The 1,153,433-nt window shown below is 44.2% G+C and overlaps 1 protein-coding gene across 3 annotated transcripts; it reads right to left on the bottom strand.

Moving 5' to 3' along the window:
- Nucleotides 1-242,641: 242,641 nt before the first annotated feature.
- LRRTM4 (leucine rich repeat transmembrane neuronal 4) lies at nucleotides 242,642-1,085,505 on the bottom strand. Of its 3 annotated transcripts, XM_073653662.1 has the most exons (5): nucleotides 1,084,717-1,085,505; nucleotides 1,081,360-1,082,906; nucleotides 784,865-785,017; nucleotides 331,164-331,247; nucleotides 243,491-243,627 (listed from the first exon to the last, which is right to left on the bottom strand). In XM_073653662.1, the coding sequence occupies exons 1-4, from the start codon at nucleotides 1,084,718-1,084,720 to the stop codon at nucleotides 331,203-331,205; spliced, it is 1,749 nt and encodes a 582-aa protein (XP_073509763.1). In that variant the 5' UTR covers nucleotides 1,084,721-1,085,505; the 3' UTR covers nucleotides 243,491-243,627; nucleotides 331,164-331,202. The 3 variants fall into 3 exon arrangements, with proteins under 3 accessions (XP_073509762.1, XP_073509763.1, XP_073509764.1); XM_073653663.1 differs by lacking the exon at nucleotides 784,865-785,017 and having other exon boundaries at nucleotides 1,084,717-1,085,498; XM_073653661.1 differs by lacking the exons at nucleotides 331,164-331,247; nucleotides 784,865-785,017 and having other exon boundaries at nucleotides 242,642-243,627; nucleotides 1,084,717-1,085,494.
- Between the last annotated feature and the right edge of the window lie 67,928 nt (nucleotides 1,085,506-1,153,433).

Raw genomic sequence — 1,153,433 nt, 5'->3', positions numbered from 1 at the left:
TGGTGGAGGTCACAGTAGCTTAACTTGATGGTTTTAATGCCCCTTGGAAAAGTGGTGGAGGTCACAGTAGCTTAACAAGACGGTTTTAATGCCCCTCGGAAGAGACGTGGAGGTCGCAGTAGCTTAACAAGACGGTTTTAATGCCCCTTGGAAAAGTGGTGGAGGTTCCAGAAGCTTAACAAGACGTTTTAATGCCCCTCGGAAGAGACGTGGAGGTCGCAGAAGTTTAACAAGATGGTTTTAATGCCCCTCGGAAGAGACGTGGAGGTCGCAGTAGCTTAACAAGACGGTTTTAATGCCCCTTGGAAGAGACGTGGAGGTCACAGTAGCTTAACAAGACAGTTTTATTGCCCCTCGGAAGAGACGTGGAGGTCGCAGTAGCTTAACAAGACGGTTTTAATGCCCCTTGGAAAAGTGGTGGAGGTTCCAGTAGCTTAACAAGACGGTTTTAATGCCCCTTGGAAAAGAGGTGGAGGTCTAAGTAGCTTAACAAGATGGTTTTAATGCCCCTCGGAAGAGACGTGGAGGTCACAGCAGCTTAACAAGACAGTTTTAATGCCCCTCAGAAGAGACGTGGGGGTCCCAGTAGCTTAACAAGACGTTTTTAATACCCCTTGGAAGAGACATGGAGGTCCTAGTAGCTTAACAAGATGGTTTTAATGCCCCTTGGAAGAGACGTGGAGGTCGCAGTAGCTTAACAAGATGGTTTTAATGCCCCTCGGAAGAGACGTGGAGGTCGCAGTAGCTTAACAAGACGGTTTTAATGCCCCTTGGAAAAGTGGTGGAGGTCAGAGTAGCTTAACAAGATGGTTTTAATGCCCCTTGGAAGAGACGTGGAGGTCCCAGTAGCTTAACAAGATGGTTTTAATGCCCCTTTCAAAAGCCATACAGTACAGCATATTACAAATATTATTCCCATTATTGGGGAGTGGGTCTCCCATAGTCTTCGCCTATGCCTTCCAAGCAAAAGCTGACAAAAATTAGGAGGAAATGCAATGCCCGTTCGAAGAGTAGTGGAGGTTAGAGTTAATTAAAAACAACATTTCAATGCCCCTTGGAAGAGCTGTGGAGTTCACAGTGGTTTAACAAGATGCTTTTAATGCCCCTCGGAAGAGACGTGGAGGTCGCAGTAGCTTAACAAGACGGTTTTAATGCCCCTTGGAAAAGTGGTGGAGGTCAGAGTAGCTTAACAAGATGGTTTTAATGCCCCTTGGAAGAGACGTGGAGGTCCCAGTAGCTTAACAAGATAGTTTTAATGCCCCTTTCAAGAGCCATACAGTACAGCATATTACAAACATTATTCCCATTATTGGGGAGTGGGTCTCACATAGTCTTTGCCTATGCCTTCCAAGCAAAAGCTGACAAAAATTAGGAGGAAATACAATGCCCGTTCGAAGAGTCGTGGAGGTTAGAGTTAATTAAAAACAACATTTCAATGCCCCTTGGAAGAGCTGTGGAGTTCACAGTGGTATAACAAGATGCTTTTAATGCCCCTCGGAAGAGACGTGGAGGTCGCAGTAGCTTAACAAGACGGTTTTAATGCCCCTTGGAAAAGTGGTGGAGGTCAGAGTAGCTTAACAAGATGGTTTTAATGCCCCTTAGAAGAGACGTGGAGGTCCCAGTAGCTTAAAAAGATAGTTTTAATGCCCCTTTCAAGAGCCATACAGTACAGCATATTACAAACATTATTCCCATTATTGGGGAGTGGGTCTCCCATAGTCTATGCCTATGCCTTCCAAGCAAAAGCTGACAAAAATTAGGAGGAAATGCAATGCCCGTTCGAAGAATCGTGGAGGTTAGAGTTAATTAAAAACAACATTTCAATGCCCCTTGGAAGAGCTGTGGAGTTCACAGTGGTTTAACAAGATGCTTTTAATGCCCCTCGGAAGAGACGTGGAGGTCGCAGTACCTTAACAAGAATGTTTTAATGCCCCTTGGAAAAGTGGTGGAGGTCAGAGTAGCTTAACAAGATGGTTTTAATGCCCATTGGAAGAGACTTGGAGGTCCCAGTAGCTTAACAAGATGGTTTTAATGCCCCTTTCAAGAGCCATACAGTACAGCATATTACAAACATTATTCCCATTATTGAGGAGTGGGTCTCCCATAGTCTTTGCCTATGCCTTCCAAGCAAAAGCTGACAAAAATTAGGAGGAAATGCAATGCCCGTTCGAAGAGTCGTGGAGGTTAGAGTTAATTAAAAACAACATTTCAATGCCCCTTGGAAGAGCTGTGGAGTTCACAGTGGTTTAACAAGATGCTTTTAATGCCCCTCGGAAGAGACGTGGAGGTCGCAGTAGCTTAACAAGATGGTTTTAATGCCCCTCGGAAGAGACGTGGAGGTCGCAGTAGCTTAACAAGACGGTTTAATGCCCCTTGGAAAAGTGGTGGAGGTCAGAGTAGCTTAACAAGATGGTTTTAATGCCCCTTGGAAGAGACGTGGAGGTCCCAGTAGCTTAACAAGATGGTTTTAATGCCCCTTTCAAAAGCCATACAGTACAGCATATTACAAATATTATTCCCATTATTGGGGAGTGGGTCTCCCATAGTCTTCGCCTATGCCTTCCAAGCAAAAGCTCACAAAAATTAGGAGGAAATGCAATGCCCGTTCGAAGAGTCGTGGAGGTTAGAGTTAATTAAAAACAACATTTCAATGCCCCTTGGAAGAGCTGTGGAGTTCACAGTGGTTTAACAAGATGCTTTTAATGCCCCTCGGAAGAGACGTGGAGGTCGCAGTAGCTTAACAAGACGGTTTTAATGCCCCTTGGAAAAGTGGTGGAGGTCAGAGTAGCTTAACAAGATGGTTTTAATGCCCCTTGGAAGAGACGTGGAGGTCCCAGTAGCTTAACAAGATAGTTTTAATGCCCCTTTCAAGAGCCATACAGTACAGCATATTACAAACATTATTCCCATTATTGGGGAGTGGGTCTCCCATAGTCTTTGCCTATGCCTTCCAAGCAAAAGCTGACAAAAATTAGGAGGAAATGCAATGCCCGTTTGAAGAGTCGTGGAGGTTAGAGTTAATTAAAAACAACATTTCAATGCCCCTTGGAAGAGCTGTGGAGTTCACAGTGGTTTAACAAGATGCTTTTAATGCCCCTCGGAAGAGACGTAGAGGTCGCAGTAGCTAAACAAGAATGTTTTAATGCCCCTTGGAAAAGTGGTGGAGGTCAGAGTAGCTTAACAAGATGGTTTTAATGCCCCTTGGAAGAGACGTGGAGGTCCCAGTAGCTTAACAAGATGGTTTTAATGCCCCTTTCAAGAGCCATACAGTACAGCATATTACAAACATTATTACCATTATTGGGGAGTGGGTCTCACATAGTCTTTGCCTATGCCTTCCAAGCAAAAGCTGATAAAAATTAGGAGGAAATGCAATGCCCGTTCGAAGAGTCGTGGAGGTTAGAGTTAATTAAAAACAACATTTCAATGCCCCTTGGAAGAGCTGTGGAGTTCACAGTGGTTTAACAAGATGCTTTTAATGCCCCTCGGAAGAGACGTGGAGGTCGCAGTAGCTTAACAAGACGGTTTTAATGCCCCTTGGAAAAGTGGTGGAGGTCAGAGTAGCTTAACAAGATGGTTTTAATGCCCCTTAGAAGAGACGTGGAGGTCCCAGTAGCTTAAAAAGATAGTTTTAATGCCCCTTTCAAGAGCCATACAGTACAGCATATTACAAACATTATTCCCATTATTGGGAAGTGGGTCTCCCATAGTCTATGCCTATGCCTTCCAAGCAAAAGCTGACAAAAATTAGGAGGAAATGCAATGCCCGTTCGAAGAATCGTGGAGGTTAGAGTTAATTAAAAACAACATTTATGCCGGGGCATTTATGCATATAGCATTTATGCATACTTTATCGAAGTGCCATAATTTAGCAAAGTGCCCTGGCAGTTAGAAAATGGCATTGCTAATATTCATCTTTCTTCTCTTCTTACAGGTATATATTTTTCACTGCTTGTGTGATCTGTCCTGAAAACTGCATTATATCTCCATGCAATGCTCTGCAGCCTATCAATTTCTGGTATATATTTTTCACTGCTTGTGTGATCTGTCCTGAAAACTGCATTATATCTCCATGCAATGCTCTGCAGCCTATCAATTTCTGGTATATATTTTTCACTGCTTGTGTGATCTGTCCTGAAAACTGCATTATATCTCCATGCAATGCTCTGCAGCCTATCAATTTCTGGTATATATTTTTCACTGCTTGTGTGATCTGTCCTGAAAACTGCATTATATCTCCATGCAATGCTCTGCAGCCTATCAATTTCTGGTATATATTTTTCACTGCTTGTGTGATCTGTCCTGAAAACTGCATTATATCTCCATGCAATGCTCTGCAGCCTATCAATTTCTGGTATATATTTTTCACTGCTTGTGTGATCTGTCCTGAAAACTGCATTATATCTCCATGCAATGCTCTGCAGCCTATCAATTTCTGGTATATATTTTTCACTCCTCTAGCGTTTTTATTCCATGATACTTAAAGGTCATCACACTTACTTTAAGAGTTTATGATCCATGCCGAGTTTACTAGTCTGTTTTTTTTTGTTTTTTTTTCCCTACACTTTATGGTCTCCTGTTGTCTTTTAAGCTAGTGATTGATTGTTAATGAGTTAAATCTGTGCAGATCTAAGCAGATACGTCCCTATATATTGAGACTTAGTTAAGGGGCAGCATTTATGCGGGGGCATTTATGCATATAGCATTTATGCATACTTTATTGAAGTGCCATAATTTAGCAAAGTGCCCTGGCAGTTAGAAAATGGCAGTTGGACAGGGCAGGAGACAGGTAAGACATGCAAGACAAACCAACAAACTTGCTTACAGGTCATCTTTTTGGCAAACAGTATTCACCATTTGTATCTGTGCCATTTATTTTCTGGTTGCTACAATCATCCACATTCACCGTTCTCCCACAAATGCGGCACACTTCATCCATATTAATCCCTCACTCCTCTCTTCTCCTATGTACAGTTGTCATGCTCTCTTCACAATGTTATACCACGCAGATCCATTCATTCCCACCATACAACGCAGGAAACGCTCTCACAAATAACTCAATCATCTGCTCACTCTCTGTATCTTCCTTCTATTAGTCGCAGGTGATATTTCTCCCAACCCAGGACCCTCCAGTAATAATAACACTAACTCTTCCCCTGTTTCATTCAGAAACCCTGCTAATCTCATTAATATTCCCTGCATATCGTCTGTCTCATTCAACTGTGCCCTTTGGAATGCACGCTCAGCTTGTAATAAACTCTCTTACATCCATGACTTTTTCCTCTCTAATTCCCTCAACCTTCTGGCTCTCACTGAAACCTGGATCCAGCAGTCGGACACCACCGCCGCTGCAGCTCTCTCCTATGGTGGCCTACATTTCTCTCATACCCCGCGACCTGACAACAGATCAGGTGGAGGTGTTGGTCTGCTTCTTTCAACAAAATGTACTTTTCAGGTTATCCCCCCTGTACCCTCCCTTATCTTCCCGTCCTTTGAGGCCCACACAGTCAGACTCTACCGGCCCTTCTCCCTGCGAGTGGCGGTTGTCTATCGCCCCCCAGGTCCCCCCGTCAATTCCTGGATCACTTTGCTGCCTGGCTTACAAATTTTCTATCCTGCGACATCCCCACGATAATCATGGGAGACTTTAACATCCCAATTGGCGATCCTCTTTCCCCATCTGCCACGCATCTTTTATCATTAACCTCCTCCTTCGGCCTTTCACAGCTTGCTAATTCTCCTACACATGAGGACGGGAACACATTGGACCTGATCTTCTCCCGGCTTTGCTCAGTACATGACTTTACTAACTCTCCCCTTCCACTCTCTGACCATAATCTTCTTTCATTCTCTGTCAAGAACTGTGACTCTACTCAAGACACTCCCACCGTCCACACTTATAGAAATTTACGCGCCATTAACACCCAGAAATTTATAAAAAGGTTGCAATCATCATTGGCCCCAATCTCCTCCCTCTCATGTCCCGACTCTGCATTGAAGCATTATAACAAAATAATGCTATGCGCCCTGGATGAAGCCGCACCTCCTACACAAAGAACAATTCGGCATAGACGGCGACAACCCTGGCACACGCCTCAAACACGTCTTCTCCAGAGGTACTCCAGGTGCGCTGAACGGCTGTGGAGAAAATCAAATCTGCCCGAAGATTTCCTCCACTATAAATTTATGCTGAAAACATATAACTCTGCCCTTCACCTCTCCAAACAAACCTACTTTAACAACCTCATCATCTCACTTTCCAATAATCCTAAACGACTCTTTGACACGTTTCATTCTCTCCTCAATCAAACAGCACAGGCCCCGACCACCGACCTCAGCGCTGACGATCTGGCTAACTATTTCAAAGAAAAAATTGACCATATCCGACAGGAAATTTTCTCCCAATCCCCAAATGTTATGCATGCTCCCCCCCGCCACATTGTATCTTGCTCATTTTCTGACTTCGAACCAGTCACGGAAGATGAAGTGATCAGGCTCCTTGCATCTTCTCGCCCTACCACCTGCACCAGCGACCCTATTCCCTCACATCTCCTTCAGTCCCTTGCTCCAGCTGTCACCTCTCACCTAACTAAAATTTTCAACCTTTCCCTCTCATCTGGTATCTTTCCCTCTTCTTTTAAACACGCCAGCATACAACCATTACTTAAAAAACCATCCCTCGACCAGAACTGCACGGCCAACTACAGACCTGTTTCCAATCTTCCCTTTATCTCTAAACTCCTGGAACGCCTGGTCCACTCCCGTCTAATCCGCTATCTCTCAGACAACTCTCTTCTTGACCCTTTACAATCTGGTTTCCGCTCTTTACATTCTACTGAAACTGCCCTCACTAAAGTCTCTAATGATCTACTAACAGCTAAATCTAATGGTCACTACTCCCTGCTGATTCTCCTGGATCTCTCTGCAGCATTCGACACTGTGGATCATCAGCTCCTCCTCACTATGCTCCGCACTATTGGCCTCAAGGACACGGTTCTCTCCTGGTTCTCCTCTTATCTCTCTGACCGCTCCTTCTCTGTGTCTTTTGCCGGCTCCTCCTCCTCCCTACTTCCTCTTACTATCGGGGTTCCTCAAGGATCAGTCCTAGGCCCCCTTCTTTTCTCCTTATACACCGCTCCTATTGGACAAACAATCATTAGATTCGGTTTTCAGTACCATCTCTATGCTGATGACACCCAATTATACACCTCTGCTCCGGACATCACCCCTGCATTACTACAAAAGACCAGTGATTGTCTTTCTGCTGTGTCTAACATTATGTCCTCCCTCTACCTAAAACTGAATCTGTCAAAAACTGAACTACTCGTCTTTCCTCCCTCCATTAATCTACCTGTGCCCGATATTGCCATCTCCGTCTGTGGCTCAACCATTACTCCCCAGCTACAAGCCCGCTGTCTTGGGGTCATTTTTGATTCAGATCTTTCTTTCACTCCTCACATCAAATCACTCGCTCGTTCATGTCATCTACACCTCAAAAACATCTCAAGAATCAGGACTTTTCTCACCTTTGACTCGGCAAAAACTCTTACTGTCGCTCTTATTCATTCTCGTCTTGACTATTGCAACGCTCTACTAATCGGTCTCCCTCTTACTAAACTCTCCCCTCTCCAATCCGTCCTGAACGCAGCAGCCAGGATCATATTCCTCGCCAACCGCTACTCAGATGCCTCTTCCCTGTGCCAGTCATTGCATTGGTTGCCCATCCAATATAGAGTTTGTTTTAAACTTATCACGCTTACCCACAAAGCGCTCCATGCTTCAGTACCCCCCTACATCTCCTCCCTTGTCTCAGTCTACCACCCTACACGTGCCCTCCGTTCTGCAAATGACTTGAAACTAAAATCCTCCATAATCCGAACTTCCCACTCCCGTCTCCAAGATTTCTCGCGTGCTGCGCCAATTCTCTGGAATGCACTACCCAGGACAGTTCGATTAATTCCCAATACCCACAGTTTCAAGCGAACCCTAAAAACACATTTTTTTAGACTGGCGTATCACCTAAACACACTCTGTCCATCCCAGCTTTCCCCCATATTAAAATCTTCTTCAACTTCGGGTTCAAACCAACCATGCACATAAAAGCCTATGTCAGGACTGCACACATACTGGCTGGCGACCAGTCCATGTATTATTATATATCCTATTCAGTATATCAAGGCTGCATTATATAATATATGTACTTTTTACCTTTTGTGTCTCCCCCACTTCCTCATAGACTGTAAGCTCGCGAGCAGGGCCCTCACTCCGTTCGATATGAGATATGCTTATTCTGTATTGTCTGTATAAGTCCCCCCTAAAATTTGTAAAGTGCTGCGGAATATGTTGGCGCTATAAAAATAAACTATTATTATTATTATTATTATTATAACATTTCAATGCCCCTTGGAAGAGCTGTGGAGTTCACAGTGGTTTAACAAGATGCTTTTACTTGCCCCTCGGAAGAGACGTGGAGGTCGCAGTAGCTTAACAAGAATGTTTTAATGCCCCTTGGAAAAGTGGTGGAGGTCAGAGTAGCTTAACAAGATGGTTTTAATGCCCCTTGGAAGAGACTTGGAGGTCCCAGTAGCTTAACAAGATGGTTTTAATGCCCCTTTCAAGAGCCATACAGTACAGCATATTACAAACATTATTCCCATTATTGAGGAGTGGGTCTCCCATAGTCTTTGCCTATGCCTTCCAAGCAAAAGCTGACAAAAATTAGGAGGAAATGCAATGCCCGTTCGAAGAGTCGTGGAGGTTAGAGTTAATTAAAAACAACATTTCAATGCCCCTTGGAAGAGCTGTGGAGTTCACAGTGGTTTAACAAGATGCTTTTAATGCCCCTCGGAAGAGACGTGGAGGTCGCAGTAGCTTAACAAGACGGTTTTAATGCCCCTTGGAAAAGTGGTGGAGGTCACAGTAGCTTAACAAGACAATTTTAATGCCCCTCGGAAGATACGTGGAGGTCGCAGTAGCTTAACAAGATGATTTTATTGCCCCTTGGAAAAGTGGTGGAGATCACAGTAGCTTAACAAGACGGTTTTAATGCCCCTTGGAAGTGACGTGGAGGTCCCAGTATCTTAACAAGATGGTTTTAATGCCCCTTACAAGAGCCATACAGTACAGCATATTACAAACATTATTCCCATTATTGGGGAGTGGGTCTCCCATAGTCTTTGCCTATTCCTTCCAAGCAAAAGCTGCCAAAAATTAGGACGGAGGAACTTGCAATGCCCCTTCCAAGAGCCATGCAGTACAGCATATTACAAACATTATTCCCATTATTGGGGAGTGGGTCTCCCATAGTCTTTGCCTATGCCTTCCAAGCAAAAGCTGCCAAAAATTAGGACGGAGGAACTTGCAATGCCCCTTACAAGAGCCATGCAGTACAGCATATTACAAACATTATTCCCATTATTGGGGAGTGGGTCTCCCATAGTCTTTGCCTATGCCTTCCAAGCAAAAGCTGCCAAAAATTAGGATGGAGGAACTTGCAATTAGAGATGAGCGTTGTTCTACTCGAACTGTTCGCCAATCTCAAATTCGAGCTGTTTTGGGCGGTGTTCGAGCCGTTCGGCGAACACGAACAATTTGAGAAAAATTCGGCTGTTCGAGGTTATGTTCGATAACTGTTTGTGCACCAAAATCATAACTGGATTTTTTCTCAGTAATGATGAAAATTAATGTTAATACGCAGTTTGAGTGTACAGCGGGGTGGGGGGAGGGGCAGGGGATGGATCTCTGCAGGAACAATGAAAATCTCCATTTTTTTTTCTCTTTCCCGCATTTACAGTGGGGAGGTGCAATCTGTCAGCCTATCAGCAGCGCACACACGGAGCGAAGTGCTTTTTTTCACACAAGCAAGGGCATGTGTCATTGGCAGTGTATATCACATGTCCTTGCCCTATAAGACCAAGCCATTTTCCCCGTCGCCACCATTTTCTCACTGCTGCAGCTGCGTGTTAGACGGCACCGCTGTTGCTGTGTGCGCTATACCTTGTTAATTTCAAGCCAATTTTCGCACAAATATACAGATAGCTTGGGAGTAGGGAATAGTTGTGATTGCAGTCCTTTTAAGGACTAGGTTACAGCATTTCCTACGACTTTTATCAGGCAGGTCTGTGCTCTTAAATAGATAGGTTGTGGGAGTAAAGACTAATTGTAATTGGAGTCCTTTTCAGGACTAGGTTACATCAGTTCCTATCAGTTTTTGCCAGGCAGGTCTGTGCCAGTGCTGTGCAAGTTTTTTTCACAGCATTTGGCTGAATCTAGCAAAGCTAATCCTTTTTGGCCTATTGCAGAGTGTGTTAGTCATTGGAGTAGCCTATCTGTGTTGCAAGATATACCACCTGTGTATAGAATACCAATTTTTTTACTGCACCTAGTGAAGTAAAATCTTTTGGGCATAGCATCATTCTATTAGTCCATCTATACTGACCTCCATCAGGTTGCAAACTGAATCTAATTTTTTTCTGCATCTAGCTCTGAAAAAATATTTGGCCTTCTAGCAGTGTGTCGGACTTTCTCTATTAGTCCATCTATACTGACCTCCATCAGGTTGCAAATTCAAAATAATTTTTATCTGCATCTACAGTACCTCTGAAAAAATATTTGGGCTTCTAGCTGTGTGTGGGACTTGTTGTATTAGTCCATCTATACTGACCTCCATCAGGTTGCAAACTGAATATATTTTTTTCTGCATCTACCTCTGAAAAAATATTGGGCTTCTAGCTGTGTGTGGGACTTGTTGTATTAGTCCATCTATACTGACCTCCATCAGGTTGCAAACTGAATATATTTTTTTCTGCATCTACCTCTGAAAAAATATTTGGCCTTCTAGCAGTGTGTCGGACTTTCTCTATTAGTCCATCTATACTGACCTCCATCAAGTTGCAAATTCAAAATAATTTTTATCTGCATCTACAGTACCTCTGAAAAAATATTTGGGCTTCTAGCTGTGTGTGGGACTTGTTGTATTAGTCCATCTATACTGACCTCCATCAGGTTGCAAACTGAATATATTTTTTTCTGCATCTACCTCTGAAAAAATATTGGGCTTCTAGCTGTGTGTGGGACTTGTTGTATTAGTCCATCTATACTGACCTCCATCAGGTTGCAAACTGAATATATTTTTTTCTGCATCTACCTCTGAAAAAATATTGGGCTTCTAGCTGTGTGTGGGACTTGTTGTATTAGTCCATCTATACTGACCTCCATCAGGTTGCAAACTGAATATATTTTTTTCTGCATCTACCTCTGAAAAAATATTGGGCTTCTAGCTGTGTGTGGGACTTGTTGTATTAGTCCATCTATACTGACCTCCATCAGGTTGCAAATTGAATATAATTTTTTTCTGCATCTAACCCAGCCAATAGTTTTGGCCTAATACCACAGTTTGGCCACTCAGCTCTGCTCGGTTACCATCCATTGTTTTTTTGTGCAAACAACTCCAGAGTTGTGAATTAGTTAACCACCAAAATGAGTGGAAAAAGGCCTGCTGCTGGTGGAAAGGGGAATAGGCGTGTTGGGAAGGGGAAAAAAGGTTGTGTCCGTGGGGTAGGTGTTAAAGCAACAGTAACATCTGCAGAAGAAAGACCATCTTCCAGCCAAACTAAAATGTCTACTTCTTTTAGCGGACAATGTGATAAGATCCCTTTCTTACGGCCACGCCAATCGCTACAAATTCCAGATGAGGCACAAAAACAGCAGGTGCTTCAACGGATATCAAGTGCTCCTTTAAGTGGGCTCTCCTCCACATCAACTTCAACATCACAAATACTCCAGTCCTCAAAGGTGTCACCCAAATCGCACTTGCTTCCTCACAGCTCCCAAATCTCCAGCTGCCCGTCTGAGTATGAGGTAGAACAGATGGTTGAGTCTGCAGAGCTGTTTACTCATACTATAGCCTGGGAATCAGAGGTCGACTCCAGCGCTTCTGTGAATCCAGACGAGGAAATGATCTGCACTGATGCCCAGAATCTTTATGAGTCGGATCCAGGACCAGACGCAGAAGGTTCTGACCATAATGTAGACCCTCATTCCCAAACTGTAACTCCTGTTGGTGGAGACAATGAGGAAGACGATGATAAGACTCAAATACCTGATTGGAGAGACAACTTTAGTTTTTTGTCAGGGCAGGAACAGGTTGGCTCTGAGGACGACGGGTGTGATAACACACAGGGTGATGATGATGAGGTTGGAGATCCCACTTACTGTCAACCCACAGTCAGCCAAGAGATGAGGTCAGCAGAGGAGGTGGAGGAAGATGCTAGTGACGACGAGGTCAGGTTGCGCCTTCCTGGACAGAGACGTAGTACTGGAAGCACGTCAACAACTGTATCCTCAAACACAACTCTGCCTCTCACCACAAGTCGTGGTGGCTCTTCAGGTCGCATGGGTGCTAAGCCTTGCATAGCCTGGGCATTTTTTCAGATCGATAAAGATGACCCAACTCGTGTTATCTGTAACATTTGTCAGCAAAAGCTAAGTAGAGGCCAAAAAATACATAGTTTGAGTACTTCATGCATGAACCGGCACATGGACATGAAGCATAAGTTGCAGTGGGAAGCTCAGTGTGCTACAATGCGGCCTAGCCGGCCGGGCCAACCACCGTCTGCCATATCTTGTGCATCCGCGGCCTCTTCATCCTCTGTGACTGGGGGGACAGCAGTCACACCTGTTTTGGGGCGCAGACCTGCCACCTCTTTACCCGCAACAGCCAGCGTGATTGGCAGGTCATCATTTTCTTTGGAGGTGTTAACACCAGCTGGTGTTGAGCGCTGTCCGACATCGATAGCACCACCTTTGGATCAAGGCAACCTAACATGTCCGCCTGCATCTTCCTCACAGACCGGCAGTTTGCCGGGGACACCCTTATCAACCCCGTCTAAGCACAATAGCCAGCCCTCGGTCCCTCAGATGTGGACAAGTAAAAGACCATTTCCTCCTAGCCATGAGAAAGCTAAGAGGTTGAATTTCACCATCTGCAAGCTCTTGGCTACAGAAATGCTGCTTTTCCGCCTGGTGGACACAGAGGATTTTCGAGACCTTATGTCCGTCGCAGTGCCCCAGTACCAGATGCCCAGTCGGCACTACTTCTCAAAGAAAGGTGTGCCTTCGCTCCACCAGCATGTCGCACACAACATCACCGCTTCTTTGAGAAACTCTGTGTGTGACAGGGTGGATTTCACCACAGACACTTGGACGAGTAGGCATGGATAAGGGCGTTACATGTCGCTGACTGGGCACTGGGTAACTATGGTGACAGCAGGACAAGGGGCTGCTGTCCAAGTCTTGCCGTCCCCACGAGTTGTGCGTCAATCCTCTTTATGTCAAAGTTCCTCCACTGCTTCTGCCTCCTCAACCTCCTCTCGGTCTTCCACCTGCACCCAAAGCCTGTCTGGTCATGCCACAAGCTTTCTAACTGCGCAGAAGGGATCCTGCACACCTCCTTACTATGCTGGCAGTAGGGCTCAACGTCATCAGGCGCTTTTTACTTTGAAATGTCTGGGAAATGTGAGTCACACAGCTGAGGAGTTGTGGTCAGCTCTGGAGAACCAATTTCATGAATGGTTGTCTCCACTGGACCTGAAACCAGGGAAGGTCGTGTGCGACAATGCTGCAAACCTGGGTGCGGCCCTTCGCCGGGGCAATGTCACACACGTGCCTTGTATGGCTCACGTGTTGAACCTGGTTGTCCAGCAATTTTTAGCCCACTATCCCAGACTAGATGGCCTTCTGCAGAGGGCACGGTCGCTGTGTGCTCACTTCCGCCGTTCGCATCCCGCAGCTCAGCGACTTACATCTCTACAGAAGTCGTTGGGCCTGCCACTTCACCGGCTAGAATGCGATGTGCCTACCCGGTGGAATTCAACTCTGCACATGTTGCAGCGACTGTGGCAGCACCGACAAGCCCTGGTGCAATACGTTCTGACGTATAGCCTGGGCCAACGAGATTCAGAGGTGGGGCAAATCACGCTGGAGGAGTGGTCTCAGATCAGGGACCTATGCACCCTTCTGCACAGTTATGAAATGGCGACGAAGATGTTTAGTGCTGACGATGCCATTATCAGCATGACTATTCCGGTGATTTACATGCTGGAGCACATGTTAAACAGAATTCGGAGTCAGGTGGTGGCACAAGAGGAGGTGGAGGAAGTAGAGGAGGAGGAGTTGTATGCGGAAGGGCTAACATCTGCAAGGTCCAGACGGTCGGCAGCACCAAGGCGGCAGGCATGTGAGGGTGGGGGAGATGGTTTTACCAGGGCGCATGGTAGCAGCCAAACTAGTGAGGAAGGTGCAGGAGCCCAGGAAGAAGTGGAGGACGAACTGATGGAAGACTCATCAGATGAGGGAGACCTTGATCACATTTCTGTTGTGCGAGGTTGGGGGGAGAGGACAGAGGAAGGAAGCATGATTGTTACCTCGCCACCAACACAACAGGGACTTGGTGCTCCTGGATGCGCAACACACATGAGTGCCTTCTTGCTGCACTACCTGCAACATGACCCTCGAATTGTGAGAATTAGAAATAATCCTGACTACTGGGTTGCCACACTGTTAGATCCCCGGTACAAAAGTAAATTTGCAGAAATTATTCCTGCCATAGAAAGGGATGCACGCATGCAGGAGTATCAGCAGAGACTGTTGCAGAATCTTACATGTGCTTTTCCACAAAATACCAGTGGTGCACGTAGTGAATCTCACAGTTCCAACTTGCCAACCGTGGGACCGTCAAGTGTTCAGCACTCAAACCGTAACAGAACCACAGTATCTGCTGGTAACATCAATTTTGCGGAATCATTTCACCACTTTTTTAGCCCATCCTTTGCAAGGCCACAGGAGACAAGAAGTCTGACACATAGTCAACGTCTAGAGACGATGGTACAGGAGTATCTCCATGTAAACATTGAAGCCACGACTGTGTCACTGGACCCTTGCTCTTTTTGGGCTTCCAATCTGGATAAATGGCCGGAGCTAGCCACTTACGCCTTGGAGATCTTGTCATGCCCCGCAGCCAGCGTTCTGTCTGAACGTGTGTTCAGCTCTGCTGGTGGTGTGCTGACAGATAAGCGCACGCGGCTCTCCACTGATAATGTAGACAGACTCACGTTCATAAAGATGAACAAATCATGGATCCGAAACGACTTTTCTACCCCTGTGTCATCCTGGGGAGAGTAAAAGCTTGATGACTGGTTAAAATCACCCTACCAACCGTTTTAAGCTTTCAAATTACTAATCATGTTTATCTGTATCTTGACTGGAAAATAATTTGGGCTTTGTAGCAGTGTGCAGCACTGATCCTATTAGGCCATCTATAATAAGCTCCACCAGATTTAAAATTAAAAATAATTTTTAGCTGCATCTAGCCCGGAAAATAATTTTGGGGCTCCGAGATGCGCAAGACACATAAGTGCCTTCTTGCTGCACTACCTGCAGCATGACCCTCATATTGTCAGAATTCGAAGTAATCATGACTACTGGGTTGCCACACTCTTAGATCCCCCAAACTTTTCGATCAACCTTTTCATTTTAATAAAGACCAAAAAAATGGTCATTTTTGAAATTATAAGCATTAGCAGGTTGTTAGAAACTGAAATCAAACAGTTTTCAACTCAAAACTTTATTCTAGGTGATGTTACATTTTCACATAGGACTCCTTGTTCGAAAGGAGCTTCTGAACTCTCTCGTCCATTGAATTTGTCAGGTTTTGGATGGTTTCTGCTTCAATTGTTTTGCATGAGGACAGAATACCCTCCCAGAGCTGTTGCTTAGATGTGAACTGCCTCCCGCCATCATAGACACTCCTTTTAATGATGCTCCAAAGGTTCTGAATGGGGTAGAGGTCAGGGGAGCATGGGGGTCACACCATAAGTTTGTCCCCTTTTATGCCCATATCAGCCAGAGATGCAGATGTTTTATGTGCAGCATGAGATGGTGCATTATCATGCAGAAAAATGATCTTGCTGTGAAATACACGGTTCTTCTTCTTGAACCATGGCAGGAAGTGCTGTTTGAGAAAATCCACATACATTATGGAGTTCATCTTTAGCGCCTTCAGGGATCCTAAAGGGGCCGACAATCTCTCTCCCCATGATTCCAGCCCAAAACATTACTCCACCTCCTCCTTGTTGGCGCTGTAGCCGTGTTTGCGTGGGGTGTCCATCAACCAGCCATCCTACACTCCATCCATCTGGACCATCGAGCGCTGCACGGCACTCATCCGTGAACAAAACAGTTTTGAAATCAGTCTTCATGTAATGTTTGGCCCACTGGAGCTGTTTCTGCTTGTGTGAAGTGGATAGAGGAGGTCGAAAGGATGGCGTATGCACAGCTGCAAACCTCTGAAGGACCCTGCATCTTGTTGTTCGGGGGACGTTGGAGGCACCAGCAGCTTCAAAAACTTGTCTGCTGCTATGACAAGGCTTTCTTGCCGCTGCTCTTTTAACCTGACGTAATTGCCTGTAGGAAAGAGTCCTCAATTTGCCCTTATCAGCACGCACACGTGTGTACTGTGAATCAGCTACATACTTCTTGATTGCCAAGACACTTCATCCTGATCATCGCACAATGTTGATTGTAGTCATGCCTTGACCTAAACACTCCACAATTTGTTGCTTCTCAGCAGCCGACACATCCTTTTTCTTTCCCATTTTGGCAGAAAATGTAGGCTGCTTAATAATGTGAGAGAGCCTTCTTAAGTAGTCTTGCCTTTCATTGGACACACCTGCCAAACTAATTAGCACAGGTGTCTGCAATTGCTTACAGTGATATAAAGAGCCCTGACACACATCACCATCAATGAGTTTAACTGACAAACAAACAAATTCTTCCCTTATCACTCCTAAACACTTTTTGCATAATAATTTGGAACGCAGTGTACATGTGCTTTTCCACAAAACACCAGTGGTTCATGTAGTGAATCTTACAGTTCTAACTTGCCAACCGTGGTCTGTATGGAATTGTTCAATAAAGGGCCCAAAATTAAGATAACATAGATGGGAGAGGTCTCTATGAATAGGAATTCCTAAGTATTTGATACCCTGTGAGGGCCAGGCAAAGGGAAAGTTGGACTGGATGGAACCCTATATGGATTTGGGGAGGGAGACATCGAGGGCCTCAGACTTCGCTGCATTGATTTTAAAATTTTACCATGTAACAAAGTGATCTATTTCAGCCATAACAGCAGGGATGGATATATGTGATTGAGTGATATATACTAGGACATCATCAGCAAATAGAGAGCACTTGTACTCGGTGCCTCCCACCTCAATCCACCTAATATTGGGGTTATGGCGAATTGATGAGAGCAGGTGCTCCGTCACTAGGATGTATAAGAGAGGGGACAGAGGACATCCCTGCCTTGTCCCATTGGTGATTGTGAAAGGTGATGAAAATGTTCTGACGCACCCCCTGGGCCTTGGGACACCCGGAGCCGGACCCTTTTTGGTGGATGCTGGTGGTTGTAGTCTTCGTGGCGGCGACCCGGTTCCGTGGCTCAGGGCGGTCAAACCAGTGGCGGAACTATTTATGTGGTTTTGATGTTTAAATGTCCGACTACGCCACCCGTGGATTGCGGTCAGAGTGAACCGTCGCTACAGGGCAGACCGCTGAGGCTGGTGTTGTGGGTGCAGCAGAGCGTAGCATAACTCCCCATGGGAGGAGTATAGCCTCAGGGCAGTGTATGCGGAGGATGGGGGTGATGGTGCAGGGCAGCAGCAGTAAGGACACGGAGTCAGTGATGCAGTCCAGGGCCTTTACTCACAGTTCTTATTATCCAGACCACGTCTGCAGGTAACGGCTGCCCACGTCGTACTGTGCTCACCAGGTGAGGGGCTCAGACAACTCCCAGATAACTTTGGAGCACTTCACAGGACCCCCTTTGTGTGTCCTTTGTCTGGCCTTTCTTACCAACACTTCTGTCCGGCTGCCTCGGGCCTCCTCTTGGTAAACTTGGCGCCAGTTTCCCTGACTCTATGTGGTGCCTTCCTAGCGGGTGTAGCGAGGGGCTGCGCCACATAAAATGTCAGAGCCTCCGGTTTCTAGCTGAGGGTCGTTTCCTGCCTCCACTAGTTCGGGGACCGGTCTCCCCCTTTGGCCTGACCCCTCCACGCAGGTGGATTCGGGCGTGCGGTGGCGACTCGCCCGTCCGCACCCCTGGGATCCCTTCATTCCTCGTTCCTGGAGCCTTCTCCGCTCCTCTTCCTTCCTTCTCCCTCTTCCAGGCCTGGGCCTCTGTTACTAGGCCCGCCTCCGGAGCAGAGCTCATGCAGAGCCCCTGCTCCCTGCCACTTCTGCTCAGACTTCTCTGCACTGAACTAAGATGGTGCCCACCTTTTATACTCCCTTCTCAATGCACCCAGGAACTGCTTCCTACCTGCTCCTGCACTACAGGGTTCCCCTTCCTCAGTGTTCCCTCCCCCCACTCCAGCCAGGGACAGGGACTGTCGTGCCCATCTCAGGGGCATATTGGTCGCCCTGCCCCACGGCAATGTGGTGTAATGCATGCAGGTGTCGGGTCCTGATCCACACTCCATCCTTACCTGAGAGTGAGATATCACACCTCTGGGTGAGGTGCAATACGTCTGTAGCAACCGAGCCCTCAGGGTGCTACAGTTCCATTTATCTTCAGCCTAGGTGACGTATTGCGATACAGGGCCGTGATTTTGGCTATAAAAGGGTCCCCTAGACCCCTACCCCAAGCTTTTTAAGAGAATCATATATGGCGTGCCAGGAGACTCTATGGAATGCTTTCTCAGCATCCAACGAGAGTATCTAATTACAAATTTTTAACTGCATCTAGCCCAGGAAATACTTTGTGCCTAGTAGCAGTGTCTGCTAGTCAGCGGATTATCCCGGCTGTTAAGCAAGCTACACCATCTGTAGTTTAGACACTTAATTTTTTCAAAGGAAATGCTTCGGGACCATGGGATACTTAGTGAAGAGCATCAGGAGGCACCCCAAGGCATAGGGGCTGGGACTGGCAGTAGGATGCCTTGCGGTGGACAGCCGAGCTCGATCCTTATAAAAGCTTTTTAACTGCAGCAGCTTTAGTGGACGCTACTGGAGCTGGAATTACCGCGGCTGCTGGCATGAGACTTGCCCTCCAATAGATCCTTGTAAATGGATTTAAAGTGTATTCATTCAAATTAGAGAGACAATTTAAATTAAAAAGCTTAGAGCTGCCTCCACCACAGGGGGGCTCGCTCGACCCACCAGCGGACAGGCACCAGTATTGGGAGAGGGGGGCTGGCCGTCAGGGTTCACCGCGGCTCTGGCACAAACCCGGCGACACGGAGGTGGCACGGGCAGGAGCGGACTGGCCGTGTCGGCTTCTCACTTTTTGGATTTTAGAAGGGCATGACATGCCTATATCTGTGTCTCCCCCTCCTTTTACTCCTCCACCTCTTTTATTTTCGCATGACTATATGTACTTGTCACTTTTCCATGTGTTAGTTATGTCTTCTGAGCAGTTTGTCAGCTTTTGGACACCTTTGAAGGTGTTTTCTATGTGTTTCTATGTGTTTTTGTTTGCCTGCCATTGGTTTTAACGGTGTTCGAAGGTGTTCGACGAACAGTTCGACGAACAGTTCGGCGAACACACGGGTGTTCGACGAACCGAACCGAACTCGAACACTACGGGGGTGGCTCAACACTACTTGCAATGCCCCTTACAAGAGCCATGCAGTACAGCATATTACAAACATTATTCCCATTATTGGGGAGTGGGTCTCCCTGAGTCTTTGCCTATGCCTTCCAAGCAAAAGATGCCAAAAATAAGGACGGAGGAACTTTCTATAATGGCAACACGGACCACGGTCACCCTGGTGGTATAGTGGTGGTGGAGGCTGAGGATAAGGAGAAAAACATAAAACAGCCGAAATGAGGAAGCGTATACCCATGTGTTGGTGTGAAGCTGTGCATGGGAATACACCTCTCGAAATAACGCAGTGGATTTGACTTTATGTTACTCTGCTGTCATTTGGTGGTGATGAGAAGTCTGGCCCAATCAAGCCCTCGTTCATTTTGATAAGGGTCAGCTTGTCAGCATTGTCAGTTGACAGGCGAGTGCGCTTATCAGTTATAATTCCCCCAGCGGCACTAAAAACACGCTCCGATAACACGCTAGTCGCAGGGCAGGCCAGGACCTCCAAGGCGTACAGAGCGAGTTCATTCCAAGTGTCCAGCTTGGATACCCAATAATTAAAAGGCACAGAGGAATCACGGAGGATGCAGGTACGGTTGGCAAGGTACTCCCTCATCATCTTTTGAAACTTTCCACTCCTTGTGAGAGTACCCCACGCCTCAGGGTCTGTCCGAAGGGAGGGTCTGAGAAAACTGTCCCAGAACGTTGACAGCGTTCCCCTGCCTCTGCTGGATTGGAGTTGCGTTTCTCTCGCATGTACTCCTTGGTTGGGCAGCGAACTGTGACCTCTGCCGCTAGCGTGTTCAGATGGGAATTTTTTTAACAGTTCTGCAGCAAGGGCTTTCTGGTACTGCCCCATATTTGTAGACCTCTCCACCTCAGGAATAAGAGAGTGAAAGTTGTCCTTGTAGCGGGGGTCTAAAAGTGTCACCAACCAGTAATGACTGTCACCCAACATTTTGACAACGCGAGGGTCACGGTTAAGGCAGCGTAACATAAAATCAGCCATGCGTGCCAGACTGGTAACGGGCAAAACTTCCGTGTCCTCACCAAGATGACGACTGACCATGTTCTCCTCCTCCTCCCCCCTGTCCTCAGGCCACCCACGCTGAACCGATGGTATGACAGTTGTACAGGTACTACATTCTACAGCGCATGATACAAGCTCCTGTTCTTCCTCCTCCTCCTCCTCCTCCTCTCCCTCATTGTCCCCCAATGCATGTTGGGATGAGATGAGGCTGGGCTGTGTGTAATCGACCGCTACAGCTTCTTGATCCATCTCATCATACTCTGGCTGCAATGCCTCCTCTGTAATTTTCTGCAGAGAGCGTTGCAAAAGACAGACAATTGGAATGCTGACGTTAATGATGGCGTCATCGCCACTCACCATCTTGGTGGACTCCTCAAAGTTTGTCAAGATGGTACATATGTCAGACATCCAGGTCTACTCCTGAGGTGGAGTGATTTGTGGAGTCTGACCTGAATATCGACGGCCTTGTTGCAGCTGGTAGTCCACAACTGCTCTCTTCTGCTCATAAATCCTTTGCAACATGTGGAGGGTAGAGTTACAACGTGTGGGGACATGACACACCAGTCAGTGTGACGGAAGCTGCAAACGCTGCTGCCACACAGCAAGGGCGGCGGAAGCTGTAGCCGACTTGTGAAAATGAGCTGACAGGCGGCGTACTTTCACGAGCAGATCTGGCAGCTCGGGGTACGATTTAAGAAACCGCTGAACCACGAGGTTAAGCACATGAGCCAGGCATGGTACGTGTGTGATCTCGCCTCGCCTCAGAGCTGCCACCAGGTTACGGCCATTGTCACACACGACCATGCCTGGATGTAGGTTCAGCGGTGTCAGCCACAGATCTGCCAGCTCTTTCACAGCTGTCCACAACTCACAAGCAGTGTGAGGTTTCTCACCTAAGCTTATGAGTTTCAGCACAGCCTGTTGCCACTTGGCGGAGGCAGTACTGCAGGGCTTCCAGCTTGTAACTGATGTGGTAATATCTGAGATGGAGGCTGAACATGAGGAGGAGGAGGAGGATGATGCGCAGGAGCTATACACTGTGGGGGCAAATCTGACTGACATAGGGCCCGCAATCCTCGGTGTGGGGAGGATGTGTTCCGTTGTCAGGTGGACTCTCCCAGTAACTGCGTTGTTGAGGGCACGGCAGATGTTTTGGGACACGTGCTTGTGTAGTGCGGAGATAGCACACGGGGCAAAATAGTGTCGGCTGGGGACCGAGTACCGAGGGACGGCCACCGCCATAAGGTTGCGGAAGGATTCCGTCTCCACCAGCCTAAAAGTCAGCATTTCCAACGCAAGCAGTCGTGAAATGTGCGAATTTAGGACTGTGGCCTGTGGGGCGTTAGCTGCGAATTTCCGCTTTCGTTCAAAGGTCTGGGATATGGACAATTGAACGCAGCGGTGGGACGTGGACGTGGACGTTGATGCTGTTTCTTGAGAAACTGCCATAACAAGTGAAGACTGAGAGGAGGGGGCATCTTTGCATGCAGTATGGACAGGGGATTGCCTTGCACACACAACAGGGAACTCTACTGCACGCACAACAGCGGAAGAAGCAGTGGTGATACCTGCTGACACTGGTCGTGGACCCTGGGGTTTGCCCCACAAAGTCGGATGCTTTGCTGCCATATGCCTGATCATGCTTGTGGTGGTCAGGCTGGTAGTTTTGTCACCCCTGCTGATGCTGGCATGGCAGGTGGTATAAATGACCTTTTTGGGGTTATCAGCAGAGTCTTTAAAAAAATTCCAGACTCTGGAAGACCTACAGGTTGTACTGGCAACGTCCCTCGTGTTGGTGTTACGGGGAACTGTTGCCTGCCTTTTGTGTGCGGCCACCACACTGCTTCTTCCTGCCTGTTGGGGTACTCTGCCTCCCTCACCCTGTGTGCTGCTGGCCTCGCTCTGCATGTCCTCCTGCCACGTTGGGTCAGTTACTAGATCATCCACCACCTCCTCCTCTTCCACTTGCACACCACGATCCTCCTCCTCACTTCCTGGCAATTGTGTCTCGTCATCGTCCACGTCTTGTGACAAATTGCCAGCGTCGACTTCATGTGGCTGTGGCTGTTCAAATATTTGGGCATCGCTACATGGGATCTCCTCTTCCACCACTTCAAGCGGAGCAGGCGAGGGGCACAAATCTGGAAATGGACCAGTGAACAGCTCTTCAGAGTGTCCAAGTGTGGGATCAGTTGCTCTCTGATGACACTCGGTATGGTGGTAGGAAGGAGCATCAGGGTGAGGAGGAGTATGCGGTCGAGACTCACGGCTACTAAGATTTGACCGTGTGCAAGACAGACCGGAGGTGGTGGTGCCCAGGTAACTGGAAGTATTATCTGGTATCCAATTAATAACCTGTTCACACTGATCTGTTCTCAATACTGGTGTTGTTCTGTGCTTCCCTAGTAATTCGGTCAAGAAGTGGGAGCGAGAAGATGTGGCTGTTGGTTGTGGCACATTTTCACCTTGGCCACGGCCCCATCCTCTGCACGCACCATCACCAGAACGTCCAGTTCCACGTCCCTTGCCACGCGCCTTGCCTATTGTAAAGGAAGTAAAATAGCTTTCAATCGCACTATCAATTTCAAAAAGGTTAATAAAAAGTAGATTAGAACCGTGGAAGAGGAAAACCACAGTTCTATTTCTCTGGCCTACACCCGACTCTTTTAAACAATCTGAACAATCAGGGAGAAACTATTACTGTTTTTCTTTACGGAAAAAATACCAAAAGCTGGATAATAGAGATTTTTTACTGTGGGACGGCAAAACCACAGTTATAATTTGCTGGTGTATACCAGACTCTTTTAAACAGATATATTGGTGTCTGAACAATCAGGAGACACTATTACTGTTTTTCTTTACGGCAAAAAATGCCAAAAGCAGGATAATACAGAGATTTGACCCGTGGAACTGCAAAACCACAGTTCCATTTCTCGGTCCTACACCAGACTATTTTCAACAGATATATTTGAACAATCAGGAGACACTATTACAGTTTTTCTTTATGGCAAAAAATGCCAAAAGCAGGATAATACAGATATTTGACCCGTGGAACTGCAAAACCACAGTTCTATTTCTCGGGCCTACACCAGACTATTTTAAACAGATATATTTGTGTCTAAACTGACCAGACTTTTTTAAATATATATATTTGCGGCTGAACAGAGAGCGACACACTCAAACTGGTGTTTTTTAGATACAAATGGCCCAAAAGTGGATAATACAGAGGTTTGAACCGTGGAACTGCAAAACAACACTTCTGTTTCTCTGGCCTACACCAGACTATTTTCAACAGATATATTTGTGTCTGAACAATCAGGGAGACGCTATTACAGTTTTTTTTTTACGGCAAAAAATGCCAAAAGCAGGATATTAGAGATTTTTTACCGTGGAACAGCAAAACCACAGTTATAATTTACTGGTGTATACCAGACTTTTTTAAATATATACATTTGCGGCTGAACAGTGAGCGACACCCTCAAACTGTTTTTTTTTAGGTACAAATGGCCCAAAAGTGGATAATACAGAGGTGTGAACCGTGGAACTGCAAAACCACACTTCTGTTTCTCTGGCCTACACCAGACTATTTTAAAAAGATATATTTGTATCTAAACTGTCACAGACACACTTTTTTTTTTAAGGGGGGGGACACCAAAAGGTTAATAAGACGGGTATTTGTACAGTGTGAAGGAGGAAAAAAAAAGAGGATTTTGATGAAAAAAAAAAGGATTTTTCCTGGCCCCCGAGCCCTGGAGCTAAGTCCAGCAATTTCAGCAACAGGAGCACACAGGACTGTACTGCAGCGTTTGCTGGTATAACCACTGCATCTCCTATACAACCTGCCTGTCTGCCTGCATGCCTGATATCTGGGATGGATATTAGTCCTGAGAAGGACTGTTTGTTTGATCTGGCAGCCTTTACAGACCCTACACTAACTATTTCGCAGTATATATCTCTCCCTAAATCAGCAGCGCTGTCCCTACACTGTCTGATCCCAGCCGTCTGTGTCCAAGATGGTGGCGCCCGGTTTTAAATACTCGAGGTGACGCTGTGCCGACAGCCAATCAATGTAATGCCCACAACCAAGATGGCTGCGGCATTACAGTGACTGGCTGGCAATCCCTGCATGTTCATTGGCTCTGTAAAGAGCACCAAACATGCAGGGCGGAGACCCGAGCTCCCGCCCGAGTAACCCGGAAATGCTCGGTGCTCGCCGAACATCCCGAGTAGCGTGATGCTCGGGCGAGTACCGAGCAGTGTCGAGCATGTTCGCTCAACACTAGTGGCATGCCATAGCGGGCACATGTGTGCTACTATGTGAATATTGTAAGCTAATCCTTTAAGTAAACAGTTCTACAGTTACACAAGACTTTATAAGGGATGTCCTTCAATGTCATATTGGTAAAATCCTAACACAAGGCACCTCACCACTCAGCTAATAAATGGAACTACAGTACCGGAGAAGAACAGCCACTGCACAGTGTTTGGTGCTATGATCTATTGGCTCCATACACTGTGTATTTCCAGCACCCACGAATCAGGTATCAGTTGAGTTTTGGGGAAGCTGGGCATTGGACCCATACCAGTCTATTATTGATTACCTATCTTATGGATAGGTTGTCAAAGTCAAAGTGGCAAACAACATCTTCAAGTTCTAGTCCTTGATGATTTGGCGACTTGTGTTGTTCATCATGTGCAGCATTGTTGGCATGTCACTGGCTGGCACAAATTCTACAATGTGAATATTGTAAATTAATCCTTTAAGGAAATACTTCTACAGATACACAAGACTTTATAAGGGATTTCTTTAAGTTAGGTCTCCAACATCAGATTGGTAAGGAGATGATCCTCGGCTTTGCCATCACTTAGCTAATAACTAGAAATAAAGCCACATCAGCCAGAAGTTCACAATGTGCCAAGCCAGAACTCTACACTGTATAGTGGCCATTCTTGGGTACCGCAGCTCAGCTCCCATTTGAACTGAATGTAAGCTAAGCTGCCATATCTGAAAAGGGCCACTATATAGTGCTTGGTGCCATAGACTAGTAGCTCCATACATTATGTACTTCTGGCACCCACAAATTAGGTATCGGCTGAGTATCAGGACCACTGGGCATTGGACTTTCACTGGTCTAATATTGATGACCTATCCAAGTGATAGGTCATCGAAAAAAAAGACAACCCCTTTAATTCTCAGTCCTACTTTATAACAAGACTTGTGTTACACGCACGTCGCTAGGTTCAGATAGGGGCGAGACAGGTTACATGAATTCTTTGGAATCCTGGGGGAAACGTTACTCAGGGCAACCATGTGCTGCAGCTCTCTCAGTCATACAGGGAGTATTGATCCTCAGGCACAGACAGGTGGGTTGATTCACTTGCTGACCAGACGCATTTGACAAGAGTCCTCATAAACGGTAGAACAGTAGCATTTTATATGAAGCCGCACAGCTAGTGCAATTTAAGTATCTTGCGCAAAAGGCTTAAGTAACAAACAGTAGTTTCTTTTTGAAGCACAAGAATAAACAGTTTTTCCAGTAGCACAGTACAGCACAGATCAAGTCTCTTTAGCAGCACACTTCTATGCACCCACAACCACAGGCTTTTCCTTCACAAAGGCACTGTAGTACACAGCATTCTTTATCCTGCACTTCCCGGGCGCTTCTGTGAGATACAGATCACGCACATACCACCTTTCCCTTCGGCTCCAGCTAGATTAATAAACAAGTTCCCCACAATCCCCCTAGGGCTCTGCTAACCACTTTCTGTCTCCTGTGACTATGTTAACCCCTCTAGTTGCTGGATGCTTCTGAAGCACGACACTTCCTGTCTCCTGTGATTGTGTTAACTCTAATAGTTGCTGGATGCTTTTGAAGCAACAGCACTACTTATGCATGTCACACTTGTCTTGTGCATCATTTGTAACATGTCAGACATATAGTGGGAATATGCAATTGGGGTAAAATGCATCCGGAAGATGTAGAGAACTTTGCAGCAGTCATCATGGGGCACAACTAATATGTCAGCTGTTTCGACATGGAAATGCATTTGGACAGTCATGTGTCAACCTAAAGTCAGTGATGTAGTTGGTGATACATAGACAAGAATATAGATATATGGGAAGATAGAAAGAAAGGGCTTAATTTACTTGGGACAAAAGGTTCAATGTCTCGTCCTTCCCTTGTATCTAAATGTCTCAGCTAATCAAATTGGCTTGTTGGTGCTACACTATGAGACACAGCAAAGGCCCTTTTTTCACCCCCTAGCTATGCCCCTGGATAAATAGAAGATGGATAGATGTTGGCTGAATTTTTCATTTGACACCCCTCACAGTATAATATTTGTGGTCAATTACCAAGGCTAGAATTGAGAAGGGTGAGATCTTTCCTTCCATCCGCTCTACAGATAAGACTACAATGTGGTACTCCAAAGTTTTTCCCATACTTCACTTTATTTGCTCTTTACAATTATTATACGGCTTTAAGTGGACAAGTTAAAAGTGTGTTAGCAGTAAAAATATCTGTGTTTTCCATGTAACGGGTCTGAAATATATATGGTGCATTAAACCCTTTGAAGTGGCGCTGAAGTACAATGTTCCAGAGTTAAATGGCATCTACTTTATCCATCTAGTGAAGGAGGCTTTTAGGATAAGTCACACAACGGGCTAGTGCGGAGGACTACGTGAGAAGCTTTTAATTCTCATTCCGAGCTCCAACAGAAAGCCTGGGTCCTTTTCACTTACTGGTATTCAATTAAAAGCACATTCCAGTGAATCTCTATTACTTAATGCTTCAGGCTTTAATGAAAGCAGAGACAGGCAAGAGAATCGCTACATGTATAAAGCACGACTACTCTCTATTTTCTTGCCCTCACTACATATTGATATTTTCTTATATGGAGCATTATTAATTTTCTGAAATAATGAATTTTACACATTTAGGATAAAAAAACAATGCATTAACCTTTTCCCTTTTTACTTGTCGCTGTCCAAGTGTTTCCATTAATAAGAATATGTGAGAGTACTGAATAATCAGTTTCTGAACATTTTTTTTTTGCCTAATTTGTATATTCCTTTTGAATTCAATGCAGCAAACAAGCTTTTGGGATAAGAAGTGCAGGCATATAGCTAAAGGGAGTGGGGCTGGTGGCTGATGTTCCCCTGATGTTGGTTGCACAGGCCAACAAACCACTTTCAAACCACCTTTCTATTTCAGACAGGGCATTTAAATATCCTGGGCACCATGGTGGCTTTGCAATACTGGGGTCCTGGGTTCTAATCCCAGCAAGAACAACATCTGCAAGAAGTTTGCGTGTTCTCCCCGTGTTTGCGTGGGTTTCCTCCCAAAGACATACTGATACGGAATTTAGATTGGGAACCCCGATAGGGACAGTGATGATGATGTCTGTAAAGTACTGTGGAAATAATGGCATTACATAAGTGAATAAAATAAATATAGAGCTATGGCTGCAAGCTGTATCGTTTCCTCATATGAAGGAAAACTTAATTTTGAGTTTGTGTTGTGAAAAGATATAAAAATAAACTAGTCCCGTTTACAAATGAGTTCATTTGTTTCCATTTAGCATAGAGAGTCTGCAGACTTGCCATTTTAGACCAGACAACACTTTTAATTCTCATGTTAAATAGGTACTAAATTGTAAAGTTGCTTGTTTTTACAATGACTTTGTAATGTTCGCCATTTGCAAACATGAGAAATCCCTTTAAGATGTGTAAATCTAGAAGTGGGAAACAAAGCGCACAATAGGGTGATACCCTATGAAGGGAGAGTAGGAGAGTGCTCACCTGGTAGGCATTAAGAAAAACAACTGCTGCTGCCCCATTGCTGGTGGATAAATCCTACTGAAGATAGTGGTTCCAGTTGGATGAACACGTAGGTGGGCTGCACAGCTGGAGTAAATCAATTCTTCAGAAATGGTGATGAGAAAAAGGTTTTTTATTCACAACGATTTTCAAAGCCGTATCGGCGTCTTTATCAAGTGAAAAAGCAAATGTGAACACTTGGTTCTTCACTTAATAAAGACGCCATCACGGTTTGGAAGCATAGAAAAAGCATGCAAGCATGAAAAAGTGACACTAAGGCATTGAAGCATAGAGAAAAACTTTTGTCATACCCATGGAATGTCAGGAATTCTGTTGCCTTCTACATTTTGACCACTAGTGACCGCTATTGCTCAGTTTAATAATTGTGCTGTGCTGTTTCACTCCTTATCATTTGAGGCTACTGTTGTGTTCTACAATTGCCCTTTTCCAAGATGGTGGATTCTCTTGTTTCCTGTTTGGGCCTACTTCAAGCCGCCTGAATCTCTCACTCATTACTTGAGTATTGTGTCTAGCTGTTAGCTTAACTTCAGTCTCCAGCTCCTCAACATTCTTACCCAGCCTATTGTAATTTATCTACGGATTGTTTCCTACAACTCCTTGCTATCTCCAAGAACTTCTACTACCACTTGCTGTTCCTGCTTGTGCTCCTTCATCCACTGGTTTCCAGCAGTACTACGCCAGTATCGTAATATGGAGGTGCGCTGAGTGAAGCCTGCTAGGAAGGAGGGGAGGTCTTGAAAAAGATGCATACTTTAATACGCGAAGCACGCATCAGGGTCTCTCTGAGATCTCTTTCTTCCTGGCAGTCTTCACTCAGAGAACCTCCATGGATATGACGAAAGGTATTCTCTATCCTTCAATATCTTAGTGTCACTCTTTTATGCTTGCATTCTTAGTTTGTGACCACTGTATCTATTATGTTAGTATTCACCTTATATAAAGCAGGCATCCTTTTAATACCCTACACACTTTGTGTGTGTGCTGTTTTGTTTGGATGTCTGCATACTATTTTATTTGGCTTATAGTATAATCCATGTAAATTCTTTTAAATATTTGTACTAATAAATTCATAATTATTCAGCATTATACTCCAATTCTTTCTCCGGTTTTTCAATATTTTTCTTCTAAGCGCAGAAAACCCCTTTAACTTCAGAAATTAGTGAAATAAGAATTTATTACAGGAGATATTTGTGAAATAAAAAACAGAATTATATGATATCAGGTTCTTCTTTTCTAAGACTTCTTTATATGGAGCATCTAATTATCAAAAATTATTTAAAACAGATTTGTGTTTTCTGTACATATTGAGCTGTTACATGAGCGGCAATTAGAGGTACCAGCTCCAAATTAAACATAATAAGAGGCAATTTCTTCCTGAGGCACACAAACACAGTTCTAGGTGTCATAGCTATTGCCTAGATATCATTAGATGTTGGATAGACCCCAGGCACTACCAGTGCTGCTTTGACACCAGGTTTTGCCCACTTAAAAAAATGTTCTGTTGCATTATTACACAGGCATAACTATTCAAGTAGCAGCCATAGCAGATTCTAGGGTCTAGTCACTGAGGGGAGTCTTCTGGTAGAAACAGGCAAGAACTGGAGTTATAGGGTAAAGTCATTACTTACCCTTTTCGGGGAGATTTGCTCATGCCTTAATGGTGCCTTCCTTGAAATCAGTAGAGGAAAAGATACATTCTAAAGCAAGAAGGTTGATAGCCCAAACGATTGTTTGAACAAATATTTGTTCCTAGTTATTCTCCAGTGTAATAATACCCAGACATCACATTACAAATGAGAGGGCGCTTGCTGATTGTATTTTCATGTTTACATAATTACCTAAAAATTACTGTTTGTCGGCAGCATATTCTCTCTTGTATTCAAAAGATGAGCACCGATCGACTTGCTATATTATTGATCGTATGGAGGCAGCAGTCACACCAGGATATGGGTCTAAAATGCTGTTCTGCCACAGAAGAAAAAAACTGTATTAAAACCAGCACAATGTACAGATGCAGTAAATATTAACGATACTGCTGTGGTGCATTATGGCAAAATTATCACGCTATTGTAGTACAGCAACTCATTTAATACTCTCTACTAATCAGTCTCTCCAAACTCTCCCCTCTCCAGTTTGTCCCGAATACTGTAGCCAGGATCATATTCCTTTCCAACCGTTACCCCAATGCCTCTACCCTGTGGCAGCAGTTGCACTGGTTGCCAATCCCCAACAGAGTCCGATATAAATATATCACTCTAACCCACAAAATGCTCCAAGGTTCAGCATCACCTCACCATCTCCTTCCTCATCTCTGTCCATTACCCTACCAGTCCATGCCCTCAGTTCTGCTAATGACCTAAGGATAATATCCTCAATAATCCGAACCTCCCATTCCCGAGTCCAAGACTTCTCACAAACTGTGCCAATTCTCTGGACAATTCTACTAATTCCCATTACCAATAGTTTTAAGCGTGGCCTGAAAAGGCATTTCTTTAGATTGGCTTTTCTCCTTGCCTTACTTATCTAACTATTCCCGTTTTGCCATTACAAAATTTTCTCCAAATCTAGTCCCTCATAGCATCTGTTTACACACCCTCCATGCACTTAATCGCGCTCTGTATCTGTACTATACAGATACAGGCTGGTGACCGGTTCATGCAGCTTAATGTGAATATCCTATTTATTGTATTGATGGCTGGACCATACAATGTAATCACTTTTTATCATTTACCTTTTGTGTCTCCCCTATTTCCTCATAGATTGTAATCTTGTGAGCAGCGCCCTCACTCCTCTTGGTATCTGTTGAATTATGTGTTACTCTGTAATGTTTTTATTGTTTGTACAAGTCCTCTCTGTAATGTAAGGTGATGCGGAATATGTTGGCGCCATACAAATAAAAATGATTATTTATTTTGTGTTAGAGCGGTGACGTTATGCAATTAGCACATAAATGCTAAAAGGGGCCTTGTTTTATATCTGCTGCATCTGTGGTTGAGGGCCTTTTTACAGATTTTGTACTGGGGCCGAGGATTTTAATGTTGAAAGGCAAAAACTATGCTTCAGGGAACACAGAAGCTTGAAGCCGCCTGGGTGCAACATAGAGTTTCAGATCACAGGTTATTTTGGTAGCATGATTACACTGCCATAATTTGTCGACTTGTCTTAGAAAAGCTTAAAGGGGTTGTCTCATTAGATAAAATCATTTTGGAGCCACATTATGCTGTGGATCCAGATCTTAGCTTCTGTGACAAAAAAAAGGTCTGCTGCAGAGGAAAGTGGAAATTAATGGCTGTCTATGTAAAACATTCAGCAGCTTTCCGTTCTGGTCATGGAGTGCAGTCCAGAACAAGAAATTATTCAAGAGAGTCTATAGGCAAGGACTGTCTTCTTTAGATTGAATACCATTTCATAACTAATGTGTTGGTTCATGATATACTTGTGGCTTGATGGATGTTGTAGAGGACTTCATAGTCCAGGTTCAGAAAAGTGGAGGTTCTTTCATTGTTTTATCATTTCTATGTCACGTCATCCAGGTGGCCAAATCCTTTTCCACTATTTTATATATTTTGTTCCGTTCTGTCCACATCCTGGCAATGAAGATGTGACCTCATGTTCTAACATAACGCTTATTTCACGTCAAGGCAACTTTTCATAAAAGGTTCCTCATCTGAAAGTGAAGGTGGTTATGATTACCTTAGATTTACCTAAAGAAAAAGAAAACCCTTCTGTTTTCTGAAGGCATTACTGTTTGAGCACAGGAATCACCAAAGCTTATTCAAGTGAAAAGTAGAATAAGTGGAGCCAGGCATTTTATTTATGTTGCTTATGCGAATTCAAACAAGTGTCTTTACGTCCACGAGCCAAGCTCCAGATACGAACAGACAGCTCTGTCACCCTTAATCCCCTTTCATTCTTATCGAAGGAAAGTACAGCGTGTTTGTTTTCTTTCTGGTGTCTGGAGCTGCCAGACTTCTGAGTTTCCTAAAGTTCTCTACTGTAGCCACATAAACAAAATAAAGTCTAGCGACAGTGTGACAATTGTCAACAGGAAAACTATTTTTGGGAAGAGACTATGGCAGGATCACATCCTCCAGTATCTCAACGTAACAATTCTGAAAGCCAAATTTCTTCTAAATCCATCGTCATTTAAAGACGCAAAAAATATTTATAATTAACACAACTGTTGTTATCTCTAGCACAGTTGTACAGTGGATCTCTTGGATCCCAAAAATTATTATATACTGTGGGTCAACATTATATGTGACATCTACTACTGATATCCTTGTATGTTGGCAGAATAGCCCTTAGGACTTCACAAGCCAGAGTGCAAATGTGATGCTCACCTTTGCAACCGTTCTAGTTATAGGATTTGTAAGGTGCCCCAGTGAGGTAGTCGTGGGCGAGCTGTAGCCCCTGCTCGCTTTGACACCCTACAGACAATTTGTGTCCTCCCTCTGATGTGTGGCTGTGTATGTGACATTCTTCATTTACTTCAATCCATCCAATCAAGGCTGTATCCAGGCATTTCTCTTCTGGGACCAGGGCAGCAATAAATTCAGAGGACACGAAGTTCTTAACCATATCTGGGATTTTACTTGGGGGAGAGGAGTATATACAGTATTTACAGTCAGATACAGTGGCATGTAAAAGTTTGTGCACCCCTGGGTAAAATTACTGTTATTGTGAACAGTAAAGCAAGTTGAAGATGGATTGATCTCTAAAAGGCCTAAAGTTAAAGATGACACCTTTCCTTTGTATTTTAGGCAAAAATGTATATATATTTTAATATTTTACATTTTAAAAAATACAAAAAGGAAGATGAGCTGATGCAATAGTTTGGGCACCCTGCGTGGTTAGTACCTAGTAGCACCCCCTTTTGAAAGTCTCACAGGTTATAAACGCTTTTTGTAGCCAGACAAGAGTCTTTCAATGCTTGTTTGAGAGATTTTCATCCATTCTTCCTTGGAAAATTCTTCCAGTTCTGTGAGATTTCTGGGTTGTCTTGCACGCACTGCTATTTTGAGGTCAATGATGTTCAGATCATGGGACTGTGAGGTCCATTGTAAAACCTTCAGCTTGCACCTTTTGAGGTTGTGTATTGTGGATTTTGACGTGTTTAGGATCATTATCCATTTGTAGAAGCCTTTCCGCTTTTCAACTTCAGCTTTTTTACAGATGGTGTTATGTTTGCATCAAGAATTTGTTGAAATTTAATTGAATCCATTCTTCCCTCTACCAATGAAATGTTCCCCATGTCATTAGCTGCAACACAACCCCAAAGCATGATTGATCCACCCCCATGCTTAATGGTTGGTGAGATGTTCTTTTGTGTGCCCTTTGTTCTCCACACATACCTTTGATCATTGTGACCAAAGAGTTCTATTTTAACCTCACCGGTCTACAGGACTTGTTTAAAAAATGCATCAGGCTTGTTTAGATGTTCTTTTTCATAGTTCTGATGCTGAATATTATAGTGAGGATGCAGGAGAGGTTTTCTTCTTATGACTCTTCCATGAAGGCCATATTTAAGCAGGTGTCTCTGAGCAGTAGAACAATGTACTGCAACTCCAGAGTCAGCTAAATCTTTCTGAAGGTCTTTTGCAGTCAAGCAGGGGTTCTGATTTGCCTCTCTAGCAATCCTACAAGCAGCTCTCACTGAAATTTTGCTTGGTCTTCCAGACCATATCTTGACCTCCACTCTTCTTGTTAACTGCAATTTCTTAATTACGTTTCAAACTGAGGAAAGGGCAACTTGAAAACACTTTGCTATCTTCTTATAGCCTTCTCCTGCTTTTTGGGCCTCCACTATTTTCATTTTCAGAGTGCCAGGCAGCTGCTTAGAAGAAACCATGGCTGCTGTTTTTCGCACAAGGTTAGAGGACGCTGGGTTTTTATAAAGCTGGGAAATTTGTATCTTCGGGCCTTTCCTAACGATGATAGTGAACAAGCCATAATTCTAACAGGATAATTAAGGTCTGAAACCTTGCTCATAGTTATCTGAGTACACAAATCTCCAAGGGTGCTCAAACTTTTGCATCGGCCCATTTCCCTTTTTGGAATCTTTAAAAAGTAAAAAATTATAATATATTTTTTTTTCTTGCCTAAAAGACAAAGTAAATGTGTCATCTTTAACTTTAGGCCTTTTAGAAATCATTTAATCTTCAACTTGCTTAACTGTTCACAATAACAGAAATTTTGACCAGGGGTGCCCAAACTTTTACATGCCACTGTACATTGGATAAGGCCCAACAGGTTTTCATCTCCCATACAGGTGCTAGAAACATCTTCAGCCCTGGTGCCCTCTTTAGGTGAAGCATCTCTCTAACTCTTTTCTCTAGTTGAAGAGAAGTTCCCTCACCAGCGACAGTGTGTCCGGATCCTATATCTCCCTCACGGCTTAACCTGGAGTCCTATCTTCCTCTGCTACCTGCAGACTAGAAGTGCCTCGGGATCCTCAATACCTCTGTTGAGTTTCTCTGGCTGGCTAATGGGACTCCTGCATGAGGAGATATTTACACTGCTTATCCACTGTCTGAGGGTAGGGAGACTCTGTCTACCCTAGCAGCCAATTTCCCTGGCTGCATGTTCTAAGGCTTCCTGTCACAACTCTGACAGGACTCCAACAGACACTTTCTGGAAAATTCTCCAGCTGTTACCTAGGATGCCCTGCCCCCTGCAGCAGTTAATTCCTCACTGTCATTCTGGTAGCAGGCTCTCACTAACAGCTGCGCCCGACAGTGGCATCTTGTGGGTGATTAAAAGTACTACAGCCCCACAAGGAAATATATCAGGGACAAGCTTTATACACACTTTATGTTTGATCATGGAACTAAGTTCCCCCTCTACTCTACTGGCTGGATCATCACAGCTAATCCCTTAACTGGACCTAACGGCAGCTCAGAGAGATCTAGCTATGGGAACATTCTCTTTTAACTCTTTCAGTGTCAAAGGAAGGCTACGTCCTTCCCCACTACTACAGATTGGCAGTATTCTGATTACAGTCTTTGTTTAGGCAATGAATGAGAAGATTCAAGTTAGAAAAAAATAACAGTATTGCCACTGTGGGTAAAGGTGAAACAAGCAAATCATTAATCATTAGTGTTGAGCGAGCACTAAAATGCTCGGGTGCTCGAAGCTCGGGCCGAGCTCGCCGTGATACCCAATGTTGGTCTATGGGAGACTCGAGCATTTTTGCGGTGGCACCCCCGGCAGTCTTTTAAAAGCCTAACAAGTGCCCAAAATGATAGTGACAGTGCTCAAATGACATGGGGACAGCATGGGGATCGCCCCGGGAAGCATTTCTGACCCCCAGGTCACTGCTGTCAACAACGTGGTCAGAGGTATTAAGCCACTTTTACAGGCTCACAATAAAACGTTCAAAAACGAAAGTGAAACTTTTTTCCTGTGAAATATGTTAAGGAACATCCTTTCCAGGGAAAAGACTTGTGTATAAGTTAAAATAAATGACCAAAAACAAAAATACTCCTCCACACTTTCGGCTATGTTCACAAGTAGCATTTTTTATGCGTTTTTGCACTTTTGTATTGCTTTCAACTATGACAAATGCATTGACCGGGAAATGTCATTATAACATTTTACAACCTTATCTTGGCATGTGCTGTGTGACACATGCATAAAGTGCTGAAAAGACATGGGAACAGCATGGGGAAGACCCCTGGAAGCATCTCTGACTCCCAGGTCACTGTCTAAAAGTGTGCCCATCATAAGTGATCCTTGCCGCATCAGAAGATGCAGACTTGCAACTATCCCCATGCAAGTCCTTGTCCCAGGGCAGTGTTCAATTGTACCTCCCCCATTCCTTGCAATACAAGCGCAAGTATGCAGCCTGCCACCCACTCACCCCCAGGCTGCAATACCATACTGCTTGCTTGCTTGAACTTGAAATTGGGCCTTTTAGGCATGTGGAGGCGGAATCTGGCTACCACGTCATGGCTGTGTTGGCGGCCTGGAATCCATACTCAGTCCCCAGCCGTCCAGCGGCCGGGTGTCCATACTCGGTCCCCAGCCACCCCGCGGCCGGGTGTCCACACACGGTCACCAGCCGCCTGGGGGCAGCCGGGTGTCCATAAACGGTCCCCAGCAGCCCCTATTTCTCCTTGGAACATCCCCCCACACACTTTTCTTAGCCTGGCCTGCTTTAGGCAGCATTGGACGAGCCCACCAGAGAACCAGACTCCTCCGGTGGGCCCTGACTTCTTCATCGGTGGAGTTGAGAGTGCCAAGGTGAGGAGCATTATAATGATGACAGAAGTTAGCATCTGCTATGTTTTCTTTTAATGCAAGTGTAAGTGTGCTGCCTGCCACCCACCCACCCCCAGACTGCAATTCCATACTGCTAGCTTGCATTTGAAATGGGGCCTTTTAGTTTGGAGGAGGCCGAAGCTGGCCACTACCTCATGGCTGCTTCGGCAGAGAGGTATCCATACTCAGTCCCCAGCCGCCCCTATTTGTCCTGGTGTGCCTTATACATAAGATTAAGCGCGTATACCAAAACATTACCTGTGCCCTCCCCAGTGCATTTAGTGGAAAGGAGAGCCTATTCCGCTGTAGTGTGTGCATGCCAAACCCCTGTTCATGGTACATGCGAAGATGCCTCCCACCTTGCACCTGTCGTTGCAGACTTGCAACTATCCCCATTCAAGTCCTTGTCCCAGGGCAGTGTTCAATTGTACCTCTCGCATTCCTTGCAATGCAAGCGCAAGTATGCAGCCTGCCACCCACCCACCCCCAGGCTGCAATACCATACTGCTTGCTTGCTTGCACTTTAAATTGGGCCTTTTAGGCATGTGGAGGCGGAATCTGGCCACCACGCCATGGCTGTGTCGGCGGCCTGGTATCCATACTCAGTCCCCAGCCGCCTGGTGGCCGGGTGTCCCCGCTTGCTCCCCAGCCTCCAGGGGGTGGCCGGGTGTCCATACTCGGTCCCCAGCCACCCCTATTTGTCCCGGTAACCTTTCCCACACTTTTCTTAGCCTGGCCTTCTTTAGGGCAGCATTGGCCGAGCCCACCGGACTATCAGACTCCTCCGGTGGGCCCTGGCTTCTCCATCAGGGGAGTTGAGAGTGCCAAGGTGAGGAGCATGATGAGGATGATAGAAGTTAGCATCTGCTTTGTTTTGTTGTAATGCAAGTGCATGTATGTAGTAGCTGCTAGGCCTGAGGTGGTCAGCGTTTTGGCGCATATCCTACCTCCTCCGAGGATTGCTGGATGTTTTCCTGCTACTATCCAAGTTCTATGACTCCCGTTAAAGCAAAGATTCAGGTGATAAATGATGGATGAGGTAGTGGCAAAGGAGAAAGAGCAGGAGGAACAGGGACCATTCACATCAATATCAGGCCAGTCAACCAGATATGTCTTGTAGGATATGTTTCTGTAACAAAAGGAGCGGTTCGGCTACACAGTTATAGGGCATACAGTGAGTGCAATGCCTACCAAAAATTTCGAGGCACTCCAATGCCCCTTGGAAATGACATGGAGGTCAGAGGGCGTTAGCTAAACCTTTTTTTCCATTTATAGCAACTGGGTCTCCTGTGCACTGTTGGCCTAAGCAGTGAATGGAAGGCTTTCCAAAAATTATGAGGAACTGCAATGCCCCTTACAAGAGCCATGTGTGGCACCCCAGGGGTCTGGTCACCAGAGATATTACGTCGGAGAGCAAGTGGGAGGTTTCCTGGTCAGGATCCCTTAAACATGCAACATCCTCCTGCCCCAGTCCTGGGAGGGGAGAATTCTGCCCTTATAAACTGGATATGGAGCGGGGTTGAGTGAGTCAGAGAACAGAGAACAGTCAGAGTCAGAGTGAGAGCAAGGGAAAGTAACAGCAAGGAGCTCTGTAGGAGCTAGGAGCTAAAGACCAGGGGCTGGAAGCTGAGCAGAGCTCGCCCTGGCAGAAGACAATAGGAACCGGACACAGGAGTCCGAAGCTGTGAGGACTTATATATCCAGCAGCAGAAACCAGCCGGCAGGGGATTTCAGGTCCTCTGGCCATAGAAGCCCGGAGGCTCAGTCACAAGCAAGGGACCAGCACCGCCGTCGTGGAGCGGAGGCTAACAGAAGGCCCCAAGTCACCAGCCATACGGGTGAGCACTACACGGTACACTCAGGGACGTGGGCTACTTCTACCCGCTTACAGCAATGTAGCCAGGAAGAGTGCAGACAGACGGGGAGGCCTACAACTCCACCTGGCCAGGGGAACTCCTGCTTGCTCACAGACTGACCAGGCCTCTTATGCTAGCCAGTACTCCCGGGAGGGTCTACCTTATAATCATCAGTAAAGACCCTGAACTGCACTGCAAAGACTCTGAATCATTCCTGCTGCGCTCGTGCACCATCACCCCCATCATCCACACTCACTGCCCTGAGGCTATACTTCTCCCGTGGGGAGTTATCCCATTCTCTGCTGCGCACACAACACCAGACTCAGCGGTCTGCCTCGCAGCGGTGGTACTCCCTGACCGCAATCCACGGGTGGCGCAGTCGGACAATTAACCTCAAAACCTAAGAAAGACTGCCACTGGTTTGACCAGCCTGAGCCACGGGACCGGGTCACCACCACGGAGACTACAGACCCCAGAGACCCGGCACCGGGTATCCCACACACATGTACACACGGCCCAGGGGGCGCGTCACATGCAGTACAGCATATTACAAACATAAGTCCCATTATTGGGGAGTGGGTCTCCCATAGTATTTGCTTATGCCTTGCAAGCAAAAGCTGCCAAAAATTAGGATGGAGCAACTTGCAATGCCCCTTACAAGAGCCATGCAGTACAGCATATTACAAACATAAGTCCCATTATTGGGGAGTGGGTCTCCCATAGTATTTGCTTATGCCTTGCAAGCCAAAGCTGCCAAAAATTAGGATGGAGCAACTTGCAATGCCCCTTACAAGAGCCATGCAGTACAGCATATTACAAACATAAGTCCCATTATTGGGGAGTGGGTCTCCCATAGTATTTGCTTATGCCTTGCAAGCAAAAGCTGCCAAAAATTAGGACGGAGCAACTTGCAATGCCCCTTACAAGAGCCATGCAGTACAGTATATTACAAACATAAGTCCCATTATTGGGGAATGGGTCTCCCATAGTATTTGCTTATGCCTTTCAAGCAAAAGCTGCCAAAAATTAGGATGGAGCAACTTGCAATGCCCCTTACAAGAGCCATGCAGTACAGCATATTACAAACATAAGTCCCATTATTGGGGAGTGGGTCTCCCATAGTATTTGCTTATGCTTTCCAAGCAAAAGCTGCCAAAAATTAGGACGGAGCAACTTGCAATGCCCCTTACAAGAGCCATGTAGTACAGCATATTACAAACTTAAGTCCCATTATTGGGGAGTGGGTGTCCCATAGTAGTTGCTTATGCCTTGCAAGCAAAAGCTGCCAAAAATAAGGACGGAGGAACTTGCAATGCTGGCACCCTGGTGGTATAGTGGTGGTGGAGGCTGAGGATAAGGATAAGATAAAACAGCCGAAATGAGGAAGGGTATAACCATGTGTGGGTGTGAAGCGGTGCATGTGAACACACCTCCCAAAATAACACAGTGGATTTGACTTTATGTTACTCTGCTGTCATTTGGTCGTGATGAGAAGTCTGGCCCAATCCCGCCCTTGTTCATTTTGATAAGGGTCAGCTTGTCAGCATTGTCAGTTGACAAGCGAGTGCGCATATCAGTTATAATTCCCCCAGCGGCACTAAAAACACGCTCCGATAACACGCTAGCGGCAGGGCAGGCCAGGACCTCCAAGGCATACAGAGCGAGTTCATTCCAAGTGTCCAGCTTGGATACCCAATAATTAAAAGGCACAGAGGAATCACGGAGGACGCTGGTACGGTCGGCAAGGTACTCCCTCACCATCTTTTGAAACTTTCCACTCCTTGAGAGAGTACCCCGCGCCTCAGGGCCTGTAAGCTGGGCGGGTGTCAGAAAACTGTCCCAGAACGTTGACAGTGTTCCCCTGCCTCTGCTGGATTGGAGTTGCATCTCTCTCGCCTGTACGCCTTGGTTGGGCAACGAACTGTGACCTCTGCCGCTAGTGTGTTCAGATGGGAATTTTTTTAACAGTTCTGCAGCAAGGGCCTTCTGGTACTGCCCCATTTTTGTAGACCTCTCCACCTCAGGAATAAGAGAGTGAAAGTTCTCCTTGTAGCGGGGGTCTACAATTGTCACCAACCAGTAATGACTGTCACCCAACATTTTGACAACGCGAGGGTCACGGTTAAGGCAGCGTAACATAAAGTCAGCCATGCGTGCCAGACTGGTAACGGGCAAGATTTCCGTGTCCTCACCAAGATGACGACTGACCATGCTCTCCTCCTCCTCTTCCTCCTCCCCCCTGTCCTCAGGCCACCCACGCTGAACCGACGGTATGACACTTGTACAGGTACTACCGTCTACAACGCATGATAGCAGCTCCTGTTCTTCCTCCTCCTCCTCCTCCTCCTCCTCTCCCTCATTGTCCCCCAATGCACGTTGGGATGAGATGAGGCTGGGCTGTGTGTAATCGCCCGCTACGGCTTCTTGATCCATCTCATCATACTCTGGCTGCAATGCCTCCTCTTTAATTCTCTGCAGAGAGCGTTGCAAAAGACAGACAAGTGGGATGCTGACACTAATGATGGCGTCATCGCCACTCACCATCTTGGTGGCCTCCTCAAAGTTTGCCAGGATGGTACATATGTCAGACATCCAGGTCCACTCCTGAGGTCTTATGTGTGGAGTCTGACCTGAATATCGACGGCCTTGTTGCAGCTGGTACTCCACAACTGCTCTCTTCTGCTCACAAATCCTTTGCAACATGTGGAGGGTAGAGTTCCAACGTGTGGGGACATCACACACCAGTCGGTGTGCCGGAAGCTGCAAACGCTGCTGCAACACAGCAAGGGCGGCGGAACTGTAGCCGACTTGAGAAAATGAGCTGACAGGCGGCTTACTTTCACGAGCAGATCTGGCAACTCGGGGTACGATTGAAGAAACCGCTGAACCACGAGGTTAAGCACATGAGCCAGGCATGGTACGTGTGTGATCTCACCTCGCCTCAGAGCCGCCACCAGGTTACGGCCATTGTCACACACGACCATGCCGGGATGTAGGTTCAGCGGTCTCAGCCACAGATCTGCCTGCTCTTTCACAGCTGTCCACAACTCACAAGCAGTGTGAGGTTTATCACCTAAGCTTATGAGTTTCAGCACAGCCTGTTGCCGCTTGGTGGAGGCAGTACTGCAATGCTTCCAGCTTGTAACTGATGTGGTGATATCTGAGATGGAGGCTGACCATGAGAAGAAGGAGGAAGAGGAGGATACGCAGGAGATGTACACTGTGGGGGCAACTCTGAGTGATATAGGGCCCGCAATCCTCGGTGTGGGGAGGATGTGTTCCGTCCCAAGGTCCGACTTGGTCCTGGCTTCCACTATGTTTACCCATTGTGCCGTCAGAGAGATGTACCGTCCCTGGCCACAAGCACTTGTCCACGTGTCCGTTGTCAGGTGGACTCTCCCAGCAACTGCGTTGTTGAAGGCATGGCAGATGCTTTGGGACACGTGCTTGTGTAGTGCGGGGATGGCACACCAGGCAAAATAGTGTCGGCTGGGGACCGAGTACCGAGGGACGGCCACCGCCATAAGATTGCGGAAGGATTCCGTCTCCACCAGCCTAAAAGTCAGCATTTCCAACGCAAGCAGTCATGAAATGTGCGAATTTAGGACCGTGGCCTGTGGGGCGTTAGCTGCGAATTTCCGCTTTCGTTCAAAGGTCTGGGATATGGACAATTGAACGCTGCGGTGGGACGTGGACGTTGATGCTGTTTCTTGAGAAACTGCCATAACAAGTGAAGACTGAGAGGAGGGGGCATCTTTACATGCAGTATGGACAGGGGATTGCCTTGCACACACAACAGGGGGTTCTATTGCACGCACAACAGTGGAAGAAGCAGTGGTGACACCCGCTGACACTGGTCGTGGACCCTGGGTTTCGCCCCACAAAGTCGCGTGCTTTGCTGCCATGTGACTGATCATGCTGGTGGTGGTCAGGCTGGTAGTTTTGTCACCCCTGCTGATGCTGGCATGGCAGGTGGAACATATGGCCTTTTTGGGGTTATCAGCAGAGTCTTTAAAAAAATTCCAGACTCTGGAAGACCTACAGGTTGTACTGGCAACGTCCCTCGTGTTGGTGTTACGGGGAACGGTTGCCTGCCTTCTGTCTGCGGCCACCACACTGCTTCTTCCTGCCTGTTGGGGTACTCTGCCTCCCTCACCCTGTGTGCTGCTGGCCTCACTCTTCATGTCCTCCTTCCACGTTGGGTCAGTTACTAGATCATCCCCCACCTCCTCCTCTTCCACTTGCACACCACGATCCTCCTCCTCACTTCCTGGCAATTGTGTCTCGTCATCGTCCACCTCTTGTGACAGATTGCCAACGTCGACTTCCTGTGGCCATGGCTGTTCAAATATTTGGGCATCACAACATGGGATCTCCTCTTCCACCACTTCAAGCGTATCAGGCGAGGGGCCCAAATATGGAAATGGACCAGTAAACAGCTCTTCAGAGTGTCCAAGTGTGGGATCACTTGCTGTCTGACGACACTCGGCATGGTGGGAGGAAGGAGCATCAGGGTGAGGAGGAGTATGCGGTCGAGACTCACGGCTACTAAGAGTTGACCGTGTGGAAGACAGACCGGAGGTGGTGGTGCCCAGGTAACTGGAAGTATTATCTGCTATCCAATTAATAACCTGTTCACACTGATCTGTTCTCAATACTGGTGTTGTTCTGTGCTTCCCTAGTAATTCGGTCAAGAAGTGGGAGCGAGAAGATGTGGCTGTTGGTTGTGGCACATTTTCACCTTGGCCACGGCCCCGTCCTCTGCACGAACCATCACCAGAACGTCCACTTCCACGTCCCTTGCCACGCGCCTTGTCCATTGTAAATGAAGTAAAATAGCTTACACTTTCACTATCAATGGAAAAAGGGTAATAAAGAGTAGATTAGAACCGTGGAAGAGGAAAACCACAGTTATTGTTTACTGGGGTATACCACACTTTTTTAAATAGAGATATTTGCGGCTGAACAGTGAGCGACACACTCAAACTGCTTTTTTTTTTAGATACTAAAGGCCCAAAACTGGATAGTACAGCGATTTGACCCGTGGAACTGCGAAACCACACTGGGATGTCGGGCCTACACAAGACTATTTTCAACAGATATATTTTTGTGTCACAACAGTCAGGAGACACTACTGTTTTTCTTTACGGAAAATATACCAAAACCTGAATAATAGAGATTTTTTACCGTGGGATGGCAAAACCACAGTTATTGTTTACTGGGGTATACCACACTTTTTTAAATAGAGATATTTGCGGCTGAACAGTGAGCGACACACTCAAACTGCTTTTTTTTTAGATACCAAAGGCCCAAAACTGGATAGTACAGCGATTTGACCCGTGGAACTGCCAAACCACACTGGGATGTCGGGCCTACACAAGACTATTTTCAACAGATATATTTTTGTGTCACAACAGTCAGGAGACACTACTGTTTTTCTTTACGGAAAAAAATACCAAAAGCTGAATAATAGAGATTTTTTACCGTTGGATGGCAAAACCACAGTTATTGTTTACTGGGGTATACCAGACTTTTTTAAATATATAGATTTGCGGCTGAACAGTGAGCGACACACTCAAACTGTTTTTTTTTTAGATGCAAATGGCCCAAAATGGATAATACAGAGGTTTGAACCGTGGAAGTGCAAAACAACACTTCTGTTTCTCTAGCCTACACCAGACTATTTTCAACAGTTATATTTGTGTCTGAAAAATCAGAGACATGCTTTTTTTTTGGGGGGGGGGGGGGGGCACCAAAAGGTTAATAAGACGGGTATTTGTACAGTGTGAAGGAGGAAAAAAAAAGGAGGCTTTAGATGAAAAAAAAGGTGCTAAGTCCAGCAATTTCAGCAACAGGAGCACACAGGACTGTAATGCAGCGTTTGCTAGTATAACCACTGTGTCTCCTATACAGCCTGCCTGCCTGGTATCTGGGATGGATATTAGTCCTGAAAAGGACTGTTTGTTTGTTCTGGCAGCCTTTACAGACCCTACACTAACTATTTCGCAGTTTATATCTCTCCCTAAATCAGCAGCGCTGTCCCTACACTGTCTAATCCAGAGCGACTGTGTCCAAGATGGCGGCGCCCGGTTTTAAATACTCGAGGTGACGCTGTGAGGCCAGCCAATCACTGTAATGCCCACAACCAACATGGCTGCAGCATTACAGTGACTGGCTGGCAATCCCTGCATGTTCATTGGCTCTGTAAAGAGCGCCAAACATGCAGGGCGGAGACCCGAGCTCCCGCCCGAGTAACCTGGAAATGCTCGGTGCTCGCCGAACATCCCGAGTAGCGTGATGCTCGGGCGAGTACCGAGTAGTGTCGAGCATGTTCGCTCAACACTATTAATCATCCATTCCTCGCTGACTATAAAAACTGATTTTGTAACAATGAGAAAAACACTTGTAGAGTATTCATTGGTCTATACCAGGGGTTTTCAACCTGCGGTCTCAGGGTGGCTGCTAACTTCTTCACAACCTTGGAATTTTCCACTTTTGCGTTTTATTTTTTTCTCCCTTCTTCTTCCCAGAGCCATATGTTTTTTATTTTTCTGTCAATAGCCATATGAGGGCTTGTTTTTGTGGGACAAGCTGCTTTTGAATTTTACCATTGATTTTACCATATAGTGTACTGGAAAATAGGAATAAATTCCAAGTGCGACAAAATTGAAAAAAAAGTGCAATTCCACAATTGTTTTTTTTTGTTTTTTGCCATGTTCACTATATGCTAAAACTGAACTGGCAATATGATTCCCCAGGTCAGTACGAGTACACAGATACCAAACATGTATCGGTTCTTTTTTATTTAAGAAGTGAAAAAAAAAAATTGCGCCATTTTCAGATACTCATAGCATCTCCATTTTTCAGGATCTGAGGCTTGGTGAGGGCTTATTTTTTGCGTGCCTAACTGACATGACACTTTTATTGAACATTCTGGGGTAGATACGATGTTTTGATCACCTGTTATTGCATTTTATTGCAATGTTGTGGAGACCAAAAAAACGTAATTCTGCCATTTTGTTTTTTTATCGTTATGCTGTTTACCAATTGGATTAATTGTTTTTATATTTTGATAGATCGGGCGAATCTGAATGCATCGATACAAAATCTGTGTATTGTTGAATTTTTTTTATTGTTTTATTTTGAATGGGGCAAAAGGGGGATGATTTAAACTTTTCTATATTTTTTTTTTTTTTTTATATTTTTAAAAACATTATTTTTCTACTTTTTATTTGCTTCAGTAGTCCCCTTAGTTGACTTGAAGCTGCTATCTTCAGCCCTGCTATGTGTAGCAAAAATCATCATCTCCTATGAACGCTGGCCCATTCATAGGAGATGGTTGTCATTGAGATCTACAACGACAAAGAGGGGATCTGCAATGACTAGCATGGAGGTCTTCTGCAGACTTAAAAAGCAATCCAGAGTACACAATTTTTCTGCTCCATTTACTTGTTCCATATTTCAGCGATAAAAATCCAAAAATTTGAACTGAATGTGGAAAATATTGGTCTCCTTTTCCATTCTGTTGCAGTGTGTCGGTCAAGCTATTCACACTAGATGTCTGTGAAGAATAGCATTAGTAAATTACAGGACTGCTATTTAAAACCGTGGTTCTTTGTCAAACAAATCACCTATAAGAGTGTTCCAAAATCAGGCATTTCTTCCATTTTCATTTCGTTGCAGTGTGTTGGTCAAGCTATTCACACTAGGTCTCTGTGCAGAATAATATTAGTAAATTACAGGCCTGCTATTTAAAATCGTGGTTCTCTGTCAGATGTATCACATATAACTGCATTCCAAAATCAGCCATTTCTCGTGAATGTGGAAAATATTGTCCTCCTTTTAAAATGGGCAAGGTGCGTGGCAAGGGACTGGGAAGTGGACGTGATGGTGCATGCAGAGTCTAAGGCCGAGGACGTGTCCGTCGGCAAGCTGAAATTGTGCCACAGCAAACACCGACATCTTGTCGCTCGACCTTCCTGTCCCAATTACTAGGGGACCACAGTACACCACTATTGAATCCAGAGTAGTGTCAAAAGGTTGTTGGTTGGAGAGCAGATAATGCTTCCAGTCACTTTGCCACCACCACTACCACCCTGTCTTACACATGGTCAAGTCTCAGTAGCTGTGAGTCTGGATCGCATATTCCTCACCCTGATCCTCCTTCCTCCCACCAGGTGCTCGGAGACAACTAATCCCACACTTGAACACTCCGAAGAGCTCTTCACTTTTCCATTTGTAGATTTGGGCCTCTCGCCCGGCCAGCGAGTGAGGAGGAGAACGCATGGAGCGATGTCCAAATATTGGAGCAGCAACGGTCACACAAAGACAATGGTGGTAAAGTACAATTACTGTCGCAAGAGGTGGATGATGATGATGATGACACACAATTGCCATAGGAGGAGGACTAGGTTGCGGAAGTGGAAGACGGGGTGGTGGATGATATAGTAACTGACCCAACCTGGCAGGGGGACATACAGAGCAAGGACAGCAGCACACAGTGGCAGGGAGGCGTAGCACCACAACAGGCAGGAAGAAACAGTGTTGTGACTGCAGAAATAAGGCGGGAAAGCGTTCCTCGTAACGCCAACACGACGGAAGTTGGCAGTAAAACTGTTTGGTCTTCCCGAGTCTGGTTGTTTTTTAACCCTAGAACGCATACCTGGGGCCTCGCAGGCCCGCCCTGTTAATTGTTTTCTATTTTCTGCAAGATTACTTTAGTTAGAATTTTGAAACTCTAGGTATTCCTCAGGTATATAGTTGTTTGTCATTTTTGTTTGAGTTATTCCATGTTATTTGCACACGGGCCTAAAAGGCCCCAGGTATGTGAAAAAGTAGATTTTTATGGTCATGCGTTCTAGGGTTAAAGACTCTGCAGAATACCCCAAAAAGACCATTTGCACCAGCTGCCAGGCCAGCATCAGCGGGGGTAGCAAAATTAGCAGCCTGACCACCAGCTGCATGATCAGGCACATGGCTGCAAAGCACCCGGCTAAGTGGGCCGAACCCCAGGGTCAGGAAACAGTGTCTGCGGGTGACACCACTGCTTCTTCTGCATGCCAATCCCCTGTCCATGGCGCATGCCAACATACCTCCCGCCCTGCACGTGTCATTGCACACTCTCAACTAGCACCATCAGCAAGTACGTCCACGTCCTTGCCCCAACGCAGTGTTCAGTTGTCCCTAACCCAGTCCTTGGAACGCAAGCGCAAATACGCCCCACAGGCCACACTACTAAATTCACACATTTCATGAGTGCTTGCGCTCGGTACTCGGTCCCCAGCCTGACATTATTTCTCCCGGTGTGCCATCCCCACATTATACGAGCACGTGTTCCACAACATTAGCCATGCCCTCAACAACGCAGTTACTGGGAAAGTCCACCTAACCATGGACACATGGACAAGTGCTAGTGGGCAGGGACGGTACATCTCGCTGACGGCACACTGGGTTAATTTAGTGAAAGAGGGACCCAGTCAGACCTTGGGATGGAATACATCCTCCCGACGCCGAGGATTGTGGGCCCTGAATCAATCAGGGTTGCCCCCACATTCTACAGCTCCTGCACCTTCTTCTCCTCTTCAGCCTCCATCTCCGAAATGACCACATGAGTTGAAAGCTGGAAGCACTGCAGCACTGTCTCGGCCAAGCGACAACAGGCTGTGGTGAAGCTAATATGCTTAGGTGAAAAACCGCACAACGCTGAAGAGTTGTGAACAGCTCTGAAAGAGCAGGCAGATCTGTGGCTGACACCGCTGACACTTCAGCCAGGCATGGTCGTGTGTGACAATGGCTGGAACCTGGTTGTAGCTCTGAGGTGAGGTTTTTTCTCAAAAACTACCCGGATCTGCCAGATCTGCTTGTCAAAGTACGCCGCCTATGTGCCCATTTTAGAAAGTCAGCTACAGCTTCTGCCGCCCTTGCCATGCTTTAACAGCATTTTCAGCTTCCAGCTCACCGACTGATCTGCGATGTCCCCACGCATTGGAACTCTTGCAGATGTTGGAAAGGATTTGTGAGCAGAAGAGGGAAGTTGTTGACTACTTCAGTTTAGACTCCACACATAAGACCTCAGGAGTGGACATGGATGTCAGACATATGTACCATCCTCCAAAACTTTGAGGACTCCACCAAGATGGTGAGCGGTGATGACGCCATATTTAGTGTCACCATCCTGCTTCTCTGTCTTCTGAAATGCTCTCTGCTCACAATTAAAGAGGATGCATTGCAGGCGGAGCATGATGACATGGAGCAAGGAACCATACAGGGTGATTCCACACAGCCCAGCCTCCTCTCATCCCAACATGGATTGGGTGACAATGAGGAAGAGGAGGAGGAGGAGGAAGAAGAACAGGAGCTAGTTTCCTGTGCTATAGATGGTACTAACTGCACAACTGTCATACCGTCTGTTCACCGTGGATGGCATAAGGACAGGGAGGAGGCGGAAGAGGAGGAGGATGAGTAGGAGAGCATGGTCAGTTGTCCTCTTGGTGAGAACACGGAAGTCTTGCCTCTTTGCAGTCTGGCACACATGGCTGAGTTTATGTTACGCTGCCTTTCCCGTTGTCCAAATTTTGGGTGACAGTCATTATTGGTTGGTGACACTTCTACACCCACGCTACAAGTGGAACTTTCTGTCTCTTATTCCCATGCAGGATAGGCCTAATAAAATGGGGCAGTACGAGAAGGCCCTTGTTGTGGAATTATTGAAAAAATTTGCATCTGAAAACGCTGGCGGCAGAGGTCACAGTTCGTTGGACAACCAAGGAGTACAGGCAAGAGAGACACAAATGCAATCCAGCAGAGGCAGGGGAACACTATCAAAGTTCTGGGACAGTTTCTCAGACCCTCCCATCGCACAGGCCCTGAGACGCGGGGTACTCTCACAAGGAGAGAAAAGTTTTGGAAGATGGTTAGGGAGTACCTTGCCAACCGTACCAACGTCCTCCGTGATTCCTCTGTGCCTTATAATTATTGGGTATCCAAGCTGGGCACGTGGCATGAACTGGCTCTCTACGCCTTGGAGGTCCTGGCCTGCCCTGCCGCTAGCGTTTTGTCAGAGCGGGTTTTTAGGGCCGCTGGTTGGATTATAACCGATAGGCGCATCCGCCTGTCAACTGATAATGCTGACAGGCTGACTCTTATAAATATGAACAAGGGCTGGATTGGGTCAGACTTCTCAACACCACCGAATGATAGCAGCGTAACATAAACTCAAATACAGTGTTTTTTTGGGGGGAGGTCTAACTCTATTCCCATTCACCTGTCTTCACACCCAGACATGGGTATATGCTTCCTGATTTTGTCTATTTGCTCTTGTCCTCCTCCTTTTCCTCATTCTCATCCTCCACATCCTCCTCCATATCATCACCATATCTATCATATCACCATATCTACATCTCTTGCAAGGGGCATTGGAGTTCCTCCAAATTGTTAGCAGCCGCTGCATTCACTGCATAGGCTAACAGTATGGGAGACCCACTTCCTAATAATGGGAACATTGTTTTTAGTAGGTCCTCCGACCTCTACGTCTCTTGCAAGCCCTTGGACTGCCTCCAAATTTTTGGCAGCCGTTGCATTTGCTGCATAGGCTAACAGTATGGGAGACCCACTTCCTAATAATGGGAACATTGTTTTTATGAGGCCCTTCGACCTCTACGTCTCTTGCAAGGGGCATTGGAGTGCCTCAAAATTTTTGGCAGCCGTTGCATTCACTACCTAGGCAAACAGTATGGGAGACCCACTTCCTAATAATGGGAACATTATTTTCAGGAGGCCCTCCGACCTCTACGTCTCTTGCAAGGGGCATTGGAGTTCCTCCAAATTTTTGGAACCGGGTGCATTCACTCCATAGGCAAACAGTATGGGAGACCCACTCCTTTCTAATGGGAACATGTCTTACTCATAGCTGTAGCCCAGCTCCATGTGTCTTTAAATTGTTGGTGGGGTTTTTCCTACATTTTGGCAGCCGTTGGACTCACTGCATACCATATAACTGTATAGCAGACCTTCTCCTTTCTAATGGGAACATGTCATTTCTGTGACCCAGCTCTATGTGTCTTTAAATTGTTAGTGGGGTTTTTCCTAAATTTTGGCAGCTGTTGGACTCCCTGCATACCCTATAACTGTATAGCAGACCCGCTCCTTTCTAATGGGAACATGTCGTTACTGTGGCCCAGCTCTATCTATCTTTACTGTGGCCCAGCTCTATCTATCTTTAAATTGTTAGTGGGGCTTTTCCTAAATTTTGGCAGCCATTGGACTCACTGCATACCCTATAACTGGATAGCAGACCCACTCCTTTCTAATGGTAACATGTCGTTACTGTAGCCCAACTCTATTTGTCTTTAAATTGTTAGTGGGGGTTTTCCTATATTTTGGCAGCCGTTGGACTCACTGCATACCCTATAACTGTATAGCAGACCCTCTCCTTTCTAATGGGAACATGTCGTTACTGTGGCCCAGCTCTATGTGTCTTTAAATTGTTAGTGGGTTTTTTCCCAAATTTTGGCAGCCCTTGCAGTCACAGCATGGGCATTACCACTATAGGAGACCCAGTCCTTTATAATGGGAATTTTTTTTTTACTGAGACCCTCCTCTATGTCTCTTCAAAGGGGTATTGGGTTGCGTCCAAATTTTTGGCAGCCCTTGTAGTCACTGCATCTGCAATAACAGTATAGGAGACCCACTCTTTAATAATGGGTACAACAAAGCATAGCCGACTGCTGGCCCTTTAAGAATAGTAAGGCTGTAAAAATAGTGTTTGTGACTTTTACAATCCCTCCTTCATACCTGAAACTGAATGCATTTGTCTTGGTTGAAAGCAATGCAAAAGTGCAAAAACGCATCAAAAATGCGGAACATAGCCCAAGGTGTGGAGGAGCATTTTTGTTTTTGGTTATTTATTTTGCCTTATATACAAGTCATTATCCTGGAAAGGATGTTCCTTAACATATTTACCAGGAAAATCCATTTTGGCTTTGTTTTTGTATGTTTTATTTTGAGTCCATAAAAGTGGCGTAATACCTCTGACAACGTTGTTGACAGCAGTGACCTGGGAGTCAGAAATGCTTCCAGGGGTCTTCCCCATGCTGTTCCCATGTTATTTGAGCACTGTTCCCATCGATTTTGGCAATGTTTAGGCCCTCTGCAGACCGCCGGGGGAGCCTCCGGAAAAATGCACGAGTTTCCCATAGACTTACATTGGGCTCGTTACTTGGACCGAGCACTCGAGCATTCTAATTTGCTCGACCCGAGTAACGAGTACCCGAGCATTTTAGTGCTCGCTCATCACTACTTGTCACTCATAGGCTCCACGTGTATGTGCAGTGAATGAATACTGTAGTTCGTTTTTCTTAACAGTAGGACTTTGTCTAGTATTTAATATATTTGAATAACACTTTTAGCCTCTTTAAGATTGGATAGTCTTACCTTGTATGTATATGTATTAAGCTTTTTATCTTTTGTGTGATTCTTGGACACATTCAATTCTGAGTTTAACAACAAATGTATAATATCATCAATCTTGCATACTTTGGTATATATCATCACTTTATGAGTCTCACGGTATCTACTGATTTTTTTTTTTTATAGTGACTCAATAGCTGTGATCATTCACACACCTTTATATATCGCCTATGAGATATATTTTTTTTATTTTGTACAATCAATTTGTGACAATTATGTCCTCTGTATCTTGGCACCCTTGGTAAAGCCTACTTCTGTTTTAACATCTCCTTTTAATCAAGTCTGATAAATTTTGTTCTATATGTACCTAATAAAGATTATTGAATTTTTATATATGGCTGCTTTTCTCCTAGCTTTTTCTGTAGGTTATATAGAAGTTTTGTTAGGAGGGCCTATTATTTTTTTGGTCTACTTATAGGTTATGTCATAGGAGAAAAGAGCATGGCCTGACACTGGAACCAAGACAGGAGAGTAAAAATTTTCTTGACGAACGATATATATGCTGCACATGGTTATCTGCATTAATGTAGAATATTGATCTACTTATCTATCCAGTTATCAGCAGGTATCATGAGGAAATTTCTCCCTGTCATGGTAAATTGGTCAGTTCCCGATGGTTTTTGCCTTTCTCTTAATCATCTTGGGTTTGCAATTATGAAAGGTTGAACTGAAAAGGGTTCTTCAGGAATAGAAAAAATAATTGAACAAAAATGTCATTATAAATAAATTTCAAAATATCTTTAATGAGTGAATCAAGCTTGCTTTGTCTATCGAGGTAATCACCATAGTACAGTAAAACGGATGTTGTCTTGTTCCACTGACAGAAACCTGTCTTAAATACTAACAGGCATGTACTGGTGGGCAAGTTCAGTAGAAGCTCTGCCCCCTCCCTCCATAAATCAGAAGATGTGTCACCTGTGGAAATTCTGATATAATACTGGAGAGACTTGGGGTGCTGAAGTAAGAAGAGGCTGCTCACACTGCTGTCCACTCTGTCATTCTGATCTGATCCTGGACATACCAAGGGCTGCTCAGGTAAGAATAGTACGCTCACACTGCTCTGCACCCTGTCTTTCTGATTTAACACTGGAGATCCCTGGATTGCTAATGTAAGATTAGGCTGCTCACATTGCTATAAACCCTGTCTATCTTATCTACTACAGGAGATATTAGGATTGCTGAAGTAAGAATAGGCCGCTCACACTGCTGTCCACCCTGTCTATCTGATCTAATACTGGAGATGCCAGGAGTTCTGAAGTAAAAATAAGCTGCTCACACTGCTGTCCACTCTGTCTTTCTGATCTAATAATTGACATACCAGTAGTGCTGAGGTAAGAAGAGGTTGCTTACACTTTTGTCCACCATGACTTTGTGAGCTAATACTGGAGATTCCTTGGATTTTGAGGTAAGAAGAGGCCACTGACACTGCTGTTAACCCTGTCGTTCTGATCTAATACCGGAGATATCAGCTGTGCTGAGCTAAGGTGATGCTGCTCACACTGCAGTCCACCCTATCTATTTTATCTTATATTGGAGATATCAAGGGTGTAGAGGTAAAAAGCACAATACAGTTCACACTGTCTCTCTGAATGCTGAGTGGCTACTATGACCTGGAGAAAACTTAACAGTATCTGGTACAAGTTGAAGAAGAAAAATCCCTTTCCATTGCAAACATAAAAAAAGCTCTCTCTTTTGGTTCTAGTTTTTGTCACCTACAACAGTGAGGCATTATGTTTGATCACACTTTACCCACTTTCCATAATCCATGAACTAGGTCTCAGTGGGTAGTCCTACAAAATCACTAAAATGCAAAGAGTATTGGGATCATCCAAGGATAGGCTTCTTCGTCTCTCTAGGGATACTGCATGGTCTTGTATATGTACACCCTCAAATTGAATCGTAAAAAACTGAAATCTACATAGTTATTTTATATGAGAAGAGCAGGTGATTTATCCTCCGATAGGGGGAGGTTAAAGTTGCGATGCAGTGGGTTATATTTCAATCGCTACAAAGACAAATCTTCACTGTAAAGTTTTATTACATGCAAACGAAGAGCAACATGGGACGTTCTTGTTACCTAATGACAGGTTCAGTCTCACCGCTGAAAAGAAATATAGATTTAATAAGTGGAGACATTCGTAATGTAAAGAAAGCATGTGTTCTTTGAAGGCTTTGAACCTGATATGGCGTGTGAGGCATTTAAACCTCTGGCCATTAATAAGTAATCCCTCTCACTAGTTGTGAATGTGTATTATTTTCAACAAGATTAAAACAAGTGTACATTACCATTCCCTAGAAAATTCTCCTTGATTATTAATGCGCTCCTATTGTTCCTCATTGTTTGCGTTCAAAGTGAGATGTAACCCGTATGAAATATTCATGGTCATTGGTTAAAGAGATTATTAAGAATATTAATACATTTATACGTGAGCTTAGCTGCTCTGCTGGCCTTTGCAGGGCAGGAAAGAGCTGGCTGTCAAACGCAGAAAGGAAAATAGCACTATTAAAGCAAAGGCTTATCTGGAGTCAACTTTTAATTGTGGATTAGGGAATTGCATTATGGACACTTCCTTAAAGGGGTTGTCTGACCCTTGGCAAGCAAATGAATTGTATTCAGATGATAGTCCTCCATGTAACTCAGTCTAGACAATACATGGATGACATGCAACTTTTGTGGGTCACCAAGTAATAAAGGAATTCTTACATTTCATTGGTTTCTAAAGCAATAGGAGACATGATAAATAAGAGGGTTATCTAGCGTAGAAAATCCCTTTCAATTTGTTCCTCTATGGAATAATAATTTAAAAGAGGTGGGACATCTATTAAGGATCCTCACCTACTGGACAGAGTGGAGAACATGTCTTCCACTTTGGATGACCAGTCTTGTCTGTACACAGGTAACCCATTAGATTCAACAGATAAGGAAAGAAGAAAGGCAGCACTCACCAAATCCAGAAGATAAGATAGTCCTTTATTGATGCATATAAGACATATGAGTGGCATGTAGGATCAGGGAATGGCAGTGCGGGGAAGGGAGGTGTTGGACAACGGCCATTTCACGCTCATGGCGATTCCACCAGTCCAAACCCATTGGTTTTATTGGACACTGTATAATCACTCATCTGGTGTCGCTGCAGGAAACTGAACGAAACATTTACCACCAGGTTTACCCACATATTCCAGATGATCATTGACCGTTCACCCCTTTAATGAATCCCTAAATTAATACCAAGGCCTTCATTTACCATGTGCCATGGTGACATATGAGTCCCCTACAGGGTTGAAACATTGGAAAACCATAATAAAAACATTAAGATTTTAATTGATGTATGGCTGCAACCCACAATTCTGTTATGAAGACATCAGCTGCACAGGCTGTGAACCATAAAATGATGATAATTACAATCAGAATAATCTGTATGAGTTTCATCACCTTCAAAAAAAATAATGGACACCTCCATATTTTTTTTTACAGACAGACTATTTTTAGGAATTTCTAGACTGTTCGCCACAGAGATACAGCAATATTTAAGCAATATTTACTTCATGTAATAGTACTATTAATTGAAGTTACATCTTGTTAATATTTTTTAGCTTTGCATGGTCTGTAATGTACTGTGTTGTATTAAGAAATAGACAAAGATTAGAGTGATTTACTTATATATTAGTTGTTTTTTTAATATTTTGCACAAAATATTTAACATTCTTTTCATCTAAGACTTTCCCTATATATAGTTAAAGCAAAATTATTAAGCCCCATTGCAAGCATAGTTTATTAGCAAAAGTTACACATTTTCTACTTTTTGCATTAAATTAATCAAATGAGAACAAATTACATGGTTCCACACAACTAATATAAAAGTGCCTTATTCAAATTCAACACAAAATGCCACATTTAATGACTTCTACAGTCTCAGAATTATCCAACCTCTTTATGACAAGCATCTTTAGCGGCTAGTAGAGCACTTCTGGCTGTTTATAACCTGTTGAAAACTTGATGAGTAGACAGACACCAGCTTTTGCCAGCTTTTCTGAGACATTTTACCTCATTCCTCATGAACATTGGCCTCCAATTCTCTAATGTTCTTAGATCTGTGTGCTGTAACCACCTTTAAATAGCATCAACATTTTTCTATGGGGTTCAAGTCAAGCAACCAGGATGGCCACTCCAATATCTTCCAGAAATTTTTCTGTAGCTATGGTGGTGGTCTTTGGGGTGTGCTTGAAATCATTGTACTGTTAGAAGCTAAAATAGCAGCCAAGTTGCCACTTCCTAACTGAAGGCATGACATTTTCTCCTAGGATTTCTTAATGCTTGATTAAATCCATCTTGCTCTTCAAATGCTGCAGACTTGAAGTCTAGAAGAAGCAGAGCAGACCCAGAGCATCACAGAGCCACCACCAAGCTTCATTGTAGTCATCATGAAACCACCACCATGCTTCACTAGGCAGGGTGGTCTTTTCAAAGTAATCTTCTTTTTTCCAGATATACCACTGATCCATGAAAGTTTCTGTTCAGGTTCTACTTCAGTCCTGAAACGGTCCAGTTTTGTTTTATTGCTCCATGGAACAGAATCCAAAAACTTCTATGGCTTATCTATATGGTTTGTAGTACATTGGAATCAACTATAATGTGCTTTTGAGTAAGCAGAGGTCTATGTCTAGGAGTTCAGGCATGGACAACTTCATTGCGTAGTATGGGCCTTATTGTGCATTGTACTGAAACCTCAGCAGCTGCTGCCACTAAAGCTTGCTGTAGGTCTTTTGCAGTCACCCAAGGGTTTTTGAACACCCATTTCCTCATGAATCTGGCGGCTGCTGATGACAGCTAACTTTGTCTGCCACAAGATAGTGTAGACAGTTTTCCTTAATTTTGAACTAGAGAGCTCTGCTTTCAACTGCATCTCTAGGAACATCCAATGCCTTTATAACTTTTTCTATCCTTTTACTTGTTTGTACATTTTGTACCACTATATTGATGACCAAAAAAGGTTAGTGAACTGGAGGCCATTGCTCATGAGAAATGATGTAAAATTCTTTAGGAACGCTGCCAGAAGCTGGTGTCTGCCTATGTATGTTTTAGCAGCAGGTCATAACAGCCAATGGGCCCAACTAGTTACTAGAGACATTTATTATGAAAGTGTGAAGATGATTAAGATGGCGTTCCACTCCTCTGACAGCTCCCTGATAGCTACTGTATATGTGTGAAAGTGTATTTTACAGGTATTTTACTATATTGCATAGTAATTGTTCTGCAATGTAGTTAATAGTAATGTTTCAGTGGGCTGCAGTACTAAGCAATGGTCACAAGATGTCCCTGTCTTCCTCTTTCCTCTTAGACAGAACTGTGTGAAAGGTTACGTCTGCCCAGTGACAGACAGCAGGGACAGTGTCAGGGTTAACTGTAAGGCTGTCCCATAGTTGGGAGGAGGGTTGTGAATCTCTAGGTAGTTAGAGATTTTGTAGGACGTTCAGTTAGTAAGTGAGTTCAGACATGGACAGAAGTAAGGACACCCCTCTGTTAAAGGTGATCTTCACCGGAGTATGCGTGTGTGTGTGGAAGAGAACAGAGAAGCAGACAGAGAAGGAAAACAACTAAGAAGAAGACCTTGAGTTGTGGCAGAAGAGTTCTCCTGGGAGGCGAGTTGGGAAAGGGAACGTTTGATCATCAAATATGTGAGAGTCCCTAAGAGCCTCCGGGAACGGTGAGTGTCAGACAAGTCTTCAGAACTGTGAGCCTGAGAAGAAACAAGTAAGTATGGCTGGGGGCACATGCAGTAAACGAGTTACCACAGGCGCTTCATTTATGTGGTTCCTGAAAAGTGGGCTGAAGAAAGAGAAAACAGGAAGGAGCAGCTAAAGTGTCATAGCTGGCAAGGAAGCTTGGACGTCCCTAACTCTGCTAGTGAAACGTTTCACCAACTGTGCCTCTGAAAATGTTTGTTGAAGACATGCCACTGAACTGTAACCCAAAGGAAGACGTCTGCATCTCCTGCTGTGCTTTGATGACAAATGAAACTAACAGTAAAGTTGAACTTGTTTTTATGGACTGTTGTGGTTTCCTTTCGTGGGGTTGTGGGAAATCACAGCCACACTAAGCATGGCGGGCCAAAGTAGTCAGGAAGTGTCTGCAGTAACAACAGCAACACACACACACTGGAAACAGATCCCGTTTCTCTGTAATGTGCCGGGGCGTCGGATACATGACATTCGCATACGGCTACCGACCTGGGCACGTTTACAAAAGGGTTGAGTAAATTTGAGACTGCTGTAGTCAGTAAAAATAGCATTGTGTGATGAATTTGGAGAAACCATGTTATATTAGTTATGTTGAGCTGTTTAAATTGTTCTCTTCTCATTGGGTTTTTTTTTGCAAACAGCAGAAAGTTTATACATTTTTGTTTGCATTGTAGAATTTTTAATCCTCAGCGTGTCAATTCTTTCTGCTGATCTTCAATGTTTATTCTCCCTTTGCAATGCATAGGATTAGATGCACAGCAAAATTTGTGACAAAATCCACACATAGCCAATGAGAATTTTTATGCAATAATACAGAAGATAAGCAGTAAATTCACTACGAAAATGGCACCAAATCTGTACTGTCTGAATTTACGCTCAAAGTGTGCAAGCCTCTTAATAAATTTGGTGCATTTTTAATTTCTAATTTCTAATGACAAGGAAATTAAATTTACTGCTGTTATGAACTGGTATAGATTTGCATCAACATTTGCACCAATTCCAGCCGTTTTAATCAGTAAACCTATCCAACACTATGGAGGAATTTTTCAAGAATTGTCTACCAGAATTATTGAGAAAAAGAAAGCTAATTTTGAACCATATACAACAGCCCAGCGGGCTTACTGCAATTTATGTCAGGAATTTGACTCAATTCTAGTTGAAATCTATGTCAGCTTATAACTGGATACCATTTTAGGTTGTGGTGCATGTATCAACATTTTCAAGAGGCATGCGTCTTACTTCTTAAGGCCCCCGTACACAAGTGGCAGGAAAAAAGCATCTCAGACTACATTGGCATCATTAGGTTTCTTTGGACAGCTATTGCTTATGACTGGTTGAAAATATCCAACATGCTTAATCAATACTTTGCATCATGTTAGTTCATCAGTTGGCAATAGGCCAAAAGGAATAATAGTTTTGCCGAAGCAGTTGACGATCATTTATTATGGTCAAAATCTGCATTTTTGGCTATTTTTTACTCTGATGTATATAGGGGCCTTTACTCAAGTGAGTTTTTGTTTATATTTGATGCATAGAAAATTCTTAAAGGAGAATTCTCATGTTATTAAATTTCTTTAGTTAATTAGACTACATGAAAAAAAGTAAGTTTGCAATTGACATACTTTTTTAATCTTCTTTAATTCTTTTGATATGAGAGCTTTTATCTTACATAATGTACAATTTGTTGCCAAGAAGATTGACTACAAGAGCCTCGCAGAATACATGCAGTAGTTACATTCCAAGCTGGGGAGTTAACTCTTGAGATACCAACCACCTCACTCCAGGCATTTGATTTGTATATACAGTAGTAGTTAGCTGCTCACTTCTCTCTCAGCACCTGACCTGTTATCAGTCCTGCAAAATCACCATCCCCCCTCCCCCTACTATTGGTCTTTTCTAGAGCAGGGCACCTAATCACTGCTCTCACTTTCTCCAGCTGTGTGAATTTTCAAAGTTTATGTATATGCAAATATATTGATAACAGAAAGAACTTCAAAACAAGCACTTACAGACTAGAGTGTGCTACAGTAGCAGTGCAAATCTACTGAACCAGAAATGTCACTCAAGGAGGAGAGCAAGTCCTCCCAGGAATAAGGTAGTGAAATACTGAGCAACAATGTGCTGATGAACATACAAGTCGAGAATAACACTTTAATAAATACCCCACTATGTCCACTTTGTTATCGAGTTTATCTTGTGATAATTCAAGACTTGGTGAAAACTGCCTAATAAATAATTCCCATGGGGTCATATTTAAAGGGGTGGTCTGAAGGAAAAGCATTTTTCTCCTAATTTCCTATCTATTTAGACCCATAATTCTAAGTTATTTTCTAATATACTTGCTTAAAAAATTCCCTACTGTTCCTGTTATGATCTGCAACAAGTACTAAGGAAAGATAGGGGAAAGCTGTCCCTACAGTAAGACTAAGCTGAATCCCTACGATGTAGTGTGCTGCCTGTTCCTAGCGAGCAGACCTGCCTTACTCCTCGGCTAGTCTGAATGAAGACCTATAGCATAAGGGGAGGGGTCCCTAAAAGAACTAAGGACTGGGACAAAAATGGGACACCTCCTAAACAGAGAAGTTGTTGCAGAACATAAAGTGACAAAAAGGTACTAGTGGTCCCAGAAGGACCAAGTGAACCGACAGAGAAAGGCATCGAAGCTCCTGGATAGAGAAACAGTCAAACACTGAAGTCCAGCACAGCCAAAAGGGCGGAGCTGGAATATAAAGGCAGATGGTCATGTGACCGCAAAACACAAGATGGAAAAAACAAACAGGAGGGTTCTAACAGTTCCCTAACTACTCAATCTAGCTGCTTTATTTTTTTTCCTATTTCCTGTCTGATGACGATTCATTTGCGTGTCCCAGTGCATGCTGGGATACTTAAATGGAGCATCATTGGGGAGAGAGGCTCCACTAAGGAGACACTCGGGTACAGAGCAGGGACAGTACCGCCCCTGAATTGAGCGTCACTGATGACGCTACTGACGTGCCCCCTGGGCCAGTGCTATAGTGCGGCGCGCGTGCGCGCGAGGCAAAACCCGGAGCCGGATCCGATGGGGGTAGTAGTCTTCGTGTGGCGGTGACCCGGTCCGTGCCCAGGGTGGTCAAACTAAGTGGCAGTTATTGGTATGATGGTATTAGTGTCCGACTACGCCACCCGTTGAATGCGGCTATGAAGCCGCCGCTGCAGGGCAGTCCGCTGAGGCCGGTGGTACGGATGTGCAGCGTGGATGGTATAACCCCCAACGGGAGAGGTATGGCCTCAGGGCAGCGGATGTGGATGATGTTGGGAGTGATGGTGTGGATGTCCCAGCACTAACAGTGCGACAAGGAAGCACGGAAATGCGAGGGTACAGTTCAGGGTCTTTACTGATGGTACAAGGCAAATTCCCCCGGGAGTACTGGCTAGTAGTTGGGGCCTGGTTAGTCTGCGAGTAAGCCGGAGTTCCCCTGGCCAGGTGGAGTTGTAGGCCTTCCCGTTAGTCTGTACCCTTCCTGGCTACCCTGCTTTCGGCGGTTACAAGTAGCCCACGTCCCTGGGTATACCGTGTGGTGCTCACCCGTATGGCTGGTGACCTGGGGCCTCCTGTTAGCCTCCGCTCCGGGATGGCGGTGCTGGTCCCTTCGTTGTGACTGAGCCTCCGGGCTTTTATGGCCAGAGGACCTGGAATCCCCTGCCGGATGGATTCTGCTGCTGGGTATATCTTAGTCCCCACAGCCTCGGACTCCTGTGCCCGGTTTTAGTACTTTCTCCCAGGGCGAGCTCTGCACAGCTCCAGCCCCTGGCGCTTCTCCTTGGCTCCTACAGAGCTCCTGATGTCTATCTGTCCCTGTTTCTGCGTGTCCAGACCAGACTCCGTCTCTGTCTGGAACTCCTCTCTCCTAACCCTGCCTCAGCCCCAGTTTTTGTAGGGGAAGTTCTTCCCCTCCCAGGACTGGGCAGGAGGTGTGGCATGCTTAGGATTCCTGCACAGGAGACCTCCCACCTGCTCACAGACGTAATATTGCTATTACTGTGGAAACCAGACCCCTGGGGTGCCACACTACAATTCAGGAAGGGGGCAGAGGCTGTGACAGTTACTGCAGCCTCTCTCCCTGATGATGCTTAGTTTAAATATCCCAGCATGCACTGGTGATACTCAAATAGATTGTCATCAGACAGAAAATAGGAAAAAAATACAAAAGCAGTTAGTGTAGTTAAGAAACGGTAGGGAATTGTTAAAGCAAGTATATTAGAAAATAGCTTAGAATTTTGCGATAAAATAGATAGGGAGTTAGGAGAAAAATGCTTTGCCTTTGGTCCACCCCTTTAATTTTTATAGTTTATTTTTTACTTTCTCTGTCAGAAGTTTCTTTACCCTGCCAAGTGAGCTTTATATAATTTCCTGTGAAAGTCCAAAAATATATGCGATAAGCTAGCATCTTTAAAGTCCCTCGATATAAAAAAGTAAGCTTATAATATTTTTGACGGACCAATGACTTTTACTTTTAGTCACCTTTGAAAATTATTTTTAATTAAATCCTATTATTATACAATAAAAAAATGGACATTTTCAATTTCATTAGCAATTTTTTTTAAAATATGAAATATGTTAGAATGACGCTGTACTGCATGAAGACCTGTCATCTTTGTATCAATCTCTCTATATGCATTTCAGGAAAACAGAGAATCCAAATACCCATACACTTGTCCCACAGTACATTACTTTAAATTGAATAGAAACTGCTGCAAAGCATCACTTTCCCTCTCCATTTAACCGATACTCTGTTTTCTGTGATGTATTCTGTTTCTCCTCAGCATCAATCTCTTTGATCATATCTATGTCTCTGATATGAATGCTGCTGTGTGTTCTTAAGAATATTGAAGAGGATGCTACGTCTTTGGCTTTGAACTCCCACCTATAGACTGGAGTTAAAAATGATATTACTGGGGAAGTACCTTGCCAATCTATGGTGTGAAGGAAACAGCAATGCTTTTATGTCATCTACTGGCTGGAAGTTGGAAAATTGGAACCTGACTTACCTTTAGGGGTTTTTTTTATTTTTATTTTTTTCTAGGATTTTTTTTTTTACTTTTGCATCTCTTTCTCTTTCAAGTGTTTATTTGGCTTCAGTATTAAAAGCTGTGAAGTCTTCACGTGTACTGCTTCCCCTTTTCTCAGCCCCATTTCTTTTATTATTCCTGGATTTGAATTGAAAGAACAAACTTCTTGACATCATCTCAGCAGAAGAATGTGTTGATCTGTTAGAAGGCAGTGGCCATCCCATGCTGCGTTCTTGAAGAAAGGGATACATAAGTTACAAATAAGTGTAAGGCTGAAAAATGATATCATAGAATAAGCAGCATGTGTAAGTACAGTGACTATAGAGGTTGAGGTCACACCTAAACCCTGGGGGTCAAGTAGGCTCAAAAGATTCCTCTGCCCACTCATTGGAGACTGAGACCAATGCTATAACTAATGTCTGCATGATAGGTGCAGGTCTTTTCATTTCATCTTGCATATTTTGCATCAGGTCCTGTTAAGAGTAGAGTTGAAGCCGGGAGCACTTGGCCTCCATGCAAAATCTTTAGTCACCTCTCAGGCACCCCCTCTTCTCACTGTCAACTGGTCCAGCCCTTCCATAATTATCATATCACCACCGCCAAGCTCTGAATCCTTGGGTCTCTTTACGCTAGGCTGGTACTTCCATATGGGCCTTTTTATTTAGAGCACCCAAGGTAGCATTGCTTACAGGCTAATAATGCAGAGTAGCCTAAAGACACCATGTCATTGAATCATGTCTGCAAAGATCAGAACATTTTGGACTAAATAAAAAGACCCATAGCTATTGAACCATTGGACAAATTTAAAGAAACAAACAAAAAACAAGTAGCAAGCAGGAGTTTGCTAACGAGATGATTAGAAAGCTGAGTGAAGTGCATGATGAGGCAAACTCCTGTAATACACATGGTAGCTGAAATCTATTTTTAATAATTTCTGTGTTATTTTACTTATTTTGTGACTTTATACATTTTATAATTATTTTTACATTATTTATTAGTCTAACATGGCGACTTGAACACGCAATTTTTTGGATCATTTATGTAATACACTGCACTTCTGATGTAGCGCAGTGTATTTATACCTGCCTGGCAGCATTCTACTGATAAACAATGAGTGTAGAAAAAAAGGAAAAAATCAGCTTACACTGTCAGCACTATCACCATGCCATCAGTGCACAAAATCATACAGGTCGGCACTCCTGGATGTACAATGCAAGCAAGGTGTGGAATGGGGAGGAGGGATTGTGGAATCCAGCACCAAGAAAAATTTTCATGTAAATGTAAAAGTTAAATTTATTGAAGTAACTCCATTAAAAACATATAAAAAAAATCAAGATACCTTTGAACCTTGCGCATTTTGGACCAGCACTAGTCCTTATTAGTGTTGAGTGAGCACTAAAATGCTCGGGTGCTCGAAGCTCGGGCCGAGCTCACTGTGATACTCGGGTGCTCGACCCGAGCAACGAGCCCAATGTTAGTCTATGGGAGACCCGAACATTTTTGCGGCGGCTCCCCCGGCAGTCTGTAGAAAGCCTAAAAAGTGCCCAAAACGATAGTGACAGTGCTCAAATGACATGGGGACTGCATGGGGATCGCCCCAGGAAGCATTTCTGACCCCCAGGTCACTGCTGTCAACAACGTGGTCAGAGGTATTAAGCCACTTTTACAGGCTCACAATAAAACGTTCAAAAACGAAAGTGAAAGTGCTTTCCTGTGAAATATGTTAACCCCTTAACGACCATGGGTCTTTCTGTTTTTGTGTTTTCCTTTTTTGCTCCCCTTCTTCCCAGAGCCAGAACTTTTTTAATTTTCATTCAATATGGCCATGTGAGGGCTTATTTTTTGTGGGACGAGTTGTACTTTTAAAGACCATCACTGGTTTTACCATATCGTGTGCTGGAAAATGGGAAAAAAATTCCAAGTGCAGTGAAACTGCAAAAAAAATGCAATTCCACAGTTGTTTTTTGGGTCCTTTTTTTACCACGTTCACAGATTGCTAAAACTGACCTGCCATCATTATTTTCCAGGTCGTTACGAGTTCATAGACACCAAACATGTATAGGTTCTTTTTTATTTAAGTGGTGAAAAAAAAATCCAAAGCTTGCTAAAAAAAACAAAAAAAATGACACCATTTTCCGAGACCCTTAGCTTCTCCATTTTTCGGGATCTGGGGCCAGGTGAGGGCTTATTTTTTGCGTGCCGGGCTGACGTTTTTATTAATACCATTTTGGGGTAGATCCGAAGTTTTGATCGCCCGTTATTGCATTTTATTGCAAAGTTGTAGCGACCAAAAAAACTTAATTCTGGCGTTTAAAATTTTTTTCTCCTTACGCCGTTTACTCATTGTATTAATTCTTCTTTTATATTGATAGATCGGGCGATTCTGAACACGGCGATACCAAATATGTGTATGTGTTTTTTTTTTTATATATATATATTTTATTTTGAATGGGGCGAAAGGGGGGAGACTTAAACTTTTATATATTTTTTATTTTTTTGAAAACTTTTTTTTACACTTTCTGCTTGCTTCTATAGTCTCCAGAGGAGACTAGAAGCAGCAGTTGTCTGATTGCTTCTACTGCATACAAGCGATGAGCAGATCGCTTGTATGCAGGAGAAATGCTCACTTGCTATGAGCGCTGACCACTAGGTGGCACTCATAGCAATTGAGACATGACAACCACAGGCGTCTGCTGCAGACCCTGAGTTGTCATGCCCACCCATTGGTGACCCGCGATCATGTGACGGGGTCACTGATGGGCGGGGCTTAGGACTCCCGGAAGCGCGAGTTAAATGCCACTGTCAGATATTTAACATGTTAACAGCCGCGGGTGGATTGCGTTTCCAATAATCAGCTGACATGTGCTCGCTTCAGTGCGGGCTCACCGCCGGAGCCCCCGCTGAACCGGCCTTCCCGACCTGGTGCGTACTATTACTGACCAGGTCGGAAAGGGTTAAGGAACATCCTTTCCAGGGTAAAGACTTGTGTATAAGGTAAAATAAATAACCAAAAACAAAAATACTCCTCCACACCTTGGGCTATGTTCACAAGTAGCATTTTTTATGCGTTTTTGCACGTTTGTATTGCTTTCAACCGTGACAAATGCATTCACCGGGAAATGTCATTTTAACATTTTACAACCTTATCTGGCCATGTGCTGTGTGACACATGCATACAGTGCTAAAAAGACATGGGAACAGCATGGGGAAGACCCCTGGAAGCATCTCTGACACCCAGGTCACTGCCTAAAAGTGTGCCCATCAGAAGGGATCCTTGCCGCATCAGAAGATGCAGACTTGCAACTATCCCCGTGCAAGTCCTTGTCCCAGGGCAGTGTTCAATTGTACCTCCCCCATAACCTGCAATACAAGCGCAAGTATGCAGCCTGCCACCCACCCACCCCCAGGCTGCAATACCATACTGCTAGCTTGCTTGCACTTGAAATTGGGCCTTTTAGGCATGTGGAGGTGGAATCTGGCCACCACGTCATGGCTGCGTCGGTAGCCTGGTATTCATACTCAGTCCCCAGCCGCCCGGCGGCCGGGTGTCCACGCTTGGTCCCCAGCCGCCAGGTGGCGGCCGGATGTCCATACTCAGTCCCCAGCCCCGTGGGGGTGGCCGGGTGTCCATAAACGGTCCCCAGCCGCCCCTATTTGTCCCAGTGCGCCTTATACACAAGCGCGCATACCAAAACATTACCTGTGCCCTCCCCAGTGCATTTAGTGGGAAGGACAGCCTAACCACAAACACGTGGACAAGTGAATGTGGCCAGGAATGGTCCATCTCACTGACGCCTTCACACTGGGTTAATATTGTGGAAGCCGGGACACAGTTGGACACTGGGATGCAACACGTCCTCCAGACATAGAGGATTGCGGGTCCTGGGTCAATCAAGCTTCAACACAAAGTTCAGAAGGTAGACAGCAGCAGTGGTCGGCCTCCTACACAACGAGTAAATTATTCATGATCATGAGGCCATCCACCTCCTTAGCTTTCTGTTCCTTGGAATGCAAGTGCATGTATGTAGTAGCAGCTAGGCCTGAGGTGGTCAGCGTTTTGGCGCATATTCTACCTCCTTCGAGGATTGCTGGATGTTTTCCTGCTACTATCCCAGTTCTATGACTCCCGTTAAAACAAAGCTTCAGGTGATGAATGATGGATGAGGTGGTGGCAAAGGAGAAAGAGCAGGAGGAACAGGGACCATTCACATCAATATCAGGCCAGCCAACCACACATGTCTTGTAGGATATGTTTCTGTACCAAAAGGAGCGGTTCAGCTACACAGTTATAAGGCATACAGTGAATGCAATGCCTACCAAAAATTTCGAGGCACTCCAATGCCCCTTGGAAGTGACATGGAGGTCAGAGGGCCTTAACTAAACTGTTTTTTCCATTTATAGCAACTGGGTCTCCTGTACACTGTTGGCCTAAGCAGGGAATGGAAGGCTTTCCAAAAATTATTAGGCACTGCAATGCCCCTTGAAACAGACGTGGAATACAGCGTATTAAAAACCTTCTATCCATTATTGGGGAGTGGGTCTCCCTTAGTGTTCACCTATGCATTGAAAAGCAAAAGCTGACAAAAATTAGGAGGAAATGCAATGCCCGTTGCAAGAGTCGTGGAGGTTAGAGGTAATTAAAAACAACATGTCAATGCCCCTTGGAAGAGCTGTGGAGTTCAGAGTGGTTTAACAAGACGGTTTTAATGCCCCTTAGAAGAGACGTGGAGTTCAGAGTGGTTTAACAAGACAGGTTTAATGCCCCTTGGAAGAGATGTGGAGGTCACAGTAGCTTAACAAGACAGATTTAATGCCCCTTGGAAGAGTGGTGGAGGTTACAGTGGAATAAAAAGACAATATCAATGCCCCGTGGAAGAGACGTGGAGGTCACAGTAGCTTAACAAGACGGTTTTAATGCCCCTTGGAAGAGTGGTGGAGGTCGCAGTGGAATAAAAAGACAATATCAATGCCCCTTGGAAGAGTGGTGGAGGTTACAGTGGAATAAAAAGACAATATCAACGCCCTGTGGAAGAGACGTGGAGGTCACAGTAGCTTAACAAGACGCTTTTAATGCCCCTTGGAAGAGTGGTGGAGGTCGCAGTGGAATAAAAAGACAATATTAACGACCCTTGGAAGAGACGTGGAGGTCACAGTAGCTTAACAAGACGATTTTAATGCCCCTTATAAGAGCCATGCAGTACAGCATATTAAAAACATTATTCCCATTATTGGGGAGTGGGTCTCCCATAGTCTTTGCCTATGCCTTCCAAGCAAAAGCTGCCAAAAATTAGGAAGGGGGAACTTGCAATGTCCCTTACAAGAGCCATGCAGTACAGCATATTAAAAACATTATTCCCATTATTGGGGAGTGGGTCTCCCATAGTCTTTGCCTATGCCTTCCAAGCAAAAGCTGCCAAAAATTAGGACAGAGGAACTTGCAATGCTGGCAACATGGACCACGGTCACCCTGGTGGTATAGTGATCGTGGAGGCTGAGGATAAGGAGAAGAGCAAAAAACAGCCGAAATGAGGAAACGTATACCCATGTGTGGGTATGAAGCGATGCATGGGAATACACCTCCTGAAATAACACAGTGGATTTGACTTTATGTTACTCTGCTGTCATTTGGTGGTGATGAGAAGTCTGGCCCAATCCAGCCCTTGTTCATTTTGATAAGGGTCAGCTTGTTAGCATTGTCAGTTGACAGGCGAGTGAGCTTATCAGTTATAATTCCCCCAGCGGCACTAAAAACACGCTCCGATAACACGCTAGCGGCAGGGCAGGCCAGGACCTCCAAGGCATACAGAGTGAGTTCATTCCAAGTGTCCAGCTTGGATACCCAATAATTAAAAGGCACAGAGGAATCACGGAGGACGCTGGTACTCCCTCAACATCTTTTGAAACTTTCCACTCCTTGTGAGAGTACCCTGCGCCTCAGGGCCTGTAAGCTGGGCAGGTCTCAGAAAACTGTCCTAGAACATTGACAGTGTTCCCCTGCCTCTGCTGGATTGGAGTTGCGTCTCTCTCGCCTGTATGCCTTAGTTGGGCAGCGAACTGTGACCTCTGCCGCTACCGTGTTCAGATGGGAATTTTTTTAATAGTTCTGCAGCAAGGGCCTTCTGGTACTGCCCCATTTTTGTAGACCTCTCCAACTCAGGAATAAGAGAGTGAAAGTTCTCCTTGTAGAGGGGGTCTAAAAGTGTCATCAACCAGTAATGACTGTCACCCAACATTTTGACAATGCGAGGGTCACGGTTAAGGCAGCGTAACATAAAGTCAGCCATGGGTGCCAGACTGGTAACGGGCAAGACTTCCGTGTCCTCATCAAGATGACGACTGATAGTGTTGAGCGATCACTAAAATGCTCGGGTGCTCGAAGCTCGGGCCGAGCTTACCGTGATACTCGGGTGCTCGACCCGAGCAATGAGCCCAATGTTAGTCTATGAGAGACCCAAGCATTTTTGCGGCAGCACCCCCAGCAGTCTGTAGAAAGCCTAAAAAGTGCCCAAAACGATAGTGACAGTGCTCAAAAGACATGGGGGCAGCATGGGGATCGCCCCTGGAAGCATTTCTGACCCCCAGGTCACTGCTGTCAACAACGTGGTCAGAGGTATTAAGCCACTTTTGCAGGCTCACAATAAAACGTTCAAAAACGAAACTGAAACGGTTTTCCTGTGAAATATGTTAAGGAATTTCCTTTCCAGGGTAAAAACTTTTGTATAAGGTAAAATAAATAACCAAAATCAAAAATACTCCTCCACACCTTGGGCTATGTTCACAAGTAGCATTTTTCATGCGTTTTTGCACTTTTACATTGCTTTCAACCGTGACAAATGCGTTCACCGGGAAATGTCATTTTAACATTTTACAACCTTATCTGGCCATGTGCTGTGTGACACATGCATACAGTGCTGAAAAGACAAGGGATCAGCATGGGGAAGACCCCTGGAAGCATCTCTGACCCCCAGGTCACTGTCTAAAAGTGTGCCCATCAGAAGTGATCCTTGCCGCATCAGAAGATGCAGACTTGCAACTATCCCCGTGCAAGTCCTTGTCCCAGGGCAGTGTTCAATTGTACCTCCCCCATTCCTTGCAATGCAAGCGAAAATATGCAGCCAACCACCCACCCACCCGCAGGCTGCAATACCATACTGCTAGCTTTCACTTGAAATGGGGCCTTTTAGTTTGGAGGAGGCCGAAGCTGGCCACTACCTCATGGCAGCTTCGGCAGCGAGGTATCCATACTCTGTCCCCAGCCGCCCGGCGGCCGGGTGTCCACACTCGGTCCCCAGCCGCCAGGTGGCGGCCAGGTGTCCATACTCGGTCCCCAGCCGCCCTGATTTCTCCTGTCACCTTCCCCCACACTTTTCTTAGCCTGGCCTGCTTTAGGGCAGCATTGGACGAGCCCACCAAAGAACAAGACTCCTCTGGTGGGCCCTGGCTTCTCCATCAGGGGAGTTGAGAGTGCCTAGGTGAGGAGCATGATGATGATGATAGAAATTAGCATCTGCTTTGTTTTTTTGGAATGCAAGCGCATGTATGTAGTAGCGGCTAGGCCTGAGGTGGTCCGTGTTTTGGCGAATATCCTACCTCCTCCGAGGATTGCTGGATGTTTTCCTGCTACTATCCCAGTTCTATGACTCCCGTTAAAACAAAGCTTCAGGTGATAAATGATGGATGAGGTGGTGGCAAAGGAGAAAGAGCAGGAGGAACAGGGACCATTCACATCAATATCAGGCCAGTCAACCAGATATGTCTTGTAGGATATGTTTCTGTAACAAAAGGAGCGGTTCGGCTACACAGTTATAGGGCATACAGTGAGTGCAATGCCTACCAAAAATTTGTAGCCACTCCAATGCCCCTTGGAAATGACATGGAGGTCAGAGGGCGTTAACTAAATCTTTTTTTCGATTTATAGCAACTGGGTCTCCCGTGCACTGTTGGCCTAAGCAGTGAATGGAAGGCTTTCCAAAAATTATGAGGAACTGCAATGCCCCTTACAAGAGCTATGTGTGGCACTCCAGGGGTCTGGTCACCACAGTAATAGAGATATTACGTCGGAGAGCAAGTGGGAGGTTTCCTGATCAGGATCCCTTAAACATGCAACATCCTCCTGCCCCAGTCCTGGAAGGGGAGAATTCTGCCCTTATAAACTGGATCTGGGGCGGGGTTGAGTGAGTAAGAGAACAGTCAGAGTCAGAGTGAGAGCAAGGGAAAGTAACAGCAAGGAGCTCTGTAGGAGCTAGGAGCTAAAGACCAGGGGCTGGAAGCTGAGCAGAGCTCGCCCTGGCAGAAGACAATAGGAACCGGACACAGGAGTCCGAAGCTGTGAGGACTTATATATCCAGCAGCAGAAACCAGCCGGCAGGGGATTTCAGGTCCTCTGGCCATATAAGCCTGGAGGCTCATTCACAAGCAAGGGACCAGCACCGCCGTCATGGAGCGGAGTCTAACAGAAGGTCCCAAGTCATCAGCCATACGGGTGAGCACTACACGGTACACTCAGGGACGTGGGCTACTTCTACCCGCTTACAGCAAGGTAGCCAGGAAGAGTGCAGACAGACGGGGAGGCCTACAACTCCACCTGGCCAGGGGAACTCCTGCTTGCTCACAGACTGACCAGGCCTCTTATGCCAGCCAGTATTCCCGGGAGGGTCTACCTTATAATCATCAGTAAACACCCTGAACTGCACTGCAAAGACTCTGAGTCGTTCCTGCTGCGCTCGTGCACCATCACCCCTATCATCCACACTCACTGCCCTGAGGCTATACTCCTCCCGAGGGGAGTTATCCCATTCTATGCTGCGCACACAGCACCAGCCTCAGCGGTCTGCCTCGCAGCGGTGGTACTCCCTGACCGCAATCCACGGGTGGCGCAGTCGGACAATTAACCTCAAAACCTAAGAAAAACTGCCACTGGTTTGACCAGCCTGAGCCACGGGACCGGGTCACCGCCACGGAGACTACAGACCCCAGAGATCCGGCACCGGGTATCCCACACACGTGTACACACGGCCCAGGGGGCGCGTCACATGCAGTACAGCATATTACCAACATAAGTCCCATTATTGGGGAGTGGGTGTCCCATAGTATTTGCTTATGCCTTGCAAGCAAAAGCTGCCAAAAATTAGGACGGAGCAACTTGCAATGCCCCTTACAAGAGCCATGCAGTACAGCATATTACAAACATAAGTCCCATTATTGGGGAGTGGGTCTCCCATAGTATTTGCTTATGCTTTCCCAGCAAAAGCTGCCAAAAATTAGGACGGAGCAACTTGCAATGCCCCTTACAAGAGCCATGCAGTACAGCATATTACAAACATAAGTCCCATTATTGGGGAGTGGGTCTCCCATAGTATTTGCTTATGCTTTCCCAGCAAAAGCTGTAAAAACTTAGGACGGAGCAACTTGCAATGCCCCTTACAAGAGCCATGCAGTACAGCATATTACAAACAAAAGTCCCATTATTGGGGAGTGGGTGTCCCATGGTATTTGCTTGTGCTTTCCCAGCAAAAGCTGCCAAAAATTAGGACGGAGGAACTTGCAATGCTGGCGCCCTGGTGGTATAGTGGTGGTGGAGGCTGAGGATAAGGAGAAGAAGATTAAACAGCCGAAACGAGGAAGCGTATACCCATGTGTGGGTGTGAAGCGGTGCATGGGAATACACCTCCCGAAATAACACAGTGGATTTGACTTTATGTTACTCTGCTGTAATTTGGTGGTGATGAGAAGTCTGGCCCAATCCAGCCCTTGTTCATTTTGATAAGGGTCAGCTTGTCAGCATTGTCAGTTAACAGGCGAGTGCGCTTATCAGTTATAATTCCGCCAGCAGGCACTAAAAACACGCTCCGATAACACGCTAGCGGCAGGGCAGGCCAGGACCTCCAAGGCGTACAGAGCGAGTTCATTCCAAGTGTCCAGCTTGGATACCCAATAATTAAAAGGCACAGAGGAATCACGGAGGACGCTGGTACGATCGGCAAGGTACTCCCTCACCATCTTTTGAAACTTTCCACTCCTTGTGAGAGTACCCCGCGCCTCAGGGCCTGTAAGCTGGGCGGGTGTCAGAAAACTGTCCCAGAACATTGACAGTGTTCCCCTGCCTCTGCTGGATTGGAGTTGCATCTCTCTCGCCTGTCTGTACGCCTTGGTTGGGCAACGAACTGTGACCTCTGCCGCTAGCGTGTTCAGATGGGAATTTTTTTAAGAGTTCTGCAGCAAGGGCCTTCTGGTATTGCCCCATTTTTGTAGACCTCTCCACCTCAGGAATAAGAGAGTGAAAGTTCTCCTTGTAGCGGGGGTCTACAAGTGTCACCAACCAGTAATGACTGTCACCCAACATTTTGACAACGCGAGGGTCACGGTTAAGGCAGCGTAAAATAAAGTCAGCCATGCGTGCCAGACTGGTAACGGGCAAGATTTCCGTGTCCTCACCAAGATGACGACTGACCATGCTCTCCTCCTCCTCCTCCTCCTCTTCCTCCTCCCCATTGTCCTCAGGCCACCCACGCTGAACCGACGGTATGACACTTGTACAGGTACTACCGTCTACAACGCATGATAGCAGCTCCTGTTCTTCCTCCTCCTCCTCCTCCTCCTCTCCCTCATTGTCCCCCAATGCACGTTGGGATGAGATGAGGCTGGGCTGTGTGTAATCGCCCGCTACGGCTTCTTGATCCATTTCATCATACTCTGGCTGCAATGCCTCCTCTTTAATTCTCTGCAGAGAGCATTGCAAAAGACAGACAAGTGGGATACTGACAATAATGATGGCGTCATCGCCACTCACCATCTTGGTGGCCTCCTCAAAGTTTGTCAGGATGGTACATATGTCAGACATCCAGGTCCACTCCTGAGGTCTTATGTGTGGAGTCTGAACTGAATATCGACGGCCTTGTTGCAGCTGGTACTCCACAACTGCTCTCTTCTGCTCACAAATCCTTTGCAACATGTGGAGGGTAGAGTTCCAACGTGTGGGGCCATCACACACCAGTCGGTGTGCCGGAAGCTGCAAACGCTGCTGCAACACAGCAAGGGCGGCGGAAGCTGTAGCCGACTTGCGAAAATGAGCTGACAGACGGCGTACTTTCACGAGCAGATGTGGCAACTCGGGGTACGATTTAAGAAACCGCTGAACCACGAGGTTAAGCACATGAGCCAGGCATGGTACGTGTGTGATCTCACCTCGCCTCAGAGCCGCCACCAGGTTACGGCCATTGTCACACACGACCATGCCGGGATGTAGGTTCAGCAGTCTCAGCCACAGATCTGCCTGCTCTTTCACAGCTGTCCACAACTCACAAGCAGTGTGAGGTTTATCACCTAAGCTTATGAGTTTCAGCACAGCCTGTTGCCGCTTGGCGGAGGCAGTACTGCAATGCTTCCAGCTGAACATGAGGAGGGGGAGGAGGAGGATGCGCAGGAGCTGTACACTGTGGGGGCAACTCTGACTGACATAGGGCCCGCAATCCTCGGTGTGGGGAGGATGTGTTCCGTCCCAAGGTCCGACTGGGTCCCGGCTTCCACTATGTTTACCCAGTGTGCCGTCAGAGAGATGTACCGTCCCTGGCCACAAGCACTTGTCCACGTGTCCGTTGTCAGGTGGACTCTCCCAGTAACTGCGTTGTTGAGGGCACGGCAGATGCTTTGGGACACGTGCTTGTGTAGTGCAGGGATGGCACACCGGGCAAAATAGTGTCGGCTGGGGACCGAGTACCGAGGGACGGCCACCGCCATAAGATTGCGGAAGGATTCCGTCTCCACCAACCTAAAAGGCAGCATTTCCAATGCAAGCAGTCGTGAAATGTGCGAATTTAGGACTGTGGCCTGTGGGGCGTTAGCTGCGAATTTCCGCTTTCGTTCAAAGGTCTGGGATATGGACAATTGAACGCTGCGGTGGGACGTGGACGTGGACGTTGATGCTGTTTCTTGAGAAGCTGCCATAACAAGTGAAGACTGAGAGGAGGGGGCATCTATACATGCAGTATGGACAGGGGATTGCCTTGCACACACAACAGGGTGTTCTATTGCATGCACAACAGTGGAAGAAGCAGTGGTGACACCCGCTGACACTGGTCGTGGACCCTGGGTTTCGCCCCACAAAGTCGGGTGCTTTGCTGTCATGTGCCTGATCATGCTGGTGGTGGTCAGGCTGGTAGTTTTGTCACCCCTGCTGATGCTGGCATGGCAGGTTGAACATATGGCCTTTTTGGGGTTATCAGCAGAGTCTTTAAAAAAATTCCAGACTCTGGAAGACCTACCGCTTGTACTGGCAACGTCCCTCGTGTTGGTGTTACGGGGAACGGTTGCCTGCCTTCTGTCTGCGGCCACCACACTGCTTCTTCCTGCCTGTTGGGGTACTCTGCCTCCCTCCCCCTGTGTGCTGCTGGCCTCACTCTGCATGTCCTCCTTCCACGTTGGGTCAGTTACTAGATCATCCACCACCTCCTCCTCTTCCACTTGCGCACCACGATCCTCCTCACTTCCTGGCAATTGTGTCTCGTCATCGTCCACCTCTTGTGACAGATTGCCAACGTCGACTTCCTGTGGCCGTGGCTGTTCAAATATTTGGGCATCGCAACATGGGATCTCCTCTTCCACCACTTCAAGCGTATCAGGCGAGGGGCCCAAATATTGAAATGTACCAGTGAACAGCTCTTCAGAGTGTCCAAGTGTGGGATCACTTGCTGTCTGACGACACTCGGCATGGTGGGAGGAAGGAGCATCAGGGTGAGGAGGAGTATGCGATCGAGACTCATGGCTACTAAGAGTTGACCGTGTGGAAGACAGACCGGAGGTGGTGGTGCCCAGGTAACTGGAAGTATTGTCTGCTATCCAATTAATAACCTGTTCACACTGATCAGTTCTCAATACTGGTGTTGTTCTGTGCTTCCCTAGTAATTCGGTCAAGAAGTGGGAGCGAGAAGATGTGGCTGTTGGTTGTGGCACATTTTCACCTTGGCCACAGCCCCATCCTCTGCACGAACCATCACCAGAACGTCCACTTCCACGTCCCTTGCCACGCGCCTTGCCCATTGTAAATGAAGTAAAATAGCTTACACTTGCACTATCAATGGAAAAAGGGTAATAAAGAGTAGATTAGAACCGTGGAAGAGGAAAACCACAGTTATTGTTTACTGGGGTATACCACACTTTTTTAAATAGAGATATTTGTGGCTGAACAGTGAGCGACACACTCAAACTGCTTTTTTTTTAGATACCAAAGGCCCAAAACTGGATAGTACAGCGATTTGACCCGTGGAACTGCGAAACCACACTGGGATGTCGGGCCTACATAAGACTATTTTCATCAGATATATTTTTGTGTCACAACAGTCAGGAGACACTACTGTTTTTCTTTACGGAAATAACTACCAAAACCTGAATAATAGAGATTTTTTACCGTGGGATGGCAAAACCACAGTTATTGTTTACTGGGGTATACCACACTTTTTTAAATAGAGATATTTGCGGCTGAACAGTGAGCGACACACTCAAACTGCTTTTTTTTTAGATACCAAAGGCCCAAAACTAGATAGTACAGCGATTTGACCCGTGGAACTGCGAAACCACACTGGGATGTCGGGCCTACACAAAACTATTTTCAACAGATTTATTTTTGTGTCTCAACAGTCAGGAGACACTACTGTTTTTCTTTACGGAAAAAACTACCAAAACCTGAATAATAGAGATTTTTTACCATGGGATGGCAAAACCACAGTTATTGTTTACTGGGGTATACCACACTTTTTTAAATAGAGATATTTGCGGCTGAACAGTGAGCGACACACTCAAACTGTTTTTTTTAGATACAAATGGCCCAAAAGTGGATAAAACAGAGGTTTGAACCGTGAAACTGAAAAGCCACACTTGTATTTCTCGGGCCTACACAAGACTATTTTCAACAGATATATTTGTGTCTGAACAATCAGGAGACACTATTTATTTTTTTACGGCAAAAAATGCCAAAAGCAGGATAATAGAGATGTGGAACCGTGGAACAGCAAAACCACAGTTATAATTTACTGGTGTATACCAGACTTTTTTGAATATATATATATTTGCGGCTGAACAGTGAGCAACACACTCAAACTATTTTTTTTAGATACAAATGGCCCATAGAACTGCAAAACCACACTTCTATTTCTCTGGCCTACACCAGACTATTTTCAACAGATATATTTGTGTCTGAAAAATCAGAGGCACACTTTTTTTTTTGGGGGGGGGGGGGGCACCAAAAGGTTAATAAGATGGGTATTTGTACATTGTGAAGGAGGAAAAAAAAAAGAGGATTTAGATTAAAAAAAAAAGGATTTTTCCTGGCCCCCGGGACCTGGAGCTCAGTCCAGCAATTTCAGCAACAGGAGCAGCACACAGGACTGTAATGCAGCGTTTGCTGGTATAACCACTGCATCTCCTATACAGCCTGCCTGCCTGCCTGATATACCTGGGATGGATATTAGTCCTGAGAAGGACTGTTTGTTTGATCTGCCAGCCTTTACAGACCCTACACTAACTATTTTGCAGGATATATCTCTCCCTAAATCAGCAGCGCTGTCCCTACACTGTCTGATCCGGAGCGACTGTGTCCAAGATGGCGGCGCCCGGTTTTAAATACTCGAGGTGACGCTGTGCGGCCAGCCAATCACTGTAATGCCCACAAACAACATGGCTGCGGCATTACAGTGACTGGCTGGCAATCCCTGCATGTTCATTGGCTCTGTAAAGAGCGCCAAACATGCAGGGCGGAGACCCGAGCTCCCGCCCGAGTAACCCGGAAATGCTCGGTGCTCGCCGAACATCCCGAGTAGCGTGATGCTCGGGCGAGTGCCGAGCAGTGTCGAGCATGTTCGCTCAACACTAGTCCTTATTCATAGATGAGCCATATGATTCAAACTGGCATATAAATAGGAGCCCATGTCCTAGTGCTGGTCCAAAATGCATAAGATTCATATGTATCTTGATTTTGCATGGCCTTTTTTCTTTCTTTTTAATGGAGTTACTTCAATAAATTTCCCTTTTATATTTATATGAAATATTTTTCTCGGTGCTGGATTCCATAATCCCTCTTCTCCATTCCTCACCTTGCTTGTCTTCTATTGATAATCAGCTAATTAGACTCTACCTCTTGCAGAGCCTAATAGGTTCCCGTAGTTATCAGTCACAGAGGCCATTTTTATACCTTGGGTTGCCATGCTGTGGCACCCTGCTGTTCACAGGTACCACAGGACCCAAAAGGGTGCATGGACGGACTTCTCCACAAGAGGCCCTCATTACAAACAAACACCTCCACCCTTCCACCTCATACCACCAGAGGGAGCCCGTTAGGGATATATATATATATATATATATGGAGGGTGGAGCCAGGCAGTTCAGACAGAGTTGTTTAGTCAGAGAGTGTGCTGCCACTGTGAGCAGTGAAGACGCAGCACATCTGCTGCTGAATTGAGGGCCCCGAGTGTGGCCGGAGGCAGTAAGGAGAGGAGAGAGGAGTTGATGGGGCAGAGGAGCATCATAGGCTCACCCCAAGACACAAACCGGACACCGGGTCTGTGCCTACAGGGTCCTTTATACCCAGTAGGGATCACCGGCATACCAGGAGGACTACAAGTCCCTGGTAGACCTGAAGCTAAACCCTTGACAGGACTAGGAACCACGAAGGCCCCAGCGTACAGGGATAGTGGTTGCCAGAAAAAGGTCCTACTACCAAGCGACAGGTGAAGGAACAGCACGACACAGAAGCTAGGCCCAGTTGCAGGCTGACCAGGAGCTTAGAGAGAGGGAGACATGGACCAGGAGACCTTATACCCGCTAACTGGGGAGAAGTCCTGAAGTGCACCCTTCCTACCGAGTACCCTGGACCGTACCTGACATCCGTACCAGTAAAGGTACTGAAGTGAATCCCCTGTCTCTGTCATTTACTCCTGCTGTGCCATCTCGCCTGCACTGCAAGCCCCAGCATCACCACCATTTGCATCTACACTGCCCCGGGAGCCCGCTCCGCCTGTGGGGAGCAGAAACATCCCAGCTGCCATCCCATCACCCCCCAGAGGTCTGCAGCAGCGCCGGTAACCATTACCGGAAACCACAGGTGGTGTCACGAGACAAACTGTACACTAAAACCCGTTTTTAAAGAGAGACCCAGAGTACGGGCCCGGGAGCCGACTGCCGTGACCTCCTAAACAAGGTAAAAGGCCCGGGTACCGAGTCCCCTATATTCCCCCTGGGTGACACAATGCCATGTTGTAATCGTATTTCAGAAAAATGATGGAGGGAAAGAGGGAGCTCCCACTCTGCACAACTTCTTAGATGCCGCAGTCATTATTTGCCATCTCATCGATGGGATTAACTAAACCACTGCTGCTGTGTCTTTGCTTGACTTGTAGAGTAAGCTTGGAAAGAGAGGGATCATGGTTCCTGGGTAAAACTACAAGTATCTTTTCACTACTTAATGGAACGTGACACTTTCCACTATGTCTTGAATAGTTATTGCAGTGATGGGAAGCAGTTAAGCTTTAAACGTGTCTGGAGAGCTCATATTTGAAGAGCAAGGTACATCAATTATATTTAGGCCAGAGAAGCCAGATCCATTTTACAGGATCAGTGGAGATAACAGGTTTCTCAAATATGAGGGCTCTACAGTAGAGCTTCCGAATCTTGGTTTCCTACTTTCCTGTGTGATTATCGTTAAATGAAAACAATTTAGCCTGACACACTCTTTGTATGTTGAAGTTATAAATGTATTTTGCTCAGTCATGTGGTGCTCTCTATATTGCAAAAAGTGTCGATAGAGCAATTGTGAAAATCAATATGCAAGTATTCATGCAATGATGCTCTCAATAAACTCGCACACTTGAAGATTCCTTAAAATGAAGATCTATACAACATTTACATTTTCTAGATAAGTTTTTATTTGTTTGTGTCATCTAATGACATATTAAAAATAAGATCAAGTGTGTAGGAGTGTAATTGCTCATTGTATTGGTAATGGATGCCTCTGGAGATTTCAAGGGGGTGACAGGTTTGTCTTGTGAGCTTTTATGGTGATTATTTTGTCATAATTGTGCTGTTTCTAATGGAGTGTCAGGCATTCTGAGAAGATTTTTTTTAGATGTTTTGCTTTAGCTTTGTTTCTGTTAGGTATAAAAATAATGAATTTTCAGGCAGAGATATTACGCCATTCATTTTGTTCAGACTATTGAACCTGGAAGTGAAGCATTGGTCGCATCTAGTAGGATACTATCTACTAACAATATCAGTTTTCAGCATCAACCTGCATGGACTATAAGGTCACTGACATTTTCTATACCAGGAACTAAATTAGGGATCATTCCATAAAGGCCCTTTCACACTGCATTTTCTCCTACGTTCAGTGGCCCCATTAGGGCTTATGTCCGCACCCCGAGACAAGATTCGGCCGTAAGCACCAACGGGGCAATTGACTATAATGATGTAGACAGAGTCACCGTCCTCTCTTACTGAACATATACTTAGTGTGTGTTGAACCAGTTGCCCTGCAGACTACTGTGTGTGCTTTTATCTCCATCTGCAGCCTTTGTCATCTGCCCTTCTTGAAGTCTTAGATGCTTTTCCCCCTTCCTGAACCCTCTACTACCCTGTAGAACTTTCTACCCCTCTCTACTGCTACCGATTACACTGAAAAAGGGAACAAATAAAACAAAGAAAGACAGTAAAGGCAGAAGCACTAGGACAATTCTTTGTATGGAAGAGTTACAAAAATTCTACGATAAAATAATAGGACATTTTTAATGATGACTATTAAGAAAGTAACAGTAGTTAATTTTTGTCATGGAAAATTCTTGTGTAAACTTCTCTATAGTATTCAAGCTATATCAGAGGTTTACATTGAAAGCAATTCTGTAATATTGATATTACTGATAACTAGAGATGAGCAACCTTCTGGATGTTCGGGTTCGGCGACTTTTGCCCTATAGCTATAAAAAGTTCATGTTCGGGTATCCGATCCCGAACCCAAATGGGGTCCCGAACATCTGTCATTTCCCTTGCTGTCATCTGCGTGACAGCGCAGGAAAACAGGGCCTATGATCAGTGGTAACATCGTTACCGCTGGTCAAAACGTTGCGGGATCACAATGTCAGATGTCAGCCTACCGCAGGTCACAGGCGTCAGTTAATGAGACTACTACTCCCATAAGCAGACACCTGCTTTCACTGTAAACAGCGAGCACAGGCGCCGCTGATGGGAATATTCATTAGCCAACACCTGTGCTCCAAGTTAACAAAAAAAAGTTACAATTAGAAAATAAATATTCAAATAAAAATAAAAAAACACAGTTATAATGACCTACATATAATGCCTGAAGCCCTTGCCCCCTGTAAAAACTAAAAAATTTAAAAAAACACCATGATACTCACCTTAATGTCTAACCCATGCCCATGTCACCTGTAAAAAATAAAAATTAATAAACCACCATAACACTCACCTATGAGCCGTAATCCAGGTAATCCAGACTGTCCCATGGGGATCTTACTTGTAGAACAGTCACATCGGCAGATGTGAATGTTCTACCCGGCCGCCGGCTATAAATTGACAGGAGCGTAATCGCTCCCGCAGTGTAAACTGCTGAGCTGCCGTGAGAGAGGTCCTGTGACCATTCTCACAGTAGCTCAGCGCTACACACTGCCTGTGTCAGTGTGTAGCTGGCTGTCCTGTAGAGCAGTCACATCTGCTCATGGAACTGTTCTTCAAGTGAGATCTGTGTGGCGCAGTATGGATTATTTCATCATGTCAAACAGGTGAGGCATATTGTTGTTTTTTATTTTTGTTTTTTTACAAGTGACAATCGCTTCAAATGGATTGGGTGTTGGGTGAGTATAAGGTTACTTTTTTATTTTCTGTTTTTAACATGACACAATGGCTTCAGGAATTAGGTGTTAGGTGAGTATAACTGTGTTATTTTTAAATAAATATGTTTAAAATTTGTGGACTTTTATTCAAAATAAAGGATTTTATTCTTGCTGTGTTTTTATTGAAAAAATGATACTATGGGGTTAGTAATGGGGGTGTCTTATAGACTTCTCTCCATTACTAACCTGTGCTTCATGTCAGCTGCCAATACAAGGCTGACATGAACCCCAACCCTATCACACCACATCATAGCAAGTGGGAAGAGCGAGGCTAAGTGCTTTAATTGGCCCATATTCGTGATGCACCATTTCTGGGGTGGCTGAGGGCTGATGTTATTAGCCTCGGAGGGGTCAAGTATCCATGACCCCTTCCCTGGCTATTAATATCAGCCCACAGCTGTCTGTTAAGCCTTTGCTGGTTATAATTTATAGTGGAACCCTATGTCATTTTTTTTCTGGGTCCCACTGTAATATAGCTAGTTAACACTAATCAAACAGCTGTGGACTGTTATTAATAGCCAGGGAACATTTGGACCTAATAGTCCCTTCCTAGGCTATTAATATCAGCCTGCAGCTGTCTGTTTAGCCTTTGTTGGTTTGTGAATAAAGCGGGGACCCCACATCAATTTTTTTTGGGGGGTCTCCCCTGAAATAACCTGTAAAGGCTAAGCAAACAGCTGTCAGATGATATTAATAGCCTAGGAAGCTCCATGGGTATTACCCTCTTCCCAGGCTGTAAACATCAGCTCCAGCTGCCTGCTTTCCCTCTGCTGGTTAATAAAATTTAGGAGAATCCCATGCTATTTTTTTCTAAAATTTAATCATTTATTAATAAATTACATGTACAGTAAGCTACAAACACAAAGCACTGATTATATATCTTACTCACATATTTCTATCTATCTATCTAATAATAAAAAAGGCAGGCATCAAGTTACATAATACTGCAACAACATTAGTGCACAGTAATATCAGCAGGTGTTAACTACTGAGGTGTCAGTTGTGGCATTATGGGGCTCCCAAGCCACTCTTAGGGGAACACTGGTCTACAATAATTTATTCATCTCGGACTTATTTCCTCAATCATTATCTGACAAGCAGGAATAACAGTGTAAATATTCAAGAGGTAATCACGTTTTAAAACATCTTTGGGAACTACAGGCGATGTCTAGTTTGGAAAATCAATGTTAACATACTGTATCAAACAATTCACCCACAGGAGTGGAGAGCAGTTAAAAACAGCATGTCTCTCTCTCTTGAGGACCTGTCCTGTCCCACAGTACACAAGCTCCACCATTTATATAAGAATTGTACAATGCTAATTTCTCCTGTTTTGGCCCTGCAGGAAAAGTTAACACTTACTTCCAAGGTTTTCCACAAATTGCAATTTATCCTTGACTATCATCGTAGATGGATCATGGTATTGATAAGAGACTATTCTGACAAGCAGGTGTTGTCCAACTTTACAATATTGGGAAAGTTGACCAAAACAAAAATATTGCAGATAACACCAGTACTTGTTGCAAATAATGTATATGCATTTCATGGAAACCCAATAAAGTTTTTGTGATTTTTTTCCTACTCTACAGTAGCATATCTTTAACCTGGGGCATTCAGTGTGTTGCACATCTCAAACTCTCAAAATGATCTAACAGCCATGTTGCAAATTTCTGAAATACAGAATAATTATTTCAAATAAATCGTTAGAGGTCAGACAAATTTATGCCCATTTCGGTCTCACGATGTCATGCATCTAATGAAGAAACAAAATGAACTGAAATTTCGGGAATACGTGTTTGCATTCTTCGGCATTTAACAGATATTAAACTGGTCTACTAACAAATGTGTTTTCTCATCAGTATCTCTAGAAATCCGATCAATACTTTCAGAAAGGTGTAACAAGATGTCTGATCCTGTTTAAACCATGTATCCCTTCACAGTATCTTTGTGTGTGTGTCAGACGTCTAGTCAGCTTCTCGCAGAAATACATCTAGTGAACAATTCACCTCTAATCCCAAAGTGCCAATATGTTCTTCACTTGGTAACAGCCAAGTCTTCCTATGAGACAGCTGTGAAATGCATTTCAGGCACTGGTTAGAGTCCAAATTGTTTGAATGTATGCAGCATAGTCTTGAACCTTTGCGTCCACCAATAATGAATCTCTTGTATTTGTTTTTAGTTCTAATCCAACCTGGAGACCACTATGGATGAGGTTGGAGGGCCATATTCTTATACGCCATAGCTGTGACATAGGTGTTGGCATATCCTGCCAAGATTTGTGAAACCTGTCATCAGATGTCTGATCCTGGTGAAATGAGGGGACATGTGTCATTGTGAACACTAAACCTATCTACATGTTTCTGAGAAATTTTATTCTGTTTAATCCAATATTTGCAAGTCTAATCAAAACTTTTTAAAAGACTTCTCTTTATGATAGTGTAGTCACAACGCGTTTTGGAACAATTCCTTTCCTACAGGCAATTCTCCCAGCACAGACGTGCTTTTTCTCCAGCGCCTTTCTGCCACTATATGTTTCCTTACGGTACTTATGCCTCCTACAAGAAACATATAACCTACTAAACAGTATACTGTTCTGGGGAAGGCCATAAATGTCTGAAACGTTAATTTTTAAGTGGATATTTTGTACAATAAATATATTATTTTTTACATGAATCTTTGGAGTGCCAAATCTATTTTTTACTGATACTGGAGTGGATTCCTATTTGAGTACCCATATACTGAGTGCCGCACAGCCTTTTTTTTACACTATAATAAAACAATTCTTTCAGCAAGAATTCCTTCTGTGGAATCCTCTTGTTTTAGAGAGCTGCATCGGGTTAACAAATCGCTTTTCCCCATGTATTTTCCATATGGCTACTTTTGGCACATTTACTGATGTGTCCTTCTTAAAGAATAACCGTCATGATAGTTTTCATTTTATGAATTAACCGCTCCCCTCATCAGCCAATTTCCAAGTGTGGCGAAATAGAGAAGAAAATGCACTTCTGCAATTGCTTTTTTGGGTTTTTTATTTACCATGTTCACTATACTGTAAAACTGACCTGGCACTATGATTCTGCAGGTCAGTATGATAACAAACAAGCATAGTTTTGTGTTTTTTTAAGTGGGGAAAAAAAATTCGGAGCCCCTATGCTCGACACAGTCTAACCCGGAAACAGGCAGAGTAGGGAGAGCTGCTGCTGAGTGAGGGAGAGATTTGCTTGTTTGCAGTTAGTATAGGTATTCCACAACATATATACATATCCATCTGAACTAATGTGCAAGCTGAAATTGTGCCACAACAAACACCCACATCCGGTTGCTCAACCTTCCTGTCCCAATTGCTAGGGAACTGCAGCACACCACTATGGAACCCAGAGCAGTGTCAAAAGGTTGTTGGTTGAATAGCAGATAATGCTTCCAGTCACTTTGCCACCACCACCACCACCATCATGGAAATGGAAGCTTTCCACAACCTGATGGCAGCGGCCATCCCTGGGTACTCGGTCCCCAGTCACCACTGTTTATCCCAGTGTCCCATCCCCGCATTACACAAGCACGTGTTCCAGAACATTAGCCTCGCCCTCAACAACGCAGTTACTGGGAAGGTCCACGTAACCATGGACACGTGGACAAGTGCTTGTGCGCAGAGAAGGTACATCTTGCTGACGGCACACTGGGTTAATATAGTGGAAGCCGGGACCCAGTCGGACCTTGGGACGGAACATGTCTTCCCGACGCCGAGGATTGCGGGCCCTGGGTCAATCAGGGTTTCCCCCACATTCTACAGCTCCTGCACCTTCTCCTCTTCAGCCTCCGAAATGACCACATCAGTCACAAGCCAGAAGTACTGCAAAAGTGCCTTGGCCAAGCGGCAACAGGCTGTGCTGAAGCTAATATGCTTAGGTGACAAACCACACACCACTGAAGAGTTGTGGACAGCTCTGAAAGAGCAGGCAGATCTGTGGCTGATACCGCTGAATCTACAGTCAGGCATGGTCGTGTGTGACAATGGCCAGAACCTAAAGGCGGCTCTGAAGCGAAGCAAGCTCCCACATGTACCATGCCTGGTCCATGTGCTTAACCTCGTGGTTCAGCGATTTCTAAAAACCTGCCTGGACGGATCTGCTTGTCAAAGTACACCATGTGTGTGCCCATTTTAGAAAGTTAGCTCCAGATTCCACCGCCCTTGCCATGATTAAGCAGCATTTGCAGCTTCCAGCTCACCGACTGGTGTGCGATGTCCCCACACGTTGGAACTCAATGTTTCAGATGTTGGGAAGGATTTGTGAGCAGCAGATGACAGTTATTGACTACCAGCATCAACACGGCCATCGGTATACAGGTCAGCCTCCACACATAAGACCTCAGGAGTGGAAATTGATGTCAGACATCTATGCCATCCTACAAAACTTTGAGAACTCCACCAAGATGGTGAGCGGCGGTGACACCATAATTAGCATCCCACTTTTCTGTCTTCTGAAACGCTCGCTGCTCAAAATTAAAGAGGATGCATTGCAGGCGGAGCACGATGAGATGGAGCAAGGAACCATACAGGGTGATTGCATACAGCCCAGCCTCATCTCATCCCAACGTGAATTGGGTGACAATGAGGAAGAACAGCAGCTAGTTTTCTGCGCTATAGATGGTACTACCCGCACAACTGTCATGCCGTCAGTTCAGCGTGGATGGCCTGAGGACAGGGAGGAAGAGGAGGAGGAGGAGGAGGAGAGCATGATCAGTCATTCTCTTGATGAGGACACAGAAGTCTTCCTGTTAGCAGTCTGGCACACGGCTGGGCTTATGTTACACTGCCTTTCCCGTGACCCTCGCATTCTCCAAATTTTGGGTGACAGTCATTACTGGTTGGTGACACTTCTAGACCCATGCTACAAGGAGAACTCTTTATCTCTTATTTCCGTGGTGGACAGGCTTGCTAAAATGAGGCAGTACCAGAAGGCCCTTGTTGCGGAATTATTAAAAAAATTCCCATCTAAAAACGCTGGTGGCAGAAGTCACAGTTCGTTGGACAACTAAGGAGTACAGGCGAGAGAGACATAAATCCAATCCAGCAGAGGCAGGGGAACACTGGCAAAGTTCTGGGACAGTTTTCTCAGACCCTCCCATCGCACAAGCTCTGATGGGCAGGGTAATCTCACAAGGAGGGAAAAGTTTGAGAAGATGCTGAAGGAGTACCGTGCCGACCGTAACAACGTCCTCCGTGATTCCTCTATGCCTTATAATTATTGGGTATCCAAGCTGGACACATGGCATGAACTGTCTCTGTCTGCCTTGGAGGTCCTGGCCTGCCCTGCCGCTAGCGTTTTGTCAGAGCAGGTTTTTAGTGCCGCCGGGAGAATTATAACTGATAGGTGCATCCACCTGTCAAATGAAAATGCTGACAGGCTGACTCTTATAAAAATGAAAAAGGGCTGAATTGGGCCAGACTTCTCAACACCACCAAGTGATAGCAGTATAACATAAACTCAAATCCAGTGTCTTTTTTTTGGGAGGTCTATTCGCATGCATCTCTTCACACCTAGACATGGGTATAAGCTTCCTGATTTTGTCTATTTGCTCTTGTCCTCCTCCGTCCTCTCATCCACATCCTCCACTACCATATCACCATATCTATGTCTCTTGCAAGGGGCATTGGAGTGCCTCCAAATTTTTGGCAGCCCTTGCATTCACTGCATAGGCAAGCAGTATGGGAGACCCACTTCCTAATAATGGGAATATTTTTTTCATGAGGCCCTCCTCTACATCTCTCTTCCAAAGGGCATTGGAGTGTGTCCAAATTTTTGGCAGCCCTTGCATTCACTGCATAGGCAATATCAGTATGGGAGACCCACTTCCTAATAATGGGAACATTTTTTTCATGAGGCCCTCCTCTACGTCTCTCTTCCAAAGGGCATTGGAGTGTGTCCAAATTTTTGGCAGCCCTTGCATTCACTGCATAGGCAATAACAGTATGGGAGACCCACTTCCTAATAATGGGAACATTTTTTTCATGAGGCCCTCCTCTACGTCTCTTGCAAGGCTCATTGGAGTGTGTCTAAATTTTTGGCAGCCCTTGCATTCACTGCATAGGCAATAACAGTATGGGAGACCCACTTCCTAATAATGAGAACATTTTTTTTTAATGAAGCCCTCCTCTACGTCTCTTCCCAGGGACATTGGAGTGCTTTCAAATTTTTTCAGCCGTTGCAGTCACTGCATACGCAAGAACAGTATGGGAGACCCGCTCCTTTCTAATGGGAACATGTCGTTACTAAGGCCCACCTTTATGTGTCTTTAAATTGGTATTGGGGTTTTTCTCAAATTTAGGCAGCCGTTGTACTCACTGCATACACAATAACTGTATAGTAGAACCGCTCCTTTCTAATGGAAACATGTCGTTACTGAGGCCCACCTCTATGTGTCTTTAAATTGGTATTGGGGTTTTTCCCAAATTTAGGCAGCCATTGTACTCACTGCATACACAATAACTGTATAGAAGAACCACTCCTTTCTAATGGGAACATGTCGTTACTGAGGCCCACCTGTATGTGTCTTCAAATTGGTATTGGGTTTTTTCCCAAATTTAGGCAGCCATTGTACTCACTGCATATGCAATAACTGTATAGAAGAACCGCTCCTTTCTAATGGGAACATGTTGTTACTGAGGCCCAGCTATATGTGTCTATAATTTGGTATTGAGGTTTTTCACAAATTTAGGAAGCCCTTGAAGTCACTGCATGGGCATTACCACTATAAGAGACCCACTCCTTTATAATGTTAACATTTTTTTTACTGAGGCCCTCCTCTATGTCTTTCCAAAGGGGTATTGGAGTGCATCCAAATTTTTGACAGTCCTTGCAGTCACTGCATGCGCAATAACAGTATAGGAGACCCATTTTTTAATAATGGGAACAACAAAGTATAGCCGGCTGATGTCTCGCTAACATTAGTGAGGGACGACTGCTGGCCCTTTAAGAATAGTAAGGTCCGCCTGATGGACCTATAAAAATAGGCTTTGTGACTTTCAGAGTCCCTCCTTCATAAATGAAACAGGATGTGTCTGATCATGTCTCACACACAACATGGCCAGATAAGGTAGTAAAATGTTAAAATTACATTTACTGGTGAATGCATTTTTCACCGTTGAAAGCAATGCAAAAGTGCAAAAATGCAGCAAAAATGCTACGTGTGAACATAGCCCAATGTGTGGAGGAGCATTTTTGCTTTTGGTTATTTATTTTACCTTATATACAAGTCATTACCCTGGAAAGAATGTTCCTTAACATTTTTCCCAGGAAAATCCATTTTGATTTAGTTTTTGTATGTTTTACTGTGAGTCTGTAAAAGTGGCGTAATACTATGACAACATGGTTCACAGCAGTGACCTGGGAGTCAGAGATGTTTTCAGGGGTCTTCCCCATGCTGTTCCCATGTTATTTGAGCACTGTTCCCATCTATTTCTGCAATCATTTTTTAGGCCCTTTGCAGACCTCTGGGGGGGGGGGGGGACACAGAATCTAAAAATGAAAAAACACAAAATCACATTGTATGATTTTTAAATAATTAAATAGGATTTTATTAGATGAAATAAGTATTTGATCACCTACCAACCAGCAAGAATTCTGGCTCTCACAGACCAGTTAGTTTTTCTTTTAGAAGCCCTCCTACTCTGCACTCATTACCAGTGTTGAGCCACCCCCGTAGTGTTCGAGTTCGGTTCGGTTCGTCGAACACCCTTGTGTTCGCCGAACTGTTCGTCGAACTGTTCGTCGAACACCTTCAAACACCGTTAAAACCAATGGCAGGCAAACAAAAACAAATAGAAACACATAGAAAACACCTTCAAAGGTGTCCAAAAGCTGACAAACTGCTCAGAAGACATAACTAACACATGGAAAAGTGACAAGTACATATAGTCATGCGAAAAGAAAAGAGGTGGAGGAGTAAAAGGAGGGGGAGACACAGATATAGGCATGTCATGCCCTTCTAAAATCCAAAAAGTGAGAAGCCGACACGGCCAGTCCGTTCCTGCCCGTGCCACCTCCGTTTGTGCCAGAGCCGCGGTGGACCCTGACGGCCAGCCCCCCTCTCCCAATACTGGTGCCTGTCCGCTGGTGGGTCGAGCGAGCCCCCCTGTGGTGGAGGCAGCTCTAAGCTTTTTAATTTAAATTGTCTCTCTAATTTGAATGAATACACTTTAAATCCTTTTACAAGGATCTATTGAAGGGCAAGTCTCATGCCAGCAGCCGCATAATTCCAGCTCCAGTAGCGTCCACTAAAGCTGCTGCAGTTAAAAAGCTTTTATAAGGATCGAGCTCGGCTGTCCACCGCAAGGCGTCCTACCGCCAGTCCCAGCCCCTATGCCTTGGGGTGCCTCCTGATGCTCTTCACTGAGTATCCCGTGGTCCCGAAGCATTACCTTTGAAAAAATTAAGTGTCCAAACTACAGCTGGTGTAGCTTGCTTAACAGTTGGGATAATCCGCTGACTAGCAGACACTGCTACTAGGCACAAAGTATTTCCTGGGCTAGATGCAGTTAAAAATTTGTAATTAGATACTCTCGTTGGATGCTGAGAAAGCATTCCATAGAGTCTCCTGGCATGCCATATATTATTCTCTTAAAAAGCTTGGGGTAGGGGTCTAGGGGACCCTTTTATAGCCAAAATCACGGCCCTGTATCGCAATGCGTCACCTAGGCTGAAGATAAATGGAACTGTAGCACCCCGAGGGCTCGGTTGCTGCAGAGGTATTGCACCTCACCCAGAGGTGTGATAACTCACTCTCAGGTATGGATGGAGTGTGGATCAGGACCCCGACACCTGCATGCATTACAACACATTGCCGTGGGGCAGGGCGACCAATATGCCCCTGAGATGGGCATGACAGTCCCTGTCCCTGGCTGGAGTGGGGGGAGGGAACACTGAGGAAGGGGAACCCTGTAGTGCAGGAGCAGGGAGGAAGCAGTTCCTGGGAGCATTGAGAAGGGAGTATAAAAGGTGGGCACCATCTTAGTCCAGTGCAGAGAAGTCTGAGCAGAAATGACAGGGAGCAGGGGCTCTGCATGAGCTCTGCTCCAGAGGCGGGCCTAGTAACCGAGGCCCAGGCCTGGAAGAGGGAGAAGGAAGGAAGAGGAGCGGAGAAGGCTCCAGGAACGAGGAATGAAGGGATCCCAGGGGTGTGGACGGGCGAGTCGCCACCGCACGCCCGATTCCACCTGCGTGGAGGGGTCAGGCCAAAGGGGGAGACCGGTCCCCGAAACTAGTGGAGGCGGGAAATGACCCTCAGCTAGAAACCGGAGGCTGTGACATTTTATGTGGCGCAGCCCCTCGCTACACCCGCTAGGAGGGCAGCACATAGGGTCAGGGAAACTGGCACTAAGTTTACCAAGAGGAGGCACGAGGCAGCTGGACAGAAGGGTTTGTAAGAAAGGCCAGACAAAGGACACACAAAGGTGGTCCTGTGAAGCGCTCCAAAGTTATCTGGGAGTTGTCTGAGCCCCTCACCTGGTGAGCACAGTACGACGTGGGCAGCCGTTACCTGCAGAAGTGGTCTGGATAATAAGAACTGTGAGTAAAGGCCCTGGACTGCATCACTGACTCTGTGTCGTTACTGCTGCTGCCCTGCACCATCACCCCCATCCTCCGCATACACTGCCCTGAGGCTATACTCCTCCCGTGGGGAGTTATGCTACGCTCTGCTGCACCCACAACACCAGCCTCAGCGGTCTGCCCTGCAGCGGCGGTTCACTCTGACCGCAATCCACGGGTGGCGTATTCGGACATTTAAACATCAAAACCACATAAATAGTTCTGCCACTGGTTTGACCAACCTGAGCCACGGAACCGGGTCGCCGCCACGGAGACTACAGCCACCAGCATCCACCAAAAAGGGTCCGGCTCCGGATGTCCCAAGGCCCAGGGGGCGCGTCAGAACATTTTCATCACCTTTCATAATCAGCAATGGGACAAGGCAGGTATGTCCTCTGTCCCCTCTCTTATACATCCTAGTGACGGAGCACCTGCTCTCATCAATTCGCCATAACCCCAATATTAGGTGGATTGAGGTGGGAGGCACCGAGTACAAGTGCTCTGCATTTGCTGATGATGTCAATTACATATATCCATCAGCAGGCTGTAATGGCTGAAATAGATCACTTTGTTACATGGTCAAATTTTAAAATCAATACAGCGAAGTCTGAGGCCCTCGATGTCTCCCTCCCCAAATCCATACAGGATTCCATCCAGTCCAACTTTCCCTTTGCCTGGCCCTCACAGGGTATCAAATTCTTAGGAATTCCTATTCATAGAGACCTCTCCCATCTATGTTATCTTAATTTTGGGCCCTTTATTGAACAACTCCATACAGACCACGGTTGGCAAGTTAGAACTGTAAGATTCACTACGTGAACCACTGGTGTTTTTTGGAAAAGCACATGTACACTGTGTTCCAAATTATTATGCAAAAAGTGTTTAGGAGTGATAAGGGAAGAATTTGTTTGTTTGTCAGTTAAACTCATTGATGGTGATGTGTGTCAGGGCTCTTTATATCACTGTAAGCAATTGCAGACACCTGTGCTAATTAGTTTGTCAGGTGTGTCCAATGAACGGCAAGACTACTTAAGAAGGCTGTCCCACATTATTAAGCAGCCTACATTTTCTGCCAAAATGGGAAAGAAAAAGGATGTGTCGGCTGCTGAGAAGCAACAAATTGTGGAGTGTTTAGGTCAAGGCATGACTACAATCAACATTGTGCGATGATCAGGATGAAGTGTCTTGGCAATCAAGAAGTATGTAGCTGATTCACAGTACACACGTGTGCGTGCTGATAAGGGCAAATTGAGGACTCTTTCCTACAGGCAATTATGTCAGGTTAAAAGAGCAGCGGCAAAAAAGCCTTGTCATAGCAGCAGACAAGTTTTTGAAGCTGCTGGTGCCTCCAACGTCCCCCGAACAACAAGATGCAGGGTCCTTCAGAGGTTTGCAGCTGTGCGTACGCCATCCTGTCGACCTCCTCTATCCACTGCACACAAGCAGAAACGGCTCCAGTGGGCCAAACATTACATGAAGACTGATTTCAAAACAGTTTTGTTCACGGATGATTGCCGTGCAACGCTCGATGGTCCAGATGGATGGAGTGGAGGATGGCTGGTTGATGGACACCCACGCAAACACGGCTACAGCGCCAACAAGGAGGAGGTGGAGTAATGTTTTGGGCTGGAATCATGGGGAGAGAGATTGTCAGCCCCTTTAGGATCCCTGAAGGGGTAAAGATGAACTCCATAATTTATGTGGAGTTTCTCAAACAGCACTTCCTGCCATGGTTCAAGAAGAAGAACCGTGTATTCCACAGCAAGATCATTTTCATGCATGATAATGCACCATCTCATGCTGCACATAACACATCTGCATCTCTGGCTGATATGGGCATAAAAGGGTACAAACTTATGGTGTGACCCCCATGCTCCCCTGACCTCTACCCCATTCAGAACCTCTGGAGCATCATCAAAAGGAGTGTCTATGATGGCGGGAGGCAGTTCACATCTAAGCAACAGCTCTGGGAGGGTATTCTGTCCTCATGCAAAACAATTGAAGCAGAAACCATCCAAAACCTGACAAATTCAATGGACGAGAGAGTTCAGAAGCTCCTTTCGAACAAGGGGTCCTATGTGAAAATGTAACATCACCTAGAATAAAGTTTTGAGTTGAAAACTGTTTGATTTCAGTTTCTAATAACCTGCTAATGCTTATAATTTCAAAAATGACCATTTTTTTGGTCTTTATTAAAATGAAAAGGTTGATCGAAGAGTGTGGGGGATCTAAGAGTGTGGCAACCCAGTAGTCAGGATTACTTCGAATTCTGACAATCTGAGGGTCATGTTGCAGGTAGTGCAGCAAGAACGCACTTATGTGTCTTGCGCATCTCGGAGCCCCAAAATTATTTTTCGGGCTAGATGCAGCTAAAAATTATTATTCATTTTAAATCTGGTGGAGCTTAGTATAGATGGCCTAATAGAATCAGTACTGCACACTGCTACAAAGTCCAAATAATTTTCCAGCCAAGATACAGATAAACATGATTAGTAATTTGAAAGCTTAAAATGGTTGGTGAGGTGATTTTAACCAATCATCAAGCTTTTACTCTCCCCAGGATGACACAGGGGTAGAAAAGTCATTTCGGATCCATGATTTGTTCATCTTTATGAACGTGAGTCTGTCTACGTTATCAGTGGAGAGCCGCGTGCGCTTATCTGTCAGCACACCACCAGCAGCGCTGAACACACGTTCAGACAGAACGCTGGCTGCGGGGCATGACAAGATCTCCAAGGCGTAAGTGGCAAGCTCCGGCCATTTATCCAGATTAGAAGCCCAAAAAGAGCAAGGGTCCAGTGACACAGTCATGGCTTCAATGTTTACTTGGAGATACTCCTGTACCATCGTCTCTAGGCGTTGACTATGTGTCAGACTTCTTGTCTCCTGTGGCCTTGCAAAGGATGAGCTAAAAAAGTGGTGAAATGATTCCGCAAAATTGATGTTACCAGCAGATACTGTGTTTCTGTTACGGTTTGAGTGCTAAACACTCGACGGTCCCACGGTTGGCAAGTTGGAACTGTGAGATTCACTACGTGCACCACTGGTGTTTTGTGGAAAAGCACATGTAAGATTCTGCAACAGTCTCTGCTGATACTCCGGCAGGGGTGCATCCCTTTCTATGGCAGGAATTATTTCTGCAAATTTACTTTTGTACCGGGGATCTAACAGTGTGGCAACCCAGTAGTCAGGATTATTTCTAATTCTCCCAATTCGAGGGTCATGTTGCAGGTAGTGCAGCAAGAAGGCACTCATGTGTCTTGCGCATTAAGGAGCACTAAGTCCCTGTTGTGTTGGTGGCGAGGTAACAATCATGCTTCCTTCCTCTGTCCTCTCCCCCCAACCTCGCACAACAGAAATGTGATCAAGGTCTCCCTCATCTGATGAGTCTTCCATCAGTTCGTCCTCCACTTCTTACTGGGCTCCTGCACCTTCCTCACTAGTTTGGCTGCTACCATGCGCCCTGGTAAAACCATCTCCCCCACCCTCACATGCCTGCCGCCTTGGTGCTGCCGACCGTCTGGACCTTGCAGATGTTAGCCCTTCTGCATACAACTCCTCCTCCTCTACTTCCTCCACCTCCTCTTGTGCCACCACCTGACTCCGAATTCTGTTTAACATGTGTCCCAGCATGTAAATCACCGGAATAGTCATGCTGATAATGGCATCGTCAGCACTAAACATCTTCGTCGCCATTTCAAAACTGTGCAGAAGAGTGCATAGGTCCCTGATCTGAGACCACTCCTCCAGCATGATTTGCCCCACCTCTGGATCCCGTTGGCCCAGGCTATACGTCAGAACGTATTGCACCAGGGCTTGTCGGTGCTGCCACAGATGCTGCAACATATGCAGAGTTGAATTCCACCGGGTAGGCACATCGCATTTTAGCAGGTGAAGTGGCAGGCCCAACGACTTTTGTAGAGATGTAAGTCGCTGAGCTGCGGGATGCAAACGGCGGAAGTGAGCACACAGCGACCGTGCCCTCTGCAGAAGGCCATCTAGTCCGGGATAGTGGGCTAAAAATTGCTGGACAACCAGGTTCAACACGTGAGCCATACAAGGCACGTGTGTGACATTGCCCCGGCGAAGGGCCGCACCCAGGTTTGCAGCATTGTCGCACACGGCCTTCCCTGGTTTCAGGTCCAGTGGAGACAACCATTCATGAAATTGGTTCTCCAGAGCTGACCACAACTCCTCAGCTGTGTGACTCACATTTCCCAGACATTTCAAAGTAAAAAGCGCCTGATGACGTTGAGCCCTACTGCCAGCATAGTAAGGAGGTGTGCAGGATCCCTTCTGCGCAGTTAGAAAGCTTGTGGCATGACCAGACAGGCTTTGGGTGCAGGTGGAGGACCGAGAGGAGGTTGAGGAGGCAGAAGCAGTGGAGGAACTTTGACATAAAGAGGATTGACGCACAACTCGTGGGGACGGCAAGACTTGGACAGCAGCCCCTTGTCCTGCTGTCACCATAGTTACCCAGTGCCCAGTCAGCGACATGTAACGCCCCTGTCCATGCCTACTCGTCCAAGTGTCTGTGGTGAAATGCACCCTGTCACACACAGAGTTTCTCAAAGAAGCGGTGATGTTGTGTGCGACATGCTGGTGGAGCGCAGGCACACCTTTCTTTGAGAAGTAGTGCCGACTGGGCATCTGGTACTGGGGCACTGCGATGGACATAAAGTCTCGAAAATCCTCTGTGTCCACCAGGCGGAAAGGCAGCATTTCTGTAGCCAAGAGCTTGCAGATGGTGAAATTCAACCTCTTAGCTTTCTCATTGCTAGGAGGAAATGGTCTTTTACTTGTCCACATCTGAGGGACTGAGGGCTGGCTGTTGTGCTTAGACGGGGTTGATAAGGGTGTCCCCGGCAAACTGCCGGTCTGTGAGGAAGATGCAGGCGGACATGTTAGGTTGCCTTGATCCAAAGGTGGTGCTATCGATGTCGGACAGCGCTCAACACCAGCTGGTGTTACAACCTCCAAAGAAAATGATGACCTGCCAATCACGCTGGCAGTTGCAGGGAAAAGAGGTGGCAGGTCTGCGTCCCAAAACAGGTGTGACTGCTGTCCCCCCAGTCACAGAGGATGAAGAGGCCGCAGATGCACAAGATGTGGCAGACGGTGGTTGGCCCGGCCGGCTAGGCCGCATTGTAGCACATTGAGCTTCCCACTGCAACTTATGCTTCATGTCCATGTGCCGGTTCATGCATGAAGTACTCAAACTATGTATTTTTTGGCCTCTACTTAGCTTTTGTTGACAAATGTTACAGATAACACGAGTTGGGTCATCTTTATCGATCTGAAAAAATGCCCAGGCTATGCAAGGCTTAGCACCCATGCGACCTGAAGAGCCACCACGACTTGTGGTCAGAGGCAGAGTTGTGTTTGAGGATGCAGTTGTTGACGTGCTTCCAGTACTACGTCTCTGTCCAGGAAGGCGCAACCTGACCTCATCGTCACTAGCATCCTCCTCCACCTCCTCTGCTGACCTCATCTCTTGGCTGACTGTGGGTTGACAGTAAGTGGGATCTCCAACCTCATCATCATCACCCTGTGTGTTATCACACCCGTCGTCCTCAGAGCCAACTTGTTCCTGCCCTGACAAAAAACTAAAGTTGTCGCTCCAATCAGGTATTTGAGTTTCATCATCGTCTTCCTCATTGTCTCCACCAACAGGAGTTACAGTTTGGGAATGAGGGTCTACATTATGGTCAGAACCTTCTGCGTCTGGTCCTGGATCCGACTCATAAAGATTCTGGGCATCAGTGCAGATCATTTCCTCGTCTGGATTCACAGAAGCGCTGGAGCCGACCTCTGATTCCCAGGCTATAGTATGAGTAAACAGCTCTGCAGACTCAACCATCTGTTCTACCTCATACTCAGACGGGCAGCTGGAGATTTGGGAGCTGTGAGGAAGCAAGTGCGATTGGGGTGACACCTCTGAGGACTGGAGTATTTGTGATGTTGAAGTTGATGTGGAGGAGAGCCCACTTAAAGGAGCACTTGATATCCATTGAAGGACCTGCTGTTTTTGTGCCTCATCTGGAATTTGTAGCGATTGGCGTCCCCGTAATAAAGGGATCTTATCACATTGTCCGCTAAAAGAAGTAGACATTTTAGTTTTGCTGGAAGATGGTCTTTCTTCTGCAGATGTTACTGTTGCTTTAACACCTACTCCACGGACACAACCTTTTTTCCCCTTCCCAACACGCCTATTCCCCTTTCCACCAGCAGCAGGCCTTTTTCCACTCATTTTGGTGGTTAACAAATTCACAACTCTGGAGTTGTTTGCACAAAAAAACAATGGATGGGAACCGAGCAGAGCTGAGTGGCCAAACTGTGGTATTAGGCCAAAACTATTGTCAGGGTTAGATGCAGAAAAATTCAGTTTGCAACCTGATGGAGGTCAGTATAGATGGACTAATAGAACAAGTCCCACACACTGCTAGAAGGCCAAATATTTTTTCAGAGCTAGATGCAGAAAAAAATTATATTCAATTTGCAACCTGATGGAGGTCAGTATAGATGGACTAATAGAACAAGTCCCACACACTGCTAGAAGGCCAAATATTTTTTCAGAGCTAGATGCAGAAAAAAATTATATTCAATTTGCAACCTGATGGAGGTCAGTATAGATGGACTAATAGAACAAGTCCCACACACTGCTAGAAGGCCAAATATTTTTTCAGAAGTAGATGCAGAAAAAAATTATATTCAGTTTGCAACCTGATGGAGGTCAGTATAGATGGACTAATAGAACAAGTCCCACACACTGCTAGAAGGCCAAATATTTTTTCAGAGCTAGATGCAGAAAAAAATTATATTCAATTTGCAACCTGATGGAGGTGTATAGATGGACTAATAGAACAAGTCCCACACACTGCTAGAAGCCCAAATATATTTTCAGAGCTAGATGCAGAAAAAAATTATATTCAATTTGCAACCTGATGGAGGTCAGTATAGATGGACTAATAGAACAAGTCCCACACACTGCTAGAAGGCCAAATATTTTTTCAGAGGTAGATGCAGAAAAAAATTATATTCAGTTTGCAACCTGATGGAGGTCAGTATAGATGGACTAATAGAACAAGTCCCACACACTGCTAGAAGGCCAAATATTTTTTCAGAACTAGATGCAGAAAAAAATTATATTCAATTTGCAACCTGATGGAGGTCAGTATAGATGGACTAATAGAACAAGTCCCACACACTGCTAGAAGGCCAAATATTTTTTCAGAGCTAGATGCAGAAAAAAATTATATTCAGTTTGCAACCTGATGGAGGTCAGTATAGATGGACTAATAGAACAAGTCCCACACACTGCTAGAAGGCCAAATATTTTTTCAGAGCTAGATGCATAGATGCAGAAAAAAATTATATTCAATTTGCAACCTGATGGAGGTCAGTATAGATGGACTAATAGAACAAGTCCCACAGACTGCTAGAAGGCCAAATATTTTTTCATAGCTAGATGCAGAAAAAAATTATATTCAGTTTGCAACCTGATGGAGGTCAGTATAGATGGACTAATAGAACAAGTCCCACACACTGCTAGAAGGCCAAATATTTTTTCAGAGGTAGATGCAGAAAAAAATTATATTCAGTTTGCAACCTGATGGAGGTCAGTATAGATGGACTAATAGAACAAGTCCCACACACTGCTAGAAGGCCAAATATTTTTTCAGAGGTAGATGCAGAAAAAAATTATATTCAATTTACAACCTTATGGAGGTCAATATAGATGGACTAATAGAACAAGTCCAACACACTGCTAGAAGGCCAAATATTTTTTCAGAGGTAGATGCAGAAAAAATTATATTCAGTTTGCAACCTGATGGAGGTCAGTATAGATGGACTAATAGAACAAGTCCCACACACTGCTATAAGCCCAAATATTTTTTCAGAGGTAGATGCAGAAAAAAATTATATTCAGTTTGCAACCTGATGGAGGTCAGTATAGATGGACTAATAGAACAAGTCCCACACACTGCTAGAAGCCCAAATATTTTTTCAGAGGTAGATGCAGAAAAAAATTCTATTCAATTTGCAACCTGATGGAGGTCAGTATAGATGGACTAATAGAACAAGTCCCACACACTGCTAGAAGGCCAAATATTTTTTCAGAGCTAGATGCAGAAAAATATTATATTCAATTTGCAACCTGATGGAGGTCAGTATAGATGGACTAATAGATCAAGTCCCACACACAGCTAGAAGCCCAAATATTTTTTCAGATGTAGCTGCAGAAAAAAATTATATTCAGTTTGCAACCTGATGGAGGTCAGTATAGATGGACTAATAGAACAAGTCCCACACACTGCTAGAAGCCCAAATATTTTTTCAGAGGTAGATGCAGAAAAAAATTATATTCAGTTTGCAACCTGATGGAGGTCAGTATAGATGGACTAATAGAACAAGTCCCACACACTGCTAGAAAGTCAAATATTTTTTCAGAGCTAGATGCAGAAAAAAATTATATTCAATTTGCAACCTGATGGAGGTCAGTATAGATGGACTAATAGAACAAGTCCCACACACTGCTAGAAGGCCAAATATTTTTTCAGAGCTAGATGCAGATAAAAATTATTTTGAATTTGCAACCTGATGGAGGTCAGTATAGATGGACTAATAGAACAAGTCCCACACACTGCTAGAAGGCCAAATATTTTTTCAGAGCTAGATGTAGAAAAAAATTATATTCAATTTGCAACATGATGGAGGTCAGTATAGATGAACTAATAGAACAAGTCCCACACACAGCTAGAAGCCCAAATATTTTTTCAGAGGTAGATGCAGAAAAAAATTATATTCAGTTTGCAACCTGATGGAGGTCAGTATAGATGGACTAATAGAACAAGTCCCACACACAGCTAGAAGCCCAAATATTTTTTCAGATGTAGCTGCAGAAAAAAATTATATTCAGTTTGCAACCTGATGGAGGTCAGTATAGATGGACTAATAGAACAAGTCCCACACACTGCTAGAAGGCCAAATATTTTTTCAGAGCTAGATGCAGAAAAAAATTATATTCAATTTGCAACGTGATGGAGGTCAGTATAGATGGACTAATAAAACAAGTCCCACACACAGCTAGAAGCCCAAATATTTTTTCAGAGGTAGATGCAGAAAAAAATTATATTCAGTTTGCAACCTGATGGAGGTCAGTATAGATGGACTAATAGAACAAGTCCCACACACTGCTAGAAGGCCAAATATTTTTTCAGAGCTAGATGCAGAAAAATATTATATTCAATTTGCAACCTGATGGAGGTCAGTATAGATGGACTAATAGATCAAGTCCCACACACAGCTAGAAGCCCAAATATTTTTTCAGATGTAGCTGCAGAAAAAAATTATATTCAGTTTGCAACCTGATGGAGGTCAGTATAGATGGACTAATAGAACAAGTCCCACACACTGCTAGAAGCCCAAATATTTTTTCAGAGGTAGATGCAGAAAAAAATTATATTCAGTTTGCAACCTGATGGAGGTCAGTATAGATGGACTAATAGAACAAGTCCCACACACTGCTAGAAAGTCAAATATTTTTTCAGAGCTAGATGCAGAAAAAAATTATATTCAATTTGCAACCTGATGGAGGTCAGTATAGATGGACTAATAGAACAAGTCCCACACACTGCTAGAAGGCCAAATATTTTTTCAGAGCTAGATGCAGATAAAAATTATTTTGAATTTGCAACCTGATGGAGGTCAGTATAGATGGACTAATAGAACAAGTCCCACACACTGCTAGAAGGCCAAATATTTTTTCAGAGCTAGATGCAGAAAAAAATTATATTCAATTTGCAACATGATGGAGGTCAGTATAGATGAACTAATAGAACAAGTCCCACACACAGCTAGAAGCCCAAATATTTTTTCAGAGGTAGATGCAGAAAAAAATTATATTCAGTTTGCAACCTGATGGAGGTCAGTATAGATGGACTAATAGAACAAGTCCCACACACAGCTAGAAGCCCAAATATTTTTTCAGATGTAGCTGCAGAAAAAAATTATATTCAGTTTGCAACCTGATGGAGGTCAGTATAGATGGACTAATAGAACAAGTCCCACACACTGCTAGAAGCCCAAATATTTTTTCAGAGGTAGATGCAGAAAAAAATTATATTCAGTTTGCAACCTGATGGAGGTCAATATAGATGGACTAATAGAACAAGTCCCACACACTGCTAGAAAGCCAAATATTTTTTCAGAGCTAGATGCAGAAAAAAATTATATTCAATTTGCAACCTGGTGGAGGTCAGTATAGATGGACTAATAGAACAAGTCCCACACACTGCTAGAAGGCCAAATATTTTTTCAGAGCTAGATGCAGATAAAAATTATTTTGAATTTGCAACCTGATGGAGGTCAGTATAGATGGACTAATAGAACAAGTCCCACACACTGCTAGAAGGCCAAATATTTTTTCAGAGCTAGATGCAGAAAAAAATTATATTCAATTTGCAACGTGATGGAGGTCAGTATAGATGGACTAATAGAACAAGTCCCACACACAGCTAGAAGCCCAAATATTTTTTCAGAGGTAGATGCAGAAAAAAATTATATTCAGTTTGCAACCTGATGGAGGTCAGTATAGATGGACTAATAGAACAAGTCCCACACACAGTTAGAAGGCCAAATATTTTTTCAGAGCTAGATGCAGATAAAAATTATTTTGAATTTGCAACCTGATGGAGGTCAGTATAGATGGACTAATAGAACAAGTCCCACACACTGCTAGAAGGCCAAATATTTTTTCAGAGCTAGATGCAGATAAAAATTATTTTGAATTTGCAACCTGATGGAGGTCAGTATAGATGGACTAATAGAACAAGTCCCACACACTGCTAGAAGGCCAAATATTTTTTCAGAGCTAGATGCAGAAAAAAATTATATTCAATTTGCAACGTGATGGAGGTCAGTATAGATGGACTAATAGAACAAGTCCCACACACAGCTAGAAGCCCAAATATTTTTTCAGAGGTAGATGCAGAAAAAAATTATATTCAGTTTGCAAAATGATGGAGGTCAGTATAGATGGACTAATAGAACAAGTCCCACACACAGTTAGAAGGCCAAATATTTTTTCAGAGCTAGATGCAGAAAAAAATTATATTCAATTTGCATCCTTATGGAGGTCAGTATAGATGGACTAATAGAATGATGCTATGCCCAAAAGGTTTTACTTCACTAGGTGCAGTAAAAAAATTGGTATTCTATACACAGGTGGTGTAGCTTGCAACACAGATAGGCTACTCTACTGACTAACACACTCTGCAATAGGCCAAAAAGGATTAGCTTTGCTAGATTTAGCCAAATGCTGTGAAAAAAAACTTGCACAGCACTGGCACAGACCTGCTTGGCAAAAACTGATAGGAACTGATGTAACCTAGTCCTGAAAAGGACTGCAATTACAATTAGTCTTTACTCCCACAACCTATCTATTTAAGAGCACAGACCTGCCTGATAAAAGTCGTAGGAAATGCTGTAACCTAGTCCTTAAAAGGACTGCAATCACAACTATTCCCTACTCCCAAGCTATCTGTAGATTTGTGCGAAAATTGGCTTGAAATTAACAAGGTATAGCGCACACAGCAACAGCGGTGCCGTCTAACACGCAGCTGCAGCAGTGAGAAAATGGTGGCGACGGGGAAAATGGCTGGGTCTTATAGGGCAAGGACATGTGACATACACTGCCAATGACACATGCCCTTGCTTGTGTGAAAAAAAGCACTTCGCTCCGTGTGTGCACTGCTGATAGGCTGACAGATTGCACCTCCCCACTGTAAATGCGGGAAAGAGAAAAAAAAAATGGAGATCTTCATTATTCCTGCAGAGATCCATCCCCTGCCCCTCCCCCCGCCCCGCTGTACACTCAAACTGCGTATTAACATTAATTTTCATCATTACTGAGAAAAAATCCTGTTATGATTTTGGTGCACGAACAGTTATCGAACATAACCTCGAGCAGCCGAATTTTTTTCAAATCGTTTTTTTTTAACTTTGACTATGGGGTTAGTAATGGGGGTGTCTTATAGACGCCTCTCCATTACTAACCTGGGCTTGATGTCAGCTGGCATTATAAGCTGACATCAACCCCCGCCCTATTACCCCACTGCCACCGTTACAGGGCAGTGGAAAGAGCGAGGCTAAGTGTCTGAATTGGCGCATCCTATGGATGCGCAATTTCTGGGGCGGCTGACGGCTGGTGATTCTAGCCTGGGAGGGGGCCAATATTCATGGTACCCTTCCTGGGCTATTAATATCAGCCTCCAGCTGTCTGCCTAGCCTTTGCTAGCTATTAAAATAGGGGGGACCCCACGTAATTTTTTTGGGGGGTCCCCCATTTTAATAGCTAGTAAAGGCTAGGTATTCAGCTGGGGGCTGATATTAGTAGCCTGGGAAGCTCCGTGGGTATTACCGCCTTCCCAGGCTTCAAACATCTGCCCCAGCCATCTGCTTAACCTCCGCTAGAGACCAAAATTATGGGAAACCCCACGCCAATTTTTTTTTTAATAAATCCTTTATTTTAACACTAAATGACAAGTACAGTAATCAACACTATCACTGTACTTATTATATATGTGACTGACATGTTTCTGACGCGCCCCCTGGGCCAGTGTTGTTTGGGGGATACCCGGAGCCGGATCAGATGGGGGTTGTAGTCTCCGAGTGGCGGTGACCCGGTCCGTGCCCAGGGTGTCAAGCTCAGTGTGTGGCAGTCCTTATAGATGTTACTAGATGTTCTTTTATGTCGACTACGCCACCCGTTGAATTGCGGTCAATACGGCCGCCGCTGCAGCAGGGTCCGCTGAGGCTGGTGATGTGTGTGCAGCTCAGGTAGTATAACCCCCAACGGGAGGGGTATAGCCTCAGGGGGTCAGGTGTAGAGGATGGTGGTTGTGGAGGTGCAGTGAGGATGGTAATGAGTCTCAGAGTCGGGCTGTGCAGTTCAGGGTTTTTACTTACTGCTGTTGTTCTGGTCACTCCGGCCTTGAGTGACCGCCCGAGCCGTGCTGCGTCCACCAGGTCCTGGACTCGGCCAACCCCCAGGTGATTCTGGAGCGTGGTCCTGAGCTCCCTTTCTGACTTGTCCTTCTCTCTGGCCTTCCCCACCAGGGATCCACCTAAGTCCGGCTCCCTCGGGCCTCTTGTTGGTAAACCCTTGTCTCTGGGTTCCCTGACCCTATTCTTGGTTTGCCTTCCGGGTGGATTTAGTGGGTGGTCGTGGCAGATCCTGCCCACGACCTCCGGTCTCTGGCTAAGGATTAGGGCCCTCCACCAGCTTGGGATCCGGTACCCTTGTGCCAACTCTTCACCCTCTGATCTAATCTTGGGTTCTTGGAGTTCTCTCTTCTCCCCCTCTGGGTCCTTCTTTCTCCTCTCTCTCTCTGGGCCTTGGAGCTGCTCTCCTCCTCTGCTCTCTTCCTCTGACTCACTCTACCAAAGACTGACAGACTGACTGACCCTGATCTAAGATGGTTCCCACCTTATATACTCCCTCTATGTGTGAGCTCAGGTGACCAGCACCCAATGAGCTCCTAGCACTACCCAGACTGCTCCCCCTATCTGCCCCTACACTACTGGGATGTTCCACCCCCCTCCCACTCCAGCCAGGGACAGACACTGTCGTACCTGCACATTTCTCTAGTGGGAGTACCATTGATCTGTCCCCCGGAAATGGGATGTATGTAGTGCATGCAGCCTACTGAGCTCAGTTCCACACTCCATCCTTACCCGGGAGTGGAATACCACACCTCTGGGTTGAGGTGTAATACCCCTGTAGCAGCCGAATCCTCAGGGTGCTACATTTCTATCTATCTAATCTATGTGTGATGCTCTATTCTTTCTGCTCTAAATTGTCGGGTACCGATGCTGAATTGCCGGCCAGCTTTTTTAAAGAGACGGTGCATGAAAACACTATTATTTATTTTAATAAATCCTTTAACACTAAATGACAAGTACAGTAACCAACACTGTCACTGTACTTCTTAGATAGAAACATGTCAGTCACATATATATCTAATCTATGTGTGATGCTCTATTCTTTCTGTTCTAAATTGTCGGGTACCAGTGTATGCCGCTGCTGAATTGCCGGCTTTACATGTTTCACTGTGAGCACTGTTCCCTTCGATTTGGGCAACCACTGTAATGCCACAACGACCATGGCTGTGACATTACAGTGAGTGGCAGACAATCCCTGCATGATGTGAAAAAATCCAGTTACGCTTTTGGTGCTCGAACAGTTATCGAACATAACCTCGAACAGCCGAATTTTTTGCAAATCGTTCGCGTTCGTCGAACGACTCTAACACTGCCCAAAACAGCTGGAATTTGAGATTGGCGAACAGTTCTAGTCGAACACCGTTCATCTCTAGTGGTTATACAAACAAACACTGCATTACAGTCCTGTGTGCTGCTTCTCAAATTGCTAGACTTAGCCCCAGGTCTCAGGGTCCAGGAAAAATCCTTTTTTTTTCATCTAAATCCTCATTTTTTTTTTCCTCAGTCAGACTGTACAAATACCCGTCTTATTAACCTTTTGGTATTTTTCCACCCCAAAAAAAAAATTTAGTGTGTTTGTGAGTGTTCGGACAAAAATATATCTGTTTAAAAGAGTCTGGTTTCGGCCAGATAACTAGAACTGTGGTTTTGCAGTTCCACAGTTCAAATCTCTGTATTATCCACTTTTTTGCCTTTTTTCCATAAAAAAAAAACAGTTTGAGTGTCTCGCTGACTGTTCAAACACAAATATATCTGTTTAAAAGTTTCTGGTGTAGGCCAGAGAAATAGAACTGTGGTTTTCCTCTTCCACGGTTCAAATCTGGGTGTAATCCACCTTTTTGCCTTTTTTACATAAAAAAAAAACAGTTTGAGTGTCTCGCTGACTGTTCAGACACAAATATATCTGTTTAAAAGATTCTGGTGTAGGCCAGAGAAATATAACTGTGGTTTTCCTCTTCCACGGTTCAAATCTAGGTGTAATCAACCTTTTTGCATAAAAAAAACAGTTTGAGTGTCTCGCTGACTGTTCAGACACAAATATATCTGTTTAAAAGATTATGGTGTAGGCGAGAGAAATAGAACTGTGGTTTTCCTCTTCCACAGTTCAAATCTGGGTGTAATCAACCTTTTTGCATAAAAAAAACAGTTTGAGTGTCTCGCTGACTGTTCAGACACAAATATATCTGTTTAAAAGATTCTGGTGTAGGCCAGAGAACTAGAACTGTGGTTTTCCTCTTCCACAGTTCAAATCTGGGTGTAATCCACCTTTTTGCCTTTTTTACATAAAAAAAACAGTTTGAGTGTCTCGCTGACTGTTCAGACACAAATATATCTGTTTAAAAGATTCTGGTGTAGGCCAGAGAAATAGAACTGTGGTTTTCCTCTTCCACGGTTCAAATCTGGGTGTAATCCACCTTTTTACATAAAAAAAAAACAGTTTCAGTGTCTCGCTCACTGTTCAGACACAAATATATCTGTTTAAAAGATTCTGGTGTAGGCCAGAGAAATAGAACTGTGGTTTTCCTCTTCCACGGTTCAAATCTAGGTGTAATCCACCTTTTTGCATAAAAAAATCAGTTTGAATGTCTCGCTGACTGTTCAGACACAAATATATCTGTTTAAAAGATTCTGGTGTAGGCCAGAGAACTAGAACTGTGGTTTTCCTCTTCCACAGTTCAAATCTGGGTGTAATCCACCTTTTTGACTTTTTTACATAAAAAAAACAGTTTGAGTGTCTCGCTGACTGCTCAGACACAAATATATCTGTTTCAAAGATTCTGGTGTAGGCCAGAGAAATAGAATTGTGGTTTTCCTCTTCCACGGTTCAAATCTGGGTGTAATCCACCTTTTTGCCTTTTTTACATAAAAAAAAAACAGATTGAGTGTCTCGCTGACTGTTCAGACACCAATATATATGTTTAAAAGATTCTGGTGTAGGCCAGAGAAATATAACTGTGGTTTTCCTCTTCCACGGTTCAAATCTGGGTGTAATCCACCTTTTTGCCTCTTTTACATAAAAAAAAACAGTTTGAGTGTCTCGCTGACTGTTCAGACACAAATATATCTGTTTAAAAGATTCTGGTGTAGGCCAGAGAAATAGAACTGTGGTTTTCCTCTTCCACGGTTCTAATCTCCATTTTATTACCCTTTTGCCATTGATAGTGCGAGTGTAAGCTATTTTACTTGATTTACAATGGGCAAGGCGCGTGGCAAGGGACGTGGAACTGGACGTTCTCGTGATGGTGCGTGCAGAAGATGGGGCCGTGACCAAGGTGAAAATGTGCCACAACCAACAGCCACATCTTCTCGCTCCCACTTCTTGACTGAATTACTAAGGATGCACACAACAACACCACTATTGCGAACTGATCAGTGTGAACAGATTATTAATTGAATAGCAGATGATACTTCCAGTCACCTGGGCACCACCACCTCCGGTCTGTCTTCCACACGCTCAAGTGTTAGTAGCCATGAGTCTCGACTGCATACTCCTCCTCACCCTGGTGCTCCTTCCTCCCACCATGCCGAGTGTCGTCAGACAGCAATTGATACCACAGTTGGACACTCTGAAGAGCTGTTCACTGGTCCATTTCCATATTTGTGCCCCTCGCCTGCTCCGCTTGAAGTGGTGGAAGAGGAGATCCCATGTAGCGATGGCCAAATATTTGAACAGCCACGGCCACAGTTAGGTGACGCTGGCAATTTGTCACAAGAGGTGGACGATGACGAGACACAATTGCCACGAAGTGAGGAGGAGGACCGTGGTGCGGAAGTGGAAGAGGAGGAGGTGGTGGATTATCTAGTAACTGACCCAACAAGGCAGGAGAACACGCAGAGCGAGGTCAGCAGCACACAGGGGGAGGGAGGCAGAGTACCCCAACAGGCAGGAAGAAGCAGTGTGGTGGTCGCAGACAGAAGGCGGGCAACCGTTCCCAGTAACACCAACACGAGGGACGTTGCCAGTACAACCGGTAGGTCTTCCAGAGTCTGGAATTTTTTTAAAGACACTGCTGATAACCCCAAAAAGGCCATTTGTACCACCTGCCAGGCCTGCATCAGCAGGGGTGACAAAACTACCAGCCTGACCACCGCCAGCATGATCAGGCACATGTCAGCAAAGCACACGACTTTGTGGGGCGAAACCCAGGGTCCACGACCAGTATCAGCGGGTGTCACCACTGCTTCTTCCGCTGTTGTGTATGTAAGAGAACCCCCTGTTGTGCATGCAAGGCAATCCCCTGTCCATACTGCATGCAAAGATGCCCCCTCCTCTCAGTCTTCACTTGTTATGGCAGTTTCTCAAGAAATAGCATCAACGTCCTCGTCTATGTCCCACCGCAGCGTTCAATTGTCCATATCCCAGACCTTTGAACGAAAGCGCAAATTCACAGCCAACGACCCACAGGCCACATTCCTAAATTCGCACATTTCACGACTGCTTGCGTTGGAAATGCTGCCTTTTAGGCTGGTGGAGACGGAATCCTTCCGCAACCTTATGGTGGTGGCCGTCCCTTGGTACTCGGTCCCCAGTCGACAGTGTCCCAAAACATCTGCCGTGCCCTCAACAACGCAGTTACTAGGAGAGTCCACCTGACAACGGACATTTGGACAAGTGCTTGTGGCCAGGGATGGTACATCTCCCTGACGGCACACTGGGTAAACATAGTGGAAGAAGGGACCCAGTCGGACCTTGGGACAGAACACATCCTCCCCACACCGAGGATTGCGGGCCCTATGTCTGTCAGAGTTGCCCCCACAGTGTACAGCTCCTGCGCATCATCCTCCTCCTCATGTTCAGCCTCCATCTCAGATATCACCACATCAGTTACAAGCTGGAAGCATTGCAGTACTGCCTCAGCCAAGCAGCAACAGGCTGTGCTGAAACTCATAAGCTTAGGTGATAAACCTCACACTGCTTGTGAGTTGTGGACAGCTGTGAAAGAGCAGGCAGATCTGTGGCTGAGACCGCTGAACCTACATCGAGGCATTGTCGTGTGTGACAATTGCCGTAAAATAGTGGCGGCTCTGAGGCGAGGCAAGATCACACACGTACCATGCCTGGCTCATGTGCTTAACCTCGTGGTTCAGCGGTTTCTTAAATCGTACTCAGAGTTGCCAGAGCTGCTCGTCAAAGTACGCCGCCTGTTAGCTCATTTTCGGAAGTCGGCTACAGCTTCCACCGCCCTTGCTGTGTTGCAGCAGTGTTTGCAGCTTCCGGCACACCGACTGGTGTGTGATGACCCCACACGTTAGAACTCTACCCTCCACATGTTGCAAAGGATTTGTGAGCAGAAGAGAGCAGTTGTGGAGTACCAGCTGCAACAAGGCCGTCGATATTCAGGTCAGACTCCACACATAAGACCTCAGGAGTGGACCTGGATGTCTGACATATGTACCATCCTGACAGACTTTGAGGACTCCACCAAGATGGTGAGTGGCGATGACGCCATCATTAACGTCAGCATCCCACTTGTCTGTCTTTTGCAATGCTTTCTGCAAAGAATTAAAGAGGAGGCAATGCAGCCAGAGTATGATGAGATGGATCAAGAAGCCGTAGCGGGCGATTACACACAGCCCAGCCTCATCTCATCCCAACATGCATTGGGGGACAATGAGGGAGAGGAGGAGGAAGAACAGGAGCTGGTATCATGCGCTTTAGACGGTAATACCTGTACAACTGTCATACCGTCGGTTCAGTGTGGGTGGCCTGGGGGGAGGAGGAGGAGGAGGAGAGCATGGTCAGTCGTCATCTTGGTGAGGACATTGAAGTCTTGCCCGTTACCAGTCTGGCACGCATGGCTGACTTTATATTACGCTGCCTTAACCGTGACCCTCGCGTTGTCAAAATGTTGGGTGACAGTCATTACTGGTTGGTGACACTTTTAGACCCCCGCTACAAGGAGAACTTTCACTCTCTTATTCCTGAGGTGGAGAGGTCTACAAAAATGGGGCAGTACCAGTCACAGTTTGTTGCCCAACCAAGGCTACAGGCGAGAGAGACGCAACTCCAATCCAGCAGAGGCAGGGGAACACTGTCAACATTCTGAGACAGTTTTCTGAGACCCGCCCAGCTTACAGGCCCTGAGGCGCGGGGTACTCTCACAAGGAGTGGAAAGTTTCAAAAGATGGTGAGGGAGTACCTTGCTGACCGTATCAGCATCCTCAGTGATTCCTCTGTGCCTTTTAATTATTGGGTATCCAAGCTGGACACTTGGAATGAACTCGCTCTGTACGCCTTGGAGGTCCTGGCCTGCCCTGCCACTAGCAATGCTGACAAGCTGACCCTTATCAAAATGAACAAGGGCTTGATTGGGCCAAACTTCTCATCACCACAAAATGACAGCAGAGTAACATAAAGTCAAATCCACTGTGTTATTTTGGGAGGTGTATTCCCATGCACCGCTTCACACCCACACATGGGTAAACGCTGTTTGGCTGTTTTTTGCTCTTCTCCTTATCCTCAGCCTCCACCACCACTTTACCACCAGGGTGACCGTGGTCCGTGTTGCCAGCATTGCAAGTTCCTCCGTCCTAATTTTTGGCAGCTTTTGCTTAGAAGGCATAGGCAAAGTCTATGGGAGACCCACTCCCCAATAATGGGAATAATGTTTTTAATATGCTGTACTGCATAGCTCTTGTAAGGGGCATTGCAAGTTCCTCCATCCTAATTTTTGGCAGCTTTTGCTTGGAAGGCATAGGCAAAGACTATGGGAGACCCAATCCCCAATAATGGGAATAATGTTTGTAATATGCTGTACTGCATGGCTCTTGTAAGGGGCAATGCAAGTTCCTCCGTCCTAATTTTTGGCAGCTTTTGCTTGGAAGGCATAGGCAAAGACTATGGGAGACCTACTCCCAAATAATGGGAATAATGTTTTTAATATGCTGTACTGCATGGCTCTTGTAAGGGGCATTAAAATCGTCTTGTTAAGCTACTGTGACCTCCACATGTCTTCCAAGGGTCATTGATATTGTCTTTTTATTCCACTGGGACCTCCACGTCTCTTCCAAGGGGCATTGATATTGTCTTTTTATTCCACTGGGACCTCCACGTCTCTTCAAAGGGGCATTAAAACCGTCTTGTTAAACCACTCTGAACTCCACGTCTCTTCCAAGGGGCATTAAAACCGTCTTGTAAAGCTACTGTGACCTCCACATCTCTACCAAGGGGCATTAAAACCGTCTTGTTAAACCTCTCTGAACTCCACGTCTCTTCCAAGGGGCATTAAAATCGTCTTGTTAAGCTACTGTGACCTCCACGTCTTTTCCAAGGGTCATTGATATTGTCTTTTTATTCCACTGCGACCTCCACCACTCTTCTAAGGGGCATTGATATTGTCTTTTTATTCCACTCCGACCTCCACCACTCTTCCAAGGGGCATTGATATTGTCTTTTTATTCCACTGGGACCTCCACGTCTCTTCCAAGGGGCATTGATATTGTCTTTTTATTCCACTGGGACCTCCACGACTCTTCCAAGGGGCATTGATATTGTCTTTTTATTCCACAGCGACCTCCACCACTCTTCCAAGGGTCATTGATATTGTCTTTTTATTCCACTGGGACCTCCACGTCTCTTCCAAGGGGCATTGATATTGTCTTTTTATTCCACTGGGACCTCCACGTCTCTTCAAAGGGGCATTAAAACCGTCTTGTTAAACCACTCTGAACTCCACGTCTCTTCCAAGGGGCATTAAAACCGTCTTGTAAAGCTACTGTGACCTCCACGTCTCTACCAAGGGGCATTAAAACCGTCTTGTTAAACCACTCTGAACTCCACGTCTCTTCCAAGGGGCATTAAAATCGTCTTGTTAAGCTACTGTGACCTCCACGTCTTTTCCAAGGGTCATTGATATTGTCTTTTTATTCCACTGCGACCTCCACGACTCTTCCAAGGGGCATTGATATTGTCTTTTTATTCCACTGCGACCTCCACCACTCTTCCAAGGGGCATTGATATTGTCTTTCTATTCCACTGCGACCTCCACCACTCTTCCAAGGGGCATTGATATTGTCTTTTTATTCCACTGGGACCTCCAGGTCACTTCCAAGGGGCATTAAAACCGTCTTGTTAAGCTACTGTGACTTCCACATCTCTTCCAAGGGGCATTAAAACCGCCTTGTTAAACCACTCTGAACTCCACGTCTCTTTCAAGGGGCATTAAAATCGTCTTGTTAAGCTACTGTGATCTCCACGTCTCTTCCAAGGGGCATTGATATTGCATTTTTATTCCACTGGGACCTCCACCACTCTTCCAAGGGGCATTGATATTGTCTTTTTATTCCACTGGGACCTCCACGTCTCTTCCAAGGGGCATTAAAACCGTCTTGTTAAACCACTCTGAACTCCACGTCTCTTCGAAAGGAGCATTAAAACCATCTTGTTAAGCTACTGTGACCTCCACGTCTCTTCCAAGGGGCATTAAAACCGTCTTGTTAAACCCCTCTGAACTCCACGTCTCTTCCAAGGGGCATTAAAATCGTCTTGTTAAGCTACTGTGACCTCCACGTCTCTTCCAAGGGTCATTGATATTGTCTTTTTATTCCACTGTAACCTCCACCACTCTTCCAAGGGGCATTGATATTGTCTTTTTATTCCACTGGGACCTCCACCACTCTTCCAAGGGGCATTGATTTTGTCTTTTTATTCCACTGGGACCTCCACGTCTCTTCCAAGGGGCATTAAAACCGTCTTGTTAAACCACTCTCAACTCCACGTCTCTTTCAAGGGGCATTAAAAGCGTCTTGTTAAGCTACTGTGACCTCCACGTCTCTTCCAAGGGGCATTAAAACCATCTTGTTAAACCACTCTGAACTCCACAGCTCTTCCAAGGGGCATTGAAATGTTGTTTTTAATTACCTCTAACCTCCACAACTCTTCCAATAGGCATTGCATTTCCTCCTAATTTTAGTCAGCTTTTGCTTTTCAATGCATAGGCGAACACTAAGGGAGACCCACTCCCCAATAATGGGTAGAAGGTTTTTAGTACGCTGTAATCCACGTCTGTTTCAAGGGGCATTGCTGTTCCTCATAATTTTTGGAAAGTCTTCCATTCACTGCTAAGGCCAACAGTGTACAGGAGACCCAGTTGCTATAAATGGAAAAAATGGTTTAGTTAAGGCCCTCTGACCTCCATGTCACTTCCAAGGGGCATTGGAGTGCCTCGAAATTTTTGGTAGGCATTGCACTCCCTGTATGCCCTATAACTGTGTAGCCGAACCGCTCCTTTTGGTACAGAAACATATCCTACAAGACATGTGTGGTTGACTGGCCTGATATTGATGTGAATGGTCCCTGTTCCTCCTGCTCTTTCTCCTTTGCCACCACCTCATCCATCATTCATCACCTGAAGCTTTGTTTTAACAGGAGTCATAGAACTGGGATAGTAGCAGGAAAACATCCAGCAATCCTCGGAGGAGGCAGGATATGCGCCAAAACGCTGACCACCTCAGGCCTAGCCGCTACTACATACATGCGCTTGCATTCCAAGGAACAGAAAGCTAAGGAGATGGATGGCCTCATGATCATGAATAATTTACTCATTGTGTAGGAGGCCGACCACTGCTGCTGTCTACCTTCTGAACTTTGTGTTGAAGCCTGATTGACCCAGGACCCGCAATCCTCTATGTCTGGAGGACATGTTGCATCCCAGTGTCCAACTGTGTCCCGGCTTCCACAATATTAACCCAGTGTGAAGGCGTCAGTGAGATGGACCATCCCTGGCCACATTCACATGTCCATGTGTTTGTGGTTAGGCTGTCCTTCCCACTAAATGCACTGGGGCGGGCACAGGCAATGTTTTGGTATGCGCGCTTGTGTATAAGGCGCACCGGGACAAATAGGGGCGGCTGGGGACCGTTTATGGCCACCCGGCCGCCCCCAGGCTGCTGGGGACCGTGTGTGGGCACCCGGCCGCGGGGCAGCTGGGGACCGAGTATGGACACCTGGCCACCCCCTGGCGGCTGGGGACCAAGCGTGGACATCCGGCCGCCGGGCGGCTGGGAACTGAGTATGGATACCAGGCCGCCGATGCAGCCATGACGTGGTGGCCAGATTCCACCTCCACATGCCTAAAAGGCCTAATTTCAAGTGCAAGCAAGCAAGCAGTATGGTATTGCAGCCTGGGGGTGGGTGGGTGGCAGGCTGCATACTTGCGCTTGCATTGCAAGGAATGGGGGAGGTACAATTGAACACTGCCCTGGGACAAGGACTTGCATGGGGTTAGTTGCAAGTCTGCATCTTCTGATGCGGCAAGGATCACTTCTGATGGGCACACTTTTAGGCAGTGACCTGGGTGTCAGAGATGCTTCCAGGGGTCTTCCCCATGCTGTTCCCATGTCTTTTCAGCACTGTATGCATGTGTCACACAGCACATGGCCAGATAAGGTTGTAGATTGTTAAAATGACATTTCCCGGTGAATGCATTTGTCACGGTTGAAAGCAATACAAAAGTGCAAAAACGCATAAAAAATGCTACTTGTGAACATAGCCCAAGGTGTGGAGGAGTATTTTTGTTTTTGGTTATTTATTTTACCTTATACACAAGTCTTTACCCTGGAAAGGATGTTCCTTAACATATTTCACAGGAAAACAGTTTCAGTTTCGTTTTTGAACGTTTTATTGTGAGCTCGTAAAAGTGGCTTAATACCTCTGACCACGTTGTTGACAGCAGTGACCTGGGGGTCAGAAATGCTTCCTGGGGCGATCCCCATGCTGTCCCCATGTCATTTGAGCACTGTCACAATCGTTTTGGGCACTTTTTAGGCTTTCTACAGACTGCCGAGGGTGCCGCCGCAAAAATGGTCGGGTCTCCCATAGACTAACATTGGGCTCGTTGCTCGGGTCGAGCACCCAAGTATCACAGTGAGCTCGGCCCGAGCTTCGAGCACCCGAGCATTTTAGTGCTCGATCAACACTAGTAAGGATGATTCTTAGAAAGGTGAAGAATCAGCCCAGAACTGGGAGGACCTTGTCAATGACCTGAAGAGAACTATCACTATAGTCTCAAACATTACTGTTAGTAACACACTATACGATCATGGATTAAAATCCTGCAGGGCACGCAAGGTCCCCCTGCTCATGCCAGCACATGTTCAGGCCCTTTTGAAGCTCGCCAATGATCATCTGAATGATCCAGAGGAGACATGGGAGAAGGTCATGTGTTCAGATGAGAGCAAAATAGAACGCTTTGGTATCAACTTTCCTTGCTGTGAGGACGAAGAAGGATGAGTACAACCCCAAGAACACTGTCCCAACCATGAAGCATGGTGGGGGAAACATCATACTTTGGGGGTGCTTTTCTGCAAAAGGGACAGGACGACTGCACTGTATTGAAGGGCGGATGAATAGGGTCATGTATAGAGAGATTTTGGCCATCAACCTGCTTCCCTCAGTAAGAGCATTAAAAATGAGTTGTAGCTGGGTCTTCCAGCATGACATTGACCCCAAACACACAGCGAGGGTTACTAAGAAGTGGTTTCAAGGTCCTGGAGTGGCCTAGGCAGTCTTCTGACCTGAACCCAATAAAAAATCTTTAGAGGGAGCTGAAACTCAATGTTGCCCATTGACATTGTTGCATTTCATTGTATTCATTAGTCTCCTTAGAGGACTTGGACAAGGGATCTTTTTTAATTTAAAGGGGTCCATAGCTAGAAAATAAGTGACTCCTTTTAGTCCAAAAAGCAGCACCATTATTGTATATACTGTATGGCATTGCAAGAGGGGATGATCTACAATATTAGACTTTCCACGGTGTTATATTTAGGCCAAAAGGAATTACTTTTTATCTCTTTTAAAACTATGGAGACAAAAATAAGGATTCATGTTTTAGCCTCAGTTGACTAATGGTGCACAGTGAGAACACCTTAGAAAATTAGTACATGTGATTAATTGTACTACACATAGCAATACTACAGTACTGTTGTGTATAGCAAAAATTATAAGGTGGCGTTCACAGTAGAACCATCATGACCTACACGGAGATCTTCAGTGTCTTCAGATCTTCCCTTGCCAGTGTGCTGTTAGTGCCACTTTCAGAGATTGACAATATCATTTAACAGATTAATTTGCCACATAAGGCTGTTAGGGACAGATGATGGGTGAATATCTCAGCCATCATCTGCCAGGAAAGATGGCTCAACTTGTGAATTTGCTTTATAATCAGGGAGCTGCCGTAGAACAAAACTGTATGTCCTATTGGGGGAAAGGATTAAACGTACACATGAAAAAAAGAAACCATGTAATATATCTTATCAGAGAATTCATCTGCTTCTTTTTCCACCCGGACTCATCATTAGTTTTCAAAATTCTATGCGTCCATTCTATGTTTGTGGATTTTATGGCCATGCTATTTTTGTGGACCATATGGCCATGCTATGTTTGTGGATTGTTTGGCCATGCTATATTTGTGGACTATATGGCCATGCAATGTTTGTGGACTATATGGCCATGCTATGGTTGTAGACTTTATGGCCATGCTATGTTTGTAGACTTTATGGCCATGCTATGTTTGTAGGCTATATGGCTGCTCTATGTTGGCTCCATATGGTTATTTGAAAACTACATGACCACATAATTTTGGCACTATATTGTGTCGTTTTTTCTTGTATTGTAATGCAGTGGCTGGCTGCATTGCCAAAATGTCAGAGGGGGTGTGGTCTGGCTGACCACGTACCTCCCCTTCAGGTGACTGATTACATGACTATGACATCATCACAGGTCCTGTGTGCACAGAAGGATATATAAATCCTGGTGGTTTTGAAACAGTGTGAAAGGCATTAGGCCTGGTCCCTGTGTCTGGGACACCATTAGCCTTGGAAAGGCATGAGGCCTGATCCCTGTGTCTGGGACACCGTTAGCCTGGAGAGGTGAGAGGCCTGGTCCCTGTGTCTGGGACACCATTAGCCTTGGAAACGCATGAGGCCTGGTCCCTGTGTCTGGGACACCATTAGCCTTGGAGAGGCGAGAGACCTGGTCCCTGTGTCTGGGACACCATTAGCCTTGGAGAGGCGAGAGACCTGGTCCCTGTGTCTGGGACACCATTAGCCCTGGAAGGCACGTGGCCTGGAGACCACGTCTGGGGAGCCTTAAACCACAGCTGTGGCAGAACAAAGCTGAAAGAAGCAGCTAAGACCCGGCAAAGGTAAAAACGGTTCTTTATATGGACATTGATGTTGTTTACTTGCTTAAGTCTGTATCCAAAGCCAAGCGGGCTTAGCTGCCACTGAAAAGGCTCTAGGATATTACGTGTGTAACATTCCTTCTAGCCACTGAGATGGACTATGTTATAAGCAGTTTATGATGTGTAATAAACTGCTGGACTTCATATTACCAGAGAACGTTGCATGTGTGCTCTAATTGACCCGGTGAAGTGATTGCCCCCCAACATGATGAATAGCGCTACCTTACAGTATGTATATATGACCGCATTTTTTGAGTAGTTGTTTGCAGGTTTAGGAACCTTTGTTGCACAGTTATTGAGAGGGAGATACTGTATGTGACTGCTTGCCACAAGGAAAGTAATACCTACAGATTCTGATGTGTAGTGCTTCCATGTTGTGGAAGCTAAAGCATTAGTTCTATTATATCTAACATGACTGATAAGTAGTGTGGTCAATATTGGAGCAATATTAAATTCATGGCACACACATCTACTGCTTAAGAGGATTTAGAAACAGGGACAACAAGTTTTAGATTTTAATATTTTTGGCCTTAAAGGGATGGTCTCATCAAAAGAACCAGTTTTCAAATTGACGCCGGCCTGGTGATCAGATGATTGCCGCAGGCCCAACTTCAGAACGCCCATTGACGATCATCTGTTATTCCAAATGAATTGAAAAGAACATTTTGGAAATATAGCAGAGAAACAAAACTACAATCCTGTCTGAGATCACTTAGAGAAGAGCAGCTCCACTAGAAGACCGGGAGGATTTGTTAGCTTCTTCTTCTAGATGACTTCTATCATGTTAAACTTTCTATTAGGAATCTTTTATTTTAGTTGATTGTGTCCTGCAAAGAAAAGAAGATGGAGGCTGAACAAGATTCCCCGGGCTGGAGGTAGCGCAGTTGGTGATGAAGCGTGTCTTGTCAAGACATTTTTATAGCTTTTCTGCTAAAGAATTTTCTTTTTCAAGACGTTAGGGAATTGTGTATGAAACAGAATGGAATCAATACAAAATGTGAAACTCGGCAGGGTTATGTGTAGAGATGAGCGAAAAGGGGAAAATTCTGTGGCTTTCAGATTTTTTTTTACCTATATTGAGGGATTTTTTTTTAATTTAAAGGGGCAGCAGCATTTTTTTATATACTGTAAGGTATTGCAAGTGGGGATGATCTACAATACTAGACTTTCCACGGTGTTATATTAAGGCTGTGTGCCCACGTAGCGTTTACAAGCATATATGCTGCGGAATTTCCGCAGCATAAATGCTTGGGAAACGCTTGGTAATCCGCCCCCCATGGTCCCCAATGACAAGCCGCACTTTCAATGCCCATGTTGCGGATTTTTCTGCAGCGTTTATGCTGCGCTCAAAAATCCACAGCATGTCCATTAATTTTGCGGACACGCAGCGTAATCGCCGCCATTGACTTGCATTGAGACGCATATAATCCGTGTCAGTACATTTGTACTCACGGATTATATGCGTTTCAATGAGCGGATGGTACCCAAGTCTGGAGGAGAGGAGACTCTCATCCAGACCTAGGTACCATAGAAAACTGTAAAAAAAGAATTTAAAATAAAAGAAAAAAGTTTATACTCACCTACCGATGTCTTCCCGGTGTTTTGTCTGCTCCGGGACGGTGTCTTGCAATGTTCGCGTTGATGTGAAGGACCTACCATGACGTCACTGAGTCATGTGACCCATCACATGGCTCAATGACGTCACCGCAGGTCCTTCACACTACCGCAAGCAGTGCAAGACACCGGACGGAGCAGACAAAACACCGGGAAGACATCGGTAGGTGAGTATAAACTTTTTTTTTATTATTTTTCACCATTCTTCTCCTTTTTTTTAACTAACTTGGTCACACTATATAAATCCATGCCAGTTGCATGGATTTATATAGTGTGAACAAGTTGTCAAGCACTTTTCCAAGTGATGCTAAAATCGCTTGGAAAAGCGCTTGATAACCCGCATGCGGAAATGCATGCAAAGATGCTTCACAAACGCTTCTACCTGGCGGGAAAAACGCATGTAAAATCCGCATGCGTTTTTCCTGCCAGGGAGAAGCGTAAAAAATATGCTTCATTTCCGCAACGTGGGCACATAGCCTTAGACCAAAAGTAGTTACTTTTTATCTCTTTTAAAACTATGGAGACAAAAATAAGGATTCATGTCTTACCCTCAGTTGACTACTGGTGCACAGTGAGAACACCTTAACAAATTGCATGAAAAATTGTTTCATCTCGCAAGCTTAGGCCAAATTCATAGATCCATGTTTTGTGTCTGAATATGGACTTAACAACCTGATAGGTGTGTATGAGACTGTTGAATTAGGGTCAGGAGAGCAGCTGCTGGTTCAAGCAGTGTGATCGTACTCAGATCGCTCAACAAGGATGTGTGAATCTGGCCTAGGAGAGCTGATAACTGCTAGAAATAGAGACTATTGTAATAAAGGACCCTGTAAATCTGTACATTATAATAGTTCACTCATTTCAATTGCCGCTGATCTCCTTAGATAAAGAGGTATTCTCAAGCTGTCTCTTGAGCAGCACACAACTCTGCATTCCCCTTAGCTTCCTTACTTCCTGGTGTCTGGCAGGGCATGCTCTCCTCTTTGAGTGACAGCTCTGGTGATTAGTAGAACTGCAGTATTAGAACTATATTGGTCCGTACAGGTTCTGCTATAACACATTCAGTTCTCAGTTGTTTTTTCTGTAGTCTCCACTGCTATCCCTGTATTTACACATAGACATAACAAGGCATTTTAAAGGGAATCTGTCACCCCCTGGCAGTTATCAGACCTCTAATATGGGCATACAGGTTATAGAAATGTAAATCTATACATACCTGTATGTCCCATATTAGCGGTCTGATTGCAGAGAAATATCTTTTATAAAATCCGTTTTCATATGCTTGGCGCCCGGGGGACGCCAATAAATCCCCGCCTATCTGCTTAATTTCCATATTCCTCCCCTCCCCGCACGTCACAGGGCCCTGTGACGTGCACTCTTCTCCTTCACATCCCGCGCATGCGCAAAGCGCCTCTAACATCAGGCGCCATTTTTTTTTGCTCCCGTCTAGTGTTGAGCGAGTATGTTCTGTTTCGAGTATGCTCGGGCGAGCTCCGAATATTTACAGCGTGCTCGGTGATATGTTTGAATCGCTCCTGTGTGCATGATTTACAACTGTTTGACAGCTTTATTACATGTGAGGAATGTGTAAGAAATAGACATTCCTCACATGTATTAAAACTGTCAAACAGTTGCAAATCATGCACACGGGAGCGATTCAAACATATCACCGAGCAGCTGTAAATACTCGGAGCTCGGCCCGAGCATACTCGGCGAAAGGGTTAACAGAACATACTCGCTCAACACTACTCTCGTCCCATTTTTCCCTGGAGGAGACTTGCTGTGAAAGCTGCAGGGCTGGGGATTATAACTGCATCTATTCAGAAGATGAAAGGTAGGAGGAGGGAGAGGAGGGAGGTGAGCAGCTAACTGCTGTATAGAAATTAGTGACTTAGGGAGAGAGCTAATTAGAATATTAAGAGTTAACCCCTCTCCTGAAATGTTGTTATTGCCCACATTTTGCCAGGGACTGGAGGCCAACCTCCATGGAAAAGAGCAGTAAAAAAAAAGCATAAAAAAATATGCAGTCTAAATGTCCAAGCAAAGTGGATATGATTTCATGAAAACTCCATCCTTGGTGCGTCTAAAGACGCTGCTGAACTGTGCAGTTTTGGTGCTTTTTTTCTCTATAGGCTTCTACTGTATGTGGAGTCTGAAAAATGCAAGGAAATAAAAAAAAACTCATTTGTATTTTTAAGCGCAGAATCAAAGCTTTTCTGTAGTATTAAAAAAGCGTTAAAAATGTGGATTCACATCTGTGCCAAAAAGTATCAAATATGGATATGGGGAAAATACATAAAATAATAATCAGAGAAGACTGTTATTGTGTTGTGTATTACGGACAGCTGCAGAAAATGTGCAGAAAAAACACAGTAGTAAAAATACAGCATTTATGCTGCGCGTGAAAACTGCCTCAGCGTTACATGTTTATTATTTTTTGGGGATTTAATAGAGAAAAAATATCAATGATGCCATTTTCCTATGCCATTTACCGATCCTCATCAAAAATTTGATTGCTGTGTTGCGCGAGTTGTTATGATTATAGGGATACAAATATATCTGTGTTTTTTACTGATTTGTGATGTTTATTATTTTTTTAAAAAAAAAGCACATTAAAAATGAAATTATTGTGCTTTTCATTATTTTTTAGTAATTTAATGGGGAAAAAAAATCTTTTATTCTCCCTCTAGATTATGGGGACATAGAAATACACATTTATATACACTGTATCTTTATATATATATGAGTATAATCAACCTATAGGGATAGTGGGTGCAAAATTCTCCCATTGAAATCACTGGGGAAACAAAGTAAAAAAATCTGACTTTTCTTTTGAGTCGGTAGACAGGGGAAGGGGTACTCGGATACCGGGATGGACGGGTTACTTCTGTGGGGATCACGGTTGGTCGGTTCCCGGTTCCGTGCCCTGGACCGGCAGTAAAGGGATGGGGGTGAAGATGATGGGAGTATTGTGTCCTGACGCCTCCTGAGGTAACTGGTGAAATCGGTTACCAGCGCTGTGTATGGTTGCTGAGGTGATCAGCATATGGCTTGTACGAACGCTATAGGCAGTAATGTCAAAGTAGGCACACACACACATTAAGACTTTGTTTCAGTACCTTTCTTTTACTGATGTCCGGTAACAGGTACAGTTCAGGAGGGTAACCAGGTTTTCGGTGCAGGTAGAGATATTCACTCTGGAGATTTGTGAGGCCTCCTCTAACAATGTGTGCGTTGTTTGGGATCAGTCCTGCCTTAAGCTGAATGTGCCACCTTCACTTTTTTTGGGGTCCTTCTCCACAACTGACAATGAGGACCTTTCCTTGGGGCTGCCAATTCTCTTTCTGGGCCCCTGATCCTATATTTGGTCAAGTTTGGCAACTGTCTCCCCTTCTTCTTCTGGGGGAGTAGATCCTCCTGATCTGTCCGGGTTTTCTATGCTATTTCTGAATTAATAGCAATCTCGGACTCCGGTGTCCGAGTGAGCTAAAGGGATAATAGTTTTATCTCTTTCTCTCTCCTTTTAGCCTCCGTCCCTCTCTCTAGGGCGCTTCACAACACAGACCTGTTTCCTAGTTCAGGGCTTAACTGGTCCTCAGCCAACAGCTCTCTCTGTCTCTCCTCCTTCACCCTTCTCTAGACTAACTGCCGCTTTTTCTGTCTCCCTGGAAACTGACTCCTCCCCTCAGACCTGGGGTGGAAGGTGTTGTGTGTGCCCAAGTGTACATCTCTCCCTGCACCTATGGATCCTGTGGTAATCCCCCGCAGGGGTGCCACATTCCCCCCTAGTTAACTTCAGTCCTCCGGGACTGAAACATTTTTTTTTTTTTACAAAGATAACATAACATTGACATTTACATTTGTAATTTGAACAGAGTCTCAAAAATAAAATTTACAAAAACCATGGATAATGGGAAAGATGGATAACCAGTCCATACAACGCTAGTCAATCTGCTGCAGGCTGTTAAAGGGAAATTCTTTTTGCTACCACCAGTCCTGTGGCTTCGGTCCACTTTTAAAAATTTGCAAAAAGTTTCAGATGTCCAAACAGGTAAAGTCTCTGTAGGCTTAAAGATTCAAATAGACTTAATAATTCACAATACACAACAAAACATTTACTAAGTTATCCTTATTGAAAAAATGACCAAGTATGCAATGGACCAGGCAACTGTTAGGTGGATTCATAACTGGCTTAGTGATCGGACTCAAAGGGTGATTGTAAATGGCTTCACATCCAGCTGGATGAATGTCTCAAGTGGGGTACCACAGGGCTCCGTCCTGGGACCTGTATTGTTCAACATCTTTATCAATGATTTAGATGAAGGAATTGAGGGTAAACTGATTAAATTTGCTGATGACACAAAGCTAGGAGGGATAGCTAATACTAGAGAAGAGAGAGAGAGGATTCAAAAAGACCTAAATAAACTGGAGCAGTGGGCAGCAACCAACAGAATGGTTTTTAACAGGGAAAAATGCAAAGTACTACATCTGGGCAATAAAAATGAAAAAAGCATATACAGAATGGGAGGAATAGAGCTAAGCAACAGTACATGTGAAAAAGACTTAGGTATACTAATAGATCATAGACTGAACATGAGTCAACAGTGTGATGCAGCAGCAAAAAGGGCAAATACAATTCTGGGATGTATTAACAGAAGCATACAGTCTAGATCACGTGAAGTCATTATCGGTCTTTACTCCTCTTTGGTCAGACCTCATCTGGAATACTGTGTACAGTTTTGGGCACCACATTTTAAAAAAGACATCGACAAACTGGAGCAAGTTCAGAGAAGAGCGACCAGAATGGTGACTGGTCTGCAAACCATGTCCTATGAGGAACGGTTGCAGGATTTGGGAATGTTTAGCTTGCAAAAAAGAAGACTGAGAGGAGACTTAATAGCTGTCTACAAATATGTCAAGGGCTGTCACATTGTAGAAGGATCATCTTTATTCTCATTTGCACAAGGAAAGACTAGAAGCAATGGGATGAAACTAAATGGGAGGAGACACAGATTAGATATTAGAAAAAACTTTTTGACAGTTAGGGTGATTAATGAGTGGAACAGGCTGCCACGAGAGGTGGTGAGTTCCCCTTCAATGGACGTCTTCAAACAGAGGCTGGACAGACATCTGTCTGAGATGATCTAGTGAATCCTGCTTTGAGCAGGGGGTTGGACCAGATGACCCAGGAGGTCCCTTCCAACTCTACCATTCTATGATTCTATGATTCTATGATTCTAAGTGTGCCTCGGCGCAAGAGTCCTAGGTACTGCAGGGGCCTCTCCCGGTCATAAGCACTGTAGGCCCTTTGGCCCTGGGGTCACCTATTGGCCAAGATTTTGCTCTCCCTAGACAGCTTCTTATGCCAACTCTACTCACCCCTTTCCCCTTTTTTTTTATATTGTGTACCTGGTGTAACCTGTTTTGGTCTACTCGTCACCCTTCTATATACTGACTTTAACTACATATTTACATTTTTGAACCTATTTACATTTCCCTTTTGTTATGGTTTACTCCCTGTATCTGAGTGGTGGGTGTCCAAAATTAATACGTGATGACCTCCGTAAAACTGGTATCCCACTGGTGCGTAAGCCTGGTGTGGAGCGAACACTACTTACTGACTCATGTGTTGGTCTACGTAGCACAGGTATGCCGGAGTGTCTTCCCACTCCCCTAGTGGGAATGGCAGGTACACCGATTGCAGGATTCCCTAGCTCGGCTGCAGCAGGTGGTTCTTCTGCTCTTAATCCTTCTACTGGTTGTGGGAATGTCAACATGGGAATTAAATATGCTCCTTCTATTTGGGGCCAATCTGCGGGTAACTCTCCTAAGATTGACTTAATTGTCCTTGGCGTCTCTTCTTCTGGTATGGGACAAGGGATATATTCTTTTTGTTGTAAGGGTTGATGACACTTCTTTAAGTGGTCTCGGGACACTGTTGCTGTTGTTTTTCCGTCATCCTTGCTGATTAGACAAGTTTTCTGGTTGTCAAAATTGAATGGTAATACAGTGTATGGTTCTTCTTCCCATTGATTATCTAGCTTATGAAGTCTCTTTTTCCTTTTCAAAACCAATTCTCCGGGGGTTAACGGGATTCCTTGTGCATTTTTATTGAAATTGGTTTCTTGTCTTTCTCTGGATTTTGCTAGACTTTTCTCCACACACTCTTGTATTTTCTTGTATTGTTCTGTTCTTCTAGTATCCCAATCTGCACTTGAGGCGTCTTCCTCAGGAACTACAATGCCCATTTCAAAGTCCACTGGCAATTTTCCTGGTCTCGCTCTCATCAAGTATGCCGGGGTACAATTAGTTGAGCTTACTGGGATGTTGTTATAGATGTCAATAAGATCTGGTAATTTCTCTGGCCATCTGTTTCTGTCTTCCAAGGGTAGAGTCTTCAGCAATTCTATTACCACGCGATTCATTTTTTCGCACATTCCGTTAGTTTGGGGATGGTAAGGCGTGGTACGAATTTTCTTGCATCCATACAAGCTACAGAACTCTTGAAATATTTCCGCTTCAAAGGCAGGACCCTGATCTGTCAATACCTGTTCTGGATATCCATGTGGCCTGCAGAAATAAGCTTGAAAGGTTCTTGCTGCTGTCTGAGCTGTCAAGTCCTTCACAGGAGCTACCACTAGGAATCTGGAATAGTGGTCCACCGTGGTAAGAGCATAAGTATAGCCTGATCTACTGGGTGTGAGTTTGACATGATCCAAGGCTACTAGTTCCAAGGGCTGTTTGGTTATGATAGGCTGGAGTGGTGCTTTCTGGTTTTACGATCTCCTCTTTTTAATGAGCATGGGCCACAATTTTTACACCATTTTTCTATGGAAGACCTCATGCCAATCCAATAAAACCTCTCACGTAACAGTATTTCCAGTTTTCTCCATCCAAAGTGTCCTGCTCCATTATGGTACGCTTCCAATACCATTTGGACGTCTCTCTTTGGAACCACAACTTGCCATACCATTTCATGTGTCCTTGGATTGATATACCGTCTGCACAATTGGTTTTTATAGATAAATAACCTGCTTCTTTCTTTCCACAGGTATTGGGCCTCTGGGGGAGCATTCTTCTCAATTTTGGAATCTGGTTGGGTTACCAGCCTCTTCACTAGGCTCACTGCCGGATCGCTGTCTTGGGTTTCTTTCCATCCATAATGAGGCAGTGGGTTTAGTGCAACATCCTGATGGTTCTGGTAGATATGGGTTTCTGTCATTTTCCATTTTCTACTTTTATGGAAAGCTGGAAGTTCTATTTCCTCCAAGTCATCTGTTTCTTCTTCAAGCCCTTGCAAATGTACTTGAGGGTTTCTGGAGAGGGCATCAGCATTTGCATTTCCACGGCCTGTTCGGTACTTGATGGTAAAGTTATAGTTCGATAGCCGGGCCATCCAGCGCTGCTCCAATGCACCAAACTTTGCAGTATCCAAGTGTGTTAGCGGATTATTGTCCGTAAAGATGGTAAATTTTGAAGCTGCTAAGTAATGCTTGAACCTCTCCGTGACTGCCCAGACCAAGGCCAGGAACTCCAACTTAAAGGAACTGTAATTTTTCGGGTTCCTCTCGGTAGGTCGAAGTCTTCTACTGGCATAGGCAATTACTCTTTCCTTGCCTTCTTGTATTTGGGACAGTACTGCTCCCAGGCCTACATTACTTGCATCCGTGTAGAGGACAAATGGTAGGTTATAATCTGGGTACGCCAAGATTTCCTCACCGGTCAGGGCCTGTTTCATTTGTTGGATGGAGTCTTCTTGTTTCTTTCCCCATTCCAACGGCGGCTCTGAAGTCCGTCTCTTCTTAGCTTGGTCTACCAGAAGATCTTGTAGGGGCGCTGCCATCTTCGTGTAGCCCTTAATAAATCTTCTGTAATACCCAACCAAACCTAAGAACTGACTTACCTCTCTGATGGTGGTCGGCCTCTGCCAGTCCAGGATAGCTGTCACTTTTTCCGGATCTGGTGCTACGCCATTCGCGCTGACCACATGCCCTAGGTAATGGACTTTTGGCTTCAGCAGGTAACATTTAGATGGCTTGAGCTTCATTCCATACTTTGTTAGAGCTGTAAATACCTCCACCAGGTGTTCCAGATGTTCTTCATAGGTTTTGGAATACACTATGACGTCATCCAGGTATAAAAGTACCGTCTCAAAATTCCGGTGTCCCAGGCAGCACTCCATGAGTCTCTGAAACGTCCCCGGTGCATTGCATAACCAAAATGGCATGCTATTGAATTCGCATAGGCCCATTGGTGTTGTGAATGCTGTTTTCTCCCTGTCTTCTTCTGCAACGGAGACCTGCCAATACCCACTAGTGAGATCTAATGTGGAGAAATACTTAGCAGTCTTTAATGCAGCAAGAGACTCCTCTAACGGGTAAGCATCTTTGTGAGTGATCTTATTGACCTCCCTGTAATCCACACACATCCTCATAGTGCCATCCTTCTTTCTGACTAAGACTAAGGGGGCCGCCCAGGGACTACAGCTATCTCTTATAACCCCGGCCTCCTTCATGTCCTGCAGCATCTCTTTAGCACACTGGTAGAGGTTTGGTGGGATGGGTCTGTGTCTCACTTTAATCGGGGGATGATCTCCTGTGGGTATGTGATGGCGTACCCCTTTTATCCTCCCAAAATCTAATGGATGCTTACTGAATACTTGGCTAAACTCTTGTACTACCCTGTAAACTCCTTGCTTCTGGTGGTCGGGAGTGGCATCAGTCCCTATGTGCAACTGCTGACACCACTCCTCTAGCTGTCCCTTGGGATTGTTATCCTCCGCCTGACTTGATGGGGGCAAGGGCTCTAGTGTCTGCATGTTGTTATTACTGACAGTGTACAGCTTTGCTACAGTAGCATACCGGGGTAGTTTCACTTCTTCCTCACCACAATTCAACACACGGATTGGTACTCTTCCCCTGCGTACATCCACAACCCCTCTAGCTGTCAGGAGTGTAGGTCTTTGCTCTGAATATACCGGTTCTACAATTGCCTGGTATTCCTTTCTTCTGATACCCATAGCTGCTTGACACCATATCATCATTTCACTGTTTGGTGTTAATACAATGGGAAATGGGTCTGTTACCCGCGCACTGCCAGTCTCCCCCCAGACATATTTACCTGTTGCTTGTGAATTAAGGCACGGATTTCTCTTTGAAGGACTCTCCTCTGCCCAATGCCAGCAGTCTCTGTAATCTGTTGGAGTAAAAACATCACTTCTTCAAGGCAGTTTTCAATCACATTACTACCAAGCACCATGTAAGGACATTTGTTATTGGGGTCATCTTCTACCACACATAACCCTTGGCCTCTCAACTCCACCCTCCCCAGCTTTATTGTCACTTCTCTAAACCCCACCTGATTCAGTGGTTGACCATTAGCTGCTAAAATGACAAGACTAGAGTCTGGGGGGCTAAGATCAGCATCAGACCAAAATTGCTTGTAAAGGATATGTGGGATGGTGGTGACTTGCGACCCAGTGTCCAATAGGGCCGATGTGGGGATTCCTTCTAGCGTAATGTTGAGGTACGGATGGCCTCCCACATACCGACTATGCCAGTCATATGGGCCCTGCCATTTTATTCCTGGGGGTTGGCCCTGGGACCCAGGAATCTCGGGTTTAAACGACATCTTCTTGCAAAGTGGCCCGGTTCGTTGCAATGAAGGCAAGCGGGTTGTCCTGAAGAATCCGTTTGGACGGTGGCTCTGCGTTGGAATGGTGCATTGGTCCCCTGAACGGGCGATTTGTTGATCTCCTCCACGGGCGACATGGCTCTGCGTCGAAATGGTGCGTTGGTCCCCTGCACGGGCGACATGAGCTTTCTTCTCATCCACAGAACATCCTCAGGGGATTCAGCTAACTGGATTTTGCTTGGTGGTTGTGCCTCCGGTCTGGCTTGCAAGAGTTTTACCACGTAGTCCATGTTTTTGGTTAGTTGTAACACCTGATTACATAGGTCATCAGCAGATTCTGGTGGGACATCTTGTCCTACTGCTTCTACAGAGTTTTTATGGGTAGGCTCTAAGTTCATGTGAGAGGTATTAACCTGCCAGGATGGGATTGCTGGTTTTGCAGGTAATGGGTCTCGTAGTACAGTTATAGCACGGTCCTTTAAGGTATTAAAATCCACATCTGGATGATCTAGGACCCACATGTGCACCTGCTGACGGTGAAAGTCTGATCTCAACCCAGTCATAAACTGTTCTGCAAGCAATTTATCTTCATCTTGCATATTTGCTGGATCTACCTGTTTTATGGACCGGAGTGCCGCTTGTAAACGTAGGGCAAAGTCTCTGATGGTATCTTGCGGTCTCTGCTTGCATTGGTAGAATAGCATCCTTAGTTCAGATTGTGTGCATTTTTCAAAAGCAGCTTTGAGCTTATCAAACACATTTTCTATAGAGTCTCCATCAGCATCGCTCCAAGTCTCAGCTTCTAGCTCCGCTGCACCTATTAATTGTCCCTGCACAACGGAGGCTCGCTGCTTTCCTGTCATCGCATACATGTTAGAACTCTACTGTTAGGTTTTTTCTATTTTGCTGGTCACATGACCTTTTTTGCCTATTTAATCCTGCTCCACCCTTCTGGCCTTGCTGGACTTCATTGTAATTTCTACTCTTAAGCTAGCCAGATGCTTTGTTACCTTTCTCAGTCAGTTTAGCTAGGTCTTTTGACCTCTATGTTCTATGTTGTTTGTTTGTCTTTTTACTGCTACAATTTCTGCTAGGAGGTTTCCATCTTTCTCCCAGTCCCCAGTTCTTGTAGGGATCCCTCCCTCACATCTATAGGTCTTCGTTCAGACTAGCTGAGGACTTTAGCGGGTCAGATCGTAGGATCAGGTTCCCCGTTACATCGTAGGGATCTAGCTTAGTTCTATTGTAGGGACAGATCTCCTGTCTTTCCTTAGTGCTTGTAGCCTATCATAACAGTAAGTGCAGCCCAAAAATATCTCTAAGGAAAGACCTCCAGTTTCCATCATGGTGTCGGTTCAAGATTTGGCTCAACGCCTGCAGGGACTCTCTCTGGAGGTGGCCGAGCTCCAACAACACGTGAGTAGCTGTTCTGGAGCACATTTTGTGGAGCTAAAGGTACGATTGCCTGATTTATTTTTTGGTGAACAACAAGATTTTTTTTCCTTTAAAAATGCTTGTTTATTGTATTTTCGTTTGAGACCCAGATCCTCTGGTGATGAATCACAGCGCATAGGGTTCATAATGTCACTTTTGCGCAAAGAATCTCAGGGATGGGCCTTTTCTCTCCAACCTAGTGATCCGTGCTTTAGATCAGTGGATATTTTTTTTTCTGCTTTGGGGTTGTTGTATGATGATCCTGATCGTGTCTCATCAGCTGAGACGGAATTGAGACTTTTGAGGCAGGGATCAGGTAATGTGGAAAATTTTTGTACTCACTTCCGTCGGTGGTCTGCTCAGGTGGGGTGGAACGATTCAGCTCTGAAAAGTTTGTTTCTTGCTGGGCTAGGTGAAAGGGTTAAGGATCTGCTTATTGCTTATCCTACACCTGGAAACTTGCAGGAGGCAATGCAATTAGCTATACGGGTGGACAGGAGACTGCGTGCAAGGGTAAATGAGAGTAAATCCTTTGCCATGTCAGCTCCTAGTCTTGAGAGGGTCTGTACTGACATTGGAGAGCCGATGGAGATTGGGGCTATGTCACCCCGCTCTCAGGAAAAAGACCGCAGGTTTTCTGAAGGTTTGTGCTTTTATTGCGGAAAAGCTGACCATTTCATTAAGAACTGTGTGCTTCGTATGAACAAAGAAGAAAAAAAAAAGGTCAGTTACGCCCGTATAGCCTGTTTAAACACTAAGGGGGTATTTCTTTCTGCTACTACTGCAGCTCAGGAAGAATTAATTGAATTTTGGGTATTTGTGGATTGTAGTTCTACTCTGAATGTGATTGATGGGGGATTCTTGGAAAAACTTAAATTAAAACCCAAACCTTTGTCATCCGCTATTGCTGTGGTTTCAGTCGATGGCTCTCCCTTGAAATGTGTTACTCACAAGATTTATGAATTTCCCCTCACTATTAATGGTATTCACCAAGAAAATTTGGATTTGGTAGTATTAAATAATTTGCCTTCTCCAGTAGTTTTGGGGTTACCCTGGTTAAAATTGCACAATCCTGTACTGGATTGGTCTACTAATGAAATTAAGTCCTGGAGCCCTAAGTGTTATGACAAGTGTTGTAACGGGCGCATTGCTGCTGTGGATAAAGGGGAATTACCTGTACCTATTCAGGATTTTTGGAAAGTTTTTTTCTGAGGAGGAGTCGCAAATTTTGCCTACCCATAGAGACTATGATTGTACCATTGAATTTGTCCCTGGAGCGACTCTTCCTAAAAGTCATTTATTTAATCTTGCTATTCCTGAGAGAAAGGCTTTGGAGGAATACATACAGACAAGCTTGGCCACCGGTCATATCAGACCCTCTAAGTCACCTGTGGCTGTTGGATTTTTTTTTGTTAAAAAAAAGGACGGCGGTTTACGTCCTTGTCTGGACTTTCGCGAGATTAATAAAATTACTGTACGCAATCCCTACCCACTGCCATTGATTCCTGATTTGTTTAACCAGTTACTGGTTAAAAATTGATCTCCAGGGGGCATACAATTTGTTGCGCATGAAGGAGGGTGATGAATAGAAGACTGCTTTTAACACTCCTGTGGGTCATTTTGAGAATCTGGTTATGTCTTTTGGTCTTACCAATGCACCAGTATTTTTTCAGAATCTTATTAATGACATCCTTAGACCTTTGATCGACAAAAATGTGGTTGTGTATTTGGATGACATTTTGATTTATTCGCCTGATCTGGAGTCTCATTGGCGGAGCGTACGTGAGGTATTACAGTTATTAATTGACAATTCGCTTTTTGCTAAGCTAGAGAAATGTGAGTTCGCTGTACAGAGAATTCGTTTTTTGGGCTACATTATCTCCAGCGAGGGCTTTGAGATGGACCCGGTGAAAGTTCAAGCTGTGCAGGAATGGCCTAGGCCCATTGGTTTGAAATCGATACAGAGGTTTTTGGGTTTTGCCAATTATTACAGAAAATTAATTAAAAATTTTTCTATTATTGTTAAACCACTGACCGAGCTCACCAGGAAAGGTGCTAATACGGTTCAGTGGACTATTGAGGCCATTGAAGCGTTTGTGTTTCTAAGGGAGAGGTTCAGCTCTGCCCCCATCCTTATGCAGCCTGATGTGACTAAGCCGTTTTTGGTTGAGGTTGACGCTTCTTCTGTGGAGGTCGGTGCGGTGTTTCAGGAAAACAAGGATGGAGTACATCCCTGTGCCTTTTTTTCAAAAAAAATTTCTGACACTGAACTTAATTACGATATTGGTAATCGGGAATTGCTGGCTATTAAACTCGCATTTGAACACTGGCGTCATCTCTTGGAAGGTGCTGATTTTCCCATTCAGGTTTTCACTGATCATAAAAATCTGATCTATCTTGATGCTGCCAAGCGCTTGAATGCCCGTCAGGCTAGGTGGGCACTTTTTTTTTCGCGGTTTAATTTTTCCTTTACTTACATCCCGGGTACCAAGAATGTTAAAGCTGATGCGTTGTCTCGCAGCTTTTCTCCCATGGTCAGTGTTGAGGAGGAAGAGGAGAGCATTTTACAAGAATGTGTTGTGATTGCTGCATTGGACTCCGTGTTGGAAGATGAGATTCTTAAAGCACAGGAGAATGCCCCATCTAACACTCCCCATGGGAGGTTGTTTGTGCCTAGGACCTTTAGGAGAGATTTGTTTGTTGAGTGTCATGAGTCTCGGTTGGCCGGTCATCCAGGAATTTCTGAGATCAAGAGACTTGTGGGTCGCAGTTTTTGGTGGCCTGGATGGCAGAAGGAAGTCATTAAGTGGGTGCGTCAATGTACTGTGTGTGCTAGATCTAAGTCTTCTCATACTCCTGCTGCGGGGTTGCTTTGCCCTCTGGAGGTTCCTAGTGCACCTTGGACACATCTGGCTATGGACTTTATTACTGACCTTCCCTCCTCTGAGGGTTTCACGGTCATCTGGGTGGTCGTGGACCGTTTTAGCAAGATGTGTCACTTGGTTCCCTTCTTCAAACTGCCCTGCGCTAAGACACTCGCTAAGGCCTTTGTCAAGGAAATTGTCAGACTCCATGGTGTTCCTACTGACATTGTTTCTGATAGGGGACCTCAGTTTGTGGCTCTTTTTTGGCATGCCTTTTGTGACAGGTTGGGAGTTCATTTGTCGTTTTCATCTGGATATCATCCTGAGTCTAATGGCCAGACAGAAAGGAAGAATCAGGATGTTGAGCAGTTCTTGCGTTGTTTTGTGGCAGACAATCAAGAGGGGTGGTCTGAGTTTCTGCCGCTTGCTGAATTTGCTCTTAACAACCATACATCCTCTTCTGCTGGGTGTTCGCCTTTTTTTTGTTGTTCTGGGAGACATCCGTCTTTTGGGTCATTCTCCAAATTGGTATCGGCTGTGCCTGAGGAGGAGAGTTTTTCCGGTGATTTGGAGAGAGTTTGGATGGATGTGCATGGTAATCTTCAGGAGGCTAACAAAAAATCTAAGAGGTACTTTGACAGGAAACGTCAAGAGGTTTTGTTTACGGTTGGTGACATGGTTTGGTTGTCCTCTAAGAATCTGCGGTTGAGGATTCCTTCTAAAAAATTGGGTCCCAAGTTTGTAGGGCCCTTTAAGGTGCTTCAGGTAGTTAACCAATCTGCTGTTAGGTTGGAGGTTCCTACCTTCTGGAAGATTAATCCGTTGTTTCATGTTTCTCTATTGAAAAAAGATAGAGACGCCACTGCCACTGTTCCTCCGGTGGTGGAGGACGGGGAATATTAAATTTCCCGCATCCTTAATTCTAGACGGTATAGGGGGAGTTTGCAGTATCTCGTCGCTTGGAAGGGTTTCGGTCCCGAGGATAACTCATGGGTGAGGGCGGATGATGTTTCTGCTTCCAGACTTGTCAGAGCGTTTCACATGAGGTTTCCTGATAAGCCTGGGCCTAGGGGATCCGGAGGATCCTCATAGAAGTGGGGGTACTGTTAGAACTCTCCTGTTAGGTTTTTTCTATTTTGCTGGTCACATGACCTTTTTTGCCTATTTAATCCTGCTCCGCCCTTCTGGCCTTGCTGGACTTCATTGTAATTTCTACTCTTAAGCTAGCCAGGTGCTTTGTTACCTTTCTCAGTCAGTTTAGCTAGGTCTTTTGACCTCTATGTTCTATGTTGTTTGTTTGTCTTTTTACTGCTACAATTTCTGCTAGGAGGTTTCCATCTTTCTCCCAGTCCCTAGTTCTTGTAGGGATCCCTCCCTCACATCTATAGGTCTTCGTTCAGACTAGCTGAGGACTTTAGCGGGTCTGATCGCAGGATCAGGTTCCCCTTTACATCGTAGGGATCTAGCTTAGTTCTATTGTAGGGACAGATCTCCTGTCTTTCCTTAGTGCTTGTAGCCTATCATAACAATACATGTCCAGCACCACACACATTTTACGTTTGAAAGCTGCTAAGGTACCGGGTTTACCTTCATACGTCGGTAACCATTTGGCCCCCGGTACATACGGCAAGGCAATTGGCATTATCGGGGCCATCGCTCCAGATGCTCTGGCTCCCTCACCAGCTGAGGAACTGGCGGCTGCTGCGTCTTGGTCATCCCCTCCCTCAAGGTCTCGGACATCATCTGTTTTATTCATGACGGTGCCCCCCTAGTTAACCGTTGCCAGCCGCTACGATCAACTCCTTCAGTAACCGGTGACTCTAAAAAAAAAACGGCTGGGCTATCCTCGCGCTCCTTTAGCCGTGCCTCCGCGACTCTCTCCGCTCTGTGACGCAGTTTAATTTCTCTATGACGCAGTAATGACGGCCAGTTTTACAGTACACAAACTTTCAATAAAGTCCAATTTAAGCACACAGTACCCGGTTCTATCGGGCCCGGTATCCTGTTCGTGACGCCAAACTGAGTCGGTCGACAGGGGAAGGGGTACTCGGATACCGGGATGGATGGGTTACTTCTGTGGGGATCACGGTTGGTCGGTTCCCGGTTCCGTGCCCTGGACCATCAGTAAAGGGATGGGGGTGAGGATGATGGTAGTATTGTGTCCTGACGCCTCCTGTGGTAACTGGTAAAATCGGTTACCAGCGCTGTGTATGGTTGCTGAGGTGATCAGCATATGGCTTGTATGAACGCTATAGGCAGTAATGTCAAAGTAGGCACACACACACATTAAGTCTTTGTTTCAGTACCTTTCTTTTACTGATGTCCGGTAACAGGTACAGTTCAGGAGGGTAACCAGGTTTTCAGTGCAGGTAGAGATATTCACCCTGAAGATTTGTGAAGCCTCCTCTTACAATGTGTGCGTTGTTTGGGATCAGTCCTGCCTTAAGCTGAATGTGCCACCTTCACTTTCTTTGGGGTCCTTCTCCACAACTGACAATGAGGACATTTCCTTGGGGCTACCAATTCTCTTTCTGGGCCCCTGGTCCTATATTTGGTCAAGTTTGGCAACTGTCTCCCCTTCTTCTTCAGGGGGGTAGATCCTCCTGATCTGTCCGGCTTTTCTATGCTATTCCTGAATTAATAGCAATCTCGGACTCCGGTGTCCGGGTGAGCTAAAGGGATAATAGTTTTATCTCTTTCTCTCTCCTTTTAGCCTCCGTCCCTCTCTCTAGGGCGCTTCACAACACAGACCTGTTTCCTAGTTCAGGGCTTAACTGGTCCTCAGCCAACAGCTCTCTCTGTCTCTCCTCCTTCACCCGTCTCTAGACTAACTGCCTCTTTGCTGTCTCCCTGGAAACTGACTCCTCCCCTCAGACCTGGGGTGGAAGGTGTTGTGTGTGCCCAAGTGTACATCTCTCCCTGCACCTATGGATCCTGTGGTAATCCCCCGCAGGGGTGCCACACTTTACTTCTAGAATACAGGTACATGTAAATACACTCCTACATACAATGTATCTCTATGTACCTATATAATCTGCTTCTGAGTTCACTGCCTGCAATACATCTCAACTTTACCAAATCCTCCTATGTGTATCATTGTGGGCTGTGGCTGTGGCTTATGTGAACATAATATTGTGAGTATAAGTCTCAGGGAGACCAGAGAAGAAAATAGTTTACTTAATTTATGTCAGATCACAGAGATGATCCACCCTCCCCTAACCCCCGAGGAGGAGGAGATGCCACGGAGAGATGACGACATCGGAGAGAGGTGAGTATTAGGAGTCTGGGACAAAGCCTTGACATGTTGGGATGGCGGGACAGTCCCTCTGATTCTGGGATGGTTGGTAGCCATGGTACAACCTGTACTGCTTATGTTTACTTTTTAATACTATATTAATTACTTTTTAATACTCAAAAGCTCAATTTTGAAAACAAATTCTTTACATTTTAAAAATTTTAAGCCATTTTGGCAGTTTTTACTCCATTTTTGGGCTCTGTGCCCTTTATAAAGGTAAATCTTTAGCTTAGTGAAAACCTGTTCCCTCTCCTGAAATGCCAGTTTTAGTAGTTTTGTATTCTTTATGAGATTTCAATGATGAATTATCTTTTATTTCTCTGCATTGCTCCACAGTAAAGAAAAATATATACTCAACTAGCTGCCACCAGTGACTAGAAGAAAAAGTTCTGATTTGTGTTTTTTGCATTAAAAAGTTGCCTGTTACATATGTAATCTTGTTTTTCTGACCCAAGGCATGCTGTATCATGTTCAATTGCATTTTCAATAAAAGTATAATATTAAAGAAAATAACTCTAAATTGTTCCATTCATCTGCTATTCCTACTAGAAATGTATGAATAAATTCACAACTGGGTGTTACCATTCAACTTATCAAATGTTGTGACCTTATACACTCACACATTGCCATCACTGATTGGACAGTTTCCAAAGCTGTGTAGGTACACACTCTCAATTTATAACACATAGTGGTCTTTTTAATCATTTATTTCTAGGAGTAATAACAGAAGAACAGCATAACACACAACGTTCTAAAAAAGATGCTCCAGAACCAGTATCTCATGAAGAATACAAGTTGTGGAGACACGAGGGTCAGTGGGTGCTCTCGTCGGCTGGCCTTGTTGTCTTTAGAAAGACCGAATGGGCCATGGCTCATCCCACTGAATGCCTGCACTCCTTCCCCATGGGCAGAATACTACTCCGACAACACAGGGTGAGAGTAACACAATGTGGAAATAATTTATTGAACCACCAACAGACAATAACATATAGTACAGTCCCAGCAAGTACACAAGATGGTGCAAATTACAAAGTCTCACCCTTCTGCTGGCTCGCTGGGAAATAGAACATCTGCAACTTCAGGGCTTCCAGGGCAAACTACCCCAACCAGTGGCACCCCGCTTTTGAGGGCACCCAAAGAGGGGAGGTAGTGGCAAGATTAGGAAGCTGACAGAGTCCATTGAGGAATGTGGCCTGGTGACCTGATTGTCCCAACCTGGGTTCTCTAAATGTTTCAATGGCTTCAGTGATGAGCAGTGGATCACATCAATATTTCTCTGGTTGGAGACATGGTGCCTTGTCTGCTGTCCTCTAGATTCTCTCTGTAGGAGGAGAGAGGTCCCTTTTTATACCCACAACTGTCCTTCAGGCCATTATCCACAGGTTTGGGGGGAGGTGGGAGATGGTCATATTTTGTCCTTTAATGTTTGCAGAACAACAAGCTGCATGGACTGATGCAATAGGTAGTCAGTAGGCATTCACCAAATTAACAAACATTGATTGTTCAATTAACCTGCACCTTTGTCCCTCAAGGATAGCAGAAAAATAAGTTGCAGGAACTGATACAAAAGGTAATCAGCGGCCATTCAACAAATTAACAAACATCAATTCAGCCTACAATAAGAGACAATGTTCAGGCTCATATGAAAAATAGTTCAAGTGCCTGTGCCTGTTGAAAAATACATCTGGCATAATTAAGAATAAACGCTGTGTCGTCACACAAATGTTTACCAAAACAGAGGTATCAGAAGATCTGACAGGTTGACTTTAAGGGGCCAATCCCATAAAGAAGATTTAGATGGCAAATGTATGATTAGTGGGAGACCAACCATTAGGAAACCCAAAATGGCACAGATGAAGACTACAGCTTGTCACATAAAAAATAAGCCCTGACAGAAAACTTTGAAACTTGTGAAATTTCAGAATATGGTAGCCCAAAAAACAAAGTGTATTTATTGTAATAAAACCTTAAAAATTTGGCATTGCCATATTCTTACTGACCCACAGAATAAAGTTAACACTTTGTTTGTGCAAAACGTCACATAACGTAAAATTTTAAACACAAAAAAGGGGAGAATTGCGGTTTTGTTTATTTGTTTACATTTCTTTCTCACAAAAAGTTAATAAAAGTTTATTAATAAGTTATATGTACCCTAAAATGAAGACACTGACAAACAAAACTCATTCTGAAAAACAACAAGTCCTCATATGACTTTGTTGCCAAAAATAATGATAAAGTTTTAGCTCCTGGCACTCCCCAATAAAAAAGTGGAAAAGATTAAAAAAAATGGTATGTTATAATGGCCAAGATTGACTGTGACACTAAGGGGTTAATGTGATTGAAGCAGAAATATTTTTTAATGTCAAGTCAAGTGCAAAATAAGTTTTCTTTTGTAGGTGCAAATTGTAAAATGCTGCAAAAATGTTCAGAAGTGGAGATTTTATTTGGCTTTGAAGACCCATTAAGCGCAGCCAATATTTCACAGAAAGTAAGTAAATAAATAACTGTACGGCTACAGCTATTGTTATCTGTTATCATCACAATGTTCTTTTGAAGGTCTAGCTTGTAAAGAGCGTCCTGTGACATACAATTCTTTCCACCTGTAATGGGATTTGCAGTCTGCAGACTCCCGACTCTGATTATTCTGTGCCTTGCTGACTCTGCGCTACATTCCCTAACATTATGCTCACGCAGTTAGCAGCGGGTCATCAACTTCCATTTTAAATGCTATCTAAACTGCATTTTAGCGAGGTTAATAGATTCATTTCTGGAATTGCCTTCCTCCATAGTGAAGGTGGCTGCAGGTCAGCACTTCTAGTTTTACTGTTTCATCAGTAGAATCTGGCAATAAGTGATCATGTTTTTGTTCCCAAAAGACTAATATCGTCTAAGGATCATAATGACAATAATGAAGTTATACCAGCCAAGGCATCCATTGAATTTTATATCATTGAATTGTCTTTCATTGAAAAGCGAGGACCTCACCCTAGGGCTAAGTGCAGGTGAGCAATTTTTTTAGTCATCTGAGAAAATCTGATCAATTATGCTAACCGCACTCTGATCAGAGTTTAATCAGAGTGTCATCATAGTGTGATACGATTCTCTCGGATGAGAAGATGAAGAGATTTTTTTCTCTGTCTCCATCTTCTTCATTCTGTCAGTCCGTGGAAATCCGACTGTGCTCAGATGTCCTCCTAGTGCAGTCCGATGGTTTCCTCTGACTCATTGACTTGCATGGCCGAGTGCGATCTAAATATCGGATCAAACTAGGGCATCCAGCAATTTCTTCCTCGGATAAACTCTATGTGTGTCGCCCCTGCGGGTTCAGTCCCCACAAATGTACTGCATCTCACCCAGTGGTGTGGTACCCCACTCTCAGGTAAGGAGGGAGTACTACCCGGGACCCACACACCCACATCCAATACACTCCACTTCAGTAGGGAAGGGCGAGATTGCTCCTAAGGGAAAGCACAGTCCCTGCTTCCTAGCTGGAGGGTGGAACTAGGTAGAGGAGGTGGGTGGAGGAAGAAGTTCAGTGGAGCACAGAGAGTAGGAGTATAAAAGCAAGGGTGGAAGGTTCTAGAGAGGTCTGTTCTGCTCAGGGGAGCAAGGGGAGCAGTTCAGTGAGTCTCCTGTTCCAGAGCTTGGAGCAGGAGGGGAGTTCAGTCAGGGCCCAGTCAGAGAGGCCCAGGAGGAGAGAGAGAGAGAGGAAAGAAGAGAAGAGCAGTGAGGAGGGCTCCAGAAACACAGAAGGGATCCCAGGGGCACGGTGAGTGCAGATGTGGCGCCCCTGAGGGTTCGGTCGCCACAGGGGTATTGCATCTCAACCAGAGGTGTGGTACCTCACTCTCAGGTAAGGAAGGAGTATGGCTCAGGACCCTAACACCAGCATGCCCTACACCACATTTCCGGGGGACAGGGTGAGATTGGTCCTACGGGAGAGCACAGTCCCTGGTCCCTGGCTGGAGTGGGGGGAACCACCTAGAGAGGGGGAACCATGTAGTGGATGGTGTGGAGGAAGTAGAAAAGGGAAGCACTTGCCAGGAGCAGCATAAAAGGGGATGGAACCATCTAGAAGCAGACAGTCAGAGGAGGAGAAGTGACAGAGCAGGGGCTCTGCAGGAGCTCTTCTCCAGAGGCAGGCCTAGCCTGTGAGGCCCAGGACTAAAGGAGAAGGAGAGAGGAGAGAAGAGCAAGGAAGGCTCCAGAAGGATAGAGGGTATCCTAGGGGTGCTGGAGGCCACCCGTACGCCCGAATCTGCAGGAACGTGGAAGGATCAAGCCGCAGAGGGGACCAGCCCCTTAACTAGTCAAGATACTGCAAATCTAACTAGCAACCGGAGGTGGCTGTACTTTCAGGGTGCAGTTGCCCACCACCACAGAAAAGGCGGCCACAGAGGGTCCAGGGGACTGCAGGTCGCCCGCCAAGACCCGAGGCCATCGGATTGGGACACTGACTGTGAGGCGCAGGGAAGGAGGGAGAGAGCCAGCGCAGGAAGACGACTGAGGAAGGCACACAGAACGGGGTCTTGATGAATACTCTGGAAGTACCTGAGGCTGGACTGAACCCCTCCCTGAGTAAGCACGGAATGACGAGGGCCATTACACGGGTCCCTGTAACTGCAACAACTGTGAGTAAAGACCCTGGGACTGCACTGCACTGACTCTGTGGTTATTACTGACACCCTACACAACCACCATCATCCACACTCTGCCCTGAAGCTAACTCTTCCTGTGGGGAGTTATACCACCCTTGCTGCAAAACCATCAGCTTCAGAGGACTGTTCCGCAGCGGCGGCCCTTATTAGCCGCATTCCACAGGTGGCGTAGTGAGACATTATAAAACCTATACATATAAATTCCCCTTGGATTGACCGTCCTGGGTCATGGACCGGGTCACCGCCACAGTGACTACAACCCCTAGCATCTACCGGCCCGGCACCAGGTACCCCACGGCCCAGGGGGCGCATCACAGAGGCCACCCATGCACACGCATTCACGCAGAAGAGGACCGGCCCCTAACTAGTGGCGAACAACCAGGCTCAGCTAACCGGAGGCTGCTGCATTTTCAAGGTGCTGCAGCCAACATCCACAATTACATCGCCAAAAAGGTGGCCGCATAAGGTCCAGGGGACTGCACGTCGCCCGACAAGGCCTGAGGCCACTGGCTTGGGACACTGATTGTGAGGCGCAGGACAGGAGGGCGAGAGTCAGTGCAGTGAGACAAACGGGAAAGGTACATAGAACGGGGTCCCGTTTAAGTACTCCTGAGATTCTTGAGAGATTGCTGAACCCCTACCCGGGAGGACACAGGACGACGTGGGAGGTTACACACTGGCCATTGTAACCTGGAAAATTGAACAACTGTGAGTAAAACCTGAAGACTGCACCCCACTGTGTCCTTGATTAATTGCTGCGCCAGCACCAGCCCTGCACTAGACAGCACTACACAGCACCAGCAACATCTACCTCAGGCAATTTATTATTTCCTGCCCTGGAGCTAAGCTCTACCTGTGGAGAGCTGAACCAACTCTGCTGCGTCAGCATCAGCTCCAGTGGATCTGCACCACAACAGCGGCCCCATATAGCCGCACACCACAGCTGGCGTCACAAACATTATCTCTAAAAACTTTATTCCCTTTTTACTTTCCCTTTAATTGACCCCCCTGGGTCACGGACCAGGTCACTGCCACCGTGACATCCCCAGCACCGACCGGCCCGGCTACTGAGTACCCCACGGCCCAGGAGGCGCGTTATATCTATCCGAGAAAAAAGGGATAACATTGGTCCAAGAGTTTTGCAGGATCACACTTTTATAATTCGGTCGTCTGCACAAGCCCTAATCCTGAAAATTATACCAATCTCCCAACCATTTTGACCAGCAAAATGTTGACTTGGGGTTAAGAATATAAAAAAATATTTTTTAAGTTAGAGGAGCCATTGTGTGATAATCAAGGAAAGAAATTCTCTGCTGAAAACGTCTTTCATGCATGGATGCAGAACAGATAAAACTAAATTCAGAATGATTGCAAGATGCAGAAAACTAGTTCTTAACTCCTTGTGTGGCGCCCTGCTGCGCATTAGTGCCACAGATCCTAGAGGAGTGCATGGACGGATTCCTCCACAAGAGGCCCTCACAGCAAACCCACACCTCCACCTTCCACCTCAGACCACCAGAGGGAGCCCGTTAGGGATATAAAAAGGGAAGGTGGAGTTAGGCAGTCAGTTCCTCTGGAGAGTTCAGCGAGTCTGGTCTGGAGTCTGGAGTAAGTCTGAAGTCCGGTTTCCTCAGGGGACAGACCTAGTTCCAGTCTGTGAGAATCCAGTCTGTAGAAGGAAGCCTGTTGAGAGGAGCTCCAGCAGAAGCCATCCTGCAGTGGAGCACAGTCCAGACTCAAAGAGCTCAGGTTAGTGAGCCCAAGGTGTGCCGACGCCATAAGAGCGTTGAAGAGTAGCGAGGCCTACTGCCAGTGTGTAGCCTAGTGAGGGCCCGAGTGGACGAAGGCAAGTGGAGTAAGCAAGCTACATAGGGGGCAGAGGAGCTTAACCAGCTCACCCCATAACCATATACCGGACACCGGGTCCGTGTCTGCAAGGATCTCTAGGACCAGCAGAAACCACCGGAACCCTTGGCGAACTATATGTCCCAGGTTAACCCAAACGCTGACAGCGTACCAGGGTCAGGAGTTACCAAAACCCCAGAAACCAGGGAGTATGAACTTCAACAGAAGGCCCTATCACCGGGATCAGCAGATGCAAGAAAGAGACAAAATTAGGCCTAGCTCCAGGCAGGTCCAAAACTTATTAAGGAAAAGGCAAGAAACAGGAGGCCCCACACCTGCTCACTGGGGAGAGTCCTGAAATGCACCCTTCACCCTACAGTGACCTGGATCGTGCCTGAAACACCACCAGTAAAGGTACTGAAGTGAACTATCGTGTGTGTGCCTATTCTTCCTCCGACCCGGCTGGGTCCCCTCGGTCCTGCATACCCCCTATTACGCTGCCCTGAGGCCCTGCACCACCTGTGAGGAGCCGCACCATCTAGCTGCCTGATCACCGGCGTCAGAGGACTGCAGCAGCGCTGGGGGTCTTCACCAGACACCACGGGTGGCGTCACGAACTTTCACATAATTATCCACCCTTTTAAAAGAGAGGCCCAGGGTACGGGCCCAGGAGCCGACCACCGCGACATCCCCAAGACCAGGCAACAAGGCCCAGGCGCCGAGTCATCCCCGTCTCCTGGGCGCGTCACTTGTACCACTATAAGGCTAAATTCACACGATTGTATAAAATATATAATCCAGGTTTTAACCAGAAAACGCTGACAATTTTTTCTCATTTGCCATCTGTGTGCAAACTGTTTTCATACATCAGTAGTTATTAAACATTCACAAGACTAAATGGAACTTCCTATGTTAAAGAATTGGAATATAGCCGTATTATTGGATTCTATAAAGTGGCTCAGTAGGGATTTCATTTTCGAGCACCCATAGACATGAATGGGCGAGTCCCATCTGACACATGGAAGAAATTTGCAGATTCGGTCTGTGAAAAAAATAAACATTCACCTGCACTGCCCCATTCAATAAATTTGGTATGTGTGTGGTCATTGTTTCACAGGAAGCAGATGAATGTATAAATCAGACTTGTGCTCTTCGATCACTTTATATCACCAGGGTTAGACTCTATTAAAATCAGTCCTTGGTCCTTTAGTTCCACTCTTCCCACCCTCACTGTCACGTCCTTAACCCCGACTAGGTTAAGAGGAAGGCCATTGGAGGCATACACAGAGAGGTTTGGGTCTGGCGGGTGGAGTTCATCAATGGACCAGTACCTTTTGTAGAGGACATCAGGTATGATGGTTACCTGTGACCCGGTGTCCAGTAGTGCAGGTGTTGCTATGCCATCCAGCACGAGGGACAGGAAAGGTCTTCCTCCTACAAATCGGTCATACCAGCTCGATGGGCCTGGTTGATCTACTCCTGGGTGTTCGCCTTCGGCCCCAGGGTTTGCCCATTTAAAGGACAGGTCCGTGTGATGTGGCCTGCCTTGTGGCAACGGTAGCAGATGGGTTGTCCTGGAGGGCGACGTCGGTCATTGGTCCTCCCACGGGGTGGCGTTGTCCTCCTTCTCCTCATCCAGGGGACATCCTCAGGACTGTCGGCGAGTAGGATCCTTCCATCCGGCTCGAGCTCTACCTGTAGCTGCAGGGTGCTCAGGACGGTGGTCAGGGCTTTACTTAGCTGATGCACTTCAAAGCGCAGGCTGTCCAGCTCCCTAGGGGACGCTGTTGGCACTTTTGCCTCAGCCGCTAATGAAGGGGCAGTGAGTGCTGTGGGCACTGGGGTGGCCCCACCCTGGTAACACTGGATAGCAGTATCTGATGTTTCCAGGGGCTGGAGGCCCTTAATAGCTATGTCCTTCAGTGTGTCAAAGGTGGCATTTGGATGATCTAAGGCCCACCACCGTACAGTTCTGCTCTCCTCCTGGGACCTTAACCTCCGGATGTATTGTTCTGTCAGCATTTTGTCCTCATCTTGTATGCTGGCTGGACTAACCTGTTTCAGGGCCCGCAGGGCCTCTTGTAAATGCCAGGCATAGTCCCGGATACTGTCCTCAGGTTTCTGGGTACAGTGGTAGAACCTCATCTGAAGATCTGTCTCAGTGCGGTTTTCAAAGACAGTTTGCAGTCTCTTAAATATAATAGATATTGATTCCTGGTCTGCGGCTGGCCAGGTTTCAACTTCCCGCTCTGCGGCACCAGCCAATTGTCCCAGCACAACAGCGGCTCTCTGTTTACCAGTCATTAAGTACATGTCCAATACACCGCATATTTTTCTTTTGAACCCACACAGGGAGTCTGGTTTGCCGTCATACTGGGGAAGCCATTTCACTCCGGGGATGTACGGCAGGGCCATGGGTATCACTGGAGTCACGACCCCTGTTGGTGGGGCGGCCGCTCCGGCCTGAGCAGCGTCGGGCAGGAGTTGAGCATCAGGAGCGTTAACCGGTGCTCCGGCGTTTTGCTGGTCATCGGCCATGGTTGCGCCCCCCAGTAAACCGTAGCCTACCTTCTTTGCTTTTATCGGGTAGGCCGCAGCTCCGCAGATCGCGGTCTCCTTCCAGGACCTGACGCTTCCTGGTGCAGCGTCAGAGCGTGAGGCGGGGCTTGGGCATCACGCACTACCAACGGTCACGCCTCTCTGGTTCCCACGGTTACGCCCCTCTTCTTCCCGCGCGGTAATGGCGGCGATGTTCACCACAGTTCAGACACAGTTCAATACGGCACACAGTACCCGGTGGCAACGGGCACGAAATCCTGTTCGTGACGCCAGGAAGAGATGACCCGCCCAGGGTGACATGGGGGACTCGATACCCAGGCCTTTACCTTCTGGGGATGTCACGGCGGTCGGCTCCCGGGCCTGTACCCTGGGGTCAATCTTAAAAGGGGGTTGTTGCTTGAAGGGATGATAAACAGTTTTGTCTCGTGACGCCACCTGTGGTTCCTGGTAATGGGTACCAACGCTGGTGCAGACCTCCGGGGGTGATGGGATGGCAGCTGAGATGTTTCAGCTCCCCACAGGCAGAGTGGGCCCCGGGGCAGAGTTGATGGAAGGGATGCAGGTGAGAGGTGGCCAGGCCAGGTCAGGGGAGAATAACAGGCCCGCACACTGGGGATTCACTTCAGTACCTTTACTGGTGTAAACAGCAGGTATGGTCCAGGGTACTTGATAGGAAGGGTGCACTTCTGGACTCTCCCCAGTGAGCGGGTAGTAGGCCTCCTGATCCGTTTCTTCCTCTCTCTCTCTGAAGCTCCTGACCAGCCTGGAACTAGGCCTAGCTTCTGTACTGTTTCACTCTCTCACCTGTCTGCTTGGTAGTAAGAACTTTTCTCTGGCTAGCACTATCCCTTGATGTTGGGGCCTTCGTGGTTCCTAGTTCTGTAGATGATTGTAGCTTCAGGTTGATCAGGGGTCTGGAATCCTCCTGGTATACCGGTTATTCCTACTGGGCGTAGAGGACCCTGTAGGCGCGGACCCGGTGTCCGGCTTGTGTTCTGGGGTGAGCTTAAGATGCTCCTCTGCCCCCTTAACTCCTCTCTCCTCTCCTTGCCTCCGGCCACGCTCTAGGCCCTAAGGCTTCAGCACGTGCTTTAGACCTTGGCTTGCCCTCTGCACAGCATCTCAACAGGTGCTGCCTCTTCACTGATCTCCAGTGCCAGCACACTCTGTCTCCCTAACTCCACCCTCCAATATATAAATCCCTAACAGGGCTCCCTCTGGTGGTATGAGGTGGAAGGGTGGAGGTGTGTGTGTGTAGTAAAGGCCTCTTGTGGAGAAGTCCGTCCATGCACCCTTTTGGGTCCTGTGGTACCTGTGTGTAGCAGGGTGCCACACAGTCATCAAAGCAAAAGGTGGCTACTTTGAAGAACCTAGAATATAAGACATATTTTCAGTTGTTTCACACTTTTTTGTTAAGTATATAATTCCACATGTGTTAATTGATAGTTTTGATGCCTTCAGTGTGAATGTACAATTCTCATAGTCATGAAAATACAGAAAAATCTTTAAATGAGAAGGTGTGTCCAAACTTTTGGTCTGTACTGTATGAGGATGCAGTCTGTTTATTGGTGGTGCAGGTTGTATATGAGGGGTGATGCAGGCTCTATATGGGGGTACATGATGCAGGCTGTACGTCGGGGTGCAGGTTGTATATAGGAATGTATGCTGTATATGGGGGGTACATGAGGGACATTATGTAGGCACAATATGGAGGCAGTATAGTATAAAGAGGGTGACGCGCCCCCGGGGCAATGGGGTACGCGGCAGCCGGGGCTATGGATGCTGGTGGGGGATATGTCACAGTGGCTGGCCCGGCCCGTGGCCCAGGGCGGTCAGCCAAAAAGGGGATAGTAACTTGGATAGGAAAAATAAAAATAAAGTAAATAGTTCAGGACGCCACCTGTGGTACCTGGTAAGGTTTACCAGTGCTACCGCAGACCTCCGGGGGAGTGATAGGATGGCAGCTGAGGTGTTTCTGCTCCCAACAGTTTGATGGTGGTGATGCTGGGCCTTGTAGTGCAGACGGATGGCGCAGCAGGAGTAACTGACAGAGACACGGGATTCGCTTCAATACCTTTACTGGTGCGGATGTCAGGTACGGTCCGGGTTACTCAGTAGGATGGGTGCACTTCAGGACTTCTCCCCAGTGAGCGGGTATAAGGCCTCCTTGTCTGTGTCTGCCTCTCTGTAGGCTCCTGGCCAGCCTGCAACTGGGCCTAGCTTATGTGTCGTGCTGTTCCTTCACCTGTCGCTCGGTAGTAGGAACTTCTGCTGGAAACCACTATCCCTGGTAATGCTGGGGCCATCGTGGTTCCTGGTCCAGTGATGGGTCTAGCTTCAGGTCTGCCAGGGACTTGTAGTCCTCCTGGAATGCCGGTGATCCCTACTGGATATAAAGGGACCCTGTAGGCGCGGACCCGGTGTCCGGTTTGTATACTGGGGTGAGCCTATGATGCTCCTCTGCCCCCTCAACTCCTCTCCTCCTTGCCTTCGGTCCCACTCAGAGCCCTCAGAACTGAGCAGCAGACGCGCTGCGCCTTCGCTGCTTTCAGCGTCAGCACGCTCTCCAGCAACTAACTAACTGAACTGCCTGGCTCCACCCTTCATATATATCCCTAACAGGCTCCCTCTGGTGGTGTGAGGTGGAAGGGTGGAGGTGTTTGTATGTAATGAGGGCCTCTTGTGGAGAAGTCCGTCCATGCACCCTGGATCCTGTGGTACCTGTGCGCAGCAGGGTGCCACATTCCCCCCTAGTACAATTCAGTACTCCTAGACTGAAGCATTTTTGTAACAGGTTACAACAATAATAATAATAACAGCAAGTATAATAACATTAATAAAGTTACAGCAAGTCCCGTAACCAGGTGTCCATTTCACCAAAGAAAGAACATGAGGGACCCGCCTGAAAACCCTCAATGTAGGCCCTGGGCGTGGCTACAGGGCATAAGTGATCCAGGTGCTGGACCACGTCTTCGGCCACGCCAAACGGGTTTTTGTTCTGTGGTCACTTAAGGGGCACTTTGATAAGTGCAACTATTTACAAGTAAAGTTTTTGGCTGCTCACAGTCCTCAGCCTACAAGTCTCTATACCCTGAGGGGTAACTAAATGCACATATATTTTCAGTTTACATAACAAACAATATGCAATACCCAACTGGGTAACTATTTACAATGGTAGGCACTTCTTGCTTATTCCCTAAACCTGGCAGAGATTTGTCCTTGGGTGCTGCGTGTGGACCTTCGTAGCACTGGGGTGTCACTAGTGTCTGTGCGTACCCTTTCTGTTAATCTAGCTGGTGTACATGCTGGTAGATTATAGAACTGCCTTAATCTCTCTATGGGACTGGCAAGTGCACTGTCCACTGGGCCTGCAGGCTCTGCTTCAACGGGTGATTCTCCTCTTACTGGGGACTCTTCCTGTTCCTGAGCAGGCTCTTCCGGGGCGCTTACAGGTTCTTCTGGTTGTTGATAGAAGTGTATCACGGGTATAATCACTGCTCCATCAAGTTGAGGCCAGTCCACAGGGAAATCTCCTAGAACTGTGTGAAGCACTTCTTCCTTGGGTTCTTCTGGTGCTATAGGAGGCACTTCTTCCGTTGTCTTCAGTAGACTTGGGCACACTTTCAGATGGTCTCTTGAGACTGTTGCAGTTGTTTTACCTCCATCTTTGCTAATCAGGCAAGTTTTATTGTTGTCAAATCTGGAGTTCAGCACTGTGTAGGGCTCTCTTTCCCACTGGTCATCGAGCTTGTGACTTCATCTCTTCCGCTTTAGCACTATCTCTCCAGGTGCCAAGGGTTCTGCTGGTGCATGTTTATTGTACTGTTCTTCTTGTTTTTCCCTTACTCTGTTCAGACTGTCTTCGACACAGGCCTGTACTCTCCTGTACTGCTCTTGCCGATTTGTATCTCAGTCTTCAGTGGACATATCTGCTTCCAGTTCTACCACTCCGAGTTCCAGGTCCATGGGCAATTTTCCGGATCTTGCTCTCATGAGGTACGCTGGAGTACAATTTGTAGAACTCACAGGTATGTGATTGTACAGATCGACCAGGTCAGGTAGTTTGTATGGCCACTGGTTTCTTTCTTCCAAGGGTAAGGTTTTCAGCAGGTCTATGACGATGTTGTTCATTTTCTCACACAAACCATTAGTCTGAGGGTGATACGGCATAGTCTGGATCTTTTTGCATCCGTACAGGTGGCAGAATTCTTTAAACAGCTCGGCTTCAAAGGCAGGGCCTTGATCCGTCAGCACGTTGTCCGGGTATCCATGTGGCCTGCAGAAGTATGCTTGGAACGTTCTTGCTGCTGTTTCTGCTGTTAGATCCTTGACAGGGGCTACCACCAGGAACCGGGAATAATGATCCACCATGGTCAGTGCATAGGAATAGCCTGACCTGCTTCGTGACAACTTGACGTAATCCAGAGCGATGATCTCCAGGGGCTGGGTTGTTTTGATGGACTGCAAGGGTGCTTTCTGGCTGCCGTAGTCTTTTCTTCTGAGGCAACAGGGCCCACAATTCCGGCACCACCTCTCTATGGAGCTCCGCATTCCAACCCAATAGAACCTGTCCTTCAGCAGGGTTTCCAGCTTCTTCCAGCCAAAGTGACCTGCTTGATCATGGTAGGCCTCCAACACCATCTGGATATCCGTTCTGGGTACAACAATCTGCCACACCATTTCATGGGTCTTGGGGTTGACATATCTTCTGCACAGCTTCTCTCTATAGATGAACAGCCAGCTTCTCTCATTCCACCGTTGCTTGGCTTGTGGAGGAGCATCCTTCTCCAGGTGGGAACCTTCCCGGGTGATCAGTCTTTTGATAAGGCTGACAACCGGGTCACTGTCCTGGGTCTCCTTCCAACTGTGGTAGGGTAGAGGATTCAGCGTCCTTCCCTGACGTCTTCTGGTGACGTGTTGCTCATGGACCACTCCGCTTCGGTGGAAAGCAGGTAATTCAACTTCCTCTAAATCATCCACTTCATCCTCGGTGTCTGACTGGTGAGGCATCCTTGACAGAGGATCAGCATTGGTGTTCTTGTGACCTGCCCGGTACTTGATGGTGAACTGATAATTTGACAGTCTGGCCACCCAACGCTGTTCCATGGCTCCCAACCTGGCTGTCTCCAGGTGTGTCAAGGGATTGTTGTCAGTAAAAGCTGTAAACTTAGTTGAGGCTAGGTAATGCTTGAACCTTTCAGTGATAGCCCAGACCAAGGCCCGGAACTCCAGCTTGAAGGAACTGTAGTTCTCTGGGTTCCTCTCGGTAGGGCGTAGCTTCCTGCTGGCATAAGTAATTACCTTCTCTCTTCCATTTTGTTTCTGGGACAACACAGCTCCCAGTCCCTCGTTGCTGACGTCGGTGTACAGCAGGAAAGGCTGGCTGTAGTCAGGGTAAGCCAGGATTTCTTCACCAGTCAGGATTTCCTTCATTACTGCAAAGGATTCGGCCTGTTCTTTGCACCACTGGAATGGGGGACTCTTTCCTCTTTTGGACTTTCCTACCAGGAGGTCTTGTAGAGGTGCTACCTTTTTAGATTAGTCCTTTATGAACCTCCTGTAGTACCCGACCAGTCCCAGGAATTGCCGTACTTCTTTGATGCTTCTCGGTTCAGGCCACTTCTGGATGGCAGTGACCTTCTCCGGGTCTGGTGCTACTCCCTCCGAGCTGATTACGTGCCCCAGGTACTGAACCTTCTGCTTGAGCAAGTGGCATTTAGAAGGCTTTAGTTTCATCCCATACCGGGACAATGCTTCAAATACCTCTGCCAGGTGCTTCAGATGGTCCTCATATGTCCTCGAGTACACGATAACGTCATCCAGGTACAGCAGCACTGTCCATCAGCCTCTGGAACGTTCCGGGTGCATTGCAGAGTCCAAACGGCATACTATTGAACTCGCACAGTCCCATCGGGGTGGTGAAGGCCGTCTTCTCCCGGTCTTCCTCAGCAACAGAGACTTGCCAGTACCCGCTAGTGAGATCCAGTGTAGAGAAGTAATTGGCAGATTTTAGTGCAGCCAGGGATTCCTCTATACGGGGCAGAGGGTATACATCTTTATGTGTTATGCGATTAATCTGTCTATAATCTACACACATCCTCATGCTACCGTCCTTTTTCCTGACCAGGACCAGGGGAGCTGCCCAAGGGCTACAGCTATCCCTTACTACCCCTGCCTTTTTCATGTCATGTAACATTTCCTTGGCTTTCTGATAATGTGCTGGTGGTATGGGCCGGTAACGCTCCTTAATGGGTGTATGGTTACCAGTGGGTATGTGGTGTTGTACCCCTTTAACCCTTCCAAAGTCAAGTGAGTGTTTACTAAACACTTGTTCATATTCCTGAACCACTCTGTAAACACCGTGTTTCTGATGGACAGGAGTGGCGTCAGTCTCAACATGGAGCTGTTGACACCAATCCTCCAGCTGAGCTTCGGAGTCATTGTCCTCCACTGTATCTGGTGGGGTCAAGGATTCCACTGTGTGTTTGGCATCATTATTCACAGTATACAATCTGGCAACAGTGGCATACCTTGGCAATTTGACTTTCTCCTCCCCACAATTTAGGAGTCGTACGGGCACCCTCCCAATGCGTACGTCAACTACCCCTCTAGCAGTTAAGAGTGTAGGTCTGTGCTCTGAGCTAATGGGCTCCACTACCGCCTGGTAGTTCTGTCCCTTGAGACCTATTGCTGCCCTACACCAAATCAGCATCTCACTCATTGGGGGAATCACAATGGGTATCGGGTCTGTCACCCGTACATTACCAATCTCACCACCTGTTAGCTTTAACTGTTGCTGGTACAGGAGGGCTCGAATCTCTCTCTGGAGCACCTTCCTCTGCCCTGGTTTGGCAGTGTCAGCAATCTGTTGGAGCAAAAACAACACTTCTCCCAAACAGTTACCAACAATATTTGTACCAAGTATCATATACAAGTCTGTATCACCAGGGTTAGATTCTATGACAATTAGTTCTTGGTCCTTCAGTTCCACTCTCCCCACCTTCACTGTCACATCCTTAACCCCTACTAGGTTAAGAGGAAGGCCATTAGAGGCAAACACAGAGAGGTTGGGGGCTGGCGGGTGGAGTTCATCTATGGACCAGTACCTTTTGTAGAGGACATCAAGTATGATGGTTACCTGTGAGCCGATGTCCAGTAACGCAGGTGTTGCTATGCCATCCAGCACGATGGACAGGAAAGGCCTTCCTCCTACGAACCGGTGGTACCAGCTTGATGGGCCTGGTTGATTTACTCCTGGGTGTCGGCCCTCGGCCCCAGGGTTTGCCCATTTAAAGGACAGTTCCGTGCGGTGTGGCCTGCCTTGTGGCAGTGGTAGCAGATGAAGTCTCCTGGAGGGTGACGTTGGTCGTTGGTCCTCCCACGGAGTGGTGTTGTCCTCCTACAGGGTGGTGTCATCCTCCAACAGGGTGGTGTCGTCCTCCTTCTTCTCCTCATCCAGGAGACATCCTCAGGACTGTCGGTGAGTAGGATCCTTCCTTCCGACTCGGGCTCCGCCTGTAGCTGCAGGGTGCTCAGGACAGTGGCCAGGGTTTTACTCAGCTGACGCACTTCAGAGCGCAAGCAGTCCAGCTCGCTAGGGGGCACTGTTTGCATCTTTATTTCAGCCGTTAATGAAGGAGCAGTGGGTGGTGCAGGCACTGGGGTGGCCCCATCCTGGTAACACTGGATAGCAGTCCCTGATATTTCCAGGGGCTGTAGACCCTTAATAGCCATCTCCTTCAGGGTGTCAAAGGTGGCATTTAGATGATCCAAGGCCCACCACCATACAGTTCTGCTCTCCTCCTGAGACCTCAACCCCCGGATGAATTGTTCCGTCAGCATTTTATTCTCATCTAGTATGCTGGCTGGACTAACCAGTTTCAGGGCCCGCAGGGCTTCCTGTAAGCGCCTGGCGTAGTCCCGGATACTGTCCTCAGGTTTCTGGACACAGTGGTAGAACCTCATCCGGAGATCTGTCTCAGAACGGTTTTCAAACACAGTTTGCAGTCTCTTAAAGATAATGGATACCGATTCCTGGTCTGCGGCTGGCCAGGTTTCAACTTCCCGCTCTGCGGTACCAGTCAATTGTCCCAGCACAACAGCGGCTCTCTGCTTACCAGTCATAGAATACATGTCCAGTACACCACACATTTTTCTCTTGAACCCAGACAGGGTGTCTGGTTTGCCATCATACTGGGGAAGCCATTTTGCTCCAGCGATATACGGCAGGGCCATGGGTATCAATGGAGTCATGACCCCTGCTGGTGGGGCTGCCGTTCCGGCCTGTGCAGCGCCGGGCGCAAGTTGGGCATCAGGAGCATTAACCGGTGCTCCGGCGGCTTGCTGGTCGTCAGCCATGGTTGCGCCCCCCTAGTAAACCATAGCCTACCTTCTTTACTTGGATCGGGTAGGCCGCAGCTGCGCAGGCGACGTTCTCCTTCAAGGACCTTGCGTCTCCCTCGCGGCTGACGTCAGAACGTGCGCTTGACAACGGTGTCCTTCTAGGAACTGACGCTTCCTGGTTCGGCGTCAAGGCGCGTGGCGGGGCCTGGGCTTCGCACGCTTCCAGCGGTTACGCCTCTCCGATTCCCGCGGTTACGCCCCTCTTCTTCCCGCGCGGCGACAGGAAAATGGCGGATAATGGCGGGAAACCTCGGGAATGGCGGGAAATCTTCACCACAGTAAGTGTTACAGTCTTTGAAGGTGCACAGTACCCGGTGGCAACGGGCATGGAATCCTGTTCGTTGCAACAGGCACTAAATCCTGTTCGTGACGCCAGAAGTTGACGCGCCCCCGGGCAATGGGGTATTCGGCAGCCGGGGCTATGGATGCTGGTGGGGGATATGTCACAGTGGCTGGCCCGGCCTGTGGCCCAGGGCGGTCAACCAAAAAGGGGATAGTAACTTGGATAGGAAAAATAAAAATAAAGTAAATAGTTCGTGATGCCACCTGTGGTACCTGGTAAGGTTTACCAGCGCTGCTGCAGACCTCCGGGGGGGTGATGGGATGGCAGCTGAGGTGTTTCTGCTCCCCACAGGTGGAGCCGGCCCCCGGGGCAGTGTGGAGTTTGATGGTGGTGATGCTGGGACTTGTAGTGTCAGGGTCAGAAAGAATATATTTTTTTCTTTCCACTTTTATACTTTTATACTTTTATACGCTTTACTTATGTACTAACCACCATTTTGTGTCTTATAACAATAAGCTTTCCTTGCTACGTGTTACTTACATCGAAACTTATGCTAAGATGGCGCCGGTATCGGCCAGCACCTGTTTCAGAGAAATGAAACCGGATCATCAACTGACGGTTGCAATATCTGCCCAGAGACTGAGTTAAGGAGACATGGACCAATCAGGAGTGGCCGGATACTAGACATTTATGGCTTACCCCGCCCCGAACAATCCCTTTCCCCTCCCCATTATGTAGTGTATTTAGGTTTGTGCATGCGGAAATAAAGGCAGAACATTGCTGAGTTCGTGGCTTGCCAGTAGCCTTCTGAGCGTGCTCTGAGTTTGAACCAGCTCGTTGTCTGACTCATTCTTTGAATAATTGACCCATGCTCATAGCCTTAATTTGGAGTGACTAGAGGACGAGTGGATTGTCGTTACGACCCCGACAGTAGTGCAGGCGGATGGCGCAGCAGGAGTAACTGACAGAGACAGGGGATTCGCTTCAATACCTTTACTGGTGCGGATGTCAGGTACGGTCCAGGGTGCTCAGTAGGATGGGTGCACTTCAGGACTTCTCCCCAATGAGCGGGTATAAGGCCTCCTGGTCTGTGTCTGCCTCTCTGTATGCTCCTGGCCAGCCTGCAACTGGACCTAGCTTATGTATCGTGCTGTTCCTTCACCTGTCGCTCGGTAGTAGGACCTTCTGCAGGAAACCACTATCTCTGGTAATGCTGGGGCCTTCGTGGTTCCTGGTCCTGTGATGGGTCTAGCTTCAGGTCTGCCAGGGGCTTGTAGTCCTCCTGGAATGCCGGTGATCCCTACTGGGTATAAAGGTACGCTGTAGGCGCGGACCCGGTGTCTGGTTTGTATACTGGGGTGAGCCTATGATGCTCCTCTGCCCCCTCAACTCCTCTCTCCTCTCCTCCTTGCCTTCGGCCCCACTCAGGGCCCTCAGAGCTCAGCAGCAGACGCGCTGCGTCTTAGCTGCTCTCAGCGTCAGCACGCTCTCCAACAACTAACTAACTGAACTGCCTGGCTCCACCCTTCATATATATCCCTAACGGGCTCCCTCTGGTGGTGTGAGGTGGAAGGGTGGAGGTGTTTGTATGTAATGAGGGCCTCTTGTGGAGAAGTCCGTCCATGCACCCTGGGTCCTGTGGTACCTGTGCACAGCAGGGTGCCACAAGGGGACACAGTGTAAAGAGAGGCAGTGAAGATGGGGACAGTGTTGAGGCTAAAGTTCATAATGTAGGTACAGTATGTATGGCGGACTGTGTATAGGCCATGGTTGTTAAGGGAGGATGTTTTGACAGTTATTGTTCATAAGAAAAGACAGTGTGGCAGTCATGGTTTATGGGGGAGGGATGGTGGATATAGTATATAAGGGGTGATGGTGTAGAGGCAACCTTTTATAGGAGAGGAGGTCATTTACCATGAGAGGGACAGTGAGGGGCAATTATTTATTCAGGGGCACAGCATAGGGATTATATAGGACACGGTAGAGGCAGCTATTTTTATTCAGGCAGCATTATAATGACACTTTTAATTTTAACTATTGGCATGTGTGGCGCCCCTGGGGTTTCAGTCGCCACAGAGGTACTGCACCTCACCCAGAGATGTGGTGCCTCCTTCTCTCAGGTAAGGAGGGAGTGCAGCCCGGGACCCCAACACCCACATCCAACACTACACTACTCCAGGCCGGCTGGAAGGGCAAGATGCATTATGTTCCTGCTGAGCCCTGTCCCTGGATGGAGTGGGGGGAACCAAAGAGAGGGGGAACCAGTAGTGGGTGTGGGTGGAGGATGTAGAGTAGGGTAGCACCATTGTAGGAGGTATATAAAGGGAAGCCATCTTAGGGTGGCAGGTGAGTCAGTCAGTCAGTCAGTGAGTAGTAAGGAGAGGAGGGGAGCAGAGTCTCTTCAGGAGCTCTGCTCCATAAGTGAGGCCTAGTAATAGAGGCAGAGGAGAAAGGCTCCGGTAACAGAAGGGATGCCAGGGGGTACGGTGAGTGCAGGATGGCACCCGTACACCCCGAATCTGCCAGGTGTCAGAGGGATCAGGCCGCAGGAAGGGAACCGGACCCTGGACCAGCCGTGTTACTTCAGGTCTCGGCTGGAAAAACCGGAGGCTTCTGCACTTCCATGGCTTCAATGGTGCAGTTGCCACAACCTCACCCTAGTCGCCGTGAAGGGCATCAAGTAGGTACGGGAACTCCATGTTGCCCAGAAGGGACTTCAGAGCACCCGATCGGGACTGTGTGTGGGGGAGAGCAGGGCAGGAGGGAGAAGACCCAGCGTGTGAAGTCGGTCAAGGAAAGGAACATAAGAAAGGGGGTCCCGTTAAGTGCTTCTAATCTACCTGAATGAGTGCAGAGCCCCTGCCTGGCAGACGCAGAGGCTGACACCCGTACAGTGTACCTGAGAAACTTGATCAAGAACTGTGAGTAAAACTAGGATGACTGCACTGCACTGCCTCCGTCAGTTATTTCTGCTGCGCCATCTCTCCTGCACTGCAAGCCCCAGCATCACCACCATTTGCACCAATACTGCCCCAGGGGCCCGCTCCGCCTGTGGGGAGCAGAAACATCCCAGCTGCCATCCCATCTCCCCCCGGAGGTCTGCAGCAGCGCCGGTAACCATTACCGGAAACCACAGGTGGCGTCACGAGACAAACTATACACTAAAACCCCTTTTTAAAGAGAGACCCAGAGTACGGGCCCGGGAGCCGACTGCCGTGACCCCCTAAGCAAGGTAAAAGGCTCGGGTACCGAGTCCCCTATATTCCCCCTGGGTGACACACATGGGCTGCAGAAGACCGGAGAAAAGGGACGTCTGTGGATATGACATCATGAGCAGATGAAGAAGAAAAGGATGTGAGCAAGTACAATTGGAGAAGATGCCACCAATAAGGTACCTGGATCGAAGGGTGCATTTACCTGGTAAAGCGAGGCACTTATCGTTTTTTTCGGACTATAAGACGCACAGGACCATAAGACACACCTAAAATTTTGGGGTGGAAAATAGGAAAAAAATATTTTTTATAAGATGGGGGTCAGTCCGAATAGGTATCTTATCTGGGGAGCGGTGGCAGTGGAGCGGGGGGGTCACAGGAGTAATGTGCCCCAAGGAAGCTGACGGTGGCAGAAGTGGAGCAATGATGAGAGCCATGTGTGAGAGAGGGGGTGCCCTAACAGCGGGGGATTGCAGCCGTGGGGGAGCAGGATTGCAGGAAGCAGGGTCCCTTCTTCAGGAAACTGGCGGCGGCAGAAGCGGTGCAATGCTGTGGGGCCAGGGTCGGCGTGAGGCAGAGTAGAGTGCATTGCTGTTCCAACGGCCATCTTCCTGAAGCCGTGATCTACAGAGAAATGGCCGCCCTAGCCATTGCATGCGCAGACTGGGATCTCAGCAGCCATTTCCCTGAGGCCTATGGCTTCAGGAAACTGTCCGCTGGGAAAGCTCTGCCTGTCTGCCGATACCGGGCCCACAGCATCACACCTCTTCTGCTGTCGCAGGGTTCCTGAGGGAGGGACCCTGCTTCCTGCTATCCCGCACCACCACCACAACTCCCCGGTAAGCTACATTCGGACCATAACACGCACTCCCCATTTTCCTCCGAAATTTGGGGGGAAAAAGTGCATCTTATGGTCTGAAAAAAACGGGAAATGACTGGTTAAGTGAAGAAATTCAGCAGTTGTTTAATAGCCTGCTTAGGCCGACCACACATTCATGTGCACAAAGTGATGCAATGCAATGACAATCCTGAAGTGCTGTGTACATGATCAGGAATTTTCCTGTCAGGATTGTGATTGAGGTTAAATCTGCAGCATGTCAACTCTTTGTGCGTTGTTGTAGCATTTTTCACCCATTGACTTCAATTAAGTCAATCAAATCTTCAGCAAAAACGCAAGTATAAAACAATTTTCGGATTTGCGGTGGATTCTTGCTGCGTATTTGACTGACTCAATTCAAGCCAATGAATCAAAAACGCGGCAAAACAGCACAAAGAATTGCCCATGGAAGACTACTCCTCCCATCATCCTATGCCCGTTCCCGCTGATAACAGCGGGACCAGGCGTGGCTGAGGGGAGAAGTAGTCTCTTCAGCCGGCGCCTTTGCTCTGTGTAAAAAAAAACAACAAACAGTTAAAATAAATTGCTATTAAAATAAAAAAACACTTCATACTCACCTACTGCCGTCATCACGAATGTCCCACGGCGATCGGCTCACCTGGCAGCACACTATGATACACTGACGGGAGCGCAAGCCCTGAGCTGTCGGGATGGAGGTAACTGGAATTCAATCAGCTGATGATCAGCAGACGAGCTCCGGTGACCTCACTTACAGCACCGATGCTGCATGAGAATTTTCTCACACAATGCTGGTGCAGTAAGTGAGGTCACTGGAGCTTATCATCTGACCTAATGGGTGTCAGGTGAGTATACGATGTTTTTTTATTATTAAATTAATGATTGAAACAATGTGGAATTTTATTTAAAATAAAAGATTATATTCTGCATTCTGGCCTTGTCTTTATTTAAGGCTGACATGAACTCCAACCCTATTACCCCACTTGCCACAGCACCAAGGAAAGTATGAAAAGTGGAGGATAAGTGCCATATTTGGTGCATTTTTTGGATGCACCATTTCTGGGGTGGCTGAGAGCTGATATTATAAGCCTCGGATGGGGCCAGGATCCATCGCCCCTTCCCTGGCTATTAATATCAGCCTGCAGCTGTATACCTAGCCTTTGCTGGTTAGATTTAACAGGAGGACCCTACTTCAATTTTTTCTGGGGTCCCCCTGTGATCTAGCCAGTAAAGGCTAAGCAAACAGCTGTGGAGTGTTCTTAATAGCCAGGGAACATTTTTGACTAATGGCCTCTTCCCCGGCTAGTAATATCAGCCGACAGGGGTTGGCTTTCCTTATGCTTGTTATGAAAATAACACGGGAACACACACCATTTTTTTAATTTAAGGGTATCTGCCCACGATCTGGATGTAGCAGCGCTTTGGACGCAGCATATTTTTTCTGCGTCCAAAATGCAGCGTTCTATTGAACGCAGGTAAATCCGCATGTGTTCACACTGAACCCGCAGCATTTCCTTATCATGGGCACGTACCCAAACTCACCTACAGCATATCAATTTCTGTAGCAGAGATGCAGATTTTGACTGATTGAAATGTCATTACATCTGGTGGATTCGCATGTACTGACAAAATAAGTGCAGCATTAGGATTAATGGGATTAGGCTTAATGGGATTAGGTGTCGCTGAAAGCTAACTCTAGCTTTAGTAATGAAGAGGTGTCAGCCAGGCACCCTATATACTCACTCCAGGTCCTACAGTAATCAAAAGGTTAAAGAAATGTCCCACGTTTCTTTTTTCAAATATATTTATTTAGTTCCGAAAAGCATTCCTATCCTTCCCTCAGTACATTATCTAACTGCTTTATTTATTTTTTTGCTACTTTCTTTTTGATTACGCTTTGTTTGAGAATGATATTCAAATGAAGTGTCATCAGGGGTCAGAGGCTGCGCAAACTGCTGCACGTCCTGCCCTCTCCCTGAAACGAAGCATCATCAGTGATGTCCCTTTCAGCGACTGGGCTAGTCCCTGCTCTACTGAGCATGTGTCGGCTGTCAATTCCGATGTATGCTCATTAGATTCCTGTCACTGTGCATTGTTCTTCTCAGTGCACAGTTACAGTATGCTCTCTCATCGGCGATAAGAAAGTGATGAGCCGGCAACAAAATGCACAAAGTAAGTAAGGAATGAGCGAGCAGAGACCAGCCCTGCCCATTGCAAGTGGCATCAATTCTGATCAGAGCCAGCGAGAGAGCACACTGCCACTATGCATGTTGCACAGTGAGAGAAATCTACTGAGTGTCCATCAGAATTGACAACCGACACATGTGTGGCACCCCAGGGGTCTGGTTGCCACAGTAATAGAAATATTACGTCTGAGAGCAAGTGGGAGGTTTATCTGGGCAGGAGCCCTTAAGCTTGCAACACTTCCTTTCCCAGACCTGGGAGGGGAGGAATCTGCCCTTATAAACTGGGTCTGGGGCGGGATTAGGGAGTCAGAGTCTGGGAGTCAGAGCCTGGAGACAGTTCAAGACACAGGGAAAGAAACAGCAGGAGCTCTGTAGGAGCTAGGAGCAGAAGACCAGGGGCTGGAAGCTAAGCAGAGATATAGCTCGCCCTGGCAGAAGAATCTAGGAACCGGACACAGGAGTCCGAGGCTGTGGGGACTGATATTCACCCAGCAGCAGAAACCAGCCGGCAGGGAATTCCAAGTCCTCTGGCCATAGAAGCCCGGAGGCTCAGTCACAAGGAAGGGACCAGCACCGCCATCCAGGAGCGGAGGCTAACAGAAGGCCCCAATTCACCAGCCATACGCGTGAGCACCACACGGTATACTCAGGGACTTGGGCTACTTCTACCTGCTTACAGTAAGGTAGCCAGAAAGAGTGCAGATAGACGGGGAGGCCTACAACTCCACCTGGCCAGGGGAACTCCTGTTTGCTCACAAACTGACCAGGCCCCTTATATTAGCCAGTACTCCCGCGAGGGTCTGCCTTAATACCACCAGTAAAGATCCTGAACTGCACTGCAAAGACTCTGAGTCGTTCCTGCTTCATCGTCGCACCAGCACTACTAGTGCTGGGACTCCCGTGCACTATCACCCTCACCATCAACTACACTGCCCTGGGGCTCCACTCTTCCCGTGGGGAGTCACACTACCTCAGCTGCACACACCATCAGCCCCAGAGTTCTGCCTTGCAGCGGCGGTCCGCGCTGACCGCAATCCACAGGTGGCGTAGTCGGACAATTAACCTAAAACCCCCACAAAACACCGCCATCGGCCTGACCACCCTGAGCCATGGGACCGGGTCACCGCCACAGATTCTACAACCCCCAGATACCCGGCTCCGGGTATCCCACACACGTCCACACTAGGCCCAGGGGGGCGCGTCAGCTTTGGCATAGTCGGCAGGATTTCGTGCCCACAACCACCGGGTACTGCGCGCCTTCAAAAGACTGTCAAACCTGCCGTGGTGAAGGTCCCCTCCATCCGGAGCCGTTTCCCGGCATCTTCAAAAGTTTCCCGCCATCTTCAAAAGTTTCCCGCCATCCGCAGTCATTTTCCCGCCATCGGACGCCATCTTTGGGACGCCGCGCGGGAAGAAGAGGGGCGTGGATGCCGAAAGCGCGCGAGACCCGAAGCTCCGCCCCACGCATCGACGCTGCGCATGGTCCTGGAAGGGAGAGAGAGAAACGCTGACGTCACCAGAGCTCGACGCAAGGTCCTCCACCCTGACGATCGTCTGCGGAGCCGCGGCCTACGGAGAAAAAGCAACAGAAGGTAGGCCACACTTAACTAGGGGTGAGGAAGATGACGGATATGGAGGGACCCTCTACCACCAGCGCGGCCACTGCCGCAGTAATGCCATTTACAATGCCCTATATCCCCGGAGCGGCCTGGCTACCCCAGTACTCAGGGGAGTCGCATACCCTAAGCGACTTTAAAGAAAGACTGTACAGCCTGTTTAAGGTATACCCCCTGACAGAAGGACAAAAAGTGAGCATTCTGGTAGGCCAGCTAACCGGGGCAGCCCAACGTGAAGTAAAGTCCTGGTCAGTCCGGGACAAGGAGACTGTAAAAAGAAATCTTAACCCGTCTGAGGGACACTTTTGATACCCGTACCTCAGCAGAGATCAAAATGAAATTCTATGGGTGCAAGCAGCGGGCCCAAGACAGTATAAGAAACTATGCTTTGAATTTGCAAGAGGCCCTGGGAGCCATTAAACAGGCAGACCCTGACAGTGTGCGGAATGCAGATGAACTGCTAACTGAGCAATTCATTGAGGGTCTGCTGTCCTACGCCCACCGAACCCAGTTACGTGCAATGGCCTTGCAGAACCCTGGTTTAGACTTTGCAAAGTTCAAAGACAGGGCCATCCGGGTGCTCCGAGAACCGGCACCGGGTAGCGCTGTAACCCACCGGCGTCCTGCTATTACCTATCACCAGGAGGCGGCGCCCTTGTCTACAGAGTTTGTAGGAGCTGGTGCGCAGGCTTTGGATGACAACCCGGCTACAGACCTGCACCATCAGGTCCAAGAGTTAACCAAAAGCATAGCCGCGCTAACCAGAACTGTGCAGTCTTTACAGGTTTCCCCTCCAGGGAAGATCCAGCTGGCATCCGGACCGGAGGACGTCCCGTGGCGCCGACAGAGGAGGATCCCAACATCCAGAGGAAGACCCAGCGACAGATACAACGAGGACGGTCAACCCATCTGCCGCCGCTGCAATCAACCCGGACACATGGCAAGGTACTGTCATTTAAACTGGCTCGACCTGAGGGAGAGGGCCAACCCCCAGGCATAAGATCATCAGGCCCATCGAACTGGCGTGATAAATACGTAGGGGGACGTCCGGTCCTGCCTGTGGTACTGGATGGCATTCCTATGAGTGCCCTACTGGACACTGGGTCACAAGTGACTACCATCCCGTACGTGCTCTTTAAGCGGTACTGGGATGACTCGGACATAACCCGCTACCCAGATGACGACCTGAGTATCATCGCCAGCAATGGTCAGCCCATGCCGCAGGTGGGATTCAAGTAGGTGACCATTAAGGTCGGTAAAGTCGAACTGGCGGCACAAGGACTGATTATTGTGGACATTGACCGTCATGAAAGTCACCCTAGAATAACCTTGGGAACTAACGTGATTGAAAATTGTCTTGCAGAGGTGATTCTCATTTTACAGCAGGTTGCCAAGAACGCCAGTTCCAGCCAGCAGCGTGTGCTCCAAAAAGAGATCCGGGCGCTGATGAAGCGGCAACAAGTGGAACTATCTGGTAGTGAGATAGGTAGCGTGAGAATGTGTGACCCGTTCCCTATTGCCATGCCCCCGAAAAGTGAGATGATGATCTGGTGCCGGGCAGCTATTGGTCTAAGAGGTAGAGACTACTAAGCAATGGTAGAACCCGTCTACTCAGACAGTAGGCCCACCATTTTGACAGCACAGGGGGTGGTCGATGTACGCCATGGGAGGGTGCCCGTCCGCATCATAAATATCGGGGAGAGAGAAGTATACCTGCCCCGGTATGCCACGCTAGCCAAATTGTTCACCATAAACCAAAATTATGTAAGGGCTGTGGAACCCTTGCCTCCATCTCAACCAGAGGAAGGTAACGGCTCTAAGAAACAAATGGAGGACTGGTGTCAGCAACTGCATTTGGGTACTGACTCCACTCCCTCATACCAAAAACAGGGAGCCTACCGGATGGTTCAGGAGTACGAAAGAGTCTTTAGTAAACACCCGCTAGACTTCGGGCGAGTAAAAGGGGTAGAACATCACATCCCCACAGGAGACCATCCACCCATAAAGGAAAGATACCGACCTGTACCCCCTGCACACTATCAGCATGCAAAGGGGATGTTGCGGGACATGAAGGAGGCTGGGGTAATCAGGGACAGCTGTAGCCCCTGGGGAGCTCCAATAGTTCTGGTAAAAAAGAAGGACAACACCATGAGAATGTGTGTAGACTACAGAAAGGTCAACCGTATCACACACAAAGATGCGTACCCGTTACCTAGAATAGAAGAATCTTTAGCTGCATTAAAATCTTCTAACTTCTTCTCCACTTTGGATCTTACTAGCGGGTACTGGCAGGTTCCTGTAGCAGAGGCGGACAAGGAGAAGACTGCGTTCACCACCCCGATGGGTCTCAGCGAATTCAATTGTATGCCGTTCGGGCTCTGCAATGCACCAGGAACCTTCCAGCGGTTGATGGAATGCTGTCTGGGACACCGGAACTTCGAGACGGTCCTGTTATACCTGGACGATGTCATCGTTTATTCCAAAACCTACGAGGACCATCTGAAACACCTGGCAGAAGTGTTTGAGGCCCTGGCAAGCTACGGCCTAAAGGTGAAACCCTCCAAGTGTCACCTCCTGAAACCAAAGGTGCAGTACCTGGGACAAGTGGTGAGTGCTGACGGAGTGGCTCCCGACCCCGATAAGATCACCGTGATTAAGGACTGGCCAAGACCCTCCAGCATAAAGGAAGTGCGGCAGTTCCTCGGGTTGGTAGGCTACTACCGAAGATTCATTCACGGTTTCACCAAAATGGCAGCCCCTATGCAGGACCTCCTGATAGGCCAATCCAGGAAGGCCAAAAACCAGAATCCACCCTTCAGATGGGAAAAGCTGGAAGAGGAGTCCTTCTGCGAGCTGAAGATGGCCCTCACGGGGGATGAAATCCTGGCGTACCCTGACTACAGCCAGCCCTTTATCCTCCACACGGACGCGAGCAACATCGGGCTAGGAGCCGTACTGTCCCAGATCCAGCAGGGGAAAGAACGGGTAATCGCTTACGCCAGCCGAAAACTACGGCCCACAGAGAGAAACCCTGAGAATTAAAGCTCATTCAAGCTAGAGTTCCTGGCAGTGGTGTGGGCAGTGACCGAACGTTTCAAGCATTACCTTGCATCTTCCAAGTTCACCGTGTACACGGATAACAACCCGTTGACACACCTGGACACTGCAAGACTTGGTGCCCTGGAGCACAGATGGATGGCCCGCCTGTCCAACTACGAATTCACCATCAAATACCGGGCGGGACGCTCAAATGCCAACGCGGATGCCCTGTCCAGAATGCCAAACTTACCGGACGTAGGGGAAGATCCAGAAGAAGTCGAACTCCCTGCGTTCCACCGTCATGGGATTACTCTGTATTCCCACCGTGTAAGGGACAGGCGCTCTGCCACGTTCAATCCCTTACCCCACTACAGCTGGGTGGAGACTCAAGACAGTGATCCCGCAGTCCATCTGGTGAAGGAAATGCTGACACAGGCTGATGCCCGTCTTGACCCAGACGCTCCGGAGGAGACCAAGCAACTGTGGAAGGAGAAAAGCAGGCTGTTTCTTTACAAGGAGAAGCTGTGCCGGAGAATGGTTAACTCTAGAACACATGAGCTGACCTGGCAGGTAGTGGTCCCAAGACGAGACGCGGCTATGGTTCTGGAGGCGTACCACGACGGAGCAGGACACTTCGGATGGAAAAAGCTGGAGTTCTTGTTGCGTGAACGGTTCTACTGGATAGGCATGAAAGGAGCCATTGAGAGGTGGTGCAGAGACTGTGGCCCGTGCAACCTAAGAAGAAATGACCGTGCCAGCCAGAAGAGTCCCCTGCAGCCCATCATCACCAGGCAGCCACTGGAACTGGTAGCCCTGGACCATGTGAAACTGGCTCCAAGCAAATCTGGGTACGTCTACGCCCTCACCATCGTAGATCACTACTCCCGGTTCCTAGTGGTGGTCCCTGTCAAGGACTTAATGGCCCAAACAGCAGCTAGGGCCTTCCAGCTGCACTTCTGCCGTCCACACGGGTATCCGGAGCAAGTGCTGATGGACCAAGGACCAGCCTTCGAAGCGGAGGTCTTCCAGGAGTTCTGCAATCTATATGGCTGTAGGAAGATAAGAACAACGCCCTATGACCCTCAGACCAACGGACTATGTGAGAAAATGAACCAGGTGGTGATGGACTTGCTGAAAACGTTGCCCCTGGAGGAACGCAGTCTGTGGCCTGAAAAACTGCCTGATTTGGTGGACTTGTACAATCACATCCCCGTAGGCTCCACCAACTGTACCCCGGGTTACCTAATGAGAGCAAGACCTGGTAAGCTGCCTATTGACCTGGATATGGGAGTCCTGACACCCGAGGACACCTCGCCAGAGGCAGACTGGGATACAGAACGGCAGCAGCAGTATCGGAAAGTACAGGAGAGCGTCGAGCGAAGTCTGTCTCAAGCAAGAGAAAGGCAAGAGAAGGCTTATAACCAGTATGCTCCCGCTGTTCCCCTGGTACCTGGAGAGCAGGTCTTGAAGAGAAAGAGACGGCTCCACAAGTTGGATGACCAGTGGGAGAAGGACCCGTACACCGTACTGCCCTCAAGTCATGAGAACCCAAAAGTATGTGTCATCAGTAAGGATGGAGGAGAGACCACGGCCATTGTCTCCAGAGACCACATGAAGAAGTGTCCCGAGCAGCTGCAAAGCCCTGAAGAAGATCAAGGAAACCCCCAACACGCAGAGGAAAGGGAAGAAATGATCAGTACCGTACTCGGAGACTTTCCCCGGTTCTGGACTCAAATCAACAACGCAGTCGTGGTACCCGTCCTCACCTTTCTCCAGCCAGCCCCTCAAGGACCTACAGAAGAACAGGGAGTGTCAGAAGAGCAGCCGGCCCAGGAGGCAGAAGAATCCATACCAGCAGCCCAGGAGAATCAACCCTCTGCTAGTAGTGAGTCTGCCGTGCCCCTAGTAAGCCAAAGAGTACGCAGAAAGCTGCCAGGCCTACCCACAACACCTTCTACACCCTGTAGTGCAGAACCAGATAGTGGGTTACGTATGTCCACCAGGAGTACTAGAGGACAGATGCCCGCTCGCTGGAGAATCTAAACTGTGATACCTGTAAACTGTAAATGTTGAAAATGGTTTATGTTTGTTGCCTGGTTACTAATTATGTTTCTCTAGTTACCCTGCAGGTTTATTTGGACTGACAGGTTATGGACGCTGAATAACCGGAACTACATGTAGATAGTTGCACCTTGGTGCCTCTTGCGAAGATGGCCGCGGAAGAGAAAACCTGTCTGCCGTGGCCTCCTTGTGGTCCAAAGTAGCTAGCCTCAGCCTTGCAGCCACGCCCAGGGCCAACGCTTGGGGTGTGCTTTGGACAGGTCCCCTACTCTGCGCCAAAACTTCACCTTGTTGGGTGACATGGACACCCGGTCACGGACACACCGTGACCTCTAAAGACTAAAGCTTCTTGTATATATGTTGTTGTATTATTGTTTATACCTTGTATTTGTGTTTTCTTAAAAATGTGTTTAGTCCCGGAGTACTAAAATTCACTAGGGGGGAATGTGGCACCCCAGGGGTCTGGTTGCCACAGTAATAGAAATATTACATCTGAGAGCAAGTGGGAGGTTTCTCTGGTCAGGAGCCCTTAAGCATGCAACACTTCCTGCCCAGACCTGGGAGGGGAGGAATCTGCCCTTATAAACTGGGTCTGGGGCAGGATTAGGGAGTCAGAGTCTGGGAGTCAGAGCCTGGAGACAGTTCCAGACACAGGGAAAGAAACAGCAGGAGCTCTGTAGGAGCTAGGAGCAGAAGACCAGGGGCTGGAAGCTAAGCAGAGATATAGCTCGCCCTGGCAGAAGAATCTAGGAACCAGTACCGCCATCCAGGAGCGGAGGCTAACAGAAGGCCCCAAGTCACCAGCCATACGGGTGAGCACCACATGGTATACTCAGGGACGTGGGCTACTTCTACCCGCTTACAGCAAGGTAGCCAGAAAGAGTGCAGATAGACGGGGAGGCCTACAACTCCACCTGGCCAGGGGAACTCCTGTTTGCTCACAGACTGACCAGGCCCCTTATGTTAGCCAGTACTCCCGGGAGGGTCTGCCTTAATACCACCAGTAAAGACCCTGAACTGCACTGCAAAGACTCTGAGTCGTTCCTGCTTCATCGCCGCACCAGCACTACTAGTGCTGGGACTCCTGTGCACTATCACCCTCACCATCAACTACACTGCCCTGGGGCTCCACTCTTCCCGTGGGAAGTCACACTACCTCAGCTGCACACACCATCAGCCCCAGCGGTCTGCCTTGCCGCGGCAGTCCGCACTGACCGCAATCCACGGGTGGCGTAGTCGGACAATTAACCTAAAACCCCCACAAAATACCGCCATCGGCCACCACCACGGATTCTACAACCCCCAGAGACCCGGCTCCTAGTATCCCACACACGTTCACACTAGGCCCAGGGGGGCGCGTCACATGCTCAATACAGCAGGGACTAGCCCCACCACTGTGCACCTCCCGCATCTTCAATTCATTATATTTACATGCCCCACTCCACCAATTCATTGTCATGTTCTCTCACACCCCACACCCTGAATTCATTATAATATAATGTTCTCTCTCCTACCTCCCGCCCTCAATTCATTATAAAATAATGTCTTCTCTCCTACCGGCCACTTTCTATTCATTATAATTTCTTCTCTCCCACCCCTACTCTCCTTTCATTATATTTTACTAATACAATAATGAAAACCCGAATTGTAAAGTCACAGATGATACAAAAATTACTAATATAAAAAACCTTTATTTAATACATGGTTTGGAAATTGGTGGCACTTGTATGGAGTGAGGCCGCACCCTCTAGCCCACAATACCCACTAGACAGCCACATCATTAGTCTGGGCACGGCCTCGCTCCATAGAAGTGTATGGAGCGAGGCTGCACCAAATGGACGGGCTTTGGCAGAGAGTATGCATAACTCATACATACCCTCCAATCCCGGGTCAGAAACCGGCGAATCCTCGAAGGGCACAACGCGTGTGCTAGGGGGATTCATAAGTCTGCAGTCACTCAGAGTGACTGTAGACTTATCGATTTGGACCAGACAACCCCTTTTAGTTCCATTCCACGTTAGCCATTGGGTTGTATGGGATTTATAAAAATCTCAGCTTTTTTTTCGCTGTGTATACTGACCTGCGGTGCAGTTTTGAAATCTGCAACAAGTCAATTTCTTTTACGGCAAATATTTTATTTTGCGGCTTTTACCATGGACTTGAATTTGATAAGGAAAATCCACAAATAAAAAAAGTGTTTATGTTTTTAGTGCTTTTCCGCAGAGGAAGCGCAATAAACGCACATGTAGCCTGCACATGACTTTATCAGTGAAGTTTTATCAATGCTAAGTAACAGGAAGCTTCAAAAACAAAACAGTTTCATTGAAAGCATGATATATAAAAAAGAGAGAAAAACCGCAGGTGAAAAAACGCAATAAAGCACATGTAAAAAACGCACTCAAAAGCACAAGTCACCTAATTTGGCTAATTGGTGCAGAAAATCCGCAGCTTTAAAAACTCACCAAATACTCATTGTGGGAACTTTCACATCCGTGTGACACGTCCGAATAGAATACTGTCTAATTTTTTTTCCTCGGACAGCACTTTATCCCATAGAGTAGAATGGATATTTTCACACATCCGTTAAAACCATGGATTTGATAATGAGATCCACGTGACTCCGAGCAGGTCTCATTCTGATCTCATTTGTGGATCAGTCTCGGCCATTCTAGTCTATGGGGATCCGTGAGATGCAGATGCAGATCAGAAGATTCACATTTGCTTCCATTTTGTATCACAGATTTGTTGCTTAGTGATAACCTTGCATGAAAACCTGTGATATCCCAAAGGATTGGGATGAACTAGATGGACTTAGTCTTCCTTCAACCTTAAAAACTATGTTACTATGATTTATTATTGGCTTGGAAGCAAGGACACCTCTACACAAGCAGAAGCAACTAGGATTCAACTAGGATGACACCTGAGAAAATTGGTCCATTTCTTTCAAATTGTAACACTCACACAGATGTTTAACGTAGCCTTAGACTGTGAACTGAACCCTTTCAAATCAGCGAGTGCGGCCTATGTTAGTCTAATGAATATAGGGGCCCTTAAATGAGTTATCATGGACTATATCATTTTTTTTACTATGGGCCTAGGAACTAACAGGCAGGTAATTGCTAACCTGCTTGTTCTACCCTGCACCGATCTGTGCTGGAGATTCTTTGGCTTCTGCTGACATTACATTGCCAGAGCAGCAGCTTCACTTCCGCTCTGCTCTGTTGATGGGACGTGACTGCCAATGTTATGGTGATTGACAGCCAGCTCTTCTCTGCCTGAGGGAATCTGCCAATCAGCATGTCGTCGGCAGTCACGCCCCATCGACAGAGCAGGCTGGAAGAGGAAGCGATGCTCTTTTGATGTGAAGCAACTGAATTAGCTGCAGAGGCAGTCAATGACTGCTCTGAGCCAGGGTCGGATAGAACAGGGAGGTAGTTAGCAGATAGCTGCCTTTTAGTTTTTTGACTCATAGTAAAAAAAATAAATATAGTCCTGGACACCCCCTCTACTACTATTTAAAGGGTATGTACACTCCTAGGCTACATTCACATGTTCAGTATTTGATCAGTATTTTACACCAGTATTTGTAAGCCAAAACCAGGAGTGGAACATTCAGAAGAAAACTATAATAGAAACAAGTCACCACTTCTGTATTTCTCACCCACTACTGGTTTTGGCTCCCACTCCTGAGAAAAAATACTGACCAAATACTGAACGTGTGAAGGTGGCCTTAGTCTGACTTGCCAGTTGCCAGTAGGGGGCATGACCATGCAAAGTGCCTAGGGCGGCAAGAACGCAAAATACAGTCCTGGGTGGCTGAGTTTGGTGTGGAAGAAAACGACTGACTGCACAGAACCGTGACTTCAACCACACTGAACATATATGGGATGAACTAAACAAATATTGTGAACCATGCCCCCTCGTCCAACTTCAGGCACCCCAAAATCCTTCCTAGAAGAGTGGAAGCTGTTATAGCTGCAAAGAGGGGACCAACTCCTTATTAATGCCTATTAGTGATGAGCGAATGTGCTCGCCACTGCTCGGTACTCGCCCGAGCATCTCACTGCTCGAGTTGCTCGGTGCTCTGCGAGTATTTCCGTGTTACTCGGGCGGGAGCTCAGGTCTCCTCCCTGCATGTTTGGCGCTCTATAGAGAGCCAATGAACATGCAGGGATTGCCTGCCACGCACTGTAATGTCGAAGCCATTTCCGGTGACTACCTCTTGAAGCTCATCAAGAGAACGCCAAGAGTGTGCAAAGCAGTCATCAAAGCAAAAGGTGGCTACTTTGAAGAACCTAGAATATAAGACATATTTTCAGTTGTTTCACACTTTTTTTGTTAAGTATATAATTCCACATGTGTTAATTCATAGTTTTGATGCCTTCAGTGTGAATGTACAATTTTCATAGTCATGAAAATACAGTGAAATCTTTAAATGAGAAGGTCTGTCCAAACTTTTGATCTGTACTGTATATATATATATATATATATATATATATATATATATATACTGCTCAAAAAAATAAAGGGAACACTTAAACAACAGAATATAACTCCAAGTATATCAAACTTCTGTGAAATAAAACTGTCCACTTAGGAAACCACACTGATTGACAATCAATTTCACATGCTGTTGTGCAAATGAAATAGACAATAGATGGAAATTATTGCCAATTATCAAGATACTCTCAATAAAGGAGTGGTTCTGCAGGTGGGGGACCACAGACCACATCTCAGTACCAATGCTTTCTGGCTGGTGTTTTGGTCACTTTTGAATGTTGGTTGTGCTTTCACACTCATGGTAGCATGAGACGATCTCTACAACCCACAGAAGTTGCTCGGGTAGTGCAGCTCATCCAGGATGGCACATCAATGCGAGCTGTGGCAAGGTTTGCTTTGTCTGTCAGCGTAGTGTCCAGAGGCTGGAGGCATTACCAGGAGACAGGACAGTACACCAGGAGACGTGGAGGGGGCCGTAGGAGGGCAACAATCCAGCAGCAGGACCGCTACCTCCGCCTTTGTGCAAGGAGGAAGAGGAGGAGCACTGCCAGAGCCTTGCAAAATGACCTCCAGCAGGCCACAAATGTGCGTGTGTCTGCACAAATGGTTAGAAACCGACTCCAAGAGGGTGGTATGAGGGCCCGATGTCCACAGATGGGGGTTGTGCTCACAGCCCATCACCGTGCAGGACGCTTGGCATTTGCCACAGAACATCAGGATTGGCAAAGTCACCACTGGCACCCTGTGCTCTTCACAGATGAAAGCAGGTTCACACTGAGCACATGTGACAGACGTGACAGAGTCTGGAGACGCCATGGAGAGCGATCTGCTGCCTGCCACATCCTTCAGCATGACCGGTTTGGCAGTGGGTCAGTAATGGTGTGGGGTGGCATTTCTTTGGAGGGCCGCACAGCCCTCCATGTGCTCGCCAGAGATAGCCTGACTGCCATTAGGTACCGAGATGAGATCCTCAGACCCCTTGTGAGACCATATGCTGGTGCGATTGGCCCTGGGTTCCTCCTAATGCAAGACAATGCCAGATCTCATGTGGCTGGAGTGTGTCTTTCCATATTACAGCAATGAACGTGGAAAATATTGGCCTCCATTTAAATTTTGTTGCAGCGTGTCAGTGAAGTTATTGACCCGAGGTCGTTGTGAAAAATAGTAACCTACAGGTCAGCTATTTATAACTGTGGTTTTCCATCACACGTATCACATATAAGTATGCTCCAAATTCTGGCATTTCAGGCCTCCATTTAAATTTTGTTGCAGCGTGTCAGTGAAGTTATTGACACCAGGTCACTGTGAAAAACAGTAAACTACAGGCCAGTTATTTAAAACTGTGGTTTTCCATCACACATATTATATATCACTGCGGTTCAAATCCAGCCATTTGTAGTGAACGTGGAAAATATTGTCCTCCATTTAAAATGGGCAAGGCACGTGGCAAGGGACAGGGAAGTGGACATGATGGTGATGATGGTGCATGCAGAGGATGAGGCCGAGGACGTGAGCAAGCTGAAATTGTGCCACAACAAACACCCACATCTTGTTGCTCGACCTTCCTGTCCCAATTAATAGGGGACTGCAGAACACCACTATTGAACACAGAGCAGTGTGAAAAGGTTATTGGTTGGATAGCAGATAATGCTTTCAGTCACTTAGCCACCACCATCACCACCCTGTCTTCCACACGGTCAAGTCTCAGTAGCCATGAGTCTACTGCATATTCCTCACCCTGATCCTCCTTCCTCCCACCATGCCGAGTGCCCAGAGACAACTGGTCCTACACTTGGACACTCCGAAGACAAGTTCACTTTTCCATTTATAGATTGGGGCCTCTTGCCCGTTCCACTTGAAGCGGGGCAAATATTTGAGCAGCCAGGGTCACACGAAGGCGAAGGTGGGTAACTGTCACAAGTGGTGGATGATGATGAGACACAATTGCCAGAAAGTCAGGAGGAGGACCAGGGTGCGGAAGTGGAAGATGAGGTGGTGGACGATGAAGTCATTAACTCAACCTGGCAAGGTGACATGCAAAGCGAGTACAGCAGCACACAGGGGGAAGGAGGTGTAGCACCACAACAGGCAAGAAAAAGCAGTGTGGTTGCCGCAGACACAAGGCAGGCAACCATTCCCCATAACATCAACACGATGGAAGTTGCCAGTGCAACTGTTAGGTCTTCCCGAGTCTGGTTGTTTTTTAAAGACTCTGCTGATAACACCTAAAAGGACATTTGCACCACCTGCCAGGCCAGCATCCGCAGGGGTAGCAAAACTAGCAGCCTGACCACCACCAGCATGATCAGGCACATGGCAGCAAAGCACCTGAGTGGGCTGAACCCCAGGGTCCAGCAACAGTGTCTGTGGGTAACAGCACTGCTTGTTCCGCTGTTGTGCGTGCATGCCAATCCCCTGTCCATGGCGCATGCCAAGATGCCTCCCGCCCTGCACCTGTCGTTGAACACTCTCAACAAGCACCATCAGCAAGAACGTCCACATCCTTGTCCCAGCCCAGCGTTGAGTTATCCCTACCCCAGTCCTTGGAACCCAAACGCAAATATGCAGCTAACGCGCCACAGGCCACACTACTAAATTCACACATTTTGCAAATGCTTGCACTCGAAATGTTGCCTTTTAGGCTCATGGAGACCGAAGCTTTCCACAACCTCATGGCGGCGCCGTCCCTCGGTACTTGGTCCCCAGCCGCCACTATTTCTCCCGGTGTGCCGTCCCCGCATTACACAAGCATGTGTCCCACAGCATTAGCTGTGCCCTCAACAACGCAGTTACTGGGAAAGTCCACCTAACCACGGACACGTGGACAACTGCTTGTAGGCAGGGACGGTACATCTCGCTGACGGCACACTGGATTAACATAGTGGAAGCCGGGACCTAGTCGGACCCTGGGACAGAACACGTCCTCCCGACGCCAAGGATTGCGGGCCCTGGGTTAATCTCGGTTGTCCTCACATTCTGCAGCACCTGCACCTCCTCCTCCTCTTCAGCATCCATCTCCGAAATGACCACATCAGTCGTAAGCTGGAAGCACTGCAGCACTGCCTCGGCCAAGCGGTAACAGGCTGTGCTGAAGCTAATATGCTTAGGTGACAAACCACAATACGCTGAAAAGTTGTTGACAGCTCTGAAAGAGCAGGCAGATCTGTGGCTCACACCACTGAACCTACAGCCAGGCATAGTTGTGGGTGACAATGGCCGGAACCTGCTGGCTGTTCTGAGGCGAGGCAAGCTCACACATGTACCATGCCTGGCCCATGTGCTTAACCTCGTGGTTCAGCGGTTTCTCAAAACCTACCCGGATCTTTCGGATCTGCTTGTTAAAGTACGCCGCCTGTGTGCGCATTTTAGAAAGTGAACTACTGCTTCCGCCGCTCTTGCCATGCTTCAGCAGCGTTTGCAGCTTCTGGATCACCGACTGATCTGCGATGTCCCCATGAATTGGAACTCTACATTGCAGTTGTTGGGAAGGATCTGTGAGCAGAAGAGGGCAGTTGTTGATTACCTGCATCAACAAGGCTGTCCGTATTCAGGTCAGACTCCACACATTAAACCTCAGGAGTGGACATAGATGTCAGACATATGTACCATCCTCCAAAACTTTGAGGACTCCACCAAGATGGTGAGCGGCGATGACGCCATAATTAGCGTCACCATCCCGCTTCTCTGTTTCTGAAACGCTCTCCGCTCTCAATTAAAGAGGATGCATTACAGGCAGAACACGATGAGATGGAGCAAGGAACCATACAGGGTGATTACACACAGCCCAGACTCATCTCATCCCAATGTGGATTGGGTGACAGTGAGGAAGAGGAGAAGGAGGAGGAAGTACAGGAGCTAGTTTCCTGAGCTATAGACAGTATTACCTGAACAACTGCCATACCGTCTGTTTAGCGTAAATGGTCTGAGGACAGGGAGGAGGAGGAGGATGTGTAGGAGAGCATGGTCAGTCGTCCTCTTGGTGAGGAAAGTCTTGCCTCTTTGTAGTCTGGCACACACGGCTGAGTTTATGTTGCGCTGCCTTTCCCTTGACCCTCGCGTTGTCCAAATTTTGGGTGACAGTCATTACTGGTTGGTGATGCTTCTAGACCCACGCTACAGGGAGAATTTTATGTCTCTTATTTCTTTGCAAGACAAGCCTAACAAAATGGGGTAGTACGAGAAGGCTCTTGTTGCGGAATTATTGAAAAAATTCCCATCTTAAAACGCTGGCGGCAGAGGTCACAGTTCGTTGGACAAACAAGGAGTACAGGCAAGACAGCCACAAATGCAATTCAACAGAGGCAGGGGAACACTGTCAAAGTTCTGGGACAGTTTTCCCAGACCTTCCCATCGCACAGGCCCTGAGGCGGGGGGTACTCTCACAAGGAGTGCAAATTTTCAGAAGATGGTGAAGGAGTACTTTGCCGACCATACCAACGTCCTCCGTGATTCCTCTGTGCCTTATAATTATTGAGTATCCAAGCTGGACACGTGGCATGAACTAGCTCTCTATGCCTTGGAGGTCCTGGCCTGCCCTGCCGCTAGCGTTTTGTCAGAGCGGGTTTTTAGTGCCGCCGGTAGAATTCTAACCGATAGGCACATTCGCCTGTCAACTGAAAATGCTGACAGGCTGACTCATAAAAATGAACAAACCCGGGATTGGGCCAGACTTCTCAACACCACCAAATGATAGCAGCATAACATAAACTCAAATACAGTGTCTTTGGGCAGGTCTAACTCTATTCCCATGCACCTCTGTCTTCACACCCAGACATGGGTATACGCTTCCTGATTTTGTCTATTTACTCTTGTCCTCCTCCTTCTCCACATCCTCATCCTCCACCACTATATCACCACCATATGTACCATATCAACATATCTACGTATCTTGCAAGGAGCATTGGAGTTCCTCCAAATTTTTGGCAGCCATTGCTTCGGTGCGTAGGCAAACACTATGGGAGACCCACTTCTTAATAATGGGAAGATTGTTTTTAGGATGCTCTCTGACCTCTACGTCTTTTGCAAGGGGCATTGGAGTTCCTCCAAATTTTTGGCAGCCATTGCTACACTGCATAGGCAAACACTATGGGAGACCCACTTCCTAATAATGGAAGCATTGTTTTTAGGAGGCTCTCTGACCTCTACGTCTGTTGCAAGGGGCATTGGAGTGCCTCCAAATTTTTGGCAGCCGTTGCTTCACTGCATAGGCAAACACTATGGAAGACGCACTTCCTAATAATGGAAACATTGTTTTTAGGAGGCTCTCTGACCCCTACATCTCTTGCAAGGGGCATTGGAGTGCCTCCAAATTTTTGGCAGCCCTTGCAGTCACTATATACACCGACTCATTAATAATAGGAACAACAAAGCATAGCCAGCTGATGGCTCTCTAACAATAGCGAGGGCCAACTGCTGGCCCTTTAAGAATAGTAAGGGCCGCCTGATGGCCCTATAAAAAATAGGCTTTGTGACTTTCAGAGTCCCTCCATCATAAATGAAACAGGATGTGTCTGATGATGTGTCATAAACCACATGGCCAGAATAGGTTGTAAAATGTTAAAATTACATTTCCTGGTGAATGCATTTGTCTTAAAAAATAATGTAAAAAAACAACAACACAGTAGTATAAAAACCAGAGTCGCCAATGTAACCTCGATGTAATCACATTGTTCAACTCCTGCACGTCCTCCTCCAGTTCGGCCTCCATCTCCAAAAGACCACATCAGTCACAAGCTGAAAGAACTGCAGCACTGCCTTGGCCAAGCGGCAGCAGGCTGTGCTGAAGATAACATGCTTAATGCTTAGGTGACAAACCGCCCACTGCTGCAGAGTTGTTGAAAGCTGTAACACAGCAGCCTGATCTGTGGCTGTCACCACTAAACATACAGCCAGGCATGATCGTGTGTGACAATGGGCGGAACCTGGTGATGGAGAAATGACAGCCAGAGTAGATACGATTTCCCAAAAGTCAGTCCTTTCACCGAGCTAAAAAATATGGTTGTGGTGAAATACAACTCACTGACAAGCTGTGGACTGGCTCCGTACCGTCCCTGGCCACATTCACTTGACCACGTGTTTGTGGTTAGGCGGTCCTTCCCAGTAAGTGCACTGGGGAGGGTACGGGTAATGTTGTAGGACCCGTGCTTGTGGAAGGCAGAGAATACACTGGGACAAATAGTAGCGACTAGGGACCGAGTATGGACACTCGACCGCCGCCGCCATAAGGTTCTGGACAGCTTCCGCCTCCATGAGTCTAAAAGGCCACATTCAAGTGCAAGCAGCTGTCAAAAATTTGGCAGTATAGTATTGCAGCCTGTGGGTGGGTGGCTGGCTGAATAATTGAGCTTACATTCCAAGTAACAGAAAACTAAGCAAATGGTGGCCTCTATCATCATCATGGCCTCACCGCAGCACTATGAACTCTCCTGAAAGAGAAGCCAGGGCCCACCAGAGGAGTCTCCGGTTCTCTGGTGGGCCCGTCCAACTCTGCCAAGAAGCAGCCCTCGCTAAGAAAAGTGTGTGGGAAGGTTCCCGGACACTCTATGGCTGCATTTTTATTGTGGACTGGCTCCGTACCATCCCTGGCCACATTCACCTGTCAATGTGTTTGTGGTTAGGCGGTCCTTCCGAGTAAGTGCACTGGGGAGGGCATGGGTAATGTTGTGGGACTCGTGCTTGTGGAAGGTGGAGACGACACCGGGAGAAATAGTGGCGGCTGGGGACCTAGTATGGACACCCGGCCGCTGCCATGAGGTTGTGGACAGCTTCCACCTCCACAAGCCTAAAAGGCCACATTTCAAGTGCCAGCAGCTGTAAAAAATTTGGCAGTATAGTATTGCAGCCTGTGGGTGGGTGTCTAGCTGCATACTTGTGCTTGCATTCCAAGGAATGGGGTAGGGACAACAGAACACTGCGCTGGGACAAGGACGTGGACGTTTATTGTTGCAAGTCTGCAACAACAGGTGCATGGCGGGAGGCATCTTCGCATGCGCCAAGGATCACTTATGATGGGCACACTTTTAGGCAGTGACCTGGGAATCAGAGATGCTTCCAGGGGTCTTCCCCATGCTGTTTCCATGTCTTTTCAGCACTGTATGCATGTGTCTGATGATGTGTCACATATCACATGGCCAGATAAGGTTGTAAAATGTTAAAATGACATTTCCCGATGAATGCATTTGTCTTGGCTGAAAGCAATGCAAAAGTGCAAAAAAAGCAACAAAAACGCTACGTGTGAATATAGCCCAAGGTGTGGAGGAGTATTTTTGTTTTTGGTTATTTATTTTGCCTTATATACAAGTCATTACCCTGGAAAGGTTGTTCTTTAACATATTTCCCAGGAAAATCCATTTTGGTTTCGTTTTTTGCATGTCTTATTGTGAGTTCGTAAAAGTGGCGTAATACTCTGACAACGTTGTTGACTGCAGTGACCTGGGACTCAGAAATGCTTCCAGGGGTCTTCCCGTGCTGTTCCCATGTCATTTGAGCACTGTTCCCATCGACTTGTGCAATTTTTAGGCACTCTGCAGACCGCCGGGGGGAGCCGCCTGAAAAATGTTCGAGTTTCCCATAGACTTACATTGGGCTCGTTACTCAGTCTGAGCACTCGAGCATTCCAATGTGCGCGACCCGAGCATCGAGCACCCGAGCATTTTAGTGCTCGCCCATCACTAATGCCTATACACTGTGTTCCAAATTATTATGCAAATAATATTTTCTCAGATTTTCCCAAATTACCTATATGAATTGCAGTCATTGTAATTTTCCAGTCAAATAACTATTAGAGTACAATTGAAAGGTTTTTGTACAAACTGCCTATGATAACAGTATATTTTTAAAAAAATAAAAAACTCAAACTGCACACAAAATGCATTTTCCAAATTATTATGCACAGCAGAGTTTTCAACCTTTTCATTTTAATAAAGAACAAAAAAATGGTCATTTTTGAAATTATAAGCATTAGCAGGTTATTACAAACTTAAATCAAACAGTTTTCAACTCAAAACTTTATTCTAGGTGATGTTACATTTGCACATAGGACCGCTTGTTCGAAAGGAGCTTCTGAACTCTCTCATCCATTGAATTTGTCAGGTTTTGGATGGTTTCTGCTTCAATTGCTTTGCATGAGGACAGAATACCCTCCCAGAGCTGTTGCTTAGATGTGAACTGCCTCCCGCCATCATAGACACTCCTTTTGATGATGCTCCAGAGGTTCTCAATGGGGTTGAGGTCAGGGGAGCATGGGTGCCACACCATAAGTTTGTCCCCTTTTATGCCCATAGCAGCCAGAGATGCAGATGTGTTATGTGCAGCATGAGACGGGGCATTATCATGCATGAAATGATATCGATGGTCCAGATGGATGGAGTGGAGGATGGCTGGTTGATGGACACCCCATGCAAACACGGCTACGGCGCTAACAAGGAGGAGGTGGAGTAATGTTTTGGGCTGGAATCATGGGGAGAGAGATTGTCGGCCCTTTTAGGATCCCTGAAGGGGTAAAGATGAACTCCATAATGCATGTTGAGTTTCTCAAACAGCACTTCCTTCCATGGTTCAAGAAGAAGAACCGTGCATTCCGCAGCAAGATCATTTCATGCATGATAATGCCCCGTCTCATGCTGCACATAACACATCTGCATCTCTGGCTGCTATGGGCATAAAAGGGGACAAACTTATGGTGTGGCACCCATGCCCCCTGACCTCAACCCCATTGAGAACCTCTGGAGCATCATCAAAAGGAGTGTCTATGATGGCGGAAGGCAGTTCACATCTAAGCAACAGCTCTGGGAGGGTATTCTGTCCTCATGCAAAACAATTGAAGCAGAAACCATCCAAAACCTGACAAATTCAATGGACGAGAGAGTTCAGAAGCTCCTTTCGAACAAGGGGTCCTATGTGAAAATGTAACATCACCTAGAATAAAGTTTTGAGTTGAAAACTGTTTGATTTCAGTTTGTAATAACCTGCTAATGCTTATAATTTCAAAAATGACCATTTTTTGTTCTTTATTAAAATGAAAAGGTTGAAAACTCTGCTGTGCATAATAATTTGGAACATGCATTTTGAGTGCAGTTTGAGTGTTTTATTTTTTTTAAAATATACTGTTATCATAGGCAGTTTGTACAAAAACCTTTCAATTGTACTCTAATAGTTATTTGACAGGAAAATTACAATGACTGCAATTCATATAGGTAATTTGGGAAAATCTGAGAAAATATTATTTGCATAATAATTTGGAACACAGTGTAGATTTAGAATGTGATGTCATAAAATCTCCAGTAGGTGCAATGTGTAGACGACCTGATATGTTTGGCCTTATAGTTTATATATTTATTTTTCTGTTTGTTGCTTAATTATATTTTTATTATCTCAGTCAGTTCGAATACTAATTACACTAATGATGCAGAAATTTGTCACAATAGATAAAAGCTCACACTTCAGAGTAAAAGGTATAAAATGTTACATGCTTGTCCAACTTTTATGTAGGTGTATATATATCACATTTATTAATGAATTACTTATTCTACATATTCTGCACTGTTGATATCATGCGTATGCTCTCCATTATGTATTTTTTTAGGAGCATAACATGATTTTTCCCTTTTTTCTTTAATATAAATAGGAATGTAACATTGGCTGACTGCAGATTTCTTCAAAACTAACTTTGTTAGAAACAAAACACAAATGGGCACAAAGGCAAAATGGTTATATCTCATTAGAGATATAATTTGCAACTAACCACGCCAAATTGCCAAATTTGGTGCAACAAAGTACTAAACACCCACCACCTCATGTTAGTCTCCGGTCACACACGTTAGACAATTTTATTCCTCTTTTTCATTCTACGAACAGAGAATCAGTATTCACGCAAAGGACGAATCCGCGATAAAGATCTTTCATTGACTATAATGGAGTCCGTCTGATTTCCATTATGTTATTTGTTATTTTATCAAAATATACCATAGCAAGCAAAGTGTTCTGTTCAGCCAGCAAAGATATTGAACTCAGATATAGAAATTATGATAGAAAATGTTGTAGCTTTTCATAATGCATGAAAACGGAAACCAAAACCAGCGTCCAAAAATTGATAAAGTCTTGAATTTATTTCTTCAGTTTAAAAACATATATCTAGAGACGAGCTGAACGATCTGCGGAAGATCAAAATTGAGTTGAATTTCCAGAAATTCACGGTTTCATGCAAACTCAAACATTTTACGATTTGATTCACTCACCATATCCCACACTGATGAAACATAAGAGAGCGGGCTAATGTTTTGCATTTCCGCATGGGCCTCCCCATAATTCCCTGCAGCTATGAGGACCCCATTGATCATGGTGGCCAATATCCAAGCCATCACAGATCAGCGGTTCCTAGTTGAGAATAGTTTTTACGGCAGTCATTTTTCATCGCCAGAGCTATTGGGTAAGTTTTTCTCTCCAGTAGAGTGTAAGCTCTTATGGTCAGTGAGGTCCTCTCTCTCAACTGTAAGTGTAAGCTCATGGTCAGCAGGATCCTTTTTCTCTCCCTCTCTCCTAGAGTGTAAGATCTTATAGTCAGTGAGGTCCTCTCTCTCAACTGTAAGTGTAAGCTCATGGTCAGCAGGATCCTTTTTCTCTCCCTCTCTCATATAGAGTGTAAGATATTATGGTCAGTAGGGTCCTCTCTTTCTTCCTCCCTCCTACAGAGTGTAAGGTTTTTTGGTCAGCGGGGTCCTCTCTCTATCTTACCTGTAAAGTGTAAGTTCATGGTCAGAGGGATCCTTTCTCTCTCCCTCTCTACTGTAGAGTGTAAGGTCTTAAGGTCAGTGGGGTCCTCTCTCTCCCTCCCTGCAGAGTGTAAGGTGTTATGGTCAGTGAGGTCCTCTCTCTCTTTCTCTCTCCTGCAGAGTGTAACGTCTTATCGTCAGTGGGGTTCTCTCTCTCCCGCTCTCCTGCAGAGTGTAAGGTCTTATGGCCAGTGGGGTCCTCTCTCTTCTTCTCTTCTCTCCCCCTAAGTGTATTTTCTGAACAATTTCTAGTATTAAGACTTACGTTAAATTATTCCTGCAAATTACATTTTGGAGGAGGGTAAAATTTATTGAATTTTAAATTCAAAAGATTTGCTCATCTATACATATATCCAGCTAGCTATTGAAACCGTTCTACGCCCGGGTGGCGAGCATTTTTATTGGCATATGGTCTCCAATGCTGGTATGTGCTGCCCCCCTCCTGGTATTTGTGCTGCCGCCATCCTGGTATTTGTGCTGCCCCCATCCTGTCCCCACCATCCTATCCTGGTATGCATGGCACCCCGTATCTCTATATTGGTATGCATGGCATCCCTCATCCCTATCTTGGTATGTATGGCAGCCCTCATCCCTATCCTGGTATGCATGCCACCCCTCATCCCTATCCTGGAATGCATGGTAACCCTCATCCCCATCCTGGCATGCATGGCACCCCTCATCCCCAATCCTAGTATGCATGGCAACCCTTACTCCCAATCCTGGTATGCATGGCACCCCTCATCCCCATCCTGGTATGCATGGAACCCCATCCCTCATCCCTATCCGGGTATGTATAGTACCCCTCATCCTGGTACGGATGGTAGCCCTCATCCCTATCCTGGTATGCATGACACCCCATCCCTCATCCTGGTATACATGGTACATCTCATACCTATCCTGGTATGCATGGCCCCTCATTCGAATCCTGGTATGCATGGCCCCCTCATCCCCAATCCTGGTACGCATGGTATCCCTCATCCCCAATCCTGGTATGCATGGCACCCCTCATACCCAATCCTTGCATGCATGGCACCCCTCATCCCCAATCCTCGTCCCCAATCCTGGTATGTATGGCACCCCTCATCCCCAATTCTGGTATGCATGGCACCCCTCATCCACAATCCTGGTATGCATGGCACCCCTCATCCACAATCCTGGTATGCATGGCACCCCTCATACCCAATCCTTGCATGCATGGCACCCCTCATCCCCAATCCTCATCCCCAATCCTGGTATGTATGGCACCCCTCATCCCCAATCCTAGTATGCATAGCACCCCTCACCCCCAATCCTGGTATGCATGGCACCCCTCATCCCCAATCCTTGCATGCATGGCACCCCTCATCCCCAATCCTCGTACCCAATCCTGGTATGCAAGGCACCCCTCTTCCCCAATCCTGGTATGCATGGCACCCATCATTCCCAATCCTAGTATGCATGGCACCCCTCATCCCCAATCCTGGTATGCATTGCACCCCTCATCCCCGATCCTAGTATGCATGGCACCCCTCATCCCCAATACTGATATGCATTGCATCCCTCATCCCCAATCCTAGTATGCATGGCACCCCTCAGCCCCATCCTGGTATGCTTGGTACCCCATACCTCATCCCCAATCCTGGTATGTATGACACCCCTCATCCCCAATCCTGGTATGCATGGCACCCCATCTCTCATCCTGGTATGCATGGCACCCCTCATTCCAAATCTGGTATACATGGCTCCCCTCATTCCCAATCCTGGCAGGTATGGCACCCCTCATCCTCCAATCCTGGTATGTATGGTACCCAACCCCTTATCCTGGTATGCATGGCACCACTCATGCCCCAATCCCGGTATGCATGGCACCCCATCCCTCATCCTGGTATGCATGGTGCCCCTCATCCCTATTCTGGTATTTATGGTACCCCTCATCCTGGTATACATGGCACCCCTCATCCCAATTCTGTTATGCATGGCATCCTCATCCCAGAAACATGGTATGCATGGCACCCAATCCCTCATCCTGATATGCATGGCACCCAATCCCTCATCCCCAATCCTGGTATGTATGGTTCCCTCATCCCTATCCTGGTATGCATGGCACCCCATCCCTTATCCTGGTATGCATGGTACCCCTCATTGTGGTATGCATGGCACCCCATCCCTCATCCTGGTATGCATGGCACCCCGCATTCCTATACTGGTATGTATGGTACCCCTCATCCCTATTCTGGTATGCATGGAACCCCTCACCCCCCAATCCTGGTATGCATGGTCCCCTCACCCCCCAATCCTGGTATGCATGGTCCCCTCACCCCCTAATCCTGGTATGCATGATCCCCTCACCTCCCAATTCTGGTATGCATGGCCCCCCTCATCCCCAATCCTAGTATGCATGGCACCCCTCATCCCCAATCCTGGTATGCATTGCACCCCTCATCCCCAATCCTAGTATGTATGGCACCCCTCATCCCCAATACTGATATGCATTGCATCCCTCATCCCCAATCCTAGTATGCATGGCACCCCTCAGCCCCATCCTGGTATGCTTGGTACCCCATCCCTCATCCCCAATCCTGGTATGCATGACACCCCTCATCCCCAATCCTGGTATGCATGGCACCCCTTATTCAAAATCTGGTATACATTGCACCCCTCATCCCAATCCTGGTATGCATGGCACCCCATCTCTCATCCTGGTATGCATGGCACCCCTCATTCCAAATCTGGTATACATGTCTCGCGTCATTCCCAATCCAGGTATGTATGGCACCCCTCATCCTCCAATCCTGGTATGTATGGTACCCAACCCCTTATCCTGGTATGCATGGCACCACTCATGCCCCAATCCCGGTATGCATGGCACCCCATCCCTCATCCTGGTATGCATGGTGCCCCTCATCCCTATTCTGGTATTTATGGTACCCCTCATCCTGGTATACATGGCACCCCTCATCCCAATTCTGTTATGTATGGCATCCTCATCCCAGAAACATGGCACCCAATCTCTCATCCTGATATGCATGGCATCCAATCCCTCATCCCCAATCCTGGTATGTATGGCTCCCTCATCCCTATCCTGGTATGCATGGCACCCCATCCCTTATCCTGGTATGCATGGTACCCCTCATCCTGGTATGCATGGCACCCAATCCCTCATCCTGGTATGCATGGCACCCAATCCCTCATCCTGGTATGCATGGTACCCCTCATCCTGGTATGCATGGCACCCAATCCCTCATCCTGGTATGCATGGCACCCCGCATTCCTACACTGGTATGTATGGTACCCCTCATCCCTATTCTGGTATGCATGGAACCCCTCACCCCCCAATCCTGGTATGCATGGTCCCCTCACCCCCCAATCCTGGCATGCATGGTCCCCTCACCCCCTAATCCTGGTATGCATGATCCCCTCACCTCCCAATTCTGGTATGCATGGCCCCTCATCCGAATCCTGGTATGCATGGTCCCCTCATCCCCAATCCTGGTATGTATGGCACACCTCATCCCCAATCCTGGTATGCATGGTACCCCTTATCCACAATCCTGGTATGCATGACACCTCGCATCCCAATTCTCGTATGTATGGCCTCCTCATCCCAGAAACCTGGTATGCCTGGCACCCAATCCCTCATCCTGGTATGCATGGCACCCTTAATCCCCAATCCTGGTATGTATGGCTCCCTCATCCCTATCCTGGTATGCATGGCACCCCATCCCTTATCCTGGTATGCATGGTACCCTCATCCTGGTATGCATGGCCCCGCGCATTCCTATCCTGGTATGTATGGTATCCCTCATCCCTATTCTGGTATGCATGGTCCCCTCACCCATTAATCCTGATATGCATGGTACCCTCAACCCCTAATCCTGGTATGCATGATCCCCTCACCTCCCAATTCTGGTATGCATGGCCCCTCATCTGAATCCTGGTATGCATGGTCCCCTCATCCCCAATCCTGGTATGCATTGCACCCCTCATCCCCAATCCTGGTATGCATGGCACCCCTCATCCCCAATCCTGGTATGCATGGCACCCCTCATCCTCAACCCAGGTATGCATGGCACCCCTCATCCCCAATCCTGGTATGCATGGCACCCCTCAGCTCCATCCTGGTATGCTTGGTACCCCATCCCTCATCCCCAATCCTGGTATGCATGGCACCCCTCATCCCCAATATTGGTATGCATGGCACCCCTCATTTAAAATCTAGTATACATTGCACCCCTCATCCCAATCCTGGTATGTATGGCACCGCTCATTCCCCAATCCTGTACCCCATCCCTCATCCGCAATCCTGGTATGCATGGCACCCCTCATCCCCAATATTGGTATGCATGGCACCCCTCATTCAAAATCTAGTATACATTGTACCCCTCATCCCAATCCTGGTATGTATGGCACCGCTCATCCCCTAATCTTGGTATGTATGGTACCCAATCCCTCATCATGGTATGCATGGCACCACTCATCCCCAAATCCTGCTATGCATGGCACCCCATCCCTCATTCTGGTATGCATGGTATCTCGCATTCCTATTCTGGTATGCATGGTACCACTCATCCCTATTCTGGTATGTATGGTACCCCTCATCCGGGTATACATGGCACACCTCATCCCAATTCTGGTATGTATGGCCTCCTTATCCCAGAAACCTGGTATGCATGGCACCCAATCCCTCATCCTGGTATGCATGGCACCCTTAATCCCCAATCCTGGTATGTATGGCTCCCTCATCCCTATCCTGGTATGCATGGCACCCCATTCCTCATCCTGGCATGCATGGCAAACCGCATTCCTATCCTGGTATGTATGGTACCCCTCATCCCTATTCTAGTATGCATGGCACCCCTCACCTCCCAATCCTGGTATGCATGGTCCACTCTTCCCCAAACCTGGCATGCATGGTCCCCTCATCCCCCAATCCTGGTTTGCATGATCCCCTCACCTCCCAATCCTAGTATGCATGGTCCCCTCACCCCCCAATCCTGGTATGTGTGGCACCCCTCACGTCCAATCCTGGTATGCATGGTCCCCTCACCCTCCAATCCTGGTATGCATGGTCCCTTCACACCCCATCCTGGTATGTATGTTCCCCTCAATCCCCAATCCTGGTATGTGTGGCACCCTTCACCCCCCAATCCTGTTATGCATGGTCCCCTCACCCCCCAATTCTGATATACATGGTCCCCTCACCCCCTAATCCTGGTATGCATGATCGCATGATCCCCTCACCTCCCAATCCTGGTATGCAAGGGCCCTCATCTGTATCCTGGTATGCATGGTCCCCTCATTCCCAATCTTGGTATGCATGGCACACCTCAGCCCCATCCTGGAATGCATGGCACCCCACATCCCCAATCGTGGTATGCATGGCACCCCTCAACCCCAATCCTGGTATGCATGGCACCCCTCATCCCCCAATCCTGGTATGTATGGTACCCAATCCCTCATCCTGGTATGCATGGCCCCACTCATCCCCTCATCCTGGTATGCATGGCACCCCATCCCTTATCCTGGTATGCATGGTACCCTGCATTCCTATCCTGGTATGCATGGTACCCCTCATCCCTATTCTGGTATGTATGGTACACCTCATCCTGGTATACATGGCACCCCTCATCCCAATTCTGGTATGTATGGCCTCCTTATCCCAGAAACCTGGTATGAATGGCACCCAATCCCTCATCCTGGTATGCATGGCACCCCTCATCCCCAATCCTGGTATGTATGGCTCCCTCATCCCTATACTGGTAAGCATGTCACCGCATCCCTTATCCTTGTATGCATGGTACCACTCCTCCCCCAGTCCTGCTATGCATGGCACCCCATCCCGCATCCTGGTATGCATGGTATCCCGCATTCCTATTCTGGTATGCATGGTACCACTCATCCCTACTCTGGTATGTATGGTACCCCTCATCCTGGTATACATGGCACACCTCACCCCAATTCTGGTATGTATGGCCTCCTTATCCCAGAAACCTGGTATGCATGGCACCCAATCCCTCATCCTGGTATGCATGGCACCCTTAATCCCCAATCCTGGTATGTATCGCTCCCTCATCCCTATCCTGGTATGCATGGCACCCCATTCCTCATCCTGGCATGCATGGCAAACCGCATTCCTATCCTGGTATGTATGGTACCCTTCATCCCTATTCTAGTATGCATGGCACGCCTCACCTCCCAATGCTGGTATGCATGGTCCCCTCGCCCCCCAAACCTGGTATGCATGGTCATCTCATCCCCCAATCCTGGTTTGCATGATCCCCTCACCTCCCAATCCTAGTATGCATGGTCCCCTCACCCCCCAATCCTGGTATGTGTGGCACCCCTCACCATCCAATCCTGGTATGCATGGTCCCCTCACCCTCCAATCCTGGTATGCATGGTCCCTTCACACCCCATCCTGGTATGTATGTTCCCCTCAACCCCCAATCCAGGTATGCATGGTCCCCTCACCCCCCAATTCTGGTATGCATGGTCCCCTCACCCCATAATCCTGGTATGCATGATCCCCTCACCTCCCAATCCTGGTATGCATGGGCCCTCATCCGTATCCTGGTATGCATGGTCCCCTCATCCCCAATCCTTGTATGCTTGGCACCCCTCATCCCCAATCCTGGTATGCATGACATCCCTCATCCCCAATCCTGGTATGCAAGGCATCCCTCATCCCCAATCCTGGTATGCAAGGCACTCTTCATCCCCAAACCTGGTATTCATGGCACCCCTCATCCCCAATCCTGGTATGCATGGCACCCCTCAGCCCCATCCTGGTATGCTTGGTACCCCATCCCCCATCCCCAATCCTGATATGCATGGCATCCCTCATCCCCAATCCTGGTATGAAAGGCATCCCTCATCCCCAATCCTGGTATGCATGGCACCCCACATCCCCAATCCTGGTATGCATGGCACCCCTCATCCCCAATCCTGGTATGCATGGCACACCTCAGCCCCATCCTGGAATGCATGGCACCCCACATCCCCAATCGTGGTATGCACGGCACCCCTCAACCCCAATCCTAGCATGCATGGCACCCCTCATCCCCCAATCCTGGTATGTATGGTACCCAATCCCTCATCCTGGTATGCATGCCCCCACTCATCCCCTCACCCTGGTATGCATGGCACCCCATCCCTTATCCTGGTATGCATGGTACCCTGCATTCCTATCCTGGTATGCATTGTACCCCTCATCCCTATTCTGGTATGTATGGTACACCTCATCCTGGTATACATGGCACCCCTCATCCCAATTCTGGTATGTATGGCCCCATTATCCCAGAAACCTGGTATGAATGGCACCCAATCCCTCATTCTGGTATGCATGGCACCCCTCATCCCCAATCCTGGTATGTATGGCTCCCTCATCCCTATACTGGTATGCATGACACTGCATCGCTTATCCTTGTATGCATGGTACCACTCATCCTGATATGCATGGCACCCTATCCCTCAACCTAGTATGTATGGCACCCCGCATTCCTATACTGGTATGTATGGTACCCCTCATCCCTATTCTGGTATGCATGGAACCCCTCACCCCCCAATGCTGGTATGCATGGTCCCTTCACCCCCCAATCCTGGTATGCATGGTCCCCTCACCCACCAATACTGGTATGCATGATCTCCTCATCTCCCAATCCTGGTATGCATGGTCCCCTCACCCCCAATCCTGGTATGTGTGGCACCCCTCACCCTCCAATCCTGGTATGCATGGTCCCTTCACCCCCCATCCTGGGACGTATGATCCCCTCAACCCCCAATCCTGGTATGTGTGGCACCCCTCACCCCCCAATCCTGGTATGCATGGTCCCCTCACCCACCAATCCTGGTATGCATGGTCCCCTCACCCTCCAATCCTGGTATGTGTGGTACCACTCATCCTGGTATGCATGACACCCCATGACTCATCCTGGTATGCATGGTCCCCTCACCCCCAATCCTGGTATGCTTGGCACCCCTCATCCCCCAAACCCGGTATGTATGGTACCCCTCATCCCCCCAATCCTGGTATGCATGGCACCCCTCATCCCCAATCCTGGTATGCATAGCATCCCTCATCCCCAATCCTGGTATGCATGGCACCCCTCACCCCCAATCCTGGTATGTATGACACCCCTCATCCCAATCCTGGTATGCATGGCACCCCTCATCCCCAATCCTGGTATGCATGGCACCCCTCATCCCCAATCCTGGCATGCATGGCACCCCTCATCCCCAATCCTGGTATGCATGGCACCCCTCATCCCCAATCCTGGTATGCATGGCACCCCATCTCTCATCCTGGTATGCATGGCACCACTCATTCCAAATCTGGTATACATTGCATCCCTCATCCCAATCCTGGTATGCATGTCACCCCATCTCTCATTCTAGTATGCATGGCACCCCTCATTCCAAATCTGGTATGCATGGCAGCCCTGATCCCAATCCTGGTATGTATGGCACCCCTCATCCCCAAATCCTGGTATGTATGGTACCCAATCCCTCATCCTGGTATGTATGGCACCACTCATCCCTATTATGGTATGTATGGCACCCCTCATCCTCCAATCCTGGTATCCATGGCACCCCATCCTTCATCCTGGTATGCATGGTACCCCGTATTCCTATCCTGGTGTGCATGGTACCCCTCATCCCTATTCTGGTATGTATGGTTCTCCTCATCCTGGTATACATGGTACCCCTCATCCCAATTCTGGTATGTATTGCCTCCCCATGCATGGCTCCCAATCCCTCATCCTTGTATGCATGGCACTCTTCATCCCCAATCCTGGTATGTATGGCTCACTCATCCCTATCCTGGTATGCATGGCACCCCATCCCTTATCCTGGTATGCATGGTACCCCACATCCTGGAATGCATGGCACCCCATCCCTCATCCTGGTATGCATGGCACCCCCATTCCTATCCTGGTATGTATGGTACCCCTCATCCCTATTCTGGTATGCATGACACTCCTCACCCCCCAATCCTGGTATGCATGGTCCCCTAACCCCCCAATCCTGGTATGCATGGTCCCCTCTCCCCCAAGTCCTGGTATGCATGGTCCCCTCTCCCACCAATCCTGGTATGCATGGTCCCCTCACCCTCCAATCCTTTTATGTGTGGCATCACTCAACCTGGTATGCATGGCACCCCATTCCTCATCCTGGTATGCATGGTCCCCTCACCTCCAAATCCTGGTATGCTTGGTACCCATCATCCCCCAATACAGGTATGCATGGCACCCCTCATCACCCAATCCTAGTATGTATGGTACCCCTCATCAACCAATCCTGGTATGCATGGTCCCCTTACCCTCCAACCCTGGTATGCATGGACCCCTCACCCTCCAATCCTGGTATGTGTGGTACCCCTCATCCTGGTATGCATGACACCCCATTCCTCATAGAATCATAGAATCATAGAATCATAGAATGGTAGAGTTGGAAGGGACCTCCTGGGTCATCTGGTCCAACCCCCTGCTCAAAGCAGGATTCACTAAATCATCTCAGACAGATGTCTGTCCAGCCTCTGTTTGAAGACGTCCATTGAAGGGGAACTCACCACCTCTCGTGGCAGCCTGTTCCACTCATTAATCACCCTAACTGTCAAAAAGTTTTTTCTAATATCTAATCTGTGTCTCCTCCCATTTAGTTTCATCCCATTGCTTCTAGTCTTTCCTTGTGAAAATGAGAATAAAGATGATCCTTCTACAATGTGACAGCCCTTGACATATTTGTAGACAGCTATTAAGTCTCCTCTCAGTCTTCTTTTTTGCAAGCTAAACATTCCCAAATCCTGCAACCGTTCCTCATAGGACATGGCTTGCAGACCAGTCACCATTCTGGTCGCTCTTCTCTGAACTTGCTCCAGTTTGTCGATGTCTTTTTTAAAATGTGGTGCCCAAAACTGTACACAGTATTCCAGATGAGGTCTGACCAAAGAGGAGTAAAGACCGATAATGACTTCACGTGATCTAGACTGTATGCTTCTGTTAATACATCCCAGAATTGTATTTGCCTTTTTTGCTGCTGCATCACACTGTTGACTCATGTTCAGTCTATGATCTATTAGTATACCTAAGTCTTTTTCACATGTACTGTTGCTTAGCTCTATTCCTCCCATTCTGTATATGCTTTTTTCATTTTTATTGCCCAGATGTAGTACTTTGCATTTTTCCCTGTTAAAAACCATTCTGTTGGTTGCTGCCCACTGCTCCAGTTTATTTAGGTCTTTTTGAATCCTCTCTCTCTCTTCTCTAGTATTAGCTATCCCTCCTAGCTTTGTGTCATCAGCAAATTTAATCAGTTTACCCTCAATTCCTTCATCTAAATCATTGATGAAGATGTTGAACAATACAGGTCCCAGGACAGAGCCCTGTGGTACCCCACTTGAGACATTCATCCAGCTGGATGTGAAGCCATTTACAACCACCCTTTGAGTCCGATCACTAAGCCAGTTATGAATCCACCTAACAGTTGCCTGGTCCATTGCATACTTGGTCATTTTTTCAATAAGGATGGTGTGAGATACTTTGTCAAATGCTTTGCTGAAGTCAAGATATACTATATCTACAGCATTTCCCTGATCCACCCAGTCAGTGATTCTGTCATAGAAGGAAATTAAGTTAGTCTGACATGACTTGTTAGTTACAAACCCATGCTGACTCTGGTTAATCACTTCCTTCTTATCCATGTACTTACATACATGTTGTTTAATAATTTGTTCAAAGATCTTTCCTGGTATAGAAGTCAGACTCACCGGCCTATAGTTCCCTGGGTCCACCTTCTTCCCCTTTTTGAAGATAGGAACAACATTTGCTCTTCTCCAGTCTTCTGGGACTTCTCCTGTTCTCCAAGAATTTTCAAAGATTATGGAGAGTGGTTCTAAAATTTCTTCTACGATCTCCTTCAGTACTCTGGGGTGTAATTCATCTGGACCTGGAGACTTGAACTCATTTATGTTAGCTAAATATTCCCTCACAATCTTTCTGTTTACAGATAACTTGGATTCTTCTATTCCTTTAAAAGGACAGTGAAGATCAGTTGATGTTACATTTTCTTTCTGAGAGAAAACAGATGCAAAATAGGAATTAAAAAGTTTGGCCTTCTCAACATCCTCTCTTACCATTTCTCCATTTTCATCCTGTAAAAATCCTATAGCATCTTTGACTTTTCTTTTACTTTTGACATACCCCCAAAATCCTTTTTTATTGCTTTTGACATCTCTTGCAAGCCTTAATTCATTGTCAGCTTTAGCTAACCTGATACGTGCCCTACAGGATCTGCAGACTGCATTATAATCTTTTCTAGATATGCCTCCCTCTTTCCATTTAATAAACATTTCTTTCTTTTTTTTAGCATGTGTTTAAGTTCTGTGTTCATCCATCCTGGTTTCCTTAAATGCTTTTCCTTAAATGCTTCCCATTCTTCCTACTTTTCGGGATTGTTAACGATTGTGCTTTGAGAATCTCATTTTTAAAAATTTCCCATCCTTCCTGGACATTTTTGTCCTTAAGGACATCCAGCCATTCGATCCCTCCTATTCTCTTTCTGAGTCTCTTAAAATCTGCCTTTCTAAAATCTAACCTTGAAGTTTGAGTCTTCACATGTCTTCCTCCTCTAGTTATCCAAAATTCTATAATAGCATGATCGCTGCCTCCTAGGGTCCCAGCCACCTTTACCTCCTCAACCATTTCCTCCCTGTTTATAAGGATTAGATCCAAAGTAGCAGATCCCCTTGTTTTCTCCCCTACCTTTTGGAAGATAAAGTTGTCAGCAAGAGAGGATAAGAATTTGCTTGACCTGTTAGTTTTACTTGAGAGAGATTCCCAACAAATGTCTGGATAGTTGAAATCTCCCATGACCACTACGTCATATTTTTTGGAGAACTTGGTAATTTGATACATAAAGAGTTCATCCATATCTTCAGCTTGCCCAGGTGGCCTGTAGTAAATGCCTACAATGGTGTCCTTTCCGTTGTTCTCTCCTTGTATTCTTACCCAAACAGTTTCCACAGAACTCCCAGTCTCTGAAGCTTCAATCTCTGTGCAGATATACGCTTTTCTAACATACAATGCGACACCTCCTCCTCGTTTATCAAGTCTGTTTCTTGCAAATAAGTTGTATCCTTTTAGCCTTTTATTCCAATCATGTGTATCGTCCCACCAAGTTTCAGTGATTCCAATGACATCATATTTCTTTTCCTGCATTAGTAGTTCCAATTCTCCTTGTTTGTTGCCCATGCTTTGTGCATTTGTATAAAAACATTTTAGTTTGTGATTGGTTTCTCTTCCTCCCATATTTTTATTATTTAAATTGTTTTGTCTTTGTTCTTCCTTTCCACTTCCAGTAGCAGAGATCTCAATAGTATTTGTCAGCTGTATGGCTTTTTCTGGCCTTTTGCTTCCCTTCCCACATTGTTCTAGTTTAAAGCTCTCCTGATGAGTGTAGCAAGGCGACTTCCAAATACATGTTTTCCAGTCTTCGTAAGGTGCACCCCATCTCTAGCAAGTAGTCCATCGTATAGGTAATTCATTCCGTGATCCAGAAATCCAAATCCTTGTTGACGGCACCATCGACGTAGCCAGTTGTTCACCTGTAGAATCTTATTCCACCTCATTGTTCCATGGCCATCCACTGGGAGGATGGATGAGAAGACCACCTGCGCTCCCAATTCTTTCACTTTCTTGCCTAAGTCTTCAAAGTCACTGCAGATGGTTTCCAGGTCCTTTCTTGCGGTGTCATTTGTCCCCACATGTATTAGGAATGGGTAGTGATCTGTAGGTCTGAAGAGTCTTGATATCCTGTCAGACACATCTTTAATTTTTGCTCCAGGAAGACAGCACATTTCTCTTGAGGTTATGTCTGGTCTGCAGATAGCGGCCTCTGTTCCTCTTAACAGGGAATCCCCCATGACCACCACTCTCCGTTTTTTCTTCACAACATTCTTCTTTCTCCATCCAGGAGGATTCTGAGGGCTTACAAGGTTATTCATTGCTGGCAAAGTGTTATCTTGCTGTATTTCTTCATGGTTCTCCTGCGAGAGAGCCTGGTACTGGTTCCTGAGCAGTATAGGTGCTGACTGCCTCTCGATCCTCCTGCTTCTGTGGGTCCCATGCTTCCATTCCTCTGTTTCGTCAGGTGCAGTTCGAATTTCTTCTCTTTCTGAATCATGAAGAGATAATTCTGCTCTGTCTAAGAACTCTTCACCTTCCTTAATGATTTTCAAGGTAGTTAACCTCTCTTCTAGATTTCGCAACTTTTCCTCCAACAGGGACACAAGCTTGCATTTCTGGCATGTGAAGTTTGGCTTTTCCACTGGCAAGTCTGTGAACATGTAGCAGGATATGCAGCTCACCAAATGGCTGCTGGACTCTTCCATGTTCTTACTGTTAATGTTCTGAAAACTGAAAAAGCTTCAATGGCGCGCGGTTATGGTCCCCTTACCCCCCAATCCTGGTATGTTTGGTACCCCTCATCCCCCAAACCTGGTATGTATGGTGCCCCTCATCCCCCCAATCCTGGTATGCATGGCATCCTTCATCCCCGATCCTGGTATGCATAGCATCCCTCATCCCCAATCCTGGTATGCATGGCACCCCTCACCCCCAATCCTGATATGCATGGCACCCATCACCCCCATCCTGGTATACATAGTACCCCATCCCTCATCCCTCTCCTGGTTTGTATGGTACCCCTCATCCTCGTATGGATGGTACCCCTCATCCCTATTCTGGTATGCATGGCACCCCATCCCTCATCCTGGTATACATGGTACCCCTCATCCCTATCCTGGTATACATGGTACCCATAATCCCTATCTTGGCATGCATGGCCCCTCATCCGAATCCTGGTATGCATGGCCCCCTCTTCCCCAAGCCTGGTATGCATGGCACCCCTCATCCCCAATCCTGGTATGCATGGCACCCCTCATCCCCAATCCTCGTCCCTAATTCTGGTATGCATGCACCCCTCATCCCCAATCCTGGTATGCATAGCACACCTCATCCCCAATCCTGGTATGCATGGCACCCCTCATTTCCAATCCTGGTATGCATAGCATCCCTCATCCCCAATCCTGGTATGCATGGCACCCCTCATCCCCAATCCTGGTATGCATGGTACCCCTCATTCAAAATCTGGTATGCATGGCACCCCTCATCCCAATCCTGGTATGCATGGCACCCCATCTCTCATCCTGGTATGCATGGCACCCCTCATTCCAAATCTGGTATACATGGCTCCCCTCATCCCCTAATCCTGGTATGTATGATATCAAATACCTCATCCTGGTATGCATGGCACCACTCATCCCCCAATCCTGGTATGCATAGCACCCCATCTCTCATCCTGGTATGGTGCCCCGCATTCCTATTCTGGTATGTATGGTACCCGTCATCCTAGTATACATGGCACGCCTCATCCCAATTCTGGTATGTATGGCACCCCTCATCCTCCAAATCTGGTATGTATGGCCTCCTCATCCCAGAAACCTGGTATGCATGGCACCCAATCCCTCATCCTGGTATGCATGGCAACCCTCATCCCCAATCCTGGTATGTATGGCTCCCTCATCCCTATTCTGGTATGCATGGCACCCCATCCCTTATCCTGGTATGCATGGTACGCCTCATTCTGGCATGCATAGCACCCCATCCCTCATCCTGGTATGCATGACACCCCGCATTCCTATCCTGGTATGTATGGTACTCCTCATCTCTATTCTGGTATGCATGGCACCCCTCACCCCCCAATCCTGGTATGCATGGTCCCCTCAACCCCCAATCCTGGTTTGCATGGTCACCTCACCCCCCAATCCTGGTATGCATGATCCTCTCACCCCCCAATCCTGGTATGTGTGGCATCCCTCACCACCCAATCTTGGTATGCATGGTCCCCTCACCCTCCAATCCTGGTATGCATGGTCCCATCCCCCCCCCATCCTGGTATGTATGGTCCCCTCACCTCCCAATCCTGGTGTGTATGGTACCCCTCATCCCCCCAATCCTGGTATGCATGGTACCCATCATCCCCCAAATCTGGTGTTTGTGACCCCCTCAACCCCTAATCCCTTTCACGCTGCACACATACAAAAAATAAACACTTATACTCACCTTTCTTCCCTGTGCTCCAGTGCTGCTGTTTCCTGTTCTGCGGGAGGCCGGGGAAGGAATGTGGTGCCAGAGTATGCACGTGTCCATACCGCGCTGTCCGGTGCCATTTTGCTGAAGACATACTGCAAATGTGTCTTCAGTAAAATAGCGCCGAAGAGCGCTATGCGCATGTGCCGACTCCGACGTCTTCACTCCTGCCCCGCCTCCGGGTGAGAAGAGAGGCGCCACAGCAGCACTACTAACGGTCAGGTAAGTATGTAAGTATGGGGCCGGAGATCGCGGTATGCGTGGCATCCCTCATCCCTAATCCTGGTATGTATGGCTCCCTCATCCCTATCCTGGTATGCATGTCACCCCATCCCTCATCCTAGTATGCACCCTGAATTCCTATCCTGGTATGTATGGTACCCCTCATTCCTATTCTGGTATGTATGGCACCCCTCACCCCCCAATCCTGGTGTGCATGGTCCCCTCACCCCCCAATCCTGGTATGCATGGTCCCCTCACCCCCCAATCCTGGTATGCATGGTCCCCTCACCCTCCAATCCTGGTATGCATGGTCCCTTCAACCCCCAATCCTGGTATGTATGGTCCCCTCACCCCACAATCCTGGTTGCTATGGTACCCCTCACCCCCCAATCCTGGTATACATGGTCCCCTCACCCCCCAATCCTGGTATGCTTCGTACCCCTCATCCCCTAATCCTGGTATGTATGGCTCCCCTCATATCCCAATCCTGGTATGTATGGTACCCCTCATCCCACCAATCTTGGTATGCATAGCATCCCTCATCCCCAATCCTGGTATGCATGGCACCCCTCATCCTCAATCCTGGTATGCATGGCACCCCTCACCCCCATCCTGGTATGCATGGTACCCCATCCCTCATCCCTATCCTGGTATGCATGGTACCCCTCATCCTGGTATGGATGGTACCCCTCATCCCAATCCTGATATGCATGGCACCCCTCATTCCCAATCCTGGTATGCATGGCACCCCTCATCCACAATTCTGGAATGCATGGCACCCCTCATCCCAATCCTGATATGCATGGCACCCCTCATTCCCAATCCTGGTATGCATGGCACCCCTCATCCCCAATTCTGATATGCATGGCACCCCTCATCCCCAATCCTGGTATGCATGGCACCCCTCATCCCAATCCTGGTATGCATGGCACCCCTCATCCCCAATCCTGGTATACATGGGACCCCTCATCCCCAATCCTGGTATGAATGGCACCCCTTATCCCCAATCCTGGTATGCATGGCACCCCTCATCCCCAATCTTGTTATGCATAGCACCCCTCATCCCCAATGCTGGTATGCATGGCACCCCTCATCCCCAATCCGGGTATGCATGGCACCCCTCATCCCCAATCCTGGTATGCATGGCACCCCTTATCCCCAATCCTGGTATGCATGGCACCCCTCATCCCCAATCCTGGTATGAATGGCTCCCCATCTCGCATCCTGGTATGCATGGCACCCCTTATTCCAAATCTTTTATACATGGCAGACCTGATCCAAATCCTGGTATGTATGGTACCCAATCCCTCATCCTGGTATGCATAGTACCACTTTTTCCCCAATCCTGGTATGCATGGCACCCCATCCCTCATCCTGGTATGTATGGTACCCCTCATCCCTATTATGGTATGTATGGCAACCCTCATCCTCCAATCCTGGTATCCATGGCACCCCATCCTTCATCCTGGTATGCATGGTACCCCACATTCCAATCCTGGTATGCATGGTACCCCTCATCCCTAATCTGGTATGTATGGTACCCCTCATCCTGGTATACATGGCACCCCTCATCTGAATTCTGGTTGGTATGGCCTCCCCATCCCAGAAACCTGTTATGCATCGCACCCAGTCCCTCATCCTGGTATGCATGGCACCCCTCATCCCCAATCCTGGTATGTATGGCTCCCTCATCCCTATCCTGGTATGCATGGCACCCCATCCCTTATCCTAGTATGCATGGTACCCCTCATCCTGGAATGCATGGCACCCCATTTCTCATCCTGGTATGCATGGCACCCCATTCCTATCCTGGTATGTATGGTACCCCTCATCTCTATTCTGGTATGCATGGCACCCCTCACCCCCCAATCCTGGTATGCATGGTCCCATCACCCCCCAATCCTGGTATGCATGATCCCCTCACCCCCCAATCCTGGTATGCATGGTCCCCTCATCCCCCAATCCTGGTATGTGTGGCACCCCTCACTACTCAATCCTGGTATGCATGGTCCCCTCACCCTCCAATCCTGGTATGCATGGTCCCTTCACCACCCAATCCTGGTATGTATGGTCCCCTCACCCCCCAATCCTGGTATGTGTGGCACCCCTCACCCCCAATCCTGGTATGCTTGGTACCCCTCACCCCACAATCCTGGTATGTATGGTACTCCTCATCCCCCCAACCCTGGTATGTATGGTACCCCCCATCCCCCAATCCTGGTGTGTGTGGCCCCCTCAACCCCCAATCCTGGTATGCATGGCCCCCCCTCATCCCTTTCACGCTGCACACATACAAAAAAATAAACACTTATACTCACCTTTCTTCCCTGTGCTCCAGCGCTGCTGTTTCCTGTTCTGCGGGAGGCTGGGAAAGGAATGTGGTGCCAGGGTACGCACGTGTCCATACCGCGCTGTCCGGCGCCATTTTGCTGAAGACATACGGCAAATGTGTCTTCAGTAAAATGGCGCCGGATATCGCTATGTGCATGTGCCGACTCCAACGCCCTCACTCCGGCCCCAGGCGAGAAGAGAGGTGCCGCAGCAACACTCCTCCCGGTCAGGTAAGTATGTAAGTATGGCGCCGGAGATCGCGGTATGCGTTTAGTGTCTGCGCATACCGTGATCTCCGGCCCCATACACTCCTCTTACCTGTAGCGGCTCCATGCCTGCTTCTGTCTGGAGCCAGACTGCGCAGGCGTGTAGCGCTTGGGCAGTCTATAAAGGCTTCAGACAGAGACACGCATCTCCCATTATATTATAGATCAGGGTTCCCCAACTCCAGTCCTCAAGGCCCACCAACAGGTCATGTTTTCAGGATTTCCTTACTATTGCTCAGGTGATAACTGCATCACCTGCACAGGTAATAATTACACCACCTGTACAATACTAAGGAAATCCTGAAAACATGACCTGTTGGTGGGCCTTGAGGACCGGAGTTGGGGAACCCTGTTATAGATGACAATCCACAAACAGAAGGCATAGACATCTCATATGTGTTTTAGTCTCCCTTATTAATGGACCTTTTTATGATGCAAACTATAACACTTATTTGTTGAAACTTAAAAGACCTTTTTAATTGTTGTATTTCTAATTATACAATTCTTAAACATTTTACATTAATTTCCATAATAAAAGCTGTAGCCAACATAACCCACCTCCATTTCCTTGCTTTATAAAAGTACCTTTCGAAACCCATTTAAAATTTAACTTTTGGGCCCTGCAATTAAGCCTTTGGCTTTACCACCATCTTTTTTTCCATTATGTATATTTGGAATCATTTTTAGAAATATTCTAAATGTTTGTTGCTGAAAAAGCCTAAAACTATTTATCTGGAACAATAAAAAGCAGTTTATCTCAGGAATTCTGCCCTTTCTGGAGGTTCAGAGCCTCCTAATGAATCGGTTGTCGCAGGAATCATTCCCTTTGGATCTGCGGCTTTTCATTAGGCAACATAAAGCTGGAAAGGATTTACAAATAACTCTCTCTATATATGTGACACGTCTGAGGAACAAATGTTTTTTTGCAGATTTGCAGACACCCATAATAATGACTATGCCCCATTTTTTGCATTTACGTTTCCCCAGGAGCTTCTGCTCTATCTACATTGACAATTCTTACCCCCAAGTGGTGTCAGCACTTCTACTTGTGAAGTATTGCCGCTGAAGGTCTAAAGGAATTGAGAAAGCTATGCAGATACCAGGGGTAATAATATTCTCAGACCGCTCGCTGAGCAGGGGACAGACAGAATTATTGCAGCTCGCTCCACATTGCTCTTCTGGGTCCTGTGCTCTGAAGGTCAGATTCATAATACTGTCGTAACTTCTTTAGACTGGAGGATCTGAAAGGATGATGTTTCTGACGAAACGGCACATACATCATTGTTTATTCAAGCCGGAGTGCTTAAGCCCTTAAAAAGGCTTAAAGTAATGTCACTTCTGGGTATAAATATACTTCACAGGCTGAGCGCTGCTGATCTACATAATACAACACAAAAATGGATTTTGTTTATATGGAGCTAAATTCATGCAAGACATCGCTCTATAATACATCTACATTTACTATGAAAATCAGATTCCCCAGTTTTACTTCGTACGGTTTTTGTAGGTTAATGCTCATCGGGCCTCGTTCATCAAAAACTGCCTCACTGTGAAGCTCTCATTTCACCAGAGCAGTGTAAGCAATGTATGAGACCCATTGAGTCCTTTGTGTCGGTAGAGTGGTACTCATTGTGGAGGGTAATAGTGGTGTATGGCCAATATGCCGTTTTATGATAGTGGAGGCCTCTGTACACACAGGACAAAAAAATAATGACCACATGTTTGGACACCCATCGTTGTTGCAGACATCCAGGAGAGGTATGTGAAAAGCCAGAGGAAATCAATGCCAAAATGATCCTAGCAGAGCATCATGTCATCATAAACTCAAATCATTTCACCTGTGTCACTTACGCAAGAATTAAAGGGTGGTTATCATCATAAATGGGTAAAACTGAAAAGTGCTTGTAAAAACAATGCACCTTTTATTAAAAATCTTCTCCACGGCTCCCTACACACTGTATGATGTCCCCAAACTCCCCACCACACAAAGTATGATGCTCTCACAGTCCCACAAACAGTATTGTGCTACCACAGTCCCCTACACACAGTATGATGCCCCCACACTCCCCGCCACACACAGTATGATGCTCCCACAGTCCCACACACAGTATGATGCTACCACAGTCCCCTACATACAGTATGATGCTACCAAAGTCCCCTACATACAGTATGATGCTACCACACTCCCCGCCACACACAGTATGATGCCCCCACACTCCCCGCCACACACAGTATGATGCTCCCACAGTCCCACACACAGCATGATGCTACCACAGTCCCCTACATACAGTATGATGCTACCAAAGTCCCCTACATACAGTATGATGCTACCACACTCCCCGCCACACACAGTATGATGCTCCCACAGTCCCATACACAGTATGATGCTACCACAGTCCACACCGCACACAGTATGATGCTCCATCAGTCTCACATACAGTATGATGCTACCACAGTCACCCCACATAGTATGAAGCCCCTCATAGTCCCCACTTCACACAGTATGATGCCTAAATGTATATTCCTCCATACAATATGATTCTCCCACAGTCCCCCAACACAGTTTGATGCCCCCCACAGTCCCCACCCCACAAAATATGATGCCCCCAAAATAAATTCCTCCATACAATATTATACTCCCCACAGCCCCCAGCTTACACAGTACGATGTCCTCAATGTACATTCCTCCATACTATCTGATGCATCGCACTGTCGCTCACACACAGTATGATGACCCTACAGCACCCCCACATTATGATGTCCCCATACTCAGTATATTGGCACCAAAGTTTGAATTTCCCACACAAAAACATCCCACTTACCTCTATATTCGGCTTCCTACTGAGTTGCTCTATAGTTCAGTCACATAACCATAAGGACCTTCAGTCCCTCCTGAGTAGAAGGGGTGAAGCAGGGATCTAACAGCTCCCAACTGCACCATCATAGTCAGCTGTATCTCTGTGCTGTAGATACAGATACAGTTGAAGTCGGAGCATAGCCTGAACCTCCTGGGGCAGTGAAGTAGGTTCCCAAATTCTGGATCTGTGATGGTTGGGAGGTATGGCTTTACTATGTGATGTGATAAATGCAAGGCATTATCGGAAGCCTCACAGCTGTGGCCAGGGTCATGAGAGCATTTTCTAGGAGATGCAATCTTTATGTGAAATCTGGGCTATTTATTTTTGCAAGTTGTCCAAATTAGATTGCAAAATGTTTTGATTTGCCAGGTACACCAAATTTCCCAATATGCTTCACCAATTCGATTTTCATTGAATCGATATGCTCATCTCTAACGTGCAGCAAGGGGTCTGTAGTTTGTGAGTCCAATATTCTTTGATGAAAATGTGGACATTAAATAGCAATTTTATGCACAGGGTAATGATTTTTTTCCTTTCAGGAAGAATAAGGTTTCTGATATTCATTCCCACCATGTTAAAAAGGTGATTGAAAGTGATATAAAGCTTTAATTTGCCACCCAATATTGGACTTTGGAGAAGACAACAGTGGCAATTGCTCAGGGGTCTCTGCACTTCTCAAACACTTTCAATTGCAGGACAAAAAAGTTTAGTAGGTGGCATAATTAATAATTATGTGGTTTTACTAATATTTATGGCCTCTACTATGCTTGATCAGGCCATGAAAACAGTCATAAAGTTTTATGGGAGCTATAAATCTGTCAGAAAGTAATTGTTGCATGCTTCATAAATTGACTTAGTAGGAAGCCATTCTTTACTAGAAGCATTGCTACATTTATAACAGTGCTACATGGAAGCATCATACAGTGGCACATGAAGAGCCTACAGGTCTGTAGTATGGTGCGACATGGACTCTGTACAGGGTCGGTGCACTTTGATCTGTTGTGTACTTCTTGATGATTTAGGGCTCTGTTCACATAACATGGAGCCCTATGTTTGGAAGAGGTTGACCTTAAGAACCTCACTCGCATTTACATAGTTCAAATTCATATAATCAAATATCCAAAGAATCTTTTAAATGCATAAAAACATTTACCATAAATAACATTTCAGAAAATTAAGCCATTATCCTAATATCATAACACAAAAGTTGGTAAAGGATCCTATCAGTGCTGTGGATTCTGAGTCGTGGAGTGGGAGTTGGTGTCCATTTTGGTGGAGTTGGTATGCTCAAAACAATAAAGGGAACACTGAAATAACACATCCTAGATCTGAATGAATGAAATATTCTCATTGAATACTTTGTTCTGTACAAAGTTGAATGTGCTGACAACAAAATCACACAAAAATCATCAATGGAAATAAAATTTATTAACCAATGGAGGCCTGGATTTGGAGACACCCCCAAAATTAAAGTGGAAAAACACACTACAGGCTGATCCAACTTTGGTGTAATGTCCTTAAAACAAGTTAAAATGAGGCTCAGTATTGTGTGCGGCCTCCACGTGCCTGTATGACCTCCCTACACCGCCTGGGCATGCTCCTGATGTGGTTGCAGATGGTCTCCTGTGGGATCTCCTCCCAGACCTGGACTAAAGCATCCGCCAACTCCAGGACAGTCTGTGGTGCAACGTGACGTTGGTGGATGGAGCGAGACATGATGTCCCAGATGTGCTCAATCGGATTCAGGTCTGGGGAATGGGCGGGCCAGTCCATAGCTTCAATGCCTTCATCTTGCAGGAACTGTTGACACACTCCAGCCACATGAGGTCTGGCATTGTCCTGCATTAGGAGGAACCCAGGGCCAACCACACCAGCATATGGTCTCACAGGGGGTCTGAGGATCTCATCTCGGTACCTAATAGTAGTCAGTCTACCTCTGACGAGCACATGGAGGGCTGTGTGGCCCTCCAAAGAAATGCCACCCCACACCATTACTGACCCACTGCCAAAAAGGTCATGCTGAAGGATGTTGCAGGCAGCAGATCGCTCTCCATGGCGTCTCCAGACTCTGTCACGTCTGTCACATGTGCTCAGTGTGAATCTGCTTTCATATGTGAAGAGCACAGGGCGCCAGTGGCTACTTTGCCAATCCTGGTGTTCTGTGGAAAATGCCAAGCATCCTGCACAGTGTTGGGCTGTGAGCACAACCCCCATCTGTGGACGTCGGGCCCTCATACCACCCTCATGGAGTCAGTTTCTAACCTTTTGTGCAGACACATGCACATTTGTGCCTTGCTGGAGGTCATTTTGCTGGGCTCTGGCAGTGCTGCTCCTGTTCCTCCTTGCACAAAGGCGGAGGTAGCAATCCTGCTGCTGGGTTGCTGCCATCCTACGGCCCCCTCCACATCTCCTGGTGTACTGGCCTGTCTCCTGGTAGCACCTCCAGCCTCTGGACACTACGCTGACAGACACAGCAAACCTTCTTGCCACAACTCGCATTGATGTGCCATCCTGGATGAGCTGCACTACCTGAGCAACTTCTGTGGGTTGTAGAGTCCGTCTCATGCTGCCACGAGTGTGAAAGCACAACCAACATTTAAAAGTGACCAAAACATCAGCCAGAAAGCATTGGTACTGAGATGTGGTCTGTGGTCCCCACCTGCAGAACCACTCCTTTATTGATGGTGTCTTGATAATTGCCAATAATTTCCAAGTATTGTCTATTCCATTTGCACAACAGCATGTGAAATTGATTGTCAATCATTGTTGCTTCCTAAGTGGACAGTTTGATTTCACAGAAGTTTGATGTACTTGGAGTTATATTCTGTTGCTTAAGTGTTCCCTTAATTTTTTTGAGCAATGTATAATAAATTGGGTACAGTAGTTCAATGCAGTATGCGCTGAATATTTTTTCGTAAGGATTAGGGAAAGTTATGAAATGTCATATAAATGTCTGTTCTGTTCCTGATCTAAGGATTACTGCTTTTAGTTGAGATGAATCTGTGCTGCACTTTATGTACATGCTCATTAGTGAAGCTCCTCCTCTACGGAGGCCGCCATGACACCATGCCTCAGCGGACTGCAGCGGCGCTGGTGGCTTTCACCAGGTGCCACAGGTGGCGCAGTCGTAAATCAGCCACTCAACCCGGATAAGCCCACACCATCCTTTTTAAATTGTGACGGCCCTGAGCACGGGTCGGGTCCGGGCCACGGCTGCACCCCATCTCTTCATCATAGGACCCGACTCCGAGTCCCCCATCTCCCAGGGTAAAGAAAAGGGCTTTCGAGTAGAGGCCTCACACATACACGTATCCATTGAATTTTATAGGCCCATACACATACAGTACAGACCAAAAGTTTGGACACACCATCTCATTTAAAGATTTTTCTGTATTTTCATGACTATGAAAATTGTACATTCACACTGGAGGCATCAAAACTATGAATTAACACATGTGGAATTATATACTTAACAAAAAAGTGTGAAACAACTGAAAATATGTCTTACATTCTAGGTTCTTCAAAGTAGCCACATTTTGCTTTGATGACTGCTTTGCACACTTTTGGCATTCTCTTGATGAGCTTCAAGAGGTAGTCACCGGAAATGGTTTTCACTTCACAGGTGTGCCCTGTCAGGTTTATTAAGTGGGATTTCTTGCCTTATAAATGGGGTTGGGACCATCAGTTGTGTTGTGCAGAAGTCAGGTGGAAACACAGCTGATAGTCCTACTGAATAGACAGTTAGAATTTGTATTATGGCAAGAAAAAAGCAGCTAAGTAAAGAAAAACAAGTGGCCATCATTACTTTAAGAAATGAAGGTCAGTCAGTCTGAAAAATTGGGAAAACTTTGAAAGTCTCCCCAAAAACCATCAAGCGCTACAAAGAAACTGGCTCACATGAGTACCGCCCCAGGAAAGGAAGACCAAGAGTCACCTCTGCTTCTGAGGATAAGTTTATCCGAGTCACCAGCCTCAGAAATCGCAGGTTAACAGCAGCTCAGATTAGAGACCAGGTCAATGCCACACAGAGTTCTAGCAGCAGACACATCTCTTCAACAACTGTTAAGAGGAGACTTTGTGCAGCAGGCCTTCATGGTAAAATAGCTGCTAGGAAACCACTGCTAAGGACAGGCAACAAGCAGAAGAGACTTGTTTGGGCTAAAGAACACAAGTAAAGGACATTAGACCAGTGGAAATCTGTGCTTTGGTCTGATGAGTCCAAATTTGAGATCTTTGGTTCCAACCACCGTGTCTTTGTGCGACGCAGAAAAGGTGATCGGATGGACTCTACATGTCTGGTTCCCACCGTGAAGCATGGAGGAGGAGGTGTGATGGTGTGGGGGTGCTTTGCTGGTGACACTGTTGGGGATTTATTCAAAATTGAAGGCATTCTGAACCAGCATGGCTACCACAGCATCTTGCAGCGGCATGCTATTCCATCCGGTTTGCGTTTAGTTGGACCATCATTTATTTTTCAACAGGACAATGACCTCAAACACATCTCCAGGCTGTGTAAGGGCTATTTGACCAAGAAGGAGAGTGATGGGGTGCTACGCCAGATGACCTGGCCTCCACAGTCACCAGACCTGAACCCAATCGAGATGGTTTGGGGTGAGCAGAACCGCAGAGTGAAGGCAAAAGGGCCAACAAGTGCTAAGCATCTCTGGGAACTCCTTCAAGATTGTTGGAAGACCATTTCCGGTGACTACCTCTTGAAGCTCATCAAGAGAATGCCAAGAGTGTGCAAAGCAGTCATCAAAGCAAAAGGTGGCTACTTTGAAGAACCTAGAATATAAGACATATTTTCAGTTCTTTCACACTTTTTTGTTAAGTATATAATTCCACATGTGTTAATACATAGTTTTGATGCCTTCAGTGTGAATGTACAATTTTCAAAGTCATTAAAATACAGAAAAATCTTTAAATGAGAAGGTGTGTCCAAACTTTTGGTCTGTACTGTACCTCCCAACTGTTTCAGATTTGGGGAGCTGTACTGGTGTCCTGGGTGGTCGGTGGCATGTACCAATTTAAACTGTGTCTATATTTTTAGGATGCAGATAAAAATAATAATAGAGCACGTTTCCTACTCCGCCACTCACCTGTGCCACCTGAGGCTCTGCTCAGTATACGCAATAATGACACTATATCATGCCTGCAGTGAGGTCCTCGCAGAGCAGTAAGGTGAGTAACTTTTTAATTTGTTGCGGAGAAGCACCATGCTGGTGGAAAGAAGGAACTGTAGGGACATCATACTGTGTGTCTCGGGGCACTGTGGGGGCTTCATACTATATGGTAGGCACTGAAGATATACAGTGTTTGGGGGCAATATGAGGTGTTCATAAAGTGTAGAGGAGGCGTTCTGATGACATCATATGTGGGGGCACTGTGGGAACATCATGTAGTGTTAGAGGGGCACTGTCTAAGCATGATTATGTGTACGTGGAGCCATCACATTGTGTGTGTTTCGCGGAACTGTGGCTGCATCATTATTACTTGTGGGGGCATCATGCTGTGTGGGAGGGACACTGTCCAGGTATTATAATTTGTGTGGGGGCCATAATACTGTGTGTTTAAGGCAGCACTGTGGCCACATCAGTGTTTGTTTGTGAGCATGTTTGCTGCACCATTCTGTGTGGAGGGGCATTACAGGGGCTTTATACTGTGCGAGTGCAAAAAAGAGGGTCATCAAACTGTTTGGGAACAGTAATGATCTTCACTATGGAAACCATTTCTTTGTGGGTGCACGAAAAGGACTTTGTAATGTTAGGGGTGTGGTATAAGTATGAAATAGACCAGCTATAAACCGCTTATCTGTTCCTTTTTACTGTCCTGCAGAGTTGGGACATTCAAATCCATACATCGTTTCATTATATCATCCTCACATATTTCCATCTTGTCCTGCCTTCATTGAAGTCAGGTTATTTTGCACTTTTTGCTATATGTGTGCACATATATTTTTATCAGTAACGTGTTGCCCTTGTGATGGAGTGGATAAGCTGTCCACACCTCCTTGAAGACCTTATGGTTATTGGTTATATAATGCATTTCCATGGTTTAAATGTTTTATCTGGTTTGTGTGCTGCAACAGTGTGTTTGCTGCAGACAGGGTTAACTATTGGGACTAGCCCAGAAAGTGAGGAGTTACATGGGCACAAGAGAAGACAATTTCCTGTTGTTAGGCAGATAGGGAAAAGTATTGAGAAGTGAACGGACCTATGGTGGTGTTGCTCTCAGACCTGGATTGAAATGTTTGTGTGTCAAGAAAGATAAACCATATCAGATAGCATGTTATGAAGGAAATGAGGACTGAGTGGCAGATGGGTTTCTAAATTCAGGCAAGGAGGCTAAATCAAGGACTAAGTGAAAGGAAGGAATCCTATATCTCAGGCAAGGTGGCCTAAAGCGAGGACTAACGTGGAGGAAGGATTCCTCATTTGTCAGGCAAGCAAGTCTTAATCAAACAATCTATACTAGATAGGAAGCTAGAGTATAGTCAGACCTAAGGATCATAGAGGAGAAGATGGAAAGACTGGGGCACGGGTTCCCCTACAGGGAGCTGAAGAAGCAGTGGCACACCAAGAAGTGTGTGGCCCTCATCCAATGGACTCTGAGAGTAGTGGTGAGGAGTCGTACCAATGTACCTCAGCCAATGAGATCCTCACTAGTGATGAGCGAAGGTGCTTGGTGATACTCGGATATCACTCGAGTATCTGAATGCTCGGATGTGCTCCGCACTTGCCGAGCATTGGCTGGTCCTCTGATTTAATGCTCCATTTCCTGCCCCACATGTTTGGTGCCTGTTACACAGCCAATAAACATGCAGGGATTGCCTGCCAGTCACTGTAATGCCATAGCCATCTTGGTAGTGTCATTACTGTTATTGGCTGGCCGCATTACCTCATCAGAGGTTATAAAAGGACCTGTGCCACTACGCTCAGCACACTGACTGCACTACACAGATCAGGGACAGTTCTGATTGGAGAGAGAGAGTAGTTGTCCAGCCTGTGTGCACAGTTTCAGGAATTAGAGTCCTCTAGTGGTGATACTGTTGCTGAACTACCATCCAAAACAACCTTTTAAGGGCTAATCTTGTGCTTTGCTGTTTCTATGCAATATATTTTGCATTTAGCCTAGGAACAGCTGCTGGAGCAGGGAGAGTGACTGAATACAGTCTCTAGGCAGTGCTTAGGGCTTTGCAGTCCATTGCTAAATATATAGCTTTGCAGGTGGCCACAATTTTTTTTGGGTGAAAAATTAACTATATTGTCATTCATACAGTTTTACCTGCTTTGTGTGAAATTACGATGGTATAAATCTAAAAATTTCCTTCAAAATAATTTACTGTATTGTTATCCACACAGTTTAACCTGCTTTGTGTAAAATTACGGTGGTTTTAAGCTAAAGAAAAACTCTTTGGCTGCTGCAGGTGGCCACGTTTTTTTTTTCTTAAATATATATATATTTTCAGTTAATCAAGGAAACTTGGTTCCCAAAAACCTAGCAATCTGAAAATCCATAAGGCGTGCGGTAAGGGACGGGGAAGTGGAAATGCTGATTATAGTGCACGGAGACACTGAAGAGCGAAGACATGGGGCAGGTGCGACTGCACCTGTTGCTGGTGCACAAGAAACACGCCCAGCCACAACACATAGCTTCCTGTCCCACTTTGCAGAGAGGCGCGGGACACCACTTCTTAAGCCACACCAGTGCGAACAGATGGTCAGTTGGATAGCAAATAATGCTTCCAACATGCTTGCCAGCACCATCCAGTCTTCCATATTGTCCAGTATTACCAGCCAAGAGTTTGTACACTTAATCCTCACCCTGATCCTTCTTCCTCCCACCATGTCAAGTCCCAGGAGACCAGTGATCTCACACTAGGACACTCCAAGGAGCTCTTTACATCATAATTTTTTGATTGTGGCCTCTCACACTGCATGTTCCAAGAGGGACAGGAGAACAAGCTGTTTAGTGATGTACAAAACTTTGAGTAGCCACAGTCACAAGAAGATGACAGTGGGTAACAACAAATTTTGTCTAAGGAGATGATGAGACACAGTTGCCGATAAGTTAGGTTGTTGTTAAGTCATCAAGTCAGGAGAACCAGGGTACGGCGGTGGAAGTCACTGACCCAACCTGGAAAGCTGTCATGCAGAGTGAGGCCAGCAGCTCTGAGAGGGAGAGGTCGACAGCACTTAAACAGGCAGGAAGAGGCAGAGGGGTGACCAGCGGGAGAAGGTGGGCAGCTGTTCCTCAGAGAACTGACACTCTTGAATTTCTCCATCAAAAAGTTAGGTGTTCTCTAGTATGGAACTTTTTAAAGCGAGTTGTGAGACAATAAATTGTCATTTGCAACCTGTGATATGCCAAGATCAGCAGGGTCCTGACCAGGGGTGGATTAAGAGTAGCAAGGGCCCCGGGCAGTTTAGAAGGCGCGGCCCCCCCCCCACCTGATTTATCACGTGACATGTCACATGATCCCCTGTGATAGATCATGTGATAGTTCATGGGAAATTAATTTGGCACAATATTAATTGTGCTGCCCCATCTGAGAGCAGCACAATATAGGGGCAGATACCCTGATTCCAGCGATGTGTCACTTTTTCAGCTGCTTGTTGTTATTTTGAGAAAATCACCGTTTTATCTGCTGCAGATCTAGCAGCTCTCTGAATGCTGCGCTCTGTATAGCCCCGCCCACACCACTGATTGGCAGCTTTCTGCCCATGCTCAGTGTACACAGAAATCTACTGATCAGTGATGGGGGTGGGGTCCTACAGAACTTACTAGTCATCTAGTGATAATTACCTTCTGACAAATCAATGATTTTATCAAAACAACACTAAGCAGCCCAGTAAGTGACACATTACTGGAATCAGTGCCTCTAACCCTACATTATGCTGCTCTCCGATTAGGTGGCAAAAACCTGATGACAGATTCCCTTTAAAGGAGCTGTAAACACAAAAAGGTTTGTATTAAAAAAAATACAAGCCATTTGTGAAATTAACTTTTTTTCATTGTTAATTCACATTAGACTGTATCTTCAACACTTTTGTCAGCAGGTCTTATTACAGACTCTGAATAGGGCAGCTCTCTCCCTCTCCCTCAGCAGAAAGTCACAGCATGGTTAAAAAACGGGATCTTTTATGATTTTCTCATAATAAATAAAAAAGGACATACAAGTCCTCAAAACTATTTTCCGTTTCTCTATAGGGGAGGTCCTAAATCTTTCTTGTTCTTTAGTTGATCACATGTCAAAAAGGCAAAGCATTTACTATGAACTCGCCTAAAAAAATATACACTTGGAGAGTAATATCATCATCTGCATGTAAATATTCCTTGACTCTAAGGGCTCGCTCACGCTGTCGTATAACACGGCCGAATGCTATGTGATGTTTTATCGGATAGGACTCGGCCCTATGTTATACTATGGGACAGTGCGATTATTGGCATGAGAAAATAATCTCATTCGATATTCGGACCATGTGCATCCATACAAGTCTATGGGTGCACGTAAAACATTAGACTGCACTCGGATGTCATCCAAGTGCAGTCCGATGAACACTCACAGAGACTATGGAGAAGATGGAGAAAGTAAGTTCTCCATCTTCTCCATATCTGTGCTGCGAGAGAATCGGATCACACTCAGTTGAAGCTCTGAGTTTGAGCCGAGTGTCATTAGCATAATTGGCCCTATTCTCTTGCATGAGAGAATATATGGCTTAGTGAGTGGACCCTAAAACTGAATAGTAGTGATGGACAGGCACCTCACAAGCGGGATCCATGTAGCTCTCAGATGTCATGTAGGTAGGGCTTCATTCCATGGGGTAGGGCTTAATTTCAAGGTATATAAAAAAATGGACTTCAAATAAAAATTAAATGAACACAAAAAGCACTAATTGAATTATTTTTTTTCGTATTTGTTTGCAGCCCCTTTAAAAACCCTTTGAGGACCAAGGCACATATATGTCCCATAGTTTTAAACTGGAAAAAAATTTGATTGAATAAAATTTAAGGTCCTCGAAGGTTTAAGTAGGTCATAAATTCATATGAATACTTGCTCATACAATTGCACATGCCAAAAGATGAAGAACAGAATCAAAAATATGACATTAAGTGGAGCACTTACAGGTATTCAAGGTGAAAGAGACCAGCAAAGGCATCGTCTCGAATGACAGTAAATGAGTTAGAATTCAGCAAGCTGAAAATGAAGACAGCAGGTTAGAAGCGGACCAGACTTTATGGTGCTCAGAATTAGTCAAGCAGAATTTATTGACTGCTCTTGCAAAGCACTGAGACTCCTGCTGTGTATAGATGGCGCAGTGCGGCCTCCCGCTGTGTATAGATGGCGCCGTGCGGCCTCCCGCTGTGTATAGATGGCGCCGTGCGGCCTCCCGCTGTGTATAGATGGCGCCATGCGGCCTCCCGCTGTGTATAGATGGCGCCGTATAGATGGTTACGTGCGGCCTCCTGCTGAGTATACATGTATAGATGGCTACGTGCGGCCTCCTGCTGAGTATAGATGCCGCACGGCGCTCCCCTCAGAGACAGCAGGAGGCCGCACAGCGCCATCTATACTCAGCGGGAGACCGCACGTAGCCATCTATACACAGCAGGAGGCCGCACGGCACCCCCCCCAGAGACAGCAGGAGGCCGCACAGCGCCATCTATACTCAGCGGTAGGCCGCACGTAGCCATCTATATACAGCGGGAGGCCGCACGGCGCCCCCCCCAGAGACAGCAGGAGGCCGCACAGCGCCATCTATACTCAGTGGGAGGCCGCACATAGCCATCTATACACAGCGGAAGGCCGCACGGCGCCCCCCCCAGAGACAGCAGGAGGCCGCACAGCGCCATCTATACTCAGTGGGAGGCCGCACGTAGCCATCTATACACAGCGGGAGGCCGCACGGCTCCCCCCCCAGAGACAGCAGGAGGCCGCACAGCGCCATCTATACTCAGTGGGAGGCCGCACATAGCCATCTATACACAGCGGAAGGCCGCACGGCGCCCCCCCCAGAGACAGCAGGAGGCCGCACAGCGCCATCTATACTCAGCGGGAGGCCGCACGTAGCCATCTATACACAGCGGGGAGCCGCACGGCACCATCTCTACACAGCAGGGGGCCGCACGGCGCCATCTCTACACAGCAGGGGGCCGCACGGCGCCATCAATACACGGCGGGGGGCCGCACGGCGCCATCTATACATAGCGGGGGGCCGCACGTAGCCATCTATACACAGCGGGGGGCCACACGTAGCCATCTATACACAGCGGGGGGCCGCACGTAGCCATCTGTACACAGCGGGGGGCCGCACGACGCCCCCCCCCAGATACAGCAGGAGGCCGCACGGCGCCAACTATACTCAGCAGGAGGCCGCACGCAGTCACGCACACACACAAACATATACAGACATATACATACACACATAAACACATTTGAAACACAAAAATACATATAAACAGACATGACACAATGATATCTGCCCACACACACACACACATACAAACAGACATCACACAATGACATCTGCCCACACACACACAAACAGACATCACACAATGACATCTGCCTACACACACACACACACACACATATACACACACATACACACACAAACAGACATCACACAATGACATCTGCCTACACACACACACACAAACAGACATCACACAATGACATCTGCCCACACACACACACACACAGACATCACACAAACAGACATCACACAATGACATCTGCCCACACACACACACACAGACATCACACAAACAGACATCACACAATGACATGTGCCCCCCCCACACACACACATACAAACAGACATCACACAATGACATCTGCCTACACACACACACACATACACATCACACAATGACATCTGCCCACACACATACACATCACACAATGACATCTGCCCACACACACACATACACACACACATACACACACACACACATACATACACACACACACATCACACAATGACATCTGCCCACACACACACATACACACACACACATACACATACACACACACACTCACTCACTCACCATCCCCCGGCTCGGCTCCAGTCCTCCTGGCTCCTGCTCCTCTCCCGCGGTAAGTAGCAGTGCAGGCCGGACACGCACTGCGTGACGTCACAGCTAGGAGACACGGCCGCGCACAGGGCCGTGTCTCCTAGCAGTGACGCGGCCGGGCCAGCACAGGGAAGTTAACTGCTGCAGTGCTGGCCCGGCCGATGAAGAAGTAGCGGCGGCTGCTGCTGGGGGAGCGGTATGGGGCCCCCCCTCCCGGTATGTGCCGCGGCGGCCCGCACATATAATGAGGGCAATCCGGCATTAGACACCCCGCCCGGAGCCACGGGCCCTCTGCAGGCTCGGGGCCCCGGGCGGTCGCCCGGATTGCCCTCATTATAATCCGCCTATGGTCCTGACTACTAATAGCCTATTCACCATCAGCATTATCAGGCACATGTCACCTAAGCAACTCAACTGTCCTTTCACATTCTGAGGCACCATCATTAGGCACTTCCAAATCCTTGTCCCAGCACATAGTTCAGCAGTCCCTACCCCAGGCCTTGGAACGAAAAAGAAAGTTCATAGCCACCCACCCACAGGCCATAATGTTAAACAGGTACATTTCCAAGCTTCTTGCGGGGGAAATGTTGCCATTTATGCTTGTGGACACAGGATTATTTTGCTAACTCATGGCGGCAGCCATCCCTCAGTACTTTGTCCCCAGCTGCAACAGTTTCTCCCAGTGTGATGTCCCCGCCTTGTACCAGCGTATGTCCAGGAACATCACCCATGCCCTTGACAAAGCAGTTACTGTGATTGTCTGCTTAACGACAGACACGTGGACAAGCACTTGTAGCCAGGGACGATGCATTTCCCTGATGGCACACTGGGTGAACCTTGTGGAGGCCGGGGCCGAGTCTGACCCTGGCATGGCACATGTGGTACCGATGCCGAGGATTGCTGGCCCTACTTCGATCAGGGTTTCCTCCATCTCAGTATCCAAAGGAGGAGAAAAGGTTGCAATCACTGTCCTTTAAAAAATCCTTTATTGCATTGTAGCTAAAATATGCAGGCAGGAGAAGATGTGTGAACAGTAGCTGGACTCCACCTCATACATCAGTTTTTTGCACCACTTTCTGCTCTTCATGATCCTCCATTTGCAATTTGTTATCTCAGAGCACGTTGTCCACATCAGCTGGAAGCTGGAAGCTCTGCAGCACTGCCTCAGCGAAGTGGCACCAGGCTTTGCTGAAGCTAATTTGTCAAGGAGACAAACTGCTCACTGTCACAGAGTTGTTGAAAGGAATAACAGACCAGACAGATCTGTGGTTCTTGCCATTGAACATCCAACCAGGCATGGTAGTGTGTGATAATCGCCGTAATCTGGTGGTGGATTGGGAAGCTCACACACGTACCATTGCACAAATGTCCTGTGCTGCAAAACCTTTGATACTGTTTGTAGAAACCGCCAATTTAAAATTCAACAATGGATTTTGTGTGTCAGCACAAATGTTATTTATTACGTTATGTGTAGCTGCCCACTGATTTATGTGGGACTCACCTCTAGGGAGATGTTCGGGTTCAGGGTTCGTGAGCATTTAAGGGACATTGATGCAGCCAGGACATTGGTCGATACCTTCGAACTCAAAAACAATTCCCTGCCATTTTAGGAATTATCATAATTGTGACTCTAGGTCACTCATGATTAGGGGGATTGATATTGTGCACTTGGGAGCAACGGGTGACAATATCAAGAAACTCCTTGCACAATGTGAGGCTAAGTGGATTGTGATGTTGGACACAATGGCCCCTAAGGGCCTCAATGAGTCACTCAGTTTCTCCTCCTTCCTGTAACTATACAGTTGACGTAAACGATTTGCGCATGATACACAATTGTCATTCTACTATTCCCCCATTGGTGCTATTTCTAATTTTTCTTTTATTTCATTCTATGTTTGTTTGTTGTGTCCTGTTATTTATATTTCCCATTTGTCCTTTTTTACTCTAGTTCATTGCCCAATATTTATTCTACGAATTCGTCTTAAGGATGGTGACGGTGAATCAATATACTTCCCCTTTGGCCAAGAAGGCTATTCTATGCACCAATGTTCTGTTGATTTAATGTTCTGGGGATTTTGTCCTTTAGCTTGTCATTACCTGTTTTCTTTTGTTTTGACTTGTACTCAGTATTTGGACTGGTTTAGGACCTTGTACCCCTGACTTATACTTTTTTACCTGACCATCTGACTGCAATTCACCTTTCTTCCACCTGTGGTGCTGTGATGTGCATGTGCGCCCCAAGATTTTGTCATGCCCGGCGCGGCCTGGCGTATACATATCCGCTGTGGGTCTTGGGACTCCCGGTCTCCTGGTTGTCCCAGTGCATGTGTGACACCCCAGGGGTCTGGTTGCCACAGTGATAGAGATATTACGTCTGAGAGCAGGTGGGAGGTCCTTTGGTCAGGGATCCTGTGCATGCCACACCTCCTGCCCAGTCTTGGGAGGGGAAGAACTTCCCCTATATAAACCCGGGGCTGAAGCAGGGTGAGCAGTCAAGGAGAGTAGAGACAAGAAACAGTCACAGGAAGAAACAGCAGAAGCTCAGTGGGAGCAATACTACTACAAGTCAGGGGCTGGCAGCTGCAGAGCTCACCCTGACTGAGAAGATTTCTTACCGGACCCGGAGTCCGAGGCTGTGGGGACTAACTCCTACCCAGCAGCAGAATCCGTCAGGCAGGGGATTTCAGGTCCTCTGGCCAAGAAGCCCGAAGGCACGGTCACACGCGTGGGACCAGCACCGCCATCGTGGAGCGGAAGCCATTAGAAGGCCCCGAGTCACCGGCCATACGGGTGAGCACCACACGGTACACTCAGGGACGTGGGCTACTTATACCCGCTTCTAGCAAGGTAGCCAGAAGAGTACAGTCAGTTTGGGAGGCCTACAACTCCACCTGGCCAGGGGAGATCCCATCTGCTCAAGGACTGACCAGGCCCCAATCGCTAGCCAGTACTCCGGGAGGGTCTATCATTGTCACCAGTAAAGACCCTGAACTACACAGTACCGTCTCCGAGTGGTTCCTGCTACCCCCATCATCCACATCTGCTGCCCTGAGGCCATACCCCTCCCGTTGGGGGGTATACCATCTACGCTGCACCATCCATCCACCGGCCTCAGCGGACTGTTCTGCAGCGGCAGCTCCATAGCTGCATTCAACGGGTGGCGTAGTCGTACAACATCTACCGCCGATACATCGCCGCTCAGTTTGACTCCCTGGGCACGGACCGGGTCGCCGCCACGAGACTACAACCCTCAAGAGATCCGGCTCCAGGTAAGCTCCCGCGTGCGCAACGCAGCGCGACACAGGCCCAGGGGCGCGTCAACTTTGGCGTAGTCGGCAGGATTTCGTGCCCGCAACCACCGGGTACTGCGTGCCTGAAAAAGAGACTTTTCAAACTTACCTGTGGTGAAGATTCCCGCCATCCGGCGCCATCTTCAGCCTTCTTCCCGCCATCGGTGAAGTTTCCCGCCATCCGGCGCCATCTTCTGCCTTCTTCCCGCCATCCGTGGAGTTTTCCCGCCATTGGACGCCATCTTGAGGACGCCGCGCGGGAAGAAGAGGGGCGTGGACTCCGAATGCGCGCGAGAACTGAAGCCCCGCCTCACGTCCGGACGTTGCGTAAGGTCCTGGAAGGAGCCCAGCAGACGCCGACGTCACAGGAGCGCGACGGAAGGTCCTCAACCCTGACGATCCACTGCGGAGCCGCGGCCTACGGAAGAGGATCATCGCAAGGTAGGCCACGGTCCACTAGGGGGGAGGAAGATGTCGGATACGGAGGAGAGCTTCACTGCCTCAACCCCCGCCGGCGCTACCGCTGCTGCAGTTATGCCCTTCACCATGCCCTATATCCCGGGAGCAGCTTGGCTACCCCAGTACTCAGGGGAGTCACATACCCTGCATGACTTTAGAGAAAAGCTGGATAGCCTCTTCCAGGTGTACCCCCTCACAGAAGAGCAAAAAGTGAGCATCCTGGTGGCCCAACTAACCGGGGCAGCCAAAAGGGAAGTAAAATCCTGGCCACCTGGGAGGAAGACTGTCGCAGGGATACTAACCCGGCTGAAGGACACCTTTGATACCCGCACCTCAGCCGAGATTAAGCTTAGATTCTACGGGTGCAAGCAGCGAGCGCATGAGAGTATAAGGGACTATGCACTAAACCTACAAGAGGCCCTGAGGGCCATTAAGCAGACCGACCCTGATGGAGTGGGAAACGAGGACAGGCTGTTGACCGAACAGTTTATAGAGGGACTATATTGTAATACCCACCGAACCCAGTTGCGGGCAATGGCCTTGCAGGATCCCCATCTGGGATTTGCACAGTTCAAGGACAGAGCCATCCGGGTGCTCCGAGAACCGGCACCAGGTGGCGTTGTGACCCACAGGCGCCCCACTACCACTTACCACCAGGAGGCGGCGCCCTTGTCGGCAGGGCCTGTGGGAGCTGATGCGCAGGCTTTGGACAATGACCCGGCTCCAGACCTACACCATCAGGTCCAAGAGCTAGCTAAGAGCGTTGCTGCGCTAACCCGAACTGTGCAGTCTTTACAGGTTTCCACTCCAGGGAAGATCCAGCTGGCATCCGGACCGGAGGACATCCCATGGCGTCGACCAAGGAGGACCCCACCGGCCAGAGGAAGACCCAGTGACCGATACAGCGAGGACGGACGACCCATCTGCCGCCGCTGCAATCAACCCGGACATATGGCAAGGTACTGTTCTTTAAACGGGCACAACCTGGGGTAGAGGGCCAACCCCCAGGAAAAAGATCACCAGGCCCATCGAACTGGCGCGACAGATATGTGGGAGGACGTCCAGTCTTGCCTGTGGTACTGGATGGCATTCCCATGAGTGCCCTACTGGACACCGGGTCACAGGTCACCACCATCCCGTACGTGCTCTTTAAGCAATACTGGAATGACTCGGATATTACCCGCTACCCTGACGACGACTTGAGTATCATCGCCAGCAATGGCCAGCCCGTGCCACAGATCGGATTTAAAGAAGTGACCATCAAAATCGGTAGAGTCGAACTGGCAGCACAGGGACTGATCATTGTAGATATTGACAAACATGAGAGTCACCCAAAAATAACTCTAGGAACTAATGTAATTGAAAATTGTCTTGCAGAGGTGATTTTCCTTCTACAGCAGGTTGCCAAGAACGCCAGTTCCGGCGAGCAGCGGGTGCTCCAGAAAGAGATCCGGGCACTGATGCGACGGCAACAGGTGGAACTCTCCGGCGGTGAGATTGGTAGTGTAAGAATGTGTGACCCTTTTCCTATTGCCATGCCCCCAAAAAGTGAAATGATGATTTGGTGCCGGGCAGCTATTGGTCTGAGAGGTAGAGATTACCAGGCAATGGTAGAACCAGTTTACTCAGACAGTAGGCCCACCATCTTGACAGCACGGGGGGTGGTTAATGTACGCCATGGGAGGGTGCCCGTTCGCATAATCAATATCGGGAAGAGGGAAGTGTACCTGCCCCGGTATGCCACGCTAGCCAAATTATATACCATTAACCAAAATGCTATACAATCTGTGGAACCCTTGCCTCCATCTCACCCGGAGGAAGGTAACGGCTCTAAGAAAACAAAGGAGGACTGGTGTCAGCAACTACATTTGGGTACTGACTCCACTCCCTCACATCAGAAACAGGGAGTCTATCGGGTGGTTCAAGAGTACGAGAGAGTGTTTAGTAAACACCCGTTAGACTTCGGGCGAGTCAAGGGGGTAGAACACCACATCCCCACGGGAGACCATCCTCCCATAAAAGAGAGGTATCGACCCGTACCCCCTGCACACTACCAACACGCCAAGGGGATGCTTAGAGACATGAAGGAGGCTGGGGTGATCAGGGATAGCTGTAGCCCCTGGGCAGCTCCACTAGTTTTAGTCAGAAAAAAAGACAACACCATGAGGATGTGTGTAGATTACCGGAAAATCAACCGTATCACACACAAGGATGCGTACCCCTTACCAAGGATAGAGGAGTCATTGGCTGCTTTAAGATCTGCTAACTTCTTCTCTACCTTGGATCTCACTAGCGGGTACTGGCAGGTTCCTGTAGCAGAGGCGGACCGGGAGAAGACCGCATTCACCACCCCGATGGGACTTAGCGAGTTCACCTGCATGCCGTTCGGACTCTGCAACGCACCAGGAACCTTCCAACGACTAATGGAGTGTTGTCTGGGCCACAGAAACTTCGAGACGGTCCTGTTGTACCTGGACGATGTCATCGTATATTCCAAGACGTATGAGGACCACCTGAAACACCTGGCGGAAGTGTTCGAAGCTCTGGCAAGTTACGGCCTAAAGGTGAAACCCTCCAAGTGTCACCTCCTGAAACCAAAGGTGCAGTACCTGGGACACGTGGTGAGCGCTGACGGAGTGGCTCCCGACCCTGATAAGATCACCGCAATTAAGGAATGGCCAAGCCCCTCCAGCGTAAAAGAAGTGCGGCAGTTCCTCGGGTTGGTAGGCTACTACCGAAGGTTTATTCCCGGTTTCACCAAAAAGGCAGCACCTATGCAGGACCTCCTGATAGGCCAGTCCCGGAAGGCCAAGAACCAGAAGCCGCCCTTCAAATGGGAGGAGCTGGAAGAAGAGTCCTTCCGCCAGCTGAAGATGGCCCTCACGGGGGACGAAATCCTGGCGTACCCGGATTATAGCCAGCCCTTTATCCTCTACACCGACGCCAGTAACATCGGGCTAGGAGCCGTACTGTCCCAGATCCAGCAGGGGAAGGAACGAGTAATCGCCTACGCCAGCCGAAAACTGCGACCCACCGAAAGGAACCCCGAGAATTACAGCTCATTTAAGTTAGAGTTCCTGGCCGTAGTATGGGCAGTCACCGAGCGCTTTAAGCATTACCTCGCTTCTTCCCGGTTCACCATGTACACGGATAACAACCCGTTGACACACCTGGACACGGCAAGACTCGGTGCCCTGGAGCAGAGGTGGATGGCCCGTCTGTCCAACTACGAGTTCACAATCAAATACCGGGCAGGACGCTCCAATACCAACGCGGACGCCCTGTCCAGGATGCCCAACCTGCCGGACGGAGGAGAAGATCCGGAGGGACTGGAAGAAGTTGAACTCCCTGCGTTCCACCGTCATGGGACTATCCAGTATTCCCACCGGGTAAGGAGTAAGCAGGCTGCTACGTTGAACCCCTTACCCCACTACAACTGGGCGGAAACGCAAGACAGCGACCCTGCCGTCCGACTGGTGAAGGAGATGCTGACTCGGCCGGAGGCTCGCCTTGAACCAGACGCTCCGGAGGAAGCCAAACAACTATGGGCAGAGAAGAGTCGACTGTTCCTTTACAAAGGGAAGTTGTGCCGCAGAATGGTTAACTCCCGGACGCATGAATTACTCTGGCAAGTAGTGGTGCCACGAAGAGACGCAGCCATGGTGATGGAGGCATACCACGACGGAGCTGGACACTTCGGGTGGAAGAAGCTGGAGTTCCTGCTGCGCGAGCGGTTCCACTGGGTAGGCATGAGGGGAACCATCGAGAAGTGGTGCAGAGACTGTGGCCCGTGCAACCTGAGAAGGAAGGACCGTGCCAGCCAGAAGACTCCCCTGCAGTCCATCGTCACCCGGCAACCGTTGGAACTGGTAGCCTTGGATCATGTAAAACTGACCCCAAGCAGAAGTGGCTACGTCTACGCGTTAACCATCGTGGATCATTACTCCCGGTTTCTGGTTGTCGTCCCCGTCAAGGACTTAACGGCTCAAACAGCAGCTAGAGCCTTCCAGCAGCACTTTTGCCGTCCACACGGGTACCCGGACCAAGTGCTGACGGACCAGGGACCTGCCTTTGAAGCGGAGGTCTTCCAGGAATTCTGCAATCTGTATGGCTGCCGGAAGATAAGGACGACACCCTACCATCCGCAAACTAATGGACTTTGTGAGAAAATGAACCAGGTGGTAATGGATCTTCTAAAAACGTTGCCCCTGGAAGAACGCAGTCTGTGGCCTGAGAAGTTGCCCGATCTGGTGGACCTATACAACCACATCCCGGTAGGTTCCACCAACTGTACCCCGGCTTACCTAATGAGGGCAAGACCTGGTAAGTTACCTGTTGACCTGGAAATGGGAGTCCTGACACCCGAGGACACTTCACCAGAAGCAGACTGGGACACAGAGAGGCAGCAGCAGTACCGGAGAGTACAGGAGAGCGTGGAGCGAAGTCTCTGTCAGGCTAGGGAAAGACAAGAGAAAACTTACAACCAGTATGCTCCCGCTGCTCCCCTGGTACCCGGAGAGCAGGTCTTGAAGAGGAAGAGACGGCTCCACAAGTTGGACGACCAGTGGGAAAAGGACCCGTACACCGTACTGCCCTCAAGCCACGAGAACCCGAAGGTTTGTACCATCAGTAAAGACGGAGGGGAAACCACAGCTATTGTATCCCGGGACCACCTGAAGAAGTGTCCCGAACAACTGAGGAACCCTGAAGAGGAACAAGAAGACCATCGACCCGTAGAGGAAAGGGAAGATATGGTTAGTACTGTGCTCGGGGACTTCCCTCGGTCTTGGACTCAAGTCAATGGTGCAGTTGTGGTACCCGTACTCACCTTCCTCCAACCAGCATCCCAAGCACCTACGGAGCAACAGGTAGAGCTGGAAGAACAGCCGGTCCAGGAGGCAGAAGACTCCACACAAGCAGAACAGGAGGATCAACCCTCTGCTTATAGTGAGCCTGCCGTACCCCTAGTGAGACAAAGAGCCGGTAGACAGCTGCCCAGTTTACCCTTGACAGCTCCTACACCCTGTAGTTCAGGGCCAGACAGTCAGCTCCGTAGGTCCACTAGGGCCACTAGAGGCCAGTTACCCGCACGCTGGAGGATTTGAAGTGTATAAATTGTTTTATTTATGTTTATCTGTGTATTGTTGCTTGTGTATAATTTTGTGTTTCCAGTTATTTTTAGGAGTCCTTGGTGGATTTACCAGGAATCCTTGTACATAGTTGGAGCGTAACCCAGGATGGACTAGAGACTGTTAAGGACTCGGGGTAGGACAGACCCCTACCTGGTTACGTCTCCCTGTTTTGGTGAAATGGACACCTTGCTTTCTTCAAAGACTGCACCCGGTTGCGGACACGCCGCAACCATCTTATGTGTTTTTCTTATTGTATTGTTATTGTTATACCTTGTTATGTTTTTCTAAAAAATATGTTTAGTCCCGGAGTACTAAATTTCACTAGGGGGGAATGTGACACCCCAGGGGTCTGGTTGCCACAGTGATAGAGATATTACATCTGAGAGCAGGTGGGAGGTCCTTTGGTCAGGGATCCTGTGCATGCCACACCTCCTGCCCAGTCTTGGGAGGGGAAGAACTTCCCCTATATAAACCCGGGGCTGAAGCAGGGTGAGCAGTCAAGGAGAGTAGAGACAAGAAACAGTCACAGGAAGAAACAGCAGAAGCTCAGTGGGAGCAATACTACTACAAGTCAGGGGCTGGCAGCTGCAGAGCTCGCCCTGACTGAGAAGATTTCTTACCGGACCCGGAGTCCGAGGCTGTGGGGACTAACTCCTACCCAGCAGCAGAATCCGTCAGGCAGGGGATTTCAGGTCCTCTGGCCAAGAAGCCCGAAGGCACGGTCACACGCGTGGGACCAGCACCGCCATCGTGGAGCGGAAGCCATTAGAAGGCCCCGAGTCACCGGCCATACGGGTGAGCACCACACAGTACACTCAGGGACGTGGTCTACTTATACCCGCTTCTAGCAAGGTAGCCAGAAGAGTACAGTCAGTTTGGGAGGCCTACAACTCCACCTGGCCAGGGGAGATCCCATCTGCTCAAGGACTGACCAGGCCCCAATCGCTAGCCAGTACTCCGGGAGGGTCTATCATTGTCACCAGTAAAGACCCTGAACTACACAGTACCGTCTCCGAGTGGTTCCTGCTACCCCCATCATCCACATCTGCTGCCCTGAGGCCATACCCCTCCCGTTGGGGGGTATACCATCTACGCTGCACCATCCATCCACCGGCCCCAGCGGACTGTTCTGCAGCGGCAGCTCCATAGCTGCATTCAACGGGTGGCGTAGTCGTACAACATCTACCGCCGATACATCGCCGCTCAGTTTGACTCCCTGGGCACGGACCGGGTCGCCGCCACGAGACTACAACCCTCAAGAGATCCGGCTCCGGGTAAGCTCCCGCGTGCGCAACGCAGCGCGACACAGGCCCAGGGGCGCGTCACATGAGCCCCTCGGACTTTACTGCCGTGCTTGCGCCGGGGGGGGGGCTAAGGCCATCGCTGAACTCAGCGGCGCCATTGGCTGAACTCCGATCACATGGTCTACCTATGTGACCAGTTGTCAGGGATACATAAAGGTCCTTTCGACGCAATACCAGACCTTCCCTTGAAAAAGGCAAGAACACTCCACGCGAAACGCGGGTCGGGAAACGGGAAGCATCCATCCTCTCTCTGATTTATGGGCCTCCATACACTGGGGTAAGCGGTGCATATTTAACTATTGTTTGACACGTTTCATCCATGTCTTATACTCAGCGAACCTAACAGATGACTTTCTCTGACAGCAGCATTATCTGCATATTTTGTAAGATCACTTGATCTGTAATATATGTCATCTTTATTATTCCTTAGGCTTGGCCGTGTTTGACACCGTCTTCCCCTTAGGCATTACCACCACATTGTGATTTACCGAGATACATTTTTGGAGGTCTTGTCAGTGTACTGGTTGTCTTTTCCACACACATCTTTTAATCTTTGCGCGTACTGTTTGTATATGTGTTCATTATTATATTTAATAAAGATTTGTCATATTTTTATACCTTTAAAGCTCCTTTGTTCTCTCATGTTGTTCAGCATTTTTGGAGTGGTATTCATAGCGGTGGAAAACTCTCACTCGTGCTTGTTGATGTACCTACCACTACTATGTTTTTAGGACTTCGGCTAGTAACGTACCATGCTTGGCCCACATGCTCAACTTGGTAGTTCAGCAGTTTCTGAAAACCTACTCATATTTGCCACAGCTACTTGTCAAGGTACGCTGCGTGAGCACCCATTTCCACAAGTCAGCTACAGCTGCCTCCACTCTGGCAGTGCTGCAGTAGTGCATGCAAGTGCCAGCTCACCGACCAGTGTGCGGCATACCCATGTGCTGTAACTCCACACTGCACATGCTGGCAAGGCTTTGTAAGCAGCAGAGGTCAGTTGTTGAATACCAGCTCCAACATGCTCGTCGGTATGCTGGTCAGCCTAGGCACATAACAACTAAAAAGTGAGCATAGATGTCTGACCTTTGTGCGGTTCTCTAAGACTTTAAGAACTCCAGAAAGATGGTGAGCGGCAATACAGCCATAATCAGTGCAACGATCCCGCTTAAACAGTCAATGCTCACAATTAACGATGAAGCTTTGCATGCGGACCAGGTGGCGATGGAGGAAGACATGAGACAGGGAGATACTACCCAGACCAGCCTCATCTCATCTGCTCAATGCACATTGAGAAATGAGGAGGAGGAACAGGAGCAGGTTGCTAGCACAACAAAGGCTAGTAACCATACAAGCTTTGTCCCGTCTCTCCTACGTGGATGGGCTGAGGAGGGGAATGAGGAGGAAGAGAGGGAGGAGGAGATGGAGAGTCGTCATCATGGTGAAGTCAGGGAAGTGTTGGCTGTAGGGAGCTTGGCACAAATGGCCGACTTTATGTACCACTGCTTTTCCCATTACCCTCATGTTATATTCATCTTGGTCAAAAAAGAGCACTAGTTCTTCACCCTGCTAGACCCACACTACAAGGAGAAACTTGCAAATCTCCTTCCTGAGGTGGAGAGGTCTACTAAAATGGTGCTATATCAGAAGGCCATTGTGGAAAATATGTTGAAAAAATTCCCATCAGACAATGCTAGAAAGCAGTGGGCAAGCTTTCTTGCCCTGTTAAGAGAGCATGAAATGAAGATATCCAAAACGGCGCTGACATCCTGAAAGCTGCAACTTAATTTTTTATACTTCCTTACATTTTTTGATGACCCAACATATATCTTGAAATAAGCACAACCACAACCATAACCTTATATGTGCATGCACCCTTGAGTGAGATGTATCCAAGAGAACATTATAAAAGGCTTTGCTTGCTACGCAATAAACAAGTTCTGCTTTGATCCTGTCTGGTTTCAGTGTGGTTCTTTCATGCATGAATTCATATGATCAAATTTGGCAGCAGACAATTAAGACGGATATACCAATTGAGTGTGCATCCAAAACAGCCCAACCAAGGAGGAGAGGCGAAGGAGACACACACCAGGTAGAGCTGAGGTAGGGGTACACTGTTAAAAGCCTGGGCCAATTTCATGACACCCTACGAATGTCCCGGCCCTGATGACCGGGTATTTTTGACAAGGAGGGAAACGTCTTTAAAGATGGTCAAGCAATATTTGGCCAACGAAACCAGCATGCTCCCTAATTCCTCTGCGACCTTCAACTACTGGGTCTCAATGCTGCACACCTGGCATCAGCTGTCCTTCTATGCCTTGGAGGTGTTGTGCTGTTCTGCCGCTAGCGTCTCGTCTTGTGTTTAATTTTCTATTTGAATGAAGCCTTCCAGTTGTTGCCTTCAAGGGTAGTTTTTGTCTGGCTTTGCACCATGTGCAGAGCCTTTATGAGTGTAGGAGTACCACAACCACACTTTCTTAATATTTGAAAGAGACCCTTGATGTCTTCAAGGCTCTATGGATGATAATGCTTATAATTTTTTTCTGGCTTTGCACTGTGTGCAGAGTCTTTATGAGTGTAGAAGTACCACAACTACACTTTCTTAATATTTGAGGTACTACAGTTGCTGCCTTCAAAGGTTTATAGATGACCCTGTTTGTAATTTTGGCAGGTTTTGCACTTAGCGCATAGCCTTTATAAGTCTAGGAGTACCACTAGATGACAATTTGAACAGAATGTATATGAGGCCCTCCTTTTTGTCTAATACAGGGTGTATCTGAGTCCCTCTTCTATCTAATTTTTGGCAGTTCTTGATTCCTTCATAAATTACACTGAAATTTCCAATTTTTTAATACAAATTTCAATTTTGGTTTACTTAAATGATTTTTTTTAAATTCTTTTTAAATTTTGCCGTATATGCAAGTCATTTATACAGGACAGAATGTTTCTTAACATTTTTGTTTCAAGTAAACTCCAATTTGTCTTCAATTTTGAAGGCTTTATTTTCAGTCCTTAAAGTGGAGTAAAAGTGTGACACCATTGTTCTCAGCAGTGATCTGGGAGTCAGATATGCTTCTAGGGGTCTTCCCCGTGTTGTTCTCCTTCTACTCAGCACTTTTTCCATCTATTTCAACATTTTCACTGTCCCCCAAGACCCCCTAGTTTAGACTGTTGGAAAAATGCTCGGATTTCCCATTGACTCCCATTATACTTGTTACTTGAAACGAGCATCCCAGCATTTTAGTGCTCACTCATGACTAGTCCTCACAAATCAACTGGGTGTTGAGGCTAGCTGTGAGGGGCCACAGCGACACACTTCGACCCATGTAGTCCTCACAGAGGAAGGTAGAGCTTCCCATAATGGTTTGCTGGACTTATGTAATATGTAATGGCAGTAATGTACCGCCATGTGTAACTGTAAAGTTTCAGCCTATAGATTGTGGAGAAGAAGTATTCTTTAAGTGTTGAACTTACTATCTGATGTATATACTTCTCACCAAATTGTTTAGTAAAGGAAAGTTTATTTTAGGACTCTGGTCTCACTTTTTCATCTCTACCACATCTGGTCCTGGCCTGCCTCGTCTGCAGAGGAGTATCACCGAGTAACAGCACACACCCAGCCAGGATCCTCACTTTTCTATAGCACAGCGGAGTGCGGAGGATGCGCACCTTGGTCCTGACTGCAGCCCTGCCCTCTCCACACTCTGGGCAAGGTTTCTCATTACATGGGCATTATGTAGCTGTCTATAGTATATGCAAAGCATTATACAGTGTGATCTTTCACTATAAATGTGCACAGATTAGCATGATAATGGCACAATGTGATTTTATAAGGCAAATATGGTACTTTGCTTATGTTTAGCTCTATTTGAGCAAAGTATATCATTGTCTTCAATATAGTATGCACTATGTCTACACGCAAATAACTAATCTAATGGGGAATATTAGGTCTCCCTGCGGAGTTCCAGCAACTGCACACTGACTTACAGGGTAGCTGCTGAACCTATAGGTGGCACTAGAGATGCAATTTTCTTTCTTGTGGAGTAGATCTGCCACCACATGGAACTAACTGGCCACGGTATTTACGGTCTATGCACTGTATGCAGTAAATGGTGCTATCTGGGTAACTATGTAGCTCGTTCATGGCATATCCAAAACATAATAATACCGTGGCAGTATATTTTTTATCTACAGTACATGCATGAATTAATATGGCCATTATTAGGGTGGTGCCAATGCTGAACATGCTGCTGTAAATTTGTACATCCTTCGCGTCTTAAGAAAATTGGGAATCAATTTCAACTTAGAAAGAAATGTGTCTGGTGTTATTATGAATTATTACAGCTGTTACCTTTATGAAGGCCTTATTATAAGAACATTGATTGTTAGTGTTTGTTCTGTATATCTGTCTACAGGCACAAATGCACATCATTTGCAGCTAATATACAATTGAAACCAGAAGTTTACGTATACTATATAAAAAGACGCATATGCAGGTTTTTCTCAATATCTGACATGAAATCAGAATAAACCTTTCCCGTTTTAGGACAATGAGCATTACCATAATATTTAATATTTGCCAAATGTCAGAATGAGAGAGAGAGAATGTTTTAAGGCATTTTTATTACTTACTGCAAAGTCAAAACTTAACATGCATTTCATTAGTATTTGGTACCATTGCCCTTAAACTGAATGACTTGGGTCAAACGTTTGGGATATCCTTCCACAAGCTTCTCACAATAGTTGGTCGGAATTTGGGCCCATTCCTCCTGACAAAACTGGTGTAACTGATCCAGGTATGTAGGTCATCTTGCTCGCAGCCTTTTCAGCTTTGCCCAAAAATTTTCAATAGGATTGAGATCGGGGCTTTGTGATGGCCACAAACATTGACTTTGTTATCTTTGTTATCTTTAAGTCACTTTGTTACCATTTTGGCAGTATGCTTCGGGTCATTGTCCATTTGGAAGACCCATTTCCGTCCAAGCTTTAACTTCCTGGCTGATGTCTTGAGATGTTGCTTCAGTATTGTCACATAATCTTCTTTTCTCATGATGCCATCTATTTTGTGAAGTGCACCAGTCCCTCCTGCAGCAAAACAACCCCACAACATGATGCTGCCACCCCTGTGTTTCACAGTTGGGATGGTGTTCTTAGGCTTCCAAGCTTCTCCCTTTTTCCTCCAAACGTAACGATGGTCATTATGCCCAAAAACTTTAATTTTAGCTTCATCAGACCACAGGACATGTCTCCAAAAATTAAGGTCTTTGTTCCTGTGTGCATTTGCAAACATTAATCTGGCTTTTTTGTGTTTCTTTTGGAGTAATGGCTTCTTCCTGGCAGAGGACCTTTCAGCCCATGTTGATACAGTACTCGTTTCACTGTGGATTTTGACACAATCTTACCAGCTTCCGTCATCATCTTCACAAAGTCTTTTGCCATTGGGTTTATATGCACATGTCGGACCAAAGCATGTTCATCTCTGGGACACAGAACCTGTCTCCTTCCTAAGTGGTTTGATGGCTGGACATTCCCATCTTGTTTGTACTTGCGTATAATTGTTTGTACAGATGAATGAGGCTCCTTCAGGTATCTTGAAATTGTACCCAAGGATGAGCCAAACTTGTGCAAGTCCACAATTCTCTTCCTGATATCTTGGCTGATTTCTTGAGACTTTCCCATGATGCTACACAAAGAAGCAGTGTGTTTCAGGTGTGCATTAAAATACATCCACAAGTGTGTCTCTAATTAACTCAGGCGTTGCCAAAAAATCAGAAGCTTCCAAACACATAACATCATCATATGGGCAGTCCAGAATTGTTTAAAGGCATAGTAATCTTAGTGTATGTAAACTTTTGACTTTGCAGTAAGTAATAAAAATGCCTTAAAACATTCTCTCTCTCTCATTATTCTGGCATTTGGCAAAATATTAAAAATTATGGTAATCCTAATTAACCTAAAACGGGAAAGGTTTATTCGGATTTCATGTCGGATATTGAGAAAAACATGCATATGTGTCTTTTTATATAGTGTATGTAAACCTCTGGTTTCAACTGTATATAAGTGATTGATTGCAGTTATTTATTCCAAAAAGTGTGCATCCAAATATTGAGGGTATCAACAGTATTGGCCAGCTCATTTTTGGGGCTTTGTGTGAATTATGTCCAATTTGCTTTTTTTTCTCAGTTTTTTTTTGTGTTAATCCAATACACACAAAGAAAATAAACATGTGTAACAAAGCATGTGTAATTGCAATAATTTTCTGGACGAAATACTTCCTTTTCTGGAACAATTTCAAGGGTGCCAACACTTTCGGCCATGCGTGTATATACTGTATATATATATATATATATATATATATGCAGCGGGAGAAATAAGTATTGAACACATCACCAATTTTCGAAGTACAGTAAATATATTTCTAAAGGTGCTATTGACATGAAATTCTCATCAGATGTTGGCAACTCATCCAATCCACACAGGCAAAGAAATCAAACCATAGATGTCCATACATTAAGTTGTGTAGTAATGAGAAATGACACAGGGAAAAAGTATTGAACATGCTTAGCGAAATGTATTTAATACTTCGTATAAAAGCCTTTGTTGGTGATGACAGCTTCAAGATGCCTCTTAAATGGAGAAACTATCTGCATGCATTGCTTAGGTGTAGTGATGTGCGAGCATGCTCGAGTGTTTTCTGAGTATCTTCAGCGTGTTTGACAGCTTTAATGCATGTGAGGAATGCCTGTTTCTTAGGCATTCCTCACATGTATTAAAGCTGTCAAACAGTCGCAAATCATGCGCACGAAGTGACTAAAACATAACGGCTGAGCACGCTGAAGATACTCAGCGATCACCCGAGCATGCTCGCCGAAAGGGTTAACAGAACAAACTCGCTCATCACTATTCAGGTGTGATTTGGCCATTCTTCCACACAAACACTCTTCAAATCCTAACGGTTCCATGGGCTCCTTCTATGAACTCTGAGCTTTAGTTCCTTACATAAATTTTCTATTGGATTCAGGTCAGGTGATTGGGTGGGCCATTCTAGCAGCTTTATATTCTTTGTCTGAAACCAATTGATAGTTTCCTTGGCTGTGTGATTGGGACCATTGTCTTGCTGAAATGTCCACCCTTGTTTCATCTTCATTATCCTGGTAGGTGGCAGCAGATTTTTAGCAAGCATGCCTTTGTACATTTGTCCATTCATCCTTCCTTTAAGTATATGAAGTTTGCCAGTACCATATGCTAAAACACAGTGTTCCCACCTCCAAACTTCACTGTTAGGCTGTGTGCCCACGATGCGTTTTTTTAACCGTTTCTGCAGCGGCAAAAACGCTTCAGAAACGCTTAAAAAAACGCATGGTAGAAGGCCTGCCATGTTCCCCAATGATAATCCGCATGTGCTGTGCAGATGCTGCGGAAATTTCCGCTGCGGATTATCATTGCGGAAAAAAACGCAGCACTACCAATTATTTTGCGGAAGTGCTGCGTTTTCGCCGCCATTGACTTGCATTAGATCGCATGGATTACGCATCACTGTATAAGTAGATGCGCATTCCATGCGTTCTAATGTGCGGGATGGTACCCAGGTCTAGATGAGAGGAGACTCTCCTCCGGACCCGGGTACCATAGAAAACTTTAAAAAAAAGAATAAAATAAAAAATAAATATATACTTACCTTCTGGAGGCCCGCGGTGCGCTCCTCCTTGCTCGGCAGCAGTTCGCGATGGAATGAAGGACCTACGCTGACGTCAGAGTCATGTGACGGGTCACGCGACGCTGACGTCGGAAGGTCCTTCACTCTACCGCTGTCGGCAGCCGGGACGGAGGGAATCAAGACAGCGCGGGCCATCGGAGGGTAGTATAGATTTATTTTTTTATTTTTTGACATTCTCTCGGGTCACACTATATAAATCCATGCCGGTTGCATGGATTTATATAGTGTGACCAAGTTGACAAGCACTTTCCAAGTGATGCTAAAATTGCTTGGAAGCGCTTGACAACCCGCATGCGGAAATGCATGTGAAGAACGCTTCACTTCCGCAGGTCCCTGGCAGGAAAACGCATGTACAATCCGCATGTACAATCCGCATGTACAATCCGCATGTACAATCCGCATGTACAATCCGCATGCGTTTTTTTCTGCCAGAGAGATGCAGAAACGCTCAGGAAAAAATCCTGAGCATTTCTGCATCGTGGGCACATAGCCTTATGGTGTTTTTAGGGGTGATATGCAGTGCCTTTTGGCCTCCTGGCATAATGTGTATTATAACATCCAAAGAGTTACATTTTGGCCTCATCTAACCAGACTATATTCTCCCAGTATTTCACAGGCTTGTCTAAATATTGTTGAGCAAACTTTTAAGCGTGCTTGAACATGCTTTTTGTTCAGCAATGGAGTCTTGATGGCGAGCGTGCATACAGGCCATGGAGCTGGAGTGCATTACTTATTATTTTCTTTGAAACAATTATATCTGCTGATTCAAGGTCTTTCTGTTGCTCTCCACAGGTGGTCCATGGCCCCAACAGCGCTCACTGGAGCCTTTAGTAGCTTGGAAATTCTTTTGTAACCAAAACTATCAGTATGTTTTGCAACAATACGGTTGCAAAGGTCCTGAGACATCTCACTGGTTTTGCCATCATGAGATGTTTCTTGTGTGGGACCTTGATAATGAGATTTTTTCACTAAGTGGCAGGATTGCTGTCTAATTACTGATATATTTCAGCTGGTGTCGTGGCTTTCTATAGCTTTTTGCACCTCTCTTTCTTCATGTGTTCAATACTTTTTCCCTGTGTCATTTTTCATTGTTACACATAACTTAATTTATAGACATGATTTTTTTTTGTCTGTGTGAATTATGTTATTACTAGTGTTGAGCGATACCTTCCGATATCAGGAAATATCGTATCGGATTGGATCGGGCCGATACCCAAAAATTATCGGATATCGCCGATTCCGATACCGGAAACCAATGCAAGTCAATGGGACACAAATATCGGAATGAAAATAAACCCTTTCTTTCCTTGTAGGTTAATTCTACATGAAGTAAAACAACTAAGAATAATGTAGAATGACATGAAAAGCCGGCAATTCATCAGCGGCATACACCAGTACCCGACAATTTACAACAGAAAGAATAGAGCTTCACACATAGATTAGATAGATAGAAACATGTCAGTCACATATATATGAAGTACTGTGACCGTGTTGCTTACTGTACTTGTCATTTAGTGTAAAGGATTTATTAAAAAAAATATTAGTGTTTTCGTGCACCGTCTCTTTAAAAAAGCCGGCCGGCAATTCAGCAGCGGTACCCGACAATTTATAACAGACAGAATAGAGCTTCACACATAGATTAGATAGATAGAAACATGTCAGCCACATATATAAGAAGTACAGTGACAGTGTTGCTTACTGTACTTGTCATTTAGTGTAAAGGATTTATTTAAAAAAATAATAGTGTTTTCATGCACCGTCTCTTTAAGAAAGCCGGCCGGCAATTCAGCATCTGTACCCGACAATTTAGAATAGAAAGAATAGAGAATCACACATAGATTAGATAGATAGAAACATGTCAGTCACATATATATGAAGTACAGTGACAGTGTTGCTTACTGTACTTGTCATTTAGTGTTAAAATAAAGGATTTATTTAAAAAAAAATTGGCGTGGGGTTCCCCTTAATTTTAGGCTCTAGCGGAGGTTAAGCAGACAGCTGGGGCAAATGTTTGAAGCCTGGGAAGGGGGTAATACCCACGGAGCTTCCCAGGCTACTAATATCAGCCCCCAGCTGAATACCTAGCCTTTACTAGCTATTAAAATGGGGGAACCCCCCCAAAAAAATGACGTGGGGTCCCCCCTAATTTAATAGCTAGCAAAGGTTAGGCAGACAGCTGGGGACTGATATTAATAGCCCAGAAAGGGAGCCATGAATATTGGCCCCCTCCCAGGCTAGAAACACCAGCCGTCAGCCGCCCCAGAAATGGCGCATCCATAGGATGCGCCAATTCTGGCACTTAGCCTCGCTCTTCCACGCTGCCCTGGTGCGGTGGCAGGGGGTAATAGGGTTGGGGTTGATGTCAGCTTATAATGCCAGCTGACATCAAGCCCAGGTTAGTAATGGAGAGGCGTCTATAAGACACCCCCATTACTAACCCCATAGTCAAAGTTAAAAGAAAACACAAACACCCAGAATAAAGTCCTTTAATTGAAATAAAGACACAATTCTTTATTGTTCTAAATTAAACCATACTTACCATCACGCCCATTCCAGCTGAAGCCAACGATCTCCTGCAATAAAAGTAAAATAATAAAGCAACCTCATCCTTACCTTTCCATGGTTCCCACGACAGCTTCAGCTCTGCTACATCGAGATGACAGGCTGGACCGCAGCAGAACGCTGCCATCCAGCCTGTCATCCCGCAGACACTGAGAAGCGCAGGCATGCTTGCGCTCCTCAGTGTCTCTCTGTGACGTCATCCAGATGAGAGGAGTTCATGTCCAATGAACTCAGCTCACCTCATGCACGTCACTGACAGCGTGGGAAAATTCTCCTGCACTCAGCGCTTCAGCGTGAGAATTCTCCCACGCTGTCAGTGACATACATGAGGTGAGGTCATGTCCAATGAACTCAGCTCACCTCATGCACGTCACTGACAGCGTGGGAAAATTCTCACGCTGAAGTGCTGAGTGCAGGAGAATTTTCCCACGCTGTCAGTGACGTACATGAGGTGAGCTGAGTTCATTGGACATGACCTCGGCTCATCTGGATGCCGTCACAGCCAGACACTGAGGAGTGGAAGTATGCCTGCGCTTCTCAGTGTCTGCGGGATGACAGGATGGATGGCAGCGTTCTGCTGCGGTCCAGCCTGTCATCTCGATGTAGCAGAGCTGAAGCTGTCGTGGGAGCCATGGAAAGGTAAGGATGATGTTGCTTTATTATTTTACTTTTATTGCAGGAGATCGTTGGCTTCAGCTGGAATGGGCGTGATGGTAAGTATGGTTTAATTTAGAACAATAAAGAATTGTGTGTTTGCTTCAATTAAAGGACTTTTTTCTGGGTGTTGTGTTTTTTTAAATACTTTACTAGAAATTCATGGTGGTCATGTCTAATATTGGCGTGACCCCATGAATTTTGGGCTTAGGGCCAGCTGATAATGCCAAGCTGGCCTTAACCCCTTTATTACCCAGTGAGCCACCGCACCAGGGCCCTGGATGAGTTGGGTACAGCGCCAGAAGATGGCGCTTCTATGAACGCGCCATTTTCTGGGGCGGCTGCGGACTGCAATTTGCAGCGGGGGTGGCCCAGAAAGCTTGGGTCTCCCTGCGCTGCGGATTCCAGCCCCCAGTTGCCTAGTTGTATCTGGCTGGGCACAAAAATAGGGCGAAGCCCCACGCATTTTTTTTTTAAATTATTTCATGAAATTCATGGAATAATTAAGAAAAAAAGGGCTTCCCTATATTGTTGTGTCCAACCAGGTACAAATAGGCAGCTGGTGGTTGGGGGCAGTCCATTCCTGCCTGCTGTACCTGGCTGGACACAAATATAGTGCGAAGCCCCACGTCAATTTTTTTTTTAATTATTTCATGAAATAATTTTTTTAAAAAAGGGCTTCCCTATATTGTTGTGTCCGGCCAGGTACAAATAGGCAGCTGGTGGTTGGGGGCAGCCTGTTCCTGCCTGCTGTACCTGGCTGGACACAAATATAGGGCGAAGCCCCACGTCAATTTTTTTTAAAATAAATCCTTTATTTTAACACTAAATGACATTTGAGGAGTTAATAAAGATGCAGTCCCTAAATTATTATTTATTTTTTAATTAATTTTTCCCAAAACTTTTGACGTGGGCTCCGCCATATTTTTGTATGCCAGCCAGGTACAGCATCCAGCTTCTATGAACGCGCCATTTTCCGGGGTGGCTGAGGACTGCAATTTTCAGCGGGGGGGGGGCAGAAAGCTTGGGCCTCCCTGCGCTGCAGATTCCATCCCCCAGCTGCCTAGTTGTACCTGGCTGGACACAAAAATAGGGAGAAGCTTCACGTATTTTTTTTTTAAAATTATTTCATGAAATTCATGAAATAATTAAGAAAAAAAGGGCTTCCCTATATTGTTGTGTCCAACCAGGTACAAATAGGCAGCTGGTGGTTGGGGGCAGCCCGTTCCTGCCTGCTGTACCTGGCTGGACACAAATATAGTGCGAAGCCCCACGTCAATTTTTTTTTAAATCATTTCAGGAAATTCATGAAATAATTAAAAAAAATTGATGTGGGGCTTCGCCCTATATTTGTGTCCAGTCAGGTACAGCAGGCAGGAACGGGCTGCCCCCAACCACCAGCTGCCTATTTGTACCTAGCCGGACACAACAATATAGGGAAGCCCTTTTTTTCTTAATTATTCCATGAATTTCATGAATTTAAAAAAAAAAAACGTGGAGCTTCGCCCTATTTTTGTGTCCAGCCAGGTACAACTAGGCAGCTGGAGGCTGGAATCTGCAGCGCAGGGAGGCCCAAGCTTTCTGGGCCCCACCCGCTGCAAATTGCAGTCCGCAGCCGCCCCGGAAAATGGCGCGTTCATAGAAGCGCCATCTTCTGGCGCTGTACCCAACTCATCCAGGGCCCTGGTGCGGTGGCTCACTGGGTAATAAAGGGGTTAAGGCCAGCTTGGCATTATCAGCTGGCCCTAAGCCCGAAATTCATGGGGTCACGCCAATATTAGACATGACCACCATGAATTTCTAGTAAAGTATTTAAAAAAAACACAAACACCCAGAAAAAAGTCCTTTAATTGAAATAAACACACAATTCTTTATTGTTCTAAATTAAACCATACTTACCATCACGCCCATTCCAGCTGAAGCCAACGATCTCCTGAAATAAAAGAAAAATAATAAAGCAACCTCATCCTTACCTTTCCATGGCTCCCACGACGGCTCCAGCTCTGCTACATCGAGATGACAGGCTGGACCGCAGCAGAACGCTGCCATCCAGCCTGTCATCCCGCAGACACTGAGAAGCGCAGGCATACTTCCACTCCTCAGTGTCTGGCTGTGACGGCATCCAGATGAGCCGACAATGAACTCGGCTCACCTCATGTACGTCACTGACAGCGTGGGAGAATTCTCCTGCACTCAGCGCTTCAGCGTGAGAATTTTCCCACGCTGTCAGTGACGTGCATGAGGTGAGGTCATGTCCAATGAACTTGGCGCACCTCATGCACGTCACTGACAGCGTGGGAAAATTCTCACGCTGAAGCGCTGAGTGCAGGAGAATTTTCCCACGCTGTCAGTGACGTGCATGAGGTGAGCTGAGTTCATTGGACATGACCTCGGCTCATCTGGATGCCGTCACAGCGAGACACTGAGGAGCGCAAGCATGCCTGCGCTTCTCAGTGTCTGCGGGATGACAGGCTGGATGGCAGCGTTCTGCTGCGGTCCAGCCTGTCATCTCGATGTAGCAGAGCTGAAGCTGTCCTGGGAACCATGGAAAGGTAAGGATGAGGTTGCTTTATTATTTTACTTTTATTGCAGGAGATCGTTGGCTTCAGCTGGAATCGGCGTGACTGTAAGTATGGTTTAATTTAGAACAATGAAGAACTGTGTCTTTATTTCAATTAAAGGACTTTTTTCTGGGTGTTTGTGTTTTTTTTAAATACTTTACTAGAAATTCATGGTGGTCATGTCTAATATTGGCGTGACCCCATGAATTTCGGGCTTAGGGCCAGCTGATAATGCCAAGCTGGCCTTAACCCCTTTATTACCCAGTGAGCCACCGCACCAGGGCCCTGGATGAGTTGGGTACAGCGCCAGAAGATGGCGCTTCTATGAACGCGCCATTTTCCGGGGCGGCTGCGGACTGCAATTTGCAGCGGGTGGGGCCCAGAAAGCTTGGGCCTCCCTGCGCTGCGGATTCCAGCCCCCAGCTGCCTTGTTGTACCTGGCTGGACACAAAAATAGGGCGAAGCCCCACGTATTTTTTTTTTAAATTATTTCATGAAATTCATGGAATAATTAAGAAAAAAAGGGCTTCCCTATATTGTTGTGTCCGGCTAGGTACAAATAGGCAGCTGGTGGTTGGGGGCAGCCCGTTCCTGCCTGCTGTACCTGACTGGACACAAATATAGGGCGAAGCCCCACATAATTTTTTTTTAATTATTTCATGAATTTACTGAAATAATTAAAAAAAAATTGACGTGGGGCTTTGCACTATATTTGGGTCCAGCCAGGTACAGCAGGCAGGAACGGGCTGCCCCCAACCACCAGCTGCCTATTTGTACCTGGCCGGACACAACAATATAGGGAATCCCTTTTTTTCTTAATTATTCCATGAATTTCATGAAATAATTAAAAAAAAAAAAAACGTGGAGCTTCTCCCTATTTTTGTGTCCAGCCAGGTACAACTAGGCAGCTGGGGGATGGAATCTGCAGCGCAGGGAGGCCCAAGCTTTCTGCCCCCCGCTGAAAATTGCAGTCCGCAGCCGCCCCGGAAAATGGCGCGTTCATAGAAGCTGGATGCTGTACCTGGCTGGCATACAAAAATATGGCGAAGCCCACGTCAAAAGTTTTGGGAAAAATTAATTAAAAAATAAATAATAATTTAGGGACTGCATCTTTATTAACTCCTCAAATGTCATTTAGTGTTAAAATAATGGATTTATTTTAAAAAAAAATAGCGTTGGATCCCCCATAATTTTAGTCTCTAGCGGAGGTTAAGCAGACGGCTGGGGCAGATGTTTGAAGCCTGGGAAGGGGGTAAAACCCACGGAGCTTCCCAGGCTACTAATATCAGCCCCCAGCTGAATACCTAGCCTTTACTAGCTATTAAAATGGGGGACCCCCCCCCAAAAAAATGACGTGGGGTCCCCCCTATTTTAATAGCTAGCAAAGGCTAGGCAGACAGCTGGGGGCTGATATTAATAGCCCAGGAAGGGTGCCATGAATATTGGCCCCCTCCCAGGCTAGAAACACCAGTCGTCAGCCGCCCCAGAAATGGCGCATCCATAGGATGCGCCAACTCTGGCACTTAGCCTCGCTCTTCCACGCTGCCCTGGTGCGGTGGCAGGGGGTAATAGTGGTGGGGTTCATGTCAGCGCCAGCTGCCATGAAGCCCAGGTTAGTAATGATGGGCGTCTATAAGACACCCCCATTCCTAACCTACAAAGTGTTAAAAAGAAAAAACACACTACACCCAGAAAAAAATTATTTATTTGAAATAAAACACACAATTTTATTTAATTCTTAGTTTACTAAAAATAATAGTTACCTGTCCACGTTCCTGCGCTGATCTCCCATGCACAGCTGTCACATCTGGAGATGGTGACATCTGTGCATGGCTGCTGTAAGCTCACGCTGCCGGGAACACGTCCGCTCCCGGCAGCGGGAGCCACTGACTGAGGTCACCGGAGTGCATTCAGTCAGCGCAGCTCCGGAGACCTCGTTTACGGCAGTGCTGTACCGTGGGAATTTCTCACGATACAGCAGGGCCGTAAAGCAGCTAACCGGAGCAGCGCTGCCTGAACTCCGGTGAACCCTTACGGCCCCGTCATTCTAGCGGCGGCGGTTCAGAGCGGTCACATTCTATGTGGCTGCTCTGAACTGGAGATCTTCGTGGGACACTCGTGGACTGCTACGGAGGGGTAAGGATAAGGTTGTGGTTTATTATTTTATATTTTATTACAGGAGATCGATGGCTTCGGGGAATTAGGTGTCTAGGTGAGTATAGGTGTAGTTTTTTATTTTTTACTTTATTTTAGGTGGCGATCGGCGGGGACAGGTAATGTATGAACTAATTTCTTTTAGGTAACCACTGGCCACCAATGACATGTATTTAACATTTATTGGGGACACAGTAGGGCAATTTAAATAGCAGGATCAGTCTGATGGGAACTACTGCTCCCATCGAGCTGATCCTGCTGGCAGGAGTGGACGGGGGACAGACATAGGCCGATGGGAGTAGTAGTGTCACATCGGCCTATGTCTGCCTGCACGCACACACCCGCACACACACCGCACACATCGCACAGACACCGCGCACACCCGCACACACACCCCGCACACACACTAATCATGACCGGTCTGGGAGGTGAGGCTGACCTGTGCGGCCGTGGGAAAGTTCATGTGAGTTCATGCAGTCAAGCATGAACTCACATGAACCCTCTGAGGGCACCGCGGCTAATTCAAATGAACAGCTGATCGGCATCACCTGATACCTCAGCTGTTCATTTGAAATAACCGGCGGGAAAGCGCAGCACAGAACGGGAAAGCCGGCGGTGAAGTCTTTTCATTGCCGGCTTCCCCGCCCGGGTCCTTCGCTCCCCGCTCCTTGGAGCTGCGCTCCCCGCCCGGTCCTAACTTACTATTGGGATGGGAGGTGGCGAGGGGAGCGGAGGATCGGGGTGGGAGGCTGCGGGGAAGCAGTATGGGGCTGTGTGATTGTTTAAAAGCCGGCGGCTTTATACCGCCCGCCGGCTTTTAAACAATCAGGAGAATTCTCCCCCGCTGGGATGGCATTCTGATGACAGGCTGGATCGCGCTGCCATCCAACTTGTCATCCTTCACAGACACTGCAGAGCGCAGGCATTATGGGAACTTCCGATTCCGGTATCCGATATTGTAAAAGTTTCGGAATTAAGTATCGGAATTCCGATACCGCGAATATCGGCCGATACCCGATATTACAGTATCGGAATGCTCAACACTAGTTATTACTAACATCTGGTTGATTATTCAATTCCTTTTCTTCCACAAAATCTACATGTACATCAGCAGCAATACACTAACTTAGATCCATTTTGTTAAAGCACAGTATAATCAATGGATCTTGGAATAAAAATAAGTTTCACAATTGGATGTATTTAAATAAAATGTTCCTGTGCTGAGATAATCTTATAAATGTGCCCCTGCTGTGTACTGTGTAATGGCTGTGTCTGACCGTACAGGAACATGGTCTGATCATACCACATCTCCTGGGCAGGGGAGGAAGCAAAAGAGTATACAGACAGGACAGCACAGGATCACATCTACTGGTTTCTATAAAGAAGAACATTTCCCTGCCTGTTTAAAAAACTTCTTTTACCTCACAATTTTTTCAATGTCATATACCATATACTCCATTGGAACAAGAGCAACATATTACCGTACTTTATGCATAACGTTTTTCAGATTTTTTTATTGATAAAAACTACACAAAAGCTATAACTGATCATAATAGTATTTAAAAAAAAATTATACTCTTGTGATTTAACCTTGTCAATAAAATCCAAATAAACCAATATGGGAATGATAATCCTTATATGTATGACGGGGCCAGGCTTCCCACAGCCTGTTCTGCTCATTTTATTTTATTTTTCATGATTCTAACCCTCCAATAGAGTGACTCTATTCAAGGCTGGTTTCTCCCCAATGCCGTGCCCTGTGGTTGGCAGTCTGATAAAAAGTAAAACTTTCTAACTGGAAAACAGGAAATAAACACAGTTCAAAGAGATCCACTGGGTTATTCGACATGAAACAAGAAGCATTCCCTACCCCAAAATCCCCAAAGTCTCCCCATTTTGGTTCATCTGTATTGGAACCATGCAACGTGTAGAAAAAAGGAAACCAAATGTACAAGCAGATATTACTCCCGCATTCAACGGAAGTGGATCCAAAATTGGTTAAGGAATCCTTTGTGTGGATCCAGTGTTATGTTTTTATCTTATTATTTTATTAACTTTTTTACACCATTGGGGCTTAGGATAATACTTTAAAGCCAAAATAAACCCCATGCTGTTCCTAATTCATCCATTAATGGTCCATGGCTCTTCAGCCAGAAGTTTGTTTCGTGCTCAATGTTTTTAGTTTTGCGTTATTTATTGATTATAAGAGCACGTAATTTCTCCAAGGAACTCCAGACAACCGTCATCTGTTACTGTGAGTTTGTCCACTTTTTCTTCTCCCAAGATGCACAATCCAGGAACAAGACTCCAGACGTTATTGGTTTGGTATCCTCTCAATGTATATGGCAGGTGCTGCTGAGCGAGCTATGGTGGAGATGTAGCTCTGGTCCCTACTAAGCTCTAGGTTGGTGGTCTCTCTTTGCTCTCGAGATGTTCCATCATAGCCCTTATTTACAAGGAGTGTCTTGTGTGTCTGGCAATATCCGACCATTTGCTGGTCATAGCTGTAGTATGGTAGAGTCTTGATGTGCCGCGGAATCTGTTCATAGACAAACAAGAAAAAATAATGAGATTACACGATGATCTTAGGGAATATTTTAGTTATTCTACTATTGTTTGATAAATCGTGTAAGAAAGAATCTAAGAACCGTAAGGATTTCACTCTTTGCATTGCAAAGGCAAAATACTACAACAAATCCATTAAAAGTGGGATTTTCATTCCCCAAAAATTCACACTGATTTTGGCATGACTTATAAATAGCAGCATGTAAGACCCCATTTTCTAGCATTGTAATATACAGGGACATACAATCTATGGGGACAGACACAAAGCCTCTATGAGATGAGTATTCCGCCCTGGTTGGTCCCATCACCCATTAGGTGATGGAAACTTGAACAGTTCTCCCCACTACATAGAAAGAGGGGATGGGGAAATGGCCCAATGCTTAAATAGGTTATCTGATTTTAAAAAGTATGGTCCAAGTCAGGAAATGTTATAAAATAGCCAACAAAAAACTAAATTCAATGATTTAATCTCCAATCTCTCAAGCGTTATCACTCCTACTCCTGATGTATTGTTCTTCACTTACCTAAGCTATGAGGCCAGTGATTGGCTGCAGCGGTCAGATAACTGATGTACAGTACTTAATCCTAAAGGAAGTGATGACATCCTGTTCCAGTCACCTGACTCCTGCAACTAATCATTGGTCAAGTGAATGAAGAACGGGATGCCATCATTGCCTGTCCTGGCAAATGCCACCGAAACAGCAGCACTAGATCCACTGGTGTAACTTGGACCCCATTACAAAAGCGCCAATGGAGCCACCCAATTTTTGCAAGTATTTAATAGTAATGGCCTTTTCATATGAGTCAAAGAGGCCTTTAGGGCCCCCTAGGCTCCAGGACCCGGGGGCGATTGCAACCAATGCACCGATTATAGTTTATGCCCATGACTAGATCAATGCGAGAGTTAGACAATCCTTGTAAGTGAAAGGTTGCAATGGGGAAAGAAACAGTAGGCCCTTCGTAAACCAGCATCATATTGTGGGCCCAGTTTGATCTTTGCTATGGGGTCTCTTTTCTTCTATGCGCACCTCTGGTATTGTACTACTTGTAATCTGCCACTTCCGAACGTAGACTTTTTTTTTTCTTAAAATGTTGTACAATCCCAATTCTGTATTATTGCTCTACGCAATTCATCTAATTGGAACGACAGTACTTAACTAAATATAGATCTAGATTTCTTTAGGAAATAGTAATAAATTAAAATTACTATATACTAAAAAAATGACCATTGAGCCTTTATGCCATGATATCCAATCCTAAAGATGTATCAGCAGACACGAATCTAAGTGGCAAGTAACATTGAGTGACACAGATTGAAAGGAGATGGAAAATAAAATCACTGATTATTAGCTGCACTTAAAAATATGAGAACCAAGGTGGAAAGTGCAACTAATTATCCAGTAATTTCTCCTTTTCTGTGTATAATATATATTAGCTTACTGCATCATCCAATTATATCTGCTAGGCAACTGCTCTCTGCAAATTAGTTACTAATAGATCAACTTAAAGAAGAGCTAATAACAAAGTAGAAGTATACCATAAGATGTTGTCACCACACTGCTCCCTGGGGGTGAGCGTCCAGATTTAAGAAAGGCTTCATGCCGTATGCTTGGTGATATTAATTTTCTTGAAAAAAGTTGATAAGAAGAATTTAATTAAAGGAAACTTGTCAGCTTGGAAATGTTGTGCAAACTGTGATCAGGATTTTATAGAGCAAAAAAAATGATTTATAGTTTTGGAGGAAAAGTTTTATTCTTGGGTTAGTAGACAAATGGATGGTCCTAATCAGTGTGAGAACGTGTACAGAGATATCGGTCAGTCACTGATTAAGACCACCTACTGGACTCCTAAGACTAAAATCAGCGGAGATTTCAATGACTAAAGGGCAAATTCTACTGGATCTTTTCCCATACATTTATATGACAACCTGCTCAGTTTATCCCGCTCTGTGATATACTACACAAAAAGTTGCAGAGCTGTCAGGATCCCTTTAAAACTGACAAATATGCATTGATACATACATCGCATGCCATACGGACCATCAGTATAACATTCGATTATTACAGGTACATTACAATTCTGTAGCACAGGAAACAGTGAATGGTCCTGTAAATGATTAATAGCTGCTGAGTAAAAAACAGATTGTATACGGATGACAAGTGAGGAAAAATCGTCCCACTTTTCTGGATGAGAATATCACCGAATTTTTAGATGCAAGTGTGAGCGAACCCTAATGTAAAGACCATAAAAATTAGCATTAAGTAAAAAAAAAACTCATATCTCTTGAACCTTATGGCAGATTTAAAAAAACAGAAAACAAAAAAAAAAAAACCTAAGGGGAGCAACAAAAATAAAATAACAGCAAAAAGTTGTCACTTGTCACCTGCTGACAGGTCCTCTCTAAGAAAATTTGGTGGATGCTCCTTGCCACTGACATCCTTTACTGTTATTAACAAAGTGGTAATTTATAGTTTACTGCCAAGGTGCATCTGACAGAGGCATGAAAGCCCCACACAACCTCCCTGAGTCCATAGCCTTCCCATAGGTAGCATGAGACCCCACAACCTCCCCATGTCTAGCATGAGACCCCCATAGCCTTCCCATGTCCAGGGTGAGACACCCATAGCCTCCCCATGTCCAGCATGAGACCCCCATAGCCTCCCCATGTCCAGCATCAGACCCCCATAGACTCCCAATATCCAGTATGAGACCCCCATAGCCTCCTCATGTCCAGCATGAGACCCCCATAGCCTCCTCATGTCCAGCATAAGATCCCCATAGCTTCCCTATGACCAGAAGGAGACCCCCATAACCTCTCCATGTCCAACAGGCGACCCCCATAATCTTCCCATGTCCAGCATGAGACCCACATAGCCTCCCCATGTCCAGCCAAACATCCCATACACATGAAAAAAAAAACACCCCCATGTCCAACACCAGCTGACACCATACCTCCAAAAATGCTCAAATAATTGTTCTGCACAGTATGCAAATCGGTGGCAAATGGTCCGATGGGCGTCTCCAGACCGTGCTCAACACTTTTTCTGGGCCCACACCCACAGCCTCTCCTGCCTTGATTGGCATGGCTGACTTCTCTGACGTCATCCATACAAGCTTTGCATCTGCACAGTAGACCTGCAGAGGCACAACATGCCGTATGGATAATGTCATCCACATAAGTCAGGGCAGATCATAGTGGCCACACGGGAGGTACTCAGGATGGTCCAGGGTGCCCATCAGACCGCTCGCTGCCAGCTAGCATATAGTGAGGGACAATTAGGGGCTCACACAAGCTTATATATCGGAAGAGTACTATTTGATGTTTTATCGGATTGAACTCAGACCAATGTATTTCGATGGGGCAGTGCTGACAAGCGTTTTTTTTTCTCATTCTGATTTGGCAAATAGAATCCTACTCACCCATTCAAGTCTATGGGTACATGTGAAAGATCAGTTTGCACTCGAATGACATCTGAGTGCAGTCTGCTTTCCATGGACTCACAGAAAGGAGAAGATGGAGAAATGTTGTTCTCTTTCCTCTCCTCACCTCCTCCCAGAGTTGAGAGCAGCGGATCACACTATGCCGATACTGTGATCAAACTCGGATCAGAGTTTGCTCCGAGTGTCATTTACATAATCAATCCGATTCCCTCGGAGGAGAGAATCATCGCTCGTGTGATCCCAGCCTTATAGAAAGCATTTTCAGAGGTAGGTGGGGCTTCTATCAAGAGGTTACAGGAAGGAGATCAAAGAGGACAAAAAGGTTGTGGATGTGGTGTATATAGGGAAAACCGGGTGATTGGTTCCTTTTAATCCCAGAAGATGAACTGTCTGTTTTCATTGTATTCAGATATTTCGAGGAGGAATAATAGAAGAGTCCAAAAAAAAGGAGTAAATATGTTCCAGAATTCTCATTTTATGGGAAATGCGAGTCTTTGCTAAAACAGACATGTCAGATGTCCGATCCTCTCTAAATACACATATTAATAATAATAATAATAATAATAATAATAATAATATTATTATTATAAATAAGGTAATAAAATTTGATTATGAAAACATTCATGAGGAAGAGTTAAAATTTAGGGAAAACTGATGGGGGTGCTAGTATAAGCTTAATCCAAAGCATAGTGGTTTCAGCAGTCTTGAGCACAGGACCCCCACTGTGCTGCTTTCTTTGACTAAGAAAATCAGTCACCTGAGAATGGGATGTCGGTTTGGTTTATAGTCTGACAATCAATGTTTGTCTTCTATGCAGAGTCCTGCACTCATGTAGGGTCACATAAGGTAAAGTACATTGTAAATTCTACAAATACTCGCAAGAGCTCAAATGTGGCAATAAGAGATTGATACAATGTAAGAAATGTAGTTACATAGACTGAAAATAAGAAGTGCATCTGGTTTATCAGCTCGCAATGGTGATCTGGAGGAAAGCGAAATAAATGATAATAAACCTCTTCCCGCTGCACCCCATTTTAGTTTTTTGTTTCTTTTCATCCTCTCCTTCTTCCAAAAGTCATACTTTTTTATCTTTCCTTCTACATGACCATAGGAGGGCTTATTTATTTTTAATTTTTTTTGCAGAATAGTAGTTTTGAATGACACCATTCATTTTACAATGCAAATAAAATGAAGGTAAAAAAATGATTTCAAGTGCAGTGAAATGGTTAAAAAAAACCACCATCTGTTTTTTGGGGGTTTTGTTTTTACAGCATTCATTGTGCAGTAAAAGTGACATTGCAACATGATTCCCCAGATTAGAAGGATACGACGATATCAAACATGTCGTCTTTTTTCATTTATTTAAATGGTGAATAAAAATGTAAAAAAAAATTGATTTGTGTCGCCAGTTTTTTTTAATTTTTCCATCAATGGAGCTATGGCTTTATGCTTGCCTCCTAGAGTACATATGTATTGATCACTTCTTGTTACATTTTTTTGTGACCAAAAAATGCCAATTCTGGCTTTACGATTCAACTTTATGATGTGTAACACATGGGTTAATTCAGTTTATATTTTGATAGATGGATTAGACTTTTGTGGACATGGCAATGCAAAATATTTCTATTTATTAATTTTTTTTTATTGTGTTATTTTCAACTGTGGAAAAGGAAGCTGAAGTATGCGCTGGCGTAGGCGGGCATGAGCCCAGTTGCGTTCGTTACGTCTCTTTTTCACACTGTCTCCTCAGTTCTCGTTTCTGCTCCAAGTGTTCTCCTCAGTATTTCTCTCTGCCCTCAGGCTGTCTCCTCAGTGTTTCTCTGCCCTCAGGCTGTCTCCTCAGTGTTTCTCTCTGCCCTCAGGCTGTCTCCTTAGCGTTCCTCTCTGCCCTCAGGCTGTCTCCTCAGCTTTGCTCTCTGCCCTTAGACTGTCTCCTCAGTATTCCTCTCTGCCCTCAGGCTGTCTCCTCAACGTTTCTCTCTGCCCTCGGGCTGTCTCCTCAGTATTCCTCTCTGCCCTCAGGCTGTCTCCTCAGTGTTTCTCTCTGCCCTCAGGCTGTCTCCTCAGCTTGCTCTCTGCCCTTAGACTGTCTCCTCAGTATTCCTCTCTGCCCTCAGGCTGTCTCCTCAACGTTTCTCTCTGCAATCGGGCTGTCTCCTCAGTATTCCTCTCTGCCCTCAGGCTGTCTCCTCAGTGTTTCTCTCTGCCCTCAGGCTGTCTCCTCAGCATTGCTCTCTGCCCTCAGGCTGTCTCCTCAGCGTTTCTCTCTGCCCTCAGGCTGTCTCCTCAGCGTTTCTCTCTGCCCTCAGGCTGTCTCCTCAGTATTCCTCTCTGCCCTCAGGCTGTCTCCTCAGTGTTTCTCTCTGCCCTCAGGCTGTCTCCTCAGTATTCCTCTCTGCCCTCAGGCTGTCTCCTCAGTGTTTCTCTCTGCTCTCAGGCTGTCTCCTCAGCGTTTCTCTCTGCCCTCACGCCGTCTTCTCAGCGTTTCTCTCTGCCCTCATGCTGTCTCCTCAGCATTTCTCTCTGCTCTCAGGCTGTCTCCTCAGCGTTCCTCTCTGCCCTCAGGCTGTCTCCTCAGCGTTGCTCTCTGCCCTTAGACTGTCTCCTCAGTATTCCTCTCTGCCCTCAGGCTGTCTCCTCAACGTTTCTCTCTGCCCTCGGGCTGTCTCCTCAGTATTCCTCTCTGCCCTCAGGCTGTCTCCTCAGTGTTTCTCTCTGCCCTCAGGCTGTCTCCTCAGCATTGCTCTCTGCCCTCAGGCTGTCTCCTCAGCGTTTCTCTCTGCCCTCAGGCTGTCTCCTCAGCGTTTCTCTCTGCCCTCAGGCTGTCTCCTCAGTATTCCTCTCTGCCCTCAGGCTGTCTCCTCAGTGTTTCTCTCTGCCCTCAGGCTGTCTCCTCAGTATTCCTCTCTGCCCTCAGGCTGTCTCCTCAGTGTTTCTCTCTGCCCTCAGGCTGTCTCCTCAGCTTGCTCTCTGCCCTTAGACTGTCTCCTCAGTATTCCTCTCTGCCCTCAGGCTGTCTCCTCAACGTTTCTCTCTGCCCTCGGGCTGTCTCCTCAGTATTCCTCTCTGCCCTCAGGCTGTCTCCTCAGTGTTTCTCTCTGCCCTCAGGCTGTCTCCTCAGCATTGCTCTCTGCCCTCAGGCTGTCTCCTCAGCGTTTCTCTCTGCCCTCAGGCTGTCTCCTCAGCGTTTCTCTCTGCCCTCAGGCTGTCTCCTCAGTATTCCTCTCTGCCCTCAGGCTGTCTCCTCAGTGTTTCTCTCTGCCCTCAGGCTGTCTCCTCAGTATTCCTCTCTGCCCTCAGGCTGTCTCCTCAGTGTTTCTCTCTGCTCTCAGGCTGTCTCCTCAGCGTTTCTCTCTGCCCTCACGCCGTCTTCTCAGCGTTTCTCTCTGCCCTCATGCTGTCTCCTCAGCATTTCTCTCTGCTCTCAGGCTGTCTCCTCAGCGTTCCTCTCTGCCCTCAGGCTGTCTCCTCAGCGTTGCTCTCTGCCCTTAGACTGTCTCCTCAGTATTCCTCTCTGCCCTCGGGCTGTCTCCTCAGTATTCCTCTCTGCCCTCAGGCTGTCTCCTCAGTGTTTCTCTCTGCCCTCAGGCTGTCTCCTCAGCATTGCTCTCTGCCCTCAGACTGTCTCCTCAGTATTCCTCTCTGCCCTCAGGCTGTCTCCTCAACGTTTCTCTCTGCCCTCGGGCTGTCTCCTCAGTATTCCTCTCTGCCCTCAGGCTGTCTCCTCAGTGTTTCTCTCTGCCCTCAGGCTGTCTCCTCAGCATTGCTCTCTGCCCTCAGGCTGTCTCCTCAGCGTTTCTCTCTGCCCTCAGGCTGTCTCCTCAGCGTTTCTCTCTGCCCTCAGGCTGTCTCCTCAGTATTCCTCTCTGCCCTCAGGCTGTCTCCTCAGTGTTTCTCTCTGCCCTCAGGCTGTCTCCTCAGTATTCCTCTCTGCCCTCAGGCTGTCTCCTCAGTGTTTCTCTCTGCTCTCAGGCTGTCTCCTCAGCGTTTCTCTCTGCCCTCACGCCGTCTTCTCAGCGTTTCTCTCTGCCCTCATGCTGTCTCCTCAGCATTTCTCTCTGCTCTCAGGCTGTCTCCTCAGCGTTCCTCTCTGCCCTCAGGCTGTCTCCTCAGCGTTGCTCTCTGCCCTTAGACTGTCTCCTCAGTATTCCTCTCTGCCCTCAGGCTGTCTCCTCAACGTTTCTCTCTGCCCTCGGGCTGTCTCCTCAGTATTCCTCTCTGCCCTCAGGCTGTCTCCTCAGTGTTTCTCTCTGCCCTCAGGCTGTCTCCTCAGCATTGCTCTCTGCCCTCAGGCTGTCTCCTCAGCGTTTCTCTCTGCCCTCAGGCTGTCTCCTCAGCGTTTCTCTCTGCCCTCAGGCTGTCTCCTCAGTATTCCTCTCTGCCCTCAGGCTGTCTCCTCAGTGTTTCTCTCTGCCCTCAGGCTGTCTCCTCAGTATTCCTCTCTGCCCTCAGGCTGTCTCCTCAGCGTTTCTCTCTGCTCTCAGGCTGTCTCCTCAGCGTTTCTCTCTGCCCTCACGCCGTCTTCTCAGCGTTTCTCTCTGCCCTCATGCTGTCTCCTCAGCATTTCTCTCTGCTCTCAGGCTGTCTCCTCAGCGTTCCTCTCTACCCTCAGACTGTCTCCTCAGTGTTCCTCTCTGCCCTGAGGCTGTCTCCTCAGTGTTTCTCTCTGCCCTCAAGCTGTCTCCTCAGTGTTTCTCTCTGCCCTCAGGCTGTCTCCTCAGTATTTCTCTCTGCCATCAGGCTGTCTCCTTAGCATTTCTCTCTGCCCTCAGGCTGTCTCCTCAGCGTTCCTCTCTGCCCTCAGGCTGTCTCCTCAGCGTTCCTCTCTACCCTCAGGCTGTCTCCTCAGTGTTCCTCTCTGCCCTGAGGCTGTCTCCTCAGTGTTTCTATCTGCCCTCAGGCTGTCTCCTCAGTATTTCTCTCTGCCATCAGGCTGTCTCCTTAGCATTTCTCTCTGCCCTCAGGCTGTCTCCTCAGCGTTCCTCTCTGCCCTCAGGCTGTCTCCTCAGCGTTCCTCTCTGCCCTCAGGCTGTCTCCTCAGTGTTCCTCTCTGCCCTCAGGCTGTCTCCTCAGTGTTTCTCTCTGCCCTCAAGCTGTCTCCTCAGTGTTTCTCTCTGCCCTCAAGCTGTCTCCTCAGTGTTTCTATCTGCCCTCAGGCTGTCTCCTCAGTATTTCTCTCTGCCATCAGGCTGTCTCCTTAGCATTTCTCTCTGCCCTCAGGCTGTCTCCTCAGCGTTCCTCTCTGCCCTCAGGCTGTCTCCTCAGCGTTCCTCTCTACCCTCAGGCTGTCTCCTCAGTGTTCCTCTCTGCCCTGAGGCTGTCTCCTCAGTGTTTCTATCTGCCCTCAGGCTGTCTCCTCAGTATTTCTCTCTGCCATCAGGCTGTCTCCTTAGCATTTCTCTCTGCCCTCAGGCTGTCTCCTCAGCGTTCCTCTCTGCCCTCAGGCTGTCTCCTCAGCGTTCCTCTCTACCCTCAGGCTGTCTCCTCAGCGTTCCTTCCTGCCCTCATGCTGTCTCCTCAGTGTTTCTCTCTGCCCTCAAGCTGTCTCCTCAGTGTTTCTCTCTGCCCTCAAGCTGTCTCCTCAGTGTTTCTATCTGCCCTCAGGCTGTCTCCTCAGTATTTCTTTCTGCCATCAGGCTGTCTCCTTAGCATTTCTCTCTGCCCTCAGGCTGTCTCCTCAGCGTTCCTCTCTGCCCTCAGGCTGTCTCCTCAGCGTTCCTCTCTGCCCTCAGGCTGTCTCCTCAGCGTTTCTCTCTGCCCTAAGGCTGTCTCCTCAGAGTTTCTCTCTTCCCTCAGACTGTCTCCTCAGCGTTCCTCTCTGCCCTCAGGCTGTCTCCTCAGTGTTTCTCTCTCCTCTCAGGCTGTCTCCTCAGCGTTTCTCTCTGCCCTCAGGCTGTCTCCTCAGTGTTTCTCTCTGCCCTCAGGCTGTCTCCTCAGCATTCCTCTCTGCCCTCAAGCTGTCTCCTCAGTGTTCCTCTCTGCCCTCAGGCCGTCTCCTCAGTGTTACTCTCTACTCTCAGGACATCTCCTCAGCACTCCTATCTACTCTAAGGCTGTCACACTGTCAGCATAATAAAATGTCCCTTGCATAAATAAGGCTTATGCAATCATGACAGTGAAAAAATAAAAATATGTCAATCATCAATGCTTGCCAAACACTAGGTTAAACAGTGATGCCATGTACAAAGCCTGATTCGCTAATCCCAGTGATTGGCTGCAGTGGTTACCTACTCTGTAGATGTAACTACTGCAGCTTTTAAAAAATTACCCTGGGAATTTATTTTTTTTGCTACTTAAATGCATATAATTGGAGTTAAAAATAATTCTTGTAATTCGACTTCATTAAAAAAATTTGCACCATTTGCCTTATAGCACAGTCTATTGCTGGCTGCAGAATGAGCTAACTGAGAATTTGTCAGTCAGTGCAGTATGATGGTCTGACGATGAGTTTGCAACTTTTTTATATGTTTCTTAGCTGATTTATGACTACAGACCACATCAATGTTGAATGTGCAGAGATGCAAAGAGCCTGTAAAAGTAAAACACTGCAACAATTTTATTATTAACCCAATTACAGAAATTATTTTTATCTCCAAAACCATGCATTTTAAGAGAATCGGTTACAGAGTTTTCGCCATTGGAACTGAGAGCAGCAAAATGTAGAGACAGAGACTCTCATTCCAGCAATATGTCGCTTACTGGTTGTTGTAGTTTTGAAAAAAAAAATCACTTTTATCAGCCGAAGATTATCATTAGATATCGAGTAAATCTCCTGCCAAGTATTTCTCCATATTCAGAGAACTGGTAGATCTGCAGCAGATAAAACGGTGATCAGCCCAGTAAGTTATACATTTGCTGAAATAAGAGTCTCTGACCCTACATCATGCTGCTTTCAGATAACGTAGCAAAAACTTAGTGAAGATTCCGTTTAAATAAAAAAAAGAAAAAGAAATTGTTCCCAAAAGTGGACAACCCATTTCAATATGCAAGTAGCCTCCTCCTGACCTCTTCCTTTCTAAAGAGGATATATGTATATTTCAATTCTCAGAGGAGCATAACATCGCCTATACATCTTTCTTGACCAGTCTTGTACTCTCCACAGGAAGAAAATTTACCCCTTAAACCCCTTTCAGAGGCCTCACACCCAGCCAAATCAGATATCATGCTTTACACTGATAAGGGGCACAGACCTCGCAACTTATATCTGAAAATTGAGTTTCTAGGTTGGTTTTTTATCTTAAGTCATGTGGTAAGACGCATTGAAGGGTCAATATTAACTTTTATAGGGAATATTTCAGCAGGTTTTTGCTATGTAATCTGAGGACAGCTTAATGTAGGGGCGGAGAAACAGATTTCAGCGATGTGATACCTATTAGGCTGTGTGCTGTTGTTTACTTACAATGAATGTTTTATCACTTCCTTGACTGATGAGCCCTGGTCCGACCACACCCCCTCAGTATTTTTCCCCTGTGCTGCATCCGCCTGGTATTGTAACATTGTGCATATGTGACAGTGAGTAGTGCATGAACGGATCGAGGAAGCTTCTGCAGAAAGCTTTAGAGAAAGATTTTGCTTAGTACCAGAGATAAAGACTGATTCAAGTCCTATTCAGAATAAAATAACATTTCAGGGATACATTTTCAAAAAGATTATTCATGATGTATCTATAGGTTCTGGACAACCCCTTTAACTTTTTAAGTAACTATATGAACTTTTCCAAATCCTGCAATACTTTTTTGTTAATTTTATGTTGGAACAATCCAATGCAAATGTTCTTCCAAATGGGACCTTATTGTCCATGTGAAGCTTCCCAGCTGACATGGTTCATTGTAGTAGATTTCTCTACAGATACAGAGGCAAAAATTTAAATGGTGCATACAAAAGCTGAAATTAATAAAATATAGATTATGTTATTGGCAGAATGACATACAAAAAAAGATAATAGCAATTAATTCTGCAACACTGCATGTTACGACACTACCGTAGCACTGCTGGAATCCAGTGACCGAAAGAGCACAAGCAGGAACAGCAGGTGGTGGTATAAGTTCTTGGAGTTAGCAAAGGAGTTGTAGGAAACAATCTGTAGATAGGGGAGAACCGTCGGGGTAAGACAGTCCAGGAGCTGGAGAGTGGAACTAGACTAAACAGCTAGACACAATACTCAAGCAATGAGTGAAGATCCATGTGGCTTTAAATAAGCCCAAACAGGAAACAAGATGGATTCCACAGGTTCAGAATCTGCCATCTTAGTAAAGGGCAATTGCAAAACATAGCAGCTGCCTCCAGTGGTAAGGAGTGGAATTGCAGCACAATTATTAAGGTGAACAATAGCAGCCACTAGTGGTCAAACTGTAGAAGGACAAGAGGAATTCTGACACTGCATGAATTTCAACTTGGATCCACAGTTTGTTTTTTTTGCCTTGGTACATTATATCATGCATACGGTTGGATCTTTATTGTTGTCAGTTTAGGGGTCACTGGTTTTGTCATAGATTTCTCCATAGAGATACAGTGTATGCAGTTTTTATACCACACTACGTAGATAATATACAAGTTTTCTGTTTTATCCATGTTCTTCACTGAACATGAAACCCTCAGCCCTATCACAATCCTGCCTTTCGCTAAATACATAGAAAACGTCCTTATCTGTTCTCTGCAGATATGGCTAAATTAGCAGTTCCTTATATGCTGGAAGTTGGAAATAGTCGCTTAATAAGAATTGACAACATATTAGAAAGATTTGTGCAAATATGACCAGAAATTTGTCGTTTAGGACTTGAAAATTGTGGAATTAAAAATCACATTTAAATTATGTAAATATGTGACAATTCAGTGCAGATTCATGTCTTCAAATGCCTTTATAGGGCCAAGGATATTTTCTGATTAAGAGGTCAAGATCCTTTGCTTAGAAATTGGTTTGTTATGTTAAAAGTGATTACCAGATTGAAAGTGGCCAACTTTTGCTTCCTCCTCCCCTGAGTATGACATTTTCCCTTTAAATCCGCCATACAATTCCAGAGTTCTGAGCCTTTTTATTTAGTGCTAATTTTTATGGTTTGTACCAATTGGGTGTGGTTCATGGCATTCTCTGTGGTCGTGGCTTTATGCTGCTCTGCTGTCCTGCAAGCCACACCAACTTGGTAGAGACTATACAAATTATCATTAAATAAAAAGACCCTTATCTCTGGAACAATATGGTGAGTTACAAAAAAAAATATTACTGAGGGTAGCAGCAGGAATAAAATTGGAGAAGAATTTGGGCACTTTTGACACGTCCTTTTTAACATATGGCCTACCTGTAGCCACCATTTTTGGGAGCTTAGGTGGTACAAAATAAGGACAGGTTGGTTAACAATAGCTTTATAGGGAAGCGGTTACCTGATTCATGCTCCACAAACCACGGACAGCATGAATCAGAGCTTGGCTGTGTGATTGCAGCCAAGTACACTTTTCTCTGAAATGCTCCGGGGTTTTAGAAAAAATAAACCTTGAAGATCCAGTCAGGAACCATAGTCGGAGAGGAGCCTAGAACAGATTACTTTTCCAAGCGCCGCTCCAGGTGATCGACAGGATCATTAAAATATATGTACTCTGATACACTCTGGCAGAAAATATATCTGGCTGAAATGGTGGAGTCAGGCTCTGATTCATGCTGCCTGTAATTTGACAGGTTCCCTTTAATGTGGCCATGTTGGAGCAAGGTGTCTCAGCTTTTGTGGATGGGGGAATGTTTGGGTAATGCTACACAATAAATTGGATTATTTGTAATATTACTAATATTACTGCTAATAATATCAGAAACGACCTCCAACTAATTCACCTCTCTCCTCACTACTTCTCCATTTCTTCTCTCTGCAAATCTCTTCATTGGTTCCCAATTCCCCAACATGTCCAAGTCAAACTAGTAACACTGACCTACAAAGCCATCCATAATCTATCTCCTTCGTACATCTCCGAATGAATCTCCCCATATCTTCCCAACTGTAATCTCCGGTCTTCCCAAGATCTCCTTGTCTCTTCCACACTCGAACGTTCCTCACCCCATCGCCTCCAAGACTTCTCCCAAGTATCCCTCATCCTCAAGTTTCTGTGGCCCAACGCGTCCGATTATCCACCACATTTGGAACCTTCAAATGGAACTTGAAAACCTATCCCTTCAAGAAACCTTGCAACCTGCAACGACACCGGTACCTCCTCACCACTACCGGAACTGCCACCTCACCACCACCACCGGAGCTGCCACCTCCCCACCACCGGAACTGCTGCAACCCTCGAACCTACTGTCTCCTTCCCCATTATCCTGCAGACTGTAAGCCCACAAGGGCAGGGTCCTCTCCTTTCTGTACCAGTTCAGCATTGTTAGTTCGTTCATTGTAATCTAGATTTGTATTTTGTATGTAACCCCTTCTCATGGAAGCAATGGTACTCTAAAAATAAATAATAATAATAATAAAATGTTATAAAGCAGAACATAGACAATAAAAAGATCATAGTGTGCATCAGTATTACAGCACGTCTACCACACGGCAGGTACGCAGATCTCGGAGGATGCTGAGGTATCACTAACACTCCATATCTTCACGGCAGTGAATAAATCATTTTCTATTGTACAGTCCAGAATAGCAGCATGAGCGCCGAGTTCAGTTCATGCAATCAGAGGCAGAGTTAATGGGGTGAGTGTTTAATTTGAGACATAGACGGTGTCTCATTCATTAATGTAATCAAGCGTGTCTTACGGGCATACTCTGATCCCGCAGTGCCTCATCCGTACAGCAGCGATGGCATCGGGAAGAAGATCAGTCTCTATAGTGACTGAGGTTATGATTGTAAAAACGCAAAAGGTATGAATGTGCAAAGGTGTGTCAGCGACAGCAAGATGAAGAAGTAAAAGATTGTTATTAAATGAGATAGTAGGAAGTTATTACTCTACTAATTAGTGTCATTGTCAGGTCTCCATTTCTCTGTGTTCTTTTTGGAAAAGCATTAAAAAAATGCTATTCACACTGTGATGATGTCATCAAGACTCATATTGCTGATTTACCACTAGTGACAAGACTATACTTGTGCAAAGAATTCCCATAATCTTTTTTGTTGGCCCCATTGAACAATCTAGTGAATCTAAAATGTTTTTTCTAAATTTATTTTTTTTATCATTATTGCTTCCATGTGTCCCTCTTGGTCCTACTGTTAATCAATGAGGCTGGTGATGGACTTTAATAGGTTAAGTCTACTTCCCCCTCTGGCAGTCTCTTCTACTTCTCTTGCAGAAAAAGTCTTCCTAGCTAAATTGGCAAGCTAATACAGAAGCTCTGCCTATGTCTGCTCATCAAATTCAGAGTTACTTTTATGCAAGAAATGTTTCTCCAGTCCCTGACTGGAGTAGAATTTCTGTTGAGTCGCACATTGGCACATTCAAATAAGACGATGTGAAAAATTCATTAAGTGGAGTGTGCATCTTAAGCACCAAACCAGCATTTTTTTATTGCTGAGCTGCAGTGGAGCTTCTAATCTAAGGTCCTTGCCCCTTGTCTCATACTTACTCGCCGCTGTCTTCACCTTCTATCACCACCACTCCCTTCAGTCTCCAGTAGTTTGCAACCCGCTCCACTGTTTGCTGGGTGAGCCGGAGGTCACTTTATAAATGTAATTCTATGAGATCCTCATTCTGGCCCTCATAGACTTACATTGTGAGTTTATGACTATTACTTCTGACTTCCGGCCAGTCACAAGATGGCGGAGCAGGACCGGAGCGGCACCATAGATTAGAAACACCACACAAACGCTTTCATTTAAGTGGTGCTCTAATGAATTTGTTGCATTGTACTCGAGCGAGTACTTCAATAAGACTGCAGAGTTAATGAATCAGCTGCATAGTTGATTCTCTATACTTTTGTACATTCATTTCTATGGGAAGAACCTGCACATTGGTTATCCACTCCACATATATGCTTAAAGGAGGACTTATAGGTAATGAAAAAAATCTAAAAAGTGATAGCAGATAAAATTCTAAGACTTTTCTTAAATATAAGCCATTAGCAAATGAGATTATTTGCCATAGCAATAGAGGGACACATGTCTTACTCTCACTTTTTCATATGCAAATTGTCTCTTCAGAGAGGAAGAGGACTTGAACTCTACTGCCACCTATTGAGATTCTGCTTTGGCTTTTATTTCAAGTCATATCACAAGGGTCGATATTGACTTGTAGGATTGCTACTTCCAATAGTGGGCACTAAAGTTCAAGTCCTCTTCCTCTCCGAAGAGACAATTTGCATATTTAATTTCCCAGAGGAGCAAGCAAGGCATTTAAGTCTCCTCATAATGGCATGCCAGACCTGGCATGTCACTCTCCATAAGGAGAAAACTTACCCCATAAATCTCACTTTCTCTCCATGTTATTATTTGTTGGTCTCTGTTGACTTCTTGAAGCTTTCAGGAGATCCTCTTTAAAGGGGACCTGTCATCTTGAAAATGGAATTTGATTGTCAGGCAGGATGTTATAGAGCAGGAAGAGCTGATCAGATTGATGTACATTTTTGTGGGAAAAGTTTCAACAAAACTTGCTTTTTAGCCGAGTGGGCGGTCCTATACAATGATTGATGGTCTTCTCTGTATGACTCTGCATGCAGAGATAGCTGTCAATCACTAGTACGACCGCCCACTGGACTCATGAATACAACATCAGAGATTTCAACGAATAAAATATAAGTTATCCTGAATCTTTTCCAACAAATCTATGTATAATTCTGCTCAACTTCTCATAAGTACCATTATGTCTTCAGATCGGACTGCGTGCACCATGTGACAGCTTCCCTTTAAGCTCTTTCATTTAACTACTTAAGCAGTCAAGGAGCCTTTAATGATTTAGAAACAAATTGGTTCATAAGGATATGACTAGGATCCAGAATTGCCGGGCAATGTCAGTGGGGAGCTAAGAGAAGCGACAGCCATAATTCATTATTAATATTCAATTTGAAAAACACTTTGCAACAGACATAAAGCCTTAGTTAAGATGGAGCAAGGACAAGAGTGTAATAAGTGCGCACCTAGGATGAAGAAGATTATCAGGTGTGATGGTCTGTCGCTTCTCCTTCATATTCTACACTGTTATCTCTCACCTCATTGACCAAGAAGGAGTGATATTACTGACTAACACCCTGGCTAAGCGGCTCGTACTGGACCTATTCTTCAAAAGTGCTGAATCCATCAGGAAACAACTTCAAGAAATAGCAGTAGAAAAATTAGAAATGGCTCATTCAAGTATTTACTAGGTTAAGATTGGCTTCTATTGCAAAGGACACTGGCATCCACACATAGAAAACACAACTCTTCAGCTATATACGTCTCCAGTGTTACATGGCCAGATCCAGCGACTGAACACCCCTCCTCAAAATGCTCACTATGTGCCACCAAATCTTTACATTTGTACAGATGTGACAGAGCTACATCTGGCACTGAAGAAGGGCTCAATTCACGTAATTCTCTTTGTCGAGTGCTCCTGTGGGAGATCCAACCTGAAGATTCCTCCATTGTATCCATTCATTTGAAGAAGTCAAACTTTTAATATGGGAAACTTTGAATTCTGACCTATGTAGGTGTTTACCATGGAACAGAAGGAAAGATCCAGCTTCCGATCCAGGTATATGTAAAACAAATGATTTTATTGGCAAAAAGTTAAAAATATTTGACAAAAAGATGAACAAATGCACATTAACAATCTAAGGTGTTAGGAGGGTACTTGGGGGTCTCATGACCACACGCGTTTCGAGAGCTACCAGCACTCTGAAACCAGGTAGCGCTTGAAACGCGTCTGGTGATGTCAAGTTTTCCTCTCACACCTTAGATTGTTAGTGTGCATTTGTTCCTCTTTTTTTTTCAAAAATATTTAACTTTTCGCCAATAAAGGAATTTGTTTTACATATACCTGGATCGGAAGCTGGATCTTTCCTTCTTCTGCATTTACTGGGAGCTGAGCAGTGGCATCGATCAATTCTGTGCCTATTGTTCCTCAAAAAGGTGAGCTGGATTTTTTTCCTTCTACGTCTACCATGGAACAACTTCACGGAATGTCCAACAGAGAGCATAATGTGATGTAAACTCTCTCAAAAGTGAAGGTCTATTCCCAAGATAGTAAGTTATCCTCTTACCATTGGACTGATTGCTGTGGATCCGACAGGTGAAATCACCAGAGATCCAGAAAACCGGGATCTAGAACTGTCCCCATCTTGAATGGAACGGAGTTGCTCAAGGTTGACCTCCACTTCATTCATTGTTTATGGGACTGCCGGAAATGGTTGAGCGCTGCGCTCACCTTTCTCAAGATAGATGATAGAGATTGAGCATGCGCATCTCCACTCCTTTCAACATGGGGATGCAGAGCTCAGTTCCCAGGTTGCAGAACCCAATTCTCAGGATTGCAGGGATTCCCAGTTCTCAGAACCTGAGCAATCACCAAGTTATCCCCTATGCTTTAGGTCTACCTAATAAGCATGCCACCCTTTTTGAGCTAGGCTTTTCATCTATATAGCTTCCCATGGACAGGTGTCTGAGGAGTCGGGCCTGTATCCTGCTCTTCCCTTGTCTATACTGAAGTCAGTTGTGACATTTTAATAATAGAGATAGGACAGAACCATTCCGATTGGGTACACCTTGTCGCGGTGGGATGGCTTTTACACTTTTTTGATCAAAATAGTGTTACCTAAGTACCCAATGTTATGTACATGTACTATTACTATTTAAACACCACAGGGTATATGCTAATTTTGTTTTCTTGGGTTTCCTAGTAAGAAAATATAAAGTCCTACAGAGCTAGGTACAATATGATAAGACTTATGTTTGGCCTTACACCAGCACAGTATGGTGGTCATCTAGACCAGACATAGACTCAATGTTAATAATCTGCATGTGACTTAAAGGGCTAAATAATGAATATACAATGTACTATCTTACGAACATAGGAATTCTGGACACATACTGTGTCATGGAAACATCATGGTACATTCAGTTCCTAGTAAAGGAATATAATTTATTAAGGTTTGACCGGATCAATGGCCGCCTTGACTGTGTGGGCACAAAGGGTGTATGAGCCATAAAGGAGAACAAGGCAGTCACTCTTCACAGGTGTCAGCAGCAAGTAGGTTAATACTGGGCATGGTTGACAGAATGGATGTGACAGCACAGCATGAGAGGTAGCGCATATCTTATCTTGTGCGCTGGATGACACAGACCCCTGACTGTCATGTAGCTAAAGTGTCTCCTCAATTGAATCTGACAGCAAGAAAATGAAGAGTCCGCCATCTTTTTTTTTCTTTTATATCATCTACCTAGCCGTCTGGTGCAAGACGATGCTCATCTTAGGTGGAAAATCCCAATATAAGCCATTTATGGAACAAGGGTTATGTGGTGTATTTTCATGAGCCGCCATGGAAAGGGACTAATTAGTGTAAAAGCTATTGATGCCTTGTACGCAACAGTGAGGAGAAGAATGATCATTATAAGACGTTGTGGTTGCAGATAACATCCCATGCTGTCAGACACACATCTCACACTGAGTGACTGCGGGCTGGCTGCGGTTGCGGCTGCTTTTGTACAAACACTAGAGGAAAGCTGTCATAAAAGATCAAACAATCATCAATTCTACATATGGGAAAACCAACCAACACAGATCATCATTATAGAACGACGGCCTCCGGCAAGTCGTTATCAGGTCAACGGATTTCTCAGTGACACCTAAAAGGAATAATCCATATCAGGTTGGACTATTGCACTTGCCCTGCCGAAGATGTATCTTCATTGGAACATCAATTAACACCGGGGGCTTCCACCCAAATAATACACGACGTCTTTTCACTAGGGCATTGATTGCACTAATGCAATGTCTAAGGGATAATTCCAGATACAATTTCCTAGCCCAGTGTAATCTATCTTAAACTTGGGCCCCTCTCTCCAAGGGCCCCATAGCTGCCTTCCTACGTGATGTGTCCTCTATGATATTGTGCTTTTCACTGCAGTACTAATACTATTATTCTGGCTGCCAGTCCTGTTTATGTTTAGTCTTAAAGGGACACCCTGAGCAAAATGATACTTTATCTTATAGGATGGGTAGTATAGGGCCTAGAACTGTCTATACCCAATGACAGCGGATCGTAGAGCTTTCATTCGGCCGTCAGCTATATCACTTGACTCCCCCAGATACATGAACATTTGGCTCGGCTGAGCGTTCATGAGCTTTCAAAGGGAAGAGTGGAAAAAGCTGCTGCCAGATAACTGTGGCAGAGGCTTCTCTCCTGAAAAGAAAAGGGTTATGACATTAAAGGGAATCTGTCAGGAGGTTTTTGTTATGTAATCCGAGGACAGAACGAGGTAGGGGTTAAAACACGGATTTCAATGATGTGTCACATGTCAGGCTGAGCACTGTTGTTTACTTACAATGAAGGTTTTATCACTTGGTGAATATTATCATTGTCCGGGCTACAGCATTGCATGCATGCTAGTCCAACTCCGCCCCTTCCTGTGATAAGCATCTCACATCCAATAGACAATGTACACAGAAGGTTGTGGTCACCAAGAACTCTGTGTCACAACGGCTGCACCCAGTAAACTAAGTGATACATCATTGGACTCAGGATCTCTTTGCAAACATTATGCTGCTCTCAGATGAGGTAGCAAAAACCTACTGACAAATTTCTTTTAAATTCATATTGCTCGATCCTTATCTCCCCCTACATCGTCTGTCAGGGGAGAGTTCAGAGGCCACCATACACATAACACTGACACAATTCTGCCAATATTGGCGCCTTTGGACAACTTTGGTCTAGTGGGAACTGGGATATTGAGTGGATGGCAGGTGACACGATGATTACCACAGGTATTATTTCAGTCCCTGTGTCTTGTATGAACCATAACACACTGAGACCCAAATTCATCAGGACCGGCCTTTTTCACACCAGTCTTGATGAGGGGGCGGGTGGAGCGTGAGACATCAGATTAATAAAAACGAAGACACTCAAGCTTCTTAATGATTTAGACAAGGCATGAAGTTACGTGTGTCTCACCACAAATCTTACTCCACACAAGGACTGGAGTACGATTTGTGGAGAAAAGGAATACCACCATTCATCATAAATCTGACGAGTTGTGGTCAACATCTCCCATCCCATCCAAGGTTTGCCTACTGTGTAAGACCTGGTCAAAGGTGGTGTAAAACCACCAAAAGTTGCAAGATCTTTGCGCAGCCTCGCATTGCGTAAAGATTGTGACTTTTATAAAGCTTTTAACATTAGTCTTCTGACATAACAACTTTGATGAATCGGGGTCTATATGTGTTGACTAGAGTGGTTTCTCAATGTGTTTCCACTAGGGGTTTCTATACACCCTGCAGGATGGATGCAGTTATGTTTTATCAAGACTTGCTGCAAATTCCAAGATACAGTATCTTAATTGATGGCATTGGTGGAAGTTCTTGCTCCAAAGCACTAACTGATATCAAAAAATTCAAATCAACTTCTTGTTCTTTTTTTTTTTTTCCCAAATGAGCAATGTAAGCGTACCTCTTCTTTCACACAAAATCTGTAGAAAAATAAGGTGTTGCGGTTGTCCTCCACAACAGGTTCAAACTATGTTTGGTTCACATATCAGTCTAATATGCCCAGGAACTTAGCTGATCTGATTGTCATTCTTTGCAACTTGTCCTTTCTGAGTGGGCGGTTCTTCCTCAGAATTCTTCCAGCACTATAGGAGCTGGAACCTCCTGCACTACACTTCTCAGATTTTGTTCCATCTGCCACTGCTCAATTGTTTACCTGTCCCAAACAGAAAGCTTGCTCATCTATCATTATGCCTGTATGTAGTTCAACATACAGGAGAGAATGATCCTCCCTCACGTCCTGTAATTGGTCTCAGCATATCTGCTGCTACAGACTGATTACAACTGACAACAGGCAGTAGCCAAAAAATTATACAGAAGAGGGACACCTAGTGGCCGGCAATTTGAAATGATTTTTTTTTTCATTGGCTAAGACATCATTAATTCTAAAGAGATTTGCATATTGTCTATTTATCACCTTATCTGTCAATTAGGTCATTTTTTCTGCAACTACGGTGACCATGTAAGCTCATTTCTACAATGAATAGTGATAATAAGCCATGTTTCTACTTTTCTACGATACCGCTTGTAACGCACTATGTTCATGTCTATTTGATAAATGAGCATCTATGCGCAGCTAAAGATCACAAGCCCATCCCTTCCCTAAAACTACCTACACCAGCGAATGCTGGAAAACTTTCCAACCCCGTTTATTATTCTCAATGCACAAAAGTTATTCTATCTGCTGTTCTCATTGTATTTGGAAGAAAAAGGCTTCTATGTGAGCACAGCTTGGATAATAGGCGCAAGGCAGAAGGCTGACACGTAAATAGAAGGCGGCCGAGCGGGCATTAAATAAGATCTGAGGCTGTACAGTGGGTAGGAATAAGACTCAATGGGTGGGACAAGCCTTTCTTATCTACGGGCAAGATTCTGTATAATGTGATAGCCGTTATCACCTTATATCACCTGTTAATGGAATTCTTGTAGAACGGAAATCCTATTACCGGATGATAATATCAGGCAATAACCAGCACCACAGTATGCATTAAATTACTCCATGTTTCTGTTTACATGGACTGAAATTTCCCGCATCTTAAAAAAAAAGCCACACAATGGAGAAAGTGTGAAAGATACATTTCTTTCTTCTTTTTTTTCCCCCTTGCTCCTCCATTTACTTTTAAACATCTTTCTGGAGAGCAGGGGTTAATTAATTCAATCAATAATCCTGCAGAGTCCATGTGAAATTGAGTAAGTGACACAGAGCACACCAATAAATGAGCAATGGGATTAAGAAAAACCTTTAATGGTGCATTAGCCCGCTAATTAACCATGCAAAATCTCCTCTGCAGCTCGCCATGAGCTTGTGAAGACAAATAGTTTGCATACACAGGGTAACCCATTGTACGTTATATCCAATTCATGTGGAGTGGATTAGCTATTTCAAGGCCATCATGAGCGCAGACATTTTAGCTGGTATTTTGAAAAAAGTATTTCAAGGCTATGGACTCCTTTGAGTTGGAAAAATTACAAAATAAAATGGCTTTTAGTTAATAAAATTGTAATAAGTTTCAGTCTGCAATATTCATTCCTCAATCCATTTTCAGATATTTCAGCTATTAAATTAATTTGCGACCTTGTCTAAGTGTCAGATTTTTCTCTTGATGGAGTGTCTCTCCCAGTAATATAGGCTGGATGGGAGGTCTCCATGTGTTCAGGGAGCTGCTGTTATCAGTAGCTTATATTTCATCATATTTCAGAACAGCTACCTATAGCCTGTTACTCCCTGACACTGTACATATTTTCCCCTTTTTTTTTTCATTTTTTCATGGTGTAGATCTGTGTGCAATTCTTCCTACTCCCTGCTGCTATCTCTAACACAAAGAGGTAGATGAAGGAACAGAAATTGCTGTCAGAACCAGAATCAGGAGCTCTGAAGGATTCGTAACATTTTTGTACATCATTCAGCTAGATAAAGTATTCACAGCCACTCCCAAGCTGTAAAATGGTAGAACTCTTAAATGGATTATCTGGGACTTTTTTTAAAAAATTTACAGGCAGGCAGTTCCTAACTACCTGCCTGTTGTTCCCAGCGCTGACCTCTGCGGGCTCAGGGTGATCACAGACAACTCCTATCGGAAGTTTTGCGGCTTCCTCTGACATATCGCCAACAGAGCAGCATCTTCTCTTCCGCTATGCTCTGACGGGGCATCTCTGCGATGTCTTGATAATTACAGCTGGCTCCCTGTAGTCTTTGTGTCTAGAATGACTAGTCCACTGCACATCCCTGATGGCTTCTATCTGCCCCGATCCCTTTGACTGACTGGTCTCTCATATTCACACTTAGAGAAGAGGCAGACAGCCGTATAACTTGGACGAGGATCTCAACGCAATGCTTGGACTGGCCGCCAGCTCTCCCAACCCGAGCGTAACAGCTGCATAAAAAACATTGAGAGAGCCGATGGCCTGTCCGACTGTCCGAGCATTGCATTGTGTTCCTCGTCCAAGTTATACAGTCGTCTGACTCTTGTCTTAGAGAGAGATATGTCAGTCAACTTCAGCAGAACAGCAGAGAGAAGCTGCTGAGGACAGCATCAGACTATTCAGCCAAGACCTGTAGTTCAAAGTATGTTCACTTGGACATACTCTAGTGTTTGAGAGAAAACCATACCTGACTGCAATTGGCTGAACCACAGGCTCCCTTTTTTGCAAAGTCAATATTAGCTTAACATCATGCAGTGGATCTCGGTCTGATCACGGACTGCAATGCACGGACTGGCGCCGGGTCTCCCGATCTGAGTGTGACAGCTTCATAGAAATTTGTGAAGTTGTCATGCTCCGGTTGGGAGACCTGCGGCCAGTCCGTGAATTGCAGGCCATGATCAAACCAAGATCCCTGGACGTCTAAACGAGCCCTTAGGCTGCGTTCACACTAGAATATGACGCGCCCCCTGGGCCGTGTGTGTAAAGGGGAATACCCGGAGCCGGGTCTCTGTGTAATGCTGGGGGTTGTAGTCTCCGTGGCGGCGACCCGGTCCCGTGGCTCAGGGTGGCCAAACCAGTGGCAGTCTATTTATGTGGTTTTTATGATTAAATGTCCGACTACGCCACCCGTGGATTGCGGTCACTGAGAACCGCCGCTGCGGGCAGACCGCTGAGGCTGATGTTGTGTGCGCTGCGGGGGGTAGTATAACTCCCCACGGGAGGAGTATAGCCTCAGGGCAGTGAGTGCAGATGATGAGGGTGATGGTGCGTGGGAGCAACAGTAATGACTCAGAGTCCAGTGATGCAGTTCAGGGTCTTTACTCACAGCTTTACACTCCAAGGCACTTCTGCGGGTAATGGCTGCCCACGTCGTGCTGTGCTCACCAGGTGAGGGGCTCGGCAAACTCCCAGGCACCTTTGGAATGCTTTTCAGGACCCCCTTCGCGTGTCCTTTCTCTGGCCTGTCGTACCCCACAATTGACCACGTTTCTGTCCAGCTGCCTCGGGCCTTGGCGGGCAAACGTATGTTCCGTTTCCCTGGGTCCTATGTGGTGCTTCCTAACGGGTGTAGTGAGGGGCGTGCACGTACAATGCCACGGCCTCCGGTTACTAGCTGAGGGTAGTTGCTCTTCTCCACTAGATGAGGGATCCGGTTCCCTTTTCTTGGCCTGACCCCCCTACTCTGGTAGCGGCGGGCGTGCGGTGGCGGCTGGCCGGTCCGCACCCCTGGGGTCCCTTCGGTCTTCTCCTAGAGCTTCCTCCATTCCTCTCCTCTCCGTTCCTCTCCTCCAGGACCAGGCCTTGAGACTTGGCCTGCCTGCGGAGCAGAGCCCATGCAGAGCCTCTGCTCCCAGCCTCCTGCTCTCTCCACTCTTCTCTTCTCCACTTTTTCTGCTCTACTCTAAGATGGTGCCCACCATATATACTCCTCTATACAGTGCACCCGGGATCTACTCTCCCCACCCACACACTACTGGGTTCCTCCCTTTCTAGGTGTTCCCTCCCCCCACTCCAGCCAGGGACAGGGACTGTTGTGCTCACTCTTGGGAGAATTGTCGCGCTGTCCCCCGGAAATGTGGTGTAGTGCATGTGGGTGTTAGGGTCCTGAGCCACACTCCGTCCTTACCTGGAAGTGAGATATCACACCTCTGGGTGAGATGCAATACCTCTGTAGCGATCGAACCCTCGGGGCGCTACATATACACAAGGTCTCAGGGAGTATTGTCCCTCCATGCAGAGTTTGCTGAGGAGGGAGAGTCTTGCAAATTAACTCCCCTCCAGCATACCGCTCAACTGTTACAGAAGAGAAAGAGGGACAAACCTGTGTGGCACACAAATGTAAAATTCTCCCATTTATACTGGTGCAGTATGTGGCCCATAGCTTTAGTTACTGCCTGCTAAAGATACACATTGTGGGTTTGATTAACAAGAAGACCAGATCTCAAGAAATGAAGAGAATTGTTTATTTAATTAATGTAAGAGTGAGAGAGATGTCGTCCTGCCCCCGAGGAGCTACAGAGTGATGATGATGATGATGGGAGAGAAGAGCGTGAGTGGAAGTCGAGACAAAGCCCTGACCTTCCAGGACAACAGGACTGTCCTCTCAAATCGGGACAGTCCCACACAATCCGGGACGGTTAAGAGCTATGCTACAGAAACATTTTGTTTCCTGCTAGAAAAGAGCTAATTTGCATATACAAAGAGAATGCTTGCATATGTTTCCATTCTTACATCTATTAAAATCTGCTCTCATTTTCCATAGAAATAAAAGGACAAGAGTAGATTTCTTATTATGATCATATTGGGAAACCAAACTATGCATCAAGTTTTTCCTGATTTCACACAGGAACTGGCACTGGCATAGGTGCCTTAGGGCTTGTCAGTAAACTATTTCATGTATGCTTTGGCACATTTCATAGAGGCTACTCACTGATACAACTAGGGGGAGTTCACTGCATACAGATTTATATAGACCCCACTGAATTGTATACGAACTGTACAAATCCACATGCAGTTAGCTCCCCCTAGTGGTGACTGCATGCAAGCATTATATGATTTGCTTTTGAAAAACAGGTAACCATGACATTTTGAATATTGAAATTTTAACATATCTTTGATTAAAAATTAGTTCCCCAATAAATGAGGCAGTTGCAGAATTTTCTGCAACTAAATCTGCATTGAATCCACTATAATGCTGAAGCAGCACAGAATCTGAGTGTCTGCCCCAGCTGTACTGAACTGCGTCACCGTTAGATCTTTTATTATTGATGTTTCTCTTTCATTTCATTTTCTACTTATTTTTCTTTTTAGATTTTTTTTTTTTTAGCATTTTAAGGTTTAGTTTCTGATTAAATGACTACAAAAAGATACTCATGTAAGTATATATCTATAAACCGTGGGGGGAAGCCAACATATTATTTTCATCTTATCCATTCCATTTCTATAAACATTTGAAATTCTCAGTGAATATTTCTGTGTTTCCTCCAGAGAACGGGCGAGAGGAATGAAGGACTGAACGTTTTTGTCTTCTCTTTTCTTTTTTTCCTTGGCGAAGTAATGCAGGTTCGTCAGCTCACTCATTAGTCATTATAAATATGTATTGTCCCACTTCTTAATGACCCTGCCACAGTGACAGATCGAGGAGGACACATGCAGCAAACTTCTTATATCTTCAGGAATATTAACACTTTAGCTGCCTTTTTTTTATACAGACGATCTCTATTCTAATCCATCAAATTGCACTGCTTACGATACACAATCATAATCATTTCTAATGAATCATTAATTCAGGCCATTGCTTAGGAACAGATGCTGTAGAAACTTTGCCGAGATCCAGCTGTGTTCCTTACACTACTAGCAACAATCGGAGGTCTAGTGGACGCCATCAGATTATTTTTATTGAGGAAATTTTACAATAATAGGGGAAGGGAGAAAAAAAAAAAAGACAAAAACAAAAAATAAAACACAATATATCAAGCAAACAATATATATAGAAAGTTAGCTAAGTGGGGAAGAAGGGGGAAGCGGTGAAGGCCATCAGTATTTCCAACCGCTATTGCTTTAGAGAGGAACCTCATTAATTCCAGTGGTTGAAAAGTGATAAAAAGGATCGGAGGACCTGTTAGAGTGTTTTTTAAAGGATATGGAGACCTTCTTAAATGCATGTATTTTGAGTTAAAAATAATTTTTACAACTGAGTTTCATTTAAAGGGAATCTATCAGTAGAATAACCCCCCCCCCCTACGCCATCTAAATGGGCATGTAGGACATAGGAAGCTGAATAAAATGATACTCTGATATCTGTGATTTGATGTCTTATTCTAGAAAAATCCATGTTTTTCTTAACATGTAAATAAGCTGTTAAGATCTATGGGCTGCATGTAGATCTCCCTGAGAATCTGCCTCCAGAGCTTATTTTAAATGAAAAGGGGGTGTTACCAGTGTGAGGCATGTAGATCAGGAGAGCAGACTGTCAGTCTTTACATGTCTCACACTGGTAACGTCTCTTTTCATTTAACATAAGCTCTGGAAGAAAAATTACAAAAAAAAAATATTTTTAGCCTAAAATGCATAAATTTAAAGGGAATCTATCACATGTTTTTGCCACATATTCTGAGAGCAGCATAATGTATGGACATAGATCCTGATTCCAGTGATGTGTCACTTACTAGGCTGCTTGCTGAAGTTTTTCCAAAATTACTTTATCAGCAGTAGATTATGACTAAAGGACTAGAAATCCTGCTGCCAGGTAGTCAAGCATATTAATGAGCTTTGTATAACCCTGTCCCCAGACAGAAAGCTGCCACTCAGTGGTGGGGTTGGGGATATACAGAACTCAGTATTCAGAGAACTGGTAGATCTGTAGCAGATAAAACAGTGATTTTATCAAAACTGCATGTTGTCCTGTAAGTGACAATGCCTCTACATTATGCTGATCTCAGATTATATAGCAAAAACCTGGTGACAGATTCTCTCTAACCCGAAATAAAATAAATATTTACACTATTTAACCATCGCTATTGTATGGACTAGTTGCTTTGTGTTTTATGTTATGCCAGACTAGGGCTGTATTTTTGTTTCCTATGATATGGTTTATGAGGACTGAAATAAACCAGCCGAAATGTTTCCTGTAATATCTCAGATCGCTCTCAAGAGAGTAGCATTGCTACATTTGGTGTTAGAAGTGCGGGCTGTAACAGCAGCTCCTGGCACAAGAAGAGACAAATCAACTGTTTATGCAACAGCTCCAGCAACAGAACCGACAATAGAAGCAGCAGATTGAATTACTCACAGAGGTGGTTCACGGCACAGCGGCAACTGACTCCAAAGTAAGCTGATGATTTTTCTATCCGGAAGGCGATCAGAAGAGCCGTGCAGAAAATGATCCTGAGTGAGGATATAGAAGCCTTTTTAACCGTTTTTGAAAAGGGTCGCCAAAAGGGAAAAACTCCCACCAGAGCAGTGGGTGAGAGTCCTAGCACCATACTTAATGAGGGAGCCATAAAATGCCTACTATGAATTAGCCTTACAGGATGCCAAAGAATATGCAAAATTGAAAAATAAAATTTTGGCGCGCTTGGGGGTGACAATGTCTATCAGGGCACAAGGGGTCCACCACTGCCCATATCACCATGACAAACTCCCTCGCTCCCAAATGTTTCATCCACTGCACCTCATCCAAAAGTGGTTGCAGCTGGCGTCTCTGGCACAGATGGTAGATTGAGTTGTAATGGACCAGTTTGTGAACTCCCTTCCGAGCCCGATACAGACTTGGGTTGTCCAGAGTGATCCTCGGAACACCAATGACTTGGTTGGACTGGTTAAAAGGTATCAGGGATCGACGGTTTCTTGGGGAGGCAACCCACTCCATACTGAGGGTCCTATCAGGACTAAAAATGGGGTGGAGCGTCCAAAGTCCAAAAGGGTGGTGGCAGTCATGCCGAGGGTTTCATCAAGGGATGTAGTTTGCTAGAGATGTCATGGCCCAAGTCATATAGCTGCCCATTGTCCCCTGACCACTGAGAAAATGCACAGTAGCATGGGACACCGGTGTTCATTCTCTGCATATCCGGCCTGCAGTGTGGACTGTCCACCCAGCGAGAGGCCCCAAGTTTGTCCTATAAAAGATAATGGTCTGCAAATGACTGGATTATTAGACTCAGAGAGTTTGGTTACCCTCGTGAGGGCCACACTCCCTCTCTAATTAATCCCTGGGAAGAAGGTGGGCATCCGCTGCATTCACGGGGATGCTAAATACTTTACGGTGGCCAGATTGGTGATTGAGACGGTCCAAGGTACTGAGTCCCATGAGGTCGGTGTGGTCCAGGACTTACTGCACCCAAATATCATAGGCCATTACTTTGTGTTGTTTTGGGACTTTTGGGGAAGGGGCGGAGACCTTGATTGTACAGGTAAGAGATGGGTTGGCCCTAAAAAAGTCTCACCACCCCAGTGTCTGATGGGTTCCATTCTGTATGGTGACAGGAGATGAGGAGGGAGTATTCCCTGAGGCTGACATTCCTGAGATAGGAGTGACCGTTTGATGATCTCAGGAACGCGGGGCAATCTATAAATCCCCATGGGGAAAGAGGAGGCCAAATACCTTGGATATGTAGTAGGTAGAAGCAAAATCAAACCGCAGATAAATAAAATGGACACAATCCAGAACTGGCCAAAACCACTCTCAAAAAAGCAAGTTAGTGCATTTCTGGGAATCGTAGGGTACTACAGAAGGTTCATTCCAAACTCTGCCATTATGGCCGCTCCCCTGACTGACCTCCTTAAATCAGCCATGACCAATGGATGTCAGAGGCGGAGACGGCCTTTCAAGAACTGAAAGTAGCTCTGTGTAATCAGCCTGTCCTGTTTGCCCCCGACTTTAAGAAGTAATTTGTACTCCAAACTGACGCTTCCGAAGTCGGATTAGGAGCGGTCCTTTCTCAGGAGATACATGGAGAGGAGCATCCTGTTCTCTACCTGAGTAGGAAACTGTCGGCATGTGAGAAAAAGTATTCCACTGTAGAAAAGGAATGTTTGGCCATAAAGTGGGCGGTGGACACACTGCGATACTATCCCTTAGGGTGGAAATTTAAATTAGTGTCAGACCATGCCCTACTCAAGAGGATGAGGGAGGAAAAGGGATAAAATGCCCGTGTTACCCTCTGGTTGCTAGGCCTGCAGGATTCCTGCTTCCATGTGAAACATAGAGAACCATATGTTTAGTGGAAGAAGGTGCCGCACAGCCCTCCATGTGCTCGCCAGAGGTAGCCTGACTGCCATTAGGTACCGGGATGAGATCCTCAGACCCCTTGTGAGACCATATGCTGGTGCGGTTGGCCCTGGGTTCCTCCTAATGCAGGACAATGCCAGACCTCATGTGGCTGGAATGTGTCAGCAGTTCCTGGAAGATGAAGGCATGGAAGCTATGGACTGGCCCGCCCGTTCCCCAGACCTGAACCCGATTGAGCACATCTGGGACATCATGTCTCGCTCCATCCACCAACGTCACGTTGCACCACAGACAGTCCAGGAGTTGGCGGATGCTTTAGTCCAAGTCTGGGAGGAGATCCCACAGGAGACCATCCACAACCTCATCAGGAGCATGCCCAGGCGTTGTAGGGAGGTCATACAGGCACGTGGAGGCCACACACAATACTGAGCCTCATTTTGACTTGTTTTAAGGACATTACATCAAAGTTGGATCAGCCTGTAGTGTGTTTTTCCACTTTAATTTTGGGGGTGACTCCAAATCCCGGCCTCCATTGCTTAATAAATTTGATTTCCATTGATGATTTTTGTGTGATTTTGTTGTCAGCACATTCAGCTTTGTACAGAACATAGTATTCAATGAGAATATTTCATTCATTCAGATCTAGGATGGGTTATTTGAGTGTTCCCTTTATTTTTTTGAGCAGTGTATATTGCTATGAGTACATTTGCAGCCATCAGAGGATGAGACCACAAAGAAGCATTCTAATTTCTAAACTAAAAAAAACACACCTGAAAAACTATGAGAAGTCAAGTGAAAAAGTAATATGAAGTATGAAAATGTCATAGCATTGCGTGTATATAGTGACGTCCTCTATGGGGTTAAGGAACCTTCCTCTGATGTTGAAGCAGGAAAAAAATAAACCTTCCTAGCATGAGATTTTAAAGTAGCTTTTCATGTACTCCCACCTGCTTGCCCCATGGCTATGTAATCTCACCATCAAGGCACTCAGTCCAGACCCTGAAGGGACAACCTAACCCCAGAAGTGATCCCGGCTGCTATTAGACCTTGTACAATATAGTACCAAACGTCAACAAGTTGTCTCCAGCTTAATAGCCGCGGCTCAGTACATGGAGAAATTAAGGACAGTCAAGTCTCAGTACATAAAGAAATTAAGGACAGTGGTACGTGTTCAGCCCCGGGGCTCAAAGCTGTTATAAAGTAGCCGTGTATAGAGCGGGGAGTTATGATGTTATTTGGGCTTATGTGATCATACAATTGGATCATATTGTGGCCACTGGCCAGACGGTCATTAATGAAATAAGTCTGACAGTTTGAAGAAAGAGATGATTTTTTCCCATTTTATACAGAATACTGGAGATGTAAGAGACTTTTCATTTTAGAAGGTGCAACTAGAATATCGATAAATTGTGGAGCTAATGAAAATAAGCGTAGATGTTCTAATCTAGTAAAGACACAAGTTCGGCAGTTGTGATTACTACACTCCAAAAGTGGATTGAGGGGCTGGAGATGACCCAACTCCAGGTATCCACATGCACTTTGTACAATATTAGAGAAATAAATCTATTGAGTATTGTAGGTTATTGGAAGACAAGGCTCGGTCACCAAATATTCAGATAAATGGAGAACCAAGTGTAACGTAAAAAAATAATAACATCAAAAGGTCAAAGGATCATGGCATGTCCTATGTTTCAATTCAATCCTACTGAAACAAATGGTCATCAGGTAGCGGTGATAGAAGCAGGGTGAGTGATACTATCCTCGTCCCCTGATGATGATTTAGGTGAGGGCGATGATAGAAGATATGGGGCAGTGCTGGGTGACTCACCTTGCTTCTATCACTGCTTCCGATTAATTTCTGTGAAAGAGACTGCAGTATTAGAAGCAGTGACTATAACAGCGGCAGTGGCAGGGTTGCCAACCATCAAGAAATTCCTGGACAGTCCGTAAAAATATGCCACTTTTTTTCCCCCATTCATAAAAAGAAATTAATGCATCCGTGATTTTTTTGAAGATGGAAAGGCTTGTTCAGATTTTTATTACTGTATTTTGTGACATGCAGAAGTAATGTTGTGCTTCAGAAGCATCCATCAACTAGAGGGATTAACACAGTCACAGGAGACAGGGAGTGGTTAGCAGAGCCCCAGGGGGACTGTGGGGGAGTTGTTTACTGTTCTGGCTAGAGCCATAGAGAAAGGTGATGTGTGATCTGTATCTCACAGAAGACAAGGGAACAGAACTCAGGTCAGGAGGGAAGCTAAACACAGGTCAGATAGAATCTCTGAGCTAACAGTGTGGAGTATTATAGGGCAGGAAGATAAGGACTGGAAGGAATAATGTCATAGGGATCTTCTCCCTCATCAAACCCTCCCCACCTCCATCTCCATGCAGGATAAAGAATGATGTGTACTAGTGAGTTTTTGTGAAGGAAAAGCCTGCTGTTTATGCATAGAAGTGTGCTGCCAAGTGATCTAATCTGTGCTGAATAATGCTACTGAAGAGACTGACATTACTTTGCCTGCTTTATGAGACTGTACTGTAACGAAGATTGTTGCTGTAATATCCCTGAATTGCACTGGCCGTGCTTCAGATTAAATTCCACTGTTAAACTGTTGAAAAAGACTCTTGTCAGATGTGTCTGGTCAGCAACTGAATCTATTGTGTGCTTGAAAGAAGCTGCAGCCTATGGTCGCCCTGAGTAATGGTTCCCCCAGGATTCCAATGAAATCGAGAAACCAGTCTCACCCTATCTGAACCTAGCGGCGTGCATGTACCAATTTATCACCCAATTATAGTTCACAGTGAATGCAGCTGATGTCTTCATATAGGACTTATGGTCAATAGGCATGTATCACTTATAATCTCAATGACTTATTATGGTTTTCTAATGTGTCCATAAAAAATTGTTGGCAGTCTGTGATTTTTTGAGAAGATGTCCAGAAAAAAAAATTAAAGTTGGCAACTCTTGGTGGCGGCAACTAAAGATGTGGTCACTTCTCAATCACCTTTACTGAATCATGATGTCATCAAGGGACGACGGTCATAGAAACTGTGGCAAGTGACCGCAGTGCCGCTCCCTGACTGATGATATCCTGTTTCATGAGGGGTAATAGAACCTGCAGAGAAGTGAGTGCAGCCGAAGTCTCCTCTGACATCCCATTTAAGACTCCGCTCAAACGAAACGTCACAGGAAGTAAAAATACACACATAGGAAATAGCAGGATAGGGAGAAGTGTATGGAATTTGATAAAAAAGCAAATTACAAAAGTGATTAGGGCTTAAAGATAGTCATTTATAAATGTCTTTGTAAGTATTGGACCACCCCTTTTGGGCTATTAGGATATATTGTTAACATTTTTTCTTTTTCAATTTCTCTATTTTGTTTTTAAGGCTGCATGCCCATGATCAGTAATACTGGTGTTCTGGACGAAGCGTATTTTTGCTGTGTTGAAAACGCTCTGTTGTTCAGTGCAAGCACAGTCGATGGCATTAACAGACATCTCATGCCCAATATGCTTCATTTTTATGCTGTGTAAAATCACTTGTGGTATGGGTTTCCGAGCCACAGCTTGTCAATTTCTCTTGCAGGAGCGCTCAGTCTTCTGTGCAGAATTTCCCCATAGATTTGCAAAAGATGCGGTAAATCCATAGGTTACAAAAAAGCTCATGTGCTGTAAGTGCGTTTACACAGATGTTTTTAGCCTGGTTTAATCTAATAAATAAATAATTTTAAAAAATTATGTGGGGTCACCTCTATTTTTATTAACCAGCCAAGGTAAAGCAGACAGCTGCTGGTTTATATTATCAGGTTGGGAAGGTCCATGGTTATTGGGCCCTTCCCAGCCTAAAAATACAATCCTGCAGCCACCCCAGCATTGGCGCGTCACATGAGATGCGCCAATTTGGGCACTTTGCCCAGCTCTTCCTGATTGCCCTAGTGCAGTGGCAATCTGGGTAATGGTAGTTGGGGTTGATTACAGCTGTGATTTATCAAAAAAAACATATTTTTGATTCCTGGGTTGACACCCCCATTACTAACCCAGGAATCAAAACTAAAAACACACACAAAAAAAACACTTTATTTGAATAAAGACACCCCCACACGATGGCTAATTGAATCAGCCATAAAGTACGTGGAATGATGCAGGCTCAGCTTGTTCTGGGACAAGGCTGCTGACAGAAATATACGTCATTGGTTGTGAAATATATTTCTTGCAGAAAAAATCCATCCTAAAGTATATCAAAGCAATTTTTTTAGAGAATATAGGGTTTAAAGTAATGGTTCCAGTGCATTAAATTGCTTTCCTATCTTATGACCTTCCTAAATGTGAAATACCGGGAACTACAGCTCTTGTAGGTTGTTGTTTCCCATGTTCATCTAAGCGTACTAATTTCTAGGGTGGAACTATCAACCATCACCATACGCACGGCCAAACAAGATATGAGCTCCTCCGAGCTCGACTAAGACCCTAGAGTTTCATGGAAAGTAAAATGATGATGGGTTAAAAGGAAACCATATAGAATAAGTATAAACAGTTTAACGCTAAGGGAAAATGGAGCTTAAAAATGGAAGCTATCATCCATCCACTGAGCGCACGCTCGGCTGCACCCCGAGGCAGCCAGGCATGGAATAAGCTCTCTCCAGAATCTGCTGTGTTCTCTAAACTTTCTCTGTCTGGAAAATGTAATCTTGTAATGCAAAAGAAATTATTGGGCAGGAAAAAAGAGCGGGTTACCAGGAGATTGAGACAAAATGCATGAACTACACAATAAGATATGCATGCGCGGCTCGGAGATTCAATTTGTCCAGATACTACAGATAAAGTTACTACAGGCGGTAAAAATATTACAAAAACCTCCCATCACTGATGGCTCTTGTTTTCTTTTACCTGTTCCGTCATTTTTTCCATAAAATATTAGTTCTTGTAAATAATTCTATTCCCTATGAAATAATATTGGCGTGTTATTCTTTTATTTCTCGGTTTTTCCTCCAGGAAATATACGAATACATTGGCTGACAATTTTCAAGCTTGAAAAAGGTATCCACTGTTGGACCGAAACGTTGCCCTGACATGATGGGTCAATAAATCATCACAAATTGGACTATGAAGTGCTGCCTTTGTCTTCTATGGATATACTGAGGTTTGGTTTTGCCTGGAAGGCGTTTTTTTGCACCCAACTACTCTTAATATATTACTGGTGCGGCACCTATATTTTTTCTATAGATAGGTAGATCTTTGAGATATATAATTAGTGCTTTGTGTGTGTAGTTTACTGTACATGGATTAAACTAATAAATAAATAATTGAAAAAAAAACTTTGTGGGGTCCCCCCTATTTTTGATAACCAGCCATGGTAAAGAAGACAGCTGTGGGCTTATATTATCAGGTTGGGAAGGTCCATGGCTATTGGGCCCTTCCCAGCCTAAAAATACAAGCTTGCAGCCTCCCCAGACTTGGCGGATCACATTAGATGCTCCAATCCTGTCACTTTTCCTGGCTCTTCCCACCTGACTTGGTGCAGTGGCAATCAAGGTAATAGTATTGGGGTTGATGTCAGCTGTGATTTGTCAAAAATGCCTGTCACGATCCTCCTCACAGCTTCAAGTCTCCTAAGGGGACTATTAAATACAGTAAAAAGTAAAAAAAAAAAAAGTTTTAAAAAATATTACAAAAGTAAAAAAACTATAAAAGTTCATATCATCCCCCTTTTGCCCCATTAAAAATAAAACACTTAAAAAAATACACATATTTGGTATCGCCACGTTCAGAAATGTCCAATCTATCAAAATATGAAATAAAGTAAGCAGTGTTGTGTAAGTTGGTTGCCGCAACACTGTAAAATGCAATAAAAGATCAAAATATCATATCTACCCCAAAATGGTATCAGTAAAAACATCAGCTCAGGGCACATAAAATAGGCTTTCACACAACCCCAGAACCTGAAAAATGGGAACATTACAGGGCTTGGAAAATAGCGACAAAAGTGAAATTGTTTTTTTATGAATTTATGAATTTTTTTTCACCACTTAAATAAAAAAATAAACTATACATGTTTGGTATCTTTATACTCATACTGACCTATGGAATCATATTGTCAGGTCAGTTTTACCATATATTGAACATGGTAAATAACCCCCCCCACCCTAAAAATAGCCCCCAGCCACCCCAGAACTGTCACAGGTCCTCCCGATTGCCCTGATGACACTGACACCAAGCCTTGGGGTTAGTAATGTAATGTAAGTATCAGTCAGACATCCCCATTACTAAACCTGTAAGTAAAAATCAATAAACACACACACAGAAAAGTCCTTATTTTAACAAAAAAAAAAACAGACACCCTCTTTCACCAATTTATGTCCCTATATAAATCCCACGCTGGTCTGCCATAGTCCAGTGGATCCGCCGTAATCCACAACGAGTCCTGTCCTAAATGCCAGCATATGCAGCCCCCTCGGCACCGAGAGATGGGCGGGGGAAGCAGTGAATATTCATTTTATCCTCCGATTTCAGAGATCAGTGGGGCAAGCATTGGGTTCCCGAGTCTTAGATAGACCTGATGACGCGATGTGGCCGGCCAATCACAGTAATGCCAGTAGCCAACATGGCTACTGCATTAGTGTGTATGGCAGGTAATCCCTTCATCTTGATTGGCTGTCTAACTGCCGCGAAACATGGGGGACAGGGACTCGAGCATTGCGCTTGAGCATCCCCGATACTCAGCTGAGTAACGAGTAGACCAGGGCACTGTAATGCTCGATCGAGTAATGAGCAGTGCCGAGCACGCTCGCTCATCACTAGTTCTTCTGACTTCATCATGACCCTGTACGTTTTTATGTGGGAACACCTTTGCCCTAACAATGAGGCAATTAACATTTTTTATACCTTCCTTTTGATCAATATTGTGCGGGAATTTTTTTAATTTTTGGGACTACGTGTTTTTTACTCTTATTAACTGATATATGCACAGTATGTGTGTATGGTAAAAGTCTTTTGGGCTAGTCTGTCACAGATAAGGTCTGAATAGCTACCGTAGCTTGAAGAAAAAATCTAGAAAATAGCAGTAACAATCAGATCCACCTTCAAACAAACCAAGAATTCACATTGAATAAAAGAAATGTGCATGCGGCGTTCCATTGCCTTTTAGGTAGAGAAGGTAAAACTAAAAATAGCCCCTATTGTTAGGGAAGAGACAGGCCACTGGAGACCGCCATAAAACCACAGCTTGCGAAGAACATTCAGAGAGGAGCTCCGGAGTCAGGAGGCACAGGTGCGGATCTGCTTGTGGGCTGAACACTTCAATGGTCTTCGGCAGAAGTTACTGTGCCGTACGCTGGAAGAGGACTCACGATGACGGATAAAATGCTTGTGTCAGAAAGAAAAGTCTGAGCAAGGATGAGAATTTTACAGCAAGGATAAATATCAGAAGGTTTCTAGAAGTTAATGTACTGTGCTGGGTTATAGTGTGGCGCCCCTGAGGGTTCAGTCGCCACAGGGGTACTGCACCTCAGATAGAGGTGTGGTATCTCCTCTTCCAGGTAAGGATGGAGCATCACCAAGGACCCCACTTCACACTCAACACTACACCACTCCTGTCCTGCAGGGGGCCTAACTGCACCAGGGTGCTGCCCCGTTCCGGGATAGAGGAGATGGGGGGGAACCAAAGATAGGGGGAACCAAGTAGTGGGTGAGGGTGGAGGAAACACTTACAGGAAGCACTTCTAGAATCATTTATAACCAATGGCCATCTTAAGTTCAAGGTCCTTTGATTGTGGTCTTCTATCAGGGTCCAGCAAGAGTCTGTAGCTGGCTGAAGATTCATGGTCCTCGTTCTCAGGCCTCAAGACGAGGAGCGGGTCGGAGTTAACCAGTGTCTCTGCCCGGTCAGGGTCCCGTTCTAAGAAGGCCTTGGAGGGGAGCAGAGGAGATAGGCTCCACAGGCAAAAGGATCCCAGGGGGATACGGCCGGAGCGGAGTCGCCACCTGTATTCTTCACTCTGGCCTAGCCAGAGGGATTCCTGCTGCAAGAGGAATTGGCCCCCGATATCTGACTGTGTACTTCACGTCACTGTTGGAAAAGCTCGGCGGCTTAGTGGATCCCAAGGGGGGACACAAGCGGGAAGAGAAGGAGAAGGAGAGGAATACACCAACGGGGTCTTGACAGATGCTCCTGATCTACCTGGGAAGTGCTGAACCCCCTTCCTGGTGGCCGCAGCACGCCGTGTGTAGCAGAGAGAAACTTTGCGGCTAAAGTTCATCTAAAGTGAGTAAAAACCTGGATGACTTCATTTATCGCCTCCGCTTGGTTATTCCCGCGCGGCACTGCACCCACCATCCCTCCAAACAGATCAGCTAACACTGCTCTGAGGCCTAGTCCGCCTGTGGGGAGTAGTACCAACCGAGCTGCCAGAACATCAGCCTCAGAGGACTGTGGCAGCGCTGGTGGTCTTCACCAGAAACCACAGGTGGCGTAGTCAAACAACCACTCATCCAAAAGCCCATCTTTTTTTATGTGACAGCCCTGGGCACGGACCGGGTCAAGGCCGCGACTGCATCCCCCCCCCAACATCTGCAAGGCCCGGCTCCGAGTATCCCCCATCTGCTCAGGGAGGGCGTCACAACTGCAGTATTGGAAATTAGCACAAAATAATGTGCTTTCTTCGTTATGAAGAAATGAAAGTCACCAGCAATTAATATGCTGTGACCTCATAAAATGGCCTGTGCTTGAAAGTTTAGGTAAGACTTTATATAGGGAGGGCACGCGGCACCATGCCTTGGGGCCCCCTCTACCATGGAGATGTATGGGTCTCAATCATCTACTGCCATTATATGATCCTATCCAGCCAAAAAAGTCTTAGGAAAATAAAGACTTGGCTGTCTCCACAAAACCCATACATTTTAGCTTGAAGGGTCATCAATGACAACCTCTCCTAAATGTGGCTTCAGGAGAGGGTCAAGTAGGGTTCAGGTCCTAGAGGTGAGATGATTAATCCTACCAGCTTTAAAGGGAATTTATTAGCAGTTTTTTGCTATGTAACCTGACAGTAGCATAATGAGGGCTGAGACCCTGATTCCAGGCATGTATCACTTGCAGGGCTGATTTCTCTCACTTTGATACAATCACTGTTTTCTCTGCTGTAAATCTAGCAGTGCTCAGAATGCTCAGCTCTGTATAACCCCGCCCACATTACAGAGCAGGAGACATCCAGGCCTGTAGTGATAATCTCCTGCTGATAAAACACTGATTGTATTCAAACAGCAACACCCAGTCTAGTAAGTGACACATTGGTGGAATCAGGGTCTCAGCCCTCATCTCATGCTATTCTCAGATTACATAGCAAAAAAATGCTGACAGATTCCCTTTAATCTGGTTTTTACTCCAAGAATTAGGAGCATCATCATAAGTCTAGACCTAGAATAGTCAACCTACAGCATAGGAAACCACAACGCTCAAGCTGTGAGTGCCAGGAGTGCAGTGTCCCAGAGGTTTCAGATGACTGATCCAGAGGTGATGGCACTATTAACTACATACAAAAGTCTGAAAACCCACAAAAATGCCTTAGTTACACCTATGCCACAGGAATCCCTTTCTTACTACCAATACTCTGAACTAGGGATGAGCGAGCTCGGATATGGAGTTATCCGAGTGAACTCAGGTTCAGATAGAGGAGCCGGCGTGCTCGAGCCAAATGGTCAGGTACCTGCGATACATGCAGCAGCAGGTATCCGAGCATTTTTCTCCAGCACGCCGGCTCCTCTATCTGAACCCGAGCACGCTGGGATAACTCCATATCCGAGCTCGCTCATCACTACTCTGGCCTGTTCTGCCCCTGAATGACTTTGAAGTAGTTGACCACTTGACTATTAGTTTAAAAAAGGAAATCTCCTTTAAGGAACTAGTGCACCTATCAAGTATTGTCTAGTATCATACTATATTGGTCTCCCCTTCCAGGTAATGGTTAACATCACCATGTCTCCTTAATAGCAGGGATGTCCAGTGCCACTTGATATTCCAAAAAATCTTTTGTCAAACAGAAGAAACCTGTCACCTTTGGACGCTTTCTTCTTACTTTACTTGATAATGTAGATAAAACTGGAAAGAACAAAACCCTAACTTGGTGCACACGGCCAATTAGGAGGACAATCTGACTTGAGTCCCCTTGTTGATGTGTCCCAGGGTATCCTCCTTGTCTGCATTTATGGTTTGTATGCCCTTAAATCTTAAAATTAACACTTTTCCAACGTTTGAATGGAAAATATTAGCTTCTTGACTGCATGTTACACACTGTTCACATTGTCTATTGAATGTAAGAAGGAAAAGCATAAAACTGCACAAGAATTTCAAATCCAGCTCAGAACTGGAATGTAAATAGTAAATCAGGATAAGTATGGTTAATCTAAGGTATTTGGCTACTTAAAGGGGTTGTCTGCTATTGGACATCACCTGCTTAAGAAATTCAGGGCCATATAGAAACTAAAAACAAAGGCTACCCACCTACTACAGCAATGTCAGAGCTGCTGATCCTGGCTGATGTGGTGACATTGTTGTTATAAGACCACTGCAGATGCAGCCCACTGATATCCCATCAGAGCGGACAAAATAGTGACACAACAATGCCATTTCACATGCGCAAAAGTGTTGACATCACTGGAACAGCGCCTCTGTGGAAGGTAATTAATGAGCATGAACTAATTTTAATTTCTATAGGACCCTGAACTAATTAAGGAGGGGCTATCCAGTATTTGACAATGCTTTTAACTCTTAAAGAGCCAGCGGTACAACTGGCATACTATGTGTTTGTGCCTTTAGTTTAGCACCTTGCCAATGTCATGCAAAGTAAAAAAGCGGTGCAATATTCCAGTGGTATAGGCACATTATTATACAACCTATTGACCCCTAGAAGAAGCATTTCTTTGCAAAATTAATTTATTCCTGCCTCATTAATTATGAGTGTTTAATGCCACTCGTATATGTTTTTTTTTTTTACACTGGATGGTTTTGAAACGGCTGCATTATCCCTTGATTCCACAAGGAATTTGGTAAGTAGTCCTCCCCTGACTATTGACAGGTTTATTTACTATATTGCTTTTTGTTATTCTAGCCATCTAGTTCTTTGTAGACTACTGTCAGGTATGTTTAGTGCCTGATATATAAACTACAGGATATACAGGGGCATCTCACAAAATTAGAATATCATCAACAAGTTAATTTATTTCAGTTCTTCAGTACAAAAAGTGAAACTCCTATATTATATAGAGTCATTACACACAGAGTGATCTATTTCAAGTGTTCATTTCTGTTAATGTTGATGATTATGGCTTACAGCCAATGAAAACGCAAAAGTCATTATCTCAGTAAATTAGAATACTTTACAACAACAGCTTGAAAAACGTTTTTAAAATCCAAAATGTTGTCCTACTGAAATGTATGTTCAGTAAATGCACTCAGCACTTGGTCGGGGCTCCTTTTGCATCAATTACTGCATCAATGCGGTGTGATAATACACATAATTCATGGAAAAGGGTAGTGTGTACACCAAGAATCGGGTGTGTATTCTAAATTAACATTCCATTTATTACCATATTAGACACTACCATTAATGGACTAAATAAACCCCATCGTCAAATAAACATGAAGAACACATAAGAAACAAAGACGATAAAGGGGCCACTGGATTTGAAAAAATTGTAACAAAGTTTATTAACAATAATTAGGCACACAGCAGGGGTAAGTGCGAGTACAATAGGAAAAGCTAAAAAAGCTTAAAAACAACCCACTCCACATGGCAGTCACCATAATAAGCCCTACATTATATATAATTAAGTCATTAATTTATTAATTTGAGACATACAAAAACAAAGAGGATGTCACCATGGGGAACAACAACAAGTGACAACTCTATAAAAAGTTCACAAAGTAATCTATCATAATGCCCTAATAGCATATAAAGAGTGAAAAATCACTCACTAGCTCTTACACATATATTTTCCCCAGAGCGTTCACCATATACATACCAGGGAAATCAAACCCAGGTCACGAAGCAGTCAAAGGGCAACCAGGAACTAGGGGACCTAATAGGAGAGCGCACATGTGGAGCGGGATGCCCCGACGCGCGTTTCGAACTCCCTTTGTCAGGGGGCAATGCGGCGTGGCACGGAGGCGATCAGCCTGTGGCACTGCTGAGGTGTTATGGAAGCCCAGCTTGCTTTGATAGCAGCCTTCAGCTCGTCTGCATTGTTGGGTCTGGTGTCTCTCATCTTCATCTTGACAAAACCCCATAGATTCTGTATGGGGTTAAGGTCAGGCGAGTTTGCTGGCCAATCAAGCACAGTGATACTGTTGTGTGTAAACCAGGTATTGGTACTTTTGGCAGTGTGGACAGGTGCCAAGTCCTGCTGGAGAAGAAAATTTCCATCTCCAAAAAGTTTGTCGGCAGAGGGAAGCATGAAGTGCTCTAAAATTTCCTGGTAGATGGCTGCTCTGAGTTTGGTCTTGATAAAACACAGTGGACCTACACCAGCAGATGACATGGCTCCCCAAACCATGACTGATTGTGGAAACTTCACACTAGACCTCAAGCAGCTTGGATTGCGGCCTCTCCATTCTTCCTCCAGACTCTGGGACCTTGATTTCCAAATGAAAATTGGAACTCTGGGACCTTGTGGAGAGTGTCAATGACTGCCTTCTGCCAAGTCAGAAGCTTCCCGATTATTGTGGAGCCTACTGAAACAGACTAAGGGACCTTTTTAAATGCTTAGGAAGCCTTTGCAGGTGTTTTTTGTCAACTATTCTAATTTACTGAGATAATGACTTGTGTGTTTTCATTGGCTGTAAGCCATAATCATCAACATTAACAGAAATAAACACTTGAAATAGATCACTCTGTTTGTAATGACTCTATATAATATATGAGTTTCACTTTTTGTATTGAAGAACTGAAATAAATTAACTTTTTGATGATATTCTAATTTAGTGAGATGCCCCTGTATTATACCCACTGTGACTTTCAAGGATATATACGGTACATTTTTTGCCCAGGCATCCCCACTGTTAGTCTCACTTATGTTGTCTCATTATTTATAAGTTTTGCATGAATAAAGATATATATATACAGTACAGACCAAAAGTTTGGACACACCTTCTCATTTAAAGATTTTTCTGTATTTTCATGACTATGAAAATTGTACATTCACACGGAAGGCATCAAAACTATGAATTAACACATGTGGAATTATATACTTAACAAAAAAGTGTGAAACAACTGAAAATATGTCTTATATTCTAGGTTCTTCAAAGTAGCCACCTTTTGCTTTGATGACTGCTTTGCACACTCTTGCCATTCTCTTGATGAGCTTCAAGAGGTAGTCACCGGAAAAGGTTTTCACTTCACAGGTGTGCCCTGTCAGGTTTAATAAGTGGGATTTCTTGCCTTATAAATGGGGTTGGGACCATCAGTTGAGTTGTGCAGAAGTCTGGTGGATACACAGCTGATAGTCCTACTGAATAGACTGTTAGAATTTGTATTATGGCAAGAAAAAAGCAGCTAAGTGTAGAAAAACGAGTGGCCATCATTACTTTAAGAAATGAAGATCAGTCAGTGCAAAAAATTGGGCAAACTTTGAAAGTGTCCCCAAGTGCAGTTGCAAAAACCATCAAGCGCTACAAAGAAACTGGCTCACATGAGGACCGCCCCAGAAAAGGAAGACTAAGAGTCACCTCTGCTTCTGAGGATAAGTTTATCCGAGTCACCAGCCTCAGAAATCGCAGGTTAACAGCAGCTCAGATTAGAGACCAGGTCAATGCCACACTGAGTTCTAGCAGCAGACACATCTCTACACCAACTGTTAAGAGGAGACTTTGTGCAGCAGGCCTTCATGGTAATATAGCTGCTAGGAAACCACTGCTAAGGACAGGCAACAAGCAGAAGAGACTTGTTTGGGCTAAAGAACACAAGGAATGGACAGTAGACCAGTGGAAATCTGTGCTTTGGTCCAAATTTGAGATCTTTGATTCCAACCACCATGTCTTTGTGCGACGCAGAAAATGTGAACGGATGGACTCTACATGCCTGGTTCCCACCGTGAAGCATGGAGGAGGAGGTGTGATGGTGTGGGGGTGCTTTGCTGGTGACACTGTTGGGGATTTATTCAAAATTGAAGGCATACTGAACCAGCATGGCTACCACAGCATCTTGCAGCGGCATGCTATTCCATCCGGTTTGCGTTTAGTTGGACCATCATTTATTTTTCAACAGGACAATGACCCCAAACACACCTCCAGGCTGTGTAAGGGCTATTTGACCAATAAGGAGAGTGATGGGGTGCTACGCCAGATGACCTGGCCTCCACAGTCACCAGACCTGAACCCAATCGAGAATGGTTTGGGGTGAGCAGAACCGCAGAGTGAAGGCAAAAGGGCCAACAAGTGCTAAGCATCTCTGGGAACTCCTTCAAGATTGTTGGAAGACCATTTCTGGAGACTACCTCTTGAAGCTCATCAAGAGAATGCCAAGAGTGTGCAAAGCAGTCATCAAAGCAAAAGGTGGCTACTTTGAAGAACCTAGAATATAAGACTTATTTTCAGTTGTTTCACACTTTTTTGTTAATAATATGATTCCATATGTGTTAATTCATAGTTTTGATGCCTTCAGTGTGAATGTACAATTTTCATTGTCATGAAAATACAGAAAAATCTTTAAATGAGAAGGTGTGTCCAAACTTTTGGTCTGTACTGTATATATATATATATATATATATATATATATATATATATATATATATATACAGTGCCTACAAGTAGTATTCAACCCCCTGCAGATTTAGCTGGTTTGATAAGATGCAAATAAGTTAGAGCCTTCAAACTGCAAACGAGAGTAGGTTTTATGAACAGAAGCATAAATCTTACAAACCAAAAAGTTATGTTGCTCAGTTGAATTTTATTAAATTTTAAACATAAAAGTGTGGGTCAATTATTATACAACCCCTATGTTTAATATTTTGTGGAATAACCCTTGTTTGCAATTACAGCTAATAATCGTCATTTTATAAGACCTGATCAGGCCGGCACAGGTCTGTGGAGTTATCTTGGCCCACTCCTCCATGCAGATCTTCTCCAAGTTATCTAGGTTCTTTGGGTGTCTCATGTGGACTTTATTCTTGAGCTCCTTCCACAAGTTTTCAATTGGGTTAAGGTCAGGAGACTGACTAGGCCACTCCAACACCTTGACTTTTTCCCTCTTGAACCAGATCTTGGTTTTCTTGGCTGTGTGCTTTGGGTCGTTGTCTTGTTGGAAGATGAAATTATGACCCATCTTAAGATTCTGATGGAGGAGCGGAGGTTCTTGGCCAAAATCTCCAGGTAGACCGTGCTATCCATCTTCCCATGGATGCGGACCAGATGGCCAGGCCCCTTGGCAGAGAAACAGCCACAGAGCATGATGCTGCCACCACCATGCTTGACTGTAGGGATGGTAATCTTGGGGTCGTATGCAGTGCCATCCAGTCTCCAAACGTCACGTGTGTGGTTGGCACCAAAGATCTCGATCTTGGTCTCATCAGACCATAGAACCGTGAACCAGTCTGTCTCAGAGTCCTCCAAGTGATCATGAGCAAACTGTAGACGAGCCTTGACATGACGCTTTGAAAGTAAAGGTACCTTACGGGCTCGTCTGGAACGGAGACCATTGCGGTGGAGTACGTTACTTATGGTATTGACTGAAACCAATGTCCCCACTGCAATGAGATCTTCCCGGAGCTCCTTCCTTGTTGTCCTTGGGTTAGCCTTGACTCTTCGGACAAGCCTGGCCTCGGCACGGGAGGACACTTTCAAAGGCTGTCCTGGCCGTGGAAGGCTAACAGTAGTTCCATAAGCCTTCCACTTACGGAAGATGCTCCCAACAGTGGAGACAGGTAGGCCCAACTCCTTGGAAAGGGTTTTGTACCCCTTGCCAGCCTTGTGACCCTCCACGATCTTGTCTCTGATGGCCTTGGAATGCTCCTTTGTCTTTCCCATGTTGACCATGTCTGAGTGCTGTTCACAAGTTTGGGGAGGGTCTTAAATAGTCAGAAAAGGCTGGCAAAAGAGATCTTTAATCCACACATGTGAAGCTCATTATTCTTGGTGCCTGAACTACTTCTTAATACTTTTGGGGGACTAAACAGAATTCTTGTGGTTTGAGGGGTTGAATAATAAATGACACTCTGAATTAACTTTTAACGTTTTAAAAAAAAAAAAAAAAAAAATTTGCTGCAGTGCATTTCCCACTTCCAGGCTGATCTACCGTACAAATGTCACAATGCCAAGTTAATTCCGCATGTGTCAACCAGCTAAATCTGCAGGGGGTTGAATACTACTTGTAGGCACTGTATATATATATATATATATATTCCACTTGACCTGCACATGTACATGTTTTGATTATTGCTACATTTGCGTATCCAGTGTCGGGTTGGGGTGCCAAGGGCCCACCAGTAACCAACTCCAGGGCCTCACTTTTCAGTTACATACAAATGTGACATTATCCTCAATCACAAATTTATAGAACAATGAACTGGGTAGATTGTTAGATGAATAAGATGCTGCCTCTGTCTGTACATAGTGATTCATGTATATAGTGCCAAGTACTGCTCATATAAGAGGGTGGTGGCCCACCAGAGGATTCTCCTGTTCTCCACTGGGCCAGTCCAAGCACGTGTGTATCTAAATGGCATTTGTGCTGCACAAAAAAGCAAAGAGTGGCATATCACACAATGAAGTATATATATTTTTTATTTTAATTCATCCTTACAGTACTAATTTTCATCCCCTTGTCATTTCCTTGTATGCTGGAATATATGTAACTCACAAATAAAAGCCATATTACTATTCGTATGTGACAGATTTGTTGTTTTTCTTTTTTTCTTCTTCACGTCTGTCTTTCATGAATACCGACTATCATTTTTGAAAAGTTTCAATAAAAACACAACGTGGAAAAGAAATTGTAAAAAATCCTGAGCTTTTTATTACATTTCACATTACATCGGGGAACAAATGGCTTTTTGCAGATTTCATCAGAATGCAATAATAAAAAAAAAAAATCAAATAAACAGCTACCGTATATTCCGGCGTATAAGACGACTTTTGAAGACTGAAAAATCTTCTGTCTAGTCTGGGGTCGTCTTATACGCCGGTAATGCTTTTGAGCTTTCAGAAATTGACATGCGGGGATACTCTGGGGGTGTTAATAAGCTGCCGTGGCCGTATCCCTGCCATGTCGGAGTTAATATAAGGTGGAGGGAGTTAAAATACGGTGGCGGTAGGTCCAGACGGTCAGCGCTTCTGTGCTGAAACGGACACATCGCTGCGTATTCCCAGCTCCGGACACAGCGCAGGGCTTCTGTGCCGACAGCTTTCACTTGTCACAGAAGCGCTGCGCTGTGTCCGGAGCTGGGAAGTTCGCATCGCTTCTGTGACAATATATGAAAAGCCGGCAATTCAGCAGCGGCATAAGCCGGCACCCGACAATTTAGAATAGAAAGAATAGAGCTTCACACATAGATTAGATAGATAGAAACATGTCAGTCACATATATATGAAGTACAGTGACAGTGTTGCTTACTGTACTTGTCATTTAGTGTAAAGGATTTATTAAAACAAATAATAGTGTTTTCATGCACCGTCTCTTTAAGAAAGCCGGCCGGCAATTCAGCATCTGTACCCGACAATTTATAACAGACAGAATAGAGCTTCACACATAGATTAGATAGATAGAAACATGTCAGTCACATATATATGAAGTACAGTGATAGTGTTGGTTACTGTACTTGTCATCTAGTGTTAAAATAACGGATTTATTAAAAAAAAAATTGGCGTGGGGTTCCCCTTAATTTTAGTCTCTAGCGGAGGTTAAGCAGACAGCTGGGGCAGATGTTTGACGCCTGGGAAGGGTGTAATACCCACGGAGCTTCCCAGGCTACTAATATCAGCCCCCAGCTGAATACCTAGCCTTTACTAGCTATTAAAATGGGGGATCCCAAAAAAATGACGTGGGGTCCCCCCTATTTTAATAGCTAGCAAAGGCTAGGCAGACAGCTGGGGGCTGATATTAATAGCCCAGGAAGGGAGCCATGAATATTGGCCCCCTCCCAGGCTAGAAACACCAGCCGTCAGCCGCCCCAGGAATGGCGCATCCATAGGATGCGCCAATTCTGGCACTTAGCCTCGCTCTTCCCACTGCCCTGTAGCGGTGGCAGTGGGGTAATAGGGCTGGGGTTGATGTCAGCTTATAATGCCAGCTGACATCAAGCCCAGGTTAGTAATGGAGAGGCGTCTATAAGACACCCCCGTTACTAACCCCATAGTCAAAGTTAAAAAAAACACAAACACCCAGAATAAAGTCCTTTAATTGAAATAAAGACACATTCCTTTATTGTTCTAAATTAAACCATACTTACCATCACGCCCATTCCAGCTGAAGCCAACGATCTCCTGCAATAAAAGAAAAATAATAAAGCAACCTCATCCTTACCTTTCCATGGTTCCCACGATGGCTCCAGCTCTGCTACATCGAGATGACAGGCTGGACCGCAGCAGAACGCTGCCATCCAGCCTGTCATCCCGCAGACACTGAGAAGCGCAGGCATGCTTGCGCTCTGCAGTGTCTGGCTGTGACGGCATCCAGATGAACCGACAATGAACTCAGCTCACCTCCTGGACGTCCGTCACTGACAGCGTGGGAAACTTCTACTGCGCATGTGGGGAGCAGGAGAATTTTCCCACGCTGTCAGTGACGTGCATGAGGTGAGCCGAGTTCATTGGACATGATCTCGGCTCATCTGGATGCCGTCACAGTCAGACACTGAGGAGCACAAGCATGCCTGCGCTTCTCAGTGTCTGCCGCATGGCAAGCTGAACGGCAGCGTTCTGCTGCGGTGAAGCCTGTCATGTGAATGTAGCAGAGCTGAACCGGTCCTGGGAACCATGGAGAGGTAAGGATGAGGTTGCTTTATTATTTTACTTTTATTGCAGGAGATCGTTGGCTTCAGCTGGAATGGGCGTGATGGTAAGTATGGTTTAATTTAGAACATTAAAAAATTGTGTCTTTATTTCAATTAAAGGACTTTATTCTGGGTGTTGTGTTTTTTTTAAATACTTTACTAGAAATTCATGGTGGTCATGTCTAATATTGGCGTGACCCCATGAATTTTGGGCTTAGGGCCAGCTGATAATGCCAAGCTGGCCTTAACCCCTTTATTACCCAGTGAGCCACCGCACCAGGGCCCTGGATGAGTTGGGTACAGCGCCAGAAGATGGCGCTTCTATGAACGCGCCATTTTCCGGGGTGGCTGCGGACTGCAATTTGCAGCGTGTGGGGCCCAGAAAGCTTGGGCCTCCCTGCGCTGCAGATTCCAGTCCCCAGCTGCCTAGTTGTACCTGGCTGGACACAAAAATAGGGCGAAGCCCCACGTATTTTTTTTTTTAATTATTTCATGAAATAATTAAAAAAAAAAGGGCTTCCCTATATTGTTGTGTCCGGCCAGGTACAAATAGTCAGCTGGTGGTTGGGGGCAGCCCGTTCCTGCCTGCTGTACCTGGCTGGACACAAAAATATGGCGAAGCCCCACGTCAACATTTTTGGGAAAAATTAATTACAAAATTAATAATTTAGGGACTGCATCTTTATTAACCCCTCAATTGTCATTTAGTGTTAAAATAAAGGATTTTTTAAAAAGAAAATTGGCGTGGGATCCACCATCATTATAGTCTCTAGCGGAGGTTAAGCAGACGGCTGGGGCAGATGTTTGAAGTCTGGGAAGGGGGTAATACCCACGTTGCTTCCCAGGCTACTAATATCAGCCCCCAGCTGAATACCTAGCCTTTACTAGCTATTAGAATGGGGGACCCCCCCAAAAAATGACGTGGGGTCCCCCCTATTTTAATATGTTTATGAGTGACAGTTTTCCTGCTATATACCTGCATGTCATAAGAATTTAAATTAAAAAAGGACCATGTTAAATTCAAATCTGTTTTTTTTTAATTTTTACCGGTGTTTGGTATGCGTTGGAAAAGGGGTAGTCTTATACGGTGAATATATCCTAAACTCTACATTTTAACAGGAAAGTAGGGGGGTCGTCTTATACACCAGGTCGTCTTATACGCCGGAATATACGGTAATTGTTTGCTCCGTATATGACAACAGAAAACCTGTCATCTCTTCTGCCTTTTAAAAGCCACTAAATAGACTGATGGGCGTGAGCGCTGCAGTCTCATTGGCAGCCATTGTGTGAGGATAATACACGTGTCCCTGCTGCTCGCAGGTCTTATTCTGCAGAAGAAAGACACAGAAACAAAACTGTGCTAAATCCTACAGCTGGGGAAAAGAAATTGTCCTCCATAATTTCACACTGACATATTCTCTATTTCAATGGGGACCTCTTTGCAAATCTCTTTCATTTATTCCTTCTAAATATGAATTTAAGGCTAATTTTCTCTGAAAACTTTTAAATGGATGGGAGGCAGAGAAGTGTTTTCTATCTTCTTCTACTAACATAAATTTCCTTTCCGAATGCCGTAACTATTTTTTGAAAACAGCAGCTGTCGGCTCGTAGAATATTGGGATATTTTTTTTTTTTCGTTTTCTAGCAGATGAGGAAACGTGGGCTGATAAATATCGATTTTATTTTTAATTAAAAAGATAAAGTCATTTATAAATTGTGATTATGGACTTCAGCCGTTATTCTCACTATTGTATGACAAATGGCTTCCTTCTCATGGATAGTGGCAACATTCGTACTGTACAAGAGTCTGTAATATGTTGGAATCAGCAAGAGAACTGGGCAACAAGTGTCCATCTGCACCGGAGTGGAGCCCCAGGTAAAATAAAGCATTTCCCAATTTCTATAGAGATAACTGGGATGTTTTCATAATGTATGGAGTATTCCAAAGAGATGGAGACATTGAGGAAGATTTACTTTTCCAGTGGTATTTCTAGGGTGTATTTATATTGGAGCATTATCAAGAGCGATTGTTCCTGAGAATGTCCCTTTTACAGGCTGCTAATTGCCCAACAAACAAGCAAAACACTCAACCATCGGGTGAAATGATTTAAATCTGCTTAAAATCTACCTACAAGGCCGTCCATAATATGTCTCCTCTGTATACCTCCCGATATCTTCCCACACAAAATCTCTGTTCTTCCCAAGAACTGGGTTGTCTCCTGCCTATTCGTTCATTTCTCACCCAATCTCCTCCAACACTTCTCTCGAGTGTCCTCCATCCCTTGGAATTCCATGCCCCAACATGTCCTACTCCATCGCATTCAACTCTTTCAGATGGAACTTGAAAACCCATCTCTTCAAGAAATCTTACAGCCTGCACTGACCCCGCTGCCACCTCATCACCACCGGAGCTACTGCCTTACCAACACCGGACCTGTGCCTCACCAACACCGGAGCTGCTGCCTTACCAACACTGGACCTGTGCCTCATCAACACCGGAGCTGCTGCCTTACCAACACCGGAGCTGCTGCCTTACCAACACCGGACCTGTGGCTCACCAACACCGCAGCTCCTGCCTCACCAACACCGGACCTGTGACTCACCAACACTGGAGCTGCTGCCTTACCAACACCGGACTTGTGCCTCACCAACACCAGAGCTGCTGCCTCACCAACACCGGAGCTGCTGCCTTACCAACACCGGACCTGTGCCTCACCAACACCGGAGCTGCTGCCTTACCAACACCGGACCTGTACCTCACCAACACCGGAGCTGCTGCCTCACCAACACCGGAGCTGCTGCCTTACCAACACCGGACCTGTGCCTCACCAACACCGGAGCTGCTGCAATCCCCCCAACCTACTGTCTCCTTCCCCATTATCCTGTAGATAGTACTTCCGCAAAGGCAGGTTCCTCTCCTTTATGTATCAATCTGTCACTGTTAGCTTGTTCATTGTAATATGTATTTTGTATGTAAACCCTTCTCATGTACTGCACCACGGAATCAAAGGTGCTGGATGATCCAAGTTGATCACAGTGGCTAAAGCAGGATGATATATGTGACATCATTAGAAACTGTTGTCCGACATTATACCATCTCATAATTAGCTTTCTTCAAAACAGTTTTTTTGCACCAAAATTCTGGTGCCTCATCTTCAGCCTTGGATATTTATTCACTCAGTTACGCTCTATTTTATTTTTTTTCTAACTTAAAAAATGTAGTATACGGCACATGCTCCCCAATTCTGGCCCAGTTTGAGAAGTCAATTTATCTTTAAATGAACCTTTAGGTAGATTATCATCTAGACAGTCACCTCTTACTTTATTGTGAAATACCCATTTAGGTACACATTTCTATCTCCACTGTTGAGCAGCCTATTAAATGTTCCAATATAACAGACTGGGTGAGACAAGTATCAAGTATGATGATAACTTCCATCAAAACCCAATAGTTTGTACTATTACGATAGTTTAGGTGACCCCCCTGTTGTTATCATCTTGCTCTGGTGTTCCGGCTTCATTGGCAGTTCAGACCCGCGGTATTGAATTGTCCACTCTCAGATTTGCCTCCGCAACACTGTAAGTGCAGGGGCACTGAAAATGACTGGGATTGTAAGCTACCAGTGCGCTTCACGGCCAGCCTAAGTGCAGAGCTTACAAGCTTGATAGAAAAGAGCTTGTAACCACCATTGCTAGACCACATCAGCGGCTGGTATCTAGGCAATGAGCGTAAAGGATATCTTAGCAACGATCTAAAATTTTAATAAGATGTAACTTGAAAAGTTGGTGGTTTTTACCAGCACTTTTCAATTATACCCATGTTGGAAGATGGGAATAACCCTTTAACTATAGGCACGGTAAATGTTGCTAGTGATATTGGGGCTTCAATTGTAGAATCAAAATGTATAAATTAATTATTTCATGTTGTTAAATCACAAAATGGCTTTAGATATAATGTATCCAACCATGATTAAACCTTAGCTGGAAAATATCAATACATTATTTATGACAACATAGCAAAGTCTTCATCAGGCAGCAATTCACAACACAACTACTGATTGGCCACATCTAGAAATATCTGGCATACACATTTCCTGACAGAGTGTCACAAAATCTTGCTTTTTTTAAGACACTACTCCATTGCTTTTGCCAGTAAACACATAATCTTTCCTGCTTATAGAAGGAGTGATACAGATTATAACCATGTGTAAGGAAATAAGTGCTATTTCCTAATATATTATATTATTGTTTGTATATTGTATATAAGCTTCGCATCACATGGCAAACCACAGTAGCTACTTAGAAACATCAAAAATTAGATGGAAACGGAATGCACAGAGGACAACAGCAGTTTCACGCCAAACAACACTTCAGCAGGTCCTTGTTGGACCTGATGAAGCATTGTTTGGCGTGAAACGGCTGTTGTCCTTCATTCATTCCGTTTACTCCTGCGACCCAATGTTTTAACTTTTCAATTAAACTGTTGAAGTTTGAAAGAGACAGTCAGTGCAATTTTTCCTTCTATTTTTTGATTTTATGCCACTGGTTTTCTCTAAATGCACTCAAAGTATTTTGAAGGTCTGGTTCGTCTTGGTTTATGCTATAGAATAGTGAATAACAGTTGGTGCCGGCACACACCTTCCCCGCAAGCTACTTAGAAATGCTGTTCTTGTTGTCATGAAGATCATTTACTTTTTCTTTCTATTTTGTTGTGTTATCAATGAATTTAGTTGAGGACTCCTAATTTTTAATGATGCAAATTGAATAGATTTTTTTGACATGCAACAAATCTTATGGCATGCTGCAATTCACATATGTATAGGATAAACATCTCATGACACAGTATCACTGTCACGGGTGTGTCAGATGTAGCAGACAGTCGTTCTGCAGCTGGTTTGGCATTACAGACGCCTTCTTAAATCTGGCTTACTTTGGACCCAGCGGCTACCTTTCCTTCTCTGATTGACACCCTGGCCTGAGTGTTTAAAGACTTTTAGTTTGCTGCAGGGAGGGGCCGGTGATATTCACATGTTCCTTTGTGAAGGCTTGGAGCTATTGCAGTCTGCTTACTTCCTCTCTGGTGCTTGGAGGACGCTTGGTGTAATCTCTGAAGTCGGCTCAAGCTAAGTTTCTTCCCCCTGTGTTTGCCTCCCTTGTTGTCTTTAGTTTATAGTGGGGACTGACCAGTGCTCATCCCACCTTCCCTATCCAGGGCATAGCTCTAGGGATTTACAAGGCTTAGGTTTCCTGTTTGTCAATTAGTGGGGAACCAATATGGGGACGGTAGGGGAGACAGAGTGTTATTAGATCAACCTAGGAGGTCTCCACTCCCACTTTCCCTAGTGTCTGGGCTCCCTTCCCCTCATCCCTTTGTGTTGCACTTTGTCTTTCCTACACTGTGCGTGACAATCACAAGATGTTGGTCATTTTGCGTTGTTCATCTCGGGATGCTGTATGTAAAGACAGGAAGCAAAATAAAAAAAGTCACAAGTGTAAATCTGGACTTTATACACACTTTTTGATGTAGATACTGGAGATATGATCCATTTTTGCACTTTTAAGGGCAACAATCATTATTCTTTTCAGTGTCTAACCTCACAGTATGTTCTCACAAAAGTTATACTGAATTTCTACTCTTTGGAAGCCATCTGTGACCCTGACTATGGGGTAACTGCAAACAATGTGGTGCAGGAACACAAGTCTACAGCAGCTAGATTTCAATCTGGTTTTCTTCTTTAGTGTAAGTTAGATAATAACAGTTATTTCAGACAATAAAATCTTTTGATGTGGTCAAGTATTCCTACCTCTCCACCTAGTGCATTACAATGGGAAAAGCTACTTCAAGTTTCTTGGAACTACTTTGTAAATCACATTATAGCTGTTGTATCTTTTCAGGTATGCAATTTAGTTAGTAAGAAAGCCATGTTCCGACAAAGCAAGAAGAATGCCCATAATTATTGACTGTCTACTTTATCTTCTCTTGTTAATACCCTTACTCTAGAAAGAAGGTACACTTATGTATTAATGTGCACACTGTAAGAAAAGCCTTCATCTTTTTGAAGTAAAGCATTTTGCTCCCTGGTGAACCAATATCGGTAGAGTTGATGTTCCTATATACCCATACCTATAGTACATTTACTTAGGTTATTATGATATACATTTGTTCTGAGAAAGTCATTATAACTAGAGATGAGTAGATCTTTTGAACTTCAAATTTGCTGTGATGCCATATTTTCCCCAAAAATTTGATTTGCGGCGAATTAATTCGATGTTAATTGCAATAATAAAAATTGACTAATTATCTGTAAAAAGGAGAAAGACCGAGAGAACTTATGGGTTTAATAATGCCATCCTTGTTTGCAGTGTGTGAAGAATAAATAAAAGGCTGTCATAAAGGTGCTGTTACTGCAGTATAGCTCAGATCAATACATTCACAGTTACACTGACTGCACAGGTCCAGCACTTCCCTATCTATCATTTGAATATTTTGATTATTATTCACATACTAAGACTATCACTCCTGTTTGCAACCTGCTTGAGCACTGAAACTAATACACCACAATCAGATTAGGGCTTTTTTATTCCTAGGTGGAATGAGCTGTGCGCTCTGAGCGCCTATTCCTACACTGTACAAGCATAAAATGGCGCTGCTTGGCTGGCCCCCTTCTTTTATGCTGACTGATGCCATTAACTTATTCTCTGAGTCTTCAGCAAATCATAAAATGGGACCTGCAAATTTCTGGAAATTTGACTTGATCTCATCTCTAATTTAAGGTTTATGGAAAAGTTTTAATTGGTTCCAAAGCCACAAAAATATCAATCTAAATAAAAAATAGATGTAATACAGATTATGCAAGATATCTAATATAGATAAAACAAGTTCTTACATATATACATGTAAATCAGAAAAGCTAGTAAAAGCTGAAAATTATTTTTGAGGTTGAAGGTATGAGATTTTAGATGGGTGGTTCCAGTACATAGTGTATAGTAAAATATTTCATGTAGCACAGGTAGAAGCTTAGCACAACCGGCACGGAGAGATAACAGTATGATACGTGCAGTGCAGTTTGATGGTATAGCAGTAAAGTACATGCAAAACAGGTAGAGAGCAGTACATATAATACAGGTATATAGCATTTCAATGCATTCACTACAGGTAAAGACCAGTGCAGTACGTATAGTACAGGTAGAGAGCAGTACATATAGTACAAGTGGAAAGCAGTACAATGCATTCACTACAGGTAAAGAGTAGTGCAGTACATGTAGTACAGGTAGATAGCAGTACAATGCATTCACTACAGGTAAAGAAAAGTGCAGTACATATAGTACAGGTAGATAGCAGTACAATGCATTCCCTACAAGTAAAGAGCAGTGCAGTACATATAGTACAGGTAGCTAGCAGTACAATGCATGCATTATAGGTAAAGAGCAGTGCAGTACATGTAGTACAGGTAGAGAGCAGTGCAATGCATGCATTACAGGTAAAGAGCAGTGCAGTAAATGTAGTACAGGTAGAGAGCAGTACAATGCATGCATTACAGATAGAGAGCAGTGCAGTACATGTAGTACAGGTAGAGAGCAGTACAATGCATGCATTACAGGTAAAGAGCAGTGCAGTACATGTAGTACAGGTAGAGAGCCGTGCAATGCATGCATTATAGGTAAAGAGCAGTGCAGTACATGTAGTACAGGTAGAGAGCAGTGCAATGCATGCATTACAGGTAAAGAGCAGTGCAGTACATGTAGTACAGGTAGAGAGCAGTACAATGCATGCATTATAGGTAAAGAGCAGTGCAGTACATGTAGTACAGGTAGAGAGCAGTACAATGCATGCATTACAGGTAAAGAGCAGTGCAGTACATGTAGTACAGGTAGAGAGCAGTACAATGCATGCATTACAGGTAAAGAGCAGTGCAGTACATGTAGTACAGGTAGAGAGCAGTGCAATGCATGCATTATAGGTAAAGAGCAGTGCAGTACATATAGTACAGGTAGAGAGCAGTACAATGCATGCATTACAGATAGAGAGCAGTGCAGTACATGTAGTACAAGTAGAGAGCAGTACAATGCATGCATTACAGGTAAAGAGCAGTGCAGTACATGTAGTACAGGTAGAGAGCAGTGCAATGCATGCATTATAGGTAAAGAGCAGTGCAGTACATGTAGTACAGGTATAGAGCAGTGCAATGCATGCATTACAGGTAAAGAGCAGTGCAGTACATGTAGTACAGGTAGAGAGCAGTACAATGCATGCATTACAGGTAAAGAGCAGTGCAGTACATGTAGTACAGGTAGAGAGCAGTGCAATGCATGCATTATAGATAAAGAGCAGTGCAGTACATATAGTACAGGTAGAGAGCAGTACAATGCATGCATTACAGATAGAGAGCAGTGCAGTACATGTAGTACAGGTAGAGAGCAGTACAATGCATGCATTACAGATAAAGAGCAGTGCAGTACATATAGTACAGGTAGAGAGCAGTATAATGCATGCATTACAGGTAAAGAGCAATGCAGTACATGTAGTACAGGTAGAGAGCAGTGCAGTACATATATTACAGGTAGAAAGCAGTGCAGTACATGTAGTACAGGTAGAGAGCAGTACAATGCATGCATTACAGGTAAAGAGCAGTGCAGTACATATAGTACAGGTAGAGAGCAGTACAATGCATGCATTACAGGTGAAGAGCACTGCAGTACATGTAGTACAGGTAGAGAGCAGTGCAGTACATATAGTACAGGTAGAGATCAGTGCAGTACATGTAGTACAGGTAGAGAGCAGTGCAGTACATGTAGTACAGGTAGAGAGCAGTACAATGAATGCATTATAGGTAAAGAGCAGTGCAGTACATGTAGTACAGGTAGAGAGCAGTGCAGTGCATGCATTACAGATAAAGAGCAGTGCAGTACATATAGTACAGGTAGAGAGCAGTACAATGCATGCATTACAGATAAAGAGCAGTGCAGTACATGTAGTACAGGTAGAGAGCAGTGCAGTACATGTAGTACAGGTAGAGAGCAGCACAATGCGTGCATTATAGGTAAAGAGCAGTGCAGTACATGTAGTACAGGTATAGAGCAGTGCAGTATATGTAGTACAGGTAGAGAGCAGTACAATGCATGCATTACAGGTAAAGAGCAGTGCAGTATATATAGTACAGGTAGAGAGCAGTACTATGCATGCATTACAGGTAAAGAGCAGTGCAGTACATGTAGTACAGGTAGAGAGCAGTGCATGTAGTACAGGTAGAGAGCAGTGCAGTACATGTAGTACAGGTAGAGAGCAGTGCAGTACATGTAGTACAGGTAGAGAGCAGTACAATGCATGCATTACAGGTAAAGAGCAGTGCAGTACATATAGTATAGGTAGAGAGCAGTACAATGCATGCATTACAGGTGAAGAGCAGTGCAGTACATGTAGTACAGGTAGAGAGCAGTGCAGTACATATAGTACAGGTAGAGAGCAGAGCAGTAAATGTAGTACAGGTAGAGAGCAGTACAATGCATGCATTACAGGTAAAGAGCAGTGCAGTACATATAGTACAGGTAGAGAGCAGTACAATGCATGCATTACAGGTGAAGAGCAGTGCAGTACATGTAGTACAGATAGAGAGCAGTGCAGTACATATATTACAGGTAGAGAGCAGTGCAGTACATGTAGTACAGGTAGAGAGCAGTACAATGCATGCATTACAAGTAAAGAGCAGTGCAGTACATATAGTACAGGTAGAGAGCAGTACAATGCATGCATTACAGGTGAAGAGCACTGCAGTACATGTAGTACAGGTAGAGAGCAGTGCAGTACATATAGTACAGGTAGAGATCAGTGCAGTACATGTAGTACAGGTAGAGAGCAGTGCAGTACATGTAGTACAGGTAGAGAGCAGTACAATGCATGCATTATAGGTAAAGAGCAGTGCAGTACATGTAGTACAGGTAGAGAGCAGTGCAGTGCATGCATTACAGATAAAGAGCAGTGCAGTACATATAGTACAGGTAGAGAGCAGTACAATGCATGCATTACAGATAAAGAGCAGTGCAGTACATATAGTACAGGTAGAGAGCAGTACATTGCATGCATTACAGGTAAAGAGCAGTGCAGTACATGTAGTACAGGTAGAGAGCAGTGCAGTACATGTAGTACAGGTAGAGAGCAGTACAATGCATGCATTACAGGTAAAGAGCAGTGCAGTATATATAGTACAGGTAGAGAGCAGTACAATGCATGCATTATAGGTAAAGAGCAGTGCAGTACATGTAGTACAGGTAGAGAGCAGTGCATGTAGTACAGGTAGAGAGCAGTGCAGTACATGTAGTACAGGTAGAGAGCAGTGCAGTACATGTAGTACAGGTAGAGAGCAGTACAATGCATGCATTACAGGTAAAGAGCAGTGCAGTACATATAGTACAGGTAGAGAGCAGTACAATGCATGCATTACAGGTGAAGAGCAGTGCAGTACATGTAGTACAGGTAGAGAGCAGTGCAGTACATATAGTACAGGTAGAGAGCAGTGCAGTAAATGTAGTACAGGTAGAGAGCAGTACATTGCATGCATTACAGGTAAAGAGCAGTGCAGTACATATAGTACAGGTAGAGAGCAGTACAATGCATGCATTACAGGTGAAGAGCACTGCAGTTCATGTAGTACAGGTAGAGAGCAGTGCAGTACATATAGTACAGGTAGAGAGCAGTGCAGTACATGTAGTACAGGTAGAGAGCAGTGCAGTACATGTAGTACAGTTAGAGAGCAGTGCAGTGCAGTGCAGAGGTGCTGGACACAGTATATCTGCAAGAAATGGTATACAAGTTTGATACATGCCGGTCCCACATGCCGGGCCTTGCACCTCTCTCTAGATCAGAGGTAGTCATATATAGAAAAGAATAGCATAAACCTCTCCTGACAGAGTAACACTACATCATGTTTCTTCTTCAAAGCTGGTCAGCTCTTGTCACTAATCTCAGGATATGTTGAACCAAGAGAAAAGGTAAAGAGCGACACGTTTGTACTGTATGGTGGGTGGATGTGTAGAATAAATTGTCTGTGATGGACCCAATAAACCCCAATTTTGACAAGTCCTACCACGACCCCTGACAATAACCTCATGTATTTCTACCTTAGTGCTAATGCTTTGTTGGTGGAAAGCCCTGTTAGCCTCTTTCACTGTCATGGTTATCAGACCCCATTGGCATAACACCGGTTAACCGGCAGCAAATTTTCTTGGCAGATGAAAGAAGATATAAGAGAAGTTGACATTTTTGGTACATTCCACAGTAATTCACAATCTATTCTTTTATTTCAGCTGAGCTTTTTCAATCTCCTATATAAATCCTTCCATTGGAAATGACAAGATGAAAGGTGCGCAAGGATTTCATCAGAAAACTTGGTTCTGTCCATAGCGAAGAGTGAATGCTGTTTTAATAGCATGAGAGTCCTGCCAGAGGGAAGAAATATATATATTTCTCCATGGACGAAGCACTTGGAATCTGTCTCTTGCTGTTATTCAATACTTCCAATAATATTTTCGCTCCTTGTCAGAAGTGAAGTTGTGATTAATAATTTAAGCTCTCAATCTCTAAAAACCTTTACGGAAATGAACGTCAAAGACATTTCTTTCTTTTTTCTTTTTTTCTTTTTTTTTTTTTTGCATAATGTTATTTGCATTTACCAAAATGAAATGGTCGTGTTTCTCAAAGCTTTATTTTTGCCATTTATTTTGTTTTCCTCGCCTTTCGAAATAATAGATAATAGCTACATTTGGCAGCTCTAATTCTGTAGACCAATCAGAACTCATCAGAGCACATAATAACAGATCAATGGATCGCTGAGACCTAAGCGAAATAACGGATGAATGGAATATTGTTATTTATTCTAAAGGTAAATGAAAAATAAGTAAAATGTATTATTTGCTGCAGAACAATGAATCTGTCTTATTTTGGAAGCAATCTTTAGAAGAAAACTGCAGGTAAGATGCGGGTTATTTCTGTACAATTGAAGGTTTTGTAATATTTACTGTACATGAGAGAATTTTGATTCACTAACTGCAGCTTAGGATTTTCAGATTTTTTTATTTTTTTGCTTTTATTTGTTGCGGTTTCTTGATGAAAAAAAAAACAAGTAAAAGCAGAGAAAATATTAAAGAGGTTGTCCACTACTATTTCATAGGATAGGTCATCAATGTCTGATTGGTTGAGGTCCAACACCCGGCACCCCCGCCAATCCGCTGTTACAGGTGCTGGCGGCGGCCACCGGCCGGAAGTACTTACTTTACTTGCTGAGCTTGCCGTCTACTTGTATTGGCCGCCACGGGGTACTACACATCCGCCTCTTATTGATTTGAATAGGAGGCGAATGTGTAGTACCCTGCGGCGGTCACTACAAGTAGATGGCAAACTCAGCAAGTAAGTACTTCTGGCCGGTGGCCACCGCCAGCACTGACAGCAGCTGATCGGCGGCGATGCCGGGTGTCGGACCCAAGCTAATCAGACATTGATGACCTATCCAAAGGATAGGTCATCAATGTTAAAGTGGTGGACAATCTCTTTAATGGTTTCCATAAATATTTGGCAGCCAACAGTCTAATTTGTATGGGGGCTTCCCGACAATCCCCCCAGAGACGATGTTGGGGGAAGAAGGATGCAACCTGTTTCATTTCAATGGCCCATACTTTTGTTCTCCCATAAAACAACCCACTGGTAGAAGTGTCTGGCAGTAGCTCTCTCATACAGAACAAAGGAAAGCTTAACCAAGCTGAGCGTTCCTGGGTATGGGTGGGTCAGGAGAAATAGCTGTTGGCCGACAGCTACCTGATATGTATTGGAGCCTCAAAGGGTTATTAAAAAAATAAGGTATACCCTATCCATAGGGATCTTTGAGAATGGAGCTCTCCATCTTGAAAAGAGGGAAGGTGCGCATGCTCAACTGCCCCTCTAGCATTGTGTATGGAACTGGTGGAGAAAGTCTAATGCTGAGCTTGGAGTGGAGTTCAAGCATGCACACCTCCACTCCATTCAAGACAGGGCTTCAGATGCCCATTCTTTGGGCTCCAAAACTCCATTCTCAGGATTTCTGGGGGTCTCATCGATCTGCAAGTTAGTCTCTATCTAATAGATAGGGTATAATTTGTTTCTTCGGGAAAAGCCCTTTAAAGCTGCCAAAATAGATAAAAATCAAACTGCCTGATCCTTATTTCCCTGAAATAATCTGTCCATGGAGAGTAGAGAAGCCGCCTTCTCTTGGTATCAACAGGCTCAGAAAACTTTTAACCAACACATTTAGGTGCCTTTAGTCGACCAGGCAGGGGCAAACAGAGGATACAGACTTAATAGCAGTCTCTTGACACCATGTACCATCCATCATCCATCAGTATCTAAAAAAAAAATTAGATGCTGATGATTGGGTTCTTTGAGAGAGAACACTCCACTCATAACTAATTAAGTATAAGGTATACATTTTTATATATGTCACTATTTCTTTTACACCTGATGAAGACTCATAGAAGTTGAAACGCATTGTGTTTTTAAATTTTTTTTTATGGTAAATGTGGTTTGACAGTAAAATCTGTTTTTAAAACCAATAAATTCAATATGGATATATGGACTATGTGATCTCCACATTCAAACAGAAGCGCCATCCCAAGTTATCCTTTTCTTCCTTGTGCTCTGTTATTTTTAGAAAGAGAGCTACAGGTACACGACATGCTGGCCATTCAAATAAATGGGCTACTATGCAGTACATGGTTATGGGAGGCTGTTCTGTGCACACAATCTCTGCACTTGAGATGAAGAAACCCTTCTTTGATGGTTATATAATTTAACAGGATTATGGTAACTACCAGAAAAGAAGATTTATTTCTTCTCTTGACAGCCCTTTTCCTCAGCTCATGGAGGCATAAGTGTTTACTATAGAGCTCCCCTGTCATTGAGACACAGGTCTCGGGATCTGTGTTTCCTCAGACTGCAGCCCATCCTGTCACGTGACCAGGACAGACTGCCATTTTAATTATGTGATGGGGGGCCATTTTATTACATTACCTTTAATAACTTTGGCGTTAATTACTTGGCTTTCCCAAATCCCATCCCACTACAGCTCTGCCAACAGTCATAACATTTTTGGGCAACTTTGAGCTCTGTAAAATGTTGTGACATTATAACAAGTTTTATGCCAGAATTTTGGAGAAGCCTCCCTTACGAATCAGGGACTTAAAGTATAAACATCTCCGAACAGAGTAATATGAAATCATGCTTTTTTTTTTTTTAATCCAAATCTGATCATATTAGCTAAAAAGTCAGCTTAATTTTTCTATACGAAGTGCCTGGTTATAAATAGACACCTGACACCAATGTTTGAAATATAAAATTCTTTTTTTTTCAGCTCTTTATCGAGGTCTTCTAATTCGACCACCAAGTAATATTTTTAAAACCAAAGAGAAACTTTGGCCTGTTCATCAGTTCTTCTTTGGCAGTATACACAATGAAATAATAAGGGGATTTAGCAGCTTTATGTTGGAACTGGCTAAACATCCCAAGCTGAAGCTTCCTGACATGTTTGCGCTGGGATTTGCACATGATCTGTGATTACACAGAGGGATTCTGTCAGCATTTTCCAAGAGTCACCTTGTGAGGTGGAGCCACTGCAAACAGGGCAATGGATTCCAGTAGCGGTGCGGGGCCAGGGCTGCCATTCATTAAATAGATGGAAGAGGAAGGGGCAAGGACAAATGTCATTCATAGTGAGTATTAAATCCTGAAGCACATTATTTGGCATATTCACAGATGCATACTCTCCGTTAACTTCCACTTGTTCTGGGCATATTAAAGATATAGGGGAAATACATCATGTGAAGAATTTTTGAAGCCCGTTGTGCTTATAAATGCATCGCTGTTATTTGTGCCAAATTTATGAAATGTTGCACCATGTTTGAAAAAATTGGCACATCTTTAGATATAACACTTTTGTCAAAAGCTGTTTTTACATTTTTGCTCCAACACCCCACTGATTTTTTGTGCAACTTTTTAAAAGCTTGCAATTCATAAATCTTATTTACTCTGATTTTCATCCAAGATCCATTCAGGGTCAGATTAGACACTCTTTTAAAATTGTCGAGAATGGAGTACAAGAGCAAAAATGTAGCCTATTTTTGCACTAAACATGGATTTTAACGAGTTCTCACATACCTCTGATTTCACTCTGAGGATTCAACACCTGTCCGAGTTTCACACCAGGTGTGGGAAAGACTTAGTGCAACACAGAGGGAAGAGAGAAAGGGAGCCGAGACACTAGGGAAAGGGGGAAGTGGAGACCTCCTAGTCTAGTCTAGTGTCACCCTGTCTCAACTACCAACCCTATATTGCCTCTCCAGCAATCGCTGCATGCGTGCATCACCCTGTCTTTCCCTGGCGTATGGCTAAGGCTAGGGATGGGAGGAGATGAGCACTACTCGATCTCCACTAAAGTCTATAGACAGGGGGAGAATGCTTAGCTTTAGACGACTCCAGACAAATGCAAACTCTGCCTCAAGCTCCAGAGAGGACGAACTACTGCTCTTGCTAAGCCTTCACAAGTAGAAATGAATATAGCCGGCACCTCCCTCTCAGACACAACAGGTATATATACACCCAGGCCAGGGAACTAATTACCAGAGGGAGGTAGCCGTTCGGTCCTAGAGACAGCCTCTCATCTAAGAAGATGTCTGTAATGCCAAATGTAGAGATCTCATGCAACCAACTGCAGGGTGACTGTCTGTCACCTCTGATACACCCGTGACACCGAGTTTCTCAATCAAGCCTTTCTTGCACTTGTTAGCCATTGAAAGGCCTCCATTTTCAGGTACCTGTTCTATCTACACCGCTCAAAACAATAAAGGGAACACTCAAATAACACATCCTAGATCTGAATGAATGAAATATTCTCATTGAATACTTTGTTCTGTACAAAGTTGAATGTGCTGACAACAAAATCACACAAAAATCATCAATGGAAATTTATTAACCAATGGAGGCCTGGATTTGGAGTCACCCACAAAATTAAAGTGGAAAAACACACTACAAGCTGATCCAACTTTGATGTAATGTCCTTAAAACAAGTCAGAATGAGGCTCAGTATTGTGTGTGGCCTCCACATGCCTGTATGACCTCCCTACAACGCCTGGGCATGCTCCTGATGAGGTTGCGGATGGTCTCCTGTGGGATCTCCTCCCAGACCTGGACTAAAGCATCCGCCAGCTCCTGGACAGTCTGTGGTGCAACGTGACGTTGGTGGATGGAGCGAGACATGATGTCCCAGATGTGCTCAATCGGATTCAGGTCTGGGGAACGGGCGGGCCAGTCCATAGCTTCAATGCCTTCATCTTGCAGGAACTGCTGACACACTCCAGCCACATGAGATCTGGCATTGTCCTACATTAGGAGGAACCCAGGGCCAACCGCATATGGTCTCACAAGGGGTCTGAGGATCTCATCTCGGTACCTAATGGCAGTCAGGCTACCTTTGGCGAGCACATGGAGGGCTGTGCGGCCCTCCAAAGAAATGCCAAACCACACCATTACTGACCCACTGCCAAACCGGTCATGCTGAAGGATGTTGCAGGCAGCAGATCGCTCTCCACGGTGTCTTCAGACTCTGTCACGTCTGTCACATGTGCTCAGTGTGAACCTGCTTTCATCTGTGAAGAGCACAGGGCGCCAGTGGCGACTTTGCCAATCCTGGTGTTCTGTGGCAAATGCCAAGCGTCCTGCATGGTGTTGGGCTGTGAGTACAACCCCCATCTGTGGACGTCGGGCCCTCATACCACCCTCATGGAGTCGGTTTCTAATCGTTTGTGCAGACACATGCACATTTGTGGCCTGCTGGAGGTCATTTTTGCAGGGCTCTGGCAGTGCTCCTCCTGATTCTCCTTGCACAAACGCGGAGGTAGAGGTCCTGCTGCTGGGTTGTTGCCCTCCTACGGCCCCCTCCACGTCTCCTGGTGTACTAGCCTGTCTCCTGGTAGCGCCTCCAGCCTCTGGACACTACGCTGACAGACACAGCAAACCTACTTGCCACAGCTCGCAATGATGTGCCATCCTGGATGAGCTGCACTACCTGAGCAACTTCTATGGGTTGTAGAGTCCGTCTCATGCTACCACGAGTGTGAAAGCACAACCAACATTCAAAAGTGACCAAAACATCAGCCAGAAAGCATTGGTACTGAGATGTGGTCTGTGGTCCCCACCTGCAGAACCACTCCTTTATTGAGTGTGTCTTGTTAATTGCCAATAATTTCCATCTATTGTCTATTCCATTTGCACAACAGCATGTGAAATTGATTGTCAATCAGTGTTGCTTCCTAAGTGGACAGTTTGATTTCACAGAAGTTCGATTTACTTGGAGTTATATTCTGTTGTTGAAGTGTTCCCTTTATTTTTTTGAGCAGTGTATATTCTTAAGGGTAGGTTCACATGACTTCTTTTTCCATATCCGAAAAAAACTGTTCTACTGATCATAGTAGAATCAGTTTTTCTCAGACATAAAAAAGTTCCTCCAGCTCCTTCTATCTACCAGTCCATCAAAATTGGACCAAATTCGGAAGTCATCCAAGTATGGACCAATTTTTCTCAGGGACCCAAAGACTTGCATTGCTGATTTTGAGCCGACACTCTCCCAAAAAAAATTGCACATGTACACATCTCCATAGAATATTATAGGCGCTATCTGTGAAAACCATGGATAGCACTCGTCCAAGAACATCAGTTTTGTGCATGAGCCCTTACAGAGAGAACACATACCTACCAAAGTCTATGGCGTCCTTGTTTCATCCGCATGCTGACTCTGTTTTACTGTTTCAATGGGTGAGAGAAACTTGGACATTTTAACTTTTTTTTGCATAAGATAAAAATTGATGAATCACTGATGGTAAAAATGGACGCACGGATCAAACATATAGGTTCCAAACACTGACGGAAATTGTTCTGCTTTTTTCATATATGAGAAAAAAATTTGAGAATTCTGAATATGGTCTTAGAGATAAACTGTTTCCAGTGATTTGTGCACAAAGAATTAAAACAAAATTAGATGATGATGTCGTGGGGTCGGTTTAGACGCCCATCATTCCTACTCCAAAGTCAATGATTCTGCAAGGATGGCGGAATTTGTCCATTCTAATAAGAGTAAAGTTAGCAGGGGTGTAGAGCTCTGTGGCCCCACCAATCATTAGAAACAAGTGGCAGCTGCAGTAGGTTTGCGCCATCCTACTTTGTCTCCTGCTTAGCTTTCTATAGAGGCTACAGATGTAGCAAGCTCCGAGCTCTGTGTGCAATCCATAGGCCTATGGGAATAATTAACTCTAGTGTTAGAATGAAATCTTAAAAGCAAATACTGCATCCTGTGCATGAATCACTGAGAGCGGTGCATCTCCATCATAGAGCCCAAATAATACCCTATTATGTAGGCTATTAGCAGTATTGACAGTGCATTGATGTACATTAATGAGTAGATAGTCTACAGAGGTTGTAGTGAGAAGGTCGGACTTCTTCCATCACTTTTACTTTCTGTAGTTCTAGCTATAATCTGCCACTGGAGATATTTATGAGAGCTGGGCTTTATTTTATTGAAAAAAATATATATATCACAACATGGTGCTCATATTTCAGGCAAACTTTAATTCCTTAAATTCGCAGAAGATCCTGATGTCTGCCACCCTCTCACATCTCTGAGCCCCAGATGGGCCATTATTTCTTTTTACTGGTCTTGTTATAACTAGTGTTTTTTAATGCCGGCTTGAGATAGGTTATTAAAGAGATAGGAGAGTCATTTATAGCTGCTATGTTTAACCCAAGAAAAAGTTTTGTTTGTTTTATATATGTGTATGTTTTATACTTAGTAAAATATATACATAAAATATTATGTTGTTAGATTTTTGTGCAATGGTAATGGTAAAAGGTAACATATATATAAACACCTTTAGGGCTATGTTTGCAATAGAGTTTGATTAAAGTATTTGTCTCATGCTGTATCTTCAAGTGAGCATGTCCCCTGCCTGTCGGCTCATGATTGACAGTTCGATCAGAGGCATAGCTGATCCACTGGGTCAAACTGCGCGTTCGCAAGAAGAGGCAGCTTTGCCTGTGCAGCATTGGAGGAGCACAAGGACTCGGAAGTTGGCCAGATCCATTGATCTAACCAGCTACATAGGCCTGCTTATAAGCTGTAGAGCAAGAGCTTGCAAGCGCTCTGCTCCTTACCTAGAAGACTGGCCATTTTTGCAGCCCATCAGTTTATAAGCAAGGCAAAGAGCCGTAAAATACACAGGGTGGGCCATTTATATGGATACACCTAAATTAAATGGGAATGATTAGTGATATCAACTTCCTGTTTGTGGCACATTAGTATATGTAAGGCAGCAAGGGTAATTTAAAACGTAACCTTTAATTAGTTTAGTTTAAGAATATACAACACTTATTAAAACCATAATGGGACCAATCAAGGTCAGTGTAAAAGTGTGACAGTGTCCAAGACAGGAGTATATGATAATACTCAAAAATATACAGTAACATTGTTGTACCAAATATAACTGAGAGTAGAGCTCCAAAGGAGGGCGATGAGTCCTGTGGAGCTTACCCCCCGTCCCAAGAATGAATACTGATATGAACCAATCTCAAGCCAACAGGCAATGAGATTGGCTTGAGATTGGTTCATATCAGTATTCATTCTTGGGACGGGAGGTTAGCTCCACAGGACTCATCGCCCTCCTTCTTTGATGGTATGGTGTGGTATATGGGATACAAAGATAGTGGGGCCATTCTTCATCAATGGAAACCTCAATGCCACTCTATTTCTGAAATTGCTACATGATGATGTGTTGCCCTCTTTATGCATTGAAGATGGCACGTTCCCTGAGTTTTTCCAACAAGATGGTTCACCACCACATTATGGGTGTCAGGTCCGAGCATTCCTACATGAACAGTTTCCTGGAAAGTGGATTGGTTGTCATGGGCCAATTGAATGGCCACCAAGGTCTCCTGATCTGACCCCCTTAGACTTTTATTTTTGGGGTCATCTCAAACAGGAAGTTGATATCACCAAACATTACCATTTAATTTAGGTGTATCCATATAAATGGCCCACCCTGTAGAATGGAGAGAATTTTTAATAAAAGGTAAATTGCAAAGTTGCTTGTCTTTACAAACAGATTGTAATTTAACAAATTTAAGAAGATGAGAAAACCCTTTAGAGAATTTTGCTCCTAGAAGTTGACTTCTCTAGCCTCTATGTGTCACAATGCATAGCATACTGCCGCATTTTATAGTGAACTTGTTCGGATGTTCAGGTTTATCTCCATTATGTCTCTGAATTATGTTCTAAATTGATTTATGATCAAAGCAAAGTTCAACTTCCATTTGGTCATAAATCAGACTTATAGATCATTCAAGAGAAGAGAGATATGCAAGCCATACAGTTGCTGAAAGACAAGGCGTGCAAAGCCTTCTATGCCATCAGAAGGCGTCTGTACCATCTCAAGGCACCTGTAACAGTCTGGCTAAAAATCTTTGATACCATCATTACCCCAATCCTTCTGTATGGCAACAAAGTCTGGGGTCCAGTCTCATACGAAAACGTTTCAAAGTGGGACGCTGGACCAACAGAAATATTCCACCTAGAGTTCTGCTGAGCAGAGCTGGGCAGATTCCCTCTACACCTTGCAATCCAGAAGAAGGCGCTATCATTCAAGGCTCATCTACAAAGTAGTAGTCCCAGCTCCTACCATCACAAAGCCTTGCTACACCAGGAAGCCCTAGGAGAACGAAGCCCCCCAACACAAATCACCCCAAACCATCCTGACCAAGCCACCAACCTACATGGCCTGACAAAAGGTGAAATCCGGAAGATGGTACACAAAGGCAAAGAGGAATATCTCAGCGTCTGGAGGAACGACATTAACAAATCACAGAAACTGATGATATACCAGAACCTACAGAGGGAATACAAACTGGCCCCATATCTAGAGAAACTCGCAAACCCCAAAGAACGACAGATCCTGAGCCGGTACAGACTGAGCGCCCACAGCCTACTCATCGAATCCGGGTGGCACCGACAGAAGTACATGCCCCAAGAGCGCAGACTCAGCTAGCAGTGTCCCCAGAAGGCCGTGGAGGATGAGGCCCACTGCTTGCAGAGGTGCTCCAAATACTCCGAATTGAGGGACACTCACTTCATGAGACTGTCCGATCTCCTCCCAGACTTCACCTCCATGGAGGAGGAAGACAAACTGCCTATACTACTGGGGGAAGAGGAAAGTGCAGCGGCCATATCAGCACAATGTCAGTGCATGCCACAGACTAAGAGGAGCCTGATATGTCATGGACCCAGATACCCCACCGTGGATGTGGATCCTCCGATTATTTTACTACTTGCTTTGACAATGCTAACATGTACTTAGTCCTGCCAATAAAGCCCATTTGCTTTGATTGGATTTGATAAAAGTTATAGCTCCTGCTGTCAGAGCAATCTGACAAGCTCACTACTTCGTTCAGTAGCTGGCTATGTACGGTTATACATAGAAGCTGTAAGCTGTAGAAGCCCAAATCCTTTAAAGGGAGTTTGTCAGCATTTAACGACCAAGCCAAGCACAGTCACTCGTTGCCCTCTTGGCGTGGCCGAGCAGTTCACTGCTCCTTCCCACCTGGTTGATTTGTATCTATCTCTGCCCCCCTATTCCTTGATTGACAGGTCTGGCTTTACTGGAGCCAGAAAAAAGCAGGGATAAATGGAAAACAACTAGAAGGGAATCTGCACTGAACTGTTTGGCCTCGACAAGGAGCATGTGCTTGGTGAGTACCGTCATTTTGTGCTGACGCACTTCCTTTAGGCTGTGTGCCCACTATGCGTTTTTCAAGCGTTTTTGCTGTGGAATTTCCGCAGCGAAAACTCTTAAAAAATGCTTGGTAATACGTGCCCCATGGTCCCCAATGATAATCTGCATGTGCTGTGCAAATTTCAGCTGCGGATTATCATTGCAGAAAAAGCCGCAGCATATCCATTATTTTTGCGGATACACAGCGTAATTGCTGCCATTGACTTGCTTATTATCCTCATGACTACACATATATTAGGTGCTGGGCATTTGCTGGATTCTAAATGGGTCCAGAACCTTCTGTGCTCTCCCATTCCAGTCCAGCCAGGGCTGATGCTGCTCAGCATCATCATCAGTCCCAACGCCTAGCTGGTCCACGAGAAGTACAGGCTGTCTCTCAGGTCTTTGTGCCTAGCAACATGAAGCATAGGTTGCGAAGGGAGACAGGGCTATTAAAGTCTAAGTCCAGGTTTCTCTGTACTGAGCATGCCCGTGACATGGCGGACTGTGATTGGTGGTTTGGGATTCAGCTGATCGGGTGACCTGGCACCGCCTTATTGGTCGCGGGTGACGTCACCAAATGTGTGACGGTGGGCAGGGCTTAATCTTTAAAAGGCCCGCCCACAAACATGGCGGCGCGCTCTGATCATTGAGCAGTATGCTGTTGTGTGGATGCTTGGCCTATAGAGCTTCATGTGTGCTTTAGTTGAAATAGGCAGGTGTAGTGGAAATAGGGAGGCTAGTGGAAATAGGCAGGTAGCTTGGCCGTACAGACTGGCTCCGACTAGGGGGTCGCCATACACCCCGAGCAGTCTACAAACGCCGTATTCCCGGTGCCGCCTGTGAGCCACGTGGAGCGATTCTCCTCAGTCCGGTAGCAAGCCGGCTGAGAGCACTTACACGCCGGCGTGAGTCAAACACGCATCCTAACACCCACTGCTTAGTTCCTGTGTAGTTAACAGGACTACATCTACTTCCCCGGTCGCACATCTCCCGTGCTGTTAACGGAGATTGAGCGAACCGCTATACCCGTTCCTGTGTGCAGTAACACGGAAGGGTTTACCATTTAAGTTGGTTGCTTTCCTTCTCACCCGGAAAGTGTTCGGCAGCAGTCCTCCAGGCTGCATTGCGGACCCCGGGGTCGGTTGTGTTCCATTATAATAAAGTTGTTTGCAACCGTCCCCTTAACAGTATCATAGCGCCAGGGTCTTGCCGAACATGGCCGACAACCAGCAACTGCTGCACTATATACAGCGAATTGAGGCCAGACTTAAGTCTCTGGAACCAGCTGTCCCGGTCGCTGATATCACTGCAGTAGCTACCCAGGCGGCTTCTCTAGCAGCCAATATGATTAACTCGGCTGCTGTGAATGCTGCGACCACTGCAAGTGCCCCTTTACCCCGTTTTGCTCTCCCGGAAAAATTTTCTGGGGACAGTAAATCCTCCAGGGGTTTTATTAATTTATGCTCCATTCACTTGGAGATGTTGGAGGCACGGTTTCCCTCCGAAAGAGCCAAAGTGGGTTATGTCATCTTGTTACCCTCCCACAGGGCTCTGGAATGGGCTATTCCTCTGTGGGAGCGCAATGACCCGGTAGTGGGTAATGCGGGTCTCTTTTTTAAAGCCATAAAGAGTGTATTCCTTGGGCCTCAGGTCACGCATGATACGGCTCTTAAGCTTCTTGCGTTGGTCCAGGGTTCGGTCACCGCCAGCTACTATGCCATCCAATTCAGAACCTTAGCGGCTGAATTGGATTGGTCTGAGCGGTCTTTAATCCTGGTGTTCTGGAGGGGTCTGGCTGGGCATATTAAAAATGCTTTATCTACCAGAGAGATTCCAACCTCCCTGGAGAAGTTAATATCTCTCGCTAACTGAATAGATTTGCGTCATGCAGAACACAAATTAGAGCTGGAGGTTGCCAAACCTCAGTATGGGTCGGCACCATCTTTCTCTAGACCCATTTCCAAACCTGTGACTCTGGACCCGGAGCCCGAGGCTATGGATATTTCCCGAACTGAGTCTAGCTCTTCTCGTTCCCAACCTGCACATCTCTTGGAGTCCCCCATTAATAAGGGTTCCAAACAGTCGGGTAAATGAGTGTGTCTAACCACCGTTGGAGGAGGTGTGTTAGATTCTGGGGCTTCTTCCTCCAAATTATTGCATAAGGTGTCCTTGTCCTTCGGAGCAACCGCGGTTACTGCCAAGGCACGGGTGGATTCTGGCGCCGATGGCAATTTTTTGTCATCTACGTTTGCCCAGAGGCATGCCATCCCTATAGAGTTACTGCCAAGACCAATGAACATTAGGGTAGTCAACGGTTCACTCCTGGACACGCAAATCACCCACCAGTCGATTCCCCTCACCATGTCATTTCCTCAGGGTCACCGGGAGGTTATCTCCTTTCTTATTATTCCCGGTGGATTAGATGAGGTGTTATTGGGTCTTCCATGGTTACTTTGTCACACTCCACACATTGACTGGAATACGGGAAGAATTTCTTCCTGGAGTGAGAATTGTGTGTCTCAGTGTATGGTTACAGTCACCCGGAGGGTAGTCTCTGACCCTTCTACCAATGTGCCCCCAGCACAGATCCTCTGTCTGTCCCCGAGACCAAGGTCTTGTCAGATTATGTCAAAAAGAACCAGGTTCCTTCAGGGAGGAAGTTTGTTCCCCCTAATATACAAAATGAGGAGCTCTCCTGGGCTCATGCCCCTAAGATCGGAGCCCATCTTGGGGTCAAATGTACCACAAAGTCCCTTCAACGGTCCTATTGGTGGCCCCGGTGGCGCCAGGACATTAAGGAATATGTTCTTGCGTGTGCTTTCTGTGCGAGAGATAAATCTTCCCGTCAAAGTCCGGCTGGCCTTCTCCACCCGTTACCCGTGACGGACTCCACAGATAGAGAGTTGGCTGACACTCTTCGTCGTCCTGCTCCCGCATTCTACCCGGGCGACAGAGTGTGACTCACGGCTCGCAATACTAAAATATGCGGGGAATCTGCTAAGTTTTTCCCCCGCTTTATTGGTTCTTTCAAAATTTTGGCCCAAGTAAACTCTGTAATGTACCAGTTACAGTTACCACGACACCTGAGGAGTCACGACACTTTCCATGTGTCGCTCCTTAGACCAGTTCACCTGTCAAAACTCGCTGAACCCCAACCTGCTACAGACACCTGGGGTGATAATCTTGAGGTGCAGGCTATTAAGGGGTCTAAAATTGTTTGTGGGAAAAAAGGTTACCCAGTACACTGGAGGGGCCATGGACCTGAGGACCATCCCTGTGAACCGGTGGACCACTTTCATGCTCCCCTGCTCGTTGAGGAAAATGAGCGTCAAGTGGAGAGGGATGTTAGAAGGGAGGATAATGTTAGGTGCCGGGCGTTTGCTGGATTTGAAATGGGTCCAGAACCTTCTGTGGTCTCCCATTCTGGTCCAGCCAGGGCTGATGTTGCTCAGCATCATCAGCAGTCCCAACGCCTAGCTGGTCCACGAGAAGTACAAGTTGTCTCTTGGGCTTTTGTGCCTAGCAACATGAAGCATAGGTTGTGGAGGGAGACAGGGCTGTTAAAGTCTAAGTCCAGGTTTCTCTGTGCTGAGCATGCCCGTGACATGCCGGACCATGATTGGTGGTTTGGGAGTCAGCTGATCCGGTGACCTGGCACCGCCTGATTGGTCGCGGGTGACGTCACCAATGGTGCGACGGTGGGCAGGGCTTAATCTTTAAAAGGCCCGCCCACAAACATGGCGGCGCGCTCTGATCATTGAGCAGTATGCTGTTGTGTGGATGCTTGGCCTATAGAGCTCCACGTGTGCTTTAGTTGAAATAGGCAGGTGTAGTGGAAATAGGCAGGCTGGTGGAAATAGGCAGTTAGCTTGGCAATACAGACTGGCTCCGACTAGGGGGTCGCCATACACCCCGAGCAGTCTGCAAACGCCGTATTCCTGGTGCCGCCTGTGAGCCACGTGGAGCGATTCTCCTCAGTCCGGTAGCACGCCGGTTGAGAGCACTTACACGCCGGCGTGAGTCACACATGCATCCTAGCGCCCATGCATCCATGCCGGTTGCATGGATTTATATAGTGTGACCAAGTTGTCAAGCACTTTTCCAAGTGATGCTAAAATCGCTTGGAAAGTGCTTGATAACCCGCATGCAGAAATGCTTGACAAACACTTCTATCTGGCAGGAAAAACGCATGTTTTTCCTGCCAGAGAGGAAATGCCCGCATGCCTTTTTCCTGCCAGGGAGCTGCAGAAAAAATCTGGGGCATTTCTGCTTCATGGGCACTAGGCCTAAAGCTTGACTGAAATCCTAAGGAAAGTTACAAATAAAATCAAATAAGTAAATTGTAATATATATGTATCCAAAATGGGCAGAAAGCGTCTAGCATCTGTTTTCTCCTTCATGCATTTTTCCTGACCCGTGGGCCAATTCCCCATCTCCTTGTTTGCTTACAACGCAGTTTTTCTGTAAAGAATGTTGTGTTCTTTGTTCATTTTTCCATCTCGACATTTGCAACATTATGTCTCATTCCAACTGTATAAGTTCTTCTTTTTTTCTTGAGTTGCACTTTTTTTAACATCCTATAGTGCAACTCAAGAAAAAAAGTTACTAGTTTGTTTTGTTTTTTTTCAGAAAAACTTGAAAAACAAAAAACTTCAATTTTTTTTTTTTAAAACTGAGTCTTGGCGCCAAGATGTAGAAATATGGAGTGTATAAACTATCTGGGCATTGGAACAAATATTCAAGACCTTAAGGGCTCGTGCACACGGCCGTATTCTCGGTCCGAGTGCGATCCGGCAAAACATCGAATCGTACTCGGGCCTATGTTAGTCTAAGGGGCCGCGCACATGTCAGATCTTTTCCTTGGACTGCATCAGTCTGAGAAAAAAATCGCAGCCTGACCGATTTGGATCCAATATTCAGATCGCACTTGGCCATGCAAGTCAATGAGTTTGTGGAAACCATTGGACTGCACTGAGATGACGAACACCTACAAAGAAACAAAGGTCCTCCAGAAAGTTTCTGGAGGACCTTTGTTTCTTTGTAGGTTTAAATATTGCTCATGGACCTTCGTGTTATTGTCTAGGACTTTTTTTAGACTTAATTGCACTCGGATGACATCGGATGCACCGATTTCCATGGACTGACAGAATGGAGAAGAAGGAGACATTTTTTTCTTCATCTTCTTCTCATCCGAGAGAATCGTATTACACTATGGTCACACTCTTATCAGATCAGACTGTGACTTGTATAATTGCTAAGATTTTCTCGGATGACACTCGTCTGAACCTAGCCTTAAAATGAGAAAAAAAAATGGCCACTCATCTAACTTGGCAGTCCTTATATAAATGACTGGCCCACCAGGGTCGTAGATGATCCCTCAGTCCTCTCAAGCTCTGATAATAATGGAATCCAAAGCTTTAATAGAAGACAGCTCTATTTGGAGAAGACTTTATAAAAAATATTTCAATGAAATAAAAATTAGATTCCTTCTTATTCTGTAGAGATCAGAATCATTTCTTGTGGTGAGCCTAAGGACCTGCACTGGGCGCCTCTGTGTTCGTCCAGACGCAAAGTAAATATCACGTTGGTTCACATTCACACATTCCTGATTTATATAGAGGTGACACAAGCCAAGAAACTATTTTCTTAACTCGTAGCAGCGCTACTGTTATACCTATAGGCACTCCAAACATAATCTGCCAGGTGTAAACAGCGTGTTTCCAAGCAGAGTGTTTCTGCTCAGCTGTCAGATAAGACCTGAAACCATTTCACAAAACTTCTATTTTATTTAAGTTGGAAATTCGGAATACTACTTAGATTTACAGATGTGTCCTTCCTTATCTTTGCTCTTGGCTCAAAATATCTGAAGATGAGCGGTGTGAGATTACCATTTTTTTTTTGAAGAAAAAAAAAAACCTAAAACATTTGTTTATTCCCTTGGGAGATGTTTGTGCTATATGTGTCTGTGATCATCAAGCAGTTGTCATACACGACTTGCAGCTTGTCAAGGGTTTTACATGGCACAAATTTACATTAAATTTGTTTTGTGAGAAAGTAGAGTACAAATTCAACAAAAAGGTAAATAGGTAAAAGCTTGTATGAACTCAATATTCTATAGAGAAAGGCCAATAATGTTACCTATTTCTGAGAACTCATCCTCTGGTCCTCTATTCAGGATCTTCATCTTCTGATCAAAACACAGAGTAGATACTAAGAGCATCTCTTGCTCAGAAGGATCTGTCCTTTCTGGCATTACACAGACAAATATTCATCTGAATGGATGCTGTGTAATACTTAAAGGTGTTGTCCACTACTTTTACATTGATGTATGATGACGCGGCACCCCCGCCGATCAGCTGTTATCAGTGCCGGCAGCCGCCGGCCGGAAGTGCTCACCTGCGGGGCTCCACCGTCAAGTGATAGTGGCCGCCGCAGTGTACTGCAGATCTGCCTCCCATTCAATTGAATAGAAGGCAGATGTGCAGTACATCCCGGCGGCCGCGGCCGATCATACATTGATGCCCTATCCTACAGTCACACGCCCTGAAATGGGTCGCTACAACCCCTCACGACTATTCTCAATTTCCATTTGATGTGGACCACATACCCCTTGGTGTGCTACTGCATCTTCATTTTCCCTTAGGAGAACACATGACCCAGCCTGGCCATCTTCTCTATGACCGTCAGTTCTAGCTACACTTTCAATTCTTATCTAGTACGCTTGCTGTAGGCCCCATTTGCTTGGAATAAGGAATCCCTCAGCTCTTTGATATTTGTTCACTCTAGAACTTGCTGCCCGAGTATGGTTTCCCTTCTTCAGGCACAACACCCTTTACCATGCAAGAATTTTGGACCATAGATACTTCCTTTTTCATCAGTTTTCATTAACTGCCTCACAAACAGGATTGGTCTGGCTCCAGTATTTAACCCTGTCCCAGTATATGTCCAAGACTTCATCTATATTCAATCCAAGGGCTGGAAAGGGACTATCAGTATATACATATCTCAAATGCAAAATGATATAATTGTGACCTGGAAATAAATAGATGTATTGAGATAATATCTATACCAAGTGTGAGGATTAGCGTAAGATGATAGAAGGTTGATAGAAGGTTAAAGGAGTTGTCCGATCCAAATCGATAAGTCTGCCGTCACTCTATGTGACTGCAGACTTATGAATCCCCCAAACGCATGCACTATGCACTGTGAGGAGTCACCGATTTCTGAGCCGGGATCGGAGGGTATGTATGTGTGGCACCCCAGGGGTCTGGTTGCCACAGTAATAGGAATATTACGTCTGAGAGCAAGTGGGAGGTTTCTCTTGTCAGGAGCCCTTAAGCATACAACACTTCCTGCCCAGACCTGGGAGAGGAGGAATCTGCCCTTATAAACTGGGTCTGGGGCGGGATTAGTCAGTTGAGTCAGAGCCTGGAGACAGTTCCAGACACAGGGAGAGTTACAGCAGGAGCTCTGTAGGAGCAGTAGCTGAAGACCAGGGGCCGGAAGCTAAGCAGAGATATAGCTCGCCCTGGCAGAAGAAACCAAATACCGGACACCGGAGTCCGAGGCTGTGGGGACTGATATCCACCCAGCAGCAGAAACCAGCCGGCAGGGGATTCCAGGTCCTCTTGCCATAGAAGCCTGGAGGCTCAGTCACAAGGAAGGGACCAGCACCGCCATCCAGGAGCGGAGGCTAACAGAAGGCCCCAAGTCACCAGCCATACGGGTGAGCACCACACGGTATACTCAGGGACGTGGGCTACTTCTACCCGCTTACAGCAAGGTAGCCAGAAAGAGTGCAGATAGACGGGGAGGCCTACAACTCCACCTGGCCAGGGGAACTCCTGTTTGCTCACAGACTGACCAGGCCCCTTATGTTAGCCAGTACTCCCGGGAGGGTCTGCCTTAATATCTCCAGTAAAGACCCTGAACTGCACTGCAAAGACTCTGAGTCGTTCCTGCTTCATCGCCGCACCAGCACTACTAGTGCTGGGACTCCCGTGCACTATCACCCTCACCATCAACTACACTGCCCTGGGGCTCCACTCTTCCCGTGGGGAGTCACACTACCTCAGCTGCATACACCACCAGCCCCAGCGGTCTGCCTTGCAGCGGCGGTCCGCACTGACTGCAATCCACGGGTGCGTAGTCGGACAATTAACGTAAAACCCCCACAAAATACCGCCATTGGCCTGACCACCCTGAGCCACGGGACCGGGTCACTGCCACGGATTCTACAACCCCCAGAGACCCGGCTCCGGGTATCCCACACACGTCCACACCAGGCCCAGGGGGCGAGTCATATGCGTTATACATACTCCCGGCCAGAGCTCATCCAGTGAGCACGGGTTCACTCCATGCACTTGTATGGAGCGAGGCAGTACCCGGCTAGTGACACAGTGGTCCAGTGGGTGTGGCCGACTTGAGGGCGCTGCCTTGCTCAATACAAGTGTGTGGAGAGAGGCCACGCCCACTGGACAAGCTCATGCCGGAAGTATGTATAACTCATACATACACTCCGGTCGCGGCTCAGAAACCTGCGAATCCTTGCAATTCACTGTGCGTGCACTGGGGTTATTTATAAGTCTGCAGTCACACAGATTGACTGCAGACTTATCGATTTAGATAGGAAAACCCTGGTAGTATACGAAATTGATATTACAGATGAGACCTATAATAAAGAGATCCCCTAATCAGGATAGCACACATGGAGTTCCCCAGTATTTACTTTTCCCAGTCCAAATAATAATCGAGGGGAGGTAACAAAAGTAGTTTCTATAGAAAGCATGAATAGGACAACTGTTCATTAAAGAAGTTGTACACTACTTTATATTACCCCCCCCCCCAATGTATCCCCTTGGGGCCCCTAAGACCTTTAGACTTAAATACCTTATGTTGCTGATAATGCCTCTGAGAGGCGATATCGGTGGCCGCTCACAGGTATCCCGTGACCCCGCGCTGATGTCACGACAAGTGAGGCGTGACTCAGCGCTGGGGTCCCCGCAGTGGCTGTGGGGTTGTGGGCGGGGTTACCCCCCGCGTCACACCCAGCATCCACCGCGCATTTTCCCAATGCACGGGGAGAGGCAGAGCGCACGGTGGATGCCGGGTGTGACGCGGAGGGAGTGCAGTGGTAAATCCAAACCACATCTCCCCTGCCTTTTCTGGACCAGAGATGTAGAAGCATGGTTCAGACTTACCACTGGGCACTATGCCACTGCAGTAGCCATCTTGGATCAAAGAGGTAATCTCATCAGGAAAGGCAAAGTAAGGCAAACATAAGACACCAGGTGGCGACCCTATACTGTAAATGACAACAGCATAGTCAATATTCAGTACTAGGGTGAAGGGTCAAACTAACCCATTAGATCAGGGATGTAAAAACTTAAACACACAGAGGGCCAAAATGAAAAACTTGGACAATGTCACAGGCCAACCAGTATACAGTATAATGGGCCCCACATAGTCCTCCATACAGAATAATGGGCCTCACAAAGTCCTCCATACAGAATAATGGGCCGCACATGGTCCTCTATACAGAATAATGGGTCCCACATAGTCCTCCATACAGAATAATGGGCCCCACATAGTCCTCTATACAGAATAATGGGCCCCACATAGTCCTCTATACAGAATAATGGGCCCCCCTAGTCCTCTAAACAGAATAATGGGCCCCACATAGTCCTCCATACAGAATAATGGGCCCCACATAGTTCTCCTTACAGTATAATGGGCCCTACATAGTCCTCCATACAGTATAATGGGACCCACATAGTCCTCCATATGGAATAATGGGCCCCATATAGTCCTCCTTACAGAATAATGGGACCCATATCGTCCTCCATACAGAATAATGGACCCCCTAGTACTCCATACAGAATAATGGGCCCCACATAGTCCTCCTTACAGTATAATGGGCCCTACATAGTCCTCCATACCGAATAATGGGCCTCACATAGTCCTCCATACAGAATAATGGGCCCCACATAGTCCTCTATACAGAATAATGGGCCCCACATAGTCCTCTATACAGAATAATGGGCCACACATAGTCCTCCATACAGAATAATGGGCCCCACATAGTGCTCCATACAGAATAATGGGCCCCACATAGTCCTCTATACAGAATAATAGTCCACACATAGTCCTCCATACAGAGTAATAGGCCCCACAAAGTCCTCCATACAGAATAATAGGCCCCACCTAGTCCTCCATATAGAATAATGGGCCTCACATAGTCCTCCATATGGAATTATGGGCCCCATTTAATGCTCCATACAGAATAATGCGCCTCACATAGTCCTCCATATAGAATAATGGGCCCCACATAGTCCTCCATACAGAATAATAGCCCCCACATATTCCTCCATACAGTATAATGGGCCTCACATAGTTCTCCAGAGAGAATAATGGGCCTTACATAGTCCTCCATACAGATTAATAGACCCCACATAGTCCGCCATACAGAATAATTGGCCCCCATAGTCCTCTTTACAGAATAATGGCCCCACATAGTCCTCCATACAGTATAATGGGCACCACATGGGGGTGGCTGTTCTGGTGTCGGGGGCCAAATATAACCACCCTACGGGCCAGATTTGGCCCACGGGCAGGAGTTTTACATGTGTGCATTAGATTGTCCACTAGGTCCACTGAGTGGAGCTAAACAAGGAAGGTTGATAAAAATATTACTATGATCATGTTTTCTCTGAGAGATCACAGTAAAAAATTATAAATAATTTAAACCCTGCAAATACTATGGAACCTGACAGTTTAGAGTGCCCTGGTGCCTTTACATTTTCATAGAAAATATAATGCAACGATAGCAGATGTGCCCCCATGCTGGGCGCATCTACCTAAGACATGCCTCTGCAGCTCATATCTCGTTTCTTGCTGGAGAGCAGCTTGTGGACTGGAAATTGGACCGGCTTGTGGACCGGCAGTAAACTGTTTGGCCAAAGTCTGCTGCTGTGCCCTGCTAAATGCTCTACCACACATCACCATTGGACCCTTCTGTAGTATGACCGTTGTGTGTACCAAGTTGCTGTCAGAGCAGGTAGCAGGACGTGATGGCCCTGCAATCATGAAGGGGGAATATAGGAGACAGGGAGCAAGGGTAGGTGGCAGAGTAGGAGGGCCTGGATGCGATGAGTGGGAAATAAGGGATGAAAGAAGCTCATTCAGAAGTTTGCTTGGGGTCTTGGCTTTTCTAATTATGACCTGATTGTTGCCACCCTTGGAGAATATACCTATCCACGCCCTCCAATACCCATTTTGTTTAGTAAATCTAACCCGATTCTTCTTTTCAGTTGATGCCTGCCATAAATAATAGGAGACATATAACAAAAGATAAGCTAAAAAAATGTAAAAAAAAAAAGGAAGCAGAAGCAATTACCCATCCACTACAAACAGTACAGCAGACAACAAAGGCTGGCGAGAAGTAACAAGTTGGCTTTCTTGGCATCTGATCCTTGCTTCTCAGCTTTATTTCATTGCCCCTAAGAGATTTTTATCCTTGGTCATTTCATTTTTAGTAGCACAAAAGTTAATGTACGTTCAATGCAATTGCTATTCATCTAAATGAATCTTATCTATATTTATGTACTATTTCCATTCTGTTTGCTGGCTCAGTATTGTGCTAGCAGAAGCCCTCGCTATAAAGAAAACAGAGCGCAGCCTATTAACATCTAATGAGAGAAGCGGGAGTTTGCTGTACACAGTCTAAAGAACAAGATGAAAAATCATGTTTTGTTAAGAAATCTGTGCTCCTGTTCATTTCGCTTCCCCACATCTAATCTGAAACTTAAGCTGGCCGCATCCTCCGGCACAAACAAAATGATTCTTTAATGATTTGGGTGGATTTAATAGGCGAACTGCTAAGCGGACTGGATAAGATCGTCTGCATTGGGATAATTTGGAAGAATTTACATTACAAGAAATCAAAGACAGTAAAAGTAATAGGACGGGGGGTCATGTATGACATAGACAGTTACTTTTTAATGTCTTGCCATAAAGTTTCCTCTGTATCTGACTTTGATTATTGATACAGGACAGATATTATAATGGTTTATGTGTTTATGTAGTTAGTTGCTGATGTATTAGAACTTCTAGAGTGCACCGCACCTCTGTCTCCTGGCTTATTGCCTGCCGGGGGCGGTGCGCTCCTAATGATCGGTAGTATGAACCATCGGCGTGATTGAGCTGCTGGTCCAGGCTGTGTGCTCCCCATGCTGCAAGCAGCTGTGCCTCTGCAACACTGGAGGAGCGCAAGGCACTGAAACTGGCTGGATTTGGCCAGATTCAGAGCAGCACCTGCAAAGAGCTGTCAAGCACCACTCCAGTGGTTTTTTTTATTGCAGCGCTCGAGTGGTGCTTCTAATTTAAGGTCCCTGCCCCTAGTCTTATACTTACCTGCCTTACCGTCTTCACCTTCTATCACCGCCGCTCTGGTCCGTCTTCAGCAGGTTGTGACCTGCTGGATCGCACCAGTGTTTGCTGAAGTGAATTGGAGGTCACTCTTCAATGTAAGTCTATGAGACCATTGTTCTGGCCCTCATAGACTTATACTGAGTGCTTGTGATCGTTAACTCTAACTTTCGGCCTGTCAGAAATTGAGGTCACAAGATGGCGCCGCGGGTCCGAGAGGCGCTGATAAAAGGTGAAGACGACAGCTAGTAAGTATAGCACCGAGGGCAGGGACATTTGATTAGTAGCAAATAAAAAAATTGCTGCAATAAAAAAAATTGCTGGAGTGGTGTTTTCAAGTGATTGACTGCAGAGGAGGCCGGTGACCTAGGCAATGAACAGTAAACAATAAAATATAAACCTTTATTATTGGGAATGAAGAGAATTTTTAATAAGAAGTAAATTCCAAAGTTGCTTGCTTTCATAAGCATGTTGCAATTTTAACCATTTATTAAGATGAGACAACCCCTTAAAACTTTCTTGAGTGGAGTTATCATTTTTTACAGTAAAATAAAAAGCCTACAGGAGACAAGTGGGCAACAATTAGTAACTGAGAACTTTTCAATAAAAATGTTTTTTTTTTTTAAACATGTGAGTCTATAAATGATGAACATCCCACAGTTGGCATCCATCTAGGCATTCGTCAAAGGCAAACTTTTTTTAAGTTTGTTTAAGATCTTGTGCCCTACATCTTAAGCTTTAAAGGTTTAGAGACAAGTTAAATGGAATCTAACAGTAGGATCAATGTCTTATTCCAGAGAAATCCACATTTTTCTTATATGTAAATGAGCTGTTAAGATCTATGGGCTGGACATAGATCTCCCTGAGAATCTGCCTCCAGAGATTATTTTAAATGAAAGGAGGCGTTACCAGTGTGAGACATGTAGATCAGGAGAGCAGACTGTCAGTTATTACATGCCTCACACTGGTAACTCCCCCTTTTTATTCACAATAATCTCTGGAGGCCCATAAATCTTAACAGGCCATTTACACATAAGAAAAACATGGATTTCTCTGGAATAAGACATCAGATAACAGATATTCAGGTATAATTTTATTCAGCTTCCTATGACATATATGCCCATATAGACGGCTTAGAAGGGTTGATCCTACTGACAGATTCCCGTTAAGGTACAATATTTCTGTAGTTAATATGATTTGAAAAATAGAGGTTCAAGAAGTCTAACCTATCATCCAAAACCCACACTAGGTGGATGCCAATTTTTCCATATAAAGGGGAAAAATTTCCTTTTGACTCTGATTAAATCCCTGGATGTTCTTTTTCTCTGTAGAGTCTTCCTAGTTTGAGTGTATTCAAAATAGTGACCACTAATATATCAAAGAAATTGTGGTGGATATTACTGAAAGAAAATATGTTCTGGGCTACATTATGAAAATTAGACCGATCTTAAAGGGTTTGAAAGAAAAAAATGAAAAGTGACAAACTCAAAAATATTCTCTTTAATTTTCTTTAATTAAGAAAGTGCAGGTCACTTGTTTTTCTGCAAATGTTAAAATATATTGGTCCCGAGTCATCGAAACCGGCGTTTTTCTTGCCAGTCTTTACGTGGAAGCATAATGTAGTCTGATGCTCCTGATTCATAAAGAGTTGCATGCCTCTTAATGAATGAGGAGCGCCTGAAAAGTAGTGTGCGCTTCCATGCTTTCTTGTGTGCCTCGCCACAGGTCTTACTGCAGGTGTGGACTGGAGTAAGATTTGTCGGGGAATAGACTGGAGTAAGATTTATGGTGTAAGAAACACCACCACTCAACATGAGTTTGACTAACCGGGTTGACACATCCCCGTCCTGCGCAAAGCTCTACCCACTTTGGCAGAGCTGGGCAAAAATGTCTTAAGAACTCCAAATGTCGCAAACTTTTAGCTCAGCCTTGAGTTGAGCCAAATTTAAGCAACTATTTGCATACTTCTGGCCACATTCCGACTAGACTTACCCGGCCACGCCTATCTAGTTGACATGTATGCAAATGGCACACTTGCAGTCTCCCAGCACTGAAACCGAAGAATCCTGATAGCGCATAGTGCACAGGCTGTGAGGAATACGGTTCATTGTCCTGTTCATTGTCATGTTGAGGGAGAGGAGTGAATACATCGGGAGAGATTCGAAAGCAAACATATCAACAGCTTGCTCAGCGGTCCTTGGAAAACTCCAAACAAGAGCATTTACAGGATGACCCTGTCTAGAGGACCTCTCTATGGAACTGCTAGATGAGGAATTGGTCCAATGACCACTGGGCATAAAGGGTTAAACATACACCAAGCCCTGAGCGGCAAATTCTACTGTCAATTTATAATAGTCCTAAAGAAAATGAATTGACTTACAACCAGTCCTCATTTTTAGGGTTGATCTTTTCTCTGAGACGGCATTCGTTTTTCTGAATGTCCCACACATAAGCAATCACTCTCACTGTTTTATCCCCCTGCCTTCCCCCACACACCTTCAGGTCATGAACCATCGCAGGGATCCCACACTGTCGTTTCTCAAATGCTAAATGGTTGCTATTTATACTGCCTGATCTCTTCCATTTATATAATGGTATAGATTCTGCACTTACTACAGGGAATGCAAAGCACAAGGCAATATTTTTAATGCCAACTCGAAGGTCACACAGCACCACTAAGTCTATCGCAGTGCAGTGTGTACATATCATGGCATGGCATAAATAAATCAATACACGTGCGCTTTATTCCCAGTAAATGTAGCACTTTGTCTTGTTGTCTACTTAAAGTGTCCATAAACCTGAAATAGCTGTCGGCCCACATTTATTTTACCTGTCCCTCCAAACACTCGTATGGTTTGTTCAGCTGATTAAAGATTTACGGCTCCGATCTCTGCCGATACAAAGAGGTCAACGATTGCCTTTGCCGGTGATTCAATAGCTTCCGATGAGGTCACATCGACAGAGCAGCGGCTTCTCTTCCGCTAGGCTTGGTTGACGGGGTGTGACTACCCACGTCATGCTTATTGATAGTCGGCTACCCAAAGCCTAACTGAAGGAAGCCGGTTGTCAATCGGCATGATGCCACCAGTCAAGCCTCATCGACAAAGCAGCCTGGAAGAGGAAGAGCTGCTCTGTTGACGGGAAGCAGTTGGATCGCCAGCAGTAGCGGTCAGTAACCACTCTGAGTTGGTGTCGGGTACAGCAGGCAGGTTATTTAAACTCTTATCCAACTATCTGCCTATTAGTTTTTAGGCCCATAGTAAAAACAAAATTCCTAGATAACCTCGTTAATGGCTACGTACACAGTGTAAAGCATTTTTTTTATATATTGCTTTAAAAAAGTTATGCAATGTTCTAAATAGTCTTCTTTCATTATTTTCTACCGTTTTGCTACTGCAGAGTATCTGGAAGTTGAGTTCTCCTCAAAAATGTCACAAATCCATCAGAACTCCTGTTCTTGATTCTGACATCTATCTCTTCTCTCCATCCCTTCTCTCAGTGTTAGAGATAGCTGCTGGGAGGGGGATGAGGTTGTAAAAAGATCTCTCCATATAAATAGAGACAAAAGCATGTACAGTCTTAGGAAGGGCAGAGACAACAGGCTACAGTTTAGGAGGAAAGCACATGAAGCTGAAATAGTTGCAGGATAGAAGCTGAGCCTAAAAATAGCCTACCACAATAAGGCACATATCAATTCATTCAAAGTCTTATAGGTTCTAAGATTAAAAAGAATAGAAGGCATCCCAGATTGCCCCACTCAACGGTCCACAGTTCTTTCCATTCGGAACTGGTTCTGAAAAGATTGCCTTCTATTCAATTAGGGTTCATCAGTAAAGTATTGAACAATGGGATGGGATTTATATGTTACCCAGAAGATAAGTAGTGTTAATAATAATTATAATTTCTGGATTATTATACAAGAATCTACTAATAATGGAGGCTTCAGAAGATACAAATGGTTGACAAGAATGGCGACTATCATGCATGCTCGGCTGCGACAATCCGGTGCTAACTGATGCAAATACTGAAATATGTCTCACCTCCTAGGCATGTGGTCTCAGCTCAGCTCAAGGTTTGGGTCAGCAAAGGGAGGCTTGCACTGTGGAGACCTGACTGTACCTGGCCTGTGGACAGAAAACAGGGGCTTCAGAATATCATTGTGATGTTACCTTTACACAAAATTATTTTCGTTGATCAGTTAGCAGAAGATTGGAAGAGAATGACGGCATGCAATCAAATACTTTGCTCAAGTGTGATAGTAATAATTATGTCCAGCCAGAAGAGCATGAATATGACGGAGAAGGAAGGGATAAATGGAAGAAATTGTGAAATGAAATTCCCTTTGAGAACATACAATGTCCTTGGTAACAAGGAATAGCATAATGAATAGAGGCAGCTGAATGTATATGCTCTTCTCTCCCACTTCTGAGAAAGTCATGAATGGAGGCGAGGTGTGCCAGCTAAGTAATGGTCTTGTTTTCTTATTTGCTTGAATAAAATAGGAATGTCCTACGCACTTGTATAAATGCAGGTTGGTCATCGGGGAGAAAGATGTGCGTGTGAATGAATGAGCCAAGAAAATGTACTACGTCTTGAAGCATGAAATACATACACAGGGCTGCATTACATTTAACTCATGTGGTATGCCAAACATCTAAGTTTACACAGAATATCTAAAACTTACACCAATTACTCGAAGAAAGAACTTAAAGAGTAACCATTGTTTTAATTTTTATTTTATAAATTAATTGTACACATGAAAATAAGAAAGTTTGCAATATATCTTATCATAGAAATTTGCTTCTTACTCTTCCTAAACTGATCACTCACTCTCAAAATTCTCAATTCTGGGTGAAATATGTATTCAGTGAAGACAGAATGTTACATTACTGAGATAGGAGATGGCAGTTGGTACTGATAAGATTCTATGTAGATGGGAGGAGTTGAGGGCGAAGGTAGAGCTAGAGGCAGAGCTCCTCCCCCATCCGGTCTTTATAGAATCTAATCAGTACCAGCTGCCATCTCTTATCTCAGTAATGGGAAAGCCTGTCTTCAGTGAATACAGATTTTAATCGAGAATAGAGAATTTTGAGAATGATTAGTCCAGGAGGAGAAAGAAGCAGATTTCTCTGAAAAGATATATTACAAAGTTTCTTATTTTCACGTGTACTATGATTTATGAAATAAACATGAAAATGATGGTTACTCTAAACATTAGTTGTAATACAGGAAGAGTAGCGATGGTGGAGTTAATCACTAAAAGGCAGCTCCCCATACACATTGGATAAAGCTTGTCTGAACCCAACAATTTCCACAGGATTGACCAGCCTTCTAATCTGCACAGGGGTGTCCAACTGTCCTCTGACAGATTATGTGGGGGGATGTCAGGATATAAGGATCTGGCAGCTCCTCTCTCATGGACCATGCTAGAATGCTTGGTAGAGCATTACTGTATATGGGAGAGCCTGTAGAGATCGCTGTCAAACAAAATTACGTCCAACAACTAATCTAATGTGTATGGCCAACTTTTGGCTGGAAATCCACATTTTTCAAAACTCAATGGAGAAGAATAAATTAAAAGTCAGGGATATGTCCTCTCGTCATGGGGCGTAGGTTAAGATATGCAATAGCGTGTAATGAGTCATCTAATACTGTTGGTAAAGGTAGGGATGAAGTCTGTCCATCTAATATCATTTATGGACTAAATGGCATTTGTCAAATTCAACATGCAATCTGATCTGTGAGCAGGAGGAGTTTGGCAGATTGATGTAGGTTTGTGGGAAAAGATTTGGTAAAATTACTTCTTATTTGAGATTTAGGAGTCCCGTGGCTGGTCCTAAGCAGTGATCGACTGATTATCATGTTTTAGTGTGCATAAAGAGATAGATGTCAATCTGAGTAGAACCTAATCCCCAGGTTAAGCAAGAATTGCCAACAAGAAAATACACATTGTACTGAATATTTCCCCACAAAATTATATATCAGTATAATACTATATAATACTATATGAATATTTATGTTTTTTTGGGGTTTTTTTAAGGAATCATTTTGTGTATACAGTCATGGCTGAAAGTGTTGGTACCCTTGAAATTATTCCGGAAAATTAAGTATTTCTGCCAGAAAATGATTGCAATTTCACCTGTCTTGTTATACACATGTTTATTTCCTTTGTGTGTATTGGAACAACACAAAAAAAAAACTGAGAAAAAAAGGAAAATTGGACATAATTTCACACAAAACCCCTAAAATGGGCAGGCAAAATTGTTAGCACCCTCTACTTAATATTTGGTTGCACAGTGCACACCCTTTGGAATAAATAACTACAATCAATCACTCTCAACGAGCTTCTCACATCTCTCAACTGGAATTTTGGATCACTCTTCTTTTGCAAACAGCTCAAGGTCTCTCAACAGCAATTTTAAGATCTCTCCACAGGTGTTCAATGGAATTAAAATCCAGACTCAATGCTGGCCACTTCAGAACTTTCCAGCGCTTTGTTTCCATCCATTTATCCATTTATTGGTGCTTCTTGAAGCATGTTTGGGGTCATTGTCCTGCTGGAGGACCCATAACCTAGGACGCAAACCCAGCTTTCTGACACTAGGCACTACATTGTGACCCAAAATCTTTTGGTAATCTTCAGATTTCATAATGCCTTGCACACAGTCAAGGCATCCAGAGCCAGGAAAAACAAAACAAAACATCTTTGTACCTCCACAATATTTGACTATAAGTACTGTGTTCTTTTCTTTGTAGGCCTCATTCCATTTTCAGTAAACAGTAGAATGATGTGCTTTACCAAAAAGCTTTATCTTTGTCTCATCTGTCCACAAGACTCTTTCTCAGAGGAATTTTGGCTTAGTCATGTACATTTTGGCAAACTGCAGTTTAGCTTTTTTATGTCTTTGTGTCAGCAGTGGGGTCCTCCTTGGTCTCCAGCCACAGTGTTTCATTTCATTCAAATGTTGACAAACGGTTTGCACTTACACTGATGCACCCTGAGCCTGCAGGACAGCTTGAATTTCTTTGGAACTTGATTGAGGCTGCTTATCCACCGTCCAGACTATCCTGTGTTGCAACCTTTTATCAATTTTTTTCTGCTGTCCATGTCCAGGGAAATTAGCTACAGTGTCATGGGTTGTAAACTTCTTGATTATGTTGCACACCATGGACAAAGGAACATCAAGATCTCTGAAGATGGACTTGTAACCTTGAGTCATATATATATATATATATATATATATATATATATATATATATATATATAGCTGTGCTCAAAAGTTTACATACCCCGGCAGAATTTTTCCTTTCTTGGCCTTGTTTCAGAGAATATGAATGATAACAAAAAAAACTTTTTCTCCACTCATGGTTATTAGTTGGCTGAAGCCATTTATTGTCAAACTACTGTGTTTTCTCTTTTTAAATTTTAATGACAACCAAAACATCCAAATGACCATGATCAAAAGTTCAAATACCCTGGTGATTTTGGCATGATAACATGCACAGAATTTGACACGAATGGGTATGAATGGCTACTAAAGGTAACATCCTCATCTGTGACCTGTTTGCTTGTAATCAGTGTGTGTGCATAAAAACTGAGTGAGTTTCTGGGATCCAGACAGACTCTTGTATCTTTCATCCAGCCACTGACGTTTCTGGATTGTAAGTCATGGGGAAAGCAAAAGAATTGTCAATGGATCTACGGGAAAAGGTAGTTGAACTGTATAACACAGGAAAGGGATACAAAAAAATATCCAAGGAATTGATAATGCCAGTCAGCAGCGTTCAAACTGTGATTAACAAATGGAAAATCAGGGGCTCTGTAAAAAACAAACCACGGTCAGGTAGACCAACAAACGTTTCAACCACAACTGCCAGGATGCAAAGAAAAACCCACAAATAACATCAGCTGAAATTCAGGACTCTCTGAAAACTAGCGGTGTGGCTGTTTCAAGATGCACAATAAGGAGGCACTTGAAGAAAAAAGGGGCTGCATGGTCGAGTCGCAAAAAGAAAGCCATTACTGCGCATATGCCACAAAGTATCTTGCCTTCAATACGCCAAACAGCACAGAGACAAGCCTCAAAACTTCTGGAGCAAGGTAATTTGGAGTGATGAGACCAAAATTGAACTTTTTGGCCACAACAATAAATGTTACATTTGGAGAGGCGTCAGCAAGGCCTATGATGAAAGGAACACCATTCCTACAGTAAAGCACGGAAGTGGATCGCTGATGTTTTGGGGATGTGTGAGATACAAAGGCACAGGAAACTTGATAAAATTTGAAGGAAAAATTAATGCAGCACGTTATCAGCAAATACTGGAGGCAAATTTGCACTCATCAGCCCGGAAGCTGCACATGGGACGTACTTGGACAACATGACAACGATCCAAAACACAAGGCCAAGTCGACCTGTTATTGGCTGCAGCAGAACAAAGTGAAGGTTCTGGAGTGGCCATCTCAGCCTCCTGACCTCAATATCATTGAGCCACTCTGGGGAGATCTCAAGCGTGCTGTTCATGCTAGACTGCCCAGGAATTTACAGGAACTGGAGGCTTTTTGCCAAGAAGAATGGGCAGCTTTACCATCTGAGAAAATAAAGAACCTCATCCACAACTACCACAAAAGACTTCAAGCTGTCATTGATGTTAGAGAGTGCAATACACGGTATTAAGAACTGGGGTTTCTGAAATTTTGATCAGGGTCATTTTGATGTTTTTGGTTGTCATTAAGATTTAAAAAGAGAAAACACAGTGGTTTGACAATAAATGGCTTCACCCAACCAATAACCATGAGTGGAGAAAAAGTTTTTTTGTTATCATTCATATTCTCTGAAACAAGGCCATGAAAGGAAAAATTCTGCAGGGGTATGTAAACTTTTGAGCACAACTGTATATATATATATCATTAATAAACATGTTTTTACCATGTATTACAGCCTGCAATCTAGTCCTCAGATTGTCATGAAGCTAACCTATAGGAGAAAGGTTCAGTTTGACACCCTAATTGTACTGTATATCTACGAAACCCTGGTCAAGTGGCTTGTTGGTTTTCCCATGGCACCCAACAATCTCGACATATGTCTCGCCAACACTCTTCCCTCCACTATGCCAATGCATTCTTGCAGCTAAACTTCTATAATGAAGTGCTATAAAAAGTTTTTCAGATACCACGAGTACTGTATAGCATCTGGTATAAAGATAAAACGTAATGCAGACATGGAAATGCTAGAAGATTTAAGCTCTGAAGGCTGCAGAATTGTGAATTAAGCTAACCATAATTCAAGCTGTACCTCAGGACCATTATAATATTAGGCAATTTATTGACCATATTAGTCTTTTATGTAGAATAATTCTATACGTAAATCAGGTGGACATGATATACTGTATGTCCTAGGTCTACATTTTGTATCAGTAAACTTTTTATTCTCTTTTTTTTCTTCAAAATGTTGAACTTTGTCTAGTAGCTGGGCCAACTTTTTTTTTTTCCTAAAACATTGTAAATAGGTCTCACAATTTTGGTAAATCCCCCATTTTTCTGCAATTTGGATGCAACAAAAAACCTTGCACTTTATGTAATGAAATCAAACTATTAAAATATACACATCCCTCCCAGCAGACCCCAACCCTCACCCCCTAGTAAAAAAAAAAGACCAAATCAGTCAGTTATTCAAATAAAGGATAGGTAAAGGAATTATATTCCTCTTCCTTGAGTTTTATATGTTTTAAACTATTATCCTAAAAAGTTCAATAATTCTATTTTAATTTCTAGATATTTTCCTGGAGACATCTATTTTTTTCCATTTTCTTTTTTGTGAAACATAAGCTTGATAAAAAGGGGACAAAATGAGGATGCCCTGTCTCCGACTGGAGGTCAGAGCCAAACTAACTAGTCAGCCTGCAATGCTGACTAACCAATAGTTAAAGAAGCCGTCGACCCCTATCTATAACAGCTTGACATATTGAGTCTGGCTTTAGGCTGAGTGCCCACGTAGCGTTTTTCAAGCGTTTACGCTGCGGAATTTCCGCAGCGTAAACGCTTGTTAAACGCTAAGTAATCCGCTCCCCATGGTCCCCAAGGGGATTCCGCAAGTTCGATGCCCACGCTGCGGATTTTTCCGTAGCGTTTATGATGCGTTCAAAAATCTGCAGCGTGTTCGTTAATTTTGCGTTTCCGCAAGCGGAATTGCCTTCTGCAATGCATTAAAAACGTAAGGCAATTCCGCATGTGGTAAACGCGCGATAAGCGCGCGATAAACGCGCAATAAACGCGTGCGGAATTCCGCATGCGTTTTTCTGGGAGAGGACATGCGGAAACGAAGCAGAAATTTTCTGCTTCATTTCCGCAACGTGGGCACATAGCCTTATAAACCCTCACAATCAGTGCTAGTTTCCATTTGACTTTATAGACACAATTAATGAAATATGTATTCTTTTAAATTTTAAATAATAAGTTAACATTTCCTGCTTTGCTGTGTAGACTGGGACATGATCAGAAGAGTCATCTCACTATTAGAGGGCAGGATATGTAATGATATATTGAAGCTCAACTGTACTGCTATAGGCCTAATAAAATATATACAGAGATATAACTGTGTTTGTGGCTTCCCTGCTGTTCGCCAGGGGAGGAATAATATTCCATCTCTGCCTTGAGTGTCTATAGACATTTTCTGGCTTGTAACTTTCATTCCTGTTCATAAAGCAACCATACCCTTTTGTACTTTCTATACAGTTAATGCTGGAGTGTAATGTGATCCTCCAACATGGCAATCACAGAAAATAGTTTAAAAAAAAAAAAAAAAAAAATCCTACATTAAAAATCATAGTAAAAATAATACAAATGTTATTTCTTTTTTTTTTTTTACATAAAGAAATCTAATGAATGAAAATGAAATAACTCATCCCTTTCAACATTTTTTTTGAAATAACTAGAAGTAAATTTTCTCCACCTATTCTAAGACATAAGATATTATTTCTTTCTGTATCTATCATGTCAGAACATCATGGCCTCTCTCGTACACCAGAATCTACCTATGCAGCCACCCATAGTGGATGCAATTACCCCGGTAGTCCGTCCGAAAGCTGTTCAATTACAAGAGGACAGTCAGCTTCTGGAGCTGACCAGCGGTTAACCACAGAGTGCGGCAGAGATCATTAATAAGGGAAAATGAATTCTCTGGTCTGGGCTCAGGTTGGATAACAATCTACATCCTCGAGTTTCCCATAATTCAGCATAATTGTCAGTTTGGTATTCCGGACAGGCTCCAGGCCAAGCCTGCATGAAGCATGAATTACTTGCCTTTATCTCTACAGAATGGAGTTTGAAAATGTAATTATGGCCATTGCTTTTTGTATAAAAAAAAAAACTGCTCTCTGTATCACCTTGGAGATGGCCGGCAGAGAGGACAGCGAGGGGCACCCCCACTGCCACCCTCTAACCCTCCATCTCATAAATATTCAGCTCTGATCTGCTGATCCTGCATAATTGGACACTCATTTATACCCAAGAGGAATTCTGTTTATAATTAATCTATGCTTGTGTATAATTATCCAAACTGGAGATCTGCGCTAATGTACTTTTCCAACAGCTCCGATGTCACTCAAGAAGAAGGTCTTACATTACGCACCCAACAAATTGACCGCTTACTTCAGTTGTCCTTTGTAGTCGTTCTTCGAACATAGCATATTGTATATTATAGTGTTGCTGCAGCCTTCATATACACAAACCAGGGTCATGATCAGTTCCACCCTCGGTTAATACATTCCTCCTTCTAATAGATTGTGTAATATCTAGTGATGGGTACTCGATGCTCGGGTCGAGCACATTGGAATACTCGGGTGCTCGACCCGAGCAACGAGCCCAATGTAAGTCTATGGGAAACTCGAGCATTTTTCAGGTGGCTCCCCCTGGCGGTCTGCAGAGGACCTAAAAATTGTCCAAATCGATGGGAACAGTGCTCAAATGACATGGGGACAGCATGGGGAAGACCCCTGGAAGCATTTCTGACTCCCAGGTCACTTCTGTCAACAAGATTGTCAGAGATATTACGCCACTTTTACGGATTCACAATAAAACATAACAAAACAAAACCAAAATGGATTTTCTAGGGAAATATGTTAAGGAACATCCTTTCCAGGGTAATGAATTGTATATAAAGCAAAATAAATAACCAAAAACAAAAATGCTCCTCCACACCTTGGGCTATGTTCACACATGGCGTTTTTAATGCGTTTTTTCACTTTTGCATTGCTTTCAACCGTGACAAATGCATTCACCAGGAAATGTCATTTTAACATTTTACAACCTTATCTGGCCATGTGGTGTGTGAGATATCATCAGACACATCGTGTTTCATTTATGAAGGAGCGACTCTGAAATTCACAAAGCCTATTTTTATAGGGCCATCAGGCGGCCTTTACTATTTTTAAATGGCCAGCAGGCGGCCCTCACTATTCTTAGATAGTCATCAGCCGACTATGTTTTATTGTTCCCTTTACTAAAGAGTGGGTCTCCTATACTGTTATTGCATATGCAGTGAGTGGCAGGGCTGCCCAAAATTTGGACGCACCCCAATACCACTTTGAAATTTTGGATGTACCCCAATACCCCTTTGAAGAGTCTTAGAGGAGGGTCTCCTGAAAACAATGTTCCCATTATTAGGAAATGAGTCTCCCATTGTGTTTGCCTATGCAGTGAATGCAAGGGCTGCCAAAAATTGGGAGGCACTCCAATGCCCCTTGAAAGAGACGTGGAGGTCAGAGGGCCTCCTGAAAACAATGTTCCCATTATTAGAAAGTGGGTCTCCCATTGTGTTTGCCTATGCAGTGAATGCAAGGGTTGCCAAAAATTTGGAGGCACTCCAATGCCCCTTGGAAGAGACGTGGAGGTCAGAGGGCCTCCTGAAAACAATGTTCCCAGTATTAGGAAGTGGGTCTCCCATTGTTTTTGCCTATGTAGTGAATGCAAGGGCTGCCAAAAATTGGGAGGCACTCCAATGCCCCTTGGAAGAGACGTGGAGGAGGGCCTCATAAAAAAATGTTCCCATTATTAGGAAGTGGGTCTCCCATTGTGTTTGCCTATGCAGTAAATGCAAGGGCTGACAAAAATTGGGAGGCACTCCAATGCCCCTTGGAAGAGACGTGGAGGAGGGCCTCTTAAAAAAATGTTCCCATTAGAAAGGAGCGGGCCTCCTACACTTGTAATGCCCATGCACTAAGTGTATGGGCTGACAAACATTTACCCCTGCGGAGTATACATGAACATACTGAATAAAAAATTTTTTTTACAGGCATCAAAAACACCCTTTAAAAGAATTATGTGGGTGTTGCATCACGGACCACGGTCACCCTGGTGACATGGTGGTGGAGGACAAGAGCAAATAGCCAAAATCAGGAAGCGTATACCCATGTGTGGGTGTGAAGAGGTGCATGGGAATACACCTTTCAAAAATAGACACTGGATTTGAGTTTATGTTACACTGCTATCATTCGGTGGTGTTGAGAAGTCTGGCCCAATCCAGCCCTTGTTTATTTTTATAAGAGTCAGCCTGTCAGTATTTTCAGTTCACAGGCGGATGCGCTGATCAGTTATAATTCCACCAGCGGCACTAAAAACCTTCTCTGATAAAACGCTGGCGGCAGGGCAGGCCAGGACCTCAAAGGCATAGAGAGCCAGTTCATTCCACGTATCCAGCTTGGATACCCAATAATTATAAGGCACAGAGGAATCACGGAGGACATTGGTACAGTCGGCAAGGTACTCCCTCAGCACCTTCCCAAACTTTGCACTCCTTGTGAGAGTACCCCACGCCTCAGGACTTGTGCGATGGGAGGGGCTGAGAAAATTCTCCCAGAACTTTGACAGTGTTCCCCTGCCTCTGCTGGATTGAAGTTGTGCCTCTCTCGCCTGTACTCCTTGGTTGTCCAACGAAGTGTGCCCTCTGCTGCCAGCATCTTCAGATGGGAATTTTTTTAATAGTTTTGCAACAAGGGCCTTCTAGTACAGCCCCATTTTTGTAGACCTGTCCGCCTAAGGAATAAGAGATATAAAGTTCTCCATGTAGCGTGGGTCTAGAAGTGTCACCAACCAGTAATGACAATCACCCAAAGTTTTGAGAACGCGAGGGTCATGGGAAAGGCAGCGTAACATAAACTCAGCCATGCATGCCAGACTGCTAACAGGCAAGACTTCCGTGTTCTCACCAAGAGGAAGACTGACCATGCTCTCCTCCTCCTCCTCTCTGTCCTCTGGCCATCCACGCTGAATAGACGGTATGACAGCTGTGCAGGTAGTACTGTCCATAGCGCATGAAACTAGCTCCTGTTCTTCCTCCTCCTCCTCCTCTTCCTCATTGTCACCCAATCCACGTTGGGATAAGATGAGACTGGGCTGTGTGTAATCACCCTGTATGGTTCCTTGCTCCATCTCATTGTGCTCCGCCTGCAATGCATCCTCTTTGATTGTGAGCAGAGAGCATTTCAGAAGACAGAGAAGCGGGATGGTGACGCTAATTATGGCGTCATCGCCGCTCACCATCTTGGTGGAGTCCTCAAAGTTTTGAAGGATGGTACATATGTCTGACATCCATGTCCACTCCTGAGGTCTTATGTGTGGAGTCTGAACTGAATATCGACGGCCTTGTTGATGCTGGTACTCAACAACTGCCCTCTTCTGCTCACAAATCCTTCCCAACATCTGCAGTATAGCGTTCCAACGCGTGGGGACATCACACACCAGTCTGTGAGCCGGAATCTGCAAACGCTGCTTGAACACGGCAAGGGCGGCGGAAGCTGTAGGTGACTTTCTAAAATGGGCACACAGGTGGCATACTTTAACAAGCAGATCCGGCAGCTCCGTGTAGGATTTGAGAAACCGCTGAACCACGAGGTTAAGTACATGGGCCAGGCATGGTACGTGTGTGAGCTCGCCTCGCCTCAGAGCCGCCACCAGGTTCCGGCTATTGTCACACACGACCATGCCTGGCTGTAGGTTCAGCGGTGTGAGCCACAGATCCACCTGCTCTTTCAAAGCTGTCCACAACTCTTCAGCATTGTGTGGTTTGTCACCTAAGCATATTAGCTTCAGCACAGCCTATTACCGCTTGGCCGAGGCAGTGCTGCAGTGCTTCCAGCTTGTGACTGATGTGGTCATTTCGGAGATGGAGGCTGAAGAGGAGGAGGAGGCTGAGGTGCAGGAGCTGTAGACCGTGGGGGCAATCCTGATTGACCTAGAGCCCACAATTCTTGGCGTCGGGAGGACGTGTTCCGTCCCAAGGTCCGACTGGGTCCCGGCTTCCACTATGTTAACCCAGTATGCTGTCAGCGAGATGTACCGTCCCTGCCCACAAGCACTTGTCCACGTGTCCGTGGTTAGGTGGACTTTCCCAGTAACTGCGTTGTTGAGGGCATGGCTAATGTTTTGGGACACGTGCTTGTGTAATGCGGGGACGGCAAACCAGTAGAAATAGTGGCGGCTGGGGACCGAGTACCGAGGGACGGCCGCCGCCATTAGGTTGCGGAATGCTTCCATCTCCACGAGCCTAAAAGGCAACATTTCGAGCGCAAGCAGTCGTGAAATGTGAGAATTTAGTACTGTGGCCTGTGAGGCGTTGGCTGCATATTTGCGCTTGCGTTCCAAGGACTGGGGTATGGACAACTGAACGCTGCGCTGGGACAAGAACGTGGACGTGCTTCCTGATGCTGCTACTTGAGAGTGTGCAACAACAGGTGCATGGCAGGAGGCATCTTCGCATGCACCATGGACAGGGGATTGGCTTGCATGCACAACAGCGGAAGAAGCAATCGTGCCACCCGCAGACACTGTTCCTGGACCCTGGGGTTTGGCCCACAAAGTCGGGTGCTTTGCTGCCATGTGCATGATCATGCTGGTGGTGGTCAGGCTGGTTGTTTTGCCACCCCTGCTGATGCTGGCTTGGCACGTGGTGCAAATGGCCTTTTTGGGGTTATCGGCAGAGTCTTTAAAAAACAACCAGACTCAGGAAGACCTAACAGTTGTACTGGTAACTTCCTTCGTGTTGGTGTTACGGGGAACAGTTGCCTGCCTTCTGTCTGCGGCCACCACACTGCTTCTTCCTGCCTGTTGAGGTGCTCTGTCTCCCTCCCCCTGTATGCTGCTGTCATCACTCTGCATGTCCTCCTGCCAGGTTGGGTTGGTTACAATATCATCCACCACCTCGTCTTCCACTTCCACACCCTGGTCCTCCTCCTGACTTTCTGGCAATTGTGTCTCATCATCGTCCACCTCTTGTGACACTTTCCCACCGTCACCTTCATGTGACAGTGGCTGCTCAAATATTTGGGCATCGCTACATGCAATCTCCTCTCGCCCCGCTTCAAGTGGACCGGGCGAGAGGCCCGAATCTATAAATGGAAAAGTGAACAGCTCTTCAGAGTGTCCAAGTGTGGGATCAGTTGTCTCCGGGCACTCTGCATGGTGGGAGGAAGGAGGATCAGGGTGAGGAATATGCGGTCCAGACTCACGGCTACTGAGACTTGACCGTGTGGAAGACAGGGTGGTGGCGGTCGTGGTGGCTGGAAGCATTGTCCACTATCCAACCAACAACCTTTTGACACTGCTCTGGGTTCAATAGTGGCATGCTGCGGTCCCTTAGGATTTGGGACAGGAAGGTCGGGCGAGAAGATGTGGGTGTTTGTTGTGGCATAATTTCAGCTTGCCCACAGCCTTGTCCTCGGCCTCTACATGCACCATCACCATCACGTCCAGTTTCCCGTCCCTTGCCACATGCCTTGCCCATTTTAAATGGAGGACAATATCTTCCACGCTCACTACAAATAGCTGAATTTGAGTGAACTTATATGTGATCCGTGTGATGGAGAAAACACAGTTTTAAATACCTGGCCTGTAGGTAACTATTTGGAACAGCAAACTGGTGTCAATTGCTTCACTGACGCACTGAAACTGATTTTTAATGGAGGCCAGAAATAGCAGTATTTTCTGAAAACGTATATGTGATTCGTGTGACGGAGAAAACAGAGTTTTAAATACCTGGCCTGTAGGTATCTATTTGAGACAGCAAACTGGTGTCAATTGCTTCACTGACACACTGAAACAAATTTTTAATGGAGGCCAGAAATGGCAGTATTTTCTGAAAATGTATATATGATCCGTGTGACGGAGAAAACACAGTTTAAAATACCTGGCATGTAGGTAAATATTTTGAACAGCAAACTGGTGTCAATTGCTTCACTGACACACTGAAAACAAAATTTTAATGGAGGCCAAAATTGGCAGTATTTTCTGAAAACGTGTTCGTGATCCGTGTGACGGAGAAAACAGTTTTAAATAGCTGGATTTTTAGTGCTGTAATAAGGAAAGGATTCTGCAGTGCCAACAAGCAAATGGGGCAGAAAAATGGTGTTCTCTGGATTGCTTTTTAAGCTAATAATGAGGATTAAGATCCCCAAAAAATTATTCCTGGCCCCTGAGACCTGGGCCAGGAAATATCTGGGTCTAGAAATATCTAACAGCAGCAGAAGGCAGAATTGGAATGGAGCCTCTTGTGCTATATGGACTGCAGTCTGCTATATACCCTGCCTGCCTATATACACTGCCTGATATCTCTGCAGATGGATTAGTCCTCAGAAGGACTGTTTGTTAAGATGGATATGTGTAATGTACGGGTTTTCTCCCTACACTACCTAATACACAAGCAAATCTCTCCCTAGCTCATCAGCACCTCTCCCTACTCTGCCTGATTCCGGAGTGACTGTGACGAGCATGGCGGCGCCAGGTCTGATATAGAACTGATGACGCTGTGCGGCCAGCCAATCACTGTAATGCCACAACCACCATGGTTGCGGCATTACAATGAGTGGCAGGCAATCCCGGCATGTTGATTGGCTCTCTAAAGAGCGCCAAACATGCAGGGAGGGGACCCGAGCATCCGCCCGAGCATCTTGCAAGTACTCGGCGAGCTCCGAGCATCTCGAGTACTTCTATGCTCGAGCAAGTACTGAGTACTTGCGAGTATGCTTGCTCATCATTAGTAATATCCATTATTGAGGTTTATATTCATGCATAATATTGGGGGCATGTAAGGAGCTAACTCAGCCATGCTCCAGTGATGTCTGTAGCTCCTGACTACATAGTCGATCAACCAGAAAAAAGTGCCATATTTATTTCTTCTTACATCTCTACCTGGTGCCAGTCACAGTTATTAACCCTCTATTTATTTATTAACTGCCTTTGGCTTGGTCCCAAGCCATGGCGACCTCCTGGATGAATGATCTGTAGGAAGATTGAACTTGTGAAAACCTAGATAGATCCACTATGGTCTTCCCTGCAGTTATCTTGATTGTATCAAGCCATCGGGTTTCTGGTCTTCCTCTTCGCCTTGTTTTTTCTATTCTTCCGACAATGATGTCCTTCTCCAGTGATTGCTGTCTTTGTGTGATGTGTCCAAAGTAGGCAAGTCGTAGTTTGGTAATCCTTACTGCGAGTGACATGTCTGGCTTGATTTGTTCCAAAAATTGATTTGTTTGTTCTTCTTGCCATCCATGGCATTGATCACATTCTTCTCCAGCACCACATTTCGAAGGCGTCACTTCTTCTTCTGCCTTTTTTCTTTATCGCCCAGCTTTCACATCCGTATGTTACCATAGAAAAGACCGAACTATATATAAGCTGTTATCTTCGTGTCTACAACCATCTACCTATCCTGATATTATCTGCTCATCACCTGCTTTTGTTACAAAATCTAGAAGAATTAATATGCTCTTTACTGATTTCATTTAAAAAATTCTCACTGGTCTCTACTTGCTACTGTGTCCAGATAGAAAGCACAGCCAATCACTGACTGTATGGTGACACATTGTCAATGTTGTGACCAGTGATTGACTAATGCAGCAGTCACGAGTCTATCCAGCACAGAGACCGGCAGAACAGAATGGGCCAGGTATCGTAAGGGATTATTATTTTAATATTTTACACCATTTAGATGTTGTTATTTTTTTAATAAAAGTAAGTGACCAGGCCTATCAGAATATGCAATAATTTATATAATTGTTCCCTGTTACACCTATTCCCACCAATTCAATGTGTTTGTATTTATGCTGGGAAGCAGATTAGTTTTTAAAATTTCTTTTAATCCCAATAGATGACCTTGATGGTGTGGTCTGAAGTGACCTATTTATCCTAGCTTAACCACATTGCTGCCCTTTTTACAATATTTGAATTATCCACTTCTCCATTTTGACTGAGGCTAATTCTTATTTTGTTTTCTCCTTATCTTTTGGCGCAACTTTTGACGGAGATGTACAAAGCTATTACTCTCAGCAATAAGTTTCTTCTACATTAAATTTTCTTGGCTCCAGCCACTTTGCTCAGATAATAAATAACTGGAAGCCTCCTTACACTTGAATTTTGGGACCATCAATGTGAATAAAAAAAATGTCGTAAACGGCTCCTTCAATTTCAGGAGTAAATGTTTATATATGTGTCTGTGTGTAAATGTGTAGGTGTATACTGCATTTTTGTGAGCACCTATATAACTGTGCATATGAATATTTATATGTATCTTTGTAAAGGTCTATCTTTATAGGTTTGTGTTATATCTGTGGACATACAACATGGTTTCATGGTTTTCTATGTGTTTGGGTTTTTATGCACTGTCTATATGATCCACTTGAATATTACAATAAAGCAATATGATTACATATTACCTACAGATGAGAAAATCTTTTGAAATTCAAATTCATAAGGTTCCTCATTTGATCTTTGGCGAATTACAAGTATTCCAATCAGCCTGAAAAGACGTGTGTAACACTCTGAGATCTTCTATGATTGTATCTATCTCATTCAAAGCTCTTTAATTCAAACAGAGACTTAGCAATGGCAAAGTGACCAAAACACACACGTCCAAAGGTGGATACACGTGTTAATGCAACGGATTTCCTTGTTATTACTAGAATGTGTGCATTGTAGATTCAGACTGAAGACAGCAAAGCCATGAAGAAACCCATATGGAAACAAGTAAAGCAAAAATTGTAAAACAAACCAGAATATGTGTTGAATCTTAGATTCCTCAAAGTAGCTCCCTTTTTATCAGGCCCTTATTACACTAAAACATGAAGGTCAGTCAATCAGGTAAATTGCTAGAACCTTGAAGGAATCCTCAAGTCCAGTCATGAAAACCTTCAATCTCTATAATGAAACTACTTTCATGAGGACTCCCCTAGGATAGTAATACCAAGAATTACCTCTGCTGCAGAGGATAAGTTTATCTGAGTTTTCAGCATCAGGAACTGCAAATTAACATAACATCAGATAAAACAATCCTCATAAATGATACACAGACATCAAGCAACAGACACATCCCAACATCTTCTGTCCAGAGGAGAATGAGAGAATCTGGCCTGAATTGTTGCAAAGGAGACACTACTGAGAAACACAAACAAGAAGAAAATACTTTCTTAGGCAAATAAGTACAAGGACTGAATATTAGATCAGTGGAAACCTTTTCTGTGGTCTAAAAATGAGTCGAAATTTAAGAATTTTGCTACTAATTGCCAAGGTGAGCCAATGGTTTTTACAAATGTGATGCCCACCGAGAAGAATAGAGGAGGAGGTGTGATGGTGTATGGGTGCTTTTCTGATGACACTGTTGATGTTTTATTTAAAATTTAGTGGACACTTAGCCAACATAGTCACCATAGCATTCTCCAACAACACGCCATGCCATCCGATTTGCACCACCATTTGAGTTGCAACACGACAATGATCCCAAACATAACTTTAAGCTACGTATATGTGACACCCCAGGGGTCTGATTGCCACAGTAATAGAGATATTATGTCTGAGAGCAAGTGGGAGGTTTCTCTGGTCAGGAAGCCCTAGGCATGCAACACTGCCCACCCAGACCTGGGAGGGGAGGAATCTGCCCTTATAAACTGGGTCTGGGGCGGGATTAGTGAGTGAAGCTGGAGACAGAGCCTGCAGAACAAGCAGAGCAGTCAGACCCTGGAGAGGGAAAGTGAGAACAGGAGCTCTGTAGGAGCAGCAGCTGAAGGCCAGGGGCTGTGAGCTGAGATATAGCTCGCCCTGGCTGAAGTTACTAAAACCGGACACAGGAGTCCGAGGCTGTGGGGACTGATATATACCCAGCAGCAGAAACCAACCGGCAGGGGATTCCAGGTCCTCTGGCCATAGAAGCCCGGAGGCTCAGTCACAAAGAAGGGACCAGCGCCGCCATCCAGGAGCGGAGGCTAACAGAAGGCCCCAAGTCACCAGCCATACGGGTGAGCACCACACGGTATACTCAGGGACGTGGGCTACTTGTAACCGCTGACAGCAAGGTAGCCAGGAAGAGTGCAGATAAACGGGGAGGCCTACAACTCCACCTGGCCAGGGGAACTCCTGCTTGCTCGCAGACTGACCAGGCCCCTTATACTAGCCAGTACTCCCGGGAGGGTCTGCCTTGTACCATCAGTAAAGACCCTGAACTGCACCTCACGTCTCTGTGATTCCTTGCCGCACCAGCACCATTAGCACTGGGACCCTCACACCATCACTCCCATCATCTCTCACATTAGCTGCCCTGAGGCAATACTTCTCCCGTGGGGAGTTATCCCATACTCGGCTGCGCAAACAACATCAGCCTCAGCGGTCGGCAGCGCAGCGGCGGTCCCCACTGACCGCAATCCACGGGTGGCGTAGTCGGACATTTGCTATACATTAAGACTGCCACTGGTTTGACCACCCTGGGCACGGACCGGGTCACCGCCACACGGAGACTACAACCCCCAGCATTCTACAACAGACCCTGTTCCGGGTTCCCCTGCACAACACAGGCCCAGGGGGCGCGTCAACTTTGGCGTAGTCGGCAGGATTTCGTGCCCGCAACCACCGGGTACTGCGTGCCTGAAAAAGAGACTTTTATACTTACCTGTGGTGAAGTTTTCCGCCGTCCGGAGTCGTTTCCCGCCATCAGACGCCATCTTGGACCATTTCCCGCCGTCTTCTGCCTTCTTCCCGCCATCCGCAGCTGCTTCCCGCCTTCGGACGCCATCTTCGGGACGCCGCACGGGAAGAAGAGGGGCGTGGACACCGAAAGCGCGCGAGATCCGAAGCTCCGCCCCACGCTCTGATGCTGCGCAAGGTGCTGGAAGGGAGGAAGAGCGACGCTGACGTCATCGGAGCGCGACGCCAGGTCCTCAACCCCGACGATCGACTGCGGAGCCGCGGCCTATGGAAGAAGAGCATCGCAAGGTAGGCCACGGTCCACTAGGGGGGAGGAGGATGCCGGATACCGAGGGGAGCTCCACTGCCACAGCCACCGCCAGCGCAACCGCTGCAGCAGTCATGCCATTCACCATGCCCTATATCCCGGGGGCAACCTGGCTACCCCAGTACTCAGGGGAGTCACATACTCTAAATGACTTTAGAGAGAGACTGGATAGCCTCTTCCAGGTGTACCCCCTCACAGAAGAGCAAAAAGTGAGCATCCTGGTGGCCCAGTTAATCGAGGCAGCCCAATTGGAGGTAAAGTCCTGGCCACCTGGGAGGAAGAGGACTGTCAGAGAAATACTAGCCCGGCTGAAAGACACATTTGATACCCGCACCTCAGCCGAAATAAAGCTCAGATTTTACGGGTGTAAACAGCGGGCACATGAGAGTATAAGAGACTATGCTCTAAACCTACAAGACGCCCTGAGAGCCATTAAGCAGGCAGACCCTGACAGCGTGGGAAATGAAGATAAGCTGTTGACTGAACAATTTATTGAGGGTCTACTGTGCAATGCCCACCGAACCCAGTTGCGGGCAATGGCCTTACAGGACCCTGACCTGGACTTTGCACAGTTCAAGGACAGAGCCATCCGGGTGCTCCGAGAACCGGCACCAGGTGGCGCTGTGACCCACAGGCGCCCTGCTATCACTTACCACCAGGAGACGGCGCCCTTGTCTGCAGGGCCTGTGGGAGCTGATGCGCAGGCTTTAAGCAGTGACCTGGCTACAGACCTGCACCATCAGGTCCAAGAGCTGACTAAGAGCGTTGCCGCGCTAACCAGAACTGTGCAGTCTTTACAGGTCTCTTCTCCAGGAAAGATCCAGCTGGCATCCGGACCGGAGGACGTCCCGTGGCGCCGACTGAGGAGGACCCCACCGGCCAGAGGAAGACCCAGCGACAGATACGAGGACGGACGACCCATCTGCCGCCGCTGCAATCAACCCGGACATGTGGCAAGGTACTGTCATTTAAACGGGCACAACCTGGGGTAGAGGGCCAACCCCCAGGCATAAGACCATCAGGCCCATCAAACTGGCGTGATAAATACGTAGGGGGACGTCCAATCTTGCCTGTGGTACTGGATGGCATTCCTATGAGTGCCCTACTAGACACTGGGTCACAGGTGACCACCATCCCGTACGTGCTCTTTAAACAGTACTGGAATGACTCGGACATAACCCGCTACCCAGATGATGACCTGAGTATCATCGCCAGCAATGGTCAGCCCGTGCCGCAGGTGGGATTCAAAGAGGTGACCATTAAGATCGGTAAAGTCGAACTGGCGGCACAAGGACTGATTATAGTGGACATAGACCGTCATGAGAGTCACCCTAGAATAACCTTGGGAACTAATGTGATTGAAAATTGTCTTGCAGAGGTGATTCTCATTTTACAGCAGGTTGCCAAGAACGCCAGTTCCGGCCAGCAGCGTGTGCTCCAAAAAGAGATCCGGGCACTGATGAAGCGGCAACAGGTGGAACTATCTGGTGGTGAGATAGGTAGCGTGAGAATGTGTGACCCGTTCCCTATTGCCATGCCCCCAAAAAGTGAGATGATGATTTGGTGCCGGGCAGCTATTGGTCTAAGAGGTAGAGACTACCAAGCAATGGTAGAACCCGTCTACTCAGACAGTAGGCCCACCATTTTGACAGCACGGGGGGTGGTCGATGTACGCTATGGGAGGGTGCCCGTTCGCATCATAAATATCGGGGAGAGAGAAATACACCTGCCCCGGTATGCCACGCTAGCCAAATTGTTCACCATCAACCAGAACTCTGTACAGGCCGTGGAACCCTTGCCTCCATCTCAACCAGAGGAAGGTAACGGCTCTAAGAAACCAATGGAGGACTGGTGTCAGCAACTGCATTTGGGTACTGACTCCACTCCCTCACACCAGAAACAGGGAGTCTATCGGGTGGTTCGAGAGTACGAGAGAGTGTTTAGTAAACACTCGCTAGACTTCGGGCGAGTAAAGGGGGTAGAACACCACATCCCCACGGGAGACCATCCTCCCATAAAGGAGAGATACCGACCCGTACCCCCGGCACACTACCAACACGCCAAGGGGATGCTTAGAGACATGAAGGAGGCTGGGGTAATCAGGGACAGCTGTAGCCCCTGGGCAGCTCCACTAGTCTTAGTGAAAAAGAAAGACAACACCATGAGAATGTGTGTAGACTACAGGAAGGTCAACCGTATCACACACAAAGATGCGTACCCGTTACCAAGGATAGAAGAGTCCTTAGCTGCATTAAAATCTGCTAACTTCTTCTCTACTTTGGATCTCACTAGCGGGTACTGGCAGGTTCCTGTAGCAGAGGCGGACCGGGAGAAGATCGCATTCACCACCCCGATGGGTCTCAGCGAATTTAACTGTATGCCGTTCGGGCTCTGCAACGCACCAGGAACCTTCCAACGGTTGATGGAATGCTGTCTGGGACACCGGAACTTCGAGACGGTCCTGTTATACCTGGACGATGTCATCGTCTATTCCAAGACCTATGAGGACCACCTGAAACACCTGGCAGAAGTGTTCGAAGCTCTGGCAAACTACGGCCTAAAGGTGAAACCATCCAAGTGTCACCTCCTGAAACCAAAGGTGAAATACCTGGGACACGTGGTGAGTGCTGACGGAGTGGCTCCTGACCCTGATAAGATCACCGTGATTAAGGACTGGCCAAGACCCTCCAGCATAAAGGAAGTGCGCCAGTTCCTCGGGTTGGTAGGCTACTACCGAAGATTCATTCCCGGTTTCACCAAAATGGCAACCCCTATGCAGGACCTCCTGATAGGTCAATCTCGGAAAGCCAAAAACCAGAAGCCGCCCTTTAGGTGGGAAAAGCTGGAAGAGGAGTCCTTCTGCCAGCTGAAGATGGCCCTCACGGGGGATGAAATCCTGGCATATCCAGACTACAGCCAGCCCTTTATCCTCCACACGGACGCAAGCAACATCGGGCTAGGAGCCGTACTGTCCCAGATCCAGCAAGGGAAAGAACGGGTAATCGCTTACGCCAGCCGAAAGCTACGGCCCACGGAGAGGAACCCTGAGAATTATAGTTCATTCAAGCTGGAGTTCCTGGCAGTAGTGTGGGCAGTGACCGAACGTTTCAAGCATTACCTTGCCTCCTCCAAATTCACCGTGTACACGGATAACAACCCGTTGACACACCTGGACTGCAAGGCTCAGTGCCCTGGAACAGAGATGGATGGCCCGCCTGTCCAACTTTGAATTCACCATCAAATACCGGGCAGGACGCTCAAATGCCAACGCGGATGCCCTGTCTAGAATGCCGAACTTACCGGACATAGGGGAAGATCCAGAAGATCTGGAAGAAGTTGAGCTCCCTGCGTTCCACCGTCATGGGATTACCCTGTATTCCCACCGTGTGAAGGACAGGCGCTCCATGACGTTCAATCCCTTGCCCCACTACAACTGGGCGGAGACGCAAGACAGTGATCCCGCAGTCCATTTGGTGAAGGAAATGCTGACCCAGGCCATGCCCATCTTGACCCAGATGCTCCGGAGGAGACCAAGCAACTGTGGAAGGAGAAAAGTAAGCTGTTCCTCTACAGGGAGAAGCTGTGCCGGAGAATGGTTAACTCTCGAACACATGAGTTGACCTGGCAGGTAGTTGTCCCAAGACGAGACGCGGCTATGGTTCTGGAGGCATACCACAACGGAGCAGGGCATTTCGGATGGAAGAAGCTGGAGTTCTTGTTGCGTGAACGGTTCTACTGGGTAGGCATGAGAGGAGCCATCGAGAGGTGGTGCAGAGACTGTGGCCCGTGCCACCTGAGAAGAAAAGACCGAGCCAGCCAGAAGACTCCCCTGCAGCCCATCATCACCAGACAGCCACTGGAACTGGTAGCCCTGGACCATGTGAAACTGGCTCCAAGCAGATCTGGGTATGTCTACGGCCTCACAATCGTAGATCATTACTCCCAGTTCCTGGTGGTGGTCCCGGTCAAGGACTTAACGGCTCAAACAGCAGCTAGAGCCTTCCAGCAGCACTTCTGCCGTCCACACGGGTACCCGGACCAAGTGTTGACAGACCAAGGACCAGCCTTCGAAGCGGAGGTCTTCCAGGAGTTCTGCAACCTGTATGGCTGCAAGAAGATAAGAACAATGCCCTATCTCCCTCAAACCAATGAACTCTGCGAGAAGATGAACCAGGTGGTGATAGATCTGCTAAAAACGTTGCCCCTGGAAGAACGCAGTCTGTGGCCTGAGAAACTGCCCGATCTGGTGGACCTGTATAACCACATCCCTGTAGGTTCCACCAACTGTACCCCGGCTTACCTAATGAGAGCAAGACCTGGTAAGCTGCCTATTGACCTGGATATGGGAGTCCTGACGCCTGAGGACACCCTGCCAGAGGCAGACTGGGATACAGAACGGCAGCAGCAGTATCGGAAAGTACAGGAGAGCGTCGAGCGAAGTCTGTCTCAAGCTAGAGAAAGGCAAGAGAAGGCTTATAACCAGTATTCTCCCGCTGTTCCCCTGGTACCTGGAGAGCAGGTCTTGAAGAGGAAGAGGCGGCTCCACAAGTTGGACGACCAGTGGGAGAAGGACCCGTACACCGTACTGCCATCAAGCCATGAGAACCCAAAAATCTGCGTAATCAGTAAGGATGGAGGAGAAACCACAGCCATTGTCTCCAGAGACCACCTGAAGAAGTGTCCCGAACAGCTGCAAAGCCCTGAAGAAGATCAAGGAAACCCTCAACCCGCAGAGGAAAGGGAAGAAATGATCAGTACCGTACTCGGAGACTTCCCCCGGTCTTGGACACAAGTAAACGGCGCTGTCGTGGTTCCCGTCCTCACCTTTCTTCAGCCAGCCCCGCAAGTGCCTACAGAGGAACCGGTAGAGCTGGAAGAGCAGCCGGCCCAAGAGGCAGAAGAGTCCACACCAGCAGTACAGGAGGATCAACCCTCTGCTAGTAGTGAGCCTGCCGTGCCCCTAGTGAGCCAAAGAGTGCGCAGACAGCTGCCCAGCTTACCCATAACACCTCCTACACCCTGTAGGGCAGAACCAGTTAGTGAGCTCCGTAGGTCCACTAGAGTCACTAGAGGTCAGATGCCCGCTCGCTGGAGAATCTAAACTAATGCACTGTGAATTTATCTGTTAACTGTTTATGGTTTATGTTTGTTGCCTGTTATTAATTATGTTTCTCAGTTACCCTGCAGATTTTTATGGACTAACAGGTTATGGACGCTGGATAACCGGAACAGTTTTGTAGATAGTTGCACCTTGGTGCCTCTTGCGAAGACGGCCGCGGAAGAGAAAACCTATCTGGCGTGGCCTCCTTGTGGCCCAAAGTAGTTAGTCTACCCTTGCAGCCACGCCCAAGGCCAACGCAAGGGGTTTGCTTTGGACAGGTCCCCTACTTCGCTTAAAGTTTCACCTTGGGTGACATGGACACCCTCTTGTTTCAAAAACTTCACCTTGGGTGATATGGACACCCGGTTGCGGACACGCCGTGACCTTTAAAGAACTAAAGCTTCTTGTAAATATGTTATTGTGTTATTGTTATACCCTGTTATTATGTTTTAAAAATGTGTTTAGTCCCGGAGTACTAAAATTTACTAGGGGGGAATGTGACACCCAAGGGGTCTGGTTGCCACAGTAATAGAGATATTATGTCTGAGAGCAAGTGGGAGGTTTCTCTGGTCAGGAAGCCCTAAGCATGCAACACTGCCCACCCAGACCTGGGAGGGGAGGAATCTGCCCTTATAAACTGGGTCTGGGGCGGGATTAGTGAGTGAAGCTGGAGACAGAGCCTGCAGAACAAGCAGAGCAGTCAGAGCCTGGAGAGGGAAAGTGAGAACAGGAGCTCTGTAGGAGAAGCAGCTGAAGGCCAGGGGCTGTGAGCAGAGATATAGCTCGCCCTGGCTGAAGTTACTAAAACCGGACACAGGAGTCCGAGGCTGTGGGGACTGATATATACCCAGCAGCAGAAACCAACCGGCAGGGGATTCCAGGTCCTCTGGCCATAGAAGCCCGGAGGCTCAGTCACAAAATAGGGACCAGCGCCGCCATCCAGGAGCAGAGGCTAACAGAAGGCCCCAAGTCACCAGCCATACGGGTGAGCACCACACGGTATACTCAGGGACGTGGGCTACTTGTAACCGCTGACAGCAAGGTAGCCAGGAAGAGTGCAGATAAACGGGGAGGCCTACAACTCCACCTGGCCAGGGGAACTCCTGCTTGCTCGCAGACTGACCAGGCCCCTTATACTAGCCAGTACTCCCGGGAGGGTCTGCCTTGTACCATCAGTAAAGACCCTGAACTGCACCTCACGTCTCTGTGATTCCTTGCCGCACCAGCACCATTAGCACTGGGACCCTCACACCATCACTGCCATCATCTCTCACATTAGCTGCCCTGAGGCAATACTTCTCCCGTGGGGAGTTATCCCATACTCGGCTGCGCAAACAACATCAGCCTCAGCGGCCGGCAGCGCAGCGGCGGTCCCCACTGACCTCAATCCACGGGTGGCGTAGTCGGACATTTGCTATACATTAAGACTGCCACTGGTTTGACCACCCTGGGCACGGACCGGGTCACCGCCACACGGAGACTACAACCCCCAGCATTCTACAACAGACCCTGTTCCGGGTTCCCCTGCACAACACAGGCCCAGGGGGCACGTCATATAAGCTATGTGACCAAGGAGAGGAATGGAGTGCTGCTTCAGATGACATGGCCTCCACAATCATCCGACCGCAACCCAATTGAGATGGTCTGGGATGAGATGAATTACAGAATGAAGGCAAAACAGCCAACAAGTACTCAGCATTTCTAGGAGCTCCTATAAGACTGTTGGAAGCCATTCAAGGTGACAAACTGATGAAGCTGCCAGTAAGAATGCAATTTGTGTGTAAAAGAGGATTTAAGGTTTACACATATATTGATTTGTTTCACAAGTATTTTTTTACTCCATGTTTCCATATGTGTTTCTTCATGTACATTCCAATAAGAACAAGGAAAACCATAGTATGAGCATGAGTGTCCAAACTTTTCACCAGTACTTTATATTGCTATAGGTAAATGGATAGCAACTAGTGATCAACCAACGTGCTCGGTTAAAGGGTTATCTGAGCAAGATAGGGTGCGTAACGAGTATCTTCGACATGCTGGAAAACTATGTTCGAGTCACTGAGGGTGCATGTCTTGTGGCTGTTAGACACATGCAGGCATTGCCTGTTTGTTAAACAATCCTTGCATGTGTCGCGGCTGTCTAATAACCACAAGACATGAAGCCGCGGCGACTCGAACATAGTTTTTGAGCACGCCGAAGAAACTTGGTAAGCACCCCAACGTGATCGGTTAACCCCTTAATCGAGCACATTCACTCATCACTAATAGTAACTCTCCTTCACAACTGTACTGTCATACTCTTTCTGTAATGTTTATTCAGTATTTTATAACTTTCTGTCCTTATCTCGACTGCTAAGCTGTGAGCTATGACATCCTCCAGAGTTAGCCTTAAATGAGTGCTGCATTCCCTTCTTCTGCTTTTATACGGCTATGATAGTCCCTCCTGATTGGATGTACTCTACCATGTGATGTGATGTAATAGCTGCAAGGTATTATGGGGAAGCCCGGCCTACTGCGTCCAATGTTATGTGAGCCTTCATTGGATGATGCATTCTTCTGGAATAAGTAAAATGGGATTATTTGTGCAAATCATCCAAATCAAATTGCAAATTGTTTAAACTCAACAAATTTCCTAAAATTTGACATTAGTTTGAATCACACTGAATAGATTTGCTCATCCTTAATATTTTCCCATTGGTAAGATATAAAAAAAACAAAAAAAACTTGAAAAGCATACTGTTAAAACTCACAAGAATTATATAAATATATATATACACTGCTCAAAAAAATAAAGGGAACACTGAAATAACCCATCCTAGATCTGAATGAATGAAATATTTACATTGAATACTTTGTTCTGTACAAAGTTGAATGTGCTGACAATTTTGGGGGTGACTCCAAATCCAGGCCTCCATTGGTTAATAAATTTGATTTCCATTGATGATTTTTGTGTGATTTTGTTGTCAGCACATTCAACTTTGTACAGAACAAAGTATTCAATGAGAATATTTCATTCATTCAGATCTAGGATGGGTTATTTCAGTGTTCCCTTTATTTTTTTGAGCAGTGTATATATATATATATATATATACATATATATATATATATATATATGTGATCATTCTACAACCTACTGTTCATGCTGCTGCTTTCCTCTTTTGTATAGCCAGACCTGGTCTTAACTCTTTCATTTTCTCATTTCTTGCACAACGTGGCAAAAAATGCTGACATTTCCAGATATGTGCTGACATTTCTGTTTATTTTTATTTTCCCTCTCCCTAGGTTTCCAGCTACAATATATTATTGTTATGGATTATTTGGCCAATAATTACAGATAGCTCAATATATCAGTACAGCAAAATTATACTGAGGGTAATTACCTCCCTCTTAACAATGGAAATGCTGCAGCCGTAACATTTCAGTTCATATATTATTAACATATTGTCAAACATAATGTGCATCTTTCTACACCTTAATTTAATGCTGTATATTTCATTATTATTTAATATTTGGTTATTGCTGTGTTAAAACAGGTAGTAAATGAATATTTTAGAATTCCATCTCAGCGGACTGGCTGCACAAGGCCATGTAGTTGCATTCACAACATTTTACTTAACGTGCATGAAGATATTTTTTATTAAATCGCTAAAAGGGTCTGGCATGTATGTTCACTACTGACAACAACAACCTACAATGCAACACTACAGGAGTCACTCATAACCATAAACTTCATATAGAAAATTGATTTTAATGAGATATAATTGAATGGACTGTTCACCTTTCGGGACAATTTTTTTCCATTAGGTCTATGACATCACTTGATTGAGAGTCTCTTTTCCCTGCAGCCTCTCTTCCAGAGAGCAAGTGGTGTCCTTCCACCTTTTGAAAAGGACAGATCTGGTCCTACTGGGTTAGGATCCCGGAAACAAGAGTTCAACTTCTTTAAGACAACTTCAACATGGCCGGAACATCGGATCATCCATTCCCACTTTAGTCCATATGGTAAGGACACAGTCCATGAGAGACAAAGTCCAATGTCTCCCATCAGTCCATAGGGCTGGGACACAATCATTAAAACAGCATCCATCAAATGGAGGCATGATCCTTTTATTACAATCCTGTCTACGTGACAGGCACATAGTCCCTTAAAGATATCTCCCTTACCGGACAAGATTCAGTCCTTGGCTGAGGGTGTAGGACCCTCCAGCAGCTGCAGTGTCTCTCTGATCAAGCATGGGAATGTGCAACGGACGCAACAAAACTGAAAGGGGAAAACATGCACTTCAGCCATCCATGGCCATCATCATGGGGGAGTCCCGGATTTGTGAGTCCTAGACCCATCGGAGCTTTGGGCCCTTAGAACACAGATGCAACTAAAACAACATAGACCGCTCAACTTCCTACTCCTTTATTTGCTTGGCATGGTTTCACAGCTGGTGGTGCTCAGATCCAGGTCTCTTTGGCCTACATTCTCCTCACATAGTCTGCAGAGTGAGCTCCCTGGGCTACATATACCAAAACCGGATTGGCTGCTACCTCTTGCAGATACCCAACCCCAAAGAGACTTGGTGCAGACTCCCTGCTGTGGTTCCTCATTCTAGCCCCCAGGGGTGTGGTGGCCTGAGGCGCGACTGCCTGTGGATGATGCTGTATGGCGGGGAAAATAGTTCTGCTGCTCCCGACCGGATCCTGGAAACCATGATCGCGAACCAGCCCCATGGCCATCTTCGTTCAAGAATTGGACACGTTCGCCTTCCTTCAGACCGGGTCCTCGTTGGAGGGAGCCAGCATTGACACAGACCCTGTGTCTGGTCCCTTCCTCCATTATGAAACCAAAGCCTCGTCCCTGATCGTAGTACATTACGGTACCCTGAGTCATCTGCTGCATACCTTTCTCCCCATTAGGCAGGTCTAGCTGAGCCAGTACCATGCTTCAGTGTCCTTTTTGCCTCTGATGAAACCTGTCATCTAGTTCGTCTCTGTGGCAAGAGGCTTCCCTTCGGGTACAGCAGCGGTCTCAGGACAAAGACCTCAGAGAGATGCGGGGTCGGAGATAATTCTTTCTGTGACGTTGGTGGGGAATTCACCGGGCACTGAACCAACATGGCTCTCAGTTGTTCTGCCCGTCTGTGAGCTGAAGGCTGAACTGGGATGTAGGACTCAGCTTCCGACTCAGAGACGAAGGATTGGGCAACTTTCTCCACCAAGCTCCCCGGCCTCGTCTCTTGTCCCATAAGGGCCATAAGCCTCCGCCACTCACTGCGTCCCAGTCCTCCCCAGTTGCACATGCCATACCAGAGCCCGGTATGCTCCATCCAGGATCTTTGGTCAATCATGCTCTCTTGTTCCTTCCTTAATGGCGTTCTCCAACAGAACGAATCTTGCACTCCTCCAGGTGCAAGACTCGATCATGCCAACTACCCCAAGTGTAACATGGCTGTTCTGCAAGGATATGGACATGCTGCCCACGTTTTCCCCTTGAAGAATCAAGTTTCAATATTGTGTAATGTGATATGATATGTAATGTGAATTATGATGCGCAATATCTATGTTAGTAATGTTGGTAATATCTGCAGGCTGACTGTAGGAACAGTTAGAGTTTAATGTTTGGGACTAGCCCAGAGTGGAAAGGCATAAGCTGCAGGGAACCCGACAAGTTCCTGTCAGAGATTCAGATAGGACCTGGAGTGCGTAGTGACTTGACCACAAGGTCCAAGGTGATCAGTGCCGCATTCTGGGGTGACCCTAAGTGAGAGGAGATTGAAGAAAAGGGATAGCGAGGTCCAGACTACAAGTGACTAAGAGACAGAGTGGCCTTCCAGAGATGGATTCAAGGAGAGGATGCCTAGCCACGAGACCCCGAGCTTATGACGCTGAAAGGTAATGAGCTTAAACAGCATTGTGTATGTGGGACTAGTAAAGTGTCCCGAGTGGGAGTTCCAGGGTGGCAGCATTGGAAAGAGGATGAGGAACTGCAGAACAAGTAAAGGACACTTGTTAATCAGGACAGTAGTGTTAAAGCTGGGTTGTGGTGAAGTAAGGAGAAACAGTGGACATAGAGAGCTCGGGAATAAACTACTGAGGAAGGAGACTGTGTGAGAAAGATGCTCCAAGTTGTAAAGGAAATGTTCATGAGTAGGGGTGAGCGAGTATACTCATTACTTTTTGGTACTCGCCGAATAGTACGGTACTCGGGCTACTCGTTACTCCCCGAGTTTCCTTGTGATTACTCGCTAGGAGTAACGAGTACAATGTACAGTAAGTCAATGGGAAATGCGAGTAAGCCGAGTAAGTGTCTGCTGGAGCCTATAAAGCGGTCTGGGGGCTGAGGAAAAGGCTGAAATGGGTGCATGATTGTTTAAAAGCTGGCGGTAAAAAGCCGCCGGCTTTTAAACAATCACTCAGCCCCATACTCGCTTCCCTGCAGCCTCCCATCCCGATCCTCCACTCCCCCCGCCGCCTCCCATCCCGATCCTAAGTTAGGACCGGGGGGGAGCGAAGCACCAGGGAGCGGGGAGCGCAGCACGACTGAGCGGGGTGCGAAGGACCCAGGCGAGGAAACGGCAATGAAAAGACTGGGAACAGTGCTCAATTAAACATCAGGCAGGCAGAATATATAGGCAGACAGGCAGGCAGAGTATATAGGAGGGTGCATGAAAAACATAGCAGGGCACATGGAACACACTAGTGCCCTCCGATTTTCATTCACCTGTCTCTTTAAAAAAGCCGGCCGGCAATTCATCAGCGGCATACACCGGTACCCGACAATTTAGAACAGAAAGAATAGAGCATCACACATAGATTAGATAGATAGAAACATGTCAGTTACATATATAATAAGTATAGTGATAGTGTTGGTTACTAGTGTTGAGCCACCCCTGTAGTGTTCAAGTCCGGTTCGGTTCGTCGAACACCCGTATGTTCGTCGAACTGTTCGTCGAACACCTTCGAACATCGTTAAAACCAATGGCAGGCAAACAAAAACACATAGAAACACATAGAAAACACATAGAAAACACTTCAAAGGTGTCCAAAAGCTGACAAACTGCTCAGAAGACACAACTAACACATGGAAAAGTGACAAGTACATATAGTCATGCGAAAAGAAAAGAGGTGGAGGAGTAAAAGGAGGGGGAGACACAGATATAGGCATGTCATGCCCTTCTAAAACCAAAAAAGTGCGAAGCCGACACGGCCAGTCCGTTCCTGCCCGTGCGACCTCCGTGTCGCCGGGTTTGTGCCAAGCCCCCCTCTCCCAGTACTGGTGCCTGTCCGCTGGTGGATCGAGCGAGCCCCCCTGCGGTGGAGGCAGGTCTAATCTTTTTAATTTAAATTGTCTCTCTAATTTGAATGAGTACACTTTAAATCCTTTTACAAGGATCTATTGAAGGGCAAGTCTCATGCCAGCAGCCGCGGTAATTCCAGCTCCAGTAGCGTCCACTAAAGCTGCTGCAGTTAAAAAGCTTTTATAAGGATCGAGCTTGGCGGTCCACCGCAAGGCGTCCTACAGCCAGTCCCAGCCCCTGTGCCTTGGGGTGCCTCCCCGATGCACTTCACTGAGTGTCCCGGGGGCCCAAACCATTTCCTTTGAAAAAATTAAGTGTCCAAACTACAGGTGGTGTAGCTTGCTTAACAGCTGGGATAATCCGCTGACTAGCAGACACTGCTACTAGGCACAAAGTATTTCCTGGGCTAGATGCAGTTAAAAATTTGTAATTAGATACTCTCGTTGGATGCTGAGAAAGCATTCCATAGAGTCTCCTGGCACACCATATATTATTCTCTTAAAAAGCTTGGGGTAGGGGTCTAGGGGACCCTTTTATAGGCAAAATCACGGCCCTGTATCGCAATACGTCACCTAGGCTGAAGATAAATGGAACATTTTCATCACCTTTCATAATCACCAATGGGACAAGGCAGGGATGTCCTCTGTCCCCTCTCTTATACATCCTAGTGACGGAGCACCTGCTCTCATCAATTCGCCATAACCCTAATATTAGGTGGATTGAGGTGTGAGGCACCGAGTACAAGTGCTCTGCATTTGCTGATGATGTCCTAGTATATATCACTCAATCACATATATCCATCCCTGCTGTTATGGCTGCAATAGATCACTATGTTACATGGTCAAATTTTAAAATCAATGCAGTGAAGTCTAAGGCCCTCGATGTCTCCCTCCCCAAATCCATACAGGATTCCTTCCAGTCCAACTTTCCCTTTGCCTGGCCCTCACAGGGTATCAAATACTTAGGAATTCGTATTCATAGAGACCTCTCCCGTCTATGTTATCTTAATTTTGGGCCCTTTATTGAACAACTCCATACAGACCACGGTTGGCAAGTTAGAACTGTAAGATTCACTACGTGAACCACTGGTGTTTTGTGGAAAAGCACATGTACACTGTGTTCCAAATTATTATGCAAAAAGTGTTTAGGAGTGATAAGGTAAGAATTTTTTTGTTTGTCAGTTAAACTCATTGATGGTGATGTGTGTCAGGGCTCTTTATATCACTGTAAGCAATTGCAGACACCTGTGCTAATTAGTTTGGCAGGTGTGACCAATGAAAGGCAAGACTACTTAAGAAGGCTGTCCCACATTATTAAGCAGCCTACATTTTCTGCCAAAATGGGAAAGAAAAAGGATGTGTCGGCTGCTGAGAAGCAACAAATTGTGGAGTGTTTAGGTCAAGGCATGACTACAATCAACATTGCCAAGACACTTCATCCTGATCATCGCACAATCAAGAAGTATGTAGCTGATTCACAGTACACACGTGTGCGTGCTGATAAGGGAAAATTGAGGACTCTTTCCTACAGGCAATTACGTCAGGTTAAAAGAGCAGCGGCAAAAAAGCCTTGTCATAGCAGCAGACAAGTTTTTGAAGCTGCTGGTGCCTCCAACGTCCCCCAAACAGCAAGATGCAGGGTCCTTCAGAGGTCTGCAGCTGTGCGTAAGCCATCCTGTCGACCTCCTCTATCCACTGTACACAAGCAGAAACGGCTCCAGTGGGCCAAACAATACATGAAGACTGACTTCAAAACTGTTCTGTTCACCGATGAGTGCCGTGCAACGCTCGATGGTCCAGATGGATGGAGTGGAGGATGGCTGGTTGATGGACACCCCATGCAAACACGGCTACGGTGCCAACAAGGAGGAGGTGGAGTAATGTTTTGGGCTGGAATCATGGGGAGAGAGATTGTCGGCCCCTTTAGGATCCCTGAAGGGGTAAAGATGAACTCCATAATGTATGTGGAGTTTCTCAAACAGCACTTCCTGCCATGGTTCAAGAAGAACCGTGTATTCCGCAGCAAGATCATTTTCATGCATGATAATGCACCGTCTCATGCTGCACATAACACATCTGCATCTCTGGCTGATATGGGCATAAAAGGGGACAAACTTATGGTGTGACACCCATGCTCCCCTGACCTCAACCCCATTGAGAACCTCTGGAGCATCATCAAAAGGAGTGTCTATGATGGCGGGAGGCAGTTCACATCTAAGCAACAGCTCTGGGAGGGTATTCTGTCCTCATGCAAAACAATTGAAACAGAAACCATCCAAAATCTGACAAATTCAATGGACAAGAGAGTTCAGAAGCTCCTTTCGAACAAGGGGTCCTATGTGCAAATGTTACATCACCTAGAATAAAGTTTTGAGTTGAAAACTGTTTGATTTCAGTTTCTAATAACCTGCTAATGCTTATAATTTCAAAAATGACCATTTTTTTGTTCTTTATTAAAATGAAAAGGTTGATCGAAGAGTGTGGGGGATCTAAGAGTGTGGCAACCCAGTAGTCAGGATTATTTCGAATTCTGACAATCTGAGGGTCATGTTGCAGGTAGAGCAGCAAGAAGGCACTCATGTGTCTTGCGCATCTAGGAGCCCCAAAATTATTTTCCGGGCTAGATGCAGCTAAAAATTATTATTAATTTGAAAGCTGGTGGAGCTTAGTATAGATGGCCTAATAGAATCAGTACTGCAAACTGCTACAAGGCCCAAATTATTTTCCAGCCAAGATACAGATAAACATGATTAGTAATTTTAAATCTGGTGGAGTTTAGTATAGATGGCCTAATAGAATCAGTACTGCACACTGCTACAAGGCCCAAATTATTTTCCAGCCAAGATACAGATAAACATGATTAGTAATTTTAAATCTGGTGGAGTTTAGTATAGATTGCCTAATAGAATCAGTACTGACTGCAAACTGCTACAAGGCCCAAATTATTTTCCAGCCAAGATACAGATAAACATGATTAGTCATTTTAAATCTGGTGGAGTTTAGTATAGATGGCCTAATAGAATCAGTACTGCACACTGCTACAAGGCCCAAATTATTTTCTAGCCAAGATACAGATAAACATGATTAGTAATTTGAAAGCTTAAAATGGTTGGTGAGGTGATTTTAACAAATCATCAAGCTTTTACTCTCCCCAGGATGACACAGGGGTAGAAAAGTCGTTTCGGATCCATGATTTGTACATCTTTATGAACGTGAGTCTGTCTACATTATCAGTGGAAAGCCGCGTGCGCTTGTCTGTCAGCACACCACCAGCAGCACTGAACACACGTTCAGACAGAACGCTGGCTGCGGGGCATGACAAGATCTCCAAGGCGTAAGTGGCGAGCTACGGCCATTTATCCAGATTGGAAGCCCAAAAAGAGCAAGGGTCCAGTGACACAGTCATGGCTTCAATGTTTACTTGGAGATACTCCTGTACCATCGTCTCTAGGCGTTGACTATGTGTCAGACTTCTTGTTTCCTGTGGCCTTGCAAAGGATGGGATAAAAAAGTGGTGAAATGATTCTGCAAAATTGATGTTACCAGCAGATACTGTGTTTCTGTTGCGTTTTGAGTGCTGAACACTCGACGGTCCCACGGTTGGTAAGTTGGAACTGAGAGATTCACTACGTGCACCACTAGTGTTTTGGGGAAAAGCACATGTAAGTTTCTGCAACAGTCTCTGCTGATACTCCTGCATGCGTGCATCTCTTTCTATGGCAGGAATAATTTCTGCAAATTTACTTTTGTACCGGGGATCTAACAGTGTGACAACCCAGTAGTCAAGATTATTTCTAATTCTCCCAATTCGAGGGTCATGTTGCAGGTAGTGCGGCAAGAAGGCACTCATGTGTCTTGCGCATCCAGGAGCACCAAGTCCCTGTTGTGTTGGTGGCGAGGTAACAATCATGCTTCCTTCCTCTGCCCTCTCCCCCCAACCTCGCACAACAGAAATGTGATCAAGGTCTCCCTCATCTGATGAGTCTTCCATCAATTCGTCCTCCACTTCTTCCTGGGCTCCTGCACCTTCCTCACTAGTTTGGCTGCTACCATGCGCCGTGGTAAATCCATCTCCCCCACCCTCACATGCCTGCCGCCTTGGTGCTGCCGACCGTCTGGACCTTGCAGATGTTAGCCCTTCCACATACAACTCCTCCTCCTCTACTTCCTCCACCTCCTCTTGTGCCACCACCTGACTCCGAATTCTGTTTAACATGTGCTCCAGCATGTAAATCACCGGAATAGTCATGCTGATAATGGCATCGTCAGCACTAAACATCTTCGTCGCCACTTCAAAACTGTGCAGAAGGGTGCATAGGTCCCTGATCTGAGACCACTCCTCCAGCGTGATTTGCCTCACCTCTGGATCTCGTTGGCCCAGGCTATACATCAGAATGTATTGCACCAGGGCTTGTCGGTGCTGCCACAGTCGCTGCAACATGTGCAGAGTTGAATTCCACCGGGTAGGCACATCGCATTTTAGCCGGTGAAGTGGCAGGCCCAACGACTTCTGTAGAAATGTAAGTCGCTGAGCTGCGAGATTCGAACGGCGGAAGTGAGCACACAGCGAACGTGCCCTCTGCAGAAGGCCATCTAGTCCGGGATAGTGGGCTAAAAATTGCTGGACAACCAGGTTCAACACGTGAGCCATACAAGGCACGTGTGTGACATTGCCCCGGCGAAGGGCCGCACCCAGGTTTGCAGCATTGTCGCACACGGCCTTCCCTGGTTTCAGGTCCAGTGGAGACAACCATTCATGAAACTGGGTCTCCAGAGCTGACCACAACTCCTCAGCTGTGTGACTCACATTTCCCAGACATTTCAAAGTAAAAACCCCCTGATGACGTTGAGCCCTGCTGCCAGCATAGTAAGGAGGTGTGCAGGATCCCTTCTGCGCAGTTAGAAAGCTTGTGGCATGACCAGACAGGCTTTGGGTGCAGGTGGAGGACCGAGTGGAGGTTGAGGAGGCAGAAGCAGTGGAGGAACTTCGAGATAAAGAGGATTGACGCACAACTCGTGGGGACGGCAAGACTTGGACAGCAGCCCCTTGTCCTTCTGTCACCATAGTTACCCAGTGCCCAGTCAGCGACATGTAATGCCCCTGTCCATGCCTACTCGTCCAAGTGTCTGTGGTGAAATGCACCCTGTCACACACAGAGTTTCTCAAAGAAGCGATGATGTTGTGTGCGACATGCTGGTGGAGCGCAGGCGCACCTTTCTTTGAGAAGTAGTGCCGACTGGGCATCTGGTACTGGGGCACTGCGACGGACATAAGGTCTCGAAAATCCTCTGTGTCCACCAGGCGGAAAGGCAGCATTTCTGTAGCCAAGAGCTTGCAGATGGTGAAATTCAACCTCTTAGCTTTCTCATGGCTAGGAGGAAATGGTGTTTTACTTGTCCACGTCTGAGGGACTGAGGGCTGGCTGTTGTGCTTAGACGGGGTTGAGAAGGGTGTCCCCGGCAAATTGCCGGTCAGTGACGAAGATGCAGGCGGACATGTTAGGTTGCCTTGATCCAAAGGTGGTGCTATCGATGTCGGACAGCACTGAACACCAGCTGGTGTTTCCACCTCCAAAGAAAATAATGACCTGCCAATGACGCTGGCTGTTGCGGGTAAAGAGGTGGCAGGTCTGCGTCCCAAAACAGGTGTGACTGCTGTCCCCCCAGTCACAGAGGATGAAGAGGCCGCGGATGCACAAGATGTGACAGACGGCGGTTGGCCCGGCATGCTAGGCCGCATTGTAGCACAGTGAGCTTCCCACTGCAACTTATGCTTCATATCCATGTGCCGGTTCATGCATGAAGTACTCAAACTATGTATTTTTTGGCCTCTACTTAGCTTTTGCTGACAAATGTTACAGATAACACGAGTTGGGCCATCCTTATCGATCTGAAAAAATGCCCAGGCTATGCAAGGATTAGCACCCATGCGACCTGAAGAGCCACTACGACTTGTGGTCAGAGGCAGAGTTGTGTTTGAGGATGCAGTTGTTGACGTGCTTCCAGTACTACGTCTCTGTCCAAAAAGGCGCAACCTGACCTCGTCGTCACTAGCATCCTCCTCCACCTCCTCTGCTGACCTCATCGACTGGCTGACTGTGGGTTGACAGTAAGTGGGGTCTCCAACCTCGTCATCATCACCCTGTGTGTTATCACACCCATCGTCCTCAGAGCCAACCTCTTCCTGCCCTGACAAAAAACTCAAGTTGTTGCTCCAATCAGGTATTTGAGTCTCATCATCGTCTTCCTCATTGTCTCCACCAACAGGAGTTACAGTTTGGGAACGAGGGTCTACATTATGGTCAGAACCTTCTGCATCTGGTCCTGGATCTGACTCATAAAGATTCTGGGCATCAGTGCAGATCATTTCCTCGTCTGGATTCACAGAAGCTCTGGAGCCGACCTCTGATTCCCAGGCTATAGTTGAGTAAACAGCTCTGCAGACTCAACCATCTGTTCTACCCCATACTCAGACGGGCAGCTGGAGACTTGGGAGCTGTGAGGAAGCAAGTGCGATTAGGGAGACACCTCTGAGGACTGGTGTATTTGTGATGTTGAAGTTGAGGTGGAGGAGAGCCCACTTAAAGGAGCACTTGATATCCGTTGAAGCACTTGCTGTTTTTGTGCCTCATCTGGAATTTGTAGCGATTGGCGTGGCCGTAAGAAAGGGATCTTATCACATTGTCCGCTAAAAGAAGTAGACATCTTAGTTTGGCTGGAAGATGGTCTTTCTTCTGCAGATGTTACTGTTGCTTTAACACCTACCCCACGGACACAACCTTTTTTTCCCTTCCCAACACGCCTATTCCCCTTTCCACCAGCAGCAGGTCTTTTCCACTCATTTTGGTGGTTAACTAATTGACAACTCTGGAGTTGTTTGCACAAAAAACAATGGATGGGAACCGAGCAGAGCTGAGTGGTCAAACTGTGGTATTAGCCCAAAGTATTGGCTGGGTTAGATGCAGATAAAAATTATTTTGAATTTGCAACCTGGTGGAGGTTAGTATAGATGGACTAATAGAACAAGTCTCACACACTGCTACAGGCCAAAATATTTTTTCAGAGCTAGATGCAGATAAAAATTATATTGAATTTGCAACCTGGTGGAGGTTAGTATAGATGGACTAATAGAACAAGTCCCACACACTGCTACAAGCCAAAATATTTTTTCAGAGCTAGATGCAGATAAAAATTATATTGAATTTGCAACCTGGTGGAGGTTAGTATAGATGGACTAATAGAACAAGTCCCACATACTGCTACAAGCTGAAATATTTTTTCAGAGCTAGATGCAGATAAAAATTATATTGAATTTGCAACCTGGTGGAGGTTAGTATAGATGGACTAATAGAACAAGTCCCACACACTGCTACAAGCCGAAATATTTTTTCTGAGCTAGATGCAGATAAAAATTATATTGAATTTGCAACCTAGTGGAGGTTAGTATAGATGGACTAATACAGTGTGTACAGAAAGTTTTCAGACCCCTTTAAATATTTCACTCTTTGTTTCATTGCAGCCATTTGGTAAATTCTAAAAAGTTCATTTTTTTCTCATTAAAGTACACTCTGCACCCCATCCTGACTGACAGAAAAACAGAAATGTAGAAATTTTTGCAAATTTATTAAAAAAGAAAAACTGAAATATCACATGGTCATAAGTATTCAGACCCTTTGCTCAGTATTGAGTAGAAGCCCCCTTTTGAGCTAGTACAGCCATGAGTCTTCTTGGGGATGATGCAACAAGTTTTTCACACCTGGATTTGGGGATCCTCTGCCATTCTTCCTTGCAGATCCTCTCCAGTTCCGTCAGGTTGGATGGTGAACGTTGGTGGACAGCCATTTTCAGGTCTCTCCAGAGATGCTCAATTGGGTGTAGATCAGGGCTCTGGCTGGGCCAGTCAAGAATGGTCACACAGTTGTTCTGAAGCCACTCCTTTGTTATTTTAGCTGTGTGCTTAGGGTCATTGTATTGTTGGAAGGTGAACCTTCGGCCAAGTCTGAGGTCCAGAGTACTCTGGAAGAGGTTTTCATCCAGGATATCTCTGTACTTGGCCGCATTCATGTTTCCTTCAATTGCAACCAGTCGTCCTGTCCCTGCAGCTGAAAAACACCCCCATAGCATGATGCTGCCACCACCATGTTTCACTGTCCGGATTGTATTGGGCAGGTGATGAGCAGTGTCTGGTTTTCTCCACACATACCGCTTATAATTCTCACTAAAAAGTTCTGTCTTCGTCTCATCAGACCAGAAAATCTTATTTTCTCATAGTCTGGGAGTCCTTCATGTGTTTTTGAGCAAACTCTATGCAGGCTTTCATATGTCTTGCACTGAGGAGAGGCTCCCGTCAGGCCACTCTGACATAATGGCCCGACTGGTGGAGGTCTGCAATGATAGTTAACTTTGTGGAACTTTCTCCCATCTCCCAACTGCATCTCTGGAGCTCAGGCACAGTGATCTTGGGGTTCTTCTTTACCTCTCTCACCAAGCCTCTTCTCCCATGATTGCTCAGTTTGGCTGGATGGCCAGGTCTAGTAAGAATTCTAGTGGTCCCAAACTTCTTCCATTTAAGGATTATGGTGGCCACTGTGCTCTTAGGAACCTTGAGTAATGCAGAAATTCTTTTGTAACCTTGGCCAGATCTGTGCCTTGTCGCAATTCTGTCTCTGAGCTCCTTGGGCAGTTCCTTTGAGCTCAAGATTCTCATTTGGTCTGACATGCACTGTGAGCTGTGAGGTCTTATATAGAGAGGTGTGTGCCTTTCCAAGTCAAGTCCTATCAGTTTAATTAAACACAGCTGGACTCCAGTGAAGGAGTAGAACCATCTCAAGGAGGATCACTAGGAAATGGACAGCATGTGACTTAAATATGAGTGTCTGAGCAAAGGGTCTGAATACTTATGACCATGTGATATTTCAGATTTTCTTTTTTAATAAATTTGCAAAAATTTCTACATTTCTGTTTTTTTTTCAGTCAAGATGGGGTGCAGAGTGTACTTTAATGAGAAAAAAAATGAACTTTTTAGAATTTACCAAATGGCTGCAATGAAACAAAGAGTGAAAAATTTAAAGGGGTCTTAATACTTTCCGTACCCACTGTAGAACAAGTCCCACACACTGCTACAAGCCGAAATATTTTTTCAGAGCTAGATGCAGATAAAAATTATTTTGAATTTGCAACCTGGTGGAGGTTAGTATAGATGGACTAATAGAATGATGCTATGCCCAAAAGGTTTTACTTAACTAGGTGCAGTAAAAAAAATTGTATTCTATACACAGGTGGTGTAGCTTGCAACACAGATAGGCTACTCCACTGACTAACACACACTGCAAGAGGCCAAAAAGGATTTGCTTTGCTAGATTTAGCCAAATGTTGTGAAAAAAACTTGCACAGCACTGGCACAGACCTGCCTGGCAAAAAGTGATAGGAACTGATGTAACCTAGCCCTCTAAAGGACTGCAATTACAATTAGTCTTTACTCCCAACCTATCTATTTAAGAGCACAGACCTGCCTGATAAAAGTCGTAGGAAATGATGTAACCTAGTCCTCAAAAGGACTGCAATCACGACTATTCCCTACTCCCAAGCTATCTTTAGATTTGTGCGAAAATTGGCTTGAAATTAACACTGAAAGTATAGCGCACACAGCAACAGCGGTGCCGTCTAACATGCAGCTGCAGCAGTGAGAAAATGGTGGCGACGGGGAAAATGGCGGGGTTTTATAGGGCAAGGACATGTGACATACACTGCCAATGACACATGCCCTTGCTTGTGTGAGAAAAAGCAGTTCGCTCCGTGTTTGCGCTGCTGATAGGCTAACAGATTGCACCTCCCCACTGTAAATGCGGGAAAGAGAAAAAAAAATGGAGATCTTCATTATTTCTGCAGAGATCCATCCCCTGCCCCTCCCCCCACCCCGCTGTACACTCAAACTGCGTATTAACATTAATTTTCATCATTACTGAGAAAAAATCCAGTTATGATTTTGGTGCACGAACAGTTATCGAACATAACCTCGAACAGCCGAATTTTTTTCAAATTGTTCGTGTTCGCCGAACGGCTCGAACACCGCCCAAAACTGCTTGAATTTGAGATTGGCGAACAGTTCGAGTCGAACACCGCTCATCTCTATTGGTTACTGTACTTGTCATTTAGTGTTAAAATAAAGGATTTATTAAAAAAAAAAATGGCGTGGGATCCCCTGTAATTTTAGTCTTTAGCCTTTACTAGCTATTAAAATGGGGGACTCAAAAAAAATGACGTGGGTCCCCCTATTTTAATAGCTAGCAAAGGCTAGGCAGACATCTGGGGGCTGATATTAATAGCCCAGGAAGGATGCCAGGAAGGATGCCTCCCAGGCTAGAAACAGTGAAAATCCAGAACTTGTCTTCCAGTGTGACTAAAAACAAAAACTTTTATTGAAACATCCAAATTAAAATAGTAGAATTCTTAAAATCCTATTCATCAATGAATAAGAACCGCATACAAATGCCGATTCAAAACGCGTAGGTTTTTGCTACTATCTCCAGGATGCCCTATTTTTTAATGGATCTTTTTATTGGGATGTTTTAGTAAAAGGTTTTGTTTTTATTCACACTGGAAAATAAGTTCTGGATTTTCACTAACTTTCCAAGTCCCATCCAATCCTTCCCAACTGAGATTTTTCATCCGAGAACGTCCCATAGATCTATATAAGCATTTGAGAGGTGAGCTAAAAATACCCATTGTGAAAAAATAATGCAACCATTTTTTAATACCCAAATAAAACATCCCTGTATTGTTCAAATAATTGAATTATATAATACTCAAATAATACTGCCACGGTAAAGTGAATGTACCAAGCCTGTCCTGTCCCACGTAGGAGGACACATTGGGTTAGAAACCACACTGTGTGATGCTGGGTGAGTTAAACAATGGAATTAACAAAGGCTACCAAAGTTCAACTTTTGGCAAAAAAAATAAATGCAACACCTGCACATGGAACTGTCAGAGCAGCTACTGGTATACTGGGACTTACAAACACTAAGAAGAGCTTTGCAGCTGCTGTTAAACAGGGACCTACAGACATTAATCGTTCTTTCCCTGAGCTGCAGTGGACTACAATTCCCATGGACCCTTGTTTCTGTCAGATGACACAGCATGGAAGGATAGGAGGGAGGAGGGACTTGGGGGAGGGAGCTGGAGAGAAAGTGAAAGTAAAACTAGAGAGGAAAGGAAGTGTGGCGGCTTGTTGTTGTGAAAGACGGAGCGCTGTGGACTTGTATCCCGCTACGCTGCGGAGCGTTGCCGTCCCCTCTGATATACCAACGCATCTGGAGAGAGCGCGGCCCTGTCACCCGGTGAAGCAAGTGACATCAAGGATTCGGAGAGTTCTGCCGGCACTCCCACCGTATAAAGGCCTGAATCCTGCCGCCCCCAGCTGGTGTCCAGGGAAACCTACAACCGGTTGAGATGCACCGTGAGTGCCCTTTTGAGACTTGTGGTTCTACCAGCGCCAGTTACAGTGAGTACACTACGCCCCAGACTTTTTACGTTAATGTTCATCTAAGTACACCAACGGTTATAAATTTGCGCGCCAACATCCGCGGCAACTGGGCCCCAACGTTTGGACTGAGTTAATACAAGAAAAGGGGAACCCTGCTACGTTATATTTGCAGGGGCGGGGAAGAATTAGGATGTGATGTGTATATGATTTTTATAGAGCACCGTTACCTGTATTGTATGTTGTTTCTTTAAATCCACCTCATTTCTGCTGCATAGCAATAAACCTGTTAACTGTTTTACTCCTGTTCCGGGTGAGTGTGTACTGAGCTAAAGGCAGGGGCTTCCCGAATCAGTCCCTGGCAGAAGATAACAGTCCTTCTGCAGTCCTAGAGAGAGCTCCAATGAAGATTCGGGTGGAGGCACTGCGCCCTAGAGAGGTGAGACCCCCCATAACACCCAGCGTACCGTGGTAGCCCTGAAGGGGTGTTACAGTGGAGGCACTGCTGAGATCCAGAACTAAAACAGGAGTATTTACTATGGAGACTTTAACAGAGCAAGAAGTGTATTTGTGGTGAGAAGAGATGGATGTTACAGCAAAACAAAGCTTTGCAGTGAGTGGTGAGCTCTGTGATGCGTCTGATGAAGAGATGCTGAAAATAGTTAACCGACTCACTGAACTTGCCCACCCTAAAGTGGTCGACCGCAGGAAGGAAAAGGGGGGACAGTTACCCACAGCCCTGATCTCAACCGGGCAGACATTGAGGAAAGAATACTTCCCATCCATGATAGCTGTGTCCCCAGAGTATGGTCGACAATGGAAGATCACTTGGCCTACTGAGTCCGAAGTTGAGACCCGGCAACAGGAATCAACCACTCAACCTAGAAAGACTAGTATATGTCCGCCCTCTACTCCACTTAGAGCCAGTCCTGAAGAGACAGCGGCCCCTACTGATGCGCTTATGACAGCTATGGAAAAGTTAGTCAGTCAGTTTGCAAAGATGTAGCCAGAAGGGAACTACTGTCGTCTAAGAACTTTCTCGGGTGGGCTCCCCACCCCTGCTGGAGAAGAAGGATATGATACTTGGAGGGATGTCACTTTACTGTGCTTAGAAGAGTGGCAGTGCATTGATGCCGTAAAGAAGCAGAGAATAGTAGAAAGTTTGAAGGGTACTGCTATGGAAGTGGTGCAGGCGGCTTGGCGGAGCAAGCCACTAGCAACTTATCAAGATTATATGAGTGCTTTAGAAGATGCTTTCGGGTCCCCTGAAGATGCTACTGATCTACTCTATAAACTCCGTACCACCTACCAACTGCCAGATGAGAAGATGTCCGACTATCTATACCGACTAGATAAGCTGGTTCATAGAATAGTATCTAAAGGTGGAGTCAGCCCTAAAGAAGTTGATCAGTGTCGTCTGGAACAAGTGCTCAGAGGAGCTCTCACGCATGATCCAATTGCCCAGCGGATGAGGTCTTGTGATAAAGAGAAGATTCCCAGTTCTTTTCATGAGTTGCTTAAGGAAGTTCGCAAGGAGGAGGTTATTTTGGCCGCAAGAGAGAAGACATCCCCTCGGGTGACTACTGTTGCCCTGAAGCCAGCAGCCGACTGCCGAGAGATGGAACTGTTGAAAGTCATTGAGAAACAGGGGGAGCAGATTACACAATTGTTAAGTGCTCAGGCCAAGACAATACAGCGGCTACAAAGTGCTGCAGAGGTAGCCGAGAAGCAAACCCTGGTTTCAGGAAGAGAGAATGATGACCTGTGTAGAGTGGAGAGTAGGAAACCAGAAGGGTGCTTTGTCTGTGGGAGTCCAGGCCATATAGCTCGTCAGTGTCCAAAGAGATGGAGCTCACAGAACTCTTCACATTTTCCCCATCACTCTCAGAGGCAGTCGGGAAACGGGAAAGGGGGCCAGTAGAACCCCATACTGAGCCCCCATCAGCAACTAAGACCTACTCTACCTCCCCCTCCAACAGTGCCTCATCGAAAACACTGCCTGAAGGGTTAGTGGGACCAGCCCCACATGTCCCCGCTTATATCAATGGTCAACCTTGTACAGTATTGCTGGATAGCGGATCTCAAGTGTCCATCATCTTCGAAGAATGGTATAAGAGATATTTATCCAATGTGCCTCTGAAACCGCTGTCTGGACTCGTGGTGTGGGGACTGAGTGAGCACAGCTATCCCTACCGAGGATACATATCCGTGACACTACGATTCCCAGAGACTGTTGTTGGAGTGGATAAAGAGATACCCATCATAGCGCTAATCTGCCCGGAGGCAGAGGCAGATGAGAGACCAACACCTGTCATAGTGGGAACAAATGCCAACATCTTCCGTACGTTAGCTCAGTGGTGTCGTGAAGTTGGGGGAGAAAATTACTCGCAGATCCTATCCATCCACCCAGTCTGTCTGGAAGCCTATGTGAGGACGGAGGAGGAGAAGAGGGAACAGCAGCCTGAAAGCTTTGACCCTTGTTTTGAAGAAAGTGAGCTGAAAGGAGAAGAGAGGAGGCTAGTCATCGACGGCATGATGATGCGGGGGGTGGCTTTCTCTTTAGGCGAATGGGACATGGGCCTTGCCCAAGGAGTAGAGCATCGCATTCGGTTGAAAGATCAAAAGCCTTTCCGAGAGAGATCCCGAAGATTGGCCCCGGCGGATATCGAAGATGTTAGGCAGCATCTACACGGTATGTTAGACTCAGGAGTCATCATAGAGTCTAGTAGCCCCTATGCTTCCCCCATCGTGATAGCTCGGAGGAAAAATGGAGCTATTCGGATGTGTGTGGATTATCGTACCTTGAACAAACGTACGGTTCCTGACCAGTACACTGTGCCCCGAATCGATGAAGCTCTAGATTGCCTGCAAGGGAGCCAATGGTTTTCTGTGTTAGATCTCCGAAGTGGCTATTATCAGATACCCATGTCAAAGGAAGATCAAGAGAAGACCGCTTTTATCTGCCCCATTGGGTTCTTCGAGTTTCAGAGACTGCCTCAAGGACTGACAGGTGCTCCGGCCACTTTTCAGAGATGTATGGACAAAGTAGTGGGGGACATGCATTTACGTGAGGTCTTGGTTTATCTAGACGATCTTATTGTTTTTGGGAAGACTCTGGAAGAACACAACCAGCGGTTGTTCAAGGTGCTGGATCGGTTGAAGGAGGCTGGGTTTAAGTTGTCCCTTGATAAGTGCCGGATTTGCCAGACGACTGTGAAATATGTGGGGCACATAGTCAGCAGAGAAGGAATTTCCACCGACCCCGCCAAAGTGGAGGCTGTGGTAAACTGGCCTAAGCCCACCAAGCTGAGGGAGCTTAGGTCCTTTTTAGGATTTTGTGGATACTATCGAAGATTTGTACCCCAGTACTCTCGGATTGCGAAGCTGTTAACTGCCCTTACCCAGGGGTATCCCCCTTCCGGCGGGACAGCCCACCCCTCAAGGTCAGGAAAGAGAGACTACTTCCGGGTTAATGAACTTTTTGGGAAAAGATGGACACCCTTATGCGACGAGGCATTCGAGAAACTGAAGTCATGTTTGACCCAAACTCCAGTGTTGGCCTATGCAGACCCCAGTAAACCATATGTGTTACATATAGATGCTTCTCTTGACGGACTAGGAGGGATTCTCTATCAGGACCATGATGGCTGTCTACGTCCCGTTTACTACTTTAGTCAAGGATTGACTCCCAGTGAACGCAACTACCCAGCTCACAAACTGGAGTTTCTGGCTCTGAAATGGGCTGTAGTGGACACGCTGCATGACTACCTCTATGGGGTACACTTCATGGTTCATACCGACAACAATCCATTAACCTACGTGAGAACCACAGCAAAACTGGATGCCACGGGGTACCGGTGGCTTGCCGCACTCTCTCTGTATGATTTCAGCTTAAAATATCGACCAGGGATCAGTAACATTGATGCAGATACACTCTCTCGCCTGCCTAGTGAACCCTTAAATGAGGAAGAAGAAGGAGGATGGATAGAGGTCCCTGCCCCTGAGGTGAAGACTCTGTGCCATAGACATCAAACTGATGCCCTCCCTATGCAGTGCTGTGCTAAATTCTTAGGAGCATCTAGTGAAGCGCTCCCGTTGTCGTACTGCCGAGTGACAAATGTAACCCCAGACTCTCTCCCTCAACTGACTCGTAATCAAGTCAGAACGGCGCAGCAGGAGGATCAGTCAGTGGGGGTAGTTCGATGGTGGGTGAAGAGGGGCTGGAGGCCCGAAAAGAATGCATTAAGAACAGAGGAGTCTGTCCTGCTGACTCGGCAGCTAGAGTCGCTAGTAGTAAGAAATGGAATACTATACCGGGAGGCAAAGGGCCAGAAGGGAGGAGTCCGCAGACAGCTGGTGTTACCCACCCGATTTCGGAAGATGGTCATGAAGTCCCTGCATGATGACCATGGACATCTTGGCATCGAAAAGACCACGAGTCTTGTGGCCGACCGATTTTACTGGCCTCGCATGGAAGCGGATATTGAAGAATACTGCAAATCATGCTCCCGGTGTGTGTTGAGAAAAACCTTGCCTTTGAGAACAGCCCCCCTTGTGAACATTACCAGTGATGGCCCACTTGAACTAGTGTGCATTGATTTCCTCTCCATCGAGCCTGATGGAAGCAATGTCAGTAATGTGTTAGTGGTCACTGACCATTTCACCCGATATGCCCAGGCCTACCCCACTAAAGATCAAAGGGCAATTACTGTGGCAAAAACATTATGGGAGAAGTTCTTCGTACATTACGGGCTGCCTGCCCGCATCCATACCGATCAAGGAAGAGATTTCGAAAGTAGACTAATCCAGGAGCTATGCGCTCTCTGTGGGATCAAGAAATCCAGAACCACACCATATCACCCCCAAGGGGATCCTCAACCTGAGAGATTCAATCGTACCCTTCTGAACATGTTAGGCACTTTGGATCCCAGGAAGAAGGGACAATGGAGCAGGCATGTGAGCCAGTTGGTTCATGCCTACAATTGCACCACAAATGAGTCAACTGGATACTCTCCTTATTTCCTCATGTTTGGAAGAAAAGCCCGACTACCAGTGGATATTAGTTTTGGGACATCCATTGACCGTTCTAATGGGAAGACCTACTTAAAATATGTGTCCCAGTTGAAAGAAGATTTGACAAAAGCTTACAGATTGGCAGAGCAGGCCTCTGGTCGGTCAGGGAAGCGTAATAAGACTCGCTACGACTGTAGGGTTCGAGAACAAGTTTTACTGCCTGGAGATAGAGTCCTTATCCAACTTCTGGGCCTTCCTGGGTAGCACAAGCTTGCTGATCGGTGGTGTCCCGACCCTTACGTGGTGATGGAGACGTTGCCCAGTGTCCCGGCCTACAGAGTGAAGCCTGAGAAAGGGGGCGGAGCTGTTAAAACCTATCATCGACACCATCTGTTGCCTGTGGGAAAAAACATCCCTTTACCCCCATTGCCAACTCAAGGAGGTCATACAACTCTTCCGTGCAATAGCAGAAGTCGGAGGTGTAAAAAACCACCCCAGACTGGAGTTGCCTCAGGAGGAAGTGACAGCGAGTCTGGGGATGAATGGGGACCTGACGGTCAATGGAGCTACAGGTGGACCGAGGACCCATGCCCCATGGGCGTAGACCCTGAAAACCAGACTCCTGAAGTAGAAACAAAGAAAAGGGACATTTGTCAGGAGGCGATTGCACCCTGCCCACAATTGGGGGAAAGTTCAGAAGAGGGACATTTATTGAATGAAGAGATCCACCTGGAGGAGCCCGTTCTTGAGAGACAAGAGTCGGGGGCTGAGGAGGGGGGCCCCTCAGTACACACTCGTCCCAAGCGGGACACTAGGCCACCCATGATGTTGACCTATGATAGAATGGGACATACCACTGAGGTCCCCAGGTTGATACACCCTAATTCAAATTCTGTTTGGCCTTATTTCCCGGTATCTTCCATGTGTCCAGGAGGTGGTTTGTATGCATGTAAATTTGGTGTTAGTCAGGATGTCTTAACCCCCATTCATGTTTCAGGTGGTGAGTCCTCATGTCGTGATGGGACACTATCAATGACCCACCAGGGGGAGAATGTAACACCTGCACATGGAACTGTCAGAGCAGCTACTGGTATACTGGGACTTACAGACACTAAGAAGAGCTTTGCAGCTGCTGTTAAACAGGGACCTACAGACATTAATCATTCTTTCCCTGAGCTGCAGTGGACTACAATTCCCATGGACCCTTGTTTCTGTCAGATGACACAGCCTGGAAAGATAGGAGGGAGGAGGGACTTGGGGGAGGGAGCTGGAGAGAAAGTGAAAGTAAAACTAGAGAGGAAAGGAAGTGTGGCAGCTTGTTGTTGTGAAAGACGGAGCGCTGTGGACTTGTATCCCGCTACGCTGCGGAGCGTTGCCGTCCCCTCTGATATACCCGCGCATCTGGAGAGAGCGCGGCCCTGTCACCCGGTGAAGCAAGTGACATCAAGGACTCGGAGAGTTCTGCCGGCACTACCACCGTATAAAGGCCTGAATCCTGCCGCCCCCAGCTGGTGTCCAGGGAAACCTACAACCGGTTGAGACGCACCGTGAGTGCCCTTTTGAGACTTGTGGTTCTACCAGCGCCAGTTACAGTGAGTACACTACGCCCCAGACTTTTTACGTTAATGTTCATCTAAGTGCACCAACGGTTAAAAATTTGCGCGCCAACATCCGCGGCAACTGGGCCCCAACGTTTGGACTGAGTTAATACAAGAAAAGGGGAACCCTGCTACGTTATATTTGCAGGGGCGGGGAAGAATTAGGTTGTGATGTGTATATGATTTTTATAGAGCACCATTACCTGTATTGTATGTTGTTTCTTTAAATCCACCTCATTTCTGCTGCTGTTAACTGTTTTACTCCTGTTCCGGGTGAGTGTGTACTGAGCTAAAGGCAGGGGCTTCCCGAATCAGTCCCTGGCAGAAGATAACAGTCCTTCTGCAGTCCTAGAGAGAGCTCCAATGAAGATTCGGGTGGAGGCACTGCGCCCTAGAGAGGTGAGACCCCCCATAACACCCAGCGTACCGTGGTAGCCCTGAAGGGGTGTTACATAAATAAACAAGTAAAGGTGGAAATCTCCTTTAATTTAAGCTATTGCTCATCAGAAATCCTACCTGAGATATCGACAAAGAGCGTTAACTAATATATAGACATGCGGCTGTCTTAACACACTTTGAAGAAGATCACACAAAATAAACCTATTCTGTCTCATGCAGAGAAACAGACAATTTCAGCTATCTACAACGACTTCCAAAACCAGGCAAAAATACCGAGATAATAAAAATAGAAAAATGAAAAAAAAAAATAAAAAAAAAAACCTACAGAGAAGTGAGAAGCAAAATCCAAAACCTCAATTCACCGGGGAGAAGAAGTCTACACTTGTCATAAATCAACCTGGCTTATTCAGGAAAAATCCCATTAACGGGGAGTTCATTTATTCATAAAATATTTTATCAATAACATAAAAGGCAGAACATTGACAGTTTATTGGACCGCTTGTCTCCCGCCATCAACCCACAGCTCTATTAATAATACCCGATATCTCGCCACCATTAATCCCTATCGTTATCGCATTTTTTTGTTCATTTACAACATGTAACTTTCACAAAAAGGAGGAAGTAGAAAGATAAATGTTTATTTTAGGGAAGATTCTGTATGTAATATATATGGAGGAATGTGACAAGGAATTGGCAAATGTCACGTTTTCACATAAATGAATCAAACGTTTTGCAAAAATGCAGAGAAAATTGTTCCACTCCTCTCTGTAAGCCCCTAAATACCTACAGTTAATTATACTAGTAAAAGCAAAGGAGGCCAAAAAACAGCAAAAATATGGTCTCCACCCTGTTTATTAATACTATAGTGATGCAAACCACAACATACTGTAACTACGTCTACAACAAACGATTGGATCATGTTGTCATTTATCAGATGTTCTGTATAAAGCAGTGCACACCCCATGCTGAAAACCATCACAGCATTTTTTTCTCTGCAAAAAAAGCCTAAACATGGCAGGCCATTTGTATCACTGGACCTTTGCTGCTACGAGTGCAAAGTAAATTATATTTGACTACTGCACATGCAAATTAAAAATATAAAACAATGAAATTTCATAGGATAACCAGAAATGATTTTCAAACATCAGTGATAGGTATAAACTGTGCCCATGACTGTGCCTATTAATTAATTAATTTCATATAGCTTATCAAGTTCCAACATATTCCAGAGTGCTGTACATCCCTACCACAGGGAGAGCAACATATAACTTGGTCATATTGATCGACTTTATGTATATATGGCTTATGTGCTTAACTTTTCTTTAAGGAATTGTCGAGTCCAAATCAATAAGTCTGCAGTCACTCTGTGTGACTGTAGACTTGTGAACTCCCTGGGAACACGCACTGTGCACTGTGGGGATTCACCATTTTCTGAGCCGTGACTGGAGGGTACGTATGAGTTATACATACTCCCAGGAAGTGGGCGCAGGTTGCTCTCCAAACACTTGTATTGACCGAAGCCGGGTCCTGACTAGTGACATGGCCAGACAGTGGGCATGGCTGACTGGAGAGGCTCTGGCCAGGAGTATGTATAACTCATACATACCCTCCAGTCCCTACCCAGAAACTGGTGAATCCATACAGCGCACAGTGGTAGAGATCGTGCCACATACATTTTTCCATTGCCTAATGTCTCTTTTTGTAACATTTACTATCACAATTGTTGATATTTTCTATGGTATTTAATAAACTTTATTGATACATTTTCATATTTTGTTTAAGCTCCTTCTGTGGCTGCTGTAGGGTTTATTTAACAAGTGATGGGTTGCTTTAAATTTTTGAGGAAAATTGATTTCATCATCAAAGCAATTACGGCCGAATTTTGGTGTAAATTGCTTTGAAAAGTTGCAAAATTCTTGCACAACACTGAGTTGCCCAAAAGTCTTGCGACTTTTTGTGTCTTCATACAAGTTTCTCCCAGCTGCGCCAAAATGGGCAAAGCTGGAGCGTGATGGGGTCATGACGCCACATCTTTTTCAAATTTACAATGAGCTTAGGTGTTCCTTATACCAGAAATCTTAGTCCAATTCATGGTCCATGGAGGCGCACGCCACTCATCAGATGCATGAGCTTCTTAAAGAATCAGGAGCATTTGACTTCATCCTGCCCCATTATCAAGACCGACCAAAAAATTGCCAGTCTTGATGATTTGGGGTCTTAGTTCTCAGTCTTGCCGCAGTGTTCCTGTGAGCCCACAGTGGTTCCAGGACTTCACTTCTTCCACCACTCTTTCACTGTCTCTCATTTCTGGGGAATAACAGGGGTCTCTCCCTCCTGAACTTCCAGTCTCTTCTCAATAGATTTTGCCACTAATTCTCCTGTTTCTTCCTTCTTGCTATATCCATTGTTATCTCTGACACGATGGCCTATTTACATCAGTTACGTTCCCCAATCGGGCCCATAGCCTAGCTTCCCTATCACCAGAACTATTTTTTTAGGAATCCAATTGACCTACAGTATTATTGTATCTCCAGAGCATGGCATCATATTAATGCTAAGCAATTCTACGTGTTGCTAGGTCTACAGACAATAAATGGAGCCTTGTTTATTCTGAAATATGTGAACAATTTTCCAGGCATTTTTCGGAAGACTTTGTCACAATGAGCATATCCAGTTCACAGGAAGCAGTAAATAGGAGATATGTTACAGTATGATGATCAGACACAGATTTACCAGTCAGAGAATAGGCTTATGATGTACTGTAGTCAATCCCTGATATAATAAAACAGATTAATTCTACTAATCTAAATGAAATTACTGTGCCAGAATATGTGTGTGGAAAGAGGCTGCAGCTCAGAATGGGATTTACCAATGTGGAGCAATTATCACTATTTGGTTGGAATAGCTGATGTCTGTATTCAGATTCTGTTTATTATTATTATTATTATTATTATTATTATCTCCTTTAAACCACAAATCCAAGCCCTTTCCATTTCCTGTCGACTCCACCTCAAAAATATCTCCCCTCCAATCTATCCTAAACTCTGCTGCCCGACTAATCCACCTATCCCCCCGCTATTCCCTGGCCTCTCCCCTCTGTCAATCCCTTCACTGGCTCCCCATTGCCCAAAGGCTCCAGTTCAAAACCCTAACCATGGCATACAAAGCAATCCACAACCTGTCTCCTCCATACATCTGTGATCTAGTCTCTCGGTACATACCTGCACGCAACCTCCGATCCTCACAAGATCTCCTTCTCTGCTCCCCTCTTATCTCCTCTTCCCACAATTGTATACAAGATTTCTCCCGTGTATCCCCCCTACTCTGGAACTCTCTACCCCAACATATCAGACTCTCGCCTACCGTGGAAACCTTCAAAAGGAACCTGAAGACCTACCTCTTCCGACAAGCCTACAACCTGCAGTAACCCTCCCTCCACCATACCGCGCCACGACCAGCTCTACCTCCACCTACTGTATCCTACCCCATCCCCTGTAGATTGTGAGCCCTCGCGGGCAGGGTCCTCGCTCCTCCTGTACCAGTTGCCGACTTGTATTGTTCAAATTTATTGTAATTGTTTGTGCTATGTATATCCCTTTAACATGTAAAGCGCCATGGAATGAATGGCGCTATAATAATAAATAATAATAATATTAAATGAAGAGAATACACATTGCGCCATTCATGACTAGTGGCTATTGTAAGTCAGTTTAGTTAACCTGAACGTGGCTATGTTTCAATACCAGATGCAGTCAATGACAAAGAGAGGCGCTATTTCAGGAAAACAAAATGCAGACCCTCAGAAAATCTCTTTAAGTAGCTGAGAGATTTTACAAAAAAGTCCAGGATTTGAAAGAGTTTCTATATTACCACTTCTGTTTCCAATGAAGCAGAACACGGCTTCAATTTTATTTTGTAACCGTTGTAAAATTCTGAATCTTTCATTCCATTTTCCATATATTGGATTACCTGTATAAATTCTATCAGAGTGACATTTTACAGAACGTAGATGAAAAACTTCCGGGGACATTTTATTGCTCTTAACCATATTCATATGTTACAAGTGTGACTCCAAAGGGACTTAAAGGGAACTTGTCACCTTGGAAAATCCTATTTATCTGCAGATGTAGGGTTAATCTGCAGGTAAGCTCACAAAAGTGGATAACAGGAAGAGGATCAATCATATATCCAGCTAACAAAAAAACCCTAAAAACATATATTTTTTCCTTTGTATTAAAAAGACCCGAAACAAACAACACATAAGTTTACCCATTGGTACAAAACTGCACTGCAAATAGCAGAATTAAACCATTAATTATATAGTTCTGGACAATCCATGTAAAGCACAATTGTGGTTGTCCCTTATCTGTGACACTACCTGACCATGGAGGTTGGCATCCTAAAAATAAGCGCAAATGGTGCCCTCGCTCTACGTCGTCTGACCCTATGATGTCCTAAAATGCCCTATCATAATTTATACCTATAATAAAGGATAAATAGTATCAATAGTGATAGGAGTCAGACACATATATGCAAATCAATATATCGTATATATTCAGGAGGTATAGTATCAATATTCAAAACTGGACTCATTTATATGTACTATTGAAGGAGTTAATGTGATATATTGTGGTTTATAACCTGTTGATGCACAAAGAAGGCAAAGATATTAACTATGGCCAGGTAAGACCAGGAGACATTTGAGATGGACGGCGACGAACAGGAAGTTGTAAAGGACTTCAACCTACTGGAATCGATGATCGTTCAAGATGCAGCGACAACACGAAAGTCAATAGTAGAATAACTATGGGCAAATAAACAATGAAGTCACTGCACAAGGTCTTCAAATTGAGGAACATTTGACTGACATGGATTGTATATAGTTTGGTCTTTTCTGTGGTTACATAGGGGTGCAAAACCTGGACGATAAAATCAAGACAGAAGAAGAATCGATGCCTTTGAAATGTGGTGCTGGAGAAGGATGTTATCAACACCATGGATGGCAAGAAGAACAAACAAATCAATTTTGGAACAATCAAGGCAGACATGTCACTTGAAGCAAAGATCACCAAGCTATGACTTGCCTACTTTGGACACATCTTACAAGGAAAGCAATCACTGAGGAAGAATAGAAGGAACAATGGAAAGAGGAAGACCAGCAACCTGATGGCTTAATACTATCAAAATAATAGAGGAGAAGACCGTGGTGGACCTATCTAGGCTTGCATAAGACCGATCTGCCTATAAATTGTTCTTCCATCAAGTTGCCATGACTCAAGATCGAGCTGAAGGCTGCTTTAAGTAAATAAATAAAAGCCTGTTGATGTGTTCATATATGCACCGGAATAGTGTTAAATTATGTCTTTGGGATTTTTGAATATTGGTAATATATCCCTTGAATGTGTATATTGTCTTGCATTTATGTTTCTGACTCCTATCACTATAGATTTGGGTGTTAGGGTGCCATTTGTGCTCATTTTTAGGGTGCCAACCTCCGCGGTCAGGTAGTGCCACAGTCTAGGGATAACTAGAGTATGCCATTTAAATCTACAATCGTGTTTTACCTAGATTGCCCAGAACTACAGGGTTTAATCCCGCTATTTGCAGTGCAATTTTGTTCTAATGGATAAATGTAAGTGTTGTTTTTTAGGGGTCTTCTTTAATACAAACTAATAAATATATATTTTTAAGGGATTTTTTGTTAGCTGGATAATCTGAATTACAAAGCTGCCAGGCCGCCTTACTGAAAATGAACTTTTCTCCTTCCAGGAACTGCCGGCTTTTAGTCATAGGGTTGTGCAAGGAGTAGCTTCAGTTAACACTCACAGCACTATGATCATCAGCTGTACGCAAGTGACGCGCCCCCTGGGCCATGGGGATACCCGGAGCCGGGCCTTGTAGATGCTGGGGGTTGTAGTCACCGTGGCGGCGACCAGGTCCGTGACTCAGGGCGGTCAAACCAGGGTAGTCTATGTGCACTAATGTCAATGTCCGACTACTCCACCTGTGGATTGCGGTTATTGGTAACCGCCGCTGCGGGGCTGTCCGCTGAAGCTGGTGGTATGTGCAGCTAGGTGATGTAACTCCCCACAGGTGGAGTGTAGCTTCAGGGCAGCGGGAGTGGATGATGGTGGTGATAGTGCAGGGAATCAGTAATGACACGCGGAGTCTTTGCAATGCAGTCTCAGGGTCTTTACTCACAGTTCTTTCACTCCAATTTATTACTGCAGGTTTATAACTTCCCGCGTCGTCCTGTGTTTACTGAGTGAGGGGCTCAGTCGACTCCCAGGTAGCTCTGGAGCACTTACCAGGGCCCCCTTCTGTGCGTCCTCTCTGGCCTCTCTCCTTGTTCCTCACACCTAGCGGCACCTCTGTCCAGTGTCCTCGGGCCTTGGCGGGCGACGTGTGTTCCTTCCCCTGGCCCTATGTGGCTACTTTCCTAGTGGCTGGTGAGGCCGGCCTGCTGTACTTGAAGTGCTGCAGCCTCCGGTTCCCAGTTGAGTCCTGTAGTCTCTGCTGGCTGGGGGACCCGGTTCCCCTTCTTGGCCTGACCCCCCTACCTCCTGGCAGCGGCGGGCGTACGGGTGGCTTGCTGCACAGCCCGTACCCCTAGGGTCCCTTCAGTTCCTGTCCTGAAGCCGTTCTGCTCCCTCTCCTCTCTCAGGCTCAGGCCTACTGGCTGGGCCTGCCTGTGGAGCAGAGCTCATACAGAGCCTCTGCCCCCTGTCTGCACCTCAGTCTGACTGACTGGAACTCCCCCACTGACTGACTGAAACAAGATGGTTCCTTCCTATTATACCTCTTACCACAGTGCTCCCAGGATCTACGTCCTCCACCCATCCACTACATAGTTCCCCATCTCTAAGTGGTCCCTCCCCACTCCAGACAGGGATCAGGGACACTTGTGCTCTCCCGTAGGAGCAATCTTGCCCTGTCCCCCGGAAATGTGGTGTAGTGGATGTAGTGTTAGGGTCCTGAGCCATACTCCTTCCTTACCTGAGAGTGAGATACCACACCTCTGGATGAGGTGCAATACCTCTGTGGCGACCGAACCCTCAGGGGCGCCACACAAGCCCCGGCACATTGATTGCCTGCCGGCTCTGCAATGTGTATGTGCAGAGAAAGCTGTCAGTCAACATGCCGAGGTGTGCTTATAGCACTAAAGTATCTTCATGCACACCTCTAAGACTGAAAGCCGGCTGATCCCAGGAGGAAATAAGTTAATTTTCTCCTTGTAGCCGCACTTTCTGTAATGTGGTCCAGCTGCATTGTAATCTATAAGGTTCAGATCCATCTCAACTGCCTGAACAGGATTTGTGTAAAGGCCCTCATATACAGATTAAAGAAAAGTTGGCTGATTTGCAATTGTTTTGTAATGTGGAGAGAAGAACAATATGGAGAAAGCACTGGTTCTTAGTAATGAGACCAGCTGAGTATGGAGTCTTAAAGGCAATACTCCATGGGAAAAAAGTATGCAAATTATCTCTCTGGCAGAATGAAAGAAACTATCTTTCAAGTACCACAGAGGAAAGGTAGCTACTCTTAAAGTCAAAGTCCGTCCCTTTAACACTCGTTGAGATATGACCAAGGATAAATTCCATAAACTCATCTTCAGACAGTAGTTTAAAAGCTCCGTACATACAGAATGTTTCACTTGGTCAGTTTCAATCTTTGGACCCCAGTGCTACAAGGCTGCATTAATACTAACCACTGATCCACCATACGGCCCTTGTCACAGTTCTTTAGCCTTGAGAACTGTCTGTTTTGCCTCACTACATTCTGAGAGACACATCATATTTTTTCCATACACTCTGCAGTGTGTGACTTTGATATTTCAGCTTCAGGGTGTATTTTGATTTTTTGTTATGAATATTCTGTTTTTTCTTACCTAATTATTTTTAAATGATACATTTTTTAACGAGTTTTGAAAGAATAACAAAGCAGGCGCACACATCGCGGGTCAACCTCAAAAGCCGAAAACAAGCATATTGCAAAACATTCTTAGTATAAAGGAATGAGAAAAAGCACAACTGGGCTTATGGAGGGAGTTTGTCGTCTCCAACCATACTCTTTCATATGAACCTTAAAAACTATTGGATTTGTTCTGGGGAAAAGCCGACCCCTCTTCTATAATTTCCTTTACAACCTCTCACCACTCATTTAATCTGTTATCCGAAGGGTTTCTACTCAGTAAGGAAGTTGTCCATTGGATATGGAATAACTCACTGATGGCTAGGGGTCTGACCACTAGGACCCTCACCAATTCCAAGAACCGGGCTTCCTAGAGTGGAGGTTGAGCATGTTCAATTCTGCTCCATTTATTAACTTTGAGACTGTAGTACATCACCTGGTTAATTCCGGCAGTCCCATAGAGAGTAAATGGAGCAGAGGTGTGAATACTCAAGCTCTGCTCCATTTAGATGGGGTCATTTATTTGAGAACTTTGGGGGCCCCAGTGGTCAGACTCCCAGCAATCAGGCCTCCTTTCTTACAGAAGATGCCACAGGCACCACCCTTGTGTCCTGCAATCTCAGCACTCTAAGAGTGCAATATCTCTGAGCACTAGGTACTGACTATCTCTACTGTACTTCAGATCGTACCAGGAGGTTAATAAAAAAAATTTTTGAAAATTGGCGATATGTCAATTAGCATCCACTCAGATTGTGATCAGATCACTTTATAGAACAGTTTATACATTCTATATTATCATCTTTGCACCAGCTTTCATAAGGGTCCCCTTCGAAGTTCATGGCATTTACTATGCAGAAATGGTATGGGATAACTTGCTGCATGTTCCAGCTTGTCCTTAAATCCCATGTTTGCTGAAGAGTCTTGTTAAATCAAAACCCTTGTCGGCAGACAGTTAAAGATGAATCTCAACTCATTGAGAAAGACAAGGGATGACAAACGGCTTGTGCTTTACCATTTTCATAATAGTCATAAATTTCCCTTAGAACTTCCACCGTATTCTTCTTAATAAGGAAATATTGCTGTTCTTTAGTGTTGGAGAATTAGGATGATCTGATCTATGTAGATGAGAATGAACCCAATCTTCTAGACATGTGATGGTCCAATATTTGCCAATATACTACTGGTACTTAGTATTTTTTTTAATATTATGCAGTAAAAATCCTAATTTCATATAGAAAAAAATCACAAATTTAGCAAAGAGGGTTATTTAAGACATTTATCATTTAACATGAAGCACTGGCAGAACCAGACATTTATTTGGATAAATCACAAGAAAGAATTTTAGACTTTTTTGCTAATTTCTTCGCCAATCATATGTCATCTGACACGTCTGAAGGTCACTTTAAGAAATGCATACAATTTATTGTAAATGTGAAGACAGTTTAGTCAAACATCTAGGGGCTGATCTGCCTCCAGAGCTTATTTTAAATGAAAGGCTTATGAGACATGTACATCAGGAAAGCAGACTGTCAGTCATTACATGTCTCACACTGATAACTCCTACTTTCATTTAAAATAAACTCTGGAGGCAGATTCTCAGGGAGATCTATGTCCGGCCCATAGATCTTAACAGCTCATTTACATATTAAGAAAAACATAGATTTCTCTGGAATAAGACATCGTATCACAGAGATCAAGGTATCACTTTATTCAGCTTCCTACGACCTACATGCCCATATAGACAACTTAAGAGGGTTAATCCTACCGACAGATTCTCTTTAAGTTTACTCGTGTTAACATCCAGCATGAATGACTGTGATAAATGAAAGCATCTTCAGACTGTCCAGGCTAAGTTTCCGCTGTCTAAGAATTAGTCAGTCCTAGTGTTAAAGAAATAAGCAATATCCTAAACAATAGAAAACTTCTCCTGGAGGTCCACATTTACTGGGGTCATATCTTATAGACTGCACTGACGCATGATGCAGTTTTTGGCTTCTGGCCATGCGGTGCAGTAGGTGATCTCCTGGTTCTTTCACTGTTTGCAGTCACACATGAGAGGCCATTACTTAGTTGTGTATTCCTGAACGCATGCACGTTTCGTGGTGCCTAAAGAAGTCTAATGTTAGTAATTTGTAGTCTGCGCTTTTCTCCTTCACCTTGTAAGTCACAAGGAATCAACACTTGCCACGTGCATATTGAGAATGGCAGCTGGCCTTGCCACTGGATTATTCTCTCCGTGTTTACAACACATAAAATAGCACCTCTCCAGGCATGATTAAGTAAGCAATTATATTTCCTGATCTATTAAGTCTTGATTGCTTATCAAAGCATTCAGCCAGATCATTTTCTTCCTGTCACTTCCAATTAATTGAGCACTTTCTTTAGTAAGGAGCTTTTTTTCCCCAACATGTTTCCAGGATAGCACTGAGCTTCTCGGCCTGGTAAATTGACAGACTATCATAGTCATTCATTTGTCTTGTTAAGGGACCGTCGTGCATATATCTACACTGATAACATCATCGTCAGTCCCTGTGGGTGAACAAAGGATTCTGCTGGATGTGTGTTGAGTAAATATCTCTACTATGCTCTGGACTTCTGTATGTTTTTGTATCTTATTAGAATATTTTCTTGTTAGGCTATTAGGAGACCTCGGCCTTTGCTGGAGAGCCGCAAACCCTTAAATCAGTTATTTGTTGGGGTGTTGGAAGTAAGGACCCCATCAATGTTCTAGAAAAAATTCTTTAAAGGATAGTGGAAATAGGGTTTCATTAAGAATTTTGCATCATTTACCTTCCATAGCCCCTATGTTGTACTGTCTATTGCTGGCTGCAGAATGAGTTAAAGTTGTTGAGTAGTCTTCTATATTCAGGAGCACACTGCTCCTCTTCCTCCTGGCTTCCTGTTTGCTAGGGGGCAGTGTACTCCTGAAGATTGACAGTTCATATCGGTGGCATGGTCATTCTGCTGCCTCCGATAGCCTGTGTGTTTTACTGACTATTGCTGGCTGCAGAATGAGTTAAAGTTGTTGAGTAGTCTTCTATATTCAGGAGCACGCTGCTCCTCTTCCTCCTGGCTTCCTGCTTGCCTGGGGGCAGTGCACTCCTGAAGATTGACAGTTCATATCGGTGGCATGGTCATTCTGCTGCCTCCGATAGCCTGTGTGTTTTACTGACTATTGATGGCTGCAGAATGAGTTAGAAAGGTTTACGAATCTTCTATCTTCAGGAGCGCGCCGCTCCTCTTCTTTATAGCTTCCTGCTTGCTGGAGCCAGTGCACTCCTGAAGATTGACAGTTCATATCGGTGGCATGGTCATTCTGCTGCCTCCGATAGCCTGTGTGTTTTACTGACTTTTGATGGCTGCAGAATGAGTTAAAAAGGTTAACAAATCTTCTATCTTCAGGAGGGCGCCACTCCTCTTCCTCCTGGCTTCCTTTTTGCCAGGGGCAGTGGACTCCTGAAGATCAACAGTTAAGATTAGTGGCATGGACATGCTGTGAATCTGGACTGTGTACTCTCTGAAACTAATAGCAATGGCAGCTTTGCCTCTCTATCATCAGAGGAGCACAGGGGCATTGAAACTGGCTATATCCAGCAATCCAGCCTGATTCAGATGAGCACTTGCAAGCTCTATAGCAAATAGCTTGTAAGCACTGCGCTCCTTGCCTAGGAAACCAGTCACTGTTGACAGATTGCAGAAGTGGCCAGTAAACTAAGCAAATAGCAGTAAACTCTAAATTAACTCACTCTTTTCATTCGCTCGAGAAAAGACAGGATTTTTTTTTTTAAAAAAAGGAAGTTGCAAAGTTGTTTATTTTTACGGGCACTTTGGTAATTTAACCATTTAAGACGTTGAGACAACCCCTTTCACTGAGAGTCTGTCAGTGAACTCTTTCCGATCCGAAGTCCATGGCTTTTACTGAGCTCCTCTGAGCTGATTTATGAACAAAGATGAACCAAACTTTATGGTGATAAATCACCAAAGAAGAGCTTAAATCCCTTCGCAACCCTGGGATTTTCCGTTTTTGCATTTTCATTTTTTGCTCCCCTTGTTCCCAGAGCCATAGCATTTTTATTTTTTGGTCAATATGGCCGTGTGAGGGCTTATTTTTGTGGGACGAGATGTACTTTTCAATGCCATTACTAGTTTTACCATATCGTGTACGGGAAAACGGGAAAAAAAATCCAAGTGCGGTGAAATTGCAAAAAAAGTGCAATACCACAGATGTTTTTTTTATTTTTTTTTTTACCACGTTCACTGAATGCTAAAACTGACCTGCCATTATTATTCTCCAGGTTATTACGAGTTCGTAGACACATGTATAGGTTCTTTTTTATTTAAGTGGTGAAAAAAAATTCCAAAGTTTGCTACAAAAAAATGACGCCATTTTCCAAGACCCGTAGTGTCTCCATTTTTCGGGATCTGGGGCTGGTTGAGGGCTTATTTTTTGCACGCCGAGCTGAAGTTTTTATTGATACCATTTTTGGGGTAGATCAGATGTTTTGATCGCCCGTTATTGCATTTTATTGCAATGTTGCGGTGACCAAAAAACGTAATTCTAGCGTTTAGAATTCTTTTCTCGTTATGCCGTTTACCGATCGGATTAATTCTTTTTTTATATTGGTAGATTGGGCGATTCTGAACGCGCCGATACCAAATATGTGTATGTGGGGATTTTTCTTAATTATTTTATTTTGAATGGGGCAAAAGGGGGGTGATTTAAACTTTTAGATTTTTTTTATTTTTTTTATATTTTTAAAAACATTTTTTTTACACTTTTTGCATGCTTCTATAGTCTCCATAGGAGACTAGAAGCAGCACTTGTCTGATCGCCTCTGCTACATACAGATGATCAGCAGATCACCTCTATGTAGCAGAAATGGTCCTGTGCTATGAGCGCCGACCACTAGGTGGCGCTCATAGCGATCAGCTCATGACAACCACTGGCGTCTGCTGCAGACCCAGGTTGTCATGCCCATGCATCGGTGACCTGCGATCACGTGACGGTGTCACTGATGGGGGCGTAAGTGACGCGCGCGCGGCGCGGTTAAATGCCAGTGTCAGAGATTGGAGATTGACAGCGGCATTTAACATGTTAACAGCCGCGGGTGGATCGCGATTCCACCCGCAGCTGTTGCGGGCACATGTCAGCTGTAATAATCAGCTGACATGTGCCCGGTTCAGTGAGGGCTCACCGCCAGAGCCCTCACTGAACCAGGGGTTGCAGCCTTGTGCGTACAAATACGGCACATGCTGTAAATTAAAGCCAAAAATTTAAATTTTTTTAACAATTTTCAAAGAAACCCAATTGCAAAAATAATTTTTGCCAGAAAATACATGCATTTAAGTAAAAAAAATAATGTCCAAAAGTGTTCATAACCATTATTTACTGCTATAGTGGCTATTTACAAGTACATTTACGGTGGTGGCCAAAAGTATTGGCACCCCTGCAATTCTGTCAGATAATACTCAGTTTCTTCCTGAAAATGATTACAATCACAAATTCTTTGATCTTATTCTCTTCATTTAATTTGCTTGCAAGGAAAAAACACAAAAGAGAATGAAGCAAAAATCAAATCATTGATCATTTCACACAAAACTCCAAAAATGGGCCAGACAAAAGTATTGGCACCCTCAGCCTAATTCTTGGTTGCACAACCTTTAGCCAAAATAACTGCGAACAACCGCTGCCGGTAACGATCAATGAGTTTATTACAATGCTCTGCTGGAATTGTAGACCATTCTTCTTTGGCAAACTGCTCCAGGTCCCTGATATTTGAAAGGTGCCTTCTCCAAACTGCCATTTTGAGATCTCTCCACAGGTGTTCTATGGGATTCAGGTCTGGACTCATTGCTGGCCACTTTAGAAGTCTCCAGTGCTTTCTCTCTAACCATTTTATAGTGCTTTTGGAAGTGTGTTTTGGGTCATTGTCCTGCTGGAAGACCCATGACCTCTGAGGGAGACCCAGCTTTCTCACACTGGGCCCTACATTATGCTGCAAAATTTGTTGGTAGTCTTCAGACTTCATAATGCCAAGCACACGGTCAAGCAGTCCAGTGCCAGAGGCAGCAAAGCAACCCCAAAACATCAGGGAACCTCTGCCATGTTTGACTGTAGGGACCGTGTTCTTTTCTTTGAATGCCTCTTTTTTTTTCCTGTACACTCTATGTTGATGCTTTTTGCCAAAAAGCTCTACTTTTGTCTCATCTGACCAGAGAACATTCTTCCAAAACGTTTTAGGCTTTCTCAGGTAAGTTTTGGCAAACTCCAGCCTGGCTTTTTTATGTCTCGGGGTAAGAAGTGGGGTCTTCCTGGGTATCCTACCATACAGTCCCTTTTCATTCAGACGCCGATGGATAGTACGGGTTGACACTGTTGTACCCTTGGACTGCAGGGCAGCTTGAACTTGTTTGGATGTTAGTCGAGGTTCTTTATCCACCATCCGCACAATCTTGCGTTGAAATCTCTCGTCAATTTTTCTTTTCCGTCCACATCTAGGGAGGTTAGCCACAGTGCCATGGGCTTTAAACTTCTTGATGACACTGCGCACGGAAGACACAGGAACATTCAGGTCTTTGGAGATGGACTTGTAGCCTTGAGATTGCTCATACTTCCTCACAATTTGGTTTCTCAAGTCCTCAGACAGTTCTTTGGTCTTCTTTCTTTTCTCCATGCTCAATGTGGTACACACAAGGACACAGGACAGAGGTTGAGTCAACTTTAATCCATGTTAACTGGCTGCAAGTGTGATTTAGTTATTGCCAACACCTGTTAGGTGCCACAGGTAAGTTACAGGTGCTGTTAATTACACAAATTAGAGAAGCATCACATGATTTTTCAAACAGTGCCAATACTTTTGTCCACCCCCTTTTTTAGGTTTGGTGTGGAATTATTTCCAATTTGGCCTTAGGGCAATTCTTTTTGTGTTTTTTCATTGAAGACAAATTAAATGAAGATAATAAGACCAAAGAATTTGTGATTGCAATCATTTTCAGGAAGAAACTGAGTATTATGTGACAGAATTGCAGGGGTGCCAATACTTTTGGCCACCACTGTACGTACATAACATACTATACTGAAACGAAGATAGATGTATTTTTTATGTAGTTCTTGAGCCAAAGTCAAGTTTTTATTCAAAGCGAATAGGACATATTAAGAAAGTACTTCTCCTTATTGCTTGGTCCACCTCTGACCATGGGTCCAAAAACTCCATGAAAAGCACAATGAAATTTTTCAAAAAAATAGTGTACAGCATAAAAACCACCCTAAATCTGACATCCAATTACAGCTGATTATATAACATATTTTGGATAGGTATTTGGGAGTCTTACAGCCCATAAAAGTCTTAATTTAACACAACCTACTCCTATGGACCTTCTGCATCACACCAGAAAACAATTCCTCATTAATCTGATTATTTGTGCTCTTCTTTGCTGTACCCATGGCATTTACACATTTAATTAATTGTAGCTTCCATTATACAAATTTTGTAGTGAAAATGTGTTTGCCTGGCGGCTGAAAGCTACGAACCAATCGCAGATCAGTTTTTCTGCATTATGTTCAAGTTTTTCCTCCTGCCTGTCATTAAAAGTAGACATTCAAAACTACTTTATATTCCATATAATAGTTCTTATTCCAAAAACTTAAAGGGCAACTCCTGTAAAACTTTTTCAGCCAGAGCTGAGTGCATTTGGGCCATTTCTTAGGAGCAGAAGATGCTGACCTCAAGCGACAACCATGAATCTCTATTCCTTTGTGTAAATCAAATGCAGCAGGCGTTGGTAAATGACTTCTTGTCTTAGTTGGAATGGAAGACAAGATGTCAACTGTGACACAGAACTGGTTGCTAGGTTTTAATGGATGGAGGCTGGTAAAGGTCCAGCAGGACCTGCTATATTCCCCAGCCGGACTTTTTCTTTAAGTGACTTGGAGCAAGAACGACAGCATGACTACTACTTATGATGTTCTTCGTCTTACCTACTAGTTCTTGTCTCCGAATAAAAAAGACTATAACTATAAAATCACAGCTTGGAAACATTTATAGCTTAGAAATGCCATATATTTTTTTAACATAGAAAAAAAACTGTCGCATTCAAAGGGAAATGGACGTAAAATGATAACTTAATGTCATATAGACAAAATGAAAGGATGACATTAGTGAGAGTCCAATGTCCCCTCACCATCTGACGTTTCTTGTATGGTTGAAGTGTCATCCTCCGATTTGTCTGTTTGACATGCTATAAATATTATATAAATATGTATTGAAGGTTAATATTCCCATTAAAGAACATTTCCAAGCAAATAATCGGTAATAGAAGTATATCTCATAGTCCTGAATTGGGTATGAACCAAAAAATGTCACATAGAAGAAGCTCCTGGTTCTGCTGTAAGGCCGGCTGAGGAAAGAGAAAGGTGAGGTCCAGCTCAGGTTGGCTACCGAAATGAGTGGCATTGGGCACCACAATATTAGGAAAAGACAGTAGAGACATCCTTCTTTATAATAATAGATAGATGGGTGGTGACAATAGGTACACTGCCCTCACAAGTCAACATGAACCATTATATGTGAAGATCACATTTGTCAATTCTTCGAAAACATTAGTAAAAGGCTTAGAAAGAGTTGGCCAGTCTTCTGGGCACTGCACAGATCTCCTGCATGGCATCATCTGCTAATTTATCCTCTGTCATCACACATGGATGGCCATTAGATTCACATTCATGGTGCGCGAACATGTTGTGGATGAGTGTAGATGGAACATGGCACCAAATGGGTCATGTTTATGAAATCCGTAACCTCCTGGAAAAGTTGTGAAGTAGTGTAAAGTCTCTGATACACCAGAATCAGACTTTTGACCAGGAGGAAATTATTCTTTTGGCACCAATGCACAGGAGATATGATCAATAAGGTTCAATTTATTTATTTGTAAATCAATCTGCACAATATAGACCTTAGTGGCAAGTGAATGGCTCCAAAGAGAGTACCAAATCAGAGTGTCTTCAGCTGGACCTATGGTGTCCAGAACATCACCATATATCCCTTCCGTAGGGCGGGGACCTCGGACTCATGACTATTGATATTTTCATATTTTCCTATTGAGATATCTTTTATTCTATTAATTAAAGAGGACTCCCTATTTTCAAGCTAAGTACTCCATAGTACTTTTTACCTATCTGCTTTTACCCTACTTAAGGTTAAGCATAGGGCGAGTGGGGGAGCCATATAGAAAAATAGGGTGCCAACCCCAGCAATCAGAAAGGTGACAGTTGTCTGCTTAAGGGCCTCATTTGACTATTATACTGTCTTACCTCCCTAATGATATTTCTTTCCCTTTTTTTATTGTTGTTCTTCTAACTTTTTTACTCGTAATTTTTCTTGTAATTTTTGTAGACCAATTTTTCTTTATTGATTCTTTTTTATATCTATGGTGTTGTTCATTTTTAAAAATAATTATGAATAAAGTATGAGTATTTTTAATATATGGGTTTTCTCTAAAAACACTTAGATGATATATACCCTATTATTCAATTGTCTGTAAGCTACAGTCCCTGATACCCCAGAGTCAGACTTTTGATGAGGAAGAAATTATTCTTTTGGCACCATTGCACAGAAAATATTATCAATAAGGTCCAATAGGTTATTTAAAAATCAATCTGCACAATTTAGACCCTAGCGGCAAGTGAATGGCTCCAAAGACAGTACCAAATCAGAGTGTCTTCAGCTGGACCTTTGGTGTCCAGATCAGGGCATCACCATATATCCCTTCCATAGAGACTGGGACCTTGGACTCTTGACTGAGATTTTCCTATTGAGATATTTTTTATTCCATTATTAAAGAGGACCCCTTATCTTCACGCTAAGTGAATGGCTCCAAAGACAGTACCAAATCAAGCTGTCTTCAGCTGGACCTGTGGTGTCTTGTTGTATTAAGGCCCCTTATTCTGTTATGGTGGTCCATTCCTTCTATAGAAATATGGTAGTAAATGAAATATTTTATTCTGATATCTTAATTGCTTTAACGATAAGGCAGATACATCCGTACTAGGGTCCCATAATTATGTTTGGATATTGGCACTGCTATAATGAGGGTATATAAATACTATTACATGCCGTTTGATTTGTATTTTAACCTCTTTGTATTGTTACTTAAGCCTCGCCGTGAACGTAATTGCCTTCTTGATGAGTACGGCACTACTTAGCGGACAATTCCTTCCTTTTCCACCACCGTGCTCGATTAGAAATGCCTGATTTAACCCCTTTTTCCCCCAAGCCTGTTAGTTAATTGCCTTCAGAAGCTGGGAATCTCGGCGAGCGTCGAAGTCATTTTCTTGCAGACGCAGTCTCTATTTGCATAGCAATGAAGGCCCCTCCGGTGATGCAGCTACAGTATCCTTTCAAGAACGCTCTAATCTCTCCTGTTTTAGCGGCTCACACTGCGAGGGGACTGGGGGCAACTTCTTTGAAAACTTGTTTGTAACATCTGCAAACAAATTGACCCCAGAGACATCAAAAGCTGTTGAACATTTCAGAAAGAGTTCACAGCGTGTTCGAAGACGACAAAACGATTGGAGTGACGGAGCGACGGTGCTTCTGCTTCCACGTTGGATCCATACCACCTCGAGCCATGCAGTAGACAAGTGGATAAAGATGACCATGAAACGCGCCAGCTTTACGTATATCAGTGTCGCTGTTTGCATCCCATCGCCCTCACGTGATTTACGATGCGAGGCACGTACGCTACACGCGGGCGCACGCACATTTAAGCATCTATTTGTTCTGCCTTTGCAGAAAGTCAAAACTAATGTTCATTGCAGCTAATAAAAAACGCGTTGTCATGTTAGAGAATCAGACTAGCGTCCCACACTCTTTGTTTTCACTTCTTTTAATGCGCTCAGACTCTGACAACGGCCAAGATCAGAGCTATTGACAGAGGGAATAACGCTATCTACATTACATATCTATTCCAGGACTGAGTGGAATACACACTAGGATACTTGGGAGGCAAATTTTTATCTTTTCTTTGCCAATAGTTGTTGACATGTCTGCAAAAAAGGTCTATCAAATCAAGTCATAGACATTACATTGCTTAGTACAGAACCTACAGGAAACCGGTCACATTGACCACGGTGTCTGACCTTAGGTCAGCGGCTTATAGACCATGAGGAGCGGAGCAGATTGATCAATAGGTTTGTGGGAAAAGCTTCAGCAGATCTTGTAATTGACTAATTTAAAGGTAATCTCATGCTATCACATCTATGAGCAGCATGATACAGGGGAGAGACACTGATTCCAGCGATGTATCACTTACTGGGCTGCTTGTTGCAGTTTTTGTATAATTACTATTTTATCTGCTGCAGGTCTTGCAGTTCTCTGAATGCTGATCTCTGTATAACCCCGCCCACACCACTGATTGGCAGTTTTCTGTGTACACTGCATAGGCAAAAAGCTGTCAACAAGTGGCAGGGGCAAGGTTATATAGCCTATGCGTAACAGATACAGGTGCATCTCACTAAATTAGAATATCATCAAAAAGTTAATTTATTTCAGTTCTTCAGTACAAAAAGTGAAACTCCTATATTATATAGAGTCATTACACACAGAGTGATCTATTTTAAGTGTTTATTTCTGTTACTGTTGATGATTATGGCTTACAGCCAATGAAAACACAAAAGTCATTATCTCAGTAAATTAGAATACTTTATAACAACAGCTTGAAAGATGTTTATAAAATCCGAAATGTTGTCCTACTGAAATGTATGTTCAGTAAATGCCCTCAATACTTGGTCGGGCTCCTTTTGCATCAATTACTGCATCAATGCGGCATGGCATGGAGGCGATCAGAGTGTGGCACTGCTGAGGAGTTATGGAAGCCCAGGTTGATTTGATAGCAGCCTTCAGCTCGTCTGCATTGTTGGGTCTGGTGTCTCTCATCTTCCTCTTGACAATACCCCATAGATTCTCTATAATAGATTCTCTATGGGGTTAAGGTCAGGCGAGTTTGCTGCCAATCAAGCACAGTGATACTGCTGTTTGTAAACCAGGTATTGGTACTTTTGGCAGTGTGGACAGGGGCCAAGTCCTGCTGGAGAAAGAAATTTACATCTCCAAAAAGCTTGTCGGCAGAGGGAAGCATGAAGTGCTCTAAAATTTCCTGGTAGACAGTGACTTTGGTCTTGATAAAACACAGTGGACCTACACCAGCAGATGACATGGCTCCCCAAACCATCCCTGATTGTGGAAACTTCACACTAGACCTCAAGCAGCTTGGATTGTGGCCTCTCCACTCTTCCTCCAGACCCTGGGACCTTGATTTCCAAATGAAAATTGGAACTCTGGGACCTTGTACAGTGTGTCAATGACTGCCTTCTGGACATCTGTCAAGTCAGCAGTCTTCCCCATGATTGTGGAGCCTATTCAAACAGACTAAGGGACCTTTTTAAATGCTTTGGAAGCCTTTCCAGGTGTTTTTTTGTAAATTATTCTAATGTGCTAAGATAATGACTTTTGTGTTTTCATTGGCTGTAAGCCATAATCATCAACATTAACAGAAATAAACACTTGAAATAGATCACTCCGTTCGTAATGACTCTATATATTATAGGAGTTTCACTTTTTGTATTGAAGAACTGAAATAAATCAACTTTTTGATTATATTCTAACTAGATGGTGGCCCGATTCAAACACATCGGGTATTCTAGAATATGTATGCGGCAGACCGGGTGCAATCAGCAGAGCGGTGTTTAAATTTGGTGCCAAAATCGCTGATTGGTCGCGGCCGACAACCGCGACCAATCAGCAAAGCGGTCTTGAAATTTGGCGACTATATCGTTGATTGGTCCCGGCCGGCGGTCGCGACTAATCAGCAGAGCGGGGTTTAAATTTTACGCCAATAATGCTGATTGGTCGCGGCCAGCGAACGTGACCAATCAGCAGAGCGGGGTTTAAATTTTGCGGCAATAATGCTGATTGGTTGCGGCCGGCGGTCGCAACCAATCAGCAAAGCGGTGTTTAAATTTGGCGCCAATAATGGTGCTTGGTCACGGCCGCGACCATTCAGTAGAGCGGTGTTTAAATTTGGCGGCAATAATGCTGATTAGTCGCGGCCGGCAATTTGGCGCCAACAATGCTGATTAGTCGCGGCCGGCAACCGCGACCAATCAGCAGAGCGGGGTTTAAATTTGGCGCCAAAATCGCTGATTGGTGGCGGCCGGCGGTCGCGACCAATCAGCAGAGCAGGGTTTAAATTTGGCGTCAATAATGCTGACTGGTCGCAATCGCCGGTCGCGACCAATCAGCAGAGCGGTGTTTAAATTTGGCGCCAAAATCGCTGATTGGTCGCGGCTGGCCACCGCGACCAATCAGCAGAGTGGTGTTTAAATTTGGCGCCAATACTGCTGATTGGTCACGGCCGGCAACCGAGACCAATCAGCAGAGCGGGGTTTAAATTTGGCGCCAATACTGCTGATTGGTCACGGGCGGCGACTTCGACCAATCAGCAGAGCGGTGGTTAAATTTTACGCCAATATTGCTGATTGATCTCGGCCAACGACCGCGATCAATCAGCAGAGCGGTGTTTAAATTTGGCGCCAATAATGCTGATTTGTCGCGGCCGGCATCCGCGACCAATTAGCAGAGCGGGGTTTAAATTTGGCGCCAAAATCGCTGATTGGTCGCGGCCGGCGGCCTCGACCAATCAGCAGAGCGTTGTTTAAATTTGGCGCCAATCTCGCTGATTGGTCGCGGCTGGAGTCCGCGACCAATCAGCACAGCGTTGTTTAAATTTGGCGCCAAGCTCGCTGATTGGTCGCGTCTGGCGTCCGTGACCAATCAGCACAGCAGTGTTTAAATGTGGCGGCAAGATCGGTGATTGGTCGCGGGCACCCGCCGCGACCAATCAGCAGAGCGGTCTTTAACTTTAGCGCCATGATCACTGATTGGTCGCGTGCGGAGAGCACGACCAATCAGCGAATCGTATTGGTGAGGACCGGGGAGCGGAATCGTATTAGTGAGGACCGGGGAGAGCCGCTGCCTGTGCGGCTCATGTCACCCTAGCCGCTGATGTCCCCACAGTAGCCGCATGGTGTTACAAAGGTCCGGACATTTGTGTTCAAAATCGCTGATTGGTCGCTGGCGCTGCCCGCGACCAATCACCGATTTGGGCGCCAAATTTAAATATCGGCCGCGACCAATCACCGATTTTGGCGCCACATTTAAATAGCGTCCGCGACCAATCAGTACAGTGGTGTTTAAATGTGGAGCCAAGATCGGTGATTGGTCGCGGCCGATATTTAAATTTGGCGCCCAAATCGGTGATTGGTCGCGGGCAGCGTCCGCAACCAATCAGCACAGTAGTGTTTAACTTTTGCGGCAAGATCAGTGATTGGTCGCGGGCCAAGACCGCGACCAATCACCGATTTGTGCGGCACATTTAAATATAGGCCGCGACCAATCACCGATCTTGGCTCCACTTTTAAACACCACTGTGCTGATTGGTCGCCGACGCTGGGTGCGACCAATCACCGATTTTGGTGCCACATTTAAATAGCGTCCGCGACCAATCAGCACAGCGGTGTTTAAATGTGGAGCCAAGATCGGTGATTGGTCGCGGCCGATATTTAAATTTGGCGCCCAAATCGGTGATTGGTCGCGGGCAGCGTCCGCGACCAATCAGCACAGTAGTATTTAACTTTTGCGGTAAGATCAGTGATTGGTCGGGTCCGAAGACCGCGACCAATCATCGAATCGTGTTGGTGAGGACCGGGGAGAGGCGCTGCCTGTGCGGGTACTTCCGCAGCGAGAACTTCCGCTGACGGACCAATGAGCGACGTGGGATTTCCAGGACAGACAGACAGATAGACAGACAGACGGGATAAGACAATTATATAGTAGATTTTGTGAGATGCACCTGTACAACTATTAGAGCTCTTGCAGACATCTGTTAAAATTAACGAGTGCTCAGTCGTAGCACTCATCCCCATGTTATTCTATGAGTTTATGCACTTGTCTGATTTCTTCCTTGGACCGAGTGGTCGCAGAATACACGAGTTGCAAACGATTATCGGATCGCACTCGGCCATTCATGTCTAGACCGCACTTGGATAACATTCGCGTATGTTCCGAATGGAGAATTTTTTTTCTATTCTCCACATCCGAGAAAATTGGATCACACTAAGATCAAACTCTGATCAGAGTGCGATTTGGATTACCAGCCCAAATTTCTCGGATTAGAGAAAAACGCTTGTGTGACCCTAACCATAGTCTATGTTTGGTCATAGTCAAACCCTGGAGAACATGTAAAACAGAGACAAGGGACGCCATGTAATACAGTATACAGGGCATAAGATGATGGGTGTTATAAAATCCAAGTTCCGACCACTATGAAGATGAATTGATAAATAATTCAAGCAAACGTGTCGACCAATGTAAATGAGAATAAAAAGACCTCCAGTTTTGGCATTCACTGTAATTGCTGTAATGCCAGCAATGTAATGATTGTTGATGAGTATGCGGTAAATATTAATACACCCATGCGCCAATTCCGAAAGCAGGTTATAGTATAAACCCTGATATTACGGAGTCAGGAGGATGCATATTCCTGGACTTAAGTTTAGCCTATAAAATTGCTGTTTATACAGTGGGAAAACATCTGCAATATCAATTGAAAGGTCACAATCTCATAAATGTTATTAGATAAATGTGAAATGCAATAGCTAGGAAGCCCTTGAACGTTTGCTAGGTTGTCTTATGACATATTTAAGAGAGGAAGGCTAGGTTCACATTTGTACAGCATGCCGACAGACATAGGGCATAGGCATTTGACCTATTAGTGAAAACCGTATGCGAACAGGTCCCATGCATCAACTACGTCTGCTTAAATTTCGAAGTACATATGTAACCTATGTATTATTTCCATGTGTGCGGTTTTTTTAGGTAAGTATCCTTGTCTACAACTCCGTGGAGCGGGACAAAGGATATCGAGCCTAACCTCATGTTTCTCCTTGTGGACCCCACCAGCTAATATGCAAGGCAATGCTCTCTGGGAGAAAAGGTATGCTAACTAGCTCTTCTCCAGAGGAAGGAGAACAGTCTTTTTAGTGTCAACTTTTGGAGGTACAGTTACCTTACGAGTCAATGTCCAGCCTTTTAACAGGTCGTAGAACAATTCTATTCGTATGGATGACTATTTTTTTGAAGGAAACTGGTGTGGTTTATATCTTTAGTCATATTTATAAGTGGGTCCACGGGTTGCAGTTTCATCCTAGCCTCAAAGTCTAGGAAAGCCCAAAAGTCCCTCAGGCCAATCCCAAGTGAGAAGACCAATACTATTAAAGGCCTGTGATAGTTGGTGGCCCTGCTAGAAACTTTAGATTGGGGCACGTAAACTTCAAGTTAAGGCCCTCATATAAATGACTTGTCAACCAAACAATCACTCGGCTGATGACTATCTCTCCTGACTTCCAATACATGTGAGTCTTCAGCATGGCCAAATGTTCATGTGCTTTTAAAGAGTAGAATAGAGAAAGCTGCGACAAACCTCTCCGGCAGCAGCTTATCTCCTGAATAGAAATAGGGTCGGGCATTAAAATTCGAACTGCCTGTATACTGCCATATCTCCCCAGACATCAGGGAAGACTCGGGAAGCCGAACCTTATATATCCATGGTTACATCCAACAACAAGCAACTAACTGTCACTGCATGAGTGGACACAGCCATGGATACCTAAGCTACTGCAATGCACTGCACATGGGGTAAGCGATATAGCGAATCAGAAGAACTATACTACATTTCTAATTGGAGTTATTTGCTAATATTATTATTACTTTGAAAAACAATATCTTCAAAACAGAAAGCATTTTCAAAAGTGTAGAAATGTTAAGGACCCTATGCCTTAATTAAAGGTGCCACATAAATATATGTACATGGACACTCATAACCTGGAATAAATACTGAAAACTTAGAGTCAATAGTGCAAAAATAAAATTTCAAACATTTTATTGAATTATACAAGAAGACATACATGTACAGTACAGACCAAAAGTTTGGACACACCTTCTCATTTAAAGATTTTTCTGTATTTTCATGACTATGAAAATTGTACATTCACACTGAAGGCATCAAAACTATGAATTAACACATGTGGAATTATATACTTAGCAAAAAAGTGTGAAACAACTGAAAATATGTCTTATATTCTAGGTTCTTCAAAGTTGCCACCTTTTGCTTTGATGACTGCTTTGCACACTCTTGGCATTCTCTTGATGAGCTTCAAGAGGTAGTCACCGGAAATGGTTTTCACTTCACAGGTGTGCCCTGTCAGGTTTAATAAGTGGGATTTCTTACCTTATAATTGGGGTTGGGAACATCAGTTGTGTTGTGCAGAAGTCAGGTGGATACACAGCTGATAGTCCTACTGAATAGACTGTTAGAATTTGTATTATGGCAAGAAAAAAGCAGCTAAGTAAAGAAAAACGAGTGGCCATCATTACTTTAAGAAATTAAGGTCAGTCAGTCCGAAAAATTGGGAAAACTTTGAAAGTGTCCTCAAGTGCAGTTGCAAAAGCCATCAAGCGCTACAAAGAAACTGGCTCACATGAGGACCGCCCCAGGAAAGGAAGACCAAGAGTCACCTCTGCTTCTGAGGATAAGTTTATCCGAGTCGCCAGCCTCAGAAATCGCAGGTTACCAGCAGCTCAGATTAGAGACCAGATCAATGCCACACAGAGTTCTAGCAGCAGACACATCTCTGCAACAACTGTTGAGAGGAGACTTTGTGCAGCAGGCCTTCATGGTAAAATAGCTGCTAGGAAACCACTGCTAAGGACAGGCAACAAGCAGAAGAGACTTGTTTTGGCTAAAGAACACAAGGAATGGACATTAGACCAGTGGAAATCTGTGCTTTGGTCTGATGAGTCCAAATTTGAGATCTTTGGTTCCAACCACCGTGTCTTTGTGCGACGCAGAAGAGGTGAACGGATGGACCCTACATGCCTGGTTCCCACCGTGAAGCATGGAGGAGGAGGTGTGATGGTGTGGAGGTGCTTTGCTGGTGACACTGTTGGGGATTTATTCAAAATTGAAGGCATACTGAACCAGCATGGCTACCACAGCATCTTGCAGCGGCATGCTATTCCATCCGGTTTGCATTTAGTTGGACCATCATTTATTTTTCAACAGGACAATGACCCCAAACACACCTTCAGGCTGTGTAAGGGCTATTTGCTCATGAAGGAGAGTGATGGGGTGCTACGCCAGATGACCTGGCCTCCACAGTCACCAGACCTGAACCCAATCGAGATGGTTTGGGGTAAGCTGGACCGCAGAGTGAAGGCAAAAGGGCCAACAAGTGCTAAGCATCTCTGGAAACTCCTTCAAGATTGTTGGAAGACCATTTCCGGTGACTACCTCTTGAAGCTCATCAAGAGAATGCCAAGAGTGTGCAAAGCAGTCATCAAAGCAAAAGGTGGCTACTTTGAAGAACCTAGAATATAAGACATATTTTCAGTTGTTTCACACTTTTTTGTTAAGTATATAATTCCACATGTGTTAATTCATAGTTTTGATGCCTTCAGTGTGAATGTACAATGTTCATAGTCATGAAAATACAGAAAAATCTTTAAATGAGAATGTGTGTCCAAACTTTTGGTCTGTACTGTATATGTATATAAATGAACATGTATCAATGCAAAGCCAAATAAATCAGGGACTCTGGTGAAAAAATAGCGTATGTATCACATACAGTACTAGGACAGGAAAAGTATACAATTCTATAAAAAAATATATAAAGTTTAAGTGCTTAGATGATCCTCATCAAATGGAGCATGATAATGCAGAAAAGATTTTGTAACACTACAAAATGTATAAGTAGTTAGTCTGTACGCCACCTGACTTCAATATATAATGATAGCCTAAGGCTATGTGCACACGATGCAGAAATGCTCCGGATTTTTCTTGAGCGTTTCTGCATCTCTCTGGCAGAAAAAACGTATGCAGATTTTTACATGTGTTTTTCTTGCCAGGGACAAGCGTAAGTGAAGTGTTCTTCACTTGCATTTCCACATGCGGGTTGACAAGCGCTTTCCAAGCGATTTTAGCATCACTTGGAAAGTGCTTGACAACTTGGTCACACTATATAAATCCATGCAACCAGTATGGATTTATATAGTATGACCCAGTTATAGTAAAAGAATGGTAAAAAATAAACATTATACTCACCTTCCGATGGCCCCTGGTCTCCTTGTCCAGTGCGTCCGGTGTGTTGGGCGGCTCGCGGTGGTCTAAAAGGACCTTCCATGACGTCATTTAGTCATGTGACAGGTCACGCGACCGCTGACGTCAGCAGTCGCGTGACCTGTCACATGACTAAATGACGTCATGGAAGGTCCTTTTAGACCATCGCGAGCCACCGGGAAGCCAGGATGCATCACTATGCAGACCGGGGGCCATCAGAAGGTAAGTATAATGTATTTTTTTATTTTAAATTCTTCTTTTTACAGTTACCATAGTACCCGGGTCTGGATGAGAGTCTCTTCTTCTCCAGACCCGGGTACCATCCGCACATTGAATTTCTTAATATGCGCATGTGCACATGTAGTCATGCGCATATTAAGCGATTCAATGCAAGTTAATGGCGGCGAAAACGCCGCAATTATGCAAAATAATTGGTAGTGCTGCGGATTTTTCCGCAATGATAATCTGCAGCAGAAATTTACGCGGCATGTGCACGGCACATGCGGATTATCATTGGGGAACATAGCAGACCTTCTACCAAGCGTTTTTTAAGCGTTTCTGCAGCGCAATTGCCGCTGCTGAAACGCTTAAAAAATTCATAGTGGGCACACAGCCTAAATGTAACACTGCATCCATATAAACACCAACAACAATTTCTTACCCATTGTTACCCCATGTGAGATACCAAGCTGGCAGCCCCAACGCGCGTTTCGCATTGGCTTCCTCATTCATTGCGAATTATAAAACTTTGAAATAATAACATTCCCCAATCAGGTCTATATACTCATGGAATGAAAATTGTTTCACCAGGACGCCATGTTTTCTGCTTTCATAATCTGAGATTTCATTATGGGAATATCTGCCGTCCCTCAGTAAAAGTAACATCATGTTGGATGCTGCACTACATGGTAAACTGGAAGAGTCTGACACATATATCAACTCCAGGGTTGTATTATTCACACCAGTCCTATGTACTTATTTGTGAATGACGATTATTCTACCTAGTAGAGCTAGAAAAGGGCAGACAAGGTGGGCCAGGCAGATCTCATCTCTTGTCACATCCTATAAGTCTTCCTACAAGCCCCGCTTTTCCAATTACCTTTCATTGTACAAAGAGAAGCTAATTAGTGTCTTGTTCACATCAGTTTCCCATCAATATTTCTCCAAATTATTAAACTCAGAGTCAGATTTCTCCATCTACCGGGTGAGAAGAGACAGAAGTATCTAATAAACAAATAAATATGCCTTTGTCAGTGACTAATGGGGAACAAGCAGACATTTCTTATTTAACCTGCGCACCTTCCTCGGAAATCGAACTGTTATTTTGCTGTTTTACAGCCATATTAACAAACAAACAGCAAAATAATTAGGGGGTTTGGCAGATATTTTACTGAAATAATGTCTTTTGAAATTTCCTATGAATACATTTTGGAAGAAAATACTTTTTTTTCAATTATTTGCCTTCCACTGGTTTAATATGTGCCTGTGATTTCTGTGATTCATTCCGTGTGCACAATATATTAACTCTGGAGAGAACTGCATTCCTCTGGGAGTCACTGCTTTACAGCAAAATGTTTTTGTTATGTTATTTTTTTTTATTTTCTAGAGTTTTTCATGTCGGGAACTTTGAACATGATCATTATTATTATTATGAGTAATATGATTTACGTTTAGATCATTGACATATAATTCTGGGGTGTACAGGCAATGCAATCATTCCTACAGTAAAGCAATGTTCTCATCACAGGACACACACAAATATACACCAATGGTTATGGTAGAAAACCTATTAAACCCGTCATCCATATTGGATTGCAATCTGAAAATCTGTTGCTAAGCCTATGGTGCTGCCCAACTACAGAAGTAAACTTCTTAAATTTCCCATTGGCTCAATATAGTGTATCGTGACGTGTGGCATGAAATGACCAGTCTGTAAAAGAACACGATTTCATGGTACTCTGTCAAGAGTTGTGTGATGACACAGCATTTATTCTTAATTAGGCCAGAAGTATTTTTCAGTAGGTCAGGAGACAGACCATTGTTCATATGAGCCTGAACTTTAACTTTTGAATTGATGTTTTCTACAACTTATTGTGCTGCTAGCCTTGGGAGACAGGGACACAGCGTAATTGAACAATCAATGTTTGCTAATATGTTGATTACCCATTGCATATGTACATGTAGCTTGTTGACCTGAAACAGTGATGGACAAACTATGCAGATTGATTGAATACTCGAACAATGACAGTTGATCTCATCCGACCTTCCCTCTGACTTGTAGATGATGTCATGAAGGACAGATGTGGGTATAAAAAGGGAACTCTATCCTTCTACAGTGTAATGCTACAGGACGCAAGCTTGGAGGGATACAGATCTGCTCCATTGACCATCATTGAACCCATGGAGACATTTGGAGAATCCAGGTTGGGACAATCAGGTCACCTACTGCACTGTTTTATCCTCAACCTGTGTTGTCAGAGTAGTATTATGCCCATGAGGAAGGAGTGCGGATGTTCAGTGGGATTATCCCTGGTCCATGCGGTCTTTCTAAAGACAGCTGGGCCAGCAGACAAGAACACCCACTAACTCTCATGTCTCTACAAGTTGTTTATGCTATATGTGACAAAGGGCGCAGTCAGATGGCCATATACGAGGGGCGTTCATTAAAGATTTCCCTTGACCCACTTTTATTTATCACAGGACTCTGAAACTTCACATGTATAATGATATAAGTCTCTATAGGTTACGTGCCAATTTGCAACTCAGAACTGATAACGGTCTTGATTTTACAAGTGCTGAAGTGGTGTGAGGTTTTATAATGGTCCCAGTGGAATACAGAGCAGTGATTAAGTTCCTTTACTTGAAAGGCCGCACACCAAAGTAGACGATCGATGAGATGAAAGAGGTTTATGGTGATGATTCCCCGTCATATGATGTAGTCAAAAACTGGCATCGTCAATTGAAATTTGGTCGGATTTCGGTGCAAAAAGCTCCAATTCAAGAACCACCCCACTCTGCTATTGATGAACACACCATCTAACAAGTGGAGGTTGCCATTTTGGAAAATCGCCGCGTAACCATTCACCACCTAGCCCAAAATGTCAAGATTAGTGTTGGGTCCGTGGAAAAAATCATCCAAGACCATCTTCATATGCATAAGGTATCCGCTCGCTGGGTTCTCCGGCTACTCACACCTTTCCAGAAGCAGGAACGAGTCGAGTGCTCTTAGGCTCTATTGACGATGTGCCATAGAAACCAGGAGGACTTTTTCAACAGACTGATCACACAGGATGAAAGCTGGATCCATCACTATGATCCTGAGACTAAAGTCCAATCGATGCAATGGAAGCATCATGACTCACCGCCTCCAAAGAAGGCACGTGCCCAACCCTCGGCAGGCAAGGTCATGCTCACAGTAATTTGGGCCTAGCACTGAGTAGTATTGATGGATTTCCTAGCAAAGGGTACCAAGATCACTGAGGAATACTATGCTTCACTGCTGCGGAAATTGCGGAAGGTCATCAAAACCAAGAGACGTGACATACTCACCAAAGGTGTCTGCCTTCTGCAAGACAATGCACTAGTTCACAACTCATATGTTGCCCAAATGGAAGCATGCTCCTGTGGCTTTGAAATTGTACCGCATCCCCCTTATTCACCCGACCTCGCACCATCGGACTTCCACCTCTTTCCAAAAATGAAGTCACTTTTGAAGGGCAAGCATTTTCCAGATAATGAGACTCTGATTTCCGAAGTCACAACATGGCTTTTGGAGCAATTTGTCTACTTCTACAAGCAAGGTGTTTACAGTTGCTTAAAGAGATGGGAGAAGTGTGTGTCCCTAGGTAGAGAAGGACTAATAACTGTGCCAAGTTTCATTGCTCTCAGTCCACAGGAAGTAGGTCAGGGGAAATCTTTAATGAATGCCCCTCACAACACAGACGATGATTGCATCGCAGTGCATGGACTGGCCGGCAGCTCTCCTGACCTGAACGTGACAGCCGCATAGAAATACTTGTTGTCAAGCTCGGATCAGGAGAGCTGCCGGCCAGCACAAGCATTTTGATGCAATCGTCGTCCATGTTATACAACCATCTGACTGCACGCTATGTGTGAGAACCCATTAGTTGTGATGTGAGAAACAGCACACACTGATTGTAGCAATACGTATGGTCCTTTGTAGAAAAACCCAATATTCAAAGCAACCATGTAGAAAAATTGTGTTTTCTATGTGGACTAGAAATGGCAGACCATTCGAATGAGCATAGAACCACCAAAGAGAAACACCAAACAAACAGTCCCACAAACATGAAGAAGATAATAATGGAGAATAAAAAATCTTTATTGAAAAAAGTGGTACAGTGGCACTATACACACAAGAGACCCCACACTGTAGAAGGATATATGGGTTTGGAAACAAACAATCTGACATATAGATTGGAGGACCACACAGTGCGGTGCAACCCCAACGCGCGTTTCGGACCGAGGTTCTTCGTCAGGTCAACATAGAGTGTACAGGAAAAAAAAAGAGGCATTCAAAGAAAAGAACACGGTCCCTACAGTCAAACATGGCGGAGGTTCCCTGATGTTTTGGGGTTGCTTTGCTGCCTCTGGCACTGCACTGCTTGACCGTGTGCATGGCATTATGAAGTCTGAAGACTACCAACAAATTTTGCAGCATAATTGTGGGCCCAGTGTGAGAAAGCTGGGTCTCCCTCAGAGGTCATGGGTCTTCCAGCAGGACAATGACCCAAAACACACTTCCAAAAGCACTATAAAATGGTTTGCGAGAAAGCACTGGAGACTTCTAAGGTGGCCAGCAATGAGTCCAGACCTGAATCCCATAGAACACCTGTGGAGAGATCTCAAAATGGCAGTTTGGAGAAGGCACCCTTCAAATATCAGGGACCTGGAGCAGTTTGCCAAAGAAGAATGGTCTACAATTCCAGCAGAGCATTGTAAGAAACTTATTGATGGATACCGGAAGCGGTTGTTCGCAGTTATTTTGGCTAAAGGTTGTGCAACCAAGTATTAGGCTGAGGGTGCCAATACTTTTGTCCGGCCCATTTTTGGAGTTTTGTGTGAAATGATCAATGATTTGATTTTTGCTTCATTCTCTTTTGTGTTTTTTCCTTGAAAGCAAATTAAATGAAGATAATAATACCAAAGAATTTGTGATTGCAATCATTTTTAGGAAGAAACTGAGTATTATCTGACAGAATTGCAGGGGTACCAATACTTTTGGCCACCACTGTATATAGTGACACCTGTGGTGACCACGTACTTGTGCAGATTTTGACCAACCTTGTTGACCACATACAGAGTAAAATGTTAAAATGGAATGAGTCTCATATCTCTATGGACCCAATATGGCTTAGGCTGCCCAAATGGTACATGCACCCTTGGTACTTATTTTTCTACCTCCATAGAAAATAATATATCATATAGTTACCAGAAAAGTTTGTAGTTATCTAGAAATTTGGCTAATTGGAAGTGATATTGGATGGATTAAGTCCAAATTTTAATGCCTCTACATAGATAAAAATTGTGCAAATTCGCTAATTTTGGCAGGAATAGGCAGATCATCAAATCTGTATGGGATTGGGGACCTCCCGAATATCCCCAGACAGATTATTTTGGAGCACATAGAGATCAGCCAAGGCGAGCGTTATTATGTATGGGTAGTTGGAATGATCGTTTGATTGACAGCTATCTAACGTGTATGGGGGTTTTAAAAGTTGCCCTTAGTACTTTCTGACATGTGTTTTGCAAAATATGGCAGTAGAAAGTAAGGATAGGGTTTGAGGCAGAAACTTAAAGAAGCCTACCATGAGGTGTTTTTTTTTCACTAAATCTGTGTATATGTGCATGTAATATAGTGTGTAAAAGTTAATATATTCACCTAGTGCCGTCTTCTCCGGTGACGTCACTCAGAAGAGGAGTGAAACGGTGCTGAATTCTGGAGAAGGCAGTGAGTATATTAATACACTGACATTACACTGCATACATACTGTATATACACAGATTTAGTGAAAAAAAAACTTCATAGGAGGCTTCTTTAATTGTCTGAATCAGTAAGTCCCCTATTTAATTCCATTGTATAATGTACTCCAGAGATTCTAGCCTAATTATAGAGGTGTCCACTTTTACGTTCCAATAAACCTAATTAAAGACTACAATTTCTCACAATCCAACTTCAATACATTATTAATGGGAATCTGTCAGCAGGATCAACCCTCCTAAACCGTCTATATGAACATGTAGGTCATAGGAAGCTGAATAAAATGATACCTTGATATCTGCGATCCGATGTCTTATAATAAAGAAATCCACGTTTTTCTTATATGTAAATGAGCTGTTAAGATCTAAGGGCCGGACACAGATTTGTATGAGACTCCGCCTCAAGAGCTTATTTAAAAAAAAGGGGTGTTACCAGTGTGAAACATGTAATGACCGACAGTCTGCTCTCCTGATCTACATGTCTCACACTGGTAACTTTCCATTCCTTTAAAATAAGCTCTGGAGGCAGATTCTTAGGGAGATTTATATCCGGCCCGTAGATCTTAAAAAACAATTTACATATTAAGAAAAAAATCTAGATCTTTATGGAATAAGACACCGGATCACAGGAGGTTTGATTCTACTGACAGATTCTCTTTAGATATGCAAGCGAAACTGATCTCAGGGTGCAGTTAACATTACAACCACTGGGTGGCGACATAATGGCACCAATAGCATAAACATCTCCCAACAGAATCATGATCTTTTTTTCGAATGTCACCTTGCGACTCATCTAAGGTAAGGATAGGACACAACTGTATATATTGCATTTTCTTACATATTGGCACAGCACATTTGTGTTGCTGTCACAGCAGCCGCAGAGCCGATTTTTTTTTTTTTTCTTCTGCTCTGTTAACATAAAATAGTTGAGTTAATTTCCACAACATCTCGGTTGAGTTTGGACGCACGCACATTATAGCGATGATGTACTGACATTACCTGTGAGTGCTCTGACAGAGAAGGACAAACAAATGAAATGGGAACATACTGTTGCTGTAACGATAATTAAATCACTCGTTGCTGAGGATCCCTATGGTGACTCATTGCATACAATATCTGTCCAGCTGATACAAAATGTAAGATTACATTTTTAAGCTTAAGCTTAGATTATCATCCAGCGATAATAATAAATCATCAGAGTCACTCAAACAAGGGGAATGAATATCTAACACAATTTAATTATTTCTTGCATACATACATAGCTATAGGATTATACTGGAAGCAGAGGAGGAGATTTACTAAGGGTAGGACAAATATGGCAGAGTAACTTTTCCCTACAAATGTCTATGTCATTTATTGCCACAACCAAGGGGTCCATTATATGCTCTTCATCATATATTTTTACATAGTATGTGTTAGGGGGTAATTAATAGTATTTTTGAGAACATGAATATTCCTGGTGGTTTAGGATAATTTAATTATTAGTTGTACTATCCTCAGTGGTTTAGGCAGTAAAGGTACTGTATATGTCATTACATTTGCTTCATCAATGGACGTGTCCATCCTTCTTTACCCTACATATCCCAAAAAGAGTAACTTGAGATAAACGGCTTTGACAAAAAAAAAAGATATATATAATTTTGTGATACTCTGTTGGGAGATGTCTATGCTATATGTGTCTTTATGTGGCCACCCAGTGGTTGTGATGCATAACGTAGTCCAAATACAGTAGTAAAAGGTTTTTCTTTGCAGAGGTTGCAAGTAGGATCTGATGTCCATATCAGTATTATAAAGAGATGTTGTGAGATTTTAAGCTATATCAACAATATGTGCAAGGTTTTAATAGCCTTGAAGAGATTACACAGTACCTCGGACTTACATATCAGGAGCGGGACACTGCTGATTTTGTGTTTGCTGGCTGCTTGTCAAATATCAGTAAGTCTTATACTTCTTGCATTAATAATGAGACTAGGATGTAAGCACGATACCTATGGGGCATGCATAAGAATTGCTGATACCCGAAAGTGGCTGATGGGCACCACATCAGCAGAACCTCTCATGATTTTGATATGAGTGGAGCAGGATTTTCCCTTCCAGCTTTGTGATTTACACAGTAAACTGACTTCATATTCATGTAATCATCATTAATCACCATAACAGATAGCGATTCTTTACTGTAAGAGCAGTGAGATTATGGTTTTCTCTGCCATATGATGTTGTAACGGTTAATTCACCACAAAAGTACAAGAATGACCTCGATGCCTTTGTTGAAAAATGTAATATTACAGACAATGGGTACTAGATTCTGTGATGGGATGTTGTGTTACACACCTTTCCTAGGTCTGGACTGTGTTCCTTACACCCCGGTCCGCTAAACTTTCCTGTTCTTGTCATCAGGGTTTGCAAGTAGCCCTGCGTGCTCCTATGTGTTGAATGTTCTAGGCCTATAGAATACCTCCCAAGACACACATCTGTGTCTTGGTATTAATATTTTCTTGTAAGACATTTAGTTTGCCTGTGCCCAGTTCCTATTCAATGTCTCCAAGATATCTCCTGGATGCCTGTGGTTTCAAATCCCTGTATTTCCTGTCTGTGGGTTTCAGTAACTGTCTCCAGGACATCTCCAGTTTGCCTACAGCTTCCATAATCACAGTTCCCTGTCTGCCGCTTTCAGTACCACTGCTATCTATCTGCAATCTCCAGGACGTCTCCTGCCTGTGACATCCATGGTATTCAGACATTCTAGTTACTCCACAGTTCTATCCACAGTTCTTTTTTGCCTATTATGGGACAATTAACGTCTGCCTTATAAGTTACTCCACAGTTCTATCTGCTACCTGTTCACAGTCTTCTGGACCTATGCTGAGTGATTTCCAGGACATCTCCTAGCCACATGCAGCTACCTTGGTATTTAGACTTTTTTGTTACTCTGTAATTTTGCCTGCTACCTGTCTACGGTCTGCATGATGCGTCCTGTTTACCTATGACTTCCAGACTTCAATCTCCTGTCTGCCTGTGGACTTCAGTAACTCTGCAACTTGACTGTAGTCTCCAAGACATCTCTTGGCTGCCTGAGGCTTCCAGTCCCCCAGTTAGCTGTCTGTGTCCTGAGTGCCTCATCCGTGGGCTGCCCCGACGCCCATAGGCCCACCCAAACCTTGTCCACCTCACCTAGCTAGCCCATTTTTGTGACATGTTGTTCCAGGGAACTAGTCTGATTGCCATACGTGAAGTTGGGAAGAAATGTTTCGCCTATTATGGGACAACTAACATCTGCCTCGTGAGATTTTTGCCTTCCTCTGGCTCACTACACTGTGTTCCAAATTATTATGCAAATAATATTTTCTCAGATTTTCCCAAATTACCTATATGAATTGCAGTCATTGTAATTTTCCAGTCAAATAACTATTAGAGTACAATTGAAAGGTTTTTGTACAAACTGCCTATGATAACAGTATATTTAAAAAAAAATAAAACACTCAAACTGCACTCAAAATGCATGTTCCAAATTATTATGCACAGCAGAGTTTTCAACCTTTTCATTTTAATAAAGAACAAAAAAATGGTCATTTTTGAAATTATAAGCATTAGCAGGTTATTACAAACTGAAATCAAACAGTTTTCAACTCAAAACTTTATTCTAGGTGATGTTACATTTGCACATAGGACCCCTTGTCCGAAAGGAGCTTCTGAACTCTCTCGTCCATTGAATTTGTCAGGTTTTGGATGGTTTCTGCTACAATTGTTTTGCATGAGGACAGAATACCCTCCCAGAGCTGTTGCTTAGATGTGAACTGCCTCCCGCCATCATAGACACTCCTTTTGATGATGCTCCAGAGGTTCTCAATGGGGTTGAGGTCAGGGGAGCATGGGGGCCACACCATAAGTTTGTCCCCATTTATGCCCATAGCAGCCAGAGATGCAGATGTGTTATGTGCAGCATGAGACGGTGCATTATCATGCATGAAAATGATCTTGCTGTGGAATGCACGGTTCTTCTTCTTGAACCATGGCAGGAAGTGCTGCTTGAGAAACTCAACATACATTATGGAGTTCATCTTTACCCCTTCAGGGATCCTAAAGGGGCCGACAATCTCTCTCCCCATGATTCCAGCCCAAAACATTACTCCACCTCTTCCTTGTTGGCGCCGTAGCCGTGTTTGCATGGGGTGTCCATCAACCAGCCACCCTCCACTCCATCCATCTGGACCATCGAGCGTTGCACGGCACTCATCGTTGAACAAAACAGTTCGATGGTCCAGATGATGGAGTGTGCATAAAATGGGACAAACTTATGGTGTGGCCCCCATGCTCCCCTGACCTCAACCCCATTGAGAACCTCTGGAGCATCATCAAAAGGAGTGTCTATGATGGCGGGAGGCAGTTCACATCTAAGCAACAGCTCTGGGAGGGTATTCTGTCCTCATGCAAAACAGTTGAAGCAGAAACCATCCAAAACCTGACAAATTCAATGGACGAGAGAGTTCAGAAGCTCCTTTCGAACAAGGGGTCCTATGTGCAAATGTAACATCACCTAGAATAAAGTTTTGAGTTGAAAACTGTTTGATTTCAGTGTGTAATAACCTGCTAATGCTTATAATAGCAAAAATGACCATTTTTTTGTTCTTTATTAAAATGAAAAGGTAGAAAACTCTGCTGTGCATAATAATTTGGAACATGCATTTTGAGTGCAGTTTGAGTGTTTTATTTTTTTTTAAATATACTGTTATCATAGGCAGTTTGTACAAAGACCTTTCAATTGTACTCTAATAGTTATTTGACTGGAAAATTACAATGACTGCAATTCATAAAGGTAATTTGGGAAAATCTGAGAAAATATTATTTGCATAATAATTTGGAACACAGTGTAGGTTGGGGTATAGGTTGAACTCGATAGACTTAGGTCTACTTTAAACCATAAAACTATGCAACTACAGTATATTAAAAGTCATTCAGTCACCCAAAGGATCAATTTTGGGTAATTGGATGGCTATTTAATATGTATTTATTGGTACCTCATGACTCATGACTATTTCCTGACAGATGATGCTGAATTTTAACATGTCAAATTCTTTATTCACAGAGGAGATAAGTATGACAGTGACTTACTACTACCTCTTTATAAAGGAAATATGTATGCTCAGCTAATATGAGTGTGCATGCGTATGATGGCAGGGAAAAATAGCTGTCAGCTGAATGAATGTTTGTCCGACAGCTAATAAAAGATATATGGGGATCTTAAGACTACCTTTAGCATGGATAATTATTATGATGATGAAAAGCAATCTGTGTGTATACCATTTAATAAATTGTCTCATAATGAACAAATAGTTAATCGAGGTTGGCACACAAGAAGTGTGCATTGAGCCATAGGTATTTAGAAACTTCTGTATTTGCCTTTAGGGAATGCGCATAATCTCAGAGAAACCCATTGTTCCTTGGAACACTTCTTGGACTCCAAGCTGAATGAGATAACTTTTAAAGGTCACAGTTAAGTCTGCGGAGGACCGATCAAAAGTTCAAGTGCTGAGTGGAATCTCCTCCTGACGGCCTTGTCACTCCTTCTATTTCCCTTGATGCCGGGGTTATCTGCTGGAGATATGGCCAGCGAGCTGCTTGAATACAAATTCTTGCGAAACGGGAGCAGCAAGTGGAGAAGGGAGGGGAACTGGATATACAACACTTGTCCCTTGAGCACGTTTATTGTCACCTCTGGCAGGTGCGGAGAATACTGATTGATCTCTAGATTTCATAGCGAAAATCCAATTGTTGGCTTTTAAGAAATAACCGCCTTCACTGTAGTTGTATAAATGACACCCCCAGAACTTCAACAATGTATGTATCATAATAGCTTCCATTAAAATTCTTACAAATATTTTTCTAAATGTTGATCCAGCCAATTATGAGAGGAAATTTGCCCTTTTAGGGCAGACTGGTTAGTGCATATGGTTGTACCTATACCCCTTCAATTTTCTCTCTCTCTCACATCCATTGCGTGAAATTGATGGATGTGTGAGTACACGAGAGCCATGCTATTACATGTATGACTATGGGCTGTACATTATACTGTATGGAGGACTATGGGCTGTGCATTATACTGTATGGAGGACTATGGGCTGTGCATTATATTATGTGAAGGATATGGGCTGTGCATTATATTATATGGAGGACTATGGGCTGTGCATTATATTATGTGAAGGATATGGGCTGTGTACTATACTGTATGGAGGACTACAACCCACAGGATGGGACCCCTAATCTAAACCAATGCCTCCATCACTATATAAAAGCCTTTAGGATGGATTTCTTTTGTAAATAGGTATTTCAGTTAGAAGCATGTATCACCAATCCACTGGATAGGTGTTAAATGCTAAAATGATGGAGTCTTGGCTGTTTTCTTGGTACCAAAGGTTCTGCATGGGGCGGCAAGGTCCAAGCTTGATTGCCACTTGAACTAAATTGTCCTAGCTGCGGTCGAGCAGCTGGAAAGGAAGGAAGCAGGACAGAGTTCTCCTCATTCTTTAGATTGGTTTTGGAGAAAGTGGAATTGTCTTTCCTTTCTACCTATGTGTCACTCACATTCCTTGATAGAGTAACACAAAAGTCTTTTTCAAAGTAAAGGTCTATTTAAATTGACCGATGGCTCTAAATGACCTCTGATCAGTTACTTTTTTGCTGATTGGTGGTCGTTTAATAGCCTGTTTACACTGGTAGACCTCTCTTCAGATATGCACTGGATGATCTGTTGTAGATCGTTCAGTGTGCATAGGCTGCCATTGTTTTCCGCAGCGCATGTCCTGTTTACACAGATTCTCTGGCTTCTAGCATGTCCACGTCCTTGCTTTTTGCCCTCTAGCCTGCTGTGTCACCGCCATGGGTCCGTGTGTCCACCCTGACCTGCGACTTTGCGAATCCACCCTCACCAGCTAACCCGAACACATCCGTGTTTCATGCTTGGACTGTGATTCATGAACCGGCCACTGGTCTCTAGGTTCGAACTCACCAGTCACATATATACAGTGCTGGCCAAAAGTATTGGCACCCCTGCAATTCTGTCAGATAATACTCAGTTTCTTCCTGAAAATGATTGCAATCACAAATTCTTTGGTATTATTATCTTCATTTAATTTGCTTGCAAGGAAAAAACACAAAAGAGAATGAAGCAAAAATCAAATCATTGATCATTTCACACAAAACTCCAAAAAAGGGCTGGACAAAAGTATTGGCACCCTCAGCCTAATACTTGGTTGCACAACCTTTAGCCAAAATAACTGCGAACAACCGCTTCCGGTAACCATCAATGAGTTTCTTACAATGCTCTGCTGGAATTGTAGACCATTCTTCTTTGGCAAACTGCTCCAGGTCCCTGATATTTGAAGGGTGCCTTCTCCAAACTGCCATTTTGAGATCTCTCCACAGGTGTTCTATGGGATTCAGGTCTGGACTCATTGCTGGCCACCTTAGAAGTCTCCAGTGCTTTCTCTAAAACCATTTTATAGTGCTTTTGGAAGTGTGTTTTGGGACATTGTCCTGCTGGAAGACCCATGACCTCTGAGGGAGACCCAGCTTTCTCCCACTGGGCCCTACATTATGCTGCAAAATTTGTTGGTAGTCTTCAGACTTCATAATGCCATGCACACGGTCAAGCAGTCCAGTGCCAGAGGCAGCAAAGCAACCTCAAAACATCAGGGAACCTCCATGTTTGACTGTAGGGACCGTGTTCTTTTCTTTGAATGCCTCTTTTTTTTTCCTGTACACTCTATGTTGATGCTTTTTCCCAAAAAGCTCTACTTTTGTCTCATCTGACCAGAGAACATTCTTCCAAAACATTTTAGGCTTTCTCAGGTAAGTTTTGGCAAACTCCAGCCTGGCTTTTTTATGTCTCGGGGTAAGAAGTGGGGTCTTCCTGGGTATCCTACCATACAGTCCCTTTTCATTCAGACGCCGACGGATAGTACGGGTTGACACTGTTGTACCCTCGGACTGCAGGGCAGCTTGAACTTGTTTGGATGTTAGTCGAGGTTCTTTATCCACCATCCGCACAATCTTGCATTGAAATCTCTCGTCAATTTTTCTTTTCCGTCCACATCTAGGGAGGTTAGCCACAGTGCCATGGGCTTTAAACTTCTTGATGACACTGCGCACGGAAGACACAGGAACATTCAGGTCTTTGGAGATGGACTTGTAGCCTTGAGATTGCTCATACTTCCTCACAATTTGGTTTCTCAAGTCCTCAGACAGTTCTTTGGTCTTCTTTCTTTTCTCCATGCTCAATGTGGTACACACAAGGACACAGGACAGAGGTTGAGTCAACTTTAATCCATGTTAACTGGCTGCAAGTGTGATTTAGTTATTGCCAACACCTGTTAGATGCCACAGGTAAGTTACAGGTGCTGTTAATTACACAAATTAGAGAAGCATCACATGATTTTTCAAACAGTGCCAATACTTTTGTCCACCCCCTTTTTTAGGTTTGGTGTGGAATTATATCCAATTTGGCTTTAGGACAATTCTTTTTGTGTTTTTTTTCATTGAAGACAAATTAAATGAAGAGAATAATACCAAAGACTTTGTGGTTGCAATCATTTTCAGGAAGAAACTGAGTATTATCTGACAGAATTGCAGGGGTGCCAATACTTTTGGCCAGCACTGTACAGATATATAAAGATTAGACATTAGAAAAAAACTTTTTGACAGTGAGGGTGATTAATGAGTGGAACAGGCGGCCACGAGAGGTGGTGAGTTCTCCTTCACTGGAAGTCTTCAAACAGAGGCTGGACTGACATCTGTCTGAGATGGTTTAGTGAATCCTGCATTGAGCAGGGGGTGGACACGATGACCCTGGAGGTCCCCTCCAACTCTAACATTCTATGATTCTATGGTATATGCTTATGAGGTCGTCGAGTTTAGGGTCAGGAGACCTGCAGTTGGTCCGTGTTTGGGCTGTGAAACATGGACATGTGAATCTGGCTTAAACCTCACAGACACTATTTAAAACATGTGAGTCCTAATGTAACGTCTGTAGCCCACCTGCCATGTCTTCAGACACCGGGTGCATCTGTTACCTCTGCACCACCTTATACATCTGTTGAAAAGCCTTTAGTTTCATCGCTTTTATCATATTATGTTAACGCAACATCATTTTATTTGGTCGATTCATGAAAAATCCATTATTTCACAAATGAGATTTCTTCTAAAATATTTCAGCGTCTGACTCCGCACAGCCTTCTGGTGTATTGCAAGACCAAGTCACCTTACAATATGGCAAGTTCCCTCCAAGCAGCCAGGAGCTTCTTGAAAGCCAAGTTAATATTACTGCTGCAGGAGAGGAATATGGTGGTGAAAGGGTTTACAGATGACGAATCTTCCGCCTCCATAACATTCTAGCTGGTGTTTTTCGGCTGAATCCCCGTTCTGTGGCCTCAGGTTTAGCATTTTTGAGAGCCTTGGCAGATGAACACAGAGTTGCAGCACTTCTAAGACTTAGTAATTCTGCTAATTGGCAGAGAGATTCTGCTGTCAGACTGCAGGATCCACAGACTGGCACCAGCAGGCACATTTATTTTTATTATTTATTTTTTCCCCTTCCTCTTCTTTTCACATCAACCACACACTTTGTTTCATCCAAAACACTTATCCTTTTTGAGGCAGCTACAGGAAGATCAGCGGCATAAAGTATGTTCTGACAAATTGTTTAGTACTCCATACACACACAGCAAGAGGCACAAACAGGAGCTTCACTTTGATGGAGCTAAGTCTCTAAGCCATCCACTCGGAGGATGAAATACCTAAATATGGCATAGCGAAGTCAGCTAGTGCTTAGATGCAAGACGGGACGGCTTGGCGCACAATTAATATGGGTTCCAACATTTTTACTTTACGTTGCGGTTCACTCAAAGACTCCAGAATGAGTCATTGAACTCTATGCTGGAGATAAGGACCATCTGTGAGACACAAGGGGGTCTACCTTGATGCGGTAGGTGACTAAATGCCATTAGTCACTTATCATGAAACGCTGTAAATCCCAGTTCAGTTCTGTCTGTTCCATCATTTTCGTAGAAAAAAAATCTTATTTTGCAGAAAACCATGATGGAAACTCTCCATTTGTGAACTGCAAATGCTAGAAAAAGCTTGACCTTATTTCACGAGTGGTCCTTAAAAGGTTATTTACATCTTCATAAATGGATATGGTTATGTAAAAACAAGCACTTTTGCAATTTACTGCTTATTAATATTTACAGACGTTCTTGAGATATTAAAGGGGTTGGCGGGGACTTTAACAACGATGGCTTATCCTTAGGATGTTTGATCGGTGGGGTTGTGACACCTGGTACACCCATTCCCCTCAACTGCTCCTGGTGTTGGCGTTGGCCTGAGCTGCTCTGTTGCGGAATAGGGAATAGTGGCCACAGCTGGGTACTGCACATTCACCCCCTATTTATTTGAATAGGTGGCAGATGTCTAGTACCCGGCCACGGCCACTATACAGTCAATAAAGCTGTGCAGCTCCACAACAGAGCAGTTCCGGCTGCTGTCGACACCTGGAACAGCTGAACTGCGGAGGAGCCTAGTGGCGCACCCCCACTGATCAGACATTAATGACATAACTTAAGGATAGGCTATCAATGTTAAAGTCCTGGGCAACCCCTTTAACCCTTTTCTTTTGATTACAGTTCATTGCCTAGGAGACCGACCACCGCTGCTGTAAGCACTGTGCTGAAGCTGGCCGGGATTAGGAGGTAACAGCGCGCTCCAGCTACACTGACCTGCATCAAAACGATGCTGACAAGTTCAATAGAAAGGAAGTTGTAAGCACTGCCCATGTTCTGCTGTCTACCAGAGTTGGTCAGTCTCCAAGGCAATGAGCTATAGACAAAAAAAAGTCTTAAGTCAAGAGCAGCGGAAAATTTTATTAAGCGGTAAATTGCGAAATTGCCTGTATTTACAAGCACTATCTGATAATACCCATTTATGAAAGTGGAAATAACCCTTTTAAGTGATATTCCCAGAAAAATCTCACTAAGGCCACAGCCCCACTATCAGTATTCGGTCAGTATTTTTTCTCAGGAGTGGGAGCCAAAGCCAGGTGAGGAACAATCAGAGAAAAGGTATAATAGAAACAAGTCACCAATTCTGCATTTATCACCCACTCCTGAGAAAAAATACTGACATGGCCTTAAGCTAACCTTCCATGAAATTGGTGGAGGACTCCAATTTCCCACAACACAAATTCAATCCAATATCATGAGATACTAGAAAACCCCGTAGCAAGCTGCCATCCACCTCACCAGCACTGGGAGGTCCCAAATTGTGGAACATCACAAAATAATATTATTTTCAAAGCTGATCATCTGATGCCAATTATCTAAGGAGATGTGGAGCAACGGGGAAAAGTAAGGAAAAGCACATCTGTATTTTTGAGGCTACTGAGTGCAATGAGATGTCCCAGAACAGAAACTAAATCCCAGACAATCCCAATTAAGATTTCTTTGACATTGTTTCCTACATTTTTTTTCTTAGAGGGAATCTGTTATCAGGTTTTTGCCACTTAATCTAAGAGCAGCAAGTGTTGAGATAGGGACCCTGGTTCCAGCAATGTGTCATTTACTGGGCTGCTTACTGTAGTTTTTAAAATATCACTAGAGGACTAGTAATCCTACTGCCAGGTAGTCCTCCATATTCATGAGCTCTGTATAACTCCCGCCCCCACCACTGATTGGCAGCTTTCTGCCTATGCATAGTGTACATAGAAAGCTGCCAATCAGTGGTGTTGGTGGGGCTATACAGAGCTCAGCATTCAGAGAACTGCTAGATCTGCAGCAGATAAAATTGGGGTTTTTATCAAAACTGCAGCAAGCAGCCCAGTATGTGATACATCACTGAAATCAGGATCTCAGACCCTACATCATATTGCTCTCAGATGGAGTAGAAAAAAAATGGTTGTCGATTAAAGATTTAAAGACATTTAGCATCCTTACACTGGTGCTAACAGAGAAGCAGCTTTACTGCGACATTGCAGCTCATTAGAAATAGGAGTATTACTACACATCTGCAATTTAAATACCCATCCAGAAAAGCAGCTTGACTTTCTATCTACAGTCTGCACATTCCTTGTGAAAACTATATTCTTTTATTACAGAAATCAGAACATAACAGAAGACTGAAACCTAATAAAACTCCCTGGATGTGTCTGGTGAGCGAGATATCTGGAGAAACACAGTCAGGTCACAATATCTTAAAGCCAAAGCGCTTGTTTTATGGTTTTATTTGCTGTTCATATTACTCGTCGGTTTTATTTGTGTTAGTGTTTATCCATTCTGCAATTATGTTAATTATTGCAAATATCAACTTTCTATTTTAGTTTTTAAATGTAGGTAAAAATTAGAGAGAGACTGTGGGATTGAAGATTTTTTTTTGATAAAGAGCTCAATATCATTTACAGTGCCACAAATATAAAAAATAACATTAATGGCCTATCCTTAGGATATGTCAGCAATGTCTTTTTGGTGGGGATGTGACACCGGGCATCCCCGCCAATCAACTTTTCCCCGTGTCGGCCGTAACTGGTCAGTTACGGAGCTCCACAGCTCAGTCAATGGGATAGCAGCCACGCTCGGGTACTGCACGTCCACCCTCTATTGATTTGAATAGTTGGCAGATGTCCAGTACCCGGTCGTGGCTACAATCCATCGACGGACCTGTGCAACTGAGCAGTTCAAAGAGGGAACGCTGATCAGCAGGGGGGCCTCCACCAATTAGACATTGATGACCTATCCTGAGGATAGACCCTCAATATGAAAGTCCCAAACAACCCCTTTAACATATTGAACTCAGTTATAAAACACTATGCAATTGGCTCCTAAGCTCCCTCTAGTGGTGACTACAGACAGACAGAATATTATAAAGTAATATAGACGATCTGTCACCAAATTTCAGAATACAAACTGCACACATTAATACTCAGATCTCTTTGACCTGATGAAGCTGGTCTACTTACACAATTACTTTGAAAATCTATGGAAATATGGCTGTATAATCCTGGTATTAAAATGAGCATTTTAATCATTTCAGATTGGTGGGGGGGGGGCAGTGAAATAAGGTTAAGGCTTATTAAACTGCATTTCATTAATACAAAGCATTTTTTGTAGTTCTCAATGTATTATTTATGTTATTTCTTATTTATAAAAAAATAAAAATAAGTAAAGCATCGTGTATACTCTATGTAGTCTGATCACTGTCCGCCAGAATAGCTAAAATTTTGCCAAATAATTAGTTTGATTGGGGTCAAACTGAATAAAGCCTTTATATGGTTTCCAAAATCTTAGGTTAGTCAACAATTGGTGAAGGTTTAGAGGTCAAATGAAGCTTTCCCACCATGATCCTTGTTTATTGCTAAAGTTTAGGAAGGGCTGTACCCCCTTTTAGTCCACCAAGAATTGGCTGTCCACTAAAACGGCCAGTTAGAGTCCTTGATGATATTTACGCACAGTTGATTGGATAGATAGAAAAGTCAATGTCTGGAGGTATTATGTTGCTCACCTAAGGGATCCACTATGTTGTGTTTGGAAGAAAGTAAAAAAACACCATAGTTATTAAAGGGGTTAGTTGGGACTTTTTTTGGCTACTGGGATAAGAACTTACCAGCAAGTAGTTGCTAACTACCTGCCAGTCCTGCCCTTTGCTGATCTTTTCCAGCTCAGAGCGGTCACAGAACGCTGTCGGTGATTTTCCTTCTTCCAGTGCTGTCATGTCGACAGAGCAGCATCTTCTCTTCCGTTCTGCTGTATTAACAGGGTGTCAATGCTGATGTCAAGCAGATTGACAGCTGGCTCAATGTTGCCTAACTGTGTGCAGTGATGCCCCGTCGACAGACCCGACTGGTAGTGAAATAGCTACTCTTTTGACATAAGGTCAAAAGAAACCAAAGAAATTCCACCTGAGCCGGAACATATTGTCGCAGGTCAAAACAGGTAGATATTTCATAATAAATAAGAAAAGAAGCTTGGCACTGTCAAAAAAAATTAAAGGACTGTGAAATACATTGACTCACTCTCTGGCTGAAGAGCATAACAGGTAGGTAGTTAGCAACTATTTGCCGGTAAGTTCTTAGCCCCATAGCCAACAAAAATCCAAAGTCCTGGATAGCCCCTTTAATTTCCACACATGTTCAGCGTACATTACTTAGAATACCAAAAAAAGGGAATCACCGGCACCATTCTAGCCTTCGTACCTTAATGCAGCCTCATGGAATTGATAGTAGCTTGCTGGCTTCAAGAACAAGTGCTCCACCCAAGATGAACAACGTCTTTTGGAATCAAGAAAAATAGATGAATGGGTGGCACTGAGTATCCGGTAAAACTCTTCTTTATTGAAAAAGGTTAAAACATGTGTGGCGCCCCTGAGGGTTCAGTCGCCACAGGGGTACTGCGCCTCAGTAGAGGTGTGGTATCTCCTCTTCCAGGTAAGGATGGAGCACTTCTCAGGACCCTACTTCAACACTCAACACTACCCCACTCCTGTCCTGAGGGGGGCTTTAAGGCACTAGGGTACTGCCCCAGCCGGGATAGAGGAGATGGGGGGAACCAAAGATAGGGGGAACCATGTAGTGGGTGAGGGTGGAGGACACACTTTTAGGATGCACTAATAGCATCATATTTAACCAACGGCCATCTTAGGTTCAAGGTCTTTTGATTGTGATCTTCATCACTGAACGTGGCTTTCTGTTAGAACCTGCAGCTGATTGGAGATACACGGTCCTCGTACTCTGGCCTTGAGACGAGGAGCGGGTCTGAGTTAACCGCTGTCTCTGCCCGGTCAAGGTCCCTACCTAAGAAGGCCTGGAGGGGAGTAGAGGAGACAAGCTCCACAGGCAAAAGGATCCCTGGGGGACACGGACGGAGCGGCATACGCCACCTGTATTTCTTCACTCTTGCCAGGCCAGAGGGACTCCTGCTGCAAGAGGGGTGACCGGCCCCCGATATCTGACTGTGTAATTCACGTCACTGTTGGAAAAGCCCGGCGGCTTAGTGAATCCCAGAGGGGGACACAAGCGGGAGGAGAAGGAGAAAGTGAGGGAGAAGGAGAGGAACACACCAACGGGGTCTTGACAGGTGCTCCTGATCTATCTGGAAAGTGCTGGACCCCCCCTTCCTGGTGGCCGCAGCACGCCGCGAGGAGCAGAGGGAAGCTTTGTGGCTAAAGTTCATCTTAATGTGAGTAAAAACCCTGGATGACTTCACACCCTGCTTCAGCCTGTTATTTACTGCACGGCACTGCACCCACCATTCCTTCCTCACACTGCCCTGAGGCCCGCTCCGCCTGTGGGGAGCCGTCCCATCATAGCTGTCAGCAAGAACGGCCTCAGTGGACTGAGACAGCACTGGTGTCCATCACCGGAAACCGTAGGTGGCGTAGTCGAAATACCACTCAACCCTGAAAGCCCATTACATCTTTTATGTGACCGCCCTGGGCACGGAACGGGTCTAGGCCACGACTGCATCCCCCCCAACATCTTAGCTGGCTCCGAGTAACCCCACTTCCCAGGGTGAGGGCTGTGAGCGTCACACATGGATGCAGGGGAGCGAGTCACCTGTAGGACGAGTCCAGCTGACGCTTCAACAGGTCCAGTGGGGGATCATTGCAAAAATCAGAGTGGGCCTTATTGGTTTTTGCCAACCAAGACAAAGAGGCTTTGTGCAGATTTTCTACTCTGTACACTTTCCATGACCCTTTGGACAGATCCCATCCTTCCATGTTTTCTACTCAGCTCCTCGTGGGTGGGGAGTTTCATCATTTTAACAAGACACAAGTCCATCAAGTTTAACCTAAAACCTAATGTCTTGCTCTGAGCAGGTTTTGACAAAAAGTTCAGCAAAGGAGTTCTTTTTGTTTAGAGCGCAAAAGTAGCTCCATCGTATGAACGTCCTTGTATATATCCCAACAATGGCACATTAAAAGAAAACCCTGCGTCTGTCCATCATGAAAAAGAATTTATTAAAAAAAAAAGTATGAAATAATTTGCTTTAATTAGGGTTTAAATACAAGCATTATGAAGACATTGGATGCATGGGTTGGTGTGGGTGTCTTAAAACACCTAAAAGCATTATTTTTAATATTGTATAATCCTTTTTTGAACTTTTTTTCTTTTTTTCTTTTCAAAAGAAAATTAATTAGTGTTTTTTTTATTTCCCGTAATAACCCCAGTGTATAAATAAATATAAACATCAATACAATCTTTTAATCTTGATTTCTTCAGACGGTGTTTAGGGCTGTTAAGAACATCAAATGAGTACAGCCGTGTATAAATCAGAAAATTACTTAAGAATATGAGTAGTTCGGGGGGGTAGGAGGAGGAGGAGGAGCGGTCCGATTCTTAGCGTACAAATATCTTTTCTTCCATATAAATTTGGTTGAATGGCACAGATGGTTGACTTACCTCCTAGATGGCGTTCTATTGAGCCTGCCATAAAGGAAACAGAATCCAGCATTCTTGTTAGACGGCAGGATTTATGGGCTTTTCTAATTATTTACGACTTTATAAAGTGCAAGCCGCAAATAATTCCCAGGCTAATGTAATTGAGGGTTGGAACCTGGCGTGTGGAAACCGTTCTCCTTGGAATAATAAAAAGAAACGAAAGGGAGATTTCATCTCGGTGTGTAACTTAATAAAGAAGCTCTTTGAATCTGATCAAAGCTCTAACAAAGTCTCCACTTCGGGCCATGTGGAAGGGTTAATAAGGAGATACACCGAGCTTGTATGGCTTGGGGAGACATGGCATATTTTAGACACTTCACGATCTCATTTGCCAATGCTAAAGTAGAACTAAGAGATCAAGGAAGACCAACGCCAGGTATTAATAATACAAGTTGCATTACATACAGGATTATGTATATACTACAGCTGTGGACAGTTATGGCTCCTTCTTTATCAAACCGAGCTGACTGTGTGAAAGATAATTGGGTAGAAAATGTTTGGCACATGCACCACAGACAAACCTAGGGCACAGATGTCTACGCAATACAGCTACTTAAATGGTAAGCGTCTGTCAAAAAGCATTCAGTCTGCTTCAACAGAGATAGAAACTTCACAATACGATGTACCAAAAGAGAAGCAGGACTTTTCACAATTTTTCTGTACGTTCGTGGTTGAATTACGACTTAGCAACCCACGGTGTCGTATTGAACCTGTAGATATGTATGGTAGATATGTGATCTTGGGTGCCATGGACTTCACCACTTAAAGAAACACTAAACTTAGAAATAAGTGCTTAAACTGAGAAAGAAAAATGGCTGTCCTCACGGTTTCTAAGGGCTCATTCACATGTCCACTTTTTTCACGTACGAGATTATTATTCTGATCCGACTTTGTTCAGAGTGTGGTCCAAGTGTCATCTATTTTTCTCGTAGGTGCAGAAATTAAAAAAAAAATGTTTCTCCACCTTCTCCATTTCGACCATCTGTGAAAAAATCAGACCCATTAACGATTCCGATCCAATCATCAGATCAGATTCAGACATGTCTCTGATATTTTCCACTGACCAAGGAATTCTTTCCAAGGAAAAAATTGGACATGTGCTCAGCCCCACAGACTGTCACAGGTACGAGTGCTATCTGTGAAAACCATTGATAGCACTCGTACGAGAGAATCAGATGTGTAAATGAGCCCTTAGTCTGCAGCATTTTCTGCATAATCCTGAAACACACAGGCCGATTGATTGTGAGTGTGAGTGTGGCGTTAAGTGCGAGGCACTTGATTCATCAAGAGGCGAGGTGGTGTGTGCCTCCGGGTGCGTCTTGCCACAAATTTTACTCAAGTCGGGAACTGGATAAGATTTGTGGCGTAAGATACACCACGGTTCATCATGAATTAGATGACCCATGGCTTCCTACCTCACGTGCCTCTGTCCCACCCCTGCTCTGCCCACTGTGTCGGATGCAAAAAGTTGCACAATTTTTGGAAAACCTCGTGTTGCACCAAAATTTTGCGTCTTTTCAAAGCTTTTTACACCAGAATAGGATAAAAGGATATAAAAGGAGATTAAGGGAGGAAGTGCTGATTGGATTATTTTTTTGTTAATTTTATATGTTTGGAGTTAATTAAAGTTTAGCAAGGACTAAGGTCAAAACTGGTGCAAAATATGTAATATCTTCACTTTTGACACTACACCTGTTAAATGGATCAAATTGCTACAAACTATGTCAGGGTATAGTCTAAAAAGGGCTTCCAAAAAGAAAAAAAATATGGGAAAAAGTCATTTAAAGTTGGATTAGATGCAAAAAAAGAAGGGTGAATGGGAAACACTCTAGTAGAATTAGGGTTAGTGCCCACGATGCAGATTTGATGCAGAGCATTTTTGCCTCTCTCTGGCATAAAAAAACGCATGCAGATACATGTGTTTTTTCTGCCCGGGAGAAGCACTTTTACATGCATTTTCGCATGCGTTTTTTCAAGCACTTTTCCAAGTGATTTTGAGCATCACTTGGAAAAGTGCTTGACAAGTTGGTCACACAATATAAATCCATGCAATCGGCATGGATTTATATTGGGTGACCAATTTAGATGCAGCATCTATAGCAAACAAAAAGAATTAAAAAGTTAAAAATTAAAAAAACCTGTATACTCACATCTCCGGTCTCCTCCTGGCCGCGTCCTCTCTCCTCGGTGTCCCGCGGTGTACTGGCAGGACCTGCGGTGACGTCATTTAGTCAGCTGATGGTCACGCGACTATCACTTGACCGCTGACGTCAGCAGTCGCGTGACCATCAGCTGATCAAATGACGTCACCGCAGGTCCTGCCAGTACACCGCGGGACGCCGAAGAGAGAGGACGCAGCCAGGAGGAGACTGGAGAGGGGAGTATACAGGTTTTTTTTATTTTTAATTTTTTTATTTCTTTTTTTCACCGCGTGGTAGCCGGATGAAGAGGAGTTGTAGTCTCCTCTTCATCCTGGGTACCTCACGCATCGCGATTACGCTGCAAATTCGCAGCCATTGAATTTAATTGAAACGCAGCAAATCCACATATACCTGTGGGTTTGCTGCGTTTCAATGTTCCTCAATGGCTGCGAATTTGCGGCGAAATCGCGGTAGAAATGGTCATGCTAATTAGCGCATCATGTGCACAGCACATCCGAATTCACATTGCTTTGCATGGCAGACGGTTTTACAAGCGTAAAAACGCCACAAAAACGCTACAAGAACGCTATGTGGGCACATAGCCCTATATGTAAACATTTCCATAGGTCAGGGATAAGCATTATATTTCTTGGTTTGACTTAATTCAAGCTTTCAACATGGTCCAATTTCATGTAAAATGAATACTTTTGTCTGGCAGGGTCTCATCACCTTGCCAATAGAATAACAATTCATTATCACAAATTGAAAGGTGGTGCCAAACTGGAATTTGGCGTTTCAATCCTTGCCAAGTATCATCAAGTGGTTTAGTGGTTTAGTGGCCACGTTGGTAGTCTGTGGCTGCCGGACCAAAGACCTGAGAACTTACTCCTATCTGCCGGTATCTCCAGCTCCTCTTTTGGTTAGTAGACTTGGCACAACGTCAGGCATGCATCACTCCGCAATGAAGACGTCATGCTAGACCAGCATACAAGAAGAGGTTGGCAGTGAAGTAGGCAGGAAGGAAGACCTTTATAAGCATTTGGTCTGGCAGCCATGGGCTACCAAAGTGGCCAACTGGACCAGAGTCCTGCCTCAACTCTAATAGAGGAGTAAATAGATGTCAGATTCTCATTAGAATATCTACAAAGTGTTTACTATCATAGACTGTATTCTGCCATTTTTTTGTCCAGCTTTGCAAACAGTTCACCACCCATGGCTCCAATGAAATCAATGTGTCTTCAGTTCTGGGCATTACATGGAAATTATACAATATGATAAATAGAATGATTAGAGTTGAAGGAATCTAAGCGATTTGTTAAAGAAAATGTTAATAGAAAATCCCCGTAAGAAATATTTAAAAAGAAAGATTATTTCAGTAAAGGACGTTTCCTCCGTCTACAATGTATTTTGTGTCACCCAACGATGGATTCAGATATTCTGACAAGTGGTTCTCATTTGCAAATAAAAAAGCTTCTTTCTGTAGACATTAATCCCGCCACAAACATGCAGAAACAGATAAATAAAAAGTGCACCGTGCTCAGTTTTGTACCTGAAAAGGTCTATAAATAAGGATTCAGAGAAAAGCTCAGCTGATTGATGATGATACAAACAACTGCAGTTGGAAGGTGCTCGGCTCTCCCGAGGCTCTGTTTGAAGTATTGAGATTCACACAAAATCCATCACTTTTCTGGGACTGCAGCTCTAATTCACATAAAATGAAAGCACTGGACAAAGACTGAGATGGAAACTGGAGATAACTAAAAATGGGAAACAGAACGAGGCATAGATTTTTAAGTTCTCAGTCCAGGACTAGATGAAATGATAGAGATGCCAAACTCTGAAGGTCAGGCAGATTCTGTCTGACACTGGTAATTCCTACATCGAAAAAAAAACAACATCCGCCCTTACCAATGTGGATCTACTCAGTCTGATCTCAAGACACACAGCTACAATTCACCTATCGTGATGCTCAATCAAAAAACCTCCTTTCTATTAACAGAACACATTCTACAAATTTACTGGATGGAAAATGGATACTCTATGAAACCTTTAGCCGGAACATTGAGTCCACATGCCTACTATAAGATTCTCAACATGCCACCAAAACAGCCTTGACCATTGACGAATTAAACTGGCTCCACAAGATCTCTGAAGGTGTCCTTTGCTATCTGGCCACAAGACATTAGCAGCACATACTGTAAGCTCTGTAAGTTGTGCAGTGGGGTCTTCATGGATTAAACTTGTTTTTTTCAGGACATCCCAAAGATGCTTAATTAGATTAAGATCTGGAGAATTTGGGCAACAAGTAATCACCTCGTTGTCAAGTCATGAACTCATTGTCATGATGCTCAATCCAATACTATACAATGTTTGCAATGTGGGCAATATTCTGCTGAAAGAGGGCAAAATCATTAGGAAATATGGCTGTCATGAAGCAATGTTCTTGGTCTGTAGCAATGTTTGGGTAGGTAGTAGATATGAAGGCAACACAAATATGAACGTCAGGATCTAAGATTTCCCAGGAGAACATTTCCCAAACTACCTCATTACTCCACCGGCTTGTTTCCTTACAAGCATCTTTGAGACTTGGGCACTGATGTGGTTGCCAATTGACCGGTTGTCCTTTCCATGACCATGGTTTTTAATTAACTCCTGCATATTAGGAGCACCCCACAAAACTTGTCATTTTGGAGATATTTTGACACAGTTGTCTATCAAAATATGTCCTTATGGTCAAAGACACTCAGATCCTTATGATTGTCCATATTATATTTCTTGCTCCTAACACATCAAGTTTAAGAATTGCCTGTTCACTAGCCCAATAATTCCCAACCCTTTGAAATCACCATTGTCATTAAAGAATCAGTCATTTTCAGCTGTTTTTAGTGTTATGGCTGATTCATGTCCATCATCCATCATGCAGTGCTATTTTTACCATAAAAGGTATACCTTTGTGGCACCCGGTGGACCCCACTGTAAATCATAGAGGTCTGTTGGGCACCGGTGGTGTTGTTCATGTGATAAATCTAGCCAGAGCCCTTAACGTATCATTCCCTTTAACACCTCAACTAATTCTCCTCAATCTCCATTCCCAACGTCAGCATCTCAACATTTATACTATAACATCTCATCTTCTCAATGCAGCCAAAGGTCTTATTGCAAGACATTGGAAAGACACTGATCCTCCCTCCCTTTCAGAATGGGTCAATGAGACCAATAGTATATATCTATTCGAAAAGAATAGATTGACCCACCCCAAACAGAACAAACTCCTCGAAAATTGGCGCGAATGGCATGAATATCAAAATGGAACTATATTATAACCCATGGAATTAAGCAATTAAACATGTTTTTGCTATATTTACCTATACTTGTCTTTAATTTTCCACCATAAATGTAAAGTTTCGCCTACTCTCAACAGGACTTCTCCCTTACCTTCCCCTTCTACCTCTCCCTCCCAGTTTAATATTCCCTCCCCCTTCCTATCTCCTCTAGTTCTTCCCCATTGTTTCCCTAATATAAAATGAATGTTGTTTCTCTCAGTTGTTATGCCCATATGTATACATTGGTTAATTTTCATGTGTGCGTATGTTTATTACCTGCCACAACATTCTAAAATAAAGAATTTACAAAAAAAAATCTGGCACCACATTGTGGTGTCCATTTCTCATTGGAGATTTCTCATTGTATTTACAGGGGGCAAAGTGATGTTATCTACTCCTGCCTAATATTTCTCCAGGAATGTCATGATTTTAATTGACAGCCTCTTCGTGGACCCATTGCACACAGCTTAATGCAGATTAGTGTAATTTCAGTGTTGTGACTTGTATCTTGCTGTCTGGACAATCCTGTGAGTCTCCTAGCATAGTCCTAACATGGAAAGTACAAGAGAACACAAGAGTAATGCAAAAGATAAATGCCCAGCGAATGCTTCAAAACCAGAATATTTATCGATAAACCCCACTGTGAAGGTTTGATCTGTGCCGGGCGCTGGCTGGGAGCTGTCAATAACCATAGTGATTATTGAAAAACACAGTTTGACCGATGAGGACTCATTTGTATTCTCTTAAGGTTTTGCCTGTTCTGTGTTCTGTCTGCACAGAGGCCTCTCGCTGCGATGTCCTCTAGGACCGTGCTCCATCAGCCGCTCATAATGTCTGATTCTTGCATTTTTGCTTGAATAAAACTGATTATAGAAATAACTAAGTGTTCTACATGAGACTGTAAAATGTGACGACCTATCTACGGAAAAAGCCTACAAAACTTGATCCTTAATATTTCTATTAGATTTACATACAGTAGGTAAATTAGTACGTGGGGGGCGCATGCGATTTGCAAATGTGTCCATCTTTAACTTTTTCAAGACTTTCTTAAAGGCTCCAAATTCTCACAACATACAGTACAGACCAAAAGTTTGGACACCGTCTCATTTAAAGATTTTTCTGTACATTCACACTGAAGACATCAAAACTATGAATTAACACATGTGGAATTATATACTTAACAAAAAAGTGTGAAACAACTGAAAATATGTCTTATATTCTAGGTTCTTCAAAGTAGCCACCTTTTGCTTTGATGACTGCTTTGCACATTCTTGGCATTCTCTTGATGAGCTTCAAGAGGTAGTCACCGGAAATGGTTTTCACTTCACAGGTGTGCCCTGTCAGGTTTAATAAGTGGGATTTCTTGCCTTATAAATGGGGTAGGGACCATCAGTTGTGTTGTGCCGAAGTCTGGTGGATACACAGCTGATAGTCCTACTGAATAGACTGTTAGCTGCTTTTTTCTTGCCATAATACAAATTCTAAGTAAAGAAAAACGAGTGGCCATCATTACTTTAAGAAATGAAGGTCAGTCAGTCTGAAAAATTGGGAAAACTTTGAAAGTGTCCCCAAGAGTAGTTGCAAAAACCATCAAGCGCTACAAAGAAACTGTCTCACATGAGGACCGCCCCAGGAAAGGAACACCAAGAGTCACCTCTGCTTCTGAGGACAAGTTTATCCGAGTCACCAGCCTCAGAAATCACAGGTTAACAGCAGCTCAGATTAGAGACCAGGTCAATGTCACACAGAGTTCTAGCAGCAGACACATCTCTACAACAACTGTTAAGAGGAGACTTTGTGCAGCAGGCCTTCATGGTAAAATAGCTGCTAGGAAACCACTGCTAAGGACAGGCAACAAGCAGAAGAGACTTGTTTGGGCTAAAGAACACAAGGAATGGACATTAGACCAGTGGAAATCTGTGCTTTGGTCTGATGAGTCTAAATTTGAGATCTTTGGTTCCAACCACCGTGTCTTTGTGCGACGTAGAAAAGGTGAACGGATGGACTCTACATGCCTGGTTCCCACCGTGAAGCATGGAGGAGGAGGTGTGATGGTGTGGGGGTGCTTTGCTGGTGACACTGTTGGGGATTTATTCAAAATTGAAGGCATACTGAACCAGCATGGCTACCACAGCATCTTGCAGCGGCATACTATTCCATCCGGTTTGCGTTTAGTTGGACCATCATTTATTTTTCAACAGGACAATGACTCGAAACACACCTCCAGGCTGTGTAAGGGCTATTTGACCAAGAAGGAGAGTGATGGGGTGCTACGCCAGATGACCTGGCCTCCACAGTCACCAGACCTGAACCCAATCGAGATGGTTTGGGGTGAGCTGGACCGCAGAGTGAAGGCAAAAGGGCCAACAAGAGCTAAGCATCTCTGGGAACTCCTTCAAGATTGTTGGAAGACCATTTCCGGTGACTACCTCTTGAAGCTCATCAAGAGAATGCCAAGTGTGTGCAAAGCAGTCATCAAAGCAAAAGGTGGCTACTTTGAAGAACCTAGAATATAAGACATATTTTCAGTTGTTTCACACTTTTTTGTTAAGTATATAATTCCACATGTGTTAATTCATAGTTTTGATGCCTTCAGTGTGAATGTACAATTTTCATAGTCATGAAAATACAGCAAAATCTTTAAATGAGAAGGTGAGTCCAAACTTTTGGTCTGTACTGTATCTTAGAGGGGATTTTCAGGTCTTATTTATTGGTAGAAAAGAGAAAAGGATCCAGCTCGACGGACGAGCATCATGATTAAGGGTGCTATGAGCACCTGAAACGCGTAGATGTTCTGTACATGAGGTTTTTAACCATGTCATCCACTTCATATTTAGAAGATTGCTCATCCGTGGAGCTGGATCCTTTTTTTATTTCCAACTACATAGGCAAATCCTGGAAGAGACAATGACCCGTACTCCAGATCGGAAAGGAATGTGACAGCGGTGAGCTGGATTTCCTTTTACCTTGTTTATTGATGACCTATACTCATCAAATAGGATCGGTGGTCTCCAACTCTTGGTACTCCCACTGATCAACTGTTTGCAGCTACAGTGGCTTGATGTGAACAGTGTACGGCACAGCTCCATACACTGTTTAGTGGCCATTTGCAGATGAAAATATCTGATTGGTTGACATGCTGTGTTTCAAACTCCCACCATTCTGATATTGATGTCCTAAGAAGAAGTCATCAACATCCTGGACAATCCCTTGAAATACAATACTGTGACACACTAACAAACCCTTAAGGCACCTCAATGCATACCACGACTACTGGGTAGGGTAGCACGGTGGCTCATATATGTGGCTGGGGGTCTTGGATTCAAATCCCACCAAGGACAAAATCTGCAGGGAGTTTGTATGTTCTCCCTGTGTTTGTGTGGGTTTCATCCGCGTTCTCCGGTTTCCTTCCACACTCCAACGACATACTGATAGGGAATCTAGATTGTGAGCCCCAATGGGGACAGTGCCGATAATGTCTGTAAAGCGCTGTGGAAATAATGGCGCTATGTAAGTTAGTAAAATAAATAAATAAAAAATATACAATAAACAACTCTTGACAGAGTATCATAAAATCATCAATTTTTTTTTAATGCTGGTCATCTTGCATCAATCATCACGAGATATGTCAAGCGAAGTGTAAAGGTAAGGAAAGACAAGTGTATATAATATTTTTAGATTTGGTCCATATTTCGGCTCCATTCAAATCTAACTAATGACTTCTACATCAATTCCCAGGATAAAAAAGACTAAACACTAAGTTGTCACTTATGGCTCTTATACAGTATATACCCATAACCATCAACCTCTCACTAAATGAAGGAATGTCCTCGTTGGTGTGTCCCGAGAGACCACCCCTTGTACTTTGCAGGTCTTAGTGGCCATGTCTCCTACTCACACCTTCTGCTGTTGTTTTGCGGAACGTGATCTCATTAGGTTTCATTGCGTTGAATAAACTTGCATTTCTCCGGAACGTGTCGAGATGCTGTCAGCTTAAAGCGTTGGCAGCTCACTTAAATAAATAATATTGATCATAGCTGGGGGCAGTGTCAGTATAGTAGCACATCACTTCTTTCTAGAAGACAATTTTTTTTCCTTTACCCATGCAGTTTGCAAAATTTGAAAAGCGAAAGATCGATTTGCGTTTTAATTTACTAAATGAGGAGGTTATCATTGTTGAAAAACCTCTGATCTCATGAATTCGGAACCCCAAAAGGGACAAAAACTTTAGCTTAATAGGTGGTGAAGTGAAAATCTTTAACAGGGTCTATAAATGTTTTATTGCCCACTCTAGGTGGGTTTTTCATGGTTTGCCATAAAATACAACATTGATTGACAAGTGCGTAAACCAAGTTTCCAGCCTTAGAACCTTAAAGTGCTTGGTAACTCAACGGCTATCCTTCTTGGGGGAGGTGGGGTTCCAATAATCCACATTCATTGACTATATTTATTTCGTTACAAATTGTGGAGAACTGAAGTAGAAGATTGCAATCAGTCCCCCTTCCATCATCAGAAAGCAAAATCCAAAAAACAAAGGAATCAGACTTGGCAAAACTATACAAAGGAAAACAAGTAGAAGGCGTAAAAAAAATGGTAAGATAGAAAAAAATAGAAAAAAATATTTATTCTGCCTCATATACAACAAAAAAAGTTTCAACCTAGTATACGTCTTTACCATAATTGATAAAGACCTATACAAGGTCGATACATGGCTATCCTGTATTAGGGTATGTTCACACGTGGCATTCCTATACAAGGTCAATACATAGCTATCCTGTATTAGGGTATGTTCACACGTGGCATTTTTGCAGCACTTTTTTCTACAACCAAAACCTTTTAAGTTATGTTCACACATTGCGTTTTTGCTGCAGCAAAACCTGATCTCTTGGCAGGAAGTTTGTTCGGGATTTTTCTTTGCTTTTTTTGCTTTGTTTTTGCTGCTTTTTTCACTGTCCTTTTGTCTCTTTATGCATGTACATAAAGTTCAGTGAAAAAAAAAAATCTCTTTCTGGTTATGGCACAAAAAAACACTGAAAAACCTGCATTTTTTTTCACCACCCATTACTTTCAATGGGTGAAAAAATGCTGAAAGAAGTGACATGCTCTAGTTTGCAAAAAAAACATGCAAAGCACAAAATTCTGATAAAAAACGCAGCTGAAAATTTGCATAAAAAAACGCATAAAAAAAACACAGCAAAAACGCAATGTGTGAACATAGCCTAACTCTTTGCAGTAGAAACGCTGTACATAAAACGCAGCAATAAGTGATATTTTTACTGCATTTTTTAGGCAGATTACATGAGTTATCTACGGAACATGTTAATAAAGTTAGTTATATTCAATTTTACCAAAAAAGCTGAAAAAACGCAGAAAAAAACGCTAAAAGAATTGACATGCTGCAGGTTTTCAAAAACGCTGCGTCTTTTCTGAAAGAGCTGCAGTGATGTCACGTGTGATCATACCCTTAGGGAGATCAAACTTCTTTTCTATTATTTTCACCTTTTTACCAATTTGGATACTTTCTACATCTTTGCACTTTGTGAGTTTGTAGCACCCTGAGGATTCGGCTGCTACAGGGGTATTGCACCTCAAGCCAGAGGTGTGGTATTCCACTCCCGGGTAAGGATGGAGTGTGGAACTGGGCTCAGTAGGCTGCATACACTACACACATCCCATTTCCGGGGGACAGATCGACGGTACTCCCACCAGTTTATGTGCAGGTACGATAGTGTCTGTCCCTGGCTGGAGTGGGAGGGGGGTGGAACATCCCAGTAGTGTAGGGGCAGATAGGGGGAGCAGTCTGGGTAAAGCTAGGAGCTCATTGGGTGCTGGTCACCTGAGCTCACACATAGAGGGAGTATATAAGGTGGGAACCATCTTAGATCAGGGTCAGACAGGCAGACAGCTACTAGTCAGTCTGTTGTAGAGGGTCAAGCAGTCCTGGAAGAAGAGAGAGAGAGAGGAGTCAGAAGGACCCAGAGGGGAAGAAGAGGGAACCCCAAGAGCCCAAATACAAGCAACAGGGTGAAGGGTTGGCACAAGGGTACCGGATCCCAAGCTGGTGGAGGGCACTAATCCTCAGCCAGAGACCGGAGGTTGTGGGCAGGATCTGCCACGACCCCCCCACTAAATCCACCAGGAAGGCAGACCAAGTATAGGGTCAGGGAACCCAGAAGAGGTGTACCCACCAAGAGACCCGAGGGAGCCGGACATAGGTGGATCCCTGGTGGGGAAGGCCAGAGAAAAGGAACGTCAGAGAGGGAGCTCAGGATCACGCTCCAGAATTACCTGGGGGTTGGCCGAGTCCAGGACCTGGTGGACGCAGCACGGCTCGGGCGGTCACTCAAGGCCGGAGTGACCAGAACAACAGCAGTAAGTAAACACCTTGAACTGCACAGCCCGACTCTGAGTCTTAATACCACCCTCACTGCACCACCACAACCACCACCCTCTACAACTGACCCCCTGAGGCTATACCCTTCCCGTTGGGGGTTATACTATCAGAAGCTGCACACACACCATCAGCCTCAGCGGACCCTGCTGCAGCGGCGGCCGTATTGACCGCAAATCAACGGGTGGCGTAGTCGACACTAAAGAACATCCAGCAACATCTGTAGGACTGCCACACACTGAGCTTGACACCCTGGGCACGGACCGGGTCACCGCCACTCGGAGACTGCAACCCCCATCTGATCCGGCTCCGGGTATCCCCCAAACGACACTGGCCCAGGGGGCGCGTCAACTTTGGCGTAGTCGGCAGGATCTCGTGCCCGCAACAACCGGGTACTGCGTGCCTGAAGAAAAGTTCACCGTTACCTCAAAAAGAAGTCTCCCGCCGGTTCCGGAGGGTCCCCGCCAACGGACCCCATCACAGGTCGTTTCCCGCCGGTTGTCCGCCATTTGCAGCTTTTTCCCGCCATCCATGGAGTTTCCCGCCACTGGGAGACGATTCCCGCCATTTCCAAAGATTTCCCGCCTTGGAAGAGCGGACGCCATTATGGGCGTGCCAGAGGGTGGCAAGAGGCCACCTCCCATCGTGGGCCAGGTCGAAGAATGGCGCCAAAAGCGGAAACCGTGCCCACCAACAGAGACTGTGATGCTGGAAGTGTCCATCAGCGTGAGAGAACTGCCCCTGGAACTGACAATCACAAAGTTGCCCCGGGACCACCCTCAATGTGGGCGGAGACTGAACAAAAGAGAGAAGATGGGTGCAGCCTGGAGGAGTCTGGAGAGAGCGCACCCGGAGACAAGAAGTCTGGAGAGGACTCCGGAGAAGTCGTACCTGGAGATGGAGGGAGAGACAGGCAGCACCGACCCAGTGGTCAGGAGCCTGCTGCAAGCAACAACCCCACTAGGCTTAGTGGAGATCCTAGCACAGCTCCCCCGAGACCGGGAGTGTGCACAGACCGCGCTGGAGGGCCTCGCACGGAGGATGGCCCAGGTGCAGCAAGACACGCTGACGGAGTGGAGCCGTGAGATGGCCCAGCAGACCGGAACCCATCAGCGGAGCACGCCACCCGAGACGAGGAGACAGACCGCCTCTGAGGATGGTGCAGGAGGAGTGAAGGCCGGAGACGGCGCCGAGAAGGTAGCTGGACAACTGGAGGCAGGTAAAGGGGACGTCACTACCCCGAGCCGAGAAACCGTGAGCCTGCCCCAGCTCCCCGTCGCAGAGCCCGAAATTCCCCCTGTCGTGCCTGTCGCTGCATCGTCACCGTGCCAGACTAGGCCTCAAGTAGAAGCCGCGGCCGCGACCCCTGTGACGTCACACGCCTCGACCCTGAGCGCGACGAAACAGGAAATACCATCGGCCTGGTCGCAAGGTCTAGTACCTCCGGGCGCCGCAATTCCAACAGCGCCCCCTACCTCCGCGGAGCCACCGGCCTGGTCGCAGGGCCGAGTACCCCCGGGCGCCGCCGTCCTTACGGTGCCCTTTACCTTTAGGGTGCCCCAAGCCTGGTCGCAAGGCCTGGTCAACCCGGGCGCCGCTACCATCAACGCGCCCTCAACATCTCGAGTGCCGCACCTGGGCGAAGATCTATTTGACCAGCACACGTGCCCGGATGGGCAGCCCTTTGTATGGCCCCAGGAGTACTACCAACTGGAACTCCAAAGAGCAAGGCCCCTGTGCGAGCCCCTGATTCCGGTTCCGAAGCCCGTCAGGAGAACCCCGCTCCCGCTAGAAGAAGCACAATTCGAGTGGGACCCCACCGGAGGAGACCTCATGGGGTTCACTCAAGAAACGCGGGCAGCCGCAGCAGAGCGAGTGGAGTGCTGCCGCCAGCAGTTGGCAGACTTCGAGCGAGAACGGAGAGAGAGGCGGGTCCGAGAGCAGCGGCTGCAGGAACAGAGCGCAGGGCAGAAGAGCCGGACCAGGAGGAACCCCCGTGCAGCTCATGGTCCCCGTACCACCGGGACTGTGATTAAATTCAACCTGCAGCATGGGTGGGGCTTCATAAGAGACCATCATACCCCCGGTGACGTCTTTGTAACCCGCAGAGACGTAGAGAGCCATCTGCCGGAGGGACACAGAGGTCGTGACCTGTACGTAGGGGACGAGGTCACGTTCACCCGGCACAAATGTGCCAAAGGACCCTACGCCCTCCATGTGCATCGCCTGACGGAGGAGGAGCTGCGGTGTGAGGAGGAGCAAGAGGACCCGGACGGGTCTGAAGATAAAGAAGGAGCAGGAGGACGCCGTCGTTAAAGTACGGTAAAGAGACTGTAAATAGTTACCTGTCGGGGTACAGTGAACTGTTGCTGCTTTAAATATGTCCCCGTTGGGACAAGTGTAAACTGTTAACCTGTGTGTCCCTTAATAGAGCGGTCATTCCTTCCTTATACCTGGCCGAGGACTGAGAGCGGCCATATCCCCTTGTATATAGTTGCGCTTCCTAAGGCGCCCCCTACCGGTTTTATAGGAAACTGTTGTTTCTCTTGAAGAGACTGTCGCACTTTACCCGGTCACAAGTTGCACCGTGGCCGGAGAAACAAGAATGTTATTTATGAAAAGTTTATGCTGATATATATATTGTTTTATATGTTTATGTTTTATGAAAAAAAATTTGTATGTTTTGGATGTTTATTCTCTTACAGCCCGAGGACGTGCTGTGATTTACCAGGGGGGAATGTAGCACCCTGAGGATTCGGCTGCTACAGGGGTATTGCACCTCAAGCCAGAGGTGTGATATTCCACTCCCGGGTAAGGATGGAGTGTGGAACTGGGCTCAGTAGGCTGCATACACTACACACATCCCATTTCCGGGGGACAGATCGACGGTACTCCCACCAGTTTATGTGCAAGTACGATAGTGTCTGTCCCTGGCTGGAGTGGGAGGGGGGTGGAACACCAGTAGTGTAGGGGCAGATAGGGGGAGCAGTCTGGGTAAAGCTAGGAGCTCATTGGGTGCTGGTCACCTGAGCTCACACATAGAGGGAGTATATAAGGTGGGAACCATCTTAGATCAGGGTCAGACAGGCAGACAGCTACTAGTCAGTCTGTTGTAGAGGGTCAAGCAGTCCTGGAAGAAGAGAGAGAGAGAGGAGTCAGAAGGATCCAGAGGGGAAGAAGAGGGAACCCCAAGAGCCCAAATACAAGCAACAGGGTGAAGGGTTGGCACAAGGGTACCGGATCCCAAGCTGGTGGAGGGCACTAATCCTCAGCCAGAGACCGGAGGTTGTGGGCAGGATCTGCCACGACCCCCCCACTAAATCCACCAGGAAGGCAGACCAAGTATAGGGTCAGGGAACCCAGAAGAGGTGTACCCACCAAGAGACCCGAGGGAGCCGGACATAGGTGGATCCCTGGTGGGGAAGGCCAGAGAAAAGGAACGTCAGAGAGGGAGCTCAGGATCACACTCCAGAATTACCTGGGGGTTGGCCGAGTCCAGGACCTGGTGGACGCAGCACGGCTCGGGCGGTCACTCAAGGCCGGAGTGACCAGAACAACAGCAGTAAGTAAACACCTTGAACTGCACAGCCCGACTCTGAGTCTTAATACCACCCTCACTGCACCACCACAACCACCACCCTCTACAACTGACCCCCTGAGGCTATACCCCTCCCATTGGGGGTTATACTATCAGAAGCTGCACACACACCATCAGCCTCAGCGGACCCTGCTGCAGCGGCGGCCGTATTGACCGCAAATCAACGGGTGGCGTAGTCGACACTAAAGAACATCCAGCAACATCTGTAGGACTGCCACACACTGAGCTTGACACCCTGGGCACGGACCGGGTCACCGCCACTCGGAGACTGCAACCCCCATCTGATCCGGCTCCGGGTATCCCCCAAACGACACTGGCCCAGGGGGCGCGTCAAGTTTTCTTGCCATTTTCTTGATAAAGGTGTAAAATACGTAGTAGCAAATATGGAAGAAAGGGTTTTATTTTTTTATTGGAATACACTTTTATGATCTGCCCTTACTATAGATGAGAAATATGTGATTAGAATCTGAATATTAGGACCCACGCTCATCCGCAGAGTAGAAGGACCCCTTTTTAACTTCAATTTGGATGAAGCTGTTCAATCCATAGATGTGGCCACCATTACCCTTCTGCAAAATTCATTAAGGACTCTAATTTCTCATTATGTCAATACCTTATTGTGACATGTCATCAAAATACTCAACAGGCTGCAATTCACGTCACAACCAATGGGCGGCCACACACAGGCACAGATATCGTAGACATCTCCTTACAGAGTATCACAAAATCATGTTTTTTTTTTCTGAAGCTGGTAAATTTGATCAAGACATTTCATGATATGTTGAGACAATGGAAAATGTAATGAAGAACACAACTGTGCTCCACTTCTATCCATAGTGAATACCAATACATTGAGCAACACAGCGGATATTGAAGCTTAGTCTATGCCTAGCCCCCGCCAGCTACATATTTCATTATCACACATTACTTTTAGATTGTGGTTAAGTACATAGATGTCAAATAAATTGTTTATCTTCCATTTTTGGGATTACATGCCTCATGCCTCACTGCCTCCTCTTTCTCATCAGCCCTTCCCCCATCCACCGTCCATTAATTTAATCAGATTGTAATGAGAATCATATTGGTGTTTGACTTGCCGACCTGGACAGACATCTGATTAATTGGAATCTCTGCAAAGCATGACTAATCTGTGCAGGATGACCCCGCGCCGCACAACAATACATTACCTCTCCCAACCAGTAAATATTTTGTTACAGGGAAAACCGCCGGCTCTTGTGTCAGCTTTCGATAAATCTTTTTCTGAATGACCTATAGATACTCTGCGGCTCTCATGGAGCAATTTTTCACAAATGGTCAGTGATGTTCCCAACGTATGTAGCATATCTTACAAGGGACATTGCTTATTACCGCCATACGGTACCAGAGAAGAGATCGGATTGCCTATACAGTGAGATTTATTATGCTGATCGTTAAATACAATTTACTTCATAGAAGCCATCATGATTGTCCTTGGACAATGTCATGAGAAGACAATAATTGCTGAAGCTCATTAGTTATACATCCATAGCCACCCAAGCCAATGGACCGTGAAACGTTTTTTTTCTTCTGACCAGAGATGGCTTGATCTATTGGGGTTCTTGTAGCCTCCAGTCAATTTGGAGCATTTCTTATAGTGATTTTACGGTTTATAAGAAGTGATGAAGGCTTCTGATAGCGTTCCTGTGGGTTCAGACATTTTTGATTGGTGAAGGACGGTCTACCTGCTGAGACCCTGACCTGACCGGCTGCTAAACCAAGGGTTGAGTGATGTGCTCCTTGGGCTGTGGCCAACTTTGATCCAACCTTGCCCTTCTCCTTAGAGATGCGACCAGAACTTTGTACTGATGAATCTGCAGAATTCTCTACTGGAATCTCTTAGGAGAACCGAGCTGATCACTTCAGTGATTGGTGGGGATCTCCGCCGCTTCACTAAGACATGCCAGAAGTTTTCAGAAACTATAGATACACCTTAAATGTCTGATCCCAAGTTTGACCATGGCTGTTGATAAGAGGATCATGTCCTTCAATGCCTAGTGACACGATCACTGATAGAGTCTTGACTCTTAACCCCTTCTGGCCGTGGCCAATTTATGTTTTTTTCATTTTTGTTTTTTCCTCCCCTTATTCCAAGAGTCATAACTTTTCTTTATCTTTCCATCCACATAGATATATGAGGGTTTTGTTTTCTGTGGGACAAATCGCACTTTTGAATGACACCATTCATTTTATCATGTGATCCACTAGAAAGCGGGAAAAAAATCCAAGTGTGTTGAAATTGCATAAAAAAAGAGCAATTCCACAATTGTTTTTTTTTTTATTATTTACTGTGTTGATTAAGCAATAAAACTATCCTGGTGAAATGATTACGCAGATACCAAGCATGAATAGTTTTATCTTTATTTGACTGGTGAAATAAAACTTGGAAATGTGTAAAAAAAAAAAAAAAAATGCTTGTGTCGCCATTTTCTGAGACCCGTATTGCTTTCAATTTTCAGGACATTGGGCTGAGTTTGGGCTGTACTCCAATGCAATGCTGCGGCAGCCAAAAGACCTGCAATTCTGGAGTTTTCATTTTTTTTACCAATCGGATTAATTTATTTTATATTTTGATAGATCGGACTTGTACGAACGCAGCGACACTAAATATATATATATTTTTTACACTGCTTAAATTGCCCCAAAAGGAGGGTGATTTAAGCGTTTGTATATTTTTTTTTTTTTTCACATTTTTAATAAAACATTTTTTTGCTTTCTACTGTATATGTTTGTCCCATTAGTCCCATTAGGGGACTGATAGCTCGTAATATACAGTGCTGATGCACAGCAAAAATCACGGTCTCCTATGAAGGCCAGCGAAAAGCGATAACGTCACGGGAACGCTAATGGGTGCTTAGAATAACGCACCCCCCTGCCGACGTGCAATACATGCCGCTGTCAGAGATTGACAGCAACGTTTAATAGGTTAACAGCTGTGAGCTCCGCTCCACCCGCGACTGTTAGAGGCAGATGATGGCTGATTAACTCTGTCATCATCCACTGGGAAAGATGCAGGCTCAACTTGCGAGCCCGCATCAAAATCAGGGACCCAATACATGACGTAAATGTAGGGGTTAAAGGTACTGTCCATTACTGGCCAAACCCAGATTAAAAAGATAAAATACGATGTATATTCAACTCCCGTACTGGTGCCGTCCCAGACATATTCCTGGTGGATAGAAATGATATTGTTGTGTGACCCGTCCGCTCATCAATAACCAATACATTTATTTTATCAGTGTATTTGTGAAGGTGAAGTGCCATCGGAAATGATGAAACAATAATTCTTCCTAAATTCACCTTTTTTTTGTAGTCAAATTGCACCATTGCTAAAGTTTATGTGTTAGTATTAAAGTGCAGAAAACTATTGACCTCATAATCATTACTTTATCGAACAAATCTGCAGTTTTGAAAACCTCTAGAGGCATGTGTGTGAATGATATTCGCAATTTCTAAATGACCTCTTAATATGAACATGTAGAAAATGAATCCACTAGAAAGAATATACGCTGCTGTTCTCAATGTGGCCACTAGGTGGAGAGCAGATTATAAATCCTCTCTATTGCAATGCATTCTGAATTCTGCTTTTCATGTTTCATGTTCTCCATCTTCCCTTCTACGTGCACACTGTATGTACATAGATAATCTATGCTCACATAAAGTATTCATTATATATACACAACCTCGAAGTTACAACATGCTAGAATTTCTGATTGAAATGATTAGCTCTGAAATGGCCCGTAGAATTGGAGTGGTTGCCATGTATATGAGTCCCAACTCCATTCATTCTCCATGGGACTGCTGGATATAGCAGAGTGATGTACTTCATTATCTCCAGCAGTCCCATAGAGAATAAATGGGCAGTAGCTTGCATATGTCACCACTGATTTATTCAGATGGGGTAGTTCAAAGCTTACAAATGTAATTTCTGGAGTAGATGTGAACTACAATACTGGTTTACTGCCACTAGGGGGAGTTTGCTGCTTCTGTATATTGCTCCATGTGACTATATATGTAGTGATCTCCACCTAGTGGTGACTACGAGCAGCTAGGATTTTATCAGTAGATTTTAAGGCTAAGTGAATGAGACACTAAATAAGGATTATATTGAGGGGGTGTTCTTCACGGAATGTGTATCGGGGGCATTATTTATGAAGTATATGCTGCCTACAGTATTGTCTACTAGGGGCACTATGTTGGCATGTACATATATATATAGTAATATTAATGGAGGTGTACTCTACTTAATCTTTTACTGGGGTCACTTTAATCGCATTGGTAATGGAGGCACTACCATTATATGGGCATAGACTCTACACATAGGAGAGATTTTGGGCCAAAATTTTTACAACCCTCTGAAATTTAAATGGTCACTACCTTTTTTTTTTTTATCAAACTATACATCAATCAATAGTACAGGTGAATACAAGAGACTTTGTAATATAGTTTATCAGAGAAATCTGCTTCTTTCTCCACCTATGAGCCACTTCCCCAACCTTCTTCCTGTCTCCTAAATTCATCACCACTTTGAAAAAAAACAGCTGAAATCCATCTTTGTCAGAGGGAGAAGTATAGTGACGAGTCAGATTACAGCTCCTATTAAACTCTATGGAGATGGGATGAGGAGAAGTGAGGAGCACTTCAAGCAACTGTTATACATCAGTACGGTGCTGGATTCACAGCCACACAGTAAAGTACTGCTGCGTAATATCCTCCATGCTGTTATGTATTGTCCTCAATACTGTTGCTGCTTCTGAACATGCGCTACACAAAAAGAAAAGAGCAGAATTCCCTAATATATGTGTGCTTGCTGTATGGGAGACATTATAGCAGTTAGTCTCCAACCACTAGCTCAGAGAAAAGTGCAAATTAGAAATAGAGCCTGTAGGGTAGAAAACTGCAGGATGCAATCAGATAATGACCAGACATATTGTTATTCCTCATGTACAGCTACTTTTTAAAACCATTTGTTCTTGATCTTAACTAGGAAGCCATAAGGAAGAAACATTGCGATGAATTTCTACAACACTAAGGTCTACACCGTTTCTTATTTTTTTCGTTGCTCCTTGTCTGGCCATAAGCAAGAAAGTCATAAAGTTCCTTTCCACTAATTACCTTTTCAAGGGTATCTGTCACCAGGTTTTTGCCACTTAATAATAGAACAGGATGATGTAGGGGTAGAGACCCTGGTTCCAGTGGTCTGTCACTTATCGTGCTGCTTACTGTAGTTTAATAAAATCATCGCTTTACTTGCAGGAGATAATCATATGACTAGTAAACAGGCTGCCAGTTAGTCCAATCACTTCCACATCACTGATTGGCAGTTTTCTGCCTATGCACAGTGTACGCAGAAAGCTGTCAATCAATGGTGTGGGCGGGATTATACAGAGCTCAAAATTCAAAGGACTGGCAGAGAAAACAGGAATTTTATCAAAAACATAGCAGATAGTAAAGTACAAGACACATCACTGGAATCAGGGTCTCTGCCCCTACATCATTCTCCTCTCAGATGGGGTAGCAAAAACTTGGTGACAGATTCCATTTAAAGGATACAACAGCCATTTTCATTCATCTTAAAAAAAAAATAAGATATCAGTGATCCGCACCATAAATCCGTAGGCTGAGCGCCTTCTTGAACATTATCCCATATTTTCTTATGTTTTTCCTACAGAAAACTCTTTTTCTGCCTCTCCCATTCCTTTCACAAGATCACGAAATCCCCAGTCACAGCTTGACTTGTTAAAAAGACAGATGAAGTGGCTTTCTTGAATGGGGCTGTCTGTAGCATACATAATTCATTCGGAATAATTGAATTTAGTGACAACCTGCTGGCATGTGGAGGTTTACCAAACAAGCTGCTCACAAATGACTGTAATGGTGATGCATATTCCGGCAAATAATAATAACAGGCAAACAGTGAGGAGTGTGGGGGGATCGGTATCCTCCGAGATATATCAATATACTGTATGACACTCCAGTACTCCCCCCCGCTGTCAAAGCATAATTCACCGAGCGCGCTCCTTCATTGGCCATGCGCTCTGCATGCATGGAGGTCCCGTGATTCATCATGGACTAATTCCCAATACCGCACACTGTATATCTCCTGCTTACAGGAAGAAAAATGTAGAATGTCAACATCAGCCTAAATAAAAAGGGATGAATAATCTGGAGGCACGGAGTAGATTTACGTGATTCAATGGCCACCAAACAGGGGGCAATGCAATGACTCAGCCCATGAAAGGAAAGGTACCGGGCTGGGGATGAGCAGTGCTGGATGTCACGTAGATGTATATTCCAAAATATTTCCAGTTATTTGATCTTTATCTCTGGGTAGCATCAGAGCTTCAGTGACTTCTCCGGTATAACAGGAGGTGTAAGAAAAGAGGAGTCTCCAAAAAGAAAACGTGTCACCAGAAACTGATCTATTGGGTAAATCTGATTATTTTTTTATGTTAAAAGTATTTAGAATTTTTTTCAAAATGTTTTTTTTTTTTTCTAGTTTAAAAAGCTTTTAGTTCCGGTTCTGTACAGGAGACTTTTCAGTTGTCTCATTATTATCACAGCCAGGATTGCAATGACAGATTTGCCTTCATAAACAGCTGATGACACAATATAAAACACTATACTGTGTGTGGAAAGACATGGAGAGACATTAGGGTCATTACACTGTCTGTAGGCATCATCCTGTGTATGGGGGGCTGTGGAGCATCATTCTGTGTGTAAACGGGTTGGGAATCTGCATCTGACAATCTCAGCTCTGTTGCATTTGACATTTGACAATCTAAAAATCTAAACTCTGCTGCGTCTGACCAGCTGAGCTCTGCTGCGTCTGACAATCTCAGCTCTGCTACATCTGACAAGCTCGGCTCTGCTGCATCTGACACTCAGCTCTGCTACATCTGACAATTTCAGCTCTGCTACATCTGACAATCTCAGCTCTGCTACATCTGACAATCTCAGCTGTGCTGCATCTGACAATCTCAGCTCTGCAGCATCTGACAATCTCAGCTCTGCAGCATCTGACAATTTCAGCTCTGCTACATCTGACAATCTCAGCTCTGCTACATCTGACAATCTCAGCTGTGCTGCATCTGACAATCTCAGCTCTGCAGCATCTGACAATCTCAGCTCTCCTGCGTCTGACAATCTCAGCTCCGCTGCATCTGACAGTCTCAGCTCTGCTGCATCTGACAATCTCAGCTCTGCTACATCTGACCCTCAGCTCTGCTGCGCCTGACAATCTCAGCTCTACTGGATCTGACAATCTCAGCTCTGCTACATCTGACAATCTCAGCTCTGCTGCGTCTGACAATCTCAGCTCTGCTGGGTCTGACAATCTCAACTCTGCTGCATCTGACAATCTCAGCTCTGCTGCGTCTGACAATCTCAGCTCTGCTGCGTCTGACAATCTCAGCTCTGCTGCGTCTGACAATCTCAGCTCTGCTGCATCTGACAACCTCAGCTCTGCTGCGTCTGACAATCTCAGCTCTGCTGCATCTGACAACCTCAGCTCTGCTGCATCTGACAATCTCAGCTCTGCTGCGTCTGACAATCTCAGCTCTGCTGCGTCTGACAATCTCAGCTCTGCTGCGTCTGACAATCTCAGCTCTGCTGCATCTGACAATCTCAGCTCTGCTGTGTCTGGAAATCACAGCTCTGCTGCATCTGACAATCTCAGCTCTGCTGCATCTGACAATCTCAGCCCTGCTACATCTGACAATCTCAGCTCTGCTGCGTCTGACAATCTCAGCTCTGCTGCGTCTGACAATCTCAGCTCTGCTGCGTCTGACAATATCAGCTCTGCTCCGTCTGACAACCTCAGCTCTGCTGCGTCCGACAATCTCAGCTCTGCTGCGTCCGACAATCTCAGCTCTGCTGCGTCCGACAATCTCAGCTCTGCTGCGTCCGACAACCTCAGCTCTGCTGCGTCTGACAATCTCAGCTCTGCTGCGTCTGACAATATCAGCTCTGCTCCGTCTGACAACCTCAGCTCTGCTGCGTCTGACAATCTCAGCTCTGCTGCGTCCGACAATCTCAGCTCTGCTGCGTCCGACAATCTCAGCTCTGCTGCGTCCGACAATCTCAGCTCTGCTGCGTCCGACAACCTCAGCTCTGCTGCGTCCGACAATCTCAGCTCTGCTGCGTCTGACAATCTCAGCTCTGCTACGTCTGACAATCTCAGCTCTGCTGCGTCTGACAATCTCAGCTCTGCTGGGTCTGACAATCTCAACTCTGCTGCATCTGACAATCTCAGCTCTGCTGCGTCTGACAATCTCAGCTCTGCTGCGTCTGACAATCTCAGCTCTGCTGTGTCTGACAATCTCAGCTCTGCTGCATCTGACAATCTCAGCTCTGCTGCGTCTGACAATCTCAGCTGTGCTGCATCTGACAACCTCAGCTCTGCTGCATCTGACAATCTCAGCTCTGCTGCGTCTGACAATCTCAGCTCTGCTGCGTCTGACAATCTCAGCTCTGCTGCGTCTGACAATCTCAGCTCTGCTGTGTCTGGAAATCACAGCTCTGCTGCATCTGACAATCTCAGCTCTGCTGCATCTGACAATCTCAGCCCTGCTACATCTGACAATCTCAGCTCTGCTGCGTCTGACAATCTCAGCTCTGCTGCGTCTGACAATCTCAGCTCTGCTGCGTCTGACAATATCAGCTCTGCTCCGTCTGACAACCTCAGCTCTGCTGCGTCCGACAATCTCAGCTCTGCTGCGTCCAACAATCTCAGCTCTGCTGCGTCCGACAACCTCAGCTCTGCTGCGTCTGACAATCTCAGCTCTGCTGCGTCTGACAATATCAGCTCTGCTCCGTCTGACAACCTCAGCTCTGCTGCGTCCGACAATCTCAGCTCTGCTGCGTCCGACAATCTCAGCTCTGCTGCGTCCGACAATCTCAGCTCTGCTGCGTCCGACAATCTCAGCTCTGCTGCGTCTGACAATCTCAGCTCTGCTGCGTCTGACAATCTCAGCTCTGCTGCGTCTGACAATCTCAGCTCTGCTGGGTCTGACAATCTCAGCTCTGCTGCATCTGACAATTTCAGCTCTGCTGCATCTGACAATCTCAGCTCTGCTGCATCTAACAATCTCAGCTCTGCTGGGTCTGACAATCTCAGCTCTGCTGCATCTGACAATCTCAGCTTTGCTGCATCTGGAAATCACAGCTCTGCTGCATCTGATAATCTCAGCTCTGCTGCATCTGACAATCTCAGCCCTGCTACATCTGACAATCTCAGCTCTGCTGCGTCTGACAATCTCAGCTCTGCTGCGTCTGACAATCTCAGCTCTGCTGCGTCTGACAACCTCAGCTCTGCTGCGTCTAACAATCTCAGCTCTGCTGCGTCTGACAATCTCAGCTCTGCTGCGTCTGACAATCTCAGCTCTGCTGCGTCTGACAATCTCAGCTCTGCTGCGTCTGACAATCTCAGCTCTGCTGCCTCTGACAATCTCAGCTCTGCTGCCTCTGACAATCTCAGCTCTGCTGCGTCTGACAATCTCAGCTCTGCTGCGTCTGACAATCTCAGCTCTGCTGGGTCTGACAATCTCAACTCTGCTGCATTTGACAATCTCAGCTCTGCTGCGTCTGACAATCTCAGCTCTGCTGCGTCTGACAATCTCAGCTCTGCTGCGTCTGACAATCTCAGCTCTGCTGCCTCTGACAATCTCAGCTCTGCTGCCTCTGACAATCTCAGCTCTGCTGCCTCTGACAATCTCAGCTCTGCTGCCTCTGACAATCTCAGCTCTGCTGCCTCTGACAATCTCAGCTCTGCTGCCTCTGACAATCTCAGCTCTGCTACATCTGACAACCTCAGCTCTGCTGCGTCTGATCAGCTCAGCTGTACGGAGCTGGAGAGAAGCAGATATGGAGAGTGGAGCAGATACGCACTGGACATGTGTGGTATGTGCTCAGTGACCGTGTTCACACTGTGCAGAGACCTCCTCACACACAGCCAGGCACTGTATATGGCAGCGGAGCCACCCAGAGTGTATATCACACTGGTCAACAGCTGAACCATTTCTCTGACCATTACATTCGCACAGTCCGTTTGGTCGCAGTGTGCCTTCTGTCCCCGCAGGCAGTGGAGGTGTTAAATACGATCCAATGATGAATGCTCCGGTGTTCCGGACGTTCTGATGGACTGGCGGAGGCTCTTCTGAGCCGCCCGGGGGGCAAAGGTGTTTTATTTCCAGCTTTACCTAAGCAGACGGCTCTGCTAATGACAGCCACAAAGCTAACAAAGGGAAATCCTTTATTTCAAGTGTTTGATTTTAGACCTTTCATCGGAAGGTTGTGAAAAATGAGAAGAATCCAGAGAGGACGGCGAGCAGCCGACACCTAATCCTGGATATTCCCCTTTTATTAAAAGCGGGTTACACGGTGGTGCGGCGGCAGCGTACGTGAGTCTGCCGGCTGTGACTGACAGCCCAATAACAGAACATCTAAGGCTCATACATTTCCCTGTAGTTATTACCATCAATCTAATTGACTGAGGGATGGAAGCAAAGTGTGCCGAGATTGCATGTCAAGTGTGTGTTCAGTGGGTAAGAACGATGCACGCTTTTACCGCGCAGGTGACAAACATGGAGGCTTCTTATTTTTTTTTTTCTCTCTTACTTAACAGCTTTGCATATTCCTTTGAACATATTCCAGCACGACAAAAATACAAGTAATTGTCAGCACTAAAAGAATGAAACAGGTCCATCCAGGCTGCGCTTTGTTCTCGGGAAATACTTAGGGGAAAACTTTCCAAACAAAAGTTCACTATATGAATTAGTGATAGGGCAGCTTGAAAGGCATCAAGACGGGTAACAACTTCCTACTACAGATCGAGCAGACTCTTAGAGCCAAAACTAGGACCAGGCACCTATGATTACTGACGTTCAGTTATATTTGTTCTACGCCCTTAACTGAAATTTTTGTGCTGCCCTTCGCAGCTGCCTACTCTGCCTTCTCCTTGTCCTCAGCCATGAGTGCACATGGCAGTCAGCTTTAATAGCCTACTAGTGTTGAGCGAGTATGTTCTGTCCGAGTATGCTCGGGCCGAGCTCCGAGTATTTACAGCTGCTCGGTGATATGGTTGAATCGCTCCCTTGTGCATGATTTGCAACTGTTTGACAGCTTTATTACATGTGAGGAATGTGTAAGAAATAGACATTCCTCACATGTAATAAAGCTGTCAAACAGTTGCAAATCATACACACGGAGCGATTTAACCTTATCACCGAGCAGCTGTAAATACTCGGAGCTCGGCTCGAGCATACTTGGCGAAAGGGTTAATAGAACATACTCGCTCAACACTATAGCCTACCAATCAAGAATCAATTATTCATTACAGTCTAGAAATAATGTTTCAGCACCAAAGTCACAGGTCATAATCACATCTATATTTACTCTTACCTTTCCCTGTATACTGTATAAGCACAAGAGTTGTGCAGCCAGGCTCATCCGATGCCTAAAACAAAAGCCAACTGTTCCAGTCATTGCACTGGTTGTCCATCTACTAAAATAACATTTCAAGAGTTATTCCCAAATAATCAAGTGGGTAGGGAATATCCTGCTAATCGCTGGGGGTCTGATCACTGGGACCGCAGTGATCTTGAGATCGGAGCCCTGGTATCATGAGAATGGGGCCCAACTACCCTGTTGTGAGAGGACTGGAGGTGCACATGAGATGGTTTTCTGTTTGATTTTTTTTATTAAATGCATGTAAGAAATATATTTTATTTTATATGAAAAATGTATTGTTTTGCAGTGGGAACTTCTTATAAACATTTGTAATTGATTATATATGACGTCATGCCGTGCCTACTAATCAGAAGAGGTTGCGGGGATGCCGGCAGGCAGGAGGCGGTTTGAATTGTACCCAGTCAGCATCCAAGGAATGCCATGGAACCAAGGTCCTGTGAATTGATTCGCTCATCTCTATTTCTGATACAGTACAGACCAAAAGTTTGGACACACCTTCTCATTTAAAGATTTTTCTGTATTTTCATGACTTTGAAAATTGTACATTCACACTGAAGGCATCAAAACTATGAATTAACACATGTGGAATTATATACTTAACAAAAAAGTGTGAAACAACAGAAAATATGTCTTATATTCTAGGCTCTTCAAAGTAGCCACCTTTTGCTTTGATGACTGCTTTGCACACTCTTGGCATTCTCTTGATGAGCTTCAAGAGGTAGTCACCGGAAATGGTTTTCACTTCACAGGTGTGCCCTGTCAGGTTTAATAAGTGGGATTTCTTGCCTTATAAATGGGGTTGGGACCATCAGTTGTGTTGTGCAGAAGTCTGGTGGTTTCACAGCTGATAGTCCTACTGAATAGACTGTTAGAATTTGTATTATGGCAAGAAAAAAGCAGCTAAGTAAAGAAAAACGAGTGGCCATCATTACTTTAAGAAATTAAGGTCAGTCAGTCCGAAAAATTGGGAAAACTTTGAAAGTGTCCTCAAGTGCAGTTGCAAAAACCATCAAGCACTACAAAGAAACTGCCTCACATGAGGACCGCCCCAGGAAAGGAAGACCAAGAGTCACCTCTGCTTCTGAGGATAAGTTTATCCGAGTCATCAGCCTCAGAAATCACAGGTTAACAGCAGCTCAGATTAGAGACCAGGTCAATGCCACACAGAGTTCTAGCAGCAGACACATCTCTTCAACAACTGTTAAGAGGAGACTTTGTGCAGCAGGCCTTCATGGTAAAATAGCTGCTAGGAAACCACTGCTAAGGACAGGCAACAAGCAGAAGAGACTTGTTTGGGCTAAAGAACACAAGGAACAGACATTAGACCAGTGGAAATCTGTGCTTTGGTCTGATGAGTCCAAATTTGAGATCTTTGGTTCCAACCACCGTGTCTTGGTGCGATGCAGAAAAGGTGAACGGATGGACTCTACATGCCTGGTTCCCACCGTGAAGCATGGAGGAGGAGGTGTGATGGTGTGGGGGTGCTTTGCTGGTGACACTGTTGGGGATTTATTCAAAATTTAAGGCATACTGAACCAGCATGGCTACCACAGCATCTTGCAGCGGCATGCTATTCCATCCGGTTTGCTTTTAGTTGGACCATAATTTATTTTTCAACAGGACAATGACCCCAAACACACCTCCAGGCTGTGTAAGGGCTATTTGACCAAGCAGGAGAGTGATGGGGTGCTACGCCAGATGACCTGGCCTCCACAGTCACCACACTTGAACCCAATCGAGATGGTTTGGGGTGAGCTGGACCGCAGAGTGAAGGCAAAAGGGCCAACAAGTGCTAAGCATCTCTGGGAACTCCTTCAAGACTGTTGGAAGACCATTTCTGGTGACTACCTCTTGAAGCTCATCAAGAGAATGCCAAGAGTGTGCAAAGCAGTCATCAAAGCAAAAGGTGGCTACTTTGAAGAGCCTAGAATATAAGACATATTTTCAGTTGTTTCACACTTTTTTGTTAAGTATATAATTCCACATGTGTTAATTCATAGTTTTGATGCCTTCAGTGTGAATGTACAATTTTCATAGTCATGAAAATACAGAAAAATCTTTAAATGAGAAGGTGTGTCCAAACTTTTGGTCTGTACTGTATATATATATATATATATATATATATATATATATATATACATATACACACGCATATATACACATATATATATATATATATATATATATATACACATATATATAGACATATACATATATCTATATATACAGTGGGTACGGAAAGTATTCAGACCCCTTTAAATTTTTCACTCTTTGTTTCATTGCAGCCATTTGGTAAATTTTTCTAAAAAGTTCATTTTTTTCTCATTAAAGTACACTCTGCACCCCATCTTGACTGAAAAAAAACAGAAATGTAGACATTTTTCCAAATGTATTAAAAAAAAAAACTGAAATATCACATGATCATAATTATTCAGACCCTTTGCTCAGACACTCATATTTAAGTCACATGCTGTCCATTTCCTTGTGATCCTCCTTGAGATGGTTCTACTATTTCATTGTAGTCCAGCTGTGTTTAATTAAACTGATAGGACTTGATGTGGAAAGACACACACCTGTCTATATAAGACCTCACAGCTCACAGTGCATGTCAGACCAAATGAGAATCAAGAGCTCAAAGGAACTGCCCTAGGAGCTCAGAGACAGAATTGTGGCAAGGCACAGATCTGGCCAAAGTTACAAAAGAATTTCTGCAGTACTCAAGGTTCCTAAGAGCACAGTGGCCTCCATAATCCTTAAATGGAAGAAGTTTGGAACCACCAGAAGTCTTCCTAGACCTGGCCGTCCAGCCAAACTGAGCAATCGTGGGAGAAGAGTCTTGGTGAGAGAGGTAAAGAAGAACCCGAAGATCACTGTGGCTGAGCTCCAGAGATGCAGTAGGGAGATGGGAGAAAGTTCCACAAAGTCAACTATCACTGCAGCCCTCCACCAGTCGGGCTTTTATGGCAGAGTGGCCCGACGGAAGCCTCTTCTCAGTGCAAGACATATGAAAGCCCGCATAGAGTTTGCTCAAAAACACATGAAGGACTCCCAGACTATGAGAAATAAGATTCTCTGGTCTGATGAGACGAAGATAGAACTTTTTGGTGATAATTCTAAGCGGTATGTGTGGGGAAAACCAGGAGCTGCTCATCACCTGCCCAATACAATCCCAACAGTGAAACATGGTGGTGGCAGCATCATGCTATGGGGGCGTTTTTCAGCTGCAGGGACAGGACGACTGGTTGCAATTGAAGGAAACATGAATGCGGCCAAGTACAGAGATATCTTGGATGAAAGCCTCCTCCAGAGTGCTCTGAACCTCAGACTTGGCCAAAGGTTCACCTTCCAACAAGACAACGACCCTAAGCACACAGCTAAAATAACAAAGGAGAGGCTTCTGAACAACTCTGACTATTCTTGACTGGCCCAGCAAGAGCACTGACCTAAACCCAATTGAGCATCTCTGGAGAGACCTGAAAATGGCTGTCCACCAACGTTCACCATCAAACCTGACGGAGCTGGGGATGATCTGCAAGAAAGGATGGCAGAGGATCCCCAAATCAAGGTGTGAAAAACTTGTTGCATCATTCCCAAGAAGACTCATGGCTGTACTAGCTCAAAAGGGTGCTTCTACTCAATACTGAGCGAAAGGTCTGAATTACATATGACCATGTGATATTTAAGTTTTTCTTTTTTAATAAATTTGCAAAAATTTCTACATTTCTGTTTTTTAACAGTCAAGATGAGGTGCAGAGTGTACGTTAATGAGAAAAAAATGAACTTTTTAGACTTTACCAAATGGCTGCAATGAAACAAAGAGTGAAAAATTTAAAGGGGTCTGAATACTTTCCGTACCCACTGTATATATATATATATATATATATGTCAAAAAAACTGACCAGCACATCCCAAATGTGAACAGATGCAAGCTGCAGAAACTGCATAAGTTATATAAAAAGAAAGCGCAGCAGCACTCCATTATGGCAAAGATACATAAAGACAATACAACCATTTAATTTAAACTGTGTTATTACTCATTAAGCTTTACTTACAAAAAATGGAGGTTCTTAGCGCATAAATTGGCCAATTCATGTGTGCCCATCAACCGCTGCAAGGTGACCTCAGATCTGATGGGTACTACTCTGCCTACATGCCTCTCTTGGGCTACAAGCCTATAACTCTGGACAGAACATGTCACTTCTGGGCTAAAACACCTACAATTTAAATGGGCTGGTAGAATAGAATATACATCACCTGCTGGTTAAATGGGGGGAGTGCAAGGTCAAACAGGAGGCAGTTCCCACCTCCTATAGTATGTTTTTTTTTTACATATTGGACAGAAGTGACATGTTCTGTCCAGAGTTATAGGCTTGTAGCCCAAGAGAGGCATGTATGCAGAGTAGTACCCATCAGATGGGAGGTCACCTTGCTGCGGTTGATGGGCACACATGAATTGGCCAATTTATGCGCTAAGAACCTCCATTTTTTGTAAGTAAAGCTTATTGAGTTAACACAGTTTAAATTAAATGGTTTTATTGTCTCTATGTATCTTGGCCATAATGGAGTGCTGCTGCGCTTTCTTATATACACACTGCTCAAAAAAATAAAGGGAACACTCAAATAACACATCCTAGATCTGAATGAATGAAATATTCTCATTGAATACTTTGTTCTGTACAAAATTGAATGTGCTGATAACAAAATCACACAAAAATCATCAATGGAAATCAAATTTATTAACCAATGGAGGCCTGGATTTGGAGTCACCCCCAAAATTAAAGTGGAAAAACACACTACAGGCTGATCCAACTTTGATGTAATGTCCTTAAAACAAGTCAAAATAAGGCTCAGTATTGTGTGTGGCCTCCACGTGCCTGTATGTCCTCCCTACAACGCCTGGGCATGCTCCTGATGAGGTTGCGGATGGTCCCCTGTGGGATCTCCTCCCAGACCTGGACTAAAGCATCCGCCAACTCCTGGACAGTCTGTGGTGCAACGTGACATTGGTGGATGGAGCGAGACATGATGTCCCAGATGTGCTCAATCGGATTCAGGTCTGGGGAACGGGCGAGTCAGTCCATAGCTTCAATGCCTTCATCTTGCAGGAACTGCTGACACACTCCAGCCACATGAGGTCTGGCATTGTCCTGCATTATGAGGAACCCAGGGCCAACCGTATCAGCATATGGTCTCACAAGGGGTCTGAGGATCTCATCTCGGTACCTAATGGCACTCAAGCTACCTCTGGCGAACACATGGAGGGCTGTGCGGCCCTCCAAAGAAATGCCACCCCACACCATTATTGACCCACTGCCAAACCGGTCATGCTGAAGGATGTTGCAGGCAGCAGATCACTCTCCACGGCGTCTCTAGACTCTGTCACGTCAGTCACATGTGCTCAGTGTGAACCTGCTTTCATCTGTGAAGAGCACAGGGCGCCAGTGGCGACTTTGCCAATCCTGGTGTTCTGTGGCAAATGCCAAGTGTCCTGCACGGTGTTGGGCTGTGAGCACAACCCCCATCTGTGGACGTCGGGCCCTTATACCACCCTCATGGAGTCGGTTCCTGTTTGTGCAGACACATGCACATTTGTGGCCTGCTGAAGGTCATTTTGCAGGGCTCTGGCAGTGCTCCTCCTGTTCCTCCTTGTGCAAGGGCGGAGGTAGCAGTCCTGCTGCTGGGTTGTTGCCCTCCTACGCCTCCTCCATGTCTCCTGGTGTACTGGCTTGTCTCCTGGTGGAGCCTCCAGCCTCTGGACACAACACTGACAGACACAGCAAACCTTCTTGCCACAGCTCGCATTGATGTGCCATCCTGGATGAGCTGCACTACCTGAGCAACTTCTGTGGGTTGTAGAGTCCGTCTCATGCTACCACGAGTGTGAAAGCACAACCAACATTCAAAAGTGACCAAGGCATCAGCCAGAAAGCATTGGTACTGAGATGTGGTCTGTGGTCCCCACCTGCAGAACCACTCCTTTATTGAGTGTGTCTTGATAATTGCCAATAATTTCCATATATTGTCTATTCCATTTGCACAACAGCAGGTGAAATTGATTGTCAATCAGTGTCGCTTCCTAAGTGGACAGTTTGATTTCACAGAAGTTTGATTTACTTGGAGTTATATTCTGTTGTTTAAGTGTTCCCTTTATTTTTTTGAGCAGTGTATATATATACAGTACAGACCAAAAGTTTGGACACACTTTCTCATTTAAAGATTTTTCTGTATTTTCATAACTATGAAAATTGTACATTCACACTGAAGGCATCAAAACTATGAATTAACACATGTGGAATTATATACTTAACAAAAAAGTGTGAAACAACTGAAAATATGTCTTATATTCTAGGTTCTTCAAAGTAGCCACCTTTTGCTTTGATGACTGCTTTGCACACTCTTGGCATTCTCTTGATGAGCTTCAACAGGTAGTCACCGGAAATGGTCTTCCAACAATCTTGAAGGAGTTCCCAGAGATGCTTAGCACTTGTTGGCCCTTTTGCCTTCACTCTGCGGTACAGCTCACCCAAAACCATCTCGATTGGGTTCAGGTCTGGTGACTGTGGAGGCCAGGTCATCTGGCGTAGCACCCCATCACTCTCCTTCTTGGTCAAATAGCCCTTACACAGCCTGGAGGTGTGTTTGGGGTCATTGTCCTGTTGAAAAATAAATGATGGTCCAACTAAACACAAACCGGATGGAATAGCATGCTGCTGCAAGATGCTGTGGTAGCCATGCTGGTTCAGTATGCCTTCAATTTTGAATAAATCCCCAACAGTATCACCAGCAAAGCACCCCCACACCATCACACCTCCTCCTCAATGCTTCACGGTGGGAACCAGGCATGTAGAGTCCATCCGTTCACCTTTTCTGCGTCGCACAAAGACACGGTGGTTGGAACCAAAGATCTCAAATTTGGACTCATCAGACCAAAGCACATATTTCCACTGGTCTAATGTCCATTCCTTGTGTTCTTTAGCCCAAAACAAGTCTCTTCTGCTTGCTGCCTGTCCTTAGCAGTGGTTTCCTAGCAGCTATTTTACCATGAAGGCCTGCTGCACAAAGTCTCCTCTTAGCAGTTGTTGTAGAGATGTGTCTGCTGCTAGAACTCTGTGTGGCATTGACCTGATCTCTAATCTGAGCTGCTGTTAACCTGCGATTTCTGAGGCTGGTGACTCGGATAAACTTATCCTCAGAAGCAGAGGTGACTCTTGGTCTTCCTTTCCTGGGGCGTTCCTCATGTGAGCCAGTTTCTTTGTAGTGCTTGATGGTTTTTGCAACTGCACTTGGGGACACTTTCAAAGCTTTCCCAATTTTTCAGACTGACTGACCTTCATTTCTTAAAGTAATGATGGCCACTCGTTTTTCTTTATTTAGCTGCTTTTTTCTTGCCATAATACAAATTCTAACAGTCTATTCAGTAGGACTATCAGCTGTGTATCCACCAGACTTCTGCACAACACAACTGATGGTCCCAACCCCATTTATAAGGCAAGAAATCCCTCTTATTAAACCTGACAGGACACACCTGTGAAGTGAAAACCATTACCGGTGACTACCTGTTGAAGCTCATCAAGAGAATGCCAAGAGTGTGCAAAGTAGTCATCAAAGCAAAAGGTGGCTACTTTGAAGAACCTAGAATATAAGACATATTTTCAGTTGTTTCACACTTTTTTGTTAAGTATATAATTCCACATGTGTTAATTCATAGTTTTGATGCCTTCAGTGTGAATGTACAATTTTCATAGTCATGAAAATACAGAAAAATCTTTAAATGGGAGGGTGTGTCCAAACTTTTGGTCTGTACTGTATATATATATATATATATATATACATACATATATACACACACCCAAGATCTCCCAAGAGATCCTGAAAGCTCTTTAGGGAACATATTTGTTTTCCTTTGTTGAATTTCCTTCACTGTAACTGGGTAATTCACGAGCGAGAGCCCCAGTTACAAGAGAAATCAGTCCCTTGCTGTGAAACACATCACTGACAGAGTTATTCTGGGGTTTTTAGGACTCAGCAGCTTTGCCGGTCAAGCACCAAGTGATTATGGTCCTACAGTAGTTAAGTAGTGGTGTAAAAGACAGAAGTGACAATAAACCATTTCTGTCTTCTTCCTAGGGTACATGGCTAGATCTGATCAGGGGAGACTGAACGTCCTCCTGCTAAATTACATGAGCTTTAATCGCATGTTATAAATTTACACTAACGCCAGAAACAAGCACCATAAATTTGCGACACTTGCTTGTTAATAAGTTAAGATACTTTAAAACCCTTTTTTTTTTGCAGGCCTGTCATATTCACTAGTCCAACAATTTTACAGGTAACTCTCTCACCTCTACATTATTATTTCTCCGAACCTTATTCTCCTATACATCAGTACACCCAACACTACTTCTACCATACAGCAGCATTAGGTGCACTGCCCTGTTTTCATAAATATGACCCCCAAAATACTATTTTTTACCTTTTGTATCACCCCTTATTTCCTCATAGAGTGTAATAGAGTGTGAGCAGGACACCCTCCCATTTTGCTTGAGTTGTAGTTTGTTACTATGTAATCTTTTTTCTCTGCACATGTACCAGACATTATTAATGCTCCAAACCATTCAGCTACATGTTTGAAAACTAAATTAAATGCTTTATAAAAACAAAGAAAACAAAATATAAAAAATAAATACTGCATATTACATGTGCCAGGATCTGAGTCACTCTTATTCCTGTGCCAGCTGCTGTCCATATAAAGTTTATCTACGGGCAATAGGGCATTATAGCCTGGCACCTTTAGCATGCTGCTGGAACTGTGCCACCACATAGCACAGCGTTGTATTACCCCATTGCCCTTTCACTGCTACATGACTTTCTTGACAAGTTCACATTGAGGACAGCTGACAGGTTGGCTCCAGTGTACAGTGACATAACTTGAAGCTTGTGGACCCCATTGCAAAGTCTCCAATCAGGACCAACATGTGCCAGGGCTTCATCCTTGTGTCTCCAGTTCAGAATTATTACCTGGTTATTTAGTCAGCTCTCTGCCTTTGATTGCTGACAATTGTAGCCTTGCTCAGGAGGTGTGTGCGCTGTCCTCCTAGTCTTGTATTTTGTTCTTTGTTGCTTGACATCGGATTTGCCTTTGATCATCCATTTGCCTAGCCCTTATTTCGCTCTGTATTGCATCAGATTTGTTTCTAACACCCTTCGACAAGAAATACCGAGTCTCATCCAATTTATAGAAGAAACTAGTGCACGTTGCGATTTTTTTCACACACATTCGTTCAGTGAAAAAAAATCACTTATCTGCCCCATTGAATAACATTGGTCCAAGTGCTGTCTGTTTTTTTCACAAATAACACTCAGGCCAAAAATATGGTTGTGTGCACAAGTCCTCACAGTATTTGGTGAGTTTTTGATGTTGAATTTCTGCACTAAGTAGCTAAATTAGCTTACACGTGTTTTTATTGTGTTTTTGATGCTGCATTTTTTGTCTCTATTTGGAATGTCATATTTTAAATAAAGCTTGTTACTATTCCTCCTATCAATGTGTCTGGATGCAGTGAATGACAGTTCTGCCATCCAATCTAGGACAGGGGTGTGCTGAGCTGTCAGGGTCTGGAGTGACAGTTTATGCGTCCAATCAGGACCAGCGTGTGTCGGGGCTTCATCCTTGTGTCTCTTAGCCAGAGTAATTACCTGGATACTTAGCCAGCTCTCTGCCTTTGATTGCTAAGAATTGTAGCCTTGCTCAGCAGGTATGTGCTCTTTGCTCCTAGTCTTGTATTTTGATCTTTGTTGCTTGACCTCGGATTTGCTTTTGACCATCCATTTGCCTAGCCCTTTTGTTGTTATCTGCTACCTTCTTGGCATTTTGACCCTGGACTATGCCTGACTATGCCTTTGTCTCACCCCTCTGTCTATGATGTAGCCTCTTACCTTTTGATCTCGAACCATTTGACTACCTATCCTTGTGAATTGTCCCTGAGTAGTGACTAGCGTCACAGTGGGTTTTTTTCATACTTCCTGGTATTTGCATTTGACAAAACCAAATTGATACAGTCATGTGCAGATTACATGCATTTTGATTAGTGTTGAGAGAACGTGCTCAGTTAAAATGATATCTCAGCATGCTCAGTCTTATCCGAGTATCTTCGGCGTGCTCGGCTAATATATTTGCCTCCCTGCGGCTGCATGTTTTCCAGTGGTAGACAGATGCAACACATGCGGGGATTGACTTTTTGTTAGGCAATCCCTACATGTGTTGCGTCTGTCTACTGCCAGAAAACATGCAGCTGCAGGGAGGCAAACATATTATCCGAGCACGCCAAAAATATTCGGATAAGACCGAGCATGCTCAGAAAAGACATTATCCGAGCACGTTCGCTCAACACTAGTTTTGATGCATTTCCACTGCGGAAAAACACTAAAAACAGTTTTTCATTTGTGGATTTTCCGCATCTAATGCAAGTCTAGGGGGAAAATCTACACGTAAAAGTCAGCATACTTGTATGAGAAAGTGAAGTTGTAGATTTGAAACACGCACCGACCGCAGGTCAGTCTACGCAGCGTAGAAATAAAAAACAGTGAGCATGAGATTTCTATAAATCCCATCCACTTTGCTAGAACTGTAAAATGCTGCACCATCAAAAACTCATCGTGGGAACTTAACCTTAATATTAGATTAGCAGATTACACATGAAATAAAAGAAAAAGCAGAAATTATTTTATTGAAAGAGTGCAAATAAAAAAAGAGGTATTTTAGGTATTTATTTTTTCCTATTTAGCTCTATCTCTCTGCTGGGCATTTGGAGCTGTTTATGAAGACAAAGTGATCTTCAAATACTATGAACATTTTAAGACATTTATCTACATTAAATTTTGGTTGTGTGACATGCAGAAGTAGTGATGTTGCTTCAAAAGCATCCAGCAACTGTTACAAATAACACAAGCACAGGAGACAGGAAGTATTGTGCTTCAGAAGTATCCAGCAACTAAAGAGGTTAACACAGTCACAGGAGACAGGGAGTGTTCTAGCAGAGCCCCAGGGGGATTGTGGGGAACTTGACATTGTAGCCTGGCTGAAGCCAAAGAGAAAGGTGGTATGTGATCTGGATCTGACAGAAGGCAACTGAACAGGATTCAGATCAGGAGAGAAACTAAAAACACAGGTCAGATAAACTCCCTGAACTAACAGTGCAGAGTATTATCGGGCAGGTGTTAGAACTTTGCTCTTAGGTTTTTTTTCCTTTGCTGGTCACATGACCTTGTTGGCCTATTTAATCCTGCTCCGCCCTTCTGGCTTTGCTGGACTTCATTGTATATCTACTTTCTAGCTAGCCTGTGCTCTGTGTCTTGCTCTGTTAGTTTGCTTGGTCTACTGACCTCTATGTTCTATATATTTTGTTTGTTCGTCTGTCTGCTACTATTTCTGTTAGGAGGTGTCCCATATTCCTCCCAGTCCTTAGTACTTGTAGGGATTCCTTCCCCACATCTATAGGTCGCCGTACAGACTAGCTTAAGACTTTAGCAGGTCTGATCGCAGGATCAGGTTCCCTGTTACATCGTAGGGATTAAGCTGAGTTCTATCGTAGGGACAGATCTCCTCTCTTTCCTTAGCTCTGGTAGCAGAACATAACAGTAAGTCCAGCCAGCAAATTCTCTAAGGAAAGATTTTTCTGTTCCATCATGGTGTCGGTTCAGGATTTGGTTCATTGCCTGCAGGGACTCTCTCTGGAGGTGGCCGAGCTCCGTCAGCACGTGAGTAACTGTCCTGGAGCACATTTCTTGGAGCCTAAGGTATGTTTGCCGGATTTATTTTTTGGTGAACACCGAGAATTTTTTTCATTCAAAAATGCTTGCTTATTGTATTTTCGTTTGAGACCTAAGTCCTCTGGGGATGAATCCCAGCGCGTAGGGTTCATAATGTCACTTTTGCGCAAAGAGCCTCAGGAGTGGGCCTTTTCTTTGCAACCTAGTGATACATGCTTCAGATCAGTGGATAGTTTTTTTTCTGCTTTGGGACTATTATATGATGATCCTGACCGTGTCGCATCAGCTGAGACTGAGTTGAGACGTTTAAAACAAGGATCAGGTAATGTGGAAAAATATTGTACTCATTTCCGTCGTTGGTCTACTCAAACAGGGTGGAACGATTCTGCTCTGAAAAGTCTATTTCTTGCTGGGCTCAGTGAAAGGGTTAAAGACCTGCTAATTGCTTATCCTACACCTGAAGATTTGCAACAGGCTATGCAATTAGCTATACGGGTGGATAGAAGACTGCGTGCAAGGGTTAATGAGAGCAAATCCTCTGCTATGTCAGTTTCTGGTTATGAGAATGTGTGTACTAACAGTGGTGAACCGATGGAGATTGGATTGGTGGCACCTCGCTCTCAAGAAAAAGACCGTCGATTTTTTGAAGGCTTGTGTTTCTATTGCGGAAAATCTGGTCATTTGATTAAAGGCTGTGAGCTTCGTATGAAGAAAGAAAAAAAAATGGTCAGTCATGCCCGTATTGCCTGTTTAAATTCCAAGGGTGTATTTTTAGCTGCTTCCACGATTGCTCAGGAAAAATTAATGGAATTTCGGGTGTTTGTCGATTGTGGGTCTACTCTGAATGTTATTGATGGGGGATTCGTGGAAAGACTCAATTTAAAACCTGAACCTTTATCATCCCCCATTGCTGTGGTTTCTGTGGATGGTTCCCCTTTGAAGAATATTACTCTCAAGGTCTGTGAATTTCCTCTCACTATTAATGGTGTTCACCATGAGAAATTGGATTTGGTAGTGTTGAATAACTTGCCTTCTCCAGTAATATTGGGATTGCCCTGGTTAAAATTTCACAATCCTGTACTGGATTGGTCTACCAGTGAAATTAAATCCTGGAGCCATAAATGTTATGACAAGTGTTGTAATGGGCGTATTGCAGCTTTGGATAGGGGAGAATTGCCTGTTCCTATTCAGGATTTTTGGAGAGTTTTTTCTGAGAAGGAATCGCAGGTTTTGCCTCCCCATAGAGACTATGATTGTTCTATTGAATTTGTCCCTGGAGCGACTCTTCCTAAAAGTCGTTTATTTAACCTTACTATTCCTGAGAGGAAGGCTTTGGAGGAATACATACAGACAAGTTTGGCCGCCGGTCACATTAGACCCTCTTAGTCTCCTGTGGCGGTTGGATTTTTTTTTGTAAAAAAAAAGGACGGCGGTTTACGCCCTTGTCTGGATTTTCGTGAGATTAACAAAATTACTGTACGCAATCCTTACCCACTGCCATTGATTCCTGATCTGTTTAACCAGTTAATGGGGGCCAAGTGGTTCTCTAAAATTGACCTTAAGGGGGCATACAATCTGTTGCGCATGAAGGAGGGTGACGAATGGAAGACTGCTTTTAACACTCCTGTGGGTCATTCTGAGAATCTGGTTATGCCTTTTGGTCTTACTAATGCTCCTGCATTTTTTCAGAATCTGATTAATGACATCCTTAGACCTTTGATCGGTAAAAATGTGGTTGTGTATTTGGATGACATTTTGATTTATTCGCCGGATCTGGAGTCTCATTGGCGGAGCGTGCGTGAGGTATTACAGTTATTAATGGACAATTCGCTTTTTGCTAAGCTGGAGAAATGTGAGTTCGCTGTACAGAGAATTAGTTTTTTGGGCTACATTATCTCCAGCAAAGGTTTTGAGATGGATCCGGTTAAGGTTCAGGCTGTGCAGGAATGGCCTAGGCCTATTGGTTTGAAATCGATACAGAGGTTTTTGGGTTTCGCCAATTACTATAGAAAATTCATAAAAAATTTTTCTAGTATTGTCAAACCTCTGACTGATCTCACCAGGAAAGGTGCTGATGCGGTTCAGTGGTCTTCTGAGGCCATTGAAGCTTTTGTGTATCTCAAGGAGAGGTTCACCTCTGCTCCCATCCTTATGCAGCCTGATGTTACTAGGCCGTTTTTGGTTGAGGTTGATGCTTCCTCTGTGGGGGTTGGCGCAGTATTGTCTCAGGATAACGGGGATGGATTACATCCCTGTGCCTTTTTTTCAAAAAAAATTTCGGAGACTGAACTGAATTACGATATTGGTAATCGGGAATTATTGGCTATTAAACTCGCATTTGAACACTGGCGCCACTTCTTGGAAGGTGCGGAATTTCCCGTTCAGGTTCTTACGGATCATAAAAATCTGATATATCTTGATGCTGCCAAGCGCCTGAATGCCCGTCAGGCTAGGTGGGCACTGTTTTTCTCGCGGTTTAATTTCTCCGTTACTTACATCCCTGGTACTAAGAATGTTAAGGCGGATGCCTTGTCTCGCAGTTTTTCTCCCATAGTCGGTGCTGAGAAAGAGGAGAACATTTTACAAGAAGGTGTTGTGATAGCTGCTTTGGACTCCGTTTTGGAAAATGAGATTCTTAAAGCACAGGAGAATGCCCCTTCTAACACTCCTCATGGGAGGTTGTTTGTGCCTGGGACCTTTAGGAGAGATTTGTTTGTTGAGTGTCACGAATCTCGGTTGGCAGGTCATCCCGGAATCTCTGAGACCAAGAGACTGGTGGGTCGCAGTTTTTGGTGGCCTGGATGGCAGAAGGAAGTCATTAAGTGGGTGCGTCAATGTACTATATGTGCTAGATCTAAGTCCTCACATACTCCTGCTGCGGGGTTGCTTTGTCCTTTGGAGGTTCCCAGTGCTCCTTGGACACATTTGGCTATGGACTTTATAACTGACCTTCCCCCCTCTGAGGGTTTTACTGTCATCTGGGTGGTCGTGGACCGTTTTAGCAAGATGTGTCACTTGGTTCCTTTCGTCAAACTGCCCTGCGCTAAAACTCTCGCTAAGGCCTTTGTCAAGGAAATTGTCAGACTTCATGGCATTCCTACTGACATTGTTTCTGATAGGGGTCCTCAGTTCGTGGCTCGTTTTTGGCGTGCCTTTTGTGATAGGTTGGGAGTTCATTTGTCGTTCTCGTCCGGATATCATCCTGAATCTAATGGCCAGACAGAAAGGAAAAACCAGGATGTTGAGCAGTTCTTGCGTTGTTTTGTGGCAGACAATCAAGAGGGGTGGTCTGAGTTTCTGCCACTTGCTGAATTTTCTCTGAACAATCATACATCTTCTTCTGCTGGTTGTTCGCCTTTTTTTTGTTGTTCTGGGAGACATCCGTCGTTTGGGTCGTTCTCCAAGTTGGGATCTGCCGTGCCTGAGGAGGAGAATTTTTCCGGTGATTTGGAGAGAGTTTGGACGGATGTGCGTGGTAATCTTCAGGAGGCCAACAGAAAATCTAAAGACTACTTTGATAGGAAACGACAGGAGGTTTTGTTCGCTGTTGGTGACATGGTTTGGTTGTCCTCTAGGAATCTGCGGTTGAGGATTCCTTCAAAGAAATTGGGTCCCAAGTTTGTAGGGCCCTTTAAGGTGCTTCAGGTTGTCAACCAATCTGCTGTTAGGTTGGAGGTTCCTACCTCCTGGAGAATTAATCCGGTATTTCATGTCTCTCTGTTGAAAAAAGCTGTTGTATCGGATTGTGACGCCTCTGCCTCTGTTCCTCCGGTGGTGGAGGACGGGGAATATGAAATTTCTCGCATCCTTAACTCTAGACTGTATAGAGGTAGTTTGCAGTATCTTGTGGCCTGGAAAGGTTTCGGTCCCGAGGATAACTCTTGGGTGAGGTCGGATGATGTTTCCGCGTCCAGACTTATCAGAGCGTTTCACAGGAGATTTCCTGATAAGCCTGGTCCTAGGGGATCCGGAGGATCCTCTTAGAAGGGGGGGTACTGTTAGAACTTTGCTCTTAGGTTTTTTTTTCCTTTGCTGGTCACATGACCTTGTTGGCCTATTTAATCCTGCTCCGCCCTTCTGGCTTTGCTGGACTTCATTGTATATCTACTTTCTAGCTAGCCTGTGCTCTGTGTCTTGCTCTGTTAGTTTGCTTGGTCTACTGACCTCTATGTTCTATATATTTTGTTTGTTCGTCTGTCTGCTACTATTTCTGTTAGGAGGTGTCCCATATTCCTCCCAGTCCTTAGTACTTGTAGGGATTCCTTCCCCACATCTATAGGTCGCCGTACAGACTAGCTTAGGACTTTAGCAGGTCTGATCGCAGGATCAGGTTCCCTGTTACATCGTAGGGATTAAGCTGAGTTCTATCGTAGGGACAGATCTCCTCTCTTTCCTTAGCTCTGGTAGCAGAACATAACAGCAGGAAGATAAGGACTGGAAGGAATTGTGTCACAGGGATCATCTCCCTCATCAAACCCTCCCCCTCCATCTCCATGCAGGATAAAGAATTCTGTGTACTAATGTGTCCTTGTGAAGGAAAAGCTTGTGGTTGTGTATGCATAGAAGTGTGCTGCTAAGAGATCTACTCTGTGCTGAATTATACTACTGAAGAGACTGTAATACTGTGCCTTGTGAAGAAACTACTGTATTGTTACTGGAGCCGGTTGCTCAAGAAACTCAGACTGTACTATAATGAAGATTGTTGCTGTAATATCCCTGAATTGCACTGACCGTGCTTCAGATTAAATTCCACTTTTAAACTGTTGAAATAGACTCTTGTCAGATGTGTCTGGTCAGCAATTGAATCTATTGTGTGCCTGAGAGAAGCTGCAGCCTATGGTCGCCCTGAGTAACGGTTCCCCCCCCGGATTCCAAACAATTCATGAAACCTGTCTCGCCCTATCTGAACCTAGTGACGTGCGTATAACAGTCGTATTTAGGAAACAAAATAAAAAGCAATACAATGGTGTAATTAATTAAATCTCCACCTACTGTATTTTACAGTAAGTGCAGCTTAAAGAACGCCCTAATAATGACTCCATGGGCCGGATTTTTGTGAAACTCTTTGTGTGCTATTTGCAATGGCTAGCTCCACATAACAGAATATCATGGCTGAACCTGCTGCTGACAAGTGAATAATTTCTCCAAATTGAGGACTTGCAGCTATGCCTGAGTTGCACAGTTTGAGATCCTGGTATTAAACGCACAAAGGAGACTTAATTTCTATTTTTTGTAATGTGAAAAGTCATGCAGCGGTGTAAAAAAAATCCCCCCGAAACTGTGCATTAGAGCGCGTATAACAATGCACGCTGCGTCGTTTTTTTGGTAATTGATTGCAGTATAAATACTACTCTTAGGCTCGGAGAATATATATAATATTTTAGTTGAAGAATTTGACAGCAACCGGCTTGTGTTTTGTCGCTGAGCTGGTACGTGCAGTCGGGGAATGATCATTGCTTTATTTACATGGGACTGCAGCAGAAAGCTTCCCAATTTACCCCAATTTAGATGACCCCCCTGTTCTTTTCCCCCAGCCAGGCTCCTCTCTAAATAACAATACGGCTTTAAAGTATCAGGCGGAAAAAAGAAAAAAGTCCCATCAAACAGGCGGCCAATTATCAGCGTGCCAAGAGATTTTGAAGTGTCCGAGCAAATAATTAGCCAAGGCCGGCTCTTTGCTTTGCAGAACGAGATGGGTGTTAATTAGCGTATTCTGTGGAAGCTGCAGCCAGCAACGCTCTGCGGAGAATCAAACGCAGGGAGCGCCGTCTGCGCTGGCGGGAACATCACAAGCGCCTATGTTCAGAGACTTTCATCTTTAAGATATTATTAAGGCTTCTAATGATAACCTTTCATGCTTTTTGCAAAGGGAGCAAGTCTCAGGAATGTTATTTTGGGGGACAAAGACATCTCGCCTTGGCTCCAGCTCATTTCAGACCAGGAGTAATTAGGCGTAATAATTCAAATCCGCTTTATTTTTACCAGAAACTCGGGGAATAAGGCAACTTTGAAAGGCTGGAGAATTGAGGCTCATATGAGAAAAAAATACAAAAAAAATCCTATTACCCAAAATAAGACCAAATGTTTCAGACAAACGTTATGGATTAATTGATCTTCATTGCCAAAACTTAATTGCTGCAATTTCAATTAATAGGAGCATGTAAAGTGTAGCCGTAATGAAGCCTCACATGACGCAATGTTATTCTATGTATATCATTAAAAACACGGCTCTAAAATTGCGCCACCCCTATCAACACAGGCTGCGTGCAGCATTGCAGCTTAACCCTGTTCACTTCCATGGAGCTGAGCGACATTGCCAAATCCAACCCACAGGCAGGTGCCACACTGATTCTGAAAGAAAGCCATCTTTTAAAAGGGATCTGTACCAGATTTCACAACACAAACGGCATACATTATTAAATAGACCTGATGGGGCTGGTATACTTACTCTGGAAATCCATGATCTAGTGGCTATATAAGAATTTCTGTTCAATTGAGTTCAGGTAAAGAGGGAAAACTCCTTAATCCAAGTCACATGATTCAACAGCCTGATTGACAGCTCCTCAGTGTCCCACTTCCCTGCTGAGATCTCACACAGCTCAGTAAAAGCTGCAGCCTGTCAGTCAGGCGGGGTTGAAGGAGATCCATTTTCTAATGGCTATATAATCATTTCTATTAAATTGAGCCTAGGTAAAGAGGGAGAATTCATGAATTCAAATCACATGATTCAACATCCTGATTGACAGCTCCTCAGTGTCCCTCCTCCCTGCTGAGATCTCACATGGCTCAGTAAAAGCTGCAGCCTGTAAGTCAGGCGGGTAGACGGAGATCGAATACATTCAGACTCATAAGACCTCTATAGCTTGACTCATAAAATGCTCATCTTTATATCAGGATTACACAGCCAGTATGACACGGCTTTTCAAAGTAAATACACCAGTCTCATTAAGTATAAAAGATATATTTAATAATGTAGTCTGGATTGTGAGTTCTGGGGACAAATCCATTCTAAGAAGACAGGGCTTATCTTGACTCTGAAGTGCGTTAAGGCCGGATTCACATCATGTACTAGCCGGCCGCGGACTCCTGGCCTGAACTCAACATTGAGGTCAATGCTCGGACCACTAAACACGGATGTGGATACCTAGCCTTAGTCTTGCTCATTTTTCCCACTTTATGTTTCAGATTCACAAGCATCGAAAGGTAAAATGAGAAATTGCTGCTTCCATGGACAAATACAGTCTTTTTTTATTACCGCCATGTTTTTTTTTTTAGTTTTGATTTTTTTTACTCTTTGTATCATAATAGAGGGCAGATTACGGTTAAAAATCAGGATTTTGATGGCTATATAGCGCTATACATTTTTTTGTCCTTCCAAGGAACAAGAGCAGAAAATGAATGGCCGATTTAATTTTGGTCATATTCAGTTTAACAGAGCTTAGCTGCAATACCAGATGCAACCCATAGACAGGTGGGGCGCTGTTTTTCTTATCTTGGAAACACATTGATCAGAGATGTATTTAGAAAAGAGTTTGTCTCAAAGAAACCGCTTCTTCAAACTTAGAAGCAGCTGATGTTCTCAAGACCAACGAAGAATCGCTCTGCAGGGTCCTGGCATTTTTGTGTGGGCGTTAGATATCCTGCATTAATTTTCGGCAATGCCATTTACATTTGATGTACACAGTAGGTTTCTGCAATATTTAACATTTCCTTCTGAAAAGATCCTTTTGGAAAATGTCAGTGTGATGTTTTCAGAAAATATGTGCAGAACCTCGCCAGCTTTAATGATGTACAGAACTTTTTAGTCAGCGCAGATCCTGAGCCACGTGATGGCCCTTGTGATGTGGAAAGAGACTGCCGGAAGACTGCTCACAGCAAATGTCTGATTACTAAAGTCAAAGGAAATGTACATAGGACTGCTTTAGATTTGTTCTCTCATGGGAGCAGCATGCCATGGGGAACGTAGATGAAAATGGGATGGCGGTATTATTAAGCAGCCTTGTGGTTACTGTATGGTGATATTACTGAGTCACTATGTGGTGGTAATATGTGGTTAGTGTATGGTGATATTACTGAGTCACTATGTGGTGGTAATATGTGCTTACTATATGGTGATGTTACTGAGTCACTATGTGGTGGTAATATGTGGTTACTATATGGTGATGTTACTGAGTCACTATGTGGTGGTAATATGTGGTTAGTGTATGGTGATATTACTGAGTCACTATGTGGTGGTAATATGTGGTTACTATATGGTGATGTTACTGAGTCACTATGTGGTGGTAATATGTGGTTACTATATGGTGATATTACTGAGTCACTATGTGGTGGTAATATGTGGTTACTATATGGTGATGTTACTGAGTCACTATGTGGTGGTAATATGTGGTTACTATATGGTGATGTTACTGAGTCACTATGTGGTGGTAATATGTGGTTACTATATGGTGATATTACTGAGTCACTATGTGGTGGTAATATGTGGTTACTATATGGTGATGTTACTGAGTCACTATGTGGTGGTAATATGTGGTTAGTGTATGGTGCTATTATTAGTCACTATATGGTGGTAATATGTGGTTATTGTATGGTGATATTACTGAGTCACTATGTGGTGGTAATATGTGGTTACTGTATGGTGATGTTACTGAGTCACTATGTGGTGGTAATAATATGTGATTATTGTATGGTGGTATTATTAGTCACTATATAGTGGTAATATGAGGTTCCTGTATGGTGGTATTATTAGTCACTATGTGGTTGTAATATGTGGTTACTGTATGGTGGTATTATTAGTCACTATGTGGTGGTAATGTGTGGTTACTGTATGGTGGTATTAGACACTACATGGTGGTAATATGTGGTTGCTGTATGACTGTATTATCATATGGTGGTATTGTGTAGTTATTGTGTGGATGTACAGTATTATTAGTTACTATGTGGGGGTAATATGTTGTTACTGTATGGTGGTATTATTAGTCACTATGTGATGACAATATGTGTTTACTGCATGGCTGTATTATTTAATCACTATATGGTGCTATTATGTGGTTAGTGCATGGTTGCATTAAGTAGTCGCTATGTAGTGGTAATGTGTGGTTACAATATGATGCTATTCACTATGAGATGATAATGTATGGTTTCTGTATGCTGTTAGCATTTAGTCACTATATGGTAGTATTATGTGGTTACTGTATGGTGGTATGAAGCTATTATTCAGTTCCAGTATGGTGGTAAAACTGGTAATATTTCTCTTTCATGTGGAGGTATTCAATCACCATGTAGTAGTGACAATATGTGGTCATGGTGTATTGATACTATTACATTGTATGGCAGTATAATTTATCTCTATGCAGTAGTATATCATAGTATAGATAAATTAATTATTCGATCTTCATACAGGGGTATTTTGTGCTTGTTGCATCACTACATTATTTTAATGGGGATCACTCTGGGAGGATGGCCGATGTGGGACAAAGCATTGATTTATGCATTCAGATATCTGGGCACAATGTGGTGCTATGCAGGTAAATCCAAGTCTATCAAAGTCCTTAATGTACTATGAGGAAGAGGAGGATGCCCATGATTAGCCTACACCTGTCCACGCTGATGTAAATGGATTGACAAAGGTGAGGATAAACATAGAAAACCTTTGGTGCCACGTTTCCCCATTTGCCCTGCACCTGCTCCAGTTCTCATTTCTGTTATCAGTACTGTACTGCGACTAGAATTATATTCCAGGATTTAGAGATGAGCAAATCCATGTGAAAACTTATCAAATTTGTTACCAATATTCACAAGGTTTGGGATTTAGGCGATTCCAACATTTTGGGATTCAATTCACATTAATCCAGCTGCCATTTTGCTGAATTCTTTTAGGCTCAGAAAGGGGTTAAAAAACAAAAAAATCACATTAAACTCTCCTGGGTTTCCATAACCTCCACATCTCCCCGGTCAATGAGGTCAATAACTTGTGACGCCCCCACCTGAGACTGAGTGACGCCACTCACTAGCCGCAGTACCACAATAACCAGAAACTCACAGGATCGGGCAGGGGCAGCAATGGAAGAGGCGGTCTTAGGACAGGTGAGAGCCTACTATAATGTATTTTATTATTTTTAACTTCTTCCCTCCATCTATTATGCTTTGGTGTCGTGAAAATTTTCACAGCATAATAAACATCTTTTTGGGAAATTTTTGATTTGGACCAAATTTATTTGGATCCTACAAAGGGTGTCGAATGTACGATCGATTCACTTGGATAGTATAACATAGCAGTGCCTCATATATTAAAAGAGTATTCTCAAGTTTGGAAGTTATCTCCTACCCATGGGATTGGGGATATCTTCTCGATTGTTTGAGGTCCAACTGCTGGGATCCCAAGCAATCCTGAGAACCGGGGCTCTAAAGCCCTGTGTGAATAGGGTGATGGTCAATCATGTGTACTGCTGCTTCAGTCATTCTTAGTGGGAGTGCTGAAGATCAGCTAAGGGCAGCGCTTGGACAGCTCCGGTGGCCAAGCAAAAGTGAACCGAGCAGCAGTGCACATGGTCGACCACCGCTGCATTCACACAGGACTTTTCAGAGCCCTGATTTTTGGGATCGGTGGGAATCTCGGCAAGTGGATCTGTAGCACCCTGAGGGCTCGGCTGCTACAGGGGTATTGCACCTCAGTCCAGAGGTGTGGTATTCCACTCCCGGGTAAGGATGGAGTGTGGACCAGGACTCGGTAGGCTGCATGCACCACACACACCCCATTTCCGAGGGACAGCTCAACGGTGCTCCCACGAGACAAGAGTGCAGGCACAACAGCATCTGTTCCTGGCTGGAGTGGGGAGGGGGGTGGAATACCCAGTGGTGTAGGAGCAGATAGGGGTGTGTCTCTGGGCATAGGCAGGAGCCCATTGGTTGCAAGTCACCTGGGCTCGGGTGTCAGAAGGAGGTATAAAAGGTGGGCACCATCTTAGATCAGGGTTCAGTTCAGTGGAGACAGTCTGAGGAGAAGACAGGAAGCAGAGCCCCTGCATGGGCTCTGCTCTGCAGGCAGGCCTTGTCAGGAGGCTGGAGCCTGAGAGAGAGAGAGAGAAGAAGGAACAGAAAGGAAAGTAGGAAAGGAACTGGAACAGAGGAGAAAGGAAGCAAGGAACACAGAGAAAGGCCCAGAGACACGAAGGCAGAAGGAACCCCATATGCCCAGAGGAGATACAGGGTGAAGGGTTGGCAGAACAGGGTACCGGAACCCAAATTGGTGGAGGCAACAGATTCCTCAGCCAAAGACCGGAGGTTGTTACCACATCTTGGTGCGACCCCTCACTACATCCACCAGAAAGGCATACCGTATAGGGTCAGGGAAACCGGAGAGAGGTTTCGCCAACAGAAGGCCCGAGGAAGCTGGACAAAGGTGGGTCACTGATGGGGACGGCCAGAGAAAGGAAAGAGAAGGGAGCTCTGAACCACACTCCGGAATTGCCTGGGAGTTGACCGAGTCCCTCACCTGGTGGACGCAGCATGACTCGGGCGGTCCTAACTGCGCACAAGTGACCTGATAAAGAACTGTGAGTAAAGCATTGAAAACTGCAACTGCACGTCTCTGTGGTTCCTCGCCGCACCAGCACCATCAGTACTGGGACACTCACACCATCACCACCATCATCCACATTAGCTGTCCTGAGGCAATACTTCTCCCGTGGGGAGTCATCCCATACTCAGCTGCGCAAACAACATCAGCCTCAGCGGTCGGCAGCGCAGCGGCGGTCCCCACTGACCGCAATCCACGGGTGGCGTAGTCGGACATTGTTAGTACTTAAGACTGCCACTGGTTTGACCACCCTGGGCACGGACCGGGTCACCGCCACACGGAGACTACAACCCACAGCATCCTACAACAGGCCCGGTTCCGGGTTCCCCTGCACAGCACAGGCCCAGGGGGCGCGTCAACTTTGGCGTAGTCGGCAGGATCTTTACCAACCCGCCACAAGCGGGTATTGCGTGCCTGAAGAAAACTGCACATGTACCTTAAAAAGAAGTCTCTCGCCATTTCCAGAAGTTTCCCGCTGTCCGGAGTCGTTTCCCGCCATCCGGAGCCGATTCCCGCCATCAGACGCCACTTTGGACCGTTTCCCGCCATCTTCATCCGTTTTTCCCGCCCTGGCAGAGCGGACGCCATTATGTGCGCACCAAAGGACAGCAGGAAGCCACCTCCCATCGTGGGCCAGGTCCCAGAGTGGCGCCAAAGAAGGAGCCCGCCCCCACCAGCCATGAATGCAGCAATGGAGATGTCCATCAACGTGGGGGGGCTGCCCCTGAATGTGATTGTCAGCAGATGCCCCCAAGACCAACCCCCATGGGGGCGGATAGGAAAGAAAACTGAGGGGCTGGGTGCGGCCTGGATCAGTCTGGACCTGCTGCACCCGGAGATGGAGGGAGCAGAAAAATCCACCAGCACCCTGGCCCGCAGCCTGCTGCAAGTGGAGCCACCCTGCAGCCTGACAGAACTGCTGGCCCAACTGCCTAGAGACCCGGACCGTGCGCGTGCAGCGCTGGAAGATCTGAATAAAAGAATGGTCCGGGCGCAGCGGGATGTGTTTGCCGGGTGGAGAGAGGAGATGGCCCGGCAGCACGGAGGTGACCAGCAGAGGACTCCGCCGGAACCGGGCAGCGCGCTTACCACTGGGCGCGGAGAAGAGAGACCGGCAGCTGCAGATGACGCCGCGGAGGAGGCCACGGAGACCGAGGCAGGTAATGGGGACGCCACCACCCCAAGCCCGGGGAACACCAGCCTGCCCTCACCCTCCGTTGCGGGACCCGAAGCCCCGCCAGCTAGGCCTCAGGCAGCAAGCACCGTCGTAACGCCCCGCCCCGCGCTGTGCCCTCTGAACCCTGGCGCCGTACAGCGTGAGACGTCACAGGCCAGGACGCAAGGCCCAGCACACCCGGGCGCCGCTGCCTCACCAGCGCCCCCTACCTTGGCGGTGCCACCCCCGGGCGCGACCAACAAGCGACCACCGGCCTGGTCGCAAGGCCGAGTGCCCCCGGGCGCTGCCACCCGTCCGAAGCCCACAGTGCCACCCTTGGGCGCGGACCTGTATGCCCAATATACCAGCCCGGACGGGCTACCCTTTGAATGGCCGCCGGAGTTCGCCAACCCCTGTCTCCGGAAAGAGCGAACCCTGAGTGAGCCTTTGATCCCGGCCCCGGAGACCGCCAACATCGCTCCACCCCTGCCGGAGGATGCCCAGTTTGCATGGGACCCCACTGGCGAGAACCTCATGGGCTTCACCCAGGAGACCCGGGCGGAAGAAGCCCAGCGCCTGGAGTGCTGCTGTCAGCAGCTAGCCACCTATGAAAGAGAGCGGCTGCAGAGGCGCATCAGGGAGCAGCGACTCCAGGCCAGGAGCGCGGAGCAAAAGAGGAGGGCCCGACAAGACACCCACGCCATCCGCGGACCCAGAGCCACCGGGACCGTAGTCAAGTTCCAGCTGGAGCATGGCTGGGGCTTCGTCAGAGACCCGGAGGCTGACACCGACGTCTTCGTCACTAGAAGGGACGTTGAAAGCCACCTGCCAGAGGGACATCACGGACGTGACCTGTACCCCGGCGACGTGGTCACCTACACCCGGCACAAGGGCGCAAAGGGACTGTACGCCCTCCACGTTCACCGGCTCACAGAGGAGGAACTGCAGTACCGCCCAGACACGGAATACACTGAGGATCCGGACGGATCAGAGGATTACCCGGAAGAGCGAGAAGGACACCGTTACCAGTAAACGGTAAAGTGGAACTGTATATAGTTACCCGTCAGGGTACAAGAACTGTTACTTGTGTGCCCCTTCCTAAATTACCAGGCTGAGGACTGTGAACAGCCATTCCCCTATCCCCACTGGCCGAGGACTGAGAGCGGCCAATCCCTTGTAAATAGTTGCGCTTCTTAAAGCGCCCCCTACTGGTTTTATACAAAAACCGCAACGTCTACCTCAGGATTAAATGGACTGTTGCACCTTTACCTGGTCGCAAGTTGCACAGCGGCCAGAACTCAAGAATCTGTCTTGAAAATGTTTTATATTGAAAAGTTTTATATGCTGCTAGAATAATAATGCAAATGTTTAATGTGATGTTTTATATGCTAAAAGAGTTCCAGTGGCATTAGCAAGATGTTTTATGAAAAGGAGTACCAGTAACGTTAAAAAGAGAAGAGTACCTCCCATAAAGGGATGAGTGAAAAGTTAATGTCTTATATACGAATGCATTCTAAAATTTTGTATGTTTTAAATTGTCTTTGCTCTTTTCCAGCCCGAGGACGTGCTGTGATTTACCAGGGGGGAATGTAGCACCCCGAGGGCTCGGCTGCTACAGGGGTATTGCACCTCAGTCCAGAGGTGTGGTATTCCACTCCCGGGTAAGGATGGAGTGTGGACCAGGACTCGGTAGGCTGCATGCACCACACACACCCCATTTCCGAGGGACAGCTCAACGGTGCTCCCACGAGACAAGAGTGCAGGCACGACAGCATCTGTTCCTGGCTGGAGTGGGGAGGGGGGTGGAATACCCAGTGGTGTAGGAGCAGATAGGGGTGGGTCTCTGGGCATAGGCAGGAGCCCATTGGTTGCAAGTCACCTGGGCTCGGGTGTCAGAAGGAGGTATAAAAGGTGGGCACCATCTTAGATCAGGGTTCAGTTCAGTGGAGACAGTCTGAGGAGAAGACAGGAAGCAGAGCCCCTGCATGGGCTCTGCTCTGCAGGCAGGCCTTGTCAGGAGGCTGGAGCCTGAGAGAGAGAGAGAGAAGAAGGAACAGAAAGGAAAGTAGGAAAGGAACTGGAACAGAGGAGAAAGGAAGCAAGGAACACAGAGAAAGGCCCAGAGACACGAAGACAGAAGGAACCCCATATGCCCAGAGGAGATACAGGGTGAAGGGTTGGCAGAACAGGGTACCGGAACCCAAATTGGTGGAGGCAACAGATTCCTCAGCCAAAGACCGGAGGTTGTTACCACATCTTGGTGCGACCCCTCACTACATCCACCAGAAAGGCATACCGTATAGGGTCAGGGAAACCGGAGAGAGGTTTCGCCAACAGAAGGCCCGAGGAAGCTGGACAAAGGTGGGTCACTGGTGGGGACGGCCAGAGAAAGGAAAGAGAAGGGAGCTCTGAACCACACTCCGGAATTGCCTGGGAGTTGACCGAGTCCCTCACCTGGTGGACGCAGCATGACTCGGGCGGTCCTAACTGCGCACAAGTGACCTGATAAAGAACTGTGAGTAAAGCATTGAAAACTGCAACTGCACGTCTCTGTGGTTCCTCGCCGCACCAGCACCATCAGTACTGGGACACTCACACCATCACCACCATCATCCACATTAGCTGCCCTGAGGCAATACTTCTCCCACGGGGAGTCATCCCATACTCAGCTGCGCAAACAACATCAGCCTCAGCGGTCGGCAGCGCAGCGGCGGTCCCCACTGACCGCAATCCACGGGTGGCGTAGTCGGACATTGTTAGTACTTAAGACTGCCACTAGTTTGACCACCCTGGGCACGGACCGGGTCACCGCCACACGGAGACTAGAACCCACAGCATCCTACAACAGGCCCGGTTCCGGGTTCCCCTGCACAGCACAGGCCCAGGGGGCGCGTCAGATCTCCAATGATCAGGAAATTATCCCAGATTCCATGGTTAGGAGATAACTTCCAAATTTAAGATTATCCCTTAAATATTACCAATTGGTAAAATGAGATATTTAACTAAATGGGTGAAATTATAGTTGGTGCATGGGTCTTGAGTGATGGGGAATTTCTTTATTCCATATGAAAGACCCCTTAACCCCTTAATAACATCTGACGTACTAATACGCGTCTGTGCCCTGGGACTTAAGAGCCAGACCCGTATTAGTACGTCATGGCGATCGCGCGCGCACACAGGCTGTGCGGGCGCGATCGCCGCCGGGTGTCAGCTGATTGTCACAGCTGACACCCGGTACTATGTGCAGGGAGCGGTCCTGCACCGCTCCCAGCACATTAACCCCCGCGATGCTGTGATCGAAGTCGATCGCGGCATTGCGGGGGCAAGGGGAGGTGATCGGCGATACTCACCTCCTCTTCCGGCTTCCAGCACAGTCTGCAAAGGCTTCCCGGGTGTTGCCATGACGACCCGATGTCGTCATGACAACATCCGGGTCACCAGAGAGCAGGAAGATTGCTTGGGCATGCGCAGTGCAGCTCCAAGCAATCTTCACACTGTGCACTTCTGACAGCCTTCATGGCATAGGGATGGTGCTTCATTCCTGTGCCATGCAGGCGATCAGAAAAAAAAAAGTGAAAGTCCCAGAGTGGGACAAAGTAATAAAGTGTATAAACTGTGTGAAAGTGGAAAAAAAAATAATAAAATGTGCAAAAATATTATAAAAAAATAAAAAAAATAATACACCAAAAATAAAAATATAATGTACCCATCAATAAATATTATTATAACAAAAAAAAAAAAAACAATAAAAGTACACATATTTGGTATCGCCGCCTCCGGAACAACCTGACCTATAAAAATGTCCCACTAGTTAACCCCTTCAGTGAACACGGTAAAAAAAAAAAAAAAAAAAAGAAGCAAAAAACAATGCTTTATCACCATACCGCCAAACAAAAAGTGGAATAACACGCGATCAAAAAGACGCATATAAATAAAAATGATACCGCTGAAAATGTCATCTCGTACCGCAAAAAACAAGCTGCCATACAGCTCCATCAGCCGAAAAATAAAAAAGTTATAGCTCTCAGAATAAAGCGATGCTAAAAAATATTTTTTTCTATAAAATAGCTTTTATTGTGTATAAGCGCCAAAACATAGAAAAATGATACAAATGTGGTACCGCTGTAAACGTACTGACCCGAAGAATAAAGCTACCTCATCAATTTTACCACACGCGGAACAGAATAAAAAAAAAAAAAAAAAACAATTCCTGAATTGTTGGTTTTTGTTTATTCTGCCTCCCAAAAATCGGAATAGAAAGCGATCAAAAAATGTCACGTGCCTGAAAATGGCACCAATAACAACGTCAAGTCATCCCGCAAAAAACGAGCCGTCACATGACTGTCTGCCAAAATCTGGAAAAATTATAGCTCTCAAAATATGGCGATGCAAAAACTAGATTTTACAAAAAATGCGTCTTTTAGTGTGTGACAGCTGTCAGTCATAAAAACCCCATATGATTCTGGCATTGCTGTAATCACACTGACCCGAAGAATAAAGTCGTCTAATCACTTATACCGCACAAGGAACAGCGTCAAAAATAAACTCTTGGGTTAAGATTGGGCTAGGGCTAGGGTTGTGCTGGGGCTAGGGTTGTGCTGGGGCTAGGGTTGTGCTGGGGCTAGTGTTGTGCTGGGGCTAGGGTTGTGCTGGGGCTAGGGTTGTGCTGGGGCTAGGGTTGTGCTAGGGCTAGGGTTGTGCTAGGGCTAGGGTTGTGCTAGGGTTAGGGCTGGGGTTGGGATTTTTTTCAAAAGTAAGAAAAAAAGATGACGATATGGCGACTAGTGTTGAGAGCAAGTGCTCGCTACTTGAGTTTGCATCGGGTGCTCTGGTATGCATTGAGTATCGTGGGTATTTGAGTGACATGCTCGAGTCTCTGCCCCATATGCTTCGCGGCCAAAAAACTTTACGGGGATTGCCTGCCATGCACAAGCGATCCCCGCATGTTTTTTTTTGGGTGTCTAATAACCGTGAAACATGCGGAGCAGGGACTCGAGCATGTCACTCGAGCACACGCTGTACATGGTGCATACCTGAGTACCCGATGCAAACTCAAGTAGCGAGCACTTGCGCTCAAGAATAATGACAACTTATTCAATATGATGACCTAATGTAAACAAATTCTGTGCCGTACCTCTGGGTTCAAAATGTTCACTATACACCTTAATAAAATCCTTGAGGGGTATAGTTTCCAAAATGGGGACACTTGTGGGGGAGCTCCACTGTTTAGGCACATCACGGGCTCTCCAAACGCGACATGGTGTCCGCTAACAAATTGAATGGAAAATCGGCTCAAATTGTTAGCGGACGCCATGTTGCGTTTGGAGAGCCCCTGTGTGCCAAAACATTGGAGCTCCCCCACAAGTGACCCCATTTTGGAAACTAGACCCCCCAAGGCACCTATCTAGATGCATAGTGAGCACTTGGAACCCCCAGGTGCTTCACAAATTGATTCGTAAAAATGAAAAAGTGAAAAAAAAAACACTTTTTCATTTTTATGAATCAATTTGTGAAGCACCTGGGGTTCCAAGTGCTCACTATGAATCTAGATAGGTGCCTTGGGGGGTCTAGTTTCCAAAATGGGGTCACTTGTGGGGGAGCTCCAATGTTTGGGCACACAGGAACTCTCCAAATGCAACATGATATCCGCTAACAAATTGTCGGCTCAATTTGTTAGCGGATATCATGTTGCATTTGGAGAGTCCCTGTGTGCCCAAACATTGGAGCTCCCCCACAAGTGACCCCATTTTGGAAACTAGACCCCCCAAGGCACCTATCTAGATGCATAGTGAGCACTTGGAACCCCCAGGTGCTTCACAAATTGATTCGTAAAAATGAAAAAGTGAAAAAAAAAACACTTTTTCATTTTTATGAATCAATTTGTGAAGCACCTGGGGGTTCCAAGTGCTCACTATGCATCTAGAAAGGTGCCTTGGGGGGTCTAGTTTCCAAAATGGGGTCACTTGTGGGGGAGCTCCAAAGTTTGGGCACAGAGGGGCTCTCCAAACGCAATGTGGTGTCCGCTAACAATTTGAGCCGATTTTCCATTCAATTTGTTAGCGGATACCATGTTGCATTTAGAGAGTCCCTGTGTGCCCAAACATTGGAGCTCCCCCACAAGTGACCCCATTTTAGAAACTAGACCCCCCAAGGCACCTATCTAGATGCATAGTGAGCACTCTGAACCCCTAGGTGCTTCACAATTGATTCGTAAAAATGAAAGTGTTTTTTTTTTCACTTTTTCATTTTTACGAATCAATTTGTGAAGCACCTGGGGGTTCCAAGTGCTCACTATGCATCTAGAAAGGTGCCTTGGGGGGTCTAGTTTCCAAAATGGGGTCACTTGTGGGGTAGCTCCAAAGTTTGGGCACAGAGGGGCTCTCCAAACGCAATGTGGTGTCCGCTAACAATTTGAGCCGATTTTCCATTCAATTTGTTAGCGGATACCATGTTGTATTTAGAGAGTCCCTGTGTGTCCAAACATTGGAGCTCCCCCACAAGTGACCCTATTTTGGAAACTAGACCCCCCAAGGCACCAATCTAGATGCATAGTGAGCACTTGGAACCCCTAGGTGCTTCACAAATTGATTCGTAAAAATGAAAAAGTGTTTTTTTTTTCACTTTTTCATTTTTACGAATCAATTTGTGAAGCACCTGGGGGTTCCAAGTGCTCACTATGCATCTATAAAGGTGCCTTGGGGGGTCTAGTTTCCAAAATGGGGTCACTTTTGGGGAGCTCCAAAGTTTGGGCACACAGGTGCTCTCCAAACACAACATGGCGTCCGCTAATTATTCAAGCAAATTTTACAATCAAAAAGTCAAATGGCGCTCCTTCCTTTCCGAGCCCTGCCGTGCGCCCAAACAGTGTTTTTTCCCCAAATATTGGGTATCTGCGTGCCCAGGGGAAATTGCACAACAAATTTTGGGGTCCATTTTTTCTTGTTACCCCTGTGAAAATAAAAAAAATTGGGTCTAAAGTAACATTTTTGTGAAAAAAGTTAAATGTTCATTTTTTTCTTCCACATTCAAAAAATTCCTGTGAAGCACCTGAAGGGTTAATAAAGTTCTTGAATGTGGTTTTGAGCACCTTGAGGGGTGCAGTTTTTATAATGGTGTCACTTTTGGGTATTTTCTGTCAAAAAGACCTCTGCAAGTGACTTCAAATGTGATGTGGTCCCTAAAAAAATGGTTTTGTAAATTTTGTTGGAAAAATGAGAAATCGCTGGTCAACTTTTAACCCTGATAGCTCCCTAACAAAAAAAAATTTTGGTTCCAAAATTGTGCTGATGTAAAGTAGACATGTGGGAAATGTTATTTATTAACTCTTTTGTGTGACATATCGCTCTAATTTCAGGGCTTAAAAATTAAAATTTTGAAAATTGCAAAATTTTCAAAATTTTCACCAAATTTCCGTTTTTTTCACAAATAAACGCAAGTGATATCGAAGAAATTTTTCCACAATCATGAAGTACAATATGTCACGAAAAAACAATCTCAGAATCAGGGGGATCCGTTGAAGCGTTCTAGAGTAATTACCTCATAAAGTGACAGTGGTCAGAATTGTAAAAATTGGCCCGGTCATTAACGTGCAAACCACCCGCGGGGCTTAAGGGGTTAAAGACCAATTATAGTTGGGTCCCCATTAGAGATCTTCCATGGTGGCGCACGCGCTTTAGGCTACGCAATTGACTAACCTTCATGTGTTATTGTCCGCTGAGAGCTCTTATAAACCCGTGCCCATGGGGTGATTGTATCCAATGTTTATCTGTTCCTGTTCATTTTACTTTATATGTTCCCCATAAAACCTGACAGAACACAAATCGTCTATAAGCTGATTCCGGGGGCTTGTTTTGTGATGTGTATCACCCCCCTGCAGAGTGCAGTGAAACCTTCAACCATCCTTCTTGCTCATCCCCCAGGTGCTTGCCATTTTGTCTTTGGTTCTCGTGGCGGCTCCTTCTTGATCAGTGTCATTATTTAGCCATCTTTCTATATGTCTTCTTGTCATAAACAATCCAAGTCTTTTTCTCTGCATCCTAAATCTTTTGCCAATGTGATCGCTCGGTGTCTCAGATTACAATGACTATTAATTCATCACATCAGTTTCCCATATCTCTGTCTCTTGCTATCTGTCTAATGTATTTCTCCCTCCGTCAGTGCTAAATCCTGCATAAGAACGTGGAGGAAAGAACGTGTGAATCATCTGCTGCTTCCTGCAGATACCCGAGAGACCCCCAACTTCATCTGTACTGAAGCCCCCATAGCCAAAATGCTGAGTCTGAGGTCACATGGAAGGCCCACGTCTCCCCAACTGATGTAATTCTCAGATCTCAGACCATTAATCACCTGCAGTACAAACACTGCTTCCCTGTGTATGTCACCGACTGCCGAAATGACTCCCATAGCTTTCAGAGAATTTATAGGAAACCCATAGAAATAACTCATCTCACTGTTAAGAAGTTCTCACATTTGTAATCTATCTATCTATCTATCTACCTATCTATCCCTTATCTATCTATCTATCTATCTATCTATCTACCTATCTATCCCATATCTATCTATCTATCTATCTATCTATCTATCTACCTATCTATCCCATATCTATCTATCTATCTACCTATCTATCCCATATCTATCTATCTATCTATCTATCTATCTATCTATCCCATATCTATCTATCTATCTATCTATCTATCTATCTATCTATCCCATATCTATCTGTCTATCTTTCTATCTATCCCTTATCTATCCCATATCTATCTATCTATCCCACATTTATTTATCTATCTATCTATCATCTATCTCTCTACCTATCTATATACAGTACGTACGGAAAGTATTCAGACCTCTTTAAATTTTTCACTCTTTGTTTCATTGCAGCCATTTGGTAAATTCTAAAAAGTTCATTTTTTTCTCATTAAAGTACACTCTGCACCCCATCTTGACTGAAAAAAAACAGAAATGTAGAAATTGTTGCAAACTTATTAGAAAAGAAAAACTGAAATATCACATGATCATAAGTATTCGGACCCTTTGCTCAGACACTCATATTTAAGTCACATGCTGTCCATTTCCTTGTGATCCTCGTTGAGATGGTTCTACTCCTTCATTGGAGTCCAACTGTGATTAATTAAACTGATAGGACTTGATTTGGAAAGGCACACACCTGTCTATATAAGACCTCACAGCTCACAGTGCATGTCAGACCAAATGAGAATCATGAACTCCAAGGAACTGCCCAAGGAGCTCAGAGACAGAATTGTGGCAAGGCACAGATCTGGCCAAGGTTACAAAAGAATTTCTGCATTACTCAAGGCTCCTGAGAGCACAGCGGCCTCCATAATCCTTAAATGGATGAAGTTTGGGACCACCAGAAGTCTTCCTAGACCTGGCCGTCCAACCAAACTGAGCAATCGTGGGAGAAGAGCCTTGGTGAGAGAGGTAAAGAAGAACCCCAAGATCACTGTGGCTGAGCTCCAGAGATGCAGTAGGGAGATGGGAGAAAGTTCCACAAAGTCAACTATCACTGCAGCCCTCCACCAGTCGAGCCTTTATGGCAGAGTGGCCCGATGGAAGCCTCTCCTCAGTGCAAGACATATGAAAGCCTGCATAGAGTTTGCTCAAAAACACATGAAGGACTCCCAGACTTTGAGAAATAAGATTCTCTGGTCTGATGAGACGAAGATAGAACTTTTTGGTGATAATTCTATGCGGTATGTGTGGAGAAAACCAGGCACTGCTTATCACCTGCTCAATACAATCCCAACAGTAAAACATGGTGATGGCACCATCATGCTATGGGGGTGTTTTTCAGCTGCAGGGACAGGACAACTGGTTGCAATTGAAGTAAACATGAATGCGGCCAAGTACAGAGATATCCTGGATGAAAACCTTTTCCAGAGTGCTCTGGACCTCAAACTTGGCCGAAGGTTCACCTTTCAACAAGACAATGACCCTAAGCACACAGCTAAAATAACAAAGGAGTGGCTTCAGAACAACTCTGTGACCATTCTTGACTGGCCCAGCCAGAGCCCTGACCTAAACCCAGTTGAGCATCTCTGGAGAGACCTGAAAATTGCTGTCCACCAACATTCACCATCAAACCTGACGGAACTGGAGAGGATCTGTAAGGAAGAATAGCAGAGGATCCCCAGGTGTGAAAAACTTGTTGCATCATTCCCAAGAAGACTCATGGCTGTACTAGCTCAAAAGGGTGCGTCTACTCAATACTGAGCAAAAGGTCTGTATACTTATGACCATGTGATATTTCAGTTTTTCTTTTTTAGTAAATTTGCAAAAATTTCTACATTTCAGTTTTTTTTTCAGTCAAGATGGGGTGCAGAGTGTACATTAATGAGAAAAAAATGAACTTTTTAGAATTTACCAAATGGCTGCAATGAAACAAACAGTGAACAATTTAAAGGGGTGTGAATACTTTCCGTACCCACTGTATCTATCTATCTATCTATCTATCTATCTAGCTCATATCTATCTATCCTTCTATCTCTTTATATCTATCTCTATACATGCCTCAACATTGAAATTGCAACACCAAGAAGAAAAAAATCATATCATAGAATTATAGAAATCACAGGATGGATAAACATGTTAATGATATGCAAATGAAGAAAAAATGAATAAAAGATTCAAAACGTCTTGATTTATTTAATATGAACATCACATACAGAAATCGCCACACTTACATTTTCACTTGGACAGTAAATCATCAAGATCCGCTTCTGGCAGCTCCCTTTGCAATTGCTGGCCAATAATGTCTTACATGTGCTCGATAGGAGAAATGTCTGGAGACGTTGCAGTCCTTTGTAGCAAGTTTGAGCCATGCAATTTGCTCACAGTAACATTGGCAACATGCAGCCTTATGACGTCATTTTAAAAAATGGCTCCTGGGATGCTTTGGAGAAATGGCAGATCGACCACCAAATCAATGCTTTTATTGTACCTGAAATCAAAACTAGATTGGCCTGGAGTCTGTATATTATGCCACCCCAAGCCATAATCCTGTGAGTAGGACCGGTGAGACGTTCCCTCATGAAGGCCATTTCCTTAACCTCACGCCATCATTCTTTTGGATGAAAATTGCGAGAAATTGGTCTTGACTCCACATAGGCAACGCCATGAAGAGGCCTTCACAACGGAACGTCACACCAGTCCTACTCCCAGGATTATGGTGTGGGGTAGCATAATGTACGGCAGCCGGACCCCTCTAGTATTCATTTCAGGTACACTAACAGCTCAGCCATACATTGATTTGGTCATGTAACCAGTGGCATGACCATTTGCCCAAAGTGTTCCAGTAGTCGTTTTTCAACATGACAACACCAGGCCGCATACTGCTCATGCAACTGTGAGTAGCCTGCTTGGCCTAAACATGCTACCACGACCAGCACCATCTCCGGACTTGTCTCCTATTGAGCACATCTGGGACTTCATTGGTCGGCAATTGCAAAGGGAGCAGCCAGCAGTGGATCTTGATGATTTGCTGTCTAAGAACCTTCCTCAGACAACCATTAATAACATTATTGATAGCAGCCGAGACGTGTAAGTGGGGAGATTTCTGAGCTTAGTACTGAAACTCTATACTGAATAAATCGAGATATTACCAAACCAGTATCTAGTACAGAAAAATGGTAAAATAAAAACTTTCCTCAACAGAAATGATTTCTTTCCATTGAGCCTCTGTCCCGCTCTGCTTGCTCTCAGTATCAGCGACTGTGTGCATGGAGAACGTGTGCCCATCACATCGCGGTGCTTCATGGTGCCACTTCCTGTTTCCAGGCCGTGAGCCAAGATGGAAGATCCAGATAGCTGGAAGAATGTAGCCCTAGGATTCCGATTGCTGTTTCAACTGTTATTAATTAACAATTTGCTAATTAGTTTCACTATGATGAGCATCAAACCGCTGACTAATTAAAGTGCATTTGACTAAAAGCAGATGGTTCTCGCTGCTCCTGCGCGCTGTGTAAAAGGGACTAAACATTAGAAATCTTTAGGAAGAGCGTTATCAGTACAACATACCATACAATCCATTCCTCTTATCGGGGTCTTGCTGCTTAAACGCTCAGATATTTGGAAGTCCCTGCTGATGGGATTCAGAAATGAATCCATATTTTGTATCCAAAGATGAAGAAATTTGTAGGACATCGGCGCCATGTACAAAATAAGTAAGGGCAAAGCGGATTTTAGATGTAGAACATTAAGTGTCAATACTGGAGAATTTTTATGTCGTTTTCTGTAGAATTTTTACATTTTTACTCTAAATGTATTTTTATAAAACAATTAGCATTTTTTGTATTCTTCTTCCTACCGCAATCCGTATTAAAAATAAAATAAAGTAAAAAATATATATCTATATATTGCAATTGTCATACTGTCCATTGGGACTATTTTATTCATACTTCTTGTTCTTTACGGATCACTTTTCAGAAATCTCATTATCATCACAGGCAGGATTACAATGGCTGATAACATCTCTGCACACAGCTGATAACATAGGACCAACCAATCACAATACATGATGTCACAGCTGACCCTACTCCTTCTCTGTTCACAATGATCTTTGCACACACTCATTAGATGCTTGAAAACAAGATATATATATATATATATATATATATATATATATATATATATGCAAGGATGGGGTGTTTATATACCAGGATCGGGCCCAGCAGATCAGGCCCAGCATAAGGGACTTATGCCAGGATGGGTGATATATATATATATATATATATATATATATCAGGATGGGGAACATACATACCAGGATGGGGCCCAGGATAAGGGACATATATACCAGGGTGGGGAACATATATGCCAGGATGGGGCCCAGGATAAGGGACATATACCAGGATGAAGAACATATATACTAGGATGGGGCCAGAAAGGGGAACATACATACCAGGATGGAGGACATATATATATATCAGGATGGGGAACATGTATACCAGGATGGGGCCCAGGATAAGGGACATATATACCAGGGTGGGGAACATATATGCCAGGATGGGGCCCAGGATAAGGGACATATACCAGGATGAAGAACATATATACTAGGATGGGGCCAGAAAGGGGAACATACATACCAGGATGGAGGACATATATATATATCGGGATGGGGAACATGCATACCAGGATGGGGCCCAGGATAAGGGACATATATACCAGAGTGGGGAACATATATGCCAGGATGGGGCCCAGGATAAGGGACATATATACCAGGGTGGGGAAAATATATGCCAGGATGGGGCCCAGGATAAGTGACATATACCAGGATGAAGAACATATATACTAGGATGGGGCCAGAGAGGGGAACATACATACCAGGATGGAAGACATATATATATATCAGGATGAGAGACATATATATCAGGATAGAGGGCATATATACATACCAGGATGGGGCCAAGATGAGGCACATACTGTATATACCAGGATGTAGGACATATATAGGTATCAGGATAGGGGGGAACCCAGTCCAAATCTTGCACCAGGACCCATCAGACTCTAGTTACACCACTGGATATGCTGTTGGAAAACAATATCCCATATGTTGTCTATGTCTGTTGTCTGTTCCTGGCCCTACTAACAATATGTCCTTCTTTATCTTTCTTCTTTGCTCGAGATATATCAATAGGCACCAGATGACAAGGAATGAAAAAGAAAATGTTGTGTTACTCTATCGAGAGTTGTTTCTGCAGAAGAAAGCATTGCATTGCATTTTTATCATAACAAAATCAGCATAAAATGTATTGGGCATATATCTGTATGTAAATTTACTATATCTCAGTACCCCAAATTTCCTACCTTTTTCCCATCACGGGAGGAGATTAGTTATCATATGACAGTGTGATTCTTTCTGATAAGTCATGTCTCTATATATATAATGAAATAACATAATTTGAGTCGTCAGAATGATAGGTCAACTACTAAATGTTAGGGTCAACTACTAAAGTGCAAAATTTATACAGATGTGTCTACCCTTATCTTTTCGGTGGGGGGCCGACACCCAGAATCCCTACTGATCAACTGTTCTGAAATACAGCTCCGTATACTGTGTAGTGGCCACTCTCAGGTACTGTAGCTAGACTCCTACTAAAATCTCACATTGTTTGGCGCTTTGGTGTATTGGCTATGTGTGCTGAGTATTTCTGGCAACTGTGCACCTGCTAACAAGCAATCAGTGGGGTGTCTAGTGTTAGACTCCTAATAATCTGATATAGTTGGGTCTAAGGGTAAGGCTAGGGCAACACGACTGATTTTATCGCATTGGAGAAGATCGGTTCGATCAGAGGTTGATCAGAGTGTGGAGAGAAAAAAAAAGTTTCTCCATCATCTACATGCAGCGTGTGTATTAAAATTGGACTGCACTCGGATGTCATCCAAGTGCGGTCCGATGTTTTCCACTGACCCCTAGACATGAATGGCCGAGTGCGATCCAATTATTGGAGGCAACTTTTGTGTGCTGCATTTTTTTTCCTCTGTCCGGATCGGTCCTAGGAAAAAGTCGGACATGTGCACTGCCTCATTAAATAACATGGGGATGAGTGCTACCCGTCAAAACAAAAATTATTACAGTCGTGTGCACAAGCCCTAAGTCATAGTATTGGACAATACCTTTAAAACCAGGAGTGGGCGATAAATACAGAAGTGCTGACGTGTTTTTATTATACTTTTCCTCTGATTGTTCCACTCCTGGTTTTGGCTTACAGATACTGATGTAAAATACTGACCAAATACTGATAGTGTGAACGTGGCCTAAATCTGGTTACATAATATCAGGACATACTAGCAATCCACATCACACCCACTGGGTGGGCAGGTTGCAATCCACATCACACCCACTGGGTGGGCAGGCTGCAATCCACATCAAACCCACTGGGTGGGCAGGCTGCAATCCACATCACACCTACTGGGTGGGCAGGCTGTAATCAACACTACACCCATATAGATGTAGCCACATATAGACACATATAGTATAAACCTCTCCCAACAGAGTATCACAGAAAGTTATGTTGGGATATGTAGGACCAGGAGGAAAGGAAAGGAAGGACAAATCTATACCGTTACCTAACACAAAACCACAATTGTGCATGGTAAACACACACTTTAAAGGGAATATAGCATCAGAAAATGACCTATTGCGGTTTTTGTGTTGCCAAAAAGAAACAAAAAATCATTTTTAGCACAAAGCCCTGATTTAAACAATAGGTCATTGTCTGATCACATCCCTGTAAGTGATAATGTCAGCACTTTGCTGGCTTACGCTCGTGTCCGTAGCTCCAGGTGGAGTCGCTATTTGGAATAACAATGTGACAAAGCGTAGCGGAGTGCGAGGGAGGCTGCAGGACGTCAGACTGCAGTATATTCACAATGCAATGAAGCTTGCAGAGCTGAGGAAATCACATCTCGCTGATTGTAAATGGGAAAGCACATTATGCAGATCACATTGACAACCGCAGGAGAAATTGAGAACTTTTTTTTTTTTTTGTTTGTTTCCAGTAACAGAACAAATCTGCTATCCACAGTTATGCAGCAGCTCCGGTGTAAATACATTACTTGTGTCTTATCCTGATCTTTGTGAATATGTAACCAACAAACGTAGCGGCAGCAGACAACGCTTGCATTTTAGAGCAGCATGAGGGACGGCTACAGCCTCGTACACAAGTATATCCATTCATCATGAAAATGCAGCTTTATTGCTGAGAAATGGAGAGTGAATATTGCAATCCCCGGAAACAGCTCATCCACCCATTTACAGACAGTTCTAGGTGCTTTTCTCCCACAGTATTTCATTTACTATTTAAGAAACAGTCAACATTCCTGCTGTTTTCATTCTGACAATTATTGTTCTCAAGTATCGACTTTAAAGCTCACCTGTAATTAAAAAATAAAAAACCCACAATCATTCCCCTGTTATTTAGATGTGTATTAAATGGTTACTTTCATCATCTTAAATGGGTAAAATTGCAAAAAGCTTGTAATATTTTTATTATTATTATTTTGTTTACTCCTCATTGCAGAGTTTCCCAGCACATGCACATCACTAACAAGCTTGTAAGCGCTGCTCCGAAGGAGAATTACTGGAGACCACTGTCATCTCCTGCTCCGGCCAGGATCTCAAACCAAAGTGCCCTGACCTTCAGTAAGTAGGAAGTCAGGAGGATGGGCAGCAGTGCGCTCCTGAAAAAAAAATGAGACAATCTCTTTAAAGGGAATCTGTCAGCAGGGTTTTGCTATGTAATCTGAGAGCAGGGGCTGAGACACTGATTTCAGCAATGTGTCACTTATTAGGCTGTGTGCTGTTGTTTACTTACAGTGAAGGTTTTCTCACTAGGACATTATCACTGCCTGGACTAGCTGCTTCTTGCCAAGTGGTCTGACCATGCCCCCTCCTGTGATAAGCAGCTCACTGTCAATAGACAATGTACACAGGAAGCTGTGGTGTGGGCAGGGTTAGCATTCTGAGCTCTGCTACATTCTACATCTAAAATCTCTGATTGTGTCACAATTACTGCTCCCAGTAAACTAAGTGATACATCGCTGGAATCAGGGTCTCTTTCCCTATATTATTCTGTTCTCAGATGAGGTTTCAAAAATCTGGTGTCAGACTCCCTTTAAGTACTGTATATCAAAATGTCAGCAAATTGCAACGCCCAATTCATATGGTATCAACAAACAAACCAGCTTAGAGGGCTCATGTAGCTCGGGTTTGTTTGTTGATCCCTTTAAGTACTGCCAGAAATGAGTGTAGTCTTTACAGACTGGGCAGGCCGCATCTGTCCTTTGCTCTCACCTCAAATCTTCATGGCACAAGTCTCATACAGGCTGAGGCAGAGAGGCTGTAACATCAGCACAAGTTTCATACAGGCAGAGGCAGAGAGGCCATAACATCAGCACAAGTCTCATATAGGCTGAGGCAGAGAGGCCATAACATCAGCACAAGTCTCATATATACTGAGGCAGAGAGGCTGTAACATTAGCACAAGTCTCATATAGGCTGAGGCAGAGAGGCCGTAACATCACACCCCTTCTCCTCCCGCTTCTCCTTCTCTATGATCAGCCTCATGTACATTTTAATTGCCACTGGGGACTGAGCTGCACTGTGCATTAGTCATACAGGCGGGTCCCCGGCAGCTTCTTTCTGACCACTGACAGTGATTGCCTATATGCGCATATAGGCAGACACTTGTCAGTCAATATCAGTGAAAGTAGAGAAGCCACCAGGGAACCGCCTATACAACTATTGCACAGTGCAGCTCGGTCCCTGGCAGCAATTAAAATTACGTGTGTCTCTGAAACTCCACAGCGTTTCAGAGACTAACATAGATGGCTGTGATCGAAAAGTCGGTGACTAATACATGCTGCCCACAGTTTCGGCAGCATGTATCAGCTGACAGGTTGCTGGAAAGGCAAAAAAATGCAAGGAAGGCCCCTGGATGGATTTTGGTGAGCTTTAAGAGTGTTTCCGCCTAAAAAATGTTATATATATATTTTTTTTACTCTTTTTTTTACTGCTTAAATGTCGGCAAGTCACCCCAAAAGACACTATAAAAGTGCTTAAAGAACAACACTCTCCCTCCGCACTACACCAAAAAAAGCTTAAGATAACGCCAACAAAAAATGCTTAGAAATCGCTTCAGACAATGCCTAAAAAACGCGTAAAAAGACACATAAAAAAAGAAAAAGCATAGTGAAAACACTTTTGCTGCCTTAATTTTGTGTGAACATATTCTAAGACTCATCATCCAGACATAGGGGCGGGTTATGGAAGCAGCATGGCCTGTGAAAGGGTGCGATTATGGAAACGAATGTTCAGATCCTCAAAAATAAGCAAAAAAAAAAAATGTATTTCTCTACATTTTACTGATCTTGAGGAGAAAGAAAAAAACCTCTCAGCGTTCATGGAAGGACAGAGACTCCAGGGTTATCCATTCAGTGCAGCATGGAGAAGACATGGAGAAGACTCTTGTGAGCGCCATGACGGACCTGACATGCTCCATCCTCAGAAGGAAAGTACAGAAGAGCTGTCTGTGCACTTGGCAAGGTTTGGAGATGGGGGAGGACATATATTTTCGCGTTCCGCATTATGTTTATGTTGCATCCAAGTTTGAATTACAGAGAAAAAAAAGCTTTCCTTTGAAATATTGAGAGGCTAATTGACAGTGAGAGCACTAATGAGGAAAAAAAATAAATGAATCTGCAAATGTTTCTGGGAAGGAAATAATTAGGACAGATGATGGTGTAAATCACTGGAGATAGGAACTATCCATTACCATTTTGTGAAACTGTGACTGGGGGCTGTTTAGAACGTAACGCAGGAGGCTGTGCATAGGGTTAACCCTTTCTTGGGGTGCGATGTAAACAACACCTTCACCTGCTCCTGTTATACCTGCTTACCACTTTTTAATTACATGTGTTAAATATTTCTTAATTGCAATTATCCTAACTCCACCACAGAAGCATTGGGAATTCATACAACTATACCATTAAAGAGCAAGTTCCCGTTTCCAACACTCTGCACATGCTCAGTTCTTGCCCTCTTGAATGTGCATCTGGACACCAGGGTTGAGGTTGATGACACCACAACCCAGGACTATGGCGAATGAAGCACTGGAGTCCCTTTTCTTCTGGTAGACTCCCACATCTCCTTGGTTCTGGTCACATCGGACTATATGTAATTAACATAATGTGTAATATGTACTGGACTTCTCATAAGAATCAATCCAATTCTTAAATCTTCTTTTGAAGATTTCCAGAGCACCGCCCTCCAAAAAAAAATAAAGTTGGGATATGGTTTTAATCCATGTGGCTGTGATTGGACAACTAAAGAGAGTTTGTTTCATCAAAGATGGTCTCGTTCACAAGCTTTGAGGGTTGTAGAGATAGCAGTCCTATGTCTTAGTGCTTAAAGGAGTTGTGAAGGCTTGGGGATCAAGTCTGCAGTTACTCCACATGGCTGTAGACTTGTGAATCCTCACAGCGTGCACAATGAACGCTGTCAGGATTCTTCGGTGCCAGAAGTGGCGAGAGCATGACTGCAAATATTCGATTTGCATAAATGCGGTCACATACTGACTAGACATGCCCGGCCTTGCTCAATACAAGTGAATGGAGCGAGGCCCAACATGTCTAGTTAGAATGTGACCGGTAGGTTACTTCTTAGATACTACATCTGAAACATCCTTGTGAGGCTTCAAGCTGAGAGTTGTGCAGGTAATGGTGGTGGAAAACCACTTTAAAGCTTCAACAATCTGAAATCAGTGGGAATTCTATGAAAAACAAAATCCGTAGTAAAAAGCAGAAACTGAGGATGTGGAGGCAGAGTGACCTAAAGGCTTAGACACACTGCCACATTATGGCTTTGTCCAAGCTCTGAGTTGTCCAGAGCTGTAATACAACACCGATAGAAATGTTACAGGACATACAGTAGTGTCCTCCCTTATTGTACCTTTCTGAAATGTTGCACAAAGCTCCAGTACATTATTACAATAGGTTAGCAAAACCCCTAACAAATAGCAACTTGCATCCCAACAGCCGGGTGGTCACATATGGACACTTGTAGTATAAACATCTCCTGACAGAGTATAGCAAAATCATGATATTTTTTGAAAGCTGGTAATGTCACGCCGCTTGACTCGTGCCAAGAGGAAAGGTAAGAAAGGACATTTCTGTACTATGCCTCTATATTCCTAAATAATAATCTAGAAAAGTCTTATATAATAATAAGACAACACATAAGGAACGAAATCAGAGACTTTCCATTGATACAATGTCATTAACGTATGCATTCTCCACATTCTCCAGTATTTGTAGCAACCTAAGCTTTTCCTTCTCTCACATGTTAAATATTGTAGCAATCTACGACAAGCCGCCATGAAATTGTCAATTTATCCTTTGATCGTGATTTTTATTAAAAGTATCTTATGGTAAAAGTAATAATAACCTTTTCTACATTCTTTTTGCCTTCCTTAAATTCGGCTGCTCTATAATTTCACAGTGGGTTCTTCACAAAGAAGGAATTGATTAGGAAGGATTAAAGTGTAGCAAAAAAAAATGTTAGATCCTATACCCTTGTTGTACTTGAAGACATTGTGTCCACATGTATTGTAGTTAAGGAAAAAATAATCTATTGAACAAAGTCAACAGTATGTTTATCACGAAGCTTCAGGTCAGGTATTATATGCTCGTTGGCTAATTTCTTCTGAATAAGATCATGTGAAAGGGGTTGTCAGAAATTGCAGAATTCCAATCAAACATGGAAAATAAAGATGTTCTAATCATAAATCATGTTGGTTTAATTGTTTTCCACCCATGTTCTTGGAGCAGACAACTTGCTTTCTTCGAGCTCATCTGGTTGTGGGCATGTCTAGATTACAGCAGTCAGCCCTAAACTATTAAATTCTTGGACCTACATGCAAACGAAACCATAGCGGCATGTTCATATGACCAGAACAGGTGTCTGTAGATCATGTTCTGGTTGTATCGCATGAGACCACAGCAGTCAAGCGTTGGCCGCAATGGTTCTACTGATTACCGCTGCAGTCAGTGATTGGCTGCAGCGGTCACATACTCGTCCCGGACGGAAGAGGAAATTTAGTGACTGGTGGGGTGCCCAATCAGCAGTATGAGAAGAGCAGTCAAGGATCAATAGGTGAGTATACATTATTTTTAGATTAAGCTGGTCCTTTTCTAAGTGGCACACAATGGTTACTGTCATTTCAAAAACTTTGCACAAATTAATAGTCAAGTCAAATCTAAGAAACTTTGTAATATATAGAAATATGCTTCTGTTTCAACTAATCAGGGAATTCTTCTCTTCTCTTGGCAATGAGAATTAAGTGTAACTGGACCACCAGATCACTGATGGATCAGGTTACAGCTACCTGTTGAAGTCTATGGAAATGGAAGGAGGAAGGAAGAGCGAAGAGAGGCAGAAGACATACACAAATATGTGCTGATGCTCACTCTGCTGTATTCAGAGCTACAGTGCTCAGTACTGATGAATAATGTCTTCATTGCTGCTGCTGCTTCTGGACATGTGCCACATAAGGTCAGGAAATCAAGAATCCCTCATGTCTGTGCTGGTCATGTATGGAAAATATCATAGCAGCTAGTCTTCACCCACTAGGTCAGAAACAACAAAAAAGGGCGTGCACTAGGGTTTTTGCAGATTCATGGTTGAGGAATGTGCAGATCCGGGAAATATTTTTGAGTTGGAGTTGGCAGGAAGTGGAAAGGGCTTGGATATGAGGTTTGAAGGAGAGATCAGAGTCAAGGGTTACCCCAAGGCAGCGAGCTTGCGGGACTGGGGAGAGTGGACAGCCATTGACTTTGATAGATAGGTCAGATGGGGGGGGGGTTGAGCGAGATGGTGGAAAGATGACGAATTCAGTTTTATCCATATTACGTTTTAGGAATCTAGCAGAAAAGAAAGATGAAATAGTGGACAGACATTATGGGATTCTGGTTAGTAAGGAGGTGATATCAGGTCCAGAGAGGTAGATCTGAGTGTCATCAGCATAGAGATGTGTCTGTGTGTCATCATTATAGAGGTGATGCTGAAAGCCATCAGACTCTATGAGCTGTCCCAGGCCAAAGGTGTAGATGGAGAAGAGCAGGGGTCCTAGCACTGAGCCTTGGGGGACACCGACAGATAGGAGGCGAGATGAGGAGGTGGTGTGTGAGTGGGAGACACTGAATGTCCTGTCTGTTAGGTATGAGGAGATCCAACATAGGGCCAAGTCTGTGATGCCAAGAGATGAGAGGGTCTGTAGTAAGAGGGAATGGTCTACTGTGTCAAATGCAGATAACAGGTCGAGAAGGAGAAGGACAGAGTAATGTTGCTTGGATTTGGCGGTTAGTAAGTCGTTGGTGACTTTAGTCAGGGCAGTTTCAGTGGAGTGGTGCGGTCGGAAGCCAAATTGGAGGCGGTCAAAGAGGGAGCAGGAGAGGTGGGAGGACAGCTCGAGATGGACGTTTTGTTCTAGTAGTTTTGAGGCATAGGGGAGAAATGCTATGGGGTGATAGCTAGACAGAGAGGATGGGTCAAAGGATGGCTTTTTGAGACACCAGTTGTTAGTGACAGGTTGAAGAGGTGGGTTAGGGTTGGGATGAAGACTGTGGTAAGGTTTGGGTTGAGGTGGGACGGGATTGGGTCAAACTCACAGGTGGTGAGATATGACTTGGACAGTAAAGAGGAAAGTTGATCTTCCATGATGGCGGAGAAGCTGGTTTTGGAGGAGGAGTGTTGAGTAGTTGTGAGGAGGGACTATGGGGACTTATGGCAAAAGCTTTGTCTCATGGTGTCAATCTTCTGCTTGAAGAATGAGGCAAAGTCTTCAGCTGAGATGAGTGGAGAGGGAGGGGGAGCTGGGGGACGGAGGAGAGAATTGAAAGTACTGAATAGCTGTTTAGGGTTGTGAGACAGGGAGGATATGAGAGATGAGAAGTATGTTTGTTTTGCTGCAGTGAGTCTGGACCTGAAAGCAGTGAGGGCTTGTTTGAATGCGATGTGCTCATTGGAGTGGGACCTTTTCCATCTCCGTTCAGCAACCATGGAAACCCGTCTCAGTTATTTAGTCAGGCTGGTATGCCAGGGTTGCCTGTTGATTGTGCGAGCTTTGGTATGTATGAGGGGGGCGACCAGTTCAAGAGCTGCAGCTGTTGTGGTGTTATATAAGGCTGCAGCTGTTGTGGTGTTATATAAGGTGGCAGCAGCATCTGCATTGTGTAGGGAATTTATGTCTGTAAGACGGAGAAGTGATTCAGAGAGTAAGTGTAGGTTGAGGTGTTTGAGATTTTTGCGAGGGTGTGCAAGTTTCTGGGTGGGGGATTGTGGACCTGGAGAGGGGAGAGAATGTGAGTAAGTTGTGGTCAGAAAGAGAGAGAGGAGAATTAGAGAGGTTGGATAGGGAACAGAGGCGGGTGAAGATGAGGTCCAGTGTGTGGTCATCTTTATGAGTGGGAGTGGAAGACCATTGAGCAAGGCCAAAGGAGGAAGTGAGGGATAAAAGCTTAGAGACAGATGAGTGGGAAGTGTCAATGGAGATGTTGAAATTGCCTATGATTATAGTGGGGAAGTCGGTGGAAAGGAAGTGAAGTAGCCAGGTGGTGAAGTGGTTGTTTCTCACAACACAGTGTTGTTTCTCACAACACAGAACACAGCTTATTCTGGAAAGTCATCAAAAACAACAGATATGTTCTAGGCCTTTTTGTATTAGGTTCTATAATGCATTATGGAGGTTTCCAACCTTAGGCTACAAATCTGCAGTCACTCTATGCGAATCCACACTAATTGTGCACTGTTAGGATTCTCTGGGGGCCGGCACCTAGAGTGGGCAGTCATGTAACCACAAGTATGTGATTTGCATACTTCTGGCCACATTCCAACTAGACTTGTCCGGCCTCGCTCAATACACCTGCATTGAGCGAGGTCGCGCATGTCTAGTTGGCATGTGACCGCATATACTATATGCAAATAGCAGTGCGTGAGGATTCATATACGTAGAGTGACTGTAGACTTGTAGCCTAAGGCTGGACAACCCCTTTAACTGTCGGGTTAACATTTTGTACATCTGTATCGGAGAGGGACTGAATGTGTTTTTTCACTATTACATTTAAAACTTAGCATAACATGACAAACTCAACTCTGCTGTACTGAAAAGTTGACCACTTTACGTCTACAGTATCTATCTACAGACACAATGTCTACGAGTAGAAAGTGCATTAATCCATGTTTCTTCCGCTTCTCCCGCTATCTTACAGCTGACCTCGCTTTTCTTCTAGCAGAACACAGAGATTTTCTCCCGGCGCTTCTTCAGCGATGCACAAAAATATAATCTTGTGATATGAAAACTTCTGTCTGGGTTCCAGAGCAGAACAAAATGTTTGATGAGTTATCGGAGATGATGTTTTATATATCCCGGGTTACTTGCTGCTTTGCCACATTTCAGATATACTATTGGAGGGCAAATCTTAGCTATTTTGGTGGCTCAGACTGCCTGCTTAGCGCCCCAGCAACTCTGTAGGCAGAAATCCTGTTTGGCTTTGTGCGTTTCTTGTAGATTGTACCTCATTAAGTAGCTAAGTCTTAATTTGTAGATGCAAGGGCTATATTCATGATTGAATAATGTAAAGAAATACACTGGATTGTATGTAGTCTTGAGGTCTGCAACTGTCACTCAATTGTTAAAATCAGTCGTTGTACAGAAAGTCTCAGGCTATGTGCCCACGTTGCATTTATGAAGCAGAAAATTTCTGCTGCATAAATGCAAGTCCTCTCCCGGAAAAACGCATGCGGAATTCCGCACGCGTTTATCGCGCATTTTTCGCGCGTTTATCACGCGTTTTCCACATGCGGAATTGCCTTGCGTTTTTTATGCATTGGACAAAGGCAATTCCGCTTGCGGAAACGCAAAATTAAATGACATGCTGCTTATTTTTGAACGCGGCATAAACGCTGCGGAAAAATCCGCAGCATGTGCATAGAACTTGCGGAATCCCATTGGGGACCATGGGGTGCGGATATACATGCGTTTTTCAAGCGTTTACGCTGCGGAAATTCCGCAGCATATACGCTTGAAAAATGCTACGTGGGCACACAGCCTCAGTGTGTCCCAAGCCTAAGAACTTAGTAAACCAGCCATCAGGTGGGCCATGGCGTCTGAAGAAGAGGTAAGCCAAAATATTATGTGCACCACATTCACCAGCCTCGGGTTCTCTAATAATTTACAGTCTGCAAAAAAAAGCGATCCATTACAAAAAAATATAAACACAGGATCCTGTCTGGAGATCTCAGCTAGAAGCAAAGCTTTGTATTAAGTCAGAGGAGCATGGAGTTAGAGTAGTTTTCCCATGTCAGGCACCTCTATGGGAGTCCTATTACATTGCAATGGCACCGATGTGCTCGCGCCCATACTGTGTCATGGACAATCCTTTAATGGGAAATAAACCTATAAATTTTAGGTCATTATCCAAAACCAGTTTGACGTGTAACTGTAAATTTCCAAAAAGTTTTACCAGGTCATGGAGACATGTCACAAGTTTTCATCTATGGAGTCCAGGTGCTCCCTCCGATTGTTAAACAAAGGAGCAGATGCTCTCAGTCGAGCGTTGGAATCCACTGAGACAAAAGACGGGCTCAACATTATATCTATAAAATCCGGTCTTTCAGTGCTTCTGCTGATCACTTCTGTTCCTTTGTTTTAATAATCTGTGGGAGTCCTATCATCTTTTGTGCCACTGGTTGGAGATGAGTGGATTGCTTAGCACAGTCGCAGTCCACGGTCAGTGCTCTCTGGCCTTGGATAGGAGCTACATAAATTGAGCTTCCGGGTTACCTGATGCAGTGTTTAATCTGGCTAACGAGCCATGGTCTGGGGATGGCAAAGCAATCGGTTAATCTGTACAAGTACTGATCAAAGCTTTTGACATGTTAAATATTTTTTGTAATGACGGCTTCTCAGTGATCTCTGTAAGTTTGGCTTTGTGCGTTTCTTGTAGATTGTACCCTCTTCAAGTAGCTAAGTCTTAATTCATAGATGCAAGGGCTATATTAATAAGTGAATATTGTAAAGAAATACACTGGGTTGTATGTTTGGACCATGGACTGGGGATGGCAAAGCAATCTAGCAATCTGTTAATCTGTACCAGTACTGATCAAAGCTTTTGACATTTTAAACTTTTTTTGTAATGACGGCTTCACTGTGATCTCTGTAAGTTAGCCATCTCCATACAAATCAGTGTTTTATGTCTTATTGACATGTCACGACTGATTTGGCAAAGCCCCTTTAAGAATATTGTTTCTAGTTATTATAACATTTTCCATTCGCTTCCTCGGTATCATGTTTATCATGCAGATGGGGTTTATAAACTTTTTTTGATAACTTATGAAAAGATCTATTGTTTTCCTTTCCACCTGATAAATCTAGGCCATTATGTTCTTGTAATTTTCCTGCGGTTAGAAGAAGAATGATGAACAGGAATGATCATATAATTATCCCGGAGCCGTAAACATTTTAAAGGTAATTTTTAAAACCTTTATTTCTCCCAAGTTATGTAGGCATGAATAATTTTATAGACCCTTGACAATATTATGGCGCAGAAAAGGCTCTTCAGCTACAGAGAATGGGCATTAAACTGGAGATTAAGCCAACGTAAATAGGAAAGCGATGCAGGGGCATTATTGTATGGAAAGGTCAAGGCTGAGCGGCGTAACATGACCGCATTTTACCGTCTGTATTAAGGTGTAAGTCCCTGACCCTAAGCATTAGTGATATGTGCACAGTTTACAAGAACGCAGCTATTACATGGTTGTCAGAAATCATCCCAAAACTGTATTTGTCGTAGATGGAGGAGATCTGAGCTTGCCATTTGCACAACACATTATAATATAGCAATATTTTATCTGTATGTTCGGCATATAGAAAAATATAATTAAATTCACTTCCTCCAATAAATCCGGTCCTGTAAAACACTAGGGTACATTATTCACTCCGGTGCCGTGACAAGGTCATGTGACCTCTGCAAGAAACGCTCTCCACAGAGAGAGATCAATACAGGGCATTCTGCACAATGTATAAACTGCACGTCTCCGCCGACCCTCACAGACGGGAATGGAGGGGAGCACGGTGGGAAAATGGACCAGAATTTTTAATGCATAATTGCACAATCATTTGCTATAAAGAACATATTTAGGATACAAATTATTATGGTCAGGAGGATAGTCACTGGAGGTCATCAGATTCACCATCTTATAAGGGACGCAAGAGTAGATTCTGGGGTCACCAATCACTCCCCGTATACAGATGTGGCCACCCTTCCATTTTAGTACAATTTTTCACACATTTAATGTAAAAATAAATAGAAGAAAAATGATTCTCTCACTTCCTAGATGTTGTATTCCGAGAATAACTTGATTTCCAACGCTTTTCGAAAGCAACAATGTACGTTCTTAGTCCTGGTGTCAAGGTGTGACACCAGGACTAAGAACGTACATTGTGTTCGAAAACTCGTTGGTTTTCTATCTTCTTTGTACCAAATGACTATGTATTTTGACTAAGATACAATAAATATATTTTTATCTTAGATGAAGCTGGACAATTTTCTTTTTTATACTGCAATAATATATTTAATAAATTATGAGGTGCCAACAAAACCCTTGGCATGATACAATTCCTACAACCACCACTGGGTGGCCACATATAACTACAGCAAAAACACCTCCCAACAGAGTATTGTAAAATCGTGTTTTTTAAAAAGCTGGTCATCTCATGTCACCCTACTCAGGATATGTTGAGCCACCAGAAAAGGAAAGGTAGGTTGCATATTTATATATTTTTTTAAGTTTTCCTGTATCCATCTTCCATTTATATATACATTGATAAAAGTTATGTTATATGCTATTATTCCTATGATTTTATATTACAATATCCATAGACAGGGCATCTCTATGCACTAATTTCACTTGCCTTCTTCAATATAATTGATTTCTGATTGATTGATATTTGGAATCCTAGATCAATCTGTAATGTCTTAGTGATATCTACATGTGAGCGCTGTGCTGGCGGTAAGAGCCGTGTACGAGACTCTATTCCCTAAGGGATGGTTTACAATATTAATTGTGTAAATGCTGTAAACACCAGCTGCACGTTATGGCTGCTCGTCTATCACCACTTGATGCTATACTTAATAACCCTGCAGATAAATTCCGGGATTCCATAGAAACAATCCTTATTGGGCAAGAAAGAATTGGCGGTGATCGTTCATACGTCAGGGATTCTCCTCCTATACAAACTGTCATAACATTGGACTCCAACTTCTCACCACATGCTAGCAAAACTGGCTGCAATCTACATAATAACCACTAGGTGGCCACACAAAGACACACATAGCATAAACATTTCCTGGCAGAGTATCACAAAATCTTGTTTTTTTTTTCAAAGCTGGTCATCTTCTGGCAAGCATATTAGGATATGTTGAGCCAAGTGGAAAGGTAATTACTGCCTGAAGGTAATAACTCACCTGAACAACAACTGCCGACTGCCAGCATTGGCGTCCTATTCTTAGACCAGGAAGATAAGTAAAATAATGGTTCAACCACTTAAGGACCATGTCTAATTTATAGCTGTCACTGGTGTTCATATAACAATAGTTATTACTTTTTATTAAGTCTTTACGGTGAGAAATTGAAAAAGGACAAACCAAAAAAACAGCAATTCTGCCATTCTTTTTTTTGCTGTTTTAAATTCTGCACAAATACAGTGTGAACTATATTCTTTGGGTCAGAATTGGTTATGACAATATCAAATTAATATAGTTTTATTTATGCCTTATTGCATTCTGGGACTCCTGTTGCACTTGTATTCCCATTACAATGGAGCTGTGCGCCTATTTGTCCTCCACTTCATTCATTCCGCTCAGTTCTGGTGGAGATAAAAGTACCCCTTTCTCACTATCAGTGGTGGTCCCAGCAGTGGAACGCCCTTTTAAGTTATTGCCTATTAGGACATTGTGCATGTCATTTTGTCTTAAAGTATTAAAAGAAGATTCCCATTCCATTGAGGAATATCGATAGGATAATCTGTCAATTAATGCTCAATGCGCATCAGACTTCAGCAACCTGTGCAATCGTGAGAATCGAGGGGCTATAGTTCAGCTTCATAGTTTTTCACCTGGAGCAAGTAAATGGGCTTGATGCAGTTTTTTGCATAGGTGGGTGGCCTGAAGAGCTGCTTTGCAGGACAAAAAGCCTTTCTGATCTTGGTGAGGATCTCAGAGGTTAGATCCTAGCGATCAATAAAGGGGTATTCTCAAGTTTGGAGGTTGGATGGGGGATAAATTCCTAATCTCTGAGTGTCCGACAGCTGGGACCCCAATTGAACCCAAGACCTCTGTCTCTGAAGAGCCTCATGTGAATGGACCGGTGGTCGATCAAGCGCACTGCTGATCCATTCATTCTTATGGGAGTGCTGAAGACGAACAGAGGTATATCCAGTTGTCCATTTAAGAATTCACTCCACCCCATTCACACTGGGCTCTCCAGAACCCTAGTTCTCAGGGTTGGTAGACGTCCCAGTGGTCAGATATTGGATACCTTCCAAACTTGGGAATAGTGGTGTACGATAGTGATGGTATAGCCAAGCAATATGCCATGACTTACCAAGGTGAGAATACCCTTCTGGGTCAACCATACCTATAATCACATGATGTTTCTTCTCTTCTCACATCCAAAAGATAATTCGGAATTCTAGGACAATATTCGAACCAAGTTGACGAAACACATGATATCTTGGACCATCAGACTCCATATATTACCTTCTCGAAATTCTATTCCTTTGGATGTGATAGGAGACAAAGCCATGGAGAATAATAAGCAGAAAAGTTATGAATCCACTGTGCGGAGATTTTTTTTTTTTTGATTTCTGCTTCTGTTGGGGTATAATTTATTATTTATTGTAACATTTAAGATTAGGACAAAAGTTTCTCTCTATTAAAATGTAGGAATCAGTGTGCAGTTATTGTGGATGCTGTGTAATAGGCTTAAGGCTCCGTCTAAGATCCCTGAGCATCCAAAAACGTTGAACTCAGCAAGGAACTAAGAACAAAATGCGCTACTTGCTTCAAATCTTTTTAATGGCCAAATAAGTATAGATAGATCTTTACCGCCATACATGGGGTTTTATTTCAGTAAAGCTGTAAGGTAAAATCAACCAAGCCTTAAATTGTAGTGTCTAGATAAGACAGCGCCGGCACAGTCCCGGTGCTCCCTCCTCCGTGCCTCGCAGATGCTCCTTCTTTCTCTCGTACACATGACATGCAGGTTATTTCCATGGGAAGGAACGGTTCCATCTCTGCCAATCAGCGCCTCACATCTATGTAGTTAGAATGTTAATTATTAGCGGGATATTGACTGTTTTCTATTACTGCCCATTTAACAGGGAAGATCTCGTTTGTTCAATCCCAATTAAATTCTTGTTTTTAGACATCGCAATAAGAAAGCTTTCATGTTCTCTCCATGACAGGAGCTGTTCCTGCCGTATTAATTCCCTGACAATTGCATCATTATGATCTAGGACTAGGGATGAGAGAATCTATTCTCCGAAACCTGATCCAATGGCCACATCGGTATTCTGTGGCTGCGTGGATGGGAACCCTGTGAACTGTTTCTTGCGAGCTGGCATCCCAAGCGTCTCTTTTGATTCGTTGATCCATCGTTGTGGCATGACGACGTCATGCCGTGCCTACTAATCAGAAGAGGTTGCGGGGATGCCGGCAGGCAGGAGGCGGTTTGAATTGCACCCAGTCAGCATCCAAGGAATGCCATGGAACCAAGGTCCTGTGAATTGATTCGCTCATCTCTATTTCTGATACAGTACAGACCAAAAGTTTGGACACACCTTCTCATTTAAAGATTTTTCTGTATTTTCATGACTTTGAAAATTGTACATTCACACTGAAGGCATCAAAACTATGAATTAACACATGTGGAATTATATACTTAACAAAAAAGTGTGAAACAACTGAAAATATGTCTTATATTCTAGGTTCTTCAAAGTAGCCACCTTTTGCTTTGATGACTGCTTTGCACACTCTTGGCATTCTCTTGATGAGCTTCAAGAGGTAGCCACTGGAAATGGTTTTCACTTCACAGGTGTGCCCTGTCAGGTTTAATAAGCGGGCTTTCTTGCCTTATAAATGGGGCTGGGACCATCAGTTGTGTTGTGCAGAAGTCTGGTGGATACACAGCTGACAGTCCTACTGAATAGACTGTTAGAATTTGTATTATGGCAAGAAAAAAACAGCTAAGTAAAGAAAAACGAGTGGCCATCGTTACTTTTAAGAAATGAAGGTCAGTCAGTCCAAAAAATTGGGAAAACTTTGAAAGTGTCCCCAAGTGCAGTTGCAAAAAACATCAAGCACTACAAAGAAACTGGCTCACATGAGGACCGCCCCAGGAAAGGAAGACCAAGAGTCACCTCTGCTTCTGAGGATAAGTTTATCCGAGTCACCAGCCTCAGAAATCGCAGGTTAACAGCAGCTCAGATTAGAGACCAGGTCAATGCCACACGGAGTTCTAGCAGCAGACACATCTCTACAACAACTGTTAAGAGGAGACTTTGTGCAGCAGGCCTTCATGGTAAAATAGCTTCTAGGAAACCACTGCTAAGGACAGGCATCAAGCAGAAGAGACTTGTTTGGGCTAAAGAACACAAGGAGTGGACATTAGACCAATGGAAATCTGTGCTTTGGTCTGATGAGTCCAAATTTGAGATCTTTGGTTCCAACCACCGTGTCTTTGTGCGACGCAGAAAAGGTGAACGGATGGACTCTACATGCCTGGTTCCCACCGTGAAGCATGGAGGAGGAGGTGTGATGGTGTGGGGGGTGCTTTGCTGTTGACACTGTTGGGGATTTATTCAAAATTGAAGGCATACTGAAACAGCATGGCTACCACAGCATCTTGCAGCGGCATGCTATTCCATCCGGTTTGCGTTTAGTTGGACCATCATTTATTTTTCAACAGGACAATGACCCCAAACACACCTCCAGGCTGTGTAAGGGCTATTTGACCAAAAAGGTGAGTGATGGGGTGCTACGCCAGATGACCTGGCCTCCACAGTCACCAGACCTGAACCCAATCGAGATGGTTTGGGGTGAGCTGGACCGCAGAGTGAAGGCAAAAGGGCCAACAAGTGCTAAGCATCTCTGGGAACTCCTTCAAGATTGTTGGAAGACCATTTCCGGTGACTACCTCTTGAAGCTCATCAAGAGAATGCCAAGAGTGTGCAAAGCAGTCATCAAAGCAAAAGGTGGCTACTTTGAAGAACCTAGAATATAAGACATATTTTCAGTTGTTTCACACTTTTTTGTTAAGTATATAATGTGTTAATTCATAGTTTAGATGTCTTCAGTGTGAATGTACAATTTTCATAGTCATGAAAATACAGAAAAATCTTTAAATGAGAAGGTGTGTCCAAACTTTTGGTCTGTACTGTATATTAGCCCTCATGCACATTGCAGAACCAAATGTATGGAGTTTGTATGGAGGCACGTGGAAATTCTGCGATCTACGGATGAATAAGTAAGTCCGACAATCTAGTGCCTATGCTAGAAGAATATATCAGAAATACAGCACCTGAAGGAGTATGCTAAGATATATTTCTAGGGAATTTAGTTAAGAGAAGACAAGCTTATCTGAATTTAGAGATATACAGAGGTGCAGGAAGACCCCATAGACTTCTATAGGAAATAGAGCACAATGTTGCGGGAGCTGCGTGGTGGATCACAGGACTAGGCAGCAATGGTGTCTGTACTACAAATGATTTTTTTAATGTACTGGAAGTACAAGTATCTTCACAGCCAGGACTTGTCCACTACATCCCATGTAGGCTTTGAGTCACTTCATTTCATACATACGACTCAATATAGTCCTATAAACTATAGCCCCCATTCATGGTGTAAAAAGCTCTGAAAATTTGCAAAATGTTTGTGCACATTTCCATTTGCGTTACATGGCACATTACATTTTCCCTTTGTCTGAGCTGGGGCAGGACGAAGGCGTGAATGGGGCTCATCAAATTCATAACGAGCGGCAGTATTCATTACACCACAAATCTTACTCCAGTCGCCTCTTTGCATGCATGCGCCTTTTTAATGAATCAAGCACCTTGCCCTACACCCCGTTACCCTCATCAAGTCCGGCATGAAAAATACTGATCTTAAAGGGGTTGTCCGGTCCAAAGCGATCAATCTGCAGTCACTCTGTGTGACTTCAGACTTATAAATCCCCCCAGCGCATGCACTGTGCACTTTGAGGATTCGCCGCACGGCCTCGCTCTATACAAGTGTATAACGCATACATACCCTCCGGTGTCGGGTCAGAAACCAGCGAATGCCCGTAATGCACAGTGCATGCGCCGGGGGGATTCATAAGTCTGCAGTCACACAGAGTGACTGCAGACTTATCGCTTTGGACCGGACAACCCCTTAAATGAATTTTGGGCCTATGAGCTTTAGGCTAAGTCCATATGACCGTATTTTCGTTCCGACATGGTCAGCACCTAAACCAATGTTATTCAATAGGACTGTTCAGATTTTTTTCAAATAGACAATGTCCAAGTGAAAAAATTGCATCATGCACCAGTCGCATGAGTTTCGTCTATTCAAGTCTATAGGTGCGCAAAAAAAAAATCGGATCCCATATGGACCATCCATTTTTGTTGGCTACATTGCCATTCTTGACATTTAACTGTATTTAGTTCTAACAAACTTTTTTTCTACACTGGTGTCTAAAAACGGATCCCATAGGAATGTCAATACAAATGAAAAATATTTATTATATTTTTTTGTCTAGATGAAAATCAGACATCTTTTTGTACGCTCATGTGACCGTAGCCTTACTCAACGGTTAAAATTGGACCTAAAGAGTAGCAAAAATTCTGAGTTCAGTCCAAGCAGTGATTAATACTGACTTACATCTGCAGCGGAGTAATACTTCCAAACACTCAAACACAGCTAAAGTCATAATGACTGGGAGCCCTGATCTCAGCATCATGCTGGTTGTCTGGGAATATCTATAAGCAGCAAAAAAGTGAAAGAAGTGTAGTAAAATCTCCAAGATGCCTGAAGCAACCTCCGCACCATTGTGTTTCCTATACCACTGTCTGGCAGAATCCATAAGAGGAGAGCTGCCATGTTTACTAATGGTAGTAATCTACTTAATAAAACGGTTTACTGCCCTTTATAGTAATGAATAACGTATTGAAAAACATCCCATAATGTCTTTTTTCACAAACGGTACTTTGTGTCTTTGAAGAGCCTTTGAAGCAACAGGCAATTTCTCGTCTGTTAAGCAGCCAAGGTCAAAATGAAGAATAAGACCAATTGTTACGTACACATTGTAATATCCGATCCCATGTTTATTCATCCTATGACAATACAGAAGATAACTGGTATATACACCACACTGTCATATCAAGTTCCAGAACTCCCCCGTGTAATATAACAATATTATAAGGGTCTTTATGGCAAACTGTACGAAATCCTGTGTCACTTGGATTAATCCATGTGTGCCATGTCTATGTTATAATTATTTTCTATTTGTTCCAATGTATGGAAAATAAAAAAACATGGCAATTTTGCAAATGGTCTTAAAGAGGTTGTCTGCTACTCTGACAATCCCTTCTCAATCCCTATGTTTTCTTCCAGTAAAATAATAACACCTATGCTCACTTCCGGTGCTGGTGCTGTTCCAGCGGTGTTGGCACTGGCTCCCCTGGGGCTATCGTAACATAACAAGCAGCGCTGGCTTCCCTTTCCTACAGACATAATTGACATTCGCAGAAAGTGAGAGTGCAGACACAGCTCTCACTTCTTTTGTCTGATTTGTCCAAAGGAGGGGAGTGTGAAGCCAGTGCTGATTGGCCACAAGGATCGTGTAATATAACAATGTCACACGATCCCCAGGAGAGACACTGCCAACACTGCTGGAACAGCGCCGACACCGGAGGGGAGTATAAGAGTTATTATTTTACTGGGGGGTAAACATAGTAATTGAGAAGGGGTTGTCCTAGTAGTAGACAACCCCTTTGGTAAAAAAAAAAAAATCTATTTTTTTTCTCACGTATACTATCCCTACCGCAATCCGTGTCCCTATGGTAACAGATTATAAAGAAACTTTGAGATGTCCAATGTTATGGTAGTACTAAATACATTTCTCCTCTACCTCTTAAACTGGCCATATACATTGATGTCAGTCAAATCCTCAGATTTTGGTGGGAAAGGACAACCATCTAATGCGAATGGGGTCCACCTGACTCTCCCCAATAATATCAAGGGGAATAAGGATGGAGCAAGTTGAATTTCAATGCCTGATCCTCTCCTTTTCACAGGTGATAAGTTGCCCAAGATGCTTAACAGTGGATTACTTACCAATAAAAACACATACATGCTCAGCCAAGCCAAAATCGCATGTGTAGGGGGGTGGAATGGCAATAGCAGAATCATATGTCTAATAGCTGTTCAAGGTGTATGAACACATTTTGCCCCAGTCATTTCTCCTGGCCATTAGAAAGAAGTATGGGACATATTCAAGAAAGTATGACTACAGGTTCTGACTACACAGTGTTTGTAGTCTGTTACCATGGCGAAATATAGACCTGAATAGAAGCTGTAGGGAGGAGAATTTAAATTAACTCACCACAATGAATCATCTTTTCCCATTCATCAGACTGTCAAATTAAAGTTATACTTGTACAACAATGATTAACGATCAATCAAAATGGACTTTATTTTTGGTTGAATAGATTAAAATGTATAAATCCGATGAAACTGGCACCACTGATTAAATTAGCTATCTCTTAAGCTGGGAACTTTTGGGGAAAGACGGGTGGCAATAAATATGGCTGCCATTACAGCTCCTCGCCAGGTTTTCCCATACAGCTGCATATTTAGTCTGAAACTCGATTAGAGTCTTGAGAAAAGCTGCTTGACAACACATTAGGAAACTGTAGTAATGGCCCTTTTGGTAGGAACCATTGGCATGGCTATATTTGTAGGAACTGTAGTAATGGCCATATTGGATTAAAAGCTGATGAGAGAACTGTAGTAATGGCCATAATGACCGCATTGGTGGAAACTGCTGTAATGACCATATTGGAGTGATAGCTAATAAGGTAATTGTAGTAATGGCCATATTGGTGGGAACTATAGTAATGGCCATATCGTTGTGAACCATAGTAATGGCCATATTGGTGGGAACCATAGTAATGGCATATCGGTATGAACCATAGTAATGGCCATATCGGTGTGAACCATAGTAATGGCCATACCGGTGTGAACCATAGTAATGGCCATATCAGTATGAACCATAGTAATGGCCATATCAGTGTGAACCATAGTAATGGCCATATCAGTATGAACCATAGTAATGGCCATATCAGTGTGAACCATAGTAATGGCCATATCGGTGTGAACCATAGTAATGGCCATATCAGTATGAACCATAGTAATGGCCATATCAGTGTGAACCATAGTAATGGCCATATCAGTATGAACCATAGTAATGGCCATATCAGTGTGAACCATAGTAATGGCCATATCAGTATGAACCATAGTAATGGCCATACCGGTGTGAACCATAGTAATGGCCATATCAGTATGAACCATAGTAATGGCCATATCAGTGTGAACCATAGTAATGGCCATATCAGTATGAACCATAGTAATGGCCATATCAGTGTGAACCATAGTAATGGCCATATCGGTGTGAACCATAGTAATGGCATATCGGTGTGAACCATAGTAATGGCATATCGGTGTGAACCATAGTAATGGCCATATCGGTGTGAACCATAGTAATGGCCATATCGGTATGAACCATAGTAATGGCCATATCAGTGTGAACCATAGTAATGGCCATATCGGTGTGAACCATAGTAATGGCATATCGGTGTGAACCATAGTAATAGCCATATCGGTGTGAACCATAGTAATGGCCATATCGGTGTGAACCATAGTAATGGCATATCGGTGTGAACCATAGTAATGGCCATATCGGTGTGAACCATAGTAATGGCCATATCGGTGTGAACCATAGTAATGGCCATATTGGTGGGAACCATAGTAATAGCCATATTCGTGGGACCTGTAGTAATGGCCATATTGGAGTGATAATCAATGAGGGAAATATGGTAATAGCCATTTTGGAGAGAACCGTAGTAATGGCCTCATTGGTTTCCATATTAGAGTGACAATCCACGAGGAAACTATGATAATTGCCATTTTGGAGGGAACAATAATGGTCATATTGGATTGAAGCTCATAAGGAAACGTGTAAAGGCCATGTGGGTGAGAACTATAATAATGAATACATTGGTGAGAACTATAGTAATGACAATATTGGATTGAGGGCCCATGAGGGAACTGTGGTAATGATAATTTTGGAAAGAACCATAACAATGGCCATATTGATGTGGAAACCCATGTGGGGAATGTAGAAATGGCCATATTGCTTGGAACTATAGTAATGACAATTTTGGATTGAAGGCCCATGAGGAAACTATGGTAATGGCCATATTGGCGGGAGCCATAGTAATGACCAAATTTGTGGAAACTGTAGTAATGGCCATACTGGAGTGATAACACATGAGGGAACTGTGGTAATGATCATTTTGGAGAGAATTGTAGTAATGGCCATATTGATATGGAAACCCTTAGGAGAAATGTAGAAATGGCCACATTGCTTGGAACTATAGTAATGGTCATATTGGTGATGTCTTCCTAGAAAGAATGCAACTAAGAAATTAGAAGAGTAATAATTTGAGGATAACCCTAAGGATTTTAATTTTTGTGATTCCAATTTTGATCATGTAAAATATCTTACTATAGTATCACTCTGGAATCTCCAACAGATAGTTTTCCATCTGTGACATGCAGAGCGTGATAAAGTTGTAGATTTGTAACCAGAGGGAAAGGCACAGGTCGGAGAGCAGTGAACTAGTGTAGAAGGTTGTTTCCATGGTCTGCGAATGGTAATATTCCTAAAACGAGCAAGAGAACAGCAAGCCATGTAAGCACACAATATGTCCACTTCCGCTCTTTTGGTAGTTCCAGCATGTGCACTTCGCATTCTTATTTATTTCTAACAGTTCCTGGGTGACCTCTGCTAGCTCGCAATCTGTGCAATCAAAGATTTGCTGCCCCTGAAGCAAGGAACTGATTTATAGGTTTTAAGAAGTGGGCTGCAAGAAAGCTGCTATTTATAAATATCCTTTTAATCCAGTTTTACAATAATTGCTGCAGGCTGAAAGCTCACAAGCACCCTGGTGATTTGCATAATCATTTCTGTTATGTGATTGTATTGATCTTGTGCTGAGAAGTAATCTTTTAATTTGGCTGAATATAGTGCCTCTGGCAAATTTCACCTGTTTACCTGGAACTGACAAGTAAAGAGGCATGTCAGTGTGTCCTGGTGGGGGCAGCAGTGAGCCCGCAGGCATGTGTGGGAATAGGGAAACATGTGTATAACACATAATTGCTTTTCTAACAACAGGTAGAAGTTGTTTCTTGTCTGGGATACAATATTCAATCTAATCTATCTGTCTGTCTGCCTGCTGATCTATCTGCTGGCCTGTCTGTCTGTCTCTCTATCTAATATCTACTGTATCTATCCATCCATCTATCCATCCATCCATCCATCTATCCATCCATCTATCTTAAAGGGGAAAACTGATCCAGGTCACAACTAAAATGTTTCTTTCCATGGGCAAATTAAAACCTGTTATTTTTTTTCCAAAACTAAACTAGATCACTATCTAGAATTACTTACCTAGTCCATTAAAGGGGTGGTTCGAAACAAAGTAATTTTCATTCTAAATCTCTATTCAATTCCATAATCTAATCTATTAATATATAGTTTATTAAAAAGTCCCTATCCTTCTGTAACTGCATTATCTAACTGGGATACTCAAACAAAGTGTCATCGGGAGGGGGGAGGGGCAGGGCTGCGGTCACTGCAGCAGCCTGTGCCACCACCCTGAAACTAAGCCTCATCAGTGACCTCCATTTCAGGGGTTGCACTAGTCCCTGCACTACTCAGTGTGTACCGGTTGTTAATTCCGAAGAATGCTCAGTAGATTCTTGTCACTGTGTGATGTGCACAATGACAGTGCACTCTCTTGCTGGCTCTGATCAGAAGTAACAAGAAAGCAGCAGAGCTCACTGTCAGTGTGCGCTGTAAGATGAATACCCAGCTTGCAGAGACCTGTGACTCTGGAATCTTCTAAGCATCCGTCAGAACTGAAAACCGACGCAAGCTCAGAAATGCAGGGATTAGCTCAGCGCCTGAAACGAAGGTCACTAATGACACTTCTTTCGGGGAGGTGGCAGAGTCTGCGGTGGTGACCATGCACTGGGATTCAAAAAGAAGTAGTAAAAAAATAAATTAAATAAAACACTTAGGGAATGGTAGGGACTTTTTAGATAGAGATTTAGGATAAAAATTAACTTGTGTTTCGGACCACCCCTTTATTGAGTCCAATTTCTTCCTATTTCTCATGATGCTAATTTAATTGATTCTTTCAACATGTTAGCAAAGCCCACAACAGATTGTAGTTCACATCACAACCAGTGGGAGGCAACATATAGACACATATAGCATAAACATCTCTTGACAAAGTAACGCAAAACCCTGTTTCTTTTCATGTTGTTAAAAAATGCTTCATCTTAGGATATGTAGAGACAAAAGGAAAGTTAAAGAATAACGTACCTCTATCTATCTTTTATCCTCTATCTATCTATCTATCTTTTATCTTATATCTACCTGAAAAATCTCAGCACCCAGCGCCAAAACACAGGTTATAAAGCACCTCTTAGACTAAAGAAATGCTGGGATACGGTATGTGATTAGTCTTAAAGGATGATGGGAGTGATTATAGTAGTCATTCCTATCATCCTTCAAAACTGACCACATATTCCAGCATCTCTTTAATTTGGGAGGTGCTAATATCCATTTTCTCCAAAATTGTTGTAACATCTTCCACCCACTTTTCTCTTAATACGCATTTACATAATGAACCAAAATGTGGATATTAAAGATACTTGTCCCTTATAAGCAGCTTTTATAGGTGTCTAATTTTAGTGATGCTGCACGTAAGTACAAAAGATTCCCACTAAGCAGATTCAATTGATGGCAGTCATATACATTTTATAGGTCATTAAGCTTATCTTGTCCGTGGACATAGTACTCCTTTAAGTTAGATTGCAGCAAAAATCCGCATTTCTGTAGCTCGTCAGCTAAACGAGTACAGCAGGAGGGCAACCATGAAAGAGTTCACAAAGTTAAAGTTTCAGAAACTTTCTGCCAGCTTCCAGCAAACGTGGCAATTTCACCAAGAACCTCTGATGCCCAGAAAACAATGAGCTTTTCTTTGTAGTAATTGTCTGCAGAATTGAATTGGCAGCCTTAATTGGAGCAGTTTATGAATATTATAGAGAAAACAGTCTTGTTACTCGGGCTATTAAATGACATTCATGCATTAGATGAATTACTTATAACCCGTTAATTGATTACACGATAAGAATATGCCTATAAAGCAATGGCGCGCTCTTGGTAATAAACCGATCTGAATATACAAATATATATTTATGACTGGTAAGTCTGGGGCCACATGTCAACTTTGGTTATGATGATACAGGTCGCACAGCCAAATATTTCTGTATTCTGCTGCTATATTGCTGCCTAATATAGGTTAATGGGGTCGTATTGTGACCCGTAAGGTACCGTGACAAGCAAATTGCAAAGAATCCAACTGGTTCCAACTTTTTAGGACTTGCTTGTCTTGTTGCAGTAAATAGCAATGCGTTCCTATTCACCTGTATTACATTGCAATGTAGCAGCAGCAGCATGCAGCAATATTTGGCCGTGCGACCAATGATCTAGTTGAAGCCATCAAGGGATGATTTGCTCATTGTTACTATTGCAGTACATGATGATTTAGCAGAGCTGACTTACTCATCAGTCAAATATAGCAGAGCTGACTTTTTCAATGGGCTTAAATGTACATAACCATGTGTGCACAGAATGCATTACAGTTCTGCAGGACACAATGACAGTGGAGTCTATGCACCTGAGTGGAACAGTATTCTGCCCTAGAATCATTGCTTCATGGTACAATGGAGCCCATGAAATATTATGAGCACCACATATGGGATATTTGCAGTATGAATTTTGTTTACATTGATATTACAAGAGTCTTTTTTTCATACAAAATTGCATAAATTGACTGGGCTGCAGTGGGGTTAGGTTGGTCCCCATTATGGTGCCATGATTTGCCAGAACCGAAGGACATGGTTTTTCTACCTAATCACCTTTCCTATGAAACTTTGGGAACAATACACACCATTTATTTGTTAATGTACCATCTCCTCTCTAGAGGGAATGTGGTAAAACTCAGTAAAAAGCCTGAGATGCTATCACAACCCTTTATAGACTGCAATACACATCACAACCATTGATTGTACACATATAGACACGTAAGCCCTGAATCATGAAGTGGTGGGTCACACGTGCAGCATATGATCACAGCTCCGTACACTACAGTATCTGATTCTGTACTGTACTATATAATGCTCCGTATATAGGATTACTTGATATTCTACTCACTTTTATATCAGAAAAACATTCATAGTTATTTCACTATCCCGCTGAATATTCTGTTGCTCTCTGCTTCCCCCACCAGGAAACAATACAAAATTAATTTCATTGTTTTTAAGGTTGAAGGTGAGTTTTCCCACAATCAAAGTTAATTTGAATCAACACTTTAATCAATAGTTCTTGGAATAATAATAATTTCAGTTTGTCAGGGAAGAAGAGCTGAATTTGTCACTTTACATAATGTATTATAGTATCACCATGAATTTTTTTGTGATTTTTACAAAGGACTGCCATTGAGGTAGGGGCTGAGATACAGATTTATTGATGTGTCATGTATTAGGCTGTGTGCTGTTGAATGATTTTAGCAGAAGATTATCACTGCCTGGACTGGGTCTCCTATACCTTCTGGTCCAACCACATCCTTAGCACTGATTAGCAGCTCACAGTCTATAGACAATGTACATAGAGAGCCTGGTGTGGGCGGGGTTAGCTTTCTCAGCTCTGCTTCATGCTAAATCTAAAAACTCTAATTGTGTCACAACAGCTGCACCCAGTAATCTAAGTGATACCTCGTTGGATTCAGCTTCTCCTTGCCTACAAGGCTGCTCTCAGATGAGGTAGCCAAACCCTGTTGACAGATTTCCTTTAATGCCCCTTGGAGTTCTGTGAAGGTAGTTAGAGCTTCTTTCTATTCAGACGTAGCAGAGCTCTGTTTGCCATTGAGTTCTATTCAGACATAGCAGAGCTCTGTTTGCCATTGAGTTCTTCATTATCATTTCATAATTTTAAGGTTATAAAAAGACATAAGTACACTAAGCTCAACCTATAACCTAACATGTTGTAAAACGCAGTCATTTTCTGTAGAATTACAGGTAAATCTGCTTCATTATCTTAACTCAAGAGATACAAGTCAGTGAGCAATTCAGCTTTGCTGTATAGGAAATGCTGAGAAGTAACAACCCCCCCCCCATCGAGCCCTCCGTACGGTATCTATATATTGCTTATGGCATAAGAAGACATCACTATGGTGTTTTGCTATATTAAATGGCTGCCTCATGATATTCGTGATATGGCCAGGCTGCAGGCATAAAGTTAATATCAGTAATGGATTTCCGAGCGGGGAGCTGGTATTCTAGATGTGCCTTTTTCTCGGTATGTGTTTATGTTCCTTTCTCATAAAGCTATAAATACAGGTTTCCATAGTGAGCAGATTTTTTTTGCCGCCCTTATAATTGGCGCATATTTTTATAGCAGTTACAGACTGCTCAAGGAGTGGGATGGAAATGACTTGGAGGAAGCTGGTGAGAACACAGGCCAGACAATGAGCGTATGTCATCAGCAAAGTCCTTAAGCCCAACAAGTGTGATGTTTGGCCGCAAAAAAGATTTCCAGATTGATTGAGAAGACAAATACGCAGCGACTCCGTGAGGTGAACGCCGCACTTGACAGCGGGTAACCTTATTTACACATGAAACCTACTTCAATGTAACAAGCCTTTAGCTTTCATTCTTGCTGCTTCTTTCTTGTGACTGCTGCGCTTATTGATGATCATTGTAAGCAGCTATCATGGAGAGATTAGAGACAGAAGCAATGAAAGACGCACTTATGGGAACGCTATGGCTGGCAAATATGGGGGCACGGTATTTGTCATACTTGACAGTGCTGTGGCTGAAACTGTGGGAATTTCTGACACAGCCGTGATGCACATACAGATGGGTCCTTCATTACCTTTATATTTTGTTCAAAATATCTCCAGATTTAATAGCACAATAAAAGAAAAAAACACGGTTTTGTGATACTCTGTCAGGAGACATCAATGCCTGTACATGCACCCACTCAGTGGTTGTGATCAGGACGATTGAGTCCTAGTGGGCCCAACTTCACTTTTAATTTCTCCTTCTCTCCTTCAAAGAGCTCTAGCTTTTTAATTTTTCATTTGATATTAAGGCTTGTTTTTTTGCGATACGAGCTGTAGTTTTTATCATTATCATTTTGGGGTCCATATGACTTTCTAATCTTTTTTATTCCATTTTTTGGGAGACGACAAGACCAAATTACACTGATTCTACCATTCCAATTTTTTTTTTTAATTCACTGTATGGGATAAATAGATAAATAATATAATATTTTATTCATTTGGACAGTTACACACGATGCAATTGCAAATATTGTTATTTATTTTATCTTTTACATTTTTTCTTATTACTTGTTTTTTGGATTATCTAAGGGACTCGAACTTGCGATCCCTTGATAATATTGCAGTGTATTGTAAATTTACCAATCCCCCATGGAGCCAAGCCAGGGGGGCTTCATAGCTGTATTGACATGGTAGGTACAGGGGCACTCAGTAGTCCGTCCCACTCCAACTGCTATGACAATGCCATTGGCACCCTGAAATTATGAGGTGGGGGGGTGGGTTGGGGAAATGGGCATGTAATGACAACTTTCCCATTTACCACCTGTTAAATGCTGTCACGATTGACAGTGTCATGTAACAGGTTAAAATGCCAAGATCTGAGCTAGCTCTGATCTCTGTAGCTGGATTTGGGTGCTGGCTATATAACACAGCTGGTAGCTGTGATGTATGGTGCAGGCTCAACTCCTGAGGCCGCACAACCATTGTGGTGTAAGGCAGATGTTTGCAATTCTACCCTGGGCAGAGTGGTCCCTAAGGCTCCGAGGGTCACGCCACTTGCTATGAGTGATGGTGCTGACCTTAATTGTAATGTGAATTGCAGCCTATGGAGGGTTGAAATGATATCTATTCCACCCACACAATAAGCTATTCAGCTTTCTTTGAAAATTGACGCTAATATGTGCGAGAAAGTGAAAATAGGTTGTGAGCCCAATGGGGCGTGAACCGATGGCAGTGGTGACAATCTCGATACTGTGCTGTTGCCGCTATATAATCACTGGACATAAACAGTACCACTGGATTATAGGGAGGACATACATAAGCCATAAAGGGTTATTATCATACCCATGGTAAAAATAGATTTACTCAGCAGTGCTAATCACTTGGCTTTCATACCACCCATGGGCCAGATCAGTGACAGAGAGAAGGTTCTGCAGTGCTTATCTCTGGAGTATTCAACCCTTCTTTATTTCCCTGTCATCTCTATCATCATATAATAAAACTTCTGCATTATCAGAAATAAACTTTAAATACAACAAGCCTCAATTTTTTGTCTGGAAGTAAGTGGAAGGAAGAAGGCCAGGATGGTGCAATCTCCAGGGAACTTTCCCTTAAAATGGTCAGACCAGAGACTTGCTTCTAAAATGAGTTCAGAACCCAAACTCAACCCTTAAAATAGTAAGACCACAGACAGCAAGTGGGGCAAAGCAGGAATCAAAGTGTCCAAAAGGGAAACTTTTAAGAGTTTTCCACTTCCAGGATGTTGATGACATATCCTTGGTTCGACACCCAGCACCCCCATCATTTCCAGCAGCGGACAGATGTAAACGGTGCACAGATCGGAACACCATAACTCCTTCCCACTGTACAGTGGCAACTCCCAGGTATTGCGGATCAGCTCCTTTTCATACGATATGACATAAGGTAGGATGTGGAAGAAGTGGCAACTATCTCATATTGAACGGATCACAGGGAACCAACAATAATGGGCAGCCCTGCACTGATCGTCAGCACTAAGCCGCACAACCCACACCATACACTAAGTATGGAGGCACTGAACACAATCTCCTCAGACTCAGAAAACATGTCAGCTCTTTCTGGTCACTTACTGGCACACATACAGTACAGACCAAAAGTTTGGACACACCTTCTCATTTAAAGATTTTTCTGTATTTTCATGACTATGAAAATTGTACATTCACACTGAAGGCATCAAAACTATGAATTAACACATGTGGAATTATATAGTTAACAAAAAAGTGTGAAACAACTGAAAATATGTCTTATATTCTAGGTTCTTCAAAGTAGCCACCTTTTGCTTTGATGACTGCTTTGCACACTCTTGGCATTCTCTTGATGAGCTTCAAGAGGTAGTCACCGGAAATGGTCTTCCAGCAATCTTGAAGGAGTTCCCAGAGATGCTTAGCACTTGTTGGCCCTTTTGCCTTCACTCTGCGGTCCAGCTCGCCCCAAACCATCTCGATTGGGTTCAGGTCTGGTGACTGTGGAGGCCAGGTCATCTGGCGTAGCACCCCATCACTCTCTTTCTTGGTCAAATAGCCCTTACACAGCCTGGAGGTGTGTTTGGGGTCATTGTCCTGTTGAAAAATAAATGATGGTCCAACTAAACGCAAACCGGATGGAATAGCATGCCGCTGCAAGATGCTGTGGTAGCCATGCTGGTTCAGTATGCCTTCAATTTTGAATAAATCCCCAACAGTGTCACCAGCAAAGCACCCCCACACCATCACACCTCCTCCTCCATGCTTCACGGTGGGAACCAGGCATGTAGAGTCCATCCGTTCACCTTTTCTGCGTCGCACAAAGACACGGTGGTTGGAACCAAAGATCTCAAATTTGGACTCATCAGACCAAAGCACAGATTTCCACTGGTCTAATGTCCATTCGTTGTGTTCTTTAGCCCAAACAAGTCTCTTCTGCTTGTTGCCTGTCCTTAGCAGTGGTTTCCTAGCAGCTATTTTACCATGAAGACCTGCTGCACAAAGTCTCCTCTTAACAGTTGTTGAAGAGATGTGTCTGCTGCTAGAACTCTGTGTGGCATTGACCTGGTCTCTAATCTGAGCTGCTGTTAACCTGCGATTTCTGAGGCTGGTGACTCGGATAAACTTATCCTCAGAAGCAGAGGTGACTCTTGGTCTTCCTTTTCTGGGGCGGTCCTCATGTGAGCCAGTTTCTTTGTAGCGCTTGATGGTTTTTGCAACTGCACTTGGGGACGCTTTCAAAGTTTGCCCAATTTTTCGGACTGGCTGACCTTCATTTCTTAAAGTAATGATGGCCACTCGTTTTTCTTTACTTAGAATTTGTATTATGGCAAGAAAAAAGCAGCTAACAGTCTATTCAGTAGGACTATCAGCTGTGTATCCACCTGACTTCTGCACAACACAACTGATGGTCCCAACCCCATTTATAAGGCAAGAAATCCCACTTATTAAACCTGACAGGGCACACCTGTGAAGTGAAAACCATTTCTGGTGACTACCTCTTGAAGCTCATCAAGAGAATGCCAAGAGTGTGCAAAGCAGTCATCAAAGCAAAAGGTGGCTAATTTGAAGAACCTAGAATATAAGACATATTTTCAGTTGTTTCACACTTTTTTGTTAACTATATAATTCCACGTGTTAATTCACAGTTTTGATGCCTTCAGTGTGAATCTACAATTTTCATAGTCATGAAAATACAAAAAAATCTTTAAATGAGAAGGTGTGTCCAAACTTTTGGTCTGTACTGTATGTTGCAAAGAAACAGCCAGGAACAGAAGAGTTAGTGACGAATGGTTCCACTCCTGACTGCAGATCTGCCGCCATAGATGCATCGGAAGAGACATAGGCAGGTGTCTCCCAGGTAAGCTAGTATTCTTGTTTGAGATTCTAACCGATTCTGACCAAGGTTAACTACTTACATGTCACAGCTGTAGGGTATAAAGAGAGCTTCTTTAGTTTAATATACTGAATGTTTATCCATTCAACAACTATCCTTAATTTCAAATGGGAAGCAGATATTGACTACTGCCTTTGTACCAAGAGCATTCTCCTTGCCCCTGATTTAGGCATAAAGTTGTTTCTCTAAGGTAGACCTAGGCAAACTGTGACCCAAGTGCCACTTCTGGCCATCTGACTGTTCCATTCTGGCCTGTGGACCAGGACAGCCAAAGGGTTACAAACAGTGGCGTACCGCTCGTGAGTTGGGAAAGCACTACGATATCTTAGCCCAACATCTTAATTTGGACAGACTTTTCATCCTCAGGATGTGGCGTACATCATACAATGTGTGGGGGTGCTATGGAGGATCATACTATATGCGAGAGCTGTAACATCCACCATACTGTGTATGGTGTAATGTGTGTGTCATCAAACTGTGTATAGTGGAGCTGTGAGGCTATCATACTGTGTGGGGAGCTGTGGGGCATTATACTGTGTGGGGGGACTGTGGGGCATAATACTGTGTGGGGAGCTGTGGGGACATTATACTGTGTGGGAAGCTGTGGGGCATTATAATGTGCGGGGAGCTGTGGGGACATTATACTGTGCGGGGAGCTGTGGGGACATTATACTGTGGGGGGAGCTGTGAGGCTATCATACTGTGTGGGGAGCTGTGAGGCTATCATACTGTGTGGGGAATCATACTGTGTGGGGGTCTGTGGAAGATCCTAATGTATGCGGGAGCTGTGGTATTCCTCATACTGTGTAAGGGGCTGTGGAGGCATCATATTGTATGGGGGCATCATATTAGGTGGGGGAATCATACATGTGTGGGTGGGATCATACTGTGTGTGGGTGCATCATGGAAGCATTACCATAGCATGTTTTTGCAGTAGCAGGGAGTCAACAGACTTCATTCTGCTCAGTATTAAGCAATAAAATTGATTGAACCCCAGCTGCTCCCAATGAATCTCTGAAATGCCTGGTCAGAATGTAGTGGTGACGTGCATGTGCGGCCAACTCTCCATTCTGACATTTCCGAGCCCCATTCTCGACACGGATGGGGGTTCCAGTGCTCGGACCGTCGCCGATCCTCAAGTTTTCACCTGTTCTATGGATAAGTAATAACTTTAAATGACTGAAATCACTCTTTAAGGTTTTGAAAACTTTTATCTATCACTTTATCTCTTCTGGCAGCAGTTACATATGCCATGTCTTTCTGATGGCATAACTCCCAATGGTGGAAGTATTATAATTTCTCCTATCAATGGAAGATTTACGGTTGAGGTCGTTCACAGTAAATGTCATTTCCGTTTTAATATATGTGAGTTCTCCATATGAAGACTCCTCATCATTATCCGCTGGTTTCTATTAATCACACAACATCTGTTCCCATGTGCAGAAGACATTAACAAGTGTCGCCCTATTGTTTTATTGCTGGGGAAAGGTTGAAACAACATTATTCGTGAACTCGGTGCCATGCTGGAAACGATTTCTCTGTCCTCATGTAATAAAACTAACACCAAATCTTTTATTTTCATCTTGAAATCTCCTTTTGTCCATACAGGGGAGAAAACTGAGTTATGGCGGAAAAACTGAACATGAGAGGAGATGTTATTACATTGCATTGTCGCCCAGTGAAAAGTCGCAGCCTGTCAGATTTCTTCTTGGCGGAAGACAAAGGAGTCTAGATTTTGCAAATGACATTGAGGAAGCCCAGAAGAGGAAAATGAGTGGCTCTATGGAAGCTTCTGTGGCCGGGGAGAAAATGCTGAGGCAAGACCCCATAAAACATTCACATAATTAGTACTCAGAAGTCCACTAGCTTTATATTCAGAATGATTATATACTAGGGATGAGCGGACCTGTGGATGTTCGGGTTCGTCGGTTTTGAACGAACTTTAGTCCAAAGTTCGGTTCGGATACTTAAACTCTATCCGAACAAACCCCATAGAAGTCAATGGGGACTCAAACTTTGGTGCTGTAAAATGCGTCATAGTAAGGGCTAGGGGGCTACCAAAAGAAGCAGAGTACCCCCACAGAATCTCTCTCTCCATCCGAACTCCGGACACTAAAACAGACTTCCAAGAGAAGTCCGTGCTCGGAATTCAGCACCGGACACTAGGTATCTGGTACGAACCCCAAACTTTACAGTTTGGGTTTTCTCATCTCTATTATATACAAGCCACTAAATAATATACTATCTATATATCTGTTTATCTATCTACCCATCTTTCTAAATTCCACCCCGTAAAAGGGGGATAAACAGCACCAATCAAAAAGTGTGGTTGAAAATCTCCTTTTGCCCCCATGTGTTGTCTGTTCTAACAATGGTATGGTAGAAGTTTTCTAGTATTTTTTTTTTTTTTTAACATACCAGAAAATCACTAATAAAACACTGATGCCAAAACAGTGACAAATCGGTCCCCGTTTTTTACGTACAAGAAAAATCATAGACTTTTAGGATTACTACATCCAATGGGTAGCTCTTGAGATCAAGTCCTCTCTCTCTCTGAAGAGGCAATTTGCAAGATATACGCAAACAATGAATATGTGAATTTGAAATGGCATTGTGGCTATATAGACTATACTTATAAAGTAAAGGTACTTAGCACACAAATTGGCCAATTTGGCCAATTTGAAGAGGCTATTTGCATATTTATATTCCAAGCGGATTATTGCATTGCTTATAAGCATCCTCACACCAGATTGGCACTTTCCATAAGGAGAGACATTCCTCCTTAGATTTCCTGTCAGAGGCCTATCACCTACCCAAATCAGACCCTTTGCTTTGCACTGAGGAGGGTCAAATGCAACAAAATAAGTGTCTGCATTTGGAGTTTCAGTTTTGGTTTGTGATCCTATAGTCCTTTAAAGGATTGATATTCACAAGAGTTCCTGTTCTATTCCTCTTTGAAGGTGCTATTTGCATATTTAAATTCCCAGAGAAGCGTTGCATGGCCTATAAGTCTCCTTACACTAGCTTGTCACACTCTACACAGAAAAATGTTCCCATAGAGACTGCATATATTTTGGCACAAACAGTGGCTGCTGTATTTTTTTGGTATGTAGATAAATAGTAGATAGATATCCACAGAATAAGCTATAGATGTGTCACTTGGACCCACAACTTTTTCGAACAGACCCCATCGCGCAGAGTACGATAGGTGGTTGCGGATGCGCAGTTCTCTCCAGTCATACATATAGGAAATTTAGGAGTTAACCATTACCCTTAGTATAGAAATCTTTCTTGTGATGTGAACTTCCTCTGACTTTATGACAGAAGAAGTAGTGTTTTCTCCATTTTTATGATCGCGCTGCAGACTGAGGCTGAGCAGGGAGCTCCTCTCGGCCTCCTCTTCTATACCCTGCAGGATCTTCCTTCGCCTCTGATTTTGCCCTGTGCTGCTCTCTCTGTCTTCGTCTTTACATCTCCACTTATTTATTGGCAGTAAACTGATTCGGGAAACGGCCCAGCTAAACAATGCTCGAAAGAAGAAATGGTTTTGAACAGAGCTAAATGTTTTATTTTTGTGTGCAGTGAGTTTTACAATGAAAAGAAAGAGATTACTATTATTAGTATTATTTATTTTCTATATTTTCAGCTAATCTTGAAAGTGTCAAACGCCGGCCTTTTTCTGTTACCCCCCCCCCCACCACCCCTCCAATGTCTCTGATAGAGTTTAATGGCTTTCTGGAAAACCTGCTGTGTTTCATAATTACATATTTTGGCTTTCTTAGCATTGCTGTGCGCACATCATAATAAAAATCATTAAAACATTTCCAAGGAACACAGCTATTGTACAAAAGGTTTTCCTCCAGAATGGAAATGGCTCCGACGCTTTAAACCTTGCATAAGGTGAAGTTGTACATAAGAGCAGACTGAGCGGCAGATTACTATACATGACCCTGTGAGCGGTCAGGGCACATTACGCTATTACACATCACAGTATGCATTTACTAAATGATCGGAGACTTTTCTCCTGCACATCGGAGGCTGATTTCTCATGTTTTAAGAACTGAATACTTCGACCTGCATCTATGCCAAGACTTCATTTACACGTCAGTGAATTTTCTGGTATGCAAAAAACGGTCCAAGTTTCATCAGTTTCTTTGATCAGTTTTATCAGAGTTTGGTCATTGTCCATTTTTAACATCAGAGTTTGGTCATTGTTAACTATTACCATCAGAGTTTGGTCATTATCCATTTTTACCATCAGAGTTTGGTCATTGTCCATTTTTACCATCAGAGTTTGGTCATTGTCCATTTTTAACATCAGAGTTTGGTCAGTGTCCATTTTAGCCATCAGAGTTTGGTCATTGTTAACTTTTACCATCAGAGTTTGGTCAATGTCCATTTTTACCATCAGAGTTTGGTCATTGTTAACTATTACCATCAGAGTTTGGTCATTATCCATTTTTACCATCAGAGTTTGGTCATTGTTAACTATTACCATCAGAGTTTGGTCATTATCCATTTTTACCATCAGAGTTTGGTCATTGTCCATTTTTACCATCAGAGTTTGGTCATTGTCCATTTTTAACATCAGAGTTTGGTCAGTATCCATTTTAGCCATCAGAGTTTGGTCATTGTTAACTTTTACCATCAGAGTTTGGTCATTGTCCATTTTTACCATCAGAGTTTGGTCAGTGTTCATTTTTTTACCATCAGAGTTTGGTCATTGTCCATTTTTAACCATCAGAGTTTGGTCATTGTCCATTTTTAACATCAGAGTTTGGTCAGTGTTCATTTTTACCATCAGAGTTTGGTCATTGTCCATTTTTACCATCAGAGTTTGGTTATTGTCCATTTTTACCATCAGAGTTTGGTCAGTGTTAACTTTTACCATCAGAGTTTGGTCATTATCCATTTTTACCATCAGAGTTTGGTCATTGTCCATTTTTACCATCAGAGTTTGGTCATTGTTAACTATTACCATCAGAGTTTGGTCATTATCCATTTTTACCATCAGAGTTTGGTCATTGTCCATTTTTACCATCAGAGTTTGGTCATTGTCCATTTTTAACATCAGAGTTTGGTCAGTGTCCATTTTAGCCATCAGAGTTTGGTCATTGTTAACTTTTACCATCAGAGTTTGGTCAATGTCCATTTTTACCATCAGAGTTTGGTCATTGTTAACTATTACCATCAGAGTTTGGTCATTATCCATTTTTACCATCAGAGTTTGGTCATTGTCCATTTTTACCATCAGAGTTTGGTCATTGTCCATTTTTAACATCAGAGTTTGGTCAGTATCCATTTTAGCCATCAGAGTTTGGTCATTGTTAACTTTTACCATCAGAGTTTGGTCATTGTCCATTTTTACCATCAGAGTTTGGTCAGTGTTCATTTTTTTACCATCAGAGTTTGGTCATTGTCCATTTTTAACCATCAGAGTTTGGTCATTGTCCATTTTTAACATCAGAGTTTGGTCAGTGTTCATTTTTACCATCAGAGTTTGGTCATTGTCCATTTTTACCATCAGAGTTTGGTTATTGTCCATTTTTACCATCAGAGTTTGGTCAGTGTTAACTTTTACCATCAAATTTTGGTCATTGTCCATTTTTACCATCAGAGTTTGGTCATTGTCCACTTTTATCATCAGAGTTTGGTCAGTGTCAATTTTTAACATCAGAGTTTGGTCAGTGTTCATTTTTTTACCATCAGAGTTTGGTCAGTGTCCATTTTAGCCATCAGAGTTTGGTCATTGTTAACTTTTACCATCAGAGTTTCGTCATTGTCCATTTTTACCATCAGAGTTTGGTCATTGTCCATTTTTACCATCAGAGTTTGGTCAGTGTCCATTTTTAACATCAGAGTTTGGTCATTGTCCATTTTTAACAGAGTTTGGTCAGTGTTCATTTTTTTACCATCAGAGTTTGGTCATTGTCCATTTTTAACATCAGAGTTTGGTCATTGTCCATTTTTAACATCAGAGTTTGGTCATTGTCCATTTTTAACCATCAGAGTTTGGTCATTGTCCATTTTTAACATTAGAGTTTGGTCAGTGTTCATTTTTACCATCAGAGTTTGGTCATTGTCCATTTTTAACATCAGAGTTTGGTCATTGTCCATTTTTAACATCAGAGTTTGGTCAGTGTTCATTTTTACCATCAGAGTTTGGTCATTGTCCATTTTTACCATCAGAGTTGGGTCATTGCTAAGTTTTACCATCAGAGTTTGGTCATTGTTAACTTTTACCATCAGAGTTTGGTAATTGTCCATTTTTACCATCAGAGTTTGGTTATTGTCCATTTTTACCATCAGAGTTTGGTCATTGTTAACTTTTACCATCAGAGTTTGGTAATTGTCCATTTTTACCATCAGAGTTTGGTTATTGTCCATTTTTACCATCAGAGTTTGGTCAGTGTTAATTTTTACCATCAGAGTTTGGTCATTTTTAACTTTTACCATCAAAGTTTGGTCATTGTCCATTTTTACCATCAGAGTTTGGTCATTGTCCACTTTTATCATCAGAGTTTGGTCAGTGTCAATTTTTAACATCAGAGTTTGGTCAGTGTTCATTTTTTTACCATCAGAGTTTGGTCAATGTCCATTTTTACCATCAGAGTTTGGTCATTGTCCATTTTTACCATCAGAGTTTGGTCAGTGTCCATTTTTAACATCAGAGCTTGGTCATTGTCCATTTTTAACAGAGTTTGGTCAGTGTTCATTTTTTTACCATCAGAGTTTGGTCATTGTCCATTTTTACCATCAGAGTTTGGTCATTGTCCATTTTTACCATCAGAGTTTGGTCAGTGTCCATTTTTAACATCAGAGTTTGGTCATTGTCCATTTTTAACAGAGTTTGGTCAGTGTTCATTTTTTTACCATCAGAGTTTGGTCATTGTCCATTTTTAACATCAGAGTTTGGTCATTGTCCATTTTTAACATCAGAGTTTGGTCAGTGTTCAATTTTTTACCATCAGAGTTTGGTCAGTGTCAATTTTTAACATCAGAGTTGTTTTCAGTGTTCATTTTTTTACCATCATACTTTGGTCAGTGTTATTTTTTACCATCAGGGTTTGGTCGAAGTTTTATCACTTTTCTTGGATGAAAAGAAAATGATAGAGTTTTTTTTATCTTTTGCGATGAAACAGTCCGTGAAAAATGGGCAGCACATGGATTGCATTTGAGTTCTGTCTGATTTTTTCACGGACCCTAACACTTGCATCCAGGACTCAGATCAAAATCGGACATGTATCGATTATTTTGTGTGGACCACTCGGTTCACAGAAATACACGGGCATGTGAGCAGCCACCCCATAAACTATAACAGGTAAAAGTGCTATCAGCGAAAACCACAAGCAGAACTTGTAGAAGAAAAATTGACGACTGAATGGGCTCTAAGGCGTCTTGCATTCTGTTTTTATCTAGAGCTTTTTTTTTCTCTTATTTGAAAAAACATGATTTTCATGCTACTGTTTTGTTGTATTTTTTGCATACATGGGTTTTTTTCACACATTTTTTCCTAGAGAAAAAACATCATATAGAGCATGCAGAATTTGGAAAGCCAAAAAGACACCAAAATGTTAAAAAATACAACATGAAAGCCCACACTGAGGCATGATGAATATTTGACAACCGACTACACAAAGTCAATTTCTGACATGTAGTGCTTTTTTTTCGAAGTCTATAACCTGCTCTACTCTATCCACAGGGCTAACACTATAGGGGGGCAAAGAGGTAAAAGTCACACTAGTGTTAGAAATGATACATCCTAGTTGTGGGCTCTATTCTAGATTTTGCATGAGGGTCCATGAGCCTGTCAAGTGAAAAAAACACTATTAATCTGCAGATGTGGTGTTAATCTGCAGGTTAGTAGCATTCTGAACCTGCCCGGCACCCGCACTTACAGCTGCCCTGCCGGGTGGAAATGAACATTATTCCTCCCGGTAGCAATCCGGTTTCAGTCACGGGGGGCAGCGCCAGAGTGGGTTCAGTCACCGCTTTGTGTACAAAGGACAGCTGCTGTAACCGCGACCCAAGCACCGACTGACAACAGCTCTGCATTGTGGCCGGCTGTCAGTCAGGGCAGGTGGCGCGGTTACAGCTGCTGCTCTCTATACACAGAGCAGTGACTGAACCCGCGCCAGTGCCGTCCCCGTGACTGAACCCCAAATGCTGCCAGGAGGAATGAAGTTAATTTTCTCCCACCAGCGGGGCTCTATGTGCGGGGGCCGAGCAGGTTCAGAGCGCTATTAACCTGCAGATTTACCACATATCTGCAGGTTAATAATTTCTCACATGACCGGTTCCCTTTAAGCTAATTGAAAAAAAGAGGGATCGCTTCACTGTATAAAACTTATAGGGTGCTCTGAAGAAATAAGTAATACAAATATCCAAAAGAACTTTGGCACTCCAATATAGATGCAAAAATTAGTTTTTATTCCCCGTAAGTGAGAAGCAGGCCAACGTTTCGACCTAACATGGTCTTTCTCAGGGCCTTTACTAAGCATAAACAAGAATATATCCATTATTAATCGTATATGCAAACAACAAAGAAAAAAGGGAAAGAAAAAGAAAAAGGGGGAAGGGGGAAGTGGAGAAAAAAAGACAAAGTATACACATACATATACATATGATTGCAAGCTTCTAATGGAGATATCAAAAGTAAATTCATGGAGTCACTAATCCCATATAATCTGGAAGTCAATCATGGCATTAGTTAGAGGAGGAGTAGCAAAGAGACTTAGTAACAGGTGAGTAAGGACACTTAGGCACATAGCAAATAGTTCAGATGGTAAAAAAGGCGTAGGGCATATTCAAAAATAACATACCTGGCGTGAAGGGGCTAGTGCATGGACTAGAGACCGCGGAGAATTGCCATGTGATGGGGGGAGACGAGAAGGAGCCGTACTTATAAAGGTCTGGTACGTTGGTGGAAGCGGTGGGATAACGCCGGTGCATATCCGGTCATGCGCAGTGTGACCATAGTGACTTCCGGTGCGCGTGCTGGAACGCAAAGGGAGATGGTGGAACGCAGGTCACATCCAGACATGCGCAATGTGTGCGCTACGTTGTAAGTATGTAGAGGAACTATACGTAAAATGTAAATGAACAGAAAGAGGTTATGCTCAATAGAGTAAGGAATACTACTAGAGAGGCCAACCATAAAGAAAGTGATAGGAATTAGATACATGGGGAACAATTCTCTCTCATTACAATATAATGTAAAGTAAGGGGAATCAAGTGAAAATTGCATGAGATCCATTACAGAGGTAACAGGGAACAGGTTCCCTTTAAGCTACTATAGAGTGCATCCCAGATTAGTGTTGGATTTTTGCTCTGCAAAGCCTCATATCAGGGTAACCTTCTGCATCAGATTACAGGCGATCTGTATGTGAACATGGCCTTAGAGCCCAGTAAAAAGCCATGTAAATGGCAAAATTTCAGCACAGGTTTACAACCTTTGGATGTAAGAAAGTAAATGTTTATTGTTTAACAGTAAGCAGAGATTTCAAGTCAATAAGAATATTAGAAAGTTGTATCTTTGTATCGCTATTCAACAATTATAGGGTTGTTCCCATCTGGGACATTAATGACTTATTGATAGGATATGTGCAATAAATGAGCTCCCCACCACTGCAATAAACTTGAGAATGGAAAGACAGATGAATGCAATTATGCAGCTCACTCCATTTATTTCAATGGGAGCTCTGAAAATTGTAGAGTAAGACTAAATGAAAAACTTCTAAAATTGATTTTTAATGAAAATTATTTTAAAAAAGGACGTATGTCCAGAGACTAAATTTGTAATACACAAGAGAATGATTTAGAAACAGACACGTTTCGGAAAACCTTCCTTAATCATTGGATCTCTCTGGATCTTTTTGTTCTTTGGATTTTTTTGCTGGTGCGCACTGAATCTGGGCGTTTTTGACTTCCTATGGTGAGTGAAGCTGACTTTTCTTGTCTTTTTTTAATACTAAATGAGTTTCTTTTTGGATAACTCATGATATATTAAAAAATATATATATATAACATTTTATAGAGACAGAGACACAAATTCCAGTGATGTGTGACTTATTATGACTTTATATAACTTACTGTGACTTTATATAACACCACAACAGCTGCAGCTCACAATTCGGTCGCCCCCCTCACACATACCAAAGCTCGCACACTCAACAGGGCGGAGATGGAAAAGGTCCTACTCCAACGAGCATTTCATCGCATTCAAACAGTCCCTCACTATTTTCAAGTCCACATTCACTGCAGCAAAACAAACATACTTCTCATCTCTCATATCCTCCCTGTCTCACAACCCTAAACAGCTATTCAACACTTTCAATTCTCTCCTCCGCCCTCTAACGCCTCCTCCCTCGCCTCTCATCTCAGCAGAAGACTTTGCCTCATTCTTCAAGCAGAAGATTGACACCATCAGACAAAGCTTTTGCATAAAGTCCCCACACCCCCTTCTCATATCTACTCAATCCTCCTCCTCCAAAACCAGCTTCTCTACCATTACGGAATATCAAGTTTCCGCTTTACTCTCCAATCACACCTCATCACCTGCGAACTTGACCCAATCCCGTCCCACCTCATCCTTAACCTAACCTCACCACAGTCTTCATCCCAACACTAACCCGCCTTTTCAACCTGTCACTAACAATTAGTGTCTTCTTTTCCTGTTTCAAACATGCCTCAATCACACCCATCCTCAAAAAGCCCTCCCTTGACCCATCCTGTCTGACTAGCTATCACCCCATATCACTTCTTCCTTATGCCTCAAAACTACTGGAACAACAAAGCCACCTTGAACTGTCCTCCCACCTCTTCTCATGCTCCCTTTTTGACCGCTTACAATCTGGCTTCCGACCGCATCACTCCACTGAAACTGCCCTGACTAAAGTCATCAACGACCTACTAACCGCAAAATCCAAGCGACACTACTCTGTCCTCCTCTTCCTGGACCTATCATCTGCCTTTGACACAGTGGACCATTCCCGCTTACTACAGACTCTTTCATTTCTCAGCATCATAGACTTGGCCCTATCTTGGATCTCCTCAAACCTAACAGACCGGACTTTTAGTGTCTCCCACTCACGCACCACCTCCTCATCTCGCCCCCTATCTGTCGGTGTCCCCTAAGGTTCAGTCTTAGGACCCCTGCTCTTCTCAATATACACTTTTGGCCTCGTACAGCTCATAGAGTCCCATGGCTTTCAGTATCACCTCTATGCTGATGACACACAGATCTACCTCTCTGGACCCGATATCTCCTCCATACTAACCAGAATCCCACAATGTCTGTCCGCTATTTCATCCTTCTTCTCTGACAGATTACTAAAGCTTAACATGGATAAAACAGAATTCATCATCTTTCCACCGTCTCACTCAACGCTCCCCCATCTTCACCTATCCATCATAGTCAATGGCTGCTCAATCTTCCCAGTCCCTCAAGCTCGCTGCCTCAGGGTAACCCTGGACTCTAATCTCTCCTTCAAACCACATATCCAAGCCCTTTCCACTTCCTGCTGATTCCAACTCAAAAATATCTCCCGGATCCGCACATTCCTCAACCACGAATCTGCAAAAACACTAGTGCATGCCCTCATCATCTCCTGCCTTGACTACTGTAACCCCTTCAATCTATCATAAACTCTGCTGCCCGACTAATCCACCTGTCCCCCCGCTATTCCCCAGCCTCTCCTCTCTGTCAATCCCTTCACTTGCTCCCCATTGCCCAGAGGCTCCAGTTCAAAACCCTATCCATGGCATACAAAGCCATCCACAACCAGTCTCCTCCATATATCTGTGACCTAGTCTCCCGGTACTTACCAGCACGCAGCCTCCGATCCTCACAAGATCTCCTTCTCTACTCCCCTCTTATCTCCTCTTCCCACAATCGCATACAAGATTTCTCCCGCGCACCCCCCTACTCTGGAACTCTCTACCCCAACACATCAGACTCTCGCCTACCCTGGATATCTTCAAAAGGAACCTAAAGTTCCAACTCTTGCGACAAGCCTACAGCCTGCAGTAACCACTGCTACATCATACCGCTGCACGACCAGCTCTACACTCACCTACTGTATCCTCACCCATCCCTTGTAGATTGGGAGCCCTCGCGGGCAGGGTCCTCTCTTCTCCTGTACCAGTCGCTGACTTGTATTGTTCAAAACTATTGTAATTGTTTGTGCTATGTATACACCTTTCACATGTAAAGTGCCATGGAATAAATGGCGCTATAATAATAAATGATAATAATAATAATAATTATGCTGCTCACAGCTGTTTTGACAACTGTGCTGATCTATCAGTTCTCTGAATGCTGAGCTCTGTATAACCCCGCCTATACCCCTGATTGGCAGATTTCTGTGTACACTGTGCATAGGCAGAAAACTGCCAATCAGTAGTGGTGGCGGGGTTATACAGAGCTCATGAATGTGAAGGACTATGTGGCAGCAGGTTTACTTTTCTCCCCTAGTGATAATCTAATAAATGGTTATGTTATAAATACTACAGCAAACAGCCCGGTAAGTAGCACATCGCTAGATCAGGGTCTCTGCCTCTACATTATGCTGCTTTCAGATAAGCTGGCAAAAAAACTAGTGACAGATTCCTTTTAAAAAATGCTTTGAGCAGAGCCTTGTATATCTGAATCTCTGATTTTATAGCATAAATATCCAGTTCTCTTGGTTGTGTTATCACAGTCTATTGGGTATAGCAGTATTGACTGTAGTTTAATCAAACAGACAGGGAAGACGGAAAGGTGGAATACTCAGATGCCGCTAACATTACAAGTCGTAGTCATGTTCCATTTACACTCTCTCCTTCACTCATTTTGCATTTGCAAAACTCACGTCTGAAGACGTGTTAAGATATTAAATGTTAAAAAAGACATTAATGAATTATTAATTGGATGAATCAATTACAAAAAAATGTGTGGACATACACAAAGAAACCTGTGAAGAACACCATCGACATTTCCGGAGCTGTCGTGTGGAGGACATTGTTGGAGATCCACAGTGCAAGCAATGCTGGTGTATAAAGATGAATCCATGAAGTTTACATCTCTTTTAAATGAATTAAAGAAGCAGATCTAAAACTTTACAATTGACGTTAACTGAGGTCCTGGGATTAAAACGACCAAGGACAATATCTAAATGTATATTACCCATATCTTTGTGTGGGCTTCCTCCCATCATGGGAGTAATGATCGTGGTCACATAGGGTGCGACTACGACCTTGCCCGTGAGGGAGGAGAGCCTATTAACACCTATTTCAGCTGGATGTTCATCCGAGGACAGACAATCAGCTGAAATGCATTGCTGCTCAGAGACCCGCTGGGTTCCTATACTCTAATTCAAGCAGAGGTTGGCAGCTGACGTCAGGGTGGAAGTCAATGGTGGCGCACGACTGCCCGTCGCTTGCACGCTGAAGGCAGCTGCCAGTCTCTGCACCAGCAATGGAAGAAGATGCCACGCATTGTGGGAGCAGAGGAAGGCAAGTAGAATTGTTTATTTTTGTATTGCTATTAAAGAATAGCAGCAGAATGGGAAACATATATACCAGGATGGGGGTAATATATGCCAGGATGAGCCCAGGATGGGGAGCATATATACCAGAAATGGGAAAAAAACAGCTCACCTCTGTTATATCCTTGTTATGGGGGGAAGTCACTCCTGCTAGACTCCGTGCCATACAGATCCAATAGAAAAAAATACTCCAGACAAAAAAATCCAGTTAAAAATATAAATTTATTTCAGAGCGATTAAAAAATGAATAACATCTTCAATTTCATCCAGCAATATGGTATAAATTTTAAGGACGGGGCCCAGGATGGAGGACTTAGATACCTGGTAGGGGCCCAGAATGGGAGCCATAGATACTTGGAAGGAACCCAGGATGGGGGACATAGATACCGGGAAGGGGCCCAGGATGAAGGACATATATTCCCAGAAGGGGCCCAGGATGGGGGACATAGATACCTGGAAGGGGCCCAGGATGGGGGACATAGATACCTGGAAGGGGCCCAGGATGGGGGACATAGATACCTGGAAGGGGACCAGGATGGAAGACATAGATGCCTGGAAGGGGCCCAGGATGGAGGACATAGATGTCTGGAAGGGGCCCAGGATGGGGGACATAGATACCTGGAAGGGGCCCAGGATGGAGTACATAGATTCCTGGAAGGGCCCAGGATGGGGGACATAGATATCTGGAAGGGGCCCAGGATGGGGGACATAGATATCTGGAAGGGGCCCAGGATGGAAGACATAGATATCTGGAAGGTGCCCAGGATGAAGGACATAGATACCTGGAAGGGACCCAGGATGGGGGACATAGATATCAGGAAGGGGCCCAGGATGGAGGACATAGATACCTGAAAGGGACACAGGATGGAGGACATAGATGCCTGGAAGGGGCCCAGTATGGAGGACATAGATGCCTGGAAGGGGCCCAGGATGGGGAACATAGATACCAGGAAGGGGCCCAGGATGGAGGACATAGATGCCTGGAAGGGGCCCAGGATGGAGGACATAGATGCCTGGAAGGGGCTCAGGATGGGGGACATAGATTTCTGGAAAGGGCCCAGGATGGAGGACATAGATACCTGGAAGGCGCAAAGGATGGGGGACATAGATACCTGAAAGGGACACAGGATGGAGAACATAGATGCCTGGAAGGGGCCCAGTATGGAGGACATAGATGCCTGGAAGGGGCCCAGGATGGGGAACATAGATACCTGGAAGGGGCCCAGGATGGAGGACATAGATGCCTGGAAGGGGCCCAGGATGGAGGACATAGATATCTGGAAGGGGCCCAGGATGGGGGACATAGATACCAGGAAGGGGCCCAGGATGGGGGACATAGATACCTGGAAGGGCCCAGGATGGGGGACATAGATATCTGGAAGGGGCCCAGGATGGGGGACATAGATAACTGGAAGGGGCCCAGGATGGAGGACATAGATATCTGGAAGGGGCCCAGGATGGAGGACATAGATACCTGAAAGGGACACAGGATGTAGGACATAGATGCCTGGAAGGGGCCCAGTATGGAGGACATAGATGCCTGGAAGGGGCCCAGGATGGGGGACATAGATACCTGGAAGGGGCCCAGGATGGAGGACATAGATGCCTGGAAGGGGCCGAGGATGGAGGACATAGATGCCTGGAAGGGGCTCAAGATGGGGGACATAGATATCTGGAAAGGGCCCAGGATGGAGGACATAGATATCTGGAAGGGGCAAAGGATGGAGGACATAGATATCTGGAAGGGGCAAAGGATGGGGGACATAGATGCCTGGAAGGGACCCAGGATGGAGGACATAGATATCTGGAAGGGGCCCAGGATGGGGGACATAGATACCTGGAAGGGGCCCAGGATGGGGGACATAGATACCTGGAAGGGCTCAGGATGGGGGACATAGATATCTGGAAGGTGCCCAGGATGGGGGACATAGATAACTGGAAGGGGCCCAGGATGGAGGACATAGATACATGGAAGGGGCCCAGGATGGAGGACATAGATACCTGGAAGGGGCCCAGGATGGGGGACATAGATACCTGGAAGGGGCCCAGGATGAAGGACATAGATGCCTGGAAGGGGCCCAGGATGGAGGACATAGATGCCTAGAAGGGGCCCAGGATGGGGGACATAGATATCTGGAAGGGGCCCAGGATGGGGGACATAGATACCTGAAGGGGCCCAGGATGGGGGACATAAATGCCTGGAAGGGGCCCAGGATGGGGGACATAGATACCTGGAAGAGGACCAGGATGGAGGACATAGATATCTGGAAGGGGACCAGGATGGGGGACATAGATACCTGGAAGGGGCCCATGATGGGGGACATAGATACCTGGAAGGGGCAAAGGATGGGGGACATAGATGCCTGGAAGGGGCCCAGGATGGAGGACATAGATATCTGGAAGGGGCCCAGGATGGGGGACATAGATACCTGGAAGGGGCCCAGGATGGGGGACATAGATACCTGGAAGGGCCCAGGATGGGGGACATAGAAATCTGGAAAGGGCCCAGGATGGGGGACATAGATAACTGGAAGGGGCCCAGGATGGGGGACATAGATAGCTGGAAGGGGCCCAGGATGGAGGACATAGATACATGGAAGGGGCCCAGGATGGGGGACATAGATACCTGGAAGGGGCCTAGGATGGGGGACATAGATACCTGGAAGGGGCCCAGGATGGAGGACATAGATATCTGGAAGGGGCCCAGGATGGGGGACATAGATACCTGGAAGGGGCCCAGGATGGGGGACATAGATACCTGAAAGGGCCCAGGATGGGGGACATAGATATCTGGAAGGGGCCCAGGATGGGGGACATAGATAACTGGAAGGGGCCCAGGATGGAGGACATAGATACATGGAAGGGGCCCAGGATGGAGGACATAGATACCTGGAAGGGGCCCAGGATGGGAGACATAGATATCTGGAAGTGGCCCAGGATGTAGGACATAGATGCCTGGAAGGGGCCCAGGATGGAGGACATAGATGCCTCGAAGGGGCCCAGGACTTGAGACATAGATATCTGGAAGGGGCCCAGGATGGGGGACATAGATACCTGAAGGGGCACAGGATGGGGGACATAAATGCCTGGAAGGGGCCCAGGATGGGGGACATAGATACCTGGAAGGGGCCCAGGATGGAGGACATAGATACCTGGAAGGGGCCCAGGATGGAGGACATAGATACCTGGAAGGGGCCCAGGATGGAGGACATAGATAACTGGAAGGGGCCCAGGATGGAGGACATAGATAACTGGAAGGGGCCCAGGATGGAGGACATAGATACCTGGAAGGGGCCCAGGATGAAGGACATAGATGCCTGGAAGGGGCCCAGGATGGAGGACACAGATATCTGGAAGGGGCCCAGGATGGTGGCCATAGATACCTGGAAGGGGCCCAGGATGGGGGACATAGATACCTGGAAGGGCTCAGGATGGGGGACATAGATATCTGGAAGGGGCCCAGGATGGAGGAAATAGATAACTGGAAGGGGCCCAGGATGGAGGACATAGATACATGGAAGGGGCCCAGGATGGAGGACATAGATACCTGGAAGGGGCCCAGGATGGGGGACATAGATACCTGGAAGGGGCCCAGGATGAAGGACATAGATGCCTGGAAGGGGCCCAGGATGGAGGACATAGATGCCTAGAAGGGGCCCAGGATGGGGGACATAGAAATCTGGAAAGGGCCCAGGATGGAGGACACATATCTGGAAGGGGCCCAGGATGGTGGCCATAGATACCTGGAAGGGGCCCAGGATGGGGGACATAGATACCTGGAAGGGCTCAGGATGGGGGACATAGATATCTGGAAGGGGCCCAGGATGGAGGAAATAGATAACTGGAAGGGGCCCAGGATGGAGGACATAGATACATGGAAGGGGCCCAGGATGGAGGACAGAGATACCTGGAAGGGGCCCAGGATGGGGGACATAGATACCTGGAAGGGGCCCAGGATGAAGGACATAGATGCCTGGAAGGGGCCCAGGATGGAGGACATAGATGCCTAGAAGGGGCCCAGGATGGGGGACATAGATATCTGGAAGGGGCCCAGGATAGGGGACATAGATACCTGAAGGGGCCCAGGATGGGGGGCATAAATGCCTGGAAAGGGCCCAGGATGGGGGACATAGATACCTGGAAGGGGACCAGGATGGAGGACTTATATATCTGGAAGGGGACCAGGATGGGGGACATAGATTCCTGGAAGGGGCCCATGATGGGGGACATAGATACCTGGAAGGGGCAAAGGATTGGGGACATAGATGCCTGGAAGGGGCCCAGGATGGAGGACATAGATATCTGGAAGGGGCCCAGGATGGGGGACATAGATACCTGGAAGGGGCCCAGGATCGGGGACATAGATACCTGGAAGGGCCCAGGATGGGGGACATAGATATCTGGAAGGGGCCCAGGATGGGGGACATAGATACCTGGAAGGGGCAAAGGATTGGGGACATAGATGCCTGGAAGGGGCCCAGGATGGAGGACATAGATATCTGGAAGGGGCCCAGGATGGAGGACTTATATATCTGGAAGGGGCCCAGGATGGGGGACATAGATACCTGGAAGGGGCCCAGGATCGGGGACATAGATATCTGGAAGGGGCCCAGGATGGGGGACATAGATAACTGTAAGGGCCCAGGATGGGGGACATAGATATCTGGAAGGGGCCCAGGATGGGGGACATAGATACCTGGAAGGGGCCCAGGATGGGGGACATAGATACCTGGAAGGGCCCAGGATGGGGGACATAGATATCTGGAAGGGGCCCAGGATGGGGGACATAGATAACTGTAAGGGGCCCAGGATGGGGGACATAGATACCTGGAAGGGCCCAGAATGGGGTACATAGATATCTGAAAGGGGCCCAGGATGGGGGACATAGATAACTGGAAGGGGCCCAGGATGGATGACATAGATTCCTGGAAGGGCCCAGTTTGGGGGACAAAGATACCTGGAAGGGACCCAGGATGGGGGACATATATATCTGGAAGGGGCCCAGGATGGGGGACATAGATATCTGGAAGGGGCCCAGGATGGAGGATATAGATACCTGGAAGGGGCCCAGGATGGAGGACATAGATACCTGGAAGGGACCCAGGATGGGGGACATAGATACCTCAAGGGGCCCAGGATGGGGGATATAGATACCTGGAAGGGGCCCAGGATGGAGGACATAGATACCTGGAAGGGGCCCAGGATGGAGGACATAGATACCTGGAAAGGACCCAGGATGGGGGATATTTCTACATAATGGAGAAGTGGGGGGAACATCTATGTCCTTATAGAATTAGAGCACCACAAGGGCCCATACATCTGGACAACATGCAGGAGGGGGGGGCCCATGTCCATATTTTGCACTGGGACCCATCAAACTCTGTTTACGCCACTGTCTCCCACACTCTAAAATCACACTGATATGTCTATGTTACCTACTGGACTATATGTTTGCGATAAGGAGATTAGATACTGAACCCCATTGGGGTCTAGGAATGATAAATATGGTGACGGCCTCTATGCTATAAATCAAGCTGGCGATACATTACAGATTTCAGACAACGCTTTTCATAATAAATTTGTTAATTGTCATTTATGATTGGTTTGTGAAGGTTGCTTTGGATATCCGTGCCTTAAGCAAAATTGACAGATCGCATCAATGACTTTTCAACTACTGTATTATGTCACGCAAAATTCAAAAACAGCAGATCAACCATGCGACTGATATCTGCCAGAATCTGTAACACTTTATGTCAAAAAAGGTGTTAGTGGATTGCCATGAATGGTCTATTTCAGCTTTATTGGTTGCATGAAGTCTTGACTTGAAGACCACCCATTCAGTGTGCCTAAATGCCCCCTATACACATTATTGTGCCTTGTACAGATGGAGCCTAAATTGTCAAAACTTGGTTTGAGCATGGGGTGGTTTTTATGGATCAAGGATGAAACTTTTCAGTTTCATGAATGAGATTATTTAATATAATAAATTACAATATTGTAATATTATTGGGCTTATCTTGTATATGAAAACCAGTGCCATGTAGTATTACCAAGTACACATGGTAACTAACAGGAGTTGAGTTGGTGGAAGTTTTCACAGCCGGTAGGGTCTGTTGGTAGTAAAAAAAAAAAAAAAAAGGATACGTATATTAAAAAATAGATTATTTTAGGCATTAGTATTATTTTGTATTTTTGGCATTATCTGTCAAAAAACAGAATTTTTCTCAGTTGAATTAATAGAAAGATGACTTGTCCAAGGTGGACTTCTAAGGTCTCACACACAGAAAATGGACGACAAAAAGTGTTCCGCCATATGGCACCATATAACATCGGTAATCACCACGTAAAGCAAAGTTTCTAGGAGGAAGTTATTCTATAAAATGGCATCTGATGGAGCCTGGCAGAGATTTGTTCTGTCTGATTGGTATCAGAAAAAATTCTTTATGGCATTGTGCAAAAACATTGGTTCAGTAAAGCCCTATAGAAATCATTGGGTATCATTTTATGGTGGCGTCTTCTTTGTAAGTTTCTGTTACATGACTATAAATAAAAATATATCAGAAATGGCATCTGTTAAAATATAAAAGTAAACTGAGGACTAGAAGCAAAACTAGTGTGTTATTATATTGTTCTATTGAGAAAATAAGAGCGCAATCCCACATCTTACTAAATACACCATAATATTGTGTTACTGTGAATAGAGTGGAAAATGGCCAACGCCAATCATTTCCTATTAATAGACGTCTTAGTGGTTTTCAGCAACCGAAGTATTTTCTCTGTAATGTCCTCATATAACTTTTTGGCGCTCAGTACGGGTATGATAATTTGTGTGGCATATGGTTGAATCAGTTTGGCAATATCCCTCTTACATATAGTTAAAGGGATTGTCCATTACTCAGACAACCCCTTCTCAATCCCTATGTTTCCCCCCAGTAAAATAATAACACTTATCCTCACCTCCAGGACCTGCGGTGGCTGCACTGGCTCTTCCAGGGCTTGTATGACATTATGTCAAGAAATCCCTGTGGCCATTCAGCGCTGGCTTTACTGTCCCCCCCTTTGGACAAATGAAGACATCTGGAGGAAGTGAGAGAGCAGCAGCCGCAGCTCTCATTTCCCCTGGATGTCAATTACATCCGCAGAAGGGACGCGATCACGCAATACCCTGGAGAGCCAGTGCCGACACCGCTGCAACAGCACTGGCGCCGAAGGTGAGTACAAGTGTTATTTTTGATTAAAAAAAATGATTTCCTATTAAAAGGAGAAAAATATCATTGTGCTTAAAAGAGATATCTAACTTCTGTTCAGAAAGTTCTAATTTCTTATTTGGGATGGGAACAATCAAGGTTAAGAACCAGTAGACCCCTTTGACTGAGGGAGAAGACCAACTTTGATTCTTGCTTTGGGACTTCTGCCCTCCATGTATGCTCCATAATGCAACAACCAGAGCTCCAGGGTATTAAAAGGTTTTTCCCAACATTACAAGATTGAGAAAGACCAAATGCTGGAACTTCCCATCAATCCTGAGAAAGAGGTTTTGTAGAGCCTTGTCTTGAATGGAAGTGCGCTATTCCATGGGACTGCAGAAGAATGCAGAGCTCTACTATTCCCAGCAGTTATATAGACAATGAATGGAGTGGAGGCCATGCATTGGCAACGCCACTTCATTCAAGATGGAGCTTTGCAGTGCCTCGTTCTTAGAATTGGCAAGTTTTCCAGCAGTCAGATCCCTAGTAATCAGAAAGTTACCCCCCTATCGTATGGATAGGGATCAACTTGCGATTTTGGGAAAACTCGTTAACAACAGACACAAAGACACTGTCAGAGTCAGATTTACCAATAGGGAGAGTAAATGTGTACCTACAGGCGGCACTGGTGGAGGAGCACACGTTGAAGTGAAAATTAAAAGAATATATTATTAATGTAAATTATGTGTATGCATACATTAAAAAGGTAGTACCAAAGCTGTGGAAGAAAGGAGGACATCCAAAGATATGCAAAGAGAAAAGATTTTATATTCTGCTTCATTTTTGGAAGAGTGGAAAAACATTTTATGGGTATGCATGAGTTATAGGGGGTATCCCATAATTGATATATATATTGCCTATCCACAAGATAAGTGAGAAATGTTTGATTGAGGGTAGACTTCCACCGATAAGTAGAACAGGGTTCCTAAAGTCAGTAGTAAGTACATAGGGCCACTGATTCACTGTTCTCAGACTCTCTGTTTGGGGGTCACTATACTTGTTTGTTGCACAGGGGGTGTCCTTTCATATTTTCCGATAATATATAAGTACTAACTTCTCACTTTTTTTAGTAAAATTTCGCTACGTCTTTATCTTTTATTCTCGTCTCCCCTCCAATCTGTCTAGAATAACGTGTTTTCGTTTTTTCTTGATACATTTCATAGAGAACTTGTTTATGGTGTCTATTCATTACAGGGGATGAATACATGTCTAGCAACTGAAATTGGGTTGCTTAGAAACATGTTGAATATTAATTAAACAGTTCTCGCATACCAAGCCAGGGGAAAAATGAATTTGTAGGTAGCAATTTGGTTCCAGCTGTGGGTTGATAATAAAATGGGACTTTTTGGATTAATAAAAAGGTTGTGTTAAAAAAGGAATGCCAAACACATCCTGTAAGTACTCGTGGTCTAGAAGGGGTTGAAGCACAGCCTAGACAATGTAGGGTGGATTCAAAGAAAAATATACAAGGACGTAAAATCATTGGCAATGTTATGTGCCCATTATTTCAGAAAGCAACTGGAAATTCTTCTTCCAAACTGAATGGATATTGATTGAAATAATCCATTTTCATTGTATTCTATTTGTATGGGGACCACTTTAAGATCGTTTTAAAGATATTGTGCTAGAGTAGAAACTCCCTCGGGAAAAAAGTTAACAAGCTAAAAACTGCAACTGACCCTGCCAGTCCCTGTACAGACTAGAGATCCTGACCCACAGTCCATAAAGGTTTCTGTGTGAGCAGAGATAGCCCTAACTACAGACTAGACAATGGCAGCTTGGACCTAAACTACCTGAAAGGCCATCGGACGTTTCACGTTATTCCTAAAGAACCGGACGTCAGAGTAGAGTGCAAATTACCTACAAAAAGGGAAAGTGTGCTGAAAAAAGGAAAGATCCCAGAGTGAGTAAAGTAAATGACAAAATACAAAACAAAGTATAAAGTACTTACTGTTAGATTATATGCTGCCTACTTCCAAAAACGAAACAGAAGGTAGGTGCAGAATAAAGAAAAGAAATGACAAAGAGATACACCATAGTGAGATTTCACTGACTGGCTTTAAAGTACATCAGAATGGCTGAACATCCAGAAGAAACTATCACCGGCAGGAAAGGCAAGCAGAGGGACAGAATATCAAGCCGCACCCAAAAGGTGATAGGGTAGACAAATGAAAACACCTGTGTTATGCTAAACAGACTGCACCACAATAACAGAACTTAAACACCTGGAGAAAAGGTGGCTCTGAGGACAAACCAAACAGATCACAGACTCAAGGGTTCAAACCCAGGAGCATTACAAAAGAACATATTTGAGTTTGTCTCATGTTTTAAGGAGGTGTAGAAGGTTCACTTGCCCCTTTTGAGGAGAACAGTGCTGCCAATGATGCATTACACTGGTATACAGTGATTTTGGTGCCAATGATATCTGAATGGTTTTATATTAAATTTGTGGTGCTGATTAAGAATATGATTCCGATTTGTCATATTGGCTCTAGCTTCTGAGATAGTTAATACTTAAAGAAGATGTCCACTATTTGGACAACTTCTAGTCATACCCCACGCTTGGCCCCGATAAAATAAAAAGGTAATACTCACCTCCTGTGCAAGCGCCGTTCCCGCGGTGTTGGCACTCACTCTCCCGGGGATCCCATGCGGTGTGGTGACACGTGACTCTGGCGCTCAATCAGCACCAGTATCAGTGTCTCCACCTCCTGTTGAATTGAACATGAAGAGGAAGTCAAAGCAGCTGCAGCCTGAACTTCCTCTTCATGTTCGATTTGTCAGAAGGCGGAGATAGTCACCCCAGCACTGATAGGGTGTCGAGGTCACTTGTGACCGTACGAGAGCCCCAGGACCACGAGCACTGACACCGCTGGAATGTCTCAAGCACAGGAGGTGAGTATAACCTTTTTTTTATTTTCTCCAAACATTTAGATTAAGAAGGGGTTGTCCTAGTAGTGGACAATCCCTTTAATTAATTTATGAATTACAGAACAATTCTGTCTTCAAAAAGTCACTTTTATAGCATTGTAAGCCTACAAATTGAAATACAAAATAATCAAATGGGATATTTCATTACCTAAGACACCATTAAAGAGTCAAAAGAAATAAGAAAATAAGAAATAAGGACGTCTAGAACTGGACAGGAATGTCCACTTTTGGGTGGGGGTTTCACAAACCGCAGCGTTTTTCAAAATAGGAAATGCCCTAATTTGCCAGAAGTGTTTCCAAAAAATTGGGGCAGTCCAGGGTTAGAGTTAGGGTTAGGACTGTTGGAAACTATGGATTGTGTATTATTACACAGTATATAAATAAGCATACAATACAGTCCCTATTAATAAGTGTCTATATAATAGTGTCTTTATAACAGGTTCATAGAAATGCCTGAAATCATTCTAGTTCTGTGCTGCCACAACCATATACTGCAGTGAGCATATATTTTATAATGCTTAAATAGTAGAGATGAGTGAACTCGACCTTACAAGTTCCTGGTTCGTACTGGACACTCAGTGTCCGGTGAAAAATGCAGAACACGGATTTCTCCCAGAAGTCCGCTTTAATGTTCGGAGTTCTGGAGAGAGAGAGATTTTTGTTTTCCAGAGTTCGGGTCTCCATTCAATGGGATTCGAGTTCTGGTTCAAGTTTGGGTACAGTTCTGGTAAAGTTGGGTAAGTTCTGGTAAAGACTAAAGTTCGAGTCGGTATCAGAACCCGAACTTCCATGGGTCCACTCATCCCTACTAAATAGTAGTCCTACATAATGCAGTAATACCACCACAAAGTTTTTAATAATGTCAACATATGGGGCCGACACATCAAAGTGTTTATTTCAGAAAACCGACTCACCATTCCTGTGTTAGAGATAGTTTGTGTCCCAGGAGACTTCCAGTGTAGACAGTCTGTGGTCTGGGTGTGGTGTACGACGTCTACACTGGTCTGGTTTCCAGGTCAAATAGCTCTCAATGGTCTAAAGTGCATGTTCTCCAGCACCAAAGGAAAGCAGTTAAAACTTAACCTGTAACCATATAGAATAAAATATTGGGAGAATGTGAAGGCAATGTGCAAGATGAAGGCATTGAAGCTATGGACTGGCCCGCCCGTTTCCCAGACCTGAATCCGCTTGAGCACATCTGGGACATCATGTCTCGCTCCATCCACCAACGTCACGTTGCATCACAGACTGTCCAGGAGTTGGCAGATGCTTTAGTCCAGGTCTGGGAGGAGATCCCACAGACCACCTGCAACCTCATCAGGAGCATGCCCAGGCGTTGTAGGGAGGTCATACAGGCACATGGAGGCCACACACAATACTGAGCCTCATGTTGACTTGTTTTAAGGACATTATATCAAAGTTTGATCAGCCTGCAGTGTGTTTTCCACTTTAATTTTGGGGGTGACTGCAAATCCAGGCCTCCATTGCGTAATAAATTTGATTTCCATTGATGATTTTTGTGTGATTTTGTTGTCAGCACATTCAACTTTGTACAGAACAAAGTATTCAATGAGAATATTTCATTCCGTGTTATTTGAGTGTTCCCTTTATTTTTTTGAGCAGTGTATATACTGCCCATGCAGAAACACATAGCTGGTATACATATATAAAACAAACAGACCATAAATTGAAAATATTCTTCACAAATTATTCCAACTCTGTAAATCATTGTGTAATCATATTTCTGTAGCTATGGGTCATTTGTAGTACTGGGAACCGATATCATGCAGCCGGTTGATAAGCAAGAGGTCAGTCACCATCAAGTCGCTATCAACTCATGAACCGTTAACATCTGATCTGTGCTCCCCTCGCCTCCCGCCCTGTCTCCCCTGTCAGCTCCCCTTTTGTTCAGATTTCATATTAAATAAGAGACTGTCTCAGCCTGAAATTTAATTAGAAGGGATTTTGAGCTCCTGGGAGCAGCCACGTCCACCAGCCGAAGCTCATATGTCGGCTCCGTCTCTGCATTCCGCTGGAATCTGGGCAGAATGGGAAGTATTATCCCTTCTACAAAATGATGTTTGAGGAAGGATTTTATAGAATTTATCTTGGGGTCCGCTGAATAGATGTGTGATGGGAATTGCAACCCTTAGGACTTCAACCGTATAAGCTGCACCTCTCATGATGTCCTGCGGCCAATTGAAAACACAGTTTATTATCAAGAAAAGCGTCATCCGAAAATGATTGTGTGTCTGATCTAAGTCTTCCACATACAGGATCTAATATGTCTAAAAGGCCAGTTGTTTGTAAAAGGGCCAGTACACATCGTATAATACCAGTACTCTTTCTTAAAGAACATGGCAGAAAACTGTGAAAAGTTTCACTGACCAAGAACTCAAGAACTTTCCAAGTACTCAAGAACGTTTCAAGAACTCATTTTGTCATATGTAGTTGGGTTTATCCTGTTTTTGAAGGGGAATACTTGTATGAAATCTTTATTGCACATTGACTTCATATGCCATAGATATCGTTTGGTAGAAACCTGACAGCTGGGACCCCCATTACACCCAGAAACAAGGATGTCAGGTCCCCCATTTATAGCACCATCGTAGAGGAAGTTGATCTGTGTGAGTTTTGGTTCTGGTTCAAGTTCGGGAACAGTTAGAATAAAGTTCAGGACGGGTACCAGAACCCGATCTTCCATGGGTCATCCCTACTTACAAGGGCTTTTATAATTTTACAGACCTATTCTGCCAAATGGGTGACTTTGATCTGAAATTTGGATGAAAATAAGATACGCCTCCATTTTTTTTGCCGATACATAAATTTTTATTAGTACATGAATATACCAAGTGTTACTTCTGTTATAAAGAGGGACAGAACATATACAAATTTGCATCATCTCAGTCTGTCATCGACTTTGGTACTCTGTGGCAACTCGAACAGGGTCCTGTGAACTTCTTTGGTAAGCACTCAAATGTTTTCAATATAGAGAAGTCCTGGTTGATGAAAGCTTTGGATGGGCTGAAACATGTCCTGAATTTGCTGAATAAAGACAAGTTTTGCATTGTGAATATGAGTTCCAGGACTTCTGCATATTTCATCACTTATTTTTCCACATGCACCACCTTCATTAGTGGAGTGCCAATTACTTTGGGATTTACTATAAGCACTCAAATGCCAGCATCCTGGATGTATGTCATGATGTAGGTGAGTAATGATGACAAGTCCTCACACAAAGTCATGACGACACGGGGTCTTTTAAACGTCAGAGGTGCCCAGGGTGCGGCATTCAAGTACCGGCTAAAGAAGTTCACTGGATCCTGGTCCGTGCAGTACCAACCTTGATGCATAATTCCCCCACAGTGAGGTGTCCAAGTAAGATTGCCCTTATGACTATCTCTATATAAATCTATGGAATTACAAATATAAAACATTTATCAAAATTATATATGCAAATTGTCTCTTCAAAGAAGAAGAGGACTAGAACTCTAGTGCCACCTATAGGAAGTAGCAACCCTAAAAGTCAATATCGACTCTCTAACAAGCCTTGTCACATGACTTATGATTAACGCCAAAATCTCAATTTGCAGACAATGTGTTTTGGGGTACTGCCCCGTGTCATTGCAAAATGTGAGATCTGATTTGGCTGGGTGAGAGGCGTCTGACTGTGATCCAAGGGGTAAAGTTTCTCCTTGCAGAAAGTGACATGTCAAGCTTGACACGCCAAGGTGAGGACACTTTTAAGCCGCAATGGGAAATATGCTAATTTTCTTCAGAGAGGAAGAGGACTAGAACGCTGTTGGAACCTATAGGAAGTAGCAATAATTTTTTTGGCTTTAATCCTAAGTCATGTGGCAAGGCTCGTTAGAGAGTCGATAGTGACTTTTAGGATTGCTACTTCCTATAGGTGACGCTAGAGTTCTAGTCCTCTTCCTCCCTGGAGAGACAATTTTCATATTTCCCAGAGGAGCATTGCGGCTTAAAAGTCTCCTCACCTCGGCATGTCAGGCTTGACTTGTCACTCTCTGCAAGATAAAAATTATATAAAAAATTATAACTATTACATTACTTTAATTAGTCAAAAAATGATACATTTCTTTCTCCGTCGTGCCCACCACAGGAAATGTTCACATGTAAGTTGGATGCATCTGCTGCCGTGTAGTAGAGCTTTCTGCACTGTAGGACTAGGTACACACACGCCTGGTATCCGGCTCTCGTATTCTGTATTTTCTGCAGTTTAGAGCCAAGTATCGGCAGGACCATAGCTGCAGTGTCCTTGAGTCTGCTGGCAGGTAAGCCGCTGCGTATAGAGAAAGATCTCCTCCTGATATCACGAATATCATATCTCAATTATCCGAGGATCTGATACAGGGACTGATTTATATGAAGTTATTAGTGCAGCTTTTATGTAAATAACCTGCGCTTTATGTTCAGCGCTCAGGAGACGCACTGAGGACGCCCCGTGGGGAATCATTTACATGGGTTTTGTTTCCGTCAATTAGTTTAAGAAAATTTACAAAATGCAACACAACTATGAAACTTTGACTGACGTACAGTATACTGGCAAAGTTATGTTTTAGGAGAAATCTTCTTTAAGACCTCTGCTGTAAGAACCATTAAAGGCAATGTGTCATCAGAAAATCACCTATTGCTTAAATCAGGTTTTTGTGTTAAATGTATTTTTTTTGTCATTTTTGCCATATCATGATCTTTATTAATAATAAAAGTAAGAAATCTTGCAATTCTCACACTAGCCACTGGGGCTTTTTTAGACTCTAACTTCCTGCTGTTTGAAGAAAACACATGAACATTAGACACAATGAACAGACTCTTTCATAGTGAAGCATCTAATGAGCGTGTAAAATGTCATTATGGAGAAAGATGGAGGGCGGCACAGAGTCCGCTGTGACATCACCTATTGTGATTGGTGGATCCTGTATGATCTGCTGTGTATAGAGGTGTTACCTGTCACTGTAATCCTGTCTCTGATGATATGCAAACTGCTGAAAATTCTTCCTGAAAGAACAGAAAGTATGAGTGTAAAATAGCCCTAGTGGCCAGATTAGCCAGATCAGAGAGTCAGTAATGAATCAGTCTGCTGGACTTGGTTGCACCACTGCCTATTCATTATAATGCATGCCTTGTAATACTACATGCTGCCAGTAGTGGTCACTGCAGGAAAAACGAGCGACTGTTGATAATGGTTGGATGGGGATTTCTGGCAGTCTGATCAGCAGGTGTCAGCCAATTGATGGGTCAGGTTAAACTGAAAAACGTCCTTTTTAGTGTATTATAATAGTTATATTTGCTGTAGAAACAGATTTATATTGTAGGAGAGTTTGATGCAGCATAAGAAAAATGGATGTATTGTAAAGTCTCCTTGCTATAACCTTGCTTGTGTATTTTTCGAAATGTGTCTTTCCTAAGCTACTGGTGCCATACTGAGTGTCTGAGGACACATGTATGTATGGACGGCCAACACTACATGGTGCTCTGTGTGGTACAAAAACCAAGGCTAATTAAAAGTGCCATGTAGTATTGTGCCCAAAATTGCCAAAATATTCCTTCTTCCTTAATTTCTATCTCTTCTCTTTCTCTCCCTTTCTTTCTTTCTCTCTTTCACTCATTTTTTCTTTTTCTACATCTTTCTCTGTTGTTCTCCCTCTTTCTCCCTTTCTTTCCTTCTCTCATTCCCTCTTTCGCTCCCTATTTCTCCTTCGTTCTCCCTTTTTCTCTTCCTATTTCTCTTTCATCCTCTCCCTCTTTCTTTCTTTCTCTTTCTTTCTTTCTCTTTCTCATTTGTTCTCTCATTATCTCTGTCTCTTGTTACTTGTCTTTTTCTCTTATCCCCCCTACACCTTTCTCTCTCCATCTCCTTTTCATCCTTTCTCTCCCATTCCCTCTCTCTATCCCTCTCACTTCCTCCCTCTTTCTCCTATTTCTTTCCATGTTTTCCCTCTTTCACAATGTCTCTTTGGAGTGTGGGAGAAAACCCGAATACCCAGTAGAAAGAGGAAATTCACACAAGGAGAACCTGCTCGCTCCATACAGACGTTGTGCGTCCCAGTGCTGTAGAGTAACAGGGCTATCCCCGGAGCCATCACACGGCCCATACTCTCAGCAATCCCTTCTGTAGGTGCCTGTCGTGGTGTAATATTGCATAGTATAGAAATAACCATAGTCTAATGCTTCGTGTTAACTAAACACTTCAACACAGCCCGAGAAACAACAGCAACAATGACAAAGTAATAATACGGATAATAATATTTCAGCAGACATTGTACAATGCTTCAGTTGTAATGCAGTAATTAAATACCAATATCAAGTGAATAAAAACAGTTGTATAAATTAATAACAGAGACATTCAATATCTTAATAATACTGCCATACAACAAAAGGGAATCGGTCCACCTGAGAGCAGCATAATGTAGGTGCACAGACCCCGATTCCAACGATGTGTCACTTAATATACTGGGTGCTACAGTTTTGATAAAATCATTGTTTTATCTGCTGCAGATCTAGCAGTTCTCTGAATGCTGAACCCTGTATAACCCCGCCCACACCACTGATTGGCTGCTTTCTATGTACGATGTGCATAGGCGGAAAGTTGCCAATCAATCATGGCAGGAAACAACAAGTCCTCTGGTGACAATCTCTTGCTGATAAAACAGATATTTTATTAAAACTATAGAAAGCAGCACAGTAAGTGACACATCACTGGAATCAGGGTATCTGTCTCTACATTATGCTGTTCTCAGATTAGGTGGCAAAAACCTGGCGACAGATTCCCTTTAATATGAAGATTTATGATGCCTGCAGGTCCACAATGGCATCCTTCATCCTGCCCTCACATGAACAGGTAATGCTCCTCGGGCGGCACATCGGGACAATGGCCATGAGCAGATGCCACAATGACTACTAGACAATGTGGCCGCCACAGTGATCAGAGAACACACATGTGAAGGATGCGGTTTTCTGAACATATCTTATATTTCCAACCACAATTCTTGAAGTTTATTTTGTTTCTAACTCTCATATCGTAATGATAATGCTATCAGCGTGAAGGAAAGCCGTAATTACAGAACATATCAAAGTATCAAGGCACGTTTCATCTCTCTGGTGCCTAACGAGTTACATAAACTGCACATTCTGAAAATCCACAAACAGCTTTTCAGATCTGTCAAGTCTCTTACCAGACAGAAAATGTTTTGGCACGCTCAGCCCTCCTGATAGAGCCAATCAGCTCTTCTCTTGTGCTCCATTTAATTAACACACAGATTTGGCTGGATCTTCACTTAGGGTGAAAGCTCTAAAACTATTGAGAAAAAGAAAAGAAAATTCTACCTGCCTTTCCAAGACGCCTTATTCCTTATCAGGAGCCAGAGAACTGGAAGATCTGTTATTCTCTGATTGTTAGACACTTTTAATTACCAGGAGGCAGATTTCTGCACGTGCTTTATTGTCCTAAGGACATGTGCTTCAGCAAATGCTGTTTCGTTCTTGCACCCCTCCTTAAGGAACATTGTATGTCTGATGGCTTGAAAAACAGACAAGCAATGTGGAATAGCAGGAGGGAGCAGGCTGGATGCTGGCTATGAACAGAAGCGACGGCTGGAGATATCAGTCCATGAGCACAATGTGTTACCATTTCCTTCTTTTCTTATCATTTATATTATATCTCCGTGAGGTGTTAGATCCTATGTACAGGCGGTATTCGCTCTAAAAGTAGGCTTACATGTAAGAGCAAAGCCGAACAAACTAGCATGGGAGTCCTAGGATAATTTACATAAACTTTAAAGGACTGTTCTCAAGTTTGAAAATCATCCCCAAGATAGAGGATACCTTTCTGATTGAACTGCCACGGCCCCATACGATCCCGAGAACTGGGCCGCCATGGTCAATCATGCACACTGCTACACTCTTAATAGGACTACCAGAGATGGATGAGCGCAGAGCTCTGCTGGTCTTTGACACCTCCACTAGAAGGAATGAACATGGACGACCACTGCTCCCTTCACATAGGAATCTTCAGAGACACAGTTTTTGGGATCGCTGGTGGCCTTGGCAGTCAGACCTCTGGCGATCGGAAAGTTATCCCCTATCCCACGGATAGGGGATAACTTTCAAACTTGAGAATACCACATTAATAAAAAAGTCTTCCAACCCTAAACTCATCTCATTTGAATTTGGGCATCCAACAGATGATATTGGGAAAAAGAAAGATCTGTATTGTCACATCTATCAGAGGACACAGGCTCAAAAAGGCTACCTTGGACAGACTTGGCACAAGCCACTCCATTTGGCAGATTCCAATGGAATCCTGACTTTCACCCTTTAAACCCTGTCCAGGGATGTTGTCTTACAACTGAGTCCAGTGGATTGTTTCTGATGCGCCCCCAGGGGCCGTGGGGTACTCGGTATCCGGGCCGGTCGGTGCTGGGGATGTCACAGTGGCAGTGACCCGGTCCGTGGCACTGTGCAGTCAAATAAAGGAAAGAGAAAGTCAATTTTGGGAATAATATTTGTGACGCCACCCGTGGTATGCGGCTATATGGGGCCGCCGCTGCGGTGCAGATCCTCTGGAGCTGATGGTGACGCAGTAGAGTTGGTTCAGCTCTCCACAGGCAGAGCTAAGCTCTGGGGCAGTAAATGATGAATTGTGGAGGTAGATGTTGTTGGTGCGGTGTAGTGCAGGGCTGAGGGTGCAGATAATGACCAGGCAACAAAGTAATGGCGGTTTCCTCTAACTTTACTTGCAGTTTGTCAGAGCAGACCGGGGCACTGGTACTAGCTGGTGGTGGAGGTCTGGGTGGCCAAGAAGCAAGTTGGGAATCCACCTCGCCAGGTGGCATTGTAGGCCTTCCCTCTGCGCTATCCTCTTTGGCCCTGCTGCTTAAAGCTATGCTGCGGCCCTCGTCCCTTAGTAAAACGTCTTTTTTCTCACCCGTATGGCAGGCAACTCGAGCGTTCTTCAGGTGTCGTTCCTTTGTGGCGGTGCTGAGCCCTATGGTGCTGCTGTGCCGCCGGGTGTCTGGTGGGGTCAGTCTCCTGCCCTCTGGATTTAACTGCTGGGCCTTCAGTGCCCCACAACCACAGACTCCAGTGTCTGATTCCTTGGGCTTCTCTCTGGGGTGAGCTTGTTCACAGCTCCCTTCCCCAGGTCCTTCTTTGTCGCTGTCCTGTCTCCAACTCCCTTCAACTCACTTTTTTAACCCCGCCTCCAGGTTCCAATTTAAAGGGGAGGAGCTCCCCTTTCTGGTCTGGAGCCAGGAAGTGTTGGATGCTGGTATACCTGATCAGGGGACCCCTCGTTGCTTCCAGGCATGGCATCACCCCCTGTGAGGGAGGCAATGCCAATGTGGCAACCGGACTCCTGGGGTGCCACATTTCCATCGAAGGGGCTGCCACCTGGAAGAGTGAACCAAAGGCACGAAGAGTCACCAAGGAGAGTCAAAACCAAAAGGTCATGTCAGGAACAGAATCGTAAAAGAAGAGGTTAATTCAATGTGAGATCAGAGAAAAGGAGAAATCAGGAAACCACCACAGCAATGAAAAGAATAAGCCAGGTAGAAAAACGTATTGACTGGCAGTGGAAGTCTAGTGAAGGGGTTTAAACAGCAGGGAACCCCGCCCAGGGCTCTCAGAAAGGAGCAATCATAACCAGACAATTAATCCCATAATTCTCTGATCTCGTTATACCAAAAAGTCCCAGGAATAAAAAAGGACTGATGCACAACAAAGGTGTGGTGCCACCTAGCAGCCGAAGCGGAAACCAGCACAGATGTTACAGGTATATATTTCAACATACTCAGGATGTATTAGCTTAAAGATTCTAGTGCTTCAGTAAAGACCACACCGAAACTATTGTTAGGCTATATTCACACGTTGCGTTTTTGCTGCTTTTTTATGCAAATTAAAAGCTGATTTTTAAAGTACCAACAAAAGCTATGAGATTTCAGAAATGTCATGCACTTGCTTGGCTTATTTTCCTGACTGAATTGGAAAACTGATGTTTTTTTTTTTAAATTGCAGCATGTCAATTCTTTCAGTGTTTTTGCAGCGTTTTTCCCCCCATAGAAAGCAATGAGTAAGTGCAAAAAAAGCGGCACAAACACAGCAAAAAAATGTTGCAATCAGTTTTTGCAGCATTTTTAGTGGAAAAAAACCAGCAGGATGTGAACCCCATTTATTTTTCTGATATTGCCAAGTTAAAAGCAAAATGTATTGGTCTTCTCACCTGAGTATGGAAGTTAGTATTAGTACAGTTTAATTAAATTAGAGATATGTGTTAAAGTAAACAATGCCTGACAACCATCTCAATGCCCTACCAATGACTTAAGTAAACTATGCCTGACCAACTCAACTCCCCCTGCTGTTTCTACATTTGAAATTGTGTATTTTTCATGAACTCATATGAACTTTGCTTGGCATCATTGGTTGGTAATCTTTACCTCCAAGAATAAAAATCTGTCCTGTGCACTGGTGCTCTGCTCAATACAAGACACAGCGCACCTGCACTGTAACACACTGCGCCCCTATGTGATTGATCCTGATTTTGCCAAGTCGGATTATCTTTCTCTGGAAGTTAACAATGAAGGTTTTTCTTCAAACCCTACAAGCAAAGATCTTAGACATAATGTGAAATTTGTATAAACACTTTATTATATGAGGAATACGTTCTAGGCTGGGGCTACATGGCCATTTTGGTCGATACACAGATCATGCAGCCAAAAATTACTCTATACCACTGATACATCACAGCAAAATTCACAGAGTGACTACAGTCTTGTAGCTTAAAGGGAAGCTGAAAAAAACGCTATTAACCTGAGGATATGGGGTTAATCTGCAGGTTAATAGCATTATTATTCTGCTTGGCCTCCGCACTTAGCTGAACGCTGCGGGGAGAAAATTAACTTTTTTCCTCCCAGCAGCGTTCGGGTTTAGTCATGGTGGTGGCACCTTCATGGGTTCAGTCACCGAGTGGCAGCTGTAACTGCGCCCCAATGCATAGCCAATGTCAGTCAGTGCCGGGGTCGTGGTAACCGCTGCCGCTCTCTATACTCAGAGTGGTGACTGGGCCCGCGTCAGCGCCGTCCTTGTGACTGAAACCCGAATGCTGCCAGTGGGAATAAAGTTCATTTTCTCTCGGCAGCATTCGGCTATGTGCAGGCGCCGGGCAGGTTAGTAACACTATTAACCTGCAGATTAACCCCAAATCTGCAGGTTAATAATGTTTTTTTTCTGACAAGATCCCTCTAAGACTGGACAACATCTTTAAGTTCAGCACCTGGACAGCTCCCCATTGGCGACCTATGATATCTGACCACTGGAAGTAATCCTGTATAGTTATATAATTTATGACTAGAACAAACTTTTCCAAACGTCAAGATTCTGTGAATATTACCTAAGAAATGTATTGAGCTGTGAGCACTGAACTATTATGCACTTCGCAGACTTCCCACACAAAGAACATTTCTCAAATTAGACAAACTTGGAACACAATCCTTCACCATAATAAAGGCTGAGAAAATTTCAAGGTGCTGCTTAGCTTAAGGCTTTCAGTGCAATCTCTTCAAGGACCTGGCGCTGCAGTCTAGGTGACATTTAATGACATGTCAACATCTGCACAAAGAATTATTGATGTGCAATGTTAAAGAGGCACTCAGATTGCAGAGGCCGCTCTACACCCATAGTGAGGAGCCATCTATCTCCTCTGACATCAAAGTACAAGCAGCAGAAAGTTTGAACACCTTTGAAAATAATTCTTACAGAGGATCTGAGGGGGCACTGTAGCTGCATCTGCAATTCCTTTGACTCTTTGATTTCCCTAAAGACCTCTGATGATTTCCATGGGATTTGCAGAGAGAGAACAACATAGAAATCCATCTACCTATGATCAGCTTTGAGGCTTATTTTCTCTGGAACAAGATAGGGATTTCTCTACGAGAAAAGAAATGTGTTTGATGGTATTAGAGTAATATGTCGGCGAGCAGCTGATGTGAACTCATGGAATGTATGTGCAAATACACATCAAATTAATAAAAACAATTATCTAGTAGGTGTGGGGCTGTGGGGGTGACACTTATAGAGGGTCTGTCAGCCCAAACTGACAGTATAAACTAAGCACATAGCCAGGTAGGCAATATACATCCTATAAAAATTGCACCTTTAGTGATCTAATCACTGCCTCTATTTTGAAGAAACTAAAGTTTAAATAAATAAGATAATTAAGGTGCTCGGTACACCCCGGGTGTGGCCAAAAAGGCTCAGTGCACTATACCCCGCACCAGTTTCGCAATTCCCTGCCTTGTTGTCTGAGGAGAAAGCTCAGGCAAGGCAGCGCCGTCAATCATGAGTGAGGGTAGAGGTGGCATTCAAACCGCGTTCATGAAGCGGTGCATTGGGACTTTTGGTCACACTAAGGGTGCACCACTCACCCTAATTATCACTTTAGCATCAACAAAACAAAGGCAGCAATTAGAACAGCAAGGACATTATTATTATTATTATTCATTATTGTATTTGTGGAAGTTTTTTTTTGTTTTGCAACCAAATTAATCTTTCCATTTTGCTTATTTTCATGTGTACTATTGATTTAAATTAAAGTCTCTTTTATGTGTTTGCCCATTTTTATTTTTAAGCTCATCCCTGTTAATGGAAATTAAGGTTTCCAGATGTTTTCGCCTGTGATTTGTGATTTTTTAAAAAGTCGCAAAAAAATGTCACAAGTGTACTCCAGTCCCACACCAGAGTATTTTCATGTACACCAGCATTTTTTCTATTACATTTTGAAAAAAATGTACGACTTTTTGCTTTAAAAAGTTATAAAAATGTATACAGACGGGAAAAATATACCATTTTTGACTTAATAATAATAGAAGTGCAACTTTTATAGGATCTATATGCTCTACAAGGCTATGTGCTTAGTTTCTACCTTCAGATTAGGCTGACAGACTTCTTTAAGGGTTCGCTCACCCTGGCATATAAATCGGACGAGTGCAATATCAGAAAATGTTGCATTCCACCCTGACCAATGTTATACAATATGTCAGTGCTCATCTGTGAGTTTTTTCTTAGCTCAAATCGGCCTGAGAAAAATATGACAGCATGCTGCGAGCGGATGTGAGAATTGGATCCCACTCACCAATGCAAGTCAATGGGTGTGAGAAAAATATCGCATGGCACACACACCATGTGTGTGTTCTCCAATTTTTACGCACACATCTCAAAGGAAATCTGACATTTCATCAGCCAACTACAGTAAATTCACCTTCTGAACTGTCAGAATAGAATAGATATATAGATAGAACAGGTAGATAGAAATATGTCAATGAGATCTATAATCAGTGCCATGTGTAAGCAGTTTTCTGTACTTGTATTTAGGTAATAAAGAAATTAATAATTAACAATATGGTGTGAGGTCCCCCTGATTTTTAATAACCAGCTAAGGGAAAGCAGACAGCTGTGAGCTGGTCTTATTCTTCTGGGAAGGGGCCAATAGCCATGGAGGTTCTCAGCTTTATTAATATCAGCCTGCAGCTGTCTGCTTAGCCTTTGTTGGTTATTAAAAATAGGGCGAACCCCACATCATTTTTTTAGGGTCCCCCCTTTTTAATAACCAGTAAAGGCTAAGCAGACAGCTGTGAGCTGATATTAATGGAGATGGAGATGTTGTACATCCTCCTCCTTCCAGCTTATTCCAGGTGGCCACCGAACCAACCCCATCCTGTCAGTCACGTCCTTCCAATTGCTTGCACTGCCTCCCTCAGCCTGGGACTCCGTCTGATTCTGTCCAAATTGCAGTTCTAACCAACAGAACAGAGTCCATTTAACGTAACACAAGTCTCTGCCAATAGTAAAACTGTTTCTATGTCTCCTCACAGAACGGGGTAACTGTCTCTGAATAAAAATCCTGCACAAACCAGTTTAAGCCAGAATCATAGAGCAGTTACAGGGGAACAGTGGCCTCCTGTGGCCCGAGATTAGTACTGCAGGTAAGAATATTCTCAATGTCCATGTACATTACTAATAAAATAGAACAGCAACTGCAAATTACATGCAAACGGTTGGTTAATGGTAGGCAATGGGCAACGGCATATTTCTCATCACCTCACAGAATGTCGGAGTGGCCAGCTCCAGTCATGCTTCCCTCTCATGTTACTTTCCAGGCTCTTGACCCTCGGCTTGTTACCTCCCGTTGCTTCTTTTCCGCCTGCCCTGACCTTATGTCTGCAGCAGTTTCCTCTTGCCTGCTGCATGATGCCCTTCATGTTTTCCAATTGTAATGACTTTTCTTATGCTTTGTTTTGCTGTTCCGGGAAAATGGCATCAGGTTTAACTTCATTTTAATGACTGTGCGAACATCAAAATCTGCATAACAGCCACCTGTTAGCGTGATATTAAACCGCATAGCAGTGTCATGCCGCGATCACATCTGTGCGAGGAGATAAGACGAGATTAGGGACCAATGCAAATTAGTGTTCGTCTGACCAACTAATTAACCCATTAATGTAGGAACACACTAAGTAGTCAAAGTAGCATCTTAATTGGTAAGAGGTATGTGGCAAGAACAGAAAACGGACAGAAAATGAACCCTGACTATTAAAACAATCACAGGCCAGTCCAACAATTACAGATGTAGCAGAGCTGGAAGCAGTAGGGCTTTGTTCACATATCCAGTAGTTGTTTCCATTTTTGGATCCATTTGGGATAAAAAAAAATGAAAATAAAATGATCTTGTACAGGACCCATTTATTTGAATGGGAGCGGAAATGTCATAAAGATATCTTCCGTTTTCTTCCTTTTCAGCTACAATCTGTTTTTTTTTAGCTAAATCAAAAAAACATCATTTGTGGGTTTTTTAAGTCATTTTTCTTTTTTTGCCTTGAGGCAGTCGCTCACGTTTTTGCGCCAAGTTCAACAAAATGGCGCACGAGGTTCATGAATTTGGTGCAAAGTAAAAAAAAAAAAAGCTTCCTTTCTGTCAGTAAACATTTTTGCAACTTTTTAAGCAAAAACTTGGAACCAAAACAAATAAAGTCCAATGGAGGAACCCTTATTTTGGCATTTTTCTTAAAATCTTTTTATTCTTCAACAATCCTTAAAAGAACATCATTCCCTTTCGGAAGCTGTGTCCTCTATACTACCATAAAGTGCCCACTGTATGTACATACTTGGTCCGAAAAGGAATGATGTTCTTTTAAGGATTGTTGAAGAATAAAAAGATTTGTTTTGGTTCCAAGCGATTGCAGGAGGGTGTACCTCCCTCATTTCCGTGTGGATCCCTGGCAGATGATCGGACCAAGGAGAGACTACGATCTGGGTAAGCTGGCTATTATTGACTATTTGCATGTATATTTTTAAGCAAAAAGTTGCATCTTTTCAAAATGTTGCCAAAAAAAGATGATGCAACTTTTGAAAAATATGCATAAAGCTACACCGAGGGGTTGCGGGATTGGAGTAGAGTTGTGCCAAAGTTTGAGACTTTTTTAAAAGTCGCAGTTGATAAATCAAACGGGAACATCTGAAATTGCTAAACTCTAACCCAAGGCGGAAGAAAAAATAGGCAAGCACATATAAAATAAACTTCAAAAGTGGCGCAAATAGAGAAATGAAAAAAAAAGGCGCAAAAACTATACAAAAACCAGGCAAAAAGGAGACGTTGAATCAGGGCTATGATCTTAACAACTTTTTTGTCTGGCCAAAAAAGCAGCAGCTGGATTTATTTTTTTAAAAACAACATGTAATTCTTTGGTCTCGTGCAGATGTTTTAATAGAACGAGTGCTATCCATCTTTTTGATAGAATAACATGGGGACGAGTGCAATCTATCAGACCGAGTGATTCAAGAAAAAAAATTACAGCATGTACGATTTCCTTCCGAGAATAGGATAGCACTCGCCAATTCAAGCCAATTCGGACCACACTTGGATGACATACGAGTGCGGTCTGATTTTAACGGACTGGCTGCATAGAGAAAATGGAGAAACATTTATTTTTTTCTCTGCACTTCTGAAAAAAATCTTATCTCACTCTAATCAGACTCTGATCAAACTCTGATCAAACTCTGATCAACATAATTGGACTGATTTTTTTCGCATGGTCGTGTAACCCTAGCCTTATGGGTATGGATCATAATGGATGATATTCATATTGCATCTTTTTTTGACCTGTTTGTAATGGATCCAGTTTTATTTTTATACTGGGATTGTTACAAATGGATGACAGATGGACATGTGAACAAAGCTTAAAAGTGAATTTCTCAAGTGGAACAACTCTTGGCAATCGCCCAATGTGCTATCTAATTGTTTTACACAGGACTGCAGGTAATAATGTTACAAAGTCTTCACTCCCAAGCACAATTAATACATCAGGCAGATGACACATTGTATCTAATTGTATTCGTCTAAAAGTTATATCTAAATAAAGATGCTTCTCACAAAATTAGAAGATCATCAAAAAGTTAATTTATTTCAGTTCTTCAATACAAAAAGTGAAATTCATATATTATATAGAGTCATTACAGAGTGATCTATTTCAAGTGTTTATTTCTGATAATGATTATGGCTTACAGCCAATGAAAACACAAAAGTGATTATCACAGTAAATTAGAATAATTAACAAAAACACCTGCAAAGGCTTCCTAAGCATTTAAAAATGTCCCTTAGTCTATTTCAGTAGGCTCCACAATCATGGGGAAGACTGCTGACTTGACAGATGTCCAGAAGGCAGTCATTGACACACTCCACAAGGTCCCAGAGTTCCAGTTTTCATTTGGAAATCAAGGTCCCAGAGTCTGGAGGAAGAGTGGAGAGGCCACAATCCAAGCTGCTTGAGGTCTAGTGTGAAGTCTCCACAATCAGTGATGGTTTGGGGAGCCATGTCATCTGCTGGTGTAGGTCCACTGTGTTTTAACAAGATCAAAAGTCAGCGCAGCCATCTACCAGGAAATTTCAGAGCACTTCATGCTTCCTTCTAGCTTTTTGGAGATGGAGTGCATTTACTGAACATACATTTCAGTAGGCCAACATTTCGGATTTAAAAACATTTTTCAAGCAGTTATAAAGTATTCTAATTTACTGAGATAATAACTTTTGTGTTTTCATTGGCTGTAAGGCATAATCATCAACATTAACAGAAATAAACACTTGAAATAGATCACTCTGTGTGTAATGACTCTATATAATATATGAGTTTCACTTTTTGTATTGAAGAACTGAAATAAATTAACTTTTTGATGATATTCTAATTTTGTTAGAAGCACCTGTATATTCATTAAACATTTAATATTTTGCTCCCGTCTGCTGTATTTAGAACTCAACCTTATAAGAAAATGACTTCTGATGGAAAAGCCTCGTTCAGAAATGGCTGGCACTGACAGAAGAGTAGTTAGGAGGTATTGATTCCTAGGTATAAATCTGCCATCTGATGCATGCTTTTTAATTGTGCCTTCGTGGCAAATACAGTAGATATCACCGAGTATGTGTTTATTGCAGATGGCGTGTTCTGTAGTGTAGGATTTGTAACTTGTGTTGAATCGTGTATTTGTGCTCCTTCGTTGTCTGCTGTAGCTACACTTTGTGATCATTGTAATTGTCAATCATGGTCAGATATTAGAATTGATTGCTTTAGAAATGTCAATGGAGATAATGATTAGAACCTTCTAGGCTTGGACTGGCCCACCGGTGAGCAGGTGAATCCCCTGGTGGGCCCTTGTGAAGAAGTGCTAACGAGCAGTGCTAATGCTCTTGATTGATTATTTAAAGAGAAAGCCATCATCCAATGATTCATTATACAAACTACTCAGGTTAAGATTATATAGAAGCATAAAAAAGTTGTGTACTAAGGTAAGGTTATATCCCATATAGCTGAACAGTGGGTCTCTAGAGTCAATGTTTCTGGTGGTCTCTTGTCACCATAGTCCAACACTGGAACCAGATCTAGAAAGTATAAATGCTATAAATATATGACGTCTACATTTACTGTTATTGCTTAGTATCAAGGACATGACTATGGGGGATACAGAGGAAGCAGTTACACCTGGGCCCCATTGTAACACCTGTAGCAGTGCCCCTACCTATACCAGGGTGGCTTGAGGTCTTCTCATGTAGTAGGGTCCAGGTGTGGCTGCTACCACTGCAGCTCCTAACGCAGCACCCTGGGCATAGGGCGCACCCGTGACCCCCAGTACTGTCAGAATATAATAAGAAGGAGTAGGGTGTCCAGTGCACTGAACTGAATCATGCTCGATGCAGATAAAGGCCCGGTGTGATACATTTCCCTTCTATGTATTGATATCATAGAAGTCTTTTTATGCCTTTCAGATGTGCAGGAAGACAGAGGAAGCATCAATGACCAGAAGTGAATACTCCAGTACACTGCACCCTGCGGCTGCCCACCTCCATACTTTAGGCGTTAATTTTCATCTTCAAAACACATTCCTTCCACAATGGGTTTTATTTCCAACCATCAAGGCCTTTACTTGCTGCACGTGGAGGTGCACAGACTGTCAATGTGCATGTGATTTTCATCCTTTATGTGTCATGCACCTTTGAAGCATTCTGATGCTGATACATGAAAATGAATCAAACAAAAACTAATTGTATTCAAACTTAAAGAGTACCTCTCTTATCAGCTACCAAGTGTGTACATGAGAAGTACCTCTATTTCTGACAGTTAAACTATATGACTTATATGCTATAAGTACTTTTCCCTATCAGGCTCTTTCTCTAATATTAGTTGTCTCTGAGCTAGTGGGTGGAGACATATACACAGAGACATGGGGGGGATCTTGCTCTCCTGACTTTATGTAACCTATGAGTATAAGCAGCAGCAGCATGGAGGACATTATACAATGGTACTGTGCATTATAGCTGCGACTCCAGCTCTGAGATTAAATAAAACACATACCTGAAAGCAGCTGCAACTTCTTTCTGTTTTTTCCAATTACTCTGCACTTTCTTCCCCCCCCTCCCTTCTTTATAGACTTTAATGGCCAGTTGTAATTTTTGAAAGAGGGGGGAAGGGCACAAAAAAGAGAAGAAAATATAAAGAAGTTGCAGCTGCTTTCAAGTATGTGTTTTATTTTACCTCAGAGCTGGAGTCACAGCTATACTGAACAGTCTGTCTAGTTTTGATCTAAATGTTAGCTACATATCTGAATGAATGATGAATTGGATGGAGGAGAGGAGAAGAAGTGGCTTGTTAGTGGAGAAGGAAGCATATTTCTCTGGTAAGATGTATTACTAAGATTATTGGATGGAGCAATTAAAAGATAAACAATGTATCGGTTAGAAGTTAAGTGAAGTCTTAAAGGGGTTCTCCGGTACTTTTATAATGATGGCTTTTCTTTAGGATAGGTCAACAATATATGATTGTTGGAGGTACAACACCTGGCACCTCCGCCGACGGTGGACAGATGTAGTCAATTGCATAGCGTCAACTGAATAGTGGCTGCAACCCTGCCCCTTATTGATTTGAACACAGGGCATATGTTCAGTACGCGGCTACTATACAGTCAATAGAGTTGTGTAGCACTTTTAATAACATTTCATGTTCTGGTAAGGGTGGGTTCACAAATATATATATGGCTATCCATTTTGATATAGAAGCACTGTAGTGAAACACGCGATACCATAACCGATCACATTTTTCTATGGGAACTTTTCTGGCATCGGGTAAATCAGTTGTCATAGGCAGGTCCAGGTCAAAAGTGTTGTATGCAGTGTTTTTCTGTTTGGACACCGAACCAGTGCCTCAACAGCTTCATCGATCCATGGCTCCATCTGTCCATGGCTCCGTCCATCCATGGCTCCATCCATCTATTGCTCCATCTATCCATGGCTCCATACATCCATGGCTCCATCCATCCATTGTTTGATCCATCTGTTGTTCCATCCATCCATCCATGGCTCCATCCATCTATTGTTCCATCCATCTATTGCTCCATCCATCCATCCATGGCTCCATCCATTCATCCATGGCAACATCCATCCATGGCTCCAACCATTTGTCCATGGCTCTATCCATCCAAAGCTTAATCCATCCATGGCCCCATCCATCCATGGCCCCATTCATCCATGGCTTCATCGATCCATGGCTCCATAAACTCATATCTATTATTGCATGTGTGAATTGATTTGGGAAAACCATCTTAGTAAAAGTCTCTTTTAATATCAATGGTGAAGAATAGGAAAAATATATATTTACAGAAATAGCAGAGCGAAAAAGTAGCCAACAAAAATGTATCATAATAATTACTGATTGGATGACTGATTGCTGTGGTTCACCTGCAATGCTAAATGACAAACTCAACTCTGCTGCCTCGGTTTTTCAGCGTGATAACCCTGCTTTTCTCGCTGTGCAAGTCATTGTTATCTTACATTAGCTGAGAAAAAGCCCATTCACCTGTAATATTTAGTGAACTGAGACCTTGCAGCCGTAAATAACAATGGCATATTCACAGGCATATCTTCCCGCATGCACGATGTTTATTTGCAATATACATGGCCTAATTACTCTTAAGCCTCAGAATAAGTCAGTTTTACGAGAGCGTTTTACACCACAGTTACCTTTCCTCTCAGCTGCACTAATCCAAAAGATAGCAAAATGGTCTTATTTTTACAGCATCCCTTCATGATTCCCAGCCTCATCTCCGAGGGACAACTGTACAATAAGATAAGACCTGAGTTATTGTTTATGTGACTGATTGGCATATCCAAACACCCGAAGGGATAAGGGAATGTTTCTGTGCACATTAGTGGTAAATAGATGTCATAAGATGGTGTCAGACATATTCTAGAAGGCAGCCCGGATCTTGGTAAGACCTAAAAAATGCATTTAGGCTTAAAGAAAAAAAAATAGAAGATTATGTTTTACTTTCACAGCGTGTTCTCCTGGGGCTTGGTATTTACTCGTGATGCAAACACAATCTTATCTAGACCATCCGACTGTGCAGGTCAGAGGTTTCTGCAGATGGCAAAAGTATACAGAGGTGAGACAATAGCGTTGGTTCCCTTCTGAAGAGGTCACCTTGTCATTGACAGATGGGCTCATACAATGTTATTGAAAAGTGTGCTAAGAACCTCACAGTTTTATGCATAGTCTTCATGTACGCTAGCAGTATTGCAATTCAGGATTCATACATTCCTTAAAGGGGATGTTCGAATCATAAATTCCTTTTCCTCCTACATCCCTATCTATTTAGTGCCATAATGTAATCTATTTTCTAATATACTTTGATTCAAAATTCCTTATCCTCCCCTCACTACACTTTCTAACTGCTGTATTATTTTTTCTCTACTTCCCAGTGTTTGCTGGATACTCAAACGAAGCCTCATCAGTGATGTCCATTTCAGGGGCCTGGCTAGTCCCTACTCTACTGAGGATGTGCCAGTTGTCAATTCCAACAGCTGCTTAGTAGATTCTTATAACTGTGCCATGTGCACAGTGACAGTGCACTCTCTCACCAGCTCTGATTAATTAGAGGTAATGAGATGGCAACAGAGTGCACTGTCAGTGCGCAGTGCACACAGAAAGCAGCCAATCAGTGGTGTGGGTGGGGTTATACAGAGCACTACTAGATCAACAGCAGGTAAAATTACTATTGTATAAAAACTGCAGCAAACAGCCCAGTAAGTGATACATCGCTGGAGTCTCTGCCCTTACATTACGCTGCTTTCAACCAGATGTATATATTACCTACTTTGCTAGATAGATTATAAATAGTAAAACAGTGAGGGTTAAATAATGGGACCTACACCCATCATCAAAACAGTGATCTCTGACGCCCCTAATCCCCTCACTAGTACCTTAAAGCATTGTCAAATTATATATGTATTTATAATGTCCGGTCATGATCAATGCTACAATTTGGACAGTGTCACCATCTCTTGGGTTGTCCATTAAAAAATGGATGAATAAAAGGAAAAAGTCTAGGCTATGAAGGAGACGTGTCACTTCAAAACACGTCAACCAGGAGTTTGAATATTTCTCTTGGACGTTACATTCATCCATTTGATGAGGTGGATTTTCCTTTGAACCATGTTTTTACTGATGGAACATTAACGGAATAAAATTTTGCATTTTATCTGAAGTGCTGGATTAATTCCCCTCTTAACTCTTCTTTTTTAATGGACTGCCTTTCCTTGGATTTGGAATCCTGTGCACTCGTGGATAGGTGAGCTGATCTTACTCCTTTTGTTATTGCATCTCTTGGGTTGCCTTCTCCTCAAACCTAGTTTGACACTGTTACATTCATGTTGCTCATCAGAACAATCCAGCCCATAATTTAGTGCCATAACTGAGCTGAGTGGCTGGTTGGAATCCCCCGGCACCAACCTCTCGGGACCTCTCTTTTTTGTTGTTGTTGTTTCTATTTATGACCCCAAAGAGTTAAATTTTGTGCATTATCTCCCGTCTTTTTGCCCCGCATTTCAGGTGACAGGCGTCTCGCCAATGTCACTTTGCTCGGAGGTCAGTAAGAGGACATAGCTTTGTAAAGTCACGTCCATTTCAGAGGGCTTTCACTTGATGTACCGTCACCTTTCTAATAAAACCTCGGAACAGATGAAAGCCGCAGTTTAGAGTTGGATCAGGTCTTACTAAGGAACTTAAGCCGCCGAGACAAGTTTTAAAATCTCAATTGACCATTTTGAAAGGTTGTCAGAAAAATTAATTACTGCCATGATTTAAGGAGCACGCTCCCGTCCCTGGTGACAAAAGAAGTCTTTAATTATTGAAGGCGTGAGGCGTTTTGGTTACCCTCTTGCTCCAGATAGAACATGTCCAAGAGAATCAGGTGTCGCTTTATGAAATGATTCAAAGGCGCAGAGCAAAAAAGGGCCCACTAAATCACCACGTTTGTCACTGTCATGTGTGAAGCTATCTTAATGGTAGATCTGATGTAAGGAACATGCAGAGGAACCAGCTTGCCGGCTCTAGTATCTAGGTTAACCTTCGCCTTGGTTATCAGCTCTGAATATCAACGAGATACAAAGGAAGTATACAAAATACAATAAAAGCACGAGCCACGCGGAAAGCAAATATGGAAATGTGCAGGAGATATTCATTCCTTTATGGTATAGTGCAGTCTGCATATATTACAGCAACCTCATCTGTTTTTTTTTCAACATTTTATGAGTTAAAGGGCTTGTCCCGCGAATACCGACCCAGTCTGTATCAACCACAACAGACCCGAGTAAGCTGTATAGAACAACGATGGCCATTCATCTGACCGGCCATGTAATGCTACTTGACCCTTGTTAATAATGTCCAGATAATCAAGCTTCCTATGGGAAAAGGAGTAGTTTACTAAGGTGCCAGGAGCAGAGTTGCTGCATCATGTTACCCTCAAGTCTACTGATCATAGTACAGATGTATATAGCCCCATGCAGGCGCGAAACTACAATAGGTGCAGGTGTTGCAATCAAATCCAGGCCCTGGAGCCTAAGGGGCCCCAAAAGCCCCTTTTGCCTATATAAATAACCAATCCTATTAAAGGAGTATTCCCATCTCCAAGATCCTATCCCAATATGTAGTAGGTGTAATAATAATAATATTAGCAAATACCTTCAATTAGAAATGTAGTTTAGTATTTTTGATTCGCTATGTCTCTTTCCTCATGTGCAGGGCATTGCAGGACCTTAGGATCTTGGAAATGGCTCCTCATGTGCAGGGCATTGCAGGACCTTAGGATCTTGGAAATGGCAATACTCCTTTAAAGTCTTGCAATCATTTAGGACCCTGTTGGGGCTTTTGCATTGGGGCCCATGAGCTTCAAGTTACATCACTGGCCCCATGTATGTATCGGAGAGGTAAAGGTAGGTTCTACTCACATTACATTTAAGGCTTGTGTAGACAACTGCATTTTTGGTCCAAGTGGGATCCGACAAAATATCGGATTGCACTCAAATGATATTTTATGGGGCCGAGTACTTGTCCGCGCACTCGTTGCATCAGATTCGCATTCATCCATGCAAGTTAATAAGTCCTTGGTAAACTTTGGAGGGCACTCAGATGGCATCTGAGCGCAGTCCAGTTTTCACAGGCTGACAGAATAAGTAGATGGAGAATTTTTTTTCTCCATCTTCTCCTCACTCAAGAGAATCGGGTCACACTATGCTGACACTCTGAAAAAACTCTGATCAGAGTGTGATTAGCATAATCGGCCCTATTATGTCGGACGAGAGGAAATACGCTGGTGTGGCTCTAGCCTTAGGGGCTAATTTTGGCGTTTATGCAGGGTCAAGTCTTGTGACATTTACATTATCTACCAGTCAAAAGACACTCTTCCATAGGGTTCACTTGATCAGAGTTTGTATAGCATTCAACAGAAGCAGATTCACACTGCACCAGGAACAAGTAAGACAAACTACTGCCATTTTTCTGCACACCATTTCCTATGTTTTCATGCATAGTTGAGCCTGGGTGCATAAAAATGGTGCTCTGGACTGGTGAGTCAAAAAGTGAAATATTTGGCTGTAACGGAAGGCAATTTGTTCACCAAAGGACTGTAGAGCGGTATCACAGTGTCTGCAGGCGACAGTAAAGCATGGTGGAGGTTCCTTGCAAGTTTGTGGCTACATTTAAGCACATGGAGATGAGGATTTTGCCAGGATTAATGTTGTCTTCATTGTTGAGAAATACAGGCTGATACTTATCCATCATTTAATACCGCCAGGGAGGCGTCTGTCCCCAAACACACTCTACAGCCAATGTCATTAAATGGATCTTCAGTGTAACGAAGAACAAGTGATTATATGGCCCCACAGAACCCTGATCTCAACATCATCAAGTCTGTCTGGGATTACATGAAGAGACAGATGGATTTATGTAAGTGACATCCACAGAAGATCTGTGGTTAGTTCTCCAAGATATTTGGATCAACCTCCCTGCTGAGTTCATTCAACAACTTTGTGCAAGTGTACTTAGAAAAGTTGATTCTGTTTTTCTTTTGTTCATTCACTTTGCATTTTGTTAATAGATAAAAATAAGCTATTAACACATCTTATTTTGAAAGCATTCTTACTCTGCAGCATTTTTTTCACACCTGCCTAAAACTTTTGCATAGTACTCTATGTGGAACTGCTTCTGTTCCTTGTAATTGACTGTCACTGTCAGATAATGTCCTTGTCTGCTTTTCTTCTATGTACTTCACTCTTTTATGTTTCCTTCTTCTGGGATAAGAAGTTGCGGATGTAGATCTGTAACTAATGACATTAAAACTATACAATATAGAAAGAAGAAAATGCACAATTAAAGCAGACTTTTAACAATGTACAAAAGCAGTAGCTTTGTAAAAGAATTCAATTAGAGAGGAACAGATCTGGCTCCAATTTTCGCCAATTAGTGGTGGTAAAATCAAGACAATCATATTATGTTAATGTCGCTTTTGCCCTTTATTTAGAATGCGAACATACGGTGGAGCCTCGCTCACGGCTCCAAAATAAATACAGAGCTCTGATACGATAGATGAAATAAAACTAATGACTATACAAAACTATTCAAATTATTACACTACCGGAAATCCATAAAAAAGTTAGAACTGCATAAGACCTGTGGGCATGAGTGGATTACAGCTTGACCACCCATGGTGACGTATACTATTCTAACATTTTGTTGACTGTGCTGGATGAAGTTGGTCACATTCTGGGGTGTATCAGGTATAATTTGAAATAAAAACTTCAATTTTCAGTTGAAGGTACAGAGGACCTTTCACCAAATTTTTCATGTTAAACTGGACACAAAATAATAGTGGCTGCAGAGCAGAATAAAACTTTTTTTTCGTTTTAATTTCGCCTCTTCATTGCAGAGATATTGGCGATCAAAGTAATTGACATCTAAGCAGTTAATTCCAAGTGGGCGTTACCAGAGAGATTTCACTGAGGTTGTGTACTTCTTCCTCTCTCTGAGCCTGACCAATCATGAGCAGGCAGCAACACAGTGTGGAAAGAACAACATGCTGCCACAATAGCTTATGTCAGCTAAGTGTTAAACATAATGAGTTTGTTCTCCTCACTATAGAGTGAGGATATGTGCTGCAGCCAGAGAGGGGAGGAAGGCAGTAATGCAGAGGTGAGTCTCATTAGAAACACTTCTAGTAGCTCTCCTCTCATATGGCTGCCAATGCTGCCAATCATAAGCAGCCTTCCACATACAAGGGAAAAAAAGATCCCTCCCCACCTCCACTATAGCTTAGACCAGGTTCTGTGTGAGACATAATGCCACAGTCTGCTCTCCTCACTGAAGAGTGATTGCTTGTGCCAGAGCACAGCAGACCTGAGTGTGAGTAACAGTTTTCTTCTCCAGCAGTCAGTGTGTGGGTTTGGGCAGTAGTGTAGAGTTGGCCGCACTACACTAGTTTTGGTTGGTCTAATGTGTATTTGGCCATGCCAATAAAGCTCATTTGAATTTGAAAGGAGAGTTATTAGAAGTGTTTGTAATGAGACTCAATGTCTGCATCACTAACCCCCCCCCCCCCACTGACTGCTGGAGATGAGAGCAGAAAGATAAGGAAACTGCTGTATTGCCAACCTGAAGGCACAGGAAGTATGAGTCTAAAATAGCCCCAGTGGCCAGTATGAAAATTGCAAATTTACTACTCTTTTAACAACTTTAAAAAAAAATACATATAACCCAAAAAAACTGATTTAAGCAATAAACTATTTTCTGCTTAAAGGACTTATTCACGCAGCACAAGTTTGGTCTAATAATAGGACTTAATACAAATTATTATTATTTATTATTATAGTGCCATTTATTCCATGGTGCTATACATGTGAAATGGGGTATGCATAACAAATGAAGCAGTATAAAAGCCACCATTCTTACTAGGCAAAAAGCAGCTAGTTTCAATGCGAGCACACCGCCATCTGATATGCATTGGGGTCTCCTGACTCTTCCCTGACCAATGACCCCTGAGCATCCACTCCCTATGTTTTCCAGAGGAGACTAGTAGCAGCTTTCTCCTCTCTCCATGAAAACTTAGCAGAGCACACAAGTGTATAGGGGACTTCAGGAGAGATAGCGGTCTGCCAGAATGAACATTCAGTCAACAGCTATCTAATGTGTATGGCCAGCGCTGCCTATCCTTTATTCTTGGCCTTTAATGTATCTCCATTGTGAGGTCCAGTCTTGCAATCACTAATCTGGGGCTCTCCAGCTATTGAGCTCCTACTATAATCCCGAAAGTCTGCAGTAAATGGATTTTTCTTCTTTAAACAATGGTGTAGTCATTTAATTAATATGGAGTATGCCTATGAATGGCATTTCTTCTTTATAATTTATGCCACTCTCAGGCAAATGACACATTGATTTATGAGCCCTTATGTACTTTGTACCTTGATGGATATGTTGGAAAAACAGAGACAAACCCGAGACATAAAATGAATCCATTTCACATATTATTGTGTGCTCATCCGTAAAGATTTTAGGTGACATCTCACTATCACTTGATAATTTGGTTCGCGGGTGTAACATCACCTACAGGGAGCAGTTCCAATTGATAACCAACAGGTGGCAGTAGTTGTAATGTTGCTTCTTTTGGACATCTTTGATGAAGGAAGAGAAAGGGTTGACCATTAGTGGTGCAGAGGCTATTTAGCTCCTCGGCCCATAGGAGGACATTGAAGCTATAAATGACACCATAGTTGGGTGCCCGGACTAATTTCGCATTAGGACTTTAGATACATATAATTCTACACAGGGTTGGACTAGCCCACAGGAGAACAGGAGAATCCTTCGGTAGGCCACCCTTCTTTTGGGCGTCTTTGGTGAAAGAGGAGAAAGGGTTGACCGTTAATGGTGCAGAAGTTATTTACCTCCTCGGCCCCATAGGAGGAGATTGAAGCTATAAATGGCACCATAGTTGGGAGCCCTGACTGATTTCACATTAGGACTTTAGATACGTATAATCACACAAAAGCTTGGACTGGCCCACAGGAGAACAGGAGAATCTTCCGGTAGGCCGCCCCAGTGAAGGAGCACTGATGAGCAGTGTTATTGCACCTGATTCACTGTTTGCAGAAAAAAGTATAATCTAATCATTCATTAAACAAGCTAGCCAAATTAATATTACATAGAAGCAAAAGTAAATTTGGATACAAGGATCAGGTCATTTTTGAATGTAGCTGAACAGAGGACTCCAAGAACAAATGTTACTGACGGGCCTTTACCAACCCAGTCTGACACTGATCACACAGTGCATTGGCATTCATTGGCAGCAGTGAGCTGCTGTGTCCATAGGACGGAGGGTGTTGTGATCGGCATTATTGGTGCACAGAGACGGACGGTTCTTCCTCTGCTTTATAACACCCCTGGCTACGACTAACCATCACTTCATAAGGGGCTTCTGCAATATTCACGCTCCTGACACTTTGAGTGTTTTACATTCACTATAAAACGGCACCAAGCAGGAAAACACTGACGGCCTCACATATCTCTCAGCATGGAGTAAAGTGGGGGGAAAGGCACAGATTATAGGGGCCAAATCTGCAGCTACTGAATCTACAGATAATGTACGACACCTGATTTGATGCTGGTACTATAATTAATATGATCATAATTCAACGTGATTTAATATGATAGTCCTGATAATCTGATACGATAGATCTAATAGTTCTTATCAACTTTTTACCTTCTGGAATTTAGTTTTAATCAAAGCTCCAAATACAGATTAGATGGCTGCCGGCTGAAGAATGGTTCAATCATTTGGTTGGGGCCTTCGGTATCTGATCGGTTGGGGGTGTTACCGGCGCTGGCCGGAGGTTTTCGGATGCTGCCGGAACACAGAAGCTCACTCATAACTATAGTGGTCTTAGCCGGGTACTACAGATCATTTCAATAAGTGGTTGATCCGCATCACAAGCCAGGGGTCACTATAAAAATGAAGGAGCTGCTCTGTTCCGCCAGTATCCAATAACTTTCATTGGCTGCCGGCGCCAATAAGAGCTAATCGGCGGGTGTGTCGGGTTTGGCACCCCCCACCGATCAGATATTTATGACTTATCCATAGGTTAGGCCATCAATGAAAATGTATTGGTCAATCCCTTTAAAATATATTTAATACATATTTTGTATCTTTTGACAAATTTTGGATACTCTGGAGCATTAGTCTATAATTAATAACTAGAATACTTGATAATCTGACACCCATTAAATTACTTTAAGGATGGTTTCTCACACAACCAAAGATAGAGAGACCAGATTTTGGATGTGAGTACCTGCTGTGTGAAGGAATCTTCAGGCTGCGTGCCCACTATGCGTTTGTCAAGCGTTTTTGCCGCAGAATTTCCGCAGCGAAAACGCTTAAAAAACACTTGGTCCCCAATGATAATCCGCATGTGCTTGGCACATGCTCGGAAATTTCTGCTGTGAATTATCATTGCGGAAAAATACGCAGCATGTCCATTAATTTTGCGGACATGCAGCGTAATTGCCGCCATTGACTTGCATTGAAACGCTTGATATCCGCATGACTACTTGTGCACATGCGGATATTAAGTGATTCTATGTGCGGATGGTACCCGGGTCTGGAGAAGAGGAGACTCTCCTCCAGACCCGGGTTCCATAGTAATGTTAAAAAAAGAATTTAAAATAAAAAATAGAGATTATGATGTCGGCGGTCGCGTGACCTGTCACATGACTAAATGACGTCATGGAAGGTCCTTTTACACCACCGCGAGCCACCCAACACACCGGACAACACCGGAGAGAAGACCCGGGGCCCTCAGAAGGTGAGTATAATGTTTTTTTTTATTTTTTACCATTTTTATTCTTTTTAGAACTATTAACTTGGTCACACTATATAAATCAATGCCGGTTGCATGGATTTATATAGTGTGAACAAGTTGTCAAGCACTTTTCCAAGTGATGCTAAAATCGCCTGGAAAAGCGCTTGATAACCCGCATGCGGAAATGCAGGAAAAACGCTTGACAAACGCTTCTACCTGGCAGGAAAAGCGCATGTAAAAACCGCATGCATTTTTCCTGCCAGGGAGATGTGGAAAAAACTACATCGTGGGCACTTAGCCTCAGGGTATGTTCTAGTTTTTTCAGGAATTTTGTAGTGGGAGCGCTCTGAGGAAAGCCCAAAAAAGTGCTCACACAAAACTCGAAAAATATGAAGCCCATCCATACTTTACAATAGATGTGAATGAGAAAGCTTTGAATATGCGTGGAAGACGCCTGGACATCTTTTTGTTCATTTTGTTAATGTTTTCACCCTAAAAGATACTTAAAGCACCGCTCCAGTGTTATTCTTTATTGCAATGCCGGAGTGGTGCTATTAACGTAGGTCCCTGCACCTATAATTGTACTCACCACCTGCTGTCTTCAGCTCTTCCCAGAGCCGCTCCGGTCCCACGACACCATCTTGTGACCATAACTTCTAACTGACCGGAAGTCAGAGATTTACGGTCACAATCTCTCAATGTAAGTCTATGAGACTCTCGTTCTGGCCTTGTTCGGGCTCTCATAGACTTACATTGTTAAGTGACCTCCAGCTCACCCAGCAAACACCAGAGCAATCCGGCAAGTCACAAACTGCTGGAGACCGACTGGAGTGGCGCTGATAACAGATGAAGACACCTGCTGGTAAGTATAAGACTGGGGTCAGGGAACTTAGATTAGTGATAACACAATAGCAGTGCAATAAAAAACCCGCTGGAGTGGACTTGAATAGATAAAAAAAATAGCCCTAATATCTCCCCCCCCCACCACTCTCAAAAATCACTAAAAACATCATGAAGATAAAAAGCTTTACAGAAAATATCAGAGAAAAGCATTAGCAAAAATGCTTCAGGATAAAAAAATGCCATTGATTTCTTAAGCGGTTGTGGGAACAAAAGGGTTATTTCACACTTGAGAAAAGATCGGACTGTTTTCCTGATTGTAGGATACACTTAATGTTGAATTAAAGAGAATATATAACCAGGTTTTTGCTATGCAATCTGAGAGCAGCATAATATAAGGTAAGAGAACCTGATTCCAGCGATGTATCTGTTAGAACCTTGCTGTTAGGTTTTTTTTCCTTTGCTGGTCACATGACCTTGTTGGCCTATTTAATCCTGCTCCGCCCTTCTGGCTTTGCTGGACTTCATTGTATATCTACTTTCTAGCTAGCCTGTGCTCTGTATCTAGCTCTGTTAGTTTGCTTGGTCTACGGACCTCTATGTTCTATCTATTTTGTTTGTTCGTCTGTCTGCTACTATTTCTGTTAGGAGGTGTCCCATATTCCTCCCAGTCCTTAGTACTTGTAGGGATTCCCTCCCCACATCTATAGGTCTCCGTACAGACTAGATTAGGACTTTAGCAGGTCTGATCGCAGGATCAGGTTCCCTGTTACATCGTAGGGATTCAGCTGAGTCCTATAGTAGGGACAGATCTCCTCTCTTTCCTTAGCTTTGGTAGCAGAACATAACAGTAAGTCCAGCCTGCAAATTCTCTAAGGAAAGATTTTTTTTTTTTTTTTTTTTGTTCCATCATGGTGTCGGTTCAGGATTTGGCTAAACACCTGCAGGGACTCTCTCTGGAAGTGGCCGAGCTCCGTCAGCACGTGAGTAACTGTCCTGGAGCATATTTCTTGGAGCCTAAGGTATGTTTGCCGGATTTATTTTTTGGTGAACATCGAGAATTTTTTTCATTTAAAAATGCTTGCTTATTGTATTTTCGTTTGAGACCCAAGTCCTCTGGGGATGAATCCCAGCGCGTAGGGTTCATAATGTCACTTTTGCGCAAAGAGCCTCAGGAGTGGGCCTTTTCTTTGCAACCTAGTGATACATGCTTCAGATCAGTGGATAGTTTTTTTTCTGCTTTAGGATTATTATATGATGATCCTGACCGTGTGGCATCAGCTGAGACTGAGTTGAGACGTCTAAAACAAGGATCAGGTAATGTGGAAAAATATTGTACTCATTTTCGTCGTTGGTCCACTCAAACAGGGTGGAACGATTCTGCTCTGAAAAGTCTATTTCTTGCTGGGCTCAGTGAAAGGGTTAAAGACCTGCTAATTGCTTATCCTACACCTGAGGATTTGCAACAGGCTATGCAATTAGCTATACGGGTGGATAGAAGACTGCGTGCTAGGGTTAATGAGAGCAAATCCTCTGCTATGTCAGTTTCTGGTTATGATAATGTGTGTACTAACAGTGGTGAACCGATGGAGATTGGATCGGTGGCACCTCGCTCTCAAGAAAAAGACCGTCGTTTTTCGGAAGGCTTGTGTTTCTATTGCGGAAAATCTGGTCATTTGATTAAAGGCTGTGAGCTTCGTATGAAGAAAGAAAAAAAAATGGTCAGTCACGCCCGTATTGCCTGTTTAAATTCCAAGGGTATATTTTTAGCTGCTTCCACGATTGCTCAGGAAAAATTAATGGAATTTCGGGTGTTTGTTGATTGCGGGTCTACACTGAATGTAATTGATGGGGGATTCGTGGAAAAACTCAATTTAAAACCTGAACCTTTATCATCCCCCATTGCTGTGGTTTCTGTGGATGGCTCCCCTTTGAAGAATATTACTCTCAAGGTCAGTGAATTTCCTCTCACTATTAATGGTGTTCACCATGAGAAATTGGATTTGGTAGTGTTGAATAACTTGCCTTCTCCAGTAATATTGGGTTTGCCCTGGTTAAAATTTCACAATCCTGTACTGGATTGGTCTACCAGTGAAATTAAAGCCTGGAGCCATAAATGTTATGACAAGTGTTGTAACGGGCGTATTGCAGCTTTGGATAGGGGAGAATTGCCTGTTCCTATTCAGGATTTTTGGAGAGTTTTTTCTGAGAAAGAATCGCAGGTTTTGCCTCCCCATAGAGACTATGATTGTTCTATTGAATTTGTCCCTGGAGCGACTCTTCCTAAAAGTCGTTTATTTAACCTTACTATTCCTGAGAGGAAGGCTTTGGAGGAATACATACAGACAAGTTTGGCCGCCGGTCACATTAGGCCCTCTAAGTCTCCTGTGGCGGTTGGATTTTTTTTTGTAAAAAAAAAAAGGACGGCGGTTTACGTCCTTGTCTGGATTTTCGTGAGATTAACAAAATTACGGTACGCAATCCTTACCCACTGCCATTGATTCCTGATCTGTTTAACCAGTTATTGGGGGCCAAGTGGTTCTCTAAAATTGACCTTAAGGGGGCATACAATCTGTTGCGCATGAAGGAGGGTGATGAATGGAAGACTGCTTTTAACACTCCTGTGGGTCATTTTGAGAATCTGGTTATGCCTTTTGGTCTTACTAATGCTCCTGCATTTTTTCAGAATCTGATTAATGACATCCTTAGACCTTTGATCGGTAAAAATGTGGTTGTGTATTTGAATGACATTTTGATTTATTCGCCAGATCTGGAGTCTCATTGGCGGAGCGTGCGTGAGGTATTACAGTTATTAATGGACAATTCGCTTTTTGCTAAGCTGGAGAAATGTGAGTTCGCTGTACAGAGAATTAGTTTTTTGGGCTACATTATCTCCAGCAAAGGTTTTGAGATGGATCCGGTTAAGGTTCAGGCTGTGCAGGAATGGCCTAGGCCTATTGGTTTGAAATCGATACAGAGGTTTTTGGGTTTCGCCAATTACTATAGAAAATTCATAAAATTTTTTTCTAGTATTGTCAAACCTCTGACTGATCTCACCAGGAAAGGTGCTGATGCGGTTCAGTGGTCTTCTGAGGCCATTGAAGCTTTTGTGTATCTCAAGGAGAGGTTCACCTCTGCTCCCATCCTTATGCAGCCTGATGTTACTAGGCCGTTTTTGGTTGAGGTTGATGCTTCCTCTGTGGGGGTTGGCGCAGTATTGTCTCAGGATAACGGGGATGGATTACATCCCTGTGCCTTTTTTTCAAAAAAATTTTCGGAGACTGAATTGAATTACGATATTGGTAATCGGGAATTATTGGCTATTAAACTCGCATTTGAACACTGGCGCCACTTCTTGGAAGGTGCGGAATTTCCCGTTCAGGTTCTTACGGATCATAAAAATCTGATATATCTTGATGCTGCCAAGCGCCTGAATGCCCGTCAGGCTAGGTGGGCACTGTTTTTCTCGCGGTTTAATTTCTCCGTTACTTACATCCCTGGTACTAAGAATGTTAAGGCGGATGCCTTGTCTCGCAGTTTTTCTCCCATAGTCGGTGCTGAGAAAGAGGAAAACATTTTACAAGAAGGTGTTGTGATAGCTGCTTTAGACTCCGTTTTGGAAGATGAGATTCTTAAAGCTCAGGAGAATGCCCCATCTAACACTCCTCATGGGAGGTTGTTTGTGCCTGGGACCTTTAGGAGAGATTTGTTTGTTGAGTGTCACGAATCTCGGTTGGCAGGTCATCCCGGAATCTCTGAGACCAAGAGACTGGTGGGTCGCAGTTTTTGGTGGCCTGGATGGCAGAAGGAAGTCATTAAGTGGGTGCGCCAATGTACTATATGTGCTAGATCTAAGTCCTCACATACTCCTGCTGCGGGGTTACTTTGTCCTTTGGAGGTCCCCAGTGCTCCTTGGACACATTTGGCTATGGACTTTATAACTGACCTTCCCCCCTCTGAGGGTTTTACTGTCATCTGGGTGGTCGTGGACCGTTTTAGCAAGATGTGTCACTTGGTTCCCTTCGTCAAACTGCCCTGCGCTAAAACTCTCGCTAAGGCCTTTGTCAAGGAAATTGTCAGACTTCATGGCGTTCCTACTGACATTGTTTCTGATAGGGGTCCTCAGTTCGTGGCTCGTTTTTGGCGTGCCTTTTGTGACAGGTTGGGAATTCATTTGTCGTTTTCGTCCGGATATCATCCTGAATCTAATGGCCAGACAGAAAGGAAAAACCAGGATGTTGAGCAGTTCTTGCGTTGTTTTGTGGCAGACAATCAAGAGGGGTGGTCTGAGTTTCTGCCACTTGCCGAATTTGCTCTGAACAATCATACATCTTCTTCTGCTGGTTGTTCGCCTTTTTTTTGTTGTTCTGGGAGACATCCGTCGTTTGGGTCGTTCTCCAAGTTGGGATCTGCCGTGCCTGAGGAGGAGAATTTTTCCGGTGATTTGGAAAGAGTTTGGACGGATGTGCGTGGTAATCTTCAGGAGGCCAACAGAAAATCTAAAGACTACTTTGATAGGAAACGACAGGAGGTTTTGTTCGCTGTTGGTGACATGGTTTGGTTGTCCTCTAGGAATCTGCGGTTGAGGATTCCTTCTAAGAAATTGGGTCCCAAGTTTGTAGGGCCCTTTAAGGTGCTTCAGGTTGTCAACCAATCTGCTGTTAGGTTGGAGGTTCCTACCTCCTGGAGAATTAATCCGGTCTTTCATGTCTCTCTGTTAAAAAAAGCTGTTGTGTCGGATGGTGACGCCTCTGCCTCTGTTCCTCCGGTGGTGGAGGACGGGGAATATGAAATTTCTCGCATCCTTGACTCTAGACGGTATAGAGGTAGTTTGCAGTATCTTGTGGCCTGGAAAGGTTTCGGACCCGAGGATAACTCTTGGGTGAGGTCAGATGATGTTTCCGCGTCCAGACTTATCAGAGCGTTTCACAGGAGATTTCCTGATAAGCCTGGTCCTAGGGGATCCGGAGGATCCTCTTAGAAGGGGGGGTACTGTTAGAACCTTGCTGTTAGGTTTTTTTTCCTTTGCTGGTCACATGACCTTGTTGGCCTATTTAATCCTGCTCCGCCCTTCTGGCTTTGCTGGACTTCATTGTATATCTACTTTCTAGCTAGCCTGTGCTCTGTATCTAGCTCTGTTAGTTTGCTTGGTCTACGGACCTCTATGTTGTATCTATTTTGTTTGTTCGTCTGTCTGCTACTATTTCTGTTAGGAGGTGTCCCATATTCCTCCCAGTCCTTAGTACTTGTAGGGATTCCCTCCCCACATCTATAGGTCTCCGTACAGACTAGATTAGGACTTTAGCAGGTCTGATCGCAGGATCAGGTTCCCTGTTACATCGTAGGGATTCAGCTGAGTCCTATAGTAGGGACAGATCTCCTCTCTTTCCTTAGCTTTGGTAGCAGAACATAACAGTATCACTTACTGGGCTGCTTGATGTAGTTTTGCTAAAATCCTTGTTTTCTCTTTTGCACATGTGGCAGTTGTCAGAAAGCTGAGCTGAGTATAACCCCGCCCACACCCCTGATTGGCAGCTTCCTGTGCACAGTGTACAGCCAGCAGCAAATCAGTGGTGTAGGCGGGGTTATACAGATTTGTTGGTCTGCCTGGCACATGACATCTAATCTAGCAAAGATCTCCTGTTGATAAAACACTGATTGAATTGAAAGTACAATAAGCTGCTGAGCAAATGACAGAAACCTGGTATCAGGCTCACTGTCTCTACCTCATGCTGCGCTCAGATTAAATAGCAAAAACCTGCTGATATATTCCTTTAGTATATTTTAGTAGGGTTTTTTTAGGGTCACACCATTAATTTTCCTTCACTGGGGAATTGACAGACACTTCTATCACCATTATGTTTTCAAAAAACATAGGGATATTTGGTTTCCAAATCTTTCAGTTGAGTAGCCCATGGAGAGAGGGGAGCTACTGGGGTAGATGTCAGAAGGGGCACCACCAATCCAATGGTAAGGAAGTCCGAGTTATGACTTACACACAAATTATTGTCAAAAAATATAAACATTTGGGGTTAGTAACTTTCAAAGTTACAATGGGCACAGGTTACAATATTTTCTACGAATAATGGTCTTTCCAGGGCCAGAAAAACATATTCAGCTTTGACGGGTTGTGAATCACAGCGTCACATGATGGACAAGTACAGCCATTATTAATGACGGATTAATTATTGAAGAGTAGGATGACTGGCTCTCTATCAGCTCCTCTCTATATTTTGATTTCTGCCTGCTATACTTTATTTTGCCTGCGGGGGCACTGTAGGATCTGCTGGAAGGTGGACTTCCTGTAATTCACTAAGCTGTGGCGGACCCCTGAAAAAATGTAAACCTAAAAATTTAGATAATTATACATCTTAGAAGCATTAAACACGAATGTCGATCATAAAAGACGGTGAGTCGCCTCTTCATTCTGGTTACAATATTTAGTGTCATTTTTGACGGATTCTGTACAAATATATGTTTATTTTCAGTCTGCGACAAATCATTCATGACGCCTCTTCCCAGTGTTACCAAATCTATAATTACACGGCGTGCAGAAAAATGTAGTGTTCAACACGAGGACATGTATGATACAAGTCTGCAACCATCCTGAAGAATGGCAGCCATGTACTCCAAGGTAAGCAAGACTTATAGGTGGTGAGGAACCAACATCAGGGCTCATTTAAAGGGATTAGTAGTATTTTTCCTTCCCAAAATGACTGTAGTATTTTTTATTGTCATTAAAAAATTTTTTCCAGTCTTGGAAAATCCCTGCCCCCAGCTGTAGTTTGATAAAAAAAAAAATGCTTTACTTACCATCCCCAGGCTCAGCGCTGAGTCTCCACTACTGCTCCCGGTGTCTGTTATTGTCTGCAGCGCTGATATTACATATTATTACATCAACATTAATTGTGCTCAGCAGCTCTGTCTGAGTTGACGGCATGAGCCGCTCTGAGCTGCGGAGCAAAATTATTGGACGCAGCGCTGTTGATGTGATGCGGCGCAGTAGTGAAAACACAGCACTGGACCCAGGGAGGGGGGTTAAAGGTGTTTTTTTTTAAACAAACTGCAGTCGGGCATAGAGGTTTTACAAAGCTGGATTATCCCTTTAAAGAAGCACTCCTCCTCCCATCAAAGTTTTTATCCTCTTAATATATTGCAGTCATCATATTATACAGCACTGTGTACTTACTCATTTTGCCCTTCTACCCAGCTAATTCTTCTCTTTTCCATTTGGTCTATGACATCAAATGATGAAAAACTGACCATCTGAATCCTTCTAAGCTCTATGTAGAAACAGGAGGTACATTTTCCCTGTATGAGTCATGAGTCACTGCAAAAGTCAATGGCAGGGGGAGGGGCAGAGCAGCTGGGTCAGGAGGTGAAGAGGGGAATGATAAATGCAGGAGCCAGAGACTTCCTGTCTCTACATAGAGCAAAGAGAACACTTAACTGGGTAGAAAGGTAAAATGAGCAAATGTAATGACACAATGCTATATAATATGATGATTGCAATGGTTTAAGAGGGAAAAACTTTGATGGGAGGAGGAGGAAGAAGCGGAGGAGTGCTTCTTTAATTAGGATTAGTGAGTTAAACAAGTGATGAACAACAGAGCAGAATAAGATGTTACTGCGGAAACACATCGGTCTGCATAGCGGCTGTACACAAAACGACAGGAGATAATGTACTGAATAATTCACAAGTTGCTGCTGTCTTACTAATAATCTGCTAATGCTGAAGTTGCAGCCTGCATTGCTCTTCATGTGAGCTGCATTCCCAAAAAACATTATTTTAGAATCGCTCATTCCTTTTGCCTACATCTAATAGCGCTGTCACACTTGTTACTTATTTGTATTTACTCTCTGCTCCGTGTTCTGTCTTGTTCAGTGAATTTTTATACATGTGTAATGATTTTCATATTAAATATTAAAAACATGCTAAACTAGAATTTTTTAGGATGCAAAGAAATCAGTGTATGAGCTATCATCTATCTAATATCTATCTAATATCTATCTATCTAATATCTATTATCTATCTGTCTATCTATCTATCTAATATCTATCTATCTATCTAATATCTTTATATATCTATCTCATATCTATCTAATATGTTTTCTATAATCTATCATTCTCATGTCTATCTATCTATCTATCTATTATCTATCTATCTATCCCATATCTATCTATCTGTCTATCGAATATCTATCTAATATCTATCTATCGAATATCTATCTCTCTATCTATCTTTCTATCTATCTATCTATCATCTATCTATCTAATATCTATCTATTATCTATCTAATATCTATCTATCTAATATCCATCTATCTAATATCTATCTATCTAATATCTATCTATCTATCTATCCCATATCTATCTATTATCTATCTATTATCTATCTATCTATCTAATATCCATCTATCTAATATCTATCTATCTAATATCTATCTATCTAATATCTATCTATCTATCTATCTAATATCTATCTAATATCTATCTATTATCTATCTATCTAATATCTATCTATCTCATATGTTTTCTATAATCTATCATTCTCATGTCTATCTATCTAATATCCATCTATCTAATATCTATCTATCTAATATCTATCTATCTAATATCTATCTAATATCTATCTATCTATCTATCTATCCCATATCTATCTATTATCTATCTATTATCTATCTATCTATCTAATATCTATCTATCTAATATCTATCTATCTATCTAATATCTATCTAATATCTATCTATTATCTATCTATCTATCTAATATCTATTATCTAATATCTATCTAATATCTATTATCTATCTATCTTCTATCTATCTATCGAATATCTATCCCATATCTATCTATCTCTCTATCTATCTATCTATTATCTATCTATCTAATATCTATCTATTATCTATCTATCTAATATCTATCTATCTATTATCTATCTATCTAATATCTATCTATCCCATATCTATCTATCTATCTATCTATCTATCTATCTAATATCTCTCTATCTATAAATCTATCTATCTAATATCTATGTATCTATCTAATATCTATCTATCTAGATATCTCTTATTTATCTATCTATCTGTACATCTATTTTCTATCAATCTAATCTAAACTAATCTAATTTATCCATTCATCTATCCATAAAAAATATAAAAAATGAAGCCTCACCAGCATTAGCAGTATATTACTGGATGTCTATCTTTCTGTCTAGCTATCTGTTAGTTTCTCCAGGTGAGGCGGATCCTCTAATCCTCAGGTCCGGGTGGGCACATGGGCAGTGAGGACTTGGCACAAACAGGAATCTCATAAAGACTCTAACATGAGAAGCAGGACTAAGACCATACATAAATGCAAACGCACCACTATCTATATATACTTGTGCCTTATTATTATTACTGGCATCATTCCCCTGTGACTATTGTGCCTTCTTTTCATTTATATACACTTCATGCATCTGCTCATGATTTTGCCAGGCATGCCCATCTGCATTGTGCCCTCTAACTGCTCTGCCCATTTTTCCTTTTGTCTGGTTCTTAATCTTCTATGGATTCCTTGTACTGTATTTTTTATGTTTTATCACTTTTACAATAAAGTTGTTCACTTTTGCATTTATGTATGATTTTAGCCATGCTTCTCATTTTATGATCTTTATGATATGCTGAATGTGACCTTTACTTATACCTGAGACTATATTGTTATCAGGAACGTCAGGAGCAGCAGGACAGATTCAGTGGAACCCAGCAGGGATGAATGCAAGCACAAATGCAAAAAGCACATACAAACATTGGACTGGAGTCTCAATCCCAAGACACAGGCGTGTCTCTAAATGGGCATTGAATAGGTCTAGAGAGATGATATCATTGATTCACTCCAGGCAACTTGCAAAATCTGACGTGGAGCACAGCGGAGGGCATCGGACCCAGGGGAAGGAATCGGATCCCGGGATACTGTCACACTGTCACAGAATACTGGAGGTAGGGGGCCTAAGCTGACCCTAAGCTGGGGCCCTGACTAATCCCTCAACCTGGAGGTACTGTTAAAGGTACAGAGGTCCAGGCCGCCAGCGTAACCCCTACCTCCTGAGGATCCCTGCACCTCAGTAATCTAGTCCTGAGAAGGACCCCGATCACAACAATTGGGAACCAGAAATAATATGCCCACACACAGTATTTAGACGAACGAGACAGTACAAGGGAAAAACCAAAACCACCTTGCATACAACTTCTACACAACTACAACAGAGGGAACACCAACGGGAAAGGAGATAAATGATAAAGCGAGGAAAGGGAAAAAACACTTCCAAATACACTTATCTCAGCAACTCCAAACACCACGATCCGCTCTGTAAGTCTGAATGAAAAGCTTTCACCGACACCTCCCAAACAGACCTGCAGGGATATGAAGGAGTCTCACTAAAGAAGCATTGATTGCAGCTGGGCGAGGCTGGACCTCAGCTAGCCCAGAGAGAGAGAGAGAATTAACTCCTTCACTGCCGAAAAAACACAAAGCACCAACAAGTCAGCTGCGAGAAGTCAGGCTGTGTACTCGTGACGATCTTCGTGGCAACACACCCGTGACAGTACCCCCCCTTCTACGAGGGGCCTCCGGACCCTCAGGGCCAGGTTTATTCGGGTGAGTCGTGTGGAAGGCCCGAACTAATCGGTCTGCGTTAATATCCGACGCAGGAACCCACATCCTCTCCTCAGGACCATACCCCTTCCAATGAACCAAGTACTGAAGGGACCGGCGATTAAAGCGTGAATCAATGACCCTCGATACCTGGAACTCCAAGTTACCATTGACAACCACAGGAGGGGGAGGTAAAGGTGACGGTACCACCGGCGCCACATACCTCTTAAGCAATGATCTGTGAAACACGTTGTGAATTTTAAACGTAGGGGGGAGGTCAAGACGGAATGCCACCGGATTAATAACAGAACTGATTCTGTACGGCCCGATGAACCTGGGACCCAGTTTCCAGGAGGGAACCTTAAGTTTAATATTCCTGGTAGACAACCATACCTGATCGTTCACACTTAGGTCCGGACCAGACACTCTCCTCCTATCAGCCATACGTTTGTATCGGTTCCCCATAGTATTCAGATTCTTCAGCACCCCTCTCCATACTGAAGCGAGAGATGAGGAAAATCGTTCCTCCTCCGGAACCCCCGAAGAGCCCCCCCTACTGAAAGTACAAAACTGGGGGTGAAAACCATATGCCCCAAAAAACGGGGACTTACCAGTGGACTCGCTCCGCCTATTATTGAGAGCAAACTCTGCCAGAGGTAGGAAAGAAGCCCAGTCCTCCTGGTTCTCTGACACAAAACACCGAAGATATGTCTCCAAGCTCTGGTTCATACGTTCCGTCTGACCATTGGTCTGAGGATGAAAAGCCGACGAGAATGACAAATGCATCCCCCGCCGTGCACAAAACGCCTTCCAGAACTTGGACACAAACTGAGACCCCCGATCAGACACCACCTCGGAGGGTACCCCGTGAAGCCTCACAATCTCCCCAATGAACACCTGCGCAAGAGTTTTAGCATTAGGGAGAGCCGGAAGAGCGATAAAATGTGCCATCTTGCTGAACCTGTCCACTACAACGAGTATGACCGTTTTACCCGAAGACGGAGGGAGGTCCGTAATAAAGTCCATAGACAGATGAGTCCAAGGACGCTCCGGGATCTTCAAAGGTAAGAGGGCCCCAGACGGACGGGTATGTGAGGTCTTAGAGCGCGCACAAACCCCACAGGACGCGACAAAAGTTACCACCTCCTTATGTAAGTTAGGCCACCAAAACCGACGCGAGAGGAGATCCACAGTTGCTTTACTCCCCGGGTGTCCTGCAAAAACTGAGTTATGGTGTGCCTCGATCACCTTTTGTCGCAACTGATCTGGAACGAACAGTCTCCCCGGAGGTCCAACAGGGGCGTCCCCCTGAGCCTCCAATATCTCCTCCTCCAGCTCAGAGCATACTGCCGAAACCACCACCCCCTCCTGAAGAATAGGAATCGGGTCGTCCGTATTCCCGGCCCCAGGGAAACTACGAGATAAGGCATCCGCCTTTACGTTTTTAGACCCAGGACGATATGTAACGACGAAATTAAACCTGGTAAAAAACAATGACCACCTAGCTTGTCTGGGATTCAGACGTTTAGCGGACTCCAGATATAGCAGGTTCTTGTGATCGGTGATGACGGTGACCGGATAAACTGCCCCCTCCAAAAAATGGCGCCACTCCTCAAAAGCTAACTTAATGGCCAAGAGTTCCCTATTGCCGACATCGTAATTCCTCTCAGCGGACGACAATTTTTTAGAGAAAAAGGCGCACGGATGCCACTTACCAGGGGACGAACCCTGTGACAATACTGCTCCCACCCCTACCTCGGAAGCGTCTACCTCTACAAAGAATGGCTGAGACGCATCAGGTTGAATGAGTATGGGTGCCGAGGCAAAACATTTTTTCAAGGAGGAGAATGCTTGACAAGCCTTGTCAGACCACCTAGAAAAATCCGTCCCCTTTTTAGTCATGTCTGTGAGAGGCTTAACCATGGACGAGAAATTACGAATGAACTTCCGGTAATAGTTAGCAAACCCCAGGAAACGTTGTAGTGCCTTAAGATTCTCCGGCCGATCCCGCTCAAGAACTGCCCGCACTTTCCCAGGGTCCATACGAAAACCGGACGCTGAAACCAGGAAGCCTAAAAACTGGAGTTCCTGTACGGCGAACACACACTTTTCCCACTTGGCATACAGTTTATTATCCCGCAAGATCTGTAACACCTGTCTAACGTGCTCCTGATGAGACACCAGATCCGGCGAGTAAATTAAGATATCATCCAGATAAATGACAACAAACTGTCCCACCAGGTGGCGAAAAATATCATTAACAAAGTGTTGAAACACCGCCGGGGCATTAGTCAGACCGAATGGCATGACAAGGTTCTCATAATGCCCCTCCGGAGTGTTAAACGCCGTCTTCCACTCATCCCCCTCCTTCATCCTAATCAGATTGTACGCCCCCCTGAGATCCAACTTAGAGAACCATTTGGCGCCCACGATCTGATTAAAGAGATCGGGAATAAGTGGGAGCGGATACGGATCTCGGACCGTAATCCGATTAAGTTCACGGAAATCCAGGCAAGGGCGTAGGCCTCCATCTTTCTTCTTAACAAAGAAGAACCCCGCGGCCACCGGTGAAGATGAAGGTCTAATATGCCCCTTAGCCAGACTTTCAGAAATATAATCCTTCATGGCCTGCCTCTCAGGACCAGAAAGGTTATACAACCTAGCTTTAGGTAACTTGGCCTCAGGGAGCAGTTTTACAGAACAGTCATACTCGCGATGAGGAGGTAGTTCCTGACACCCATTCTCCGAGAATACATCCTCAAAGTCCGCCAGAAATGGAGGTAAGACCCAAGGAGTAACCGCACCGATGACCGTGTTCATGCAGTTTTTATTACAGAATTTACTCCATTGGCTTATCTCTCTGGTTTGCCAATTAATAACCGGGTTATGCTTAGCTAACCAAGGAAGGCCCAACACTATAGGAGTGGGAAGACCCTCCAACACGTAGCAAGACAACAGTTCTTTATGTATTGCCCCCACTTGAAGTTTTACGCCATGCACAGCTTGCAAAAAACTTCCCTGACCGAGAGGCCTGGCATCGATCGAGAATATGGGGATGGGTTTAGCCAACTCACTCAATCGCATACCTTGAACCCGGGCAAACCGAGCATCAACCAGATTAGCCCCGGCCCCACTATCCAGAAGAACAGATATCCTCTCAGTTCTCGCACCCACCACCACCTCCGCCGGTACGAGAAACTGAGACGAACCTAGGGACGAAATACCTACTCCCAGATTGCCGTCCACCACACAACCTGGGATCAACAGTTTTTTCGACGACTCTTTACTCTGCAAGGGACGGGATGGACACCCCCCAATAAAATGTCCCTTTTTCCCGCAGAGGAAACACCTTCCTGTCTTATGGCGCTCCACCGGTCCCCTTCCCCGAAATGATGTCCCTCCTAATTGCATAGGCTCCTCCGGACTGACCAGGGGAACCACCATATGAGGGGACCTTGTAGGAGGTGGAGACATTACAGGGGGTAGAGTTATCCCGCACCTCTCCCGAAGCCGTCTGTCAACGCGAATGGCAAGGGCCATAGCGGCTTCCAGTGACGCGGGAGAGTCATACTGTGCCAACACATCCTGTAATTTGTCGGATAAACCATGACAAAACTGGCTCCTAAGAGCCGGGTCATTCCACTGGGTGTCCGTGGCCCACCTACGGAACTCCGAACAGAATTCCTCCGCCGGACGATCTCCCTGCTGAATCCTACGTAACTTAGACTCAGCAAGGGAGATCCGATCTGGGTCATCATATACGAGTCCCAGAGCAGCGAAAAACCTATCCACTGACTGGAGAACCGGGGAGCTTGGGGGAAGAGAGAACGCCCAAGATTGTGGGTCCCCTTGTAGGAGCGAGATGACAATTCCCACCCTTTGTTCTTCGCTGCCCGATAACCGAGGCCGCAGCCGAAAGTACAATTTGCATGCCTCCCGGAAAACAAAAAACTTGTCCCGCCCCCCAGTGAACCTGTCAGGGAGAGCTACTTTAGGTTCTGGTCCGGCTTGCTCCAGAGGATGCAAAACCTTGGACCTAACGTCCGCCAGCCCCATGGACAAACTCTGCAACTGCCGAGCTAGACCGGCTACTGGATCCATGGTAGCTGGAGAAAAACTAAGTTGGTCGGTGAAAATGTCACACTGTCACAGAATACTGGAGGTAGGGGGCCTAAGCTGACCCTAAGCTGGGGCCCTGACTAATCCCTCAACCTGGAGGTACTGTTAAAGGTACAGAGGTCCAGGCCGCCAGCGTAACCCCTACCTCCTGAGGATCCCTGCACCTCAGTAATCTAGTCCTGAGAAGGACCCCGATCACAACAATTGGGAACCAGAAATAATATGCCCACACACAGTATTTAGACGAACGAGACAGTACAAGGGAAAAACCAAAACCACCTTGCATACAACTTCTACACAACTACAACAGAGGGAACACCAACGGGAAAGGAGATAAATGATAAAGCGAGGAAAGGGAAAAAACACTTCCAAATACACTTATCTCAGCAACTCCAAACACCACGATCCGCTCTGTAAGTCTGAATGAAAAGCTTTCACCGACACCTCCCAAACAGACCTGCAGGGATATGAAGGAGTCTCACTAAAGAAGCATTGATTGCAGCTGGGCGAGGCTGGACCTCAGCTAGCCCAGAGAGAGAGAGAGAATTAACTCCTTCACTGCCGAAAAAACACAAAGCACCAACAAGTCAGCTGCGAGAAGTCAGGCTGTGTACTCGTGACGATCTTCGTGGCAACACACCCGTGACAGATACCCAGAACAGGTGTGTAACACTATCTCATATTAGCTCAACAACTCCCTCAATACAAAATCTACATAACTTAGGCAACACCCCAAACAATATTAGAGGAAAAAAGTTGGTGATTTATTGGAACATATGGCAATAAATAACCTAATGTTTGCATCAAATATTGTTTGATGCTTACATTTTGTGCACTGTCCTTCTTTTCATCATGTATTTATATAGATCTGCAAAAAAATGAATATCACCACAACAGCAGTGGGTGAAGATCCCAGCACTCCGAAATCCAGATACAATGCAAAGTTTTTTCTTCGCTTTTTTGTGTATGGATTTTGCAGTGCTGCCATTTTTTAGATCTTTATCATATCTATCTATCTATCTAATATCTATTTCATATCTATCTATCTATCTATCTAATATCTATCTAATTTCTATTTCATATCTATCTATCTAATATCTATCTAATATCTATCCCACATCTATCAAATATCTATCTATCTATCTATCTATCTATCTATCTATCTATCTATCATCTATCTATCTAATATCTATCTATCTATCTATCAAATATCTATCCTATATCTATCTATCTATCTATCTTTCTATCTATCTATCTATCATCTATCTATCTAATATCTATCTATCTATCTATCTATCCCATATCTATCCATCCATCCATCCATCTAATATCTATCTATCTATCTAATATCTATCTAATATCTATCCCATATCTATCAAATATCTATCCTATATCTATCTATCATCTATCTATCATCTATCTATCTAATATATATCTATCTATCTATCCAATATCTATCCATCCATCCATCTATCTAATATCTATCTATCTATCTATCTATCTATCTGTCTCTATCTATCTATCTAATATCTATCTATCTAATATCTATCTATCTACAGATGTATTCTTCCTTGCCTTTCCTATTAGCTCATCATAGCCCAACATGAGGGGTTTATGATGACATCTTTAGAAAAGCAAAAACATGACTTTATGATACTCTGTTGGGAGATATTTATGCTATATGTATATTATATATTTGGCCACCCTGTGTTTTTGATGTGATTTGCAGTCTGTCAAGGAGTTTGCTAGCATGTCATGACAATGTGTTGCATTTGGATTGTGAGGAACTGAAGGGCTTCTTTAATCTATTTCGTTCCACTCATCTATATTTTGATAATTTTTTTATATTTACGTTTATGCCACTAATGGGTAATTCATAAAGAAAGTAAAAAAAACTAATAATAAAAGATATGTACACATCTAGGATTTCAATGATCGTTTTAAGGCCCTCTCTACCTATATTCTTGTCATATATTACCTGGGTTGGTATCAGTTTTACATCTCAGGACACTGTCTTCTACTTTTCCCCTGTCCCTCATTAGTGTCCCTCACATCGCACATTTTCCCTTATCAGATGCCATTCCCACAGAGCTATCTGCTGTGCTTATAGGTAATGCCATCGACACCGATGTCTTTCATAAGCCCTAAAGTGTTATCATAGATTCAACCAACACTAAAGAAGTCAATGGGGATCTAGTACAAAGAGGACTGTGCTTGGGATCTTGAGAAGAGATGAGCGAACCCAAACTGTGAAGTTCAGGGCTTGTACCGGTGCTGAACTCCAAACACGGACTTCTCCTGGAGGTCCGCTTTACAGTTTGGGAGTTCAGGGAGGAGAGAGAGATTTTCCAGCTCCAAAGTTTGAGTCTCTATTGATTTCTAGGGAGTTTGGGTTCAGGCTCAAGTTCAGGTACAGTTCTGATACCCGAACCAAACTTTGGACTAGAGTTTGGTCGAACTCGACAAACCCAAACTTCCAAGGGTCCGCTCATCCCCAATCCTGAGAAATCATTATGGATTTCCATACTGGTGTAGTTAGTACTTTTACTCCTTTTCTTTTCCAGGGTTACCCTCTATCTATTGTACACTAGTGTTGTTTTATCTACAATTTTGATAAATGTCTTTCAACACAAAATATACAACAATGTATCTCATTGAAAGGAAATATCCAGAGAATTAAAGGGAATCTGTCAGCAGGATTTTGCTATCTAATCTGTGAGGACCATGATGTAGAAGTAGAGACCCTGATTCTGGTGATGTGTCACTTACTTGGCTGAGTTTTGCTGTTTCAATACAATCAGTGTTTTATCAGCAGGAGATTATCACTGCAGGACAACTGTCCTCATGCCTCCTAATCCAACCTCACCCCTAGCACTGATTAGCAGCATTCTGTCACTACACAGTGCGGCCAGAAAGCAGCCAATCAGTGGTGTGGGCGGGGTTATACAGGGCTCAGCATTCGAGGCTCTGCTAGATCTGCAGCAGAGAAAACAGTGATTCTGTCACAACTGCTGCACCCAGTAAACTAAGTGATACATCGCTGGAATCAGGGTATCTGTCTCTATAATCTGCTGCTGTCATATTACATAGCAAAAACCTGCTGACAGATTCCCTTTAAATAACCTGTCTGAGCATCAAATGACAACAGCGTCTGAAGTTTTTTTTTGTCTTTGTTCTCATTTATCTGCTCGCTGATTTATAAATGTTCATATTTGACTCTTGCAGCAAACAACACCTGTTTCCAAGAAGCCAAAGTTCTCCCTGGTGCCGTAATGGCATGACGTAGGGTTTACTTGTCCCTGCTCCAACTCTCCAGCCAACGTCTTTCCGTCATTTGATAGCGTGAGGCATCATACCAACCTAGGCTGATCCACTACTGGTTTTTCATTAAATAAATTCAGGTGTTTCACTTTGGGGCTCGTACAAGAGCTTAATATCATGAGACGACATTAATCCTGAGTGTAAGCCACAAATGAAAAGAAAAAAACCCCACAAAAAACGCACCGGGATCTGTCATTGGGTGAGATGTAGCTGGCTGAATGTGTCTGCTCTTCTCCCTAATGCTGATTCAGTGTAATACAAACCCATTTAGCAGAGCTTCTGTGTAAAACAAAGTCTGCAGAGATCTAGAGAACAAAGTGTAATGAATCATGTGTATCTCCTTCTCTATATGACAGGGAGTAAAAGAAATACAGCTCAAACTAAGCATAACCATTCATCACCGCGCTACAGCCCGTCCCGCGGTGCCAAAAGCAACGATGTCATGTAAATTATACCGCTCCATGACATTGCAGAATAAACTCTTTCGCTTATTAACTCCAGTTGGGCTACAATAAAAGCCGAACGCAGAAGACGGACCCCTGAACGATCAGCGGACGTGTCAGATACTGATCAGCTCTGGTCAAGATGGGGACAGGAGGGATAGTCACCTGATGGCGCAACCTGTCTGCTCTTCATTACATGCGGAGTAATGAAGGATGATACCATAGTGCCGTCTATGATGGAAGCGACAGTGTTTATCCGCCACTTAGAGCACTTATCCTTGTTTGCGCTGTCGCTGTCCGCTGGATTATAATAGTACGCTTAGTGCCGCCATACAATAATGACCTGGAGTGACCGAAACCATGAGATAAGTGAAGTATCAGAACTGGCTTATTGATGCTGGAATCATCCCAGGCCGCAACAGTAAAGTGAAGCAGGTAACAAGGCTGCGCAGGTGTAATAGATTCAGTAGAGGCCATAATAATAAACATATGGAGAATTGATTAAGTATCCTCCATTATTTTCATGCGCTATTGCTATTTATTTATTTATTTATTTACGGCAGGGTGTTTGCTTATTTTGCTTTTATCTTGGGTTTTGTCTGTTTACTGGCCAATGTGAACATGCACCTACACGTTCCATGCACACCAACTTACATTCCAGTTTGTCTCTTTGGGTTTTTGTTTCAGGTTTTTTGCACTCTGTGCAAATAAAGGTGTGGCCTCCTTTTTCTTTGAGCTGGATATTACATTCATCTGGTTCTCCATGCCTTGGTATCCATTAGTCGGGGTCTCAGTCCTTCTCAACCCTTATTCACGTGTGCGTCATTTGACAAATGATAAGGTTTTAATACTAGGGGTTAGGATCGTCTCAAATAGGGTCACCTTGACATGGTCAGATGGCTTTTCCTTTTTTATTATCAAAATTATGTTATCTAAGTACCCTATGTTATTTTCATGCATTATTGCTATTTATTTATTTACGGCAGGGTGTTTGCTTATTTTGTTTTTATCTTGGGTTTTGTCTGTTTACTGGCCAATGTGAACATGCACCTACACGTTCCATGCACACCAACTTACATTCCAGTTCATCTCTTTGGGTTTTTGTTTCAGGTTTTTTGCACTCTGTGCAAATAAAGGTGTGGCCTTCTTTTTCTTTGAGCTGGATATTACATTCATCTGGTTCTCCATGCCTGGGTATCCATTAGTCGGGGTCTCAGTCCTTCTCAACCCTTATTTACGTGTGCGTCATTTGACAAATGCTAAGGTTTTAATACTAGAGGTTAGGACCGTCTTGAGTAGGGTCACCTTGACGAGGTGAGATGGCTTTTCCTTTTTTCTTATCAAAATTATGTTACCTAAGTACCATATGTTATTTTCATGCACTATTGCTATTTATTTATTTATTTACTGCAGGGTATTTGCTTATCTAGTTTTTATCTTGGGATTTGTATGGAGAATATAACCTGTAATAAAAGCCAAAATAGCAAAAAGAAAGTTTAATTATTGTTTTACTTTCAAAAACGATTACATTTTAGAATTTGTCCTTCAGATACTCAACAAACCCAACACTTTCCTCTAAAAGTGGGACTTTATTCTTATCCTCTTAGAGCATGAATCTATCGATCTATCTGCACTATTTGAACAATATGGACGATATGCCATTCCAGTGGGGTGGTGGGACCTGGAGGAAAGGGGGATCAGCCTTGCAGCATGGGTCTTGGGTGCTGTGGGCACCAGGTTCCTCATCCTGCTTGTGCACTATCACTGTGGCAGTGGTCATCTCATGGTTCCACCCGCACCTTTAAGGTCAGTGACCTACTGAGAGGTTTGCAGGGTTCTTATTACATTCTAATAAGAATGTGAAAGAGTAGCCATATTTTTTAATTTTTAATTCATAAATCAATAGTACACATGAAAATAAGAAACTTTGTAATACATCTTATCAGAAAATTCTGCTTCTTTCCCCTTCAGGACTGATTTTTCATTTTCAAAATTCTCAATTTTCTTGTTAAATCTGTATTTAGTGAAGACTGTTACATTACTGAGATGACAGTTGGTGCTGATAAGATTCTATGTAGAGAGGAGGAGCAAGAAGCATAACTCCTCCCCCTCCCTTCTACATAGAATCTTCTTAAAACTAACTGTCATCTCCTATCTCAGTAATATAACAATCTGTCTTCACTGAATACAGATTTAACATGGAAATTGAGAATTATGAAAAAGAAGGAACAGTCCCGACGGGGAAAGAAGCAGGTTTCACTGATAAGACTTATTACAAAGTTTCTTATTTTCATGCGTAATATTGATCCATGGAATAAAAATTAAAACGACGGATTACTCTTTAAACTAAGAACCTCATGTTCAGTTTTGTAAGTTTTTGCTTAGCCACAATAGATCAATGTACAAGTTTTTGAAGTTTGGTCCAGGTTTTTTCTAAAGCTATGGTGTAAAATATGGATAAAATTAACATTTCCATAGTTGTATAAAATCCAGCCCCTCGCCACGCCATCTGCATTTAAAGATAGTTGTGATAGAAAGGCTCATTTTAAAGAGATCACTGATACCAGCACGATCCCGTAATAGTATGTCACCGGGGTAAAAAGTCAGATCATGCCATTTCTACCCTCCTAAATATTGTATAGTTAGATAATATTGATATTTTTGAAAAGCTGAAGGAATGGGTGCAACTCAGCCACAAAGTGGAGACTACGTAAAGTTAGAGATCAAGGTGGTCAAGTGCTGAGCAGCAGAGGGTGTAAAAGCCGCCAGCATTCTGCTGACTCCATAACTGCAGGGTCCAAACCTCCACTAAAACTATATATCAGTAGCTCCATGACTTTGGTGTTTAATAGCCAAACAGCTGCTTGCAGCCTTACATCACCAAGCACAATGCTAAGCGTAGGATGGAGTGGTGTAAAGCTGCCACCACTGGACTCTGGAGCAGTTGAAAAGTGCTCTGTGGAGCGATGGATCTCACTTCTCTTTCTGGCATCTGGTGCGGGAGTCTGGGTTTTGTGAATGCCAGGAGAAAATTACCTGTATGTCGGCATTGTGCCCACTGTGATGTTTGGGTAGGAGGGATAATGGTATAGGGTTGGTATCGGGAGTTGACCTCGACTCTTTAGTTCCAGTGAAGGAAACCATAACAAAGCATGTTGGAGAATTATAGTTTCCAACTTTGTGGAAACAGTTGGGAAGGCCCTTACTGTCTCCCATGATTGTGCTTCAGTGCACAAAACAAGGTCCATAAGGGTATGGTTGGGGAAGTTTGGTGGGAAAAACATGACTGGCCACACAGAGGCCTGACCTTAAACCATATCAACACCTTTAGGATGAACTAGAATGGAGATTGTGAGCTCAGCACTTTATCAATTTATCTAGAGGTGTAGCAAGCACGGTCTACACAGGAACATCTGTTTGGATAGCGCACCTCGAGGACTACACTCTTTGGCATGACACAGCTGCTCTACATTACATACAAATAAAGACGTGACTGCTCTATTTAGATAGTGTAGTCTTGCCAAGCCATCCCCATAGACCTTACGCCATGTCCATTTTTGGAGCAAGGAGGAAGGTTGGTAATCTAACAGACTGAATGTGAACCCCCAAAAAATAAACTGAGTGATAATGGTATGTACTGTAAATAAAGATGAGCAGATCAATCTATGGAGGATCCAGTTCAGATCGAATTTCTTGAAATTTGCGGTTCCATGCTGAATCAAACACTTTATGATGCCATTTGCGATTTGCCCAAAAAATGGCCACATACCATTTTGATTATCATGTGGGGTCGGCAAATGGTAAAAGAAAAAGAAAAAAATGTAATACTCACCTCACCGCTCACCACTCCTTCCGGCCCGCATATAGCTGCCTATCATCCGGTCCTCTTCTTTTCGCAATTGTGCGCCACATCTCTGGCCTCTTCACTATAAAATAGGACTTAGGACCACAATCAGGTCTTAGGGGTCATTGAGCATTGTAAGTTCATGATATTGTGACACCATGAATTGTTCCACAACCTTACAACTCGTAGTGACCAGTCCGGGAAATCCTGACTTATATAGAGGACAGAGATGTGGTGCAGAAGACCGGATGGCTAGCAGCAAAAAGTAAGCAGCAGGGCAGTCAGAGAAGTGAGCGGAGAGATAAGTGTTAGATTTTTTTTATATCTTACATTTATTAAGAAACATTCAAATTATTGCAAATTTACGGCAAATCTAATCTCTTGGGAAAGTACGACAAAGATGGCGAATTTGAATCCCTGCTCATCACTAAATGCCAAATGTGGCACTCACAACTGAACCACAAACCGAACAAACAATGTTGACCTACCTAGAGATAGACCAGCAATATTACAGTCCCAGAAAACCCCTTTATAGCATATGAACACGTTTGCCACCAATTCTTTCTGCATTTTCCACCAATTCCAAGTCTACTCAAATCCCTTTGTCTCTCTTTTTACCCAATAAATAGATTGGCATTAATGAATTCTCTATATTATTTCGAAAAAGAAATGTTATTTGGACATATTTAGATAATTTTTATGTTATTCCTAAAAACTTTGTCTCTCCTTGACCATCTGAAGTTTGGGAGCTATGCCAGGGTTTTTTAGATGAATGTAATTAGGTAGTCAGATCTCATTCAAGGATCCTACGGTGTTTTTGCATTTTGATGGTGCTACTTCAGCCGACACAGTTGTCAATGTGAATATTTCACGTCCTTTTCCACCTTTTGTACTTTCAACAATTTCAATTAATACTACAAAGTAAAGAAAGATGACAAAGTCTAGGAATATAAAACACTTCCAGTTTTAATTAAAAATTTCCTACCATTTTGTGTCTACAACTCCTATGTGGACCTCTGTGTCTTTACGTTTAGAGACTACAAACTGTGTAATCCGATCCGGACGTCATAATCCTTTCTAAAGGTCTCACGTTTTATTCCAACATACCAAACACCTTGCACTTTATACATTACCGCTCATTTTTTAGTGTACTCTACCCTCTAGATTAAGCTCGGGGACCTCCAATTTTAGCTCAAGAATGGAAACCTTCATCCATGGACCTCCCAGGCCCTGTTTACTCCAAGGTCATTAGAATAATTATTTTCTGTGACTATAGGGTTATAAGTAGTCACTTAGATAGGAAGTGATGCCTCCAACTTAAAAATATCCACCTCCAACTCAAGAATATTCACAGAATTTGTCCTTTCCTCAACCCTGAGTCTACCCGCATGTTAGTGCATGCCCTCATCATCTCCCACCTCAACTACTGCAATATCCTTCTCTGTGGCCTTCCTGCTAACACTCTTGCACTTCTCCAGTCCGTCCTTAACGCTGCTGCCTAACTAATCTACCTCTCTCCCCTCTACTCCTCCACTTCTCTCCTCTGCAAATCCTTTCATTGGCTCCCAATTCCCCAATGTATCCAGATCCATTGATCTATAAAGTCCTCTATAATCTGTCTCCTCCGTATATCTCCGAACTAATCTCCCGATATCTTCCCACACGTAAACTCTGGTCATCCCAAGCCCACCTCTTCTTCACACTTATACGTTCCTCACCCAATCGCCTACCGAAGTCCCCAAACCTACTGTCTCCTTCCCCATTATCCTATAGATTGTAAACCCGCAAGGGCTCTGTCATTGACGGTTTGTTCTCTGTAATTTATATTTGGATTTTGGATGTAACCTCTTCTCATGTACTGCACCATGGAATGAATGGTGTTTGAAAAACAAATAATAATAATTTGATTGACAGATGCAGACAAGATGAGAACTTTGGCCTCTCACAGTAATTTGACTGCAAGTATGTCACATGAAATTGTATCTGTTACACACATCAAATATTCTGTCATCGACATTCTGCTCTAAATAGGTTATTCAATTCATTGCATTTTTTTAAAAAAGCATTGACAAATGGTATAAAATAACAAAATAAACAATCTCCTATCCGCTGAGTTGAGTCGTTCTATGGTTCATCACTCGCCAGGCAGATCTGTCCAGTGTTGCTTCTTTCAATTCGACAATGGTCATTCCCATTGATGGTGTCGATCCTGCTGGTTCTTGGCCATCCTCTTCTTCTTCTTCCACTGATTGATCCAAACATGACATCTTTCTCCAATGACTGACTCCAACAGAATAAGCTAATTTTTATTTGATTATTTTAGCCTCCAGCGACAGTTTTGGCTTGACTTAGCCCAATACATCTCTGTTGGTGATCCTCGCTGTCCATGTAATGTCCAATACTCTCCTCTTATTTCCAAAAAAACAATTCAGTGCCTAGTCTCCTGGGGTTTATTTTGTTTATTTTGCTCTCAAGTGGTCAGCATGTGACTTCGGCAGACAATCACTGTCTGTAGAGTTCACGTAACATACCTCTTGCATCCGATTCCTGACTGGAGAAGCCAGTACTGAAGTCACTGATTGACTGCAGTGGTCACATGCTTACTATTTGTAAACAAAGACAGGATCATTGGGAGGAAGACAAGTAGTTTATTTTGCTATTTTATCACATTTGTTGTTTTTTTTAAACATTTAAAAGATTTATAACCCTTTAGGCTTGTATTTTAGCAGCGAGACAATTTCAGGTTTGAGTTATTACCCTTAAAGCAGGTTATCGGTGACAGTTCTGTCGCCTTCTTCAATCTGTTCCCGTGTTGGATTTAGTAGGAGGATGACAAGTTTGATGAGCCACAATTCCCTCTTTTCTGCAATGTCACTGTGGTCATCCTGTCACTTTTTAGCTGCAGGCTCCAGCCTGGTGGACCTTACCTCTCTCTATCATTGTCATGTTATAGGTGGGTGGTTGGGGTGGGAGAGTTAGGGTGGGGGTCCGTCGTAACCTGGACCTTTAATTATATTTGTGTCAACATGAAGCAGACGAAGTAGTGAATCATCTTGCGGAGAGATGAGCAGATCCTGTCATCCTGTCAGTTTTACTGTATGAGAATCAAAGAGAGAATGGAACTATTTCGGCATCTTGTCGACTTTCATTGACATGTCAACCCGTGACTGGGAGGGCGAGAGTCTATAGAGGCACCGGGCTTCTTTTTTTTTTTTTTTCTGTCTGTCACACATGTGACAGACACTGTGGACCCTTCCTATTGACAACCATGAAAATGAATCCCCTCATAGTTCATTTCATTTCATAAGATAAATCATTACATCTAATTTGTATGCAACTTGAAAAGAGAATAATGTTGCCCCGGGGCCACCATGAATATTTCAGGGGAGAGAGAAGATTATAATTCCACTGAAATGCTTTTGTTAATCTTCTTTTGAAATGGACTGACAGGTATACAGTGGTGAGTTTCTGAGGAGCAGGTCGAGGGGTCCAGGTGTAGACCCCCAAGGTATCACCTCAGCATGCATGTAGCACCACATGTCACTCTTGCTGCGCTTCTACAAAAGACTAAGCGGGAGCTATGACCCGGAGCTGATAGGTTTTTAATATTCCGATATATTATCTATAAAGCACTCTCTGTCCCAATCTTGCAGATTCCCGTACTATGCGGAATACATTAAGGAGCCACAGAGAGAACGCTCCACCTTCCGGGCCTTTGTTTAGTTTTACCTGGCTGTAATTATTACAGCGATTTTACTATTGACATTACTTGTTAAAGTAATAATCTTTTATTGTAATGGATCTGCTGGTGAGAAGACGATCTGTAGAGGCGCTCGGAAAATGGAGCCATATATATGTAAAAATATTCTGTGAAAAGCACCATTTACAGAAAAAGATTAGTTCATGCTCCTCGCTTTCCAAAGTTGGAAGAAAGGTCAGCTCTATTAAAAATCGTCCGCAAGATCGAGAACAAGACCTCAGTAGGCAGAAGAAAGGAGACAGGACATGGAAAGAGTGGGAGAAAAGAGGAAGAAAACTGTAAAGGAATCTCAATCTAAATGTTTGGCGGTTCTGTTGTAGGCGGTCCGATTCTGTACGGCACTGTCTGCCGCTAGTAGGTCTGCCTGTGACTGTACAACAGGTAGCGCTGAGAGCGGCGGATCTTATATTAGATGTGTCCCTGTGCAATACCTTCTGTTTTTGCTCCCCCCAATATGGCGTATTGTCACACCCTGTATTAATAGCCCTACCATATGTGTCTAATTTGCACCATACATTATAATAATATTTTTTATTCCTATAGCACCAACATGTTCTGCAGCACTTTGTTGTTGAAATAAAAGTACCGTAATTTGGTCAATAACACTTCCACACAGCAACCATAAAATATACCGTTATACACTATCACCTTTATCATACAATGCAAAAATAATATTCTGTACAGTGCTCAATGCCACCATACAGAGCTCACGTAACACCAATATACATGTAGCAAATGAAAGCTCCAAATATACCTCACGGAGCGTTCGACACCCCTTTTAGAGCACATTAAATGGAATCTGTCGGAAGGTTTTTGCTATGTAATGTGAGAGCAGCATAATCTAGGGACAGAGACCCTGATTCCAATAATGTATCACTTACTGGGCTACTTGTTGTTGTTTCAGCAAAATCAGTGTTTTATCATCAGGAGATTATCACTACAGGACTATGTGTCTCGTGCCCCCTAGTCTGAGCACACCACCACCACTGATTGGCAGCTTTCTGTCTATGCACAGTGTACACAGAAAGCTGCCAATCAGTGGTATGGGCGGGGTTATACTCAGCTCAGCATTCCGAGCACTGCTAGATCTGCATGTGATTTTATGAAAATGATAGCAAGCAGACCAGCAGGTGACACGTCACTGGAATCAGGGTCTCTGCCCCTACATTATGCTGCTCTCAGATTACATTGCAAAAATCTGGTGACATACTCCCTTTAGTATGTTTGGGTATAAAGGAATGACATGAGTAGCATTTCTATAAGGTAATGCCATTATTGCGGTGGCCCTTCCAATAATAATGGGCAGGGTTGTGGTGATTTTATGGAAAGGCTAGGTTCAACCTACATATGGGGTCAATGTATGAAATAGAGGTGGCCTAGAAAATCCCTTGGCTGGCTACAATTCACATCACAACAACTGGGTGGCCACATATAGTATAAATATCTCCCGACAGAATATCACAAGATCCTGTTTTTATTTTCGAAGCCGGTCATCCCACATCACTCAGCGAAAGGAAAGTGAGGAAACGTGTATGCGTATATCCTGAGACACTGTATGCACATCTAATGAACAATAGGCGAACATTTACCAGGCTTCCTAAAATAGTGTCTTTTGGGCATTTGGCTTGTATACGTTCGCTTGTCTGTGACTGAAATGGGATCGATATGAATTACCCAAAAAGGTATTCTGTAACCACATAGCTGACTTCTATCTGCTGCATTAAAAGGTATTGGAGGTGGAATGCCATAGGATTCAGTGTCACCTAATGACCAGGGCGGGAAATGTGGAATAAAAATTACATGTATATGGGATGTACAGAAAGAATTCATACAAAACCTATGTCATATACCTATGTACACTATATACTGTAAGTGTATTTTATGTGTCTTGTAGTGATTCAGTGATTGTCCACCCACAAAGCAGAATCACTTCCGGTATAAATAGACGTTACATAGGATCTTCCGGTATAAAGGTCTGTAATTAGGAATCCTATTCATAGATTACATTACATTAGAAGTACAATCTTCTATAGATACATGAATATACATGAATATAGATAGATATATAATTGCTAGATATTTTTGTATATATATATATATATATATATATATAAATAGATGGATAGATACATTGATAGAAAGCTAAAAAGATAATAGATAGATGGCGTAATCTATCTATCTCATATCTATCTATTTATATATCAATATATCTATTATCTATCCTGCATCTATCTATCTATGTATCACATGTCCAGCTACTGAATGTGAGGATTTATGGATCTCTGTTCTCTAAAAATAATATCATGGGAAATTGGCGAACTTTAAGAGGTTCTCCACTCTTGGGGTCATTTTTTTCTTATCTAAATGTTTGTATTTGGGGGCTATAAATCATTTTTGCAATTGGGTTGTATTAAAAATTGTGCCTTCTCTAGCCTCTATGTTAAAAATTATATTTCTAGCTGGAGAATGAGTTAACTGAGAATCTGTCAGTGAGCTTGCTGCAATTGTCTTACAGGAGAGCTTGTAGATCTTTTATCTGTCTTTTTCTGGGTTCTACATAGCTGATTTATGACCACGGCCACATCAAAGTTCAATGTGTAGGAAAACAAAGAGCCTGTAAAATCCAAGTGGTGCAACATTTAAAATGAAACCCAACTGAAAAGTTTTTCCCAAATATTTAAGTAAAAAAAAAATTGTCCCCAAAGGTGGTGACTCCTTTAAAAAACTTTGTGACAAAGGAAGAGCATATCTGTTACCTCCCCGCTCACCTCTGAGAGTCCTTTGTCTACTACCTTCGTATTAACGCCAACAGGTATTGCATTTCCAGCATTGTGATAGATACTGTACCTTCAAGGTCATTACATATGTACGAGTAAGGGTTAGATGTACCTAGAGAAAATGAAGTTCTCATGATCGATTAGTTATTAAAATGATATAGCCCAGGTTTTCAAAAAAAGTGAGAATGCCAAAATAAGACCATCAAAGGTCAAACTGGTATTCAAGCCACATAAAGTGTGGGGGCAGCAGTTTAATGACACCTTCCTTGCTCATTCACCAGGAAACTTGCTGATAGTCCAGAAAAGTAGAGCAAAGAAGTAACACATAACTTCCCCCGGTGGAGTCCAGCTCATTTCATACCAATTTTATAGCCGCCATTCTTATCAGGCAGAATGGGATTGTGAGTTGGCTCTCGCAGCGCAGCGAGGCTATCTCTCTGAATCCGGGAGCTACAAACTCTGATGGGATGGAATGATGGATTCCTCCCCGTGGATGATCCTGCAAGAGTCAAGATCATCAGTAACTCAGCAGCCTGCCCATTAGAAAGCATCATAAAGGAGATTCATCTTTTCGGATACCCATATTTAAACTGTCTTCTGCTCCAAGGAGAAGCGTCTCTGGAACTACCGCTGCTGGGAGGAAATATAGTTAAGCACCTGCTCACTTCATCCAATTAGATTTTAAGTTACGAAAGCAAATAAAGATTATTATGGAAGAAGAAAGGTCTGAACAAGATTAATAGATGGAAGCAGATTACGTTTGTAGCTTGTATGTGCGGTAACACTTGAAACGTGTAACAAAAAAGCTTAGGAATGCCCGGAGGAAACTAACTTTATTCCTTCTGGCAGGCTCGCTCTTTCAGACATAGGAGTGGCACCGACACGGGTTCAGTTATCGCTCTGTGGATAAAGAGCACCACCTGTAACCATGCCATGGCACTTACTGACAGTAGATCAGCATTAGGGCTGGCTGTCAGTCACACAGTCTACCTGTGTGTAATTGATTCTCAGTATAACTACATCTGTTCTCTGAAGGCCTCAGAGGTTTGTTTGACAAAATTAGGGATTATCCAGCATCATGAAAACCAAGGAACACAGCAGACAAGTTAGGGATAAATTTGTGGAGAAAAGTAAAGCTGGGTTAGCTGTGTGGATAAAGAGCGCCACCTGTGTCCGCATCCCCGGCTCTGACTGACAGTAGGTCATCAATAAGCTGGCTGTCAGTCACACAGTCTACCTGTGTGTAATTGATTCTCAGTATAACTACATCTGTTCTCTGAAGGCCTCAGACGTTTGTTTGACAAAATTAGGGATTATCCAGCATCATGAAAACCAAGGACCACACCAGACAAGTTAGGGATAAAGTTGTGGAGAAAAGTAAAGCTGGGTTAGCTGTGTGGATAAAGAGCACCACCTGTGTCCGCACCCCCGGCCCTGACTGACAGTAGGTCATCATTAGGCTGGCTGTCAGTCACACAGTCTACCTGTGTGTAATTTATTCTTAGTATAACTACAGCTGTTCTGTGAAGGCCTCAGAGGTTTGTTTGACAAAATTAGGGATCAACCAGCATTATGAACACCAAAGAACACACTGGACAGGTCAGGGATAAAGTTGTGGAGAAAAGTAAAGCAGGGTTAGGTTATAAAAAACAGCCCAACTCTGAACATCTCATGGAGCACTGTTTAGTTCATCATCCAAAACTGAAAGGAGTTTTGGCACCACTGTAAACCTACCAAGACATGGCCATCCACCTAAACTGACTTCCCAAGCAAGTAGAGCACTAATTAGAGAAGCTGCAAAGATAGTCACTCTAGAGGAGCTGCAGAGATAGTAACATAGTAACATAGTTTGTAAAGCCGACTAAAGATTTGCATCCATCAATTTTGACCTGTTAGTTCTGTAATTGCTAAAGTTGATCCAGAGGAGGGCAAAAACCCCAAATGATTTGGCCAATCTTCACCTGAGGAAAAATTCCCTCCCGACTCTGAAACCAGCAGTCAGAATAAATCCCTGTATCAGCCTACTATTTTATTTTATTTTTAAGTATATGCTGAAATCTGCCTGGTATCTAGAAATGCATCCAGTCCCCGCTTGAACTGGTGTAGTGAATCCGACATTACCGTCTCCTCACTCAGTGAATTCCATATTCACACTGCTCTTACCGTAAAGAACCCCTTCCTATGCTGGTGCTGAAACCTTTTCTCTTCCAGTCTTAGTGAGTGCCCTCTTGTTACCGTAATATCCCTCCTTTTGAACAAATCCCGGGCAAGATCTCTATACTGTCCCCTAACATATTTGTACACATTTATTATGTCCCCCCTCAACCTTCTCTTTTCCAGGCTGAATAGTCCTAGTTTTGCCAACCTCTCTGGGTATTGCAGTCCCTCCATTCCCTTTATTAATTTTGTTGCCCTCCTTTGTACCTTTTCAAGCTCATTTATATCCTTTCTATATATTGGGGCCCATAACTGAGCACAGTATTCCAAGTGTGGTCTGACCAGTGCTTTGTACAGTGGAAGAACAATGTTCTCCTCCTTTGCAGCTATACCTCTTCTGATACATCCCATTACCCTGTTTGCCCTTACAGCAGCGGCCTGACTTTGGGCACTCCAATTTAGTTTGCTATCAATCAAGATGCCCAAGTCCTTCTCCATCTCTGAATTCCCCAATGATTTCCCATTCAGTGAGTACTGGTGACTTCCATTTTTCCTTCCCATATGTATGACCTTACATTTCTCCTCGTTAAACCTCATTTGCCATTTAATGCTCCACCTACCCAGCTTATCCAAATCCCTCTGTAGGTCTGCACTGTCCTCTTTTGTATTAATTGTTTTACATAACTTTGTGTCATCTGCAAATATTGATATTTTACTATTTATCCCGTTGACTATGTCGTTAATAAAGATATTAAATAACATTGGGCCTAGTACAGACCCCTGTGGTACCCCACTAGTGACACTTACCCAATCTGAGTATATTCCATTTATAACCACCCTCTGCCTTCTATCCTTTAGCCAGTTAGCTACCCACTTGCAGACATTTTCCCCCAGCCCCATCATTCTCATTTTGTATACCAACCTATTATGTGGCACGCTATCGAACGCTTTTGAGAAGTCGACATACACGACATCCACTGGTTCCCCCTGATCTACTCGAGAGCTAACCTCCTCGTAGAAGTCAATCAGGTTTGTTTGGCAGGAGCGATTCCTCACGAATCCATGTTGGTTCGGGATTAAAAGATTATTAGCATCAAGATGCTCCGTAATTGCCTCTTTAATGAAGCTTTCAAAAATTTTGCCCACAACGGACGTCAGACTCACCGGCCGATAGTTTCCGGCGTCACTTTTCGCTCCCTTTTTGAATATTGGCACTACATTCGCCTGTCGCCAATCAAGTGGCACAGACCCAGTCTCAACAGAGTCCTTAAATATAAGATATAACGGTCTGTCTATCACATCACTTAGTTCCCTTAATACCCGTGGGTGTATGCCATCAGGTCCTGGTGATTTGTTTATTTTAATGTTACTGAGGCGTTTCTGTACCCCAGCTTGGGTTAGATTTGTGATACTTAGTGGAGGATTAAGCTTGTCACTTCTCATTTCTCCTGTTAGTTCGATTTCCTTTGTGAAAGTTGTCGAAAAAAAATTATTTAATAGATTAGCTTTATCCTCATCTTTCTCTATGATTTTGCCTTACTCACTTTTTATCGGTCCAATATTATCCGATTTAATCCTTTTACTATTTATATACGTAAAGAACAGTTTGGGATTTGATCTACTTTCCCTAGCAATACGTCTCTCTGTTTCCTCCTTCGCTATTTTTATATGTTTTTTACAGGTTCTCGTTTTTTCCTTGTAACACATTAGTGCCTCCTTACTGTTTTCCTGTTTTAATCTCTTGAATGCCTCTTTTTTGCTATTTAACGCCCCTTTTACGTTCTTGTTCAACCATTTTTCCATCCACAGCTCAGATGGAAAAATCTGTCTACAGGACAAATATTAGTTGTATACTCCCCAAATCTTGCCCTTATGGAAGAGTGGCAAGAAGGAAGCCACTTTCCTAAGGCTATGTGCCCACGATGCAGAAATGAAGCAGAAAATTTCTGCAGCATTTCTGCATCTCCCTGGCAGAAAAAAACGCATGCAGATTGTGCATGCGTTTTTCCTGCAGAATACATGCGGATCCACATGCGGATTCACTTGCGTTTCCGCATGCAGATTGACAAGCGCTTTCCATGCGATAGCATCACTTGGAAAGTGCTTGACAACTAGGTCACACTGTATAAATCCATGCAAACAGCATGGATTTATACAGTGTGAACCGTAAAAATTAAAACAAATAAAGCTATACTCACCCTCGAGGCCCCGGCGTGGCTGCAGGGCTGCTTCCTGGCTGGTTCCCGGCTGCCGGCATATCGCGAGACAGAGCGGTGAAGGGCCTGTGGTCACATGACTGTGACGTCACCGCAGGTCCTCAAGCGATGCCGGCATTCAGAGAGAAGCCGCCGGATAGGTGAATATAAACTTTATTTGTTATTTTATTCTTTTTTTACAGGTAGAATGGTACCCAGGTCTGGATGAGAGTCTCCTCTCCTCCAGAACTGGGTACCATCCGCACATAGTGACACATAGAAGCCGCTTGTACAAATGTACAGTCGCGGTTTCTATGCGTCTCAATGCAAGTCAATGGCGGGAGTTCCGCTGCGCTTCCGCAAAATTAAATGACATGCTGCGGATTTTTGTACGCAGCATAAACGCTGCGGAAAAATCCGCAGCATGTGCATAGAACATGCGGAATCCCCTTGGGGACCATGGGGTGCGGATTACCTAGCGTTTCACAAGCGTTTATGCTGCGGAAATTCCGCAGCATAAACGCTTGAAAAACGCTACGTGGGCACCCAGCCTAAGCAAGCCATAAAAAGTCCCATTTGCAGTTTGCAAAAAAGCCATGTAGGGGACACTGCATGTGGAAGAAGGTGCTCTGGTCAGATGAGACCAAAGTAGAACTTTTTGGGCTAAGTGTAAAACTCTATGTTTAGTGGAAAGCTAATACTGCATATAACCTTGAAAACAGGAGGCTTTTCTTCAGCAAGGACAAGGAAGCTCGTCAGAGTTGATGGGAAGATGGATGGAGCTAAATACAGACCAGTCCCAGAGGAAAACCTGTCAGAGGCTGCAATGGTCTTGAGACTAGGGCATAGGTACAATTTCCAAAAAATAATTTCAGAATTGCGTTTTTTCACAATTTCACCTCACTTTGAATTTTTTTTTCTTGTTTTCCAGTACATTATATGGTAATATGAATGGTGTAATTTAAAAGTAAAACTTGTCCTGCAAAAAACAAACCCTCATACTTCTACGTGGAGAGAAAAATAAGAGTTATGGCTCTGGGAAGAAGGGGAGGTAAAAATGAAATTGACCGCAGCATGAAAGGGTTAAGGACTCCAATATCTCGCAATAAAAATTCAATAAATTAACAGGACATGTTAGTAAAAAACCCTCAACAGGCTGCAATGCACTTCACATCCACTTGGTGGCCATATATTGACACATATAGCATACACATATCCCAACAGACTACGCAGTGGCTATAGATTTTAAATTTTTGCTTGGTGCTTCAGATCGAAAATGTTTATTTTTTTAATTTACTCATCTCACACCAATCATCTTTGATTGGTGTGATCAACATCTGTACAGTGTTGATCTGAAGTACAAAGCACAAAAGCAATAACCTATAACCATTGGGTGGCACTGATCATATATAGACACACACATACAGTGGGGAAAATAAGTATTTCATACACTGCCGATTTTACAAGTTTTCCCACCTACAAAGAATGGAGAGGTCTGTAATTTTTATCGTAGGTACACTTCAACTGTGAGAAACAGAATCTAAAAATAAAAACCCGAAAATCAAGTTGTATGATTTTTAAATAATTAAATTTCATTTATTGCATGAAATAAGCATTTGATTACCTACCAACCAGAAAGAATTCTGGCTCTCACAGACCTGTTAGTTTTTCTTTAAGAAGCCCTCCTACTCAGCACTTATTATCTGTATTAATTTCATCTGTTTAAACTCGTTACCTGTATAAAAGACACCTGTCCACACACTCAGTCAATGACACTCCAAACATCTCCACCATGGCCAAGACCAAAGAGCTGTATAAGGACACCAGGGACAAAATTGTAAACCTGCACACTGCTGGGATGGGCTACAGGACAATAGGCAAGCAGTTGGTGAGAAGGTAACAACTGTTGGCACAATTATTAGAAAATGGAAGAAACACAAGATGACTGTCAATCTTCCTCGGTCTGGAGCTCCATGCAAGATCTTGCCTTGTGGGATAAGCATGATTCCGAGAAAGGTCAGGAATCAGCCCAGAACTACACGGAAGGACCTGGTCAATGACCTGAAAAGAGCTGGGACCAAAGTCTCAAACATTACCGTTAGTAACACAGTATGCCATTATGGATTAAAATCTTGCAGGGCATGCAGTGTCCCACTGCTCACTCCAGCACATACCCAGGCTCGTTTGAAGTTCACCAATGACCACCTGGATGATCCAGAAGAGGAACAGAACTTTTTGGCATCAACTCCACTCACTGTGTTTAGAGGAAGAAGAAGGATGAGTACAACCCCAAGAACACTGTCCCAACCGTGAAGCATTGTGGGGGAAACATCTTATTTTTGGGGTGCTTTTCTACACAGGGGACAGGACGACTGCACCATATTGAAGGGAGGATAGATGAGGTCATGTATCATGAGATTTTGGCCATCAACCTCCTTCCATCAGTAAGACCTTAGAAGATGGGTTGTGGCAGGGTTTTACAGGATGAAAATGACCAGAAACACACAGCCAGGGAAACTAAGGAGTGGCTCTGTAAGAAGTATTTCAAGGTCCTGGAGTGGCCTAGCCAGTCTCCAGATCTAAACCCTATAGAAAATCTTTTGAGGGAGATGAAACTCAATGTTGCCCAGTGACAGCCCCAAAACCTGAAAGATCTGGAGAAGATCTGTAGGGAGGAGTGGGCCAAAATCCCTGCTGCAGTGTGTGCAAACCTGGTCAACAACTACAGGAAACATCTGACCTCCGTAAATGTAACAAAGGTTTCTGGACCAAATATTAAGTTCTGTTTTTTCTATTGTATCAAATACTTATTTCATGCAATAAAATGCAAATTAAATATGTAAAAATCATACAATGTGATTTTTTGTTTTTTTCTTTTAAGATCTGTCTCTCACAGGTGAAGTGTACCTATGATAAAAGTTACAGACTTATCCATTCTTTTTAGGTGGGGAAACTTGCAAAATCAGCAATGTATCAAATAATTATTTTCCCCACTGTATATAGTCACATATAGCATTAACATCTCCTTGTAGAGTATCACAAATACATAACGAGGACACTTCTGTACAGTGTTGATCTGACGTACAAAGCACAAAATCACCAGCCTACAACCAATAGGTGGCACTGGCCATATATATATACATACATATATAGACACATATAGCATAAACATCTCCTAGTAGAGTATCACAAGTACATTTATTTTTTAGGTTATTCATCTCACATGACTCATCTTGGGCTATGCTGAGCAATAAGAAATAATATAGAAAGCTACATCTTTGGTCATTGTCTATTCAATAATTCACCATAAATTCATATGCAGATCAAGTGATGGTAAATGTTTTTCCTTCTCACTTATGTGCTTATTAGTGGTATACCCCAGACTCGTGGTGCTATCACAGCCCTTAGGGCTATTATAGCTGATCCTTGTGTGTGTCTGCACTATGTCCAGGCGATTAGCAAGCTGAGATGGTGCACTCCCCGAGGCAGCCTGTATATACCATAATCAGATGGATGATTAAAAATCCATTCCAGGCCTCACATATACTCACGGGGTTGAATGCCAGTGTTTATAAAGAAAATGCGCTTGTGTATAATTCTGGAAGAAATCTCCCAGTTAGTCTCCTGTCTTAGAGTAAACATTTCTCTTATCTTCACTTACTGATTATACGGGATAACAAATGGAAGAATCTTTTTTAGCCAAAGGGAAACCCGTCCCTTGTGAAAAATGACTGTAGACACATACAAGGCTTATCTATTTACATATAATCTGCTGAAATGTGAACAACTGGGGAGACAGTCAATGGGCCCGTGTCATAGTGTCTTTGTGTCACATTGTCACTGTGTGCTGACGGATACTTGGCGAGGTGAGCGCCATCCAAGCTTTCCGAGCAAGGCAGGCGCCATCAGCTTCTCTGTGCTCCTCCGGCTCTCCAGCTACATCTCCCAGTATGATGTCTCCATGGTAAGCTTTACCTCTTAGTACAAAGCGATCTCCTACCTCATGCTAGAAGCTGAGAAGCTACAGGATAGATTAAACCAATGACAGTAACAGCCGGTCTACAGAACAGCAGTGGGCCAAGCGCGAAAGTGATAGCTAGTAAATGTACATATGCCAGTCAGGAATTGAAAAAGAAACTATGCTGTTCCTCATCTGCAAAATAACCCAACCTGGTTGGTTTTGAATTTTAATAGAAGCTGTATTAAAAGGAATTGTCTGGAGAAAACAAGTTATCACCTGTCCATTGGATAGGTGTTGTTAACCAGTTGGTAGGTGAAGGTCCGACCGCTTGGACCCACACCGACCACAAAAGCTCAACCTCTGCTCCATTCATTTCCAGTGGAGCTACCAAACATGACCTTAACCCCTGACCATGACTTGCTTGGCTTTTCCGGAAGCCCCATAGAGAGTGAATGGAGCGGTGGTTTTGCATCTGACCTGCTTCTCCATTATGAGGATAAAAGTGCGCAACACCGGTCCACAGTTCAGGTCAATGCTCTCTGGCCGAGGACAGGACCTGAGCTTCTGGGTTCCCTGGTGCAGAGCTTGATTCACCAGCCTGGGGTTACATCATCTGAGCAGCACGCGGTGTATAGGTGACGATTCATCAAAGGAGCAAACCATAACCTGAGATCCCAAAGGGAAGGTTAAGCAGATTTCGGCAGCTCCGGTTTGCAATCGGTGAGCACTGACTTGGACCGTGGACTGGGGTTGTGCAAAGCCATCAGCTCATCTCTAGTTAGCACTGCAGCGCTGGGGTCCTGGGTTCAAATCCCATCAAGGACAACATCTGCAAGGAGTTTGTATGTTTTCCCTGTGTTTGTGTGGGTTTCCTCCATGTTCTCTGGTTTCCTCCCACTCTCCAAAGACATACTGATAGGGAATGTAAATTGGGAGCCCCAATGGAGACAGTGCCGATAATGTCTGTAAGCGCTGAGGAAAGTGAGTAAAGAATTGAAAACTCTCTACACAAAGAACTGGTAGAAAAAAATCCCAATAAGAAAAACTGCAATTCATGTGAAAAACTGATGCATCTATGAAGTTATCATGAATGTCCAGGAAAAGTAATAAATGAATAATATCTATTCAGTCATCATCATCATGTGGAATCCTGCGCAGTCTACATACGTCCTCTGCTGCTTACAAGGCTTAAGAACACGGAAGCAACCGGATGAGGCTGACAGGCGGAGATATATAATTCCTCACGGGTTGCTGATAGACCAGCGATTTGGGAGTTTTCTCATTAACAAGCAATTAGCCAATTAACTTTGTTTCATATATCATTAAACAGCATGTTTTGGGTGTGCATTGGCCGGAAAACCTGGACGCTGGGGTACGCTTTGTGCAACCAGCCATAATGATGCCTCTAATGTATGGTCACTCACATGAATATTACAGGATCTGTATGACTGGTGTGAACGTGGGATCGGCGCTTGAAAGACGTAAATTTATATTGACTTTTTTATGGCGTTTTAATTGTAAAACATAACGTAGTAATTAGTGACAAGGACACAAGGATTTCCATATGGCTGACATAGAAACATTCAGCTTAAACTGAAGCCGTGATGAACATCTGCAAGATTTGGCGAAGGCTGGAATTTAATCCTGGATTATAGAAATCTGTAAATTATATCTATTTAACTGGCCCTTCATGAAAATATTACTTACAAGCTACGTTCAATAATAACATTACCAGCGCCAATATGAAACCTGTAACACAACGCAGTTTACCTGCTTCATCCAATATCTCCAGTTTTATGTGAAGACAGAAATGCTAAAGTATGAATTCTGTCTATTCGCTGAATATAGAATACATTTATGGTGCCGTTTTGGTTACGTTGTACCTGTAGTAAGTTGCCCATATATAAAGGAACCAATATATCAATAAGGACTAATATTTTGGAGGTGCTAGGAATACCATCACTATTATGTAACGGGGATATTCAACATTTCATTTATCATCATAGAAAATTAACCATTTCCCAGATGGCAATTTTCCAATTTTTCCTTTTTGCTTTTTTTCTTCTTCCCTTCTACTTAGAGCCATAACCTTTTGTATACCTCTTTCGACAGAGCCATACGAGGGCTTGTATTTTTGACGAGCTGTAGTTTTGAATTACACCATTAATTTTATTATGTATGGTAATTTACTAAAAAAAAATCCAAATAAGGTGAAATTGTGAAAATTATTCCCTTTTTTTTGGTTTATTTGTTTGCGTGTTTTACGGCTTTCAGTGTTAGACAGTATTAGAGATAAGTGGATCTTCTGAAATTCAAGCTTCTAAAAAATTTGATTTGTAGTGTATTTATCTCAGTACTGACAAGCCACTAATTGCCTGGAAAATGAGAGGTCAAAAGAGAGAGAATAGAGGAAGAGAGAGATTGTAACATCTGTGCAGATTTGTCTCGCCTCTGTTTCCAGCGGTGTGCCTTTATTGCTGGTGACGCACGACAGCGGCAATCCTGTTTTTCTCTCCTAGGACTTCTAGTGTCACTTAATCAGGGAACTATGGGGTTAATTTTGGTCTGGTTTTGATTACTCTTTCCTGAGAGCTCTGGAAGGGCAGCCAGCTAGTTAAACCCCTGAAGTTCTGACTTCAACTGCCAGTCAATAATTCTGCTACCTGGTTTATAGGTCTGTTCTCTGCTCCTGTTGTGTTGTCCTGATTAGAGATGAGTAAACCAGAGCTTAAAAGTTTGGCGTTCGTACCGGACAGTTAGTGTCTGGTGCTAAACGCCGAACACGGAATTCTGCCTGAAGTCCATTGCAATATTCCAAAGGAAGGAGAGAGAGAGAATTTTCCAGCTCAAAAGTTCAGGTCCCCATTTTTTTCAATGGGGTTCGGGTTCTGGTTCAAGTTCAGGTACAGTTCTGGAACCCGAAGCAAACTTTGGACTAAAGTTCGGCTTGAATACCAAAACCCGAACTTCCACAGGTCCGCTCATTCCTAGTCCTCATCCATCCTATTTTCTGACCTCAGCTTGAACTTCTGATTTTGACCCTAACGGGACTTCTTGGCATTGACTCTGCATGTTGACCATTTTTGTCTTCAGCTCGCACCACAGAACAGCAGCTAACTCCATGGCCCCAGCTTAGGGGTCACTGTTAAGTCCCTCTAATGGGGTTAAAAAGTTAAAGCCAGGGCAATCTCTAGGATCTGGAAAATGGAGAAGTTAGCGCCAAGTTTGTTCGCGGTAGCAATCTTTAGAGCTGCCAGGTGATCAATAACAGTGCCTATGTTACAGAGATGAATTCACAGTCACACTGACTATGCAGCTACAGCACCTCCCTATATCACTTGAATCTTTGGATTATTATTCACAGACTGAGAATACCACTTCCATTTTCAATGTGATTCAGCACTGCAGTAATACACCACAATCACATAGTTTTTTTTTCTATAGCTGTCTGGAACCAGCTTGATGCTCCGACCTCCTATCCTTACAATGTATAAACATAAAACATGAAATGTCACTCTTTGGCCAGCCCCATGTTTTAAACAGCCTGAGATAGCCACGCTAAAACCATGTGATGTGGTAACTGCAGGGCAGTTTTGTGACTACGCAGAACGTCATTAACCTGCTCACTGATGGTTTGCATTTACCACATGGGTTAAATATTTTTTCATTTTAATAGATCAGTCATGGATCAGAAGCAATTGCTGGCTGTATAACACAGTCAGCACCCACCGTGTATAGTGGGTGCTGACTGTGAGAGTGGGAGTTCGCTCCTCAGCATCCAGCATGTAATGAACATCTTACACGAAAGGAAGAAGTTTAAGAGAGTCGGCCCAATCTAAATTTGCACAGGTCCTTGTAATAAGAGAAGCCATATATTTAGTTTAAAATTACATTGAATAGTTTTACAGAAAATATTCTTTAAGTTCATACAGTACAGACCAAAAGTTTGGACACACCTTCTCATTTAAAGATTTTTCTGTATTTTCAAGACTTTGAAAATTGTACATTCACACTGAAGGCATCAAAACTATGAATTAACACATGTGGAATTATATACTTAACAAAAAAGTGTGAAACAACTGAAAATATGTCTTATATTCTAGGTTCTTCAAAGTAGCCACCTTTTGCTTTGATGACTGCTTTGCACACTCTTGGCATTCTCTTGATGAGCTTCAAGAGGTAGTCACCGGAAATGGTTTTCACTTCACAGGTGTGCCCTGTCAGGTTTAATAAGTGGGATTTCTTGCCTTATAAATGGGGTTGGGACCATCAGTTGTGTTGTGCAGGAGTCAGGTGGATACACAGCTGATAGTCCTACTGAATAGACTGTTAGAATTTGTATTATGGCAAGAAAAAAGCACCTAAGTAAAGAAAAACGAGTGGCCATCATTACTTTAAGAAATGAAGGTCAGTCAGTCTGAAAAATTGGGCAAACTTTGAAAGTGTCCCCAAGTGCAGTTGCAAAAACAATCAAGCGTTACAAAGAAACTGGCTCACATGAGGACCGCCCCAGGAAAGGAAGACCAGGAGTCACCTCTGCTTCTGAGGATAAGTTTATCAGAGTCACCAGCCTCAGAAATCGCAGGTTAATAGCAGCTCAGATTAGAGACCAGGTCAATGCCACACAGAGTTCTAGCAGCAGACACATCTCTTCAACAACTGTTAAGAGGAGACTTTGTGCAGCAGGCCTTCATGGTAAAATAGCTGCTAGGAAACCACTGCTAAGGACAGCCAACAAGCAGAAGAGACACGTTTGGGCTAAAGAACACAAGGAATGGACATTAGACCAGTGGAAATCTGTGCTTTGGTCTGATGATTCCAAATTTGAGATCTTTGGTTCCAACCACCGTGTCTTTGTGCGACACAGAAAAGGTGAACAGATGGACTCTACATGCCTGGTTCCCACCGTGAAGCATGGAGGAGGAGGTGTGATGGTGTGGGGGTGCTTTGCTGGTGACACTGTTAGGGATTTCTTCAAAATTGAAGGCATACTGAACCATCATGACTACCACAGCATCTTGCAGCGGCATGCTATTCCATTCGTTTTGCGTTTAGTTGGACCATCATTTATTTTTCAACAGGACAATGACTCCAAATACACCTCCAGGCTGTGTAAGGGCTATTTGACCACGAAGGAGAGTGATGGGGTGCTACTCCAGATGACCTGGCCTCCAGAGTCACCAGACCTGAACCAGATGGTTTGGGGTGAGCTGGACCGCAGACTGAAGGCAAAAGGGCCAACAAGTGATAAGCATCTCTGGGAACTCCTTCAAGATTGTTGGAAGACCATTTCCGGAGACTACCTCTTGAAGATCATCAAGAGAATGCCAAGAGTGTGCAAAGCAGTCATCAAAGCAAAAGGTGGCTACTTTAAAGAACCTAAAATATAAGACATATTTTCAGTTGTTTCACACTTTTTTGTTAAGTATATAATTCCACATGTGTTAATCCATAGTTTTGAAGTCATCAGTGTGAATGTACAATTTTTAAAGTCATGAAAATACAGAAAAATCTTTAAATGAGAAGGTGTGTCCAAACTTTTGGTCTGTACTGTATATAAATGAGGTTCCCGGAACAATGTGAGCAGGACCATGTGGTCTGGAGACTCCCAACTCCTACTCTTTTCCAGTTAATTCCACCCTCCACTGTATTGCTTGACATCTTGAGGTGGCAAAATGTTTGGAGGAAGACTACTCCTGACCACCTGGCCCTGATTTGCAGTCTGAAACGCGTAGAAAAGACATGGCGTATTTGGATGTACTTGAGGAAGTCAATTTTTTAACTCTGGTATAAAAACTGTAGGGGAACAAAAGTGCACAAGCCCATCAGGAAATACTCTTTTAAATATAAGAAAGGTAAAAGGAAGGTGATCAACTGAGCGGGTTGTGTGCAGGCACAACTCCTGAAAATATTGATTGCAGCTATCTCATGGCTGGAGGATGATCTCCTCCAGGATAGTTGACCAATTTGGACAAAAACACAAATTATTGTGCGCTGCTGTAATGAAGAATCCTTAGCATCAAGATGAGTTGAAAGGTTTTGATTTCCACAACGCGTTTCAGCGCTGGATTAGCGTCTTTTTCAAGTGAAAGAATCCAATTGCAAAGCCCAAAAACCATGGCTATGCAATTGCTTTTTTCACTTGAAAAAGACACTAATCCAGCGCTGAAACGAGTTGTGGAAATTAAAACCATTCAACTCATCTTGGTCTTAAGGATTTCTCACTGCAGCAGCACAGCCTAATATCGTGTTGTAGTCCAAATTGGTCAGATTTTTAACTCTGTTGGAATAAAGCTTACAATGTTTATCTGGAATATGGATGGAGGACTCTTGACCTTGATCTTCATTATGCCATATTGGGCAGGAGGCTTTTCTTCCGTGCTGAACATTGTTGCAGTCTTTTCTGGGGTGATTTGATTTCTATGTTATATTTGTTCTGCACATCTGCCCCTTATTGATTCGAATATAGGGTGGATCTGCAGAACCCTAAACACTATTTGTCAAAGGCAACAAAAACCCCAACCTGAAGACCTTAAAATATAACTTTTATTTGACTAGTATAAAGGAATATAACTTTAAAAGTTTGCAGAGGTCAGTATAACAACTAGCTAACTATCGAGGATCCATTGATCTCTCATTTCATCTATCTGTATGACTACTATATATCTTAAGGTAAGCAAGGAGCGGCAGCTACCTATACTCTCCTATGCTTATTTATGACTTTTGTATACTGACTACTGCCATTAAAACAAAACACAGAGCCTCCCCAACATGTTTCACCAGAGATCTGGCGTCCTCAGGGGATAGAGGCTAAATGCTCATTTGACCTCTGCAAACTTTTAAAGTTATATTCCTTTATACTAGTCAAATGAAAGTTATATTTTAAGGTCTTTAGGTTGGGGTTTTTTTTGCCTTTGGCAAATAGTGTTTATAGTAATTACCCACACTGATATGGGAACAGTACGGTTGGTAATTGATCTGCAGAACCCAACCACAGCCATTACTCCATTGATGGATCTATGTAGTGCAGCTCTGTAACACAGCACATCCGGATGCCACCGACACTGGAAACAGCTGCAAGGTGGAGGTGCCGGGTGTCGCATTACACCGACTAGATATTGATACCTATCCTAAGGGTAGACCATCAATATAAAAGTCCCAGACAACTCCTTTAAGAAGGGGCGATGTTATACCACCAATAGATGGTGTAACTTATACAAGAAAGTGATAAACCAATGTGATAAATTTGGTAAATTTTTAGGCTGTCTAAAAATTAGACATAATTAGTAAACTTGCCCCATTGTGTAATCTCCCATCATGTTTCCTATTATAAGGTTTTTCTCAAAACTGACCAGTCAGTCAGTCGAATATCCAGCTTTTATAAACTCAGACAGTTAGTTGTTATAGCCAAGAAAGCGACTTCTAGCTGGACAGCGATTACTGCTGGGAAATGTAGATTTACATGCTGACAATTCAATTAGGTGGCCACTCATGTTATTCTGTAGGTAGAAGAGCTGGTACAGCCGAGCAGCAGATACTTTCACTGATCTACCTCTATTAATATGGCTCTATTATGACCATATGACCAAATAAAGTATTTTTATAGACTTCTTGTGTCATTCTCCTCGTTATTAAGTGTCTCTTTTATTACAATGACTAAAAACACTCAAAGAACGATATAAAGACCAGCATTCATCAAGTCAATTACTCTTAACTATGCACAGACAAGGAAAGAAGAAAAAAATATAATGAGTGGGAAGGGAGCAGAAAACCAAAATTAGATACAATTTATTGCGGTCTTCTAAGCTAATATATGACCAAATTAAAGTTCAATTGGGTTATGAATAATCTCAAAATATTATTCAGGAGAAATTAGATAAGGATAAGTTCACTGACATATTCACTGTTAGCTCATTGTGCTATGTTCTGTGATACATAGAGGCTATAGATGCTAAATAGTACAAGATTTTCTGTTGCAAACTTTTTTTTTATTTTGTTTATTCCAAGCATTTTATTACACAATTAAATACAGAGACAAGAAAAGGAAAGACAAAAAGAAGAAAGAAAAAAATATATATGGAAAGAAAAAAATGTCATCAGTGAGTTGATGGGTTCCCCTCCGTTTATTTCCTCTCCTCATTTATAGTCAATGTACAAATGTTTTAATAAAACCTTAAAAATATTTTTTAGTCAAAAATATACTCATTTAATAAAAAAAATGCCCCAAGATGTGTTCTCCAAAGGAAGGAAGAATAAAAAAGGAAAATAATCTATAACAATTGGGAGGGGACGAGCATCTAAAATGAGGTTTAATTGAATGCAATCTTCTAAGCTAATATATGACCAAATCAAAGTTGGGATCATAAATCAGCTTAAAATATCATTCAGGAGAAAAGAGATTAGGATTACAGACCCTGCCAACAAAACAAGCTCGCTGACAGATTCACTGTTAGATCATTCTGCTATGTACTGTGATACATGGAGGCTGCAGTGGTCAAATGGTGCACCAGTTTATTTATTTATTTACTTTTTATCTATAGATTTATTTATTTTATATACTTTTCGCATATTCCAAACATTTTATGACAACATTCAATATAGAGCCAAAGAAAAAAAAGACAAAAAGAGTATAGAAAGTAAAAAAAATAGCATCAATGAGGTGATGGGTTCCAGTTCGTTTATTTTCTTTTCTTCTCATTCAAAGTCAAATTTCTTTAAATAAAGACTGTAGTGCAAAAAATAAATTTTAGCCAAAAATACACTTATTTAATTTAAAAAAAATCTCTCCCGAAGACATTGATTTCCTTCAAGAAAGCATCAGAAAGGGACAATAATGTCTGATGGTAACAAGTAAGATACAGATAATAGTAAGTGGACTAATCAATCAGTTGCATGTCATAATGTATCATTTTTTGTAAATTATATCTACAGAATTATTGTATATATACACACACATGTACAGTGCCTTGAAAAAGTATTCATACCCTGTGAACTTTTCCACATTACACCCACAAGTTTAAATGTATTTTATTGGGATTTGAAGTGATATCCCAACAAAGAGTAGCAAGTATTTGTGAAGTGTAAAGGGAATGAAGCAAGGTTTTCTAATTATTTAAAAAAAAATACATCTGAAAATTGTGGCGTGCCTTTGTATTCAGCCCCCCGAGTCAATACTTTGTAGGACCACCTTTCACTGCAATTACTACTGCACCTTCTTTTGTGGTCTGTCTCTACCAGCTTTGCACATGTAGAGGCTAAAATTTTTGTCTATTCTTGTTTGCACACTCGTTCTAGCTCAGTGAGATTGGATCGCGGCGTCTGTGAACAGGAATTTTTCAAGTTTTGCCACAGATTCTCAATAGGATTTAGGTCTGGACTCTGACTGGACCATTCACACACATGAAGATGCTTTGATCTAAACGATTCCATTGTAGCTCTAGCAGTATGTTTACTGTTGTTGTCCTGCTGGAAGGTGAACTTGTCTCAAAACTCTAACAGGTTTTCCTCCAGGATTGCCCTGTATTTAGTTTCATCAATCTTCCCATCAACTCTGAACAGCTTCCCTGTCCTTGTTGAAGAAAAACATCCTCACAGCATGTTGTTGCCACCACCATGTTTGATGTTGGGGATGGTGTTTTCAGGGTGATGTGCAGTGTAGTTTTCCGCCACACGTAGTGTTTTGCATTTAGCCTCACCTGACCAAAGCACCTTCTTCCACCTAGCATGTAGGAGACACAGGTTGCATGTGGAAGAAGGTGCCCTGGTCAGATGAGACCAAAGTAGAACATTTTGGGTAAATGCAAAAAGCTATATGTGGAGGAAAGCTAACACTAAAACATCATTCCTACTATCAAACATGGTGGTGACAGCATCATACTGTGGGGAGGCTTTTCCCTCAGCAGGGACAGGTAAAGGTAGTCAGAATTAATGGAAAGATGGATGGAGCTAAATATAGGACAACCCTGGAGGAAAACCTGTTATAGGCTGCAAAAGCCTTGGGACTGAGGCATAGGTTCATCTTCCAGCAGAACAACGACCTTAAACATACTGCCAGATCTACAATGGAATGGTTTAGTTTTTGGGTATAATGTGAAAAAATGTGTAAAAGTTCACAGGGCATGAATACTTTTTCAAGGCACTGTATATACTTCCTGGAAACAAGCCGATAGCGCATGACATAATTAATAGAGGACACTGTCATACTGGGACCTATAACAAGTATTATACGTATATATTTTACTACCTTGGGCTTGATATTTTCCGACAAATAAGAGTTCATTTAAGACAAGGACATGATTTGTCTCTTTCCATCTGATGTCAATCCTGGGCACGTTTACAATTTGGAAGGTGATAGGAATAATTTCCACACAAACATGAAACTCCATTTGAACTAATTTAGAGTTTAGAATTGAAAACCCTACAGTCCTGCGGAGATGCTTTTTTATCTAAGTGAAGTCGCAGCATTCAATATCTCGGTCTTGACGTGCTCTCAAAAATGTGACTGCTTTCTCATTGTGTCTTATGTAAATTTTCCCCAACTGCCAAGATTACCTCCCCTTCACAGATCATCCATGAGTCATGTGCCAGAGCAGATGCCAGCTTCTGAGCAGGGAGCAGTGAAGTTGGTCGGTGTGGGTCCTGGGTCCAGACAATGTGTTCTTTTTCACTTGCTCCAAATAAACTGAAATTTGCGTCTCTGGCTCCTTCCAATTTATCTCTATCAATAGGGGAAACCTAGGAAGCCGACTCTATGGACATCATGGCTAATGAGTTGAGTGTATATGACAAGCTGAGCTAATCAGCACTGAGAGCAGAATTGGACTGGAGAATAATTTCCTTCCTATTCAGCAAGAAAAAGCTCCACAGGGGGTCTTTATAAGTAAGGGAAGACGGCGCACTTGTAATATATTGATTTCTCATCTGGTGATAGCTGACACAATGCGTAGAAAGAAACTATAGATTTATGTAGTTGGGAACCGCCAGTGATCGACTTTTATTTTTGGATTTTTTTCACCCGACTACAAAGCAATTGAAGCTTCAAGGGGAAGAAGTTTTTGGCAACTGCAGCAAGCAACGTTATACAAATATAAGATCAATTACCTGCTTGGAGATTTGAGGATAAAGTGGTTGCAGGAAATATATGAAATTGGATGTAGGAATGTCTTCTGAACTACAGCTTTGCTGATCTCTTATTTATCAGTTTCATATTTTGCCAAGTTTTCTGGATAAATATCCCCGGTCTTTCTTATATACTGTACAAGTGTCAGCTCCTTTATTTTATGAATGTATGTTGTCAGTCAGGAGATTTCTATATGTATGAAAGACATTGTGAGCAAAATCCACTCTTTTCTATGCCTTTTGAACTCCACATGATATGACTTGTTTTATGAGCGCTTGGAATATCAATACAACACAAGCTTGTATGGTGTACTCAGGATTTCTTGTTTATTAATACAGAGTGCAAGGTTAAATAGTGTCACAGACAAAAGAAAATTCCCTCCAAAATATGCAGCCAACAGGAACTTTAGGGACGTGCACAGAAATGTGAAACATCTCGCCCAACAGTGTTATTTGATCACCATTACACAGGAGTTATAAGACAAGATGGAGAACACAGATACAAAATGGAAACTGTTCTCTCACAGATATGCACAATACTTCACATAAGAGCAGCCAGGAAACTATTCACAAAGCCCATAAAAAGTTTCCACACCCCTTGGACTCCATATGACGCGCCCCCTGGGCCATGTGTGTGGGAGAGTACCTGGAGCCGGGCCTCTGTGTAATGCTAGGGGTTGTAGTCTCCGTGGCGGCGACCCGGTCCCGTGGCTCATGGTGGTCAAACCAGTGGCGGATCTGTTTCTTTGGTTTTTTAATGTTTAAATGTCCGACTATGCCACCCGTGGATTGCGGTCACTGAGAACCGCCACTGCGGGGCAGACCGCTGAGGCTGATGTTGTGTGTGCAGCAGAGGGTAGTCTAACTCCCCACGGGAGGAGTATAGCCTCAGGGCAGTGAGTGCAGATGGTGGGGGTGATGGTGCGCGGGAGCAACAGTAATGACTCAGAGTCCAGTGATGCAGTCCAGGGTCTTTACTCACAGTTTTACACTCCAAGCCACTTCTGCGGGTAATGGCTGCCCACGTCGTGCTGTGCTCACCAGGTGAGGGGCTCGGCCAACTCCCAGGTACCTTTGGAATGCTTTTCAGGACCGCCTTCATGTGTCCTTTCTCTGGCCTGTCATACCCCACAATTGACCACGTTTCTGTCCAGCTGCCTCGGGCCTTGGCGGGCAAACGTATGTTCCGTTTCCCTGGGTCCTATGTGGTGCCTTCCTAACGGGTGTAGTGAGGGGCGTGCACGTACAATGCCACGGCCTCCGGTTACTAGCTGAGGGTAGTTGCTCTCCTCCACTAGATGAGGGATCCGTTTCCCTTTCTTGGCCTGACCCCCCTACTCTGGTAGCGGCAGGCGTGCGGTGGTGGCTGGCCGGTCCGCACCCCTGGGGTCTCTTCAGTCTTCTCCTAGAGCTTCCTCCGTTCCTCTCCTCCAGGACCAGGCCTTGAGACCTGGCCTGCCTGCGGAGCAGAGCCCATGCAGAGCCTCTGCTCCCAGCCTCCTTCTCTCTCTCTCTGCTCTCCCTCTTCTCTCTCTTCTGACTCTAAGATGGTGCCCACCATATATACTCCTCTACACAGTGCACCCGGGATCTACTCTCCCCACCCACACACTACCGGGGTCCCCCTTTCTACCTTTCTAGGTGTTCCCTCCCCCCACTCCAGCCAGGGACAGGGGCAGTTGTGCTCACTCTTGGGAGCATTGTCGCCCTGTCCCCCGGAAATTTGGTATAGTGCATGTGGGTGTTAAGGTCCTGAGCCACACTCCGTCCTTACCTGGAAGTGAGATATCACACCTCTGGGTGAGATGCAATACCTCTGTAGCGACCGAACCCTCGGGGTGCCATACATACTTAATTGTGTAATTCACTGCAATACAGTGTATTCTATTATGCACCACATGACCACGACAGCGGTGACATCTCTATTTCTGATACATTGTCCTGGTGGCAGAGAATTAACAGCACTGGGTATAACTCCTTAAACGCAATCGGTCCGATCTGTGCACAACACGGTACAGAGAAGGAGAAGCTGAGCAGAATCAGGTTTTTTGGAAAATTTTCAGTATAACTTATATTTTAATCATTGAATCCCTGGTGTTTGTATGCATGAGTCCAGTGGGTGGTCCTACTAGTGATCGACAGCTATCTCTGCATGCACAGTCATACAGGGAAGACTGTCAATCATTGTATAGGACCGCCCACTATATAAATACTGTATTTATATATATATAAACATATATGCCATCATTTTTTTAAGTTTATTATTTTTGCCCAATAAAAACCCTGCCCAAATATTGTTTGCTATAAATGGGAATATGATAAAAATTAAAAAAAATACATAATTTCACCAAGCTGAACACACGTCAACATTCCAGTATGTGATGCCAAATTGAGGTGCCTTTATGATACTGTGACACAATAACCTCCCGTGTCATCAGGAATAGATGCAATTTATTATGATGGTACAAACAAATGCAACAAGTTTCGGCTCAGTGTTGGTCTTTTTCTTCTGTTTTATCTTCTTTACTTATTTTTAAGCATTTTATTAAACTTTAATTTACATTTTCTTTTGCCTCAATATGGGATCTGACTCTGCAATTGTTTAGTTATTTTAATAATTTAATGCTACACTCCTGTAGAGAGGTGCATTATGTATGTCAGCATAAAACCGTTTCTATTTGTGTGCCACATAGACATATACAGACAGCAGTGCTAGGGTGATTTATTGGGCCACTGCTGCTCTGGAAACCTTTCTGCAATTGGTGATTGCTTGATGTAACATAGGGAAGTTTCTCCCGCTAACCTCTTAAATGCTGGGGTCACTATTGGCTGCATTATCTGAGGTGTCAACAGGTCAGTATTGTTGTTATTCGTGATCCCCGCCATTGCAGCGAAGTGTCAGCTAAAAAAATACACTTGACACCTGGTGTGAATATTGTAGACACAGCCTGTGTGCTTGCACCATCCCCACACCAGCTCTGGTTCCTGCACCATCCCCACACCAGCTCTGGTACCTGCACCATCCCCACACCAGCTCTGGTACCTGCACCATCCCCACACCAGCTCTGGTACCTGCACCATCCCCACACTAGCTCTGATACCTGCACCATCCCCACACCAGCTCTGGTACCTGCACCATCCCCACACCAGCTCTGGTACCTGCACCATCCCCACACCAGCTCTGGTACCTGCACCATCCTCACACCAGCTCTGGTACCTGCACCATCCCCACACCAGCTCTGGTACCTGCACCATCCCCACACCAGCTCTGGTACCTGCACCATCCCCACACCAGCACTGGTACCTGCACCATCCCCACACCAGCTCTGGTACCTGCACCATCCCCACACCAGCTCTGGTACCTGCACCATCCCCACACCAGCTCTGGTACTTGCACCATCCCGACACCTGCTCTGATACCTGCACCATCCCCACACCAGCTCTGATACCTGCACCATCCCCACACTAGCTCTGGTACCTGCACCATCCCCACACCAGCTCTGGTACCTGCACCATCCCCACACCAGCTCTAATAGCTGCACCATCCCCACACCAGCTCTGGTTCCTGCACCATCCCCACACCAGCTCTGGTACCTGCACCATCCCCACACTAGCTCTGATACCTGCACCATCCCCACACCAGCTCTGGTACCTGCACCATCCCCACACCAGCTCTGGTACCTGCACCATCCCCACACCAGCTCTGGTACCTGCACCATCCCCACACCAGCTCTGGTACCTGCACCATCCTCACACCAGCTCTGGTACCTGCACCATCCCCACACCAGCTCTTGTACCTGCACCATCCCCACACCAGCTCTGGTACCTGCACCATCCCCACACCAGCTCTGGTACCTGCACCATCCCCACACCAGCTCTGATACCTGCACCATCCCCACACCAGCTCTGGTACTTGCACCATCCCGACACCTGCTCTGATACCTGCACCATCCCCACACCAGCTCTGATACCTGCACCATTCCCACACCAGCTCTGGTACCTGCACCATCCCCACACCAGCTCTGGTACCTGCACCATCCCCACACCAGCTCTAATAGCTGCACCATCCCCACACCAGCTCTGGTTCCTGCACCATCCCCACACCAACTCTGGGTCCTGCACCATCCCCACACCAGCTCTGGTTCCTGCACCATCCCCACACCAGCTCTGGTACCTGCACCATTCCCACACCAGCACTGGTACCTGCACCATCCCCATACCAGCTCTGGTACCTGCACCATCCCCACACCAGCTCTGGTACCTGCACAATCCCCACACCAGCACTGGTACCTGCACCATCCCCACACCAGCTCTGGTACCTGCACCATCCCCACACCAGCTCTGGTACCTGCACCATCCCCACACCAGCTCTGATACCTGCACCATCCCCACACCAGCTCTGGTACTTGCACCATCCTGACACCAGCTCTGATACCTGCACCATTCCCACACCAGCTCTGGTACCTGCACCATCCCCACACCAGCTCTAATACCTGCACCACCCCCACACCAGCTCTGGTTCCTGCACCATCCCCACACCAACTCTGGGTCCTGCACCATTCCCACACCAACTCTGGGTCCTGCACCATCCCCACACCAACTCTGGGTCCTGCACCATCCACACACCAGCTTTGGGTCCTGCACCATCCCCACACCAGCTCTGGTTCCTGCACCATCCCCACACCAGCTTTGGGTCCTGCACCATCCCCACACCAGGTCTGGGTCCTGCAGTATCACCACACCAGCTCTGGTTCCTGCACCATCCCCACACCAGCTCTGGGTCCTGCACTATCCCCACACCAACTCTGGTTCCTGCACCATCCCCACACCAGCTCTGGGTCCTGGACCATCCCCACACCAGCTCTGGTTCATGAACCATCCCCACACCAGTTCTGGTACCTGCACCATCCCCACACCAACTCTGGGTCCTGCACCATCCACACACCAGCTTTGGGTCCTGCACCATCCCCACACCAGCTCTGGGTCCTGCACTATCCCCACACCAACTCTGGTTCCTGCACCATCCCCACACCAGCTCTGGGTCCTGGAACATCCCCACACCAGCTCTGGTTCATGAACCATCCCCACACCAGTTCTGGTACCTGCACCATCCCCACACCAACTCTGGGTCCTGCACCATCCACACACCAGCTTTGGGTCCTGCACCATCCCCACATCAGCTCTGGTTCCTGCACCATCCCCACACCAGCTCTAATAGCTGCACCATCCCCACACCAGCTCTGGTTACTGCACCATCCCCACACCAACTCTGGGTCCTGCACCATCCCCACACCAGCTCTGGTTCCTGCACCATCCCCACACCAGCTCTGGTACCTGCACCATTCCCACACCAGCTCTGGTACCTGCACCATCCCCACACCAGCACTGGTACCTGCACCATCCCCACACCAGCTCTGGTACCTGCACCATCCCCACACCAGCTCTGGTACCTGCACCATCCCCACACCAGCACTGGTACCTGCACCATCCCCACACCAGCTCTGGTACCTGCACCATCCCCACACCAGCTCTGGTACCTGCACCATCCCCACACCAGCTCTGATACCTGCACCATCCCCACACCAGCTCTGGTACTTGCACCATCCTGACACCCGCTCTGATACCTGCACCATCCCCACACCAGCTCTGGTACCTGCACCATCCCCACACCAGCTCTAATACCTGCACCACCCCCACACCAGCTCTGGTTCCTGCACCATCCCCACACCAACTCTGGGTCCTGCACCATTCCCACACCAACTCTGGGTCCTGCACCATCCCCACACCAACTCTGGGTCCTGCACCATCCACACACCAGCTTTGGGTCCTGCACCATCCCCACACCAGCTCTGGTTCCTGCACCATCCCCACACCAGCTTTGGGTCCTGCACCATCCCCACACCAGGTCTGGGTCCTGCAGTATCACCACACCAGCTCTGGTTCCTGCACCATCCCCACACCAGCTCTGGGTCCTGCACTATCCCCACACCAACTCTGGTTCCTGCACCATCCCCACACCAGCTCTGGGTCCTGGACCATCCCCACACCAGCTCTGGTTCATGAACCATCCCCACACCAGTTCTGGTACCTGCACCATCCCCACACCAACTCTGGGTCCTGCACCATCCACACACCAGCTTTGGGTCCTGCACCATCCCCACACCAGCTCTGGGTCCTGCACTATCCCCACACCAACTCTGGTTCCTGCACCATCCCCACACCAGCTCTGGGTCCTGGAACATCCCCACACCAGCTCTGGTTCATGAACCATCCCCACACCAGTTCTGGTACCTGCACCATCCCCACACCAACTCTGGGTCCTGCACCATCCACACACCAGCTTTGGGTCCTGCACCATCCCCACATCAGCTCTGGTTCCTGCACCATCCCCACACAAGCTTTGGGTCCTGCACCATCCCCACACCAGGTCTGGGTCCTGCAGTATCACCACACCAGCTCTGGTTCCTGCACCATCCCCACACCAGCTCTAGGTCCTGCACTATCCCCACATCAACTCTGGTTCCTGCACCATCCCCACACCAGTTCTGTCTCTTCCACCATCCCCACACCAGCTCTGGTTCCTGCACCATCCCCACACCAGCTCTGGTTCCTGCACCATCCGCACACCAGCTCTTGTTTCTGCACCATCCACACACCAGCTCTGGTACCTGCACCATCCACACACCAGCTCTGGGTCCTGCACTATCCCCACACCAGCTCTGGTTCCTGCACCATCCCCACACCAGCTCTAGGTCCTGCACCATCCCCACACCAGCTCTGGTTCCTGCACCATCCCCACACCAGCTCTGGTACCTGCACCATCCACACACCAGCTCTGGTTCCTGCACTATCCACACACCAGCTCTGGTTCCTGCACCATCCACACACCAGCTCTGGTTCCTGCACCATCCCCACACCAGCTCTGGGTCCTGCACCATCCCCACACCAGCTCTGGTTCCTGCACCATCCCCACACCAGCTCTGGTTCCTGCACCATCCCCACACCTACTCTGGTACCTGCACCATCCCCACCCCAACTCTGGTTCCTGCACCATCCCCACACCAGCTCTGGTACCTGCACCATCCCCACACCAGCTCTGGTTCCTGCACCATCCACACACCAGCTCTGGTACCTGCACCATCCACACACTAGCTTTGGTACCTGCACCATCCCCACACCAGCTCTGGTTCCTGCACCACCCACACACCAGCTCTGGTTCCTGCACCATCCCCACACTAGCTCTGGTTCCTGCACCATCCCCACACTAGCTCTGGTTCCTGCACCATCCTCACACCAACTCTGGTTCCTGCACCATCCCCACACCAGCTCTGGTACCTGCACCATCCCCACACCAACTCTGGTACCTACGCCATCTCCACACCAACTCTGGGTCCTGCACCATCCCCACATCAGCACTGCTTCCAGCACCATCTCCACACTAGCTCTGGTTCCTGCATCATCCCCACACCAGCTCTGGTTCCTGCACCATCCACATACCAGCTGTTTTCTGCACCATCCAGCAGGCAGTGATTGACTTTGGCGGTCACGTGCAAGTGTCACTACTGGGACCAGTGATAGGTTGCAATGGAGATATTCTGCCCTAAAGTTGGTGTCACCTTTTTATATTATGAAATCAGAGGTATTTTCAGGTACAGCAGAGCTCTTATCCATCTCTATGACTGCCGTATGACCACTTTGGAGAGAACGGATTTAATACGGCCAAGTGCATGAGCCCAAAAAGTGTCAAACCAGAGGATGAACAGGCATGGCCCATGGACAGATATATTATCATGTTGGAATGATTGTCACCGTACATACACCGAGCTACAATCTTATATAATATAGACTTCAGATGGGAAATAAGGGTCAGGAGAAAGTTTAATATGACCCATGGTGACCTTTTGGGGTCAGTAATTAATCTTTTTCTGATTCTCACTGATATATCTTCTCTCTCCCCACTCAGCTAGTTATAAATAACAACTCCAGCAACATCCGATGAGCATTTCATCCCCGCAGATAGATGACAACCGAACATTATACCCGGAATAGTTTTAATTATATCTCCTGCTGCAGATCCATAATATGAAATATATGCTTTTATAGCAGGCTTAATTCTGAGTATCTCAGCACTGGCAGCGAGCTCGCGCTCATCCAGAGGGACGACTTTGTCTTGGTTGAGCTGCTGATATGGGAAGAGCTGAGATACTTGGGAGACAAATGGCGCCTCCTGTAACCTCTGCTGACAAGGCACCATATAGGTGGTTATAAATTGTCACAGCGTGCCACCCTAATAGGATTATCATCCGCACCATGCAGCCCTTGTTCTTAGTCAATAGTCTAATCACAGTGAAGATGAGTGTCATTTAATTGCTATTGTGTGTCCTTGGTCACAGTTAACTCTCAGGTACATAACACTGGACTTTACAAAATCCTAAATCTTATGTTTCATTGCAGTGTATTATTTATAATTAATAAACCCAAGTGTGAACCCCATCCAGGGCAAAGGTATTTGGGGTCAAACTTACTGGGGTTTTTTTTTTGCTTTTCTTGTATCTTTGAGTTTTGAAAGTCATTTTTTGCAGGATAATTTTACACTTTGATTTTTGCACACTTTTAAATATTGATAATAGTATTATTCATATTAATGATTTCATTTATTGATAATTTTGTTTTTTAGATGTGCTTGCCCTCCCCATTAAATTATTAATTTTATATTCTGGGTGATGCTGTAATATATATCTTTTGGGTATATATTAGTCCATACAATAGTGCTGGTTAGCCCACTTGGATTAGAGTCCAGCTTCTTAGTCCTTTAGCAAAGGCACTCAGTCCAGCACATCTGTCCATCACCATATGCACAGGCAGTGTAACACAAAGATCTCATTTTACAAAGTGAATGACACCCAGAGGTGGAGATATGGTGAGCAGCCATCTCTCCATACTCATCAGCTGCTCACAATCAATCTGTCATGGCCAATTAGCCCCATTTAGTCATATATGTACTAAAGCATTAATTCAAGTTTATCTCCCAACCACTAGGTGTCCGATAGCCACCTTACAATATAATGGAGTACCTATATGATACACTGCAATACTTATGTAGAGCAGTGTATTATATTGGAGTACCTATATAATACACTGCAATACTTATGTAGAGCAGTGTATTATGCCTATCGGCATAAGTGAGCTAATTTGGTAGACCGGCTAAGTCCCTACCCTAGTTAACACAGCAAAGCTATCCCTGAGGCTAAAGGGAGTGATGGGCTGACACTGGGAGTCCTGTCTCTCCTTCTAAGGCTATGTTTGTATGTCCATTAATGATCAATTAGAATGGATCCAGCAGAAATCTGTTGGACTAAAAAGTTGTGTCAGCAAAACTTTTTTTCCTGTTATTCACTAACTGATCCCTGTCGGATCTGTTTGTTTCATAGTGGAGTTAAAAATGAAAAGCCCTTTTTTTGCTAGATCCATTAGAAATAAACAACAGTGGATGCTGCATTAACGGATCCGTTGCCTGCCCATTGACTCCAATGCTAAAAAAAAACCTGATTCAGCAGAGTTCAGTTAGTGAATAACGGATTTCTACTGGATCCGTTCTAACGGATCATTACTGGACATGTGAACATAGCCTAACTGTTTAGATGCACCAACTGTGGCATCTAAGGGTTTAAATTGCCATGATTGTACTTATCAGTCATACTCCTGCAGCTGATCTTGTGAGTACTTTAGCTGCACCAATGAAATCAGCTACAGAAGTACGGCTGATAACTCCGATCCTGGTAGTCTAACCCCTTAAAGGGAATCTGTCACACCCATGGGCGATATCAGACCTCTACTATGGCCATACAGGGTATAGAAAAATAAATCTATACATACCTGTATGGCCCATAGCAGAGGACTGATTGCAGAGAAAAGTACTTTAATCAATTCTTTTTTCCACAGGCTTGGCGTCCGGGGGGCGCCTAGCAATCCCCGCCTATCTGCTTATTATTCCCCTAAATCCCCGCCTCTGTGCTTAATTATCACACTCCCCACTCCCCTGCACATCACAGGGCATGGGCATGTGCAAAGCACTGCTCACATAGCAGAAAGTGACAGTGACCCCCCCCCCCAGCACCTGCGCAATAGAAACCTGCGGCACAGAGCACAGGTAGACGGGGCCGGGAGGAAGCAGAGCGCGCTGTATGTGAGCTCTATGTGAGCGGCGCATTGCGCATGCCCGGAAAGTCAGGGAGCACAGTGCATGTCACAGAGACGTGTGACGTGCAGGGGAGGAGGAGAATATGATAATTAAGCACAGAGGTGGGGATTTAGGGGCATAATAAGCAGATAGGCGGGGATTGCTTCCCCAGACGCCAAGCCGGTGGAAAAAAGAATTGATTAAAGCGCTTTTCTCTGCAATCAGACCTCTACTATGGGCCATACAGGTATGTATAGATTTACTTTTCTATACCCTGTATGGCCATAGTAGAGGACTGATATCGCCCAGGGAGGGTGACAGATTCCCTTTAAATATCCATCACAAAGCCAATGCTTATGAAAGATATATGCAAAGGGGTAAAAGGGAATTTCTAATTTGCCATGGAGGAATTTCAGATTAAACATCCTTCAGGTTCAAAGTTAACTAAGGAAAAAGTCCCCTATAACCTGAGGATATGCCAAATTGTTATAAAAGGAGAATATTTCTGCATAGATCTCATGCTCCTGGCTTTTCTTTACTTATTATAGAATGGGGTGTATAAAACTTAAAACAAAAAATATCCAAAGTTTGGTATTATGTTTATTTTACTTAAAGAGAACCAGCACAATTTTGTAATGGAAAGTAAAGACTAGGCTGTAATATCGCTGTAATACTGATTAAATTGATACCTTTGGTGAAGAAATCCGCTTTATGGCTCTTCTCCAATCACCACTTGAAGTTTTCTGGTAATTAGATTTCGGTGTACAGGGGTCGGACTGTGCACTGCGTCTTCTCCTCCCTGTCTGTGACTCCACGGTCTCTGCTGCCTCTGGTTTTTCAATGACTGGTCGCAGCTGAGATTTCAAACAGAAGAGGCAGATCATTCACAAACTGGAGGCAGCAGAGGGGCTGGGGAATCACCGACAGGGATGAGAACACCCAGTGCACAGTCCGGCCCCTGTGCACCGAAATCTAATTACCTGAAAACTTCAAATGGTGAGTAACAAAGAACCATAAAGCGGATTTCTTCACCAAAGGTTTTTATTTAATCAGTATTACAGCACCATTACAGTCATGTCTTTACTTTACATTACAAAATCGTGCTGATAGGTTCTCTTTAAAGAGACACTAGAATTTGTAACTAACCCAAAGGTTTACCTGTTGTAGCTTGGTCATCTTTATCATTGGTGTATATTTACACCATGTGTTACTACATTGACTATCCCATTTTTCATCACAACCACCGACTGGCTACTTATAGACATGTACACTGTGTGCAGAATTATTAGGCAAATTAGTATTTTGATCAGATGATACTTTTTATACATGTTGTCCTACTCCAAGCTGCATAGGCATCTCTGTAATGAGGAGGGGTGTTGACTAATGACATCAACACCCTATATAAGGTGTGCTTAATTAATAGGCAACTTCCTTTCCTTTGGCAAAATGGGTCAGAAGAGAGATTTGACGGGCTCTGAAAAGTCCAAAATTGTGAGATGTCTTGCAGAGGGATGCAGCAATCTTGAAATTTCCAAACTTTTGAAGCGTGATCACCGAAAAATCAAGCGTTTCATGGCAAATAGCCAACAGGGTCGCAAGAAGCGTGTTGGCCAAAAAAGGCGCAAAATAACTGCCCATGAATTGAGGAAAATCAAGCGTGAAGCTGCTAAGATGCCATTCACCACCAGTTTTGCCATATTTCAGAGCTGCAACGTTACTGGAGTATCAAAAAGCACAAGGTGTGCGATACTCAGGGACATGGCCAAGGTAAGGAAGGCTGAAAAACGACCACTTTTGAACAAGAAACATAAGATAAAATGTCAAGAATGGGCCAAGAAATATCTTAAGACTGATTTTTCAAAGGTTTTATGAACTGATGAAATGAGAGTGACTCTTGATGGGCCAGATGGATGGACCAGAGGCTGGATCAGTAAAGGACAGAGAGCTCCACTCTGACTCAGACGCCAGCAAGGTGGAGGTGGGGTACTGGTATGGGCTGCCATCATCAAAGATGAACTTGTGGGACCTTTTCGGGTTGAGGATGGAGTGAAGCTCAACTCCCAGACCTACTGCCAGTTTCTGGAAGACAACTTCTTCAAGCAGTGGTACAGGAAGAAGTCGGTATCGTTCAAGAAAAACATGATTTTCATGCAGGACAATGCTCCATCACATGCATCCAACTACTCCACAGCGTGGCTGGCCAGTAAAGGTCTAAAAGAAGAAAAAATAATGACATGGCCCCCTTGTTCACCTGATCTGAACCCCATAGAGAACCTGTGGTCCATCATAAAATGTGAGATCTACAGGGAGGGAAAACAGTACACCTCTCGTAACAGTGTCTGGGAGGCTGTGGTGGCTGCTACACGCAATGTTGAGCGAAAACAGATCAAGCAACTGACAAAATCTATGGATGGAAGGCTGTGGAGTGTCATCATAAAGAAAGGTGGCTATATTGATCACTAATTTTTTTGGTTTTTGATTTTGCATGTCAGAAATGTTTATTTCTAAATTTTGTGCACTGATATTGGTTTACCTGGTGAAAATAAAAAGTGAGATGGGATTATATTTGGTTTTTATTAAGTTGCCTAATAATTCTGCACAATAATAGTTACCTGCTCAAACAGATATCCTCCTAAGATAGCCAAATCTAAAAATAACCCACTTCAACTTCCAAAAATATTAAGCTTGGATATTTATCAGTCTTTTGGGTTGATTGAGAACATAGTTGTTGATCAATAATAAAAATAATCTTCTAAAATACAACGTGCCTAATAATTCTGCACACAGTGTATATCTGTTACATCTAAGGACAGAATATCACAGAATCATGTATTCATCTTGCAATGCTGGTAAACTTGTACCAGTCATTTTGGGATTTGTGAAGCCAAGGGATTAAGAAAAAGGGTAAAAAATGAAAACATCTGTGAAAACAGGAGGCAGCAAACCATCATTTAAGAACTAGTCATAAGATTATGCTATAAATGTCTAACAGAAGCGCGCCTCACCTTTTGGATATCTGCCCCTACCTTGAGAATAGAAGTCTCCTATCACCCACTGCTGTCAATAAAAATGTGGCTGTACATGTGCAGCTTTATTGACTTTTGGAATTATGGGACTTTTTTGTACTCCCATAAAAGCCAATGTAGATAGCAACACTTGTACAGCCATCTCTCTACCAGCATTTTCAATAAAAATATAATTAACCAGAAAATTAGCTGCTGTATCCCCCCCACAGTAAGGTGCTAGCAGTTACAGCAGGTACATACCCTACCATCAGCTTATCATCAAGGGACCTGTCACAGCTCTGTTGTCAGATTACTTGGGGCTAGGGGCTCCATCCCTCGCCCTAAAGCTAGGGGCGCCCTGCTATCCATGCTCCACGGATTACTTCTAACGGTGAAGACGCCAGGGCCACGTACCTTTCTTCACTCCTACATCAGCCCTAAACGGTCCCCACCTCCACCCAGGGAAGTGGGAAGTAGTAGTGTATAAGAATACATAACCCAGACTACAAGGGAAGACATAAAGGGATAAGCAAAAATATCAATCATACAAACATGCACTCACAAACAACTGAGAGGAACACTGGGAAGTAAAAAACATATAGGAGAGAATGTGGATATGCACTTAGACAAACACCAAGCAACAATATTTAGAACAACACTCCAAATGCCTCCTCAAACAACAAATACCTTCAAACTCCTGAACCAGGCAGTATGAGACTAAAACTTGCAATTCTGATGGCCAGAGGCGAGTATATATAGTAGAGGGGAGTGGCCAACACTGAACAGCTGAGACCATCAAAGTTGGAAAGCTCCAGCAGCTCTCAACTGAACAGATTAACTCTTGCATTGCTAACAGAAACCTGCACCGTTTAATATGATGATGAAGTGCTTCTAATCAGTGCAGGAGTATGTGAAACCAGACACTGCAGTCTCCTTGCCAGTCTCTGTAGCGGTAAACCCTTGACAGGATCCATCTAACAAAAATACAGTGACTACCTATTTAAGATCAAAATGGCCTTAGTTCTAAAAGGGTTAAACATATTGGCACCAAAGTCGGATTAGAGCCAGGACTGACCTCCTAGCCCTGCTTCTCTTGTGGCTGCAGAAGGTTATTCCGCTGTATGTATGTCATGTTTGCAGGTACATTTTAGTTGTATCTATTAGTAGACGTGGCAGTAATTAGTGCTGCTAAACTCTGCACCAGGATTCTTTTACATATTGCAGTTTTTCTTGACACTTTGCCTTTTTTTCACAGAGAATAAAAAGGAGGTGATTATGCTATAAAAAGGGAAGAAGTTATAAAAATGGCTTTTTGGCATATGTTACAAAGATTGAAAGAGTCTTTAAATGTCATAGTGATGATTTCTGGTTATACAAATAGCCTCTCTACAAAACACTGGAGTCTGTTGCTAGAGGTTTGGAGAATGACTGCATCAATCCCATCTGTAGCGGTTGCCTTAAATTATAGACCTCCAACATGTCCTTAGGCGCCTCCATTCCTTACTGTGCGTGGCTTCTGCAGATCCTCTGGGGAGCACAATATGGCAGTATTCAATCCTCTATCAAGTTTGATTAAATTGCTCCTAAAATACTTTTAGATGCAGGTTTTAAACTAAATATACATATGAGGTTTTCATATTCGCTCCTAATAATTGTAGGTCTATTGGATTCCTATAAAGAGGAGAAACGGTAGAGTTTCCGGCATCATATATCATATATATGCCTCAGTGTCCTGTTATTTATGGATGTACTGTATTTCAATACCAGACAATAGGGATCTTGGGTGCAGCACCAAAAAATAAAATCAATTAAACTTGTGTAGAAGAAAAAGAAAGGTGGCACTCCCCATCCCTTAAAAGCTCCTTAATTCAACGAGAGTTAATGGATGCAGGAGAAATTGAACACGTAGTGGACGACATCTGTTTGGTGCCTTGCTGCACTTCAACAGGTCCTAGAATGGAGGGGAAGTGATGAGGATCCATCTTGAATCCAAGATCCTCTCAGACAATTACGTCAGAATTCAGTCAACTATCCCAATTTTCCATAAATTCATCAAAAAGATTTTTTTAATCTTCAATTATCATTTTAATCTTTTTGATACATTTATGGAAAATGTAAGTAGGATCCTTGTCACTTACCCTCTGTTACGCTCACGCCTGGACTGACTGGCGTGAGCGTGATTAGTGATCCCACTGTACCATGAACCGAGGAGTGCCTGGAGGGGTGTAACTAAGTATCAACCCCATCTGACCAAGGTCGCACAGCGGCTTAGTCGACTCCATGGACCAAGGAGGAACCAAGCAGAGGGACCAGGTGCGACTCCAGGTCAGACCCCGGTCACAGTTGTTGACCCACACCGGGGAATGCAGGAACAGGCAGGTTAGACTGGCATACAGGCAGGTGGGTATTGGCAAGTACGGCTGATATGCAGACAGGTGGGTACTGGCAAGTACGGCTGGTATGCAGACAGGTGGGCACTGGCAAGCACGGCTGGTATGCAGACAGGTGGGCACTGGCAAGCACGGCTGGTATGCAGACAGGGAGATACTGGCAAGCACGGCTGGAGTGCAGACAAGGAGGTACTAGCAGGTTGGAGCGCAGGCTGGATAGGGTCCAGTACAGACTGGGAGACAGGTACAGAGCAGCAGATGCGGTAGACAAGCAGAGTAAAGCGAAACCGCCGGAGCGGAGGACAAGGCAGAGCAGAGAGGAACTGCTGGTGCGGTGAGCAAGCAGAGCGGAGCAAAAACCGCAGGTGCGGTGGGCAAGGCAGAGCAGAGCGGAACCGCCGGAGCGGTGGACAAGGCAGAGCAAAGAGAAACCGCAGGTGCGGTGGACAAGGCAGAGCAGAGAGGAACCACCGGAGCGGTGGGCAAGGCAGAGCAGAGAGAAACCGCAGGTGCGGTGGACAAGGCAGAGCAGAGCGGAACCGCCGGAGTGGTGGGCAAGGCAGAGCAGAGAGAAGCCACCGGAGCGGTGGGCAAGGCAGAGCAGAGAGAAGCCACCAGAGCGGTGGGCAAGTCAGAGCAGAGAGAAACCGCTGGTGCGGTGAGCAAGGCAGAGCAGAGAGAAGCCGCCGGAGCGGTGGGCAAGTCAGAGCGGAGAGAAGCCGCCGGAGCGGAGGGTAAGGCAGAGCAGAGGGAAGCCGCCGGAGCGGTGGGCAAGGCAGAGCAGAGAGAAACCGCCGAAGCGGTGGGTAAGGCAGAGCAGAGGGAAGCCGCCGGAGCGGTGGGCAAGTCAGAGCGGAGCGAAACCGCAGGTGCGGTGGACAAGGCAGAGAGGACAGGGCTCTGTTCACATGGAACAGACTGGAAAATACAGGAAGATGGCTAGAACACAGGAGGAAGATACGGAGGAAGGGAAAAGGGACAAGCAGAACCAGATACACACAAGGTACTTACTATGAAGTAGCGACTGGACACAAAACTCACAAACAGAAGTACAGAGACAACGAGTTGGAGTAGGTGCAGGTTCAGATACTGCAGGAAAAGGGAAGGTAAGGACATAGAGACAAACAGGTAACAGGCTAGGATACAGTTCAGACAGGAACTGCTACTGCAAAGAGATACAAGAATGAGCCTGGGTATACAGCCCCCAGAATGGCGGAACAGACTAGAAGTCAGAGATAACAGGCCTGGGTATACAGCCCCCAGAGATGGCAGAAACGGACAAGAAGTCACAGATAACAGGTCTGGGTATGCAGCCCCCAGAGATGGCGGAAACAGACAAGAAGCAGAACTGGACCTGGCAACTTCAGAGTCAAGGAGCACACTGAATATTAGTGTTGCTCAGGCACCTCCTACTGGGTGGAGGGGGTTTAAATATCCAGAGACTCACAGCAATAGGCTGGAGACGCATTAGGGGTGCGCCCACAGCAGCTATAAGAATCAGGAAGTAACTGGGCCGCCGCCCTAAGCAGTCAGTCAAGAGACATGCACACAGCATGAACTGGAGCAAGATTTGCAGGCAGGACTGACAGGTAAGATTGCAGTCTTGCATAGTGGGAGGTGGTGCACTATGCAAGCACGCCGCCAGGGATGTTACACCCTCCATTTTAGGACCCGTTGAAGCGCAGCAAAGCAAGAAACTGCCATCATCCAGTATGTGTTCAATTTATCCTGCATCCATGTTTTAACTCTCATTGAATAAAGGAGCTTTTAAGGGATGGTGAGTGCCACCTTTCCTTTTCTTCAACACAAGTTCCGATAATTTGGACCCAACTCTGTACAGTTTTATTATTGAACTCAATATCTTTCTTGTAGATTTTGTCACAAACCTCAATTTTACACAAAAACTCAACATATGATTATGACATGCAAAACTTTTAGTATGCGGTAATGCACATCACAACCACTAGGTGGCCACATTTAGAAAAAAAACATCTCTGGACAGAGTATCACATAATCGTGTTTCTTTTTTTCCGAGGACGGTCTTAATGTTAGTCATTTAAATAAATTTGTGTGAACACGACTGCAGACTTCATTGGAATAATCTACTGGAACATTTAATTATGGCCCCAGGCACATACAAACTGCACATACAGTGGAATCAATGGGAAGGAAATGACCATTATCAGGCAGCTCTCCTTTACCATCTCATATTGGTTAACAGTAGAGGTCCTGATTATCTATATGTCTTTTGCTTCTAACATGAGAGAGTTAGTGTTCTATACAATATGTTAGTATTTTATGGTCGAGTCGTTTCATGAATTCTCATTGTAATAGCGCAGAAGCACTGTGGTGTTTTTGCCGGTATCATATTATTATTGCTCCACACAGGAGACTGATATCCTTAGATTGAGGGTGGTACTATTGTAAAGGCAAAGACCCTGATTTCAGTGATGTGTCACTTACTGGCGCGCTGGATGTAGATTTTATAAAATCACAGTTTTATCAGCAGAGGTCTAGTAAACTTTCTGCCATGTAGTCCTCCATATTCATGATCTCTGTATAATCCTCCCCCCACTGATTTGTATCCTTCTGCCTATGCACAGTGTACACAAAGAGCAGCCAATCAGTGGTGTGGCGGGGATATAGAAATCTGATAATACGTTTCACTGTAGCGCCACCAAAGGGGAAATTGGGCATTACACAGTGTCCATTCCAATCAATACATTATCTGTGTAATGTGGATCTGAACAACACACATCCATAAAACGCAATGGCATCTACATCTATGTAAACTATACAAAGTGGAGATGGGTGATGAAGGAGTATACCATGTGTCGTATTCTGAGATATTATGGCTACAGTCTGGCATCTCACGCATGAGGATGAGAAGATGTTGGGAGACCATGTCCCATCTAATCTATAATCACACAAAAATTCAAAGTACATATCCTATATAGCCTGGCTGGAGACATAATAGTATAAGTCTCCCAATTAACAATGTCAGAAGGGTTATATACAGTGGATTTCATCCATATATATATATAAACCTAAACCTGGAAACTGAATAACCAAAGAAACCACTTACAAAGAGAATATAATACTAATAATATTTTATTGAGACAATAGTTAAAAAAACATGTACCATGCATATACAAAAAAATGGCACACATATAAAAATTGTACAAAGAGGGATATCACATTAAAAGTATACATAGGAAATGAGGGCGAGCTCAATCCATTCTAAATCATGGTGCGGGGTTTTAGCCTGCATCTATATATTGAAAGTAGTAGCCATCAATACAAGCACAGCAATGTAAATATCTGCACTGAACTATGACTGTCCAGCAAAAACATATGCAGGTAGGGACTATGTCTCCTTATCACTTACCCATGTTCACACCAATTGGGAGCGCCATCGCAACCACCCTGACGCGCGTTTCACATTCCGTGCTTTCTCAAGGGAGTGTCTAATCTATAATGTTGAGAAAATATGCAATAAAACTTGCCAATTCACACAATATGGCATCACCATACTCTACTGCTCCCTGTGTCATTCATACATTGTTGTTATGGCTGGGGACAAAATATTCCAAAGTATAAAATATCATTGGCATGTAAGTGATTGACAGATATATGAGCAAAATAAGATCTGTATATTTAGATGACAGGGCTTAGATGACATGGCTTAACTCCCTCCCCCATTTCTTCAAAAAACTAAAAGGGGTTGCACAAAGTTGAAAGTTATCCCCATATGAATGGAGCAGTGTCGATTATACACACATCTACTCCATTCATTCTTATGAGAGTTTGGAGGACCAGCCAAACACTACGCATCTCCTGAAGTCCTCTAAAGAATGAATGGAGCGGAGGTGTACATGATTAACCTCCAATCCATTAACACAGAGATTTACAACCCCAGCTGTCCCAGCTTCCAGATCCCCAGTAACCAGTAAGTTATCCTCTGTCCTATTTGGTACAACCTCTTGGACAGGTGCCAATTTATTAGGTTGTAGTAATGGTTTGTTTTCGTTCAATACAATGCATGTTTCATAATTATTGGACAAATCCCCTTTTGTTATAACGACCTGCTGAAAATAAAATCCAAAGGCCATCATTGTAATGTAAAAACAAGAAGAATAGAGAAGAAGAGACACTCTACTTTCTATTTCTCTGTCTAACTGATAAAGGTCCAACTTGAACTATTGCCCCTCTATATTAATCCAAAATGTAGTAAAATGATATAGGACAATGATATTTCTAAATGTAGGGAAATTAAAGAGCAACTACATTTTTTCATTTTTTGTCTTCTTAATAAACTAGTAGTACAAGTGAAAATAAAAAAAACCTCTAAAACATAGCTTAATAGATAAAATTCCTCTTCCTTCCTTTCCGCTTTATTAGTCAATTATTCTCTCTGCACCATCTTCATTTTTAAAAACTGCTCAAATCTGTCTTCAGTTCTGTCTTCAGTATTGGATGAAATAATAGCAGCTGCTTATGGAAGGAGATGGGAGGAGAAAGAAGCTGCAGGGGAAGCAGAGGCAAAGAGACAGAGAAGTTGCTGCAGCTTCTAGTAACTGGAGCCTACTGAGGAGTAATCTATTAAAATGGCTGAAATAAGGCCAGAAATAGAGTTATTTTTCATGTGTGCGCGCTGAACAGCTTATTCTGAAAAGTCACAAGAAATGAAAGGTACACTGACTGTCCCAGGCATTTTCTTTAATATTTCTTTTTTTTTTTTTACGTTCAGTACATTGGACAGCTCATTTTATGTGATTCACTTTGACAATTCAGCACTTTGGACAGGTCATTTGTTTAGGTTTTCCTTATTAGAATAACACAATTAATATAAAAATATAGTCTTCAGTGGATAATAACTTTTTTTATGGCTAACGGAAAAGTTGGTAATAAGTAGCAAGCTTTCGAGACCACTCAGGTCTCTTCATCAGGCGTAGTAAGACCTGAGTAGTCTCCAAAGCTTGCTACTTATTACCAACTTTTCAGTTAGCCATGGAAAGGTACAACCACTGAGGACTGTCACATTTTAATATTTTGATATTAATTGTATTATACTAATAAGGAAAACCTAAACAAATGACCTGTCCAAAGTGCTGAATTGTCAAAATGAAGGACTCTCAAATTTTAATATTTTTCTATCCACTGACTAACACGGTACAAATATACATTTTTCCTCTACAATTAATATAAACTGACATCAGAAGATTTCGTGATTATTAATATATAGGGTTGTGTTACAGACTGTCTGGATTATCAAGTGCTCAAAGATGTTCTTTACTATTAAGACATCTGTAAGTAAAGCTATATTTTGAACAGATGATTGACGGCACTTTTGCATTACAGCTCCGTTCTCTTTGTAGTTACATTTTAGGACACATCCAATGTTTAAAACCACTGGCATTAAATAGGGGTGTATTAAGGAAATACTGTCTTTTCTTCATTTATTCTGTATAATATAGGTTTACCAAATATTACCTACATTAAAGTGTTCGTTTTGGGAAGGGTCACAACCGATTTCCCCACATCCGAGAAAAACAGTTAGATTATTCTGATCAGAGTTTGATCACAGTGACACCAGCTTTTCCCAGACATCTTGAGAAGAAAAAAAAAGTTTTCCACCTTGTCCATCCTAACGATCCATGAAAATCGAACCACACTCGGATGTCATCTGAGTGCAGTATGATTTTTTCATGTACCCATAAGCTTACATTGCTGATTTTGATTCGACATTCGGATCAAAATCGGATATGTCTCCGATTTGTTCCGAGGACCACTCGGTCCGCGGAAAAATTAGGACATGGGCCCTGCCCCATAGAATATCATAGATATGAGTGTGATCAGTAAAAACCACAGACAGCACTCATACTAGAAAATCAGAACGAGCCCTTGGGGGACAATTCCTGTTTACGTACCCTTATAAATATCATAGAAGAGGCTCATTTATGTCAGACTTGTGGGCAGTACCTGGTCTGGTGGACTTGAGACATCCGTGTGTAGGAATATTCCTAATACAATGTTATTTTCATAAATCTCTATTAATGTTGGGTTACAGAGAAATCAGTTGGGTTACATTCAGTTATTGGTCTCCTTTCATGTGTATGCAACTGAACTATTTGTTGCCCCCTATAAGAATAGCTGAATATGTAAGCGTGGGATTATACACTAGTCAGACATACTTCTAGAATGAGAAATTAATTCTAATCTTCCATAAATAAGAAGTCAAAACGCCAGGTTAATTTGCTATGTAAAAACATTGAAATAGCAGCACTAAGGTAGAAAATGATTCATAAATATGTTTTTTAATTCATAATCTTCCTTAAAACAATTTATTTTCTGAGGAACAGACAAAAAAAATCAAGTAAAGTTAGTCCTGAATACAAACTCCCTTTCTGTCAGATGCTTCTTGGTAAGGTATAAGAAGTAAGAAAGACGTATGACTGCAAGTTCAGACGACACAGCCTTCACTTGCAGTATGTAAACATAGAGACCCATAAGTTTGCCTATGACCTGTGTACAAAAGCGGCCAGTCATTTTTAGTGTGCTCTACTATGAAGCAAAGAAAGTTGGAAAATGGCAGAAATCCAATAATACATATAAATGGAACTGTGATATATGTAAATGATGACAGGCGTCTGGGTTCGAACCCTTGAGCCTGAGCTTTCTGATCGTCTTCTCAGTCTGCCAAGTCACAGCAGATACACTTTTAATCTAAGTGATTAGTTTATGTTATCCTCGCTTCAGTCTTTTCAGGGTAAAAGGTGTTTTCATTTACTCATTTGTCTCCCCTATCACCTTTCGGATGCGGCTTTATATACTTTTTCCCTGCTGGTTTTTCCAGCTGGTGATAGTCTCATTTGGATGTCCAGCCATACTGCTGTAGTTTAAACCAGTCAGTGAAAGACCAGCTAGGGTTTATGTCTTTGCCGTTTATATTCTTTACCCTGCCCCTATTTTCTGTTTCTTTTTCGGAAGTAGGCGGTATATCCACTAACAATATGTACTTAGTCCTTTATTTTGTATTTTGTGGTTTGCTTTACTCACTCTGGGCTCTCTTTCTATTTCAGCACACTGTCCCTTCTGTAGGTAATTCACACTCTGCTCTGCCCTCCGGTTCTTTAGGAGGATCGTGAAGCGCTCAACGGCCTTTCAGGCATCATAGGTCCGTGTAGCTATTGTTTAGTCTGTGGTTAGGGCTATCTCAGTTCATGGAGGAACCACTAGGAACTGCAGGGTCAGGATCTCTAGTCTGTACAGGAACCAGCACATTCAGTTGCAGTTTTTAGTGTGTTATCTATTTTCCCGAGTGAGTTGCTACATTATCATAACAAATGGAAATTGTCCGCGTGTTCTACTATAGAAGAGAACATGTTACACTGCCATGATACTTCCAGTGCCACACAATGCTCAAATAATATCACCTTAGAGTGCCAAATAACTGTTTGTACATTTTCTACTTAAAGGACACCTGGGTCTTGATTTGAGGTATAATGATGTAGAGTAGAATAAGCAGAGCACATTGATACATAGTTACGTGGGGAAATATTTTGTATTACATTTTATTCATTAAAATTCCTGCTCACTCTGAACTTCGGAGTCAAGGGGGGGGGTCCTAATTAGTCACTGAAAGCCTTTCCTGTATGTCTGAGTATTACAAACACTGCTACCATTTACTGGTTAGGACCGCCCACGGGACTCTTAAGAATAGACTTTAATTAAGAAAATACAAGTTATACTGAATATTTTCCTACAAATCTATATATCTAATCTCCTCCTGCATTATAACATTATGGCTGTAGATTGGGTACCATGTGTTAATATGATAGGTCCTATTTAATGCTGCCATATAGTTTCATAGTTCTAAGGTTGAAAGTGAGCAAAAGTCCATCAAGTTCAACCTATACCCCAACATGATGATCCAGAGGAAGACAAAAACCACAAGAGGCAGATGTTAATTGCCCCATATTAGAGGATATATTCCTTCCTGACTTCAAATATGTTCCCTTCATCAGCATCCCATTTCCAAAATCTAGTACCCATAACCTGTAATATTATATTTTTCAAGAAAATCATTCAGACCCTCCTTGAAAATTTTTAGTGAATCAATCATTATAACATCAGGTGGCAGAGAGGTCCAAAATCTCACTGCTCTTACAGTAAAGAATCTGCATCTATGATGATGATGATCAAACCTTTTTTCTTCTACATGTAGAGGATGCCCTCTTGTCATAACATAGACACAGGTCTATCAATTTAAACTTTTCTCCAAAGTTATACATTCTCTGTCACTAGATTATTCATAACCCACAATGTCATTTGTAGTGAGAAAATAATCTAGCTCTTTTTTTTAATGCTTTTACAGTAACTGCCATTACTACCTCTTGCAATAGGACACTCGATTGCCTGACTGCTCTAACTGTAAATAATCCTTTCCTGTCTAGCTGCTGGAATTGCCTTTGCTCTCCTTTTCCTTTGACACCCTTACAGACATAGGTGTAACAAGATCAGTAGAAAGATCTCTGTACTGTCCCTTCATATATTTGTACATTGTAATAAGATCAGCACAGTGAAAATCATACAGAACACTGACAAAAACAGGAGTACTGCTCACAAACCATTGCTATACTTTTCTTAAATAATAGCACAATTTAAGTTTAGGTGGTAACCGAGTGGAAAACACCTCCAAGAAGAGTAGCCGCTCCGTGGAACTTTCTTTTTACCCATTGTGTTACACACTGTGTTTCTCTAGGCATCAGATACAATTAGCAACCATGTCACTTTAAAGGAATCTGTCAGCAGGTTTTTGCTGTGTAATCTAAGGAAAGCATAATGTAGCAGCAGAGACACTGATTTCAGGAATGTGCCACTTATTAGACAGTGTGCTGTGGTTTCCATACAATGAATGTTTCATCACCAGGAGATTATCACTGCCTGGACTACAGCTCATGTGAGCCCTGGTCTGACTACGCCCCTCCTCTGATTTGCAGCTCACTGTCAATAGACAATGTACGTAGAAAGCTGTGGTGTGGGCAGGGGAAGCTTTCTGAGCTCTGCTACATGCTACATCTAAAAACTTTGATTGTGTCACAATTGCTGCACCCAGTAAACTAAGTGACACATAGCAGGAATCAGGGTCCCTTTTCCTACATTATACTGCCCTCAGATCTGGAGGCTGACAGATTCCCTTTAAAGTAGATCTTCATTGCTGTAATATATGGGCAAACAATACACTATTCTGCTTTTAAATGATACAAAAGTGAACTTTATTGGACACATCTGGAGCGGGTTGTGTAGGAGTAAATAATTTGGGTGTTTATAAAGGTTATTGTGACTACCATTTCTGTGTATCAGACGCAGCTGCATCCCCAAAATGTTCCAAGAGTAATAATAAAAAGAAAAAAAAAAAAAGCTGTTCCAAAATGATCTTGGTCCCATACGCTGTGTAATATGCACGGCTTCATTAGAGAGATGCCGCTATAAATTGTAGCTGCAGAATAACCATGTGCTAAAGAGCATCGCTGCTGTCACGTTACCGCTACGGCTCGGAGCCTTGATAAAGTCAGTGTAAAATATCTTAGAAGAGATTATCCAATAGCGGCGTTTAAGTAAAGCTTGTAGTCAGCCTACTAAATAGGTTAAATCCCACAGTGCAGCGTACAAGACATGTCTGATTAACTCCGGAGCAATCTCAGTCCCAGTGGGAAGTAATATTGTTATGTTATTCTGTATGCACTTCTGTGTCTGCAACAAAACTGACCACTGTGCAAGGGTAGGACATCTAATCCCCCATCAAATCGTGTATGAGGCCTCTTGGCTATGGCTACTAGCAGCAGAGACATGAGCCTGCATGATTGGGAACAGGAAGTGTGTGAATAGGAGTTTAGCTATGGCATCTTCCAGTTGTCAGTCTTGTCTCCCCCTTTCTTTTTAGTCTTCCTTTGGGTCTAGCCCTATCTTTTTCACTCTCCAGTTCACAGTCCTCAAGGGGGTTGCCTTATATAAAATAATAGCAGCTAAACTCACCTCCGTTGCGGCTGCTGGCTTTCCTAGGGCTCACCTGACATTAATATGTCACCCTGCGGCCAATGAGGGGACGCTTCTTTTCACTTCCTTCTGACTTAACTGACATCCGGAGGAAGTCAAACAACAGCAGCAGCACTCACGTCTTTCAGATGTCAGTTTCTAACCCGATGGAAGTGAGAGAGAAGTGGCCGCTGATTGGCTGCAGGGTTTGCGTGACATAATTTCACCTGAGGACTTGGAGAGCCAATACTGATGTCACTGGAACAGTGCTCACACTGGAGGCGAGTATAGTTGATATTATGTTACATGGGGGAACTATGGTGATTGAGAAGAGGTTGTCCAAGTGTTGGACAATCCCTTTAACTCCTGGTGCCTCATTATCAGAATTGCTGGATCCTTCTGATTGCTGAATCTTAAAGATACATTATTGATGTTACATAGATGGGTCCTGTAATATCAGCCTTAAGACCCCCATACACATTAGACATAAGCTGGCCATAAATGTCTATTAGGCAAACGATGCTTTGGCCAACCATTCTACCTACAGTAATCTCCGCCAACAATCCCACACAAGAGCGTTTGTTCGGTCAAATGCTTCTGTGTTCTCTATGAGAAAGCCGCCAACTGACACATCAACCCCATACACATTAGACTATCGGCCGAACCTATTGATATCAGCTGGACTGGCCTACAATAGTTTAATATGTATGGGGGACTCCAAACTCTCCCCAATAGATGATGTCAGAGGAGGTTTTGGAATGCTTATCCCATTGTTATCGGCAAGATGAGCCGCCACAAAAGGAGTCTGGCAGTGGCACTCTTATAGAGAACACAGGAGCGCTCTGCAGAGGGAACAGTCACATAAATATGAGGAGTCAGGAGAGATAGCTGACTGCCAAAAGATCAGCACAACTGTCATTTGGCCAACAGCCATCTATTGTGTATGGGACCCCTTTGCTTTCCAAATAATCAAAGTTGTGAATTGTGATTACTCAGCACATTTTCTGTGGTTAATCCATTTATATGCACAAAAATGTGTCCCTTTTTTGGGTGGCAGGCAGAGGAAATAACGCTGGCACTTGACAGAAGTATTTAGGCTGAAATTCCAGTAAGTTTAAAGGGAATCTGCCACATTGGAAAATGGCTCTGAACTACTGAAATCTGCGGATAGCAGAAGAGACACAGATTGCACAGATATAATTCTGATCTCAGTGCACACTTTTCCTCGATGTAGTATGCCAGTCAATGATTACTGCTCTCGCTCTTGTTGACCTGAACATGATTAAGACATTCCATTGATTTGGATGGTCACCATGTAATGCTTTATTTCCCCTGTGGTGGTGCTGCAGGGTAATTGAACACTTACAACCAGGTATCATCATATATTTCAGTTGATCAGTGGAGGACCGAGCAGAGGGGGCACTTTGTGATCTGCTTATTATCAAATGACTCTAACTAGTAGTGACTGATAAAAGTGGAAAACTGCTTTATTATTGGGCTGAAGAAAAAACTAGTTTTCAGGCTCTAACAATCAATATCATTTTCTCATATAACACATGGTTTCAAAGAGAACAATAAACTTATTGACAACAATTAAAGCCTTACAGCCTCGCAGTTCCATGCCGCATTTGGACCCAATAAAAGGGATAACCCATTTCTACTATGTATTGAAGGATATGGAGAAGGGAAAGGGAGTAGCATAGTGAGATAGAGACAGAGTTTGTGCTGCTGCCTTTTAGTAAGTGTTTTATCTCACTCCAGTGCTGGATTCACAGAATGTATAATATTCTTCACGCTGCTTTTGTTTTTACTTGTGTGCTACATGGAGATAAGAAAGCCGGAGTACTTCATGTATTTGTGTGTGATGTGTAGTACTTTTTGAGGCTGAATTTTGAGTAAATTTGTGTCACATTGTTCCATTTTCTGGGCTCATTCACATATCCGATTTTTCCACGTTTGAGAAAAATTGACCAATTATTCTGATCAGACTTTGATCAGAGTTTGATCCCAATTTCTCATACGTAGAGAAATAAAAAAAAAAAAGTTTCTCCACTTTGGTGCCGTAGGTTTTTTTTCACAAACCCATTGACTTGGTCACTGACCTCGGATAAAAATTGGACATGTCTCCATGATTTTCAAAATACCTCTCGGTCCTTGAAAAATCATGGACATGTGAATGGCCCCATAGACTATCACAGGTGCAAGTGTTATCCGTGAAGAACACAGATAACACTCGTACGTGAAAAACCGGATTTGTGAATGAGCCCTTAGTCACAACCCTTTTGCTGTAAGCCACACTCTTTGCCAAAATAAACTGCAAAAAGTGTCTAAAACACGTCACGTCTACGTTGAGATCACATGTTCCTCATTGTCTTCTAGAAGAATTACGTCTAGAGAATGTGATGCTTTACGGAGACACCATATAGCAGCACATGGAGTACCAAGACTTTCATAATATGGTACCGCAGGCTCTGTACATACGACTTTAACCCTCTGACTGCTGGGCATGTTCATGGCTCTACATGGACTATAAGACCTAGCCCATGGACAATGGTCAGTATAATCTTACCCAATGATGGGATATTAGGAGAATACCCAAGTTTCATGGGGAGATCTTCCAATATGTCAAAGAATCACTGGGGGGTGGAATCACTGGATCTGGACAGTTGAAGTCGGAGATGGTTTTTTTTGGATGTGTCCATTTGACAATTGTAATCAGTGGAGATTCTGGAAACCTAGGGTGCCATGATTATCACTGATTTCCACTTGAGCCATCTCTCCTGTGAAGACAACCAGTTGGACTTGCTCAATCAGGACATCAGTGGGGGTCCCAGCGCTCAGTCCTCCACTGATGCACTCTGTAGTTTTTATTGCTTCTCTTTAGTAATTCTCATAAATCGTGCTAGTATTTACACTGCTTTTTCCCCTCGGTCCACTTGCAGTGTCCGGCAATGTGCGTCAGGCACTGAGGCATGTACAACACGTAGAGAAATCAGCCCCCGACAGGGCCAAATTGATGCTGCTATCAATAAACACCAGCGCAATTACTGGAGGTGCTGGGCACAAGGAGAATCCTATGTTTCTGCTTTCTGCCTGGGATTGATGGGATCTGACAGATTCACCTCCTAGTTAGTGTTTATTTTTAATATCAAAGAACCTGTTGATTAAACGCGTTACTGTAAAGCTCAGTCTTGTGAAATGGCAGAGATAGACGGATAAGCCTCCGCAAACAGCGAGAACGGACAGCGAGAGGTGAAAGATGATGAATTAATGACATCTTCTAGGGCAAAGGAGTCAGACAAGTGTGGAAACCAAGAACGTGATAATAAATAGCAAATATCGGACCCATCTATCTAAATTTCAGGTCCGCGGCTGAAATGATATTGTGTTATGCTTAATCAGGATTCTGGATGTTTGTAACCAAGATTGTATCTTTTTACAAAATGCTTGATGATAATCTTTCCAACAATCCATCGTCTGTATAACAGTTCTTCATTTTGGAAAGGGAAAGTCAGTGCTAATAAGAGAATGCGGTCCATTCTTATGTAGCGCTCAACTGCATTGATTGCAGAACTCATGTAGAGGCAAATTCATAGGGTGCCACCACCTTCCCCAGAATAAGGGACAGGCATCAATGCTCCTCTACACAATGGACCAGATTTATCAAAACTGTCAAAAAGAAAAACTGTGACCTGAGCCGGAGTAATGCTATTGCTGCATATACATTAAATGGGAGTGTACTCGGGACTACAGAACAGGAGAAGGACATGGGTATTCTGGTTACAAGTAAGCTGAGCAGCAGTACTCAATGTCAGGCAGCAGCTGCAAAAGCAAACAATATTTCAGGGTCTAACATAAAATCCTGTGATCCCAATGCACTGTTACCCTTTATATGTGAGGCCACATCTGGAATATGGGATCCAGTTTTGGGCTCCACATTTTAAAAATGATATTTGGAAGTTAGAGTCAGTTCAAAGGCGGGCAACTAGATTATTACAAGGGATGGAGGCCTCTCATATGATGAGAGGTTGGAAAAGTTGGACATGTTTAGCTTAGAAACAAGGCATCTCAGAGGAGATCTCATTTCCATGTATAAATAATATATGTGAGGTCAGTACAAAGGACTTATTCCTTCCAAAGACCATACTAAGGACCAGGGAGCACTCATTACGGGTGGAAGAAAGGCGATTCCGGCACCTAAAAAAGAAAGGATTCTTTACAGTCAGAGCAGTCAGACTGTGGAATGCCGACCACAAGAGGTAGTGATGGCCGACACTATAACAACTTTCAAAAAAGGGCTGGATGATTTCCTCACAACAAATGGCATTGTGGGTTCTAGATAATTTAGTGATAGAGATGTATAACTGTTGGAGAATGGTTGAACTTGACAGATCTGTGCCTTTTTTCAACCTATATACTGTAACTATGTCAGACTATGCTGCCCTTGGCAAACAATCTCAGAGCAGCTTTCATTGTCCCAAACCAGTTTAAGAACTTAAAGCTGCGCTGTGATTGGCCGCTATGGGCAACAAAGAGTCTTTCTTCTAGACAGTTTTGATAAATGAGGCCCTAAGTACTTTGCCCCACCATAAAGAGCAGGAGGGCTTCCCTGCATCGTCCTTTATTATGGCAGCACTGTGGTATCTTTCCAAACTCCTAACACTTGCGTTGTATGTCCTGTACTTTTTATACACTCAAGTATCATGTGGGCGTACATGAGGAGTAATATTATTTCTCATCATTACATGACTTTTATCTTGCAGTTTTCACCAATTATCCCCTCCTCTGGCTTTTTCTTTAATTTTCAGTTGCCTCTAAGCTGGGGGACAGATTATCTGCTATGATGTCTCCCATACACGACACACACAAATACATGAGGGACTCCAGCTCGCTTATCTTTATGTAGCACAGAAGCAGTATAATATACGACAGTACTGAGCAGTGTAGCTGTGAATTCAGCAGCAGTACAATCTACAATCATTCATTACTTTAAGAAATGAAGGTCAGTCAGTCCGAAAAATTGGGCAAACTTTGAAAGTGTCCCCAAGTGCAGTTGCAAAAACCATCAAGCACTACAAAGAAACTGGCTCACATGAGGACCGCCCCAGGAAAGGAAGACCAAGAGTCAACTCTGCTTCTGAGGATAAGTTTATCCGAGTCACCAGCCGCAGAAAATCGCAGGTTAACAGCAGCTCAGATTAGAGACCAGGTCAATGCCACCCAGAGTTCTAGCAGCAGACACATCTCTTCAACAACTGTTAAGAGGAGACTTTGTGCAGCAGGACTTCATGGCAAAATAGCTGCTAGGAAACCACTGCTAAGGACAGGCAACAAGCAGAAGAGACTTGTTTGGGCTAAAGAACACAAGGAATGGACATTAGACCAGTGGAAATCTGTGCTTTGGTCTGATGAGTCCAAATTTGAGATCTTTGGTTCCAACCACCGTGTCTTTGTGCGACTCAGAAAAGGTGAACGGATGGACTCTACATGCCTGGTTCCCACTGTGAAGCATGAAGGAGGAGGTGTGATGGTGTGGGGGTGCTTTGCTGGTGACACTGTTGGGGATTTATTCAAAATTGAAGGCATACTGAACCAGCATGGCTACCACAGCATCTTGCAGCGGCATGCTATTCCATCTGGTTTGCGTTTAGTTGGACCCTCATTCATTTTTCAACAGGACAATGACCCCAAACACACCTCCAGGCTGTGTAAGGGCTATTTGACCAAGAGGGAGAGTGATGGGGTGCTACGCCAGATGACCTGGCCTCCACAGTCACCAGACCTGAACCCAATCGAGATGGTTTGGGGTGAGCTGGACCGCAGAGTGAAGGCAAAAGGGCCAACAAGTGCTAAGCATCTCTGGGAACTCCTTCAAGATTGTTGGAAGACCATTTCCGGTGACTACCTCTTGAAGCTCATCAAGAGAATGCCAAAAGTGTTCAAAGCAGTCATCAAAGCAAAAGGTGGCTACTTTGAAGAACCTAGAATATAAGACATATTTTCAGTTGTTTCACACTTTTTTGTTAAGTATATAATTCCACATGTGTTAATTCATAGTTTTGATGCCTTCAGTGTGAATGTACAATTTTCATAGTCATGAAAATACAGAAAAATCTTTAAATGAGAAGGTGTGTCCAAACTTTTGGTCTGTACTGTATGTGCAGAGTGTGTATATACATGTTTGTGCAGTCTGTGTGTGCATACTGTACATATGTGTATGCAGTGTGTGTGTGTATATATACATGTGTATGTGCAGTGTATATGTCTGTGTATATACTTTACATACTTATGTGCAGTGTTTGTGTGTGTATAGACATGTGTAAGTGCGGTGTCTGTATACACGTGTATATACATGTGTATGTGCAGTGTATGTGTGTGTGTATACATGTTCAGTGTGTGTATATACTGTATATATGCATATGCAGTGTGTGTATAGACATGTGTATGTGCAGTGTGTGTGAGAAGACAAGATTATATTTTAATAAATGTTGATTTTTTTGTTCAAGAATAAATGTGAATTTTTTTTTTTCCATGAACAACAACAACAAGACATCCCCTGAAAATAAGCCCTCGCCCATCTTTTGGAGCAAAAGATAATATAAAACCCTGTGGTATTTTTGAGGAAACACAGTAATACCTCTACAAATCAGAAATTGAAATATTGTGTTCACATGATTTAGATATGTACGCCTGTACTTTACATATGGTGGCTTATGGAGGTGTACGCCTGTACTTTACATATGGTGGCTTAGGGAGGTGTACGCCTGTACTTTGCATATGGTGGCTTAGGGAGGTGTATGCCTGTACTTTACATATGGTGGCTTAGGGAGGTGTACACCTGTACTTTACATATGGTGGCTTATGGGGGTGTACGCCTGTACTTTACATATGGTGGCTTATGGGGGTGTACGCCTGTACTTTACATATGGTGGCTTATGGGGGTGTACGCCTGTACTTTACATATGGTGGCTTATGGAGGTGTACGCCTGTACTTTACATATAGTGGCTTATGGAGGTGTACGCCTGTACTTTACATATGGTGGCTTAGGGAGGTGTACGCCTGTACTTTACATATGGTGGCTTATGGAGGTGTACGCCTGTACTTTACATATGGTGGCTTATGGAGGTGTACGCCTGTACTTTACATATGGTGGCTTAGGGAGGTGTACGCCTGTACTTTACATATGGTGGTTTATGGGGGTGTACGCCTGTACTTTAGATATGGTGGTTTATGGGGGTGTACGCCTGTACTTTACATATGGTGGCTTATGGAGGTGTACGCCTGTACTTTACATATGGTGGCTTATGGAGGTGTACGCCTGTACTTTACATATGGTGGCTTAGGGAGGTGTACGCCTGTACTTTACATATGGTGGCTTATGGAGGTGTACGCCTGTACTTTACATATGGTGGCTTAGGGAGGTGTACGCCTGTACTTTGCATATGGTGGCTTAGGGAGGTGTATGCCTGTACTTTACATATGGTGGCTTAGGGAGGTGTACACCTGTACTTTACATATGGTGGCTTATGGGGGTGTACGCCTGTACTTTACATATGGTGGCTTATGGGGGTGTACGCCTGTACTTTACATATGGTGGCTTATGGGGGTGTACGCCTGTACTTTACATATGGTGGCTTATGGAGGTGTACGCCTGTACTTTACATATAGTGGCTTATGGAGGTGTACGCCTGTACTTTACATATGGTGGCTTAGGGAGGTGTACGCCTGTACTTTACATATGGTGGCTTATGGAGGTGTACGCCTGTACTTTACATATGGTGGCTTATGGAGGTGTACGCCTGTACTTTACATATGGTGGCTTAGGGAGGTGTACGCCTGTACTTTACATATGGTGGTTTATGGGGGTGTACGCCTGTACTTTAGATATGGTGGTTTATGGGGGTGTACGCCTGTACTTTACATATGGTGGCTTATGGAGGTGTACGCCTGTACTTTACATATGGTGGCTTATGGAGGTGTACGCCTGTACTTTACATATGGTGGCTTAGGGAGGTGTACGCCTGTACTTTACATATGGTGGCTTATGGAGGTGTACGCCTGTACTTTACATATGGTGGCTTAGGGAGGTGTACGCCTGTACTTTGCATATGGTGGCTTAGGGAGGTGTATGCCTGTACTTTACATATGGTGGCTTAGGGAGGTGTACACCTGTACTTTACATATGGTGGCTTATGGGGGTGTACGCCTGTACTTTACATATGGTGGCTTATGGGGGTGTACGCCTGTACTTTACATATGGTGGCTTATGGGGGTGTACGCCTGTACTTTACATATGGTGGCTTATGGAGGTGTACGCCTGTACTTTACATATAGTGGCTTATGGAGGTGTACGCCTGTACTTTACATATGGTGGCTTAGGGAGGTGTACGCCTGTACTTTACATATGGTGGCTTATGGAGGTGTACGCCTGTACTTTACATATGGTGGCTTATGGAGGTGTACGCCTGTACTTTACATATGGTGGCTTAGGGAGGTGTACGCCTGTACTTTACATATGGTGGTTTATGGGGGTGTACGCCTGTACTTTAGATATGGTGGTTTATGGGGGTGTACGCCTGTACTTTACATATGGTGGCTTATGGAGGTGTACGCCTGTACTTTACATATGGTGGCTTATGGAGGTGTACGCCTGTACTTTACATATGGTGGCTTAGGGAGGTGTACGCCTGTACTTTACATATGGTGGCTTATGGGGGTGAACGCCTGTACTTTACATATGGTGGTTTATGGAGGTGTACGCCTGTACTTTACATATGGTGGTTTATGGGGGTGTACGCCTGTACTTTACATATGGTGGTTTATGGAGGTGTACGCCTGTACTTTACATATGGTGGCTTAGGGAGGTGTACGCCTGTACTTTACATATGGTGGTTTATGGGGGTGAACGCCTGTACTTTACATATGGTGGTTTATGGGGGTGTACGCCTGTACTTTACATATGGTGGCTTATGGGGGTGTACGCCTGTACTTTACATATGGTGGCTTATGGGGGTGTACGCCTGTACTTTACATATGGTGGCTTATGGGGGTGTACGCCTGTACTTTACATATGGTGGTTTATGGGGGTGTACGCCTGTACTTTACATATGATGGCTTATGGGGGTGTACGCCTGTACTTTACATATGGTGGTTTATGGGGGTGTACGCCTGTACTTTACATATGGTGGCTTATGGAGGTATACGCCTGTACTTTACATATGGTGGCTTATGGAGGTTTTCCCATCTTAAAATCCCTGAGAATAGAATTTGTGGCATGTTCCATTGCATGGCATAATACAGAAACATTGAGGCAGATTTACTACTTCTGGCTAATATTTAAACAATGCAAACTGAGGGGTCGATTCATCAATGCTTTTATGTCATAAAAGTGGTGTAAAAGCTTTGAAAAGTCGCAAACTTTTTGTGCAGTGCAGAGTTGGGCAGAGTTGGGGAGAAGTTGCCGTGTTTGTTGGCAGTGTTGTCAGGCCGCCCGTCTGATTCATGAAAATTACGGACGTTTTTACTGACTAGAGAAGCATTTTTGGCTTGGCGCACAGAGGCGCACACCACTCAGAATAAGGGCTAAATTTATTAGGCTGCATGCGCCTCTTATTGAATTCAATGCCTCTTGTACTCCGTCAAGACTGGTGTAGGGCGAGCGTATGCTATACCACTCGTGATGAGTCGGCCCCATAGACTATACAGTATGAAAATACAGTAACTTATCAAAGTGTTGGATGATCCATCTGGCTCTTCTTTGGACACTATCTTAATTGGCTTACTTTGCAACTTTTTTGTGCCCAAATTTTGGCTTAATTTGGCGTTGCTCCATTTTAAACCACTCCCCCATTTGTTCTAAACCACGCCCTACTTGTAGTAAGCCACGCCCAATTTACATTAAGCCACACCCCTCGCCAAATGATTGGCAAAAAGTGCCTAAAACATGTTGCAGGTTACAATCACAAAAGTAAATCTTCCTCATTGTCTCCTAGAAGCATTTCTTCTACAGACTTTGATGGTTTATGGTGGCACCATATGGCAGCACCAGGACACTTCCATTTCATAGGGTCTGTGTACACTACTTTAATCCTCCAGCTCCTGGCCAAGTTTATATGGACCATAAGGCTACACCTACATGGTGACCTGTGTCGTGTGGCCAAAGATTGCAAGATGTCGCTGCTACAATACAAGTTAAGGAGGTCGCATTGCGACACACCGAGGGCACCATGACCATGACAAGCGAGATTAAAAAAATCTAACCTGGTTCATTTATTTGTTTGTTGCGGCCGCTACACTCTCAGGTGCAATCCCTGAGCTGCGACATCCAGAAATCTTTGGCCGCACGACACAGGTCACAGCTAGTGATGAGCGAGTATGTTCGGTTAACCCTTTCGGCGAGTATGCTCGGGCGAGCACCGAGTATTTACAGCTGCTCGGTGATATGTTTGAATCGCTCCCGTGCTCATGATTTGCGGCTGTTTGACAGCTTTAATACCAGTGAGAAATGCGAAAGAAACAAGCATTCCTCACATGTATTAAAGCTGTCAAACAGTCGCAAATCATGAGCACGGGAGCGATTCAAACATAACACCGAGTACGCTGAAGATACTCGGTACTTGCATGAGCATACTCGCCAAAAGGGTTAACCGAACATACTCGCTCATCACTGGTCACAGCCAAAGTTCACACGTTCAGTATTTGGTCAGTTTTTTACCTCAGTATTTGTAAGCCAAAACCAGAAGTGGAACAATCAGAGGAAAATTATAATAGAAACACGTCACCACTTCTGCATTTATTACCCACTCCTGGTTTTGGCTTTTCGGTCTATGCAGGAAATTCCCATAACTGAGCGTAAATCCTGTACTGAGCGCTCAGTGTTATTCCACTGAAAGAATAACTTTGTTTTTTTTTTAATTTTGCCTAAGTATACAACGCACACTATAATTACAACGGAGGGAATAATTGAAGATATTTAATCACACCCAACCTAAAAGATAATATATTATTTAATCATATCACGCGCTAACATAGCGTCTACCGGAGTTCTACAGGAGTATATTATGTGAAAAGAGCCTTTCAGTTTTCTACTTGAGATAACAAGAGTGAACATCAGTGGAATAAACGGCTATCATTACTTCTACAAATGGCCACGGCACCAGATAATTATCGGAGATCTGTTACTGTTCATGTTTAATTAACAGCCATATTTGCAATTATCTGGTAATCTCATGACATGATCATTCTATTTTAAACAGTGGCTGTCAGATGACTCCATATCCCGTGTGCCTTATACTTGTTTAATTGCATTTAAAGGGGTTGTGAGATAGTTAAAAAAAAAAGAGGCTGCTTTCTTCCAGAAATAGCGCCACTCTTGTCCGTGGCAATGTCTGGTATTGCAGCTCAGACTTATTAGAGTAAATAGGCTGAGAACAAAACTAGACATTGTCCCTTTGAAAGCCCATGCGTGAAGTGATAAGGCCATGACATTGACCCCAGGCAGTGTCAGATTGGGGTGTCAAGGGCCCAACAGTAACATTGAATCCTGGGGGCGCACTGTTTAGCTTCATGCAGATATTACATTACTCTCATTCAAAAATTTACCTCTGCTTCTATAAAATTATAAACTGGGCAGTCTAATGAGTGAATCATGAGATGCTGGCTTGGTTTGTACATAGTGAATCAGATATTTTGTGACAACGACTGCTTATGTAATGGAATGAGGGATTTACTCCTCCAGAGCGGCCCACCGGGGAATTCCCCGGTTCCCCTTTGGGCCAGTCCAAGCCAGACCAAAAGTCTAACTTAATGGCTTCTGCTAGTGATGGGATGCAACATCATGGCCTCGCTGACTAAACCTAAAAGATATAGCAGTGGTCTTCAAGATGTGCACAACAACAACTTTAAGCATGCTTTGAGACCTGCAGGCTGTCAGGACTTGGTGAGAGTCGTAACCAAAAGTTGGAGATTCAAGATCTGATGGTTTTAATCCAATGTCACTGTGATAGAGCAGACATCGAAGCCACGATGGCCGGTGGTTGGTGGGCTATCCAAGTACAGCGTGATAGCCCAATTATATCGCCTGCGTGTAATAAGAAAGAGACAATGGGATCTCACTTTCAACACAAGGAACACTCAGATCTTAGCAATCTTATACTTTGTGTCTTTCTTTCTAATACATTACACGTGGTTCATATTAACAATATTAAAAGCGCAGACAGTCTTACCAAAAAATGGTAACAGACAAGTTCTGCTGTATTCTGCATGAGGGGGATACAGCTGAGCTCTTACCCCTTAATTTGGTACCTTCATAAATATATACCTCAACTTGAAGAGTTTTGATACATGAGCACGAGAAGTAACCATGAGGCTCCATAGTAAAAACCTGGCTCCATGCTGCAATGGCCACCATGTGTAGTGTCGAAGAAATGGAAAGATTATCATTAGCATGGGTCAGTATTAACTGCCTTTAAATCATGGCTGTCATCGGATTTGTCAGTAAAAGCTTTACATATTATTACATAGAACTCTCAGACCTAATGAGGCTGGTGTACTTGCTTTAAAAATAGCCATCAAAATAATCCTGTTAGGAAGATAAGCATTTTATGAGTCCAGCTATTGCTTGACTCATAACATTTTAATTTTAATATCACACAAGAACACTTACAAAAAGGAGTAAATGACTATTCTATGTTAGATTTTTAAAGTAAGTACACCAGCACTGTTAGGGATCTATGTAAAAATGTATGAAGTTTGCATTGTGAAATCTGATAACAGATCCAATTTAAATGTTCCGCATCTTGCTAAGTATTGTCTCCTATCCTACTTTTTCATTTCACTCCAGAGGCTACTTGAACAATGGGGTGGAGCCTTTTCAGTGACACATAAGCCTTCCACTCAGGAAATGCCCACACATTGGGAAGTTAAGTGATCCAAGTTATACAAGTCATTGACATACTACCAAATTCCTGGACAGGCTGCAATTCACATCACAACCACTGGGTGGCCACATAGTCACATACAGCATTAACATCTCCTGATAGAGTATCACAAAATAATACTTTTTTTTCAAAGCTGATTATCCAGTACCAGTCATCTATATAGAATCTTAGCAGTAAACAAGTACAATTACAATTACATGTACAATTAAAATTGTCTATTTTTTTTTTAAATTATTTTAGTAGTGAAAAAAAATTCAGAAATTTAAAAAAAAAAAATTGAGGGTTTGTGTTGCCATATTCCAAGACACATAACGTTTTCATTTTTCGGTCGACTGACCTGTGTGATGGCTTCATTTTTTCAGGGCGAGACAATGTTTTTATTTATATCATTTTGGGATGGATATGACATTTTAATCGCTTGTTTACAGCAATTTTTTTCGTATTGAAGTGACCAAAAAAAACATAACTTTGGCGTTCTTGATTTTTTTTTTTTTTACAATGTTTACCTATCTGGTTAATTTTTTTATATTTTGATAGATCGGACTTTTTCTGAATGTGGTGATACTAAATATGTGTATTTTTACAATTTTTAATTATCTTTATTTTTAGTGGTGGGAAAGGGGGGATGATTTGAACTTATGTTTTTTTTTTTGTTTGTTTGTTTTTTCATATTTTTGAAAACTTTTTTTTTACCTTTCACAGTACTAGTTAGTCCCTTTAGGGGACTTTAACCTGCTGCCGTCTGTCTGTGCTATAAACAGCAATACCACAGTATTGCTGCATATAGTGAAAATCACAGTCTCCTTTGAAGCCCGGCCACAGGGAGGGTTTAAATGTAGCTGTGTAATGACAAGCATGGAGGTCTTCAACAGACCCCTGGCTGTCATAGCAACCCATCGGCGGCCAATATCACGTCACGGGCGCGCCGATGGTCTCATTGAATGATGCGCCCCCCGGGGATTGCTAATGTCACTGTCAGAGTTTGACAGCAGCATTTAACAGGTTAACAATCGTGGGTGGCACTTTGCGCTACCCGTAATTACTAGAGGCAGGACCTGGCTGTAACACACAGCCATTACCTGCCGGATGTGTGGCTCCATACACCCGCTATTGACTTGGGCCATACATGTAAGGCGGATGTTGTCTTCAGGGGGTTTACAGGAACATCATATCAAAATATCATCTATTGATTAAATCAGTTTTTTGCTTTAAATGTATTTTTATAAATGTTAGCAATATGTTTTCCCCATGTTATAATTTTTATTATAAATAAAAATGAGAAAAATTGCAATTTTCACACTGACCACTGGGGCTTTTTTTTGCACCCTAACTTCCTGTTGTTCCAGCATATGTTCTTGCACATTAGCAGCAATACACTGACTTGGAGCCTATGTATTGTACTGAAGCATCTAATGATCATGTGCAAGGATCATTGTAAAGGGAGCCAGGCCAATTGTGACATTACCAGTCATTGTAATCTTGTCTCTGATGATAAGGGACCTGCTGAAAATTTTTACTAAAAGTTGAGAAAGCATTAATCTAAAATTGACCCAATGGCCAGTGAGGGTGAACGTTGCAAGATTACTAATTCTCATTTTTTAAAATACGGGATGTGATATAAAAAAAATAATCAACATTTAAAAAAAAATACATGGAACACAAAAACCTGAGCTCATTCTCTGATGACACATTCATTTTAAAAGTGATCGGTCTATAAAGGGCTCATGCCTGCATTAGATGGGAGCTCCCCACTCAGAACATCCTTCCATTACCAAGAGTAGAGCGTTATCATAATGAGCGAAACTCCCTCTGAAAGACTCAGCGTGTCTGTGCCAGTGATTTTGATGGCAGATGTGTAACCCTTTGTGAGGACTCGTAGACGGCTTTCCCCAGTGTCGGGGAACCCAGCTTGCCAACCCCTCTTAGAATCATGACTGATGAATTCAATCTTTGGGATTACAATAACAGCAGCTCGGCAAAGCCAATGTTTGGAGAAAATGTATATATAGTGAGTTTCCTTTAACTCTTTAAGTGCCACGCTGAGCTTCTTAATGCTTTCAATTATCCAGGTTCTCAAGAAGGGTCAAAAGACAAGCAGCCATTAATTATCGCTCATCTGGAAGTATTGTGCTGGAGCTTGTGCACGGTGTAGGCTTCCTGGAGGTAAGCGTTATGTAATTGACATTAACCGACCATATTCCCTATTCCATAGCAACAGCAGAGAATTATCATATAATGTGAAACACCTCGTTCCTGAACTATTCCACCCACCTCTTTTTTATGGTTGTGTAACTTGCTTGCAACAATAGTGTGAATGACAAGCCGCGCACAGACGGAATATTAAATGGTCCCTTCAGAAGGATTTACTGCCACAAGCAGCTCAGTGTCTTTTTTTTTCTCTCTAACTAAGGTCTTGTTGTAGGAGGGGAAGATGGTCCAGATATCGGTGCTAAGGAGTCTCGACGTTCCATGTCCATCTACTTCGTGAAGGCTACATGGGACATGTTAGAACACGTGGACATCGTAGAAGTGGATCTTCTTCCCAGGAGCCACCTTCTATGATCTGGTGAAGAACCACTTATAAATAGGGATGAGCGGACATGTGGAATTTGAGTTCTGGTACCCTACCAAACTTTAGTCCAAAGTTCAGTTCGGGTACCAGAACTTCAACGAGAACCCAAACCTTATTGAAAACAACGGGGACCTGAACTTTGGAACTGGAATATCTCTTTCTCTCTCCTTCTTCCGGAACTTTGAATATTAAAATGGATTTCCAGGAGAAGTCAGTGTTTGGAGTTTACCGGTACAAACTCTAAACTTTTAAGTCCGGGTGCGCTCATCTCTACTTGTTAAGAGTTGATTTAGCACTTTCAGACCAGGACTGTTCATGTATTATATGACCAAATGCTGCAAAAGAGGAGATTCAGTAAGACTAGCTCACTAGTAACGAGTAATCAAGCAATATCTTAACCTTTAGGCAACCTTAAAGAAGTCCTCCCATTAAGTTTTTTTTACTAAACCTGTGTATGTGTGCATGTTATGTAGTGTGTGTGTATGTGTGTGTATTAATAAACTCACCTACCTCCGCCTTATACAGTGTCCAGCATCGGTCTTCTCCTCTTCTCAGTGACATCACCCGCTCTTCATACTCTTCGGGTCACACTGCGTTTTGCATGACCCGGAAGTGGCTTTTATAATGTAAATGTATGGAGCGTCAGGCAAAGCTCTATAGGCTTACATCGTAAACAAGATTTTCAGTGAACGCACAGAGCATAGGGTGATCTGGAGAGTCTGAAGTGCGGTGACATCAATGAGAAGAGGAGCAGAACAGCTCTGGATCCCAGAGAAGGTAGCAGTGGGTAAGTATATTATAACATACAAACCACATACACATATACACAGATCGATTAGTAGAAACAAATTTAATGGGAGGGTTTCTTTAAAGTGAGTCTCCACATTTCATTATCCATCAAGAGTAAAAATATAATGCCTGCCTGTAGCAGCCACTTGATGGAGAACTTACTGCATCTTTAGGCCCCCATACACATTAGAGTAATGATTAGTCTAAAATCTGCCAAACCCATCGATATTGGTAGGATTGGTCAATAGTCTAATGTGTAGGGGGCCTCTTGACTCACTCAGGATGATTTTGTCAGGGGAGACAAGGATCCGGCATGTTGGATTTCCACCCTCTGATCCTTTTATTCGCTCGAAGATAAGTCTGGTAGAGGATTCTGGCCGAAGATCTCTAATATAGAACACAAGGGCTTTCCAACGTTCTTGTGTATGACGGAGTCGGGGGGAGATAGCTATTGGCAACCGACCATGCAGCCAACAGCTGTCTAAAGGGTATGGACGACCTAATGCTGGGATTTTCAGCTGTGTATTATAAAACTGAAGCTCCATAATGAGATAAGGGTAATGCATCTATTCATGGGCTGAGATTTGGTATTGTAGCTCATCTCCATTCAAGCAAATGTGACTGAACTCTGATACTAGACGCAGTCCATCATCTAATTCAGATCTTGAAAAATGTTAAGCGCATGACCATGGGAGAATGAAACTTAACATCTTTCTTTACAGATTATCGAACCCTACCCATTGGTAAAGACAAGCAAGTCCTCTGAAATTCTAAATTGCTGGCTTCACTGAATTCTTCCAGGAAACTTTTCACGGTAAAATCATTTATTGCAAATTGAAAGTACTCCAAAGCTTCCAATTACCCTGAAAAGACGCGTGTAACACTTTGGGGTCTCCCACAACTACACTGAACACATTTCAAACTTATTAATGCAAACACAACCTTAGTCATGTCAAAGCGATCTCAACATCTTCGGTTATGGGCAAACTATTTTAACTACTAACAGAATGCATCTCCTATCTCTCTCTCTACATATCAATTAAATAGCATTATTTTATTTTCCTTACATGCAATTCTACTTCACTGATGGGCTTTCACACACTATTTGTACAGTTTCCTCAGTGTTTATGGCATTCTCTCTATCTCTGTGGCTAAGCTGTGATCTGTGATGTCTTCACACTATCCAGATTCACCACAAAATGGCAACTGCTTTTCTTGATTCTGCTTTTATACAAGGTGTGATAGTCCTAATTGATTCTCTGTGCTATGCCATGTGATTTGATCATTGCAAAGCATTAAGGGGATGTCAGCATGGTGTCTCAGTGGTTAGCACTGCAGCCTTACAGCACTGGGGTCCTGGGTTCAAATTCCACCAAATTCCACATCTATGTTTGCGTGGGTTTCCTCCGGGTTCTCCGGTTTCCTCCCACCCTGCAAACACATGCGGATAGGGAATCTAGATTGTGAGCCCCAATGGGGACAGCGATGATGATAATGTCTGAAAAGCGCTGTGGAATTAATGGCTCTATATAAGTGAGTAAATAAAAAAAAATGTCTGCTTGTTCACATCCAATGCCATGTAATCCTTCTCTGGACTATGCAATCTTCTGCAATGTGTAAAATCACTCATCTTTATCCGTTGGGTTTCCATCAGAATGTCCATCCTTTAAATGGATAAAATTGTACAGTTAGTTGCCCTATTTTGGCAGAATTTGTGGCTGAGCCTTCAGTGCAGATGTGAACAGAACCTTAAAGGGATTTTCCCATGAACAAAAATTGATTTTAATCAATCGATCTTGGAATAATAATAATTTTCACAATTGGATGTGATTAAATAAAATGTTCCTGTGCTGAGATAATCTTATAAATGTGCCCCTGCTGTGTACTGTGTAATGGCTGTGTCTGACTGTGCAGGAACATGGTCTAATCATACCACAGCTCCTGGGCAGGGGAGGAAGCAAAAGAGTATACAGACATTACAGCAGGGGATCACAGCTGATTCTCTTTGTGAGATAAAACATTTCTCTGCCTGTTTTTAAACAATATTTTACTTCAAAGAAAGAATCAGCTGTGATCCCCTGCTGTAATGTCTGTATACTCTTTTGTTTCCCCCCTGTCCAGGAGATGTGGTATGATCAGACCATGTTCCTGTACGGTCAGACACAGCCATTACACAGTACACAGCAGGGGCACATTTATAGGATTATCTCAGCACAGGAACATTTTATTTAAATACATCCAATTGTGGAACTTATTATTATTCAAAGATCTCTTGATCTATTGATTAAAATGAACTTTTATTCATGGTAAAACTCCTTTAAACTCAAAGCCTGCTAGAATGGTATTTTCTAAACACTGAAGAATATTGCATGCAGGAGTGAATAGTGTTAGAGGCAGGACAAGGAGTCAACTAAGTAGGCAGTCGTCAAGGGCGTCAATTGTATGGGAACCCATTTTATTGATTTTATACCCATTAAAATTAAGAGCTCTACAGTAGGTGGGAATTTTTCTGGAAGATACAACAACGGACAACTAAATGAATGATTATTTTTTTGATGGCTAACATGATCAATTTTAAAGGAAATCCCAAAAAGATTTGTGGGAAAAAATTAATTATAACTGGTATTTTATTCATAGAAACTCCTGTCCACTCTGGGAGTACAAGTCCAGTGGGCGGTCTCACTGAGTAATTGACAGCCTTTGTATCAATGTGCATGGAGAGTTTGCTGCCAATCACTGATTATGACCGCCCACCGGACTCCTAAGCCCAAAATTAACAGGAATTTCAATCAATAAATAGCAAATTATGCTGAATTTATCCCCTTCAAACCAATATATCGATCTGCTCTGCTCTACTTCATGCTGTCTTTTTTGCTTGGTCCATGGGGCTGAAATTTTAATTTTTAAGAAGGAAGGTAGGAAGGCAGGAAGGATGAAAGAAGGACAGATGAAAGGAAGGAAGAATGGAAGGAAGGATAAAAGTAGGAAGGAAGGAAGGAATGATGAAAGAATGAAGGAAGGATAAAAGAAAGAAGGAAGGAATGATGGAAGGAAGGAATGATGAAAGAAGGAAGGATGAAAGGAAGGAAGGAAGAATGGAAGGAAGGAAGGATAAAGGAAGGATGGAAGGAAGGAAGGATGGATGGATGGAAGGAAGGAAGGAAGGATAAAAGAAGGATGGAAGGAAGGAAGGATGGATGGATGGAAGGAAGGAAGGAAGGAAGGATAAAAGAAGGATGGAAGGAAGGAAGGATGAAAGAAGGAAGGATTGAAGAAAGGAAGGAAGGAAGGTTGGTCGGATTTATGGAAGGATGGATGGATGGAACGAAGGAAGTAAGGAAGGAAGGAAGAATGAATGGATGGAAGGAAGGATGGAACGAAGGAAGTAAGGAAGGAAGGATGGATGGAAGGAAGAAAGGATAAAAGAAGGATGGAAGGAAGGAATGATGAAAGAGGGATGGAAGGATGGGAGGAAGGAATGATAAAAGAAGGAAAGAAGGATGGAAGGAATGATGAGGGAAGGAAGGATGGAAGGAAGGAAGGATTTATGGCAGGATGGATGGATGCATGGAAGGAAGGATGGAACGAAGGAAGTAAGGAAGGAAGGATAAATGGAAGGAAAGAAGGAAGGAAGGGTGGAAGGAAGGATACAGGTATAATAGGCAGATATTATTATTATAAAACTACTTTGCATACTATAAGAAGATGCAAAATATGAGGTAGAACTGAGAAGATTTCTTATTCTCTTTCTAGAAAGAGACCAAGGCTTGTTTAATAGCAGTAATGTACTTAATGTACTTGCTCTGCATATGAGAGACTTACAGATAGGACTTAACTATGTAACCTTCAGACCATTATTGTAATGAGTAAAATCACAGTAGTTAGAATTTAATTGAGTCCACACACCTAGTAAAACAAGACATTAAGGAATAAAATAATATACAGCGTTTGTCACAAAGTGTCTATTTAAATCTGGCATAGAAGAAACCCAAAAAAAAAAAAATGCTTCTCCCGAGCAAGCTGACAGCTTAAAAGAAGTTGCCGTGAAAGCAGCTAATGGCTATAGAAGCCAAGGCCTGTTTGTCTCCTTTCTTCTCTATTCTGGAGAACAATATAAACCCATATTAAGTTGCGATTTTGTAAAAGGCTGTGTTATTACAAGGTCTGTGGGCTGAAACTGCTTCACAAGCCTGACAGCTGAAGAAATATATTGTGCATTAGCAGAGAGTAATGGAAATAATTAAAGGGGGTGAAGATTACGAGGCACCATCATCACATGGAATAGAAGGAATCTCAGTATCACAGAGAGTAAAATGTGCTGCAATGTGGGAAGGTGCAGACTATAGGAGCAGCTAGAAGAATGGGATGTGTCTCCTTCTGTCTGATCATATCCATCCACCGAGCGACAGCACACTGCGACTAACCAATACATGAGCCGATATACATGTAAAAAAATGTAAGGTACTTAGTTAACATTTTTTCATATTGCTCCTAGCGGAGGTGTGGCCCCCTCCCTGGCTCAGCACCCTGATTCACCTTTCCTTCCCAGAAACGTTTTAAGAGCTAAGCCTGAATCCCATTTCGTTTGGGCACACTAAGAGGTGAGGCGTTAGAGTTAAGGACCATCCAAAATTAAGGTACACCTTGACGTGGTTAATCAGCAAACAGTGTTGGTGTGCCAAGTTAAAAGTGTAATAGGCCGTATTATCACAGATATTCACCTTAATAGCAGCAGCATCATCTATCTTGCCGCTCTATGCTATTATATCATGGTGCACTGTGACATTACTTCATTTAATTTCTGTGCTGTAATGTCACAGAATAGATTATCCTTGTACTGTGACATCACTGCGCACTTTATTCATTGCATTGTACATATTGTAATATCCCTGTGTGCATTATGTGTGTGATATCCTTGTACTGTGATATCACTGTCTACATTCTCCTATACTGCTATATCACTGTGTGCAGTATCTCTGTAGTGTGACATCACTGTCTACATTCTCCTATACTGTGATATAACTGTGTGCAGTATCACTGTAGTGTGACATCACTGTCTACATTCTCCTATACTGCGATATCACTGTGTGCAGTATCACTGTACTGTGACATCACAGTCTACATTCTCCTATACTGTGATATCACTGTGTGCAGTATCTCTGTACTGTGACATCACTGTCTACATTCTCCTATACTGCGATATCACTGTGTGCAGTATCACTGTACTGTGACATCACTGTCTACATTCTCCTATACTGTGATATAACTGTGTGCAGTATCACTGTACTGTGACATCACAGTCTACATTCTCCTATACTGCGATATCACTGTGTGCAGTATCACTGTACTGTGACATCACAGTCTACATTCTCCTATACTGTGATATCACTGTGTGCAGTATCTCTGTACTGTGACATCACTGTCTACATTCTCCTATACTGCGATATCACTGTGTGCAGTATCACTGTACTGTGACATCACTGTCTACATTCTCCTATACTGTGATATAACTGTGTGCAGTATCACTGTACTGTGACATCACAGTCTACATTCTCCTATACTGCGATATCACTGTGTGCAGTATCACTGTACTGTGACATCACAGTCTACATTCTCCTATACTGTGATATCACTGTGTGCAGTATCTCTGTACTGTGACATCACTGTCTAGATTCTCCTATACTGCGATATCACTGTGTGCAGTATCACTGTACTGTGACATCACTGTCTACATTCTCCTATACTGTGATATAACTGTGTGCAGTATCTCTGTACTGTGACATCACAGTCTACATTCTCCTATACTGCGATATCACTGTGTGCAGTATCTCTGTACTGTGACATCACTGTCTACATTCTCCTATACTGTGATATCACTGTGTGCAGTATCTCTGTACTGTGACATCACTGTCTACATTCTCCTATACTGCGATATCACTGTGTGCAGTATCTCTGTACTGTGATATCACTGTCTACATTCTCCTATACTGCGATATCACTGTGTGCAGTATCTCTGTACTGTGATATCACTGTCTACATTCTCCTATACTGCGATATCACTGTGTGCAGTATCTCTGTACTGTGACATCACAGTCTACATTCTCCTATACTGTGATATAACTGTGTGCAGTATCTCTGTACTGAGACATCACTGTCTACATTCTCCTATACTGTGATATCACTGTGTGCAGTATCTCTGTACTGTGATATTACTGTCTACATTCTCCTATACTGCGATATCACTGTGTGCAGTATCTCTGTACTGTGACATCACAGTCTACATTCTCCTATACTGTGATATCACTGTGTGCAGTATCTCTGTACTGTGACATCACTGTCTACATTCTCCTATACTGTGATATAACTGTGTGCAGTATCTCTGTACTGTGACATCACAGTCTACATTCTCCTATACTGCGATATCACTGTGTGCAGTATCTCTGTACTGTGACATCACTGTCTACATTCTCCTATACTGTGATATAACTGTGTGCAGTATCTCTGTACTGTGACATCACTGTCTACATTCTCCTATACTGCGATATCACTGTGTGCAGTATCACTGTACTGTGACATCACAGTCTACATTCTCCTATACTGTGATATCACTGTGTGCAGTATCTCTGTACTGTGACATCACTGTCTACATTCTCCTATACTGCGATATCACTGTGTGCAGTATCACTGTACTGTGACATCACTGTCTACATTCTCCTATACTGTGATATAACTGTGTGCAGTATCACTGTACTGTGACATCACAGTCTACATTCTCCTATACTGCGATATCACTGTGTGCAGTATCACTGTACTGTGACATTACAGTCTACATTCTCCTATACTGTGATATAACTGTGTGCAGTATCTCTGTACTGTGACATCACTGTCTACATTCTCCTATACTGCGATATCACTGTGTGCAGTATCACTGTACTGTGACATCACTGTCTACATTCTCCTATACTGTGATATAACTGTGTGCAGTATCTCTGTACTGTGACATCACTGTCTACATTCTCCTATACTGCGATATCACTGTGTGCAGTAGCACTGTACTGTGACATCACTGTCTACATTCTCCTATACTGTGATATCACTGTGTGCAGTATCTCTGTACTGTGACATCACAGTCTACATTCTCCTATACTGCGATATCACTGTGTGCAGTATCTCTGTACTGTGACATCACTGTCTACATTCTCCTATACTGTGATATCACTGTGTGCAGTATCTCTGTACTGTGACATCACTGTCTACATTCTCCTATACTGCGATATCACTGTGTGCAGTATCTCTGTACTGTGATATCACTGTCTACATTCTCCTATACTGCGATATCACTGTGTGCAGTATCTCTGTACTGTGATATGACTGTCTACATTCTCCTATACTGCGATATCACTGTGTGCAGTATCTCTGTACTGTGACATCACAGTCTACATTCTCCTATACTGTGATATAACTGTGTGCAGTATCTCTGTGTGCTGAGACATCACTGTCTACATTCTCCTATACTGTGATATCACTGTGTGCAGTATCTCTGTACTGTGATATCACTGTCTACATTCTCCTATACTGCGATATCACTGTGTGCAGTATCTCTGTACTGTGACATCACAGTCTACATTCTCCTATACTGTGATATAACTGTGTGCAGTATCTCTGTACTGTGACATCACTGTCTACATTCTCCTATACTGTGATATAACTGTGTGCAGTATCTCTGTACTGTGACATCACTGTCTACATTCTCCTATACTGCGATATCACTGTGTGCAGTATCTCTGTACTGTGACATCACAGTCTACATTCTCCTATACTGCGATATCACTGTGTGCAGTATCTCTGTACTGTGACATCACATTCTACATTCTCCTATACTGTGATATCACTGTGTGCAGTATCTCTGTACTGTGACATCACTGTCTACATTCTCCTATAATGCGATATCACTGTGTGCAGTATCTCTGTACTGTGACATCACTGTCTACATTCTCCTATACTGCGATATCACTGTGTGCAGTATCTCTATACTGTGATATCACTGTCTATATTCTCCTATACTGCGATATCACTGTGTGCAGTATCTCTGTACTGTGACATCACAGTCTACATTCTCCTGTACTGCGATATCACTGTGTGCAGTATCTCTGTACTGTGACATCACTGTCTACATTCTCCTATACTGTGATATCACTGTGTGCAGTATCTCTGTACTGTGACATCACTGTCTACATTCTCCTATACTGTGATATCACTGTGTGCAGTATCACTGTACTGTGACATCACTGTCTACATTCTCCTATACTGTGATATCACTGTGTGCAGTATCACTGTACTGTGACATCACTGTCTACATTCTCCTATACTGTGATATAACTGTGTGCAGTATCTCTGTACTGTGATATCACTGTCTACATTCTCCTATACTGCGATATCACTGTGTGCAGTATCTCTGTACTGTGACATCACTGTCTATATTCTCCTATACTGCAATATCACTGTCTACTGTACATTCTCCTATACTGTGATATAACGGTGTGCAGTATCACTGTACTGTGATATCATTGTCTACATTCTCCTATACTGTGATATCACTGTGTGCAGTATCACTGTACTGTGACATCACTGTCTACATTCTCCTATACTGTGATATCACTGTGTGCAGTATCTCTGTGCTGTGACATCACTGTCTACATTCTCCTATACTGTGCTATCACTGTCTACTGTACATTCTCCTATACTGTGATATCACTGTGTGCAGTATCACTGTACTGTGATATCACTGTCTACATTCTCCTATACTGTGATATCACTGTCTACATTCTCCTATACTGTGATATCACTGTGTGCAGTATCTCTGTACTGTGACATCACAGTCTACATTCTCCTATACTGTGATAACACTGTGTGCAGTATCTCTGTAATGTGACATCACAGTCTACATTCTCCTATACTGTGATATAACTGTGTGCAGTATCTCTGTACTGTGACATCACTGTCTACATTCTCCTATACTGCGATATCACTGTGTGCAGTATCACTGTACTGTGACATCACAGTCTACATTCTCCTATACTGTGATATCACTGTGTGCAGTATCTCTGTACTGTGACATCACTGTCTACATTCTCCTATACTGCGATATCACTGTGTGCAGTATCACTGTACTGTGACATCACTGTCTACATTCTCCTATACTGTGATATAACTGTGTGCAGTATCACTGTACTGTGACATCACAGTCTACATTCTCCTATACTGCGATATCACTGTGTGCAGTATCACTGTACTGTGACATCACAGTCTACATTCTCCTATACTGTGATATCACTGTGTGCAGTATCTCTGTACTGTGACATCACTGTCTACATTCTCCTATACTGCGATATCACTGTGTGCAGTATCACTGTACTGTGACATCACTGTCTACATTCTCCTATACTGTGATATAACTGTGTGCAGTATCTCTGTACTGTGACATCACAGTCTACATTCTCCTATACTGCGATATCACTGTGTGCAGTATCTCTGTACTGTGACATCACTGTCTACATTCTCCTATACTGTGATATCACTGTGTGCAGTATCTCTGTACTGTGACATCACTGTCTACATTCTCCTATACTGCGATATCACTGTGTGCAGTATCTCTGTACTGTGATATCACTGTCTACATTCTCCTATACTGCGATATCACTGTGTGCAGTATCTCTGTACTGTGATATCACTGTCTACATTCTCCTATACTGCGATATCACTGTGTGCAGTATCTCTGTACTGTGACATCACAGTCTACATTCTCCTATACTGTGATATAACTGTGTGCAGTATCTCTGTACTGAGACATCACTGTCTACATTCTCCTATACTGTGATATCACTGTGTGCAGTATCTCTGTACTGTGATATCACTGTCTACATTCTCCTATACTGCGATATCACTGTGTGCAGTATCTCTGTACTGTGACATCACAGTCTACATTCTCCTATACTGTGATATAACTGTGTGCAGTATCTCTGTACTGTGACATCACTGTCTACATTCTCCTATACTGTGATATAACTGTGTGCAGTATCTCTGTACTGTGACATCACTGTCTACATTCTCCTATACTGCGATATCACTGTGTGCAGTATCTCTGTACTGTGACATCACAGTCTACATTCTCCTATACTGCGATATCACTGTGTGCAGTATCTCTGTACTGTGACATCACTGTCTACATTCTCCTATACTGTGATATAACTGTGTGCAGTATCTCTGTACTGTGACATCACTGTCTACATTCTCCTATACTGCGATATCACTGTGTGCAGTATCACTGTACTGTGACATCACAGTCTACATTCTCCTATACTGTGATATCACTGTGTGCAGTATCTCTGTACTGTGACATCACTGTCTACATTCTCCTATACTGCGATATCACTGTGTGCAGTATCACTGTACTGTGACATCACTGTCTACATTCTCCTATACTGTGATATAACTGTGTGCAGTATCACTGTACTGTGACATCACAGTCTACATTCTCCTATACTGCGATATCACTGTGTGCAGTATCACTGTACTGTGACATCACAGTCTACATTCTCCTATACTGTGATATCACTGTGTGCAGTATCTCTGTACTGTGACATCACTGTCTACATTCTCCTATACTGCGATATCACTGTGTGCAGTATCACTGTACTGTGACATCACTGTCTACATTCTCCTATACTGTGATATAACTGTGTGCAGTATCTCTGTACTGTGACATCACTGTCTACATTCTCCTATACTGCGATATCACTGTGTGCAGTATCACTGTACTGTGACATCACTGTCTACATTCTCCTATACTGTGATATCACTGTGTGCAGTATCTCTGTACTGTGACATCACAGTCTACATTCTCCTATACTGCGATATCACTGTGTGCAGTATCTCTGTACTGTGACATCACTGTCTACATTCTCCTATACTGTGATATCACTGTGTGCAGTATCTCTGTACTGTGACATCACTGTCTACATTCTCCTATACTGCGATATCACTGTGTGCAGTATCTCTGTACTGTGATATCACTGTCTACATTCTCCTATACTGCGATATCACTGTGTCCAGTATCTCTGTACTGTGATATCACTGTCTACATTCTCCTATACTGCGATATCACTGTGTGCAGTATCTCTGTACTGTGACATCACAGTCTACATTCTCCTGTACTGCGATATCACTGTGTGCAGTATCTCTGTACTGTGACATCACTGTCTACATTCTCCTATACTGTGATATCACTGTGTGCAGTATCTCTGTACTGTGACATCACTGTCTACATTCTCCTATACTGTGATATCACTGTGTGCAGTATCACTGAACTGTGACATCACTGTCTACATTCTCCTATACTGTGATATCACTGTGTGCAGTATCACTGTACTGTGACATCACTGTCTACATTCTCCTATACTGTGATATAACTGTGTGCAGTATCTCTGTACTGTGATATCACTGTCTACATTCTCCTATACTGCGATATCACTGTGTGCAGTATCTCTGTACTGTTACATCACTGTCTATATTCTCCTATACTGCAATATCACTGTCTACTGTACATTCTCCTATACTGTGATATAACGGTGTGCAGTATCACTGTACTGTGATATCATTGTCTACATTCTCCTATACTGTGATATCACTGTGTGCAATATCACTGTACTGTGACATCACTGTCTACATTCTCCTATACTGTGATATCACTGTGTGCAGTATCTCTGTACTGTGTCATCACTGTCTACATTCTCCTATACTGTGCTATCACTGTCTACTGTACATTCTCCTATACTGTGATATCACTGTGTGCAGTATCACTGTACTGTGATATCACTGTCTACATTCTCCTATACTGTGATATCACTGTCTACATTCTCCTATACTGTGATATCACTGTGTGCAGTATCTCTGTACTGTGACATCACTGTCTACATTCTCCTATACTGCGATATCACTGTGTGCAGTATCTCTGTACTGTGATATCACTGTCTACATTCTCCTATACTGCGATATCACTGTGTGCAGTATCTCTGTACTGTGACATCACAGTCTACATTCTCCTATACTGTGATATAACTGTGTGCAGTATCTCTGTACTGAGACATCACTGTCTACATTCTCCTATACTGTGATATCACTGTGTGCAGTATCTCTGTACTGTGATATCACTGTCTACATTCTCCTATACTGCGATATCACTGTGTGCAGTATCTCTGTACTGTGACATCACAGTCTACATTCTCCTATACTGTTATATAACTGTGTGCAGTATCTCTGTACTGTGACATCACTGTCTACATTCTCCTATACTGCGATATCACTGTGTGCAGTATCTCTGTACTGTGATATCACTGTCTACATTCTCCTATACTGTGATATCACTGTCTACATTCTCCTATACTGTGATATCACTGTGTGCAGTATCTCTGTAATGTGACATCACAGTCTACATTCTCCTATACTGTGATATCACTGTGTGCAGTATCTCTGTACTGTGACATCACAGTCTACATTCTCCTATACTGTGCTATCACTGTCTACTGTACATTCTCCTATACTGTGATATAACTGTGTGCAGTATCACTGTACTGTGATATCACTGTCTACATTCTCCTATACTGTGATATCACTGTGTGCAGTTTCTCTGTACTGTGACATCACAGTCTACATTCTCCTATATTGTGATATCACTATCTACTGTACATTCTCCTATACTGTGATATCACTGTGTGCAGTATCTCTGTACTGTGATATCACTGTCTACATTCTCCTATACTGTGATATCACTGTCTACATTCTCCTATACTGTGATATCACTGTGTGCAGTATCTCTGTACTGTGACATCACAGTCTACATTCTCCTATACTGTGATATCACTGTGTGCAGTATCTCTGTAATGTGACATCACAGTCTACATTCTCCTATACTGTGATATCACTGTGTGCAGTATCTCTGTACTGTGACATCACAGTCTACATTCTCCTATACTGTGCTATCACTGTCTACTGTACATTCTCCTATACTGTGATATAACTGTGTGCAGTATCACTGTACTGTGATATCACTGTCTACATTCTCCTATACTGTGATATCACTGTGTGCAGTTTCTCTGTACTGTGACATCACAGTCTACATTCTCCTATACTGTGATATCACTGTGTGCAGTATCTCTGTACTGTGACATCACAGTCTACATTCTCCTATACTGTGCTATCACTGTCTACTGTACATTCTCCTATACTGTGATATAACTGTGTGCAGTATCACTGTACTGTGATATCACTGTCTACATTCTCCTATACTGTGATATCACTGTGTGCAGTTTCTCTGTACTGTGACATCACAGTCTACATTCTCCTATATTGTGATATCACTATCTACTGTACATTCTCCTATACTGTGATATAACTATGTGCAGTATCACTGTACTGTGATATCACTGTCTACATTCTCCTATACTGTGATATAACTGTGTGCAGTATCACTGTACTGTGACATCACTGTCTACATTCTCCTATATTGTGATATCACTGTCTACTGTACATTCTCCTATACTGTGATATCACTGTGTGCTGTATCACTGTACTGTGATATCACTGTCTACATTCTCCTATACTGTGATATCACTGTGTGAAGTATCTCTGTATAATAATCATACCTATAATCGCTCCTGCTTTACAGAGGAATGTTATAAAATGAATGTGACCAATTATAGTAGTCATTTTCTGGGAAAATGAAAGAAACACTCCAGCAAAACTATCACACAATATAATGCCTACTGCAGTATCCTAGGGGGCGGGCATGACTCAGGAATTCTGTCATTGGTGGGATTTGGATCCTTGTATCATACACCGCCCCTTAGGAGACAACAATTGTTATAACACTGTCTATCAGTTTTTTCCAGAATGCTCCTTCAATGTGACATTCTTTAAAGTAGTGTATTTATTTACTAAGGTTTTTTTTATTAATTCTCCATAAATTATCAACTTTATTCTGTATCTGTTCAATATATTCTTCCAGTGATTTTTTTTTATATATATACAGATAAGTTTTGGTAAACTTAGTATGTTAAAGACATTTTGCCTTCCCTGGTGGTTAGATGATCTAGCCCACGTGCCGTACATGATTAGTGCAGTTGGCGATTTGGCTCTATCCAGTAGGCTGCACCTTTCCGGTACATATGATCATAGTCAAAGCCATTATCTGTGGGCCCCTGGAGTAGAGTCTGTGATGGATAAAGCATCTGCTGCAAGCCATCATTTGTATTCCAGTGTGCTATTCCACTCTCCGGCTGTGTAATGCAGCGAATAAAAATGTCCGTCTGAAAGGAAGAGAGACAACCTCTCCTGGATTGCAGCGGCTCTCCCCAATCCTTGTTTACTGTGTACGTTATGATTGCAAGCATAAAGATGGAATGAAAGCTTTTAAGTATCACTTCTTCGTGCCAAGGTATGAATTTGCTGCAACAGGACTCACTTAATTGGCACAGAATCATGACTGGTGTGCGGAATCCGCTAGCAAGCATTAGCAATTATCATGAAAGCCTCACGTCTGCTTTGCAAACATCTGCACCTGTTAAGTGTTAGATGGAAGTTAATGACCGGGCATTTAAGATGCTGTCTCTCCCTAGCTTCCAGCTCAAAGCCACCATCTGTGGGCACCACCTTGCCACATCATAGCAATGTGACTCCATTTCTCCCAGTAACAGATATTTCTCCTTCCTCTTAGACAAACGTCCTTGTCAGGCCTGTCTGCTCGCTCCCAGCCACTCTTATTATTATTATCAATTATTTATAAAGCTTCCGAATATATTCTAGCATGTTTATGTATGGAAGTAATTACTGCGACCAAATCACTTGTGAACAGTGGTTATAACTAAGGGAGCTACATGGTGTGAATGTGACCTGAAAACACCCCACCGAACGGGGCAGAAAATGCCAACCTATGCCATGGACCATGGTGAATTCTTTCTAGACTTATGTACAGCAGATGTGACGGTCACAGCTCATATTCAGATACATACAGATGTAGCAGAGCTGAATTTGTCAATGTAGCAGAGTTGATTTTACAATGTAGCATTGTCACTAGCATGTATCCTCAGCGCCGCCCCACTCAGCATGCGGATTCTCCTCGCAGGCCGTGCCGATGAACTTGTTTCCTTCTGCACTCCATTGTATGACTGCTGCAGCATGGTGTTTCCATCTGGCCTTAGGGGAGTGTGGCCAGTCTCTGCAGGAATTTAACCCTGCTGTGTCCTGCAGAGATCAGGCTCCCCAGCCTATCCCATGCAAGCAGGTTCCATTTAAGGCAGCTACTCCCACCATTCCTAATCGTTTGTACCTGTGCATCCTATCCCGTATTCAGACCTGGTTAGCAACCCATCCTATCTGACCTCTCCGCTCCTGACCCCAGCTATTCATACTGATCCTGTGCTGCCTGCCCCAACCTCAGACCATTTGACCATGCTTTGTTTTTGACCTTCTGTACTGTGCCTCTGACCCTCTGGTCAACTGCTACAGACCGGGCAACTGCCCTGGAGTGGTACCTGGCGACTACCTGCGGCCAAGTCTAACCTCACCACCAGAGGCTCTACTGAACACCAGATAGTCACTTAGTCATGCCCCTCCAGGGTAAGCCCGGAGGGGCGTGATGCATGTGAAAGCTACAATATGATCTATTTATTTTAAAAATGGTCTAAAGTGGTCTAAAAATAATTAGAAAAAAACAAATATTCAACTATCTCACCCTTGCCACTGCTGAATACAGCTGCCTATGTCCCCGCACCCGTCTCCTAGCTTTTGTTGGGAGCATCAGGTTGTTCAAGCTGGAAGAGAAAACTAGGAAATCGTTTCTACCAGCTCGGATGGAACGTCACATCGTCAGCCCATAAGTTACAGTCATCTGACACCCCCTGCCACAGACCAGCAGGGGACAATACTAGCAAATACCAAGGAGCAGGCGGGGTCTGTCAGGTCAGCATGTTTTATTTTTACTTTTACATTAAGACCAGCCAGTGCCCATTTTCAAAATAATTGCAATTAGTGAACAACCACTCTAATTCAAGAAGTTGTGTTAGAAAAGCAGTGCAGTCTGAAAGATTTGTAAGTATGGCCAACAGGCAGAGGTATAACTTGATGCTTGCTGACCCAAATGTAAAACCTTCAACAGGGTGTCAAACTATTATGGGTCTTTAATGGTATTGACCGTCTCATATGGGCCAAAAAGACCTTTTTTGTTCCCCCTAGGCTCCTGTGCCCAGGTGCAACTGCACCCACTGTAGTTATACTACCACAAACTGGACAAATTCTCTCTGTACCTTCGTCTATCAAACTCGATCACAGAATAGTAGATTTTTTTTGTAGTAATTAGCATTTAAAGCACATTCTTGTGTGATTTTATAGTCCTGGTTAGAATAGAACAACTGAAAAATAAGAACTGGAATCAGATTAGATGTTATGGGCATTTTCCTCACACCAGATTTAAAACAACTCCCCAAAAATGGCATTAGCAACTATGGTAAGAAGGATGACTTCTGTGCATGTGTGCATTGTATGGGTTGTTACCAACATCTAATAAGAATTTCATGTCAATAGCACCTTTAGAAATATATTTACTTAGAAAATTTGTGACGTGTTCAATACTTATTTCGCCCGCTGTATGTATCTGTATATAAATATTTATATATAAATATATATATATATATTTGTTATATATATATACATATATATATATATATATAGATATATTTATATATATATATATTTATATATATATATATATATATATATATATGTATATACATATACATATATATAACCACCTACTGAACCACAAAATAATTTTGTGGTTCAGTAAGGGTAGTCACACTTGTAGTTTTTATTGGATTTGGAATTTTGTACTGGACACAAAAAGTGTTGTAGTCACTGATAGATATATAAGTGAAATCAGTATTACAAAATGTTTATTCTATATAGATAATTTGAAAAGAATTACATTTAAAAAAATGTCGGAAAGTCACTTTAAGGCCACGTTCACACGTTCAGTATTTGGTCAGTATTTTACATCAGTATTTGTAAACCAAAACTAGGAGTAGGTGAAAAATACAGAAGTGGTGACGTGTTTCTATTATACTTTTCCTCTGATTGTTCCTCTCCAGATTTTGGCTTACAAATAATGATGTAAAAGATTGAAATACTGTATATGTGAACGTGGCCTAAGGGTGAATCTTATAAAGAATACATCATGTACCAGTTCAGTTTTTGGAAAAATGTTCAAAAAAGCATCCATACTCATTACACTGAAGTCAATTGAAACTGCCAATATTTGCTGGATCGGCCAATAGATGAGGTCGGGAGTGAGAATGATCTGGGATGCTGAATTTCAATGACTGATCATTTTGTTCTCCTGTAGATAAGCTACCACCAGCGGAGTCTGGAGGAGGACAGAGGAGTGTGGAGCGGCTGTCTTATAGAGAACACAGGAGCGCTCGGCCGAGCTGAGAATTTCTGTGTAGGGAGGAGCCTGGAGAGATGGCTGTTGGCCAAACCATCCTTTGGCCAATGGCTATCTAATATGTATGGGAGGCTTAGACCACAAAAAATGGTATGGAGGAGTCGGGAGAGATTGCTGTTGGCCTAACAATCCTTTGGCCAATGGCTATCTAATATGTATGGGAGGCTTAGACCACAACATATGGTATGGAGGAGTCGGGAGAGATTGCTGTTGGCCTAACGATCCTTTGGCCAATGGCTATCTAATATATATGGGAGGCTTAGACTACAAAAAATGGTATGGAGGAGTCGGGAGAGATTGCTGTTGGCCTAATGATCCTTTGGCCAATGGCTATCTAATATGTATGGGAGGCTTAGACCACAACATATGGTATGGAGGAGTCGGGAGAGATTGCTCTTGGCCTAACGATCCTTTGGCCAATGGCTATCTAATATATATGGGAGGCTTAGACCACAAAAAATGGTATGGAGGAGTCGGGAGAGATTGCTGTTGGCCTAACAATCCTTTGGCCAATGGCTATCTAATATGTATGGGAGGCTTAGACCACAACATATGGTATGGAGGAGTCTGGAGAGATTGCTGTTGGCCTAACGATCCTTTGGCCAATGGCTATCTAATATGTATGGGAGGCTTAGACCACAACAAATGGTATGGAGGAGTCGGGAGAGATTGCTGTTGGCCTAACGATCCTTTGGTCAATGGCTATCTAATATGTATGGGAGGCTTAGACCACAACATATGGTATGGAGGAGTCGGGAGAGATTGCTGTTGGCCTAACGATCCTTTGGCCAATGGCTATCTAATATGCATGGGAGGCTTAGACCATAACAAATGGTATGAGGAGTCAGGAGAGATTGCTGTTGGCCTAGTGATCCTTTGGCCATTGGCTATCTAAAATGTATGGGAGGCTTAGACCACAACAAATGGTATCAATACGTAAATACATGCACAAGGGATAAAAAGAAAAGTCAGTTTTAACTAGAAAATATTTGATTACGTAATGCATGTTATATAAAACGTCCCTGGAGAGGTCCTTCTCTCTGGAGATAAGGCTCTTAATCTAATCACCATTTGGGTTAACATGCTCTCTGAAATTCTTCATTCCGTCTGGAGTTTTATAATGCAGAGCAGGCACCATGATAGATTTGAAGTTCCACGTCACCCTCCTCCCACCCTGTCACTGGCAGAGCTCTCTGGAAACCGATATTGTTCTAATCTTCGAGATCAAACAGAATCTGTCTCTGGACTATGATCTCTCTGAAGAGGCTGAGTCAAAGTGACACAGTGGAACTAGGACAGAGCGTTCCGTAAATAAAATGTGACATGGCGAACATAGGAGGTGGCTGTTACATTTAATTAACATGATTAATTGAGCTTTGCCTCCTTTTTTTCTGTTTCATTATCCATTTTTTCATGTTCAACATCAATGCAGCCGTTTCATGGCAATTTGGTAGCAATAAGGAACAATTATTAGCAGGTAACCTTCATCCTCTGCAGATGCCCTTGTGTGGACCTTCTAATTAGACCAACACTAAGGATCTTCACCGGTTGAATCATGTCAAGCCCTGACATAGTCAAGATAATGTATGGTCAAAACAGTCACTTAAAATCCAAGTATGTTGCCTTTAATTTCCAGATCCTGTGCGAGGCAAAAGCTACATATGTGTCCACTATCATTTTTCGTTAATTCAGATAAGGACTCGAATTTCTCAATATACAAATTCAATACATTATCCCAAAATCATGTTGTTTTTCTAAACTGATCATCTCGACTCATTCATCTCAGAATATGCTGAGCCAAGAGAAAAGGCAAGGAAGGTCACATTTGTGGGACAATTATCAAATCATCAAGATATACGATGTTCGACACCCCTGATATTCAAGTGAATCTGAAAAAAATCCATTGTAAACAATAAGCATGGAAAAAAAGTAAGAACAAATGTCTCAATAAGACAAGTGGTCAACACAATCATACATGGTTTAGAGCAGTGTTTCCCAAACTCCAGTCCTCAGGGCCCATGTTTTCAGGTTTTCATTAGTATTACACCGGTGATGGAATTATTATCAAGGCATCAGAAATGGCCACAGGTTCTCTCAACTGTGCAATATTAAGGAAATCTTGAAAACATGATCTCTTGGGGTCCCTGAGGACTGGAGCTTGGGAAACACTGATTTAAAGAAACAAGCCTAAGTGTATAGATTGATAGCAGAAGCTGTATAATGTAGTAACCTTATCCACACATATAAATATGCCTATATAGCTTCAATAGTGAGCGATAGGCCAACAACTAATCCTAATAGCACCTCTCCTACCATTAAACATAGAAAATTTGGCTTGGCCTAGCATACATGTGTTCTCAAAGGGAAGCCAGAAATATTCTGCTGATGAACACCTCTCTCCTGTGAGTGCAACATCTGTATGGAGTTTGTATCCCCTCCCCATGATTACATGGGTTTTCTCCGGTATTTTGGCTTTCTTCTTTCACCCCAAAAATATACTAAGTGGCTAATTGGATCCATTTGAAGATGACACTAGTGTAGATAGGGAAAGAACATTGTAAACCCCATTAGATACAGGAAACGATGTGACTCGTGAAAACTTGAGACCAGCAAATCAATTTGAGGCAAATCGCATTCTCAAAAAATTTGGATTCACCAGAATCAGATTTTTTTTTGCACCTCCTTTCAGGCGAATCAAGCTAATTGGTGGGTGCAAGAAAGGAGTTAAAAAAAAATCCTATACTAACCTCTATTCGGCACTCTCCGTATCTGTCCCATGGTTGCCGGATTGGCTCTTCCATCTGGTTTCTTCTAGATTTCTTCTTTCAGGGTCTTCCATTCAATAGGCCCCATGGCATCATGTGAAGCACAAGGCTTGTCCCACGTATCATGCCCTACGTCACTGTATGAGGCACAACACACGTCAACGATGTCAATTGCACCCCACCTAATGACTTAAGGACTAGAGATTGGAAGACCTGGCCAGAAGGAAAATAGAAGATAGTAAAAAGAAGATAGAAGAGGTGATTGGAGGTCCAGTGGTGGCAAGACAGGTGTGAGGATGGCTGAGAAGAGGTTAATATAACTTTCTTTTTTACCCCTTCCCCAGCAAATTTAATTTGCACCAGATGTATTCAGTGTATATCAAATCCTCCCCCAGTCCACCTGAATAGACTGTGACATCTACATCTTCTGTCAAGGAGAGTAGCGACACCACATAGACATCAGATGGTTGGCCAGTCCCATCAAAATCAGCAAGTTTAGTGATAGACATGAGACATTTATCAGCATATCCGGATGATTTTAGCAATGTCTGGAGTTAATCATATAGGATTGGCCACAAATAAACATCAGACTCTCAGTAGGTCTCATCAAATTTAGCTGTATCGGCCAATAATCGGCAGGTAAATATCCAATGGTAATAGCAAGCTATACATATAGCATACCTGTGCCTACTTGTGAGCTTGACCTATATCCTACTACATTAGTCTATATGTTTGCAGAAATCGGTAATTGATAAGAAGGATACAGTATTCTCCACCAGTGGTACGCTAGTATTATCAGCCTGCAGTGGAACAGTCACTGTCATTTCTTTCTATCATTAGGGAAGGGCACGGGTCAGCTTACTTCTCTGAAGTATTACAATGCCTCATTAATGTGTTTCCCACAGAAAACAAAGGGGTAGATTAGAAGGCAAACAAATGATATTTCTATATTAAATGGCTAAAACAATATACTAATTACATAAGCAATAAAGGGGCAGACGCGGCTTGACGTCTTGAATGAGGGGCACTTAGAACCATGTTTTCATAGAGCACCTTTTTTTCATGACCCTTTTTAGCATGAAAGACATAATACACATTGAAATCACTGCATCAAACTAATCAGCTCCTCAGGAATATTGTCTGCTCATCTATCCAAGTGATCTACTGAGTAATTGCAAAAAAAAAGGAAATAATGAAAAGGATCATAACTACTGCTGATCAAAAGATTTGGACCATGTGCCAAAACCCAAATGTTGGCCACATCCAGGTAGAGAATGAATGTTGGCCACATCCAGGTAGAGAATGAATGGAGATGTGACTGCAGTTGTGCATGGCTTTCTTTATTCTTTGTCTATGAGAAGTATGGAAATTGCTGGCATGAACAGTCTGCCATTAATTCTGCAGCCCCCATCATTGCCTTACCTTCTACAATGAGAACCTGTAAAATTGCAATGGAAAATGCAAGTTCAGTGTTTCTATAGGTAGAAAATGTCACAAGTGACTCTTTAGGTGACTGGCCACCTTACACCAGTTACTAGTTGGCCAGTAAATCCTTTTCCCGTAAATAAATATTAGTCACAACAAGGTGTTACAGTAAATATTAGGTGAACTACTGGAAACTTTTCATGATATTTTGCCCCAGTATAAGGAGCTGGGCTTTCAACCTCCATAAGCATTAACATATAGAGAGATAATTTAGTGAATCCTGCATTGAGCAGGGGGTTGGACACGACGACCCTGGAGGTTCCTTCCAACTTTAACATTCTATGATTCTATGATTTAGGGGGAAATTCATCCAAACAGGTGTTTCCAGTGTCGTCCTTGATCCAGGACCCATTGCAGTACGATGAACCAACTTTTTTAATACAGTCATATGAAAAAGTTTGGGCACCCCTATTATTCTTAAGCTTAATGTTTTCTAAAAATTGGTGTTTTTGCAACAGCTATTTCAGTTTGATATATGTAATAACTGTTGGACACAGTAATGTTTCTGCCTTGAAATGAGGTTTATTGTACTAACAGAAAATGTGCAATCTGCATTCAAACAAAATTTGACAGGTGCATAAGTATGGGCACCCTTATCATTTTCTTGTTTTAAATACTCCTACCTACTTTTTACTGACTTACTAAAGCACTTTTTTTTGGTTTTGTAACCTCATTGAGCTTTGAACTTCATAGCCAGGTGTATGCAATCATGAGAAAAGCTACTTAAAGTGGCCACTTGCAAGTTGTTCTCCTGTTTGAAGCTCCACTGAAGAGTGCCATCATGGGCTCCTCAAAACAACTGTCAAATGATCTGAAAACAAAGATTATTCAACATAGTTGTTCAGGGGAAGGATACAAAAAGCTGTCTCAGAGATTTAACCTGTCAGTTTCCACTGTGAGGAACATAGTAAGGAAATGGAAGAACACAGGGACAGTTCTTGTTAAGGCCAGAAGTGGCAGGCCAAGAAAAACTTCAGAAAGGCAGAGAAGAAGAATGGTGAGATCAGTCAAGGACAATCCTCAGACCACCTCCAGAGAGCTGCAGCATCAACTTGCTGCAGATGGTGTCACTGTGCATCGGTCAACTATACAACGCACTTTGCACAAGGAGAAGCTGTATGGGAGAGTGATGCGAAAGAAGCCGTTTCTGCAAGCACGCCACAAACAGAGTCGGCTGAGGTATGCAAAAGCACATTTGGAGAAGCCAATTTCTTTTTGGAAGAAGGTCCTGTGGACTGATGAAACCAAGATTGAGTTGTTTGGTCATACAAAAAGGCGTTATGCATGGTGGCAAAAAAACACAGCATTCCAAGAAAAACACTTGCTACCCACAGTAAAATTTGATGGAGGTTCCATCATGCTTTGGGGCTGTGTGGCCAATGCCGGCACCGGGAATCTTGTTAAAGTTGAGGGACGCATGGATTCCACTCAGTATCAGCAGATTCTTGACAATAATTTTCAAGAATCAGTGATAAAGTTGAAGTTACGCAGGGGATGGATCTTTCAGCAAGACAATGATCCAAAACACCGCTCCAAATCTACTCAGGCATTCATGCAGAGGAACAATTACAATGTTCTGGAATGGCCATCCCAGTCCCCAGACCTGAATATCATTGAACATCTGTGGGATCATTTGAAGAGGGCTGTCCATGCTCGGCGACCATCAAACTTAACTGAACTGGAATTGTTTTGTAAAGAGGAATGGTCAAAAATACCTTCATCCAGGATCCAGGAACTCATTAAAAGCTACAGGAAGCGACTAGAGGCTGTTATTTTTGCAAAAGGAGGATCTACTAAATATTAATGTCACTTTTCTGGTGAGGTGCCCATATTTATGCACCTGTCAAATTTTGTTTGAATGCAGATTGCACATTTTCTGTTAGTACAATAAACCTCATTTCAAGGCAGAAACATTACTGTGTCCAACAGTTATTACATATATCAAACTGAAATAGCTGTTGCAAAAACACCAATTTTTATAAAACATTAAGCTTAAGATTAATAGGGGTGCCCAAACTTTTTCATATGACTGTAGGTGCATGCATCTTAAGTGGTATCTAAACTTTTTTTTTTTATCTCTAACATGTAATAGACAATAAAGAAAGAAAATTTAAGAAAAATCAACGCTTTCAAAATGTGGTGCCGGATAAGAATGCTATCAATACCATGGATGGCAAGAAGAACAAACAAATCAATTTTGGAACAAATCAAGCCAGACATGTCACTCGAAGCAAAGATGACCAACCTACGACTTGCCTACTTTGGACACATCATTCGAAGAGAGCAATCACTGGAGAAGGACATCATGGTCGGAAGAATAGAAGAAACAAGTCGAAAGGAAGCCCAGCAACCCGATGGCTAGATACTATCAAGATAATGGTGGAGAAGACGCTGGTGGGCCTATGTAGATTTCCACAAGATCGATCTTCCTACAGATTGTTTATCCATCAATTCGCCAAGGCTTGAAATCAAGCAGAAGACTGCTAAATAAATAATAACAAAAACAGAACATGCCCTGTAGAAAGGTGGAGATCTGGGTCTTGAGAAATACACCCATCACTCAAAACACTTGTCGCATGCACGTTACTCAGGAAGCAGATGGAGTACATGTGCGTGCACACAGAGAGCGGGGAGGCCTTATGGATGTTCTATTTAGCACAAATGTCACAAGTAGTTTGAGCAATTCATGGGTGTCTCCAGCCACGAAAATCACCAATCTACAGGGCATTTAATGCCCGATCACATTTTAGAAATATAAAAAAGTATAAGCACCAGTTAATAAATTTGGTACATCTCTCAGCTTCTCATTCAAGAGTACATTCATTTTCTGCAATCATTTATGCCACCTTTATAGTATAAATCTGTTAGGTCATATAAGGCCACATCCTGCTTACAAGTTCCATCCACTTTTCAAAAATTCTAGACAAAGTTGCAAAAATTTGGCATAAAAATGTGGGACTTTTCTACACCAGTTTTCAGACAAAAAAGGGCTTTATAAATTGGCCTCTTTATGTGTAACTAAACTTTTTGTGAACTTTTGAAACGTAACAAACGTGTTTTATTAGCTGTGATTGGTGGGGCTCTCAGTGCTGAGACTCTCACCAATTTCTGAAATGAAGGACCAGAAGCTCATAGATGTGGTGTAAGCTGATGACAGACAGACTCAATAGAAAGTCTAGAAGCCTGTCTTCAGCTAATACCATCTACCCCACTGAGCCGAGTGCTTCAACCCCTTCAATTCATCATATGGACCCCCGCCGATCCAAACTTCTGACATGTCTGAAAAACAATTTTTGGAAAGTGCACTTACTCCTTAAATGTACCTGCATTCACCCATAAAATATACAGTTTCCTTAGGAATATGCTGTAGTTATAAGTCCATTTTAAGAAAAAATAAGAAAGCTGTTTAGGCAAGAGAAAACTTTTAAAACAAATGGCAGCAAAATGTCAGGAACATTTTATTAGGGCTTAGTTCACACAAATTTTTCTCTTTTCCATGAGCAGATAATTAATGCCTTGTTATTGCATTCTAAAAGCATTTCCATTTCCAATAAAAATTTAAGTTTACTTAAAAAAAAAAAAGAAGCATTTTTCATAAATAACTGAAAAAATATTTTTTTAATATGCTTTTACTGTCTGTTAAACTTTGCAGGGTTACGAGCAAACTCCTCTCTCCTGAAATACAGAAAAAATATGCTGCACAGCAGTCTGGATCTCCATGGCTAGGGCACGTATTGTCTGCAGAGCCAGAATGTCCATTTTCCATGTGTTTTCAGAAGTGCACCGCTCCCCATCCAGCCCACCTTTCTGGTTGCTTGGGGGTGGGCTTTCCTGATTAATTGACAGATCAGGTCAGCAGTATCATTGTACCACTGGCCTCAATATGTGGCCTCTCAGCCAGTGGGGGAGACATGGACAGTGCTGTAGGACAACTTCTGGGCTACTGTGCAAACCCAAGAGCCAATTTATAGCAAATGAATGGGGTTTAGAGAGGTGGCCAGGATTAGGATGCAGCCAGCCTCAGTGAATGTGGCATCTGCTACCTTGTTGTAAAAGGGACCGCCCATGAGCAGAAAATAAAAAAATACTAATGAGGACAGCAGGTGAACAGATGCGGAGAAAAACACATTGCAAACTTACTTTCTTTTACACTGCCCAAGTGCCTATATCTAATAACATGGAAATAACCCTTTATTTATAGCTTTAGCCATTCATTGGTCCAAAGCATGGAAATTAGTGAATGATATATTCATGGGACCCAGGCTATAAGGGATTTACTCTTATAAATGTGTAGCCCCTCCATAATCCCAAGTGGAAAGCTGCTCTTAAAAGGAGTCTGCCAGACAAAATTACTGTTCAAACCAAGCACACGTGCACTGTGCACTCTTGTAGTGCAGTGCACCTTCTCACCTATAGATTCTTCATCTATCTCCACCCTCCTCTACCATGATTGACAGTTTTGGTTTTATAGGAGCAAGAAGAGGGCAGAGATAAATGGAAAACAAGTAGGTGGGAAGGTGCGCTAAACTGCTTAGCCATGACAAGGGTGCATCGAGCTCCTGTGCTAGGTTTGCACAGTCACTTTGTGCTTGCAGACTTCCTTTAAAGAGTGAATCTCACCCTGTTTGGCCTGAACCATCCATACAATGTATGACAAGGTTCAGCCATTCATATGAGTTGCTAGCATACACTGTAATACTGCATTCCTCCTGCAGGTGAAATGTTTGGCCAGATACAGCTATTAACTAGGGTAAGAGAAGACAGACCCACCGTGCTAGCTTCTGGAAAACAAATCCTTTAAAGAGAATCTTTCCTTAAATTTTTCATGTTGAGTGGAACACACAATGTAATAGAGGCTGCAGAGCAGAATAAAACTTGTTTTTTTTGTTTTTTTTTAGTTTAACCTCTCCGTTGCGGAGATCTTAGCAATCAAAGTATTTGGCACCTAATGAGTTAAGCCGGTTAAGCCCAAGTGGCTGTTAACAGATAGCATCTCATACATGGAGAAGTATGAAAACTATCTGATAACACCCACTTGAACTTAAAAAAAATTAACTCTTTAGGTACAAAATACTTTGATTGCTAATGTCTCTGCAACAGAAAGGCAAAATAAATAAATAAAATAAAATGTTTTATTCTGCTCTGCAGCCTCTATTACATTTTGTGTCCCAGTCAGCAAGAAAAAAAAATGATGAAATGTAATCTTTAATAACAGTTTTACTAATAATGGGGGACACCGTACATAACTTCTGGTAGCAGACATGCTTATTAGTGCAGGGTCCTCCTAACGATCAGGCTAATCCATGCACCCATCCTCTAGGGACTGTTTGTATAACTTGTAGGGTATGTTCATCTGGATATTTCCACTGAAAGATCATATTCTCCATGCAGAAAAGGATTCTGATAAGCCAGTATCTGCCAAATTTGAACGTCTTTTCGGATAGAAAATAAGAGTTTTTTTTGTCTATGACAGATAGGAATGTAATTTTCACACTATGAACAAGCGAATATTTCCCAGTTTAAATTCAATGAACTTCTATTGGATTGGAGTCAAACGTCACATTTCTATTACAAGCATTAACATTGAATCCAGGCTAACCCTTTGCATTCAACTGGGTGATAAACTAGAACATGCGCAGGTGGTTTTGAAACTGGTGATGGACTCCGGACTTGTGGACTAGAATTTGGTCCAGTTTACAGAAAAGCGTCTACTTTTACACTATGCAACATCCATTCATATCTGATGGGAAGAATCCCACAACATACACCTCTATTTTTCCAGTCCAAATTATTTACACAACATAATGGATTCCAAAATAAGTCAATGGGATCAGTCAAGGGACAATATTGCGCTGAGACTTTGCAGATTTCGTTTTTCTGATCTTATAATTGAGCAAAACAACAGACTGACAACCGACGTGAACTGAGCCTTAGATAAGTATAACTTTATAATTGGAGCTTCTGATTTATCCTATCAATAAATGACAATTGTTTCTGGAGGTCCTCAGAACTGGAAATATGTAGGGATCACTGGGGAAAATGTATTCTGGATAGTAATGTATTGAAGAACACAACCTTGACTTATCTAGTTTGATAACAGGGAACAACAAATTGTATTCAACAACACAACTATCGGTGAAGCAACAAGTGTTCGTGAAATTCTCTAGTGAGCCTAGTGATTGGCAGCAGCTTGAACGCTTTAGTTGTAACATCACTGCTGTAGTCCATAAATAATTATCAGAAGCAGCTGGAACAGAGACTGTTGAGTAAGAGTCCATTTGCACTGAAAAATAGGCAACTGATCACCTAATGACTGAGCAAAACGTTCGTTCGTTGGGTGAAATCATCTTTTGTAAGATCAATGTTCTCTGCAGCGCATCTTCCAATGTAAACAGGACTTGTGCTGCCGAGAACAATGACAGCCTATGCTCAATGAACGGATCTATTCCAGAGTGCGGTCTTAAGCTACATCTACACTGAAAGATAATCGTGAAGGAAGGTTCTTAAAAACGCTCGTTTCACGATTATCTTTCAGTGTAAACAGGCTTTTGATTACCCGATGAATGAGCAAAACACTCATTCATTGGATGAAATGATCTTTTGCACAGCTCAAAAAAATCATAGTTTTCTGTGGTGAATCGTAGTGTGTAAACAGGACCAACACAGTCGAGAACAATGGCAGCCTATGTGCACTGAGCAATCTATTGGTTTGACTGTGTAAACAGGCATTTAAACGACTTCTGATTGGTAAAGATTTACCGATCGGCAGTTGTATTGTGCCACTGGTCGATCCATGTAAAGATTTCCTAAGTGCGGTCTGCCTGGGGAAACAACTTATCAAACCACTGCCGACTGGCAAATATTTACTGATTGGCAGTTGTATAATGCTGCAAGTTGGATGGAGAAAACTCTCAGTAACCCTCTATTAAACCCCTTTGAAGTAGTCATTTCAAGAATATCTAGTCTACATACAGCAAGGCCACTTGCCCTGTGCTACAAAATTAGGAATTATATTTCTACACAGTGATCTCACTTTCAAGAAAAACTTCACCAACAGTTCACCTAAAGTTCAGACTCATGAGTTATGGCTCCATGCAGCCTCAAATGGCATGAAGTACAGAAGTTATGTTGATCCCCAGACATCACATACACTCCTGATTGGCTACTGCAGCTAGCTTCTCATTCACTTAGACCTCAACCCCTCTGCGGTGGGTTGGTACTAGCTTAGAGCTATAAACCCAACTTGAAATATTACACTTGGAGTCACCATGTTTCTCTCTTCTACTTTCCCTAGACTCTGTTTATGTCACCTCAAATGGTTAGGGAGCCATAATAGGACATCCATAGATTTCTGTGGTCAATATATTGAACTTCCTCCCACTTTTTTTAATGAATTCCATACATAGCTGATAAAGAAGAGATATTGTGATTATAAGATATCATTGCTTCTAAGGACTCAGTCAGACGGACTTATAAATTGGACTGAGATCGTAACGCAGTGCACGGACAGGCTGGCGGCTCTCCCGACCCGTGTAGAACAGCTTCATGTATTTCTATGCAGCTGTCACGCTTGGGTTGGGAGAGCTGCAACCTGTCCGATCTCAGTCTGATTTATAAGGCTGTTTGACTTCGCCCTTAGGCTGAAGATCGTCAGCACATCAGTGGCACACATAGTCCTCCTGGTGCTGTTTCGGTTGTACGGTGCTGCCATACAGCTCCGTCGTCCGGTCGTGTCTTGTAAACTCATGCAAAAAGTGTAAATACAGTAATGGATTGAACCAACATTAACATACTTTATTGCTTATGGGATATCTGTCAGTCTTATATCTTTATCTAATATTCCCATGAGGGAGGAAGATCCATCACTTAGCCCGACATAGGTGGAGAACGCAAATCCCTCTAAAGAAAGGAGGTGTAGAATTCTCATGTCTCATGAAGGTTGACTCATTGACCCAAAAACATAGAAACTTCTGCATTATCCGACTTGTCAGTTCCATCCAATTAGTTACCTATTCGCGGTATTTCATTTTTTACTAATCTCCTCATTAATAACCCTGTGCGGCTAGTGAATCTGCATATAAAGTAAACAGCTTGAATAACCATAAATGCTATTAGAATAATTTACAATTCATCAAGACAAATTCAGGAAAAGAATAATTTACTTGCCATGCATGTCTATTATTGCAAATTACAATTCATCAAATAAAATGCATCTAGCGATTTCCCATTCTGCTCATACAATGTTACCTCTGGGACTCTCTGCTGTTTCCCTATAATTTGTACACAGCCGCACTATAAAGCGTTGCCTTTAAACAAGGCATTGAAACATCTTGACGTCTCGCAATTTGCAGCCAACGTTCGAAAATGTATTCAGATGAAAGCAGCTAAAGGAAATATGGATTAGTATGTCCTGAGCGGGTACAGACAGTGGAAGTGACTGGCGTCAGGTTCGATGCTCTTCTCCATAAAGAGTATGAGATATTTGCATGTTCTTCAAAATGTAAAACCAGTTGTGATGCATGCATTATGTATGGAGAGCAACACAAGCCTACTTCAAGGAGCCTGGGAGACGGCTTGTACCTCCATGCGACTGCTGGGCAGGATGCGCTCACCACACAAGTGCAAACAAGTTGGTTTGATCAGAGAGAAACATTTTGTTAGGTTCACAAAAAGGAGAGTCCTAGATCTACAGGAAAGTGTGGATTTTTAGAAAACGTTTTCAAAGATACTGTAGATGTTCACAAGCTTCAAATCAAAGAAATGTTTGTAGTTCTGATGGTAAAAGAAAACTAAATAAATATAAATGTTTTTCCTATATTTGCGAATGTGTGTCTACTTCTTTCAAGGAAGGAGACGCAGGACGGAGCTCAGATTCTAAAGACAGGCCGACCTACTGTAGGAGACATTGGTCGGGAATGTTGTTGGTGTGAGTAAAGGTGTGCTCACATTGCGCAATGTGCAGGATTAAATGGCCAGTGACTGGACACAAACTTTCCGATCAGTAGTTGTTTAATCACTTCTTCTAAAGCCAACTTTCGTTTTTGCACTTTCTTTTTTTCCTCTTCTTCTTCAAAGACCCATAACTTTTTCAGCTTTCTACCGACATAGTCGTATAATGGATTTTATTTTTTTTGCAGAACAAGTTGTAGTTTTGAACGAGACCATTCGCTTAACATTCAATGTGGTTAAAAACTGGCAAAAAAAATTCCAAGTTCGGTGAAATTCTGAAAAATAAATTAAATTTTGCCATGAGATTTTTGAGTTCTGTTTTTACAACCGTCATTCTGTGTTATGAATTATTCTGAATTTTGGTTCTCCAGACCTGTATGATTACAGAAATACCAAATTTGTATAGATTTTTGTTTTTCATTTAAATAGAGAAAGAAATTTAGATATTTGTAAAAAATAATAAAAAAATAAAAAAATCTATGTTTTGAGCTGTTTTATTGCATATTTTAACCAAGAAACAACTATTATGGCTTTTGATTTTTCTCTATACAGTGTTTACAGATCAAGTTAATTAATTGTTGTATATTTTGCTAGATCGGACTTTTATGAACGGGGTGATATCAGATAGGTCTACTGTATTTGTTTTTACATTTTTATTTTTTTTTTAATGGGGGAAGAAGGGAGTGATTTGAACTTTTATAGTTTTATTTTTTTTTTATATCTTTAACATTTTTTTTTTTTTTTACTTTATTTCTTAGTCTCTTTAGGGGACTTGAACCTGCGATCTTCTGATAACTTATACTATTTACTGCTAAACCACAACAAGGCGAAAATTGCATCTCCTTTGAATCTCAACATATAGCTCAGCTTCACAACATAGAGGCGATGGGGGCAATCTTGTCTTGGTAACTGGTAAGTGTGAAAAGCGGCGTTAATTTAAATGCCGCTATCTGAGAGTCGTCGAAACACTTTTCAAGAAACTATTCCATTATCTGGACCAGAAAGCGCCACATATGGTTCTTGCACAAGTAATACAAAAGCAGTAAAATGTAGACCACAATGAAACACAAAATGATTGTCTCCATTATTTACACATCTCAGAAGGACTTACAGAGCCCCCCGGCCTGGTTCATCCAGTGTCTGCAGATGTGAGCAGGCCTCCTAGTAATCCACAGCCCCTTCACTGATGGTGATCTTGACCGAGGCTGAAGGATTTCAGTAAAGCAGAATATGACAAAATTGTGCTTGGTATATCTCTACCTGGTACAGCACATGACAGCGTATAATTGAATTTCGGTCTGAAGAGCTTTTCATTTCTATTTCTACTTCTGAGAGTTTTTACCAAGATTTAGCATCAGTATTTCAGAACACAACAGTCTTTTGAGGTCACAGCTAGCAAGTATCGGAGACATCGGACAGATTTATCTCATGTGAAAAAGTAAAGGCTGAACTAAAGAATAAAACATTTAGACAAAAAATCCAGCTTCTAACAAGGTGACTGTTGAGTCCAAAATGTTATTCATCAGATATTGAACTCTCAATGATCAACCAGGTTCCTCTCTTCCTGTAGCCTGACCATCACATGAACAGAGTGGATCCAAAAGCTTCTGGATTAGAGAGGTGTTCATCCTTGCCTGTCCATGAATTTCATTATGGAGTCCAGTTTCTCAAGCTACAAAAAGTCAATATATTATTCTGACAATGAAGCAAAACCCTTGATGAGTCAAAATGATTTTTATGACTGGACGTTCAGTTTACGGTCTTCTTGACATAGTGTTAAGAAATGTAAAATATATTTCTCGCATTATGGTTGAACTCTGAAGCAAAGCATATTTGTAAGTAGAGGTTCCATGACATCTCCAAGGCTTCTTCCTCGCCTCCTTTAGAGCATAAAACCCTGAACACTACTCTAGTACATGGAAGAATAATACAATTTGCTCCATCCCTGTTATAGATTATGTAATATGTGGAGGAAGAATCCCTAACGTAATATACAGATGTGTCCTTCTTTATAGTGAGAAATGGGACTCTTTAGAATTGGAAATATACTTCACACTCCTTAACACTATACCAAGGAGTACTTAAAAGGAATCTATCAGTAGGACCAGCCTGCCTAAGCCGTCTATATGGGCATGTAGGTCATAGGAAGCTGAATAAAATGATACCTTGATATCTGGGATCCGATGTCTTATTCCAGAGAAATCCACGTTTTTCTTAATATGTAAATGAGCTGTTAAGATCTATGGGCCGGACATAGATCTCCCTGAGAATCTGCCCTCTAGTGTAAATAAAAGAAGGTGTTACCAGTGTGAGACATGTAATGACTGAGAGTTTGCTCTCATGATCTACATGTCTCCCACAGCAGGTTAAAGTAGTGGACAACCCCTTCTTAATCAAAATAAATAAAATAATAACACTCATACTCACCTCCACCATCATTCCGGCTGTGTCAGCACTGGTTGTCCCAGGGCTCACGTGACATTGTTATAAGTAGCTTCATTTTCCTTTCCTACAGACATAATTGACATCCGGAGGAAGTAAGAGAGCAGCCGCAGATATGACTTTCTCTGGAAGTTTGATTTGTCTAACGGTAAGGCAGGTGAAGCCACACATAATGTCACACGAGCCCTGGGGCAGTGATTGCCAACACTGTGGGAACGGAACCAGAGGGGAGTAAAGGTGTTATTTTATAAGGGGGGATACACTGATTGAGAAGGGGTTGTCCGAGTGCGGGATAACACCTTTAATAGCGTTATGAAGGTGTACGGCCACAGTACTGAAAATGAAGCACCCAGAAGAAAATCAATTTTAAATACGCAATAGTGACTGACAGCAGGCTCTGTTCTGACCACTGCTGAGTCAGCTGTCAGTCAGTGTCAGGGTCGCTGCTCTCAGTGCTGTGAGTGGTGTCTGTATGACTGAAAGCCAGTGGCTCCCAGAAGAAGTAAAGTTCATTTTCTCACTGGTGCCGCACTTACAGAATGTCCATAATGCTATTAATCTGCAGATTATCCCTATACCTGTAACCACCACTAGATGGAGCTTGGGAGCTAATTGCATACTCAACTTGAAGGTTTTTGGATTTTTCCTCCATGGAAAATTACTTTATTTCCTTATTTTACTCAGTTATATAACACCATTAATTCAACAGTCCCTTACAGACATCATCACTTTCCTCATCGAGGCTCACAATCTCCATTCCCTATCAGTATGTCTTTGGACTGTGGGAGGAAACCAGAGAACCTGGAGGAAACCCACGCAAACACGGGGAGAACATACAAACTCCTTGCAGATGGTGTCCTTGGTGGGATTTTAAAAAATGGCAGCCTATGTACTAAGTCCTGTAAAGCAGTGCTGAGCCACTTTGGCAGTGCTGCAACTAATCAGTGAGCTCATTGGATCATGCTGTCAACTCTGGCCTAGCTGCTGAGCTCACTGATTGGTTGCAGCGCTATCGACCTAATGTCAGTGCTGAAGGCAATAAAAGATACTGGGAGCAGCGGCATCGATTTAGCGTTGGACCTGGGGAGCGTGAGCAAAGACCTGCTTCTTTTTTGCTTTTTTAATCATGCTGCAGTCAGGGATAGGAGTTTTCCAAAAAACGGAAGACACCTTTAAATGTATGAGTATATAGAGAATTTGGATTGGTGTATCAGAGAAACAAGGCTGCAACCAATAAAAATAGTTAAAAAAAAGTTAAAAAAAAGACCAACTGAACAACAAGGTGTAAAGAAAGCAATGAGGCATTTAGTAAGAAAAAAGGGGAAGAAAGCCTCACTGTGTACATTGTAGTTTAGTTGCTCCAAATGACTGCAGCCTTATTCCAATCCGTTGACCACCGGAATGAAGCAAAAAGGAACAGGAGAAAAAATGGAATCCTAGTGTTGAGGCATTTAATAGCGCTAGTAAAGATTTAAAGTACCTTCTATTTCTATTGTCTACGGAAGGTTATTTTTACTTAAACCAAAGAATTAAAGCATTTTGTGTGTTAAAAATAGTCTAATTCTGTCCCAGTTCTCTCAAGTATCAGAAAGAATGCAGCGTAGAGCGGCAGCCTATAATTAGTGGAGAATCACTCGTTCTTCCAGTATCTCACTGGTCTCAGTTCTCGCTGATTCCCGGTGTAGTCATTCTGTTGCCTAAGATCATTTACACTAAATCTTCAGCTATAGAACATTTTGACCTTAAATCAACAGTTTTTCAGGTAGAAATATCCTAAACACCCCCCTCTTCCCACCACCCCACAGAAATAACACAGAAATTGCTTTTCGATGACTTAAGCACAATATGTGCGGCTGTTTACTCATCGCGCGGTAATGACTCAGTCGGTGGCGTTCCACTCAAAAACAACTTTCAATAAATTGTTACGGTAATTTATGACTCACGTCTACATGTACGGCTGAAGACTTCACGTCTACCTCACTTTTGGCTATATTATATTTAATAAAAGCAAACTAAGAACTGGAAAAGGGTTTCATCACTTTAAAGTTCTTCCCCTCCAGACCCATAGATAACTTTTGTCCAAACTATTTCCTCCACCTGCTGTCACGGGTGTGTCGCCACGAAGATCGTCACGATTACACAGCCTGACTTCTCGCAGCTGACTTTTTGGTGCTTTGTGTTTTCGGCAGTGAGGGAGTTAATTCTCTCTCTCTCTGTGCTAGACGAGGTCCAGCCTCGCCCAGCTGCAATCAATGCTGCTGTAGTGAGTCTCCTTCAAATGCCTGCTGGTCTGTTTGGGAAGTGTCGGTGAAAGCATTTCATACAGACTTACAGAGCGGATCGTGGTATTTGGAGTTTCTGAGATAAGTGTATTTGGAGTGTATTTTCCCTTCCTCGCTTTATCATTTATCTCCTTTCCCGTTCGTGTTCCCTCTGTTGTAGTTGTGTAGTTTTTGTATGCAAGGTGGTTTTGGTTTTTCCCTTGTACTGTCTCGTTCGTCTAAGTACTGTGTGTGGGCATATTAGTACTTGTCCTCTTTTGTTGTGATCGGGGTCCTTCTCAGGACTAGATTACTTAGGTGCAGGGATCCTCAGGAGGTAGGGGTTACGCTGGCGGCCTGGACCTCTGTACCTTTAACAGTACCTCCAGGTTGAGGGATTAGTCAGGGCCCCAGCTTAGGGTCAGCTTAGGCCCCCTACCTCCAGTATACAGAGACAGCGTGACATTTTCACCGACCCACTTAGTTTTTCTCCAGCTACCATGGATCCAGTAGCCGGTCTAGCTCGGCAGTTGCAGAGTTTGTCCATGGAGCTGGCGGACGTTAGGTCCAAGGTTTTGCATCCTCAGGAGCAAGCCGGACCAGAACCTAAAGTAGCTCTCCCTGACAGGTTCACTGGGAGGCATGCAAATTGTACTTTCGGCTGCGGCCTCAGTCATCGGGGAGTGAAGAACAAAGGGTGGGAATTGTCATCTCGCTCCTACAAGGGGACCCACAATCTTGGGCGTTCTCTCTTCCCCCGGGCTCCCCGGCTCTCCAGTCAGTGGATAGGTTTTTCGCTGCTCTGGGACTCGTATATGATGACCCAGATCGGATCTCCCTTGCTGAGTCTAAGTTACGTAGGATCCAGCAGGGAGATCGTCCGGCGGAGGAATTCTGTTCGGAGTTCCGTAGGTGGGCCACGGACACCCAGTGGAATGACCCGGCTCTTAGGAGCCAGTTTTGTCAAGGTTTATCCGACAAATTACAGGATGTGTTGGCACAGTATGACTCTCCCGCGTCACTGGAAGCCGCTATGGCCCTGGCTATTCGCGTTGACAGACGGCTTCGGGAGAGGTGCGGGATAACTCGACCCCCTGTGATGACTCCACCTCCTACAAGGTCCCCTCATATGGTGGTTCCCCTGGTCAGTCCAGAGGAGCCTATGCAATTAGGAGGGACATCATTTCGGGGGAGGGGACCGGTGGTGCGCCATAAGACAGGAAGGTGTTTCTTCTGCGGGAGAAAGGGACATTTTATTGGGGGGTGTCCATCCCGTCCCTTGCAGAGTGAAGAGTCGTCGGAAAACTGTTGATCCCAGGTTGTGTGGTGGACGGCAATCTGGGAGTAGGTATTTCGTCCCTAGGTTCGTCTCAGTTTCTCGTACCGGCGGAGGTGGTGGTGGGTACGAGAACTGAGAGGATATCTGTTCTTCTGGATAGTGGGGCCGGGGCTAATCTGGTTGATGCTCGGTTTGCCCGGGTTCAAGGTATGCGATTGAGTGAGTTGGCTAAACCCATCCCCATATTCTCGATCGATGCCAGGCCTCTCGGTCAGGGAAGTTTTTTGCAAGCTGTGCATGACGTAAAACTTCAAGTGGGGGCGATACATAAAGAACTGTTGTCTTGCTACGTGTTGGAGGGTCTTCCCACTCCTATAGTGTTGGGCCTTCCTTGGTTAACTAAGCATAACCCGGTTATTAATTGGCAAACCAGAGAGATAAGCCAATGGAGTAAATTCTGTAATAAAAACTGCATGAACATGGTCATCGGTGCGGTTACTCCTTGGGTCTTACCTCCATTTCTGGCGGACTTTGAGGATGTATTCTCGGAGAAAGGGTGTCAGGAACTACCTCCTCATCGCGAGTATGACTGTTCTGTAAAACTGCTCCCTGAGGCCAAGTTACCTAAAGCTAGGTTGTATAACCTTTCTGGTCCTGAGAGGCAGGCCATGAAGGATTATATTTCAGAAAGTCTGGCTAAGGGGCATATTAGACCTTCATCTTCACCGGTGGCTGCGGGGTTCTTCTTTGTTAAGAAGAAAGATGGAGGCCTACGCCCTTGCCTGGATTTCCGTGAACTTAATCGGATTACGGTCCGAGATCCGTATCCACTCCCACTTATTCCCGATCTCTTTAATCAGATCGTGGGCGCCATATGGTTCTCTAAGTTGGATCTCAGGGGGGCGTACAATCTGATTAGGATGAAGGAGGGGGATGAGTGGAAGACGGCGTTTAACACTCCGGAGGGGCATTATGAGAACCTTGTCATGCCATTCGGTCTGACTAATGCCCCGGCGGTGTTCCAACACTTTGTTAATGACATTTTTCGCCGCCTGGTGGGACAGTTTGTTGTCATATATCTGGATGATATCTTAATTTACTCGCCGGATCTGGTGTCTCATCAGGAGCACGTTAGGCAGGTGTTACAGATCTTGCGGGATAATAAACTGTATGCCAAATGGGAAAAGTGTGTGTTCGCCGTACAGGAACTCCAGTTTTTAGGCTTCCTGGTTTCAGCGTCCGGTTTTCGTATGGACCCTGGGAAAGTGCGGGCAGTTCTTGAGTGGGATCGGCCAGAGAATCTTAAGGCACTACAACGTTTCCTGGGGTTTGCTAATTATTACCGGAAGTTCATTCGTAATTTCTCGTCCATGGTTAAGCCTCTCACAGACATGACTAAAAAGGGGACGGATTTTTCTAGGTGGTCTGACAAGGCTTGTCAAGCATTCTCCTGCTTGAAAAAATGTTTTGCCTCGGCACCCATACTCATTCAACCTGATGCGTCACAGCCATTCATTGTAGAGGTAGACGCTTCCGAGGTAGGGGTGGGAGCAGTATTGTCACAAGGTTCGTCCCCTGGTAAGTGGCATCCGTGCGCCTTTTTCTCTAAAAAATTGTCGTCCGCTGAGAGGAATTACGATGTCGGCAATAGGGAACTCTTGGCCATTAAGTTAGCTTTTGAGGAGTGGCGCCATTTTTTGGAGGGGGCAGTCCATCCGGTCACCGTCATCACCGATCACAAGAACCTGCTATATCTGGAGTCCGCGAAACGTCTGAATCCCAGACAAGCTAGGTGGTCATTGTTTTTTACCAGGTTTAATTTTGTCGTTACATATCGTCCTGGGTCAAAAAATGTAAAGGCGGATGCCTTATCTCGTAGTTTCCCTGGGGCCGGGAATACGGACGACCCGATTCCTATCCTTCAGGAGGGGGTGGTGGTTTCGGCAGTATGCTCTGAGCTGGAGGAGGAGGTATTGGAGGCTCAGGGGGACGCCCCTGTTGGACCTCCGGGGAGACTGTTTGTTCCAGATCAGTTGCGACAAAAGGTGATCGAGGCACACCATAACTCAGTTTTGGCAGGACACCCGGGGAGTAAAGCAACTGTGGATCTTCTCTCGCGTCGGTTTTGGTGGCCTAACTTACATAAGGAGGTGGTAACTTTTGTCGCGTCCTGTGGGGTTTGTGCGCGCTCTAAGACCTCACATACCCGTCCGTCTGGGGCCCTCTTACCTTTGAAGATCCCGGAGCGTCCTTGGACTCATCTGTCTATGGACTTTATTACGGACCTCCCTCCGTCTTCGGGTAAAACGGTCATACTCGTTGTAGTGGACAGGTTCAGCAAGATGGCACATTTTATCGCTCTTCTGGCTCTCCCTAATGCTAAAACTCTTGCGCAGGTGTTCATTGGGGAGATTGTGAGGCTTCACGGGGTACCCTCCGATGTGGTGTCTGATCGGGGGTCTCAGTTTGTGTCCAAGTTCTGGAAGGCGTTTTGTGCACGGCGGGGGATGCATTTGTCATTCTCATCGGCTTTTCACCCTCAGACCAATGGTCAGACGGAACGTATGAACCAGAGCTTGGAGACATATCTCCGGTGTTTTGTGTCAGAGAACCAGGAGGACTGGGCTTCTTTCTTACCTCTGGCAGAGTTTGCTCTTAATAATAGGCGGAGCGAGTCCACTGGTAAGTCCCCGTTTTTTGGGGCATATGGTTTTCACCCCCAGTTTTGTACTTTCAGTAGGGGGGGCTCTTCGGGGGTTCCTGAGGAGGAACGATTTTCCTCATCACTCGCTTCAGTATGGAGAGGGGTGCTGAAGAATCTGAATACTATGGGGAACCGATACAAACGTATGGCTGATAGGAGGAGAGTGTCTGGTCCGGACCTAAGTGTGAACGATCGGGTATGGTTGTCTACCAGGAATATTAAACTTAAGGTTCCCTCCTGGAAACTGGGTCCCAGGTTCATCGGGCCGTACAGAATCAGTTCTATTATTAATCCGGTGGCATTCCGTCTTGACCTCCCCCCTACGTTTAAAATTCACAACGTGTTCCACAGATCGTTGCTTAAGAGGTATGTGGCACCGGTGGTACTGTCACCTTTACCTCCCCCTCCAGTGGTGGTCAATGGTAACTTGGAGTTCCAGGTATCAAGGGTCATCGATTCACGTTTTAATCGCCGGTCCCTTCAGTACCTGGTTCATTGGAAAGGGTATGGTCCTGAGGAGAGGATGTGGGTTCCTGCGTCGGATATTAACGCAGACCGATTAGTTCGGGCCTTCCACACGACTCACCCGGATAAACCTGGCCCTGAGGGTCCGGAGGCCCCTCGTAGAAGGGGGGGTACTGTCACGGGTGTGTCGCCACGAAGATCGTCACGATTACACAGCCTGACTTCTCGCAGCTGACTTTTTGGTGCTTTGTGTTTTCGGCAGTGAGGGAGTTAATTCTCTCTCTCTCTGTGCTAGACGAGGTCCAGCCTCGCCCAGCTGCAATCAATGCTGCTGTAGTGAGTCTCCTTCAAATGCCTGCTGGTCTGTTTGGGAAGTGTCAGTGAAAGCATTTCATACAGACTTACAGAGTGGATCGTGGTATTTGGAGTTTCTGAGATAAGTGTATTTGGAGTGTATTTTCCCTTCCTCGCTTTATCATTTATCTCCTTTCCCGTTCATGTTCCCTCTGTTGTAGTTGTGTAGTTTTTGTATGCAAGGTGGTTTTGGTTTTTCCCTTGTACTGTCTCGTTCGTCTAAGTACTGTGTGTGGGCATATTAGTACTTGTCCTCTTTTGTTGTGATCGGGGTCCTTCTCAGGACTAGATTACATAGGTGCAGGGATCCTCAGGAGGTAGGGGTTACGCTGGCGGCCTGGACCTCTGTACCTTTAACAGTACCTCCAGGTTGAGGGATTAGTCAGGGCCCCAGCTTAGGGTCAGCTTAGGCCCCCTACCTCCAGTATACAGAGACAGCGTGACACCTGCCCCCTACGCAAGGGACACTCGGCTAAACAGTTGCTCATCTCCTGGAGAACAAAAGGATCAGCCATTAGAAATCAGACATGCCAGATCCCTGTCTCTGCTGACATCATCTGTTGGGGGGGAATTTGGGTCAACTGTGCCACCCAGGTTCATCCAACTTTAGTCTAATGCTTATGGGGTCTTACGGGACATTACAAACTTCAGGCATTTTAATGCTGCTCCAATCATTCTCTGTGGGACTCTCAGAGATAGCTGAGCACTTGGCTATATCCAGCAGTCCCCCAGAGAAGGAATGGAGTGGTGCCCGAACATGCGCTCTGCTAAATAATCTCAACATGGGACAGAATTCCTCCATTCTGGTAATCGGTGGGGGTCTATAATTGAGGTAACCGCAGTGTTGCACCATTGTATAAGATGTATTGAATGCAGAAATGATTGTTCTGGTGGTATGGGGGATTTTTTTCCCCTATTTCTATAGAGTATTTTTCTGTCACTCAGGACTAATAGCAAGGTAAGGTTCAGCCATGACTGCCATGTCTATGGCAAGGTCTTGATGTTTTTGCTGTGCCAGCATAAAATAATATGCAAAAAGCATCCTTCCATCGTTTTCCTTTTATGCAGTATCCAAAAGTTATAAAAAGTCTATTCCTCCTTACATGGTCCAGTGTGCAACATTGGCCGGCAAGACAGAGTCATGTTCACAGAATAATTCATATGGGTGTCGGAAACAACCACCCTAGCGTAAACACCTATGGCACTGGAGTAAAAAGTGATTCTGCAGTGACCACAGTGGCCATAATGACTGGAGCAGTCATAGAATCCTAGAACGTTATAGTTGGAGGGGACCTCCAGGGTCATCGTGTCCAACCCCCTGCTCAATGCAGGATTCACTAAACCATCTCAGACAGATATCTGTCCAGCCACTGTGTGAAGGCTTCCATTGAAGGAGAACTCACCACCTCTCATGGCCGCCTGTTCCAGTCTGGACTCTCTTGTAAGAATTTTTTTTGCACCTACATCAGGGAGCTGCATGAAGCCTTATAGACAAAGATGAGAAGGAACGTCATTTTACCTATATACAGTCATCTGTTCCTCTTATAAAAGTTGTGCCTTACGCTGGAAATGTTAGAGCCCTCTTTCTCTTTCGGAGTGAATCTAGAAAATAAAGTTGCAGTATATGTTTGCTGCCTCCAACCTCCCCAGCCTGTGCAGTTCTTTCAACGCCATTCCCACACTTCTTTACACTCACATACTGATTGTACCATTTGTTACAGATGACAACCACGCTCTTTTCTAAAAAAACAAAAAAAAAAACAATGAGAGTTTGTCTGAATCTACACACATGATCCAGCTCAATAATATACATGTTTTATGGAATCCTGTATAACTATCATTTTATACAGTGTTTCAAAAGACTCCATGTTACAAAGTACAGTATGTGATCAGGCGCTTGGTAAAATGTTAGTGCAGTCAACAATTGTATTTTTATTGCTGTAGATACAAATTTAAACTCAATTAATGCTCAAACACCCAAACATTTTTGTTTGGAGAATGGACTTTTGCGTGGTCTTGGTCTGGTCCATACATGTACAGTAGTAAAGCAGCAGAAACCATGTTGATAAGTGACCAGTCTAGAGCAGTAATCTCCATCCTGTTGTTCCACGGCTGTTGGGATACTATCACTCCCAGCAAGAAGAGGGTTATGATGACTACTGGCGAACACAGACCGAAAAGGGCCACTGAGCAAGAACAATATATGGGCCCCTTGCAGTCCAATAACTCATCATACTGCACATTTCCACCTGCTTTGAAGGTAGAATTGTGTGGCTGCACAGGTTGCACCAATGATATATCCACCCCTGGCTATGACACCCATAATCTATTATGGAATGGACAGTGAAGATAAGACCCTTGTCGATTATTCAGAGTAGAGAAAATCTACAAAAGATGCCTCTTGTACTGGCTGACTCATCACCAGGGTTCAGAAAAATGATTCGTAGAACCTTAGTCCAGTGGACATAATGGTACTTCATGGCTGCCGGATCATAGCACTGACTACTACCTTCCAGCATCCTCAGCATCTCTTCTAATTAGTAGGCCACCACAATCTCATGGCGTGTGTTACACTGTGACACGACGTTGGGCCTATAAAGCAGAAGAGGCATTCAGAATTTTTCCAGGTAGGTGAAAGTTTGCATTGTTCTGGTCTGGATGCAATGAAGTACAGACATGGCCGCTGGACCAGGGTCCGGCCAATTGTTTTCCTCTACGCACAACACTTACTCATAAAGCCTATTGATTTAAATAGATAGTGTGGAATACTTCTGTACTGTGTAGAAATTTAACACATGCTACTAAATTCACTAACAAATTACAGCTGGTGTTTGGGGATCCCGACAGCAGGATAAGTCCATAATGGGGATTTTTTTTATAATAATTGATCAGTCTAGAAAACGTATTTCTCCATTAGGGAATTCAGAAATAACATTGTATTGTCGTCTGCACCGGATCCTCCACTTTGGGCAGACTGTAGAGTGGCTGCCAAGAGATTCTCTAGCTTTGGAGAACATTTCTTTTCCTCCATTACACAGATGTGTCATTGATTTATGAAGGTTCAGTGCAATGCTTCGTTTCTCCTGTGGTGGCGCTGCATGGAAACAGGACATCTAGTATCAAGTTCCCTTCAGTTTATAGGTGATTGATGACAATCATTGTAGAGGAACGCTTAGTAGTGACCTGAATTTTCAAGAATTCAATTCAAGGAGAAACTTTGGCTGTCTAAAGAGGACGACTCCCTTTAAATCCATCCTTGTTCGTTTCTCTCTGAGGTTACATCACACATAATAAGCAGCTTTTAATTTGTGTATTTTCGCTATCCTATTAGCTGTGTCTATTTGAGACATCCATTAAAGTCAACAGACTTAATTTTATGGAAGGTTTCCTACCAAACATATTAGATTTTGCCTTCAAATGAGCACTGTAGACGGGTTAATGGATGTTTTAAATAGATAATGTTATTAATGGGAAAATTGCATGAATTAAAGCTAGACTAGATATGTTTCAGTGAGAAGGATTTATTTTAATTCTGTCACTTTGTTTCTTCCGTTGAATTAACACAATTACAACCGTCCCGTTTATTTATTTTCTCACTGATTGTAAAATGTTCCTCGGTCCTCCATGGTCTTTGGATATTGTGAGTTTCAGTAAATTACTTTTTATCTAAGTTTATACTCAAATGGCATATCCTATTTGTGATGTATTATCTGGTAATGAATTTCTTTTTTGAGGGGCTCAGATGTGCATCTCCAACTTAGAGGCCATAAAGGCGTGTAGGAAATCCTAGTAATACATGCTCAGTTTCCCTGCAGCAGCCCCGCAGGAGAAATTAGGTATTACACGTTTGTCATTCAAATGAGTAATGTAGGACAGGACTGGTCCTCCAGAGGAGCAGATGATCTTGGTGCCTGCTGTCCACTCTGGCCAAAAAATAAGGATTCTGAAAAGGACCATTCTTATAGGATATATGGAATAAATTCTCTGAAATTGCCAAATCCCCTAATTTTCCAAAGAACATTTAACTCTCCCCTCCATCCCTAGACTAAGGCATGTACATGTTGGCTACATGTTTCTGGAATGTTTGGATAGTTGGAACCTGTACAAGGATTCTTATCTTTATAGACTTCTCAGTTTTAGTTAGCAAATAGTAACTTGAAGATGAAGCTTAGGGAAGGACATGTGTTCGATGAGCGTAAATCTCCTTTATAGCTCCCCTTCTGTATATAATTTGAAATTGAACAGTAACTTTTTCAGTATTGTTGAACAAAAGAATACATTTTAGTGTATACAGCTACTATGAAAAGCAATGCAGATAAGATGTTATGAACTTTGGAGAACAATTCTGAGCTTCATGAAAAACCGTGTCAGTGACAGAGACAGTGATCGAGGCATGTGCACAGATACATGCTGCATGGGGAGAACCCACAAAACTCAGAACTTGCAGCTCCAAACATAAGCATGCTAAAGAAAATAATTCTTTAAAAAAAAAGAGGGGTGTGTGAAGCCTATACATGACAAGGGTTATAGGAAACATGGGGAGGAAAGAGTTAAGAGTTCGGAAAAGTTGGAACTTACCAAGATTGATGGTTTGGTGGGTCTAGTTAGCAGGATTTAGGTGGATGAAATGGTTTACTTTACTTTGGATCTAGTTTGAAAATTGCACCTTGAACTAACAGATACATTCTTTAATGAATTCAGCTTGTCATGGAAACAGACTTGGTATAAAGCCAGGAGAAAAACGCATCCAACATCACGTAAGTAGAAGTCACCCAGAACTACATCATATTATTATATAAAGCATGTCTAGCCACTTGTGGTCATGTATCATATCATTGTCTGTGCAATAGGAGAGAATCTAAAAGGAATCCAGCAGCAAAATCCAGCAGATTTTTGCTCTTATAAAGGTCAAATTTACAAGATATTTGCAACTTAATCTCAAGAAAAATCTGTACATGTGAAAAGGGTTTTCCAAAACTGCATTCAGCCACATTATCTTGGAAATCTGTTGCAGCACTGGAAATCTGCAATGGTTTTGTCATGTCTAAACACAGACTGAATAATTAATAGACTGGTCTGTAGTGGAAAACAGCAGAACATAGTACTATACGAATGTAACAGATGTGAGTCTGTCATTTAGTTGTTTATACAGTTAAAGAGGGTCTATCACTTCCCAGAAATATGTCATTTTTTATATATCTGGTGTAATTGCCGCTGTTCTCCTGAATCTGGAGCTGTTTTTCTTTTGTCCCTGCGCCTCTCTGTTCCAGAGATATGGCCTCCTCTTCCCTGTATCTGTATATAAATCTCATCTTTTTAGCCAACTGGGCGAGGTCTTTAAGAAGACGCCCACAGAGAAGAGATGATGACCACACCCACCTAGTTAATAAGTCTAGGCTTGTATATAGGGAAGAAGAGGTCATATCTCAGGATAGGAGAGGTGCAGGAACAAAAGAAAAATGTCATCCGATTCAGGAGAACAGCAGTAATTACACCAGGTAAATATATTGCATTGTTACTTAAAGTGATACAGTTGAAACCAGAAGTTTACACTATATAAAAAGACACATATGAATGTTTTTCTCAATATCTGACATGAAACTAGAATAAACCTTTCCCGTTTTAGGTCAATTAGGATTACCATAATTTTTAATATTTTGCTAAATGCCAGAATAATGAGAGAGAGAGAGAGAGAATGTTTTAAGGCATTTTATTACTTACGGCAAAGTCAAAAGTTTACACACACTAACATTACTATGCCTTTAAACAATTCTGGACTGCCCATATGATGATGTCATGTTTTTGGAAGCTTCTTTTTGGCAACATCTGAATTAATTAGAGACACACCTGTGGATGTATTTCATGCACACCTGAAACACACTGCTTCTTTATGTAGCATTATAGGAAAGGCTAAAGAAATCAGCCAAGATATCAGGAAGAGAATTGTGGACATACACTTTTTATATAGTGTATGTAAACTTCTGGTTTCAAGTGTACATCCGCTTTAAAGGAGGTCTCTGGGCTGTTGTGTGTCTCTGTCTGGAGGTCTGATCATAGGATCTGCAGGTGCAGGAGGTGCTTCTTGCAAATGAATGAGAAATGTACTCTGCTACCTGTTTATTGTACTGGAGCTCCCCTTTAAGCTGATGACAGTAGATCCAACTACAATCCCATGTGAAACATTAGCTAAGATACAGTGATATCAATTAAGAATCAGTAATCTATTGACAAACTCAGCTCTACTACATCAGTAATGGAATCCTATCGGGGGGAGTCATAAATCTACTCACTAGCTTCCACTTAAGACTAATGACTGTATCGCACAGCACACTACAGTATACAGTATATACTGCTCTCTTGTGTCTTGCTTTACATGCTTTTTAATAAAAATGTAGCAGAAAATAGCATTCTCACCTGCGTCGCCTGGAGGAGAGACCGGGTGAATTCACACACAAGGTTCACGCTGGAAATGACATCTTTACATTCATTTGCCCTGTATGATTCATTGACAAACCTCAATTAACACTTCCCCCAGAGGCAGAACTGCAGGTTCCCAGTATTTACTATGAAATTATGATACCATTAGCCATTACACTGGAGCACGGAAACCTTTAATTAATATTTTATTTTAATTATTTCTCGATATATTGGGAACATTTTTCCTGTTCTGTTTTCATACGGAGTTACAGAATACCAGCCACCGTATATATAGTGATCTTTTTTACATACTGTACATAATATCATCCTCATTGTTTGATCACAATTACTCACCTGATAAATCCCCTGCTGCCCCTCAGCTCCAGTGGTCCTTCCCTGTCTCTACTTACTTCATTGGAATGATGACATCACTGCTGCAGCCAATCACTGACCTCAGTGGTCTTGTGTCATACATACAAACACCACTACTCAGGCCAGTGATCGCATGAACGATCCAACCATCAACATGATAGACTAAGCTGGTAGATCATGGAGGTAGTTTAAAGGGTTATTCTCAACTTAGTAATTATCTAACCATGAGATAGGTGATTACTTGCTTATTATTGGAGGTCCCGCTGCTATGTGATTAGCTGCAGCGGTGATATCATTGCTGCAGCTTGTAAACAGACACCAGGATAGTGGTGCAGAGCCCCCTCTGGAGCAGGGAAAAGTGACTACAATATCAGCTTATTGTTTTAACACTCTGGCATTTTATGGATGATAAAATGTTAAAACTCGAAAACCCTGTTGACATAAATCCAGGAAAAAACCGCCAATCATTTTTTCTCTCGAAATTGGACTTGTCTCAGTATAATTTACCCTACTCTGAAGCAGAAGGAAACAAAGCCAGGAGGCCTCCAAATTATAGAAACCCCTAGTATTGTTGGGTCAATCCCTTAAAGGGATTGTCTATGTGACTGCTGACTTGTGAATCCTTACATTGTGCACCCTGCGTGCTGCAAGGATTCTCCAGTGCTGGTGCCTGAAGCGACTGGTCATGTGACCTCAGATATGTAATTTGCATACTTGCTGTCACATTCCAACTAGAAGTTTCCATCCTCATTCAATACACTTGCATAAAGCAAGGCTGTGCATGTCTAGTTGGCACGTCACCGGATGTGTGCAAATCGTATACTTGCGATCGTGCCACTGGTGATACCTTATGGTTTAGATACCAGGAATAGTCAGACTGTGGGATTAGTAGCAGAAATCGATGTACAATGCTAAAAGGCAAACATGTGAAGAAGGAGCACAGAATAAGTTAAATTTATTTTTCATGTCAGGTGCCCCTGTAAAATGTGTCCAGCTTCTCTCAGGCCCAGGGATTCATCAGTACATAACTTCTTACTTAGCCTCGTCCCCCGTGACTCAGTAGCGGCAGCTGTGTATGTCCTGGATGGTGGAAGCGGCTCTTCAGCTGGAAACCCTTGCAGCACTGGTCCCAGTCTCATAAATTCTTCCAGCAGCTGCAGCTTTCGCGGTGCTCGCCCCTGCCAACTCTGCCAGCCACAGGGCACGGATGAAACAATGTTTTTTTAGCAAACCAGATCACCTCTACTGTAAGAGATATTCGTGTATCTGGTGTTGTACTTGGCAGGAATTTCCTCAGAAGTAATAAATGGTGAGTCGGGAGGTGAGATCCTCTATCTCAACTTAGAATTCCCTAGAAGGGTGTTTACAAAATTAGTTTTCTAAATCAGACATCCCCTTTAAGACATAAATACAAGAATGTAAAAAGAAGCTACTACCTTTATACTGCAGTGCCAAGATGGCCTGTCATGCAAGGTGTGGGAAAGACTAAGTGTAACACGAAAGGAAGAGGGGGAGGAAGCCCAAACACTGAGGAAAGTAGACCCCTAGGCAGATCTAATATTACCTTGCCTACCCTACCGTCCCTATATAGGTTCCACACCTTTCGCCGAGCAGAACCCTAAACCCTGGATGACCCTAAAGCTTGGTGCTAGATAGGGAGGAGGAGGGATGAGCACTGGTCAGGCCCCACTATAAACTAAAGACAACAAGGTAGACAAAGGGGATAAACTTAGCTTAAGCAGACACCAGAGTAGTAATGCCAACTGTCCTCCAAGGGCACCAGAGAAGACGCTAGCCGACTACTAGTGCTCCAAGCCTTACATAGAAGTAACACTGGAGCAAACTGAGTATTTGTAACTTTCAGGCAAGGGTGTGTCAATCAGCAGCAGGAGGGAGGTCGCCGCTAGGTCCTAAAGGCAGAAGAATTAAGAAGGCATCAGTAATGGCAAGCGCAGTGACCTTCTACAGCCAGATCCAGAGCGACTATCTATTACACCTGACACACCCATGACACGGCCATGATGACTGATATGCATCCCAGGCCAGGGGTGATACAGATTGTACAGTCAGTGCTCCTTAAAGGGCTATTCCCATCTTTATAAGTTATTATCTATCGATAAAATAGATGATAACTTGCTGAATGGTGGAGTCTGACCACTGGGACGATCCCAGGATTCTGACCCGGAAATGTGTCCTATGCACTCTCGTTGGGCCTGCTGGAGATAGCATAGTTAAGTGCTTATATTTTTCCAGTAGTTCCATAGACAAAGATGGGAATAACCCTTTAAAAAGGCAGTCCAGGACTTTTAAATTAATGGCTTACCTATAGGATAGGTCACCAATATCTGATTGGTGAGGGTGCGATACTCCAAACCTTGGCCAATCAGCTGTACCTGATGCCGGTGGCGGCTTGATGTACTCAGTTGTGGAGCTGCACAGCACAGTTTTGTCAACTATACAGTGTGTATGACCATATACTGCACATCCGCACTTTATTTGAATCAACAGGGAGTGGATGTGCAGAGCCCGGTGATGGTCTCAATGCAGTTGATGGAGCTGTGTAGTTCTGCTCCATAACTGAGAGAATCTGGCTGCCACCAACTCCGGAAACAGCTGATCATGGGGGTGCAACAAGATTAGATATTGATGACCTATCCTAAAGATAGGCCATTAATATAAAAGTCCCGGACAACCCATTCAAGTTAACCCTACATTGGCATCTTGTAAAAAGATTTATGCTGTCCTGGTCTGGTGTCCAGTCCACTCCTCCATGGCATAGACTAGTGCAGTCTTCATTTCTGATGCTTGCATGCTCAACCACACAACTTTATGGCGTAAAGATTTTACAGAGCGATTTCAAAGGGGGTGTTACCAGTGTGAGACATGTAGATCAGGAGAACAGACTGTCATTCATTACATGTCTCACACTGGTAACGTCCCCTTCATGTAAAATAAAAAATAACCCCTGGAGGCCGATTCTCAGGGAGATCTATGTCCGGCCCATACATTTTAACAGCTCATTTACACATAAGAAAAACATTGATTTCTAAGTAATAAAACATCGGATCGCAGATATCAAGGTGTCAATTTATTCAGCTTCCTATGACCTGCATGCCCATATAGACGGCTTAGGAGGGTTGATCCTACGGACAGATGCTCTTAAAACTTCCAGACCTGCATTCAGTTACTGCCAATGCACCACCTGTAGCTTTCACATCCCATATTTCCAACAGGTAGTGAAATCCCCTACCAAAGGACCAAAGGACTGGGTCTAGAAGACCCCAAAGCTCACTGTCCGCTCGGTACAGAGTCACTATGCCAGCAGTATGTGCGGTATGTAACAACCTAGGCCACTAATTCGCTGATAAACACAAAAACACAATGAGTATAGCCACATGTAGAAGGGATTTCATCAAGGACCAGATGGTCAATATAAAATACCCGTGAAATCAAAATTGTGTGCTATATTGTCAAAAAATAAATGGTAAACCATGAAAGCACAACAAACAAGAGAACCACTGAACGTCGGGTCCAAATATCAGTATGACAATGATTGGGATAAATAAAAAACACCCGCATTCAAAAGTACATACAAATACAAAAAATGGATGTGTGAATCATGATTAAAGGACCAAATAAAAAATAAACATATGGACAATGTTGTAAATGTGGTATATAGAAACCAAGATAGTACTACCACCAGGTACAAAAATGGTAGTATGCAGTTGTAACATACCTGGCGGCATCCTTGCATAGTGGTCCATCTCCCACTGTGCAAGAGCGGGCACTTGATTTCCAGTCCAGACTGCCACTTTGGCTTCTTTCCATACTGTCTGCTTTGCTCTGCTCTGGCTGCTTAGGGCGACGCCCGCTGAACTTCCTGTTTCTTGTAGCTGCTGCAGACACACCCCTAATGCGTCCTCAGCCTATTGCTGTCTGTCATCTGGTATTTAAACCAGCTCCTCCTTGGAATCCATGCCTGAGCATCTTGTTCTGTCAGTTGGCTTCTTGTCATTGATGTGCCAGGTCCTGTCTATGTTTTCTGCCTTGTGGTATCAGTTCCCGTGTCTGAACTGTGTCCTGTCTGTGTACTCTAGCCAGCTGTCTGTCTGCCTTCCTGGAGGTCATATTTCCAGGCCAGTCTGAACACGCTCCTAGCCTGTTCGTCTCGCATTCTGGGGGCTGCATACCCAGACTCGCTCCTGTATTTGTTGCAGTACAGTTCCTGTCTGAACTGTCTCCTAGCTTCCTACCTGTTTTGTCTTTATGTCCGTTTGTTCCCTTTTTCTGCAGTGTCTGAACCAGCACTTGGCTTTACCTAGGCTCGTTCCTGCATTTTGTTGCAGTTAATGTTCTTGTCTGAACTGTCTCCTAGCTTCTTACCTGTTTTGTCTTTATGCCCGTTTGCTCCCTTTTTCTGTAGAGTCTGAACCTGCACCTAACTTCTACTCGTTGTCATTGTACTTCCGTTTGTGAGTTGGAGTCCTTTCGCTACTTCTTTGCAAGTACCTTGTGTGTTTCTGGTTCTGCCTTTCTTTTCCAGTCTGTTCCGTGTGAACAGAGCCCTGTCCCCTTTGCTTTATCTTTGTTTACCGCTTCGGCGATTTATCTCTGTCCTGTCTTACTTACCGCTTCGGCGGTTCCTGTCCGCTCAGTCTTGTCCACCACACTTGCGGTTTTGCTCTGCTCAGCCCTGTCCACCGCATCTGCGGTTTTGCTCTGCTCGGCCTTGTCCACCGCGTCTGCGGTTTTGCTCTGTTCAGCTTTGTCCACCGCGTCTGCGGTTTTGCTCTGCTCAGCCTTGTCTACCGCGTCTGCGGTTTCGCTCTGCTCAGCCCTGTCCACCGCGTCTGCGGTTTTGCTCTGCTTGGCCTTGTCCACCGCGTCTGCGGTTTTGCTCTGCTCGGCCTTGTCTACCGCACCTGCTGTTTCGCTTTGCTCTGCTTGATTACTGCATCTGCGGCTCTGAACCCGTCTCCCAGTCTGTACTGGACCCTACCCAGCCTGCACTCTAGCCTGCCTGTTCCTGTATTCCCCGGTGTGGGTCAACAGCCGTGTCCGGGGTCTGACCTGGAGTGGCACCTGGTCCCTCTGCTCGGTTCCTCCCTGGTGCACTGGCGTCGTATGCCGTCGTGCGACATTGGTCGGATCGGGCTGATACTTAGTTACGCCCCTCGAGGCACTCTCCGGTTCATGGCACAGTGGAATCACTAATCACGCACACGCCAGTCAGTCCGGGCGTGTGCATTACAGCAGTGCCCATATGGTACACCTATATAACGCTTCAATAATTTTGTGTATAGAGATATAAATAAATAAATGAATCAAGTGTTAAACTACTGAGTAGAAAAAGGTGTGTTATTAGGCACCGCATGAAAATCTGTAATCAATGGTAATCAATAGTACTATCTTGGTTTCTATATACCACATTTACAACATGTTCATATGTTTATTTTTCATTTTTTATTTGGTCCTTTAATCATGATTCACACATCCAATTTTTGTATTTGTATGTACTTTTGAATGCGGGCATTCTTGTGCTTGTAGTGTCACTATAACCAGTACTTTAATAAAGGTTTTTTTATTTCTCCCAATCATTGTCATACTGATATTTGGACCCGACGTTCGGTGGTTCTCTTGTTTGTTGCACTAATTCGCTGAACAGTTACCTGCCGACAGCTTGTGACCAAAGACCACCAAAGCTTCAGCAGTGGAACATCTGGAAGAAGAGGTGGTGAGTAGAGATGAGCGTTGTTCTACTCGAACTGTTCGCCAATCTCAAATTCGAGCTGTTTTGGGCGGTGTTCGAGCCGTTCGGCGAACACGAACAATTTGAGAAAAATTCGGCTGTTCGAGGTTATGTTCGATAACTGTTCGTGCACCAAAATCATAACTGGATTTTTTCTCAGTAATGATGAAAATTAATGTTAATACGCAGTTTGAGTGTACAGCGGGGTGGGGGGAGGGGCAGGGGATGGATCTCTGCAGGAACAATGAAGATCTCCATTTTTTTTCTCTTTCCCGCATTTACAGTGGGGAGGTGCAATCTGTCAGCCTATCAGCAGCGCACACACGGAGCGAAGTGCTTTTTTTCACACAAGCAAGGGCATGTGTCATTGGCAGTGTATGTCACATGTCCTTGCCCTATAAGACCAAGCCATTTTCCCCGTCGCCACCATTTTCTCACTGCTGCAGCTGCGTGTTAGACGGCACCGCTGTTGCTGTGTGCGCTATACCTTGTTAATTTCAAGCCAATTTTCGCACAAATATACAGATAGCTTGGGAGTAGGGAATAGTTGTGATTGCAGTCCTTTTAAGGACTAGGTTACAGCATTTCCTACGACTTTTATCAGGGAGGTCTGTGCTCTTAAATAGATAGGTTGTGGGAGTAAAGACTAATTGTAATTGGAGTCCTTTTCAGGACTAGGTTACATGAGTTCCTATTAGTTTTTGCCAGGCAGGTCTGTGCCAGTGCTGTGCAAGTTTTTTTCACAGCATTTGGCTGAATCTAGCAAAGCTAATCCTTTTTGGCCTATTGCAGAGTGTGTTAGTCAGTGGAGTAGCCTATCTGTGTTGCAAGATATACCACCTGTGTATAGAATACCAATTTTTTTACTGCACCTAGTGAAGTAAAATCATTTGGGCATAGCATCATTCTATTAGTCCATCTATACTGACCTCCATCAGGTTGCAAATTAAAACTAATTTTTATCTGCATCTACAGTACCTCTGAAAAAATATTTGGGCTTCTAGCAGTGTGTGGGACTTGTTCTATTAGTCCATCTATACTGACCTCCATCAGGTTGCAAACTGAATATATTTTTTTCTGCATCTACCTCTGAAAAAATATTGGGCTTCTAGCTGTGTGTGGGTCTTGTTCTATTAATCCATCTATACTGACCTCCATCAGGTTGCAAACTGAATATAATTTTTTTCTGCATCTAGCTCTGAAAAAATATTTGGCCTTCTAGTAGTGTGTCGGACTTTCTCTATTAGTCCATCTATACTGACCTCCATCAGGTTGCAAATTAAAACTAATTTTTATCTGCATCTACAGTACCTCTGAAAAAATATTTGGGCTTCTAGCAGTGTGTGGGACTTGTTCTATTAGTCCATCTATACTGACCTCCATCAGGTTGCAAACTGAATATATTTTTTTCTGCATCTACCTCTGAAAAAATATTGGGCTTCTAGCTGTGTGTGGGTCTTGTTCTATTAATCCATCTATACTGACCTCCATCAGGTTGCAAACTGAATATAATTTTTTTCTGCATCTAGCTCTGAAAAAATATTTGGCCTTCTAGTAGTGTGTCGGACTTTCTCTATTAGTCCATCTATACTGACCTCCATCAGGTTGCAAATTAAAACTAATTTTTATCTGCATCTACAGTACCTCTGAAAAAATATTTGGGCTTCTAGCTGTGTGTGGGACTTGTTGCATTAGTCCATCTATACTGACCTCCATCAGGTTGCAAACTGAATATATTTTTTTCTGCATCTACCTCTGAAAAAATATTTGGCCTTCTAGTAGTGTGTCGAACTTTCTCTATAAGTCCATCTATACTGACCTCCATCAGGTTGCAAATTAAAAATAATTTTTATCTGCATCTACAGTACCTCTGAAAAAATATTTGGGCTTCTAGCAGTGTGTGGGACTTGTTCTATTAGTCCATCTATACTGACCTCCATCAGGTTGCAAACTGAATATATTTTTTTCTGCATCTACCTCTGAAAAAATATTTGGCCTTCTAGTAGTGTGTCGGACTTTCTCTATTAGTCCATCTATACTGACCTCCATCAGGTTGCAAATTAAAACTAATTTTTATCTGCATCTACAGTACCTCTGAAAAAATATTTGGGCTTCTAGCAGTGTGTGAGACTTGTTCTATTAGTCCATCTATACTGACCTCCATCAGGTTGCAAACTGAATATATTTTTTTCTGAAAAAATATTGGGCTTCTAGCTGTGTGTGGGTCTTGTTCTACTAATCCATCTATACTGACCTCCATCAGGTTGCAAACTGAATATATTTTTTTCTGCATCTACCTCTGAAAAAATATTTGGCCTTCTAGTAGTGTGTCGGACTTTCTCTATTAGTCCATCCATACTGACCTCCATCAGGTTGCAAATTAAAACTAATTTTTATCTGCATCTACAGTACCTCTGAAAAAATATTTGGGCTTCTAGCAGTGTGTGGGACTTGTTCTATTAGTCCATCTATACTGACCTCCATCAGGTTGCAAACTGAATATATTTTTTTCTGCATCTACCTCTGAAAAAATATTGGGCTTCTAGCTGTGTGTGGGTCTTGTTCTATTAATCCATCTATACTGACCTCCATCAGGTTGCAAACTGAATATATTTTTTTCTGCATCTACCTCTGAAAAAATATTTGGCCTTCTAGTAGTGTGTCGGACTTTCTCTATTAGTCCATCTATACTGACCTCCATCAGGTTGCAAATTAAAACTAATTTTTATCTGCATCTACAGTACCTCTGAAAAAATATTTGGGCTTCTAGCAGTGTGTGGGACTTGTTCTATTAGTCCATCTATACTGACCTCCATCAGGTTGCAAACTGAATATAGTTTTTTCTGCATCTACCTCTGAAAAAATATTGGGCTTCTAGCTGTGTGTGGGTCTTGTTCTATTAATCCATCTATACTGACCTCCATCAGGTTGCAAACTGAATATTTTTTTCTGCATCTACCTCTGAAAAAATATTTGGCCTTCTAGTAGTGTGTCGGACTTTCTCTATTAGTCCATCTATACTGACCTCCATCAGGTTGCAAATTAAAACTAATTTTTATCGGCATCTACAGTACCTCTGAAAAAATATTTGGGCTTCTAGCAGTGTGTGGGACTTGTTCTATTAGTCCATCTATACTGACCTCCATCAGGTTGCAAACTGAATATATTTTTTTCTGCATCTACCTCTGAAAAAATATTGGGCTTCTAGCTGTGTGTGGGTCTTGTTCTATTAATCCATCTATACTGACCTCCATCAGGTTGCAAACTGAATATATTTTTTTCTGCATCTACCTCTGAAAAAATATTTGGCCTTCTAGTAGTATGTCGGACTTTCTCTATTAGTCCATCTATACTGACCTCCATCAGGTTGCAAATTAAAACTAATTTTTATCTGCATCTACAGTACCTCTGAAAAAATATTTGGGCTTCTAGCAGTGTGTGGGACTTGTTCTATTAGTCCATCTATACTGACCTCCATCAGGTTGCAAACTGAATATAATTTTTTTCTGCATCTACCTCTGAAAAAATATTTGGGCTTCTAGCAGTGTGTGGGACTTGTTCTATTAGTCCATCTATACTGACCTCCATCAGGTTGCAAACTGAATATATTTTTTTCTGCATCTACCTCTGAAAAAATATTGGGCTTCTAGCTGTGTGTCGGTCTTGTTCTATTAATCCATCTATACTGACCTCCATCAGGTTGCAAACTGAATATATTTTTTTCTGCATCTACCTCTGAAAAAATATTTGGCCTTCTAGTAGTGTGTCGGACTTTCTCTATTAGTCCATCTATACTGACCTCCATCAGGTTGCAAATTAAAACTAATTTTTATCTGCATCTACAGTACCTCTGAAAAAATATTTGGGCTTCTAGCTGTGTGTGGGACTTGTTGTATTAGTCCATCTATACTGACCTCCATCAGGTTGCAAACTGAATATATTTTTTTCTGCATCTACCTCTGAAAAAATATTTGGCCTTCTAGTAGTGTGTCGGACTTTCTCTATTAGTCCATCTATACTGACCTCCATCAGGTTGCAAATTAAAAATAATTTTTATCTGCATCTACAGTACCTCTGAAAAAATATTTGGGCTTCTAGCTGTGTGCGGGACTTGTTGTATTAGTCCATCTATACTGACCTCCATCAGGTTGCAAACTGAATATATTTTTTTCTGCATCTACCTCTGAAAAAATATTTGGCCTTCTAGTAGTGTGTCGGACTTTCTCTATTAGTCCATCTATACTGACCTCCATCAGGTTGCAAATTCAAAATAATTTTTTTCTGCATCTAACCCAGCCAATAGTTTTGGCCTAATACCACAGTTTGGCCACTCAGCTCTGCTCGGTTACCATCCATTGTTTTTTTGTGCAAACAACTCCAGAGTTGTGAATTAGTTAACCACCAAAATGAGTGGAAAAAGGCCTGCTGCTGGTGGAAAGGGGAATAGGCGTGTTGGGAAGGGGAAAAAAGGTTGTGTCCGTGGGGTAGGTGTTAAAGCAACAGTAACATCTGCAGAAGAAAGACCATCTTCCAGCCAAACTAAAATGTCTACTTCTTTTAGCGGACAATGTGATAAGATCCCTTTCTTACGGCCACGCCAATCGCTACAAATTCCAGATGAGGCACAAAAACAGCAGGTGCTTCAACGGATATCAAGTGCTCCTTTAAGTGGGCTCTCCTCCACATCAACTTCAACATCACAAATACTCCAGTCCTCAAAGGTGTCACCCCAATCACACTTGCTTCCTCACAGCTCCCAAATCTCCAGCTGCCCATCTGAGTATGAGGTAGAACAGATGGTTGAGTCTGCAGAGCTGTTTACTCATACTATAGCCTGGGAATCAGAGGTCGACTCCAGCGCTTCTGTGAATCCAGACGAGGAAATGATCTGCACTGATGCCCAGAATCTTTATGAGTCAGATCCAGGACCAGACGCAGAAGGTTCTGACCATAATGTAGACCCTCATTCCCAAACTGTAACTCCTGTTGGTGGAGACAATGAGGAAGACGATGATAAGACTCAAATACCTGATTGGAGCGACAACTTTAGTTTTTTGTCAGGGCAGGAACAGGTTGGCTCTGAGGACGACGGGTGTGACAACGCACAGGGTGATGATGATGAGGTCGGAGATCCCACTTACTGTCAACCCACAGTCAGCCAAGAGATGAGGTCAGCAGAGGAGGTGGAGGAAGATGCTAGTGACGACGAGGTCAGGTTGCGCCTTCCTGGACAGAGACGTAGTACTGGAAGCACGTCAACAACTGCATCCTCAAACACAACTCTGCCTCTCACCACAAGTCGTGGTGGCTCTTCAGGTCGCATGGGTGCTAAGCCTTGCATAGCCTGGGCATTTTTTCAGATCGATAAAGATGACCCAACTCGTGTTATCTGTAACATTTGTCAGCAAAAGCTAAGTAGAGGCCAAAAAATACATAGTTTGAGTACTTCATGCATGAACCGGCACATGGACATGAAGCATAAGTTGCAGTGGGAAGCTCAGTGTGCTACAATGCGGCCTAGCCGGCCGGGCCAACCACCGTCTGCCATATCTTGTGCATCCGCGGCCTCTTCATCCTCTGTGACTGGGGGGACAGCAGTCACACCTGTTTTGGGGCGCAGACCTGCCACCTCTTTACCCGCAACAGCCAGCGTGATTGGCAGGTCATCATTTTCTTTGGAGGTGGTAACACCAGCTGGTGTTGAGCGCTGTCCGACATCGATAGCACCACCTTTGGATGAAGGCAACCTAACATGTCCGCCTGCATCTTCCTCACAGACCGGCAGTTTGCCGGGGACACCCTTATCAACCCCGTCTAAGCACAATAGCCAGCCCTCGGTCCCTCAGATGTGGACAAGTAAAAGACCATTTCCTCCTAGCCATGAGAAAGCTAAGAGGTTGAATTTCACCATCTGCAAGCTCTTGGCTACAGAAATGCTGCCTTTCCGCCTGGTGGACACAGAGGATTTTCGAGACCTTATGTCCGTCGCAGTGCCCCAGTACCAGATGCCCAGTCGGCACTACTTCTCAAAGAAAGGTGTGCCTGCGCTCCACCAGCATGTCGCACACAACATCACCGCTTCTTTGAGAAACTCTGTGTGTGACAGGGTGCATTTCACCACAGACACTTGGACGAGTAGGCATGGACAGGGGCGTTACATGTCGCTGACTGGGCACTGGGTAACTATGGTGACAGCAGGACAAGGGGCTGCTGTCCAAGTCTTGCCGTCCCCACGAGTTGTGCGTCAATCCTCTTTATGTCAAAGTTCCTCCAATGCTTCTGCCTCCTCAACCTCCTCTCGGTCTTCCACCTGCACCCAAAGCCTGTCTGGTCATGCCACAAGCTTTCTAACTGCGCAGAAGGGATCCTGCACACCTCCTTACTATGCTGGCAGTAGGGCTCAACGTCATCAGGCGGTTTTTACATTGAAATGTCTGGGAAATGTGAGTCACACAGCTGAGGAGTTGTGGTCAGCTCTGGAGAACCAATTTCATGAATGGTTGTCTCCACTGGACCTGAAACCAGGGAAGGCCGTGTGCGACAATGCTGCAAACCTGGGTGCGGCCCTTCGCCGGGGCAATGTCACACACGTGCCTTGTATGGCTCACGTGTTGAACCTGGTTGTCCAGCAATTTTTAGCCCACTATCCCAGACTAGATGGCCTTCTGCAGAGGGCACGGTCGCTGTGTGCTCACTTCCGCCGTTCGCATCCCGCAGCTCAGCGACTTACATCTCTACAGAAGTCGTTGGGCCTGCCACTTCACCGGCTAAAATGCGATGTGCCTACCCGGTGGAATTCAACTCTGCACATGTTGCAGCGACTGTGGCAGCACCGACAAGCCCTGGTGCAATACGTTCTGACGTATAGCCTGGGCCAACGAGATTCAGAGGTGGGGCAAATCACGCTGGAGGAGTGGTCTCAGATCAGGGACCTATGCACCCTTCTGCACAGTTTTGAAATGGCGACGAAGATGTTTAGTGCTGACGATGCCATTATCAGCATGACTATTCCGGTGATTTACATGCTGGAGCACATGTTAAACAGAATTCGGAGTCAGGTGGTGGCACAAGAGGAGGTGGAGGAAGTAGAGGAGGAGGAGTTGTATGCGGAAGGGCTAACATCTGCAAGGTCCAGAAGGTCGGCAGCACCAAGGCGGCAGGCAGGCATGTGAGGGTGGGGGAGATGGTTTTACCAGGGCGCATGGTAGCAGCCAAACTAGTGAGGAAGGTGCAGGAGCCCAGGAAGAAGTGGAGGACGAACTGATAGAAGACTCATCAGATGAGGGAGACCTTGATCACATTTCTGTTGTGCGAGGTTGGGGGGAGAGGACAGAGGAAGGAAGCATGATTGTTACCTCGCCACCAACACAACAGGGACTTGGTGCTCCTGGATGCGCAACACACATGAGTGCCTTCTTGCTGCACTACCTGCAACATGACCCTCGAATTGTGAGAATTAGAAATAATCCTGACTACTGGGTTGCCACACTGTTAGATCCCCGGTACAAAAGTAAATTTGCAGAAATTATTCCTGCCATAGAAAGGGATGCACGCATGCAGGAGTATCAGCAGAGACTGTTGCAGAATCTTACATGTGCTTTTCCACAAAATACCAGTGGTGCACGTAGTGAATCTCACAGTTCCAACTTGCCAACCGTGGGACCGTCAAGTGTTCAGCACTCAAACCGTAACAGAACCACTGTATCTGCTGGTAACATCAATTTTGCGGAATCATTTCACCACTTTTTTAGCCCATCCTTTGCAAGGCCACAGGAGACAAGAAGTCTGACACATAGTCAACGCCTAGAGACGATGGTACAGGAGTATCTCCAAGTAAACATTGAAGCCACGACTGTGTCACTGGACCCTTGCTCTTTTTGGGCTTCCAATCTGGATAAATGGCCGGAGCTAGCCACTTACGCCTTGGAGATCTTGTCATGCCCCGCAGCCAGCGTTCTGTCTGAACGTGTGTTCAGCGCTGCTGGTGGTGTGCTGACAGATAAGCGCACGCGGCTCTCCACTGATAATGTAGACAGACTCACGTTCATAAAGATGAACAAATCATGGATCCGAAACGACTTTTCTACCCCTGTGTCATCCTGGGGAGAGTAAAAGCTTGATGATTGGTTAAAATCACCCTACCAAACGTTTTAAGCTTTCAAATTACTAATCATGTTTATCTGTATCTTGACTGGAAAATAATTTGGGCTTTGTAGCAGTGTGCAGCACTGATCCTATTAGGCCATCTATAATAAGCTCCACCAGATTTAAAATTAAAAATAATTTTTAGCTGCATCTAGCCCGGAAAATAATTTTGGGGCTCCGAGATGCGCAAGACACATAAGTGCCTTCTTGCTGCACTACCTGCAGCATGACCCTCATATTGTCAGAACTCGAAGTAATCATGACTACTGGGTTGCCACACTCTTAGATCCCCCAAACTTTTCGATCAACCTTTTCATTTTAATAAAGACCAAAAAAATGGTCATTTTTGAAATTATAAGCATTAGCAGGTTGTTAGAAACTGAAATCAAACAGTTTTCAACTCAAAACTTTATTCTAGGTGATGTTACATTTTCACATAGGACCCCTTGTTCGAAAGGAGCTTCTGAACTCTCTCGTCCATTGAATTTGTCAGGTTTTGGATGGTTTCTGCTTCAATTGTTTTGCATGAGGACAGAATACCCTCCCAGAGCTGTTGCTTAGATGTGAACTGCCTCCCGCCATCATAGACACTCCTTTTAATGATGCTCCAAAGGTTCTGAATGGGGTAGAGGTCAGGGGAGCATGGGGGTCACACCATAAGTTTGTCCCCTTTTATGCCCATATCAGCCAGAGATGCAGATGTTTTATGTGCAGCATGAGATGGTGCATTATCATGCAGAAAAATGATCTTGCTGTGAAATACACGGTTCTTCTTCTTGAACCATGGCAGGAAGTGCTGTTTGAGAAAATCCACATACATTATGGAGTTCATCTTTAGCGCCTTCAGGGATCCTAAAGGGGCCGACAATCTCTCTCCCCATGATTCCAGCCCAAAACATTACTCCACCTCCTCCTTGTTGGCGCTGTAGCCGTGTTTGCGTGGGGTGTCCATCAACCAGCCATCCTCCACTCCATCCATCTGGACCATCGAGCGCTGCACGGCACTCATCCGTGAACAAAACAGTTTTGAAATCAGTCTTCATGTAATGTTTGGCCCACTGGAGCCGTTTCTGCTTGTGTGAAGTGGATAGAGGAGGTCGACAGGATGGCGTATGCACAGCTGCAAACCTCTGAAGGACCCTGCATCTTGTTGTTCGGGGGACGTTGGAGGCACAAGCAGCTTCAAAAACTTGTCTGCTGCTATGACAAGGCTTTTTTGCCGCTGCTCTTTCAACCTGACGTAATTGCCTGTAGGAAAGAGTCCTCAATTTGTCCTTATCAGCACGCACACGTGTGTACTGTGAATCAGCTACATACTTCTTGATTGCCAAGACACTTCATCCTGATCATCGCACAATGTTGATTGTAGTCATGCCTTGACCTAAACACTCCACAATTTGTTGCTTCTCAGCAGCCGACACATCCTTTTTCTTTCCCATTTTGGCAGAAAATGTAGGCTGCTTAATAATGTGAGAGAGCCTTCTTAAGTAGTCTTGCCTTTCATTGGACACACCTGCCAAACTAATTAGCACAGGTGTCTGCAATTGCTTACAGTGATATAAAGAGCCCTGACACACATCACCATCAATGAGTTTAACTGACAAACAAACAAATTCTTCCCTTATCACTCCTAAACACTTTTTGCATAATAATTTGGAACGCGGTGTACATGTGCTTTTCCACAAAACACCAGCGGTTCACGTAGTGAATCTTACAGTTCTAACTTGCCAACCGTGGTCTGTATGGAATTGTTCAATAAAGGGCCCAAAATTAAGATAACATAGATGGGAGAGGTCTCTATGAATAGGAATTCCTAAGTATTTGATACCCTGTGAGGGCCAGGCAAAGGGAAAGTTGGACTGGATGGAATCCTATATGGATTTGGGGAGGGAGACATCGAGGGCCCCAGACTTCGCTGCATTGATTTTAAAATTTTACCATGTAACAAAGTGATCTATTTCAGCCATAACAGCAGGGATGGATATATGTGATTGAGTGATATATACTAGGACATCATCAGCAAATAGAGAGCACTTGTACTCGGTGCCTCCCACCTCAATCCACCTAATATTGGGGTTATGGCGAATTGATGAGAGCAGGTGCTCCGTCACTAGGATGTATAAGAGAGGGGACAGAGGACATCCCTGCCTTGTCCCATTGGTGATTGTGAAAGGTGATGAAAATGTTCTGACGCACCCCCTGGGCCTTGGGACACCCGGAGCCGGACCCTTTTTGGTGGATGCTGGTGGTTGTAGTCTTCGTGGCGGCGACCCGGTTCCGTGGCTCAGGGCGGTCAAACCAGTGGCGGAACTATTTATGTGGTTTTGATGTTTAAATGTCCGACTACGCCACCCGTGGATTGCGGTCAGAGTGAACCGCCGCTACAGGGCAGACCGCTGAGGCTGGTGTTGTGGGTGCAGCAGAGCGTAGCATAACTCCCCACGGGAGGAGTATAGCCTCAGGGCAGTGTATGCGGAGGATGGGGGTGATGGTGCAGGGCAGCAGCAGTAACGACACGGAGTCAGTGATGCAGTCCAGGGCCTTTACTCACAGTTCTTATTATCCAGACCACGTCTGCAGGTAACGGCTGCCCACGTCGTACTGTGCTCACCAGTTGAGGGGCTCAGACAACTCCCAGATAACTTTGGAGCACTTCACAGGACCCCCTTTGTGTGTCCTTTGTCTGGCCTTTCTTACCAACACTTCTGTCCGGCTGCCTCGGGCCTCCTCTTGGTAAACTTGGCGCCAGTTTCCCTGACCCTATGTGGTGCCTTCCTAGCGGGTGTAGCGAGGGGCTGCGCCACATAAAATGTCAGAGCCTCCGGTTTCTAGCTGAGGGTCGTTTCCTGCCTCCACTAGTTCGGGGACCGGTCTCCCCCTTTGGCCTGACCCCTCCACGCAGGTGGATTCGGGCGTGCGGTGGCGACTCGCCCGTCCGCACCCCTGGGATCCCTTCATTCCTCGTTCCTGGAGCCTTCTCCGCTCCTCTTCCTTCCTTCTCCCTCTTCCAGGCCTGGGCCTCTGTTACTAGGCCCGCCTCCGGAGCAGAGCTCATGCAGAGCCCCTGCTCCCTGCCACTTCTGCTCAGACTTCTCTGCACTGAACTAAGATGGTGCCCACCTTTTATACTCCCTTCTCAATGCACCCAGGAACTGCTTCCTCCCTGCTCCTGCACTACAGGGTTCCCCTTCCTCAGTGTTCCCTCCCCCCACTCCAGCCAGGGACAGGGACTGTCGTGCCCATCTCAGGGGCATATTGGTCGCCCTGCCCCACGGCAATGTGGTGTAATGCATGCAGGTGTCGGGTCCTGATCCACACTCCATCCTTACCTGAGAGTGAGATATCACACCTCTGGGTGAGGTGCAATACGTCTGTAGCAACCGAGCCCTCAGGGTGCTACAGTTCCATTTATCTTCAGCCTAGGTGACGTATTGCGATACAGGGCCGTGATTTTGGCTATAAAAGGGTCCCCTAGACCCCTACCCCAAGCTTTTTAAGAGAATCATATATGGCGTGCCAGGAGACTCTATGGAATGCTTTCTCAGCATCCAACGAGAGTATCTAATTACAAATTTTTAACTGCATCTAGCCCAGGAAATACTTTGTGCCTAGTAGCAGTGTCTGCTAGTCAGCGGATTATCCCGGCTGTTAAGCAAGCTACACCACCTGTAGTTTAGACACTTAATTTTTTCAAAGGAAATGCTTCGGGACCATGGGATACTCAGTGAAGAGCATCAGGAGGCACCCCAAGGCATAGGGGCTGGGACTGGCAGTAGGATGCCTTGCGGTGGACAGCCGAGCTCGATCCTTATAAAAGCTTTTTAACTGCAGCAGCTTTAGTGGACGCTACTGGAGCTGGAATTACGCGGCTGCTGGCATGAGACTTGCCCTCCAATAGATCCTTGTAAATGGATTTAAAGTGTATTCATTCAAATTAGAGAGACAATTTAAATTAAAAAGCTTAGAGCTGCCTCCACCACAGGTGGGCTCGCTCGACCCACCAGCGGACAGGCACCAGTATTGGGAGAGGGGGGCTGGCCGTCAGGGTTCACCGCGGCTCTGGCACAAACCCGGCGACACGGAGGTGGCACGGGCAGGAGCGGACTGGCCGTGTCGGCTTCTCACTTTTTGGATTTTAGAAGGGCATGACATGCCTATATCTGTGTCTCCCCCTCCTTTTACTCCTCCACCTCTTTTATTTTCGCATGACTATATGTACTTGTCACTTTTCCATGTGTTAGTTGTGTCTTCTGAGCAGTTTGTCAGCTTTTGGACACCTTTGATGGTGTTTTCTATGTGTTTCTATGTGTTTTTGTTTGCCTGCCATTGGTTTTAACGGTGTTCGAAGGTGTTCGACGAACAGTTCGACGAACAGTTCGGCGAACACACGGGTGTTCGACGAACCGAACCGAACTCGAACACTACGGGGGTGGCTCAACACTAGTGGTGAGTAGTGTTTTTTTTTTGTCTTTTTATAATATTCGTATTTGTTTCTGTTATTTTCCGTAGTTTGATAATCCTTTAAAATGTAAAAAGTTCTCAGCTGCGTCCAACGCTGAGCAGAAGCTCACGATTTTACGACTGTGTATGGAGGCAAATAAGGAGCAAACGAAGACATACAACATGCGCTAACTGTAAATATGAAGACATAACGCAAGCAGCCGCCCTACCTGGAAAGATAAAAAGTAAAGAGGAAGAAGGATGGGAACAGATGCGCTCGTGGATGGATCCCACCTGTTTTCTGATACAAAGTAATTAAATATAAAAGCTTTCTCTGAGCAGCGAGATTTATGCCTCCTATTGAAAACACCATGAGATCATAAGCTAGAAATCCACATATTGTTAACACTCTTGTGATATCAAAGCTCAGGCACAGATGTGGCAGAACCGAAACTCTCATTTAAGTCTTTGGGATGTCATTGTTAGCGCATGATGATAATTCACTGAGTATGCTAATGCAGTAGGTCAACATGCAGTCCTATGTAAAATAATAAATATCTAGAACGTCTTTGCTAGAGCAGGTATTACTCTGGAGCCAGTAGTAAATTTGGCCAAATTTTTCAAGCATGTTTAAGTAAGGCTTTGTTCAGAAACCAGTTAAGACGCTGTTTTGTGCAGAATTTTTGATGCATATTTTTGTAGCATTTTTGGGGTGGGAATTACATGTGTGCTTTGTCTGTAATACATGTTTAATAAAGTTAGTTTTAAAAAATGCAGCAAAAAACGCTGTTGCATATTTTATTGCAGTGATTTTTCACTTTCTCTTTGCTTTCTGTGGGTTAAAAAAATGATGCAAAAAACTGGAAGAAGTGACATGCTGCAGATTTTAGAGACGCCTCAGTTCTCAAATTCATAAAGGAAAAAGATAAAGACAATGGTCTGCATGAGATTTCTGAAATCTCATAGCTTTTGTTGGTAGTGTAGAAAGCAGCTTTTAATTTGCATTAAAGGAGTTGTCCACTACTTTTTATGACTCCCCCAATGTACTAACCCTGTGATTATAAGACTTTTTGTAATTACCTTGCTGTGTCTTTATTGCCTGTGAGCGGCGCTATTGCTGGCCCCTCACAGGCATCACGTGAAGACTGGGGCAATCGCAAAATTTGCAGTTTTTCTATCCACTTGCCCCTAGTTTCCAATAGCCCTGAATTAGCTAGGACAGTAAAGGGAGAAACAAAGGGTTGGGCTTGTTTAAACCACACTTAAAAGTGAGCATTTTGGAGAGGTCCATGGCAAGTTAGGGAGCAAACTTGGTAAGTATGTATGTACTCTCTGGGTTTGTCAAGTAATGATTAAATTTGATTGAAGAATAGAAGAATATGGAACAAATTTTGTCAGAAATGGTAGCTGCTTATTTCATTTCTTTACGGTAAGGGAAGAGTCAGACGGCACTATAACCCGGACGAGGATCGCAATACAACACTTGGACTGGCCGTCGGCTATGCTGACCAGGGTATGTCAGCAGGTATATCTATGCAGCAGTCAAGCTTGGGTGGGGAAAGTTGATGGCCAGTCCGAGCATTGTGTTGGATCCTGGTTAGAGTTATATGGATGTCTGACTCTTCTCTTAAATTAAAATTTGGCAAATTTATAAAAATTTAATTTATGCCAAAATTTAAAAAAAATGGTTCAAGTCACTCCCACTGTCTCCTTTATTTAGACTGTTGATAAAAAACAACCTACGTTAATGTGCCATGTACCATTGGCTCCTCATAAATGATAGCATGATTTCTATTATTGGAATACAAACTATGGCACCGACTCTCAAATATCTTTGGTGACTCACCATTGGGCCCGAGGTGCCCGTAGGCACAGGCCTGATGGGCCTAATGAGAAATCTGTGCCTGCTCTTCCAGTATGAGCTGAGCTATATCTGACAGTCTGAGCTCTGCTGCGATTGCCAGGGCTGAATGTAGGCGATCGCCTCCTGTAAGTGCCCATGGTCATTAATTCCAGGAGAAATAGCACAGAACAAACAACTTGAAATAGTTTTCCACCGCTGTGAAAAATGGTTGTAATGTAATAAGCGCAGCATTTTGGATTCTATTAGCAGCTCTTTCCTTTTTTTTCTGCACTAAATAGCTTATTGATCTACTTAAACATTCATTTTTATTGTTCATATACACCAGATATCCGAGCGCTGAGGCTTCATAGAAGTTCATCTGTCAGAACCGATAACCATTGTACGGTGTAACTGACGCGCCCCTGGGCCTGTGTCGCGCTGCATTGCGCACGCGGGAGCTTACCCGGAGCCGGATCTGTTGAGGGTTGTAGTCTCGTGGCGGTGATCCGGTCCATGCCCAGGGAGTCAGACTAAGTGGCGCTGTATCAGCGGTAGATGTTGGACGACTACGCCACCCGTTGAGTACAGCTAAGGAGCTGCTGCTGCAGGGCAGACCGCTGAGGCCGGTGGTAGGATTGTGCAGCGTGATAGTATAACCCCCAACGGGAGGGGTATGGCCTCAGGGCAGCCGACGTGGATGATGGGGGTAGCAGGAACCACTCAGAGACGATGCGGTGTAGTTCAGGGTCTTTACTGGTGACAAAGATAGACCCTCCCGGAGTACTGGCTAGCGGTTGGGGCCTGGTCAGTCCTTGAGCAGATGGGATCTCCCCTGGCCAGGCGGAGTTGTAGGCCTCCCAAACTAACGATACTCTTCTGGCTACCTTGCTAGAAGCGAGTATAAGTAGCCCACGTCCCTGAGTGTACCGTGTGGTGCTCACCCGTATGGCCGGTGACTCGGGGCCTTCTAGTAGCTTCCGCTCAACGACGGCGGTGCTGGTCCCATGCGTGTGACCGTGCCTTCGGGTTTCTTGGCCAGAGGACCTGAAATCCCCTGCCTGACGGATTCTGCTGCTGGGTAGGAGTTAGTCCCCACAGCCTCGGACTCCGGGTCCGGTAAGAAATCTTCTCAGTCAGGGCGAGCTCTGCAGCTGCCAGCCCCTGACTCTTTGTAACACTGCTCCCACAGAGCTCCTGTTGTTTCTTCCTATGCTGCTTCTCTTTTCTACTTCTGGCGTGGCCCAGGAGCTGGGCCCAGCCGGAGCCACAGCTCCCTGTCAGCCCTCCTGGCTGAACTCTCCCTCTCAACTCCCTAACCCTGCCTCAGCCCCAGGTTTATATAGGGGAAGTTCTTCCCCTCCCAGGACTGGGCAGGAGGTGTGGCAGGCATAGGATTCCTGACCAAGAGACCTCCCACCTGCTCTCAGACATAACATTGCTGTTACTGTGGAAACCAGACCCCTGGGGTGCCACATAACAACGGATGGGAGGATTGTAAGGCACTAATAGCATCACTCACGTCCGGTATATAATATGTGCTAGATGCAAGATAACTTCAGACAAAAACATGCTTTTGTGGCACCCCAGGGGTCTGGTTTCCACAGTAACAAGCAATGTTATGTCTGAGAGCAGGTGGGAGGTCTCTTGGTCAGGAATCCTATGCATGCCACACCTCCTGCCCAGTCCTGGGAGGGGAAGAACTTCCCCTGTATAAACCTGGGGCTGAGGCAGGGTTAGAGAGTTCGGAGGGAGAGTGCAGCCAGGAGGGCTGACAGGGAGCTGTGGCTCTGGCTGGGCCCAGCTCCTGGGCCATGCCAGAAGTAGAGAAGAGAAGCAGCATAGGAAGAAACAACAGGAGCTCTGTGGGAGCAGTGTTACAAAGGGTCAGGGGCTGGCAGCTGCAGAGCTCGCCCTGACTGAGAAGATTTCTTACCGGACCCGGAGTCCGAGGCTGTGGGGACTAACTCCTACCCAGCAGCAGAATCCGTCAGGCAGGGGATTTCAGGTCCCCTGGCCAAGAAACCCGAAGGCACGGTCACACGCATGGGACCAGCACCGCCGTCGTGGAGCGGAAGCTACTAGAAGGCCCCCGAGTCACCGGCCATACGGGTGAGCACCACACGGTACACTCAGGGACGTGGGCTACTTATACTCGCTTCTAGCAAGGTAGCCAGAAGAGTATCGTTAGTTTGGGAGGCCTACAACTCCGCCTGGCCAGGGGAGATCCCATCTGCTCAAGGACTGACCAGGCCCCAACCGCTAGCCAGTACTCCGGGAGGGTCTATCTTTGTCACCAGTAAAGACCCTGAACTACACCGCATCGTCTCTGAGTGGTTCCTGCTACCCCCATCATCCACGTCGGCTGCCCTGAGGCCATACCCCTCCCGTTGGGGGTTATACCATCCACGCTGCACCATCCTTCCACCGGCCTCAGCGGTCTGCCCTGCAGCGGCAGCTCCATAGCTTCATTCAACGGGTGGCGTAGTCGTCCATCATCTACCGCTGATACAGCGCCACTTAGTCTGACTCCCTGGGCACGGACCGGATCACCGCCACGAGACTACAACCCTCAACAGATCCGGCTCCGGGTAAGCTCCCGCGTGCGCAACGCTGCGCGACACAGGCCCAGGGGCGCGTCACTTTTAACTTATAAATATAGTCAACTTAACCCCTTCACGACATTTGCCGTAAATGTATGGTGCAAGTCGGAAGTGGGTGTATATCCGACAGATGATGGCTGTGTGTTACAGCCAGTCCCTGCCTCTTGTTAAACTGTTAAATGCCGCATGTGGGCTTGTTATTCCAGGTGGTGACGTGATCATATTGCTATGACAGCTGGGGGTCTGCTGAAGACCACCATGCTTGTCATTATGGAGTTAATTTGAAATCCTAGCTGTGGCCAGACATTAAGGAAACAGTGATTTTTATGCCATTGCTGTATATAACACAAGCGATCAGATGAATGCAGGTTCAAGTACTAACAAACAGTGAAAAGTAAAAAAAAAAATGTTAAAAAAAATATGAAAACAAATAAAGTAATTAAAAGTTCAAATCACCCCCCCTTCTCCCCCATTACAAATAAAGATATTAAAAAAAATTAAAAAATACTTATATGTGGTAGTGACACATTCAGAAAAGTCTGATCTATCAAAATATAAAAGTAATTAATAAAAAAAAAATAAAGAACACCAAAATTACGTTTTTACACCAATTTCACAAAAAATGCTATAATGAGCGATCAAAACATCACATCTATCCCAAAGTGGTATAAATAAAAACATTGTCTCCTCCCACAAAAAATAACCATCACACAGCTCCGTCAGCCGAAAAATGAAAATGTTACGGGTTTTGGAAAATGGCGACATAACCCCAATTTTTTTTCTTTCTTTGCAAACTTCTGATTTTTTTTCCACCACTAAAATAATAAAAAACTTGGACATGTTTGGCATCACCATAATTTACTGATGAGCAGAATTATATTGCAAGGTCACTTTTTGCCACAAAATGTACACCGTAAAAACAATTCTCAAAAAACAATGTCAGAATTGTGGTGTTTTTTTTCACAATTTCTCACCTGTTGTAATTTTTTCCCCTTTTTCCAATACACTATATGGTAACATGAATGGTGTCATTCAAAAGTACAACTCGTCCTGCAAAAAACAAAACCCCATACGGCTACATGGACAGAAAAATAAGAGTTATGGCTCTGGGAACAAGGGGAGGAAAAAATGAAAATGCAAAAATGGAAATTGGGCCCATCATAAAGGGGTTAAAGGCTGACTTCTGGACATGCCTTTTTCTAAATAACACACCAGTGATCACCTGATCTGTATGGGTTCAATAGAAACTGAACGAATATTAATTTCCCATATTTTACTGGTTAACTTTAATTATTAAAGGGAATCCGTCAGCAGGTATTTGCTATGTAATCTCAGGATAGCATGAGGTAAGGGCTGAGACACTGATTTCAGGGATGTGTCATTAATTAGACTGTGTGCTGTTTCTGTACAATGAAGGTTTTATCTTGTAGGAGTGTCTCTCTCAGTAATATAGTCTGGATGTGAGCTTTGTGTGTATTTAGGGTGCTAATTTTTTCACTTACTTTCATGTATCAGCACAGGGTCAGAATTTCACTTATCTCCTCTCTATGTGCTTTTCTTATTGTCTATAGCCTACTTTCTCTGCTCTCCATAAAACTTTAGATAGTTTCCCTCCTCTCCACTGAAGATCTGTGTACAACCTCCACCTCCCTTCTGCTATCTCTAACACTGAGAGAAGAAAGAAGGGAGCTCTGATGGCTTTGTATCTTTTTTTGAACAGCTCTCAACTAGATATAGCACTTACATACATTCTGCAGCAGCAAAATGGTAGAACATTTTTTAATGAAAACTTTTTAGAAAGTTGAATGTAATAAAAACGTAAATTAAAAAAAAATCTGTGCAAAGGTGTATGTAGGCATTAAACCTCTGTCAAAGGCAAAGAGCTGCACAGTTTTCTGCAGTGCCCTCTACAGGATTAATATGATATTGCATTCCAATAAATTGGAGCCCATGTGATACATGAGAATACATCAATACTTGCCAGTTTTATCAGAAAGTCCTGAAAGCTCCCACAAAAAAGGGGAGACCTCTCAGACTTCTAGAAAAGTTGGCAAAACTCCTGCAGCACTTTTGTAACCTTTTAGTCATTGCCCCGGCATCCAGAGATACACTTAGGGGATAGGAATGGGATGAATGGGACATGGACTCCCAGAAAGAGCAGTTTGTCCTTGACCTGTACCTTTTTGCTAACTCACGTAAGTAATAATAGCTCAAGTTTACATGAAGTCCTAAGTAAAATCACCAGGGTTTACATTTGCCATGAGATGGAAAAGCTGAGAATGTGGAGAATCCCTTTAACATCTTTCAGATTCCAAACACAAGTATTATTAGAGATAAGAAGCTGCTGGGATCATTAAAAAATCATCCTGATCTCGTGCCAGCCCACCATGCATTTTTTTGTAAACCAGTAGTTCCTAAGCACCAAACTAATGAAGGTAATAAAACTTTTTTATTGTAATTTTAGCTGCGTTCTAATGCTTGATTAAAACTGACTTGACCGTTGAAACTGGTAGAAGTCTTAATTATTTGCATTCTTGCTAATGTACAAAGCATTTTATTAGCTTCGCTTATTAATGGTGTTTTCTATAAGCAATGTGTATGCAGAATGGTAAAAGAGCCCATAAACCTGTCCATAGAAGAAAGCCAGCAAAACAAAAACAACTTAACCAATCAAATACAGCGAGATGGACAGCCAGTCCAATGATTGCTTCATACTATGGATGGCCTGCCCCCAAGGATGGTGGATAGTATCGCCACCATGTCCATCATGTAATGGCAGAGACATCTGTAATTATTATTCACAGATAGTCCGAATGACACTAAACTAGTGGGTAGAAGTGTGTCCACTACATTGAAGTGCTCTATGTGGGAAGTGCCACTTACAGCCTCAGTCTTCAACCCAATTATCCATCCGAAGGGCAGGTGCACACAAAAGTATTTTCTTTCAATTTTGCGTTTGATTTTTCCGCTTAGTGCAGGTAAGGATGTGACCTCCCTGTCTTTGAGCTGGACATTACGTGTACACAGATTCCCATTTCTGGGTGTCCACAGTTAGGTCCCGGTTCTTCTTGGACCTTATTCACATTGAGGTCACTTTGACACAAGGTAAGGTTTTAATACTAGAGGTTAGGACCATCCCGATTTGAGGACACCTTATCGTGGTGGGATGGCTTTTACACTTTTTTTGATCAAGAATAGTGTTTCCCAAGCACCCTATGTTATTTATATGCACTATTGCTTTTTACTTACTTATAGAAGGGTATATGTTCTCTTCGTTTCCATCTTAGGTTTTGCCAAGTGCAATCTGACAAATCATCGAATCACACTAGGACCAATGTTAGTCTTGGAGTCCGTGCACATGTCCGATATTTTCCTCAGACCGAGACTTTACGAGGAAAGAATCTCTGCATGCTTGGGTTTGATCTGATATTCAGATAGCACTCGATCATGCAAGTCAATGGTGAAAACATCGGACTGCACTTGGATGACAGCTGCAAGAGGTCCATTTTCAAAAACAATGGTTCCTGGGAACGCTCATTTCACAATAATTGCAGTCTAAACAGGCTACCGTTAATTGGGTTAAACTAATTTTTGTGCTGCACAAACGATCATCATTCTCGGCAGCACATTGTCCTGTGTAAACAGGATTAGTGAAGTGAAGAACCATAGCAGTCTATGCGCACTGAGCGATCTTTTACACATCATTTCATGTGCATCTGATGATGGGTCAGCCTGTTAAACAGGCCATTAAATGACCACAGACTGGTAAGCATGTTGCCGGTTGGTCGCCGTTTAAGATTATAAATGAACCTTCATTGTAGTAAAACAGTTATGCACAACTGTCACGGCTGTGTTAGGTTTGACAGACAGTTATTCTGGATCCAGCTGCAGAATGTCGCTGCGCTTGGCCTTGCAGACACCTTCTTGATCTTTTCATCATCCCTCCCTCCTTAAGACCCAGCGATGATCTCCACCTTCTACTGCTAATTGACACGCCCTTGCTGGATCTTTAAATACACTCAGTTTCTCCAGAGAGTTGCTGGTGATAGAGTAAATTCCTCTGATCAGGTCTGGAGTTCTAGCAGTTGGCTGGATTCTCCTTGGAGTTTCTTTGTGGATTGTAGTCATTATCTCTCTGGTGTCTTCACAAAGCTACGTGTATCCCCTTATATGTTTTCCTTGTTTGTCTTTAGCTGCAGTGGGGCTGACTGGTGCTCACCCCTCCCCCTCCCTACCTAGCTCTAGGGTCAGCCAGGGCTAAGGTATCCTGCTTGGCGATAGGTGAGAACCTATTTAGGGACAACAGGGAAGTCAGGGTGTTGTTAGATCTGCTTAGGGGTCTCCACTCCTCCTTTCCCTAGTTGCTGGGCTTCTCCCCTTTTCCCATCTTTGTACGTTGGCTCTTCCCATATCTATCAGGACAACAACATTGAAAGTTATCACGTATCCACAAGACAGCTGATAATAACCTTCTGATCGGTAGGGGATGAACCCTGGGACCTCCACCTATGTAGAAAATGGGCTTCTGAAATGCCCCAATAGAATCAAGTAGTAGCCGTGTATACCGGAAAAGGCTACTCAGCTATTTCCGACAGTCCGGTAGACAATGAATAAAGCACTGGCAAGCATGCACAGGCATTGATCCATTCCGACAAAGCATTGTAAAGAACTGTTCTTGGGATTGGGAAGGTTCTAGTGGTTGGACCAACTCTGATTTGTAAGTTATCAACTATTTGAAGAGATTGTTGGGAATAGCCCTTTAATTTCCTAAACCTACTACAAGCGAAATGTACCATGGCAGATCAATTATTTTAAACTGATGGCCTGTCTGTCTAGTCTTCAGACCACCATAAATGTGAATATTATTCATATACAATTAATATTAGAGCTCACAGCTCTCTATATTTAGGAATTATTTCAGCACCGTAGGAGTGAATGTATGCATGTCCTGCAGGCACATCCTTATGTAGGTGGCTGAAGACACTGGAGCTGTAACCAGTAGTCATCTATCCACTGGAGAGATAATAAATGTTATATACAGGTGCATCTCACTAAATTAGAATATCATCAAAAAGTTAATTTATTTCAGTTCTTCAATACAAAAAAGTGAAACTCATATATTATATAGAGTCATTGCACACAGAGTGATCTATTGCAAGTGTTTATTTCTGTTAATGTTGATGATTATGGCTTACAGCCAATGAAAACACACAAGTCACTATCTCACTAAATTAGAATATCATCAAAAAGTTTATTTATTTCAGTTCTTCAATACAAAAAGTGAAACTCATATATTATATAGATTCATTACAAACAGAGTGATCTATTTCAAGTGTTTATTTCTGTTAATGTTGATGATTATGGCTTACAGCCAATGAAAACACACAAGTCACTATCTCAGTAAATTAGAATACTTTATAACAATAGCTTGCCTTTCAATTAATGTGAATCATCAGAAATGACTGCTGACATCACACATATTGCAACAGCCAGAGAAGGCTCGCATGACCTCAGGCAAGGCTGGGCGGACTTCCCCACAATGCCTTAGCATGCTTAACATGTCTCTCTCTGCAAGGAGAAATGTTACCCCTTAGATACCGGTCTGACGCCTCTCACCCAGCCAAACCAAAAGTCACACTTTGCACTGACGAGGGACAGAATCCCGGAACATAGTGTCTGCAAATTGAGTCTCTGGTTCTGGCTTATATCCTAAGTCACGTGATAAGGCTCGTTAAAGGGTCACTATTGACTTTTAAGATTGCTGCTTCCTAAAGGTGTAACTAGATTTCTGGTCCTCTTCCTCTCTGAAGAGACAATTTGCATACAATATGATGTGATAGCTGCAATCAGGTGGGATTATCAAAGCCTGTATAAAAGCATAAGCAAGGAATGCAGCAGGCAGTTTGGGGTGAATCTGGATCGTGAGATGACGTCAGTTTAGTGATAAAGATAGAGAGAGAAAGTCATAAAACAGTGAACATATTCTACAGAGGGAAGAATAGTTACCATAGCCATATACTGTGTGTAGAGGTAATTTTGCCATTGTTATGGCTGAGTCTGCATTTAAGAGTTTATAAAATGTTGAGACCTCAGGGTGCTATTCATATCTTTTTAGGGCAATTAAAATACTTGTAATTTGCAGCAACTCAGTCTCCAACCATCAAAATTTTAATAAGTAACCACATATGTATGTGGTTACTTCCTTAAGAAGTGTGATATACTTCGAAATGTGTTGAATAAAAACCACACTGATAATATCTCTTGGCACTGGATTTTCTTCGATCTTCAGCAGCGTGGAAAAACTCCACAAAAAAATGTTTTCCTCCTAACTCATCCCTATTAGTAACACAGCATGCAAATAAAACCATTCACTGTCATCCTTGATGATGAAATTGCAGGCCTATAAAATCTCCTGTACTGTACATGTTAAAGGAAATAATCTTAGGAAAACCCAAGGGACTTTTTTTTCCTAGTGTCCTCATTTTGAAGGAAGAGCAAACGAGACCTTGCCGCAGAGCAGATGAGTGATTTAAGAGATGCATAATTGGAAGGCTAAAAGGTATATTCTGTACCGGCTGACCTTACACAGCTGCAGCCCAGTATAATAGAGATTAAACATATCTAATTTATTGGACTAGTTTTTCCTGCAGCTATATATTGTTATCTTATTTACCCCAACAAGAGGGAAAAATGCCTAGCAATTCTAAATCTGGTACTGGTAACTGCTATGCTCCCCAGCAAGTTTTCTGCCACTAGAGTCTATTTCTAGAAAAAAAAAATATAATAATTAGCAGTATGGATATTTTTACTTTTCCAACTCGTGTTTACTTTTATTTTTTCCATTACTGGAGAATATTTGCACCAAATTCTGTTAAATTAATTTCATTAGGGGCCCCCCTCTTAATAAAATGTCCAGTCAAATGTGTTTTTACAATACACAGCTCAAAATTACACCACAGTGGTCAAAACTGAATGTATTCTTAGACATAGTTCACATGGTGAATTTACTGCAAACTTGCTGCGCAGTGTAAATCCACACCAATTTACAATACTGTATTAATGGACGAGCTAGCGAAAAGTCTGAGTGGTATTTTCTAGCTACCTAGGAATATCTTTACTGTCAACACACACCGATATAGAGACAAAATGGGACATAATATGAAAAAGGAGCATTGACTCCATGGTAAGTATGAGAAAGGTTTTCATTAAAGGGGTTGTTCACTGTTTGGGACTTTTTTTTTTACTTAAAAGTATGTATTTAGAGCTAAAAATCATTTTTGCAATTGGGTTTCATTAAAAAAAAATGCTTTGTTTACCTTGTATAGCTTCTGTGATGTAATGTACATTGCACGCTGCAGAATGAGTTATCTGAGAATCTGTCAGTGAGCTTGTTCTGATGTGTGGCAGGAGAGTTTGTAACTCTCTTTTGTCTGTCTTTTTCCGAGCACCTCTCAGCTGATTAATAACCACTTGTCACATCAAAGTTGAATGTGCAGAGAAACAAAGAGGCTTTAAAAGCCAAAAGATGTCAGATATTTTTTAAATGAAGCTCAATAGCAAAGATGATTTTTAGTCTGAAATAGGTGGACAACCCTTCTAATGCTAATGGTCCCCCATTATTAAATGTAATGGGTGGCAAGTAGAATAACAACCAAAGGAATCCATAGAAGAGAAAGGGCCGAAATGATTATTCTTCAAATAAACCTTTTATTTCCAGTCCGATGTATTAGTGCTGACCACATTACTCTGATGAGTGATTTGCTTTAGGAGCTGTTTTTTACTTTCCTTATAGAAGGAAAAGGCATAGAATAAAAATAAATATATAAATGATAGGTTGCAAAGAAGTCTCTGAGAAGAAACAATCCGACGACGTGGGTCAGTCCAAAAATTATCATCTATGTAATCTAACATTGAATGGAATATGTTAACAGGTTTTGCTATGTAATCCAAGGTAGGGGTTGAGTCACTGATTTCAGTGATGTGTCACTTACTAGGCTATGCTGTTTTTTTAATACAATGAGTGTTTTATCATAAGGAAATTATCACTGCTGGACTAGCTCCCACATGCCTCCTGGTCCGACCACACCCCCAGCACTGATTAGCAGTGCCTCCTGGTCCGAACACACCCCCAGCACTGATTAGCAGTGCCTCCTGGTCCGAACACACCCCCAGCACTGATTAGCAGTGCCTCCTGGTCCGAACACACCCTCAGTACTGATTAGCAGTGCCTCCTGGTCCGAACACACCCCCAGCACTGATTAGCAGTGCCTCCTGGTCCAAATACCCCCCCAGCACTGATTAGCAGCTCACTGTCAATATACAATGTACACAAAGAGCTGCTAATCAGGGGTGTGGGCGGGGTTAGCTAACTGAGCTCTGCTACATGTTACATCTAAGAACTCTGATTGTGTCACAACTGCTGCACCCAGTAAACTAAGTGACACAAAGCTGGAATCAGGGTCTCTGCCCCTACATTATGCTGCTTTCAAATGCGGTAGCAAAAACCTGCTAACAGATTCCCTTTAACCCCTTCTTTTATTAGCTAATGGTTAGATGCTAGTGCAGATTTCTACTATCCATAGTAAGTGTAAAATGATGCCAGCCTCTGCTGGTTTCCTCCCGTCTCTATAGGCCCCATGGGCACTGCAAGGTCTGTCTCTATGGCACATATACATGTTTCCTGAGTATGCTGCCATTAATTTCCTGACATTGCTTACTTACGTATCCTATAGTGGAGTTTCTCTCAGTATATCCCCTACTCTCTCACTACAACCATATATATTTACTCGCAGGACGTAGAGCATATCTCTGCCTGTCACGTCTGTGATTCATGCCTATCACAGAAAGCAATTGACCTGTCCGTATTAGCGGCAGAGCAGCAGTCGCCAGTAAGAATCTTGGTCTGCGCCAAGGATTTCCTGGAATAAAAGGTTATAATGTCCTAGGCTATAAGAAATGTATAGTCTGAAAAGGACATTTTCACTCAATCAATCAATAGAAGAGAGCGGTGACAATAGACTGTCCGCCATTCATCTTCAGCATCATCATTCACAGAGGACGGCTGTCAGTCTGTAATTGTATCACGAGCCAAGTTCGGATATAATGTAATGTAGTAGAGCTGCAGTGCGTCTTATCCTGTCCAGCATCAAGAAGGAGCAGCACCAGGCTGTACTGGGCTATACTGGTAACATAAAATGTGAACACTGCACTCACTGGGAGGGAGTATACTGGAAAACAGGCAATGATACAGGATGGCTCCACTAGAGTGACCCCATCGCAAAGGTCAAACTAGGGCCTCCATTATACCACCTAGTCTCTATGCTGACGACACACACTTCCTGGACCCAATATCACCTCCTTACTAATCAGAATCCGACAATGTCTGTCCGCTATTTCATCCTTCTCTGCTCTGTTTCTAAAACGTAACATGGCCAAAACTGAATTCATCATCTTTCTCCCATCTCACTCAACCCCTTCAACAGACCTATTCATCAATGTCGATGGCTGCTCACTATCCCCAGTCCACTGCCTTGGGGTAGCCTTTGACTTAGATCTCTCCTCCAAATCACATATCCAAGCCCTTTCCACCTCCTGCTGACTCCAACTCAAAAATATCTCCCAGATCCGTTCAGCCCTTAACCAAGAATCTGCAATAACACTAGTGCACGCCCTCATCATCTCCTGCCTTGACTACTGCAACCTCCTGCTCTGTATCATCCCTTCTAACACTCTCGCACTCCCTCTAATCTTTCCTAAACTCTGCTGCCAGACTAATATACCTGTCTCCCAGCTATTCCCTGGCCTCTCCTCTCTGTCAATCCCTGCACTGGCTCCCCATTGCCCAGAGACTCAAGTTCAAGACCCTAACCCTGGCATACAAAGCAATCCACAACTTGTCTCTTCGATACATCTGTGACCTAGTCTCCCGGTACTTACCTGCACGCAACCTCCGATCCTCACAAGATCTCCTTCTCTACTCCCTTCTTATCTCCTCTTCCCGCAATCAAGATTTCTCCCTTGCATCCCCCCTACTCTGGAACTCTCTACCCCAACACATCAGACTCTCGCCTACCGTCGTGGAAACCTTCAAAAGGAACCTGAAAACTTAACTTCCATTCAGTGATCCTTAGAACAATTCCCCACCCATTTTATGCTAATAATACAGTTCTTCTGTAATGGGAACATTTTCTACAGATTCTCCTAATGTAATAGGAAAAGAGATGCAACTAACCAGGACAAGGAGTTCTTCTTCAAAAGACCCTCAAGGGGTTAAATAAGTTGCCTCCAATTTAGATATATGCTATTGAACTCCCCAGATATAGTGTTATAGATATTCATATAAAATTTTACAAAATCTCAGATCCTACATTATTTTATTTGGAAATATCGATCATAAATTGATATTGATAATAAGAAAACACTGTATATAGAGGAAAAGGGAGAACAAAACAAAAGTCAAAAGGAGGACTGAATTAATTTTGGTATTTGTTAATGGCACCAAACCTTTTCAATTATATCACACAGGAGCCTACTGCTTGTTCACTCAGTGAAGATGGCCCCTGTCATCTTGCTTCATATGTAGACTGGACTGTGGAGAGGGAAAAAGTTACCATATGGGGGTATAAAAGAAAAGGTGTGGAAAAAGGGGCCATTCCTGTGGGGACAGCAATAGGAAGAGTCCCACCTGCCCACCCTCATTTTTCAAGGAATTTAGAGATGTATTATGGAAATATGTATCTTATGTTTTATGGCTCGGGATTATGTTGAAAGTTAAAAATTTTACGGTAAGTCACAGTGGCTGGGGCGGTGGGGAGGCCCTTGGGGTTGGTGAAATTTATTATGGGGGGGAATTTACAGAGATGGTTCCCTTCAGGATGGAATTACTGATTGGCTGATCTGCCACTTAGTGGGGCTCTGGACAGGGGTATACCCTGGGAGCCAGTGGTGGTGTTTCTTTTACCACTGATTGTGGTGTGGTGCCCTCTAGCTGGTGGTTACAGCTGAGGGTAAAATAATTCTATGGAAAAATACTTTGTTCTACATGTGCCGGATCTTGTAGCCTCAAGGACCTCCCCAAATTCTTTCATTGGTTATTGTTGTTTGTTAATAAATGGCTGCTGTGGCCAATTATATCCAAAAAGAATGTCCCCTATGTATCATTATTATAAGTTAAGTGGTATGAGAGACTGGTTGGGGAGATGAAAAATAATGGATATAAGGGATTGTTTCAGGAGAACGATTTTGGCCATACACTGTCATGAGTTCAGTGACTGTGCTAAGGTTGACAATCCACGCCACTTAGCTCAGTGAATGACTAGAGTGGTGACGTGCGCTGTTGACGGGACGTCAACACTGCAGCAAATACACTGAGACCGGAGCGGCAGTGAGAAACAGGCTCTGGACCAAGGGTGAGTACCTGCTGAGTTTGGGGTACACTTTCCAGAAAGTGACCAACTCCTTTAAGCTCTTTCTGATAACAGTCCTTAGATGGGTGCTGGAGACCCTTGCTCATCTACCCTATAGTTACTCCTGTACTCCAGCTATCTTGGTTTCTTTCAGGGGTAACAAATGATGACAACCACTGATATCAGTAACTACAAGACCAACAAGACTATTCGATATTGCTGCATTTTTGGAGACTCAGAAGGGCAAAAACAGTAAAATGAACCAGTAGAATGAATATTTTTTTATTATCATACATAATGTTGCTTCCAGATGGTAGGGCTCCAGGATTAGCTACATGATGAAACAGAGTGTGAAAGTCACGAAGGCCACCTCTGTTTTCCCAATTCGAGGACTACATCCTTTACTTCGAAAATCAAAGTTTTCCTCATGATGACTTTGTGATATAATATCATTTTACCAACCTTCAAAACCCACAATTTAGCATGAAAAGGGCACAACGTGCAGACAATATAATTACTGGGGGATTGCAAGTTGTGGATTTCTATTATGAAATTTCTTTTTAGAGAACGCAAAGCAAAAACAAGTTGGAGGAAATCAGCTCAGAAGCCTGTGCCAACTGCCCGGCCACAATACCAGATAGTGTTGCAAGCTCTCAACATGGCACCAATGCCCAATGCCTGAGGAGACAAAGGCCTTCACATCCATAAGGTGCATCCTGAATTGTGTCCAACTCTCCCATAATCCTATTCTTTTATGAAAGCAGTAATTGGCAAGCGGGAACTCTCCGGTTATTCATTAAATTCCCCTAAATTTGAAGATTTTCTTCGTTATAAAGTGTCTGGGTGAGCCAGCCGTAATCTCATTAAAATACGAGCAGGGTGGCTATAATTCAGTTGGCTGTTCCCATTGCATTCTGTGTCATACTGACCTACATGACCTGGACCGTCTTCAGCTATGCGGCTGATATCTTACACAAATTCCAGTAAGCCATTAAAGAAATCTCACTCGCATATATTATGGCCTGGAAGCTGTAACCGGCCGTCACTTCTTTGGCACGGAGGCATGCTGGGACGGCTTTAGCTCTATGCTGCGGCTGGGATGGGAACTGCCAAGTTACAAATGTAATTCATTTTGGAGCCTGCAGTGTCTGAATAGCAGCAAGAAGGTCTAAAATTACAAATCGGAAATAGCGCGGCACACCGAGCGCCAAACGACAGACACATATGCTAAACCTCAATCCACTAAGTGCAGAAATAGATGATAAAGATGGCCGGCCTTGTCGGAAGCAGTCAGCGTTTGCTATAGAAACTACTCATGATTATTTTAAGAATATCTTTAATTATTACACCCCAACGGCATCAAACGAGGCATGGAATACATCAGGCAGCAAGCGAACAGGCAGTTCTTGAAGTAGGAAGCAGGAAAAATAGGAAAGAGTAAGAATCTGGTCACATTCACATGTTCAGTATTTGGGTGAAAAATACAGAAGTGGTGACGTGTTTCTGTTATATTTTTCCTCTGATTGTTTCTCTCCTGATTTTGGCTTACAAATACTGAGGTAAAAAAATCACCAAATACTGAACGTATGGACATGGCCTCTTGTGGAGTGCCCCTGGTATGTCGTGGTTATTACCTACCAAAAGTGAGCCAAGGAAGAATAACTGGTGAAATTGGACACCCAAGTCTTATTCTACGTGTCTGATCCAGGGAAGCCACCCCTTGCAATTTACAGGACTTAAAGATGACCTATAAATTGCCAAAAATATGTACATTTTTTACCAGGTGTAAAAGCCACTCTTCTCCTCAGTGTCATGTAGTTTTTCTTTGGTTCCTGCACCCCTCTATTCTTCCTTTTCCCTGTATGTAAATCTAGTCCTTTTAAGCAAACTGGGCGTGGTCCTATAGAGAAGAACTGATGACCATACTCAATGATATGGGCCTTTATGGATGAGGATCTTTTGGAGGAACTCTGAGACCAACGAACTTGGTGAGATCTTTCTTTTTATCCATCTGCCCTATCGTACATAACTGTCTCTGGACTTCATTGTCTGGTCCTGGTAAAACATGATATATATATATATATATATATATATATATATATATATATTGGTATTTACTGATGCCTTTGCCACTTTTTGACTACTGTCAGGTTATGATCCTATACAGTGACATTGGCAATTTTTTCAGTTTTTAATATATCTGTTATGTGTATTGTCAATTTTGTTTTGAGGATTGTCAAAAATCTTTTATTCTTCGTAGTAAAAGTTAAGTTTTAAATCCACTATAGCTGCTATAGATGGTTCTGAATTGTGGACTTGGCAGGAGAGGCAACTTACGTACATTGCCTCCCCTTAATCATTGCTGTAATTATACCATACCTAAAAAACCCTAGATGTATATACAAGGAAGATGGGCCATATATCGGAATAGAGAAACGAAAGCCAATAACAGATTCTGGAGAACAGCTACATTTGCACTGAGTATAATATGACATAATTATAGCAAGTGATAGGTCCTTGTTAATGTTTCTGTTGCTAAAATGTTATCGAAAGATATCACAGGAATCTTCAGAGGTCTTGGGAAGTCCATGTCTTTAGTGATTACATCCAGATCATGCCTAACATTTCCATAGCTCTCTTCGAAGGGGTTAAAAAAAAGTATGATCAACTCTTCTTGTCCTCCTCTCCATGCTTCTCCCACCATCGCCTGTCCTCCTATTTGTTCCCATGTCTTATCTCTTCTGTTTTCTATCATCTTCTCGCTCTGCCTCTCTAGCGCTTTCTTTCTTCCATAGACCCCATGTTGTCATATTGGGCATGACTTATGCCACTGAGGTCAGAGACATTTGTCATGCCCCATATGATGTCATTGGACTTATAGAAGAAAGACATTTACTGGAGACCTGGAACCTAAAGAAGGCCAAAATACAGGCCCTGGCAGCTGAGGGACAAGTATGGAGAGGACCAAGGGACATAGATAGAAGAGGACCCCCCTGCAAGAACAATATATGGGCCCAATAGCTCATCATAATGCACAATTCACCAGGTTTTGAGGCAGACATGGACCCCTTTATCTCTTGGGTCTCTAAACAACTGCACCGATTGCAACCATGGTATGTCCGCCCCAAGGGAGGGCCGGGGAGAGATGGGCATACAAGTTTGTTTTTTAACCCCTTCCCAGCACTCATATTCCGGCATTTTGCTGGATTTGTGAAAATTTAATCCCAATAAACTAGTATTTAGAATAATTCAATATTTGCGAGAATTCATAGCAAATTCAATTAGTTAGAAATGAAGAGAGATGAGAAAATTGATTTCAAAGTTGCATTACAGAACCATAAAGCACTTTACAGTCTGAATTTAGATTTAGAATTGGATTAATGGAAGGTAAAGAAACATTCTTCTTATTCTGTGAGAGAAACCTGAAAATCTGGTAAAATGAATAAATTGCATTTTAGGCAGTCGGCTAATAGAAATATCGCGGGGCCGAATCAATTGAGCATATTTCTATGCAAAATAAAAAAAAATCCCACATGATGAAACCAAAATAAGTTGTGCCAAAATGACAAATAAATGAACAGGCAAATAGGATTATAAGACGGCATTGTGATGCTAAAGTCTATTTGATATCAGGCGTATTATCTGCGGCTCTACGTGTTAGCCTATCTCCTCTGCAGTAGCGGCTACATATGGAGACGGCGCTCTACAACGGGCTCCGCAGGCTTTCTTATCCTTTTTCGAGAGTTTGCAGCTGTATAAACTGTTTAATTATGAATTAGTTGATCTTAACTTATCGCTGCTCAGCAGAGCTTGGCCACCGAACACATCCGCTGGTAATTCCCTCTGCCTAGAAACAAGATCTGTCCCCATCTATTTAAAGACGACTGCCAGACAAAATGGAAAAGAAAAAAAAAAGTGTTGTTTCCTAAGACAACAAATGGCGTTACTTTCCGTAAAGAACAGAGGTCTCCGATAATAATAAAGTAAGTAACGAGGTATCGGTTACCCATTGTATTATCACTCCCTACTGTCCTGCCCGGTGAAGTACGCCTGGCATCTTCTCAAGTCTTCCCTGCTCCATCAGCTTCCCCTCCCCTGCTGAATTCTTAAACAGCAGTTTGCATTATGGGAGATAAAGAGCAAGAATTTCTCCGCTCACGAGAGTAGTGGAGAAATATTACCTCTCACGTGCCCCCGGGGTCCATTTATTTATTGTTAAATAGCGCTGAAATTCTATTTAGCACAACGAGTCTGATGGAAGCAGAGAGACAACACCGGCCAGCGAGAGGGAATCCCGGCGGCGCGGCTGCTGGCTCGGCACCATTCGATGCTCTGTGTATTGATACATTTTTAATTCATTGTGTTTACCTTTTCGGCGAGCGCCGGATCCATTTCACATCGTGAAATTCTCATTTTGTAAATATATTACACTACAAAGTGCGGACCAGAAATAATCAGCGGATGACAATTTTACAGTGTAAGTAATTCATGGCATGATCCGTAAATCAATCAGGACTAGGTATTTCTCAACTTTTGTGTAATATCTCTGAAAATGTAACCCTTTAGCTGCCCTTACACTCTACTTTCATCTATTGTAACCTTGAGGCCATGTTCCCACGTAGCATAAAGGATGCATATTTCGGCTGCCTTTTTTTTTTTCTGGAAAAATCTATTTGAATGTGATTTTCCGAGAAACTCGTGAAAACTGTGCGTTTGATGACGCTGTGGAACTGTGTGGTTATTATTGGTGAATTTTTCTTTCCCTCTAGACTTCTACGGTGAGAATGAAAAACACATATAAAAACCGCTGTTAGGTTTCTAAATGCAGAATCACAGCTTTTCTGCCCTGGAAACCAGGCAAAAAAAATATTGCTGTCAAACTAGCAGCACCAAAAAAAAAGCAAAAAAAAAAAAAACACATAAAAAATGGAACAATAATGCAATGATCAGAGGAAATTGCTGGTGCTTTTTTTTGTGCAAACACCTGCAAGAAACATACGGAAAAACGTCACGTTTCCACACCTGGAAATGTAGATTTTATTGAAAAATAAAGTTGCACGTCATTTTTCCATTAAAGTGTTAAATTGATAACTTTTGACCATTTGAGCTATACTAAAGAAGTTCAGATAACAGTGCAAGAATATTATGTTAGTCATTTTCTCAGGGGTGCAGCTGGCAAGGCATTTGCCCCCCCAGTGCTGGGGGATGGATCAACAAGCAACGCTACCCCTGTCAAGAGCATTTGGTTATGAGGCTAGAAGAGAATTGTTGTCCTGAGTGAAGAAAAGTCTAGTAGAAGTCTGCTCTTCAGCAGCTTTCATACATAACCTTCTCCATATTTCACAAGAAAGTCCCTCCCATATAAGCCAATTGCTCTGGTCGATGACAGTTTACCAATAATTGTAAGCCAGGTCAGTCCGGTAAATGGTATATAGGGTGAACCTTAGCCTACAGGGCCGCTGTGTATCTGTATACGTTACACACATGGTATACACATCCCTGGTTACCTGCAAGCCTAAAGAAAGGTAAATTAGTAGCTTGTAAAGTGCTCCAAAATACCAATGCAACTTTTATCAAAGGAGCTGTCTCATCCGAGATAATCAGGGTGTAATGTGGGAGGACGCACAGTCAGCTGAGATGTATTGTAGTGCAGAGACCCACCAGCTCCGTCCACTGCAATGCATGCCACCGGCCAATCAGGGGCCGCGGGTTGATATTGCCGTGCCGTCAGGAGCAGTACATGGCAGTGACGTCATGCACCATGCCTGGCAAGTCGAAGTCAGCTGTAGGCTCCTGCGACAGCTATAAAAGGTCTTGTCGTGCATCGCGGAGGGAGGGAGGGAGGGAGGAAGAATCTTTTTTTTTTTTTAATTTGTTGGAATGAAACGAGGAATAAGATTACTGGGAAGGGCTTAGGATGGGAGACATTATAACAAGAAGGTGCCAGGATAGGAGACATTATAACAGGGAGGGGCAAAAGATGGTGACATTATTACTGGATGGGGCCAGAATATGGGACATTATTATAGGAAGGGGCCAGGATGGGGGAAATTATAACAGGAAGGGGCACAGGATGGGGGATATTATTACTAGATGGGGCCAGGATGGGGGATATTATTACTAGATGGGGCCAGGATGGTGGACATTATTATAGGAAGGGGAGAAGGATGGGGGACATTGTAACAGGAAGGGGCCAGGATGGGAGACATTATAACAGGAAGGGGCACAGGATGGGGGACATTATTACTGGATGGGGCCAGAATGGGGGACATTATTATAGGAAGGGGCCAGGATGGGCGACATAACAGGAAGGGGCGCAGGATGGGGGATATTATTACTAGATGGGGCCAGGATGGGGGATATTATTACTAGATGGGGCCAGGATGGTGGACATTATTATAGGAAGGGGAGCAGGATGGGGGACATTGTAACAGGAAGGGGCCAGGATGGGAGACATTATAACAGGAAGGAGCACAGGATGGGGGACATTATTACTGGATGGGGCCAGAATGGGGGACATTATTATAGGAAGGGGCCAGGATGGGCGACATAACAGGAAGGGGTGCAGGATGGGGGATATTATTACTAGATTGGGCCAGGATGGTAGACATTATTATAGGAAGGGGGGCAGGATGGGGGACATTGTAACAGGAAGGGGCGCAGTATGGGGGACATTGTTACTGGGTAGGGTCAGGATGGAGGACATTATTATAAGAAGGGGCCAGGATGGGTGACAATAAACCAGGAAAGGGCTCAGGATGGGGGACATCATTATACGGGGAACAAACACAAATATCTTTAGAGGATCTAGAATGCTACAAGAGCCCATGCATCTGACCAACTGCAGCTGGGGCCCCGGGTCCAAACTGATAACTAGAGTCCGATGGGCCCTGGTGCAGTCACTGGAGTTAACCCCGTTTAAATTCTATCGGAAGACAAATAGCTGAAGTATCCAGGAGAAGCCTTGTGTGGTCAGGTATTAACAAATCTAGAAATATATTATTATACGGTGAACATTCAGATGATCATTTAATAGATGAACACCTTGCATTTGTCAGAGGAGCAGAGCTAGTACAAAGAGGCTCTCTATTCTCTCTCATTAATGGGAATCCTGACACAAGTATGTCCCTCTATGACATCTATATCAATATGTCCTATCAGGGTAGGTGAACATGAGATGTCTGGAAAAATTAAGGCGCCCTCATCTTATTTTCCAAGAACACTATATTTTCAGACAATGTGTTATTGCTCCTTAGTCATATTTTAAGCACAAACCTCTATATTTTTGCATTGTACAGCGCCTCTCGTCTCTCCTTAAATGTTTCCATTAGGATTTGAAAAGAGACTTTGACTATCTGCGCTGTTTCCCATGTGGTCTGGGTGCACAAAAGAAGAATCCAGGCAGATCAAGATTGTAGTGTGAACAGGAACTAATGGACTAAATTCCATAAGTCAGGCAAGATCTTTAAAGGGATTGCGGGGGATTAGAAAATTGTGGCTGCTTTGTTTCTGTAACACTGCCACCACTGACCATGGGTTGTGTCTGGTATTGCAACTCAGCCCCATTGAAATGAATAAAGCTGAGCTGTAATACCACAGACAAACCACTGCCAAAGGAGGTGCTGTTTCTAAGTCAGAGAAGTCATGTTTTTTATAATCCCGGATAAACCCTTTAAATTCATCGTGTGAACATTGAACACTGAATGATATAGCACATTTTACATCAAAGCCACATGACAAGCCATAGAGTCTATCAGAACAGAATAACTGTTCAAACCAACCACAGGCGCTCGAAGCACACTTTGGCGTGGCCAACCAGTTCAGTGCACCGTCCCACCTGCTTGTTTTTCATCTATCTTCACCCTTCTCTGGCTCTATAAAGCCAGAGCTGTCAATCAAGGAAGGGGGGAGGGGAAAATAAGTAGGTGGGAAGATGCACTGTACTGTTTGGTCACACCGAGGGTGCACCGAGCGCCTATGCTTGGTTTGAGCAGTCATTCTGTGCAGACAGGCTTATTTTAACAAATTCTAGCAAAAAAATGTTATATTTCCTAGGCTTTACCTATTTAATAACTACCTTAGACTTACTACCCAGATGTGTCCACCATGACTTGTTCCTAAATTTACAATTTCTCACAAAACAAATCCAAGATAATAAAGCGACATGCCAGCATAACCCTTAGTAGACAGCAATTGACAGTGCAATCACTAAGTGGCCATTCACAGACAAATATAACATAAACATCTCCTGACAGAGTATCACTAAATCAATTTTTATTTTTAAAGCTGGTCATCTCACACCGCTCATCCCAGTTTGACCAAATGTAAAGAAGGACAACACATGTAGAAAAGAAAGAGAAGGAGGCAAGCAATATTTAATGTTACAAGTCAGCATTAATGTTATTTAGATATATTAGTTATTTTTCTCGCTTATACAGTGCCATTAATTCCACAGCGCTTTACAGACATCATCATCGCTGTCCCCATTGGGGCTCATAATCTACATTCCCTATCAGTATGTCCTTGAGGTGTGGGAGGAAACCGGAGAACCCGGAGGAAACCCACGCAAACACGGGGAGAACATACAGACTTCTTGCAGATGGTGCCCTTGGTGAGATATCATCCCAGAACCCAGCACTGCAAAGCAACTGTGTTAGCCACTGAGCCACCATGTTGCCAATAAATATTGCACCTATTGAAGCCCTTTAGTGTTTCCACAGAGTATAGTACCTCTTTCATGGCCCCCCACAATGATGCCTCACACAGTATGATGTCCCCACAGCCCCCACACAGTATGATGTCCCTGCAGTATATGCCCCTCACACAGCATGATGTCCCAGCAGTATATTCCCCTCACACAGCATGATGTCCCTGCAGTATATGCCCCTCACACAGCATGACAGTATGACGTCCCTGCTGTATATTCCCCTCACACAGTAGGATGCCCCTGCAGTATATGCCCCTCACACAGTATGATGTCCCCACAGGCCCTCACACAGTATGATGTCCCTGCAGTATATGCCCCTCACACAGTATGATGTCCCCACAGCCCCTCACACAGTATGATGTTCCTGCAGTATATGCCGCTCACACAGCATAACAGTATGACTTCCCTGCAGTATATTCCCCTCACACAGTAGGATGCCCCTGCAGTATATGCCCCTCTCACAGTAGGATGTCCCCACAGCACCTCACACAGTATGATGTCCCTGCAGTATATGCCCCTCGCACAGTATGAAGTCCCTGCAGTATATTCCCCTAACACAGTATGATGTCTCTGCAGTATATGCCCCTCACACAGTATGATGTCCCTGCAGTATATGCCCCTCACACAGGATGCCCCTGCAGTATATGTCCCTCACACAGTATGATGTCTCCACAGCCCCTCACACAGTATGATGTTCCTGCAGTATATGCCCCTCACACAGGATGCCCCTGCAGTATATGTCCCTCACACAGTATGATGTCTCCACAGCCCCTCACACAGTATGATGTCCCTGCATTATATGCCCCTCACACAGTATGATGTCTCCACAGCCCCTCACACAGTATGATGTCCCTGCACTATATGCCCCTCACACAGTATGAGGTCTCCACAGCCCCTCACACAGTATGATGTCCCTGCAGTATATGACCCTCACACAGTATGATGTCCCCACAGCCCCTCACACAGTATAATGTCCCTGCAGTATATTCCCCTCACACAGTAGGATGCCCCTGCAGTATATGTCCCTCACACAGTATGATGTCCTCACAGCCCTTCACACAGTAGGATGCCCCTGCAGTATATGCCCCTCACACAGTAGGATGTCCCCACAGCCCCTCACACAGTATGATGTCCCTGCAGTATATTCCCCTCACACAGTATGATGTTCCTGCAGTATATGCCCCTCACACAGTATGATGTCCCTGCAGTATATGCCCCTCACACAGGATGCCCCTGCACTATATGCCCCCCACACAGTATGATGTCTCCACAGCCCCTCACACAGTATGATGTCCCTGCAGTATATGCCCCTCACACAGTATGATGTCCCTGCAGTATATGTCCCTCACACAGTATGAGGTCTCCACAGCCCCTCACAAAGTATGATGTCCCTGCAGTATATGACCCTCACGCAGTATGATGTCCCCACAGCCCCTCCAGTATGATGTCCCTGCAGTATATGCCCCTCACACAGTATGATGTCCCCACAGCCCCTCACACAGTATGATGTCCCTGCAGTATATGCCCCTCATGCAGTATGATGTCCCCACAGCCCCTCACACAGCATGATGTCCCTGCAGTATATGCCCCTCACAGAGTATGATGTCCCTGCAGTATATGCCCCTCGCACAGTATGATGTCCCCACAGCCCCTCCAGTATGATGTCCCTGCAATATATGCCCCTCACACAGTATAATGTTCCTGCAGTATATGTCCCTCGCACAGTATGATGTCCCCACAGCCCCTCCAGTATGATGTCCCTGCAGTATATGCCCCTCACACAGTATGATGTCCCCACAGCCCCTCACACAGTATGATGTCCCTGCAGTATATGCCCCTCACACAGTATGATGTCCCCACAGCCCCTCACACAGTATGATGTCCCTGCAGTATGTGCCCCTCATGCAGTATGATTCCCCACAGCCCCTCACACAGTATGATGTCCCTGCAGTATATGCCCCTCACACAGCATGATGTCCCTGCAGTATATGCCCCTTGCACAGTATGATGTCCCCACAGCCCCTCCAGTATGATGTCCCTGCAGTATATGCCCCTCACACAGTATGATGTCCCCAAGCCCCTCACACAGTATGATGTCCCTGCAGTATATGCCCCTCATGCAGTATGATGTCCCCACAGCCCCTCACACAGTATGATTTCCCTGCAGTATATGCCCCTCACACAGTATGATGTCCCTGCAGTATATACCCCTCACACAGTATGATGTCCCCACAGCCCCTCCAGTATGATGTCCCTGCATTATATGCCCCTCACACAGTATGATGTCCCCACAACCCCTCCAGTATGATGTCCCTGCAGTATATGCCCCTCACACAGTATGATGTCTCCACAGCCCCTCACACAGCATGATATCCCTGCAGTATATGCCCCTCACACAGTATGATGTCCCCACAGCCCCTCCAGTATGATGTCCCTGCAGTATATGCCCCTCACACAGTATGATGTCTCCACAGCCCCTCACACAGCATGATATCCCTGCAGTATATGCCCCTCACACAGTATGATGTCCCCACAGCCCCTCCAGTATGATGTCCCTGCAGTATATGCCCCTCACACAGTATGATGTCCCCACAGCCCCTCACACAGTATGATGTCTCAGCAGTATATGCCCCTCACACAGTATGATGTCCCAACAGCCCCTCACACAGTATGATGTCCCTGCTGTATATGCCCCTCACACAGTATGATGTCCCTGCAGTATATGCCCCTCGCACAGTATGATGTCCCCACAGCCCCTCCAGTATGATGTCCCTGCAGTATATGCCCCTCACACAGTATGATGTCCCCACAGCCCCTCACACAGTATGATGTCCCTGCAGTATATGCCCCTCACACAGTATGATGTCCCTGCAGTATATGCCCCTCACACAGCATGATGTCCCTGCAGTATATGCCCCTTGCACAGTATGATGTCCCCACAGCCCCTCCAGTATGATGTCCCTGCAGTATATGCCCCTCACACAGTATGATGTCCCCAAGCCCCTCACACAGTATGATGTCCCTGCAGTATATGCCCCTCACACAGTATGATGTCCCCACAGCCCCTCACACAGTATGATGTCCCTGCAGTATGTGCCCCTCATGCAGTATGATTCCCCACAGCCCCTCACACAGTATTATGTCCCTGCAGTATATGCCCCTCACACAGCATGATGTCCCTGCAGTATATGCCCCTTGCACAGTATGATGTCCCCACAGCCCCTCCAGTATGATGTCCCAGCAGTATATGCCCTTCACACAGTATGATGTCCCCAAGCCCCTCACACAGTATGATTTCCCTGCAGTATATGCCCCTCATGCAGTATGATGTCCCCAAGCCCCTCACACAGCATGATTTCCCTGCAGTATATGCCCCTCATGCAGTATGATGTCCCCACAGCCCCTCACACAGTATGATGTCCCTGCAGTATATGCCCCTCACACAGTATGATGTCCCTGCAGTATATGCCCCTCATGCAGTATGATTTCCCCACAGCCCCTCCAGTATGATGTCCCTGCATTATATGCCCCTCACACAGTTTGATGTCCCCACAACCCCTCCAGCATGATGTCCCGCAGTATATGCCCCTCACACAGTATGATGTCTCCACAGCCCCTCACACAGCATGATATCCCTGCAGTATATGCCCCTCACACAGTATGATGTCCCCACAGCCCCTCCAGTATGATGTCCCTGCAGTATATGCCCCTCACACAGTATGATGTCTCCACAGCCCCTCACACAGCATGATATCCCTGCAGTATATGCCCCTCACACAGTATGATGTCCCCACAGCCCCTCCAGCATGATGCCCCTGCAGTATATGTCCCTCACACAGTATGATGTCTCCACAGCCCCTCACACAGCATGATATCCCTGCAGTATATGCCCCTCACACAGTATGATGTCCCCACAGCCCCTCCAGTATGATGTCCCTGCAGCATATGCCCCTCACACAGTATGATGTCCCCACAGCCCCTCACACAGTATGATGTCCCTGCAGTATATGCCCCTCACACAGTATGATGTCCCCACAGCCCCCACACAGTACATTACCCAATTTCCACCGTGCTGCCCAGGTAAACTATATTAATACTACTGCGGACATTCTCCTAGTGTGAACGTACCTCTTCCCCATAATGATTGCACGCCTCTTACCCCATTTCTCTCATTGCACAAATAATACCTAGGCAATTTCTACGGTTAATAAAAATAAATCTTAAATAAAGAATTTACACAAAAAAGTACTGTTTTTCCTTTGTGACGTGCCCCATTGTGCAGCACTGGGGAATTCAAGCAGTAAATTGAGCACAAATATTGACATTTTTATAAAAACATGAATATTATAAAATCCCAGTCTTCCTTTCTCTTACTACAAAGTGCAGGAACTGTATGGGGCACAATTTCTAGCATTAAAAGCATTATTGAGTAGGTGGTAATGTTCTGTCTGCTGGCATTATCAAGGACTGCAGTCTCAGCACACGACCCTTGCTGGTTTCATCCTTGGTGCTCGGTATATTTTGTACCGAAACTACATTAAAAGCCCCATGCAGGAGGGATACAAGTAACTTCTAAACGGTTGAGATCCTTTATTAGGAAGTAAATATGGCTTGATGAAGGCTTTCAAAACCACTTATTTGTCTCGGAGCGAAGGCATAGTACAATGAGGGTTAGTTGCACAGAAGCATTAGATATACTCCAGAATTAATAGGGTTGAATTGACCTTCCTTTTCCAACTAAAAGTGCTGTTTATTGAATAGCAGAAGAGAAAAGAGGACAGATAAGAGAGATGAGGTGGATCATCATCTAGCATCTAGGTACTCATAACATTGTGTACTGTGTGAAAACTAAACTATCAACTTGCCACTAAATTATTTGGCTATATAAAGGGTAAATACATCCAAAAATCCATGCAGCGGTTGTACCAGGACCCACCACTAGGCGGCGACAACTTTGCATTTCCTGTATTTTGTTATCTTGGGAAGCAAAACTTAGTACAAGGGGATCTACACATATTGCATTAGTTATCCTGTCACACCTCTCGGCACTGTATCCTTGTCTTCCATAGCAATATGATACATACCTGAGATATCATATGCTCAGGCTTTATAGGATGACTCAGGCGGTGGTAGACCACCTGAGTATTCAGCTATATGGCATCCATGCCGCTACTGTAGACTGCCTCCTTGTTCTTAGTTCTCTAGTAATACTTGGCTCTGCTACATCACTGGCCATCTCTGAATTGGATTTTGCAACAAACCCACTTTTCTACATCGCTGGATAACTCTCCTTATGCTGAGTCAATTCTGCTTTCAACTCTGTGACAAACCCAGCTCTGCTAAATCGCTGGGAAACTCTGCCTTATCACTGTGCCAGCTCTGCCTTAGACTCTCTGAAGAAAACCAAATCTGTTATAATGCTGAGTAACCTAGCTTTATCAGTCTCCAAGTTGTCCTCGACTATGTGACAAACTGAGCTCTGCTATTTTATTATGCTGCCTCAGCTATATTGCTGAACTAGTTTTGTCACTGAAATTCCTGTGTCACTCAGCTCTGCTTCACTGTTTTTTTGATTGCTGAGTTGACTCTGTTGCTTTGTTGTAGTTACACACCTGTCCCGGTTATCCCGGGCTCCACTTCCTTCACCTCGGTCTGCTGCCCTCTGTTGTGCTCCATGTCTGGTTTTCATATTGCCCAGATGCTAATACATCTGGTTATCGGCAATAACATTTTTTTTTAGAAAATCTCTACTGCACTAATCTGTTCTGATGATCTCATTGTAAATCTGCTCTTTCCTGTAGACTTAAAGAGGTTGTCCAGTACTTAAAAAAAATGGCAATGTGTTTTAATGATAAATAGAAGCTTCTTTCTAGTTAACTCCTGGTGCTGTTTCTGCCTGTGAGTGGTGCTATCGGTGGCTGCTCACAGGCAACACGTGACCACCGGCTGCAGCCGGCTCAGACATCCGCTGACGTCACGACAAGTGCAGACTGCAGCCGAGGGTCCCTCTTCCGCGTTCCACCGGTGGTTGCTGGGTTGTGGGGAGGGTTACCCCGCACGTCACACCCGGCATCCACCACGCACTCTCCCTGTCCCCATTCATTGGGAAAGTGCGCGGTGGATGCTGGGTGAGATGCGGGGAATAACCCCACCCACAACCCAGCATTCACCGCGGGGACCCCAGCGATGAGTCACGCCTCACTTGACGTGACGTTAGCGCGGGGTCACGTGCTGCCTGTGAGTGGCCGCTCTGTGTTGTATAATAATTGCTCTCTTAGACCAAGAACTTTGAAGATCCACCTCACCAGGTGAGATATAACACAACCATATGTGCTTCAATATCTACAAAAAAAATAAAGTTAATATAACCTTTTTTTCTAGTCCAACAAGTTGTGCCGATTCAGATTATTGTATGTCTTTATAAGGATATCTAGTGCCGAGCTCCAAATTCACTATACTACATTATTAGAATAAAATCATATAATTCTGGTTGTCTGCATCCACCACCAGGGGGAGCTCAGGAGCTTACCATTTACATTAAACTCAATTAAACTATTGAGCTCCCTCTAGTGGTCGCTACAGTTAGTATGAATTTGAATTTATTGTATGTAATGTTGATTTGAAACTTTGACTTGAAAAAGGATGTTTAACTCCTCTAAAGATAAATTAAGAAATGAATTAGCACAATCGCAACTCTTTTTAGCTTGGAAAATAAATGAAAAAAAATAGTCCTTGGATGAACATTCACTTTAAGGTTTTGACTGCAACTTTGCTTTGCCTTTCGTCTCACTTATCTGTGTAGTTACACAGTGTATATGAGTTTTTCCAATTCTATCTAGGGGCATGAGAAGAGTTAAGTGTGGTAATCGGGTGTTGTCATGTGTAACGTACACAGCTGCTTCTCCCAATTGTGCACCTTATCTGTGTTCCGAGCAGGGATTAGAACATTCTGCACACACAGGAGAATTCCTTGTCCTGTCCTTCTTCCATTTCACAGCTCTGCACACTCACCCGACCAGCAGGATCTCAGTGCTAGCTCTGTCTACAGAAACCTTTTTTATATAAGGAAGTTGGGATCATTTTATTTTTAATATTTACTAGATTATTATCTATTGCTTTAATAAAAAAAAAAGTAAATATCGAGGCAACACTCAAGAGGTGCTGGTGAAAAAAGTCACTAATATAAGCAGCAGAAGCTGAGTTCCGATCGCCCCAGTTAACCATTTAGATGCAGCTGTCATACAATAATAAAATATTATGCATACACCTGATGAGGCAAATAGATTTGGTTTGAAAATCGATTTCAGAATGACTGTGTTGTCCTTTATGAAAATTTAACTCAATCTCCATCCACCTTGCCTGATTGACAACTCCTCAGTGTTCCTCCTCCCTGTTGAGATCTCACACTGCTCAGTACAAGCTGCAGCTGTTAGTCAGGCTGGATAGGAGCGAATTGTATAAATTTGGACTCCTGAGCTCTCTCACACTCTTTAACAGGAATCATAATTTACTCTTATAAATATATAAGTATACAGCCATTCTAACATGTATTTTTCAAAATAAGTATACCAGTTTCATCAGAACTGATATCTATTTAATGTGTGCAGTTAGTGTTGTGAAATCTGGTGACAGATCCGCTTTGTTGGACAGCAGTTCTATTCATTGATCTACTGTATAACTCACTGCTGCTCTGGTAGGACTGCTTTTTGATATTACAATCAAGTGGCAATTATTAATAAATATATGTGACTGTATACAGGCAACAAACACTGTGAGCAAAGAATAACCAGCACTTCACTATATCAGTCATGGCAGAAAAACCCACAATTGAGTTCAGGCCGTTCTTATCTCCTAGGGTGGTGACATGCTGGCCGACAAGCTTTTGGCGACAGAACACTACAGAAGAGCCATTTTCCTAGATGTGACATGTGTCATGCTTATTATGTACATGGTAACTCATCTAATAATACGCACGCACCCAGTGTCTGGAAATAGTCCTATAAAATGTACCAGCGGGAGTGAAACGTATCCCACATTAACCCCTTCTACCACAGTATTGCAGTGTATATTGAAATCCTATGAAGCTCAGCCACAGGCTAAGCTTCCCAGGAGCACCATGATGGCAGACACAGGAACCTTCAGCAGGTGCCAGCTGCCATGACAATATGTCATCACAGGGAGTTGACGAGAACCTGGTGCGCACCTGCATTTAAATGCCAATGTCAGTTACTGACATCAGCATTTAAAAGGTTAAATGCAAGCACGCCCCAGCATTTTGATAGACAACTGGTTCGGCAGTAAATCTGTGCAGAGCGAACTGTCAAAGTGCTGGGGTGTTGTGCTTACAGCCGCTGCTCACAGTATAGTGAGTACTGCTGTGAGTAGTGACTGCAGATGCTCCATGCACGCCCAAATGACTGAAAGCCAGAGGCTCCTGTGAGGAAGTAACTCCATTTTCTGCCAGTAGCCGCGCTTACAGTATAGCAGCCGGACAGCATTGTAACATTATTTACCTGCAGATCTATTCTATATCTGCAATTAAAAAAACTCTTGAGGATTTTTTTTGTTTTTTATAAACCTGTATGTATATGAATGTAGTGTAGTATGAGTGTGTTAATATACTCGCCTACCTCCTCCTTCGACGGGATCCAGCACCGGTCTTCTCCACTTCTGGTTGTGGCCAAAAAGTTCAATTTTGGTTTCATCACTCCAAACTACCTTGTTCCAGAAGTTTTGAGGCTTGTCTCTGTGCTCTTTGGTGTATTGTAGGCGAGATACTTTGTGGCATTTGCGCAGTAATGGCTTTCTTCTGGTGACTATACCATGCAGCCCATTTTTCTTCAAGTGCCTCCTTATTGTGCATCTTGAAACAGCCACACCGCTAGTTTTCAGAAAGTCCTGAATTTCAGCTGATGTTATTTGTGGGTTTTTATTGGCATCCCGAACAATTTTCCTGGCAGTTGTGGCCGAAATTTTTGCTGGTCTACCCGACCGTGGTTTGTTTTTTACAGAGCCCCTGATTTTCCATTAGTTAATCACAGTCTGAACGCTGCTGATTGGCATTATCAATTCCTTGGATATTTTTTTATATCCCTTTCCTGTGTTATACAGTTCAACTACCTTTTCCCGTAGATCCGTTGACAATTCTTTTGCTTTCCCCATCACTTACAATCTAGAAACGTCAGTGGCTGGATGAAAGATGCAAGAGTATGTCTGGATCCCAGAAACTCACTCAGCTTTTATGCACACACACTGATTACAAGCAAACAGGTCACAGGTGAGGATGTTACCTTTAGTAGCCATTCAAACCCTTTTGTCTCAAATACTGTGTATGTTATGAAGCCAAAATCACCAGGGTATGTGAACTTTTGATCAGGGTCATTTGGATGTGTTTGGTTGTCATTTAAGATTTAAAAAGAGAAAACACAGTAGTTTGACAATAAATGGCTTCACCCAACCAATAACTATGAGTGGAGAAAAAGTTTTTTTGTTATCATTTGTATTCTCTGAAACAAGGCCAAGAAAGGAAAAATTCTGCCGGGGTATGTAAACTTTTGAGCACAACTGTATATACAAAGGTTTATTTAAAAAAAATCTTCATGGTAGAGCATCTTTGAGGAAAAGTGATAGGTTTCCTTTAAATAGGGAGGGCGGTGAAGGCCCCCTTGCATGTCCCTAGTGCCCCTCTCTATCCCCCACCCATGCCTTCATCTGCTCTACACGCAAATTCCACTATTCTTTATCTCCACAGTTTTCTTTTTATTTATAATAACAGTTTATTTCATGTAAGAAAAATAGATGCCACATAAAGAGGAGTAAACAGTCTCGCGGGCACGTCTACATGTTGCCAACATGAATTGGGTGCTATCTATTATTCCAAAAAACTCAGTCTGCTAAATTTTATCTCAAAGCTCGAGAGACGTCGAGTTGTTTGACTTGTGCGACACAGTACACACAGTATGATAATGACGCACAACTGCTGTTTGTCAAGCTGGATGTTATTTGGATATTAATTTGTAGGTTCCCTCCGCTGATTTCCATCAGGAAATATTTGACAGTTTCCGCATTAATAGCGTTCTGCAATGTTCCGACATTCGGGGATAATTCTGTGCAGCTGCTGAGTCACAGGCACAAAGAGATTGGGCTCGTTCATACAGACATTAACATTTAGATATTGTGCGTCTGGGTCACACTTCTCACCAGCCGGCGCGCCGCTAAGTGTTGTAACATTGCAAATTCTGTTTCATTTTATTAAAAAAATAGAATTGAAGAATGAAGGACTATAAATAATAGAAGAAAACCAAAGCCATGTGTTGAGTGTCCTTCACAAAAGAGGTGACGGGAATCGAAAATTAGCCTGTTCTTTTATATTAAGCGTTTCTCAATGTGACTAAGAAAAAGTATGGTGGGTAAAATGGAAGCAATTATTAGGAACGACCCTAATGGAAAGTAATATCTGCTGACATATGATCAAAAACTTAGCAAAGCTCATAAAAATGACATTTTATATATGTGTGCCGTGTGTGCTCACCATAATACACAATTCTACTTGTTTTGGAGGTAGAAGTTGACCCCTTACCTCTTGGGCTCCTGCACAGGTTGCACATACAATATGACGTTGCATGAAGAGTAGTGTTATCAAACGAAATAGATTTTTCTTTTTATATCTTAAACTGTATATAAGATATATGGAACTTAATGGGGTTGTTCGGCCTTAGGGTACAAGTCTGTAGGCGTTTAAGCACTTGATGTGACTGCACACTTGTGAATACTTATGACCATGGGAAATTTCAGTTTTTCTTTTTTAATAAATTTGCAAAAATGTCTACATTTCTGTTTTTTTCAGTCAAGATGGGGTGCAGAGTGTACATTAATGAGAAAAAAAATTAACTTTTTAGAATTTACGAAATGGCTGCAATGAAACAAAGAGTGAAAAATTTAAAGGGGTCTGAATACTTTCCGTATCCACTGTATGTTGCCATTGCAAGCATGTCGATGTCTGCTGCTGGGCCTCTGCGCCGGCTACAGAAGAGGACATCGCATGTGATGGGAAGGGGAGAAGAATGTTTTCTTTGTTCTTTTTTTATTCAGATACAGAAAAAGGACATACAGTATATATCCGAAAGAGTCCCAGGATGGGGGACAAATATATCAGGAAGGGGCACAGGATGGGGGACATATATACCAGGAAGGGGCCCAGGATGGGGGACATATACATCAGGAAGGGGCCCAGAATGGGGGACATATATATCAGGAAGGAGCCCAGAATGGGGGCATATATATAAGGAAGGGGCCCAGGATGGGGGACAAATATACCAGGAAGGGGCCCAGGATGGGAGACATATATACCAGGAAGGGGCTTAGGATGAAGGACATACACTATAAAATGGTTTGAGAGAAAGCACTGGAGACTTCTAAGGTGGCCAGCAATGAGTCCAGACCTCAATCCCATAGAACACCTGTGGAGAGATCTCAAAATGGCAGTTTGGAGAAGGCACCCTTCAAATATCAGGGACCTGGAGCAGTTTGCCAAAGAAGAATGGTCTACAATTCCAGCAGAGCATTGTAAGAAACTCATTGATGGTTACCGGAAGCGGTTGTTCGCAGTTATTTTGGCTAAAGGTTGTGCAACCAAATATTAGGCTGAGGGTGCCAATACTTTTGTCTGGCCCATTTTTGGAGTTTTGTGTGAAATGATCAATGATTTGATTCTTGCTTCATTCTCTTTTGTGTTTTTTCCTTGCAAGCAAATTAAATAAAGATAATAATACCAAAGAATTTGTGATTGCAATCATTTTCACGAAGAAACTGAGTATTATCTGACAGAATTGCAGGGGTGCCAATACTTTTGGCCACCACTGTATATTCCCAGAATGGGCCCAGGATGGAGGGTATATATACCTGGCAGGGGCCCAGTATGGGGGACATATATACCTGGAAGGGGCCCAGGATGGAGGACATATATACCAAGAAGGGGCCCAGGTTGGAGGATATTACTACATAATGAAGGGTGGGTGAACACATAGGATTTTATAGGATTTAGAACATTACAAGGCCCATAGATCTGACCTACTTGCTGGTGGTGGCCCAGATCTAAATTTTGCACTGGTTGGAATCTAGTTATGCCACTGTACACTAGCCTCATCAAGTCTAGTATATCTACTGATTAATGTATCTAATTTGCATTGTAAAATCTGATGACAGATCCACTTTAAATAGGTTTTCCCATTTTAGTAAATTCTGGCATATAACTAAGACATACCATTACTCACTGATCGGTGAGGGTCAGGAGCACAGATATGCAAGAGAAAGACTGACGGATCTGTGGCACCTTGCTACTACAGGTACCACAGGACCCAAAAGGGTGCATGGATGGACTTCTCCACAGGAGGCCCTCACTACAAACAGACACCTCCACCCTTCCACCTCAGACCACTAGAGGGAGCCCTGTTAGGGATATATAAACTGGAGGGTGGAGTCAGTTAAGGAGTCGTCATTTAGTCAGAGAGTGTGCTGACACTGAGAGCAGTGAAGACGCAGTACGTCTGCTGCTGTACTGAGGGCCTCGAGTGTGGCCGAGGCAAGGAGAGAGAAGAGAGGAGTTAAGGGGGCAGAGGAGCGTCTGAAGCTCACCCCAAGACACAAGCCGGACACTGGGTCTGCGCCTATTGGGTCCTCTATACCCAGTAGGGACAACCGACATACCAGGAGGCTTCCAGACCCCTGGTCATCCTGCAGCTGCCATCAATTACAGGACTAGGAACCACGAAAGCTCCGGCGTCCAGGGATAGTGGTTGCCAGAGAAAAGTCCTACTACCAAGCAGTCAGGTGAGAGAGCAAAACAATATAGAAGCTAGGCCAAGTTCCAGGCTGGCCAGAAGCTTAGAGAGAGGAAGGCACGGACTAGGAGGCCTACAACCCGCTCACTGGGGAGAGTTCTGAAGTGCACCCTTCCTATTAAGTACCCTGGACCCTACCTGCCGTTACACCAGTAAAGGTACTGAAGCGAATCCCCTGTGAGCGTGTCCGTCATTCCCCGGGACTCGACCGGGTCACCTCTCACCTGCATCCCTTCCATCAACCCTGCCCCGGGGGCCCGCTCCGCCTGTGGGGAGCAGAAACATCCCAGCTGCCATCCCATCACCCCTGGAGGTCTGGTAACTATTACCAGAAACCACAGGTGGCGTCACGAGACAAACTGTGAACAAAAACACTAAAACCCCTTTTAAAGAGTGACCCAGAGGACGGGCCCGGGAGCCGACTGCCGCGACATCCCAAGGAGGTAAAGGCCTGGGTACCAAGTTTCCCCCATATATCCCCCCTGGACGAGTCAGATCCAGGACACCAACACGCAAATAATTCTGGAGTTTCCCAGTTATAAACCATAACTTTCTATGATGGAAATCCACTATAAGAAACTGATGCAAGGGGCCATAAAGAGCACACCCCAAATAGAGGGAAATATCTATATGAATGGACTTCTGAGTTTTAAATATTCATATGTTAATAATGTGAGGCCATTCATATGTTAATTAGAAATTAGCAGTGGGAGTGAGAATTGGACGCCCCGGGAAGGACAAGGGGAAGACTGCAGAGAATGCAACGTGATATTATCCTTATGTCATGAACAGAATGTCCTGCTGCACAGGAACAAGTGTCCATCCTAGACACCAATATGTAAGAGGATGGAAAATGGCTAGAAAAACAAAGATACTTGTCCTATACAGTACACGTCACTTTGAGCAATAATACATTCTCCATGTAGGAGTTTTTCTAACTGATTCTTGTCACCATTGAATGAAAAAAGGACTTTGTCTATTTGTTTTAGTAAGTATCCCTGATGTCACAGGTCAAGGGACATATTATCTGCAAACAAAAGGCTCAATTCATTAGGCTCCATATCAGGGGACACCTCCATAAGCAGGGTCTTATGTGCTTCTTCATTACACTGGAGAGGTCAGGACCCAGTTGTCTCATATTGCGCTGACCTGTCAAAGAAGCCTCAAAGATGATATAGCATTATAGTAAATTACAGAGCTGCATGGTGGGACACAAATACAGGGGTAGCAAATGTACGGTATAGAGAGCTCTCGCTTTCACTCTCTTTATATACAAATTATATATATACACTGTATATGTACACACACACACACACATATACACATATATGGTATACATATCCTCTTTCACATTGAAATAACACCAAGAAGGAAAAGTCATGGAATTATGGAAATTCTAGGATGGATAAACATGGTAATGATATACAAATAATGGAAAGATGAAACAAAAGTTTCAAATCATCTTGATTCATTCAGTATCGATTATGAGCACCACGTGCAGAAATACACGTATTTATACGTCTTGGCTGCTATAATGAGGTCATTAATGGTTGTCTGACGAATGTTCTACTGCGCTGAATGCACTTGGGCAGCAAATCATCAAGATCCACCGCTGGCAGCTCCCTCTGCAATTGCCGAGCAATAACATCCCAGATGTGCTCAATGGGAGACAAGTCCAGAGATGCTGCAGGCCGTGGTTGCACATTTAGACCATGCAGGATACTCACAGTAGCACCAGAAAGGTATCACCTGGTGTTGTCTCCTAGGACACTTTGGAGAAATGGATGTACCACTGGTTTTATGATTCATTTATTCTGTACTCCTAACACATAAAACAGTGTCTACACAAACCATCAGATGTTGTTTGTACGATATTAGGCAACAAGTCAGACATCCAGCTACAGGTACTCCATTGACCTCACCAATGGTCAAAGGCTATCAGGATGTCACTGCTCTCATAGGCAATCATATGCAGAGTAAGACAGCAATGGAAGCTGGCATGGGGGTCTTTCTTCTGCAGGGATGAAATGCAAACCAGACATTGGTCTGGAGACCACCAAGAAGGAACATCACACAGGTCCTGCTCCTGGGATTATGGTGTGGGGTGATAAAATGTACAGTAGTTATGTTGCTCTGACTACTGTGAGGAGCTTGTGTGGCCTAAACATGCTACCATGGCCTCCTGTATCTCCAGACTTGTCTCCTATTGAACACTTCTGGACCTTATTGGTCCCAAGTTGCAAAAGGGAACTGATAACAACTGATCTAGATGATTTCTGTGCCCAAGTGTATTCAGCATGTCAGGACATTCCTCAGACAACCATTAATAACCTCACTTATAGAAGCCACGTGTAAGTGTGGGATTTTTGTGTGTGGCGCTCAGTCAATACTGAATAAGTCAACATGTTTTGAAGATTGTATTTCCATTTCTTCATCAATTGCATATCAATAGCATGTCTACCCATCCTGTGATTTCCATAACTTTTCCTTCTTGATGTTGCAATTTCAATATTGAGCAGTGTATATAATCACACACCATATTATTATATGATCAGAAATGTTATAATAGTTGGTTCTAAATCCTCACAGTTGCCATTCTCACTTCCTCACCGATGTCATGTATCATGGAGAAATCCATCACCTGAAAGAAACAAGGATTCCTGTAATGTCAAGCAATTTTTGCTGGCTCTGCAGGGGCCCTTTAGCAGTTTTCTCTCACGAAGGGAGGCCAGACATAATCAATTTTCTCTCTATGAGCCGCAGAGGTGGCGGGACGTGCCATGCTTTTTCATGGCTGGACCACAGGATTCAGGGAGGCAAAAGTCAAAGCATACCTTCTATCTATCTATCTATCTATCTATCTATCTATCTATCTATCTATCTATCTATCTATCTATCTATGTATCGCTATGGTATCTCTCTTATCTATCTATATATCCATCCATCCAGCCAGCCATAGGGGTAAGTGGGTCTGTTTATCGAGGGCAGTTGTAGGTTGCTTCAAGGTAACTCTGTTGAGTTCTTACTTTCTCAGCAAGAACTATGGTTTTCTATACAGTAATCAGAATCCAAGAAAAAAACAAAAAAACAAAATGAGCATATACCCTACAGTAAGTAAATTAGTAAATAGTAATAGTACATGTAAATAACAGAAGGTACTAAGTTAACGCTATTATAATCAAAAAATCATAAAAGCCATCTCACCGCGGCAAGGTGTACCCATCAGGACAGTCCTAACATGTCACTAGTACTAAAACCTTACCATGTGTCAAACAACATCAATGTGAATAAGAACAGAGCAGGACAAGGCCAAACTGAGACACCCATCCATGGGAAGCTACACAAATGAAATACTTAGCTCAGAAAGGGGAGCTACACCCTCTGTTTGTACAAAGTACAAAAGATTACAGCAAAACCAAAGAATTGAGCCGGACTATAACCTGGTATAGGTGCAATGTGTAAGAGTACGTTCACACTGTGGCCATTTCACAGACAAAGAAAAAACACAATTTGAGCTTGGTTTTAGTTGGTATACATGCAGCACATAAATGCATGTTTTACAATAGCCATGAATCAGAAAAACCTACAAGAAGCAAAATGAACATAAACCCTGCTGTAAATAAATTAAAAGCAAGTGCATTTAAATAAAATAGGGTTCTTAGTAACACTGTTTTTGATCAAAAATAGTATAAAAGCAATCCCACCATGACAAGGTGAACCCGTTCAGGATAGTCATACACTGTCTAATAGTAAAAACCTTATCATGTGTCAAAGTTGACCTCTGTGTGAATAAGGGCAGTACAAAGGACCAGGTCCCGAACTGTGGACACCAACCAAGGGAAGCTTTTTAAATCTATTATCCAGCTCTGGGAAGGGAGGCCACACCCTGGTTTGCACAGAATGCAAAAAATACAAAGAAAAAACATAATTTGAGCTTGGTTTAAGTAGGACTATCCCTAACGTGTTCACTGTGTTGTGGTGGGAAAGCTTTTACACTATTTTTGATCAAAAACAGTGTTACTAAGAACCCTATTTTATTTAAATGCACTTGCTTTTTATTTATTTACAGCAGGGTTTATGTTAATTTAATTTCACAGACAAAACCCAAGAAAAAAAAAAAGGAAACAGAGCATATACCCTACAGCAAGTAAAGAAGTAAATTGTAATAATACATGTAAAAAACATAAGGTACATGGTTAATTAACTCTATGATCAGAAAATTGTGCCAGCACATAACAGTCCTATACATCCAGCGTTTGTACCGGGAGCATTAAAAATATTGTGAACACACCTGTAGAAATGTGCCACCAACTTCTAATGTTTGGAAAACCAAAACCTTTTTAAGGTATATTTCTTGTCATGGGATGAACTTCTAGATATCAGATCATGAGGAAGGATAATAAGAAGCGACCTAGAAGCCATCGAATTAAGAATATTGCTGCTGCTTAGGACCTCAATCTGGAATTGATGGATGCTTCCCTCAGAGTTTCAATATAAGTGGAACCCATTCTACACTTATAAGTCGTACCATTCGACCTAAACCCAATAATAATGAAGAAAAGGGCAAATTAACCCTAATAAACAACCTCAACTTTTCTGTCTCCCAACCATTATGGTGATTGAGGATATTAGGAGGGAAGAATCAATGGCTTTTTGTAAGAAGGCGAGTAATGGGTTGAGGAATCTCTGGAGGTTAGGGGAAGTAAGGACATTTTTCTCCTTAAATAAAACCTATTAAAAACTCGGCACAATGCCCCCATACATCTTCTCAGTGCCGCTTTCTGAATAATTCTGACCTGTGCCCTGCAGCTAAAGGTTACATTTTTATATATTCCTTCCTCCTGGAAGCTGCCGAAATGCCAGAACGACCGAGTGAAAATGCGGATGTCTTGTAATTAGAATCAGAGGAGAGGTTAAGTGAGTGCAGCGGCAGACGAAGCTCTGTTATCTTGCACAAAAATACTTCTAAATTACCTTGGCATCACATTAATGCTGCCAGAGGACAGCTCCGGCTTATTGGGGGCCGCATGTAATAAGCTCCAGGTTCACACATATCGTTAGAAATGAAACATCACTTGGGGAATCTTAACGGGTTGCTCCATTTTTGGTAGCTAAGACATTAGAGAATTTCATTATCCTAATAATAAAATCAGATGAGTTGGGAGAATGAGCGGTCCAAGTCCACACCTAAATAAGGAATTTCGATGGAGAACTTGCCCAAAGAACTCATCGGAAAAATGTACACCCTTTACGTCATTATGCCAGTCATCAGGTCATCCATCTTTTTTTTGTTCACATTTCTATTCTCTCATTAGTTTCCCTCCAGCAGGAAAACTGATGCTGGAACGGGATCGCTGAGATCGTTATGGGATCGTTGAGATGAATCTGGAGCATCAGTTGTCGCACTACACTCTTCAAAGAGCCAGATCAGAAAACACTAATCATTATTGCATCTGGATCTTTTTGTTTAGCGTTTTCTGTTTTTCGCTTATTTGTCATTTATGCCTTATTCTTCTTTAATTTGCACCTTTTTTAAAGACTATTTTAATTATTTTTGCCTGTCATTTTTTTTATCTTAGTCATTATGGGTGGTGTTTGGGGTTTTCAGATGTTTTCGGCCGATTCATCAATTATGACTTTTGAAAAAGTTAAGCAAATGCACTCCAGTCTCTATCAAACCCTGGTATTATTTTAAGTAAGTCTGAATTTTTCTTGCACAAATTTTGCATAATTTTATTGGAATATGGGACTTTTATGGTAAAAATTTGCACCAAAAGGTTAGTGAAGATAAAGAGTATTTTTTTATTTTGAACAAATTTCATAAAATACGTGCAACATTTTGAAACCATAGTCAAAAAATTTCATAAATCAAAAGAAGAAAATTGACTTAAAAAAGAACCCCTAAAATAATGAATTGGGACCGACATATTGCATTGTTTTGATCACCAGTTCACAAGTAGAAACTGATGAAAAAGCCTGATGACAACTGAAGCCGTTCTGAGATAAAAGCAATATTGATGGGCCAAATACATGGAAACCTGGCCAGGTTACTAACTTAAAAGCTGGCTATCGATTTCATGGAGTTGGAACATTTTCTGATAAAGAGCTACATAAATAAAATGAATTGAATATGCTACACATTTTGGGTACAGCTTGAGAGGAGTCTCTCTTGACCCTTCTTCCCTCACAGACATGAATCTTAAGCTTGGCCAAGCATTCATGGGTTCTCAATGGGGAGAAGCGAGTAAATTACGTTTCACCCCTGAAAAACAAAAGGATCAATAAAGTCCGATTCCAATTGCAAGATCCTTCTTATCCTTGACATCTACAATCAGGGATAGTTTTAAGACTCAAAAACACATAAATGGTTGATTGGTCACCCAAAACTGGTGGGTTTGGCTCACAATAATCTAGCATGGATGGTCAACTTTGGTGATAAATGTATGATGGTTGGAGGGTCTTATGATTGGGGTCCCCATATGATGGGGGGTGGCTTATGGAGGGTCTTATGATTGGGGTCCCCATATGATGGTTGGGGTGGCTTATGGTTGGGATCTCCATCGATTATGAGAGCAAAGATTCCATGTTCCCTGTATGAATGGAGCAGTAGAGCACACATATCCATTACTCCATTGACTGCCTGAGAAAGCAATGGTTTCAGTGCCAAAGACCCATGAACGTGAATGGAGTGGTGGTCACGGATGTACTATATTACTCAGTTCACATGTCTGGTATGGCTGCATTTGTAGAGGTCCAATTTTTTAATTTTTGCAAATATAATATTTATTAACCCATAAAAAAACACACCAAAATGGCAGTCTTTCGGTAATCGTACTTTCCGAAACAAAATGCACAAAAAAAGCGATGAAAACATCATATCCCAAAATTGTATCAATAAAACCCCCTTAGAATAGATTGGTAGTGTGCATGCTCAATTCATTCCAGATAAGGATGCCGAGCGCTGCACTCGGCTTTTCCAGCAGCACCCATTCTAATGGGCCAAAAAGATAGGTGGTGTTTCCCTGCGGTCTATCCTCCCAATCAGTTTGTGTTATGACGTATCCAGTGGATAGGTGCTAAGTTATCTTCACTGGACAACCCCTTTAATGCATTCCGCCTTACATATAATACCCATACTCCATAATCTACCGCAACTTTCCCTCTTGCCGCCATTGTTACTAGCTATTCATTATAGTTGCACTTATACCGATTCCAATAAAACTCTAGGTGCATAAAGCCCCCCTGTCACTGCTGTCATTCCATCTGTCTTCCTATTATTCTCCTTTTCACTTAGCAATAATGTCTACCTATCGAAACCATTTTACATTTCATTAAGGTGTTAGCCTTTCTCCTCAGCTAGGATCCCACTTCACTTTCTCTGAGTCTGACACTTGTCATTCACATTTCTTTTAATGAATGTTTTCCATGCTTGTTATAACTCCGCTGAGCGCCCTCTGAGATTTTCATCAGTTCATTTTATGCACAAGAGCTTTCCACTCTCTCTAAGAACGTGTAGATAAATGTGTGTAGAGACCAGCAAATTTGTCTTTTCACCAAAATATTATTATTATTACCCGCTTTCATATTTTGGACAATGAAGACTAAAATGTGGATCCTTATTTGGGTCAGTTGTGAAATGATTAGTAGCGACTAGTCATTCAAGACAGTGGTGTCGCTTGCAGTTTGTAAAATCTGTAACTAGGCCCCCACCTGCCATATACATTTTATACCCTAAGTTATAGTGGGGACTTTGGGTTCCCTTAAATGGGTATTCCCATTACCAAGATCAGATCCCAATATGTACTAGGTATAATAATAATAATAATAATAATAGCAAATAACTCTAATTCTACATGTAGTATAGTTCTGATTCGCTATGTCGCTTACCCTATGTGCAGGACGTTGCCATAGCTTAGGTGTCCATGGTTATGACCAATAGTTACTGCAATGTTCTGCACATGGGGTAAGTGACATAGTGAATCAGAAGAACTATATTACATCTCCATAATTTTTTCACTTTGCTTGGTCTGAAAAAAATTACCCTTACTGAGTACCACATTTTTAATCTTGATTTCTTTTAGTGTTTCTTAAAGCCCTAAAGTAGCCATTTGAAATGACTTTAGTTTTGTGCCATGTCTGTGATCTGCTTTTTTTTAACAACATTAAACAACTGAATGAACATCCTCCGAGCCCGGTGATTCCATAATTTTTGCCAGGGGTTGTAATTACTAAAGGAGAAATGTGACCCCACTGTCAAATTGTCCCATCAACAATTATTACCAGATATCCTACCAAGACCCCGGTGCTCAAATTATGGTTAGTGGTGCTCATAAAAACGGGCTTTGACCAATCCGTCAACTGACGGGGGACAAAAAAAGTGAAATGTTTGGATACCCAGTTGACCTTCAGGCTGAGGTGCAAAAGCAGCCAATGTCCATTTTGGAAGAGATACACTGTTTTTATGGTAGCTTTCTTTGGCTCATACCAGCCAACCAGAAGTGCAAATGATTGGGATAATCCATTGCACTCCTATAAAGAAAAATGGAGTTAAATATGAATCTAAGCAGGGAATAAAATAGGTTGGATGGATCTTGTTGAGCCAGTCATCTCAGACTGTGCAGAAAACATATGGGAAAAGACTCCATTGTGGAGTGAGTGACCCTAATAAATTGCCACCTCTGTCTTCATACTGTTGATGTTTTATGTAGGACATCTGGCCCTCCATGTCTACTCGGCAGGACTCGCTCTATGAGAACAAGATGTAATTTAAGAGACACATGATCCCAGCGGTTCTTTGGAAACCTCTTTACGTCTCTATATCGCTGCTCTGAGTACAATATGACAGCAGGTCAGCTGTGTAATTCAGTTCTAGCAACTGCGGGGTATAAGTTTAGCTGGTGTTCACACATGTGAGAGACTCTTCACCTGATTCCAGTCACTTTATGTTAGCTGGATTGAGTATGCAGTAACCGGGGCATGCTAGCCGAACTGACGTGCCACTCTCCAATAACCACAATGGCAGAGAGTATAGTTTAAGTGGCGTATACTGACTACAAAAGTTCTTCAAGGCGCCACTTTTTATACTGAGAATATGTCCAATTTACAGCAACAGTGAGATAAGCACGGACCTATGCCCCAGTAATGCACTGTATCGCTCACACGTCCCCAGTCCATGGCTACAGAGGTCTGCCGACTTTGATTTTCCTACATTATCTGCATTCTCTACAGACACAATTATATGAAGCTTTTTAACTTCTCAGTATGGTTTTGAAGCAGAGGAAGAAAACTCAGCATTCAGAAAAAAATCAAGACAAATACAAGAAGAAAATACAACCATGATCTTGCCCTAAAATTTATCCAGTATGGCCTATGCCATCTGGGGCTCGTAGATTGGTGCCAGGGGCAAATGTTATTTAAATTGTCCATTGTTTGCTATTGTACCATTTATGTGTATAATGGCTACCCAATTCCACAACGGAAACTGCATAAATCAATAGAGCTCTTAGACCTGATGAGGCTAGTGTACTTACTTTGGAAATCCAGTCCGAACGGCGGTATAATCCTTTATGAAAGTTTACATTTTCTCTCCGCCCACCTAGTCTGATTGACAGTTCCTCAGTTTCCCTCCTCTCTGTTGCTGAGATGTCACACTGCTCAGTACAAGCAGCAGCTGTCCGTTGAACCTGGGGGGGGGGTGAAGACTGAATACACTTAGACTCATAAACTTGCTACATAAACATCTGGACTCACAAATATTCATCTTAGTATTAGGATTAGTGTTGAATGTGTATTGCTAACCCTTTCGGCGAGCATGCTCAGGTGCTCGCCGAGTATTTGCGACGTGCTCGGCATCTGTTAGTGTCGCCACAGCTGCATGTGTCACAGCTGTTAGACAGCTGTGACACATGCAGGGATTGCTTAACAAACAGACAATCCCTGCATGTGTCACAGTTATCTAACAGCTGTGACACATGCAGCTGCGGTGACATGAACATAGATGCCGAGCACGCCGTAAATATTCTTGCTCGGGTGCTCGCTGAAAGGGTTAACAATACACACTCGATCGACACTAATTAGGATTAGACAGTAATTTTAACATGGATAATCAAAGCAAGTACAAGTGCTTCATCAAGTCTAAGAGAGCAATATAATGACGCATGCAGTTTATATTGTTAAATCTGATGACAGATCTGTATGATAAGTATACCTTCAAGTAACTTTTCAGAATGAGCTGTTATACTCATATGTGTACTTGAGGAATAACACTATTTCTGAGGATTATTTGAATAGTATCTTGCATTTTCACAAAATTTTCACTCTGCAGACTCTATCTTATAATTTGCAATTGACTCTGAGCTGGTGGGAGGAGTCCAGCTGCTATGATCTCTCCCAAACACAGCACAGCGCAGAGGGATGGATTTCAGCTCATCATTCTTTAGCACACCGACTGTAGCAGCAGCATGGGGAATATTATATAACAGAATTGAGGTTTTTGAAAGTGAATTTAGCTATTGGGTGAGGTAAAAGACTTGCTAGAAAACTCAGCATGATCTTTCTGTGTCTCCCTCTGCTTGATTCCTCACTCTGCTCCATACTCCTCCTCCCCCTCCCTTCTGCATAGAGTATAATAGAAGTGGTAACCTGACACCTGCCTGTCCTAGCAGTACATCTTGCTCCTATTTTTACAGAGTGGATGGTGAATTCAAGAAGCAAGGGGAGGGAAAGAGATGGATCACAAAGGGAGAAAGCAGAATTCACTGATAAGATAAATTACAAAACTTCTCATAAACACCAGTACTATTGAATTACGCAAAATTTATTGAAAGAGCAATTCCCATTTAAAGCTGCATTGCTTACTGTTAATACTATAGATATACATTAGGACGCAACAGGAAAATGAGAACAGTGTGTGGATGAGCACATGAGTGCCTGAAGTGCCCTACACTGAGTGGATCCTAAATAGGCTCACCGCCACAGGAGGGGCTGGTTAGTGATAGGGGTCAGGTCCCCTGCTGGAACTGTAACAATGGAAAAAATAGCATTGTACCCCCAAAAGAGAATAATGCCAATCAAGAGTGTGCCAAGTGTGTAGAGAAAAGACACATTTGTAAACTATGGAAGAATGCACAACTGAGGGAAGATGGGTCCAACCAGACCTGAGAGACTGTAGGGAGGGAAAACCTCAGCAGAGACTGTATTGTGCATGACAGAGAGTTTTGCAGGGGGCAAAATACTGGCTGGATGGCCAGTCCTTTATTATGGATCTATCATGGATTTTTTTTTCTTTGCAGTCTAATGTGCAGTAGTGCATATAAGGGTGTGGCCGCCCTTTGTCTGAGCTGAAAGGTTCATTCTGCCTCTCAGGTCCATGCTTCTACTAAGGGTTCAGTCTCTCTGCCCTTATCCATATGTATGTCACTTGACAAATGGTAAGGTTTTAATATTAGAGTTAGGACTGTCCCATAAGGGTTGCCATGACGTGGCGGGATGGCTTTTACATTATTTTGATCAAAATTTATGCTAACTAAATACCCTTTATTATTTATCATTTTTTCTATGCACTGTGCGATTTATCCATTTACTTTTAGGCATTAGTGTATTTAGCTTTTGTCTTTGGTTTTTTCAAACCTGAGAGACTGTAGGGAGAGAAAACCTTAACAGAGACTGTATTGTGCATGACAGAGAGTTTTGCAAGGGGCAAATTACTGGCTGGATGACTGACAGTCCCCTATCATGGATCTAGGAGGTGATATTTCTCCTGGCGGAGGTCACCAGCTGGTGTACGGGGTCTTGTAGATCGCATAATTCTTTTGAATACAATTCTAGTTTGGAGTATGCCTTAGGCATATTAAAGGGTAATTAAAGGGCTAGACTTATAGACTTCATGACATATAGCATTAGTATTAGACAGCTTCCTTCCTTCTTCCTTTCCCCAGAGAATATCACTCCATGCACCGGCTGAACGTCACCACAAGGAGAAACACAAACCTCCTAAATTAATAAAATCAGAGATGCAGGAGGAGCCAAAACTGTTCTAAGGGCGAAGAAGTGAGTGAGGGATTAGACTCATGGAAGGTCAGTGAGGTTTGGTAATAACCCATTAATTACACGTACAGCAGGATTAGCCTCTCTAGGTTCATATTCTCTTTCCAAGCATACATGAAAATCTATTTTATTTTTCTACTATTGTAAACTTTATTTTTTTTTTGCAGAAATATCTGGTGACGCCAACTCCGTACCTGCTTTAAAACTGCCATTATATGATTACAGTAAATTGCAGTGTTTGAAAATCACGACGGTAGCATTTATTTTGCAGGTACCTGATGGAAATCTAATGTGATTGGGAAAAGTAGTGTTATTTAGATGTCATCCTTTACATGTCACCCAATAGTCTTATGTAACATCAGAAAGATCAATTAGTAACCTGACTGTGGAGCATTATACTCCGGCAGGCTTTTAGTTCAAGACTGGCATGTGAAACGCCAATCTTTATAAATTCCTTGTTATGTTCTCAACCTGTGATACGTGTATACTAAAGGGGTACATTCCTCGTCTCTAGGAGGCATCTGTGCTCTGACATTATTTATTATTGGGGTCACTTTGCTTAGGAACCAAGAGAACTACTGGTCCAGGGCACTAATGCTAAAGGGTTTATCCAACACTATATATATATTTTTTGCTATTGGCCTAAAAACTAACCAGTAGGGAAGTGCCACCTACCTGCCTGTTGTGCCCGGCACCAATCTATGCCGGCACAGAGCAGTCACAGACCACTCCTGCTGGTGATTCAGCGACTTCTGCTGATGTCACGTGGACAGAGCAGCGGCTTCTTTTTCGCTTTGTTCTGTTGATGGGTCATGACTGTTGACTTCTTGCTGATTGACAGCTGGCTTCCTGCTACATAACTTCAAGACCCAGCTGTCAATCAGCATGATGTCGGCAGTCATGCCCCATCGACAGAGCAGCAAGAAGAGGAAGAGCTGCTCTGTTGACGTTGAGCAGCTGAATCACCGGTAAGAGCGATCAAACTAGTCCTAGACAGAGGTGCCAAATTTATCAAATTTATGAAAGGCTTGATAAAATTGAAGGAAATAATGGCCATAAAGCCACAAGCAAAAGGGACTTAAAATTTGTCTCATTATCAATATTAACTATATGCAAAAACTCCATTTTAATAAAATTCCTTACAGAAAAAAAATTAACATTTGCACCCGTCTAGGCCATTATTCTTCCTTTGTAATATTTTTCAACTCATATCCTTTATTTTTCTACACTAAGTTAGTATAATAAGACATGTTGGACCAGGGCTTAAATCTTGTCTATCTATTAGTGGATCTAGAAAGGAAAATATGGAAGTTGTTATGGCTACATCACACCTCGGATCACGTGGGTGCCCCAGATTTTGTTTTCCAAATTAATAGAGCAGAACACAAGTCCTACTCTTATCATGATAGCTGTATGTGCCATAAAAATATTAATGTCAGATTTGCTGCCAACACAAACTTAGCTATTCTACTGTATATCTCATTCTATTAGCTGAAATAATGTTTTGGCCATACTTTGACTCTTGGGAAACTTGGGAAGGCGGGATTTAGATGTGTCCCCAACAGAATCATAGACTTTAATTACCAAATGTTCGTCCATCAAACATGAAAATTAGGACTTTGAAGTTACATATCTGTTTTTGAAGTTGTAAAAATTAGTGTCTGCACTTTTGTTTCTAATTTAAAAAATGGATATGGCCAAAAAAAAAACCTCAAATGGAGTCTAAAGTGTGTCCAAAATGTGTTAGCAGTTCTGTACAAACGTTTTATGCAAGTGTTAAAAAAATAGTGCAAAGTAACAATGCTTTAAAAATAGAAGTGTTAATAGTTTATTTTAATCACTTAAAATACAAAATGAATGAACAAAATAAAAATGAAATCAATATTTTGTGTGATTACGCATATCCTTTAAAACAGCATCTCTTCCTCTAGGTACACTTATACAAAGTTGGCATTTTGTAGTATTAGAATCAGGTGTATAAGTAACCAGTTATGCCACATTGGTGATCATGATGATCATTTTCATTATTAGGTTGAAACACAGTTATTAACTGAAACAGAAACAGCTATGTTGGAGGCTTAATCTGGGTGAAGAACAGTCAAACTCTGATAAAAAGGTGAGGTTGTAGAAGACAGTTTCATGTGAAAGGTCATGTACCATGGAAAGACTGAGCACAACAACAAGACACCAGGTAGTTATACTGCATCAGCAAAATCTGTATCACCCACATGTCCCCAGTCCATGGCTCTGCATACTTTTTACATTATCTGAATTCTCTATGGTCAAAACTACACTAAGCCTTGTAACCTATCAGCATGGTCTCAAAGCATTTACACTAGTGATGAGCGAGCATGTATTGTTAACCCTTTTGACAAGCATGTTCGGGTGGTAGCTGAGTATTTGCGGCGTGCTCGAATGTTATGTTTGAGTCACTGTGTGCATGATTTGCCACTGTTTGACATCTTTAATACATGTGAGGAATGCCTAATAAACAAGCATTCATTGCGTGTTTTAAACCTGTCAAAAATTCGCAAATCATGCACACTGTGACTCAAACATAACATTCGAGCACGCCAAAGAATCTCGAAAAACGCCCGAGCATGCTGTTAAATCTCGAGTAAGGAGCATGCTCGCTTGTCACAAGCGACATCCACGAAAGATCTGTGGTTAGTTCCCCAATGTTTGGAACAACCTCCCTGCCGAGTTCCTTCAAAAACTTTGTGCAAGTGACAAGTGTGACTAGAAGAATTAATGCTGTTGTGAAAGCAAATATTAATTTGACTTAATCTTATGTTTTTTTTTATTTTGCAATTTAACTGTTAAAAATAAACTATTAAAGAAGTTGTCCAGTACTTTATATTATCCCCTCAATGTATCCCCCTGGGGCCCCTAAGGATTTTTGTAAATACCTTACGTTGCTGTTTCTACCTGTGAGCGGCGCTATCGGTGGCTGCTCACAGGCATCACGTGACCCCGCGCTGACGTCATGACAAGTGAGGCGTGACTCAGCGCTGGGGTCCCCACGGTGGCTGCTAGGTTGTGGGTGGGGTTACCCCCCGCGCGCTTTCCCAATGAATAGGGAGAGGCAGAGCGCGCGGTGGATGCCGGGTGTGACGCGGGGGGTAACCCTACACACAGCCTGGCATCCACCGTGGAACGCAGAAGAAAAAGACCCCCGGCTGCTGCCAGCACTTGTCGTGACGTCAGCGGATGTCAGAAACGGCTGCAGCCGGTTGTCACGTGGTGCCTGTGAGTGGCCAGTGATAGCGCCACTCACAGGCATTATCTGCAACGTAAGGTAATTACAAAAAGTCTTAGGGGCCCCGGGGGGATACATTGGGGGGTAATATAAAGTACTGGACAACCCCTTTAATGCTTCTATTTTTTAAAACATTGTTACTTTGCAGCTTTTTTTTTCTACACCTGCCTAAAACTTTAGCATGATACAAAATGTATACATATACTGTATATATACACACTATATATACAGTATATAAAAGAAAAGGAGGCAGCACACCAAGTAATATGGCAAAAAAAAACTGTGGTTCATTAGCCAATAGTGGCAGTAACCACTTTTTATCTGTATGGTTTGGTTTTCTCCAGGGAGACTCAGCACCCACCTTACCCTGGTGCTGCTCCTATTTTTCTATCTTTTGCGTATATATATATATATATGTATATTATATATATATATATATTATATATATATATATATGTATATTATATATATATATATATATATATATATATATACACACACACATATATACAATACATACACATATGAATCTGGCAGCAACTTTCTCCATGTTGGAAACATGCAAACGCTCTAATTATGGGGGAGTCAGCAGAGATAACTATCAGCCTATGTCTCATAGGCTGATGTGTACAGATAACTCCTCCGTAATCATCATCATCATCACAGGCCAGTTACAATGGGAGGTAGCATAACTCAAGATCTGCCATTCACAATAGATGCCTATTTATCAAGTGTCTAGGGCAGGGGTCTCAAACTCGGCTGGGTATATGGGCCGCACATGGAAAAAATTTGAATTTGGGGGGCCGCATTCTTTGTTCAATGTGACATTTTTAGTGATACCATTTTTTTTGTATACACCTTTTGAACATTTTTGCCGTGTTTATTTTTTTATGGCTTGGGTCGTTATGGATGTGGCGATAATAAACGTGCACTTTTTTGTGTTTACTTTAGTTTACATATAAAACAGCATTTTTAGTGCCCAATATTTTTTCATGCTTTATTTTATTTTTTATTTTTTTTACAATTTTATTTCCCCCAATTGGCCACATACAGTAATATTGTCTTACAATTAGCATCATATAGTAATAATGGAAAACATCTTGTAGTAATGTTCCCCATCCAAGTCCCCATCTTGTACTAATGTGCCCCATCCAGGTCCCCATCCTGTGGCTATGTGCCCCATCCAGGTCCCCATCTTGTGGCTATGTGCCCCATCCAGGTCCCCATCCTGTGGCAACGTTCCCCATCCTGGCGCCCATCTTGTACTAATGTGCCTCATCCAGGTCCCCATCTTGGGGCTATGTGCCCCATCCAGGTCCCCTCTTGTGGCTATGTGCCCCATCCAGGTCCCCTCTTGTGGCTATGTGCCCCATCCTGGTCCCCATGTTGTGGCTCTGTGCCCCATCCTGGTCCCCATGTTGTGGCTCTGTGCCCCCTGTGCTGTTCTTCACACACATAAAATAGAAAAAAAAAAAGATGATTCTCACCTGTCCTCCGTTCCCTCGGCGGCCTTCCTGCAGATGTGGCCCGCAGGCACCACAGAGTCCGACCCCTTGACGATCCCGACCTGGTCCAGGAGGAGCCGCCGACAGCAGCGCTGCATTGCCGCACAGAGACTGTCTCCCAGCACAGCATTTTCAATGTCAGCCGCCGGCCAATCAGAGGCCAGCAGCTGACATCTGCATATGGCAATGACGTCATACTCGCTGCGCCGACACGCAGATATCAGCTGCTGGCCTCTGATTGGCCAGCGGCTGGCATTGGAAATGCAGTGCTGGGAGACAGTCTCTATGTGGCAATTCAGCGCTGCTGTCGGCGGCTCCTCCTGGACCAGGTCGGGATCATCAAGGGGTCTGTGCCTGCGGGCCGCATAAAGCAGCCTCAGGGGCCGCATGCGGCCCGCGGGCCGCGTGTTTGAGACCCCTGGTCTAGGGATTTCCCAGGACCTCAAGGGATGTTGTTTATTTAAAAGTGGGTGTTCTGGGATGGGGTTATTCCTACAAGGGGCTGTGGAGGGATTGTGGTGGGACTTATCTGGAGAAACAGCCCAGGAAAAGTTAGCAACCATGTATGTGATGGTCACAGCTCACCTCCTCCCTCCCCTGCCTTATTCCAGAATATAACCATTACAATTCCCCGTGGAATCTCCAAATTATTGATTACTGTAATCCAAGTGACTGCTGTAAAGCATATCTCCAAATGTTGTAAACAGCAGTTTAAGATAGACGACCGCCTCCATAATCATGTATGAAAAATAGCATGTAAAAAATCCACAATCTGAACTAGACAAAACATAAAAGAAATAAAATTAAATAAAAAAAATAAAAAACTTATGAAAAAAAAAATATCAGTATCAGATTTTAATTAGTAAAAAAAAAAATATATGATACATTCTCTTTAAATACGATGTGCACGGAATGAGCCCCAGATATGTTTCTTTGTGTGGAAAGATAAGATACATTTTGATCTTACATATCGTCTCTGTATTATTATGGTAGAATACCCATCCGGCCGTCATCCGCCACCTGATCACTTCCATGATAATCAAATGCCTGAAAATATAGACGTCTCCCAGCAGCATCCAGGGGAATGAAGTCCTTCTCACCCCCTACCCAACCCCAACGCAATAAACCCAAGTCACGTTCCGAATCGCTCCGGCAGCTTTCATACATTAGGAAGTATTCAGATAAACAGAGGGATTTGTTTACGAGCTGTAGCTGTGGAAATAGCAGGTTGGGAGGCTGTATTTCTGAGGGTCTGATCATTAGGAGCTCATTACATATTCATTCTAACAGCATCAATCATTGTGCTCCAATCTGATATTCATGTGAGAGTCTCACTTGTAGCGGTTTATTGCAACAGTAATCATGAGCCGGGAGTGTTCAGTCTTGCTCTCTGACTGCTTATCGGCACACAGCAAATTCTCCCGGAGACAACACTCCTCAGTCCACGCTCCAGCTATATCGGGATGTGTTTCCGGTGAGACACAACGTTACAACATCACATCTGCACTTCCAGTCAATATTCTCCATTAGAGATGAGTCAACCTTAAAAAAAAAAAAGTATCTATTCCATTGATTATTCAGAAGGCGAATCAACCAGATTTGCAACAAATCTAGAACCTGGCAAATCAATTCTACCATTTTCAAAGACGGAGGAGATGCTTTAGCAGGGATACGATGCAATCTGACCACTGGAAGGCTTATGGCTTTCTGTATACCTACCTTTCAAATGAATTTTATAAAAAAATATCAACAATGCATCTAAAATGAAGCAACACTGCAAAAATTCTTCATTAAAGATATCCTGCTGTTTGCGGTTTACAGTCCCTATGCAGACCTATGTCTCTTTATGTGTTCATCATTTAAAGGAATCTGTCAGAAGGATTTCACACGCCAAACTATTTATATGTGCATGTAGCTCTTTAAAAAGAGAAGTCCAGCAATACCTTCACATGGTCAGAGAAATTAACGTTTGAAAAAAAGCAGCTACTGAATTATTTGTAGATCTGAAGCCTGTGTCACTCCAGCTCTATTCCTTGCTCAGCTCCATATCCTCCAGCAATACCTTTACATAGTCAGAGAAATTAACGTTTGAAATAAGTGTGTCACCCCAGGCCTGGATGCCACAAATATTAAAGGCTGTGTCTGAGAGCAGGAGGGAGGTTCCCTGGTCAGAGACCATTAGCATGCAGCACCTCCTGTCCCAGGCCAGTAGGGGGAGCAGGCTGCACCTATAAAAGCTGGATCTGGGGCAGGGTTAGAGAGACCAGAACCCACTTCTGAAGTGTCCAGAAGGGTTCTCAGAGAAGAGGGACAGGTCAGCAGCAGCTGAGGAGTCCGTGAGGCAGAGGAGAGACTGTGAGCCAGGGACAGAGGCGACGAGAGCCGGTCCTGGCTGAGAGAAGTACACAACCGGACATTGGGGTCCGAGGCTGTCAGGGTTGCAATCCCAGCAGCAGAGAACCAACCCGCGAGGGATTTCAGGTCCCTTGGCCTAAGAAGCCTGGAGGCTCCGCCACACAGAGGGACCAGTACAGCAAGGAGAAGCAAAAGGTACCCAAGGCCCGAGTCGCAAGCCATACAGGCAAAGTACACAGCCAGCTCAGGGACATGGGCTATTACACCACTGTGACGCCCTGCTGTGCATGGAGTCACAGACCAAAGGGGGGTGCATTTCAGGTTTTCTCCACAAGAGGCCCTCAGAGCATACACACACCTCCACCCTACCTCAGAACCACCAGAGGGAGCCCTTTAGGGAATATATAAAGGAGGGTGGAGGCAGGAAGAGAGAGAGTTCAGTCAGTTGCCTAAGGAGTGAGTCTAGTCAGGAGTCTCTGCTGAGACACAGAAGGTTAGTGACTCAGCAGGTTTCTGCAGAGAGGAGTTGTTTGGAGTCTGCTGCAAGCAGCTCAGAGAGAGACAGCTAGGAGCGTTGCCGACGCTCTAAAGAGCAGCAGAAGAGGCAGCCAGCTTACTGCCAGTGTGTATAGCCTAGTGAGGGCCCAGAGTAGGCCGAAGGCTAGTGGAACAGTAGCATCGGGGACCGAGGAGCTTCATAAGCTCACCCCAGAAATATACCGGACACCGGCTCCGAGTCTGCAGAGCAGTATACCCTCTGTGGAAAACAACCGGATCTTTCCTGGAAGACTTCAGGTCTCAGGATAGCCCAGGAGCTGACACGTAACAGGACCAGGAGGCACGGAGGCTCCGCCATACCAGGAGCGTGCTCTTCAGCAAAAGGCCCTAACACCAGGTCAGCCGGCGCAACACAAGGACTAAGTTAGGCCTAGTTTCAGACAGGCCATAAACTACACAAGCGGCAAGGATACAGGAGGCCCTATACCTGCTCACTGGGTAGAGACCTGCAGTGCACCCCTCACCCTACAGTGCTCCGGGCGGTACCGCAACTCCACCAGTAAAAAGGTACTGAAGCCAAACGTGAGTGTGTCTCCCATTTTTCCTTGGACCCGGCTGGGTCACCGCCATATAGTGCACCTTACCGAACACCGCTGCCCTGAGGCCTAGCTCCACCTGTGGGGAGCTACTCCATCATAGCTGCCGTAACACCGGCCTCAGTGGACTGCCGCAGCACTGGTGGTCCTCACCAGACACCACAGGTGGCGTCACGAACTTTCATTTTCCATTTACCCCCCTTTTTTTTTAAGAGAGACCCCAGGGTACGGGACCGGGAGCCGACCACCGCGACATCCCCCAAGGCCAGGCATTAAGGCCCGGGTGCCGAGTAGTCCCCATCCCCTGGGTGCCACACCACGAAAAGAGGGATAGTCAGCAAGAGCATAGAGAGAGAACGGTAGGCCTTCACACTCACCCTGACCAGCGGGGCTCGCCCGAATCCTCTCAGATACCCAGGCCCATTCCTAACCGGTACTCCTGTTGGGTCAGTAGTAACATCTGCAATAAAGACCCTGGACTGTTTGAAGCGGACTCTGAACTCTTACTATTGCGGCCTGCACTATCACCCCCAGCATTCACCTACACTGCCCTGAGGCTACACTCTTCCCGTGGGGAGTTATCCTACCCCTGTGCTGCACACCAACACCAGCCTCAGTGATCTGCCTCGCAGCGGCGGTTATCTCTGACCGCAATCCACGGGTGGCGTAGTCGGACATTCCTAAATCTATAAATAGACTGCACAGCATTTGGTCTGACCACCCTGAGCCACGGGATCGGGTTGCCACTACTACCCCCAGCATCGCACAGAAGCCCGGTTCCGGGTGCCCCACGGCCCAGGGGGGCGAGTCATAAGCAGCTGCTGAAATATTTGTAGATCTGAAGCCTGTGTCACTCCAGCTCAATTCCTTGCTCAGCTCCACATCCTCAAGCAATACCTTCACATGGTCAGAGAAATTAACGTTTGACAAAAGCAGCTACTGAAATATTTGTAGATCTGAAGCCTGTGTCACTCCAGCTGTATTCCTTGCTCAGCCTCACATCCTCCAGCGATACCTTCACATGGTCAAAGAAATTAACGTTTGAAAAAAGAAGCTACAGAAATATTTGTAGATCTGAAGCCTGTGTCACTCCAGCTCTATTCCTTGCTCAGCTCCACATCCTCCAGTAATACCTTCACATGGTCAGAGAAATTAACATTTGAAAAAAGAAGCTACAGAGATATTTGTAGATCTGAATCCTCTGTCAATCCAGCTCTATTCCTTGCTCAGCTCCATATCCTCCAGTAATACCTTCACATGGTCAGAGAAATTAACGTTTGAAAAAAGAAGCTACTGAAATATATGTAAATCTGAAGCCTGTGTCATTCCAGCTCTATTTCTTACTCCACATCCTCCTGCATGACAGCCTATATGCTGTAGAAAATGGAGGGGCACCAAGCACAATAGGGTCTTATCCGAGGGAGGAATATAATGTTAGGGGAAAAAATAGGGAACGGCTCAACTATCGGGGTTGTATTAACTCCCAACAAAGGACTCAAGAACGACCAGCTGCTGCTGCACCCACAGAACTGGTATCCAGTTTTACCAAACTATTGGTAGGAGAATGAGGGTGGTTGTCCGCGCCGCCGATGTGGATGCCAAGAAACCAAGTATACTGTGCTTCTCTTGAGGAAGAAGTTGGTCCTACTTCGAAACGCGCAGAGAATAAGCAGCTTAAACCGATAATGCAGTTTCTTGGCATCCACATTGGCAGCACGGACTACCACCCTCATCCTCCCACCAATAGACTCTATGCTGTGTAACTTCAGGCAAAGAAACCATCATTTAAGCAGCAGGAGGAGGCTGCGCTTAGCGGGGAATAGAGCTGGAGTGGCAGAAGCTTCAGATCTACAAATAGAGCTTCAGCCTCATTTGCATATCGATTCAAAAGCAGATTACTCAGTAATGGACTAACGGACTGGCCACATAAAGGTATTGCTGGGCTTGTCTTTGAAAGAGCTATATGTGCATATAGAAATAGTTTGAGGGTTGAAATCCTGCTGTCAGATTTCCTCTAAAGGTTAAACATACCTTTACAATCAATGTTGTTTCTTGCTTTAAAGTAATTGAAATTTAAAAAATGAGCAAGTTTACAGACAATCTGCATTGAAAATGTCCTACCATTTTGAGTCTACAGCCCTGATGTAGTCCTATGTGTTTCTTTGGTAACAAGCAACCCATTGTAGCCTGATCCTGCAGCATACTCATTCCATCCATCTATTTCATCTAACTAAGGCCTATTTCAGATGTCCTCTTTCTTTTCTTTCATACTATAAAACATGGCGTTTTTCATCAGTGTACTGGATCCAATTTTCATCCATTTATTTTTGGTCCATGTGTCCACTTTTACCATCAGTGTGGCAGCCATTTTTCTCATATATAAAACAAAACCCAAGCTTCTCCTACCCATCAAACAGTAAAAAAAGAACCATTCTTGAATGACGCACAGTCCAAGCACTGTCTGTTTTTTCCTTTAATGATCAAAAATGAACGTTTCTCCTTTTTTCTTTTTTCAGACACTTAGCACGGAAGAAAAAAAATCACGTACATGTGACCCATAGACTATAATGGGTATTTGTGCTATCCATGAGCACATTTTATGTATTGGTAAGAAATACAGATTAAAGTGTGTATGGTAACCGATCTGACTACACAGGGTTTGTTTGTTGTCTGTTACCATAGAGACACACACATCTGCATAAAAGCAATAGGATATTTTCAATTAAGATAATTTTTCCCGGTTGTTTTATTTTTCATTTTAGATTCATTAGAGCGATAAAAAGTCTTGCTGTGAAGATAGTCATAGCCTTTAATTGAGCGAGCAAGGAAAATGATGCATTCACAAATGTCTTGACCCTTTTCTTTGACCACCGATCATGAACAATTAGAAAGTACAGGCACCAGATCAGTTTTAGAAATGCTCCGATCACATTGCTTATGGTCTACTATGTGACAAAAGCAAGAGCACAAGTGCCTTATGCAACTATTTACTGCCCATGATTGCACTAAAAACACATTCGTTTTCTAGCTCCACTAATCACAGGTTCGTTCCCAGGGACAATCCACTTCTAGTGAAATTCTGATAGATCATTGAGTCCTGTGAGAAGATATCGTCTTGGTAGAGTACATAAAACCCTTCAGCATTGATGAAACATTTCCATAACTCAGAATGTCCAGCACACGGCGATATCTAAGGATTCCTCGAAGATGATGGAGAAGACGGAAAATGGATTTTGAGGGACTCTTTCCGATGTAGCATAAGAATGCTTTGCCACATATTATTTCTAGTTTCCAAAAGTGGCGTAGTAATGTCATCAAAGAGGTTCAGAAACTTAATGTGACTTCTTTTGGGGGTAACACAGGAAGCTTTGCTACGTCTGTAGATGCAGGTGTAACAGACATGTTCCCCAATACTACACAATGAGAAATAACTAATAATTAGGGCAGGTGCCGACGAGCGTTTTTCAGTCCAAGAATTACTGCATGCCCGAATTTTATCTGATCTTCAGATTGCACTTGGCTATGCAAGTCAATGAGTCTGTGGAAAGCATCAGACTGCACTCGGATGACATCTGAGTTCACTCTGATTTTCACGGACTGACACAATGGAGAAGATGGAGAATTTTTTTTCTCCATCTTCTCCTCATCCAAGAGAATTGGCTCACACAATGATCACAGTTTGATCAGAGTGTGATTTGCATAATTGACCTGATTCTCTCGGATGAGAGAATACACAGTTGTCTGCACCTGCCCTTATAAAAATAAAGTATATAGGTATGATGACTTAAAGGGGTTGTCCACCACTAGGCAACCCATTCTAAAATGCTAAACACCACATACTCACCTCCCAGACTACCACAGCTCCCACAATGGCCGGCGTTTGTCTTCCATCCACAGACTAGCTGCTGTCTCCTGACCCAAACTCGACAGTCTCATATATGCCTATGAGGCTGTCAGGTTCGGATTAGCAGACTAGTGGACGGTACATGCATTGCAGCCTGTAACATGGGTATGTGAATCCGGGCAAAGGTCAGTTTAACATAAGAGTAATGCATGCTCATTTCTGTGCCTATATTACGGTTGCAAGTCTTGGCCTGACCACCAATCCAATGACCTGAACTAACAGCATCATACGGATCCTAAAGTCTGTTAATTCGGGTCATTAAAAATAATGAGGCAGAGACTGGCTGCCAAATTACCGGTGTAGAAATGAGTCTATATTATGTTCTTATAAAATTAGCATAAGAATTTTGGACAATCTGGAATCAATGCGGCAAGAACATAAAAACACGAAAAAAAAAAACAGAAGTGACTGTAGTCATAGTAAACTTATGATCGTTTCAAATTTTAGCTTTCAGCAGAATTATTATCTGAAACTGTTATATTTGGGATATACAGCAACTATTATATCATCATCATCAACATTATTGAAAGAGAGTACATACAAACAAATTAGAGAGGTCAAACAACAAAGTATTATTATACGGAACCAGTCACCAGATTTTCCCAATATAATGTATGGCCAGCAAAGTATTATAGGGAAACTGTCACCAGATTTTCCCAATATAATGTATGGCCAGCAAAGTATTATAGGGAACCTGTCATCAGATTTTCCCAATATAATGTATGGCCAGTAAAGTATTATAGGGAACCTGTCATCAGATGTTCCCAATATAATGTATGGGCAAAAAATTTAAGCCCTCTTTTACAGCATTCTAGTATGCCGTCTGTATGTCTCCAATCCCTTATGCAAGACACAAAAAAGACCTTTAATTATACTCGTAGATGGCACGGTTCAGTCCGATGGGCATCCCTGATCTTAATCCAGCACCTCCTGTCTTCTTGCGACCGCCGACCTCTTTCTTGCTTCATGTGAATGACGCATCTTGTGTCACCCACAGTGTCCCCCGAGGAACACTATTGAGGCTAGGGCATAATATTATAATGTGCATATGATGGCTTTACCTACGAGTCATCGGCACTATTTGACCTTTCCCGGCACATGGGCACTACAGTACTTTGATCTTCCCTTGGCAGGGCAGATAGAAGTGCACCTGCGCAGGAAGATGATTGGGGGACACTGTGGATGACGGAGTAGGCGTCATCCATACGAAGCAGGAGAGGTTTACGACGATCGTAGAAAGAGAGGAGGCGCCGGATCAATACCAGAGATGCCCATCGGACCAGACCGTGCCATCTGTGAGTATAATAAAAGGTCTTTATTGTGCCTTACAGAGGGAATTGGGGACATACAGTATATAAGCATTCTAGAACGCTGTATAAGAGGCCTGAATGGTGCTGGCTGTACTTCATATTGAGAAAAGCTGGTGACAGCTTCCCTTTAACTCCAACAATGAACGCAGTGCCATCAGCTGGCTGCTCAACAGAGTCCCTCTACAGCATAAGCCTGCAGCTGTTGTATATCCCAATACGGCCAAGCTGAGCATCCATGATTAATATTAAAGCAAAAGTTTTTTAAAGAGGTAGAAGTCAAAGTTTCCTTAAAAATAATCATATAAGGCTCCATATATTTAGAACCAGTCCATACATACATACATACAGCATGTTCTGGCCATGACATATGGTAAGTACAAAATCCAATCTACATTTATTTGTTGGCACCATAATAATGGAATCGTATTTGTGTCAAGATTTGTATTTCGGTAAATAGTAGTAAAAAATTCCCCTAAGCTCCTAGAGAGCCATGATTTGGGGATCCCGGGAGATTCAGACGGCATAGAGAAATACTTTGATTAGGTGAATGAATAAATCTCGAAAAACTGAGAAATAGGCATTAAATCTACTCCCTGCTGTGTCAGCATTTGATTGAAAACACATAGAGCAAGCTATATTGCAGCCTCAATAACATGTAAGCACTCAGCCATATAATAACTTTCTTTTTTTAATGCTCGCTTCATTTTTCCAAGCACGTGTGTGCGAGCGTTCATGGCATTAAGGTTATTAATCTGCACGGCATAGCATACAAATACTAATCTAGTCAGGGCTTCCTTTGGTGTAGGATGGAGGCCACCAATCCACCAAGTTACGGGAGAGAGAAGAGTGGAGCCATTCACATGAATTGTTCCATGGTATAATCAATTTTGTGTACACGATTTAAAGGGGTCCTGTTTTATAACCAAAAGGTAAAAGCAAATTACATCATAGAAAAATGCAAATTGTCTTTTATATATAAGAAAAGAACTAGTGATGGGTGCAGCACCAATACACGCGACTGCATCAATAAGCATATGGGTTTTCTCCTTCTCAGACCTATAACCAGAGGTTTAACTACAGGAGATGGATTAGTAGCAGTCACATCTAAGCCCTGGTGCTTGAGGGGGTTCAAACACCCCTCTATTACATAAAAAGACAACTCTTCTTAGGCTACGTTCTCACTATGAGCTTTTGGTGAGTTTTTGATGTTGCATTTTTTTCACCTATTAACTAAATTAGGTTACTTGTGTTTTTTTCGCTTTCATTTATTTTTTTACTTTGATAAAACTGTATTGATACAGTCATGTGTGGACAGGAGGCGTTTTTAGTGCCTTTCTGCAGCACTAAACACATAGTAAAAACGTTATATGTGTTTTTACCTGCGGATTTATCGCATCTAATGGAATGCTATGGGGGAAACGTGCACATGAAGCTCATGTTTGCGGATTTCAAACGTGCAAAAAACTGAAAATCGTCTCTTTGGTCAAGAATGGAGGGATTGTTACTGTTATTACTACTAGTCTGGGTTACTGGTCACCTCTGCAGTCTATCAGTGGTGGTCGGTCTCCTAGGCAAGGAGTGCAGTCCTTACAAGTAGAGATGTGTGAACCCGAACTGTAAAGTTTGGGGTTCATACCAGACACCTAGTGCCTGGTGCTGAACTCCAAACATGAACTTTTCCTGGAAGTCCATTTTACATTTCAGGAAGGAGAGAGAGGTGATTTTCCAGCACCAAAGTTCGGGCCAATGTTGGTTTCTATGAGGTTCGGGTTCAGGTTGAAGTTCGGGTACAGTTCTGGTCAGTGTCAGACTGAAGAACATTGGGCCCACCAGAAGATTTGATTCTGAGGGCCCACCTTTCTCCCTCGTTCAAGAGCCCCATAGCAGCTGCAAGGTATGCACTATGAAGTCTCCTGAATGAGAAGCCAGGGACCACCGGAGGATTCTCTGGTTCTCTAGTGGGCCAGTCCAACCCTGGTTCTGGTACCCAAACTGAACTTTGGATTAAAGTTCGGTCGAACTCAACGAACCCGAACATCCACTGATCCCTACTTACAAGCTTTTTTTGGCTGGATCTCTGGATCTTCAGTCCTCCTGCGCTCTTCCTACAGCAGGAGCCCACCACCCCCCAGCCAGCAGGAAGATGGAAGTTCTGAAGATACATCAGGAAAAAACCCTTTAAGTTTTACCATAGATTGGGCACTAGGGTGAAGGAGCTTCAGGTTATGCCTTCTGCTCATAACAATGCTGTGACCTGCCCTATTAAAGCACAACCTACAAATTCTGCTCTCAGGTCATCAAAATTGTGGTTACTAAACCACCGCTAGGAAGCTTCATGGCTCATAAATATCTCTTTAGATGTCTCACGTGCAAATTGAGGCTTTTTGGAGCTTATAGAACATCTATGCTCCATATTCAATAGTCTCCTGGGCAGGGCTGGGACTAGTCAGGGCTGTGAGCTTTCCCACTTTGCCTTCTGCCCAGGACAAGTGAGCGCTGATTTCACACGTTTTATTACAATGTTTTCATTAATATAGGTAAATATTAGAGGGGACTTGAGTTTTATAGCAGAGTCTTGATCAAAATCCCACCAGAGCAAGGTGTTCATGCGCCACAAACATAAATCTACACTATCCACACCCTATCCTGAGAGGCCACTTTATATAAAATGCCGGGACCACCATGAAAACAGAAAAAAGTCTCTATTTTTTTTTTTTTTGCAGCAAGAGATTGCGACTCTTCTGTTGTATAAGTCCATGTTCACACGTTCAGTATTTGGTCAGTATTTTACCTCAGTATTTGTAAGCCAAAACCAGGAGAGGAACAATCAGGGGAAAAGTATAATAGAAACACGTCACCACTAGTGTTGAGCGAGTATGTTCTGTTAACCCTTTCGGTGAGTACGCTCGGGCCGAGCACCGAGTATTTACAGCTGCTTGGTGATATGGTTGAATCGCTCCCGTGTGCATGATTTGCGACTGTTTGACAGCTTTATTACATGTGAGGAATGTGTAAGAAATAGACATTCCTCACATGTATTAAAGCTGTCAAACTGTCACAAATCATGTGCACGATGTGACTAAAACATAACACCGAGCAGCTGTAACTACTCAGTGCTCGTCCGAGCATACTCGGAGAAAGGCTTAACAAAACATACTCGCTCATCACTAGTCACCACTTCTGCACTTATCACCCACTTCTGGCTTTAGCTTACAGATACTGAGGTAAAATACTGACCAAATACTGAACGGGTGAACGTAGCCTTAGACCACATGCACACGTTCAGTATTTGGTCAAAAACCAGGTGTTTGAAAAGTCTGAGGTAAAGTATAATAGAAACACGTCACATTTTTCACCCATTCCTGGTTTTGTCTTACAAATACTGAGGTAAAAACCTCACCAAATACTGAACGTGGCCTATTAATAAATTGTGGGACACGTTCTGAACAGTCTTTTATGTCTTTCTGCCAGCGGAGAGAGTGGTAAATACACTGGGTTCATATGGGAGTAAGATTCCCGATAAACATATCCACAACTAGCGGAGCGCCCCCTTTGTTCTGGTGTATCATTGCGTCACTCCATGGTTAGATCAATAAAATGACAGGAAGAAGCTCAGACTATTAAAAGACAGAATTACGCTATATAAATGTGACTGGTCAGCGAGCCTCATTACTGGCCATTATGTCAGGAGTTCCCAGTATCTGAGCGTTGCCTCCTCTGCTGCATACAGACATGGACGCAGTAGAGAAATGATTTTTGCATACACAAATAAGGCTTTTATCTGGGCACGGCGACACGCCTCATTAATCGTGGCTTTTATGACGCAGCCTTCTCCCTGGATCAGCTCAGTTTACGAGCACATTATCTATCACACTATGAAATGATCCATATTGCAAGTGTTTAGAAATCATGGGTTTCGGCGTATCCTCTATACGTTGCATTGGGCACTGTGGCTGGAGGCAACTAAAAGACATATATGGGGCCAGACGTCAAATGTTATACTCTGATCAGGGCTATATAGGCGGTGGAGACGGCCTGCTAGACTTACAACTGAACGAAGCCAGGTGGAGATCACACTCAATCAGGGGCGGAACTACCGCCCGTGCAGCCGGTTCATTGAACGGGGGCCCCGAGGGAGAGGGGGCCCCTCCAGCCTCCAGCAGGGCCGCCATCAGGGCATGTCTGCCCTGACTCCAGTGTGGGGCCCAGCCGGTAGGGGCCCCCTCTTGTGAGTCTCTCTCCTCATGGGGCCCCCGGCCCCATGCTAAGCGCCGGGTCCGGGACATCTCAGCGCTGCGCTGCGCTCCTGCGGCAGCGCCTTCATGATTCCCCTGACTTCCGGTCATGTGACAGCGCCGTCACATGGCCGGAAGTCAGGAGAACCTAGTGTCAGCGATTTGGACGAGCGCCAGGATTCTGCAGGGATCGCATGGGGGTAAGTATAACAAGTTTTGTTTTTTTCAAAATACAATTTACTAGGAGTGGGGGGAATGGGAGGTGTGTGTGTGTGTGAGATAAGAGATGCACATGGGGGGGGGAGATGATAAAAGATGCACATGGGGTGGGGGGAGATGATAAAAGATGCACATGGGGTGGGGGGGATGAGAGAGGTGCACATGTGGGGGGAGGGGGATGAGAGAGGTGCACGTGGGGGGGGAGATGATAAAAGATGCACATGGGGTGGGGGGGATGAGAGAGGTGCACATGTGGGGGGGATAAGAGATGCACATGGGGGGGAGATAAGAGATGCACATGGGGGGGAGATAAGAGATGCACATGGCGGGGGATGAGAGAGGTGCACATGTGGGGGAGGGGGATGAGAGATGTGCACATGTGGGGGGGATGAGAGATGCACATGGGGGGGATGAGAGATGCACATGGGGGGGATGAGAGAAGGGCACATGTGGGGGAGGGGGATGAGAGAGGGGCACATGTGGGGGAGGGGGATGAGAGAGGGGCACATGTGGGGGAGGGGGATGAGAGAGGGGCACATGGGGGGGTGGTGAGAGCTGCTCATGGGGGGGTGAGAGCTGCACATGGGGGAATTGGGAGAAAATGAGCTGCACATCGGGGAATTAGGAGTAGGGGGATAATGAGCTGCACATAATGAATGTGGGGTGGGGGAGAGTAAATGATAAATGACGATGGGGTGGGGAGAGCACGGACATGATATAATGAATTGGGGCAGGGGGTGCATGTAAATAATGAATGCGGGGAGCAGGAAGTATAGAGTAGAGGTTCTAATTAAATTATATATTAAGTGCCTATTTACAGTTAATGGGGGCACCGTGGTGGATTACAATTTATATTTGGAATGGTAGGTTGCATAATAACTAACCATATATTGATGGTGGATGCACGTCTGTATTCAGCTGCGTAATGTAGAAGTTGGGGAATGTGCTCTAGATAACTGTGTTATTTTATGCAGAGACGAGTCCTGGCTGGAAGACGTGATGGCGGTCTGTGCTGGATGAAGGAGGAAAGCGTAGCTGAAGGACTTCACCTAGAGACGTCACCAGTGAGTCAGTGCATTACATGTACACTTACACTATATACTATGTACCGGGCTCCTGTGTATAATGTCACTGGTGATCACTGTATTACCTGTACACTATATACAGAGCTCCTGTGTATAATGTCACTGGTGATCACTGTATTACCTGTACACTGACACTATATACAGAGCTCCTGTGTATAATGTCACTGGTGATCACTGTATTACCTGTACACTGACAATATATACAGAGCTCCTGTGTATAATGTCACTGGTGATCCCTGTATTACCTGTACACTATATACAGAGCTCCTGTGTATAATGTCACTGGTGATCCCTGTATTACCTGTACACTATATACAGAGCTCCTGTGTATAATGTCACTGGTGATCACTGTATTACCTGTACACTGACACTATATACAGAGCTCCTGTGTATAATGTCACTGGTGATCACTGTATTACCTGTACACTGACAATATATACAGAGCTCCTGTGTATAATGTCACTGGTGATCCATGTATTACCTGTACACTATATACAGAGCTCCTGTGTATAATGTCACTGGTGATCACTGTATTACCTGTACACTATATACAGAGCTCCTGTGTATAATGTCACTGGTGATCACTGTATTACCTGTACACTGACACTATATACAGAGCTCCTGTGTATAATGTCACTGGTGATCACTAGATTACCTGGACACTTACATTATACATACCATGTATAGAGCTCCTGTGTATAATGACACTTATGGTAATATTAGTAATGTGGTGGTAATATTAGTAATGTGGTGGTAATATGTGGTCTGGTCATGGTGTGGCAGTTTTTCTCCCTTCTGTGTGGTATTATTCGGTCACTATGTTGTGGTAATATGTGGTCTGGTGATGGTGTGGCGGTATTCCCTGTATGTGGTATTATTGGTCATTTAAAAAAAAAAATGTATATGACACATTCCCTTAAAGAAAACTAAATAAAAATATATCTAAAAAGAGTATTGGATATTTTAAGAAAATTTTAATAGGTTAGAGTAGGGCCCGGCCAGAAGAGTCTACCTTATCGTAGTGGCAGCTTTAAAAATCTTTTGGCCAAAACAAAAGCTGTTGGCTATGTATGTGGCACCGTCACATGGCCGAACGTCAGGAGAGCCTGGTGGCAGCGACGTGGACGAGCGCCAGGATTCTGCAGGGATCGCATGGGGGTAAGTATAACAAGTTTTATTTTTCTTAAATACAATTAATTACAATTAATTAATTAACTAGGAGTGGGGGGGATGAGAGATGCACATGAGGGGGGGTGAGAGATGCACATGGGGGGGGTGAGAGATGCACATGGGGGGGATGAGAGATGCACATGGGGGGGATGAGAGATGCACGGGGGGGGATGAGAGATGCACGGGGGGGGGATGAGAGATGCATCGGGGGGATGAGAGATGCACATGGGGGGGATGAGAGATGCACATGGGGGGGATGAGAGATGCACATGGGGGGATGAGAGATGCACATGGGGGGGATGAGAGATGCACATGGGGGGGATGAGAGATGCACATGGGGGGGATGAGAGATGCACATGGGGGGATGAGAGATGCACATGGGGGGGATGAGAGATGCACATGGGGGGATGAGAGATGCACATGGGGGGGTGAGAGATGCACATGGGGGGGTGAGAGACGCACATGGGGGGGTGAGAGATGCACATGGGCGGGTGAGAGATGCACGGGGGGGATGAGAGATGCACGGGGGGGGTGAGAGATGCATCGGGGGGGTGAGCTGCACATGGGGGGGATGAGAGCTGCACATGGGGGGGTTATGTTTACATAACTTTGTTGCCTTATGAAGCGCAGGGGGGGGGGGCCCCCAAAAATTTCTTGCACAGGGGCCCACTACAGTCTGTGTCCGCCCCTGACACTCATCTATGGTTTATTTCTTATATTAAGGAAAAATGCTCTTTAAATGTTTTATTCCAAATCTTTGCAGATAGCTGGATATATTTTATATTAAAAAGTTTTGCAACTTTTTACTATATTTTGTGTCTCATGTTTTCACCATTTTCATGATCTCTGCTTTCTGTCAGCGAAAAGGAAACTCTTGTTTTTTTTTTCTAGTGACAGACGGAGATCTCAAAAATTTGTGGATTTAAGAGACAAAGAATATAGAAAGTTGCATAAATATTAATGATTATTTATGCAATTTTCTATACTCAATGTCTCTTAAAGCCACAAATTTTTGAGATCTCCGTCTGTCACTAGAAAAATTATCATTAAAGAGAACATTATCAGCACTTATATATATATGGACAAAGTAGTTCGGCTGTATTGGTGCCTGTCATGAAATGAAAATGATATCCTATGTTCCAGTTATAATGAATTGGGCGTAGAAGCAAGATGCAAATCAACCTGGAAGTGCACTGGGGGGGGGGGGGGGCTTCTACACCAGATTTCACTGGATTTCTGCACTAAATTTCTTTTCTATAAGAAAGTTATCTTTTTAATTAGGGTACAAGCACCTAACTTTCTTATAGAAAGCTGATGCACAAAGTCAGGGATGAGCATCAGTACCACATACCAGATCAATGGACAAAAGGGACAGAAAGAAAGAAAAGAGAGAAATAAAGAAGCCATACTTTTCTCATTTCATACAATCCATATAATTTTTGCTAACATAAAAGCCTAAAACTATTTAAAGGGGTTATCCAGACTTAGAGTTCAAGTCAGACTTGTGAACCCTCACATCATGCACTGCGCTCTGTGAGGATTCTTTGGTGCTGGTGTAGCACCCCGAGGACTCGGCTGCTACAGGGGTATTGCACCTCAGACCAGAGGTGTGGTATTCCACTCCCGGGTAAGGATGGAGTGTGGAACTGGGCTCAGATAGCTGCATGCACCACACTCACCCCATTTTCGGGGGACAGATCAACGGTACTCCCACCAGATAGACGTGCAGGTACGACAGCTTCTGTCTCTGGCTGGAGTGGGGAGGGGGGAGGAACATCCTAGTGGTGTAGGAGCAGAGAGGGGAGGGACTCTGGGCAGAGGTAGGAGCCCATTGGTTGCTCGTCACCTGGGCTCGGGTGTCAGAGGGAGTATATAAGGTGGGCACCATCCTAGGACAGGGTCTGTTCTGTGCAGAGAGGAGCTCAGCCAGAGAGGGCTGATAGGGAGCTGTGGCTCAGTCTGGGCCCAGCTCCAGAGTCAGGCCTGGAGTGGAGGCCTGAAGCTGAGAGAGGGAGAGAGAGAGAAGTCAGAGGAAGAAGGAACAGAAACACCAGGAAAGGCCCAGAGACGCAAGAGAGAGGGAACCCTAAGATCCCACGAAATAACGGGTGAAGGGTTGGCAGAACAGGGTGCCGGACCCCAAACTGGTGGAGGCCAATTATCCTTAGCCAGGAACCGGAGGTCGTGGACAAGTTTTGGCGCGACCCCTCGCCATATCTACCAGGAAGGCATACCATATAGGGTCAGGGAAACCGGGAAAGGTTTCACCACCAGAAGGCCCGAGGGAGCTGGACAAAGGTGGATCCCTGGTGGGGACGGCCAGTAGAAAGGAAGAGAGGGGAGCTCAGGACCACGCTCTGGAACTGCCTGGGAGTTGGCCGAGTCCCGCACCTGGTGGACGCAGCACGGCTCGGGTGGTCCTAGCTGTACACAAGGGACCTGATAAAGAACTGTGAGTAAAGCTGTGAAAACTGCAATTGCACGTCTCTGAGCTTCCTTGTCACACCACCACTACCACTATCATCTTTTCCTGCTTCATCAGCTGCCCTGAGGCTATACCCCTCCCGTTGGGGGTTATAACATCCACGCTGCACATCCGTACCACCGGCCTCAGCGGACTGCCCTGCAGCGGCGGCTTCATAGCCGCATTCAACGGGTGGCGTAGTCGGACACTAATACCATCCTATCAATAACGCCACTTAGTTTGACACCCTGGGCACGGACCGGGTCACCGCCACAAGGACTACAACCCCTATCGGATCCGGCTCCGGGTATTCCCTGCGTGCGCAACGCTACACAACATGGCCCAGGGGGCGAGTCAACTTTGGCGTAGTCGGCAGGATTACGTGCCCGCAACCACCGGGTACTGCGTGCCTGAAAAAAGAGACTTTTATACTTACCTGTGGTGAAGTTTCCCGCCGTCCGGAGTCGTTTCCCGCCATCTGGAGCCGATTCCGGCCATCCGACGCCATCTTCTGCCTTCTTCCCGCCATCCGTGGAGTTTTCCCGCCATTGGACGCCATCCTGAGGGCGCCGCGCGGGAAGAAGAGGGGCGTGGACTCCGAAAGCCCGCGAGAACTGAAGCCCCGCCTCACGTCCGGACGTTGCGTAAGGTCCTGGAAGGAGCCCAGCAGACGCCGACGTCACAGGAGCGCGACGGAAGGTCCTCAACCCTGACGATCCACTGCGGAGCCGCGGCCTACGGAAGAGGATCATCGCAAGGTAGGCCACGGTCCACTAGGGGGGAATGTGGTACCCCAGGGGTCTGGTTTCCACAGTAATAGCAGTATTACGTCTGTGAGCAGGTGGGAGGTCTCCTGGGCAGGAATCCTAAGCATGCCACACCTCCTGCCCAGTCCTGGGAGGGGAAGAGCTTCCCCTACATAAACTGGGGCTGAGGCAGGGTTAGAGAGAGGAGTTCCAGACAGAGACGGAGTCTGGTCTGGACACGCAGAAACAGGGACAGATAGACATCAGGAGCTCTGTAGGAGCCAAGGAGAAGCGCCAGGGGCTGGAGCTGTGCAGAGCTCGCCCTGGGAGAAGGTACTAAAACCGGACACAGGAGTCCGAGGCTGTGGGGACTAAGATATACCCAGCAGCAGAATCCATCCGGCAGGGGATTCCAGGTCCTCTGGCCATAAAAGCCCGGAGGCTCAGTCACAACGAAGGGACCAGCACCGCCATCCCGGAGCGGAGGCTAACAGGAGGCCCCAGGTCAACAGCCATACGGGTGAGCACCACACGGTATACCCAGGGACGTGGGCTACTTGTAACCGCCGAAAGCAGGGTAGCCAGGAAGGGTACAGACTAACGGGAAGGCCTACAACTCCACCTGGCCAGGGGAACTCCGGCTTACTCGCAGACTAACCAGGCCCCAACTACTAGCCAGTACTCCCGGGGGAATTTGCTTTGTACCATCAGTAAAGGCCCTGAACTGTACCCTCGCATCTCTGTGCTTCCTTGTCGCACCGTTAGTGCTGGGACATCCACAACATCACCCACATCCGCTGCCCTGAGGCCATACCTCTCCCGTTGGGGGTTATATCAACATTGCTGCACACCTATACCACCGGCCTCAGCAGTCTGCCCTGCAGCGGCGGTTTCATAACCGCATTCAACGGGTGGCGTAGTTGGACACTAATACCATCATACCAATAACTGCCACTTAGTTTGACCACCCTGGGCGCGGACCGGGTCACCGCCACACGAAGACTACTACCCCCATCGGATCCGGCTCCGGGTATCCCCCGCGCGCACGTGCGCCGCACTACAGCACTGGCCCAGGGGGTGAGTCAACTTTGGCGTAGTCGGCAGGATTACGTGCCCGCAACCACCGGGTACTGCGTGCCTGAAGAAAAGTTCACATTTACCGCAAAAAGGAGTCTCCCGCCAATTCCAGAGGGTTCCCGCCATCGGACGCCATCTGGGGTCGTTTCCCGCCGTTTGCCCGCCATCTGCAGTCTTTGCCCGCCATCTGCGAAGTTTCCTGCCATCGGGAGACGATTCCTGCCATCTGAGACGATTTCCCGCCCTGGCAGAGCGGACGCCATTATGGGCGTGCCAGAGGGTGGCAAGAGACGACCTCCCATCGTGGGCGCGGTCCCAGAAGGGCGCCAAAAGCGGAGACCGCCCCCACCAGCCGAGACTACCACCATGGAAATGTCCATCAAAGTGGGGGGTCTGCCCCTGAAACTGACTGTCACTAAGTTGCCCCGGGACCACTCCCAAGGGGGGCGGATAGAGAACAAAACGGAGAAGATGGGTGCGGCCTGGAGGAGTCTGGACAGATCGCACCCGAGGATGGAGGAAGAGTCGAGCAGCACCGACCCCGTGGTTCGGAGCCTGTTGCAGGCCGCCACCCCAGAAGGCCTGGTGGAGATCCTGGCACAACTCCCCAGAGATCGGGAGCGTGCACAGACCGCGCTGGAGGCCTTGGCCCGGAAGATGGCCCGAGTACAGCAAGAAGCACTGGCCGAATGGAGAAGGGAGATGGCCCAGCAGGCTGGAACCCGCCAGCAGAGGACGCCACCCACAACGTGGAGCATGTCTGCCCCTGAGGATGGTGCAGGAGGGACGAAGGCCGGAGACGACGCCGCGGAGGGAGCCGCAGGGATGGAAGCAGGTAATGGGGACGTCATCGCCCCGAGCCCAGTAGCCGAAAGCCTGCCCCAGCTCCCCGTCGCAGAGCCCGAAGTCCCACTCACCGCGCCCGTTGCCGCACCGCCACTGCTCCCAACTAGGCCTCAAGCGGCCGGAGCCGCGGTCACGCCCCCTTCCGCGCCACGCCCCTTGACCCGGTGTGCGGCAAAAGAGGAAGTGCCACCGGCCTGGTCGCAAGGCCGGGTACCTCCGGGCACCGCTGCCGCCCTTACGGCGCCCTTAACCTCCACAGTGCCACCCCTGAGCGCCGATCTGTTTGCACAACATACCAGCCCGGACGGGCTGCCCTTCGTGTGGCCACCGGAGTACGTCAACCCCCGACTCCGGAAGGAACGACCCCTGTGCGAGCCTCTGATCCCGGCTCCGGCGCCCGTCAAAATTGTCCCGCTCTCGTTGGAGGACGCCCAATTTGCATGGGATCCGACCGGTGAGGACCTCATGGGGTTCACCAAGGAAACCCGGGCGGCCGCAGCCCGGCGTGAGGAGTGCTGCCGTCAACAGCTAGAGGTCTTTGGGAGAGAACGGCGAGAGAGGCGGATCCGCGAGGAACAGCTGCAGGTCCAAAGCGCGGAGCAGAAACGCCGGGCCCGACGAAACCCCCGTGCGGCCCACGGTCCCCGCGCCAACGGGACCGTAATAAAGTTCCAGTTGGAGCATGGCTGGGGCTTTATCCGGGATCACCGAACCCCCGGCGACGTCTTTGTCACCCGCAGGGATGTCGAGAGCCACCTGCCGGAGGGACACCGCGGACGTGACCTCTACCCGGGTGATGAGGTCACCTTCACCCGGCATCAGTGTGCTAAAGGACCGTACGCCCTTCACGTACACCGGCTGACTGAGGAGGAGATACAGTATGAGGAAAGCCAAGAGGACCCGGACGGGTCTGAAGACCACCCCCAGGAAGGAGCACGAAGAGGACACCATTATTAGAGAGTGGTAAAGAAGGACTGTATATAGTTACCCGTCGGGGTACAAGAACTGTCGTAAAATTGGTGTTTGTGTGAACTGTTACCAGTGTGCCCTTAATCCCTAATCAGGCTGAGGACTGTGAGCAGCCACTCCCTTATCCCCACTGGCCGAGGACTGAGAGCGGCCACCCTGTAAATAGTTGCGCTTCTTAAAGCGCCCCCTACTGGTTTTATAAGAACTGCTTTTCCTACCACGGAATTAGCGACTGTTGCACTTTATCGGGTCACATGTTGCACGGTGACCAGAGATCAAGAACGTGTTGGTCAAGAATGTTTTATATGACAAAGTTTTATATGATGCTAAAAGAGTTAATGGTATTTTATAAGTATGTGAAGAAAGTCTGATAATGTTTCCGAAATGTTTTATACCTGTAACGTTAAGAGAAAGAAGAAAAGAGTACCTCCCATAAAGGGATGAGTTGTTGGTTAACGTCTTATATGTGAGTGCACTTTAAAAATTTTGTATGTTGTAATTTGCTTTTGCTCTATTCCAGCCCGAGGACGTGCTGTGGTTTACCAGGGGGGAATGTAGCACCCCGAGGACTCGGCTGCTACAGGGGTATTGCACCTCAGACCAGAGGTGTGGTATTCCACTCCCGGGTAAGGATGGAGTGTGGAACTGGGCTCAGATAGCTGCATGCACCACACTCACCCCATTTCCGGGGGACAGATCAACGGTACTCCCACTAGATAGATGTGCAGGTACGACAGCTTCTGTCCCTGGCTGGAGTGGGGAGGGGGGAGGAACATCCTAGTGGTGTAGGAGCAGAGAGGGGAGGGACTCTGGGCAGAGGTAGGAGCCCATTGGTTGCTCGTCACCTGGGCTCGGGTGTCAGAGGGAGTATATAAGGTGGGCACCATCCTAGGACAGGGTCTGTTCTGTGCAGAGAGGAGCTCAGCCAGAGAGGGCTGATAGGGAGCTGTGGCTCAGTCTGGGCCCAGCTCCAGAGTCAGGCCTGGAGTGGAGGCCTGAAGCTGAGAGAGGGAGAGAGAGAGAAGTCAGAGGAAGAAGGAACAGAAACACCAGGAAAGGCCCAGAGACGCAAGAGAGAGGGAACCCTAAGATCCCACGAAATAACGGGTGAAGGGTTGGCAGAACAGGGTGCCGGACCCCAAACTGGTGGAGGCCAATTATCCTTAGCCAGGAACAGGAGGTCGTGGACAAGTTTTGGCGCGACCCCTCGCCATATCTACCAGGAAGGCATACCATATAGGGTCAGGGAAACCGGGAAAGGTTTCACCACCAGAAGGCCCTAGGGAGCTGGACAAAGGTGGATCCCTGGTGGGGACGGCCAGTAGAAAGGAAGAGAGGGGAGCTCAGGACCACGCTCTGGAACTGCCTGGGAGTTGGCCGAGTCCCGCACCTGGTGGACGCAGCACGGCTCGGGTGGTCCTAGCTGTACACAAGGGACCTGATAAAGAACTGTGAGTAAAGCTGTGAAAACTGCAATTGCACGTCTCTGAGCTTCCTTGTCACACCACCACTACCACTATCATCTTTTCCTGCTTCATCAGCTGCCCTGAGGCTATACCCCTCCCGTTGGGGGTTATACCATCCACGCTGCACATCCGTACCACCGGCCTCAGCGGACTGCCCTGCAGCGGCGGCTTCATAGCCGCATTCAACGGGTGGCGTAGTCGGACACTAATACCATCCTATCAATAACGCCACTTAGTTTGACACCCTGGGCACGGACCGGGTCACCGCCACAAGGACTACTACCCCTATCGGATCCGGCTCCGGGTATTCCCCGCGTGCGCAATGCTACACAACATGGCCCAGGGGGCGAGTCAACTTTGGCGTAGTCGGCAGGATTACGTGCCCGCAACCACCGGGTACTGCATGCCTGAAAAAAGAGACTTTTATACTTACCTGTGGTGAAGTTTCCCGCCGTCCGGAGTAGTTTCCCGCCATCTGGAGCCGATTCCCGCCATCCGACGCCATCTTCTGCCTTCTTCCCGCCATCCGTGGAGTTTTCCCGCCATTGGACGCCATCCTGAGGGCGCCGCGCGGGAAGAAGAGGGGCGTGGACTCCGAAAGCCCGCGAGAACTGAAGCCCCGCCTCACGTCCGGACGTTGCGTAAGGTCCTGGAAGGAGCCCAGCAGACGCCGACGTCACAGGAGCGCGACGGAAGGTCCTCAACCCTGACGATCCACTGCGGAGCCGCGGCCTACGGAAGAGGATCATCGCAAGGTAGGCCACGGTCCACTAGGGGGGAATGTGGCACCCCAGGGGTCTGGTTTCCACAGTAATAGCAGTATTACGTCTGTGAGCAGGTGGGAGGTCTCCTGGGCAGGAATCCTAAGCATGCCACACCTCCTGCCCAGTCCTGGGAGGGGAAGAGCTTCCCCTACATAAACTGGGGCTGAGGCAGGGTTAGAGAGAGGAGTTCCAGACAGAGACGGAGTCTGGTCTGGACACGCAGAAACAGGGACAGATAGACATCAGGAGCTCTGTAGGAGCCAAGGAGAAGCGCCAGGGGCTGGAGCTGTGCAGAGCTCGCCCTGGGAGAAGGTACTAAAACCGGACACAGGAGTCCGAGGCTGTGGGGACTAAGATATACCCAGCAGCAGAATCCATCCGGCAGGGGATTCCAGGTCCTCTGGCCATAAAAGCCCGGAGGCTCAGTCACAACGAAGGGACCAGCACCGCCATCCCGGAGCGGAGGCTAACAGGAGGCCCCAGGTCACCAGCCATACGGGTGAGCACCACACGGTATACCCAGGGACGTGGGCTACTTGTAACCGCCGAAAGCAGGGTAGCCAGGAAGGGTACAGACTAACGGGAAGGCCTACAACTCCACCTGGCCAGGGGAACTCCGGCTTACTCGCAGACTAACCAGGCCCCAACTACTAGCCAGTACTCCCGGGGGAATTTGCCTTGTACCATCAGTAAAGGCCCTGAACTGTACCCTCGCGTCTCCGTGCTTCCTTGTCGCACCGTTAGTGCTGGGACATCCACACCATCACTCCCAACATCACCCACATCCGCTGCCCTGAGGCCATACCTCTCCCGTTGGGGGTTATATCAACATTGCTGCACACCTATACCACCGGCCTCAGCGGTCTGCCCTGCAGCGGCGGTTTCATAACCGCATTCAACGGGTGGCGTAGTCGGACACTAATACCATCATACCAATAACTGCCACTTAGTTTGACCACCCTGGGCGCGGACCGGGTCACCGCCACACGAAGACTACTACCCCCATCGGATCCGGCTCCGGGTATCCCCCGCGCGCACGCGCGCCGCACTACAGCACTGGCCCAGGGGGTGAGTCACTGGCACCGGGAGTGGCGGGCTTGTAACCACAAGTATGTGATTTGCATTCATGCGATCACCTGCTGACTAGATGGCCGGACCCGTCTAGTCGGAATGTGGCCAGACATATGCAGATCACATACTTGCGGTCACATGACCGTCCACTCCCATTACTGGCACCAGATAATCCTCACAGAGCGCAGTGCAGGATTCACAAGTCTGCAGTCACATAGAGCGACAGATTCTTAGTTAACTCATTAAGCAGCCAAACTGTGAAAAATGTTTAATGTAACTCAATGACAAAAAAGGAAAAAAAAATTCCCAACCTCCTTTAAGGCCCAGTCAGGTCTGGTCACTATGCTGGTAAAATAAAACCTTTGATAATAATTGTGCTAAGCCTTAATATGGCAATCATAGACTTCTATGGGATTCTGCTATAATCTCTGATTTTATGTGGACGGATAAAGAATGGAAAATGTTCTCATGCTTTATTATAAGCCATATTATAGAGCTATTACCAGTGCACTATATGGCAGTACAAGTGCATTGCACTGAACTGAAGGGAAGCTGTATAACCTGCACTTGACTCTTCTGTATTCATGAGGCCTTAGATTGACCCAAATTAAAAAGTGATGTATTGGACTAAGGTTGACAGCACAAAACATAAAAAAGATCTAAAGTGCCACCTACAGCTCACATTAATGGTCTGCGACCTAGTGATCTATATAGAAAGTGACACAGAACACGGTGGCGTGACGCGCGCTAACCTTTCCTCTATCATGGCTGATTTTTGGGAGCGATCTATACGAGGTTAGCTAGATATTCTAAGTACAGTAATGTCTGACATGCACAAAGTGTCCCAGGAATCAATGACAGCGGCTGATCTGACATTGATTAAGAGAAGGGTCCTCTCACCTTCCGATTCATCCCGGGTTATACACTTAGACACCAAGTAACAGCATTGATTTTTTTCTTTTTTTTTTTTCTCCTGTACCTCAACCTGTCAGTAAATACAATACAGATCTGGAGCTGCTGAGTTTTCCGCTAAGTCCTTGCCTGCCTCTAATCCTCCATGCCTGGAGGTCATTTCTAAAGATAAGTCCGCTGAACCGGTGACACGGGCCTCTGGTTAGATGTGACAGCTATATGTAGAATATCAGCTCCGCAACGCCACTGACAACCCCGATCAATATCCATTGTGAAAAATGAATTGCAAGCCCCCTGAAATTGAATGGGATATAGAGAACCAAGAGCGGATAGCCTAACGAAGCCGGCCTGTCTAAATGCGTCCTTAGCGGTGTGGCAGATAAGTCTGTACTATGTAGGAACCCAAAGAGCAAAATAATGAAGAATAACATAAGTAGGCAAAACCTAGATGTGATCAGGACGTACGGATTAAAAATCAATTAATTACTATATTACACACCATATATGTAGCAGAGCCGAGCGTGCATAGTGTCTGCATTAGCGGCAGTCCTAGGTACCGGCACAAATGACACAAAGGGATATTCCAATCAGATGTACCCAATAACAAACTCAGCTCTGCTAGCTCTGACAAGTCAAGGTATACCATCATCACGCTATTGAGGATTTAAGGTCACTTCATTCATGCTGCCCAAAACGCTTTAAGCGTGAATCAGATCCGGCAGGGGACCATAGCCAGAGATGAGAGTAATGCAGTGCCGTCCCCAGCCCTGCTAGAAAGTGATTGACAGGTCTCTTCCTTAGTGAGAAATGTGTCAATCACCTAGAGCAGTGCTTGGAGAAGCTGGATCTGTAAAGTATGTTTTTCTCGAAACTCTGGCGCGTTTTTACCTGGCTTTAAATTCGCAGCCAGGTTCTCATTCAGGTTGCTCGCGGTTTGGGCGACATGAATCAGGTGACAGGTTCCCTTTAAACTGCACCAGTTAATTTCAGAATAACTGTCCTGTGTGTACATGAGGAAAACAACTATTTCTGACCATTATATGTCTTGTATGCTGCATTTTTACTAAATTTTCCCCTCTGTAGGCTTTATATTTACTTTGCAGTTGCCTCTTAGCTGGTGGGTGGAAACTAGCTGTTATAATTCTCAAGAAGAAGGTCCAGGTCCGCTATCCCACTCTAGCGATCATCACAGGGGTGAGATAAAACACTTACTAGAAGGCAGCACCATGTATGTGTGTGTCTACAGTTGCTTTTTCTTCACTCTCCGCATTCCCCCTTCTCTCTCCATAGACTTCTAGGGGCAACACGGAACATGATCCCTCAGTGATCTGGAAGTTCTTGCCAAACATATTGTAGCAGTAATGTAGAATGGATGATGAAGATTAAGGATGCGGGGGAAGCATTTAATTCAATAAGTAATATTACAAAGGGTTTTTTCTGCAAAGATTGTTAAAAAAACAGAGACCATATAAACTGAATTTTCAGCCTTGAAGAATAGGTATTTTATATTATCACAGGCTTAAAATTTTGTGCTGATTAATTTCTTCATATACCTTTATAGGGGCTAGAGCTTTGTCAGATATAAAGTCCTGCATAAACATAGACTTAGAACCTAATATTCTGGATACCTGAGGCCACCACTAGAGGGAGCTCAGAAATATACTTAGAAGCATTAGGATAATTCTTCCCCTAGTGCTGGGGTAGACAAGGAGAATTTTATATTGTAAATTAGAGTAAAAAAAAGTAGAGCCCAAACTACTACATGTATATTAAGAAATTATACAGCATTAGATTTTAGACCTTAAAAGGACATGATGATAAAAGATAGACATTCCCTTTAAGACTAACTCCTTATCTGATCCATAGTTGTCACCATTAGGATCTACATAATGTGTAGTCGTAATCCCAAAAGCTAAGTATTACTTAAAGGAAATCTGTAACTAGGTGTTTGTCACCTAATCTGAGAGCAGAAAAATGTACCAATAGAGACCCTGATTCCAGTGATGTGTCACTTACTGGGCAGCTTGCTGTAGTTTTTACTGCAGGAGATCATCACTAGAGGACTAGTAAACCTGCTGCCATGTAGTTTTCCATATTCTTTAGCTCTGTAAGTCACGCCCCTATTATTGATTGGAAACTTTCTGCCTATGCAGAGTGTACACAGAAAGCTGCCAATCAGTGGTGTGGGCGGGGTTGTACAGAGATCAGCATTCAGAGAACTGCTAGATCTGCAGCAGATAACACAGTGATTTTATCAAAACTGCAGCCCAGTAAGTGACACATCGCTGGAATCAGGGTCTCTGCCCCTACAGTATGCTGCTCTTAGATGGAGGAGCAAAAACCTGGTGTCAGATTCCCTTTAAGTGGGACCTGTCAACACTTTTTTATATAGATGGAACTAATGGTATGACTGTATAGAGAAATAAAAGATACCCTTTCTGTAAAGATCCAATGTGCCTGTACAGCCGTACCACTACTTCCATATGTAAAAACAAGCTGACAGGTTCATTGTAGTTAATAGGATATTTCATAATATGCTCAACAGTGATAAAAAAGGTGAGAGGAAATAAATAATGTCCGAAGCCTTTCCCTTAATAAATAAAAATAAAACTGACGCTAGAAATAATGAGCTTGTCCAAATAAATTATGACGGCGCAGGAGGTGGCGTATACAAGGTATATGGATTGGAGAACTAGGAATTTACAGTCTGGGAATAAATAGAAGTAATTGACCCTTCGTAGTGTTGAAGCATCAACTAAATATTTAAAATACAACTAGATACGTGGATGGAAAATAATACGGAAGGGTGGAAATAACATTAGCACTTCTGTAAAGCCGAGATAATTGAGGTGATTTCCACATTGCATCCTGCAGGTGGCGCCGCATTAATAGAATGTGCCATCATCTGTTGGCAAGCTGCTGTCATACAGATGTGTCCACTCGAACATTTCTGCAAATTTCTATAAAAACCCTAATTTCTCACAGTACAAATTCAGTATGTTATTGCAATATGCAAACAAAATCCTTGACAGACTGTAATTCACATCGCAACCACTGGGTGGCCTCATACAGACACATATAGCATAAACATCCCCTAAAAGAGTATAAAAAAAATCATGTCTTTTGTTTCCAAGCTAACACTCATCTGGGGATATGTCAAGCCAAGAGAAACGCTAAGGAAGGTTCTGTAGATAGCCGATGCAAGTTCTTCACCTACAGTATAATTATATTAACTAGTCATCTCATAAAAGGCACATAGTGTATGTTTTTTAGAAAGTTTTACAAACATGCATGTCACTCTGTGACTGCAATGTAAAAGCAGAATCTTCAGAAGATTTAAAAAGACATTAGACTTGATGAAGCTGGTGTGCTTACTCTGAAAATCTTTCAGAATGGCTGTGTAATTTGTTTCAAAACTTTAAACTCAATCTTTGCCTTATTGACAGCTCCTCAGTGTTCCTTCTTCCTGTTGCTGAGATCTCACATTGATCAGTACAAGCTGAAGCTGTCAGTCAGGTTGGGCTGGCAGAGACCATATACACTTGTATACTCTTGAGCTCTTTCACTCTATTGCTGGACTCATAACACCTTCATCTTAATATCGGGATTAATTACACAGATATTCTGATGTGTTTTTTCAAAGTAAATGTATCAGCCTCATCAGGTTTAGGAGATCAATTTAATAATGTATGCAGTTTCTATTGTGAATTAATTAAAGAATGATTTCAGTGCTGTGAACAAATGTTATAGAGAATTTCCTTCTGATACTGACAAATATAATGAATCATATAATAATGAATATATATAGTGGCACACGGAGTCCTTGTGACTCTGTATAATGGAGTCGTAAGTGTGGCGCCCCTGAGGGTTCGACCGCCACAGGGATGCTGCACTTCTCTAATGGAGTGTAGTGTTCCTCCTCTGAGGTAAGAGCAGTGCGATGGTCAGGACCCAAACCTTGCATCCAACACCACATTTCTCCACCAGAGGGGGCTAGAATGCACTAGGTGCTGCCCTCCTGGTTACAGGGAGACTGGGGAACCAAGAGATAGGGGAACCAGTTAGTGGGTGAGGGTGGAGGACTCACAATTTAGTGACACTTAAAATTTCATATTTAATAAAAAGCCATCTTGGTTTTTGGTCCTTGGAGTTTAGTTCTTTGACGGTCCTGGCTAGTTAACCTGCCTGGCTGTCATGTACTGTGATCTCCTACCCTGAAAGTGGATCCTGTGTGGACCTGCAGCGGATGGGGACACAGCCCTCATACCTTGGCCTTGGGACGACGGGCAGGTTGCAGACGAGGAATGTCTCAACCTGGTCAAGGACCATGAGCAAGAAGGCCCGGAGCTTAGGAGTGTAGCTCCACAGCAAATGGATCCCGGGGAGGATGCAGACGGAGCGGCGTACGCCACCTGTCCTCACCACCTGATATATTCAGAGGGAGTCCGGCTGCAAGAGGGGTACCGGCCCCCGACACCCGACCTTGCTACTCCATGTCCTGGTCAGGAAAGCCCGGTAGGCCCTGAGGATCCCAGCGGGTATCGGAAGGAGCGGAGCTGCCACCCGTGCCCTTGTTCTGAGAGGAGCTCAGAGGGAGACCTGGCCTATTCACACACACAGACAGGAGAGGATGCAGTCTGTAGTTCAGGAACACTCCGGTGTGGGGTCCCGATTGAATGCTGGACTTGCTCGGAGGTTGTCGGATCCCCGTCCCTGGTGCCCGCAGGACTCCGCGGGGAGCAGGTAGTCGCCTTCCATCTGCCATCTCTAATGTGAGTAAAGCCTTGGAAGTTCACCCCTATGGCCTCCGGACTGTTTATTCAGCGCTACACCGCACGACGCGGCACCCGTTCTCCTCTACTACTACCCCCTCCATCCTGTCTCTCTGCCCTGAGGCCCTGCTCCGCCTGTGGGGAGTAGTAACAACGACGGCTGCCATAACATCCCGCCTCAGAGGACTGCAGCAGCGCTGGTGGCCTTCACCAGGTGCCACAGGTAGCGTAGTCAGCCACTCAACCCGGATAAGCCCACACCATCATTTTTAATGTGACGGCCCTGAGCACGGGTCGGGTCCGGGACACGGCTGCACCCCATCTTTCCATCACAGGACCCGACTCCGAGTCCCCCATCTCCCAGGGTAAACAAAAAGGGCTTTTGAGTAGAGGCGTCACATAAGCACTACATGTATTGGCTGGGGATGAGTGGACCTGTGGAAGTTTAGGTACTGGTACCTGACCCGAACTTTATTCCAAAGTTCAGTTTGGGTACCAGATCTGTACCCAAACTTGAAGCAGAACCTTATTGAAAACAATGGGGAGCCAAACTTTTCAGATGGAAAATATCTCTCTCTTTGGAATTCCCCCGGAACTCCGAACATTGCAACGGACATCCGTGTTCAGCGTTTAGCACCGGACACTAACTGTCTGGTACAAACCCCAAACTTTTAAGTTCAGGTTCGCTCATCTCTATTATTGGCACATCTGTGTGACAGCCATTTTGACCAGAAGGGACCTAGTCCTGATTGACTTCATCCTCTTTCCTTTTAGGTGTCGGGGACGTATCAAGGACACATCCCACTAGGGAAGCTGCATACCTAAAGGATTTATCCAGGAATGTATTTATGTTTTACTATGGGCCTAAAATCAAACATGCAGGTAGATGCTAATGAACAGCCTGTTCCACCCGGCTCTGGAATAGAGTGGTCACCAACCGATCCTGCCAGCGATTCAGCTGCTCAACATCAGCAAGGCAGCTCTTTCTCTTCCGGGCTGCTCTGTCGATGGGGCGTGACTGCCGACGTCATGCTGATTGACACCGGGCTCCCCGCAGTTAGGGATGATGGGTGTCAATCAGAATAACTTCAGCAGTCACGCCCAGGTCAACGGAGCAAAGCGGAAAAGAATCCGTTGCTCTGCCGATGTGAAGTCAGTGGAGGCGGCTGAATCGCAGGCCAGAGCGGTCTGTAACTGCTCAGTGCCGGCCGAGATGGGAGCTGGGCACAACAGGCAGGTTATGGCAGGTCGGTAACCTGCCTGTTAGGTTTCATTTTTAACAAAAAAAAAGTCTTCGGTATACCCCTTAATAAAGAAGGGAATGGAGAATTGGAATGGAACAAACACCAAACCCTTCGATCTTTGGCAACATCTGGATCCTAATGGTGGACCTCGCTGTGTGCACACTACTGTAACTGTAAAGAAGGCCTGTCTGCTCTCAGGACATGCCTTTTGTACGTAAATCTACTATAACAATTGTGGACCATCGTTTCTCAGGGCTCTTTATTGTGCTTTCCTCCGTTATTCCTCCCAGAAATTTATGACGAAATTGACAACTAGGTGTTACCAGTTGGGGGGCGTGTCCTTATACACTCCAATCAGTGCTGACACTGAAGAGACACACCTCTTTGACCAGGGTAATGGTAACACCCAGTTGTTCATTTATTCATTTATTTTATCAAAAATTCTAGGAGGAATAACAGCACAACACAGAGATCTAAGAAAAGCTGATCCAGAATTGTTATTTGATAGGGAATGTAAGTATGTACTAAAACAGACATGTCGGGAGAAGTGACGGCTCCCCTTTAAAGAGGTTGTCCACTACTTTTTGATTGATTACCTATCCTTCGGATTGGTCATCAATGTCTAATTGGTCGGGGTTCGACACCCGGCACCCTCGCCGATCAGCTATTATTGGTGCTGGCAGCAGCAGCCACCAGCCAGAAGTACTCACTTGCGAAGCTGGCCGTCTTCTGATAGTGTCACGCAAGGTGTGGGAAAGACTTAGTGCAACACAAAGGGAAGAGGGAAAGGGAGCCCAGACTCTAGGGAAAGAGGGAGCGGAGATCTCCTAGGCTGATCTAATATCTACCTGTCTACACTAACATCCCTATATTGGTTCTTCAACAATCGCCGCAACCTCAACCCTGTCTCTCCCTGGCGTTTTGCTCTGGCTAGGGAAGGGAGGAGGATGAGCGCTAGTCGATCCCCACTGACAATGAAGACAACAAAGGGGAACAAACAAGGGAAGATAGCTTAGCTTTTAGTCGACTTCAGAGAGATGAACACCCATCCTCATAGTTCCATAGAGGATGAAGTAATGCATTTGCTCCGAGACTTCACAAGAGGTAATGTGAGTGTCGCCGGCACCTCCCTCTAGCAGACAGCAGGTATTTATACACCCAGGCGAGGGCGTTAATTAGCAAGAGAAGGGAGCTGCTGGGTCCGAGAGGGACAGTCTCTTAGAAGGTGTCTGTAATGCGAAACAATGAGATCTCCTGCAACCAACTGCAGGGCGACTGTCACCTCTGACACACCTGTGACAGATAGTGGCTGCGGCTTGGTATCCCAAGTTGGCCCACCTTGGTCAGACTCCCTAAGGATAGGTCATATCATTAATCAAAAAGTAGCGGGCAACCTCTTTAACACCATAACATGTAGGACAGTAGACTGCTCAGACCATGCCCCCTACAGATCTCATTAGACATGGTGGATGCTATCTCGGCCCAGGCCACTTCTTCCGTTCTCGCTGTGAGAGTGTGAAATGTAATAACAGCAGGAGAGCACTAGGACCCTGTGACTTTTGCCTGGCTGGTCTCAGAGGAGGGGCAGTGCTAGAAACTGTGTGTATTCTGAGAGCTCTGATGTGTAAGTCTAGACAGGAAGTCTGTGAAAAGGAGCTGCAATAAGACGCTGTCTTTACACTCTTCGGTGTGGAGTTTGTTTACCCCTTTTCTCTGTTTAAGAACAAGTGCTGAGCTGGGGAAGCTGTGTGGCTCTGTGGAGTTTTGTGGAGGTCCATGCTGAGTGGATTATAGACTTTGTGCTGAAGGAGTCACATGTCGAGTGATGAAGGGACTGAATAATCCATTTCTGTGACTGAGCACGCGGTTGGTGTACTGGATAACAGTGAGAGATTTCGGGAGGAAAGAAGGTTTTTGGTGCCATTTCCACTGAGAGGATATTGACAAGACTTTGTGAAGAGATCTTCCCAGACCTTAATCTGAGGCTACAGGACTAAAGTCCCCGGCGTGTGGGCTCGGCATCGGCCGACAAGACAAGGAATTTTTGCTGTTTTGTGAACTTTGTTTTTGTTTTGGCGCCAAAGTTTTCTGGGACTAGCTGCAGCCACCGTGATTCACAGGCCTGTGATAGACTGCATCTAAGGTTAACGGTACCATAACTTTAAGATACCCGGGTATCCAGATAATAAGGGTATAAGAGCAATTGATATAGTTTCATGCATTATTATTGTTCATAGTGGTAGGATTGTATGCAGTGTGCCATCTCTGGGGGTCCCCATATACCGCCCTCACTAGACTGACACGTTGTTTAGGTAAAATTGTTCCAGATCTCTAGAATAATTCACACAAGCTGGAAACCTTGAGATTGGCACATTGATTTCAGCTCTTGCTGATTGTGTGTATTTAGTAGAGACAGTGTCCCAGGCAGAACCTGAGACTGATTCATGCAATACTGAGTTTTAGTCTAATCTCTGTTTTAGTAAAGAAAGTGTTGTTTATTTCTGTCTCTGTCTCGGTTTGTGACTCACTGGATCTCTCTCGGACCTCCGGTCATTACACTCGCCACACTCTTGATAAAAATGAAATTTGTCCTGACGACTTTGTTTCTCCTCTCCGTCCTCGGCTCCTCTCTGCTCCTGATAACTGTATCTGGTCTGTTTAAGCTCTTCATTAAGGTGCTTTATTTGGCAAACCCGTCTGAGCGCAGATCCCGTCTACTGACAAGGCTGCTGCTCGGCGGTGCAGATCCGCTGACACTGGACGGATATTAATTTAGTGCGGAGGAATCCCAGGACGACATTATTGTAACTCTTTGTTAGCTGTTTCTTTCTCCTGAGTATATTATTCAATTACAATCTGTTGTAAAGTCAGAAAACGGTTTACTTTTCTCCGTTCTAGGCAGGAAAAACTGCCATGGCAACACAATATGTGATGGAACATCGGCCTGTTTTCTTCCTCTGTTTGCTATTGAATGGCCGACTACTATTTAAAGCTCCTATTGAATCTCGGGGTCTCTAATCCTATCTACATATTTCAAAAGAAAATTCCAGGTAAATAAAAGATAAAGAATCGCCATTTCCATGCGTATATACATTAGGGGATGTTTTTTGCAAGCCTTGAACTGAAGTCACTCGAAGCGTATTTTTTATTATTTTCATTCTATTTTTTTTTCCCTTTGATTAATAGATTGTACCGAATAGTTATAATGTGAACAACAAAGAATTCACAGAGGAGCGGGATAAGAATCTCATACTAGTGGTGGCTCTATACCATGCATGATGTACAAGGCCTTCAAAAAAATCCAAAAGCAGAATTGTGTCCAGTAGAAATGAGCAAATCTCCCGATATTAGTTTTGGGCATGTGGCGCCCGTGTGTATAGCGCCACAAAATGCCTGTGTGTGTAATGTGGTTTATCTGTGTTGCCAGTTATGGTGAGGGTAAGTTCTCTGCTGTTTTCATTACATACACACATTGTTGCCCGATCCCTTACTGGAGGATTGTGCACTTTTGTCCAAACTAGGAAGTTGTGCACAATCCCTCAGAGAGGGGAGGAGGTGCTTGAGTAGTTGTAGACTACAACTTGTAGTGTAAGGAAGAAAGCAGCATCATGGAGTTCTCTGTGCAAGGGAGGGAAGTGTGCTCTCTGCCTGTACAAGCTGTACAAGGCAGGGTCCAGTTCCTAGAGCACAGAGACTTCCAGAGTCTGTGCTAAACTGTGTATCTGCTCGGTCTTCATATAACGAGTGTTTACCTTTGATCCCTGGGGATCCAAGAAATTGTCTAACAGAGGTAAAATTAGCAGCAGGAAGGCTACACAACCTTACAGCAGAGAATCTGAACCCTCACCATATAGGTCTGTCCAAAACCCTGTATGTGAACAGTATAGAAGCTTCTGGAACTGTTTGCAGAACTTCAGTAAAAGGTACAAACTGGTTATCACCCTGTCTAAAGATAATTAATTTCTGCTGTGCCATTCCTGATCCAACTCCCCTGGGAGCCAGCCCTGGTTGGGAAAGGTTAATCATCTGGCACTGCTCATCACCACCTAACTCCCAGGGGCCCTCATCAGTGCCCGGCCATACCAGGCCGAACATCCCAACTGGCGTCACAAACCCTTTTTATTATTTTATTATAAACCACAATTGATAAAGACTGGTGTGCGCCCCCAGTCAGACCATAACAGCACTCAGACCGCCGTGCATCAGTACCGTGACTGCAGCGGCCTGGCTGGGGTGGCACGGGCACATTCACTCCAATTCGGCAGGCTGATTCTATTTGGTCCAAATCAAAATTGTCCCAATTTCAGTGAAAGACGCTTATTATCCTCTGATATCTCTCCTCATGCTCCCCGGACTCCTTATGCTCCCCGGCCCTTCAGTGAGTTTTTGCATTGTCTGTCACTTAGACCCATGCAGTTGACTTCAGTAACAAGGATTGTGCCCCCACGTGGCTGCAAGGTCCTCAGTGTCGAAAGAACTGTATAACTCCGCAAAATACTAAGAAACTGGTATTGTAAGGATCAAGTGAAGGCCTAGAACAGGTGATTATAAGGTGTTTTGCTCTTTTAACACTTTTATGGTCCTCAAAAGAATCCACAATACAATTGCCTCAACAGGATACACAATACAAACTGCAAACATTACATATCGACCTGATGAGGCTGGAGTAATTACTTTGAAAATCTATGACAGAATGGCTGTATAATCTTTTTTGAAAGTTTCCCTATCTGATATTAAGATGAGTATTTTGTAAGTCTGACTCTGACCTACAGTGGTGGCCAAAAGTTTTGGCACCCCTGCAATTCTGTCAGATAATACTCAGTTTCTTCCTGAAAATGATTGCAATCACAAATTCTTTGATCTTATTATCTTCATTTAATTTGCTTGCAAGGAAAAAACACAAAAGAGAATGAAGCAAAAATCAAATCATTGATCATTTCACACAAAGCTCCAAAAATGGGCCAGACAAAAGTATTGGCACCCTCAGCCTAATACTTGGTTGCACAACCTTTAGCCAAAATAACTGCGAACAACTGCTTCCGGTAACCATCAATGAGTTTCTTACAATGCTCTGCTGGAATTGAAGACCATTCTTCTTTGGCAAACTGCTCCAGGTCCCTGATATTTGAAGGGTGCCTTCTCCAAACTGCCATTTTGAGATCTCTCCACAGGTGTTCTATGGGATTCAGGTCTGGACTCATTGCTGGCCACCTTAGAAGTCTCCAGTGCTTTCTCTCAAACCATTTTATAGTGCTTTTGGAAGTGTGTTTTGGGTCATTGTCCTGCTGGAAGACCCATGACCTCTGAGGGAGACCCAGCTTTCTCACACTGGGTCCTACATTTTGCTGCAAAATTTGTTGGTGGTCTTCAGACTTCATAATGCCATGCACACGGTCAAGCAGTCCAGTGCCAGAGGCAGCAAAGCAACCCCAAAACATCAGGGAACCTCCGTCATGTTTGACTGTAGGGACCGTGTTCTTTTCTTTGAATGCCTCTTTTTTTTCCTGTACACTCTATGTTGATGCTTTTTCCCAAAAAGCTCTACTTTTGTCTCATCTGACCAGAGAACATTCTTCCAAAACGTTTTAGGCTTTCTCAGGTAAGTTTTGGCAAACTCCAGCCTGACTTTTTTATGTCTCGGGGTAAGAAGTGGGGTCTTCCTGGGTATCCTAACATACAGTCCCTTTTCATTCAGACGCCGACGGATAGTACGGGTTGACACTGTTGTACCCTCGGACTGCAGGGCAGCTTGAACTTGTTTGGATGTTAGTCGAGGTTCTTTATCCACCATCCGCACAATCTTGTGTTGAAATCTGTCGTCAATTTTTCTTTTCCGTCCACATCTAGGGAGGTTAGCCACAGTGCCATGGGCTTTATACTTCTTGATGACACTGCGCACGGAAGACACAGGAACATTCAGGTCTTTGGAGATGGACTTGTAGCCTTGAGATTGCTCATGCTTCCTCACAATTTGGTTTCTCAAGTCCTCAGACAGTTCTTTGGTCTTCTTTCTTTTCTCCATGCTCAATGTGGTACACACAAGGACACAGGACAGAGGTTGAGTCAACTTTAATCCATGTTAACTGGCTGCAAGTGTGATTTAGTTATTGCCAACACCTGTTAGGTGCCACATAGTTACAGGTGCTGTTAATTACACGAATTAGAGAAGCATCACATGATTTTTCAAACGGTGCCAATACTTTTGTCCACTCCCTTTTTTAGGTTTGGTGTGGAATTATATCCAATTTGGCTTTAGGACAATTTGTTTTGTGTTTTTTCATTGAAGACAAATTAAATGAAGATAATAATACCAAAGAATTTGTGATTGCAATCATTTTCAGGAAGAAACTGAGTATTATCTGACAGAATTGCAGGGGTACCAATACTTTTGGCCACCACTGTATATATATAAATATATATATATATATATATATATATATATATATATATATACACATATACACACACACACACATATATATTACACCTCTTAAATGCCTGCAGATACAAGAATGGAATAGGCTCATCTAGAGAAAAAAACAAAGAGAAAGAAGAGTCGATCACTATTATATTATCGGTGGTGACTGGTAGACATTTCTGGGTGACCTTTCCTGCCCTTGACTTGCCGTTGTGTGTGGGAGTTTACAACCTATATTGGTTACAAAAGAAAAAGCTGAGAGTAATTGAAAGCTTATTGCCCACAGCCCACCACAGTCATTTCATTGTGTCGGCCTTTCCCTTGACAGTGAGGGGTGAGATGAGCAGCCGCAGTTGTGGGGAAGTTTTCACTTTTGCTGGTTATTTACGGAAATCCAATCTCTGCTCTAAATTGATCCAAATTAGCCGTCTCTGCGATGATTACAGCGCTCAGCCTTATGTAATGAGGGATTTATTTTTGTGGTTGGATTGGGTTTGCCATCATGAGAACAAATTGCTCCATGTACAAAGTATTCCTGACATGTAGAGATGTCATCACAATGGGGATCAATGTTGACAGATAGATAGGAGATAAATGATAAAGACATATACAGACAGAGACGGATAGATAGATATAAATAAGAAAAAAAAATGGATACATTTATAAATACATCAATAGTTATTAGATAAATAGATTGATGTTAAATTGAAGAAAGATAGATACTGTAGATATGAGGTACATACGGTAGGTAGATACACAGATAGATGATAGGTAGATACAGTGGCGTAACTAGATTCCAATATATTATTATATATATATACACATATACACACACACACACAATATATATATATACACATACAATACGAAAGAAACAAGAATTCCTCACATGTATTAAAGCTGTCAAACAGTCGCAAATCATACTCGCTCATCACATAGATAGATAGTGTGAAGGATCAGCTCTGGATAGATGCAGGTTCACACAGGAATGCAGTCTGCAGTTTCCAAAACAGACTGGTGGTTTATTAAATGTCCATAAACCAGCCATGAAAACAAAACATAACAGTCTCTTTCTAGCACAAAAACGTATAACAGAACAAAACTCAAAATAACCAGCCCATATACAGCACGGCCTCAGCCGTTTAAATGCAGTGCTTTTCTTTGCCTCCAGCAGACACTGAGCAGCACATGCAAGGTCTGCTCACCTTGCACAACACAGAGCACACTGAGACAGGCGCAACTGTCTTAAATCAGGCCTTCCAAGTCGTCCCCACTCCCCCAGCTCTTTCAGCTGCTCGTAAAACCCAGCCCTTTAATCCGGGCCCATTAACTACCCCTCAGCACTATCTGTGCTGGAGCCTGCTTCTCCGGGTCCTACATCACCGAAGCTTGGCACCTCGGGGACACATACCTCCCGCCCACGACCTGTCCAGCTGCAACCTTACAATAGATAGATAATAGATAGACAGATAATGGATAGATAGATATAGATAGATAATAGACAGATAAATAGATAGATAATAGATCGATAATAGACAGATAATAGATAGATAGATAATAGATAGATAGATATAGATAGATAGATGGAGAGACAGACAGACTGCAGTAGTCAGTGAGAAGCTGTTTGCTGACACCTGTAGTCCGATCTCGCTGGTTGCGATCCCTGTGAGTGGGTGAGGATTTGCCCATGACGAGCTGTGATCAGTGGTCTCCGTGTCAGTAGCACGTGGTGTGCAGCGAGGAGATGGCAGCACAGCAGCGGCATTACCATGTGTAGTAATGAGGTGCGCTCGGCCTCCATATAAGCGCCGTCCCCGTCACCATCATGTACAGAGCTCTGCTCGTCTTCTAGTGTCTTGCAGGACTGGGCATTGCCTAACCATAATTACACCGCTGCTTAGTAATTACTGATGGGGAAATGCAGTCAAAAAGTATGTGCTGCCATGTTGGGTCCAGTAGGTGTGAGGAGATGGGGGTGTCTGCGTGTCGCCCACAGCGGGCCGGGCTGGCGACAGCTTTATGGGAAAAGCTTTACTTTTTATTGGAGTCCATATGACTTTCTGCTCATTCCATTTTTTAGGAAGTGACAAAAAGGTGACAAAAATTAGCGTTACTGACATTTTTGTTTTTGATTAGCGTTCATTACATGGAATAGATGTTATGATATTGTATTAATTCGGTCATTTGTGCATGCGGAAATATATTTTTTAGATTTTATTTATGGTATTTTAATGGGAAAAAAGGGGGTTATAGGAACTTATTTAAAATTATTTTTGAAAAATATTTTTCATTTCTTTTTTATAGGTCATACTACGAGACTTCAGCCGGTGTTCACTCCTGTAATACTGAAACATTGCAGTGTATTATTACATTTTCTATTGCCAATGAAGACAAGCCATAGACTTTGCTTCATAGGTGTACAAACATGGCAGACATAGAGTAGGCCCCCGGCTGCCATCACAATGCTTTCTGTACCCAACAATCAATTGTTTATTTTTTGGGGGGGGGACAGTGGGTATCAAAAGGAATGTCTTCACCCATTTCTAATATCTGAAATATGGCGGTCACAATTAACAGCGGCATTTAAACGGTGAAACTGCTGTGATCTGAGGCCAGGGAGGAAAGGTGGCTTATAAGTGGAGACAGAAGCAGTTTCTTCTATTCACTCATACTATTTATTCATTCAATATTTGTTGACAAAAGAGTGACCATTGACCAGTGACTATGAGATGAGGGTCTCTCTATGGTGTATCTTCCCTTTAAAATCTTTACAGTATTACAGGTTTTATAAAATAATATATGTGGAAGCTAAAAACCATTATCTCTTATAATATGAGGACATATAGTGGAAAATAAATGTATTTACTAACTTGCTGCCCGACAGAAAACTCTTATATTTCCAGTACTTTGTATATTTGTACATAAGTGCACAAAGTTGTCAGGAGACCTTTACCCTTCATTTTAACACCTAAGACCTCTCCAAATACATCCTTGATTAGTCACACTTAAAGGGAATCTGTCTCCAGGTTTTTGCCACCTAATCTGAGAACAGTATAATGTGGAGACAGAGACCCTGATTCCAGCGATGTGTCACCTACTGGGCTACTCGCTGTACTTTTGACAAAACACAGTTTTAGCAGCATGAGATTATCACTAGACTAGTAAACCTGCTGCCATGTAGTCATCCATATTCATGAGCTCTGTATAACCCCGCCCTCATCACTGATTGGCAGCTTTTCTGCCTATGCACAGTGTACACAGGAAGCAGACAATCAGTGGTGGGCTATACAGAGATCAGCATTCAGAGAACTGCTAGATCTGCAGCAGATAAAACAGGGATTTTATAAAAACTGCAGCAAGCAGCCCAGTAAGTGACACATTACTGGAATCAGGGTCTCTGCTCCTACATTATGCTGTTCTCAGATGGAGGAGCAAAAATCTGGTGACAGATTCTCTTTAAGTGGGACCGGTCAGCACTTTTTTATATATGGAACTAATGGTATGACTGTATGGACAAATGAAAGATACCTTTCTCTGCCCCTACATCATGCTACTCTCAGATGGGGCAGCAATGACCTGGCAACAGATTCCATTTGAAAGGACAAAGTGTAGAATGATGGAGATCCTGAAAGCAATTGGAGCTACACACATCTTCCTAAGCTTCTTATTACACATACACTAATACTAGAAGGGGAAAAAGGAAGGTAAGACAAAATGTTCCCAAGGACATATATGAAAAAATAAGGGTGATACCATGGTGTTAGTAAAATAAAAAAATCTAAAAGGTGTGTACTTTTACTTTTTCTCTTGGCTCTATATAGTGTCACAATAAAAATGGGAGATAACCAGTTGTTTTTTTTAAGAACTAAAAACATGATTTTACGATACTCTTTTAGGAGATGTTTATTCTATACATGTCTTTCCGTAGCCACCCAGTGGCGGTGAAGTGAATTGCATCCTGTAGAACATTTTAATCGAATGTTGAGATCATTTTTTTTGAATTTGTAACATTAGAAGTTGGAAACTTCAACAAAATCCTCTGCGCGGTCCTACTGTTCCTTGTTATCCGCCAATCCGGGCCAAGCAAGAGTTGGCTGTTAAACTTCCATTTATAAAAACCTACAGAAATGCTCCTTGACTACAGGCTGAGTGGCTCTATCAGAGAGACAATCTGCATTTCCGCTCTGCCTCTGCTATTTACCATAGACACTAGCTCAGTACATTACAATCAATGAAGCGGTGCCGGCCCTACGGAGGCCAAGAGAGCATCCTCCGCTGTCACTTGAACCGCCAATAAAGAAATTAAAAGAGGGAAGCAATATAACACTCGACGTATGAAGGAACTAGATAGGCGTAAAAGCAATCTAGATAAGAGAGGGACAAGTGTGCCTAGGCGAGGGGCAGCCGGGAAAGCTGAGGCAGGGAAAAAGCTTGATGAGGTCGCTGTTAATCCCATAAGAAGGAAAAAGTGTAAAGTTGATTCATCAGCAAGACAAAGAAATGGAGGGCAGTAACCTATATAAGTATTCACTGATACAGCAGGCGGTGTTACAGCGGGGCTCTATTTCACTGACTATTGACTTAAAGGGAAGTGAGAATTAAAAAAGGGGGGTGTCTGATTTACTTATTTTCATGCTGGGGGGGGTCCAAATTCAGGAATATCATAGGCTATAGAGAATGTCTTCTTCTCTGGGAGGTCCTGACTTGTCCATACATTACATGGACAGCCCATTTATTGGAATAAAAACAGTTCAATACTTAATTTCACCTGCGGTGTTGCTGTGGGAAACATCAAACACTTACTGCTTGGTTTCCACCATAGATTAGAGATGATTGTGTGTCACCACAGGCCTGGATGCCACAAATATTAAAGGCTGTGTCTGAGAGCAGGAGGGAGGTTCCCTGGTCAGGGACCATTAGCATGCAGCACCTCCTGTCCCAGGCCAGTAGGGGGAGCAGGCTGCCCCTATAAAAGCTGGAACTGGGGCAGGGTTAGAGAGACCAGAACCCACTTCTGAAGTGTCCAGAAGGGTTCTCAGAGAAGAGGGACAGGTCAGCAGCAGCTGAGGAGTCCGTGAGGCAGAGGAGAGACTGCAAGCCAGGGACAGAGGCGACGAGAGCCGGTCCTGGCTGAGAGAAGTACACAACCGGACATTGGGGTCCGAGGCTGTCAGGGTTGCAAGCCCAGCAGCAGAGAACCAACCCGCGAGGGATTTCAGGTCCCTTGGCCTAAGAAGCCTGGAGGCTCCGCCACACAGAGGGACCAGTACAGCAAGGAGAAGCAAAAGGTACCCAAGGCCTGAGTCGCAAGCCATACAGGCAAAGTACACGGCCAGCTCAGGGACGTGGGCTATTACACCACGAAGAGGGGGATAGTCAGAAAGAGCATAGAGAGAACAGTAGGCCTACACACTCACCCTGACCAGTGGGGCTCGCCAGAATGCTCTCAGACACCCAGGCCCATTCCTAACCGGTACTACTGTTGGGTCATTAATAATTCCTACAATAAAGACCCTGGACTGTTTGAAGCGGACTCTGAACTCTTACTATTGCGGCCTGCACCATCACCCCCAGCATCCACCTACACTGCCCTGAGGCTACACTCTTCCCGTGGGGAGTTATCCTACCCCTGTGCTGCACACCAACACCAGCCTCAGCGGTCTGCCTCGCAGCGGTTGTTATCTCTGACCGCAATCCACGGGTGGCGTAGTCTGACATTCAAAACACTGATAAATAGACTGCCACCATTTGGTCAGACCACCCTGAGCCACGGGATCGGGTTTCCACTACTACCCCCAGCATCATACGGAAGCCTGGTTCCGGGTACCCCACGGCCCAGGGGGCGAGTCAATTGCTTTACCCATCTGTGGGCAGATAAGTTGGGAATTTCTTATGAAATTGAACCTTTACATAACTTCTAATATAAATGATAAGAAATGATTATACTAAGTAAGACTATGAAAGAAATGTATCAAGTCTCCATTCTATAAACCGTTGGGAGTAAAGTGCTCCAAGTTTTATAGATCTTAATCAATTTGACACATCATTAGGTGCCACACTGGCCACTGATTGCCCACAGCCATTCATTTACCCAGAGACATTGGAGGAAATTGTCTCAAATGGAAAAAAAAGTAGGCAAGAGCAAAATGGAGAAAAATTGACAATCACAAAATAGATGAACTTAAAGGGGTTGTTCTGTCATATGATATTGATGACCTAGCCTTCCTTATCAGATTTGCGGGGGTCCGACACCTGGAACCCCACGGATCAGCTGCTACCATCTCCAGAAACAATCAGCACAATGCAGCTCCATTCAATGTGTAGCAGCCACTGCTGGGTACTGCAGATCAGCTCTTATACTTTGGAATAGGAAGTGATTTGCAGTGCCCAGCAACAGCCAGTACACATTAAATGGAGCTGCCAACAGTTCTACGACCCCCAGCAATCTGATATGGATGACTTATTCTGATGATAGTTTATGGGATAGGTCATCAATATAACATGACCAAACAATCCCCTCTCTAGTACAGGTAGTACATCTCTACTTTAGCTCATGGTCCTGACAGCATCAGCAGAGGATCAGCGGAGCAGGTTTTTCTCATTCTCCATTTTCCAGGCTCTGATCATTGAGATTCAGACTGACGCTAAGCAATCAGCAAATCTCTCCCTTCTTATTGCTGCTGCGCTCCCGGCACAGAGCCCGGCACAGTATCTTCAAGACCTTCAGTGTCAGCAGGTGTGGGGGGTTATGGACATGTTTTGTATAGAGATGTAACTGGAAGCCCCAAACGAAAAATCTATAACAGGGCCCCGTCTACTATAGACCAATGATATAATGGGGTCTTCTTATAGGTACAACTCCTAGCAAGGCTCCAGATACAAGTCCGGTTACTTGTTCATTTCCACCAACATTAGGACATTTTTTACTATGGACAAACCAATTGATACATGTGATAAAAAAATGGCACCTGGAAGTGTAGTGCTGGGGTTGTGAGTTCAAACCTCATCTGGTGCATTCTGTATTTTCTTCAAACCACAGCTTGCCCTATTTCCATGCTCTTTTTTTCCACTATTGACTTCAGTAGTTAAAAATGCAAGTCAGAGAATATGTGCTCTCAGTTTTCACATGCTGCTCCGCGATATAGTGAATTCTATATGACACAAACTCATAAATATAAAGGAGCAGACAGATGAAACTTTGAACTACAGAATTTCTAATCATAAGAAATAATTCTGCCACCACTAGGGGGAGCTAATGAGCTGTCATCACTGTTTATGCAATGAACTAATTAACTCACTATGCATTATGCTCTGAAGCTCCCTCTAGTGGCTGAATATTTCATTTAACTCCATGGCTATGCAGGGAATTTGGAAATCTGCATCCAACAGCTACCCAGACATATAAAGGAATCAATTGGGACAAAAAAAACCTATATATTGTACATATATGCTTACACATAGAGGAAATATATCGGGAGTTTTATTTAGTGTATTATATACCAGTTTATTAAGTAATTGCCTGTTTATTAATTGCCCAACATTTTCTGTAAGAATTAACCTATAGATGATCCCAGATTTAAAGGATTATTCAAAATTCATAAGCTTTTCCCTATTCATAGGAATAACTTTTTAAAGCAAATCGGTCATTTCACCCAAACCGGTGTAAAAGCCTTGTCTTGCTGCCCTCTTCTCCTAGAAGAACATATAATTGGTGTACATACCACGCTAATATTGAACTGTCCTGATTCTCCCGCTCGTTGTCTAGCCATCCGCTGATTTTCATTTGGCGGTCCCCTTTATCAGCATTCTGCTAGCACTAGAGGTGCTGGAACATCCCTTTCCTCACTTACTGGCATGCATTTCATTTATCTAATAGCTTGCCTGCTCCAAACTGCGAGTCCACCTCTCTGTTACACCTGTTTTATGCCAGGATTCTGCTGAAAAGTACGTGATAAATCAGCCCCAAAGACTTTCACCACTTCCTGTAATCCATATCTGGGTCTCTGCTGCATAAGATGGATTACACTTGACAACAGGCGGGGGACAGCAAAATGGAGATGCCTATGAGTGAGTTTTTGGGTTGACGAATAATTTTGGCTAAACACAATAGTATGTAAGTTTGTCAATCATTGCATTGGCCTAAGTGTATTAATTTGACCATTCCAGCAATGCTATTTTTCTCCTACCGCCTATGAGGTTGGCACCTAACCCAAAAAATGTAAAATAGTTGATATGGTCGCAAAATAATATTAGCTAGTGTTACGTGAATTTGCTAATATTCTAATTCCGCAGTTTGCTACAATTTGGCCAGTTTTAAGTCAAATCCATTTTTTTGATATGTATCAAATGTGCCTCATCTCCGAAAGATCCCAAAACATAATAAAAGTAGGTGAATAAAATAATAATAATACTAATCTCACTTCTCACCTGTCCTGCTTCTGGCACCAAGTAGGGCTCTAACGTCATGACGAATGTTGTGACATCACGATACGCATCTCCCAAGTCCTAGCAGCACACGGAAGCGCCAGCGCAGAGTCAATATCGAGGAAGAGGATGTCATGTGCCATGAAGAAGAGGACCAGACAGGCAGCTGCGGCCGGATAGGTGAACACCAGGGTGAGTATTATTTTTATTTTTTCACCGCTTTCTGTATAAATCAGCAAAATGGCCGCCAGCCGGATTTGTATGAAGCAAATTACGAAAAAAATTGAATTTGGGAGAATCCGAACTTTCTTCTAAAATCTGAGGTAAAGTCTATATGAGAAATCCAGTGGCATACCTAGAGTCCGACAGGCCTCGGTGCAAGATTTGGACCTTGGCCCCTGGGCATTCCCGCCGTATGTTGGTCAGATTTATGGACTCTTGTAGCGTTCTAAATCCTATAAGGACAGCTAAGTTGCACCTCCTCCTCCATTATGTAGTAATGTCCCCCATCATGGTTTCCTTCCTGGTATATATGTCCCCCATCATGGGCTAATTCTAGTATATATGTCCCCCATCCTAGTATAGATGTCCCTCATCCTGGTAAATATATATATGTCCTTCATCCTGGGCTCATCCTAGCATACAAGTCCCCCATCCTGGTATATATATCCCTTATCCTGTGAAATATATCCCCCATCCTGGTATATGACCTTTGTCCGTATATACATGTCCCTTGTCCTGGTACACATGTCCCTAAGCCTGGTATATATATCCCCATCCCAGTTCACATCCCCCATCCTGGTATATATGTTTCCCATCCAGGTATATGTTCCCCATTCTGCCGCTGTTTTTTAATGCATAGAAAAAATAAATGATTATACGCCCCTTCCCTCCGCTCCCCCGTTGCGCAGTGTCCTCTTCTGAAGCTGGCAGCTGACTTCAGCAAGAAAGCGTTAGGAGCACGTGATGTCACTGCCATACACCCCCAGTCACTGTATGCTGATGTCACATGCTGGCCCCTGATTGGCCAGCAATGTGTATTGCTGTGCACAGACCCTGGGGGTCTCTGTGCTGCAATACACATTCTGAGGACGCACAACCAGTTGAAGTTTGCTCTGGTGCCGGCGGGCTCTTCACCCACACGGGCCTGGTCGTGACTTCTGCGACTGCGATCGTCACGTCCATGGATAAATCTATATGAGAAAGCACCAAGGTATCAAAGTTTCCCCCCCCTGAGCTGACACACACAACGCTCTCCGCTAGCGCTTCTTGTTATGATGTGTCTTGATATTATTATGTCGGCGGGCTGCAGACGTAGAATGGCAATGCATTATTAAGAGACAATATTCCTTGTATGTGTCTGCTGGTCTGAAATGCCGTAAGCGGTGTTTACAACGTGTGATGATGAGAAGTCATCTGTTAGACTCCATCTCTTCGTCTGAAATTAAATAATTTATCCCGACCCCTGCATACTAAGAAACGTCATATGTGATGTGGATGAGTAAAGATAAATAATACAATCTTTCCCATTACACTGCAATCATGTAACCGCGTAGTGCAATACCCGCCATACATCCTCACTAAGGGGAAAGCAAAGATTCTTATTAAATACAATGGTGTGCAATTTACACAGTCGCTGAAAGTTATCACTTATGTCTGTACCAATATATTCAATATTTATAAGAATAAATGAGAACACAAACCTATCCCAGCAGGGTGTGGAGCATTTCCATATGGATAGCACAATCACATCATGTATAAATGCACTGCACAATGTTACAGCATCACCTCCATATCACTGCTGCATGTACAGAGTGATGTAACAAGCTAAACACACATTGGGGACAAGGATAGTTCTGATTTTTCACACTTTAGGAACAGATCCAGCCGAGCAGGATATTTTACTTAACTCCAGGCTACAAATCTTGTGCAAGACTTTGATCTAAAAGGTGTTCGTTATGGCAAAAAGGATTTCTAGATTTGAGAGGTTCATGTTGTGCTATGATGGTAGCTAATATCAATATTGCTTTTTTCTTTCCAATATCCACTTTCTTGCTTGAGGGGCTGCAAGTTCAGAGCTCAATGCTCCTCCCTTCTTTATCCTAAGGGCTGGTGCTCATGATCGTCTAAATCGGACGAGTGCTATCTGTGGTCTTACCTGTTATTCTATGGGGCTGTGCAAATGTCTGACTCTTTTCTCAGTCTGAGAAAAAGATTGTTGACATGTCCGATTTTGATCCAAGTCATGGTTCAAAATCAGCAATACAAGCCTATGAGTCCATGGAAAACTTTGCACCGCACTCAGATGACATCCGAGTGAGGTTCGATTTTCACAGACTGACTGAATGGAGAAGGTGGAGAAAGTTTTTTTTTTCTCCACCTCCGAGAAAATCGGATCCCACTCTGATCGGTCACACTCTGATCATCATAATCAAACAGTTTCTCATATGGAGAGAAAACGGTTGGGTGACCCTACCCCAAAGCCTGTTTGTGTGCCTGCAGCTCACCTCTGAAATCTTTCCTTTCTTTCCATTGCCTTCTTGCTTGTAGAGCAAGCTTAGACCACCATGATCTCTCTCTTCTTCCATGAAATAAAGTTGCCACATGTTGATTAATATTGCAAAGTGCTTGTAAAAAACAAACAACTTTTCAATTTCCCTTTTATTAAAAATCCTCTCAAGAACAGGAGAGTTTTTAAATTTTTTACTATACAGTTCATTATCTAGGTTGTTGCCACCACATAGTCCCAGCCTGGCAGGTTACTTAGGCAAAGAGCGAGCGGCGCGTGTAAGCTAAATGCTTTCCAGCCAGCCCGTGCCACTCAGAAGTTGGCTAGATCGCTGGATCCGACCTGCTTGTGTTCTCCATGCTGCACAGACACATATTCCTCTGCTAGCAGCCTGGGAGAGAGCATATATAATCCAGAAAAGTGGCGCGACCATCCTACTTGCAGAACTTTCACTCTCAAGAAGTGCACCGACCCCCAGCAAAGTAGGAAGCTGCCTGTATCACCAGACAACCCCTTTAAATCTTGTGTAAATGTAGCTCCTCTGAGAAATCTTTTCAGTCTGTCCAAGACCTGCTTTCTCTAGCATACTCCATAGCTTGTGGCACATCAAGTTCAGAGCTCCATTCTTCAGTTCCTTTTCTTAAATGATCATTGTTGTTTCAAACAATTTGTTTTTATTTAATAACATAGATAAGTGCATGAAAACTGTAAATATTTCTTAAAAATTTTACTGTTTGACCCCTGAAAAGTTACTGGCCACTACCAAGAATCTCTTTTCCTTCTTTTTTTCTGTCCACTGCATGTTGTCAGGGTTAATCCACCTCTAGTAAGGCTCTGCTCACATTAATACAGCGCTCTCCGTTGGGCACAGTGTCAGGGTTCCCATTGGAATCCCCAAAAACTGTATTCTGATGGAAACCTAGACAGAGCCATTCACTTCAATGAAGCTGACGGAGTCACTGTGGACGGTGTGTGGCCTCCGTCCTGCCGGTGATCATCTTTTTCAGTCATGCACAAAAAAGTGGTTAACTATGGCGCGAGTGAGCACGTTTTTGTACTTTTCGAAAAAGACCGCATGGAGGCCAGAAAGCGTCCACAGTAACTCCATCTGCTAACCAGCAACATAGAGGGGATGGACAACTGTGCATTCAGAATGGGGGTCACAAGAATATTGGTGCAGGGGCTCCGGGATGTGTGGGGAACGAGTCCGAGCGGTAATGTACTGGCAGATAATGTACATGGCACCCTCGATGGAGTAGGTGAGCAGAGGCAACAAAGGATGTAGAGCTGAAAAATCAGACGTGACAGCACTGAAAAATAGGTGAGAAGGGAACAGAAGAGCTGAACACAGAAGTCCAGGTTCTTATTTAGGTTCTTGTTCAAGAGACAGGTTCTCTTTAAAGCCTGGGTACCTGTGTTTCCTCCTCCTTTGACAAACCGTGCTTTACTCACCCTCCCTTGGTCCAGCACTGAGTCTCCACTGTTGCTCCTAGTGACTGTTATTGACTGAGGTGCAGACGTCATGTCAGATTCAACTCAGCAGCTCAGCCTGAGCAGACGGCACGAGCCGTTCATAGTCGCTGAGCTCACTGATCGGCTGCAGTGCTGCAGAGAGTAACAGACACCAGGAGGAGCAGCAGAGATTCAACACTAGACCCGGGGAGGGTAATTAAGGCACAGTTTGTTTGTGTATTTTAAACAAACTACAACCAGAAACCCCCTTAACAGACTATGCATTTTTCTGTATATCTGCTTTACAAAGCGTTTATTGAGGAAGAAATAGCTTGAATTCCATCACTGATTTATAAAGAAGCACTCCTCCCATCAAAGTTGTTATCCTCTTAATATATTGCAGTCACCATATTATACAGCACTGTGCACTTACAATTGCTCATTTTGCCTTTCTACCCAGCTAATTCTTCTCTTTTCTTCTCTATGTAGAAACAGGAAGTCTCTTGTGACTGCATTTATCTTTCCCTTCTTCAACTCCTGATCCAGCTGCTCCCTCTTCCCCCCTGCCAGGGACTTTTGTAGTAACTTATGACTCATACAGGGAAAATTGACCTCCTGTTTCTACATAGAGCAGAGAAAATAGAAGCATTAGCTGAGTAGAAAGGGAATATTAGCAATTGTAAGTACACAGTGCTATGTAATATGATATTAAGAGGATAACAACTTTGATGGGAGGAGGAAGAGTGCTTCTTTAAGTGTCAGTTATAATAGATTGATTGGGGGTATCAATACAAATAGGGGTATAATTCGCGCTTGGGTAGTGGGTAGAGGGAAATTGGGGAGATACCAACGTGGGGGCGTAACTAAGGACTAGTCGTAGATTGGATAAAATTAATTAAGCTTTATTTGAAATAAATAGATAAAAGGTGTTTAAAACCAGTTAAAAGTGATAAAGTCTCTGACCAGAGGCCAGTATATCTAGAGAATAGGAGTAACGTATTATATTTTGATAGAAGATGGTCCTTAGTGTGGTCCAGAGGTGTAAGAACCTGTGGAAAAAGGGTAAGGGAGGTTAGTTTAGTGGGATTATTGGATAAGGTCAAGATGAGATAGATGGTGACCAATGTACCTGTAGTAGGGTCCTTGTTCTTATTGGTGAATAAGTATCAGGGACTATCTGTTAGGTAGGTGCTCTTATTCCATGGTGGGAGAATCTACAGGACTAAATGATAGGTATGAAGGATTAATTAAGGTAGAGAGATGCTGCAAAGTAAGTAAATTCTCTGTACCTACTGTAATCCGGGCGGATATTAGTTTCGGGTAAGAAGAGGTCCAGGGGCCTAGGCTTCCTGAAAACCTGGTGTCCTAGGTTGTCTTTTTAGTCTACCTGCAGTGCGAAGGTAGAGGGTGGGTAGAAAACGATCTTTGCCCTAGTGGGGGCTATAAATAAGTAGTGGATATTTACCTGATGATGCAGGTGTGTTCCAATAGGTCACCTGTAGCAGTCCAGGGAAGTCCAGTGGGTCTATTACAGTGGTGACCCTGTACGTCCTGGTGGTGTGATAATTGTACCTGTGGTGAGGTAAGTCACATGGGTCAGGTGAGGCAGGATGTCAACCAACCAAGGTATGAGAATCCTACTAGGTATACCTTGTCAGGGAAGTTTGTAGCACGGTGGTTCCCCTAGGTCCTAGAGCCGGTCGGTGCCAGATAGGAGAAATATTGGTAGGGGTAGCCTTAGCGTATAGATAGGCCTGGTTCTAGGAGGGAAGCGGCCGGTTAGTCAAATGGAGGGTAAAGCTGTGCAAAGTAGACGGAGCGGTCGCAGCATCCAGTTACTCACAGTTGGGGAGGTCTACGTGGATCTGAGTCAGACAGTCGTCCCAGGGACGGGGGCGTCCTGTCGGCAGGTACCGTGACTGTATCCAGAGCGAGAGCGGAGTCCCGGCCGGAGACTTCCGCTCATCGCGTGATCTCGGATAGGGAGAGCGCGCGCTTCCTGCAGAAAGCACGCGAGACTTGTGTGACGCGCTGACACGTGACACACAGGATGCAGCGGTCTCTTAGCGCTAGTGAGCTGGGATAGGGCGGGTCCTACGCGTTTCGAAAGATTCGTCTTTCATCCTGTGTGTCACGTGTCAGCGCGTCACACAAGTCTCGCGTGCTTTCTGCAGGAAGCGCGCGCTCTCCCTATCCGAGATCACGCGAGGAGCGGAAGTCTCCGGCCGGGACTCCGCTCTCGCTCTGGATACAGTCACGGTACCTGCCGACAGGACGCCCCCGTCCCTGGGACGACTGTCTGACTCAGATCCACGTAGACCTCCCCAACTGTGAGTAACTGGATGCTGCGACCGCTCCGTCTACTTTGCACAGCTTTACCCTCCATTTGACTAACCGGCCGCTTCCCTCCTAGAACCAGGCCTATCTATACGCTAAGGCTACCCCTACCAATATTTCTCCTATCTGGCACCGACCGGCTCTAGGACCTAGGGGAACCACCGTGCTACAAACTTCCCTGACAAGGTATACCTAGTAGGATTCTCATACCTTGGTTGGTTGACATCCTGCCTCACCTGACCCATGTGACTTACCTCACCACAGGTACAATTATCACACCACCAGGACGTACAGGGTCACCACTGTAATAGACCCACTGGACTTCCCTGGACTGCTACAGGTGACCTATTGGAACACACCTGCATCATCAGGTAAATATCCACTACTTATTTATAGCCCCCACTAGGGCAAAGATCGTTTTCTACCCACCCTCTACCTTCGCACTGCAGGTAGACTAAAAAGACAACCTAGGACACCAGGTTTTCAGGAAGCCTAGGCCCCTGGACCTCTTCTTACCCGAAACTAATATCCGCCCGGATTACAGTAGGTACAGAGAATTTACTTACTTTGCAGCATCTCTCTACCTTAATTAATCCTTCATACCTATCATTTAGTCCTGGAGATTCTCCCACCATGGAATAAGAGCACCTACCTAACAGATAGTCCCTGATACTTATTCACCAATAAGAACAAGGACCCTACTACAGGTACATTGGTCACCATCTATCTCATCTTGACCTTATCCAATAATCCCACTAAACTAACCTCCCTTACCCTTTTTCCACAGGTTCTTACACCTCTGGACCACACTAAGGACCATCTTCTATCAAAATATAATACGTTACTCCTATTCTCTAGATATACTGGCCTCTGGTCAGAGACTTTATCACTTTTAACTGGTTTTAAACACCTTTTATCTATTTATTTCAAATAAAGCTTAATTAATTTTATCCAATCTACGACTAGTCCTTAGTTACGCCCCCACGTTGGTATCTCCCCAATTTCCCTCTACCCACTACCCAAGCGCGAATTATACCCCTATTTGTATCGGTACTATCCCATTGACACATTGTGGTTTGTGTCCCTTGATTCGCTGCTTATCAGTGACCAGCCTACCAGCGCCTCCTACCTTTTATTTGGATGATTGGGGGTATCATTTAGTCTTAGAGTCACCCAGGCTTCTTAGAAAATGCACTTTCCCAACTCTCTCTGTGCCTTATGCTATAGTTTTACATTAAAGGGGTTGTCAACTTTATTTTTTTTACTCAAATGCTTGCATTTGGGGCTAAAAATGATTTTTGCAATTAAGTTTTATTATAAATTTTGCACCATTTTGCTTTTTTTGTTTTTCTTACAGGTTCTTGGTTTCCCTGAAAATTCAATTTTGATGTTGTGTGGGATCAATCAGCTAAGAAGAGATTGGAAAAAAGAAAGATAAAAGAGTTACAAACTCCCTATCAGAAATAGCGGGCTGACTGAAGGATTCTCAGTTGCCTCATTCTGCAGCCAGAAATAATCGGTGTAGCCCAGAGGCCATAGAAGGCAAACAGTGCAACATTTTTTAATGGGATCCAATTAGAAAAATACATTTTTAACCCAATAATATGCATTTAAGAAATAAAAAATGTCACCAAAGGTGGACAAGCCCTCTCTAATCACAGCAGTGTTTTATCCAGAAACATGCGTTATGTGCAGAGTCAGGACTGCGGATCTGCTTTAATGAATTATTCCTGCGTACGACGTTCGCAGACCTTTGATGGACGTCTCTCCCCATCCTGACTTGATGCCATTTCGTTGGTTGCTTGGAGACAGCACCCAGACTTCCACTGTTAATAGCAGGCATCCAGCAATGCTGCGACTACAGCCGGGAGTGCAGGAAGCCGCTGTCAGCGAGACTAAGGACGGTGACAGCCTACAAGTGCGCTGAGGCCACTGACAGCTGCAAACACCGACTCTGCTGCTAGAAGACACATAGGCGACAATGCCCAACGCCCAACCTGTATACTGGCATCTTCTGCTCCATGCATTTAACCCTTTAGATCTGTGCCATTAATGCTCCAGGGGAAACAGTGGAATGAGCTGCAGTCCTTGAGATGTCGTGAATGTCCAGCTCATAGAGTTATATTGCATGCGTCTATGAGGACTAAGAACATATCCATTAGGGTAGGATCACACTACTGGTTTCTCCACATAAATGAAAAACGGACGGCGCGGCATCAGTTCTTCTTGTACGTGGAGAGAAAAAAAAAGCAAAGTTTCTCCACCTTCGTCTTCATTCGATGTCTTCCGAGTGCTCTGATTTTTTTTTTCCATGGACCCATAGACTTGCATTGGTGAGTTTGATCCAACCCCAAAGATCAATATCTGACATGTTTCAGTCCGAGGAAAAAAAATCGGAAATGTGCACAGCGCCATAGAATATCATAGGTACGAGTGCTATCTGTGACAAGCAGGGAGAGCCCAAGTACAAGAAAGCTGGTCGTGTGCACGAGCCCTTACTGTGAGATAGCCGGGTCATTCCAGCCAGGTAATGGTTAATGGTAGGATTAAAAGGCTGCAAAATACAAGAGTACCAGATCTAACCATGGAAATAAAGCTCCGCACTAATGTTTCACTGCAGCTGTGATAGAAAGTAAAGTGTAATGGAGGATTTTATGGAGTATTGTCTTCCCCACAGCCACAGAAAGACTGCAGAGAAAAGACAGAAATATGTCAGGGGACTCAATGGTGGTTAGAAGATAAAAATACAGCTCGTAGATAGAGAGAGAGATAATAGATGATATAGGATAAAAGATAGATAGATAATAGATATATAGACAGATAATAGATAGATAATAGATATATAGATAGATGATAGGTAGATAGATAATAGAAAGATATTAGATAGATGGATATTAGATAAATAGATAGATAGATAATAGAAAGATATTAGATAGATAGATAATAGATAGAAAGATATTAGATAGATAGATAGATAGATAGGTAGAGATAGATAGATAGATAGATATTAGATAGATAGATAGATAGAGAGAGATAGATAGATAGATAGATAGATAGGAGGATAGATAGATAGATAATAGAAAGATATTAGATAGATGGATATTAGATAAATAGATAGATACATAATAGATAGATATTAGATAGATAGATAATAGATAGAAAGATATTAGATAGATAGATAGATAGGTAGAGATAGATAGATAGATATTAGATAGATAGATAGATAGATAGAGAGAGATAGATAGATAGATAGATAGATAGGAGGATAGATAGATAGATAATATATAGATATTAGATAGATACATATATATAGATGGATAGAGATAGATAGAGATTAGATAGATAGTAGAGAGATAGATGGATAGATATACATTATATAGATAGAGAATAGATAATAGATACATTTTAGATAGATAGATAGATAGATAGATAGGACATAGATAGACATGAGATAGATATGAGATAGATGGATATATAGAGACTAGATGGTGGCCCGATTCTAACGCATCGGGTATTCTAAAATATGTATGCGGCCGACCGGGTGCAATCGGCAGAGCGGTGTTTAAATTTGGCGCCAATATAGCTGATTGGTCGCGGCCGACCAATCAGTGAACCGTATTAGTCAGGACCGGGAAGCGGCACTGCCTGTGCGGGTACTTCCACTGCGAGCAGCAGAAGTATCCCGACCGGGGGCGCCGCTCCCTGGTCCTCCCTTCACACTTGCCGTCGGGAGATCAGCGGCCCTAGCCGCTGATCTCCCGACGGTAGCCACATGGAGGTCAGCGGAGCCACCGGTCGGGGTACTTATGCTGCGAGCAGCCGGGAGATGACCGGCTAGCACCGCTGATCTCCCAGCTGTGTCGCCGCTGATCTCCCAACTATGGCCTGCATGTTTCAAATCCGGCGCCAATTCGTGGCCGGGCTGCACCAGTAGCTGACTGGTCACGGCCGCGACCAATCAGCGCACCATGTTAGTGAGGACCGGAGAGTGTGTTTAAATTTGGCGCCAAAATCGCTGATTGGTCGCGGCTGGCGGCCGTGACCAATCAGCGAACCGTATTAGTGAGGACCGGGGTGCGGCGCTGCCTGTGCAGCCGGACCAATCAGCGACGCGGGATTTCCTGGACGGACAGACAGACAGGATAAGACTATTATATATATTAGATTAGATAATAGATACATTTTAGATAGATAGATAGATAGATGGATAGATAGATAGATAGATGGATAGAGATAGTAGAGAGATATATGGATAGATAGATAGATAGATAGATAGATAATAGATAGATAGATAGATAGATAGATAGATAGATGGATATGAGATAGATAGACCTATACAGTAATTTCATGGCTGCATTATATATTACTATATATTGTGCAGGACACGTTCACAGATATCACAATTCTCACTTTTTGAAACATGGATGATATTCTTGTTAGTAGGATTAGTCCTAGAGGCGTCAGCTACACATGGAGCAGTGCGGTGAGCGGAGAAGCATGGTCTGCACCCCCGAGGATCATACGGTAACTGTAATGTGTTACATTGGTGCATTTCTCGGCTGCTGCATAGAGCTATACGTGCACTGTGAATACTATTGCTATCTGCAGGAATTTTGGTAAAGAAAGGGTTGGCAATGATTGGAAGCTCAGGGAGGCGCTCCCTGTACTGTATATAAGGGGCTGTAGCGGCCCAGTACACCAGAGTGCCTGTAGTTACAGCACAGTGCGCATCAGACAGGCAGGAAGCAGATTGTATCAGAACAGGAATCCAGACACTGTGAGGGGCGCGTTATCCGGGAAGTGAGGACCGCTCAGGGGGGCGCTGGCAGCAGAGTCAGGGACAAGGAGGGAGCAGAGGTACTGGTGGTCCTGGCACTGCGGGCACCCTGATACAGCGGTGGATTGTGAGGGGCCAGCCTAGTGTGGGAGATTGTAGAGAAGGGATTCTGTCTTGCCTCATGGCAGCATCTGGAAATGTGGCTGCGGCAGCTATTGTGCAGGAATTAGCACAGAGAGCGTCTGCTAATGTGCAGCTGTATGACTGGGAGATCGTGCTGAATATGAAATGTAAAGTAGTGGCCATATATAACCATCTATATGAAAACTCTGTCCAATCCAAGTGTGAATACCACCCAGTCTGGTGCCAATTATAAGTGATGTCTTTCAACTTCGCCTGGTAACGATAATGGCCTCTCCTGCTTCCTTGTTAATCTCCCTCACCACATGACATCACTGGCCGCTGCCACCGACCTCCAAGGGAGCAGAACTGATAGTGGTAGGGAAGATCGTGTCACTACATCGTGTGTCACTGCTTTTCAGGGTTTCCAAATCACACTTGGCCAAATTAAACCTTACATTCCCACACACGTCCACTGGGGCGCCCGGCTCCACGACACTGTCCTCCCGTGACTTTAAATCCAGCAGCGACTCACTAGCACCGCGGCCTAGAGGACGCACAGTGGATCTCTGCCTACATGCCAGAGGCTTGTGGTCACACTGCGCATGTCCTAAGGCCTTGTTCACACATCCATGTTTAAGCACGTACATAAAAAATGGTACTGGTGTCATTAATGTTGTGCATCAATGTGTCATCCGGGTGTCCCTTTTTACCATCAGTGTACGGTCCGGGTGTCCCTTTTTACTATCAGTGTACGGTCCGGGTGTCCCTTTTTACCATCAGTGTACGGTCCGGGTGTCCCTTTTTACTATCAGTGTACGGTCCGGGTGTCCTTTTTTACCATCAGTGTACGGTCCGGGTGTCCCTTTTTACCATCAGTGTACGGTCCGGGTGTCCCTTTTTACCATCAGTGTACGGTCCGGGTGTCCTTTTTTACCATCAGTGTACGGTCCAGGTGTCCCTTTTTGCCATCAGTGTACAGTCCGGGTGTCCCTTTTTACCATCAGTATACGGTCCGGGTGTCCCTTTTTGCCATCAGTGTACGGTCCGGGTGTCCCTTTTTGCCATCAGTGTATGGTCCGGGTGTCCCTTTTTACCATCAGTATACGGTCCGGGTGTCCCTTTTTACCATCAATGTACGGTCCGGGTGTCCCTTTTTACCATCAGTGTACGGTCCGGGTGTCCCTTTTTACCATCAGTGTACGGTCCAGGTGTCCCTTTTTACCATCAGTGTACGGTCCGGGTGTCCCTTTTTACCATCAGTGTACGGTCCGGGTGTCCCTTTTTACCATCAGTGTACGGTCCGGCTGTCCCTTTTTACCATCAGTGTACGGTCCGGGTGTCCCTTTTTACCATCAGTGTACGGTCCGGGTGTCCCTTTTTACCATCAGTGTACGGTCCGGGTGTCCCTTTTTACCATCAGTGTACGGTCCGGGTGTCCCTTTTTACCATCAGTGTACGGTCCGGGTGTCCCTTTTTACTATCAGTGTACGGTCCGGGTGTCCCTTTTTACCATCAGTGTACGGTCCGGGTGTCCCTTTTTACCATCAGTGTACGGTCCGGGTGTCCTTTTTTACCATCAGTGTACGGTCCGGGTGTCCTTTTTTACCATCAGTGTACGGTCCAGGTGTCCCTTTTTGCCATCAGTGTACAGTCCGGGTGTCCCTTTTTACCATCAGTATACGGTCCGGGTGTCCCTTTTTGCCATCAGTGTACGGTCCGGGTGTCCCTTTTTGCCATCAGTGTATGGTCCGGGTGTCCCTTTTTACCATCAGTATACGGTCCGGGTGTCCCTTTTTACCATCAATGTACGGTCCGGGTGTCCCTTTTTACCATCAGTGTACGGTCCGGGTGTCCCTTTTTACCATCAGTGTACGGTCCAGGTGTCCCTTTTTACCATCAGTGTACGGTCCGGGTGTCCCTTTTTACCATCAGTGTACGGTCCGGGTGTCCCTTTTTACCATCAGTGTACGGTCCGGCTGTCCCTTTTTACCATCAGTGTACGGTCCGGGTGTCCCTTTTTACCATCAGTGTACGGTCCGGGTGTCCCTTTTTACCATCAGTGTACGGTCCGGGTGTCCCTTTTTACCATCAGTGTACGGTCCGGGTGTCCCTTTTTACCATCAGTGTACGGTCCGGCTGTCCCTTTTTACCATCAGTGTACGGTCCGGGTGTCCCTTTTTACCATCAGTGTACGGTCCGGGTGTCCCTTTTTACCATCAGTGTGCTGTCTGGCTGTCCCTTTTTACCATCAGTGTACGGTCATCAGTGTTTCTCACGGATGGGTAAATGAATGAATGACAAAGCTTCTCTTATACATTGCAGTTTTTAATGCGGACAGCACACGGATTGTACACTGATGCCATCCGCATGCTGTACGTGTTCTTCACTGACCCATAGGCTTCTTTTGGCCCTTGCATTCTGTGCTGCCAGAAAAAAAGTAGACATGTTTCCATGTGTTCTGCACAGACACGTGGTCCATTAAAAAATACCACCATAGATTATAATGGGTACATGCTGTATTCGTGAAAAAAAACGGATACAATATGTACGTGCAACATGGATGTGTGTTCATGAGCAGCCGCGGGATTGACAGTTCCAGGAGGACTGTATAAGGGCGGGTCAGGGATCTCAGCTGGCATGCTATGGAGGGACGGGGCAGGCGCCTGTTGGACTAGTCCTATTCCAATCGCGATATACTTATAATTCGCCATACACAATGGAGTTCCCTGAGATCACCTGAAGGCCACGTCCCCACTATCGGTCAGTATTTTTTCACCCAGGAGTGGTTGACAACACCAGGAGTGGGTGATAAATGCAGAATTGGTGACTTGTTTCTATTATACCTTTTCTCTGATCGTTCCTCACCTGTTTTTGGCTCCCACTCCTGAGAGAAAATACTGACCAAATACTGATAGTGGGGCCGTGGCCTTAAAAGATAAATCCATGTAATTAGTATATAGGTGTGGATCCTGCTGTCAGGTTCCCCTTAGTGAGTGCCACCATAGCGCAGGACCTCTGCACTATTGGTGGTCATTAGAAATGACGGAGAACGGCCGTACTGCACTATTATTGTGTCAGATCCGAGGTGACAGACGAATGAATGGACAGACAGAGTGCTGCTGTTTATGCAGTATGTATATGGAGGATACTGGGGGTGGTATTCCTTCTGGCATTGAGGAAATGAATAGATGTGTAATAGACAGATAGCAGCTATATGTTTGAATAGCACAGAACCGCTAAATAGGAAATAGAAGAAAAATACCAACATTTAGTGAAGTCTAAGGACTTTTCATGAGACGTGTCGTTCTTGAAATCTCTTTCCTGGATCGGTGTTACGCGGTCCAGTCTGATCAGTCTCTGATATTCAGCCTCGGTCTCGTACGTTCCAAGTGTGACCACTTCAGTGGCTGGGAAATGTTTTTCCATTTATTCCGAGGCCAAACCACCCATCGTCTGCAACTTATGTAAAGTCAGCTTCAGCTTTCAGAACAGCATGTTCCCCAAATCCCTGGGATGCACATGATTTCACACACTCCTCTGAAGAACTATCACTTATTCATGAGGACGGGTGTGCTTTTCTTTTACGGCAGAAAATCAGTTGCCACAAACAGCTCTAAAGTTATATTTATTGGACGATGGTAACTTTATAATGAAAGCACATACTTTCCTTAATTTTACTGGGAGAACTGAAAGCTTAAAGGGGTATTCACATCTATATATAGTATAGTTCCTCTAATGTCGCTTACCCCTTGTTCAGGGCATTACAGTAGCTTAAGTATCCATGGTTATGACCAGTAACAACTAACTGTCACTATACAAGTGGTCGTAACCGTGGATACCTAAGCTACTGCAATGCCCATGGCCAAAGATCATTAAATGCAGTCGCTACATCACAATGCAATACAAGGGAATGGGGCGGCCGTTGTTGCTGCCAAAGTCGCTGTGTAGCCCCAGTCTTAGGCTGTGGACACACTTTTGTTAACAATCCTTTACTCTGATTGGCCGCAGGAATCACGTGACGTGCCAACACCCCTGGAATGGTGCCAGCACCGAAGGAGAGTATAGGCAGGCTCGGACTGGCCCACAGGAAAGCAAGACAATCCTCCGGTGGGCCGCCCCTGTGAAGGAGTGCTGATGAAGCAGTCTTATTACAACTGATTCACATTTTGCAGAAAAGGTATAATCTAATCATTCATGAAACAAGCTAGCCAAGTTCATTATTTCAGAGAAACAAAAGTAAATTTTTCTACTAGGTTCAGGTTATTTTTGCATGTAGCTAAACAATGGAACCTAAGAATCAATGTTATTAGTGGATAGTAATGAGTGGACCCGTAGATGGTCGGGTTAGACCAAACCTTAGTCCAAAGTTCGGTTCGGGTTCCAGAACTCTACCCGAACTTGAACCCCAGCCCCATAGAAGTCAATGGGGACTCAAACTTTGGTGCTGTAAAATGGTCATATTAAGGGCTAGGGGACTACCAAAGGAAGCCAAGTACCCCCACAGAGTTTTTTTCTCTCTCTCTCTGAATTCCGAACACTAAAACGGGCTTCTAGGGGAAGTCTGTGTTCGGAGTTCAGCACCGACATTGTAGTTTGGGTTCACTCATCTCCATTGGTGTGCCTTTGCCAACCTAGTCCGACACTGAATATAGGTGTTATTATTTTACAAGGGGGGGAAACATGAAGATTGAGAAGGGGTTGTCCGAATAGTGGAAAGCCCCTTTAAGGGGCACTTGGCCACTTCTGCAATAAAGGAATGATAGGGGCAAGACAAACAAGGCTCCATTGTTTCTGAGATGGGAAATAAGTTGATTAGAACCAATCAGATATTACCTGTTCCATTTCCATAATTTTCTGTTCTGATACATTCCTGGATAATCTTTCGTCAACTTTTTTATTTATTTGGCTTATTTTATAAAGATAAAGATATACATTTCTCATGTAAGAAATGTGGGAAAGTATAAACAAGACTAGGGTCTGGGGAGCTTTGTGCTATAAGCTGACCTGCACCCCTGAACTTATAGCTTTCTCATTATTTCCTCACTGGACTTTAAATGTGTGATACTATTTGACCAAATGAAGTCAATTCCTTGCTAGGATATTCAGATTTAGTCCTTTTAAAGAAGAAATTGAAATGCTTCAATGGAAGCTGTGCTTACTGCGCTGCATAAATTACTTGGTGACATTTTTATGCAACTTTTTTTCTCTTATTAAATCTGTTGAAGGAAAGAAACTAAAAACTGTGCAAAAATGTCAGGCACCGGTCAAATTATAAGCAAGTGAACTCAGGTATGAAATGTTAGAAACATTTTATTAAAGGGGTTCTATGAGTTAAAAAAAATCATGGTTGCTTTCTTTATATGTCCTTAATAGTGTTGAGCGAGTATGTTCTGTCCGAGTATGCTCGGGCCGAGCTCCGAGTATTTATAGCTGCTCGGTGATATGGTTGAATCGCTCCCGTGTGCATGATTTGCAACTGTTTGACAGCTTTATTACATGAGAGGAATGTGTAAGAAATAGACATTCCTCGCATGTATTAAAACTGTCAAACAGTCGCAAATCATGAGCACGGGAGCGATTCAAACATATCACCGAGGAGCTGTAAATACTCCGTGCTCGGCCCGAGCATACTCGGCGAAAGGGTTAACAGAACATACTCGCTCAACACTAGTCCTTAACCATAGGCCATGTCTGGTTTTGTAGTTTACTTCCATTCATTTGAATGGGGCTGAGTTGTAACAGCAAAACCAGTGCATTGACAAGAGTTCTGAGGTTTTTGGAAAAAAAACAGCCATTTTTTTTGTGAATTTCCTACAACCCTTTTATTTTTATACACTAATACCACATTGAGTCTGAATGTTGACACTAGAATTGATGTTTGTTGAAACTTATTGTCTGTTTTTTTGTAGGACAGGGACACAGCGTCATTAAACAATCAATGTTTGCTAATATGTTGACTATACATTGTATAAGTCCATATAGCTTGTTGACCTGCAAAACAGTGGAGGACAAACTAGGCAGATTGATTAAATACTCAAACAATGCGAGTTAATCTCATCCCTTCTTCCCCTTGACCTGTGGATGATGACCTGAACTACAGATGAGGGTATAAAAAAGTACCTATATCCTTATGCAGAGACAATCACTCTACTGAACATCAGCCAGGACACCATGACTCCATCAAGAGGGATAAAGACAGATACTCTACAGAACAGCTGCCAGGACACCATGGCTCCATCAAGAGGAACACAGACTTGACATTCTACAGGCCTAGCTGGAAGAATACAGATCTGCTCCATTGACCATCACAGAACCATGGAGATGTTTGGAGAAGCCAGGTTGTGACCTTCCGGTCACCTGGCTCCATTGTATTTGTATCATTAGAAATTGGAGTCCCTAATCAAATTCAAGAAAAGGTAAGGGTGGACAGCTCCGTAACAAGACCAGCCACAATTCCCTTTATTGTGGTGCAAGAATGAAACTTTGTGTTGTAACAAAAAAAGGGAAAAGAAAAGAAAAAAAAAAGACCTAATGACCTTATTACTCTAATGGAATATACATACCAATCAGCATGTCTCTATGATGCCTGGCAATATAAATCAACCGGTCGAACTGCGCGTTTGCTGAAGCCGAAGTCAATAAGACCATTTTTATTGTACAATGAGAAGTTCTCCAAGGAAGAAATTGGCAAGAAAAACAGCAGCTTAGAAAGGTTGTGTGATTACATAGTAAGGATCCCCTTTGGATTATACAAAATAGAAACACACAGGAGGAGGTCTGCTGGAGCTGAATGAGAGAACAGGCATTTATAGAACTATTTTCACCATTTTGACAGAAGTATATTGGTTCCTTTGGTGCCCCTGGCTGATGGATATGGCTACTTTTTTATAGTTACATATTATATTACTGTATATACTATTATTCTAATAGCTTTATTATCCACATATGATTAACTCTATTATCCAGGTGGTGTCGCTTTAAATAACATATGGTCTATAGAGGGTCGCTCCGGTGCACTTTCTTCAGCAATTGCCTGGTGTATAGCAATGATGACGTTCCCCTAACAGGTGCCCTCCACCTGTGGACACAGTCACTTGTTTTACAAGCAATTTTTCAATTTTACCAATAAAAAGACCTGAGAGTAACATTTTAGGGACTGCAATTTCTCAGAATACAAATTCAGTTCAAAACCCTCAACAGGTTGCAATTCACATCACAACCACTTGGTGGTTACAAATAAACACTCATAGCATAAGCATCTCCCAGCAGAGTATTGTAAAATTTTATTTTTTTTCAAAAGCTGGTCATCCCGTGCCTCTCATCTTAAAGGGAATCTGTGAGGTCATTTTTGTATACCCTACTAATAGTATACTGAAATAGGGCTTGGGCTGATATGTAACTTTTATTTTCGTATGTTGCCCCTTTGTGTTGCTATAAGTGCTAGGCAAATTTATTGATGCGTGCCGGCGCAAGCAAATGTAAATGCCAAATGAATATTCACTCCTTGCCCCACCCACAATCCCACCCACCCCTCTGTCGGTGTTAGTGATTCAGTCAGACAGTCGTATGCCCAACGATCGCATTGCAATCCTCGGACTGGCCGTCTGCTCTCCTGACCTGAGAGTGACAGCTGCATAGAAATACATTTTGTCACACTCAGCTCAGGAGAGCCGACGACCAGTCCCAGGATTGCAATGCGATCCTTGCGGGAGTTACACAGCAGTCTGGCTGCATCCAATCAGTGATGCCGGTGGGTGGTGGGCAGGATTATGGGCAGGGCAAGGAGTGAATATTCATTTGTCATTTACATATGTTTACCTAGCCAGTGCGCACCAATAAATTGTTTGGGGCTTACAGGACCATAACAAGGCCATGTACAAAGATAAAAGTTGCATATCCTGGAAGGGCTGCCCTAGCACTATTTTGGGATACTATTTGTAGGGTACACAAAATGACCTGACAGATTCCTTTTAAGATATGTTGAGCCTAGAGGAAAAGTAAGCCAGGACATATATCTGTATACTAGAAATGTCAGTCACATATGATATCAGCCTACTTATGTTACTGAGATGTGAAACACAATGCACTATTTTTATAACAAAGCTGTAGACAAATTAATGACATTCTTCCTCTTGTGGAGACATAATAAGACTTCCATAGAGGTGTCAACTGTACCTCCATATGACTCAGACTTCCAAGAGACTAGCAAAAAATATGTTTGAATAGATGGAGTATGATCAAACCAATACAGCAGTGCCTGGGCCTGAGTGACATTCTTGATGTTTCTTATTCATATATCCAAAGACATTAATCTGTTCTGAATTAAAATTTGGACATTATTTCATGACACCATTGCGCAATGTGACCATAGTAGTAACACTGCTAAAGAATAATAACCATATACCTCTTTAAAGAGGACGTGTCACCAGTTCAAAAGTGGGCAGTGTTTGCTGTTATTTTACTCTCTCTGCTCCCCTGAGTCTTCTGCTTTTTGTTTTGTTCAAATCCGCCATACGGCTCCTGAGATATGGGCCTTTAAACTTGGTTGTAATATTTACGGTCTTCATCAAGTGGGCGTGACTCACGGGATTCTCTGAGGGCGTGTCTTTGAGCTGTTCTGCATAATTACCCTGTGAGCCACGCCCTCTTTTCAAAGATTGTAAAAACTACCACTATCTTAAAAGGCCTATATCTCTGGAACCGTATGGCAGATTTGAAAACGAAAAAAAAAATGTAATACTCAGGGGAACATCGGGACTAAAACGAGAACAAAAACTGACCGCTTGTGACAGGTCCTCTTTAAATGAATGCAAGTTTTCCAGTAATATATGCTGCAATATTCAATTACTGTATCTGTCAATGCAAATTTGTCTTCCAGAATACTATATGTGCCGTTCAGGGCCAGTCTATGAGCTGTAGAATCAATACAGTGTGAACAATGCAATATATAAGATATTGTACATGATATCAGAGCTTTGCAGTCTCAGTATGTGCTGTATTTTCAGTACCCTGGACAGATCAGATGTGTCCTCCTTCTTATCTACTTGCAAGGATAGTGGGACTGGCTGGTGGGGGGATGCAGTCATCAGTAGTAACATTCAAGACAGGATTTGCTTTTCCCTTATTCCAGCTAGTCTGTCTTGATCAGACACCCTGCAAGTGAGAAGATATCACATCAGGAGACAACTCTGCCTCATATAGCCGACAAACCCTGGCAGCTGCAATCACTAACCTCCCGAAATGTGCCCGCATTTACCATCACAACAGGAGGAAATGAATCCGACTGCATCAGTCTATGGATATCACTGACAACGCTGCCGTGCATTCCTTCAAGCATCGGTCCATTTTATCTGCTATGTCTATTTACATCAGTTTTGTTCTAATTCTTTCCTCTTGTTTTTTTAAGCTCAGACTCAGGGAACAGCGAGCGCACAGGCCAGACATCCAATTCATAGCCGAGAAATAATATGGAGATTGGCTAGGCTGCCTTAAAATGTACCGATAGAGAGAACAAAGGTCTTGTTTCAGCGGTGATATAAACGTCTTGTATTATGTGAAAATTCTATTACAATTTTATGAACGTCGACGGAACAGAAAACCGTGTTTGTTTTGTCTGGAGAAATAATAGATGGAATTAGTTTATTTCTAAAAATACACAGAAATGCAAACCAGACCAGCATGGTTAAGAGCCGGCACAGACAATAAGATATCTCATAGATATGCTGTTAAACCAAAGTTGGGCATTGTAGAATATAAATGGAGAAGTGAAGGAATGTCTGGGTACACAACCCCTGGCAAAAATTATGGAATCACCGGGCTCAGAGGATGTTCATTCAGTTGTTTAATGTTGTTGAAAAAAAGAAGATCACAGACATGGCACAAAACTAAAGTCATTTCAAATGGCAACTTTAGGGCTTTAACCCCCGAGGGTGGTTTGCACGTTAATGACCAGGCCAATTTTTACAATTCTGACCACTGTCACTTTTTGAGGTAATTACTCTGGAACGCTTCAACGGATCCCCCTGATTCTGAGAATGTTTTTTCGTGACATATTGTACTTCATGATTGTGGTAAAATTTCTTCGATATCACTTGCGTTTATTTGTGAAAAAAACGGAAATTTGGTGAAAATTTTGAAAATTTTGCAATTTTCAAAATTAAAATTTTCATGCCCTTAAATCAGAGAGATATGTCACACAAAAGAGTTAATAAATAACATTTCCCACATGTCTACTTTACATCAGCACAATATTGGAACCAAAATTTTTTTTTGTTAGGGAGCTATAAGGGTTAAAAGTTGACCAGCGATTTCTCATTTTTCCAACAAAATTTACAAAACCATTTTTTTAGGGACCACATCACATTTGAAGTCACTTGGAGAGGTCTTTATGACAGAAAATACCCAAAAGTGACACCATTCTAAAAACTGCACCCCCCAAGGTGCTCAAAACCACATTCAATAAGTTTATTAACCCTTCAGGTGCTTCACAGGAATTTTTGGAACGTGGAAGAAAAAAATGAACATTTAACTTTTTTCACAAAAATGTTACTTTAGACTCAATTTTTTTTATTTTCACAGGGGTAACAAGAAAAAATGGACCCCAAAATTTGTTGTGCAATTTCCCCTGGGCACGCAGATACCCCATATGTGGGTAAAAAACACTGTTTGGGCGCACGGCAGGCCTCGGAAGGGAAGGAGCGCCATTTGACTTTTTGATTGTAAAATTTGCTTGAATAATTAGCGGACGCCATGTTGCATTTGGAGAGCCCCTGTGTGCCCAAACATTGGAGCTCCCCAACAAGTGACCCCATTTTGGAAACTAGACCCCCCAAGGCACCTATCTAGAGGCATAGTGAGCACTTGGAACCCCCAGGTGCTTCACAAATTGATTCGTAAAAATGAAAAAGTGTTGTTTTTTTCACTTTTTCATTTTTACGAATCAATTTGTGAAGCACCTAGGGGTTCCAAGTGCTCACTATGCATCTAGATAGGTGCCTTGGGGGGTCTAGTTTCCAAAATGGGGTCACTTGTGGGGGAGCTCCAATGTTTGGGCACACAGGGACTCTCCAAATACAACATGGTGTCCGCTAACAAATTGAATGGAAAATCGGCTCAAATTGTTAGCGGACACCATGTTGCGTTTGGAGAGCCCCTGTGTGCCCAAACATTGGAGCTCCCCCACAAGTGACCCCATTTTGGAAACTAGACCCCCCAAGGCACCTATCTAGATGCATAGTGAGCAGTTGGAACCCCCAGGTGCTTCACAAATTGATTCGTAAAAATGAAAAAGTGGAAAAAAAATACTTTTTCATTTTTACGAATCAATTTGTGAAGCACCTAAGGGTTCCAAGTGCTCACTATGCATCTAGATAGGTGCCTTGGGGGGTCTAGTTTCCAAAATGGGGTCACTTGTGGGGGAGCTCCAAAGTTTAGGCACGCAGGGGATCTCCAAACGCAACATGGCGTCAGCTAACAATTTGAGCCGATTTTCCATTCTATTTGTTAGCGGACACCATGTCGCGTTTGGAGAGCCCCTGATGTGCCTAAACAGTGGAGCTCCCCCACAAGTGACCCCATTTTGGAAACTATACCCCTCAAGGATTTTATTAAGGTGTATAGTGAACATTTTGAACCCAGAGGTACGACACAATTTGATAACATTAGGTCATCATATTGAATAAGTTGTCATTAGTCTTGAGCGCAAGTGCTCGCTACTTGAGTTTGCATCAGGTACTCAGGTATGCACCATGTACGGCGTGTGTTCGACTGACATGCTCGAGTCCCCGCCCGGATGTTTCGCGGTTATTAGACACCCAAAAAAAAACATGCGGGGATCGCTCGTGCATGGCAGGCAATCCCCGCAAAGTTTTTTGGGCCGTGAAGCATATGGGGCGGAGACTCGAGCATGTCACTCAAATACCCACGATACTCAATGCATACCAGAACACCCGATGCAAACTCAAGTAGCGAGCACTTGCTCTCAACACTAGTCGCCATATCGTCATCTTTTTTTCTTACTTTTGAAAAAAATCCCAACCCCAACCCTAACCCCAACCCCAGCCCTAACCCTAACACAACCCTAACCGTAGCACAACCCTAACCCTAGCACAACCCTAACCCTAGCACAACCCTAACCTGAGAGTTTATTTTTTACGCCGTTCCTCATGTGGTATAAGTGATTAGACGACCTTATTCTTCGGGTCGGTGAGACTACAGCGATACCAGAATCATATGGGGTTTTTATGACTGACAGCTGTCACACACTAAAAGACGCATTTTTTGTAAAATCTAGTTTTTGCATCGCCATATTTTGAGAGCTATAATTTTTCCAGATTTTGGCAGACAGTCATTTGACGGCTTTTTTTTTGCGGGATGAGTTGACGTTGTTATTGGTGCCATTTTCATGCACGTGACATTTTTTGATCGCTTTCTATTCCGATTTTTGGGAGGCAGAATAAACAAAAACCAAGAATTCAGGAATTGTTTTTTTTTTTTTTTTTTTATTCTGTTCCGCGTGTGGTAAAATTGATAAGGCAGCTTTATTCTTCGGGTCAGTACGTTTACAGCGGTAACACATTTATATCATATTTCTATGTTTTGCACTTTTACATAATAAAAGCAATTTTATAGAAAAAAATATTTTTTAGCATAGCTTTATTCTGAGAGCTATAACTTTTTTATTTTTCGGCTGATGGAGCTGTATGGCGGCTTGTTTTTTGCGGGACGAGATGACGTTTTCAGCGGTACCATTTTTATTTATATTTGTCTTTTTGATCGCGTGTTATTGCATTTTTTGTTTGGCTGTATGGTGATAAAGCATTGTTTTTTGCTTCGTTTTTTATTTTATTTTTTTACCGTGTTCACTGAAGGGGTTAACTAGTGGGACAGTTTTATAGGTCAGGTTGTTCCGGACGTGGCGATACCAAATATGTGTACTTTTATTGTTTGTTGTTTTGTTTTTTTTATAATAATATTTATTGATGGGTACCTTATATTTTTATTTTTGGTGGATTTTTTTTTTTATTTTTTTTTTAAATATTTTTACAATTTTTTTTTTCACTTTCTGATAGTTTTTATACTTTATTACTTTATCCCACTATGGGACTTTCACTTTTTTTTCTCTGATCGCCTGCATGGCACAGGAATGCAGCACCATCCCTGTGTCATGCAGGCTGTCAGCGCTGGACAAGGAGAAGATTGTTTGGAGATGCACTGCGCATGTCCAAAAAATCTTCCTGCTGTCTGGTGACCCGGATGTTGTCATGACGACATCGGGTCGTCATGGCAACATCCTGGAAGCCACGGCAGACAGCGCTTGAAGCCGGAACAGTAGGTGAGTATCTGCGATCACCTCCCCTTGCCTCCGCAATGCTGCGATCGACTTCGATCACACCATCGCGGGGGTTAATGTGCTGGGAGCGGTGCGTGACTGCTCCCTGCACATAGTACCGGGTGTCAGCCTGTGTGCGCGCGCGATCGCCATGACATACTAATACGGGTCTGGCTCTTAAGTCCCAGGGCACAGACGCGTATTAGTACGTCAAATGTTGTTAAGGGGTTAAGAAACACTAAAATAAATCAATATTAAAAATGTGGTACTCAGTAAGGGTAATTTTTTTCAGACCAAGCAGAGGAAAAAAATTATGGAATCACTCAATTCTGAGGAAAAAGTTTTGGAATCACCGTGTAAATTTTCATTTCAAAACTAACACCTGCATCAAATTAGATCTGCTCGTTAGTCTGCACCTAAAAAGGAGTAATCACACCTTGGAGAGCTGTTGCACCAAGTGGACTGACATAAATCATGGCTCCAACACGAGAGATGTCAATTGAAACAAAGGAGAGGATTATCAAACTCTTAAAAGAAGGTAAATCATCATGCAATGTTGCAAAAGATGTTGGTTGTTCACAGTCAGCTATGTCTAAAATCTGGACCAAATACAAACAACATGGGAAGGTTGTTAAAGGCAAACATAATGGTAGACCAAGGAAGACATCAAGAATCAAGACCGGAAACTTAAAGCAAGATGTCTCCAAAACAGGAAATGCATAACAAAACAAATGAGGAACGAATGGGAGGAAACTGGAGTCAATGTCTGTGACCGAACTGTAAGAAACCGCCTAAAGGAAATGTGATTTACATACAGAAAAGCTAAACATAAGCCATCATTAACACCTAAACAGAAAAAAACAAGGTTACAATGGGCTAAGGAAAAGCAATCGTGGACTGTGGATGACTGTATGAAAGTCATATTCAGTGATGAATCGCGAATCTGCATTGGGCAAGGCGATGATGCTGGAACTTTTGTTTGGTGCCGTTCCAATGAGATTGATAAAGATGACTGCATGAAGAGAACATGCAAATTTCCACAGTCATTGATGATATGGGGCTGCATGTCAGGTAAAGGCACTGGGGAGATGACTGTCATTACATCTTGAATAAATGCCCAAGTTTACATTGATATTTTGGACAGCTTTCTTATCCCATCAATTGTAAGGATGTTTGGGGATGATGACATCATTTTTCAAGATGATAATGCATCCTGCCATAGAGCAAAAACTGTGAAAACATTCCTTGAAATAAGACACATAAGGTCAATGTCATGGCCTGCAAATAGTCCGGATCTCAATCCAATTGAAAATCTTTGGTGGAAGTTGAAGAAAATGGTCCATGACAAGGCTCCATCCTGCAAAGCTGATCTGGCAACAGCAATCAGAGAAAGTTGGAGCCAGACTGATGAAGAGTACTGTTTGTCACTCATTAAGTCCATGCCTCAGAGACTGCAAGCTGTTATTAAAGCCAGAGGTGGTGCGACAAATTACTAGTGATGTATTAGAGTGTTCTTTTTTGTGTTTGTTTTTCATGATTCCATAATTTTTTCCTCAGAATTGAGTGATTCCATAATTTTTTTTCCCTCTGCTTGGTCTGAAAAAATTACCCTTACTGAGTACCACATTTTTTATCTTGATTTCTTTTAGTGTTTCTTAAAGCCATAAAGTTGCCATTTGAAATGACTTTAGTTTTGTGCCATGTCTGTGATCTGCTTTTTTTCAACAACATTGAACAACTGAATGAACATCCTCCGAGCCCTGTGATTCCATAATTTTTGCCAGGGGTTGTAATTGCAGAATTTGATAGTAGCAGAACTTAAATGGCGGAGGGGTGAAGAACACAATTGTGCTGTAGAGCATTTAGAGGTAGGAAGTATATTGGGTTTAAAGTTCATTGGAGAGGCAGAATTGGAGACATCATTGAAAAATAAAGGGTTAATTGGGAATAGTTGAACAATTGGTTGCAAATCATCGACCCTGGAAGAAGCCATGGCGAAACATGCCTCAGGCATCAAAAAGATAATATATATTATGCACCATGCTTATTTCATACATAAGATAATTGTGCTACTCTTGTTAGGTATGATATACAGTATTGGACCAATTCAATTACCATTATATATATGCACTACAATGATATTACTTATACCTTTATATGGTACACACATGTATATATATATATATACAGATTGGGAATTTTTCAGAATGTCACCTTATTCTTCTTTTGTAGTTGTATGTCCCAACACTCCAGACTATATTCATCTTGGTTATGTATTCCTTGTACCTATTTGTAGTTGTCATCTGTGCATTTTATATACCTTTTCTTTAGGGAGAATATTTTTTTTTCGTGTTGATAGCGCCTCTTTTACCTTTTTCTGTATATTTTATGTTTTCATATGATAAAAAATATTCATTTTATACACACGTGGTCATATTCAGGCTCAGACTGTCCCACCGGGGAAGAGGAGAATCCTCCTGTAGGCCGCCCCTGTGAAGGAGTGCTGATGAGCACTGCTATTACACTTGATTCATAAATTTCAGAAAAAGGTATTATCTTTTCATTAATTAAACAAGCTGGTCAAATTAATATTACATAGAAACAATAGTAAATGTGCATACTAGGGTCAGGTTATTTTTGCATGTAGATGAACAGAGGTCTCCAAGAGTCAATATTATTGGTGGGCCTTTGCCAACCCAGTCTGACACTGGTCATATTTATAGGTTAAAAATTGTTTGAAAATGACAGATCAGCAATTCAGTAGTAAGATATAATTTGAGGTCTGGGTATTGGGCTGTTGAGAATAAATAGGGGGTTAGTGAGAAATATCAGATCATAGAGAGTTGAGTGTTGGATTGTACAACATAATTGGAGAACTAGGTAGTAGAGAATAGTGGGTAGATTGCATTTTTGGTGATTTTAGAGGTTGGGTAGTAGAGAATCGTTGGAGGGTTGGATTTCTGGTGGAACGGCATCACTGTAGTATTCTGAATTGAGTAATAAGCACAGTGAGAAGTTTTTGGACTCCATAGTAGGACATTACTAGGGGTTTGAGGTGTTGGGCTGTAGGGATTTGAGGAAGGGTTGAGAGCCAAGTTGTTTCTAAGTATTGAGAGCTTGTTCCAAGGGCATGATTGAAGGATTGGGAATTTAGTAGTATGACATACATTAACTAAGTAGAAGGAAATTGTTGAGGGACTGAGCGTTCGTTGGTATTGGAAGATCAGCGGTTTGGTAGAATTGTAGGTCATTGAGCATTGTGTGTTCAATTGTATGGCAAAACGAGAGGACTGGAATACATGATGTGAACAATGCCATCAAATGGCCCTCGAACCTCTGGGATTTGCTATTGTTCTGATCCTGTAAATCCAAATTTCCTCCGAATGCACATTCCTGGTTATGAAATTTCTACTAAGGCAATTTAGAAGCTAGATCTTCAATTTCCAGATGCTCAGCCTTTTGGGAAGCAGTGTACTTCACCAAAGCCTCTGCAAGTCTGTTGATCTTCAGTCCCACCCAGATGGTGGGCATGAGATTTGGGACAGAAGTTTTGGATCCACCATGATGGAATGGAGTCTGTCTTACGTTTTATGAGGCTCTGTCTGGTTAGTTTACACTTTTTTCCGTTCCCTCATTCTTAAAATAAAGAACCCCCCCATCGCCTTTCAAGGATCAAGCTATGCGCCTTGAATGCCTTCTCTGCTTGACTCTATGGGGTTGATGTCATCCGTAACTGTTTCAATGATTTATTTACAACTTGCAGATGTTTTCTTCTTTCTAATCACAGATTATTTTCTTTGCATCTAACATGAATTTTGAAAGTATTTTAACTACAAAAGCTTTTTTCTCTTAGTTCTCCGTTTCTCATCTTGATATATTTGAAGCTTCCCTTGGAGATTACTTCTATTTATTTTTTTTTAACTCAGAGAACTTGAGAATTCATTAGCAATCAAATCTATTGCCCAAAAGATATCACTTGCAATTTAATTATTAACATATGTGGAAAAGGCAAGCGATGAAAAATAGGGCACATCAAGCCGACAGGTGCAGGTGACTGGCACTTTAGAGGAAAACAAAGTGAAATTGTACAAGATTGTTCAGAAGTAAATTGTGCAGGAATTTTGCATTAGCATCAAAGGGCAATTCAGGAATTCATTAAATACTTGTCACATAATTCCTCTACACAAATGCATTTAAATGGAGGCTAAAACAATCACATGGGACTTACTCTTCTTTCTGTGCTCCCAGATAATCACCACTAATCTTCCTGTTGTAGAAGGCAAATGTAACCCCCCTCCACAACCCTTCTGTGAACCAGAGCGAAGAGTCACAGAGGCTCAGCTGCTCCGCAAGAACTGGCCAGTCCATGTAGGACAGCGTCATGTAATACAGTACGACATTACTCCTGCAGTCGCTGCACACAGTCACTTTCAAGCCACTTGTATTATACCTTGTGGCCTTATACCTATACCAGGGTAAATGGTATCCCTCTGCTTCTGTAATGCAAACCTATAGGCCTTCTATGTGCTGCCATATGGTGCTTACATGGCCTAAAAGTCCTATTCAGGACTCATGGATGGAGCACACCAATACTCACCACCCCAAGGACCAGTGCTGCCTTTCCACCGCTGCTCTGATCTTTGTTGAAAGGTGTTTGTTGAGTACTACAGTGTTCATAACTAGGGATGAGCAGACCCTTCGAAGTTCGGGTTCTGGTACCGGCCCAAACTTTATTCCAGAGTTCGGTTCGGGTTCCTAAATTGAACCAGAACCTGAACCCCATTGAAAACATTGGGGACCCCAACTTTTGAGCTGGATAATATTCTTTCTCCTTTTTCCGGACTTCCCCCGGAAGTCCAAACATTACAACAGACTTCCACGAGAAGTCCGTGTTCAGCGTTTAGCACCGGACACTAATTGTACGGTACAAACCCCGAAAGTTTGAGTTCGGTTTCACTCCTCTCTACTCATAACTGCTGCAGGCAATCACTGAGCTCAACAGCTTATGCCGTCTATGTTCTGTGTAGACATTACCGCTGAGCCCAGTAATTGGTTGCAGTGGTCATTTGCTCTGAATTCATAATGTCACAAGTTCAGCCCATCAGCAAAAACTGGAGCAGCGGTGGGGTGGCAGCACTTGACCCTAGGAGAATGATTATTGGTGCACTTGTTGCCTCCATGTCTGCAGCTATATATATGTGCACACTGTATATATTCATGGATAACCCCTTTAGCAATGCTAAAAAGTTAACCATTTATTTGCCCATCTGCCTTTTCTTTACAATGATTGAAGTAAAATAAAGTATGTACACTAAAGTATATAGCATATAGTAAAAGACTACTATCTCCAAGTAGCCTTCCAATTTAGAACCACCCGTGTCCACATTTCCTTTGCCTGAATTTGATTAAGAACTCCAATTTCAGACAAAGAAAATCCAACCAGTAGGTGGCCACATATAGAAACATATAGTATACACATCACTAAGCAGAGTATTGTGAAATCATGTTTTTCTTCCCGAGGTGGTCTTCTTATGCCAAGCAACTCAGGTTATGTCAAGCCAAGCGCAAAAGTGAGAAAGGACCGATCTGTTCATATTAAAGTAATAGGACTTTAGAGGCTTAAATAAAACTACAAAATACTCATTCTTTACCTTTATGTTATGCAGCTTTCCTAGCAATTATGAAATAATGGCTAATGCAACTAGCAGAGCTGTGTATGCTGAGTCTGTAAAGCATCCTTGTACGGAGAGCCTGTGTGATGTCATTCAATATCCCTTCGGTCGCTCGTACAGATATATTCTTTACTAAGAAGCAATGTCCAGAACTCCTCCCTACATTAGGAAACCAATGGAGCACACCATAGACTTTTAATAATGTTTAATAGAAAAAGTGGATGAAATCAGAAAACACTAAGTTACTTAAAATACCCAACTTGGACGTTATACATGGCCATGTCCATCAGTTGAGTATACTGCAGACACAATCAGTCTACAAGAAACATTTATATACTTTTTATAACTTCGAAGACTGCGACTAGTTCCCTGAATGTTGACTCTTTCACTAGTTCTTCTATTTGCATTTGTTCTTCTTACCCCTTTGCTCTTTCCTGAGTCTCTTCTCCTCCTTTCATTCTTGGGTTCCTTGATTAAAGTCTCCCCTTTGATCCGTGTGAAGCATTCAGCTCTAACCCTCAGCAATGCGGTGAGCATCGGGAGCCCTTATTATGGTATATGCCAATTGATTCCCTTACACGGTACATTGTGTGTGCACCGCCAGTGCTCCTATGTAATTCTACAGAATTCAACGGCATTCAGCTCAAGTGGCCATCCCTCGCAGATTATCTGTCATTCAGCCGGCACAAAGCAGATGAGCTTTACTGAAGAAAAGGCCCTTGTTTACTTTCTACATGTGTTTCAAAGCAAATCATGATATGAAAGCTTCAGTAAGGACTTCTTCTACGTCTGACTGCACCAAGGTGGAAAAATGCTGCCCATATTATTTTTCGTCAGATTATAGATTTGAAGGCTTGCCGTGATGAAAAACCCAACCTTCTGTCTAAATCATTAAAGCCTCTCTCTTTATCCGTTTCCTTTCCTTCATGGCACAATGCCTGACATCCGCGTTGGTAAAGTCATCCTATTCTAAATATGGAAAGCGTAGCGATCTTATGTCACTTACCTGACATGGAACGCTTGATCGTTTTGTTTTTGAAGGAGGCGACTTTACACGCTACGCGACTGCTCGATACTCGCTGACAGGATCTCCGCTCAATCATTCCGTCACAACGGATGAATTACAGACTGTGCTAAGTTGCCGTTTTATGTGGGCGCCTGTCAGAACCCACAAGGGCTAATTCATTGACGTAGACAAAGTGAACACCATGAAAATCAACATGTAGGGAACTTTATATCAACCAGAGAGACCATAGGTATTTTCAAAACCACAAAGTAACATAATCAAAGCACCATATGTTAGACTAAAAATGGTCAATGCTTTATTTATATATATTTTTTAAAAAGATAACACATAGGTATAAATAACATGTGTGAAAGGAGATAACATGGGCATGTGAGGCAGCAGGGGGTCGATAAAGACACAGCTAGTATCAAATTCACATTGGACCTATAATAGGTCACATAGTCCAACCCATACAATCCATAAGTCACAGACAATGTGTGCAGAAAAAGTTATAGAAAAAGTTATAATGACATAGATCAAGTGACCTGTAACAAGTCACAGTATAGACAACCATCAAAAGTTTTTTCAGCAACACATAAAGTACAACCATCACATGGAAAGGGTTAAGTAAGACATATGACGCGCCCAGGGGATGGGGACGACTCGGTACCCGGGCCTTTGCCTGGTTTTGGGGATGTCGCGGTAGTCGGCTCCCGGGCCCGTACCCTGGGGTCACTCTTGAAAAAGGGGATTGGAACTTGGATAGAAAATAAAAATAAAGTAAATAGTTCGTGACGCCACCTGTGGTACCTGGTAAGGATTACCAGCGCTGCTGCAGACCTCCGGGGGGTGATGGGATGGCAGCTGGGATGTTTCTGCTCCCCACAGGCAGAGCCGGCCCCCGGGGCAGTGTGGAGGTTGATGGTGGGTGGTGATGCTGGGACTTGTAGTGCAAAGGGAGAGATGGTGCAGCTGGAATAATTGATGGAAGCAGTGCACTGCAGTCATCCGAGTTTTTACTCACAGTTCTTATGTAAGTTCCACAGGTACACTGTACGGGTGTCAGCCTCCCACATCGCGCTGCGTTCACCAGACCGGGGGTTCAGCTCTTCCTCAGATGTGTCAGGAGCGCTTGATGGAACCCCACTTTCCTTATGTTCCTTGCTAGACCGACTTCTCATGCTGGGTCTTCTCCCTCCTGCCCTGCGCTTCCCCACTCACAGTCCCGATTGGGTGCTCTAAAGTCCCTCTGGGCAACCTGGAGTTCCCGGACCTACTTGACCCTCACGGTGACTAAGATGAGGCTGTGGCAACTGCACCATAAAAGTCAGAAGCCTCCGGTTTTTCCAGCCGAGACCTGGAGTAACACGGCTGGTCCAGGGGCCGGTCCCCTTCTTGCGGCCTGATCCCTCTGGCACCTAGCAGATTCGGGGCGTACGGGTGCCGTCCTGCACTCACCGTACCCCCTGGGATCCCTTCTGTAGAACGGAGCCTTTTTCCTCTGCTCCCCTCCTGGGCCTCTATCACTAGGCCCCACTTGTGGAGCAGAGCTCCTGAAGAGACTCTGCTCCTCAGACTGCTCACTGACTGTTCTCCACTGATTGATCTAAGATGGCCTCCCTTTATATACCTCCTACTATGGTGCTCCCCTACTCTACATCCTCCACCCACACCCACTACTGGTTCCCCCTACCTTTGGTTCCCCCTACTCCAGCCAGGAACAGGGCTCAGCAGGAACACAGTGCATCTTGCCCTTCCAGCCGGCCTGGAGTAGTGTAGTGTTGAATGCGGGTGTTGGGGTTCCGGGCAGCACTCCCTCCTTACCTGAGAGAAGGAGACACCACACCTCTGGGTGAGGTGCAGTACCTCTGTGGCGACTGAACCCTCAGGGGCGCCACACATACTTAGTGAAAGTAAGCAGATAACCAGTAGTGCCAGGGGAGGCCCCGACACAGTTAGTATCAAATTCACATTGGACCTATAATAGGTCACATAGTCCAACCAATACAATCCACAAGTCACAAACAATGTGTGCAGAAAAAGTTATAGCAAAAGTTATAATGACATAGATCAAGTGACCTGTAAGAAGTCACACATAAAAAGTACAAGCATCACATGGAAAGGGTTAAGTAAGGCATACTTAGTGAGAGTAAACAGATAACTAATAGTGTCAGGGGAGGCCGGACACATGTTTCCCTACTTCCTCAGGGGGCGTGGAGGAAACTTTGTGGTGGAGAAAAATAGAGTAGAGGGGAGATTTTAAAATATTTAGATTTTTTTTTTTTTTACCCCTGCAACCTCGGAAATAGTGAAAATGTAAAATCGGCCCTGCTTGCCAATTTCTGCACAGAAAAAAAATCTGCAGCATGTGGATGACTTTTGTAAAATCCTGCCTACTTGCCTGGTAATGTAATCCACTGCAGATTTTATCAACAGGTAAAATCCACAGCAGTTTTATCCCCTGTGGAATTAGTCTTAACATTCATATGAAAGTGTATAAAAGTTTTTATTATATCACTGCTTATCAGAGGGGGTCTGGGTCCTTAGACCCCCCACGATAAGTAAAAATACCGCTCTGAAGTCCACAGCTCCTGCATGAACTGCTCACATAGCGATGTATGGGCTCAATTCTAAGTCTGAGTCTGTACATTCACTCCCATAGACGGTCCCATAGACTTACTATTGAGCTTGTAAACAGCTCTGTGGGCACACAGCTCATGCAGAAGCTACGGACTTCACTGCAGTATTTTGACTGATCCATGGTGGTCTCAGGACCTGGACCCCCACCAATTAGCAGCACCTGTCATATATAAAAAAATGTATGAAATTACAGTTACTCTGCAAAAGGGGTTGTGAAGATTAAAAAAAACTGTGTCACTCTTGTCTGTGGGTGAAGTCTGCTAGTGGATCTCATCCCCATGGGGCTGAGATGCAATAATAGACACTAAGGTTGCAAGTGCCCAGTGGGCTGTCACAAGCCCAGCAAGTGCTCAGGTTCTCCCCAGTAAACTGTAACTCCGGCCAGGCCTCTTGGTATTGAAAAAGTCCTCTTCTGAGGATATGGCAAAATCGGGGGTGTAACAATGGCTCTAGGGCCCGGGTGCAACTGCAGTTCCTGCACCTATTAAGGTGCAGGGAATGGAAATTCCAGCTCATCTGTCTTGCAGTATAATCCTCCTACAGGTGCATGGGCACATGAGCTTGTCAGACGTTAATGGTGAAAAGATATCCGGTACTCCGTGAGTGGTCTAGAATCTTCAAATTTATTTGAGGAACATAAATATAGACAGGCCAGCTCAGTCAACAAAACCAACGTGTTTTGACCAGAAGGTCTTAATCGTAATCAAGGTGCGGGGATTGCATTCGTACCATTGCCCCTGTAGCCTAGGGGGGCTCAAAGACTATTATTATTAAAGACCCGTGAAGGGGGGGCCTTGTTGGAGATTTTACATTGGAGCCCACGAGCTTCAAGTTACCCCAAAGGGCAAAAGGATGCAGTGTATGTGCAGGGAAAAGGTTGCCCAGATTTAAGAAAGAGTCAGAGTACTTTGTAGAAGTGAGATTTTAGAGCTGAAGAGAGTGACGAATGTTGGAGCAGCCAATCAAGATCAGGGGGATTGGCACTTAGTAGGATTTACCGAGAGAGGCTGAATACTTCCCTGGTCTCAGAACTGCCTACTGAACTATTGAATCCTCACGATCATGTAGGATGGAACTAAAGTTACACCACTCACAAAGACCACACTGGTATATTCTCACTTTAGTTTAACTACTTGAGCTGTTAGCTTATTGGGCAACAAGTGTAATGGACTCTTTAAGGAGGACCTGTCACAAGGTCAAAAGTGGTCATTTTTGGCTTATTTTATTACCGCTGCTCTGCTGAGTATTGTTTTGTGACATGCAGAAGTAGTGCTGTTGCAAAGTGTGGCATGCAGAAGTAGTGCTGTTGCTTTAAAAGCATTCAGCAACTATTAGAAGTAACACAAGCACATAAGACAGGAAGTGTTGTGCTCCAGAAGCATCCAGCAACTAGAGGGGTCAACACAGTCACAGGAGAAGTGGAGTGTTTTAGCAGAGCCCCAGGGGGATTGTGGGGAAGTCGTTTACATTTCTGGCTGGAGCCCAAGAGAAAGGTGGGGTGTGTGTTCTGCATCTGACATAAGCGCCCCTGCAAGTGAAAAGGATTCAAGTCAGGAGTGAAGCTAAGCACAGGTCAGGTAGAGTTCTAGAGTTCCTGAACTAGCAGTGCACAGTATTGTCAAACAGAAAGATAAGGACTGGAAGAAATGGTGTCACAGGGATCATCTCCCTCAGCAACCCCCCCCCTCCATCTCACTGGGCTGTAAAGAATGTTGTGTTCATTAATGTGCCTTTGCATTAGAACTGTGCTGTCCTGCACTACTGGGAAAACTGAACTGCTGTGCTGCTAAGGAAACTGTACTGTTTGTCACTGGAGCCTGTTGCTCATAAGACTTAACTTGCACTGGCTGTGCGGCTTCTTATTAAATGCTACTGTTATACAGTTTATGAGGACTCTTGTCAAGTGTGTCTGGTCAGCAAGTGAAACAACCTATGTGTCTGTGCCTGAGGGTCAATACCCCTGTGTGCCTGAGAGAAGCTGCAGCACATGGTCTATGGTCGTCCTGAGTAACGGTTCCCCCTGGATTCCAAAGAATTCATGTAACCTGTCTCATCCCTATCTGGACCTAGCGGCGTGCGTGTAACAGTTTTTTTTAATTTACCATAAATATGGGCCTTTCTAGGTAATCTTTATGGTGTTTTCCAAGTGGTCTTTGTTCACAGGGCAATAATGCAGAGCCACCTAAAAAATTATCACTTAATAAAAAGGTCTATATCTCTGGATTAAAAAAAAAAGAATACTCACTGGAGCAGAGCGAATAAAATTAAAACAAAAACTGGTCACTTTTGACCTAATGTTAGGTCCTCTTTAAGTTCTTTGGAATTACGGTTTCTTACGATCTGACATGATCTGCTATGAGCTACATGTCACACATCACCTATCAGTTTGTTACTGTCAGTCCAGAGACACCGTGTGATTAGGGGGCACATATGGGTATTATGGGTTTAGAGGATGTTGTTGTCTGATTGCAGGACGTCTTTTTATTGTATGATATGTTTGTATATGCGTAAATCCCATGGTGTTTGCGATTTTCAATATGTCAATTGCAATTTTCTGGGATTTTCCTACAGCATGTGACATAAATAATATTCTATTCTATTTCTATTGTATTTGGGGGTATTTAAAGATCATAAGTTTATTCATTTGTATTAATACACATTCACTTCCATGTAATTTTTGGCGCCGTAGATTCTATTGATGTCCTATGAATAATAGATAATATAAACAGGAATGAGTCACCTCGTACTTTTCTATTGCACATGAAGGCCTACAGATGTACAAATAATGATATTGATCGAGCTGAACAGCACATTTTGCAAGATCTAGGCCGCACTAGGGAAATTTCCCTCCCATGAACAATGCATTGTACAAAGAAGGAATCATCCGTTCGAATTTACTGTAGAAATCTTATTTCTATCATTTAATTAAATGGGATCGGCAAGAATTACTTTCCCTGTGACCAGACATGAAAGGGTTTTGAACAAATAACACCTCGGTGGCGGGGTTTTCTGATAGTTGTTTTATTGCCTTCATTGTGAAGGAATGTGATGATGAGTTTTCCTAACCAAGATGATGAGGCCAGACCCGAATGAGGCCTGGCTCCGATTTGACGCACGAAGCTCTACAAGACACCTGATGGAATCATTAACACCTCCAGCCCGGCTCTTTTTATTTCCACCTCATCAACATATGGAAACTCTCTAAATTTAGCCAGTCGAGTGTAAAAAAAAAAAAAAAAAAAAAAAGAAAGAAAAAAAATGCAAATTCAGTCTCAGGTCAAAAAGAAAAAAACAGAATAATCTCAGACAGCCAGAGGAACAACAATTTTCTTGTGGAAAGTAACAATTTATTTTTATTTTTTTTTTATCCAGGCTACCGTCGTGTATTTATGTACGGCTTTTAGATTTGAGAAATTGTAGATAATTTATCTTCTGTATGAATCAAGTCATTACTCTTCACACACGGTGGAGGATGACCGGTGCAGTAATTTCGGTTCAGTCACAGATGCCGATACAACTTACAAAGGCTACGCAAACAATTTTATGTATATATTAAAGATGATTCATAACATAGACCAAAATAGAGAAATGGATGTTGCCAAGATGCTCGGTGGCTTTCTTCTGATCCGCAAGTTGTCAATATAACACTTAGTTGAATAGTTAAGAAGGTTTGGATAGTCTAGTTGTTAAGCTTATCATGGGACCAGTCAACCAGTTTGGATGGACTGGAAGACCATCTAAAGTATATTGAGGCCTCCAGACTCTTCTCCAACATATGATATTGAAGGGGTTAAGAGAAGGATCAGGCATGTTCAATTTCCAATTTTGAAATGGCAGAGAATTACTCTCATATCCCCATACACAATCATGCTCGGAGATTATGTGAATAAGCCAGATATAGTAATACTGTACCCAGCAACTACAGGCTTTTAAGTGGTATCACATTATCTTTAGCATACTTTCTGTGTGGCTCAATGACTAGATGGCAAGTAGCCAATTGCAGAAAAAGATTATAGGGTTTCTTACGATAGGTAATCATTAGAGATGAGCGAACCCGAACTGTAAAGTTCGGGGTTCGTACCAGACACCTAGTATCCGAGACTGGACTCTGAATATGAACTTCTCACGGAAGTCCATTTTAGTGTTCAGAGTTCTGGGCTGAAGGAAAGAGAGAGATTTTCCATCTCCAAAGTTTGGGCCCCATTGATTTCTATGGGGTTCAGGTTCGGGTAGAGTTCTGGTACCCGAACCGAACTTTGGACTAAAGTTTGGCTGAATATGACGAACCCGAACTTCCACGGGTCCGCTCATCCCTAGTGACCATTTCTGATCAATGAAGGTCCAGCACCTGGCACCGATCAGCTGTTAAAAGCTCAGGAGGGATCCAGTAGTAATCAGTGAGCGGAGCTGAACAGAATGACTGTTTCCGATGTAGTGACTGCTGCCAAGAGCTGCACTTTAGCTCCTATTCTCTTGAGCTATTATCCATTGATCAACGGGGTTGCTAGGCGTTGAGCCACTTTGCTGATTTGATATTGCTGTCTTAGCTTAAGGATAGATTATCAATAGCATTAACTAAAACAAACACTTTAACCTCTTCTCAAAATTGGATGCACAAGCACATCCAATGTCAGGTCTCCTTGCATGATGTAGGCTCAGGAGCTGAGCTTGCATTGAACCTGGCAGATGCTGGCTGTGTACACAGCCATCATCTGCCTAAAACAGCAGTCAGCAGCATATAAGGCACGTTGTTGGCTGTTCGCTGTGCTCGTGTTTGATCATGATCATGTTTGAGCAATTTGAAAATATCTAAAACATGGTGAATGCATAGCAGTCCCTAAAAGATATTTCCTAGCTCAGACATGCTACCAGCCTACCAACTCAACCAACTGTGTTAGAGCATGTGCACACAACATTTTTTTTTCAGGCAGGCAAAGAGATACATCAAGGAGGAAGAAGCTTCAGGAAATGCGTTTTTCCCAAAAGCATAATTTTTATAGGGTTTTTTTTGCAGTTTCCTGAGAGCTTTTTCAATATTTTTGGCCATCGCCCTTTGTTTTTTTGTGTTTTTCAAGTATTTTGAAGGTGTCTTTTTTACTGCCCTTTTCTGGACTTTTTTTAAATGCATTTCAACTATGAAGAAACCACTAACAGTTTTTGAAGCGAAAGTCTTGAGCCTTACCATTGACTTGCATTGTAAACTACAGAGCGTCTTCACAGCAGAAAACGCCATAAGAATGGTCAGGTCATGTCTGTTAACCGCTTGGCATCTTTGAAAACCTAAAGTAGTTAAAAGATGTTCGAAAGACTGAACATAAGAACAGTCAGTCGTTTTAACATAGAAATGCTTAAGTCCATTCTTTTCAGCATTTAATAAGTGCTTTTTCAGGTGGATTTCGGATTGACTGATAGAGTCAGAAGTTTTAAGTTGAAGTCGCAACTGGCCCTAGAGTTTTAAAAGGCCCTTCGGGTAATTCTACACTGTATGACGATCCTAGTGTGATAAATGGCATTTTTTTCCCCAAATTTTGTATAAACTAGGGATGATCAAATTGTTCAATATGAATTAAATTTGTATTTTTTCTTTAGGAATTTGCTGAATAGCAAATTCAATCCATTTTTTATTTGCATTGTGCGAATCCGCTAAAATGTCCTCCCCCACTTTTACACTTTGCAAAAGATTGCATCAGCTAGAGAAGGCTCTCATGACAATGGGCAAGGTCGGAATATGTTGTATGCTATCACACCACATGGTATAGTACATCTAATCAGGAAGGAATATCACAGCCTGTATAAAAGCAGAGGCAGGGAATGCAGCAGCCATTTTGTGGTGAATCAGTATAGTCAGAGGACGTCACAGCTTAGTCATAGAGATAGGGAGAGAAAATCAAAAACTGAAGAAATTGTACAGTGTGTGGCAGCGCAACAGTAATCCCTCAGACATACATGGACATTACTAATGCTGTGTTTGCATTAAGGAGCTTAAAATGGGGTTGTATACAGTCCTAGTAGACCTCCGAGTGTTCTGCACATCTTTTAAAGGAGTATTGAAGTACTCACTATTCGCGGCAAAATTGAAATCAAATTCGGAGAAGAAAAAAAAATTTAAAAAAAATTTCCGAAGCTGTCAAGTTTGATTTTCATAAGATACAGTAATCTCTTTAATTAACATATACATGTGGAGGCCACAATCCAAATTGTATAGCACCCGATTATATATTATTCCTAATTCCTTTACCAGAAACATAAAGGAAAAGGACAGAAACAATTATATACATAATCTGAACCCTTCATATCCCAGAGCACATACATCAAATATGAAGCTTGTAGATATTCATTCTGACTTGGCCCATTCTTTCTGGAGAACGGATTCCTTAGAGCAGAAATCTGGGTTGTGCGCTCTGTGAGTACTCATGTATTTAGTAGGAACTGTGTATTACAACCTTAGAATGGAATATGGCAGCTTCCAGCATTCTCAGACTATGGATCCCCTAAATGAATAATCCTAATGAAATAACCATAATGTAGCGAGCACCTTTTGGAACAGAAGCTCCAGCGTGTAAGTATCGGCTCGGTTGCTGCTTTCACTGTTGATTCAGGGTTTTATTGTTATTGAATTTTCAGTAGACCAGCCTACTTGGAGAAAAGATTTAGATCATTGATCATAATTAAGAAGTATAGCTCCTGGAGATTTTTTCTCCCTCCCAGGCATAATACAAAGTGGACAATAAGTCATTAGAAAATGAATTACACAATGATTTCCAAAAATGCCCAGCATCAAGCAAACTTATGGCGAAGCAGATTCCAGTAATTAAAGCAGACGGTAATAAAATAGTTTCTATTCATAAGGCGAATGAATTATGAGGTTCACTGATCAAGTATTAAACTTGTCGTTTGATGTCGTCCCCATATATATGTGTATACTGTATATGTATATGAGCGCAGTGAGGGCTTTAAAGTCCATCTTGGTCCACCTCATTAGTCTACTCTTCTACTTTTTATGTGATACATGGAGTATACATGAGCCATATGAAAACACCTTTTCTGCTTTCTCAGCAATGATTATTTCGTCAAACCCTTGCTTAAAGTAAATGGGTCGGGAAATAGAACCCTTTAAATAGAGTATTCTCTTGGTAAGTCACGTGGACTGGTGCTCTTACATACAAAAGACAATTTAGATAAACAGCGGTTCAAAGTGTATTGTGAATTTAACTTAGTGGCTGAGACGTGCCATGTACAGAAGGAGAGAAGGTTACCATCACTCACAATACACCACCTTGAGAAAGTTATCCTTACATAAAGAGGTTGTCCACTACTTTAACACTTTAACATCAATGACCTATCCTTTGGTCATCAATGTCTGATCGGTGGGGGTGCGACATCCAGCACCACCACTGATCAGCTGTTCTAGGTCTCGGGGGCGGCTGGAAGAGCTCAGTAACGGAGTTCCTCCATCTGATAGTGGGCATGACCAGGTAATGCACATCTGCCCCCTACTCAAATCAATAGGGGGGCAGACGTGCAGTACCTGGCCACTATCAGTAGACGGAGCAGCTCCATAACTGAGCACCTCTGGCTGCCGCTGGCACCGAGAACAGCTGCCGCCGGCACGCTCACTGATCAGACATTGATCACCTATCCTAAGTAAAGTAGTGGACAACCTCTTTAAGAGAATTACGATACGTTAACATTGTACAAGCCATTGACAAATTAGTTGACGTGTTACATTTTTTCCATGCCAAGATAGTCCACTGCTGTGTCATCTGAGCCAAGATAACCTTTGCTAGATATGTAGTTGTAGGCATAGTTAGGCGCACCATCATTTCAATATGTTTTTATTTTTTTCCGGATGATTTATCAGGAAATCACAGGCGGACAAGATTTTTATAGAAAGATCAGAAAACAATCCTGAATAGTAAATATTTTAAGTAAAAAATGTCTATAGAGCAGAATACTGACAAGAAGACAATACTGCGGCCTGTAAAAATAATGATAATGGCCAACATAAAAATCTGTACAAAATTATAAATCTTCAAAACATTTTTTTTAAAAAAAAAAACCTTATTTGTACAGAGACTTTCCAACCTCACACTATTGCACATTTGTACTTCTCTTCCTGTAGCTATATGTGGTTATTCTGTGGCATTTGTACAATTGACTTTCTGTCCTTGTGATGACCACCATACCGGGCGAGCAATGCTTATACCATAAATTACCTCTCCACGCCACACCAGTTAGTAAAGCAAAGTGTAAATATCATAATCTTAAGTCAAGTAGTTAATTTTCAAACATTTATGATATATTATATAGTGATATACAGCACTGACACTGAAGCCAGAGGAGACATTGCAGTAGTTAATCACCGAGGGTCCATAGGGTGTGCAGTTCATGGGTTAACAAGATTTCTCTGGCTTTAAATGTCTTTGTACAACCAAATGGGCACTGTGATGGGGGGATGATAGCGTTGTAGGTCCCATGCTCTGTCAAGCGCCAGGGGAGATTTTCCATACAGCAACTCACAAGCTAAGGTGGGGAAAAGGGTGAATCCTGAAAATCCTGCCATGTATATATACACTGCTCAAAAAAATAAAGGGAACACTCAAATACTGTAACACATCCTAGATCTGAATAAATGAAATATTCTCATTGAATACTTTGTTCTGTACAAAATTGAAGGTACTGACAACAAAATCACACAAAAATCATCAATGGAAATCAAATTTATTAATCAATGGAGGCCTGGATTTGGAGTCACCTCCAAAATTAAAGTGGAAAAACACACTACAGGCTGATCTAACTTTGATGTAATGTCCTTAAAACAAGTCAAAATGAGGCTCAGTATTGTGTGTGGCCTCCACGTGCCTGTATGACCTCCATACAACGCCTGGACATGCCCCTGATGAGGCTGCGGATGGTCTCCTGTGGGATCTCCTCCCAGACCAGGACTAAAGCATCCGCCAACTCATGGACAGTCTGTGGTTCAATGTGACGTTGGTGGATTGAGCGAGACATGATGTCCCAGATGTGCTCAATCGGATTCAGGTCTGGGGAACGGGCGAGTCAGTCCATAGCTTCAATGCCTTCATCTTGCAGGAACTGCTGACACACTCCAGCCACATGAGGTCTGGCATTGTCCTGCATTAGGAGGAACCCAGGGCCAACCGCACCAGCATATGGTCTCACAAGGGGTCTGAAGGTCTCATCTCGGGACCTATTGGCAGTCAGGCTACCTCTGGCGAGCACATGGAGGGCTGTACGGCCCACCAAAGAATTGCCACAGCATTACTGACCCACTGCCAAATCGGTCATGCTGAAGGATGTTGCAGGCAGCAGATCGCTCTCCACAGCGTCTCCAGACTCTGTCACGTCTGTCACATGTGCTCAGTGTGAACCTAGTTTCATCTGTGAAGAGCACAGGGCGCTAGTGGCGACTTTGCCAATCCTGGTGTTCTGTGGCAAATGCCAAGCGTCCTGAACGGTGTTGGGCTATGGGCACAACCCCCATCTGTGGACGTCAGGCCCTCATACCACCCTCATGGAGTCAGTTTCTAACCGTTTGTGCAGACACATGCACATTTGTGGCCTGCTGGAGGTCATTTTGCAGGGCTCTGGCAGTGCTCCTCCTGTTCCTCCTTGCACAAAGGCGGAGGTAGCGGACCTTCTGCTGGGTTGTTGCCCTCCTACGGACCCCTCCACGTCTCCTGGTGTACTGGCCTGTCTCCTGGTAGCGCCTCCAGCCTCTGGACACTATGCTGACAGACACAACAAACCTTCTTGCCACAGCTCGCATTGATGTGCCATCCTGGATGAGCTGCACTACCTGAGCAACTTCTGTGGGTTGTAGAGTCCTTCTCATGCTACCACGAGTGTGAAAGCACAACCAACATTCAAAATTGACCTAAACATCAGCCAGAAAGCATTGGTACTGAGATTTGGTCTGTGGTTCCCACCTGCAGAACCACTCCTTTATTGAGGGAGTCTTGACATTGCCAATAATTTCCATCTATTGCCTATTCCATTTGCACAGCAGCATGTGAAATTGATTGTCAATCAGTGTTGCTTCCTAAGTGGACAGTTTGATTTCACAGAAGTGTGATTTACTTGGAGTTATATTCTGTTGTTTAAGTGTTCCCTTTATTTTTTTGAGGAGTGTATATAGTTTGTGTGTATGTGTGTATATGTATGTGTATATATATTATATACACTACCGTTCAAAAGTTTGGGGTCATTTAGAAATGTCATTATTTTTGAAAGAAAAGCACATTTTTTTCAATGAAGCTAACATTAAATGAATCAGAAATACACGCTATACATTGTTAATGTGGTAAATGACTATTCTAGCTGCAAACGTCTTGTTTTTATTGCAATATCTACATAGGTATATAGAGGCCCATTTCCAACAACCACCACTCCAGTGTTTTAATTGTACATTGTGTTTGCTAACTGTGTAAGAAGGCTAATGAATGTTTAGAAAACCCTAGAAAACCCTTGCACAAGTATGTTAGCCCAGCTGAAAACGGTTTGGCTGATTTGAGAAGCAATAAAATTGACCTTCCTTTGAGCTAGTTGAGAATCTGGAGCATTACATTTGTTTGTTCTATGAAACTCTCAAAATGGTCAGAAAAAGAGAACTTTCATGTGAAACTTGACAGTCTATTCTTGTTCTTAGAAATAAAGGCTATTCCATGCGAGAAAATGACAAGAAACTGAAGATTTCCTACAACGGTGTGTACTACTCCCTACAGAGGAGAGCACAAACAGGCTCTAACCAGAGTAGAAAGAGAAGTGGGAGGCCCCGCTGCACAACTAAGCAACAAGACAAGTACATTAGAGTCTCTAGTTTGAGAAATCTACACCTCACAGCTCCTCAACTGGCAGCTTCATTAAATAGTACACGCAAAACGCCAGTGTCATCGTCTACAGTGAAGAGGTGACTCCGGGATGCTGGCCTTCAGGGCAAAGTGGCAAAGAAAAATCCATATCTGAGACTGGCTAATAAAAGGAAAAGATTAATATGGGCAAAAGAACACAAACATTGGACAGAGGAAGATTGGAAAAAAGTTTTATGGACAGACAAATCAAAGTTTGAGGTGTTTGGATCACACAGAAGAACATTTGTGAGATGCAGAACAACTGAAAAGATGCTGGAAGAGTGCCTGATGCCATCTGTGAAGCATGGTGGAGGTAATGTGATGGTCTGGGGTTGCTTTGGTGCTGGTAAAGTGGGAGATTTGCACATGGTAAATGGGATTTTGAATAAGGAAGGCTATCACTCCATTTTGCAACGCATTGCCATACCTTGTGGACAGTGCTTGATTGGAGCCAATTTCATCCTACAACAGGACAATTACCCAAAGCACACCTCCAAATTATGCATGAACTATTTAGGGAAGAAGCAGGCAGTTGGTATTCTATCTGTAATGGAGTGGCCAGCGCTGTCACCAGATCTCAACCCCATTGAGCTGTTGTGGGAACAGCTTGACCGTATGGTACGCAAAAAGTGCCCATCAAGCCAATCCAACTTGTGGGAGGGGCTTCAGGAAGCACGGGGGGAAATTTCTCAAGATTACCTCAGCAAATTAACAGCTAGAATGCCAAAGGTCTGCAATGCTGTAATTGCTGCAAAGGGAGCATTCTTTGACGAAAGCAAAGTTTGAAGGAGAAAATTATTCTTTCTAATAAAAATCATTATTTCTAACCTTGTCAATGTCTGGACTATATTTTCTAATCATTTTGCTACTCATTTGATAAATAAAAGTATGAGTTTTCATGGAAAACACAAAATTGTCTGGGTGACCCCAAACTTTTGAACGGTAGTGTATATACTATATATATATATATATATATATATACACACATACACACATACATATACACACATACACACTATATACACTGCTCAAAAAAATAAGGGGAGCACTAATATACCACATCCTAGATATCACTGAATGAAATATTCCAGTTGCAAATCTTTATTCATTATATAGTGGAATGCGTTGAGAACAATAAAACATAAAAATGATCAATGTAAATCAAAATTAATATGCCACGAAGGTCTGGATTTAGAATGATACTCAAAATTAAAGTGTAAAATCAAATTACAGGTTGATCCAACTTCAGTGGAAAAGTCTCAAGACAAGGAAATGAGGCTCAGTATTGTGTGTGGCCTGCACGTGCCTGTATGACCTCCCTACAACGACTGGGCATGCTCCTGATGAGGCAGCAGATGTTTTCCTGAGGGAACTCCTCCCAGACCTGGAATAAAGCATCGGTCAACTCCTGGACAGTCTATGGTGCAACGTGATGTTGGTGAATGGAGCGAGACATGATGTCCCAGATGTTCTCTATTGGATTCAGGTCTGGGGAACGGGCAGGCCAGTCCAAAGCATCAATGGCTTCATCATGCAGGAACTGCTGACGCACTTCTGCTGCATGAGGCCTAGAATTGTCATGCATCAGAAGGAACCCAGGTCCCACTGCACCAGCATATGGTCTCTCAGTTGGTCTGAGGATCTCATCCCAGTACCTAATGGCAGTTAGGGTACCTCTGGAAAGCACATGGAGGGCTGTGCGGCCCTCCAAAGAAATGCCTCCCCACACCATTACTGACCCACTGCCAAACCGGTCATGCTAGAGGATGTTGCAGGCAACAGAACATTCTCCATAGCATCTCCAGACTCTGTCACATGTGCTCAGTGTGAACCTGCTCTCATCCATGAAGAGCACAGGGCACCAATGTGGAATCTGGCAATCTTGGTGTTCTCTGGTATATGCCAGTCGCCCTGCAATTGGTGGTAAGCACAAAACCCACATGTGGATGTTGGGACCTCAAGGTGTCTGTTCTGACAGTTTGAGCAAACACATGGATGTTAAGGTCATTTTGCAGGCTTCTGGCACTGCTCCTCCTGCTTCTCCTTGAACAAAGAAGGAAGTAGCGGTCCTGCTGCTGGGTTGCTGCCCTGCTACAGCCCCCTACACATCTCGTGGTGTACTGGCTTGTCTCCTGGTATCTGCTCCATGCTCTGGACACTGTGCTGACAGACACAGCTACTCTTCTTGCCACAACTCACATTGATGTGCCATCCTGGATGAGCTGCACTACCTGAGCTACTTTTGTGGGTTGTACTGTAGACACCGCCTCATGCTACTGTACCTCTAGGGGTGAGAGCAATGACAAAATGCAAATGTGACCAAAACAACAGGCAAAAAGGATGAGAACAGAGAAATGGTCTGTGGTCACCACCTGCAGAACCACTCCTTTATAGTGGTTGTCTTGCTAATTGCCTATCATTTCTCCCAGTTGTCTGTTCCATTTGCACAACAGCAGGAGAAATTGATTCACAATCAGTGTTTCTTCATAACTGGACAGGTAGATTTCACAGAAGTGTTATTGACTTGGAGTTACATTGTGTTGTTTAAGTGTTCCCTTTATTTCTTTGGGCATTGTGTATATATATCACATATACACATACTGTATATTCAGTGTATGCACATATATACATATCTAGATATACATATCAAAATTACATATATATACGTGTGTGTGTATATACATACATACACACACGAGCATCTCAATAAATTTGAATATCATCAAAAAGTTAATTTATTTCAGTTCTTCAATACAAAGAGTGAAACTCATATATTATATAGAGTCATTACAGAGTGATCTATTTCAAGTGTTTATTTCTGTTAATGTTGATGATTATGGCTTACAGCCAATGAAAACACAAAAGTCACTATCTCAGTAAATTAGAATACTTTATAACAACAGCTTGAAAAATGTTTTTAAAATCTGAAATGTTGTCCTACTGAAATGTATGTTCAGTAAATGCCCTCAATACTTGGTCGGCTCCTTTTGCATCAATTACTGCATCAATGCGGCAATGTGGCATGGAGGCGATCAGCCTGTGGCACTGCTGAGGTGTTATGGAAGCCCAGGTTGCTTTGATAGCAGCCTTCAGCTCGTCTGCATTGTTGAGTCTGGTGTCTCTCATCTTCCTCTTGACAATACCCCATAGATTCTCTATAATAGATTCTCTATGGGGTTAAGGTCAGGCAAGTTTGCTGGCCAATCAAGCACAGTGATACTGTTGTGTGTAAACCAGGTGTTGGTACTTTTGGCAGTGTGGACAGGTGCCAAGTCCTGTTGGAGAATGACATTACCATCTCCAAAAAGCTCTCCGCAGAGGGAAGCATGAAGTGCTCTAAGCTTTCCTGGTAGATGGCTGCGCTGACTTTGATCTTGATAAAACACAGTGGACCTACACCAGCAGATGGCATGGCTCCCCAAACCATTACTGATTGTGGAAACTTCACACTAGACCTCAAGCAGCTTGGATTGTGGCCTCTCCACTCTTTCTTCAGACTCTGGGACCTTGATTTCCAAATGAAAATTGGAACTCTGGGACCTTGTGGAGTGTGTCAATGACTGCCTTCTGGACATCTGTCAAGTCAGCCGTCTTCCCCATGATTGTGGAGCCTACTGAGACAGACTAAGGGACATTTTTAAACACTTAGGAAGCCTTTGCAGGTGTTTTTTGATAATTATTCTAATTTACTGAGATAATGACTTGTGTGTTTTCATTGGCTGTAAGCCATAATCATCAACAGTAACAGAAATAAACACTTGAAATAGATCACTCTGTGTGTAATGACTCTATATAATATATGAATTTCACTTTGTGTATTGAAGAACTGAAATAAATTAACTTTTTGATGATATTCTAATTTAGTGAGATGCACCTGTATATTCAGTGTATGCACACATACACATATGTATATATGTATGTATGTGTATGTATATGACTATAGATTTTTCATGTACAATAGAAAAATAAACTGCAATACGTCTCCTACCCACTAAGATTTTAACCACAGACTGTGCACTGAAGCTGTCTGTGCGTTGTTGGGATTTTCATGAACCCTTAGACTTGTATGTGTAATTTTGATCCAAAACTCACATATAAAATGGACGTGTCATTAATTTTTTTGAAGACAAATGGTTAGAACTTCTAAATGAGCACCATGCTCCACGCAGTATAAGAAATTAATCAGTGTCGTTTTTTTAAGGGTTAAAGTTGATAAGTCTTATAAGTACTAAATTGATGAAATGTACCCCATGTATATCTATATCTTATCGGCCTTTGCTATTATAATGATATTTCTACAAAATATCTCAAGAATGCTAGAAAGCAGGTGTCAGTGAAGGTCCACTGAAGGTCCATTCTCCTAGGACTTCCTCCCCAGTCCTGCAGAGTTTATAGAGATCAGCTATTACCATGGCCTCTCCACAGATCTGTAATCTCCCAGTCCCATTTCTCTCTGACTTTATAATGATAGCGGAAGGTCTGACCTGCTCCATTCCCACCGGTCCAGTCCTGTAAATGCCATAGATTGTTAGAGTGATTTTTGCAAGATAGTGAAATTGCGGCATGGCATACTGGATGAAACGTTAACCCTCAGAGTAAAAGCCATTATTAGATTACCAGCCGTGCAGTATATGGGACATGCCACCATTCATTTACTGCCGGCTACACATCAATGTGAAATTACATTACGTATCGTCTCTGTAGTGTGGTCATTAAAGAACCTTTCATTATCTTATGCATTTAAAGGGTTTTTGTGTTTTCAGGCAAAAATTGCTTCAGATAGGAGGGGTTCATAGGACAAAAAATAAATAAAAATCAGACCCCCATATAATAAAATGTTAAATTTTTCAATGTGTTTTCATACTGCTCTGTGTGATGATGTGTTATCCACAAGAAATACGCATCATGTGAGCAATGAGGCCCATGGCTGATCTGTCCTCTATCGTTAGGTCACTATGATGTTCATTGATTGGAACTGAGCAAACAGAGAATAGCATGTGAACAAGCTGAGTAGCGGCACAGAAATACCACAAAATTGGTGTATTGGGCCTGAATACATCATGGGAGGAACCACAAAAGCTGATGGAGGGTGAATGATTATTTGCATGGAGCCTAATCACACAGACGGTTTCCATGAATGATGTAGAGAAGGACGTATAACCAGGATCTGAATCAGGGGTGGACATAACATTGGTGCAACCTGTGCGGCCGCACAGGGGCCCATTTATACCTCCAAAGCAGGTGCAATTTTGCATTTTTAGGAGCTCTTGGGCTGAAAAGGGCCCATAAATTGTTCTTGCACAGAGGCCCTTTTCTGTATGTGTCCACCAATGATCTGGATGTATCTAGTCTATAAAGTCATCTGGATGGACAAGTAAACAATGGCTACTATGTTACTATAATCCAAAAGAGTAGTTTTTGGAGACAAAACTTTAGTACCATGTCTAATACCACTGAATTAAAGGCCAATCATACAGGGGTATAATAATAGGTGGTGCCACACTTATGGTGGCACCCAGGTCCTCCTGAGACTGGCACTGTATATAATCTATGATAGCAAGCCCTATTCAAGATTTTATTACTGCTCTACCATCAAATATACAGTCATACCCTAATACACAAAATGAAAAAAGGCGGTTCGGCACTATCAGCGTACCTCAATTATGACCTAAAGGAGACACAATATGACTACATGAATCTCATGGTGCTCAACTTGATAGGAAACCATTGTGATAGATGCTTCAAATATTGGAAAAAGTGGCGGTCACCATCCGTAAAAAACAACATCATTCAACAACATTAAAAACATTGGGGAGGAAGCGGGATGCGCTGTGGACGATGACTGTTTTGCATATAATAACGCTTTTATGGGTCCCTCATTGGGACCTGTAGAAGAGTTGTTACACGCAAAATGGCCGTGTTCAACAACGCATCCCCCTTCCTCCTCAACATGTTTTTAATAAAGTCGAAAAAAAGTGAATTTTTATGGATGGTGCAAACCTTGATACACACCTGTTATCTGAGGGCTCATGTTTACAACATGAAATATTCCAATAAAGGGGTGAGCAAAGAGGCAAAGATAGACTTTCCTTCAAAGATTTGGTTCACAGCTCCAGCCTTGTACTTTAACAGTCACTGGTTTTCAGAAACTTGATCACATTTGCTGGATAATGTGATATAGACAATCTGCAAATCACATTATCTAAAAATTATTTTGAAGTAAAATGTAAAAAACTGCAGTAGCGCTGCTACTATAGTAAGATCAGATAGGCAAAGAGCTGCAATCTCAAAGCACCATATGCCCTGGTGCAAGTAATAATGAAATGATTAAAAGAAAAGAGATGCGCTGCAAACCACTCATAAAATACAAAAAGAGGAATCACTGTTTTTGCATTTTATGAGTGGTTTGCAGCGCATCTATTTTCTTTTAAAAATTATTTTGTTTAATCCCCTTCTGTGTAACTTCCTGTTCACTGCCAGTTGTCAAGTGCAATCCGTCTGACGAAGCTGAGACACAAAGACAGATTTCAGGAAGTGGAGACTGGGGTTTATTTCTCTGCTTTTACTCTCCTCTCTGAACAGATAGACTTTTATCTCAAAACAGGCAAAACATTAGACAAAGGCAGGCACAATCTATGTTGAGAAGTGAGGAAAAGAAAGTGCCAGAACCTACAATGTTGAAAAAAATTCTGATGAGGAACTGTCTTCTCAAAATGATTTGATGGCAGGTTAGAGAGCCTGAGATTTGGGACAGTTCCTGGGCATAATAGAGAATCAGGTAAAAATATCAGATTTTTAAAATTTTTGTTCTTGAGAAAAATGATCCAATGTGACATGTCTATGAGTAGACCTCATACTGTATGTGAACCTGTAGGATTTGTAAACAATCTGAATGTGAAACTAGATTCTGGCGTTTTTAATTAATGGGATGATAATTAGGTGTGAGCTGGTGACCTGTTTTATGTAAAGAGGGATCTAGCTTAGGCTTTATTCACACATCAATATAAAATCATATATGTTCCAGAAATACATTCCTAGTTTTATTTTCAAAAAGGGACAAGTGCCCTATATTGTAGCTATACAACTCATGATAGACTTCAAAGAAGAGGAGAACGCTGAGTTAAAGCTGATATAAAAAAACCTATTTTTATTGAATCAATTAATAAAATATTGCATACGTGATATTAGGACAAATCATGAGGTGAAATCGTAGGGGTTTGGGCTGGAGACCTGCCACAGCACTACACCATGGGTAAGAATTGCTTTTTCATTTCGTTTGATTTGTATTATTAAAGGAGCGATTTTCCTTTACTATGTGTGCTCCTCTGACACCCACGGATTTGTGTGGATGTCCTATAGCTACATCTATGGTTATTTGATTCTTAGGGGACTATAGGACCTGTGATGGACATAAATTTCATGTTTGACACTGAGCAATAATTATGGTACAACCATGCCACCATTTGTTCCTCAACTAATTATTCTTGACTCATCATCTCATTTTGGGCAGTCTATGCACCCCTGTGCACACTCTGCCCCCCTTCACTGATCCCCCATGATCAAGCTGACTTCAGCTATACTTTTGTGTCTAGTGGGTGGGTGCTCAAGCCTTACACTGGGTTTCTCTACGATTTCACCTCATGATTTGTGCTAATATCATGTATGCAATATTTTATTAATTGATTCAATAAAAATAGTTTTTTTTATATCAGCTTTAACTCAGCGTTCTCCTCTTCTTTGGAGTTTTATTCACTCATCAGTATTTTTGATTAGTATTTCATCAGTTTTGTATACCAAAACCAGGAGTGTCTCCAAAACACTGAACAGGTGTCAATCTTTCAATTCAAGTTTTACTTTGTATGCCAAAACCAGGAGTGGATTTTACAAACACTGATGCAAAATACTGATGTGTGAATAAGCTCTAAGTCTGATCTTCACAACACATTTGTGGAAGTGTATAATGGTAAGCATAAGGGAGATTTCTGAGGACCATAGTAGAAGAATTGTTGATGCTCATCAGGCTTGAAAAAAAAATTGCAAAACTATCTCCTAAGAGTTTGGAAACCACAAATCTACAGTCAGATAAACTTTGTAAAAATGGAGGAAATTCAAGACCATTATTATCCTCCCCAGAAGTCCTCAACCAACAGAGATCACGTCATGAGCAAAGTGTCTATTAGTCCATGAGGTCATAAAGAACCCAAAGTATCCTCTAAGCAACCAAAGGCCTCTCTTACATTAGCTAATGTTAATGTTCATGAATCCATTCTCGAGAGGACATTAAAAAACAATGGTGTGCAAGGCAGGATAGCAAGGAGAAAGCCACTGAGCTCCAAAAAAGATTGCTGATTATCTTCAGTTTTCTACAGATCACTTGGACAAGCCAGAAGGCTATTTGGACAATGTTTTGCGTACGTATGAGACCAAAATAGAGCTTTTTGGTTGGAATGAGAAGCATTAGTTTTGGAGAAAATAATACTGCATTACAACATAAAAACCTCATAACATCAGTGGTAGTATCATAGTTTGGACCAGTTTTGCTTCATCTAAATGGAAACAATTGGAACAGTGATGGCTGAATTTTATCAGTAAATTCTAAAGGAAAATATCAGGACATCTGCTCATGATCTGAATCTCAAAAGAACGTGATCATGCATCAAAACAGTTACCCAAGCCGCTCTACAAAAGAATAGTCAAAGAAGAATAAAGTTTTGTAATGGCCAAGTTAAAATCCTAACATCGATCTTTTAGAAATGTTCCTAAAGGACCTGAAGTGAGCCGTTCATGGGAAAAATCCACCAATATAACAGAGCTGATGTTTTGTAGGGAGGACTGGGCTAAAGTTCCTCTAAGCCAGTGTTTCTCAACTCCAGTCCTCAGGACCCCCCAATAGATTAGGTTTTCAGGATCTCCTTAGTATTTAACAGGTGAGATAACTTGTGGCATTTTTTTGTTGGTGGGAACCTGTGGCATTTTTCGATAATAATTCCATCATCTGTTCAATACTAAGAAGATCCTGAAAACCTGATCTGTTCTGAGGTCCAGAGGACTGGAGTTGAAAAACACTGCTCTAATCCGATGGGCAAGAATTACTGGAAATATTTTGTTATAGTTATATCTGCACAAAGGGGTCACAACAGATACTGACAGCAAGGGTTCACATACTTTTGTCCCTCACACAAGTATTATTGGATAATTTTTTAGTCTAATATTTTTTTTGGATTTGCATCATTTGGTTCTCTTTATCTACTTTTAGGACTTGTGTGACAATCAAATGTAGTTTTAGGTCAAATTTAGGTAGCCACATGGAAATTTCTGAAGGGTTCACAAACTTTCAAGCAGCACTGTATACACTGTGGAATTATTTGGTGCTCTTCTAATTTCAGAGCCGTCTCTAATAAATGGAGCAGTTTTGATATTGTGTACATTAACAAAATGCCTCCCTTTACTTGTAAATCAGGGATTTGCATAAACAGCAATTCCTTAATAAATAGCTATATTAAAGAATTGCTGTTTATGCAAATCCCTAATCTCTAAGTATAAGTTCAGCAAAGGTAAAGGTATAATTTAATGTAAGAGACTGTGTGCAGGCTACATCCACAGCACAAGTTTTACTTTTCAGTTTTAATGATGTATCTCATGATATAAGACTCTGCCATGGCAAGGAAAAATGAGAAATCGCTTCTTCACCCAGATAAAACAAATCCAGCTGCCAGTGGTAATTCTGTTTGCCTCTGGGGATGAATAATATAAAAACACATGGCAGTTTAAGAGTAAACTGCAGATCAAATTAAAATTCAATATAACCAACAGAAAAATAAATAAATTCATTTCATTATTCGTCTGGATTTCTCTTCTAAGATTTATTCCTGGAGCAGCTGTTTTCTGGCCTTGCAAATGTGTCTGACTTATTATGGTAATGTGCTAGGGATACACTGGCTGGAAGGAAGTAGGACACCAACAGACCTCCACATATAACTCACTTATTTCATATAATTATGGGTCAAGCGTTAAAGATTGACCTCCGTGAGTCCAAGGATGCCCATGATAGAAGGCCGAAGAAAGTTCAACATTATATACGTACAGAAGTGTCCACTCTTTCCAATCCACAGATTTTGGTAAGGATGCAAATCAACATATGCTAGTAAAATCCTTACAGTTTACCATCAAAATGTGAGTGACAGCAAAAACATAACTTATATTAAAGGGGTTGTCCCACAAACAAAGTTCATTTTAATCAATAGATCTTGGAATAATAATAAGTTCCACAATTGAATCTGTTTAAATAAAATGTTCCTGTGCTGAGATAATCTTATAAATGTGCCCCTGCTGTGTACTGTGTAATGGCTGTGTCTGACCGTGCAGGAACATGGTCTGATCATACCACAGCTCCTGGACAGGGGGGAGGACACAAAAGAGTATACAGACAGGACAGCACAGGACCACATCTCCTGGGCAGGGGAGGAAGGAAAATAGAACATAGTCATTACAGCATGGGATCACAAATAATTATTTCTTTGAAGTAAAACATTTTTTAAAAACAGGCTGGGAAAAAAGAAAGACTCAGCTGTGATCCCGGCTGTAATGTCTGTATACTTCCCTGCCCAGGAGATGTGGTATGAGCAGACTATATTCCTGCATGGTCAGACACAGCCATTACACAGTACACAGCAGGGGCACATTTATAAGATTATCTCAGCACAGGAACATTTTATTTAAACACATCCAATTGTGGAAATTATTATTATTCCAAGATTTATTGATTAAAATCAACTTTAAAATTAACTTTGTTCATGGGAAAAACCCCTTAAAATATTATATCAAATATTTGCAGCCGCAAAAGTACAAAAATACCACATTTAAAAGACCGCCTAACAAAAACAGTCAGGAAGTCAAAAGAGATGCAAAGTCACCAGAGGTGGATTTATTTAGGCGAAACAAGCAAAAATTGTTTTCAGTGGTATTGATAGCACAACAATAATGACAGTTGTCAGTTTTATACAGGTGGTCCGCAGGTACAAAGGACACATCTATCCTAATGAAGTGATATCAATAATTTACATGTCATCCATAGATGGACTGGTATATAGCGGGGGGATATAACATAAAAAATCTCACCCATCTATTGTTCCAGAGGACTCTCTTTGCATAAAAGGCATTAGAAGTGTACAAGGTCAAAGAAGTGTATTAGTCTGTACACAGCTAACTATTTCTCTCTGAAAAAGGGAAATGGGGCTGAGTGCTGAGTAAATAAAGTTAAGGGGCACAAGTTTCAGCTAAGCCCTGTTGGCCGTTCAGTTCAGTGAACAATTGGGGTTTTAACACCCAGATATCTATAATAGATGGGGCTTTGTTGTTTTTTTATCTCATATAACGCTCCAACTTGTGACTGGTACATTGAATTTCTACAAAAAAGGTTATCATTACTATTAGGGGGCTAAGTATCTATACTGTCATACTGCTACTCAGGCTTGGACTGGCCAACAGGAGAACAGAAGAATTCTCCGGTAGGCCGCCTCTCTGAAGGAGTGCTGATGAGCAGTGTTCTTACACTTGATTCACAATTTGCTGAAAAAGGTATAATCTAATCATTCATTAAACAAGCTAGCCAAGTTCATATTACATAGATGCAAAAGAAAATGTGTGTACTAGGGTCAGGTTATTTTTGCATGTAGCTGAACAGTGGACCCCAAAAATCAATGTTATTGGTGGTTAGTGATGAGCGGACACGTGAATGGTCGGGTTCGACCAAGCCTTAGTCCAAAGTTCGGAGGATCCTCCAGTGGGCCCCTGTGCAGGGTTGGGCCACCATCCTCTTATATGTGCAGTACTTGGCACAATATACTTGAATCACTATGTACAGACAAAGTCAGTATCTTATTCATCTAACAATCTACCCAGTTCACGGTTATATAAATTTGTGATTGAGGATAGTGTCACATTTTCATGTAGCTGAAAAGTGGGGCCCCGGAGTTGGTTACTGGTGGGCCTTTGGCAGCCCAGTCCGACACTGCTAGTACTTCCAAATGTAAAAACATGCTGACAGGTTCCCTTTAGTCCCCAGTGTTTGCCTATTCGGGGGTTTTGGAGCTTTGTGTTGCCAAAAAACATTGTCAGAGCTATACAGTATCATTCATATGAAATCTAATATTGTAAATCGCTAAGTATTATTTTTTTGTGATCACATTCTATAATATAAAGCAGGAGCAGCCGACGTCAGTACGGCAATAGTTATCCATAAAATGTCTCCCAACACCCTCCCGTACTACGAATGGGTCAAGTCAGCCAGCGTAGGTGTCTGTTAATGAACGCACAGATAATATACCTCAGATTTCCACCGATTTGCATATGCGTGGGAGAAACAAAATGTTTCCAAAAGCTCGAAATGTTTATTTCACCTTTGAAAATGTGAGAGCGCAGACACTAAAACCCCATTTTCCACACTTTTCTTGCTTTATTTCTGAAGTATTTTCATATAAACTGCATTTGGTATAATTGGATGAGGCTGGGGATTGCACAATAATATATAAGATACTAGTTGGAAACGTCTAGCCATAATCGGGACCTGTTGGCCTTGCAGCTTTTTTCCCCCATCTGTGACATGTAGTCAATTAATAGTTTTTAACCAAAAAGTTCACAGTTAATTGAGAGCATGAAATCTTCAGGCACATTCTATGGATCCAGCAGCTTCTTACACGTCCCCTGACTCACGCAGTAACCTATAGGGATGTCTTATAATCTATTTTTATAAATTCATATTCTCGCTTCGCAAAATCATGCCATGGGGCTTCCTGAAGCTGATTGACATAACTGGAAGCTCCCTAGACGTGACTCTGCTTGTTGCGTTATTCTCATCATTTAGCAAGGGCTTCAAGGAACTGTACAGGTGTCACCGCCATATAGGAGGCCTCACATACGGAATAGCTCAGAAAGGTACAATTTCTTTCAGTGATCTTTGCAGTTTAGCAGGTGTCCGGTGTGAAGTCATTGGACCATAGAGCACTATTATCCTCATCACAACTGGAATAGCTCTTGTACAAATACTTCATTCTAACAAAGTCGCGAGAGTAGGAATATATATTGAACAATATGTCCCCGATTCATCCACTTCGTATGCCGATCTTAATGAGGAATAAGATGAACCTAATTTATTATGCGGCACAATTAATGAATTCAGTGCATCCTATCAATGTCATGCGCCTTTTTAGGCCTCACCAGAAATGTTACTCCAGTCAGTGACTGGAGTAACATTTGTGGCGTTAGAAACGCCAGCACTAGCGATAAGCGAATATGTTCTGTTAACTATTTTGGCGGGCATGCTCGGGTGCTTGCCGAGTATCTTCAGCATGCTTGGGTGTTATGTTTTAGTCACTCCGTGCTCATGATGTGTGACTGTTTGACAGCTTTAACACATGTGAGGAATGCCTAACAAACAGGCATTCCTTACATGTATTAACGCTGTCAAACAGTTGCAAATCATGAGCACGGAGTGACTAAAACATAACACCCAAGCATGCTGAAGATACTCTGAAAACACCCGAGCATGCTCGTAAAGCTTGAGTAATGAGCATGCTCGCTCATCACTAGTCAGCACTTTTGAAGAATTTGACGGGCAGGTGTAATCATGCCCCGCTTCTTCCTGGCTTCTTCACCCACTTTGGAGAATCGACCGAAACTGAAAACATCTAAAGTCGCACAATTTGTGCACAATTTTTTCGTTGAACAAAAATTGTGTGACTTTTCCAAGTGCTTTACGCTAATTGTGTGGTATAAAAACTTTGATGAATCGGGGCCTAGGTGTGTTACCGTATACACTGCCATGTAGTATGAACACCATAAGATAATGTGGATAACTGTATGAGCATATGTTATGTCTTTTCTTATTATCTTATAAGAAGTTTAAAAATTCTTCCAATCTACATATCGGGAAAATCATCACATAAAAAAGACTGGATAGGGATAAATCTTCCTCGTAAAGGGACCTGACAGCAGGATCTACACCTATTAAAGTACAGTGCTGAATTTATCATTGAATCGTAATTTTTAGAATTTCCCAATGTTTAGGCAAAGGTAGCATCATAATCGTAAAATCAGCATTTTAATATTGTAGGGCGGCACATTATCATGAGCTGGACTAGTCCAAGAGGCGTGACCTTAGGGCAGACCAGCAAGCCGCTATCCCGCCCGCGACCAAAGCGCCCACCCGCCTGCTCCCTAAATTTCTTGAATGTGTGGTTACAGCCATGATATAGGCATGGACAGTGAACATCTACCTATGCGCCACTGCCTTGGGGTTACATTGCACATACCCAGAACTCTGCCAGACCGAGCAAAGTCAATTTCTGGAAGTAAAGAGAAGAGAGGAGATCCAGCTCCATGGACATAAAAATCTTTTTTTATTAACACATGTTAAAATTCCAAATAAAATCTATATCAGAAACGCGTCGGTGTTTTTATTGCTCTAAGCCGATATGGATAATATTTGAAATTTTAGGACGCACCAATAAAGAAGATGATTGTGTCCGTGGAGCTGGATCTCTCCTCTTCGCTTCCAATTATTTTTATAACTGTAGTTTTTATTAAAGATTTTTACAAATTATAAGAAAAATTCTAAGAATAAAAGACAATGTAAAGACAGTTATTTAAAGTAGTAAAGCAGATTTCACATAGTTCACACATAAACGTTAGTAGACAATTAATTATTTTCGTGGCTACCTGTTAGAGTAAACTTGGCAAACCACAAGCATCAAATATAAGAGTAATGACAAAAGACAGAAAACACCAAGAGGGGATGGGTAGATAGAAAAACGGGGGGGGACGATAAAGACAGATCAAGAGCTTAGGCAGATTGTTGTGCCCAGTAATAATCCCACAGGGCCCATACTACTTCAAATAAGTCTAATTTTGCGTTTAGAGTAGCTTTTAAAATATTTAATTCGACGCACATCGCAGACCCGACTACAAACTCTTGTCGAGATGGGGGAGAGGTCCTCCTCTAGCAACATACAATCATACATCTAGCTGCGAAACTGCTCCTTCACCTGTTAACAGCAGAGTTCTTGTCCATTCCCATAGAGCAGGGATGTCAAACTCAAACACACAAAGGGCCAAAATAAAAAACTTGGACAAAGTCGCGGGCCAACCAGTGTACAGAATAATGGGCCCCACATAGTCCTCCATACAGAATAGTGGGCCCCACATAGTCCTCCATATAGAATAATGGGCCCCACATAGTCCTCCATACAGAATAATGGGCCCCACATAGTCCTCCATACAGAATAATGGGCCCCACATAGTCCTCCATACAGAATAATGGGCCCCACATAGTCCTCCATACAGAATAATGGGCCCCACATAGTCCTCCATACAGAATAATGGGCCCCACATAGTCCTTCTTACAGTATAATGGGCCCTACATAGTCCTCCATACAGTATAATGGACCCCACATAGTCCTCCATACAGAATAATGGGCCCACATAGTCCTCCATATAGAATAATGGGCCCCACATAGTCCTCCATACAGTATAATGGACCCCACATACTCCTCCATACTAGAATAATGGGCCCACATAGTCCTCCATATAGAATAATGGGCCCCACATAGTCCTCCATACAGAATAATGGGCCCCACATAGTCCTCCATACAGTATAATGGGCCCCACATAGTCCTCCATACAGAATTATGGGCCCCACAAAGTCCTCCATACAGAATAATGGGCCCCACATAGTCCGCCATACAGAATAATGGGCCCCACATAGTGCTTCATACAGAATAATGACCCCACATAGTCCTCCATACAGAATAATCGGCCCCACATAGTCCTCCATACAGAATAATGGGCCCACATAGTCCTCCATACAGAATAATGGGCCCCACATAGATCTCTATACAGAATAATGGGCCCCACATAGTCCTCTATACAGAATAATGGGCCCACATAGTCCTCCATACAGAATAATGGGCCCCACATAGATCTCTATACAAAATAATGGGCCCCACAAAGGGGTGGTGGTTTTGGTGTCACTTGCCAAATAAACCAAGTTGGGGGCCAGAGTTTGACATGAATGCCCTAGGGGGAACATTTAGAAGAAAGACAGAGGGATCTAATGCAATGTCTCTGAATAAGACTTCCTGAATCAAAGATCTAATCATTTCCCAAAAAGGAACTGTGCTCCCACAATTTTCTTTTAGTAGTAACATTACCAGTGCTCCGGACTGGATTCAGGCCCTAGTGGTGAGCTGGACTTTGATTCTTCACAGTCACCTTCTTCTACCATGCCGGCTCAGCACTGTACCATAGCAGGGCTGACCTAAGGAACTTCCGGGGCATGCAAATCCCAGCTGTAACAGAGCATTAAGCCACGGCCCCACTATCAGTATTTGGTCAGTATTTTTTCTCAGGAGTTGGAGCCAAAACCAGGTGAGGAACAATCAGAGAAAAGGTATAATAGAAACAAGTCACCAATTCTGCATTTATCACCCACTGCTGGTTTTGTCTCTCACTCCTGAGGAAAAATACTGACCGAATACTGACCGAATACTGATAGTGGGGCCGTGGCCTAAGAGGGATTTAGGGAGCAAAGAGAAGGCAGAGGGGCGCTGTAGACATGTCAATTATGCCTCTGTGGGTGTGATATTGCTTGCTGGGCTGGACTAGTGAGCACACCTCTTGGACTAGTCCATCTAATTATAAAATTTCATACAATTAAAAAGCTGATTTTATGATAATATTGGGAATTTTTTCTTAATCATTGGGGTTTCTAGAAATCACTGGTAAATGACAAATGCAGAGCAGTAATTAGCTAATAGAAGTGAATTCTGCTGCCCTGTTCCTATCAATAAGAAATTGATATTAATATGTAGAAGAAAAATAAATATACTTGATTTAGGGCTCAGGCACGCAGATATTTTTTTCGGCTCAGTTTTTTTTATTTCTGAAAAGCCATAACAGAAGTGGATGAGCATTATACAGTAGCATTATGAGCCCCTAATTTCATACAAACACATACTTTAGATGTACTACCGGTAGGGATGAGTGGACCAGTGGAAGATCAGGTTGTGGTACCCTACCCGAACTTTAGTCCAAAGTTCGGTTCGGGTACCAGAACTGTACCCGAATTTGAACCAGAACCCAAACCCTATTGAAAACAATGGGGACCCGAACTTTGGAGAAGCAAAAGTCTCTCTCTTTCTCCTCGGACTTTCCCCAGAACTCCGAACATTAAAATTAAAATGGACTTCCGAGAGAAGTCCACATTCAGAGTTTAGCACCGGACACTAACTGTACTTTTAAGTACGGGTTCGCTCATCTCCAACTACAGGTTTGCCCCACTATATATTTTTTTTAACTTTCTTTATTTTAAGTATACCTTTATATATTTCTCTATAATCATCTGTACCATAATCCAAAACATCCAACAATACATCTTTTTAAGGGGTTGTCCAGCTTAATTGTGCCAAAATTGTGTTTTTTTAAAATTGGAAGCTATCAGATTTTTCTAAACCAGCTTCAATTTATTATTCAAATTAGGTATCCACATTAGGGTTACAAATAGTTTTTTTTTCTAAATTTTTAGTGCAATAAAATCTTTAAGTGCATCCCGAAACAGAGCCGAAAATTAATGCAATCTCTCCACATAAAATAAGCCTCATACAACTACATCAGTGAAAAAAAAAAACGCTATAGGGCATGTTCACACGTTGCATTTCTGCTGCTTGTTTTTTCATTTCAGATTTGCAGCAGTTTCAGATCTGCAACATGTCAATTCTTTCAGCATTTTTCACCCATCCAAATGAAGAGGAAAAACAGCATCAAAAATGCGGCAAAACGCATGTATTCTATGCAGCTTTTTTTCCTGCCAACACTCCAGTTTCTGCAGCAATTTTCTTTTCTGCTGCAAATACTGAATGTGTGCAAGAACCCATAGAGAGAAAAAAAAAGAAAACATGTATCTGGTCATTAAAGGGTTATTTATGCTGCCATAGTTCTCATCTGCCTCTATATCAGGTGGAACTAGAATAGCAAAAGGATTCAGTAGCTGGAGCAGCTACTTCAGCAATCTACTACAAATGTGTCCTTCATTACCTTTCTTCCTGGTTTGATATTTACTGAAATGAGTGGAGCAGTTTTGAAAAAAAAAATTTGATTTTGTGATACTTTGTCACGAGATGTTTATGTTAGATGTTTCAATATGTGGCATCTCAACCGTTGTGATGTATGTTGCAGCCTTGCTAGGGTTTTGACACCATAATGTATTGAATTTGTGTTTTAAGAATCTGGAGTAAGGCGAAGGGGGCACAACTGGAAATTGCAATCTCTGGGCATAGACTTCACCCCTGATTATACCTTTGCACAAATAGCACCACAGGTCACACACAACAAGTGCATAGAAGCTTTTGTGAGCTTTTTTTTCGACATATTAAGCCTATCTGGAGCTTCCTATAGTAGCTGTCACCTTTGCCTTTGCTGTCATTACACCAGAGAGAAGCGCTGCCGAGATCTTCTGCGCATCTAGTTATATGGCAATAACCCAAGGTGACATTAACCTCTAAATATAAGATTGCTCTGAAAGATGATGTGATAATTAATAAGGGTCTGCACATATTACAAGCTGCTTGTACTTACCTTATCTCTGCTGCAGCCTTTATGGGATCCATGAAGCATGCATAGTAAAGAAGCACAGGGGAGGCGCTCTAAGCATGATATGTATTGATGGAGATGCCTCACTGTATTGTAGACCCTGGAGAAGGACACTTTATTGCCTGTCACTGCTGACAGATAGCATCTCTCTGCCGCTACCGTCCCATCAATTCCCTGCTCCCTTTCCTTGTTCAACTTCATTAAGAAGTCCAGCCAACTGTCTGAGCAACCAGACAAGGAGCCTCCGAGCTTTTAAAGGCGTAGCGCACAAGTAATTGGTTGATTGGAGTTCTGAGTATTTAAAGGAAATCTGTTAGCACAAAATGACTGTTGAGACCTAGCACAGTTGACAAACCTAGCCAAACAGTTCAATGCACCTTCCCACCTATTTTGTGTCTGTGGCGCCCCTGCGGGTCCAGTCGCCACAGAGGTACTGCATCTCAGCCAGAGGTGTGGTACCTCACTCTCGGGTAAGGAGGGAGCACTACCCGGGACCCACACACCCACATCCAACACCACAACACTCCAGTAGGGAAGGGCGAGATTGCACCTGAGGGAGAGCACAGTCCCTGTCCCTGTCTGGAGGGAGGAACTAGGTAGAGGAGGTGGGTGGACGAAGTAGTTTAGGGGAGCACTGAAGTAAGGACTGAAGGTAGAGGGGACCACGTAGAGTGACAGTTGGTGACGTGGGTGACATGACAGGTAGTATAAAAAGACGGGTAGAAAGATCTAGAAAGTCAGTTAGTCAGTCAGAGCAGTTGGTGACAGGAGTCTGTCACAGGATGTGAAGAGAGAAGGGGTCCTAGGAGCAAGAGCGCAGTGAGAGAGGATCGTTGAGGAGTGGGGTCCAGTCAGAGGGGCCCAGTAAGAGAAAGAACGAGAGGAGCGAGGGAGTCAAAGAGAAGGGCTCCAGAGACAGAGAAAGGATCTTAGGGGCACGGGAACTGCGGAGTCCACCCATGCGCCCGAGTTCACACCAACCGTGAAGGGATCAGGTCGCAGTAGGGGATCGGCCCCATACTAGTGGAGGACTGCAGGACTCAGCTAGCAAACCAGAGGTTGCGGTATCTCTAAGTGCCGTAGCCAAAACCACACACATTTGCTGAAAAGGTGGCCATATAGGACCAAGGGGACAGAGAGGACGTCGCCCGACAAGGCTCGGGGCCAATGGCTCGGGACACTGTGTGTGAGGCGCAGGGCAGAAGGAAAAGAGCCAGCGCAGAGAGACAACCCGGGAAGGTACACAAGAAGGGGGTCTCAATCAAGTGCACCCAAGTTATCTGAGAGTTTGCTGGATCACTTCCCCGGAGGACACAGGACTCGGTGGGCTGTTATAACATGACTAGCAGTTGTAACCTGAAGCACCGTAAGAACTGTAAGTAAAAACTTGAAGACTGCACCCCGCTGTCCTTTACTTAATTACTGCGTCACCGGCCTTGCACTACACCACCAACATAAAAAATTACCTATTTAACTGCTCTGAGGCCTAGTTCTACCTGTGGAGAGCTGAACCAACTCTGCTGCATCACCAACGGCCCCAGTGGATCTGAACAGCAGCGGCGGCCACCTATAGCCGCATACCACGGGTGGCGTCACAAAACTTTATCCCCAAAACTTTATTCCCCTCTTTTTATTTATTGACCGCCCTGGGCCACGGACCGAGTCACGCCACCATGACTACCCTAATAGAACCGACCGGCCCGGCTTCCGAGTACCCCATGGCCCCAGGGGGCGTGTCAACTTGGCGTCACGAACAGGATCTACACTGGGTTACACTGGGTCTCATGCGCCCAGAGACTGTGTTTGAGACTGAGTAATGGCACCCGCCCAGGAAGAACAGGCCCCATGTGTATGTTGAAAGAAGAAGAGAAACCTCCCATCGTGACTCGGGTTACCGAATGGCGCGAAAAGCCGTGCCCGCCCCTTGCAACAACAGCCATATTAATAGACTTGTCCATCAGCCAGGGGGACCCGCCTCCTGGTGTAGCCGACAGCGAAATGGGAAAGATCCGCCCACGAAAGGGGAGAGGAAGGAAGAAGCCCTGGGAGAAGGGCAGATACACGTGCGGCTGCGGAGGAGTCACAGCTAACCCGGTACGTGTAATGGAGGGAAATGGCAACCAGACTCCAGTTCGTGGCATGAAGGCAGAAGACTGCCCCAGTAACCTGGAAGGAGTCCTGAAACCACTATACCCGGTGGATCTGGGATTCCTGCAGACCGAGATGCAGGAGCAGGGCCAGCAAATGGAGCAGGCCCAGAAGGCAGCAGTAAAGAGATGGAAAGACGCACTGCTAGAAAAGATCACTCGGCAATGGTCGGCGTCGCGGCCTGCAGCTACCGGCCCAGCCGCGGAGGGGACTAAGGAGAAGGAGACGCGCAGCACCGGAGAGGCAGCCGCAGCAGGTAACGCCCCTGCCCTGGTAGCTGAGGAGACCCTATTTGGACCCCTGGGGCCACCAGTAGTCCCTGCACCCAGCTGGGTGTACAAAAGCGCCACATGGGACTGGTCCGCACGCGTAGAGGATCAGCTAGGGGCCCCGTTAATACCTGCGCCAATGCCCCGGGCCATCTGTACAGGAAGGGTAGAGTACAGGTGGGAGAACCCGGAAGACGATCTAATGGGTTTCCCTGGGGAGGCCCAAGTGAAGGATACTCCGGAGGAGGCCCTGCAATGGGAAGAGTTCTGCCGGCAGCAGATCCAAACGTGGGAAGCGGAGGACAAGGAGCGGCAGACCAGGTGGCAGGCCATGGAGGAGAGGAATATGAGGGCCAAGGCTCTGGCCCGGATGGCCAAACCTGCCAAACGGGGTGTGAGAGTGCTGGGCACCATAGTGAAATTTGATCTACGCAAGGGCTGGGGTTTCATCAGAGAGTTCAATGCTGCCCAGGATCTCTTTGTCACCAGGAGGGACGTGGAGTCCCACCTTCAACAAGGACACCCTGACCGTGACTTGTACCCTGGCGATCGAGTCACCTACACCCGGCATCGAGGAGAGAGGGCGGAGGACATGCCTCTGACATCCGGTGCCGCTGACCCCTGCTGACAGCAAGCAGCAGCTCCAGCCCCAGCTTCAGCAAATAACCCGGATGCCTAATTACTGCGTCACCTGCCTTGCACTACGCCACCAACATCAAAAATTACCTATTTAACTGTCCTGAGGCCTAGCTCTACCCGTGGAGAGCTGAACCATCTCTGCTGCATCAACAACGGCCCCAGTGGATTTGAACAGCAGCGGCGGCCACCTATAGCCCCATACCACGGGTGGCGTCACAACACTTTATCCCCAAAACTTTATTCCCCTCTTTTCTTTATTTATTGACCAACCTGGGCCACAGACCGGGTCACGCCACCGTGACTACTCCAATAGAACCAACCGGACCGGCTTCCGAGTACCCCATGGCCCCAGGGGGCGCGTCATGTCCATCTCCACCCTTCTCTCGCCCCTCTAAAGTCAGATCTGTCAGTCAAAAAAGAGGAGATAGATGCAAAATAAGTAGGTGGGAAGGTGCACTCATCCCTGAGTGCCCATGCTTGGTTTGAACAGTCTTTTTGTGCTCAGAGACTCCCTTTTAGCAGACCAAGCAATAAGCTAGTGAGTAGTCTCATTAAAGGTATAACTGTACATTACTGTGCATGTCCTCACACATAGTCAATGTCGGACTGGGGTGCCAAGGGCCCACCAGTAACCAACTCTAGGGCCCCACTTTTCAGCTACATGCAAATGTGACATTATCCTCAGTCACAAATTTATATAACAATGAACTGGGTAGATTGTTAAATGAATAAGATGCTGCCTCTGTCTGTACATAGTGATTCATGTATATAGTGCCAAGTACGGCTCATATAAGAGGGTGGTGGCCCACCAGAGGATTCTCCTGTTCTGCTGTGGTCCAGTCCAAGCCTACACCTAATCTTTGCCCACTATTCTAAAGTGAAAACCGGTGAAAATGCAGGTTTTAAGCTATATAACTGACAGAAACAGTGTTAGGGGGCAGACACAGGGCTGTATTTCTCGTGCGAGGATCGCAGACCGTCGGCTCTCCTGACATGACAGCTGTATAGAAATGCATCACATAGTCAAGCTCAGGTCAGGAGAGGTGCCGGGCCAGTCCATGCACGAGAAATATGACTGTCTGTCTACACCTTTATTCCTCAAGTACACACACATGACAACTTAGTCTGAAAGGCGAGGAGCTGGGGGAGGCGGATTACTTGCTGCTCAAAAGTTACCAGCTAAGCTTGTCTTGAGAGCCTGTATGCTTAAAAACGTGTACTTCATTGGTTTGGGCAGCACGGTGGCTCAGTGGTTAGCACTGCAGCCTTGCAGCACTGGGGCCCTGGGTTCAAATCCCACCAAGGACAACATCTGCAAGGAATGTGTATGTTCTCCCCATGTTTGTGTGGGTTTTCTCTGGTATCCTCCCACACTCCAAAGACATACTGATAGGGAATCTAGATTGTGAGCCCCAATGAGGACAGTGATGATAATGTCTGTAAAGTGCCGCTCATTAGTGCTACAACTTTATAGCAAGGAAAGTCAGTGCATCTTATCCAACTTTGGTGATGTCCACTAAGCGAGACACTTACTTTCAACACTCATCATTATGGAGTGATATGGTAACTGGTACCTGAGTCTGCACAATGGAACAATCTGATATTCTGAAATCACATTAATGGAGTATGTCCTTGATTCTTTTACTGGAGGTGGAGGACGTGGAGGGTGGGAGCACTGTATGAGTGGGAGGATGTCAGATACATATGTCTATGAGATAGCAGTAAGAAGATACGTGTTTGACGAAAGTTGCTGAGATTTTGGTTCAGGATCCGAATTCTTAATCAATGCAAGCTACATAGCAGAAGGTAAAATGAATGCTAAATGTAAATCCCATCAAATCTATCAAAGTGTGGAGTCTGATCAGTAGAGAACAATGTCTCCAGCATTGTTTTGTCACTGCCATTAAGCGCTATTGAGCATTTCTGTTTGTAAAGACGTTTCACCATGACTTCTTTATAACAGCTTTTCTAAGACAAAGAACACATCCTTTTCATTCTGCTGTTTACCGAGGCAGAGGCAGTGAACCTTACGCTTACGTCAGACAACACGCTCCAACTCCATCACTCGTGTCACCCAAGCGGGCGACACATTCCCATGAATACAAGGTCACCTCACCTATTTTCAAAGTTTCTCCTTAATTAATGCCACTTTTCTCCGCTCGACGCCCCCTCTCCTCGCCGCATGCTTGAGCAGTGTTGATTTTTCAGACACCAGACTGCTTAACACTTCCTATTCTCTCATTTCACACTGTAAATCTCACAGGTGTGTGGCAGAACGACAGCTCGGCCTATCCGTTTCGGAGTTAGCAGCACATAAAGTGTATGTATATATATATTGACAGCTCCGTCTGAATAATTCATTGACTATGTAACACAACTGTATGTGAGGCAAAAACTGAGCAGCTATATGAATACTTTAGACCTGAATAAGTATTTTTTTTACAGTTTCTCTAGACTGAAAGGGGTTCTCCACTACTCGGAAAACCCATTTTGAACCCCTATGTTGCCCCTCAGTAAAAGAATAACACCTATACTCACCTCCAGTTCCTGCATTGTTACTGTGGTGTTGTCACTGGCTCTCCCGAGGCTCACCTGACACTATCATGTCACGCAATCCCTGCGGCCAATCAGCACTGGCTTCACTCTCCTCTTCTACAGATGTAATTGACTTCTGGAGGATGTGAGAGCTGCGGCTGCTCTCTCATTTCCTTTCGGATGTCTTGATTCATCCAAAGAAGGGGAGAGTGAAGCCTGTGGTCAAGTGCTAATTGGCCTCAGGGATCAAGTGACATAACGATGTCAAGAAAGCCCTGGAAGAGCCAGTGCCGACACCACTAGAACAGCATTGGAGGTAAGTATAGGTGTTATGATTTTACTGGTGGGAAACATAAGGATTCAGAAGGGATTATCTGAGTAGTGGGCAATCCCTTTAAAACCATGTTTTATTTAAGGAAAATCATAAGAAGTACACAGTGAAATTTGTAGTAAATTTTTCAATCTGCTTTTATTTTTAATCACTGATAGGACTGCCCACTAGACCCAGAAAATCCCAGAAAGAGAAAAAGACTAAATGATTAAAACTCAGATTATACTGAATCTATTCTCACAAAACTATATATCAATCTACTCCGCCCCCCTCCTCTACAACATGGTGCTTACAGATTGAACTGTATTTTCATGGTGACAGGTTCCCTTTAAGTAACAACACTGATTTTTTTACTTCACCCCCATGGACACAAGGACACTTTCAGTCTCTCCTTGGATGGCTCCGATGTGCACTTAGAGAGTGGAAGCATCACTGCTTGTTTAAGTTCATCACAATGGCTTTTCCACAATTTACTCATGTGTGTGTTATTCAGAACACAGTTGGACAATTTAGTTTGACCTTTGGATGAGACGGAATATTGTACCTTACTGTACAGCCCTAATGAAATCTCCCGTACGACTTTTTGGACTCCTCCATTGGAGTTAATAAACCATTGCATCTTGACGTAAATGTGGCTTGTGCAGGTATTCGAATGACTGAAATAGTCGTGGGCAGAACTTTGTAAGTGTCAATATAACTCCCTACTGGATTCTTTGTTTCGCTCGGTATACGCGGCTCAGCATTGACAGACCTGAACGATTTTCCTAAATAAAAACAGCTTGACCCGCACTTGCTGCTCTTTTTCTACCTGCCGTAAAACCTCAGAACCTGTCTGACCTCTCCGTCTCCTTCACGAGCTCCCTGTGATTATAAGAAGCATTTTGGAATTCCCTCTCTGTATTAACCTTTAATACTTTGTGCTGCTAATACCCCCCTCCCTGTACAATAGAATGAAGACAAAGCTAAACCCGGCACAGATGGAGAACGGAGCAGGTCAAATCAGTTCAGCCAATGGGTAAATGCAAGCTCGGAATTCAGCAAAGGAAAATCCATGGAAAGACCAGAAGTGTTGGCTGAGTTATACAGAATCCACTATCTACCCACGAGAAAATAACACATACAAAAGTAGCCGCCACCAACCTGTTGGCAGCCACTGTGAATACACAGCATCCTAATGCTATTTCCAATGAGATCGGCCATAGCACACTACTAACGAAGCGTTGCAGCCATCATGTTGGTGACTGCTACATCTGTATGCTTGAAATGTTCTCAATCAATAAGATTTTGACAGATGTGTCCTCCTTCACCTTCTCTCTACGCTCAATATTTCCCAAGATGACCAGGTTTCAATAAATATAGTGTGTTACTTAGTGGGCAGATGTTTATTCTATATGTGTCTCTCCATGGTCAACCAGTGGTTGTGGTTTGCCGTATGTTGTAGTCCAACAAGCATTTTGCTACAACAAGTTATTACATTTGTGAGAAATTGGGAGTTTTTTAATGAAATTTGTGAAAAGATAATGGCTGGCACCAGAGGTGTAACCTGAAGCTCATGGGCCCCAATATAAAATGTTCAACAGGTCTCCAACTATTACAGGCAATGGTAGACACAGACGGAGAAGGGCCCCTGTGCAAGAACACTGTATGGGCCCTTTGTCATCCAATAGCTCATCATAATGTACACGCCTACTGCTTTTTAGATGAAAATAGACCCCTTAACTCTTACAGGTGGCAACAATGATATGTCCGCTCCTAATTTCAGGTCTTCCATGTTAGGGTATGTGCACACATTGAGTATTTTCAGAAAATTTGGCAGGAAAGACACTACGTAAAATACGCTCCCTTCTGATGCGTTTTTATGTCCATGTTTAATGCATTTTTGTGTATTTTTAGTTGAATTGTTTTCCATTCATTTGACCGAGTAAAAAACACGGCAAAAACGCTGAAAGAATTGACGTGCTGCAGGTTTGAAAATACTCTTTGATGGTTCAAATCCGTGAGGAAAAAAATAAGCATGCCGAAATCTCATTCACTTTGCTGGTACTGAGAAATGCTGCATTTTTTTTCGACGACAAAAACATGCAGAAAAAACGCGGTAAAAGCGCAGCATGTGAACAAGCCCTAATCGTCTTTTCATAAGGGCCAAAGAGACCTTCTAGGCCTCCCTAACCTCCAGAACCTGGGAGAAATTTGCAGACTCTGCATCTACTATAGGTGCACCCCCATATATAACTACTCACTGTTAGTTTGTTTTATGTTCCAAAACCAAAAAGATGAAGATCTTCAAGAGGCGAAGAAAAAAGAAAGGAACTCATTTCGTTAGTGACCTTAGATTTGGGGAGGGCTTCTGCTGTTTGGCTGTAAGGCTGCATTCACACACAACAGCCATGCTGCAGCGTTCGAAGCTGCCATGTGCTTCTGCGGACCTTTTCCTTCTTCCCTGCACAATCATTTAATCTTGCAGGCAAACTCCTGTTTCACTTGCAAAGCTGCATGAACATTATGATCGGCTGTACAGTCTCACAGGTGAAACAGCTCCTCCTACTGCTAATTCTCATTTCTGGAATCAGCACTAAGGGAATGGACAGCTCCATACACTACAGATGCCAGGGAGGGAGAGGAATGGGTCAATGCAACAGTTTCCTCATACTAGTGGTTGGAAATATTACTATGCAGGGAAAATCTGTTCAACCAGCCCTGCTGCACTTTTATTATGAAGATTGGTCAGGGTTTGGGCAATTTTTAGTGATATGTCATCTCCTATTATTGTGGGAGCCGCCTATAAAAGGGAGACTTCAAGCAATATGGTACAAGACAAAGGGTAGTTCACCATCCTTAAAGGGAATCTGTAGGCAGATTTTTGCTATGTAATCTGAAGACAACATGCTGTAGGGGATAAAACACAGATTTCGGCGATGTCTCTCTTATCAAGGTCTGTGGTTTTATTTGCTTGCAATGATTATTTTAGCACCCCGAGCTTATCATTGCTGGGACACAGCAGAGTGTGCATGCTAGTCTGACTCCACCCTCTTCTGTGATAGGCACCTGTCTATGGACATTGTATATACAGAGCCTGGTGTGGGCGGGGTTAGCTTCCTCAGCTCTGCTGTATTGCATAATCTAAAAACTCTGATTGTGTCACAACTGCTGCACCCAGTAATCTAAGTGATACATTGTTGGATTCAGAGTTTCTTTGCCTATATCAAGCTGCGCTCAGATGAGGTAGCAAAAAGCTGCTGACATATTCCCTTTAAGTCCTTCATAGGGCATAACATTACATATCCTTTTTTTTTCCTTGGAAAGTTAATTTAGGGAACCCAGGCTTCATGTTTGAAATATTAATTGTGGCTATTAACATACAACTTTTAATACAGACTCTGTGGTGCAACTTTGTTTATAACACATTAGTGTGACCCTAAACTATGAGATTCCTGGTTGAGAAGAATTCATTGGGGAAGAAGTTGTCTGAACGCTGACAATCCCTTTAAATTCCCTTTTAGATTGTATTCTAATAATGTCCCTTGTGTTTCTATGTTCTAAATAATGCAGCATTATTCAGGAAACCCTGTATATATGGTAATTACATTCTAGGTTTCTGTAACTCTTCAGTTTCTTTCCAGTGTGGATACAACCATGGAGCATCTAATTCCACACCCCTCATTCATAACCTTGCTTTGTCGAATATCATCTAATATTTTCCATTTTATTTCCAAACGCAATTTACATCTAAGGTCATAAATATTCTTGTATGACTTTACTGCCTTACATATTTTATACTAGCAGCAGAATTGAGACATTTCTCCCAATAATCATCTCAAGGTCATCATTTATTGTGTGAAATGATGATCTTTTAGCTCCTTTATGTCAATTGCATGCTGTGAATATACTGCTGCGCCTGTAACCTTGGATGTTCTGAGAATTGAGATTTCGGGACTCCTGAACCAGTAATGCCCTTAAGAATGGGCACTGTCTGCCAAATGACAGTGTCCTGGATTGTTTTCAAGTCAACAATGATAAATAAGCTTAACATTAAGTTTCAGGCCTAAGTACTCTGAGCAGCATGATGTCGTGGATGATGGACCATCACCTTTTGTGCGGTACATGTTGTACTTCCGACCTTTAAACTTTTTGAAACTTGACTGATATTCTTGTTGGACATATACTCTCCTGGACTGTGGACAGTAATACAAATAATGGGCACATTTCTTGATCCCATTGATGTAAAAGTATCACCCTATTATTTACTATATAGACATACTGTAGATTCAACCATCAGACACTCAGATAAAGAACCGTTGTTCAATACTCCACAGAATACTTTGCCACTACTCCAGAGTCCATTGGCTGGTCACCACTTCATCTGACGCTTGGCTTTGAGCTTGGTGATGTAAGCTTTGCACATAACTGCTCGGCCATGGAAAAAGCTCCCGTCACACAGTTTTTGTGCTGATATAAGAGCTAGCGGACTTATGGACTTTGCAATTAATGAGTTAGAAGAACGTTGCCAACTTTTATGTACTATGTGCATCAACACTTGCGACTGACCCCTCACTGTAATTTTATGTGGTCTCTACTTCATGGCTCAGTTGTTGTAGTTCTTAATCTCTTCTACTTTTCAGTAACACCACTCACAGTTGATAGTGGAATATGTAGGAAAGGGACCATTTCTGACATCCAACAATGGTGACATCTGATTACAGGACCACACTGGTGTCAGTGACCTCTTTAGAATGAGCGATTGTATCCGAAATGTCAGTATAGGCAGACTGCATGGCGAGGGGCTGGATGTTATACACCTGTGGCAATTGGACTGAATAAAAAAAATCCTCAACTGAATGATTAAGAGTTGTGTCCCAAAACTTTTTCCCACATTGTGTGAAATGGACAACCTTTGACGTATGGAAGAAAAGAGCACCCATAAGAAATGTAGTAAGCTGAATTTATTTCTGATTTGGATCACTTGGCCATATCTTCTCCTGGCTTTAACTCCAGGCTAGGACTAAGTTTGTGTTATGGTTAGTGTTGAGCCACCCCCGTAGTGTTCGAGTTCGGTTCGGTTCGTCGAACACCCGTGTGTTCGCCGAACTGTTCGTCGAACTGTTCGTCGAACACCTTCGAACACCGTTAAAACCAATGGCAGGCAAACAAAAACACATAGAAACACATAGAAAACACCTTCAAAGGTGTCCAAAAGCTGACAAACTGCTCAGAAGACACAACTAACACATGGAAAAGTGACAAGTACATATAGTCATGCGAAAAGAAAAGAGGTGGAGGAGTAAAAGGAGGGGGAGACACAAATATAGGCATGTCATGCCCTTCTAAAATCCAAAAAGTGAGAAGCCGACACGTTCAGTCCGCTCCTGCCCGTGCCACCTCCGTGTCGCCGGGTTTGTGCCAGAGCCGCGGTGAACCCTGACGGCCAGCCCCCCTCTCCCAATACTGGTGCCTGTCCGCTGGTGGGTCGAGCGAGCCCCCCTGTGGTGGAGGCAGCTCTAAGCTTTTTAATTTAAATTGTCTCTCTAATTTGAATGAATACACTTTAAATCCATTTACAAGGATCTATTGGAGGGCAAGTCTCATGCCAGCAGCCGCGTAATTCCAGCTCCAGTAGCGTCCACTAAAGCTGCTGCAGTTAAAAAGCTTTTATAAGGATCGAGCTCGGCTGTCCACCGCAAGGCATCCTACTGCCAGTCCCAGCCCCTATGCCTTGGGGTGCCTCCTGATGCTCTTCACTGAGTATCCCGTGGTCCCGAAGCATTTCCTTTGAAAAAATTAAGTGTCCAAACTACAGGTGGTGTAGCTTGCTTAACAGCCGGGATAATCCGCTGACTAGCAGACACTGCTACTAGGCACAAAGTATTTCCTGGGCTAGATGCAGTTAAAAATTTGTAATTAGATACTCTCGTTGGATGCTGAGAAAGCATTCCATAGAGTCTCCTGGCACGCCATATATGATTCTCTTAAAAAGCTTGGGGTAGGGGTCTAGGGGACCCTTTTATAGCCAAAATCACGGCCCTGTATCACAATACGTCACCTAGGCTGAAGATAAATGGAACTGTAGCACCCTGAGGGCTCGGTTGCTACAGAGGTATTGCACCTCACCCAGAGGTGTGATATCTCACTCTCAGGTAAGGATGGAGTGTGGATCAGGACCCGACACCTGCATGCATTACACCACATTGCCGTGGGGCAGGGCGACCAATATGCCTCTGAGATGGGCACGAGAGTCCCTGTCCCTGGCTGGAGTGGGGGGAGGGAACACTGAGGAAGGGGAACCCTGTAGTGCAGGAGCAGGGAGGAAGCAGTTCCTGGGTGCATTGAGAAGGGAGTATAAAAGGTGGGCACCATCTTAGTTCAGTGCAGAGAAGTCTGAGCAGAAGTGGCAGGGAGCAGGGGCTCTGCATGAGCTCTGCTCCGGAGGCGGGCCTAGTAACAGAGGCGCAGGCCTGGAAGAGGGAGAAGGAAGGAAGAGGAGCGGAGAAGGCTCCAGGAACGAGGAATGAAGGGATCCCAGGGGTGCGGACGGGCGAGTCGCCACCGCACGCCCGAATCCACCTGCGTGGAGGGGTCAGGCCAAAGGGGGAGACCGGTCCCCGAAACTAGTGGAGGCAGGAAACGACCCTCAGCTAGAAACCGGAGGCTCTGACATTTTATGTGGCGCAGCCCCTCGCTACACCCGCTAGGAAGGCACCACATAGGGTCACGGAAACTGGCGCCAAGTTTACAAAGAGGAGGCCCGAGGCAGCCGGACAGAAGGGTTGGTAAGAAAGGCCAGACAAAGGACACACAAAGGGGGTCCTGTGAAGCGCTCCAAAGTTATCTGGGAGTTGTCTGAGCCCCTCACCTGGTGAGCACAGTACGACGTGGGCAGCCGTTACCTGCAGACGTGGTCTGGATAATAAGAACTGTGAGTAAAGGCCCTGGACTGCATCACTGACTCCGTGTCGTTACTGCTGCTGCCCTGCACCATCACCCCCATCCTCCGCATACACTGCCCTGAGGCTATACTCCTTCCGTGGGGAGTTATGCTACGCTCTGCTGCACCCACAACACCCGCCTCAGTGGTCTGCCCTGCAGCGACGGTTCACTCTGACCGCAATCCACGGGTGGCGTAGTCGGACATTTAAACATCAAAACCACATAAATAGTTCCGCCACTGGTTTGACCACCCTGAGTCACAGAACCGGGTCGCCGCCACGAAGACTACAACCACCAGCATCCACCAAAAAGGGTCCGGCTCCGGGTGTCCCAAGGCCCAGGGGGTGCATCAGAACATTTTCATCACCTTTCACAATCACCAATGGGACAAGGCAGTGATGTCCTCTGTCCCCTCTCTTATACATCCTAGTGACGGAGCACCTGCTCTCATCAATTCGCCATAACCCCAATATTTGGTGGATTGAGGTGGGAGGCACCGAGTACAAGTGCTCTCTATTTGCTGATGATGTCCTAGTATATATCACTCAATCACATATATCCATCCATGCTGTTTTGGCTGAAATAGATCACTTTGTTACATGGTCAAATTTTAAAATCAATGCAGCGAAGTCTGAGGCCCTCGATGTCTCCCTCCCCAAATCCATATAGGATTCCATCCAGTCCAACTTTCCCTTTGCCTGGCCCTCACAGGGTATCAAATACTTAGGAATTCCTATTCATAGAGACCTCTCCCATCTATGTTATCTTAATTTTGGGCCCTTTATTGAACAACTCCATACAGACCACGGTTGGCAAGTTAGAACTGTAAGATTCACTACGTGAACCACTGGTGTTTTGTGGAAAAGCACATGTACACTGCGTTCCAAATTATTATGCAAAAAGTGTTTAGGAGTGATAAGGGAAGAATTTGTTTGTTTGTCAGTTAAACTCATTGATGGTGATGTGTGTCAGGGCTCTTTATATCACTGTAAGCAATTGCAGACACCTGTGCTAATTAGTAGAGATGAGTGTTGTTCTACTCGAACTGTTCGCCAATCTCAAATTCGAGCTGTTTTGGGCGGTGTTCGAGCCGTTCGGCGAACACGAACAATTTGAGAAAAATTCGGCTGTTCGAGGTTATGTTCGATAACTGTTCGTGCACCAAAATCATAACTGGATTTTTTCTCAGTAATGATGAAAATTAATGTTAATACGCAGTTTGAGTGTACAGCGGGGTGGGGGGAGGGGCAGGGGATGGATCTCTGCAGGAACAATGAAGATCTCCATTTTTTTTTTTCTTTCCCGCATTTGCAGTGGGGAGGTGCAATCTGTCAGCCTATCAGCAGCGCACACACGGAGCGAAGTGCTTTTTTTCACACAAGCAAGGGCATGTGTCATTGGCAGTGTATGTCACATGTCCTTGCCCTATAAGACCCAGCCATTTTCCCCGTCGCCACCATTTTCTCACTGCTGCAGCTGCGTGTTAGACGGCACCGCTGTTGCTGTGTGCGCTATACCTTGTTAATTTCAAGCCAATTTTCGCACAAATATACAGATAGCTTGGGAGTAGGGAATAGTTGTGATTGCAGTCCTTTTAAGGACTAGGTTACAGCATTTCCTACGACTTTTATCAGGGAGGTCTGTGCTCTTAAATAGATAGGTTGTGGGAGTAAAGACTAATTGTAATTGCAGTCCTTTTCAGGACTAGGTTACATCAGTTCCTATCAGTTTTTGCCAGGCAGGTCTGTGCCAGTGCTGTGCAAGTTTTTTTCACAGCATTTGGCTGAATCTAGCAAAGCTAATCCTTTTTGGCCTATTGCAGAGTGTGTTAGTCAGTGGAGTAGCCTATCTGTGTTGCAAGATATACCACCTGTGTATAGAATACCAATTTTTTTACTGCACCTAGTGAAGTAAAATCTTTTGGGCATAGCATCATTCTATTAGTCCATCTATACTGACCTCCATCAGGTTGCAAATTAAAACTAATTTTTATCTGCATCTACAGTACCTCTGAAAAAATATTTGGGCTTCTACCTGTGTGTGGGACTTGTTGTATTAGTCCATCTATACTGACCTCCATCAGGTTGCAAACTGAATATATTTTTTTCCTGCATCTACCTCTGAAAAAATATTGGGCTTCTAGCTGTGTGTGGGTCTTGTTCTATTAATCCATCTATACTGACCTCCATCAGGTTGCAAACTGAATATAATTTTTTTCTGCATCTAGCTCTGAAAAAATATTTGGCCTTCTAGTAGTGTGTCGGACTTTCTCTATTAGTCCATCTATACTGACCTCCATCAGGTTGCAAATTAAAACTAATTTTTATCTGCATCTACAGTACCTCTGAAAAAATATTTGGGCTTCTAGCTGTGTGTGGGACTTGTTGTATTAGTCCATCTATACTGACCTCCATCAGGTTGCAAACTGAATATATTTTTTTCTGCATCTACCTCTGAAAAAATATTGGGCTTCTAGCTGTGTGTGGGACTTGTTGTATTAGTCCATCTATACTGACCTCCATCAGGTTGCAAACTGAATATATTTTTTTCCTGCATCTACCTCTGAAAAAATATTGGGCTTCTAGCTGTGTGTGGGTCTTGTTCTATTAATCCATCTATACTGACCTCCATCAGGTTGCAAATTCAAAATAATTTTTTTCTGCATCTAACCCAGCCAATAGTTTTGGCCTAATACCACAGTTTGGCCACTCAGCTCTGCTCGGTTACCATCCATTGTTTTTTTGTGCAAACAACTCCAGAGTTGTGAATTAGTTAACCACCAAAATGAGTGGAAAAAGGCCTGCTGCTGGTGGAAAGGGGAATAGGCGTGTTGGGAAGGGGAAAAAAGGTTGTGTCCGTGGGGTAGGTGTTAAAGCAACAGTAACATCTGCAGAAGAAAGACCATCTTCCAGCCAAACTAAAATGTCTACTTCTTTTAGCGGACAATGTGATAAGATCCCTTTCTTACGGCCACGCCAATCGCTACAAATTCCAGATGAGGCACAAAAACAGCAGGTGCTTCAACGGATATCAAGTGCTCCTTTAAGTGGGCTCTCCTCCACATCAACTTCAACATCACAAATACTCCAGTCCTCAAAGGTGTCACCCAAATCGCACTTGCTTCCTCACAGCTCCCAAATCTCCAGCTGCCCGTCTGAGTATGAGGTAGAACAGATGGTTGAGTCTGCAGAGCTGTTTACTCATACTATAGCCTGGGAATCAGAGGTCGACTCCAGCGCTTCTGTGAATCCAGACGAGGAAATGATCTGCACTGATGCCCAGAATCTTTATGAGTCGGATCCAGGACCAGACGCAGAAGGTTCTGACCATAATGTAGACCCTCATTCCCAAACTGTAACTCCTGTTGGTGGAGACAATGAGGAAGACGATGATAAGACTCAAATACCTGATTGGAGCGACAACTTTAGTTTTTTGTCAGGGCAGGAACAGGTTGGCTCTGAGGACGACGGGTGTGATAACGCACAGGGTGATGATGATGAGGTCGGAGATCCCACTTACTGTCAACCCACAGTCAGCCAAGAGATGAGGTCAGCAGAGGAGGTGGAGGAAGATGCTAGTGACGACGAGGTCAGGTTGCGCCTTCCTGGACAGAGACGTAGTACTGGAAGCACGTCAACAACTGCATCCTCAAACACAACTCTGCCTCTCACCACAAGTCGTGGTGGCTCTTCAGGTCGCATGGGTGCTAAGCCTTGCATAGCCTGGGCATTTTTTCAGATCGATAAAGATGACCCAACTCGTGTTATCTGTAACATTTGTCAGCAAAAGCTAAGTAGAGGCCAAAAAATACATAGTTTGAGTACTTCATGCATGAACCGGCACATGGACATGAAGCATAAGTTGCAGTGGGAAGCTCAGTGTGCTACAATGCGGCCTAGCCGGCCGGGCCAACCACCGTCTGCCATATCTTGTGCATCCGCGGCCTCTTCATCCTCTGTGACTGGGGGGACAGCAGTCACACCTGTTTTGGGGCGCAGACTTGCCACCTCTTTACCCGCAACAGCCAGCGTGATTGGCAGGTCATCATTTTCTTTGGAGGTGGTAACACCAGCTGGTGTTGAGCGCTGTCCGACATCGATAGCACCACCTTTGGATCAAGGCAACCTAACATGTCCGCCTGCATCTTCCTCACAGACCGGCAGTTTGCCGGGGACACCCTTATCAACCCCGTCTAAGCACAATAGCCAGCCCTCGGTCCCTCAGATGTGGACAAGTAAAAGACCATTTCCTCCTAGCCATGAGAAAGCTAAGAGGTTGAATTTCACCATCTGCAAGCTCTTGGCTACAGAAATGCTGCCTTCCCGCCTGGTGGACACAGAGGATTTTCGAGACCTTATGTCCGTCGCAGTGCCCCAGTACCAGATGCCCAGTCGGCACTACTTCTCAAAGAAAGGTGTGCCTGCGCTCCACCAGCATGTCGCACATAACATCACCGCTTCTTTGAGAAACTCTGTGTGTGACAGGGTGCATTTCACCACAGACACTTGGACGAGTAGGCATGGACAGGGGCGTTACATGTCGCTGACTGGGCACTGGGTAACTATGGTGACAGCAGGACAAGGGGCTGCTGTCCAAGTCTTGCCGTCCCCACGAGTTGTGCGTCAATCCTCTTTATGTCAAAGTTCCTCCACTGCTTCTGCCTCCTCAACCTCCTCTCGGTCTTCCACCTGCACCCAAAGCCTGTCTGGTCATGCCACAAGCTTTCTAACTGCGCAGAAGGGATCCTGCACACCTCCTTACTATGCTGGCAGTAGGGCTCAACGTCATCAGGCGGTTTTTACATTGAAATGTCTGGGAAATGTGAGTCACACAGCTGAGGAGTTGTGGTCAGCTCTGGAGAACCAATTTCATGAATGGTTGTCTCCACTGGACCTGAAACCAGGGAAGGCCGTGTGCGACAATGCTGCAAACCTGGGTGCGGCCCTTCGCCGGGGCAATGTCACACACGTGCCTTGTATGGCTCACGTGTTGAACCTGGTTGTCCAGCAATTTTTAGCCCACTATCCCAGACTAGATGGCCTTCTGCAGAGGGCACGGTCGCTGTGTGCTCACTTCCGCCGTTCGCATCCCGCAGCTCAGCGACTTACATCTCTACAGAAGTCGTTGGGCCTGCCACTTCACCGGCTAAAATGCGATGTGCCTACCCGGTGGAATTCAACTCTGCACATGTTGCAGCGACTGTGGCAGCACCGACAAGCCCTGGTGCAATACGTTCTGACGTATAGCCTGGGCCAACGAGATTCAGAGGTGGGGCAAATCACGCTGGAGGAGTGGTCTCAGATCAGGGACCTATGCACCCTTCTGCACAGTTTTGAAATGGCGACGAAGATGTTTAGTGCTGACGATGCCATTATCAGCATGACTATTCCGGTGATTTACATGCTGGAGCACATGTTAAACAGAATTCGGAGTCAGGTGGTGGCACAAGAGGAGGTGGAGGAAGTAGAGGAGGAGGAGTTGTATGCGGAAGGGCTAACATCTGCAAGGTCCAGACGGTCGGCAGCACCAAGGCGGCAGGCATGTGAGGGTGGGGGAGATGGTCTTACCAGGGCGCATGGTAGCAGCCAAACTAGTGAGGAAGGTGCAGGAGCCCAGGAAGAAGTGGAGGACGAACTGATGGAAGACTCATCAGATGAGGGAGACCTTTATCACATTTCTGTTGTGCGAGGTTGGGGGGAGAGGACAGAGGAAGGAAGCATGATTGTTACCTCGCCACCAACACAACAGGGACTTGGTGCTCCTGGATGCGCAACACACATGAGTGCCTTCTTGCTGCACTACCTGCAACATGACCCTCGAATTGTGAGAATTAGAAATAATCCTGACTACTGGGTTGCCACACTGTTAGATCCCCGGTACAAAAGTAAATTTGCAGAAATTATTCCTGCCATAGAAAGGGATGCACGCATGCAGGAGTATCAGCAGAGACTGTTGCAGAATCTTACATGTGCTTTTCCACAAAATACCAGTGGTGCACGTAGTGAATCTCACAGTTCCAACTTGCCAACCGTGGGACCGTCAAGTGTTCAGCACTCAAACCGTAACAGAACCACAGTATCTGCTGGTAACATCAATTTTGCGGAATCATTTCACCACTTTTTTAGCCCATCCTTTGCAAGGCCACAGGAGACAAGAAGTCTGACACATAGTCAACGCCTAGAGACGATGGTACAGGAGTATCTCCAAGTAAACATTGAAGCCACGACTGTGTCACTGGACCCTTGCTCTTTTTGGGCTTCCAATCTGGATAAATGGCCGGAGCTAGCCACTTACGCCTTGGAGATCTTGTCATGCCCCGCAGCCAGCGTTCTGTCTGAACGTGTGTTCAGCGCTGCTGGTGGTGTGTTGACAGATAAGCGCACGCGGCTCTCCACTGATAATGTAGACAGACTCACGTTCATAAAGATGAACAATTCATGGATCCGAAACGACTTTTCTACCCCTGTGTCATCCTGGGGAGAGTAAAAGCTTGATGATTGGTTAAAATCACCCTACCAACCGTTTTAAGCTTTCAAATTACTAATCATGTTTATCTGTATCTTGACTGGAAAATAATTTGGGCTTTGTAGCAGTGTGCAGCACTGATCCTATTAGGCCATCTATACTAAAGCTTCACCAGATTTAAAATTAAAAATAATTTTTAGCTGCATCTAGCCCGGAAAATAATTTTGGGGCTCCGAGATGCGCAAGGCACATAAGTGCCTTCTTGCTGCACTACCTGCAGCATGACCCTCATATTGTCAGAATTCGAAGTAATCATGACTACTGGGTTGCCACACTCTTAGATCCCCCAAACTTTTCGATCAACCTTTTCATTTTAATAAAGACCAAAAAAATGGTCATTTTTGAAATTATAAGCATTAGCAGGTTGTTAGAAACTGAAATCAAACAGTTTTCAACTCAAAACTTTATTCTAGGTGATGTTACATTTTCACATAGGACCCCTTGTTCGAAAGGAGCTTCTGAACTCTCTCGTCCATTGAATTTGTCAGGTTTTGGATGGTTTCTGCTTCAATTGTTTTGCATGAGGACAGAATACCCTCCCAGAGCTGTTGCTTAGATGTGAACTGCCTCCCGCCATCATAGACACTCCTTTTAATGATGCTCCAAAGGTTCTGAATGGGGTAGAGGTCAGGGGAGCATGGGGGTCACACCATAAGTTTGTCCCCTTTTATGCCCATATCAGCCAGAGATGCAGATGTTTTATGTTCAGCATGAGATGGTGCATTATCATGCAGAAAAATGATCTTGCTGTGAAATACACGGTTCTTCTTCTTGAACCATGGCAGGAAGTGCTGTTTGAGAAAATCCACATACATTATGGAGTTCATCTTTAGCGCCTTCAGGGATCCTAAAGGGGCCGACAATCTCTCTCCCCATGATTCCAGCCCAAAACATTACTCCACCTCCTCCTTGTTGGCGCTGTAGCCGTGTTTGCGTGGGGTGTCCATCAACCAGCCATCCTCCACTCCATCCATCTGGACCATTGAGCGCTGCACGGCACTCATCCGTGAACAAAACAGTTTTGAAATCAGTCTTCATGTAATGTTTGGCCCACTGGAGCCGTTTCTGCTTGTGTGAAGTGGATAGAGGAGGTCGACAGGATGGCGCATGCACAGCTGCAAACCTCTGAAGGACCCTGCATCTTGTTGTTCGGGGGACGTTGGAGGCACAAGCAGCTTCAAAAACTTGTCTGCTGCTATGACAAGGCTTTTTTGCCGCTGCTCTTTCAACCTGACGTAATTGCCTGTAGGAAAGAGTCCTCAATTTGCCCTTATCAGCACGCACACGTGTGTACTGTGAATCAGCTACATACTTCTTGATTGCCAAGACACTTCATCCTGATCATCGCACAATGTTGATTGTAGTCATGCCTTGACCTAAACACTCCACAATTTGTTGCTTCTCAGCAGCCGACACATCCTTTTTCTTTCCCATTTTGGCAGAAAATGTAGGCTGCTTAATAATGTGAGAGAGCCATCTTAAGTAGTCTTGCCTTTCATTGGACACACCTGCCAAACTAATTAGCACAGGTGTCTGCAATTGCTTACAGTGATATAAAGAGCCCTGACACACATCACCATCAATGAGTTTAACTGACAAACAAACAAATTCTTCCCTTATCACTCCTAAACACTTTTTGCATAATAATTTGGAACGCAGTGTACATGTGCTTTTCCACAAAACACCAGTGGTTCACGTAGTGAATCTTACAGTTCTAACTTGCCAACCGTGGTCTGTATGGAGTTGTTCAATAAAGGGCCCAAAATTAAGATAACATAGATGGGAGAGGTCTCTATGAATAGGAATTCCTAAGTATTTGATACTCTGTGAGGGCCAGGCAAAGGGAAAGTTGGACTGGATGGAATCCTATATGGATTTGGGGAGGGAGACATCGAGGGCCTCAGACTTCGCTGCATTGATTTTAAAATTTTACCATGTAACAAAGTGATTTATTTCAGCCATAACAGCATGGATGGATATATGTGATTGAGTGATATATACTAGGACATCATCAGCAAATAGAGAGCACTTGTGCTCGGTGCCTCCCACCTCAATCCACCTAATATTGGGGTTATGGCGAATTGATGAGAGCAGGTGCTCCGTCACTAGGATGTATAAGAGAGGGGACAGAGGACATCACTGCCTTGTCCCATTGGTGATTGTGAAAGGTGATGAAAATGTTCTGACGCACCCCCTGGGCCTTGGGACACCCGGAGCCGGACCCTTTTTGGTGGATGCTGGTGGTTGTAGTCTTCGTGGCGGCGACCCGGTTCCGTGGCTCAGGGCGGTCAAACCAGTGGCGGAACTATTTATGTGGTTTTGATGTTTAAATGTCCGACTACGCCACCCGTGGATTGCGGTCAGAGTGAACCGCCGCTACAGGGCAGACCGCTGAGGCTGGTGTTGTGGGTGCAGCAGAGCGTAGCATAACTCCCCACGGGAGGAGTATAGCCTCAGGGCAGTGTATGCGGAGGATGGGGGTGATGGTGCAGGGCAGCAGCAGTAACGACACGGAGTCAGTGATGCAGTTCAGGGCCTTTACTCACAGTTCTTATTATCCAGACCACGTCTGCAGGTAACGGCTGCCCACGTCGTACTGTGCTCACCAGGTGAGGGGCTCAGACAACTCCCAGATAACTTTGGAGCACTTCACAGGACCCCCTTTGTGTGTCCTTTGTCTGGCCTTTCTTACCAACACTTCTGTCCGGCTGCCTCGGGCCTCCTCTTGGTAAACTTGGCGCCAGTTTCCCTGACCCTATGTGGTGCCTTCCTAGCGGGTGTAGCGAGGGGCTGCGCCACATAAAATGTCAGAGCCTCCGGTTTCTAGCTGAGGGTCGTTTCCTGCCTCTACTAGTTCGGGGACCGGTCTCCCCCTTTGGCCTGACCCCTCCATGCAGGTGGATTCGGGCGTGCGGTGGCGACTCGCCCGTCCGCACCCCTGGGATCCCTTCATTCCTCGTTCCTGGAGCCTTCTCCGCTCCTCTTCCTTCCTTCTCCCTCTTCCAGGCCTGGGCCTCTGTTACTAGGCCCGCCTCCGGAGCAGAGCTCATGCAGAGCCCCTGCTCCCTGCCACTTCTGCTCAGACGTCTCTGCACTGAACTAAGATGGTGCCCACCTTTTATACTCCCTTCTCAATGCACCCAGGAACTGCTTCCTCCCTGCTCCTGCACTACAGGGTTCCCCTTCCTCAGTGTTCCCTCCCCCCACTCCAGCCAGGGACAGGGACTGTCGTGCCCATCTCAGGGGCATATTGGTCGCCCTGCCCCACGGCAATGTGGTGTAATGCATGCAGGTGTCGGGTCCTGATCCACACTCCATCCTTACCTGAGAGTTAGATATCACACCTCTGGGTGAGGTGCAATACGTCTGTAGCAACCGAGCCCTCAGGGTGCTACAGTTCCATTTATCTTCAGCCTAGGTGATGTATTGCGATACAGGGCCGTGATTTTGGCTATAAAAGGGTCCCCTAGACCCCTACCCCAAGCTTTTTAAGAGGATCATATATGGCGTGCCAGGAGACTCTATGGAATGCTTTCTCAGCATCCAACGAGAGTATCTAATTACAAATTTTTAACTGCATCTAGCCCAGGAAATACTTTGTGCCTAGTAGCAGTGTCTGCTAGTCAGCGGATTATCCCGGCTGTTAAGCAAGCTGCACCACCTGTAGTTTAGACACTTAATTTTTTCAAAGGAAATGCTTCGGGACCATGGGATACTTAGTGAAGAGCATCAGGAGGCACCCCAAGGCATAGGGGCTGGGACTGGCAGTAGGATGCCTTGCGGTGGACAGCCGAGCTCGATCCTTATAAAAGCTTTTTAACTGCAGCAGCTTTAGTGGACGCTACTGGAGCTGGAATTACCGCGGCTGCTGGCATGAGACTTGCCCTCCAATAGATCCTTGTAAATGGATTTAAAGTGTATTCATTCAAATTAGAGAGACAATTTAAATTAAAAAGCTTAGAGCTGCCTCCACCACAGTGGGGCTCGCTCGACCCACCAGCGGACAGGCACCAGTATTGGGAGAGGGGGGCTGGCCGTCAGGGTTCACCGCGGCTCTGGCACAAACCCGGCGACACGGAGGTGGCACGGGCAGGAGCGGACTGGCCGTGTCGGCTTCTCACTTTTTGGATTTTAGAAGGGCATGACATGCGTATATCTGTGTCTCCCCCTCCTTTTACTCCTCCACCTCTTTTATTTTCGCATGACTATATGTACTTGTCACTTTTCCATGTGTTAGTTATGTCTTCTGAGCAGTTTGTCAGCTTTTGGACACCTTTGAAGGTGTTTTCTATGTGTTTCTATGTGTTTTTGTTTGCCTGCCATTGGTTTTAACGGTGTTCGAAGGTGTTCGACGAACAGTTCGACGAACAGTTCGGCGAACACACGGGTGTTCGACGAACCGAACCGAACTCGAACACTACGGGGGTGGCTCAACACTACTAATTAGTTTGGCAGGTGTGTCCAATGAAAGGCAAGACTACTTAAGAAGGCTGTCTCACATTATTAAGCAGCCTACATTTTCTGCCAAAATGGGAAAGAAAAAGGATGTGTCGGCTGCTGAGAAGCAACAAATTGTGGAGTGTTTAGGTCAAGGCATGACTACAATCAACATTGTGCGATGATCAGGATGAAGTGTCTTGGCAATCAAGAAGTATGTAGCTGATTCACAGTACACACGTGTGCGTGCTGATAAGGGCTAATTGAGGACTCTTTCCTACAGGCAATTACGTCAGGTTAAAAGAGCAGCGGCAAAAAAGCCTTGTCATAGCAGCAGACAAGTTTTTGAAGCTGCTTGTGCCTCCAACGTCCCCCGAACAACAAGATGCAGGGTCCTTCAGAGGTTTGCAGCTGTGCATGCGCCATCCTGTCGACCTCCTCTATCTACTTCACACAAGCAGAAACGGCTCCAGTGGGCCAAACATTACATGAAGACTGATTTCAAAACTGTTTTGTTCACGGATGAGTGCCATGCAGCGCTCGATGGTCCAGATGGATGGAGTGGAGGATGGCTGGTTGATGGACACCCCACGCAAACACGGCTACAGCGCCAACAAGGAGGAGGTGGAGTAATGTTTTGGGCTGGAATCATGGGGAGAGAGATTGTCGGCCCCTTTAGGATCCCTGAAGGCGCTAAAGATGAACTCCATAATGTATGTGGATTTTCTCAAACAGCACTTCCTGCCATGGTTCAAGAAGAAGAACCGTGTATTTCACAGCAAGATCATTTTTTTGCATGATAATGCACCATCTCATGCTGCACATAAAACATCTGCATCTCTGGCTGATATGGGCATAAAAGGGGACAAACTTATGGTGTGACCCCCATGCTCCCCTGACCTCTACCCCATTCAGAACCTCTGGAGCGTCATCAAAAGGAGTGTCTACGATGGCGGGAGGCAGTTCACATCTAAGCAACACCTCTGGGAGGGTATTCTGTCCTCATGCAAAACAATTGAAGCAGAAACCATCCAAAACCTGACAAATTCAATGGACGAGAGAGTTCAGAAGCTCCTTTCGAACAAGGGGTCCTATGTGAAAATGTAACATCACCTAGAATAAAGTTTTGAGTTGAAAACTGTTTGATTTCAGTTTCTAATAACCTGCTAATGCTTATAATTTCAAAAATGACCATTTTTTTGGTCTTTATTAAAATGAAAAGGTTGATCGAAAAGTTTGGGGGATCTAAGAGTGTGGCAACCCAGTAGTCATGATTACTTCGAATTCTGACAATATGAGGGTCATGTTGCAGGTAGTGCAGCAAGAAGGCACTTATGTGTCTTGCGCATCTCGGAGCCCCAAAATTATTTTCCGGGCTAGATGCAGCTAAAAATTATTATTAATTTTAAATCTGGTGGAGCTTAGTATAGATGGCCTAATAGGATCAGTGCTGCACACTGCTACAAAGCCCAAATTATTTTCCAGCCAAGATACAGATAAACATGATTAGTAATTTTAAATCTGGTGGAGCTTATTATAGATGGCCTAATAGAATCAGTGCTGCACACTGCTACAAAGCCCAAATTATTTTCCAGCCAAGATACAGATAAACATGATTAGTAATTTGAAAGCTTAAAACGGTTGGTAGGGTGATTTTAACCAATCATCAAGCTTGTACTCTCCCAAGGATGACACAGGGGTAGAAAAGTCGTTTCGGATCCATGATTTGTTCATCTTTATGAACGTGAGTCTGTCTACATTATCAGTGGAGAGCCGCGTGCGCTTATCTGTCAGCACACCACCAGCAGCGCTGAACACACGTTCAGACAGAACGCTGGCTGCGGGGCATGACAAGATCTCCAAGGCGTAAGTGGCTAGCTCCGGCCATTTGTCCAGATTGGAAGCCCAAAAAGAGCAAGGGTCCAGTGACACAGTCATGGCTTTAATGTTTACTTGGAGATACTCCTGTACCATCGTCTCTAGGCGTTGACTATGTGTCAGACTTCTTGTCTCCTGTGGCCTTGCAAAGGATGGGCTAAAAAAGTGGTGAAATGATTCCGCAAAATTGATGTTACCAGCAGATACTGTGGTTCTGTTACGGTTTGAGTGCTGAACACTTGACGGTCCCACGGTTGGCAAGTTGGAACTGTGAGATTCACTACGTGCACCACTGGTGTTTTGTGGAAAAGCACATGTAAGATTCTGCAACAGTCTCTGCTGATACTCCTGCATGCGTGCATCCCTTTCTATGGCAGGAATAATTTCTGCAAATTTACTTTTGTACCGGGGATCTAACAGTGTGGCAACCCAGTAGTCAGGATTATTTCTAATTCTCACAATTCGAGGGTCATGTTGCAGGTAGTGCAGCAAGAAGGCACTCATGTGTGTTGCGCATCCAGGAGCACCAAGTCCCTGTTGTGTTGGTGGTGAGGTAACAATCATTCTTCCTTCCTCTGTCCTCTCCCCCCAACCTCGCACAACAGAAATGTGATCAAGGTCTCCCTCATCTGATGAGTCTTCCATCAGTTCGTCCTCCACTTCTTCCTGGGCTCCTGCACCTTCCTCACTAGTTTGGCTGCTACCATGCGCCCTGGTAAAACCATCTCCCCCACCCTCACATGCCTGCCGCCTTGGTGCTGCCGACCGTCTGGACCTTGCAGATGTTAGCCCTTCCGCATACAACTCCTCCTCCTCTACTTCCTCCACCTCCTCTTGTGCCACCACCTGACTCCGAATTCTGTTTAACATGTGCTCCAGCATGTAAATCACCGGAATAGTCATGCTGATAATGGCATCGTCAGCACTAAACATCTTCGTCGCCATTTCAAAACTGTGCAGAAGGGTGCATAGGTCCCTGATCTGAGACCACTCCTCCAGCGTGATTTGCCCCACCTCTGGATCTCGTTGGCCCAGGCTATACGTCAGAGTTGAATTCCACCGGGTAGGCACATCGCATTTTAGCCGGTGAAGTGGCAGGCCCAACGACTTCTGTAGAGATGTAAGTCGCTGAGCTGCGGGATGCGAACGGCGGAAGTGAGCACACAGCGACCGTGCCCTCTGCAGAAGGCCATCTAGTCTGGGATAGTGGGCTAAAAATTGCTGGACAACCAGGTTCAACACGTGAGCCATACAAGGCACGTGTGTGACATTGCCCCGGCGAAGGGCCGCACCCAGGTTTGCAGCTTTGTCGCACACGGCCTTCCCTGGTTTCAGGTCCAGTGGAGACAACCATTCATGAAATTGGTTCTCCAGAGCTGACCACAACTCCTCAGCTGTGTGACTCACATTTCCCAGACATTTCAAAGTAAAAACCGCCTGATGACGTTGAGCCCTACTGCCAGCATAGTAAGGAGGTGTGCAGGATCCCTTCTGCGCAGTTAGAAAGCTTGTGGCATGACCAGACAGGCTTTGGGTGCAGGTGGAAGACCGAGAGGAGGTTGAGGAGGCAGAAGCAGTGGAGGAACTTTGACATAAAGAGGATTGACGCACAACTCGTGGGGACGGCAAGACTTGGACAGCAGCCCCTTGTCCTGCTGTCACCATAGTTACCCAGTGCCCAGTCAGCGACATGTAACGCCCCTGTCCATGCCTACTCGTCCAAGTGTCTGTGGTGAAATGCACCCTGTCACACACAGAGTTTCTCAAAGAAGCGGTGATGTTGTGTGCGACATGCTGGTGGAGCGCAGGCACACCTTTCTTTGAGAAGTAGTGCCGACTGGGCATCTGGTACTGGGGCACTGCGACGGACATAAGGTCTCGAAAATCCTCTGTGTCCACCAGGCGGAAAGGCAGCATTTCTGTAGCCAAGAGCTTGCAGATGGTGAAATTCAACCTCTTAGCTTTCTCATGGCTAGGAGGAAATGGTCTTTTACTTGTCCACACCTGAGGGACCGAGGGCTGGCTATTGTGCTTAGACGGGGTTGATAAGGGTGTCCCCGGCAAACTGCCGGTCTGTGAGGAAGATGCAGGCGGACATGTCAGGTTGCCTTGATCCAAAGGTGGTGCTATCGATGTCGGACAGCGCTCAACACCAGCTGGTGTTACCACCTCCAAAGAAAATGATGACCTGCCAATCACGCTGGCTGTTGCGGGTAAAGAGGTGGCAGGTCTGCGCCCCAAAACAGGTGTGACTGCTGTCCCCCCAGTCACAGAGGATGAAGAGGCCGTGGATGCACAAGATATGGCAGACGGTGGTTGGCCCGGCCGGCTAGGCCGCATTGTAGCACACTGAGCTTCCCACTGCAACTTATGCTTCATGTCCATGTGCCGGTTCATGCATGAAGTACTCAAACTATGTATTTTTTGGCCTCTACTTAGCTTTTGCTGACAAATGTTACAGATAACACGAGTTGGGTCATCTTTATCGATCTGAAAAAATGCCCAGGCTATGCAAGGCTTAGCACCCATGCGACCTGAAGAGCCACCACGACTTGTGGTGAGAGGCAGAGTTGTGTTTGAGGATGCAGTTGTTGACGTGCTTCCAGTACTACATCTCTGTCCAGGAAGGCGCAACCTGACCTCGTCGTCACTAGCATCTTCCTCCACCTCCTCTGCTGACCTCATCTCTTGGCTGACTGTGGGTTGACAGTAAGTGGGATCTCCAACCTCATCATCATCACCCTGTGCGTTATCACACCCATCGTCCTCAGAGCCAACCTGTTCCTGCCCTGACAAAAAACTAAAGTTGTCGCTCCAATCAGGTATTTGAGTCTCATCATCGTCTTCCTCATTGTCTCCACCAACAGGAGTTACAGTTTGGGAATGAGGGTCTACATTATGGTCAGAACCTTCTGCGTCTGGTCCTGGATCCGACTCATAAAGATTCTGGGCATCAGTGCAGATCATTTCCTCGTCTGGATTCACAGAAGCGCTGGAGTCGACCTCTGATTCCCAGGCTATAGTATGAGTAAACAGCTCTGCAGACTCAACCATCTGTTCTACCTCATACTCAGACGGGCAGCTGGAGATTTGGGAGCTGTGAGGAAGCAAGTGCGATTGGGGTGACACCTTTGAGGACTGGAGTATTTGTGATGTTGAAGTTGATGTGGAGGAGAGCCCACTTAAAGGAGCACTTGATATCCGTTGAAGCACCTGCTGTTTTTGTGCCTCATCTGGAATTTGTAGCGATTGGCGTGGCCGTAAGAAAGGGATCTTATCACATTGTCCGCTAAAAGAAGTAGACATTTTAGTTTGGCTGGAAGATGGTCTTTCTTCTGCAGATGTTATTGTTGCTTTAACACCTACCCCACGGACACAACCTTTTTTCCCCTTCCCAACACGCCTATTCCCCTTTCCACCAGCAGCAGGCCTTTTTCCACTCATTTTGGTGGTTAACTAATTCACAACTCTGGAGTTGTTTGCACAAAAAAACAATGGATGGGAACCGAGCAGAGCTGAGTGGCCAAACTGTGGTATTAGGCCAAAACTATTGGCTGGGTTAGATGGAGAAAAAAATTATATTCGATTTGCAACCTGATGGTGGTCAGTATAGATGGACTAATAGAACAAGTCCCACACACAGCTAGAAGCCCAAATATTTTTTCAGAGGTAGATGCAGAAAAAAAATATATTCAGTTTGCAACCTGATGGAGGTCAGTATAGATGGACTAATAGAGAAAGTCCCACACACTGCTAGAAGGCCAAATATTTTTTCAGAGCTAGATGCAGACAAAAAATTATTTTGAATTTGCAACCTGATGGAGGTCAGTATAGGTGGACTAATAGAACAAGTCCCACACACTGCTAGAAGGCCAAATATTTTTTCAGAGGTAGATGCAGAAAAAAATTATATTCAGTTTGCAACCTGATGGAGGTCAGTATAGGTGGACTAATAGAACAAGTCCCACACACAGCTAGAAGCCCAAATATTTTTTCAGAGGTAGATGCAGAAAAAAATTATATTCAGTTTGCAACCTGATGGAGGTCTGTATAGATGGATTAATAGAACAAGTCCCACACACAGCTAGAAGCCCAATATTTTTTCAGAGGTAGATGCAGAAAAAAAATTATTTTTAATTTGCAACCTGATGGAGGTCTGTATAGATGGATTAATAGAACAAGTCCCACACACAGCTAGAAGCCCAATATTTTTTCAGAGGTAGATGCAGGAAAAAAATATATTCAGTTTGCAACCTGATGGAGGTTGTAGCGCCGGCGTCCCTGCCCTCTGCTAGGCAGGAACGCTGTTCCCCTCACCTCTCTGCTCCTAGCCCGTCGTCCTCCTCCCGCTCTGCTGGCAGCGCGCGCTCCTTCCCGGCTACTGTGCTTAGGGCGCGCGCTTCCTCCCTCTTAAAGGGGCCGCGCACGCCGTCCTAAGGAGTCCCCGGCCAATGGCCGGAGGACTTCACCATATATAAGGCACCTCCTCCAAAATGGAGGTGCCCGAGCAATGTTGTTGCACTGTTCACTACTCTGCTTCAGCCCTCAGGTCCCGTTGCCAGTTACCTGCCAGATTCCTGCCAGTTTGCTGTCTGATTCCTGCCTGATATTCTACTTACCTGCCTGCTAGCCTGAGGTCCGACGGTCTGCCTACCGACTCCTGTCAGTCTGTCTAAGGACCAGCTTGCCCGCTCACCTGGGAGCGCTCCTCTGCTACCTGCCTGCTAGCCTGAGGTCCGACGGTCTGCCCTCCAACTCCTGTCAGTCTGTCTATGGACCAGCTTGCCCGCTCACCTGGGAGCGCACATCAGCTACCTGCCTGCTAGCCTACCTGGAGGCTCCGCCGTCACGTGCTGTGACCACCTGCCATTCCAGAGACTCCTGCCCGCTCACCTGGGAGCGCACACCTGTTACCTGCCTGCTAGCCTACCTGGAGGCTCCGCCGTCACGTGCTGTGACCACCTACCGTTCCAGAGACTCTCGCTTGCTCACCTGGGAGCACACATCAACCATCTGCCTGCTAGCCTACCTGGAGGCTCTGCCATCACAGGTCGTACCTACCCTTTACCCAGAGACTGCCCCGGTCACTTGCCGTGACCTCCTGCCCGTTCATCCAGAGACTGCCCCGGTCACTTGCCGTGACCTCCTGCCCGTTCATCCAGAGACTGCCCCGGTCACTTGCCGTGACCTCCTGCCCGTTCATCCAGAGACTGCCCCGGTCACTTGCCGTGACCTCCAGCCCGTTCACTCAGAGACTGTCCCGGTCACCTGCTGTGACTGCCTGCCCGTCTTCCCTGGTCGCCACTTGCTCCCTTACAAGGACCGCCCCCTTGTATAGTGGCTCAGAGGTTCCGTCTCCCAGACACGTTACAGTTTGCTCGGGCCATGGAACCCGGTGGCACCCAAGCTCCCTCGCTCTCGGACCTGTGTCATGAACTGTCCCGTCAGAGGTCCCAACAGGAGTCCATCCTGGGTCACCTGCGGAATGTCAATTCTCGCCTGGACACTCTGACTGCTCCGCCAGCAACCTCCGCCAGTGCCATGACTCGCAATCCGGCAGCTCCGCTGCCCACCAATACTATGGTATCCTACCCCGGACCCCGGCTTTCTGCACCTCCTCGCTTCGGAGGCGACTCCGCCCAGGCTCGGGGCTTCATAAATCAGTGCACCCTGCACTTTGAACTCCTGTCCCACCAGTTTAACTCCGACCGGGCCAAAATTGCCTTCATCATGTCCCATCTCACCGGGGAGGCCCTGGCCTGGCTAAATCCTCTATGGGAGAGAGGAGACCCCCTGGTGTCCGACTTGCCTGCCTTTCTCACGGCCTTCCGGAAAGTCTTCGACGAACCCGGACGGAAGACCTCATCCGCATCATCACTGCTACGCCTCCGTCAGGGAAGTCTCACCGTGGGCCAATATGCCATACGGTTCCGTACCCTTGCCTCGGAGCTGGCCTGGGATAACGACGCTCTGGTATCCGTCTTCTGGGAGGGTCTGTCCGGCCGTATTAAAGATGAACTTGCCGGTCGGGACATTCCTACCACCCTCGATGACCTAATAACTCTTGCCACCCGGATTGACCTACGGTTCCAGGAGCGTGCCAAAGAGGTCACCCGTGAGAGGAGGTTTCCACGTCTAGCTCCTACTTTTCAGAGACCCGTCACTCCCTCCGTCTCTTCCCAGGTACACTCTCCTGAGCCTATGCAGGTCGACCAGACCAAGATGGTCAAAACCCGTCAGGACTTACGCCGTGCCGAGGGGAGCTGCTTCTACTGTGGCAGTAAGGAGCACCGGATCCGTGCCTGCCCGGAGAGGTCGGGAAACGCCTGTGTCTAGGTTCGCTCAGAGAAGTCGACCTAGACAAGAATAAATCCTCTCCATCTCTGCTGTTGTCAGTCTCAATCGTCTGCGGGGAGAACCGTTATTTCGAACTAGCCCAACTTGACTATGGAGCAGCCGGGAATCTTATTTCACAGTCCCTGGTAGAGAAATACCGCATCCCCACCAAACCTCTGGCTGTACCCTTGTCTGTTGCTGCCGTGGATGGGGGTCTCTTACCACGCCCCATCCAACTCATCACCGAATCCATTACTCTGCAGGTGGGAATGCTGCATTCTGAGAGTATCTCCTTTCATGTTCTGCCTGGACTCTCTCACGCCCTCTTGCTAGGCCTACCTTGGCTCCAGAGACATGAACCCGTGCTTGACTGGCAGACCGGAGAAGTCCTTCGCTGGGGACAGGACTGCCATAAGACCTGTCTGGTTCCCGTCCATCCCGTCCGTCCTTCTCCTACCCCAGCTAATCTACCTGGACTTCCGATTCCTTATTGGTCTTATGCTGATGTCTTTAATAAAAAGGAGGCAGAGACACTACCCCCTCATAGACCATACGACTGCCCTATCGACCTTTTACCCGGTACTACTCCTCCCCGTGGGCGTATTTATCCATTATCCGCTGCTGAGACCCGGTCGATGTCCGAATATATTGAGGAGAATCTGGCCAGGGGATTCATCCGGAAATCTACCTCCCCGGCGGGAGCAGGCTTCTTTTTCGTCAAAAAGAAGGACGGTTCTCTCCGTCCCTGTATAGACTATAGAGGCCTTAACCAGATCACGGTGAAGAATAAGTACCCCCTTCCGCTCATTCCGGAGTTATTTGATCGTCTGAGGGGGGCTAGAATCTTCACCAAACTGGACCTCCGTGGGGCGTACAACCTGGTTCGTATCCGTCAGGGGGATGAATGGAAGACGGCATTCAACACCCGGGACGGCCACTATGAATATCTGGTAATGCCCTTTGGTCTCTGTAACGCTCCTGCCGTCTTTCAAGAGTTGGTCAATGACATCTTCCGGGACCTTCTCTACTCCTGCGTAGTGGTGTACCTGGACGACATCTTGGTCTTCTCTCCGGATCTCCAGACTCACCGGAGGGACTTTCGTCAGGTCCTGCTCAGGCTCAGGCAGAATCACCTCTTCGCTAAATACGAGAAGTGCCTCTTTGAGCAGACCTCGCTTCCGTTTTTGGGCTACATAATTTCTCAGACCGGCCTACGAATGGATCCAGAGAAACTGTCTGCCATCGAGAAATGGCCTCGACCGGAGGGGTTGAAGGCCATTCAGCGATTCCTGGGCTTCGCCAACTACTACCGCCTCTTCATACCACACTTCTCTTCCCGGACTGCCCCAATTTCCGCGCTCACTCGTAAGGGTACTAATCCCAAAGAGTGGCCGCCCGAAGCAGAGGAGGCCTTTCTTTCCTTAAAACAGGCCTTCTCTTCCGCCCCGGTGCTGCATCGCCCGGACGGCAACAAGCAGTTCTTCCTGGAAGTTGACGCCTCCTCCTCTGGAGCCGGAGCGGTACTTACTCAAAAATCATCTTCCGGGAGGATGGTAACTTGCGGCTTCTTCTCTAAACTCTTCTCCTCCTCAGAGCGCAATTATTCCATAGGAGACCGAGAGTTATTGGCCATCAAACTGGCATTGGAGGAGTGGCGTTACCTGCTCGAGGGGGCTCTTCACCCGGTAATAATTTACACTGACCACAAGAACTTGGCTTACCTCCAGCATGCCCAGAGACTTAACCCGCGCCAAGCCCGGTGGTCCTTGTTTTTTGCTCGCTTTGATTTTGTTCTTCATTTTCGCCCGGCTGACAAAAACGTCAAGGCGGACGCCTTGTCTCGATCCTTTCTGGTGTCTGATCTCGAGGAAGATCCGAAACACATCATCGATCCCGCCAGAGTGATGCAGGTGGCTCCCGTGAGTCTAAATCGTCTCCCTCCCGGAAAGACGTTCGTATCTGTACCTGATCGGGAGAAGATCCTTCACTGGGGTCACTCATCTAAACTGGCTGGCCACGCCGGTCAGAAAAAGACCCTCCAGCTTATTACCCGGCACTACTGGTGGCCTACCCTGCACAAGGACGTAATAGACTTTGTTTCTGCCTGTGTGTCCTGCGCCCGCAACAAGGTTCCGAGACATCTGCCAGCCGGTCGCCTCCTTCCGCTTTCTGTACCTGCTGCCCCCTGGCAGCATATAGCAATGGACTTTATAACTGACCTCCCAGTCTCTGCCGGTTGTACGGTCATTTGGGTGGTCGCTGACCGCTTCTCCAAGATGGCTTATTTCGTTCCCCTGCCAGGCCTCCCGTCTGCACCCGAGCTAGCTAAAGACTTTATTCGTCACATCTTTCATCTTCGTGGCCTGCCCCTCCACATCATGTTGGATCGTGGGGTACAGTTCACCTCACGCTTCTGGAGAGCCACTTGTAAACTGCTAGACGTCACCCTGGACTTCTCTTCCGCTTACCACCCACAGTCCAATGGTCAAGTGGAGCGGATCAATCAGAACCTGACCAGTTACCTCCGGCACTTCGTTAATACCCATCATTCAGACTGGGTGGATCTCCTACCATGGGCCGAGTTCTCTTACAACAATCACGAGAGCGAATCCTCCTCCAAATCCCCGTTTTTTGTAGTCTTCGGTCAGCATCCTCGGATTCCTTTTCCTGTCTCCACCTCTGTGGACAACCCGGCTGCGGAATCTCTCGTTAGCAAATTTTCCTCCATTTGGGAGAGTACCCGATCCGCACTCCTTCAGTCGTCCGAACGGATGAAAAGACACGCTGACAAAAAACGCCTGGATCCTCCACAATTTCGTCCTGGAGATAAAGTCTGGCTCTCATCTAAATATGTCCGACTCAAGATACCTTCTTACAAGTTAGGGCCTCGGTTCATCGGTCCTCTGGAGGTCATCAGTCAGATCAACCCGGTGGCCTATAAATTGAAACTCCCGGCCAACTTACGGATCCCTAACTCCTTCCATGTATCTCTCCTCAAACCTGTGGTACTTAACTCTTTTTCCAAGTCTACAGGTACGCCTCCTGCTCCGGTTTCTGCTGAGGACGAGTTTGAGGTAGAGAACATTCTTGCCTCCAAAAGGGTAAGAGGAAAGACCTTTTTTCTAGTAGATTGGAAGGGGTTTGGTCCTGAGGAGAGAACGTGGGAGCCCCGGGAGAACATCCATGCCCCTCTCATCCTAGCTAAATTTCTGTCTGGCCTAAAAAAGGGGGGGCCTAAAGGGGGGGGTACTGTAGCGCCGGCGTCCCTGCCCTCTGCTAGGCAGGGACGCTGTTCCCCTCACCTCTCTGCTCCTAGCCCGGCGTCCTCCTCCCGCTCTGCTGGCAGCGCGCGCTCCTTCCCGGCCACTGTGCTTAGGGCGCGCGCGCTTCCTCCCTCTTAAAGGGGCCGCGTGCGCCGTCCTAAGGAGTCCCCGGCCAATGGCCGGAGGACTTCACCATATATAAGGCACCTCCTCCAAAATGGAGGTGCCCGAGCAATGTTGTTGCACTGTTCACTACTCTGCTTCAGCCCTCAGGTCCCGTTGCCAGTTACCTGCCAGATTCCTGCCAGTTTGCTGTCTGATTCCTGCCTGATATTCTACTTACCTGCCTGCTAGCCTGAGGTCCGACGGTCTGCCTACCGACTCCTGTCAGTCTGTCTAAGGACCAGCTTGCCCGCTCACCTGGGAGCGCTCCTCTGCTACCTGCCTGCTAGCCTGAGGTCCGACGGTCTGCCCTCCAACTCCTGTCAGTCTGTCTATGGACCAGCTTGCCCGCTCACCTGGGAGCGCACATCAGCTACCTGCCTGCTAGCCTACCTGGAGGCTCCGCCGTCACATGCTGTGACCACCTGCCATTCCAGAGACTCCTGCCCGCTCACCTGGGAGCGCACACCTGTTACCTGCCTGCTAGCCTACCTGGAGGCTCCGCCGTCACATGCTGTGACCACCTACCATTCCAGAGACTCTCGCTTGCTCACCTGGGAGCACACATCAACCATCTGCCTGCTAGCCTACCTGGAGGCTCTGCCATCACAGGTCGTACCTACCCTTTACCCAGAGACTGCCCCGGTCACTTGCCGTGACCTCCTGCCCGTTCATCCAGAGACTGCCCCGGTCACTTGCCGAGACCTCCTGCCTGTTCATCCAGAGACTGCCCCGGTCACTTGCCGTGACCTCCAGCCCGTTCACTCAGAGACTGTCCCGGTCACCTGCTGTGACTGCCTGCCCGTCTTCCCTGGTCGCCACCCGCTCCCTTACAAGGACCGCCCCCTTGTATAGTAGCTCAGAGGTTCCGTCGCCCAGACTCGTTACAGAGGTCAGTATAAATGGACTAATAGAGAAAGTCCCACACACTGCTAGAAGGCCAAATATTTTTTCAGAGCTAAATGCAGAAAAAAATTATATTCAGTTTGCAACCTGATGGAGGTCAGTATAGATGGACTAATAGAACAAGTCCCACACACAGCTAGAAGCCCAAATATTTTTTCAGAGGTAGATGCAGATAAAAATTATTTTTAATTTGCAACCTGATGGAGGTCAGTATAGATGGACTAATAGAGAAAGTCCCACACATTGCTAGAAGGCCAAATATTTTTTCAGATCTAGATGCAGATAAAAATTATTTTTAATTTGCAACCTGATGGAGGTCAGTATAGATGGACTAATAGAGAAAGTCCCACACACTGCTAGAAGGCCAAATATTTTTTTAGAGCTAGATGCAGAAAAAAATTATATTCAGTTTGCAACCTGATGGAGGTCAGTATAGATGGACTAATAGAACAAGTCCCACACACTGCTAGAAGCCCAAATATTTTTTCAGAGCTAGATGCAGAAAAAAATTATATTCAATTTGCAACCTGATGGAGGTCAGTATAGATGGACTAATAGAACAAGTCCCACACACTGCTAGAAGCCCAAATATTTTTTCAGAGCTAGATGCAGAAAAAAATTATATTCAATTTGCAACCTGATGGAGGTCAGTATAGATGGACTAATAGAATGATGCTATGCCCAAAAGATTTTACTTCACTAGGTGCAGTAAAAAAATTGGTATTCTATACACAGGTGGTATATCTTGCAACACAGATAGGCTACTCCACTGACTAACACACTCTGCAATAGGCCAAAAAGGATTAGTCAAATGCTGTGAAAAAAACTTGCACAGCACTGGCACAGACCTGCCTGGCAAAAACTGATAGGAACTGATGTAACCTAGTCCTGAAAAGGACTCCAATTACAATTAGTCTTTACTCCCACAACCTATCTATTTAAGAGCACAGACCTGCCTGATAAAAGTCGTAGGAAATGCTGTAACCTAGTCCTTAAAAGGACTGCAATCACAACTATTCCCTACTCCCAAGCTATCTGTAGATTTGTGCGAAAATTGGCTTGAAATTAACAAGGTATAGCGCACACAGCAACAGTGGTGCCGTCTAACACGCAGCTGCAGCAGTGAGAAAATGGTGGCGACGGGGAAAATGGCTTGGTCTTATAGGGCAAGGACATGTGACATACACTGCCAATGACACATGCCCTTGCTTGTGTGAAAAAAGCACTTCGCTCCGTGTGTGCGCTGCTGATAGGCTGACAGATTGCACCTCCCCACTGTAAATGCGGGCAAGAGAAAAAAAAAAATGGAGATCTTCATTATTACTGCAGAGATCCATCCCCTGCCCCTCCCCCCGCCCCGCTGTACACTCAAACTGCGTATTAACATTAATTTTCATCATTACTGAGAAAAAATCCAGTTATGATTTTGGTGCACGAACAGTTATCGAACATAACCTCGATCAGCCGAATTTTTCTCAAATTGTTCGTGTTCGCCGAACGGCTCGAACACCGCCCAAAACAGCTCGAATTTGAGATTGGCGAACAGTTCGAGTAGAACAACGCTCATCTCTAGTTATGGTCTATTGTCCCTGACAAGATGGTTGCTCAAATGTACTTTTCTTGACCTTTCCCACTAAATGTGGGAAATGTAAATGTGAAATATATGCTCCAAGACAGGAGTAGCAGAACCCTGATTACTTCCATCGTCATGTAATTAACTTGTATAGAGTGAACTTCTTGTTCAACTATTAGTCAAAGCAGAAAATACATAGCTGGAAAGAGCGTTCTCGTTCTAAAGATAACCCATTGGAGGAATGGGGGTCATGGATTTCCTATGGCTTTTAACAGAAACTGAGTAATACAAATGTAGCAAACATTAACATGACAGATAAGGCATTACATATTATCATGCATCAAACTTTAACTCAAATTTAAGAAAACACAATCCATAGAAAATGTTAAGTGCATCATGATTTAACAGCAATTTTCCCTGCAATGAATCCTTGTCTATTAGCCAAAGTAGAGACTGACTATCAAGAGCATCTCTCGCTATGGAGGACCAAGCATTCCACTAAAATCCCATTGTCTTCAATAAATACAGTGCAATACTCTATTTTTCCTGTGGGGGTGCTCCAGGTTGACACACAGCTTCAAGGATCCAAGTTTGTGTGATGCCCAATGACCAGATTATTGTCAGTGGACATTAATAAAGGAATACTGTCAAAAGTGGAGAACTCCTTTAAGGAATCATTCACTACTTGTACATTCCATGCTGATTGTTCTAATTATTCCTATAAAAAGCACAACGTAGGGGAAGACCTATCCAGAACAATATTTTTTTTTTTCCAAATTACTACGCAGTTATGTAAGAAATAAGGTTGATAAGGTGTCTCCAAAGTTGGACATACTGTATATATTCACTAGCTAACAGATTACAACATCTGGAGTACCAGCACTTCTCTAAAGTAGTGGACAGTCATGGGCGCAAAAGATGGATGCGTTTCGGAAAAATGGTTGAAAAAAATGTTGTTTATTTAAAACATCTCTAAAGTAGTATGCGTTGCAAGGCTCCATGGGCCCTTTCTCAATTGCCAGAGATATCTCAACATTTTTTCAACCCATATCCATCTTTTGTGCCAAAGACTGTCCACTACTTTAGAGAAGCAATTTTATTCCAGATGTTATAATCTATTAGATTTCCTTCCCGGCTCTTTTTAGAATTGCTCAGATGTGGGACGAGGACAGTGACAGCACAATGAATATTTGATCTGGCATTCAGTGGAGCTCAGTGTCAGACTGAAGAACATTGGGCCCACCAGAGGATTTGATTCTGAGGGCCCACCTTTCTCCCCCACTCAAGAGCTCCATAGCAGCTGCTAGGTTAGCACTATGAACTCTCCTGAAGGAGAAGCCAGGGCCCACCGGAGGATTCTCCGGTTCTCTGGTGGGCCAGTCCAACCCTAGTGGAGCCCAGCCCACCATAGCGCAACCCTATACGATGAGCATCTACAGTACACTCTCACATTCACCCCTCCCCCAGTATTTTAACATACTCACTCTATGTGTGATTATTTGGTTTTTTTCTTCTTCTTCTATATGCTTTATCTAGATGTCATCTTACTGCTACTCTACTCAACCTCCAACATACATAACAACACTCTTCAGCCAAGCCCCCATTTGATCTCAGTGAGAAGACATGACTAAGTCTCTTCCAGTCTGCTCTTGTCTCAACGAAGGATTAGGTATACTAAAATTCAACATGTCTATTTCTCTTTTCACCAACATCTTCCAGGAGAACATCAACCGAACATCTAAGATACAGTACATGGTTGGCTGATCCCTCTGAAGTTGGAGGTTCTTCTGACCCTTAGTTTAGGTTTATGACCACCTTAAGACCGAGCTCATACATTTGCATTTCTAGGCATCACATATAGGATCTCAATGCATTGTAAACTTTGTTAGAAGCCTATTTCCAAGTTATCCCATCCTGGAACATCTGCCTGAATGTAATTACCACCTCACCCCCACCTCCTCATAATGTTTCTTCCCTGAATTTTCCATAAAGTTCGAAACAGCTGATACATGACAATAATGCTGTAAAGTTTACAAGTCCCCTGTTTCTCTTCAAGATTGAGAAAATGACATTCAGTATGAGCGGGGTAATTAAGCCAGATCCTCTGTTTCCTTCATATATAATGGTCCCATTTAATGCCACGCATACATTAGACTGTTTTAACCTCTAGGAAGGTTCACGATCAGGATTGTCATGTTCAGTCGAGAAGATGTAAGCAATGTTGAAATAAATACCAAGTCTAATCTTTTCCGTTTCGATGGATCAGCACAACTCCTGTTCAAGACAGTGCATTAGTGTATTTTAATCTTTGCAAATAGAAGGGATGAGCTTAATGAGGCCAGATAAGAGCACTGTTTAATGGGACCATTTTAGTAGGCTTACTTAAAAGAGAGAAAGCTTGCTAAGCTGTTTACACGGTAGGGGCTGTGCGGCAGATTGCATACGAATTGAGTACTGATTGAAACAGGATTTCATCACAGCGGTAGGCATTATATCTCTTGTCCTCCTTGGACAATTGGGTGGGAATGGTAACCTCAGGGGCCGTGCTGATAAGTGAGTTGTTATAATGAATTATGCGGGGAATTAGTGGAATCGGGGGCGTTACACTAATTTAAACTAATTAACTTATCTCTTTATGACTGAGATGTTGGATTCATTGCGAGTTGTCACGCTGATTGTTGAACCGCAGTTGAGATGATAGGAGCTGACTAAGCTGTTCTTAGACCGAAGTTTCTTACATAAAGCTACTTTTATCGACAAACAGAATGCCTTAGGATATCTTAGTTAAAAGGGAAGAAAATTACCTATCGTTTAGATCAAGTTTTCCTTTTAAAATGTATTTTTTGGCAATCTATTTTTTTTACGATAGCACAAACTTTGTTAAAAATAAAAATGACAAATCTTGCAATTTTCACACTGGCCACTGGGGCTTTTTTAGACTCTAGCTCCTTGTTATTTCAGGAAATTCACATGTACATTAGCCACAATGAACAGACTGTGTTCCTATATTTTGTATTGAGCCATCTAATGTGTATGTGCAAAGGTCATGAAGGGAGGGGGAGCAGGTGAGCTGTGACATCACATATTGTGAATGGTGGATCCTGTGTTATCTGCTGTGTACAGAGGTGGTACCTGTCATTGTAATCCTGCCCCTGATGATAAGAAAACTGCTGTAAACTCTTGCGGAAAAAAAGTCTAAAATAGCCCTGATGGGCAGTGAGAAAATTGAAAGATTACTTTTTTTTTTTTCAAAGATCACGATAAGAAAAAAAAATTGCCGAAAATGTTTCACCAATACATGCAACACAAAAAAACTGATTTGAACAACAGATCACTCTCTGATGACACATTTCTATTAACTCCTTGGCTATGAGTCCCATACATTCACGACACTCATCGGGAGCTGAGCCCACCCTATTTCCTGCAGATGATGACTGTGTTATTGAATCATCATCTGCCTCTAACAGCCTGTGGCTAGTGTTCACTGGAGACCATATTTTTTTACTATATACCGCAAAAGAGTTGTATTTTTTATCATTTTTGGGATTCGATTGATATAAACCCAGAAAAATCACTGTTTTGCTTTATTCTTTTGAGGGCCGGCATGAGATCAAAATAAAAAACACATTAAGCGAATTTCTCCTAGGTGTTCTCCTGACTCCTTATGTTTCCTCGGAGGTGTCTTTCACGTAGGTCTATCCAGTTCCTCTGGCGCTGAGGCGCACATGGTACCACAGGAGAGCGACACATATTATTGACTTCAAGAACTGAGGAGACCCATTATAACAACCAAAGAGACCTGAAAAAAGTACCAGGCAACTATTACAGAGGCGACATATAAGTTGTCAGGTTATGGTTGGACTAGGATAGGTGATTACTGAATATAATGGAGTTTTTTTAACCCCTTCTCTCCAATCCATTTATCATGCTTTACGGCAAACTTTCATACCTTCAGAGCCACATTAAGCCACCTTAACCCAGTAGTAGTGACACCAAGAGTCACCTGTATAACAGTGAAGCTTCCCCAACAAACGCGCATTGATAATTTTTGTCCCCCTCCTTTATAGATCATATACGTAAAATTCAAGGGTTCCCACTTTACCACCATTCGGTATTCTCAAATCTTTATATAGAATCATACAATGCTGGAGTTGGAGGGGACCTCAGGGGTCATCTGGTCCAACCCCCTTCTCAATGCAGGATTCATTAAACCATCTCACACAGATATCTGTCCAGCCTCTATTTGAAGACTTCCATTGAAGGAGAACTCACCACCTCTCGTGGCAGCCTGTTCCACTCATTGATCACCCTAACTGTCAAAAAGTTTTTTCTAATATCTAATCAATATCTTCTCCCATATAGTTTCATCCCCTTGCTTCCAGTCTTTCTTGCTAAGCACTCCCCCCATGCTATCATCTCCAGCTTCCAGAACATCTCTATCTGGCACCTTCATTGTATCTCCAGCTTTCCATATTGATGCCCCCTGCTAGCATATTCGCATCCAAATTTTCTCTTCTATGAGGGGATACTTACAAGAGTCACCATCTGGACACCTCTTAATAGCTGCTTGGTAGACTTGTTGCTAATGCACCAAGCTGGCAAACATTCATGAGCCACACATCATGGGCCCTCAAGCCACATGTTGCTCCGGAGCCTCAGGTTGGGTTCCCCTGCTTTAGAATCTGATTTGAAGACTTTTCTTGGCATTTCAATTTGTACCAAATTTATCCAGACTAAATGAATTTCAGACGATTCACTCATCCCTATTGGTCATGTCACACAGCTCATCCAAGGACATGTTGAGCCTAAAGGATAGGCAAGGAAAGACATACTGTATATATACCTTGTCTCCAATGCCACAACATATGGAGGTGAGGAACAGTTTAGGTTTACTGGGGTTTTAGTTGACTCTTCAGGAGTCCAAAAAACTCTCCTGGAGTGATAACCTTTTGGTATATCATATTAATGGTAGATTGTCCTCAAAAGTTCTAATTGGGAATCTGAGTCCCTGAAACCGGGGCTATTGTGCTTTTTACAGGTAATCAGTCTATTACACCCTGGACCTGCTATCTGCCCACCAGGGCCTCTGATCGCCCACAGTATAATCAGCCGACGGCACTTAGGCTTGCATTTTACCCGTGCGCTCTGCTACATTTTAATAATTGAATCTCCCTGTTTTGATTTTGTCGTGTCTAGGACAATGCATGAAATCTGTGTTTGAAAAAAGACAAATGCGATTTGATGCAGTTTTGCACATTTGCCTGAACGGACTTCCAAAGTTCTTTTCCATGCAGATAGATATTAAACTAGCTGTGTTTAACCCTACCATGACTGGTGCCTTTTGAGACACTGTGAAAATTGACAAGCTGCGTTATAAATATTTAATAGGTTTTCGTTTGGTAAGATTCAGCTGCTTTTACATTAGGAAAAAGGTTTTGCTTTTGTCCCCATGGCACCACTGTCAGTAGAACTTAGAGTTTTCTAGGACTTTGATATCAATGACCTAACCTTAGTATAGGTTATCAATAACAGATCAATGGGGATCCGATTGCTAACACCCCCAAATTTCGCAGTTCAGTGTAAGGAGCTGGAACATCAGAGCTCCGTGCACCGTTTAGTGGCTGTTTATGGGAACTGCAGATCAGTTTCTATTGAAATGAATGGAAAATGAGCTGCAGTACCCAAGAATGGCCACTATACAATGTACATGTGTAAGAAAACTTGGCACTCATTTGGTGATATAACAGGGAAGCAATTTTTATTCGTACAAATATCCAGACAAAAATAGAGACGTTTTGGTCCAAACTTGACCTTCATAAGTCTCATAAAAAGATACACTGCTCAAAAAAATAAAGGGAACACTGAAATAACACATCCTAGATCTGAATGAATGAAATATTCTCATTGAATACTTTGTTCTCTACAAAGTTGAATGTACTGACAACAAAATCACACAAAAATCATCAATGGAAATCAAATTTATTAACCAATGGAGGCCTGGATTTGGAGTCACCCCCAAAAAATTAAAGTGGAAAACACACTACAGGCTGATCCAACTTTGACGTAATGTTCTTAAAACAAGTCAAAATGAGGCTCAGTATTGTGTGTGGCCTCCACGTGCCTGTATGACCTCCCTACAATGCCTGGACATGCTCCTGATGAGGTTGCGGATGGTCTCCTGTGGGATCTCCTCCCAGACCTGGACTAAAGCATCCGCCAACTCCTGAACAGTCTGTGGTGCAACGTGACGTGGGTGGATGGAGCGAGACATGATGTCCCAGATGTGCTCAGTCGGATTCAGGTCTGGGGAACGGGCGGGCCAGTCCATAGCTTCAATGCCTTCATCTTGCAGGAACTGCTGACACACTCCAGCCACATGAGGTCTGGCATTGTCCTGCATTAGGAGGAACCCAAAGCCAACCGCACCAGCATATGGTCTCACAAGGGGTCTGAGGATCTCATCTTGGTACCTAATGGCAGTCAGGATACCTCTGGCGAGCACATGGATGGCTGTGCGGCCCTCCAAAGAAATGCCACAGAATTGAGCACATCCGATTGAGCACATCTGGGACATCATGTCTCGCTCCATCCACCAACGTCACGTTGCACCACAGACTGTCCAGGAGTTGGCGGATGCTTTAGTCCAGGTCTGGGAGGAGATCCCACAGGAGACCATCCACAACCTCATCAGGAGCATGCCCAGGCGTTGTAGGGAGGTCATACGGGCACTTAGAGGCCACACACAATACTGAGCCTCATTTTGACTTGTTTTAAGGACATTACATCAAAGTTGGATCAGCCTGTAGTGTGTTTTTCCACTTTAATTTTGGGGGTGACTCCAAATCCAGGCCTCCATTGGTTAATAAATTTGATTTCCATTGATGATTTTTGTGTGATTTTGTTGTCAGCACATTCAGCTTTGTACAGAACAAAGTATTCAATGAGAATATTTCATTCATTCAGATCTAGGATGTGTTATTTCAGTGTTCCCTTTATTTTTTTGAGCAGTGTGTATACAAAGCATATAAATGAATCAATAAGAAAAAAATCACCGTACAAACATGTCAAAAAAATAAAATCAAAGGAAGAAACAAAAAAAAATAACTGACATAATTCTATCAGCACTCAGTGGTCCGAGGAATACATAATTTATAATCTATAGCAATATTTCAAATATAATTAGAAACATCACAAATCTAATCTTGGAGAGATTAGAGGATATAAATGTAAAAAAGGGGAAAAAAGGGAAAAAGGGGAAAAATATCAAGACAAATGAAAAATTAGAAACAAAAAATAGAAACAGCAGGAGAGTCCAAGGGTTACAAGTGCAATAAACGAATGATGGTTGATATACGGAGACTCATAGCAAGAAGTAAAGTAAGCCATAACATCAGGAATCAGAAGATACTGAAATGAATAGAAAATGAGCTGCAGTACCCAAGAATGGCCACTAAACAATGTACAGACAGGGGCGTTCTGGTGAACATACAGCAACAGTGGTGGTAACAGCTGATTGTGGGGGTGCTGTGTGTCAGACCTCTACCGATAGGATATGGATGATCTGTCCTAATAACAGATCATTAATATCTTATTCATAGACACAAACTTTCATGTAGAGAAAAGTTGGAAAAATAAAAAAGCAAAAAGTTTCTCTTGGTTGTTTCTATCCCTTTCTACTGTAACCATTCTTCATGCTAGAATCCTGTTCTGACCTATTTCTATTCTTCCAGCAGATGGTCTTGTTACAGTATAGTACAGGTAAGAGTAATCAGCCCGCAGCCCATGAGAGGAGAGCTTTGTGCTGCTGCACAGGGGATTGCTTACGCTGGTACATTACTTCACCGTGACCGTCAGATCCAGTATCAACACTCTGCAAAAATTAGAGACAGTGCTATGCCTGGTGCAGGGCTGGGCATAGCTGGATTACAGATATCTTTGGCATTTCAGAAATGACTGATATGCAAATTAGTTCTTATCGAAAAGGCACTAAACCTGTCTCTCTGATGCCACCTATAGGTAGCTGCCTTGTAAGGCAATGTCAGACCCATTAAAAAATCTTACATCATCAATGGCTAAGGATTTCATCCAAACCAGAGTCTCCTCCAAATTAGTTTGCTATCTCTAAAAATCCTAAATTATGATTCACAGGTCTTTAACTCTTTAACGGATTGGACATTGGCTTATAGGGTAACTAGCTACCAATAGGTGGTCAAAAGACACAGGTTTATACCTCTTTGAGGATAACTGATTTGCATATTCTTTTCCTAGGGAGAATTGCCTTATCTAGGGAGCATTGCCATCCTATGAGGAACCGTTAGAGGATTTGGGAATGTTTAGCATGCAAAAGAGAAGACTGAGAGGAGACTTAATAGCTGTCTACAAATATCTCAAGGGGTGTTACAGTGTAGAGGGATCAGCTTTATTCTCATTTACACAAAGAAAGACTAGAAGCAATGGGATAAAACCGAATGGGAGAAGATACAGATTAGATATTAGAAAAAACTTTTTGACAGTGAGAGTGATCAATGAGTGGAACAGGCGACCACGAGAGGTGGTGAGTTCTCCTTCAATGGAAGTCTTCAAACAGAGGCTGGACAGACATCGGTCTGAGATGATTTAGTGAATCTGCTCTGCCCCATCCAGTGAATCCTGCTGGCACATAGATAGGTGACATAATAGAGATAGGACCATCCCACTTGGGTACACCTTGTCGTGGAGGGATGGCTTTTACGCTTTTTTGATCAACATGGTCAACCAAGTGCCCTATGTTATTTACATGTACTGTTACTGTTTACTTACTTTTTTACTGCAGGATATGGGCTCATTGTTTTTATTCTTTTTACACTAGTTGGCGGTCACTTTAAGGAAACAGTCCCTTTGAGAGTTAAATTTCATAAAAACAAAACAAACCCCGCTATTCACCTTCCTCAGGTCCACCGATGTGTCTCTGCCACTGTTCTCAGTCTTTGGCATTTGCTATAGCACTAACGTCACGCTGACAGTGCGGCAGCCAATCAGTGAGCTCAATGAGTGTTCTGTTACCAATGGCAGAGCTGCTGAGCTCACTCATTGACTTCCGTGCTCTTGACATGATTTCAGCTCCATAGCCAATGTCAATCAACGGTCCGAAGTTGTGGAGGCTTGCCGGTAGACCCATGGAAGGTGAGTAAAGTGTGTTGTTTTTTTGTTTTTTTTATATATAGCAAACTATGGTTATGGGCAAAATTTAACTGAAAAAGGACAACCCCTTTAAAGGTTTATTCCCATCTGTAAAGGTCCTCACTTATCCATAGAAGCGTTCTGATCGCTGGGACCATCACCAATTCCAAGAAAGGGGGAACGCCCAATGTAGATAGAGAATGAATGGAGCGGGGGGCACATATGTCCAGCCAATACTACGCTCAGACGAGGCTCAGCAGATCCCTCCCCATTCTCAGGATTTGTGAAGGTCCCACTGGTCGGACCCCCAGCAATCAGCCAGTTATCACCTATCTTAGATATAGGTGATAACTTCTAAAGAGGGGAATAACCCTTTAAATCACTGAATCATTCACCACATCACTCCTTAGACATAATCCTCTGTATAGTGTTTCCCTTAGTTTATACAGCAGTGAAATATTGGAAGCATCCAGGAACTTTCCTGCAGCCGGAGAAGAATAACTATATTATACACAACTGCAGGTAAAGTAAGGCAGCTAGTAATGTGTATGCACAAGATGCCCGGCCGGGGTTACTCCCAAATCAGCCGGAGCTCCGCAACATCCCGGACTGATTCCGAGTCACATAAGTATGCAGAGAATTTACTTTCCTCCAGGACAAATATGGCTTCTCCCACTACTTCCCTCTCCGATTTATGTATATTCATGCAGATTGATGGGCACAGGTCTGTGGGTGACCTACCCACAGGGCAGATTCCAGTAACGTGAACGCTCACAACACTGTTTTTTTAATAAATGTATAAATAATGCATTGTTAAACTGGAGAAAACAAAAGCAAGCATTTCCATCGGATTAATCTAACCGACTCCGCATTCATCTTATTAATAATGCTATGTGTTGGATGTAACGGGGGCTGCCAAGAAATTCTGCAAAGTCTGCCTGATGGTTAACACTTTACCTCCCCAGTCTTAGCAATCAGCCCCTAAAGAAAACCCGCTGCAATGCAAAATGCTGGATTCACCGCACTTATGTCCATTCATGGAAACGTTACCCGCACTCACATTCCCAAATAGTAATAAATCGTATTTATTCCAAACCCATGTACACAACGTATCGGGTGTGGCTCTAATCATTGCCAGAGGTGAGATGATCTATCTATCTATCTATTTATCTATCTATCTTTATATTTATCAATTTATCTATTTATATCTATCATCCATCTGTTTGTCTGTATATCTATCTATTATTGATCTATCTATCTATCTATCTATCTATCCATACATCTATATCTATGCACATAGTTTTCTACCTGTCGGACATCATAGAATACGGCCATTTCTGGTGCATGACTGCTGTATGGATATTTAATTGCAGTAAAATGCCATAAATATTCATTATCCTCCTGTATTACTTCGCTTTGTGTATTTCGGAATTGCCTAAAGATGACAGAACACTTAATGACTTGGTGATAGACGATAGAATGACAAACCACGTAGCCTTATGGGCCCCCAGAGAGGAGACGATACAGTTGACCACTTTCGGCATTGAGTAGCCATGGGATGACACCCGGCACTGGAATCATTGTAGAGACACAATACCTATTTATAGAGCGGGGGGAGATACTCCAGCCAAAGGCCTCCGAGCTGAGATTCCCCCATCACAAGCCGTGACCCCAGCATTGATCTTATTCTTCACCTCCTCTATCTGACAGCCGCTTCTCCTCCAATCTTCCAGACTGTACTATTCTCATACACTCATTAAAACAGGGCGGAAAGTAACATAAGAGATAAGGACTTTCTAAAATGAGGCCGGCATCATGGAGAAGCGGCCTGTAACAATGCACTGGATACAATTGTCCATAACCTTATTTTAGGAGTTTCCATCTTATACTGGCAACTGATGTGGGGGCCTTGGAGAAGGAGAAGAGGTTAGGTGGGCCTCCCTTTTTGTGACATTTTTGTAGGACTATTATTTTACAAGGACCCTACAGTATTGGCAGATAATGATTAGTGGGATTCGACATATGGTTATATCTAATATCTAAATGGCAAGAAAAAGCACTGGACCCTCCTGTCCAAGAATAAAGGGGCGGATGGTTACGTGATCAAGCACCAAGATGTCCTACATTTTCTATTGTTTCCATTTGGAATATACTAATAGAAGACAAATTGCCTTATAGTGGGGTTGTCAGCAGATTTCACACCATGAATTCCTGATACAATGAACAGTGGTCTGAAGTGTTTCATAGGCATCCATCCTTCAATAAAGTGCCCCAGATCATCAGTGATGACTAAGGAAGAGTGGATCCATGGAGTTTTGGGTTCATCGGGTTTGACCGAATTTTAGTCCAAAGTTTGGTTCGGGTATCAGAACTGTACCCGAACTTGAACCTGAACCCAAACCCCATAGAAATCAAAGGGAACGCAAACTTTAGATCTCTCTCCTCCCCCAAACTGTAAAACGGACTTCCAGGAGAGTTCAGTAGTAGTACCGCTAGGTGTTTGATACGAACCCCGAACGTTACAGTTTGGGTTCGCTCATCTCTAGTGATGATCCATCCGAAATCCCTTTCCTCCTTTCCTGATTGAAGTCTCCTTTCCAATAGCTTTGGGTGAGGTTAACACCGATATACCTGATGACATTCTTCTTTAAAGGGAACCTGTTCACTTTCCTGAAATGCCTGGTTTAGGAAATAATTATATTACCCAATTCTAGAACATCTTTTCTGTGAACTGTTGATTACGCTGTCCCTCTGTTATTCCTCCTGTAAATCTATGAAGAAACTGACAACTGAGTGTTACTGATTCCCTTGCCAAATGGGTGTGTCCTGACACAGTGATGCTGTCAGCACTGATTGGACAGTGTCAGACAGTGCAGGGACTCGCCCCCGTCAGTTATAGGAAGAACAGTAGAGGAACAGCAGAGCCCAAAGTTACAAGAAAGATGTTCCAGGCTTGGATATGTTGTGAAAAATACAATTATTTGCTAAAAAAGTAAAAATAGATATATCAGGTAGCTGACAGATCCTCTTTAAAGGGATTGTCTTGAAATCACCTGTCTATTGCATAGGTGATACAATAGGTTTTTAACCACAGTTGTGTGGGTTTACCACTAAGACCCCCAACTAGTATAACAATTAGAGTCCCCACAACTCCTGTGTGAATGAAGCAAAGATTGCATTTTTGTGCAATTCACGGTCAATGGGATTTACAAAGCTAGCCGAGAACAGTTTTTGGCTATCTATTCTTCATCAGTCCAATAGGGAATGAATGGAGGAGCAGTGTGCGTAATATTTACCCAGGACTCAGGGATCCCTAGTCTCAGGTTCGTAAAGAATCCCAATGGTTGGACCCCCATGATCAGAAACTTGTGATCTATTCAGTATATGGGCAGGTGCAGACCGCCGTAGATTCTCTCATCCAAGAGAATCAGGCTGACTATGCAAATGAGACACAGATCACACTCTGAACAGAGCTTGACCAGAATGTCAGCTTAATGTGATCCATTTCTCTCAGATGAGAGAATTGGTGCTCACTTTTAGAAGACAGAGAACAAAATTTCTCCATCTTCTCCATTGTGTCAGTCTGTGGAAATCAGATCGCACTCAGATGTCATCTGAGTTCAGTCTGATGTTTTCCACTCACTCATTGACTTGCATGGCCGAGTGCGATCCGAATATTGGATCAATCGCGGACATGCAGCGATTGTCTGTCTTAAGAAAAAAATTGGACATGTGCACAGCCCCATAGGTCCGGGTGCAATGTAATGTTTAGTTGGATCGCACTTGGACCGATAATACGATCGTCTGCACCAGCCCTATAGTTGATAACCACCCCTTTAAGACGTATCATGCGAGCGACTGCATAAAAACCATTTATCTGCTACAAACTTGTTTTCATGGAAAGCAGTGTAGCTCTGTCTCCTCACCAGCTGGTCTGTTATAGAAACGTAAATCGCTGCCAGCTTTCATGGCACTAGGGCATTGCCGCAAGATGGGCTAAAATGCCATGACCTATTTAGTACAAAAAGTTGAAAACCAATCTAAAAAAAAAAAACACTTGTTTACAAGGGGTTAATAAATGTTAATAAAAATGTTCTAAATAAATCATTGAAAAAAAAAAGTAATAATAAAATTTGGAAAAGTTGCAGCTTGTGCAATGATCCATGACAGGCAATAAAACTGTGTTGCCTATATGGGAAAAAAAATACTGTGTGACTGACACCCAGCAGATATAAATCAGCGCTGCTTATAATAAAAAAAGGCTGTATCGAATACAGAGATATCAGGATACCCTGAGACTACTGAGCTGCGCGCAGGATGTAACCGCAAAATCAATGGCACCTCAAAGATTTCAATTACATATTAAGCTCTGCTATATCTCTTCAGCGCTGCCCTCCTCCTGTTACTGTGAATCTGCTGCTATCTATCACACATATCAGACCAGCGATTAGGTGAGCCCGGACAGAGGAGTGCGTAACCTCTTAACGACCAGGTCTAAAAGAGCCTTAATGCATACCTCCCAACCACGAAAGATAAGAAAGATGGACACATTCTGTGATTTTTATTTTACGCCAAGCCCTAACCTCAACCAATCCTTTGTATGCACCCACCAAGAAATATTGAAGCCCATTAGTGTACCCACAGAATATGGTACCCCTTTCGTGGCCCCCACAATGACCCCTCACACAGTATGATGTCCCTACAGTATATGTCCAACACAGTATGATGTCCCCACAGTATATACCCCACACAGTATGATGTCACCACAGCCCCTCTCAAAGTATGATGTCCCCACGGTATATACCTCACACAGTATGATGTCCCCACAGTTTATGTCCCACACAGTATGATGTCCCCACAGTATATACCCCACACAGTATGATGTCCCCACAGCCCCTCTCAAAGTATGATGTCCCCACGGTATATACCCCACACAGTATGATGTCCCCACAGTTTATGTCCCACACAGTATGATGTCCCCACGGTATATACCCCACACAGTATGATGTCCCCACAGTTTATGTCCCACACAGTATGATGTCCCCACAGTATATACCCCACACAGCATGATGTCTGAACAGCCCCCTTACACAATACAATACCCCATAGTCCCCCACACACAGTATTATGTACCCACAGTACATTCCCCACATATAATATAATGCCCCCTACAGTACTTTCCCCCACACACAATATGATGCCACCACAGTCCTCCACCAAGTATGATGCTCCCAGTGTCCACCCACACAGTATGATGCCACCACAGTACATTTCCCCCCACACCAGTATCCCACTTCCCTGTTGTCCTGCTTCTCTGCCCAGCTGGTCTCTCCTGCCAGTCACTTGGCCTGAGAATCTCACTTGAACTGAAGGTCATTGCAGATCTTTTATCTCTACCCAGACAATGGTGGAGCAGGGATCTGTCCTTTCCCTGTTCCACTGTTCTATTCACTGTTGTGTTCCTCGACCTCCTGGGACAACTCCCTAAATTTAGGACTGTCTCTCTGGACTTGGTACACTTGGGAGGTATGATTAATGAACAGACAATTTTTTTCTAATTTTTGCATCTTCAATTCTTCATGTTTCAGCAGCCATAACTTTTTTTTTTTTCCTAGTTCTCACTTATGTAGTTTCGTAAAGCCTTAATTAATGTGGGAGAAACTGTATTACTTTTTGTTTTTGTTCTAATCAACTTTTAAATGTTTGTGAAATTGATGATTAAATAAATTTCAGCGTCAAATATATAAAAACACAATTTTTGTCATTTGTCTTTTTTTATATATATACTGTTTAAACTTCACCGCAAATAGCCTGTTTAATTAATTATTCAGGTTAATAAAGTTGAGTAAATTTTAATTGATTTTCCAAATTTTATATTGATTTATATTTGTTACATAATATGTTCCCCAAAAAAGTCATAAATGACTCTCGGGGGACACCATTTTTTATTATTATTATTATTTATTATTATTAGTATTATTATACAGTTTTTCACATACAGTACTTCTTGTGGTCTTTTTACAAGGTACAGAGCTCTCTTCTTTGGCATTTGTTGCTGGCAGAGTTTATTTGGGTCTTCTAAGACAAAGAAGTCCAGCTTTACTAGTCCAACACTTAGCGATCATGTGTCAGGACCAAGAGAAGCATTGACCTCTCCTTCAAAATCAGTGACTTTAAATAACAGTGGTGGTTGGGAAGGGGATATGGTGGTCCTACACCTTTATTAGGTGTTGTTCGAAAGTTCTTTTGTTCACCAGCGATTCCTCCTGATCCCATTGTACACATGCATTCTCTGTTTGGCAGATGATTCATATTTTTTCATAGGAAGAGGGAAAAAAAAGCTTCTGACAGACAAGCTTGGTGACATCTTACTTGCTCAAAGATCAAAGGGATCATGTATTGAATTTCAACGTTTCCGATTCTTCTTTGCCCCACCCAACATTGGAAGTGAGAGGGTTAGAGAGAAAATTTCACCCCCATCCTTCTGATGGTGAGTAATATCACCACGCCCATCTTGCATCCCCCACAAAATAGATGAACACCCCTGGTGCTGAATCTTCTGTGTCTTGTTTATTGGTAGCAGGGAGGTGAGCAAAGTGCAGATTGACACTGCAGGTCATGATGGATGTCTACACAAATCATCAATAGGCGGTTGATCAACGTTAGGCTACGAGCCAGATATCCGGTTACAGATGTACCATTGACCTCAAACCACTGCCCTCAAGAGCTGTCATTGTGAAGAGCAAGATGGCAATGGAGGCTGGAATGGAGGTCTATGCTCTTCAGCAATGAGTTATGGTTTTGACTTGGACACATTGATAGCCAGAGATTGGTATGTGACCATGTGGGCAATGCCTTAAAAAGCCTTCACGAGGGACCGTGAAAGTGTTGGAGCCATTTTTCAACGCGACAATGCCAAGGCCCATGTTGCTTGTGCTATTGTGAGCAGCCTGTGTAGCCTAAACATGCTACCATGACCTGCGGCATTTACAAACTTGTCTCCCATCGAGCACATCAGAGACATCATTGGTCGATAGCTACAGAGGGAACGGCCGGCAGCGGATCTTGATGATTTTCTAGCAAGTTCAGCGTTGTGTTACATTCTTCAGATAACCATTATTACCTCATTGATAGCACCCAAGATGTGTGAGTGCGGGAATTTCTGCGCATGGTGCTCATTGGAGATGAGCGTTGTTCTACTCGAACTGTTCGCCAATCTCAAATTCGAGCTGTTTTGGGCGGTGTTCGAGCCGGTCGGCGAACACGAACAATTTGAGAAAAATTCGGCTGTTCGAGGTTATGTTCGATAACTGTTCGTGCACCAAAATCATAACTGGATTTTTTCTCAGTAATGATGAAAATTAATGTTAATACGCAGTTTGAGTGTACAGCGGGGCGGGGGGAGGGGCAGGGGATGGATCTCTGCAGGAACAATGAAGATCTCCATTTTTTTTTCTCTTTCCCGCATTTGCAGTGGGGAGGTGCAATCTGTCAGCCTATCAGCAGCGCACACACGGAGCGAAGTGCTTTTTTTCACACAAGCAAGGGCATGTGTGATTGGCAGTGTATGTCACATGTCCTTGCCCTATAAGACCAAGCCATTTTCCCCGTCGCCACCATTTTCTCACTGCTGCAGCTGCGTGTTAGACGGCACCGCTGTTGCTGTGTGCGCTATACCTTGTTAATTTCAAGCCAATTTTCGCACAAATATACAGATAGCTTGGGAGTAGGGAATAGTTGTGATTGCAGTCCTTTTAAGGACTAGGTTACAGCATTTCCTACGACTTTTATCAGGCAGGTCTGTGTTCTTAAATAGATAGATTGTGGGAGTAAAGACTAATTGTAATTGCAGTCCTTTTCAGGACTAGGTTACATCAGTTCCTATCAGTTTTTGCCAGGCAGGTCTGTGCCAGTGCTGTGCAAGTTTTTTTCACAGCATTTGGCTGAATCTAGCAAAGCTAATCCTTTTTGGCCTATTGCAGAGTGTGTTAGTCAGTGGAGTAGCCTATCTGTGTTGCAAGATATACCACCTGTGTATAGAATACCAATTTTTTTACTGCACCTAGTGAAGTAAAATCTTTTGGGCATAGCATCATTCTATTAGTCCATCTATACTGACCTCCATCAGGTTGCAAACTGAATATAATTTTTTTCTGCATCTAGCTCTGAAAAAATATTTGGGCTTCTAGCAGTGTGTGGGACTTGGTCAATTAGTCCATCTATACTGACCTCCATCAGGTTGCAAATTAAAAATAATTTTTTTCTTCATTTAGCTCTGAAAAAATATTTGGGCTTCTAGCAGTGTGTGGGACTTGTTCTATTAGTCCTTCTATACTGACCTCCAGCAGGTTGCAAATTGAATATAATTTTTTTCTGCATCTAGCTCTGAAAAAATATTTGGGCTTCTAGCGGTGTGTGGGACTTGGTCTATTAGTCCATCTATACTGACCTCCATCAGGTTGCAAATTAAAAATATTTTTTTTCTGCATCTAGCTCTGAAAAAATATTTGGGCTTCTAGCAGTGTGTGGGACTTGGTCTATTAGTCCATCTATACTGACCTCCATCAGGTTGCAAATTAAAAATATTTTTTTTCTTCATTTATCTCTGAAAAAATATTTGGGCTTCTAGCAGCGTGTGGGACTTGTTCTATTAGTCCATCTATACTGACCTCCATCAGGTTGCAAATTAAAAATAATTTTTTTCTGCATCTAGCTCTGAAAAAATATTTGGGCTTCTAGCAGTGTGTGGGACTTGGTCTATTAGTCCATCTATACTGACCTCCATCAGGTTGCAAATTAAAAATAATTTTTTTCTGCATCTAGCTCTGAAAAAATATTTGGGCTTCTAGCAGTGTGTGGGACTTGGTCTATTAGTCCATCTATACTGACCTCCATCAGGTTGCAAACTGAATAAAAAAAATTTCTGCATCTAGCTCTGAAAAAATATTTGGGCTTCTAGCGGTGTGTGGGACTTGGTCTATTAGTCCATCTATACTGACCTCCATCAGGTTGCAAATTAAAAATAATTTTTTTCTGCATCTAACCCAGCCAATAGTTTTGGCCTAATACCACAGTTTGGCCACTCAGCTCTGCTCGGTTACCATCCATTGTTTTTTTGTGCAAACAACTCCAGAGTTGTGAATTAGTTAACCACCAAAATGAGTGGAAAAAGGCCTGCTGCTGGTGGAAAGGGGAATAGGCGTGTTGGGAAGGGGAAAAAAGGTTGTGTCCGTGGGGTAGGTGCAGAAGAAAGACCATCTTCCAGCCAAACTAAAATGTCTACTTCTTTTAGCGGACAATGTGATAAGATCCCTTTCTTACGGCCACGCCAATCGCTACAAATTCCAGATGAGGCACAAAAACAGCAGGTGCTTCAACGGATATCAAGTGCTCCTTTAAGTGGGCTCTCCTCCACATCAACTTCAACATCACAAATACTCCAGTCCTCAAAGGTGTCACCCAAATCGCACTTGCTTCCTCACAGCTCCCAAATCTCCAGCTGCCCGTCTGAGTATGAGGTAGAACAGATGGTTGAGTCTGCAGAGCTGTTTACTCATACTATAGCCTGGGAATCAGAGGTCGACTCCAGCGCTTCTGTGAATCCAGACGAGGAAATGATCTGCACTGATGCCCGGAATCTTTATGAGTCGGATCCAGGACCAGACGCAGAAGGTTCTGACCATAATGTAGACCCTCATTCCCAAACTGTAACTCCTGTTGGTGGAGACAATGAGGAAGACGATGATAAGACTCAAATACCTGATTGGAGCGACAACTTTAGTTTTTTGTCAGGGCAGGAACAGGTTGGCTCTGAGGACGACGGGTGTGATAACGCACAGGGTGATGATGATGAGGTCGGAGATCCCACTTACTGTCAACCCACAGTCAGCCAAGAGATGAGGTCAGCAGAGGAGGTGGAGGAAGATGCTAGTGACGACGAGGTCAGGTTGCGCCTTCCTGGACAGAGACGTAGTACTGGAAGCACGTCAACAACTGCATCCTCAAACACAACTCTGCCTCTCACCACAAGTCGTGGTGGCTCTTCAGGTCGCATGGGTGCTAAGCCTTGCATAGCCTGGGCATTTTTTCAGATCGATAAAGATGACCCAACTCGTGTTATCTGTAACATTTGTCAGCAAAAGCTAAGTAGAGGCCAAAAAATACATAGTTTGAGTACTTCATGCATGAACCGGCACATGGACATGAAGCATAAGTTGCAGTGGGAAGCTCAGTGTGCTACAATGCGGTCTAGCCGGCCGGGCCAACCACCGTCTGCCATATCTTGTGCATCCGCGGCCTCTTCATCCTCTGTGACTGGGGGGACAGCAGTCACACCTGTTTTGGGGCGCAGACCTGCCACCTCTTTACCCGCAACAGCCAGCGTGATTGGCAGGTCATCATTTTCTTTGGAGGTGGTAACACCAGCTGGTCTTGAGCGCTGTCCGACATCGATAGCACCACCTTTGGATCAAGGCAACCTAACATGTCCGCCTGCATCTTCCTCACAGACCGGCAGTTTGCCGGGGACACCCTTATCAACCCCGTCTAAGCACAATAGCCAGCCCTCGGTCCCTCAGATGTGGACAAGTAAAAGACCATTTCCTCCTAGCCATGAGAAAGCTAAGAGGTTGAATTTCACCATCTGCAAGCTCTTGGCTACAGAAATGCTGCCTTTCCGCCTGGTGGACACAGAGGATTTTCGAGACCTTATGTCCGTCGCAGTGCCCCAGTACCAGATGCCCAGTCGGCACTACTTCTCAAAGAAAGGTGTGCCTGCGCTCCACCAGCATGTCGCACACAACATCACCGCTTCTTTGAGAAACTCTGTGTGTGACAGGGTGCATTTCACCACAGACACTTGGACGAGTAGGCATGGACAGGGGCGTTACATGTCGCTGACTGGGCACTGGGTAACTATGGTGACAGCAGGACAAGGGGCTGCTGTCCAAGTCTTGCCGTCCCCACGAGTTGTGCGTCAATCCTCTTTATGTCATTTTTCCTCCACTGCTTCTGCCTCCTCAACCTCCTCTCGATCTTCCACCTGCACCCAAAGCCTGTCTGGTCATGCCACAAGCTTTCTAACTGCGCAGAAGGGATCCTGCACACCTCTTTACTATGCTGGCAGTAGGGCTCAACGTCATCAGGCGGTTTTTACATTGAAATGTCTGGGAAATGTGAGTCACACAGCTGAGGAGTTGTGGTCAGCTCTGGAGAACCAATTTCATGAATGGTTGTCTCCACTGGACCTGAAACCAGGGAAGGCCGTGTGCGACAATGCTGCAAACCTGGGTGCGGCCCTTCGCCGGGGCAATGTCACACACGTGCCTTGTATGGCTCACGTGTTGAACCTGGTTGTCCAGCAATTTTTAGCCCACTATCCCAGACTAGATGGCCTTCTGCAGAGGGCACGGTCGCTGTGTGCTCACTTCCGCCGTTCGCATCCCGCAGCTCAGCGACTTACATCTCTACAGAAGTCGTTGGGCCTGCCACTTCACCGGCTAAAATGCGATGTGCCTACCCGGTGGAATTCAACTCTGCACATGTTGCAGCGACTGTGGCAGCACCGACAAGCCCTGGTGCAATACGTTCTGACGTATAGCCTGGGCCAACGAGATTCAGAGGTGGGGCAAATCACGCTGGAGGAGTGGTCTCAGATCAGGGACCTATGCACCCTTCTGCACAGTTTTGAAATGGCGACGAAGATGTTTAGTGCTGACGATGCCATTATCAGCATGACTATTCCGGTGATTTACATGCTGGAGCACATGTGAAACAGAATTCGGAGTCAGGTGGTGGCACAAGAGGAGGTGGAGGAAGTAGAGGAGGAGGAGTTGTATGCGGAAGGGCTAACATCTGCAAGGTCCAGACGGTCGGCAGCACCAAGGCGGCAGGCATGTGAGGGTGGGGGAGATGATTTTACCAGGGCGCATGGTAGCAGCCAAACTAGTGAGGAAGGTGCAGGAGCCCAGGAAGAAGTGGAGGACGAACTGATGGAAGACTCATCAGATGAGGGAGACCTTGATCACATTTCTGTTGTGCGAGGTTGGGGGGAGAGGACAGAGGAAGGAAGCATGATTGCTACCTCGCCACCAACACAACAGGGACTTGGTGCTCCTGGATGCGCAACACACATGAGTGCCTTCTTGCTGCACTACCTGCAACATGACCCTCGAATTGTGAGAATTAGAAATAATCCTGACTACTGGGTTGCCACACTGTTAGATCCCCGGTACAAAAGTAAATTTGCAGAAATTATTCCTGCCATAGAAAGGGATGCACGCATGCAGGAGTATCAGCAGAGACTGTTGCAGAATCTTACATGTGCTTTTCCACAAAATACCAGTGGTGCACGTAGTGAATCTCACAGTTCCAACTTGCCAACCGTGGGACCGTCAAGTGTTCAGCACTCAAACCGTAACAGAACCACAGTATCTGCTGGTAACATCAATTTTGCGGAATCATTTCACCACTTTTTTAGCCCATCCTTTGCAAGGCCACAGGAGACAAGAAGTCTGACACATAGTCAACGCCTAGAGACGATGGTACAGGAGTATCTCCAAGTAAACATTGAAGCCACGACTGTGTCACTGGACCCTTGCTCTTTTTGGGCTTCCAATCTGGATAAATGGCCGGAGCTAGCCACTTACGCCTTGGAGATCTTGTCATGCCCCGCAGCCAGCGTTCTGTCTGAACGTGTGTTCAGCGCTGCTGGTGGTGTGCTGACAGATAAGCGCACGCGGCTCTCCACTGATAATGTAGACAGACTCACGTTCATAAAGATGAACAAATCATGGATCCGAAACGACTTTTCTACCCCTGTGTCATCCTGGGGAGAGTAAAAGCTTGATGATTGGTTAAAATCACCCTACCAACCGTTTTAAGCTTTCAAATTACTAATCGTGTTTATCTGTATCTTGACTGGAAAATAATTTGGGCTTTGTAGCAGTGTGCAGCACTGATCCTATTAGGCCATCTATAATAAGCTTCACCAGATTTAAAATTAAAAATAATTTTTAGCTGCATCTAGCCCGGAAAATAATTTTGGGGCTCCGAGATGCGCAAGACACATAAGTGCCTTCTTGCTGCACTACCTGCAGCATGACCCTCATATTGTCAGAATTCGAAGTAATCATGACTACTGGGTTGCCACACTCTTAGATCCCCCAAACTTTTCGATCAACCTTTTCATTTTAATAAAGACCAAAAAAATGGTCATTTTTGAAATTATAAGCATCATTAGCAGGTTGTTAGAAACTGAAATCAAACAGTTTTCAACTCAAAACTTTATTCTAGGTGATGTTACATTTTCACATAGGACCCCTTGTTCGAAAGGAGCTTCTGAACTCTCTCGTCCATTGAATTTGTCAGGTTTTGGATGGTTTCTGCTTCAATTGTTTTGCATGAGGACAGAATACCCTCCCAGAGCTGTTGCTTAGATGTGAACTGCCTCCTGCCATCATAGACACTCCTTTTAATGATGCTCCAAAGGTTCTGAATGGGGTAGAGGTCAGGGGAGCATGGGGGTCACACCATAAGTTTGTCCCCTTTTATGCCCATATCAGCCAGAGATGCAGATGTTTTATGTGCAGCATGAGATGGTGCATTATCATGCAGAAAAATGATCTTGCTGTGAAATACACGGTTCTTCTTCTTGAACCATGGCAGGAAGTGCTGTTTGAGAAAATCCACATACATTATGGAGTTCATCTTTAGCGCCTTCAGGGATCCTAAAGGGGCCGACAATCTCTCTCCCCATGATTCCAGCCCAAAACATTACTCCACCTCCTCCTTGTTGGCGCTGTAGCCGTGTTTGCGTGGGGTGTCCATCAACCAGCCATCCTCCACTCCATTCATCTGGACCATCGAGCGCTGCACGGCACTCATCCGTGAACAAAACAGTTTTGAAATCAGTCTTCATGTAATGTTTGGCCCACTGCAGCCGTTTCTGCTTGTGTGAAGTGGATAGAGGAGGTCGACAGGATGGCATATGCACAGCTGCAAACCTCTGAAGGACCCTGCATCTTGTTGTTCGGGGGACGTTGGAGGCACAAGCAGCTTCAAAAACTTGTCTGCTGCTATGACAAGGCTTTTTTGCCGCTGCTGTTTCAACCTGACGTAATTGCCTGTAGGAAAGAGTCCTCAATTTGCCCTTATCAGCACGCACACGTGTGTACTGTGAATCAGCTACATACTTCTTGATTGCCAAGACACTTCATCCTGATCATCGCACAATGTTGATTGTAGTCATGCCTTGACCTAAACACTCCACAATTTGTTGCTTCTCAGCAGCCGACACATCCTTTTTCTTTCCCATTTTGGCAGAAAATGTAGGCTGCTTAATAATGTGAGAGAGCCTTCTTAAGTAGTCTTGTCTTTCATTGGACACACCTGCCAAACTAATTAGCACAGGTGTCTGCAATTGCTTACAGTGATATAAAGAGCCCTGACACACATCACCATCAATGAGTTTAACTGACAAACAAATTCTTCCCTTATCACTCCTAAACACTTTTTGCATAATAATTTGGAACGCGGTGTACATGTGCTTTTCCACAAAACACCAGTGGTTCACGTAGTGAATCTTACAGTTCTAACTTGCCAACCGTGGTCTGTATGGAATTGTTCAATAAAGGGCCCAAAATTAAGATAACATAGATGGGAGAGGTCTCTATGAATAGGAATTCCTAAGTATTTGATACCCTGTGAGGGCCAGGCAAAGGGAAAGTTGGACTGGATGGAATCCTATATGGATTTAGGGAGGGAGACATCGAGGGCCTCAGACTTCGCTGCATTGATTTTAAAATTTTACCATGTAACAAAGTGATCTATTTCAGCCATAACAGCAGGGATGGATATATGTGATTGAGTGATATATACTAGGACATCATCAGCAAATAGAGAGCACTTGTACTCGGTGCCTCCCACCTCAATCCACCTAATATTGGGGTTATGGCGAATTGATGAGAGCAGGTGCTCCGTCACTAGGATGTATAAGAGAGGGGACAGAGGACATCCCTGCCTTGTCCCATTGGTGATTGTGAAAGGTGATGAAAATGTTCTGACGCACCCCCTGGGCCTTGGGACACCCGGAGCCGGACCCTTTTTGGTGGATGCTGGTGGTTGTAGTCTTCGTGGCGGCGATCCGGTTCCGTGGCTCAGGGTGGTCAAACCAGTGGCGGAACTATTTATGTGGTTTTGATGTTTAAATGTCCGACTACGCGACCCGTGGATTGCGGTCAGAGTGAACCGCCGCTACATGGCAGACCGCTAAGGCTGGTGTTGTGGGTGCAGCAGAGCGTAGCATAACTCCCCACGGGAGGAGTATAGCCTCAGGGCAGTGTATGCGGAGGATGGGGGTGATGGTGCAGGGCAGCAGCAGTAACGACACGGAGTCAGTGATGCAGTTCAGGGCCTTTACTCACAGTTCTTATTATCCAGACCACGTCTGCAGGTAACGGCTGCCCACGTCGTACTGTGCTCACCAGCTGAGGGTCGTTTCCTGCCTCCACTAGTTCGGGGACCGGTCTCCCCCTTTGGCCTGACCCCTCCACGCAGGTGGATTCGGGCGTGCGGTGGCGACTCGCCCGTCCGCACCCCTGGGATCCCTTCATTCCTCGTTCCTGGAGCCTTCTTCGCTCCTCTTCCTTCCTTCTCCCTCTTGCAGGCCTGGGCCTCTGTTACTAGGCCCGCCTCCGGAGCAGAGCTCATGCAGAGCCCCTGCTCCCTGCCACTTCTGCTCAGACTTCTCTGCACTGAACTAAGATGGTGCCCACCTTTTATACTCCCTTCTCAATGCACCCAGGAACTGCTTCCTCCCTGCTCCTGCACTGCAGGGTTCCCCTTCCTCAGTGTTCCCTCCCCCCACTCCAGCCAGGGACAGGGACTGTCGTGCCCATCTCAGGGGCATATTGGTCGCCCTCCCCCACGGCAATGTGGTGTAATGCATGCAGGTGTCGGGTCCTGATCCACACTCCATCCTTATCTGAGAGTGAGATATCACACCTCTGGGTGAGGTGCAATACGTCTGTAGCAACCGAGCCCTCGGTGCTACAGTTCCATTTATCTTCAGCCTAGGTGACGTATTGTGATACAGGGCCGTGATTTTGGCTATAAAAGGGTCACCTAGACCCCTACCCCAAGCTTTTTAAGAGAATCATATATGGCGTGCCAGGAGACTCTATGGAATGCTTTCTCAGCATCCAACGAGAGTATCTACTTACAAATTTTTAACTGCATCTAGCCCAGGAAATACTTTGTGCCTAGTAGCAGTGTCTGCTAGTCAGCGGATTATCCCGGCTGTTAAGCAAGCTACACCACCTGTAGTTTGGACACTTAATTTTTTCAAAGGAAATGCTTCGGGACCACGGGATACTTAGTGAAGAGCATCAGGAGGCACCCCAAGGCATAGGGGCTGGGACTGGCACTAGGATGCCTTGCGGTGGACAGCCGAGCTCGATCCTTATAAAAGCTTTTTAACTGCAGCAGCTTTAGTGGACGCTACTGGAGCTGGAATTACGCGGCTGCTGGCATGAGACTTGCCCTCCAATAGATCCTTGTAAATGGATTTAAAGTGTATTCATTCAAATTAGAGGGACAATTTAAATTAAAAAGCTTAGAGCTGCCTCCACCACAGGGGGGCTCTCTCGACCCACCAGCGGACAGGCACCAGTATTGGGAGAGGGGGGCTGGCCGTCAGGGTTCACCGCAGCTCTGGCACAAACCCGGCGACACGGAGGTGGCACGGGCAGGAGCGGACTGGCCGTCTCGGCTTCTCACTTTTTGGATTTTAGAAGGGCATGACATGCCTATATCTGTGTCTCCCCCTCCTTTTACTCCTCCACCTCTTTTCTTTTCGCATGACTATATGTACTTGTCACTTTTCCATGTGTTAGTTGTGTCTTCTGAGCAGTTTGTCAGCTTTTGGACACCTTTGAAGGTGTTTTCTATGTGTTTCTATGTGTTTTTGTTTGCCTGCCATTGGTTTTAACGGTGTTCGAAGGTGTTCGACGAACAGTTCGACGAACAGTTCGGCGAACACACGGGTGTTCGACGAACCGAACCGAACTCGAACACTACGGGGGTGGCTCAACACTAGTGCTCATACTTGATTCAGAATTAATCTGGACGTTTTGAATTTTTTTTTCAATATTTTTCCAATTTTCTTTGCATATCATCAAAATGTCTATCGAGCCTGAGATTTTCAGAATTTCACAACTTTTCTTTCTTGGTGTTACTATTTTAATTTTGTGTATATATATTCATTTTAAAAATTATGTAAATTTACTGCTATGTTCACATCTTATTCTATTATTAGAAGGAAAGGAAGACAATACAAGATGGGTATGCACGGTGGCTCAGTGGTTAGCACTGCAGCCATGCAGCTCTTGGGTCCTGGGTTCAAATCCCACCAAGGACAACATCTGCAAGGAGTTTCTATGCTCTTCCAGTGTTTGCGTGGGTTTCCTCCAGGTTCTCTGGTTTGCAAGGAGTTTCTATGTTCTTCCAGTGTTTGCGTGGGTTTCCTCCAGATTCTCTGGTTTCCTCCCACACTCCAAAGACATCCTGATAGGGAATTTAGATTGTGAGCGCCAACGGGGACAGTGATGATGATGTCTATATAGTACTGTGGAATTAATGGCACTATATAAGTGAATAAAATAAATAAATATTAGAAAGTACATAAGGGCAGGGTATAGGTGCAACTGCTATCTCAGCATTCACTATAGCTTCACCACTGTATCATAGGATTAATAAAGGGGGGGCCTTCTTCACAAACTTCTTTTAAGTAGCAAAAGAAAATATCTCCTTTATTTCTGTCTCTAACACTAGAAGAAAAAGCAAATATGTGTACAACATAGATTTTAGTGTCCTCCATGTCCTCTTCATCTGTTGTCACACTAGACAAAAGTCCCAAAGTTGGCAGAACTGTCCCAAATGATGTAACCCAACCCAAAAATGGGTAGTTCTGGATAGTTCAGGGGCATTCATGGGAAGGTTAGGGACATTTCCAAGCAAGACTGGAGATGGAACTTAAATGTCCTTATTTCCCCAACAATAATCTAAATTTAGGGAATTGAACACTTTTTGGAAAAATTTCCTAGAGTTTAAGGCTGATACTTGAGGATCCTAGCAGCAGGACGCCTTGAGATCAAGGAAACCATCCAACAAAAAAGGTCTAAAGCAGACAACCAATGCATTGATCTACATCTCCAAAGTACGCCTCTTTAATGATATAAGGGGCTATTAAAATCTTTTCTATTATCACGTCAAGTCATGTAATATAGAAGTGGTCAGCGCAGGATTAGTAGATTATTATTATTTTTCTTTAGGTTGTAGTGAGGCTGCCAGGATTGCTTTGTAGCTATTTTTCAAGATCATGCAGGTTTTCAATTAATCAAAGTCATTTTGGCTAGGCGGCAAAAATCAATGTGTCTGCAAGGATACAGTGAACGAGGAGCAGAGGAGGGGGGACATTATCAAATAGAAAGTCATAGGAGATATGTGAGATGACACGGAGTACAGAAGAGGGGATAAATATGATGCATGGTACTATAACGTACGAGGTAGACCATCTCCAAGATCCTAGAGTTAGAAACAGCCTTTTCTAGTGTTCCTCAAGCATTTCTTAAAAAGGTCAGAGACTGAAATTCAGACTGCAAAACTCCAGACACGAACAGAGCCGGCAGTGGCTGGCAAGTTATCGACTGGGAAATAAATAAGTCTTAATGGTTGAGACACCCACATATATTTTCAAGTCTACAACCCCCTTTAAGATATACTGTTGGAATTCACTGACCAAGGAGCTGGTGACTAGAAATTAAATAGGAAGCTTAAGATCTATGTTTCGAGCCAAATCCGAAAAGTCCTCTAAGCTAATACATTAGTGAGTAACACAACAGCCATTCAAGCATGAAAGCGCTTTATGAAGATATAGGGACTGACTCACGGAAAACACATTTAAATCACTGATGGAATTGTGAACAAGTCTAGAAAAACAGGGCAAGTATTAAATAAAATCTCCTAACAGCAGCCCGGCTGGCTCGGGAGGCTTTCTGAGCTGAGGGAATGTTTTACGGTGATGGAGAAGTTAGAAATGTGTATTTCTGTCCTTCATTCTTCACCTTGATGTGAGCATCTCATATCTGCTTGACTTGCATGAGTCTTGATGAACAGACCCTTGATGCTGAGGCGAGGAGATAAAGCTCATGTTATGAGGAAGCCTGACGATAAGACTCGTCAACCATCTCTTTCCATCCTTTCTTTCTTCCCACAAAAGCCATATGGTCTATGTATCAAAATTCAGAAATGGCTTCATCTCTAATTCCATCGTTCCAGACTGGTTCACTTTGTAAAAAAAAAGCAAAGTGAAGAGTTTATTAAGGAGTGCTTTTGATTTTTTTAAGTGGTCTTTGGAAGGAGAAAACCTACATAAGCATATTTTCCATATTCAATTTCTCAATGGGAAGCCTCTTTCATGGCTCCGTCTAGTGCACCTGACAACACGAATATACATTTCCTGATTCAATAGTCTATTAATTGTATAATATCATAGCAGAAATGCTTACCGGGTAATTGGTTTACTATTTCTCCTGCCCTTAGTAAGGTGAATGGCATCAATATACTTAGGAGATGGCAGAGATTCATTTCGAAAAATTTTGCTATCCTTTGCTTTTTGGCTTTATGCAGAGAAGGAAAGTCAGGAATCCTGAGAAATAAAGGATAGTGAATTCTCTAGTAAGAGCTGTGCTAGCCTTATCTTGGATGTGGTACCTTGGGGGGTTTAATTATAAGCCCCATTAAGTATAGTGCCCCAATAACAGTGCTGTACATTAGCTAGCTAACTCTTCCGTGAAATGTATAATAAATGAAAAAATTATACAAAAAAAGTCAAAAACAATTCTACTGTATAGCGAGTAGGTAAAAGTGCCACACAATGTACAGTATGTAGCCCAGAAGTATCCTGCCCTCAACATTGAAAGCATAGGTCAACAGATGCCAAGCCAATAGACCTTGACGTTTCCATAGACCAGTGCCGATCCAAGTCCTGGGTTGAGAACTGAAAGTTCCAGATCCCATTGATTTACAAAGTGTAAATATTGTGGCATTCTCAAATCGGATACAATTGGATATGTTCCAACCCTATGGATAGAGACAAACACCTTGGTGGCCTCAGAAAGACTTTTTTGAATCAGGGCTACCTTCCAAGAACAATTGAGAACCAGATTACAAGAACCACCAAATTGTCAAGGAATCACCTCCTACATTACAAAACCAAACAAGAAAGGAACAGGGTGCATCTAGTAGTCACCTACAATCCAAATCTGGAGGTGCTAAGGGGAGGTGCATGGAAGCTACTACCCTTACTACAAAAAGATGCCCGATTACAATCCATATTTCCAGACCCCCCACTTCTGTGTTTCAGGCAGCCCCCAAGTTTAAGAAGCATCATTGTCAGAAGATCCCTGTCATCTCCACTAGCTACAGGAGCCTTTACCCACAACCAGAAAAATTGTAAAACCTGTCCATTTATAATGACCACAGACAAGATAAAGATCCCCAAGTCTCATCAGGATTACAAGATCCCAGGTACTTTCAGCTGCATCACATCTAATGTAGTGTACTTAATTATATGTACCAAATGTCCAGCTGGGGGTCTGTATGTAGGGGAGACAGGGCAAAAACTTAGAACAAGGATGAATTCTCATTGCCACACAATAAAAGAAAAAAGAATAGATCTACCTGTGGCCAAACATTTTTGTATCCCTGGTCACAGCATCACTGGCATGAAATTACTGGTATTAAAAGGTAATTTCAAATCTCAGAGGGACAGAAAAGTTCGGGTATATAAACTCATGATGACCTTTGACACCTTCAGAGCAGGAATGAATATGTCGCATGGATTTATGTCATTCTACATCAACTAAGGAATGTGCTCCTCAGAGTCCCGGGACAGACTTTAATCACAGGATAATAAAACTTTCACATTCCTTATCTATGAACTATTCCAATATTTACGGCCACAACTGTTTATCCCTCTCCCATAGTAATAGCTTTGCTTTACGTCACTTATCTCATCTATTGCATTATTTCTGTGTCTTGCTGTGTATAAATATATGACTCTTCAGATTTTGTGTTATACTATGCTTGATGAAGAGACCTGAGTAGTCTCGAAAGCTTGCAATTTGTTACCATATTTTCAGCTAGCCATTAAAAGGTATCAACCACTGAGGACTCTCAAATCTACTGGCTAACATAGTACAAAGATATATGTTTTCCCTGTGGCATTCTCTAAAAGTTACAAGATGCATTAGGTACTAAATACATCTAAAAGTGTAGAATATACAGTATTTCCGTGGTAGGACTGCAGAAGTCATGTATATCCAGCCTGGCACATGGATGAGGGCATAAGAAGTGCTTACCTCGGTTACTAGGCTTCCACGCTGGAGCGGTAATATAAATGTGTGTTTGTGTAATGTACATTGTGTTTATTTTAATACATCGAAGGTTCAATTTATTAAAGTGCAAATTGAAGATTGCGAGATTTAATTCCCAGCCTATGTCACTTCATTAAATGAAGGATTTTCTACTAGTACATGTGCAATCCTCCCGTGATTAGAGTATTCTATGCAGGGATTGATTTTTACTCCATTAGCTCTTTATGTAAAATGTATGTAATGATCAATTTATGTCTATTGTACAAAGCTACGGGATATATCTGTCGCTTATTATAAAAAGTGAAATCATTTCATATCCAGCCTTTTTTTCCCATAAGTTTGCAGTGCATAGAGGGAAGTAGAGTGGATTTATGTGTATAAGATTATCCAGTTATTTTTGTGGCATGTGTTCAACTATAAGAATGCAGACGTTATGGTTGCAGTCATGGAGTCAAAGGTGAAGATCAAATCTATGAATGAAATATAATAGTTGGGGGACCCAGGAGCTTAAAATTAAAGGGCTTGGCCACAGCTTTTATATTGATGGCCTATGCTTAAGATAGGCCATCAATATCTGATCAGTGGGAGTGCAACACCCGGCAGCTTTGATCGGTGGCACCGGCGGCCGGAAGTTTACGGATGCAGTCATAACACAACAGATCCATCAAAACTATAGTGACCACAGCGGATACTACAGATCCAAATGAATAGGTGGTGGATCTGTGATACCTGGCCACGGTTGTTATAGAAATGACAGAGCTGGTATGTTCCGGCAGCATCCAAAAACTTCTGCCCGCCTCTGGTAACAGCTGATCGGCAGGGGTGCTGGGTGTTATAATCCCACCGATCAGATATTGATGGCCTATATTAAAGAAGTTGTCCACTATTTTAACATTGATGGCCTATCCTTAGAAGAGGCGATTTTAATTAGAGCTGGATCCTAACTGCCCTTAAAATTGTAGGCTTTCAGCCCGGAAGAGGCATATTAGGTAAGGGTCCCAATGAAGGAGTACGCCTTGTTGCTGGTTGTTGGGCTCTCACGAATTGGCCAATTTGTGCTCTAAGTACCTTCATTTTTAATGTATTTTCTATAGCAGTAATGCAGTTCCAATTTCATATATTCAATATTTGAATATTATAGCATTTCAGAGTGCAGATGTCTTTTCTTAACTAACCTTAGGAGAGGTCATCAATATCTGATTGGCGGAAATGCGACACCCGGCACCTCCGCCGATCAGCTGTTCTCTGTGCTGGTGGCTGCCGGAAGTGCTCATTTACAGAGATGCTCCATCTACTGATAGCATCCACGGCCAAGTACTGCACATCTGCCCCCTATTCAAATCAATAGGGGGCAGATGTGCGGTACCTGGCCACATCAACTATGAGTAGACGGAGCAACTCTGTAACTGAGCACTTCCGGAAGCCACCGGCACAGAGAACACCTATACTAAGGATAGGCCATCAATGTTAAAGTAGTGGACAGCCTCTTTAACCACAGGCCATCAATAAAAAAGAGAGAGAACCATGGAGAGCGACCATGACCCAGCTGTAGCTTATCTATATCTGCAAAACTGGAAGTAATCACAACTTCATGTTAATTAAAGGGGTTGTCCATTACTTTTACATTGATGCCCTATCCATAGTCAAGTGGTAGTTGCCGCTGTGGTGTTCTGTTCATCCGCCTCCTATTCAACTGAATAGGAGGCGGATGTGCAGTTCACCGCAACGGCCACTATTCAATTGAATAGGAGGCGGATGTGCAGTACACCGCGGCGGCCACTACCACTTGACGGCAGAGCCCTGAAGGTGAGCACTTCCGGCCGGTGGCCGCCGCCGGCACCGATAACAGCTGATCGGCGGGGGTGCCACAAGTGGGACCCCGGCCGATCATACATTGATGTCCTATCCTATGGATAGGACATCAATGTGAAGTACTGGACAACTTCTTTGAATAAGAAAATGGAGAGCACAAGTAAAAAAAGCTGAAAAGGGAAAGACAACAAAAAGCAAAATACATTATATTTTTATATTGTAAGAGGCATATGTGTTTCGCTTTAAAAACTTGTGTAGCACAGCATCAACTCTTATATTTAATTTAGTTCTAAAATAAAGTCACAAATTGATCAAATGGTGTGTGCCCACCAGCTCCTGACATTGCGTACTTTTCTTTTTTCCTTTTGGGACCCTAACCATTTATATCAGACATGAATTTAACAGTCCAAAAGCCTACAAATTTAAAGGGCAGGTATGATCCAATACTAATTAAAAAACACCTTAGACCAATGAGAAGTGTATTCATCCAATTAAGGAGGCAGTCACTACCTCCAAATGTATTAATTGTATGCTACAAAGACACTAAAACTGATCAGCAACTTCTAACACAATGAAGCAAGTGTGAACAGGTGGAAGCCACTGTGACTATATTGTATACATACTATAAACTATACTTATAAAATGAAGGTACTTTGCGAACAAATTGGCCAATTCATGTGTGCCCACCAGCCACAACAAGGTGACCTTTCTTTTGTTGGGACCCTAACCATTTGTATAAAACATGCCTCTCTATCAAGCAGCCTCAATCTAAAGCCATTTTTAATTAGCATTGGATCCTATGTAGCTTTTAAATTTGTAGGCTTTTGATCCAGGAAAAACATATCTGATAGTTATGGTTAGGGTCCCATTAAAGAAAGGTCGAATTTTCGCAGCTGGTGGGCTCAAATGAATTGGCCAATTTGTGCACTAAGTACCTTCATTTTGTAAGTATAGTCTATATAGCAGTAATGCAGTTTAAATTTCACATTTATTTTACTCACTTATATAGCGCCATTAATTCCACAGCGCTTTGCAGATATCATCGCAGTCCCAATTGGGGCTCACAATCTACATTCCCTATCAGTATGTCTTTGGAATGAGGGACCAAACGGAGAACCCGGAGGAAACCCACACAAACACGGGGAGAACATACAAACTCCTTGCAGATGTTGTCCTTAGTAGGATGACCCCAGCGCTGCAAGGCTGCAGTGCTAACCACTGAGCCACCATGCTGCCCACATATTCAATGATATATTTAATGGTTGCGTGCAAAATGGAACAGAATGAGAAACTGCGATAGGGGATAAAAAGTTAAATATTTATGTGATTAAAAAAAAAAAATCCAACCTCAGAAGAGATTCCCAGAAATACAGTAAATGTTCATGCTTCAGTAAACCCCTCATGTGATATAGACCCACTTAGTTATCAGAGCCATTTTCGTAAGTTTAGCCCTTGGGCCATTGATCTGCTTGGTCAAGGCTGATAGCGACTACAGGCTATAGGGAAATCAAAATTGGAAATAAAAGAAACAAACAAATAAAATATTAAAACATAAAAAGAATCTGGAGTAGGACAATCAGATCATGTTAGAATTTAAGCAGAAGCTCAGTGGGGAAGGCATTAAAATTTCATTGGGAAACCGGTGTAATATTTATTACATGTTCCATGCCCCATTGGTCTCCATCCTTTTTCTCACTAACATATAATAAACATTATACAGTCATTCTGCATCTCCCTCTCATTTTTCTAGCTCTTACCTGCATGAAATGTAAGTGGCTGATCCGTCATGCTTGGCTGAAACAATAGGCCAAGCTACTTTGTTGTCTTACGCTAAAATAAATGAATCTGACCTTGAAATCTTCCTCTTTATTAACCTCATCTCCGCCGTGGTACTGACATCATGCTGGGGATTTTTTATGGTGTGCGGAGCGCGTTATGCTCAGATTGATTACATTATGGAATTTATTTATGGAGCGGGCTGCCTGTTGCTTCAAGTGTTGTGTTAACCTATACGAGCAAAATTTAGTGCAGGACTCAGGTGGAGAAGCGTCTTGACGTACGTCGTCATTTTCTCATTTTGTAGAGAATTTTCATAATATCGAGCTGAGGACCATGTGGAGATCAGCTAAAGGGGAATCCTCATCTTAGATATTTCAAAGTACAGCTCCAGTGATTTTTTTTTTGTCTCTTTGTTAGGTATCATGTATGTAAGTGTCATGATGGTAGTAACATACTCACCGGTCACGATCTTCTCTCGGTGTCAGTGGTAAACCTTGCTGGATCAGTGTGTAGAGTGGTGATTACTCAAGAGACTCAGAGATGGCCTAGTCTTGTTCTGCGTATAATAGACTTGGATTGAAAAAATTCAAAAAGTGACCTCTGGTCCATAAAGCAACTACTGGGTGAATCACCAGGTCACCAATGCAGCCCTATGGTGCAGGAACTGACCTGAAATTGGGAGAAGACAGCGACTGGTGAGCATGCTATCACATTTATGACACTAGCAAACATAATCCCTAACAAAGGGAAACATTTTTTTAAAATATCACTGAAGTGGTACTGAGGCGCCCAGCAAAGTCAGGCATCACAAATCTCTGTGAACTCTGATGGTGTGAGAAAGCCAGCTCTTCAGCCATTTTTACACACACAGATGCAATTAGTGTAAGGGCTATTGTGAAGTCTGGTGGGTAGTAGCCCCTTCAGGAGAACTTTCAAGCCCAGGAGAAGCAACCCAGCTCCCCTGGGATTGAGTGGTGCTGGAGATCATGGAGGCCAGCCAGTGCTTTTGCTGTGGTTGTTGGGACTACAACAAAATCTGTGCAGCCGCATGGACATAGTGTCCTGTGTGGTTCAAGAAGTGCCCGACTGCCAGACGATGTCAATTAGGGATCAGACGAGGAATGTCTATGGAGGATCCATAGTTGTCAACGGTGGGAAGAGAGCTGAGTTACTTTCCTGTTAAGCCTGAGGTGCCGTGGATGCCAAGGTCCAGGCTGAGAGGAGAAGTTTTAGTGCACGTATAGTGCTATAAGCAGCGGGAGTGAGGAGAGCTGCTACACATTGCCGGAAAAGACCTCGGTTCATCGCACCATGAGGGGCTATTGGCTCAGGGCACTGAATCACTGTGGAGATCTGTAATCAATCATCAATAATTGCTCCAGTAAAAGAGAGTTTGTCTTCCTGTTGCACCTGAAGTCTGGACATTGCTTATTGAGACGGGCTGATCCTGCATCCCTTCCACAACTTTCCCATTTTTATTCTTCTGACAACGGACCGATCACCGAGATCACCGTGACAGTTGGCCACCCCGGCTCGGTGGAGGCAGACCCAGACAGTACTTTAAGGCAAATCCTTAGTATATGCAACAAATGTCTCACAGATGTAGGCCCTTCCTATGGGACCTCACCAAAATGGGTGTCCTCCTCCCACCATTCAACAAACTATCTCAAACGCTCAGTGAACTAACTGCTAGAATTTGATGTAAAAAGATTTGCCTTGGATAGTGATTAAAGACTACTTTATGTGCACATTCAGAACCATGTTTTGCAATATTTGCCAAGCAGAAATGATACGATATTTTGAAATTCGAATTTGACGACTTTGCTGAATTTTCCTCAAAAATTTAATTTGCGGTGATTAAATTCATGCAAGTCTTTAAAATACTTTAAAGCTTGTCATTGCTCGGAAAATACATGAGGGGGAAAGGAAAAAGAGAAAGAGAACCCCGTTGACCATAAAAGCTTACACTCTACAGGAGAGAGAGAGAAATAGAGAGAGAACCCTACTGACCATAAGAGCTTATACTGTAGAGAAGAGAGAGAGGACTCCACTGACCATAAAAGCTTACACTCTACAGGAGAGAGAGAGATGTAGAGAGAGAACCCTACTGACCATAAGAGCTTACATTCTACTCTACAAAAGAGGGAGAGAGAGAACTTAAACTTTGCAGAAGTGAGAGACTTTCTTAGTGACTCTGGAGATGGAAAATGACTCTGCCGTATAAGCTGAGCTCCACTGGAAACTGCTGATTTGTGATGGCCCAAGTACTGACCACCACTGCACAAGGTATGATAATCCACAAGATGTCACAGCTGCAGGCATTATGCCCCAGTAGTATGGAAAATGGTGCTGGGCAAGTGTATTTTTACGGACCACAAATTGAATCTTAAAATGTTTGAATGCACGTGGAATACGCTGCGAATTTCAGGAAATTTAACTTTAACTCAATCCTCCGTGGATCGATCCATTCATCTTTACTACCAAGGTCTCTGAAATTAATAATGATACATCTTGGAAAATAGTTTTCTTTAAAAATATGCTATCATTTCGTGTTGACAGCTTCTGTGCAGAGGTACGTGTCTCCATGGTTACAGACTACAGACAAATCATGTGTAGTCAGGTCCTACAAACATGCTCCCTTTCACTTTTAAGCACTTCTTGATAAATTTAGCAGGTTACCAAGATATAGAGAATGTATTCAAGTGCATATAAATCATGTTACACGATGTCAGAGGATCACATTAGTAGGATCGGTGTGATCGTGCTCAGCGCTGCGCTATTAGAATCCATGACAAGCAGCAAATATATTTTCTTATATTTTCTTACTATTTCATGTCTTGTCAAAAACTTCTTTAAAAGGCTGTTTTCTAAAAAACAGATGTGATCCATCATGGATGACCCCATTGCTTACCATTATAGTGCACTTCAAGGAAGCCTGGTGCCCATAGATAAACAGCATAAAAATGAATTTTGCTTTGTATAGTCCATCCTTTTCTCTGCATGCGCAGATATTCCGATTCTGCTGCTTATATTTCTGCATGTGCCGAATGCCTTCACAGTCAGGTGATTATCCACGTCGCACCCACCACCATGACATTTCATCACCGGTCCATGGACAGTATGGTCCCTTCAAATACATCAAAGTTGTAGACCATGAGGGTATCCATGATTGCATATGACTGGACAGACACATTTTGAGACTTTTTGGAAGTTTAGCTAGAAAGACTGAACCATTTGATAAACTAGATAGTTGACAGGTTCACAATATTCTGATTTATTGAATATTCAAGCATGAAAAACTGATTTATCAGGCTGTTTAGATCATCTGACTCTGGATTAAGTGGATTCCGCTGTATTGGAGGAAGGACTTCAACTTGTGTGCCTTGATAAATGCTGTCCCTATCCAATTTCATATTCTACAGTAATTACTTAGTTACATCCCAGGGATATTAGACCATTTAGATTAAAGGAACCCTGTCACATTGTAGTTACAGTCGGATCTGTGGACAGTATAATATAGAGAAGGAAAATCTGAGAAAAATGATATATAGGATTTTTGGAAAAGATTCAGTATATTCATTGAAGTTTAACTGCATTACTGCTATATAGCAAATACTTATAAAATTATGGTAATTAGAGAACTAATTTATGTGTGCCCACCAGCCACAACAAGGTGACCTTTCTTTTGATGTGACCCTAAAATGCCTCTCTATAAACCAGCTTCAATCCAAGGTCATTTTCAATTAGAATTGGATAATACATGGCTCTTAAATTAGTAGGATTTTGGTCCATGTCTGATAGAAATGGTTAGGGTCCCATCAAAGAAAGGTCGACTTGTCATGGCTGGTGGGCACAAACGAATTGCCCAATTTGTGCACTAAGTATCTTTATTTTATAAAGTCTAGTATAGTATAGTCTATATAGTAGTCATCCAGTTTACATTTCACACATTCAATGTTATGTTTAATGGTAGCTTGCAAAATAGAACAGATTGGGAAACTGAGATAGGGCATGAAGAATTAAATGTTTATATATTGTTGCATATAGTTATATAGGTTGAAAAAAAAAAAACTTCTGTGTGATTTAAAAAGAAAAAACTAAGATGGGATTCACAGAAATACAGAAAGTATTCTTGCTTCCATAAGCTCCTCATGTTATACAGACCCAGTAAGTTATATCAGAGACACTTGCATGAGTTTAGCTCTTGGACCATTGATCTGCTTGGTCAAGGCTAAAGGCTGTCGGGAATTCAGGAAAAATCCCTGGTGTTTGTATACATGAGTCCAGTGGGCGGTCCTACTAGTGATTGACTGCTATCTCTGCAGGCACAGTCATACAGGAAAGACTGTCAATCACTAGTAGGACCGTCCACAGCGCTTTACAGACATTATCAGCACTGTCCCCATTGGGGCTCACAATCTAGATTCCCTATCAGTATGTCTCTGGAGTGTGGGAGGAAACTGGAGAAACCAGAGGAAACCCACGCAAACACTGGAAGAACACAGAAACTCCTTGCAGATGTTGTCCCAGGACCCCAACGCTGCAAGGCAGTGGTGCTAACCACTGAGCCACCGTGCAGATCAGATACAGTTTTCAACAAGGCAGGTTCCCTTAACAATAGAGTCTTTTCAGACAGAAATAGGCTTTGTAAATGTGCTCCTACTTTACTAATGGTGGTAAAGTCTTCCAGCACTTCCGGTCACTGCTGCCCCCATACAGAATTTTACATATCTGAGCACAGAGGGCTTGAAAATCAGTTCAGCTAGCAATGTAACCAGACTGCACCTGTGACTCACCCTGAACACCCCTCCGCCTCCTCCTGCACTTCTCTCCATGTTTTAATAAAAAGTAACCTACACGTTTGTGTGTTTTTCAGTAACAGTTGCTCATAGTTGGCAGGATCAATATCCAATTTCCCCATACGTAGAGAAAGACTGCAATGTGGCCAGATGTCTTCATTCATTTGAAATTTGATTTTCCTTTTAATTGGTAATGCAGCAGAATGTATAAATCACTCCGGTACAGAAAAGGGTCTGCAGGAATCATGGATGTATGCACCTTGGAATGTGCACAAGACATAGAGTGCAATAAACCAAATTTTGTTTTCTCTTTTTTTAATATCAATGGGCACACAATTATGGAAAAAAATACAAAAATTATGATTAGGTTTTATACATTTATTTTATAGCTTTACATATATACTTTATAGGCTGTGTTCATGTACTTTATAGGCTTTGTTCATAAAGGGACAGGATATGACAAACATGGGATGAATGTAAGTAAATGCTAGCTTCATATGGAAAAAATAGAGCTCAATAATTTTGTATCTCATCTAACTTGTATTAAAATGATAAGACAATCTGCCATTCTATCAATGGTTTATGACTGCAGTGGTGATGTAAGGATGGGAGAACATGGTTGGCCACTAGGTGGCACTTCTGCAAGCTTCTCTCTCTATAGGAATGTTTATATGGGGATTATGGATAAAACACACACAGTCCATTTAATACGTGATAGTTTAATGTGCCGTTCTCATGGATTTTCTCCAAAGAGATGAATAAGAAAGAATATCTGCCATTAGGTAACAGAAGCACTTGATAAATGCACATGTCTTTATATGGTTAAGTATAAACTAGAAGATCTGATTGTAGAACAATGCCATAAGCCAAGGGAGTTCTGACCTTGAAGAGATGTGTAGATATCAGGCACAACCGCTATTTGGGATTTAGTGTAGAAAAGTGGCTGTAGATCCAGGGGAATCTATAGAAACTAAAGCTAATACATGCAGTGAAAAGACAGAAGGAGCCACATATCGGGAGATTATTATATAGTGATAGTGGGGTGAGACTTATGCCTAAATGTGCTGATTAATAAAACCTATCCCCTAGCAGCACGGAGTTAAATCCCATCTTTTTTCACTGTGTGTATTGATCTCATATGTTTAAATGGTCCACAGACTTTGTATAAATCAATTGTACAAAAGAATTGAAGATAATTCTGCTTTTTTCTCCACTTATGAGCCTCTTCTCCCCACCCTCCTTTGCCTCCTGAATTTATCATCGACTCAGAAAAATGTAACATCTCAAATCTATCTTGGTCAAAGGAAGCCAGCACAGTGAGGTGTCAGATTACAGCTGCAATTATACTCTATAAAAAGGAGAGATGGAGCTCCAGCTTCAATTAGCAGTTTTTACTTTACACAATGACTGGATTCACAGCCACACAGATCAGTACTGCTATATTAAGTCTTTTATGCTGGTGCTGCTTCTGACTTTATGCTACAGAAAAAGAATAGCAGTAGTCGGTTTCTCTGGGTGTGTAGTGTATCAGAGACATCATAGCTGCTAATCTGTGCCCGCCAGCTCAGAGAGGACTAAACATTAGAGCTGGAGCCTGCAGAGAGGAAACTGGTGAAAAATGCCGAATACAGATCGTATATACAGATATATACAGTATATGAAGTCATGAAGCCACACAGGTGAAACGCGCGTTGAGGTGCTTCCACATCCCCTCCTGAGTCTCCCATGCCGGTGTGATAAAGGGTGTGCAGTCACCTGAAATGTGTCGATGTCGCATATCATATAACTTGAATCGCTGATTCTGTTTTATCCTCTACTGAGCACTTTTAGTGAATAATGAAAGAAGTTTGTTCACAAGTTCGTTGAATTGGCTTTTCTCCTGTTTATAAGAATGATAAGGAGCCACATCGCAAAGTCTCAATTGTTTGCATTCTCCATGAAATAAAATGATGGTGCATCTTTTCTTCAAACTGTGCGTTGTGACATTCCTCTGTTATTCCTCCTGGAAATTAATTAATTTATAACACAGAGTCAGTAAGTCACACTGACACTGTCTATTCCAATCAATGCTGTCTTTTATGGGAAAACGTTTCGGATAGGGGCAAGGTAATCATTAATTTCACTTTGAGAGGGAATGACAGCGGAACGACACAAGAGCAACATTTTATGAAAGTTTACAGTAACAATTTACTAAAAGAGACTTTGAGCTATGGTGGAGACACTGCTGGTGACATAACCTATAGGATATTACATTGGGTCTGCCCTATGTCCTGGGAGAGATATCTGCCTATCTATAATATCAGATGTATAATGGTAAATGATTTTCTGTAACTATCTTGTTTTCCAGGGTGAATAGGACAAGACAATATAATGCTATGCAGTAATAGGACAATGTTACGTATTTCTAAACTGTCACAGATGATAATGGTTTCTAGACCATATATCGACTGCATTCAGGAGAATTGCTAACGCTGAGATTTCATCATTCTATATGCATCACTGACAATACTGACACTTAGAAATACAATGCCAAGTGCAATAGTCTGCACAGGTCAATGCCAACACATGGAAATGCAATGCTAGGTGCACTGCTGACCCCTAGAAACTCAATCCTGGCTGTGCATATCTAGAAATACAACATTTCTATTGCTGAGACCTAGAAGTGAACAATATAGAAATGTGATAGGAAAGAAATATACAATAGCGAGCACTGATAACAAGAAGCTGACAATTCTCAGCTCTGACATCAATACAATAGTGTTGGGAAGAAATTGACCCTTAAAGGGAACCTGTCAGCAGGATTTTGCTAAGTAAACTACAGGTATTGTCATGTTGGGGCTGCTGCACTGATTGAAATGATACCTGATGTGAAGAAATATGTTTTGTGTAATCAGTGTTTCCAGTTTTGAGTTAATGAGATGCTCGTGCTCCGGAGGGGGGTCTTTCCTTGGTGCTCCTTGGTTCCCTTTAAAGACAGGATTAATGCTGACAAAAGTGGTATTCCTGAAATTTCCTGCAGGAGGGTCATAGAAATTTATGGTGTTTCCCATAATCAACACAGGATAGGTGATAAGTGACTGCTCATGGGGGTAATAGGTGATAAGTGACTGATTATGGGGGTAATAGTTGATGAGTGACTGATTATGGTGGTAATAGTTGATAAGTGACTGATCATGGGGTAATAGTTGATAAATGACTGATCATGGGGTAATAGTTGATAAGTGACTGATTATGGGGGTAATAGGTGATAAATCTTAATTATAGGAAATATAAATTTATAATTCTGGTCACCCGGAGCTGCCACTTGGAGGAACATGTGATTTACAAAAGTAACCAGCTGCCAATTAGGTCAATGGAAGCTGTATTCTACTACATGCAGTTACCCCCCCCCCCACTAGTGGCAGATACAGGCTGAAACCCTGCAAATGTTGCACTAGTTGCCATATAGTCAAGGAGATGATATTCAGTCTTGAAAGCTACAATAAGAATACTGAATGGTGCTAAAATTGGAGATAATAGTATCAAAAGCACATAGATCTTGGTCCCAGCTCAGGGAAAACCAAAGGCTCTAATGCAAGATCTGCAACCAAGCCTCTACCTTAGGGAACTTTGGCCCCTTTAGGCACCAGGAATTGGGCACAAGTGCTACCTCTACACCAATTATAGCTACTCTCCGAAATGGAGGTTAGTTCCGATTGATTTTTTCCCAATGGAAAACTATCTCTACACCATAGATCCCATCCATCCTGGATACAGTGTGACAGTCCCGGTTGTAGGTCTCTGAGCTTTGTCATTTGCTCAGGCTTCATAGCACCTTTCCTGTCTGACCTCAGTCTTGCTTGCAGCATCTTAAGCATCTTCCAGCAGCAATGAAGAGCCACAGTATCCCCTGAAAAAACAGAAACGGTTTATTACCGCTCCTGTCTTCTCTTTAGCAATAACATAGCACTTATTTAGCACTTTGTACTGAATAGAAGAATTGTCAATGCCATGATCTCTTGTTGTCTACCTAAAATAGCAGATCTGCTGGACCCTAGAAGACCAAGATCAGCTCTGCCAGTGACTTGTCACTCACTAGCTTTTTTCCTCTGTGACTGGTGCTTCTATGGATGCCTCAGTTACAGCGAAAAATATACACAATAATGGAAAAAAAATGATATGTCCCCCAAAGATCATCATGGAAGAATGTTAAAACAAAGTGATATAAAAAGCTAAAGTGTCCTCCACCCACCAAAATAATATAAAATTACAATAGTAACGGTTTACTTTATGTTCAGTAGTAAAAATCAGTACATATCAATATGAATCCACACGACCATTATAAACTGAGTAATAAGTTATTTTGTGTGAAATGAGAACAAAGAGGTGACCCTGAGGTGATGACCTGAGGGCAGGGAGGAGCACTAATGAGACTGCATAAGGGCAGGAAGAAACAATGAGAAGTCAGCATGAGGGCAGGAAGGAGCACTGAGGTGACAGCATGAGGGTAGGAAGGAACGCTGAGGAGACAGCATGAGAGCAGAGAGAAACGCAGAGGAGACAGCATGAGGGCAGGAAGGAGCGCTGAGGTGACAGCATGAGGGTAGGAAGGAACGCTGAGGAGACAGCATGAGGGCAGGAAGGAACGCTGAGGAGACAGCATGAGGGCAGGAAGAAACGCCGAGGAGACAGCATGAGGGCAGGAAGGAGCGCTGAGGTGACAGCATGAGGGTAGGAAGGAACGCTGAGGAGACAGCATGAGGGCAAGAAGAAACGCCGAGGAGACAGCATGAGGGCAGGAAGGAGCGCTGAGGTGACAGCATGAGGGTAGGAAGGAACGCTGAGGAGACAGCATGAGGGCAGGAAGAAACGCCGAGGAGACAGCATGAGGGCAGGAAGGAGCGCTGAGGTGACAGCATGAGGGCAGGAAGAAATGCCGAGGAGACAGCATGAGGGCAGGAAGAAACGCCGAGGAGACAGCATGAGGGCAGGAAGGAGCGCTGAGGAGACAGCATGAGGGCAGGAAGAAATGCCGGGGAGACAGCATGAGGGCAGGAAGAAATGCTGAGGAGACAGCATGAGGGCAGTAAAAAATGCTGAGGAGACAGCATGAGGGCAGGAAAAAATGCTGAGGAGACAGCATGAGGGCAGGAAAAAATGCTGAGGAGACAGCATGAGGGCAGGAAGGAACGCTGAGGAGACAGCATGAGGGCAGGAAGAAATGCTGAGGTGACAGTGTGAGGGCAGGAAGGAATGCTGAGGAGACAGCATGAGGGCAAGAAGAAACGCCGAGGAGACAGCATGAGGGCAGGAAGGAGCGCTGAGGTGACAGCATAAGGGTAGGAAGGAACGCCGAGGAGACAGCATGAGGGCAGGAAGAAACGCCGAGGAGACAGCATGAGGGCAGGAAGGAACGCTGAGGAGACAGCATGAAGGCAGGAAGAAATGCCGAGGAGACAGCATGAGGGCAGGAAGGAATGCTGAGGAGATAGCATGAGGGCAGGAAGAAATGCTGAGGAGACAGCATGAGGGCAGGAAGGAACGCTGAGGAGACAGCATGAGGGCAGGAAGAAATGCTGAGGAGACAGCATGAGGGCAGGAAGAAATGCTGAGGAGACAGCATGAGGGCAGGAAGAAATGCTGAGGAGACAGCATGAGGGCAGGAAGGAACGCTGAGGAGACAGCATGAGGGCAGGAAGAAATGCTGAGGAGACAGCATGAGGGCAGGAAGGAACGCTGAGGAGACAGCATGAGGGCAAGAAGAAACGCCGAGGAGACAGCATGAGGGTAGGAAGGAGCGCTGAGGTGACAGCATGAGGGCAGGAAGGAACGCTGAGGAGACAGCATGAGGGCAAGAAGAAACGCCAAGGAGACAGCATGAGGGCAGGAAGGAGCGCTGAGGTGACAGCATGAGGGTAGGAAGGAACGCCAAGGAGACAGCATGAGGGCAGGAAGGAACGCTGAGGAGACAGCATGAGGGCAGGAAGAAATGCTGAGGAGACAGCATGAGGGCAGGAAGGAACGCTGAGGAGACAGCATGAGGGCAGGAAGAAATGCTGAGGAGACAGCATGAGGGCAGGAAGGAACGCTGAGGAGACAGCATGAGCGCCGGAAGAAATGCTGAGGAGACAGCATGAGGGCAGGAAGAAATGCTGAGGAGACAGCATGAGGGCAGGAAGGAACGCTGAGGAGACAGCATGAGGGCAAGAAGAAATGCTGAGGAGACAGCATGAGGGCAGGAAGGAACGCTGAGGAGACAGCATGAGGGCAGGAAAAAATGCTGAGGAGACAGCATGAGGGCAGGAAGGAGCGCTGAGGTGACAGCATGAGGGCAGGAAGGAACGCTGAGGTGACAGCATGAGGGTAGGAAGGAAAGCTGAGGAGTCAGCATGAGGGCAGGAAGGAGCGCTGAGGTGACAGCATGAGGGCAGGAAGAAATGCCGAGGAGACAGCATGAGGGCAGGAAGAAACGCCGAGGAGACAGCATGAGGGCAGGAAGGAGCGCTGAGGAGACAGCATGAGGGCAGGAAGAAATGCCGAGGAGACAGCATGAGGGCAGGAAGAAATGCTGAGGAGACAGCATGAGGGCAGGAAAAAATGCTGAGGAGACAACATGAGGGCAGGAAGGAACGCTGAGGAGACAGCATGAGGGCAGGAAGAAATGCTGAGGTGACAGTGTGAGGGCAGGAAGGAATGCTGAGGAGACAGCATGAGGGCAAGAAGAAACGCCGAGGAGACAGCATGAGGGCAGGAAGGAGCGCTGAGATGACAGCATGAGGGTAGGAAGGAACGCCGAGGAGACAGCATGAGGGCAGGAAGAAACGCAGAGGAGACAGCATGAGGGCAGGAAGGAACGCTGAGGAGACAGCATGAGGGCAGGAAGAAATGCCGAGGAGACAGCATGAGGGCAGGAAGGAATGCTGAGGAGATAGCATGAGGGCAGGAAGAAATGCTGAGGAGACAGCATGAGGGAAGGAAGGAACGCTGAGGAGACAGCATGAGGGCAGGAAGAAATGCTGAGGAGACAGCATGAGGGCAGGAAGGAACGCTGAGGAGACAGCATGAGGGCAGGAAGGAACGCTGAGGAGACAGCATGAGGGCAGGAAGAAATGCCGAGGAGACAGCATGAGGGCAGGAAGGAACGCTGAGGAGGTAGCATGAGGGCAGGAAGAAATGCTAAGGAGACAGCATGAGGGCAGGAAGGAACGCTGAGGAGACAGCATGAGGGCAGGAAGAAATGTAGAGGAGACAGCATGAGGGCAGGAAGGAACGCTGAGGAGACAGCATGAGCGCCGGAAGAAATGCTGAGGAGACAGCATGAGGGCAGGAAGAAATGCTGAGGAGACAGCATGAGGGCAGGAAGGAACGCTGAGGAGACAGCATGAGCGCCGGAAGAAATGCTGAGGAGACAGCATGAGGGCAGGAAGAAATGCTGAGGAGACAGCATGAGGGCAGGAAGGAACGCTGAGGAGACAGCATGAGGGCAGGAAGAAATGCTGAGGAGACAGCTTGAGGGCAGGAAGGAACGCTGAGGAGACAGCATGAGGGCAGGAAGAAATGCTGAGGAGACAGCATGAGGGCAGGAAGGAGCGCTGAGGTGACAGCATGAGAGCAGGAAGGAACGCTAAGGAGACAGCATGAGAGCAGGAAGAAATGCTGAGGAGACAGCATGACGGCAGGAAGAAACATAGAGGTGACAGCACGAGGGCAGGAAGGAGCGCTGAGGTGACAACATGAGGGTAGGAAGGAAAGCTGAGGAGTCAGCATGAGGGCAGGAAGGAGCGCTTAGGGGGCATGTGGTTAAGGGCGTTGCTCAATACTTTCTTCCGGGGCACATAGTTCGCAACATAGCTGTCCGTCTCTGTCATCTTTTAAAGTTTTGAGGTATGTCTACACAATGAGCTTATTAATATCTCTTGGAAGAGAAAAGTCATGTAGCTCTTCTTACCAACCAGGAATGGGATAAGGGATTGGGATGATACAGTTCTGTGCCCTCCTAACCCAGGATAGATGGTGAGATTTAGAGTACCAGTTCTGGGATGGGTGAGGGAGAGCTCTGATTTCCTCCGTGACCATGTACTTTCCTATGATCAGAACTAAGGCGAGGAAAAAGCAGCAGATACATGTTTCTGTACAAACCAACCTTGGCTTAGGGGGAACCATTGCATTACTGAATCCACTAGAATTTGACACTCTAGTGCGTGAGCAGGAAAATTGTGTTTTCAGTGTGCACTTGACCTTCATCTGCTAGGAGAATTTCAGGGGCTGTCAGATGTATTTAAGGTCACATGGAAGCTTGAAGCTGTAATCATAGGATTACTCCGTATCAGGATGTGTAGACATAGAAATGTGTGGGTGATAGGGCACCTGTATAACAGAACACCTAAGTGTACCATCCACTTTATGTAGGAAAACACAAAAATATATACAGCCATACTGAGCATTGTGGATAGACAGGAAAGGCTAAGCTCGTAATAAGGCAAGCTTTAACAGGGGAAGGGTTCTCCTTTTTTTTATTAAGGAATGCTATTCTCATTAACGGTGAACATTAAAATTTACATAAAATCTTGCAAACTCTGAACGCAAAGATCTCAATATTTAAATCCCAGATTGCCTAAAGATTGGTAAATTCAGAATATTTAAGCCCCACCTCAGGACCCACTGGAAACCTGCAAAAAATGTCCAGGAATGCCCTGAAAATGGACATTTTTGGACATGGTTTTGCTAACCTTTGCTTTTTTGAGAACTATTTTGTGGGACTGTCCAGGTAAAATAAAGACTGACGTCAAGTACACAAATTATGGCAAATTTTAATCAGTCTTACCCAGGAATGGTCCAAAAATGCCAAATTGCCTTTTAATGAAAACCTGAGTAAGGTGAAAGCCCACATTTCAAGCAAATAGGTGACAAATGTATGATGGCTGGGAGTCCCACTTCTGACAACCCCATATGTCACTAGGTCAATAGAAAAGGAGTTCTAAGTTCCATTCTGGATGCAGATTATTGCTCCATTTGATATCTATGAAACTAATGGCGATAACCGAGCACTGTGCTTGGCCAGTATCAGAAGTCAGAACCATAGTGATGATACATCCATTATATACTAGGCCGCATCTGGCCCTCAAAAAGGATAATTTTTGAACCGCTTGTTAAAAAGACATTATTTATGTGTATAACCATTGATCCAGCAATAGTGATGAGCGAGTATGTTCTGTTAACCCTTTCGGCGAGCATGCTCGGGTGCTCGCCGAGTATCTTCAGCGTGCTCGGGTGTTATGTTTTAGTCAATCTGTGTGCATGATTTGCGACTGTTTGACAGCTTTAATGCATGTGAGGAATGCTTAAGAAACAGGTATTCCTTACATGTATTAAAGCTGTCAAACAGTCACATAACGCAAGCATAACACCCGAACACGCTGAACATACTCGGAAAACACCCGAGAATGCTCGCTCATCACTATCAAGCAAGCATCTGGCCACAAGTGGATAATTTTTGGACAGTTTTTATTTAATTTAAAAAGCATAACAAGTCTGTCAGTGCAGATTGTTATTAAACAGGGTGTAGGCTACTATCCGTTCATGTGTAGCCATATATGTTGAGGTCACTTTGACATTACTAAGACTGAGTTTGCATTAAAGGGATTTTCCACACCAGGGCAATTTTTCGGTAACCAATACAACTTACTGAATACTAAAAGTGTTTAATATACATGCTGTTACAATTCAGGTCTGGTAGCTAAAGATCGAACAATCAGTGCCTGCGCTGGGGGGATTCATAAATTTGCAGTCACACAGACTGCAGACTTATCGATTTGGACCGGACAACCCCTTTAAACTGTTGATGAACGTCAACACTTTTACATTTTGCTTTTAAGACATGGCATGCACCAAGTAATTGGTACATCTTATAAGCAGCAGCCATGTAAAATATTTAGAAATGAAGCAGAGCGAAGCAGTGGTTTGCTCATATTATACTTTTAAGGGGGTTGTAGTGTGCAGAAGTCCTGTGATTTATTTGGTTATTCCCATGTGTTCAATTGGGATTGCACAGCCCCCCAGCTAACAGACTAAATGATTGCTGGAGGGTGAGCGTTCCTGATTGATCGACAGCCTTGAGCTGCTCCTGATGCTGCTCTTGCCTTGGAGCTACTCTTCAGCATTAGAGGAGCACATTGACATTGAAGCTGGCTGGGATCAGGAGCTAAAAGTATGCTCCAGCAATGCTGACCGGCTTCACAGCAGCACTTACAAGCTCTATTGGAAAGAGTTTGTAAGCACGGCACATTTTCAGACACCACAGCTAGATTGCCGCTGTGGCTGGTAAACAACGAAAAAGAAAATTTACAATAAAGGTGGAGCGAACAAGAATGTTATAAATAGTAAATTACAAAACTACTTGTATTTAAAGATAAAATCCAGCAATACCCATCAATGCAAATGGGAATAACCTTTTAAGAGCCAGATGCTGGTTATGTATTATGTGATGAGTGACGTCATCGATTATCATTAGGGTTGAGCGAGTATGTTCTGTCCGAGTATGCTTGGGCCGAGCTCCGAGTATTTACAGCTGCTAGGTGGTATGGTTATATCGCTCCCATGTGCATGATTTGCAACTGTTTGACAGCTTTATTAAATGTGAGGAATGTGTAAGAAATAGACATTCCTCCCATGTAATAAAGCTGTCAAACAGTCGCAAATCATGCACACGGGAGCGATTCAACCATATCACCGAGCAGCTATAAATACTCGGTGCTCGGCCCGAGCGTACTCGGCGAAAGGGTTAATAGAACATACTCGCTCAACACTAATTAACATCCATTAGACATTTCTAACTCTTAGAACATACAGCGTGGCATCTATAACAAACAAGGTGAAAGTACTGATATATACGGAATGTAATACTAATCGCTTATAGCTAGAAACATAGCAGCGCTATCAGTTCTATTCTGTAAAGTCCTGACTACTAAAACATAGAATAATAAACACCTCCTGTAGTACAAGACTGACCTAGAAATTCAGCATGAGCACCGAAACCCCGCAACGCCATGTACTGTATAGTTATCACTGACACCTACAACAGGCACTGGCATCAGAAGCCTCTATGGCTATTGGGGGTCCATAACTCCCAGCAGGCAGTGATCGCTCGCTGCTGTCATGTCCTGCTGGGAGTCATAGCTTCTCAACAGCTGGAGATCCACAAGTAGCAGACACTGACCTAGAATAGTGATTCCAGGGACTGACACCTAGATTACACAATGCTGAGATATTCTGTCTCAATGAGCACCATCAACTACTAGCTCCGTATGATAACGCTAAGTGGCCCTCTATGGCATTGACATTTTAAGTTTGTTGACCCTCTAATGGAGTTAACCACTTTGGGCAATCCTTACTTGTTAGATAGTTTCCTGGCAATAGCTAATCACGCTCCCAGCAATCAGCTGGAAAGTGTGGGGAAATCAGGCAGTAAGTGTTCAATTTTCCTGCAGCACTACCAGTGGAGAAATGAAGTATTACACCGTGTCCATTCACACCAGGAGGCTATTTTTGTAACGCAGGACAGAACTGGTCCTCCAGAGCCTGACAAAGAGTTGAGAATCCTAAATAAAGGACCCCCTTCCATTACCGCAGAAATTCCTGATAGGGTGCATGAAAAAAATGGGTTTTCAAAACTGAATAACACCTTTAGGACGGAATAATGGTTAGATGCTATGATTGGGCAAGAACAACTGAGGCATCTGGGTAAAACCAGCTCATTGTCTATGATCCCACAGGGAAATGAAACGGATCAAGACATTGAGAGAATCAGGTGAAGGTCAAATGGAGCTTAGTCTGACTATTAATAAAACCTTACATGTTAAAGGGCTGAACGGCTGGGAGTTCTGCTCCTGTTCCCATTCACAAGCTTCTTAAAGTGCAGATTAATTATAGTTATATCCATATTCCTAAAATAAAGAGTTATTCCAGGAGGTCTAAAAAATCGTAATTACAGACGCGTCCAAAAATAATAATAATAATAATAATAATAAGTTACAAATATTATCAGTATAAAATAAGATATAATATTATCACAAGAAATAGCAATAATAATGTATTATATTATTATTAATAGTAGTAATAAAACTACAATATTGTCAGTATAAATAGTTATAATAATATTAATAATAATAGCTGATAATACTATTATTTTATTTGTAATAATAATAATAATAATAATAATAATAATAATGTATAATATTAAGACAACAATAAGTTTACTCCTTTTTCCTTCCCCAATATTTTAGGACTGTCAGTTTACACTGCACTACTGGCATTCTATTTATGAACCATCAAATCAGATAAATGTTATTAGTCTTCTTTGAGACCAATTCATGGAATTCTAAAAGAGAAAGAATAATAATGGAAACTAAATTGAATAATAATAATAATAATAATAATATTACCAATGATAACAACAACAACAATAATAATAATTTTCAGTTAAGTTTCCATTATTCTGCCACTTTTATAATTACATGAATTGAGATAGAGGACCAATAATATTTATCCGATTTAATGGTTCATAAACAGAATCCCAGAAGTGCGGTGTAGACTGACTGCCCTAAAATATTGGGGAAAGAAAAAGATGTAAACTTGCTGCTACCTTAATGGCAGCAATGTTTGCACGATTGTAAACCTATAATATCAAATGTTGCCCTGTAGAGTTCCATGGAATTACATGAACAATATATATATATATATATATACACACACATACTCTAATTATAAAATTATTATATATATATATATATATATATATATATATATATATATATATACAGTACAGACCAAAAGTTTGGACACACCTTCTCATTTAAAGATTTTTCTGTATTTTCATGACTTTGAAAATTGTACATTCACACTGAAGGCATCGAAACTATGAATTAACACATGTGGAATTATATACTAAACAAAAAAGTGTGAAACAACTGAAAATATGTCTTATATTCTAGGTTCTTCAAAGTAGCCACCTTTTGCTTTGATGACTGCTTTGCACACTCTTGGCATTCTCTTGATGAGCTTCAAGAAGGTAGTCACCGGAAATGGTTTTCACTTCACAGGTGAGCCCTGTCAGGTTTAATAAGTGGGATTTCTTGCCTTATAAATGGGGTTGGGACCATCAGTTGTGTTGTGCAGAAGTCAGGTGGATATACAGCTGATAGTCCTACTGAATAGACTGTTAGAATTTGTATTATGGCAAGAAAAAAGCAGCTAAGTAAAGAAAAACGAGTGGCCATCATTACTTTAAGAAATGAAGGTCAGTCAGTCTGAAAAATTGGGCAAACTTTGAAAGTGTCCTCAAGTGCAGTTGCAAAAACCATCAAGCGCTACAAAGGAACTGGCTCACATAAGGACCGCCCCAGGAAAGGAAGACCAAGAGTCACCTCTGCTTCTGAGGCTAAGTTTATCCGAGTCAGGACAATGACCCCAAACACACCTCCAGGCTGTGTAAGGGCTATTTGACCAAGATGGAGAGTGATGGGGTGCTACGCCAGATGACCTGGCCTCCACAGTCACCAGACCTGAACCCAATCGAGATGGTTTGGGGTGAGCTGGACTGCAGAGTGAAAGCAAAAGGGCCAACAAGTGCTAAGCATCTCTGGGAACTCCTTCAAGATTGTTGGAAGACCATTTCCGGTGACTACCTATTGAAGCTCATCAAGAGAATGCCAAGAGTGTGCAAAGCAGTCAACAAAGCAAAAGGTGGCTACTTTGAAGAACCTAGAATATAATATATGTTGTTTCATGCAGCTGTGAAATACTGATTGCAAAACATCCAACAATTGCGAATGATTTTAAAAGTTTCTATTGTAATCAAATGTAATAATCGCAGGTTGATGTAATGTTGCAATCTACTTTTAACATTTTTAACTTACAAACAAAAGCCTCCTCCCTAACACTGACAATTAAGTAAAACTACAATTATATGGCGATATCTTATGCGTGTTCACGTTTCAGGTCCTTCCATTGGAGAGGTCGCTGTACAGCTCCAGCCTTGCAGGATTGTGTGGCCTCAGCTTGTTTTGGAGTTTTGGTGTTTGGCCCTGCAGAGACATGTCTGATAGAAATGGTTAGGGTCCCGTCCGAGAAATGCACACCTTGTTGTGGCAGTTTACATTTCACATATTCTTTGCTTGTGCATCTTAGCGCACACAGTGTACTGCTGTATTCTTTGGTTTGTAAGTAGAAACCATTGTGTTCCACCGTTTACCTTTCCACAGATTTCCTTGAGGACTTAATTTCTCACAATCCAAGTTTTATACTGTCATAACAACATGCTAGCAACTTATTATGCTACCATTCACATTACAACCACTAGGTGGCCATTTATAGACGCCTATACCATAACCATTTCCCGATAAAAGAATCACAAAACTATCATTTTGATTTCAAAGTTGATTATCCTGTACCACTCATCCCATAGTATATTATTTCCCTCACCCCATCCTCACTGCCCCCAACATGTCCCGTTTTCAAGATTTCCTTAGTGTTACACCGGTGATGGAATTATTACCAAGGCACCAGAAATTGCTGCAGGTTCTCTCCCCTGTACAATACTAAGGAAATCCTGAAAACGTGACATCTTGGGGGCCATGAAGACAGGAGTGTAGGAAACACTGACCTAGAAGAAAATTAAAGGACACGTCTGTTCGCCAACATGCTTTAATATAAAATCCATTCATTCAAAAAATAATACAGCTCTCAGATAAGGGTAAACAGGATCTTTGCTGGGGTAAGAAGCCACTGGGGTATTTACCCCAGATGCAAGGTTTCAGCAGATGCCAAGAAGCTAGTCTGGGGTCTTTAGATACAGGGTGAGGGCAGAACACTGAACCTTTTGCCCCTTGTAAAGGAAAGCTTAGCTCTGGCTCTGTAATAAAGTGTAATACATGAAAGGTATGGGATACATACTCAAAAAAAAAACAACAGAGGCTGGACAGACATCTGTCTGAGATGGTTTAGTGAATCCTGTATTGAGCAGGGGGTGGGACATGATGACCCTGGAGGTCCCCTCCAACTAACATTATATGACTCTATGACTCCACATGGATTGCAATTTACACTAGCTCAGCACTACAAATCCAAATTTCAGACCGTTTGCTGCCTAATTTAAAGGAGTTTACTGGGTATTTTGAGTTTTTTCCCTACTTATTCACAGTTATCTACCCAGTGATGATCTCTTCTGGCTCTGAACGGTCATGGGCTACCCCTGTTGTCATATCAACAGAGCACTTCATTCTCTTCCAGACAGCTTTGTTGATGGGGCTTCACTGCTGATGTCATTCTGATTAACAGCTGGCTCCCCGCTGTACGGCAGCGGGGAGCCAGCTGTCAATTGGCAGTAGTGACCACTCTAAGCCAGCAGAGAACATCATTGGACAGAACAGGTAGATGGTTAGCAACTACTTGCCGGTATGTTCTTAGCCCCATAGGGAAAAAAAAAACAACAAAAGTCCCGGATGACACCTTTAACCCTGTTTGCCTCAGGGGTTGACTTTAATGGTACTTTAGAAGAAATCTCTATGCGACGATTGGAGGCACTCGGTTTCGACTATGTATTCAGTACACATACAGCATAGATCTCTGTTAGGCTCATGTGTAGGAACACAGCCAATAATTAGACAAGTACCCTTAAATAGAGGTAAAGACTTCAGCGCATTGGGGATTTCCAGTAATGCAGCACACCAAGCAGTTCTCATGTATTGTCATAATCTCCTTTTGTATTATTTTGACGCTATAGATTGAATTGAAGGATAGAGCGCTATAAACCAGATTTGGGAGGGTTAATCATCACACAATCTGCACTGCCATCAGATTTCTGATTAAAAGTGGGAAAGAAATAGGCAGGCAGACAGGCAGAGCTGAGGGGGTGCTTGCTGAGTTTTAACAAGATATAAAATGAAAATTTTCTTTTCTTGGCCCAGAAACGATGTGTTTTTGCTGGCATAATACAAGCATAAAGGGAGCTGAGATCTTTGCAGCGCTGGCCCTCAGCTGTAATGAATCTTTATTCACTTGGAAAAAAAAAAGTTTGTTTTATATCAGGAAAAGAACATGATTTTTACTTTAGGTACATGACTTGTAGACAAAGAAGAGTATGGCAGCCAGACGGAGGAGGGACTGTGCAAGACGCCTTATCAGTATATGGCATATAAGGAGAAGGCAGGCTTTAATTGGATGCGGCACAGAATTGCATCCGCATTGCACTCTTTATATAAAAGTCAAATTAATTACTTAAGAACCACGAGGTCGGGGAGGTCTATATGTCACAACAAATGGGCAGCATTTTCTTCTTCTTACTGGCAGTGCTTCCTCTGATGACGGTACATCACCTTGTGTAAAGAGGACATCAGCAACTACTCAATGCTGATTATAAAGGTTAAGTCAAAAGTCCAGAAACACCCAAATATTAGCAAGACTTCATCTAATCAGTAAAAGGGTTAACTTCAATGAAAAAAATTAGATTATTTCTGGAGGCCTAGTTCTTAAAGGGGTTGTCCAGGTTTGGGATGAAGGTCTGCAGTCACTCAATGCGATTGCAGACTTCTGTTTCTTTAAAGCATGCACTGCACACTGTCAGGATTCTCTAGAGCTGGCGATGAGAGCGGGCAGTCATATGACCACAAGTACGCAATTTACATAGATACAGTCACATGCCGACTAGACTTGCTCAGTCTCGCTCAATTCACTTGTACTGAGCGAGGCCAGGCACGTCTAGTCAGAATGTGGCTGAAAGTATGCAAATGCACGTGACTGCCCACTCTTGCGGAGAATCCTGACAGCAAGTAGTGCATGCTGTAAAGATTCAGAAGTCTGCAGTCACACAGAGAGCCTCGGACTTTCATCCCAAGCCTGAACCATTTAAGGAATCCTGAAGAATCAACAAGTTTCTCAATTCCTAAAACCAACCCTGTTTGATGTTCAACTCATCTGTTGATTCAACAGCATAGCTATATATTTTCCAAGGCAGTAGTCGCAGCTACCTACAAGGACACCATTATTATACATGGCCCATGTTTAAATGCTGTATACAGTGTCATACTGGGCTGCCAAGGGCCCACCAGTAGCCAACTCCGGGGCCCCCACTTTTCAGCTACATGCAAATGTGACTTTATCCAAAATCACAAATTTATATAGCAATCAACTAGGTAGATTGTTACATGAATAAGATGCAGCCTCTGTCTGTACATAGTGATTCAAGTATATAGTGCCAAGTACTGCTCATATAAGAGGGTGGTGGCCCACCAGAGGATTCTCCTGTTCTCCTGTGGGCCAGTCCAAGCCTGGCTGTATATTAGCTGCTATATATGTAAAAAAGTAATGTTAAATCTTGAATCAATTGGTAGATTATCCATTTGTGGCATTTGGTTACTCTTTCTGTTAAAAGGTCACCGTCATTTCAACCAACTGCATAAATCAATATTACAAGCGAATATAATTAATATTTTTTTATCTATTTTTATCAGACAATACTGCTTCCATTTCCATTCATGAGCCACTTCATCTTCTCCCCTTGCTGCCTGGACTGAGCATCCACTCTAAAAAACAACTTAATTCCATCTTGGTCAAAGTGAGCTGAACTGCCAGCACAGTGAGGTGTCAGGTTACAGCTCTTATTATACTCTATAGAGAGAGGAAGGGAGAAGGAATGATGAGCCCTCATCACAATGAGAGACCATAGAGAATGACAGGCAGGCTGTGCTGCAGTTTCTAGCAAATTTATTTCACTTCAGTGCTGGATTCACATCTACACTGCCCAGTACTGTGATATAAATTCCTATGTGTAGAAATAGTGTTATTCCTCATGTACACACGATAATGTCAATTTTACTTTAAATTATTTTCTTTTTACCAATAATATGGAGGCATCCCAACATGAGGTATTTCTCCTTATATTTCTGCTAGTGAACAGTGAAAAATGTTTACAACATCTATATGAACTGTTCGGTATCCACAGCCTAACCAAAATAGCTCTATATTTCTCTCTGCCAACATGAAGTCACAGCTAGGAATGACCAAATCCATGGAAGTTCGGATTTGTGAGTTTCGACCTGTAACCTGGGTGCCATAACTGTACCCCAAGTTGAACCTGAACCTGACCCTTATAGAAATCAATGGGGACTCAAACTTTGAAGCTAAAAAATCTCTCTCTCTTTCTCTCTCTCCTCCCCGAACTCCCAAACTGTAAAACTGACTTCCTGGAAAAGTTAGTGTTCGGAGTTCAGCACCAAACACTGGGTGTTCGGAGTTCAGCACCAAACATTGGGTGTCCGGTACGAACCCCGAATTTGCAGTTCAGGTTCGCTCATCTCTAGTCACAGCATGACCAAATCCTCATCTCTCTACATCTCTAAAGCTAAGAAACTTCTATTGTATACAGATAAAAAATATTTCTATAATGAGGAATTATAGTTGTGCTCTTGATGAGCGAGTACATTGTCAATAGTCATTGGAAGCAGCTAACTAAAATCTAATGATAATAGTGAGCTGCAAAGCTCATGCAAATGGCTGTAATCATTCCAGAGCATGGAGGCTTTTCTCCCATGTGGAAGCCTATAGAGGGGGTTTGCATACCGGATATTGTACCATGACGTGCTGCATTGTAGGTCATACACACTTCATGCAGGAATTCTTCTCTAGGAGCTTTTTTTTTTTGAAGAGCATACCATTGTACTTATGACACCTAGCAGAGCTTGTATGGCATCAGATAGACGCTGTCATACCAGATGTTTGAGACCAGCCCTCAGAAGCACCTAGGGAATGTTTAAAACTGGATTTAAATGACCAATTTTAGACAGTGTTTATATCAAACCAACCTCTTCTCAGACGGGATATTTCTGAATGAATTTGCCTGGAGTTAATCCAAACATTCTCAAGAGCTGGTAACAATGCACGGCACAGCTCCTTACCAGGATGCCATATAATCTCCATGCACTGTACAGCTCCTTACCAGGGTGCCATATAGTCTCCATGCACTTTACAGCTCCTTACCAGGATGCCATGTAGTCTCCATGCACTGTACAGTTCCTTACCAGGATGGCATATAGTCTCCATGCCCTGTAGGTCTACTATGTTTAAAGGTAACATGTCACGTTGTACTTGAAGTTCAATTTTTGGACAGCATCATATAGAGAAGGAGAAGCTGAGCAGAATGATTTACAGGTTTGTGGGACAAGATTCACTATAACTTGTTTTTAATTCATTGAAAATTCTGCTGCTTGTATACATGAGTCCAATGGGGGGTCCTACTAGTGACTGACAGCTATCTCTGCATGCACAGTCATACAGGGAAGATTGTCAATTACTAGTAGGACCACCCACTGGACTCCTATACATACAGATACTGGGGATTTCAATGATTAACATGCAAGTTTTACTGAAACTTTTTCCACAATCTGACCAGCTCTTCTATAAAATTCTGTCTGCAGATCAGTTACCATTTTCAATATAACAGGTTCCCTTTAAAGCACCACTCCAGAGTTTTTTTTATTGCACCACTGGAGTGGTGTTTTAAATGTAATTCCTCTGCCCCCGGTCTCATAATCACCTGCCGCTATCTTCATCGTTTTTCATCTCAGGCGAAAAGTGGCCTTCCAGCAGCTCCAGTGTTTCGTGGAGCGCACCGGAGGTCACTTTTCAATACAAGTCTATGAGAGCCTCATTCGGGCCTCGTTCTGGCTCTCATAGACTTATATTGAGCTCTTGTGACGTAGCTTTTGACTTCCGGCCAGGCACAAGATGGCGCCGCGGGACCGGGGCGCCGTCGGTAAAAGATGAAGCCATCGGAGGGTGAGTATAAAAAGGGGGGCAGGGCGCTTACATTAAAAGCGCCATTCCAGCGCTGAAGAAAAATAATGCTGGAGTGGTGCTGTAATGCCAACTGTGTAGAGATGCCTACAATAAAAATGGTGATTATTTATATTTATATTATTTCTATCGCCAGAAGATGCAAATGAAAATGAACTCGCACAGGCCCCCGATTACACAGCACAATGACAGCCTGCGGGACATCACTGTTCTCTACTAGGACGCAGCATTCACTACTCACAACTCATGAAAATATAGAAAGAACCAAGAAGGGAAATGTATAGATATAATGGATATAATGACTTTGTTCCATTTCATTCAGAATTTACATTTTTTTTCTTTTAACTTAAATGTTAATTGAGTGTTTGCTACCATCTAACATTTTTTAATTGTTTTTCTTGTTTTTCAACTAATTAAAAATAAAAAAAATATTTAGTTAAAAATCTAATGAAAACATTATTTTATCCAAGTTGTTTTTTTCTATTTTTTTTCTCATTTTCTTTACATGGGCAGTGTCATATACAGTAGTTAATGTGCTATTAGTGGGGATGGTGGAGGAGGTCAGTTACTGTATCTCCCTGGCCTGTTGTCAATGGTGGGACCCTTTATTATATTCCTCTCCCTATATAATACAGGCGTTAGCTTTCATAGTAATTCTGCTCTCTTTGGAATTTTCAGCCTATTAGAAGAGCTCAATGGACGGTGTAAAAAACTGAAATATTAGGGAAAAAAATTTATAAAAAACATTAAAAGCAAAATATGCTTTTTTTTCAATAAAACATTAAACTTAAAGGGTTATTCCTATCTTCATAAATAGGTATTTTCTGATAAAAAAACCAAGCAGTTTTACAATTTAATACTTACTAAAACTTGCAGCTGTTCTTGAATTATTAACACTTTTCTCTTGTTTACAGCTCATTGCCTAGGAGACCGACCACCCCTGATGTCTACATTATAATCACTGTGCGGAAGCTGGCCGGGATTAGGAGGTAACAACGTGCTTCAGCGATCTTGGCCAGATTCTAAGCAGCACTTACAAGCTCAATGAAAAAGAGCTTGTAAGCACGGCACATGTTCTTTTGTCTAGCAGCGATGGTCGGTCTCATTTAAGAAGATTGGAATAACCTTATAATTAATATTATGTAATTAAAAGGGTATAATCATCTTGGATGTTTGTATGATATCCACCAATGGGACTTACCTCTACATTATCTGGAGATTAAGGTCCCATCGCCCTCCCTTGTCAGTATTCAAAACGCTCATACAAGTGAATGGAGAGAGCTGCTAATGTGCAACCACCTCTCCATTTACAGCGGAGCGTTATGGGACCCCTTTCTCGAGACAGATGCAATTCCCATCAATAGGACTAGCATCTGTTATACATTTATAACAACATACAGTATTCTTATAATATCTCGTAAATGTACAGGATGGGAAACCCATTGAACCCCTTCATGAATGGGCATTTTTTTCATTTTTGCGCTTTCACTTTTTTCCTCCCCTTCTTCCAAGAGCCATACATTTTTTTTCTTTTCCAACGACACTGTCGGATGAGGGCTTGTTTCTTTGTGGGGCAAGACAAGATGTAATTTTGAATGGAAAAAAAACTTTACCGTATAATGTACTGAAAAACAGAAACAAAATTCCAGCTGGGATGAAATGAGAAAAGAAATGCGATTCTGCCATTTTTTTTAGCTTGTTTTTGCAGCATACATTGTATGCGTTATGACTGCTAAAGCACATTCACACAGGTAACGTACAAACCAGGGGGACAAATACCTGAAATGGACAGATCTCTGTTCAGACTTGGAAAAAGCCCTCCTCTGACCTTGATCTGTCCCTGCATGACTACGGAGGTTGGCACCCTAACATAACGGCAATGGGGCCCCCACTTGAATACGGCTTACCCTGAATGTCCTTAGCAGATCGTAGAATCGCTGTAGTATTCCCTAAGGAATAAAGGAATCACACACAAAACAAGCTGCACCCGAAAGGTGATAGGGCAGAGAGAATAAATGAAAAACACCTGTTACCCAAAACCGAAACAGGCAAAGATAACAGAACTAAAACACCCAAAGAAAAGGTGTATCTGTTGTGGCTCAGTGGGAAGAGACACTTACCACAGGATCAAGTGTTTTGTAACATCCCTAGCGGCGTGCTTGCATAGTGCACCACCTCCCACCATGCAAGACCGCAATCTTACCCATCAGTCCAGCCTGCAAACCTTGCTCCAATTCATGCTGTGTGCATGTCTCTTGTCTGATTGCTTAGGGCGGCGGCCCAGTTACTTCCAGATTCTTATAGCTGCTGTGGGCGCACTCCTAATGCGTCCCCAGCCTATTGCTGTGAGTCACTGGATATTTAAACCCTCTCCACCCAGAAGGAGGTGACTGAGCAACACTAACTAACAGTGTGCTCCTTGCCTCTGAGTTGCCAGGTCCTGTTTTGCATCTTGTCTGTTTCTGCCACCCTGGGGGCTGCATACCCAGTCCTGTTACCTGTATCTGTGACTTCTAGTCTGTTTCCGCCACTCTGGGGGCTGTATACCCAGGCCTGTTACCTGTGACTTCTAGTCCGTTTCCACCACTCTGGGTGCTGTATACCCAGGCTCATTCTTGTATCTCGTTGCAGTATCAGTTCCTGTCTGAACTGTCTCCTAGCCTGTTACCTGTTTGTCTCTATGTCCGTACCTTCCCTTTTCCTGCAGTGTCTGAACCTGCACCTAACTCCAACTCGTTGTCTCTGTACTTCTGTTTGTGAGTTTTGTGTCCACTCGCTACTTCATTGTAGTACCTTGTGTGTATCTGGTTCTGCTTGTCCCTTTTCCCGTCCTCCGTATCTACCTCCTGTGTTCTAGCCATGTTCCTGTATTTTCCAGTCTGTTCCATGTGAACAGAGCCCTGTCCTCTCTGTGTGCACCTTCAGCCCTGTTCTGCTCTGCTTGCTCACTGCGCCAGCGGTTTCTCTCTTCTCTGCCTTGCCCACCGCTCCGGCGGTTCCTCTCTGCTCTGCCTTGCCCACCGCTCCGGCGGTTCCTCTCTGCTCGGCCTTGTCCACCGCACCTGTGGTTTCGCTCTGCTCTGCTTGCTCACCGCACCGGCGGTTTCGCTCTGCTCTGCCTTGTCCACCGCACCTGCGGTTCCTCTCTGCTCTGCTTGCTCACCGCACCTGTGGTTTCGCTCTGCTCTGCCTTGTCCACCGCACCTGCGGTTTCGCTCCACTCTGCTTGCTCACCGCATCAGCGGTTCCTCTCTGCTCTGACTTGTCCTCCGCTCCAGCGGTTCCTCTCTGCTCTGCCTTGTCCACCGCTCTGGCGGTTTCGCTCTGCTCTGCCTTGTCCACCGCACCTGCGGTTTCACTCTGCTCTGCTTGCTCACAGCACCGGCGGTTTCGCTCTGCTCTGCCTTGTCCACCGCTCCGGCGGTTCCGCTCTGCTCTGCCTTATCCTCCGCTCCGGCGGTTTTACTTTACTCTGCTTGTCTACCGCATCTGCGGCTCTGTCCCTGTCTCCTAGTCTGTACTGGACCCTTTCCAGCCTGCACTTCAACCTGCTAGTACCTACCTGTCTGCACACCAGCCGTGCTTGCCAGTATCTCCCTGTCTGCACTCCAGCAGTGCTTGCCAGTACCCACCTGTCTGCATACCAGCCGTGCTTTCCAGTACCCACCTGTCTGCATACCAGACGTGCTTGCCAGTACCCACCTGTCTGCATACCAGACGTGCTTACCAGTACTCACCTGTCTGCATACCAGCCGTGCCTGCCAATACCCACCTGTCTGTATGCCAGTCTAACCTGCCAGTTCCTGCATTCCCCGGTGTGGGTCAACAGCTGTGACCGGGGTCTGACCTGGAGTAGCACCTGGTCCCTCTGCTCGGTTCCTCCTTGGTTCACAGAGTCGACTGAGCCGCCGTGCAACCTTGGTCGGATAGGATTGATACTTAGTTGCACCCCTCCAGGCACTCCTCGGTTCATGGTACAGTGGGATCACTAATCACGCTCACGCCAGTCAGTTCGGGCGCGAGCATAACATGTTTGATTCCAGACACATGACAGTATGGTAAAAATTATCAGGCACTGTTAGTCTTTAGGTCAGTACATTTACAATGACAACAAACTTGTATAGTTTTGATTTTTAATTGTTTTAATGGTGAAAAAAATCATAACGTTGTAGAAAAAATGTGACTTTAGAGACCAGTAACTTTTATTTTTCAGGTAATAAAGTTTCATAATAATCTGACTTTGAAACCGCATTGAAAAAAAACAATATTCAGTATGAATTGAATTGATAAGACACTTTTTCTTAGCACGGGACATGTAGACACAATGCGAAACTTCAATATAAATAATAATGCTAGTGCTGAAAGTTTGTGAACCTTTTAGAATTTCTTTTTTAAATTTGACATAAAACTAAATCAAACAAATCAGTCAGAATATTAGACTTTGTCATTTTTTAAAAAAACAAAATGATCCAATATCTCATCTGCTTTAAATAAAACAGGTCGCCCATTCACTACTGATTATCATCCTATTGATTAAAAAGTTCAGATTTCACTTTCAAATTATCTGCTATTCCTAAAGGTTCACATACTTTTTCCACTCACAGACTTGTGATATTTGATAATTTTCCTAAGTAAAAAAAATTAGTCTAATAATTTGACTGGTTTCTTTGATTCGGTTCTCTTTACCTACTGATAGGACTTGTGTGTTAATCTGTGTGTTTTTTTGTACTTTGTACAAACAGGAGTGTGATTCCCTTTCTTTTTTGGGCTGGCCATTTTGTGTATATACCTTTCCATGAACAGGTGTCTGAACAGTCAGACCTGGCTCCTGCTCTGCCCCTCTACAGGGTGGGCCATTTATATGGATACACCTAAATTAAATGGGAATGGTTGTTGATATCAACTTCCTGTTTGTGGCACATTAATATATGGGAGGGGGAAAACTTTTCCAGATGGGTGGTGACCATGGTGGCCATTTTGACGTCGGCCATGTTGGATCCAACTTTATTTTTTTCAATGGGAAGAGAGTCATGTGACACATCAAACTTGTTGAGAATTTCATAAAAAAAACAATGGTGTGCTTGGTTTTAGCGTAACTTTATTCTTTCATGAGTTTTCTACAAGTTTGTGACCACTTATAAAATGTGTTCAAAGTGCTGCCCATTGTGTTGGATTGTCAATGCAACCCTCTTCTCCCACTCTTGACACACTGATAGCAACACCGCAGAAGAAATGCTAGCACAGGCTTCCAGTATCCGTTGTTTCAGATGCTGCACATCTCGTATCTTGATGGTATGGTGTGGTATATGGGGTACAAAGATAGTGGGGCCATTCTTCATCAATGGAAACCTCAATGACACTGGATATCTGAAATTGCTATATGATGATGTGTTGCCCTCTTTATGCACTGAAGATGGCACGTTCCCTGAGTTTTTCCAACAAGATGGTGCACCACCACATTATGGGTGTCAGGTCCGAGCATTCCTACATGAACAGTTTCCTGGAAAGTGGATTGGTCATCGTGGGCCAGTTGAATGGCCACCAGGGTCTCCCGATCTGACCCCCTTAGACTTTTATCTTTGGGGTCATCTGAAGGCAATTGTCTATGCTGTGAAGATACGAGATGTGCAGCATCTGAAACAACGGATACTGGAAGCCTGTGCTAGCATTTCTTCTGCGGTGTTGCTATCAGTGTGTCAAGAGTGGGAGAAGAGGGTCGCATTGACAATCCAAAACAATGGGCAGCACTTTGAACACATTTTATAAGTGGTCATAAACTTGTAAATAACTCATGAAAGAATAAAGTTCCATTAAAACCAAACACAGCATTGTTTTTCTTATGAAATTCTCAATAAGTTTGATGTGTCACATGACCCTCTTCCCATTGAAAAAAATAAAGTTGGATCCAAAATGGCCAACTTCAAAATGGCCGCCATGGTCACCACCCATCTGGAAAAGTTTTCCCCCTCCCATATACTAATGTGCCACAAACAGGAAGTTGATATCACCAACCATTCCCATTTAATTTAGGTGTATCCATATAAATGGCCCACCCTTTAATTTGAGGTCTGCTAGCACATAGAGAAATGAGTTACTAGAGTTAGGGTCCATCCTGATTGGGTACACCTTGTTGGGGTGGGATGGCTTTTATGCTCTTTTGTTCAAAGTGCTGATACATAGTGTGGTGAACTACAATATTTAGGGTCCGTCCTCATTGGGTACACCTTGTCGGGGTGGGATGGCTTTTATGCTCTTTGATCAAAATAGTGTCAACAAGTACCCTATATTATTTACATGTGTTACTATTATTTATTTACTTACTTGATAGGATTTGCTCATTTTGTTTTTATTCTAGGTTCTGGAAGTTTTTAGGTCAAGTTTATGCAAAAATATGAAAAACTTCAATGGGTTCACAAACTTTCAACCACTCCTGTGCAATAGCATTTCATTAAATTTTATCTCATTAGCTACTGATGGCTTCTTGGCTCCGCTTCCTCTCCTCTCACAACATATCCACGTGTCAAGTTCTCTTCTTTATTGACCAGAACAGGTTAATAGAGTGATCAGAAATTCTGCTCTGATTCAAGTCCTGGTCATGAATACATTACTTCTCTTACCTTGGCTGGCACAGCATGGCGTCTATAAAGATGGGCAGCATCCCCGTGTTTCTAACACTCTCAAGGAGAAAGACTTCACATGGACCCTAGAGATCTTTTCTCGATATAATCTGTGTGTATGATACAGGAAAGTATACAGGAAAGTATAGAGACAGTAACGGGGGGTCAGGACGCGGAGCGCTTTCTGCTCTCATTCTATCTGTCAAACTGAGAAGGGTGGCTCGGAGCATATGGTGCGGAGCACATTCATTGTGTGTCAAAGCTAGCTCAACGGTGGAGCAAAAAACTGCATTGTGGCAAAACGTTATATCTCCATTGAACTGAAATCACACAGCGCAGTTCTTGGTGCAGTTTTTGCAAAGCTGGGGCTAGATTCTGTAGGAATGGGAAATATAAAAGAAGAAATACGCATATTGTAAGGAAAAAGTATATTCTGCCATATCTGAACTTTCTATTTTCATACATCACCCATCCGTGTGCAGTTTTGTATCATTAATGTGGTTCAAATGAAAAGTGAAGCAATAGCGCAAACAGTATTGACTTGAAATATTATACCGTTTTGTGTCCACAGCTCCTATACTGACCTACGGGTTTCCATGATTACAGACTACAAATAACCCTGTGTAGTCGGAGCCTTCTGTTACCAAACAGAATAATTGTTTTACATAATAACAAATTATTAGTTTGTAAACTAGTTCTGTACAAAATGTCATCACTGAACTGAATGAGGTTTTAATTTGTTTTAGATAAAAAGTTATTTTTCCCAGAAACAGCGCCATCCTTGTTCATAGCCTACAACTGGTACTTCCCATTAACTCTATTCACTTAAAGGGAGTCTATCAGTAGGATCAAACCTCCTAAGCCGTCTATATGAACATGTAGGTCATAGGAAGCTGAATAAAATGATACCTTGATATCAGCAATTCGATGTCTTATTCCAAAGAAATCAACATTTTTCTAATATTTAAATAAGCCATTCAGGACTATGGGCTGGACCTAGATCTCCCTGAGAATCTGCCTCCAAAGATTATTTTACATGAAGGGGACGTTACCAGTGTGAGACATATAATGACTGACACTTTGCTCTTATAATCACTTACAGCTCTACAGTGAGAACAGAGCTAACTCAGTACAGCAGAAGTGAACTTTGTCTCATTACAAACATATGTCCTCTCATAGTGCTGGCAGCTCTGTTGCAGAGCTGTGCCTGATTATAACTAACACAGTACAGTAGAGTTGAATCTTGTCTTATTGTAAACACATTTGCAGTGATGTCAGCTCTGCTGTACTGCCCTTCTCCCACATTGGCTCCCTGTGAGATGGAAACTGCAGCACTATGAAAGGACTCCTGCTGTGGAAATGTGTTAGTACATCAGAAGTGAACCTTGTCTTATTACTTAATGTTAGCTCGCTGAACTGTGTTAGTTGTGATCTCACAGTAGAGCTGTGTGTCAGCATGAGAGCAAATCGTTAGTCATTACATGTCTCACACTGGTAACGTCCCCTTTCATTTATAATAAGCTCTGGAGGGAGATTTTCAGGGAGATCTATGTCCGGCCCATAGATCTTAACAGCTCATTTACACATAAGAAAAACATTGATTTCTAAGAAATAAAACATTGGATCACAGATATCAAGGTATCATATTATTCAGCTTCCTATGACCTACATGCCCATATACACGGCTTAGGAGGGTTGATCCTACTGACAGATTCCCTTTAAATAGAAAAGAGCTGTATAGCCAGACAAAGCAAGTGGGCAAGAGTTGAAAGTAAAAAAAAATGCAATCTCAGAACCCATTTATTGCAGAATTGCAGTATTAGCACTGGTCACTGTACTTTAGACAACTTGATCTCATTGGATAAATGTGATAAATTGTCAATTTGCGAAATACTTTTTCCAAAAATGTTGTCTCTCCCCCAACTGTAATTCATCTTTAGCAGCAGAGACCTTGAGATGGATTACAGAAAGAGATGGCTTTGTCTTTCTGCTCCTGCTGTTTTCTCTGCAAAAAGACATAATAGAGAGTCTGGCTTTTAATATAGGGCAGGCAAGCCATTGGACAATGATTGTAGAGCAGTGGATGTTGGGAAAATAGGTAAAGGTAGTTCCAGTACCTATAGTGCTGTCAGAATGCTAAGAACTAGAAACCGCCCACTGAAAAAGTGTGGATGGCAAGTTATAGAACATGAGAATGTAAAAGTGGTTTTAACTAGTTGTAGGCGATGATGGCAAAAAGACCATGGATTTTGAAGATTTTTTGTGAAAGGATTCAAAGAATGTAAGTTTGCTGTAGACATTGTTTGACTGTCTCATTTCTCTGTGTGAGGATTGTAGAAATGCAGACTCATGCAGAGGAATTTCTGTACCACATCAGTCACATATGAATATGTCCCTATTCTCCCATACAGCAGTAACATAGTAACATTGTTTTTAAGGTTGAAGGAAGACTAAGTCCATCTAGTTCAACCCAGAGCCTAACATGTTGATCCAGAGGAAGGCAAAAAAAAACCATGTGGCAAACACTAAGCTCCACATTGGTGAAAAAAATTCCTTCCCGACTCCATAAGACAATCAGACTAGTTCCCTGGATCAACGCCCTATCAAGGAATCTAGTATATATAACCTGTAATATTATACTTTTCAAGAAAGGCATCCAGGCCCTTCTTAAATTTTAACAGTGACTCACTCATTACTACATCATGCGGCAGAGAGTTCCATAGTCTCACTGCTCTTACAGTAAAGAATCCCCGTCTGTGATTATGACTAAACCTTCTTTCCTCCAGACGTAGAAGATGCCCCCTTGTCCCCGTCTCAGGCCTCAGAGTAAAAAGATCAGTAGAAAGGTCTTTGTACTGTCCCCTCATATACTTGTACACAGTAATAAGATCACCCCTAAGCCTTCGTTTTTCCACAGTAAATAACCCCAAGTGTAATAACCTGTCTTGGTATTGCAGACCCCCAGTCCTCTAATAACCTTGGTCGCTCTTCTCTGCACCCGCTCTAGTTCAGCTATGTCTTTCTTATACACCGGAGACCAGAACTGTACACAGTATTCTAAGTGTGGTCGCACTAATGACTTGTATAGAGGTAAAATTATTTTCTCCTCATGAGCATCTATGCCTCTTTTAATGCATCCCATTATTTTATTTGCCTTTGCAGCAGCAGCCTGACACTGGCCACTAAACGTGAGCTTGTCGTCCACCAATACACTCAGGTCTTTTTCAGTGACAGTTTTGCCCAGTGTTTTACAATTAAGCATATAATTATACATTTTATTTCCTCTGCCCAAGTGCATTACCTTACATTTATCCCCATTAAGGCTCATTTGCCATTTATCAGCCCAAGCTTCTTGTTTACATAGATCCTCCTGTAGTATAAAATTGTCCTCCTCTGTATTGATTACCCTGCAGAGTTTAGTGTCATCTGCAAATATTAAAATATTACTCTGTATGCCCCCTACAAGGTCATTAATAAATATGTTAAAAAGAAGGGGGCCCAATACTGACCCCTGTGGTACCCCACTGTTAACTGAGACCCAGTCTGAGTGTTTTCCATTAATAACCACCCTTTGCTTCCTATCACTGAGCCAATTCTTAACCCACATACATATATTTTCCCCTATCCCCATTGTTCTCATTTTATGTATCAATCTTTTGTGTGGAACCGTATCAAAAACTTTTGAAAAGTCCATATACACAACATCCACTGCATTTCCTTGGTCCAGTCCGGAACTTACCTCCTCATAAAAACTGATCAGATTAGTCTGACAGGAACGGTCCCTCGTAAACCCATGTTGATATTGGGTCATGAGGTTATTCTTCTTCAGATACTCTAGTATAGCATCTCTTAGGAAACCCTCCAGGATTTTACCCACAGTAGAGGTTAAGCTTACCGGCCTATAATTTCCAAGTTCAGTTTTTGTCTCCATTTTGAATATTGGCACCACATTTGCTATACGCCAGTCCTGTGGTACAGACCCTGTTATTATGGAATCTTTAAAGATTAAAAATAATGGTCTATCTATGACATTACTTAATTCCTGCAGTACTCGCGGGTGTATCCCATCCGGGCCCAGGGATTTGTCATCTTTAGTGATTTTTAGACGCCGCCGTACTTCCTGCTGGGTTAAGCAAGTGACATTTAATGGAGAATTTTTGTTATCACTGATCTTGTTTTCTGTCATGCGATTTTATTGTGTAAATACGGTTGAAAAAAAATCATTTAGCATATTGGCTTTTTCCTCATCCTCATCCACCATTTCACCCAGACTATTTTTAAGGGGGCCAAAACTATAATTTTTTAGTTTTTTACTATTTATGTAGTTAAAGAATATTTGGGGGTTATTTTTACTTTCTCTGGCAATGATTCTCTCTGCCTCAATCTTTGCTGCCTTGATTTGTTTTTTACATAATTTATTTAATTTTCTATATTTATTTAATGCCTCATCACTACCTACTTGCTTTAGTTCTCTAAATGCTTTCTTTTTGTCACTTATTGCGCCCCTTACAGCTCTATTTAGCCATAGTGGTTTCCTCCTATTTCTAGCATGTTTATTTCCAAAGGGTATATATTGTGCACAGGTCCTATTCAGGATGTTAATAAATGTCTCCCATTTGCTTTGTGTAGCTTTATGTCTCAGGATATCGTCCCAGTTTATTGCACTAAGATCATCTCTTAACCGTTGGAAATTTGCCTTCCTGAAGTTTAGTGTCCTTGTAACCCCTCTACTACACATCTTATTAAAGGTTACATGAAAACGTATTATTTTGTGATCGCTATTACCCAAGTGACCCCCAACTCGTATATTTGATATGCGGTCTGGCCTATTGGTTAATATTAGGTCTAGCAGTGCCCCCTTTCATGTTGGGTCCTGAACCAGTTGCGAAAGGTAATTGTCTCTCATAGTTGTCAAAAACCTATTACCTTTGCTTGAACTACATGTTTCTGTCCCCCAATGTATTTCAGGGTAGTTGAAGTCTCCCATAATAATGACTTCTCCTTGAGTCGCTGCTTCATCTATTTGCTTTACGAGGATATTCTCCGCTACTTCCATTATTTTTGGAGACTTATAACAAACCCCTATCAGTAATTTATTATTTTTTCCCCCTCCCCTTATCTCCACCCACAGGGACTCTACATTTTCATTAGATTCACATATATCCTCCCTCAAGACAGGTTTTAAGGATGATTTTACATATAAACACCCCCCCCCCTCGCTTGTTTGTACGGTCATTTCTGAACAGTCTATAGCCCTGTAAATTAACTGTCCTGTCATGGCTCTCATCCAGCCACGTCTCAGATATCCCTACCATGTCATAATTATTTTCCAACAAAATTAATTCTAATTCCTCCATTTTGTTGGTGAGGCATCTGGCATTAGTGTACATGCATTTTATGTATCTCTCTGTATCTCTATTCCTTCTTACTTTATTGACTGTTCTAACCCCACCCCCAATTTCTTTATTTGTGCCCAGGTCACTATCTGTACTATCTTCCCCACCTATAAAATGAATACTCTCCCTCCCAATCCCTACTTTAAACACTCCTCCAACCTTCTAGCCATTTTCTCCCCCAGCACAGCTGCACCCTCCCCATTAAGGTGCAGCCGGTCCCTAGCGTAGAGTCTGTAGCCAACTGAGAAGTCGGCCCAGTTCTCCAGGAACCCAAATCCCTCCTTCCTACACCAGTTCTTGAGCCACTTATTTATCTCCCTAATCTCCCGTTGCCTCTCTGGCGTGGCACGTAGTACCGGTAGTATTTCAGAGAATACCACCTTGGAGGTCCTTGCTTTCAGCTTGCAGCCTAATTCCCTGAAATCATCTTTAAGGACCTTCCACCTACCTCTAACTTTGTCATTTGTGCCAATGTGCACCATGACCGCTGGGTCATCACCAGCCCCTCCCAGTAATCTGTCAACCCGATCAGCGATGTGCCGGACTCGAGCGCCAGGTAGGCAGCACACTGTTCGACGATCCCTGTCTTTGTGACAGATTGCCCTATCTGTTCCCCTAATAATTGAGACCCCCACTACCAGCACCTGCCTGGCCTGCCCTACTCTCCTATTTCCCTCTTTACTGGAGCTGACACTCCTCCGGCTTTCAGGGGACATGCCTTGCTGCAGTAGTGCTACCCCTGTACTGTCACTCCCCTCATCTGCCAACTTTTCAAACTTATTGGGGTGTGCCAGATCAGGACTAGCCTCCCTAGCACTCTTCCTCTACCCCCCCCCCTTCTGTCACCCAACTAGCGAGCTCACTGTCCTGCAGCTCCTGACTACCACCTTCCCCCACATCTACCCCAGTGAGCTGCTGCTCAGTGAGCAGCAGACTCCTTTCCATGTTGTCAATGGATCTCAGTGTTGCCAGCTGCTCATTTAGATCCAGTATCTGGGCTTCCAAACGCACAACGTGCACACATCTCGAGCAGCAGTAAGCAACCTCGACCGGCTGTTCAAGGAATACATACATGTGGCAAGATGTACACTGGATAGCATTGTCAATAATGGAGCTCATTTCCTAATGGGGATTGCAATACACAGAATGTTAAGTAAAAAGAAAAGTAAAGAATTAATGAAATACAGACAGCAATTCAGTCCAAAGTCCTCCCTTCCAAACAAACTCCCTGAATACAAAGTCACTGAAAAACAAGTCACACACTTACTTTCGTTCGCACTTACGCTCCGGACACACTCAGCTCGTTCACACTCGCAAACTAAGAGATTTAAAGAGTTTTTTTTTTGTTTGTTTTTTTTCCCTTTTCCAGCAATGCACCCTTCACCTCAATGCACTTCCAAAGGGTCCTGTCCTGTACGGTGATCCCGCATCCTGGTAATTATGGGATTGCGATTATAGACTGTTGGTGACTGACGGCTTTTCATATCTGCTCATTAACACCTCTTAAGAAAACACTTATACCAGGCAACGATGGAAATATTGCTGGAATTTTTCAAAACTGAAAATTAATGTTGCAGAAATAATAGGAGTTTGCGGCCGGAGCGTCATTAAATAGTCAGTAAATACAGCAGGGAATTGATCACAGTCTGGGAGACAGGATTGTGACCACAAACAATTAAATCCTGTGAGAATCACATTGTGTTTCCCTGTAGGGCACTTATTCAGAAGAGCATGTTGTCGTCTCCGCCGAGTCCCCTCTAAGTGGAATATTTCTATCCTACATGAATTCCAGCTTGCTCCATGATGTTACACTAATGTAATGCGACGTTGCTTAGATAGTCGTGCGCTGGGTGTATATGGGGTAATTACCGTCCTGCCTTATTACTGGTGCAAATGGCTCATTCAGTAGGGTAAGGCTGCTTATTCTGCAAGCTTGGCGCACACTGTCTGCATATGGCTCTTATTATTGTACTCGGATGCTCCTAGCACCACAACAGCGATATAAAGAGTGATATATTGACCATCGTATCACACACTGTACAGAGGCAGCAGAGAAGACTGACACTGAAGTACAGATCAGCTTGTTTCTTAGCACAACTCAGTATGGAATAAGTAGTTTTATGTAGAACTGGAGAAAATCTTTACAGGAGGAGTCCAGGACTAGATAAAAAAAAGTATTATATCTTCCAAAAACACAGTACCAGGATCGGACTGGCCCACAGGAGAACAGGAGAATCCTCAGGTGGGCCACCATGCCGGAAGGGATGCTCCAATCTACCAATTTGAGAAGTAGTTGACATAATACATTTGTTTCACTATGTTCAGACAAGGGCATCATCTCAACATTCATTTAACAAATGACCCCGTTTATTATTGTACAAAAATAGGTACATTTGTGAAAGAGGGTAATGTGATATTTGCATGTGGCTGAATAGTGGGCCACCAGAGTCAATGTTACTGGTGGGCCCTTGGCACCCCAGTCCGGCACTGAACTGAGTGCCACATCTTTCCCCAGGTTGTGTGTAGTATTGCAGCTCAGTCCTGTCTTGTGGTGAAAGTCTGCAGTCACTCTAAGTGACTGCAGACTTCTGAATCCTGATAGCGCGCACCACACACTGTCAGGATTCTCCCGTGTTGCTGCCAAAACCAAAAGGTTCCGTAACATGTCGGTGATCACATACCGACTAGATGTGCTCGGTCTAACTCAATTCACTTGTATTTTGCGAGGCCACATAACCACCTGGTATTGGCAGTGACACCAAAAGCAGTGGCAGCGTGCACACTGCGCACTGTAAGGATTCAGAAGCCTGAAGTCACATAGAGTGACTGCAGACTTTCTCACCACAAGATCGGACAACCTCCTTAACTTCAACGGAGCAGGGCTGCAATACCGGATACAACCTGTAGAGAGGTGTGGTGCTGTTATTGTGAAAGTAGCCATATGTTTCTATCCCAGTACAAAGGGATTATGGCACCATGGTGGCCCAGTGGTTAGCACTTTTGCCTTCCAGCACTATGGTCCCAAGTTCAACAAAGGTAGAAAACAATTTGCAAGTAAGTCATCCTGATGCACAAAGTATGCTTTCCAAAAATATATATATTCACCTACATCTGTGCAATTTGGCTTTTTGAACAACATTTGGGTTTTTCTAAATTGTCATTTTCTAAAATAACTTTTAACACAAAATTTCTAAAGCTGGCACTAGTCCATGTCAATACAGCTTTTCTCCTTAAATGGTTATTCCCACCATGGCAGGTCATTAACAGGATGGGTGATTGCTGATTGCTTGGGGTCCCACGGTAGGGAAAACCGGGCTCTGAAGTGCCCCTCTAATTCATTCTCATTGGGACTACTGGAGGTAGCTGAGTACAGCCAGACACTGCAGAGCAGCAAGTTATCACCTATGACGTTACCAATATGAGAGTGATTTGCCATGTTGGGAATAACGCTTTGAGCTCTCCACTGGCGGACATAGACAGAAATGGGCCCCTGTGCAAGAACAGTTTATGGGCCCGTTGCAGTCCAAATGTTTGTCATAATGCACAATTCCACCTGCTTTCGAGGTGGCAATGGGCCAATTACCAGGGAAGAGTACACCCGTGGAAGTTCAGGTGCTCTCTCTCCTCCCCGAACTGTAAAACGGACTTCCAGGAGAAGTTCAGCATTTCGAGTTCACTCATCTCTACCTAAGGTATGTCTGCCCCTACAGCTCTCCATAAAAGTCAGCCAATCAATGCTGATTCTGGTGGGACCATCCAACCTTTCGATGTGTTTGACCCCCATGACTCTTCATATGACAGACGATATCACTGGAGGGAATCACCCGTTCCTTGTTTTCTTTCCCCAAACAACACATGCATGTTGGGTTGAATGTTCCTATGTATGGGGAAGTCGGGAAAGACACACTAGCTATAGGCTGAATGAGCGTGTGACCGTCAGCTAAGTCACGTGTATGGCGACTTTACTGTAAATTTCAATATTGAGAATATACAGTGGATTCTCCACTGCAGAACTGTGTACAGAGAATTCTCTGTGAATTACAATACTCTGTGAATGTGACTCCATTTAATCTCATTCACACGCTGCAGATTTATTCAATGCTGTACGGATTTTAAATTAATTGTTCTGTTTATGATTTCACCCTTTGCGATAAAAAAAGTGGAAATGTGCTGCAATTCCACAGCATTTCTGCACTGAAATCCACAGTGTTTTTGATTCTGAGGACATTCAGACTTTTGTTCACCAACTCTTAAAACTAGGGCTAGTTTAAGGTGGTGGTATACAGGACCTTTTAATACTAGGAGGTTTACATTATTATTTTAGCACAGTATGGTAGTATTTGGCTCTGTAGATACATGAACATCTCGCTCAATATGGGAGGGGTGCACAACAGTGGGTATTGCCCATTGTCCCATTTTCTAACGGCACGCCCTTTCTACGGCATGCAGTTAGACTAAGACTTGTTGCAATCTTCAAGCTTATGACCACATAGAACCTAAGATTAAAAATAAAATAAGCACATACCCTGTAGTAAGTAAATAGTAATACTACATGTAAATAACATTGGGAACTTAGTTAACACTGTTTTGCTCAAACAAGTGTAAAAGCCATCCCACCGCAACAAGGTGCACCCAATCAGGACAGTACCTAAATGTTGTGTCACCAGACGTAAAAATTCATAAGGGCAGACCAGGACCTGGGTCCGAAGTGTTAAGACACCCAAGCGTGGAAAGCTATATAAACAAAATGAACAGTGCAAAAAAGGGAGCCACACCCATGTATACAAAGTACTAAAAACTTTTACATCTGCTGACACATAGTGTGGTGAACTACAAAATTTAGGTACTATTCCGATTGGGTGCACCTTGTCACGGTGGGATGGCTGTTATGCTTAGGCACCATCTCGATTGGGTACACCTTGTCATGGTGGGATGGCTTTTATGCTGAGGCACCATCTTGATTGGGTACACCTTGTCACGGTGGGATGGCTTTTATGCTTAGGCAACATCTCGATTGGGTACACCTTGTCACGTGGGATGGCTTTTATGCTTAGGCAACATCCCGATTGGGTACACCTTGTCGCGGTGGGACGGCTTTTATGCTTAGGCACCTTCTCGATTGGGTGCACCTTGTCACGGTGTGATGGCTTTTATGCTTAGGCACCATCCCGATTGGGTACACCTTGTCGCGGTGGGATGGCTTTTATGCTTAGGCACCATCCCGATTGGGCACACCTTGTCGCAGTGGGATGGCTTTTATGTTTAGGCACCATCTGGAATGGGTACACCTTGTGACGGTGGGATGGCTTTTATGCTTAGGCACCAACCCGATTGGGTACACCTTGTCACGGTGAGATGGCTTTTATGCTTTTTTGATCAAAACAGTGTTTACTAAGTACCCAGTGTTATTTACATGTACCATTAGTATTTATTAACTTACTATAGGATGTTTGCTCCTTTTGTCTTTATCTTAAGTTCTGTTTGTTAAATGGCCACAGTGTGAATGCACACCTATGCATTACACTTATGCCAACATATGCTCTGGCTCAATTTTTTGACTTATGACCACATAGCCCTAAAGGTTTATATGGACCTCTATGGTACATGATGGTAGATAGTGACTAACAGGTGATGGTAATGATGGTGATGACAATCGGGATGACCTATAACAAACTTACAAGTATCTAATAGGGAAAAGCATAAATAATAATCATTCAAATAATGTTAGTATTGCAAGAGTCAGTTTTCTGGGCAAAGTGATCAAATAGCTGAGGACTGTGGATAACTGACGACTATATTTGCTGGAGTTAAATCGATGATCTGCCTTCCATATGGTTTTTCGCGAGACTTCAATAACTGAACATCAGACGGTTTTCCTTTTCTCTTAGAAAATGAACCATTTCCTAGCAACCCAAATACAGAACTTAAACTGCAAATGTTAACCATATGTATCCGAGATCTCACAACCATCTAGGTGGGTAATTTGTTAATTAGTGATATCTCCACGCTGACCTTGTATTAGACCGGATACCATTCGCACAGCTCTGCAATGTGGTAAATGGACAAAAGATTAGCAGAGGTCGAACATGCCGCCATTTACAGCACCACAAAACAGCCAAGTTGTGGCAAAAGCATATTATTTGGATGCAGTTTTGGTGCTGTCTTAACTGAGCCTGTGTGAATACACTTGTACTAACATCGGTAAGGGGAAGCCTTTATCGCAGGGCTAGTCAGTTGTGGGAATTTACTATTTTTTAGAATATTTAGAAGAGATTCCATTGGGATAGGTAATGACTTCCTGATCAGTGGGGGTCTGATCCCTGAGCCCTCCACCATTCCTGAAAATGGGACTCTTTTGTACTTAGCTATCTTTGGTAGTCCCAGTGATGACGAATGTATAAGTCGAGCACATGGCAGGCCACATGGGGCATTTCAGTCCCCTGTTCTCAAGATAGGTGGGGTTCCGACTGGTCGGATCTCCAGAGATCAACAAACTTTCACCTCTCCTAAAGTTTGGAATAAACTTTTAATTGAATCCCGACTAGAGATCTTTTGTGATTTGAATTTGTTGTCTTCCCCAAATTTTCCCCCAAAATTTGATATGTGGGGAATAAATTTGCGCAGATTTCAGTACTGGACAGGAAGCGGATGGGATGGAAAGAAGAGAGAGAGACATTTCATTTCAGTATTATCTTTCTACTCTGTTTCCCTGGTAAACCTGGAGATGGAATCCAACTTTGTTGTAAATACTAGCAGTCGTACCCCCAACAGTACTCCACTGGGAACTGCTAATCTCCAATGACTCATTGGCATACCAACTAGGAGTGAGCGGACCCATGGATATTTGGGTTCTGGTACCCAACCCGAACTTTATTCCAAAGTTTGGTTTGGGTAGCAGAACTGTACCAGAGCTTGAACAAGAATCCAAATCCAATTGAAAAGAATGGGGACCTGAATTTTTGATCTGGAAAAGTTTCTTTCTCTCTCTCCTCCCGGACTTCCCCCAGAACTCCGAACAATGCAACGGCCTTCCGGGAAAAGTCCGTGCTTGGCGTTTAGCATCGAACACTAACTGTCCGGTATGAACCGACCACCACAAGGTATTTATTGGGATGCGATGTAGTAGCTGCTGGGCACTGTGGGGAAGCCTGCTCTTCCATGTAAACCAATATTAGCCCTTTCAGTGATGCTTCACCAATGTGGGAAATGGTGCCGGACAACTTTTTCTTTAGCGAATCCCGAATCGAATCTCAAAGTGTTTTAGTGGTGCTACAAATTTTAGAAAATTCGACTTGAACTCGACCAACTCATCTTTACTCCTCACCCTTCTCATTAGGGATAGTTCAGATGAGCATATTTCCGGTCACCCATGTGCACAACGGAACGTACACTGACCAATTTAAGACAAAGTGTTAAAGCACATGAGTGATTTTGCAGTTTCATTTTGTGGATGAGACAGTGCTAGTTTTAATTGTGCAGATTGTTGCACAGCTTGAGCATCCTTTCCTGATGCAGATTATCTCATAGAGCCGCTTGATTACCCAATATTTATTGATGTGATTGACCTGAAATTTCACATGCTAGGGTTAACTTATATTTTTTTACTATCTGAAGGATGGCTTGTAGTTACATAGCAAACAGACCAATATACGCCGGTAAAATTAAGACAAATGTTTTAAAGACCACCATACAGATGAAAAATTGCCCTTTTTCTCGGAGCCCAAACTGGGTGATTTTTCATACATTCTTCTCAATTCGCCCATAGGGAAGGTTCACACGAGCGCATAAAAAATCATCCCACTTTCATCCAGAAATCTCAGACAATTGTTTTCTTATTTGTCATCCATCCGTTTTTATACCTCTGCAGTTATTAAAAATGTATAAGACTAAATACACTGTAAAGAATTACAATATATCCTTAAAAATCGGATGCTATACTGTGGCTCCGTATAGGATCTGATTTTTTTTTTCGCGCACCCATAGACTTGAATGGGAGACTCCCATCCAACACACAGAAGAAACTTGTCCATGTCCATGAAAAAAGAAACGCTCGCCTGCCCTAGTCCATTGAAACACATTGGTTTGAATACTGTCTGTGTGCTATTCATTTTTGATAGACAGTATTCAGACTGAAAATACAGTTGTGTGAACAAGTCCTTAGAGAGAAACTGTAAAGTCAGACCAAGGACAAAGGTTTAAAAGGCAACTTCGGACAGACTTGGCACATGTCACTCCTGTCAGGCAGACTCCAGAGAAATCCCAATACCCTTGAACCCCTGGTTTTACAATATGACCCAGTGGAATGCTACCATGGAAGGGCTGCGTCCAGGGGTAGAAATGGTCTCCAAGCAGGGTCAGAGCCGAGAGGTCACGTCAAGGACAAAATCAGGATCCATAAGAATAGTCAGAAACAAGTCGGAGTCAAAACAGGAATACACTAAACAAACCAGGAGCAGAAGACATACACCTAGCCAGGGAAACATTAAGCTATATCTGGCAGCATCCAGCAGTAAGATGGAAGCCTTAGTAGGGTGTGGTGCTCCCCAATTGGCTGGAGCAAGGAGCTGACAAGGGTGTGGTGCCCTCCAATTGGAGCCTTAGTAGGGTGTGGTGCTCTCCAATTGGCTGGAGCAGAGAGCTGATAAGGGTGTGGTGCTGTTCAGTTGGAGCCTTAGTAGGGTGTGGTGCTCTCCAATTGGCTGGAGCAGGGAGTTGATAAGAGTATGGTGCTCTCCAATTGGAGCCTTAGTAGGTTGTGGTGTTCTCCAATTGGCTGGAGCAGGGAGCTGATAAGGGTGTGGTGCTGTTCAGTTGGTACCTTAGTGGGGTGTGGTGCTCTCCAATTGGCTGCAGCAGGGAGCTGATAAGGGTATGGTGCTCTCCAATTGGAGCCTTAGTAGGCTGTGGTGCTCTCCAATTGGCTGGAGCAGGGAGCTGATAAGGGTATGGTGCTCTCTAATTGAAGCCTTAGTAGGATGTGATGTTCTCCAATTGGCTGGAGCAGGGAGCTGATAAGGGTATGGTGCTCTCTAATTGAAGCCTTAGTAGGTTGTGGTGCTCTCCAATTGGCTGGAGCAGGGAGCTGATAAGGGTATGGTGCTCTCCAATTGGAGCCTTAGTGGGGTGTGGTGCTCTCCAATTGGCTGGAGCAGGCAGCTGATAAGGGTATGGTGCTCTCCAATTGGAGCCTTAGTAGGCTGTGGTGCTCTCCAATTGGCTGGAGCAGGGAGCTGATAAGGGTATGGTGCTCTCTAATTGAAGCCTTAGTAGGATGTGATGCTCTCCAATTGGCTGGAGCAGGGATCTGATAAGGGTATGGTGCTCTCTAATTGAAGCCTTAGTAGGATGTGGTGCTCTCCAATTGGCTGGAGCAGGGAGCTGATAAGGGTATGGTGCTCTCCAATTGGAGCCTTAGTAAGGTGTGGTCCTCTCCAGTTGGCTGGAGCAGAGGACTGATAACTTCAGTTGGAAAGCACATGTACCCATACTGCCACACTGGATGGCACCACAGGTATCACCAGCACTGCCCGTAGAGTGAATACTGCAGCGCCTGGTGACAGAAGCAGAAGTCACAGGTTCTAATGGAGATGTGACAGTAACCATCCTTTTATTTTTTTCATAAACTTTTCTCATAACTTTTGTTTGAAGGGAACTTGAAACAGAATATCTGTGTCTGCCTCTGGCTCCCACTTCCCTTCTCCATAGAATGTTAAAAGCACCAACTGTCATCTTCTATCTCAGTAATATAAAAATCTGTCTTCAAGGAGTACAGATTGTACAGAATTTAACCCCTGAATTGAGAGTGAAAGATCAATCCAGGAGGTGAAAGAAGCAGATTGCTCTGATAACATATATTATAAAATTGCTTATTTTCATTTGTACTATTGATTTATGAAATAAAAATTAAAACAGCAGTTCATCTTTAAAGCTAACAGTAGGTGGGTCATCGATTATGTCAACCTTCTGAAGTTAACGATATAAAAAAAATGTTTGATGATATTTTTTTCTAACTGTATATTTTATGAAACGTGAATGAGCTTCCATGTGTATCCTGCGTATATCGAGGAGAGATTATATACAGATACGGCTAGATGTGATACATTTATTAAGTGAAAAAAGAAACCTGGCACAGCACATATTTTTAATGATTACATTATATATGCCCTACTTTTTCCCATTGTTACAGAACACTATGCAAATTATGAAATGCAAAATATACGATTTTCAGCCGGGTCTTGGTTCAAAAGGATATTTTCGTGCTGCATTGTGATCAAAGTAATGTAGCAATTTTACTGCATTCAGACAGCACAACATAAAGAGCAGTGCGGAGGAGGGGACGGTGCCAGGAATCAGATATAGAATGTGGGCGACACTCGCGGCTCCAGCACTTTGGGAGTCTGATAAAGTACAAATGGAAAATATTTATCCTACGGAACAAAGTGCATTTGTTAATGTCTTAATCAGTTTTGCTCTTGTTGAGTATATAGAATTCTTTCCTATTTCCTTCTCTGCAATAATCCCAGCCCACCACTTCTTGCGGGTCACCTTAACTCCTATGTTTAAGACGAGCAATGTTCGAAATTTAAAGGGGGATTCTGACTTATTCGACAAAAATATTATTAGTTCCTATCGGTGTTTTCTTCAAATTGGACAATTTGGAAAGGAAAAATATTAAAAACCTGTAATAATGAAGTAAATAACCCGATTACAGGTACACCTGATTCCAGGGTGCAATGTTTCAGGAGATTGGTAGGGATTAGTGATGAGTGCAAGTGCTCGTTATTCGAGTTTGCCTAGGGTGCTCGGGTATGCACCGAGTATCGTGGGTGCTCCACTGACATGTGCGCATGCCCGCACCCGCATGTTTCACAGCTGTTAGACAGTCACAAAACATGTTTTTCAGGCAATCCCCCATGTTTTGTGACTGTCTAACATCTGTGAAACAAGCGGCCTCGGGGACTCGAACATGTCAGTGGAGCACCCGCGATACTCAGTGCATACCCGAGCACCCTAGGCAAATTCGAGTAACGAGCACTTGCGTTTATTACTAGTAGGGATCTCATTCTAGTGACCCTAAAAAGTACAAAGTTGGAGAATCTACTGATCTTAGAGGATCTATGTTACCTACATCTTACCTTTTTGTACAGATTACAATATTTCACTGTATAATTTAATTTGATATAATTTAATATAATTTAATTTAATATAATTTCACCAACCTTGACCCATAGAATCAGGTGTAAAAGACAAGTTGAGCTTTACTTACTCTCCCTGGGTCCACCGTTGTGTCTCCATCGCTGCCCTGGGCTCTGTTGCTTGGCTGCAGCGGTATCGTCATGTTGCCAGCATTGCAACCAATCGCTGAGTTCAGTGGCTCTGCCGGTGTAGATGGTGAATTTATCGATTGGCTGCACCGCTGTTGATGTGACGTCACTGCTGCCGCCAAACAGAGACTGGTGCAGTGACTGAAATACTGGACCCAGGGAGGGTAAGTAAAGCCCAGTTTGGTTTTATACACTAAACTAAGCTTGTAGGCAGAAGATTGGTAAAAGGGGACAACCGTTTAAAGTACAGTATTGAAACATGCCAGCAAAATTCTCAACAGGCTGCAGTTCACATCACAACCACTGTGTGACCACAAATAGGCACAAGTAGCATAAACAACACCTGACAGAGTATCACAAAATCTTATTTTTTTCTCATTTCAAAATATGCCAAGCTAAGAGGGAAGCTAAGAAAAGACACATCTATGTATGCGGCACTGTGTGCCATTCATATCAATGAACTTGCTTATCTAAGTCTGTAACGAAGCTCCGAGACCTAATACAATTTCTGTAAAAGGGCCCCTCATTTGCCATGCACCAGGGTTGCCAACTTTACTTTTTTTTTTGTTCTGGACAGCTTACCAAAAAATCAAGGACAGAAACATTTTTTTATGGACACGTGGGAAAACCATAGTAAATCCTTATTATAAGTGATCCATGTCTATAGCCCATAATTCTGATATGTAGACATCAGCTACGTTTACTGTAAACTGTAAAATGAGAATAATTACAGTCACAATAATCTGTAAAAAAATTTCAACTTCAAAAACATCACGGACGTCTTCAACTTTTTTTACAGACAAGGCAAAAAAGTTACAGACTGTCATGGAATTTCTGGATGGTTGGCAACCCTGCCATCCACCAATTAAAAGATTGATGACCCTGTCATCCTATGTGGCTTAGGTCACTTTGGACCCCACTGTGGCATCAGAAGTGACCCCTACTTCTGCGGAATAATGAGGATTCAAGCATGTATTGTATTGTACAATATTTAAAAAATAAATTGACAACTCTCTAGAATAGTCAGTGATTTGGGGAGGCATTATATGTTCTTATGGAGTACACTGCTTCCTTTCATATGGGTTTAAGGTGGCCAGACACATTAGATGTATGTTGGCCAAACCTGCCAATTTAAGTATGACCGGCCAACCATCTGATGTCTATAACAAATTCCTTACTGTGCCCTGACAGGAAATGATGGGGAAAGGTAGGGCATGTTTCATTTAAATATGCCTGATCATTTTGTTCCCAAATGAAATAAGACATTGCCAAAGCAGCCTACTCTCCTCCCTCATTTGAGAACATATCCATGTTTGAATGACATCTATCCCAGGTGTATGACCATCTGTTACATTAAAGGTGTTGTCCACTACTTTGAGTTGTCCCAATGAATGGCTCATCAATACAGAAGTAACGGATAACAACGTAGCAACCAATCACAGCTCAGCTTACATTTTTCAAAAGAAGAGCATGAAATGTAAGCTGAGCCGTGATTGGTTGCTATGGGCAACAAAGCTGTTTTACCTTTAGACAATTTCTTAAATCTACCCTATAGAGTTTCCCATTTCTAGTTTTTTTGCAGTCATACATTCTGGAGCGGCTCATAATCCTCTGACATCTCCAAGAGATGTTTTCTCCTGCAAATAGATGATTTATAATAGGAGCAGCAGGTCATTGCTAGCCCAGTACAGCGGATATGACCCAATGTCGCCCCTTGACACTCAGATATCAAAATCATCAAAAGCAACCATGTCTTTTATGGAGAATACAACAGACCTTACAAAACCTCAGAAGAGTAAAAGAAATAACATATTACATGAAATAGACTCGCTGCTATTTTTGGGCTTTGATAAAATGGAGAAGGGTTCACTAATAACTAGTTTTTTTGTAGCATTGTTTCTGGAGAATGAATATGCCATGACTTTTGGATATGGGACGGACCCTTACTTCAACTTAAAACAACCATAAGTGTAGTAAACCTCGACACTGGAATAAATGCACAAAACCCATTATTTTGGTTGTCAAAATGGCCACAGCTTTATTTAAATCACAGAATTAAACAATCACAGCAGAAGTGAGGTGAAGTGCTAGTACATTGGGATTCATGAATACTATGAAATCCCCAGCCGTCTGACATACAGCACCAGGACAGACAGCCATAAAGGGGCAGCAAAGCCAGAGAACTTTCAGGGCACCAATGACCCTATTACCCTCACTCCCGTGCTTAACCACAGTGCCCACCCATGATTGACGTTACCATTATGACATCCTTCAAGCTAGCCAACAAAGCCGAGCCTGTTCACCACCATGAAGTTTTACATCCTCTACTAGTTAAAATGAGTCCACCTTAACTTGTCTGCAGCTTCCTCCTGACTCCTAGACCACAGAGCTGTTGGGTTATAAATTCAAAGCCACATATGACACTTTTTAGGCATTATTTTTATTTACACATCTATTTAAATTTGGAAAACGTATAAAGTAGATGTCCCTGCGAAAACATTAAGGGGGCTAAACTTGGCAAACCATTGACTCACAAAAAGTCACCCTACAGTGCTCAGGAAAGGAAAAGCCACCAGTGGTGGAAACCTCTAGGGAACCATGGCTAGAGGATTGCCCTTCCCTTGGGCTTAGAAGGTTAATGATAACGTTAACTCTTTATAGCCATGATAGAATTGGACATGGTACAAGTTATGCAAAGGCTAATTGAACAAATACAATAAAGCATTCATCACTATATAAGCAATGGTTAAATAAAGAGTTGTAGGACAGTGATTATAACAGGGTGAGAGGGCAGGTGATGCTTCCTCCAGTTCTTCTGATGAGAGACAGAGGGAGAGAGTGATATAATATGAAGTTACATCCTCTTTATCAGCCTCACCCTCCTCACAGTAAGACACAAAGCACAGACATACTATGCTGCTTCCTCTTAGAGCAGAATCATTCTTGCATAAAGTCTACACAGTTAGAGTTATAGCAGAAGTTATAGGTCCGCCTCTCCCAAAGGCTTGTCCCCCATTGCTTAGTGCTCCTTGGGTGTTTTACATTAGTGATACTGCTCAGATGTTAGTTCTGTATATAATCTCTATAATATACAGTATCTTTTTATGTGTTATATAAAGAAAGGTTGCCTGACCAATGGATAAAAAGAACAAATGTTACCCCATGACCAGGGATGGGAACATATCTAAGACTTTTTTTTCAAACCAAATCAAATTGAAATTCCCCTAAAAGATGATTATTCTGCTCTGATATCACTGCAGACTATCTCTAAACAGAGTGAACGGAAGAGATTAATAAAAAAATAAGAGATTACACTTATCCGTGACCAACCTCTCACCTGTTTTGTGGCTGCAGCTACCCGCCCAGCTGTCTGGTCTTTGGATCTTTAAGCCTCTGCTCTTCCATATTCCAGCACTGATTACGCTTAATGAGGTCAAGTTGGGCGTAGACCACGTCATCAACCATGTCAGGCCTGGTCAGAGCTGGAAAATCCAACTATCAGATGTAGGATGAGCTGTAGTCCAGAGGCCTCTTACTCCACATGGGGATGTTGTATATACTAACCCCACTCCCTTCCCTAGAAGCATTACTTCCAGGTCTGCTATGTGCATTGGAGCTTTAGAGTTTTCCACAGTAAATTGGCAGGGTGTGTTCAAAATTTTTTCCAGGTGGAAAAAAGATGGCACTAAGTGACAACTGTCACACGTAGACTTCAACTGTAAAAAAAAAAGTGTAACTGGCAGTTTAAGATTTGCTAGATGTTTTCATATAAAATAATACAGCCACTGGGCTATTATACCGAGTAAAAAAGCCTCTGTCCAGTGAATGAGGACCTATGGATTTATTTAACATACGGTATATGCCGATACCTTTGCTGGCACATATGGTAAATGCACACTGCCAAAAACACTATTTGCTCACTCTTGTGTTGTAGGTCATTTGCTTCTCCAGCTATATTGGTAAGAAATGCACATTCATAAATACCAAGACCTTGAGAGAATTATTAAAAGTTGTCTCCAAGCGGCATAATTTAAGGATTATTGGTTCCAATACAAAATATTCAATGGGGCCCCTCAACTATGAGGGGTCTTTAATAGAATTGGTTTTCGCATCTGGGCCAAAAGGACCTTTTAGGCTCTCGCTAAGGTCTCTCTAAGAAGATCCTCCCACACGCACTAGGGTCTTCCTAACAAGATCCTCAATTAAAACAGGGTGCAGACTTCCATAAAGGAAAGTCAAGTTTTTGGTTCGAGAACTAGATATTTCCATGCATTACACAGGCAGATTATTGATTACTATAGGCACCAAGTAATGCATGATTTCTCCTGTGCCAGCACTTGACCCTGTACATAATCGTTGATGAATGGTTATCCTATCAACAATATAACCTACAATCTGATTATCATCAGTGGATCCTTCTAACTTGACTCCCAAAATTTCCAGACCATGAGAAATTTGTACGTTAAAATAAAAGAGAACCTTGATTTGAATATGGTGACTATATGAGTCTTTTGTGGATAAGTAATATACATAAGTCTTGAACTTGTGACAGTGATCAGTTTATGAAGGATTCACAAAACTCTTTAGGATGTGGGTGAAATCTTGCATTTAGCATATACAAGGCAGTATAATTTAATGTAATATTCTGATACAAGTGATTTAGAACCAGGTCAATTACAGGTATCTGCTCAAGCCATAGTTAATCAGAAAAATTGGGATGTTAAACCAAAATGTCTGTTGTGTATTACTTCTTGGGTTACCCCTGACTCGGGTCCAACTTTAATTTAACCTTAGATTGAGATCAAATGACTATGATATTAACCAGGCCACTCCCTTTCACAATTTGCAGATGTGACTGGGTCTATGTGGAGCTCCGAGCCCTCGTCATGGAGTTCAGGAGCTTTCCGTCATTCTCAACACTATTCTCATCCATAAAGTAGATCAGTATAGTGTGTGCTGCCATTTTTTCTCATGTACACTAGCACATAGGCAAGTCTTGGTCTGTGTGTAGGTCCGCTGCACACATGTACAGCATATTGACTGAAAATACACATGTCTGTAATGAGGTTTAAGTTTGACATACTAAGAATAAAGAAGTTGTCCAAGATATTAAAAACTTGGACAATGGCTTATATCACTGAGAACAACATGATAAAACGTGCTGAAATCCAACTTCCGATCCTTCTCTCCACTGATATTTGCCATAACGGTAGACTCAGGACAATCTCATAAAAGTTAGATTTTTTTTGGTCCTCCAGCCACATTAGAGGGGTTCTACTGACCAGCTTTAGTCCCATGATAACTAATATAGCTACATACAGATTGATACTTGCATGTTACTGAAATTTAAGACTCTAAGAGCTAAAATTAGAGATCTCAGAGAAGACAGCGCACAGTTACTGCACAAGTTTTCCAATTTAAAGTTGTGCCGTGCGTTGTGATAGTGGGCGTCTTGAAATTGATGTATGAGGCATTCATTATAAATGGTGGTGGGTTGACAGGAGAGCAAGCTAGCAGATATGGCAGAAACTGATTAAACAAGTAAGAAATGCTTTACACATAAACACTATGGCCTAAACTTACCATTTGCGCTTTTTTAAGTCAATTTCCTATTATGTCTTGTGCTATTAATTGCCGTTTTGGGCGCCAAATTAATCAAAATGGCGCACAGGATTCATGAATTTGGCACAAAGTAAAAAATGGTCTGTTTCTACATCCTTTGGCGCCAAAAGTTGCACATTGGCGCACAAAAAGTTGCAAAAAATGCGCCAAATGTCTACCATACTCAAACATTCACCAGGGGGAGCTAGACTGAGGTTGGCCAAATTTTGAGACTTTTTAAAAGGTCACAGTTGATGAATAAAGCCAAAACATCGGGAATTGCCAAACTTCACCCATAAAATGGAAAGCAAAACAAAAAAAAGGCACAAAGGCAATAATGAATCGGTGCATATTTGGTAAAGACAGACTTTTACAGACTTCATAAATTTCCATTCCAAATGTTCACTAAACTGCAATACTAGAGATGATAAAATCTTTTGAAATTCAATTTCACTAGCTTCACTAAATTTTTTAAAAATGTTTTCTTTGCGATGAAATTTAATTGCCATGAAATGATTTGTATAACACTCTGAGGTCTCCTAAGACAGTGTTCCCCAACTCCGGTCCTCAAGGCCCACCAACAGATCATTGTTTTCAGGATTTCCTTAGTATTGCACAAGTGATGTAATTATCACCTGTGCAATACTAAGGAAATCCTGAAAACATAACCTGTTGGTGGGCCTTAAGGACTGGAGTTGGGGAACACTGTCCTAAGACATTTCAAGATCTTTAACACAAACAAAGTGACCTTAACATATATGGCTATGGGCAAATAGATAGTCACCATTTTTCACTATTATGCTGCCACATAGAATCTGTAATGTTTATTCAGTGTTTATGACTTTTTCTCCCTATCTCTATTGCTGTGAGCACTAACTTCCTCTCATTATCTTGAATCAGCCTAAAACAGCTGCTGTATTCCCTGACTCGGCTTTTATACAGACATTGAGAATCTTCCCTGATTGGCTGTGTTATACCATGTGATGTGATAGCTTCAATACATTATGAGAAGCCCACGTGGATGTGCCTGAGGTCATGTGAGCCTTCTGTGGTCGATACAATCTTCTGCAGTGTTAAAAAGGTGGGCATTTTTTGCCAATTCAAGGAAATGGAATCAGAAATTGTTTGAATTTGTTGGGAAAAGTGAACTTCCTAAATTTAGACTCAAATTTGAATTTCATCAAATTGATTCTCACATCTCTATGCGATACTGTAATATTATAAGGATCTGTGTGCTGAAATTTATAATCATGCGTCTCTTTAGATGATAGCAGCTCATTCCCATTTTGGTGACAGAAGCTTAGCTCACTGCACCCTCTAAGCTGGGTTCTCTGAAAACTCAGCCATCTTTACTGAATTTGAGGCTCCTGGAAAAGAAGTGACCTATCTAACTCTGAAAGAGTTGGCACAGCTCCCAGGCGCCTTCCAGAAATCTGTGCTTGATGAATGTTTTCTGCGCATGGCGCCAAAATGCTGAGTCTGAGCCCTGGGTCCCACTCTCGACTCACATTCAAGGAGTGGGAACGAGGTGTGGAAAGGGCATGGTCTGTCTAAAGAGCATTTAGAGGCATGGATTACAAAAAGGGTTTATTCTAAATTTCTAAATGTTAGCAAAAAATGAAAATTACACTGTGCAGATAGACAGAGTGAGTAGATAGGTAGAGTACATAGAGCAGAGATGTCAAACTTAAACACACAGAGGACCAAAATGAAAAACTTGGACAAAGTATACAGAATAATAGGCCCCACATAGTTCTCCATACAAAATAATGGGCCCCCCATAGTCCTCCATACAGAACAATGGGCCCCCCATAGTCCTCCATACCGAATAATGGCACAACATAGTCCTCCATACTGAATGAGCCCCACACAGTCCTCCATACAGAATAATGAGCCCTACATAATTCTCCATACAGACTAATGTACCCCACATAGTCCTCCATACAGTATAATGGGCCTCATATAGTCCTCCATACAGAATAATGGGCCCCCCATAGTCCTCCATGCAGAATAATGGACCCCACATAGTCCTCCATACAGAATAATGGGCCCCACATAGTCCTCCATACAGAATAATGGGCCCCACATAGTCCTCCATACAGACTAATGTACCCCACATAGTCCTCCATACAGTATAATGGGCCTCATATAGTCCTCCATACAGAATAATGGGCCCCCCATAGTCCTCCATGCAGAATAATGGGCCCCACATAGTCCTCCATATAGACTAATGTACCCCACATAGTCCTCCATACAGAATAATGGGCCTCATATAGTCCTCCATACAGAATAATGGGCCCCCCATAGTCCTCCATACAGAATAATGGGCCCCCATAGTCCTCCATAAAAAAATATTGGCCCCACATAGTTCTCCATACAGTATAATGGGCCTCACATAGTGCTCCATACAGAATAATGACCCCACATGGGTGTGGCGTTTCTTGTGTTGGGGGTCAAATATAACCATCGTGTGGGCCAGATTTGGCCCACGGGCCGGAGTTTGACAAGTATGACATATAGGGAAAGAGCTGAGTGTTAAAAATTGTGGCAAAGACATTGGCTTTGTAGCAGAAGGTGTCTGTTAAAACCACAATACTGTGGCTAATCATGGTAAAATTTCATGTTTTTTTTTAGAAAAAGTTCACACACCCCAATTGCAGGAATTATGGCACAACCACTACATGTGAGTATACCATCATTAGGCTTGTTTAAGGGGTTTTTAGTGCATATAATATTGATTTCCTATTCTTAGGACAATTCATCAATATCAGATTGGTGGGAGTTTGATGCCCAGCATACCCACCATTTTAATATTGATGAGTGATGACCTAGTCTAAGGTCAAGGTGGCCATATCTTCCACCTTTAACATATAGTTGTCTATTTTAATAATGCCAACATAATTGAACAAGCAAAACTGCGTAATTTTAGACAAGCTGTGCGGCAGGTTAAGGGTAAGAGTTGGCGCCTTGCCGTCACAATTCATGTTTGTTCTTGCCATTACTTTACACTTTACAAAATGCACTAAGCAGATAGTGATGCATGGAAGTTTGCAGGGGAATAACATATTGTGAACTGCCATGGGAATGAGATTAATAAGTCAAAGGTCTTCACAAGGGATAAATGCGTTAGGCACTCCACAACGCTGACTATTGATTTAACATTTGTCTTAGGTTTTCACAGGCTGTTTATATTCTCCGGTTTGCAAACAGGTATGAGATGCCCTTACTGGCTGCATTCATCTCTGTACCAGATTTACTATTCTCAATGAAGGGGGAGAAACAATATCTGCAGGAAGGATTCCATATATTCAGAGTAGCAGATTGGTGAGTACCACATGGTAAATTGATCGGTTAGACAATTAACCCCTTTAAGATTTGGTCAGTTTTGGCCATCAGAAAAAAGAAGTCACAAATATAATATATGTTAAATCTTTAGCTCTTGCCACAAGGGTCTCATATAGCGATGTCAACATCTAAAAAAAAGTTACCAGATTCCATGGCTGCAGAAAGTAAAAAGCGTACAAAGCTGAGACACCACAGCTCTGTACATTGTGTAGGGCCCTTTCCCGGGCACTACAGCTCAGCTCCCATTCAGTTTAATGCAAGCTGAGCCACAATTATTGAGAATAGCCACTACACAGTGTATAGACTGTAGCAAAGCCAGGCAGGACTGGGTTAAATCCTAGCACTGCAGGTCTTGATTAGATGCACCTGACTAGCTTTAACTAAGACCCAGAGATTGTGGTCACTAGTTGTATGTCTGCTGGATGTTGAGCAGAATTGAGTGTGCTGAAACTGGTGAGTGACCAGCCAAAATGTGAGGTGTAGCTGAGGGAGAGACGTGCTGGGGGCTCTCTCTAAATGGAGACTGCATGGGTCAGCTAGGAAAGCTGAGCAGTCTGTGTGTGGAAGCTGCAGCCTGTTCAGTGTGATTTGTGCCTCGAGTTGAATACTTCTATTTGATGCTGGAAACTCTCAGGCTGATGGGGATACGGAGGCTGGTAGGACCATACCTCATATTTGAGTAAAGTTTGCTCCTGGAGGAAGGACTGTAATCTGTTTGGGTGTGCCCGCACTGACATATATTTACCCTGCTAAATTAACTGTTTAGTTGTTGTTATATATTTGTGCCCAGAAGAAGCTGCTTTGGTTTTGAATACCTTGAAATTTTATGAAAGCAAGAAAACTGCACATGTTTGAACCAAACCACATTGCCTGTGTGAATGCTACCTAATGCCTATCTGAGAGCGTGAATCCCTACAAGACCTATGGTGTACTTAAATCCATTGCAGGACTTGCTAACAACTGGGGTTGCTCGGTGTCAGATAACCACCACAAAGGAGGGCCAAGATACCTTTCTTGAAAGTATATTGCAGATTATGGGTACTAGATTCTGTGATGGGGTGTTGATCCAGGGAACTAGTCTGATTGCCGTTTGTGGACTGAGGAACTCTGGATCAGCATGTTGGGTTATTGATTGAACTTGATGGATTTATGTCTACCTTCAAAACTATGAAACTAATCTGGTTTTGATGATGATCTAAGGATAAGGATAGGTCATCAATATCCTAGTCTTGAATAACCCCTTTAAACCTAAATAAGGAAGACTATCTAACATGGAATCCCTTGCCTTGTCCTTTAATAACCTCCTATAGAAACATCATGGAGGGTGTGCAATGAATTCCAATCATGTCCGCATCTCAAACGAGCCATAATTTCACCTTTAGGGAGATGTTTCACTGCAGACATAATTTGTACTGAACTATTTTCTTCTGGTTGTGGCGGCATCAAATTATAATGAACATTTCCTGGTGTCTGATATTAGTTTGATGGTTGGAATAGATTTTATCAAAATTATAAAGTGAGAATTGACAGATATCCCAAGCAGAACATTACAGTCTGTCTGAAATATGATTCGGAGGGGGATAAAGATGGGGGACTGTATAAAGAAGAAAATGTCTGCCATCTGTATAGGACAACTCTGGCCCGCTGTCACTGTCGCTGACCCCAGAGCCGATATTGCTGTCTGCAAGCCATAAGTGCTTAAATTCCAATTCCAACTGCGATGTGGCTGTAGTCATAACTGAATTAATGTCATCACGGTACATGTAGGCATTACATATGCTAAAGATAATAGCATTACTCAGGCAGATGACCAGCAAACTCCTTTATCAAACTTAGCTGGGTACAAGATGATCTGTGCACATTATTGGATATTGCTAAGCAAAGTGCAATCTCAGCAGGTGCGGTATGACACGACCACTGATCTTCTCTACAACCCACACAAAGCAGATGCTGTAGAGGGCAAAGAATATTGACATGTTGATGCTGGGAGACTTGGGAAGATCATATCTCGCTTCAAGGTCCCATGCCCTGCAGTTTGAAGGCATGTTATTGTGTTCTGAGCAGAAATAATTATCTGTAGAGGTACGGAAGAAGACTACATAAGGTCTTTGATGGAAAGGATGGCCCATTTACCATAGATACAAGCTTTCTAGGAACCCCTTATCTCATCCAGATTATCCCAACTGCGCTCCGGCAAGATGTGTTTCCCTCCATCAGGCGGTTTACATTATTCAGCATTCATAAAGTCCCGAGGTACGATTCTCGCACTTATTATAAGTAGATTATTGACTTTTATGTCTTCTGTAATGATGAAGTACTGATCTATTTGTTCTTAACTATTTGTGGAAAAGACAGATTATTAAGGCAACAATTAGAGAAAGAAAAGCCCCATTGCGCAGAATGCAGACCAGCAAGTGACACATCGCTGGAATCAGGATCTCAGCCCCTATATCATAAAAACTATTCCCTATTCCTTTTAAGGACTCCAATTTATTAGGATACAAATTCAATACATTACTACGACATGCAATAAAAAACCCTCAACACGCTACAAATCACATCACAATCACTGAGAGGCCACCTGTAGACACATATAGCAAAAATGTCTAGCAATAAAATATCACAATAATTATAAACGCAACATAAAAAATGAATCACTGATACATCTGTCTTGTTTCACGTGAGTTAATTACAATGCATATATACTTTTTCCATTCGCCTGTCCGTTATCACTCTTTGATTTTAAATTTGATCCTAGTTTTAACCACATTGTGCTAAAACATCCCTATGATAATTCACAACCAAAGAGGCTCAGTGGGGAAGAGGTATGGGCTGCAGGCCCGAGCTCAGTCACGTGAAAGTTTAAAGGGACTTGCAGGATGTCGGTCTCTAAAAGTCCTGCCTTCCCATTTCATGTTCTGCTTCTCTGTGCTAAATTACAACAGCTGGGGCTTCTTATCATGTTTTGTGTGTATTGTGCATGTGTGTGTGTGTAATGTTTTTATTTATGATTGTGTTTAATCTCCATGTGTACAATGTGTACAGTGTGTATGTGTTTGTGTGTTTAATGTGTATGTGTTCATGTTGTTTATGCATGTTTGTAATGTGTATGTGATGTGTTTATGTATGTGTGTGTGTAAAGTGTCTGTTTGAGTAATGTGTTTATGTTTCTGTGTAATGTGTTTATGCATGAGTTTGTTTAATGTCATTGTATATATGCATTGTGTAAATTGCGTATGTGTGTAATGTGTTTATGCATGTGCGTTTAATGTCAATGTATGTGTGTGTAGCACCCCGAGGGCTCGGTTGCTACAGAGGTATTGCATCTCAACCAGATGTGCGATATCTCACTTCCAGGTAAGGATGGAGTGTGGATCAGGACCCCGACACCTGCATGCATTACACCACATTTCCGGGGGCAGGGCGACCGATTTGCTCCAAGCAGAGCGCGACAGTCCCTGTCCCTGGCTGGAGTGGGGGGAGGGAACACCGAGGAAGGGGGAACCCTGCAGTGCAGGAGCAGGGAGAGAGCAGTTCCTGGGTGCACCTAGAGGGAGGTATAAAAGGTGGGCACCATCTTAGTTCAGTGGAGTTCAGTTAAGCTCTGAGTAAGAGGAGAAGACAGGGAGCAGAGCCTCTGCATATGCTCTGCAGGCAGGCCTAAGAGAGAGGCCGGAGCCTGGAGGAGCAGAAGGAAGGAGAAGGAAGGAAGATTAGCGGAGGAGGCTCCAGGAACAAGGAACGAAGGGACCCCAGGGGTGTGGACTGGCGAGTAGCCACCGCACGCCCGAATCTACCTGCATAGAAGGGTCAGGCCAAATGGGGAGACCGGTCCTCGAAACTAGTGGAGGCAGGGAAGTACAATCAGCTAGAAACCGGAGGCTGTGACATTTCACGTGGCGCAGCCCCTCGCTATACCGGCTAGGAAGGCACCATATAGGGTCAGGGAAACTGGCGCCAAGTTTACCAAGAGAAGGCCCGAGGCAGCCGGACAGAAGCGAGGTCACTGGTGGGGTATGACAGGCCAGAGAAAGGACACACAAAGGGGGTCCTGTGAAACATTCCGGAGATACCTGGGAGTCAGCCGAGCCCCTCACCTGGTGAGCACAGTATGACGTGGGCAGCCGTTATCTGTAGAAGTGGTCTGGATAATAAGAACTGTGAGTAAAGACCCTGGACTGCATCACTGACTCTGTGTCGTCACTGCTACCCCTGCACCATCACCCCCATCCTCCGCATACACTGCCCTGAGGTTACACTCCTCCCATGGGGAGTTGTATTACACTCTGCTGCACCCACGACACCAGCCTGAGCGGTCTGCCCTGCAGCGGCGGTTCATCCTGACCGCAATCCACGGGTGGCGTAGTCGGACATTTAAAATCACAAAACCACATAAATAGACGGCCATTTGAGTTGACCACCCTGAGCCACGGGACCGGGTCCCCGCCACACGAGGACTACAACCCCCAGCATCCGCAACGGGTCCGGTTCCGGGTATCCCCACACACGCGCGGCCCAGGGGGCGCGTCATGTGCATTGTGTAAAGTGTGTATGTGTGTCATTTGTTTATGTAAATGTGTGTAATGTGTTTCTGTATACATGTGTTTGTTGTATGGGTGTATTGTGTAAAGTGTATATGTGTTTCTCTGTTTATTGTGTATGTGTTCATTTTATTTACGTGTGTGTGGAATGTGTGTTTAAAGTGTTTATGTGTTTGGATTGTATGTGAGCGGTTTTTATATATATGTTTTTGGAATGTGTGTGTGTGTAATGTGTGTGAGTAATGTGTTTATGTATGTATATGTTTAATGTTGATGTATGTGTACATTGTGTAAAGCGTATATGTGCTTGTGTGTTTATGTGTGTGTATAGATAGGGCTGGAACGGGCGCAGCTAGACATGGGCGAGGATTGAAAGAAGGAGGCTAGGTAAGGGTTAACTACTAGTTTTGCACATGCACCAGAAGGGACAGCTACAAAATATGGGTCAGAGGATGGGTCACATGGGGTGGGTTTTGGTCAGGATTGGTTAATTTGGTTATGGGGGGCGGAGTATCTCAGGGTACCTTATATGAACAAGAGGATCCTGGAGGCAACGACTGCCATTCAGGATGCAAAACCAGGTAACATCCTGCCCACCCGCCCTTCTTTTAGGTTTGGTTGATAGCGACCAGACTCTCGTGGTGGGTGTGGGATTTTTGTGTCATGCTATATTTATGTCATAGCTGTCAGAGGTGAGGAGGTCAGGGATGGCCTTGGATAATGGGGTTGGGGACCCATTGGTGGTATGGTGACCCGACATTATTATGTGTGGTTAGTTCTTTCTGGGAACAGGCAATTGTTGTATGGTCAGTACCATGACGGTTTATCAACCCCGAGTTGGAGTGGTGCGACTGGGGATTGTTGTGTCCGGTACTGTCCAGTGTTAATGCACCACTCAGAATCCCCTTGGAAATTAATGTTTTTTCATTCTTGTTCGTATACCTGTAGTGTTTAATAAAGGCTGCTGTGGCCATATATATTCCATGGTCACTCAGCATTATGTTGTTATTTCTTGATGCCGTAGACACTTTTCAATACCCTAGTCATGTGTAATCAGGATCAACCTGGCCCACAGGAGAACAGGAGAATCCTCCGGTGGGCCCCTGTGCAGGAATGGGCCACCACCCTCTTATATGAGCAGTACTTGGTACAATATACATGAATCACTTGAATCGATTACGTTTATGTACTTCTTTGCATTGTGCATGTTAATGTATGTAAGTGTACATCATATACCAGTATTATATATACGCTGTGCATTATGGAAGCAATTAACCATAAGCAGACTTACTTTATCATATGACTGGCTCTTAACCGTTCAGTATGAGCGGCATCAGTGTAGCAAGGAAACACGGGCCGTCCGTAAAATCAAACCTGCAATTTAATGTATTGACAGCTGGTAATTATACAGATAGATTTGTGTGCACCGTGATAGGAAAAAACAGGAGAGTAATATTATGTAAGACGCAGTGATGTCACGCACAGCTCTCACTAGGAGAAATATGGGAAAATTGTTGTAGAGGACTCTTCAAAACTCATTAGAGAACAAAATATCTAAGCAGCGTTTCTCTTTGATAGCTGAAATCCTGCATATTTAAGGCCTCGCTAATTAAACAGCTCTTGTTAATCAGGTCACTTATTAGGTACGTTATTCATCCTCTGCCGCTGCCACCACCGATGTGGGCTCCTCTGTTCCAGTCGCCGTGCTTTGGAGTTGTGTTTGTAAGGCTGTGCCCAGCTGAGCTTCATTACTGTTTGCACAAACTTAGAAGAAGAGTCTTTCTTCTCCATGGTCGACCGGCTGGCAGCTGTGTGTAGAGTCGGGTTTGCTATAACCTTAGCGCACATCGCAGATACCCTGATGTGTGATATAAGTAATATGTGCCGGTCTCTAGCTGTGCCCATTTCCTTTACATTTACGTTACCAACTTAACCTCAAGACAGAATGAGGCTCTTAAATGAAATTATAGGCTGCGATCTTTCAGGCATCAAGCAGTTTGTTCTGTTCGGATGGTGAAGGTCAGAAGAGTCGCGGGGATGGTGACATCCTTTACGTCCACTCTCTGCTAGAAAGGAATTTTTATTTTAAGGCGCGCTATGAAGAGCATGGTAAGCGCGCCGTCACCACACTGGAATTACATAATTATGGACCTTGGCTTTCTTTAGGCTCCATTAGATCAAAGAATGTCGCCATCTTAAACACTAATGGAAAAATCAAGGAGATAGTTCAGACGTACTGCACGTAGTCTTGAAGGGGGTGGGGTTTAAAGTCAAATGGAAAATACTGAAAAATACTAAAAATACTACGGCTGACATAGAGATGAGTGAACCCAAACTTAAAAGTTCAGGGTTTGAACCGGACAGTTAAGTGTCCGATGCTAAACGCCAAACACGGACTTCTCCCGGAAGTCTGTCCTGAGTTCTGGGGGAAGTCCGGGGAGAGAGAGAGAGTGTGAGTTCAGGTCCCCATTGTTTTCAATGGGGTTCAGGTTCTGGTTTAAGTTCGGGTACAGTTCTGGTACCAGAACCAAACTTTTAAATAAAATTTGGGTCGTGTAAAAGAACCCAAACTTCCACGGGTCCGATCATCCCTTGTTCTGATATCAGTGTAGCCAATGGCAGGCAAATAGACTGGGGAAAAGCCGGGCTTTGAAAACTACATACACACATTTTTTTATTTTACAAGAATGAAGAGAAATCCCTTAATAAAGTGATTTGAAAAGTTTCAAAACTTTCCATGCTGGACAAAATTCTTAAAAGAAAAAAAAAGTTTAGTCACTCTCTAACTTTTTTCATAGTGATAACTTTTGCTTGCTAGTTTAATGCTGCATCTGTTTGGTGTGTATGGTCATATTTTGCAGTACATAGACGTCATCTATAGGGTATTCATAGATTAGTTAGGTCTTCTGGCCCATACGGAGCTACCTGGACACATTGATTTCACTCGATATCAATTTCTTTGACCTTGAACAAATCAAATCCCCTCTGTTAACCCATATAAGATTAGATATACTAAATGTTAGGTGTAAAGAAGCCCCTACTCCTCCATGTTGGCTCATATGTTGTAAGAAGACACTATTGTGGAAATATTCCTTCAGGATCAATGTCATAGATCTTTAATATTTCACTGTCTTATCATCACATAAATCCAACATGATAGTACCAGAGGAGGGTTAAGCATCTTCTGACACGTTTTGGATTTCTTCATACAATGAAGTGATATTGGGCCACCTGGGCAAAGGCCTATAATGGCCACATACAGTAATGTAATATATCAGAGCAATAAATATTTCATATACGACCTTTGTTAGCTCCAAAAATAATATCATGGCACATTCATTGTCCATGAAAGAGATTTTCCAATGTCAACAGCCTCTGACAATATGGGCATCATTGAGTGGGGTCCGATGATCAGGCACCTTCAAGCTGGGGTTGATGTCCACGGCGTCCATGCATTACATATACATATACAGCCATTCATTTTCCTGGCATCAGCCTCATTGTTGTCACCAAGGACTCATTTTTTGGTGGGGAAAATGTATCATGTTCAGGGTTCAGGCTTTCAACATCACAAATATATTTCAAAACTTCTACCTCCTGTATTTTCACTATTTGTTATTATGCTGAGGGGGGCATCTACTTAAAGCGGTTTTCCCATGAACAAACGTTAATTTTATTCAATGGCTGTGTCTGATCGTGCAGGGACATGGTCTGATCATACCACAGCTCCTGGGCAGGGGAGGATGCTAAAGAGTATACAGACATTACAGCAGGGGATCACAGCTGATTCATATTGTGAGGTAAAATATTGTTTAAAAACAGGCAGTGAAATGTTTTACATCACAAAATGATTCCCCTGTGATCTCCTGCTGTAATATCTGTATACTCTTTTGCTTCCCCCCCCTGCCCAGGAGATGTGGTATGTTCCGTACACACTCAGACACAGACATTGATTAAAATCAACTTTTGCTCGTGGGAAAACCCCTTTAATCCCCTTTTTGATATTATGTCAAAGAGGGTCTCTAAAGTTCACCTCTCATACCCTGTAGTATGTGATATCATACTTAGGGCTCGCTCCCACTTGCGATTAAATCGGACAAATGCAATCCGAATAAAAATCGAATTGCATTCCTACCAATGTAATCCTATGCTTGTGTTCTCAATGGCGTTTTTTTTCCTGCTGATCGCGATTGGATGGAAAAAAAATTGCAGCATGCTGAATTCGGATTGCACACACCCATGTAAGCCTATGAGTGCGTGTGAAACATCGCACTGCACTCGGATGTCACCCGAGTGCAGTGTGATTCCCGCCGACGCCGGCAATAAAGGAGATGGAGTAATTACTTTCTCCGTCTCCTCCGCAGCAGAGAGGATCGGAGCACAGAGCACTGACACTCGGCTCACGCTGGCAGCAAAGCAGGAGCAGAGTGTCATTAGCATATCGCATCCAATGCCATACGCTAATAGGACTCCAGCCTAAAGGTGACCTTTACCTTATGCTTCCCCCTTCCTTCCATATTTACCACTTTACAATATTATGCTAGATAGAACATCTACTTAAAGGTAATCTGTCAACAGGATTTGCGATGTAATCTGAGAGCAGAAAAATGTAGAGGCAGAAACCCTGATTCCAGTGATGCATCACATACCGGGCTGTGTGTTGATGTTTAGACAAAATCAGTGTTTTATTAGAAGATTATCATTACAGGACTAGGTGTCTCGTGCCTGCTAGTCAACTGCTCTGTGTAACCACACCCCCAGCACTGATTGGCAGCTTTCTGTCAATATACAGTGTACACAGAAAGCTGCCAATCAGTGATGTGGGCGGGGTTATACAGAGAAAACTGTGATTGTATCAAAATGACAGCAGGCAGACCAACAAGTGGCACATCGCTGGAATCAGGGTCTCTGCCCCTACATTATGCTGCTCTCAGATTACATAGTCAAAACCTGCTGACAGATTCCCTTTAAACATTCCACCTGTTGCAAAGGCGGACAATACAGAAGAGGGAGCCAGTGCAACAGCAGCATATGGCCCTTGGATTGCTCATCATAATGCACCCCTTTATATGTTTGGAGGTGACATTTTGACCCCTTACCTCTTGGAACCTGCACAGATTGCCCCAATGGTATGTGATTGCCCCTGACCACTTGAATTTTACACTATGTGATTTTATGCTACGTAATTACTCCCCTTCCCCTATTTACTAATGCCAAAGTTGAGGCTCGATAATCCCTGCATCACCTACGTCTTCTTCTAGCAGGGGGTACCTGCCCAATCTCTGTACCCTCCACCTCCATGTCCATGAGGTTTTTGTTACTCTTTTTATTATGATGGTAGAGTTACATAGTTACTTTATTCTCTTATTTACTATTGACATCATTTTGATCTACATTAACTTCTCTTTCCTGAATCCTATTGTTTGGCAATGACCAGAAAACGAAATCTGTCAGTAATTCTGCTCTTCTGTCCTGAAAATAATCCACACCGTTCCCTGTCTCCGGCAGATGCACATCTATCTGACACACAACTCACGAGCGGCTTTCATCTCCGTTCATAGAAAGGTCATACAAATCCAGAGCTTTATGCTTCAGAATACATTTTGATGGAAATACGACACAGGAATCTCTGCTACAACTTAATGAGCATTTTCCTCCATTAAATTAAAGTGAAAAAATACCGCTGTCCCCTAGTGGGAGATTTTCTAATTTGGCCACTTCTCAGCCATCATGGTCACGTAAACCCCAATGGCAGCCAGTGTGGATATAATTTCTCCCCACCGATATTCTAAATTGGTCAAATAATAATATATAAAAATGTCTTCAAACTATAAACATTTGGACTAAGATGCCTTTTGCAATAACTTCAAATTTTTCAAAAATTTTTTAAAATCTACCCTCATTGTGGAAAGTAAGTAGTTTATTTTACATAAGAAAACACTCTTTAGAGGTCACACCCCTTTCATGACCCCATTTCCACCCCTGAATGTGCATCTAGATGCCACCTACAGTAGGGACTTCTAAGGCTATGTTCACACATCATGGTTTTTTCAGCATTTTCTGATGCAGTTTTTTATGCAAATTTTCAGCTGCCTTTTGCAGTACCAGCAAAGTCTATGAGAAACCAGAATTCTCTGTTCACACATCATGGTTTTTTTTTTTGTTTAGGATTTTATGCCTTGGTTGGGTTTTTGGAAAATAGAGCATGTCACTTCTTTCAGCGTTTTTTTCACCCATGGGAAGTAATGGATGGTGAAAAAAACACATAAAAAAAGCACCAAAATTAGTTTCAGCCTTTTTTTCAGCGTTTTTGATGCCAAAAATGAATGGAGTTCTATTTTTTCACAGAACTATGTACATGCATAAAAAGAAACAGAAGGACAGTGAAAAAAACACTGAAAAAAAAAAACGCATAAAAAAGCACCAAAACTGCAAGAAAAATCCTGAACAAAATGCCCTTGAAGATCAGGTTTTGCTGCAGAAAACTGATGCCAAAAAAATCATGATGTGTGAACATAGCCTAAGACTCAGGGAGGTTTCCACTTTTTTCCAGTAGTCTTTCAGAGAAAATTGTGAATTATATAGTACCATCTGAAAGCACCCATGACTGATGGATATGGGACGGGATGGACCCTCACTCACCCAGAAAACAAATCATAACTCTGATAAACCTCAACCCTAATAAGCACGCAAAACACGAGTTTGGACGTCAAAATGACCACAGCTTTATTTAAATTACAGGATTATACAACCATAGTTGGGGTTAGGTGGAGTAAAACTACACAGCTATGAAACGTAAAACTTCAACCGTGCGTTATGGTCGGCCCCTCCGCCAGTCATGTTCCTCCCTGCACTGATGGGCTCCTTTCTGAATATGGTGTACGTCATAAAGTGTACAATAAAACAATGTTCTTCAATGTCTCCACCACACAAATAGCATTCTGTATTATACAGTGCCGAAATAACAGTGCCACATAATGCCTATGTAAATACCATCACACATGCTCGAATGATAACACTCACACACTAAATTACAGGTCCATATTAATGACAGCACTATGGAATGTCTCAAAGTGTCTTAAAGGCTGTTTCCACTACATCTTGACTAATTAACCTTAATGTTAATCTGTCACCAGGTTTTTGCCACCCAATCTGAGAGCAGCATAATGTAGAGACGGAGACCCTGATTCCAGCGATGTGTCAGTTACAGGGCTGTTTTCTGTAGTTTCGATAAAATCACAGTTTTATCAGCAAGGACAAGTAAACCTGCTGCCATATAGTCCTCCATATTCATGAGCTCTGTATAAGCACGCCCCCATCACTGATTGGCAGCTTTCTGCCTATGCACAGTGTACACAGAAAGCAACCAGTCAGCATCTTATCTATCCTGGATCGGCTGCTCAAATTCCAAATGTCCAATCCTTGGAAAGCCCCCATGAACGTGAGATGGTTGGCCAGTCCCACAGAAGTAGGGGGCTGTTCTCAAGATTAAAAGTTGTCCCCTACCTAAAGTACAAGGGATAACTTTCCGATTGCTGGGGGGTCCGGCTGCCATGGCCGATCTGAGAACTGTGGCACTGAAGATCCCGGGCGGAATGGAGCACAGGTCAAGCGCACATCCCCTCCATTCATTCTAATAGGAGCGCCAAAGATCAGCAGAGCACAGCACTCCGCAATCTCCCATTAAGAATAAATGGAGCGGTAGAGCGCACGATTGTCCTCACTCCATTCAGCTGGTGGTCTTCAGAGCCCCAGTTCTCGGGATCAGTGGCAGCCACAGTTGTCGGATCTCCAGGGATCAAAAAGTTATCTCTTATCCCGTGGATTGAAGATTACTTTTAAACTTAAGAACACCCCTCTAAGGGCAGCCCTGACTATTACCAAGATTAAAGAACCCACAGAAACTGATAAAAAGAAAAATTTAATACAATACTTACCACTGCGCTCCCATGCCTCATAATGGTTGGCAAAGCATCACCTACCGGACTGTATGTGGGCGCGCAGACACTTGTTACAGAAGCAGCCGCAGCCGTCCGACAGTGAAACAAACCTATTATCTGAAGAATGATGGCCATGATAGGACCGATCATATCTATTCTACTCTCCTTGTTGTTTTTACTAGCACATTCTTCTGGTAATAATTGGCAAATTTTGCTCTTGAGTTTTGTACTCGCATCTCAGAGGATGGATAAAATCTATTACAGTTTCGCGAAAAATCCTAACGCTGTGGATATTTTTACAAAGGAAGCAGAATACGTTCTAGGGCAAATGAGGGCTATAGTTTAGGTCCTAATCCTACACCTATAACTTAATTTTATCTTTATGGTTTGGGACAAGCTCTAAGGGTTTTCTGAATGCTCCTCTTCCCCCTTTGCCTCTTGGTAGCAGTTCAATGGACAATCATTCATTATATTTCTGTATAATTCTTATGGGAAAGTGTCATAAGCTTGTGAAAAGACATAACATTTACCCCTTGTGTAGGACCAGTTCTGAACATGGTAATCCACGTTAGATAATACTTTCAGCTCTTATGTTAAACATGGCAGAAATGTATCCAATGTCACAGGGATACCGCAACAGAAAGGGGCCAGAAGATTGCGGCGTCTGGTTACACGAACTCCAGCATTGATTGGAACTGCTTCACCACCCTATTAAAGAGTGCAGGCTTCCTTGCTGTTATGGCAAGGGTTAATCAGTTCAGTAGATCTCTTGGAGCTCTCCAACCTGGATTGTCTCAGCTGTTCTGTGTTGACCTCTCCCCTCTGGTATATATGCTCGCCACAGGATCTTGGGAGTTGCCAGTGATAGTTTTACTTCTTGGTTTGGTGGTGAAGGAGAAAGTTCAGTGTTTGGAGCTGACTGTTGGAGAGTTTTTCTGGAGTTATTTTACTGCCTAGAGTTGGTTTGCGTGTTTTTCCTATCCAATTTGGTTTCTTCCTTTCTATTCCTCCCGTTTCCCACTCTGTTGTTTTGTGAGTGTATTTGTATTGTATGATTGTAGTTTTTTTTATCCCTGTCTGTCTGGTTAGTGTTTTCTTATAACTTCAGCCCCTCACCTAGGTATGAGAACCCGGCGTCTCCACCTTCAGGAATAATCCGGGGGACAGGGATAGACTAGGGCGCCCCTAGTTCAAGGGATCGAGTAGGTGCCCACAGTCCCTTTATACTATGTGGCATTCAAGATATTCATTTAAGGCAAAAACTATTGTTATTTATCAAATCCTTAATATTCTTCTAGAAACTAACATATCCAGTCTCTCGCCAAGCTTTCAATGCTGACTCTAGATGCTATGTACATTCTCGGAGTTATGTCATTTCTGTAATAAAAAAGAAAAAACACTAGAAAAAAATATCAATAGGGGCCAACAAGACAAAAACTCCACTGAGAACATGTCAACCAAAAATTATCACCAAGAAATATCTATATGGGTGCAGTCTGGTGTAAATACTTCAAAATGTAACATATACAGTATAGGGCGCAGATGGGCCAACCAGGCACATTTTCTGCACATTTTCCCTTATTTTACACCAATACTAAGTTAATAGTGATATCTGACTGGTGATCTTCTGGGTGATCGGAACAGAACTTCTGATATGAACAGTGAGAAACAGTATTCTCATATTGACAAATAGAAATATTAGTATTGGCGATTTAGAGGCGCTTTAATCGCTCTCCAGGCCCCGAGTACAACCACTAATTACCGTAAGGCTTCAGGCTGGTTCAGCCGGGAACCTGGAGAATTAATGACTTATTCTGGGAGCCTCCGGTATTCTAGGAGTCTCTAACTATATATCTAGCCCAAAAAAATGGAGGAAGAAATAAAAAAAAATCAGTTATTCTCCGGTTAGAGTAAGGTTTAGATTACGTCCCCAAACTTCGCCACATGGACCATTAATGTCCAATAACTTTGCACTTTATTTTGGAGTGATACCTCCATATTTTTGTGTATAAAAAAAAGTTTTGGGTGTTGCTTTACTTTATCTTTTTACCTGCCTATCTATCTACAATCTCATAGCTATCTATCTATCTATCTATCTATCTATCTATCTATCTATCTATCTATCTATCTATCTATCTATCTATCTCTCTATCTATCTCTCTATCTATCTATCTCTCTATCTATCTATCTATCTATCTATCTATCTATCATCTATCTATTATATCTATCTATCTATTATCTATATATCCATCTATTATCTATCTATTATCTATCAATCTAATATCTATCTATCTATATATCTAGCCATCTATCTGTGTATCTATTATCTGTCTATCTATGTATCTATCTATGTCTATCTATTATCTATCTATTATATCTATTATCTATCTATTATATCTATCTATTATCTATCTATCTATTTATCTATCCATCTATCTATCTATCTATCTATCTATTATCTGTTATCTATCTATCTATCTATCTATCTATCCAATATCAATTCAGTTAAATTCAAAGAGACTTTATTGGCAGAACCAAATACAAGTTAGGGTCTGTAGGAACAATGGATGGGGGCTCGGGAAGTCCATGGCATATCATAGCCCTCTTTCTGAAAGTCTATGGCATGTGCTCACATACTGCGCTCTATCTATCTATCTATCTATCTATCTATCTATCTATCTATCTATCTATCTATCTATCCATCTATCATCTATATATTATCTATATAGCTATATCTATCAGTTATATATCTATCAAATATCTATATCTATCATCTATATATCCATCCATTATCTATCTATCTATCTATCTATCTATCCATCTATCTATCATCTATATATCTATATTTATCAGTTACAGTATATATCTATCTAATATCTATATCTATCTATCTAATATCTATATCTTTCTATCATCTATATATTCATCTATTATCTATCCATTATCTATCTGTCTATCTATTATCTATCTAATATCTATCTATTTATTTATCTCATATCTATCTATCGTCTATCATTTATCTATCTCATATCTATCTATCATCTATCATTTATCTATCTATTATCTATCTATCTATCATTTATCATTTATCTATCTAGCTATTATCTATCTATTATCTATCTAATATCTATCTCATCTATCTATTTGTCTATATCTATCTATCTATCTATCTATTATCTGTCTTTAGTACATGTCACTCTCTCTCTGAAGTTCAGTAATGGTGAACACCATAAATTCTCTCTTAGCAGCACTTCTATTTGCCATTTCTGACAGCCATAATGACTGATACAATCTTTTACCTCTTCCATTGCAGCCATGGTAGGTGCTGGGTGTTATGTTCTGCTACCAAAGCTAAGGAAAGAGAGGAGATCTGTCCCTACTATAAGACTCAGCTGAATCCCTACGATGTAACAGGGAACCTGATCCTGCGATCAGACCTGCTAAAGTCCTAATCTAGTCTGTACGAAGACCTATAGATGTGGGGAGGGAATCCCTACAAGTACTAAGGACTGGGAGGAATATGGGACACCTCCTAACAGAAATAGTAGCAGACAGACGAACAAACAAAATAGATAGAACATAGAGGTCCGTAGACCAAGCAAACTAACAGAGTTAGATACAGAGCACAGGCTAGCTAGAAAGTAGATATACAATGAAGTCCAGCAAAGCCAGAAGGGCGGAGCAGGATTAAATAGGCCAACAAAGTCATGTGACCAGCAAAGGAAAAAAAACCTAACAGCAAGGTTCTAACAGTACCCCCCCTTCTAAGAGGATCCTCCGGATCCCCTAGGACCAGGCTTATCAGGAAATCTCCTGTGAAACGCTCTGATAAGTCTGGACGCGGAAACATCATCTGACCTCACCCAAGAGTTATCCTCGGGTCCGAAACCTTTCCAGGCCACAAGATACTGCAAACTACCTCTATACCGTCTAGAGTCAAGGATGCGAGAAATTTCATATTCCCCGTCCTCCACCACCGGAGGAACAGAGGCAGAGGCGTCACCATCCGACACAACAGCTTTTTTTAACAGAGAGACATGAAAGACCGGATTAATTCTCCAGGAGGTAGGAACCTCCAACCTAACAGCAGATTGGTTGACAACCTGAAGCACCTTAAAGGGCCCTACAAACTTGGGACCCAATTTCTTAGAAGGAATCCTCAACCGCAGATTCCTAGAGGACAACCAAACCATGTCACCAACAGCGAACAAAACCTCCTGTCGTTTCCTATCAAAGTAGTCTTTAGATTTTCTGTTGGCCTCCTGAAGATTACCACGCACATCCGTCCAAACTCTTTCCAAATCACCGGAAAAATTCTCCTCCTCAGGCACGGCAGATCCCAACTTGGAGAACGACCCAAACGACGGATGTCTCCCAGAACAACAAAAAAAAGGCGAACAACCAGCAGAAGAAGATGTATGATTGTTCAGAGCAAATTCGGCAAGTGGCAGAAACTCAGACCACCCCTCTTGATTGTCTGCCACAAAACAACGCAAGAACTGCTCAACATCCTGGTTTTTCCTTTCTGTCTGGCCATTAGATTCAGGATGATATCCGGACGAAAACGACAAATGAATTCCCAACCTGTCACAAAAGGCACGCCAAAAACGAGCCACGAACTGAGGACCCCTATCAGAAACAATGTCAGTAGGAACGCCATGAAGTCTGACAATTTCCTTGACAAAGGCCTTAGCGAGAGTTTTAGCGCAGGGCAGTTTGACGAAGGGAACCAAGTGACACATCTTGCTAAAACGGTCCACGACCACCCAGATGACAGTAAAACCCTCAGAGGGGGGAAGGTCAGTTATAAAGTCCATAGCCAAATGTGTCCAAGGAGCACTGGGGACCTCCAAAGGACAAAGCAACCCCGCAGCAGGAGTATGTGAGGACTTAGATCTAGCACATATAGTACATTGGCGCACCCACTTAATGACTTCCTTCTGCCATCCAGGCCACCAAAAACTGCGACCCACCAGTCTCTTGGTCTCAGAGATTCCGGGATGACCTGCCAACCGAGATTCGTGACACTCAACAAACAAATCTCTCCTAAAGGTCCCAGGCACAAACAACCTCCCATGAGGAGTGTTAGATGGGGCATTCTCCTGAGCTTTAAGAATCTCATCTTCCAAAACGGAGTCTAAAGCAGCTATCACAACACCTTCTTGTAAAATGTTTTCCTCTTTCTCAGCACCGACTATGGGAGAAAAACTGCGAGATAAGGCATCCGCCTTAACATTCTTAGTACCAGGGATGTAAGTAACGGAGAAATTAAACCGCGAGAAAAACAGTGCCCACCTAGCCTGACGGGCATTCAGGCGCTTGGCAGCATCAAGATATATCAGATTTTTATGATCCGTAAGAACCTGAACGGGAAATTCCGCACCTTCCAAGAAGTGGCGCCAGTGTTCAAATGCGAGTTTAATAGCCAATAATTCCCGATTACCAATATCGTAATTCAGTTCAGTCTCCGAAAATTTTTTTGAAAAAAAGGCACAGGGATGTAATCCATCCCCGTTATCCTGAGACAATACTGCGCCAACCCCCACAGAGGAAGCATCAACCTCAACCAAAAACGGCCTAGTAACATCAGGCTGCATAAGGATGGGAGCAGAGGTGAACCTCTCCTTGAGATACACAAAAGCTTCAATGGCCTCAGAAGACCACTGAACCGCATCAGCACCTTTCCTGGTGAGATCAGTCAGAGGTTTGACAATACTAGAAAAATTTTTTATGAATTTTCTGTAGTAATTGGCGAAACCCAAAAACCTCTGTATCGATTTCAAACCAATAGGCCTAGGCCATTCCTGCACAGCCTGAACCTTAACCGGATCCATCTCAAAACCTTTGCTGGAGATAATGTAGCCCAAAAAACTAATTCTCTGTACAGCGAACTCACATTTCTCCAGCTTAGCAAAAAGCGAATTGTCCATTAATAACTGTAATACCTCACGCACGCTCCGCCAATGAGACTCCAGATCTGGCGAATAAATCAAAATGTCATCCAAATACACAACCACATTTTTACCGATCAAAGGTCTAAGGATGTCATTAATCAGATTCTGAAAAAATGCAGGAGCATTAGTAAGACCAAAAGGCATAACCAGATTCTCAAAATGACCCACAGGAGTGTTAAAAGCAGTCTTCCATTCATCACCCTCCTTCATGCGCAACAGATTGTATGCCCCCTTAAGGTCAATTTTAGAGAACCACTTGGCCCCCAATAACTGGTTAAACAGATCAGGAATCAATGGCAGTGGGTAAGGATTGCGTACCGTAATTTTGTTAATCTCACGAAAATCCAGACAAGGACGTAAACCGCCGTCCTTTTTTTTTACAAAAAAAAATCCAACCGCCACAGGAGACTTAGAGGGCCTAATGTGACCGGCGGCCAAACTTGTCTGTATGTATTCCTCCAAAGCCTTCCTCTCAGGAATAGTAAGGTTAAATAAACGACTTTTAGGAAGAGTCGCTCCAGGGACAAATTCAATAGAACAATCATAGTCTCTATGGGGAGGCAAAACCTGCGATTCCTTCTCAGAAAAAACTCTCCAAAAATCCTGAATAGGAACAGGCAATTCTCCCCTATCCAAAGCTGCAATACGCCCATTACAACACTTGTCATAACATTTATGGCTCCAGGATTTAATTTCACTGGTAGACCAATCCAGTACAGGATTGTGAAATTTTAACCAGGGCAAACCCAATATTACTGGAGAAGGCAAGTTATTCAAAACTACCAAATCCAATTTCTCATGGTGAACACCATTAATAGTGAGAGGAAATTCACTGACCTTGAGAGTAATATTCTTCAAAGGGGAGCCATCCACAGAAACCACAGCAATGGGGGATGATAAAGGTTCAGGTTTTAAATTGAGTTTTTCCACGAATCCCCCATCAATTACATTCAGTGTAGACCCGCAATCAACAAACACCCGAAATTCCATTAATTTTTTCTGAGCAATCGTGGAAGCAGCTAAAAATATACCCTTGGAATTTAAACAGGCAATACGGGCGTGACTGACCATTTTTTTTTTCTTTCTTCATACGAAGCTCACAGCCTTTAATCAAATGACCAGATTTTCCACAATAGAAGCACAAGCCTTCCGAAAAACGACGGTCTTTTTCTTGAGAGCGAGGTGCCACCGATCCAATCTCCATCGGTTCACCACTGTTAGTACACACATTATCATAACCAGAAACTGACATAGCAGAGGATTTGCTCTCATTAACCCTAGCACGCAGTCTTCTATCCACCCGTATAGCTAATTGCATAGCCTGTTGCAAATCCTCAGGTGTAGGATAAGCAATTAGCAGGTCTTTAACCCTTTCACTGAGCCCAGCAAGAAATAGACTTTTCAGAGCAGAATCGTTCCACCCTGTTTGAGTGGACCAACGACGAAAATGTGTACAATATTTTTCCACATTACCCGATCCTTGTTTTAGACGTCTCAACTCAGTCTCAGCTGATGCCACACGGTCAGGATCATCATATAATAGTCCCAAAGCAGAAAAAAAACTATCCACTGATCTGAAGCATGAATCACTAGGTTGCAAAGAAAAGGCCCACTCCTGAGGCTCTTTGCGCAAAAGTGACATTATGAACCCTACGCGCTGGGATTCATCCCCAGAGGACTTAGGTCTCAAACGAAAATACAATAAGCAAGCATTTTTAAATGAAAAAAATTCTCGGTGTTCACCAAAAAATAAATCCGGCAAACATACCTTAGGCTCCAAGAAATGTGCTCCAGGACAGTTACTCACGTGCTGACGGAGTTCGGCCACCTCCAGAGAGAGTCCCTGCAGGCGATGAGCCAAATCCTGAACCGACACCATGATGGAACAGAAAAATCTTTCCTTAGAGAATTTGCAGGCTGGACTTACTGTTATGTTCTGCTACCAAAGCTAAGGAAAGAGAGGAGATCTGTCCCTACTATAAGACTCAGCTGAATCCCTACGATGTAACAGGGAACCTGATCCTGCGATCAGACCTGCTAAAGTCCTAATCTAGTCTGTACGAAGACCTATAGATGTGGGGAGGGAATCCCTACAAGTACTAAGGACTGGGAGGAATATGGGACACCTCCTAACAGAAATAGTAGCAGACAGACGAACAAACAAAATAGATAGAACATAGAGGTCCGTAGACCAAGCAAACTAACAGAGTTAGATACAGAGCACAGGCTAGCTAGAAAGTAGATATACAATGAAGTCCAGCAAAGCCAGAAGGGCGGAGCAGGATTAAATAGGCCAACAAAGTCATGTGACCAGCAAAGGAAAAAAAACCTAACAGCAAGGTTCTAACACTGGGAAATTATAACTTCTAACCCATAAGTTAATACAATGTACAGTATCTGTGTCCTCAGGTGAGGCACCAGCCTAATGAATCGTCCCCCAGAAGTGACCATATTGCAGATGTTTTGGAGCTGATATTTCCCCTTTCTATTTGCCGGTCCTGATCCTATATGTACTCAGCTCCTGTGTAACTCTCATATGCACCAAGAAGCATTCAGAATAAGTGGGTCAGAGAGAATAACATCTCATTCGTACATCAAATCCTACGGGGCCATCACAGAAAACCCATAGGGAACCCGTTTTAACAATTCAGCACTAGGAATTCAATCTAATTTCCAGCCTCCAAACTGGATATATTCTCTACTGCAACCTATTTCCTGCTATTTTATGTCTGAACCCTGGGAGACTGAAGATACAGAATCACTGGGAAAATTATAGGCAGAGCCAAGGTTGTCTTCATTCATTTGATAATCTCCGGGGGGAATCTTAAGTCATATTTAGAATAGGAGAAAAATGAATACAGCGTGTCTTCACCTCGTGTAATTGCGTCGTGCCCGAGTGTGTGTCACCTTTCCGAACTTATTCTTTCCACTGGTGAAATTCCAAAGTCCCAGTGGGAATTCTCCCAGCAGTCTGAGAGTTGGTGGGGGAGCCCAAAGAAAATGAGTACTTTGCTACACTTGGAGGATTTGCTCTATTCTCATAGGGAACCGTTAATCCTGCTAAATTTCTCTGTTTAGTTAACCCTATCCGTGCCAGTGTTTCTAATGGCATCTAAAGTCTGATTGACTTTTATCAAATTTTGGAAAATATACGGCACACATAAAATAAATGACTTATTATAAAACTGGAAAAAGGTAAAAAAAAAAAAAGAAATGAGTAGAGAAAAAGGTGGAGATCGATTTAGATTTATTTTCTGTACTGGGCGATTGCTCCAATTTCTCAATTCTTAAAGGGATTCTCCATTTTTACATAAATAGCTGATATTGGGGAAGAAAAGAATCCGGCACATAGGATTTCCAACGGCCGATCCTTCTGTGTCCTGGGGTGAGCCCAGCGTTCCTGTGTATGGCTGCTCAACAATAGTTTCACCTACAGGTATCTAATGTATGGGGGGCTTTGCTGTGATTAATGTACACACTAAAGCCCCCCACACAGCCGTACACCAGATCAGTCTATACCTGTGCTGTCTCTTACTATACTGCATTAGGCCTTTTATTAATTATGAGGTGCATGGTGATCTCATGAGAACCATCAAAAAAAATTGTAGAAAGTTCCGATAAGTAGTATTTTTGAAGAGATACCCTCCCCTAAAAGCATGACCTGTAGAGAAGAATATGGTGCCATACTAGGTGCCACAAGGAGACTCTCACAGGAGACTCTCACAGCGCTAAAATAGAAGCGACAAGGATTTAATGCGCCAGTGTATATGGTCCTGGTCATACAGGATACCAGAGCTCTTAAATGGATTTTCTAACACCCCCAATTTTTTTAAAACAGGTTAAATTGTCCTAAAATAACCAATCCCTGCCCCTCCGCTTCTAATACTTCATAGACCCCATCCAGTTTTTACTTTCTGCTCATTTTGACCCAGACGAGATTGATCCAACCAACCACTAGCTGTCCGACTCAGGAGGACACTGCCTAGTACTGTCAGTGGTTACATAATTTCTTTCTTTTTTTCTTTCTTTCTTTCTTTCTTTCTTTTTTTCTTTCTTTCTTTCTTTCTTTCTTTCTTTTTCTTTCCCTTCCCTTATCTATCTGTCTATCTATCTATAGTTAGTTGTCTTAAATTTCTTTTTCTTCCTTCCTTCCTTTCTTTTTTTCCTTTCATTTTCTTTTTTTTTTTCTGTTTCCTCTCTTTTTCCTGACTTTCTTCTTTCCTCCTTCCTTGCGTCTGTCCTTCCTTTCTATAATCATATCCATTTATCTATCCAGTGGTGGACACAGACGGAAGAGGGCCCCTGTACAAGAACAGTATATGGTCTCCTTTTTCTGTTTTGAAGGTGCAATTCTTTGGCTCCTATGTAGCTGCACTTTCACTAATGATATGTCCACCCCTCTGTCTATCTATCTATCTATCTATCTATCTATCTATCTATCTATCTATCTATTATCTATCTATATCTATATCTATCTATTATATCTATTATCTATCTATTATCTATCTATCTATATCTATCTATTATATCTATTATCTATCTATCTATCAATCTAATATCTATCTATCTATCTATCTATCTATCTATCTGTATATCTATTATCTATTTATGTATCTATCTATATCTATCTATTATCTCTTTATGTATCTATCTATATCTATCTATTATCTATCTATTATATCTATCTATCTGTCTATCTTTTATACCTATTATCTATCTATCTATTATACCTATTATCTATCTATCTATCTATCTATCATCTATCTATTATCTATCTATCTATATCTATCTATCTATTTATATATCTATTATCTATCTATCTATCTATCTATCTATCATCTATCTATCATCTATCATCTATCTATCTATCTATCTATCTATTTATCTATCTATGTATCTATCTATCTATTATCTATCTATCATCTATCCATCTATCTATCTATCTATCTATCTATCTATCTATCTATCTATCTATCTATCTATCTATCTATCTATCTATCTATCTATCTCTTGAAACATCTATAGATTATTTGCATTGCTTTGAATCCTTGTAATGGCAAAGCAATGACCTCCGATTCAGAACTACCCATCTCCGCCTCAATGTCTTAAATTATTACGACATATTATCTTTATTTTGCAATAACGTCCGTATTCCGCCTTGTAAGCAATGATACTTTATGGCATTGCTGGACATCTACATGTTACCGCTACAGATGTCTCACTAGGCCGGATTTTGTGCTTGTAATGCAGAAAGGGTTAAAGGTAGAGCGATTGTCTGCAGGAGATTGGACGGTGTCAGGGGACGTCCTCTGGTGTAAACTCCGGGCTCTTAAGCAGCATTAAGTGAGAGACAGCTGTAAATGTAAAGGGACATAATCTTATATATAAGGTCAGTGCTCTCCCTGCGAGATGGGATGTCATTACTGAATACATTTGTTATGGATTTGAGTCATTATCAATACTTAAAGGGCATTTAAGTGAATGGCATTACAGACTGATAATGGCCGCGGCACTTTAGTGAATAAACCGCAATGCTGTTATGTTTTCCAGCCATGTAATGGGATTTCTGCTTCATTATCTGCCATTACCCAGTTTCGCGTTAACCTCTTATGTACAGTACTAGTGTAACTCTAACTGTCGTCGCCCCCTGCGGACGTAGAACGTTAATGCCGTAAATCCCGGCTGTTCTTACACGTGGTTCGGTGCTGTAATAATTTTTCATTTGGAAACGCATCGTTGCCATTAAAGAAGAATGGAAGTCACTGGCAGTGGCCATTTCTTTCCATGACAACTAGCGCAGAATGCCCATCCTTCTGCCAGTGACCTGGTGACATTTGGAGGCTAAGAAAGGATGCAACACTCTACTAAGCCCCATCACCAGCCCTCACTATGGCCGGCATATAAAGGAATTGGCACTTGGAACAAACCACCTGCTGGGCTTTTCTGCAGTCCGCAGTATTTTCCCATTGAGAGAACAAAGCCGCATCTTTAACCCTTGTGCACACTCTGCAGTTTGATCTAAGGCTAATGTAGACTCATAGAATCATACAATGTTAGATAAATATTCATCTATATCCTAAACTACCACCAGTCAGATATACATAGTGACTACTCTTATATATTAAAACAACACTTTATTTGAAACATTTTTAAGAACATATAATAGATCAAGGTACCTCAATGTGTAAGGACACAAGAAAAAATACAAACTGTAAGGACTCAGCCCCTATACAAATGCAAATGCTGTGCAATCTCTAATCCATATCATGCTTATCATAAATATACATAGCAGTGGAGAGATACCTGCCAGATAAAGAAATTAGAATACCTACACCTTAACATGCTGAGCTATTCATGGACATCCTGCCACAGTACAGTCTTGTGTCCTACTACCCCAACGCGCGTTTCAAGCCTCTTCTTCAGGGGTAGAATGTTAGAGTTGGAGGGGACCTCCAGGGTCAACTGGTCCAACCCCCTGCTCAATGCAAGATTCACTAAACGATTTCAGACAGATGTATGTCCACCCTCTGTTTGAAGACTTCCATTGAAGGAGAACTCACCCCCTCTCGTATGTATAGAGAGAGACATGAGGAATACTTTTTATGTATTTCCCATTATGGAGCATTTCATATACTGAACACATGCCTGGTAAGGCAATATAAAGTCCTACACTTGGGAATATCCTCAGATTTCAGATACAATATTGTCCCATTACATTTACATTTAGACCTATTAGTACTAGTAGCCCTTAAACCATAGGCTGGTGTCACATTGACTATAATGAACACCATATTTTATAGCCAGGCTCATATTAAAGCTTGTCTAGCATTTTATAATAGCCAACAGGTTTTTTCTCTGATACCTAACAGAGATAGGTGTAACTTTGTGACGACCAAATAACTCTTTCTCTCCTCATTTATGGCTTTCATATTATTGAGTTTAATGAAGAATCAGCTTCATTTATTGATAAGGAATATCAAGGAATATAAGGTATTTAAAGAGAATCTTTCACTTTTCATAAATATATATGGCCCAATCAGGCTTGGACTGGCCCACAGGAGAACAGCAGAATCCTCTGGTGGGAGTCTGTGTAAAAGTAGGCCACCACCCTCTTATATGAGCAGTACTTGGCCCAATATACTTGAATCACTATGTACAAAGGCAGCATCTTATTCATGTAACAATCTACCCAGTTCATTGTTATATACGTTTGTGATTGAGGATAATGTCACATTTGCATGTAGCTCAAAAGTGGGGCCCTGGAGTTGGTTACTGGTGGGCCATTGGCACTCCAGTCCGACACTGGGTTCAATTAATTAAGACCAGCGTTGTTCAGGGGGGCTTGCTAGAGTCAGACACTCCTAATTCATGAAGACGAGCATGTCTCTTTCTAAATCTGGAGCACCCCACAAATGGCATGCACCTCGATGCTCTAAGCCAGAAATCTCACTCCAGTCCGGTACTGGAGTGAGATCTCTTGAGTAGGGAATGCTACAGTTCGTCAAGAATTACATCAGCTGTGGCTTCCCACCCCCGCAGCATCCAGGTTTGTCCATTTTGTCACAGACGGGAGAAACTGGCATAAAAATGACAAAAGTTGCAAAATTTGTGCCTAACTTTTGGGAGTTTTCAAGGCTTTTGCACCAGAAATCTGTTGTGAAAGCATTGATGCATCAGTCCCATAGTATTTTAGCTGGCGTAAGTGAAGCTGTTCTTGAGAATCTGGAGTTCTTTTTCTTTTGTTCCTCCACCTCTCCATTCCTGAGATATGACCCCCTCTTACCTGTATATAAATCTAGCCTTTTTAGCAAAGTGGGCATGATCCACAACTGTTCTCTGTAAGAGTTTTTTTTTATTACCACGCCCAGTTGGCTAAAAAAAAACCCTTAGATTTATATATAGGGAAAAGAAAGCTGTCTATCAGGGACATTGAGGCCAGATTCAGGAGGATAGCGACATTCACACTAGATGAAACAACTACATCTGTATGGCACGACATGACAGGTCCGGTTTAACGATGTGGTAAAATATACCACTCTTTAATTTATAGCAATATTTATTTCAGTCCCATGACATTTCTTGTTGTGTGATCTTTGTAGCAGTTTTGTGAAAAGTTTTGTTTCCATACACTAAATGAAACAGCTTTTCCCCTCTCACAGCAGGAAGTCCCAGCACAGCCTCAAACTTAACAGTGCAATTGTAGCCAGCTACATGTGATCAAACACTTGTATCTCGCCTTCATTGCTAGTCAACAACTAAAAGTTCAGACAAAATGGCAAATTCACAAAAAAGCGTCCTCATATTAACTGTTATAAGTTTGGATTCCAGAAATTAGAATCCTAATTTTACACTCAGTGTACATCAAAAGTTGTATGGACTTCCTTGGTGTCAAGCTCTATATTGCTCCTTATGGTCCCTTATATGTGGTTATTACATATGTGGTCCTTGACAGGGGCCCCATATTTACAACAAAGGGTTGACCATATATGTACTATACCGGGAGTGTAGGATGAAATGCTCTTGGGTTAGTAGGTGTTTCGTTAGCCAGACTTCCATCTACTAAACATTTATGACGTAACCTGAAAATATTCACTACATGTGTAATGAGGGAAGTCACTAAAAAGTGTTGATGATGGCTATAAATAATGAAAAATATAACAGGTAAGACCTCGACCATTTAAAATACAAGTACGTCTGTCGTTAGGGTCTGTAGGTGCTAGCAATAAAATATAGAGGAAAATATATACAGGAAAAGGGAAGGGTGCCAAAAAGAGCTCCACCCATCTCCAAAAAATGCTACGTTAGCAAATAGTCAGGTAACAAGAGATATGAGTAACCTGCACTGCTGGTAATGTGTCCACAAAAAATTCCAATATGCAGTCTAGAGGTAACAATGCAGTTTATTCCCAACGCGTTTCGAAGTTCTCAAAACTTCTTCAGGAGAACCACAAAAGTATTGTCGTTCTGAAGAAGTTTTTAGAACTTTGAAACGTGTTGAGAATAAATTGTACTGTTAGTTCTAGACTGCATATTGGAATTATTTGTGGACACACTATCAGCAGCGCTGATTACCCATGTCTCCAATTACCGGAACACCACACTGGAGTTGCTAACCTGTAGAGCTGCAGCAGCTGTAGAGCCTCTAATATGAAACTGTACTAGTGCTGTGTCTCACTCAACCAAACTAGATGAACAATACGGCTTTATTCTATACATTGTTACTTGGGTAAAAACCTGTTGCATTTAAATTGTCCCCACAGCTTTTTCTCGACATTTGCAAATATGTGAATTATCCCTCCCTTATCTCTAAACAGGTTGACATAGGATGACACAAAAATACGCAGTAAGTATGACATAATATATAGGACTCCTCTTAAAGTTGACCTGTTACCTCTCCTGACATCTAGTTTAATAAACACGTTCATTTCCCATTGTTTAACAATTCCTAAAGCCAATCTCTTAGGAAGATTTGCCTTGGACAAGCAGAAGTACCGTAGGCTATTATAGTTGAGTAAAACTTTTCCAAGGATACCTTCTTTGTTGCTATATGATTCTCCCTTGCTTTGAAATTCTTTTTTATTAATATGCAAATTAGCTTTGCAAGTGCAATCTTGGGTGCATCACTTTACTTGCAGCCAAGGGCTCCTCTGTGCTTCTCCCTGCCATCACTGCCCCCGCTTCTTGATGAACAGTGCGGAGTAGAGGTAACAGCATGCAGCAGATCCTCTGTCTACACTGTCACTCATAAACGGGGGCGGTATTGGCAGGGAGAAGTGAAGAGGAGCCAAGGAGTGCACTTGCAGCTCTAAATTGCAAATGAATACAAAAAAGAATTTGAAAGCAAGGAAACATCAAATAGCAACAAATAAGTGTCATGCTGGGTATGCGGAGAACCCAGCGTATAATGACAGGAAAAGGGAAGGGTGCCATACAAGTGGGGAAAGGGGGAGTGGAGACCCCTAAACAGCTCAAACGTCAAACCCTGTCTCCCCTATGGACCCTATATACTGTAGGTTCTGCACCTATCACCAAGCAGGAAACCTGGCCCTAGCTGACCCTAAAGCTAGGTCCTAGGTAGGGAGGGAGAGGGGTGACCACGAGTCAGCCCCACTGCAAACTAAAGTACACACAAGGGAAGCAAACAAGGGAATACACTTAGCTTCAAGATGACACTGGAGAAAGCAAGGCAACAACCCACGATGAAACTCCAAGAAAATTCCAAGCCTGAATAGATAAGAAGACTCTATCACCAGCAACTCTGGAGAAACTGAATGTATTTAAGGATACAGCAAGGGTGTGGAAATAAGCACCAGAAGATGAGGATCACCGCTGGGTTCTAAAGGTATAATTCGCAAGTAAGGTGAGGATCACCGCTGGGCCCTAGAGAGAGAGGGATCAGGAAAATGTTTGCAAGGCCAAACGCAGCAACATTCTACAGCCGGACCCCGTATGACTGTCTGTCAAACCTGACACACCCGTGACAATAAGCTATACTTGGAAATGTTTTACTCAGCTCTAGCCTGTAGTACCTTTGCTTGCCTATGGAAAATCTTACTGAAAGATTTCCTTTAATGGTTTTTTACTTAAGATCTCATTATGCTGTTCCTCCAGGGTGTTACCAATTAGAGGTGTGTCCCTATTCAGTCTGTAACTGACCAATCAGTGTCGACAGCTGCAAATTTATTCAAAAATATTCAGGAGGAATAACAGAGGAACCACACAATGCTGATTATAACTGTCTTCTATCCTAGAAAGTATTGGGGTCATCTAAACTAACACTGAATTGGTGATGGGTGACAAAAGTAACCCATGGGACTCCATAAACATTCTGGATGTTTCTTTTACGTTTAAAGAAATGGAATCTTTCTCCTTTTGTGCCTGATTCTGCATCAGTAATGCTCTCCTTATTCTACACAATGAGAGGTAATGCTACTTTATTTTCGCACCAAGACATACAATTTACATACAAATGTGAAACAGCTGCTTTTGCAAAAAAAACCCCTACAGTTTCAGTAGATAAACCAGAGAGTAGCGATATCGTCTTAATTTAGAAGTCATTTATTTTTATATCATTGGGACCCGGATCTCTTGGCCAATTCCTACCAGAAGGCTGATCTAAAATTAATATTCTTTCCCCCCCAAAATGCCGGCATGGGGTCTTCCTCTTTCAGGATCTGTCTAATAATAGCGGTGTCGTCATCTGCACCTGGTGTTTGAACTGGTTTCTGAGCCGAAGCGCTCAATGGTCCTGCATATAGCTTGGCTCTTACTGAATATTCGCACAGTATTGAAAAGAAAAAAAAAGCATTACAGTAGTAAAATACCAAGGACAGAAAATCACTTCTGTATTTGTTGCCAAACTTAAATAGTTTCCAGGGAAACTCTGCGGCGGAGCCAGTCCGCTCTCCGCACATCACAAGTGATACAGGTTTAGTGTCCATCACTGCAGGTGTATTGAGTGGGACAATAATAGTCCTTCTTTGCATCTGAATGCCCATTATTAATATATGCTAATTAATTAAGGCGACATTACTAGATATGAGTCTGGCATACAGATATAAAAAGAAATTTTGCTTGTTGATAGGTGCTCAAGCAGCTACTACAATGCTCATAGGTGCCATCCAGCTGTCACGCAAGGTGTGGGAAAGACTTAGTGCAACACAGAGGGAAGCAGGAAAGGAAGACCAGACACTAGGGAAAGGGGGGAGTGGAGACCTCCTAGTCTGGTCTAGTGTCACCCTGTCTCAACTACGGTCCCCATATTGGCTCTTCACCAATCACCGCACGTATGCCTCTCCCTGACTTTCCCTGGCGTATGGTTAAGGCTAGGGAAGGAAGGAGATGAGCACTAGTTGATCTCCACTAAACTCTATAGATAACAAGGGTAGACAAACAGGGGGGAATTGCTTAGCTTTAGACGACTCCAAACAAATGCGCACACTGCCTCAAGCTCCAGAAAGGACGAAGTACTGCTCTTGCTAAACCTCACAAGTAGTAAAGAATATCGCCGGCACCTCCCTCTCAGACACACCAGGTATTTATACACCCAGGCCAGGGAGCTAATTAGCCAGAGGGAGGTAGCCGCTGGGTCCTAGAGACAGCCAGTCTCTAGGAAGATGTTTGTAATGCCAAATGTAGTGATCTCCTGCAACCAACTGCAGGGCGACTGTCACCTCTGACACACCCGCGACACCAGCTTTCAACACACCCCAAAAATATTAGAGATTTGAAAGACCGGTCTGCTTTATTTCCAGAAATAGCGCTACTCTTGTCTTATGTCTGGAAATGTAGGTTATAACCATTTGGTTGAATATTAGTGTATTGCAATACCAGACACGGCCTTTGGACTAGAGCAGGGGTGAGGAACCTTCTTTCTGCCAAGGGCCATTTGGATATTTCCTTCGGGGGCCATACAAATTGAGCACTAATTCCGCCCACAAAGAAAGTCTCAGTAGTGAGCGTGAGCTCACAGAGCAAGAAGAAATTAAAAGGCCGATGGCCATCAAAACACAGCTGCTAGTCTAAGCACTGTGGTCCCTAGGAACCTGTCCGGGAGCTGGAGAAAAGGTCATCGAGGCCTTGGACCTGAGGTTCCCCATCCCTGGACTACAGTGATGCTAAATCAGGGGAAAAGTATATCAGACGACCACTTTAAACCTACATTTTATTCTTCCCTTTCTTCCATTTTTGTGCCGGTCCATCGGGAGAATTTGAAGTGAGATGGAGACCACCTAGGACAACTACTTAACTTGGGCCCTTATGGTGGCCAAATTATTCAATAGTCTCCTACTGTGCCCCAAAATGCCTTCCGTCCCAGAGGTTGGTGCCCACCTAAGCAATTACTTTCCCTTGGGCCTACTTGCACTGACAGGGTTGTATCAGCACATAAGAAGACTAAACACGGTGCCACATTATTCAGTGGTCCCCTATCCAAATGCTGGAGGTGGGTGCCCCCCTAGTGCAATTATTTTCTTTTTTGCCTAATTGTACTGGCAATATTGTTATATTGCCGTGTAAACAGGCTGCCGATCACCCGATGAACAAGCAAAATGCTCGGTCATCAGGTGAAATGATCTTTTGCACAGTGCAAAAGATCATCATTCTCAGCAATGTATCTTCATGTGTAAACAGGATTGACTCTGCCTATAACTATCACAGCCTATGTGCACGGAGCAATCTATTACAGATCGCTCAGTACGCATTGCTTACTTTGGTCCGCCTATATAAAAAGGCCTTCAAACGACCACCGATCGGTTAAAGTTGACCAATCGGCCGACGTATAGCGCCACTGGTTAGTCCATGTAAATGGACCTTTCCAGAGCGCTTTTAACAGCTCTAAAAATATCTCTGTTCAGATTTTTGAATAGTTTTTGTCTTTTTTTTGTAATTTATAAAGCTTAATTTTAGTACTTTTTAGATATTTTTTTTCTTTTGCTGAAATAGTGTGAAAATGTATAAAAAACGTACCATATTTATTTTTTATAATAATTTATTTATTTATTTGTTCTTTACAACCAAATAAAACTGCTGGAAAACATTTTAAATTGCTTTACCCTTTCTGTAAAAAATTTTTTTGTATATTGAAGATATTTTTTGGACAAGGGCAGGGCTATGAACAATGATTCAGTCTGGTCGTATCTCTTCTATGCTGTTTATTTTTATTTTATTTTCATTTATGTCATGCACTGTTGGTGCATTTTAACATATTAATACAATCTTTTTATTGGTGATTCCCCCTGTCACTGGGGCTTGTATATTGGCCCCAGTTATAGAGAGAAATTCAGCTTTTTGGTACCATAGCAGAGCTGATTGGGTCTTCTAAGATCCAGCAGCTCCTGCTCCCTCCTACATCCAGTGATCACATGACCACTGGGTCCGGAGGAGGAGAAAGAGCCCAGTACTTTCTAATCTGTATACACAAGCGTTGGTTCAACAATCATGAAGGCAGACATAGTAATAAACCTCGTTTCCCTTCTCTGTCAGAGTCTAGCTGCATCTGACAGCTGTCTCCCCCCATCTTCCCTGCAGTTCTCATGATGCAGCGCAAGCTGCTTACTTTGCACTGACATTTTAGAACATCAGTGTAGAGTAAAGAGTGGACCAAGTGGTCCAGAAGTAGTTAGCGCTTTCTGAGCCTTTTGTAAGACAATTTTAATCAGTCTAGTTTCATGTAATTATGATGCCTATTAAAGTGTACTACATTCTGCACTGGGAAGAAAAATATCAGTACAAACATATTGGCATAGGAGAAAAAGACGAATGTGTGGTTTTATTAGCTGCAATAATATTAGTACAGCCTGCCCCCTTGTGGTGATATCATCCTGAATTATAGTTACCATGGTAATCTTTACAATATGCAAGTTAGTTTATTTTTATACTGTATATGATTTTTTCATGTTCAATAATAAATATTGAAGATGTATAGTATCTATACATATTACATCAAAGTATCTTTACCTACTATACTGTATTCCCCTTTTTATAGTTAATGAATAAGTTTCTTTCAGTCCTGGGGATTTTTTTTAAACTTTTCCTTGTGCCCTTAATCTGTTATTCCTCCTGGAAATATATGAATGCATGACTAGTTTATTTTCTCCTTATCAATAGAACATGTTCCTCTACTGTCCAACACTACCTTACCAGTGCTGACAGTGGGACACACAGGCACAAGGTTAAAAGATAACACCTTGTTGTCAATTCATATATATATATTTCCAGGAGGAATAACAAAGGAATGTCACAACAAAGAGCTCTAACCAGAGATGTCCTAGAATTACAACTCTGTGGAGAATACAAGCATACCAAAGTGTTGACAGATCCTTTTAACGTAAATCTGCAATTTTTCAATATAACTTCATGGGATGTCCCTCTGGATCCTACAGTATTGTCTTGTCTTATGTCTCACTCCCAGGTTTCCATAGATCAGATTGTACATTAAATTCAATATAAAACCCAAGTGGATGCTTAGGTTACAGAAAAAAAGACAAAACCCTAGGCACAGCTATGATTTCATGTTTGATCTCAATGTAATTCATGGGCAAATATTCTCAGTTGAAAAACAAATATCTACTTTTTAATTGAATTGTAGAAAGAGAAAATTATAAGAGCTTATGCAATATGTCATATAAACTCAATTGCTCCCATATATACAAGTCAGGTAATCTTCAAGGGTTCTGCCTGAAGTTGGAATTACTCTGTAAGCAAGTTGCTTGTGAAATCACACACCCATTCTCCTGGTGTTTATCTCCTGCTTGTATGATGTCCTGTACCTTGATTAGATATTTATCCACCCTCTTCCTAATTTACAGGACATCACACAAGCCTCTTACCACCACTGCTCCTCAGATTCCCACCCTTATGCCCTGTCCTTTAGATGATTGTGTTTCTCATGCTGGGCAGCAAAATTGTGCAGTGTCCATTGAGCAGTAGAATAGTTTCGCAGTAGCATATCTGTACTGTATCTACGATAAGAGAGTCAAAACATGAGAACCGTCATTTCATTTCATGGCATCCTGCCCAAAAATAATCCCTGGCCGCATCAAAACAAAGGTGTAGCACAGCACTGGGCAAGATAACGAAAATTTAAATTAACTAATATAGATCTGGGTTGTGCTGACGTCTCCTTGAAAGTATGCAAGAACATGTATGTACTCATCTGTGTTTTTCATTAGCTTAGAAAACCCTTGGAAAAAACACTCACTATAAGAATACTTTGTTCTATAGCCCACAAATCTACCAAATGATACATCTATCAAGTAGAATTGAACTAAGCTATGCCGCTACTTCCAGATCTATTTCTTCCCTTTTTTGTTATCCATGTCTTATAATTAGAAATGAGGCTAATAATGTAATAAAGGAGAAAACATAGTAATCAGCTCACTTTCCAGGGAGGAATATTTAGTGTGAATACCACTTGTATTCACATAGGAACCCTTGTAGACCTTGTTTGGTCAGGGTGTGGTCACGGAGTGTAGAAACATACCAGGCTGGTATTCAGGTCAGAAATGGCAGGAGGGTCCATGAGGACTGGGCGCTCCAACACCAATCAGAAAATGTTAAAACATTATTCACAGCTATGAATAAGGATTGCTAACCCGAAATGCGTAAGTTTATGGATCCTTAATCTATTTTTATCTTTTTTTCACCATGTTTTTAATTCCACAGTAAAAGTTATGTTTTAACATTTTCTCATTAGTGCTGGAGCCCAGTCCTCATGGACCGTTCATTCATTTCTGAGCTGGTAGTTATACCTTAGAGCATCTGTCCCCAACCATTCTTACCCAGAGAGCCACATTCAACTCTGAGAGATAATCTCAAGCCACATCCTCCCTAGTAGTGATATTCAGAGCCCACCATTACCGGTACAGTGACAGTCAAAGCTTTTCCACAGAAAGAATACTGAGACCTTGTCACCCCCTCCCATATAGGTGGTATTATTACTAGTGTTCCCACCCTTATTCAGTATTCTTGTATCAAGCACACCCTCCATACTATTGCATCAAGCTTCAAGCTCCCCTCTAACAAACAGTATCATCCTATTTGCAGCTTAAAATATCTCTGCAAGTATATGCACATCCAGATTTTCTCTTCTCCCGAGTGTTACTCATAAAAGTCACCATCTGGAGACCTTCTCTTCATAGCTGGTTTGCAAGACCTAGTGCTAATGCACCAAGCTGGAAGACAGTCACGAGTCAAACATCATGGGCTTGCAAGCCCCGGGTTGGGGACCATTGCCGTAGAGCATACTTGTGATCCATTTACACTGGCCTTGTTCAGTGGGCAACTGAGCTGTATAGGGATACCGAAATCAGACAAATATCCTCATTAAGTTTTCCTCCACTATTATTTTTATTATTAACGGCCTTCAGCTCGATCTCGAGCGATGGCGAAATGATGTATGTAGGAAGATCGATCTTGTGCAAGCCTAGATAGGTCCACCAAGGTCTTCTTCACCGTGAGTTTACTAGGTTTGATTCTACTAGTTGCAGCAGTAACTAGTGGATTATTTTAGCGATTCCCGGGAGTTGTTGTGTCTATCCATTGTTTAGTTTAATGGGATTTTTTTAAATCAATTTTGGATTTCTCATTTTCCCACAATTGAAATTATTCTTACCAAACAAAAAGATATTCTGTAATCTAGCAATCAAGTTAATGGATGCCCTCATGAAATTCTAGCAGGATTTGGCCGAGTGCCACCAGGAAACACAAATGACAGATGTACTGGAAGTGACAATGCACCGACACTCCATCCTCTGACTCCGACCAATACTATCTTCTGACATGCCAAGAACTTTAAAGGGATTTTATTATATTTCTCTCCACCATGATCTTACATTGGCAAGTTTCAGAACATGTTCCTATTTAGTTTTACTATATTAAAAAAAAAAAAAAAGTTTTAATAACATTTTATTAAAATAAGCTCTATTTATGCAGCTTCTAATATTTGCTCCAAAACTTCAGCTTCACATTAAAGGGTTTTTTCTCTTCTAAGAATGTGATGGCTTATCCACAGGATATGTATCAGTATCAGATCGGTGGTGGTCCTACATCCAGCACCCGCAATCTACAACTGTTTGCAGCACCGGATATAAACAGTTTACTTACTGCAGGGTATCCATTTAATGCTTGTATTCTAGGTTTTGTCTATTAATGGCCGAAATGTATTGCACTTATACTTACAGGAATGCTGGCTCATGGTTTTAGCTTCTTGTACTTGGTACATTTGGAAGGATGGGCACTCCCCTTTGGGCTGTGCACCTTGTCATTATAGTTTTCTCAGGCATGTGTAAAACACAATCAGGAACCAGGTCCTGCTTTGCCCCTGTCTATTTTGTGGTCTGCTGGCACATGGGGAGGTGAAATACTAGAGTTAGGGACCATCCTGATTGGGTACACCATGTCGTAGTGGAATGGCTTTTATGCTCTTTTGATCAAAATAGTTTCAACTAAGTACCCTATATTATTCATATGTACTATTATTATTTATTTACTTACTACTGGGTATCTATTCATTCTTTTTTATTCCAGATTTTGTCTGTTAATGACCAGAGTGTGAATGTGCACCAACATATTGCATTCATACCAACAGGAATGATGCCCCATAGTTTCGGTTACGTTTCTTGTACTTGGTACATTTGAGGGAGGGACCACTGTCCCTTTTGGGTTGTGCACCTTGTCTCTATGCGATTACAAAAATTGGCGTGCCCACAGCTATAGAGTGAGGTGCAAGTGGAAGGGCGTTGCACACTCCACAATCACTAGAGTATAGAAATTTTCACCGCACACTCAGGAGATTCAATGCAATAATGAAAAAGTTTTAATAAACGTAAAAGTCGACTCTAAACAAAAGAACTGTATTTTGTCCGCCACTTGCACCTTTTTCTAAATATCATTAAAACTTTTGCTTTGAATCTCTTGAGTGTGCGGTGAAAATTTCTATACTCACCTTGTCTATATAGCTTTCCACAGGCAGGTGTAAAACACAGTCAGGTCCAGGTCTTGCTCTGCCCCCGTCTATTTTGTGGTCTGCTGACACATATGAAAGTGAAATTCTAGAGTTAGGAATCGTCCCGTTTGGGTTCACCTTGTCGTGGTGGGATGGCTTTTACTTGATGGCTCTCTTGATCAAAATAGGGCCAACCTCATGTTTTAAACATGTATTACTATTATTTATTTTCTTACTGCACGGTATCTATTCATTGTTTTTAGTCTAGGTTTCAAATGAAAAGGAGATTTTTCCAGAGTACCCAGGAGAAGCCACTAAGCAGTATGGCAGAGCGGTGGTGTACTGTTCCATAAAATGTTTATATCCATCCGTTGATGGAGCTGGTAATAGCTGATCGGCGGAGGTGTCATGTGTCAGACCCCCATCGATCTGATATTGATGACCTATCCTATGGATATACAGTACACATAGATGCTGGAGTGCCGTAAAGAAACCAGACAGCGCAGCAGCCGCCTGGCACCTCTTGAAACTTACGACTCTCCCTTTAAGGGTCCCCCCTATTTCCTCTGAAACAACGACAATGTGATAAAGACCTTGGAGGGGTCGAAACGTTTTGTTGTAATTTTGTCGCAATTTTTGCTACAAAGACGGATGTTTGCTTTCTCGAATAAAAACTTTGCATCACTTCAATCATAAGAGTGTGCAATGAATTTTCTCCTACCTTGGTTAAGGCGTCATGCACCCTATTCCACGAGCACCTCATCAAAACGACCCAGTGCACGCCAATCCTTTAAGATCTATCCTATGGATAGGCCATCAATATTATAATAGTGGACAACCCCTCAAAAGTCAGGACGACATATAGGTTGTTCCTCAAAAGCCAAATAATGCCTCTCGATCACTCTCTAAATGTCTCTAGGCAGCTGGAGGCACACTAATATTTCATTCTGATATTTCAGTATTAGTAAATATATATATGTACAGTATATATATATATATATATATGTGTGTATATATATATATATATTATAGTATATATCAATGTGTCTGTAATATCCACATATTTATTTTTAAGCATTAATTATGGATTGTTGTCCTTTTGACAGAAGTAATGCAGAACATATTAAGGAGAACAATACTCTGCCGTGCAGGGAGAATAGTATTGACCATACAAGAACAATATGATAGGACCTCAGCCAAATCAGAGCGCGATCAATGCAGTCAGTACGTTATGTTTCTACAAACCATTCATGACTATCGATTTTTTTAAAAATATTTTCTACATTTCTATCATATCAGTAAAGGGTCTATAGATTCCAATATCATTCTTCATTTTCTATTTGTGCAGCTGTTCTCTGTTATCAGCTGCCTTATATATAGGAAACCTTGTAACATCCATTATAGGGACTCTATTGGACAGCATCGTGTCCATCATGAATTCGTTTATATCTGAGGCACTGATATTTTATTAAAGGAATTGTCAATTTTTAGTAACGATCCCTAACACATGTATTTGAGGTTAAAAAAATCTCCCAATTTTGCACCATTTGGTTTTTACAGGCTTTTTGTTATTCTGCACATTCAAGTGTGATGTGGTCTGTGGTCAGAAGAGCTCAGAAAAAGTCACATGAAAGCATGAAAGAGTTACAAACTCTCCTGTCAGATTGTCAGAACAAGCTCACTGATAGAAACCCAGTTTGCTCATTCTGCAGCCAATGATAGACAGTGAAACATAGCAAAATGTTTAATGAATCCCAATTGCAAAAATTATTTTTAGCCCCAAATACATGCATTTTAAGTAAAAAAATCCTCAAAAGAGGTTAAAGCAGTTGTCCAGGAGTTTAACATTATTAGCCTATCCTTAGGATAGGTCATCAATGTCTAATTGGTGGGGGTGCGACATCTGTTGACTGTATAGTGGCCACGGCCAGGTACTACACATTCTAATCAATAGAGGGTGGATGTGCAGCACCCGGCCACAGCCATTATTCCGTTTACGTCAGAACAACTGATCGTCGGGGGAGCAAGGTGTTGCACCCCCACCGATCAGACATTGATGACCTATCCTAAGGATAGGCCGACAACGTTAAAGTCCCGGACACACCTTTAACGGGAATAAGTCAGCAGGTTTTTTCTATGTACTCTGAGAGCAGCATGATGTAGGGACAGAGACCCTGATTTCAGTGATGCGTCACTTACTAGGCTGTGTGCTGCTGTTTCAATAAAATCAGTGTTTTATCAGCAGGAGATTATCGCTACAGAACTAGGTGTCTCGTACCTCCTGGTCACCTGCTCTCAAACATCTAAAGAGGCTTAATGCTTATAAAATCATTTCAGTACACACATTTATTATAGGAAATGTGGAATTTAAATGTATGGATGTAACAAACGCTAACACAATGTCTGTACATGGCATGTCTATGTAGCCTGGTCCTCATTTATTTTGTATCGGAGTAGCCGCCCTACACACTTTGGGTTCAAATCACCATCATTTGCAAGATTTTTTAAGTCACTCTTCTTTTTTGCACTTTGTTATTAGTTGCTGTTTTTTTTGTCCCAAATCCTTCAAAACGTCGCATGTGGGTTTATAAAATTTGCACAAAATAAAAAAAAAATGTTCTTTATTTTAGTTTTTTTGCTTTTTTTGCACCTTTTTGAGCACAAAGTCACAAATTCCGTTGAGGTTTTGCATGTTGCTCTAACATTTGCGCAAAAATTACAGGTCTACAAAAAATCACTGTAAGGGAGGACTGGAATACATTAGCAAAAACAGTTTGTAACTTTTCAAAAAGCCACAAATAATGAATCAGCTGCAAGTATCTGGATTACAAAAACTATCCCACAATGGAGAAAAAGAAACAAACGAAGGAGGAGAAAATAGACTCCAAAATAGGCGCAACTTAAAATGAGATTTTGGTACAAAACAAATAAACGGTTCACTGGATTTATTTTAATGTAGCCTGAGTGACTCCTCCAATTGCTGCTGTTTTACTGATTCTAGAACAATTTTTCTTTGTCTTCTGTGCCCCTCTGTTCCAAGTTTATGCCCACCCGGTACTAAAGAAGCAAACTTTCCCTTCAGCCAACTGGGAGTATCCCACAGAACATCTCCGGGAGTCAGCGCCGTTCCGCTTCTCTTCTCAGTGATGTCACCACTCTTCAGACTGTCTTGGTCACTCTATGGCACACATGTCAAACTCTGGCCCGTGGGGCAAATTTTGCCCACAGGGTGGTTTTATTTGGCCCGCGACACCAGAATCACCACCCCTATGTGGGGCCATCATTCTGTATTGAGGACCATTAATCTGTATGGATGACTATGTGGGGCCATTAATCTGTATGGAGGACTATGTGGGGCCAATTATTCTGTATGGAGGACTATCTGGGGCCATTAATCAGTATGGAGGACTACTTGGGGCCATTATTCTGTATGGAGGACCTTGTGGGGCCATTATTCTGTATGGACGACTGTGGGGCCCATTATACTGTAAGGAGGACTATGTGGGGCCCATTATTCTATATGGAGGACTTTATTGGGCCATTATTCTGTATGGAGGACTATGTGGGGCTCATTATATTGTATGGAGGACTATGTAGGGACCATTATTTTGCATGGAAGACTTTGTGGGGCCCATTATTTTGTATGGAGGACTATGTGGGGCCCATTATTCTGTATGGAGGACTATGTGGGCCCATTATTCTGTATGCACAACTGTGGGGCCATTATTCTGTATGGATGACTATGTGAGGTCAATTATACTGTATGGAGGACTATGTGGGGCCCATTATTTGGTATACTGGTTGGCACACGACTTTGTCCAAGTTTTTGATTTTGGCCCTTTGTGTGATTGAGTTTGACATCCCTGCTCTATGGGAAGAGTAAGACGGCCATATAAATTGGACGGAGATCGGAATGTAATGCTTGCACTGGCTGGAGACTCTCCCGACCCGCGCATGACAGCTGCATAGCAATACATTAAGCTGTCATGCTTGGGTCAGGAGACCTTCTGGCCTCTCCCAGTATTACGTGGGAAAATCAAAGTAAATTTTGTGTTCCAGCTCACCAGTCTTTTGGTATGAAGGTTTTTCCGGCTGTGCACGGACCAAGGGACTTGTGTCATCAGCAAGAGAAGAATCCAGAAAGAAAAAAAGAGAGATCCTGCACCTCCAACCCAGAAAAACCCGAATTTAGATTAAAAAAGACTCGTCAGTTGCATAGCGCTTTTTACCATGGAATATTTTTAAAATATTTTTTCAATAAATGTTTTTTTAATCTAAATTCGCGTTTTTCCGGGTTGGAGGTGCAGGATCTCTCTTTTTTCTTTTTGGATTCCTCTCCCAGTATTTCCTTCCGAACTCAGTCCACTTTATACAGCCATTTGACTGCACCCTATGTGTGAGCAGGAAATCTCTTTTAACAATGTGAACCTATGGTGCCTCGTCCTGACACTCTATAGACACTTCCGAGTCACACAGGGCGGCAATGTGACTGAGAAGAGGAGAAAACCGGTGCTGGACATCGGAGAAGACGGCGGAAGCTGAATATATTAATGCACTCACACAACATTAGATGCAAATGAACACAGATTTAAAGGGAACCTGTAACCAGATATAACGCTATTAACCTGCAGATATGCCCTTAATCTGCAGGTTAGCCTCATCATTATGCAGCCAGGCGCCTGCATGCAGCCGAATGCAGCGGGAAGAAAATTTACTTAATTCTCCCCACCAGCATTTAGTTTCAGTCATGGTGGCAGGGGGCAGTGTCGCTTCAGACACCGCTCTGAGTATACCGAGCTACTTAGAGTGGCCCCTATAACCGCTCCCCCGACTCTGACTGACAGCTAAGCCCCAATACAGAGCGAGTGTCAGCCAGGGCCGGTGGCGCAGTTACAGCGACCGCTCTGTATACTCAAAGTGGTGTGAACCGGCGCTGCCCCCATGACTGAAACCGATTGCTGGCGGGGAGAATAAAGTTCATTTTTTCCCTGCTACATTCGGCTACTTGCAGGCGCCGGGCAGCATAATAACACTATTAACCAGCAGATTAACCGCATATCTACAGGTTAATAGTGTTATTTCTGGTGACAGGTTCCCTATAATGAAAAAAAATATTAATGGGAGGACTTCTTTAAATAAAATACAAATCCAGTGAAAACTTTTCTTTAAAACAGAAAAAATAGACAAAAAAATAGGAGAAAATGCAATAATGAATCAGAACCTATGAGTACGAATGACCATTATGCCAAAAGAGTAATAGCTTATCATGTGTGTATATTTTTTTTATATATATATATTTATATACTGATATACCTATCTATCTATCTATCTATCTATCTATCTATCTATCTATCTATCTATCTATCTACGTATGTATATATATATGTGTATATATATATTAAATTATATATATACACTGATATATTTATTTATCTATGGATATACATATATATAACATATATAAATAAAAAGTATAATTATATATATATATTATATATGACTATATATTTATATATACTGTATATATATTAGAGATGAGTTTGCTGGATGTATTAGCCATTGCTCATGATGATATTGCAATGCTTTTATTATCCTTGCTATATAGGGTTATGGCAGTCTTCCTACAGCTGTCCGTCATACCTGACGCTTTGTGAAGAATCAGGCATGGTACCTTGCGACGACATGTGGTGCCTAATGACAATCTGGGCTCTGCTCATCTCTATGCACACACAATCACACCCGGTGAAGCAGCTCTGCCAGCATGTGGTCGCTCTCCGGGAGCCATTATTCTGCTTCCAGTCGATGGCTAGCTCACTCATCCCTACGTGCCGGCTCCGTGCCCCATGATTGCATCTCATTCCAAATCCTTAACCACCAGCAATAATCGTCAAAGGAAGACAAAACACGGAATTGTTTGATCAGGGTTTTTTTTTGTTGTTCAGGAAAGAGATGACTCTTCTATCACATGAATCAAGTTCAACGTGTGGAATTTGACATTTGTACATCAGACGGGCTTATTCAGCACTGCCAATATCAGAACAGCGGCCAAGCAGATAGCAGTGGAAGGGCAACATACTCAGGGTTGATCAGTTGGCAGAATGTAGGATCCCAGTTTCCCAGCTGACCAATAGGGGGCGTTCAATGAAGTCTACATGTAGTCGTAGGTAGAGATGAGCGGTGTTCGACTAGAACTGTTCGCCAATCTCAAATTCGAGCTGTTTTGGGCGGTGTTCGAGTTGTTCCACGAACCCGAACGATTTGCAAAAAATTCGGCTGTTCGAGGTTATGTTCGATAACTGTTCGTGCACCAAAAGCGTGTCCTGCATGTCTGGCGCTATTTAAAGCACCAATCATGCAGGGATTGTCTGCCACTCACTGTAATGCCACAGCCATGGTGGTTGTGGCATTACAGTGGTTGCCCAAATCGATGGGAACAGTGCCAACAGTGAAACATGAAAAGCCGGCAATTCAGCAGCGGCATACACCTGTACCCGACAATTTAGAACCGAAAGAATAGGGCATCACACATAGATTAGATAGATAGAAACATGTCAGCCACATATATACGAAGTACAGTGAAAGTGTTGCTTACTGTACTTGTCATTTAGCGTAAAGGATTTATCAAAAAAAATAATAGTGTTTTCATGCACCGTCTCTTTAAAAAAGCCGGCCGGCAATTCAACAGCGGTACCCGACAATTTATAACAGACAGAATAGAGCTTCACACATAGATTAGATAGATAGAAACATGTCAGTCACATATATAAGAAGTACAGTGACAGTGTTGCTTACTGTACTTGTCATTTAGCGTAAAGGATTTATCAAAAAAAATAATAGTGTTTTCATGCACTGTCTCTTTAAAAAAGCCGGCCGGCAATTCAGCAGCGGTACCCGACAATTTATAACAGACAGAATAGAGCTTCACACATAGATTAGATAGATAGAAACATGTCAGTCACATATATATGAAGTACAGTGATAGTGTTGGTTACTGTACTTGTCATTTAGTATTAAAATAAAGGATTTATTATTAAAAAAATTGGCGTGGGGTTCCCCTTAATTTTAGGCTCTAGCGGAGGTTAAGCAGACGGCTGGGGCAGATGTTTGAAGCCTGGGAAGGGGGTAATACCCACGGAGCTTCCCAGGCTACTAATATCAGCCCCCAGCTGAATACATAGCCTTTACTAGCTATTAAAATGGGGGACACCCCAAAAAAAATGACGTGGGGTCCCCCCTAATTTAATAGCTAGCAAAGGCTAGGCAGACAGCTGGGGGCTGATATTAATAGCCCAGGAAGGGAGCCATGAATATTGGCCCCCTCCCAGGCTAGAAACACCAGCCGTCAGCCGCCCCAGAAATGGCGCATTCATAGGATGCGCCAACTCTGGCACTTAGCCTCGCTCTTCCACGCTGCCCTGGTGCGGTGGCAGGGGGTAATAGGGTTGGGGTTGATGTCAGCTTATAATGCCAGCTGACATCAAGCCCAGGTTAGTAATGGAGAGGCGTCTATAAGACACCCCCATTACTAACCCCATAGTCAAAGTTAAAAAAAACACAAACACCCAGAATAAAGTCCTTTAATTGAAATAAAGACACAATCCTTTATTGTTCTAAATTAAACCATACTTACCGTCACGCCCATTCCAGCTGAAGCCAACGATCTCCTGCAATAAAAGAAAAATAATAAAGCAACCTCATCCTTACCTTTCCATGGTTCCCACGACAGCTTCAGCTCTGCTACATCGAGATGACAGGCTGGACCGCAGCAGAACGCTGCCATCCAGCCTCTCATCCCGCAGACATTGAGAAGCGCAGGCTTGCTTGCGCTGCTCAGCGTCTCTCTGTGACGACATCCAGATGAGCCGAGTTCATGTCCAATGAACTCGGCTCACCTCATGCACGTCACTGACAGCGTGGGAAAATTCTCACGCTGAAGCGGTGAGTGCAGGAGAATTCTCCCACGCTGTCAGTGACGTGCATAAGGTGAGCTCATGTCCAATGAACTCAGCTCACCTCCTGCACTTCACTGACAGCGTGGGAGAATTCTCCTGCACTCAGCGCTTCAGCGTGAGAATTCTCCCACGCTGAAGCGCTGAGTGCAGGAGAATTTTCCCACGCTGTCAGTGACGTGCATAAGGTGAGCTCATGTCCAATGAACTCAGCTCACCTCCTGCACGTCACTGACAGCGTGGGAGAATTCTCCTGCACTCAGCGCTTCAGTGTGAGAATTCTCCCACGCTGAAGCGCTGAGTGCAGGAGAATTTTCCCACGCTGTCAGTGACGTGCATGAGGTGAGCCGAGTTCATTGGACATTAACTCGGCTCATCTGGATGCCCTCACAGAGAGACACTGTGGAGCGCAAGCAAGCCTGCGCTTCTCAGTGTCTGCGGGATGAGAGGCTGGATGGCAGCGTTCTGCTGCGGTCCAGCCTGTCATCTCGATGTAGCAGAGCTGAAGCTGTCATGGGAACCATGGAAAGGTAAGGATGAGGTTGCTTTATTATTTTTCTTTTATTTCAGGAGATCGTTGGCTTCAGCTGGAATGGGCGTGATGGTAAGTATGGTTTAATTTAGAACAATAAAGAATTGTGTGTTTATTTCAATTAAAGGACTTTTTTCTGGGTGTTGTGTTTTTTTTTAAATACTTTACTAGAAATTCATGGTGGTCATGTCTAATATTGGCGTGACCCCATGAATTTCGGGCTTAGGGCCAGCTGATAATGCCAAGCTGGCCCTAACCCCTTTATTACCCAGTGAGCCACCGCACCAGGGCCCTGGATGAGTTGCGTACAGCGCCAGAAGATGGCGCTTCTATGAACGCGCCATTTTCCGGGGTGGCTGCGGACTGCAATTTGTAGCGGGGGGGGCCCAGAAAGCTTGGGCCTCCCTGCGCTGCAGATTCCAGCCCCCAGCTGCCTAGTTGTACCTGGCTGGACAAAAAAATAGGGCGAAGCCCCACGTACTTTTTTTTTAATTATTTCATGAATTTCATGAAATAATTAAGAAAAAAAGGCCTTCCCTATATTGTTGTGTCCGGCCAGGTACAAATAGGCAGCTGGTGGTTGGGGGCAGCCCGTTCCTGCCTGCTGTACCTGGCTGGACACAAATATAGTGCGAAGCCCCACGTCAATTTTTTTTAAATTATTTCATGAATTTCCTGAAATAATTTAAAAAAATTGAAGTGGGGCTTCGCACTATATTTGTGTCCAGCCAGGTACAGCAGGCAGGAACGGGCTGCCCCCATCCACCAGCTGCCTATTTGTACCTGGCCGGACACAACAATATAGGGAAGCCCTTTTTTTCTTAATTATTTCATGAATTTCATGAAATAATTAAAAAAAATTGAAGTGGGGCTTCGCACTATATTTGTGTCCAGCCAGGTACAGCAGGCAGGAACGGGCTGCCCCCAACCACCAGCTGCCTATTTGTACCTGGCCGGACACAACAATATAGGGAAGGCCTTTTTTTCTTAATTATTTCATGAAATTCATGAAATAATTAAAAAAAAAGTACGTGGGGCTTCGCCCTATTTTTGTGTCCAGCCAGGTACAACTAGGCAGCTGGGGGCTGGAATCTGCAGCGCAGGGAGGCCCAAGCTTTCTGGGCCCCCCCCCGCTACAAATTGCAGTCCGCAGCCACCCCGGAAAATGGCGCGTTCATAGAAGCGCCATCTTCTGGCGCTGTACCCAACTCATCCAGGGCCCTGGTGCGGTGGCTCACTGGGTAATAAAGGGGTTAGGGCCAGCTTGGTATTATCAGCTGGCCCCAAGCCCAAAATTCATGGGGTCACGCCAGTATTAGACATGACCGCCATGAATTTCTAGTAAAGTATTTAAAAAAAACACAACACCCAGAATAAAGTCCTTTAATTGAAATAAAGACACAATTCTTTATTGTTCTAAATTAAACCATACTTACCATCACACCCATTCCAGCTGAAGCCAACGATCTCCTGCAATAAAAGAAAAATAATAAACCAACCTCATCCTTACCTTTCCATGGTTCCCACGACAGCTTCAGCTCTGCTACATCGAGATGACTGGCTGGACCGCAGCAGAACGCTGCCATCCAGCCTGTCATCCCGCAGACACTGAGAAGCGCAGGCATGCTTGCGCTCCTCACTGTCTCGCTGTGACGGCATCCAGATGAGCCGAGGTCATGTCCAATGAACTCGGCTCACCTCATGCACGTCACTGACAGCGTGGGAAAATTCTCACGCTGAAGTGCTGAGTGCAGGAGAATTCTCCCACGCTGTCAGTGATGTGCATGAGGTGAGCTCATGTCCAATGAACTCAGCTCACCTCCTGCACGTCACTGACAGCGTGGGAAAATTCTCCTGCAATCAGCGCTTCAGCGTGAGAATTTTCCCACGCTGTCAGTGACGTGCATGAGGTGAGCCGAGTTCATTGGACATGAACTCGGCTCATCTGGATGTCGTCACAGAGAGACGCTGAGCAGCGCAAGCATGCCTGCTCTTCTCAGTGTCTGCGGGATGACAGGCTGGATGGCGGCTTTCTGCTGCGGTCCAGCCTGTCATCTCGATTTAGCAGAGCTGAAGCTGTCGTGGGAACCATGGAAAGGTAAGGATGAGGTTGCTTTATTATTTTTCTTTTATTGCAGGAGATCGTTGGCTTCAGCTGGAATGGGCGTGATGGTAGGTATGGTTTAATTTAGAACAATAAAGGATTGTGTCTTTATTTCAATTAAAGGACTTTATTCTGGGTGTTTGTGTTTTTTTTAACTTTGACTATGGGGTTAGTAATGGGGGTGTCTTATAGACGCCTCTCCATTACTAACCTGGGCTTGATGTCAGCTGGCATTATAAGCTGACATCAACCCCAACCCTATTACCCCCTGCCACCGCACCAGGGCAGCGTGGAAGAGCGAGGCTAAGTGCCAGAATTGGCGCATCCTATGAATGCGCCATTTCTGGGGCGGCTGACAGCTGGTGTTTCTAGCCTGGGAGGGGGCCAATATTCATGGCTCCCTTCCTGGGCTATTAATATCAGCCCTCAGCTGTCTGCCTAGCCTTTGCTAGCTATTAAATTAGGGGGGACCCCACGTCATTTTTTTGGGGGGGTCCCCCATTTTAATAGCTAGTAAAGGCTATGTATTCAGCTGGGGGCTGATATTAGTAGCCTGGGAAGCTCCGTGGGTATTACCCCCTTCCCAGGCTTCAAACATCTGCCCCAGCCGTCTGCTTAACCTCCGCTAGAGCCTAAAATTAAGGGGAACCCCACGCCAATTTTTTTAATAATAAATCCTTTATTTTAATACTAAATGACAAGTACAGTAACCAACACTATCACTGTACTTCATATATATGTGACTGACATGTTTCTATCTATCTAATCTATGTGTGATGCTCTATCTTTCTGTTCTAAATTGTCGGGTACCGCTGCTGAATTGCCGGCCGGCTTTAAAGAGACAGTGCATGAAAACACTATTATTTTTTTAAATAAATCCTTTACACTAAATGACAAGTACAGTAAGCAACACTATCACTGTACTTATTATATATGTGACTGACATGTTTCTATCTATCTAATCTATGTGTGAAGCTCTATTCTTTCTGTTCTAAATTGTCGGGTACAGATGCTGAATTGCCGGCCGGCTTTTTTAAAGAGACGGTGCATGAAAACACTAATATTTTTTTTAATAAATCCTTTACACTAAATGACAAATGCAGTAACCAACACTGTCACTGTGCTTCTTATATGTGTGACTGACATGTTTCTATCTATCTAATCTATGTGTGATGCTCTATTCCTTCTTGTCTAAATTGTCGGGTACCGGTGTATGCCGCTGCTGAATTTGCCGGCCGGCTTTTTTAAACAGAGTGTCTTCTGAGCAGTTTGTCAGCTTTTGGACACCTTTGCAGGTGTTTTCTATGTGTTTCTATGTGTTTTTGTTTGCCTGCCATTGGTTTTAACGGTGTTCGACGGTGTTCTAAGGTGTTCGACGAACAGTTCTACGAACAGTTCCTCGAACATCCCGGTGTTCGACGAACCGAACCGAACCCGAACACTACGGGGGTGGCTCAACACTAGTCGTAGGGACTGTACATAATGCCAAGTGAATGCCCATCTTTGTGCCCTATCATCCCTTCCCTTCCCTTTTTTTTTTTTTTTTTTTGTACACATTCAACAGTTCTACCATAGAGGTCCTTCTCGAATCAGACAAAAAACGCCCTCGTTTTGCATTGAAAGTGTTATCATTATTAAAATACTTTTTTTTTTTTTTTTTTTTTTTAATAAAAAGAAACAGATCATTCTCAATATCCAAGTCACCCCCCCTTCATCATCACGACATTAAAATAATAATAATAATTAATAAAAAAAACACACAGAATGTACCAAGCTGCCGTTAACCCCTTCGAGCACTGAAAGGGTTAAACCAGCTCAGCCTCCCTGAGCAATCAGGCGTGGAATACTGAAAGGATTTTATGGAACCTCTGCAGCCAGATGAATATCCATGGATTTAGTCGTCTCCAATCACCGATTGGAAAAGATTTGTTTATTAATTTGATAAGAAGCAGCAAAAACCAGAGTTCAATATGTGGTTAAAGTGACAATTGGTCCTCATATAACGAGTTACAAAAAAAAAAAAGGATTGGTGACTGTCAATCGTTTGGAAGTAAGGCAGTCTTATCTTTCCATAAGGCAAATCATATGTCATGTATCAAAATGTAAGTAAAAGCAAATAAGATCTGTCGCTCTTTAGTCCGTGAAACAAGAAAACAAATTGGGTGGTTACTGTATCTTTGGCTTTAGCTCCTCTTGATATCCAGATCACAAATTGTGTGTTTTTTTATATTGTTTTTTTGCGATGTTGTAATTGTTTGCTTTCTTTTTTTTATATATTTTTTATTATTTTATAATCCCTTTTTTTTTTATTTTTTATTTTTTTATTATTATCGGATAAATCCTTTCATTAGTCCATAAAAACAAGAGCGATAACGGCCAACAAATCACACACCAGGCACAGAATGCCCTTTTCATTACGGGATCTCTAGGGTTTTGTCCCTATCTGCCCCACTTGGCAAGCACTCTCTCCTGCCATCGGAAAAAGGCTTATTCATATCTCATCCTTGAACGGACTTCCTTCACGTTTCCCAGCTCCCAGGGGAAGAAAAAAAAAAGAAGAAATAAATGAAAAAATAAAAAAAAAATCAACCTTTTTCCTGCTGCATTCACTTAAACCAACCGTACACCAAAGTGGATTCAAAAAAAACCCACCAATGATAACAATAAAATGTATAAAAAAATACTCAGAAGTTTTTTGTTTTTTTAACTATCAAGCCTGGTAACTCATCTTAGAGATTTGGGGACATCTCAAATGTCATAGATTTTTTACCTCGGCTTTTTAACAGCAGCAAAAAAATGTTTAGTATCATTTCAAGGTTTTCATGTTTTCATACCTCACATTCCCGGGAGCCAGAGATTGTATATGTACAGGGTCCTGATCCATTAACCAATACATCCATGGGTTCTGTGTTAGAAGGTTTGTAGTCCACGTAGTACTCCTGTAACGGAGAGTTTATTTGTCTTTCCGATTCTCTGGCCTTTTTCCGCCTTCTCTTCATCATGGAACTTTGCTGCAGTTGTTTCATGCTGGCTGGATATCTTTTCCATGATACATAGATGACTAATAAGATCATGGCCACGGACAGGAAAAGCGCCACGCTCCCAGCTATGATTTTATGGAAGGAAACATGCTCATATTCTTGCTCTGCCATGGGTGTCTGAAGGCCAGGAGAAGGGCTTGGTGTGAATGAAGTTGGAGGTACACTCACCAACTTGTAGACTGTAGGCTTGGGTACAAATTGTGGTTTTGGAGGAGCTTTGGTTGTCTGATAAGCTCTTTCGGTCACCAACACAGGGGTTTCATTGCAGATATTGTATGTTTCCACGGCATCAATAACCTTCTCACCTTGAATGTGTTTAGGGCCAGCACAGATCATGGTGCTCTCTTTGTTTCCCTTAAAGTTTTTAAGCCAGAAGACCAGAGGACATATGGTTTTGCTACATTCCCACATGTTTCCAGACAGGGTTATAGAGGTCAGCGATATCCAAGCATTTATGGTTTCCTGGGTGACGTTGGTGAGCTTGTTGGAATCCAGATTGAGTTTTTGTAGATTGGGGAGACATTGGAAGGTGCCAGGTTCAATGTTCTGTATGTCATTTCCTGACAGGTCAAGGTTGTGCAGAGCACTCCAAGTCCAAGTTAATCCTTGGCTAATGGACCTGATCCTATTCCACTGCAGAAATAGTGAATGCAGGTTGGATAGGCGAGGGAAGTGAGCAAAGTTCACCTTCGAGAACTGATTATGCTCCAGGTGGAGCTCCTTCAGCTTCAGGAGGCCAGCAAAGGCATTGCGAGACAAACTCCTGAGCCGATTGTATCCTACATCCAAAAATTCCATGTTGCGGCAGTCCTGAAATACCCTAACTGGCACAGTTTTCAGAGAGTTGGAACGCAGATGCAAACTCAAAAGCTTACGGAGACCCTTGAACTGTTCAGATTGCAGCATCTGAAGCTTGTTATAGGATAGATCCAAATTTCTAAGATTAGGGACTGGATGAAAAGTGCCATTGGCCAGATTGGTAATTTTATTGGAACTCAATATAAGCTCTTTCAGCCTCCTGATACCCTGGAAGGCATCCTCATCCACCGAACTGATATAATTATGATCAAGGTAAAGCCAGACCAGCTGGTTAAGGCCAGAGAATTGGTTCGACTTCAACTTTTGGATGCTGTTGTAACGTAAAGACAATCCCTGTGAGCCACCTGAAATATTCTGCGGGATGTCTCTGAAGGCATGGGACTCACAGTACACAATCTTCCCATCACACCGGCAGTTCTTTGGACAAGCTTTCTGTGCCCCCACAACAATCACTATGAGTAGAACAGGCAGCAGGACCAGTGATAAACTCATGCCTTTCAGTTGATTCATCGGTTGCAACCCTGCAAAAATGGAAAGATACAAGGGATTGAAATCATGTAAAAGAGGACAAAAGTAATAAACCCCCCTGCAGATATCATAAATCCAGCCACATCACCAAAAAAGTCCTCTGAGCTTCCGAATGAGAAGATCAGAAGGCTTGATATCATGCCACCTAACAGGAGTCTTTGTGTTTAATTTAGACTGCACCATCCTTATTCCTAAAAACATAGATTACCACACCCCTGATATTGCATTTCTGAATAAGTAAGAATTAGTTCTTATTTATACATTTTTTTTGAAAAACAAAAACATGTAAAATCGATCCCATGGCATGCCTTCCCGTCAAGCTACGTAATTGGTCATGTGTACATGTCAATCCTCATAAGCACATACATGTATGTCGCGGTCTTGCCAATCTACAGTATGTTTATTCAACTAACCCCTGATAGTTAAGATGAGTTCAATGAGTGGTTTGTCTCTCTCTGCAAGAGGACGGTAGACAATAAGGAAAGAGGGGATAGGGTTAAGACTGAATGAATTGTCCTTTTTTTTTCCTGAATGCAACTCCTAGTGGCTGGAATTTAATTAAAGTGATGCAGTGTTTGCATATCGTTGCTTCTATTAAGCGATCTATATGGGTCGTGGAGTAGGAAGCAGATGGTTAAATAGGGCTTTAACCCTTTTGGGCTAGTACTATATATAGATATCTATCCACTTTAAAGGCGTTTATTCTGCCCCCCTTGTTCCATTCTTTTAACCCTTCTGTCCATTGGCTTTAAGAGTGAGGGACATATCTGACCTTGCTAATTCTGCTGGTCACAAGTGGAACAGGACCAGAAATTTGATGAGACGAGCTCGTGGATGGGATCAGTGGAATATTTGCAGAGAGGAGAGGTTAAATATTAGAAGGGTTGTGGACTCAGAGATTTGATATGTGGAGACATTTTTTGGGGGGGTGAGGTGGGGGTTTGGATATAATGATAAAATGCAGTCTGAGCTTCCAGTTTTAATCTAATTTTGGATATTTTTCGAGAGGCCATAGAGGGAAGGGAACAGGTTAAAATGTTAAAAACCCAGCTGGCATTTCCTTCTTGTGTCTGCTACTAAGGAGCATTCTCTATGCGATGAATGCATCAGATTCAGGAGCTGGGGATGAATCCTTTGGCTCTGTGCAAAAAGCCTGAACATGGCATATCCTCTCCAACTGTCATACACTGGAGTCATAGCCTTGGGTCTGTCTGTAAGGCTGCTGCGCATGGAAGGAGAGCCATGCCACACTAACCAACATGGCACAATGTGCAACTTCCACACTAAGCCTTTGTCCAAGGGGGTCAAGTTGGAACAAGATGAATAATTAGGGTCAGGATGTAGTAACGTCTGGCTGTAATGGAGGTGGGGTAGTTAATATAGGTGGTCATCGAAATGGACCGGGTCAATACAGGTGGTCAATATAGGTGGTCAATACAGGAGGTCAATATAGGTGGTCAGTACAGGTGGTCATTAAATAATAGCAGGTAGTGTAGGGTAGAGATTGATGCACCTGCAGCTGCCTACAGGTGTATATGGCTAGAAATGGATGTCTGCATGTATAAATGTTCCATAGGACAGAAGAAATGCAGGCAGGTGAATGATATATGCGTCCATGTATGTCTGCAGGAATGTATGGCTCTATCTCCAGGTATTACATTGGGCTTGCATTGGTGCATGAGCTGATCATCACCTTGTGTGTTTTATTCATGCTAATTCCAACCTTTAATACCAGACTTGGGGAGTTTTCTTGCAGACATACATGACAGGTCCTTGCAAGCATCAAGCCAGAACTTCACTTACCCATCCTCTGTCTCCCAGCGATTCCTTCGTCCTTTTTCTTAGGGATTGTCTCTGGGAAATGTTTCCTTTTTTTTTCTGCCTGTTAATTATGAAGCAGCAGTTCCTTCATGGTCCATACAGGTCTCTGTGTCAAACCATCCTGTTGCCAGACTCAACCGCCCCCCCTCCCTTCTGTATATATGTATATAGGGGTATATTTGACGGTAAAGTTTATCTCCTTGTTTTCTTCATAGGCTTGGATTTGAGGGGTAGGTGAATCTGTAGCTCAGATCAAAAAGGAAATCCTGCTATATGGATCCAACATGAAGTGGAGGATGCAGCCTGCAAGGGAAGGTAGAGAACTTCTGTGCAAAATCTTTGCAATACCTAACCAGCCTTGCCCACCACCGCCTGCCATCCTTAGATGTCCATCCTTAGTGCCATCTCCTCCTTGGTGCTGTCATGTGCCATGAAGCCTGCAATGGGGATGTCTCAAAGCCCAAGTTTAGAGCAAGTGTCGCCTGCTTTTTCTATATAGCTGTGAAGGTTTTCACTGCTATGGAGCTGTGTTGGAAAGCAGCTGGGATTCAGGAGGTTTTTTTTTTTTCCCAGAGACTGCTGATGCTCAGAAGCTTGCTTTCCCTGCCTGAGCTTCAGCTATAGAGTGACCCCTGCTGGATAAATTAGAGGAGACAGAGAAAAGCCATGGCAAGCCGGGGCTGTCATTGCAATGCAGTGCAGGCTCTCTTACTCCTTCACCAAATACAATTAACTCCCTCGCCTCTGAGAGCCATTTGTGCATTTGATGAATGGATTATACGTCATAGGTTCTGACCGAATTCAACAATGGCCTTGTCGGTGGGACTGTGCGTCAGACATGCGTTATCTTGTTAAAAATCCGTATAAATAATTCATGTGTGATAACACCGCAGACGAAAGAGGCTACTGGTGCGTAATGCAACGCAGATGGCAGTCTTCAAGTCATTCTTTATTACATCTAGCCACTCGTAGGGTGGAGCGGGTCCTCCTGGTAGTCGTCGTGTCCTATCTTGGCTCTAATGTCCTTTGCAGGATATTTCCCAGGTCATTCCTATTTGTCTCCAGCACTCCTGGGGTCCCAGCAGACCAATAGTAACCTAGTTCTTTAGGACTTTTTCCTTACAGAAAACCTGGGTTGCAGTCGCTTCCTTGACTGTGACAAATAGAGAATGGTGGAGATTAAGTGCATCGCTTCTCATTTCGGTACAAAGAGAAGATTCCAGATTTTCCCTTAGGATTATTAACTTTCACAAGTACACGAAAAAGTCCCAATGTTACCTGCAGGACTTTGCTAAATATACTTCTTAGTAGCTAAATACATTAATATGAGAACACCTGATTCAGCCATTTAATAGACCTTCCTCTTGAGTGGATATGTAGTCACTTTATTCTTGCATACTATATATCGTTCCCCTGTATATATTGCTTGTATTTTTTGCCTTTGTACCTGTATATAGATATGGCAGAGTTGAACATTTTAGACCCGACCCATCTGAGTTTATCTAGGTCACTACAATATGATTTTTTACAGCAATGTTTGCACATACTTTGTAGCCCCGATAAGTTAAACGTAGCCTCTAGTGATGAGCGAGCATGCTTGTTACTTGAGATTTACGAGCATGCTCGGGTGTTTTCCAAGTATCTTAGGCATGCTTGGGTGTTATATTTCAGTCACTCTGTGCTCATGATTTGCGACTGTTTGACAGCTTTAATACATGTGAGGAATACCTATTTCTTAGGCATTCCTCAAATGTATTAAAACTGTCAAACAGTCACTGTCAAATCATGACAAAGTGACTAAAACATAACACCCGAGCATGCTGAAGATACTCGGCGAGCACCTGAGCATACTCGCCGAAAGGGTGAACAGAACATACTGCTCATCACTAGTAGCCTGTAATTAAGTTTTCCTTTCCAAATCATAAGCACCATGCTGGTGAATGTGTAAATACATTTATCTTCTTGTGGAAAGTGACATGCCAGGACTGGCATGCCAATGTGAGGAGCCTTATAGTCCATGTATTGCTCCTCTTGGAAATTAAATAAAGGAGCACTGCATGGCTTATGAGCCTCCTCACACTGGCATGCCACACTTGCGAGAAGAAACATTTTCCCTTAGATCCCAGTCAAAGACCTCTCATACAGCCAAATTAGATGTCTTGCTTTGCACTGAGGAGGGGCAACACCCTGAAACACCGTGTCTGAAAATTAAGATTCTGGTTTGGCTTTTATCCTAAGTCATGTGGCAAGGCTCATTAAAGGATCAATATTGACTTTTAGGATAGCTACTTCCAATAGGTGGCGCTAGAGTTTTAGTCCTCTTCCTTTCTGCATATTTAAGTACATTTACAACCTTATGGCTATTGATCCCCATCAGTATGGCATAACCGAGAAAATTGGTTATAAAAAATTCCAAACCATATGGTAATTAACCCTGACGGGTCAGCTAGGATTTTCAGGTCTTCCTAAGTGTCCGGCAGAACTAGCCCTAATCCAGTCCATACATGGTTCTCGTGGATAACACGACCTACATCATCTATAGACCACTGCAAATTTCACACGTGCTCAGTTTAGCAGTGAATTCCCTTCCATGGGCAGAGGATCATCTTCATCCTGCACATGTGAACAGTCTCAGATGGTTTTGCACTGTTGGAACCCATATAGACAAAATAATGTATTTACGTGTGCAGCAGATTGATGTTAACGGTTTATACTGGTGAAACCTGGTGTCAGGTTCACTTTAAAAGTGGATCTATCACTAAAGTCCACAATACTAAGTGTAGAGATAAAAATCAAGAGGCTCTCCCTGTGTAACACTGTGGGCAACAGGTGAGGGTGAGTTGGAGGGTTGGTCGCTGATCATGTTGTGCGTGGCACAACTAGGGAAAGAGAGATGTATAATCCAATCGTGGCTGCTGCTCCGGCCACCGTACTCACACCAGAAGAAGAAGACAATACTAAAGATGAGCGAACCCAAGCTGTAAAGTTCGGGGTTCATACCGGTGCTGAACTCGGAACATGGACTTCTCCCGAAAGTCCGATTTAGTTTTCAGAGTTGAGCGAGAGAGAGAACCCTAGCCCTTACTACGCACATTTTACAGCACCAAAGTTCAGTTGCCCATTTACTTGTATGAGGTTCGGGTTCAAGTTCGGGTACAGTTCTGATACCAGAACCAAACTTTGGACAAAAGTTTGGTTGAACCCGACAAACCCGAACATCCATGGAGCCGCTCATCCCTAGACATTACAAGTAAAGGAGAGAAGAGTGTGGTGGATCCCTGGAGCTGCCACTGACAAAGGTGAATCCAGGCGGTAAGTATAAAAAACTTTCAATTTATTGCAACATGTTTCGGAGTAGAACCTACTCATTCTTCAAGCAACCAGCCTGAGAAAGGAGCGCACTGTACTCCGAAACGCGTTGCAATAAATTGGAAGGTTTTTATACTTACCGCCTGGATTAACCTTTGTCAGTGGCAGCTCCAGGGATCCACTACACTCTTCTCTTCTTTACAATTCAAACTGTATCCATTATGAAATACAGCTTTTAGACCTGATGAGGATGACGTACTTATGTTAAAAATCCATGCCAGAATTGCCTTATAATCCTTTATGAAAGCCCCCCTGATTAATAATAAAATGAGCAAAAAAGCTGTAGCTCAAAAAGGATTATACAGTCATTTTGATATGGATTTTCAAGGCAAGTACACCAATCTTATCAGGTATAATAGATCTATTTCATAATGTAGAGAAGTTTCCATCCCAAAAAACATGTTGCCCTGTTATGTTGCCCATCTCTGTGCATCTGATTTCTGTAACCCTAATAATCCGAAGGTAAAGCTCCATGCAGCTGCTCGTTACATTACAGATATAATGTATTATTACATGATGAGAGTCAAAGAAATGGCCAATCGAGTTGTTGCAAATCCCAGTCTATTGGCCACTACAATGGTCAGTGACCGCTGGTCGGGAGCCCTGAGAACCTCCTGAATGGCTGTTTTTTTATTAGGTGGCCAAGCATGACATCCGATGTGAATCACGCTCTAACCATGACGTTGCGCCAGGCAGGTTATTCAAAAGAATAGCCGCGGATGCCGCCGGTAGGAGGCATCATTCCTACTTCAACCCGGTTGCCACAACCCACTTTCTCAGTCAATGGACTGGAATGTGTCAATCGATTTGCACCAACTCTAGTGTCCAACCACGTTATATGGCTACTTGAGTATTTGCTGAGCTCATTACTCTGGCTCATTAACACTCTCCCCGAATTAGAGACTCTCTCTATTATGCTCATATATGCTATGGAAAAAGGCTAACAACATAGGGCAGCCATATTTAAGAGGTAGCCGGGTTGAGAATAAAATATTTTCAAAGCATACTCAGCTAATAAATCTATAAGTCATGGACTAGAGTTCAAATGTCTCTTTCCTTACCTTTCCGCCTAGCTCCACATATTCTAAGATGTGTGATATGAGAGAATCAGCTTTGAAAACAAAAAAAACATTTATGTGATATCCTGTTGGGAGATGGTTATGCTAGGCTCTCCGGTTTCCTGCCACACTCCAAAGACATACTGATAGGGAATTTAGATTGTGAGCCCCAATGGGGACAGCCATGATAATGTATGTAAAGCGCTGCGGAATATTTTGGCGCTATATAAAAATAAAGATTATTATTATATTTCTATGTGTGGCCGCCTAGTGGTTGTGATGTTAATTGCAGCCTATTGATTGGATGTTGTGATTTTGTATTGAATTTGAATAGATAGAAAATAGAGTCCTTAAAGGTAAGGACACAAAAAAGTATCACTCACTATTAAAGACCCAGTATTTCTGCATATTTCTTTGACAGTCAATTGATTTTAATAGTATATGTGCAATACTTTATTTTCCCTGTGGTGACTCTACAGGAAAACTGAACATGTGGTACCATTTCCCCCAAAGATTACCACTGATTACCAGTGCTCCTAGCAAAGAGAAAACTACACTGCACAACTCCATTTAATATGTAGTGGCCGCAGCAGAGTTCTCCATATTAGTTCACAATCAAGAGAATAGGAGCTGTTCTGCAGGACCCAGGAGCGGTGACTACACATTGAATGGAGAAGCGCAGTGCAGCGCTGTTCAATGTTTACATCTGGCCACAAATCTAAAAACGCTGATCAGTGGGGGGTGTCGTGTGTTGGACCCCCACCAGTCTGATATTGAAGGCTTATACTAAGACTAGATCATCTTCTAACCAGACAACACTTTTAAGAGCCAACTGAAACTAAGGCTTCCAGAGTACAAAGAATCGTCAGGAATAATCACAAGCAATATGATAAAAAGAACAATATTTTTTAAACCAAATATGCAAATCGCCTCTTCAGAGGCGATTCTCTTTTTCTCTGAAATTATTAAATTTCCCAGAGGAGCATTGCATGGCGAATAAGCCTCCTTACCTTGACGTGCCAGAGCTGGTATGTCACTCTCCATAAGGAGAAACGTTACCCCTTAGACCTTAAACCAAATACAAACCGTGAACAATAAATTGCAGTAAAATACAAGCAAAGCCAAGGTCCTGGTTTACATAGGAAATAGTGGTTAGAATTAATAATGGCTTAATGTTAAACCTGAAGAATGCATTTAATTGATAAAGTAGGTGCAATCTTGTGAATCAGAAGTGGAAGGAAGGAGAGAAATCCTCAACAAGGAGTCTGGCCGGTCAGTCAGTCATGGAGAGGGCTTTCCGGGTGAGCAACTTCTGAGCATGAGTCTTCCAAGTAGCTAATGAGACTTGGTTCCGTAAAGATTTGTGTCTCATAGTTAATTGACTTGTTAAGTGAATTATCTTATGCCTGGATTTGCTACAGAATGATGTTGAGACCTGCAAAATTCCATTCACTAGGTTCATTGTGATACAAGAGTCAGAAAGTAGGACTCAGATGTATATCTCATTCCTTCTCCCGATACTCCATCCCCCATGCTCGCTGTCACATATGAACAGCTTGGGGTATCATTAACACAGGTGGGACTGTCATAATGACTGACCTTCTAAGATGCTTGTGGTCGTGTGACAAGTATAGTAATATGCAGTTATAGCATTGCTTTAGGTACTTACCACTTTATGCTATATGAAGCACCAACTTGTGCAAGGGAATAAAACTGAAGAAAGAATGGGGCCCTTTAAAAGTTAAAGGGGTTCCCAAAGAATGTCAGAAAATGGCCCATAACATGTCATTCAAACAGCAGTCCATCCTAGTCATGTATCAGGACTGGTTACAGTCTGAATAAACACAGTTCCCGAGTCCTGTGTCTCAACTGACAGTAGCTTTCTCATATGCACTGGTACTGGTGAGCTGCTGGAGAAAGGCTATGGCAAGAGAAGAATTAAATCTTCTCCTCGGTTGACAGAGCACAGATGACTGAGGCAGGCGAAAAATTATTAGTGCTCAGTCAACCGAGTAGAAGATTTATTTGTTCTCCTGTCAAAACCCTTTTCTGGCAGCTCCAGTATGTGTGCTAACAAAACATCTGCTCTATAAGATGAGACACAGGTCTCAGCTATGTTTCTTCAGACTGCAACCTGTCCTGATGCGCTTCCGTTTGAACTATGTGATGGGGCCATTTTTTACATTCTTGTAGAATACCTTTAAACAGAATGGGGCATATTTATCAAAACTGTCTAATTCTTAGACAGTGGAAACTTAGATTGTACAATCTTAAAATGCACCAATGCTGTTTGATAAATCTGTCTCATTTTAAGATTGTCTAATCTAAGTTTACCTCACCTATAGGTTTATGCCAGAAACATGCACCATGATTTTGATGAATTCTACCGCATTTCAGCCACCTCTTACAGGTAAGTCAAAACCTTTCAGTGAGGACATGCCTCCTAGTTGGACAAATCATAAAAAGTGTCTAAATCACATAATAAATATGGTGCAAGTCATTAAAGTCACTTTTTAATGCTAATTAATCCAGAATTCTGGCGCATTTAGCTGTAGAAATATGTGAATTTCAGCAGCAACAGTGATCATTCATAGTCACAGGTGCAGCTCCTGGCAAACAGCTACTTGCAGATAATATCCAAAAATTATTGTGACCATTTGTATGAATAACCATCCATGTAATACGACGACAGCTCAGGTCCATCATAGAGGGAATTCCTTTAATGAGTGAATCTGTCCTGGCTAGTGTTGAGCATTCCGATACTGAAATATCGGGTATCGGCCGATATTCGCGGTATCGGAATTCCGATACTTAATTCCGATACTTTTGCAATATCGTGTACCGGAATCGGAAGTTCCCATAATGCAATGAGCCATTTTCATTTTATTCAGCCAATGAGGATCCTAAGAAGTGTGGGCACATCCTGTTAGGCATATAGGCATCTGAACTAATGGCATGGCTGTGATTGGCTGCTGAAATGATGTCATGATGCACTATAAAAGCCGCCGCCGCCATTTTGAGCTCACTCTGCTGTGAATTCAGTTAGGGATAGGATGCTGTTGTTCTGAGGGACAGTTTTAGCTACCGATTTGGTCTATTCTGCTTTACCCAAGCTACTTTATAAATCGCTGTGCCGTGCACAGTTCTCTGTGCTGTTCACCGCCTTCTGCAAGGTCTCTGTGTGTGAGTGCAGCTCACCCTGTAGTGTGTGCTTCAACCACGTCTGGTTGTAGTGCACTCAGTGTGTGTCACTGCCTCATACATTGTCCTTTTTTACCAATTCATAATTTTTCCTGATTTCTCCTATTAGTGTGGTGGTTCCATCCGTATTCAGCTAAATTGGTTCCAAACACACTATATAGGAGTAGTTAGAGGAGCCTTTCTGCAGCATTGGGCCCTGCAGCCCCAGCCAGATTAGTATTAGCCTATTTTTTGCAGCCTCATCTATTGCATTGTAGGTTACCTTCCTACATTGTAATAGCTACAAAAAGTTTGTGATACTATCGTTATTACATCTTTAGGCACATCCAGTGTCTTTTTGTGACAAAAAAAACCTAAATAAAGTTCACCAAACACTCCACTTTACAGTTGTGTAGGCCACATTAGCTCATATTAAAGTCTAGTCCACACTTTATAAAATTTGTGTTTCTTATACCTGTTAGCAGCTGTTCAGGAATAAGCACACTAAGCCCTTAGTACTTTTCTGCCTATCTTTATCAGTCTACCAAGATGAAGAAGGCAGGGAGTAAGGCATGTGGTCGTGGGCGTGGGCGTGGAGTTTCTGCAGGGAGAGGACGTGAGGATTCTGTGCCTGCAGGGAGAGGACGTGGGGATTCTGTGCCTGCTGCGGGCACCAGTGACTCAGCATCCCCCAGTTTTACCAGGGAACAGTCCCTTATGCGCAGCTTTGTAGGAGCTAGCCGTACCCCACTGCTGCGGGAGGACCAAATTGAAGCCGTTGTCGGATGGATGGCAGCTAACGCATCGACTTCAATTAGTTCCAGATCCTCTCAGGTCCTGAGCACTGAAGAGCACCCATCTGTCTCTTCACCACCTGCCAAATTGCCCAGGCAGTCAGAGAGCCCTGGACAGGAGCCATCTCTACTTCTGTTCTCTGAATCTCTTGGCTTGGAAAGAGGGGGCCAGCCAAGCAGAATTCGAGAATTTGAAGAAGAGGTAGTATGCAGTGATGCGCAACCGTTTTGTCTCTCTGAATCTGAAGAGGTGGGTGGGCCAGTGCCTATGGTCAGCAGCACACCTCAGTACGCATCTGATGATGAGACTCAGGTGCCACTTTCTGGTGCGTACTGTGCTGTCGAGACTACCCAGGAGAAGCAGTTGTTTGAAGAGGGTGGTGTAGATGATGAGGTCCTTGACCCATCATGGCGTGAGGGACAGGAAGGTGGTGGGAGCAGCTCTGAGGAAGAGATTCCCCGAACAGCCCAAAAAGGAGGGAGAGGGAGGGGGCAGACTTGGTTGCCTGTAGCCTCCACTTTGGCACCCATTAGGAGCATGGCTCTTCCAAAATCCAAAGCGGGCGCTCCCAAGACTTGCAGTGCCTGGTCCTTTTTTGACACAGTTGCAGATGACATTTGCTTTGTCAAATGCAAGCTGTGTAATCAGAAGGTGAAAAGAGGGAAAAGTGTCAGCAACCTCAATACCACAAATATGTGGAAACATGTGCGGACCAAGCACGTGGTGGAGTTACAAAAACACACTGAAGACCTAGGCCAACTTACAGCGCCACCTACCACCTCTTCAGCTCGTGTTGTAGCCTCTTCCTCCAGCTCACACACAGCTGGTTCGGCTTCCTCACAGGATCGCTATGGAAGAATCTCTGGCACTGTTGTACAGAGACACAGTGTAATTCCACCCACAGCACCACTTTCCCAGTCATCCTCACACTCCCAGGCCAGTCTACAGCCATCGTTAGCACAGGCATGGGAGAAAAGGCGCCCATACTCGGCAAACCACCCCCAAGCACAGGCTCTGAATGCTGGCATTGCTAAACTACTGGCCCTTGAAATGCTATCATTCAGGCTGGTGGAGACTGACACATTCCGTAACTTTATGGCATTGGCAGTCCCACAATACAACGTGCCCAGCCGATTTTATTTCAGCAGCCAAGCCGTCCCTGCCCTGCAACATCATGTGGAGGGAAAAATTAAACATGCGCTACAAAACGCCGTCAGTAGCAAGGTCCACCTGACCACCGATGCGTGGACCAGTAAGCATGGACAGGGACGATACCTTTCCCTCACTGCCCATTGGGTAAATGTTGTGGAGCCGGGTACAGATCTTGAGAGTGGCGCTGTACGTGTTCTGCCAACTCCAAGGATTGCAGGAATCCAGTCTGTACACATTGACTCCTCCTCATACTCCAGTTCCTCTGAATCAGCGCTGCAGGAGCCGTCACGGTCTACCTCCACATCGACCCGTGAACGGTTACCTGTTATGGTGACCAATATGAGCACAGCCGTGGCCAAACGTCAACAGGCCGTATTAAAATTAATTTCTTTGGGGAATCGAAGCCACACAGCGCAGGAGCTCTGGAATGCCATCAAGCAGCAGAGCGACGTGTGGTTTGTGCCAGCGAATCTCCAGCCAGGCATGGTAGTGTGTGACAATGGCCGAAATCTGGTGGCAGCTCTGGGCCTAGGCAACCTCACTCACATCCCATGTCTGGCACATGTGCTCAACTTGGTCATGCAGAGTTTTTTGAGGGACTATCCGGATCTTGATGCACTGCTTCACAAGGTCCGCATAGAGTGCGCTCACTTGCGGCGTTCCAGCAATGCAAGATCACGCATTGCAGCTCTGCAGCGCCGATAACGTCTTCCGGAACATCGCATCATATGTGACCTACCCACCAGGTGGAATTCAACGTTACATATGTTGGAGAGGTTGTGTGAGCAGCAGGCAGCAGTAATGGAGTACCAGCTGCAGCAGGCGCAAAGAAGTCGCAGTGCGCGCCGTTCACACTTCACCACCACTGAGTGGGCCTCTATGAAGGACATTTGCCACGTTTTGCGTGCCTTCGATTATTCCACGCGGATGGCGAGTGCAGATGATGCACTAGTCAGCATGACTATCCCCCTTATCTGCCTGCTTGAAAAAACACTGCAAGCACTAAGGGACGAGGTTTTGGAAGAGGTTGAGGATGAGGAGTCACAAATGCCATCTGCTTCTCTACAGTCTGCGCAACGTGGTTCCTCACAAAGGCCTAGGCAGGGGACACTTTGTGAGGAGGATGAGGAGGAGTCAATGGATGAGGAAGACATCTGTCCAGAGGAGGGAGGTACACAATGCTCTAGTAGTCAGTATCTAGAGCGAGGGTGGGGTGATGCAGAGCAGGCAGAGATCACGCCTCAAGCAGGGGACAGCGTTTCTTGGCCAGTTGGCAGTCTGCAGCACATGGTTGATTTCATGCTGCAGTGCGTGAGAAACGACCGCCGCATCGCCCACATTCTCAACACGGCTGATTATTGGGTGTCCAACCTCCTAGATCCTCGCTACCGGGACAACTTACAAAGCCTCATAACACCGTTGAACCGGGAGCGTAAAATGCGGGAGTACCAAGACGCACTGGTGCATTCCATCATGTTCTCCATTCCAACCGAGAGCAGTGTTGCTAGTGCTTTACAAAGCAGCTCAGTGCGTCGAGGCAGTGGAGGAAGCTCTGCACAAAGAGGGAGCAGAAGCAGCGCCTCAGCACAAGGCAAGACCATTATGGCCCAAATGTGGCAAAGTTTTGTGTCCCCGCCGCCACAAATGTCTACACCATCACAGACGGCTCCAGTCAGCAGGAGGCAACGTTTCTGTCAGATGGTGACAGACTACATGTCTTGCCCTCTTAGTGTACTCCCAGACGGCTCTTCTCCCTTCAAGTTTGGGTCTGTAAGCTAGATACATGGCCAGAGCTAAGTCAGTATGCATTGGAGGTGCTAGCTTGCCCTGCTGCTAGTGTATTATCGGAACGCGTCTTTAGTGCCGCAGGTGGTGTACTAACAGACCGTCGCATGCGACTATCCTCCGATAACGTTGACCGGCTTACTTTTCTCAAAATGAACAAGGCCTGGATCTCTCATGAATTTGCCAGTCCTCTTCCAGAATAAATAATTGTTGGCAAAAGTATCCAGGTCTCCTGTTCTGTTCATGTTTCTACCACCTGAACTGTAATCCCTGAGCTCCAACACCGTCAGTTGGCGCTCGGAAGTGCCGTCTGCACAGTCAACACTTGCTGCCATGTCATTGGGGTTCAGTAACGTCAGCTGTTCCCCTGCTGTGCGGACGGCAATTTCTCCTGCTCTGTCCACATTCTCACTACTACAGATTTTAAAGTTGCTCCAATTACACCTCTGGCTCCTCTGTTTTCAGTATTATCCCTGAGCTCCAACACCGCCAGTTGGCGCTCGGAAGTGCCGTCTGCACAGTCAACACTTGCTGCCATGTCATTGGGGTTCAGTAACGTCAGCTGTTCCCCTGCTGTGCGGACGGCAATTTCTCCTGCTCTGTCCACATTCTCACTACTACAGATTTTAAAGTTGCTCCAATTACACCTCTGGCTCCTCTGTTTTCAGTATTATCCCTGAGCTCCAACACCGCCAGTTGGTGCTCGGAAGTGCCGTCTGCACAGTCAACACTTGCTGCCGTGTTATTGGGGTTCAGTAACGTCAGCTGTTCCCCTGCTGTGCGGACGGCAATTTCTCCTGCTCTGTCCACATTCTCACTACTACTGATTTTAAAGTTGCTCCAATTACACCTCTGGCTCCTCTGTTTTCAGTATTATCCCTGAGCTCCAACACCGCCAGTTGGCGCTCGGAAGTGCCGTCTGCACAGTCAACACTTGCTGCCGTGTTATTGGGGTTCAGTAACGTCAGCTGTTCCCTTGCTGTGCGGACGGCACTTTCTCCTGCTCTGTCCACATCCACTGTACTACTGATTTAAAACCTCCTCCAAATACACCTCTGGCTCCTCTGTTTTCAGTATTATCCCTGAGCTCCAACACCGCCAGTTGGCGCTCGGAAGTGCCGTCTGCACAGTCAACACTTGCTGCCATGTTATTGCGGTTCAGTAACGTCAGCTGTTCCCCTGCTGTGCAGATGGCAATTTCTCCTGCTCTGTCCACATCCACTGTACTACTGATTTAAAACCTCCTCCAAATACACCTCTGGCTCCTCTGTTTTCAGTATTATCCCTGAGCTCCAACATCGCCAGTTGGCGCTCGGAAGTGCCGTCTGCACAGTCAACACTTGCTGCCATGTTATTGGGGTTCAGTAACGTCAGCTGTTCCCCTGCTGTGCGGACGGCAATTTCTCCTGCTCCGTCCGCATTCTCACTACTACAGATTTTAAAGTTGCTCCAATTACACCTCTGGCTCCTCTGTTTTCAGTATTATCCCTGAGCTCCAACACCGCCAGTTGGCGCTCGGAAGTGCCGTCTGCACAGTCAACACTTGCTGCCGTGTTATTGGGGTTCAGTAACGTCAGCTGTTCCCCTGCTGTGCGGACGGCACTTTCTCCTGCTCTGTCCACATCCACTGTACTACTGATTTAAAACCTCCTCCAAATACACCTCTGGCTCCTCTGTTTTCAGTATTATCCCTGAGCTCCAACACCGCCAGTTGCCGCTCGGAAGTGCCGTCTGCACAGTCAACACTTGCTGCCATGTTATTGGGGTTCAGTAACGTCAGCTGTTCCCCTGCTGTGCGGACGGCAATTTCTCCTGCTCTGTCCACATTCTCACTACTACAGATTTTAAAGTTGCTCCAATTACACCTCTGGCTCCTCTGTTTTCAGTATTATCCCTGAGCTCCAACACCGCCAGTTGGCGCTCGGAAGTGCCGTCTGCACAGTCAACACTTGCTGCCATGTTATTGGGGTTCAGTAACGTCAGCTGTTCCCTTGCTGTGCGGATGGCAATTTCTCCTGCTCTGTCCACATCCACTGTACTACTGATTTAAAACCTCCTCCAAATACACCTCTGGCTCCTCTGTTTTCAGTATTATCCCTGAGCTCCAACACCACCAGTTGGCGCTCGGAAGTGCCGTCTGCACAGTCAACACTTGCTGCCATGTTATTGGGGTTCGGTAATGTCAGCTGTTCCCCTGCTGTGCGGACGGCAATTTCTCCTGCTCTGTCCACATTCTCACTACTACAGATTTTAAAGTTGCTCCAATTACACCTCTGGCTCCTCTGTTTTCAGTATTATCCCTGAGCTCCAACACCGCCAGTTGGCGCTCGGAAGTGCCGTCTGCACAGTCAACACTTGCTGCCATGTTATTGGGGTTCGGTAATGTCAGCTGTTCCCCTGCTGTGCGGACGGCAATTTCTCCTGCTCTGTCCACATTCTCACTACTACAGATTTTAAAGTTGCTCCAATTACACCTTTGGCTCCTCTGTTTTCAGTATTATCCCTGAGCTCCAACACCGCCAGTTGGCACTTGGAAGTGCCGTCTGCACAGTCAACACTTGCTGCCGTGTTATTGGGGTTCAGTAACGTCAGCTGTTCCCCTGCTGTGCGGACGGCAATTTCTCCTTCTCTGTCCACATCCACTGTACTACTGATTTAAAACCTCCTCCAAATACACCTCTGGCTCCTCTGTTTTCAGTATTATCCCTGAGCTCCAACACCGCCAGTTGGCGCTCGGAAGTGCCGTCTGCACAGTCAACACTTGCTGCCGTGTTATTGGGGTTCGGTAACGTCAGCTGTTCCCCTGCTATGCGGACGGCAATTTCTCCTGCTTTGTCCACATCCACTGTACTACTGATTTAAAACCTCCTCCAAATATACCTCTGGCTCCTCTGTTTTTAGTATTTACTCTGGGCTCCAATACCGCTAGTTGCTGCTCAGAAGTGCCGTCTGCACAGTCAACGCTTGCTCCAGTGTTATTGGGGTTCAGTAACGTCAGCTGTTCCCCTGCTGTGTGTCCGGCAAATTCTCCTGCTTTGTCCACATCCACTGTACTACTGATTTAAAACTTGCTCCAATTACACCTCTGGCTCCACTCTGTTTTTAGTATTTACCCTGGGTTCCAGCACCGCCAGCTGGTTCTCGGTAGTTCCATTTGCTCTTGTACCTTCTACTACCTATCCGGGTTCCAGTACCGTCAGCTGGTTCTCGGCAGTGCCTTTGGATTAGGTGCCTCCTTCTCGGTATCCAAGTTCCACCAACGTCTGCTGGTTCTTGGTAGTGCTTTCTGGCACAGGTACCTCCTGCTTAGTAACCGAGTTCCAGTACCATCAGCTGGTCTTCGGCAGTTCCATTGGCTCTTGTACCTTCTGCTACCCATCCGGGTTCCAGTACCATCAGCTGGTCATCGGTAGTTCAATTTGCTCTTGTACCTTCTACTACCCATCCGGGTTCCAGTACCGTCAGCTGGTTCTCGGCAGTGACTTTGGCACAGGTACTCCCTCCTGCCCAGCCTGGTTCCAGCATGCCAGCTGTTTCCGGGTAGTGTCAACGTCACTTTGCCTCCAATGCGTTGTCCTGTCGTGTTGCGGTCGGGTTAGCCGACTCTATGGTGCCTGCAGTTTAGGTGACTCCTATGTGGGCTGCGGGATCAGGCAATGAAGGCTGGTTCCATAGTGCCAATAGGACAAGCACCCCCTGTAGGACTGTGGGTTTTGGTAACTGCGGCCGGCTCGCGGCCTTGAACTTTTTTTTACATGGGTACCTTCTGCTACTCATCCGGGTTACAGTACCGTCAGCTGGTTCTCGGCAGTGCCTTTGGATTAGGTGCCTCCTTCTCGGTATCCAAGTTCCACCAACGTCTGCTGGTCTTTGGTAGTGCTTTCTGGCACAGGTACCTCCTGCTTAGTAACCGAGTTCCAGTACCGTCAGCTGGTCTTCGGCAGTTCCATTGGCTCTTGTACCTTCTGCTACCCATCCGGGTTCCAGTACCGTCAGCTGGTCCTCGGTAGTTCCATTTGCTCTTGTACCTTCTACTACCCATCCGGGTTCCAGTACCGTCAGCTGGTTCTCGGCAGTGACTTTGGCACGGGTACTCCCTCCTGCCCAGCCTGGTTCCAGCACGCCAGCTGTTTCCGGGTAGTGTCAACGTCACTTTGCCTCCAATGCGTTGTCCTGTCGTGTTGCGGTCGGGTTAGCCGACTCTATGGTGCCTGCAGTTTAGGTGACTCCTATGTGGGCTGCGGGATCTGGCAATGAAGGCTGGTTCCATAGTGCCAATAGGACAAGCACCCCCTGTAGGACTGTTGGTTTTGGTAACTGCGGCCGGCTCGCGGCCTTGAACTTTTTTTTACATGGGTACCTTCTGCTACCCATCCGGGTTCCAGTACCGTCAGCTGGTTCTCGGCAGTGCCTTTGGATTAGGTGCCTCCTTCTCGGTATCCAAGTTCCACCAACGTCTGCTGGTCCTTGGTAGTGCTTTCTGGCACAGGTACCTCCTGCTTATTAACCGAGTTCCAGTACCGTCAGCTGGTCTTCGGCAGTTCCATTGGCTCTTGTACCTTCTACTACCCATCCGGGTTCCAGTACCATCAGCTGGTTCTCGGCAGTGTCTTTGGCACGGGTACTCCCTCCTGCCCAGCCTGGTTCCAGCACGCCAGCTGTTTCCGGGTAGTGTCAACGTCACTTTGCCTCCAATGCGTTGTCCTGTCGTGTTGCGGTCGGGTTAGCCGACTCTATGGTGCCTGCAGTTTAGGTGACTCCTATGTGGGCTGCGGGATCAGGCAATGAAGGCTGGTTCCATAGTGCCAATAGGACAAGCACCCCCTGTAGGACTGTGGGTTTTGGTAACTGCGGCCGGCTCGCGGCCTTGAACTTTTTTTTACATGGGTACCTTCTGCTACCCATCCGGGTTCCAGTACCGTCAGCTGGTTCTCGGCAGTGCCTTTGGATTAGGTGCCTCCTTCTCGGTATCCAAGTTCCACCAACGTCTGCTGGTCCTTGCTTTCTGGCACAGGTACCTCCTGCTTAGTAACCGAGTTCCAGTACCGTCAGCTGGTCTTCGGCAGTTCCATTGGCTCTTGTACCTTCTGCTACCCATCCGGGTTCCAGTACCGTCAGCTGGTTCTCGGTAGTTCCTCAGCTTTCTTGTACCTTCTGCTACATTTCCAAGTTCAAGCTTTTTGAAATGGTTCTTGGTAATCACTCTGAATCTCCCTGACGAGGACCCTGAAGACGAGGACCCTGAAGACCAACCCTAAGAAGACGAGGACCCCGAAGACAACGACCCTGAAGACGAGGACCCTGAAGACCACCCCGAAGAAGACGAGGACCCTGAAGACCACCCCGAAGAAGACGAGGACCCTGAAGACCACCCCGAAGAAGACGAGGACCCCGAAGACGAGGACCCAGAAGACCAACCCGAAGAAGACGAGGACCCCGAAGACGAGGACTCCCGAAGACGACGACCCTGTAGACCACCCCGAAGAAGACCAAGAAGATGACCCTGAAGAAGTTGACCAAGAGGACAAAGAAGAGAAGACAAGCACCAAGATACAGAAGAACAAGAGACAGAAAACCAAGAAGCCGAAATACAAGAAGCTGCAGAACAAAAAGCGGAAGAACATTAAGCATAAGACTAAAAATCAGAGCAAAAGATAATATCTAAATTATAAGCAGAAGATAACTAAGCAGTGTATGGGGGTGAGTCCGTTCCTCCTCGTGGTGCCCCTGGAAAAGACCTGCTGCTGCAGGCCAAACTGAACGCGGACAAATCCTGTTGTAAATCTTTTGTGACGGGCAGAACGAAAGGTGTAATGTCCAACCTTTTATAGATAACAACTACAGGAATGCCTGTCACAAATAAGAATATGATGAAGAAGAAGAATATGAAGAAGATGAAGAAGTAGAATATGAAGAATGTAAAAAAAAAGAATAATACGAAGAAGGTGAAGAAGAAGAAGATGAAGAAGGTGAAGAAGAAGAGGATGAAAAAGATGCTGAGGATGATGAAGGAGAAAGTGTGGGAGAAGTAAAAAAGAAGGTGAAGAGCATGGAAGTAGTGAAACATAAATATCTGACAAAATATAAAAATACTTAACATAGTCAATATTTCCGTAACTCAGAGCGTCTTAAAAAAAATATTAATTCCTGCTATTCCATTTGATTGGGCTAAACCTCTATGCCTTTATTGTCTCCCCCACCTCCCCCAATACATTCTACATTATTCTTAGTTGTTTTCCTTCATGTAGAATTAACCTACAAGGAAAGAAAGGGTTTATTTTCATTCCGATATTTCTGTCCCATTGACTTGCATTGGTTTCCGGTATCGGAATCGGCGATATCCGATACTTTTTCGGTATCGGTCCGATCCAATCCGATCCGATATTTCCCGATATCGGAAGGTATCGCTCAACACTAGTCCTGGCTCATAGAGCAAGGGTCAGAATAGGAATCCCTTCTCTATGATGAAGGCAACATTAGTTATAAAAGGATAAAATAATATACAGTATACTTACATGTGCTCTCCCTTTGGCTCCAGCACAGGCCACTCCAATGGTCTTCATCAGGACTGGAAGCATTCATCTAATGCCTGCAATTGGCTTCAGATGTCAGGAGACCGAAACAGGACTTTAGCGAGATGTGTACTGGATAATGCCTACTTCTCGTCATGCGGCTGCTGAACCCAACTGTTTCCTGTCCTAGCAGTGATCACTGGAGTCCAGGAGGATGAAATCCAGTATATTTGTAGTAGAAGGCAATGAACCATCAGGAGAATTCTTGCAGGATGTGCCAGAGATGAGGAGAGATTGCCGTCTGCTGGCCATGCGAAATCAAGCGGAACCAAGTTGTGCTAGAAGAGTTGAAGTATTTCCTGGATATAAAAGTCCAGTGCGCCAAGCCACAAGCAGATTTGGTGCCAGGCTACAGAGTGGAGAAGACGTGCTCCAGCTCCAGAGGTACCGCAGGACCCAGCGTGACAGGCCTCAGCTGGAGACCTGCGTCGCACAGGAGCCGGACACCGCCTGATATGCTCCGGACTCCTCACAGAAGTGCTCCGAGTCCTGCGCATGTTGGTCAGAGTCAAGACCTGCCCTGTATACTGAGTAAGTTCCCAGAACCCAATGCCGCCTGCCAAGAGCCGAGGTCTGGATCCCCTTACCCAAGCGTGAGAGACTACCTTTGACGGTCGAGAAAAGAAGAGCTGAGAGAGAACTCCGATAGGAGAGGCGCGACAGCAGAGGAACCGCGCAAGTGAACAGGGCCGTCACTTCCAACTCTCACCTACGGTACCGGGGACAGTTGGGATTAGGACTTCAGGTTGGGAGGGGGACGTTTAGTGTGTGGGAGGCTACACGGGATCTGATAGATTTTATACAGAAGAGACTTGTGGCCTAACGGGAAGAACCGGTGACCCCCACTAGGGCCATATAAAGAGAACTCACGTGGTGACTCCCACGACTGAGTGCATCACACTTTTGCAAAGAACTTTACTGTTATTCACTGAAAAATATTTCTTATTGTTATTTCAAGTTGCTGTTTATTACCCTTGTTACTAACCCCTTTGCAGAATAATTGTTATACATATAAAGTGCTTTTATCAACCCCTGACTGTTCCCGCCTTGAGTCTCTGTGCGTTGCATTCTGGCACCTGTGTTACAGATCTAACAATTTTATAAATTATTTTATAACATTTTATGCTTTTTGAAAAGTTTTTAGAAGTCAGAAATCTCCTTTAAACTTTCAGGGGGCATAATGACTTTCCAAAATAGGATGCATTTCCTCAGGATTAGTGCTTCATTGACATAGCAGAGGGATCACATCATAGTTTTTTAGTAATGACTCCCAAAATACAAAGTGACCATTTTGTAATACCCTTGGCCCTATGCAGGGTATGGAAGAAAAACAAGACTCTGCTGGAAAAAAAAGATGACTAGATTGGTAGATGTTCACACCCTTCATAGAGGCTACGCATTTCATTATAGCTTGGCATAGTCCCTTTTGTAGCCAATGTATATCAACCTATCAGTTTATCTTATAGATCTGAGAGATTAAGCAATTTATGGATTTTTCTTTGGCCTCATTCAGACTGTGTGGCAGCAAAAAAATCACGTAAACATGTCCGTTTTCCATTCCGAGTCATAGATAAAAATGACCAGTCTATGGGTCCGTGTGAGAAAATCACTGATGGTAAAAACAGACACATAACCGAAATACTGATGAAAATCTGATCCAGCGCGCTGAAGTAAATCTCTCCATGTTCATCACGTATGAGAAATAAACGAGAGTCTGAATAAGACCTTACTCTAGAATAGTGAGTCCTCCCGCTCAGTACCGAGAATCCAGCCTCAGACCGAGCTTCTAGTAAATTAAATTGTGAAAGAAAAAAGAAAACCTAAAATGAATGTGATTAGATGTGCGCTGTGCTCAGCCTATAGCTCTGTATGTAGGTAGTACTTAGGAGAACAAGCAGATGTTGTCCGTTGTCAGTTTATTAAATCTGATTAATGCAGCGGGGGGTGAATTACATTTGTGTTTTTCCTTATTATTGCCGTTATTACTATTGTTTCCCTTTATTTGTGCTCTTAATTTTATTCCATTATGATTGTTTGCTGACCTTTGACACTAATTATAATATCTGCTATAAATCATAATAAGAAACCTGTTCTCTTCTACCATTGTTAATCTGGAAGAACTGAATTGCTCATATTCTATTTATTTTGCTGTAGAAAATACTTTTGTACACCTTTGCAATCAATTTCTCAATGCCTTTAAAGAGAAAAATGAAGTCTTAATTAAAATCCTCTTATTGTTTTGTGTCGACAGAACCTCTGCAGACAATGCATCTCCATGGAAACAGACAACAAACGAACCCTGAACAGCTAAATCCTACAGTTACATATTTCCTTTAACTGGTCTTCTACTTTATGCTAATGTACTGTAGGTTATCAAGAATTTAAGCACAGGTAGAAGGGAGGATGCAGGGTCAGACTACAGGGCTTGTTTGTTGTCTGTTACCACTGAGACACATAGATCTTTATAGGAGCTATAGATACAAATTGGTAGTAAATGTTTAACCCCTTCACCACCTTGCGATTTTCCATTTTTGCTCTTTTTTTTGTTTTGCTCCCCTTCTTCTCAGAGCCATAACTTTTTGATTTTTCTGTCAATATAGTGATAAGAGGGCTTATCTTTTGAAGGACAAGTTGTACTTTTGAGTGACAACATTTATTTTACAATATAGTGTACTGAAAAATGGGGAAAAAAACTCCAAGTGCGGTGAAATTGCAAATCAAAAGTGCAATTCCACAATTGTTTTATGGGTTTTTAGTTTACCATGTTCACTAAATGCTAAAACTGACCTACCATTATGATTCTCCAGGTCAGTATGAATTTGCAGATACCAAACATGTATAGGTTCTTTTTTATTTACCGTATTTTTTGGACCATAAGACACACTTTTTTCCCCCAAAATTTGGGAGGAAAATGGGGGGTGCGTCTTATGGTCTGAAAGTACCGGGGAGTTGTGGTGGTAGTGGAGCGGGATCGTAGGGAGCAGGGCCCTCCGCTCCCTGCCTCTGGAACGTGGCAGCAGCAGAAGAGGTGAGATGCTGTGGAGCCGGTGTCTGGCTGTAGGCTGTCAGGCAGAGCTGCGTGCGCTGCTTTTCCGGTGGCCATGGCCATATTCCAGAAGCCGTGATCTACAGGAAAATGGCCGCCCAAGCTGGCGCATGCACACACTGGGAACTTGGGAGCCATTTCCCTGTTCGCTGAGGCCCATGGATCTACAGTCAGACACCGCCTTTTTATTTTGATAGATCGGACATTTCTGAATGCAGCAGCTATACCAAATATGTGTATTTTTATATTGTTTTATTTTCAGTGGGGCAAAAGGGAGGTGATTTGAATTTTTATGTTTTTTTGCATTCTTTTTATATTTTTTTTTTAATTTTTTTTACTTTTTACTATCTTCAATAGTTCCCTTAGAACACTTCAAGCTGCGTTCTTCCAGTCGCCTGTGCTACCCATAGCAGAGCTTCAGCCCTGATATGTGTAGCAGAAATCACGATCTCCTATGAACGCCGGCCATTTGCCAGCATTCATCGGAGATTTACAATGACAGGAACGGGGGTCGTCTGCTGACCCCTGGCTGTCTTGACAACCCATCGGCGCCCCACGATCACGTGACAGGGGCCCAATAGGTGGGGTTTGTGATGTGCTTTCGCTTGTCGCTTGTTAAATGCCGCTGTCAGAGATTGACAGCGGCATTTAACTTAACAGCCACGGGTGGATCGCAAATCCACCCGCGGCTGTTAGATGTACATGACAGCTGATCAGATCAGAAAGATGCGGGCTCAGCGCCGGAGGCCTCATCGAATGCAGGGACACGACATTGGTTGTACGTATGCGTCCTAGGTTGTGAAGGGTCTGGTAGATTGACTCACTTGGCTTCGCAAAGACACAGACACAGGAACTGTTTCTATTTAAAGTGCATCTGGTTTATTACAATCCTCATAAACATCACCAGAAAACATAAATACAGCCTTTGGCCGGCAGAAGGTAAAACAGAAAAATAACAAGTCCATACAATAGTGCTGGTTAGCCCACTTGGCTTAGAGTCCAGCTTCCAAGCCCTTTAAGAAAGGACATTCAGTCCAGGAGACCTGCAATCTCCACACATCCAACAGGTGTGAAACAAACAGCTCAGAGCCTTCACCTCCAGGCCCACCCCACACCAAATGCTCTAAAGGCTGTGAATTTTATCTTCTGACCTCCTCCCTCTCTACAGGTGTTCAATCATCCTAGCACTAAAGATGGCTGATTAACCCTTTATTCATTCATGTGCTGGAACCTTTTTCCTATGTTTAATTACTGGAGCTAACAATCTCAGTGCTACATATCTCCTCTCCAGTACTTTGCCAGTGACTTTGTCACATATCCCCCCTTCTGCCCAAGCCGTAATTTTTTGCACCTTAAGTCACCAAACAAGGGAGTCTAAACTGGCATCTGCATTACTGTGCAGCTTCCCAGACCTGTGTTCCACATGAAAGATGAAGACCTATAGCCTTGAGTTTTAACTCTTGGAACGAAATTTCTGCTTCAAGAGGCCATTTAGCCATTGACGTCTTTGTGCCCTTAAGAAGGTCGGTCAGGGGTGCGGCTATCAGGGCAAAATTTGTGATACATCACTGATAAGATCCCACTATTCCCAGAAATACTCCAAGCTGTTCCTTGGAGGCCGGTTTCAGCCAATTTTGGACTGCCTCCACCTTATTCACTTGTGCCTTTACTTTGCTTCTTCCAACGATATGGCCCAGGTATTTTCCCTTCTTTTTTCCGATGGCACACTTCTTTGGGTTTATGGTAAACTCCCCTTTCCTCAGCGCATCCAGCATGGCCTGGACCTTCTGCAGATGACTTCCCCAATCCGTGCTGAATATCACAATATCGTCGGGGTAAGCTGCGGCGTAGTTTTTGTGAGGGGTTAAGAGCTGGTCTATGGCCCTCCGGAAGGTAGCTGGGTCAATTTGCAGGCCAAATGGGCTTCTGGTATACTGAGAGCAACCGTCAGGTGTAAAAGAGGTCGTCATCTTCTTCTTGGAACTTTGAGAGGGGGGGTTTGCCAGTAACCTTTTGTTAGGTCCAGAGAGGTTATGTATCTGGCTGACCCTAGCTTTGATATGAGTTAATCTTCACGGGGTATCGGATATGCGTCAATTTTAGCCCCTTCTTTCAAAAAGACCTTGTGGTGGGCTTTGAGGATTCTATATGGCTTTTGGTTCACCAGTACATGTACAGTAATTCCGTCAGGATTCCATGTCCACCAACCTACGTACATCTTGGTAACTCTGGAAACACCAGAAAACATAAATACAGCCTTTGTCTGGCAGAAGGTAAAAGGTAAAAGATAAAATAACCAAACAGATAGTCCATACAATAGTGCTGGTAAGCCCCCTTGCTTAGGGTCCCTTATTCCTTCGAGTACTGGAACCTTTTTCCTTTGTTTAATTACTGCAGTTAACAATCTCAGTTCTACATATCACCCCTCCAGTACATTGCCAGTGACTTTGTCACAAGGGGTTAATTGTGAAAATGTTCTAAATTTCCCCACTTACCAAAGTAGATCTATTAGGACAATAAAAGTAATTGGTGGAGCCAATATGGGTCTGGTTTTCTTGTTAGAATATGGATCACAATTTTATGTAAAAAATTGAGAATAGTTGTGGCTTCTGGTCAGCAATAACTCTAAAGACTAAGGCCTCATTCACACGTCAGTTTTTTTCACATATGAGAAAAACGGGCTGAGTTTCATAAGTGATTTTCATCAGAGTGACATCAGATTTTCCAAAGAAAAAAAAATGATTATAAAAAATGCTTGACTATTGAAGGGAATATAGATCAATATAGCAAAGCAGACTACTGTAATGCAGCGGCTTGCTGCATTACTAAAATGTCCAGGGGGTGTGTTCTGGCTGACCACGTACCTCCCCTTCAGGTGACTTATCACATGACTGTGACATCATCACAGGTCCTGTGCGCACAGAAGGATATATAAATCCTGGTGGTTTTGAAACAGGGTAGAAGGCAAGAGACCTGATCCCTGTGTCTGGGACACCATTAGCCCTGCAAGGCACGAGGCCTAGAGGCCACACCTGGTGAGCCTTAAGCCACAGTTTTGGCAGAACAGTGCTGATGTAAGCCGCTAGACCCGGCAAAGGTAAAAACGCTGCTTGATATGGACATTGATATTGTTACCTTGCTGAAGGCTGTATCTGGAGCCAAGTGCGCATATCTGCCACTGAAAAGGCTCTAGGATATTACATGTGTAACATGCCTGCGAGCCACTGAGATGGACTATGTTATAGGCAGTTTATGTTGTTTAATAAACTGCTGGACTGTAGATTACCGGAAAACGTTGCATGTGTGCTTTAATTGACCCGGATGAAGTGAGTCCCCCCCAACATGATGAATAACGCTACCTTACACTACTAATAAAACATGACTTTTAAAAAACTGATATCTAAAAAAATCTTCCTGGCTATATACAAACAGACACATAAACACATAAAAATCCTTTATTATTGGCACAGAATGCTAGATATATAGTACCAGCCGAATTACAAATCAAGATATTGCAAGCACCAAACCGATAACAATAAAATGTAAATAACGGAATAATCTCACCCAATTGAAAACCTTTGAAGGTCCAGGGGATGTCCATTGATGATCCTTTTTCCACTTTATAGATGAGGGCACACCATAATACGTCCACACATTACCCCAAAGAAAGGGATCCTTCAAGCCACAAATGCTGCCATATGCTCCCGACGCGTTTCTTCTCTCTGAGTCATCAGGGTAGTTTTGTTGGTTGTTTTATTGTTGGTGGCCTAACAATCAACCCTACAGCTGCCGGGTAAATACAGTACCGTATCTTCGGCTAATGGTCTCCTACAGCCGCTGTAAGGAAGAAACATAAAGAAGATAAATGTACATAGATCAAAATGCAGCACCTATGTGTTTCTGGTGCGCATAGCTCCCTTAATCATGGAATTTTACCCCATCTGAGTTGGATCCTATTGTATATTCTTACTTGTTTGATATTCATGGCAGTGACTATATTTCGGGCTCCAAAAGACTTTGCACTGTATTAGTGAGCTTCTTTTTACTTTTCTTTATAGGAAAAGAGACACACATGGTGTTGCTGCTTTCCATTGTTTATATCATCCCTGTGCTGGATTCACAGCTTCACTGCTCTGTACTTCTGTGCATTATAATGCCGTTCATGCCACCACTGCAACTTCTAAACATGTTAAAAGAGAACAGGAATGGCTCGTGTCTATTTGTACGGTGTATGAGGCACCATAACTGCTGGTCTTCACCCACTAGCTCATAGAAAACTGAAAACTACAGAGAGACTCCACAGAGGAAAAAAACTTTAGAAAGACATGTAATGGTCAGAAATAGTACTATTTGTCACACATACAAGCGCTTATTCTAAAAAGTCAGATGAAACGACAGATTGGCTTTAACTTTTTGTCTATATATTTTTCTACATAAAGGGCATGTTGCCAATGGCAGAACATCATCAATATACAGCCTATGTTCCATTGTGATAAAGTTTTCATCCTATTGAAAGATATTGCACACAGACATCCATTAGCAAAGGTAAAGCCATTTGATATAAAGGTGCTCGTTTTTGTTTTGATAAGTTTCAATGATGCACTCTAAGTTTGATTATAGTGCCGGGGAGCTGATCCGTGTCTCTTTTGTACATGGTCAAAATGAGAAACAACACAGACCATTAAAATAAAATGTGAGCCCCACAGTCGTGAGGCATAGACCATTTCAGCACCTGGACAGCTCCTGTTCTCAGTATACGTTACAGTAAGCACCCCTGTTCTTTGGTACCGACATACAATAAAATGAAAAGCAAATGTTTAGTTCATTGTTGCTTCTTGTTATTGACTTTTTTTTTAAAGCCAGTCATCTTACATCACTCTTCTTGAGATATGTAAAGCCAGAAGGAAAGTTGCACAAAGAAACACCTGTACGTTTAGTAATGTGCTCTAAGTTTGACCATTAGTGATGAGCGAGCGTGCTCGTTTAACCCTTTCACCAAGCACGCTCGGGTGCTTTCCGAGTATCTTCGGCGTGCTCATATATTATGTTGGAGTCACTGCGTCTGCATGATTTATTACTGTTAGTCAGCCTCAACACATGTGAGGATTCCCTAACAAACAGGCAATCTCTGCATGTGTTGAGGCTGACTAACAGCCATAAATCATGCAGACGCAGTGACTCCAACATAATGTACGAGCACGTCAAAGATACTCAAAAAGCACCCGAGCATGCTTGGTGAAAGGGTTGAACGAGCATGCTCACTCATCACTTGTGACCATGTACTAGTACACTACATTTCTGAGTTTTAACCTGTGGATTGAATGAAACATCTTAAAAATTCAAGTTCGGAAAATGTAACTGGTCAAAAGTAGAGATGAGTCGACCAGGACCAGGCAGAATTCAAATTCTTCTGTTTGAGCATATTTTCCCATGGAAATTCGATTCAAGGAGAAGGTATTCTCCGCTAATTTAAAGGGGTTATCTGAACTTATGGAAATTCGATTCAAGGAGAAGGTATTCTCCGCTAATTTAAAAGGGTTATCTGAACTTAGGATACAAGTCTGCAGTCACTCTATGTGACTGCAGACTTATGGATCTTTACAGTGCTTGCAGTGAGGATCTGCTGGTGCCGGCATATGTGATTTGCATCAATGCGTTCATGTCCGACTAGACATGTACGCCGTCTCTCAATGCAAGTCTATCACATGAGGATGGACAAGTCTAGTCGGATTGTTGCCAGAAGTATTCAAATCACATGACTGCCCACTCCTGACTCCTGCACCGGAGAATCCCCACAGAGTACAGTGCTCGCACTGTGAGGATTTACAAGTCTGCAGTCACTTTACAGTCCTTTTTATTGTCCCTTATTATGATCTTGGGCATCTTTAGTCCCAACAGCAAATATAAACCTAACAGATAAATAAATCCTTGTACTCACCTTACCTTACCTTACCAGCGGATCAGGCAGAGTTCAAACTCATCTGTTTGTGTGTATTTTCCTGGGAAATTAGATTCAAGAAGAAGGTATACTCTGCTAATTTAAAGGGGCTATCTGCAGTCACTCTATGTGTCTATCATGACTAAGTGTGGGCTGTCCCCGAAACGCGTTGATGTCGCACTTCTTTTAGCTGTACTGCTGATCTTGTCCCCTGTTATGCACTTTGTGTGAATAAAAGCCTATTCACGGTTTGCTGAGCTGCATTATCCTCATTTCATGATTGTTCCACACCTTGACCCCGCGTTTCCGGGCTCCAACACCTCCAATATTTCTCCCATGGTGAGCTGGATCCAATCTTGACTCTATGTGACTGCAGACTTGTGAATCTTTACAGCGCAAGCACTGCGTGCTGTGAGGATCCGCCGGTGCCGGCATATTTTGCATCAGTGCGGTCATGTGCCGATTAGACTTATGCAGCCTCACTCAATTCACGTATATTGAATGAGGCCGGACATGTCTAGTCGGAATGTGGCCGGAAGTATGCAAATCACATACATGCAGTCACTGGCACTGTAGAATCCTCACAGAGCACAGTGCTCGCGCTGTGAGGATTCAATTCACAAGTCTGCAGTCACTTTGCAGTCCCCTTTATTGTCCCTTATTATGATCTGGGGTATCTTAGGTCCCAAAGCATAGTAAACATAATATGTAAAAAATAAAAAAAATCATTATACTCACCTTACCTCTTTGGCCTCTACGTTTCTCAACACTACCTCTCTGGTCCTAATTGTATCAGCCATATTGAAATCCCCAGGCACCTCACGATATTTTTCAACATTTTGATGGCCTACCACAGTTCAGAAAAATGGCAGTCAACGAAATTCATGTGAAAGCAAATTAAAGAGAAATCTGCATTTTGGTGAATGCAGATTTTTGGAAAATTCAACCAGAATTCTATTCCACTCATATTTATTCACTCATCTCGAGTCAAAATGCATACATAGCGATTGGCTGGTGGTGTTATCATAATTGAAGGATCAGTGGTGGTAACTAAAATGTAGAACAGTTACATAAAAGTAGTCCAGAGTCCTAAAGTAGTGTTCGCCACGGATCTTTCAGGAGCATATAAAGGAATATTTCACGTCTTTAAATGGTTCCCACTTTCAAATAAGGGAAATAAAATCTTCCTTTCATCCTCAATCAGCCCTTCCAGTCCAAAAATGTAAAAGCTAAGGCCGTATATTTTCTCCGATATTTATTTATATTCAGGGTAGCCCGTTAAAGCCTGTCACTGTGTTAACCTATGTACTGAGGCTGTCCTATCAATCTTCCGCACCTGCTGTGAGTTCTCGGTCTGACATATTCAATGTACACAGAGTCTGATATACATCAGCCCTTTTCAAAATCTGATTTTGTGAAGTGTTTGGGGAATATTGTTTATTAATCCTTATTCCACTTGCATGCAGATCTTTTCTATCACTTCAAAGTTATCCTTAGTTTTATCTCCAGGTATGGATCTGGGGCATAAATCTGAATATTTTGGGGGTTCCTACAAAAATGAAATCTATGTTATAGAAACTTTAATCATTTCTGAAAAGTAACTAAACCTTTGCTAATTTTTTTTATTTATTTTTTATTTATTTTTTTTGTCTTTTTAATTGCAAGCAGACTGGCGGAAGTCCGGTTCCTGAGACCCTCAATGATCGCTCAGAAAGCTGTACTGAGAAATGCGCAGATCAGGGGAAAAGAGCGCACAGATACTGTAACGGGTCTGGGAGGCGGAACCTCTGAGCAACTATACAAGGGGTCGGCCCTTGTAAGGAAGCGGGTGGCGCCCAGGGAAGACGGGCAGGTAGTAACAGCAAGTGACAGGGACAGTCTCTGGGTAAACGGGCAGGTGGTCACGGCAAGTGACCGGGACAGTCTCTGGGTAAACGGGTAGGTGGTCACGGCAAGTGACCGGGACAGTCTCTGGGTAAACGGGCAGGTGGTCACGGCAAATAACCGGGACAGTCTCTTGACAGGCGGGTGATCACGGCAAGTGACGGCAGAGCCTCCAGGTAGGCAAGCAGGCTGGTAGCAGGTGGACGCTCCCAGGTGAGCGGGCAAGAGTCTCTGGACAGGCAGGTGGTCACAGCACGTGACGGCAGGGCCTCCAGGTAGGCTAACAGGCAGGTAGCAGATGAGCGCTCCCAGGTGAGCGGGCAAGAGTCTCTGGACAGGCTGGTGGTAACAGCACGTGACGGCGGAGCCTCCAGGTAGGCTAGCAGGCAGGCAGCAGATGTGCGCTCCCAGGTGAGCGGGCCGACGGATCCATAGACAGACTGGCAGGGCTGGTAGGCAGACTGTCGGACCGCAGGAATAGAAGCAGGTTGACACGATACAGGCAGGTATCAGACAGGAAACTGGCAGGTGACTGGCAGGTAACTGGGAACGGGACCTGAGGGCTGAAGCAGAGTGATGAACTGTGCTACAACATTGCTCGGGCACCTCCATTTTGGAGGAGGTGCCTTATATATGGTGAAGTCCTCCGGCCATTGGCCGGGGACTCCTTAGGACGGCGCGCACGGCCCCTTTAAGAGAGGGGGAGCGCGCGCGCCCTAAGCACTGTGGCCGGGAAGGAGCGCGCGCTGCTAGCAGAGCGGGAGGAAGACGCCGGGCACGGAGCGGAGAGGTGAGGGGAACAGCGTCCCTGCCTAGCAGGAGGCAGGGACGCCGACGCTACAGTACCCCCCCCTTTAGGCCCCCCCTTTTTTAGGCCCCCCCTTTTTTAGGCCAGACAGGAATTTAGCAAGGATGAGAGGGGCATGGATGTTCTCCCGGGGCTCCCACGTTCTCTCCTCAGGACCAAACCCCTTCCAATCTACCAGAAAAAAGGTCTTTCCTCTTACCCTTTTGGTGGCCAGAATGTTCTCTACCTCAAACTCGTCTTCAGCAGAAACCGGAGCAGGAGGCGTACCTGTAGACTTGGAAAAAGAGTTAAGTACCACGGGTTTGAGGAGAGATACATGGAAGGAGTTAGGGATCCGCAGGTTGGCCGGGAGTTTCAATTTATAGGCCACCGGGTTGATCTGTTTGATAACCTCCAGTGGGCCGATGAACTGAGGCCCTAACTTGTAGGAGGGAATCTTGAGCCGGACATACTTGGACGAGAGCCAGACTTTATCTCCAGGACGGAATTGTGGAGGATCCAGGCGTTTTTTGTCAGCGTGTTTTTTCATCAGCTCGGACGACTGAAGGAGTGCGGATCGGGTACTCTCCCAAATGGAGGAAAATTCGCTAACGAGAGATTCCGCAGCCGGATTATCCACCGAGGTGGAGACGGGAAATGGGATCCGAGGATGCTGACCGAAGACTACAAAAAAACGGGATCTGGAGGAAGATTCGATCTCGTGATTGTTGTAAGAGAATTCAGCCCATGGCAGGAGATCCACCCAGTCTGAATGGTGGGCATTAACGAAGTGCCGGAGGTAACTAGTCAGGTTCTGATTGATCCGCTCCACTTGACCATTGCACTGTGGATGGTAAGCGGAGAAGTCCAGGGTGACGTCTAGCAGTTTACATGTGGCTCTCCAGAAGCGAGAGGTGAACTGAACCCCACGATCCGACACGATGTGGAGAGGCAGGCCATGAAGACGGAAGATGTGGCGGATAAAGTCTTTAGCCAGCTTGGGTGCAGACGGGAGGCCTGGCAGGGGAATGAAATGGGCCATTTTGGAAAAGCGGTCAGCGACCACCCAAATGACTGTACAGCCGGCAGAGACAGGGAGATCTGTTATGAAGTCCATAGCTATATGCTGCCAGGGGGCAGCAGGTACTGGAAGAGGAAGGAGGCGACCGGCTGGCAGGTGTCTCGGAACCTTGTTGCGGGCGCAGGACACACAGGCAGAAACAAAGTCTATTACGTCCTTGTGCAGGGTAGGCCACCAGTAGTGCCGGGTAATAAGCTGGAGGGTCTTTTTCTGACCGGCGTGGCCAGCTAGTTTAGATGAGTGACCCCAGTGTAGGATCCTCTCCCGATCAGGTACAGTGACGAACGTCTTACCGGGAGGGAGACGATTTAGACTCACGGGAGCCACCTGCATTACTCTGGCGGGATTGATGATATGTTTAGGTTCCTCCTCTAGATCAGACACCAGGAAGGATCGGGACAAGGCGTCCGCTTTGATGTTTTTGTCAGCCGGGCGAAAATGAAGAACAAAATCAAAGCGAGCAAAAAACAAGGACCACCGGGCTTGGCGCGGGTTAAGTCTCTGGGCACTCTGGAGGTAAGCCAAGTTCTTGTGATCAGTGTAAATTATTACCGGGTGAAGAGCCCCCTCGAGCAGGTAACGCCACTCCTCCAAAGCCAGCTTAATGGCCAATAACTCTCGGTCTCCAATAGAATAGTTGCGCTCAGAAGAGGAGAAGAGTTTGGAGAAGAAGCCGCAAGTTACCATTCTCCCGGAAGACGATTTTTGGGTAAGTACCGCTCCGACTCCAGAGGAGGAGGCGTCAACTTCCAGGAAGAACTGCTTGTTGCCGTCCGGGCGATGCAGCACCGGGGCGGAAGAGAAAGCCTGTTTTAAGGAAAGAAAGGCTTCCTCTGCTGCGGGCGGCCATTCTCTGGGATTAGTGCCCTTACGGGTGAGCGCGGAAATTGGGGCAGTCCGGGAAGAGAAGTGCGGTATAAAGAGGCGGTAATAGTTGGCGAAGCCCAGGAACCGCTGAATAGCCTTCAACCCCTCTGGTCGAGGCCACTTCTCGATGGCAGACAGTTTCTCAGAATCTATTCGTAGGCCGGTCTGAGAAATTATGTAGCCCAAAAACAGAAGCGAGGTCTGCTCAAAGAGGCACTTCTCATATTTAGCGTAGAGGTGGTTGTGCCTGAGCCTGAGCAGGACCTGACGAACATCCCTCCGGTGAGTCTGGAGATCCGGAGAGAAGACCAAGATGTCGTCCAGGTACACCACTACGCAGGAGTAGAGAAGGTCCCGGAAGATGTCATTGACCAACTCTTGAAAGACGGCGGGAGCGTTACAGAGACCAAAGGGCATTACCAGATATTCATAGTGGCCGTCCCGGGTGTTGAATGCCGTCTTCCATTCATCCCCCTGACGGATACGAACCAGGTTATACGCCCCACGGAGGTCCAGTTTGGTGAAGATTCTAGCCCCCCTCAGGTGGTCAAATAATTCAGGAATGAGCTGGAGGGGGTATTTATTCTTCACTGTAATCTGGTTAAGGCCTCTATAATCTATACATGGACGGAGTGAGCCGTCCTTCTTTTTGACGAAGAAGAAGCCTGCTCCCGCAGGGGAGGTAGATTTCCGGATAAATCCCCGGGCCAGATTCTCCTCAATATATTCAGACATGGACTGGGTCTCTGCTGCGGACAAAGGGTAGATACGCCCACGGGGAGGAGTAGAACCGGGTATCAGGTCGATTGGACAGTCATATGGTCTATGAGGGGGTAATGTCTCTGCTTATTTTTTATTGAAGACATCCGCATAAGACCAATAGGGAATCGGTAGACCGGGTAGATTGACTGGGGTAGGAGAAGGACGAGCAGGATGAACGGGAACTAGACAAGTCTTATGGCAGTCCTGTCCCCAGCGAAGGACTTCTCCAGTCTGCCAGTCTTGCACGGGTGCATGTTTCTGGAGCCAAGGTAGACCCAGCAAGAGTGCGTGAGAGAGTCCAGGTAGAACATGAAAGGAGATGCTCTCAGAATGCAGCATTCCCACCTGCAGAGTTATGGATTCTGTGATGAGTTGGATGGGATGTGGTAAGAGGGCCCCATCCACGGCGGCGACAGATAAAGGTACGGCCAGAGGTTTGGTAGGAATGCGGTACCTCTCTACCAGGGATTGAGAGATGAGATTACCAGCAGCTCCTGAGTCAAGTTGAGCCAGTTCGAAATAGCGGTTCTCTCCGCAGGTGATAGAGACTGACAGCATCAGGGATGGAGAGGGTTTACTTTTGTCTAGGGCGACCTCTCTGAGCGACCCTAGACACAGGCGTTTCCCGATCTCTCAGGGCAGGAACGGATCCGGTGCTCCTTACTGCCACAGTAGAAGCAGCTCCCCTCGGCACGGCGTGAGTCTTTATGGGTTTTGACCATCTTGGTCTGGTCGACCTGCATAGGCTCAGGTGAGTGTGCCTGGGGAGTAACGGAGGGAGTGACGGGTTTCTGGAAAGTAGGGGCTAGACGTGGAAACCTCCTCTCACGGGTGACCTCTTTGGCGCGCTCCTGGAACCGGATGTCAATCCGGGTGGCAAGTGTTATCAAGTCGTCGAGAGTGGTAGGAATGTCCCGACCGGCGAGCTCATCTTTAATACAGCCGGACAGACCCTCCCAGAAGACAGACACCAGAGCGTCGTTATCCCAGGCCAGCTCCGAAGCAAGGGTACGGAACCGTATGGCATATTGGCCCACGGTGAGATCTCCTTGACGGAGGCGTAGCAGAGACGATGCGGATGAGGTCTTCCGTCCGGGTTCGTCGAAGACTTTCCGGAAAGCCGTGAGAAAGGCTGGCAGGTCGGACACCAGGAGGTCTCCTCTCTCCCATAGAGGATTTAGCCAAGCCAGTGCCTCCCCCGTGAGATGAGACATGATGAAGGCAACTTTGGCCCGGTCGGAGATAAACTGGTGGGACAGGAGTTCAAAGTGCAGGGTGCACTGGTTTATGAAGCCCCGAGCTTGAGCGGGGTCGCCTCCGAAGCGAGGAGGTGCAGAAAGCCGGGGTCCGGGGCAGGATACCATGGTATTGGTGGGCAGCGGCACTGCCGGGTTGCGAGTCATGACGCTAGCGGTGGTTGCTGGTGGAGCAGTCAGAGTGTCCAGGCGAGAGTTGACATTCCGCAGGTGACCCAGGATGGACTCCTGTTGGGACCTCTGACGGGACAGTTCATGACAGCGAGAGCGAGGGAGCTTGGGTGCCACCGGGTTCCATGGCCCGAGCAAACTGTAACGGGTCTGGGAGGCGGAACCTCTGAGCAACTATACAAGGGGGCGGCCCTTGTAAGGAAGCGGGTGACGCCCAGGGAAGACGGGCAGGTAGTCACAGCAAGTGACAGGGACAGTCTCTGGGTAAACGGGCAGGTGGTCACGGCAAGTGACCGGGACAGTCTCTGGGTAAACGGGTAGGTGGTCACGGCAAGTGACCGGGACAGTCTTTGGGTAAACGGGCAGGTGGTCACGGCAAATGACCAGGACAGTCTCTTGACAGGCGGGTGATCACGGCAAGTGACGGCAGAGCCTCCAGGTAGGCAAGCAGGCTGGTAGCAGGTGGACGCTCCCAGGTGAGCGGGCAAGAGTCTCTGGACAGGCAGGTGGTCACAGCACGTGACGGCAGGGCCTCCAGGTAGGCTAACAGGCAGGTAGCAGATGAGCGCTCCCAGGTGAGTGGGCAAGAGACACTGGACAGGCAGATGGTCACAGCACGTGACGGCGGAGCCTCCAGGTAGTCTAGCAGACAGGTAGCAGGTGAGCGCTCCCAGGTGAGCGGGCAAGAGTCTCTGGACAGGCTGGTGGTCACAGCACGTGACGGCGGAGCCTCCAGGTAGGCTAGCAGACAGGTAGCAGGTGAGCGCTCCCAGGTGAGCGGGCAAGAGTCTCTGGACAGGCTGGTGGTCACAGCACGTGACGGCGGAGCCTCCAGGTAGGCTAGCAGGCAGGCAGCAGATGTGCGCTCCCAGGTGAGCAGGCAGACGGATCCATAGACAGACTGGCAGGGCTGGTAGGCAGACTGTCGGACCGCAGGAATAGAAGCAGGTTGACACGAGACAGGCAGGTATCAGACAGGAAACTGGCAGGAAGCTGGCAGGTGACTGGCAGGTAACTGGGAACGGGACCTGAGGGCTGAAGCAGAGTGATGAACTGTGCTACAACATTTGCAAAAAGAACTTCGGCACTCCATACATGAATATATAAGAAATATTGTATCTAGACTAATGTCACTTTGAAAAATGAAGGTTTTTTGCGCATAAGTTGGCCAATTTATGTGTGCCCATCAACCACGACAAGGTCACCTTCGTATGATGGGAAACTACGCTACGCTACCACTGGATATGCCACTCTTGGGCTGTAAGCCTGTATGGACAATATGTCTCTGCTTGGGCTTTTAACCTACAATGTATGGGCTGGTAGAGCTAGTTAAAACCACCTGTGACTGAATGGGAGGGACACATGGTCAGAAAAAAGGCTGTCAAACTTCTAATAGTGTGAACACGTACCTGCTGCAATGCTCCAGGAGCGGGATCCCAAAAATGATTAATAGAAAAAAGAGAGGGGTCGCTCACTGGTCTATTCGGGTGCTCTGAAGAAAAGAGTAATCTCAATTGCAAAAAGAACTTCGGCACTCCATACATGAATATATAAGAAATATTGTATCTAGACTAATGTCACTTTGAAAAATGAAGGTTTGTTGCGCATAAGTTGGCCAATTTATGTGTGCCCATCAACCACGACAAGGTCACCTTCGTATGATGGGAAACTACGCTACGCTACCACTGGATATGCCACTCTTGGGCTGTAAGCCTGTATGGACAATATGTCTCTGCTTGGGCTTTTAACCTACAATGTATGGGCTGGTAGAGCTAGTTAAAACCACCTGTGACTGAATGGGAGGGACACATGGTCAGAAAAAAGGCTGTCAAACTTCTAATAGTGTGAACACGTACCTGCTGCAATGCTCCAGGAGCGGGATCCCAAAAATGATTAATAGAAAAAAGAGAGGGGTCGCTCACTGGTCTATTCGGGTGCTCTGAAGAAAAGAGTAATCTCAATTGCAAAAAGAACTTCGGCACTCCATACATGAATATATAAGAAATATTGTATCTAGACTAATGTCACTTTGAAAAATGAAGGTTTTTTGCGCATAAGTTGGCCAATTCTGTGCTACAACATTGCTCGGGCACCTCCATTTTGGAGGAGGTGCCTTATATATGGTGAAGTCCTCCGGCCATTGGCCGGGGACTCCTTAGGACGGCGCGCGCGGCCCCCTTAAGAGAGGGGGAGCGCGCGCGCGCGCCCTAAGCACTGTGGCCGGGAAGGAGCGCGCGCTGCTAGCAGAGCGGGAGGAAGATGCCGGGCACGGAGCGGAGATGTGAGGGGAACAGCGTCCCTGCCTAGCAGGAGGCAGGGACGCCGACGCTACAGATACCACCTGAGCGCTCCCACATAATAAAGTATGGATACAATAAAAAGCTTATCCTTACCCCATCCTGTGCACTCTCGGGCAGGAGCTGTGCCCTTCTTTCTCCGAAGCTGTGCACTTTAATTGAAGGCAGATTTATGGGAGTCCAGGTCCTAACTACCCCATTGATCGCTCAAAAAACCCCACTAAGAAGGGCACAGCTAGGGGACAAGAGTGCACACCTACCATCTGAGAGCAGGGAACTGATAAAACTTTTTATTGTATCCGTACTCCATCCAGAGCACTCTCCAGCAAGTGCTGTGCACTTTTATTTCCTAAGCTGCATACTTCTTAGGTTTTTTTTAGAACCTTTCTTGTGTATCTCAGACGGCCATTTTGTATGGCAAGCCTTAATCTTAAAACTAAACCTTTGTAATTTTTTATTTGATATGTTTTTGTCGTTTTAATTGCAAAGCAAATCAATGGAGGTCCAGGTCCTGAGGCCCCCACCGATCACTCACAAAAAAATCCAAAGAAGTTTGCAGCTAATGAGACAGAAGCACATTGCTCCTCAAAGAAATGTAAACTTCTTTGATAAAATACTGTCTCTCTGGTTGTCTCCCCAAGGTTTCTATTGATTTTCCTGCAGTAATGATGCGCCGTACATCCATGTGACTGCTGCAACCAATCACTGATCTCAGTCAAAGCAGGTTGTAGCATGTCCGGCACAAAACCACTGAAGCCAGTAATTGGCTTCTGCTGTCATGTGGATGTGCAACACGTCAACACTGCAAGAAAATGGATAAAGACCAGTGGGTCCACAGTGGATCACAAGTGCAGTGGCCGCAGAGTATCAGAGACCTATCAGGAGAGTAATGTTATTTTTTTTTTACTTTATTTCCTTGTTCTTTAATGAAACATGGTGTCTATCTGAAATAATAAAGAGGTTAATGGCTACATCCCTAGTGGTCTACAGAGGTGAAGGTGGTAGCACCAGTGTTAAAGGTGACCGGGGTTGACTTTCCCTCGAACCTTGATCTTGCGCCTCCATCCTATGATAAGTCTGTAGAATACTAAGACAATGACCATGTGTCACCAGCTTTCAAAGAACAGCAGAGATGACCACAGTGGCTTTGTTATTGGTAAATTTGCATGATGAAGTATATGTGTAGTAGTGGGGAAGGAAGTAGCTTCCCACTGGCACTAAAAGAGTTAAACAGAATGTTCCCGATAGTTAGATCTCTCTGGGCTGCAGTTAGGTCCACTTAAGGGGTTAGCTGTAATAATCCAGCCAATAGAGTAAAGGGGAACTCAGTGCTATGGTTGGGCACAGAATGTGAGCAAGGCTTTGTTTCTAAGGTGTTTCCTTGTGGGCTGTAGTATTGGTAACCAGCCACAAGATGCCACTGTCCCGGATGCAGATGACAGGTTAAGCCTGCCAGTAGTATTGTAGACATGTAGAACAGTGAAGGGGTTAATTGTGTGTGAGGACAGCCAATAGAGGATGGGCACTTTAGGAAAATCTCTGGTTATGTTCCAGAACCAGGAAGTGAGAGTTCGGTGTGAGATAGTACTTGAAACAGTACAGGCAGCCTCGGTTTTGTGGCTGCTAGGGCCGACGTGAGCCCCGTACCCCAGACAGTAGATTCACCAGAGTGAAGATTCCCTCCACAAGAGTCCCCTTAGCGGGCCGTAGAAACTCAAGAGGGATATTGAGGTCCCCGGGGCACATTCTGTCTGCAGGCTGCAGAAGAAGCTAGGACTCAAGTCTAGGATGTGGGGAGAACTAGGATCTAGGATATACTGTCATTGGTGAGGAAGATTCTCTAGGGTTAGAGAACTGAGCAACAGAGATGCTTCATTTAAAGAGGCAACCAGGGCTGAAGTTGTATCAAGTACATGTGGGAAAGATGACAACCTGTTGGGCCTTATCCATTATATCTGCCTGTAAATATTGTACATATTCCTCTTCCCCAAGTAAAGTCCCAGTTATGATTATGAACCTCGTGTCCTCTGAATTTATTGCTGCCCTGGTTCCAGAAGAGAAATGCCTGGAGACAGATGCGACCGACTGGTCTGAAGTATGTGCAAATCACCACATACACTGCAGCACATCAGAGGGAGGACACATCTTGTCTGTAGGGTGCCAGAGCGAGCAGGGGCCACAGCTCGCCCACGATTACCTGGCTGGGGCACCTTACATATGTGTAGTCTATCATATACCGACTGCTATTATGCAGTATATTCTTTCCATGCTGCACGGTGTCAGGTTGTTTGGCTCAAGGATAGTAATATGACATTTCTGAGTTTTTCCATTTAAAAGCCCTCAAAGCAAGTGACATAAGCATCGGCTGAAGCCAAAAATAGTCACGGCGGCAACATACACAAGAAATTATAGCAGAAAACTTGTTTCCTTTTTAGCTTTGCTTCATTTCATCTCGTGTCGCCTCTTCCATCTTTTTTTACCGCTTTCTCAATTTTTTCCTTCTCACTCTCAGCCACCCTCTTCTCGCCCGCTTTATATTTATTCCTCTCGCTCGCGCCAGCTCTTGCCTACTGATTACTAATTCATTTATTTTCAATATTTAGGTTGTGTCTCACCTCTGCCTTCCGCAGAATTACATTCCATTAAAGCCAGTGCCGGGCTGTACGTGACTGCGTTCTCTGGCTGGGATTGATATTCCGCTTTGCTCTTTCTGAGGATTTGCCACTGGATTCTTTCCTCCTTGATATCACATTATGGAAGTCAAATTGTATGGGAGTAGAAAGGATAGCATTGTTTGTTGTTTAGTGAGAGCTCAATTTCCCCGGGGGCTTCTCTTCTTGCGAGCCAAAAACAGAAGAGAAAAAGAAAATTATTTCAACAAATTCATAAGATAGAAAGAAATAATGAATAATAATAATAAAAAAAAAACTGTTTCTTTCTCATCATAATGCATCAAGAAGTAGGACAATGTAAACCAATGTTAATGTACTAGAATGGAAACAAGCAATCTGTAATGACAAGATAAGAGCCACTTGACCTCACCCGTTCGACTTTACCAGGCTTAACCCACAGGTTCTCTTATTTTCTCTTTGACCTTGTACTCAGGTTATGTGAACATTTGCTAATTTTGTCTCTGACATCTGCCAGTGTTGTACTTGTCCCTACTTTACACTCAGTGGCATAGAGGCCAATGTGCCCAGTGCAAAATTTGGACCTGTGCTCCCACCTGCATATCTGTCAGATGCATGGGCCTTGGTAGCGTTCCAGATCCTGTGAAGACATATACACTCCCCCTCACATGTAACAATGTCCCCCATCCTGTAGAAATATCCCCAATCCTGTTCCTTTGCTGTAATATTGTCCCCATCCTGTGCCCCTTTCCTTTAATAAATGTCCCCCATCCTGGCCCCTTCCTGTAATAATGTCCTCCATCCTTGCCCCTTCTTGTAATAATGTTCCACATCCTGGAACCCTTCCAGTAATAATATCCCCCATCCTGGTATGTCTCCATCGTGGGCCCCTTCCTGGTATAATGTTTCCCTTTCCTGGCATAATGTCCTCCATTATGGGCCTCTTCATGGTATAATGTATCCCATTCCTGGTATATTGTCCTCCATCCTGGGCCCCTTCCTGGTATAATGTCTCCCTTTCCTGCTACAAGGTCCTCCTTTCTGGGCCCTTTGCATTAATATATGTCCACTATCCTGGGCCACTTATAGTAATATTAGTAATACATGCTCCCCAACCTGGTATAATGTGCCCCATCCTTGGCTTCTTCCAGTAATTATGTCCCTGTTCTGTAGTTCTTCTCCAACAAATATCAAAAATAAGCATTTCTACTCACCTTAGCCCTGCTCCCATGATGTGCGGCATCCTCTTCCATCCAGCAGCTGACTACAGCGTGTGAGCGATGGGATGTACATGGCATCACTGCCATGCCCTGCCAGTAATCTGCATGCCGACGTCAACTGCCGACCTCTGATTGGCTAGCAGCGTGTATTACAGTGCAGGGACTCAGCTGGTCGCTGCACTGCAATACATTACAGCTGAATGTGCATCCTCTGACACATATCCAGCTAAAATAGCTACTGGCATCGGCGAGCCCCCATCCTGCACCGGCTCTGCTGCAGTTGCACCCTCTGTGACTGCGATCGTAACGCCCCTGTTTATACACTTGAACTGACATTGGTACATTTATCTGTTAATAGATTATTACTGGAATGTGCCATATCTATTGTGCTAAGTAACCAATATGACTGGTCTATGTGAAAATTTGCAGTATGAAGACCATACTTACCTAAATTGGGGCATTTACCACCCATAAAAAGAGACAGCCCAGGAATGTTTCCAAACCTCCCAAGAATGCCCCCAAGATTTCCAGTGCTGTCCCTTTTACGCCCTTTCTCTTATGCCATTTGGTTTGCAGCATTGTCCTTGCAAAATTGAAACTGTTGTCAAGTATGAAAAACTAAAACTAACATTTATAAAATATTGTTTTATTTGTGCATTGCAGATATCTGGACAATTACTCTACAGCCATATTATAAAGTTCTGTGTGTTGTTAATTGGTCCGTGCTATTCAAAGAATAAATTAAACTCAATTGCACATTTGACATTAAGAAAATTCATTTCCTGCAACCTTTGGTCCTGGCTCCTAGCACTCTGCTGGTCCTGGCGTTAGGTCCTGGTAACTAGTTCCCTAACAGTTGAACTGAATCAGAGAAGCATAGTGGAGCAAGTGCCAGTCATGATGAATATCGAGTCTAGCAGACTCAAGATATAGATGTGTTTTATCTTTCTTTAAATTTGGGGAATGTAATTGTATTACCAGATGTATTGTTTGAATCAGGCTTTTGATTTAATTGTAATTGTAAAATTATTCAGGCAATATTTTTTTCATACTATATATTTTTAAAATATACCGTAAATTAAAAAATAAATCTTGCAATTTTCAAACACATATTTAGACTCATATCTCCCAATTTTTCAGGACACGTTTTCAGAAGTTTAATTATCATCATCAATTAAATCTGAGTTAAACAATAGGTCATTTCTGAGGATAACCCTTTAAGGACCAGGGAAGTTTTCATTTTTGCACTTTCCTTTTTCCTTGCCTTCCTTCAAGAGCCCTAACTTTTTTATTTTTCTGTCAACAAAGACGTGCGAGGGCTTGTTTTTTTGCGGGATGAGTTGTAATTTTGAATTATATAAAAAAGTAGAATAGTCGGCACTCCGCAGTCCTTGGTGGTGCACCTGGAAAATAAATCACAAATAGAAGTCAGTTCATTTATTTCACATATAGGAGAGTAACAAAACTTTTCAGCCCCTCACAGGCTTTTGTCTATTTGTAATTTTGAATGACACCATTCATTTTACCATATCATTTACTGAAAAACATGAGAAAAAAAATTCAAAGTGTGATGAAATGATGGAAAAAATGCAATTCCGCCATTGTTAAACTGAAAATGTGTTTTATGGAATTTTATGTGATATACCAATACAAAGTAGCAAGTATTTGTAAAAAGTACAGGAAATTCTACATTTTTTTATTACTTTAAAAATATAAATCTGAAAATTGTGATGTAAATTTGTATTCAGCTCCCTTAGTCAATACTTTGTAGGATGATATTTCGCTGCAATTACTGCTCCAAGTCTTTTGGGATCTGTCTCTACCAGTTTTGCGCATCAACAGGCTGAAATTTTGGATCACTTTTATTTGCTAACTAGTTCTAGCTCAGTGAGATTGGATGGATGTGTCTGTGATCAGCAACTTTCAAGTTTTGCCACAGATTCTCAATAGCATTTAAGTCTGGACTGTGACTGGGCCATTCACACACATGAATATGCTTTGATATAAACGATTCCATTGTAGCTCTGGCAGTATGTTTAGAGTTGTTGTCCTGCTGGATAGTGAACCTTCGGCCCAGTCTCAAGTCTTTTGCAGCTTCTAACAGGTTTTCCTTCAGGATTTCCCTATATTTAGCTCCATCCATATTCCCATCAACTCTGACAAGCTTCCCTGTCCCTGTTGAAAAAAAGCATTCCCAGTCCATGATGCTGCCACCACCATGTTTGACAGTGGGGATGGTGTTTTCAGGGTGATGTACAGTTTTCCGCCACACATAGCATTTTGCATTTAGCCCAAAAAGTTCTACTTTGGTCTCATCTGACCAGAGCACCTTCCTCCACATGCAAGCTGTGCCACCCATATGGCTGTTTGTAAACTGCAAATGGAACTTTTTATGGCTTGCTTTCAAGAATGGCTTTCTTCTTGCCACTATTCTATGTAGGCCGGGCGGCACGGTGGCTCAGTGGTTAGCACTGCAGCCTTGCAGCGCTCGGATCCTGGGTTCAAATCCCACCAAGGACAACACCTGCAAGGAGGTTGTATGCTCTCGAGTTTGCGTGGGTTTCCTCCAGGCTCTCCATTTTCCTCCCACACTCCAAAGACATACTGATAGGGAATGTAGATTGTGAGCCCCGATGGGGACAGTAATGTCTGTAAATTGTTTGAATTGTAAAGCGCTGCGGAATATGTTGGCGCTATATAAATAAAAAGATTATTATTATTATTATTATAGGCCAGATTGGTGGAGTATATGAATAATAGTTGTCCTGTGGACAGATTCTCCCACTTGAGCTGTGCATTTCTGCAGCTCCTCCAGATTGACTATGGGCGGTCGGTTATCACATATAAACACATAAACCATAGATATCTCCCAACACAGCATTGTGTAATCACTTTTTTTTTAAATCAATACATTTTTATTAAGTTTTATTATGTTTTACAACAAAATCTTTCAAAGACACGAAATGTCAATTACATAGTGCAGGGCCGGAACAAGGTATTTTGTTGCCCTATGCGGATAAACCCAATGGTGCCCCCATGCTCAACGATGAACCCTCAGCCTCCAAGCAAAGGAATGGGTCAGAGACGAAGGTAACAGGACCCCTAACACAACCCCCATCCCTCCGATGAGTCAGGTAACAAGCTCTGATGACTACAGTTAGGTTCATATATATTTGGACAGAGACAACATTTTTCTAATTTTGGTTCTAGACATTACCACAATGAATTTTAAACAAAACAATTCAGATGCAGTTGAAGTTCAGACTTTCAGCTTTCATTTGAGGGTATCCACACTAAAATTGGATGAAGGGTTTAGGAGTTTCAGCTCCTTAACATGTGCCACCCTGTTTTTAAAGGGACCAAAAGTAATTGGACAATTGACTCCAAGGCTATTTCATGGACAGGTGAGGGCAATCCCTTTGTTATGTCATTCTCAATTAAGCAGATAAAAGGCCTGGAGTTGATTTGAGGTGTGGTGCTTGCATTTGGAAGGTTTTGCTGTGAAGTAAACATGCGGTCAAAGGAGCTCTCCATGCAGGTGAAACAAGCCATCCTTAAGCTGCAAAAACAGAAAAAACCCATCCGAGAAATTGCTACAATATTAGGAGTGGCAAAATCTACAGTTTGGTACATCCTGAGAAAGAAAGAAAGCACTGGTGAACTCATCAATGCAAAAAGACCTGGGCGCCCACGGAAGACAACAGTGGTGGATGATCGCAGAATAATCTCCATGGTGAAGAGAAACCCCTTCACAACAGCCAACCAAGTGAACAACACTCTCCAGGAGGTAGGCTTATCAATATCCAAATCTACCATAAAGAGAAGACTGCATGAGAGTAAATACAGAGGGTTCACTGCATGGTGCAAGCCACTCATAAGCATCAAGAATAAAAAGGCTACACTGGACTTTGCTAAAAAACATCTAAAAAAGCCAGCACAGTTCTGGAAGAACATTCTTTGGACAGATGAAACCAAGATCAACCTCTACCAGAATGATGGAAAGAGAAAAGTATGGCGAAGGCGTGGTACAGCTCATGATCCAAAGCATACCACATCATCTGTAAAACATGGCGGAGGCAGTGTGTTGGCTTGGGCATGCATGGCTGCCAGTGGCACTGGGTCACTAGTGTTTATTGATGATGTGACACAGGACAGAAGCAGGCGAATGAATTCTGATGTATTCAGAGCCATACTGTGTGCTCAGATCCAGCCAAATGCAGCCAAACTGATTGGTCGTCGTTTCATACTATAGATGGACAATGACCCAAAACATAAAGCCAAAGCAACCCAGGAGTTTATTAAAGCAAAGAAGTGGAATATTCATGAATGGCCAAGTCAGTCACCTGATCTCAACCCAATTGAGCATGCATTTCGCTTGTTAAAGACTAAACTTCAGACAGAAAGGCCCACAAACAAACAGCAACTGAAAACCACCGCAGTGAAGGCCTGGCAGAGCATCAAAAAGGAGGAAACGCAGCGTCTGGTGATGTCCTTGAGTTCAAGACTTCAGGCAGTCATTGCCAACAAAGGGTTTTCAACCAAGTACTAGAAATGAACATTTTATTTACAATTATTTAATCTGTCCAATTACTTTTGGTCCCTTTAAAAACGGGGTGGCATATGTTAAGGAGCTGAAACTCCTAAACCCTTCATCCAATTTTAATGTGGATACCCTCAAATGAAAGCTGAAAGTCTGAACTTCAACTGCATCTGAATTATTTTGTTTAAAATTCATTGTGGTAATGTCTAGAACCAAAATTAGCAAAATGTTGTCTCTGTCCAAATATATATGGACCTAACTGTATTTCCACTAGAATTGTTATCTTTTTCACCAAAAAATACCATCAAAAGTAAAAAAGTGGTGCACTTTAAGGGTGAGGATCAACAGGGAGTGCAATTTCAAAGTTAGTTATAGAATCATTCAGTGCTCGTTGTCTATTTACACAACACCAGAAACAAATAACGATATTCGTCTCCGGCGTCCCATATTTTAAATGTCAGACACAAGGATAGTCATGGAAACTAATATGGCCTAACTGTAAGGCTATGTGCCCACGATGCAGAAATGCTCAGGATTTTTTCCTGAGCGTTTCTACATCTCCCTGGCAGAAAAAACGCATGTGGATTGTACATGCGTTTTTCCTGCCAGGGACATGTGGATCTGAAGCGTTCTTCACATGTATTTCCGCATGCGGGTTGACAAGCGCTTTCCAAGCGATTTTAGCATCACTTGGAAAGTGCTTGACAACTTGGTGGATTTACATAGTGTGACCGTAAAGAATGTTTAAAAATAAAAAAATAATTCTATACTTACCTTCTGATGGCCCCCGCAGTCTTGCTTCGCTCTGTCTTCCCTTGCTGGCAGCTCGCGGTGCACTAGACTGAAGGACCTGCCGTCACATGACTATGACGTCAGCGCAGGTCCTTCAGTCCACCGCGAGCTGCCGGCAAGCCGAGACAAGGACACCGGGGGCCATCAGAAGGTAAATATGATACTTATTTTTTATTTTATTCTTTTTTTTACAGGTTCTATGGTACCTGGGTCCGGAGGAGACTCTCCTGTCCTCAACACCCGGGTACCATCTGCACATTGAAACGCTTGGATTCCGCATGTACAGATGCAGTGATGCGTAATCCATGCGTTTCAATGCAAGTCAATGGCGGCGAAAACGCAGCGCTTCCGCAAAATGATTGGTAGTGCTGCGTTTTTTTACGCAATGATAACCCGCAGCGGAAATTTCTGCAGCATGTGCACAGCACATGCGGATTATCATTGGGGAACATGGCAGACCTTCTACCATGCGTTTTTTAAGCGTTTCTGCAGCATTTTTGCCACTGCGGAAACGCTTGAAAAATGCATCGTGGGCACACAGCCTAAGGGGGTTTCAATTAAGCTGTACTCTTCTATTATTTGAGCTGTTCTTTCTTTTCATCTCCATTTTGTCCAGACTCCATGATGACTTTTCACATCCTCTTCTCATCTCTGCAGACTTTCCTCTTCTCCGATCTTCATGCAGCACATCCCAACATGGTGCCTTTAAAACTAAGAGTGTTATTAAAATGCCCTCTGCATAAAAATATCTGTCCAAACTATGCTCTAACTAAGCCTTCTACGGAATATGGCCACATTGTCTGCCTTAATGAGCTATAATCACCACACTGTCAGCCATTATCAGCTGTAACCATCACACTATCCACCCTTGTTAACAATATATACCATGGCTGTTCCCTCTCCACTGTTTTCCATTACATTTTCTATATCTTCACACTGTCCCCCTACCATGCTAACCTCTCTCCATACTGTGCCCCTTTTAATGCTGCCTCATCTCCATATTGGTTCTGTGTCCCCTCTTCACACTATGCCCTCATTTTAACCACCACACTGCCTTCACCAGACTGTACCCCTCCTCACACTGCCCCCATACACAGTAAAATGCTTACTAAAGCCGACCATACAGTATGATAACCACAATAACCCCAAAATATACACTATGATGTCCAAGACAGCCCCCCATGCAGTATAATGTCCACCACAGATCCCTATTATATAGTGTTGTCACCGCCACAGCCCCCATATATAGTATGATGGCCCCCACATCACACCATACAGTTTTATGGCACCCCTGGTCACAAATACAGTATATTGTCCTCCCCAGCACCCCACATAGTATGATATCCACCACAGCCCCCAATATACCATAAAATATCCACCACACCCCTCAATATACAGTATGATATCCACCACAGCCCCCTATATAATATGGTCACCACAGCCTCTTATATGATATGGTCACCACAGCCACCTATACAGATTGGTCACCACTGCCTCCAATACAGTATTGTCGCCACGGACCCCAGTATGTCCCCTACAGAACCCTGTACAGTATAATGCCCCCACAGCCAGCTTCCAGTGTGATAGTCCCTCACAGCCAGACCCCAGTGTGATAGTCCCCCACAGTCAACCCCCCCTGTGATAGTCCCCCACAGCCAGCAGCCCCCAGCATAATGTTCTCAACAGCCAGCAGCCCCAAGTATAATGTCCCCACAGCCAACAGCCTCCAGTCTCCCGCAGCCACCCCCCTAATGTCCCCCACAGCCAGCCCCCAGTGTGATAGTCCCCCACAGCCAGCATCCCCCAGTATAATTTCCCCCACAGTCAGCAGCCCCCAGTATTATATCCCCCTAGTCAGACCTTCTTTTGATGGCCCCTATTCAGTGGCAATGCAATATTTGAAGACTTAAAAGAAGCTTTTACTGACCTAATCCAGGCTCTCCTTCGAATGTAAACTCCATATCTTCTTATGTCCTGTACAGCATTGGGCACTGGATGGCGGGATGAAGTCATTGCATTGCGCCATCTGATGTCTCCTGCGAGTGCCATTTCGAACAGGGCACAGGCAGGAAGTAGCCAGCATTCTGATGGCGTTCCCGGCAGAGAAGGGAGCTGATTATAGCTCCTCTGTGTCTGTGCTGGCGGCACTCAAACGAAGTGTATTTGCGTCTTATATAAGCAAATACAATTGAGTACATGGTGAGAGTGACGGCCAGGGCACAGATGGAGAGAGGGTTGAGCGGTGTCAGTGACTGACACTGCTCCCCTGTGTGCCGTCAGTGTGTGCTCCACCCCAGCCGTCAGTGTGCTGAATCCTTGCACCCCGGAGCAAGGTGTCGGCGGCTGCAGGCATTCAGCAATGTCAGGTTTTTTTTATTCAAAGTGCGCCCCCTTGGATGAAGTAGGAGGTAGCGGCCAAGGCGGGTGCCTACCCTGCCTAGCCCTCATCCCGGCCCTGACATAGTGGCTAACATAAGGAGAATGACAAAGCAAGGAGATAAATCCATTGTCTTGCATATAGATAAGAATTGTTTTGTACTTACTGGAATTAAAGACAAAAACATAATAAACGACTAAACACTAAACCATATATTGGAAGTTTTTTTGATCAAATCTTAGATACCAGGGATTATATTTGAATTGTGTTTTTTGGGTGTTGAAGCGATAATTTTAAGTTATTCAGAAAGGTTTCGTATGAATATGTCCTACTGATAGCTATTGTGACTTCTTCTGTACTGGGTGAGCCTGGCACTTTCCATAATCTGCCGATAGCCAACTTGGTGGCTATCAGAATATGTGTGGTGATCACCGTACCTCTGGGGGGAATAGATCGAATATCCAGTAATAGTAGAGCTAAAGAAGGTGATAGTTTTGTGCTAACATGGACGAGAGATGAAATCAGTTGAAAGTAGAGGCCCCAATGTTAGCCAAACCCAAAAGATATAAAGAAGGGAACCTTTATGGCCACATGCACATCAAGAAAGTTGATAAGTATTTGGAGGCATAAAACTAAGTTTCATCTAATATCAACTCAGGACTGTTTTCACATAGGCTTCGTAATATGCAACACAGAAGAAAGTGTGATTTATGAAGGATAGTGTGCGAGACCATTCTGAACATGGAAACACTTCTCTAAGGTCTCTTTCCAATGATAGAAATGGGGTGGATTTGACAAAGGTATATTTCCTACCAGTGAATATACTGTATGGGTTTTAAGCCCTTTTGCAAAGGTAGTGTGTTGGACAGTATTGTGATTAAAGAAGTTGTCCAGTACTTTATATTATCCCCCTAATGTATCCCCCCGGGGCCCCTAAGGATTTTTGTGAATACCTTACGTTGCTGTTTCTTCCTGTGAGCAGCGCTATCGGTGGCAGCCCACAGGTATCACGTGGCCCCCACATTGACGTCACGACAAGTGAGGCGTGACTCAGTGCTGGGGTCCTGGCGGTGGCTGCTGGGTTGTGGGCGAGGTTACCCCATGCGTCACACCCATCATTCACCGCACGCTTTCCCAATGAATGGGGAGAGGCGAAGCCCGCGGTGGATTCTGGGTGTGACGTGGTGGGGTAACCCCGCCCACAGCCTGGCATCCATCTGGAACACGGAAGACAAAGACCCCCGGCTGCTGCCAGCACTTGTCATGATGTCAGCAGATGTCTGAGCCGGCTGCAACTGGGGGTCACGTGATGCCTGTGAGCAGCCAGTGATAGCGCCGCTCACAGGCATTATCTGCAACGGAAGGTAATTACAAAAAGTCTTAGGGGCCCCCGGGGGAATACATGGGGGGGGGGGTAATCTAAAGTACCGGACAACCCCTTTAAGTCAGAGTTGGCTTTAATATGGGAAAGAGGTACACTTTATAGGAAATGTCTAATACAAAGATACTTATAGAATTAGGTATTTGAAGTATAATCACTTTTTAAAACTTGGAAATGCTCTACAATACATCCTGGGATATGTTGAGCCATGAAAAAAAAAAGATAAGGAAGGAAACATCTGTAAATCAAAAGTGCCAAATGGAGAGCAAAAACTAATAAAAAAAATCCTTCCGAAACGGTCAGCAATCAAAATAATGGGAGTCAATATCTAAAAGTCAAAACGGTAAGCAACCAAATGCTATATTACTACCAAGAGTCTAACTATAGAGTATGGATAGATGCAAAGGTTGCGATCGCTCACAGTTCCTATAGTCTGAGTTGCCCGAAAGCTCCTCTGCCCCATGATTGGGGGCTTTATTACACATTTTGCATTGAGACCCAAGAGCTTCATATGGTAACCTCTGGATGCCAGCATTCACATAGCACATGCTACTCTACATTTACCATTTGTTTTTTCCCCGGAGTCTAATTCATTTATCCCTCTCTGACAGCAGGGTCATGGATAAGTGTAAATGAGCAGTGGTAACTATGTTGGTGCACATTCCGCCACTGCAGCTTTTTAATGAATCGTTCTGCAGTTTCAGCTTATTGCAATAAGTAAAATGAAAAAAAAAAATCTGCAATTGAATTTTTTATGGCTGAGTGGATGCATGTATGTGTTATGGAGAAAACACATGACTCTACTTGTATATGTCAGATTATAATTATATACCATAATTACAGTAAATTTGCGGGTCACTAGGCAGCAGCATCCTCTATCCTCCAAGATAAATTAGTTGTAGCTGTACTAGTACTGTATATATAAAGTGCAAGCAAATTTTTACTAAATACTAAAATAGCGTAAATTGAACAGTTTATAATCCAATATCGGCCCATACATTGTCCTTAGGATTTATATGGGTCTTAAATAGTGCAGTATATAATTCTGTCCTGCATCTTAAATCATATGCCTCACCGTCTCGGTTTAGGTGTCGGATATTTCTATAATTTCTAGTATTCTGTTCAGGACCTGGAAGATGAGGATGAGATATTCTTGGCCCAGTCTGGACGTTTCCCCTTCTATGTCTTGTTCAGTGATGGTCGGGTTTCAGCCTTAATTACCTTGGCATATTATAAATCGAAACAAGATAATATGTGACCAAGATTATAACTGTAGGATAATGAATGTCAATCATCCAAGAAAATTGATTAGATGGTTCCTTCTCATGTTGTGGCCACTTGGCATTAGACTTTAGCAAAACAATTCGCATGAGCCTGGTCCAGCAACCACAATTGTAGTCCATGCCCACCAGTCTATGATGGCATGCCCAGCTCCTCTGAAGACTACTAGGTCCAGCGCAACTTCATTCTTGCCAATTACACAAGGAGCTGGGGATGCCGGTTGGCGGGAGAAGGTTTGCAGAGATCTTCACTGTGTACACAATTATTAGGCATTTTGTATTTTTGATGATTAATTGTATTATTGAATAACTACAGTGCTGTTCGTCAATCCAAAAGGTTAAAAAATCCGAAACTTAGATATTAAAAGTGAGGTTTTGCCTTTCTTAGGAGAATATCTGTCTGTGCAGAATTATTGGGCAACTATTAGTGAGCAGAATTATTAGTCAAGTAAAAGAAAAACTTACATTTTCCATCTCAATTGTTTAATTTCATCTGTTAAAGTGAGAATAATACCCAAATACCTCAAAATACACAAAAATATATTTCTGACACTTCAAAAAATTATCAGTGATCAATATAAGCCCTAATTGTTTTTGATAACAGTCTTAAGCTCCATTCAAGGAATATTTCAGTTGACAATTAACGTTTTAGTAGCACCAACCACAACCTCCCAGACACTATTCAGGGAGGTGTACTGTTTGCCTTCAACCTTAATCTCCCATTTAAGAAGGGTCCACAAGTTCTCACTAGGGTTTAGGTCAGTGATGAAGGGGCCATGTCATTATTGTTTCATCTTTAAGACCTTTACTGGCAGCTGTGAAGTAGAGACTTCGATGCTGCGATGGAGCATTGTCCTGGATAATAATCATGATTTTCATAAAAAAATGCTGACTTTTTCCTGCACCACTGCTTGTAGACAGTGTCTTCAAAAAACTGGCAGTAGGATTGGGAGTTGTTTTTGAGTCCACCTTCAACCTGAAAAGGTACAACAAATCTACCTTTAATAATATCAGCCCATAGCAGAATCCCACCTCCACCTAGATGGCGTCTGAGTGCACGTGGAGGTCTGTCCCGTTAATTATCCAGCCCGGGCTGATTCATCTGGTCAGTCAAGAGTCACACTCATCTCATCAGTCCATAGAACCATTGAAAAGTCTACCTTTAGGTATTTCTTGGCCGAGTGTGGACGTTTCCCCTTCTGTGTCTTACTTAGTGGTGGTCGGGTTTCAGCCTCCTTACCTCGGCCAAGTCTATGAGCTCTGAACACTTTGTTCTTCTGGGTACTCAAGGGAGGTTGCAGTTCTGGAGGATAATGGATACCCGGTAGCTTCATATTTGATTCTTCACAAATCTTTGGCAGTTTATATGTTCTCTTTTTTTTCCACATGTTTTTGTGACCCTTTGACAATTTGCAACAAAAGTTTTGATGGTTCTGTGATCGGGCCCCAATATTTTAGCAATTTCAAGAGTACTGTAAGACTTTTCACAATTTTTAACTTTTCAGAACTCTTTTGTGGCCTGAAGAAAACAAGCTGCCTAATAATTCTGCACAACTTGATAAAGGGTGTTGTAGCCTTAGGCCGTACCCTCCCTCATTACACAAATACACATCACCTGATCTGCTTCATCCAATAAGCATTCAAGATCATACAGTTTGGAGTAGGAAATTCTGCATAAACATGATGACATGGTCAAAATATTCACTGGCTAATAATCGTGCACACAACGTAGTCTGGTGATGATGGATTACCAATGGGGCTGCTTGGCCAGACTACTGCGAATCATTGTACTCAACTCTACTTGCCAAGTGTGAGTATCCAAGAGGGGGTATGCTGGTTCATTTAGATATTGCAGATATAAAAATACTACTTAGCCCCAGATCCTGGCATTCACTATGATTTTATAAATTACACCCAATAATGTCTGTATTAAAGGGATTGTCTGATATACGAAAAATATGAATCATAAGTATAGAATGTGGATGGGGAAGCTAGGATTCAAATGAATAGGGCTGAGGTGTAATACCAGAATAAGCAGATGGATAATTATAAAAGGCAGCTATATTTTCTTTATCTCATGCAATTTCTTTAAAGGGTTATTCTCTGAATCCAAAGTTATCCCCAATCCATAAAATAGGGATAAGTTACAGATTATGGGGGTCTAGCTGCTGAAACCCTCAGTAATCCTGAGAATGGAGCTCTGGACCCCAAGAACCAGACTCTACAGAGCCCTGTTTTGAATGGAGCAGAGGTACGCATGCTCAAGCTTTGCCCCATTCACTGTCTCTGAGAAAACTGAACACAGCACTCAGTGAAAGGTCTAAATAGATACGTCTGCAGTCACTCAGTGTGACTGCAGACTTATGAATCTCCCCAGCGCACACTCTATGCACTGCAAGGATTCGAACGGTGGTGATGTGTGTGTGACGCCTCAGTACGTCCGGTATAAGCCCTTTTAATTCACCCTGGGTATTGGGGGACTCGCTGTCGGGTCCTGTGATGGAGAGATGGGACGCAGCCGTGGCGCGGACCCGACCCGTCCTCAGGGCCGTCACATTAAAAAGGAGATGGTGTGGGCTTACCCGGGATGAGTGGTTGGTTAACGACTACGCCACCCGTGGTGCCTGGAGAAGGGTCACCAGCGCCGCTGCAGTCCGCTGAGGCACGATGTTACCGCGGCCAAAGTTCTTACTACTCCCCACAGGCGGAGCAAGGCCTCAGGGCAGAGGGACAGGATGGAGGGGGTAGTAGTTGAGGAGAAGGGACACAGCATCCCGCGGTGTGACGCAGAAATAACAATCCGGAGGCCATAGGGGTGAACTTTCAAGGCTTTACTCACTTAGATGGCAAAGGAAGGTGACTCCCTGCTCCCCGCGGAGTCCTGCGCTCAACAGAGACGGGGGTCCGACAACCTCCGAGTAAGTCCAGCATTCAGTCGCGACCCCACAGCAGAGTGTTCCTGAACTACAGACCAATTCCTTTCCTGTCCGTGTGTGTGCAAATAGGCCAGGTCTCCCTCTGAACTCCTCTCAGAACAAGGGCATGGGGGCAGCTCCGCTCCGTCCGATGCCCGGTGGGATCCTCTGGGCCTAACCGGGCTTTCCCGTCAAGGACGTAGAGTAGCAAGGTCGGGTGTCGGGGGCCGGTACCCCTTTTGCAGCCGGAGTCCCTCTGAATATATCAGGTTGGCGAGGACAGGTGGCGTACACCGCTCCGTTTGCATCCTTCCTGGGATCCATTTGCTATGGAGCCACACTCTTAGGATCCGGGCCTTCTTGATCATGGTCCTTGGCCGGGTTGGGACATTCCTTGTCTACAACCTACCTCTAATCCCAAAGCCAGGGTACGAGGGCTGTGTCCCTTGCCGGCGCAGGCCCACACAGGATCTGCGCTCCTGGAGGGAGGTCACATTACACACAGTAGTTGACAGCAACCAAGACAGCACAAGAACTTGACTAACAAGGGCCGAGATCAAAGATGGCTTTGGATTAAATATGAAATCTAAAGTGTAACTAACTTGTAAGTCCTCCACCCTCACCCACTAACTGGTTCCCCTCACTCTTGGTTCCCCAGTCTCCCAGTAACCAGGGGAGCAGCACCTAGTGCATAGTAGCTCACTCTGGTGGAGAAGTGTGGTGTTGGATGTAAGGGCTGGGTCACGACTATCACACTGGCCTTACCTCAGAGGAGGAACACTATACTCCATTAAAGAAGTGCAGCATTCCTGTGGCGGTCGAACCCTCAGGGGCGCCACATGTGCATTATGCATACTCCCGGCCAGCACCCATATAGTGGGTGTGGCATTGTTCCATACACTTGTACTGAGCGAGGCCGTATCCCGTCTAGTGACGCAGCCGTCCAATGGGCCCGGCTTTCTAGGAGGCCACGCCTACTATATGGGTTCAGGTCGGGAGTATGCATGTGACACAGAAGCACAGAGCAGCCAATACGGGGTTAATAAACAGGGGAAGTTTATAATAACAAGGTGAATCTCCACGCAGGGAGTAACAGGGGAAAATATGGGGAAATAGCAGATATTAGTCTGTAACTGACAGTTTTCAGTTTAACTAGATGTAGCAGAGTCAAACCGGTAACAGACGACATTTTTTTCACTTAGCTGACTTGTATCCTCCACAAGGCAGTTGCCAGCTGGTGCAGGTGATGATTTCTTCAGGCTTCCCCGCCCAAACAATGCTCCGTCTTCTGGCGGCAGCGGGCGGTCTCCAGTTTTACCCGCTGAGCCCCTAGTCCATAACACGGCACCTCACGTGCTCAGCTCCACGGACCCTGCGTCTCTTCTCCCTACCGTCAGCTTGACTCCTCCGGTCCACTGCACTTGGATCCCTTACTCCAAGTCCTGTAGCCAGGAGCCTCGACCCTCTCACACTGCTCTGCTGAGCTGGACCCAGCTGCGCTTTCCCGCGCAAACGTCCTCGTCTCTCCCTCTCTCTCGACACACCCCTTGCTTCCCTGTCACATGACTCCTCTGCTTGCAGTCTGTCTTCCCCCTGCAACAAGAGGTATGGCCCCGGCAGTTCCGGATCCCTTGCTCTGAAAGCACTCACACCCCGGTCTTCCCCCTTACACATAACGCATAACGCATACATCACCTCCGTTCCAGGCACAGTGCGTGCCTTGGAGGGATTTATAGGTCTGCAGTCATACAGAGTGACTGCAGACTTTTCATTTTAGATGATATACATATAAATCATATCATTTCATTTTAGATTAGATTATACAGATACTGTAGATATATATTATATAATATAGACTGTATGTATCTATATATGTGTAAATATATATGTATATACTGTATAAATTAAACTTTCTTTAAAAGTAGGCAATGCATTGCCCTTTAAATACAATATTTGCATAAGTAGTCAGAGGTGGGACTATCTCAGAGTCACTGCTTTTTAATCCTTGCTTTGACTTGGCTCCAATGAGAAGAAACAAAGCAACAAAACACATTTTAATTGGTTTTATTGATTATTACAGCCCAGAGCCACCACTGTTAGCCCAGGGACAATTATACACTGTTATGAAAGGTTATTCTGTGGCATACCGCAACATAACCTAAGCTTGACTTCCATGCATAGAGAAATCTGCACTGAGAAGGGGGTTGGACACGATGACCCTGGAGGTCCCCTCCAACTAGAACATCCTATGATTCCATAACATCATACGTATCTGTGACAATGGATAATGGCTATATTCAGTTTTCATATTTTTGGCTGACCAGTTTTATATGTTGTAATGGTCTTAACAATGGTGCCAGGACTTCTACTACATCACCACATTGTAATGCCCTATGCACCCTCTCTCAATCTGGGCTATATGTCGCAGCGTCACCCGACAGCCTTGTTGTGCTCTGACTCCCTCGGGCTTGTGATTTACTTTCTAACTAGATTAGAACAATTGATAAGTGAAGAGAGCGGTTATGTCAAACCAGCCTGCTCTGTATTTTCCATTACTGCCTGAAAACAAATGTGGAAACAGCAGAGCTACATAATATCACATTGTATATTGTTTTGCTTTTTTGTTTTTTTTTCTTCGTTTTTTTTTTTATTATTATTATTCTCTGCTAGTTCCCTGAGATTTTCCAATGTAATATTATTACTAAAGCGCTGATAGAAACAACACAATTCTGTCTCTAGTACACGGGTTTCCGAGTGTGCCCACAGCTGATAAATAGTCACTCAGAAGTGCTGGAATAGAGGTTGATATATACAAAGGAACACATGGTTGTCTCGGATTTATCATTGGGTACAATATCCAACTAAAGAATAGAAATGACCCTATTGGCGCTAAATCCCTGGGTTCAGAGAATATAATTCACCATCACATAAAGAATGTTCTGACTACTTAATTTTTTTTTCCCACCAGTGAAATGTAAATTCTTTAACAGATAGAAAATTTGTCAAAATAAATAAAATTGATTGCTGAATCCATATTTTATTAAAGGGAACCTATCATAATGGTAATCTGTAGGTAACTAAGATAACCGGCTCACCTGTCCCGATGAGTGCACAAGACCTCAAATCTAAATATGATACAATCCCTTCTAATGTGTCTAAACATTTTTTTCATAAACATGGAGGTCATTTGACAGGTTTGGAGTTTTTTGGGATTAGAAAGCTTTAATCTCTGGTGGAGATCGGAGATGAGCTCTTTTTGGTAGAGAAGCATACTGGATACTAATGCTCGATGCGAGTTTAGATAAGCGTAGAGATTTAATTTTGCATTATTAATCATTGTAGGTAATGTCTTTATCCCTGTTTACTTTTTCGGGAATTATTCATTTATTTATTGATGTCATTGATCACGTGGGTGGACGATTTACATCCAGTGGGGGTTTTTAAGTGATTCTCTAGGTATGTTTTATTTTAGTTAAGAGTAGATATGAGTGAACCTGAACTGTAAAGTTCATGGTTCACACTGGACACCTAGTGTCCGGTACCGAGCTCCGAACACGAACTTCTCCTGGAAGTCCGTTTTACAGTTTGGGAGTCCGAGGAGGGGAGAGAGAGACATTTTCCAGCCCAAAGTTTGGGTCGCCATTGATTTTAATGGGGTTGGGGTTCAGGTTGAAGTTCGGATACAGTTCTGGTACCCGAGCTGAACACCTGATGCACTTGATGTCTGAGTAAGTTGAGCTGACTTTTTTCCTCTCTTATTTTCAATGATAATCTGCAGATAAATACCATTTTACAAATATGCAGAAGTCTTATTGGAAATGCAGCTGCAGGGAGAAAATTAACTTATATCCTTCATGCAGCTGCTCATTTCCAATCATTGGGGTGGCGCCGTAGTTGTGAAATATTAGTGGTCTTTAAACAGTAAGCATTGTAACATCCCTGGCGGCGTGCTAGCATGGCTTACCACCTCCCACCATGCAAGACCGCCATCTTACCTATCAGTCCAGGCTGCACACTTTGCCTGCTGTGTGCATGTCTCTTGTCTGATTGATTAGGGCGGCGGCGCGGTTACTGCCTGATTCTTATAGTTACTGTGTGCGCATTCCTAATGCGTCCCCAGCTTATTGTTGTGAGTCACTGGATACTTAAACCCCCTCCACCCAGTAGGAGGGGCCTGAGCAACACTTTTTTCAGTGTGTTCTGTGCAACTGAGTTGCCAGGTCCTATTCTGTATCTTGTCTGCTTCCGCCACCCTGCGGGCTGAGTACCCAGGCCTGTTACCTGTATCTGTGACTTCTAGTCTGTTCCGCCACCCTGGGGGCTGTATACCCAGGCCTGTTGCCTGTATCTGTGACTTCTAGTCTTTTTCCGCCACCCTGGGGGCTGAGTTCCCAGGCTCGTTCCTGTATCTTGTTCCTGGTTCAGTTCCTGTCTGAACAGTGTCCTAGCCCGTTACTTATTTGTCTTTATGTTCATATCTTTCCTTTTCCTGCAGTGTCTGAACCTGCACCTAACTCCAACTCGTTGTCTCTGTACTTCTGTTTGTGAGTTTAGTGTCCACTCGCTACTTCATTGTAAGCACCTTGTGTGTATCTGCTCTGCTTGTCTACCGCACCTGCGGGTTTTACTCTGCTCTGCTTGTCTACCGCACCTGCGGGTTTTGCTCTGCTCTGCTTGTCTACCACATTTGCGGGTTTCGCTCTGCTCTGCTTGTCTACCGCACCTGCGGGTTTTGCTCTGCTCTGCTTGTCTACTGCACCTGCGGGTTTTGCTCTGCTCTGCTTGTCTACCGCACCTGCGGGTTTTGCTCTGGTCTGCTTGTCTACTGCACCTGCGGGTTTTGCTCTGCTCTGCTTGTCTACCACACCTGCGGGTTTGGTCTGCTCTGCTTGTCTACCGCACCTGTGGGTTTTGCTCTGCTCTGCTTGTCTACTGCACCTGCGGGTTTTGCTCTGCTCTGCTTGTCTACGGCACCTGCAGGTTTTGCTCTGCTCTGCTTGTCTACTGCACCTGCGGGTTTTGCTCTGCTCTGCTTGTCTACCGCACCTGCGGGTTTTGCTCTGGTCTGCTTGTCTACTGCACCTGCGGGTTTTGGTCTGCTCTGCTTGTCTACTGCACCTGCAGGTTTTGCTCTGCTCTGCTTGTCTACCACACCTATGGGTTTTTCTCTGCTCTGCTTGTCTACCGCACTTGTGGGTTTTGCTCTGCTTTGCTTGTCTACCGCACCTGCGGGTTTTGCTCTGCTCTGCTTGTCTACCGCACATGTGGGTTTTGCTCTGCTTTGCTTGTCTACCACACTTGCGGGTTTTGCTCTGCTCTGCTTGTCTACTGCACCTGCGAGTTTTGCCCTGCTCTGCTCTTCTACCGCACTTGCGGGTTTTGCTCTGCTCTGCTTGTCTACTGCACCTGTGGGTTTTGCTCTGCTCTGCTCATCTACTGCACTTGCGGGTTTTTCTCTGCTCTGCTTTTCTACCGGACCTGCGGGTTTTGCTCTGCTTTGCTTGTCTACCGCACTTGCGGGTTTTGCTCTGCTCTGCTTGTCTACCGCACCTGCGGGTTTTGCTCTGCTCTGCTTGTCTACCGCACTTGCGGGTTTTGCTCTGCTCTGCTTTTCTACTGGACCTGCGGGTTTTGCTCTGCTTTGCTTGTCTACCGCACTTGCGGGTTTTGCTCTCCTCTGCTTGTCTACCGCACCTGCGGATTTTGCTCTGCTCTGCTTGTCTACCGCACATGTGGGTTCTGCTCTGCTTTGCTTGTCTACCACACTTGCGGGTTTTGCTCTGCTCTGCTTGTCTACCGCACCTGGAGGTTTTGCCCTGCTCTGCTCGTCTACCGCACTTGCGGGGTTTGCTCTGCTCTGCTTGTCTACTGCACCTGTGGGTTTTGCTCTGCTCATCTACCGCACTTGCGGGTTTTTCTGTGCTCTGCTTTTCTACTGGACCTGCGGGTTTTGCTCTGCTTTGCTTGTCTACCGCACTTGCGGGTTTTGCTCTGCTCTGCTTGTCTACCGCACCTGCGGGTTTTGCTCTGCTCTGCTTGTCTACCGCACTTGCGGGTTTTGCTCTGCTCTGCTTTTCTACTGGACCTGCGGGTTTTGCTCTGCTTTGCTTGTCTACCGCACTTGCGGGTTTTGCTCTGCTCTGCTTGTCTACCGCACCTGCGGGTTTTGCTCTGCTCTGCTTGTCTACCGCACTTGCGGGTTTTGCTCTGCACTGCTTGTCTACCGCACATGCGGGTTTTGCTCTGCTCTGCTTGTCTACTGCACCTGCGGGTTTTGCTCTGCTTGTCTACCGCACCTGTGGGTTTTGCTCTGCTCTGCTTGTCTACCGCACCTGCGGGTTTTGCTCTGCTCTGCTTGTCTATCGCAATTGCGGCTCTGTTCCTGTATCGCAGTCTGTACTGGTCCCTATCCTGCCTGCGTTCCTACCTGCCAGTACCCACCTGTCTGTATACCAGCCGTGCCTGCCAATATCCAACTGTCTGCATACCAGCCGTGCCTGCCAGTACCCACCTGTCTGCATAGCAGCCGTGCCTGCCAGTACCCACCTGTCAGTATGCCATCCAAACCTGCCTGTTCCTGCCTTCCCCGGTGTGGGTCAACAGCTGTGACCGGGGTCTGACCTGGAGTAGCACCTGGTCTCTGCTCGGTTCCTCCCTGGTTCACGGAGTCGACTGAGCCGCTGTGCGACCTTGGTCGGACCGAGCTGATACATAGTCACGCCCCTCCAGGCACTCCTCGGTTCAGGGTCCAGTGGGATCACTAACCACATTCACGCTAGACTGTCCGGGCGTGTGCGTAACAAGCATTCTGCAATCACTTTCTTTCTCCTTGTTTGACATCCTGCTCTGTACACACAGAGTGCTGACTATTCACTGTCTTGGCACCTCCCTAATATCTGGAAGTGAGTGGCTGCAGGGAGAATATGACTTCATTTTCTCCCTGTAGCCACACTTCCAATTAGATACCTGCACGTGTTTAAAACAATATTTTCCTGCAGACTACCACTGTGGTTGCAGGTAAGTACCTTTTTTTGCTGACAGGTTCCCCTTAAAGGATAATATAATGGTTAATAAACTAAGTCCATTCCATTATAAGTGCAATGTGGGGAAATGAAAAACGTATGCAATGTAATTTACTGCAGTAAACAGTGTAACAGAACCAAAAACAAGGGCCAAGGACGCCTGTTATTAGTGTAATATGTAGGTGCACATTCACACTGTGGCCATTAACAGACAAATATAGCCTATAATAAAAACAATGCATAGAAGTACTACAGTAAGTAAATAGTAACAAATGTAAATAAAACAGGGTACTTAGTTAACTTTTTTTGATCAAAAGAGCATAAAACCCATCCCTATGCGACAAGGTGTACCCAAATAGGATGGCACATGGTCTAGTAACTTACCTAGCTACAGTATGTACCAGCCAGGTTTCAAAATAGAAGGGGCAGAGCAGGACCTGTGGCTTATTGTGTTTAAGACCTACCTGTGGAAAGGTGAGTAGTTTTTACTCTTTTTTGATCAAAAAAATGTCAACTAAATACCCTATGGCCCCAAATCATTATTTGTTTTTTGTTTTTTTGTAAGGCACTTTCTTTTTTTTGTCTTGTGGTATTAGTTGCCAATTTTGGTGCCTAATTCATTAAACTGGCACAAGCGATTCATGACTTTTGCACAAAGTCAAAAATGTTTTATTTTCCTGTCTTAACTAGAGATGAGCGTTGTTCTACTCGAACTGTTCGCCAATCTCAAATTCGAGCTGTTTTGGGCGGTGTTCGAGCCGTTCGGCGAACACGAACAATTTGAGAAAAATTCGGCTGTTCGAGGTTATGTTCGATAACTGTTCGTGCACCAAAATCATAACTGGATTTTTTCTCAGTAATGATGAAAATTAATGTTAATACGCAGTTTGAGTGTACAGCGGGGTGGGGGGAGGGGCAGGGGATGGATCTCTGCAGGAACAATGAAGATCTCCATTTTTTTTTCTCTTTCCCGCATTTGCAGTGGGGGGGTGCAATCTGTCAGCCTATCAGCAGCGCACACACGGAGCGAAGTGCTTTTTTTCACACAAGCAAGGGCATGTGTCATTGGCAGTGTATGTCACATGTCCTTGCCCTATAAGACCAAGCCATTTTCCCCGTCGCCACCATTTTCTCACTGCTGCAGCTGCGTGTTAGACGGCACCGCTGTTGCTGTGTGCGCTATACCTTGTTAATTTCAAGCCAATTTTCGCACAAATATACAGATAGCTTGGGAGTAGGGAATAGTTGTGATTGCAGTCCTTTTAAGGACTAGGTTACAGCATTTCCTACGACTTTTATCAGGGAGGTCTGTGCTCTTAAATAGATAGGTTGTGGGAGTAAAGACTAATTGTAATTGGAGTCCTTTTCAGGACTAGGTTACATGAGTTCCTATCAGTTTTTGCCAGGCAGGTCTGTGCCAGTGCTGTGCAAGTTTTTTTCACAGCATTTGGCTGAATCTAGCAAAGCTAATCCTTTTTGGCCTATTGCAGAGTGTGTTAGTCAGTGGAGTAGCCTATCTGTGTTGCAAGATATAACACTTGTGTATAGAATACCAATTTTTTTACTGCACCTAGTGAAGTAAAATCTTTTGGGCATAGCATCATTCTATTAGTCCATCTATACTGACCTCCATCAGGTTGCAAACTGAATATAATTTTTTTCTGCATCTAGCTCTGAAAAAATATTTGGGCTTCTAGCGGTGTGTGGGACTTGGTCTATTAGTCCATCTATACTGACCTCCATCAGGTTGCAAATTAAAAATATTTTTTTTCTGCATCTAGCTCTGAAAAAATATTTGGGCTTCTAGCAGTGTGTGGGACTTGGTCTATTAGTCCATCTATACTGACCTCCATCAGGTTGCAAATTAAAAATAATTTTTTTCTGCATCTAGCTCTGAAAAAATATTTGGGCTTCTAGCGGTGTGTGGGACTTGGTCTATTAGTCCATCTATACTGATCTCCATCAGGTTGCAAATTAAAAATAATTTTTTTCTGCATCTAGCTCTGAAAAAATATTTGGGCTTCTAGCAGTGTGTGGGACTTGGTCTATTAGTCCATCTATACTGACCTCCATCAGGTTGCAAATTAAAAATAATTTTTTTCTGCATCTAGCTCTGAAAAAATATTTGGGCTTCTAGCAGTGTGTGGGACTTGGTCTATTAGTCCATCTATACTGACCTCCATCAGGTTGCAAATTAAAAATAATTTTTTTCTGCATCTAGCTCTGAAAAAATATTTGGGCTTCTAGCAGTGTGTGGGACTTGGTCTATTAGTCCATCTATACTGACCTCCATCAGGTTGCAAATTAAAAATAATTTTTTTCTTCATTTAGCTCTGAAAAAATATTTGGGCTTCTAGCAGTGTGTGGGACTTGTTCTATTAGTCCTTCTATACTGACCTCCAGCAGGTTGCAAATTGAATATAATTTTTTTCTGCATCTAGCTCTGAAAAAATAGTTGGGCTTCTAGCGGTGTGTGGGACTTGGTCTATTAGTCCATCTATACTGACCTCCATCAGGTTGCAAATTAAAAATAATTTTTTTCTGCATCTAGCTCTGAAAAAATATTTGGGCTTCAAGCAGTGTGTGGGACTTGGTCTATTAGTCCATCTATACTGACCTCCATCAGGTTGCAAATTAAAAATAATTTTTTTCTGCATCTAGCTCTGAAAAAATATTTGGGCTTCTAGCGGTGTGTGGGACTTGGTCTATTAGTCCATCTATACTGACCTCCATCAGGTTGCAAATTAAAAATAATTTTTTTCTGCATCTAGCTCTGAAAAAATATTTGGGCTTCTAGCAGTGTGTGGGACTTGGTCTATTAGTCCATCTATACTGACCTCCATCAGGTTGCAAATTAAAAATAATTTTTTTCTGCATCTAGCTCTGAAAAAATATTTGGGCTTCTAGCGGTGTGTGGGACATGGTCTATTAGTCCATCTATACTGACCTCCATCAGGTTGCAAATTAAAAATAATTTTTTTCTGCATCTAGCTCTGAAAAAATATTTGGGCTTCTAGCAGTGTGTGGGACTTGGTCTATTAGTCCATCTATACTGACCTCCATCAGGTTGCAAATTAAAAATAATTTTTTTCTTCATTTAGCTCTGAAAAAATATTTGGGCTTCTAGCAGTGTGTGGGACTTGTTCTATTAGTCCTTCTATACTGACCTCCAGCAGGTTGCAAATTGAATATAATTTTTTTCTGCATCTAGCTCTGAAAAAATAGTTGGGCTTCTAGTGGTGTGTGGGACTTGGTCTATTAGTCCATCTATACTGACCTCCATCAGGTTGCAAATTAAAAATAATTTTTTTCTGCATCTAGCTCTGAAAAAATATTTGGGCTTCTAGCAGTGTGTGGGACTTGGTCTATTAGTCCATCTATACTGACCTCCATCAGGTTGCAAATTAAAAATAATTTTTATCTGCATCTACAGTACCTCTGAAAAAATATTTGGACTTCTAGCAGTGTGTGGGACTATTTGTATTAGTCCATCTATACTGACCTCCATCAGGTTGCAAATTCAAAATAATTTTTTTCTGCATCTAACCCAGCCAATAGTTTTGGCCTAATACCACAGTTTGGCCACTCAGCTCTGCTCGGTTACCATCCATTGTTTTTTTGTGCAAACAACTCCAGAGTTGTGAATTAGTTAACCACCAAAATGAGTGGAAAAAGGCCTGCTGCTGGTGGAAAGGGGAATAGGCGTGTTGGGAAGGGGAAAAAAGGTTGTGTCCGTGGGGTAGGTGTTAAAGCAACAGTAACATCTGCAGAAGAAAGACCATCTTCCAGCCAAACTAAAATGTCTACTTCTTTTAGCGGACAATGTGATAAGATCCCTTTCTTACGGCCACGCCAATCGCTACAAATTCCAGATGAGGCACAAAAACAGCAGGTGCTTCAACGGATATCAAGTGCTCCTTTAAGTGGGCTCTCCTCCACATCAACTTCAACATCACAAATACTCCAGTCCTCAAAGGTGTCACCCAAATCGCACTTGCTTCCTCACAGCTCCCAAATCTCCAGCTGCCCGTCTGAGTATGAGGTAGAACAGATGGTTGAGTCTGCAGAGCTGTTTACTCATACTATAGCCTGGGAATCAGAGGTCGACTCCAGCGCTTCTGTGAATCCAGACGAGGAAATGATCTGCACTGATGCCCAGAATCTTTATGAGTCGGATCCAGGACCAGACGCAGAAGGTTCTGACCATAATGTAGACCCTCATTCCCAAACTGTAACTCCTGTTGGTGGAGACAATGAGGAAGACGATGATAAGACTCAAATACCTGATTGGAGCGACAACTTTAGTTTGTTGTCAGGGCAGGAACAGGTTGGCTCTGAGGACGACGGGTGTGATAACGCACAGGGTGATGATGATGAGGTCGGAGATCCCACTTACTGTCAACCCACAGTCAGCCAAGAGATGAGGTCAGCAGAGGAGGTGGAGGAAGATGCTAGTGACGACGAGGTCAGGTTGCGCCTTCCTGGACAGAGACGTAGTACTGGAAGCACGTCAACAACTGCATCCTCAAACACAACTCTGCCTCTCACCACAAGTCGTAGTGGCTCTTCAGGTCGCATGGGTGCTAAGCCTTGCATAGCCTGGGCATTTTTTCAGATCGATAAAGATGACCCAACTCGTGTTATCTGTAACATTTGTCAGCAAAAGCTAAGTAGAGGCCAAAAAATACATAGTTTGAGTACTTCATGCATGAACCGGCACATGGACATGAAGCATAAGTTGCAGTGGGAAGCTCAGTGTGCTACAATGCGGCCTAGCCGGCAGGGCCAATCACCATCTGCCATATCTTGTGCATCCGCGGCCTCTTCATCCTCTGTGACTGGGGGGACAGCAGTCACACCTGTTTTGGGGCGCAGACCTGCCACCTCTTTACCCGCAACAGCCAGCGTGATTGGCAGGTCATCATTTTCTTTGGAGGTGGTAACACCAGCTGGTGTTGAGCGCTGTCCGACATCGATAGCACCACCTTTGGATCAAGGCAACCTAACATGTCCGCCTGCATCTTCCTCACAGACCGGCAGTTTGCTGGGGACACCCTTATCAACCACGTCTAAGCACAATAGCCAGCCCTCGGTCCCTCAGATGTGGACAAGTAAAAGACCATTTCCTCCTAGCCATGAGAAAGCTAAGAGGTTGAATTTCACCATCTGCAAGCTCTTGGCTCCAGAAATGCTGCCTTTCCGCCTGGTGGACACAGAGGATTTTCGAGACCTTATGTCCGTCGCAGTGCCCCAGTACCAGATGCCCAGTCGGCACTACTTCTCAAAGAAAGGTGTGCCTGCGCTCCACCAGCATGTCGCACACAACATCACCGCTTCTTTGAGAAACTCTGTGTGTGACAGGGTGCATTTCACCACAGACACTTGGACGAGTAGGCATGGACAGGGGCGTTACATGTCGCTGACTGGGCACTGGGTAACTATGGTGACAGCAGGACAAGGGGCTGCTGTCCAAGTCTTGCCGTCCCCACGAGTTGTGCGTCAATCCTCTTTATGTCAAAGTTCCTCCACTGCTTCTGCCTCCTCAACCTCCTCTCGGTCTTCCACCTGCACCCAAAGCCTGTCTGGTCATGCCACAAGCTTTCTAACTGCGCAGAAGGGATCCTGCACACCTCCTTACTATGCTGGCAGTAGGGCTCAACGTCATCAGGCGGTTTTTACATTGAAATGTCTGGGAAATGTGAGTCACACAGCTGAGGAGTTGTGGTCAGCTCTGGAGAACCAATTTCATGAATGGTTGTCTCCACTGGACCTGAAACCAGGGAAGGCCGTGTGCGACAATGCTGCAAACCTGGGTGCGGCCCTTCGCCGGGGCAATGTCACACACGTGCCTTGTATGGCTCACGTGTTGAACCTGGTTGTCCAGCAATTTTTAGCCCACTATCCCAGACTAGATGGCCTTCTGCAGAGGGCACGGTCGCTGTGTGCTCACTTCCGCCGTTCGCATCCCGCAGCTCAGCGACTTACATCTCTACAGAAGTCGTTGGGCCTGCCACTTCACCGGCTAAAATGCGATGTGCCTACCCGGTGGAATTCAACTCTGCACATGTTGCAGCGACTGTGGCAGCACCGACAAGCCCTGGTGCAATACGTTCTGACGTATAGCCTGGGCCAACGAGATTCAGAGGTGGGGCAAATCACGCTGGAGGAGTGGTCTCAGATCAGGGACCTATGCACCCTTCTGCACAGTTTTGAAATGGCGACGAAGATGTTTAGTGCTGACGATGCCATTATCAGCATGACTATTCCGGTGATTTACATGCTGGAGCACATGTTAAACAGAATTCGGAGTCAGGTGGTGGCACAAGAGGAGGTGGAGGAAGTAGAGGAGGAGGAGTTGTATGCAGAAGGGCTAACATCTGCAAGGTCCAGACGGTCGGCAGCACCAAGGCGGCAGGCATGTGAGGGTGGGGGAGATGGTTTTACCAGGGCGCATGGTAGCAGCCAAACTAGTGAGGAAGGTGCAGGAGCCCAGGAAGAAGTGGAGGACGAACTGATGGAAGACTCATCAGATGAGGGAGACCTTGATCACATTTCTGTTGTGCGAGGTTGGGGGGAGAGGACAGAGGAAGGAAGCATGATTGTTACCTCGCCACCAACACAACAGGGACTTGGTGCTCCTGGATGCGCAACACACATGAGTGCCTTCTTGCTGCACTACCTGCAACATGACCCTCGAATTGTGAGAATTAGAAATAATCCTGACTACTGGGTTGCCACACTGTTAGATCCCCGGTAAAAAAGTAAATTTGCAGAAATTATTCCTGCCATAGAAAGGGATGCACGCATGCAGGAGTATCAGCAGAGACTGTTGCAGAATCTTACATGTGCTTTTCCACAAAATACCAGTGGTGCACGTAGTGAATCTCACAGTTCCAACTTGCCAACCATGGGACCGTCAAGTGTTCAGCACTCAAACCGTAACAGAACCACAGTATCTGCTGGTAACATCAATTTTGCGGAATCATTTCACCACTTTTTTAGCCCATCCTTTGCAAGGCCACAGGAGACAAGAAGTCTGACACATAGTCAACGCCTAGAGACGATGGTACAGGAGTATCTCCAAGTAAACATTGAAGCCACGACTGTGTCACTGGACCCTTGCTCTTTTTGGGCTTCCAATCTGGATAAATGGCCGGAGCTAGCCACTTACGCCTTGGAGATCTTGTCATGCCCCGCAGCCAGCGTTCTGTCTGAACGTGTGTTCAGCGCTGCTGGTGGTGTGCTGACAGATAAGCGCACGCGGCTCTCCACTGATAATGTAGACAGACTCACGTTCATAAAGATGAACAAATCATGGATCCGAAACGACTTTTCTACCCCTGTGTCATCCTGGGGAGAGTAAAAGCTTGATGATTGGTTAAAATCACCCTACCAACCGTTTTAAGCTTTCAAATTACTAATCATATTTATCTGTATCTTGACTGGAAAATAATTTGGGCTTTGTAGCAGTGTGCAGCACTGATCCTATTAGGCCATCTATACTAAAGCTTCACCAGATTTAAAATTAAAAATAATTTTTAGATGCATCTAGCCCGGAAAATAATTTTGGGGCTCCGAGATGCGCAAGGCACATAAGTGCCTTCTTGCTGCACTACCTGCAGCATGACCCTCATATTGTCAGAATTCGAAGTAATCATGACTACTGGGTTGCCACACTCTTAGATCCACCAAACTTTTCGATCAACCTTTTCATTTTAATAAAGACCAAAAAAATGGTCATTTTTGAAATTATAAGCATTAGCAGGTTGTTAGAAACTGAAATCAAACAGTTTTCAACTCAAAACTTTATTCTAGGTGATGTTACATTTTCACATAGGACCCCTTGTTCGAAAGGAGCTTCTGAACTCTCTCGTCCATTGAATTTGTCAGGTTTTGGATGGTTTCTGCTTCAATTGTTTTGCATGAGGACAGCATACCCTCCCAGAGCTGTTGCTTTGATGTGAACTGCCTCCCGCTATCATAGACACTCCTTTTAATGATGCTCCAAAGGTTCTGAATGGGGTAGAGGTCAGGGGAGCATGGGGGTCACACCATAAGTTTGTCCCCTTTTATGCCCATATCAGCCAGAGATGCAGATGTTTTATGTGCAGCATGAGATGGTGCATTATCATGCAGAAAAATGATCTTGCTGTGAAATACACGGTTCTTCTTCTTGAACCATGGCAGGAAGTGCTGTTTGAGAAAATCCACATACATTATGGAGTTCATCTTTAGCGCCTTCAGGGATCCTAAAGGGGCCGACAATCTCTCTCCCCATGATTCCAGCCCAAAACATTACTCCACCTCCTCCTTGTTGGCGCTGTAGCCGTGTTTGCGTGGGGTGTCCATCAACCAGCCATCCTCCACTCCATCCATCTGGACCATCGAGCGCTGCACGGCACTCATCCGTGAACAAAACAGTTTTGAAATCAGTCTTCATGTAATGTTTGGCCCACTGGAGCCGTTTCTGCTTGTGTGAAGTGGATAGAGGAGGTCGACAGGATGGCGCATGCACAGCTGCAAACCTCTGAAGGACCCTGCA

This window comes from Phyllobates terribilis, unplaced genomic scaffold, assembly GCF_046119375.1.
Source record: "Phyllobates terribilis strain yellow unplaced genomic scaffold, ASM4611937v1 Scaffold_11__3_contigs__length_659146591, whole genome shotgun sequence".
Lineage (NCBI taxonomy): Eukaryota > Metazoa > Chordata > Amphibia > Anura > Dendrobatidae > Phyllobates > Phyllobates terribilis.
Note: the sequence above shows the minus strand (reverse complement) of the source record. Positions and strands in the feature narration are given on the sequence as shown.

Bases quoted from the DNA above. Each gene is read 5' to 3' on its own strand.
- LRRTM4 (XM_073653661.1), bottom strand. The intron at 243,628-1,081,359 runs GTATGAAAACAT...GTCTATGAACAG, and splicing joins CTGGCTCCCGGGAATGTGAG to ATTCCGCGGCACATCAAGAC.